The 1,153,433-nt window shown below is 38.1% G+C and overlaps 4 protein-coding genes, 1 non-coding gene and 2 pseudogenes across 9 annotated transcripts; 3 read left to right on the top strand and 4 right to left on the bottom strand.

Annotated features, from left to right (window-relative positions):
* Positions 1 to 17,498: 17,498 nt before the first annotated feature.
* Mageb5l1 (MAGE family member B5 like 1) lies at positions 17,499 to 20,654 on the bottom strand. Its single transcript, NM_001433318.1, has 2 exons — positions 20,610 to 20,654; positions 17,499 to 18,765 (listed from the first exon to the last, which is right to left on the bottom strand). The coding sequence occupies exon 2, from the start codon at positions 18,736 to 18,738 to the stop codon at positions 17,710 to 17,712; it is 1,029 nt and encodes a 342-aa protein (NP_001420247.1). The 5' UTR covers positions 18,739 to 18,765; positions 20,610 to 20,654; the 3' UTR covers positions 17,499 to 17,709.
* A 5,980-nt stretch (positions 20,655 to 26,634) lies between these two features.
* Positions 26,635 to 30,170, bottom strand: Mageb6l1 (MAGE family member B6 like 1). The gene is made up of 2 exons (XM_087600979.1): positions 30,054 to 30,170; positions 26,635 to 28,284 (listed from the first exon to the last, which is right to left on the bottom strand). The coding sequence occupies exon 2, from the start codon at positions 28,220 to 28,222 to the stop codon at positions 27,107 to 27,109; it is 1,116 nt and encodes a 371-aa protein (XP_087457105.1). The 5' UTR covers positions 28,223 to 28,284; positions 30,054 to 30,170; the 3' UTR covers positions 26,635 to 27,106.
* Positions 30,171 to 41,602: 11,432 nt separating this feature from the next.
* On the bottom strand, positions 41,603 to 797,842 carry Mageb18 (MAGE family member B18). Of its 5 annotated transcripts, XM_087599980.1 has the most exons (6): positions 797,772 to 797,842; positions 766,357 to 766,442; positions 684,183 to 684,240; positions 495,332 to 495,423; positions 83,177 to 83,240; positions 41,607 to 43,418 (listed from the first exon to the last, which is right to left on the bottom strand). In XM_087599980.1, exon 6 carries the CDS (start codon positions 43,359 to 43,361, stop codon positions 42,384 to 42,386), a length of 978 nt encoding a protein of 325 aa, XP_087456106.1. In that variant the 5' UTR covers positions 43,362 to 43,418; positions 83,177 to 83,240; positions 495,332 to 495,423; positions 684,183 to 684,240; positions 766,357 to 766,442; positions 797,772 to 797,842; the 3' UTR covers positions 41,607 to 42,383. The 5 variants fall into 5 exon arrangements, with proteins under 5 accessions (NP_001421016.1, NP_001037711.2, XP_087456106.1 ...); NM_001434087.1 differs by lacking the exons at positions 684,183 to 684,240; positions 766,357 to 766,442; positions 797,772 to 797,842 and adding an exon at positions 648,938 to 649,058 and having other exon boundaries at positions 41,603 to 43,418; XM_087599982.1 differs by lacking the exons at positions 684,183 to 684,240; positions 766,357 to 766,442; positions 797,772 to 797,842 and having other exon boundaries at positions 495,332 to 495,424.
* Positions 758,031 to 759,617, top strand: Eif4b-ps4 (eukaryotic translation initiation factor 4B, pseudogene 4; annotated as a pseudogene).
* A 67,059-nt stretch (positions 797,843 to 864,901) lies between the features above and the next one.
* On the top strand, positions 864,902 to 865,007 carry LOC120099431 (U6 spliceosomal RNA). Its single transcript, XR_015647142.1, has one exon. It is a non-coding gene; the product is annotated as a U6 spliceosomal RNA (small nuclear RNA).
* Positions 865,008 to 870,254: 5,247 nt separating this feature from the next.
* Dppa4-ps1 (developmental pluripotency-associated 4, pseudogene 1) lies at positions 870,255 to 882,342 on the bottom strand (annotated as a pseudogene).
* Positions 882,343 to 1,136,340: 253,998 nt separating this feature from the next.
* On the top strand, positions 1,136,341 to 1,137,051 carry LOC147998239 (uncharacterized). Its single transcript, XM_087600977.1, has 2 exons — positions 1,136,341 to 1,136,509; positions 1,136,688 to 1,137,051. Exons 1-2 carry the CDS (start codon positions 1,136,354 to 1,136,356, stop codon positions 1,136,916 to 1,136,918), a joined length of 387 nt encoding a protein of 128 aa, XP_087457103.1. The 5' UTR covers positions 1,136,341 to 1,136,353; the 3' UTR covers positions 1,136,919 to 1,137,051.
* Positions 1,137,052 to 1,153,433: the final 16,382 nt, after the last annotated feature.

Here is a 1,153,433-nt window from a genome sequence, read left to right on the forward strand (position 1 = left end):
GCGTTTACAAAATATAAATGTGGTGGCAGCAGATTAATTTGGTTCCTGGCAGGCTCAAGCCAAGATGTACCCCTGAGAAATCATACCATGTGACAGATCTAATATAAGGGAAGTTTATTGTGGGGGAAATAGAGTGAAGACTTGGAGAAGGGATAGAGACAGAGAAGAGGGGCAGAGAAGGACAGAAAGAGAAAAGGAGAGGCCATCTGGGAACATATGAGAAGAGAGAGAAAGAGTCAGAAGGGAGAGAGAGAAAGAGGGAGAGAATAGAATGAAGACTTGGAGAAGGGATAGAGATAGAGAAGAGGGGGCAGAGAAGGACAGAAGAGAGAAGGAGAGGCTAGTTGGGAACATGTGAGAAGAGAAAGAGAGAGTCAGAAGAGAGAGAGAAGAGAGAGGGAGAGAGAGAAAGTGTATGTGAGTGTGTGTGTGTGAGAGAGAGAGAGTGCATGTGTGTGTGTGTGTGTGTGTGTGTGTGTGTGTGTGTGAGAGAGAGAGAGAGAGAGAGAGAGAGAGAGAGAGAGAGAGAGAGACGCAGGGGCCTGAAGCAGGGGCCTGGCTGGGGTAGTGAGCGGTCATCTTATACACTGCCAGGCCACCTGCACCTGGCAGCTGCACAAGTAGTAATGGCAGGAGATGATGATATAAGCTGTTGCTAAGTCACTGTTCATTGGAACGTATAAGAATTGTCTGTAAGCCAGCAAAGGCCCATTTGGTCTTTACTCAGTATCTGAAACTCTCCCTTTAGGGCTCTGTGCCTGTCATGGTTAGAAATGAATGGAATGTGTATGCAGTAACCCTTATTTGGATCATAATTGAATTGAAAGGTGAAGACAGGTATTTTTGTTTCTCCTTATTAGTTGAGTGTTCCCTGCATTCTTCATTTAAGGACCACATACTAAATATTCCCAAGACTCAGAGGCCTGTATCTTCATTCAGTCCTGTGTAATTCCCTGGTACCATTTGGGAGAATGAAACAGTATGTCACCTAAACAAAACTGACTGTGCCACAGTCAGAAATGGATCCTACAAAATCTTTGGTTTTAGTGGTACCCTAGGACATTAGTCTCTTCCTTTCAACATTTGGAATGATAAGGAGTTATTCTTTATAGTAAAATGATTCTGATCCTGTACTGGGGATATGACTCAGGGTTAATATTCTTGCCCCACAATTATGAGAACCTGAATTCAGATCTCTAGGTTCTGTTTAAATGCCAGGGGTTAAGGCACACTTCCTGTACATCTAAAATTTGGAAAGAGGAGATTGGATTATTTGAACAAGCTGACTATACAAGTAGACCATATTTGCAAGTTCTGGGTTCAACTGAAGGACCTTGTTTTATGATTTGAATGAGAATGTCCTATATAGGTGAAGATGTTTGAATTCATGATCTTGATGGTACTGTTTGGGTAGGTTTAGAAAGAAGTATTCTGGATGAAGGGTATCATTGGGGTTGGGGATTGAAGTCTCAAAACCATGCACCATTCCCAGTTTGCTTTCTCTGCTCTGTGCTTTCAGTTTAAGATGTGAACTCTCATCCTGCTCTTCCAAGGCCAGACTACCTGCCTGATGCCATGACTCCATGCTCTTATGGTGATCTACACTCTACTCTTATTCCTCTGGAACCATAAGCTCAAATAAACATTCTGTAACTTTCTGTGATCATAGTGTTTTATCATAGCAACTGGAAATAACTAATATACACAGCTTTAGTGAATAAGGTAGGAAGTTCTGGGAGAAGTCTCCACCGATGTTAATCTTAACTCTCCACATACACATATACAAACAAGCATGAGCACCAGCATGTATATGTTTACTCAAATACATATAAAAACACACTGGTGTGTATTTAAATTAAAAAAAATGATTCTATCCTCTTGGATAAAATACTTGTCCTCTCTGAGAAGCTATATAAAAGGTTGAATAAAACAGACTTGCTCCTTTGGCAGGGGCTAGAACCATTATCTGACATCATTTTTTAAAGGTCTCCACTATCATCCTCACTTATAGTCATTTACTTGACTTTGTTTAGGGGCTAGTTTCTATTTTCAATGTGTCTGATCCTGTGATCATACATCCCTCACCTACCCAAGACTACTCCCATAGGAAACAAAGGGACATTTCCTGAAAGTTTTCCCTTATGTTGACTGAAGGTACTGCATACATAAGCATATTATTTATTCTCACTCTAGGCCCTCACATTTTCTGCTAATCATACCTGAGCATCCTACATCAAACAAAGGCTACCGTCAGACCAAGGTTATCATCTCCAAGTTAGAAAATGTCCGTAATCATATCTATTCATGGGTGTTTGTGATTCTGACTTTTTAAAATAGTTGAGAAATTTTGTAGATTTTGTTATCTGTTGAGCATATCTGCTAAGCTGTAGCTTCAAGTGACATTTGAGTATTTATGATGTACACACACACATATCACATTATATAACTAATATATAACTAATAGAATATGGATTAAGAAATATTGGATACTAAATAATAGTAATTGTATGATTCTTTTATTTTAAAATTATTTTTAATTTTTTATTATATCTTTTTTCTTCCCCTTTAATAAAAATAGCCTTTTTCTCACATAATGTATCCTTACTAGTGTTCCCTTAACTTTTATTCCTCCTAGATCCTCCCCACTTCCTCTTCCCTCTGGATCCACTTCCTTTTTGTCTCTCATTGCAAAACAAACAGGCTTCTAAATGATAATAATAAAAAGTAATATGATAAGTTAAAACAAAAAACAACATATCAGAATTGGAAAGAACAAATAAAAAAATCAGAAACCCACTTGTTCACCTACTCAGCACTTCCATTAAAAAAAAAAAAACTAAACTGGAAAGTATAATATATATGCAGACGGCCTGATGCAAACCAGTGCAGGTCCTGTACATGCTGACTCAATCTCTGTGGGTTCATATGAGCTTTGCTCTTGTTGACTTAGAGGGCCTTGTTCTCCTGGTATTGTCCATTCTTTCTATGTGACACCCCTTTCTCCTTGAAGGCCACCAGCCTAAGACGGTTAAAGGAGCAGAGGCAGAGAGCAGGGTTCAGAGGACCGTGAGTATGGCAGAACCTCTGGAGACTGTTCCTGCAGAGGAATAAGTCTATTTTATGGTTTGAAGAATTGGGTATATATGGGCTTTTTAAAGGAGTACAAGTGGAAGGGGATAATTAGTTATAGCATCAAGCAAGCAGAAAGGGCTTATTATTATACAGCACCTAATTATCATGTAGGCAGGAAACCAGAGAGGGACATGTGTGTTGACATATACAGCCTTGCAGAGAGCTCTGTACAAGATCACTTTTCAAACAAGGACAGTGTGTTCAGAGACACTCTCCAGACAGACTCTCCAGACAGAGACAGAGACAGCGAAACCCCACTGAGAAAGGGAGTCCCTTATTTTGCACCAAGTTTAGAAAGCTATCCAGTCGTGAAGAACTGCTACCATAATAGCAAGTTTGCTACCATAATAGCAAGTTTTCCCAAAATCTCTGGCTCTTATACTTTTTCTGCCTCCCCTCTGCAGGGTTCTCTGACCTATGCGAGGAGAAAGTTGATGGAGACATCCCATTTAAGTCTGGCTGTGGGTCTCTGTATTTGCTCCTATCTGCTGCTGGAGGAAGCTTCTCCAGTGATGGATGAACAAGGCACTATTCTATGAGTATAGCAGAATGTCATTAGGAGTCATTTTATTGCTAAATTTTTTGTTGTTTGTTAATTAATTTGATTTTAGAATAGCAGTATTTGGTCTTATCCTAGGACCCTGGGCTATCTAGTCTCAGGTTCTTAGTTACTCAAGCACTGCTGGCTATGGATTCCATATTGTGGAATTCCATATTGTGAGTCTTATGTCAAATCAGATATTGGTTGGTTATTCCACCATTACAATAACATATCTTGCAGGCAGGATAGCTTTGAGGATCAAAGGTTTTATGGCTGAAGTTGTGTTTACATTTCTCTTTTGGGTAGAATGCAAAATACCTTCATGTATCAATTATGTTAGAACATATGTGTTCAGTTACTATGTAGGCACCAGCTCAACTTCTTTAAGTTTAATGAGTTATGTTAGTGAGGTCTTCAAAATGTAAACTTACTATCAGTTTGTGAAGAGCAAACTATAGTCTTGGCACCAACCTGAGTAATTTGGGGATTGCCGTGGGACTGCTTTGGACAACAATTCAAGTAAGTGGTAAATCAATCTCAGTACTGAAAGTCTCATTAGGTGACAAGAGATGACCAGTGGGCTTCTGTCTCCCTGGTTATTTGCCTTCATACATGTATATATTTTAGGAAAATTCTACTGAGTTAGGTTTCTATACTACCTCTCAAATAGTCATTAATTTTAATGGTGTTTCCCTATATTTCCTCCCTCAGCTCTCTTTTTCCTCCTCATTCCCTCTTGATCCTTCTGTTTCAACTTTCCATGTCCATCTATAATTATCTCTTTTGTTTCCCGTTTCTAACAAGATATATGATCCCCCAATCCATTTTTTCATATATAACTTCTGTGCTTCTATAGATTGTAATTTGGTTATAGTTAGCTTATCTGTTAATATTTACATATAAATTAATACATACCATTTTTGTCTTTCTGGATCCTCACTTGGGAAAGTTTTATTTCTAGTGTTAACTTCTAGTATGAGCTGTCAGTTCTTTTGTTTTATTGATCTTAATAATTCTGACAGGTGTAAGAAAAATATCAAATAGGTTTAATTGCATTTCTGTGATGGCTAGGGATTTTGAACATTTTAAGTGTTTCTTAAACACTTGATTTACCTGTTTTAAGAATTCTCTGTCTATAGGTGCTGATGAGATGGTTCAGTGGTTAAGAACACTGGGTGTACCTTCAGAGGTCCTGAGTTCAATTCTCGTCAGCCACATGGTGGCTCATGATCATTTGCAAAAGGATCTGATATCCTATTCTAGAATGCAGGTAGATTAAAAAAAATCTGTGTTTATATCTGCACCTCATTTAAATTGGGTAAATTGTTTTCTTCATTATCTAAGGATTTTTCTAGTCATTTATATTAGCCCTCTATCAGATATGTAGTTGGTAATCTTTATCCCTCTGTTTTTCCAAATGATGGTACTCTTGGCAGTGCAGAAGATTTTCCGTTTCATGAGGTCCCATTTAGTAATTGTTCATCTTAGTGCTTATGTTCATGGTGTTCTGTTCAGAAAGTCATTTCCTGTGCCAATGAATTTAAGTCTACTGCTCACTTTCTCTCCTATCAGTTTTAGTGTGGCTGGCTTTATGATCCACTTGTACTTTAGTTTGTGCAGGGTGATAAATATGGAGTTATTTTCATTCTTCTATATGCAAACATCTAGTTAGACCAGCACCATTTGTTTAAGATGCTTTCTTACAGTGTGTATTTGTGACTTCTTTATAAAAAAAATCAGGTGTCCAGAGGTGTGTGGATTTATACATGTCTGGGTCTTCAATTAGATTCCATTGCTCAATGTGTCTGGTTTTGTGTCGATATCATGCTATTTTTATTGTAATAGCTCTATAGTACAATTTGAGGTCATGGATGGTGGATATTTCCAACAGTTCTGCTATTCAGGATTGTTTTAACTAGCCTTTTGTTTTTGTTTTTGTTTTTGTTTGTTTTTAGTTTTACTTTTTGTTTCCATATGAAGCTAGAAATTGTTCCTTTGAGATTTGTGAAGAATTGTGTTAACATTTAGATGGAGAGTGCATTGAATCTTTAGAATGATTTTGATGTTATGCCCTGTTCGAGAGAACCTCAGGAGACTGCCAGAAATCAAGACACAGATGTAAGCACACAGGAGTCTTTTCTGAGTTCAAACTTGGGATACAACTCCCCACGCTCAGTGGGTTAGGAATGCAACAACTAGGACTAGGGGCTTATGAAATACATAAGCTGGGACTTTTGAGCCTTGGCATTACATGATTGGGTGAAGGGTAAATAAAAAAACTGATACCATTTGCTCAGACAGCAAGAGGGGACCATACATCTGGAAAAGGACATTTTTGACCTGGGAAGAAATGACTCATTTCATTACAAGTGCATTTTTATAAATTGGCTACAGCTGTCTGGGAACGCTTGGTTGTTTCTCTCCCATAAATTGAGAGTAAGGGCCTTATCACTTCAAGGACAGTAATTTTCTGCCTCCTTCAAAGACAGGAGACATCTGCACTAGGGAGTAGCACTGGCTGTTTAACTCTGCACTGGGACTAATGCTGAGGGTACTGCTAACACCATGCCAGGGCTAAAGCAGAGGCAAGAGCAGGCAGACTTCCTGAGCAGGCTGCCTTTTGTCTCTTCATTGGCAGATGGCCACTTTACTGTATTAATGCTACTGACTCATGAGCATGGGAGATCTTTCCATTTTCTACTATCTTCTTCAGTTTCTTTTTTAAGTGTCTTAAAGTTTTGATACAAGTGTTTCCCTTGTTTTATTAGAGTTACCCAAAGATATTTTATATTATTTGAGACTACTATGAAAGGTGCCATTTCTTTTGGTGTTGCTGTTGCTTTGTTTTTCTCAGCCTATTTGTCATTTGTATATAAGAGGGATACTGATTTTCATATGTTAATTTGTTTATCCAACTACTTTGCTGAATGTGTTTATCAGCTCTCAGTGTTTTCCAGTGGAAGTTTTAGGGTCTCTTATCTATAGTATCATATCATCCGCAAATAAGATACTTTGACTTCTTTTTCAAACTTGCATCCGCTCGATCTCCTTCAGTTGCCCTATTGCACTAGCTAACAGATCAAGTACTATATTGAATAGGGAGAGTAGACAACTTTGTTTTGTTCCTGATTTTAGTGGAATTGCTCCGAGTTTCTCTCCATTTAAATTGTTGTTGGCTAAGGGCTTGTTGTAAAGTGCCTTTTTATGCTGATGTATAGTCCTTGTTTCCCAAATCTTTCTAGGACTTTAATCATGAATGGGGTATTGAATTTTTGACCAAAATTTTTCTGTGGCTAATGAGAAGATACTGTATTTTTCTTTCAGTTTGTTTATATAGTGGATTATATTTATTGACTTACATATGTTGAATCATTCCAGCATCTCTGGAGTGAGGCCTACTTGATGATGGTGAATTATCTTTTGGATGTGTTTGTGGATTTAGTTTGCATATTTGGCATTTATGTTCATAAGGGAAAGTGGTCTGTAATTATCTTACTTTGTAGTCTCTTTATGTGGTTTGGATATCAGAGTAAATGGCCTTGTAAAATGAATTGGCCAATGTTCCTTCTGTTTCTATTTTGTGGAGTAACTTAAGAAAGATTGGCATTAACTCTCCTTGAAAGTTTGGGAGAACTCTGTGTTAAACCCATCTGTTCCTGAGCTTTCTTTAGTTGGGAGATTTTTCTGACTGCTACTATTTCACTAAGAGCTATAGGTCTGTTTAAATTGCTTATATAATCTTGATTTAACTTTAGTAAATGTGAGAAATTATCCATTTCTTTTAGACTCTCCAGTTTGGTGAGTACAGTTATTTTTTTTAATAATTATGGTTTTCTCAATTTCCTTGGTATTGATTATAATGTCCTCCTCATTTCTATTCTTTTTAAAAATGAATTTCTCAACATTTGATTTAATTTGGATAAGTATTTATCAATCATATTGATTTTTGTCAAATAACTCACTTTTGTTTCATTGATTTATTATGTTATGATGTTATTGATTTTATTTTATTGATTTCAGCAATGAGTTTGATTATTTCTTTTTTTTTAATTTAGAGAATACTTTATTAGTTTTTGTAATCAAACCCACGTATATAAGACCTTACATATTTAATACAGTGTGTTACCCCTGTACAAATGGAAAAAACTTAAGTTCAACATTTCTAGACCAATATGGCTGTTAATTTCTGTACAGTGCCAACTCAACACAGTAAACGGGGATACTTTTTTTGAAAGTTGACAGCACAGGTAAAGTTTCAAAAAATTCAAATTATATATCTGTATATATATATTTATATTTATATAAAAAGACCAATAATAGCAGTGTGTTATGCATCAACAGCACCAATAGCTTTTCCAGGTTCTGCAGTCATCTGAACAAAACTGTAGAGACATCCAGCACACTCCATTAAAAAAAAAAAGTAAAAAAACAAAACCCGAGAAAACAGCACAGTTCTGTTACTCTTGTGGTACCTGGCACCATTTTTTTTAAATTAGCTTCTCAATCATCATCTGGAAAGAAAACATTCTGAGCAACATCATTAAAAACAGCTCTGATAAAGCACGGTCACTACTACGTATCATAAAGCAGGTACAAGCTATTTTACATCCACAGAGGTATGATACAGTACTGTCCTACATCTATAATACTAGAGGATACAATTTAAAAAGCATTATTTGAGACTTGATTCTACTTTTCCAGCAGAGGGCCCAAAGGATGGTGTGACACAGCTTTGTAAAGAAACATACTCTAGACAGGATTTCCTTTCACTAGTGGCACACTTCTAAGGATTCATTCTCTCCATGAATGTCAGCTAAAACCGTTATTAAAAAAATGAAATATCCCTAGAACAAAACCGTATAACCACCGGATTCACATGAAGATGATCTAGTGGAGACAAGCTGGACCTCACCTTACCAACAAGCTATCAAATCTGTTATGTTTAAACAGTGAGACCTCCAAGGAAGGAGATGCCAAGTAGTGCTTCAAAGCTTCGGACCACAATCAAACACAGCATCCTTTTCAACAGAAGCAGAAGCTCATCTGAATATGCTCAAGGATGCTGACATCAACATTTAATCATCTCCTCACTCATCCAGGAAGAAGGGGAGATCAGTTACTACTGTACTTTATTGTGTTCAACCAAATCACCATGTTACAAAAATAGCAAGCTGCCATAATAAAAAACAAGGCTCCTCTATCCAGCACCAGATAGCATCATTTTACTTTCAAGCCTAGAAATTGCACACTTGTATATAAACCAATCGAAGATGAGGATTGAGAGTTCATCTTGGTGGATTTTTCCTTTGATGAATATGAAGTGTCCTTCCTTATCTTTTTTGATGACTTTTAATTGAAAATTGATTTTATTTGATATTAGAATGGCTACTCCAGCTTGCTTCTTCTGACCATTTGCTTGGAAAGTTGTTTTCCAGCCTTTCACTCTGAGGTAGTGTCTGTCTTTGTCTCTGAGGTGTGTTTCCTGTAGGCAGCAGAATGCAGGGTCCTCATTGCATATCCAGTTTGTTAATCTATGTCTTTTTATTGGGGAGTTGAGGCCATTGATGTTGAGAGATATTAAGGAATAGTGATTATTGCTTCCTGTTATATTCATATTTGGATGTGAGGTTATGTTTGTGTGCTTTCATTCTCTTTGTTTTGTTGCCAAGACGATTAGTTTCTTGCTTCTTCTAGGGTATAGCTTGCCTCCTTATGTTGGGCTTTACCCTTTATTATCCTTTGTAGTGCTGGATTTGTAGAAAGATATTGTGTAAATTTGGTTTTGTCATGGAATATCTTGGTTTCTCCATCTATGTTAATTGAGAGTTTTGCAGGATACAGTAACCTGGGCTGGCATTTGTGTTCTCTTAGGGTCTGTATGACATCTGTCCAGGATCTTCTGGCCTTCATAGTTTCTGGCGAAAAGTCTGGTGTGATTCTGATAGGTCTGCCTTTATATGTTACTTGACCTTTTTCCCTTACTGCTTTTAATATTCTTTCTTTATTTTGTGCGTTTGGTGTTTTGACAATTATGTGACGGGAGGTGTTTCTTTTCTTGTCCAATCTATTTGGAGTTCTGTAGGCTTCTTGTATGCCTATGGGTATCTCTTTTTTTAGGTTAGGGAAGTTTTCTTCTATGATTTTGTTGAAGATATTTACTGGTCCTTTGAGCTGGGAGTCTTCACTCTCTTCTATACCGATTATCCTTAGGTTTGATCTTCTCATTGAGTCCTGGATTTCCTGTATGTTTTGGACCAGTAGCTTTTTCTGCTTTACATTATCTTTGACAGTTGAGTCAATGATTTCTATGGAATCTTCTGCTCCCGAGATTCTCTCTTCCATCTCTTGTATTCTGTTGGTGAAGCTTGTATCTACAGCTCCTTGCCTTTTCTTTTGATTTTCTATGTCCAGGGTTGTTTCCATGTGTTCTTTCTTGATTGCTTCTATTTCCATTTTTAATTCCTTCAACTGTTTGATTGTGTTTTCCTGGAATTCTTTCAGGGATTTTTGCGATTCCTCTCTGTAGGCTTCTACTTGTTCTCTAAGGGAGTTCTTTATGTCTTTCTTGAAGTCCTCCAGCATCATGATCAAATATGATTTTGAAACTAGATCTTGCTTTTCTGGTGTGTTTGGATATTCCGTGTTTGCTTTGGTGGGAGAATTGGGCTCCGATGATGCCATGTAGTCTTGGTTTCTGTTGCTTGGGTTCCTGCGCTTGCCTCTCGCCATCAGATTATCTCTAGTGTTACTTTGTTCTGCTATTTCTGTCCGTGGCTAGACTGTCCTATAAGCCTGTGTGTCAGGAGTGCTGTAGACCTGTTTTCCTGTTTTCTTTCAGCCAGTTATGGGGACAGAGTGTTCTGCTTTCGGGCGTGTAGTTTTTCCTCTCTACAGGTCTTCAGCTGTTCCTGTGGGCCTGTGTCTTGAGTTCACCAGGCAGGTTTCTTGCAGGGGAAAAGTTGGTCCTACCTGTGGTTCCAAGGCTCAAGTTTGCTCGTGGGGTACTGCCTAAGTCCTCTCTGCTGTGGCAGCAACCGGGAAAATCTGTGCCGCTCCTTCCGGGAGCCTCCGTGCACCAGGGTTTCAGATGGCGTTTGGTGTTTTCCTCTGGCGCCTGGATGTGCACAGAGTGCAGTCTCTTCTGGTTTCCCAGGCGTGTCTGCCTGTCTGAAGGTTCAGCTCTCCCTCCCACGGGATTTGGTTGCAGAGAACTGTTTATCCGGTCTGTTTCCTTCAGGTTCCGGCAGTGTCTCAGACACAGGGGTCCTGCTGCTCCCGGGCCCTCCCCTATGGGACCCCAGAGGCCTTATACAGTTGCCTCTTGGGCCAGGGATGTGGGCAGGGGTGGGCAGTGTTGGTGGTCTCCTCCGCTCTGCAGCCTCAGGAGTGCCCACCTGATCAGGCGGTGAGGTCTCTCTCCCACGGGGTTTGGGAGCAGAGAGCTGCTGCGGGCCGGGATCCGCGGGTGTGATTATTTCTTAACATCTAATACTTTTGGATGTGGTTTCTTCTTTCTGTTCTAGACCTTTCAAGTGTTCTGTTAAGTTGCAAGTAGTATAAGATATCTCCCTTCCCCACTTTTTAAAATGAATTTGTTTCTTTTTTTTAAAGAGATTTATTTATTTATTTATTTATTTATTTATTATGTATACAATGTTCTGCCTGCATGTACACCAGCAGGTCAGAAGAGGGCACCAGATCTCATTACATATGGTTGTGAGCCACCTTGTAGTTGCTGGGAATTGAACTCAGGACCTCTGGAAGAGCAGACAGGGCTTTTAACCACTGAGCCATCTCTCCAGCCCTGAATTTGTTTCTTCATTTTGTTCCATATGTTTGGGTATATGATTTGTTTATTTTTTATTCAATTCTTGAAAGTTTTTAATTTCTTTGTTTCTGTGTTGGCTCATTTTTCATTCAGTAGTTTTTCAGTTTCCATGACTTTGTATTACATCTTTTGTTTCAGTTGTTGTTGCTATCCAGCTTTAATTTATATCAGTCAGATAGGATGCAGTGTTTTATTACAATTTTCTTGTGTAATTTGAGACATGTTCTATATATACATCAATTAGGCCTATTTGCTTTATAAAGTCTAGCTCTAGCATGTTTCTGATTAGTTATCTGTATGACCTGTGTATTTGCAAGAGTGGGGAACTGAAGTATTCCACTATCCATGTGTAAAGGGTAGCATGTGATTTAAGTTATAATATTGTTCATTTCAAAACTTGGGTTCCCTTGTGTTTGGTGCATAAAGTTTAAGAATCAAAATGTCCTCTTCTATGTCAATGGGTTCAAGGCTATTCCACCATTTTTCTTCTACCAAGTTCAATATACCTGGTTTTATGTTGAAGCTTTTTATATATTTGGAGTAATTTTGTACAACTTGACAAACATGGATGTCATTGAATTCTTCTTTGTGCAGCAGTTATTTAGGGTTGGGTTTGTAGGTAGATACTTGTTTAAATTCAGTTTTATCATGGAATGTAACCAATACCCTTGGCCGTATCCTGTGATGTTTGAGAGGGCCTATGGGACTCCTTTGCCTAACAGTTCAACATGAGACATCCCATTTCTGGCACTGAAGGTTTTACTTAGTGGCATAGAATGTCTAGTTGTGATATTATTTTTCCCATTATATGAAAACTCCATTTAAATCCCTTTCACATATGTATATATTTTATGAAGCTTCTATAGTTGTAGGTTTTCATATGGGTTTTCAAAGGGCCTTTATGTTAATTGTCCCTCCCCATTGACCCTCCTCTAGCCTACTTTTCTACCCCTTTTACCATTTATTCCTCCTGTTCTAGTTTCATGCTTACAACTTTATAATACTATATTCCATTTTCTCTACCTTGGAAAATTCTTTCCTCTTTTCAGGCTACTTATATAACTTTGTAGTTATTTGGATTGAAGCACATATACTGAAGCATATAAAAGCTAATATCCACAAACAAGGGAAACTTGCAATATTTGTCTTTTGTGGTCTAGGTTAGCTCACTCAGGATAATAGATTCTACCTCTGATTTCTCTGAAACTTTTATTTATTTTTTATTTTTATTTATTTTTCATTGTATAAATGTACTGCATTTTTTATTATGTCAATTTGGTGGACATCTGGGCTGTTTCTAATTTCTTGCTATTATGACTAAATGAGCAATGAACGTGGATGAGCAAGTGTCTCTGTAGTAAAAGGCAGAGTCCTTTGGGTATATGCACATGAGTTGTACAGTTGGATCTTGAGGCAGATCAATTTTCAGCCTTTTATCAACCTCCACACTGGTTTCCATAATAGCCACTTAAAATTTTGCTTTTTTAATATGTGTGTGTCAATGGCTGTATGTATGTACATACAAGGTATCTGCAGAGGGCAGAAGAGGGCACCAGATCTTTTGGAAATGAAGTTAATAGGTATTATATGTCACATAATGTATGTTTTGGGAAACAAACCTGGATGGGTACTTTGCAAGAGTATCAGATGCTTTTAATAACTGGGTCATCTCTCTAGCCTCTTTTTTTTCTTTTCATTTTGGTCATTTACAGTGTGGAATAATTCTTTTACTGTGGGATTACTTTGACTTTCCACTTTACCCAGTACTAGGCCATAAGCAACAAGAAAAACATGGTTCTGAATTTGGTATTTTTACACTAAAATTGTGTGAGAACAAAACAATCGAACTAAAAAAGGTATGGCTATTAGTAGTCCCAGGTGAAACTATCCTGAACATTAATCTTAGTTGTTTTAGCTTGAGTTTTGGAATCTTATAGAGGCTCATAGACTGATGGATCAGTACCAGATAGTTGGCAGTTACCAGGTACATTTTGGCACCAAATCTTTGCTAACTAACTTTTGGCTTCCCAAAGATAAAGTGATTGGCCCTGTCTGAAGAACATGTAATACACTTTAGTCACAGCAGATCAAGAATCTCTCCTTTAGGCAAACTATTTTAAGACTATTTGGTGAAACTGAAGATAAAATGACTGAGGATAATATGCTGTGCATTTTTTAAATTAAAATAAACACTTTCTTTAAAGTGTTAATTTCATAAAACCAGAAACAATTATTCTATTGATGTTTAAAATGGTAGTATTTGCAGAGTAATATTTAGCAATATTTTCTTTTAAGCAGAAATATTGGTGTCTTTTGCTACCTGTAGTTGGGTATATGGGATGAAACAAAACTAGTGAAACACATTAGAATCATAAAAGTTAACATTTCTCCTGTTCTGGATTTTAAAAAATGTCAAAAACAAAGCTTCTCATTTTTTTGACAAATATAAAGTCTACGTTTATACTTAACACATAACAAAAAGTATACAAACTAAAGATTTAGAAATATACCTTGAAACTGTTCAAACTAGCTAATAAAGATGGAATGTTTGAAAAGTCATAGAGAAAAGAAAAAGAATGACATATATGGAATGAGAGAGGGGGCAATTTCTAACATGTTATGTAAAGCAGAATTTGAAGATGATAGATATCCACGATAACAATGGCAGCACAATGGAGTTGGGGTATGGTATGGTCTGTCAGGGTTGTGTATCAGAGCCTGTCCACTTCAGTGAGAATAGAGTTTAACCTTCAGAGAAAGATGCAGTAGAGTTATACATGAGATCAGGCTGCAGAGGTGGAAGGAGGAGTGAATACTGGAGAAGATCCTGGGAAAGGATGCTTTAATGTACAAAATTCTGGAGGTGGGCAGACTACCAACTCCTGTGTCATGTTGCCTTTCAGTTACCATGGCCCTAGGAAAGCAAAGCATAAGACCATTATCTACATTTAAATTTATCTCTTCCCTTGCTCTTTTTAGACTTCTTTTCACTACTTTGACTACTACTGGCATTTTATTATCTGAGAGTCATTTTTTAGAATAGTAAGAAAAAAATAAACTGTAGGCAGAGTGACTCGTCAAGAAGGAGTATATAAACACAGTAGACAAATGTATACCAGGACTCTAGTCTCACTGTTCTATCTACCAGTCTAAAAAAGACAACTACAAGATCAATATCTAATGAGTCTGGTGTAGGTACTATCTGGTTGGGTTAGATAGCTGAAAAATAATGCCTGATCTTTGGGAAATAATTGTTATTATATTGATCTCAGTTGACATATCTACATAGGACATGGGGGACAGTGCTACCAGATAGGCATAAGAACTGGTAAGCTTTTATGAGTGAGCTCAGAATCTCAGAGATTTGAGAATGACAGTAGAGCTTCTCCCTACATGTCTCTGTACTTATTCTGGAACACATAACCGTGGCACCCAACTGAGAGGACCATGGACAGTCAGTTATGTAGCATAGCATCTGGAGTTCTTCTTCATGCTAATGAATTATCTAGATAGCTTTAGCCTTTAGCCAATGACTTTTCCTTCCTAAGTACTGTCATGCCCTTCCCCCAAGAGATATATAATCCCTGGTTCACCCCAATAAAGTGTATGTGCCTACGTCCACCCCCAGTAACTCAATATGATCAAACAAGGATCTTCTCAGGGAGATGTTCTTAAAGATTGCACTGGGGAAGGCCTTCTCCTAAAAGAGCCACACCTAAGAATTCCTAAGAAGGCTTTGCTCCTACTCCTTTAGTACTTCATAATTGCTTCCAATTGGAACAGATCCTGCTTGTCCTGGGCTTTGCTTTTTCCTTCTTGTTTGGCATATAGACACCTCAAGGGTTGTACACTGTGGACCTGTGTTTCTGAATCCCCTCCAGGTGGTACACTAGAAGCACATGACTACCCAGAGAGGAGAACAGGAACCACAACATTTGTCCCAGATCCCACTGTTCCCCTTCCAGTGTCATGTGTCTGACACCCCAAAGTGAAACATGGGCTATGGACTCCCAGTTATGGCCTTTGTTCTACCTCCTCTGGGGCAGTGTGCTGGTGGCATCTGGATACCCCCAGCAGAAAGGCAGAATGCTGTATCTAGTTGTAGTAGAATATCTTATATTCATATCTCGAAGGTATTATAACATATAGAGTAGTTCTAAATGTTAATATAATAAACAGGGTAAAAGTTCTTTTTAATAAGTGCAACCATGTTAAATATTAATGTGGTAGTATTGATTTGCATGTGGGGTAGACTGTCCCAGAAGACCTAAGAAGATCTTAGAATTTGTGATGAATCACAGATCCTTCTACTGCCTGCAAGATGTACTTCTATCCAGCTATCTCATTTTAGTTATTATTTACTTAAAATATAGCCCTTGATAAATGTTTGGAAAAATAAATTGGAAAATAAAATCAAGATAACCTAATATGTTCTCATCAATTAGGATTTTTTCATGGTGCATGTCAAATGGTGTCAATAGATGTTGAAAAGTCCTGCTATTTTTATTATACTGTGTCCTGGACATCTCCTCTGAGCTAAGCACAAAATGTAAGGCTCCCTTTGCTAGCAGGGATTCCTCTTCTCTACTTTATCTGGGGGAGCTCAACCCTCAACGCCCTACCTGAGGAATGTCACATAAGTGAAATTACAGGTTCAACTTCCTGGAATGCCTCTCCATGCAAATAAGGCCCTTAAGCCAGTGACTTAAGCCTCAGCAATGAAACTTCATACTGAGAAGAACCCCTTCCCACTTTCCAAGGTTTATATAGTACTTGTTCACTCCAAATAAAGAGCCTAAGTTTTTTCGTTGAATACTGTCTGAGAGAGTTGTTTAGTTGAATGTCTTCTAAAAGAGCTATATCAATGAAAAATTCGTAGAAGATCCCCAGCCCCCACTCCCGCATTCACTGCCATACCGGATCTTGCTCTGGACTCGATTTATCCTTCCCCATCTAGTGTAGAGCAATGCCTGGACACCCTAAGGGGAAAAGTGAAACTGTAACCCACAGTCTTATGCATGCTGCCTCAGTCTTTCTGAGTTCATATGTATATCATTCCAGTTGGGTCTGAAACACTGTTTTCTTGGACTCTACCACCTCTAGCTCCTACAATCTTTTTGCAACCTCTTTCACAGATCTCTGAGTCTTTAGGGGAGGGGTTTAATGAAGATATCCCCATTTAGGATAGAGTGAGAGAGCTTTACACACACACCCCCCATTTTGATGTTAGCTATGCAAAAACAAGGAAGAGTAGAATTTTTTCTCACTTGATCTTGTACTTTTCTTCTCTTCCTCCTTCTTTCTTTTTTTCTTTTCCTCTCCCTGACTCCCTTCCTCCTTATCTCCCTCTGCCTTCCTTCCCTTTCTTCGCTTGTCCTTTACTTTTGTCCATTCCTTACTTCCCCGTATTAGCCCTTCCTCAAAGTCTTAAATAAGGGTAGCATTATTACGAATTGGGTCATTTGTCACCTTGATCTTGCATGTTTCTGTATCCAGAACAGTGAAAATTAAATATCAATTAAGGTGATACCCATACATTCCACCCTAACCCCAGTGTATATTTTATCTGAGCTGCTAGCATAGACTTACAGGGTTTTGCCCCTAAACTCCTATGTATACTATGTAAAGTTATGGCATTTATTCACTACTTTAAAAGTCCAATTATCCCAAATCGTACATGACTGATGGATGAAAATTAAATCTGGTTTTGGGAATTTGACTCTTCCTTATTTGCCACATGCCTTGTTCAATGAACTTCAACTTGATTGCTCTTGTAAGAAACCACCACCTTACACCAATAAACCTTACACCAATTTTAGTTTCCATTAGCTCAGAAAGGGGAAATTCAGTCCTACTGGACAACTGCAGAAATTGGCTGGAAAAGTCTGCAATTGAAGGCTGGAATATTATATTACCTTTCTAACACTTTCATATGGACTTCTAAAGGTAACATATTTAATATATGTTTGTTGTATATCAGTAAATAAGCACAAAGTATGATGCATAAACATTTATTTTTATGTTTTTTATAATCCAGAGAAAATATTTCCTTGCATTTATTGAATTTAACTTTACCGAACCAAACAAAGAAAGCAACTAAAGGAAACTAGTCTTAACCATGTTGACAATCCCCTGATATTCCCGGTGTACTGACCTACTAACTCTTAAGATTATATTTTCAAGAAAATCTCTTGATGACAGGAAAAGTTCAAGTGTCAACAGGGGTGGTAGAAGCTGTTGGTGATTTTTCTGGGGAACCTTCAGTAGATTGGTCAGTGGTATCAGTATTATCTTCATCTCTGACTTCTGCTCGCTCTTTCTCATCTTTCAAAGCCTCTTGGTAAAGGGCTGAGATGGCATGAGGTGTTGTTTTGTTGATCTTGGCCAAATATTCCAGGACCTTCATCTTGCTTGTTTCAGCATGGGCTTGGGGACCCCACAGGAACTCATAGCGTGGAGGATCACTGTGGGCCACCTGCCGGTACTCCAGGTACTTCAGCTTCACCAAATACTGGGTCATGAGCTTCCGGGGCTCACCAAAGATGCGGTGCTTCTTCCCTGGATAGATTTGCTTCTTCTTCAGGATTTTCCAAATGTCTTCTTCACTGGCGCTGTTGCCTTGAATGAAGATGATACCCAGGATACTCATCAGGAAACCGGTCTTGGGTAAGCCTTTACCAGCACGGATCCTCCCATTGTTGGGGAGCTTCAGCTTGCTGATGAGGTCGTATGAGGGTTGACTGGAGCTGACTTCCCTCACTTCCACTGCAAAGGCATCTTCCAGCTTCTCAGAGGCTTTCCTGAGGATCTCAGGAAAGTCTTTTTCATACTTCTTGGTGATAACCTTCAGCATTTCTTCCTTGGTAGTGAGCTGCTTCAAATTGTAGTTGTGGAGCAGGTACTGTAACAGTATTGCCACCCTCCTTGCGATCAGATCTTGGTGCAGAAAAGGGCGATCCTTTTGTACACTTGGCTCACTTTCCTCATGGGAACTTTCATCTGATTCTGAGGAAGAGCTACTCAGAATAAGTTTGGCAGATGGTTTTGCTTTCTGACTTGCCTTGGGAGTGCTGGAAGACTTAGCCTTAGGCTGGCTCTGGGAGGTGGCAGAAGACTCTCTTGCTGCCTTTGGTGTTTCTCCTGCTGTTGCCTGATCATCTCGACAAGCCTGAGCCTCACCTTGGTTCTGGAGGTGTTTCTCCTGAGCATGGGGCTTGCTCTTCTGACTTCGAAGCATGATCACTGATGTTGGTGATGCAAACACCTGATGAGGGGAGAATGAAATTATATGAGCACTCCATCAAGGGAAATCCTCCTTGTGTTTAACTAAGTAAGATTCTGCATGTTTCTATGAGAACACTTCTTTAGGAGCCTACTGACCTTCTATTCTTAACTGCCTACTTCCTAAGAAAGAAGGAAGAGAAAGTCTTAGGTTATAGCCTATCATTCCCAACTGTGCTGGGCTTGGCTGCAAGCAGGGAGATGACATTCATGTCTTCTGCTCTTAGACTTTTGATACCCTCTCAGTTCCCTGTGAAAATCTTTATGTGAAATCTTGGAAATCCTGAGCCTCTGTTCTCTACCACTTACTAAATGTCTCTCTGTGATACTCTGTTGTATGTGAAGGAGGAAAGCTTATGAAGCTCCAACTCTAGACAAAAAGTATAGTCAGTGACCACCATTTTTTAATCTCTCAGTAATATTTGTCCCTTCCCAATCACATACCCAGGATCGTACTTTAACTGTCATGTAGAATATTTAGGTCATCTCCTCTAGCCAAAATCCCTCCCCACTATTTCCTCATAGCATGGGAGTAAATGAGGGCCTGACCCATAACTACTACTGTTGTTAATAATTTTTTTCTGGGGTGTTCCCACTAGTGTGAATACATCTTAGCTTCCTGAGATGTAGTGCGGATACTTCTGTGGGAGTAGCAGAGACTGAGAACAAGTGGGTGTGTGGCAGGGAAGGGACAAATATTATTCAAACTGCACAAAGACAGATAAAAATGGTAGTCACTAACTGTATTTTTTGTCTAGGTTTGGAGACTCATGAGGTTTCCTCCTTCCACATTACCATAGCTGTTGGTATCCTTCTTGTCCAGGTTGAACTATAGTCAGCCACGAAAATAAGCATTCGTGTAGCACTGTATGTATTTAACAAATCACATTGTATGTATATATTTAGTAATATACACACCACCACCACCACTAATAACAACAATTTAAAAAAAAATAGGCCATGAATTTGAAGGAGAACAAGGTGGGCACATTGGAAGTGTTTGGAAAATGAAAAAGGAAGGGGGAAATTCTGGAATATGATCATCTCAAAAATAAATTAATTCAAAATAATATAAAAAATGGTAGTTGCTGCGGTAAGAGTGTTTTTTACAGTGGTGAAAAATGAAAAAAGTTTTATGCTTCAAGATGGAGGTACTCCTCTGAGTTGGGCCAAAGCGGTTAAAATGGGCACCGTTTCCGGGGAGGGGGGGCAGGGCCTCTTAAGGTTGGCAAAGAATGGTAGGTAGAACATACTTTGTGGGCCTTGGCTGTTTTTAGAGATGGGACAAAAATAAAAATAAAACCCAGACTTCCAGTAGGGCAAGAATACCGTTATTCCCTTTGGTTCATATAAAGAGTAAGAACAACAATATAGCTTTTAAGAACTGGCAGTTTTCTGAAATGGCCGCCTGACTAAGGAAAAAGCCAGAAGGTCACACGGGGGTTACTCCCGCTAGGGGAACCAGTGCTGTAGGGAGGGAATGGCAAGGGTAGGGAAAGGAGGCGGGGGTAACAGAGAGGGAAGCTCTCAAGGATAGAGATGGAGGCTTTATTTTGAGGTGGACCAAGTCTGACCAGGGGCCACCTTTGGGCAGGGCCGAGAGGTGTAAGGGCCCTCAGCTTTGAGGGGGCGAGAAGGGAGCTAATGGCGGTTGGTGGTGAAGGGAATTTCTAAGGGACAGAAACCGAGACCAAAGGGCATGCAGGGCTTCAAAAAAAAACAAAAAACAAAAAACAAAAACAAAAAAAGAAAGAAAGAAAGAAAGAAAAAGGGAGGAGGGGGACTCTATTCCTAGATGGCTGTTTCTCAGCCGCAATAACTCCTAACCTTGTTTCCTAGTTTTGTTGAGTCACAGGCCTCAGAAAGCTCTCCTCAGCACCTCCTGGTCCGGTCCTCAAACTGTGACAAGGGAAGTAACAGTTGTCTCCAAGGAAAACGAAAGGACCTTGGAGAGAGGCATCCTGGAAGCCCCGCCTCTCTGGCGCCACCTGTGGCTTGGGGTGTGTAGTTTCTCACTCTTGTAGCAGACTGTACATACTCCGAAGCGATTTTAGTGGATTCCTTCTGTCACTCCACCTTACTGGGAATCATGCCTTTTGAAACGCTCCATCTAGACATCACCCTCTCCAGGCTACTCGGAGAGAAAGTTTCCTGCACAATTTGTTTTTCTGCAAGTCTGTAAATAGCCCAAACTTTGTCTTGGCTCCTATCTCTTTAAAAATTTTATAGCAGATGTCATATCTGTAAATATTCACAAGTACTATCCTTCTTCAAATATTGGGAAAAGCCAGGGTGTGTCTTCGGGGTTTGGGGAGAAAATCCAGGACAAGGACTTAGAATAGAAAGAAACTTTACAGACATTACATATTTATGTATTCCTTCTCTTTAATAGCACCTTTATTTTTTTTTGAGTCAAACCCCTCATTTATGTTCATATTCTTTTTACTCCAGCAGTGGATCCAATCCAGTATTTTGAGTACAAAATCTATTTTTACATCATTTGGGATACCCTTGAGGGGATGATTTAAAGATAAAGAAATTTCAATAAAAATATATCAAATTCAAAACAAAATTAGTGAGGAGAAAAACAAACAATTTATTTTAATTTATATTTATGTTTGAGTGCCTGTATGTGTGTGCACCACTTATGTGTGTGTGGTGCTTACAGAAGTCAGAAGAAGACATCAGAGCCCCAGAAACTGGACTGTTAAAAGGGTATCAGGCATTTTGTAGTTGTTGAAAACTGAACATAGATCCTCTGCAAGAGCAGTAAGTCCTCTTAACTGTTAACCCATTTCTCGAGCCCTGAACTTTAAGAATTGTTTAGGTTATTGATCATACAAGTGAGTTATTTAACTTTCTTATGGACTCAGTCTTTCTGTTGTTTTTTTTTTTTAATTGATACGTGCATTTGTTTGTATGTGTATGTTTAAGACACAGGAGTGTAATGTCCAGGGACTTCTGAAAACCAGGCAAGCACATGATTACAGGGCAACACTACCGCACACAACTTATGAGTTGAAAAATAACTGCTAGTGTAACCGTACAATGGACTGGGGACTTAGGAAGGTAATATTATTTATATGTTTAGTTTTGAAACACGGTCTTACTGTATATCTCTGGCTAGCTTGGAGTTTACTGTATATACCAGGCTGACCTTGAACTCAAAGAGGTCCACCTGTCGAGGTGGATCCAACCTCTTGAGTGTTGAAATTAAAGATACATGCCCCTACACTTGGTAATAATTACATTTAGATTAGACAATAAGGATAGAAACTTTATGGTAAATTACATCCCTCATGAGAAAAGACCAGAATATTTTGTCTCACTCTACACCATATGAGGATGAACCAAGAAAGGAAGTATATGAAGGAGTTACCAGGAACTCAATTGGCTAGCTCTTTCTCTTAGACATTGTGTCTTCCATGATATTAATTAGTAATTTGTTTTGATTAAAGCTTCTATCTATTACTGAAATCTAACTAAATCAAACTAGTTTTATATGATAATTGAATGTGACATGTATAAAACACTTGTCATGGTAACTGCCAAATATTTAGTAGTTAATGAATGGCAGATATAGTAATTTTGTAGTGGATCATACTGCTATCCTGTATGAATTATGTCATATAAAATAAAATGCTCTTAGATAATTGTTATTTTTTAGCAAGTAAAATTAGATTCTTCCCTTTTATGACACATGTTATTTAATTTGGATATTGGGTTTACTCTCCAACTAGCTACACTTCAAATCTCCTAGAATTTTATTAATCATCACATCCTTCAGTCCCTCTCAACTATCCTTCCATTTGCATTTTTGTCCATTCATTTAATCCCATGTAAAAATCTAGATTTCCATTCAATTTAGACAAAATATATTTAAGATTACTAGGAAAGCATATTCAATACCTCTCTAGGCAAACAAAACCATATTGAAATAATGTCTTTTGTACTTCTAAACTTGAAGGAATAGTGAGTGTTCTTACCATTGGGAAACTATCCGGTAATAGGCAAAAACAAAATGTCCATTAAAGTATGGTATTCTAGTATATGGGGAAAAATTGAAAATAGTTCTATTCTTGTCCATTATAATTTTCCATTCTCCTTTCATACAATTTCTTCATTTATACAATACATGCTGACTGTAGCCTCCCCTTCCTCCATTCCTCTCAGTCTCCTCTAACACCACCTCTCTCTCCCCCAGATCCACTGATCCTGTTTCCCTTTAGAAAATAGCAGGCTTCCCAGTGATATCAACTGTACATGGCATAACAAGATGAAATAAGACTAGGCACAGACCCTAGTATCAAGGCAGACTGAGGCAACCCAGTAGGAGGAAAAGGTCCCCAAAGCAGGCAAAATAAAGATTCGGAGAGACCCCTATTCCCACTGTTAGGAGTTACACACACACACACACACACACACACACACACACACACACACACACACACCCTAAGTTAAACAACCACAACATGTATGCAGAGGATCTAGCACAGACCATACAGGCTCTTTGATTACCATTTCAGTTCCTGTGAACCTCTATGAGCCCTATTCAGGTGATTCTGTGGCTGTGTTCTCTCTGGTTTCCTCAACCCTGGTGCCTCCTCCAATCCTTCCTCTACCTCTTTTGTAGGCTCTTTGAGCTCTACCTAATGTTTAGCTATATCTCCGTGCATTTGCTCCCATCAGTTGCTGGAGGAAGCCTCTCTAATAGGCATCAAACTGAGTATGGCAGAATATTATTAGGAATAATTTCATTGTTTTTTATATATTTTTCTTTTACATATTCTCATTTATTTTTCACTTCTAAAATTATTTTATTATATTTACTTTCACTTTTATTATTTTATTTATTTACTTTAAATTAAGTAAATTCAGTACTTTAATTAATGTATTTACTTACTTCTGTTTTGTCAATTGTATTTGGTTCTACCTTGTCACTAGACCACCCAGCTTCCTGTTCCTGAACATCCAGGCACTGTCAAACATGAGCTACATCTTGTAATGTGAACCTCAAGTTAGATTAGCCATTTGTTGGCTACTCCCACAATCTCTGAGCTACCATTGCCCAAGCATAACTTACACTTGTAGGTCCAACATTTCAAAACTGGGTTGTTATCTCAGTTCTACCAACAGAAGCCTAACCTGGTTACAGAAGATGGCCTGCTCAGGCTCCATAGCCTCTATTACTCAGAGTCCTTGCTGGGATCACTGTGGTGTTTTGAATGAAATGGTCTCCATAGGCTCATAGGGAGTGGGATTATTAGGAGGTGTGGCCTTGTTGGAGGATGTGGGGCATAGGCTTTGAGGTCTCAGATGCTCAAGCCAGCCCTAGTGCCACTCTTCATACCTGCGAATCGAGATGTAGAACTCTCAGCTACATTTTTAGCACCATGTCTGTCTGCATGCCATCATATTTAATGCCATGATGATAATGGACTGAACATCTGAACTGAAAGACAGCCCCAATTAAATGTTTTTCTTTGATGCCTTTTCACAGCAATAGAAACCCTCACTAAGACAGTAACCCTCATAGGTTCTAAGAAAATTTCATGGCATTAGATTTCCACATTGCCCACCCAGCCCCCAAATTCAGTCACCTCTCCCCATACTCTCTCCTGTCCTCCCTCCTTCACTTGATCCTTCCTGTTTCTGTCCCCACTTGCCCCCAGTCTGTTATAAAATCTAGTCTATTTCCTCTTTCCCATGGAGATTCATACATTCCCCCAGAGTACATTTTATTACTTAACATCTCTGAGTGAGGCAGCTGGGAGAGGCAGAAAAACAAACATTATATGTAGTCATAAGTAGATATTAGCTCTTAAGTAAAATGTAGTCATGGTATAATCCACAGGTCTATTATAATTTTTATTGTATATATTTTCTATAATACTCATGTTGCACAGTACCTCAAAATATAACATATTTGAAGATGAGATTCTCAAATTAAATTATTGGAATAAACAATCATACAATGGGACTGGGATGATCTTATTTGAACATGTTGAGACACAGAAGGATGGACAAAGTATGTGCACAGGAAAGAGACTGCCAATAGAGACAGCAACAAGATGCCACTTATGCTGATGACAAAGACTTTACTGGAAATCAAACCTGTTGACACCTTAATATTGGGCTTCTAGCATCCAGATTTTGAGAAAATAAAAACATTTATTCTATTTAAGCCACTGTGGTACTTTCATAGTATCCCAAACAAGTTAATAGATTTTCCTCCATACATATTCTTTCTGTATTGTCCTTTACTACAACATAATCATATGTTTTAAGGACCCATTTATTCTGTGTGAGTGAAAGAGGAATTTCCATAATAGGATTATATTTAAACATAAAACACTAGATAGTATATAGATAAGATGGAAGCTAATCATTCACATTTTATTATATTCATAGACAGTGGGACTTATATTACTTGAAAGACAGGGCTATATGAGGTTTGTAACACATGGTAAGTAAGCAAGGTCACTAGGAGTCAGGGAAAAACAAGGAAGAGCATCATACACTATGCAATGCAAGTACATGTGACATTGTAGTCTGAAGAGAGTAAACAAATGCTTAAGTTATTTTAAGTCTTGCTGTATCCACCAAATGTCAAGGCAGTGTATAATATTCCAACCTTATTTTAGAGAACCTCCTTCAGAACATAGTTTTCCATTCAGTAATTTTTCCTTCAATGTTCTGATATACCATATGAAGGACTATATAGTGTTCATCAGATTCTTAGGCTTAGGTAACTGACCATGCAGCTTACTTTAAAATTATATCACAGGGCTGGGGATTTAGCTCAGTGGTAGAGCGCTTACCTAGGAAGCGCAAGGCCCTGGGTTCGGTCCCCAGCTCCGAAAAAAAAGAACCAAAAAAAAAAAAAATTATATCACACTATATTGACTTGAAGTTTTCAAAATCCAAAGTGCCTTGCCTCAGGAAGTTTATGCTCACTTTTATCTATTAGTCTTGTGTTGCTGTAATTCCCATAGGATATTGTAATATTTTTCCTCATAAGATTTTAGTTTTTTGCTTCAAAAATTCTGTGGAATGAAGGTGGATCCTTTTGGGAGCATCACCCTCAGCAGCACAGAACATCTTGAAGAGCAAATAGATACTCAGTTGATATAGGAGAAGATGAGAGATAGTAAGGAGGAAACCTAACTTCCTAAAAATTGATGTCTTCTTTTAATACAGAATTCCCATTCATTCTTCATTCCAGGGAATCTCTACAGGCCCATGTTTTCCTCTCATTAGTCAAATGTATTTTAACTGATAAAACCACCGAAGGTTATACATACTAAATTTTAGAGTGCTCAAGAGGTAACTCAACAGTTAAGGATGCTTACTGTGTATGCATAAGAACCTGTCTTTTGATGTCTTGTCCACTTACAAAAGCTAGACATGGTCACACATGGGCCAATTCCCCCAGTTCTGTAAAGGCAGAGATGGGAGGATAAAGAAAGCTTGCTTGCTATCATCTTAGCTCCAGGTTTAGTGAAAGATTCCATATCAAGGTAATAAACCATAGAATGATGAAGCAAACTACCCAGTTCCTTACTCTAGATTCCTCATGTGTTCATCCTCATGGACATATGCCACATACATATACCGTATACACACACTCACACTTCTTCATCTTTTTTGTCTTGGTCTTTATAGCTTACATACTATCTTATTCTGTTACATGTACTTAATGTCAGGATATTTTATAATTTTTCTTGTACCATCTCTAGTACTATTAATGGAGATAACTATGTAGAGCAGAAGCTTAATTAATGTTCATAAAATAAAGTATTAAAAAGATTAAAAGATTTGAACTGTTACAAATCAATATTTCATACAGTTTGAGTAAACTAATTCCAAATTTATTTCAATCAATACTATAAGTAAAGGATAAAATGTACAGCAAACTTTGAATTGACAATTTTATTTTATTACATATTTACTGATACCAGTTGCATAAAAATCACTTTTCCCAAACCACCCTACCTTATGATATAGTTAAAAAGTAATTACTTATGCTTTATTTATTCATTTAAAAATATCAAACTCATCTTAAAAGTAATAGCAATAAACATGGCAGGCAAAAATATGTAAAGACATAGACTATGAGATGATTAAAAGATACCTTAACTTCGGGTAAATCACTTAACTTTGGTTAAATATCATATGCAATATAACAAAGAATAAAATATCTGTAATTTGCTCATGTATAGCAGCACAATAAGATTAAAACTTTGCTACTACAAGCTTAGAATGCATTCTACTATATGGAAGGCTGACTACTCTTCAACAGAGTGTAAAACTCTCAAATGCAGTTAGACATAGGAGAGGTTGTGGGTTATGTACCCTAAATGAGGACTGTCACTGGCATTGCCAGGCACAGCTGTAACTCTCCTTGCTGCTCTATTAGCCTCATCAATCAGAGCCTCTTCATATAGACAAGGGAAGGAACTAGGAATACCATCATTGATCTTAGCTAAAACTTTCAGGACGTTCATCTTAGTGGTTTCAGCATGGGCTCTGGAACCCCACAGGAACACATATTTTGGGGGATCAATGCCACACACCCGGTGGTACTCCAGATAATTTTCTTTCACGAGATCTTTTGTGATAAATTCCCTAGGTTCCCCAAAGATTGGATGATTCCTCCCAGGAAATATCCCCACTACTTTCAGGAATTCCCAGATGTCTTCCTCACTGGAAATGTTGCCATTCATGAAGATCACAGCCAGGAGGGTCATCAGGAGCCCTGTCTTGGGTAACCCACTACTGCCCCTCAGATTTCCCTCGGTGGAGAGACCCAGAATGCCCACAAGCGTATATGACTGAGAATTGGGATCAACTTCCTTCAACTCGAGGCCAAAGACAAGCTCCAGGTGCACAGAGATTCTTCGAATGATCTCAGGGAAGTGTGCTTTGTACTTCTTGTTAATCACCTTCAACATATCTTTCTCTGTAAAGTGCTCTTTTACCCTAAACTTCTCCAGCATGAATGCCATCAATACGCTTGCCTTCCTGTTGAGAGGATCTCTGCGCGCAGAATGAGTGGTAGAGCCTATTGTGAAGGTGCGTGAACGTTGCAGAGAGCTTATAATAGAAGCCTCAGCATTTATTCTAGAAGTCTCACCACCTACGACACCTATTGGGAGCATACTTAAGTCGTCAGAAACAGAGACTGCATTTGGACCAGAAGCCTCAGCATACACAGCACTTGTTGAGAATACACTTAAGTGGTCAGAAACAGAGGCTACATTTGCCTGAGTACCCTGGTATATACAGCTATCAGGGGAGCTGGGCGGATCCCCTTGACCAATAGAAGATGTTGGTTCTTCCTTTGCAGTAGTATGAGCAACATCAAGACTTTGGCTCCTCTCCTGTACATTTTGACGTTTGGTACGAGAGCGACCTTTACCCTTGTGGCTCCTAGGCATGATGACTTGGCTCAAGGGTACCAGGACAAGGACGTAGGCAGGAGACCCGGCAAAGCAGAAATCTGGAGGGGCAAAGTGACACTGCGTAAGCATATGGTATCTTCATGATATCAGAGAGCACCTTTCATTTTAACAAGGTCCCCATTCTCCTGATTTCCTGAACAAGGTTTTAGGAATTCACCTTGCTCCTATTGTCCTGGGCAACGTGTGTCCTGAGAAATCTGTGGAGGAAATCAATTCTGGTTAGGGAATGGTCTATGGCCAGATTTTGTACATCTTGAGGTAAGAGATTGATTCTTATTGATTGATTCTTATTCATTAAAGTGCTTTTGACACAGTCTGGATACCAACACATCTGTCTGTTGTTCTGATATTAATAGTGCAATGTTTCCTAGTATCACATAGAAGAAAATTAAAAGGAGCATATCACCACCACCACTCATTCAGGAGCAACACAGATTACTAGTGCAGGCAAAGAGGGGTGTAATTGAGGACCCTTGCTGTTACCAAGAGTGTAGTTCCCACAGTGATCAAAGTTCTCACCATGAGTCTTTTATTTGGAAACAGCAGGCTTCTCAGAATGAATAGGTCACCTCCTGGTTTTCAAAATGGCAAATAGCAGGAGCAACAGTGTCTTTAGGCCTGCCTTAACACCTCAGGCCACTGTAGAGGGGTGCAGTTCACCATGGCCACCCTGTCCCACCCAGCTTGAAATATCCCTTAATTTTCATGACTTTATATTAATTGGGGTAGTGGTTACCCTCTTCTGAGCCCTCCAGTCTCCTAGGTAGGATTTCATTCCTGAGATGAGCAAGGGAAATGAATTGCCTTTGGACCTAACTGCCTGTCATGTCTGGGGGTTCTGGAGACCAGAGCTGAGGCAGAGCCTTTGTGGCCTCCTTATGCCATGGAGTGTGGCTTGTAGTTTGGAAGATTCACAGTGGATTTCACATTGCTACTGTTTTAATTCTGATTATCCTTTCAGGCCTCTGACAGTACACCTGACAGGAGACCATATCTCTCAGACCAAGCAAGCCCTTCTGACCTCAGGCTGGTGAAGAAGTCAAAGTCTCACACTTCCACTCCTTTCCCTATTACTGTGCATCTCTCTGGTCTTCTGAGTAGAACCCCAGAGTTGAAAGTATGCCAGTTTATTCCAGGACAGAGGATTGCCAGACAACTCAAAGAAATTGTGTTTATCTTGCTTGGGGCTGGGTTGTGTCTCTCTTGAAATGAGCTAATGTGTCCCAGACAAAAGATCTCATTCCCTTTAAAATTATTTCTTAGAAAGTTTCATATAATATGTTTGATCATATTTACCCTCTCCCAAACTTTTTCAGATGTACTTCTTCTTCCCTACTTATATAAGTTCATATTCTCTCTTTTTTCTTACTCTTTAAGTTCAGTTTGTGTTGCTCATATATTCCTGAACATGTGTTCTACCAGTGAAGCATGGTAGGCTTGCTAGAGGCGATCCTCTTAAGAGAAACTGAATATTCCTTTTCCAGTAGCTATCAATTGTCAATAGTACTCCTGCTAGGGGTGGGATTTAGTATCTTTCTTCCCTCTATATGCCAGAATTTGAGCAGATTTGATCCTGCATGCTACTTGTGCATGCTTTTGTAATTTCCAAGATGTCTGTGTCTCCAAAGTCCTAATAAAAAGTTCTGGTTATAGTTAGGGCTTTCCAGGCTCCAGTTTCTGTTGTGTTTTGGTCTGTTTACATTATTCTTATGTGGTCATCTTTTCACAACATGGGTGATGGCACTTTTCAAAGGACTTTAAAGGAGTTTGTGTTCTCATAGATTTGTCCTGTTATGTATCTACTTACCTAACAGCACTTAGGATGTGTCTACTCAGCTGAATAGAGCCCACACCAGTAAGACTGAAGGTGAAGCTGATGTCAGGTCTTCGATTTCTGGGATTTCTAGGATCTTGTAGACCTAGTCTTTGGAACAGAAATCATGGGGCATTGTCAGTCCTGTATTGATCAAAAGGTGAGAATCTTTGAAGAACTCACAATGATAATTGATTAATCATTTGCTCAAAGCCTGTTCCAATTTCTGGGGTAAGTCTGAATGTCTCAAATCAATGATCTTTCTCCCATATGAGTTCTAAGTAGGAAAAAGGGTAGAGTTCTAACAAAAATTGTGGCTACAACTTTGTGGGTCTTTTCTTTGGGAAGTGGCACCCTCATTCAGAACTGTTGTAGCAAGGCTCCTGTAGAAACTTGTTCACCTACCTTCCAAAATTTATATGTTTCCAGAGTCCTGATAAGGCACAATTATGATTATAGGTACAGCTTCCCAGGATCTAGTTTCTGTTGTGTTTGGCTTTCTAACATACTGGCTCTAAGGACTGGAGGGACTCTTGTAAGCCCCAGAATATTACTTCTGAGTACATATACTTCATTTGGTCACTAATTTATTGAGCCTCCAGGATGAAACAGCGTCTGGAAATTGCTGGTCCATAGAGGATTTTAGGGAGATTTGTGGGGTCCTGTCTAATTTGTGTTTTGTAGTACTTCTGTTTTAACTCTAATTGTCATGCAGACGCCTGGCAGAGCCTTGTATTCCTTTATTTTCTGATTTTAATTATACTTCCTTAACCTGAGAAGAAATTCTAAGATGAAAATCTTGAAAGCTATAGCTGGAGTCCTTTTCCACTTACATCATGGACATTTCCAAATGTTTTATACATGAATTCATACCTGTCACATGCAATTCATTTTCATTTTTTTCTATTCCATTTTAGTTCATTCTTTGTATTTTCTGAAGTTGAGAATAGTAATATAACATAAGATTCTCATTTTCAGTTCATGAAATCAATCACTAAAGAACTTTCAAGTGGCTATTATTAGAATGGCTGGACTTATTGACTTGGTCTACCCAAATGATTATCCTTTCCTGTTATACCTCTGCAGGTCTAATATATGGGATCCTAAGTTGTACCTCAGAGTCTGTCATTGACCTAGGACTTCTTTTCTCCTAAGGTATAATGGAAAAGAAACAAGGCTGAATGTAAAATTATTCTTCTACCTGAGCCTGTCATCTGCTGTATATTAAAGCTTACACAGTTGTTTCTGTCCCAGGGCTTACCTTCACACAGGTATTGATTCCACAGACAACTGAGTGTTTCTCAGGGCTCTCTTGTTAATCTACCTGATGCTATTTTCATTTATTCCTTTAAAATTTTTATATAGTTAGTTTTGGGCATTGAGTCATAACTGAGTCAAACGGTAGTCATAACTTGATTGATACCTTGAAAGGTATTGCTAAGACACTGTATCTGTAACTGATACTTTATAACAGACTTTCCCTGAACAAACATAGACTGTTGGACTTTATACCTCCTAAGTTTTTGAGTAAATTTTATAGTTACTCACAAAAGGGTCTTGTAAATTTCTGTAAGTTTCATTTTAGGTTCATTTTAGATATCGGTGCAGTCAAGAATAACATACTTTCTGTTACATGTTCTAATTATTTGTTTTCCAAGTAATAAATTTAAGTATTTAGGTGCAGGCAGGTCACTTTTACTAAAATGTTGACTAGCAGTTTGTTAAACAGGGATTTAGTTAGATTTGGGATATAGAACAGTTTTTAAGGTTAAGACTCAATGTCTGTGCAGGGCATAGTCACTAAGCAGAAATTGATCAAGGAAGTGTGGCTTGAGAGTGACAAGAGATGTGGTAGACTTGAGTTCTTGTTTAACAGAGGTAGTTGGTGTTGGATTAAGGCTTCATTATTAATATTGCTATAGTCAAGAATGACTGTATTTTCTATGTGTTCTAATTGATAATTGTTAATAAGATAAAACCAAGTCATCTATTACTAATATTAGTTAACATTGGTGTATAACAGTATACCTTAAGTTGAATAACTGTTGCTGTGGTAGTCTGTGTCTGCTAGTTCACCAGCTCACTGTCCTAGATCTACACATATTCTATTTCTGGGCACCTTAAATACCTGCTGGTACAGATGGTAAGATGTACCTGCCAATCTAGTTACTAAAATTCCCCAGCCTCTCTCTCAGTGTGTCCTATCATGGTCCTTAACACTGAGATGCAGGCTGCATTGTGTAGTTTTCAGAACACTAGAAAGACCAAGGTCTCCTGCTGGTGAGAGTCTTTTAGATCAGGAATCAGGCTTTTTCCACATATCTTGGTAGTGCTCAGCAAGAAAACTTTCAGTGTGTACAACATTTTGGTTCCACCAGCTCCCAGCTCTAACTTTGTGAGCTCTAGATTCCAGGGCCCCCATAACACCACTGTACTCCATTTGTGTTCACCACAACCAGTGTTGAATTGCTGACTCACTGAAACTCAAGTTCATACTCACTTTAGCTTTGGATAAGTAACCCCTCATACACATTACATAGCAACTTGAAATCTTGATGTGTGGCTATGGATAGGTTATTGATTCAGCTATAATGATTTTCTAGGCTATGGTAGTTTTAATTTCTATATCTATTTTTATATGTGTCTGAATAGCCTATATCTACAATATTATATATATGAATATATCATATGATTGATCTTATATCTGATTATATCATATGATTGATCTTATATCTGATGATACTGTATCTGAATGAGTTTATCTTATATGCTAAAACAGCACTTTATTATTTTAATTATAGATTTATATTGATATTATTATCTCTGTCCATTCCTCACACTTATTTAGGTATATTTATGCATGGTTTTCATATGTTTTCCCATAATTCTTTCTAACATTTCACACTTCTGTGTTCGTTGATGATTTTATAATGTGGGCATTCTATTCTCCTATGAGCTTGCTGAAAGCTAACAATGTTGCTAGTGTTAAATTGACACCATAAGTTCCCCCAAATCCCCAGAGTGGGATCAAATGTTTTTTCTTTTCTTTCTTTTTTTCTGGTTCTGCCTCCCCAACATGCTCAGCTACATCATTTTGTTGTTGATGTTGTTCCTAATGTGATTTCTTTGCATTCCTTGGGCTCAACCAATTTATTCACCACTATATTTGATGTCTTATGAATTATGTTATTTGTCTCTGAGTTTGATGGTATTTTTTTAGGGGGCACCCTTCTCTATTATAAAACAAGAAGTACTAAACTGCAACAAAAGAGAAATAATTTCCCACTTTATAGGGCTTGGTTGTCTTTCACCATTCAGCATAATGAATACTTAAATGTGGCTAGTCTGGAAATACTTTGTGAATGCCATGGATTTTTATTACAGTTTTACTTTATATGGTTCAATGATATTTTCTATTTTTTATGTGCCTATTTAATCATTTATATTTTGCTAGCTGTTTCCTAATTCACTTGGGTTTTCACATGTAAAAACATAGCATCATATTTCTACAAAAATATTTCTCATTAAAATACCTAAATATATACAACAAAATAATCATGAACTTAATATACCTGGTTATAATCATCATGGCCAGACAAGTTAATTTGTTTATTGGCAAAAGCACTCTTAAAATAATATTGAGTACTTTTATTACGAGACTCACAAGAGGCAGAGGGAGGAGAAAGAAAACAAACAGACATGGGGTATAGGACAAGAGGAAAAGAGGGACAGGAAGAAGCAAAGGACAAGATATACCCCTCAAAGGCACAGTTCCACTGTGACCTACTTCTAAGCATGCCCTATCTCTTAGTAGCCAATAAGGTTTGAAATCATCAGTAGATAAGAGGAGCTCTCATTGTCCAATCACATCTCAACAGTGCCACCAGCTGGAGAAAAAGTCTCTTTTACATATGAGTCTTTGAGGCTTTTTTGTATACAAACCCAAAACACAGAATGTTTTTAATTTCTGTTCTGTTGATTTTCACGATCATTAAAATTCATCAGCCTCTTCTGTTGGTCCACTAGGTGCTGAAAAATGGTAATTCTAACTCTTGTGGGGGTTTTTCTGTTAGGGGAAATAATTCCTGTTAGCAGAAATAATTCTATATGTAGAACCTTTCCCTTGTTTACTGCTCTTCATATGATTTAAGGGTAAGCATATTTACAATTCTATCACAGCTCTTAATATTTTGTTGTAGATATAAATATTATATATATAATATTTATATTATATATATATAATATATATATATATATGAGTGTTTTACCTACATGTGTATATGTATGTGTACTACTTGCATGATTGGTACCCTGGAAGGTCCAAGGTGAACATTGGATACCCTGTAAGTTGAGTTACAGATGGTTGTGAGCTAACATGTGGCTACAGAGAACCAGACCTGGGTCTTCTGAATGAACAAGTGCTCTTAACCACCGAGACATCTCTCCAGCCCCAGTATGCATTAATTTTACTTAACTAGAACAATAATATTCTTTCTGTTATAACTGGTAAAATGTGTTATATGGATATTTTCAAATTACTAGCTTTCATCATTTGGCTTTATTATCTAATTCATTTTTGCATTTAGAATCATTATCCTCTACCTTCTAATTACTCAGGTGTAATATGTTATTATTTTCATAACTCTTGAACTCTTTGGTTATTGCAAATACTTTTTCTCACATACGTATTTAAGGCCATAATATTCCTCAAGGTACCACTTATGCTATTTTTCTACATCACATTGTATGATAGCTTTATATGAAATGTTTACATTTTTCTAAAGCTGGATACATATGTATTTAGATTCATCTAATGTTTGAATATACGTGGTATATAGACATATGGAAAAGATTATATTCTGAAGCACTTAAAATTGTGGCAGAATTGGTTTTATTTCTAGAACTGAAAAGATTTAGAGTGAGAAAAATCAGTCAATATAGTTAGTTCACTGTATTGTTCAACTGGAAGTATCAGGAAAGCAGATCCTATTCTAAAGACATTGTTGACCCACACTGACCAGTGAGGCCAACTCCATGGATTTAAGGAAATGTTGAAGATCTGAATGGGGGATATCAGGGACTCAAGGCATTTGAGCTCAAGAACAGTGCAAACAGAGCACTTCTCATTTTTATTACTAAAGCAAGCAATAGATGAGGAGATGTTTACATTTAGCTTAAGGTAATACAAGTACAGCAAGGTAGTACGCCTGTTGTTATATCTTATTATATTTGGTCATGTTAAAGAGCCAAGATTATTCCTCCCAGTCCTTAGCTTTCCTACAGAGATAATGTCGACATGTCAGCAAATCCTCTACATGTCCTTGTATAATAATAAGTGCATTCACTTATTATTATTATTATAGCTTGTGTAATTTTTTAGAAGGATGTTATTCTGGCAAAAACATTTTGCACTGTGTTCCATTCATAGTAAGTTCACAGCTTTTAAAACACAGGCTCCCACATATGTAACTAAGGAGTTTAATAAGTTATTTACTTAATAAGTCAATCATGGGTACTCAAACACAATAACACTTAACAACTCTTACCTCAAGGATAAAAGAACAAAGAGAAAAGATACTGTTATTCAAGACTAGGATTTGCACTCAGTTGCATGGGAAAACATAGTTGATCAATAAGGAAGGAGTTGGAGCTGTGTTTTTTCTGATATCCCTTTAAGTCCATAACCATGTCTCTATTCTGACATATTTATGCCAGTGCCACTATCTACAATGCATTTTCCCTCTGTGGTTATTCTATGATCTGGCTTTTAATCCTCTTTTTCAGTTTCTTAGAGCAGAATTCTATATTTTTATTTTGATTTATTTAAGAAGGCAATTTGTACTTATGACAAAGAATTATCAATAACTTTGAGATTCATCTGTCAGTTTTATAGTCATATTTCAGAAAGAACAGAGAAAAGCATCTATAGTATTTAATTCTATAATTTTTTATTTCCAAAACTTACTGGTAACCTTATAAGTAAAAGGGAAATTGCTGTCTTCTGGTAAAGATAATAAAATCAGGAACAAGAGTTTTTGATAATTTTTTCCTTTTAATTTTCAACTAGAGAATTTTTTTTAAATTATATTTTTACTTTTTAAAATATAAATACAATGACATTGTTTTTCCCTTTCACTCCTCTAACCCTTATCATTCACCTTCCTTCTTGGTTTTTCTCATGTTCTTGGCCTCCATTTCTTTAATATACAGTTTATATGTCTATATATATTAATGAAGTTATAAATAAAACCTAATGAATTCATGCAAAGTTACTTACATGCATATAATTTCTGAGTTGAGCATTGTGTTTGGATAACCATTTGTGGGGGCACTTCCTTGGGGAAGACTATTTCTCTCACTTTCAGCTTTCCTTAATTGACTATAATTTTTTTCTAAGGTTGAGACCCTGACAGTCCAACCTTCCATATTAGCATGTTTATTGGTAATATCCTTGTTCAGGTCTGGTTTGGTAATCTATGAGAGTTTCATTTTGGTTTTACATTATTAACTCTGGAAATTTTTGTATCTAAGTCTTTTTTTCTTCTAAAAAGTGAATAACCTTTTAAAAGAATTTTGCTCTACAGGCTAATTTTACCTTTAAATAAAAAAAATTGACAGAGAAAGCAAACTCTATTACTAGGTGAATTTAAGAATAAGCACATGTGACAAATATCAGCATCATGTTTTGTTGTGCACAAACTAGGTAGGTACCTTTTATCTTAAGAATATGCATTTAATAGGGTTGTCTGTTGGCTATATACCTGCAAGAAATTTCCTTCTGTTTGTGCTCTTTAACAGATGTAAGATGTATCATACTCAGTTATTTTTTCAATAATATATTTTTTCTCTTCTATACAATGTTTAAGATTATGAAATTTTCTTGGGTCAACTTTGTCTTTCTGCAGTGAACCACTCTTGTTCACAAAAATTAAATTAGCCCAAGGATACCATCAATGTTCCTCTGTGACAGACCTCCATACAGTCTCTCAATACTCCTTTGCTTTGCTTTGTACATACATAATTAACTAAAATTCTTGTCTCATATTATCACTGAAAACAAAATACTTGCTGATTAAACACTGGTCATGCTTGTTTTCTCTCTCCACAGTCCTGAAATTTGACACAACTTCTGAGTCATAATACTGTAATTTCTGAGAGTAGAAGGGCTTTTCTGTAAGAAAAGGAAGAAACCTTTTCATCCCATTTCCTCATATATCTTACTCTTTCTAGCTTTAGTTATACTTCTCTGTAAAAAAATTCTATTGAATTGTGGGTTACTATATTTGATATTTTGGTGTAAATAAATACTTTAAAGTAATTAATAAAGATTTGAATACTTCCAATTTTAGAAATACCATTTCAGCAGAGGCACAGAAGTTCTTTTAAAAATTAAAGTTTTTATTGTATGTGCATGATTATTATGTATGTATGCATTTATGTGGACTGCATGCACACCTGGTTCCTGAAGAGGCCATAAAAAGACACTGGTTCTCCGATAACCGGAGTTACAAAACAATTTAAGCCACCATTGATTATCATATGCAAATGAAAATTTAGTTGTCTCCAAGAATTAATAATAGTATTTAATTTTTATTGCTGATAATGAAGATAAAAAAACCCATGTCTTAGCAAATGCTAGTACATTTTAACAAAGTTAATCAACAACAAAAATACCTATCTGAAACTTTCTATTTGCTTATATTTTTGGAGCTCATACTTGTATTACTTCTTTTTGAGAATTAAGTTTGTTCAGTTTCTGTAGTCCAATCTTTAAGATTGTGCAATTGTCAGCTATAACTTTGAAATCTATATCATACTACTTCCCCACAGCCACCCACACTGTACAAGGAATACTGAGAAAGAAGGCCAGAAAGTTTTAAAGAGGTTAGAGAGGACTGCTGTAAAACAACACATTGTAGGCATGACAAGGTCTTCATACTCATGAACTTCCAGCAGCTAATCCTGGCTGCACCAGACCTGCACAATATAAAACTTGCCAGGATTCAAGCATAGATTGAGGAGGGATTTATGAGTCCCCATCCCTAGTTGAGGAGCTATTTTCAGTTGAAAGAATCTTGGAGAGAGTTAATTTTCTTTGGAGGTCTAGACACTGGTAAACAGCAAGTGCTTCAGTGGATGGTCTTACACCTATATGCGCGCGCGCGCGCGCGCACACACACACACACACACACACACACACACACACACACACACAAAATAGCACTAATTGAACTGCAGGGACAAAAATGGAGAAGGGACTGAGGGAAGGGAGGTCCAGTGACAGGCCCAACTTGGGATCCAGCTCAAGGGGATGCTCCAAGATCTAATACAATTACTACTGATGCTATGGTATGTTTACAGACAGGAGTCTAGCATGGCTCTCCTCTGAGAGGCCCAACAATCAGTAGACTGAGACAGATGCAGATACTAACTTCCAACCACTGGACTGAAGACTGGGACCCCTGTGGTTGAATTAGGGGAAGGTGGAAGAAGCTGAAGAGGAGGGTGACCCCATAGGAAGACCAGCAATCTCAACTAATTTGGAGTCCAGAGATCTCTTGAACACTGAGCCACCAACCAGACAGCATACACCAGCTGATATGAGGCCCCTGACATATATACAGCAAAGGATTGCCTGGTCTGGCCTCAGTGAAAGAAAAAGCACCTAACCCTCAAGAGACTTGAGACACTAGGGAGTTTGGAGGCATGGTAGGTATGGGTGGGGTGGGGACATCCTCTTGGAGACAGTGGGGAGGAGGACTAAGATGATGAATTTTCAGAGGGTGGACCAAGATGGGGATAATGACTGGACAGTAAAAAAGAGATTAAAGATAAATATTAAAACAAACAAAAACCCTAATAGTATAGAAGGGCACACAGTGGAGGCAGTTTGAGAAAATTTAGAAAGGGAGTAAATGAGATGAAAATACTATCTCTCTCTCTCTCTCTCTCTCTCTCTCTCTATATATATATATATATATATATATATAATATTCGTGTATAGGAAACATTCATATATATCAGATTCTGAAGAAATAAAAATATTGTTGGGCTGGAGAGATGGCTCAGAGGTTAAGAGCACTGCCTGCTCTTCCAGAGGTCATGAGTTCAATTCCCAGCAACCACATGGTGGCTCACAACCACCTATAATCAGGTCTGGTGCCCTCTTCTGGCCTGTAGGCATACATGCAGGCAGAAAGCTGTATGATGTATACATAAAAAATAAATAAATAAATAAATAAATGTTAAAAAACATTGTTAAATGTGAGTTTACAAATTCTGCTAAAGCTTAGTGGTATATACCTCTAATACCTGCACTTAGGAGGTGAAGGCAGAAGATTTGCAAGTTTCAGGCCAGCTCAGGCTACTCTAGTGGATTCTAAGACAGTAGAGACAACATAGTAAGATCCCATCTTAGGAAAACACAAAATTTGATCTATGTCTCTTAGTTCAGAATGAAGCAAGCTAATAAGGGCATCTCATTCAAGACATTTTACTCTTATTGCTCAGAAACTCCTAAGAGACATTGTGCATAAAAGAAAATAGTGCTGTGTATGGCATGAGAATTGGATAAGTAGCCCAGGCCACCATCCACTTATAACATATTTTCTCCTGTTTATTGATAATTATTGGGGTATTGTATGTATGTTTGTTTGCATCTGTGTGTTCACATATGGAAGTGTATACATGTGCAGATGTTCATGGAAACACATGTAATTTCATGCATGTGCATGTAGAGGCCAACATTATCTTTGGGTTCTGTTTCTTAGACATTGTCATTCTTATTTTTTGAGACAGGATCTCTAACAAGTCTGGATCTTGTCACTAAACTAGACTAGCTAGTCAATGGGACCATGAGGCCCGTCTCTACCTCCTTATTGGAGCACACCACTGGCAGGCTCAACCTTTTTGTGATTTTTAATCATCAAACTCATTTATCCCAAAGAATTCTTTTTAAAATGGTTATGTGTTTGTATTTGGATACTCTGAATCTGAAGTTCCAGAAGGAACACTCTTCTTGATGTAGGTGCTGGATACTGAACTTGGGTCATTTGTAAGAATGGTATGTGTTCTTAATACCTAAACCATCTCTCCAGCAGCATTTCCACTTTAACTCATAAAAAGGGGGAAACACTTATATTTCAGGATTTTGCCCTTCCATGGTGAGACACCATGTTTGTTTAGGTTGCTATTTAACTAAAATTAAAAATACAATCATCCCTCATGTGCTTCTGCGACTAATTCTATAAACACATGTTCCTGATACTTAATGCCAATATCCACTTGTGTGTTATATAAAATAGTATGGTAATTGCATGTGCTATGGAAATCTTCCTTATGCCAATTACCATCATTATGGGATAAAGACCAGGAAAAATTGATACATGTTTAGGGCAAATAAACTTTTCCAAATATTATTATCTGTGTTGGGTTGTATTTATGTATGTGAAACCCACTGACAGAGAAAGCCCAACTATAGATCACTCCCAGTCTAAAAATCCAAACAAGACAAAAAAAACACATTTCCTCCAATAATTTTTGCCTAATTGTTTTTTTACCATGATTTAATTTTATATTTACTTTACATCCCAATCACAAGCACCCCTCCCTCCTCTCCCAGTGTAACCTTTATAAATCTCTTCCCTCTTTATCTCTCCCCTTCTCCCCAAAGAAGGGGAAGTCCCCCTTAGGTATCACCTTACCCTGAGACATTTAGTCCCAGCAAGGCTAAGCACATCCTCTCTCACTAAGGCCCAACCAGCTACTCCAGTTAGGGGAAGGATATGCAATGTCATTGCCTGATTAGTTTTAGCTAAATGACCATCCATTCTTTTCTTGCACCGCCCCCCCCTATATTTCACCTCCTTATTCCTTTGTATTATTTGTCCTTAGGTTTTAAAAGCTGTTTCATTTTATTACTCTTCTTCATACATTTGTTGTTATTTACTTGGAAAATTCTAAGGAGAAAGGCTGAGTATCTTTTTTTCTTACTTCCCCAACGTAAGTATTTTGTTTTATTATTTGAAACAATTTTTAAATTTAAATGTTTTGATCACATTCTTTTCCTCCCCTAAGTAATTCCAGTTCCTCTTTCCCTCCTTATCCAATTTTAAAAACAAACACCCAATGTAATAGCAACCCCCCCCCACAAAAACCCAGAAAGCAAAATAAAACCACATCAGAAAGAAAGAAAAACCCCTGCCAAACTGTAACCAACAAAGGCATGTACACACACACACACACACACACACACACACACACACACACACAGACAGACACACACACACACAAACACACACACACACACACTAAAACAAACAAAACAAAACTTGTGGAGTGCATTATATGTTGTTTAACTACTTCTGTACATGAGGACCATCTGTCTGACTGTTCTGGAGTGGTTACTATACCCCATGTTACTCTATTGGAGAAAACTGCTTTTCACTCTCCTGGGAGGTATTAAGTCCCCACTTCTAACAGAATAACTTTCAAAACGTGAGTGCTAATTAATATTGGATAATGAATAAACTGGTGAACATGAATTACAGCTTAAAAACTTTATTATCACCTAAATTCCACAGTAAAACAAATCAAAGTACATACATTTTATTTGTATACAATGAAGTGAAATAAAGAAAACTAAGAACTAAGTATCCTCTCATTATGCTACCTCAGTGTTATTTATCACCAACTATATTTTGACCCAGATTTTACTCACTGAGCCAGCAAAACGCTAATATTGAACAAACTGGTGATTCAAAATGACATAGAGCTCTCCCTTTCTTCCTATACATCTCTAAAAATAACAAAATAGTTAAGTCCAGTTAGTGCTACCCATATGGGTCCAGGTGTACATTAATCCACTGGGACATGGAGAACATACCAGCAGTCACACCCCTAAAGAAAAGTGACTCTTCCTCCCAAAACATCAAACTATAAATGTATAAGTGTTACTTATTTTACATTTTAAATTACTGAAACCTTTTACAAGAAACATCTGAAATATAACACAAAAAAGTGAAATGAAACTTAAATATGGCATAAAAATGCAACAGTGATATTCAATGTGCTCCTTCTAGAGTGTCTATCTACTATTTAAATTGTCCATTGTCCTTAATTTCCACAAAGAAAATCTTCCTCAGACTTCAACCTTTGGTGTATAACCTAGAATTAAAAGAGGGTAAAAGTAAAACTGGACTTTACTAATATAAACGAGAAATAGAAATATTATAAGCACTTGCTTCCTTCATAATATATTAACCTTCCACTATTAGGTAGCTTACTGACCTTTACAAATATTGGTGAAATAGTCTTAAACATTACTTAGTATGGGGGGGAGCTGTGCATCATGGCTCTTGAATATGAACTGGCCGTTGTAGCAGTGCGAGCCCTGGCTGCAGCCCTGGCTTGGGCTCTTTCTTCATCATCTTTCAGAGCTGCTTTATACAAGGTTGCGAAGGAATCTGGTGTAGTATCATGGATCTTGGCCCAAAACTCCAAGATTTTCATCTTGCTGATCTCAGCACGGGCTCTTGGACCCCACATGAATTCAAAAGATGGAGGATTGCTGTTGGGCACTTGTCGGTACTCCAAGTATTTTAGCTGTACCATATCTTCAGTGATGACCTTCTTAGGATCTCCATAGATGAAGTGTTTTCTATTAGCATATACACCCATCATACTCAGCACATTCCAGATCTCTGTTTCAGGGGCACAGTTATCTTTCATGAATATCACACCCAGCACAATCATTAGGAGGCCACTATTGGGCACTTTTTCTTCACCCATCACTCCATCAAAGGTATGTTCAAGTTTGTTAAAAAGGGCATAACAGTGCCTGTTTGGATCTACTTCCTTCAGATCAACACCAAAGGCCAGTTCCATGTGCTCTGAAGCTCTCTTCAGGATCTCATTGAAGTGATTCTTAGATGTTTTGATAACAGACTTCAGCATATCTGCCTTTGTGATAACTTCTTTCTTTTGATACTTCTCTATCAGGAATTGTACCAGTAAGACAACTTTGTGGTTTATAGGATCTTTACACCAGTCCTCAACGTCTTCAGAGTCATCCGAACTTTTCTCATCTAGGTTTTGGGCATGTGTATTTGCATATGTGTCTGAATAGGTAGAATAAGCTCCCATTGGCATGTTGGGAGGTGTAGGCATACCGGCAACAGGAATAGTCTGATGTGGACAGCCAAAGAAAGGACTTGGAGAGGCTTGTCCCTCCAGTGCATTTTTAGCACGGGCCTGGCGGCGCTTCTCACGGGCACGGAGCTTGCTCTTCTGGCCACGAGGCATGATGACTGTAGTGGGGACCACAGGTAATACTGCAAACAGGTTGAGGAAGAGGTCACCCTGGAAAACAGAGGACGAGATAATTTGTACAGTCTCTGTTGGTAGATGCTACTATTAAGCCATGAAAAGCTGCCTTGCGTGGTACCCTTAAGGGTACTACCTTAGGAACTCAAAAGGGAAGGGGAGATTTAGACCTTGTAGTCTCATTTCCAGCTCACAATATTAACTTTTCTCCTGACTGTTTCTCCTTTGCTGAAGGCTGCCTCTTCTATCCACCTTTCATCCCTGATTGCCAAACAGAAGCCTAAGGGCACAACAGCAGCAGTTGGAAGCACTCGAATTAAATCGTAGGGATAGGACTGGGTAAAATAGAGTCTCTTGGGGAGTCAGCGGGGTAAGTTTCCCGGAAGATACCTTGACAAACGGAGGTTCCTCACCGTACGCTCAAGCCAAAGCTTCCAAGAAGCTTCGCTGCCCTTGAAGAACAGCAGAAAACAACGGTCGCTGAAGAAAAGCGGATATTATGGTTATCCATTTCCGGTTATTATGGTTATCCAATTCTGGTCATGCCCACAGAGTCCGTTAAAGAGCAAACACGCATGCGCAGATGTAAATAGGAGGGGCTGTCAGTCAACTTTTGTTCTGAAGGCTCGTGCTTCCCAGAAATCTTCTAAAGTCTTTTCTTTGACTTTTCACTGTGGCTTGAAATTTTCACTCTCAGGAGCTGAGTGTACTTGCCTTAGATACAGGAACTCATTTCATTGAGAGTCCTGACTAGGAAATTAGAAGCCAAAGTCTAGCAGCTGTGCCATTTTATGACAGAAAACAGAAGTGGAATTTTGTGGCACATCTCCCATAGATGTCAATACCCCCGGTCCTCATTCAGCGTCTCACTGTGTTGTGTTACCATGTTGCTGTGCTACTCCCAATCTGCTACTGCAGAACATTCCCACCAGGTAAGACATTAAATATTGAAACAATTTAAATATGGTTGGTATCTAAACAATAATAATATCATATTTAATATGAATAGACCTATCTTATGATATGAATTGGGATGTCCTTTACCTAGTTTGTCAGTAAAATTTCAAACTGTCTTTGCTAAAGATTTTGTGTTTTAATTCTTTTCCTATTAATATTTTGGCATTTTAAAAATTAAAACTTATATAGGAAACAAATATAAATACTTGTAGAGTATGGTGTAAGTGTTCAACAAACTTTTATATTGAGTAATGTTTAAATTATGACAAATATATTTATCACTGCAAAAATTACCTGTGGTCAAAATATATTTTCATTGTAGCTTGTTCAAAACATGGTGTAGTTTTGATTAATGGTCACCTTACTGTGCACTAGCATACCATAATTTTTTTTTAAATTTCAGTATCCATTGAAAAGCCTGTGACCATATCTCTGTCTCTGAGTCTTCCCATTTTTATAACCAATATTCGACTCCCAAGTTCTGTGTGTCAGCTTTTATAAAAAGTGAATGGGACTGCTTATATGTATTGAGTATATTACATGTAAAAGGATGGGATTTACAGCTCATCTATTCATGTTTCTATTAAAATAGCTTACTATGTAAAAACAATAAGTTAACTTTCACATGACGGTATTTTCACAGGTATAGCCAAGGTAGTATATCACAATGAAGGGAACTACTTGGCATGCTCATTTAGAATGAGGACAACAGGCTTTTAGTGATAACTGGGTTTCAGCATACATCTGAACCTGACAGACCTGCCCCTGGCCTCAGTATCTGTTATATTACCTTGTCATATAATACTTATTTTTGTCACTGTTCATATTAATCAACTTTGTCACTGTGAGAAAATAGTCAACATGACCAAGCCAGATGAGAAAATGTTTATTTTGGCTCATACTTTCTAAAGTTTTAGTCCACTGACATCTGGTTCTATTGTTTCTCTGTCTGTGATAGCATGTAAACATAGAAACTGTATAGGTAATCTTATGGTAGCCAGGCAGCACAGAGAGGGTGGAGAGGTTTAGGAACAAGACTATACTGTTTTAGGATATGAAAAGAGTATTCAATAGCCAAGCCATAACAATGATATATATTGAAACAAAAGAAGAAACTTATATAGGTAACATGCAAGTTCTATTTTAATATTTCAAGAATAATAATACAATTTTTTGAGAGGGAATAAACTGATAAAGACAAGAACACATTAATAATGATGATGATGATGATGATAAAATAATAATAAAAATAAATACATAGTTGTTGTTGTTGTTGTTGTTGTAACTAGCTAGTGTTTAAAAAGTTTTCCTTGGTTAAGAAAGTAAAAATTATGGGAACTTAACAGGGGAAATTGATGACCAAAGAGACAAAATTAATTATTTCAAGTACTAATTGTTTTTACATATTTACCTGTAGGGTGTTAATATAAAATTCTTAAATTAAGAATAGAGTAACTGACTCCTACTAAACAAAGATAAAATTTCATGGGCTAGGAATGTAGCATAGAAATACAGCACTTGCCTACCATGTAAGAAGTCCTGGGTTCAATTTTTAGTACACAGTAAAAGAAAGGCCAAAACCCCCAAAGATAATACATTTACAAAGTATAGTTTTGGTATTATGGTTTTGAGAACATTTAAAATTGATTCAATTATCTGACCTTAGTGAGAGAAGGCACATCTAACCCGGGAGACTTGAGGCCCCAAGGGAGTCGGGAGGTCTGGTGGGCTGGGGGTAGGGACTTGAGGACATCCTCTTGGAGACTGGGGAGGAGGAATGGGATGAGCAACAGTCAGAGGATGGACCTGGAGGGGGATAATGACTGGAATGTAAAAAAAGACTAAAGAATAATAAGTAAGTAAATAAATAAATAAATAAATAAATAATGAATGTTTGAATTTGCTGTTTGCTTGTAGTTTTACTTCTATTAGAATGTTAAGATCTTAGCCTCTCAGAATATACTGGTTACTTACAGGGCAGGTAAGTTAGGAATTGCCATAAATTTTGATAAGCCCTAAGAAAGAAAATTTATTCAGACTAGTTTCACAGACTAATTTATAGTTATAAAATGTAACTGAATTATATAATATGGTTAATAATGATCCCTATTCTTTTTTTTCTTTTCTTTTGTTTTTTTCGGAGCTGGGGACCGAACCCAGGGCCTTGCGCTTGCTAGGCAAGCGCTCTACCACTGAGCTAAATCCCCAACCCCGATCCCTATTCTTTATACTAAAATATCTGCTTGTAATTGAACAATGGGTATACTGAAGAAGGAAGTATGGATATAGGAAAGATATTTATAAAATTTAATTGATTAATTGAAGACATATAACATATAAGAAATCATTTTGCATTGTCTTCTTTAGCTATTGTATGAGCTGTAATAGCTTAAGAGGCTTTTTATAATTTGACGTAATTGATAGTTACTGGAACTTTGGCAATGTTATGAAAGCAGCAAATAATAAATGAAAAAGCTAGAGAAGTGGCTTGTGGGAAAAAAATCCTTTATGTATAAGGAACTTTAATTTCATGAACTTGTTAAGTACTTACTGTTGTATGTATCACTTTAATAATTAAATAATTGTTAAATATTCATCTCACTTATTAAATTAATATTAAATTCTCTAGAAGGAAAGCAGTGAATATATTTTTATTATAAGATTGCTGTCAATGGCAGAATAGTTATAAGCATATACTTGAGAAAACTCACAAGCTTAATTCTTTAGAAAGTCAACAGCTGTTACTTAATGGAATATTATATTTTGTACTCAAATCACATAGGACTCTCAAGGTCAGATTTTTGCATTTCTAGGATAAGGATATGATCTAAAAATTGAAAATCATAAAAAAATTTTCCCAATTTAATGTTTTCTGTGGTACATAATACGGAATGCAAATTTCAGAACAAAGTTAATGTTTTGCGATGTAATTTGACCATATAATAGACAGGGGACTGAATTTAACAATGTAAGTAAAAATTGGGCAGATCTTGCCTTCACAGAGCTGATTAGTATTTATTGGGGAAAAAAGATAAAAATCCAACATAAACACATTTTTCTAAGGTGGTTAAATGTTTTACACATTTATTTATTTATTTATTTATTTATTTATTTATTTATTTATTCATTAATTTATTCATGCTACAGCCTGATCACAGCCCTCTCCCTCCCCTCCTCCAAGTCCCACCCTCAGACCCCTTGTCCTCTTTTTTCAGAGAAAGGAAGGCCCCCATGCGCAACAACCCACCCTGCTACATCAAGTTACAACAGGATTAAATGCATCCTCACCCACCAATGCCAGATAATACATTCAAAGGTAAAAGTATCCAAAGGCAGGCAACAGAGTCAGGCATAGCCTCTACTCTAATATGTAGAAATGTACAAGCAAATTGACCCAACAGGATTGGAAAGCATATCCTGGGAAATTAGTATTCAAAATTAGAAAGAAAGGATGAAAATCATTTAGATTGCAAAGTGATGAAGTTCAAGGACTATTTCTTTTAAGGAATTGCTTGTGCAAATGTCTGATTGAGGGATGAGCTTAGTACAGTCAATAACTATAAGACCTCTTTAGCATGAATGCAAAGTGAGAGGGAAGATCTATACTAACACTGAAAAATGAAAAGGAAACAATAACAGCTTTAAAGCAAGGGAAAAATCTGATAAGGTATATGTTTTATAAAAAGATTACTGTGGCTTTAATTTAGATATAAACATTTGTATGATACACACACACACAACACATGCACAGTCACACACAAATGCACACAATGTTATAGAAAACAGAATTGGGATGTTGTTACTTTCAGTATGCTGGAACATGAGACAGAGTTATGTGAATAGATTGGAAAGCAGAATGTTGAGTAACATTTTCAAGCATTAAATATTAGTTTAAATAAGGATGGCATATTAAGGGACCATGTCAAAAGCATCTATTTTTTTATGAAGCATATGAAACTTCTCACTCGCATCACCTACTAAAATTGAGAATTGTTTAAATGTTCAGTTAACTCAGAAGGTAAGATTGATGAGAGTGTATTTAATTTAGAAATGTGATTCTGAACTTGATGGGAAAAAAGCTGTATTAGAAGTATTTTTATTTTGATAATTATTCAAGCAAAGCTTTGAGAGAAGCAGGAATATCTGAACACTGAGAGAAAAGTCTGAGCTTGAACTACATACCTAAACATATGTGAAAATGGAATAAATACATATTAATGGGTTTTGTAAGGATGATAATGAAAGACCCCCTCCCAGAAAGGGAATTGTACAAGCCCAAGGCCCTCAACTATAGAAGTAAAAAGTAAGTTTTTAGATACACAGACTCAGAACTAAAATAAGCCTGGGAAAGTTCAGATGTGTCCAAGCTTTGTGGGACAAGCTGACCCATCATTTAGACGAAACAGACCATAAAAGAAAACAAAATACAGAAACCAGTCTAAATTATTGATATTGCTTTATGGGCCACCTAACAAGAGATAAGCCCCTAGCCCCTGACATTCCGGATGCCCCAACCTGCACGTATTCTCTTGCTGTGTGACAACCTCATTTGAATAGCCAATTGGGTGTAACCATACATCTGCGCCTCACTTGAATCCACCAACCATGCATCTGCTTCTGTAAGCCTACTTCTGCTCCCCAATACCCTATAAAAACCCATCCCTGGTTCTGCTAGGCACGCCAGTCTTCCGAATTGACTGGGACGCCCACAGATACCTGTGTATCCTGATCAATAAAAATCCTCTTGCAGATTGCAGCCTGTGGACTCGGACTGGTTATTGGGCTCGAGGATCTCCCTCCTGAGGGAAGATTCTCCCTGAGAGTCTTACAATAATAGAGGATGAGAAAAGAAATATGAAAATGTTTCAATATTTAAGAATGAATACAGAAATGTGTTCATAGTAGAGGATGTAAAACACATGCTTTTTCATAGTGTGCAGTTCCCATAAAAAGGTTATAAACATTTCATCCTTAGTTAAGAAAATAGCGAACACTCATTAAATGTTAATAGAGAAGTTAATATGTGTGAACAATTGTACACTAGAAGAATTTATATTCTATAAAAATTTAACACTATCATTAAGATTTCTCATTATAGCATCTATTGTAGCTAAATAAAAATGGAATTCAATATTTGTTTTATATACAAAATTTATTGAAAACGTTGGGAAAATAGCCATTTTATTGTTTCATTTATTCAATGGGCTACTTGATTTTCTGTATTTAGTTTTCTGAGTCCTTTGTATATCCTAGATATTCATCCTATGTCAGATGTATAGATGGCAAACAGCATAAAGCGTATATTCTGTTGAAAGAAAGCATATATTCTGTTGAAAGGGGCATCATAGTGCTATGTGAAGACAAAACACTGAATGAATGTTAGGATACAAACTAAGAAGCACAAGCCAGTATTTTTAGGATTCAGTGTGTAAAGACAGAGAAGCAGCTATAAGTTCAGTGCCATCCTGATCTACATAGTGAATTCTCCGGGAGCTCAGGCTACGTAATAAGACCTGATCTAAAAAAAAAAAAAAAAGATGCATTATTGGATTTTCCTAGACAAAGTTATTTGTATTTTTATTAAGTTGAATATTCACTGATTAGTTCTAATTTTGATTTCCATTTGTACAGCATTTAAAAATGTCAGTTCACAAATGCATTTTTAATGCTCTAAAATTTAAGAGAAAAGAAAAAATATTTCTGTGTAATATATAAATATCAAGTCGATAACACTTAATTTTATTAAAATAACATTATCGTTATTAAAGTATATAGCTTGGCATTTAAATAGATACTTCCTTTTATTTTCAAGGGTATGTGGTTTATAATTTCCATTGCAATCATGTTATATATGATGAAAAAACCCACTGAACCTTAGGATACATAGGGTAATAAAATTTTATTTTCTCAGAATAAGAAAATAACCTTTGAATTAATTAACTTCTTCATTGCTTAGACACATTAGTGTATTTTTTCAGAACTCAAGAAACCCTCACCAAAGTTATTTTTCTGGTCTTATTTATTATTATTATTATTATTATTATTATATCGCTTTTTACAGTCAAGTCATTATCCCACACCCAGATCTGCCCTCTGACTCTTCCTCATCCCATGCTTCCTTTCCCATCTCCAAGAGGATGCCCCCACCCACCACCCTCACTCCACCAGGCCTCCCCACTCCTGGGGGGCCTCAAGTCTCTGCAGGATTAGGTGAAACTTCTCTCACTGAGACAGTCTTCTGCTGGATATGTGCCAGGGGTCTTAGTCCAGCTCTTGAATGCTGACTGGCTGGTGGCTTCAGTGTCTGAGAGATCTTGGGAGTCCAGGTTAGTTGAGATTGCTGGTTTCAACTTCCTATGGTGTCACCCTCCTCCTCAGCTTCTTCCAGCTTTTCTCTAATTCAATCACAGGGATCCCTAGCTTCACCCCATTGGTTGGGTGTAAGTGTCTGAATCTGACAATTTCAGCTGCTTGTCATTAAATTTAAATTCTTTTGCATCTCTGTTTAATCTCAGTTAAGATAACTGATGAGGCATGGGTATATTTTTTTTCATTTTGATATGTTATTCATAAGAAATGTTAGATTTTTAAGTGAGGGAAACATTATTTTTTAAGCTTTAGATATAGTCTTGAGATTTCTCCTAGGGTTCTACTGCCATTTAATTGGAGAAGGTTTACATCACCTAATAATGCCACTCCCTGGGCTGAACAAATACAATCACAAGGTTTATGTGTAATTTTTTTATTTCTTTCTGGGTAAATATTAAACTGAATTTTTCTTTGATGCTTTTAAATAAGTGCAACTATAAAACAAATCTCTGAGATATTCATGGCAATGAAGTAAAGTATAAATGGATAAAAAAAAAAGAGCCAAACCATCCAGTGGAAAAAAGATAGCATTTTCAACAAATGGTGCTGGTTCAACTGGAGGTCAGCATGTAGAAGAATGCAAATTGATCCATTCTTATCACCTTGTACAAAGCTTAAGTCCAAGTGGATCAAGGACCTCCACATCAAACCAGATACACTCAAACTAATAGAAGAAAAAGTGGGGAAGAGCCTTGAATACATGGGCACTGGAGAAATTTTCCTGAACAAAACACCAATGGCTTATGCTCTGAGATCAAGAGTCAACAAATGGAACCTCATAAAATTGCAAAGCTTTTATAAGGCAAAGGACCAGAGAGCTCTGAAGACCAATGTTCTCTTCTGTCTCTAGTGTTGGAGTTATACCTGTAACCGTGCCTAGCATTTTAAATAAGTAATGGTGGATTCAAACATATGGTCCTTATGCTTGTGCAGCAAGCACTTTACCCAATGAGCCATATCCCTAACTCTTATTATTCTTTCTATGACCCATTCATCATTCAATAATGTGTTGTTCATTGTTCATGAGTTTGTGTGTGTTCTCTAATTTCGCTTAACTATTGATTTCAAGTTTTACCCCATTGTGATCTGATAGACTACAATAACATATTTCAGTTTTTCTGTAATTGCTAATGCTTATTGTTGTTGTCATTGTGTTATATTATCTAGTTTGGAGAAAGTCTCAGGGGCTACTAAGAGGATTCAGTGTTTGAATGGAATGTTCTGTGGCTGTTAAGAGCTATGATATCATTTAACTCAGTTGTTTGCCATGAGGGCACAAATATTTTCTGTGTGTCTGTCCTTTTCTTTGCAACAGGAAATATTTAGGACATTGCATCTTGTGGAAGTAATAAAACATACATAAGAACAAGTTATGGAGTTCTCTGCACCCAAATCCCGTGGGAGGGAGAGCTAAACCTTCAGAGAGGCAGACACGCCTGGGAAACCAGAAGAGACTGCACTCTGCACACATCTCTGACGCCAGAGGAAAACACCAAACGCCATCTGGAACCCTGGTGCACGGAGGCTCCCTGAAAGGGTGGCACAGATCTTCCTGGTTGCTGCCGCTGTGGAGAGCTTGTAGGCAGCACCCCACGAGCAAACTTGAGCCTCGGGACCACAGGTAAGACCAACTTTCCTGCTGCAAGTGACCTGCCACACCAGACACAGGCCCACAGGAACAGCTGAAGGCCTGTGGATAGGAAAAACTACACGCCCGAAAGCAGAACACTCTGTCCACATAACTGGCTGAAAGAAAACAGGAAAACAGGTCTACAGCACTCCTGACACACAGGCTTATAGGACAGTCTAGCCACTGTCAGACATAGCAGAAGAAAGTATCACTACAGATAATCTGATGGCGAGAGGCAAGCACAGGAACCCAAGTAACAGAAACCAAGACTACATGGCATCATCTGAGCCCAATTCTCCCACCAAAGCAAACACAGAATATCCAAACACACCAGAAAAGCAAGATCTAGTTTCAAAATCATATTTGATCATGATGCTAGAGGACTTCAAGAAAGACGTAAAGAACTCCCTTAGAGAACAAGTAGAAGCCTACAGAGAGGAATCGCAAAAATCCCTGAAAGAATTCCAGGAAATCATAAATAAATAAGTAGAAGCCCATGGAGAGGAGTCACAAAAATCCCTGAAAGAATTCCAGGAAATCATAAATAAACAAGTAGAAACCCATAGAGAGGAGTCACAAAAATCCCTGAAAGAATTCCAGGAAAACACAATCAAACAGTTGAAGGAATTAAAAATGGAAATAGAAGCAATCAAGAAAGAACACATGGAAACAACCCTGGATATAGAAAACCAAAAGAAGAGACAAGGAGCTGTAGATACGAGCTTCACCAACAGAATACAAGAGATGGAAGAGAGAATCTCAGGAGCAGAAGATTCCATAGAAATCATTGACTCAACTGTCAAAGATAATGTAAAGCGGAAAAAGCTACTGGTTCAAAACATACAGGAAATCAAATTTACACAAAACAAAACCAAATTTACACAATATCTTTCTACAAATCCAGCACTACAAAGGATAATAAATGGTAAAGCCCAACATAAGGAGGCAAGCTATACCGTAGAAGAAACAAGAAACTAATCGTCTTGGCAACAAAACAAAGAGAAGAAAAGCACACAAACATAACCAGGACTCAATGAGAAGATCAAACCTAAGGATAATAGGTATAGAAGAGAGTGAAGACTCCCAGCTCAAAGGACCAGTAAATATCTTCAACAAAATCATAGAAGAAAACTTCCCTAACCTAAAAAAAGAGATACCCATAGGCATACAAGAAGCCTACAGAACTCCAAATAGATTGGACCAGAAAAGAAACACCTCCCGTCACATAATAGTCAAAACACCGAACGCACAAAATAAAGAAAGAATATTAAAAGCAGGAAGGGAAAAAGGTCAAGTAACATATAAAGGCAGACCTATCAGAATCACACCAGACTTTTCGCCAGAAACTATGAAAGCCAGAAGATCCTGGACAGATGTCCTACAGACCCTAAGAGAACACAAATGCCAGCCCAGGTTACTGTATCCTGCAAAACTCTCAATTAACATAGATGGAGAAACCAAGATATTCCATGACAAAACCAAATTTACACAATATCTTTCTACAAATCCAGCACTACAAAGGATAATAAATGGTAAAGCCCAACATAAGGAGGCAAGCTATACCGTAGAAGAAACAAGAAACTAATCGTCTTGGCAACAAAACAAAGAGAAGAAAAGCACACAAACATAACCTCACATCCAAATATGAATATAACAGGAAGCAATAATCACTATTCCTTAATATCTCTCAACATCAATGGCCTCAACTCCCCAATAAAAAGACATAGATTAACAAACTGGATACGCAACGAGGACCCGGCATTCTGCTGCCTACAGGAAACACACCTCAGAGACAAAGACAGACACTACCTCAGAGTGAAAGGCTGGAAAACAACTTTCCAAGCAAATGGTCAGAAGAAGGAAGCTGGAGTAGCCATTCTAATATCAAATAAAATCAATTTTCAACTAAAATTCATCAAAAAAGATAAGGAAGGACACTTCATATTCATCAAAGGAAAAATCCACCAAGATGAACTCTCAATCCTAAATATCTATGCCCCAAATACAAGGGCACCTACATAGGTAAAGAAACCTTACTAAAGCTCAAAACACACATTGCACCTCACACAATAATAGTAGGAGACTTCAACACCCCACTCTCCTCAATGGACAGATCATGGAAACAGAACTTAAACAGAGACGTAGACAGACTAAGAGAAGTCATGAGCCAAATGAACTTAAAAGATATTTATAGAACATTCTACCCTAAAGCAAAAGGATATACCTTCTTGTCAGCTCTTCATGGTACTTTCTCCAACATTGACCATATAATTGGTCAAAAAACAGGCCTCAACAGGTACAGAAAGATAGAAATAATCCCATGCGTGCTATCGGACCACCACGGCCAAAAATGGTCTTCAATAACAATAAGGGAAGAATGCCCACATATAGGGGGAAATTGAACAATGCTCTACGCAATGATAACCTGGTCAAGGAAGAAATAAAGAAAGAAATTAAAGACTTTTTCGAATTTAATGAAAATGAAGGTACAACATACCCAAACTTATGGGACACAACGAAAGCTGTGCTAAGAGGAAAACTCATAGCGCTGAGTGCCTGCAGAAAGAAACAGGAAAGAGCATATGTCAGCAGCTTGACAGCACACCTAAAAGCTCTAGAACAAAAAGAAGCAAATACACCCAGGAGGAGTAGAAGGCAGGAAATAATCAAACTCAGAGCTGAAATCAACCAAGTAGAAACAAAAAGGACCATAGAAAGAATCAACAGAACCAAAAGGTGGTTCTTTGAGAAAATCAACAAGATAGATAAACCCTTAGCCAGACTAATGAGAGGACACAGAGAGTGTGTCCAAATTAACAAAATCAGAAATGAAATGGGAGACATAACTACAGATTCAGAGGAAATTCAAAAAATCATCAGATCTTACTATAAAACCCTATATTCAACAAAACTTGAAAATCTGCAGGAAATGGACAATTTCCTAGTCAGATACCAGGTACAAAAGTTAAATCAGGAACAGATAAACCAGTTAAACAACCCCATAACTCCTAAGGAAATAGAAGCAATCATTAAAGGTCTCCCAACCAAAAGGGCCCAGGTCCAGACGGGTTTAGTGCAGAATTCTATCAGACCTTCATAGAAGACCTCGTACCAATATTATCCAAACTATTCCACAAAATTGAAACAGATGGAGCACTACTGAATTCCTTCTATGAAGCCACAATTACTCTTATACCTAAACCACACAAAGACACAACAAAGAAAGAGAACTTCAGACCAATTTCCCTTATGAATATTGATGCAAAAATACCCAATAAAATTCTGGCAAACCGAATCCAAGAGCACATCAAAACAATCATCCACCATGATCAAGTAGGCTTCATCCCAGGCATGCAGGGATGGTTTAATATACGGAAAACCATCAACATGATCCATTATATAAACAAACTGAAAGAACAAAACCACATGATCATTTCATTAGATGCTGAGAAAGCACTTGACAAAATTCAACACCCCTTCATGATAAAAGTCCTGGAAAGAATAGGAATTCAAGGCCCATACCTAAACATAGTAAAAGCCATATACAGCAAACCAGTTGCTTACATTAAACTAAATGGATAGAAACTTGAAGCAATCCCACTAAAATCAGGGACTAGACAAGGCTGCCAACTCTCTCCCTACTTATTCAATATAGTTCTTGAAGTTCTAGCCAGAGCAATCAGACAAGAAAAGGAGGTCAAGGGGATACAGATTGGAAAAGAAGAAGTCAAAATATCACTATTTGCAGATGATATGATAGTATATTTAAGTGATCCCAAAAGTTCCACCAGAGAACTACTAAAGCTGATAAACAACTTCAGCAAAGTGGCTGGGTATAAAATTAACTCAAATAAATCAGTAGCCTTCCTCTACACAAAAGAGAAACAAGCCGAGAAAGAAATTAGGGAAACGACACCCTTCATAATAGACCCAAATAATATAAAGTACCTCGGTGTGACTTTAACCAAGCAAGTAAAAGATTTGTACAATAAGAACTTCAAGACACTGAAGAAAGAAATTGAAGAACACCTCAGAAGATGGAAAGATCTCCCATGCTCATGGATTGGCAGGATTAATATAGTAAAAATGGCCATTTTACCAAAAGTGATCTACAGATTCAATGCAATCCCCATCAAAATACCAATCCAATTCTTCAAAGAGTTAGACAGAACAATTTGCAAATTCATCTGGAATAACAAAAAACCCAGGATAGCTAAAATTATCCTCAACAATAAAAGGACTTCAGGGGGAATCACTATCCCTGAACTCAAACAGTATTACAGACCAATAGTGATAAAAACTGCATCGTATTGGTACAGAGACAGACAGATAGACAAATGGAACAGAATTGAAGGCCCAGAAATGAACCCACACACCTATGGGCACTTGATTTTTGACAAAGGAGCCAAAACCATCCAATGGAAAAAAGATAGCATTTTCAGCAAATGGTGCCTGTTCAACTGGAGGTCAACATGTAGAAGAATGCAGATCGATCCATGCTTATCACCCTGTACAAAGCTTAAGTCCAAGTGGATCAAGGACCTCCACTTCAAACCAGATACACTCAAACTAATAGAAGAAAAACCAGGGAAGCATCTGGAACACATGGGCACTGGAAAAAATTTCCTGAACAAAACACCAATGGCTCATGCTCTAAGATCAAGAATCGACAAATGGGATCTCATAAAACTGCAAAGCTTCTGTAAGGCAAAGGACACTGTGGTGAGGACAAAACGGCAACCAACCGATTGGGAAAAGATCTTTACCAATCCTACCACAGATAGAGGCCTTATATCCAAAATATACAAAGAACTCAAGAAGTTTGACTGCAGGGAGACAAATAACCCTATTAAAAAAGGGGTTCAGAGCTAAACAAAGAATTCACAGCTGAGGAATGCCAAATGGCTGGGAAACCCCTAAAGAAATGTTCAATATCTTTAGTCATAAGGGAAATGCAAATCAAAACAACCCTGAGATTTCACCTCACACCAGTGAGAATGGCTAAGATCAAAAACTCAGGTGACTGCATATGCTGGCGAGGATGCGGAGAAAGAGGAACACTCCTCCATTGTTGGTGGGATTGCAGACTGGTACAACCATTCTGGAAATCAGTCTGGAGGATCCTCAGAAAATTGGACATTGAACTGCCTGAGGACCCAGCTATACCTCTCTTGGGCATATACCCAAAAGATGCCCCAACATATAAAAGAGACACGTGCTCCACTATGTTCATCGCAGCCTTATTTATAATAGCCAGAAGCTGGAAAGAACCCAGATGCCCTTCAACAGAGGAATGGATACAGAAAATGTGGTACATCTACACAATGGAATATTACTCAGCTATCAAAAACAATGACATTATGAAATTCTTAGCAAATGGTCGGAACTGGAAAATATCATCCTGAGTGAGGTAACGCAATCACAGAAAAACACACATGGTATGCACTCATTGATAAGTGGCTATTAGCCCAAATGCTTGAATTACCCTAGATGCCTAGAAAAAATGAAACTCAAGACGGATGATCAAAATGTGAATGCTTCACTCCTTCTTTAAAAGGGGAAGAAGAATACCCTTGGCAGGGAATAGAGAGGCAAAGATTAAAACAGACACAGAAGGAACCCCCATTCAGAGCCTGCCCCACATGTGGCCCATACATATACAGCCATCCAATTAGACAAGATGGATGAAGCAAAGAAGTGCTTGCCGACAGGAGCCGGATGTAGATCGCTCCTGAGAGACACAGCCAGAATACAGCAAATACAGAGGCGAATGCCAGCAGCAAACCACTGAACTGAGAATAGGACTCCCGTTGAAGGAATCAGAGAAAGTACTGGAAGAGCTTGAAGGGGCCCGAGACCCCATATGTACAACAATGCCAAGCAACCAGAGCTTCCAGGGACTAAGCCACTACCTAAAGACTATACATGGGCTGACCCTGGACTCTGACCTCATAGGTAGCAATGAATATCCTAGTAAGGGCACCAGTGGAAGGGATGCCCTGGGTCCTGCTAAGACTGAACCCCCAGTGAACTAGACTATGGGGGGAGGGCGGCAATGGGGGGAGGGTTGGGAGGGGAACACCCATAAGGAAGGGGAGGGAGGAGGGGAATGTTTGCCCGGAAACAGGGAAAGGGAATAACACTTGAAATGTATATAAGAAATACTCAAGTTAATAAAAAAAAAAAAAGAAAAAAAAAGAAAGAAATACTCAAGTTAATAATATAAAAAAAAGAAGCTGGGCGTGGCTGCAAAAAAAAAAAAAAAAGAACCAAGTTCTGCCTACAAGTTCTGCCTATATTTCAATTTAGATTGTATGATTTGTGGAAAAAATCTTCATCAAGGAGTTTCCTGACATGGCACCAGAATTTTGTTAAGGTTATTTGAAATCTTTCAGGAAAATATCAAGAGTTTTTCCTTTTTGTTCATTAAATTCCTTTCCTGAATACACTACATTCTTTATTGTTATTTACCACGCACATAAAAATAGTAATAGCAATACCTATATGTTTTCAGTATAAGCTATGCTTCTTATACATGTTTCTAATAAAAAATACTAGGACATTTACTTATTTTATATGTATGTGAAAGTCAGAGGACAATATGAAGAAATCAGTTCTCTTTTTCCACTAAGAGTTTCCTGGGGATTGAATTCAGTTCATCAGGCTTGTTAGAAAATACTTATTAGCTCACATGTTTCTAATTCTTATTACTATCTAAAATAATATTATCTCTATTTTGTAGAAAACCAATGCCTGGGATGAATTCTATTGCAAAAATATAACAGTGAATAATTATAAAAATGATACAGTTTTAGATATATCCATATGTAAATTCTCATACTGCATATCCATGTTTATACAACTTTATGATTTTTTGAGATAATAATTTAAATATAACACATTTCTTTTCTTCTATCCAAACCCTCCCATATACTCCTTCCTACACTCCTTCAAAATCATGGCCTTTTTAAAATTATTACATGGATATGTGCATATATATGTATATATAGATGCATATACATATATTTTATTATTACTTTTAGTATAACCTATTGAATACATATAATATTACTTCTCTATATGCTTTCAGGGTTGATAATTTGATACTTGACTACCGATTGATGTAATATCGGGGCCTCATGGACTTTTTCCTGTACTGTTCGACATGTTCATGAGTGCCATACTTGTTCAGATCATGTTTGGGTGATCATGAGAGTTGATGAGGATACTCTTACATATATCTATGTGTGGTCAAAGTAAATTTAGAATTTGGGGCATTATATTTATTAAATTGGGGAATCATCTTTAAGAAAGCAAAAATAAATACAAAATTAAGTGGAATTTAGGTGAGCCCAACTGAAACTTAAAATTTCTTAGCTTCATAGTATACTCATTTGGACTTGAGGCACAGTAGAAACACAAAAATTAAAGGACATAAGTAATTAGAATATTCACAAAAGTTTCAGGAAAGTGAGAGAAAATGAAAATTAGACCATTGGCATCGGAGATTTTGTGTAAACTGAGTCTGGAATTATTTTTGGATGTACTTCTGCTTTTTTATAACTTTAGGACATGAGGTATTTTGGGACGGAGGATTATTTTCAATGATCCTGAAACTAGTCAAGCATATGTAAGAAAAAGAACAACCAGTATACTTTCCATTGAGTTTTTTAAATTAGTGTTTTGTTTTAAAAAAGGGGGGCACAGCTTGGCAGAAAAGGGCACTGGCTGTTCTTCTGGACGACTCAGGTTCAGGTCCCAGCAACCACAGGGTTATGCACAATTATCTGTAAACCCAGTTCCACGAGGATTCATCACACTCTTTTGACTTTCATGGATAACAGGCATGTGGTCTACCACCATACATGTGGACAAAGCACCCACATATATAAAAATTAAAAAATAATTATGTAGGGATTCTAGGTAGCATATAAGTTCTTTTTATTTCTTTCATTCTTTAAGCTATTAGGAAATTGATCTGGGTGGCACAGTAGCATGGTATCGACATCTATTTAGTGACTTAATTATAAAAATATTTAATATGTAAATATAAGTTAAAAATGTAATGAACGTAAATACTTACAAAATATTTATCCAAATTTTATCTTGTTATTAATTAATGCTATTTTCAGAGGAAGGATCTGACTACCACAAAATGAAATTATTCAAATACTGGCTGCAGAGCTTATCTTCAATTTTAAATATAGAAAAATCAAGGAGGATTTCAAAAAAAGGTTTAGCTCTTTGCTCACTTTGAAGTATATACTTTAATTTTCCCTTTGATTCTTTTAGTCTTACTAGTGATTCATAACCCACGAAGTGAATCGATAACTCTTCAAGGAAGACTGAGTTTATGGGAAAATCTGGGCTCAGAAAAATAATCTGTTCAGTCAAGCGAGAATGTTCTTTTCCACCAACGCCAAATTTTCAAGAAAGATTCTGTGTTAAAGTGATACCTAACTGAAAACACTTCATAATTCACTTCCTATGTACAATAAATCTATTGTAATCCTCTTTATGATGAAACCTGGGAGTTTGAAAAAGTCCCTGGCTCCTCATACGAGCACAATAGTACCAGGAAAGTATTATATATCCACTCACAGCCTCACAGGAGAACACACAGGGAAAATAAGAATTCAGAAACAAGATTTTAACTCAAGAAACTCTATATTACATTAAGTATGTTATCAAAAACTTGAGACAGCAACAATGTCTTGATACTCTGCTGAAAAAAAAATCTAAAAATTTTGGTACCACGGAATACATACACATGTGTGCATATTTGTTTGTATGTATGCATGTATGTGTGCTCGTATGAAAGTATCATGATATATCCATTATTTTGTGTAATAAAAATGTTAACACAAAAGATTTTACACCTTTTTCTAATAGCTGTGCTCTTTACCAAGTTCATTTCAGTGGTACAACATGAAGATTGTCAACAATAAAACAACACTCTTATTTGAACATATTTTAATATATACATTTATGCTAATCATGCTCTAATGAATTAAAGATTATGCTTTTCACTTATGGGATCACTGAGGAGAAATAATGGTAAACATACAGACATAATTATGTGTTATAATTATGTGTGCTCACATGTTGGTGGTGTGTTTTGATTGCCAAAACAGGGAGTACTTGTAATAGATTGCATGTTGTTTTAAAATCTGGAGGAGGATATATTTAATTCTTCAGAGTATACCTGTAGAAGTATTGTATATACAAATATATATATCCACTTATTAATTTCTTAATTTAATTATTCTACCCTATAAAGAAAAAGATTCCTTGTTGCCCACAAATACATAATCTTTATAATTATTTACTAAGTAAAAATACAGTGAATTATTTCACATATAATAGTTTTCCATATGTGGCCTATTTAATATCTCTTGAGTATGTAACATAATTTGGGTGGCCCCATCTGCTCATTGCCCCTTACTAGATAGAAGTGAGCACATGGGAATCCAGAACGTCTCCTAGGGAACCAAATCAAAGTGATAGAATGTCTTTGCAATGTTTGACTTGTGCTGCACTTAAACACAATTATGTAATAAACATAAGTGTCATTTATTTCTTTGATGATGAGTCTGTATTTTAGCCCTTCTAGTATTTTCACTTAAATAAGACAACACATAGTTCATAGAGTTGTTTTTGCTCAAGCCTGACAATATTTTCTTAAACAAAGTAACAAATGAATTTAAGAAACCATAAATGTTTTCACTTCCAATCTGTTATAACCTGTGCATTTTAATTTGCTTCTTCACTGTTTTCCTTTTACAGGTAATTAATGTTAATTCTTGAGGACTGGAGTTATGAATAAATACTAAAGTGCTTGAGTTGAAAGCATAAGGCCTTGGGTTTATATCCCCAGCACAATGTAATAGTGATAAATGTGATGTGATGTGATGTGATGTGATGTGATGTGTGTGTGTGTGTGTGTGTGTGTGTGGTGTGTGTGTGTGTGTGTGTGTGTGTGTGTGTGATGTGTGTGTGTATGTGTGCCCATTTATGAATGTTGTGTATATCATGAGTGTATGAGTGTATGGGTGCCAGCACCCATGTACATATACAGAGGCCAGAAGACATTGAGTGTCCTGCTTTATCAATATCTGGCTTATTCCCTTGAGATGATGTCTCTCTCTCTCTGAATATGGAACTAGGCTGGCAGAGAGCAATCCCAAGAGTCTTGTATTTCTGGGCTTCCTATGGAACTGGAGTTACATAGAGAAGTGCAAGTCACACTCACCTTTCAATTTGGGTGCTGGAGGTTTGATCTCAGAGTTTTATGCGTATTCCTATCAACTGAGTAAGCATAGAAAAAAATTAAGGATACTGTATTTACATATTTATGTGTGTTTATCCACTATGTCACACATAAATTTTCCACTTTTTACTGTTAACATATTAAATATTTACTTTATGTGAAATAGTTCCATTGTTTTAGTATGATCTTTCCCAAAACGTGTTGATCCTTTATTTTAATTTCACTGTAATGCTTTGAAGTTTTTTCTAACCTAAGATTATTTAAATAGATATTCATGTGCTAGCTAAGCAATTGTGGAACTTAGTTTTGATGTTGAGGGAAACTCATTAGAGGCTTGTTCTCAGATGCGATTTTTTTTTAATAAGTCAAGTTACTCATTTGCTGCTCTTTGGTTTTCACAGCAAGAATGCATCTGTCCCTTAGGCCTGATGAGCAGGTCATATATCATAAGAAAGAAAACTACCTTATCTCTTGTACCAAAGGTAAGATCCATGGCTAGTTCACTACTCTAGCCTGGTACAACAGTGCTCACAAGAACCAGGCCTTATTGTTTAATCTGACCTTCTGGGACAAGCCAGGTAAGGATGAACCATGTTGTGGATACTTACTGCTTTCCCTTAACCCTGATTTCACCCATGTGTGCACCATAAGTATTTTTAATATCATTGTATATTTGTTGCTCTGAAGTGAAAACATTCCAATACCTAAAAACCTTCTAGTAAAATGATTGTATCATGAATTTGAATGAATTATGGGAAATGTGTCAGATGGCATATGTACTACAAACCTGATTTACAATAAGCCCATTCAGAGTCCTTCTGTTAAGAAATATGCCGTCATGGCTACTTTTAGTATAGATTCTTTTACCAGTTCCATTCAATTATTTAGCCTATTTTATTGGGGTTTCTTTTGACATTCAGTTTTTTGAGCTCCCTGTATGTTCTTGATATTAAATTATTAATTATCACATGAAACATATGCAAATATTTTCACCCATTTGTAGGTTGTATTTTAAATTTGGTGACTATTTTCTTAATCTTGAGGAGGCTGATTCATTTAATCTGGTTTGTTTTATTTTTATTTTTTGTTGAGTCTTGAGGTTTTGCTATCTATAATATCATTAACTATACCAGTGCCTTAAAGAGTTTCTCCTGCTTGGGGCTGGTTCAGAGTTTCTGGTTTCATATTAAAGTTTTTGGTGTATTTTTTTTAATTTTTTTTCCGGAGCTGGGGACCGAACCCAGAGCCTTGCGCTTCGTAGGCAAGCGCTCTACCACTGAGCTAAATCCCCAACCCCAGTTTTTGGTGTATTTTGATTGTCAATCTTAGAAGGAGTCAGTTTCATCTCTCTACATGTGTTTATTTTACTGACAGGAATCATTATACCACTATCTTTTCCCATTGTGTGCTCCACTCCGGATTCAGTTGATTATATGAATAATGACCAATTTTGTACTCTAAAATTCTATACCCTTTTTCTGTATATTTACCTTTCTGTGTTGTTTGGGTTATTCTAAATCTTCAGTACATTTTGAAATCAGTCATTGTTTTCAACTTATTGATTTCTTTTATTAGATCAGTGTGCTTTGGCTATGTTATATCCTTAGTAACCTTATATGAGGATTTAGGATTACATTTTTCAGTCCATGTGAAGACAGCCATTGGTATTTTTATAACACTTGTATAAAATTATATAGATATGTTTGTATGGTCATATAGCTATTGTTTCTACCTCTGATTTTGTGTGTGTGTGTGTGTGTGTGTGTGTGTGTGTGTGTATGTCCTGATAAATTTCTTTCATTAGTGCTTTATATGCATCACTGTACCAGTATTTCCTGTTAAATTTATTCCTAATTTGTTGTACTATAGATATTGTAAGTGGGTGACTCCTTTTATCAGAAAGTTCATGGTGTTGTGTAAAATTCAGCTGCCTTAATTTTAGTAATAAGACTTTACTAGAGTATTTTTTCTAAGTTCTAGTAGATTTTGTCTTTTTAATGGAGTATGTGGATTTTTCTATGTGTCTCTAGCTGTGAGCATGTATATTTTAAATTCTTCATTTCCAGATAGGTGGCTTGTTTTTCCTCCCCTTACCTAACTATTCTTCCTAAACTACTACTCTATTTTATATAAATGGTCAAATTCAGCATCCTCATCCTCTTGATCTAATCATTTCACCTATCTCAGCTTTACATGTTATTGGAAGAGAGTTTTTCTTCTATCACTTTTATTACTTTGAGATATGTTTGGTACTCACATGACTAAATTATCAAAAACTTCATTATGAAAGTATACAGAATATCACCAAATGAGTTTTCCTTTAGATGCCAAAACGATCATATGAAATGTACTCAGTCTGTTGGTATAATTTTTTGCATAAAACCTTGGTTCAATCCTTAGTATTATGGCTAGAAGTAACACTTTGTTTCAATTCTTTTTTGTTTTTGTTTAGATATATATTTGTGATTTTTATTCTTTTCTTTTTTTCTGCTGTTTTGTGTTGTAGGATTTTTTTATGGTTTATACTTTTCTTTGTCCATATTTTGTATTGTTAGGTTATTTATTTGAAATATTAAAATAAATTCAGAATTGAAAGGTTTATAAGTTAAATAAAAAGCTCATCTAACAAAGGATTGTATTTCGTGTAGTCATTAACAGCTTTATGTATGACACATCAAATAATCATAGCATCTGTAAGAAGATGAAAAGACACAATAGTCCTATTGCCAGGGATACCTTAAAAACAAAGATAGTCCCAAAACAACAGCAACAAACCAACAAACCAAATCAAAGAGCAATAAAACATTAAAAAAAAACAAACCCCGGACATAGAATAATAAATTAGGGGTTGAGGATTTAACTCAGTGGTAGAGCGCTTGCCTAGCAAGCGCAAGGCCCTGGATTCGGTCCTCAGCTCCAAAAAAAAAAAAAAATAGGGAATCATTCATATTCACTTCACATTTTTGTAATATCTAAAAAACCTTTCCTGAAATTCTTTATCATAAATAACCACTGTTTTCTATCTTCTCCCATAGGATTTTGCTCCTTTTTCTCTTATTGAATCCACTATGGTGGTGTTTGTTTCTATGCATGTCTGATTTCTATTGGATTAAGAATAATGAAATAATTTGTGCTTTATTCTAACCACCATAGAGATTAGATGCCGATGAAATTATTATTACAAACATCAAAACTAATTATATAAACCAAACATAAAAATAAGAGTGTGCCATTTTATTCACTGTGTGAAATATATATACATATATATTTTTTTTCAGCATTTCTAAAGGTTTTGAAAAGTGAAGCAAAAGCATGCTATCTTGGCCAGGATTGAAATTAAAGATCTGGCTGTGAGTAGAGTATGCATCAAGACTAAATAACTCGTTGATGCTAGTGAGCACTAACCTTTTAAACAGGAAGAAATTACCTGTAGTTACATGAAATCAGATCATCATCTCTAACGCTTACTGCCTCAGTCTGCTAACCCAGGCCTAGTCCTGGAAGCTTGAAGACTTAGTACAATCTATTCTAAGCTGAAATGATTTAGCCACTGAGACTTGCTACTGAATAAATTAATCTTTTTGTTCTTAATGATCTCTGGATTCTTGGTTCAACTTAGCTGTTCTGTCTCAAACTCCTCCCATAGATGACTGATTTAATCTGACTTCTCTTAACTTCTCACTGAATTGCTTTTCTTTCCTTTGAACTAACTGACAATCTGTTCTGATCTTCTGGCTCCTTTTCATTCTCTGACTCATTCTGTCTTCACTTATGTTCAGTTTGTTCTCTCTTCAACCAGTCTCTGTACAACTCTCTGAGTAAAACTGCCTCCTTTTTTTTCTAATCTTCCTCTTTTTCTGTGATGCTCCCTTATGTTGCCTCTCTTTTCTCTTGAAAGCTGGATATATCCTATTCTGTCAAATCTTTCTCTGATTCACAACTCTGCCACTCAATTAGACATAGCTTTGAAATATAATGCTTCCCTTATACAAACTAATTGAGATTAAAGTTGTGCACTAGGCATGTCTGTATTCCAGTCAGGGAGATTAAAAAAGTGTTCTAAGGGCTGAGACATAAGACAACTAGAAAGAAACATGTTAAAATAGGCCATAAGTGAAATGTCCAGGATGACAGGATAGAAATCTGTAAATACATTAAAACAATGATTAACTCTTAATTCTTTCCTGTTCATTTCACTGTCTGCTAGGTAGAAAATTGCTTCTGCTTGGCTTCTACCACATGCAAATTCAAGTTTCCAACATAGAAAAGGCATAAGGAAAGTTTCTTTAACTCTGAGGATATGACTTGGTTTCATGCAACCTTCTTGAGGTTCTGAAGCTACCAGAGAAATGGATCCAAAATATGAAGAATACGGTGCTTACACAAAACATTGAAAGTTCTAATCAGAGAGAAAATGAAAAGAATTTAACAAATGTGTTTTATTTTATATTTCCCAGGATATCCTGGCCAAATGCACATAATTTAATTATTTTTATGTATTTATATGAAGATTCCTGAATGAATGAAAAAGTATCATGATTTTATAATATTATGTCTCTCTCTCTCTTTTTTTTTGGAGGTAGGGACTGAACCCAGGGCCTTGCATACTTACTAGGCAAGTGATCTACCACTAAGCTAAATCCCCAACTCAATATTATGTCTCTTAATTCACCTTCTACCTCAAATTTAGCAACTTCAACAATATTATCTCAGATTTCTATAGACCAGAACTCTGGTCCACTCATGCATTCTTGTACACACACACACACACACACACATACACACACACACATACACATACACACACACACACACACTGAGAGAGAGAGAGAGAGAGAGAGAGAGAGAGAGAGAGAGAGAGAGAGAGAGAGAGAGAGCACTAGTTTAGAGCTTCACAAGCTCAAAATATTTGCCAGGTATCTTTTCAAATTGCTCTCAGGCTCTTTTTCTAAGTTTGCTGTTGATGGTGGAATTGAACTCATAGTTACAGGACTGAGATCCTATTTAAGTGCTGAATGTCATGCTCACCTTCTTGCAGCAGTCTATTCCTATTTCATGTGATCCTTTCATCTTTCAAAGAATTCTAAACTTTATAATTGTTGTTGTTGTTGTATATGTTATTATTGTTGTTGTACATGTGTGCATACATATGTTGGCATGCATATACCATGGCATGAGTAGAAATCTGAAGAAAATACTTTTGGGAGTTGTTTTCTCCTTCCACAACTATGTTGTGGCAAGTGTCTTTACTACTATCTGAGCAACTCATTAGCCTATACTCTATCATTTTCAAATTGACAATAGGACTTTTTTGCTATTTCTCATTAATTTATTCACTTTACATGTCTATTACTGCCCCCATCATCCCGGTCCCTCCTTCATATAATCCTTTCTCCCCTGGGTACCCAACTCCCCATATCATTTCTCTTCAGGGCTAAGTAGTCCTCTCCCAGTGAGCCCAGGCAAGTCAGCCCAGTTAGGGTACTGGATTATGGAAGAGTTGGTAGAAGGATTGGGGTACCCAAGGAGATAGGAACGCCACAGGAAGACCAAAAGCATCAGCTAACCTGTAACCATGGAGCTCCCAGAGATTAAACCACCAAACACAGGCTGGACCTAGGCCCCTCTCACAAATGTAGTACATGTGCATCTCAGTGTCCCTGTGGGTCCTGTACAACTGGAAAAGGGGCTGTCCCTAAAGTTGTTGACAATGGTGCATTCTTTCAAGCTCTTTGCCTGCTTGAATCTATAGCTTCCTCTGCCATCAACTGGGAAGAGCTTTCAAGTTACTCAAGGGCTAACTTTGACAGTCTCCTTATGCAGAATAAGCTCTGCTCATGCAAAATACATATACTTAATCTTACATGATCTATGAATGTTAGATGGAGGATCTTTTAGAAATGCATTTTTCACAATATACATAATTCTCCAAGTCATATTATTATTCATTCATTATATAGCATTTGCATATTTACATTATAATTGTCACACATTTTTCAATGAGGTTGTACTATTTTTCATATTTTATAAAATTCTTCTTTATAATTTTGTATTATAAAAAATAACAGACATTAAGACCAACTGCAGAATGCAATATTATAAGTGGTATTTGTTTTATAGACTATACTATTAAAAGAGTATTTCTTTCATACACTAAAGAAAAAGTGACTTCTTGATTTCAGAAAAGGGTTTCATGGACAGAGATTTTGAAATAAGTGATGGCAGGAATAAATATGTAAAAATAGAATACTTTAAAATTAAAAAAACTGTAATAATGTATTTTTACTTTGATTACACAAGTGTTAGAAGTCAGACTGGTAGAAGCACATATTATAAAGATCTTAAGGATTTCTATCACAGCCTTTAAGTCAGTATATGGTATTTGTATGTGTGTGCATGTGCATGTGTGTGTAAGAGTATGTGTGTGTTTATGCACACACCTAGCAACTAGAAGTCAATATTGCATGTCCCTGTCTCTTACTATCTTTTTGAAACAGGATCTCTCATTGAACTTGTAGTTGATCGATTCAGTAGACTAGCTAGTCAGTAATCTCTATAGATCCTCCTGCCTCTCCCTCCCCAGTGCTAGGATTATAGATGTGTACTACTGAACCCAGTTTTTTGTATGGCCTCTGGGGATCTGAAATCAGGTCCTGATGGCAAGCACATTACCAGTTGAGCCATTTCTATTGGAAATGCGTCTTTTCTGTATGTTATGCTATAGTTAATACTTGCATGTCTATCTAATCTGCTGATGGACTTAAGTACTGTCTCATTTGGTCATATTTCCTTTGAAACTTCAGGCACATAGCAGATGTGAAGTACATATTTTCAAAGGTAAGCAAAAATTATTATAATGGAGAAATCTATTTCTTATACAGTCACAGACAGACAAACAGAACTCAGTTGACACAGAAATGGAGTTGTTTCACTGATTGCCCTCTCTGTCCAGGTTCCAAGTAAAGATCCTACATTACATTAATCCTTAGTCCACTTAGTCTGTTTCATGGATGCTTTCCAAATATGAATTAGATAGAACATTTATAATAGATTCAAGTTTGTGTGATTAAAAAACTCATTTTTCTCACTTTTATATGATTTTAGATTTTTGGGAAGAATGCAGTGAATGAGAATGAAGCTGACCACATAGAAATTCATTAATGAGCTATTGTTAGATCAAGGGATGCTGTTTTACTCTAGTAAGTCATAGTGGTAGTTATTGAGAGAACAAGATTAAGTAATATTAAGAAAACATTACCAGACTTACAAAATGTTTGACATTGGAATATCAGAAGCAAAGAAGGTGGCATCAAATTTTAACATGGGTACTGAAATAGAAGGTGATTATTACCAATATTTGAAAAGTGTATTCAACATCCAAACTTTGAATGGAGAAAGAAAAGAAGGAAATTTGATTAATGTTGCATTGGCTGAGTTTGAAGTAGTTATTTGGCAGTTACGTTAAGATATAAAATATCAAAAAGATATAAAATATCATGTTTAATAAAATACCTGAAGCTTATGAAAAATGATATTTTGTACTGTCAGTAACTGATAATAAATGGAATGCATGTGGTAGTAAACTGAGAAAGGTGACTATTCAAATTAGGACTCTTTGCTTGCACTCTGAGCAATGGATGAGTGAATCTTTTGATGTTTTGTTACATAGGAGGTGGGCCTGTCTGTTTTGTAATGGGTCCTCAGACTTGAATTGTCTATTTTAATAGAGTGTTTGGAGAGGCAGCTCCTGTGGATTCTGATTGCTTCTGTAAGTTCTAGTTGATGATGTCAAGAATGCAATCTTCTGATTGCTTTTACCACAGGCCAGTGGCAGAATGGGTTTAGATGGAAGTGTCTTGAGGCATGATAAAGCTTATTATTTGCTATAAAAACCTTTCACTCTGCAAGCTTGCATTTCTTCACCTTTATTAAGTATGTCCATGCTATTACTAAGGGACTCTCATCATCATTGAAATAATGAAAAAAGCAAGCTTAATAATTTATTACCTTTCAAGTGGACTAAGATGAAATCTTGATTGAGTAATAGGTTATGAAGCTATATAAGAAAATGAATACCATATACAAAAAAATTAATAGACTTGAATATGAAACAGATTTTTAGAGAATGGAGGGTAGTTTACTATGCATTATAGACACTTGTCAATTGTCAAATATTTATTTTAATATGGTTATAAAATTGGAAAATATCAAAAGTGACAAAGGTAGGAATTGATATATATGTATAAAACCATGCATATAAATGTGAAAAATAAATAAATAGAAAAAAATTACAGAACCAAAGGACCTGAGGAGTGTACAGCTAAAAGGGAGACAGGAGAAGATAACCCATATGACTTAAAAAATTTGAGTACATAATGACAGATAAATGATAAATGAATTTGATAACTCAGTTATTTGAGGCTTTGATGAAAAGTGAATCAGGAATAGTGTGAACACAAATTTTGAAATGTCTAGGAAAATGAATCTCAAATGCTGTGTTCTCTCTCTCATGCTGAAATTGATGCCCTCCTGCTAAAAACTCCTGAAGAGAACTCCAAAATTCTATATGATGTGTGTATATACATCTTTGTATTAGAAATTAACACTGACATTTTTAAAAGCATTCAATTATTAATTATTATAAGGTAACAATAACAAACTCATTGCATTTTAAGATCAACAATGTATTATTGTAAAAATCTACATTTTCCAAAATAAGAAAATTGTACAAGTATGCAATTTTTATGACACCAAGCTTTAACTAATTTTTCATATTTGGTCCTGCATTCAGCTTGCTGATGTGTCATAGCTTGTGTGGCCTCAGGTAGATTTCTGTAAAGATTCTTGAAAGTGACTAAATAGGTCTATAATATTTTATATTATTATAAAAATATCTTTGACCTTGGATGTACCATGGATGTTGGTTGGCCATTTTCTCAGGGTCCTTTGAGAGAACTATTAGAGCAGAAGATGGTAAATACATCTGGTATATTATCATAGTTTGACCAAAACACAAATAAAGCATGAAGCTATTGCTATTGCTACAAAATAATCATGCTATTCAGAGAAATATGTGTTAGTTCACTTTATTTCTTTGATACTTTTCCCCTTAAAATTTTAATGTACAATAAAATAAAGTGAAATGGACTGCTCTAAGACAGAACAAGACAGTACTTTTTAAAATTTTATTTTTCTTAGATATTTTTATGTATTTACATTTCTTAGGTAAATGGATGGAACTACACAAATATCCTGAGTGAGGTAACCGAGTCACAAAAGAACACACATGATATGTATTCACTGATAACTGGATATTAGCCCCAAATTTTGAAATACCTAGGAAAAAGTTCACATATCATATGAAGCCCAAGAAGGAAGACCAAAATGTGAATGCTTCATTCTTTCTTAAAAGGGAGAACCAAATACTCATGGAAGGAAATACAGGGGCAAAGAGTGGAGCAGGGACTGAAGAAAAGGTCATCCAGAGATTGCCCTATCTGGGGATCCATCCCATATGCAGGACATTACTTCTTAAGTTGAGAGAATAGTAAGTAGAAATGGGAGGTATCAGAAAGTCTTTTGGGACAACAAGATTGGGATCTTTTATTCATGTGAATGTGAATTCCATGAATGGATACTGAGAATTAAAAAGAAAGCAAGTTACATACCTTTCTTTCTAGCACTAATAATACATGTGTGCTGTAATTTAGAAGATAGATTCTAAAACTTTATGATTTCTACTAATGAATAAGACATAATGCTTTTAGTCTTATCAGTGAAGTGAGGTTAATGGGTAAATTGACCGATTGTGAATACAGAAGCAAGTATCTTGTGAATTTAAATTTTACTTCAAGTATGGTGTATACCTCTAACTTTTACAAATTGAACAAAGTAAACTTTCATTATTTATCAGATGAATGTTTCTTATGTTATGGGTATTATTACTACATGCCTGAAAAGTAAACTGATTTTGTTTCCTGGATCTTGTTAAAATGCAATATTGCTCATTCTTTAATTTATGGTAAACTCTTTGATTCAGTCAGTATTTCTTTTTTTTTTTTTTTTTTTTTTTTTTTTTTTTTTTTTTTTTTTATTAACTTGAGTATTTCTTATATACATTTCGAGTGTTATTCCCTTTCCCGGTTTCTGGGCAAACATCCCCCTTCCCCCTCCCCTTCCTTATGGGTGTTCCCCTCCCAACCCTCCCCCCATTGCCGCCCTCCCCCCATAGACTAGTTCACTGTGGGTTCAGTCTGTATTTCTACTATACCATAGTTTCTACAAGGGTAGATCTCAGCGGGCTTAATGATTCTCTTCACTCTAGTGTTGTGAAAGGGTATTACTTTGTACCTCTTAATTTGTCAACCATTATTTCCAGCTTTGGAGTACATCCAGAGAAACTTCCAAAAATAATTTTAATGTGGCACAGAAAAATTCACAGACAAAACATTTTATTTGTTCTGTATTACTCTCAGTTCAGTTTGAGGAATTCAAGGGAAGCCTTGACACATTATCAGAACCTGTATAAAGGTAAAAGCTTGCTGTATGTACATTAATATACTTCACTGCTAAAGATGGCAAATGTATCATAATTAATAGGCTATTTGTATGCCTTCACAAAATTGAATGTAGTTAATGCTTTTACAACCATGTTGAAAACATCATCACTTACCTTGGGCATAAGAATAACCTAACAACTGAACATAAGATAAAAATAGTATTTAATACTTTAAACCAAATGATTAAAACTGAAAACAACTAAATTATTATTATGATAATGAGAAGAACTATACTTCATACATGGACAAGGAGGGGAATAAATTCTGGAGGGTAAAAATAAGAAAATCATCATCATAACAAATAATAATAATTAAAAAAGAAAATATTTTAGAAAGTAATTATTTTGCTAAGTGCCAGGAGGAAGGCTTTATATCAGATAAATAATTGGAGTAATACATCCTGGCCTAGTCAATCCCTAATCCATTGCTTAGGCTTAGAGTATGAGCACAGGCCACTATGGCCATCATAAAATAATTTTAAATGTCCTAACCAACTCATTCTGCCATATTATCAATAGTAAAGTGAGCATTCATACTTTCATAAACTTTTGTTTGTTTTGGCATTTGCTGTGCTCTTCACAACCTGTTCTTGAATTAGAAAACACACCCAGAACTAATAGAGAGGATGACCTTACAGTAGATAGAGGATGTAGTCAATAGTAAAGCAACAGCTAATCCATAAGCATTTATACATAGAGAAACAAAGTTGAGCAGATGGTGATTCACATTTAAAATGCAGTGTTTATATGTTTTAGGAGCTTCTGGGAAGTGAGTTGAAAAGTAAGGGAGAAGATCCAGCTTTTACCTTCACAGGAGCAATTTGAGTAAGTCAGTGTTCTTTTTTTTTTTTCATGTTATAAACTGCTAGTTAAAATTGCTGCATAAACTGATGTGCTAGAAGTGTGTTGTTATAGCTAATGAAATGGAGCAGAATTCTTGAATTATGCCATTTGATATCAAGGGATTTGATGTCAGAAGATATGAAGCAAGTCAGTGGCCTAATCCAAAATATACACATAGAGCACGTTTGGAAATTTAGTTCTTGAATGTGACAATCATACAAACTGGAGGATAGCCAGAAAACCCTAATGGGATGCAGTTCCAACCTCTTCCACTTTTTATGTTGTACTCAGCAATTTAATCCTAAAATTAGCCCTTTATGTGTAGGTACTTTGCAAGAGTGGTTTTATTTTTTCATTCATCTGAATCCTCTGGGGAGCTTGTTAAAACACAAATACCAGAACAATTTCTGATTGGTGTGTATGTGTGTATATTTTATTGCAAATAACACAGTGCTGTGGCGTAAGTGAATAATAAAGTTTATTTTGGCTCATTTGAAGATCTAAAGTTACCGAGCTATGTGAAGTGATGACTTTCTTGTTGATAGACCCCCGGTTCACCTAGGACATTACCTTCCAAGAAACAGGGGCTATGAAGAATATTTTTTGGCTTACTCTCTCTCTATTTTTTTTAAAATAAAGCCACAGAATTCAACCATAGAAGTGCCACACTAATGAGTTTATATAAAGGCAGTAATCTTTCAAAGGTCTTTCCTATAAACATTATAACAGGTTAAGATTCAAATATGCCAATGCCTCAGAATAGCATTCACAATTCAACACTAAGAGAGCGCAGCAAGCAAACTAAAACCAAAACTGTGGATTGGGAGGAAGGCCTAAGAAATATTTCTAATAGAATTCCAGATCATGATGATTCTGACAATGCCCATCTAGGGAACAAACCTTTAGAACCTGTTTGGGAAAACAGCAAAGTCCCTATAAATACCTCTTAAATTTCAAAAATTTTGTGACTTATTAAAACATAAGCAGAACATGAAGAACCTCTGAATAAATGGGTACGCTATGCCCACTTGTCTGTTCCATTGAATTCACATTGAGAAGAAAGGATCTTTATTATCTCAGTATATGTTCATTTATAATTGTCATTGTTTGCTTAGGGAGAGAAACAGCAAAAACATAAAAGTACTAACTAAAAGAGCAAAGAAATCATGCCAGTAGGAAGTTAGGTACAGAAAGACAATGTCATAGTAAAAGACCAACTCTGCCAGCTCTATAGGTTCTCCTTAGTTGGAAACTTGAAAGCATATTACTGTATAAAATATGCTAGTTAGTACTTGATATTAAATTTACCTAATTTTGAAAATTAAGTGTTTAGAGTCCAACCAACTTGGAAGAAAACATTCTCAAGTTACCTCTATTTTTGGGGTTAGATTCTCTGTTTTTAAAAGGATGCTTACTTCTTTTTATATTAAACTCATTTAATATTTTGATATCTTCCAAAATTCACAACCATCATCTCTATAACTATAATATTCAGCTTTGACAGTATCTACTGATTATATATGAAGCAGAATCTATTAACAAGGGTTTCTAGGCTTTGAGAATAAATTCTCTTTAAAAAACACTCTTATGCAAATTAAAAACTCATGTGCTATACTTGAGACTATTGTTTGTGGCAATCTATATTGGTATATACTTCAAGTCTGTAGTGGCTAACAATGCATAAATATTAAAAATTAGATAAAATATTTAAATATGTCACAGGTTACAATTTTGTGTATCTTTTAAAATGGTACAGAAATGAAAAGGGAAACATAACAACAGAATCAGAGGAAATTAAAAAAATCACCAGATTATACTATAAAAGCCTATATTCAACAAAAATTGAAAATCTGGAGGAAATGGACAATTTCCTAGAGAGATACCAGGTACCGAAGTTAAATCCAGAACAGTAAACCATTTAAACAACCCCATAACTCCTAAAGAAATAGAAGCAGTCCTTAAAGGTCTCCCAACCAAAAAGAGCCCAGGTCCAGACGGGTTTAGTGCAGAATTCTATCAGACCTTCATAGAAGACCTCATACCAATACTATCCAAACTATTCCACAAAATTGAAACAGATGGAGCACTACCGAATTCTTTCTATGAAGCCACAATTACTCTTATACCTAAACCACACAAAGACCCAACAAAGAAAGAGAACTTCAGACCAATTTCCCTTATGAATATCGACGTAAAAATACTCAATAAAATTCTGCCAAACCGAATCCAAGAGCACATCAAAACAATCATCCACCATGATCAAGTAGGCTTCATCCTCAGGCATGCCAGGATGGTTTAATATACTGAAAACCAACAACGTGATCCATTATATAAACAAACTGAAAGAACAAAACCACATGATCATTTCATTAGATGCTGAGAAAGCATTTGACAAAATTCAACACCCCTTCATGATAAAAGTCCTGGAAAGAATAGGAATTCAAGGCCCATACCTAAACATAGTAAAAGTCATATACAGCAAACCAGTAGCTAACATTAAACTAAATGGAGAGAAACTTGAAGCAATGCCACTAAAATCAGGGACTAGATAAGGCTGCCCACTCTCTCCCTACTTATTCAATATAGTTATCGAAATTCTAGCCAGAGCAATCAGACAACAAAATGAGTTAAAAAGGGATACAAATTGGAAGGAAAGAAATCAAAATATCACTATTTGCAGATGATATGATAGTGTACTTAAGTGACCCAAACCAGAGAACTACTTAACCTGATAAACAACTTCAGCAAGTGTCATGGTATAAAATTAACTCAAACAAATCAGTAGCCATCCTCTACTTAAAGGATAAACAAGTTGAGAAAGAAATTAGGGAAATGACACCCTTCATAGTAGTCCCAAATAATATAAAATACCTCAGTGTCACTTTAACCAAGCAAGTGAAAGATCTATATGATAAGAACTTCAAGCCTCTGAAGGAAGAAATTGAAGAAGATCTCAGAAGATGGAAAGATCTCCCATGCTCATAGATTGGCAGGATTAATATAGTAAAAATGGCCATTTTACCAAAAGCAATTTACAGAATCAATGCAATCCTCATCAAAATTCCAATCCAATTCTTCATAGAGGTAGACAGAACAATTTGCAAACGTATCTGGAATAACAAAAAACCCAGGATAGCTAAAACTATCCTCAACAATAAAAGGACTTCAGGGGGAATCACTATCCCTAACTCAAGCAGTATTACAGAGCAATAGTGATAAAAACTGAATGGTATTGGTATAGAGACAGGCAGATAGACCAGTGGAATAGAATTGAAGACCCAGAAATGAACCCACACACCTATGGTCACTTGATTTTGACAAAGGAGCCAAAACTATCCAATGGAAAAAAGATAGCATTTTCAGCAAATGGTGCTGGTTCAACTGGAGGTCAACATGTAGAAGAATGCAGATCGATCCATTCTTATCACCCTGTACAAAGCTTAAGTCCAAGTGGATCAAGGACCTCCACATCAAACCAGATACACTCAAACTAATAGAAGAAAAAGTGGGGAAGAATCTGGAACACATGGGCACTGGAGAACATTTCCTGAACAAAACACCAATGGATTAAGCTCTAAGATCAAGAATCGACAAATGGGATCTCATAAAGCTACAGAGCTTCTGTAAGGCAAAGGACACTGTTGTTAGGACAAAACAGCAACCAAGAGATTGGGAAAAGATCTTTACCAATCCTACAACTGATAGAGGGTTTATATCCAAAATATACAAAGAACTTATGAAGTTAAACTGCAGGGAGACAAATAACCCTATTAAAAATGGGGTTCAGAGCTACGCAAAGAATTCACAGCTGAGGAATATCGAATGGCCTAGAAGCACCTAAAGAAATGTTCACCCTCTTTAGTCATGAGGGAAATGCAAATCAAAACAACCCTGAGATTCCAACTCACAGCAGTCAGAATGGCTAAGATCAAAAACTCTGGTGACAGCAGATGCTGGCAAGGATGTGTGGAAAGAGGAACATTCCTCCATTGTTGGTGGGATTGCAGACTGATACAACTATTCTGGAAATCAGTCTGGAGGTTCCTCAGAAAATTCGACATTGAACTGCCTGAGGATCCAGCTATACCTCTCTTGGGCATATACCCAAAAGATGCCCCAACATATAAAAAAGACACGTGCTCCACTATGTTCATAGCAGCCTTATTTATAATAGCCAGAAGCTGGAAAGAACCCACATGTCCTTCAACAGAGGAATGGATACAGAAAATGTGGTGCATCTAAACAATGGAGTACTACTCAGCTATCAAAAACAATGATTTTATGAAATTCATAGGCAAATGGATGGAACTGGAAAATATCATCCTGAGTGAGGTAACACAATCACAGAAAAACACACATAGTATGTACTCATTGATAAGTGGATATTAGCCCAAATGCTCGAATTACCCTAGATGCACAGAACACATTTAACTCAAGAAGGATGACCAAAATGCGGATGCTTCATTCCTTCTTTAAAAGGGGAAGAAGAATACCCTTCGGAGGGAATAGGGAGGCAAAGTTTAGAACAGAGGCAGAAGGAACACCCATTCAGAGCCTGCCCCACATGTGACCCATACATATAGAGCCACCAAACTAGATAAGATGGATGAAGCAAAGAAGTGCAGGCCGACAGGAACCGGATGTAGTTCTCTCCTGAGAGACACAGCCAGAATACAGCAAATACATAGGTGAATGCCAGCAGCAAACCACTGAACTGAGAATGGGACCCCCATAGAAGGAATCAGAGAAAGGATTGAAAGAGCTTAAAGGGGCTTGAGGCCCCATATGAACAACAGTGCCAACCAACCGGAGCTTCCAGGGACTAAGCCACTACCCAAAGACTACACATGGATCCGACCCTAGGCTCCAACCTCATAAGAAGCAATGAATAGCCTAGTAAGAGCACCAGTGGAAGGGGAAGCCCTTGGTCCTGCCATGTCTGGACTCCCAGCGAACCAGATTCTTTGGGGGAGGGCGGTAATGGGGGAGGATGGGGAGGGGAACACTCATTTAGAAGGGGAGCGGGAGGGGTTAGGGGGATGTTGGCCTGAAAACTAGGAAAGGGAATAGCATTTGAAATGCACATAAGAAATACCCAATTTAATAAAGACGAAAAAAGTATAATGGTACAAAAGTTTAATTTTTTACCTGCATATAGTTGGAGGTGGACAAAATGTGTAAATTGAGAATAGTAAGTATCTTAACATTTGTGGAAACTGACCATATTTTGGTATGCTTACTTTGGAATATATCTATAAAACTTTGAACAGGATACAGCATTAAGAAATCAGCAAGTAACTAGGCAAAATTTTTAAAAAGCCGAAAGGTACCTGCCTCATGAAAGCTTTGAAGCATACCTGAGAGAACTCCAAGGAAAGAATAATCACATAACTGTAAAATAAGTCCAACAAAGGGCCAAGTATTATATTACTTCCATAATAGAGCCTAAGGTACTCAGTATTGGCAGGAAAGGTACTAAAATACCCAGTAAATAGAAATGATTAATTTTTTTCTTAGGATTCTACTTCATGGCATTCCTGCTAAGAAACAAACCAACCAACAAACAAAAGGAAATGGAAAAGATAGGAGGAGTTACAAAAAGAAACCCTATTTCTTATACATCTGTATCAAGCCTAAAATAGAGATAGAAAAGAAGATTAAATTCAGTGTTAGATTAAGGTTCTATTTATATAGTTAATGAGAGAAAATTATTAGTAAATATTAAAGGAAATTATTATTCTTATTTCAAATATACGCGAAATCGAAAAGGTTTGTTTTTTTTTCTGTTTATGGACAATGAATCATACTCAATACCAATAAACTCCGGAGCAAACATTAACTATTTGTATCATAGACTTAACCTAATTTGATAAATTGATATGTGTCAAAACAAAGAAATTGATGGATATTAATTTGTGGTTAATGAGTATTGATTTCTACACTACATCAGCCTCCATCATTTTATTCCTTTTTTACAACACATTATATAACACCTGTGAGGAAACAATATTTAAATTATCTGTTTTTCCCTTACTAGATTGCATGCCTGCTAAGTATTTTGTACCAGACATGACAATATACAATATATTATTGTATTTTTCCCTGAGGTAGCTTAATGTACAACTTTAGTTAAAAGTGTAAGCCATCTAGTTACTCCACCTGTCATAACAAAGAGCTGAAAGGTCCCAGAGGATACAGACTATCCATACATGAAAATAGAAATAAGAAATACGATAAATAGTAGTAGTTGGAGATGCAGATACTCTTCAGCTTATAATGGTAGACTACACTTACACTAGCCTTACACTGTATCAGCCTATAGGAAGAGAAACTGACCATCATATGCAAGGGCATCCCTATCTCATTTCCTTAGAACTCTGGCCTGAAAGTAAGGAAGAAAACCCCACTCTACTTCATTATTTAGAATATATCAACTATTGAGCTGAATGGAAATTGGTAAGATCCAGTTGCCAGTGTTAACAGTAGGCAAGACATAAGACTTGAATATATTCATAATTGAACTTGAAAATGGAGGAGATGGTCACATCTTTTAGTAACTTTTAAATTTACATGATTCCAGTTTTAGGTTATTAATTATTTCCATTCTAAAATCACCAAATTACTTCATTAAATATTGAATACTTATTATTTTAATCCAGTACTATGCTGAGAACTTAAAAAATAATTTGTCTTCCGATGATATTAATTAACAATCATAATATTAAGTGCTTACTATTTTCAGGAAAATTTTAAATATTCTCATACCCTTTTAGAAATTACTTTCCAGTGGCTTCTTCTGTACTTCTGTTACACATAATCATATAGATTTAAGGAAATTAATGAAATTCATAATCATCTGGACCAGTATTCACATCCCAGTGCCTACATAATAAATTAGGTATCCTGTGCAAACCTGAGATCCCAGCTCCAAGGCTGTCAAAGAAAGACAAAATGTTTCCCACAGATTTCTGATTTACAACCTGAGAAAATGTGATTCCTAAGTTCAGGGAGATGCCTTGTTGCAAATAAAGAAGCAGAGAGTAATAGTGAGTAATTATTGCTCTCTTCTGACTTCCTTGTATAAGGAACACAGGTAAATATATGCATACACATGTACACAAGTAGATATATATAGGTACATAAATATTCATTTAAAATTTACATGTAACCTGAATCACTTGGGTACTAAAGTTTTAGGTAGAAAATTGACTACATACCAGGAAGGAGGATTTTAATTGAAACCATACAATGGAAGACAGAGAAGTAGGTAGTATGTGGCATCTTTTAAGGATTCAAATATAGATCTAAATGCAATTCTCAACTGAGGAATCTCAAATGACTGAGAAGCATTTAAGAAATGTTCAACATCCTTAGTCATCAGGGAAATGCAAATCAAATGACCTTGAGATTCTAACTCATGACAAGTGAGAATGGCTAAAATCAAAATCTCAGGTGACAGCAGATGCTAGCAAGGATATGGGGTAAGAGGAACACTCCTCCATTGTTGGTGGGATTGCAAGCTGGTACAAACCACTTTGGAAATCAGTCTGGAGGTTCCTCAGACAATTGGACATTGTACTACCTGAGGGCCTAGCTATACCACTCCTGGGCCTATACCCAAAAGATGCTCCAACATATAACAAGTACACATGCTCCACTATGTTCATAACAGCCTTATTTATAATAGCCAGAAGCTGGAAAGAACCCAGATGCCCTTCAATAGAGGAATGGATACAGAAAATGTGGTACATCTACACAATGGAATATTACTCAGCTATTAAAAACAATGACTTCATGAAATTCATAGACAAATGGATGGAAATTGAAAATATAATCCTGAGTAAGGTAACCCAGTCACAAAAGAATATATATATGGTATGTCCTCGCTAATAAGAGGATATTAGCCAAAAAATGCTCAGAATACCGTACATAATACAACTCATAGACTGTATGAAACCCAAGAAAAAAGAAAACCACACCTAAGTGTGGATGCTACAGTCCTACATAGAAGGAGGAAGAAAATAATCTTGGTGAGTAGAGGGAGAGAGGGATCTGGGAGGGAAGAGAGGATCAGGAGAGGAAAGGGGGCTATTTAGATATGGGAGGAGATGGGGAGAAGTACATAGAGTCAGGATTTTGAAAGGAGATATATAGCAGTTGATGGGGAGGGGAATGGTGGTAGTCACTAGAAAGTCCCAGATGCCAAGGACCCAAGTGTTTCCCAGGACTCAACAGGGAGGACATTAGCTGACATACCCAAAAAAGGGGAGATAGGACCTGTAGAAACCATATCCATAGGACAGGCATGGGCACGGATTGAGGGGTGGGGTCACTAATGCACCTCAATAATATTAATCAAGAATTCCTCCTGTCACAAGGAAATGCAGGAACAAAGAGTGGAGCAGAAATTGAAGGAAGACATCCAGAGACTGCCCCACCTAGGGATCCATCCTATCTGCAGACACCAAACCCAGGCAGTATTTCTGATGCCAAGAAGTGCTTGCTCACAGGAGCTTGGCATAGCTGACCCTGAGACACTTTTCCAGAACCTAATACGGATGTGATGGTTGGCTAACCATCACACTGAGGGCAGGGTCCTCACTGGAGAAGTTGGGGGCAGGGGAGGAATGAAAGAGCTGGAGGGTTTTACAACCCCATAGGAAGAACAACAATATCAAACAACCAGATACCCCAGAGCTCCCAGTGACTAAACCACTAACCAATGAGTACACTGGGGGAACCCATGACTCCAGCTGCATATGTAGCTGAGGTTTGTCTTATCAGGCTTCTCTGGGAGTAAAGTCCCTTGGTCCTGTGCAGGCTGGATGACCTAGTGTAGGGGAATGCTAGGACTCTGAGGCAGGAGTGGAATGGGCCGGTGGGGGAGCACCCTCTTAGAGGTAGGGGGAGGGGAGTTGTAGAGGGGAAACTGGGAAGGGGGATAAAATTTGAAATGTAAATAAAATAACCAATAGAGAAATGGACTATAGTTATGTGTGGATTAACAAAATAGCTTTGAGAAAAAACATGCAGAATAGTTTTATTTAGAGTTGCATGGAAACTGCAGCTATCACCACAAAAGGAGTTTTTGAGTACTTTTCAGAATTGTAGGGATAAAGGAAGGTAGTCATTGACAGAACTAAGTTGAGAGTTAGAGATAGGAATACCTCCTTCCTTTTCCTCTGTCTGTTTACTTTCTCTTGTCCGTTACTTCTTCTTTGAATCTGGATCCTAGGAAACAACAGAAAGGTCAAGGAATGGATTTTAATGAAGATAATAATAATAATAATAATAATAATAATAATAATAATAATAAACAATATCAATCATTTAAAAGTAGAACATAAATATGAAGGATTCTCATCACAAAACAATAGTAATAACATCTGTTAGAGTACATTGCCCATAAAACAGAATTTCAATAATTTTACAAAAACCTTGTTTAGCCTTGCTGAACCATGCTTGGTCATCCTAGAAAAGTATATTTGATCCTTCAGTTTGTCTCCAGTTAGGAAAATAACTTCAAGAAGAAGCTTTAGGAAAGGATTGTGTGCTACATGTACATGCTTCAACAATTTCCTCATTTCTAAATCCCTTGCCTGCTCCCTATAAAGGACCACAGCAATATTTTTCCCTGGCATAATTCTCAGCTTCCTACTGGAGAGAGGCTACACCCAGTTGTGTGCACTAACAAACACAGTAACCTTATTTGAAACCAGACTGTTTTATTTAATGCCCCCTTGACCTTTTAACTCAAAAATCTTACAACATCGTCATCAAACAGTGAAGAAATCCATGTCTGGTGACAAACTAGCAGGCTGTGTTAATTTGCATGATTGTGGTAATCATTCTAACATGAATTTGTATTGCAGAACATCACTTTTTATCTCTTAAATGATTGCCTGTCATATTTATCAGTTCATCTGCAAATCAAACTTGGAAGGAGCAAAAAAAAAGTACGATGAAAATCCATTAAAAAGAAAGAATAGCAAACAAAACACAAGTTTTTGAATATTGAACATAAATATATTTGAATGTTTTATGTCTTCCTCCATAATGTATACTCAGTGTGAAAATACTCATTACAATGCTGACAAATAATCCTCAAACTTCACCTGAACTCTTTTAATTGTTTTTTTAGTGAAATGTTTTAGTATCCCATTTAATTACATAACCCATTTAGAAATTGATATTCTTGCAAATAAAAACCAAAAATTAAAAATTTTGTAAAACTGGATTTATATTTGCATTCCCCCTAACAATTAGTATAATATATTATTAATCATATTTTCTGATTTTATAAAATAGAGGTATAAAACTAACAAAAATTGCTATATATATATTATTAATTTTGTCACTGTGGAGTCTAGAACACTATATTTTCTCAATGTGTGATTCTGAGTTTGATTAACTCTTTACCTAGATCTTAAGCTGTATCATAATATTAGCTTCTACATACTTGTTGGTATGGGCAATTTGACTTCTCTACTCCTGTTATGTGCCACCTTCTATGACCTGTCCCTCCTACATCATGTATACAATATATATATATATGAAATAATAGAAATGACAGCATGAATGATAACGTCATAGGAAAAAGATAGGTAAAACCATGGGTTCATTCAGCCAAATTTTCTTTTTGTAAATGCTGTACCAATTGATGATTAATTTAAAATCTCAATTAAAGCTAGGTCTTAGTATATATATATATATATATATATATATATATATATATATATATGTATGTATATATATGTATATATATATGATATATTACATTATTCAACTTAGGTTTAACAAAATCGTTTTTCAGAACTGTCTTCTTACCTACTCAGAATTCAAGGGAATAGGTAGGACAAACAGCATTCATATCATTATGGCTTTAAATGTTGTATACTCATCATAGATTTATTCATACTCTTAAATTTTATAACAAATTTAGTGATTATTTCTGTTTTAATTATGTTTCAAAAATCAAAGCTAAATTCTAAAGATACATTTTGGTCTATCTATAAAACTCATTCAGAAGCCTGGTAAAAACCAAAGCACATTTTCTTGTCAATTTGCAGCAACAATTATTATTTTATAATAGCCATATTTCTATTGTTTTTCCTTCTATTCATCATACTCATCATATACATTGAACTATCATTCAGAGCTTGAAAACTGTACTTTATAAAAGTAGTTAAAAAATCTTCAGCAATGTTATTACATCGATTGACAAGGAGATGTTTCTGTAATAGTATTAAACTAAACATAGCTTATAAATGCTCCTGGTTTTCAGTTTGCCTTGTCTTTTCATATGTTTTCTTTCAGTGAATTCTCGAGTTGAGGACTTGTTAATTTTACTGCTATCTATAATTTGTAGGTTTACTTGAAGAAATAAAGTACAAGAATTCAGGAAATACTAGTTTTGTGATAGAACAAGACTATTAAAATACCACAATACTTTCCTACCTATATTATGGTTTCTTTGATATAGAATCCTACAATGTCCAATCATGATGGTTTTGTGAGCCCCACACCACTTTATTCTGGTGACTTGCTTAGAATAATATAGTGATTGAAGTCTTAGCCAAAGCAAGAACCAAACATATACAAAAACATCTCTCTCATGAAATTTTCTTCCTTCCTGTTCATTTGCCTTTATCATGGGACCATGAATACCAGAAAAGTACAAAAGAACCATAGAACAAAATGATTCATACATTGAAGAAATTATGTGAATACCAGAAAGGATATAAGAAAGGAAGTGGTAGAATGGTGCTTATTATAAGATAACATACCATAAGCTACTCCTTAAAGGTTTTTGGAAACTTTATTTTTATTGGGTATTTTATTTATTTACATTTCACATGTTATTCCCTTTCCCAGTTTTCTCTCTGGAAACCCCCTATCTCATTCCCTCTCCCCCTGCTTCTATGCGGATGCTCCCCCTCTCACCCACCCACTCCCACCTCAACATGCTGGCATTATCCTACACTGGGGAAACAAGCCTTTCCAGAACCAATGGCCTCTCCTCCTATTGATGTCTGACAAGACCATTCTCTGCTAATTATACAACTGGAGCCATGGGTCCCTCCATGTGTACTCTTTGGTTGATGGTTTGGTCCCTGGGAGCTCTAGGGGTCTGGTTGGCTGATATTGCTGTCTTTCAGTTGCAAACCCCTTCAGTTCCTTCAGTCCTTTCTCTAACTACTCTAATGGGGACTCCATGCTCAGTCCCATGGAGGGCTGTGAGTATCCACCTCTATATTTGTCAGACTCTGGCAGAGCCTCTCATGAGGCAGCTGTATCAGGATCCTGTTAGGAAGCACTTCTTGGCTAAGAGTAGAAAAATCTAGCATGTTTAGAAATTCTCACATAATTGGATAAGGACCATGTTACCACAAAATTACTATTTGTGATGCTGGAAGTTTGGGTTCTTTATTTTTGTAGTAAGGTTTATTGAAGAGTTTTAGAGCAAGGTGTTGGTTGATGTTCCTTTAAAATGAATGTATTAAGTGAGCAAGTTGTCTAAATTAAACATATACATGCTTAGATTGCCAACTATCCTCAGTAATGGTAGGAGAAAACTATTCTAAGTTGATAGAGGAGCAAAACGGTATCAAGTACTAGAATTTCCTTTTGAAACATCTAAAGTGTCGTTTTATAGAGACAAGATGTGGTAAGTGAACTGACAGAAATGGACAGGGTCACATTATTCTACATCTCCAGTAAACGAGCTGAAATATGATTAAAGAGCTCACATATTATTTGGGAGAGAAGAACCCAAGGCAGTATATATGAGGAAAGGTAAAACAAAAGTAAGCAAAGAACTGAAACAAATTTTGTGCTAGTGGCTACCATTTCATGTGAGTGGTAATGTGATTCAAGTGATTGTGTGGCACATGAGATTTGTGTCCAACAAATTGTATTAAGAGCAAAGGACAATCTGAAAGCCTTAAGTTTTTGTGAAAACAAAACAAAACAAAAAACCTGAAAAACATGCATATATAAAATAGAAAATAAATAGAAACCTTTAAAATATATGCATAATGATGTGTATCAATAGAAAATGTCCTACACAGGCATGTGTGAAAGACCTGATCCCGTGCTGCGGTTGCAAGAATATTTAAGAGATGGAAACTATATCACTAGAGAAAGTAGGTCACTGGGAATATGCATTTAAAGGTTCTATCTTGCCTATCTCTCTGAACTAGATGGAGCCACTTTGCTGTGACATGCCTTTTTAGCAAGTTATTCTGTTTCACCACAACCAAGAAATAGTATAGCCACCTCATCAGTGACTTAAAGTGCTGAAACCAAAAGGTAACATAAATATTTCCTCCTCCTTCATAATTATTGTTCAATGGAATTTTTACAGCAGTAAAATACATACTAATAACTATAGTCATAAAATTATCAAGAAAATAGTAGAAGAATAAACATAAATGTTCAAAAGGAGTCCTTTGGTGAAACCAAGGGTATTATATGGGCTAAGTGTATAAAAATTTTTATATGCAGTATCTTATTTCTGAACTTCGTTAGTTGATCCTGGTTATGTTGAAATGGATTTTATATATCATTTTCTAGAATGGAATGTTTCATTAGATAAAATGTGATAATCATGGAAACTTAGAGGCATTCATGTAAAACTATATGAAATATAACAGGAGATAAATAGGACAGAAATAAAACTAGAGCAAACTAAGTAATGGCAAAAATGAAGCCGAAGGAGACAATAAGAAATCATGTAAAGTAGGAAAATGAGGATGGCAAAAATACCTCTAAACATATCCATGATTACTGTGAATATGTATAAGCTAATTTGTGTATTTAAAATATAGATTCTCAGATTGGTATTTCAAACAAGCAAACTCAGCTACATCTTATTTACAATGGTAACTCATAAGCTAAAATGATGGTAAAGATTGAAAATACAGAGACAATTACATATTAGACACATGAAAAAAGAAACAAGCAATAGCAGAAATATAAATATGAAATAAAACTACAGTCAGGGTCAGTTGAGGACAGAACTGATAAAAGCTGCAACCAAGTCCATAAATGGCTTACTTCTTTAAAAAAAAAAGAACTTTCATGATGACTTCTGCATCTGTATAATGCACAGTTGCAAAAGATATAAAGCACATGTGAGAAACTTTTTTAAAATTAATTAATTAATTAATTTTTTACACTCCAGATTTTATTTCTCTCCCAGTCTACTCTCCAACTGTTCCACATCCCATACATATACCCCACCCCCTGTCTCCACAAGGATGTTCCCCCACTCCACCCACCCTACCAGACCTCTAAACTCCCTGGGGCCTCCAGTCTCTTGAGGGTTAGGTGCATATTCTCTGACTGAACCCACACTGGAGAAACTCTTAAAAGTATAAAAAAAACAGGAAAAAAAATGAATGTCCCAAAGAAGTGCTACAGATGATAAAATGAAAGAAAGGAAACAAAGTAACTGACAGTTGTTTCTAAAGCAAAGTTCTTTCTATGATGATTAGAAGCAATCTATGTGATCTGGATAAAAACATGGCAATTAAAATAAATAATCTGACATTTTCCCTGATGAATACATATATGCATATACACATAAATACACCCCCACACACACATCATATGGATAGTCTACAGTAACATTAAGTTACACACAAAAGAAAATGATATAAATCCTTTCAGTGTTTTATCTGCCACGATAAATGCTAGAAAGCCTATATTTTGGAGGGAAAATATCTGACACTATTTACAAATGGATACAAATGCTAACATATTAGTACACACATAACTTTTTATTGCAAGAAATGACTCACATAAATTACCACAGCACAATCCCTAACAAATATACTTTCCCAATGACAATGTCTCAGTGTTATTGACTCAGTAATGAAATTTTGGTTGTCAAAGGCATTGTATGGCTGGCCTCTCTTATCCATTTTATTTTCAGCATCATCACTTATAAAAAAAATCCCAGAAACAAATAATTCTTAAACTTAAAACTGCATGCTGATTCTTGTAATATGGTAAAATTACGCACTGTTCCACTGCATCTAGGCAAGAATGTGAATCATCACACTGCCCAGCATATACACACCGTATAGTTTGCCAGACCAACTGCTGTTCTAGTAACTGTGTTTATTTTCCACTGTGCCTTGCATTGCTCTAATATACAAGAACTTTAGCATCTTATATCATCACAAGAAGAATGAAATCAATAAGAATGTAATATGATTTCAGGAAGATCATATTTGCATGGCTTTTATGACAGAATATTGGTAAAAACTGATGTGTTTATTATTATCAATTTCCTGTTGTTCCTAATTTACAAATTTGACTTGACAATAGGCATTTCCACAGATGAAAGTGTAGAATTTGGTGCTACCTGTGGTTGTAAGAATCTACAAGAGCTTGATAAGCGAGGGAGTACTCTTTCAGTCAAATCATGGTGCCATAAAGCAATATCATAAAACCAGATGACTTAAAAGTTTTTATTTTCTCTTGGTTCCAGAGACAGGCTTTTGTAAGACAAATGTGTCAGCATGCTCAGTGTATAAGAGTGTCCTTCCTGCTTTGCAGATTACCCCATTCTCTGTGTATCATTACTGGAAATTCTTTCAGTGGATACCTGGAGAGAATGGAGGGAAGGGGAATACTGCTGTCTCTTTTTATAGGACACTAATCATATTGGATTAGGATCCCACACTTATGAAATGATTTCAAGTTACTTTCCTAAATGTCTTATTTTCATTTCCTGGGAAATGGTGATAATATATGTATTTCAAAAGACACAAAACTCTGTTCATGAGAGAAAATGAACATTAAAAACATGAAAACATAAATATGATAAGGGTTGCATATGTACAATTAAAAAGCAGTATCTTAAGTCTCCAAAAACAATCATACCAAGTAAAACCATAACAGTAGGTTTAGATTTTATACAGTCAAAAAACCCAGATAACAATTAGACTTGTATTAGTTTTATGTCATTTTTCATCTCTAACTTACTTTTCTGACTATCTACATATAATAAATATAATGAAGTATTAGATTATAATTTTATTCTAATATTTTTGTTTTATTGTGACTTACTGCATATGCAAGACATGCCCAAGATATCAAGACAAAGTCCCAGCATAGAATGGGAAGATGTCAAGAAGTCCCCGCCATAGTTAAGAAATTTCTGAAAATTGATGACTTCTGGGAGAAAGATAGTTTTTGTTTGTTTGTTTGTTTGTTTGTTTGTTTGTGTTTTTGTTTTTGTTTTGTTTCATGAATAAGATCCCCAAGATACTTCCCATATTCCACTGCATGGGCCTACATCCATGTTCGTACTGAAAGTATTGAAATCTATAGATTTAGAAAAAATAGTTGGAATTTATAATAATGATAGGTAATAACAGAGATGGAGACAGAGAAGGAATTGGACTTGATCCATGCATGTATGACAGTCTCAACCAATTAAAATAGGTTTATCACTCAAGTGCATATATGTGGGTATGCCTATCTCTATAAGCACATGCTTATAGATACTCTCAAAGGCCAGAAAAACTTACAGGATCCAGTTGATCTGGAGTATAGGCCAGTAGAAACTCGTGATGCTCATGTTAGAAACTGAACTTGGGTCCTCTGAAAGTGCAGCAAGTGTGCTTGATGACTGATCTATTTCTCCATCCCATTTTGTGTGATGTTTAAAATTCAAATATTATAGATAGAGATAACTATGAGGTGATGGATGCCAATATGTTCAACTAGAGTAGGGTATGTTAGTATCCGTATATTTTACTATAACTTAAATTAATATTGAATTAAATTTAAATCAAATTAATGAAAAAAATATAAATGAGCAGTCCAAAATTGAAGTACTATTTTTACCTTGACCTTTAGACAAGTTATTATTATTTTGGTATAAAATCATTTTGTATGAACACTTCACGCCATTATATTTTACTTTATATATTTCAAAATAATAAAAAGTTATGTTATTTTAAACAACTGATTATAGTTGAAATGTGGCATCTCAATACACTCCATTTAAGTTTGTGTCTCTGAGGCAGTATTTAACGCATAATAAGTTTGAGAATGCAAAGCCATTTGCTAGCCCTCATTACTTTTAAAAGGCAAAAATGTATTCCCCTTTATCAAACATATTGGCAAATTGGAAGAAAAAGAGTTTAACAAAAACTGAAAATAATGTGAGTAGGATCATTGAAAATTTAAGATTTCCATAGAAACATATAAGGGTAAACTGATATCTCTTCTCTGATTTGTATTTTAAAACTTGGTCAATTTATAAACTCGAGAAGTTGACATATAAACACATATTGTACTCATAAATGTAAATTTATGCTTATAAATCTGCATATAAGTATTATATATAAGAGTCTGTGTAAAATTAAATTACATTTGGAATAAGCCTATGCTTGAATATTCATTCAGCCTTAATCCATTTACTTAAGACATAAAAACTTGGTACCCTAAACACAATTCCACCCCAAACTTACTCTAATCACATAATTTCATGGCCCTATCATTTTTGGGTTCTCTGTGTGATTAATTAATAAATTAACAGATCGTGGGAATTTCCATTCCATTGATAATTTACAAGGTATTCTTTATAAGAATTATTTATCTTATTTTTCATTTTTGTTGAATATTTGATGTATTTACATTTCAAATACTATATACTTCCCCCTACCATCTCCCCTTCCCCCTCCACCTGCTTCTGTGAGGATGCTCCCACTCCCACCCACCAATTCCCACCTACCCACTCCCACCTCAACACCCTTGCATTCCCCTAAACTGAGGAAATGAGCCTTCACAGAACCAAGGGCTTCTCCTCCCATTGGTGCCCAACAAGGCCTTTCTCTGCTACATTTGCAGCTGGAGCCATGGGTCCTCCCATGTGTACTCTTTGGTTGGTGGTTTAGTCCCTGGGAATTCTGGGGGGTCTGGTTGCATGATAATGTTTCTTTTTTGGGTTGCAAACCCCTTCAGCTCCTTCAGTCCTTTCTTTAACTCCTCCATTGGGGTCCCCATGCTCAGTCCGATGGTGAGCTGCAAGCATTCTCATTTGTATCAGTAAGGCTCTGGCAGAGACTCTCAGGAGACATCCATATAGGCTCCTGTCAGCAAGAACTTCTTGGAATAAACAATAAAGACTGGATTTGATGGCTGCATAAGGGATGGATCCCCAGGTGGGCAGTCTCTGAATGAACTTTTCTTCAGTCCCTGTTTCACTCTTTGTCCCTGTGTTTCCTCCAATGAGTATTTTGTTCTCCATTTTAAGAAAGTATGAAGCATCCACACTTTGTTTTTCTTTCTTGTTGAGCTCCATATGATCTGTGGATTGTTTCTTGGGTATTCCAAGGTTTTGGGCTAATATCCACTCATAATTGAGTACCTACCATGTGTGTTTTTCTGTGATTGTGTTACCTCACTCAGGATATTTTCTAGTCCCATCCATTTGCCTAAGAATTTCATGAAGTCATTGCTTTTAATAACTGAGTAATAACTGAGTAGTACTCAATTATGTAGATGTATCACATTTTCTGTATCCATTCCTCAGTTGAAAGAATCTGTGTTCTTCCCAGCTCCTGGCTATTATAAATAAGGCTGTTATGAACATAAGGTAACATGTGTCCTTGTTATTTGTTGGAGCATCTTTTGGTTGTATGCCCAGAAGTGGTATAGCTGGGTCCTCAGGTAGTACTATGTCCAATTTTCTGAGGAACCTCCAGACTGCTTTCCAGAGTGGTTATACCAGCTTGCAATCCCACCAACAATGGAGGAATGTTCCTATTTCTCCACATCCTCACTAGCATCTGTTAGGTTTTGTTATCTTAGCTATTCTGACTGGTATAAGGTGGACTCTCAGGGTTGTTTTGATTTGCAATTCCCTGATGGCTAAGGATGTTGAACATTTCTTTAGATATTCCTTAAATGAGAATTCTTTGTTTAGCTCTGTATCCTATATTCAATAGGGTTATTTGGTTATCTGGAGTCTACCTTCTTGAGTATATATATATATATATATATATATATATATATATATATATATATATATGAATGATATTAGCCCTCTATCAGATGTAGGATTGGTAAAGATCTTTTTACACTCTCTTGCTGTTTTATCAAGTCCCATTTGTCGATTCTTGATCTTAAAGCATAAGCCATTGGAAAATTTCACCAGTACTCGTTTATTTAACTCTCTTCCCCACGTTTTCTTCTGTTGGTTTGATTGTATCTGGTTTTATGTGGAGGTCTTTGGTCCACTTGGACTTGAGCTTTGTACAGTGTGATAGGAATGGATTGATTTGCGTTCTTCTACATGCTGACCTCCACTTCAGCCAGCACCTTTTGTTGAAAATGCTATATTTCTTCCACTAGATGGTTTTTAGCTCCTTTGTCAATGACCCAGTTACCATAAGTTTGTGGGTTCATTTCTGGATGTTCAATTTTATTTAATTTATCTCCCTGCCTGACTATATACAAATAACATGCAGTTTTTATCACTATTGCTCTATAATACTGCTTGAGTTTAGGAATGGTGATTCCTGCAGAAGTTCTTTTGTTGAGGATAGTTTTCACTATCCTGGGTTTTGGATTTTTTTTGTTATTCCAAAAGAATTTGCAAATTGCTCTAACTCTATGATTTGGAATTTTGATGAGGATTGGATTGAATCTATAGATGGCTTTTGGCAAGATCGCCATTGTTAATATATTAATCCTGACAATCCATCTTCTGAGATCTTCAATTTGTTTCTTCAGAGACTTGACATATTTTTGGGGGTGGCAGGGGTTTAAAAGAGACTATTAATTTTTGCTTTTTTATTGGATATTTTTATTTACATTTCAAATGTTATCCTTTTCCCCAGTTTCCCTTACATTAACCCCTTATCGCATCCCCCATCCCCCTTCTACGAGAGTCTTCCCCTACCCAACCACCTACCCCTTCTGTCCTCCCCGCCCTAACATTCCCCTATACCAGAGCTGGGGCGGGGTTCCAGCAATGGCAGGACCAAGGGCTTCACCTAGCATTGATGCCCAACAAAGGCCATCCATTGCTACATATGCAGCTGGAGCCATGAGTCTGTTCATGTATACTCTTTGGGTAGTGGTTTAGTCCCTTGGAGCTCTAGGTGGTTGGTATTGTTGTTCTTATGGGATTGCAAACCCCTTCAGCTCCTTCAGTTTTTTCTCTAACTCCTTCAATGTGGACCCCATTCTCAATTCAATGGTTTGCTGCTACCATTCACCTCTGTATATGTCATGCTCTGGCAGAGCCTGACATGCTCAGGAGACAGTTATATCAGGTTCCTGTCAGCATGCACTTTTGGCATCAGCAATGTTGTCTAGATTTGGTGGCTGTATGTATATGGGTTAGATCCCCCAGGTGGGGCAGGTTCTAAATGTCCATTCCTTCAGTCTCTGCTCCAAACTTTGTCTCCATATTTCCTCCTATGAATATTTTTATTCCCCCTTTTAAGAAGGACTGAAATATTGTTCATATAGATCTTCCACTTGCTTGGTGAGAATCACACCAATGTGTTTTATATTATTTGTAAATATTTGTGAAAGGTGTCGTTTCACTAAATTCTTTCTCAGGCTTATTCTTTGAGTAGAGGAAGGCTACTGATTTGTTTGTGTTAATTTTATATATAGCCACTTTGCTGAAATTGTTTATCAGATTTAGGAGTTCTCTGGTGGAATTATTGGGGATCTTTTAAGTATTTTGATTTCTTCTTTTCCAATTTGTATTCTTTTGACCTCTTTTTGCTGTCTAATTGCTCTGTCAAGGACATCAAGTACTATATTGAATAAGTAGGGGGAGAGTGGGCAGCCTTGTCTAGTCCTTTTTCTTTGGGGGATTCCTTCAAGTTTCTTTCCATTTAATGTTAGCTACTGGATTGCTCTATGTTGCTTTTACTATGTTTAGGTATGGGCCTTGAATTCCTTATCTTTCCCAGACCTTTATCGTGAAGGGGTGTTGAATTTTGTCAAATGGTTTCTCAGCATTTAATTTGATGATCATGTGTTTTTTTTCCTTTGAGTTTGTTTGTATAGTGGTTTATGTTGATGAATTTTCATATATTGTACCATCCCTGCATCCCTGATGTGAAGCCTACTTGATCATGGCAAATAATCATTTTGAAGTATTTTTTGTTTCAGTTTGCAAGAATTTTATTGAATATTTTTGTATCGATATTCATGAAGGAAATTGGTCTTAAGTTCTTTCTTTGGAGGGTCTTGCTGTGGTTTAGGTATAAACACAATTGTGGCTTTGTAGAAGGAATTGGGTAGTGTTCCTTCTGTTTCTATTTTGTGAAATAGTTTGGACAGTATTGATATTAGTTATTCTTTGATGGTATAATAGAATTCTGCTCTAAACCCATCTGGTCCTGGGCTTTTTTTGGTTGGGAAACTTTTAATGACTGCTTCTATTTATTTAGGAGTTATAGAGTTGTTTAGATGGTTTATCTGATCCTGATTTAACTTAGATACCTGTCCAGAAAAATATCCATTTCATCCAGATTTTCCAGTTTTGTAAATATAGGCTTTTGTGGTAAGACATTCTTTGTATTTCCTCGGTTTCTGTTGTTATCCCTCCTTTTTCATTTCTGCTTTTGTTAATTTGGATACACTCTCTGTGCCCTCTGGTTAGTCTGGCTAAGTGTTCATTTATCTTGTTGATTTTATCAAAGAACCAGCTCCTGGTTTTGTTGATTCGTTGTATAGTTCTTTTTCTTTCTACATGGTTGGTTTCAGTCACGAGTTTTATTATTTCCTGCCATCTACTCCTCTTGGGTGTATTTGCTTCTTTTTTCTAGAGCTTTCAGGTGTGGTGTCAAGCTGCTAATGTACGCTCTCTCCAGTTTCTTTCTGGAGGCACTCAGATTTATGAGTTTTCCTCTTAGCATTGCTTTCATTGTGTCCCATAAGTTTGGGTATGTTGTGCCTTCATTTTCATTAAATTCAAAAACGTCTTTAATTTTTTTCTTTATTTCTTCCTTGACCAAGTTGACATTGAGTAGGGCATTATTCAGCTTCCATGTGTATGTGGGCTTTCTGTTTCTGTTTTTGTTTGTTTCTTTGTTTGTTTTGTTATTGAAGACCAGCCTAAGTCAGTCCATTGAGATCTGATCGGATGCATGGGATTATGTCAATCTTCTTGTATCTGTTGAAACCTGTTTTGTGACCAATTATATGGTCAATTTTGGAGAAGGTACCATGAGGTACTGAGAAGAAGGTATATTTGTTTTTAGGATGAAACATTCTATGAATATGTTAAATCCATTTGGTTCATAACTTCATAAACTGTCTCTGTTTATTTTCTGTTTCCATGACCTGTCCATTGATGAGAGTGGGGTGTTGAAGTACCTCATTATTATGTGTGTGGTTCAATGTATGCTTTGAGGTTTAGTAAAGTTTCTTTTATGAATGTGTGTGCTCCTGCATTTTGAGCACAGATGCTCAGAATTTAGAGTTCATTGTGGTAGATTTTTCTTTGATGACTATGAAGTGTCTTTCCTTATTTTTCTGATAACTTTGGTTAAAAAATCAATTTTATTTGATATTAGAATGAGTACTCCATCTTCATTCTTGGGACCATTTTCTTGGAAAAATTTTTTCAGTCTTTTACTCTGAGGTAATATCTGTCCTTGTCACTGAGGTGGGTTTCCTATATGCAGCAAAATGCTGGGTCCTTTTTACTTACCTAGTCTGTTAGTCTGTGTCTTTTTATTTGGGAATTGAGTCCATTGATGTTAAGAGCTGTTAAGGAATAGTGACTGTTGTTTCCCGTTATTTTTATTATTAAAGGTGGAATTATGTTTATGTGGCTATCATCTTTTGGGTTTGTTGCAAGATTACTTTCTTGTTTTTTCTATGGTATAGTTTCCCTCCTTGTATTTAAGTTTTCTATTATCCTTTGTAGGGCTGGAGTTGTGGAACGATATTGTGTAAATTTGGAGTTGTATTTGGAGTTCTGTAGGCTTCTTGTATGTACATAGGTTAGGGAAGTTTTCTTCTATAATTTTGTTGAATATATTTACTAGCCCTTTAAATTGGGAATCTTCACTCTCTTCTATACCTAGTATTCTTAGGTTTGATCTTCTCATTGTGTTCTGGATTTCCTGGATGTTTTGGGTTAGGAACTTTTTTGCTCTTTGCATTTCTTTGACTATTGTGTCTTTGTTTTCTATGGTATTTTCTGCCCCTGAGATTCGCTCTTCTATTTCTTGTATTCTGTTGATGATGCTTGCATCTATGACTCCTGATCTCCTTCCTAGGTTTTCTTTCTCCAGTGTTGGCTCTCTTTGTGATTTCCTTATTGTATCTATTTCCATTTTTAGTACCTGGATGGTATTGTTTAATTCCTTCACCTGTTTGGTTTGTTTTCCTGGAGCTCTTTAAGGGATTTTGGTGTTTCTTCTTTAAGGCCTTCTAACTCTTTATCTGTGCTCTCCTGTATTTCTTTAAGGGAATTATTTATCCCCTTCTTAAAGTCCTCTACCATCATAATGAGATGTGATTTTAAATTCAAATCTTGCTTTTCCGGTGTGTTGGGAGAACTGGGTTCTGATGATGCCAAGTAGTCTTTGTTTCTGTTGCTTACATTCTTGTGCTTGCTTCTCACCACCTGGGTATCTCTGATGTTAGTTGGTCTTGCTATTCCTCATGTGGTCCTGTGAGTCTGTGACCCTATGATCTTAGGAGTTAGAACACTGCTTGGAGATTAGCTTTCTCTGGGCAGGTTTTGGGTCCAGAGAGCTGTGGAACAGTCTTAGCTCTGAGTGCAGAAGGAGACCACCAAAAGGCTCCTGTCCCAGGCTGCTTCTCAGTTCCTGTGCCCTGTGTGCTCCTAATGGGTCTCTCTTTGGACAGTCAGTGGAGAGAAAATGGGGTCTCACCTCTGAGCTTAGGCCTTAGAACACTCCTGGCAGACCAGCTCTCTCTGGGCACTCTTTTGGGTCTGAAGGGTTGTGGGACAGCCTTAGCCCTGGGTATAGATAGAGAACTGAAGCTATTTATTTTATTTATATGAGTACTGTGTGTGTGTGTGTGTGTGTGTGTGTGTGTGTGTGTGTGTGTGTGTGCCCTGTTGTATTTTAGACAACCTTCTTGCATTAGTGTCCTCTGTCTCCTCTGGTTCTTAAACTTTTTTCCTCATCCTTTTATACTAGATTCCCCAAGGCCTAAGGGGAGGGATTTAATAGAGACATTCCATTTAGAACTGACTATTGCAAGGTCTTACTTTCTCTGGACCATGGGGTAATGTGAGTCTCTGCTTTTGCTACCATTTACTGCAGGATGAAGCTTTTTTTTGATGATTGCTGAGCAAGACACTTATCTATGGTAGCAGACTGTCATTAGGAGTTGCTTTGTTTTTTTAGCAGCAATGTAACTTTTGGGTATATCTAGTTTCAGGATCTTGGTTACCTGATCTATGGTTTCATCTCATAGTGGATGCCTTAATTCCAATCGGGTTGTGGCTAGTTATTCCCATAAACCTTTTGCCATTATTGTAATAGCATGCCTTGTAGACAAGTCACCATTGTAGATGACAGAGTTTGTGGTGCGTTGCTGTTTGCCATTTTTGTAGTATGCAGAGTTAAGTTCCAGTACCATGAATGCTAGTCAGTAGGGATGAAGGCTCTAGGTAGGGTCTAGCTCAACTTCTCCATGTCTTGTGAATTTCTTAGGTGTTGGCTTCAGCAATAGAGTCTTTCCATCAGTTTGTGACACACAACAAATATACCTGGCAATAGTTTTGGTTGTTTGCGGGTTTCCATGGGCCCCCTTGGATAACAGTTCAATTGGATGAAACTCATTGCCAACACTTGGAAGTTTCATTTGGTGGTGAAAGATATTTAGTTGGGGCTTTGCTTCCCCTATTTTTCATTTCTTTGTACTTTTTGTGATTATTGAATGGTAAGTTGCATTTTGAACAATTAATTAGCAGTATATAGTTATCTTGATGATGCTTAGGCCATAAGGATGCTAAAGTGTACTGATATTGAAGGATACTAAAGGTATGGTAAAAAGTGTAATATAAAAGATATTTACTTTTGCACAGAATTCGTATCAAGTGGCAATGTTAGTGGCTGGCAATGTAGAATGTGCATTTCTGGCTCTTGCATCAGGATGGAAAATAAAACCATTTTATTTGGTTTGCTTGTGTTCAGTGCTTTAAATGAGGTGTCAGCACTCTACCAGTTTTTTTTTTAAGGAAACCTTAATTGATCAATCATCATGTACACTTATAAATGTATAGTCTGTGGATAGCTTCAGACTTAATAACAGAGATGAGATGAGAAGTTATAAGAGACTGCATGCTGTATACAAAACTGAAAATATTTTGCTAGGTTAGTTATTTCACCCAGAAAGTATTTGTCTTGTGTTAAATTTATGAGCAGTGATACTAAGACTTTTTTTTAAATTATTACAAAGCTTTCATTCTTATCCCACAGAAAGCAAACTAAAACTATTAAAACACAACTTGAGGGGTTGGAGAGATGACTCAGTGATTAAGAAACTGACTGCTTTTCCAGAGCTCCTGAGTTCAATTCACAGCAACCACATCGTTGCTCTCAACCATCTAAGTGGGGTCTTGGTGCCCTCTTCTGTTGTACAGGCATATATGCAGGCAGAACACTGTGTAATAAATCCTCAAAAAACAACCACACAACTTCAACACTGGGTTTACAACGTAGTTTCTTAGTTTCACAAGATTCAATCTTTAATACAATTAAAACCACCAGGAATCCTAATTGAATAATATTTTATTGTATTGATTTTCTGCCTGTGGAAGCCAGATTTAAAAGTATTTTATAGTTATCCTTCAATTATAAATATATGAAGTCAAAGACAAATTGTTTATAAAATTATAGTTTTAGTTTCAGATACTTTGGATCCTAATGATAAAAGTTTTAATCTTTGTTAATAGTTTAAAAATAGTTTTAGAGTGGCTTTAAAATGTGGGTTAAATCTTATTGCTACCTAAGACCTGGGAATAATATATCATTTAAATTTTATATAGTCTGTATTAAATAATGGAATTTTATATAGTCTATATTAAATAATGGAATTACTAGGAGAAAAAATATGTTCTATAATTTAATATTTATTTTAACTTCAGGTTGAAAGATGTGAAAAGAGAATTAGTAAATTAGAGGAAAACACACAAAAAAATTAACCAGAATATAGGTCATGAAGGGAAACAAAACTCCAGAAATTTAAAAGAGAGCAAAATTGAAAGAATAAAACGAAATGAATATTAGAAAAAATAATTAAGACTAAGAATTATATTTAAAGAGTTAACTGAAGAAAAAGTTTAAAATAGTTGAAAGAAAACATGCCACAGATTGAAGTAAAACATGATAATTCTATCAGCTTGAAATACAAATGTGTGTATATATATAGAAGGGCTTAACAGGAACAAAAATGACTTTAAAATCTTCTAATGAAAATAAGATTGAAAGCCCTCAGAAAGGACAAATCTGGTTACAATGGAATTCAAAAGAATAAAATTATTCAATCTGTTTATTATTTGAAGCATTAAATTCAGGTCACATTCACACCACAGGGAAACATATATGTGTTTATCTTCATCCCTCTCAAACTCTGTCTTTCTGTCTCTGTCTCTGTCTGTCTCTCTATCTTTCAGTCTCTCTCTGTCTCTCAGTCTCTCTCTCTCTCTCTCTCTCTCTCTCTCTCGTAGTAGTAGTAGTAGTAGTAGCAGCAACAGCAACAGCAACAGCAGTATTATTATTACTACCACTACAATAGGTTCAAGTGTTTGAATGCTTGGTCTCTTGATGGAACTGTTTAGGAAGAATTAGGAGGAGTGGCTGTCTTGGAGAAGATATGCCACACGGAGTGGTTTTCGAGATTTCAAAAGACAGGAACAGCATATTACATGGTATAAATTTATAAATGTATTTTTATTTATTATCATGCTTTTTTATGAAATACATATACTTTATCATGTATCTAATAAAAATACATTTTCTATAGTATTGGCTAAGAAGAGAAAAAAACTCATAAATCGATGGTATTAATGTAATGTGTTCCTTAATCTGTTCTTCCTAGGGTGTACTGTTCTTCCCAAAAACATCTGGGAACACATTTCAGATTATAAATTCTTACATAATTCTGCATATACGACTCACTAATACTACAAATTTATTATGGAGAAAAATCCATTAATAAATATCTGTATACATATTTATTTGCAGTTCTGGATTTGGAAGCCAGGACCCTGTACATGCTTGGAGGTGCCAGACCACTGAAAAATATGCACAGGAATGTGCCATTCTGTATACTAAAGATATGTGTTGGTATACATTTGTTTTCATCTCATAGTAGATTGGCTAACACTAAAAATATAGTTCATTTTGACAAATAAATGTGTGTTGGTGGATTATCTATCATTTTAATGTCAAACATTGTGAAGCAACTGTTCTTCTATTGTAATTATTGTAGATTCCGTGTTATCTGTACTTTATTTATTTATATGTTCTATGTATTGGTACTTGGGAACTTTTTCATACATTCATTTAATCTCATTTTTGAACACATGGTATTCAACATTTTTATATGTAGTTGGAAATATAGCATGTATAAGACCCTAGGTTCTGTCTACAACATACCTAAAACTAGAATGTGGGCTCATTCCTGTGATCAATCCAACACTCTAGAGGCATATCTAAGATAAAAAATTGAAAGCTTTCTTTGGCTACATAGTGGGTTCAAGTCCTATATGAGATCTTGTCTCAAAAGTTAAAAGGGAACAATAGTTTATATGCACAAGCATGAAAGCTATAAAGCCATAAATTTTGTTGTAGTTTTGTGATCAATACCTAGATAATAACTGCAGAATCTCAATGATTTTTGTATACAACAGAACATACAGAGATTTAAGAAAAACTTTCCATGATAAAAGAAATTATTTTAAAATTTATATTTGTTTAATCGCGTGTCATTAGAGGAATGGCAACTCAAGATCCTCATATAGTGCTTATTTGCTCAAAGACTTATTAATGTTAAATTTAACCATCTTGAGAATTTTATTCTCCAGCAGGAAAAATAGTAAAAACAGAAATCCCTAATACTTTGGGACATTAAAGGGCATAAAGTCATGATACCTTTCTGAGATACTATTTGGTCTCATGGAGGAATACCATAGGACTAAAAAGCCTTTGACAAAGGACTTAGCAGAACAAAAGAATCTTTCTAAAAGAACACCTATGTCTAAATTTTTATTAGTGTGATGATAGATATAATAAATGGCTTAAGAATAAAAGAAAATTAATCTTAAAATAAGTAGTAAATCTAATATAGCTATTGGTGGGCTGAAATTTGGGTGTTATAAGTCTGAAACAAGACAGTGTAAGCTGAAATCTTGGTATGATAGCTATACTTCTGGAATCTCCAGAGAACACCATATTTCCTTAAAATTTTCTCTAATTTTAGAGGCAACCTTTATCTCTTGTGTTATGATCTCTTTCCTCTATCCACAAAGCCAGAAATGTTTCATTCCTCTAATACTGATTCATATTGGCACAATTCCCTTTCTGTGGCACCTCTTTTGCCTGCTTTTCATTTATAATGATTTCTGTAATTAGGCTGGAACCACGTGAATAACACAGCAGCAAAGCTAGATTAAAGAATAGTGATTACATCTACAACTTGAGTTCTCCATTCATGCAACATCGTAAATTGAATAGTTCTGAGGATTTAAACGTGGATATCTATTGCAGGGGAGAATTATTTTCTATATCACAGCAATCAGCACCTCAGTCACTCAAATATCTCAGAATTTGGTAGACTTTTTCCAAACAGGCACTGAAGGTATTGAAAATTTACACATAACAAAAATAACCTTTATTCTATTCTTATCAAAACCATTAAATCAATTAAAAAATCTACCAAAATTGAAAGTAGCCTCAAATATATGTTTAATATTACTTTGTCAATGTTAGTAAGTTTTACCTGATACATGTCTTGTATTCTCTTATAACATATAAACCATGATAAGACCACAGAAATAAATTCTTATATGTCTTTTCTTGAATGAAAATGAAGTCTTCAAATGTATATACGGTATCAGATATTTTAACATGTTGTACTTTTTGAGGCATTGTCACATAATTCTCTAAAATGGGAAAAAATCTATGTCTCCTTCTGGATATATTGTGGGATAAATAATGTGATGACAGTTGGCTGGCACAAAGCAAGTCATTTTTTATAATATTTCAAGCATTTTACTGGAGGGCTATTTATCATGCTTTTCTATTATCACTTGGTATTTGAGCCATAAAGGTAATTAACTAGGAATAAGTGAACCGAGTAATGTGCCTACACCTGTCCACCCTTCATCAGCGTGACGTTTATGAGGCACAGTGGTAGGAGAAACAGTTTAGTTTGGAGGAAACAAATAATATATTGATTTTTAGAAATATTGAATGTCTTTATTATGGCTTTGGAATGATGAGTCAATAATATGAGTCAAGCTTTCAGATTACAAACTATTGAGACCAAACCCCAATAGTTTCATTGCTTCTTAGCCATCCCTAAGCATTCAACTTAAACCTCTACCAAAGACTATCCTTAAAATATCTCATGTTGAAATTATATATATATATATATATATATACACATATATATATAATGATATATATCATTATTTACTCTTATTATTTCCACTAGATACAAGAATTTATAACATTTATTTTGGATATTGTGTGTGACACTGCATAATTATACAACATAAAATAATAAGATATTAAATAAAAGGCTTCTATATGTTTTTCTGAGTTTGAGATACCACAATATTCTGGATATTATTACATTATGAGACTCAAAAATGATCATTTGAAAAAAAAGAATTAGGAGAATTACATATAAGCATAATCCATGGAAAACAGTAACCAAAAACAAAGTAAACTGATCACATAAATTAAGGTTCCAACAGTGAATTTCCTTATCCAGCAATATTTGATATAGAACTTAAAGCTAGAAATATTCAACAGAAGGCGTATATCACAAGGTAAGAGTCAAATGTCAGAGGATATGCAAAGAAAGAAAAAGAAAGTACAGAAAGTCTAGAGCACTTGTAAATAGAGAGATAAACCATACCTGTGAAGTTGTTTGTTTTTTAACCACAACTACATCCCTAAACTATTTTTCTTTTTCATATAAAAGAATACATACAGGTGAAAGCATTGCTTTTTCCTCCATTTTATAACTTGTCTTGGAAATTCTTATATTTGTAGTTTGAAAAGTTAGAATCTAAGCCACAGAATGATGAAAATGACAGTCACATATAATTTGATGCATATTAATTGGAACCAAATTTATAAAGGAATAATTGAACTTCTTATGTTTATCAGCATATCCCAATTAGTGATACACATAGGCCAGTCATTGGCAAGGGAGAGTAGAGGCTCAGTCAGAATTAACAATAATTCAGTCAGAGGTGTCAGTTCATCCAATCAGAAGGTCCAGGTAGAAGAAAGATTTTGAGGTATTACTAATCATTATCAAGGTAAAATAAATGCTTTGACATGTAGGGGAATAATAAAATAAAGTTGTAGCACTAGCTAACTATTCTTAATATTTTGTTGGACTTTGTAAGTATCTAATAACCTGAGAAAATGCTTGGCATACCAAGATTTAATACAGCAAAACAAATGTAGAAACAACAACTGTGAATTTTTTGACATTTAGAGTGGAAGGAAAGGGTTATTATACATAAAAATAAGACCATCTGGTTGTTTCCTTTTGTGTCTATAATAAATTATATCTAATAATAATATGATTGTGATACAATACTGAGATTATTGCCTCTCATGAAGTGCTCTATTTGATTCAAAACTTTGATATGATTTATTAAGCAATTGACCCAAAGGAAAAAGAAAACAAAATGAGCTAAAATCCTGTGTTGTTATGGAGTTATGTTTCACTTTATAAAGGCAGTTAGTAAAATGCAAACCGGTTTTTCAGCAATCTTTTAAAAAATTATAACCCTTTGACTGAGTATAAGTAATTATTTAAAATGAATTCTGTTATTTATATAAAACATTTAATTCACACACACACACACACACACACACACACACACACACACACACACACACACACACAGAACGCAAGGATATCCAACAATTAATAAGAGTAGCTAGTATCTACAGTTCCCATTGTGCAGATACCCATTTGAATACTGTCTGTATTTGTGCTCTTTTAAGAGAACTCCTTTAGTCTCTAGGAATATTTCCTCTTTTAAACAATGATTATGTAAATACTATAATAGCATAATAAAATGCAAAATTATGATGTTCTATTTAGCAAACATAATTATCCTTTGTTTCCCTAATATTTCCTTTAATGACATCAGTGACACTTATATCAGTACATATGTGAGACAAGATGGAACTCATATTTCCTCCAATTGCATATACAGTAATTCAGCTACATGTCTCATTGGATAAACAGTATACTCAGAGTTTGTTTATGGTTTTGAGTGTGTTATTTGCTTTTCTCTCATAATCAGCAGCTTTCTGCTGTCTGCCAAATAATGGAATTTCTCATCCTCTGCTGTGCTGAAGGTTTTGATGGTTTAATAACATTTAATTTAAAAACAACCTTGCACACATAGTTTATCTTTGTTGATTTTTGCCATATCACTCCCAGCAGTTTCTAGTGCTGGAGGAAAACATCGCTTTGTCAATACAATCTGATTTGCTATTGAAACAGAAAAGGCTATTTGATTTTGACTGCTTTTACCTCCAGAAGAAATGCACAATTATAAATATTCTTAAATTCTTCCCTGTTTTCCCTCCAGTAAAATATGAAATTGTCTAACATATCTAGTATAATAGGCTCTGCTTCTGTGATTTTTCTCTTGATTTGTGAAACATTAATATATAGCAAAAAACACGAACCAGCCATATTTAGGTTATATTTCTGCCTGTGGCAATTTCTAGATGCCTACATTATGGCAAACTTAATTGAGTTTTGAAATCTCTATAACTTGCCTTCTAATCTGGGGTGAAAATGCTGACTGTGAGACATTTGATGATGGTTATAGGAGAGAATAAATACAATGTGTTCTATAACTGCAACCCTCTATGCTGATGCAGTGAATAGGTTCCAAGAAATACTATCTGCATTGAATTTGTGTGACTTTTGGAACTGGAAGGAAAGACTACTAGAACAAACTCAAACACCCAGTTAGTAAGAGTTTCTTCTAATTTCATGTTCATGTCACATGATGTGGATTGTATTTCTTAGTTTAGCTATCTATGGGGATATTTCTGTGTTTTACAACTAGGTTGATCATCCCAGAAGCAGGATGCCTAGTTAAATTTCAACTTCAGATGGCTAGTTATTTTTTAGTGTGTGCCCACCAAGCGCTACATGAGAAGAAATGCGAAAAGATAATTAAATGAACAATTCTGCATCTAATGATATTACCTTTGGACAGTAAGTCATAGGCTCAGGATTGTTATCACTGGGCCCAGCAATGCTTCACAGAAATCACCTCCTCCATGGTGACACATTTGACACAGCATAGGAAGAATTAGTAGAGCATGCCTTCCAATTTATTTTACTTTGCTTTTCGTTGTGATCTCCAGGGATTTAAAAATCTCCCGAGACTGGATAATTAGCTGAAATGTTGGCGTGTTTGCTCTTTTAGAGGATCAGAACTCATTCACAGCACCCATGTCAGCTAGTTCACAAGCAACTGCAATTCCAGTTTCAAACAATTAAGGACTCACCTCTGTAATCTGTATACACATACATAAAAACACACATACACACAATTAAAACAAACTAAACTTTTAAAAATGCCTGTGCACTCAGTGCTGCTGGTACAAATATAGATATAGGCCATATAGATATAGATATACATATACATATAGATTTAGGGCCATCTGAGTGTGTAGCCTACCAGGCCTCCCTGAAGACAACTAACTCAGTAGAGATTTTTGTCTGTTTTTTGTTTGGGTTTTTGAGATATATTGTAATTACATCATTTTACCTTTCCATTTCCTCTTTTCAGATTTTCTCATATACCTTCCCTTGCTGTTTCAAATTGATGGCATCTTTTTTCACTAATTGTTGTTACATGAATACTTACACATGTGTGTGTGTATGTATGTATATGTGTGTGTCTGTGTATTTGTGTTTCTGTGTGCATGTGTATGTGTATATTGTGTATCTATAAATATAATCTGTTAGGTATGTGTAACATTATATACATATGTTTTCAGAGATGACCATTTGTCATTGGATAACCAGTTGGTGTTATCTTCCCCAGGGAATACTACTCATTACACTCTTAACATTCCTTATTTGTCTGTTGTTCTTTCTGTAGGGTTCAGGCTCTGTGAGATTTTCCTGAAAGACTTTTGTGTGTTCACTGTTCAGCTTACATTTAGATAACCATGTTGGTGAGACTTTATGGGTGCCACTTCTGATGTTATTAGGAAACCTCTCTGGTCCTCTGGCTCTTCCTGTCTTTCTGCCTCTATTTCTATAATGATCCTTGAGTATTAAGATGCACAAGTGTTTTGTAGATGTATCCATTGGGACTGGATTCTGTAACTTTGCATTCTGATTGATTGATTGTAGTTTTCTTTAGTAGTCTCTCTCTGTGGCAAAGAGAAATTTCCTTGATGAGACTATGCTTATCTTTGGATATAATGGTGTATTATGATATACAAACATTGGTGGTAACCAGCAACTCTTAATCGGACATAAGGACTTCTCAACAACGGGGAAACCATGCCTGGTACTGGAAATCAAGAAATAGTTATTTTAAAAGCACTGTCTGTATAGAGGTCAGAGAGATAGCTTACTCTGCCACTCTCCCAGATAACCTGACTTTGGTAAACATGCGCGCACATGCACACACGCACACACACACACACACATATACATGCACACACACACATATACACACACACACACACGCACACACACATGCACACACACTCACAAAAGGTTTGATATTTTTATTAATCTCAAAGCCACAAAAAAAGGGATTGACTGAAAACATCTTTCTACCCCCTAACTACCATGTCCCACACCCAACCCCAGCCACCTGTGGCAATTAGAAGAACAGGCCTTGGGTCATGAAAGCAGCCAAGCTTGCCCAACCCATCTTCTGCTTCAGCACTCAGGAGAATAGAACCTGCATCTTACTTGAGAGGCACAGTAGTGCTGCCCCTAATTGAGGAGGAAAGGGTGAGCCAGCCCCAAGGACAGAGCAGAGGAGAGTTGGCCTTGCCACTCTTCTAGCCTGAGGTGGTATGCTGCAGGAAAGATGCCCCCACTACTACCTGTGGTAGTTGGGAGAACTGGCCCCAGTATCATGAGAGCAGGTGAGCTCTCCTTCTCCCTCATCTGTTGTAGCACCCAGGAGAGCAGGCCCTGTGTCTCTGGGCAGCACAGTACAATTGACCCTGATGGAGTGGATACAAGTGAGCTGGCCCTGCCAGCTCATCTGGCATGAGGCAGTGTGAAGGGATACCCTCTTCCCCTGCCTTGGCACTACCTACAGTAGGTGGAAGAGCCAATCCTGGAGTCATGAAAGGGGGAGAGCAGGCCCTGCATGTTGCCTGGGCAACACAGTGGAACTGTTTCCGATGCCAAAGGCATTGGTGAGTCAGCCTTAAGGGTGTGAGAGTAGGAGAGTTAGGCCAGCTCCTCACAGTCTGTAACAGTTGGGAGAGTAAGCCCTGAACCTAGACTGGACAGCAAGTAGAGCTGGCTCTGGAGGAATGGGTGATGGCGAGCTGGCCCTGAGTGCATGAGACCAGGAGAGCTGACCTTACCTCCTGATGATGGCAGCTTTGAGTTGCAGCAGGAGTGGTGCTGGAGTACTCACCTGGGTGGTTTGGATAAGGGAGAGTCCACAGACTGTCCCATGTCCAGATGCAGGGTACCAAGATGTTCCACCCCCAAATCTATATAATTTGTGAATGCTTAGGATATGTGAAAGGGCCAGTTCTGTTCCTCCAAAGCTGCACGATATTCACAATTCAGGGCAACAACCAGATAATCGGGAGGAATTCCAGTGAGGATCCAATATTGATGATATCACAGAAGCCAAAGGTCTGGAAACAGACCAATGGCTTATTTCAATGGACATTTACAAATGAAGATGTGTGGACAGAAATGTATACTTTGGGACACACTATGACATACTACAGCTTCCACAATGAGATGTTTCCTGTGTTTTATAGTTTTATTGTTCTTGTTGTTTTGTTTGTGAGTGTTTTATTTTTTAGGGGAAGTTTACAAGGGTATAGAGTGGATATAAGGGGATGGGGAAATGATGGGGACTGAGGCACATGATGTAAAACTCATAAAGAATCAATAAAAAGTTTTTTTTATTTAAAAGGTATCCTTTAAATACCCAAAATTTATATTGAAGAAAACATGAGACATTCTAACACTACTACAATGACTTCAACCAAATAAATAAAAATGAAAATACTATGCCATGAAAATAATACATACTATATTTATAAAAAATGAAGTCAAAGGGATAAACATCGGTTACATTAAGAAATAATTGATGTAGCAAAGGATGGCCTTGCTGGGCACCAATGGAAGGAGAAGCCCTTGGTTCTGCCAAGGTTGGACCCCAGGAATTGTCGGGGGGGGTGGTAACAGGGGTGTGGATAAGGAGGGGAACACCCTTATAGAAGGTGAGGGGAAAGGGTTAGGGCACTTAATGGACAGGAAACTGGGAAAGGGAATAACATTTGAAATATAAATAAGAAATACCCAATAAAAACAGAGGAAAAAAAGAAATAATTGCAACTTTTTTAGGTGGGTGGCAATGGGTGTAACTCATCATCTGTATAATAAATAGACTAATTTCTTTTCTATCTTGTTTTTCCTAACGATTGTAGAATTCTGATTTCTCGTGTAGTCATTATTTTTTTTTTGGTTCTTTTTTTTTGGAGCTGGGGACCGAACCCAGGGCCTTGCGCTTTCTAGGCAAGCGCTCTACCACTGAGCTAAATCCCCAACCCCGTAATCATTATTTTTGACAATTATCCATATGCTCTTTTTTAAGTGGCAACCTCATGTTTTTTCACTCTGTTTCCAAAGTAGTCAAAACAGACAAAACAAAATGAAATAAAACAAAAAAGTTTAGCACTATTTAAACTAAGTCTATAAGGAAGAAGTAATAGCCTGTTAAGGATTTTGACTGTGTGCATGACATTGATTTAAATTGCTCAGAAATTTACAACTATTTGCAAGTTTCTTAGCCATACTGAGGTTAGATGACCTCCTCAGAAAAATAAGCCTTGCCTCGCTAAATGTTCCTATAAATGTTCCTAGTTGTTTATTGCCAGTGAACTCGGTGTTAAGATGAAATAAGAAGTGTCTAGCTCATATTATTCAAGTGATTATCTAAATGAGTAGACTGAAAAAGATAACTTTTAAGTAAAAGGTCATACACTCACTTAGGATCACCAGCCACTACAAAAATAATGGGCAGTAGAATGAAAAGGAAGTTGAATTTAGATCACTCAAACTAAATGCCAAAACCACTATGTACTACTGCAACTTCTATATAACTCAATGAAATGTTGTAACTAATATGGATCTGAGTCCATGACATATGGCTTGGTCTCTGTTCTTTTTCTTCATTTCTCTCCAACTCCCCCCTCCCCTTCCCTTCCTCTCCTTTCACCCCCATCCTCCTCTACTCTCCTCGTCTCCTGACTCTTTCCTCATCTGTTCCCCTGTGTATTTCTGTGTACGTATGTTTGTGCGTGTGCATCTCTGTGTGTGTGTTCGTGTGTAAATATATTTGCGTTATTGCACTTTCCCAAGTTGCTAAATAGGTTCCCTTAAGGACAAAATTAACTATTGAATAAGAAGTTACATGATTTATATGTTTAAATGTCCTACTTCCTGATTAACATGTGTTTTCTCTCTCACTGATAGGAAATATAAACTATGATTGATAATAAATCTATCTGTTGTATTACTAACAAATTAGAAGCAAAAGATCATACTATAATTTTCTTAAGCTTTTATCTTTTGTTCATATTTTTACAATTTACTATTTACTGAAGTCAGTGTGGAAGTTTTGCAAAGTCTAGAAATAGATTTATCATAGGACTTAGCTACAACGTAGTTGGATATGTAACTAAATGACACTATAATTCTATTATAGAGATACCTGCACATCTGTGTTCTTTACTGCTCTAATCACACTACCCAGAAAATAGAGACAGCCCTAGATATCATCAACTGATGATTGGATAACAAAATGTGGTATTTTTATACAGCTGAATATCACATGGCTGTCCAAAAACTAAAATTATGTAATTCTCATGAATGGAGCTGGAACAATCATTCTGACCAAGGTAACCCATGAGCAGAAAGACAAATGTCAAGTTTTCTCTTATTTGTGGATGTTAGTTTGAATATTTGTGTTTCATTCTTGATACCTATGCAATTCAGGAAATTAGTAATGTCCTATGGCTGCAGGTAGAGGTGCATGGTTTCAAGGAAGGGGAGATAGAACACAGTAGTATAACGTTTTAAATGGGACTAATGCATTTATGGAAGGTTAAATTGGAATGGTGGGTGTAAGATCTGGATAGATGAGAGAATAGGCCAAAGCAAAGAAAACACATCAAAACCTGGCAAGAATCATATGGAAACCAAATCCAGACACATATTGAAAGGAATATTATTTTCTCCATGTTTTGGAGTATTTTATACAGGTGCATATTTTCTTATAAAATTTGTACAAACACATGATTTTTTATTAAGAAAAATAACCATGGTCTCTAAAGATCTGACTCAAGTCTCTTAAGGCTTATTTTGTCTGTTTCTTGAGCAACATTCTAAATGTTAAGAATCAGTAACTTTTCTTTTTTATAATTTTTATTGGATATTTTTATTTATACTTCAAATGTTATTCCCTTTCCCTCTTTTCTAAGATCAATATGTTATTATTATAGTTGGTTATCTTCTTTCTTTAATAATTAAACAATTAACTACTATTTGCTGTTACCCATTTCCAAAATATTTGAATCTATGGCAATTGTTCTTTCTTCTTAGTTGCTTTCAACTCTGTTACATATCTTCTAATTCCCAGGACTTTTGTTTGTTTTTCCTTCTTTCCTCTCACACTCACCCCTGTATGAGTCTATTTTTTCATGAATCATTACCAAAAAAGCCTTCTACTGCTTTTCATGTAGTTTGTGTTAAACCAGCTCACTAAGCTAATTATGCTCTACTACAGCTTTACTTATAACATGTAAATGTTCAAGAATGTAAAGGGACACAGGAACAAATAGGATAAAATGAAAGATTGTGAAAGACTGAAATCAAAAATAGAGAACAGAAAGTTACACAATTGCAGGTAAAAAATCACACTGTTTTATATTATAGAAGTGTGTCTCGGATCAAACTATCAATCTTGATAACAAATTGAGATAAAATAATTTCAGAAGTAATTTCTTTGTGAGGATAGGAAACTTGCCTGCTCAGGACTGAGTGATTAATCTGCATTTCCAGATTGGAGTTCTAGAACCCCTTCCTTCAGTGAAGGGAAAAACCTAACATTTGAATAGGATCAAACTTCTAGCCAGCATAACCAGGAAAATATGTGGGGGAAGGGGGACTACCTTGATATTGTCCTATAATTTCAATATCAATAGCTGTTCTCAGACAATTTTGATCTGTGTTTTGGGTGTCTATTCAATGTGAAATAATTCCTTACAAATTTCCCCTAACCAGACTTTCATCTATTGTTATAATTACAGCATGTCTGACTTTTGGTTCTTGTTAAATAGGTAATTTATCTCTTGATGTTTGCTTAAAATGATGTTATCCTACTTCATTCCATGGTCTCAATAAATGAAGTCTATTATACTACCTAATGACCAATATGCATCAAATAGATTTTTCTTACCGTTTAGAAGTACATTGAGCTCAGAGGATTTCTGCTTTTATTCAGAAGCATATATGTATAATTATTCTAGCATATTTGTATTCTCTTCTATACGAAATCCATACCACTCTGATATTTACCATAGGTTTACATAGTAAGCACTAAAACTATTCAGCTTCATTTTAACACAGGTTTATTTTTAATTCTTTTGATGGATTTTAAATTGTTAACAGTGCACAATTAATTCTCCAGTTTTATTTGGAAATTTTTTTAGTGTGATATCTTCATTTTTTTTCTTTTTTTTCCCATGTGGAGAGGTTTAATGAGAGAAGAAGAGTAGAACAGGGGAGAAGTAAAGAAGGCCGGCCATAGGCACATTGGGGGGGAAGTGGGGTTGGGGAGAGAAGGAGCAGGGAAGAGGGAAAGAGAAGAGAAGAGAAGAACAGACAGAGGGAGCAAGAGAGAAGTAAGAGTTCATTTTTTTTTTCTATTTGGGGGTTATATTTCTTTCTTTTATCATAATAAACAAAGTGGAAATCTGGGTATTTCATTGTTAGTGGTAAGTTAAGAAAGAAAATTATAGTGCAAACCCAGAAAAACCTGTTTCATAATTACAAAGCCTATGTTTGGCATGGAGATAAATTTATATACTTTTAAATTTCATGCAGTGTGGTAACAGCTACATTTTTTTTTACTGTGGAGGTACATGCCAGTGATAAGATTTAGTCATCTTGAAGCTTTATGGGACGTGTAACTGTCGTCACTTTTTGTGGGGATATTAAAGTGATTCAGTACTCTCTTGAGCTATATATTACTCTATCCCACCTGTACCTGACATTTCAGACTGGTGGTTCAGCTTCATGAGCTCAGTTATCAACAGCGATTTCCCTTTCAAGATTAAAATTCCATGTGATTACATAACCCAGGTTTAAATGTTCTGGACATTTATTTTCATAATTAGAAATTTGAACAAATTATTTCTGAATCTTTGAATTACATATGCAAGCAACATAACATCTTATATGTGTACTTTCAAATTACAATAGCAATACAGTTATAGAGGTATCTCATATATATATACATATATATACATATATATATGTATATATGAATGAAAGTGATTGATAGTAGCTGTGGTAATAATGATAATTAGAATTCATATATACAAATATTGCTTTGCAAGGTCAAAGAACCTTGCATGAATTGTAATAAAGTCATTTAATAAGCACATGAATAGACACTGCAATGATGCCTGAAATTTTTTTAAATAAAACAGTACTTTATTTTTTCTTTTTCTTTTTTCTTCCTTTTTTAATGACTTTTAGAGACAGGGTTTCTCTGTGTGACAGCCCTGGCTGTCCTAGAACTCACTTTGTATGCCAGGCTGGCCTCAAACTCATAATGATCCACCTGCCTCTGCCTTCAGATAACTAGGTTCAAAGGCATGCACTATTATGCCTGCCAGAAAACACCACTTTAAATAATTTTGTTCATTAAATTTATGTAGTAAATAACTATTTTAGAATTCTATCCAAACTTTTCAGGTTCTGAAACTGAGCTCACGAGATCACTTTTGTCTTGAGAAGTTTGAAGAGAGTTCTAACATACTATTACTTGTATACATTATGAGGTATATTGTGAAGTTTTGATTTATTTATACACTGGATAAAGATCAGCTCAAGATAATTTACAGACACACTCATGAAATTTGTTTGTGTACGGGTGCATGCATGTTTGTGTGTGTGTGCATGCATGAGTGCACGTGTGCCTGTGTGCCTGTGTGTGTGTGTGTGTGTGTGCGCGCGCGCGCGCGCATGCGCGCGCACATGCATGCACATACATATGCTCATTAAATTAAACTTCCAGTATCATTTCAATGTTATTTGTGATGGTATAAGTGAAAAATTACTCCAATAGGCTCAGGTATTTGAATACTTAGTTTTCCGTTGGTGACACTATTTGGTAAGGTTTAGGAGGTGCAGCCTTGCTAGAGGAATTATACCACTGGGGGCAGGCTTTAAGATTAAATGGTTTCTTCCTACTTCCAATGTGATCTTTCTACTTCTTGTTTGTAGTGGAGATGAAATCTCTTGGCTCCCTACTCCTGCCAGTATGCCTGCTTTACGTTGCCTTGCCTCTCTGTCATGATTGACTCTAATCCCTCTGAAACTGTAGTCATCAGGTTGTCTGTGTGATGTGTTAAACTTAACATAGTGTCCTCCAGGTTCACCTACATTGTTGCTAATAATAGCATCATGATTTTTACAGAATCCATCAATTATATATACCACGTTTGCACTATCCTTTTTGTTCATGGTGGATATAATGGTTTCCACTAACCCATTATTTTTATGTTATTGTATGATCTTTCAAAAAAATTCTATAATAGCTTATATAATGTTTTATTTTACCAACATCATGCTGGGGTTCCAGTTTCAGTTTCTCAACATACTTGGCAGACGCTACCGTATGTTTGGCAACTTTGCTGCAAGTCATTTTTTAGCATTGGCTAATTTTTGTGCTCTGTACTCTATTTTTTTTTTTATTTTTGCCTTAATCACATTGATGGAATTACTGTAGTTGTTTGAAAACTCTTGAAACTAACAAGTGTTACAATCTAGGTTACTCTTGCTCATTGTTGTTTTGTCAGCCCCCCTTCAGATGTGATTAGTTATATATAGTCTTTTCTTAGACATTTGGACAATAGAATGGGAACCATATACTAGATAATGATGGTATTTTAAACTTTTGATTAAATTGTATTAATTGTGATAGACAATTTTAGCAGAAACAGAGGAAATGTTCATTTGACTAGGAGATGAATAAGAAAAGGCATTGTCCTCAAGAAAATTCCTTTAAAATGAAAGAATAAAGATTTTAAACTACCCCCCACTGACCCTGCTGTGAGGACAAGTGCACCTCACAGCAAAGAATAACTTAACATATTTTGGGGATGTAGCCTGGCTATAGCCACCACAAACCATCTGGCCTCAATAAGGTCTGACTCAACAGTCCTGAGAAAAATGAGAATTAGGGTCAGCTTGCCCCAGAGGCAGGGCGGCCTAGAGTTGAACTGAGTCCAAGTTACAAACCAATGAAATTGCTTTGTGTGACTGTTGCCAACTACCTATGTAATTTTCCCTATAAATCCCTTCCCCTAATTGGGCTTGGGGTCGACTCCTCTGTCTCCTGTGTGAGATACGTGTCGTCCCCAGAGCTCTGGTTCTCCAAATACACCTCTTGTTTATTGCATCAAGACTGGTTTCTCGTGAGTTCTTGGGGGGTTGCGTCGTCTTGAGACTTGAGTGGGGCTTTTCCCCACCCTGGTCTTTCATTTGGGGGCTCGTCCGGGATCTCACAACCACCCACAACTCTGAAGACCTTCTTGGAGGTAAGTGGAATCCCCAATTTTGTCTGAGTGTGCAGCCGCTGTCTGTGTCTGTCTCTGTTTTGGTTCTGGTTAGTATCAAAAAAGAGTTTTGGTTTCAGTTTGAAATAAGGGAGTGGACGTTAGTGTGAGTCTTGAATGTGAGAGTGTGGCACCGCTGTGTGTGTATGTCGTGTTTTGTCCTGTGAACGATCGATCAATAGGCTCAGATCTGGGGACTATCTGGGTAGGCCAGAGAAGGAGCTGACGAGCTCGGACTTCTCCCCCGCAGCCCTGGAAGATGTTCCAAGTGTGTTTGGAGCCCGGTTTTTCGGGGCTCAGCCTGTATTGGAAGGATACGTGGTTTTGGTGGGAGGAGAGGGATCTGGACCTACGGCGACCCCGCCCCGGACCCTCGGCTCCTCCGTCAGACTTTTTGTTTTCGGTTTGGCACCGAAACCACACATCGCGTCTGTCTGTTACTTGTTTGACTGTTGGACCGGTCTGTGTTGAGAGAGTGGGACTGTTGTCTGTATTCTGTTTCTGTGTTTGGTGTTATATTTTGTCTTGGTCTTGTTTGTCTGGTTTGTTTTCTGGGGTATCGTCGAGTGTCTTTTTGGTTTTCATTTTGTTTTTGAATTTGGACTGACAACTGTGTTTGAAATCATGAAACTGTTTGCTTTGTTCGACAAAGAGTTTTACTTGGTCCTCTTGGTGCTTAAGTTAAAAGTTAAAAATAATTTGCTTGAGAAAAATTGTTTTCTGCTGGGGAGTTTTATCTTTCTCTCTTAGCCTCCTCCCCAAGGAGAGATGCTCCTCCCTTTGCTCCCCTTGTCCAGCCCAGCTGCTGTTAACAGTTGTGTATGAAGAACTCCAGGTTAGTGAGTGACCCTGTCTGAAGCAGGTATTAACAAGAGCCTGAAAGCTTTACCTTGGATCCTGAAGAAAAATTCTCCCTGTTGCTTAGACATTCACAGCTTCTAAGGAAGGAACAACACAGAGTAGAAAAATGTAGGGACTGAGGGTGGCAAGCATGCAGGCCTGCTAGCAAGCTGCAGGCTGCTCGTGGGCAGTGGCGCAGCTCAGGCCAAGTCAGTGTAAGAGGAGTTTCAAGGTGATGAGGTCAGCCAGGGTTGACGCTTTGACAACAAAAAGATAGTGTAGAGTTAGTGGTTGTTTTATGAGACTTTTAGCCCTGAAAAAAAAATAATTCCAGTTGCTGCCTTTAGTGGTCAGACCTTCAACACTTGCTCACAGGAGAGTGTTCATTAAGAGAAGTTCTTTAAGGGAGCCTGCCTTATCTGCTGGCCCTATTCCAAGAGAGGAGTTGATCTCCAACATTAAGTAACCTTCCCTGTTAGTCATCATTGACATGGAGAGTGCCTTTGATTCTATCCCCACAGCAGCCAGTTCTTGCCCCTGTGGTCAAAATGCCCCAGGTTGGGGGGCAGAGAAGGCCCTGGGATAGTTTTGAAGGGAATCTGCAACAAACTGTGAAGAACTTTGTTTTGCCAGACAAAATTTAGAATTCAGGCTTTGACTGTGGCCAAGGTCAGTATTAATGTTTTCTTTTCCATGGGCCTTTAGCCCATTGAGACAGTTTGGTAAAGGGCTGCTACTGAGGTCCTGAAAATCCCAGGTGAACCGGTTACAATTCTATGTCAGCCACTTGGCATCTAGCACCCAGGTCCTAACCATCTCTCCATCCTTTTGTTATTAGTTCTTACTAGAAGCCTAGTGTCATTTGGAGGCTGGTTCTCTCTTGAGAGGCAGAGCCACCGAGGTGACAATGAAGGGAGGTACTCCTTAAGTAAAATCTAAGTCCAGAGAGACAGTCAGTAACAGATCAGCTGCCTCTCTGCTTGCTTTCTGTTTCACAGGAACAAAGCTTGTGTTTATTTTTACAATGGCCTTTTTGTCCCAAAAAGTCCTCCTGGTTTAGCTGTGTGACTAAATGCTATTTGTCCTCTTCAGTGGACCTCTATTCTCAAGATTCTCTTGTTTTCTCACCATCCCATTTGAGATGCTTGTTAGTAACTGTTACAGGTCTTCTTTACCACCGAGGAAAGACAGAATCCTACTAGAGGCCAGAAAGAATGTTCCAGACATAGATAGAAGACCCTCACTCCTGACTGTTGACTTGAATACCCCTGAAGGTAGGGTATGGGTCTGCTGCCAGGCTCCAAGGGTGGGTCTCTGAGGGACTGGAAAATGCCTCACCAATCTGGCTAAGATAAGAAAAAGATATAAAGAAAAAGTTAAGCTAGAGAGCTAAAGAGAGATACAAGACAGGAGAGGAACATATACTGGCCACAGTAGTTAGGGAACCTAGGAAGACAGTACCTGGCAACAGAAGAGAATTCCTGGCTAAAGATCAGTGTGCCTATTGCAAGGAAAAAAGACACTGGGTCAGGGACTGCCCCAGGAAAAACAAGAGGGGCCTCTCCAGTGGCCCCAAAGGCAAGCCTCTTGGTCCTAGAGTGCTGGCTATGCGCAAAGATAGAAGGGAAGCCCGCCCAGTTGTTTTGTGGATACGGGGGCCCAACACTCTGTGCTCCTATGCCCAAATGGGCTAGTGTCCAGCAAAAGACCTTTAGTACAGGGGACTACCGGCAACAAATGATACTCATGGACTACCCGAAGAACGGTGGACCTTGGCGTGGGCCGGGTATCCCACTTGTACCTTGTGATCCCAGACTGCCCCTACGAGTCTGAATCCTGCAACCCTGCTCTCGGACCCCGACCTACACCCCACTGACCAGCCACCAGAGGGGGTAGATGCCATCTGGTTCATAGATGGGAGCAGCTTCTTAGAGAAGAAAAAAGATGGGCTGGGGCAGCAGTGGTAGATGGAAACAGAGTCATTTGGGCTCAGGCCCTACCAGAAGGCACCCCTACTCAGAGGGTAGAGCTGAGAAAGAGACTTAACATCTATGTGGACAGCAGGTATGCCTTTGCTTCAGCCCATCAGCAGCCTGCTGACATCTGAGGGCAAGAAAAAAAAAGAGATTCTGGCTATGTTAAGGGCCCACCATGACCCAGCCAGGCCGAAAAAGAGACTCTGGTACACCTCAACGGGAAAGAAGATCCTGCTACAAAAACAGGCAGAGGCCATGATAAAACAAATACATCAATGGACTCACTTAGGGGTAAGCAAACTCATCCAGATATTTTCAAAAACTAAATATTATGTCACAGATCTTAAGTATCTCGTGGAACAGATAGTGCACTGATGTATACCATGCCAAAAGGTAACTGTTTTCAGGAAAGTTGACTCTGGTAGGAGGCTCCGTGGGGAACGGCCTGGATCCTACTGAGAAGTGGACTTCACAGAGATAAAACCAGGAAAATATGGTTATAAATGTCTCCTAGTGTTTATAGATATCTTTTCAGGAATAGGTAGAAGCTTTCCCACCAAGCAAGAGATGGCCTCAATAGTCATCAAGAAGATACTAGAAGAAATCTTCTCCCTGTTTGGAGTGCCCAAGGTAATTGGGTCAGACAATGGCCCTGCCTTCGTTGTCAAGGTAAGCCAGGGTGTGGCCAGGTATTTAGAGGTCAATTACAAATTATATTACATTTACAGACCTCAAAGTTCAGGACAGATAGAGAGAATAAATAAAATTTTAAAAGAGAACCCTGAACAAATTGACCATGGAGACTGGCGCAGACTTGGTGGCACTCCTTCCCTCTTGCTCTCTACAGAGCAAGAAATGCCCCTTCCAGATTCAGCCTACCCATGCCCACGAAGAGACTACAGAGTTCAGGGCAGGTGAAAAAGATAAATAAAACTCTAAAGGAGAACTTGACAAAATTGGCCTTAGAGATTGGCAGAGGAAGACTGGACTGTCCTCCTCCCTTTTGCTCTGTTCCACGCCTGAACACTCCTGACCCTTTTGGCCTAACACCTTATGAGGTTATATATGGGAGCCCCCCCCCCAATCGGGTGGGGCCCCCTACCCTGATGTTTTTCCTAAAACCCTGTTTGCTCATTTAAAGGCTTTAGAAACAGTCCAAAGTGGAATTTGGAGCCAAGTAAAGGACACCTACAAGATGGGAAGTCCAGGACACCTCACTAGTTCCCAGCAGGAGATGCAGTCCTGGTCCGGCGACACAAGGCTGAGAATTTAGAACGCCACTGGAAAGGACACTATCTAGTACTGTTAATCACTCCCATTGTTGTTAAGGTAGATGAGATTGCTATATGGGTCCACGCCTCCCATTTGAAGACAGTACCAGATGTTCTCAGAAATGAATGAAAGTTAGAAAATACTGCTAATCTTAAGCTTCGTCTCTGTTGTAAGCACTTATAATCCCCATATCCCCCAGAAACTGATTTGGTAAGTTTCCTCCCAGGCTGGGGAGGTAATATGGTCCATCTCCAAGGTGACCACACCATACACATGGTGGCCCGCTCTCACCCCTGACTTTTGTAAGTTGGTAGCTGGGCTAGACACCTAGGACATTCCTGACACAGATCCTCAGAGAATGCCCCTAGAAGTCCCAAAGAGATTTCACCTGGGAGCAAGTTTGGATGTGGAAGTCCAGAAACAAGGTGCCACTTGGGGAGACTGAGGTTTTATGTTTGCCCCTGAGATGGCTAAGACAGGACTACCATCCTGCATTGTGGGGGCTTAGAAAGTCTACACTGTTCTGCCTGGGGATGTGAGACTAATTTCCACACTCCTAGGACCCTTAGTTATTCTCTTGTTACTTTTGACATTTGGACCCTGTATCTTTAATAAGTTAATAGCCTTTATTAGAGAAAGAGTTAGTGCAGTGCAGATTTTAATGCTTCGCCAACAATATCATGCTTCAGAAGAACTTAGGGGAAATATTGAAGAAGAAGGCCCTAAGTTCTAAGATTAGAACTAGTCACAAGCAGAAGTGGGGAATGAAAGAATAAAGATTTTAAACTATCCCCCACTGACCCTGCTGTGAGGACAAGTGCACCTCACAGCAAAGAATAACGTAACATGTTTTGGGGATGTAGCCTGGCTATAGCCACCACAAACCATCTGGCCTCGGTAAGGCCTGACTCAACAGTCCTGAGAAAAATGAGAATTAGGGTCAGCTTGTCCCAGAGGCAGGGCTGCCTAGAGTTGAACTGAGTCCAAGTTACAAACCAATGAAATTGCTTTGTGTGACTGTTGCCAACTACCTATGTAATTTTCCCTATAAATCCCTTCCCCTAATTGGGCTCGGGGTCGACTCCTCTGTCTCCTGTGTGAGATATGTGTCGTCCCCAGAGCTCTGGTTCTCCAAATACACCTCTTGTTTATTACATCAAGACTGGTTTCTCGTGAGTTCTTGGGGGGTTGCGTCGTCTCGAGACTTGAGTGGGGCTTTTCCCCACCCTGGTCTTTCAAAAAGTCATTTCTTCTGTTTTCATTTTCTTCAGCAGTGCTATGGATTGAATCTATGACTTGACAACTCTATGATTATGCCACAAAACTTAGGCTCCACTAATCATTTTCCATTACACAAATAAATAATGATCATTTAAAATGGCATTAGTTCAGTGGTACTTAAACTTTAGCAACACTTAAGTTGCTATTAGAATATTCTGATTTGCTTACTAAAATGGAATTTTCCCTTCTATCAACTTAATTTCAACAACACTGAAAGAATTTCATGAAATACTCCTAATAATAAAACCAAGGGCCAAAGCCTTGTTACTCATGTTTATTAACTACGTTTATTTTCTATAACAACTCTAAATCCAGTCATGGTAACAAGATTACTTATCATAAATCTACAACTTGTCAATTGACTCCCAAACAAGCAAATTTAAACATAATATTTAAACCCAATACTCAGTCTCATTTTCTTTTTTTTTTTTTTTTGAATTTTTTTTTTTTATTAACTTGAGTATTTCTTATATACATTTCGAGTGTTATTCCCTTTCCCGGTTTCCGGGCAAACATCCCCCTCCCCCCTCCCCTTCCTTATGGGTGTTCCCCTCCCAACCCTCCCCCCATTGCCGCCCTCCCCCCATAGACTAGTTCACTGGGGGTTCAGTCTTAGCAGGACCCAGGGCTTCCCCTTCCACTGGTGCTCTTACTAGGATATTCATTGCTACCTATGGGGTCAGAGTCCAGGGTCAGTCCATGTATAGTCTTTAGGTAGTGGCTTAGTCCCTGGAAGCTCTGGTTGCTTGGCATTGTTGTACTTTTGGGGTCTCGAGCCCCTTCAAGCTCTTCCAGTTCTTTCTCTGATTCCTTCAATAGGGGACCTATTCTCAGTTCAGTGGTTTGCTGCTGGCATTCGCCTCTATATTTGCTGTATTCTGGCTGTGTCTCTCAGGAGCGATCTACATCCGGCTCCTGTTGGTCTGCACTTCTTTGCTTCATCCATCTTGTCTAATTGGGTGGCTGTATATGTATGGGCCACATGTGGGGCAGGCTCTGAATGGGTGTTCCTTCAGTCTCTGTTTTAATCTTTGCCTCTCCCTTCCCTGCCAAGGGTATTCTTTTTCCTCATTTAAAGAAGGAGTGAAGCATTCACATTTTGATCATCCGTCTTGAGTTTCGTTTGTTCTAGGGATCTAGGGTAATTCAAGCATTTGGGCTAATAGCCACTTATCAATGAGTGCATACCATGTATGTCTTTCTGTGATTGGGTTAGCTCACTCAGGATGATATTTTCCAGTTCCAACCATTTGCCTACGAATTTCATAAACTCGTTGTTTTTGATAGCTGAGTAATATTCCATTGTGTAGATGTACCACATTTTCTGTATCCATTCCTCTGTTGAAGGGCATCTGGGTTCTTTCCAGCTTCTGGCTATTATAAATAAGGCTGCGATGAACATAGTGGAGCACGTGTCTCTTTTATATGTTGAGGCATCTTTTGGGTATATGCCCAAGAGAGGTATAGCTGGATCCTCAGGCAGTTCAATGTCCAATTTTCTGAGGAACCTCCAGACTGATTTCCAGAATGGTTTTACCAGTCTGCAATCCCACCAACAATGGAGGAGTGTTCCTCTTTCTCCACATCCTCGCCAGCATCTGCTGTCACCTGAGTTTTTGATCTTAGCCAATCGCACTGGTGTGAGGTGAAATCTCAGGGTTGTTTTGATTTGCATTTCCCTTATGACTAAAGATGTTGAACATTTCTTTAGGTGTTTCTCAGCCATTCGGCATTCCTCAGCTGTGAATTCTTTGTTTAGCTCTGAACCCCATTTTTTAATAGGGTTATTTGTTTCCCTGCGGTCTAACTTCTTGAGTTCTTTGTATATTTTGGAAATAAGGCCTCTATCTGTTGTAGGATTGGTAAAGATCTTTTCCCAATCTGTTGGTTGCCGTTTTGTCCTAACCACAGTGTCCTTTGCCTTACAGAAGCTTTGCAGTTTTATGAGATCCCATTTGTCGATTCTTGATCTTAGAGCATAAGCCATTGGTGTTTTGTTCAGGAAATTTTTTCCAGTGCCCATGTGTTCCAGATGCTTCCCTGGTTTTTCTTCTATTAGTTTGAGTGTGTCTGGTTTGATGTGGAGGTCCTTGATCCACTTGGACTTAAGCTTTGTACAGGGTGATAAGGATGGATCGATCTGCATTCTTCTACATGTTGCCCTCCAGTTGAACCAGCACCATTTGCTGAAAATGCTATCTTTTTTCCATTGGATGGTTTTGGCTCCTTTGTCAAAAATCAAGTGACCATAGGTGTGTGGGTTCATTTCTGGGTCTTCAATTCTATTCCATTGGTCTATCTGTCTGTCTCTGTACCAATACCATGCAGTTTTTATCACTATTGCTCTGTAATACTGCTTGAGTTCAGGGATAGTGATTCCCCCTGAAGTCCTTTTATTGTTGAGGATAGCTTTAGCTATCCTGGGTTTTTTGTTATTCCAGATGAATTTGCAAATTGTTCTGTCTAACTCTTTGAAGAATTGGATTGGTATTTTGATGGGGATTGCATTGAATCTGTAGATTGCTTTTGGTAAAATGGCCATTTTTACCATATTAATCCTGCCAATCCATGAGCATGGGAGATCTTTCCATCTTCTGAGGTCTTCTTCAATTTCCTTCTTCAGTGTCTTGAAGTTCTTATTGTACAGATCTTTTACTTGCTTTGTTAAAGTCACACCGAGGTACTTTATATCATTTGGGTCTATTATGAAGGGTGTCGTTTCCCTAATTTCTTTCTCGGCTTGTTTCTCTTTTGTATAGAGGAAGGCAACTGATATATTTGAGTTAATTTTATACCCAGCCACTTTGCTGAAGTTGTTTATCAGCTTTAGTAGTTCTCTGGTGGAACTTTTGGGATCACTTAAATATACTATCATGTCATCTGCAAATAGTGATATTTTGACCTCTTCTTTTCCGATCTGTATCCCTTTGATCTCCTTTTGTTGTCTGATTGCTCTGGCTAGAACTTCAAGAACTATATTGAATAAGTAGGGAGAGAGTGGGCAGCCTTGTCTAGTCCCTGATTTTAGTGGGATTGCTTCAAGTTTCTCTCCATTTAGTTTAATGTTAGCAACTGGTTTGCTGTATATGGCTTTTACTATGTTTAGGTATGGGCCTTGAATTCCTATTCTTTCCAGGACTTTTATCATGAAGGGGTGTTGAATTTTGTCAAATGCTTTCTCAGCATCTAATGAAAAGATCATGTGGTTCTGTTCTTTCAGTTTGTTTATATAATGGATCACGTTGATGGTTTTCCGTATATTAAACCATCCCTGCATGCCTGGGATGAAGCCTACTTGATCATGGTGGATGATTGTTTTGATGTGCTCTTGAATTCGGTTTGCCAGAATTTTATTGAGTATTTTTGCGTCGATATTCATAAGGGAAATTGGTCTGAAGTTCTCTTTCTTTGTTGTGTCTTTGTGTGGTTTAGGTATAAGAGTAATTGTGGCTTCGTAGAAGGAATTCGGTAGGGCTCCATCTGTTTCAATTTTGTGGAATAGTTTGGATAATATTGGTATGAGGTCTTCTATGAAGGTTTGATAGAATTCTGCACTAAACCCGTCTGGACCTGGGCTCTTTTTGGTTGGGAGACCTTTAATGACTGCTTCTATTTCCTTAGGAGTTATGGGGTTGTTTAACTGGTTTATCTGTTCCTGATTTAACTTCGATACCTGGTATCTGTCTAGGAAATTGTCCATTTCCTGAAGATTTTCAAATTTTGTTGAATATAGGTTTTTATAGTAAGATCTGATGATTTTTTGAATTTCCTCCGAATCTGTAGTTATGTCTCCCTTTTCATTTCTGATTTTGTTAATTTGGACACACTCTCTGTGTCCTCTTGTTAGTCTGGCTAAGGGTTTATCTATCTTGTTGATTTTCTCAAAGAACCAACTTTTGGTTCTGTTGATTCTTTCTATGGTCCTTTTTGTTTCTACTTGGTTGATTTCAGCTCTGAGTTTGATTATTTCCTGCCTTCTAATCCTCCTGGGTGTATTTGCTTCTTTTTGTTCTAGAGCTTTTAGGTGTGCTGTCAAGCTGCTGACATATGCTCTTTCCTGTTTCTTTCTGCAGGCACTCAGCGCTATGAGTTTTCCTCTTAGCACAGCTTTCATTGTGTCCCATAAGTTTGAGTATGTTGTATCTTCATTTTCATTAAATTCTAAAAAGTTTTTAATTTCTTTCTTTATTTCTTCCTTGACCAGGTTATCATTGAGTAGAGCATTGTTCAATTTCCACGTATATGTGGGCATTCTTCCCTTATTGTTATTGAAGACCAGTTTTAGGCCGTGGTGGTCCGATAGCACGCATGGGATTATTTCTATCTTTCTGTACCTGTTGAGGCCCGTTTTTTGACCAATTATATGGTCAATTTTGGAGAAAGTACCATGAGGAACTGAGAAGAAGGTATATCCTTTTGCTTTAGGATAGAATGTTCTATAAATATCCGTTAAGTCCATTTGGCTCATGACTTCTCTTAGTCTGTCTACATCACTGTTTAATTTCTGTTTCCATGATCTGTCCATTGATGAGAGTGGGGTGTTGAAATCTCCCACTATTATTGTGTGAGGTGCAATGTGTGTTTTGAGCTTTAGTAAGGTTTCTTTTACGTATGTAGGTGCCCTTGTATTTGGGGCATAGATATTTAGGATTGAGAGTTCATCTTGGTTGATTTTTCCTTTGATGAATATGAAGTGTCCTTCCTTATCTTTTTTGATGACTTTTAGTTGGAAATTGATTTTATTTGATATTAGAATGGCTACTCCAGCTTGCTTCTTCTGACCATTTGCTTGGAAAGTTGTTTTCCAGCCTTTCACTCTGAGGTAGTGTCTGTCTTTGTCTCTGAGGTGTGTTTCCTGTAGGCAGCAGAATGCAGGGTCCTCGTTGCGTATCCAGTTTGTTAATCTATGTCTTTTTATTGGGGAGTTGAGGCCATTGATATTGAGAGATATTAAGGAATAGTGATTATTGCTTCCCGTTATATTCATATTTGATGTGAGGTTATGTTTGTGTGCTTTCATTCTCTTTGTTTTGTTGCCAAGACGATTAGTTTCTTGCTTCTTCTAGGGTATAGCTTGCCTCCTTATGTTGGGCTTTACCATTTATTATCCTTTGTAGTGCTGGATTTGTAGAAAGATATTGTGTAAATTTGGTTTTGTCATGGAATATCTTGGTTTCTCCATCAATGTTAATTGAGAGTTTTGCTGGATACAGTAATCTGGGCTGGCATTTGTGTTCTCTTAGGGTCTGTATAACATCAGTCCAGGATCTTCTGGCCTTCATAGTTTCTGGCGAGAAGTCTGGTGTGATTCTGATAGGTCTCCCTTTATATGTTACTTGACCTTTTTCCCTTACTGCTTTTAATATTCTTTCTTTATTTTGTGCGTTTGGTGTTTTGACAATTATGTGACGGGAGGTGTTTCTTTTCTGGTCCAATCTATTTGGAGTTCTGTAGGCTTCCTGTATGTCTATGGGTATCTCTTTTTTTAGGTTAGGGAAGTTTTCTTCTATGATTTTGTTGAAGATATTTACTGGTCCTTTGAGCTGGGAGTCTTCACTCTCTTCTATACCTATTATCCTTAGGTTTGATCTTCTCATTGAGTCCTGGATTTCCTGTATGTTTTGGACCAGTAGCTTTTTCCGCTTTACATTATCTTTGACAGTTGAGTCAATGATTTCTATGGAATCTTCTGCTCCTGAGATTCTCTCTTCCATCTCTTGTATTCTGTTGGTGAAGCTTGTATCTACAGCTCCTTGTCTCTTCTTTTGGTTTTCTATATCCAGGGTTGTTTCCATGTGTTCTTTCTTGATTGCTTCTATTTCCATTTTTAATTCCTTCAACTGTTTGATTGTGTTTTCTTGGAATTCTTTCAGGGATTTTTGCGATTCCTCTCTGTAGGCTTTTACTTGTTTATTAATGTTTTCCTGTGCTTCCCTAAGTGTGTTTAGGTCTTTCCTGAAGTCCTCCAGCATCATGATCAGATATGATTTTGAAACTAGATCTTGCTTTTCTGGTGTGTTTGGATATTCCATGTTTGTTTTGTTGGGAGAATTGGGCTCCGATGATGGCATGTAGTCTTGGTTTCTGTTGCTTGGGTTCCTGCGCTTGCCTCTCGCCATCAGATTATCTCTAGTGTTACTTTGTTCTGCTATTTCTGACAGTGGCTAGACTGTCCTATAAGCCTGTGTGTCAGGAGTGCTGTAGACCTGTTTTCCTCTCTTTCAGTCAGTTATGGGGACAGAGTGTTCTGCTTTCGGGCGTGTAGTTTTTCCTCTCTACAGGTCTTCAGCTGTTCCTGTGGGCCTGTGTCTTGAGTTCACCAGGCAGCTTTCTTGCAGCAGAAAATTTGGTCTTACCTGTGGTCCCGAGGCTCAGGTTTGCTCGTGGGGTGCTGTCCAGGGGCTCTCTGCAGCGGCAGCAACCAGGAAGACCTGTGCCGCCCCTTCCGGGAGCTTCAGTGCACCAGGGTTCCAGATGGTCTTTGGCTTTTTCCTCTGGCGTCCGAGATGTGTGTGCAGGGAGCAGTCTCTTCTGGTTTCCCAGGCTTGTCTGCCTCTCTGAAGGTTTAGCTCTCCCTCCCACGGGATTTGGGTGCAGAGAACTGTTTATCCGGTCTGTTTCCTTCAGGGTCCGGCGGTGTCTCTGGCAGGGGTCATGCCGCTCCTGGGCCCTCCCCCACGGGAGCCCAGAGGCCTTATACAGTTTCCTCTTGGGCCAGGGATGTGGGCAGGGGTGAGCAGTGTTGGTGGTCTCTTCCGCTCTGCAGCCTCAGGAGTGCCCACCTGACCAGGCGGTTGGGTCTCTCTCTCACCGGGTCTGGGAGCAGAGAGCTGCTGCGGGCCGGGATCCGCGGGTGTGGGACTTCCGGTAAACACAGAACGTGCCCGGTTCTAGAGAAATTCTGCTTCCGTGTGTCCCAAGCTCACCAGGCAGCTTTCTTGCAGCAGAAAATTTGGTCTTACCTGTGGTCCTGAGGCTCAAGTTCGCTCGTGGGGTGCTGCCCAGGGGCTCTCTGCAGCGGCAGCAACCAGGAAGACCTGTGCCGCCCCTTCCGGGAGCTTCAGTGCACCAGGGTTCCAGATGGTCTTTGGCTTTTTCCTGTGGCGTCCGAGATGTGTGTGCAGGGAGCAGTCTCTTCTGGTTTCCCAGGCCTGTCTGCCTCTCTGAAGGTTTAGCTCTCCCTCCCACGGGATTTGGGTGCAGAGAACTGTTTATCCGGTCTGTTTCCAGTCTCATTTTCATATCATAATACAAATTTAATTTAGTCCATCTTTAAAAGCGGTTATAGTTGTAACCATTCATTCTAGAGTCCATTCATTCTAGAGTACAACATAAAAAAATCCTTCACATTCAAAAATTGGGAGCTGGAATAAGGGAATTCTGAAGAAACATCTAAGCTAAATAAGACCAAAACCCAGAAGCATAAACATCAAAATGTACAACTGCCATTGGAGCGTCATAATGGAATCATCTGAGCTTCAGTAGTAACCTGAAGCATACATAGCCTCTTCTTAGGCAAGCGCCACTTCATGTCTGAAATATATTTGGTAGACACCCCATGGTCCTGCCACTTGCAACATCATGGGGTCTCCATTGCAGCTAAAGCTTCAGATTCATGGTTTTACAGAATGTGCTCTCTGGGTCTCCTTTAGAGAATCCAACCCTATACACCTTGCCTGCCATCAACAGCATTATTCTTGCATCTTTCATGCTTGTGAAACCATTATTAATATGTAGACAATGCTGAAAAGTTGTACTGCCAGCTAAAACCACAGTCTAGCCTCCTTGGATGACAATTTCATTGGCCTCTGTATGTCTAGACATTTGGTTCATAGCAAAGCTTGGAACTCCTTTCAGTGACTGTATTTGCAGATGTTAGAGCCTTCTGTGAGTGTGGTCTTGCTCTTAGAAAACTTTTCCCATTGTTTCATTACAAAGTTGTAGGTTTCTGTTTGATGGAAATAATCTATTTAGGAGGGAAAGTGGATTTTACATAGTCCTTGTCAGCAACTTGAATTTGCTTGGACTTTCCATGCCAAACTGAACATTTTTATCTTTCTGCTCCACTTGTTTTCATCCACTATCACAAAGTAGATAAACATGAATGTTCCCTTTTGTGTTGAGTCAATAACCCAAGTCCATAGGTTGGGGCCACCCACTTTCTTGGTGAACCTTCCCTCTTTAGTAAACCTTCCTGAAAATACTTTCACAGATTTACCTGAAGATAAGTTGTTTTTTTATTATTGTAATTCAACGAAAATGAAGAACAAGATTAGCAATTATAGGAGAGAAATAAAGTTTTTAGATGGATTATGGGAGAGTCATATGGAAGATAAGTAGTGCATGTTCCCTTTAGTTTTAAAGAGATCCAAGACATGGGATATATAGAAATACCAGTGAATAGTAAGAAAAATAATCTAGTTTCTAGAATGGGAAAATACTTTAATTATCCAAGATGAATTTATGCAAATGAGGAGTATGAATATTAGTAAGTAAATATAACAAGTCATATCTCTTTGAAACTCTACCATCCTCATTTCTAAAATAAATATTTTAAAAATTTTAAAAAGAAGAAATTAAGATTATTTTGAAATTTTTTAATACTCAAAAAAGTATTGGAAAAAATATAGAGCCCCATACAATAAAAACCAGTTTCAATATTATTTTGTTTTCTCTAGCCTAAAACAAAACAAAACCTATAGTATTTTATTATTTTAGGTATTTAATTTGTGTGCATTTCTTGTGTGTATGTGTATGTATATGTGTTATTGTGTGTTTATGTTCTTATGTGTTCCTTGTGTTTGTGTGTTCTTGTGTGTCGTGTGTGTGTGTGTGTGTGTGTGTGTGTGTGTCTGTGTGTCTGTGTGTCTGTGTGTGTGGTCTCTGGTATTGTTTCTCTTGTTTATGAGACAGGCTTTGTCATTGACCTAAAGCTCCCTGATTAAGCTAGGTGGGTTGGACGTTGAGTCTTAGAAATCTTCCTGTCTTTATCTCACCAGTTTTGGATTATAAGCACATATAACCATACCTGGCTTTTTACATGGGCTAGGGGAAACTCAGTTCAGGTCTTTGAATTTGTACAATAAGCATCTGACTCACTGAGCCCCCTAAATGTTTTACTTTTTAAAAAATACCTTTGCATTTATATTATGTGTGTGTGTGTGTGTGAATACACATTATGGAATGGCTTATGTGGGGTAAAGAAGATATGCTTATCTCACATTTCTGTGGTGAGAGTATTTCAAATCTACTTACAACACTTTCAAGAATATTATATATTGCTACTAACTGTAGTCATCACATTGTACAATAGAAGTCTTGAAGATATTTCTCTTGTCTAGATGGAATTTGCCTGCCGTGCCCAGCATCACTTTCCCTTGCCACCCTCACCCCTCCAGCTGCAGACAAGCACCATTCAATCTTTACTGTTTCCTCCCATCTGCCTCCAGGATTCTTTTCTTTTTTAACTTTATTTTTCTTGGTTATTTTGTGTATTTACATTTCAAATGTTATCCCCCTCATTTCTCTCCCCTCTTATACTCCTCCCCCATCCCCCTGTTTCTATAAGGATGCTCCTACTCCCTACCCACTTCCACCTCAACACCCTGGCATTACCCTACACTAGGAATACACATAGATGGAGAGAACATTCGTTTCTAATGCCAGTAAGAGTACTTGCTAAGTGCTCTGATTTGAAACAGAGGGCCCTATATTTTGAGAAAAATTAAAAATAAGAATAAAAATATTTGTGGGGCAGTGGGCATGAGAGGAAGCCTGGTCCTTGGCTAAAGGCTTGAAGCCCCAGAGCTTCGCCTGCTCCCCACATCATGCCCATCATATAGCTGGAGACCCCCATAGATTTGTGGCCATCAGTCACATAAGGGCAACTCCCCCAAGCCTTTCCTCATGTAGATGAGGCATCCCTAGTATCTCAGACCAAGACAATAGGAAAAGAGATGTGACCACAGTCAAGTAGGCTCCGTTCTTCATGCTAATAAGGTACCTAGAAATCTTGAGGGAGGGCTTGCCAACAAACTTTCCTTCCCAGACATTCCTCCCTGCAAAAGGTATATAATCTCAGACCCACCCTGAGAAGTGGAGTATGATTTTATGCATCCATTTTCCACCATGACAATAAATAGTTTAGTTTAGAGCTATGGACTACTTCTTTTCATTGAGATCCCCCATGGGAGCCTATGAAGAAGGCCTTTCTACCTATAGAGCTGCAGTCTAATCTCCTGTAAAAGTTCTCTCTGCACTCCCAGCCACAACTGCCACCAAACCTGCTGCTGCCAAGCCAATGACCCCCCGCCACACACACACAAACACACACACACACACACACACACACACACACACACACACACACACACGCAGGAGCTCCCCTCACTGTACCATCCCTGCCCATGGTTAGATCTAGCTCAAGGGCCCCTGCTCTATTTTCAGCTCCCCATAAGCAGGGACTCCCCTCCCTGTACCACCTCTTCCTGTTGCTGGATCTAGTGCATGGGTCCCCACTCCATTCTCAGTTCTTCCATGTCCAACATCCTGGGAACCCCATGGCCCCTGCCTATTCATAGGCCCAGGGACCCCCAAACAAGCTCTGGCTTTCTCATATTTCAGACTGTGCCTTCCCACACCCCTGCCTGGTGCCTTGGTGCTTCCCTTAAGCCTTGCACCCCTGGCCCAGCAGCAGCATACAGTCAAACTCCCTGCAATTTGCCTCCCAAAGTGTTCTTGCCCAGTGGCACAACAGTCACGGGATAACATAACCCTACATATACTATTATATATTAAATGAAATAATATAAATAATATAAGTAAATATACATATAAATTAAGTAATGTAATAATAAAATAAATAATATCTTTTAAACATTCTTACATATTGATCTTTAGACGTAGTGTGACCTCAGAGCAATGAACAAGCTAACATGAAAATACCTTTCTGTAGATCAACTCATTGGTGGTGAGCTTCTGGGAAAACAAGAATTCATTTGGAAGTAAATAATAATTGATATAATATCTGAATTATCAAAGACTTCTAAAATTTGTTTTTCCATGAGTAACAAGTAGCTAAACCAGGGTGGAAAACATGAAATGTTTCTTTATATGTACCGAAGAATAATAAATTACTAATCAAACAGTTTAAGTGAATTAAAATATATGGTTTATTTTTAAATAATATATACAAAATGTAGGAGATATATCATGCTTGTACATATTTCTTTTGGAAAATAATTTCATTTTATAGCGTGTGTGTGTGTGTGTGTGTGTGTGTGTGTGTGTGTGTGTGTTTGCGTGCACTTGTGTGCTCATGAACATATGTGCAGGTACCCAAAGTGTCCTAAAGAGGGTGCCAGATCCCTTAAAGCTTGAACTTCAGATGGTTGTGAGCTTCCTAACATGGGAGTTTGGAACAAAATTCAGGTCCTCTGAAAGACCATCAAGTGCTCTAAACCATTGAGCCATGTCAAAAGCTCCTGCCTGCATATATTATCAAGGAAAATATACATCTACTGTTCATTTAAAAAAGAAAATGCTACCAATTAATTCAAACACTCTGAATTCATTTACACAATCAAATCTCCATTCAAATAAGAACAACTATTTCTTTTATTTTTGGCTTTAATTTATAGCTTTATGACAAAAAGACACATATCCAAATATGTGTGTATATATGTATATTTGTACACATATTTTTGGTTCTATTTTACACTGTTTCCTAAGTAATATTTAGATGTTATTGCTGATTTTTTCATTAGCAATGAGTTATAAAATTCATGCAACTGTAATTTTTCTATTTACTACTCCATTTTAATTTTAGAACTTCATGCAATCGTATCAGTGCAATGCAAGATTGTTTTTCCATTTCATTAGAATTTTATGATTGAATTTGTATTAGAATGAATCCCCACAAGAGCCAGATGACAAATCCAAGATTTATTAAATTGAATAGAGTCTACTAAAGGATGTATTTTGAAATTACATTGGATAATGTAATACCCCAATCCTGGGAACAATGAAGAACCCCACACTATCACTGATCTGAAGGGAAAAAAATCAATTAACCAAACTTTCAGACAGTAAACGCAAGGTGGAATATGAGGGACTATCTGATAAGAAATGTGTTTTTCATGAAAAGAAAGTGCAGCTAATTTTGCATGACCTTGATGGGAGCTACGACATTTTCTACTCTCCCCTTCAACAATTTCTAAAGCCTAAAGGTCTCTCCTATTATCAGAAGAATCAAGAACAAGTGGAAGTCAAAAAAGCTGAATAATGAAGTCTAAACTTATTCACCTTCCCAAACATAGAGTAAAGTGGAGACAGGTAAAGAGCAGATATGTCAGTAAAATAAGTTACATGTGTGTGTGGAGGGGGCATGTGTTTGCAAGTACATATCCATACCGCCCCCGCCACACACACACACATGGCAAAGACAAATGTGTATTGCTGTATTTGAACTTCTGCAGCAAAAGAGCAAGAGATTCTCCATTTGTCGTATAATAACAAGGAACTAAATTTCTGTGTCATCACTTTCTGCCCTATTAAAATTGCTACACAGTGCTATATGCTTGTGTGACTGAGTATTTCAATCACAGTGTATTGTGTGTTTCTTTTATCATTCTTTACTTTTGTCACCCTTAATAACATTTGGTTTCTCACACTCCCTTATTTCTAGTATGTTTGAATCAAGTATTCTCAAGTATTTGCTGCAATATTTTTTTAAAATTGTCTTCCTTTGGGAACCATTCATTGCTCATCATTGTTTTTGGATATTTTTGTTTATTTTGGGATTGTTCTTAATCATTGCAACCACATCATTATATAATTTCAATAATAGATAATTTTTCAGACATGGAAATTTAGGTTCCTCCTCCACGTTTATTCCTGCATTGTCTGCCTCTTCCCTCCCTCCTTTTATTCTCTATTAACCCCCTCTCCATTTATGTTCTTTCTCTCCCTCTTCTCTATCACACTATTTCTTCCTCCCTGATCTGTTTGTGTCTCTGTCTTTGTTGAATTCTGCCTAGTTTCTCTATGCTGGGAATGGGAAACTTATTTTTCATTGTTTTTTTCTATAGCATCATTTGGTTATTTCTGAATACAGAGTTCTTCTACTTGTGTTCTTTTTTTTTTATTAATTTGAGTATTTCTTATATACATTTCGAGTGTTAATCCCTTTCCCGGTTTCTGGGCAAACATCCCCCTAATCCCTCCCCCTCCACTTCCTTATGGGTGTTCCCCTTCCCACCCTCCCCCCATTGCCGCCCTCCCCCCAACAGTCTAGTTCACTGGGGGTTCAGTCTTAGCAGGACCCAGGGCTTCCCCTTCCACTGGTGCTCTTACTAGGATATTCATTGCTACCTATGAGGTCAGAGTCCAGGGTCAGTCCATGTATCGTCTTTGGGTAGTGGCTTAGTCCTGGAAGCTCTGGTTGCTTGGCATTGTTGTACATATGGGGTCTCGAGCCCTTTCAAGCTCTTCCAGTTCTTTCTCTGATTCCTTCAACGGGGGTCCTATTCTCAGTTCAGTGGTTAGCTGCTGGCATTTGCCTCTGTGTTTGCTGTATTCTGGTTGTGTCTCTCAGGAGAGATCTACATCCGGCTCCTGTCGGTCTGCACTTCTTTGCTTCATCTTGTATAATTGGGTGGCTGTATATGTATGGGCCACATGTGGGGCAGGCTCTGAAGGGGTGTTCCTTCAGTCTCTGTTTTAATCTTTGCCTCTCCCTTCCCAGCCAAGGGTATTCTTGTTCCCCTTTTAAAGAAGGAGTGAACCATTCACATTTTGATCATCTGTCTTGAGTTTCATTTGTTCTAGGCATCTAGGGTAATTCAAGCATTTTGGCTAATAGTCACTTATCAATGAGTGCATACCATGTATGTCTTTCTGTGATTGGGTTAGCTCACTCAGGATGATATTTTCCAGTTCCAACCATTTGCCTACGAATTTCATGAAGTCATTGTTTTTGATAGCTGAGTAATATTCCATTGGGTAGATGTACCACATTTTCTGTATCCATTCCTCTGTTGAAGGGCATCTGGGTTGTTTCCAGCTTCTGGCTATTATAAATAAGGCTGTGATGAACATAGTGGAGCACGTGTCTTTTTTATATGTTGGGGCATCTTTTGGGTATATGCCCAAGAGAGGTATAGCTGGATCCTCAGGCAGTTCAATGTCCAATTTTCTGAGGAACCTCCAGACTGATTTCCAGAATGGTTGTACCAGTCTGCAACCCCACCAACAATGGAGGAGTGTTCCTCTTTCTCTGCATCCACGCCAGCATTTGCTGTCCCCTGAGTTTTTGATCTTAGCCATTCTCACTGGTGTGAGGTGAAATCTCAGGGTTGTTTTGATTTACATTTCCCTTATGACTAAAGATGTTGAACATTTCTTTAGGTGTTTCTCAGCCATTCGGCATTCCTCAGCTGTGAATTCTTTGTTTAGCTCTGAACCCCATTTTTTAATAGGGTTATTTGTCTCCCTGCGGTCTAACTTCTTGAGTTCTTTGTATATTTTGGATATAAGGCCTCTATCTGTTGTAGGATTGGTAAAGATCTTTTCCCAATCTGTTGGTTGCCGTTTTGTCCTAACCACAGTGTCCTTTGCCTTACAGAAGCTTTGCAGTTTTATGAGATCCCATTTGTCGATTCTTGATCTTAGAGCATAAGCCATTGGTGTTTTGTTCAGGAAATTTTTTCCAGTGCCCATGTGTTCCAGATGCTTCCCTAGTTTTTCTTCTATTAGTTTGAGTGTGTCTGGTTTGCTGTGGAGGTCCTTGATCCACATGGACTTAAGCTTTGTACAGGGTGATAAGCATGGATCGATCTGCATTCTTCTACATGTTGACCTCCAGTTGAACAGGCACCATTTGCTGAAAAAGCTATCTTTTTTCCATTGGATGGTTCTGGCTCCTTTGTCAAAAATCAAGTGACTATAGGTGTGTGGGTTCATTTCTGGGTCTTCAATTCTGTTCCATTGGTCTATCTGTCTGTCTCTGTACCAATACCATGCAGTTTTTATCACTATTGCTCTGTAATACTGCTTGAGTTCAGGGATAGTGATTCCCCTGAAGTCCTTTTATTGTTGAGGATAGTTTTAGCTATCCTGGGTTTTTTGTTATTCCAGATGAATTTGCCAATTGTTCTGTCTAACTCTTTGAAGAAATGGATTGGTATTTTGATGGGGATTGCATTGAATCTGCAGATCACTTTTGGCAAAATGGCCATTTTTACTATATTAATCCTGCCAATCCATGAGCATGGGAGATCTTTCCAACTTCTGAGGTCTTCTTCTATTTCTTTCTTCAGTGTCTTGAAGTTCTTATTGTACAAATCTTTTACTTGCTTGGTTAAAGTCACACGGAGGTACTTTATATTATTTGGGTCTATTATGAAGGGTGTCATTTCACTAATTTCTTTCTCGGCTTGTTTCTATTTTGTGTAGAGGAAGGCTACTGATTTATTTGAGTTAATTTTATACCCAGCCACTTTGCTGAAGTTGTTTATCAGCTTTAGTAGTTCTCTGGTGGAACTTTTGAGATCACTTAAATATACTATGATATCATCTGCAAATAGTGATATTTTGACTTCTTCTTTTCTGATCTGTATCCCCTTGACCTCCTTTTCTTGTCTGATTGCTCTGGCTAAAACTTCAAGAACTATATTGAATAAGTAGGGAGAGAGTGGGCAGCCTTGTCTAGTCCCTGATTTTAGTGGGATTGCTTCAAGTTTCTCTCCATTTAGTTTAATGTTAGCAACTGGTTTGCTGCATATGGCTTTTACTATGTTTAGGTATGGGCCTTGAATTCCTATTCTTTCCAGGACTTTTATCATGAAGGGGTGTTGAATTTTGTCAAATGCTTTCTCGGCGTCTAATGAAATGATCATGTGGTTTTGTTCTTTCAGTTTGTTTATAGAATGGATCACGTTGATGGTTTTCCGTATATTAAACCATCCCTGCATGCCTGGAATGAAGCCTACTTGATCATGATGGATGATTGTTTTGATGTGCTCTTGGATTCGGTTTGACCCAATTTTATTGAGTATTTTTGCGTCGATATTCATAAGGGAAATTGGTCTGAAGTTCTCTTTCTTTGTTGTGTCTTTGTGTGGTTTAGGTATAAGAGTAATTGTGGCTTCATAGAAGGAATTCGGTAGTGATCCATCTGTTTCAATTTTGTGGAATAGTTTGGATAATATTGGTATGAGGTCTTCTATGAAGGTCTGATAGAATTCTGCACTAAACCCGTCTGGACCTGGGCTCTTTTTGGTTGGGAGACCTTTAATGACTGCTTCTATTTCCTTAGTAGTTATGGGGTTGTTTAACTGGTTTATCTGTTCCTGATTTAACTTCGATACCTGGTATCTGTCTAGGAAATTGTCCATTTCCTGAAGATTTTCAAGTTTTGTTGAATATAGGGTTTTATAGTAAGATCTGATGATTTTTTGAATTTCCTCTGAATCTGTAGTTATGTCTCCCTTTTCATTTCTGATCTCGTTAATTTGGACACACTCTCTGTGCCCTCTCGTTAGTCTGGCTAAGGGTTTATCTATCTTGTTGATTTTCTCAAAGAACCAACTTTTGGTTCTGTTGATTCTTTCTATGGTCCTTTTTGTTTCTACTTGGTTGACTTCAGCTCTGAGTTTGATTATTTCCTGCCTTCTACTCCTACTGGGTGTATTTGCTTCTTTTTGTTCTAGAGCTTTTAGGTGTGCTGTCAAGCTGCTGACATATGCTCTTTCCTGTTTCTTTCTGCAGGCACTCAGCGCTATGAGTTTTCCTCTTAGCACAGCTTTCATTGTGTCCCATAAGTTTGGGTATGTTGTACCTTCATTTTCATTAAATTCTAAAAAGTTTTTAATTTCTTTCTGTATTTCTTCCTTGACCAGGTTATCATTGAGTAGAGCATTGTTCAATTTCCACGTATATGTGGGCATTCTTCCCTTATTGTTATTGAAGACCAGTTTTAGGCCGTGGTGGTCCGATAGCATGCATGGGATTATTTCTATCTTTCTGTACCTGTTGAGGCCCGTTTTTTGACCAATTATATGGTCAATTTTGGAGAAAGTACCATGAGGAGCTGAGAAGAAGGTATATCCTTTTGCTTTAGGATAGAATGTTCTATAAATATCCATTAAGTCCATTTGGCTCATAACTTCTCTTAGTCTGTCTAAGTCTCTGTTTAATTTCTGTCTCCATGATCTGTCCATTGAGGAGAGTGGGGTGTTGAAATCTCCTACTATTATTGTGTGAGGTGCAATGTGTGTTTTGAGCTTTAGTAAGGTTTCTTTTACGTATGTAGGTGCCCTTGTATTTGGGGCATAGATATTTAGGATTGAGAGTTCATCTTGGTGGATTTTTCCTTTGATGAATATGAAGTGTCCTTCCTTAATTTTTGGATGACTTTTAGTTGAAAATTGATTTTATTTGATATTAGAATGGCTACTCCAGCTTGCTTCTTCCGACCATTTGCTTGGAAAATTATTTTCCAGCCTTTCACTGTGAGGTAGTGTCTGTCTTTGTCTCTGAGGTGTGTTTCCTGTAGGCAGCAGAATGCAGGGTCCTCGTTGCATATCCAGTTTGTTAATCTATGTCTTTTTATTGGGGATTTGAGGCCAATGATGTTGAGAGATATTAAGGAATAGTGATTATTGCTTCCTGTTATATTCATATTTGGCTATGAGGTTATGTTTGTGTGCTTTCATTCTCTTTGTTTTGTTGCCAAGACGATTACTTTCTTGCTTCTTCTAGGGTATAGCTTGCCTCCTTATGTTGGGCTTTACCATTTATTATCCTTTGTAGTGCTGGATTTGTAGAAAGATATTGTGTAAATTTGGTTTTGTCATGGAATATCTTGGTTTCTCCATCTATGTTAATTGAGAGTTTTGCAGGATACAGTAACCTGGGCTGGCATTTGTGTTCTCTTAGGGTCTGTATGACATCAGTCCAGGATCTTCTGGCCTTCATAGTTTCTGGCGAGAAGTCTGGTGTGATTCTGATAGGTCTGCCTTTATATGTTACTTGACCTTTTTCCCTTACTGCTTTTAATATTGTTTCTTTATTTTGTGCGTTTGGTGTTTTGACTATTATGTGACGGGAGGTGTTTCTTTTCTGGTCCAATCTATTTGGAGTTCTGTAGGCTTCTTGTATGCCTATGGGTATCTCTTTTTTTAGGTTAGGGAAGTTTTCTTCTATGATTTTGTTGAAGATATTTACTGGTCCTTTGAGCTGGGAGTCTTCACTCTCTTCTATACCTATTATCCTTAGGTTTGATCTTCTCATTGAGTCCTGGATTTCCTGTATGTTTTGGACCAGTAGCTTTTTCCGCTTTACATTATCTTTGACAGTTGAGTCAATGATTTCTATGGAATCTTCTGCTCCTGAGATTCTCTCTTCCATCTCTTGTATTCTGTTGGTGAAGCTTGTATCTACAGCTCCTTGTTTCTTCTTTTGGTTTTCTATATCCAGGGTTGTTCCCATGTGTTCTTTCTTGATTGCTTCTATTTCCATTTTTAATTCCTTCAACTGTTTGATTGTGTTTTCCTGGAATTCTTTCAGGGATTTTTGTGACTCCTCTCTATGGGCTTCTACTTGTTTATTTTTGATTTCCTGGAATTCTTTCAGGGATTTTTGTGATTCCTCTCTGTAGGCTTCTACTTGTTCTGTATGGGAGTTCTTTATGTCTTTCTTGAAGTCCTCCAGCATCATGATCAAATATGATTTTGAAACTAGATCTTGCTTTTCTGGTGTGTTTGGATATTCCATGTTTGTTTTGATGGGAGAATTGGGCTCCAATGGTGCCATGTAGTCTTTGTTTCTGTTGCTTGGGTTCCTGCGCTTGCCTCTCGCCATCAGATTATCTCTAGTGTTACTTTGTTCTGTTATTTCTGACAGTGGCTAGACTGTCCTATAAGCCTGTGTGTCAGGAGTGCTGTAGACCTGTTTTCCTGTTTTCTTTCAGCCTGTTATGGGGACAGAGTGTTCTGCTTTCGGGCGTGTAGTTTTTCCTCTCTACAGGTCTTCAGCTGTTCCTGTGGGCCTGTGTCTTGAGTTCACCAGGCAGGTCACTTGCAGCAGAAAATTTGGTCTTACCTGTGGTCCCAAGGCTCAAGTTTGCTCGCGGGGTGCTGCCCTGGACGTCTCTGCAGTGGCAGCAACCAGGAAGATCTGGGCTGCCGTTTCCCGGGGGCTTCAGTGCACCAGGGTTCCAGATGGCCTTTGGTGTTTTCCTCTGGTATCAGTAATGTGTGCAGAATGCAGTCTCTTCTGGTTTCCCAGGCATGTCTGCCTCTCTGAAGGTTTAGCTCTCCCTCCCAAGGGATTTGGGTGCAGAGAACTGTTTATCTGGTCTGTTCCTTCACGTTCAGGCGGTGTCTCAGGCGCAGGGGCCCTGCCGCTCCGGGGCCCTCCCCCACGGGAAACCAGAGGCCTTATACAGTTTCCTCTTGGACCAGGGATGTGGGCAGGGGTGGGCAGTGTTGGTGGTCTTTTCTGCTCTGCAGCCTCAGGAGTGCCCACCTGACCAGGTGGTGAGGTCTCTCTCCCACGGGGTCTGGGAGCAGAGAGCTGCTGCGGGCTGGGATCCGCGGGTGTGGGACTCCTGGTATACACAGGGAGTCCCCAGTCCTAGAGGAACTCTGCCTCTGTGTGTCCCGAGTTCACCAGGCAGGTCTCTTGCAGCAGAAAAGTTGGTCTTACCTGTGGTCCCAAGGCTTAAGTTTGCTCATGGGGTGCTGCCCACTAGGTCTCTGAGGCGGCAGCAACCAGGAAGATCTGCGCTGCCGTTTCCGGGAGCTTCAGTGCACCAGGGTTCCAGATGGCGTTTGGTGTTTTCCTCTGGAATCAGTAATGTGTGAAGAGTGCAGTCTCTTCTGGTTTCCCAGGCGTGTCTGCCTCTCTGAAGGTTTAGCTCTCCCTCCCACGGGATTTGGGTGCAGAGAACTCGTGTTCTTTATTTGAAACTTACCATTCCAGAAAATCGGAGTATAGAAAGATGTGTAACTATCCCAATAGGAAACTAATACTTCATCCTTTTCAGACACTTTCTTGGTCCTTATGATTTTCACTCTGTTATTTTTTACCTTCTAATATTTTCCAGTAATCATATTTCCTACCTTGTTATATTGGGTGAGTAGGATATTAATGTTTACCTTGTTATTTTCCCCTGACATTCATTTAAGGCTCTGCATTTATAAGCCAATTAAAAAGCACCCATAAGTTTGATATGTAATGGCATATGAAATTTTGTTTCTGAGTCTTTATTAGTAGCCCTTTTATTATAATTTGAGGAGTGGGCTGTTTCAAACATCATGAATTTGTGAATTCTTCAGAAAATACAATATTCTTTTCAACGCTCCTTGACCATGAAAATGTTTTCTGGTTCCAGAAAGAGTGAAAAAAACATGAAATGTAGCTATGACAGTTAGAACCAAAAGAGTCAATGATGACAATGTAAAAAGTAACAGCACTGCAGGGACTTGTAAACCAGAACATGAGGTAAATGTCTTCAAAAAAATCTCAAATTCCAGCATGCATTTTGGATTGGCATTTGGCAGTTTAGGATGCTTTTGTAGAGATGACCAGATCTTTTATTATTAAAGCCAAAATATTGTTGATCCTCTGCTCGTTGGGTAGGTACTAAGGGTTTAGGGTAAACTTTGTGCAAAAACAATAGTAGAATTGGCTTTGTTAATATTACCTACTACAAGATATATTTCATGAACACCTATTAATGAGAACAACTATTTTGCCTTACAGAATTGGAGGTTCAATACCTTGTGTTCTTAAAGGAATGTACTCTCTTCTGTGGAAAATTTTGAGATGAAACTTGTTCAAGTTCTAGCAATCAACTCTAAAGGAGAGAAAGTTAGTTCTGAAGTCTAGGTATGCTGTGATTAATATTACTGCTTGGCCAAAACAAAGAAAGGTGCCAGCATTTTCTACGCCCGATAAAAAATGCTCATTAAATCAAGCTTCATATAAAATTGATTTTGACAAAGGAGTTTTATTTGCAGATATTCTGGCATCTTGTAATGGGAGAATATCCCAGCTGTGAAAGCTCCCACATCTCTAGCCTCCTTCCTGTCAAAAGTAGACAGACATTTAAATGGAAAGTTATGTTTTTTCCAAGGATAGATCAGTTCCATTATACAATAATCTGAAAATCTCAAATTGGGGCTTCTGATTTAATTTGCCACACAAAATAGGCAAAAGCCTTTCAAATACCTCACAAAAGTATCATAAAGACTGTTACTTAAAAGGCTGATTTTTTTCTCTTAGTTATATAAGGAGATATTTAAGATAAAGGAAAAACAGTACTAAAGAACTTTTTCATAAATTGAAATACACACACACATTATATATACACACACACACATATATATATGTGTGTGTGTGTGTATATATATAGAGAGAGAGAGAAAGAGAGAGTTACATTTTCAGTTTGCTAAAATGATTTGAAAATATATTTGAAAATATATTTTATTAGACCAGTGTAATAAGCAATGTATAAAGTAGTCAAGTTACCGTGTTTCCCTTAAATCTTAGTCTTTACTTTTTTAAGACTGAAATTTTTAAAAATAATTCTGTGATCTTTCTTGATTTTGAAATTTTCTTGAGTGTGTAAAATTAGGTACAATTTATCTCCTGTGTTATTATTATAATAAGAGGGCTTCCTATTATATAATTTAGTGGTTATATAAGTTTTATTGATAACAATACAAGAATAACCAAGCAGACTTTACCATTCTCCAGAGACCAAGGCTCAGAATAATCCACTTTTCATGAGCTAATCCTTTAGGCAAACTAATGAATCAACAATAAAAGTAGTTCATATCAGGACTTTTACTTTGCTTTTCATTCTTTTTTTCCTAAAACTGTCAAGTGTTCTAGATAAATACTGTAATAGCAATATTTCCTTATCAATCAGACCAACTCTGAAGCATGCTTATTAGGTAAATATAGCAGTATATGTAAACTGCATTTTTACTAATTTACTAAGTTTTGAACAAAAGCATTAAGGATTATACAAGGATTATATTAAAAAGATGAATATCAGTGGAAAAAGGCACTTCTAGCCTATGAGGATGTTACAAGAAAGAAGCAATAAAAAAGTGAATGCTAAACTTATGGTTGAAGATCACTACAACATGAGGACCTATATTCAAGGATCATAGCATTAGAAAGGTTAAGAACCACTGATCCAAGCATAGAAATTAGTGTCATAACTATGTCATGTTACAACTATGTATAGATGCTTCACTTTCAAAATCAAAGTTTATTTCCTAGTATTTATCTCTTTTCATGAATATACTATGTGTGTTGGTAGTGTCAGCATAGATATATTGATACAGACATAATTTAATGTTGATATATCAGATTGACCAAAACATAATTGCATGGTTTCTCAGGTTCTACATGCTCCTCTAACTGTATTTTTGACTGATTTCTAAGTTTTCTTTTTTATTTGACAGAAAAGACCTCACCAAAGAGGGCAAATATATATGCAGGAAGCTGCAGCTTCAACATGATTTCCTTATGACACTTATTTCTAGGCTTAGGTCAGTGGTTCTCAACCTTCCTAATGTTATGACACTTTGATATAGGTCCTCATGTCATAGTGAGCCCAAATGATAAAACTATTTCATTGCTACATCATAACTGTAACTTTGCTACTCTTATGAATCATAATGAAAATATCTGATGTGTGACACTCGTAAAAGGGGTCATTAACTCTTCCAAAGTGTTACAACCTGTAGGTTAGGAAATGCTGGCTTAGATAATCAAATATTTTATATTATCTTCACATAATTACACAAAGCAATTCATCCTCTACAAATAGTATAGATATATTGTTTGCTTGGGATATTTGCTAATTAGTGCCAGTTTTAAAAACTATCCATCAGGCTTTATAATTTGCTTTGCTGGTGGAGTGACAGAGGAAATCTCCAGTACTCTCTCCCTCTTCCTCAGTGGTTGTTTGTGAAACAGTTTTCCCTTGGCATTCTGACTATGCTGTGAATTTCCTTCAGTTGTGTGAGTGCCTTGCAAATACTTCCTGAATAAAATCAATTCACATTAACATAATACCTAATAATAACTGTAATTTGCACATGTAGACAAAGACACACCCACATACACACAAAACACGTTGAAAGAACAGTAGCAATACTATTGCTATATGATAGCATGGATATTACTGTAGCTCAATGAGGCTGAGCAATTTCATACATTTGACACTAAATATATATTCATAAAAATGCATGTGTGCTTTTCCCCAAGACGAACGTGTTGAAAAGGAAATTCATCTTTTGTTTTGTTTAGTTTGGTTTGGTTTTTTGCTCTAAATAATTCTTCTACTATTTTTATTGTTGTTTTGTCCTGAGTAATTAGTAACAAAATTAAAATTGTATGGGGTAATTTTCTCTTACTTTTGAGGAAAAAAGATCCCAAATCATCTTTTCCCCTATTTTGTCTGATTATCTGAATAGGAAGTCCAGCACAGGAACATGCGTTCTACAAATATGATCAATGGGGGGAAAATCTTTATGATGCTCATAAATCTTACAGACTCTGAAAAACAGTCCAGAGCAGGCATGTGATGCCATCCAACTGACATATATAAATGATGCATTCTCTGCTCTAGCCACAGCTCATCTCCATAATCCACACAACTGCTGAGAAGACAAAGTGAGAAATGTAGTCTACCCAATGGCATAGCTAAAAGACAATAAGCTGCAGTTAATCATTTATCGACCCAGCCAAATGATAAGTCCAGAAAGTAATATCAGCAGCAGACTACAATGAGCCAGAGAATACTGAGGGATAGCTTGCATTTTAAAAGCAACCATGAACAACAATCAATATCAACATCTTACATAAAAGCATCAGCACTGTATGTAATTGTATTTCACTAAGTTTAGTCCTTGAGACAAAATGTTTATGTGCTATCTAAAACTGTCAGGGTAAGAAACGTTTATTTAAGTCTTTAAAAACCATCTTCTCTATTTTTATTTATTCTTATCGAAAATAGATTCTTTTTTCATACAACATATTCAAACCACAGTGTTACCCCCGTATTCTGCCTAGTGCCATCCTCCCTGATCTAACTAACCTCGTTTCTCTTCAGAAAAGAATAGGCCTCCAAAAGACAACAACCAAACACAACAAAACAAGATTAAAAAAAAACAAAGAAAACAACAACAACAAAAAAAAGGCAAAATCCCTCATATCAAGGCTGGACAGGGGAACCCAATTAAAGGAAAGAGTCCCCCAAACAGGCAAAAGAACAGAGATACATCTGCTCCCATTGTTAGGAGTCCCACAAATAGATCTACTGAACAGCCATAACATAGATACAAGTGGACCCAGTACAGACCTTGGCAGGTCCAGTGCTTGCGAGTTCAGTCTCTGTGAGCCCTGCTTAATTGAGTCTGTGTGCCATATTCTCTTGCTGTCCTCATTACCCTCTGACTCCTACCACTCTTCGTTGGGATTCCCTGAGCTCAAAATGGAGGGCCCAATGGAGAACTCCAATTTAGACTCTATCTCTCTCTCCCACTCCCTCCCTTCCCTCTCCCTCTCCTTTTCCCTCTCCAACCTACCCCTCTCTCTCTCCCACACCCTCTCCCTCTCCTTTACACTCTCCTTTTCTATCTCTCTAACCCCCCTCTCTCCCTTTCTCCTTCTCTCCTACCTCTCTGCATAACTCTAGTTTGGGGTCTTTGCATCTGTTCCCATCTGCTGCTGGAGGAAGCCTCTCTGGTGACCAAAAGACAAGGCAGTTTTTAAAATGATCACCCGAATGGTCTACATCTCTGTTTAAAACATAGAAAAAAGAATATCTATGCATTTCTGCTTGCTTGTTCTGTAATGTTCACATTTTATAGTACACATATCGTAGGTGTTACATGATTGATTTTGAAATAAAAAATATAACAAACATGAAATAGGATGAAATTTCAAGTAACTTGTACCATCTTGTCCTTCCTTTTAGTATTTAAATCCTATTTAGTGTCTTAAAGGAAATCTTTGGATAATCATAAATATTGATTCTTTTGTTTTTCTTATGGAAAACAATTTTTTGTCAGTAAACTTTCCCCCTAAGCCTTCATTTTCCTTTCTGTCATAAAGTTTCCTCAGTATAACAATCTATTGTCCTCTTTCATGGTGTTCGGAAAATAAAGGAAGGCTAGTGCTTTAAGAAATTCTATGTGATTTTAATTGTTCATAAGATATATATTTAAATGGAATAAACTATAAATGACTTTCTGGATTACTATATCAGCAAAAACTCCATAACATTCTGTACATTACAACACATTTGTGACCTGGCAATGGTGAATGGTTGTGGAAGGGAGGATGGAAGCAGATGTTATGCCTGTATTGTTCCACAGCTTTGCCTCTGGCTGTCATTCTTCTTGAGGCCAGATGCCTGAGTTTCAGACCTCAGAGGAGTTAGTGTTGCTCAAAAACTGTGCCCCATTAACACTATAAAGGTGTATGTGGCTCTCAAATGTAGGCATGTTGGTGGAAATTGTGTGTCAATAGGACAAATGATTTATTTTGGTTGGTGTACTGAAGAGACCAAACTAAACATGTAATGATTAAGAAATCACACCAACAACTAATGTGGCTTATGGTGGCCAAGGAATCTCACCATGTTACTGTGGAAACAAAATGAAATAAAGACAGTTTGTCATGTTCTTAGGAAAAATAGCTCTTGAATGTGAGAAAGTGTTAGAAGGAAATACTTTCTGTAACCAAGTGAGCTATTCAAAAGCTAAGAGAGAACAGTTTTGCATTGTTTTAATGTTTGCTTCAGAGAGCTAGGAATGCAAAAGCTTTCTGTTAGAAAGCATTTATTTTTGGAATAAAAAATGCCTTAGAAACTTGTTGCAGATTATTTGATGTTGGAAAAATATATAGATATTTCTCTAATAAAGTCATACCAGTAATTTGGAAATAAAATATCAAGAAAAACTAATCCATCCTTTAATTACATTCACTTGTTTAGAGAGAAATACAATCATTTGCTGGATCAGAATATATCTTTGAAGTAATAAGATTTGTGCTATAGGTAACCAATAAATGTATTGTAGCTAGAATTAATTGTGCACTTGTGTGCCTAGTAATGTATACTAGTGTAGTTTGAGTTGTGAATAGCAAGTATGTTTTATCTTTTCTTCAAGATTTAACTATATGTTTTTAAATATAAGGGACTTGTTGAATAATAACCTACTTTAAGTGTGACTTCCAGTGGTCAAAAACAAATACAGTTAATGTATTTATATTTTGTGTGAATGAGTTTTTTTTTATATGCATGTCTATGTCTGTTTACGTTGGCATGCCTAGTACCTTCAGAGGCCAGAGGAGGGAGTTGGATACCCTGGAAATGTAGATAAAGGTGGTTTTGAGTTGCCAGATAGGTCCTGGGATCAGAGTCCTGGTCCTCTGCAAGAACAGTAAGTGCTCGTAAGCACTGAGCCATCTTGCCAACTCCAAGTGTAGTTATTTGAATGAATAAGGAAAATGGTTATCACTATAATTGCCTAAAAACAATGTTTCACACAGTATTTATCACATAGTTCCCAACTGAAGTTTTTCAACTAGGCTAGCTGATTATTCAAACTGAACAAGACTATTAAGTGTAGTATGCCTCTATTAGGTATTATGTTTTAGGGTAAACCAGAAATATGTTACTGTTCCATATTCATGGAACATTTGTAATTTGATTTCACCATTTAATTGTAATGTTCCATGTTGATTGCTCAAGACTGAAGCACAGTGCTATACTTTAGTAACATTTCTAGAAGTCGGTCATGGTGAATACCATTTGGGCATGAACATTCTCATGTCCATAACATGCTGATTTCATTGAAGTCTTTCTTTCATAAGAATAGATTTCTTCAGCGAATGCCAGCGGCAAACCACTGAACTGAGAACGGGACCCCCGTTGAAGGAATCAGAGAAAGGATTGGAAGAGCTTGAAGGGGCTCGAGACCCCATATGAACAACAATGCCAAGCAACCAGAGCTTCCAGGGACTAAGCCACTACCCAAAGACTATACATGGACTGACCCTGGGCTCTGACCTCATAGGTAGCAATGAATATCCTAGTAAGAGCACCAGTGGAAGGGGAAGCCCTGGGTCCTGCCAAGAGTGAACCCCCAGTGAACGTGATTGTTGGGGGGAGGGCGGCAATGGGGGGAGGATGGGGAGGGGAACACCTATAAAGAAGGGGAGGGGGAGGGAATAGGGGGATGTTGGCCCGGAAACCAGGAAAGGGAATAACATCCGAAATGTAAATTAGAAATACTCAAGTTAATAAAAAAAATTAGAAAAATTTAAAAAAAGAATAGTTTTCTTCACCAGGTTATATTGGATTCATTTACTCTAAAGTGAGCTTAGAGTTAATCACAATAAATGTTTTTGTTTTAAATCTGTGAGTGTAGACACCAGCGGATCCCAGCCCGCAGCAGCTCTCTGCTCCCAGACCCCATGAGAGAGAGACCCAACCGCCTGGTCAGGTGGGCACTCCTGAGGCTGCAGAGCGGAAGAGACCACCAACACTGCTCAACCCTGCCCACATCCCTGGCCCAAGAGGAAACTGTATAAGGCCTCTGGGCTCCCGTGGGGGAGGGCCCAGGAGCGGCAGGACGCCTGCCTGAGACACCACCAGAACCTGAAGGAAACACACCGGATAAACAGTTCTCTACACCCAAATCGCGTGGGAGGGAGAGCTAAACCTTCAGAGAGGCAGACAAGCCTGGGAAACCAGAAGAGACTGCTCTCTGCACACACATCTCGGACGCCAGAGGAAAAAGCCAAAGACCATCTGGAACCCTGGTGCACTGAAGCTCCCGGAAGGGGCGGCACAGGTCTTCCTGGTTGCTGCCTCTGCAGAGAGCCCGTGGGCAACACCCCACGAGCGAACTTGAGCCTCAGGACCACAGGTAAGACCAACTTTTCTGCTGCAAGAGAGCTGCCTGGTGAGCTTGAGACACACGGAAGCAGAATTCCTCTAGGACCGGGCACGTTCTCTGTTTACCGGAAGTCCCACACCCGCGGATCCCGGCACATCCAAATATGAATATAAAGGGAAGCAATAATCACTATTCCTTAATATCTCTCAATATCAATGGCCTCAACTCCCCAATAAAAAGACATAGATTAACAAACTGGATACGCAATGAGGACCCTGCATTCTGCTGCCTACAGGAAACACACCTCAGAGACAAAGACAGACACTACCTCAGAGTGAAAGGCTGGAAAACAACTTTCCAAGCAAATGGTCAGAAGAAGCAAGCTGGAGTAGCCATTCTAATATCAAATAAAATCAATTTCCAACTAAAAGTCATCAAAAAAGATAAGGAAGGACACTTCATATTCATCAAAGGAAAAATCCACCAAGATGAACTCTCAATCCTAAATATCTATGCCCCAAATACAAGGGCACCTACATACGTAAAAGAAACCTTACTAAAGCTCAAAACACACATTGCCCCTCACACAATAATACTGGGAGATTTCAACACCCCACTCTCATCAATGGACAGATCATGGAAACAGAAATTAAACAGTGATGTCGACAGACTAAGAGAAGTCATGAGCCAAATGGACTTAACGGATATTTATAGAACATTCTATCCTAAAGCAAAAGGATATACCTTCTTCTCAGCTCCTCATGGTACTTTCTCCAAAATTGACCATATAATTGGTCAAAAAATGAGCCTCAACAGGTACAGAAAGATAGAAATAATCCCATGTGTGCTATCGGACCACCACGGCCTAAAACTGGCCTTCAATAACAATAAGGGAAGAATGCCCACATATACGTGGAAATTGAACAATGCTCTACTCAATGATAACCTGGTCAAGGAAGAAATACAGAAAGAAATTAAAAACTTTTTAGAATTTAATGAAAATGAAGGTAAAACATACCCAAACTTATGGGACACAATGAAAGCTGTGCTAAGAGGAAAACTCATAGCGCTGAGTGCCTGCAGAAAGAAACAGGAAAGAGCATATGTCAGCAGCTTGACAGCACACCTAAAAGATCTAGAACAAAAAGAAGCAAATACACCCAGTAGGAGTAGAAGGCAGGAAATAATCAAACTCAGAGCTGAAATCAACCAAGTAGAAACAAAAAGGACCATAGAAAGAATCAACAGAACCAAAAGTTGGTTCTTTGAGAAAATCAACAAGATAGATAAACCCTTAGCCAGACTAACGAGAGGACACAGAGAGTGTGTCCAAATTAACAAAATCAGAAATGAAAAGGGAGACATAACTACAGATTCAGAGGAAATTCAAAAAATCATCAGATCTTACTATAAAAACCTATATTCAACAAAACTTGAAAATCTTCAGGAAATGGACAATTTCCTAGACAGATACCAGGTATCGAAGTTAAATCAGGAACAGATAAACCAGTTAAACAACCCCATAACTCCTAAGGAAATAGAAGCAGTCATTAAAGGTCTCCCAACCAAAAAGAGCCCAGGTCCAGACGGGTTTAGTGCAGAATTCTATCAGACCTTCATAGAAGACCTCGTACCAATATTATCCAAACTATTCCACAAAATTGAAACAGATGGAGCCCTACCGAATTCCTTCTACGAAGCCACAATTACTCTTATACCTAAACCACACAAAGACACAACAAAGAAAGAGAACTTCAGACCAATTTCCCTTATGAATATCGACGCAAAAATACTCAACAAAATTCTGGCAAACCGAATCCAAGAGCACATCAAAACAATCATCCACCATGATCAAGTAGGCTTCATCCCAGGCATGCAGGGATGATTAAATATATGGAAAACCATCAACATGATCCATTATATAAACAAACTAAAAGAACAAAACCACATGATCATTTCATTACATGCTGAGAAAACATTTGACAAAATTCAACACTCCTTCATGATAAAAGTCCTGGAAAGAATAGGAATTCAAGGCCCATACCTAAACATAGTAAAAGCCATATGCAGCAAACCAGTTGCTAACATTAAACTAAATGGAGAGAAACTTGAAGCAATCCCACTAAAATCAGGGACTAGACAAGGCTGCCCACTCTCTCCCTACTTATTCAATATAGTTCTTGAAGTTCTAGCCAGAGTAATCAGACAACAAAAGGAGATCAAGGGGATACAGATCGGAAAAGAAGAGGTCAAAATATCACTATTTGCAGATGACATGATAGTATATTTAAGTGATCCCAAAAGTTCCACCAGAGAACTACTAAAGCTGATAAACAACTTCAGCAAAGTGGCTGGGTATAAAATTAACTCAAATAAATCAGTTGCCTTCCTCTATACAAAAGAGAAACAAGACGAGAAAGAAATTAGGGAAACGACACCCTTCATAATAGACCCAAATAATATATAGTACCTCAGTGTGACTTTAAACAAGCAAGCAAAAGATCTGTACAATAAGAACTTCAAGACACTGAGGAAAGAAATTGAAGAAGACCTCAGAAGATGGAAAGATCTCCCATGCTCATGGATTGGCAGGATTAATATAGTAAAAATGGCCATTTTACCAAAAGCAATCTACAGATTCAATGCAATCCCCATCAAAATACCAATCCAATCTTCAAAGAGTTAGACAGAACAATTTGCAAATTCATCTGGAATAACAAAAAACCCAGGATAGCTAAAGCTATCCTCAACAATAAAAGGACTTCAGGGGGAATCACTATCCCTGAACTCAAGCAGTATTGCAGAGCAATAGTGATAAAAACTGCATGGTATTGGTACAGAGACAGACAGATAGACCAATGGAATAGAATTGAAGACCCAGAAATGAACCCACACACCTATGGTCACTTGATTTTTGACAAAGGAGCCAAAACCATCCAATGGAAAAAAGATAGCATTTTCAGCAAATGGTGCTGGTTCAACTGGAGGGCAACATGTAGAAGAATGCAGATCGATCCATTCTTATCACCCTGTGCAAAGCTTAAGTGCAAGTGGATCAAGGACCTCCACATCAAAGCAGACACACTCAAACTAATAGAAGAAAAACTAGGGAAGCAACTGGAACACATGGACACTGGAAAAAATTTCCTGAACAAAACACCAATGGCTTATGCTCTAAGATCAAGAATCGACAAATGGGATCTCATAAAACTGCAAAGCTTCTGTAAGGCAAAGGACACTGTGTTTAGGACAAAACGGCAACCAACAGAATGGGAAAAGATCTTTACCAATCCTACAACAGATAGAGGCCTCATATCCAAAATATACAAAGAAGTCAAGAAGTTAGACCGCAGGGAAACAAATAACCCTATTAAAAAATAGGGTTCAGAGCTAAACAAAGAATTCACAGCTGAGGAATGCCGAATGGCTGAGAAACACCTAAAGAAATGTTCAACATCTTTAGTCATAAGGGAAATGCAAATCAAAACAACCCTGAGATTTCACCTCACACCAGTGAGAATGGCTAAGATCAAAAACTCAGGTGACAGCAGATGCTGGCGAGGATGTGGAGAAAGAGGAACACTTCTCCATTGTTGGTGGGATTGCAGACTGGTAAAAACATTCTGGAAATCAGTCTGGAGGTTCCTCAGAAAATTGGACATTGAACTGCCTGAGGATCCAGCTATAACTCTCTTGGGCATATACCCAAAAGATGCCTCAACATATAAAAGAGACACGTGGTCCACTATGTTCATTGCAGCCTTATTTATAATAGCCAGAAGCTGGAAAGAACCCAGATGCCCTTCAACAGAGGAATGGATACAGAAAATGTGGTACATCTACACAATGGAATATTACTCAGCTATCAAAAACAACGAGTTTATGAAATTCGTAGGCAAATGGTTGGAACTGGAAAATATCATCCTGAGTGAGCTAACCCAATCACAGAAAGACATACATGGTATGCACTCATTGATAAGTGGCTATTAGCCCAAATGCTTGAATTACCCTAGATCCCTAGAACAACCGAAACTCAAGACAGATGATCAAAATGTGAATGCTTCACTCCTTCTTTAAATGAGGAAAAAGAATACCCTTGGCAGGGAAGGGAGAGGCAAAGACTAAAACAGAGACTGAAGGAACACCCATTCAGAGCCTGCCCCACATGTGGCCCATACATATACAGCCACCCAATTAGACAAGATGGATGAAGCAAAGAAGTGCAGACCGACAGGAGCCGGATGTAGATCGCTCCTGAGAGACACAGCCAGAATACAGCAAATACAGAGGCGAATGCCAGCAGCAAACCACTGAACTGAGAATAGGTCCCCCGTTGAAGGAATCAGAGAAAGAACTGGAAGAGCTTGAAGGGGCTCGAGACCCCAAAAGTACAACAATGTCAAGGAACCAGAGCTTCCAGGGACTAAGCCACTACCTAAAGAATATACATGGACTGACCCTGGACTCTGACCCCATAGGTAGCAATGAATATCCTAGTAAGAGCACCAGTGGAAGGGGAAGCCCTGGGTCCTGCTAAGACTGAACCCCCAGTGAACTAGACTACGGGGGCAGGGCGGCAATGGGGGGAGGGTTGGGAGGGGAACACCCATAAGGAAGGGGAGGGGGGAGGGGGATGTTTGCCCGGAAACCGGGAAAGGGAATAACACTTGAAATGTATATAAGAAATACTCAAGTTAATAAAAAAAATAATCTGTGAGTGTGGGACAATCATAAATGAGAAGTGGATGTAAATAGTTTAGCAGAAAAATAAATTATATATATATATATATATATATATATATATATATATATTCAATGATGGTAAATTTATATTAGTAATATGGCCAATTTTTAAAAAATGAGTAGAAAATGGGGACCATTTTACCCCAATTTTCAACATTAGAGGAATCTACTGTGTAGGTTCACTCATTATTATAAAACAATCTAAAAGAAACTTCGTCTTCTTTATTTGAAACACCATGGTAAATGTGAATTAACAAAACAATTGTTTGCTGACAATTAAAAAATAAAACCCACTATCAAATTGTGTAGCTTCGAGTGAATTTCACTTGGTATTCTACAGAGAGCACTTAAAGAGTTCTGGGGCAACAATAAACCATGACATTATTTTCTTTTTATAAAATATTTTAATTGCTGTGTATTATCTATATATGATATATATTAATATGTGAAAGTAAGGCTTGTTGACAGCCCATCTAGACCCCAAACTACACTTAAGAGTCATTATTACATCAATTGTTCAGGTATATTAATGGTTTTCACAGCCAACTGAGAAATAAATAGAAATACAAATATGTCACTCTGTTTATTAACAGGGTTAATTTGATTGATCTTAATGTTATAAGTTGTCCCTCCTTCATTGCTCCCATGTGTTACAAAACTGTGACCTAAGAGAACAAAAAGAAAGATGCTTATTATTTGGCTCAGGCACTATGCTTAGAAGAGTTTCCCTACAAACAGTTATCAAAACAGAATAGGATATAAGAAAGGACTGTTGAACAGTGAACTACCCGAGGAACCAGCTACACCTCTGTTGGGCATATACCCAAAAGATGCCCCAACATATAACAAAGACACATGCTCCACTATGTTCATAGCAGCCTTATTTATAATAGCCAGAAGCTGGAAAGAACCCAGATGCCCTTCGACAGAGGAACGGATACAGAAAATGTGGTACATCTACACAATGGAATATTACTCAGCTATCAAAAACAATGACTTGATGAAATTCATAGGCAAATGGATGGACCTGGAAAATATCATCTTGAGTAAGGTAACCCAATCACAGAAAAACACACATGGTACTCACACATGAAACTCAAGAAGGATGACCAAAATGCAAATTCTTCACTCCTTCTTTAAAAGGGGAACAAGAATACTCTTGGGAGGGAATAGGGAGGCAAAGTTTAGAACAGAGGTAGAAGGAACACCCATTGAGAACCTACCCCACATGTGGCCCATACATATACAGCCACCAATCTAGATAAGATGGATGAAGCAAAGAAGTGTAGGCTGACAGGAACCGGATGTAGATCTCTCCTGAGAGACACAGCCAGAATACTGCAAATACATAGACAAATGCCAGCAGCTAACCACTGAACTGAGAACAGGAGCCCTGTTGAAGGAATCAGAGAAAGAACTGGAAGAGCTTGAAAGGGCTTGAGACCCCATATGAACAACAATGCCAAGCAACCAGAGCTTCCAGGGACTAAGCCACTACCTAAAGACTATACATGGACTGACCCTGGGCTCCAACCTCATAGGTAGCATTGAATAGCCTAGTAAGAGCACCAGTGGAAGGGGAAGCCCTTGGTCTTGCTAAGACTGAACCCCCAGTGAATGTGATTGTTGTGGGGAGGGCGGTAATGGGGAGAGGATGGGGAGGGGAACACCCATAGAGAAGGAGAGGGGGAGGGGTTAGGAGGATGTTGGCCCGGAAACTGGGAAAGGGAGTAACAATCGAAATGTAAGTAAGAAATACCCAATTTAATAAAGATGAAAAAAAAGGACTGTTTATTAAGTGATTTTGATAAGTTTACTAGAAGAGATCAAAAGAGCACTAGGCAGTATATCAAGCTAAAAGCACAATTTTCTTTTTCCTATTTACAATTCCACAGTATATAAATATTCATAGATAATTTCATTAATCATTAAGAAAATTATCTCTAGAAAGTATTCAACTAAAATCCCAACAGCGGGTAATTTCTTGTTATCTATCTATCTATCTATCTATCTATCTATCTATCTATCAATTTTGATCTCACTAATCTAATAATGATATCGTCTTCATCTTTTTAAGTTTTTGTTTATGAACAATGATTATGCTGATTTTTTATATTTGAATTACCTTCCCTGTGACCATTTTTTTATTGAAATTCAAGTATTTCTTACATGTTCTAGACCATATTTATGTTGATCATTGCAAAGAGCCTCGTTGTTGACATATAATATATTCTCCCCAGAAAAGAGTTTACATAGGTCATAACTAACACATAAATGCATATTTTATTGTTATCTTATGAATTCTTTCTGGAGCCACTGAGATAGATGTTTGGGTTTCTGAATAATTTTATTTAGTTGTTTCTATTTACATGGTTTTTTTCATGTGGATTTAATTTTATAATTTTATGAAATAATTTTTGTACCTCTTAAAATGTTTTCTCTGGCTTCCTGGTTGCTGCCGCCGCAGAGAGCCCTTGGGCAGCACCCCGCGAGCAACCTTGAGCCTCGGGACCACAGGTAAGACCAACTTGTCTGCTGCAAGAGAGCTGCCTGGTGAGATCGGGACACACAGAGGCAGAGTTCATCTAGGACCAGGCACGTCCTGTGTTTGCCGGAGGTCCCACGCCTGCGATTCCAGAGCCCGCAGCAGCTCTCTGCTCCCAGACCCTGTGGGAAAGACACCTCACCGCCTGATCAGGTGGGCACTCCTGAGGCTGCAGAGCAGAAGAGACCACCAACACTGCCCACCCCTGCCCACATCCCTGGCCCAAGAGGAAACTGTATAAGGCCTCTGGGCTCCTGTGGGGGAGGGCCCAGGAGCGGCAGGACCCCTGCCTGAGACACCACCGGAACCTGAGGGAAACAGACAGGATAAACAGTTCTCTGCACCCAAATCCCGTGGGAGGGAGAGCTGAACCTTCAGAGAGGCAGACAAGCCTGGGAAACCAGAAGAGACTGCTCTCTGTACATACATCTCGGACGCCAGAGGAAAACACCAAAGGCCATCTGGAACCCTGGTGCACTGAAGCTCCCGGAAGGGGCGGCACAGGTCTTCCTGGTTGTTGCCGCCACAGAGAGCCCTTGGGCAGCACCCCGCGAGCAAACTTGAGCCTCGGGACCACAGGCAAGACCAACTTGTCTGCTGCAAGAAAGCTGCCTGGTGAACTCAAGACACAGGCCCACAGGAACAGCTGAAGACCTGTAGAGAGGAAAAACTACACGCCCGAAAGCAGAACACTCTGTCCCCATAACTGACTGAAAGAGAGGAAAACAGGTCTACAGCACTCCTGACACAAAGGCTTATAGGACAGTCTAGCCACTGTCAGAAATAGCAGAACAAAGTAACACTAGAGATAATCTGATGGCGAGAGGCAAGCGTAGGAACCCAAGCAATAGAAACCAAGACTACATGCCATCATCGGAGCCCAATTCTCCCACCAAAACAAACATGGAATATCCAAACACACCAGAAAAGCAAGATCTAGTTTCAAAATCATATCTGATCATGATGCTGGAGGACTTCAAGAAAGACATGAACACACTTAGGGAAACACAGGAAAACATTAATAAACAAGTAGAAGCCTACAGAGAGGAATCGCAGAAATCCCTGAAAGAATTCCAGGAAAACACAATCAAACAGTTGAAGGAATTAAAAATGGAAATAGAAGCAATCAAGAAAGAACACATGGAAACAACCCTGGATATAGAAAACCAAAAGAAGAGACAAGGAGCTGTAGATACAAGCCTCACCAACAGAATTCAAGAGATGGAAGAGAGAATCTCAGGAGCAGAAGATTCCATAGAAATCATTGACTCAACTGTCAAAGATAATGTAAAGCAGAAAAAGCTACTGATCCAAAACATACAGGAAATCCAGGACTCAATGAGAAGATCAAACCTAAGGATAATAGGTATAGAAGAGAGTGAAGACTCCCAGCTCAAAGGACCAGTAAATATCTTCAACAAAATCATAGAAGAAAACTTCCCTAACCTAAAAAAAGAGATACCCATACACATACAAGATGCCTACAGAACTCCAAATAGATTGGACCAGAAAAGAAACACCTCCCGTCACATAATAGTCAAAACACCAAATGCACAAAATAAAGAAAGGATATTAAAAGCAGTAAGGGAAAATGGTCAAGTAACATATAAAGGCAGACCTATCAGAATCACACCAGAATTCTCGCCAGAAACTATGAAGGCCAGAAGATCCTGGACTGATGTCATACAGACCCTAAGAGAACACAAATGCCAGCCCAGGTTACTGTATCCCGCAAAACTCTCAATTAACATAGATGGAGAAACCAAGATATTCCATGACAAAACTAAATTTACACAATATTTTTCTACAAATCCAGCACTACAAAGGATAATAAATGGTAAAGCCCAACATAAGGAGGCAAGCTATACCCTAGAAGAAGCAAGACACTAATCGCTTGGCAACAAAACAAAGAGAATGAAAGCACACAAACATAACCTCACATCCAAATATGAATATAACGGGAAGCAATAACCACTATTCCTTAATATCTCTCAACATCAATGGCCTCAACTCCCCAATAAAAAGAAATAGATTAACAAACTGGATACGCAACGAGGACCCTGCATTCTGCTACCTACAGGAAACACACCTCAGAGACAAAGACAGACACTACCTCAGAGTGAAAGGCTGGAAAACAACTTTCCAAGCACATGGTCAGAAGAAGCAAGCTGGAGTAGCCATTCTAATATCAAATAAAATCAATTTTCAACTAAAAGTCATCAAAAAAGATAAGGAAGGACACTACATATTCATCAAAGGAAAAATCCACCAAGATGAACTCTCAATCCTAAATATCTATGCCCCAAATACAAGGGCACCTACATATGTAAAAGAAACCTTACTAAAGCTCAAAACACACATTGCACCTCACACAATAATAGTGGGAGATTTCAACACCCAACTCTCATCAATGGACAGATCATGGAAACAGAAATTAAACAGAGATGTAGACAGACTAAGAGAAGTCATGAGCCAAATGGACCTAACGGATATTTATAGAACATTCTATCCTAAAGCAAAAGGATATACCTTCTTCTCAGCTCCTCATGATACTTTTTCCAAAATTGACCATATAATTGGTCAAAAAATGGGCCTCAACAGGTACAGAAAGATAGAAATAATCCCATGCGTGCTATCGGACCACCACGGCCTAAAACTGGTCTTCAATAACAATCAAGGAAGAATGTCCACATATACTTGGAAATTGAACAATTCTCTACTCAATGATAACCTGGTCAAGGAAGAAATAAAGGAAGAAATTAAAAACTTTTTAGAATTTAATGAAAATGAAGGTAAAACATACCCAAACTTATGGGACACAATGAAAGCTGTGCTAAGAGGAAAACTCATAGCGCTGAGTGCCTGCAGAAAGAAACAGGAAAGAGCATATGTCAGCAGCTTGACAGCACACCTAAAAGATCTAGAACAAAAAGAAGCAAATACACCCAGTAGGAGTAGAAGGCAGGAAATAATCAAACTCAGAGCTGAAATCAACCAAGTAGAAACAAAAAGGACCATAGAAAGAATCAACAGAACCAAAAGTTGGTTCTTTGAGAAAATCAACAAGATAGATAAACCCTTAGCCAGACTAACGAGAGGACACAGAGAGTGCGTCCAAATTAACAAAATCAGAAAAGAAAAGGGAGACATAACAACAGATTCAGAGGAAATTCAAAAAATCATCAGATCTTACTACAAAAACCTATATTCAACAAAACTTGAACATCTTCAGGAAATGGACAATTTCCTAGACAGATACCAGGTACCGAAGTTAAATCAGGAACAGATAAACCAGTTAAACAACCCCATAACTCCTAAGGAAATAGAAGCAGTCATTAAAGGTCTCCCAACCAAAAAGAGCCCAGGTCCAGATGGGTTTAGTGCAGAATTCTATCCAACCTTCCTAGAAGACCTCATACCAATATTATCCAAACTATTCCACAAAATTGAAACAGATGGATCACTACCGAATACCTTCTACGAAGCCACAATTACTCTTATACCTAAACCACACAAAGACACAACAAAGAAAGAGAACTTCAGACCAATTTCCCTTATGAATATCGACGCAAAAATACTCAACAAAATTCTGGCAAACCGAATCCAAGAGCACATCAAAACAATCATCCACCATGATCAAGTAGGCTTCATCCTAGGCATGCAGGGATGGTTTAATATACGGAAAACCATCAACGTGATCCATTCTATAAACAAACTGAAAGAACAAAACCACATGATCATTTCATTAGATGCTGAGAAAGCATTTGACAAAATTCAACACCCCTTCATGATAAAAGTCCTGGAAAGAATAGGAATTCAAGGCCCATACCTGAACATGGTAAAAGCCATATACAGCAAACCAGTTGCTAACATTAAACTAAATGGAGAGAAACTTGAAGCAATCCCACTAAAATCAGGGACTAGACAAGGCTGCCCACTCTCTCCCTACTTATTCAATATAGTTCTTGAAGTTCTAGCCAGAGCAATCAGACAACAAAAGGATGTCAAGGGGATACAGATCGGAAAAGAAGTCAAAATATCACTATTTGCAGATGATATGATAGTATATTTAAGTGATCCCAAAAGTTCCACCAGAGAACTACTAAAGCTGATAAACAACTTCAGCAAAGTGGCTGGGTATAAAATTAACTCAAATAAATCAGTTGCCTTCCTCTACACAAAAGAGAAACAAGCCGAGAAAGAAATTAGGGAAACGACACCCTTCATAATAGACCCAAATAATATAAAGTACCTCGGAGTGACTTTAACAAAGCAAGTAAAAGATCTGTTCAATAAGAACTTCAAGACACTGAAGAAGGAAATTGAAGAAGACCTCAGAAGATGGAAAGATCTCCCATGCTTATGGATTGGCAGGATTAATATAGTAAAAATGGCCATTTTACCAAAAGCAATCTACAGATTCAATGCAATCCCCATCAAAATACCAATCCAATTCTTCAAAGAGTTAGACAGAACAATTTGCAAATTCATCTGGAATAACAAAAAACCCAGGATAGCTAAAGCTATCCTCAACAATGAAAGGACTTCAGGGGAATCACTATCCCTGAACTCAAGCAGTATTACAGACCAATAGTGATAAAAACTGCATGGTATTGGTACAGAGACAGACAGATAGACCAATGGAATAGAATTGAAGACCCAGAAATGAACCCACACACATATGGTCACTTGATTTTTGACAAAGGAGCCAAAACCATCCAATGGAAAAAAGATAGCATTTTCAGGAAATGGTGCTGGTTCAACTGGAGGTCAACATGTAGAAGAATGCAGATCGATCCATGCTTATCACCCTGTACAAAGCTTAAGTCCAAGTGGATCAAGGACCTCCACATCAAAGCAGACACACTCAAACTAATAGAAGAAAAACTAGGGAAGCATCTGGAACACATGGGCACTGGAAAAAATTTCCTGAACAAAACACCAATGGCTTACGCTCTAAGAACAAGAATTGACAAATGGGATCTCATAAAACTGCAAAGCTTCTGTAAGGCAAAGGACACTGTGTTTAGGACAAACCGGCAACCAACAGATTGGGAAAAGATCTTTCCCAATCCTACAACAGATAGAGGCCTTATATCCAAAATATACAAAGAACTCAAGAAGTTAGACCACAGGGAAACAAATAACCCTATTAAAAAATGGGGCTCAGAGCTAAACAAAGAATTCACAGCTGAGGAATGCCGAATGGCGGAGAAACACCTAAAGAAATGTTCAACATCTTTAGTCATAAGGGAAATGCAAATCAAAACAACCCTGAGATTTCACCTCACACCAGTGAGAATGGCTAAGATCAAAAACTCAGGGGACAACAGATGCTGGCGAGGATGTGGAGAAAGAGGAACACTACTCCATTGTTGGTGGGATTGCAAACTGGTACAACCATTCTGGAAATCAGTCTGGAGGATCCTCAGAAAAATTGGACATTGAACTGCCTGAGGATCCAGCTATACCTCTCTTGGGCATATACCCAAAAGATGCCCCAACATATAAAAAAGACAGGTGCTCCACTATGTTCATTGCAGCCTTATTTATAATAGCCAGAAGCTGGAAAGAACCCAGATGCCCTTCAACAGAGGAATGGATACAGAAAATGTGGTACATCTACACAATGGAATATTACTCAGCTATCAAAAACAACGACTTTATGAAATTCGTAGGCAAATGGCTGGAACTGGAAAATATCATCCTGAGTGAGCTAACCCAAACACAGAAAGACATACATGGTATGCACTCACTGATAAGTGGCTATTAGCCCAAATGCTTGAATTACCCTAAATGCCTAGAACAAATGAAACTCAAGACAGATGATCAAAATGTGAATGTTTCACTCCTTCTTTAAAAGGGGAACAAGAATACCCTTGGCAGGGAAGAGAGAGGCAAAGATTAAAACAGAGACTGAAGGAACACCCATTCAGAGTCTGCCCCACATGTGGCCCATGCATATACAGCCATTCAATTAGACAAGATGGATGAAGCAAAGAAGTGCAGACCGACAGGAGCCGGATGTAGATCGCTCCTGAGAGACACAGCCAGAATACAGCAAATACAGAGACGAATACCAGCAGCAAACCACTGAACTGAGAATAGGACCCCCGTTGAAGGAATCAGAGAAAGAACTGGAAGAGCTTGAAGGGGCTCGAGACCCCATATGTACAAAAATGCCAAGCAACCAGAGCTTCCAGGGACTAAGCCACTACCTAAAGACTATACATGGACTGACCCTGGACTCTGACCTCATAGGTAGCAATGAATATCCTAGTAAGAGCACCAGTGGAAGGGGAAGCCCTGGGTCCTGCTAAGACTGAACCCCCAGTGAACTAGTCTATGGGGGGAGGGGGACAAGGGGGGGAGGGTGGGGAGGGGAACACCGATAAGAAGGGGAGGTGGGAGGGGAATGTTTGCCCGGAAACCGGGAAAGGTAACAACACTCGAAATGTATATAAAAATACTCAAGTTAATAATAATAAAAAAAAATGTTTTCTCTGTCTCATTGTCCTTCTATAGCAAATCCTAAAGTGAGCTGTACGAACAAAGGCAGATGTTACTTTGTTATTTTCGCAAGAAAAGGATGCAGTTGCTCTCTTTTGCTCCACACTGTGTTCAGAACTTCCATAAAAAGGCGGAAATTCCTGCTTGTTGACAATTCATGTTAGAGCTTTTCCATCCCAGGGAAAGTTGTTAAAAGGAGGTACTGAGGCCAAGTTGATGTCACAATCTAGAACGGTCTAGAAATAGTTTTTAAAATTCCATGTATGAAATTAATGTACTAAGCCCATTACTACTTATTGTGTTTCTTTTAAACATCTCACAACTAGTATCTTATTTTGCGTTAACGTATTTAAATATATCTGAGACAGTAAAAAGATTAAATGTCTTCATGTATTTGTATGTTAAAATAAGAAAATAATGAACAATAGATATATATCTAAAATGTGAATGTATTTGGAAAGTAGATTAATAAAACATTTGCTACCATCTCGATGAATTGTTCACTAAAGGCATAATTTAAGCAAACCATTTCACTACTGAATAAGCATTATACCAGCATGCAATGTGTATCACAAATAATCTGCTGGAGAGATTACAAAGAAAAAATCTTGTCCCTTTATATAATTGACCATATATAATTTATATCTATATCTAGACATATATATGTGTATATATATATATATAATTTATATATCCTCAGAAGAAATACTTTTACACTAAGTGGACTTGGTGGAAATATATATCACACCCAGTTCATCTCAGGTTCTCTTAGTTGTCTGGCTATTTGTGCCAGTTAACTACTTTCTGTAGAGGAATACTCTAATCTGAGGATGCTACTATCCAATGGTGACAACAACAAATTAATAATCAGAGACAAGGACACTATCTTCCTTAATGAGCAAAGACCTGGCACTCAAGATTTTGACAAGTTTTTTTTTAATTATAAAATTAGAAAGTATTTTTATACTTTCAAAATGCTGATAAATATAGAGAATCAATTGATAATTATAAGTTTTCTATGTAAGAAGTTCTTTTTTTGCATCAGAGAAATATAATATCTATTTTTTGTATTTGCCTTTGCGAAATATGACCAGTTACTTAAAGTTAGTCATTTAACACTGGTGTCTGCATGGATACACAGAATAGTAATGATTAGTAATCCAGAGGGTCTTTGGGGGTTGCTGATCTGCCAATCTGTTAGCTCCATGTTCAGTGAGAAACCGGCTTAAGAATGATTGTGGTTAACCACAGACACTGCCCTCAGGTCTCCAGGTGCATATAATCACAAATGCCGGTGTAGATTCACATTTAAATAAACCCAGACAAGAATCATGGAATTAAGAAAGTAACACACAGAATTTTGTGTTTAAAAATCTTATTAATCTTATTTTTTAATTAGTGTATATGCATTAGGCTTTATTATAAGATCGTTTTATTTCTAGTTTGTTCGTGCTGATTACATTTCCCCGTATCCTCTTGGATATCCTTGTACCCTTCCACCACTGTAGCCTCTTTTCATGTTTTATGGCACATGAATTTAATTACATCCTCTTCATCTACCTCTTTTTCCATTTTCATTGGCCCTTTACTAGTTTTATGACCTATACCTATACTTATAAATGCATCTATATAAATATTAAATGCTAGAGTCCTTATAAAAAAGAGAACATGTGATGTATGTATGCATGCTTAAATTATAAAGCTATGAAACCTGCTTTGTACTTTTAATGGTGGGATTTTAAGCTACATTCATATAGTCTGTACAGTTTCTTTTGTTGTATTTGGTTGTTGAGTCTCAGAGGCCTGCTCATTTTTTTGACTGTAGGGGGAAGGGGAGTCGATCTTCAAGATAGGAGAGATGGGGGAAGCTGGGAGGAGTGGGGGCAGGGAAAACGGGTGAGAATATATTTATTGTATAATAAATGAATCTATTTTCCTTTCTTTTTTCTTTTTCATTTTTATATTTTATTTATATGACTACACTGTAGCTGCCTTCAGACACACCAGAAAAGGGCATCAGATCCCATTACAGATGGTTGTGAGCCACCATGTGGTTGCTGGGAATTGAATTCAGGACCTCTGGAAGAGCAGTCAGTGCACTTTACCAGCCCTGGAAGAATCTATTTTCTATTTTAAAACACTTCAAATATTTGGGTAGGAAATAAAATAATTGTAAAACCTTTTCAGATATTAAAATATGAGGGAATTTTCAATACAAATAATAATGGTAGTGGAAAGATTTCCTTCCAGCCCAAACCTGAACAGTTTGAACAACTAAGTAATTGTCAGCTTATAAATTCCAAAGTATTACATACACATGTTTGGTTTGTTTATTTTTATAAATAAAACAGTAAAATGAGTGACAGCTCTATGTTGAATTATTTCAAGTAATTTCTGTTGATATTTTGCCAAGTAGATGGAACAAAACTACCACAATTTATAGCAAGGTTAGACTCTTGTGTGCCCTTGAAAATACTATATGGAAGTTGAAATAAAAGAGTAACATTCCGTTAGAGAGACCTAAAAAATGCCTCAAACAATTGGTGAAGTTTTGCACTAACAATGATGATTCATGGTAACATGCAAGGTGTGATGAAAAGAACATTTTCTTGATCTTCTTCCCTCAAATACACAACCTTAATTTAACCATTAAAAAACGAATTAGAAAAATGGACATTCTCTAAAATCCCTGGTTAATAATCTATAAACTGTGAAGTCACCTAAAACATAAGTGTTTGAGAAATTACTACAGCCAAGAACATTAAGAATGTATTGTGATAAAATGAAATCTGGTATCCTGGAGTGTAAGCATGATGTTAGACAACAAGTATGAAATCTGACAGAGCAGGATAATCAGTGAATCATAGTGGTTTATCTGTTTTGCTTAACTAATTGGCAACCCTATATATTAAAATGAGATGAAAATAGAATAAGACATGAAGTGTAAATGGAGACATATTAGCACTTCATAGTAAGTCCAAAGAATCCTGTAACAAAATGTAATGTTTTGAAACATATTGGAGAATTTTTTTCAGTGTTCAGGTAAATCCTGACCTTGTCTTTTGAAGGCAATGAAACCGTAAGGTGTTTGCTTCCATATAAATTCTGCAGATAACTTTGACAGGAACCTAAACAATTGAAGGTGTAATAAATAAGGCTCTAGGACTAAAGATGAGCTCCTTCAAAGATCTCGAGTTGAAAGATCTGGAGTGTATCCTACTATAATGCAGGCCCCATCAGCCAAAGATATATTCTAAACTCTCCAACCTACCACATAACTCTTATCAAAGAATAACTCAATATATATTTGTTCTTTAGCGTGGTCATTTATTCGTATACAAAGAAAACTGTTACTGATGTTATCTCCTCTATGACAGCTACAAATATAATTTAAATGCAAATTAGAGGATAGAGCCTTCAGCTCCATGGTCGACTGGTGGACCAGCCTTATAAGGAGCCTTGTGTCCAATCTCAGCACTGTGTAGAAGAAAGAGAATCCAAGTAATTCCTAGCCATGTATGGTGGTCACATCTATCGTATTTGCTCTAATGATGACTTCAGCTCCAGCATAATTCTACATAATGAGTTCCAATCAGGACTACCTAGTGAGATGTTGTCTAGGAAGGAAGGAAATTAGGCATGGGTTACTTTAGTATCCTGTAGTGTCCTATGAGTTGAAGTATTCTGCCCCTGTATAGCTAGACTAGATGACTCATCAAGGAAATAGAATATTTGTGGCTTCTGCAAAAGGCATTCAAACTTTATACCGCACAGGTATTGGACTGCTTTTAAATTAAATCTTTTGATTGTCTATTACATGTATACCCATCTTTCTTATTTCTGGCTTGCATCTTTTCCCTAATGGAATTTCAGGCTTCAGGGAGAGGAAGCATAAAGTTCTTCTGAAGCAGAGGATGAAGAGAAATTCTATTTCCTTCTCAAGTCATTGTAGTCATCATTTTGAGCCATGTGTTCAATATTTCTATCATCAGCTAGCCTTTCTGACAGCCTGAAGCATTTTGAATGCCTTCTTTATTTCTAAAACTGGTAATAAGGTTTCTATATTAGTTCAATATATACACTTCCTTAACATCAGTATTATTATGCTACAGAGAACTTTGCCTGCACATAGAGTGTTAAATCTGCCCATTTCTCCATCATTTTAATGAGATTCTCCTACATGGAATTTCAACACTAATCATTTTCTGGAAAAACACTAGGATCGGCCTTGTATTTAAGATCTGAAAATATAATTTGAAGAGCCATCATGCATTTCTTTATAACTAAAGAAGTCCTGCATTTGCTTGATTATTTAATTTTGAGTCAATTTCTCTATAAAATATATAACAAGCTAAGCTAATGATTTTGGAAAAGATTTCCCAGCTGTTTTTTGCATGCACTCTGCAATGAGTATTCTGACCTCTTCCCCAACAAAAAGAGAGAGATGTTTGTACTGGTTGGAGATAGGGGACTGAGGGAATAACCAAGAACAGAACAGTAGAAGTATTCAGTAATCTGTGCTTGATAACACAGTAGCCATGAGCTACAGAGAGATGCGAACTCACTGTATGTGGTTTATGCAATTATGCAACTCATTTTATATTTATTTGAGCTTGAATAGACAAAGCCACAAATGGATTATAGATTAAACAAAACAGAACTGAAACTGGATCATACTCTTCTGTAAGTTTATTGAATCATTACAAATTTTGTTACATTTTTGTTCCTCCATACAGAAAATAAATTGAAAAATGATAAATTGTATGAACTAATATTATTTCATTAATCCTGGGATTCCAGAATTATCCAAGGTCTTCTTATCTCTGGTTCTTCTTCCAAATCTTTATTGCCATTTAAGACAAGAAATTTATAGATGTTCGGTGTTATGTACTAGGTATCAAGTCATCTTTAGATATCTGCCAAGCTGAGTTAAAAATGATGGGTCAGAACTAGTATATTGGATCCTGAGGCATGAATTTTGAAAGCTATTTTTGTTCTAGACTTGGTTGTGGCTGAAATATATCAGATAATGGACATGACCTAATAAATATCTTGGTCTGTGATTGCATAAAATCAACTTTAGGTCCCTGGTCTGGCATTTAGGACTTCTTCTAGACCAGTGGTTCTCAACTTGTATTGGTACTGTACTAGAAGATGGTACTTTCTGTAATTTAATAACCTTTGAGAGGTTTTGACTTTACATCTGTTCATATTTAACAAATATTTCCACTTTTATTCTACTACCTATAAACTCAGTAGTAAATGGAAATGCAGAGAGAAAGATAGATAACCACAGTAGATATTATTGCATTCTGTAAGTTAAATGCTATTTGGGGTTTTGGAGGCAAATAGGACTTTTGACTTTAAAAACTAAATGACACAGTATTTTTTAATTTTTTTCTTAATCATTCCATTCATTTACTTCTAAAATTATATTCCACTTCCTGGTTACCCAACCCCAAGCCCCCCATCTCACAACCTTCCTCTCCTCCCTCCCGTTTGCCTCTATGAGTGTGCTACCCACCCACCCACATTCTCCTGAGAGAAATGCTAACGAAAGATGGCCCACTATCTTAATTATGTTGTTAAAATATATAGTTAAGATATGTATAGAAATAGAGGCGATATAGTACTACATCTAAATTATTCATATCTAACTCTAGGAAACACTTTTGTAGTAGAGATTGACTGTAGACCCTCTTAAAAGCTAAGCAAGCACACCCGCGGATCCCGGCCCGCAGCAGCTCTCTGCTCCCAGACCCGGTGAGAGAGAGACCCAACCGCCTGGTCAGGTGGGCACTCCTGAGGCTGCAGAGCAGAAGAGACCACCAACACTGCTCACCCCTGCCCACATCCCTGGCCCAAGAGGAAACTGTATAAGGCCTCTGGGCTCCCGTGGGGGAGGGCCCAGGAGCGGCAGGACCCCTGCCACAGACACCGCCGGACCCTGAAGGAAACAGACCGGATAAACAGTTCTCTGCACCCAAATCCCGTGGGAGGGGAGCTAAACCTTCAGAGAGGCAGACAGGCCTGGGAAACCAGAAGAGACTGCTCCCTGCACACACATCTCGGACGCCAGAGGAAAAAGCCAAAGACCATCTGGAACCCTGGTGCACTGAAGCTCCCGGAAGGGGCGGCACAGGTCTTCCTGGTTGCTGCCGCTGCAGAGAGCCCCTGGACAGCACCCCACGAGCAAACCTGAGCCTCGGGACCACAGGTAAGACCAAATTTTCTGCTGCAAGAAAGCTGCCTGGTGAACTCAAGACACAGGCCCACAGGAACAGCTGAAGACCTGTAGAGAGGAAAAACTACACGCCCGAAAGCAGAACACTCTGTCCCCATAACTGACTGAAAGAGAGGAAAACAGGTCTACAGCACTCCTGACACACAGGCTTATAGGACAGTCTAGCCACTGTCAGAAATAGCAGAACAAAGTAACACTAGAGATAATCTGATGGCAAGAGGCAAGCGCAGGAACCCAAGCAACAGAAACCAAGACTACATGCCATCATCGGAGCCCAATTCTCCCAACAAAACAAACATGGAATATCCAAACACACCAGAAAAGCAAGATCTAGTTTCAAAATCATATTTGATCATGATGCTGGAGGACTTCAGGAAAGACCTGAACACACTTAGGGAAGCACAGGAAAACATTAATAAACAAGTAAAAGCCTACAGAGAGGAATCGCAAAAATCCCTGAAAGAATTCCAGGAAAACACAATCAAACAGTTGAAGGAATTAAAAATGGAAATAGAAGCAATCAAGAAAGAACACATGGAAACAACCCTGGATATAGAAAACCAAAAGAAGAGACAAGGAGCTGTAGATACAAGCTTCACCAAGAGAATACAAGAGATGGAAGAGAGAATCTCAGGAGCAGAAGATTCCATAGAAATCATTGACTCAACTGTCAAAGATAATGTAAAGCGGAAAAAGCTACTGGTCCAAAACATACAGGAAATCCAGGACTCAATGAGAAGATCAAACCTAAGGATAATAGGTATAGAAGAGAGTGAAGACTCCCAGCTCAAAGGACCAGTAAATATCTTCAACAAAATCATAGAAGAAAACTTCCCTAACCTAAAAAAAGAGATACCCATAGACATACAGGAAGCCTACAGAACTCCAAATAGATTGGACCAGAAAAGAAACACCTCCCGTCACATAATTGTCAAAACACCAAACGCACAAAATAAAGAAAGAATATTAAAAGCAGTAAGGGAAAAAGGTCAAGTAACATATAAAGGGAGACCTATCAGAATCACACCAGACTTCTCGCCAGAAACTATGAAGGCCAGAAGATCCTGGACTGATGTTATACAGACCCTAAGAGAACACAAATGCCAGCCCAGATTACTGTATCCAGCAAAACTCTCAATTAACATTGATGGAGAAACCAAGATATTCCATGACAAAACCAAATTTACACAATATCTTTCTACAAATCCAGCACTACAAAGGATAATAAATGGTAAAGCCCAACATAAGGAGGCAAGCTATACCCTAGAAGAAGCAAGAAACTAATCGTCTTGGCAACAAAACAAAGAGAATGAAAGCACACAAACATAACCTCACATCAAATATGAATATAACAGGAAGCAATAATCACTATTCCTTAATATCTCTCAATATCAATGGCCTCAACTCCCCAATAAAAAGACATAGATTAACAAACTGGATACGCAACGAGGACCCTGCATTCTGCTGCCTACAGGAAACACACCTCAGAGACAAAGACAGACACTACCTCAGAGTGAAAGGCTGGAAAACAACTTTCCAAGCAAATGGTCAGAAGAAGCAAGCTGGAGTAGCCATTCTAATATCAAATAAAATCAATTTCCAACTAAAAGTCATCAAAAAAGATAAGGAAGGACACTTCATATTCATCAAAGGAAAAATCAACCAAGATGAACTCTCAATCCTAAATATCTATGCCCCAAATACAAGGGCACCTACATATGTAAAAGAAACCTTACTAAAGCTCAAAACACACATTGCACCTCACACAATAATAGTGGGAGATTTCAACACCCCACTCTCATCAATGGACAGATCATGGAAACAGAAATTAAACAGTGATGTAGACAGACTAAGAGAAGTCATGAGCCAAATGGACTTAACGGATATTTATAGAACATTCTATCCTAAAGCAAAAGGATATACCTTCTTCTCAGCTCCTCATGGTACTTTCTCCAAAATTGACCATATAATTGGTCAAAAAACGGGCCTCAACAGGTACAGAAAGATAGAAATAATCCCATGCGTGCTATCGGACCACCACGGCCTAAAACTGGTCTTCAATAACAATAAGGGAAGAATGCCCACATATACGTGGAAATTGAACAATGCTCTACTCAATGATAACCTGGTCAAGGAAGAAATAAAGAAAGAAATTAAAAACTTTTTAGAATTTAATGAAAATGAAGATACAACATACTCAAACTTATGGGACACAATGAAAGCTGTGCTAAGAGGAAAACTCATAGCGCTGAGTGCCTGCAGAAAGAAACAGGAAAGAGCATATGTCAGCAGCTTGACAGCACACCTAAAAGCTCTAGAACAAAAAGAAGCAAATACACCCAGGAGGAGTAGAAGGCAGGAAATAATCAAACTCAGAGCTGAAATCAACCAAGTAGAAACAAAAAGGACCATAGAAAGAATCAACAGAACCAAAAGTTGGTTCTTTGAGAAAATCAACAAGATAGATAAACCCTTAGCCAGACTAACGAGAGGACACAGAGAGTGTGTCCAAATTAACAAAATCAGAAATGAAAAGGGAGACATAACTACAGATTCGGAGGAAATTCAAAAAATCATCAGATCTTACTATAAAAACCTATATTCAACAAAATTTGAAAATCTTCAGGAAATGGACAATTTCCTAGACAGATACCAGGTATCGAAGTTAAATCAGGAACAGATAAACCAGTTAAACAACCCCATAACTCCTAAGGAAATAGAAGCAGTCATTAAAGGTCTCCCAACCAAAAAGAGCCCAGGTCCAGACGGGTTTAGTGCAGAATTCTATCAAACCTTCATAGAAGACCTCATACCAATATTATCCAAACTATTCCACAAAATTGAAACAAATGGAGCCCTACCGAATTCCTTCTATGAAGCCACAATTACTCTTATACCTAAACCACACAAAGACACAACAAAGAAAGAGAACTTCAGACCAATTTCCCTTATGAATATCGACGCAAAAATACTCAATAAAATTCTGGCAAACCGAATTCAAGAGCACATCAAAACAATCATCCACAATGATCAAGTAGGCTTCATCCCAGGCATGCAGGGATGGTTTAATATACGGAAAACCATCAACGTGATCCATTATATAAACAAACTGAAAGAACAGAACCACATGATCATTTCATTAGATGCTGAGAAAGCATTTGACAAAATTCAACACCCCTTCATGATAAAAGTCCTGGAAAGAATAGGAATTCAAGGCCCATACCTAAACATAGTAAAAGCCATATACAGCAAACCAGTTGCTAACATTAAACTAAATGGAGAGAAACTTGAAGCAATCCCACTAAAATCAGGGACTAGACAAGGCTGCCCACTCTCTCCCTACTTATTCAATATAGTTCTTGAAGTTCTAGCCAGAGCAATCAGACAACAAAAGGAGATCAAAGGGATACAGATCGGAAAAGAAGAGGTCAAAATATCACTATTTGCAGATGACATGATAGTATATTTAAGTGATCCCAAAAGTTCCACCAGAGAACTACTAAAGCTGATAAACAACTTCAGCAAAGTGGCTGGGTATAAAATTAACTCAAATAAATCAGTTGCCTTCCTCTATACAAAAGAGAAACAAGCCGAGAAAGAAATTAGGGAAACGACACCCTTCATAATAGACCCAAATAATATAAAGTACCTCGGTGTGACTTTAACCAAGCAAGTAAAAGATCTGTACAATAAGAACTTCAAGACACTGAGGAAAGAAATTGAAGAAGACCTCAGAAGATGGAAAGATCTCCCATGCTCATGGATTGGCAGGATTAATATGGTAAAAATGGCCATTTTACCAAAAGCAATCTACAGATTCAATGCAATCCCCATCAAAATACCAATCCAATTCTTCAAAGAGTTAGACAGAACAATTTGCAAATTCATCTGGAATAACAAAAAACCCAGGATAGCTAAAGCTATCCTCAACAATAAAAGGACTTCAGGGGGAATCACTATCCCTGAACTCAAGCAGTATTACAGAGCAATAGTGATAAAAACTGCATGGTATTGGTACAGAGACAGACAGATAGACCAATGGAATAGAATTGAAGACCCAGAAATGAACCCACACACCTATGGTCACTTGATTTTTGACAAAGGAGCCAAAACCATCCAATGGAAAAAAGATAGTATTTTCAGCAAATGGTGCTGGTTCAACTGGAGGGCAACATGTAGAAGAATGCAGATCGATCCATCCTTATCACCCTGTACAAAGCTTAAGTCCAAGTGGATCAAGGACCTCCACATCAAACCAGACACACTCAAACTAATAGAAGAAAAACTAGGGAAGCATCTGGAACACATGGGCACTGGAAAAAATTTCCTGAACAAAACACCAATGGCTTATGCTCTAAGATCAAGAATCGACAAATGGGATCTCATAAAACTGCAAAGCTTCTGTAAGGCAAAGGACACTGTGGTTAGGACAAAACGGCAACCAACAGATTGGGAAAAGATCTTTACCAATCCTACAACAGATAGAGGCCTTATTTCCAAAATATACAAAGAACTCAAGAAGTTAGACCGCAGGGAAACAAATAACCCTATTAAAAAATGGGGTTCAGAGCTAAACAAAGAATTCACAGCTGAGGAATGCCGAATGGCTGAGAAACACCTAAAGAAATGTTCAACATCTTTAGTCATAAGGGAAATGCAAATCAAAACAACCCTGAGATTTCACCTCACACCAGTGCGATTGGCTAAGATCAAAAACTCAGGTGACAGCAGATGCTGGCGAGGATGTGGAGAAAGAGGAACACTCCTCCATTGTTGGTGGGATTGCAGACTGGTAAAACCATTCTGGAAATCAGTCTGGAGGTTCCTCAGAAAATTGGACATTGAACTGCCTGATGATCCAGCTATACCTCTCTTGGGCATATACCCAAAAGATGCCTCAACATATAAAAGAGACACGTGCTCCACTATGTTCATCGCAGCCTTATTTATAATAGCCAGAAGCTGGAAAGAACCCAGATGCCCTTCAACAGAGGAATGGATACAGAAAATGTGGTACATCTACACAATGGAATATTACTCAGCTATCAAAAACAACGAGTTTATGAAATTCGTAGGCAAATGGTTGGAACTGGAAAATATCATCCTGAGTGAGCTAACCCAATCACAGAAAGACATACATGGTATGCACTCATTGATAAGTGGCTATTAGCCCAAATGCTTGAATTACCCTAGATCCCTAGAACAAACGAAACTCAAGACGGATGATCAAAATGTGAATGCTTCACTCCTTCTTTAAATGAGGAAAAAGAATACCCTTGGCAGGGAAGGGAGAGGCAAAGATTAAAACAGAGACTGAAGGAACACCCATTCAGAGCCTGCCCCACATGTGGCCCATACATATACAGCCACCCAATTAGACAAGATGGATGAAGCAAAGAAGTGCAGACCAACAGGAGCCGGATGTAGATCGCTCCTGAGAGACACAGCCAGAATACAGCAAATATAGAGGCGAATGCCAGCAGCAAACCACTGAACTGAGAATAGGTCCCCTATTGAAGGAATCAGAGAAAGAACTGGAATCTTGAAGGGGCTCGAGACCCCAAAAGTACAACAATGCCAAGCAACCAGAGCTTCCAGGGACTAAGCCACTACCTAAAGACTATACATGGACTGACCCTGGACTCTGACCCCATAGGTAGCAATGAATATCCTAGTAAGAGCACCAGTGGAAGGGGAAGCCCTGGGTCCTGCTAAGACTGAACCCACAGTGAACTAGTCTATGGGGGGAGGGCGGCAATGGGGGGAGGGTTGGGAGGGTAACACCCATAAGGAAGGGGAGGGGGGAGGGGGATGTTTGCCCGGAAACCGGGAAAGGGAATAACACTCGAAATGTATATAAGAAATACTCAAGTTAATAAAAAAAAAATAAATAAAAATAAAAAAAAAAAAAAAAAAAAAAAAAAAGCTAAGCAAGCACTCTACCACAAGACAATATGCTCAGTTATTCTATTTTCAATGAGTATGTTACTGGGCAGAATCATATGGCAAATATGTCTGCAATGTCTCAATACCCAATTTGAGTGCCCTTACTCTACATTGTAATTGTTTACTTATACTCATTAAGTACACCTTTTTAAGAAGTTTCTTTGTCAGTGGATTGGTTACCTATCAATACATATACCTTTTAGCTTTCTGTTCACTTAAGTTAGAAACTTGGAAGGTTCAAAGTTCTCTCTCACTTTGCCATCTATTGTCATAGATCATTACGTGCAACCGTTTCTGATACCACATACTCTTTTATGAGTCTCATATTCCCTTCCTTATGTTATAGTCCTATAATAAATTCTTATTCTCTCTGCCTGAGAAAAATGCATTTAAATTTTTCTCCTTTTCCTTTCATGGTAAAAATCAAACAAACAAATAAACAAAAACTAAAAGGATTATAAGGACTTGTGTGGTCTAATTCCTCCACTTAATAATATTGCTTTATTTTCTCTTGTTCACAAGAAAGGTACAATGTCTAAAGAGTTTAAAGTTTCAGACTTGTTTATTTCTTAAAAATTTCACGATACTTAAAGTTATTTTTATTATTCAGATATGCTTTGTAATATCTAGATGGCAGAAAAATCTTGTCAATTTACTTAAGATAATGCATATAAGGTTTTATTATCTTGTTAACCAAGAGGAATCAAGAATTCCCTAAGACAGCAATATTACAAAAGCTTATTATAAAGAAACATGGCTTTAGAGAGAAAACAATATAAAGAGAAAGAAAGAACAAGGAAGAGTGGGAAAAGAAATTGGAATATCTGAGTACTATAAGAAATGATATAACTAAGAGTAGTCTGAACATGATGAGGAAGAAAGCATGCAGAGCATGAAGAGATGGTTAAACAGGGAGTTTTGTATCCCTTTTAAAGTAATTTGGAATTTGTTTTAAGCCAAAACAGTGGGGAAATTTAGGCAGGGAACTGGTAAGAAGTGATTTAGCTTGTTATAAACCTCACTATAGCAAATGAGCCTGGAGGAAAACATGGAAGAAGCAGGAGACAGACTGGCTAGAGGCTACTGAGTGCAAAGATGGCTATTTTCACCACAGCAGGCCTCCGACTCCACGCTTCCCGTGAATTATATTGATGTTTACATTCCAATTTCATGGGTTTCAGAGAAGCCCTGGGATTTCCAATTTTTAACAGGACTTTTGGTGAAAGGGACAATACGGTTTAATAAACCCTATGTTTTACATGTATTTAAATTTTATATGCATCTCATATATTATAATAATGGTAGCATGTGTGTAAGTATGTATATATGTGTGTATGTACATAATGTGCATGAAATGCCTATAGAGGCCCAAGAAGGAGCCTGATCCTCAGAAACTAGAGTTACACACCACTGTTATCCAATGGTAAGGGGAGGTGCAGGGTTTCCTGGGCAGCAGGGCTCAGTGGTCTGCATTCTTTTGGTCTCTTGTCTTGTCATTGCTTGGAACCAACTAACTGTGCCATTGCTCCACCATCAATGAACCTTAGTCTTCACGTATCAATGCTCTAGTATATATGCTAACATTAGGTTTAAGAAAAGGACAAACACCAATAGCTTATGCTCTAAGATCAAAAATCGACAAATGGGATCTCATAAAACTGCAAAGCTTCTGTAAGGCAAAGGACACTGTGGTTAGGACAAAATGGCAACCAACAGATTGGGAAAAGATCTTTACCAATCCTACAACAGATAGAGGCCTTATATCCAAAATATACAAAGAACGCAAGAAGTTAGACCACAGGGAGACAAATAACCCTATTTAAAAATGGGGTTCAGAGCTAAACAAAGAATTCACAGCTGAGTAATGCCGAATGGCTGAGAAGCACCTAAAGAAATGTTCAACATCTTTAGTCATAAGGGAAATGCAAATCAAAACAACCCTGAGATTCCACCTCACACCAGTGAGAATGGCTAAGATCAAAAACTCAGGTGACAACAAATTCTGGCTAGGGTGTGGAAAAGAGGAACACTCCTCCATTGTTGGTGGGATTGCAGACTGGTACAACCATTCTGGAAATCAGTCTGGAGGTTCCTCAGAAAATTGGACATTGAACTGCCTGAGGACTCAGCTATACCTCTCTTGGGCATATACCCAAAAGATGTCCCAACATATAAAAAAGACACGTGCTCCACTATGTTCATAGCAGCCTTATTTATAATAGCCAGAAGCTGGAAAGAACCCAGATGCCCTTCAACAGAGGAATGGATACAGAAAATGTGGTACATCTACACAATGGAATATTACTCAGCTATCAAAAACAACGAGTTTATGAAAATCATAGGCAAATGGATGGAACTGGACTATATCATCCTGAATGAGCTAACCCAATCACAGAAAAACACACATGGTATGCACTCATTGATAAGTGGCTATTAGCCCAAATGCTTGAATTACCCTAGATGTCTAGAACACATGAAACTCAAGACGGATGATCAAAATGTGAATGCATCACTCCTTCTTTAAAAGGGGGAACAAGAATAGCCTTGGCAGGGAAGAGAGAGGCAAAGATTAAAACAGAGACAGAAGGAACACCCATTCAGAGCCTGCCCCACATGTGGCCCATACATATACAGCCACCCAATTAGACAAGATGGATGAAGCAAAGAAGTGCAGGCCGACAGGAGCCAGATATAGATATCTCCTGATAGACACAGCCAGAATACATCAAACACAGAGGCGAATGCCAGCAGCAAACCACTGAACTGAGAATAGGACTCCCATTGAAGGAATCAGAGAAAGAACTGGAAGAGCTTGAAAGGGCTCGAGACCCCATATGTACAACAATGCCAAGCAACTAGAGCTTCCAGGGACTAAGCCACTACCTAAAGACTATACATGGACTGACCCTGGACTCTGACCGCATAGGTAGCAATGAATATCCTAGTAAGAGCACCAGTGGAAGGGGAAGCCCTGGGTTCTGCTAAGACTGAACCCCCAGTGAACTAGACTGTAGGGAGGAGGGCGGCAACGGGGGGAGGATGGGGAGGGGAACACCCATTAAGAAGGGGACGGGGGAGGGGGGTGTTTGCCCAGAAACCGGGAAAGGGAATAACACTCGAAATGTATATAAGAAATACTCAAGTTAATAAAAAAAATTATATGGTCAATTTTGGAGAAATTACCATGAGGAGCTGAGAAGAAGTTATATCCTTTTGCTTTAGGGTAGAATGTTCTATAAATATCTGTTAAGTCCATTTGGCGCATGACTTCTCTTAGTCTGTCTAAGTCTCTGTTTAATTTCTGTTTCCATGACCTGTCCATTGATGAGAGTGGGGTGTTGAAGCCTCCTACTATTATTGTGTGAGGTACAATGTGTGTTTTGAGCTTTAGTAAGGTTTCTTTTACGTATGTAGGTGCCCTTGTATTTGGGGCATAGATATTTAGGATTGAGAGTTCATCTTGGTGGATTTTTCCTTTGATGAATATGAAGTGTCCTTCCTTATCTATTTGATAACTTTTAGTTGAAAATTGATTTTATTTGATATTAGAATGGCTACTCCAGCTTGCTTCTTCTGACCATTTGCTTGGAAAATTGTTTTCCAGCCTTTCACTGTGAGGTAGTGTCTGTCTTTGTCTCTGAGGTGTGTTTCCTGTAGGCAGGAGAATGCAGGGTCCTCGTTGCATATCCAGTTTGTTAATCTATGTCTTTTTATTGGGGAGTTGAGGCCATTGATGTTGAGAGATATTAAGGAATAGTGATTATTGCTTCCTGTTATATTCATATTTGGATATGAGGTTATGTTTGTGGGCTTTTTTCTCTTTGTTTTGTTGCCAAGGTGATTAGTGTCTTGCTTCTTCTAGGGTATAGCTTGCCTCCTTATGTTGGGCTTTACCATTTATTATCCTTTGTAGTGCTGGATTTGTAGAAAGATATTGTGTAAATTTGGATTTGTCATGGAATATCTTGGTTTCTCCATCTATGTTAATTGAGAGTTTTGCAGGATACAGTAACCTGGGCTGGCATTTGTGTTCTTTAGGGTCTGTATGACATCTGTCCAGGATCTTCTGGCTTTCATAGTTTCTGGCGAAAAGTCTGGTGTGATTCTGATAGGTCTGCCTTTTTATGTTACTTGACCTTTTTCCCTTACTGCTTTTAATATTGTTTCCTTATTTTGTGCGTTTGGTGTTTTGACTATTATGTGACGGGAGGTGTTTCTTTTCTGGTCCAATCTATTTGGAGCTCTGTAGGCTTCTTGTATGCCTATGGGTATCTCTTTTTTTAGGTTAGGGAAGTTTTCTTCTATGATTTTGTTGAAGATATTTACTGGTCCTTTGAGCTGGGAGTCTTCACTCTCTTCTATACCTATTATCCTTAGGTTTGATCTTCTCATTGAGTCCTGGATTTCCTGTATGTTTTGGACCAGTAGCTTTTTCTGCTTTACATTATCTTTGACAGTTGAGTCAATGATTTCTATGGAATCTTCTGCTCCTGAGATTCTCTCTTCCATCTCTTGTATTCTGTTGGTGAAGCTCGTATCTACAGCTCCTTGTCTCTTCTTTTGGTCTTCTATGTCCAGGGTTGTTTCCATGTGTTCTTTCTTGATTACTTCTATTTCCATTTTTAATTCCTTCAACTGTTTGATTGTGTTTTCCTGGAATTCTTTCAGGGATTTTTGTGACTCCTCTCTATGGGCTTCTACTTGTTTATTTATATTTTCCTGGAATTCTTTCAGGGATTTTTGTGATTCCTCTCTGTAGGCTTCTACTTGTTTATTAATGTTTTCCTTTGTTTCTCTAAGGGAGTTCTTCACGTCTTTCTTGAAGTCCTCCAGCATCATGATCAAATATGATTTTGAACCTAGATCTTGCTTTTCTGGTGTGTTTGGATATTCCGTGTTTGTTTTGGTGGGAGAATTGGGCTCTGATGGTGCCATGTAGTCTTGGTTTCTGTTGCTTGGGTTCCTGCGCTTGCCTCTCGCCATCAGATTATCTCTAGTGTTACTTTATACTGCTATTTCTGACAGTGGCTAGACTGTCCTATAAGCCTGTGTGTCAGGAGTGCTGTAGACCTGTTTTCCTGTTTTCTTTCAGCCAGTTATGGGGACAGAGTGTTCTGCTTTCGGGCGTGTAGTTTTTCCTCTCTACAGGTCTTCAGCTGTTCCTGTGGGCCTGTGTCTGGAGTTCACCAGGCTGGTCTCTTGCAGCAGAAAAGTTGGTCTTACCTGTGGTCCCGAGGCTCAAGTTCGCTCGTAGGGTGCTGCCCATGAGCTGTCTGCAGCGGCAGCAACCAGGAAGATCTGCCCCGCCCTTTCTGGGAGCTTCGGTGCACCAGGGTTCCAGATGGCGTTTGGTGTTTTCCTCTGGCATCAGAGATGTGTGCAGTGTGCAGTCTCTTCTGGTTTCCCAGGCGTGTCTGCCTCTCTGAAGGTTTAGCTCTCCCTCCCACGGGATTTGGGTGCAGAGAACTGTTTATCCGGTAGGTCCCTTCAGGTTCTGGCGGTGTCTCAGAGGAGCGGTCCTGCTGCTCCTGGGCCCTCCTCTACGGGAACCCAGAGGCCGTATACAGTTTCCTCTTGGGCCAGGGATATGGGCAGGGGTGGGCAGTGTTGGTGGTCTCTTCTGCTCTGCAGCCTCAGGAGTGCCCACCTGACCAGGCGGTGATGTCTCTCTCCCATGGGGTTTGGGAGCAGAGAGCTGCTGTGGGCGGGGATCCGCGGGTTTGGGACTCCTGGTAAACACTGAAAGTGCCCGGTCCTAGAGGAATTTTGCCTCTATGTGTCCTGAGTTCACCAGGCAGGTCTCTTGCAGCAGAAAAGTTGGTCTTACCTGTGGTCCCGAGGCTCAAGTTTGCTCGTGGGGTGCTGCCTAAGAGCTCTCCGTGGCGGCAGCCGATTTGTTCCATTTTTAAAATACAGTTGTTAAATATGTGAAAATTAGTTTGGAGACTTTAACTAAATATCAATGGCAAATATGTGAGGGCTTTGTGATTGCAGGAGAGAGTGGTTATGATTTTGTGAATTGCTTTCATAAATACACACTTCATTCATTCTCTTGCTATTTAAAATGAGACAAGAAAGAAATTACTAACACTGTTCAGTGAGCTCTGTCAGTTTGTTTCCATTCTTTGTATTTGTTGAGATATAATGCTTCATGGTTGAAAGCATACCCTAGCCTGATAAGGGTAGACATTTAAATGCTAGCTATACAGCTTAATTAGCTGTTGGAAAATGAGAAAATTTTCATTGGTGAACCTGTTTGCAAGTTTTATGTAAAACAAAGTAAGATCTGTTCTATAGCAAACTCATCAGAATTTAGTGCAATGTTCAATACACAATCCATACACAAGAATGCACTGTGAGGTAACAAGAAGCTTACTTCTTTAACTTCTTTATTTTTGTTTATCTTTATTCTTACTATAATTTTACATTCTCTAGGGACTTACTATTTTATTACATGTGCTTCTAGATATGCAAAGTAGGAGTAATTAACAGTATCTGTTCGGTGAGTAATGTGGATTAATTAAATTATTATATATAAATCACATAATAGACTGTCCCTCATGCTTTTAGTATGATGTAAATGATAACCATTCTTATAGGTTTTCAAGAAATTACATTTTTTGAGTATCAATAAGCTAAGTAGGAAAGTCTGAAAAGAATATAAAATCATACATCACAAACTGTTATCTTCTATGTTTTATCCTAATATTGACCCCAGTAGCTAGTTTTGTAGGTTTTTGAAATATTAAATTAGTTGTTTTGGCAATTACATATATGCATATAATGTATTATGATTATTCTCATCTCAGGCCTTTCTAGTCTCCTGTCACCTGTAAACCTACCACCCCTAACCCGGTTCTTTGCCATGTTCATGTCTTTTGTTTTGTGACCTTTAGGTTTAACCAGGGATATCTGTGTAAAAATGAGTTTAGAACTATCCGCTGGAGGGAGCCTGATGGGGCTTATCAGTGGGTACACAATTGAAAATGGTGATTCCTTCACTCCCATAAAACATCAGTAGCCAAAATTTCATCAGGAAATGGCAAGCACCAGGAGCCTCTTCTCCACTTGTGACTGACTCTTGACAGCCAGAATTTTTCAGGCCCTTGCAGGTAACCACACTGTTATCAGCTCATGATTGTAATGGTTGTGACATACAAACAAAATGATATTTTGTAGCTGTGGTTATCTGGCAATCTGTCTCTCTTCCAGCTCTTAAATTCTTTTACAGTGTTCCCTAAGCCTTAGATTTAATGGCATAAACTCTTCTAGTTAGGGTTAACATTTATCCATCATGTGTTCTCAGAATCACGAGCAACCATAAGTCTCTATACTGACTGGACTGCTGTTTACTAAAAAAAGAGAGGGTTTTCTGATTGAAACTGAAAATAGCATGTCTATGGATAGAAACATGCAGTTTGATGCTGTCAATTGAGCTAAACAGTAGTAAGAAGCTCTATCACAGGGCTTGTGATTTTTCCAAGTAATATGGTTTTGACTAGACAGGTAAATAGATGGATCTAGAAAAAAACTCATACTGAACGAGGTAACCCAATCCCAGAAAGATAAACATCCCATGTTCTCTTATTGGAGGCTCCTAGCTCTAAATGTCCAGATGTTAGTACATAGTCTGTAGTAACTACAGAAAACAGGACCATTGCCAGGATAAGAATTGGGGAACCATAAAGAGGGAAATAGCAGGGATACAAGTGATCTCTCTTCAGAGAGAAATGAGAAATACAGAAGGAGAGCAGAGGTAAAATAATAATAAAAGATATTCTGAAAAGGCACAAGGAATTTAACATTAGTTCTTTACAAAAATCAAATAAGCTTTATAATATAAATAATTCTATGCAGGTATAACTATGTAGTTTCAATTAACTTTTCTCATCTGGGATGACAGGACCCTCTCAAATACCCAAAGACTACTTAATGCCCAGTACCAGACAAGAGAGGCCCTCTTTTGAGTTGTTCAGTGCTTTCCAAGAGAATCCCAAAACACACAGCTTGTTGCTATTGCCCTTTGGTGCCCCTAGTGGTGAAAGGAAAATAAGTCCCTGTTATTAAAGATGTCATGCATTTCAGAAATAGAGCCCAGAAAGTTCTGAGTTGAAACTGACTTGAATGTTATCTCCTTGAGGATTCGCTTTCATGGTCCCAGAAGGCATCACACAAACTTTCAAAGGAGGAAAACAACATAGAGCTCAACTTAAGCAGTGGTATCTATGAAAAACATTAATGTTTCAATAACCCTAAGGGTGCATCAACAGATATCTAATTGGACTTAAGACCTGCTTAACAAAGGATACTATGACTGGTACTGGAATCCTAGTGCCTACTCTGTGCCAGTGAAGTGATGGCTATTGAGGGAGAATATACATCCTCTAACTTACTAACCTAATGTAATCACTAAGAACAGCCAATAACTATTCATCCTTATATTCACAGATAAGTGTAGTCTTCATTCCTCATAAAGGAAACTTCTCTTTGTAAAATACAGAAGCCATTACAACAACCCACAACCAATCAAGATGCAGACTTATGGAGCACAGTCTTAATAGACTACAAAACAACCCCACACCTAAGGCTAAGGGAACATTGTGGAGGAGTGGGGGTAAAGACTGTAAGTGCCAGAGAATATGGGAGTTTGGCTGTGAGATTATGTCTCCTAGTAATATCAGAAGGTACACCCATAAAGTCTCACTATGACCACCCAAATCTGATTTAAACAAAGATGACACCAATGAACATGTCACACTAGATGGAGAAAAGCCCACAAGACTCAACCCAATCGAAAGAAATATCGTAACTGAGGGAAGCTTGAATCAGGAGAGGTGTTTCCCCAGGGAAACAAACACCTATTCATTCTCTAGTGACAAATGGTCACCCCTGAAAACACATAAAACCAACATTGTATGAACTGAGCAGGTAATAGTTGGGAATATATGTGTCTATACAAATATATGCATGCATCCAATAACAGTAAAAAGAAAATAGGCTCTGAATTTGAAGGAGAGCCCGCAGGGATATATGGGATGGGTACAAGGGAGGTAAGACAAGATACAAATGTAATTATAGTTATAATCTCAAAAATTAAAAAGTAAAAATAATTAAAAACTAAAAAATTACTTTTTCATGGTTTCCTACTTTTTAAGATGCATAAGTGTGCATGTGTGTTTGCTTGGGTACAGGGGATATTCCAAACTATCATATATAGACCTTACCTGATCACTGTACGCATTTGAATAGAGAAGCACACAGTTTAAAAAATAAATAATCTAAAAGTTGTAGAATTTAAGGTATGTCATGCTAATTCACACATAATCATCTCACTTTACCCTCACAGCAAATCTTTTTCTCATATCCTGCTAGCATTTAACTTTTATAGATTAAAAATTATACTTAGAGAACATAAAATAGTGAATTTAAAGTCAGTCACCTAAGTACCTACTCTTGAGAAAGCTAAGGTTTCAAATTAGGCCAGTCTGTTTTCAGACTCTCAGTTCTTACACTCTGAGTACATACTGCTTAAAGAAACTTGATGGAGGATGATAATTTGCACCTGACTGAGCAAGCCACCTTTCAGAGAAATTACAATTGAGAAAGTTATTTGGTAAATTTTTTTATTTAACTGTAAACTATGTGGCTGTAATGGATGACATAAATGTAAATATTTTTCTTTGAGATAAAAATGTTTTTAGTGTATCAGAAACTTTAACAAATGAATCAAAACAAACTTTTTAGCAAAATTTTCCTCCCCCTCCTCCTCCTACTGTACATATATGCAGGGGTGCCTGGCTATACATTGGACCATGTGTATACCAGGAACCATACCCTGGAAGAAAAATGGGTTTCCCCCTCCCTCTAGAATCAAATGCTATTCCTTCCTTTTATATCATTTTTACTGGATATTTTCTATATCTACATTTTAAATGTTATCCCCCTTCCTAGTTTCCCTTCTGGAAACCCCCTATCCCATTCTCTCACCCACTGCCTTCATGAGGGTACTCCCCCAAGCACCCAACAACTCCCTCCCTCCCCCCACCCTGACATTCCCTTACACTGGGCCATCAAGACATCACAGGACCAAGAACTGCTCCTCCCAAGGGATTCATTGAAAGTCTTTTGAGCCAGGCATGTACCATAGACCTTTTACAGATAACCCCACAGATATTTGTGCAGCTGCATATGTAGCAGAGGATGGCATTGTCCAGCATCGATAGGAGGAAAAGCCCTTGGTCTTGTGAAGGCTCCTTTCCCCAGTGTAGGGGGAAGCCAGGGCATTGAGATTGGAGTGAGTGGATAGGAGTGGGAGCATCCTCATAGAAGCAGGAGGAGGAGGTATGGAAGAGGGGGTAAAGGGGATAACATTTGAAGTGTAAATACATAAAATATCCAAGAAAAAGAAAATAAAAAGGAAGTTGGTGACTCTATTACTTCCACACTTTAACACATGTATTTACTATTTATTTCACCATAAAGACAATTCTGGCGTACCATTACTATTTTTGTAAATTTGGAAGCAGGTCCCATAAATCCATACTAAAACTAATAATAATAGTAGCAGATATTTGCTAAATGTTCTATTTATTCTACTAATAACTTTGTATATTGTAAAAGTGTGAAGATTTGATTCTTCAAAAGAGCTGTGTGCCATAAAGAAGAGTAGTCAGGGCAAAGGATTGTTTTGTAGCTCAGTGCTATGAACTTTTCCCATAGGCAATGTAAATAAATTTTCTAACTTTTAACAACAGTCCAGTTTCTCTTGCATTTTAATGCATTTTATTCCTGAAATCCTCTTAAGTAATACCTGTTTACTAAACCTGTCAGCATGATGACAAGGTGGTATGAATGTGCATTGAAAGAGCCCTGAAGGTTTAAAACTCTTCAGTAATTGTTCTTGTCATAATGTATTCTCCCTTTTGAAAAACCTTGGAAAACATTAATTAAAATGATGCTTGTCCTTTTCCTACAGTGTTCCTCTAAAATGTCTCATATATTCTATGCCTATTCACAGACTATACCTTCTTATTTAGATTTTTGCTAGATTACATTAAATTTTCATTTTATAGTCTCTGAAGAATTACAAAGTTAGGGACAGAAATTACCATTTTCTTTCAAGTGAGCCAAATTTGACAGTGACTATAAACTAGGATAACACCAGAGATTTATGGCCTTAGAAAACAATTATCTATAGTCTTGTTCAGTTTGAAAGTCAGATTGTCGAAGAATAAGAGTTACAGCTAAATCTACTTAGGAACACAAATAAGCCCACACACAAATATAAAACCTATCTTCCAAGAATACATGTCCATTCAATAACTGAAAAACTCTAGCATCTACTCTGTGTCCTGTGTTGGTCTTGTAGAACAGATGCTAACACTATTCCACCCACGTTTCTTTGGCATGGCACATTTCTGTATTACAAAGCTTCCAGTTGCCAGTAACTGTGAGAGCTCTCTCCCTGGCTATTGGATGCTACTCTGCCTGCATATATGGCATAATGGAGGTTCCAAGAGCATTGATGCCAACTCCTAAGCCCCCTATAAGGATCATTTAGCATGACTGCCAGGAACTGGTACATAAATATTCCATTTACCTTACTTTCTGGCATAGAATAGCTCTGAGGCATTGCATTCCAAAGACCCAGAATTTTACAACCAGACAAAACTGCATTTATTGACTTTAGTAACTAAGCTTAGAATTACCTGTTTTTACTTTTAAAATCCTCCATCCATGTCTCACTTTTATATTTTACTAGTAGCTGTTGTCTTTGCTCACATCCCAAATGAGCTACTTTCACTCAAGTCCATATCTGGGTCATCTCAAACTGAGATATCATCTAAAACCAATTAAGGCAAATTATCCCATTAAGTGACATGGAAACAACAGCCAAAGATTAGGAGGAAACAAAAGATTCTGAAACAGAAGAATAATAAAGTTTTGCCAGAAGTTTAAATAACTTAAGTCCTGTTTGTAATTCCCTGATTTACCACTTTTCTATTCCTTACGGATTGTTATAAAAGCATATGGAAGCTATGAAGCCTGGCTGCTCAGATCTCCTTTCAAGTGAGATGCTCCTGAAATAAGTAGTGGTTGGATACCATTTGCAATCAGTTTGGTGTTTTAACAGCATTCCTACTGATGCACTAGGCCTCCCTGGACTTTCCACTGGTAAGATGGATCAGGATAGGCATTTCACTAGAGAAACAGACCCAGTAAGAACTGGCTTACATTCTAGGGACTAGCAAGGCAATTTCAAAACCAGAGCAGTAAGCTGTCAAAAGAAGACTGGAAGTTTGGCACTAGCTGAACCCTTAGACTACAGGTGAAACTTCTTTTACTTATAAAACCTTTGGTTCTAGAATTAAAATATTTAAATGAAACCCTCAAAGATTATTGTTTCTAATTTTCCTCATAAAAGTTTATGGGATGTTAGATGCCAGTTATATCCATGACATATTTTCACATCTTAGGTTTGTGTTTGAATAATATCTGGAATCTATCCAACATGGCTAATGAAAGTACCTATCAAAGTAGAGGCTCTAAAAGCAATCATTCTGCTCACTCTAGAGTGCTCCAATGAGTCTTTGCTCTAAGACTTTTTTCCATTTTTATTAAATAGGGTATTTCTTGTTTACACTTCAAATGTTATTTCCATTCTTGGTTTCCTCTCCTTCAGCCCTCCAACTCCTCCCCCTCCTCTTCTATATAATTGTTCCCCTCCCCATCCACCCCCTATTACTGCCCCCCCAACACAATCCCCTACACTGGGGATCCAATCTTGGCAGGACCAAGGGCTTCCCCTTCCACTGGTGCTCTTACTAGGATATGAAATGCTACCTATGGGGTCAGAGTCCAGGGTCAGTCCATGTATAGTCTTTGGATAGTGGCTTAGTCCCTGGAAGCTCTTGTTCATATGGGGTCTCAAGCCCCTTCAAGCTCTTTCAGTCCTTTCTCTGATTCCTTCAACGGGGGTCCTATTCTCAGTTCAGTGGTTTGCTGCTGGCATTCGCCTCTGTATTTGCTGTATTCTGGCTGTGTCTTTCAGGAGCGATCTACATCCGGCTCCTGTCGGTCTGCACTTCTTTGCTTCATCCATCTTGTCTAATTGGGTGGCTGTATATGTATGGGCCACATGTGGGGCAGGCTCTGAATGGCTGTTCCTTCACTTTCTGCTCTAATCTTTGCCTCCCTATCACCTCCTGTGGATATTTTTGTTCCCCTTTTAAAGAAGGAGTGAAGTATCCGTATTCATAGCTACACTAACACCTCTGTTGCTTCCCATCCATCCTTTTTGCTATTTCCCTTAGCTTTTCTAACAAATATCATAGAATTACATATTGTAGTACACAAACAAGATATCACTTCGATATTTTTTCTACCAAAAATGGGTAAAGAGATAGGATAAATAAGCTTTGGAGACTGAATAACATCGCACAACTGGTATGGACACAATTCCTAATGCTTTATGGGGTATATTTAGTTCTTGGCAAAGAGTATCAGCCCAAATGTTAAAATGTTACCCAGTGGTGAGGTGAAAGAATGCCCCAGTGTGAGGCAGCAACCTTACTGAAGCAATCATCTGAGAACTTGGAAAGGGTGAGGGGAAACATGATTGTGAAGAAAGTAGAGTCGTCTAATTTTCTCTGAATTTTATTGACAACTTCACAGATGCCTCAAAAATAAGAAATTTAGAGTGGTTAAGAAACAAATGCTCAGTATGAGAATCACTGATACTGTTAGTTTATGGAAACTTCTGTCTGCCTGCCTAATTCTCTGACAAATTTATGTTCACCAAGAGCTCAGAAGATACGAGGCCTTTAGGCATACCTCCAGTTACCATAGTCTACATTGTTCCAACACAGATCATCTAAACAGATGGTTTTGGAATAACTAGGTATTCCAATATTCTCATGGTTTCCCTTTTCTATTTCTTTTATTGGATATTTTTATTTACATTTCAAATGTTACACCCTTTCCTGTTTCCCGTCCACAAGCCTCCTATCCCATCTCTCCTCCCTCTTCTTCTATGAGGGTGTTCTCTCATGCAACCACCCACCCCTTCCCACCTCCCTGCCCTGACATTCCCCTACACTAGGGTGTCTAGCCTTGGCAGGACCAATGACTTCTCCCATTGATGTCCAACAAGGCCATCCTCTGCTACATATGCAGCTGGAGGCATGGGTCCATCCATGTGTACTCTTTGGGTAGTGGTTTCATCCCTGGGAGCTCTGGTTGCTTGGTATTGTTCTTCCTATGGGGCTGCAAACCCCTTCAGCTTCTTCAATCCTTTCTCTAACTCCTCCAACAGGGGTCCCGTTCTCAGACCAATGGTTGGCTATGAGCATCTGCCTCTGTATTTGTCATGCCCTGACATAAAAACTCCAAATTGTTTTTATGTATGTGAATGTCAAAATAACCTTCCATAATTTTATAATGTTCTTCAGATAAAACAATATGCAAAATAGATTCCAACTACTGTTACTACTAGTATTAAAACAATAGCATCATTTGGTGAATTATTGTAGTAATAACATCCTGGCAAGTTCTTTGTATATCTTCATTTGTTTTTTAAAATTCTGAAATCAATATATATATATATATATATATATATATATGTGTGTGTGTGTGTGTGTGTGTGTGTGTGTGTGTGTGAATCACTTTGATTTGAATAACAAGGCTACTACTGTTGGGAGCAGAATTTAGTTTTGTTGAGTCTTCTACGATACTAAGAGGCACTTTGTAATTCATTCTTTTTACAGTATCAGAAAATAATGTAGGAGATTTCTAATGATGAAGTTAACAAATTATTCTGAAAGTAATTTTTTTATGATGTGGACCTTGAAAGTAATTTTTACATTTGTGTTAAAAATATTGTCTAAACTAAAGACATTGTGTAAATTTCCCCCTTTCACTGATAATCTGTATTATAATTTCAAAATATCAATAAATTTAGAATAAGCAATTTAAAACTAATCAGAGGATAACAGAGATATCAAAATCTTAGTATAAACCCTTTGCCTATACTTTTATCAACTATAATTATAAATAGATAGCATTGTAATAACTATGCAACTGAAACCTAAAGATAATTTCTTACACGTGTAATCACAATTGCCTAAGAAATATTACTAGATATTTATTGTATAATTAACTTGTTTTAAACATATGCAAGGAAAGCACTAAAATCATGTTAATGTTTTAGCCCATTATCTATTCATCTTATTGGTTATTAAGTTCAAATATTAACCCTATTATGATATTACCCATGAAGAAAACTAAATTTCATTCATCAATTGTACTTTTAAGATAATGCCTCACTGAGAAAGTAGAGTACCTATTCAAATGATTTTTCAAAGCTCATTATAGTTAAAAGTGATTTTTTTCAATTTTTGATAATGTGGTTTTATATTATCTAGACCAAAGTTGGTTCATTAAAATACTTAGCTTTGGGAAAGAGACTTTTAAAAGATGCTAAGCATTGGATTTGCAATAAATTATTCATATATTATATTTTATAGAATATTGACATAATTGGGGGAATATATTATGACTGTAATAAAATCAGATGACCTAGTTAGCTATGCTTATAAGGTCAATGACAGCCTCATATAGAAAAATAATATATATATGATGATGGCTGGAATTTCTCGAGTAGTACTTTAAAGCTCAGAGTAATTTAATCAATTTTTATGGTGAGACCCTGGATTTAACTCTCTAGACATTTCCATTGCTGTAAAAATAAACACTAGATAATAGAAGCAAGGACATTTCTTAGAGATGTGTTGGTTCACTGCTGTATCTGATAGCCAGATTGTCTACTCAAGTTTAAATTATTTAAATCTAATTTACAAATCAGTTATTTGGCTGCAGTGGTCTCATTTCAATTTATCATTATTTCTAGATTGTGGCTAACATATTAGAATGTTATTACAATGTGCAGACCATTTATACCACAACAGAAGTTTCTGTTGAATGTCACTACTCTATAAATTATCTGGCTAAATATTTGTACCTCATTAAAATTCAAATTTTATCATAAATTCATGCATCATGTTGACTGTACACATGCAGTTATTTTATATTTGGAATGTTACAATAGCTCTCCTTCCTTGGAGATGAAGAAACAATGGATACATATGATGCAGAAGTAAATGATTCGATTGTTCCTAAATTTTTTTACTATTTCTTATTTCCCTGAGAGTGAGATATACTCCAGGAAAACCGTCAAGCACTAGTAACAGAAAACACAAATGCTCTAGAGAGTATATGTTGAAAGTGCTTCTTCCATTAAAATCAGAGCAATAACATAGTTTCTGGAAATAATCACATAGGAAATGTAATTAAAAATAATCTTTAACAGAACGGCCCATTGTAGACTTTCATAGTTTGATTTTTTATTAATCACATTAATTCACCCTATTATCATAACTCAAAGTAGAAAGTAAAGCATATAGACATTATATTTTTAAAAGTACATTTTACATGGGGCTGGAGATATATATTAGTGGTTAAGTACACTTGCTGCTCTTGTAAGAACTGGGCCATTCCTCATACCCACATGGTGGTCCATAATCATCTGTAATTCCAGTTATTTCAGAGGGTGAATATTCCCTCTAAATACATCTCTGTAGGCACTAGGTAGACACATAATACTGTTGTAAACATTCGGTCAAAGACTCATATATGAAATAAAAATAAAATCTTTAAAAATGTTCATTTAGAAGTCCTGTGGGGAAGAGAGCTGGACTCTCAGAAGTGCAGACAATCCTGAGAGTTCAGGAGAGACCACCACTTCTGCTCACATTCCTGGACCAAAAGGAACCTGCCTGGAGCCTTCTGGACACAGGAACATAGGAGCAGTCAGGGACGGGATGCTCTGGTCCCTGCCTATACCCAGAGCTAAAAGCCAACCCCCAGGAGCACTGACACAGGAGAGCAGAGGTAAGATCACCACTCCTGTTCTGGGGGACCCGCCTGGAACCCTCAGGACAAAAGAACCCAGGAGCAGTCTGGGACGGGATCCTTCAGGTTTCTGCCTGTGGCCAGAACTGACCTGGTCACACAGATTTTGGTACACAGATCTCACTGGGAGAAAACCTGTCTCCAGGAGTGCTGATACACAGGCTTGCATGAGGGTCAAGCCACTGTCCGAGACAGCAAGACGAGCTAACAACAGAGATAACCTGATGTTAGGAAGTAAGGGCAAGAACCTATGCAACATAAACAAAGGCCACATGGCATCATCAGAGTCCACATCTCTCACCAAAGCCAATACTGGATATCCCAACACACTGGAAAAGCAAGATTTGGATTTAAAATCACATCTTATGTTGATGAGAGAGGACTTTAAGGAGGACACAAATAACTCCTTAAAAGAAATACAGAACAACACAGGTAAACAAGTAGAAACCCTTAAATAGAAAACACAAAAATCCCTTAAAGAATTAGAGGAAAACACAACCAAACAGTTTAACGAATTGAACAAAACCATCCAGGATCTAAAAATGGAAAGAGAAACAATGAAGAAAGCACAAAGGGAGACAACCCTGGAGATAGAAAACCTAAGAAAGAGACCAGAAGTTATAGATACAAGTATAACCAACAAAATAAAAGAGATAGAAAAGAGAATCTCAGGGGTAGAGATATAGAAAACATTGACACAACCATCAAAGATATTGTAAAACACAAAAAGCTCCTAGCCCAAAACATCCAGGAAAGCCAGGACTCAGTGAGAAGACCAAACCTACAGATAATAGGTATAGAAGAGAGTGCAGACTCCAACTTAAAGAGCTAGGAAATATCTTCAACAGAATTATAGAAGAAAACTTACCTAACCTAAAGAAAGAGATGCCCATAAACATACAAGAAGCCTACAGAACTCCAAATAGATTGGATCGGAAAAGAAATTCTTCCCATTACATAATAGTCAAAAATCCAAACACACAAAACAAATAAAGAATGTTACAAGCAGTAAGGGAAAGTCGTCTAGTAACATATAAAAGCAGACCTATCAGAATTACACCAGACTTCTCACCAGAGACTATGAAAGCCAGAAGATCCTGGGCAGATGTCATACAGACCCTAAGAGAACAAAAATACCAGCCCAGATTACTGTATCCAGCAAAACTCTCAATTAACACAGATGGAGAAACCAAGATATTCCATGACAAAACCAAATTTACACAATATCTTTCCATAAATCCAGCTCTGCAAAGGATAGGGAAACCATACCCTAGCAAAAGCAAGAAATAATTTTCTTGCAACAAATCCAAAAGAAGAGAGCCACACTTAAAGTAACTTAAGGGAAGTTTCATTAGACTCAATCGACCACGGTAGGAAAATTATGGTGGCAGGAATGGTAGTAGATGGTTATATTGCAAATGTAGTCTGGAAGCAAAGAGTGATGGACGCTAGTGATCATGCATTCTCTTTTAATATTTTTAATTTCATCTGAGATGCCAGGCCATGGTATGGTGCTACTCATATTCAGGATAGTTTTTCCCTCACATAAACATCCCTGAAGACAAATATGGGTACATCAGAATTATGTATTAGGTGATTTTAAATCCAGACAAATTGATAATGAAGATAATATCATAAAATTATCCTTTGTCAACTTGACACCTCCATTTACATTATTTCTCATTGTTCTCCAAAAGGCTCTTACCTGTCTTATAATGAAAAATACATTTGGCTCATTTCAGAGTCTTTTTAAAATTTTATTTCTTTTATTGGTTATTTTTATTTATTTACATTCCAAGTGTTGTTCCCCTTCCTGGTTTCCCTTCTGCAAACTCCATCCCAAACCCCCTTCCCTTGCCTCTATGAGAGTGCTCTCCCACCTACCTACTCCTGTCTCATGGCCTACTAGCATCCATCTATGCTGGGGCATTGAGCCTCCACAGGACCAAGTACCTCTCCTCCCACTGATGCCAAATAAAGCAATCCTCTGCTACATATGCAGCTGGAGCCATGGGCCCCTCCATGTGTACTCTTTGGTTGGTGGTTTAGTCTCTGGGAGCTCTGGGGGGTCTGGTTGGTTGATATTGTTGTTCTTCCTATGGGGTTGCAAACCCCTTCAGCTCCTTCAGTCCTTTCCCTACCTCCTCCATTGGGGTTCCTGTGCTCAGTCCGATGGTTGCCTGCTAGCATCCACATCTGTATTGGTCAGGCTCTGGCAGAGCCTCTCAGGGGAGAGCTGTCCCCTCATCTCAGATTCTTAACAGCTCTAACACTGTTCCAAAGCCTCAAAGTCTCTTCTGGTAGTCAAGAGGACATTTGTTTAATGGTGAAATGTCAAATATTATTTATTTCCTTATTTTCTTATTTGGCTTATTTAGCCAAAATTTTGTCACACTCTATTTTAATGTTCAGAATACCAAATTTTGTGGCATTGATTCTTTACACTGATATTTTAAATTTATTGTCTTTGTATGTTGAATCTAAAATAAATTATTTTCTGGCTATAACAAACAATAAAAGTGGCATACTTTAAATGTGCAATGCCATGGAGTAAACATTCCCATTCTGAAAGGTAGAAATGGTGACAAAATAAGAAAAGATCAACATAAACAAGATCTAGACTCATAAGAGCAAAAATCGTATCACATAGTTCCATTTCTGGTATCTGGGGCTGTTGAGGGTATCATCTGACCTAAAACAGAATTGAGAAGTATTACCCCCAAGTTATGGCACTTGCAGAACTTAGAACCTTTTACTAGGGCTGGCTCCACTCCATACTTTAAGAATTACTCCCCATATTCCTTGCTTCTCCAAAATAACCATCACAACTTATGTCACATCTTGATAGCTTCACATGGTATCCTCTGAGTGACTTTCTTATCACAGACTGTATTACCTGGTCACATTTCCTTAAAGACCCCATAATTCTTTTTTTTTTCCGGAGCTGAGGACAGAACCCAGGGCCTTGTGCTTGCTAGGCAAGCGCTCTACCACTGAGTTAAATTCCCAACCCCAAGACCCCGTAATTCTTAAAATTTTATGTTTGCAAAATTATCATCATATGGACAATGCTGCCAGGTTCTGATACCAGCTTCAGATTTATTCTGATCCTCCTCATACTATACTTCTACATCTTCAATATTTCCTACTTCGAAGTTTTATTACAAACTTTAAAACAAAACAAAAAAAAGACTATATCTGTACTATAGACTATTTGTACTTGATCTTGAAATGTTCTCTGTCACTTAGTATGTTTTCTGGCCAACAATTTAATCCATTACTTTAATTCAGCCTCACTAAAATTTCAACAATATAGGCAGAATGGAGCCAGATTCTTTGTCATAGAGAAAATTTGATATCCTCTTAGAGCAGTTTCCCATAGAGTACTGGTCTCAGAATACACATGATATGCACTCACTGATAAGTGGATATTACACAAAAAAGCTCAGAATACACATGATACAACTCACAAACCACATTAAGCTCAAGAAGAAGGAAGACAAAAATGGGAATACTTCAGTCCTTCTTAGAAGGGGGAACAAAAGAATCATGGAAGGTAGAGGGTGGGAGGGACTTGGGAAGAAGAAAGGAGGGGAAGGGAAAAGGAGAGGGACAGGCTCAGGTATGTGAGGAGACAGGGACGATATACTGAGGGTCGGGAAATTGAACAGAGGCATGTAGCAATGGGGGATAGGGAACTGGGGTAGCAATCAGAAAGTCCCAGATGCCAGGAAATCAAGAGCTTCCCAGGACCCCACGAGGGTGATACTAGCTGGAATGCCCACAAAGGGGAGAACCTGAAAAGACTATATCCAGAAGTTAGACTTGGCTCTCCAGTTGAGGGATTGGGCCACCCATTCATCTCCAAAATTTTACCCCAGAATTGCTCCTGTCTAAAGGAAATACAGGGATAAAGTTTGGAGCAGAGACTGAAGGAAAGGCAATCTAGAGACTGCCCCACCTAGGGATCCATCCCATATACAGACACCAAATCCAGTCACTATTGCTAACGCCAAGAAGTGTTTTTGCTGACAGGAGCCTGATACAGCTGTCTTCTGAGAGACTCTGCTAGCGCCTGACAAATGCAGATGTGGGTACTAGCAACTAACCACTGAACTGAGAATGGGGTCCCCATTGGAGGAGTTAGAGAAAGGATTGAAGGAACTGAAGGGGCTTGCAACCCCATAACAACAGCAATACCAACCAACCAGAGCTCCCAGGGACTAAACCACCACCCGAAGTGTACACATGGAGAGACCTATGGTTCCAGCTCCATATGTAGCAGAGGATGGCATTGTCTATCATCAGTGGAAGGAAAGACCCTTGTTCCTGTGAAGGCTTGAGACTCCAGTGTAGGGGAATGCTAGGGAGATGAGGAGGGAAGGGTGGATGGGTGGATGGGTGGGGTAGCATCCTAATAGAAGCAGGGGTAAGGGGTTATGGGACAGTGGGTTCCTGAGTGGAAACTGGGAAAGGGTATAACATTTGCAATATGTGTGTGCTGTGCAGAAGCGAGCACAACATTTGAAATGTAAATAAAGAAAATATCCCATAAAAATTGAATTATAAAATAAAAACCCTATCAATTTACATATTCTATCAAAAGAAATCTTACACACACACACACACACACACACACACACACACACACACGATATCCAAATATATTTGGAAATATTACATCTATAACAAATTACTTGAAATTAGAATTGTGTCCAGAATGTATTATATTAGGGAGATTTAAGAAACAGTGTACAAACTATTGAAAATTATGTTGCATATGCTCACCAGAAAAAATGTATAAATTGTATCTTACCTCCATTATTTTTACAAACTTGAAAGTTTTAACATAATATGCACACATCATGGAACTTAATATACTCCACATTAGATTCATTTTCACAAGGCAAAATGGATGTTTCAGCATCAACTTCACTGGAATACATTTTTTACATTTGGAAAGAGTAATATCTCTCATTTCTATCAGTGTAGATAAATTATGAATGGCAATTAGTGTTTATTCCTTTGGGATACATATTTCTATGATGAAAATGTAGATTCATCTTTAATGAAACATTTGTTTTACTTTAAGTTGTTAATTTCTGTGGGACCAAATCAGGAAGTATGATAAATATTTTCATGGAGGTATGTCTTTCTCCTGCATGTTTCATGGGGATTTGATCTCAGTGTTTTATTAAAGTTCAATAGAGCACTTATTTGGAAAGAAGCTTAGAGACTGCAACATTTTACATTCAAAAAGTAATTAATTAAACAGATATAGATAACATTTGTCTTGATACAGTCTTTAATGATACTAAGTTCAACTTAAGTCCATCCATTTTTTAGTATGTTCTTTTTACACATAGAAGAGTACTAGAAATGGAGCTAACACTTTGCCCATGAGTTGTTCATTTGTTCACTTTTATATCTATGGAATTAATTGAGAAAACACTATGCTTCTCATAGTAGATATTGTTTGTTCTTCCATCCCAAAATGGTGTAGCACAATTACCCTTACTTCGAGTCCATATAACATGGAGCCAGAGCATCTATCACTCTCTATTTTAGTGATATTTTCCTCCTGACAAACATGAGGAGACATAAGTTCCCATCTACAGATTGTGTAAAAGCATATCCAATAGATAAACTATTGACTAGAATGTATACATTCAAGAAGTTAGAACATTGTTCAGTGTGTTTACAAGCTTGAAGCCTAAAGTTCAGATCTCAGAACCCATATGAAATACTGGCAGTTACATTTAATATTGGCACTTGAGAGGAAGAGATGGGATCTATTACCATATGCTGGCTAGTTACAGTATCCATAACCAGTGAGCTCTGGTTTCAGTGACAGACTTCTTTTAAGTAAATACAATGAAGACTGGTTGAAGTAGGCACCTCTAGACATCAACTTCGCACTTTTAAAGTGCATGCATGCACACCCACATATACACAAGTACCCCCAAATGTGCATGTATACTCTTCACTCATATGTAAAAACAAAGTGTTACTTAAAATGGTGTTCTTTGCTTTTATATTGGGAAATTTTATTTATTCCTATGTTAGCAAACATTTTGCAAAATTTGTACAAAAAACAGTGAAGTGTAAAAGTTTTGTAAAATTTTCTAAAAAGTTTGTAAAACAATCTAATCCTATTTGAAATTATGACTTATTGTTCTAATGTAAATTGGTGTTTTGATAATATTCTAGATTTTAACAATATTCAAGACCTAAGTGACACTGAAAATTTATCCCATAATAGGTCCATATTAAGAGATAAGCTCTTTTTTTTTTTGGTTCTTTTTTTTTTTTTTTGGAGCTGGGGACCGAACCCAGGGCCTTGCGCTTCCTAGGTAAGCGCTCTACCACTGAGCTAAATCCCCAGCCCCTAAGAGATAAGCTCTTATTGCTAATTTAAAACTCTACTTTTAAAAGCAGAAATTCTCTTCTCTCAACATAGGTTCTACTACTAATTATATAATCATCACAAGAATAATAATGCTGATCTAAACACACAGAAGTTGGGACAGTGATTTATTTAAAATGCTAACATGCTAGTGTTTCATCAGTAGAATTTTTTAAATGAGATAAATAAATTTATACATGTTTTTCAGAGAAGTAAAGAAAAATGAAATCATGCATAAGCAGCAGAAAAAAGATTAATATTAAGCTGGAGGACTTTATTAGACATGTGTATATCTTGGAAAATCATCATTATATAAAATAATATAATTTAGATTTCTAGTGTATAACATGCTAAAAGAAAAATCACTTCACAAAGTAAGATTAGTAGGCTTAGTTTTGAATACTGATGAATATCTTTGTTACATTTATAATTGTTTGATCTTGTTTTATATAAAACTATTTTTAGTTTAATAATAAAAACTATTCAATGAGATAAATGTGACACTTTTATTTCTGATATACACAATACAAAATAATTCAATAATTGTGTGAAAGGCCAAGATATTCAAATAACACTTATCCTTGTCTGAGAGTTTCTATAAAAACTACCTCTAACATTTTTACTAAAACAAAACATACCAGAAGGTGAGTAATGTTAGGGTGAAGGAGTCTTATGTCACATGTCTATAGTAAGCTTTTGCTACATAGTGTCCTATGTTTAGGCTGATTTTTCCATTACTTAGAAAAAATGTCATTTGGATATTTTTAGTGGTTGAATTAAATGTGCAGCACCTTTGGCTTATTTATACTCATTGAGAATACTGCGTCTTTTCATTTCAATTACTTTTTAAAAGTTTATTTTACACATATATGTATATACGCACACCAATATTTGTCTACATGTATATATGTTAACCATGTGCATGTATGTTGCCAGGCAAGGCCAGAAAAGGGCAAGGAATTCTCTGGAAATGGAGTTACAACAACTGGGAGCTGCCATGTTGATGCTAGGAATTGAACTCAAGTTCTCAGGAAGGTCAACAGGTACTCTAAACCACTGAAACATTTCACCAGCCCCAAAATCCAATAGAATTATCTGTTTCACTTATGATGACAATGCTCTAGAAAGGACAAGTGAATTCCCGAGGATCACACAGCCAATATTAATAAGGATTCTGCTACTTGTCACATTATGATTAAAGTAATTCATGTGACATTTGCGTTTAATGGTCACAAAAAATTTATTAGTATGAAGGTCATGCCCCCAAACTTTTTACATAGAGAGAACTTTTATTTGTAAAAATATTGCAGAAGGATATCACAAGAGCCTATTAATTGATTCAACTAATTATTAACATTGTGTCAACTTTTTTGTTTGTCTCCATCTCTTTTTATAGAGATATTCCAAACATCCTATTCATTAATCCATGAGTACATTTCTGGGACTGCTGTGTTCACGGATATATTCTTTTGTAACGATGCAATTATCCACTAAGTAAATGTAACATTGATATAAAGGCATTTCCTTAGCTTTTCAAATAATAGATGCTATAGCTGTGTTTAGCTTTAAAGCATCCGCAGTATGTATGTTTATGCCAGTGAAGGAAGATTAGTTTTTTGACAACCAGATGAGTGAGCAAGAATTTAAGAAAGTTTCAGAAATACAAATAAATATTTCTTAGTACCATACACATAAACAAGATGTTATTTTCAAATTCATAAAGTATAGGGGAACAGAAGAATTCTGAAGAATAAGATAGTAGGCATTGGATTTCTAGGTTTAACATGTGCTTTGGAAGGATTCACATATAAACTGTAAAGACAAATGATCGAGATACATATGTTCTTATTTCATTCCATTTTATTTTTTCTATTTCTGTTAAGAATGTTATTGAAATTTTTGTTAATTGAATTAAATCTGTAGTTTACTTTTGATAATGTAACTTTTTTACAATATTAAATTTTCTAACCTAGTAGCATAGAAAGCCTTTCCAAAATCAAGTGTCTTCTAAAATTTAGTTTGGGATGTCTTAAAGTTTTCACTTTTTAAGTCTTCTTCATAGAATTTATTCTTTAGTATTTCAAACTATTATTAATATGATATTTTTCTACCTTCTTTCTCAGCCAGTTCATTATTAGATACTATTTTTTGTATTTGGGTTTTAAATCCAATAACTTTTAATAAAATTATTGATGAGGTCAAAAAATGATAACCACAGCAATTTTCAATATATAAAAACATTTCTGGGGGATGATATATCTCTTATGTATAACCAGACTTGTTGGCACTATCTGTTCTCCATGTTTTGTTATTCACCTGCAGAGGAAAGAAATTAAGCCTACATCTTTTACCTCCTAAAAAGCAGTTCAAAATGACTCAAATAACTTAACTTAAAGTTTGAAGTGTTGAATGTCAAGATGAAGACAAAATTCAAGATCAGGCACAGGTTAGAACTTTTTAAACAGAATTATAATAGCATAGGAAGTAAATTAAAGAACTGACAGATAACTTGCATGAACTTAAAAGGCTCCAATATAACAAAATAAATTATTGGTAAACAGAGAGCCTGAAGATGAGGAAGGAAATTCTGGTTTGTTTTGTGTGTGTGTGTGTGTGTGTGTGTGTGTGTGTGTGTGTGTGTGTGTGTGTGTGTGTTGTATAATTAAACACCAAAACTTCTTTTTTTTTCTTTTTTTATTAACTTGAGTATTTCTTTTTTTTTTATTAACTTGAGTATTTCTTATATACATTTTGAGTGTTATTCCCTTTCACGGTACCCGGGCAAACATCCCCCTCCCTTCCTTATGGATGTTCCCCTCCCTACCCTTCCCCCATTGCCGCCCTCCCCCCACCAGTCTAGTTCACTGGGGGTTCAGTCTTAGCAGGACCCAGGACTTCTCCTTCCACTGGTGCTCTTACTAGGATATTCATTGCTACCTATGAGGTCAGAGTCCAGGGTCAGTCCATGTATAGTCTTTGGGTAATGGCTTAGTCCCTGGAAGCTCTGGTTGCTTGGCATTGTTGTACATATGGGGTCTCGAGCCCCTTCAAGCTCTTCCAGTTCTTTCTCTGATTCCTTCAACGGGGGTCCTATTCTCAGTTCAGTGGTTTGCTGCTGGCATTCGCCTCTGTATTTGCTGTATTCTGGCTGTGTCTCTCAGGAGCGATCTACATCCGGCTCCTGTCGGTCTGCACTTCTTTGCTTCATCCATCTTGTCTAATTGGGTGGCTGTATATGTATGGGCCACATGTGGGGCAGACTCTGAATGGGTGTTCCTTCAGTCTCTGTTTTAATCTTTGCCTCTCTCTTCCCTGCCAAGGGTATTCTTGTTCCCCTTTTAAAGAAGGAGTGAAGCATTCACATTTTGATCATCCGTCTTGAGGTTCATTTGTTCTAGGCATCTAGGGTAATTCAAGCATTTGGGCTAATAGCTACTTATCAATGAGTGCATACCATGTATGTCTTTCTGTGATTGGGTTAGCTCACTCAGGATGATGTTTTCCAGTTCCAACCATTTGCCTACGAATTTCATAAAGTCGTTGTTTTTGATAGCTGAGTAATATTCCATTGTGTAGATGTACCACATTTTCTGTATCCATTCCTCTGTTGAAGGGCATCTGGGTTCTTTCCAGCTTCTGGCTATTATAAATAAGGCTGCAATGAACATAGTGGAGCACATGTCTTTTTTATATGTTGGGGCATCTTTTGGGTATATGCCCAAGAGAGGTATAGCTGGATCCTCAGGCAGTTCAATGTCCAATTTTCTGAGGATCCTCCAGATTGATTTCCAGAATGGTTGTACCAGTTTGCAATCCCACCAACAATGGAGTAGTGTTCCTCTTCCTCCACATCCTCGCCAGCATCTGTTGCCCCTGAGTTTTTGATCTTAGCCATTCTCACTGGTGTGAGGTGAAATCTCAGGGTTGTTTTGATTTGCATTTCCCTTATGACTAAAGATGTTGAACATTTTTTAGGTGTTTCTCCGCCATTCGGCATTCCTCAGCTGTGAATTCTTTGTTTAGCTCTGAACCCCATTTTTTAATAGGGTTATTTGTTTCCCTGCGGTCTAACTTCTTGAGTTCTTTGTATATTTTGGATATAAGGCCTCTATCTGTTGTAGGATTGGTAAAGATCTTTTCCCAATCTGTTGGTTGCCATTTTGTCCTAACCACAGTGTCCTTTGCCTTACAGAAGCTTTGCAGTTTTATGAGATCCCATTTGTCGATTCTTGATCTTAGAGCATAAGCCATTGGTGTTTTGTTCAGGAAATTTTTTCCAGTGCCCATGTGTTCCAGATGCTTCCCTAGTTTTTCTTCTATTAGTTTGAGTGTGTCTGGTTTGCTGTGGAGGTCCTTGATCCACATGGACTTAAGCTTTGTACAGGGTGATAAGCATGGATCGATCTGCATTCTTCTACATGTTGACCTCCAGTTGAACCAGCACCATTTGCTGAAAAAGCTATCTTTTTCCATTGGATGGTTCTGGCTCCTTTGTCAAAAATCAAGTGACCATAGGTGTGTGGGTTCATTTCTGGGTCTTCAATTCTGTTCCATTGGTCTATCTGTCTGTCTCTGTACCAATACCATGCAGTTTTTATCACTATTGCTCTGTAATACTGCTTGAGTTCAGGGATAGTGATTCCCCTGAAGTCCTTTTATTGTTGAGGATAGTTTTAGCTATCCTGGGTTTTTTGTTATTCCAGATGAATTTGCAAATTGTTCTGTCTAACTCTTTGAAGAATTGGATTGGTATTTTGATGGGGATTGCATTGAATCTGCAGATCGCTTTTGGTAAAATGGCCATTTTTACTATATTAATCCTGCCAATCCATGAGCATGGGAGATCTTTCCAACTTCTGAGGTCTTTTTCTATTTCTTTCTTTAGTGTCTTGAAGTTCTTATTGTACAAATCTTTTACTTGCTTGGTTAAAGTCACACCGAGGTACTTTATATTATTTGGGTCTATTATGAAGGGTGTCATTTCCCTAATTTCTTTCTCGGCTTGTTTCTCTTTTGTGTAGAGGAAGGCTACTGATTTATTTGAGTTAATTTTATACCCAGCCACTTTGCTGAAGTTGTTTATCAGCTTTAGTAGTTCTCTGGTGGAACTTTTGGGATCACTTAAATATACTATCATATCATCTGCAAATAGTGATATTTTGACTTCTTTTCCGTTCTGTATCCCCTTGACCTCCTTTTGTTGTCTGATTGCCCTGGCTAAAACTTCAAGAACTATATTGAATAAGTAGGGAGAGAGTGGGCAGCCTTGTCTAGTCCCTGATTTTAGTGGGATTGCTTCAAGTTTCTCTCCATTTAGTTTAATGTTAGCAACTGGTTTGCTGTATATGGCTTTTACTATGTTTAGGTATGGGCCTTGAATTCAAATTCTTCCCAGGACTTTTATCATGAAGGGGTGTTGAATTTTGTCAAATGCTTTCTCAGCATCTAATGAAATGATCATGTGGTTTTGTTCTTTCAGTTTGTTTATATAATGGATCATGTTGATGGTTTTCCGTATATTAAACCATCCCTGCATGCCTGGGATGAAGCCTATTTGGTCATGGTGGATGATTGTTTTGATGTGCTCTTGGATTCGGTTTGCCAGAATTTTGTTGAGTATTTTTGCGTCGATATTCATAAGGGAAATTGGTCTGAAGTTCTCTCTCTTTGTTGGGTCTTTGTGTGGTTTAGGTATAAGAGTAATTGTGGCTTCATAGAAGGTATTCGGTAGTGATCCATCTGTTTCAATTTTGTGGAATAGTTTGGATAATATTGGTATGAGGTCTTCTATGAAGGTATGATAGAATTCTGCACTAAACCCGTCTGGACCTGGGCTCTTTTTGGTTGGGAGAACTTTAATGACTGCTTCTATTTCCTTAGGAGTTATGGGGTTGTTTAACTGGTTTATCTGTTCCTGATTTAACTTCGGTACCTGGTATCTGTCTAGGAAATTGTCCATTTCCTGAAGATTTTCAAGTTTTGTTGAATATAGATTTTTATAGTAAGATCTGATGATTTTTTGAATTTCCTCTGAATCTGTTGTTATGTCTCCCTTTTCATTTCTGATTTTGTTAATTTGGACGCACTCTCTGTGTCCTCTCGTTAGTCTGGCTAAGGGTTTATCTATCTTGTTGATTTTCTCAAAGAACCAGCTTTTGGTTCCGTTGATTCTTTCTATGGTCCTTTTTGTTTCTACTTGGTTGTTTTCAGCTCTGAGATTGATTATTTCCTGCCTTCTACTCCTACTGGGTGTATTTGCTTCTTTTTGTTCTAGAGCTTTTAGGTGTGCTGTCAAGCTGCTGATATATGCTCTTTCCTGTTTCTTTTTGCAGGCACTCAGCGGTATGAGTTTTCCTCTTAGCACAGCTTTTATTGTGTCCCATAAGTTTGGGTATGTTGTATCTTCATTTTCATTAAATTCTAAAAAGTTTTTAATTTCTTTCTTTATTTCTTCCTTGACCAGGTTATCATTGAGTAGAGCATTGTTCAATTTCCAAGTATATGTGCGCATTCTTCCTTGATTGTTATTGAAGACCAGTTTTCGGCCGTGGTGGTCCGATAGCATGCATGGGATTATTTCTATCTTTCTGTACCTGTTGAGGCCCGTTTTTTGACCAATTATATGGTCAATTTTGGAGAAAGTACCATGAGGAGCTGAGAAGAAGGTATATCCTTTTGCTTTAGGATAGAATGTTCTATAAATATCCGTTAAGTCCATTTGGCTCATGACTTCTCTTAGTCTGTCTACATCTCTGTTTAATTTCTGTTTCCATGATCTGTCCATTGATGAGAGTGGGGTTTTGAAATCTCCCAGTATTATTGTGTGAGGGGCAATGTGTGTTCTGAGCTTTAGTAAAGTTTCTTTTACATATGTAGGTGCCCTTGTATTTGGGGCATAGTTATTTAGGATTGAGAGTTCATCTTGGTGGATTTTTCCTTTGATGAATATGAAGTGTCCTTCCTTATCTTTTTTGATGACTTTTAATTGAAAATTGATTTTATTTGATATTAGAATGGTACTCCTGCTTGCTTCTTCTGACCATTTGCTTGGAAAATTGTTTTCCAGCCTATCACTCTGAGGTAATGTCTGTCTTTGTCTCTGAGGTGTGTTTCCTGTAGGCAGCAGAATGCAGGGTCCTCGTTGTGTATCCAGTTTGTTAATCTATGTCTTTTTATTGGGGAGTTGAGGCCATTGATATTGAGAGATATTAAGGAATAGTGATTATCGCTTCCCGTTATATTCATATTTGGATGTGACGTTATGTTTGTGTGCTTTCATTCTCTTTGTTTTGTTGCCAAGACGATTAGTTTCTTGCTTCTTCTAGGGTATAGCTTGCCTCCTTATGTTGGGCTTTACCATTTATTATCATTGTAGTGCTGGATTTGTAGAAAGATATTGTGTAAATTTGGTTTTGTCATGGAATATCTTGGTTTCTCCATCTATGTTAATTGAGAGTTTTGCAGGATACAGTAACCTGGGCTGGCATTTGTGTTCTCTTAGGGTCTGTATGACATCAGTCCAGGATCTTCTGGCCTTCATAGTTTCTGGCGAGAAGTCTGGTGTGATTCTGATAGGTCTGCCTTTATATGTTACTTGACCTTTTTCCCTTACTGCTTTTAATATTCTTTCTTTATTTTGTGCGTTTGGTGTTTTGACTATTATGTGACGGGAGGTGTTTCTTTTCTTGTCCAATCTATTTGGAGTTCTGTAGGCTTCTTGTATGCCTATGGGTATCTCTTTTTTAGGTTAGGGAAGTTTTCTTCTATGATTTTGTTGAAGATATTTACTGGTCCTTTGAGCTGGGAGTCTTCACTCTCTTCTATACCTATTATCCTTAGGTTTGATCTTCTCATTGAGTCCTGGATTTCCTGTATGTTTTGGACCAGTAGCTTTTTCTGCTTTACATTATCTCTGACAGTTGAGTCAATGGTTTCTAGGGAATCTTCTGCTCCTGAGATTCTCTCTCCCATCTCTTGTATTCTGTTGGTGAAGCTTGTATCTACAGCTCCTTGTCTCTTCTTTTGGTTTTCTATATCCAGGGTTGTTTCCATGTGTTCTTTCTTTATTGCTTCTATTTCCATTTTTAATTCCTTCACCTGTTTGATTGTGTTTTCCTGGAATTCTTTCAGGGATTTTTGCGATTCTTTCAGAGATTTTTGCGATTCCTCTCTGTAGGCTTCTACTTGTTTATTAATGTTTTCCTGTTTTTCCCTATGGGAGTTCTTTATGTCTTTCTTGAAGTCCTCCAGCATCATGATCAAATATGATTTTGAAACTAGATCTTGCTTTTCTGGTGTGTTTGGATATTCCATGTTTGTTTTGGTGGGAGAATTAGGCTCCGATGATGCCATGTAGTCTTGGTTTTTGTTGCTTGGATTCCTGCGATTGCCTCTCGCCATCAGATTATCTCTAGTGTTACTTTGTTCTGCTATTTCTGACAGTGGCTAGACTGTCCTATAAGCCTGTGTGTCAGGAGTGCTGTAGACCTGTTTTCCTCTCTTTCAGTCAGTTATGGGGACAGAGAGTCCTGCTTTCGGGCGGATAGTTTTTCCTCTCTACAGGTCTTCAGCTGTTCCTGTGGGCCTGTGTCTTGAGTTCACCAGGCAGCTTTCTTGCAGCAGAAACGTTGGTCTTACCTGTGCTCCCGAGGCTCAAGTTCGCTCGTGGGGTGCTGCCGACGGGCTCTCTGCAGCAGCAGCAACCAGGAAGACCTGTGCCGCCCCTTCTGGGAGCTTCAGTGCACCAGGATTCCAGATGGCGTTTGGTGTTTTCCTCTGGCGTCCGAGATGTGTGTGCAGAGAGCAGTCTCTTCTGTTTTCCCAGGCTTGTCTGCCTTTCTGAAGGTTTAGCTCTCCCTCCCACGGGATTTGGGTGCAGAGAATTGTTTATCCCGTCTGTTTCCTTCAGGTTCTTGCGGTGTCTCAGGCAGGGGTCCTGCCGCTCCTGGGCCCTCCCCCACGGGAGCCCAGAGGCCTTATACAGTTTCCTCTTGGGCCAGGGATGTGGGCAGGGGTGGGCAGTGTTGGTGGTCTCTTCCGCTCTGCAGCCTCAGGAGTGCCCACCTGACCAGGCAGTGAGGTCTCTTTCCCACGGGGTCTGGGAGCAGAGAGCTGCTGTGGGCCAGGATCCGCGGGTGTGGGACTTCCGGTTAGCACAGGCCGTGCCCGGTCCTAGAGGAGTTCTGCCTCTGTGTGTCCCGATTTCACCAGGCAGCTTTCTTGCAGCAGACAAGTTGGTCTTACCTGTGGTCCCGAGGCTCAAGTTTGCTCGCGGGGTGCTGCCCACGGGCTCTCTGCGGCGGCAGCAACCAGGAAGACCTGTGCCGCCCCTTCTGGGAGCTTCAGAGCACCAGGGTTCCAGATGGCCTTTGGTGTTTTCCTCTGGCGTCCGAGATGTATGTACAGAGAGCAGTCTCTTCTGGTTTCCCAGGCATGTCTGCCTCTCTGAAGGTTTAGCTCTCCCTCCCACGGGATTTGGGTGCAGAGAACTGTTTATCTGGTCTGTTTCCTTCAGGTTCCTGTGGTGTCTCAGGCAGGGGTCCTGCCGCTCCTGGGCCCTCCCCCACGGGAGCCCAGAGGCCTTATACAGTTTCCTCTTGGGCCAGTGATGTGGGCAGGGGTGAGCAGTGTTGGTGGTCTCTTCCGCTCAGCTGCCTCAGGAGTGCCCACCTGACCAGGCGGTGAGGTCTCTTTCCCACGAGGTCTGGGAGCAGAGAACTTGAGTATTTCTTATATACATTTCGAGTGTTATTCCCTTTCCCGGGTTCCGGGCAAACATTCCCCTCCCCCCTCCTCTTCCTTATGGGTGTTCCCCTCCCCATCCTCCCCCCATTGCCGCCCTCCCCCCCAAAATCTAGTTCACTGGGGGTTCAGTCTTAGCAGGACCCAGGGCTTCCCCTTACACTGGTGCTCTTACTAGGATATCATTGCTACCTGTGAGGTCAGAGTCCAGGGTCAGTCCATGTATAGTCTTTAGGTAGTGGCTTAGTCCCTGGAAGCTCTGGTTGCTTGGCATTGTTGTACATATGGGGTCTCGAGCCCCTTCAAGCTCTTCCAGTTCTTTCTCTGATTCCTTCAACGGGGGTCCCGTTCTCAGTTCAGTGGTTTGCTGCTGGCATTCGCCTCTGTGTTTGATGTATTCTGGCTGTGTCTCTCAGGAGCGATCTACATCCGGCTCCTGTCAGCCTGCACTTCTTTGCTTCATCCATCTTGTATAATTGGATGGCTGTATATGTATGGGCCACATGTGGGGCAGGCTCTGAATGGGTGTTCCTTCTGTGTCTGTTTTAAGCTTTGCCTCTCTCTTCCCTGCCAAGGGTATTCTTGTTCCCCTTTTAAAGAAGGAGTGAAGCATTCACATTTTGATCATCCTTCTTGAGTTTCATTTGTTCTAGGCATCTAGGGTAATTCAAGCATTTGGGCTAATAGCTACTTATCAATGAGTGCATACCATGTGTGTTTTTCTGTAATTGGGTTACCTCACTCAGGATGATATTTTCCAGTTCCAACCATTTGCCTACGAATTTCATAAAGTCGTTTTTTTGATAGCTGAGTAATATTCCATTGTTTAGATGTACCACATTTTCTGTATCCATTCCTCTGTTGAAGGGCATCTGGGTTCTTTCCAGCTTCTGGCTATTATAAATAAGGCTGCGATGAACATAGTGGAGCACATGTCTTTTTTATATGTTGGGGCATCTTTTGGGTATATGCCCAAGAGAGGTATAGCTGGATCCTCAGGCAGTTCAATGTCCAATTTTCTGAGGAACCTCCAGATTGATTTCCAGAATGGTTGTACCAGACTGCAATCCCACCAACAATGGAGGAGTGTTCCTCTTTCTCCGCATCCTCGCCAGCATCTGCTGTCACCTGAGTTTTTGATCTTAGCCATTCTCACTGGTGTGAGGTGAAATCTCAGAGTTGTTTTGATTTGCATTTCGCTTATGACTAAAGATGTTGAACATTTCTTTAGGTGTTTCTCAGCCATTCGGCATTCCTCAGCTGTGAATTCTTTGTTTAACTCTGAACCCCATTTTTAATAGGGTTATTTGTCTCCCTGTTGTCTAACTTCTTGAGTTCTTTGTATATTTTGGATATAAGGCCTCTATCTGTTGTAGGATATTAAAGATCTTTTCCCAATCTGTTGGTTGCCGTTTTGTCCTAACCACAGTGTCCTTTGCCTTATAGAAGCTTTGCAGTTTTATGAGATCCCATTTGTCAATTCTTGATCTTAGAGCATAGGCCATTGGTGTTTTGTTCAGGAAATTTTTTCCAGTGCCCATGTGTTCCAGATGCTTCCCTAGTTTTTCTTCTATTAGTTTAAGTGTATCTGGTTTGATGTGGAGGTCCTTGATCCACTTGGACTTAAGCTTTGTACAGGGTTAAGCATGGATCGATCTGCATTCTTCTACATGTTGACCTCCTTTTGAACCAGCAACATTTGCTGAAAATGCTATCTTTTTTCCATTGGATGGTTTTGGCTCCTTTGTCAAAAATCAAGTGCCCATAGGTGTGTGGGTTCATTTCTGGGTCTTCAATTCTGTTCCATTGATCTATCTATCTGTCTCTGTACCAATACCACGCAGTTTTTATCAGTATTGCTCTGTTATACTGCTTGAGTTCAGGGATAGTGATACCCCCTGAAGTCCTTTTATTGTTGAGGATAGTTTTAGCTATCCTGGGTTTTTTGTTATTCCAGATGAATTTGCAAATTGTTCTGTCTAGCTCTTTGAAGAATTGGATTGGTATTTTGATGGGGATTGCATTGAATCTGTAGATCTCTTTTGGTAAAATGGCCATTTTTACTATATTAATCCTGCCAATCCATGAGCATGGGAGATCTTTTCATCTTCTGAGGTCTTCTTCAATTTCTTTCTTCAGAGTCTTTAAGTTCTTATTGTACAGATCTTTTACTTGCTTGGTTAAAGTCACACCGAGGTACTTTATATTATTTGGGTCTATTATGAAGTGTGTCGTTTCCCTATTTTTTTTTCTCGGCTTGTTTCTCTTTTGTGTAGAGGAAGGCTACTGATTTATTTGAGTTAATTTTATACCCAGCCACATTGCTGAAGTTGTTTATCAGCTTTAGTAGTTCTCTGGTGGAACTTTTGGGATCACTTAAATATACTATCATATCATCTGCAAATAGTGATATTTTGACTTCTTCTTTTCCGTTCTGTATCCCCTTGACCTCCTTTTGTTGTCTGATTGCTCTGGCTAAAACTTCAAGAACTATATTGAATAAGTAGGGAGAGAGTGGGCAGCCTTGTCTAGTCCCTGATTTTAGTGGGATTGCTTCAAGTTTCTCTCCATTTAGTTTAATGTTAGCAACTGGTTTGCTGTATATGGCTTTTACTATGTTTAGGTATGGGCCTTGAATTCAAATTCTTCCCAGGACTTTTATCATGAAGGGGTGTTGAATTTTGTCAAATGCTTTCTCAGCATCTAATGAAATGATCATGTGGTTTTGTTCTTTCAGTTTGTTTATATAATCGATCATGTTGATGGTTTTCCATATATTTAATCATCCCTGCATGCCTGGGATGAAGCCTACTTGATCATGGTGGATGATTGTTTTGATGTGCTCTTGGATTCGGTTTGCCAGAATTTTATTGAGTATTTTTGTGTCTATATTCATAAGGGAAATTGGTCTGAAGTTCTCTTTCTTTGTTGGGTCTTTGTGTGGTTTAGGTATAAGAGTAATTGTGGCTTCATAGAAGGAATTCGGTAGTGATCCATGTGTTTCAATTTTGTGGAATATTTTGGATAATATTGGTATGAGGTCTTCTATGAAGGTTTGATAGAATTCTGCACTAAACCCATCTGGACCTGGGCTCTGTTTGGTTGGGAGACCTTTAATGACTGCTTCTATTTTGTTAGGAGTTATGGGGTTGTTTAACTGGTTTATCTGTTCCTGATTTAACTTTGGTACCTGGTATCTGTCTAGGAAATTGTCTATTTCCTGCAGATTTTCAAGTTTTGTTGAATATAGGGTTTCATAGTAAGATCTGATGATTTTTTGAATTTCCTCTGAATCTGTAGTTATGTCTCCCTTTTCATTTCTGATTTTGTTAATTTGAACACACTCTCTGTGTCCTCTCATTAGTCCGGCTAAGGGTTTATCTATCTTGTTGATTTTCTCAAAGAACCAACTTTTGGTTCTGTTGATTCTTTCTATGGTCCTTTTTGTTTCTACCTAACACCAAAACTTCTAATCAATCATAAATATGCTAATCAAATGAACAGATAGTTCATGGTAGAGTCATCAATAAATAATAACTATTTTTAATAGTACTTTTAGAGGGATTCATACTCTGAAAATGAACACAAATGAGACTCACTTTGATTCCACGGAAAAGCAAATACATGAAATCAGAAGTAAGAATAGTTAGAAAGAAGAAAGAGAATGAGTTTTAGTGAGAGAAGAAAAAGTGTATAAAGTCTATGAATATGATGAAAACACATTATTTACAGCGTGAAAATGCCTAAAACAAGAAAGATTATATACAATCAATACATCTTCACTATGTTCATAGCAGCCTTATTTATCATAGCCAGAAGCTGGAAAGATCCCAGATGCCCTTCAACAGAGGAATGGATACAGAAAATGTGATACATCTACACAATGGAATACTACTCAGCTATCAAAAACAATGACTTCATAAAATTCATAGGCAAATGGATGGAACTAGAAAAAATGGATGGAACTAAGTGAGGTAACCCAATCACAAAAGAATACACAAGTTATACACTCACTGATACGTGGATATTAACACAAAAGCTCAGAAAACCCAAGATACAATTCACAGACCATATGAGTTTCAAGAAGGAAGACAAAGTGTGGATACTTCAATACAAATTAGAAGGGGAATAAAATAATCATGAGTAGCAGATGAAGAGGGACATGAGTGGGAGAGAAGGGGTAAGGAAAAAGGGGTGGTGAAGATCAGGTAAGGAGAAAGACAGAAGCTCAGAGGGCCAGGAAAATGAATAGAGATAAGTAGCAGTGGGGGGTGGGGGCAGGGGAACCTCTAGAAAAGTCCCAGACACCAGGGATGTGAGAGATTCCCAGGACCCATTGGGTATGACCTTAGCTGAAATGCTCAACAGTGGGAAGATCCTGGATGCCTTCACTGGAACTGTGCTTATTCATTTACCTAAATATTTTCTGTGTAAAAGAACCGAATAGTTCTACTTGAGCCGACAAGTTTGAGGAAGACTTTTGCAGTGGTTTAATGTGGACCTTTAAGAATACATAGAAAAAATAGATTTCAGTAAAACAATGCTGTGAAAAAAAGTATCAATTTTTTCCCAGACAATCAAGCTTTAGAAAAAATTTAAATTTTGAGCATTGCTGATATAGGGAAGTTTCATTTACCTATTTGTGTTTAGTATGGCCTCTCACTAAAATCTCATTTCTACTTTTATGCATTTAAGCAAAGATAATAATCCAATGTTTAAACTTCTGTCATCATAGGTGTCATAAATTAAACATGTCCAAAATTAACTTTCAAGTTACATATTTTTACTCACAATTCATTGCCTTAAACTTAGCTGTATGACCTCATTCTAGTTTAAACCCAGCTCTATGGCTCTGACCCTCCATACCTAGCCTGGGCACCACAGTATATCTGACCATGGTTGCTTGAGCATGGACGAGCCAGCCAAGAATGGGAGAGCTGGTACCACCTCTTGCATGGGCACAGCTGAAGAGCTGGCCCTGGTGTTATGAGTGCAGGAACACTGGGGGCGGGGTGTGACTGAATCAGCTTCCATCCAGTCCCAGAGCCAGGGTTCTGAGTTGGCCCACCCCCAAAATCTACCCAATCTATGAGCTGCTGGGAAACAGTAAGTGAAGGGGCTGGTCCTGCCAATCCAAAGCTGCAGGACCTCCACAGTATAGGGCAATAACAGAATATTCAATAGGAGTCCCAGTGAAGTTTCCATATTGATACTGTAGCAGAAGCCAGAGGCCTGAACTCAGACATATAAATCACTGCAAGGAACAGCTGCAAGTAAAGCTATTTGGGTAAAAGGGTATATACTATGTCATTGAAACTTTCAATGTGATTTTTTTAAATTCTTTTTATTTATTTATTTTTTGTGGGGTTGAGGAGATTGCAAGGGTAGAGAATGTATGTGAAAGAGACTGGGATAGGAGTGGGACTGGGATTTATGATGTGAAATTCACAAAGAATCAATAAAAAATTTAAGGGAGAGACAGAGACAGGTACAGAGACAGAGACAGACAGATCAGTGTTACAGGACAAATACTAAGTACCATACTCACTGCAATAGCATCAGGAAATGATAATGGAACTATTCCAGAAGCCTATGCCTGCATGTTAGATCTGAAATAGCCCCATTAGGACTAGTCACTGGAGGCTTAGTTCTTAGCTCATGGTTCTATTTGAAGGTGGCAGATACATTACATGTGGAACTTAGTAGAAGGAAGTTAGTGTTGATGTTTTGGCCTCTTCATGTTTTTGTCTGCTACTTGGTCACATGAGGTGAAGAGGTCTCTATCCCATGATCCCACCATGAAACACCATGTATCCAACATGCCTAGTGCAACAGGACCAAAGTATTGAAATCTCAGTGTAGGTGCTTCAGTCCTTCTTAGAAGGAGGAACAAAATCCTCACAGGATTTTGGAAACAAAGTGTAGAGGAAAGACTGAAGAAAAGACCATCCAGAGACTGCCCCACATGGGGATCCAGCCCATATACAGACACCAAACCCAGACACTATTGCTGATGCCAAAAAGTGCTTGCTGACAGGAGCTTGTTATAGCTGTCTCCTGAGAGACTCTGCCAGAGTCTGAAAAATAAAGAGGTGGATGCTCACAGCCAACCGTTGGACTGAGAACAGAGTCTGCAATGAGTGGTTAAAGAAAGGACTGAAGGAGCTGAAGGGGTTTGCAACCCCATAGGAAGAACAACAGTGTCAACTAATCAGACACCTCAGAGCTCCCAGGGACTAAACCAACAACCAAAGAGTTCACATGGAATGACCCATGGCTCCAACCGCATATGTAGCAAAGGATGACTTTATTGTGCATCAGTGGGAGGAGAGGCCCTTGGTCCTGTGAAGGCTCAATGCCCCAGTTTAGGGGAATGCCAAGGCTGGAGAGAGTGAGGGGTGGGGTATTGAAGCACCTTCATGGAAAGCAGGAGGAGGGGATGGGATAGGAGTTTTCCAGAGGGGAAACCTGGAAAGGGGGATAACATCTGAAATGTAAATAACAAAAATATCCAATAAAAGAAAATAAGAAAATTAAAAAAAAACCTTCCTTTCCTTGTGTTGACTATCTCACATTACAATTACTGAAAGCTGATTAAAACATCCACCCATATTATAGTTTTATGCAGTATAATTAATAATGTGTCATTAACATGTGTTTGCACTTCTCTCAATTGCAAATGGCACATGTATAATTTGTGTTTGTCTGTTTAATTCTTAAATAAAGCTTAGCTTCCACCCAGGCTCAGATCCATGGTCCCAACTTGGCCCACTCCAACACCCAGTCAACCATACACACACACACACACACACACACACACACACACACACACACACACACACACACAAATTCTAGCAGTTTGTGCCAAGTCTCTACCTAATATAGTTCATATATTTTCAATTATGCATCAATTGATTCCATGTTCTAATATCTGGTTTCATTTTTTGTGATAGGGAGATGCTTTGGCATGAGCTACACACTGTATCCCAGGGTGTTCATAGTCACAGTGATCATCCCGCCTCAGCTTCATGAGCGCAAGGACTACAGGTATGAGGCACCCTTCCTGACAAGTCACTTGTTAAAAGTCAATCAAAGGATTCAGCTTGCTTTCCAAAATAGACCACTTGATTTCCCCGCTGGCCAAAGCCTATTAGAAATATATAGGGATTGATTCTTTTGCTACAAACTTCTGATTTACCAAATTCCCTGGCAGTCAGTAGAACAAAGCTTGGTAAGGTACATGCTTACTTGTTTTAAGTAGAGAGTCAGGCTTCTCAGGAAGAGAAACATGTTGCTTCTAACTGACAGCTTGATTGGACCTAAAAGATCTGGTTCTAAGATAGTTCACTCACACGACTAGCAAATTGCTGTTAATATTGTCTGATGTCTTCCTGCTTGGGCCTCCCTCTAGGACTCAATTACAATAATATTGAAATGCTGACTTCCCTCAAAGCAACTATGATAATTAATTTTAGGTGCCAATATGACATGGATACAGGTTACTAAAACATAGTCAAATGTTATTGTTTGGGTTTGAATGAAAGGTTTTATAATGATCTTAAAATTTCAATTTGATATACTGGTAAAAGCATATTGTTCATCAATTTCTGGACCTAGTACACCAAAGAGGTATACCTTTTATCTAAAGAAGAGAAAACTTGTCTTGTCCCAAGGGCTACTTAGTAAGATATGGGAATTTTAAAATGGTTTGTTCTGCATCTTGAATCTGGGAAATGCAGACAAGAACCACAGTACTAGCTCTTCAGGTTCTGATGTCTTCTAACACAAACTGAAGCTTGCTGGCTCAAGATTTTTAGACTTGGAAACTTCAATAGCTCCATAAGCCAGTATATATGATATATATATATATATATAATGTATATATATATACATATATATATATATCTTACTAAACTCACTTAACAAACCAATATGTTTAGTTTTAAGGAAAGGTTTTGTAACTTATCAGTTGGTCATAGGAAGTGGAAAACAAAAGAGCAATGTACCATTCTTTGTTAGCACAGAAGTAATATTCTGAATCTATTACCATAAATATTGAAGAAGGCAATATAAGTGCTAGAACAAAGAAGCAGAATTGATAAAGTTATGAAACATTGATTGCTAAAAGAAAATTAGCAAATAAATCTTCTTCCAAAATATTCAGAAAATTTTAGAGAAAAATAAAACTATCTTGAAATATATTACACGTATTTTTATCTGAATGTATCCCACACTTCTTGCCAAAAGAATATGTCTTAAACATATTTCTGAACATTCTAGGCTTTGTACCTATATTGCCTATGGATGTCTTTATCCATCAATTATTGTGCTGCATTAATACACCTTTTTAAAAAATCTACCTCTCCAACAAGATCTCAATATAATGGTAGAAATATATCTCTATTATGTTTAGATTTTAATGTCTAGCTACAACTCTGTGCAGTCAACAAGTAATAGTTGAATTATTAGAGTATATGTTATGCCTAAGATACCCATGTCGATAGACTTTATTTGATGCTCATGATGTGTTCTTGATAGAACAGTAACTACTCTTAGAAAGTATGCTTTTAAATGTAGAGAAAGTCAAATACATCAGTAAAAAAGAATTGGCTTTTATTGGTACTTCAGTTCTTTCTAATATCCTAGAAACATAGTTTTAAGAAATACATATATAAATAAATAAATAAAGTTTTGTTTGATCAGTTGTTACAGGGATTTTCACTTTTATCTGCCCAAATATCTTTGGAGATTTTTTATTGAATATATAATTAATATATTCATTATTTATATTCATTACTTTATATATCCATTTATATGATATATATCCATATATATATGGATATCCATTACTAGTCATATCTCTTAGGAAAGGATGAGTAATTTGAACTGTGATACTCTAAGTAGTTCAATTAAAGACAGTGCTAAGTAAATGGAAAAAAAAGAAAACAACATCCAAATGTGAATACGCTGAAAATGAAATAATGCTTTTGTGTGTATTTATAAAGTCATCCATGTCTCTATTCCCACGTATGTACCTGAATGTGGAGTTTGGAGGTCAGTATTAGGCAGCTTTCACAGTCACATTCCGTCTTATTTTGTGAGATAGGATACCTCACTAAACATGGGACTCACCAGCTATGCTACCCTGGCTGAGCAATGAGCTTTAGGCACCTATCTGTATTTCACACCCCCAGTGCCAGGGTTACAGGTACCTGACTCTTACATAGGCACTGGGGATTCCAACATGGATCCCTATGCTTATACAGGATGGAGGGTTTGAGGAAGGGAAACCTGGAACGGGAATAACATTTGAAATATAAATAAATAAGATAACTAATAAAGTGTTCAGCATCCATACCCATAAAGGAAATAAAGATTAAAACTACTCTTGAGATATCACAGTACCCCAATTAGAATATCTATAATCATTGCAGATGTTCAAGAGGATGTTGAGAGAAAGGAATCCTTATTCACTTTTGCTAGGGTACAGATTTAACACAGTCGTTGTGAAAATCAGTTTGGAAATTTCACAAACATTTAAAATAGAATTAGCACATGACCCAGATAGTCATACTTCTAGCACAGTGTAACATTGGGTGCACTCTGTAATATCCCTTCCTCATATTATAAACAAGAAATGATAGTGAAATATTGTTAAAACAAACATAGCTAAAGCTACAAAGTGTGGGGAAGCCCAAATACAATATTTTAAAAAGTCTCTGTATCCATTCCTCTTTGAAGGACATCTGGATTGAACACACCAGAGCTCCCAGGGACTAAACCACCAACCAGTGAGTACACATGAAGGAACCCATGACTCCAGATACATATGTAGCAGAAGATGGCCTTGTCCAGCATCGATAGGAGAAGCCCTTGGTCCCGGGAAGGCTCATTTCCCCAGTGTAGGGGAATGTCAGGGCATTGAGGTAGGAGTGGGTGGGTGGGAGTGGGAGCATCCTCATAAAAGCAGGGGGAGGGGTATGGAAGAGGGGAGAAAGGGGATAACATTTGAAATGTAAATACATAAAATATCCAAGAAAAATAAAATTTAAAAAGGTCTCTTAGCCATTTTAAAGTTGAATTCTGCCAATATCTAATAATGCTAAAGTAATAAATTTCTTAGGATGTTTCCCCTTGTGTCTTAGCCTCCTAAAGGCTGAGAGTACAAACTTACCTTAACATTCTCAGGTTAATCAGTATTCTTTTTTGAGTATAACATTTTTTATTTCTACCTATTTGAGCATTATCCATGTCACTTAAAGTTATAGTGTGCTGTTATGCTTAGCAATTATTCAACCACTTTATGCAGTTATTTTCCTAATACCTATTTTCCTTTCATTCAGTTCTTCTAGGGAGCAAAAAAAATTAAGAATGAGATGAACGATGCTTAATCTAGATCCATGTAGTTTATCACTGAGCACGGATGTGACATGCTTTCATTGTTCCAGTCACTACGCTTGAAAGTGACACAGAGCACAGAAATACCTCATTAGCAGAGATTCTTCAGGGCCAAGGACATTTTAGTTTATTTTACTTGGTTGTGGACATGATGTTTACAATATCATTGTGGGTATATTTAAATAAATCATAATCTTTACTAGATTTTGGAAACATCATCTCATTTTAAAGCATTCAGCAGGCAACAAAAAGAGGGCAGATTTTGAAATTTGCTTTCCTATTATATTTTTCTTTTAAAAAATCCTTAATATTGAAAAAATTTGAACTTGAAATTACATTTAAATGTGAATGAAGGTAGTGTGTGATTAGCATAAACATTTGGAGAAAACACCTGTAGACAGTTTTTCTATCCTTTTAGCCTGACTCCCTAAGGCTAAACCATGAAATCTGACCAGACCATTTTATAGCCTGACATTAGACATAGAGAATAAGAGTTCAGTTGTTTGTCTAAAAATATTCCTCTCATAAAAGACTAAACTGTAGTTCCAGGATACAGACTTAGGAACCACATTTCTTTGTTTCTCCTTTCCTTATTTTCCCTGTCTCACTAGTGATTTGGTTAATTAACAATTCACATAAGAATTACATCTCTTACAGGTTCAGGAGAGTGTGAAATTGCCCTACTGGCAATGACAGGGATGAAGGAGTTTCTTGGTCTCACAGCTATTATACCACATCTGGATTTAAATTCTAACATTTTAAAGAGTCTTTTGCTGTCTGACAGAAAACTATGACTCTGTAATGGTGTTTCTCAAGGTATGATTCCCCAGACCAGCATAATGGCCATTATTCAGGAAGTTGTTAGAAATACAAATCATCAATTCCTGTTCCAGAACTCCTAAAGAAACCTAAGATCTAATCATCTGCTTAAGGAAACTTTTGTTTTGTTCTTTTCTTGCTTGCTTTAGTATTTTTACTTTTATTTTAGACAGAGTTGCTTTGTGTTATTCAGGCTATCTTCAGTCCATGTACACCAGGCTAACCTTGACTGGAGATCCTCCTGTGTGCAAGATGTCAGGCATATATCAGCAAGATCCACAAAAATCACTTTTGGAAATGGTCCCTAGGGGAATGCAGAACAAGTGCTGAACCACTGACCCCAGCAACTTATTATGCTTCATGGAAATACCTTGTGAGGTAATACATAGGGACTTGGCTCAAAGTACTAATAACTAATTTGAATTTAAATCATTAATTTCTAAATTAACACAACTCAATTCCACAGGACCCCATCACTCTTTTATTTCTTTACATTGTGTGTGTGTGTGTGTGTGTGTGTGTGTGTGTGTACATATATTTCTTAGCACAGAAATGATTCTTAATAAACCATTTAAGAAGAAAACACAGCTATACTGGGATATTCCTTTTATGAACAAAGGTTTTCAACTAGATCTGTACTTGGTGCTGGATGAAAATATACATGTACACCTACCTATTTACTACTTAGCACTGGTAATGACAGGGATCCTCTGATGAGGTTACATGTCAGAGCCTACATGAAGTAGCTGAGAACATCACATGGTTATCTGAGGAAAATAGTGTTCCAGTATAGCAATTGCAGTATTCTCAATTAAAGAAAGGAGGCTAGCAATTGTTAAGAATAAGGATAAAAAGATTTTTGGATAGCTGCAGAGCTAATACACCAATAATTATGTACCAAATTATGGGAAGTTCCTTTGTTTTAAACTAAGATAAGACTCTTTTCTTGTTGTGAGAAAGTGATATACTGTGATTATTTTTATTTTAAAAGATAAAATTTATCTGAAAGATAAAATATTGTGCATTTATTATGTAAGGTATGATATTTCCAAGTATATCCACATTATAGCATGATTACATCTGGCTGATTAAAAATATTATTCACATAATTATCAATTATTGTGAGAATTCATAAAATCCTCTTTTATGTATTTTGCAATACATGACAATTTGGTGTAATCACCATGATATACATTTTTGGAGTTCTATTCTTCCTGGCTTATTGTAATTGTATATCACTTGACCACTATTTCCCCTTCTTCCTGTCATCCATCCTATCCTCTGCTAATTGCTATTCTTGTCTCAATTTCTATGAAATCAACTTATGTAGAATGCATGCATGAGTGGTGTATACTTGCCTTTCTGATGCTGACATATTTTGTTTAACATTGCTTTCTCCATATTCATACATGTTATTGGAAATTAGTACACTTCATTCTTTTATAGGTACTTTATCATATTTCAGTTTATGGGTGCTTAGAATGTTCCTATACTTTCGATGTGATGAATAGTATTTCAGGTAACATATGAGGCATAGGTATCTCTGTGATAAATTGACTCATTTTTCTTCAATATAGAACAAGTATTGGTTTGCTAAATCATATTGTAATTCTTTTGTTGATATTTTAAGGCACCTCTGCTCTGTTTTCCAATAGTAATTGACATCAAGCATATAAAAGATTTGCCTTTTTCTATTTCCCTACCAACATTCTTTCTCCTTTGTCTGTTTGATGACAGCCATTTAGGGTGAGGCAATATTTCACTATAATTCTTATTTATATTTTCCTGGTAATTAATGACACTGAAAATGTATAGATATTTGTCTATTTTCAAGCCTTATTTGGAAAGGGACTGTTCAGGCCTTGGATACACCTTTGCATATATTATTTGTTCTTATATTTCCATTTCTATTGGATTGTTTTAGTTCTGTATATATTCTGTGGAATGTGTAGTTATTTCTCACTTTTCAGGTTTTAAAAAACAGAAATTAAGAACTTTAGTAGCAACAATTTGAACATAGAGCCATTCATGATTAAATTGCCCTTTTATTTATTTCATTGTTTTTTCCATATGGAATTGACAAGAACAATATACAATTTAGATAATACTAGATTGTAGTCAAGCTGTGGTTTTCATGAGGTCAAGCATTTAATACTCCCTTTGGTCTATACTGTGATATAGCCAGTGACATTGAAGAAAACTGGAAAAAGAAGTGTGTCCAGCAGCATATTAAACTGCTTCAGACATAATTATATACAATAGATAGCATTTTTATTTCAAGTATATAATATAAAATTATATTGCAATGAATAAATTCAAGACAATATTGTTCATAAGCTATAGATAGATAATAAGCAGATCACCAAATATGGACTCTAAACTCTTTCTCTGGTTTTTCTTTGCTTCTATGAATATTATGATTTTGTTATTTTTCATTCATAAAAACAAAGATATTAATTTACTGCAAGTGAAAAAGAAAACTAATAATTTGCTCCAAAAATGTTTAGTAAAGAAAACTAATAATTTGCTCCAAAAATGTTTAGTCTATTGTTAAAATAGGAAATGCATTTATTTCACTAAGTATAGATACATCTTCCTTATTAGCTTTCAACATTATATTTCACTGTATAGACTAATATACAAGTCTATCTTAAGTGATGAGCATATAGAAATTATGATGGGAAGTGTAAGGAGAAGCAGACAGTGCCCTGCCATCAAGGAGTTTACATTTTTGACAAACATCTTAGACCAGTAGACATACTATATTTGTGTCTTCATGTGCATTTTTGGATCCCTTAGCATCACACATTTATAGTATAAATTTATAAATACAGACAATTAAGTCTACATTAAAACTGTGATGCACACAACAATACCATAGAAGCTTGAATATCTCTGAGGTATGACATGTTTTACCTTAGAATGGATTTGCATTAGGCAGTAATTCCTAGTTCATATTCTCTATAATTTTACAAGAAAATTGGTGCTATATCAAACATCATCATCATCATCATCATCAACAACAACAACAACAAAACAACTAGTTATTCTTACAAGCTGTAATCAATCGCCCTCTTTCCCCAAACATTTTCTTAGCTCAGCTTTAACCCACAGCAAGCAAATATTGAATGAGAATAAACAAGCCCATTTCTTTGGTTTCCTTGGCTACAAAGGCAAGAGAAGCTATTAATTTTAGACTAAAAATGTTGAACTTCATTATATAAGTAATAGAAAGACATACATTTTTCAACATTCTTTGAAATTCGAAAAGTAATGATTTAGGAAACTTTGTTATCTAAGTTACTTATATAAGCCAAGAAATATGATATTTTTAAGGCAAAAAAGATGAGACTGCTATAAAGTATCACTTCTGAAATGGCGAAGGCCTGAATTCATGTATGCAAAATCACCCACTCCTCTCATTTGAATAAACTTCACACTGCAAATCAAATATTCTATTTTAATATTAACTTTCCTGAATGACACAAGTGATCATTTTGTATAATACATAAAATTTCCCACTGTTATGTTAATTTGTTAAAATTCTTGAGCAAATATTTATATATCTTATAATTAAAGTTCTACAGTTTATACTAGAGACCACTCTGTACATGATGAATTTTGTGGGTTTTTACAAATGTAACATACCATATATCTACTATTTCAGTATTAAATAAAATAACTTCACTGTCCTTAATTTCCTCTATATCTAATAATCCCCCAGCTTGCTCCCTCCATGAGAACTTCAAGTAACCACAAGACTTATTAATATGTCTATAATTTTCCATTTTTACAGGATTTAATAGAATTTAAATTTATTAGCATTTCATATTCCTACATTCTTTAGCTAGAAGTAACTACACAAGGTTCTGCCAGGTCTTTCTTTCATAGCTCATTTCCTTTTTATCAGTGAGTAATGTTCCTGGGGAGAAATGCAGCAATTCGCTTTTCCAATCACCTCTTAAAAGAGACAAGAAGAGGGTGTCACAGTTGGTTACAAACAGATGGTGTGTGTTTTTAATCCTGGTACTCAAAATGCAGAGGCAGGCCAATCTGTGAGTTCAAGGCCAGACTGAATTACAGAGCAAGTCCCAGGTCAACCAGAGTTACAGAGGGTACAGAGTGAGATCCTATCTTAAAAAAAGAAAAGAAACCATCAACGTGATCCATTATATAAACAAACTGAAAGAACAAAACCACATGATCATTTCATTAGATGCTGAGAAAGCATTTGACAAAATTCAACACCCCTTCATGATAAAAGTCCTGGAAAGAATAGGAATTCAAGGCCCATACCTGAACATAGTAAAAGCCATATACAGCAAACCAGTTGCTAACATTAAACTAAATGGAGAGAAACTTGAAGCAATCCCACTAAAATCAAGGACTAGACAAGGCTGCCCACTCTCTCCCTACTTATTCAATATAGTTCTTGAAGTTCTAGCCAGAGCAATAAGACAACAAAAGGAGGTCAAGGGGATACAGATCGGAAAAGAAGAAGTCAAAATATCACTATTTGCAGATGATATGATAGTATATTTAAGTGATCCCAAAAGTTCCACCAGAGAACTACTAAAGCTGATAAACAACTTCAGCAAAGTGGCTGGGTATAAAATTAACTCAAATAAATCAGTAGCCTTCCTCTACACAAAAGAGAAACAAGCCGAGAAAGAAATTAGGGAAACGACACCCTTCATAATAGACCCAAATAATATAAAGTACCTCGGTGTGACTTTAACAAAGCAAGTAAAAGATCTGTACAATAAGAACTTCAAGACACTGAAGAAGGAAATTGAAGAAGACCTCAGAAGATGGAAAGATCTCCCATGCTCATGGATTGGCAGGATTAATATAGTAAAAATGGCCATTTTACCAAAAGCAATCTACAGATTCAATGCAATCCCCATCAAAATACCAATCCAGTTCTTCAAAGAGTTAGACAGAACAATTTGCAAATTCATCTGGAATAACAAAAAACCCAGGATAGCTAAAGTTATCCTCAACAATAAAAGGACTTCAGGGGGAATCACTATCCCTGAACTCAAGCAGTATTACAGAGCAATAGTGATAAAAACTGCATGGTATTGGTACAGAGACAGACAGATAGACCAATGGAATAGAATTGAAGACCCAGAAATGAACCCACACACCTATGGTCACTTGATTTTTGACAAAGGAGCCAAAACCATCCAATGGAAAAAAGATAGCATTTTCAGCAAATGGTGCTGGTTCAACTGGAGGTCAACATGTAGAAGAATGCAGATCGATCCATGCTTATCACCCTGTACAAAGCTTAAGTCCAAGTGGATCAAGGACCTCCACATCAAACCAGACACACTCAAACTAATAGAAGAAAAACTAGGGAAGCATCTGGAACACATGGGCACTGGAAAAAATTTCCTAAACAAAACACCAATGGCTTATGCTCTAAGATCAAGAATCGACAAATGGGATCTCATAAAACTGCAAAGCTCCTGTAAGGCAAAGGACACTGTGGTTAGGACAAAACGGCAACGAACAGATTGGGAAAAGATCTTTACCAATCCTACAACAGATAGAGGCCTTATATCCAAAATATACAAAGAACTCAAGAAGTTAGACCGCAGGGAAACAAATAACCCTATTAAAATGGGAGGGGGGCAATGGGAGGAGGGTTGGGAGGGGAACACCCATAAGGAAGGGGAGGGGGGAGGGGGATGTTTGCCCGGAAACCAAACCGGGAAAGGGAATAACACTCGAAATGTATATAAGAAATACTCAAGTTAATAAAAAAAAAAGTAAAAGACATAAAATACATCCAGAAATGTCAGAACTTAAACATTAAATGTCTTTGAAAATCAATAATAAATGCGTAAATGTAAAATTTAAAAAAAAATGGGGTTCAGAGCTAAACAAAGAATTCACAGCTGAGGAATGCCGAATGGCTGAGAAACACCTAAAGAAATGTTCAACATCTTTAGTCATAAGGGAAATGCAAATCAAAACAACCCTGAGATTTCACCTCACACCAGTGAGAATGGCTAAGATCAAAAACTCAGGTGACAGCAGATGCTGGCGAGGATTCGGAGAAAGAGGAACACTCCTCCATTGTTGGTGTGATTGCATACTGGTACAACCATTCTGGAAATCAGTCTGGAGGATCCTCAGAAAATTGGACATTGAACTGCCTGAGGATCCAGCTATACCTCTCTTGGGCATATACCCAAAAGAAGCCCCAACATATAACAAAGACATGTGCTCCACTATGTTCATTGCAGCCTTATTTATAATAGCCAGAAGCTGGAAAGAACCCAGATGCCCTTCAACAGAGGAATGGATACAGAAAATGTGGTACATCTAAACAATGGAATATTACTCAGCTATCAAAAACAACGACTTTATGAAATTCGTAGGCAAATGGTTGGAACTGGAAAATATCATCCTGAGTGAGCTAACCCAATCACAGAAAGACATACATGGTATGCACTCATTGATAAGTGGCTATTAGCCCAAATGCTTGAATTACCCTAGATGCCTAGAACAAATGAAACTCAAGACGGATGATCAAAATGTGAATGCTTCACTCCTTCTTTAAAAGGGGAACAAGAATACCCTTGGCAGGGAAGAGAGAGGCAAAGATTAAAACAGACACAGAAGGAACACCCATTCAGAGCCTGCCCCACATGTGGCCCATACATATACAGCCATCCAATTAGACAAGATGGATGAAGCAAAGAAGTGCAGGCCGACAGGAGCTGGATGTAGATCGCTCCTGAGAGACACAGCCAGAATACAGCAAATACAGAGGCGAATGCCAGCAGCAAACCACTGAACTGAGAATAGGACCCCCGTTGAAGGAATCAGAGAAAGAACTGGAAGAGCTTCAAGGGGCTCGAGACCCCATATGTACAACAATGCCAAGCAACCATAGCTTCCAGGGACTAAGCCACTACCTAAAGACAAAACATGGACTGACCCTGGACTCTGACCTCATAAGTAGCAATGAATATCCCAGTAAGAGCACCAGTGGAAGGGGAAGCCCTGGGTCCTGCTAAGACTGAACCCCCAGTGAACTAGACTGGTGGGGGGAGGGCGGCAATGGGGGGAGGGTTGGGAGGGGAACACCCATAAGGAAGGGGAGGGGGGAGGGGGATGTTTGCCCGGATACCGGGAAAGGGAATAACACTCGAAATGTATATAAGAAATACTCAAGTTAATAAAAAAAAGAAAAGAAAAGAAAAGAAAAAAGGAAAAGGAAAAAGAAAGAAAGAAAGGAAGGAAGGAAGGAAGGAGAGAAGGAAGGAAGGATGGAAGGAAGGAAGGAAGGATGGAAGGAAGGAAGGAAATTAACCATCTGATATGGGTGAAGGGATTCAAACTCAAGTCCTCTGGAAGAGCAGCAAGTGCTCCTAACCCATTGTTTCTAGTTTTCAAGATTAATACATCTTGATTTTTCATAAGATGTATGCATGTTTCTCTGTGTGAACATATGTATGTGTGAGTGTGTTCTGGTTCAAGAAGAGGGCACTGGATGGCCTGTGGATGGAGTTACAAGTGATTGTGAGTAGCAGTAAATTACTTCTGCAGGCTGATCTTCAGTTCTTTGCAAGAACAGCAACAGCTCTTTACTGCTAATCCATCTTTCCAATACCTTCCTTCATTATTTGGTGAAGAACCAGAATGAGAGTTCTATATTCTCTCAGTTTCTATTTTTTGAATATGTTTCTTTCCTTTCCATAGCTAAATGGTAGCTTTTCTGGATAAAATATTCTTATTAGACTTTTATTCATATTAGAATTTTAGAAATCTCATCTTGCTAGCTTCTTACCTTTATTGTTTGTGTTACATTGTGACAAAAAAGTAAACTGGAACACCTTAATATATAATTTATATTTTTTTGCTGCTTGAACATATTTTCCTTGTCATGCTTTAACAGAGCTCGATTATATCTTCTCACAGACTTCACTGGTTCTACATGCTGACCTTTAACCATTTTTTATTTTTTATTGGATATTTTTTGTTTACATTTCAAATGTTATTCCCTTTCCTGGTTTCCAGACCCCCTATCCCATCCCTGTTCCTTTCTCCCCTTCTTCTATGAGGGTGTTCCCCCTCCCCAATCACCCCCTTTCCCGCCACCCCCAACATCCCCTGCACTGGGGGTCCAGCCTTGGCAGGACCAAGACCTTTAACCTTCTTTAGACTTGAAAAGTTTTTGTTATTTCTTTCAGTAAGGTGTTTTTTTTTTATTCCTTTGCCTCTCTAAATTCCCTCCTCAGTTCAGGTACCTTGCAACTTGTACTTTTAATAGTGTACCAATGTTTCCATGAGCTCTCTTCATTCCAGCTTATTCATTTTGCTTGGGACCACCAAGCTACACAACTGTAATATATATGTTGAAGACTTGGCACAGATGTATACCAACTTTGTGATTGCTGCTTCAGTCTCTGTGAACCTGCACAAGTCCTGCTTGGTTGATTCTGTAAGCCCTGTTCTCATGGCTGGACTTTATGTCATTTGACTGACAGTAATACTCTGTTCAAGTATTGAAGCACGTAATAAATTCAAGATAATTGTGATAAACAGAAAATGCACACAGGCTTATTTATTGTAGTTTTAATGTAAATAATTAATTCAAATATTTTATTTTATATCCATGGTGACTTTGCTCAGAAAATACTTTGCGAAAGCAAAACTTATCAACTAAGTATCTTCTCTTTATCATAGTTTTTAATATTTTACTAGACCTCATCAAATTAAGATACTAAAATTCCTATAATATTGATATATAAGTGATTTTAATCTAGGATATACATAAATATGTGTATGTACATACACATAATAAAACCAAGTGAAAATAAAACAGGCAAAAGAGTAAGAACCTCAGCAAAGAATGTGAATTGATGTGAGACATGCACAGACACTGATCATCACTAGTCATTAACAAATGAAAATTAAAACCACATGAAATGATAACTATGCTCATGTTAGAATTTTGAGGACTAAATTCCTGATGAAGGATAGAATCTAGTGATAGGGCCTGGGACTCTTAGTGGCTATGAGTGGACACAGACAAGATAATTGGTAGATCTTGCTGGCTGCTACCTTAGCTCCAGATTCAGGAAAAGACGTGGTATGAAGAGAAAACCACAGAGAGCAATAGATCAGGACATCCAGTGTTTTTATGTGGCCTCTCTATGTGCACAGATAAGTTTATCCACACGTGAATACACATAAACACACACACACACACACACACACACACAAAATTGCATGATAAACTGCTAAGCTCCAGTTGGCAAAGGTACACACAGTAGCAAGTTATAACATTTATCAGCATACTTATTTGTACTAAAATAAGCAAATAAGGGCAATTTATTCTCAGAAGTAAATAGTAGTATAGGACTGAATAACATACAGAAAACATTTGTGGAAGTTTAGAGAAAGTTAAACCTGTAAAGTTATTTATTGTGTGTGTGTGTGTGTGTGTGTGTGTGTGTGTGTGTGTGTGTGTATGAATTATACAAACAGTGGAATGGTATACTAGAAATTATCTTATATTTTTGCTATCTTACTGCATGCCACATGAAAAGTTAAAATATAGATATAATATTAATTCTTTTTCTAGGGTTGGTTTCTTATTTGTTGGTTGTCATGAAATAATATTTTAAAAATATGATCAGAACATATTTTCTTTCTTTCTTTCTTTTTAAATGGCATCTCTTTATTAACCATATCTGTCTTGAAATTTGCTATGCAGACTAAACTGGTCTGAAACTCACAGATATTTATCTGCCTTATCGGAACTTTTAACAGTAGTTTTGGTTACTATGAAGAGTGTCTATGTGTGAAAATAAGCAAACCAGTAAGCTGAAAAGTTAGGAGTAAAGCAGAATAAACTTTGCATATGATAGTTTTTCATAGTTTGATACTATATTCGAACCTGTAATGCAGGGCAAACTTGATGTTAAAATGGAGTATTTAAATTTAATATATGCATATCATTCTAGACAGTGAATAATCTTGAGGTAGAATAGAGCTCATCATAAACAATTTGAGAAAGTGATTATAAAGGTATGATACTGTTTATATCATTTTTGTAGCATGCATTCTACTCAGTGAAAACACATAGGCTACCAATAGGGTTCGTAATTGTGTTCTGTTGTGCTGTTTAGGAAGAATGGTACAACAGATTTAAAAAGAATGACAGTCACTCAAATGCATTACTCTACATATCCCATCTGGCTATTTAGTATCACTGAATCTATAATAGTATTTAAATGAGTGATTTCCATGTATTCAGGATTAATTTTGCTTTGAGCCTAAATCATAATGATTATCCATGCATGGGTTTTCTTTATTGTGTAGGCTATAATTTAGTATAAAAAAGAATAATTTCCCCAATATTCCTGCATTTCCAAAGGTCTCATCACTTATAGCCACAAATTACCTCAGCAACATCTTCAGATTTTTAGCTTCTCAGCGTCTTCCTATACAAGCTTTCTGGAGAGCAATAGAAGAAATTAATATTTGAAGCTTAATATACTTGATACTGTCTGTAAGGGATGGGGATAAAAGCCTAAGAAGAGCATATTTGAGCCACTTCAGAGGAAATCACACTTCTTACAAAAAGCCTGTGATGTAGCATAATGATTAGCAGAATATGCAGAAGACACTCCAACATGCACTAGTAATGGAAGGTTGCACTCACACTACTCATGAGGTGGCAATTCCTTTGTTGAAAGGTTTTGTATCTGAAAGAATATGCCCTGTGCTTACCTAGGAGGCCTCCCTTTACTAGGAACTTATGTTCATTCCTAATGCATACCGGGAAACATACCTCACCTTGATTTTGATGTGCATCAGGGTAGATTTTGGTTTTTTATTTGAAAAATGGGATATACTATCAAAGTAGTTAGGGTATTATTGTTCTTAGATATTACTGTCAGGATTAGGAATATCTGTATACTTTTCAAATTTCCTATTACAAGGACCATGTGGTTTGGGACAGAACATCCCCAATCTAATTTCAAAATTTTCATGGTTGCTAAAAATGACTCTAGGCAGAAGGGTGGCATGAAAGTTCCCATGGAAGTATCATTTTAAATGTCACAAAATCAGTAAGGTTTGTAACAAAACATTCTTTTGCCTGATGTAAGCAAATAGAGAGGCTCTATAAATTCTGTCTCCTGCCTGATGCCTTCACAAGCAATTAATTATACATGAATAGACTGAGGGAATGGAAAAGATTAACATAATCCCTCCATTATTTGAAAAATAAAAACTAATGAGAATTTGTAACAATATGTTAAAGTCATTAAGCAAGTCGTTTGGAAATGATGAAAAATGGGGCAATAGAAAGTCTTCACAGTAAAAGTCCACTTATATTTATGTTTAAATGTTCACAAAGATATTACATGTGCACAGAAAATATACATCTTAAGGAAATACCTTGGGAAGTTTTGGTAAAACACATTTATTACTATTTCAAAGATTAAGATGTAGAATTTTAACAGTTCCCTTGACACTGCCCTCATGCCTACTACCCTCCTAATTTCTAACATCTTTGTCTAGTATGGCATTTACAGAAATCCGCATGCACTAAATTATACAATGTATAGTCTCAGTATGGCTTCGTTCCTTAAATACTCTCTTGACATTTTCCCGTACTCCCTTGTACTGCTTTTGATTTCAAAACTCTTTTAATCTGATACTGATGTGGTCAAGCCTGCTTTCATTTATGTTCTCTTTGGGGAGGAGGTATTATGCTGATAATATCAAGTTAAGTGTTTCATTTTTTACTCGACAACTCTTTTCCTTGAAGAATTTAGTCCATTATTGAGAGGTAAGTTTTTATATAACAGCTACATATAACAGGTTTCTAAATCTGCCATAGTCCTTTCCTACCCCTTAAAGTATCCTTCATAGTCCACTGAATAAATATAGTAGTATATTTTCATTATTTGCTTAATGTTTTGTTTGGGAGAGTTTAGATTGTTAATTTGTGTTGTTATGATCTTCTAATGATTACCATTTACTTTGAAATAAAAATAACTTACAATGATCGTAGTAAGAAAAGAGACTGACAAAATACATGAAAATATATTTCTGCATACCATTCCTAACTTTTGAATCTTTTCTTTTTATTGGTTATTTTATTTATTGACATTTCAAATTTTATCTCCCTTCCCATTTTCCCCTCCACAAGCCTCTATCTCCTCTCCCCCCTCTCTGCCTCTATGAAGGTGCTCCTCTACCCACCCACCCACTCAGGCTTCAGCTCCCTAGCGTTCCCCTACTTGAGTCATCAAGCTTCCACAGGACCAAGGGACTCTACACCCAATCATGCCAGATAAGGCAATCCTCTGCTACATATCCAGCTGGAGCCATTGGGCCACCCCCCCAACCCCCATGTACTCTTTGGTTGGTGGTTTAGTCCCTGGGAGCTTGGCAGGGCATCTGCTTGGTTGATACTGTCCTTCCTATGGGGTTGCAAACCCCTTCAGCTTCTACAGTCCTTGCCCTAACTTTTCCACTGGGGTCCTGGCACTCAGTCTGATGTTTGGCTGTGTACATCTGCTTCTATATTGGTTGCTCTCTGGCAGAGCCTCTCAGGGGACAGCTATACTGAGCTCTTATCAGCAAGCACTTCTTGGTATCAGCAATAGTGGCTGGGTTTGGTGTCTACAGATAGAATAGATCCGTAGGTGGGGCAGTCTCTGGATGGTCTTTCTTTCAGTTTCTGTTCCATTCTTTGTCCCTACATTTCCGTTTGACAGGAGAATTCTGGATTAATATTTTTAAGGTAAGTGGGTGGCCCCTATCCCTCAACTGGGGGCCATGCCTACCCACTGGATATGGTTTCTTCAGGTTCTAAATCCCCTTTGTTGGGTATTTCGGCTAATCTCCCTGACGTTGAGTCCTCGGAAACTCTTGGGGCCCTGGCATCTGGAACATTCTAGTGGCTGCCCTGAGTTCTCCCTCCCTCACTGCTACATACCTACTGTCAAATGCCTGACCTTCCCATCTCCTCCCATATCTGAATGCCCCCCTTTTTTTCCTTCCCCTCCTCTCTCCATCCCAGATCCCTCTCTCCCTCTACTTCCCAGAGATTGTTTCCTTCCCCTTTCTGAGTAGGAGTGTAGCACTCACACTTCGGTGTGATTTTTTTCTTCTTTGGTTTCATATGGTCTGTGAATTGTTTCATGGGTATTCTGAGATTCTTTTTGGCTAATATCCACTTATCATTGAGTACATACCATGTGTGTTCTTTTGTGTCTGGGTTACTTCATTTAGGATGATATTATTTTTTAGCAAATAATTATGGAAATTTATTTTTAATGAGAATAAAATGGGAGATCTATGTTAGTGTGAGTATCAGAAAAGCAAATGGAGTCAGAAGCCCAAGGTATACTTGAATTTCTTTTTCTTTTAAATTTAAATATATTTTTTTTTACTTTTTAAAATTATATTATAATTACATCATTTTACCATATATTTCCTCCCTGCAAACTCATGTTCCATCTTGCTGTCGGTCAAATTTAAGACTTTTTTGTTTATACATAAATATATTTATCAATGTATATATTCCCATTCCATATGTGTGTTTGTGTGTATATATTTTTAACTTTAAAGGCTCTTAATTTATTGTAATAACAATTGAGTAAAGTTAGAAGCAATAGCTGAGGGATCCAAATTCACACCTATATTACTGCTTGGAATAATAGATAAGATACAGTAGTTTTCATATAATTTTCCTTTTTTATATACATGGTAATTTTCTACTTAATTTTTTTGTGATTCTGATTTCATTTTCTTTTATTGCCATGCTTTTATTGGATTTTTTTATTTACATTTCAAATGTTATCTCCTTTCCTGGTTTCCCATCCATAAATCCCCTATCCCTCCCTCCACCCCCTTCTTCTCTGTGGTGTCCTCCTCCCCACCCACCCACCCCTTCCTGCCTCCCCATCCCCCTACACTGAGGGGTCCAGCCTTGGCAGGATCAAGGCCTTCTCCTCCCATTGGTGTTCAACAACGCATCCTCTGCTACATATGCAGCTGGAGCCATGGGTCTGTCTATGTGTATTCTTTGGTTGGTGGTTTAGTCCCTGGGAGCTCTGGTTGATTGGTATTGTTGTTCTTATGGGGTCGCAAGCCCTTTCAGCTCCTTCAACCCTTTCTCTAATTCCTCCAGTAGGGAACCCATTCTCAGTTCAATTGTTGACTGCAAGCATTCGCCTCTGTATTTGTCAGGCTCTGGCTGAAACTCTCAGGAGAGGGCTATATCAGGCACTTCTTGCCTTCATCAATATTATCTAGGTTTGGTGACTGTATGTATATGTGCTGGATTGTGCATATTTCCCTCCCACTGAATTAGTCTGAGAGACATCTTATCCAGTCTGTGAGTAGGAGTCAAATGTTATGTTTCATCACCTCAGGACTAAGTCCTGGGCAATGACTTATGCTTAATACACTATCCAATCCAAAGTGAATGTGGTCTTTAAATTATACTATTCTATCAAAATTTGGAGAATAATGGTAGAAATAGTCCCTTGGTTAACAAAGATGTCATTAATCCAGATTACATCTCAATCTCATAGCTATATGGACCTATACACTCAAATGAGGAGGGGAGATATTCCCTATATCTTTTCCAATCCTGAACTTGATGCTGAACGAAACTGGAAACTTCCCAAAAGATCTCAGATCTTTTCTTTCAAAGTTGTTCTGTACTCTCTGTCTATAAGCTTGGTGTTATGTACAGAAACTTCAGGATCTACTGAAATGTTGAGTCACACTGCATCAATAGGCCTGACACTTAGTTTAGAGCTAAAATTGTGTCTCTTTCTTCACCACCTCCTGATTTTTGCTCTCAGTGCTAGAGAAATAGTTTAAAAATGGATGTCTGGCTTAGCACTGTCTTCAGCTGTTGGCCTAGTTGGGGAGCAGTTGATGAGATCTGCCCTGCAACAACAGGTTATACTGTAGTAGACCTGGATTCAATGTTCTCTTCTCTCTACACTGAGAAGGCTAATAATGAGCTTCATCCTATTTACTCAAGGCAGGCCTTGTAACTTCTTATATTCATATCTCTTGAGCTGATAGTTCAGTGAATGTGCTATTCAAGAATGCGTGCCAATGGAGAGATATTTTACTCAGCTACCTTCGTGATTTGCCCCATACATGTATTGTATTTGAAGATTATAAATTTAAAGTTAAATGCCTTTGTCAGAGAATATATATATATATATGCAAAAAGAATTCCAAATCAGTTATACCAATAAAACTATCAGTTACAGAAGATGAAGTCTCTCACTTTTTAATCTTAAATAATTCCTGAAACTTACAGGCAGTTAAATTATAAGTATTCAGATATTAAAGTGGTTTGTAACTCCCTTTGTTCTTAAATTCTTGTATAACTCACTCTTTAAAATTATAAGGATAGGTTAGTCTTTGTGTGAACAATAAATTTAACAGATGAAATCAACTATGAACAATCATTATAAACTCTGAATATTCTTTTTCTATCAAGAAACCTTTATTTTCATTGATGAAATACTTATACACTTTAACAATTGATTCTATTTAGAAGGTCATTTAGGACCTTCATTATCCCTTGTTTAGATATCAAATGAAACATTTTGACATTTCCATTCCACTGATCTGGTTATACCATAAAATATAATCAATTCACCAAAAGAAACATTTTAAATTAATAGTGCATGCCTAGTCTGATCACAAACTTTTGTTGGTTATTTATTTTCCTTTCTGTGTAAGGAGTCAGGCAATTATGATGCAGCTAATGGACTTAAAAGATTTTTTAAAGTTCTCTCAGCAATTGAAATTTTATATTCCTGCATTATTCTTAATAATAAAATTTTGACTTATTTCCTTCAATGTTGATATAAGGATACACTCTTTAGTCTAGTGTAAGTCTCTCTGAAGAGCAAATACAAATTTTATTTTTTCCTAAAAATGTTCAAATAAAAGGACAGCAATTTAAGATCCATAGATTTGCTACTGAAGAAGCAGTTGGCACCAACACTATAATGACCTTATATTTCACTGCCTCTAGACCTCCTTTTGATAAAGAGGCTAGCCATCAATACTGTTTCTAAATATCTAGAAGATAATCTCAAAGCAATAGTGCTTAATAAATGTTTCTTCATACTGCTTTTCATTGTTACAGTCTAGACTGATAGTAAGGTGGATTAATTTATGCTATTCTCAGATGACCTCAGGGTTAAATCATTAAACAAGAGGCTCACATGTTAGAATTCAATAACATTTAAACACTCTTTAAATAAATGAAATAACCTTACTAAAATCAATCTATGAGATAAAAACGTTTGACAGAATGTAGGAGGATGGAGGGAAAGGGTACTTCAAGAATCAACTGGAATTGGGGGCGTCTTGGGAACAAGCTAGAAATCTAGTGCATGGTATCGGTACAGAGACAGACAGATAGACCAATGGAATAGAATTGAAGACCCAGAAATGAACCCACACACCTATGGTCACTTGATTTTTGACAAAGGAGCCAAAACCATCCAATGGAAAAAAGATAGCATTTTCAGCAAATGGTGCTGGTTCAACTGGAGGTCAACATGTAGAAGAATGCAGATCGATCCATGCTTATCACCCTGTACAAAGCTTAAGTCCAAGTGGATCAAGGACCTCCACATCAAACCAGACACACTCAAACTAATAGAAGAAAAACTAGGGAAGCATCTGGAACACATGGGCACTGGAAAAAATTTCCTGAACAAAACACCAATGGCTTATGCTCTAAGATCAAGAATCGACAAATGGGATCTCATAAAACTGCAAAGCTTCTGTAAGGCAAAGGACACTGTGGTTAGGACAAAACGGCAACCAACAGATTGGGAAAAGATCTTTACCAATCCTACAACAGATAGAGGCCTTATATCCAAAATATACAAAGAACTCAAGAAGTTAGACCGCAGGGAAACAAATAACCCTATTAAAAAATGGGGTTCAGAGCTAAACAAAGAATTCACAGCTGAGGAATGCCGAATGGCTGAGAAACACCTAAAGAAATGTTCAACATCTTTAGTCATAAGGGAAATGCAAATCAAAACAACCCTGAGATTTCACCTCACACCAGTGAGAATGGCTAAGATCAAAAACTCAGGTGACAGCAGATGCTGGCGAGGATGTGGAGAAAGAGGAACACTCCTCCATTGTTGGTGGGATTGCAGACTGGTAAAACCATTCTGGAAATCAGTCTGGAGGTTCCTCAGAAAATTGGACATTGAACTGCCTGAGGATCCAGCTATACCTCTCTTGGGCATATACCCAAAAGATGCCTCAACATATAAAAGAGACACGTGCTCCACTATGTTCATCGCAGCCTTATTTATAATAGCCAGAAACTGGAAAGAACCCAGATGCCCTTCAACAGAGGAATGGATACAGAAAATGTGGTACATCTAAACAATGGAATATTACTCAGCTATCAAAAACAACGACTTTATGAAATTCGTAGTCAAATGGTTGGAACTGGAAAATATCATCCTGAGTGAGCTAACCCACTCACAGAAAGACATACATGGTATGCACTCATTGATAAGTGGCTATTAGCCCAAATGCTTGAATTACCCTAGATCCCTAGAACAAAGGAAACTCAAGACGGATGATCAAAATGTGAATGCTTCACTCCTTCTTTAAATGAGGAAAAAGAATACCCTTGGCAGGGAAGGGAGAGGCAAAGATTAAAACAGAGACTGAAGGAACACCCATTCAGAGCCTGCCCCACAGGTGGCCCATACATATACAGCCACCCAATTAGACAAGATGGATGAAGCAAAGAAGTGCAGACCGACAGGAGCCGGATGTAGATCGCTCCTGAGAGACACAGCCAGAATACAGCAAATACAGAGGCGAATGCCAGCAGCAAACCACTGAACTGAGAATAGGTCCCCCGTTGAAGGAATCAGAGAAAGAACTGGAAGAGCTTGAAGGTGCTCGAGACCCCAAAAGTACAACAATGTCAAGCAACCAGAGCTTCCAGGGACTAAGCCACTACCTAAAGACTATACATGGACTGACCCTGGACTCTGTCCCCATAGGTAGCAATGAATATCCTAGTAAGAGCACCAGTGGAAGGGGAAGCCCTGGGTCCTGCTAAGACTGAACCCCCAGTGAACTAGACTATGCGGGGAGGGTGGCAATGGGGGGAGGTTTGGGAGGGGAACACCCACAAGGAAGGGGAGGGGGGAGGGTGATGTCTGTCCGGAAACCGGGAAAGGGAATAACACTTGAAATGTATATAAGAAATACTCAAGATAATAAAAAAAAAATGGGGTTCAGAGCTAAACAAAGAATTCACAGCTGAGGAATGCCGAATGGCTGAGAAACACCTAAAGAAATGTTCAACATCTTTAGTCATAAGGGAAATGCAAATCAAAACAACCCTGAGATTTCACCTCACACCAGTGAGAATGGCTAAGATCAAAAACTCAGGTGACAGCAGATGCTGGCGAGGATGTGGAGAAAGAGGAACACTCCTCCATTGTTGGTGGGATTGCAGACTGGTAAAACCATTCTGGAAATCAGTCTGGAGGTTCCTCAGAAAATTGGACATTGGACTGCCTGAGGATCCAGCTATACCTCTCCAGCTTGGTCTTCACGTGGGTCCCAAACAAGCAGAGCAGGGGCTATCCCAAAAGCTGTTGCTTATAAGTGGTATATATTCTTCTAGCTGGGCTGCCTTGTCTGGTTTCAATGGAAGAAGAGACACCTGCCTTCACAGAGATTTGAGATGCCAGAATAGGGGGATACCTAGGGTCACTACCCATGCAGAGGAAAAGGGGAGGGGTATGGGTGAAGGATTGTGAGTGGGAGGGGGCACTGAGTGGGATGTAGAATGAATAAATAATAAACTAAAATTTTAAAAAAGAAAAAGCAAGAATATTAAAAAAGATATTAAAAATGATAACAGGTTATGTTTATAATGTACAATAGAAGAAATAGCAACAACAATAATAATAATAATTCATTCCATTCTGATATATCTGCAAGTGAGTATGTTTCTATATATTATATGTTTTAATACATGTTTTTACTTATTCACTTTACATACCGTTCACTGCCTCCCTTCCAGTTACCTACACACACAACCCTTCGCCTATCCACCCTTCCTTTCTCCTCTGAGTGGTTGGGGGCCCCCGTGGGTTCCCCTCAGCCTGGCACTTCTGTCAATACCTATTATAATATAAATCAGTGTCAGCTCATTCCTATTTATTCCCTTGTAGAGATATTTGTCCTCTTTCCTGCTGTCACTCCTTTCCTGTAAATGAGCACTTATAACCACTCAATAAATATCTGTGAATGATGAGTAGAATCTTAGGAACAAATATCCCTAAATCCCAAACCACTTTACATCTGGATTTTCTGGCTTTCAAACATGATCCATAACTAGTGTTCTAGTGAATCATACTGACATCCAAAAGTCCAGTGAATCTTAAGGTGTTATTCGGGCCACTTTCATACAACCTAGAGCTTCCAGTGAATCCCCTCATAACATCTACCACATTTTAGCTTCAAAACACACGGCAGAATCTGAATAAGATTAATGCAGCCAGTAAAGTCTGGCAGCAGTTATCGAGGGCATGGCTTGTTCCTCATAAATAAGTTAAATAAGTCATGTATACTTTTTATCTCACTCCTAGTACTAACCTTGACATTTGGTAATTCGGAACTTTCCCTTATAAGCTTTGAAAATCCAACACAGTTTCTTTTCTCCTTAATTAGAATATGTACTTAGAATACATTAAATATAATCTTGATATTACCTAACATCCAGATACCAGGTACCTCTCTAATAGTTTGAATCCTACTTCAACTGCTTCCTTTGCAAATTGTCTGTTCCTAAAATAACCGATCGCCTATATCAGCAAAGACACACTGTAAAAAGAAGCTTTCACCATTAAAATATTCAGGCTTCAAAACTTCCAGATGGATAGTTTCCAATTAGGAAGAGAGAGAATACAATGCTTTCATAGATAGTGAGAAAAGTGCCTAACAAAGGATTTTAGTTAATCCTATGTGGGTGGAAATCTCAGTCAAGAGGAAAAAAAAATCTCTTAAAGACGTTAAAGAGAAAAGAACAAACTTCAATTTCTTTAGTGCTGTAAGAAGTATAGCCAGTACAGTGACTTTTCAAAAATTCATTCAAACAAATTTAAATAAGTAGATTGATAGAGCAAAACAGATCATATATTTCTATGGAAAAACTTATCTTAAAACATACTTTAAATACTGCTGATGTTCTATGAACTACGTCAGTACAGTGAGGACTGAAGAACCAGTTGAAAATGAGAAAGAAATTTATAGCAGCATTGAAACCAGTATCACAAAGAGATGAAGGGTAATCTAATACAGATGTAGAAACTAGCATAGCATATTGGTTAAGGGTACAGAGCTTTGTCTTGGACTTCCTAGAATCAAGTCCTAGATCTTGTTTCTTCCCAATGTAACTCATAGCCATGTACCCCTTCAGATTTCTCTCAATTTCATCATCTTAATATAGTTTTAAGTTAATTGATGCATTTCTTTGTGAAGGAATGTGTGTGTGCATGTGTGCATATGTATGTGTGTGTGTGCACATGAAAGATACATACATATATGCAGACTGTATAAAGGAAGAGACTGTAGTGAATTTAAGATAGAAAAAAAATGAGACACTCAGTTGAGACCTATCCTCATCAGAAAAGCTTCTTATTGAAGTAGATGGTTATTTTCAGGGAGATCTTCAACTAGATAATATGCAGGCAGTACGGGACCTTAAAACAGTCCTAAATCTGATATCTCTTTATTAAACTGTTTCCCTTATCACAAGGTTCAGCCATGAAGAGGAGGAAGTGGAGCAGTTCTAGGAGCTAGAGGTGGTGGATGACATCTAAGAAAGTCTTCTAGACACCCCTGGGCTGAGACATATGAACTCATAGTGTCTGTGAGTATGCACAAGAACTGCACAAATGCAAACCAGACAATCCCCAGCTGTAAAGGGGAAAATTGGTACAAAGTCCCACCCCTAACCAAGAAGCTATTTGCAGGTGATGGTTTCTGGGGGAGGGAAAAAACAGTTTTGTTCAAAAGACTAAAATTGGATATATATCAATCATGCTCCGAATTAGGTGAACAAAAAACTAATGCCCCCATGTGTTTTTTTTGTTTTTTTTTAAAGATTTATTTTATTTATTATATATAAGTACACTGTAGCTGTCTTCAGATACACCAGAAGAGGGCATCGGATCTCTTTACAGATGGTTGTGAGCCACCATGTGGTTGCTGGGAATTGAACTCATGACCTCTGGAAGAACAGTCGGGTGTTCTTAACCACTGAGCCATCTCTCCAGCCACCCCCATGTGTTTTTTGCATGTGTTTCTTTTGTTCTTATTGTTGTGCTTTGATATAGGTTTTTAACAGATGTGTTCATTTATCTTGCTTTTCTGGGGAATTTTGAGAGAGAGAAAGCATGAGAATGGATGAGATAGGGAAGTGGGAGATAATCTAGAAGGACTTGCATAAAGGGTAAGAATATGATCAAATCACATTGTATTAAATTTGAAAATAACTGAAAAAAATTTTTTAAAAAGATAGCAGTAAGATTCATAGGGCAGAAATAGGATCCAATCTAAAAACTACATTAACAACGTTTCATTTAACAATTAAAAGAAGATGATAAAACTTATAGAACAGCATCTAATTGGCAGGCCTTGCATCTGTCCAAGTACAAAATTGCTTTTGCCTCATTACCCTTCTGTGATATGAGCATAAGAATGCCTATGAATGACTTTGAAGCATAGAAGCAAATGTAAAGAGACAGAAACAGACTCCCTAAAAATAAAGGAAAAAATAAATGGTAATTTGAAAAACTGCATTTTTAAACTATAGGTTCCAATCCCATAGATAGTTACACTCAAAAAAAAAAAAGAAAGAAAAAAGTTACCCCTGGATCGAGCTCTAACATGGTTAGTAACCCCAGTGATGAAAGAGGATCATGACTAATATCACCTGAAGTAGGCCCTGTTAATTATATTCTGAAGATAAACTAAGCTATTTTCCAGCATTGCTATTTGAAAAAGTACAAGGCCAGTAATGCTACAATATTTTCAAGTCCTTGATATTCAAATGAAATCAAGATTCAAAAGTATTCTGTAAAGTTGGAGAAAACAGAACAACATATACATACAAATCAGTTACACTTCTATACATTAATAAATCATCTGAAAAAGAAGTTGTTAAAGCACTTCTCTCTGCATTGAAAACAATAAGAGTAAACCAAGGTTTATTGCTACAGAAATTATACACTAAAAATAGGAAATATTAATGAAATAAAATTTAAAAGGCATGTGGCCTTTATGCACAGGAAGAAGTAATGTGTTTAAAATCTTTATACCACCAAAACCAGTCCACAAACTCAATATAACTTTCAAACCTCAATGGCATGTTTTAAGGAAAAAGAGAAAACTATCTTAAAAATCCATGTAGTAATACAAAATGCATGCAGTGACTCGCCAACAATATTGATGGTACAAATCAAGTTTAGATAGTGATGTTCTTGATTTGAGTACTAATAAAACAATATAGCACTAGCATTAATATAGATATATATGTCAGAGTAATGGGATAGAATACCCTAAATGTGAAAAGCAATTAAACTGAACCCTATACTTAATATTCAGTTCAAAATGTATAAAAGGCTTAAAGGTAACACTGGAAATTGTGATACTCTTTCTTTTTTTAATTGGATATTTTTTTATTTACATTTCAAATATTATTCCCTTCCAATTACCTGTCCATAAGCCCCCTATCCCATCCCTCTCCCCTTCTTCTATAAAGGTATTCCACCTCCCCAACCACCCCCACTTCTTGCCTCCCTGCCCTGACATTCCACTACACTGGGGGGGTCCAGCCTTGGCTTCTCCTCCCATTGGTGCCCAATAAGGCCATTCTCTGCTACATATGCAGCTGGAGCCACGAGTCTGTCCATGTGTGCTCTTTGGGTAGTGGTTTAGTCCCTGGGAGCTCTGGTTGGTTGGCATTGTTATTTTTATGGGGCTGCAAGCTCCTTCAGCTCCTTCGAAGAAAATCTTAATAATGATTTTGTGGATTTGACATCAAAATCAGAGGCAACAAAACCATAATAAACAAGCTGGACAGCATCAGAAAAAAATGATTGAGTATGGCTAAAAAGCTTGTTTTGTGGTGCTGAGGATCAAAGTAGGCAAGCAATCAACTTCTGTGCTATATTCATGGCAGTCAGATGAAAAAAAATACAGAATGAGAAAAACACATTTAGAATTGAGAGAAAATATTTGTGAACATGTTCAGAAAGGAGCTAATTTTCAAAGTATCTAAGAAACTCCTATAACACAATGGCAAAATAATCTTATGATTTTGACAAGGAGGGTGAAAACTAGGTAAGAATGATTGCTCTTCAATCATGACATCTGACTTCACATCCCAATCCCCATGTGTCAAAGCTCAGAATATTCCAAAAGCCTTTATCTCCAGATCTCAGGATCCCACATGCACTCTCATGGCCTCTTGAGTACATGCAAATATACACAAATGAGCATACACTTCTTACACACACACACACACACACACACACACACACACACACACACACACATTCTTTGAGAAATCTTAGAAGCTGAAGCACTCTCTCTCTCTGTCTCTCTGTCTCTCTCACTCCCTCCCCCTCCCTCCCTCATCCTTCCCTCCCTCTCCCTCCTCTCTCTGAATGTGTGTGTGTGTGTGTGTGTGTGTGTGTGTGTGTGTGTGTATCTGTGGTATAGGAGCATATACATGGATCGCACATGTGAGAAGCCAACCATTCACACGTAGGTGTCTTTTTCTTTTCCCCCAGTATTTATTGAGTCAGTGAACCTGTAGCTCAAGGATTCCTAGGACTCCTCATGGCTTTGCTGCACAGGCACTAGGTTTACAGGCATGTGACATAGCACCTCTGTTTTTTAAGGATTGAGGGGACCTGAACTTAACTCTTTCTGCTTGTGAGGTAAACACTTTACTGACTGAGGATCTTCCCAGTCCCAGCTGGAGAATTTAATGTATTAAAAAAACCCACCAGGGTTCAGCAAATTCAAACCACAAAAATGATGTCTTGCTATACTTGTTAGGGTAGCTATTAAAAAGGTGTCATAAGCTTATAGATAAATTGAAGCACTTTGTACAGTTAGTGGAAATGCAAAATGATGAATACACTTTGGAAAACAATATGACACTTCGTCAAAAAACTTATAAACAGAACATACATGCAAGCAGTCTTACACCTTGATACGTATCCATAAGAATTAAAACCCAGAAGCTATTGGGAGTTTCCAATATATTATAGGATTGTTGACAGTGGTCAAATTTTTAAAATAACCTAAAAGTTCAATAAGAGATGAATGAATACAAATATGGTACAAACATAAACTGGATGGGTACAGGTACAACTCCCTATATTAAATCTACATCTTTACAAGTTGACCTATTACAAGCAAACGTTCTAGGGTATATTCCTGTTAAGGTTTTATATAACAGGTAAAATGAAGAGTACATATTCAAAAGGGTAATTATATAAGCATCATCTTTAAAAGGTAGAAAATATTAAAAGTTAAATATTTTAACTATTTGCTTTAAACTATGCAGTTTAATTATCTATTCACAATATACGTAGCAATATTTACAATAAGTACACAATACATAGTAAATGCTTACTGGAAATATACTAGGTGATTTCAAATTGATTACCATAATTCTCTCAGATTTAGCATAGCACTAGTTCAATCCCATATGCAGACACCAGACCCAGACACTATTGCTGATGCCAAGAAGTACATTCTGACAGGAGCCTGATATAGCTGTCTCCTGAGAGGCTATGCCAGAGCCTGAGAAATATAGATGTGGATGCTCACAGGCAACCATAGGACTGAGCATGAGGACCACGATGGAGGAGTTAGAGAGAGGACCAAAGGAGCTGAAGAGTATTTAACCCCATAGGAAGAATAGACTCCACCAGAACTCCCAGGGACTAAACCACCAACAAAAGAGTACACATGGAGGGACCCATGGCTCCATGTTCATATGTAGCAGAGAATTGCCTTATGTGTCATCAGTGGGAAGGGAGGTCCTTGATACTGTGAAGGCTTGATGGTCCAGTGCAGAGGAGTGCTAGGGCTGTAAGGTGGGAGGGGGTAAGTGAGGGAGCACCCTCAGAGAAGCAGGGGGAAGTGGGATGGGATAAGGTGTTTGCAGAGGGTAAACCAGGAAAAGGGAATAACATTTGAAATGTAAATAAAGTAACCAATTAAAAAAGTGAAACATTACATTCCCATGACTCCTACTCTTATGTACTTGCAAAACACCTTAACTTATCAGCTACATTCTCACTAATTTATATCTGAGAGTCTTTGGGTATTAATTATATATTCATATAGGTGCTTACCTTCTGGGTAAGGTAACATCCATAGACCTACTACTGGAAACTGGTATTTATTTTCTTTCACTCCTGGACTCCCTAGTACTTTAACTCACAATATCCAGAGATACTAAAGCTTCTGTTTACCATTGTCTGGACTCCAGCATGGCTCATTTCTATTAGATTAGCTGTCTAGATATGTCACTAAGTGCTACATAGGTAACACTGGTACTTTCTGTTGACAAAGTTGTTTGGGATTTGCGTCATAAAATCAAAATCTCTGGATCTATTTGTCTGCTTATCCATTGTTATTGGCTACTTTGAAAATATGTAGCATATGATTAAACACTCCTGTTTTAATGAATTATAATCCTATGTGCTGGCTAGTTTTATGTCAACTTGGTACAGGCTGTAGTCATCTGACAGGAGGGAAACTCAATTGAGAAAATACCTCTTAAGGTCCAGCTATAGGGCATTTTCTTTTTTAAAAAAAATATTTTGTTTTTCTTGGATATTTTATGTATTTACATTTCAAATGTTATCCCCTTTCTCCCCTCTCACATATCCCCTCCCACCTCCCCCTGCTTCTATGAGGCTGTTCCCACTCCCACCTACCCACTCCAACCTCAACATCCTGGCATTCCACTACATTGGAGAAATGAGCCTTCATAGGATGAAGGGCTTCTCTTCCTATTGATGCTAGACAATGCTATCCTCTGTTACATATGCAGCTGGAGTCATGGGTTCCTCCATGTATACTCGTTGATTGTTGGTTTAGTCTCTGGGAGCTCTGGTAAGGTCTGGTTGGTTGATACAGTTCTTCTTCATATAGGGTTGCAATCCCCTTCAGCTCCTTCAGTCTTTTCTCTAACTCCTCCAATGGATTCCCCTTTTTCAGTCCTGTGGTTACCTACAAGCTTCCTCAACTGTATCAGTAGGGCTCTGGCAAAGCCTCTGAGGAGACATCCATATGAGGCTTCTGTCAGCAAGCACTTCTTAGCATCTGCAAGAGTGACTGGGTTTGGTGACTGCATATGGGCTGAATCCCCAGGTGGGGCAGTCTCTGGATGACCTTTTCTTCAGTCTTTGCTCCACTCTTTGTCCCTGTATTTCCTCCAGTGAGGATTTTGTTCTCCCTTCTAAGAAGGACTGAAGCATCTATATTTTGGTCTTCCTTCTTCTTGAGCTTCATATGATCTGTGAATTTTTCCTTAGTCATTCCGAGCTTTTGAGCTAATATTCATTACCAGTGAGTCCATACCATGTGTAATGTTCTGTGACTAGGTTACCTCACTCAGGGTGATATTTTCTAGTTCCATACGTTTGTCTGTGAATTTCATGAAGTTGGTATTTTTGATAGCTGAGTACTACTCCATTGTGTCAATATACCACATTTTCTGCATCCATTCCTCTGTTAAAGGCCATCTGGGTTCTTTTCAGCTTCTTGCTGTTATAAATAAGGCTGCTATGAACATAGTGGAGCATGTGTCCTTGTTATATGTTGGAGCATATTGGGTATATGCCCAGGAATGATATAGCTGGGTTCTCAGGTAGTGCTATGTCTAATTTTCTGAGGAAACTCCAGACTGATTTCCAGAGTGGGTGTACCAGCTTGCAATCCCACCAACAATGGAGGGCTGTTCTTCTTTCTCTACATTCTTGCGAGCATCTGCTGTCACCTGAGTTTTTGATCTTAGCCTTTCTGACTGGTGTGAGGTGGAATCTCAGGGTTGTTTTGATTTGTATTTCTCTGATGACTAAGAATGTTGAACATTTCTTTAGGTACTCTCAGCCATTCAGCATTCCTCAGCTGTGAATTCTTTGTTTAGCTCTGAACTCCATTTTTAATAGGGTTATTTAGCTTTCTGTAGTCTAACTTCTTGAGTTCTTTTTATATTTTGGATATGAGCCCTCTATTGGATGTGGGATTGGTAAAGATCTTTTCCCAATCTGTTGGTTGCTGTTTTGTTCTAATGACAGTGCCCTTTGCCTTACAGAAGCTTTGCATTTTATGACATCCCATTTGTCAATTTTTGTGATTGATGGCAGAAGGCCCAGCTCTTTAGGGCTGGTACAGTTCATTGGCTGGTGGTCCTGGGTTCTATAAGACAAGCTGAGCAAGTTAGAAGGACTAACCTAGTAAGGAGTAATCTTCCATTGTCTCTGCATCAGTTCCTGCCTGCAGGCTCCATCCAGTTTGACTTCCTGTCTTGGCTTCCCTCAATGGAGTGTAACATATAATCCAAAAATATCCTTTCCTCCCCATGTTTCTTGTGGTTATGGTGTTTAATCACAGCAATACTAACACTAAAAAAGATACCCTAAGTATTTGTACATAACTACATTTATCAAAGTAACTGGCAAGCTTATATTATCACTAAGTTAATGAGCTATCACTTCAATGTTAAGCTTTAGGATCCTTCAAATAAAATGAGTTATGTCCTTCTATTTTACCCTGTACTCTAGTCATATAACTTGAAGAAATGAGAAGAGATGTCATGTCTTTACCCAGAAGCAAGCACCATACTGTTTCTACCCCGGAATTAATGTAATATGGAAGCAGTCTGTCATCACCTGTAACCTGGCCACTTCTAAATCTCGCCACAGTAATGCAGCTCCATGGCAGGCCTTCATGACTAAACATAAAGACAGAAACTCAGAAAGAGGGTCGTTTCTCTAGCCAAGAACATTATGAGCTTAAGCGACATTTTCACATGCCTATGCTTTCTAAGTCTACAAAACTAGGAAGAATAAAGTAACATCAGAAATCTCAAGTGCCTATCCAAGGATCTGCATCTTTAACATTTATGAATATCATCATGTAAGAAACAACTTTAGGCAGTTGTTGCCAACCATTTCATTACATTAGAATCATCTTGGGAGTATGAATGAGCACTGTAACCTAGATTGTAGCACCAGTAATTTGATATAATGGGTGTGGAATATAGTTGGCTCTACGAATGATTGTAATGTGAAGTGAAGGTTGGGGATTGCTGTAATGTGAGTAATAGTTTTTGGATTACTGAAACATTTTTACAAATATGTTTTAAAGCCCATTTTCTCCTTCAGAAAAAAATGAAGAAAAATATTAATTGGCAGAGCAAAGTTGTTTTGAAGCATTTTCTAAAAGTATGAAAACTCAGAGGCAAGTTGAAGAGATGAACTTACAGAAGTAATTAAGTTTGTAATGCCTTAGTGCTGTGCACAGGACAGAGTAGAAAATAGAAACTTTTAGATAAAGGTGAATGAAGAAGTTGAGAACCTTACCACCCGGGATCAAGAAATTGAATTTAACTTGAGAGTCAATTGAGAACCACCATAGGAGTCTGCAAATGGCAATGGCTATGATGAAAACCGTGACTGAAAATGAAAACATCACTAAAAGCATAGCAAGGTGGCCAATTCGGTATTTCTTTAAAAGCAGTCTCCAGGGAGCTATGCTGCTTGTTTCTCCCTAATAGGCATTTTAAGCTACAAGGATGAAGTAATTCTACCTACCATTAAGAAACCGCATAGGGATCATTATCAAATATTTGGTAGTCCAAGTTGACAATGCCTGCTGAATTAGTCTGGCTTACAAACACTAGTCTATATTCAAAGTTCGGTGAGATTCAAGATTTAGAGATTACGTTCCCTTAATATGTTGTTTTGCCTGCAAAGCAGCAGCGCAGAGTGACACTGCGTGTTCATGAGGCTATGATTTCTGAGTTGTTACTCATGCAAGAAATTGTCCTGACTTTCAGATATCACCAAGGCCAGCATGTAGTGAGAAGTCTATCATTTGGAAAAAGCTGGAAAGCATGGGCTTGCTGTTTTGTAAATGGTTTTATTTAGGCATTTTTTGTATGTGAGCACTCAAGAGTTATTCACTGATATAAAAGTTGAGTGTTGTACAATTTCAGGAACATGTTTCCTGATCTGCTTCATAGAAGAGGAGCTGCTTTGTGAATCCCTGTGTGGGTAATTCTGCTTGTTACTGATGCTTAACTGATTGAAACAAGTTAGACAGAGAAACTAGCAAGTGACAGGACCATCAGAAACTCTATCTTATTTAGAAAGAGGTATTTCTACTATAATTGTATTCAACTGAAAGTTGTTAAAATAGGGCAAAACAAAATTGAGAATCAGAGAACTCAAAAATTACTTGGCAATTATATAAAAATCTTTGAAAGAAAACAAAACATATACATACTCATCAACAGATGAAGCCAAAGGGGTAAAATAAGATGTATTAGATTGCTGCACTTAGCACAAGTGATTTCTAGTAACAAATGTGGCACAGTTAATGTCTGGTCCTATCTGGTTTCCTATCTATGAGCAACTGTTTTCTTATCTGATGTCTTAGTTTAAGACACTTTAAACCTTATGAGGCCAGAGTTCCTCAGTCTGCTATTTTTAACAAGCTTACTAAAATTGTCTAGGCTTCCTTCTCTATAAACGGAACTACTTGCTCCTACTAGAGATCTATTTAATCAGAGTATCTTGTGCCTGTGAATCTACTTATATGTAAGATATTGAAGTACAAATAGTTAAAACTACTTTGGTAACTTTTTAATTTTTTTCTTATTTAAAAACATTAAATCCTGGGGCATGTTGCTATATAAAGGTAAAGATTATTTTGCAAAGAGTCAAATTTTCCTGAGAATAAGACAGTTCTCAGCCTAATTTGATACGCTCACATTTCTAGGCCATGGTTTAATATAGCAGTTCTTTCTTGTGTGGGGAGAAAAGATCTGTTATCACATTTTCTCACTTCAGTGTAATTGTTCTAATCATTGGCTCCTTTAAAATTAAAGGTGTATTTTCTAAGAATATGAAAACTCAGAGGCAACTTGAAGAGATGAACTAACATAAGTAATTTAGTTTGTAATGCTATATTTATCACATGATAGAAATTATCATTTTCATTCCTAAAGCAGTGTCATTTCTCTAATGAGGTCAGGGGCCTAAATGAGCCTATGTTCTGGAATATATATTTGCAGTGGTTTTTTTTTAAATGACCAAAACGAAGTGATCTAAAAACTATGGACAGTAATTCGTTGAGTCTGCAAAATATAGACATAGGTAGAATAAGAAAATCATCCTAAGTCTATGGCAGATCTGATTTAACCTATGCAAAGTCTTGATGTTCTAGCTTATCCCAGAAATTCATAGCCAGATGGATATTAGCCTTTTCTTCTTGTTGGTCAAGAAGAACTGCCTCCCTTTCCAGTATACCTATAAGTCATTGTTCTTTACAAACAACTCCACCTAACTTGAGTCACAAAAGTACACTACTTTGGGAACTTTTAAACCTGCTACTCCCTAAATTCAGAGAGTTTCATGTTGACTATACTCTGTCTGCCCAAAAGTAGATTACAGGCATTTGGTTACTGGTTCTATTTTGAGATACCGTCATGCCAGGAACTTAGAACTTACCATGACAAGTGAAAATTTAATATATGTTAAATCCTCACTGTATGTTAGCTTTGGAATTTTACCTGTTATTTTATTACATATAAACAGAATTATAGCTTCAAGGACTGTATCATCAGAATCTTCTGTTTTGCCCTATTGCTTTTACATTTTAAAACTATTGACTTTTATGGACTTTATAAGTTAAGAGCTATAGTCATAGGAATTAGAAACAAGTAAAACCTGAAAGAAGGGTGGGACATTGAATGACAATGGTTAAAAATGGCAAGAATGATTAGTTCTTGTGTCACCATCAATAAACCAATGAGTTAAGTGATTATTATTATTGTTGTTGTTGTTGATTAATTATTTATTTACTTTGCACTCTAATCATAGTTTTTCCTCCTTTCACTTGTTCAAGTCTGTCCCTTTCACTTAACTTCCCCTAGTCTACAGCATCCCTTACTCCACAGATGAGATGAGGCTAGACCAGGCAGCCCAGTTAGGTGAAGGGGGATACAGAGTCAAGGACAGCTCCTGGGGCCACTGAAGTGGGAGTTGCACACTAAGAGGCACAAGCATGAATGCTGCAATATGTGCAGAGGGCTTGGACTTCCTTGTACTTTAAGTGGCCTTTATAGCCAAACATGGCAAAGATCAGTGGTTTCTAGATTCACCATGCTCTAGGGGGTCCTGTGATTTGTATATGCCAAGTCATATGTTGAGTTTAAATGATATCTCAGGTGCCCTATAGACTACCTATGCTTAGCTCTGTCAAGATTTTCCTGCAGTTTATATTCTGTGATTTTTTTAACTTATTCACTTACATCCAACTACACAATAGAATACTATCAATTATTAAAAAACAAGACATCACATATCTAGCAGGCAAATGGATGTACCTTGAGAATATTATCCTGAGTTAGGTAACCCAGTCGCAAAAGGACATGCATGGGATTTACTCATTTATAAGTGGATATTAGCCATAAAATCCAGAATAGCCACATTACACTCCACAGACCCAAAGGTAAACAAGAAGGTAGGTCCAAGCAAGGATACTTGAATCTCACTTGGAGAGGGAATAAAATAGTCATAAGAGGCAGATGGAGGGAAGGAACTGGGTGGGAGAGGGGATGCAGAGGGGAATGGGGGCCATTCAAGATCAGGTGTGGGGAGGGACAGGAGAGATGGCCATGAGACTTGATGGAAATATGCAACTGAAGGAGTTAGGGAGGTGAGGGTTCATCTCCAGGATATTACAGAGACTTGATATAAAAGAGACACCCAAGAATCAATGGAGATGACCTTAGCTGTGACATACAGCATTGGGGATATGGAACCTGAAGAGGCCACCTCCTGTAGCCACTCAGGAACCCCAATGGAGCAATAGAGGCACCACCCCACCCAAAAATCTTTCAACCCTTAATTTATCCTGTCTACAGGAAATACAGGGACAGTGGATAGAACAGATACTGAGGGAAAGGCCAACTAATAACTGGCCCAACTTGAGATTCATCCCATGGGCAAGTACCAATCCCTGACATTCATAATGATACTGTGTTAGGCTTACAGATAGGAGTCTAGCATGCCTGTCCTCTGAAAGACTCTACCCAGCAACTGACTCAGACAGATATAGACACTCATAGCCAAATAGTAGATGGAGCTTTGGGATTTGTATGGAAGAATAAGGTGAAGGACTGTGGCTCTGAAGGGGATAGGAACTCCACAGAAAGAACAACAGAATCAACTAACTTAGATGCTTAGAGATCTCAGAGTCTGAACCACCAACCAAAGAACATACACAGGCTGGACTCCCCTATACATATGTAGCAGATATGCAGCTTGGTCTTCATGTGGGTCCCAAAGAACTGGAGCAGGGGCTGTCTCTAAAGCTGTTGACTGTACCTGGGATATGTTCTTCCAGCTGAACTGCCTTGTCTGGCCTCAGTGGGAAAAGATGCAGAGACTCGATGTGCCAGGGTGGGAGGATACCTAGCTGAGTCACTGGCTCTGAGGAAAAAGCAAAAGGTATAGGGGAAAGACTTGTGTGAGGGGGTGACCAGGAGGGAAGCAGGAAGACTGATTCTTAAACAGTCTGAAAGCATTTTCTCTTTGCTCTTCTGCCTACTTCTTAGATTTATCAAATCAGAGGATTTTTGATTATACTAAAAAATTATGGAAGCCTAGGAAAAAGTGGTAACCCAAGAATGGGGAGACATTAAAACAATTGTGCCTTTTCCCTCTCCTGCCAACTATGAGTTAGTGTGACACATAAAACACTTTATTTGTAACCTATGGACCATTTGACATTTAGGTCAGGTAATCAAAAGAATTTCCCACTATGAAAAATGTCTGAAACATCCAAGAAAGGAATTTTTGAACTTTTCTATCATTCAAAAATTGATAACCAATTTATTTCTCAAGCTCCAAGGTATATTATTTTAGATGAAAGAATTTTGTTAGCAGTGATTTTTTTTCAAAATCTGTTCAGAAAACCCATTACAAAAAACAACAGGAAGGTGACCGTCATCCCCCTAAAAAGGGAAGGTAAACACAAAGCTTAATTTGTTCATGTTCAGCAAACACTTTAGTTTTGAAGCACAGTCTAAAGGGAAGATGTGGTTCACCCTGGTTATTTTGGTCTCCCTCGTTGAAAGATATTACTGAGATAAGGCACCATTGAAATTTAGCATCAAGTAAACAGAGCGAAAGAAATAGAATGTTATTTGAGACATACTAAAGTCCTAGGTTGTCTTTGGCTCAAAAGATTAATATTTCCACCCCATGCAGGGTTTCTATTGATGGGCCCCAAGACAAGAGCCAACTCTTTGGTATCTTTAGTAGCCTAGGGGTAAAAAGCAAAGGTTCCTTTGGTAACTATGGCTGTATGGTTCTATATTGCTGTCAAAGGAGGCAGCAAAAGCAAGTTCTGTTAAACTGATAGTAATTTTGACAAGTTGTGTCACTTTGTGATAATCTTTGTTAGAAACACATCCTTATTGCCATAGGAAAGGACAACCAGCTCTCACACAACTCTGAGCAGCAGGAAGGACCCTCCCCCACTACTAGATGTATAGAAAAAGTACATGTCTGAGAGCAGCATAGCTTACTGTGGGAGAATATCAGACAAACTGGTATGTAGCAACCTGTGCTGAGGCTAATAGAGTTCTTAAAACTATTATCCTAAATATGAAAGTAGTGCTTCTGTGAAAAATATCTAAAGCTGTACTTCTTTTACTGGTGCCAAGACATCTAGTTGGCTTTGGGTTGAAGTTGAAAGTTCTCCTATAACAGTGCTGCTTCCAGTTATTTCATACAGTCACTAAGACACACATTGGTTTTCATCATTCGGCCATTTTTACAGCTGAAGAAATAACTTCCTTAATCAGAGGAATTATATTACTCTAGAAAATATTAGCATCAGGTTGTCATGTTCTATCACTGGAAATGGTAAAACCATATACAAAAAAAAGAGCTAACTATGACTTCAAGGTTTCAGTTTGACACTTTCACCTCTCTTCTCTGCACCACATCATGTTGTGCAGAGATAAGTCCAGGCAATCTAATAAGTTAAGTTGTTGAACACAGATGTGACTTCTGGTGTACCCTGGGAGGTAAAGATAATCAGTGCTAGATCAGAAATTCAACTCAGCTTGGTCAGTCTTTTCTATAGGAATTTAGAACTCGGCAAAAAAAAAAAAAAAAAAAAAAAAAAAAAAAGAAGAAGAAGAAATGGCTTAACCTCCTGAAAGTAGTCAGGGACCATGAATGATTTCCAGCAAATGAACCACTACATTCTATTTCCTCTGGGAAAAATCAGAAGAAAGTCTATTGAAGAGGAAAGAAAACACAAGCATACAAACAACAGACAAGTTAAGTATACAATTGCAAACAAGATTTGTGAAAAAAGCAGATATCATAGATATATTTTCTTATAGTTCATTTTTAGGGTATAATCACTTATATAATATAAAGTTTTGCTTTTTATAATATACCGTAAATAAATAAGTTTTACTACAATTAAAAATGAATGATCAAAAAACTACTACAGTATTTTTTGGTTATAGAAGGAGTACATTGAGAAAAGATAGAAGATACAAAATGTCAGAAAAATGAAACATTTTGCAGCTAAAATCAACTGAATTTTCTAATTTAAGTAACAAAATCATATAAAAGGTATTATAAGATATTGTGACTTGTTGAACCCTGTGGATAAGTAAAAGATAGATGTGTTGTAGTAATCAATACTTACTTAAAAGATTAGAGTTCTAGAAAATAGAAAATAACCTTAAATTCAGTAAGTATTAAGTAGGTAATTTTACTTGTAACTATTTTGCTCAGGAATAAGCTATTGTAAATATTAAATGAAAACTGTAAAAGCATCCATTTTCAATAAAAGGAAAGAAGTACAACCTGTACTCTAGAATGAACCATGCCCTCCCAAGAAAGAAAGAAAGAAAGAAACAAAACCCTACCTAATCATTGTAAAGGAAATTAAATCAAAGATAGTTAAATTGAAAATAAGGATTTCTTCATTTTCTCGTTACACACACACACATATATATATATATATTATATTCTAGTGATCATATTCCTATTGTTTTCTTACCTACAGAAATCTACACACACACACACACACACACACATATATATATACATATATATATATATATATATATATATATATATATATACATACACATACACAGTCATACACACAATGTATTTTAAAGTTTCCCACATCAGTAAGGTAGATTATCTTGTTTATAAAAATTTGTTAGCTCTTTGCTTTATTTTATCTTATAATATTATTACATAATTATTAGACCTTCATTGCTCCAATTATTTCTGTACTAGGTTCCTAGGGCTGCCATACAAACAATCTAGGTGTTACAGATACAGTGATATTACACACACACACACACACACACACACACACACACACACACACACATCCAGTTTTTTTGAGATATATGGTAGGTCAATACTGTGTTAGAATTTCTGGTTTCTTAAAAAATCTTCCACACTCTTCCTCCTACTATTCCCACCAGCAGTCACTCATCAATGGGTAAAAGAATTAAGAAAACATGGAATGTCAATGATGAGAGGAATGGCCAGACATTTGTATCAAAATGGGTATAAATTGTAAAATAAACCAGGTTCAGTCATTGACAAATAATAAATGATGTTACTCATATGTGGACTATAAAAAGTTCATTTTATAGATACTGTAACAAAGGTGGTTATTAGACATGGGGCAGGACTGCATTGTAGAGAGGAGAAAGAAAGGGCAATCTGTGGGTATTAACTAGTAGATAATTAGGAACATAGCTTACTGGTGGGTTCTTTACAGTAGAAAGATTATTAATAGTAATATTATTTTGCATATTTCAAAACTCTAAAACCACAGGTTTTCAACACAAATAGTTATTTGAGGGTCTGAAAATATTTCTCAATTGTAAGAGCAGTAGATCTTCTAGAGGACCTGGGTTCAATTCCCAGCACTTACATGGCAGCTTATAGTTGTAACTTCAGTTTCAGGGTATCTGATACCTTCTTCTGGCCTCTACAGGGATGTGGTACATAGATATGCATCCAGTAAAACACCCACATACATGAAATAAAATATTTTTAAAGCTTACATTACCTGACTGATTTAATAATAGATAATTCATATTTTTGTCAGAGAGAACTAGTGACCTTTTCTCATTATAATTTAATTTTGTTTAATCTATTCTTTATGTAAACAGAATCATGCAATATATATTCTTCAGAACATGGCTTTTTTATTCACTGAGTAAAATATCTTTCTGATTCACCCATATTATTGTACGCTATCAGTTTATTCTTTTACTTAGTAAGCAGAATTCTATTTTATAGATATACCAGAACTTGTTTATTCATGAGTATCTAGCCCTGCTTATAAATATTAGATGTTTTTAGCATGAAAACATGTTTTTTCCTTAATATATTTGTGAGTTTTAGGAAGCTGCTGCCTTAAATATAAAATGAAAAGGTAAATAAATGCACTTTGAAACAAGGGCTACTGAAGCTCAAAAGAGGTAGTAAAATGAACACATAGCAGTTTTTAGTATAAAGAGCAATATTCAGGTAAACAAGGTAGATCAACAACTTCTGCATTTCTTCAATGGCTACAAATGACAGATGGATTTAAGTGTAAAGAATTGGAGATGGAAAAATAAGGATTTTATTTTATTTACATTGATTTGGTATATGGACGTGTGTGTGTGTGTGTGTGTGTGTGTGTGTGTGTGTGTACGTGTGTGTGTGTCTGCCTGCATGTGTGCTGCACAGGTCAGAGGACAACTTCCAAGAATGGATTCTCTCCTTTGACCTTATACACGCAAGGGATCAAACTCAGTTCATCAGGCTTGGTTGGCGAAAGGGACATCAGATGCTAAGCCATCTTGCCTGACCCTTTGAAGACATATTTTGAAGTATTAATTTTGTAAGTTTTCTTAGGATATATTTCTTAAACTGGGTGATACTATTTATTGTTATATCCCCACATCAAGTATTGCTTGCACATTATGTGCTAGAATGGTTTTAATGAGAATGCCCTACTAAATGTGAGCAGTACACGATTAAGCAATAGAAATGATATATGTCTGTCCTAGTCCATTCATGTCCCTACTACAACAAACATAATTTGTAAACAATATAATTGTATTTTTCTTCAGGTCTACAGGGCAGAAAGTTCAAGGCAGTCCTAGCAGATTTGATATGTGATGGAGACCTTGCCCATAGATGACCTGCCTCTTGAAGGGCTCTCAGAATGGCAGTAAAGATAAAGGCCAACCAGTCATCGAAGCTTCTCTTTATAAGGATATTCATCTCATTTTTACTATTTTTCTTTTATTGAAAATAGTTTATTCATACAATATATTCTAATTGTGGCTTCCCCTCTCCCAGCTCCTCTGAGACCCTCCCCACCTCCTCTCCCATATGAATACACACCCTTTCCCTCCTTAGAAAACCATCAGGCATCTAAGAGATAATAATAAAAATAAGGTAAGATAAAAACAAACAGAAGAAGAAGAAATAAGCAAAGAAAAGGCTTAAGTAACACATAGATACTGAGAGACACAAGGTCACATACAGTAATCCCAGAAAAACACAAAACTGAAGCCATAATACATACACAAAGGGCCTGTGAGGTTTAAAAAAATAAAAAATGAGATCCTAACAACATATTATGAGACAAGGAACCTCTGAAGATGCCATCTTTGAATTTTGAATTTGTTTTTGTTGTTCATTTTGTGTCCAGCTACTGCTGGGAATGAGGCCTACCCTTAAGAGTTTGTGTCCATAGTGAGACTGTTGGAGAAACTTAATATTTCTTCTGCCAGTGCTTATCAATTGGACATAATTTCTGGGATAGGGATACGGAATTGTGATTGCTTCCCCACTGAGTGCTGGGACCCCATCTAGTGCAGACCTGTGCAGGCCCTATATATGTTGCCACAGTCTTTGTGTGCTTCAGTGGTACTGAGTTTAGTAGGTCTTCTTTCCTTGGTGTCTTCCATCTTGTGTCTGGCTCTTAGACTATTTTGGCCTTCTCCAGGGTTCCGAGCCCTGAGGGGATGCATTTGATGAAGACATCACATTTACAATGGAGTGTTCCAAGGTCTCTCACTTTCTGCACATTGGCTAGCTATTGGTCCCTGTGTTTCCTCTTTTTGCTTCAGGAGGAAGCTTCTCTGCTGATGGTGGATCAAGGCACTGATCTATGAGCATAGCAGAATGTTATTAGGAGTCATTTTCTAGCAGTGTTCTTTTAACAGAACACTAATAATTTAGCTTTCCCCTAGGCCCCTGTTCTATCGAGTCTCAGGTACTTAGCCACCTCAAGGTGTCAGAGAGGAGTTCCATCCATCCAAGGATAAAATGCCCATGGTTTATTTCCCCAAGACCAGGCCTTAACACACTACAACAATAGGCATTATGTTTAAACAGTAATTCTAAAGGTATTAGTAGAGCCAATAATAGCACTTTTCTGGGTTTTCCTCCATATTTTATAGTTCTTGAATCTTGCTCAGAGTGTTATATTTAATGCAGAAAATAACTGCCCAAACAGCTGAAACAGCTTTACCATCTTTCTTGGAAATTGGCAAGAAGAAATCAATGGAAAATCTACAAGTTCATTAATATTAATCATGATCATACACAAAGTTCAATTATATGTTTTTGTCAAAGAAAATTGGTCAATTAGCATTTTGTCGACTCCATAAATCACTTGTTTTTCTCAGTTAATTATTTCAAAATTTACTAATAACATGTCTTTGAATGATTTGAAAATAAGTTTCTAACTTTTCAAATATAGAAATTCAATTACAATTTCAGCATAAACATGCACTGTGACAATTGTGTATAATTTGTACCAAGTTAACTAACACTTCTGTGGGTGTAGAAAACTATAGCTGGGGTCAGTAAAGAGAAAATTAAATAATTCCAGGGTAATTGTTTTGTTAGGTGAGTCACAGTCGTTAGATTGATTACTGAGTGATGCATCATATAGGCATTAAAGAGAAGAAAAGATAGCAATATCCACATGCCATTTGAAAATGACAGCTTATTCCTGAGAGACACAGCCAGAATACATCAAACACAGAGGAGAATGCCAGCAGCAAACCACTGAACTGAGAATAGGACCCCCGTTGAAGGAATCAGAGAAAGAACTGGAAGAGCTTGAAGGGGCTCGAGACCCCATATGTACAACAATGCCAAGCAACCAGAGCTTCCAGGGACTAAGCCACTACTTAAAGACTATACATGGACTGACCCTGGACTCTGACCTCATAAGTAGCAATGAATATCCTAGTAAGAGCACCAGTGGAAGGGGAAGCCCTGGGTCCTGCTAAGACTGAACCCCCAGTGAACTAGATTGTTGGGGGGAGGGCGGCAATGGGGGGAGGATGGGGAGGAGAACACCCATAAAGAAGGGGAGTGGGAGGGATTAGGGGAATGTTTGCCCGTAAACCGGGAAAGGGAATAACACTTGAAATGTATATAAGAAATACTCAAGTTAATAAAATAAAAAAAGAACAAGAAAATGACAGCTTATGAACTTACAAGATGGCAAGTCACTTGACACCACACCTGAGCACATGAGTTCAATCCCTGGGACTGACATAATAGAAGGAGAGAACCGACTACTGAAAGTTATGATCTGACCTCCATGATGTGCAAGCAAAATGAGTAAATAATATAATAAAATGTTTGAGATGAAGAAAATGATAACTTAGAGAAAGCAGACAGAGTAATATGCTTTGTAAGATAGTAAAGCAGGATTACTACTTCTTAATAATGAAAACCTAATCCCTGGGTCAGTGAGATAGCTCAGCTGGTAAGGGCACTTGGCACCAAGCTTAATGGCTTAAGCACAACTTCTAGTACTCATGTGGTGGGGAGAAAGAGCTGTCAGGTATACAGTGATGATACCCTAAAATGTGCACTGTGTCACCATCCCCCCCTACAATAAATGTAATAAAACATTTTGTACAAAATCAAATATTTGCCCACACAGTCAGTCAGCAACTCTGTGCTTGAAGATAAAAAAAAAGGAAAACAATGACAAACCATTTTTTTTATATAATTACCCAAGGATAGAGTTCCTTCATACTAGCAATCTGTGTCTTGATAACCTTTAAGACAAGGAGAATCCAGTGTGTTTAGGACAAAACAAGCATTCTAGGTTTTGGTAATGATATTCCACTATTAAAACCTGAACAAAGTCTCAGAAATATTGAGGGGCTTAAAATAAAACCTTTCAGACTAATTGTAAAAGGGCACATTTGCCGCACAAACACTGATTCAGGTTGCAAGAAAGCCAGGGAAAGGGTATCTGGAATGTCATTTCCAGGATGTCATAAAACTGAAACACAGCTAATGAGCCCTTCACAATGGTTGGCATCATGCTCATTTCTTACTGCCTCATGGCAGCTACTGCTCAGCGAAGTCCATTTCATCCATGCAAATCTTGCTGCTCTCTGCTGTAGTACCAGGGTTAGAAAACTCAATTTAAATCAAACCTAATCACTTCTGCCAGCTGCACTGCACTTCCTGGTGCTCCTCACCCACCCACACAGTCCAGCATGACTCTGTGTCTTGCATCTCTCAGCCTTCCTTCAATTCGACCACTCTCTAATTGGCTGGCTGGGGATTCCACTGTCACTCAAGCTAAACCCCAGGCTCATTGAGGGAATTGGAAGCTGAGTTTGCAGTTTGAGCTTGGTTCCCCTGGTGTGTATTTCCTGACCTTTACAAAAAGAAAACGAAGAAAGACATTTCTTTAAGTAGCCAGAAAAAGAGGGAAATGATGCATGAAAATGTATCTTAAAATTCAGCAGATTTTGTTTTCTGACAGGCTTAATTGTTCTATTTCAGCAGCAGTAATAAAGAGAAATGAAGACCTGTCTGCAGTTAGCTCAGGAGCAAAAGAGTTACAGCATCATCTGGTAGCCCCTTTCAACAACCATTATTGCATTACTATTTTTAAATAATCTCCTGTGCAATAAATAATAATATTTTTGTTGATGAAGGGAAGTTAGCAAAACTTAGCAAATAAAATCCACATATTTGAAGATTAATTAATTAATTAATTAATTTTAATTTTCAGACATGAACTATTTCTGGGTTGGTACATAACTAATGCTGCATAAAAGAAGTTGTTTCTCAAATACATTGTGAAAAACAAAAGAGGAGACAATATTATCTCTGTGTCACTGAGTTTAAGCTATACTGATAATAGCAACGCATGATCCTGTAGGAATTCTAGCACCATGAGGACTGAAGAAGGATTACAAAATCCTGACATAATGATCCTTCTCTCAATAGTTTCAATGTGTTTTAGAGATTTGTTTCTATTAGTATAAAATCATGTATGTGCATAGATGCATGCATCTGGGTTATGTGTACTTGGGTGCAGGCAGCAGCAGAGACCAGAAAAGGCCACAGGATCCACCATCATCAATCACCCAGGAGCTCAAGTTATGGATAGCTGTGAGCCTCCTGATGTGGGTGCTGGAAACAAAACTAGCTTCTTTATACATGGACTGACCCATGGCTCCACCTGCATATGTAGCAGAGGATGGCCTTATTGGGGCACCAGTGGAATGGAAAGCCCTTGGTCCTGCCAAGGCTGGACCCCCAGTGTAGGGGAATGTCAGGGGGCAGTAAGGGGGATGTATGGGGGGAATACCCATATGGGGGAGGGGAAGGGGAGGGGGGCTTGTGGACAGGAAACTGGGAAAGGGAATAACATTTGAAATATAAGTAAAGAAATATATCTAATAAAAAATTTAAAAAAAAACTAGAGTCTTCTGCAAAAATGGTATTTGCTCTTCTGAACTGCAGAGCTATTACTCCAGCACCAATATCCATCTCTTGAAGGAAGCACATCAGTAGAAAAATGTTCAGAGTTGTATATAAATTAACATATTGCACCAAAGATAACAGATGAAGTGAGATAAGTATTATAAAATTAAATAAGTAGTAAATAAATAAAATGTTCTTTGTTAACTGTCTTTGATCAGTGGATGGAGAACTGAAAACTACCTCACTTCAGCCCTTAAATATTGCAAAATGGTTTGATTCCCATTTATTATAACTTGTATAACACTGTGAACACCATATGATGCATTCCCCATCACATATGAAATTCAAACCCAGCTTACTCTCAGACTACAAAGCTTGTTAATATTTTCTCAGAAAACAGGCTAATGATTTCTTTTTAGTGCGTTAGGCATACTAAAATATGCAAAATATTTAAAAGTTTACAAGAACTACAATAAATGTCTCCAAGTTTACAGACATAGAAAATCACAGGTGTAGTCGAAGAATTCAGTAGAGATAGGAGAAATATTTGGACTTGGGGGAATGTCCAGAACCCTATATTTCTCTCCAACAAGAAGTATTCTGTTGCATATAATTATGTTTTTTTCTTCAAATGAAATGATTGGCAAATAGGTAAAGTATGAACCTGAATATAGATGGCTGAATGATAGAAATTTTTCAATATAAATATATATTGTACATATCGGTTAAGACAAAATGTTCATTTGTGCTGCCTGACTATAAGGCTCCCAAATCTTTCTATTATTTTTTCTATTTTTCAAAATCAGTACAAATAGAACTTGTTATCACAAGGAATGTTTGTACTCTCTGAAAAATTTTGTTTTCACCAAATCCTTTAGTTCATTTTCTTCCACTCTTTTCCCCTATGTCTTTCCTATTTACATTATTTAATCAGTGACTGAAACTAAACATAATATGGGCCTTATTTTAGTTCTCTACATCAGAATAAATTATGCAAACTGTCATCCAAAGTGTTTGAAGACTTTGTAAAGAAGATAAGGAAACATTGAAGACAAATCATATGGGATTTATAGGAGAGATTCTTGACTTTTAATGAATATGCAAGTTTTATGCAAAGGGACATAGACACATTTCTTTTTTTTTCTTTTTTTTCGGGGTGGGGATCGAACCCAGGACCTTGCGCTTCCTAGGCAAGCGCTCTACCACTGAGCCAAATCCCCAACCCTGACACATTTCTTTTAATTGAGTCAATAACTCTCTTACCTGAGATCTGATACTATTAGCACTTGGTTTAAACACTAATATTTGGAGTAACTCATAACAATTCAGCAATTTAAAAATATTGTATAGACAGTTATACTACATCACTATCCAAAAGCTAATTTAAGTCTGACTATCTTAAGCAGATCATGATTAGGTAATGTTTTTAGTACTTTAAGAAAACTAGAATATAAGGTATTTGTACTAAATTTCTTCTCCAGGACTGGTTTCTCCAAGAAATGGTTTAAGTAGTTCCTTATTATTTGTTTACAAGGCCAATAACACTCATCCTTCAACTCTAATGTGCAGAGTCAACTCATATTTTAAAAGACAAAACTTTAATTACTGGCTCCTGTTACCCACAGTAATGAAACCTGTTCTACATACAATCACATTGAATTTAAACAACTCTACTAAGTATTTTTCTGGGGCACACAAATTTCAATGCCAAAACTAGGAAAATTGCAGCTACGCTAAGATAAGGAATTATCCTAAGCTATTATGTATGTTGCTTTACAAAAAATTCTCTGAGTCACTTTTGTTTGCTTTTCCTTAATTCTCAAGACCTAAATCAGCAGTTGACTTTTAAATTTCCACTAGGAGAAACCCTCCTGGATTCAAACTGGTTTTGGTATAGAAAATATTATCCCTTACCTACATTACTATGATGTGTACTAGAATGTATTCCTTTAACACTCCCAGTTTACAAAACTTCCCCCTGAATGTCAGGTCAAGTGTGGTCCTGTCTCCACTAACTTCTCTATTGCCTACTTTCCTGAACCTACTTCTACGGTTGAGCTGAGCTGTTCTTGTTCCTACAACATGCCAAGTTTGAGCCTGTTAGAATTTCTGTAAACTACATTTTCTATAACACCGATTTGCACCTGCTTTTAACAATACTAATTACAACACTTAATATGTACTATAATGTCCCAAAAAATGTACACAAATTTGGATTAGATCTGAAACTCTCTGCTCATTAACTTTCAACTGTATTACTATTACTTGGATCTTGACCTAACAACTCTTACAGAGATGTTATTTATACTTATTTCTGAATATCACATTACCTCTTAAAAAATAAATAACTAAACATGCATTAAGAGCCCAAATATCTAAAAAATATATTTACAAATATACAACTATATTAAAGGAAATTTGCAAAACCTAGTATCAACATGTCTTCAGGTGATAAAAATATGTAATTTACATTATTTATGTTTTCTATATCTTATCTCTCTATTAATATGGAAAGCTTTTACAACTTCATAATCAAGTGAAATCAAAATTAAATTTAAGATAACTGTCTATTTTGCAACTAGATGACCCTGATATGCCATGCTTGATTATTTAGAAAGTCAGACTTTTCTTTTTTTGTAAATATATTTATCATAATTTTGGGATATATTCATATACATATACATATACACATATAAACTGCTGAAACAAGTTCTCTGATTGAACCCAAAGCCTGCTAGCCGGGAAGCTCCAAGGATAAGCCCGTCTCCCACTCGCAGTGGGAGTTGCACACATACATAACCATGCCTCACTTTTATGTGCATATTTGGTATTCTAACACTGGTCTTCATGCTTGAAGTGCAAGTGCTGTTGCTTAATGAACCATCATCAGAGCCTCTGCAATTTTTAAGTCGGTGAGCCTTAATTTTATGGTCTAATATCTGAGGTGGCTCCAGCATGGGTTTTGTCCCCTGTGCAACTTCTTTCTCCCCAATCTCTCTCCTCTTTTCATTTAGGGCTGAAATTCCAGTTCAGATTTTGAGAGTTTTTCTTAAGCACAGGACTCTTACAGTGCACTTAATCCAAATGAACTGCAGAGTCCCCTAGTCCCTTTCTCATTCTGTGTGACTTTCTAAAGTTTCCTCTTTTTCTTTGCTACCATTGTTCATCTCATAGAGTAGCTACTCTCCAAGTAGCCACAGCCAATCCCCTATGATTCTAGCACTTAGCATATAGGTTTCAACTTGGTCTTACTGTTCAAATTTATGTTTATAATTGGCTAAATAGGTTTTCTGAAAATGAAATCTAAATGTATATCAAAAGATTGTCTGAAGCAGCAATAAAAAAACATTTTTTCCTCAGTCCACCTAAGGCACAAGGCACACTGCAGAAGAAGACAACTAAATGAAAAAGCTACAAGATGGAGGATAGACCTGTGCAATACTGTCTTTGGGGCATGACATGGCTACTGCACTTATGAACTCACAGCAGTGATAGTTCCCTGAACATGGTGAGGCCAGTCAGCACCCCATCATAGACTGGGGAGTGGCTCAGGACATCCCACCCCTCTTTGTTGTACTACCATTAAATCTTGCAGCAGTAGGAGAAGGCATTTTTTTCCATAGTGTAGCAACTGGTAACTTATCCAGGACACACACTTACATGAACAACTCTAATTAAAATATTTTGGGTCATAAAAATGATGTGAAAATAGTGGGAATGGATTTATAGGGAAGAAGAGTATTAAGATGAGAAGGAGAAAGATTAACAGGTTGAAATGACAAAAATTATGATCTACATTCATGGAAGGTGTCAAACTAACTTCTTTTTTATGTAAAACCTTTCTTGTCTAAGATAGTACTTGTAAATCACTGGCCAGAATACTTTACCCCTTTTAAATTATAGCAGCAGTACAAAACAGTTTGGGAAGGTTTGGGTGTCCTATATTGTGTCTCATTATACATGTATGTATACTGTATTTGGATTATGTGTTCAGTGTCTGCCATCTTTACAGTGAAGACATCCAAGTTTCACCAAAGAAGCAGGTCTTAGTAGATAAGAGATTCTCTCTACAACCCTGCACCAAACCCAAGAAGCACATCCATCAGAAGTCCAATATTTGAAAATGGTTTCTAGACTAGCCCTGATACCAGACAGACACTTATAAATGTTTTGGCCTGCATCACTACCTACTGTACTGTCATCAGTCAGACTGTGAAGGTCCTTGAAGCTATTGGACTCAAGTGTCCTAACTTACCCATCGGCAGGCAGAGAACTGCTTTCACCAGGAGTACTGAACAGGTGGCAACATCATGGAGTATAAGACTCCATCCGTTGTGGTTAAAGCGGGGCAGTAAGCTAATGACTTTGCTCTAGAACTTAGTGGAAAATGGTGAAACTTAACAATGGGTTGATCATAGTGTCCTCTTTCCCAGGAAAAACAGATATCCTAGAATAGTTTTGCTGTCAGGAGAAGAAAAGTTGCCACACAATATACCAGACCTTGGTTACAGGAACGTTAGCTGTGGCTAGGCGTACTAACTTTAGGTCGTAAATCTACTTTGCTAATAGGCTGCAATAGCACTATAGCTGTCAAAACCCTGAGTCATCTCAAGAAATATGAAGAAATAAGAATTTGAATAAAAACAACTACAAAACATCAATGAAACAAAGGCTTGTTTTAAAAAAATTAAAAAACAAATAAATAGGCCCCTTGATAGGCTAAGGAAAGGAGAGAGAATATTCCAACATAACAAATAACACCATGGAAATATAAAATGTCATTATCTGACAACTCTATACTGCCATATTTGATAATGAAAAAGAAACTCACAGCTTCCTGGACATATATACACCTTTTAAAGTCTAAACAAGGAAAAGGTTGAAGTGGTAACAGAGCAATAACATAGGGCTGCAGAGACGGTGCTTAGCATTTATCAGAATCAATTTAAAGTTGATGAAAACTTAAATATATAAGGCCTCAAAGTATAAAATTATCAAAGGAAATCATAGCAGAGTTCTCTTAGGGCTCAGGAATGGGCAAGAATGTGTTGGGAAACAGGAAATGGAAGCATAAGTAGACAAATTAGATGCCACCAAACTTAACACTTTTATATGAAAAGCAGACAAACAATTAAGAGGTAGTATAGACTGGGGGAAAGATGCTTCTAAAGTATACCTGTGGTAGACAGTTAAATTTTACAATATAAAAGAAGCTCAGTTCTCAATTACAAAATATGAACCTAATTTAAATGAGCAATAAGTCCAAATATGAATTTGTCAAAATAAACCATACAAACAGCCAATATTTACATGAAGAAATGATTTAATGTTATCATCAGGGAAATGCACATACAAACCAAGATGAGAACAGCTCGCCCCAGTGGTGATGGATACGATAAGAAGAGTAAAGGTTCAGAGCTTCCAGGGACTAAGCCACTACCTAAAGACTATACATGGACTGACCCTGGACTCTGACCCCATAGGTAGCAATGAATATCCTAGTAAGAGCACCAGTGGAAGGGGAAGCCCTGGGTCCTGCTAAGACTGAACCCCCAGTGAACTAGTCTATGGGGGGAGGGCGGCAATGGGGGGAGGGTTGGGAGGGGAACACCCATAAGGAAGGGGAGGGGGGAGGGGGATGTTTGCCCGGAAACCGGGAAAGGGAATAACACTCGAAATGTATATAAGAAATACTCAAGTTAATAAAAAAAAAAATAAAAAAAATAAAAAAAAAAAGAAGAGTAAAGGTTCACTGCTGGGAAGGAGGTGGGGAATGTAAATTAGTTCCGCTTTGTTGAAAAAGATGGTTCCTCAAGAACTTGGATTGGCTTAAGATTCAGTTACACTACTACTGCCAGTAATACAACCAAAGATATTGAAATTAGTGTTATAGACACATATGCACTGCATATTCATTGTAATGCACTTATTTATAATTGCTATCAAAAGGAAACATCCTTAGCATCCATAAGCTAATGCATGAATAAAAAAAAAAGCATATAGTGAATTGGACAGTTGCACAATATTCAGCCATAAGAGAATGAAATTCTGTCATTACAACAACACAGATGGCACTGGAGAATATTATGTTAAGTGAACTCAATCAGGCATATACATATTACAGAGCCCTACATAGTAGTTCACTGTATAGATCAGGCTGGTCACCAAGTGATTTGCCAGTCTCTGCCTCCAGTTATGGGATTAAAAGTATCTACCATTACTCCCAGCCAGTAGCAAAAAAAATTTAAAACCCCGGAGACATATTTTTAATGTAATCATCTCAATGAAATAACCAGGGCTTAAGAAGTGAAATGATATCTGGGTATACTGGGGCATCCCTTTAATCCTGGCTCTAGGGAAGCAGAGGTAGGTGGAGTTCTGTGAGTTTGAGGCTAGCCTGTTCTACATAGAGAGTTCCTGGACTATAAGGACTATGAAGAAAACCCTTTCTCAAAAAAAGGAAAAAGGAAGAGAAATGTTTAATCTGATTTTAAGCATCACACACAGTGCATACACCTATCAAATCATTAAGTGGTTTCCTAACATGTTTATGTATCATTTAAAATTTTTTTAATTTCATTAATTTTTAATTTAATTAAAATATGAACCCATTTCCAAAGCACTCTTGAGTATCAACATTAATAAGGATATTAGAGACAGTAGATAGAGTAGATTAGAGATAGTAGAGACAGTACTACTTAACATAACAATAATAATAACAGTAATAAGGATAACATGATACAAAATCCACCATAAAGGGAAGGATCATTTAGTTGAAAATCTGAGGCACATGACTAAGACTTCTGTAAATGTACCATCTTATAAAAGTGAATGATAATAAGATCACTGAAAAGCTGTCTTTCAATAGGCATCAAGACTGTGATATACCTTCACACTTACAGTGTCAGGGGAGATAAATAACTGTGCTCCAACAGAGGAGGTATCATGAACAGTGAGACCGGCCACTAACAAATGGAGGAAAAATTCTATGTAGTACGAAGCATAAACTAAGAATTTTGTGCTGAGATTCTGTGCAGGTTTTCATCTTCCTTCTAAAGCCTATATTGTACATAAATTGAAAGATTTCATCAGCATAATTATTAATTATTGGATGATTATATTCTGTTTCATGTGTATTTGCCAGCTTGTCTCTACTGACATAGCAACACATTTTTTATTTCTAATTATGCTACCGACATAAAAATCAGAAAGCAAAGAGAACAGATGTGCATTCCACGGGATTTAAAGATTAATCTCTCCTCCATTGCACCCACTTAGTTTCGGGCAGGGAGAGAACACTTGCTAATGAGTCAGATGATTACCAGCATTGAGTTTATTTAGAAGAATTCCATGTGTGAGGGTGGACTGGGAGTGAGTACTCTCAGAAATGGAAACGTGAATGTCACCCTTTCAATGTTATTAAAATTAAGACACGCTCACAGCACTTTGCTTAGAAGAGGTTTATCAGTTGTTACTGTTCTAAGGAATAGCTTCAATCTAGATGCTCCCTAACAGGCACTAATCTTATAGGTGTTGTTCAGCTGCCCACACAGCAGAGGTATCCACTATAAAAAGCTGAAATGGAAATAATGTCACGTACTTGGAAATTCTATGACAAGAATTCTACTGCCATCAAGAGTATCTTTGCTTCATAGCAGGATAAATGGATCTCTAATTCACTTTATGAAACACTAAAGCTTGCTGGAGAAATAGCCACACCAGCTCCCCAAAGCACCATGAAAACACTCTTTCTGTACCAAATGGCAATTTATTTCAGAATAACAATTGATTTTTGACATAAAATGAGCAATCCACTGAAACAATTGATGTTGCTAAACATTAATTTGTCATGACTGTAAGGATCACACATAATGATCCTTAGGCACTAACAGCAAGTCTTTGTTTTTTTCTTTTTTCTTTCCAACTGTAACATTTGTGTGATTTTATTTTGGTGAAGAAAGCACTACACATTTATTATAAATTAAAAATGTTATGCAGACCTGTTCTCTGAAATTTCTAAAGTCAACTCCATCTCTAAATGCTACTTCAATTTCTTTCGTTTCTCCAACAATCATCTCATATCTTTGCAGGGAATTTGCTGACTTCCAAAATGATAAGAACACTTGAAAACCTGAAGGAGATTCAAATTTCCACTTCACTTGGTATTTAATTATAAACCATTTTGTAATACTCACTGTTGGACAGCTACAAGGGGAAAATCATTAACCTTCCCTGATAAATCTAACATATCCCTCAATAAAACCTTTGCTCTTTAGGATTGTAATGCCACAGAGCTAGAATACAATTGTTCCATTTTTTCTTACTTGTAGCTGATTCCTAACAATATTTACAGATGTTAACATTTGTCTGTGGATACAGATAAAGATTTTTGAGGTTAATGATTCTGGCTCTCTCACAATGGTGCAACTGGTCGAATCAAATAAGGAATAAAGTTTTGTTTATATCAATTTTGTTGGGAAAATGTAAATAAGCTATATGCTTCGGTACCAAGAGAAAAGGTTTACAAATCCAGAGTCCTTGCTTCTAATCATATCTGTCTTTAAGACCCTTTGAGCCTATGTTCTTTCATCTTTACGACAGTGACATTTAGTACTACTTAATTGTTGAGATTAAATATTTACCTATCACATATTTAGTCCAACATGAGAAAAATTAATTCACTGCCAGTATGGTGCTAACCCCACATATTATTTAATCAATCATGTGGTCATAAGATCTAAGGAGAGGACAAACATTAGTTTCAGGTGATATCCAGTGCATAGGAAGTTATTTTTAGAGGCACAGAATCAATGTTAAAGGTTCTCTATCTTCAACATGTACTATATGGCTTCCATACCACTTGAAGACAAGGTGCTCTTATTATAACCATGACAAAGCTTTTCAGACAATAATTGAAAATATAATTTGTATGACATTAAGAAATATCACCAAGCAAAGATCTAGAACTGAGGAGCATGAAACAAAAATACAAAATGAAAATCCTGAGAGAAACGTCTGAGCATTGACCCTAATACTGTTTGTAGCTTTAGCATTTTCTCAAGAGCATTTTGCGGAAGCAGTGCCAGTTGACAGTGGATCTAAGCATCGGAAGCTTATGAATTGAATTTTAAATCATACAAATCAGGAGTTCAAAGCATTTAGAAGTTTGTTGAAAACATTTGTGTGGGTGGGGTTACTCTGGTAGTATACATTGGATGAGAAGAGACAATGATCAAAGTTGAAGTCCTAATTCAGCAACTATGCTTATAAGGAAATATACTGATATAAGGAACTGCATGAGTAGTTTTATATAAAACTTGGGAAAACATGATTTTAGTAGGCTATAATAAAAAGGTAACAATTGGGCTTGTTTTATTGGTTGTTGTCTTTTTAAATGTAAATATGGTGTTTTTCACCTCAGGAGAAATAAAATACAGAGTAACCGTGGGAGCTCTAAGTATAACATATTTCCTGACAGTTCTTAATAGGGGAGAAGTTGCAAACTAGTTATTCAAGAACACTGCCTATAAATATATTTCCTGATTGTGTCATAAGCCTAGAAAACATTTGGCATAGAAAATGAAAAGATAGTCAAATACAAGGGGGAAGACAGGCAATATCAAAAGAGAGTAGAAATGACTCACGCGGAACAGACTCAACTAAAAAAATTGATTCCCTATGATTGTAAGAAAGACTCAAGGAAAGATTACAATAAGGCAGGTTTAAAACTGTCAGAAATAACCTAAGACTTCTTGGTCATCTACTAGAAGTAATACTTTGCTGAACATAGATCAATCAAACAACATGTTCTTAATTTTCAATGATGACAAATCTCTGATTCCAACCCTTTACAAGCCAGTAAGGAAAAGCGTTAGGTCCTATCCATTAGAAAGCTGGGGATCAAGTAGAAAGGATTAAAATCCCTGGAACAATTACAGCAAACCAGATGAAAATAGCCAACTAGAATTAAGGAAATTCTTATAGCTTGAAATGTGCTAGCATACAAAATGAAGAATTCTAGAGAGTTCACAAGGGGCTGGAGAGATGGCTCAGCACATAGGAGTGCATACTGTTTTCTACAGGACTACAGTTTGCTTCTTAGTACCCATATTGGATGTTTCAGAACTACTTGGAATTCTAGAAGATCCTATGCCCTCTTCTTAACCTTTGAATGTATCTGAGTTCACATTTATATACCCCCATGCAAATATACACAATTAAACTTAAATAGATCTTTAAAAATAATGCCATAATAAGAAACAATAGCAAAATTATGTTTTACAAACCCTGATTATAAACACAGAGTATGTATGGAAGATTCATAATAGACAGAAAACATAAAGCTGAATCTTTATTTGACTTTAAAACAAACCAAAAACCTATGAGGTAAAAATAGAGCCCTGTGAACAGGAAGAGAACAGAACATGATGTCTGAAAGTAGGAAATTTTATCTAAGAACGCAGAAGCTCTTAACATTTACTTTGAAGCCTGTTATCAAGGACCATGATCTTCAAACTAAAAGCATGGTCAAGCGGTATTTGAAGTCTGTAAGAGGTGATGAGCAAAGAAAAAGCAACTTTAAGTTTCAAAGGATAAACAAACACAAAAGAACTGCCTAAACTCAGTAAATGTAATACTTTGGGGAATATATATATATATATATATATATATATATATATATATTATGTGTGTATTAAATGGGAAATACACTAAACTTTTTTTTCTTTTTTTTTAACTTGAGTATTTCTTATTTACATTTCGAGTGTTATTCCCTTTCCAGGTTTACCGGCCAACATCCCCCTAATCCCTCCCCCTCCCCTACTTTATGGGTGTTTCCCTCCTCATCCTCCCCCCATTGCCGCCCTCCCCCCAACAGTCTAGTTCACTGGGGGTTCAGTCTTAGCAGGACCCAGGGCTTCCCCTTCCACTGGTGCTCTTACTAGGATATTCATTGCTACCTATGAGGTCAGAGTCCAGGGTCAGTCCATGTATAGTCTTTAGGTAGTGGCTTAGTCCCTGGAAGCTCTGGTTGCTTGGCATTGTTGTACATATGGGGTCTCGAGCCCCTTCAAGCTCTTCCAGTTCTTTCTCTGATTCCTTCAACGGGGGTCCTATTCTCAGTTCAGTGGTTTGCTGCTGGCATTCGCCTCTGTATTTGCTGTATTCTGGCTGTGTCTCTCAGGAGCGATCTACATCCGGCTCCTGTCGGTCTGCACTTCTTTGCTTCATCCATCTTGTCTAATTGGGTGGCTGTATATGTATGGGCCACATGTGGGGCAGGCTCTGAATGGGTTTTCCTTCTGTGTCTGTTTTAATCTTTGCCTCTCTATTCCCTGCCAAGGGTATTCTTTTTCCTCATTTAAAGAAGGAGTGAAGCATTCATATTTTGATCATCCCTTTACCTACTACAGGGCTTCATGGTGGAGTTTTAATACTCCCTACATATTTTAAAGGTTTTTGTTTTGTTTTCAGGTCCTGAAAATTGAACTTAGGTCTTTATGAATCCAAGGCAAGCAATCTGCCACTAAGCATATACCCCAGCCCTTTAAATAGTTTTTTGCAGTTTATGCATTGCCTTTGTTTGTGTGTTTGTGTGTGTTGCTCACATGGCAGAGAACGCATATGGAGGTCATAATACAACTAGTAAGACAATAGGAGTTAGTTCCCTTTTCTCAGTATGGGTTCCGAGGGTAGAACACAGATTTTCATGCTTGGCTGCAGCCTATCCAGTGAGCCAGGGCTGGCAGATAGCACCCTTATCCACCAGTCTATTTCACTGGCCCCACTTGAAGGGTTGGGGTACTCAATTTTTAATATGTATAATTCGTAGTGTGGGTATTCTGACAAGGAATTTGCTCTATTTAGAAACTATCAGCCTGTGAGGCAGACATGTGAATGAGATTCAGTGGCGTTGATAGTTCTGATATACTAATTACTGAGTTTTAGCATGTGCATCTTCTCTAAATTAAAATTTCAGCAAAAGTCTCAGTATTTCTAACATTATCAACCAATACTTGTTTTTAATATCATGATTCTGTTATCATCCAGTACTCCCTATGAAAAGCAGAACTGAACATGACAGTTTATGTGTGAATAAATTCATTTCATTGCATTATGTTTCCATAGTAAAGCAAATACTATGTTTTCCCAAGCAGTTGAAAAAATACTAATATATTCCCATAAGTAAACTGCTACATAATTCAACAGCTTAGGTATAACTTAAACAGTAATATTACTTCAAGATTGGAAATTCAGCCACAATTTATAGCACATACATATAGACAATATAGAGGCTATAAATTAAATATGAGATGGTAGGGTAACTCATAACAAGTGGAAGGGGTGGAGGGAAAGGTAGAAATGATGCAAATTCAGTATTCTCGTACATGAAATTCTCAAATAAAAAAAATGGAGTTAAGCAAAGTATGGCAGTGATATACCTATAATCCTAGGACTGTAGAGGCTGACACAGGAGGATACTCTAAGTCTGATATTCCTAGAAGTACATGAAGAACACCCTGGGTTACATAGCCAGGTAATGTTTGTAAGAAACAAATGCCCTACAGTGGGGAGAGGGAACTTATTGAACCCACCTTCAGCAGAAAGACAGGGCATCGAGTGAGGGATGGGGTTGCCATCTCACAGTCAAAGCTCTGACCCATAATTCTTCCTGTCTGAAAGAAATGCAGGATGGAAATGGAGAAGAGCCTGAGGAAAAGGAGGTCCATTGATAGGCCCAAAGTGGGATCCAGCTCAAGGGGAGGCCCTAAGACCTGACACAATTACTGAGGCTATGGGGCGCTCACAAAAAGGGACCTATCATGACTGCTCTCCAAAAGACCCAACAGGCAGATGAAAGAGTCAGATGCAGATATTTACACCCAACGAATGAACAGAAGCTGCTGACCCCTGTAGTAGAATTAGGGAAAAGCTGGAGGAATCTGAGGAGGAGGGCAACCCTGTAGTAGAACCAGCAGTCTCAATTAACCTGGACCCCTGAGAACTCTCAGACACTGGATCACCAACCAGGCAGCATACACCAGTTGATATAAGGTCCCCAACACATATACAGCAGAGGACTCCCAGGTCTGGGTATCTTACCCTCAAGAGACTGGAGGCCCCAGGAAATTTAGAGGTCTGGTAGGGTGGGTGGGTTGGGGACATCCTTCTGGAGACAGGGGATTGGGGGAGGTATGAGAAGTGGAACAGTTAGGGGGGTGGACTGGGACAGTCAGGGAGATAGACTGAGAGTAGAATAAGATCTGGAGTGAAATAAATAAATAAATAAATAAATAAATAAATAAATAAATAGTACTAAGAGACTTAAGGGCAGTACATGGTACCTGATTTTAATAGTAGAGAGGTAGAGAAATTCTCTAGTTTCAACAGGAAGCCATTCTGTTTGACTCGTTTTCTGCCTTCAGGATAACAGATGTAAAATGATTAAGATAAATAGCTGTGATAATAAAATAATTTAAATGAACTATAAAAGTGTGATAATAAACATAATTTAAGTGAGCTATAAAAGTGTAATAAGGCTCTAATTTTATTATAAAAGTTATATTTCTATCACTTAAATATACTTCTTGGCATGTATTTTTAACAATACCATGTAAATGACTGGCTAAAATGACCTGATGTTTTTTTGAAGGCACATTCCATATAAATACCCAATCTAATGTTTCTGTTTTATTGTGAAATACTGATTTGTCCTTGGGAAAATTAATGACGTCAGAAGGGCTTTTGTTTCTTCTTCAGTACAAACATCTTCTCAGAAGCAGCTCAAGCTTCAACTTGCAGGAAATTTTTTACCTAATCGAGTATTGATAGAAAACATATTCCTGTCCTAACCCTAGCAATAAACAGTCAACACCAAGAGCTTCAATGTTTGTACTCTGCATGTTATTCAGATGATTTATGATGACACAAAAATGTCCTGTTCATCATCCTGAAAACATTTCCTTAGTTTTCTGCTGGAAGAGAGGAAAAAAAAAATCTGCCATCACTCCTTTCTATTTAGACACCTGAATTCCATTGAGAAGGAGATTTGGTGACAGAGTGACATGATTACATGTTGCCTGGTGTGTTTACTGAGCATGGGTCGTGGGGGAGGGGTACCAAGGCAGGTTTGAGGATGGGAAATAATGTGAGGAATAAGGAGGAAAGTTATGTTAGCTTTACTTATTCTCCTAATCAAGTATGTCTTAAAAAGACATACTGCCTTCGGATATATCTTTCACATAGTGATATTTTAACCCCCAATTAACTGAGACTACTCTACATTTCCCTAATGCCTGACCAGCTGGCTTCTGAGCATAAGGTAGGCCCAATGCCAATTCCTGGAATATCTGGCACCTACAGGTATAATGATTTGCCTGTGGCCGCAGGTCACCTACATCTACCAGGCAAAAGTGACAATTTGATTTTTATATCTCTTGTCATTACAGTGAAGTAGGCACACAATAGCTTGTGGCATCATTTTCCTGTCATTGAGAAAGGGAATCTGTGTCCTTATTTTTTAAGTCATTTTCATTCTTGCCAATGAAAACAAGGTCTCCTGGATTACTTAACTTCAGAGTGCCTATGCGGAACAAATTCCCACTAAAAAGGGGTCATCATTTCTTTTTAAGATGTTGAATTAGTGCTACCTTTCGTCAAAGGAAGCATAAGGTAAGCCACCTGAACATAGAAGATTTGTGGCAGAGCCCTCAAATGAAGAGAGTCCATTGTTTAAAACACAGTAGGTATGGCAGACATAGAGAATAGCTTTTATTTGACCTGCTTCCTATGTTTCTCCATGCCTGTAATGTGTACCTTCATCGATTTTCCCAATGAAATAGTACTGGGTTCCCATCCTAGTGAGCTGCTCTGAGCAGTGTGCAATACAGAAGGAAGGGGAAGCAAAACCACAGTCATCTATCAGTGACAGATAGAACTGTGCTACTTTAGCCTCCTTAAAAGCCAGCAGCTGAAATGGCAGTCCCACTTAGAACTCCCACATCCGGACCCAGGACCCACCAAGAGGGCGAAATCATCATGCTTTGTCTTTGCGGATCATTTTCCTTTGCAAAAGTAATTTTGGAGAGTATCTAACAAGATAAATGAATAGCATTTTCATTAATGTCCCTGACGTGATATAACTACAATCAGACAATGAATAAATTAAACACCAAAGTAACACTTTCTGTTTGAAAGACTTTGTTCTTTGACAATCTTTCTAAATGGACGGGAAAAAAAATCTACTAAAGTTGTAAAGAATACAATAAATAAACTATTTATATCCATGTTCATTTATTTCCTTGGGAAAATATATTTCAATTTGCTTCTTCATAATCTTACTGCTAAGGTTTGTGTAGTTTGCTTATAAATGGTTATTAATTAATTGCTATACTTAGTAGTGGGGGACTTTAATAAAACCATCTACAAAGTTATTCTAGTTCCTCCAAATGGGATTGGCCTTTATTTAAATTCACAATTAAAAAGGCTATTAGTCCCAGCCAATGAATCATTCTCCATTTTGACTGATGAAGTTTATTTCGCGTTTATTTGTTTGTTTCAATCATGTGCTTGCTCTCATATAAGGTGTAAGGTAGCTCTCTGGAGAGAACCTTCACCTATACAACTCAAGCCTGCAAAGTGACCGGATACCCTGGGAATAGGCATCACGCCAGACTGACAGATGGGTATCAGTTTGACATAGAATATGCTAGGCTATGCATCATGTTAGAGCATCGCCAGGTGAATTATCCTTTAAACATACTCAAAGGAAAGCCTGTAAATGTGAACATGCTCTTATACATGAAAAAAAAATCCCTCAATTACAGGGCTTTTAATATGGATGACTCAAAGGTAAATTTACTTTTCCTTGCTTGCCAATTTGCTTATAGGAGTTTAAATTTCTGCACTCACTCACATGCAACAGGAAATTATTTTTGCACATTGAAACTTCATGGGAGGTGTTCAGAAACTGCTTCTGAAAGGTTTTTGTCCCCCTGTGCAAGCCTCTAGCCAAAACAGGAAAGAAGTTGCTCATGACTGTTCTTTTCCCCAAACCCTTACAAAAGAATTGCTGAATGTATTTTCACCTTATCTTATACTTGATTGAATCTACTCTACAAACTAAATCAAGATAAAATATCACCCATTTTGTTTATCGCCAAGTAGTTCACCAATTAAAACTAAACCGCAAATGAGTGGATAATATGTAAGGTTATATTTGTGAGGAAACAGATGTTTTCTATGCTAAAGTGTATGTGATAACAGGGTGAAATACTTAATGTACAATGCATGCCATCTGCTGACTAATACAGGGTATTTACATGGATAAGTGCTTCCAATAACTATGTCTAATAAATGACTGTTTGGATTTGAGACAAAATTGGATGCCAGAAAAATTTTAAAACAAAACTTCATTAGTCATAATTTGACATTGAGCCTAATGAGAAAATAAATTTGAAGTAAAGCCCCATAGTAAATTTTATATGCCACTCAAGGATGCAGTAAATAAGTAATGAAAATTCTGTATGTTTCTACTTTCATCCATGTTAGCCGAAGGAGCCAAATATATTCCTTAAACTAGCTTAAGAACTGTGAATTTCAGGATTTCCTCTCTCGTGTGCATTATAAATCAATTTAAATTAAATATAAATTACACCTAAAATTAATTTGTATCTTTGTTTAGTCATAACAAGCAACAAAGATGTTTTTAGAGATTATATATGATTTATATTCAGTAGAAACAGCTCCAACGACTTATAAAGACTACTTATCTCTGATTTCTCCATTGAATAATTAAATTAGTACAACTGGATTGTGTTAATATGTAAATCTACTTGAAAATGCAAAGCACAGGTAATACCATGGACATTCTCATTTATGTTACTAAAGCTAAATAAAATAACAGACTACTAAGTTTTTAAATTTATGTTTTTCTAAACTAAAGCTACCTATAATGATAGCTTCTGAGTTACTGCCAAAGATAATTCATAGTTTGAATTTTCAAGTTCAACTATAATTTTTAATGTCACGGAAATTTTGTCACCAATTTTATTTGATTACTATGCTAATGGATTCTAATATCACCTCTCTGTAGAGACATAATGATGCTATGAATTCTCTTATTTCGAGACTCAAATTACTTTTTCTTAATATTTCACTCATGAGCCTTAACAGGCATTCATATATGTTCTAAAAATTAATGAAAAAAAGGGGAAGCCCTGAATTTTGCTTGGAGAGAGGAAAGAGAAGGAGGGAAACGATGCAATTCTAATCTCAAAAAAATGAAAGAAACAGTTTTAAAACAAGTATTTATTAAGCTCTCCTAAGTGATGAACTGGTAAATGTGAAATAATGAAATCTGACCTAAGAGTTAAAATGAAATCAACCCTACAGTGACCTAGGGTTGAAATCGGGAGGCAATGATTTAAAGGCAGCTCTTGGCTGTGGTCACAGTGATATGCCTCAACAGTTAGGACCATGTAGGACCTGATAGAGGACCTAAGTTACTTTCCAGGATCCAGGTCAGGAAGCTCACAACCACTTGTGACTCCAGCTCTGCGGGTTCTATCTCCCTCTTCTGGCCACCTAAGGTATTGCACCCACATGGCCTGTATTCGCGTACACACAGAAGAGTTTTACAAGAGAAATGATAGGTATATTTTTAAAGGTGCAAATAAAATGTCTAGAATTATAAAGTGCAATATCTGAAAGGAAACTTTTAGTTATTGGACTGAATGGGAAATTATAAGAGGATAGGGACGGAAAGGTTTTTTTGAACTTGATAATAGACCAGCAGCAACCTTCTCATTAAAACGAATAATTTAAAAATTGAGAAAACAAGAATAGTTACTAGTTACCTGAAGGACAACATTAAGTGGTCTAACAGAATTGTGATTGGAGATTTAGAGAGCAGAAAGGTAGAGCAAAGGCAGAAACCTGAATCTAAAAAGAGTAGAGACTACATTTTTAAAACTTGGTGTCTTATGGACTCAAGAGGTCTACGCATGCTAGAGTCAAACCTTTGAAAGCCAAATACAAATAGGTCTTTTGTTTTTAACACAAACTGGATTTTTTTATCATTGGAGTGAGATATTTATTTTTCTGTTTTTTCTTGTTTTTTTTTGTTATTGTTTGTTTGTTTGTTTTGCCTTGCCTTGGTCTAAATTTCTATTAAACATGGATTTGACATTTTAAAATAAATACAAAAAATACTCAATGATATCAATTAAATAATTTTTAAGTTTTAAATTGTTAGAAGGCAGTCATCTACACACTGTAACATATGTGTGTGTGTGCCTGTATGGTCTTTCTGAAGGTTATTTATTTATTTATTTATATCCCCAGCAGAAAAGTTCCCAAAAAATCATACAAATACTATTTTTAAACAGCTGCCTGGATTTACCCACTGTACATTTTAAGAGCCAAGTAACTTAAGTTAAAAATCTATCTGGAGGGGAAGCAGAAGGAACTTTCTGCATGAGAGGTTCCATGCCAACTGGGACTACATATGAAAACTCTATCTAAAACAAGAAAAAGGAAAAGAATAAAAACGTTATACATGTATAACAAGAAGCAGATGAAGCTCTCAGTTGAGTGACAGACTTTACACAAGTAAAGTAAGTAGAGACTTACAAAACTGGTTGATTAGTTACCCAGGACTTTTATATAAATCTCCTATACCATCCGTATATTGAGATAAGAACTTAGTTGAAATAGGCCTGGGAGAATGAAGATATTCTAAGATATTTTCTCAGGCCATCATACTTTAGAAACAATGACTGACTTCAGACATGGGAGTTAGGTTTAAGTTTTGTTAACTGTATTGTTATATTTCAATATTGGCAATTCTGAAGTCCTTTTTTTTACTGTTTATTTTATGTTCAGCAGTATTTTGCCTCCATGTCTGTCTGTGTGAGAGTGTGGAATTCCCTGGAACTGGAGTCACAGACAGTTGTGAGCTGCCATGTTGCTGCTGGGAACTAATCCCAGGTCCTCTGCAAGAGCAACCAATGCCCTTAACTGCTGAGCCATCTCTCCAGTCAGATTTTATTAGTTCCTAAACTAGGTTTTATTATGGGGGTGAAATATTACTCTAGCACCCTTTTGTGAACAATAATTTTATTTTATTTTACAATCTATATTTACATCAAATTGTTTTCCTGATCTATATGTTAATATTGGTTGTTTTGGTTTTAGCTTTTTTAAAATACACTAAAGTCTAACCAAATAAATACTGACCCAAATTGCAAAGGAGCTGTGTCTCCCTAGGAGGTAAGTAGCTTTCCTTGGCTGAGCATTTGTAATGCAGGGTAGCAAAGCCCCACCTCCACCCCAATCACTAACCTATGTTAATATGGATGCAATATTTTCCACAGCCAGAAAAACTCCACAGGATTCAGAGTAAACCTCTATCATTTAAGGAACTTCTATCAAAGAAAGAATCTTCTAATAGCCCCACCAATTACAATATGTGATTTGTTTTTATAGAGGAGATAGATAGTAGGACCTCCAGGCCCTGGTCCTCAACATCAAAGAGAAAAAGAACCAAGGAAATGGAACTCTAAAACTATATTAACATATTAAAATATATTCTTAACAACTGTACTGAAGCCAAAGTTAGCCCATCTTAACATTGTCAATCTATACAAACTTTAAATAGACCAAGCCAAAAGGGTCAATCCTGAAACTGATCCTTTAATTTTACACTTTAAGTTTCTTTAACAATTTTTAAAGTACCATTAGGTTATCACCCTGAAATTGTGTAAGCAGATTTCCTCTCAATCTCAGTTTCATAATTAACATCAGAAAGAAATAGACTCACATCATTTTAATGAGCAAGCTTAAAATTAACATTTTAATTATTTTTAGATAAGCATGCCAGAGGTAAACTCCAAAACCAGTCTTTTTCTTAAATTTATATATTCTGAATTCTTAGACCGTAGCTTTTATTATTTAAAAAAAAAAGACACATGGGCAACTGCTCCAAGGTAGTCTAAGATACCCTAAATATATTTACACACACAAGCATTTTTCAAGGCATTCCTTTCATTACACAACAAGTAAAGAAATGAACACTGAAGTAGCCAGAGTTTTCTCTCCAGGGACAAAAATTGTTATTCTCTCCATCGCTGTCTTATGCATCACCCTAGGTTTATAAAAGAGTGATCAGCTTTTAGCCAGTATCCCTCTTGCTCTCCCTCCACCCTCCCTCCCTCTTTCCTTTCCTCCCTTCCCTCAATGGCCATAGTCATGGTGTACCCTAATATTGTTCAGCATAAGAACTCCCAAAAGACAAAGTCACCAAATTGGAACTGCTCCAAATTGCTCAATACTACAAAGGAAAACAGGACAGCAAAGCTTGAGGCGCACCTAATCAGGGAGACTTACCAAGGGTCAGATGGTCTCAAGAACCCAAACAAGTGCAAACTTGTGTTTCTATGGCACCAAGTAGAGGTAAAAAGCAGTTGATGCTGCTAAAGTGCAAAGATACAAAAATGTCCCCTTGGAGAGAAATGATTTCAGAAGCTGCTGGGTTTTCTTTTCCACTTAGGATCAGCTCATGGCCAGGGACAGCCATTCCAAAAACATGTCTCAATCTATTTTGTTACCAAAATTGTCATCACCATTTTAGTATCAAAAATGTGCCACTATTTTGTGATCAAGCTTGAAGATTACAACCTGTGCCCCGAGCCAGGTCCAGTCACCAGTTCTCTAGAAGCCAATTTAAAGAATCAAAGTTGAAAGCAGGAAAAGGTGGTTTACTGAGCGTGGCCACATTGGAAAGAGGAACAAAGATCCAGTGACTCCCCTCCATCACCACTACCAAGTTTATCCATGGAATCCTAAAGTAAGTTTAAAGTTTAAAGAGAGGACTAAGGATATGCCCTTCTAAGCAGTCTAGGTCAAAATGTAATCTTGCCCCCCACAGACCCATCATTGTGTGCACTTGTCTCAGACTGTAAAGTGGTCTGACAAGTTGTTAAAACTGTGAAATCTTTCTGAGACAAAAGCTCCCTCTTTGGTTGGTACCTTTTCTTTGTCCCACCATGAGATTCCTGGGGAAGTTACCATATCTTTGGGGTCCATTGTTTTAATAGACTGACAGCCAGATTCCGTTCAGAATATCTCCATTTCTGCCAGAGCCATTACAACAGTTGAATGTTTTAATATCTATTGCTTGGCAAACAATGGAACAAATATACCAAAAGGATTAAAAAATATGAGGATTCTACGTAATAAAATCAACCAAGAAGATTTAATTGGGAACTATTAAACTTACTCTCAAACTGTAGAATCCATTTTGGCCTTCAGAGCAAGTTCAAGCCAGCCAGGGCAAAAATAGTGATGCCTCGTCTCAAAAATTAAATATAAAAAGCAAGCAAAAGGAGTGCCAAGCCAGCCAAAGATATGTGAATGCACATTGAACTTGTGCATGCACAGGGGCCTAGTTTTAGTCCCCTTGCCAAATACACACACACAAACAAAACATGAGATGGACTGGTGAGATTGCTCAGTGGTTAAGAACATTAGTTACTCCTTTAGAGGACCTAGCACAGACATGGCAGCTCACAACTGTCTGTAACTCTAGTTTCAAGGATCCCTGGGTTCCAGGCATATACATAGTACACAGAAATTGATGCAGGTTAAACACCCATACACATAAAAGTTCTTCTTTAAAAAAAAGCAGAGCACTGGCTTATATGCTTTTCCATGAAAAATATGCAAATGGTGATAACCATATCAAATTATTCCAGTCTTAGAAAGAAAATTACCATGTTTTCTCTCATTATATAAAGTCATATATGTATATATGGCATGACAAAATCGAAACTGTCTTGAAAAACAAAGAGGATTGTTAGGAAGGAGATAAACAAATTACGGTAGGAGGATATGGGAAAATAGGCTTAAGGTACAATATATGCTTGAGTGAAAATTGTTTGGGTGTGTGGAAGTATGATCAAAAAGAATTGGAAGAATGTCTATAATTGTCTATAATGGTTTGTTCATAACAGCTAAAATACACATAAGACTTAATATCCATCAATAAGAAAAATAGAGCTATGTAATTTAAATCTGTTTATGTAATTATGAAAATGATGCTGAAATACACATTAGAACATATCATAGCCAAGACTTTCACAGTCCAAGCATGTAAACACTCATGCATCAAAATAAATGGGAAATGAGATCATAGCCCAATGTAAAAGTTAAGAATTAGTTCATCTATGTTGCCATGTTTAACTAGATAAACGAAGAATAAAGAAAAGCTCTCCCTTATAGAAAAATACTCACAACATACATGAATGGAAGATAGAAATGGTGATGAGAAAGAGTACGTGTAAACATTCAAACATTACTTCAAATTGCCAGACTTGATCTATATGGGGAGTTCCAGGACAGGAGGGCTGAATGGTAAGACCCTGTCTCAAAAATAAATACCATTACTCCAAACATAGAAATGAAACTTAAAAAACACTTGAAATATTTAAAAACTTTACATGAGTGAATTGTGACATAATATGTTAATGGACTTCAGAAGATATATGCAGGCAAACACATCTACATATAAACAGGGAGGAGTGATGATATGCAGCAGTAGCATGGAAATAACTGGTAAAGTTGGTAACAATGTTGGGGGAAGTTTGAGGCACTGTTTCTATGTCCTTTCTCTTTGAACCTATATCAAAACTTGCACTTTTTATGTTGCCTCTGGAGGCTCATCTTTCTGCTGCTTTCAGCAAAATCTCTGAACAAAATGTGAGTCAAGCTAGTGAATAAAGGCACTTGCCATTCATACAAAGTGACGATCCCAAGAACACACATAAAGTTGAAAATAGAGAACTGACTCTAGAAATTGTATTCTAAGAATACATTGTGACACATATGCACCCTGCCACATGTACATGCAGTAATAAGCAATTTAAATTTTTTAAATGTTAACGAGCTGATAGCTCTAAAAAGTTCAAACAATAAAATCATGGAGAGATCCAAATGTAATAGACTATTTTAGAAACCCTATGCTTAGCCGCTGATATCTTTAGAATCATGCTTCTATTCAAATAAATGAAACAGGTAATATTACAAAATATATCATGGTTATAGATGTTAGCATTCTGTCTAAGCTCTGCACCACAGTTACTTGGCAACAGCCAGGTATGCTGGACTCACTATAAAAGCAACTGTTTGCCTCCTCCTCTCTCAAGCTCTCTTGCTCTTGCTCTTTCCTTCTTGCTCTTGCTCTCTCCCATTCCATCCCCCTCTCTCCCCATGTGCTCATGGCCAGCCTTTACTTCTCTACTTCTCATCTCAATCTCTCGGTCTCTCTGTCTCTCTGTCTGTCTCTGTCTGTCTCAGTCTCTCTCTCTTTCTGTGTCTGTCTGTCTGTCTGTTTGTCTGTCTGTCTGTCTGTCTCTGCCTTTGTCTGTCTCTACTACCCTCTCAACTCCCTTCCCCATGCCCTGAATAAACTCTGTTCTATATTATACCATCCTGTGGCTGGTCCTTCAAGGGGAAATGATGCCTCAGCATTGGCCTGCCAAGACAATCCCTTCCTCCATACCTGAATATGCACCTCCATAGAACATATCCCCCCTCTATTTATCTTTTCATAAACAAATCAATAGCATATAAGTAAAAAGCGAAGGTTAACTTCATGTAACAATTTTAAATTCGAAGTTAATTATTAAATTAATCATTTTATGGTTTGCATAATTCTTTAAAATTTTAATGAATGTTTTGGTTAATGTGTACATTTGCCTACATTCCTGTACATGCACCACATGTGTGTCTAATGCCTGTGAAGACCAGAAAAGCAAGTCAGAGCCTTTTGAACTGAACTTACAGGCAATTTTGAGCTCCTATATATGGATGTTAGGAATTGAACCCAGCCTAAGCAAGCCAGTAAACAGCAGCCCTCCATGGTCTATGTATCAGCCCCTGCTCCCCAGGTACTTGCCTTGTTTGAGTTCCTACTCTGACTTTCCTAAGTGACAAACTGTGATATGGAACTATAAGCTGAAATGAATTCTTTCATCCCCAAGTTGCTTTGGTCATGATGTTTTATCAAAGCAATAGTAACTCCAACTATGACACTATGTTAACAAACTCATATTGCAGCAAAAATAAAAAAAAATCTCTGTTTAAAAACTTTCACAAAGACTATATGCAAAGAGTGTATTGCACTTTCCAACTCTAACCAAAGATTTACCTAAATATTTTATTGCACGTCAAAATTTGTTAGGATATATGAAAACTAAGTTGAAACTATAATATTACAGATTATCAAAACCGCCAAGAAATGTTAACTGCTAGGGTTTTCAGCTTTGAATGCCTACAGTTTCTATTACGTGCACAAAGTTTGACTATTTGATAAGAGTTGTAGATTGCTTTATATCAGAATCCCTGAAGTGATGAAGTTTGATTTTTAATCAATGTTTACAAATACTACAACTTTGAAGGTAAATATTGTTGTTGCTTGTTTTTTAATAGTTATTTCAATGTTGGTACAGTATTAAAAGGTATTATTATTAGGGTATATAGTTTTATATGTCTAATTTTTTTTCCTTAGGTACATGTAAAACCATGAGTACAGGTGACAGAAATTCCTTAACCATTCATATGTAACTAGAAGATAATTCTTACCATCATGGTAAGTTGGTGCTGGGGAGATGGCTCCGTGAGTAAATGCACCTGGCACCAAGCTAGATAAACTGGGTTTGATCTCCTTGGACCTGCTTGGTGTAATAGAAAACTGACTCCCTCAGACTTCCACATGTGTACTGTGGCATGAATTTGCACACACACACACACACACACACACACACACACACACACACACACTGTAGCAAAATATTTTTAAGTCATGATAAGAGCCAATTGTATAGTGTTACCCTTCAAAATCATACATGGATATTACTACAAAGAACTGAGTGGGTCCTACCCTCAAAGGTACTAAGATGAAGGTGGAAGGAGATGAGAGAGGGCTAAATGCTAGTGACCCATTAAAATATGTAGGCGTGTAGGGGCTGGAAGGATGGCTCAGTGGTTAGGAATACTTATTGCTCTTCCAAAGGACTAGAGTTCAGTTCCTAGCACCCACATCTGGCAGTTTACAATTGCCTGTAACTCCACATCTGGGGAATCTGATTTCTCTAGGCCCTGTGGGTACCTATACGCATGTACACATACCCACATGTAGATGTACACACAAACATATAAATAAAACTAGTAAAACATGTATGCGTTTTAACTATTCTTCATTGTTAATAAAATTTTGCACAAGTATGAGGTCAGATTGATGCGATAGAAGATAATGATGAAATGTATGTAAGACTATTTTGTTTCTGGTACTTAGGTTAATGAGAAACCAACTTTTCTATCAAAGTCAAATAATTTATTGTATAAGGCAAGAAAAAATAGTAGGAGGTATTATCCTTTAAAACTTAATTGTTCTTTAAATCAATGCCACTTCTATGCTTGTGGTTTTATAAAGTAACACTTCGCTTTCAAAGAAGAATTCTTGAATCACCTCAAATTCTTTCCATTCCCTTCTGCAACATCTCCAAACTTCCCTGAGATCCAACACACGGCATCTGAAGCTCAAGCCTCAACCTCTGCAACTTTTATTTCTTCACATCTCTCACTTATTCAGCTTTCCCTTGTGTATTTTTCAGATGCTGGTAGTTCATGTCTTTAAAATGTAACCAGATTCTTAAACCTAACTCAGTCCTACAGAGCTTTCCTCAACAAAGACTTTCAGAACCTCCTGGGATCCATGCAAAAGACATTCTCATAAAACGGAATAGCTCAAGAGTTCTCACTGGCACTGCAGCTCAGGAATGCACATAAATTTTACTGGCAAGATCATTGAGAAGAAATTGGAGTTAGACTTTTATGAAACAACTGAGTCCACAAATGAAGGACATAGAAAATATTTTCCTTTATTTTTTTTAATCAAGATATTTATTCACTTTACATTCCAAGAGCAGTCCCCCTCCTCCTGGTCCCCCCTTAAGGTAACACACACAAATCATATATGAAGATAAAGATTAAAGATAATTTTTAAAATGTCAATACTTAAAATATGATATTCAGTAAATGTATTTCTTGCTGGGTCTAAAGAGATAGTTTGGTGGTTAGGAGCACTTGCTGTTCTAGTAAACAACCTAGGTATACTTCAGTTCCCACCACCCACATTGTGGCTCATAGTCATCCAATAGCAAAATGCTCATACACATAGAATGGAGAGATAAATAAATATAGATATGCAGATTATATAGACAAGATAAATTGATAAATAGACATATACACACAGACAAATATAGAGAGATACATACAAAATGTTTCCATAGAATTTATTATAGTCTTGATGATATAAAATAAATCAGTCCTGTTTGCAATGAATAATACCTACACAAACCTTCTTAAAGATATCAGACTTTAGTGCAGATTGATCCAAGATAAGTCTAGACAGAGTCCTCTAAAGCTCAATATACAACTTAATTAAAAGGTGGTAATCAGACTTCATTGTTGTGGTTGAATATTTAATATGCACTTCAGTTTTATAACTTCAACATGTGTGATCTAGACTATTTTTGTTCCAAGGTTTACTAGGGAAAATGATACATCCTCTTAAAAATCCTCTGAAGTATTTAAATATAGCTCTCTTCATCTTAATTTAACAATGACCATCCATTTTCTATGTATATGTTTTCCTAAATGACAAAAAATATTCAATCAGTATAAGAAATATCCTCTTTGTCAGAAAAATCAAGCTAACAATCTGTTAGAGCAATGCATCATCTTAATGATAAACAAATTACTGTCCTTGGTAAATTCAATAAACACCACTTAAAAGGAAAGCTGAAGCCAAACAGAAATTACTAATAGAGATAAATCAGGTAGTTAGCAACATCCTTCGAAATGGAGTATGTGTACTTTAATAGACATCAACAGCTTCTGTGCTTTTAAAAAAGATACATTAGGTACTATTCAATTCCCTAAGAGTAAACCTTTAAGAAGTTATATAAAGAATGATTTGTCTTACCTGTGCTTATTACAAATATTTACCCTGGAGTTTTAACATGCTTCAAAATGATCAATAGAATAAAACACACTGGTCTATCAACTATAATATGTTAAGGTACTGTCAAATATTTTCAAGATCTGAAGCCTGAATTTTGTTCCTTTCTCTGCATTTATTTGATTTTTTATCATGCTTTAGAAAATAAAATCTTCTTGGGGGTACTAGTCAAGAAACTTTATTCTTTTAAATTATTGAATCATATTATGATATAATTGTATTTAACAAGTTTCTACATCAGTAAATCATTGCAAATTATATAATAGAATCAACAGCCAGATTAAGAAAGGCAGCATTACAGAACCCTCTCCATCCCTTCTCAGTCATTCCACCTCTATGATGGCTCATAACATGCTTTCAAATAGCATGAATAAACTTTTTTTTCTGACATTGATGTTTATGTCATAGAATCACACAGTGTAGACTCATTTTTGACTGGTTTTCTCTTCCAAAATCATGTTTGAGGGATCTATACACACACACACACATACACACACACACACATACACACACATATATATATATATATATATGTGTGTGTATATATATATATATATATATGTGTGTATATATATATATAAATATATATATATATATGCTTCTATTCATTACTAAATGGTATTCTGTTTTTGAACTATAGATTTCTTGTTCCTGGAATTTGGATATTTTAATGTAGGACTATCATAGGTCATGATACATAGGTCATCCTGATATGTGTTTTGGGCAAGCATGCCATTAATTTGTAAGTACATTTTCAAATTTTAAAAATGCAATGAATTGGTTTCTCATTCTCATACACACATAGAGACACATACATACACATACATGTATGAGTATATATAAACAAAGGGATTTCTTCTATATTTACTATTATACACTCATAATAGTACTTTTTATACAGTATTTAAAAATAATAAAGGCAACACACGAGGAAGAGTAGTCAAACATAAGCATAGGAATTTTAGTTCCCATTTCAAAAAATATTTTATCACCAATACAAGTGCATTTTTCCTAACCATGTCACAATAATTGAACTGAAAAGTATACATGACAGATTGAGAAGCTATTATCTACAGTACTATATGGCCAGTCTCACAGAATGTGTTTACTGATGATTTAAGGTGATTTCAATGATCTCTAACCTGAATGGCACTTGGGCTGTCTAGTTTGATGTCAACTTGACACAGCAGGAGTCATTTAGGATGAGGGAACCTCAATAGAGAAAATGTCCTCATCAGATTGTCCTGTGAATTTTTTGATTGATAATTGTTGGAGGAAAGCCCAGCTCACTGTGGTTGGTGCCACCCCCTGAGAAGTCTGTTCTGAGTTGTACCTGAAATCAGACTGAGCAAGCCATGAGGAGCAATCCAGTAAATAGCACTCCTCCATGATCTCTGCATCAGGTCCTGTCTCTAGGTTCCAGCCCTACTTCTGTTCCTGTCCAAATTTCCCTCAGTGATGAACTGAAGTACATGACACAATAGTCCCTTTTCTCTCCAAGATGTTTTTTCTCATGTTATGTTATGACAGCAATAGAAACTCAAAATAAGACAGCATTTAACTATAATGGTTATGGTAATGTTTATAGTTTACAAATCCATATCACATAAGCATTTGAAAACACTTCTGTTCCTGTTCTAACAGATATCTATCACCAGAAAAAGAGGCTTAAATCTATCATCTTTTAGGCTTTAAAGTTTTATTTATGTGTTTGTTTGTCAAAAATAATGTGTTTTGTTATGATCAGCAAAGAGCAAGTAAAATAAGTCACACTTCAGTTGCTACCCTGAATATGAATACACAAATGAAGAATCAAACAGTATGCAGACTTTTATTCCCTTAAAAAATAGCAGGAGTTCGGGGAAGTTTGGGAAACCTCTTCTTCTGATTCAAAATGGTTAGTCCTTGCTGCATACTCCTTTTTCATGTCTGTACATAATTTTTTTATTGAAAATAGATTTGTCTCTCATACAATCCATCCTGACCACAGCTTCCCATCCTTCCATTCTTCCCAGCTCCCCGTTCCACCTCCTTACCTCCCTTTCCCAGAGATCCACTCCTCTTCAGAAGAGAAGAGGACTCTAAGAGAGGGCAGCCAAACAGAACAAATCAAGATACAGCACGGAAAGACAAAAGCCCTCCTATCAAGACTGGACAAGGCAACCCAAGAGGAGTCTAAGAATCCCAAGCACAGGCAATACAGTCAGAGATAGATCTGTGCCTACTGTTAGGAGTATCACAACATCACCAAGCTAACAGCCATAAAACATAGAGCACCTGGTGTAGACTCGTGCAGGAAGGCCCTGGGCTTGGCACTTTTTTCTCTGTGAACCTATGTGAGCCCTGCTTAATTAATTCTATGGACCATGCTCTACTGCTAGCTTCCATCCCCTCTAACTTCTATAATCTTTCCTCCCCCTTTTCCATGGGGTTCCCCAACTCCAAAGGGAGGAGCCTGATTTGATTCATAATGTTATTTCAGATTTCACCCTTAAAAGAGCCAGTCTCTAACATTAACACTATTATTGTGGTCAAAATCTGATGTTAAGCAGCAACACGATCAAGTCTATCTACCTATCAAACTATGGTGTCTACTCAACTCATGGATGTGTCTACATTGAAAGAATTTTCATTTGACTATTGCTTTCACACATAACTCTCAATAGCAATGCAAAATATCATCAATCTCCCAAGGCCTAAAATAATTACTTCCAGGAAGCCATTGCCTCCCAGACAGATTCATCAATACCTAAGATGGGAACCATACATCCCAGGTGAGTATTTTTTTTCTGTTTTTAGGCAATCACAGGCATCGTTATTTGAGTCACAACCTCCAAAGTATTAGGAAAACCTGCAAGTAGGGCTAATTAAGGATATCTTCATAAAAACGAGAGGGCTAGTATGCTCAGAACTATCTTGGAAAGCTTAGAAGAAGTACATACGGAGGGAAGAATAAAAGACCCATAAGAAGAAATTTATCAATCCAATATCTCCAAGTTGTACAGATATCAAAAGCTTGCCAAGCATGCAATATGCAACACACGGAGAACAAAACCAAAAGTGGAAGAGACCGTGCATCACTTGGCTCAGCATTGCTGGATCTTTTCCTGCACTTCCACCTGGCAGATCATCATGGCTGCTTCCAGACCCCACAGCCATGCCTGTCTCCCAGGAGGTCTGCCCTAATCAGGCACACATGTGAGACCCCACCCAAATACCCAGGTCTTAAGACTAGTAGCCTGGCAGAAAGATTCACAAGGAAGACAGAACAAACTAAACATCTACAATGCAAGAATAAAAGTTTGTAGAGGTACATAGCAGTACAAGAAGCGAGAATATCCACGATTTAGGAAGGACGCGCACAAGAATGAGAGGATTTTAAGTAGAGCAAACAAATAGCATTCTGAATACAATATCAGTATGCACAGCTCCGAATGATGTTTGCTTATTCCACACACAACATTTATCTGACATGATCCACTCCTGGGCTTCATTGCTAAGTAAGCCTGCCTTCAAATGGATGGCCGATACCACATACTACTGCAGGTATGCATGGGCAAGAAACTAATTGCATTAAGGAAAAAATTATATATGATTATATTTTACTTGATAATAGTGAGATTACCGGGTAAGCCCTATAAACATATGGAGAAAACAAAACAGAACTCTCTGAGTGAAGACATATAGGTTGGGGAGTAAGGGAGAGTCTAGATAAAGACTAATAATAATCTAATCTACTTAGCTGTATTATATTGGGAAATAAAAAAATTAATGAGGTATAATATTAATAGGCTATTACAAGGTCTAAAAATGCAAATCTTTGGGGTATGATAGATAGCTAAGTGTTTAAGAGCACTTGTTCTTGCAGAGGACATGAGTTCAATTTCCAGTACCCAGAGGCTAGCTCATAAATCTTCTAACCACCATGGATACCAAGTAGTCACATATATATGAGAAAAATACTCATATACATGAACTAAATCTAAAAATGTGGTTTTCAGAAATGAATGAATATTTTAAAATAGCTTGCTTTCCCACCTCTACTGACATTTCCTACTGTCTTCTTTGTCTATCCCAAACCAGAAGGCCAAATATGAAGCATTCTTTAAAAGTGGAGAGGTTGACTTTCTAGAGGTGTCTAAAATACTGCTAATTAACGAGCATAATAGAAAAAGACTAGAATAAGGAGATTAGACATGACTAAATGTTTAAGGACATGATCACTATGTCGTAGCTTCACAAAGCACTGAAGCACTGTAATTCATGTTTTACATAATTTCTTTTTTGGTAACAAAGATTTAGTAAAATTTATATAATAATGGTTTCTCCCCAGGATTGTAAGAAATTTAAATAAGCCATATGATAGAACCTATAGATTTTCCTGAAATTTAATTTACTTCCTATTCAACATTATAGTTAATTCTTCATTGTCGTGTTTAGTTCTAGTTACATCTTACCTCTTACTTGACATGTAATCTCAGTAAGATAAAAATAATGTATGTACTTCTATAATCTACAAACACCTTTGATTGTTAGTAAATGTTTATTGATAACTATAACTGAAAGGATTATTCCAAGATAATGGTTTATATAAAAATCATAGAGATAAATAAGGAGATATTCAACATCCTTAGTCATCAGAGAAGTGCAAATCAAAGCCACCCTGAGATTATTACATAAGTCATAATGGCTTATATAAAAAAACACAGGTGACAGCAGATGCTGGTGAGGATGTAGAGAAAGAAAGAGGAACACTCCTCCATTGTTGGTGGGATTGCAAACTGGTACAACCATTCTGGAAATCAGTCTGGAGGTTCCTCAGAAAATTGGACATTGAACTGCCTGAGGATCCAGCTATACCTCTCTTGGGCATATACCCAAAAGATGCCCCAACATATAACAAGACACATGCTCCACTATGTTCATAGCAGCCTTATTTATAATAGCCAGAAGCTGGAAAGTACCCAGATGCCCTTCAACAGAGGAATGGATACAGAAAATGTAGTACAGCTACACAATGGAGTGCTACTCAACTATCAAAAACAAGGGCTTCATGAAATCCATGGATTTCATGGTAGGGTGGTGGGGCAGAAGTGGGTGGTTGGTGGGGGAGCACCTTCATAGAAGCAGAGGGAAGGGGAGGGGGTTTGAATGGGAGGTTTTTAGAGGGGAAATCGGGAATGGAATAACATTTGAAATAAAAATAAACAAAATAACCAATACAATTTTTTAAAAAGAGAAAATATGCAGTAGAGATAAATTATTTTTATCATTTGCCTTATTAAGATACTGGGATAATTGATAGTAATTTAAATAAATGAAGTTACAGTAATACTATTTGGAAAGTGGGAAAAGACTAAATGGATGCTGATGTTTTATAAACTAAACTCTTCCTTAAGTGAGCAGAAATAAATGAGATTTAAGACCAGCTCAGCGAACGGGAAATTACAACTGGTCCTATAAGCCTAGCCAATTAGAGTACCTAGCAAGGTAATGGATCTAATAGGAAAATCTACTACTGTCACTTTCATAAACCACTGTCATTTTCAATGCTCATACTCTCACATCCTCTCCCATCACCCAAATGAAAGAGGGAGGGGGAGGGAGGGAAGGGAAGGAGGGAGGGGGAGAGAGAGAGAGAGAGAGAGAGAGAGAGAGAGAGAGAAACAGAAAGGAAGGAAAGAAGGAAGCTTCTTTTATAGCAAGTGGAGATCACTACAAAAATCCTTAACTGTTCACAATACAGAAAAGAACTGACCATGGGCTGCCCAGACCTCACTGATAACTCTATAACATCTACACGTAAGGCTTAGGACACGTTGCAGAAGAGAAGGCAGAAAGACTGGAAGAACAGAGGACCTAGAATGGTATTGTGAGGTTGTGTCTTTTCTACATGAGTTATATCCCAACAGTGTGTTCACCTGAACAAAACTTTTGCAATTACAAAGCAAATTGACATGCCAGTGCAGAAGGAGAATTCTCTTGTCCTGGACAAGAAGATTAAGGATTTCTGGGAGTGGGAGGAAAAAGTTTCTTTCCCAAGGGGCAAGCCCACTGACTTATCATCCAATACTAAATGGCCAGCCCTAAAGCCACTTGAGCAACACTTAATAGACTCAACAAGCTGTATTTATATATTTATAAATATTATGTGTGTAACAATAATTTTTTTCTTTTTTCTTTACTTTTATTGGATATTTTCTTTATTTACATTTCAAATGTTATCCCTTTTCTGGTTTCCCCTCCAAAACCCCTCATACCATTCTCCCCAGCCCCCGCCTCCATGAGGGTGCTCACCCATCCACCCACCCACTTCCTCTGCCTTCCCACCCTGGCATTACCCTACACTGGGGCATTGAGTGTTCACAGGACCAAGTGCCTCTCCTCCCATTGGTGCCCAACGAGGCCATCCTCTGCTACAAATGCAGCTGGAACCATGGGTCTGTCCATGTATACTCCTTGGATGTTGGTTTAGTCCCTGGGAGCTCTGGTTGGTTGGTATTATTATTATTATTATTATTATTATTATTATTATTATTATTATTATTGGGTTGCAAACCCCTTCAGCTCCTTCAATCCTTTCTGTAACTCCTGCAATAGGGACCCTATTCTCAGGTCAATGGTTTGATGCTAGCATTCACCTCTGTATTTGTCATGCTCTGGCAGAGCCTTTCAGAAGACAGCTATATCAGGTTCCTGTCAGCATGCACTTCTTGGCATCAGCAATATTGTCTAGGTTTGGTGGCTGTATATGAGATGCATCCCCAGGTGGGGCAGGCTCTGAATAGCCATAACTTTGTCGCCATATCTCCTCCTATGAGTATTTTTTGTTCCCCCCTTTTAAGAAGGACTGAAGCATCAGCACTTTGGTCATCCTTCTTCTTGAGCTTGAGTCTGTGGATTGTATGTTGGGTAAATCTAGCTTTGGGGCTAATATCCACTTATCAGTGAGTGCATACCATGTGTGTTTTTCAGTGATTATGTTACCTCACTCAGAATATTTTCTAGTTCCAGCCATTTGCCTATGAATTTCATGATGTCATTCTTTTTGATAGCTGAGTTGTACTCCATTGTGTAGATGTACCACATTTTCTGTATCCGTTCCTCTGTTGAGGGACATCTAGGTTCTTTCCAGTTAATGGATATTATAAATAAGGCTGTTATGAACATAGTAGAGCGTGTGTCCTTGTTATATATTGGAGCATCTTTTAGTTATATGCCCAGGAGTGATATAGCTAGGTCCTTAAGTAGTACTATGTCCAATTTTCTGAGGAACTGCCAGAAAGCCATGTAGTTGAAAGGGAATGGAGAAGAGAAGTCAAATACTTCTTGACTAAGAGCCAGAGGACCAAGAGATGATGTAAATACAGTACATACATTTGAAATAAAAAATAAATGTCATAAAAAGTAAAAAAGAAAAATATCCAGCCTTTCAAATGGATGAAACTTGAGAATATTATCCTGAGTGAAGTAACCCAGTCCCAAAAGGACATGAATGGTATGTACTCACTTATAAGTAGATATTAGCCATAAAATACAGGATACACATGCTACACTCCACAGACCCAAAGAAGCTAAACAAGAAGTAAAGCCCAAGTGATGATGCTTGAATCTCACTTAAAAGGGGGAATAAAATAGTCATAGGAGGGAGATGGAGGGAGGGAACTGGGTAGGAGTGGGGATGGGGAGAGGAATGAGGGACTCATGTCAAGTGTGGGTAGGGAAAGGATAGGTGGCCAGAAGGCTATGAGCCTCAACGAAAATCTGCAACTGAAGGGGTTGGGGAGGTGAGGGGTGGCATCTCCAGGACAAAGCAGAGACCTGGGATAAGGGAGGCACTGAAGAATCAATGTAGGTGACCTAAACATGTGACAGGATTGGGGATATGGAACTTGAAGAGGCTACCTTCTATAACTAGGCAGGAACCCCAGTGGAGCAATGGGGACACCAACCCACCCACAAAACTTTTGACTCAAATTTATTCAGTCTATAAGAAATGCAGGGATCGGGGAATGGAGCAGAGACTAAGTGAAGGACAAACCTGTAACCGGTCTAACTTGAGACCTGCCCATGGGCAAGCACCAATCTCTGACACTATTAATGATACTCTGTTATACTTGCAGACAGGAGTCTAACATGACTGTCATCTGAGAGGTTCAACCCAGCAGATGACTCAAACAGATGCAAACACCCACAGCCAAAGAGTAGAAGGAACTTAAAGACTGTTATGGAAGAATAGAGGGAAGGATTGTGGCCCTGAATAGGATAGGAACTCAATAGGAAAACCAACAGAGTCAATTAACCTGAAGCCTTGGGGGCTCTCATAGACTGAACCACCAACCAAAGAGCATAGAAAGGCTGGATTCAGGCCTCCTGCACATCTGCACAACTGGATCCAGGGCTATCCCAAAAGCCATTGACTGTATGTAAAGATATGTTCTTCTAGCTGGGATGCCTTGTCTGGCCTCAGTGGGAAAGGAAGAACCTAGCTGAGCAAACACTTGATGTGGCAGGGTAGGAAGATACACAGCATGTCCCTACCTGCTCAGAGGAGAAGGGGAAAGATCAGGGGGAAGGATTGTGAAAGGGGGTGACCAGGAGGAGGACATTGAGTAGGATGTAAGTTGAAGTGAAAATAAATAAATAAATCCAGGCTTTTAAAATCTAAATTATCTACAAAGCTTCAAAATCTCTTTTAAAAATGTTTAAGGTCTCTCAACTGTAGGCTCCTGTAAGTTAGAAATAAATCAAGTACTTTACTTCAAAAGCAAAGAATCAGGGCAATGTCACAATCAGAACAAAGCAAAACCAAACTTCAATTGTGTAGATAAACACACTCTCCAATATCTGTAATTCACTCGCAATCTTCTGGAGTCTCTTCATGGTGACAAACCTCAACTTCTCTGCATAACATATTCATTCCTGAGCCTTCTACTGACATTGAGCCTATGCCTTCCCCAATAGCCTCTCCTGACCCCCCACAGTGCCAAGCTTCAGCTGCTCATCATGACTTCTTCATGCCTTCAAAAAAAAGTGCCATCTGGGTGATTCTTACACATTACCAAGTTTGCTTACCAACACAGGAACAACTACCCCATCTTGATTAGCCTTTGGGTTTTTATGTACATACATAAAACCATATATACACAGAAATATATGTCCAAGTAAGATTGAACCTGCCTAGAGAGACAAAAGAAGTAACTGGACGGGAGATGGGTTGAGAAAGGAAATGTAAGGAGTCTGAGGGACAGAGGAGAAATATATACTCAGCAAAAAATAAAAAGATGTAAGAAAACTTAAAAATAAACTAAATATCATACAGCTTTGCAATTCTATACGACTAAGAATTCTGGTAATGGGGGCTATAAAAAGGATTTTGGAGATCTTTAAAACATTTACTTAGAATTTTAGTGTTTATAAATTCTGAGAAAAAACAAAATTGAGGGTAACTTTAATCCAGCTTATTTCCAAAATTTAAAAGATTATATTATCATAAAACATTCAAACAAACCAAAACTGTGTATCAAAACTTTTCACCTAAAACATGTATAAGGTAAATTATCTTTTTAAAATCAAAAAACTTAAACAAAGACCTTTTTTAAAAAAGGCATCGTTAGCCAAATTAATGTCCATTCTGTTTTCATTTGATAAAAGAGAAATCACACAGTTAACTGCCAAGGGTTCTAATGGGATTCAACCACGGATTGCAATAGTGCGAACCACTATGTCTGAGAAACAGCAAAAGAAAAATCAGAGAACATCCCATTATCTAAACACTCAAGATATCTCTGTATGTGTTTGCAACACAAACATTGTAAAAAAAAGTGGATCGGGGGTTGGGGATTTAGCTCAGTGGTAGAGCGCTTGCCTAGGAAGCGCAAGGCCCTGGGTTTGGTCCCCAGCTCCGAAAAAAAAAAAAAAAAACCAAAAAAATAAATAAATAAAAAAATAAAAAAAGTGGATCAGGAGACATAATCAACAAAAATGTGGGAGGGGAAATTGATAAGAGAAAGAAACTAGTAGGAAAAGCAAAAGATAAAGTAAATAGATATAAATCAATGGTAAATACATTTCCTCATGAGGGCCAGTGAGATAGCTCACCTGGTACAGGCACTTGCCGTGGAGCCTGTGAACCCAAGTTCAATTCTCAGAACGCACATGATGGGAGAGACCTCACATTGACATGTTTTACTATGATAATCACAGACATCCATCCCCACATGCATGCCACATTCATAAGTATGAAAAAAATTTGCCATGAAATTAAAAAAACAATGTGGAGAATTTTTGCATAATAGCAAAAAATATTACAAAAATATAATGTGTCTTCCAATAAAATGCTCAAAAGCTAAATGATTTGGTTTAATAATAACATGTACATTGAAAATAATTAGAAATCTGGGATACTAATAACAGAAAAAAAATTAAAGATGCTAATAGCAAAACCTCTGAGAATAAAGAGATGGCTTGGTAGTTAAGAGCACTGGTTGTTTTTACAGTGGAGCCAGGTTTCCCAAGACCTACATGGTAGCTCACAACTACCTGTAAGTCCAGTTCCAGGAGGATCTGATGCTGTCTTCTGTACTCCATAGATACTATGGGTATTATATGTATGTGGTGCATAGACATACATACAGGTAAACCATTAATACAGATAAAATGAAATAAAATTTTTTATAAAAGTATTTTAATGTGGAAAAATGTAAACTATGGTGAATTTTAAAATTGATTTTAAAAATGTCAGAGTTACTCGTAAGATCAAGGTCTAAATTGATTTTCAAGGCAACTGCTGAAAAGCTACACTGAGTGATGGATTATGGTAGGTGATGAATTATATAATCAAGATTATGGTAAAGGAACAGACAAGTAAGCAAACTTAACATTCTTTGAAATACTGTAGAGTCTGACATGTGGTGACAAGTAACAAGATGCAAATAAATTACACTGTCTGTTTTGTTTTGTGTAATAATCTCAAATTCTAGGATTATACAAGATATGGTTGTATTATATCTGTACTAGACTGAAGAATATCATATGCTTGGAACTGGAGAGTTGGCTCAATGGTTAAGAGTACTTTCTGCTTTTGTAGAGGACTCAGTTTCAGTTCCTAGTATCCATATGGAAGCTGAAAATCATCTGCAACTTCAGTTCCAGGGGATCAAATGCCCCTTTTCTCGTCTTGGGCACCAGGCACACCTGTGGTGCATAGACAGGCATGCAGACACACAGACACATAAAAATAAATACAAATTTTAAAGAATACTTCGTGCTTAAAAACACACCTCCAATCTTTGAATGGCTTACTCAAAGTGCATTGCTTTCTGAGTTCAATATATTATGCTCCTGATCAAGGGATGCTTTTGCCAGTGAAGACTAAGGGATACAATCCCCAACCATTTGGTTGCTATGCACCTGGCTACTTGATGAACAGAGGTGAAGAGCATAAGTCAGCAAACTGGAAAAAGTAGGGATTCAGACCTGGGAATATAGCCTGGCATATTGTCCAGAACTAATAAAATGGTTCCATCCATATGCAAATATATTAAAATAAGAATATGTGCCAATATATAACAAATACATGTATAGATGCAAAATTAAATATTTTTCATTTTTAAATACTGAATTTAAACTGTGAAACAAGAAACTGAAATATGCCCCCAATATAGAACAAAGTTATAGTTTAGTAAATTTTAAAAAATGTTAAATAAAATGAATAGTGGATAACAACTTTTGAATACAGAAAATGTAATTGCCATAAAACATAATATAGAATCTGAGTAAAAATGTTGTTTCTCCATTTCTTCAAGCTAAAAGCTGACCTCTATCTTTACACTGAACCTAAAACCTATAGTGTAAGCCAGACTTTATAAGCCTATCCCTAAGCATATGAGAGAAGGATTTGAAATCAATGGTAAGGGAAAGCCAGATAGCCTATATTTAAAATCAAAACAGCATCACACCCCTAATAAGCAACATGAGAAACATAAAGAGCATGTGAGAAATGTTAAAAGGGGGAAGAAAACTTTGAACCTACCATTGTGTTTATCACCAGTGATAGAAATACAACATTTTCAAACATACAGGAACTCAGAAACTTTACCATGCATGAGCACACTTCTGAAAAGAGGTACTAAAAACACATTTTAGCTGATGGGAAAAGAATATGAGAATGAAGGTATGGGGCATAAGAAGCAAGGGTAAACAAAATGACAAAATCAGGAACTCTCTAATACTAAGGATTTATTATAAATCTGGAACTAAAATCCCTGTGAAACTGTGTTTGCCAGACATGGTAGACACACTGGACACATGAAGTTATAGTAGTTGTGAGTTCATGCACATATCTGTACATGAGAGCTAAGCCAGCATGGATAATGTGGTGCATGAACTACCACACCTAGTTAATGACCTATTGACAATTGATGGCTGCTGGAGGAGGGAAATTCAGATATCTTCGAGGATGCAGGCCCAGAGAGGCTACCCTTTATTCTGTAGCTGTCCCTGCACTGTGAACATACAGGTGGCACTAAGTGGACTCTGGATTTTATAAGAAGAACACACGAAGTTGGGAGAAAAAAAAGGGTTTGGGGAAGGAATAGGGGAGAAATTGGAGGGGAGAGAATTGGATCAAAATATATGTTTATATGAAATTCTCAGATGATAAAAGTGAAAAAAAGCATGTTAAAAATCCCCAATAATTAAAGAACTAAAACTTAAATTAGAAGAGTTGACAGTGACAGGTGTGTGATGAATTTTTTTTTAATTTTTTGCTCTTTTTTAATTTAAAAAAATCTTTGAATATATTCTTTTTTTAAATTTTTTTTATTAACTTGAGTATTTCTTATTTACATTTCGAGTGTTATTCCCTTTCCCGGTTTCCAGGCCAACATCCCCCTATCCCCTCCCCCTCCCCTTCTTTATGGGTGTTCCCCTGCTTCTGGAAAGTTACAGTCACAGATTTAATAGAAAATTATTACAAGTTAAATATATGTATTAAATATCTAACAATGATTTGTACACTCATAAAATTTAGACTATTTGAAAGTTAGAGTTACAATGGAATAATAATTGTAAACTTGAAAAAGAAGATATAACTGAAAAAAAAATCCTCTCACAACTGAAGAAAAAGCCAAAAAAGAAAAAAGAAAGGATATGCAGCACATGACAAAACAAGGAAGGCTGACTTGGATAAACAAAATATTAATGGAAGTCAAGGTTTCAGAGTCTCCCACTGAGAGAATTTCACACCAAATTTAAAGCAAATGGTGACAGTTTTCTGTAGATATAAGACTGCAGTATTTCTCTTGCTTATTTGTTTCATTTGGTGCAATGTCTTTCAAGGTAATCCATGTTGTGGGAAATAGCAGGAACATAGTTTCTAAAGCTGGATAATATGCTACATTAATGTTATCACACACACATATCCATTCGATGCTCTAAGGACAATTAAGTTTTTGCATATGCTAATTATTACCACACACAGAAGCTAACTATGGGGGATATTAGACATGCTTCTGTAACAATTTTAGTCTTTACATTTTACAAGGGAAAAATAAGGGGAAATAAGTTTGGAAAGTTAAAATTAAAAATGCAAAATATATTCAAAATGAATAAAAATAGCATATATAATGAGTAAAAGACTGCAAAAGATAAAGGGTATGGCTTTGAAGGGGCAGTTACCTAGAAAATAATATAGCCTCATGTCGTTATTAATGAAAAATAAAGTGAATATTTATAAAACTACAGAGATAACTTAATAAAGTCTTCATAATATTCAAGGATGAACTTAATGTAGCTTTAATCAAGTATCATTCAGTCAGGAGCATAGAAACCAAGAAAGTTTGATAAATGAAATTGTAATCAGTATTTGCCTATTCACATGTTTACGCATTCCTCCTTTCAAACCACACACTGTTTCTCATGCATAAATGGATATTGACAAAATGGGACTCTGCTCAACTACAAAAGAAATCAACAGTCAAGAGAAATAGCTATCAGACCACAAAAATCAATTCCTAGTCTGGTGACCAAAATTAATATGATCATGAATGTCATACCATACTAATTTGTGAAAATTAATGATAGACACTTAAAAATACATATAGCTGAATTATAGCAAAAATAAGTTATATCCAAAATGTTCAGGTGTAGCTTAATAATTAGGGAACCCTGTAGCTTTATTTATATCTATATCTACATATATACTTAAAAGAAAGTTTAAAGAAAGCCAGTAGGTACAAAGCTATAAACTCCAAAACTTAAAAAAAAAATCTCATGGGATGAATAAAAGAACAGGAACAAAGAAAGTAAAGTGGACATTTTCAGAATAGGGTTTTAAAAGGAGGATGGAAAGTGTTCAGAGGTTAAGAGCACTGTCTGTCCTTCCAGAGGTCATGAGTTCAATTCCCAGCAACCACATAGTGGCTCATAATCATCTACAATAGGATCTGCTGCCCTCTTCTTGTGTGACTGAAAAATAACTACATATACATAAATAAATCTTAAAAAAGAAAGACTATCCTAAAACCCTAAATCTCAGGGTTTACAAAGGTGAATAAGGCATACTGGCCTCTTAAAGACAATTCTCACCACTTCTAGGTTTAACCACAACTTTAAGTCTCAATGTCTAGAAGTCAACTCCAAGTAGGAACTGCATTGCAATCTGTACGCCATGCTTTGTACATTTATTTAAAGACTTGGCACTGAACAACACAGCAAGGAATTTATCCCTACAATAATCAACCTATTTGTACCTGGTTGTTGGTATGTCACAGGATCACGGTTAGACCAATGGGAAATCATGGACAGTTCACGAATCTTCCCCCCTTCCTTTGCATGAAAAGGCTATTCTATGTAGTTCTTCAGAAGGTCACTTCTGTTTGTGAATCACTATAGAAGGTCCTCTTTACAGTTCTTTTTTTTTTTCCATTTTTACTCTTCATGACCCCTTATTCCTGTCCTCTGGATAAGAATGGTAAATGTTAAAACAACAACAACAACAACAAATGAAGGAGAAAAGCTAAAAGCATCATGTCACAAATAAACAGAGTATTAAATAGGGAAAATATCTTTATACTTCTAAGAAAAAGCTATGTTACTTCAATGTAAAAAAAAAACTTCAATCAAATCAGCAATTTGGTAGAGTCATGCAATGTCTAAATTGTTCAAAAAGTGGCAAAAGGATTTAAACTGCTATGATAGCCTATACAAGTTTGTCTCCCCAGTGTTCACGAGGTAGAAGCACAATACCTTGGGACTGAGGTGTTGGAGCCTTTAAGAGGTGGTTTGTTCATACAAGTACAATATATAGAACTTCTCACAAGACTTGGTTTATTTCTAAATAAGTGGGTTATAAAAGGGTAATCTGGGTCCTTCCCCTGTCTCTTGCTTTCTTTCTTCATATGAGGTCATCTGTCCTGCAGTAAAGTGCAAGCAGTACTCTTGGTACCATGCTGTAGGTGTTTTCAGGCATGAGAAACAGAGCCAAATCAGCCACTTATTCTATACATGGTTCCTCTATTTAGTCCTGGCTGGCCTTGGACTCTCTATTCTCCTGCCTCAGATTCCCATGAGCTGATAATTGTGGGCATGCATCAAAGCCTTCCGTTTTGTAGTAAGTCGTATTTTTTCAGTCATGTTTGAAGCTCAAAACCAGAATCTTGTGCATTTTAAGCAAGCACACTACTACAGAGCGCCACACTTACTCCTGGTTAGTCTTCGAATGTATGCAAAGCATGTTTTCTCCTGTCCCTCATGAAAACTCAATAAGGGCAGGAAATCAGCCAGAAAGTTCCTCATAATATTATGTACACACATATAACACACATAGAAATATCCCAATTTCAATAATATGGAATATAGAATCTCTATTCTATATTTTCAGTTAATCACCCCACATTCCCCCAGCATTCCCCTAGCCTGGCTTTCCTGAAGTGTTGAGAACTAAGTGAAGACAGAACAACCAAACTAAAGTAATTGTCCTTGGTGCCCTATGTTAGTACCATACAATCTTAGCTTAGAAAACATTCTACTGATTCTACTGTAGGCATTTGTAATATTTTTCTGAGAGACTCTACTGGGAAGTAGAGTCATTTATACTCCCTGTGATACAGGAAAGTCCCCTTAAAGGCAAACCAATCGTCACAAAGTTTCCATTGTTGTTTTGTGCCCATTTGAACTGAGCCTTTTGGGCAGGATTTAAAAGAAGCTCAAATAAGATGTCTCTGCGGCTGACCCACATACAATCCAATCACTTTCTTTTCAAAGTGCCAGAATCCATGCAACTGCCTTCTGTTGCAGTATAAGAGCAACCAATTCCACCTAAAGCTGTTCAGATTTATACTCCTTAGCTCTAAGTTAGACGACAGCCCACTCTGTCCCCACACACCAGGGAACGCAAATCAAACTCTGAATGTTTCTGTCAAGTGTCAAAAGTTATCTCACCTACAGTAAGCTAAAACAGAATCTCTTTATGTCTTTTCCTAGGTGACATAAATTCACAGCATGCCTCAAGTAAAACAAAATACCAATCCTTTTTACAATCACCACTTCAGGTTAGAATTAAAGCAGAAATACCAGAATTCAGAAATCAATCATTTGGAATTAATGTTAACGGGCTGTTACAGAAATATACTTTGATATAGAAATATACTTTCTATATATGCAGAACACAGACACAATCTTAATTTGTAGGGCAAAAGAAGAATGAGTCAAATTGAATATGTTTTTATTATTTCCAACAAAAAATGTATGTCAGAAAAATAAATTTTACACCTCATTTTTGGCTTTAGGTAGCTCTATAATTTAAAAAAAAATCATTTCAAGAAAGCTTTGAGGGATGTTATCCTGTCTTTTCAATCTCACATATTATACTGTATTAGTCAGGGTTTCTACTGCTGTGATGGAAGAGGGTTTATTTCTCTTCATTTTCCATATCACTGTTTATTATCAAAGGAAGTCAGGGCATGAACCTTGGGGCAGGACCTGATGCAGAGAACATAGAGGAGTGCTGCTTACTGGCTTGCTCCTCATGGCTTGCTCAACCTGAGACAACTACCAGCTCAGGGTCTCCACAAACCACAGTGGACTGGACACTCCCCAGCAATGACCAATGAAGAAAATCCCTTATAGGTTTGTCTGCCTATGTGTAGCTAAATTTTATGGAGATATTTTCTCAATTAAGGTTTCCTCCTCTGAGATGACTCTAGCTGGCGTCAAGCTGACATAAAATTAGCCAGCCAAATTGTCCACACTTGACACACAAACACATTACTGTTAAGTCATAGGGTTTCCTTTCTGATCATTCCCAAAACCTCATATTATTAAATGTTACAATAAATTACAAACTTAAAGTCCTGCAATCTTTTCAAACACTTTAAAATTCAGTCACCTTAAAAATCCAAAATCTCTTTAAAAGTTCAAAGCCCCTCAGCTATGGGCTCCTGTAAAGTACAACTAAATTCATTTCTATTCTAAGAGGGAACAACCAGGGCACAGTAACAATGAAATAAAAGTAAAACGAACCCCCAACAGTGTAAATAACTCAGTGTCCAGTGCCTGTGATTCACTTATGATTGATGGGCTCCTCCAAAGGGCCTAGGCCACTTCTCTGGCTCCACCCTCTTCAACCCACACAGATTGTTTCCTAGGTTCATACCAGTTCCATTCCATAACTATTGCTATTCCTGATAGTCATCCCATGGTTCTGGCATCTCCAAAATGTTGGGGTCACTTGCTGCAATTGGACTACACTTTCACCAATGGCCTCTCTTCATGGCGCTAAGCCTCAATACTCTTCATGATCCCTTCAGTCCTGGGGCTTCAGCTGCAATAAAGGCTGCACCTTCACCAATGGCCTCTTCTAGCTTCTCACAATGTCAAACTTCAGCTGTTCTACATGATCACTCCATGCCTTCAAAACTGGTACCACCTGCGAGACACTTATGTAAGCCTAAGTTTGGAACCAGCACAAAGTACAATGGTGACTGCCTCTAGAATACAGCTTGATCCTGGAAAACACTTCCTAGATTTTTACCTCATTAATAGTGGCCTCCTCTTAATTACCACTAATTCCTTAGTTCTAGATAATCATCAGCAATTGTCCCAACAAAGCAACGGTTTTACTTCAGTGGTACTGGTCTCTTGTTAATAACCATTGATTCCTCAGCCCAAGCTGACCAGAACCACTTATTCTTAGTTCAAAATATTATACAGTCCAGACAGAATCTTTGCTTCACTCTGGAATCAGTCCCCCATTATTTGTATGGCTCTCAACACTATCCTCTAATCTTCCAAGTTTTCAAAACTCCAAAACCTTTGAACACACAATGGTTTTCCAGACCAAAATTCCAAAGTCCTTCCACAATTCTCCCCAAAACACAATGTCAAGTCTGTGGCAATGCCCCATGACCCTAGTACCAATTTATGTCTTAAAAAGGTTTCTTTTACTGTAATAGAATACTATTTCACTTTATATTTCCACACCTCTGCTCATCTTAGAAGGAACTTGGGACAAGAAGGAACCTGGAGGAGGCAGGAGCTGATACAGAAATGATGGAAGAATACTGCTTATTGTCTTCCTCCCTATGGCTTGGTCATTCTGCTTCCTTATAGGACTCAGTACTGACAGCTCTGTGGTGACCTCACCCACAATGGGCTGGGCCCTCACCCAGTAATCACTAATTAATAAAATGCTCTACAGCAGTGGTTCTCAATCTTCCTGATGCTGCAACTCTCTTGTTTCTATAGTTCTTCATGTTGTGATGCCCCACAACCATAAAATTATTTTTGTTACTTCATAACTGTAATTTTGCTAATGTTATGAAACTTAATATAGATATAAATGGTATACAACACCAAGGGGTTGTGACCCACAGGTGGAGAACCATTTCACTACAGGCTTGCCTACAGTCTGATCATGGAGACATTTTTTTTCAATTTGAATGCCCTCCTCTAACATGTTGTTGCAAGATGACATGAAACTAGGCACCACCTAAGTGTCATTTATGTAGATCTTATTAAATTAATTAATTAATTATTACACTCCAGATTTTATTCCCCTCCCCACCCACCCGAGAGCTCCACATCTCATACCTCCTCCCCACCCTTCCCCATACTACCCCCTCCTGTCTCCACAAGGATGATCCCCACCGCACCCACCCCACCAGACCTCTGTAGATCTTTATGTCATAGTTTTTAAATTGTGTGGTCAGTTTGTCTTGCAGCATGTAACAAGATAGAGGCCAATGGGAAGTACTGTTAATAACGTTAAACAGAGAACAGTATACGGGGTTGAGAAGTAGGCTAATCATATATTCACTGATTTGTTAGCAAATTTTCTAATTTTCTCTAAATAAAACTCCAAGGAAAGCTAAGATCCCCTATATGTAGGCACTCTAAACACACACACACACACACACACACACACACACACACACACACACAAACACACACACACATATATGTATGTATATATCCTATAGACATGTGATATTGTAGGAAGTCATTCTTCTATAATATATACATATGGATACTAATAGGTTATATAACTTGTGTGAATGTTGGGTCAGTTTTGACAAACTTCTTCCTACAGGATGGGTGCTAATTTCTTGTGACTTGACATTCCTGGTATGGTTCTACAGGATTTCAGGAGATCACATTCAATTATCAATTTTTACCTTGATGGGTCCCGGGTATTTTGTATTGCTAAAGTATTTGTCTTTATTCTGAGATGCCATTAAGCTACCAAAAATCATTTAGTTCTTTGGCTTTTTTTTTTAATCAACAGGCAGAAATAACAGAGCAGCACTGACTGCTAATAGAAGAATTCTGTGAGCTTTCCAATGCCTTCTCAATCCTAAACACCTCCAGTCTAACTAGGATTAAGCACCATTGTCAGACCTGTATGCATTCTGAGTATTTTGCCTTTTGTTATTTTAGATTTTTCTTTCGCATGCTTTCACTGCTTTTCCTGCATGTGCTGCAGATCAGGAATTACACTGAATATGAAGAGTCCCCTTCTAGTGTTCTTCTATGCCACTAGCTTTAGTCACTTTTGTCATTCAGGGCTCCACTTTTTTCCTCTAGTTAATGACTTCACTGAACTCATCTAGGTTTTCTCTCCTCTCCCCAATACACCAGCATCATAGCCAAGAACTACCCCATGGTAATAAACTGTCTTCTGTCACATGGCTGTTTTCTCTCAGGGATCTCTACCTTTTACTTCCTGAAGTCAAGTGTTTTATTCATTATTTTGCTTTTTATTGTTTCAAGAAGAAAAATAAATCTTCCCCTGTTGTTCCCTATTTCCCTCGCAGTGATATTCTTCTTTACTTTTAAAGAAAAAGAATTAAAAACAAACAGATATAAGTCTACCCTTTTGTGCACACTCATCCATGTATATATGTGCAGATGCATTTTAAACCTCATCCCATGCAGGACTTTACATCGGATTGGCAGAGCTTTCCCAGTGTAGTCACTCATTCTGGTTAAATTGCCTGCTAAAGATTCTACTAAGGCTTCAACCATCATATCTTGTTCAGAAACCAATCAGTCCCTTTTCTTTCTGTGAACTTGAAAGTTGCTTTTTGCAAAGCTCCAAAGAGGAGCACTTGAAACTCTGTGATTTCGAAAGAAACTTCTGTGGGATATACTACAGGCAGATCCCACAGCACCGCTAAGCTCACACACAAGTGTTGTAACTCATCCTTTAAAAGACTCCAAGTAAGTCTTTTAAAGACATGGAGGCTTAGCTCCCATACTCCTTTACTCAAGATTTCCTATTCTAACATTCTTAAAAATGTTTTATTTGAGGGCTACATTTTCAGATGAAATATTAAGTGCTCCTTCTTTCTGCCTGTTCTTCACCCGTGTTTCTCAAAATAGTGAATTAATTTGCATATTTTCAATACTCTGTTCATTTTATATTAAAGGCTATTTCTCCTATCTGATATATTTTGTGATGAATAATTTTAAGTAATACTTTAACATATGAAAGGGAGATTAAACACTGATTAAGATCATAATGTGTGTAGAATATTTTTACTTTCTACTAATAAAGGAACGAATGTTAAAATTTCCCATGTGGAATAGATCAATTCGCATTCAATAGTAGGAACTTCATCAGCTCCTGATCGTCCCGTCCTTCTTGGCTCAATATCAAAGCTTTTAACTTTCTACTGCATTTGAAAAAGTTTTACTTCACCTTCATCCATCCCGTCCCCTTCAGGTCTTTATTTACCTACCTCTGGAGTGCCTTTAAATCTGTGTGGTGTCTTTACAGGAAGAGTGGTAGTAACCATTGAAGAGGTTATTTTATTTGGCTTGCCTTTTTCCTAATCCATTAATAATTGCCTAGTGGGCCCATAAAACTGAAAGCTGAGAAAGTGAATAGTGCAATCTTATTTGTTCTGTCCATAGAGAAATAAGTGCACTTGTAAGATTAAATCCTAGAATCCTTTAAGAAACTGGCCCAAATGTCATTGACTTCCAACTGAGAAGTCAATTCTTTCAATTTAGGGAGATAATGCACCATTTTTCATGAGACAAATCTTTTTCACTTTGGAGTTTTTAACAGTATTATCACTAAATATCAATTTAAAGTGCACTTAATGTCACAGTCTATGGATCAAACAAGAAACCATTCATCCCAGATTTAAGTTATTTAAGCTTTTAGATGGTGAAAGTGTGTGTGTGAAAGAGAGAAAGACAGGCAGAAGAGGGAGGGATGACATGAGATTAGTTACATAGGAAATATAGTGATTATAAGAGGATGCCTTTTTCTTTTAAGTGTGAATGGATCGATAGACGGATGGCCATGGATAAAAAGCACAAATTATCTCAGTACAAAACAAAATAAACAGGAAAGATCGGATAGATTTACATCAAGTCAGAAGTGTGGCAAACATAAGTTTATTGCAACCTTTGCTATTGATTGAAGTGGCAAAGTTTCAGTTTTCTGGGGCTGGAATAAAAAAAAAAAGTTACATGGCCAAGAACTAAATCTGAGAACTCAATTTATTGAATAAAACATATGAATTTTGTAAACAATTAAAGATAGAATTCCTTAAGATCTGTCCAGGTGTCAAAATAAGTTTGAAATTAAAGGAATAAGAAATAAAACAGAATCTAGGATCACATGTTGGGTTCTTCTAGTAGGCAGAAAGAAGATAACGAGGAATCTTGTGAAGAGAGTTCGATTTTTAATTGCCCATCAAATTTTGGTGAGACACCAGCAAAGAAAACATTATGTTATGATGAGATTTAAATTACAGATACTCATTTACCTGAATTGTGCTGAAAGAAACTGAGAAAAATGCACAGCATAGAACCCTAACTCATAATCAGAGATCCGAGGTTGAAAGCTGCTTTTTATTGAAGTAGAATATCCTTAGGGTTTAAAAGGTTTTAAATGAGCCAATATGTTTAGTAGTGAATCTCAAAGAACAGCTGTGGCTGTAAGGAACTTTCTACCCTCAAAACACAGTGTCATATTAATACCTTTATTAATATAGACTTCAGTGAAATATAAAATGCAAAATGATCATGTTCTCTCTCCCTTCCATTAAAAAGCTGATGTGCTATCCCTAGGTGTTGTCTGTCATGATAATGGCAGGGGAGAGTGGGACCTGATCAATTTTCCATACAATGGTGACAATATCATGTTTTTAAAATATATATAACCAAGATGTCAAGATGTTCCTGATCATCCTGGCTGCTCTAGAAATTGAGACAGGAGAATTGGTTGAGATCAGGGCTTCAAGACTGGCCTAGAAAACACAACAAAACTTTGTCTCAAGAACAAAGCATATCTAGGTGAAATTAAATCACAAGGTCATTAAGTATGCCTTCAGAATCATTAGAAACTAAGTTAGTGGATCCCAGAAACAAAAAAAGAAAAAACGCATCAAATGCAATTTTTAACTCTTGAATATCTTTATCATGATCATTGAGATGGTGTACTCCACGGTGCCCATTTTATCCTGTCAGTTAACTATTTCACAAATAAATGATAACCACTCCAAAGCACCAAAAGAACAAGGTGATGAAATAGAATTTAATCCCACAGTGTATATGGATAGTAGTGTGCAAGTAAAATAGAAGGTAAGCAGGAAGCATATACTTTATTTACTTTGAGATTATAGTTTTAATCATGCAGGTTTTAAGTGGAAGTTTGATTTCTAAATACATTTAAACTTACTCTCTGAAATGTCTTTTTCTAAATATTGTTTTATTTTTATTTTTGTGTACATTGGTAATTGTCTTGCTTATATGCCTTGTGTGAGGGTACCAAATCCCCTGGAACTAGAGTTACAGACAGTTGTGAGCTGTCATGTAGATGCTGGGACTTGAACTCAGGTTCTCCTGGAGAACAGCTCTTAACCATTGAACCATCTATGTAGCCACATCTGAAACTTCTTATGCAAAGAATTGCACAGTCAGAGTCATTGCTTCTCATATTAAAATACTTGTCCTCTCTGATTTTTGGAGGGATATTTTGTTCTTTGTTCCTGGTTAAAATGTCCACAAGAGGATGACAAACTATCATCATAATACAAATATTTGTTTCTAAAATGTAGGCAAAATTCACATGCAACCAAATACCCCACAGAATAAATGAAATCACATGAAAACCTGATCTAGGTTGCTAGCATAAATGAAATATATAGTCATTGAAACTGCAGTACTATGATAGAAAAAGAAATAAACACAGATTTTTTAAAACCTATTATATATATGCTGGAATATATAGCCCAGCTAATATGAAATTATTCTTTTTTCAATGTAAAATTGAAGGAAATTTTTTCTTTATTAATATCATCTTTCCTCTTTGTTATGCATAAACACAGTCATAAACTGCAAAGTTTGAAAGTCTTTTCCTCTTAGAGGGAGTACAGTTAAAGTGAAATATTGATAGTCTCAGAGAAGCCAAAAAGTTTTCTGACAATTGCAGGACACAATATGATGTAGAATCTACCCCAAAATATATACTGCTGGACAGTCCAGTAGAACAGTAAGCAATAATAGGAGTAAGTCTACCAGTTAAGAGAGCATTTCTGCTTTAGCATGCCTAGCACTTGGGTATGTATTTGAGTCTTTATTGTAAACATCAATTTTTACACAAAGAGTAGGGCTTTATAATAGCAAAGTTAAAAAGGTAGCACTTTGAGTTTACCATAGAATTCATTAAATCTTTGCATCTTGCCCTTGAGTCTCTTATATTCCATTAGAATGTTCATATGCAACCTTTGAATCAGTTGTGGGGCCAGTGATACAAATCAGTGGAAGAGTACATGCATATCATTTGAAAAGACTTTGTTTTCATTCCCAGAACCACCAAGTAAATATATAAATAGATAACAGCAGTTGCGGTCTGGAATTGCATATTTTCTACAGGGCTAAGTGTTATTCATATGAGCAATAATAGCTAGCGTTTCTTCACTTATTTCTGTCTGCCAAACACACTGCAAAGTGCTTTACTATTTCACATACTTTTCCCAAATATACTTGAAGAAAAGTCAGAGGTTTTTAAAGACAGAGTACGTTACCCAAAGTGATAGTTAATAAGGTGAAGGGCTGAAATTGAAACAAGTCTTTACTTAGCCCTGCACTCTCTTTCATTCAAATGTCAGTATAGACATGCAGATTATTTTAATTTCTTGTGGCACAGGATTAGACAGGACATAGTTAAGATGACTCAAGCCAGGACACATTCTTCGGTCTCTTGTACTTTTTGGAGTTTACCATAGAAATTTTATGTTTGTAGAATCAAGAATCAAGTAGCATTTGACACGTTTTGGAACATTTCCCATAATATAATGCCCTCACATGTGATAACACATGTTATCACATATAACAAAACGGGAGCCTGCAAGTTGATTCAGCAGGTAATGTCACTTGTCACAAAGGCTGACTACCTGAGTTCAATTTCCAGAAATGAAAATGTTAGGGGAGAACCAAACCCCAAAAAGTTGTCTTCTGGTGCAGTCCCAATACACACTCATAAAAACTAGATATGGCAAATGGGCAGATTGATTATTTTTAAAGTCCAAACATTTCGTTTTTTATACAGTACATTTTACTTAGCTGTTCATCATAGTTTAGGTAAATTCCATTATCATAGATACTGTAATGAACATGGTAGTACATTGATCATTTTTACATACTAATTTCATTCTATGTGTAAACATGTGCACATGAGGAAAGAGGACTGTGAGTTTAAGATCAGTCTGAGCTACATGGTAAGTTCCAGGCTAGTATAGCCTTGGCTACATAAGACCCTGTCTTCAAAGAAAAAAAGGCAATCGTAAAACCAAGCTAGGAGAAACAAAAGAACAAAATTTCTCAAGGCATACCTGATATATTTTTAACACAGTAGGCGTCAAAGTATGTTTAACATATTATTTCTTCAGGATCCCTCCCTTTTCTGAATTCTAAATGGAAGAACTAAAATGGCGATGTAAGACTGGCGATCCATATTCTATCTTTGGCAAGCTTGTACAAGCACTATTGTAACTGTAATGTAAAAGAACTGTAAACTAGGAACTTCCTTCAGGTATGAAACGCCATTCAGGACTGCTGCTTCCTGAGTGCTCTTTTCTTTTAAGGTCTTATTCTTTTCTTCTCCTGTCTAGCCCCTCTGAAATTGAATCTGACTGTAAAGATGAGCTGAGTCTCAAGCCCCTTCAAGCTCTTTCAGTCCTTTCTCTGATTCCTTCAAGGCAGGTCCCGTTTTCAGTTCAGTGGTTTGCTGCTGGCATTCGCCTATGTATTTGCCATATTCTGGCTGTGTCTCTCAGGAGAGATCTACATCCGGTTCCTGTCAACCTGCACTTCTTTGCTTCATCCATCTTATCTAGTTTGGTGGCTGTATATGTATGTGCCACAAGTGGGGCAGGCTCTGAATGGGCGTTCCTTCTGCCTCTGTTCTAAACTTTGCCTCTCTATCCTCTCACAAGGGTATTCTTGTTCCCCTTTTAAAGAAGGAGTGAAGCATTCGCATTTTGGTCATCCTTCTTGAGTTTCACAACCAACCAGAGCTTCCAGGGACTAAGCCACTACCCAAAGACTATACATGGACTGACCCTGGGCTCCAACCTCATAGGTAGCAATGAATAGCCTAGTAAGAGCACCAGTGGAAGGGGAAGCCCTTGGTCCTGCCAAGACCGAACCCCCAGTGAACGGGATTGTTGGAGGGAGGGCAGTAATGGGGGGAGGATGGGGATGGGAACACCCATATAAAGGGGAGGGGGAGGGGTTGGGGGATGTTGGCCCGGAAACCGAGAAAGGGAATAATAATCGGAATGTAAATAAGAAATACCAAAGTTAATAAAGATGGAGAAAAAAATATCAAAAAAAAAAAAGAAAGAAAAGAAAAGAAAAAAGAAAAAGAAAAAAAAAGGTGAGCTGAGTGAATGGTCATTTCTTTTTTAATATAAATTTGTTACAGTTACTTTATTCTAAGGCTTTCATTATTGCTGGTGCTGTTGAAAACATTATTATTTATTTACTTTTTGTGTAACCCACTGTCAATATATAACAATGCAACTGGTCTTTGGATGCTGGCTTTCTATATCCTAAAGTAATTACATTTTCCTAATTTGAATAATTTATGGTACCTGCTTATGTAACCTTTATAATCTATTGACTTTTCTGAAAGTGTAAAACACCGTTTATATGCATTGCAATGAAGTCCTTTTGATTCTATTGGTATATAACATTTTCAAGAACTTTTGTAACATAGAATTCCAATAATTCTGGTATTTTGTTAAAGATGATGAAATATGCAAGAACTTCCTCGATGGTTATCCATTTCTAAACTGAACTTGAACAAATTAAGTTGTCTTGTCATCTGTCTATCCATTGTCACAGATATCAAGTAGTAACCAAATGTAGCTAGTCAAAGTAGATTATTTTATATACCTATGGAGCATTTATTTATAAAAAAGCGTCAGTTTCAAACATATATATTTTGAAGTTTATACTGAAGTAGAGCATGTTAGAAATTTTTTTCTTATCATTAAGAATCTCTGAGAACTTTCGTTTTCAACACCCCTTGCATAATATAAAGGGAAAACAGATGTCAGAAAGGCCATTCAGTTTTATTTTTCTGCAGATTCACCATTATGGATTATTAAAAGACCATTATAACAACTAAAAAATATGTTGCTATTTAAGCCATTTACCAGATCCCTTAAAAAGGACTCTAGTATTGGTTTCTGCACTGCTAAAACTTAATCACTTAACTTGAGACCTAATGCTTTACTGAACAAAGGGACAGTTACTGAAAATGTTAGGGAGGGGAGAGAAAAGGAGCAAGACCACACAGAGAAAAACCAGATGCAATTCTTACATTTAGTCCTGATAGATCATGAAAACTAATGATGTAACTTCCAGAACTGCATGCAAATCAGAGCATTAATCTCTAGCAAAATGGTTTATGTTATAGGAACCCACAAACTGATTTCCTTCAACTGCAGTAAATCAAACATGGTGGGTAGTTTCTGCTTGACTGATGAGTACACATGCCAATGGCAGGAGGGCAGTGACATACGGAAGAGCAATACATTTTTTTCTGACACTTCAGAGCCCTTGCTCAATGACACTAAAGGAAGATAGAAGACTGCAGGAGAAAACGCAAGCCTGTCTCTATTAGCTGCAGAGCCATCCTCCAGACAGCAGCTCCAAGGTGATTTGGGGCTGTGTTGGAGCTCACACATTTGGTCTTAAATAAATGAGTACTCTGAAGGAAGAAAATCAATAGTTCTCTCAGAATAGCATTTGCATTTTCCTTCCAATTATGGTATTCTCCCAATAACTTAGATTTCCTATAATGGCAGAGAGTGACATTGCACAACTTTTAGACTTTATGACACAGTACCCATTTAAATTTTACTAGAGCTTGTGTTCTTTGTACTCATCAACAATACCCTCCTTCTGTTTTGTCTGTATAAATTTCCATTCATAGTGGGACAATGAGAGACAAATGTGTACAAACAAATTAGAGCAAGCATGTTACACATTATGTTATTATAATTCATGTAGAAGAGATTTTGAGATATCTGTTTCCAAAACAATTCTCACTAATTTTTCAATTTTTGTAGCATTTTCCCAAACCTCGTCAAATGTTATGGTGTTGGAACCCACCAATTTTGGATTTTAATAGCTAATATAATTCTATGTAATAGGAAAATTCCAAAGTTTCAAGATAGTAATGTTGAGTTACTTCTATTTTGACTTATGTTGCCTCTGTTTCCCTATGAATCCCTGTCAAAGGACTCCAAGAATCTGAAGTGCCAAGTCAGCTGAATTCATGGCTGACCAAGTACATGAGTCAAAATTGATGCAGTAGAACTGAATATAAGTAACTTACATTATTCAGCTACATTCTGTGAGTTGGGACTGGAAAAGCAAGTTCCTGATATTGCCACAAAAGAACCATCCAACCAGGGAGCTGGTCCTTTTCAGGGCTACCAGGCAGATCATTCATAAAGATATGTGACAAGTTGGCAATAAGACACAGGCAAGTTACCAGTTTTAAGATAGAAAAAACATTGTAGCAGATGTGAATGCAACATAATGTCAAATGTGATTTAATATACCTTTTTTAAGTAGGAGCTGTATTTGTTTTCTAAAGAGGGTTTCCAGTCTTCTAAGTGCATATTAACCCACAAAAACAAACAAACAAACAAACAAACAGACAAAAAAGAAAAAAACCCATAAATTTGTGTTAGCCTCGTACCCACTGATACTAAAGGAGATGAAACCAAAGGGATGGTAAAGCAGAAAGAAATACAGATTGGCAGCTGCCTCTAGGCTCATGTCATACCCTGGAGTTAAAACAGCCACCAGAGAATGGGTACCACATATAGTCCCCACCATTACAGGTATGTGTCACACTAATTCTGTGACCAATGAGACATGCTATTTATATTGTGACATAGTTTTTCACCACTCATACTACTTGGACTGAGTATGCCAGTGATCCCTCATTATCATCCGAACTCAACTATTAATTGTATAAAGAAGTCTCTATCATTGGCTCCTATTGTCTGATTGTTATCACCCCACCACTAGAATTGTGCAGTACTGAAAAGTGAGTCTCTTAAACCTTGTCATTGTGTATGCTAAACTCAAAGCTATTAATTTCATAAAAGGAAGCTATGGAGACACTACATTCTTGGGGCCAGTTGGAAGCAAAATAGCAGAACAAATTTATAATCTAAGACGCATCTTCAGGAGAAAATTATTTATTCTGAATCCACCTTATACAAATGATAGATATAACTGATTTACCATACATGCAAGTCTTAATGTAAGGTCATGACATATATGAAAAATAAAAGGTAATATGAAATGTTCAAATGAACACAATAGCTCTCTACCAATGGACCACAAAGAATTACTATTAATAAAAATTCATGGTAAAAACCAAAGAATAACTATTTTTTTAAATTGAGGGGAATCCCTTATAATACTGATAGTTAAACATAGAAAACAATGCGAAATTCATCAGAGAGATAGAAATCTTGAAAAAGAACAAGACACAAGTGTAAATTAAGATTTCAGTTATAAAAACACAATTCAGTATCTCCAGAAAGGCTATATCAAACAAAAGAAAAAGCATACCAACTTGAAGATGAGTATTTTCAAATATGGTATTAAAACAATTTTTGTTAAAAGAGATGTAAGACCAAATGGGTCATTAAACCATATTAACCTTTTGGGATTTTTCCCAAAGTGAAAAACAATTCAAGACATACAGAAAACTTATTCAATGAAGTAATAGCTGAAAACTTATCTGTCTTGGGAAAGATCTGATCATCTAAATACAGGAAGCATTTATGAACTAAAATGGACATATGACAAGGTGTCATCTCTTGACATAGTCTAATTGTCAAAAATAGAGGGCAAATAGAGAATTGCCAACAAAAATACCAAGTCACATGTAAGGAAATGCTTATTATATGAACATGTTTCTAAATAGGAACCTTATGAACAGAAAAAATAGAATGACTATTTTAAGGATCAAGAGAAAACAATTGTAAGCCCAAAATACAACAGAAGACACATTACATTAGACAGGCTTAACAAAATATCTTTAAGGGAAGCCTAAATACAATAGCAAGTAAAATATAATTACTATTAAGAAACAACCCTATGAAACTAAGAAGCTTGTTTGAAATACAGATACACCAAAGAGACTATCCATATAGTCACCTAACCACAAAAAGGAGCAACTAATGATGTTCAAAACACATAGAAAAGACAACAAAATGGCAAGTATGTATGTATCAATTAAAACCTTTACTGTAAATGGACTAAATTCTCCAATTTAAAAAAATACGGAGTGGCTAAATGGATTCAGAAAGAAAGTATATTTCTAAGAAAATCACTTTTCTAGCAAAATATATAGAGACCAAAATTGAAATGCTGGTTAAAGTTACCCAATGCAACAGGATGCCACATGCACGCTAAATTAAAGTAGGTATTTTTATATCAGATGAAATAGATATAGATATTTTATTTCTTTCAGATAGAAAGAAACAAAAGGTCACTGTGTTATGAAGTAGTGATCAATTCAAAATAAAATAAAACAATTTTAACTTGCATAATGCCACATCCTTTTTTTCGTGTGTGTGTGTGTATGTGTGTGTGTCTGTGTGAGTGTGTGTGTGTATGTGTGTGTGTCTGTGTGAGTGTGTGTGTGTGAGAGTGTGTGTGTGTTTGTCTGTGTGTATTTGTGTGTGTGTGTGTGTGTGTGTGGTGTGGTGTGTGTGTGTGTGTGTGTGTGTTGGGGCTGGGCGACAAGGATACATACAGGAGACTAACCCCAGGGATTTGAAAATCAGAACACAATGGAATATTACTCAGCTATCAAAAACAACGAGTTTATGAAATTTGTAGGCAAATGGTTGGAACTGGAAAATATCATCCTGAGTGAGCTAACCCAAATCACAGAAAGACATACATGGTATGCACTCATTGATAAGTGGCTATTAGCCCAAATGCTTGAATTACCCTAGATCCCTAGAACAAACGAAACTCAAGACGGATGGTCAAAATGTGAATGCTTCACTCCTTCTTTAAATGAGGAAAAAGAATACCCTTGGCAGGGAAGGGAGAGGCAAAGATTAAAACAGAGACTGAAGGAACACCCATTCAGAGCCTGCCCCACATGTGGCCCATACATATACAGCCACCCAATTAGACAAGATGGATGAAGCAAAGAAGTGCAGACCAACAGGAGCCGGATGTAGATCGCTCCTGAGAGACACAGCCAGAATACAGCAAATACAGAGGCGAATGCCAGCAGCAAACCACTGAACTGAGAATAGGTCCCCCGTTGAAGGAATCAGAGAAAGAACTGGAAGAGCTTGAAGGGGCTCGAGACCCCAAAAGTACCAAGAGCAACCAGAGCTTCCAGGGACTAAGCCACTACCTAAAGACTATACATGGACTGACCCTGGACTCTGACCCCATAGGTAGCAATGAATATCCTAGTAAGAGCACCAGTGGAAGGGGAAGCCCTGGGTCCTGCTAAGACTGAACCCCCAGTGAAGTAGACTATGGGGGGAGGGCGGCAATGGGGGGAGGGTTGGGAGGGGAACACCCATAAAGAAGGGGAGGGGGGAGGGGGATGTTTGCCCGGAAACCAGGAAAGGGAATAACACTTGAAATGTATATAAGAAATACTCAAGTTAATAAAAAAAAAAGAGTCAAATAGCAAATTCATGGCTCTGAGTTTGTTCGAATGCTTTACAAGATAATATAAGATAAAAAAAAACAAAAAAAAAACAAACAAAAAAAAAGAAAATCAGAACACCTAAATTTATAACATAGGTATTACTAGTGCAAAAATGACAAAAGAGTCTTTAATGTACTAACACTAGGAAAATGTGAATATCATAAATACCTCTCATTTAAACTATATCCTAATCCAAATGGATTTAGGGCACTTACAGCTAGGCGTGGCAGTGGGTACTCAAGAGACTTTGAGTTCAAAGGTTGTCAGAGCTACATAGAAATGCAAAGAAGGTGTGGAGGTAGAGGGTAAAGGATAGATGTGGGAAGAGATAGAGAGATAGTGATAAGGAGAGAGAGAGAGAGAGAGAGAGAGAGAGAGAGAGAGAGAGAGAGAGAGAGAATGAGATTAACCAAACAATCCATTCACTCAACATAGTATTAAATCCTTAGAGCAATTGGGCAAAGGAAAGAAAATATACAACAATAGAAAATGAAGATAAATAGTATTTTTTAACAGATGATACATTATGCAGATAAAAGTCCCAAAGACACCACTAGTACTATTAGAACTAACCGAAGAACTTAGAGCTTGCCAGATACAAAGTCAAAATTAATAGTTAGGTAGTGGTGGGGCACACTTCTAATCCTAGCACTTAGGAGGCCGAGGCAGGCAGATTTCTGCATTTGAGATCAACCTGGTCTACAAAGGAAGTTCCAGGACAGCAACGACTACACAGAGAGACCCTGTCTAAAAAAATAATAATTAAGTTGAGAATAAATTAAATCAAGTAACTGAAAGGCCCCTGTGGTGAAGAAAGAAACCAAAAATCTGGAAAGTTTTCCCATATTTATACTTGAGTTATTTTCATTACAATGTCCATACTACCTTAATACTCTATTTGAAAATACTCATCTTCAAGTTGGTATGCCTTTTCTTTTGTTTGATCTAGCCTTTCTGGAGACAATTTACAGATTCATATACTATATCATACCATTGACATCACTCATGCAATTGTAAAAAAAAAATTCAAAGATTCATATGAAAGATCCCAAACATCCAAAGCAATTCTGAGCAAAATAAAACTGTAGGTTTCATACTACAAAATATAGTACTGCATTGTACTAATCAAAACTTTGTATTGGCATACAAAGCAACACAGAATAAATCCCCTGAAATTTCACTTTGTCAAAAAGTGCCTTCATTCATTTACAGCTAACTAATTCACAACAGAGTTGCCACATACATAGGGAAATGATAGCTGAGGAATATGGATATTCAATTAGATTTAAACTAAATAACTAGCCTCATAAAAATGGACTGAAAAATGGAACAGGAAGATCTCAATTTAAGACCAGCAACTATCAAACTAGTATAAGAAAACTATTTTCTATAGATGTACTTCAAAATAAAAGTATGTAAAACACATTTTTGATAAGTCACCAAAAAGAATTAAAACACATAGAAATATGGAATTATATCAAACTAATGGACTTCTACAAGGCAAATTAACAACTAATAACAACCTATAGAATTTGAAAATAGTTTTGAAAATTATTCATTTGAGATCACTAATACCCAGAATATATAAGTAACTTAAAATATTCAAGATCTGAAAAACAAATAATCCAATTAAAATCAGCATATAATATGAAGAGGCACTTATCCAAAGAAGAAATTAAATGGCCAACAAGTTCATAAAAATATTTAACTCCATTTGCTTTCAGAGAATTGTAAGTCAAAAGTATGAGATATAATATAATAGTCATAGATGATGAGGTCCTGCTTCTTAGAAGGATTAGAGGAAGAAGGAGGGTTAGGGTGTGAAGGAAAGGGGAAATAATGTAAATATAGCATATTCATGTATGAAATTCTCAAAAAAAACCCTACATTTAAAAAAAATCGTAAGATACCATCTTCCCTCCATAAAAATGTCTATTATAACACTAATAAATGATGGTAAGGATATGGAGAATTACATACTTTTGGTCAAAGATTCTTCAAAAAATGAAAAGTAGACCTACTGGTGACCCAACTAATTCCAAAGAAAATTAAAGCCAAAATCCACAGAGATATCTGTATATAATAAAATTAATTTTTAAATTCCAAGTTTTCCTTTCCCATGCCCAGTTCCCAAAATGATGACTCTGAGAGCAATTAGTTATTATTAAATGCTTTGCCATAAGCTTTGGCTCATTCCCTAAGTAGCTATTAACTTATTTATCCATTTAATCTACTCTATGTCTATCATTGGTAGCCTCTCCTTCAGTCCCAGCCTGATTTTTCCTTTTCATCTCTTCAGTGTTTCTTTCAGTGTCTGAGTTCCTCTACCTGCTGCTTTACATCTACCTCCCTGGTCTACTTCCCTGGCCTCATCTCTAGTCTTGTCCCCTTGGATCATACCACCAGCATCCCCCACAACTATCTTTAAATGGACCCTGATTTTCTTTATTTTTGCCTCTTCTTTCATAGTAATTAATTCTTTTAAACTCCAAATCTTATTGTGTTTTCCCCTTTGTTTAACACTCCCAAAAGCTTCCCATAACACTTTAAATCCTTGCTCATGGTGGCTCGTGTGGTCTGACCTCTGCACACTGGCATATTTGCCATATCCCATCTCCTCTTCACTCACACAGTTCAGATGCTCTGGCTGTTTTGTTCCTGGATCCCAACCAGCAGTCTTCTACTTCAGGGCCTTTGCTACAGCATTTGCTTCTCTTAAGTCAGTTTTCCCCCAGATGAATTGGTTCATACCTCTGCCATTTTCAGAAAGAGCTGTGTTTGAGGTCAACCCTTTGAAAGCCCCTCCCTGTAGGCTTAGCTGTTTCAAACCTACTTTAATAAGGGTTCTTAAATACTTCAACCTCCCCTCTAGCCCACCAACCAAAAGTAGGGGAGAAAGGTGATTGATAGGACAAAGGAGATATGGACCTGTTTAGTAGTAGTTCATTGGGGGCAATGCCACTCTTCATTGTCAGGATATCAGCAGTCCAGCCTAAAAAACAACCACAAATCAGTAGCAGCAGTCCAGTCCAATCACCAAACACCAAACACGAATCAGTAGCAGCAGCTCCATCGAGAAGAAACAGTGAGGCCCCACCAAATTGGTACCAGTTTATGGAAGCTGCAGGAAAGAGCTGGAATACCACAAGAAGTTTTTTGGCATGTTTATCTCTATGAAGTTACGACAAGCAAAGATCAGTGAAGACCAGCAAAGTTTTTGCAAGGCAATTGAATGGAATCTGCAACCTCCAGCATGGCAGAATTCTTTGGGTAACCTTAAACATATTCTCTATAATATCTTTGTCAGAATCAGCTAACAAAATGTCATCCATTTCATGATTCTAGTGCTGCTGTTGTACAAAATATTGATTTAAAGTTGGACTATTTAACATTTCCTGTGAAAATACCTTCCAATGATATCTCTTTAGAGGACTAGTGTTGTTCAGAATAGGAGATTTTTCCCTATCCTCCTCATCCACGAGTATGGCCAAAAAAATAATAATAATCTTTCAAGCCAATTATTGTAGGCATAATCCCTGTAACAAAGAAGGTAAAGAAAAACAAAAACAAACAAACAATAGAAAACAAACAAACAAATGAAAAAAGGAAGCCCAGGCTGTAAAGGTTGTTTGATGTAAAAGCTGAAAATGTTAGTTGAATTACTTTATTAACTGCTCTTAAATCATTAACATTCTCCATTTACCTGATTTCATTTTTATAACAAACACAGCAGAATTCCATGAGCTGGTAGACTCTGCTCTATGTTGAGCCTCCAGCTGCTCTTGTAACAGTTGTTAATGTGCCTATAATTTTTCTTTTGTTATGAGACTGATTCATCCCTACTCCCTGGCTCCTGAATATTCTACTTCATGTTGAAGAAGTCTATGTTATCCAGCCTGGCATCAAGGCAACTATGAGCAGTGTGCAGCAGGATAGAAGTCTGAAGGAAGGAAGCTATTCTATTTCTACTTGTCATTCTGCTTTGGGCAGCACCTCAGGCAGCAGATTCCAGGACAGGCCAGCCACAACTTCAGCTTGTGCCAGGTGACCCCATGCTGGTTGTCAGTGATGCCACTGATCCCTGATTGCCCCTCTATCCCCATATAGAAATGGCTGATTCTGACAAAGATGTTTTAGAGAATATGTTTAAGGTAACACAAAGAATTCTCCCATGCTGGGGGTTATAGTACATACTTCTTTACTACAGCCTTCATCACAGTAGGTGAGATGAAGTCAGCCTACTTGGCCTTGAACAGATGAGTAAAGAAAGCAATGCGTATTTATGGCTCATAAACCAATGTAATATAATCCAACTACTCAATGAATCAAATCCTATCACAAAAAAAAAGAGTGGAACTAGAAAATATGCTCAGTCTGTATGTCAGATATAGAGGCAAATTCCATAATTCTCTTTTATATATAAATGTTTAAAGGGAGATAAATGAGTCAGCTATAGTAGGTCAAGTCTGTAGGAAACAGGAGGAAGAGACATTAGGATTCAGTTCAAGGTCACCCTGGACTATACAGGGAGTTCAGAGTCAATAGGGGACATACATTGAAACTTTGTTTTCTAAGTCAAAAGACAACGCATATCAAGTTGTTTAAAATGTATTGACTAGAGGCTGTAAGATAGAAGGATACTGGGAGGTTAGAACTGGCTATCAAAACAATATTAGGTAGAATTATAAAGTTCTAGCATTCTAAAGAGTAGTAAAGATGTCTACTTTTTCCAGCAACCTATTATATAAAAAATATTAAAAATTAGAAAAGACAGGGGCTAGACAGATGCCTCAGTGTTTAAGAGCACTTGTTGCTCCTACAGAGGACCAGGTTTATTTCCCAGTACTGATGTGGTGGTTCACAGCCTTCTGTAACTACAGTTCCAGGGAATCTGCAACCTCTTCTGAACTCTTCCTGTACCAGACATGCACGTAGTGCAAATATGTACATGCAAGTAAAACAGTCACACATGTAATAACATAAAATCTCACTTTCTCAAAATACGGGCTACCATATCAGATTTATAAAGATTCAAAAATTTACTGTGACAGATAAAAGTAAATGCATAACCATTAGCTATATCAAAGAAAAATGTTTCATTTTACCAATTAATTTATCAACCATTTGTGAATTAACATTTTATGCTAGATCCTACAGCAAGAGGCTAAAATCAAAGTAATAAGTGACAAAGACAAACACTTTCTCTTAGTGGCACCAAAATTTAGCAAACTGAAATGTGCTAAGGAACAGGAACATTTATTTATAGTGTCATTTCTAATTGACATGCATACTGTATTCCTTGTCTTCATTGAACTTAGGGTTTGCTAGAAGAAACATGTTAAAATAATGACATGAATGTTTTATTCATGATAAGTGTCACAAAGAAGTGCCAAGAATTGGAGACTGTAAAATCTTATAAGATAGGGAAAAAAATTCAGACATAGTAGCACACTCCTGTAATACAAGAGCATGGTAGGCAGAGGCATGACCACGGCCAACAGAAGTTCCAGGCCAGCCAGTTCTATATAGCAAGAAACTGTATTTAAAGCTCAAACAGAAAAAGATGAAGGAAAAAAATCATGTTTTCCATGTGAAAAACGTGGATGGGAGAAGAAGAGTATTTCTGGAAGGCAGTATATACAAAAGACTGAGGCAGCATATACAAAATTTCCTTGGTTCTGGGGAAAATGCAAACCTGATTGATACACAGGAAATGAAAGGTAAAATGGCATGGTAATGGACTGTGAACTGTGATGGGCAATTTTCAGACCAGAGCCTAGTTGCCAGTTTTCTACTGATCTTGCAATAAAATGCATTTTAATTATAATTCAATATATTTCAAATTGCCATTAAAGATGAGGAAGCAATGGCACAGCAGTTAAGTGCACTTAATTGCTCTTGCAGAGGACCCAGCTTCAGTTCCCAGCACTCACACTGGCCCGATCACAACTTCCTGTCACTCTTGTTCCAGCGAATCTCTCTCCCCTATTATCTATAGGCACCTGAATACACATGATGCACATAAACGCATTCAGGCACATACATATACATAACTTAACCTTGAAAATATATTGATTCAAAATGGTTATACATTCATCTCTTTTGAAAAGTGAGGTGAAACATATGTAAAGCTTTCCTTACACCAAAATGTTTGAATTACTGATTGTAACTATTGTGATTGTATACATATGGAAATTGGTTTAGTGAAGTAACCATATGGGATAATAAGCATAAAGGAAATGTATTCTTCTGCATGAAAGATGTATCAGGAAAACGTGTAGTTTTTAAGAGCAAACTATAGAATTTTCTCTAAAAGGCAGGAAACAAGAGTTAAGGGAACATAGGAAAGTTTTGTTTTTTTTTTTTAAGACGCTCATAGCCAGATTTACTGATGAGGACAAACAGAAGAAAGAACGCACCTTTCATCTGAGCAGCAGGTGACTCTACATCATTCTATTTCCCAGCAAGCCTCGAACATTTAACTGTTCCAACATGAATTTACAGTCATTCACCTCACGAAGTACAAGCAAAGAACACAGTACCATAAATTGATGAGAAAAACTGCATTGTGAGTGTGAACATTTCTTTTGGAGGTTGTTAAACTTCCCATTCCAATTCCATTAGGCCTTGGTTTACTTCCAGTACTTTTCTTTCATTGATATTTCATCAAGATGCCTCTTTATGAAACTTTGATAAATGTGTGGGGTAAATGCATTAGCTTCTTTCGTGTGATAGAGCATCCTATGTTTTAAACTAAGGATTTGATTCCAATTCTGAACCTAACATTATTTTCAGCCTTCATTTTTCCACACTCTGAGGCAGAGTTCAGACTTCAAATAGCTGTTAAACTCAATATAACACATATTTAAGATCCAGCCTATAAAGGTTGGGGGTGAGTTTTTCTGACTTTTGTTCTTATCTCTGAAAAGTCAGAGAAGAAAAAAGTAAAAGTTAGATCCTTTTAAACACCATGCTAATGTAGAAGCTTAAACATTGACACCCAACAGATAATACAGTATCTAAATCTAAACTGAAATCTCAGCAGTATTGTAGGAATTATAAATGAAAGAGAAGTATTTATAGCTTCTTGGGTACTGTACACTGAATAACCAGAGGAGCTAGAGAAAATATTGATGTCTGGGCTCTATTAATTAATTATAACCTTTGCCTTGAGTAAGATCTGAGTATTGGTATATTTAAAAAGCTACCAAAGAAATGCTAATGTTGACAATCACAATTTTAGCTAGTAGGAGTGGCTCAAAGGATGTTAAGAAGATACACTTTCCAGAAAAATAACTGCTGTAGTTGCTTAATAAGCATATCAAATAAAATCAATTACATAAATCTTCAAATCTCAATTATATATGCATATATGCATATTCTATGCATATATTATATATACATTCATATATACATCGATATCAGAAAGGAAATTTAGGCTAGAGAATTGCAAATTATGCCAAGCTAGACTATATAGAAAATTTTATGATAACTTTGGCTACATAGCAAGACATTGATTCAAAAGCATGAAAACAAATCAAAAGTTCTAAGTTATCTCACAAATCATTATTTTATGATGAGTAATAATCCAATGCTCTGGAAATGTCAACCATACTACATTTTAAAGTAATACGCTTGTACCTATCACTCTAACATTCTAGTTAAAGTTTCTCTTGTTTCCGTCCATTTCATCATAGCTGTAGCTGCATGTATATGATGGCAAAGTCAGCTGACAAGGATAGTTAAAAACATGTTTGTCTACATGGAGAGTCTTTCTTTGGTTCACTCTTTCTTTGCTTAGAATCTGGTCAAGTTAAGACTGAGATAGAAAGGAATGAAGACTATTTATTCTTTATGTGATCATCTGGTGTAGATTCAATTGTGCCAATGTCAAGAATTCATTAAACTAAACTCACCAATGTCTGCAAGTATGGGTAGAGTAAATACAAGTATATAAAACCAATATTGAAACAACCCTGGAGAGAAAAGAAGCAATGATTTCATAGTCAATTCTGGAACCAAATGGAAATGCTACTACTTACTTACAGTTTAAGTCCTATATGCCTCTCACCAGTTTATTGCGAGAAAAACCTAGAAAAGCTGCAGAAAAGACCAAAAAGTATGTGACTGATATTCCACAGTTATTTGTAGAATATTTACTACAGTTCAAGTAAGATGCAAGGTCCAAGAAGATGAAGATGAAAAGGCAAATCTTATACTCAAGGAGACTAGATGATGCTTGGGGTGCTGACATGAAATCTATTGTCACAGAGTATGAAATTTCTGAAGTTGCAGTGTGTAGTGGATGGACATGGGAAGGAAATCTAGTGATGCCTAGAGGAAGAAAACAACTCCTCATAAGGAAGGCAATCTTGCATTGAAATTAGATTTCAAATAAAAGTTTATAAAAGACATGATCATAGAGATCATATTCTACACAGAATGAAAAATGGTGTAGTGACCTGAAAAAGAAATGGCAGACTAAGGCAAATTGGTTGTGGAAGGAGAATATAAAAAGGCATTCACAGAAGACTGTATTAGGAAGCAAGGTATTAGATGCTGTGCCTTGTTATGAATTTGATTTTTTCATGACAAGAGCCAATAAAATATTGTGAGCAAGGAACATATGTCGTGTTTGTTCCAGAAGGATCTTTCAAGAAATATTTTGGAGACCAGGTTTGAGATGGATAAAACTTGAGGGAGAGAAAAAAGTAATGATAGGTAATGATAAAATACATAGGTATATTTGCTAAAATTTCAGTAGGGACCGAGCCTAAGTATATAAATCAAACGTGAATCTACGGAGTGGAGTGAATAGAAATGGGACTGTACCAAGTGTGGTGTGGGAGATCTAGGAAGAGTCTTAGTTCTTTTTTTATTAACTTGAGTATTTCTTATATACATTTCGAGTGTTATTCCCTTTCCCGGTTTCCGGGCAAACATCCCCCTCCCCCCTCCCCTTCCTTATGGGTGTTCCCCTCCCAACCCTCCCCCCATTGCCGCCCTCCCCCCATAGACTAGTTCACTGTGGGTTCAGTCTTAGCAGGACCCAGGGCTTCCCCTTCCACTGGTGCTCTTACTAGGATATTCATTGCTACCTATGGGGTCAGAGTCCAGGGTCAGTCCATGTATAGTCTTTAGGTAGTGGCTTAGTCCCTGGAAGCTCTGGTTGCTTGGCATTGTTGTACTTTTGGGGTCTCGAGCCCCTTCAAGCTCTTCCAGTTCTTTCTCTGATTCCTTCAATAGGGGACCTATTCTCAGTTCAGTGGTTTGCTGCTGGCATTCGCCTCTATATTTGCTGTATTCTGGCTGTGTCTCTCAGGAGCGATCTACATCCGGCTCCTGTCGGTCTGCACTTCTTTGCTTCATCCATCTTGTCTAATTGGGTGGCTGTATATGTATGGGCCACATGTGGGGCAGGCTCTGAATGGGTGTTCCTTCAGTCTCTGTTTTAATCTTTGCCTCTCCCTTCCCTGCCAAGGGTATTCTTTTTCCTCATTTAAAGAAGGAGTGAAGCATTCACATTTTGATCATCCGTCTTGAGTTTCGTTTGTTCTAGGGATCTAGGATAATTCAAGCATTTGGGCTAATAGCCACTTATCAATGAGTGCATACCATGTATGTCTTTCTGTGATTGGGTTAGCTCACTCAGGATGATATTTTCCAGTTCCAACCATTTGCCTACGAATTTCATAAACTCGTTGTTTTTGATAGCTGAGTAATATTCCATTGTGTAGATGTACCACATTTTCTGTATCCATTCCTCTGTTGAAGGGCATCTGGGTTCTTTCCAGCTTCTGGCTATTATAAATAAGGCTGCGATGAACATAGTGGAGCACGTGTCTCTTTTATATGTTGAGGCATCTTTTGGGTATATGCCCAAGAGAGGTATAGCTGGATCATCAGGCAGTTCAATGTCCAATTTTCTGAGGAACCTCCAGACTGATTTCCAGAATGGTTTTACCAGTCTGCAATCCCACCAACAATGGAGGAGTGTTCCTCTTTCTCCACATCCTCGCCAGCATCTGCTGTCACCTGAGTTTTTGATCTTAGCCAATCGCACTGGTGTGAGGTGAAATCTCAGGGTTGTTTTGATTTGCATTTCCCTTATGACTAAAGATGTTGAACATTTCTTTAGGTGTTTCTCAGCCATTCGGCATTCCTCAGCTGTGAATTCTTTGTTTAGCTCTGAACCCCATTTTTTAATAGGGTTATTTGTTTCCCTGCGGTCTAACTTCTTGAGTTCTTTGTATATTTTGGAAATAAGGCCTCTATCTGTTGTAGGATTGGTAAAGATCTTTTCCCAATCTGTTGCTTGCCGTTTTGTCCTAACCACAGTGTCCTTTGCCTTACAGAAGCTTTGCAGTTTTATGAGATCCCATTTGTCGATTCTTGATCTTAGAGCATAAGCCATTGGTGTTTTGTTCAGGAAATTTTTTCCAGTGCCCATGTGTTCCAGATGCTTCCCTAGTTTTTCTTCTATTAGTTTGAGTGTGTCTGGTTTGATGTGGAGGTCCTTGATCCACTTGGACTTAAGCTTTGTACAGGGTGATAAGGATGGATCGATCTGCATTCTTCTACATGTTGCCCTCCAGTTGAACCAGCACCATTTGCTGAAAATACTATCTTTTTTCCATTGGATGGTTTTGGCTCCTTTGTCAAAAATCAAGTGACCATAGGTGTGTGGGTTCATTTCTGGGTCTTCAATTCTATTCCATTGGTCTATCTGTCTGTCTCTGTACCAATACCATGCAGTTTTTATCACTATTGCTCTGTAATACTGCTTGAGTTCAGGGATAGTGATTCCCCCTGAAGTCCTTTTATTGTTGAGGATAGCTTTAGCTATCCTGGGTTTTTTGTTATTCCAGATGAATTTGCAAATTGTTCTGTCTAACTCTTTGAAGAATTGGATTGGTATTTTGATGGGGATTGCATTGAATCTGTAGATTGCTTTTGGTAAAATGGCCATTTTTACCATATTAATCCTGCCAATCCATGAGCATGGGAGATCTTTCCATCTTCTGAGGTCTTCTTCAATTTCTTTCCTCAGTGTCTTGAAGTTCTTATTGTACAGATCTTTTACTTGCTTGGTTAAAGTCACACCGAGGTACTTTATATTATTTGGGTCTATTATGAAGGGTGTCGTTTCCCTAATTTCTTTCTCGGCTTGTTTCTCTTTTGTATAGAGGAAGGCAACTGATTTATTTGAGTTAATTTTATACCCAGCCACTTTGCTGAAGTTGTTTATCAGCTTTAGTAGTTCTCTGGTGGAACTTTTGGGATCACTTAAATATACTATCATGTCATCTGCAAATAGTGATATTTTGACCTCTTCTTTTCCGATCTGTATCCCTTTGATCTCCTTTTGTTGTCTGATTGCTCTGGCTAGAACTTCAAGAACTATATTGAATAAGTAGGGAGAGAGTGGGCAGCCTTGTCTAGTCCCTGATTTTAGTGGGATTGCTTCAAGTTTCTCTCCATTTAGTTTAATGTTAGCAACTGGTTTGCTGTATATGGCTTTTACTATGTTTAGGTATGGGCCTTGAATTCCTATTCTTTCCAGGACTTTTATCATGAAGGGGTGTTGAATTTTGTCAAATGCTTTCTCAGCATCTAATGAAATGATCATGTGGTTCTGTTCTTTCAGTTTGTTTATATAATGGATCACGTTGATGGTTTTCCGTATATTAAACCATCCCTGCATGCCTGGGATGAAGCCTACTTGATCATGGTGGATGATTGTTTTGATGTGCTCTTGAATTCGGTTTGCCAGAATTTTATTGAGTATTTTTGCGTCGATATTCATAAGGGAAATTGGTCTGAAGTTCTCTTTCTTTGTTGTGTCTTTGTGTGGTTTAGGTATAAGAGTAATTGTGGCTTCATAGAAAGAATTCGGTAGGGCTCCATCTGTTTCAATTTTGTGGAATAGTTTGGATAATATTGGTATGAGGTCTTCTATGAAGGTTTGATAGAATTCTGCACTAAACCCGTCTGGACCTGGGCTCTTTTTGGTTGGGAGACCTTTAATGACTGCTTCTATTTCCTTAGGAGTTATGGGGTTGTTTAACTGGTTTATCTGTTCCTGATTTAACTTCGATACCTGGTATCTGTCTAGGAAATTGTCCATTTCCTGAAGATTTTCAAATTTTGTTGAATATAGGTTTTTATAGTAAGATCTGATGATTTTTTGAATTTCCTCCGAATCTGTAGTTATGTCTCCCTTTTCATTTCTGATTTTGTTAATTTGGACACACTCTCTGTGTCCTCTCGTTAGTCTGGCTAAGGGTTTATCTATCTTGTTGATTTTCTCAAAGAACCAACTTTTGGTTCTGTTGATTCTTTCTATGGTCCTTTTTGTTTCTACTTGGTTGATTTCAGCTCTGAGTTTGATTATTTCCTGCCTTCTACTCCTCCTGGGTGTATTTGCTTCTTTTTGTTCTAGAGCTTTTAGGTGTGCTGTCAAGCTGCTGACATATGCTCTTTCCTGTTTCTTTCTGCAGGCACTCAGCGCTATGAGTTTTCCTCTTAGCACAGCTTTCATTGTGTCCCATAAGTTTGAGTATGTTGTATCTTCATTTTCATTAAATTCTAAAAAGTTTTTAATTTCTTTCTTTATTTCTTCCTTGACCAGGTTATCATTGAGTAGAGCATTGTTCAATTTCCACGTATATGTGGGCATTCTTCCCTTATTGTTATTGAAGACCAGTTTTAGGCCGTGGTGGTCCGATAGCACGCATGGGATTATTTCTATCTTTCTGTACCTGTTGAGGCCCGTTTTTTGACCAATTATATGGTCAATTTTGGAGAAAGTACCATGAGGAGCTGAGAAGAAGGTATATCCTTTTGCTGTAGGATAGAATGTTCTATAAATATCCGTTAAGTCCATTTGGCTCATGACTTCTCTTAGTCTGTCTACATCACTGTTTAATTTCTGTTTCCATGATCTGTCCATTGATGAGAGTGGGGTGTTGAAATCTCCCACTATTATTGTGTGATGTGCAATGTGTGTTTTGAGCTTTAGTAAGGTTTCTTTTACATATGTAGGTGCCCTTGTATTTGGGGCATAGATATTTAGGATTGAGAGTTCATCTTGGTTGATTTTTCCTTTGATGAATATGAAGTGTCCTTCCTTATCTTTTTTGATGACTTTTAGTTGGAAATTGATTTTATTTGATATTAGAATGGCTACTCCAGCTTGCTTCTTCTGACCATTTGCTTGGAAAGTTGTTTTCCAGCCTTTCACTCTGAGGTAGTGTCTGTCTTTGTCTCTGAGGTGTGTTTCCTGTAGGCAGCAGAATGCAGGGTCCTCGTTGCGTATCCAGTTTGTTAATCTATGTCTTTTTATTGGGGAGTTGAGGCCATTGATATTGAGAGATATTAAGGAATAGTGATTATTGCTTCCCGTTATATTCATATTTGGATGTGAGGTTATGTTTGTGTGCTTTCATTCTCTTTGTTTTGTTGCCAAGACGATTAGTTTCTTGCTTCTTCTAGGGTATAGCTTGCCTCCTTATGTTGGGCTTTACCATTTATTATCCTTTGTAGTGCTGGATTTGTAGAAAGATATTGTGTAAATTTGGTTTTGTCATGGAATATCTTGGTTTCTCCATCAATGTTAATTGAGAGTTTTGCTGGATACAGTAATCTGGGCTGGCATTTGTGTTCTCTTAGGGTCTGTATAACATCAGTCCAGGATCTTCTGGCCTTCATAGTTTCTGGCGAGAAGTCTGGTGTGATTCTGATAGGTCTCCCTTTATATGTTACTTGACCTTTTTCCCTTACTGCTTTTAATATTCTTTCTTTATTTTGTGCGTTTGGTGTTTTGACAATTATGTGACGGGAGGTGTTTCTTTTCTGGTCCAATCTATTTGGAGTTCTGTAGGCTTCCTGTATGTCTATGGGTATCTCTTTTTTTAGGTTAGGGAAGTTTTCTTCTATGATTTTGTTGAAGATATTTACTGGTCCTTTGAGCTGGGAGTCTTCACTCTCTTCTATACCTATTATCCTTAGGTTTGATCTTCTCATTGAGTCCTGGATTTCCTGTATGTTTTGGACCAGTAGCTTTTTCCGCTTTACATTATCTTTGACAGTTGAGTCAATGATTTCTATGGAATCTTCTGCTCCTGAGATTCTCTCTTCCATCTCTTGTATTCTGTTGGTGAAGCTTGTATCTACAACTCCTTGTCTCTTCTTTTGGTTTTCTATATCCAGGGTTGTTTCCATGTGTTCTTTCTTGATTGCTTCTATTTCCATTTTTAATTCCTTCAACTGTTTGATTGTGTTTTCCTGGAATTCTTTCAGGGATTTTTGCGATTCCTCTCTGTAGGCTTTTACTTGTTTATTAATGTTTTCCTGTGCTTCCCTAAGTGTGTTCAGGTCTTTCCTGAAGTCCTCCAGCATCATGATCAAATATGATTTTGAAACTAGATCTTGCTTTTCTGGTGTGTTTGGATATTCCATGTTTGTTTTGGTGGGAGAATTGGGCTCCGATGATGGCATGTAGTCTTGGTTTCTGTTGCTTGGGTTCCTGCGCTTGCCTCTCGCCATCAGATTATCTCTAGTGTTACTTTGTTCTGCTATTTCTGACAGTGGCTAGACTGTCCTATAAGCCTGTGTGTCAGGAGTGCTGTAGACCTGTTTTCCTCTCTTTCAGTCAGTTATGGGGACAGAGGGTTCTGCTTTCGGGCGTGTAGTTTTTCCTCTCTACAGGTCTTCAGCTGTTCCTGTGGGCCTGTGTCTTGAGTTCACCAGGCAGCTTTCTTGCAGCAGAAAATTTGGTCTTACCTGTGGTCCCGAGGCTCAGGTTCGCTCGTGGGGTGCTGCCCAGGGGCTCTCTGCAGCGGCAGCAACCAGGAAGACCTGTGCCGCCCCTTCCGGGAGCTTCAGTGCACCAGGGTTCCAGATGGTCTTTGGCTTTTTCCTCTGGCGTCCGAGATGTGTGTGCAGGGAGCAGTCTCTTCTGGTTTCCCAGGCCTGTCTGCCTCTCTGAAGGTTTAGCTCTCCCTCCCACGGGATTTGGGTGCAGAGAACTGTTTATCCGGTCTGTTTCCTTCAGGGTCCGGCGGTGTCTGTGGCAGGGGTCCTGCCGCTCCTGGGCCCTCCCCCACGGGAGCCCAGAGGCCTTATACAGTTTCCTCTTGGGCCAGGGATGTGGGCAGGGGTGAGCAGTGTTGGTGGTCTCTTCCGCTCTGCAGCCTCAGGAGTGCCCACCTGACCAGGCGGTTGGGTCTCTCTCTCACCGGGTCTGGGAGCAGAGAGCTGCTGCGGGCCGGGATCCGCGGGTGTGGGACTTCCGGTCGAGTCTTAGTTCTGAGACATAAACAATAGAATGGATGGCAGCCCTGGCTTATAAAAAATTTCAAAAGTAACAGAAATGAGAACATGGAGAGATTATTGCTAAGCTTCTAGAAAATGAGGTGTTTGTGGAGCATTCACTTGGAAATTGAAAACATCTGGAAAAACACCTAAAATATAACAACTGATGGTTCTCAAACTTCCTAATGCTATTACAGTTTCTCATGTTGTGGTGACCTTAACCGTAAAATTATTTTGTTGTTGCTTCATAACTCTAAGTTTGTTACTGTTAAGAATGATAATATGAACATTTTTGGAACTAAAGATTTGCCAAAGTGGTTACAGCTCATAGGTTCAAAACCACTATTCTATATCATAAAGTCCCTCATGCACAAAAATGAGTGATTTAAATAAGTGGACTTTATTCTAAAAATTGATTATTCAAAGTATGGATGTAAAAACTCTAATTGCACATATGAAGAATATGGCCATGGTAGTACAAATCTTTAATCCCAGAATTCAGGAGGCAGAAGCAGATAGATCTTTATGATGTCAAGGACAGCCTAGTCTATTTAGTGAGTTCTGAGCCAGCTAGAGCTACATACTAAGACACAGTTACCACCAAAGAGTTCATATTATATGGTTGCAGAGAGAGAGATCAGTGGTAATGTGCTTGCCTTGCAAACTTGAGGACCCGAGTTTCTTTCTCAGAACCCACGTAAAAAGGCCGGTCATAGTAATGAGTGATTTTTATCCCAAGCACTGGAAAGACTGGTACGAGAAGATACCTGGCCCTTCCTAGCTACCCACTTTAGCCCACTTGTCCTGTTCTAAGCTGATGAAGGTCCTGGTATCTCCCCAACCCCCAAAACCCGGAAACAAAAGATAGACTGCCTTTGAAGGTTAACAGTCTTAAACATGCATGCACAACACACACACACACACACACACACACACACACACACACACACACACACACACTAAAAGTCCATATTGTTCTCAGTTTGTGAGTATTTCACTCCTTAAAGTCTCAAGAAAAAGAAGTGAATAAAAATAAAGTTAACAAACTCAAAGTTTTGCACAAATAATCAAATAATAAGTTCCTGAGGTTATTAAATATATTGATAATTAGAACTCAGAGAAAATATAGAAACAAACAAGGAAATATTTGTCATAACACACGTGAAGAAATCCTATTTCAACTTCCATTAATGACAACCTGTTATGCCATATTTGGCAGATGTTAAATAGCATTTAAAGCAGAGTATCAATTAAAGGTGATTTTATAATTTAATAATGAAGATAGGAAAATTGCCAATGAGCAAAACATATGGCAGAATATGAAACAAATTATGAAAGATATTTAAACACAACACCATTGAAAACTATAAAGATGCTTCCTCAAGTGAGCAGATTAGTTTTTTAAGTAGAGTGGCAAAAACATCTGGATGTGGTGGCACATGCCTATAATCCCAACTCTCAAAGGTGAAGGCAGGGAAATTGCTATCACAAGATCAGTCATAGCTACAGCGAAGAATATATATGCACATCATGTGTGGGCTTTTGGTAGCTTGTTATCTCGATGTAGCCTAGACTTTTTTTTAGAATTCCCTAGTGTAGATATAGCTATAGAGATAGAGAAATAAAGAGAGATGAGAGACAGAGAGAGATGAGAGATAGAGACAGATATTAGATTCAAGACTTTTCCGCTCATATTCTACTTACAACTCAACTCATCACTTGAGGAATTAGAAGCAAAACTCAATGATGAGCTCACTTCCCTTTGTGGTGTAAGAGAAAATAAAATCCATTTAAGTCATTCTAGTCCTGAAGTGACAATAACTAGAAGTTTTTGTCAAAGTAAATGCAATATAACAAAAGTGAATCACAGGATGTTAAATAAGGTTTCAAGTACATGGTCATCTTTATCACTAATGTTAAATTTTAATTGTTAAAATTCCCCATGACTTCCCTTCATGTTAATTTTTAATACATCCTTAAAAATCTAAAAAACTAAAAAAGCAAGTCTAGATTAAAACGTGATAATTCATATTTCTCCAAGAATTCTTGTAATTCTCAATTATGTTAGATTTGTGCCTATATCTGTGATCATCTATGCAGGCCCTTTGACTCATAATAGATATTGATTGGTATTATTTTCCTGTATTTGAAGCAATATCAGGTTTTTCAGTGTTTCAAATACCCATTCCAAAGATAGGTTCCCCTTAATGGAGAACTGGAAACTCTTTCAGTGTGTTTTAGCACACCTCATCTCCAGTCCATGCATGAAGAATAGAACAAAAATGTGTTCTTTGATGAAATGCACAGAGACAGGAATAGACTGAATGAAGTGAGAAACTGCTCCCTACTATCTTGGGCAAGTTTTGAGCCTAAATGTGCGTCTTCTGTTCCTCAAATGTATCCTTACATAAGTAAGGCACAGATATAACATTCCAATTACAAGATATTTTTTAATATCCAGTAAAATGACTATAGTCTTTAAATAGACTGATGTTCCTTTAAGGCCCAAAGTGTGTAAGTTCCTGATTCACTGCTGACAAATACCATGAAGTACGTATTGACTTATATCTTTCCCACACACAATGTGATTTTCAGTTAAGAAGCAATGCCAGCAAGATGGTTAGGCAGATAAATGTGCTGACAAGAAATCCTGAAAAACTGAATTCAATCTCCCAGACCTAATGTAGTTAAAGGTGAAAAGCGACTACCACAAGTTCTGCTCTGACCTCCACACAGGAACATCTACCAAATTACACACCACAGACACACAAAATAAATAAATAAAAATTAACTTAATGAATATAAAAATGGGCTAGAGGATGGACCAATAGTTAAAAGTACCCACTTCCCTTGTTAGAGGATCCATGTTTGGGTCTCAGTACTCATGCCAGGTGGCTCACAACCACCTGTAATTTCTAGCTCCGGGGCTCCAGGATTCCCACACTTTCTTCTGGCTTACATGGGCACATGCTCATACCCACACACAGTCAGCTTCTTTTTACAGCAGATGAAGTTGACTACAAAGAGCCACAATAGACAAAATGCAGAGGACATTTCACTACCGGATACCCAATCCTGTTTGATTCCTCCACAGTAAAACTCCTATACCAAAGGCTACATTGCAGAGGATGGGACAGAAAGATTCTAAGAGCAGGGGATAAGGAAGTTTACTGGGAGGTGGTTTTGTTAAATATATGACAATGGCAATGCAGAGGAGGAAAATGTGACAAGAACCTCTTGACCTCTAGATAAAGAGCAAAAGGCAGTTAACAGGTTCTGAAAAGGGAAAAAAAAACTTCCTGGAGGAGATGAAACCCATGACAGATTAGTCAACCCCAAGCAGTTAGGCCTGGACATATGCACCTATGAGTAACCCTAAATTAATTCAGCAGGATATATATGTAATAACTAAGGAAGAGGCCATAAATATAAGAAGGGATGGAAAGCAACATGGGAGGAGTAAGAATGGAAAGTTTGGTAGAAATATTGCAAATATAGTACTTAGGTATGAAATTCTCAAAAATTTGAACTTTTAATTTTTTAAAAAAGGAGGCAGAAGACACAATCAGGAAATTCATCGAAAACTTCAAATCCATCTTGTTAAAGCTCTTCTGCTTTACTCAAAATAGAAGAAATGCAAAATAAAGCATCCCGAGACACAATTCCTTATCATTTGGTTTGTTTCACATATTACTTTTTTTCTTTGAAAACAAAAATGTTGTAACTGATAAAAAGGTAAAAGATGTATGGATAGATAGAGCCAGAAGGAAGTGGAAGTCATTTTTCACTGTGAAAAATTGAGAAATACTTTTTAAAATTATAAATTATGTAAAGTTATATAAATTATGAAATAAAACATAGGTAATCAAATATTATTTTATTTGAACCATGGGGAAAAGGAGGATATATTACAACAGGTAGCTAATCCTTTTTCATAACAACAGATGATTTCTGTTGCTTGAAAATAAAAAATCAGAAAATAGAAGGGTATGTACTCTTCAGAGTTACTAAAAGATATGTGAAATATATAAAATAGAGGCAAAATTATTACCTTTGGATAGTGGAGCTATTTCACCTTCTACCTCCTATTAAGTTCAAATACAATGTAATTTAATGGTTTTATTAAAAGTTGGGGGGAGGGCGGCAATGGAGGGAGGGTGGGGAGGGGAACACCCATAAAGAAGGGGAGGGGGAGGGGTTGGGGGATGTTGGCCCGTAAACCGGGAAAGGGAATAACACTCAAAATGTAAATAAGAAATACTCAAGTTAATAAAAACAAAAGGAAAAGGAAAGAAAAGAAAAGAAAGTTGTATTGGTTTGAATTTCTGACTTCTGATCTAGGGTACTAAAAATCAAGAGAGTCATATGAAGGGCTATCAGTTTTCCACTCCTATGGATTGGCAAAGACCACTTGCTCTGGGCATATATTCTGAGACAACAATATATCCCTTCATGAGGCACATGAAGCTATTAACACATTAATAGAACATATGGTACATTTTTCAACAATGAGCCCTGTACCATTTTACAAGAGCATAAACATCTTATGACTACAATATTGCCCAGAGCACAGTGAGAATTGAACTTCAAGTGCCTACTCTCACACAGTGACTATTTTGCCAAATGCTGGGTCTCTTGATAGTTAGATGGCCCAGAAACCATCATAGCAATAAAAAGCTCTTTAGAATCCTAGCAAAGCACTTAGTTGTCATTTCATGCTTCTAGCAGCAAAATAAACAGGACTGACAGCAAAACTAAGTTGTAAAAGGACTTACTGTTTGACTTTATAGAATAATCCAATCTACTCTCCACCATCATTAAGCCCTATCCCACTCTATTAGTCATGTGACTACAAGCACATATTGATAACTGAGATCTTAATACTGGCACAGAATTAATATTACCAAATCTCTTCACATACTTAAGTCATTAATAACAAAAAATTTTTGAGTCAAAACTAACTTTATTAGATTGAACATTTAAATCTGAATATTTCAATTTATCCCTTGCCAAGACCCACAGGGGAAAAGGAGTGACATTTTAATGCTTTAAATGTGAGACAAAATTGCAGTAAAACTCAAGGATCCAGGCAAAAGTCAAGATGAGGATGACTGTCAAAACATGAACTGCACAATTTTCACATTAATTCGTTTTTAAATAATTATAAAAAAGAAAGCAAAACAAACTAATGAATTCAATATTTTACTTAGCTAGATCTTAAGACAGGGATTATTTATAACTACAATTGTACCTAAATGCATTCTTACAAAAATACCCTGGAAATTTTTTTATTTTCTGCACAGAACTCTGACTAAAAATCACAAAGAAGGTGGAAAAATTGCTGTAAGAGTCCATTTGGATTTCCTGTGGCTATTTCCTGAAGCCCTGTGGAATTTATTGAAGAAAGCAAACTCAAGTACCTTTCAGGCCAGTGACGTGCTTTACTTCTGTTTTTATCTGGAGCCAAGTGTTCACAGAAAATACTTGTGTCACTCACAAAATCAAGACAGAAATAAATCTATCTCATCAGAAACTGAGGCGAGCAAGAGAACAGCATGTACGGCACATCCATTTAGTGGCTACATTAAGTGGGAACTATTGTAACCAGAGTAGCCAAGTTGAGTCATATTTCAAGAGCATACTACTTTTCTAAATTGTACCTCTCTAGCAGTAAACCACAATGATTGCAAAGACGACTTGGAAGTACATATCTGAGTAGTCTTAATGTTAATAAACTATGCAGACCAAAAGCAAACTCATCACCCATGTTTCTACATGCCATAGGATAAGATCTACTAATACACTGTAGAGCCATTGCTCATATTTTTTAACAAGCTGTACTAATGTGTGAAGAATGTCCCAGGAGAAAAAATCTTAACGATTTCCTATTGTCCCCAATGCATAAATATAAATTCATACAGATTACTGAAATAGAAAGTAAAGGCATTTGGAGAGGGCACAAACGCTGTCAGGAGTGAATAGTCATGGTGTTTTAGGAAAGGAAACAAACCAAACTAAACTTCTCAGCATTGTGATAGAATTATGAGGTTTCTGAAGACATGTATATGGGGGTTTTCCAAGTTATCTAATGCATGTGACTTGCAAAAATGCAAGTTCCATATTGAACAGGTCACATGGAGATAGGTCAGCACAATACAATCTAAAATATAACACAAGAAAGTTGTCAACTCTGTTTGAGACATATAAGATTATAGACTGCATTTTCTTGTACATAGTTGGAATGTAAAGCTCAATGTACAACCTGCTTCCAATATTCACAACTTGTTTGTTTAGCAAAAAGAGCAGGAAAGTTTAATCATAGAAAATATGATGAAAAGTAATAATTTTATTCATCCCACAGTTTTATTTTTTTCACTTCTACTTAGGTCACTTACAGCACACTAGATAGTATTAGAAAGGATCTGAATATAATTTAATGATTGTTTTATAATAGTTTGCTTTTCTTTCAAACCTTTTCAGCATTGTGACTACTGTGTATACCCTAAGTCATTTATGACCATTAGGAATCTTGGGGGAGAAAAGAACTATTGTCCCTTTCAGTTAAAAAAATCAGTGTGAAACATGCTGTAATATGCACCCCAATTCTCATCAGGTAACAACAACAGTGACAAAAACCCAAACAAGCAAGCAAGCAATCAAATAAACAAACAACAAAAAATAGCACCAAGATTATATATTTAGAAAGTAAATCTCTAACTTTTTATCAGTGAATTATAGTACTGATTTTTAGGAACTGTAAACGAGGCACTCAGTGCTGGAGCTTAGAGAATAATTGTAAGAGATGTTAAATACTGTGTTTGTACTACTGATTCTGAATTATACTGAACAATGACAATTACAACAACAACAACAACAACAACAACAACAACAACAACAACAAAACAGTGTTTTAACATAAAACAGAGACCAAAACTAAAATAGGTTCAGGTAAATATCTTCTGATGGACTTGTTAAAATCTTTTCATTTTCTTGAGTTTTAGTAAGACTCTTTTAGACTCTTTTACCTAGCCTGATGTAGCACTAGTGTTGCCAAATTTCTTCTTTGAAAGCCATGTCCACTTGCTTCTTCAACCTAATGTGCCAAATCCTGCTTGGCCATGGCAGGGATTGGCATGACATGGTTCCTGTCCCTGAAACACAGCCAGCAGAGTATGGGTCACTACAAGTGTCAATGATTGCTGTGGGTATAAGGTTTGTTTGTATAATACACACACACACTCACTCACTAACATGCACACATACACACACACACACACACAGAGAGAGAGAGAGAGAGAGAGAGAGAGAGAGAGAGAGAGAGAGAGAGAGAGAGAGATTTGACTATTTGATTTTGAGTCATTTGTTTCACTGCTCTAAGACACCCTTTCTACCAGGACCTCTCTCCAAACTGAGTCTTGTCCTTAGAACTAATGCTCTTCTAGTTATATTATCTCTTGATGTTTTCCAAACTGGCTACTCTTCACCTCTTGTGTGATTTCTGCTTCCATGCATCCTTGTCCAGAGAGATTGTTTACCCATGGTATACTCAGGTTGGCCATTCTTCATTCCTCAGTGATTATATTGATAGACATATAGCTTTTGATTTCCTTCTGTATTTTATGACCCTCAATTTTCACTTCTAGACTCTGCCAAGTTCTAGCTTTTTTCTCTTTCATTTTTTAGATAAAACATCACACTAAATAGCTCTAGCTAGCCTGGTACTTAGTATAGCTCAGTCTAGCCTCAAAGTTGTAATGATTTGCCTGTCCCAGACTCCCAAGTGCAAGAATTATGAGTGACCATGACTAGCTTCTGAACTTTTATATCCAATGCAACTTTCTTATATCCCAGCCATTCCACTTGACTATTGCACAGTGTTAGAGACCCTATTCGTTATTTGTATGTACTCCCTTCTATTTGACCAGCTGCACAAGTTAAAGACAAATGGCTTCTTCCCTCCTTAGAGATGGGGAAAAATTCTTGTTGGATGTTCCATGTCCCAGTTTTGTTTTGAGGTTTAGTGGTGATTTAATATGTTTTCATATATTCCACACTCATTTAGATGCCTCCTTTTATGAACAACTTCCCAACTATTTTCTATTGCGGTTGTTTTAAATGATATGTAGGAGTCTAGATACAAACCTCTATAAGATACAGGCATTAAGTGTATTTTCCTTTTTCTAATTATAAAATTTCAAATTTATTGAGGTAGTAATATAATTACATAACATTCCCCCTTCCCTTTCCTCCATCCAACTCTTCCACACATCCCTGCTTTCTTTTAAATTTGCAGCCTTTTTTTCATTAATTGTTATTATATGAATATGTGTATATGTATATACTTATATTCCTAAATATATAAATATAATGCTTAGTCTCTAGAATGTTACTTGTATATACATTTTCAGGGCTGACAATTTGGTATTAGATAGTCAATTGCTGTATTCATCCTGGGGAAGATGTTTTTTCCTCTTTTAGAATATCTTAGTTGACTGTAGTTCTTTGACTAGTTTTGAGACCAGGAACTTTCCCCTTTCCAAGTTAGCATGTCTATTGTCATCACCTTTGCGTAGGACATAGGTAGGCATTCATATGGTAGGGGACACAAAATTCTATATCAAACTTACAAATACCTTATAGGTCTACATTTATTCCTATATATTTGGTGGCATCAAAAATTATTTTTTAGTATTTCATTTCCTGTCTTCTGCCTGGTTTGTAGTGTATAGTTGATTTTTATATATTTGTGATAGAATACTATTACAAATTGCTCAATTCTGGGTAAGTTTGAGTTTATTTCACTTTTATTTCTGTTTAATTCTTCATTTTAGGCTACATGATTTTTATCCATTGTAAGGCACATAGATTGTATTTCATTTCATTAAAATACTATTCTAGACCAAATTCCCATTATTGTGTTCAATAGAAACAATGACAGCAAGATTTCTTATCTCAATCTTGTTGCTAGAGGAAACTTTTCCATGTTTTTCAACCAACTGTAAGGTCTACTCTAGAAGTTTTGTAGCTGTCCTTTACTATATTATATCATCCCCTTGTATTCATAATAACTAAAATTTTGTAAAATTATGGATTATAGTTGAACTTGTCAAATTATTATTATTGCATATGTTAAAAATGTTGCCAGATATAAAATGTACAATTCATGCCTAGCCTGAATTTCAGCCCCATGACTGAATGCAAAAGATTCTCAAGATTTTGCTCTTTTTTATGTTAATGTACTAAATTACATTGGTGAATTTTTAAAATATAATTCTAGTTCAGCAATATGTTAGCAAATTTTTCATCATATAGTTTATTATACTTTTCCTGTATTGCTACATTAGGTTTTGTGTTTTCTTGCTGTGACTGACATAAATAAGCTAGAAGGGGTAGCACATATCTGTAATCTCAGAAGTTAGAAGATGAAGCTGAAGCTTTGCCCAAAGTTTGAAGTCAACCCGGGCTACTTTATTCATACCAGATGGGCCAAGGCTATACAATAAGCATCTGTCACCAAACAAACAAAAGGACAAAAATAATATCTACAATTTTGAATTGTAGAATTCTTTCGTCAAGGACTCATTTTTCCATAATTGTTTCCACAATCAACAATTGCATTAAACTCAGCACATATATACTGAACAAGTAGCCTCGTGTGTCTCCTAGTGGTTTATTGGCTTTATATTAGCTGTTTCCAGGTTGTTAGCTAACGACATTCTCTAACTATAGTCCCAAGTGATCAGTGCTCTCTTCTAGCCTCCAGAGTCACTCCATGCAAATGATGCACAGACATACATGCAAACAAATCTCCCATATTACATAAAACAAAAAAGAATATTGTTATAGTAGCAGGTTTTCCTTAATTGTAGTACTTTAGCATAGAAAAGCTAATATTTTATATACTGTCATGTAGGTCCTTATTGCATTCCATTACCTAGTTCTAGATTTTTCCATCTACAATGCTAACAGTCAGCCCAGGAAAACTGCCTCAAGCTTGGATTAGCCCTTTGTTACTCCTGAATCACAGAGAACTAAATTTTATTTCTCTAATCAAACTTTTATTCTGTTCTATCACAGATCTTGTAGCTTCTCTTCTAACTTATCTTTGCTTGCATTGTACCTTCTTAACGTCTGGCTCCATACATCATACCAAATGTCATAGCACAACAATCCCTACTAACATCATCCCCTTATACTTCTAGAATGTTTTAGTCTTCACTCTGTATGAATCCACTAAGATATCATCTGTTCTGTTGAACTTTTACTAACTTGTCTTTCACAACCCTCAAGTAAGTTTCATACTACTTTATTTGACCTTAGGAAAAATAGCAAATATTACTTTCATCTTCATATTACTGTCCTTGGCTTTAGCCTGTAGATGTCCCCATGTCTCTTGAATGGTGCATCACAATTACTGATTGCTAAATTGAACGGTTGTGAAAGTTGACATATTTAAAACACTGAAACGCCAACCAAACAGAAACAAACACGGAAGTCTTCACTTTTCTGAAATATATTTCTCATAATCCTACCATTAAAATCAATCAGCCAAATGTTTTCATTTATAAATATCATAAATGTGCAAATTCTTACTTCAAAGTAAGTGCTTAAGGCAGCACTGCTTGCTAATTATCAGCTGAAAATGTCAACAATCCTCATTGTTTTATTATTTGAAATCATGAGTGTTTATGTCATAATGATAAATAAAACAACGAAAAACTCTTCATCTCTAAGATGATAGTTTCCACACAGAAGTTAATCGTGCCTGAAAGAATTAATGGTGAAAAACTGACCCCAGATATCATGAAAGTTCTCTCATTTTGATTTAGAGTACTTGCATTTTCTTTTACATATGAAGGTTGATAGCCAACACTGTTTGTTCATAACAGACTTTTGATAGCACAATTAAAAGACATGGCTGTATATTTTATATACTTTGCAATGCAGAAGAGAAACAGACCAACATGTGACCAGAAGGTTTTAAGAGGAATTACATATTATAATGAAGTTTCTCCTAAAGTTTCAAGAATTTATTTTGACTTGCAAATCCTGTCCCCCCCAAGAGTATTTGAAGGCTATTACGGAAAATAATTCTGCATAGTTCAAAGCTTCCCAAAGAGCCTTGATGAAAGGCCCATGTTTCAATGCTCTCTTTGATTAGAGAGTCCTTTGAACAGTCAAGCCCGTTCTGTTGCTTGGCTAGCCTATTAAAGCCAAGGGAACACATTCTGAGGATGCCATCAAACTGTGGGCCCTCTAAAGAGCTCCCTATGCAAATCTAGGCCAACATCCTTGAAAAAAGCCAATGGTAAAGGCCAGGAAAAGCAGAGAGAAACACCATTTCCAATGAGAGAATAAGGGTCAATGTTAATAGGAATGAAGCCAGAAATTGGAAACCAGATGAATTTGAGTGTGGCCAAATGAGGGCGCATAAATTAGCTTTGGAACACCTGCTTTTCAGAGGGGACAAGATCAAACAGACAACCAGGGCTCATCCACTTGGTATTACAGATTTATTTTAGAAGAGACTTTATAGTTATTCTTACAATATATGCCACTACATATAGCTCATCATTTTTGAAGTTCACCCACTGAAACAAAACCTGTGTCTGCCAATAATGAAAGTAAAAGGACTCCATTTATAGAAATAAAACATCACACTATAAATATGAGCAATTGTATGTCAATTAAAAATAAAATAATTGTTATATGCAAAACAACAGTTAAAAATAAAGAAATGATGGATAAACTAAAGAGTGTACTGCGATCAATTTGTAAATGTTTATTTATTTTTGATTTATGTGTATGAGAGGTTTTGCCTGAAGTTATATATGTGCATCACAGGTGTCATATGTGCCTGGTGCCCTTGGAGGTCAGAAGAGAGCTTCACATCCCCTAGAACTGGAGTTATAGATAGTTGTGATTTGCTCTGTGAAGGCTGAGAGCTGTGATCTATTTTATTCAAGACTCTGTTGACTAACATTGTATATTAATTGGCCTTAACTACATACCCATAATGCAATTATAACAAATTGCTCTAAGAAAGACCCTCAGGTTCTACATTACTCTTAAGTACTTCCTCAGTAATTGATGAACAAATTATACTTTGAATGGTTTGGAAGTCAAATGTAATCTATTTTATCTTAAATGGGAAATTAATTCAATTAAAGATTTTAACTTCCTCCTTATTATGTGCAATCAAGACAGAATACTTTTCATCAAAATATTTTATTAATCACACCAAGTTAATGCCAGATAACGGCATGTTTTTTAGTACAAAATAGCGAGCTACTGAATATGAGAAACGATATAAATTCTTTAAAGAATTATTAAACACATACTGTTTGCCAGATTATATTTTAAATATGTGCAATATTTTCCATCCTTCATTTGAACAACAGTATAATGTATTTACTACCACCCTCAGTTTCGTAGTTAAGAATGGAGGTTTAGTACTGTCAAGAAATTCATCTATCTTTGAAAATGAATAGTAAAAGCCGGAAAGGGGCACATAGAAACATAATGAGAAAAAACTATTTAGATCTTAAATGGAAAATTAAGTGCCAATTTATAACCTTAAGCAAAGTTTGCCACATCCCAAATAGATAAGAGCAGAGGACTGAAGAAACGTTGGCTGTGATTATTGCACATGATCACATGGAGCACTGTAATAAACATTGCCACAACCCGAAACCTAGCATGCTTACTGTGTACAGGCCAGGAAAAGGGGTTAGCAAGCCTCTGTAGGTGAACAGTCTTGGGCCATAAAGATCCCGGAGAAGAAAGTTGCAGTTGCTAGTCTTTTACACATTGATCAATTGTTCATAAACACATAAACATCCAGGCTCCCAAGGACAGCTTTACTATTCCTCTTGAGTCTGTCTTATGTGGATAATGGCTTTGCCAATTTCCCAAAGGTCAATCTGCCTCGGAACCTTTGACCAGCCAAGCTCATGCCAACACACACATTCCCTCAGGATTTCAGGGCTTCTCTGATCCCAACAGATGTTAAAAGCTATAGCCACAACAAGGGAATAAAATAGAATTTATTATTGGCCTTGTTGTAAGAAAATATGAAGTTCCTAATATGGGAAAATTTTTTAAAGATTTATTTATTATGTATACAGCATTGCACCTGCATGTACATGTGCAGTCCAGAAGAGGGCACCAGATCTCATTATAGATGGTTGTGAGTCACCATGTGGTTGCTGGGAATTGAACTCATGATCTCTGGATGAGCAGACAGTGCTCTTAACCTCTGAGCCATCTCTCCAGCCCCTAATATGGGAAATTTATGTCTTAATTTGAGACAGGGTCTTGCTGTGTAGCTTTAGCTCATCTAGAACCCATCACATAATACAGGTTGAATTTCCTATTCCTCCCAGCTCAGCTTTCTGACTGCAGACTTGCAAGTGAGCACGACAATGACTAGCTACAGGAACTTGTTGACCCCATATGATTCAATATAATATATCCTTCTACAAAGAATGTGGCACATTTTTTTAGAGTCTGTGTAAAAAGTTCGATTTTCCCCACTACAACTCTCTGCCACAGATCATTTGATATTGCTAATTATGTTTTCTTTGCGATACAAATAGAAAATACTAAAATCATTTTAAATTCAAAAATATCAATTACTATTGTGGTATACTGAAGTTAAATTTATGTTTAATGTAACTTTTAACACTTATTCACCTCGACTCCTTAGTAGTATTAGTACGTAAATCTTTCACTTCCCCGAGGTGGGAAAATGCTCACAAATAGTTTAAACAGTTTAGAAACTAATAAATAAAGCAGTTTTCTATCATAATTAATGAGTCAGTACTAATAGTAAAAATTAGAGATATGAAAAATTATTAATTTTGCCACCTTGTCGATTTTATAATGTCATATCAGGGGACATGGTTTGTTTGGGTTTTCTATATTAAGCAAAATTCTTCCAATACTACTTTTGATGAACAAGCTTTCTCCCATTTGTACTTGAAAGCTATCTTATAGTGAAGACAACCTAGGTTAATTACTACTTATGATTATGACTCCTATTTATTTTTCTCAAGAATTGGTCTATGACCTATTTGTAATCTTAACTACAAATGGTTCAATACCAACTGTCCCAGGAAAATGACAACTATGCCCTTTTTTCTCCAAAAGGTTAATATGACCACCTTATTATGACTACATTGTTATAACCACCTTACAAGCATATCTTTGATTCAGGAGGCTGTTATGACTGAATTGTTATGCTTATATTCTGCTCATGTTACCCTGCCTATTTGACTGTCGAATCTCTCATCTGCAACCTCCCTACTCCTAAACTTTAAAAATATTCATCTTACCCATGTACAGTGCTGATCTTTTGAACCCTGCCTTAAGAGAGAGATAGCCTGTGTAACATTTTTTTAAAAAGTCTTCCTGTAATTAATTGTTTGTTTTAATTAATTTAGCTATGATGATTTGAGTTGGTGATCTTTCTCCTTTCAACTGTGAATTTAATACTTTCCTTAAGCAACAGTATTAAAAATTAATTTGTTAATTGGGAATGAACCAGGTGAGAACTAACACTGGCAGTTCATATGCCTCATCTCAATAGTACCACCAGTGGCATAGTGCTGTACTATGCTCTCTTTTTGTATATAGTTACTGCCACCTGACAGGGCCCAGAATTGTTCTCTTGACAATTTTATATCTGTCTTACTTCCTTTTTGGATATAATCCAGTCAGTCAAGTGAAAGTTTTCATCCTATTAACAAGCACAGGTCTTCTCACACTCATGATCTGTAAGTCTTTGCTTATTTTTTCCTACTATATCACTCTACGTGCAATGCTTTGCTATGTGTCTGATTAATAAAAGAATTTTAAATTATGTGAAAGAAACATTAAGATGTTCGGAAGCCCCAAGAGTAGACTTATTGAATGTATTGTCTAGGGAACTATCTGGTCAATATTCTGAAAACAGTATTTCTTCATAGTGACTTTCCCAGTGTTACTTTTTATCAAGTGCAAAATGTTTGTAAAGTTATCTTCTCACATGGTTCTGATTTGTAAATTTTTGTTGTCATGATTTAGTTTTACAAAAGTCCTGGACAACACCATACAAATTTCAATTAAAATATTTTAACTCTGAGTAGTCATTTAAAATACATTGTGTGTTGTTGACTCCTTATCCTACTGATCAGTCTATAAATAACAACGTGCTTTGTGGTAAGTGGAAAACCATATCCCTTTCAATGTCTATCAGTGATTACTTAAAACTTATTATTCCATTCGCACAAGCAGCAAAGTTTATAGTTCTGTAGCCTGCTAGATTCCCCATTGAAAACGCATGTGGTAGTTAACAAAAACACCCATCAAGACCAAATAAGTGACAATGCTGAAAGAGAAATTCAAATAGGTCATCAGTAGATTGATGCAAGAAATAGCTGGTCAAAGAAATGTTAATAACACTATGATTTGAGGGACATCAGAGATTCTCTCTAGAAAACTTGTTAGAGGTGATCTTAGTGGCATAGTATAGAGAAATGATTATGACAAAAAGATGATACATTCCAGAAAAAGCGATGCATCCTTAACATTAAATGAACCACTGGAGTTAGTTAATGACATTGAATGAACAACAGATATACTGCTGAAATCAAATAAAGTCGGAGAAGAATATGACAATTCATCCAAACAAGCAGATATTGTTTCCTACATTACACAACAAGAATAGAGAGGAGGCAAGCATGGTTCAAACGTCTCTGAGTAATTTGTCTGTAGATAAAATACTTTAACTTTCAGTGGTTGCACTGCTTAAATTACAGAGTTCTAGACATTAGTTTTATCATAATTTTCCTCAGATATGTTTACATGAAAATTAGTTTTACTATTTTGAAAAGGATTTGTTAAAGTCAAAAATAACCATAAGCTTATCATTGCTGGTAATGTGCTTTTGCATGATTTCAAATTACATCATTATTTTTACTCTCTTGTATTACCCTTCCAATTGGTTCCAAGTCAATCTCCTTACAAAAACTATAAACTGGTTATAAATGATCTGGTTTCATGTCTTAGAGAGCCATGAAAGTACTGGGGACATTTTAGGTTTTTATCTAAATAGGGTAGCTCTAAGTAAAATGGAAGACTTAGAGAACCGCAGAGTGTCAGGATCCCTAAAACTGCCAGTTCATGAGAACCAAGTAAATTAATAATAAACAACCAATAAAAGAAGGAAAGAATTCAGCTCCAACTATCATCATTAAATAGTTTAAGGAAAGTAGTGCAAATAATCATTCTTTATATGCTATGGAAATCCCAAAAGGGTTATAAACTTGGCAGAATTAGAAGGAGCAGAAGCCTCTGGTAAGCTAACTTGTTGCTGGCAGGATCACATATTTGGGCACAGAAAATTGGCCAGAGTGTCAGCAGTAGAGAATGAGAATTTGAGTCCAGAATTTCTTGTCTGATATTACTGTCAAACATAGTGCTTTTGGGAATATTTTGAGATCAAACTCTTTAGAAAATTGCTCATAAATATACACAGTATCTTGCTTATCATAATGAAATTTGGTATGTTTTCTTTCTTATTTCATTCCCTTACAAATGAGATGTGCTGCCTGGCCCTTTGTTTTAAGCAACAGTGCACATATCCTTTGACATCGCATTTCTACTAATACCACCATAGCTTTACTAACATTTGAGTTTAACAGATCTTTCTATGACTTGGCCATTAAGTTCAAATACATTACATATTATTAATAAAGAGCTACTACATTTTGTCTGTCAGTCTTACACTCTCTTTGTACAAATTCTGACTCGTTTTACATAGTCTTTGAGAAACCTAACCTACACAAGCCTACATAGTCCCAGTGCAAATTTCAAGGACACATTATTCTAAAGTTTGTCACTGCACAATAACATTTTAAAGATTTTTTTATTTTATATGTATGGATATTTTGCCTGCCTACCTATATACCACTATACCATTTTCATGCATTGTCCTTGGAGGCCAGAAGGTGCTAGACCGTTTGTAACTAGTTACAGATGGTTGTTAGCCAACATGTGGGTGCTGGAAACTTAACCTAGGACCTCCACAAGGACAAGTGATTTTAACTGCTGAGCTATCTCTTCATCCTCTCATAATACATTTTATATGCATGAGAAGTAATAGCAATAATTTTTAGCCATTTCAATTGTGCTCAAACTATCTCTGAAAATGATCACTTCCATCTGATAACTTATTGAGAAAACTAATAATTTAAAAGTCCTAGTCAATTCTAAGTGATCTAGTTTGCTTAGAGCGGACACAAATAATCTCTACTAGGAAAGTAAATGACCGAGGATGTTTTTCTGACTTGTTCCCAATCTGAGCATGTAGGACTTAGCTGAGAAAAACATACATAGAAAATCATAAAGCATACATGCTTTCTTCTGATACAGCAATAAATAAGCTTCTTAAATGATAAAATAACAGTATATATATACACACACATATATAATTATATACAGACTTTTCATCCCTAAGGATTCCCTTTGTTTTTTCCTGCTTATTATTCTTAGTTTTCAATGTTTATACAATTTTGTGTATGAATAAATTACTATGATGTTTCTGCCAGAAACTTTTTATATCTTCTAGTCCATTAACATCACCTAAGTCTAGTCTTTCTAGAAAGAAAAGAAACCTGAACAAGACACCATTATTAAAGTCACTGAGCACGTAAATAAACACATTAAATCTATATACTTGGTCTCTGCCTACACCCAGAACTGAATGCCAGTCTCCAAAAGCTCTGACACACCTGAGAGCAGAGGTAAGACCAGTACTTCTTCACCAAGGGAACTGCCTGGAGCCTTTACTACACAGAAACCCAGGAGCAGTCTGAGACAGGATCCTTCCAGTTTCTGCCTGCTCCCGTAGCTGACCTGGTCCCACAGTTCTTTGTACCCAAATCCCATGGAAGAGAGAGCTGGACTATCAGAAGTGCAGATGATCCTGAGAGCTTAGGGGAGACCACCACTTCTGCTCACATTCTTGGCCCAATAGGAACCTGCCTAGAACCCTCTGGACACAGGAACCTAGGAGCAGTCAGGCACAGGATCCTTCTGTTCTGTGCCTGAGCCCAGAGCTGAAAATCAGTCTCCAGGAGCGCTGACTTGCCTGAATCTAAACAACAAAAACCAAGACTATTTGGCATCATCGGAGCCCAGTTCTCCCACCAAAGCAAATATTGGATATTCTAACATACAGGAAAAGCAAGATTAAAATCACATCTCATGATGATGATAGAGGACTTTAAGAAGGATATAAATAACTCCCTTTAAGAAATACAGGATAACATGAGTAAGCCGTAGAAGCCCTTAAAGAGGAAACAGAAAAATCCCTTAAAGAATTACAGGAAAACATAACCAAACAGGTGAAGGAATTGAACAAAACCATCCAGGATCTAAAAATTGAAATGGAAACAATAAAGAAATCACAAAGAGAGACAACCCTAGAGATAGAAAACCTAGGAAAGAGATCAGGAGTCATAGAGGCAAGCATTACTAACAAAATACAAGAGAAAGAAGAGAGATTCTCAGAGACACAAGATACCATAGAAAACATCTACACAACCATCAAAGAAAATGTAAAACACAAAAAGCTCCTAAGCCAAAACATACAGAATATCCAGGACAAAATGAGGAGATCAAACCTCAGGATAATAGGTATAGAAGAGAGTGAAGATTCCCAACTGAAAAGGCCAGGAAATATCTTCAACAAAATTATAGAAGCAAACTTCCCTAACCTAAAGAATAAGATGCCCATAGACATACAAAAAGCCTACAGAACTTCAAATAGATTGGATCAGCAAAGGAATTCCTCCTGTCACATAATAGTCAAAACACCAAATGCACTAAAAAAGAAAGAATATTAAAAGCAGTAAGGGGAAAAGGTCAAGTAACATATAAAGGAGACCTATCAGAATTATACCAGACTTCTCACCAGAGACTATGACAGCAGTATGGAGATATAGTTTGGAGCAGAGACTGAAGAAATGGCCATTTAGAGCCTGCCCCTGCCTGGCATATATATATATATATATATATATATATATATATATATATATATATATATATCTCCCCACCAAAACTAGACAATATTGATTAAGCCAAGAAGTGCCTGCTGACAGGAGCCTGATATAGCTGTCTCCTGAGAGGTTTAACCAAAGCATGACAAATACAGAGGCGAATGTTAGCAGCAAACCATTGAACTGAGAATGGGTTCCCATTGGAGGTGTTAAGAAAAAAAAATTGAAGGAGCTGAAGGGGTTTGCAACCCCATAAGAACAACAATATCAACCAACCAGAGCTCCCAGGGACTGAATCCCCTATCCAAAGAGTACACATGAACAGAGTCATAAATCCAGCTGCATATGTAGCAGAGGATGGCATTGTTGGGCAACAATGGGAGGAGAAGACCTTGGTCCTGCCAAGGCTGGACCCCCCAGTATAGGGGAATGTCAGGGTGGGGAGACAGGAAGGAGTGGGTGGTTGGCTGGGGAAAGACTCTCATAGAAGAAGGACGAGGGGGGATGGGATAGGTGGTTTATAGATAGGAAACGGGAAAGGGGATAACATTTGAAATGTAAATAAAAAATATCCAATAATAACAAACATATATATTTAGACAAAACAGAACAGGAAAAATGAAAACAAAAGGCTATCTAAAAATAGATGTACAGGTAAATGTTAATTGGCAAAAGTTTAGTCTCTCTATCTTAGTATGAGTTCACTGAGGTCTAATATGCTAAAGTAGTTTGTTCGACTTCTTCCAGATGTTTAAAGGCCCTTTGTATTTTGTGCTTAGTGTCTACCTCCTGTAATGTGCTTCTGTGATATTGAAAACCAAAAAACAATTAAGCAACATAATGGATGATCAGAAGATGGCATTTACAGCAGCAAATTAAAATTTCATGCAGGGAAGCAACATACACACATTTCATTAAAATATAAATGAAGATCTAGAAAAGAAGATGTGTAAATAAATTAGCAGAAAAGCGTAAAAATATTGTGAGTTATATTTGTAACATGCAGAGACTAATCCATCTGCATTTTGCTAGTTAGTCATATTCACCACATTAATGTATAAAATCACCCAAATGATTAAAATTTAATTCTGCAAATAGAAAATCTGATTTATAATACATAATTAAAATTAATGGAACATTATTATTTTCAAGTAAATATGGTGGATAAGACACCATGTGCCCTTTTGGCTGTTGTGTAAAATTTGCTCATAGAAGAATCAAACTAAACCCCAAATGAATCAAAAACCTCAACATAAAACCAAATGCATTGATCCTGATAGAAAAGAAAGTGGGGGATAACCTTAAACTCATTGGCACAGAATGGACTTTCTGAACTGAACACTTTTAGCATTGGCATTAGGATCAACAATCAATAAATGCTACTTCGGGAAACTTCTTTAAGATGATAGACACGGTCAAAAGGATAAAAATGCAGCCTATATAATGGGAAAAGAGAATATCCAAAATATATGAAGAATTTAAAAAATAGATATCTAGAGAACAAATACCCCAGTTTTAAAAATGGGGTACAGATCTAAACAGAATTTTCAAAAGTAAGTTTCCACCTTACACCTCCCAGATGGCTAAGATCAATAACATTAGTGACTGTACACGCTAGTGAGGATGTGAAATAAAGGGAGCTGGTGGGAGTGCAAACTTGTACAACCACTTGGAAATGAATGTAGCTGTTTCCTAGGAAGACAGAATTCGATTTACTTCAAAATCCAGATATACTACTCTTGGGCATATACAGCAAGGATCCTTCATCCTACCACAGAGACACTTGTGCAGATACATTCATTCCTGCTCTATTCATCTTAGCCAGAAATTAGAAGCGACCTAGATATTTTTCAGTGGAGGAATGGATAAATAAAATGTGGTACATTTTACAATGGAATATGAAACAGCCACTAAAAAAATCATGAAATTAGCAAGCAAATAGATGGAATTAGAAACAATCATCCCAAGTGAGGTATCAAAGACCCAGAAAGACAGATAAGGTATGTATTTACTTATATGTGGATGTAGATGGTAAGACAATGATAAGCAAGCTACAGTGCACAGAACCACAGAGATGAGGTAGAGTATGGGGCTGTAGGTGTCTGAAGATAGAACTCCATAAGAAAGGGAAATGGAATAGATAATTATGGATAAGAGGAGGGGAATAATGGGAAGATCAAATGTGTAGGAAGACAAGAGGAGGATGAGAGAGGACATACAGAGAGAAACAGCTAAAATTAAGGCCATTTGACGGATAGTATGTAAACCTAATACAGTAGAAGCTTTGGAAAATATATTCACATATGGAGGTGATCTAAAGGAAATTGCCAAATAAAGGGGAGACAGCCCCAAATGTGTGTTTCTTGTTACTAAATGAAGCTTCCAGTACTGAAATTAGGTTACATCTAATTGAGTTGTTGGTCAAATGGTCCCTTGAGAGCCCCAAACAACCCAGAAAGTTGCCAAGACTATGTAGGTTGCTGTCCACAAATTGAAGGCAAGACCTGATTGCTGAAGACAACACCTACACAACTCATTTACCATGGAGACGTCAAGCTGGAGACTATATATACTGTCATCCCGATGTGCTAGCAAGTAGCAAACTTTGGTACAGGAAAGTAGTCTGCATGTACCAAAGAAGAAACATAAACAGCAAGCCAACTACAAACCTGTTCTAAATGGCGTCTGCCTACAAGAAATACTAGTACAGCAGTAACATAAAGCTTGTGGGTCTAACTAACCAATAGCAAATCTGACTGAAAGCTCATTCCATGAGATGGAACCCATATCCAACACTCCGTGGGTGACTAAGAACAGGAGACTGGAGTGATGTAGAAACTTCTAGTTCTTTGGAAAGTTAGTTCTGTCAAATGATGTTTTGCTGGGGCACACAGGTGAAAGGCTGTTTTGATATAGCAAACACATGGAAAGACCTGTCATGGAGGAGTATAAATATGACTGACTCCATAGATACTGGGAGACAGGTACTGATTATTGGTTTGGTTTGCTTCACCTTACTTCTTCGCTAAAAACAGACATGCATGTATTGGTTTGCCTTACATAGCCTTGTTAGTAATGCTGCCATTGAGAGAAGCTTGCCCAAAAACTGCTGGTAAGGTTCCTTCAGCATTCTTCACCTTAGGACAGGAATTATATTTGATGTTTGCTATGGGACTGAACTGCTGCCAAAGAAGACTGAGCTTGCCCCCAGAGAACTATTGCTGAACAGGTCTGCTTCCCCCATATCCTAATAACTTTTCTCTTCTACTACCTCTGCTAGGTGGTGAGCTACAGGAGAGGTTGAACCCCTATTAAAATTAGGTTGCAAGAAATATATGCCTATACTGGAGATTTCAAAAACTTAGGGTAAAGCTAAATACTAGTATCCAAAGAAATATAGCAATTAAATTACCCCTAATGGTGTTCTGCTATACTCATAGCTTAGTACATCCCTCAGCCATCATCAGATAAGCTTCTTCCTGAAGCAGATGGAAACAAACACAGAAACACACAACCGGATGTGATACAGAGAATGAAAGACCGTGGAAACACACAGCCATAAGTAGGAATTCTACATTAATTCCCTCCCCTCAAGGCACAGGAAACCCTGCAGAAGAGAAGGGGGAAAGTGTGGAGGAGCCAGAGGGCAAGGAGGATGCCAAGAAAACACAGCCTCTAAGTCAATATGATTGAGACACCTAGGAACTCACAGAAACTGAGCCCTCCTGCACAGGGCTTGCATAAGTCTGCACTAGATGGAATCCTAGAGCTGAAAAGAGTACCCCCATCCCAACCCCAGAAGCTATCTCCAGTTGATAACCACTTGCAAATAAAAATGGACCTTTTCTCCAATGGACACTCACTGGGGAAACAAACCACTCTGAAGGCCAGTCCCCATGCTCAGCAGTAGATGGCCAGCAGAATATCAACTCAGTGTCATTTTTCTCTATATATATATTCCTCCTATCTACTCGACAATTCTTTTGTATATTTATTATAGCTTTATGGAATTTCTGAGTGTGTGCATTTATACCTTTCAAGTGCCTTTTTGGGGGGCAGACTCTTTTCCTTCTGTTTGTTTATTTCATCCTATTCTGATATATTAGGTTCTGTTTTCTGTTATTATATTTCTTTTATTATTATTCCATAGAAGTCTGTTTTTTTCTGAGAGAGAAAGAAAGGGGATAGATCCAGATGGGAAGGGAGGTGGAGAGGAAAAATTGTAATCAGGATATATTATGTGAGGAGAAAAAAACTATTTTCAATAGAAGTGGAAACAGTAAAAAATAGAAAAGCAATTAAAAAGAGGGTAGTGCAGGGAAAGACAAACTGAAAAATCAGCTCAACCTTTGCCCCTCTTTATTTTTCAGTGCTGGGAATGGAATTCAGGATCTTGTACATGTGATACAAATGTTCTACCACTGAGCTTCCTTCTCCCTTCATAAAGGAAATTTTTCATTACATTTCTCTGAAGAGAAAAATATTTGCTTTAGGGCATAAAATAAAGAGAACTTTGAAATGTGTTATTGTATCAAAGAGACAACATTCATTCTGAGAAGTATGAGTCAATGTTTAAAAGACAAAGTGGCCACCTTAGACAGAGGGCTTTACAGCTAGTGACAATTATACTTCAAAATGTGATTGAATTATTAAGATTTATTATGACAGTTAATTAAATGATATTCTCATTTTATACCAGTACTACAAGGAGGAAGATAATTCAAAACTTGTTACATGTAATTATATTACAGAAAATGCAATATATGTATTTTTAAAATAGTGTCTGTAAAGCGTGCTAAATATTAGTTAACATGAATTAGATAATCCCTACACTAGGCTGCTAATAAACCACGACACTGTAAATAAAGTGTTTAAGATATAGAAAAGTTTAGTGTTGTTAATGTACCGTGAGTATTGATATGGGAAGACTTCACAGATCACCACCCATTTTAATAAGATAAAGGAATAACATAAAGGTTACCTATAGAAATAAATGGAATGGTTTTATACACTTAAATTTTAAAAATCAGTTAACACTTATGAGAGGTTTATAATACAAAGAAAAAAAGATTCACAAAACTATGAAGTAGATTATTATTATTTATACTTGTACATATATATGTATATGCCACTGTGCATGTGACAAGGTCAGAAGACAACTTTTATAGTTGGCTCTCTCTGTCCACACTTTGGGTTTCAGGCAATAACCTCAGGTCATCAGGCATGCCCTGCAAAGGCCTTTACCCACTGAGCCATCTTGCTATGGGTTTTCTGTTTGTTTGCTTTTTTTTTTTTTTTTTTTTTTTTTACCGAGTAACCATTTATTTGTCTGCTGAATTACACTTACTGATTTCCATATGTTGAAACAAAATTGCTTTTTGTTTGCTTGTTTTTAACACAGTAACTAAGATAGTAAAAAGCACAGCCAAGGTTATAGCGAAGACATTCATTGTTAAGCTGGTGCTGGAGGAAGGATGTCACTTAGGGTAACTCTGTGACTTTAAAGCCTTTTACCACTTTCAGATCACTTGTGTACACATTTGAAGATACGAACTCTCAGCTTACTATTCTGATTGTCATATCTGCTGCTTACAATCCTGATCCCATACAACACTGGATTCTTATCCTTTGTAACCATAATCCTGAATTAACTCCTCCTTCCAAAGAAAGCTTTTGATCATGTTATTTTATTACAATAACAAAAAATTAACTAATATACTGAGTTTAAAAATTTTATATAAAATCACCCAGTTTTCCATACCATGAGCCTAAATGTATGCACGATAAATACTGAATGTGAGATCTACTACTTTAAGCACTTTCTCATTTCATTCACCTTTACCATGTTCATTAGTGTTGACTAAGTTCTGGTGAACACTTATTTTTGTACAGGTTCTTAGCTATAGTGTTACTGCCCCAATTCTCCCAAGCCAAATAAAAGACACTTGAACATAAATCCAAATTAATCTTGAGAATACAAAATGAATATGCAAAGCACTACACCATATAAATGCTTATGTCCCAATATCAAAGTTGAAATATTAGCTATGCAGAAAACACTCGCAATTTCTATTCTCCATGGCTGTGCTCTACAAAACTCAACTTATAAAATTCAAAACAATAATTTATTATATACATTTTAATTAGAATTATATGAATGTTTCTAATTCAATTGCCCCAATTGCAGAAATTTTTTTAGGCTCCACTAAACTAACACTTAGCACCACAAGCACTATATCCACATGGGTACTTACTGCATAACCAATTCTGGGTTTCCAGAATTCTATCAATTAGAGGTGAGCAAATGCAAAAAAGAAATCTGCCAGGTGTGCTGGAGCACACCTTTAATCTCAGCAATCAGAAGGCAGAAGTCATGGATTTCTGTGACTCTAAGGTCAGCCTCATCTACATTCTGACTTCTAGGCCAGACAGGGCAACACAGTAAGACTCTGTCTCAAGAAAATGCAGGAAATCTACTAAATTATTTTGCATAACAATTGACCAGTGCATAGCAACAATAACCTAAAGTTCCTGTATATAAAGCAGTTTAAGTAACTCCTTTAATACATGCTTTGTTACATTCCTAACTGTCTCAGTAAGGGTTTCCATTCTTGTGAAGAGACACCATGACTAAGGAAAATCTTATAGGGAGCAACATTTAATTAGGGCTGGCTTACAGATTAAGAGTTTCTGTCCATTACCATCATGGAAGTAAGCATGGCAGCATCCAGGCAGACATGGTCTTGGAGAAGTACCGAAGAGTTCTGCACCTTGATCTGAAGGCAGCCAGGGAAAAGACTGTCTTCCAGGCAGCTAGGAGGAGCTTGACACACTTCCTCCACCAAAGCCACACCAACTCCAACAATGCCACAAGCCCTAATCATGCCACTCCCTGCACCAAGCATATTTCAAGCACCACTCTAGCTTTCTTACCAATTTGTTTCCAACAGAATCTTATTCCACATATTTCTGTAGACTTTTCCATGTAAACAGAATTAGCTAGATGATCCTCTCTCCAATAAGTCCTTGTGTTACTTTTATATACTTATCTGTAATTTAATTCCATCACGATAAGATGCAATCCAATTGATAGCTCACCATGGACCAATCCAAATAGGCAATTTGAGGACCATGCTAAATGGGGAAATATCAAGAGGAAAAGTAAAGCTTGTGCTTCTCTCTTCACAACCCCAAATTTCAGCTCTGTAACTATCATGCCAGGAGCGATGCTAGCGGGAAATTTTTTTTCAACACAAAAATCTAACATTTCTAAAGTACAAAACTGCTGAAAAAATAATTTTGGATTTATTGAGTTGAACATTTAAAGTGAAATTTAATTAGTCTTAACTATGGTAATTCACAAAGGAAATCATATAACTTCACAGTTTCCTATAGAGAAATAGCTCATTGTTTCATACAATCTGTTTTACCTGGAGTATTTAAGCATGCCAAAAAATAACAGAATCTCAGTTCAAATAGAATGTAGAAATGTAGAAATTGTAAAGAAATATTACTAATTACAGTTCAAATCACTAAGTTTATACAATAGTCTCAAAGGGACAGATATTTTGTTGATTTCAGTGAATTGTTTATTTCTCCCATCTCAATGCAGTTTAAACTTGACCTAAACTTCACAACTTTACTCTCATTTATTGCTTAAAATTTGACATAAAAATAAATATTTCTGCCAGCTGAATAGTGTTATTCAACTCCACAATATCCTTACTAAAGGAAATGAACTCTGTACCACTTCTATTCCTCAAGTCACAGCTTCTATCTAATTCTGGGCATTTTATTGAAATAAAATCACATGCTACAGTCTCTTCATATTTGCAAAACTTATTCATGTATTGCATAAAGCAATAATTTAGGCTTTAGTAGTTGAATAATCTTTCATTGTATAAATATACCAATCTTGTTTCTGCAGGTGGATATTCTGGTTGTACTTTATTTGGGCCATTATGATTATTCCTGCTGGGGTCTAAAGAAATGGCTCAGCAGTGATGAGCACTAAGGTCTTCCAGAAGACCAGGTTCAATTCTCAGCACCCACATGGAGGCTTATAGTCATCTGTACCAACAGTTTCAGGGGATCTGTTACCATCTTCTAGCATCTACTGGCACTGTAAACACACACATGGTATGTAGACATACATGTAGGCAAGACAATATGAATATTACTAATGTGAATATGGAATGAATTTTGTGATCATGTTGTTTTCTCTCTCCCTCCTTCTCTTCCTCCTTTCTCTCCCATCTGTCTCCCTTCCTATCCCATTGCTGGATTTCTGGGAAGTTGAATCTGTGCCTTCATAAATGTTAGAGAAACACTGCACAAACAGGGTTATCAATTCGATTTCTTTTCTTTTCTTTTCTTTTCTTTTTTTTTTTCTGGAGCTGGGGACCGAACCCAGGGCCTTGTGCTTGTTAGGCAAGCACTCTACCACTGAGCTAAATCCCCAACCCCCTTCAATTCGATTTCTTAAGTGTGAGTAGCATTTGTGTCCTCTGTGTGTGTGTGTGTGTGTGTGTGTGTGTGTGTGTGTGTGTGTACATATAGGGGTCCGAATCCAACATTTGCAGCATTTATTTCTTACAACAGTCTCTATATCAAACCAAAGCTCATTAACTAACAGACTGGATAACCAATGAACCCCTGGGATCCACCTATATTTCCCACAGCAATGGAGTCAATTGCTTTAATGTGTAGTGGAGACCCAAACTCGGTGCCTTACACTTGCATGGCAAACATCACTGAGCCATCTCACTGCCTCATTGCAGTTCAGTTTTAGCCCAACACCCTTCATGAATAAAGACATCAGTGGCACAGATTTATAAGCACATAAATGAATTACTGATGTTATTTGTTTTGTGTGCCTAAGCAGAATAATCTAGGCTGTTATTCTGATGCTTATTACCTGTGTCAAGGGGCCAAACAGTATAGCATTTGTTATATTTTGAGCCACAAATATTTTTCATTTGCAACAAACATTTTAGATCTCCATCCAGGTTTCTAGATTGCTCCCCTTAATTCTAGTGTTGGTAATCAACATCTGGGCCAACAGAGAAATTGTGCTTCATGAATACAAACCAAATCATATTTATTTCTCTACAAAGAACATCACTCTGTTGATGCTATAGAAGTACCCTGTTTGTTAAGCAGGTCTCTTTGCACCTGTTTGATGATCAGCCCAATTTAATCTAAGCACTTCACTAAATATTAATGAAGTTAAGCAGATACAATTTTTCAAATTCTTGGCACCTTTAAAAAAGGAATTCTCAGAAAATCTTCTGAAAAACAACACACGGAGAATATCCTAATTGTGAATGTGGTTACTGTTCATATTGTCAGGAGAAGCCGTCCATAATTAACAACAATTGAAGATAGACATAAGAATAACAAAATCTAAAATTTCAGTGAGTAAAGAATTAAAGCTATTAAGTCAAGAGATTGTGTTGTTATTTTGGTTCTTTTTTGTTATTTTCCTTTCTTAATGTGTGAACTTCGGCCTATTCTCATATTACATTCATCTGTGGGAGCTATAAAATACCAAGGCCTGGGGCTTGAGAGATGGCTCAGTGGTTAAGACAACTGCCTGCTTCTTCAGAGGACCAAGGTTTGTTTCTTAGTAACCACATGGCGGCTCACAGCTGTCTGTAACTCCAATCTCAGGAATCTGATGCTCTCTTCTGGCGCTCCATGAATACTGCATACACATAGTGCACACACATACATGAAATTTAAACAGAGAGAGAGAGAGAGACAGAGAGAGACAGAGAGAGACAGAGAGAGAGGTGCTACACACACACACACACACACACTTAAAACAATCATTAAAATACAAAGGCGCAAGCTGCTATTTAGTCTGTATATTATATGCATACTATATTTAATGAATTCTTAAAGAATGCTAACAAGAGGCCCAGATCTCTGTTAAAGCTTAAGAAATCCTAATCAATAGAATTCAAGTCTGAGTCTCAAACACAGCTTCTTAAACATGTGCAAAGGATGAGTAATTCACTCAGGAGTTTGGTCCACAATTCTGGGTTCCCAATAAGCCCACTCATAATTTGTATGATGTTCCACTAACTATGCTTTCAATAGCAAGGTTCAGCTTCAGTGGTTCCCAGATTTGAAAGTGTGCCAGAATCCATTGGCACACTTAAAACACAGAAGGCTGAGTTTGACCCCTGGAGGTCTTGATTCATTAACTCTGGACTGAGGCAGAAGAATTTGCATTCCCAGGTGGCACTGATAAGGCTGATTGAACCACACACTTAAGGCACTATTGCTCCTCACCCTATCTAAACCCTATCGTGTACAAAAGGAAAAGTCATTTAAGATACAATCATAGGTCTCAGAAAGTGCAAATACTAAAGCAGGAACCAAATGAATCATGTTAGCTCACTCGACATATTTTGAAAATGTTGAGTTATCTGTTTGCTATGCACATGAAGTCAGAGCTTCAAATATGAAGCAAAGTTAATGCTCTGCTGCAAATGTGCTATGAAAGGTGTCAGATCAGCAGCAAAGGAGGAGCAGAAATATTAAGAAGCAAATGTGGAACTTATAAAGCACAACAGGTGTTGATGAAATATCTCTGCCAAGGTAATCGGTCCCCTGGCCTCATTTGCTATGCAGCCAACTGTTCTCAATTACCAACAGCCTTTAGATACCTACATCACACTTGCTCAGAGCAGACTCTCAATAAAATTTAGACAGGCATGAATGGCAAGCAGCCTCTTCTTTTCAGTGAGGAGCTTGCAGATGTTCTACCTGCCTAAATGACTTTTTATTTAAAAAAAAATGCAGAATTCCTAGAACTTGAGCTTGGTCAGTATTAATTATCTTAGTTTCTTCCATGGATCAGTCAAGTGCTGAGTACCTGAACCTTGAAACTCAATTCTAAACAACTTCCTGCCCACTCCAGCCCCAAGGTGTATATTAACTGTCTCTCCTTTAGTGTACTCACATAGCTGAATCACAGCTTATTTCACTTATTTAGATGCTGTGGTGGTCTGAATCAGACTTTCTCTTACAGGCTCATATATTTAAACATGTGATCCTTTTTTGGTGGCACTGTTTGGTGAAGTATTGATGCTGTGGCCTTGCTGGAGGAAGTAGGTACCATGACCAAGTATGTACCTTTGACATTTCAAACCTGGTGCCCTTCTCAGTGCTCTTGCTGCTATGCTTCCGCTACTGATGAACACCAGGCTTTTGAAGCTCTAAGCCCAGATAAACTTTTTCTTCTAGAAGTTGACTTAGTCATGGTGTTTTATCACAGAAAGAGAAAAGTAATTAATACACAAGTTTATGCACAATGTGACCATCTCCTTACCCTTTGATTGTTCTCTTAATCTTTATATCTGATGCCACTGACAAGCTGGTATAAGGTCTGTCTCCATCTAATCAATAAATTAATCTGTAGGATTAAGGCATGCAACCTATCTATGCCAATGATCAAATAAATGCACCAATCTCTACTAGCAGCGATTTTTTTTATTAACTTGAGTATTTCTTATATACATTTCGAGTGTTATTCCCTTTCCCGGTTTCCGGGCAAACATCCCCCTCCCCCCTCCCCTTCCTTATGGGTGTTCCCCTCCCAACCCTCCCCCCATTGCCGCCCTCCCCCCCATAGTCTAGTTCACTGGGGGTTCAGTCTTAGCAGGACCCAGGGCTTCCCCTTCCACTGGTGCTCTTACTAGGATATTCATTAGCAGCGATTTGTTAATAGAACTGGATAGCAAAGATTTTAATATGTTGTCACATGTGTTTTATAACATAGAGAAAATATATAACCATAACGAAAAACAAAGCCTTTTATTTTGTATCTCTTTTCTCAGATACAATCGCTATATTGTTGATTATAAATTGTAAATTAACTTAATATTGTATGTGCAATTGATTGTAATCTTTATTTTCACTTACCTCATCAAGAAATTTTATGGACTTTCAAACACTGTTACAGAGTATTTGAAATAATCAACTTCAAAGAAAAAAAAGCTTGAACATTTACTTTCATTCCATGATTGCTTGGCCCTGAATTTTAAGTACCTATTTCAGGACAAAGCATGGCCAAGAAAGTGTTAGAAAGGATGCAACTCACATCATAGCAGTTGTGATGCCAAGATAGTCAGGATGGGGCCAGAGTTTCAATATTCTTGTGAAGGTCATGTCCCAAGTGACTGGAATTCCTTCTACCTAGAACTTTTAAAAATTCTACTGCCTCCTAATAGCATCACAGGCTAGGTTCCAGCATATGGCTCAGTAAGTAAGACATTCTCCATTAAGCCTGATGACTTGAGTACAAAGAGAGAAGACTCCTGAAAATTGTCTTCTGATCTCCATTAACCATTATCTATCCCCCTTGGTTTTCAAGATATATAAACTTTTCAAGATCTAAGAAGCTAGGAATTAGAAGGCAGAGTCAATTGGTCTGTCTCTCAGTAAATGAAACTGGAGAATAACACACTTTGATATCTACCCCATGGCCATTTTCATTTGATTATGTCTTGAGAGTGGTAAAAGGATATTTGAGCATTTTTATTTACCCATTCTATAATAATGTATATTCTAATAATTAGTGTTATCAAATTACTTTTAAATAGAATCATTTCACAGAAATATTATTTTTTTTAATTATTTAACAATAAATATTGCCAATCATCTGTGTCCACCTTCTTCAGCAGTTGCATGTACATTGTAGTCTCAGTCAGCATGTCCATGAGCAGTTATTTTTTATAATATCAAATTTATTGGATTTTTTAAATTTACATTTTAAATATTATCCCCTTTCCCAGTTTCCCCTCCAGAAACATGCTATCCCATTCCCCATACTCCTGCTTCTATGAGGGTACTCCTCCATACCCGACTCCCTCCTGCCTCCTGCCCTGGCATTCCCCTACACTGGGGGGGAGGTGTCAAGCCTTGGCAGGATCAAGAACCTCTCCTCCCATTGATGCCCCAACAAGGCCATCCTCTGCTACATATGCAGCTGGAGCCATGGGTCTGTCTATGTGTGCTCTTTGGATGGTGGTTTAGTCCCTGGGAGCTCTGGGGTGTCTGGTTGGTTGATATTTTTGTTCTTCTGATGGGGTTGCAAACCCCAGATTTCACATTTACTGTAAACCATAGCAAGCTCATTATGAGATTTTTTTCCATTCATTTTTCTTTTCTCTGCTTTGACAGATTGCAGTTTGTTTTAGTTAATGTTACTTTTTACTCGTGCTAATTCTTTTTTTATTCGATATTTTCTTTATTTACATTTCAAATTTTATATCCCCTTTCCCCTATGGAAAACCTCTATCCCTTATCCCCTCCCCCCTGCTTCCACGAGTGTATTCCTCCTCCCCAACCACCCATTCCCTCCCACCTCCCTGCCCTGACAATCTCCTACACTGGGGCATCTAGCCTTGACAGGACCAATGACTTCCCCTCCCATTGGTGCCTGCCAGGCCATCCTCTTTATCATATACAGCTGGAGCCATGGGTCCCTCCATGTGTACTCTTTGGTTGGTTGTTTAGTCCCTGGGAGCTCTGAGAGGTCTGGTTGGTTGATATTGTTGTTTTTCTCAGCTACTTCAGTCCTTTCTCTAACTCGTCTACGAGCAGTTCTTTTTGCAGCTTCAGGAAGTTGTTCTCTCCCAGTAGCACCTGGCTCTTGATCGGCTGCACTTGTGGCTTGCAGGCCCAGATTGTGAGCGAGGGCAGAGACGTGCGCGCTTCTGTGTGTCCATGGTCCAGAGGCGGTCACGGAACATGAAGGCCTAGTCGCTCAGTTGGGTGCACGGCGCACTGTAGCTGAGTCCCAGCTCAGCCTGTTGCGTGTGGTAGTCCAGCAGATAGAAGGTGAACATGGATGAGATATGGTCAGCGACGGACTCCGTGGCGAGAAGTGGCACAAGAAGTGATCGGCTCAGAATTGCCTCATCTGCTCCCACAAGCAGCTCGCTTGGCTTCCGGCTAGGCACTCAAAGGCCTCCATGGTGAAGTGGAGGTTGCCCACATGGGGCACATGGATGTCTGAAGCCCTGATGTCCTAGAATGATGAAAGCAAGCCAGTGGCATTGCTGAGAAGCAAATGGCCTGTGAGAGGCCTGCTCAGGATAGGCTGTTTCTCAGGGTGTCCAAAGCTCTGCCGTTATAGACTGATGGGGGAGCCCATTCCTGCATAGTCACACCAGCCGCCTTCGCCATAACTACCTCCCCCAGGACCCTTTATCTGTGGGCCTGTAAGAGGTAATGTAGGTAAAGGCCTAGGAACCACATTCTCCAAAATGCAGCGGGAAGAGACCACAGGTGGATGGGCGGCCACAACTGGGGATCAGTAGCCAAGCAAGTAGGACAGACCTTTCCTTGGTGGAGCAGAGAGCTGTGAGGCAGTGTGACTAGTGAGGCTGTCATGTTGCAGATGTGTGGAAGAGCCTCCTAATAGGATTGGTTCTGAGAATAGCAGAAATGTTGACTAGAAAAGTGAGCCAGGGCATTTTGAGGTGCAGTACAGGGAAGCTGAACATTCGTATTGTCGTTCTTTAAGGGAGGCTGCTGATGGTTGCAAAGCCAGGGCTAGAACTCTGCAGAGTGTCTGTCTGGTAAGATTGATGCCTAGCATATTCTTACACTGTCACCTGCTCCATGCCACATCTGGGCTGCACAGAGGATACTACAAGCACAGCCTTTGTCTACCCTCGAGATGTTCCTAGTCCAGTAAGAAAGACATATATTAAAATCAAGGATGCCAATGGCATCTTGGGACAGGTGCCATAGCCTAGACCTATGCTTAGCTTTAAAGTAACTGGAATTCTGCACACTAGAGTTGACTTTTGTTCTTAACAGACCACCTCAAGGATTCTAAAGCCTAGATTACTACCAGAACCCATTCTACTTGTTTCTTAATTCTACTCGAAACACGTATAAAGTGCTGATTCTATAGTGCATTTTTCAAATACCTCTCCTGCCTATGGTGGGTGGGAATAAAGTAAAATGCAGTCAGGGTTCCCTCTGCCACACCTTCATTAAACCAACACAATTCTGCCCATGGGCAGAGGCAGGGTGTTCCTCCACACACACCCATTTAGTTCATGGAGACAGTCTCTAAAGTCCCTGCATATCCATCTTTGAGTTCACAACTCCCCAGAAGACTGTTTCCTAACATTTCTTGAAGTTGTTCCTTACCTGGAAGATGTGCTGGAGGTTCCCAAGCTGCTGTCCTAGGCCTGGCCCCATTTCTGGATTACATCACTCACCTGTCTGCGAGCTATGACTCACAATGCCCCCTTGCCAGGCCTCCTAGGGTAGAGGAAGTACAGACAGTGAAATGTGTTTAGTTATGTGAAGTTTATGGAGCATTTACAGGGCTCCGGGCACTATTCTGGGGGAGGGAAAGCATTCCATCATTAAATAGCATTCCTTGTTTTGTTTTTTTAAAGAAATATTGGCATCATGTAGAAAACCTTTTGATCCTCATAATGAGGAGAACATGATGGACTTCTGGTGGTAGATACAACAGATAATGTTTAGATAGTCTAGAGCATGCAGGATAGGCTCTCAAACAAAAATTTGATTCAAATATTAATAGTGCACAGGTAGAGACCTGATATTAATCCATCGTATCTGTAGGAAATACTTTCCCACATATCTTAAGCTTTCTCTCTAGAAATTTTTGAAAGTATATATAATTTTCTGCACAGTTTTTAGTGTGCATGCAAAGTTATTTTCTATATTGTAAGAAAATCATGTGACCATAGTCAATGAACTGAGGCATACAAGGCAGCCTATTATGGATAAACCAGTATAGTAATTGGGTGAGAAAAGGTAACTTATAAGCAAAGAAAAAATAAGGAAATTTTATTCCTCAGAACTTGAAATAGGGGAAGTAGTTCCAAATAGATGGTGTACCTTTCAGACAGAACACAAATTAACTAGGGCCAATGCCACTCCTGCCAAAGGAAATTACTCTATGGTAGAAAATGAGTAAGACCACTTTAGCTCCAAAACTTAGCAACACTGCAGAGAGGAAAGCAGAATTCTGCTATCAGAAGCACTTCTCTAAAGTAGGACTGCCAAATTGGTTATGAAATGATTGTGAGGTGAGTGGTAGATCTCAGCAAGAGCACTACCTGTCTGATGCTTTCTATTTGGAGAGTCTCCCCATACACTCAATGAAAATTTCTCCAGACAGAAAAGATATGACAGCAGAATGTTACACCATACTTTCATTATATCACTTACATACAGTGCTAACATTAGTTTTGAGGTGAGTGAAGTCATATAGAACATAAAACATATTTTAGAATATTTTAGAAATGTTGAGTGTCTCAGGAGATATGTTTAATTGTGTTGAAAATGAAAAGTATGATTATTATTGTGATACTTACTATTGTTAATATTCACCAAAATCAAGAATCACCTGGAAGATGGGCCTCTGTCAATGCCTGTGAAGCCATATACGTATTATGTTAATTGATATGGGAAGAAATAATTCTACTGTGGCAAAGTCATCCCCTGAGTGGATATTCTGGGTTGTATAAGATGGAGAAAGTGAGCTGATTGCTAATACAGGTGCTTACTGATAGTGGATACAACGTGACAGTCTTCCCCCAGTTCTTGCTGCCTTAACTTGTCTATCATAAAGGACATTTCCTTGAGCTGTGTGCAGAGGAAAACCATTCCTCCCATTTAGAATATAGCCAGGAGCCTAGCATGGCTGCCCTCCAAGATGCCCAAGAAGCAACTGACCAAGACAGATGCAGATACTTACATGCAACAATGGACAGAAGTCGGGGAACCCTGTGGTTGAATTAGGGAAAAGCTGGAAGAAGCTGAGAAGGAGGGTGACCCTGTAGGAGGACCAGCAGTCTCAAATGACCTGGACCCCCGAGATCTCTCAAACAGTGAGCCACCAACCAGGCAGCATATGCTAGTTGATATGAGGCCCCTGGCACATACACTGCCTGGTGTGGCCTCAGTGAGAAAAGATGCACCTAACCCTTGAGAGACTTGAGGCCCCAGGGAGTGGGGAGACCTGGGGGGCGTGCATTCTCTTTGAGACATAGGGAAGAGGCATGGGATGAGGAACTATGGGAGGGCAGACCAGGAGGGGTATAATGAATAGACTAAAAAAAAGATTAAAGATAATTTGAAAAACAAAACAAAAACAACAACCACTAAAACACTTAGGCACAGTTTAGCTAAGTGATATAATTTTTATTAGGGACTATATATAGACAAAATAATTTCTAAAGCCTACAGCATTTTCACCCTTCTTGCTGTTCCCTTCCTTTCTTCCTTCCTTCCTTCCTTCCTTCCTTCCTTCCTTCCTTCCTTCCTTCCTCTCTCTCTCTCTCTCTCTCTCTCTCTCTCTCTCTCTCTTTCTTTCTTTCTTTCAGAAAGGTTCATGTTGCTAACATTTCTCCATATACATGAATGACTTAGAATTATGAAAAAAAATGAAGTATTCCTATGCAGGCTTTCAGGCTTCTGGTGCTTTTTCTCCACATGTGTTATTTCCAACCTCAAATTCTACCCTTCAAGATTGGGCTCATTAGCTTTCCATGTTCAGTTTTTTGTTTCGGAGTGTTTTGTTTGGTTGTTTTGTTTGAGTTTAAGAAGTTTCCCAACTCAATTTGGGATTCCTTTCACTACAAAGGAAACAGCATTTACTCAGGCAATAGGTCAAACCAATCATAGGGTATACCTCATTTCTTTCTCTTTTAACAGTTATTTAGAAAACCATACATGTAGCCTTGCTTTCTTCAACAGCCTTTCTCATGACGTTAGCCATTGTTTATGACTATCTGTCATCATTATGGCCATGAAACCATACAGAAACGCTGCATATTATATATAGTTTACTATTTCTTTATTGCTACTTATGGTTATTTCCATTTAGCAAAAAGTTCAAAAGAGTAAGTAGATGCAATATAAAAATTATATCTAACCAAAACCCACTCCTATATTACAACAAAAAAGAACATTTCAACATTTGATATTCAAATATACAGAGAATAACTACAAAAGTTGCCTTCTGAAAATAAAATCATGTGTATAGGTAATTCCCAAAGTAGGTAATATGATAGTTAAATATGAAAATGTTCTCAAACATAAAACTGTTTCTAGTAGTGATAACAGTTTGGAAATATTAAGCAAATGAGTAAAGATGGTAATCAAAAGATTCACTAGTCAAAAAATAGTTGAAATTCTAATGTAAAGCCTTAATAAGTTTTTAAATATAAATGTATAAATTCTTCAGGGATCCAGGTGGAAAAATCAAGTCACCTATCAAAGGGGAGATGTAGAGAGACGTCAAAGTCTCCACATGAGCAGTTAGTGCTAGAGGGCAATGGAACGATGTCTGTGAGTTCTGCTAGACACATCATTGTTTAAGAAGATCAGCAATGGGGAAAGATTTTTAAACATTAAAGAAGTCAGCTTCTTCAGACACATTTTCTGAAAATGCACTCTATAAAAAAGTTTAGGAAACCAAGAGATAAAACAAAATAAAATAACTCATGAATCAAATAACTGTGAAAAGATAAAAATGATAGAGGGAGAATAATGAAAGTATAAATAATCAAATTTAAAAAGCAAGACCAATTACAACATATATATATATATATAATACAATTGTTAGTAACCTAGTATGTTAAATATTATAAAGACTACTTTCTGAAAAGTTACTTTAAATCTAGCTTCCACATATCACAGAAAATTTGTTTTTCTCAGTCTGTATTAATTAATTAATTTATCTATCTATTTATTTATTTATTATTGAGGGTGCAGTGAACTTTATTGATGGTATTCAACAGAATAGGGCTCCTTGGCCCTTCCTGTTATTATTGGGGTCTGGTATGGAAGCTGTGAGGGAGCTGCTCAGTGTTGGGGGCAGGACTCATGATCACAATCTATGCCATCACTGCCACTCAGAAGACTGTAGATGGCCCCTCTGAAAATCTGTGGCATGACGGCCATGGGGCTTCCGAGAACACAGAGCTGAATGGGAAGATCGCTGGCATGGGTTTCAGTCTGATTTTTTGTTTTTTGTTTGTTTGATGTTGTTTGCTTGTTCGTTTTTAAATTTTGTTTAGCATAATCATCTCAAGTTCCATTCATTTTCTTGCAAATGTTATAATTTCAGTTTTTAATATGGATGAATGTAATTCCATTGTATCTGTGTAGCACATTTTCTTTATCCATTTTTCTGTCAACTGATATCTAACTCTGTTTTCTGGCTAATATGTATGTAAGTCATGAATCTAAATAGGGGACCATGAAAAGAGAAGAAGAGATCTTAAATTGGGAAAGAGAAGAGAAGGGGAAAGGAAATAGGATATGTGTGGTGTAGAAGCAAACCAAAGGGGAAGGAAGGGGAAAAGCAAGACTATGGCAGAAGGGATTAGAAAGCACAGGGAGACAGGGGCAAAATTAGAACAAAGTATAATGATGTGTAGGTCTAGAAAATATTGCCAAAATTCTATTTGTATGCTAACTTTAAAATTAATCTTTTAAGATTCACTTCTTGCACAAACAGAAGAAACAAAAGGATACCTTTAGGCTGGTAATTTGCATGCAAACAAGTCTACCTTTAAGTGAGTTAACAAATACTTGATGTGAATGGGGGATTACTTGAATACTCAAAACCATTTTTATTTTCCTGCAGATTTGATTCCATCCTCCCTTAATATTATGGATTTATTCACTTTACAACTCTCTGTGAATTAAAAAAAATCCAGGAGTGAGTGGAAATGTGATCAAGAATTATGAAGAGTTCATTCTTGCCTACAAAATTTGCTCTAATTTGTTTAAATACCAAACATCTGTCAACATACTAAATGCTAATAAATTTGCTTGTGATTGTGAAGATTAAAAGCCTGCTTGTAAATTAGATGTGGATGTTAAAGAATCTTCTGGAAATGTATACAAAGTTATTTTGTGAGCGATGCCCTTGAAACCCTCCACTATTGATGTTAATATTATGGTTAGAGTTAAGTATGACTGTGTTCATGGAAAATCCCCAGCCAGCTGCAGAAGACTATTAACAAATCTGGTGGTCAAGATGAATAATATGATAAAGTTGTGACCTTGCTGAGAAATACATCTGACGTCAAGATGCCCAACATGACAAACCTGTAACCTTTCTGAAAAACCAACATCCTGTTGACTTCAGCTGACCACACGAATACTGTGTCCTTGGCCTGCATATTTCCCACTTACCCCCACCTTCTGTTACCCCTGTTATGGTATAAATTCAGCCTTGGGAAAAAATAAAATTTTCGCCTTGATCAGATCAGTCTTGGCGTCCTTCTTTGTGTCTCTTGTCCCCCATTCTCTTCCAGATATCCTCAGCACCCTCATTGACAAAGTTAAAAACATAAACACCACAAAATCAAAGCATGAAATAATTCATAAAAAATATTATGTTCTGCACCTTTTATGGAAGAAAGTAAACTAATATCACCAAAACGAAATCTACAAAGTAGATTTGAATTCTTTGATTATTTAAAACTTTTTATCTTAATGGTCAATGGCTCTTTTAGGATCTAATATATATTCTACTCCTTCTTTTGTCTTTCCTATCTGCTTCTACACCAGCTACAAAATAAAAGGTATTTTAGATTGAAAGGTATTTCTTTATGAATAGCAATGATCAGCTTTCTAAAAACTATAATCTATCACAAGTCATTTTACCAAGCCAAATATCTATATATGTACTATTGTTTAATAATATAGTTTTAAACAACTTAATGTCATATGTATACATATAAAAGAAGAAATTTTATTTTACCTTCCTATATCCAAATATTAAATCATCTAATTTTAATATACCTTTTAAAGAATATGGTCCCCTTCAGTGAACTGTCTTCTGGAGTTATGCTACAGATAAAAGACATATTTGAGAACATCCTTTAAAATAAACTATGTAGATTTTGCAAAAGCATACTCAGCTATCCTTGTAATATACCATGCAAATGAAGAGATGCTTATGTTTCTGTTCTTCCAAGCACTTCAAAAGCAGACTACTACTTAGTAATATTTCAAAAGATATTTCTTAAATGAATCAATGAAAAGTGATTGATGCAAAATGAAATAAGAATTCTTTGAATCCTAATTTCTTCAAAAGGAATGAATGTCTCACTGCAAAAAAATGTGAAATATGGAACAGTTCTTTGAGAAGGAAGAAGTAAGATCAGGAAAAGGGTGGGGTAGATGATACCAATAAAAGGAGACAAAATAAGAGGAGATGACACTAATTTAAGCCTCCTAGAGTTCTTTGGATAAGTTTAAAACATAAACTGATAACTGAACTCTAAAGACATTTTAAAACTAGAATTCTAAAAGTGAAAGGATTTCTAACAATGTCTGGCAATATAAATTCAGAATTAAAATCATACATTAACAGCATTCTGAAAGCCATTTACCAAAAGGATTCTCTTGCGATTAATTTTTTTTTATCCTAAAAAGAAAAATGAGATGGTTAATCAGCAGAGCTAGGGCATTTATAACAATGTCCCTTTTCTTACCATTGATTTGTTTTCATTAGGTAAGTAGTTAGGTCGTTGATTTTTCTCTTCCTTTGCTTTTGGCCCTAACAAAATTTGTGGGTTTGTTACTGTCATTATTTCCTCTGTGTTAATATTCCCTCAGAGAAGCATGATAATGTGAGTTTATTGAAAATACCAAAGGAAAGGTAGTTTGCTGTCTGTTTTGTTAGTTGCATGTGAATAAAGATAACACTTAATCATTTACAATTCTTCATGTATAGGCAACATAACTTTATAGCATACAAAAACTTGAAACACCTAGATTAAAATAAAATAGCAGTAAAATGGTATGATGTCATTATGGCAGACAACTGAATATTTAAAGACTGAATACTTGTGTCTTTTATATCTAATTGACAAACATGTAGATGCACATCAAGAGTATAAAAGAAAACACTCAAACCTCAGTATGTAGTATTTTATTTCTTAGATATTGGCAGTAATTGGAAAATCATACTGTACTATAAATGTTGAGATTTAATCAATAACAGACAGAAGCACTTTAAAGAGGTGCGTTGATGACTAAACTATAGCAGTCAACTCCATTACATACTTATCATAAATCTCTGAAATGTCAAATTCAAGAATTATGTGTCTCTACAAATTTACTGGTGGGATGGATTTTAGAGATTATCATGCAAGATCCCTCAGTTTATGGAAGATAAACTGAACACGATGGTTGTTGTCTTTGTTTTAAGGAACTGTCCATTTAATGAGAAGAAAATATAAAATCTAAAAACTACAATATAGTAAGACAAAAGTCAAACAGATATAAATATGAAAGATTAAAAATCCTAAGCATGACATTACCTTACAAACTATGCTAGGGTAAAATAAAACTTCTCTGAGGATGTGACTGGTAAGTTAAATTCATAAAGATTAAGACATATACAGACACCCGCGGATCCCGGCACGCAGCAGCTCTCTGCTCCCAGACCCGGTGAGAGAGAGACCCAACCACCTGGTCAGGTGGGCACTCCTGAGGCTGCAGAGCAGAAGAGACCACCAACACTGCTCACCCCTGCCCACATCCCTGGCCCAAGAGGAAACTGTATAAGGCCTCTGGGCTCCTGTGGGGGAGGGCCCAGGAGAGGCAGGACCCCTGCCTGAGACACCGCCCGAACCTGAAGGAAACAGACCGGATAAACAGTTCTCTGCACCCAAATCCTGTGGGAGGGAGAGCTAAACCTTCAGAGAGGCAGACAAGCCTGGGAAACCAGAAGAGACTGCTCTCTGCACACACATCTCGGACGCCAGAGGAAAAAGCCAAAGACCATCTGGAACCCTGGTGCACTGAAGCTCCCAGAAGGGGCGGCACAGGTCTTCCTGGTTGCTCCCGCTGCAGAGAGCCCGTGGGCAGCACCCCACGAGCAAACTTGAGCCTCGGGACCACAGGTAAGACCAACTTTTCTGCTGCAAGAAATCTGCCTGGTGAACTCAAGACACAGGCCCACAGGAACAGCTGAAGACCTGTAGAGAGGAAAAACTACATGCCCGAAAGCAGAACACTCTGTCCCCATAACTGACTGAAAGAGAGGAAAACAGGTCTACAGCACTCCTGACACACAGGCTTATAGGACAGTCTAGCCACTGTCAGAAATAGCAGAACAAAGTAACACTAGAGATAATCTGATGGCGAGAGGCAAGCGCAGGAACCCAAGCAACAGAAACCAAGACTACATGGCACCATCGGAGCCCAATTCTCCCATCAAAACAAACATGGAATATCCAAACACACCAGAAAAGCAAGATCTAGTTTCAAAATCATTTTTGGTCATGATGCTGGAGGACTTCAAGAAAGACGTGAAGAACTCCCTTAGAGAACAAGTAGAAGCCTACAGAGAGGAATCACAAAAATGCCTGAAAGAATCGCAAAAATCCCTGAAAGAATTCCAGGAAAACATAAATAAACAAGTAGAAGCCCATAGAGAGGAGACACAAAAATCCCTGAAAGAATTCCAGGAAAACACAATCAAACAGTTGAAGGAATTAAAAATGGAAATAGAAGCAATCAAGAAAGAACACATGGAAACAACCCTAGATATAGAAAACCCAAAGAAGAGACAAGGAGCTGTAGATACAAGCTTCACCAACAGAATACAAGAGATGGAAGAGAGAATCTCAGGAGCAGAATATTCCATAGAAATCATTGACTCAACTGTCAAAGATAATGTAAAGCTGAAAAAGCTACTGGTCCAAAACATACAGGAAATCCAGGACTCAATGAGAAGATCAAACCTAAGGATAATAGGTATAGAAGAGAGTGAAGACTCCCAGCTCAAAGGACCAGTAAATATCTTCAACAAAATCATAGAAGAAAACTTCCCTAACCTAAAAAAAGAGATACCCATAGACATACAAGAAGCCTACAGAACTCCAAATAGATTGGACCAGAAAAGAAACACCTCCCGTCACATAATTGTCAAAACACCAAACGCACAAAATAAAGAAAGAATATTAAAAGCAGTAAGGGAAAAAAGTCAAGTAACATATAAAGGCAGACCTATCAGAATCACACCAGACTTCTCGCCAGAAACTATGAAGGCCAGAAGATCCTGGACTGATGTCATACAGACCCAAAGAGAACACAAATGCCAGCCCAGGTTACTGTATCCAGCAAAACTCTCAATTAACATAGATGGAGAAACCAAGATATTCCATGACAAAACCAAATTTACACAATATCTTTCTACAAATCCAGCACTACAAAGGATAATAACTGGTAAAGCCCAACATAAGGAGGCAAGCTATACCCTAGAAAAAGCAAGAAACTAATCGTCTTGGCAACAAAACAAAGAGAATGAAAGCACACAAACATAACCTCACATCCAAATATGAATATAACGGGAAGCAATAATCACTATTCCTTAATATCTCTCAATATCAATGGCCTCAACTCCCCAATAAAAAGACATAGATTAACAAACTGGATATGCAACGAGGACCCTGCATTCTGCTGCCTACAGGAAACACACCTCAGAGACAAAGACAGACACTACCTCAGAGTGAAAGGCTGGAAAACAACTTTCCAAGCAAATGGTCAGAAGAAGCAAGCTGGAGTAGCCATTCTAATATCAAATAAAATCAATTTCCAACTAAAAGTCATCAAAAAAGATAAGGAAGGACACTTCATATTCATCAAAGGAAAAATCCAACAAGATGAACTCTCAATCCTAAATATCTATGCCCCAAATACAAGGGCACCTACATACGTAAAAGAAACCTTACTAAAGCTCAAAACACACATTGCACCTCACACAATAATAGTGGGAGATTTCAACACCCCACTCTCATCAATGGACAGATCATGGAAACAGAAATTAAACAGTGATGTCGACAGACTAAGAGAAGTCATGAGCCAAATGGACTTAACGGATATTTATAGAACATTCTATCCTAAAGCAAAAGGATATACCTTCTTCTCAGCTCCTCATGGTACTTTCTCCAAAATTGACCATATAATTCGTCAAAAAACGGGCCTCAACAGGTACAGAAAGATAGAAATAATCCCATGCGTGCTATCGGACCACCACGGCCTAAAACTGGTCTTCAATAACAATAAGGGAAGTATGCCCACATATACGTGGAAATTGAACAATGCTCTACTCAATGATAACCTGGTCAAGGAAGAAATAAAGAAAGAAATTAAAAACTTTTTAGAATTTAATGAAAATGAAGGTACAACATACCCAAACTTATGGGACACAATGAAAGCTATGCTAAGAGGAAAACTCATAGCACTGAGTGCCTGCAGAAAGAAACAGGAAAGAGCATATGTCAGCAGCTTGACAGCACACCTAAAAGCTCTAGAACAAAAAGAAGCAAATACACCCAGGAGGAGTAGAAGGCAGGAAATAATCAAACTCAGAGCTGAAATCAACCAAGTAGAAACAAAAAGGACCATAGAAAGAATCAACAGAACCAAAAGTTGGTTCTTTGAGAAAATCAACAAGATAGATAAACCCTTAGCCAGACTAACGAGAGGACACAGAGAGTGCGTCCAAATTAACAAAATCAGAAATGAAAAGGGAGACATAACTACAGATTCAGAGGAAATTCAAAAAATCATCAGATCTTACTATAAAAACCTATATTCAACAAAACTTGAAAATCTTCAGGAAATGGACAATTTCCTAGACAGATACCAGGTATCGAAGTTAAATCAGGAACAGATAAACCAGTTAAACAACCCCATAACTCCTAAGGAAATAGAAGCAGTCATTAAAGGTCTCCCAACCAAAAAGAGCCCAGGTCCAGACGGGTTTAGTGCAGAATTCTATCAAACCTTCATAGAAGACCTCATACCAATATTATCCAAACTATTCCACAAAATTGAAACAGATGGAGCCCTACCGAATTCCTTCTACAAAGCCACAATTACTCTTATACCTAAACCACACAAAGACACAACAAAGAAAGAGAACTTCAGACCAATTTCCCTTATGAATATCGACACAAAAATACTCAACAAAATTCTGGCAAACCGAATTCAAGATCACATCAAAACAATCATCCACCATGATCAAGTAGGCTTCATCCCAGGCATGCAGGGATGGTTTAATATATGGAAAACCATCAACGTGATCCATTATATAAACAAACTGAAAGAACAGAACCACATGATCATTTCATTAGATGCTGAGAAAGCATTTGACAAAATTCAACACCCCTTCATGATAAAAGTCCTGGAAAGAATAAGAATTCAAGGCCCATACCTAAACATAGTAAAAGCCATATACAGCAAACCAGTTGCTAACATTAAACTAAATGGAGAGAAACTTGAAGCAATCCCACTAAAATCAGGGACTAGACAAGGCTGCCCACTCTCTCCCTACTTATTCAATATAGTTCTTGAAGTTCTAGCCAGAACAATCAGACAATAAAAGGAGATCAAGGGGATACAGATCGGAAAAGAAGAGGTCAAAATATCACTATTTGCAGATGACATGATAGTATATTTATGTGATCCCAAAAGTTCCACCAGAGAACTACTAAAGCTGATAGACAACTTCAGCAAAGTGGCTGGGTATAAAATTAACTCAAATAAATCAGTTGCCTTCCTCTATACAAAAGAGAAACAAGCCGAGAAAGAAATTAGGGAAACGACACCCTTCATAATAGACCCAAATAATATAAAGTACCTCGGTGTGACTTTAACCAAGCAAGTAAAAGATCTGTACAATAAGAACTTCAAGACACTGAGGAAAGAAATTGAAGAAGACCTCAGAAGATGGAAAGATCTCCCATGCTCATGGATTGGCAGGATTAATATAGTAAAAATGGCCATTTTACCAAAAGCAATCTACAGATTCAATGCAATCCCCATCAAAATACCCATCCAATTCTTCAAAGAGTTAGACAAAACAATTTGCAAATTCATCTGGAATAACAAAAAACCCAGGATAGCTAAAGTTATCCTCAACAATAAAAGGACTTCAGGGGGAATCACTATCCCTGAACTCAAGCAGTATTACAGAGCAATAGTGATAAAAACTGCATGGTATTGGTACAGAGACAGACAGATAGACCAATGGAACAGAATTGAAGACCCAGAAATGAACCCACACACCTATGGTCACTTGATTTTTGACAAAGGAGCCAAAACCATCCAATGGAAAAAAGATAGCATTTTCAGCAAATGGTGCTGGTTCAACTGGAGGGCAACATGTAGAAGAATGCAGATCGATCCATCCTTATCACCCTGTACAAAGCTTAAGTCCAAGTGGATCAAGGACCTCCACATCAAACCAGACACACTCAAACTAATAGAAGAAAAACTAGGGAAGCATCTGGAACAAATGGGCACTGGAAAAAATTTCCTGAACAAAACACCAATGGCTTATGCTCTACGATCAAGAATCGACAAATGGGATCTCATAAAACTGCAAAGCTTCTGTAAGGCAAAGGACACTGTGGTTAGGACAAAACGGCAACCAACAGATTGGGAAAAGATCTTTACCAATCCTACAACAGATAGAGGCCTTATATCCAAAATATACAAAGAACTCAAGAAGTTAGCCCGCAGGGAAACAAATAACCCTATTAAAAAATGGGGTTCAGAGCTAAACAAAGAATTCACAGCTGAGGAATGCCGAATGGCTGAGAAACACCTAAAGAAATGTTCAACATCTTTAGTCATAAGGGAAATGCAAATCAAAACAACCCTGAGATTTCACCTCACACCAGTGAGAATGGCTAACATCAAAAACTCAGGTGACAGCAGATGCTGGCGAGGATGTGGAGAAAGAGGAACACTCCTCCATTGTTGGTGGGATTGCAGACTGGTAAAACCATTCTGGAAATCAGTCTGGAGGTTCCTCAGAAAATTGGACATTGAACTGCCTGAGGATCCAGCTATACCTCTCTTGGGCATATACCCAAAAGATTCCTCAACATACAAAAGAGACACATGCTCCACTATGTTCATCGCAGCCTTATTTATAATAGCCAGGAACTGGAAAGAACCCAGATGCCCTTCAACAGAGGAATGGATACAGAAAATGTGGTACATCTACACAATGGAATATTACTCAGCTATCAATTCAACGAGTTTATGAAATTCGTAGGCAAATGGTTGGAACTGGAAAATATCATCCTGAGTGAGCTAACCCAATCATAGAAAGACATACATGGTATGCACTCATTGATAAGTGGCTATTAGTCAAAATGCTTGAATTACCCTAGATCCCTAGAACAAACGAAACTCAAGACGGATGATCAAAATGTGAATGCTTCACTCCTTCTTTAAATGAGGAAAAAGAATACCCTTGGCAGGGAAGGGAGAGGCAAAGATTAAAACAGAGACTGAAGGAACACCCATTCAGAGCCTGCCCCACATGTGGCCCATACATATACAGCCACCCAGTTAGACAAGATGGATGAAGCAAAGAAGTGCAGACCGACAGGAGCCGGATGTAGATCGCTCCTGAGAGACACAGCCAGAATACAGCAAATACAGAGGCGAATGCCAGCAGCAAACCACTGAACTGAGAATAGGTCCCCTGTTGAAGGAATCAGAGAAAGAACTGGAAGAGCTTGAAGGGGCTCGAGACCCCAAAAGTACAACAATGTCAAGCAACCAGAGCTTCCAGGGACTAAGCCACTACCTAAAGTCTATACATGGACTGACCCTGGACTCTGACCCCATAGGTAGCAATGAATATCCTAGTAAGAGCACCAGTGGAAGGGGAAGCCCTGGGTCCTGCTAAGACTGAACCCCCAGTGAAGTAGACTATGGGGGGAGGGCGGCAATGGGGGGAGGGTTGGGAGGGGAACACCCATAAGGAAGGGGAGGGGGGAGGGGGATGTTTGCCCGGAAACCGGGAAAGGGAATAACACTTCAAACGTATATAAGAAATACTCAAGTTAATAAAAAAAATGTAAAAAAAAAAGACATATACAGTCCAAATAAACTAAAGGTACATTAAGAATGGAAACTGGGTTCCCCATTCCACTCCATTTCCAGGGCCACAGCTCTGCCTGAATCTATTGAGGCCTGCTGCCACCTGGATCAACCAGGTAAGATCCCCAAGCCCCAATCTCCAAGCACCAAGTCCTAAGCCCCAAGCTCCAAGCACCAAGCCCCATCCCACTGGGTCTCTGGGCAAGTCTAAAAGCAATGAGGTCTGCCCTGTCCCCTCTCTGCACTATTTTCAGTCCACACCTCTACTTGAGATCCCAGAGGCCTGCAGTCATCAGGGATGACCAGGTGAGACCCCCCACACCCCCCACACATTTCAATTCCATGGCTGCCAGCCCCTCCTAGCAAACACAACAGTAACAAGTTCTTCCTGTTTCACTTATTCCCATTTCCATGGGCCAGAACTCTGGAAGCCTGTTGCCACCAAGGATACTCAGCACTACCTGCAATCTCAAAGGCCTGCTACCATTAGGGACTACCAGACCTGCCAAGCGTAGAGACAAACAGATGACTAAAGGCCAGTGTAAAAATAAAATCAACAAAAGCCAAGGCAATGTGGTACCAGCAGAGCCCAGCTACCTTACTACAGCAAGCCCAGAATATCCTAACACACCTGAAGAGCAAGAGAATGACCTTAATCTTATGAAGATTAAAGAGGAAACAAATAAATCCCTTAAAAAACATAAGAAAACACAATCAAACAGATAGAAGCCTTTACACAGAAATCAAATATATATAAAGAAATTCAGGAAAATACAATCAAATACAAGTGAGCAATAAAAAAAAAAACAAGACAAAAACAAAAACAAAAAAAAAAAAACCACAAACTGAGGCAACCCTGGAGATGAAAAACCTAAAAAAGAGAAGGGAAACTATAGACTCTAGAATCACCAACAGAATCCAGGAGATGGGAGAGTAAATCTCAGGCATAGAAGTTAGATAGAAAAAAAATAATACATAGGTCAATGAAAATGGTAAAGCTACAAAGTTTCTAACACAAAACAACCAAGAACTTTGGGACATTATGAAGATATCAAACTTGAGAATAGTAGGAATAGAAGGGGAAGATTCCCAACTCAAAATCCCAAGAACTATCTTGAACAAAATTGTAGAAGAAAATTTCCCTAACCTAAACAAAGAGATGGCTATAAATGTACAAGAAACTTATACAACATGAAATAGATTGAACCACAAAAGAAAATACTGCATCCACATAATAAACAAAACACTAAATGTACAGAACAAACAAAGACTATTAACAGCCTCAAGGGATACAGGCCAAGTAATATTTAAAGGCAGATCTAGTAAATGAAACTAGTCTTCTCAACAGAGACTTTAAAAGCCAGAAGAGACTGGGTATATCTCTTCCAGTCTTTTAACAGATCACAGATGTTAGGCCAGACTACTATACCCTGCAAAACATTCAATCACCATAGACAGAGAAAACTATGTAGTCCATAACAAAACTCAATTTAAAAATACCTTTCTACAATTCTAGTCCTACAGAGGATAATAGGGGAAAAACCCCTCTAACAAAAGCATGGTAACTGCACCCAAGTAAACATATGAAATAAATAATTACACACACACACACACACACACACTACCATGAGGAACATCAAAATAACAGGAATTAACAGTCATTAGTCATTATTAATATCTCTCAATATCAGTGGATTAAATACCCAATAAAAACTAATAGAGTGGATCCATAGACAGAAACCATCATTCTGCCGCATTCAAGAAACAAATGTCAGTAACAAAGATAGACATTACCTCAGAGTAAAAGGCTAGAAGAACATTCTGAAGAAGCAAGCTGGAGTAACCATTCCAATATCTGATAAATAGGCTTTCAACTAAAAGTAATGAGAAGAGATTGGGAAGTACGTTTTATATTCATTGATGGAGAAATCCACCAAGATGGCAAATCAATTCTGAAATTCTATGCCCCAAATGTATGGGCACCCACATTGTAAAAGAAACATTACTAAACCTTAAATCATACACACAACTCCACATGCTAATAGCGAGAGACTTCAACACCTCATTCTCTCAATGAATAGGTCATTGGGACAGAAATTAAAGAAAATAATGAAACTAACGGACATTCTGAATCAAATTTACCTAACAGTTATCTACAGAAACATTTACCCAAACACAAAAGAATATATTTTTATCTCAGCACCTCATGAAACCTTTAAAAGTAGCCATACAGTCAGTCATAAAGCAAACCTCAATATATATAAGAAAACTGAAATAACTCCTTGTATTCTAACAAACCACCATGGATTTAAACTGGACTTCAACAACAGCAGAAACAACAGAAAGTCTACACACTTGTGGAAACTGAACAACTCTCTACTCAATGATAACTTTCAGGGAAAAAATACAGAAAGAAATTAAAGACTTCCTAGAATTCAATGAAAATTAAGTTGCAACATACCCAAACTTATGAAACACAATGAAAGCAGTGCTAAGAGGAAAGTCATAGCACTAAGTTCCTTCGTAAAGAAATTGGAGAGATCTCATACTAGCAACTTAACAGCATACCTGAAAGCCCTAGAACAAAAAGAAGCAATCCCAGGCAAAAGGAAATAATCAACCTTCAGGCTGAAATCAATCAATTAGAAACAAAATAACAATGCAAAAACCTCAACAAAACAGATAAACTATCTAACTAGTCCCATAGCCCCTAAAGTAAGAGCAACAGTCTTTAAAATATCCTGTAGAGACTTGATACCCCAAGGTGGGGGAGGTGCCCCAGGGGGAAACCCTCTAAGTGGCAACAGGGAGGAAGGATGGGGGGGAAGAACTGTTCTGGAGGGACAAGAAGGGGGACATTATTTGGGATATAAATAAAATTGTCAAAAAAGAAATTGTAATGTAGCTACAGCCTTCCATAGAGAGACTTGTGGCTATCAGTCCTGTAAATGCAATGCCCCATAGATGAGGCATCCCTATTATCTCAGACTGAGACAATAGGAAAAGAGACTTGATCACAGTCAAGAAGGCTCAGAACAGTTCGCCATGCTAATGAGTTACATAGAGGCCTGGAGGGCTTAGCCAATAAGCTTCCCTTCTCAGACATTCCTCCTTGCAAAAGTATTTAATCTCAGCCCTACTCTGAGAAGTGGGCTATGGTTTTAGGCATCCGTTTTCCACAGTGACAATAAACTGTTCAGAACCACGGGCTGCCCTCTTTTCATCAAGATCTGTCGGAGAGCAAAGAAGGTCTTCAACTACAGAGCCGCAGCCTAGTCTCCTGTAGAAGGCATCCCTGTGCTCCCAACCACAATGGCCATCAAGCTTGCATCCAACAAGCTAAGGATAATCTTATCTGCTGGGACTAGCCAGAGCTCTCGTTGAGATGCTGTCCCCAGCCGATGGGCCCCAGACTCCATTCTCAGTTCTTCTGACTCCCAGCAGTGCCTGGATGTTCAAGAGTCTGAGAACCCCATAGCCTTGTAGCAGACCTGGTGACCCCTGAACCAGCTCTGGTTTATGCATACCTGATACAGCACTTTTCCACCCCAGAACCTTGTTTTGGTGCTTCCTTACAGCCCAGAACCCGGCTAGCAGTAGCATGGGTTAAGATCAGTAAAAGCATTCTGCCTTCCCTTGCAGGGGTACCCAGTGGTACAAGGCCCACAACCCTACAATACTCCTCAAACTATTCCTCAAAGTAGAAACAGAAGGAACACTACCTAATTCATTCTGTGAGGCTACAGTTACCCTGATACCTAAACCACACAAAGACCCAACAGAAAAGAGAACTTTATACCAGTTTCGATGCAAAAATACTCAATAAAATACAAAACCATCATTCACCAGGGTCAAGTAGGCTTCATCCCAGGGATGCAAGGATGCTTCAATATACAAAAATTCATCAGTGTAATCCACTATATAAATAAGCACAAAGGAAAAAAAATCACATGATCATCTCATTAGTGCTGAAAAAAAAAGGCCACAAAATCCAACACCCTTTCATGTTAAAAGTCTTGGAAAGATCAGGAACTCAAGGCCCATACCGAAACATAGTAAAAGCAATATACAGCAAACCCATAGCGAACACCAAACTAAATGGAGAGAAACTTGAAACAATCCCACTAATCAGGGACTAGACAAGGCTACCCACTCTCTTGCTACCTATTCAATATACTACTTAATTTTCTAGCCAGAGCAATTAGACAACAAAAGGAGGCCAGAGGGATACAAATTGAAAAGGAAGAAGTCAAGGTATCACTGTTCACAGATGAAATGATAGTATACGAGTGACTCCAGAAATTTTACAAGAGAATTAATACAGCTGATAAACAACTTCAGCAAAGTGTCTGGATATAAAATTAACTCAAATAAATCAGTAGCCCTCTTTTATACAAATGATAACCTAGCAGAGAAAGAAATTGATGAAATAACACCCTTCACAATAGCCAAAAATAATATGAAATATCTTAGTGTAACTTTAAGTTACAAGTGAAAGATCTGTATGACAAGAACTTCAAGTTCCTGAAGAAAGAAATTGAAGAAGATCTCAAAAATTGGAAAGATCTTCTATGCTCATGGATTGGTAGTATTAACATACTGAAAAGGGTCATCTTATCAAAAACAACCTACAGATTCAATGCAATTCCCATCCAAATTCCAACACATTTTTTTTCAGACCTTGAAAGAGCAATTCTCAACTTCATATGGAAAAAAAAACCCCAAGATTGCCAAACCAATCCTGTACCACAAGGATCTGGAGGCATCACTGCCTCTGATTTCAAGCTGTTCTACGTAGCAATAATAATAAAAACTATATGGTATTGGTATAGAAACAGTCAGGTGGATCAATGTAATAGAATCCAAGTCTTTGTAATAAATCCATATACCTATGGACAATTGATTTTTGATAAAGAAGCCAAAACTATAAAATGGCAAAATCAGTGTCTTCAACAAATGGTGCTGGTCTACTGGATATCTACATGTAGAAGAATGCAAAAAGATCTATATTTATCACTTGGCACAAAACTCAAGTCCAAGTGGATCAACAACTTCAACATAAAACCAGATACACTGGGGTTGAAGAGATGGCTCAGTGGTTAGAAGCACTGACTGCTTTTCCAGAGGTCCTGGGTTCAATTCCCAGCAACCACATATGGTGGCTCATGACCATATTTAATGGGATCTGATGCCCTCTTCTGGTAGTGTCTGAAGACAGCTACAGCTACAGTATACATAAACAGAAACACTAAAACTAATAAAATAGAAAGTGGAGAATAGCTTTAAATGCATCCCTACAGGAGACAACTTCCTGAATAGAGGATCCATAGCACAGTAACTAGGCTCAACAATGAAATAGACCCTTTTAAAACTGAACAGCTTCTGAAAGACAAAAGACACTATCAATAGGACAAAGCAGCAGCCTACAGAATGGGAAAATATCTTCTTTAACTCTACATCTAACAGAGGTTTAATATCTAAAATATATAAAGACCCAAGAACTTAGAAACCAACAACCCAAATAACTCAGTTTAAAAATGGAGTACACAGCTAAACAAAGAATTGTCAACAGAGAAATCACAAATGGCTGATAAACACTTTAAAAAATGTTCAATGTCATTAGGCATCAAGAAAATGCACATTCTTCCCCTTACAAACATTGATGACTCTGAGATCTTTCTTACACTCCACTAAGATCAAAACTTAAGTAACAGCACATACTGAAAAGGAAGAGGAGCAAGGGAAACACTCCTCCAGGACTAGTAGGAGTGCAAACTTCCACACCCACTCTGAAAATCAGTTTTGCAGTTTCTCAGAAAATTGTACCTCAAGACCCAGCTATACCTAAAAGATGTTCCACCATCCTACAAGGTCACATGCTCAACTATGTTCATAGTCACTTTATTTATAATATGCAGAAATTGGAAACAATCCAGATGTCCCTCAGCTAAAGAATTAATTTAAAACATGTGATCATTTACCCAATGGAATACTACTTAGCTATTAAAAACAGAGATATCATGAAATTATCAGGCATATGTATGGAAGTAGAAAATATCATCCTGAGTGATATAGCCCAAACCTAAAAGAATATGCATCATATATACTCACTTATAAGTGGATGTTGGCCATAAAGTACAGAACATTCAGGCTACAATCCACAGACCCAAACAACCTAAATAACATGGAGGGCCAAAGGGAGAATGCTTCTCACTCAGAGGTGGGGAAATAGTCATAGGAGGTGGATGTAGGGAGGGATCTGGATGGGAGAGGGGATGGAGAGGAGAAGCAGGTGGGGATAATCAGCTGTCAGAGAGTGAGGAAGAGAGAATGAAATAGGGAGTTGAGAGTACAGGGAGCATCTCTGGGACATGCCAGACACCTGGGATGGGAGAGGCTCCAGGTAGTCTATGGGCATGACTCTAGCTGGGACTCCTAGCAGTGGGGGTTTATGAAGCCTGATATGGACACCTCTTATTGTCAGGCAGGACTCTCAGTGGAAAGATAAGGACACCAATTCACCCTCAAAACCTTTGAATCAAAACATATCCTTCCTATAAGATGTGCAAGGACAAACATGGAGCAGAGACTGAGGAAATGACTGGCCCAACTTGATATCGATTCCATGGGCAAGCACCAATCCCTGACACTATTAATGATTGCTACTCTGTTATGCTTGAAGACAGGAGCCCAGCGTAACTCCTCTGAGAGGCTCCACCCAGTAGCTGACTAAAGCAGACACAGCCAAACATTAGATGAAGCACAGAGAGTCTTGTGGAAGAGTCCATGAACTGATTGAGGGACCCAAAGGGGATAGGGACTCCACAAGAAGGCCAGCAAAATCAACTAACCCTTTTGGTCTCCCAGAGACTCAACCACCAACCAAAGAGCTGGAGCTGAATTGTCCCTGCCTCTGTTGCCTGCCTATGGTTCCTATTCCCCTAACTAGGCTGCTTTATCTGGCTTCAGTGGGAGAGGATGTGCCTAGTCCTGCAGTGCCTTGGTGTGCCAGGGTTGGTTGATACCCAGGGGAGGCCTTTCCTTTCTCAGAGGAGAATGGGAGGGGAGAGCAGCTATGGGGAGAGGTAGAAGAGAGAGGGGGCCTGTAATCAGGATGTAAAGTGAATGAATAAGTAAATTAAGGGGGAAAAGAAATGGAAATAACTAGATATCTTGTTGAGCACTCTAGATACAGTGGAACCTGGAAGAAAGGAGCCTAAAAGTGAAATGGACTGGTCTCCTGTAAGAGACGACTTTATTTAAAGCATCAGATAATTTATAGACTGGGGGTTAAGAAAGTTCACATGAGTAAGGTATGTAAACACAGGAACAATCTGCATGTGGCAAACACATGTTTTCCATAGAGGAATATAAACAAATAATAACCAGTTGTAATTAATAATCTGAAGTAAACTTATTTCTGCCCGCTACACTGAGAGAGGACAAAAATGTATTCCAATAACAATCCTGTATTTTTGAAGACTCTTGTCTTGTTTTCTTGGAGTTTGCTCATCTCACAAGCACTCAGAATTCTCCTCACAGTCTCATTTTTGGACTATGGTCTAATAATATTCCAAGAGGAAAGGAAGGATGTACAAACAGTACACTAATATTGATTGTCACACAGAAATGCCAGTAAGATGAAAATGTCAGAGTGTGAGGATAATTAGAAAATTTAGCATTCATGCTGTGTAATATACATGCATATTTATATATGTGAATATGTTCACATATATATGTATGCACAAATATGGATCTGTGAGTCAACTACAACAAGAAAACAATATACTGCAGGGGATGTGTTTTATTTTAATGTTTCATTAAGAAGTATTTGTAAATGTCCACTGTCATATAGGATTTGACCTACTAAAGTGCAGTGATCAGCACTTTATAAAGGTTGGGAGGCAAGAAGCATAGACCACATTATGGTAAAGTATTCAGATTAGACATGATACATTAGATAATGGGAAGAGGGTCATGAAAAGATTTTGAGAAGAGTAAAGTGCTTTCATTTATAGTTGGAAAGTTACTGTCAATGGTTCCAGAAAGCATTAGAAAGGCTTTGGGATATAAGGGCAATTTTAGGAGGTTTGTTTGGTTTGTTTTATTTGGGGTTAATTTAAGCAATTGCTAATGGTGCCAGAATGAAAGCAATTTCTTGAGAATAGTGAAGAGCAAATTCCTAAATTGTAATGAATAGAACTTCATTATTAAAACAAGTAAATGAAAGGAAAATGAAGTGTTGAGATTTTGAGATAGTTGTCTTAGAAATCTATTCACTGAAAAAAAGGAAAATAAAATAAAAGAAAGAGATGAGAATAAAACTCAATTTTGGTATGTTTGTGCTAGATATTAAAGTAACTGCCAAGTCAGAGAATGTATGATTCCAGGTAGCAAACAACAAAAGGTCTGGGAAATAGTAATATATACATATTAATTGAAGCTGACATTTAAAACCAACTCATGGACCATGGATATTTATAATATATTTTCAATTCTTAAAGACATTCAGTTTATATGTATAAGTATGCTTTCTGTGAATATGTGTACATCATGGCAGAAGAAAGCATTGAATCCTTTGTAATTAGAGTTATAGATGGTTATGAGCCATCACATTGGTGCTGCAAATTAAACCAGGGTCCTCTTCAAGAGCAATAAGCACTCAAACACTGAGCCATCTCTCCAGCCCAGAATATTAATAATATTAATAGTATTTCTAGATTTAAAAAATGTATAAAACCATTTTATAAACTCAACATAAATAGCAAGCATTCTTATTTACATGTGAGAAAATTTAGGCTCATATAGTAATAAGATGTCTTGGTACCAGAACACAAACACATACAGACCATTGGAATAGTATCTAAGACACAGAAATGAGCCTATGCAGCTATATCCATCTGATTCTTGATCAAGATCTCCAAATCAAAAGCTGGACAAAGATAGTTTCCTCAACAAATAATGTTGGGAAAGTTGGATATCCACATGTAGAGGCAGAGGCATGAAACAGATTCCTACTTCTCAGCTTGCCCAGACAAACAAAGAAAAACACAAAACAAGTTGTACACTTCAACATGCGACCTAAAACCTAGAAACCTGTAGGCTTCGAGATGCCAAATTATATAATGGCTTTCTGAAAGGGTATCTAATTGCTCAGGAAATTTCTCAAGAACTAGTTAATGAGATTGCACCAAATTGAAAGCTTCTGCACAGCAAGTCAGATGTACAAGTGGAGAGACAGCCTACGGAGCCTAGAAAATTGTTGATGACCATTTATCTAACAAGATTTATAGCAAGAATATATAATAACTTACAAAATAAAAAATAAAAATAATCTAAGCCATACATAATCAGATGAAACCAACTGTTCCAAAAAGAAGCACAAATGCCCAATGAGTGCATGGAAAAGCATTTAACATCTTAAGCTATTAGGCCATACAAATTATTAAAACTACACTGAGATTTCATCTCACCATAGTCAAAATTGCTATCATCAGGAAAAGCAAAGACCAACAAATGATAAAAGAGATGTGATGAAGAAAGATACTTATAAACTCTTGGTAGGGATATAAATTGATCCAGCCACCATGGAGAGCAGATTTATCAAATAATTAAAAATAGAAGTACATGTGGTCCAATATGTGAAGGACTTGAAAGCGTACTTGTTTTTACCTCAGCAATAATAACAACAGCTAAGAAATACAATCCTCCTAGATATCCATGAATAGATGAGTGAAAAAATAAAAAAAGATGAATGAAAAACAAATTTGAATTTTATTCAGTCATAAAAATAAATCAAGTTATAATATATAAGCAGGATAATAGAAATTAAAATCATAAAGGAAATAAAATAGACTCAAAAAGGTAAATATTACATTATTTACCTTAAGTATAGCATATAGATTTTTCAAAATGTCAAAATAGAAAGGGATTTTGGGATAGAGGAAAGAAAATAGCAGGAGTGGGGTCGTAGGCAAAAGAGCACAATGGAAGAAATATAAACAAAATGTTTTTATATATGTATACAAATGACACAATGAAATATATTTTGTGCAATTTTATATCCAATAAAAAGAAAGTGAGACTCAAGTGTTTAGTAATTTTTGAAGCAATGTCATTTTCCAAAACTGAAGACTCAACCCCAGTCCCTTCTATTGTATCTTTAGGGTTTTTCCCATAGACCAGGATTTTCCTTTTCCATTTATCCATCTGCTTTACTCTATGGCATTAGAATAAGCAAATTTCTCTCTTGTCTAAGTAATACTTACTCATTTGCATTTCTAAGTCACTAATTGTGACTTTTTACTTTTCTGTGTAGAGTTTTAAATTAATCATACTTCTTAATTTATAGAACACCAACATCATCCAACCCTTGGAAGCCAATCTCCTGTTTCATGTATTATCTCTTACTTTCATATTCTATTTTAATAGAGAATATGTATTAATTATCTCCTATTCCAATTCTCCATACTGTCATTGACTACCTTCCAAAATTGCTAGATATTCATTCTGCTCCGTATGTGCATTATACTATATGTATGGACTTTAATTTTTCTCTTGCTGTATACTTAACACTATGACATTTTAGTACCTGCTTCTAAGTACATAGGCACATCCTGTTTGTTGTTTTTATCTTCTGCATAGGAATTCATAGTATTTATTAACTACATTTCATTTATCACTTTCCTCTGAGGTTGAACTCTGTAGCTGACCTTTTCTCCCAGAAAGAACTTCACATAAATGTTTTCTTAATGTGCCTGTGTGATAGTTTCTGAGTTATTTATTCTCCATAAAAATACAAAGTTATTAGGCATACATACATGTAATGGCATGTCATCAGATTCTTTTCCGGAATGACTATTGGCACATTCATACTTTGAAGAGTTTATTGAGCTCTCCCTACCACTCAATATGCCTACATTTCTTACACAGATTTTATAGTTTTGAATCTCATCTCAGATATTAACACATTTCAACTTTATATGCATGTATAGAGGTATATGTATATGTACATATAATGCACAGTGGTATAAGACATTTACAGTTTCAGCTGTGTTGGTGAGGTATTGTTGACACATAGAAACTTGTATCTTTAATAAACAATCTGATGATTTGGACATATAAACCCATATTTTATATAAAATAAGGTCATCTTATTATTACCTTCCATTGCCCAAACTGTATTTTCTCCTTTGAGTTTCAGTGTCATTGTTATCATACATTAATTTTCTCTAACCACATATCCTCTTACATCTAAAGCATGAATCATAAGCCTTGGAAAACAATATAATAGGTTTTTTATCTAGTTTAATAAGCTTTTACAATTTCAGTTTTATTATTATTGTAGTTCACCCCTTAATTTTAAACAATCATAAATGCTCTGAATTTGCCAAAAGCCTCTAAAACTGAAAAGGTCCAACACCCCTGAAAACAAGTATTGTACAGGAATATGAGAGTAGAGAGAGTTTGAGCTACAGCAATCTCAATGACTCTCACCTTAGATAAAGTAAAAAATCTCCCTGCACCTACTTACTTTGAAGGATATTGCGAATTCAACATTGAAGTATAGTCCCAGAGACATTTACTGATGTCAAATCTTAGTGTTTATATTTCATTGCCTTCCTCTTTGACTCTCCCCTGCTCAGCTTCTGCTACAGTCTGCTGTTTTCAAATTTTTCTCTTCGAGTGCCATGTCTTTAAAAAAATGTTTATTAATTCTTTGAAAATTCCACTCTTATTTCTTATTTTCCTTCCTCCTAAATACCCAATATCCCGTTTATAATTGTCTAGGTCATTTGCTTCTTTTTCCAATCTATAGATACACAATTTGTACATTTAGTACAAATATGTTTGATGACTTTTCTTTCCCCTTGAAACAGATACTAAGAAACATTAGCACAGAAATTGTTTGTTTTTTTTTTTATGTTTCGATAGCACAATGTTTCTTATATTATCTTTAGAGGGTTTTTTGGTTTGGTTTGGTTTGTTTTTTTGTTTTTATTCTAATTAACAAATTGTTCCCTGGGCTATGGTTAAATTCTAAAAACAAAGTTTTAAATATTATGCTTTTAACAGATTCTTTATCCTTTATCTTTGTCCTGGACCGACATAAAATAATGACCCATCTTGTTCTTGTACAACTAACAGTGAGCACCAGCAGTTGCTAGCTCTCCTTTGTATGATTGTCAACATCTAAGTGATAGTCACTAATCCACAAACACTTGCAGATGCCTATGAAAATTTATTTAGGATGAATGTCCCCAGTAGCTACTTGTATTTCTGTTATCATGTTGCCCATCTCAGCTCTAACAATTTGAGCTTTTCATTTTCCATGATGCTAAAAAACCATCTGTTCACTGAGTTCCCTCCAAATACCTCAAGATGTTTAATCTACTCAACCCTTTTCCAAAAGGTCAAGGTAGTTTAGCCTTCACTAATTGCTATACTTTCTCTCCTTCTCTCTGTCTTGAAATGTTGGCATCATTTCAAGACAAATTATCCCAGCCTCTGGTCTCTTTACCATAATCATCTGAGTAATTTTCATCTAATTTTTAAATCTTTTAAGGTGATTGATGGTATTCATTTGAAGAACAATTTCATTTCATCTTTTGGGCATCTCATAATACTTCAGTTTTGCAAAAGCAAATATAAAAGAGGACATAAACTGATGAATTCCTCACTTCTGTTGCCACCTTACAAACATCTATGCCTTATGCTTTGTAGAAAATTCTATCATGTCGTCGGTAATTAAAAGAAAACACACTCGTTTCTTCTGCTTTGTATATTTATTAGAACAGACTTAGGTAACTATCTCCCCCATGCAACCCTAAAATCTATCAAAACATTTGTAAGCTTCATAAATATGATACGAGTTATCTCTCTCTAAGTCATTTTATTTCTTGTCATCATTCCCTTGGGAATATTGTTTTCATTTTTATCCTTTCTAGGATACATATATTTGAGTTATCTTAAGGTGAGTAAACGCTGAGATTGATGCAAAGAAAAAGAAACAGAAGGGCAAAAAAACTCAAATGTGCTTTTCAGTATTGTGAACAAATTCACTGATCTTCAGAAGACATGATTTGAGCAGATAAGCCTGTAGTATTTATTTATTTACCACTAAAAGTAAACCATGTGCTGGTGGGAATTGAATAAGATCTGAGAAAGGAGTTGGGGCCTAGGGGCTGGGGACAGCATCTAGCAGGGGTAAAGGAGGGGGGGTCTGACTTGTCCCATGGACGTGATTGTCCTTAGCTTGGCAGAAGCAGGTTTGCTGGCCTGTGGCTGTGAGTAGAGAGAGGCCTTCGACTGGAGAATTAAGTTGTAGCTCTACAGTCAAATACCTTTTTCATAGCTCCCCAAAACAGATCTTAATGAAAAGAGAGTCCATGGTTCTAAACTATTTATTGTCATCCATAAAATCATACCCAACTTCTCAGGGTGGGCCTGAAATTAAATATCTTTTTCAGGGAGGAGTGTCTGGGAAGGAAACCGTAATAGCTAAGACCTCCTTGCCTCTAGGGACCTCCTTAGCATGGAGAACTCTGTTTTGGGACTACATGACCAAAGGACACATTTCTTTTATGTGAGAAGCATGGCACGCATTCCAACTCAGGAGTTCAGTAGGAGGCTGGAAGTCACCTAAGCCTCAGGTGTGTGCCTACCAAGTCTCCAGGTTTCAAGCTGCTCTATCTTACCAAACTTCCTGGCATGGTTTTATTTTATGTTCCATAGTTTTTCATACAATCCTACTTCTCATGGCTTAACCAGAGCAGAATATCTGCATGTTTAAGCATTTTATTTTATTAATATTTGTACTACAATATCAAGTTATTTAACCCTTTCAACTTCAGTATCATCCCCTATAAAATGGGCATTATAGTGACATTTGCTTTGGAGGTTTTCTGAAGTTTAAAGTAGCTTAAATGTAAAGAAATCATGAAAGCCATAGAGTGTTTTATAAGTATTAGCAGCAATATTAATGAAGTGATTCATGAGCCAGTGGCACAAATAATTAATATTCTGGTCTCAGAATAGAAGGAGTTGTATATACAGTAAAACTGCCAACATTTGGAGTTATGAAATAAAAGCTCAGATTTGAATTTCCAAATACATGTATGTGATCTTTTAATTTTCTTAGCCCTGGCTTTCCTTTCCCCAGGAATGACAGGAGGGTGTCAGATTGACAGGATGCATTGATTGGTTGTCTAAATTCATCTGATTAATATCAAAACTTATAGGCACCTCCAATAGTGGATTTTGTTTGTGAGTTTAGTTGCCATGTGCTTGTCGAAGTAGATCTATCAGTAAACATGGTCCTGGGTGCTAAATATAATTCTTTTCTGTTTGTGTTTACAAGGAGTGGTGTAGAGCCAGATCACATGTAAGACAACTTTAATATTTATGTTGGTTTGTATATGGTTGACCCAGGGTGTGGCACTATTAGAAGGTGTGGCCTTGTTGGAGTAGATGGGGCCTTGTTGAAGTAGGTGTGTCACTGTGGGTGTGGGCTTTAAAATCCTCTTATATTTTTGGTTGTGAGCCTATCCTTTAACTGCTGAGCCATCTAAAAAATCCAATAAAAACAAACAAACAAACAAACATTCTCCTCCTGGCTGCCTGGGAACCAGTATTCTTCTAGCAGCCTTCAGATGAAGATGTAAAACTCTCAGTTCTGCCTACGCCATGCCTGCCTGGATGCTGCCATGTTCCTGCCTTGATGATAATGGACTGAACCACTGAACCTGTAAGCTAGCCCCAATTAAATGTTTTCCTTTTAAGAATTGCCTTAGTCATGGTGTCTCTTCACAGCAGTAAAACCATAACTAAGACAATGCTACTACTTATAAAAACCACAGGACCAAATCTTTGAAAAGGATCATGCCTGAACAAATTGGGAAGAAAATAGACACAAGTATGTACCCCAGAAAAAGGCCAACAACTTTCAGAAATTGTTACCTCACACTGTGTCTTTGTCTGTCTTTCATTCTACTTTTGGGTGAACCTATTATAAGAATCCGGGCAGTCTTTCAGAGAGTTAGCAAATTTTTTGCTGAATTTCTTCAGTGAGTCAGACCTCATTAGATATTCAACTGTCTTGGGGTTTGAGAAGGGCTTCCATCCTAAAATATCTGATTGTACATGTCAACTCCTTTTGACTATCCAACACTCTGAGGCTGGAAAACACATGCTGGATTTGAAGAGTTTCCATTGTGGTGTGTATTATAAATTGTTTTTTTAAGGAAGGGGAACATTACTAATAGATACTCCAAGGTAGTTGTGGGTAAATAGTTCAGGGTAAATATATGAAATCCAAGTGTTCCTCTTTGAAGGGTTTAAACAAAAGTAAATGAACAAAATGCATTTTATACATATGAAATGGACACTTGAGAGTTCTTTGGAAAGTCAGTTGGATGGGGTTTTGCTGGAGCAAATACTTGAAGGAATGTTTTGGACACAGATGTAAAAGGCTAACTCGGGCTCATGAAGGAACATTTCCCTGAAGCAGACACAGGAGAGAGGATGTATTGTTAAAGCAAGTATGTGAAAGGACACCTGATGAAGGATTCTTTGCTAATGACACACATGTATTGGTCTGCCAATACATTGAGTAATTGAGCTGCATTTGTCTGGATTCCATAGAAAGAAACGCACCAAAAAACTTCTTGTGCTGTGCTGCAGTTTTTTTGCTGATGCTGCAGGCTGATTGGATGCATATGCTGAGGTAAGACCCATGTTGAGGTAAGGCATGTGAAAGACACATGATGTTTGGAGAGTGTAAATAGAACTCCACAGAGTAACAGAGACAGACCTTGGCTCGCTGGTACAGCTAGCTGTCTAATGCTTGTGGGTCTTGCTCCTTTGCTGACCTTCTATTCCCTTGGAGAGGCACAGCCAGAACCTCTCCTGGTATTCCTCCTGCTGACTTGAGCCACGAGTCCACGAGGCCAGTAACTGCTGTTCTAACCCGACTCTACCAAACTGGACCACTGGTGTATCCATGAAATGTTTGCAAGTAGATGGAGCTGATGCTGCTGACCTGTGAACTAAACTGCAGATTTCCAGACAACACAGATGATAGTTGCTCTAAAGGATCTTTTTAAACAGATCCACTTCCACTCCTCCCACCCATATCATTTCTTTCCACTACTTCTGGTGGCTGGTGGACTACAAGGGAGGTTAAACACTTAAGAACCATCATTAAAAATAAAGTTTGAAAAAAATTAAAGTTACACACACACACACACACACACACACGTAATGGCATTCACAATTCATTATTGTGTATACTTAGTGGACACAAATAAATAAAAATTTACTAAAAAATGTCAATAGTAATATACAGTGGTACAGGTCTATAGTTTTAACACTAAGGCGGTGGAGATAGAAATCAGGAGTTCAATGCCTGCTTGAACAACATAGCAAGTTATAGGCCATGATGGCCTAAACATCAAGATCCTGGCTCAAAACAAAAGAATAAAATGACTAGGATGAAAATTATGTCATTGTGGAAGAAGACAGATGAACAATATTTTTAGTGACAGCAGTTCATGGTATTAATGAAAGCAGAAAGTAATGGAGAGAAGATTTAAGTGAAACACTGCAAAAATAAGAGCACAATCTAGAGTCTACACTCGAGACTGGTGGGAGTTTATGAGGCCAGCCAATACCTACCCAAATTAACCCAAATACTACTCAAATTTAATTGCACAGATGGTGGAACACAGATAAACCTACTAGGTTATCTAATATGTATCTCCTTTTGCAGAAGTTTATCTATTCCCCTGAATTGTTTTGAGCTAAGCACAACTTCTATTTTAATTAAATTATGAAATGATACTGAAACCTCAGATTATATTGTCTTGTACTTCATAAATCTATATGTTTTGACAAATACTGTATACTTTCATTCCGTATGAATTATCACAACCCCATTTCGTATGCATTCATTCTTTGTCTTTATTTCAAAATAGAGCTATATGCTTTCGTTCACTTAAAATGCATTGATTTCTCAATAGTTACATAAGTTTCTCAGACTTTTCTGCACCCTTGGCTTTTGTTCTTTGCTTGAGAAAATCTGAAATAGGTTTCATCATTTCTTACAAGTCTAAGGCTTAATAAACGAGAAAAGAATTTTAAAGTCTCAGTGTGTCCCTTCAAAATAACGGATATTAGGAAGTAGATTCCATTGTTAACAGATAGCTCTGACTGACAATATAGAATACAATGGTAGTTTTATTCAGCAATGTAAAAGAAGTCTATGTGAGAAAAAGAAATGTCTAGGACAGGGAAAACAGGCAGCTAAGATTTAGCCCCTGAAACTTTCTTTCTTTGATGCAAACTTGTATAGCAGAACTTACTTGTGAACATTTTATTTGTTTTATAACACAACATTGATTCCATTACCAAAAAAAATGTAGTCATTTGTTTTTCAACAAAACAACAAAATTACTTCACAAGTGGGAAACAATTGCCAAACTATGAATACAGGGACGGGGGTGTTATCTTTCAGTTGGGTCATTTTACAGAGATTAAAAGAAGAATCCAACCTTTTTTCTCTTCACAATAACATCAGTGTTTGGGGAACTATTTCATTAGAAAGCCTATACCAAAGAACTACAGGCAAGCAAAGATTGCTGAAAACAAGAGAAATGATCTTTCCCAGGGAAGGGCATATTCATCGATTATCGAATACCAAATGGTTAGCCCTACAAACATGTATACAAGTAACATTATATAGAGTGAACAGGTTATATTAAGGAATATACATATATGTATGTAAAAACAATGAAAAAAGAAATCATGATGTTGAAGAGCAAGAAGAGCTATATAGGAATGTGTGGAGGGAGGAAAGGGGAGGAGCAAAATCTATTTAATTATATTCCCTCAAAATAAATACAAAATAAAGAAAGCCTATACTGACAACTACTTTTATTTTTAATCCAGTTTATAGAGACAAAGCAAGAAAAAATTTACAAGGCATCGAATGAATGAGAAACATGTGTTCAATCACAAGGACAGTTAAGCAATGTGTATGCCAATGATAAACAACTCCAACTATAGATGCTACTGATTCTGACGGACCAGATATACTATATGCCCAACTCATAAAAGAATAGTAGAGGAAGATAGGTTACTTAAGGATAGAAAGAGAGAGAAATAGGTGATATGGTATGGTGGGTTGGAGGACTATGGACCGTGAGAGGAAGCCTGGTATGGTCAACCTAAAGGCTTTAAGCCCTAGAGACTTGAAGGGACAATAGGAGCATCACATGCTCCCAGCACCAGGCCCGATATGTAAAGATTTGTAGTCATCAGTCAAGTAAGGGCAATGCCCCCAAGCCCTTCCACATGTAGATGAGGCATCTCTAACATCTCAGAACAAGACAATAGGAAAAGAGATGTGACCACAGTCAAGTAGGCTCAAAACAAAGTTCTCCATGCTAATGAGGTGCCTAGAGGTCTGGAGGGCATGGCCAGTAAGCTTCTCTTTCCAGACATTCCTCTCTGCAAAGGGTATTTAGTATCAGGCCCACCGTGAGAAGTGGGGTATGGTTTTATGTATCCATTTTCTGCCATGACAATAAACTGTTTAGAACCACGAACTGTCTCTTTTCATCCAGATCTGCTGTTGCGAGCCATGGAAAAGACCTTCAGCTACAGAGCTGTAACCTAGTCCCTAGTAAAAGGTTTCTCTGTGCTCCCAGCCACAACTGCCACCAAGCTTGCCACTGCAAGCCAAGAACTTCCAGGCTGGGATTAGCTGGAGCTCCCCTCAGCAACCCCCTCAACCCCTGCCCAAAACTAGACACAGACAGTGGGGGATGGGTATAACTCCCTCTGTTCTTCTGCAAACTCCCAGCAGTTCCTGGATTCCGAAGAGTCTGATAACACCATGGCCTGACCTCCTTGCAGACCCAGGGACCCCCAACCAGCTCTGTCTTTCCCACATCTCAGACTGTGGTTTTCCACCTCCAGAGCAGCATCTTGGTACTTCCCTACAGTCCAGCACACACCCCATAGTGGTGTGTGGTAAGCACAGTCAAACTCCCTGTGTTCTACCTCACTAAGCAGGCTATGCTCAGTGGTGGAGTGGTCACTGGCCAGCAACCCTACAGTGGGTATGTATGGCAGTTTTACCAGGAGAGTTTTACAGTGACAGGTTACAGAGAGAACAAGATAGACAGAGGTGGAGAAGGAACTAGCCAGAGAATGAGAAAGAACGGGAAAATCAGAACATATTACCAAAGTTGGTATGAGGCCCGTCTGAGTAATTCAGTCAGAAGCCAAGAAAAGTCAGAGTGAATCAGTCATCTTGGAAGATTAAATTGTATGGAAGAGCAAGGGTTTTTGACCTTAAAAATATACTCTTTTCTTAGGTTAAAACTATATAAAACCACTCTAATATAGTTTAGTATGTTTTATATATGTAAACTGAACTACTAATTTTTATTTTTAAAATGTATTGTGTTTCCTTTTTTTTTTCTCTTAGAATCCGTCCATTTGGATACTTCCTTTGATCTGTGCTTTTTGGAGTGTATATGAATATACCACGTTCTCTTATCTTTTTTTCACCTGGGAATACTATGATTGACTTACTTGATATAAAGTATGAGTGGTCAGCTCTTTTACTTAGCATATGGAAATGTTGACTCTCTTTCCACTTCTCTCAGTGACAAACGCACTATACCAGGTTGATTTTTAATGTAGGTGCTATGAAATATTGAAGTTTGTCTTTGATGTGAGAAGGTTGAATGTGATGACATAGGGCTTTTTTGGTACTTCCTATTTGGTTTTTTCTCAGTTCCTTTAATGTATATTTTATTGTATTTTAACAGTTTTGTGTCCTTATCTGTGGGAAGCTTACTGTGATTATATGTTTGAGCATATGTGTATGTAAGCATATATACATAAATATACACACACATATCTTTTATTTATGTGTATACTGTGGGTGAAGAGGGGCACATGTGTGTACGTAATCATAGAGATTAAAAGATAGAGAGCCAGAGTTACTGGAAATTGTAAGATCTTTTGCAACTAATATGGGTACTGAGAACTATGCTTGGGTTCTCAACAAAAGCCATACACACTCAAGTCCTGAGCCATTTCTGCAGCATCTATCTGAGTATTTTTATAACTAGTGTCTTTCATAACTTCTTTCTGAACAAATCATCTTTTTACTATAGCTTGTCAAGCTACTTTAATGTTATCTCCTTTCCTGGTTCCCCTCCAGAAACCTGGACCAAATATATATATATGTGTGTGTGTGTGTGTGTGTGTGTGTGTGTGTGTGTGTGTGTGTGTATGTGTGTGTATATATATATGCATATACATTATACATATGTGTGTGTGCCTTGTGTGTCTGTGTGTGTGTGTGTGTGTGTGTGTGTGTGTCAGAGAGGCAAATGTTCTCAGTGACTAGTGCTGTCAAATGGTCAGTAGCACTAAAGAACAAGTACAGCATTCATGGTCACTGCCTCTGTGGCATAGCACATCATTCTTTTTCAGCATTGGGTCTTACTAAGTTACTTCAATAGACAGAAAGTTGAATTCTAACACTGAAAACATGAAAAAGGAGACAAACTAAAACTGGGTGGTTTTGAAAACTGGGTGGGGAACATTGTATGCCTTGTTATATGTCAAGTATCATTTGCCTGTAGTCTATCCTTGAGCCTAATATTACCTTCCCTTAGCTTTCTTTCCAACTATGAAACCATAACAAACAAACAAACAAACAAACAAACAAATAAATAATGAAACGAAATATTGTATGGAGGCTAGAAGCTACCAGGCCTTGGTCTAGGAACAGTTAGAACAGAGAAGGAAATGTGCTGGGCTCAGACTAAGATGTGTATTCGCACAGTTTAGGTATGACCTTCAACTCATCACTTCATCTGAGGAAATCAAGTGACATAATCTAGAAAGTGTAATTTTCAGTCATGGTAATGCAATTTTTAACATTATGCTACACATGTAAATTGAAGCCTAGATTGTCAAATAACTTTGACAATATATAGCTCAGTTGTTAAGAACACTGAACTGAAATGTAGGTTTGCCTCCAAAATTGTTACTCCATCCACTAAATCACACTGTTTCCACATTATTTCATGTTAACAATAGTTATTTTGAAATATAACAATGAATGAAAAATAAAATAAAGAGTAAAACCAAAAGGATTTATTTTCTTTATGCTCCCACTTCAATTTTAATATTATCATTTATTCTAATTCTTACCCTTACTCTGCTTTCCTTAAATGTGTGCTTTACAGTGTCCTTTCCCTCTATAGACAAAGGAATCATTCAATGGAAATAATTATGGGAAAATTACTCTATGTTTGATACCATTACAGGATAGAATAAATCCTGAAACAGTCTGGGAAAGGGTGAAGGCAGAAACAAATATAAAATAATCACATGGTCATTAACCTCTCATTAATATACTAATTAACTCCCATGTTGAAAGTTTAAATATATTCTTTACATATAAATATTCTCAACTTGTTAACTACAGTAAGAGAAGTATTTCAAATAAATCAATTTATAAGGAATAGAAGTCGTATTTAAAGTCACACTCCTAATTGAATCCTAATTAAAATGACCATCTACCTCCTAATTAGAAAATACTTACTTAGTATCGTACACAAACAAAAATTTTCCTTGAATAAGAACATTGAATTTTTAAAATTTATTAGAGGTAAAGTTAATGTTTAATATCTCATTTTAATATTTGATTTAATACTTTGATAATACAGAGGAATATTATCAAAATAATGTTATAAACTATTAGTGAAAATATGACACTTAATTTTTTAAAATTTTTACATTTTTGGAAATAGTTTCATTGCCACACTTAGTTTAGTAAAGCATCTTCATCTTATTAAGGACAAAGTCCAGCCAGCTAATATAGATTATTGAACACCATGTTGCCACTCTGACAAAGATTGCTTGAACAATTGCACCTTTGAAGTCCACGTAAAATGCTTTGGCTGGTAACTTTATTGAGACTCTCAAGCACCAATTTTCACGGTCATAGGACTGTTATTTTCTTTGTATTGATCCTGCAAATGGGTATTTGTTGATATATGGGAATGCATTGCTGACTGTTAGTGCTCCTTATAAAGCTTATTTACAACACATATCAGCAGTTATAAATTATGAACTCAGGAACCCCAAAGAAAGGCTTAGAAGAATAGAGTGGGAAAGAATGTACAGTAAAGAAAAAAAAGCATCTTATCATGAATAATGAAAAACTGGAACAAAATTATAAATCTGTCAACTAATCAGAAAGGTAAGAAAAAATGAAAAGAAAGTGTAAAGTGTAGAGGAATTTTAATCTAGCAACATGGCTGTTCTAGTAAGAGATACAATCTATAGATGTGATCCACCTGGAATATACATTGTTGAGCCCTCTGGCTGGAATACAGGTACACCTTTAGTACACACCTTTAATCCCCAAAAATGACATCTAACTGAAAGGCAGACAAAGTGATGAATCAGAGAAAGATTTGACAGAATGAGTCAGAGATAGGATATGCCCAACTCTTTCAAGAACAGCACAGGAACGAAAGGCTACTTAAAGAGCAGTGAGGCAAAGAGAGTTCAGTTCAGTTCAGTTCACTTCAATTTAGTTCACTTCAGTGAAGTTCAGTTGAATGCATCTGAGCTCAGTACAGTGTGGAGCAGTTGAATTCAGAGCATTTCTGCTTGTGGAGTTCAAGGGCAGTCTTTCCAAGCAGAACAATTCGATTAGAAAATGAAAGAAGCCAATTAGAGTCTGTCAGCTTAGAAAGGCGTTTAGCCAGAACAGCTGAGTTGAACCAGCCAGGCAAAGTTTAGAAAGAGCTAGAAAGAGTGAATTGATTTAGCAATAAGTCTTGGAGGCCGAAACATTCTAAGCCTATGTTAGCAGACAGAAGTTCGAGTCTGTAGTCTACAAGGTTCAAGCTTGCAGAAGATTAGATTGTATGAAGACTAGAAGCTTCCAGACCTAGGCCTAGGTATAGTTAGTACAGAAAAAGAATCATTCAAGGCTCTGCTCAAGTCCTGTATTTGTACAGCTTTGGTATGGCTCTCATCTTTTCCATTACTCTGAGGAAATATAAACAACATTTACATTTACAGGAAGGAAATAAGCTATTATTTTAATGAGATAGAAAGGAGATAGAAAATGGGAAATGTAAGCTTCCTGAAAGCCTAAAATCATGCCAAGGACTAATCCACCCTAGTCATAAAAAGGAAACACGGGACATACATAGGAAAAATTATGTAGGTAAAATACTGGCAAAATGACTATTTGTCAAGCTAAAGAATAATTCAACAGATTGTTAATCACAAATAGAATTTGGCCTTAGTTACAGCATGACCTAGCAATCAAGATTTTCATCAATGATCCCGTTTAACATTATGGATAGCTTACATTATATGATGATGGGTTGTATTTCCCATAAGTAATGATATATATATTACTTATGTAGCCTTCTCACTAAATATGTGAAAACAATATTAATCAAGCTTACCTTCAGACATACAAGAAAGATGAGAGTAGATAAAATTGCTAACATCATGAGGAAACAGTCATATAAAATCCAGGACAGGCAATTAGCATTTCAACTCACCTAGTCTTAATGCCATGAAGAAAAGCACTTGCTCTTACAGAAGACGCAGGTTTGGTCCTCAGCACCCACACTAGGCCACTAGTAACTGCCTGTGACTCCAGTTCCATAGATATTAGCTACCCTCTTCTGCCTTCAAAGGGCACATGCATACATGTGGTGCATATATAAACAAGATAGGAAGAAATGAGTACACATAAATAAAAGTGGATGTTTTATAAAGGCCAAAGGCCACAATTATAAAAGTGAAAACTAAGCTAAGAATAAACTGCAAAATAAGAAAACTATATGATCATAAATAACTAACCCTCAAATAATCCTTCGTAGTACAAAAAATGTTAGAATGAACAAATTGAGATGGTGACTTTACATTTGTCACTCCCTGTCAGTTTTTCCTTCACTGTGAGCCTTTGAGGGGCTGACTCACAAATTTTATAATGGTTTTTGTCCTCTGGATTCTTTTTTGGATTCTCCAAACAAAAGATTGATGAAAGGAAAGATCACGAGATTAGGATATTTATCTCCCTGCCCCAAGAAAACTTTTTCACCAGGCTACATTGGACCAGCTACATTCCTTTCCAGAAGCTACAGATCTCTCTGGGTAGAGCTTATTGTGACAATATTCCCACTCAATGTCAGTCATCAGTCCTTTCATTTGCTCTCCCTGGGATTCCACACCATTTCTCTTTGGCTTCCTTCAAGTATTCCATGCATCTTTGCTCATTATTCTTTTATTAACCTTCCTCTAAATGACCAGATTAAATATGATAGTTGTTACCTGGCAGAATTTTGAAAGAAAATTGCAAATAAAATTGGTAATTTTATGAAAAATGTAACAACATGAATGAAACTCCAATTTACCAATGTTTATAAAATAAATAAACAAAATTATCAAATAAGTAAAATGCAAGGCCTAGGCACAGGAAAATACATCGAACAAATCAAAAACTAAATTGAATTAATGCAACTTTACCTTTCCAGAGATTAGGAAAAGATAAAATTATATGTTTTTATGGAGTATAACATATATATGAAAATTTCCTAAAAAGTGGAGGAAAGATGGAGAAATGGCTCAGTTGGTAAAGTGTCCACATGTGTATGTAGGTACAGTTACATGCTTACACACGTTTGGAGTACAAATGTCATTGTTCCTTGTCTTCTTCAATTTCTATCTACATTACTATATCTCGAACTGGGAGTGGTGGTGCATGCCTCTTATCCTAGCACTTGGGAGACAAAAACATATGTTCAAGGCCACTCTGGCCTACATAGGGAGTTCTAGAACAGTCACAGACCCACACTCAATAGCTTCCAAGTTCAGATCACCAGCATATACATAGATACCAAGTAATGTTCTCTCTTCTCTGAGCCCATCCAAATACTTAGTTGGTATTGCTACTTAGAGCTTTCAAGCCTATCACAAGCTCCAGCATTTTCAAAGCAGTCTCTACTCTTCAATTATCTTCCTAAATTGATGTTCTTCAAAAAGATCTTTAGCAAATGACCTGCTTCAACTCTGGATTTCAGTGTATTTTAAAACCCCTAATGTACCAAGAATTGGCACAAGCTATTTTCCCTTTCCTAAAATCATTCTCGAAAATTCCTCCCAGCTCCCAGTTTATTTTTTATAATGCCATAGAGAAAAAATAGAAAAAAAATACCAAGGAATCTTATGTCAGCTTTCTGAAGTTATTCTAACAAGATTATGACAGCAAAGCTAGTTTGGGGTAGAAAAATTGCTATCAGCCGACTATCCCACTGAACTCATCATTTATCACCCCCATTTATGTGGATGCATATGTGTTACCATGATATTTGGAAGCCAGAGATCAACTTCAGTAGTCATTCTCTAGGTGTCATTGATCTTGCTTTGTGAGACAGGGTCTCTGGCTAGTCTTGAACTCCTCAGTTCCACTAGACTGCCCAACTATGAAGCTGCAAAGATTCTCTGCCCCTCCAGTGCTGGAATTAGAAATATGTGCCAGCATACCTGGCTATTTTAGATAGGTTCCCGTGATCAAACTCATGCTTAACTGCTTTACCAACTGAGCTGTCTCCTCAATCCCACAAAATAAATTTGAGTAAATCTTTTTTCTCTTGAACATCAATGATGATTCGATTTGTCTGGTATCTTAGATATCTGTTTCAATTACTTAAGTGTTAATACCTACAGAGAAGTTTGTAATAATTAAAGAGAAAAAAACGAAAACTTAGATAAAATGCATTCTAAAACCAGGGATGAAAACAGAAACTATAAAATCCTACTAATAATTTCTCAAAGAAGTTCTTTAAAATAATCAGTAATGTATGACTACCTATCCAAAAGAACTCAAACAGGATATCAAAGCAATATTTGCAAAGCCATTTTCAAGGGAGCAGTGTTCACAATAGAATAGAATAGAAGGAGAGAGAGAGAGAGAGAGAGAGAGAGAGAGAGAGAGAGAGAGAACGGATTTGTCGGATAGGTCACTTATATTGAGCACCAGCTCTGCCACCTGTATGGTTTATAACTTGATGAAATTTACTTAGTCACTCTTAGTCTTCATTTTAGAAGTTATTATATGGGTAACTTGACATTTTCAATTTGAAATAAGATGAAATGGGACATAATAACAGTTTATAATGTATCAGGAATATAATTGTCCTTAATTACTTATTAAATCCCAATACATGCCAGGTACTGTTCTACATACTGCAGATGAAGAAGTGACTTATATTACTTCAAAATTGGTCATGAAATCAATGTGTTTCAAAAGGTAATGTATTACTTCGTGAATAATTCAGTGTCCCCTGTTTGTTTTGAGACCTGTTATTCTAGGGAGACAATAACTTCACTCCTTGGTTCCTTGTTGCTGGTAAACCTTTACACTCCATTTCTCTGTATTAGTTTCCAATAAACCCCAGTGAAGGAAAACACAGCACAGTAGTACTAATTGCTAAGTAAAATGTGATCTCCATGTAAGGTATTCAGCATTTAAATACTTGAATGGCAAATTTTAAATCTAACGTGAGGTTTCCAGGTATAAAGTAGTGGTTATCTCTGACACTGACTGAATTCTCCAAAAGATTCACGTACACACACACACACACACACACACACACACACACACACACACCCTTAATTCAATACTAAGTGCTCACATTTCTATTAATGACAACGTGTACAGCACATGATGTACAGTAACACCAGCTGGTGACAAAAGCAAGATCAGTGAAAAAAGTCTCCGCAGAATCAGCCACCACTGGCATCTGCTTCAAGCACTATTCATTCTATTCAGGCATTACCAGAGTCTAGATTCAGAGGCTCTCTATTCCTTCTGCCTCAACGTATTTAATGTTCTTTTCCATAAAACTGTTTGTGGTTATCTTTTCTATAAAACTAAACTCAGCATAAGGATGAAAAATAATGTAGTAGGTATTTTAAATGCCAATTAAAAGTATATGTTTGCCAATATGGATGTGTGGTGTGTTATTTTGAAATGCTAAAATATCCTGCCGCATTCCCCTCCTCACCATGTTTTTTCACTTCAGAAGCAGCAGCGCCATCTTCTGGAATAAGTGGAATAAGAAATAATTATATTTTCAAAATGCCGAATCCTGAGGAAAATAGACTATGCATTTGTGCAGCAAAATGAAAGTTTAAAAATCAAGTTAGTTGCTAATTGCGAGGAAGAAGTAACAGGGAGCTAATTCCTGATGTTAACCAGCAAATTCTCAAGGTCCACAATGTCTCTTCCAGCAGGGTGATTGTGTGAACAGTTCATGTCACTATAGCATTTCTTAACATAAAAATTAAATTGAGCATGTGAATTATAGAAAAGTGCACTTCTGTAAAAAGTAGATAAAAGAAACTCTGTTGTAGATACAAAGCAAAAAAAGGTGGATAAAAATTAAACAGACGCTGTCTTTCTACCTGTCACTAAATATGAATGTGACCCAAAATGGAACCAAGAAATTTACAAGTACTGCAGCAGACCACACACAGTCAGGAAATGACAGAACAGACGAGAATCACAGATAGGTTAATTCAGAGCATACAGGGCAGTGAAAACAGTTCTAAAACATTACATTTACGAAGAAAGAAATTAGTTTTTCTGAAGGAGCTTTTGATGATAGCTAAAAGGAATACATGGAGTCAACAACAGGACAGGAGAATTCTGTAGTGGGGCAGAGGATGTGAAGTCCCCCAGGGATGTGATTTGTTTGTCAAGCAGAATTCTCAGGTGCCCCATCCAAGGTTCTTAATCCCTGATATTTATTTATTCAATCAAATGCAAACCTAGGCACTACTATGAACAGATTTTGTAGTAATTTATTTTCAGATAAAAAAGGCATTGCTATGGTTCTGACTTTTTTTTTTATTAACTTGAGTATTTCTTATATACATTTCGAGTGTTATTCCCTTTCCCGGTATCCGGGCAAACATCCCACTCCCCCCTCCCCTTCCTTATGGGTGATCCCCTCCCCACCCTCCCCCCATTGCCGCCCTCCCCCCACCAGTCTAGTTCACTGGGGGTTCAGTCTTAGCAGGACCCAGGGCTTCCCCTTCCACTGGTGCTCTTACTAGCATATTCATTGCTACCTATGAGGTCAGAGTCCAGGGTCACTCCATGTATAGTCTTTAGGTAGTGGCTTAGTCCCTGGAAGCTCTGGTTGCTTGGCATTGTTGTACATATGGGGTCTCGAGCCCCTTCAAGATCTTCCAGTTCTTTCTCTGATTCCTTCAACGGGGGTCCTATTCTCAGTTCAGTGGTTTGCTGCTGGCATTCGCCTCTGTATTTGCTGTATTCTGGCTGTGTCTCTCAGGAGCGATCTACATCCGGCTCCTGTCGGTCTGCACTTCTTTGCTTCATCCATCTTGTCTAATTGGGTGGCTGTATATCTATGGGCCACATGTGGGGCAGGCTCTGAATGAGTGTTCCTTCATTCTCTGTTTTAATCTTTGCCTCTCTCTTCCCTGCCAAGGGTATTCTTGTTCCCCTTTTAAAGAAGGAGTGAAGCATTCACATTTTGATCATCCGTCTTGAGATTCATTTGTTCTAGGCATCTAGGGTAATTCAAGCATTTGGGCTAATAGCCACTTATCAATGAGTGCATACCATGTATGTCTTTCTGTGATTGGGTTAGCTCACTCAGGATGATGTTTTCCAGTTCCAACCATTTGCCTACGAATTTCATAAAGTCGTTGTTTTTGATAGCTGAGTAATATTCCATTGTGTAGATGTACCACATTTTCTGTATCCATTCCTCTGTTGAAGGGCATCTGGGTTCTTTCCAGCTTCTGGCTATTATAAATAAGGCTGCAATGAACATAGTGGAGCACGTGTCTTTTTTATATGTTGGGGCATCTTTTGGGTATATGCCCAAGAGAGGTATAGCTGGATCCTCAGGCAGTTCAATGTCCAATTTTCTGAGGATCCTCCAGACTGATTTCCAGAATGGTTGTACCAGTTTGCAATCCCACCAACAATGGAGGAGTGTTCCTCTTTCTCCACATCCTCGCCAGCATCTGTTGTCCCCTGAGTTTTTGATCATAGCCATTCTCACTGGTGTGAGGTGAAATCTCAGGGTTGTTTTGATTTGCATTTCCCTTATGACTAAAGATGTTGAACATTTCTTTAGGTGTTTCTCAGCCATTCGGCATTCCTCAGCTGTGAATTCTTTGTTTAGCTCTGAACCCCATTTTTAATAGGGTTATTTGTTTCCCTGTGGTCTAACTTCTTGAGTTCTTTGTATATTTTGGATATAAGGCCTCTATCTGTTGTAGGATTGGTAAAGATCTTTTCCCAATGTGTTGGTTGCCGTTTTGTCCTAACCACAGTGTCCTTTGCCTTACAGAAGCTTTGCAGTTTTATGAGATCCCATTTGTCGATTCTTGATCTTAGAGCGTAAGCCATTGGTGTTTTGTTTAGGAAATTTTTTCCAGTGCCCATGTGTTCCAGATGCTTCCCTAGTTTTTCTTCTATTAGTTTGAGTGTGTCTGGTTTGATGTGGAGGTCCTTGATCCACTTGGACTTAAGCTTTGTACAGGGTGATAAGCATGGATTGATCTGCATTCTTCTACATGTTGCCCTCCAGTTGAACCAGCACCATTTGCTGAAAATGCTATCTTTTTTCCATTTGATGGTTTTGGCTCCTTTGTCAAAAATCAAGTGACCATAGGTGTGTGGGTTCATTTCTGGGTCTTCAATTCTATTCCATTGGTCTATCTGTCTGTCTCTGTACCAATACCATGCAGTTTTTATCACTATTGCTCTGTAATACTGCTTGAGTTCAGGGATAATGATTCCCCCTGAAGTCCTTTTATTGTTGAGGATAGCTTTAGCTATCCTGGGTTTTTTGTTATTCCAGATGAATTTGCAAATTGTTCTGTCTAACTCTTTGAAGAATTGGATTGGTATTTTGATGGGAATTGCATTGAATCTGTAGATTGCTTTTGGTAAAATGGCCATTTTTACTATATTAATCCTGCCAATCCATGAGCATGGGAGATCTTTCCATCTTCTGAGGTCTTCTTCAATTTCTTTCTTCAGAGTCTTGAAGTTCTTATTGTAAAGATCTTTTACTTGCTTTGTTAAAGTCACACCGAGGTACTTTATATTATTTGGGTCTATTATGAAGGGTGTCGTTTCCCTAATTTCTTTCTCGACTTGTTTCTCTTTTGTGTAGAGGAAGGCTACTGATTTATTTGAGTTAATTTTATACCCAGCCACTTTGCTGAAGCTGTCTATCAGCTTTAGTTCTCTGGTGGAACTTTTGGGATCACTTAAATATACTATCATATCATCTGCAAATAGTGATATTTTGACTTCTTCTTTTCTGATCTGTATCCCCTTGACCTCCTTTTGCTGTCTGATTGCTCTGGCTAGAACTTCAAGAACTATATTGAATACGTAGGGAGAGAGTGGGGAGCCTTGTCTAGTCCCTGATTTTAGTGGGATTGCTTCAAGTTTCTCTCCATTTAGTTTAATATTAGCAACTGGTTTGCTGTATATGGCTTTTACTATGTTTAGGTATGGGCCTTGAATTCCTATTCTTTCCAGGACTTTTATCATGAAGGGGTGTTGAATTTTGTCAAATGCTTTCTCAGCATCTAATGAAATGATCATGTGGTTTTGTTCTTTCAGTTTGTTTATACAATGGATCACGTTGATGGTTTTCCATATATTAAACCATCCCTGCATGCCTGGGATGAAGCCTACTTGATCATGGTGGATGATTGTTTGGATGTGCTCTTGGATTCGGTTTGCCAGAATTTTATTGAGTATTTTTGCGTCGATATTCATAAGGGAAATTGGTCTGAAGTTCTCTTTCTTTGTTAGGTCTTTGTGTGGTTTAGGTATAAGAGTCATTGTGGCTTCATAGAAGGAATTCGGTAGTGCTCCATCTGTTTCAATTTTGTGGAATAGTTTGGATAATATTGGTATGAGGTCTTCTATGATGGTCTGATAGAATTCTGCACTAAACCCGTCTGGACCTGGGCTCTTTTTGGTTGGGAGACCTTTAATGACTGCTTCTATTTCCTTAGGAGTTATGGGGTTGTTTAAATGGTTTATCTGTTCCTGATTTAACTTCGATACCTGGTATCTGTCTAGGAAATTGTCCATTTCCTGCAGATTTTCAAGTTTTGTTGAATATAGGCTTTTGTAGTAAGATCTGATGATTTTTTGAATTTCCTCTGAATCTGTAGTTATGTCTCCCTTTTCATTTCTGATTTTGTTAATTTGGACGCACTCTCTGTGTCCTCTCGTTAGTCTGGCTAAGGGTTTATCTATCTTGTTGATTTTCTCAAAGAACCAACTTTTGGTTCTGTTGATTCTTTCTATGGTCCTTTTTGTTTCTACTTGGTTGATTTCAGCTCTGAGTTTGATTATTTCCTGCCTTCTACTCCTCCTGGGTGTATTTGCTTCTTTTTGTTCTAGAGCTTTTAGGTGTGCTGTCAAGCTGCTGACATATGCTCTTTCCTGTTTCTTTCTGCAGGCACTCAGCGCTATGAGTTTTCCTCTTTGCACAGCTTTCATTGTGTCCCATAAGTTTGGGTATGTTGTACCTTCATTTTCATTAAATTCTAAATTGTCTTTAATTTCTTTATTTATTTCTTCCTTGACCAGGTTATCATTGAGTAGAGCATTGTTCAATTTCCAATATATGTGGGCATTCTTTCTTGATTGTTATTGAAGACCAGTTTTAGGCCATGGTGTTCCGATAGCACGCATGGGATTATTTCTATCTTTCTGTACCTGTTGAGGCCCGTTTTTTGACCAATTATATGGTCAATTTTGGAGAAAGTACCATGAGGAGCTGAGAAGAAGGTATATCCTTTTGCTTTAGGATGGAATGTTCTATAAATATCTGTTAAGTCCATTTGGCTCATGACTTCTCTTAGTCTGTCTACATCTCTGTTTAATTTCTGTTTCCATGATCTGTCCATTGATGAGAGTGGGGTGTTGAAATCTCCTACTATTATTGTGTGAGGTGCAATGTGTGTTTTGAGCTTTAGTAAGGTTTCTTTTACATATGTAGGTGCCCTTGTATTTGGAGCATAGATATTTAGGATGGAGAGTTCATCTTGGTGGATTTTTCCTTTGATGAATATGAAGTGTCCTTCCTTATCTTTTTTGATGACTTTTAGTTGGAAATTGATTTTATTTGATATTAGAATGGCTACTCCAGATTGCTTCTTCTGACCATTTGCTTGGAAAATTGTTTTCCAGCCTTTCACTCTGAGGTAATGTCTGTCTTTGTCTCTAAGGTGTGTTTCTTGTAGGCAGCAGAATGCAGGGTCCTTGTTGCGTATCCAGTTTGTTAATCTATGTCTTTTTATTGGGGAGTTGAGGCCATTGATGTTGTGAGATATTAAGGAATAGTGATTATTGCTTCCCGTTATATTCATATTTGGATGTGAGGTTATGTTTGTGTGCTTTCATTCTCTTTGTTTTGTTGCCAAGATGATTAGTTTCTTGCTTCTTCTAGGGTATAGCTTGCCTCCTTATGTTGGGCTTTACCATTTATTATCCTTTGTAGTGCTGGATTTGTAGAAAGATATTGTGTAAATTTGGTTTTGTCATGGAATATCTTCGTTTCTCCATCTATGTTAATTGAGAGTTTTGCAGGATACAGTAACCTGGGCTGGCATTTGTGTTCTCTGAGGGTCTCTATGACATCAGTCCAGGATCTTCTGGCCTTCATAGTTTCTGGCGAGAAGTCTGGTGTGATTCTGATAGGTCTGCCTTTATATGTTACTTGACCTTTTTCCCTTACTGCTTTTAATATTCTTTCTTTATTTTGTGCATTTGGTGTTTTGACTATTATGTGACGGGAGGTGTTTCTTTTCTGGTCCAATCTATTTGGAGTTCTGTAGGCTTCTTGTATGCCTATGGGTATCTCTTTTTTTAGGTTAGGGAAGTTTTCTTCTATGATTTTGTTGAAGATATTTACTGGTCCTTTGAGCTGGGAGTCTTCACTCTCTTCTGTACCTATTATCCTTAGGTTTGATCTTCTCATTGAGTCCTGGATTTCTTGTATGTTTTGGACCAGTAGCTTTTTCTGCTTTACATTATCTTTGACAGTTGAGTCAATGATTTCTATGGAATCTTCTGCTCCTGAGATTCTCTCTTCCATCTCTTGTATTCTGTTGGTGAAGCCTGTATCTACAGCTCCTTGTCTCTTCTTTTGGTTTTCTATATCCAGGGTTGTTTCCATGTGTTCTTTCTTGATTGCTTCTATTTCCATTTTTAATTCCTTCAACTGTTTGATTGTGTTTTCCTGGAATTCTTTCAGGGATTTTTGCGATTCCTCTCTGTAGGCTTCTACTTGTTCTCTAAGGGAGTTCTTCACGTCTTTCTTGAAGTCCTCCAGCATCATGATCAAATATGATTTTGAAACTAGATCTTGCTTTTCTGGTGTGTTTGGATATTCCATGTTTGTTTTGGTGGGAGAATTGGGCTCAGATGATGCCATGTAGTCTTGGTTTCTGTTGCTTGGGTTCCTGTGCTTGCCTCTCGCCATCAGATTATCTCTAGTGTTACTTTGTTCTGCTATTTCTGACAGTGGATAGACTGTCCTATAAGCCTGTGTGTCAGGAGTGCTGTAGACCTGTTTTCCTCTCTTTCAGTCAGTTATGGGGACAGAGTGTTCTGCTTTCGGGCGTGTAGTTTTTCCTCTCTACAGGTCTTCAGCTGTTTCCTGTGGGCCTGTGTCTTGAGTTCACCAGGCAGCTTTCTTGCAGCAGAAAAGTTGGTCTTACCTGTGGTCCCGAGGCTCAAGTTTGCTCGTGGGGTGCTGCCCACGGGCTCTCTGCAGCGGCAGCAACCAGGAAGACCTGTGCCGCCCCTTCCGGGAGCTTCAGAGCACCAGGGTTCCAGATGGCCTTTGGTGTTTTCCTCTGGCGTCCGAGATGTATGTACAGAGAGCAGTCTCTTCTGGTTTCCCAGGCCTGTCTGCCTCTCTGAAGGTTTAGCTCTCCCTCCCACGGGATTTGGGTGCAGAGAACTGTTTATCCGGTCTGTTTCCTTCAGGGTCCTGCGGTGTCTCCGGCAGGGGTCCTGCCGCTCCTGGGCCCTCCCCCACGGGAGCCCAGAGGCCTTATACAGTTTCCTCTTGGGCCAGGGATGTGGGCAGGGGTGAGCAGTGTTGGTGGTCTCTTCCGCTCTGCAGCCTCAGGAGTGCCCACCTGACCAGGCGGTGAGGCCCCTTTCCCCTATGGTTCTGACTTAAACAGTTGAGTCCTTTAAAAGAGAGGTGTCCTAAGCTGGTGGCAGAAGTGGAAGTCCAATATCTGAAGTTCCATTTTACAGTTGTTCACTTGAACATGAAAAGGACCTCCAGGGTTGAGCAGCCCCTGCTGATAGCTACCATGTTATAGAGGCCTTAGTCTCAGAACTGTAAGTAACAGAATTCTGCTAGCAACTCATTTAGAAGCAGATTTTCCTCTAGAGCCTTATTCTGAGAATTCTGCCTCGATGACAACTTGATTTTAGTCTATGATACCTTGATCCTTAAATCTTGGCCAGACCATGCTGTTATTTTTTTAAATATGGTGTATCTCACTATGTGGCTGGCTGACTTAGAACTCTCCATTAGAACAGGGTGGAGTCAAATTTACAGAGATCCACCTACCTCTGTCTTTGAGTGCTGAGATTAAAGGTATGGACCACCACACCTAGCCTGAGCCATATATTTAAGCCATAGAATTGTGAGCCAGAAAGTGGGTATTTATTTAAACTACTAAGCTTGTGAAATTTTGTTATGCAGCAATAGGAAATTAATAGTCAGATAAGAGCAGACAGGCTTGAAATTGCTTTCTAAGGAAAGTATTTCTTGAAACTATCCAGCTCATATTTGCTGAGAGGGTTAGGAGATCTGTCCTTTCTTCTCACAATGCTTACTCTTGATTTTAAATAAATGCTTTGGGACACATTAAAAGATTAATGTTTTGTTGGGCACTGAATAATTCAACTTTTCTATGGAAGTACATCATCATCTCATATTCATGGGCCTTTTTATTTTCCAGTGGCTTTAGGCAATAATCAAAATAGTGAACTGTTAAAACATGGGCATGGACCAAACAATCATAATCCCAATCTATCAGAAAGAATATTAGCTATTGACTATATGGCCACTTGTCAAATACCAAACTTGCCAAACAAACAAACAAATAAACAAAACCCTTGTATTCCTGGAGGGAAACAGAAATGAGCAAGGGTTTTAAATTGGTAGACTATTCTCCTGGAAAGTGAGAAATAGGAATTTTACCAAGTTTAGTTTTTCTAAGCATAATCATGTCTTCACTTTTAGATTTACCATTGTCACTCTCAGTGGCTTCACCGTTACTGTTGTCAAACTTAGATGAGAAAAATAATAAAGACTAAGAAAAAACTAAATTTAAGACAAATGCTGAAAAATTATTTTGAATTTCCTAAATATATCATAGTTTCAGCAGAGATCAGTTACTCTGAGCAAATCAGAAAACACTGCATGAATCATACTGTACTCTAAAAAAGAAATGGTTTATTGGAAGGCCAGATTTGGAATCCCTATTTGGAGGTACCTTTGCTCTTTTAATTTCTTCCACAACACATTTTACTTAAAGTGAATACAAGCTTCTAGTCCTTGTCTGTTTCAGGATTCATCACACTAAAAAGTGCAGTTCATGCCATTGCTATAACTATGCATTGGACACCCTTTACTTCACCTTTACTTCACAGTTTCCTACCCCTGCCATGATACTCTGCATTTCCAAGCTTGAGTATCAAGGAAATTAGCTTTTCTTCCCATCGCCCACTTATGCTTCTGTGCCACCGCCTAACCACAGGATGAGAAAGACATACAGCCACTCCAGCAGAGATCCAGCAGAGCTTAGTGTACAGCAGTTTACTCCCAGCCAATCACCGCACTCAGATGTGGAATCAATCCTTATTGATTACTGTTTGCCTAGGAGATGTTGTGGCTTGTTTGTAGACAGCATTGTTGTTATCACTGCTAACTCACACTTCCCATTTTACTCGTGATTAAGGTCTTTAAAGGGACGTTCGATAACCACAGAGCTAGCTGGTTGAGAAGCCACAAAAAGAAATGTGTCTGTACACAGAAGAATAAATTACAAAGCTCCTTCGGCTCCCTCACTTGTTTTAGGAGAATCCAAGTGAAAGGAGAAGGAGAGAGAAAATGTATTGTGCCTTACTCTAATGCTCCCAGACTTATTGCCTTGTCATGTCCCTGTTTTATTTGGAACTGTCATGCTGAGCTTTCCTGAGAATTACAGTGCTGGTGGGAGGATTTGATAAAGCTTGTGTAGCATTACCTTTCCCTGACTTCCAGGCTTTATTTTTCTTTTCATTTCACCTGGTGTCTATCTGAATCAAGTACTTCTGATTTTCTTATATCCACCCAAAGATTATAGCTAAATAACTTTATTAAAGGCCAGTGAACTGAAGTACAATTCTCTCACACTCAGACATACTTTGTGGTGTATGGGAAAGCCTTAACATACATAAACGCTTCTGCAGTTTGATTTCTTTTCCAGTATGCCTGCTAAGAGTGCATGGAGTTGAACCTTTTAAATGGATTATTAATACTCTAGCAGATACCCAGTAAATCCCAAGACCACCGAGCCTTTCCATTATAAACTGAGGCAAGTGCTTAGACTTGCTCATTTGTCTCCCATGGCAGGGACGAGATAAACCATGAATCTAACGGAATGGTTCAAAGACTGTTAATGGATACTGGTCCATGTAGCTCTGCTGTGTCATTTCTCTATGTTCATCTGGGTATCCTCACTAGAAGTGTTCTAAAAGCCAGTTTAGGCAGTATTCTAGCAATCGAGCATCTCCATTAACTAGTCCCATTTCTATGGGCTGAGATGACTAATGCAGCACATCTACAAGATCCTACAAATCCTCAAATGGCTAGCACTATTGAACTATATTATATTATATTATTATATTATATTATATTATATTATATTATATCACACTATACTATATCTAATGCAATATCATGTATTATGCACATGGAACCATTTCACTAACTTAATTAGAACCAAAGGAGCATTCTTTCACTACATGTATGCAATTGGAGACTATATTTTCTCAGATGGCCATTTATATTTATTTACAGGAAGCAAAGAGTAACTTTTAGAGACTCCTGATAAGCCTGGCATACTTCACATATTTTAGAAAGATTATTGTCCTCTAAAAACAATGCTTTGTAAGAAAAGAGCTCTGTTCTGTGCAATACTAGTATCAGAATTCCATTGAAGTTCTCAGAAAGAGAGACCCTCAGGCCTAGCACAGACCTCTAGACCAGAATTTGTATTTTGTTCAATCAAGTCCAGGTTATTCCTACACAGCTCAAAATTGAATAAGTATCTTGTGACACATGCCAGTACTCTCAGAACTGGAGAGGCTGAGGCAGGAGGATAATAAGATTTGAGGATAGTCTTGACTATACACTAAAATCTTGATTCTAAAAAAATTCAAAGAGCAGTAATAGTCCTCTAGAATAACTTCAGCCTCCTGAAGAAGGCTTTCTTGATATTATTTTCCCAAAATCGAGGTCTCAAAGCTACTAATACTGAATATCATACTATTGAAAATTATATGGGGTCTATGTACAAAATGTGAGTTGCATCTGCTTTTCAGTAAATATGCCCTCACCTGTTCATTCCTGGTGGAATGTTTGAAAAGAAAGAAGAAATAAAGAAATAAAGAAAAAACAAAGAAACAAACAAAAAAAGAAAAAGGAAAGACTTAGTGACACAAAGGAGGAATTCTAGCAGATGAGGCAGGAGGGTCACAAATAGAAGTACAGCCTGGGCTATATGGCAATGCTCAATCAAAACAGAAAAGAAAAATAACAAAGATACTTAACTTATCATGCACTTATCTAGAACCTTATACAACTTCCTAAGGTAAACTTTACCGACCTCAGCAAAGTCTACGGCAGCTCCCTTGCATATATATTCTGGCTTCCAGTTTAGTGGTTTATGGGATTCCAAAGAGTACAAATAAGTGGGCCCCTGATTCTTATGCCTTCTCTTGGGCTCTTTTCCTTATGTATATTTATTGTGTATGCTTCCAATGTGTTAGTTTTTCTTATTTAAAAATGGTTTACTGTCATCATTTCATAGGAGACAGGACCCAGACAGCCATTCTCAGAGCCATTTTCCTAGGCTCTACCCCAAACTGATACTGGTACAATGGAGAGGGGTGTGAAGGAAGTTTTTTCTTGGTCAGGTTGGAAATTTGGGCACTGTACTCAGAACCAGCTACGACTCCAAGCTTATTGCATGTTGGTAGAATCCTAAGTGTCTATACCATCCACACACACACAACTCAAGGAGCATGATGCAAAATCTACAGAGCTGAGCTCTAGCAGGACTCCCAGCAGAATTTCATTATTCCTCATATTTTCCTTAGTACACTTACTCTCATCTCACATTTAAGTGATGCATAGCCATAAACACAGGTCTGTCTTCTCTCTCACACACAGGTAAAGTGGATGTACTTATGACAAGGACAGTTATCACTGCTTTATTCTTCCTGTCTTGGAATGAAAACTAAGCTTGCATGCCTAGCTATACTCATGACATACACTTTGATACTTACATCCCCAAACTGTATGTGAGAAGGTGTCAGTTTTCTGCCACAAATGTAGGAATTGCTGTATCTGGACCAACATTTTTCTTTTGTTCTCAATCTTCCGGTAGCTAGAAATTACAATGCCAGAGCTGGAGAGATGGCTCAATAGTTAAGATTATTTAGTGTTCTTAAATAGGAACGAAGTTCAGCTCCTAGCACCCACATGAGTAGCTTACAACCACCTATAACTCGAGGAGATCTGACACCCTTTTCTGACTCCTGTGGGCAGTTTTACTCAGATGTGCATATTCACATACACACACACACACAGACACACAGACACACAGACACACACACACACACACACACACACACACACAATTGTAAAAATCATATAAATATTTTTGAAGGAAAGTACAGTACCAGGAAATTCCATGAGGGTGGGCATGGCCTATGGGGTAAAATGTTCTTGCTTATTTGTTTCCATTGAGACATTCATTTTACCATTCTTTGTTTTTTGTAACTCTTTTCTGTTTCTGTTTCTGTTTCTTTGTTTGTTTGTTTTGGTAGTTTTGAAAACATTTTTGTATTTATTAGTTTTAATGTTTTCCATTCAATGTATTTTTATTATGTTTTAACCCATCTTCAAACTCCTCCTGGATCCTCCCCACTCCCTTACCCATCCAACTTCATGTTTAAAAGAAGAAGAAGAAATGGCCAAATCAAGACCAAAACAAAACAAAACAAACAAAAACAAAACAAGACAAACAATACTACATCAAAACAAACAAAAAACACACAAAAAATTTGGATTCTATTTTGTGTTAGTTGCTTCCTTCCTCAGCTGAGATTGTGTCTAGTTTGAACCAGAATGCAGGTCTTCTGCATTCTGTCACAGTCTCTGTGAGTGTGTATGAGTATCAGTCCTGCTGTGCCTAGAAGATGCTGTTTCCTTGGTGTCATCCACCACCTCTGGCCCTTACAAACATCCCACATCCTTTTCCTCATAGATCCCTGAGCCTGGGGGCCTGGGGTGGGGGGTTGCTAAAGACATATGATTTAAGGCTGAGTGCTTCTCTCTCTCTCTCTCTCTCTCTCTCTCTCTCTCTCTCTCTCTCTCTCTCTCTCTCTCTCCATTGCCCAGTTGTCATCACTCATTTTTTTAGGATTTCATAATACATGGTTTGCCTCAATACAAATGCCTCAAAGGAAAGTCAAATGTCTTAGCTATTTATGCCAAGCTTGTGGCACTGTCATGAATGTGAAGCAGATACTGATGCTCCCACCATAAAACTCTGCGACATGGTTTCTGACCCACCGTTCTTATAATAGAGAGACAGCTCCTGCCTTCCTGCATTCTTATATAGAAAGAGAAGAAATAGATGGGAATCAGCAGTGTCCTCTATTCTTGGATATCTACATAGGATCTCTGCTTCGGATATAGTAAAAAACAGGCCATTTGCAGGTTCCAAGATCATTCTTTTCCCTGGGAATACCCAAACCAACTTTCTGTAGCTTCCTGACTCGTTTTTAGCATTTGCTTACTCTTGAAGGCAGTAAAATCTACTCAGACTTATTAATTTCTCCCAAACTAGTGTTTATGCCCTAGGCTTTTCCATTCCCCTCTAAAGTGTAATCTTTTGGAGACCAAACACCAAAACCTCAGCCACTTTTGCCTTCTGCCACAAATTTAGAGGTAGTCATTGAACCGAGCTACCCAAACACCGGAATTGTAATGGCAGGAGGAAGAACAAGAGAATGGCAGGCATATTAACATCCGAAAGGTAAGAACAATATGATTCTGAGGAATAGTTAAATACTATGGAACTGTCTAACTTTTCATCCTGCCTCCAGTTACGATGAAGCCAGAAACAAAGACATGGCCAGGAAGCATAAGTCACAATTTCCAATGGATGCTACCAAGTCGGCAGCTAATTAATTTTGTCTTCTGAAGAAATAACACAAATCACTGTCTGGTTGATGCCCTTCATTACAGTTCCAATAAGGGAGAACATCCAATCTGAAAACTTTACCACATATACAGTCAGCGGATGGAACCTAAAAGGAAAACTCTCCTTCCGGTTTGTCCCGTTAACCTTGGTAATAACAGGAGTTACTATTTTTGAGACTTAATGATGTATCAAGTGCCCTACTGATCTTTTTGTTGTTTCCCTTTATTACCTCCAAAAGAACCCGTGAGTATATTATTTCCTTAATCATTTGTATGAGAAGAAATATAACTAGTTTTTAGAAGTGCTAGAAGTAAAGATGTTTCTGAAATCCAAACTTAAGTTCACAATCGCAAAATTCCAGTCCAAAGCAAGAGAGATGTAAATGCCACAACTAATGTGTCCCTTAAGTGGATTGGAATTGGAACACATTTGCTGTCCACTATGAATCAATTAAATGAATTTATTTCATGTGGCTAAAAAGGTAGTATTATTTCTTGTACAATTTCAGTAACCTGGAGGTACCTATCCAGTCTGATAGTGGTATATATAGGAGGATCATTCTCCTTTTGAGAGTGATTCGATACTTTAGTAGATACAAAACAAAGATTTCTGACTCCAAAATATTGTGATATGATAAGGCATCTTTAATTGAAATCTAAAGATAAAATATGAAGATGCCCAACCACTTTCAAATAGGTCTCAGACTTGGAAACATAAATTAAGATCCACAAAACATATCCATAAAACCAGAACCAACAAAGGACTAAGAACAAACAAATTCACTGTTATACATCTGCTCATTTCTCTTACACTTATTTATGTGATTCTCTAAGAAACAACATATTTTATACTTCCTCAATATCATTTCATTCATAATATCTTGATGCCTTGTTCTTTTATTGACAAGTGTTTTTCTTCCAAAAGCTATCACTATTACATCACAATTAGCTATGCTGATAGCTATGTTGAGTCCAGCTAGAGTCAGGGGAAGCCTATAATCCTGTTACAAGCTCCTTTGTCTCTGGCTATAATTGTTGCTCTTGATAAAATGCTCCTTATGGGGACTAAATGACTAACACTTCTATAGCACATAAAGAAACACAACTTATGCTTAATTGGGAAAACATGAACTAATGCTTAAGAGTCATCTACCACAGCCCATGGGGCCCATAGTGCTCAGTAATGGCAGTGCTTCAGTCTTCTACACAGCATGGGTTTCTTTCATTGCTCTGTTTTCCTACATTTCAACTCTACTTGCCGAACATAAAAGATCTCCATAAGAACACTTCATTCCCAGGCCAAAAAGAATTTATAATTAGAAAGTGACAGGTTGCTCTATGCTGTATTTAAATGCTTTCAGAACTCGGGTTGCCCTAAAAATGATTCCTTTGAATTTTGATGTGAACTTGTTGGTTGTAATCACTGAGTATCTATTCGTTTTTCCAGCCTTCTTCCCCATGGTGTCTCCCCTTCTGATGACTTCCCTACTGGAGAGATGTAATAGTAGCATATGTAATTATCCAATACACATTAAAGAACATTTAGAGTAATTTAACAATCACTGATATTTAAGCAGAACATCTTACAGCTTCACAGGATTTAAGGAATTAACCCCTTAATTTTTATTATGAGACTTTCAAATGTTCTCCAAGAAGACAGTATGTATCGTTATTACTGTTAGTTTATTTATTTTTTTACCCACTTGTATTCGCTGGTATTTAATCTCATTAGTTTCTTAGGCAGATTGATAATTCCCTCTAAAAATCCATTTTCATGCCTTTTTTCATCAAAATGATAACCATCTTAAATTATCATTAGCCAGTTCCAGATACAGATATTTCAGACTAAATGCCCTAACACTAAATACCCAAATACAAACAAGGGGCTTGATGATAACAGAAATTAAATGACTTTATCAAGGTGATTAAAGAGCTCACCATACTCCTTATTTTTCTTTCTTTATTCATAGAAACGTTCTTATTTTTCTGATTCTACAATCCTGTATTTCTTATGAAACTCCCAAAGACAATTTTCATATACTAAATTAAGTGCTACAATCATCAATATAGTGGTGATAGATATACAAAATATATGTTGAGCTAAACAATTGCAATAGCATCAATACAAATCTTATTTTTCTAAGTGGATAGAGTCAAATTGACTTTGCAGATGGCCACAGGCACCAGATTAGCTACAATTCCATCTGTAGAGTTACAAACTACTGGTCCTTTTATGTTTTTAAGGGAAGTTTCAGCATTAGTCACCTCTCTCAGTCAATACTTATTTTCTCAGTTCTATAACAATCTCATAAAATATGGGGTATAAGTATAATTTATAGGTTAGATCAGGGAACATTAAAAATATTACCTCTTTAAAAGTACAGACCTTCAGTGTAGACTATCAAAAGACGTTGTGTATGGAGATGGCTCCTGAAAGTGGTTTGAACTCTGGTTAGATAAAAATGCAATACTCTAGCCTAAAGCTATAAAATAACCTCTCTGCAATATGGATGTAGCCTCACTTCTACCATAGGTCCTATGAAACAAACCTTTTCAACAATATCATTAGTTCCTTCAAAAGTCTCGACTTCCATTTTCTATGCACTGCATTTCATAGGACAGTTGAACATACGTGATTTAAAGAAATGAAAGTTCTTCTTTTCCTTAGACTACGTAATATATCATAACCTAAAATTCAATTGATGCTTCAAAGACACGCTCATTTATTTATTCATTTTTTACCTACTGTGTTTTTAGTCTAGACTTTTATGACAATTAGTGTCTATAATAGTAAACTAGATAAATTCCTTGCCCTTGTACAAATCTGCTTGTCTTGCAATTGGATGATAAACCTCTTCTCCCATTTTCCAGGCAGTAACTCCTGTTATAAAAGTAGCCTCAACCAATAATTATTGTATAAGAACACTTGACATTTTTGTTTTAATGTATAATATAGTTCCCAATCTCAGTATTAATACAGTCACGGATCCTTCTCCTTTGACTGTGAATTTGGCTAACAATTAGCTTCTCCTTATTTGGAATTCTAAAGTTCAATTGCCCCTGCAGAGCTCATTAGGACTCCTGCTCAAGTTATATGCGTTCTTGTTTCATAGATGGCATATTTCTAACATTGCAAGTATGCCTTATTAAGCAGAATATTGCTGAATAAAGCAGACCCTCATTTTTATAAAAGAAGGAGATACCATTGAATTCTAGAAGTATGTACAAGTTGTAGACAGCTTCTAAAAATGTGAAACCAGTCTACAAAAGTGACCATAAGTTTCGGACTCTTAAAGCAAGTTTAATTTGAAACAGTTCAAAATTTTCTTTTCCAACTATAAGCATTTAAATACACTGTAATCACTAAAAACTTATGTGATGGATTCTGTCAGAACAATCATTTGTTTGTTGTTCACTTTAAACAGTTAACTTGTGTGAAATCAGAGAGAGAAAAATTAATCTTTAATGCTAACAATCAGAACAGTGGCTGTGCTGGGTTGCAGGAGTGGATTAGAAGACCAGCAATCTTAACTGCCCTGGACCCCCGAGATCTCTCAGACACTGAGCTACCAACCAGACAGCATACCTGAGCTGGGCTGAGGTCTCTGATACATATACACAGAGAACTACCTAGTCTGGCCTCAGTGAGTGAAGATGCACCTGCACCTAACCCTCAAGAGACTTGAGGCTTCAAAGAGTGGGGAGGTCTGGTGGGATGGGAGTGGTGGTGTCAGGACTTCCTCTTGGAGACAGGGGAGGAGAAATGGGATGAGGAACAGTCAGAGGGCAGACCAGACTGGACTGTAAAAAAATTAATAATAATAATAATAATAATAATAATAATAACAATAATAATAATAAAGTGGATATGATTGACCATTCTAGGACATCATAAAGATTTTATATATAGATTGTTTGGGAAATTGTGTGCATACACACAAAGCTTGTCTGATGATTCAGTGAAGATCTATACATTGTACTGCATGTAAATTTGATACCAATTTTTAAGCAATCATACTAAGTAGAGAAAAAATAAATATTTTGGGGAGTAACTATGAACAAGAATTACTCTGCAACAAAGAAAAATTTCAAATGTCCAAGAAAAATATGTCAATATCCATGGTAGACCTGCAATCTCCTGAAGAGAAATGGAGGAACACTGGATGGGAGCATGTACAGAGGGGAGGTGGGCGAGGGACTAGAAGGGGAAGAAGGAAAGGAAACAGCAAAAAAAAAAGAATTTAAAAAAGAGAGAAAATATAATATTAAAAAACTTTCCTAAAGGATGGAGCAGAAATTGAGGGAGTGGACAACCAATGGCCCAGCTTAAGACCCATGAGAGGGAGCCCACCCCTGACACTGCTAATGATATTCTGCAATACCTGAAGACAGGAGCCTAGCATAATTGTCAACTGATAGACTTCATCTAGGAACTTATGGAAACAAATGCAGACCCACATCCAAACCTTAGGCAGAGCTCGGGGAATCCTTTGGAAGAGAGGTGAGGGAAGGATTGAGTGAGCCAGAGCAGTTAAGGACGGCACAAGAAAACCTACAGAGTCAACTAACCTGGGCCTATAGGGGCTGATCCACCAACCAGAGAGCATACATGTGACTGGGATGGACCTAGGTCCTCTGCACATGTATAACAGCTGTGCAGCTGGTTCTTCATGTCAGACTCCTGAAACAGAAGCAGGGGCTGTCTCTGACTACATTGCCTGCCTTTGGATCCCATTCCCCTAACTGCAACTTGATATCCCAAGGCTAGCTGATACTCATGGTAGGCCTCCCTTTTTCTGAGAAGGGGAGGAGGGGTGGATGGTCGAAGGGAGGGATTTCCAGGAGAGGAGGTAGGGTAATTGGAATGTAAAGTAAATAAGTAACTTAGTTAATAAAAAAAGATTTTCAAGGAGAATTAGCATGCAATATTAGCCTTGAAGAATGTTAATTACTCTGAGAATAAAACTACTAGAGGAGGATCAGAAAAATAGGTACCTTTGGAGAAAGTGTTATTTAACAGTTTCCTCCAAGATTACAATCTTCTTTCTAAGGGAATAGATCAGTAAGACATTGTATGTTTACAGGAAGATTAAAAAAAACAGGGTATTATAAGAGGAAGTCAAATATTCCATCTTACAAGAAAGCTTGTTAAATTCTGGAAAGAAACAACTCGAAATAGCATCAGGAAGTCCCTAAAACACTACCAGAGCTTCTAGGGACTAAAGCACTACCCAAAGAGTACACATGGACTGACCCAGGGCTCCAGCTGCATCTGTAGCAGAGGATGGCTTTGCTGGGCACCAATGGAAGAAGAAGCCCTTGGTCCTGCCAAGGTTGGACCCCCAGTGTAGGGGATTGTCAGGGAGGGGGACAGTAAGGGGGAGTTGATGGGGAGAGGAGCACCCTTACAGAAGAAGTGGATGGGGAAGGGATAGGGAGCTTATGGACAGGAAACCAGGAAAGGGAATAACATTTGAAATGTAAAGAAAGAAATAGCCAATAAAAAATAATAATATGAAAAAAAATCACTAGGTCCTTCCTTCCTTAAGTATATTTAAGCAGTAAAGACTGACAAAACTAACTCTCAGAAAGTTGAGCTGCTAGGAAGGACTAAGACCAACTAAGCTGCCTAAAACAGGTTCAGGTCAACCAAACATTCCAGAAGAAACAGACATCAGACAAGATGCCTGGAAGAAGCAGAGACCAACTGAGCTAGCTGCCTGGAAGAGCTAAAATGAAATGAATTATGTAAGAAGCACACCCTCCAACTCATAGAACTGCTTTTAAGTTAATCAGTGTGCTCTAGGTTTCCAGCTTTTGTGAGCTACCACCCTTGTATGAGTGGTACTTGATGATGCAGCTGTCTTTAAGTAATTTTCTTCTGTATAAGTAACCCCTGATCTATGTTCCAGTGTGTAACCAAGTCAAACTCAAGTGTGACATTGGTGCAATTGTTAATTTGGTTTGTCATCAGCTCCCTATCTGGAGTGAGTAGACATTGGCAAACTTATAACGTTATTTATAGTTCTGTCTTGGGCAATAGAATGATTATGATGAAGTAGAGAATGTGTAAGGGACAGTATGGAAGGCTAGGAAATTGAGTTCCCTCAGCCTCCACTATGTATTATGTTGCAGGAGGCCAGTCTTCTTTCTTGTGTTGGTTCTTCTTGAGGCAGCAGAGGGGGAAGAGCGTCATCGGAGGATAAGACTTTGTCTTAGGAGATATTTAGGGTTGCTGTATAATAATAAGTTTACTTATCTAAGTCTGTTACTATGTTATTGTAGCTGATTTACTTATCTATGTCTAAGTCACTATGCTCTGCTACAGTAACTGATGCCTTCTGTTTTCCTCTAAGGCCAGAAACTGCAGTCTCTGGCATTTAGCACCTCATTCTAAAACAGCAGGAGATAAAGTAGAGGGTTAATTGCCAGAACCTTTTTCCTTTTGTCCCTATGCCTCTGGCTTGTCAGGCCAGGGGGAAGTTTGGAGCAATAAACTTCTCTTGAACCAAGAGAAGTGAATAGAGCTTGCAGAAGGAAAAACTTTTACATAGCCAACTATGCATAAAGTACATAACTTCATACAAGGATTCATAAATGCTCATACATTTCCACTCAAAATCAGTTGGGCCCAGCTGACATACATTCTCACAATTACATACTTAGACACACATCCAACTTACATATGCATATGGAGCAAAAGACCAAGCACCGTGCAGAAAGAATTCACTCATTCTGGATGAAAGATGAGCTCCAATCTTATTACACAAAGAAAGAAATTGCTTCTACCCTTTTAATGCTAAGTGAATTAAACCCAAGTTTGTAATAGAAAGGCTTGTTCCTTTTAATAAGACTAAGCCTGCGTTTCTATTAAGAAATGACCTGTTCTGTCCCACAGTAAGGAAAAACCTGCCTGCTCCTTCTGCTCTCTTCAGCTTCTTTTTTCCTCTTTTCCTCTGCATTCTGCACCTTGCTTTCTTATGTTACCTATAGTCTCTAAGTTTTTCCTCTCTGCATTTCTTCTCAGCCCAGATCTTTTTAGCTCAGTTCTACTTAGCTCAGTTCTCCTTAGCTCAAACCTGACTCTTCAGCTTAGTCCCTCTCCAGCTCTGTCCTACTGTGTTCTGTTCTGTGTTCTGTCCTTCTATGTTTCTCTGTGTCCTCAGCACTTAAACATCTTTCAGAATACATGATCACGTGTTACAAAGTTCATCACAAGTTCATATGAAAAATCAAAGCATAAATTGAAATAGAAGTTTACAACCAAGAATATTTACATGAGTATCCATCAGGAGTAATTATCTGGTTAACCATTCATCACCAGTGTCAGCTCTACAGGTTCACTGAAGGTTTAAAAACATTCAGAAGTTGTTAGTGAAGTTTTGTATAGATAAGCTCAGTCAATATCTTATCCTCTGTCCTTGCACCTGTAACAAATAATTTGTTCTCTTTTTATGACTCTTGATAATTGTTTTACAACCTCTTAGAATGTGTTCTGAGTAGGAGAAAGTCTGGTTACTATCTAAGAACAATTAACTGGTGACACCTGGGAGACTGGCAGAGTTCTCACTGCAGTTTTAATCACCAGAGAAAGACTTAATAGCAATCCCACTATAAAAGAGCTTAATAATCACGTTATAATTTCAGGAATTCTTATAGGACCATAATAAGACTTAAGAAGTCTTCTACTTGTCTATATAGCATCACTATGAGACAGTACATCTTCGTAGGTCTGCAGAGATCTGCTCCAAAGGAGTGTGCTATTACTCAATGATTGTTATATATGTCTAATAGTAACAACAGGAAAAGCATTTTAATAGCAGGAATCTTTCCCAAAATGAATCCCTTACAGCCTTGCTTAATAAGGGTGAACCAGTTGCAGATTATATAATAATCCGAGGCTGGCCATATCAGGATGATCACCCCTAGATATTAGCTTGTCCTGTTATGACTTCTGACATTATGTTTAAAAACCTGCCAAAGAAAATAGGCCCATGCACATAGTCTGGCATGCCTAGACAACACACACACACACACACACACACACACACACACACACACACACACACACACGCCAGACAAGATGGAATACACTTGTAATACACACACTGGGGAGCTGGAGTCATGTAGAACACTAACACTCACTGTCCAGCAATCCCAACCTACTTGGCTAAGTTCCAGAGCAATGAAAAGCTCTATCTAAAGAAATTAATTAAACATAAATTCAAAATAATAACAACGAAAAAGACACTGAAGATTATGCTATAGCTTTCACATTCATGTACACAAAAAAACACATACAACATACAGTTATAGCTATCCAACAGACTGCAGTCATCATTTCTAAGCCTTTTTCGCTGATCAAGTATAGTATTTGCTTTTGTCAATGAACTGTAGGATATACCTAAGGTGATTATAGCTATAGATTTGCTCAGATTTACTATTTAGGATTATTGCCCTAGACGGGTCAACTTTACTATTACTACAACAGATACCTGAGATGATAGAATTATGACAAGAAAATAATTAATCTATAACAATAAAGGTTTACTTTGGTTCATTTTACATAGTTTAGCCCATAGTTTTTCCTTTGGGCTTGTGGTTAAGTAGCAAATCATTACATGAATGAATGGTGGATTAAAACCACCCACTTCGTGGATTGCAAGAAAAAAAGAAAGTAAGAAAGTTGAAGACAAGAACTTCAGATTCCATTATTTTAATGGCATACCCTCAATTGGTAGAAACACTCTCACTAGGCCATACCCCCTAAGGGATCTATCACCTACAAATAACACTATGCTTATTGTGAAAAATAGTATTTTACCACATGGACTTTTAGAGGAACTTAAAACAAAGCACTAGCACCTCAAAAAATTAATTGTATTTACTTTCACATTCCAGAAATATACTTTTGGCAATGAATTATATGGACATTGTGTCATAAGCTATGACATTTTGGGGTTTTTGTTCAAGCTAGAGATAAGGTTTTTTTGTCTTGTTTTGTTTTTTGTTTTTTGTTTTGGTATCAATATACAGTTAGTAAGAAAAAACTAAGTTAAAGGATGACATGATGCTATTGGAGAGTAGGAAATGACAACACTAAGAAAAAGAAGATGAGGGAGAGAGAGAGACAGAGAACACATCTATACAGGCAAAAATTAATAAAGAATATTATTCTAGAAATCAAATGAGGGTTTGTCCAAGAAATTTCTTCTATAAGCGGATAGAACTCAAGAAGAAAAAGAAAATAAATTTCTACTGAACTCAGAGAGAGCCAATGTATACTGCAATACCTACCATGTAGAAAATGACTCAGTAAACTTCTCATACAGATTTGAAATAAGCAGTTTCTATTGCTAAGTAGCAAAATGTCTTGCAAAAATGTCTTAGTTACTTCAATACTGCAATAACAAAGGTTGGACTAGGTAACTTACAAAATAAATTAATTCCTCACACTTTTGAAAAGTATAAAGTATAGATCAAGGTATAAGGTAATTATCTGCAGATTGACATTGTTTTTCTGCATCTCCACATGGCAGACAAAGGGAGGGAGTCAGTCAGGGAGGGAGGGAGGAATGGAGGAAGCGAGGGAGAAAAGGAGGGGGGAAGGGAGGGGAGAGATGGGAAGGAATATGAATGTATCATCTCTAGTCACTATCATTTTTGGTTACCAGCATAAAATTTAGCCTTGTGGGGGGCCGTAGAGATGACTTGGTACTTAGGAGTATTGAATGCTCTTCCAGAGGACCCAGGTTCAATTCCCAGAATCTACATGATGTCTTACAACTGTGCTTAACTCCAGTTTGGAGGATATGATTCTCTTTTTTGGCCTCTATGGCTATTGATATGTGTGTAGTTCATAGACATACATGTAGGCAAAGCACCCATACTCTCAGACACGTAACATAAAGTAAATAATCTAGCCTCATGCACACTAAACACAATATACTTTAGTACCTTCGTGTGTCCTTTCATGATCTCATAATGATTGGTCCATCATTACAACCTAATGACTTCTCAACGATGCTCTTGCTAATACAATTACTTTGGCACCTAGGATTCAATATATGGACTTTGAGGGGTTACAGACATTCAGTTCATAAGAGAAGCCCAGCTTCAAAAAGTGTGATTTTTTTTTATGAAATACAACTTTCATTTTAGGAGCTATGATACAAATCAATTCTCTCTTTCTGAAGCAGAACACACATTATAGCTCTAACAACATTATATACTGTGTGTGATTCTTCTCCCTTGCTTCAAATGATATACAAGGAAATGTTTCTTTGTCCATAATTCCCTCAAATACTGTCTTCTCTTAGTTTTTACTGCTTTCTATCATCCTTGAATATAGAGAATTCAATTTGAAAAGTATCGCCCTTCCAGCTGTTTATGTGTACCTAACAACTAGAATTATTTCCCCCTATCATTCTTACATTTTTCTGTCATTTCCACTACATGTTACCAGAAATAAGAACAACTAGAATCCTCTATAAAGAAAATGCTAATCTCCCAGTGAATCTAGCAGCTAACTATTTGCTTTATATCAGCAAGTATATAACATGCATAATGATAGGAAAATTTTTATATGAAATGTGGTATTGTTGTACAAAACATTCCCCACTCATACTGAAACTATTACAGGGAAAGTCTTACTTGTCAGGTTTATTAATGCAAACCTGAACAGTCCCTTGAACAATAATTCATATATATTCTCTAAGAGTTGGGAACCTATCCAAATGTAAATTGGCATTCTACAATCTCAATATGAAGTGACATTTATCTTAAAATCCATAGCTCATCTCTACTTATGAGATGGAAAACAGAAAAGATAAATTAGGGAAAGAAAATAATCACACTTCCTACTTCTAAGATGAAATATATTGGGTATTGTTTCTGGCAAACTACAGGGTCAAAAACTAGAATTCTGTAGCTTGTTAAAAACTGCCAGTGTCCTTCCTTTTTAGTAAGCATACTTCTGGTAGAACGAGAACAATCTAGTTGGTTTATACAGGGTCTAGAGTAAATAGGAGTAAGTAAACTTGGAATTTGTAGCAGTTGTGAGCCTGAGACAATGAAGGCAGAGCCCACTCACACACTTGACTGATAATATGACCTCTGCAATGTGCCTGTCTAATGTTTTCATAGATTTGAGTCAAGTCTTTCCTCTTCCACTGGTAGGACAACTGATTTAATTCTAGCTCCTGGTTTCTTCATAAATAGACTTCACAGGTCAGTGGTCAAAATAAAATAGGAAAAGGCATTTAGAGTCCATTTAAGTCTATAGAAAATCTTGAACCCCAACAAAGTATATCTGGGTTCTATCTATAAGGTAAGAGTGAACAATAGTAGATTGACACCATTGCCTTATATCACACAAATTGTCATCCCTCCAAATATATCAGAAAGTAAAAATAAAACAAAGAAGGGATGACAACTTAATCCTCCAGAGACTGGAATTTCATAATAATTTAATGTATCCTGCATGTATATCTGGCCCTATTTTTATTTTTTGTAGTAATTTAAATTTTAAAATATGATTTTAGGCTTAAAATACATTTGCAGAAATAATGAGACTCTTAGAGGACTGCATATTTGTGTGTGTGTATACATATATATGATATGTAAATATATATATATAAATATACACACATTTTCTATTGTTTTTTTAATTCTTTATTTAAATTTCAAATGTTATTCCCTTTCCCAGTCTCTTGTCCATAAGACCCCTACCCTTTCACTTTCCCCCTCCCCCATAAGGGTGTTTCACTCCCATTCTCCTCCCCTTACCACCATGCCAAACATTCCCCTGCACTGGGGTTCCAACTTTGGCAGAACCAAGGGCTTCTTCTTCCACTGGTGTCCAATCATGCCAGCCTCTGCTACATATGCAGTTGGAGCCATGGATCAGTCCATGTATACATAGCCTTTGGGTAGTGGTTTAGTCCCTGGAAGCTCTGGCTGGTTGCCATTGTTGTTCTTTTGGGGTTGCAAGCCCCTTTACTTCTTTCAATCTTTTCTCTAATTCCTCCAACGGGGGTCCCATTCTCAGTTCAATGGTTTGCTGCTGGCATTTGTCTTTGTATTTGACATGCTCTGGCTGTGTCTCTCAGGAGACATCTATATCCGGTTACTGTCAGCATGCACTTCTTAGCTTCATCAATCTTATCTAGTTTTGGTGGTTGTATATATATGGGCCACATGTGGGGTAGGCTCTGAATGGCCGTTCCTTCAGTCTCTGCTCTAAACTTTGTCTCCATATTCTCTCCTATGGATATTTTTGTTCCCACTTTTAAGAAAGGGTGAATCATCCACATTTTGGTCATCCTACTTCTTGAGCTTCATGTGGTCTGTGGATTGCATCTTGGGTAATTCAAGGCTTTGGGCTAATATCCACTTATCAGTGAGTGCATACCATGTATGTTTTTCTATGATTGCGTTACCTCACTCAGGATGATATTTTCTAGTTCAATCCTTTGCCTATGAATTTCATGAAGTTACTGTTTCTGATAGCTGAGTAATATTCCGTTGTGTAGATGTACCACATTTTCTGAATTCATTCCCCTGTTGAAGGGCATCTGGGCTCTTTCCAGCTTCTGGCTATTATAAATAAGGCTCCTATGAACATAGTGGAGCATGTGTCTTTGTTGTATATTAGAACATCTATGGGTATATGCCCAGGAGACATACAGCTGGGTCCTCAGATAGTACTATGCCCAATTTTCTGAGGAACTTCCAGACTGATTTCCAGAGTGGTTGTACCAGTCTGCAATCCCACCAACAATGGAGGAGTCTTCCTCTTTCTCAACATCTTTGCCAGCGCCTTCTGTCTCCTGAGTTTTTTATCTTAGCCATTCTGTCTGGTGTGAGGTGGAATCTCAGGGTTGTTTTGATTTGCATTTCCCTGATGACTAAGGATGTTGAACATTTCTTTAGGTGCTTCTCAGCTATTTGATATTCCTCACCTAAGAATTCTTTGTTTAGCTCTGTACCCCATTTTAATAGGGTTATTTGGCTCTCTGGAGTCTAACTTCTTGAATATTTCGGATATTATCCTTTTATCGGATGTAGGATTGGTAAACATCTTTTCCCAATCTGTTGGTTGCTGTTTTGTCCTAATGACAGTGTTCTTTGCCTTACAGAAGCTTTGCACTTTTATGAGGTCCCATTTTTCGATTCTTGATCTTAGAGCATAAGTCATTGTTGCTTTGTTCAGGAAAATTTCCCCAGTGCCCATGTATTTGAGACACTTCCCCACTTTTTCTTCTATTAGTTTGAGTGTATCTGGTTTGATGTGGAGGTCCTTGATCCACTTGGACTTAAGCTTTGTAGAGAGTGATAAGAATGGATCAATTTTCACTCTTCTACAGGCTGACATCCAGTTGAACACTGAAATTCTACCCTGCAACAGTCAGAATGGCTAAGTTCAAAAACATGTGTGACAGTACATGCTGGCAAGTATGTGGAGAAAGAAGAACACTCCTCTATTGTTGGTGGGATTGCAAGCTGGTACAACCACTCTGGAAATCAGTCTGGAGGTTCCTCAGAAAATTACCACTCCTGAGCATATACCCAAAAATGCTCCAACGTACAATAAAGACACATGCTCCATTATGTTCATAGCAGCCTTATTTATAATAACCAGAAGCTGGAAAGAATCCAAATGTCCCTCAACAGAGGAATGGGTACAGAAAATGTGATACATCTACACAATGGAGTACTACTCAGGTACCAAAAACAATGACTTCATGAAATTCATAGTCAAATGGATGGAACTAGAAAATATCATCCTAAGTGAGGTAACTCAGTCACAAAAGAACACACATGGTATGAACTCACTGATAAATGGATATTAGCCCAAAAGGTCGAAACACCAAAAAAAAAAAAAGTTCACAGACCATATGAAGCTCAAGAAGGAAGGGCAAAATGTGGATGCTTCAGTCTTTCTTTGAAGGGGGAACAAAATACTCATGGGAGGAAATACAGGGACAAAGAGTGGAGCCAGCAGCAGTTTAGAGCACCCGACTGCTCTTCCAGAGGTCATGAGTTCAATTCCCAGCAACCACATGGTGGCTCACAACCATCTGTAAAGAGATCCGATGCCCTCTTCTGGAATACCTGAAGACAGCTATAGTGTACTTATATATAATAAATGAATAAATCTTAAAAAAATTTATTTAAAAAAAAGAGTGGAGCCAGGACTGAAGGAAAGGTCATCCAGAGACTGCCCCACCTGGGAATCCATCCTATATGCAGCCACTAAAACCAGTTGCTATTGCTAATGCCAAGAAGTGCTTGCTGACAGGAGCCTAATATGGATGTCTCCTAGAGGCTCTGCCGGAGCCTTACTGTTATAAATGAGGATGCTTGCAGCTAACTCTCAGACTGAGCACAGGGACCCCAGTGGAGGTGTTAGAGAAAGGACTGAGGGAGATGAAGAGGTTTGAATCCCAATAGGAAGAAAAACAATGTCAACCAACCAGACTCCCTAGAGCTCCCAGGGACTAAACCACCAACTAAAGAGTACACAAGGGGATACTCATGGCTCCAGCTGCCTATGTAACAGAGGATAACATTGTCTGGAATCAAGAGGAGGATAAACCCTTGGTCCTGTGAAGGCTTGTTTTCCCAGTGTAGGGGAATGCTGGGGTGTTGATGTAGGATTGGGTGGGTGGGAGTGAGTGGATGGAAGTGGGAACATCTTCATAGAAACAGGGGGAGGGGGAGAGGGGATGGGAGAGGGAGGAAAGGGGATAACATTTGAAATATAAATACATAAAATGTCCAACTAAAAAAGAAAAAAATGACTTCTCATACACTTCAAAATCCACAGATATAATTGGCTTAGACCTGAATAGTATTTTACTCCTACTGAGTTGCCTCACCCAGTCTTGATATGAGTATATGTGCCTAGTCTTACTTTAGCTTGTTATGCCAGGCTCTCTCTCTCTCTCTCTCTCTCTCTCTCTCTATATATATATATATATATATATATATATATATATATATATATATATATATATATTAGGCCTGCTTTTTTTCTGAAGGGAAATGGAGGAGGAATAGATATCTGGGGCAAAAGGCAGTTGGGGTAAGAATGGGAGGTACAGAAGGAGGGGAAGTGGTGGTTAGGATGTATTAAAAACAAACAAAACAAAAAATTAAAGGAGGTTTGTAGGCAGATGGGCATTTATTAGGCATAAACCTTTATTATTGCAACTTAATTTCTCCCTGATTTGAGTGCTAGGCCCATAGCAATAATTAAAACAGGCTAAACATTCTCTCTCCCAGAGAGGTACTAACTAGTAGAGCACAAAAACATGAGCTAACACAGGAAAATGTTTAGGATGGCATATGGCAATAAATACGTGGTTATTAGGGGTAATCCAGTAGAAAACCAAAATTAATGAGAATATAGGATGGACACCTTAATGAATCATGTATTGCAATAAGGAGAACATAGAGTTCATAACCATCATGTTCAGAGGACATAATAGAAAATTCAGATACCTCACAATGGTGCCAAGCAACAAGAATGAAATCCAACAACCAGAAGGTGAAAGCCCTTTAGAGAGGGGTGATTAAAACTGAAGCCCTGCACACCAGCCTGGTTCATTTCCTCTGGGGTCACCATAGCAATCTGATAACCAAAGTGATTACCCTAAATCACACATCCCAATGACAAGGTGGGATCTATTCTTCCACCTTGTGAAACTGATTGAGTCTTACAATGACTTTGACCAACAGAATGAAACACAGTGGTTACATGCCAGTACTGACATTGAACACCTATAGACTCTTTATTTGCTCTTTTATATAGCCTTTTGGGTTCATGCCATAACCGCACAAACAAGCCCAAACTAGCCTACTGAAGAATGAAAGATCGCTTACAGGAAAATACAGTTATTCCAAAAAAGGTGAACTTGGACCAGATTCTTGAAAGATGACTCAACAAATGAATCAACACATATTTAGATAAACAAATTATCTCAGCAGGAGCAATGACAAACAACTGCCTGATGGTTTGTGAACAATAATAACAAGTTTAAGATTTAAGACATTTATTTCTGAGGTAGCTTGTTATGCAGTGAAAAATAACACACATCTAGGAAAGTGCGAGCATTCGGTGTTAAGAACAGACCTTAAATCCCTATCTGCACAGTGAAGAAAGGATGGAATTAATTGACTTTAAACTCTGAGTTGAAGCTAGACAGCACGATTTCCACTATAACATCATCAAAGGAAATTTATGTGAGCTAAAGTTCAATACAAAAAGTCAAAATTCACAAACATATCTGAGACATAATTTTAAGTTATAAGACCAGCTACACTGCTGCTATAATAATTTGTTTTTAGGTATGTGTATTTGGGCAGGTTGGTTGGTATGTTCGTGTTAGCACATGTACCTGTTGAAAACCAAAGACATCAAATGCTACTGTAGCTGAAGTGATAGTTGTAAGTTGTAGTTACCCCCATGTGCATGCTGGGAACTGAACTTGGGTCTTCTATAAGGACAGTACATGTTCTAATCACTGGGGCATGTTTCTGTCTCTATTACTTACTATTTCAATGTTGTTTGGGATTGTTATTTACACATGCATGAACTGAAATTTAGAGGAAATGATAAAATGTAAATCTAAGAAGATAAACTTTAAATCACTCTAAAACATTTATTTTATTTTTTAACATTTTATATCTAAATACTCTATTTACATCATATCCATGTAACTCTCCTCCACTTGCATAGTCATCCACTCCCTCTCAAAATTATGACCTCAACTTTTAAAATTATTTATTATATATTGTACATATATGAAGATATATTCAAATAATATATATATATATATTCTGTGTACTGTACTATATAGAAATACAGTCTGTTGAATCCAGTAAGTATTGTTCATATGTAAATATATTTAGTGCTGACCAACTTGGGATTAAATGACCTATTGGGTGTCCCTTTCTGGGGAAGATTGGCTCTCCCTCTCTTACCAACCATTAATTATTTGCACCTTATCATTTAGTGGTAAAGTCTCATTGTATTTCCAACACCCGTGTCAGGATGTCAGCTTGTGCTGTTATTGTTGTTACGTTTTTATAGGGCAAACACATAAAGATTCCATGGGTCCATCTCCCTATCATATATAGAAGATATTATCTCACTACAGAAAATATGATCCTATGGCTCTTACAATCTTTTTGTACCCTTTTCCATGTTGCTTCCTGAGCCTTAGGTGCAGGGATTGCAGGTTAATATTGTATGACTATACCATGGTAAAGTATTATATGTAAAAACATAATAATAATTGGAATTTTCATGGGTATTCTGAGCTTTTGAACTAATATCCACTTATCAGTGAGTACATCTTAACAAGATGAAAAGCCAAAGTTTGGGTACTTCAATCTTTCTTAGAAAGGGGAACAAAATAATCACAGGAGGCAGAGGGAGGGATGGATCTAGGTAAGGGGAGAGGAGATGAAGGGAAAGGAGGGGGCAGGACCAGATATGGTAAGAGATAGGAGAGAAGTCCAGAGGGCCAGGAGAATAAATAGAAATGTGTAGCAGTGGGGGGAAACTAGAAAGTCCCAGATGCCAGGGATATGAGAGGCTCTCAGGACCCAGTGGGATGACATTAGCTGAAACAGCAGGGAGATAGACCCGGAAGAAACCACCTCCAGTAGATAGACTCAGATCCATCTAAAAAAAAAAATTTAACCAAGAATTCTTCCCATCTAAAGGAAACCCAGGGACAAAAATGGAGAAGAGACTGAAGAAAAGGCCATCCAAAGACCACCCTATAGTGTGATCCATCCCACCTGAAGACACCAAACCCTGACACTATTGCTGATGCCAAGATGTGCCAGAGCCTAGTATGGCTGTCCTCTGAGATGCTCTACTAGCACCTGATAAGGGCAGATGCAGATACTCATAGTCAACTATTGGACTGAGCTCAGGGACCCCAATGGAAGAGTTAGGGGAAGGACTAAAGGAGCTGAAGGGATGGCAACCCTATAAAAAGAAAACAGTATCAACTAACTCCATCCCTCAGAGCTCCCAGGGCCTAAACCACCAACCAAAGAGTATAAAAGGGCAGGTCCATGGCTCCTGCTACAAATGTAGCAGAGGACTGCCAAATCTGGCATTAGTAGGAGGGAGGTGCTTGATCCTGTGGAGGCTTGATGCCCTAGAGAAGAGAGATGGTAGAGGGTTGAGTCAGGAGTGGATGGGTTGGTAGGGGAGCACTCTCTTAGAGGCAAAGGAGAGGGGGAGGAAAGAGGTTCTTGAAGGGGAGACTGGGAAGGGGGACAGCATTTGAAATGTAAAGAAGCAGGGGGAGGGGAGGGGAGGAGGAACCTGGAAAGGGGATAACATTTGAAATATAAGTTCATAAACTATCCAATAAAATATAAATTAAAAGGAGGTCCCAAGATCTGACACCATTATTGAAGCTATGGGGTGTTCACAAAAAGGGACCTATCATGACTGTCCTCCAAAAGACCCAACAAGCAGCTGAAAGAGTCTGATGCAGATATGTACACCCAGCCAATGAACAGAAGCTACTGACTCCTCTGGTTGAATTAGGAAAAAGCTGGAGGAAGCTGAGGAGGAGGGCAACCCTGTAGGAGGGCCAGCAGTCTCAATTAACCTGGACCCCTGAGATCTCTCAGTCACTGGGTCACCAACCAGGCAGCATGTACCAGCTGAGATGAGGCCTCCAACACACATATAGCAGAGGAATCCCAGGTCTGTGTTCAGTCAGAGAAGATGCATCTAATCTTCAGGGGCCTGGAGGCCCCAGGGAGTTTAGAGGTCTGGTGGGGTGGGTGGGGTGGGGACATCCTTGTGGAGACAGGGAGGGGAGTGCGGAGTGCAGGGGCAGGGAGGAGGTATGGTATGTGGAACCCTCAGGGGTGAACTAGGAAGGGAATAAAATCTGGACGGTAAAAAATCAATTTAATTAATTAATTAAAAATGAGAAATGTAAACAAATAAAATAATTAATATAAAAAGTTTAAAAAATGAGTTTTTCTAGTGAGACACCTACTCCAGAGAAATCCATGTTCTCATTAGATAGCTCTGAATTCAAGGGCCATGGCACCTGGTATACCTCACAATTCTAAGCCATAAAGCAACTATTCTAAGAAATCTGTAACTTATCTTCACAGACTTAATTGAATTTTTTAAAGAATGTTATTATTCTTTATGTCTACTTTGGATCTCTTCTGAAAAGGAAAATGTAAAATTACCTATAGAATATGGTGAAGATATCATACCTTATAGTATCACAAAGAATGCCACTGATTTCTTCTAAGTGTAGAGTTTGGAAAAAAAAAAGCTTTAGGACTCAGTGCTAGAGGGTATGCTTAGTATGTATTTAGCATTAGATCAAATTCTCAGTGCCAATAAAAAAATCATTACATGCATTTGTCATTGTTTATTCAAATAATCCTTGATTTCCATAAAAGAAGGAGCCAGTGCAGAGCGGAGGAGACCACCAACACTGCCCACCCCTGCCCACATCCCTGGCCCAAGAGGCAACTGTATAAGGCCTCTGGGTTCCCGTAGGGGAGGGCCCGGGAGCGGCAGGACCCCTGCGCCTGAGACACTGCCGGAACCTGAAGGAAACAGACCGGATAAACAGTTCTCTGCACCCAAATCCCGTGGGAGGGAGAGCTGAACCTTCAGAGAGGCGGACACGCCTGGGAAACCAGAAGAGACTGCACTCTGTGCACATCCAGGCGCCAGAGGAAAACACCAAACGTCATCTGAAACCCTGGTGCACGGAGGCTCCCGGAAGGAGCGGCACAGATTTTCCCGGTTGCTGCCAAGGCGGAAAGGACTTAGGCAGTACCCCACGAGCAAACTTGAGCCTTGGAACCACAGGTAGGACCAATTTTTCCCCTGCAAGAAACCTGCCTGGTGAACTCAAGACACAGGCCCACAGGAACAGCTGAAGACCTGTAGAGAGGAAAAACTACACGCCCGAAAGCAGAACACTCTGTCCCCATAACTGGCTGAAAGAAAACAGGAAAACAGGTCTACAGCACTCCTGACACACAGGTTATAGGACAGTCTAGCCACTGTCAGAAATAGCAGAACAAAGTAACACTAGAGATAATCTGATGGCGAGAGGCAAGCACAGGAACCCAAGCAACAGAAACCAAGACTACATGGCATCATCGGAGCCCAATTCTCCCACCAAAGCAAACACGGAATATCCAAAGACACCAGAAAAGCAAGACCTAGTTTCAAAATCATATTTGATCATGATGCTGGAGGACTTCAAGAAAGACATAAAGAACTCCCTTAGAGAACAAGTAGAAGCCTACAGAGAGGAATCGCAAAAATCCCTGAAAGAATTCCAGGAAAACACAATCAAACAGTTGAAGGAATTAAAAATGGAAATAGAAGCAATCAAGAAAGAACACATGGAAACAACCCTGGACATAGAAAATCAAAAGAAAAGACAAGGAGCTGTAGATACAAGCTTCACCAACAGAATTCAAGAGATGGAAGAGAGAATCTCGGGAGCAGAAGATTCCATAGAAATCATTGACTCAACTGTCAAAGATAATGTAAAGCGGAAAAAGCTACTGGTCCAAAACATACAGGAAATCCAGGACTCAATGAGAAGATCAAACCTAAGGATAATAGGTATAGAAGAGAGTGAAGACTCCCAGCTCAAAGGACCAGTAAATATCTTCAACAAAATCATAGAAGAAAACTTCCCTAACCTAAAAAAAGAGATACCCATAGGCATACAAGAAGCCTACAGAACTCCAAATAGATTGGACCAGAAAAGAAACACCTCCCGTCACATAATTGTCAAAACACCAAACGCACAAAATAAAGAAAGAATATTAAAAGCAGTAAGGGAAAAAAGTCAAGTAACATATAAAGGCAGACCTATCAGAATCACACCAGACTTTTCGCCAGAAACTATGAAGGCCAGAAGATCCTGGACAGATGTCATACAGACCCTAAGAGAACACAAATGCCAGCCCAGGTTACTGTATCCTGCAAAACTCTCAATTAACATAGATGGAGAAACCAAGATATTCCATGACAAAACCAAATTTACACAATATCTTTCTACAAATCCAGCACTACAAAGGATAATAAAGGGTAAAGCCCAACATAAGGAGGCAAGCTATACACTAGAAGCAAGAAACTAATCATCTTGGCAACAAAACAAAGAGAATGAAAGCACACAATCATAACCTCACTTCCAAATATGAATATAACGGGAAGCAATAATCACTATTCCTTAATATCTCTCAATATCAATGGCCTCAACTCCCCAATAAAAAGACATAGATTACCAAACTGGATACGCAACGAGGACCCTGCATTCTGCTGCCTACAGGAAACACACCTCAGAGACAAAGACAGACACTACCTCAGAGTGAAAGGCTGGAAAACAACTTTCCAAGCAAATGGTCAGAAGAAGCAAGCTGGAGTAGCCATTCTAATATCAAATAAAATCAATTTTCAATTAAAAGTCATCAAAAAAGATAAGGAAGGACACTTCATATTCATCAAAGGAAAAATCAACCAAGATGAACTCTCAATACTAAATATCTATGCCCCAAATACAAGGGCACCTACATACGTAAAAGAAACCTTACTAACGCTCAAAACACACATTGCACCTCACACAATAATAGTGGGAGATTTCAACACCCCACTCTCATCAATGGACAGATCATGGAAACAGAAATTAAATAGTGATGTCGACAGAGTAAGAGAAGTCATGAGCCAAATGGACTTAACGGATATTTATAGAACATTCTATCCTAAAGCAAAAGGATATACCTTCTTCTCAGCTCCTCATGGTACTTTCTCCAAAATTGACCATATAATTGGTCAAAAAACGGGCCTCAACAGGTACAGAAAGATAGAAATAATCCCATGCGTGCTATCGGACCACCACGGCCTAAAACTGGTCTTCAATAACAATAAGGGAAGAATGCCCACATATACGTGGAAATTGAACAATGCTCTACTCAATGATAACCTGGTCAAGGAAGAAATAAAGAAAGAAATTAAAAACTTTTTAGAATTTAATGAAAATGAAGGTACAACATACCCAAACTTATGGGACACAATGAAAGCTGTGCTAAGAGGAAAACTCATAGCGCTGAGTGCCTGCAGAAAGAAACAGGAAAGAGCATATGTCAGCAGCTTGACAGCACACCTAAAAGCTCTAGAACAAAAAGAAGCAAATACACCCAGGAGGAGTAGAAGGCAGGAAATAATCAAACTCAGAGCTGAAATCAACCAAGTAGAAACAAAAAGGACCATAGAAAGAATCAACAGAACCAAAAGTTGGTTCTTTGAGAAAATCAACAAGATAGATAAACCCTTAGCCAGACTAACGAGAGGACACAGAGAGTGCGTCCAAATTAACAAAATCAGAAATGAAAAGGGAGACATAACTACAGATTCAGAGGAAATTCAAAAAATCATCAGATCTTACTATAAAAACCTATATTCAACAAAACTTGAAAATCTTCAGGAAATGGACAATTTCCTAGACAGATACCAGGTATCGAAGTTAAATCAGGAACAGATAAACCAGTTAAACAACCCCATAACTCCTAAGGAAATAGAAGCAGTCATTAAAGGTCTCCCAACCAAAAAGAGCCCAGGTCCAGACGGGTTTAGTGCAGAATTCTATCAAACCTTCATAGAAGACCTCATACCAATATTATCCAAACTATTCCACAAAATTGAAACAGATGGATCACTACCGAATTCCTTCTACGAAGCCACAATTACTCTTCCACCTAAACCACACAAAGACCCAACAAAGAAAGAGAAATTCAGACCAATTTCCCATATGAATATCGACGCAAAAATACTCAATAAAATTCTGGCAAACCGAATTCAAGAGCACATCAAAACAATCATCCACCATGATCAAGTAGGCTTCATCCCAGGCATGCAGGGATGGTTTAATATAAGGAAAACCATCAACGTGATCCATCATATAAACAAACTGAAAGAACAGAACCACATGATCATTTCATTAGATGCTGAGAAAGCATTTGACAAAATTCAACACCCCTTCATGATAAAAGTCCTGGAAAGAATAGGTATTCAAGGCCCATACCTAAACATAGTAAAAGCCATATACAGCAAACCAGTTGCTAACATTAAACTAAATGGAGAGAAACTTGAAGCAATCCCACTAAAATCAGGGACTAGACAAGGCTGCCCACTCTCTCCCTACTTATTCAATATAGTTCTTGAAGTTCTAGCCAGAGCAATCAGACAACAAAAGGAGGTCAAGGGGATACAGATCGGAAAAGAAGAGGTCAAAATATCACTATTTGCAGACGACATGATAGTATATTTAAGTGATCCCAAAAGTTCCACCAGAGAACTACTAAAGCTGATAAACAACTTCAGCAAAGTGGCTGGGTATAAAATTAACTCAAATAAATCAGTTGCCTTCCTCTATACAAAAGAGAAACAAGCCGAGAAAGAAATTAGGGAAATGACACCCTTCATAATAGACCCAAATAATATAAAGTACCTCGGTGTGACTTTAACCAAGCAAGTAAAAGATCTGTACAATAAGAACTTCAAGACACTGAGGAAAGAAATTGAAGAAGACCTCAGAAGATGGAAAGATCTCCCATGCTCATGGATTGGCAGGATTAATATAGTAAAAATGGCCATTTTACCAAAAGCAATCTACAGATTCAATGCAATCCCCATCAAAATACCAATCCAATTCTTCAAAGAGTTAGACAGAACAATTTGCAAATTCATCTGGAATAACAAAAAACCCAGGATAGCTAAAGCTATCCTCAACAATAAGAGGACTTCAGGGGGAATCACTATCCCTGAACTCAAGCAGTATTACAGAGCAATAGTGATAAAAACTGCATGGTATTGGTACAGAGACAGACAGATAGACCAATGGAATAGAATTGAAGACCCAGAAATGAACCCACACACCTATGGTCACTTGATTTTTGACAAAGGAGCCAAAACCATCAAATGGAAAAAAGATAGCATTTTCAGCAAATGGTGCTGGTTCAACTGGAGGGCAACATGTAGAAGAATGCAGATCGATCCATGCTTATCACCCTGTACAAAGCTTAAGTCCAAGTGGATCAAGGACCTCCACATCAAACCAGACACACTCAAACTAATAGAAGAAAAACTAGGGAAGCATCTGGAACACATGGGCACTGGAAAAAATTTCCTGAACAAAACACCAATGGCTTATGCTCTAAGATCAAGAATCGACAAATGGGATCTCATAAAACTGCAAAGCTTCTGTAAGGCAAAGGACACTGTGGTTAGGACAAAACGGCAACCAACAGATTGGGAAAAGATCTTTACCAATCCTATAACAGATAGAGGCCTTATATCCAAAATATACAAAGAACTCAAGAAGTTAGACCGCAGGGAAACAAATAACCCTATTAATAAATGGGGTTCAGAGCTAAACAAAGAATTCACAGCTGAGGAATGCCGAATGGCTGAGAAACACCTAAAGAAATGTTCAACATCTTTAGTCATAAGGGAAATGCAAATCAAAACAACCCTGAGATTTCACCTCACACCAGTGAGAATGGCTAAGATCAAAAACTCAGGTGACAGCAGATGCTGGCGAGGATGTGGAGAAAGAGGAACACTCCTCCATTGTTGGTTGGATTGCAGACTGGTAAAACCATTCTGGAAATCAGTCTGGAGGTTCCTCAGAAAATTGGACATTGAACTGCCTGAGGATCCAGCCATACCTCTCTTGGGCATATACCCAAAAGATGCCTCAACATATAAAAGAGACACGTGCTCCACTATGTTCATCGCAGCCTTATTTATAATAGCCAGAAACTGGAAAGAACCCAGATGCCCTTCAACAGAGGAATGGATACAGAAAATGTGGTACATCTACACAATGGAATATTACTCAGCTATCAAAAACAACGAGTTTATGAAATTCGTAGGCAAATGGTTGGAACTGGAAAATATCATCCTGAGTGAGCTAACCCACTCACAGAAAGACAAAGACATACATGGTATGCACTCATTGATAAGTGGCTATTAGCCCAAATGCTTGAATTACCCTAGATCCCTAGAACAAAGGAAAGTCAAGACGGATGATCAAAATGTGAATGCTTCACTCCTTCTTTAAATGAGGAAAAAGAATACCCTTGGCAGGGAAGGGAGAGGCAAAGATTAAAACAGAGACTGAAGGAACACCCATTCAGAGCCTGCCCCACAGGTGGCCCATACATATACAGCCACCCAATTAGACAAGATGGATGAAGCAAAGAAGTGCAGACTGACAGGAGCCGGATGTAGATCGCTCCTGAGAGACACAGCCAGAATACAGCAAATACAGAGGCGAATGCCAGCAGCAAACCACTGAACTGAGAATAGGTCCCCCGTTGAAGGAATCAGAGAAAGAACTGGAAGAGCTTGAAGGTGCTCGAGACCCCAAAAGTACAACAATGTCAAGCAACCAGAGCTTCCAGGGACTAAGCCACTACCTAAAGACTATACATGGACTGACCCTGGACTCTGTCCCCATAGGTAGCAATGAATATCCTAGTAAGAGCACCAGTGGAAGGGGAAGCCCTGGGTCCTGCTAAGACTGAACCCCCAGTGAACTATACTATGCGGGGAGGGTGGCAATGGGGGGAGGTTTGGGAGGGGAACACCCATAAGGAAGGGGAGGGGGGAGGGTGATGTTTGTCCGGAAACCGGGAAAGGGAATAACACTTGAAATGTATATAAGAAATACTCAAGTTAATTAAAAAAAAAAAAGAAAAAAAAAAAAGAAGGAGCCAGTGAAAACATAGTTAATTTGGGTGAAAATTAGGAATAATGGTTTGAAATAAATCTCAGAGATAACAATACATAAACTTCAGAAGATCTTTCTAAATAACATAGCTCCAATATTTGCTATATTATTTATAAAAATTTGTTTCTTTAATCTAGTATATTTTGGGTAACTTGTTATTAATTCACTGATAACACAAACAGAGGACTGAAATTTTTCCTCCTGATGTTGCCATTGGTACTATAACTTCTGCTGGCAAGAAAGGAATCTGGAAAACAAGTAACAACAAAAGCAATAGACACTTAGCCTACTTGTGACTAGACACTTTTAAATTAAAGTTAAATTATAAGTTCAATACTCAACTCAATGCACTGAATTGAATTAAATTTATTTTATTGACTTTATAAAGTTACAAATTCAATTCAATAGCTGTATTTCAAAAATTCAATAGCTACATGAGGCCCGAGGGCACCCGTTTACATTCTACACAGAGCATTTCCACTGAAACATCATTGTTTTACTGGTGTGATTTTAGCCATAAATATCTGTTTCTTCACTTTAAAAATCCTTTCCAATTAAACTTTGATAATAAAAGAACTTAGCTTGTTTTAGAAGTACTAATTTCAAAGTAAACTATAATACATATGTTGGATTAGATTGAATATTACATGAGTAGGCAGGCAGAGAGTCACGTTATTATATTCTCAGATCCCACATTCTGTTCATTAATGAAAGTTGTCAACATTAGTGGCCAAGAGTGCATTTTACCCTTGCATTTTCAGCCAAATACATGAGTTGTTTTTATTGGTTTAATTGATATAAAAGATACTATATTCAGCCTAAATTTTCTACCAATAAAATTTTCATTTTTACAATGTAGGTCACAAAGCAAGCAAAACAAATGGCTACCTGGCTGTCTTCAGATCTTCAAAAGGAGCTGTAAATTATAAGAAAGAATTGGAACCTTTTTCCAGATCAGCCTTTTAGCATCATAGGAAAAGAAGACTTTGGTAACATGGGAAAGTAAAGCACCTATCATGGAATTCAATTCTTTTGGTGGGACCAAAAGGTTTTTTCCTTTTCTTTTTGAAAAATTTTATTTTTAATTTTTAATAAATTCATTGTAATGTTGAACTAGGAATTTCTCTCATAAACTAAAATAATAATTCTCTAAATCTAAGAATCACAAAGGTACTTGAACATAAATCCTTGGAAGCATGAACTATAAGTGGTTCAGAGTATGATTTGTACACAAAGGAAAATTGTTTTAAATCATATGACATTGAATAATGCTATGGAAACAAAACAATTATGTCACTGATACACAAAGCAGCACTATAACAATGCTTAGACAAGATATATGTTATATGTATATTTTGTTTAAGCATCAGGTTCAGAAAGGTCTGTGTGTTTAATCCCATTGTAGTTATATATTTGACACCAAAAGCGAAAAATCCCCTAGTGGAGAATGGTAATACAAGCCTTTCAACTTTTAATATGGGAAGAATTTGAAGAGGATTTACAGCAAAGTAATAAAAAAATGATTAAAGTTTTAGAAATAGGATTTAGGAATAAAGGTTAAATGATTTGACATTATCACAAACCAAAGATTAGAAGGGCAGAAGGTGTTTTAATAATGATCTCCAAAACATGAGGGTTTATGTCAAAAGAAGTGAGTGTCCATCTCTGGGACTGACAGAATAAAATAAAAACCTGAAATAAATGTAGAATTGCTATTTTCTGGTGAAATGCTATGACGCAGTCTGTCACAAGTTTACAAATCATGACTTTCATGTTATAGATGAAAATATTTTAAAATGACATAAGGTTCACTATTAATAAAAGAGAGGCACTATTTTCTAAACACGGGTTTGTCATGAAACCTAGAGCTTAATATTTTTTCTCAACTATCCGGCCAATGAACCCCTGGAGCCTGTCTGTCTGCAAACTTATAATACTGAGGTTATAGACATGTACCTCCACACTCAGCATTTACACAGTTGCTTAGAATCTAAATTCAGGTTCCCATGCTTATATAATAACAGCACACACACACTGTGCTATGTCCCAGATGCCAATCAACTTTATATCCAGCAAAAATTTCATAAATTACCATTAAAGGAAATAGGAATATAAAGTAAGGGGAGAAAACCCAAATATTTTGAGTTATTTCCTAAAAGTTAAATATAGTGCACCTGATAAAAGAAATAGAAATTAATTGAAGTTAAAAAATGATTTAAACTCAGCCATTTTTAAGTTCTGAATGAATCCTTTCCAAATTCATAGAAGACATATAGTCAGTCATCAGTGCAACAGCATTAGGAAATGTGATCTTATGAGAGATGCATAGATCATGAGAGTTCTACCTCATAAATAACACTGCTATAAAAAAATAGTACCACTGTAAAAGGGCTTGTAGAAGTGAGCTTTCTCTCTCTACAGCTCTTCTACCATGAGGAGAGATACTGATCTACCCTTCCAGAGGATGCATCATTGTAGGTACCAACTCAGAAGCAGAAAAACTGGATCCTAACCTACATTGGTTTCCTAGCCACCAGAACTAGGAAAATGTTCATTCTTTGTAAATTATATAGCTTCATAGGTTATTTATATAATACCACAATAGGCTAAGACAACCACTCATTTGGTCAAATAACTTTTACAACTTTTGCCCAATTTTGTTTTCATTAATTCAATCAAATAATATTAGGCAAACACCCTAATGGTACCCTGTTATGGTACAGGTACTGCAGGTTCTCACAGAAACATTAATGAACAAAATGTAACAACCTCTGTCCTCATGAAGCTTATTCTGTAAGATCTTTAATGTTATTTCAGTGACTATTTTTTATTCTGAAAATTGCACTAGCAAAAGAATGACATTATCTAATACTTTTAGACAATCACTCTAGATTTTATGTTAAGAATCAGCAATAAGAAAGGGGAAAAGTAAAGTAGAGAGTTCAGGTAAATGTCTATGCAAACAATTCAGTCAAGGGGAGATTGTTCATGCGAGAACAGTAGCTATGGATATGGTGAATTGTACTATGATTCTGTAAGTATGTTGAATCTATTTCACTATAATTTATTGATGAACGGAATTCAAGGATGATTGAGAAATTAATATAAGTCTTAATGTTTTGTTTCAGAGAAACTAGAAAAATAGGATCGTTATTAAGGGAAAGAACCTCCATTTTTATAAGATGACTGATATGTCTAAAAGCAACACAGAGAAAACCAGGAAGTAGTTGGATGAACTTTACATTCATGAGTTTTGCTCTACTTACCTATATCTTCCCTATATAAGTTTCATGACCAAATCCTTGAACAAAATATATGGCACACGGTAAGCAATCTAGTAAACAAGTGGTAACTACCATCACCATAGAAAAAAAGCTCTGTTAATGTCACTAAGGGAGACTAAAGTAAAACAGTGAAAGAAGTTAATGATGGTCAGAAACACACTGTAAAACAAAAAGTCATAAAACCACAATAGCATGTAGAAACAAATATGTATTTAGTGGCTGTCCCGTTATTTAGTCTGAATGAGACTTTGCTCACTCATTAGTGGGCTGCAAGCTGGAAACAAAATTGACTTCGGACAGCATCAACTGGGAGTAACCCTGCTCTATGCGTCTTTCATCCTCCTCTGAGGATCAATATATTTGTTCAATAGTGGTAAAAGTAATTCAAGAAGTGTCCTGACTAGTTGAGTAATGGTTGTGGTTTTTAAATGGGTTTTATACTAATTGAGAGGATGCCAAACTAAAGTAAGCTTAGAAAACTATCTCACGGCCCCTGTCATACTCTCAATGCCTTTCTAGTAGAAGGGATCCATCCCAGGGAGGGTTCAAAGGCTCAAACAGTGATGTACACTGCACATGGTTTGAGCCATCATTGACCTTTATGATACCAGCCATTTAATTATATTGTTGTAAAAGATGGAGGCTTTGTAATATGAGATAATTTTGATTTTAAATACTAAGAAAAATAATGTAAATTCCCTCTTACTGTAGTGCTAGAAATGGCCAATCTTCTCTGAGTTATCAAAATATATCTGGTTGAATGTATATGACAATTAAGATTTGGGTTCAATATTAAAAGTCTTTAGTTACCTTTCACATATTGTTCACCTTTATTTTTCCCATTCTCTTGATTTCCCTAAATCTGGGCTGATGACTCAGAACAAGGATGATGAAGACTTTAATATCTGTACTAGGTCTCTCCAATTAAAACAGTTTTATCAGTTGATGTTTACAGGGATGAAAAATGCACCAACCAGAATAACAATATAAGAACCTAAAATATAAATGAATGCACTTATCTGATATGCTGAAGTCTGTGTTAGTTATATTTAGTTCTGTTTGTATTATATACACATACATATAGCATATAGACTTAAGTATAGTTTATGAGGATAGAATTACATTTCAGTTATTAATTAAGCAATATGGGAAAGCAACAGTTCTGACATTGATAAGAAAATTAAATTTCCAACATAGAAAGCCTAGGACACAGTTGGGTGCAGCCAATCCCTCAAGGATGTGATTATCTAATGATAAACTATGTTTTCTGCAGCTGCATGATTGCTGTTACAAAAAATGTTTATTATAAGTAAGATTGTGTTCTTTTTGTATGGAGAATAGATGGAGTTAGTTGCACAGAATATCAAACAGATGTTTCAACCAAATTGTGTCTCTCTTCAATGGATTAATTCTTGCTATTTAAACTGGACTACATCTGAACACAGATATAGTCTATATGAAGAATATATAAATACTTCTCAAGCAAATTTCACTTCAACTGTAAAATAAACAGATATGGAAGTTACAGATGCAGGCAGTTTTGAGCCTTCTATCCTCATTTTGTATGTACATATATACAAAAGCTTATGAGAAGAATACTGACTCAGAATGATTTGGGAAACGTTCCATTAATATAACTACTTCTACTATAGTCCTACCAGTTGTGAGAGGACTGGCAAGGATAAAAGGCACAATTTTATTTTGTCAAAAAATTACATAGTAAATTTAACTTTTTAAAAATACCCCTTAATTTTTGATCTTTTAAGCCCAAATACAAGCTAACAATTCCTAAGACATGTCCTTCCAGCCTAATGATTGCCATGCAAAGGATTTCCTGCTATTACTGCAAACAAATCTCCAGATACTGAAGAGACTGTTCAAAAACCACAGGAGAGACTAGGAACATTTGTATTTGAAACTAAGTTCTTTTAGACTTCTAGAACATGTTTTATTTTGTGCTATGTCTGTAGTGGGTATTTTTCATTTGTTCCGTTCAGATTTACTTTCTATGGATGAACCTGATCTATACATACTCCACTGATGTGCTCTCTTGCTGTCTTATGTGTGGTTGGCTTTAGCCAAAGTAATTAACCAGCAAGAGTTCTGATTAATACCAGCAAGAGATCTATTATCTGGAAGTTGTATCATTTTTCATTCATTCAGCTCTCTTATCCTGCCTGTAAATGTCAAATTTATTTCCTCAGATGAAGTGATGAAATGAGAGCTCTATTCAAACTGCATGAATACATGGATTTTGGGCTCAGCCAATAGTGTTTCCTTTTCTGTTCTAGCTGTCCTTAGGTGTAGGCCTGGAAACTTCTAGCCTCCAGACAGTTTCATCCTTCTAGATGATTTATTTCATTCGGCTTCTCTTGTTGTCTGCCTGAAATTCTCTGCCTGACTAGGTTCTACATTCTGCAATTGTTTCACCAAACACTAAGGTTCTAGCACATAAACTTCTTGGACACACACAAAAATCATAGCACCTCCTCTGTTGGTTTAAATAAGAAATGTCTCCCAAAGACTCATGTATTTGAACATTTGGTCCAGAGCTGGTGGTGTTATTTTGAGAGATTATAGAACATTTAGGAGGTACAGCCTCACTAGAGGAAGTATGTCAGTAGGCCTGGGCTTTGAGGGTGTAAAGACTCACTATACTTCATGTTATTCCTACCCACTTCCCCCGCACTGACTTCTGCTGCCATACCTTCCTCACCATAATGAGAAGGAGAAAATGAGGGATAAATATGATATTTCATCTTATAAGTTTTTGAAATTTATAAAAATAAAGAAAAATTTTAAAGCAGAATGAGAAAAGGCTAAGGAAATAAGCACACGCTTGGAAAAAGTGATGAGCAGTTGAAAGAACAAGAAGATGGGAAGTTTGAAGAAAAAGCAAGAAGGAAGAAGAATAATCTATTAAAAACCTCATCAGACATTAAACAAATTGAAGACCCAAAAGTGTCTATCAGAAAAATAAAGTTCTTTATATTAGGAAGATAATTCTTTTAAAAACTATAGTTCAGATATCTTATTAAATTATAAAATTCTAGAAAAATTCTTGTTTTGGTTTTGTTTCATTTTTGCAGGCAGGGTTTCACATGCCTCTACCTCCCCAGTGTTGAGATTAGAGGTGTGTGCCACCACACCCTGGCACTAGAAGTATTCCTTACTATTAAGAAATTAAGGAATGTAGATCATTTTCTTGAGAATAGTTTTACCCCAGGACCCAGATATACAACTCTTGTGCATATACCAAAAGAGATACCCTACTATACCATAGGGACACTTGCTCGACTATGTTCATAGCAACTTTATTTGTACTAGCCAGAAACTGGAACCAACCCAGATGTCCCTCAATTGAAGAATGGATAGAGAAAATGTGGTACATCCACATAATGACATATTATTCAGCTATTATAAATGAAGGTATTATGAATTTTTCAGGCAAATGGATAGAACTTGAGAATATCCTGAGTGAGATAACCCAGACATAGAAAGACATATGTGGTATACACTCACTTATAAGTGGACATTAGCCATAAAGTGCTGGATGACCATGCTATAATCCACAGATCCAAAGAAACTTGGTCCCAGGGGAGGATGTGCAAATCTCACTCAGAAGGAGAAACAAAATAGGCACCTTAACTGAACAGAGAAAGGGAACTAGGTAGGAGATTGCTTGAGGTAGGGAACAGGATAATATACAGGAGAGGGCTGGAAGTGAGAATATTAATCAGTATGTGGTAGGGGGGCATCCCTGGGATCAGATGAAGCCCTTGGACAGGGGAGGATACTGGGTGTCAATAGGGGTGACCCTAGCTGAGATTCCTACCAGAGGGGGATGCAGAGAGTGAAGTAGCTACTTCTTAGAGTTAGGCAAGACTCCCAGTGGAGGGAGGGGGCATCAATCCACTCATGAAACCTTCAATCCAAAATTTCTTTTGCCTATAAGATGTGCAGGGATAAAGATGAAGCAGAGGCTGAGGAAATAACTAAACGATGACTCCACCAACTTGAGACCCACCCCATGTAAAAGAGCCAACCTCTGACACTATAAATGATATTCTGCTATAATTGCACATAAGAACTTAGCATGACTGTCTCCTGAGAGGCTTCATCCAGGAGCAGACAGAAGCAGATGCAGAGAGCCACAACCAAATATCAGGCAGAGCCCGGGAGTCTTATGGAAGAGTGGGGATAGAAATGAGCAAGTAGAAGGGGTCAAGGACAGAGTCAACTTATCTGGGACCATGGGGGTTCACAGAGCCTGGGCCACTAAGCAGGGAGCATGTCAGAGTTAGACCTAGGTCACCTACACATTCGTAGCAAATGTTCTGCTTGATGTTCATGTGACTCCCCTAACAAGTGAACTAAGGCTGGTCTTAGTCTCTGTTCATGCCATTAGATTCCCTTCTCTGTACCTGGACTGTGTGGTTGGGTCTCAGTGGCAGAGGATATGCCAAGTCCTGCTGAGACTAGATGTCCCAGGGATGGGTGGTACCCAAGGGGAAATCCCCCTTTTTGAGGAGAAGGGGAGGGCAAATAGGGGAAGAGGCTTGTAAGTGTGGGACTTGAAAAAGAGGAGGGAGGGGGCTATGGTTGGGATGTAAAGTGAATAAAAATAATATAAATTATTGAAAAAAGTGAAGTTAAGGAACAAAGAGGTAAAGCTAAAGATTAATACTACAAAACACATAAAAAAGTAGAGAAAAATGAATTGTTAAACTTACTTTTGCTTGAATCATTTACTGCATGAACTAGAACACTTTTATTCGTGGAAGTAAAGCTTATGTTACAAAGGTGTTTGCAAAAAGCAATAGCTGATAGCATTATGCTAATATCACTAGTTAATAATGTATCATTTCCATATTAAGTTACAAAAAATATTTCTAGGAAGAATAAAGTTAGGGAGGAAAGTGGTGTGGCTTACCCATCCAGAAAAGCCTACCATTTGTTGGAGGACTTTTTATTTTCTGTAAGCAAGATATGCACAAGGGTCGACTTTTATGGCTTTCTAAAGCACTAGCACATCAAATTTCATTTACTCTGATCCTCTTGGAGGATAGCTGTTGGCAGGATCATCTTTCTCTGGATAGTACTGATTATGAGATGCCTGAACTGAAACTATTTATAGTATGTGACGCAAAAAGTAGCTTTCTACTGGAAATCAAACTCTATTGACTGGTGGCTACAAAGAGACAATAAAATGAAACTATTTAAGTCAAGAAGAATGGTGCCTGTTGTTCACTCTCTCCAGAGTTCCAAGAAGACACATGTAAGATCTAAACCAAAATAATGTCAATTGGTACTTCTTCGAAATCTATAATGTGGCCAAAAGATTTTATAAATGAAAGAACACTGTACACTGTCAGTAAACAGGCATGCTATCTCATTTCTAGTCTTTCATATGAATATAGATAATTCTTCAAGCATTTTGAATAGGCTAAGACTTTTTGTTCCCATGAGAAGGTCAGATTTCTATATAATTAATCAAAATTCTTTGTAGAGAAATTGAATAATCAGTAAAGGAGATTGAAGACCAGATCTTAACATATTTAGCCAGTGCACCAAACAAGACAGAAATCAGTTATACCACAAATCAACAACTGACCAGTGCAGTAACCATTAGGCTCATGTAGATTGCCAAAATTTTTGAGTTGTGCCTAGTAGAGGAACTAAGAAAATAAATTTTTCATTTTATTAATCTTTAATTTATTTAAGTTTATATTATAAGATAGTTCCTGGCCTAGATTCTATATGACTACTGAGAGTTAAAGGTTTTGGAGATAGAAAATAGGTTGGTTCAGTATCTTCAGTGTAGTATGCTTCCTAAAAATAGTAGTAGTAGATTAATTTAATATATTAGGAGAATTCTAGGGGATTTATTAGTGGCGAAAACCTTTGGGCTAATTAATCAAAATGGTGGCCAATAAGGCTGGGTGTAGTGGTGTTCTCCATTAATCCCAGTACTTGGAAGTCAAAGGCAGGTGGGGCTCTGAGTTCAAGACCAGCCTGCTCTATAAAGTAAGTTCCAGGACAGCCAAGGCTACAGAAAGAAACCTTGTCAAAACAAAACCCAAAAGAAACAAAACAATAACAACAAACAAAGTAAAACAAAAACATTGGCTAATATTTTAAATATTACTGAATATGTATAACTAAGACTGTTTGGAACGTTAAAGGTCTAGTTTGGTAAAATTGTAAAAGGCATACCCCCTTCTGTGATTAGAAGTTGGACAGAAATTTTTCTTAGACATAAGTCTTTGTAAACATGTAAAACTGGATTTAAAAAAGAAGAAAAGGGAACAATGTGATGTATATACTCTGTATGTCATGGAATCCAAAAACTATTGTCGGAAAAAAACCCTGTTATTACCTGTATATTGACTTTTCCTTTTTTTTTTTTTTATTAACTTGATTTAACTTATTTACATTTCGAGTGTTATTCCCTTTCCCGGTTTCCGGTCAAACATCCCCCTAATCCCTGCCCCTCCCCTTCCTTATGGTTGTTCCCCTCCCCATCCTCCCCCCATTGCCGCCCTCCCCCCAACAATCACGTTCGCTGTGGGTTCAGTCTTAGCAGGACCAAAGGCTTCCCCTTCCACTGGTGCTCTTACTAGGATATTCATTGCTACCTATGAGGTCAGAGTCCAGGGTCAGTCCATGTATAGTCTTTAGGTAGTGGCTTAGTCCCTGGAAGCTCTGGTTGCTTGGCATTGTTGTACTTTTGGGGTCTCGAGCCCCTTCAAGCTCTTCCAGTTCTTTCTCTGATTCCTTCAATAGGGGACCTATTCTCAGTTCAGTGGTTTGCTGCTGGCATTCGCCTCTGTATTTGCTGTATTCTGGCTGTGTCTCTCAGGAGCGATCTACATCCAGCTCCTGTCAGTCTGCACTTCTTTGCTTCATCCATCTTGTCTAATTGGGTGGCTGTATATGTATGGGCCACCTGTGGGGCAGGCTCTGATTGGGTGTTCCTTCAGTCTCTGTTTTAATCTTTGCCTCTCCCTTCCCTGCCAAGGGTATTCTTTTTCCTCATTTAAAGAAGGAGTGAAGCATTCACATTTTTTTTGTAAATATACCATATTTTTTTTATTAACTTGAGTATTTCTTATATACATTTCAAGTGTTATTCCCTTTCCCGGTTTCCGGGCAAACATCCCCCTCCCCCATCCCCTTCCTTATGGGTGTTCCCCTCCCAACCCTCCCCCCATTGCCGCCCTCCCCCCATAGTCTAGTTCACTGGGGGTTCAGTCTTAGCAGGACCCAGGGCTTCCCCTTCCACTGGTGCTCTTACTAGGATATTCATTGCTACCTATGAGGTCAGAGTCCAGGGTCAGTCCATGTATAGTCCTTAGGTAGTGGCTTAGTCCCTGGAAGCTCTGGTTGCTTGGCTTGAACAGGAAATAGCCATTTGAGGAACCCCACAAACTATTTCTCCAACTACAGATCCCCATGGACTCATATTCTCGAATAATATAAATAACCATGATTTTCACACATTCTGTTTCTTCCTCAACTATACAAAAATAAAAAACCCTTATCTTTCTCAGTTTGGAATTTTAACTTTTGCCCTTATCTATAGAACAAACACTTTGAACTAGGCATTTTTGCTTGTTTTCAGGTTTCATCATGTTCAATTTCAACTTTTAGAATTTCTTGATTTTATGTTTGCCAATTAATATATTGGTAGTCAGCATGCAATATGTTCTTTGGTTTTAATTATTTTAGCAAAAGACATTAAAGAATTCAAAGATAAACAATCTTAAAGATCATATTTAACAACAAAAACCCTTGTCTGATAGTTTCATAAATAACAAATCCAAAAAATTCAAAATGGCCAAATTTTGGACCTGAGTTTTGCTTTGCAGGCCAGCTCTGAGCTAAAGACTGGGATGGCTATAATTTGGTCCACACATTCAAATATTTTAACAATGAAAGCATTTTATCAAATTATTTCCACAACAGCTGGATTTCACAGAAGATTAAGCATCTGGCAGGAGATTTATTAGATTCAGTATCTAGTGGATGGCTTTTAAATATTGTGCACAATTCTGCTGTGGTAAATACAGGCTTTAAAACAATGTTCTATTCTTCAAGGTCTACAGGTTAAAATCATGCCAAAATGTACTACAAAATGTAAGTAAGATGGTACTGTAGTTTCTTTCTCAACTATGAACATATAAACTTTAAATTAAAGTGGATTTTGTCTACTTTGAATTAAAAGAAAGAATTACAAAATAGCAGTAAAGGATATGCATCAATTACTAACACCCTTCTCCTGAATCTTTGGAGAAAACATAACAGACAATAGATTTTTATAAAGGTAATTGCTAAGATCAAGAACATATAATTCCATAACTATCATCCAATTAATGGAAAAATTTACTAAATATTAGTTTTTTTAAATTTTTATTTAATCTTCTTTTTTACACTCCAGATTTTATCCCCTTCCTGGTCCAACCTCTGACTGTTCCCCGTCCCATACCTCCTCACCACATGCCTTTCTCCATGAGGATGTCCCCACCCCCTACCTCAGACCCAACCAGACCTCTAAATTCCCTGCCTCTTGAGAGTCTTCTACTGTTTATGTGTTGGGGGGCCTCATATCAGCTGGTGTATGCTGCCTGGGTGGTGATCCAGTGTCTGAGAGATCTCGGGGATCCAGGTAAACTGAGACTGCTGGTCCTCCTACAGGGTCGCCCTCCTCCTCAGCTTCCTCCAGCTTTTCCCTAATTGAACCAGAGGGGTCAGCAGCTTCTGTCCATTGGTTGGGTGCACATATCTGCATCTGACTCTTTCAGCTGTTTGTTGGGTCTTTTGGAGGGCAGTCATGACGGGTCCATATTTGTGAGTGTCCCATATCCTCAGTAATGGTGTCAGGTTGGGGCCCCCCCTTAAGCTGGATCCCCCTTTGGGCCTGTCGCTGGACCTTCTTTTCATCAGGATCTTCTCCATTTCCATCCCTGCAGTTCTTTCAGACAGGAACAATTATGGGTCAGAGCTTTGGCTGTAGGATAGCAACCCCATTCCTCACTTGATGCCCTGGGTCTTTCTGCTGGAGGTGGGATCAACAAGTTCCCTCTCCCTACTGTAGGGCATTTCGTCTAGGGTTCCTCCTTTTGAGTCCTGAGTGTCTCTCACCTCCCAGGTCTCTGGTACATTCTGGAGGTCCCCTCACCTCCTATCCTGAGGTTGCCTGTTTCCATTCTTTCTGCTGGTCCTCAAGGCTTTAGTCCTTTATCCCACTTAATACCTTATCATGTTCCCCTCTCCCCAAACCCCCATCCCCTTTCCCTCCACTGCTATTCCCTCCCTCCATCCTCCCTTGTGGTTGCTTTCTTCTTCCCCCCAAGTGGGACTGAGTCATCTTCACTCGGGCCCTTCAGCTTGTTGACCTTTTTGAGTTCTGTAGACTGTATCTTGGATATTCTGTACTTCTTTTTGGCTGATATCCACTTATTAGTGAGAACATACTGTGCATGTCCTTTTGGGTCTGAGTTACCTCACTCAGAATGATATTTTCTCATTCTATCCATTTGCCTGCAATACTCAGGATGTCCTTGCTCTTAATAGCTGAGTAGTAGTCCATTGTGTAAATGAATCACATTTCCTGTATCCATTCTTCTGTCTGTGTCTATACCAAAACCATACAGTTTTTATCACTATTGCTCTGTAGTATAGCTTGAGGTCAGGGATGGCTATTCTTCGAGCAGTTCTTTTATTGTTAATAATTGTTTTCGCTATTCTGGGACTGAGACTTTCTCTTTCCATGTCTTGGAAGAATTGTGTCGTGATTTTGATGGGGATTGCATTGAATCTGTAGATTGCCTAGTTTTTAATATGCAATCTATTTCTGAATTTTTCCATATGTCCCTATTTCTCTCCACTGTATTTAAGCAACTAATTTTAGTTTCTGTATGTTCTCTGGGTAAGCTTTAGACAAATAGGCAGATACTTGTGTATTTTTTTACGTTTCTTCTATGCAATGTTATCTTGCCCTTTGTTTCTACAACAGATAGTAGAAGGTATATATTATCAGTTCATAAACATGAATGTTTTATTTTCCCCATATCACTCCAACTTTAAAACAAGTACACACACAGAGAGAGAGAGAGAGAGAGAGAGAGAGAGAGAGAGAGAGAGAGAGAGAGGAGAGAGAGAACAACAAACAAGTTTTTATATTTTAAGTGACACCCAAAACAAGTAAAGTATGTAAGTTCACCAAGTATGCATTCTCTAATTGTGCCAATCCTAAAAGAACTAAATGTAAACTGTGGGGATTATTGTATTTAAGACTTTTTTTAACAACCAGGAGAAACGAGTTTCTATCTGTTGAATTTAACAATGAAAATATTTGGAGTGTATATCTCTATTCTTCCCATTTCACTTTCCCCACTTTCCCTCTTTTATCTATTTTTCTTATTTTTGTGCTTTTTGTTCTTATTATTTAAATTTTGAGATTATACTTATGCCACTTCTTTCTCTTTCACTCTCCGTGCCCCATGTACCATCTTGATCTCTTTCAAACATGCCATCATTTAAAAAAATTGTTGCTACATACATATATATTCCTAAAGAATTATCACCTCAGTCCCTATAGTGCTATTTGTGTGTATATTTTTTCAGAACTGACTATTTGGTATGGGGTAACCAATTGGTGTACTCTTTTCAAAATGATATATCTACAGTGGTTACAAAATTTCAAAATGTGTGTGTATGTGTGTGTGTGTGTGTGTGTGTGTGTGTGTGTGTGTATGTGTGCTTGCTACTGTTCATCATAGGCATCACTAAATTTTTTCAAGTTCAAAATTATAAACATGACTAGTCTTAGCATAAAGTAACAAAATAACTGACTTTAACCAGAGCATAAATGGTAAAAACGTAAACATTTAATTCAACTTAAAAAAAAAACACTTGCTATGCATTTTCTGTCATTAAAACAACGGATACAGGGGATGGAAATATGATTCAGTAGTTAACAGTATTGGCTGCTCATCCCAGTGGGCCTATGTTTGACTCCCAGTACCCATATAATGCTTAACAACCATCTCTAGCTCAAATTCTAAGGGATCTCACACCCTCTTTGGCCTCTATCAGCATTGTGCACACATGGTGCACAGACATGCATACAGAGAAAACACCCATATATGTAACATAAAAATCTTTAAAAAACAATATGATTAAAAATCACTTAAGATGTAACAATGGACTGGGAAAGATTCCTCCATAGTTAAGAGTACTGGCTGCTCTTCAATTGGTGCTAGGTTGGATTACTTCCCATATGTTACCTCATTCTTGTCTGTAACTCTAGTCCCAGGACATCTGGCGTCCTCTTCTGGTGTCCTTTGGCACCAGAAATATACATGCAGGCAAAATATTTATATACATTTTATGTTGATTTTTAAGGGAAAGTAAAAAGGATGTGGGTTCTATACTCAAAAGGGAGCTACATGTTCAAATTTCAGTAATACCACTCTATTACCTAAGAGGTAACATTTTGAGGTGTGGATCTTCTTGAATACATCCAGAAAAATATGATTCATTTGTGAGTTCTAAGTATTATAACTTGAATATTAATAGTACGTTATATTACTTTTAACACACAGTTTTCATGTTTTGTTATATTAAATGTCTTTAGATAAGATAGATTCTGTATACCATAGGCTATCAGTTTTCACTGAAGTCTATCCTACTCATAAAAACATATTATTTTTTGGTCTAATTGTAATACATATATTAATGCCTAAATATTAAGGGGCTTAGCTTCAGTAAGTGTCAAATGAAGGACTGAATCTAAATATGCATTGAAGACATTGTATCAAGTAGGTAATTACTTTTCAGACAAATGGAGTGATTATATGTGTCTAAAGATCTATTTTAAGAGTGACCTGCAAAACTTTTTAATCAAATCTTGGAAGTTATCTAAAGATAAAGAATATATTACAGTAGCAGCAAAAGGACACCCTACAGGAAAAGTCACTTTTGAAATTCTCATTACAGTTTCTCAATCTGCCCATTTTTTAAAAATGTAAACATAATGCCTTCCTTTTTCTTGCCTCTTCAAAAAGTGCTTTTCTGGCACCAAAACTGATTTTAAGATTGAGTTTCCATTTAAAACGCCTAAATTGGAAGCTAACACTGAAGCAAAGCACAAATAGAAACGAAGACTTGAAAGCAGCCTGGGAACCCTGTTGAACAGCTACTGCAGCAAGGTTGGCAAGGCAATTTGGTATGCTGCTCTTTTCCAGCAGTGTTTCATTGCTCTGGCTGCTGTGTTCAGCACTTCTCTGTTGATGTCTAGTCCACAGTCAGTTTTTGTTTGCTTTCAAAAGCTAATTTAAGGATTTTATTTTTGATAGCAATCTACTTGTATAGTCTCCAAATCCCACCTATAGATGTATTAGAGAACAGAGTGAGGCAAAATGAAAACCTTGCCTTTGTTCTGAAGCATGCTAGTGGCCTAAATGTTCTCCATGAAGAATATTGACAGAAGACAGAGGTGTGTGTGTGTGTGTGTGTGTGTGTGTGTGTGTGTGTGTGTGTGTGTGTTGAGAGAGAGATGGAGAGAAGGAGAGAGGAGAGACAATGAGCTGTGAAATAATTAATAATTGGTTGAGATAGAAAAGCTGTTAATTCAAAAATTTGGGAAAATTTTGAAAATGAAATATTACTGAAATGAAAACATCTCTCACGGTAGACTATTACAGTGATGGCCCATAATTTGCTTACATGTACTTTTCTTTTCAGTTTGATGGGACATCATTTAATAAATGGATTTCTAACAGTTTGGGAGATTACATTTAACTAAGAAAATCATCTTAATTCAGAAAAGATTGATTTTTTGATTTTTAATGATTTAACCCAGTTGTTTAAAAATACCTTGAGATGATATTCAGGCCCAAGCTAGATGGTACTGAATTCCCTCCATCTGTGATCTCTGTTCCAGGGAGTCCCAGGTTCAGGTGAGAAACTACTTCCTGGAAACTGCACTGCCTTGCAAGAAAGATACACTCCCTAATTTGGAATGGGTAATTTTTATACCCATTCCAAAATAGCAGTGCTTCACCTTACCCTGAGCCTGCCTGGAACAGAGATCACAGATGGAGGGGATTCAGTGTCATCTACCTTTGAGCTTGGATCTCATCTCAGATATTTTTAAGTAACTGAGTTAAACTGTGGGTCTCTGCACCCACTCCCATCTGCTGCTACAGAAGCCTTTCTGATAACAACTGTACAAGGCACATACAGGTCTCTGGACTTTCCTGTTTCCTCCTTGCAGCCAGTATAGGCTATGGACCCCCTTTCCTGGCATGGGCATCAAGTTAAACCAGACATTGGCTGGCCCTCCCACGTGTTCTGTGCCACAATTGCCCCAGCATTTCTTGCAGGCAGGACAACTTGTACATTTGGTGTTGAGGTTGGTATCCGGGTTTCTCTTTCTACCCACAGGGTATTTTCTTACACCAATAAGACTAGAACATAGAAGTGAAGACTGTACATAGACAATAGCCTTACATCTCTCTGTTCAATGAGCTGTGTGGATGTTTCCTCAACAGTGGGACCCCGCTGTCATTTTTTAGAGATCGATTGTCTATCCTAGCATCAGCCTGGGTTGTTTAAGGATCCCCTCAGCTAACTACTCAACAAGCACAACCCACAAGTCCCAACATGAGAAGTCTTCCCTGGCTACAAAGATGGACAGTTCAGACTCAGTATTCTCCATTACTAAAAGTCTTCACTAGGGTCACGCTCACAGACGCTAGGAAGTTTCCACCTGTGCTAGGTTTCTAGATCTCTCCCCAATCCCTCCCAATCCTTATCTCTGGGAAGTCTTCTCACTTACCTACTCAAGGCTTGTTTCAGTGCTTGTGAGATTTGAACACTCAGGATTTAAGATTCCCTTCTTTTAGAAACTTCCGTCATATGAAATAGTCAAGAGATAATGGCTAGGGACATACATAAAGCCTACTTACCTTCTATTATTGTAGCTGACAACCTGTAAATCCTAGATGTAGGGCCAATTTGCTAACCTGCATCTTAATAGAGATGTAATGAAGCTAAGAAACTCACACACATACTTCAAAAACATTCCCAACTAATCCTTGTCCTAATTGCCAAGCTACATAATCTTGAGTCTTTGGGGGGGGTTCAAGATGGGGTGTCTCTGTGTAGGGCTGTCCTGAAACTCACTCTGTAGACCAGGCTGGCCTCGAACTCAGACATCCACCTGCCTTTGCATCACAAGTGCTGAGATTAAAGTTGTGTGACACCACTGCCCAGCCCAGAAACTTGAGTCTTAATTCACTTAATTTTGGGATGATTTGATACACAGAAAAGGTAACTTATACAAACATATTTAAATTTTGTTGCTTAAAAGTGTTATATAATGCAAATGATAATATTCTTCTCAAGTTTCAAATTTCAGTATTATTACCTGTAGTAGATGTGCTAAAAAGAAATCACTTCCCTGTATATATCAAGTAAAAGTTATTGCTACCTATTTTACTTCTCTGAAGATTTTAATAGCTTACTCTCTTAAAGGTTGGAAGTATTGAATATATAATTTTATACTGAGATGACTTATGAAAAATACTTAGCATACCGCCTACAACACATTAGAGTCTCAGTTGAAAAGAAAAGCACTGAGCAAGGACAGTAAAATAAATGGACTACTCAAAGATTAACTATCAAAATCACTCTAGGAGAACACTTTCAAGCATAAAATTTCATATTAAACAAAATGTATTCATTTCAATCAAAACCTCTAGCCTTCAGTCATGTGCAGGGTACAGGGAGGTACTGAAGGAAAATTGAGGTTGTTGATTAGTGTAGGGTTGGCTATTGAGCCTAGGTTATCTCAATCCTACAATCTTGCTAGGCAAGCACTCTACTCCTAAACCACATCCCCAGCCCTGAAAAACAAAACCTAGTGTAATGAACCAATAGGAAAAGTCTTGAGAATGAAAAGTTAAGCAAGAGGCCCTTGGCTCATTTCTTACCTAGCAGCAGACCTTCCTGTAAACATGGCAATAGTATTCAGTACAAGATTTTTTTTGTGAACACATAAACAGGTAATTTGTATTTTTGTTATGTATGACTTCCTGTAAGTGAAGAATGATTAAATAAACTGTAAATTAATGAAATAATGTTTCTGAACCCAGCTGCATTCTTTCTATGGGCTTTGTTGGCCTATACACCTATTTGCCTGAAATTACAAACTGCTTAAATGGAGGAGAAAAGAATGTGCTTTGGTATCCAACAAGGCTCAAAAGCACTATTTTTGAATGATGCTGGCCTGTTTCTTATGAATTATTTACTTTAGTGATGGACAAGATTGATTGTTATGATATTGTGGTATCATGAGCATATTTTAACCTTTGTAACAATCTTTTTCACATGCCATCCATTAATAATTGTTGTGGCTACATTACATATTCCAAAACACCTGAGAGTTTTGATGTTCTCACCAGGAAAAATGATAAATATGAGGTAATATGGGATTTTTGAACAATGCATACTCAGAAACATTATGGTATATAAAACATATTTATAATTTTTAATTAAAAATAATTATAAATCATTATTGACTGTACTGTTCTTTTGGACATGCAGTAAAATTATGTTTAAATACTGTGATCCCTTAACATTTCTAGTATTGCCAAATTTGAGGGCCATAGCTTGTGTCCTGATAATCCTCAATAGGCCAATATCACCAATGTTTAAAACAGTTTTTCAAGCAACAATATATGCAATGTAATATAAACAAAGAAGGTATTGCGGTAGCCTGATTACATTTGGTCCACAGGAAATGGAACTATTAGGGGCCACTAATGGCATTTCCCTTATCAGAGAAGATATGACCTTGTTAGAAGAAATGTATCACTGTAGAGGCAGGGCTTTGAGGTCTCATATATGATCAAGTCTGGCCAGAGGAATCAGAGCCTCCTCCTGACTGTCTGTGGATCAAGATGCAGAACTCTTAGCTCCTCCAGCACCTTTATGTTGTCATGCTTACCACCAGGATGATAATGGATGAAAACTCTGAAACTGTAAGCCAGCCCCAATTAAATGTTGTTCTTTATAAGACTTGTTGCCGTCGTCATGGTATTGTTCACAGCAATGGAAACCCAAACTAAGACAGGCATCTATAAGGAATCTAATTTACAGTTTAAGATTTCACTATGTACATCAATTGTCCTTTGTGTCTTAGAAATAGCACAAAGGACAACAGAAGAAATAAAATATCACTAGCATAACAGTTTTGATATTATTTGCAAGATAGTATAATATTTTTGCAAAGTAGACTATGAAAAAATGGTAAATTAAAATAAATATTACATGACTTAGATCATGTCTGAGGAAGAAACTAAATAGATATAGCATAAAATAAACCTAGAGGAAATAAAATTTAAAAGCACTTGTTCAAATTATTTAAATGAAAATATAATGAGTAGACAATATAAGACTAAGAGCATATGGGAAAGATAAATGCAGAAAAAGTGGCATAAACTTTTTAATTCTGCAATCAGACTTCAGAAAAGATCTAATTATTCCAATCAAAAGACGCAGATTGTCAGAATAGATTAAAATGCAACCAAAAGTGCTGCACTTTCTATAAAAATCTACTTTAAAACACAGATATTTAAGGGAAAATTTTCAAATGTCATGCAAGTATAGCTAGAGAGCTACCCAGAAAATGTAAATATATATCCTTCCAAAGATTTGTAAGTACATAAAAGTGCCATTAATTTTTTGAATGCATTCTTTTTTTCTCTCTTTTTTAATTGGGATTTATTTACATTTCAAATGTTATTCCCTTTCCCGGTTTCCTGTCCATCAGCCCCCTATCCCCTCCCCCTCCCCTTTTATAAGGGTGTTCCCCTCCCCATGCACCCCACCTTACTGCCCCCCCGACCATCCCCTACACTGGGGTCCAACCTTGGCAGGATCAAGGGCTTCTCCTTCCATTGGTGCCCAGCAAGACTATCCTTTGCTACATATGCAGTTGGAGCCATTGGTCTGTCCATGTATTAGTGTTTGGGTAGTGGTTTAGTCCCTGGAAGCTCTGGTTGGTTGGCATTGTTGTTCTTTTGGGGTGACAAGCCCCTTCAGCTCTTTCAATCCTTCCTCTAATTCCTCCAACAGGGGTCCCATTCTCAGTTCAGTGGTTTGCTGCTGGCATTTGCCTCTGTATTTGACATGTTCTGGCTGTGTCTCTCAGGAGATATCTATATCCGGTTCCTGTCAGCCTGCACTTCTTTGCTTCATCCATCTTATCTAGTTTTGGTAAAAATATATTTCTCATGTTTTCCCTCCATCAGCTCACCTCACATTCTCCTCATATCCTTACCCATCCAACTTTATATTTTCCTTGTCTGTGTGTGTGTGTGTGTGTGTGTGCGTCTTAAAACAAGAAAACACACACACACACACACACAAAAAGCAAAGTAAACAAAAGACCAACAAGACAAAAACTGCCAAAATCACACAAGACAAAACAAAAAAGTCCACCCTACTACACACATACAACATATTAACAAGCAAATAATAATAGTAGTAGTAATAATAATAATAACTACTGAGTTCATGTGTTGGGCAACTATTCCTGGACATAGACTGCCCTGGAGTGTGGTTTATATATATCCAGTGACCGTCCATTGGAGATAACTGATTTTCCCTTTGCCAGAGGACATTAATTGCAAATAAGAAGCTTCATTTATCAAAACTATGATAATAGGTATTTTATCAACAATTGAATGTAGAGCTTGTAATATGTCTACATGATGGAGCCTCGTAACAAAATGAACTATGGATACGTGATTGACACTCATTACACTGAGGGAAGTAAATGAAACAATGAAAAGTACCCACCACATGACTAAAGTGACACAAAACGCTACGAAGGTATCTTTGAATTTTCATTTATAGAATTGACTTCACAGGTCCAAATGGATCACTAATTGTCACACTTTCCCACAAGGCTTAGAGGTCACCATGAAAGTGGAAGTAAAAGATTATGAGACCCAGGCTTAATGGAGGACTGCTGCACAGTAATGTTTCCTGGACATGGCTGCCCATTATATGCATGAGATTAGAGTGGCTTGACTGCATACACAAGGCCTGTACAAAATCCATACTGGACAAAATCTCAGCATGGATTGAGGAAGGGCTCATTAAGTCCCACCCCCAGGTGAAAGCTACCACAATTGATGACTGCTAAGGAAGAGTTAATATTCTTCAGGGATTTAGCCCATCTGAGGCTACTACCTGTACTCCAGTAGATGGCTCTACGCCCATGCACATACTGGGAGCACTAAATGGACTCAGTGAGTTTTTAAAAAGAATACGCAAATTTGGAAGAGAAAAGTGGTGGGAATAGATAAGGAAAGAATTACATGAAAGGCAATAGAGGGTGGATTTGATCAAAACACATCATATCATATATGAAATTCCCAAGTAATACATTAGATTAAAAATTTTGTAAGCTATGTGCTAACATATAACGGTTTGTCTCTCTATTACCATTCATTTATTTCAGACTCCAACTTTCCTAAACTCCTAGTAACTGCCAAATACAAAAAGTTCTTTCATTTCTAGACGCTTCCCCTGAAATGGCCTTCCATCGTGGTGTACTTGGAAGCTCGGGACTTTGCTTAAGTGAAACACAATCACTTTATTGAAAAGATAGATATTAAGACAATTATGCCATACTTTTCATTCTGTCACATAGGAAAAATCAGCTGATAATCTTCAATCTAAAATCTGCATTGTAATTTTATGGAATAAATTCCTCCTTTACATGAAAATGTACAGGGCCAAACCAAACAAGATACACAAAAAGTACTTAAAACAAATGGGATTCGTGATAAGGGCTCATTTTCATGCTCATCCTAGCTTTCATTACAACCTAATATCTACCAGAGTGTTTGATAAATATAAATATAGTTGGCTATATTGATGTGAATGAACATTGATGTACAAGAAGGCCTGATGATGAGATTGTAACTAAAATTCCCTTACAGTTTTCACTTCTTTCCTTAATGTTAGGAAACCCTGAATTCCCTTCGTTCAATTTCTGTTCTCAAGGTATTTACCAAATAAGAGATTTGGGAAAGTTGATTAATATACTGCATACAAAATATGTATAGCTGATATTTCTATCAGATGATATCTTCTCTAAATTGTATGACTTTATATTATGCTGCTATTATAATAAAATAAGTATATTAATTTATTAGTTCAAAACAATATTGATGTTGGTATTTATTGTCTTTCATTTAGGACTAAAATGTAATATTTTATATGGATAAGCTACTCTTCTTTTACAGATGTTGGCCAGGTCTCTTATCTTTATACAACATAAAGTACTCAGATATTTCTACCTTCTGAAGAATGACTAAAACCATTAGACATTTTTTTCTGGCACCTACATGCTAATGTCAACAGCCTTCTCTTTTCATTCCTCCATCTTCTTTAAAAGCAGCCTATTTTGATTGTGATAAAACCCCAAATCGCTGTATTCAAGGCTGACGCCCTAAAATGGTGGCAAAAACATCTGGTGGGTGTGGAATGGCGTCGTCATTCTGTGTGGGATGATGGCAGTTGTAAGGGAGAGGCAAAACGACAGCTGTGAGGAGGTTCTGAGCAGTTCCTATTTTCAGGATGTGCTGAACTCATAATTCAGGCCTAATGAATGTGTCTTTGAAATGTAACAGCCTGTTTAGATTCCTGCTTCCGCTATGGAAAAAGAACTGAATACAAAAATGGTAATGATTTCATGTAAAATTCATAAATAAAATGCAAAGACAAGGGAAATGGTTTGCTCCAGTGCTACACAATGGGCTGTCATGCACTGTGAAGAAGCCATAAATGGAGCTGGTATTAAAGCCTTAACTGCAGTTCATTTTATTTCAGATGGGATACAAGTAGAGCCAAAATATTTGTTAAGACCCCCTGACTCTTTGCTGCACAATAAACAGATATGCTCTATTCTTCCTACAAAATGACTGGAGTGATGTCATCATCTGTGCAAGAACCAAAGGCCAGTAATCAATGTTCCTGTTGGAGGCTGGATGGAGACAGCACTACTAAAATGCTTACTTGGGCAAAACTTCTTTGGACTTGGATCATCAACAAATATATGCACATTACAAGTCAGATGCCTAAATTGTTTCTCTGATACCTACTAGTGCTTTACTTTAAATTATTAGTACTTTGGATTTAGGAGAGTAGTTATTTTTGGCCTTGATCTTAGTATGTAGCTGAGCATGGCCTTGATTTCTGTTCCTCTTGGCTCCCATTTCCCAAGTACTAGGATGGTTTTGAACTCTGGGTCCTCCTCCCTCCATTTGCTTCCTGCCTCCATTTGCCTCCTGCCTTCTCCTATCTTCTGTCTCCCAAGTGCTAGGATTATAGAAAATGCTAAACCAGGCCCAGCTTACTCCAAGATGTTGGCTGATAAGTTTGAGCTTACAGAAAACATATCTAAAAATTCAGCCAGTTCTTACAAGCTGTACCATCTAACTTGATAGAAATAGATAGTAATATCAAAGTACAAAGACATAATATATACATAGAGTCAAACAGTTAGAATCCTTCTCATGTACATTTTTGTTTATTCTAATATTCCATGCAAATAAGACTTAGAGAAAAGTAGGTGAAGAACATACTGACTACAAGAAAGTTTCTCATTTGAATTTTAAATCACAAAATGCAGCAATCTTTTACCTTTCTCATTCCTTGAAAATGAAAAAGAAAATTAGACAGACCAAGGCCATATACAGCACCTGCCTGGATATTGTCATAGGTTTGCTAAATTATATAGTATTTTTTTATATTGCAGTAGTCATTATCAATGAGAAAAAGTCATTTTCAGATGCAAATAACAGAATAAATACATTTATGCAAAGTAGAACATAACTTTATTCAAGGTAATGAAATCAAGATATCTAGCAAACAGAGAACCTCCATTGAACAGAGGCAGGCTAGAATCTCACATCAGATACATAACCAACACAGGTCACATTTCAAAAGCACAAATAATATGAAACACCAAGATCATTTGTTAACCCCACCCACCCATCCACTAGTACTATAGAAGTTTTATCCAGTGAAAATTTCTTAGAAGACTTTCAGGACACAGTTTTATAAGAACAATCATAAACAGGATGAAAGTATTTGTGTTTAAAGAGTATACTAATGAACACCCCAGTGAACTTAAAGAGGATATGAATAAACTGAGTGATATCCAAAAAAAAATACAAATTATGTTGCTGAAAGAAATGATCAGGAAAATTCAGTATTTCATGACTGAAACCAATTCAGTAAGAAAATAGAAATACTGAAGAAAACAAAAGGTGAACTAAAGCAAGTAGAAAACTCAGAGAAAAGCATTAAAAGTAGAATGAATCAAGTAAAAGATAGACTATCGAGACATACAGATAAAGTAGAGGAATTGGACTAATCTATCATAGAATAGGACTAATTAAGGGGAAAAGGTTTAGGAAGGATTGAAGGCCCTGAAGAGCATGGGAACCCCACAGGATGACCAACAGAGTCAACTAACCTGGACCCCTGAGAGCTCTCAGAAACCAACCAAGGACCATACATGGGTTGGATGGAGCTCCCTGGCACATATGCAATAGATGTGTAGCTCAGTCTCCTTTGGGACTCCAATAACTAGAGCATAGGCTTTCCCTAAAATTGTAGCCTGACTGTGGAATCTGTTCCCCAACAAGGCTGTCTTGTCTGGCTTCAGTGGGATAGGATGCACCTAATCTGGCAAAAACTTGATACCTTCAGGGTGGGGACATACGAATGGGGTCTCTACCCTCTCAAAGGAGAAGGGGAGAGGTATGGGAGAGGTTCTTAGTGAGGGGAGACTGGAAAGGGAGACAGCCCCTGGGGTATAAATTAATTCATTAATAATAAGAGACATTTAAAGGAATATGCATGAACTTTGAGACTACTTCTATGAATTATAGGAATAAATAATAAGAATAATTCCTGGCCAGTGACATAGACCAAATCTTCAACAGGATCATAGAAGAAAATTTCCCCAAACTAAGAAAAGAAATAACTACAATGATATAGGAAGCACATAGACCATCAACTAGACTAGATCAGGAAAGAAATTGCCCCCAGCATCTTCTAGTTAAACACTAATTATACAGAACAGAGAGAAGGCAGTGAAACTTACAAAAGAAAACAAAGTCACATACAAAGGAAACCCCAACACAACAGCAGCTGTTTCCCCCCAATACAGATGCAAAAATCCAGAAGATCCTGTAATAATGCATTCCAAATTAAAAAAGACCCCCAAAACACCAGATTATTTTATTAAGCAGAACATTATGCTACAGTTGAAAGATAAAACCAATATTCTGCTCTGTAAATAGGCAAAATCAATTCATGCCCACCAGAAAATACTGCAAACAAATACTTTGGACCAAGGGAAGAGTAAATATAGCCAAGTGGCTATAAAAAGAAAACAAGTGAAACACAAATTAAGGCTAAAGACTAAGAACACACACAAAAAAAAGAATGGAAATCAAGACACACCTTTCAATAATAATTTGAAGCATTAATGGTCTCAATACTGTGATTGCAAAATGCAACCAATGAGTTGAATGGATTAAGAAACAAAATCCATGTTTTTGTTGTTTACAAGAAACTCATCTTACCATCTCAGAGTGAAAAATGGAGACCATTATTTCTCACAAATGGGACAATGAAATAAATATGCTCACTATCCTAATATCTGAGTAGTCCTCAAAATAGAATTCATCCAAAGAGATAATACTTCATTCTGATCAAGGAAACAGTTAATGAGAAGGCAATACAATTTTTTTGTATATTATATATACCAAACTCTGGCACACCCACTTTCATAAGATGTGTAGTTGAGGATATAAACACACAGGATAACCACAACTTGGTTATAGTAGGTAATTTAAGTATCCCACTTTCTCAAATAAAAAGCTAATCTGGATAAAATATAAATAGGAAAACTGGAATTAAAAACATTATATATAAAATGAACCTAATAGGTGTCTAAAGAATGTTTAACCCCAACACTGATATGCATTGTATTCAGCAGCCCATGGAATTTTCACTAAAACAAACCACACATTGAAATACAAAACAAATCTCAAACATAGAAGAATTCATATAGCTTCATGTAACCTATTTGACCACAGTGAAATAAAGCTTGAAATCAACAGCAAAAATAAATTTATGTTATCATTATTATTTTGTTCTTCTGAACTCCGATAGTGTTGTCTGAAATTCATCTCATTATGGGCATATTTATATGTGCTCTTAAAATTTCCCATTCATTTCCTTCAGTTTTCTTCACTCTTGGGCTATCTTCGCATAGCTGTCATGATATTAGCACATATAGCAGTTTTACCTGGGTTCAAAAGAATTGATTTGAAGGGCTGGGCATGTACTTCAGTGACACAGTCCTTACTTAGAATGTATAAAGCTTGGGGTTTGATACACAGGAACATACATAAAGGAAAAAGAAAGATGAAACTATTTTTAACAATAAAATACAGCTGACATTTTTACCTCTGTTAGTAAGTAGCATGATGATGTCACAAAATACCAAAAAAAATCTAGTGGCTAAATAAGCTTGTAGAATAGTAGCCATTGCTGCATCCATCCCTTATATGTCTCTGTATGACTTGACCTTGATCCTTCTTCCACCTAGAGGTATATATATATATATATATATATATATATATATATATATATATATATATATATATATCTTCTTCTGGTATTTCTAGGATACCCTTATAACTTTCTGTGATCCTTAGAATGCAGAATGAAATGATGTGACTTCCAAGATCACCTAGCGGTCTCTTCTCTTTTTTTTAGAATCCTGACAACATCTTGCTGTGAAAAGGCCAGATTTGGATTATTGGAGAATAAAGTCTTGGTGAAGAAAATCAAGCAGTTTTTTGTACAGAAAATGCCAGGCATTTGAGGGAACTCATTTTCATCCTTCACCCTCAGATTAAATGGTATATGACAGAAAATGGTAGAGAAATCCCAGATAACATCTTTGGAACTGAGACATGCCCCACAGCTCACCCAAGACCAAAGCACAGAATCATGCATTCTAAGTTCAGAGGGATTTATTATACAACAGTAAATAACTGAAAAGGCTCTATGCCATGGTATTCAAGGGGTGAAGTGATGCAAGGGCTGATTTAAAGTAGTAATGAAAAGGAGGGAATATGTAAAAAATAGACATACAAGTAGGATCTGATTAAGCTACAGACTGGATTTATAACATTATTTTCTCTCCTTTTGAGAAGGCTTTAAAAATTCTATAAGAAATAAAATTTAAAAAATAACTATGCTTTAAAATTATTATATTATTTATTTATATATCTACAATAAAATAATAATATACCAAGCAAAAAGAAACCAAACCAAATATAATCTTACCCAAGTAGAACAAATGAAAATAATGAAAGATATTAAGTACCTAAAAGATTCATTTAAAACTTTTGTTCTATTTTATTATATGTTCACTAATCTTTATGAATTCATATTTGCTCTATGTGTAGAGGAAGTCAATTATTTTATATTATAGAAACTTATGTTAGTGTGCTTCATCTACTCTACTTCTCTTGTAATAGTTTAGCTACACTAACATAAGAGAAAACAATATTTTTAACTAAATCTCCAATTCTTTATTATATTAAACTTAGTCTTAAAGAAGAAGGAAGAGGCCAGACAGTAGCGGTGGACACCTTTAATCCCAGCACTCAAGAGAAAGAGGCAGGCAGATTTCTGAATTTGAGGACAGCTTGTTCTACAGAGCAAGTTCCCGAGCAGCCAGGGCTGTACAGAGAAACCCTTTAAAATTTTTTTCTTACAAAGGAGGAGGAGGAGGAGGAGGAGGAGGAGGAGGAGGAGGAGGAGGAGGAGGAGGAGGAGGAGGGGAGGGAGGGGAGGAGGGGGAGGAGAAGAAGAAGAAGAAGGAGGAGGAGGAGGAGGAAGGAGGAGGAGGAGGAGGAGGAGGAGAAGGAGAAGGAGAAGGAGAAGAAGGAGAAGAAGGAGAAGAAGGAGAAGAAGGAGAAGGAGGAGAAGAAGAAGAAGAAGAAGAAGAAGAAGAAGAAGAAGAAGAAGAAGAAGAAGAAGAAGAAGAAGAAGAAGAAGAAGAAGAAGAAGAAGAAACAGCAGAAGTATATCTCTTTGAGTTTAAAACAAGTCTGGACTATACAGGACATCTAGATCAACATAGGGAAATCCTGTTTCAAAGGAGGAGGAGGAAGAAGAAAAGGAGAAAGAAGAAGGGAAGAAGGAGAAAAAGGGAGAAGAATAGGAGGAAGAAGAAGAAGAGGATAAGGATAAGGAGGTAATGAAGACTAAAAGGCCCTTTCTTGATCCCTTATTAATGTTGTCCACTTGATGGGCATGGTAGTACAAGTAATTCTAGCACACCTGAGGCTGTGAGGCAGGGGCCCTGTAAGCTTGAGGCCATCCTTGGTTATACAGAGAGACTGTCTCAAAGAAGAAAGGTCAGAAAAAGAAAGAATTTGCATTAAATATCACATATGACATGTGTCTATTAAGTTACATAAACCCAAGTACATCTCAATATGCATGGTACTTATAGCTTAACATAAGCATGAAAGAGATAACAATATCAAGAGCTTTTCACCCTGTGAAGTCTGAAATTGAATGAGCATAAACAAAACAACACAAATGCAAAAGCACACTAATAATAGAGAATGGTGAATAGTTAGGTTCATTTTTTGTTTTTAAATGGTTGTAGGACAGACTATAAATTGAGGGTGAAATAAAACTTGGCATAATTTACAGGAGCATAATTACAGAAATATAGGGTACTTTAGGCCATAGAATCAGTTAATACATAATTTCCTAGTTAAAATTAGAACTTCACTACAACAATAGTCACAATGGCAAAGTTATAGAATCACTTTACTTAGGTGTCCATATAATATAACACATCAAAGTAATATATGTTATATATTGTATGTGTCATGTAACACACATGTACAGGAACACACACACATACACACACACACACACACACACACACACACACACACACACACACCAGCCATAATGAAGAGTGAGATTTTATCATTTACTAGGAAATAGATTCATCTTGGAATCACCACATTAAGTTGAATAAAGCAGGTCCAGAAAGTCATTATTTTCTATCATGTAAAGATTCTGGATTTTATTTTGAGATATAAAACCACTTTTATGTACATGACATGAATACAGAAAGGAAAATGGGAAAAGGAGAAAGACATTTCAAGGTAGGGAAAATATAAGGAGGGTAAAGAGAGGTGAAACTGTTCGAAGTACTTAGTTGATTTTGAAAGATAGATACATATAATGTATATATTCCAATAAGAAATAAAAACTTTAAACTTTAATTTTCTTGATAATAAATGTAGCATTTAATGTAGAAAGTAGTTCAGAATATGTTCAATGATTTACATATGAAAGGTAAGAAAATTAAGGCTCGTTGAATGTAAAATAAATGAACTCAGAAATTTTCACCCACTCTTCTTATCATTCCTAGTGAACTGCACAAATTTTTGTGCTTAACTCAAAGAAATTAGTATGACAGTGAGATGCTTCAGTTAAAGCAGAATCATATTAGAAATTCAACATATTTATGCAGAAGTAATTTTTACCTCATACTAACAATTTGGAACCCCCCGCCCAGCTCTTGATTTTGCTCTCTTGCACTCAAAAGATAATAAGAAGCCAGAAAGTACTATTATGATGTGAGGTATGTAACTCCTGTCTGAAATTAAAATATTTTTATGAACACAAAGGGGTCCTTGAGCTCAATAAATATTGGAAGGTTTTATGTTTTTTTCATGAAAGAAAATCAACTTTCATTAGATTGTCAAAGAAAAAAGTGGTGTGAAGTTAAAAATAAGTGAAGCATCAACTGATTCAAATACAACTGTGTACTCAGTAGCGGGAAGTATCAGAAATCTGAAATATAATTTTGCCATCTATGCTTTTTAAAGGATCAATTCTCAAAATTAAATGCATGGGAAGATTATACAAATACAAAGATGTAAAAGGTAGTGATTTATCAAGAAGCATATTACAAGCTGATATTTAGTACAATCCCAAATAATTACAAACATTTGAATATGAAATGGATTTAATGAAGTGACCATGAATAAGAGTTTAGAAATTAAAGATGGCTTACTATGTGAAGAAAAGAAGGATTGGTTAAGTGAAACTGAACTACCTTTGGAAATGTGTAGTGTACCAATTTAATAAGTTCAAACACAGCATTCACTTTTGCTCCTTCCAGGGTTGTTATCATTTACTCTTCTATTGCTGTTATGGACCAACATGACCATGGCAACTGTAAAAGAAAACATTGAACTCATGGTGCCAGAAAGTTAGAATCCATGAGAGAAAAGCAAGAGCATGGTAGCAGGAACAGCTGATAGCTCACATCTCATCTACAAGCAGGGAGCAGACAGCACATGAGAGTGAGTGGCACGAGTCTTTTGAAAAGTAAAATTCCAGTCACAGTGACACACCTCTTCCAACAAGGCCACAACTCCTAATCACTCCCAAACAGTTCAACACATTAGGGACAAAGTATTCAACCTTAATGAGCCTATGGAGGCCATTCTAATTCAAACCACCATAGATATCCACAAACATTTTAAAGAATATTTGAAAAATTAAATTCCGCTGTGTATATCTAAAAGCATACATGATTTTATGAAGCACAAATATACAGTAAAACAGTTACTGACTTTATTTGTGGCAGGAACAGCTATAATCAATGCATATAGTGGAAATTCCCAAAGCAGCATCGTTTCATGAACTCCTGAGGTGTCTTTTGGCATACAAGTCCTCATTTTTCCCCCACACCCCTACCTTTGGCAATCACTATTTTAAAACCTACCTGTTTCCATTTGAAGTTTTTAAATAGGTAACAAGTGCTGGCAATATGTACAAAATGGAACCTCGGTATAATGGTAGTGACAATTCAGATAGGTATAATCACTTCAGTGAACCTTATAAAAGCTCCCCCAAAAGTTGAAAGTCAGAACTACCAGATGACCTAGCAATCAGTATTCTGGCTGTATAATGAAAAGAAATGAACTTATTGCCCTGTAAATACTTCTGTACTCTCATGTCCTTTGTAGTAAGTACTATTCACAACGGTCAAGATATGGAAAACAACTGTCAAGGAATAAATGAATAAATATCCAGAATGGGATACTCTTCAGCCACAACATAGGTGAATTATGCAACTGGGACATTTTTGAGAAATAAAACAAGCTATAAGCCAGGATATACCAGCAACCAATTTTGTTGAATACATTTAAGATATTTAACTTGTGTTTTTGTTATTGCTGTGCTAGATATCCTTGCTTCATCTGCTTTGATGTATATGAACCATGTACAATCATAAAAACCAAATACATTCCATATATACATACATACCTATGATATTGTTTTTTATTCAAAAGTAGCCATTTGCCCGTGCTACTTTTTCTTCAACAAAATAATCTTTCCCCCCAAAAAGATTGTTACAGGATCTGATATACCAAATATACAGGATCTGATATACTAAACGTTCTTACAAACCTCTCCATAGCAGAAATATATACCTCTAAACTTTAAAGACTTGAAAACGAAACCATATGAATGCCAAAGGATTACACACATTCAAAAGTTGCAGTGTCCATAACTACATTTTTTATTGTAATATAGCTATATTCATTCACTTGTAAATTGAATAGTTGTAACAGAGACCATATTTGTGTCCAGCATGCAGATAGATACATATATATCTATGTGCATTTACATAGTCATCCTTTGGTTCTATACATTAATAGTCTATAGAAACCTAAAGAATTTAGAATTAAAGTGAGATTTTGTTCAGTGCTGCTCTAAACTGATTCAGGAAGGATCTCCCAGAAATGACATGAAAACAGAAATTCTAAGGACAAACAAAACAAATGAGTTGTTGTACATGTGAGTTAGGTAATTATTTATGAAACTAGTTTCAAAAAATCAAAAGGAAATGACTTTAGTACACTAAAAAGTGTTACATGAATGCCAAGGGGACAGCTAGACAGCTACCCCCTGCCACACACTCACACAAATGCAGGATGGCTTTCACTTAGTATCTTGCCTCCAGATAAAATACAGTTTTAGGAGAAAGTAAGAAACAGAGGGAGTGGATGGGGGTAAAGAAGAAAGCAAAATAGCAAAGAGAGAGAAGAGATGGAGGGCAGGGGGAAGAGAGAGAAAGAAAGGGAGAGAGCCCAATCTCCATAAATAAATTACCGCTAGCTTATAAACAATAGAGCAGCACAGTATGAAAGCCAGAGTCTTTAGATGTCATAAGGGCACTCAAAAGTGCACTTGCTGCAGCAAGTCTTACTATGAGCTTTGATGTGCTGGGAAGGAAACTACTAAGGTGAGGTTATCAGTTAACTGAAACCAATTTCCCTCATGGAGAAGTAGATTCACTGCTGTGCATCTGACACAGGTAAATGGCAATTTAAAAACCGAGTTACATAATGTGAGCTCGCTGAAAGAATGAATCATGGCTTCTCCTTCTGATGACTAGAGCTAAAACAAAATATAATTTTTCGGTTTCTCAGTATCATAGACAATTCAGCCCAGATAACTCTTGGATAGAGGTTGCCATATGCAACTAAGAATGTTTAGTGACTAATTGGGCTAATTGGGAGCCAGGAAGAACCCCTACACTGGTATATCGACTATGTCAATTAAAATGTCTTCAGATATTGTCACATGTTCCTCAGGGAAGGAAAATCATGCCATATTGAAAATTACTGGTCTAATGAAAAGAAGACAGGCATGGTGAAATTACAGCACTCAAGAAACTTAAATAAGAGGACTGTGAGGTCAAGGCTAGCCCTGGTTATGTAGAAAGATACAAGACAGCTTAATTACATGGTGAGACCCTGGCTTGATTTAAAAAAATGAATAAAATGAAAATGAAGTTAAACTTTATGAAATCATTACAATTCAAATGGTGGCATTATTTACACATCTAACTTGATGTTGGTACAATTTGCTGTCTTTGTAGATCCAAAAGTGAATCCTAGGGATGCCACCTATAACCTCTCACAGCTTTTCCAAACAAACCCCAACCACCAAGAAAATTGAGCCAAGTAGTCCTGGATTCTAATTCTGATCACATAGAGCTCAGAAAATATGACATGAATGCAGAAAATAACAGGATGAATTATAGACAGGTGTCTAAAGTCTTGTGATTGTTTTTCCTATTACTATCATGACAAACATTGTATGCAAAGCAGTTTTCTAGGATGAAAAGGTAGAGAAACCTAATAAAGTTCAACTCTTTATTAATATTGAATTCAGGCAACTATTCAAATCACAAAGCCCTGCTGGGAAGAATATATACTCACATTCATAAACAATGCATAAATGAGGCAGATTTGGGAGGAACAAAATTTGAAATTCTGATTAAAATATGCTAGGAGCAAGCAAAACGGCACAAGAATGTAATTGAACACAAATGCTTCTACTCTGTCACATTTCCCAAATGTGTTTGATGAAAGGCCTGCTATTTTAAAGTGTTAGTCTGTAGATCTTTATCTATTCTGTGGCTTGTGGGGTTATATCTGGAATATGTATGAATACGATTTGATTGTTAACATTTTAAACTCTGCTACAACCTTCTTCTCACCAAGGCCAGAACCTGCAAGTCAAATGAATGACAGAACTAATGTACCTAACAAGATACTGCCTTGTATTGCTTCATAAAACTTTTAACTAATAAGTCATTAATGTCCGAATATAAATTTATTGACCTATATTGAGATGCACAGCAGGTTGATTGTATTGACTGAATTCAAATGAGTTCATTGGAACACGTTGGTCAATAAATGTTGATCCAAATTATAAAGATCAGCAGGGTCAAGTGTAATGAAGCTTGTGATAAGCTATACCCTATGTCTTTTGTTAAGGAGCATTGCCACTAAGAATAAAAATAAAGCTCTAATAGCATATTACTGTTGATATTCACTTGCAAATAAAGCCATTAAATGAATACATAGATGTAATCAAGGATATGCTGATATAGCAGTTAGCAATAATAGTATTAATTGTTTCACAATGTTTGGAACTACAAAAATAATAAAACTGTGTTGGGTAGGTCCTGTGGACAGCAACATCAAATCTGATTGGTGGGCACTACCAATATTGAAGTTAATTCACTCCCAATTTGGAAAAAGAAAAAGGCCTCTTAATTTATAGAGATAAATAATTGGCTATTTAAATTTCACAACGAATGAGACAGTGAACAAGTAAAAAATGAATTCCAATGATGGAAAATAATTATTATCACCATTGTTTGGCTTATTTAATACAATTGTAGGAGGTAAGGTTATTATCCCCATTTTATACATAGTAAAATGAAGGCCTTACAAGGTAATGCCAACTTGTTAGTTAATAGTGGATATGGGATTCAAAACTATACAAATCTGGGTTCAAAATATAGATACTCAAGAAGTACACCATACTCAGAGTTCCAAGAAAGAATTAGAGTCCTCGGGACTTGGAATGTATTTATAGTAAAGAGATAGGACTCTTTACTAAGAGATATTCTAAGAGAGAAGAAATATGATGTATTTGAGTGATGACAAGTTGACCCTTGTGGCAAGAAACTAGGCAGTATGGGCAGGAATGAGATGAGAAGTTGCAGACATATGTGCTGAGGGACTTGGGCCAGTCCCTGTATGCTCTTTGGTTGGGGGCTTAGTCTCTGGGAGTTCCTAGGCTAGTCTGGCCTCAGTCTTCTGTAGAGACTTGATGCTCCATGGAAGGGGAATGCTCAGGAGCAGGAGGAGTTCCCTCTCAGAGGTGAAGGAGAGGGGCACAGGGTGAAGAACTCTAGGAGCAGGGGCAACTTTGGGGATGCAAATAAACAAAATAATCAAAAGTTAAAGTCGGAGCAGACAGCAGACATATGAACCTAGTTTTTATTCTTCTTTATTCTTTTTATTCTTGTTTTCAATTTTGTTTGAAATCATCTGGGATTTGATTTCCTGCTTTTAAACATTTTTCTCTCAGCCTACACGGAATTGTTTCATAACAATTAAGGAGGAAATATTTTAGCTCACCTGAATCTCATTCCTCCTTCCCTGGGGAAAAAAATTTTGCCCAAACACTTCACACTTCCATAATATCTGCTAACAAAATTTGAAGTGCTTTTCACAGAATAGTCCTGATTTTTCTTAGGATCTTTTGGTAGAGAAATCATGAATTTATGAATTCTAGGATGTGGCCTGTGGTACAACACAACAGGAAAGCTGAGGGATTGCTAGAAATGGAGAGACTTTATAATAAAAATAGTGCCTTTTGTTTAATTGATGAGCATTGTCACTTACTGTTTTTGAATAAAGGCTCTGATAGATATACACAATGTTCAGTCTTCAAAATTGCAATTTAATTTGTTAAGTCAACATGCAGTGATTAATTTTTCAATTTGCCATCAAATGTCACCAAAATAGAAACTAAACAGACCCCATTAAGTACAGCAAAACCAAACAAGTAATTTATAAGCATAAGACAGAAACGTTTATGCATGTTTAAATTCAAAATCTTCTTCTAAATAACTTCCATTAAAGAAAAGATCAGACAGAAATAACTATTTCATTAGCTACAAAGACTAGCAAGCTAAAAGCAATATGACAATGTGGAAGAAAACCAGAGTCAACTGAAGAGAAAAATGCAAATATTAGTATAGACAAAGATGAAGGACAAGTGGCCCAACTACATGATGTTCAACAAGAATTAAAAATCATACAAACATAGAACTGAGGAGATGCTCAGTGAGTAAAGCGAAAGCATGAAAACCTGAGTTAGAATCCCCAGACCCACATAAAAAGTCAAATGTCCCCTCAAAATCTGTAAATCAAGAGTAGGAGACTAAGAAAAGCAAATTCCTGACACTTTTCTGGCCATTCAGTTTAGCCGAAATAGTGAGCTATCCATTCAGTAAAGAAACCATGCCTCAGGATACAGTAGCTGATCTGAGGCTCTGGCAAATATACAGCAGAGGACAGACTGGTATGGTCTCAGTGAGAGAAGGGGTACCTAACCCTCAAGAGACTTGAGGCCTGGTGGGGTGGGGTTTGAGTGGGAGTGTGGGGGTGTGGGAACATCCTCTTGGAGGTGGAGGAGCAAGAATTGGATGAAGGAAAGAATGGAAGGGGGATAACGACTGGACTGTAAAAAAAAGATTAAACATAATAAAAAATCATAATTAAAAAAAGAAAAAGAAACCCTGTCTCAAAAACTAAGGTGAAGAGTGATTGAGGAAAACATTCCAACATTGATCTCTACATTTTACAAGTGTACACTCCTGAATATATATGTGCACACACATAAAAGTACATATAACACACACACACACACACACACACACACACAAACACACACACATAATGCAGAGAAAATATCCAATGAAAGAAGAAAGCAGGTGGCAATAGATAGCTATGAAAAAGCCAGTAAGACAACAATCATGGAAGAAGCAATCAAGTAGATCAATTTTGCATAAAACTTGTAGCAGTCCAAACTTTTAATCCCGGCACACAGCAGTTAGAGGCCAGAAAATTGCAAGTTGAAGGCCAGCCTAGGCCACCTAGCAAATTCAAAGCTAGCCTGCTTCAAAACAAAGAAACAAAAATGAAGAAAAATAAAAATAAAAACAAAAGAAAGTGAAAAGGAAAACAATGGGCATTTCAAAGTCTTTTTAAAAACTGCTTCATTTTCATAGAATCTTATAGATGTGTGTTTTTCCAACATTATAAGGGCAAGTAATTCCACCATATATCATCTCTATACAATCAGAAAAATGGAGGTAAAACATCTCAATTTATTTCATGAACCAGTCCCACATTGCTTCCCAGGCTTTGCAAAAGTACTACAAATAAAATCATACACTCTCACATGCAATGCAGTATACCCCAATAAATCAATATCAGTTTATTCAGCAAAAAGCCCTCAAGTAGTTACCAAAATCAAGTCTGAATTAGCCTCAAGTCAATGGAGCAAGCATTGACTTTATAAGAAAAATCTTCCAAAACAATTCTAGGCATTCAAGAATTGTGAAACATTATTGTCCAGAAGAAACTATCCATATTTGCACACAAATACCAAGCCAATGTTAAATATAAGTTCCTATTTCTGATAGAAAAAAGAAACAAGAACAAGAAAAACAACAAAAACTTTCAATATATTAGGAATTTTTTTCAATATTACAATTATTTGCAGAATTATATATTGAGGCAACTATCTATAGATAGATAGATGTATACATGTATGTATGGAGAGAGAGAGAGAGAGAGAGAGAGAGAGAGAGAGAGAGAGAGAGAGAGAGAGAGGAGAGAGAGAGAGAGAGAAATGTAAACTTCAGACACTGGAGAGATGGTTTATTGGTGGAAATCATGTGTTGCTCTTTTAGAAGGCCCAGGTTCAATTTCCAATACCCGGAGTATGGTTAACAACTGTCTATAACTTCAGTTCCAGAGAATCTCATGCCTTCTTCTGGATTCTGCAGTCACCAATATACATACATACATACATACATACATACATACATACATACATAATTATGTATGTATATATGCAAATAAAATTCCATATGTATAAAATTGGAATAAATATTTTTCCATCTTTATTAACTTGAGTATTTCTTATTTACATTTCGATTGTTATTCCCCTTCCCAGTTTCCCAGCCAACATCCCCCAAACCCCTCCCCCTCCCCTTCTGTATGGGTATTCCCCTCCCCATCCTCCCCCCATTACCACCCTCCCCCCCAACAATCACGTTCACTGGGGATTCAGTCTTGGCAGGACCAAGGGCTTCCCCTTCCCCTTCCACTGGTGCTCTTACAAGGCTCTTCATTGCTACCTATGAGGTCGGAGCCCAGGGTCAGTCCATGTATAGTCTTTAGGTAGTGGCTTAGTTCTGGAAGCTCTGGTTGGTTGGCATTGTTGTTCATATGGGGTCTCAAGCCCCTTCAGGCTCTTTCAGTCCTTTCTAAGATTCCTTCAACACGGGTCCCTTTCTCAGTTCAGTGGTTTGCTGCTGGCATTCGCCTATGTATTTGCTGTATTCTGGCTGTGTCTCTCAGGAGAGAACTACATCCGGTTCCTGTCGGCCTGCACTTCTTTGCTTCATCCATCTTATCTAATTGGGTGGCTGTATATGTATGGGCCACATGTGTGGCAGGCTCTGAATGGGTCTTCCTTCTGCCTCTGTTCTAAACTTTGCCTCCCTATTCCCTCCCTAGGGTATTCTTGTTCCCCTTTTAAAGAAGGAGTGAAGCGTTCACATTTTGGTCATCCTTGAGTTTCATGTGTTCTGTGCATCTAGGGTAATTCAAGCATTTGGGCTAACAGTCACTTATCAATGAGTGCATACCATGTGTGTTTTTTCTGTGATTGGGTTACCTCACTCAGGATGTTATTTTCCAGTTCCATCCATTTGCCTATGAATTTCATAAAGTCATTGTTTTTTGCTAGCTGAGTAATATTCCATTGTGTAGATGTACCATATTTTCTGTATCCATTCCTCTCTTTTTTTTATGATTTCATATGGTTTTATATTTATATTTTTTTATTAACTTGAGTATTTCTTATATACATTTCAAGTGTTATTCCCTTTCCCGGTATCCGGGCAAACATCCCCCTCCACCCTCCCCTTCCTTATGGGTGTTCCCCTCCCAACCCTCCCCCCATTGCCGCCCTCCCCCCACCAGTCTAGTTCACTGGGGGTTCAGTCTTAGCAGGACCCAGGGCTTCCCCTTCCACTGGTGCTCTTACTAGGATATGCATTGCTACCTATGAGGTCAGAGTCCAGGGTCAGTCCATGTATAGTCTTTGGGTAGGGGCTTAGTCCCTGGAAGCTCTGGTTGCTTGGCATTGTTGTACATATGGAGTCTCGAGCCCCTTCAAGCTCTTCCAGTTCTTTCTCTGATTCCTTCAACGGGGGTCCTATTCTCAGTTCAGTGGTTTGCTGCTGGCATTCGCCTCTGTATTTGCTGTATTCTGGCTGTGTCTCTTAGGAGCGATCTACATCCGGCTCCTGTCAGTCTGCACTTCTTTGCTTCATCCATCTTGTCTAATTGGGTGGCTATATATGTATGGGCCACATGTGGGGCAGACTCTGAATGGGTGTTCCTTCAGTCTCTGTTTTAATCTTTGCCTCTCTCTTCCCTGCCAAGGGTATTCTTGTTCCCCTTTTAAAGAAGGAGTGAAGCATTCACATTTTGATCATCCGTCTTGAGTTTCATTTGCTCTAGGCATCTAGGGTAATTCAAGCATTTGGGCTAATAGCCACTTATCAATGAGTGCATACCATGTATGTCTTTCTGTGATTGGGTTAGCTCACTCAGGATGATGTTTTCCAGTTCCAACCATTTGCCTACGAATTTCATAAAGTCGTTGTTTTTGATAGCTGAGTAATATTCCATTGTGTAGATGTACCACATTTTCTGTATCCATTCCTCTCTTGAAGGGCATCTGGGTTCTTTCCAGCTTCTGGCTATTATAAATAAGGCTGCTATGAACATAGTGGAGCATGTGTCTTTTTTATATGTTGGGACATCTTTTGGGTATATGCCCAAGAGAGGTATAGCTGGGTCCTCAGGTAGTTCAATGTCCAATTTTCTGAGGAACCTCCAGACTGATTTCCAGAATGGTTGTACCAGTCTGCAATCCCACCAACAATGGAGGAGTGTTCCTCTTTTTCCACCTCCTCGCCAGCATCTGCTGTCACCTGAATTTTTGATCTTAGCCATTCTCACATACCAATGAGGTGAAATCTCAGGGTTGTTTTGATTTGCATTTCCCTTATGACTAAAGATGTTGAACATTTCTTTAGGTGTTTCTCAGCCATTCGGCATTCCTCAGCTGTGAATTCTTTGTTTAGCTCTGAACCCCATCTTTTAATAGGGTTATTTGTCTCCCTGCAGTCTAACTTCTTGAGTTCTTTGTATATTTTGGATATGAGCCCTCTATCAGTTGTAGGACTGGTAAAGATCTTTTCCCAATCTGTTGGTTGTCGTTTTGTCCTAACAACAGTGTCCAAATAAATATTAAACAAGGTCTTTCTAAATAGCCCTGAGTATTCTGGAATTCCCCACATAGACCAGGATAGGCTTGAACTCACATAGATTAACCTGTTTCTGGCTCCCAAGTGTTATGATTAAAGGCATGTATCACCATGTTAAGCTAAGTAAATCTTTTTAAAGAAAATTATTTTCTAACCTCTACATACTTGAAAAGGTATATACATGCATTCATGCACATGCATACACACATGAAATTTTATGAAATGGAATATAACATTGAGTCAGGTATTATTTTATTATATACACACAAAAAGTAATACTGTCCATGCAATCCAACAGTAAGCAGCTACTAAATATAATGGACAAAGGATCAACTTACAGTCAAAAAAGAATAAGTATTTTGTATGTATGTGTGTGTGTGGGCATATTTATGTATGTGTGTATGTAAAACAGTATATGTTTAATAGGTACAATATTCAATACACATAAATGTCTCTTTGTATCATAGTCAGTCTATTGATATAACCCATGTAGGATGGACTGTTTTAGCATCAAGTAATATGGGTTTGTACTTCCCCTGGAAAACACGCCATCATGATTTGAGACTATCATTAACCTAAAAGAGAAATTGTCATCACAGAAGTAGTCGCTAAATCTATGCAGAGAATAAGAAAATTGACATTCAACGTTTTGCTAACTAAGAAGAGAAAGGAAATGGTCCACAAAGTTGCCCATACTTCCTAAGTCATTGTTTCAGAAGATGCAACAGGCCTGAGACCAATCTTACAGTTAGCTGCTCCCTTCCACCACTGCATATCTTGGGGAAAGTTAGACCTTTACTAATGCAGTGCTAATGAGACCCACAGGGATGGTGGGAATGAAAATAACTTGTCTGTTTCCAAGGAGAAGTACAGTACAATCCACCATGATAGATATGGTCTAGTTTGCTGTCTGTTGTTATGATAATCTATATAACCAAAAGCAACTTGTGAAAGAAGGGGTTTAATACAGGTTTCACTTCGAGGTAACAGTCTATCATTGAGGAAAACCAGGGCAGGAGCTCACATCAGGAACCCAGAGGCAGGAAAAGAACAGGAGATCACAAAGGAATACTACTTCCTGGCTGGCTCCACTGGCTCATGCTCAGCCAGCATTTTTATACACCCCAGGACCATCTGCCTAGGGATAGTGCCATGCATTCTGGGCTTGGCCTTTCACCAAGAATTATCAAAAAAAGAGAAAAAGACAATCCCTCACAGACATGGTCATAGGCCAATCTAATCTGGGCAATCCCCCAATTAAGATTTCTTCAGATAACTGTTTACCGTGTCAAATTGACAGCTGAAGCTAATTAGGACACCTACCAATGTAAGTCCCATGATTGCTGACATCTAGTACCAACCACCACCTCTTGTCATTGCCAAGTCACTGCCCATCCCATCACCATCAAAACTATACAACATGTGTAATTGAAGGAGGAGTAAGTTAATCTTAATTCGATGCATTTCAATTTTAAATAACTACATATCAAGCATCCACTACACCTTTATTTCCTCTGACTAGAAAGATCTTAAAAGTGAAAAGGAAAAGCACTCCCAGAAAAAAATACAGTCACCATTTCGTTCACATAAAGAAGGCATCTGAAAATATATCTGCTGAAGCAAGTCTCAGTCGGTGCAGAGAGAATACATACATGTATTGGAAACTCAAAAGTGTTTCCAAGGAGTGCATTTTGGCTCAGATTTATGAAACTTCACATGGAGTTCCCCACAGGGAATAGCAGGGGAAAACACTTCACTGTCTGTTTTGACGAGATAGGAGAAAGGATGGGAGAGAGTGATCACTTTTATGATCTACCATTGTGTGCAATATGTGACTGTGCAATTCTGAACCATGGCATTTCAAATTTGCTAGTCCCTAGGTCACCCACATCCACAGATAGAGGAAAAAGGAGAAGTTAGCAGCAGCAGTCTCAAATCAATAGCTGGACACTCAGAGGTAATAGGAATAGAAAACATGTGTGCCGCAGGTGTCTGACAAACAGAACATCCTGCTGAAGATGATGACAAATCATTCTGACAAATTATAAGTCAGATATAAAAGTTTTCTTTCAGTCTACTTAATTTTCTTCGATTTCTGTTAGGATATTAAAGCCCTGCTATATTATAAAAAATATGGATTCCCTTAAAACCAGTCATCAGTCTAAATACTAAACCGTATAGTCCCTCTAATTGTTTTCCATATGAATTGATTGATTTTTGTTTCTTGACACAGGGCCTTGTGTAGCCCCAGCTGGCCTCGAGCTAGTTGTAGCTGAGGCTGGCCTTGATTTCCTGTTCCTACTGCCTCCCTCTCCAATGTGGTGGGATAACAGGTGTGTACTACTACTCTAAGCTGTAATAAAAAGAGTATGAGTGGCTTTGGGGTATCCTTAGTTCCAGTCACTCACAAATGTGTTTATCATAGATCTCTTCCAAAAAAAATGAAAACTCAAATTCTAATGTTAATGTCTAGTAGGTAAGAAGGTGAGTACTTCCTCTATATAAAGTGTTTTGGGATTAGGCTAGTGTGATTAAGTTAAATGTGAATAGTAATCCTGGCCCATATTCTACTTCTGTCGGTTATTTCTGCAGAAGGCAGGTGGTTTATTACAACTTGTAGAGGATTCCTGGAAAGCTAACTATTTCTCTGGGAATTTTAACTCAGAGATAAAAATTTTGGACAAAAATTTCCTATTTATTCAACATGTACTGCCAGGTAAATTGGAAGCTTCATAGCTGGCTGAACATGGAAGTCAAACAGCTGTTACACTTGTTTCTATCTCCAAGCTGGTTCAATTCCAGTTCAATCTGTCAAGGTCTAGAAACAATGAGGTTTTCCCAGACAACCAGATCCAGGCCAGATAGATACAAATTTACATCTGCTAGTGCTTACATTCCGTCAGCCATCTCCCAAAGATACACCTGATTTCGTTTCCAGCAACTACATAATTATGGTGATTCCAGAAGCCTTATTGACTGAAACTGCTAAACTGCTAATCCCAAGATGATTCACTAGGTCCCAAAGAGGTAAAAATGTGTGTGACTCACTTTCCGTTATACCCAATGTAGCAGAAAGACCAGTACAAATATTTAACGGCTCAATTTTAGTAAAATCCTGGGTTATCTTTGCCAGTCACATGACAGCTTTGTACATGCAGCAACAGCATGCTTTTACATCCTTTCCTATTAAGTGAAATGTTGAAACACTACTGGCTGGTTCTGAAATACTGCTTATGAACACATTCCCCCATGGACTTGGATCTTACAGGTTCTACATTTAGAGCAGACCATAATCTATACTCATATACCCTACCATCATGAAAAGAAAGTCCCTCTTTACCAGCATAATTTTGGGACAAGAAATGATGCTCACTAAAAAAAGCAATTTCTAATATCTTGGTCAACTGATCACTTCACAATAAGAAATGCAGCTTCTTTGCAGCCCCTTATGCAGTATTGTGTTTTGTTGTTTTGTTTTTATAGGAAAGGTGTTTGTTGAAATGCTGAGGTACTGGTTGTTAACATAGAAACTACCCGAGAAGACAATTGAAAATATCTGTTAAATGACTGAAACAACATACTGCCCTACTGCAGTAAAGACAGTTTTTCACATAGGCACACCACAAAACCTTGAGCTTTGAAGGAGCTCTGTCAGTTGTCAACAGCCAGGCCTAAAACCTAACACACACCCAGTTTTTGTTATCTGATTCTAAGTAGTAGCTTTAAGAATCATATATTTCATTTGTGCCAAGTATTTTAAAAATTCTTTTCATTGATATGACCTCAAATTTGTATATTGGAATGTCCTTGCATAGGATAAACAACCGAGGACTACTCTTGGTTCCCTGGTAGCTTAGAGACAATACAGAAGATAATATTGTAAAAATCTCTCTCATGGGGAAGTTCCTGTACTGCTATCACCCAGGTGAATACCACACTAGAGGCAAAGTTATAGGCCAGCAGACAGACCCAGCTTCCATGCTAGAAGACTCCACACAACCTGCATCTATCTCTACATGATCTCTACTTGATCATCAGTTGAAGGCAGATACCATGACTACACAGACCAATTGTCCCTCAGTTTGATTTCTTCTTATGCTTTTCTGCTTGTTCCCAGACCATGATAGGATCTACTTACAAGTTGTCTCAGTTGCTTCCTTCTGCTGGACCAGTCATTTCCACAGATGCTTTTACACTGCCACAGCAAAAGCAAACAGCAACAGCACAACACTTGGAGAAAAAATAAAGAGAGACCTGAGCGTCAACCAATTTCTTAAGCACAGAAAATGTCTTAGTTTTATAGTGATGCCATACAAATATTACAGATAGAGTGACTTAAACACCAAAATTCTACAGTCTCAGCATTTTGCAGACTAAATAAAATAGATTGCAGACATACAGTCACGTAGACATTTAATTTTAAAAAGTGCCCACAAGGCAGCATGGAGAGGTAGTACTGGTACCTTCATTGAAATGTCATACCTCTGTCCCTGTTTCCTTGGTGTGGGAAGGTGCTCTTAAGGGTGCCAGAAGAGAACTGTGGACATCAACCCAGTTACAGACCCTTTGACCCGCAATCTGCCTTGCATGCAATATGTACAGGGGCAATGGTGGCACAGAACTTGTGGGAGTAGTCAACCAATGTTCAATCTGACGTATGGCCCACTAGATGATGTGGAACCCATACACAACACTTCTTGGGAGACCAAGAACAAGAGACTAGATAGCCCAGCGACCTAGTATAAAACCCAATACTACTGGTCTTTTTTTAAAGCACTGATAAAATTAGCCCTTATAATATTCTGCTATATTCACAGATCAGTGCTTTATTTAGTCAATCAGCCATCATCAGAAAAGCTTCTTCCACAGCAGATGGGAACAAATACAGATACCCACAGCCAGACATTACACACACACACACACACACACACACACACACACACACACACACACGAGAGAGAGAGAGAGAGAGAGAGAGAGAGAGAGAGAGAGAGAGAGAGACCTTGAAACACACAGCACTAAATATGAGGTCTCCATCAGATCCCTGGCCTTAGGAGGAGGCAGGAAGGCTATAAAAGCCAGAGAGAACAACCAGAAGAACAAGGCAGCAACTAAGCAAGGTACATAGGAGCTCACAGAGATAGAAGCAGCAAACATAGACCCTACATGGGTCTGCAGGAGGTCCTCTACATATATGTTATAGCTTTCAACTTTGTGTTTTTATAGATTCCTGACTGTGAAAACAAGTGAGTCTTTGACTTTTGTGCCTGATCTTGGAACTCTTTTTCTCCCATGGGTTGCCATGTCCAACTTCAATATGATAGATTTTGCTTCATCCTATTTTATTTTGACATGTTTTATTGTTATCCTTTAGAAGTTTGTTCTTTTCTAATGAAAGATAGAAAGATAGTGGATCTGAAGATGTGGAGAAGTAGAAAGGAACTGAGAGGGTAGAGGTAGTGGAAGCTATAATCAGAATATATTGCATGATCAAAGAACCTATTTTTTTAAATTGTTTATGTATTTTATGTACATAAATGCTCTGTTTTCATGCACGTCAGAATTGGGAAACAGATCCCTTTTAGAGATGGTTGTGAGCCACCATGTGGTCGCTGGGATTTGAACTCAGGACCTCTGGAAGAGCAGTCAATGCTCTTAACCGCTGAGCCATCTCTCCAGCCCCTAACATTTCTTTTTCTTTTCCCCATCTTTATTAACTTGAGTATTTCTTATTTACATTTTGATTGTTATTCCCCTTCCTGGTTTCTGGGCCAACATCCTCCTAACCCCTGTCCCTCCCCTTCTCTATGGGTGTTCCCCTCCCCATCCTCCCCCCATTACCACCCTCCCCCCAACAATCACATTCACTGGGGGTTCAGTCTTGGCAAGACCAAGGGCTTCCCCTTCCACTGGTGCTCTTACTAGGATATTCATTGCTACCTATGAGGTCAGAGTCCAGGGTCAGTCCATGTATAGTCTTTAGGTAGTGGCTTAGTCCCTGGAAGCTCTGGTTGCTTGGCATTGTTGTTCATATGGGGTCTCGAGCCCCTTCAAGCTCTTTCAGTCCTTTCTCTGATTCCTTCAACGGGGGTCCTATTCTCAGTTCAGTGGTTTGCTGCTGGCATTCGCCTATGTATTTGCTGTGTTCTGGCTGTGACTCTCAGGAGAGATCTACATCCGAAAAAAACCTATTTTAAATAAAAGGGAGAAAGGGGGAAATTGCATGCTAGTATCCCTGATAGAAGAAAACCTCAACAAAATATGTACAAACAACAAAAAGAAGGTAGTCACTTCAAGAGAAGAATAAAGGCATTTTAAATAGGCTCTGTTTATAAAACATATTCATTTAACAACCAACAAACTGTTACCTTTCAATTTTTAAAGTTTAGGCAAGTTTAGTCCATATCCCATGAGCCACATGCTTCTGAGGATAGCCATGAATGCGACCAACAAATACAAAACCATAAACTTGCTAAAAACATTGAGACCTGTGGGTTTTTTTTTTTTTTGTAACTCAGTTGCATGGTTGTTGAGTATGAAGTTTAGAGACAAAAATGTCATGCCATGTTGCTGAAATGTTAGACACAAATGGTGAATAGAATTATTACATTTTATAAATAAATGTCAAAATACATAAGTAGTTTTCTAAGTAATTCTATAAAATCTTGTCTTCCAAAGCCATTATGAACACAGTTTCTTGGGTATAAGAGTTAGAAGCTGGGGGCTAGATGGCAGTCAATATACCTTTCCTTATTGATACACCCCTCCTATCCTCATAAAAATTATATTACTTGGACTTAAAGTTCTGGAAACCTTGTTTCCATTCTTAAATTAATGGCAACTATTTGAGATTTGGTTGTTCTTTTTTCTCCACATCTATTACCCAAACTTCTGCCCTCTTCGGAGTCAAATAGTCTTAGTTTGGATCCCTACTCTAACACAAAAATCTCAACTCTGGGTAAGTCCATTTTCTCTTTGAACCCAAATTGCTATCACTATTGATTGACACCTTCATGCCCACCATAAATGTTGGACTTAACTTGATAGCCTTGGCGTACAACGGGCAGTTAGAAATTATTGAACGCATAATTTATGTAGTCATGTAAGTCTAATTTGAACTCTCAATAGTTGTATGTGCGGTGAGTATATTTTTAACACAACCTGAGTTCACTTCACCATCTAAAAGTGTAGGTAATAACAGTGCTTCTAACAAAGTATGTGGAGAATAAGATGAAATGCTTAAATAAAGCATCATAGACAAGAAATATACTTGTGGCTCTGGAATATAAACACTAACTGGCTTTCAATGTCTATACATCTCTTTAATGAGTGGTTAGTATATTATATAACTATAGGAACTGTGCTTTTAAAATTTTTATCTTTGTTACATGCCTAGACCTTTGCTGTTCAAAGTTGGTCAGATTGCCAATAGCTCCAGTAATTGCTGGGAAATTTATCCCTCCTGTCTCCATCCCATACTTAGTGCTTCAGAGTCTATATTTTTAAGGATTTTGCAAAGGTTATTTCGAAGAAGAAATTGTGAGAGTTCATCTTTTGCACTGCTTAGCAACTGTCTGCTTCTTATCATGAAATATGTTCTCATGTGAAATAAATATTTTTTGCCCAGGAGTGATGATGAGACCACTATCTTTATCATCCATACAAGAATACTGTATACCAGAATCTAGATTTTGTCTATATCGCTGGTTACTAAGAAGCACAATGAAGTTGAGAGTACCAGTATTTTTTAAAGCATCCCCAAGGTCCTTGAAGAAACATACCAGGACTGGGGCTTCCAGCCACCTTCTCCAATTCTACACATGAATCTGGTTTTTAGTCTTCTTATGTCAGAGCGGAGTTCATGTTCTCAGCCATTCGGCCCCTATTTACTACTTACTTCTGCTTTCCAGATTATTTCAGGCTTTTGTTTATCTTGAATTCAAGATTTTGACAATTATACCTCCCAACTGGATAAAATTTTTGAACATAAATCAAGTTCATGCCTCCAAAATACTCCAAGTGTAATATTTTCATAAATTTTGAGAACAAGTCCATTGTTTCAGCTAAACAACACATACATAGTTCTAAAACTAATAAGATATTGAAGAAAAAGTTTATTTTTTATCCTGAAAATGCCTTTAATGTATTTTCCAGTATTATTAATGTTTGCATTATTAGTATAAGAATAAACACTGCCTGTGTTTCCCCAAAACAATCCTATATAATCCAAATAACTTAAGTATCTATTAAGACCAAACACACTTCCACTTATATAATGTATTTTTGACTACATATCTCATAATGATTTTCAGAGCATATGCATATGAAAATGTGGTTTGTTGAAAGGTTAGCTATAAAAATTTAATTCAAAAGAACTCGTATTCAAATGAACTTTCTAATAAAGATTTATTTTTATGTATACTTATCAGAGCACAAATTACATTATTTTCCATACTCTTTCCATTCCTGCCATGTGTAGTTATTGGATAAATGGCAAGACACTAGATGAGAGTATTTATATTTAGTTTAATAAAGTTGAATAAACACATAGAGCTAGTAATGTTTCTCTGGCAACAAAATTTCATTGTGAAAGGTCACCCAAAAGCCAATGACAAATTCAAGTACATTCTACCTCAATGGCGTGGAAATATAATGCTTGTGGAAGTGTTAAGATGATTGTATGCATTTCTTTATCTGTGTTTATGTATCTGCATTATAACACTGACCTTCTGTGTAGAGTTAGAGGAGAAAAAGATAGTGAAAAAAGTATTGCATGTTCTATATTCCAGTATAAAATAGCACATATTATCATGCCAATGTCACACTAACAGGTTTTAAAAAGGAAACGAGTGAATGACCAAAGTATATGTCTTTTTCTCACTTATACAGATGAATAAGGAGAACAGAGAGAAATAATGAGTTTGGAGGAAAAGTCTATTACCCTACCCTCTGTGATCACAGCATTAGGGAAGTGCGGTGATGAGGAGTTTGAGAGTGGGAGAGACTGCGAGTAGACAAGAGATGCTTCCATTTTCCGAGTGTTACTGCATCTGGGGAGTAAATATGCACACCTGTAAGCTCCGTGTGATCTCTTACTTGTTAAACTACACAATTTGGGGAAGCCGACTTTTGCAAAGTAAAGTGTTCAGAATCAATGTGTTAAAAAGAAAAGCAAATTTCAGCATTCTGAACCTTATTATGTGCTTAAAGAAGTCTTACTCAAGATGTTCATGAAGATTTTCTTTTAACACATTTATAGTGGTCTTGTAGGAAGAAGGTGTTTATTTTACTTTTCAGTCTGACACTTCATACTAGCAACTGACTCTAATCTTTGTAGGGAAGCACACTTCCTGTTTTGTTTGTTTATCTGGCTTTGTTTGAGAGACAAGCTTGCTCTGTATCCCAGGTTATGGTAGGAATCACTATGTAGCTCAGACTGGTCTCCAATTCAGTGATCCTCCTGCCTCAGACTTCCAAGTGCTAGAATTATGGATGTGAGCCACCTCACCTGACTGGAGGTTTTTCATTTTGTTTACTTTCTTTTGCTCCATCTCTGAACCCCATTATACCATCCTTATATATTTTACCTCTATCTCTACACACTGGGTTTGCACTTTGTTCCTGATCTTCTAAGTTCTCCAAACATTCAAAGTATTTTAATAACTAATACTTCCTATAATTCTTTCCCCATTCTACCTATGAATTAATTGTAAAATGGTTATAAACTCAAAATTCTATTGAAAACAAACCATTTAATTAACATTTCTACCAATTATATTTAACTCAAAAATATACTGAGATTATGCTGTACAACAAGCATTTGTTTTATAAAGCTCAATAACCTTCATGACCTTGAAATGGATTATGATTTATGCCTTTATCTAGTGAATTTAAAAGACAATTAATCCAGATAGAAAAAATGTGTGGAGTTCAAAACTTTCAAATAAGCAAATATAAACTACTAGCTATTCTTATGGTACTGTCACTAATACCTAAGAGAAACAATTTAAAGAGATGGACTCTTCTCAGTTTCAGGGACCTCCATTGATGATTGTTTGGTCCTGTTTGCTTGGCAAATCTAACCAGACAGCAGAGAAAAAAGAATGCCTCTGTTCAGAGCTTACGTTCTCCTTTATACCTTTTTACTCTATATTGTATCTAGCCCATGACATGGTGCTTTGTGTTAAGGCCTGCCCCCCTAGCACAGCTGTTGCCATTTGTATCCATGCCAGCCAGCTATTTCATATTGTTATTATAATATATCTGCCAGTCATTGACACAGAAAAATAACTTGTTTCAGAACAGGGTCATGCTGACCACATACCCTGATATGTTCTGTATGTTCTGAGGCTTGTTAATCTTAAGAAATTCCACACAACATTACATAGGACCCATCAAATTAAAGGTCCATATGAACTATTAGGCCTAAAATGGCTTGAGTCAGGGCCAATAACCAGGTAGAACTTCCAGCATCTACATATGAACTCATTGTTGGTTTTGCAGTTTTAGCCTTTATAAACTAACCCTGAGAAATGTCTAGTGCACAGCTCTCAGCTCTTAAACCTGACCTGTTCCCTGATCAATCTGTCTTGGGGTGTGCATTCAATAAACCATCTGTTTAATTGAGATAGGTGTTAATGTGGTTTGTGGGGTTACTCCTGGACCCCAACAACTACCACATAAACGACGGAACTTTCCCTCTAAGTTGATATTCCAGAAATATTTGAACAAATATACCAGGATTCTACACAGTTCTCTGTTTGGTTGGTATTTTTGGTTGGTTAGTTTTGTTATTTTTTACTGGGTATTTTATATGTTTACATTTCAAATATCATTCACTTTCCTGCTTCCCCTCTCTCCCATCCCCTTCCCCTGCTTCCATGAGGATGTTCCCCTTCCCACCCACCCACTCCCACCTCACTGCCTTGGCATTCCCCTACACTGGGGGAAATGAGCCTTCACAGGACCAAGGGCTTCTCCTCCCATTGATGCCAGATAATGTTATCCTCTATTACATATGCGGCTGGAGTCATGGGTCCCTCCATGTGTACTCTTTGGTTAGTGGTTTAGTTCCTGGGAGCTCTGGGTAGTCTGGTTAGTTGATACTGTTGTTCTTCCTATTTAGCTGCAATCCCCTTCAGCTCCTTCAGTCCTTTCTCTAACTCCTCCATTGGGGTCCCCATGCTCATTCCGATGGTTAACTGTTATTTTGTTCTTTTATTATTTTTAATACATGGTTTCTCTGCATAACCATTGTTGTCTTTGAACTCACTCTATCGGCCAAATTGTCCTTGAACTCAAAGATCTATCCACCTCTGCCTCCCAAGTGATGAGATTAAAGGTTTGTGTTACTACTGCCCAACTAAAAGAAGGATTTTTTTATATTTGTTTTTTGGTTTTTAGAGACAGGATTTCTCTCTATGACAGCCCTAACTGTCCTGGAACTTGCTTTGCAGACCAGGTTGGCCTGGAACTCACAAAACACCACCTGCCTCTGGTAGAATTAAAGATGTGTGCCATTATACCCAGCTCTAGGCAGTTAAACCAATTAAATGTAAACAATATGTAAGTAAAAAGTAAATTACAAACTTAAAGCAACTAATCAATGCATATTATGAAACTAAGAGTTAAATAATATTCCTGTACTACATGTCTTGTTCGATTCTGAGAAAGTAATAACTGTGTGTTATATTATCTTCCTTTATCAGATAGAACCTGGTAGTTATATAGTAAGGACCTGACAATTATAAATTGAGAAATCCAAAAGGATAATAATTTTCTTTTCCTTGAGGAGAGGTCTCATGTAGCTCAGCTGACCTCAAACAATGTAACAGAAAATGCCCTTGAACTTGCCTTCTTCTCCTGAATGCTGGTATTAAAGGTCTTTTCTGTTTTACCATACCTAGTTTACGCAGTGCTAGCAATCAAACCCAGGACTTCATGGTAGGCAGGCACTGAACCATCTAAACCATAAGCTCAGGAGACTGTCCCACTTGGGGATCCATCCTATATACAGCCACCAAACCCAGACACTGTTGAGGATGACAAGAAGTTCTTGGTGACAGGAGCTTGATATGGATGTCTCCTGAGAGGTTCTGCAAGAGCCTGACAAATACAGAGGTGGGTGCTCACAGCAAACCATTGGACTGATAAATGGGACCCAAGTGGAAGAGTTAGAGGAAGAGTGTCTGAGTTGGTAAAAATAACTGGTTTTCATGTTATTCAGTGTAGTTTAAGCATATCATAGAATCAATTTATAGAACTATGTATCTCCCTTTTCAATGTTTATATTATTGATTACCTTCACTTAGTATTCATTTTTAAAAATTTGAAACTAATAAGTTAGAAAAAAGGTGCTGGATGATAATGAGAAAAAATATGGTTTATGTCTAAAAGATGGAGAAATAAAATAGATCTTCCTTTCAAAAGAAAGTATATCTTATCCAATCCAGAGTGAGAATTGACTTAATGTAAGTAAATGTCACTTTTCTTTGCTCAGAGAAAGGGATGTGGTGAGAGCTGGACCCAAGCTTTATGAATATATGGCTTAAGCTGAGCCCAGAGTGTTTCTATCTTCTATCCTTAGGCCTTGGCCTGGAAGCTTCTAGCCTCCATATAATCTAACCTGCAAGCCCAGACTTTAAAATCTTCGACTTCCAGCCTCTGTCTGCTAACCTAGGCCTGGAATGTTTCAGCCTCTGAGACTTACTGCTAAATAAACTCACCCGTTCTAGCTCTCTCTGAACTTTGGCTGGGTGGTTCAACCCAGCTGTTATGGCTCAAACTCCTCTTCAAGCTGACTGATTCAAATTAGTTTCTTTTAGCAATCTAATTGCTCTGCTTGGAAAAACTGCCTCTGAACTACATGAACACAATGCACAGACTCCACTGATGGCACGAACTGCATGAACTCAACTGAACTCAACTGCATTCAACTGACTGCACAGAACTCAACCAAACTCAACAACAGCCAACTGACTGCACAGAACTCACCTAAAGTCAACTGTATTCAACTGAACTGCACAGAACTCATCTGAACTCAACTCTCCCTCTCTCCCCGCACTACTCCTAAGTATCCTCTTTTTCATGTCTATTCTCATTACTCATTCTGTCAAAACTTCCTCTGATTCCTCACATTATCTGTCCTCAATTAAATGCCATTGTTGGGGGCAAACGGTATACACTAAAGGCATGTCTGCCTTCCACCCAGACCACATAGACCTAGTCTTTGGATGTGATCACTTGCCAGAGTAGCCATGTTGCTGGATTAAAATTCCTCTACAACTGGATGCTTTTTATAGTATTTCTGATCTAAACTTATCATCGACAAGACTTGTAGTTTGTAATAAATGCTGTGAATGAATCACCAGCAGGATACTACTCTGACATCTTCAACTTCCAGTCAGATGTCAGAGTTCTAATACATATGACCCTAACATTTGAGCAGAAATCTCCTTTCAAAATAGAATAAAGGGAGAACAGGGTGACAGAAGAAAAACCCTCCCCTTCCTCCAGAATCTTCCCTTAGATTGATCCAGGAAAACTTCCATTTGGCATTTATCAGAGGCACTGAATTTTTAAAAATCTAACAATTTAAAACCTCCCAGTTTCAATTTCTTAGCTCTCTTTATTGCCAATGCCCACTGGTTTGAAAGGATTAAATCCAAAGTCCATCTCCTCTCAGCTTTGTCACTAGCTGTAGAAGGTAATATCACAAGCAGAGACACTATTTCTCACAAATGGTTCTCTAAATCAGTGATGGCCTACATCTGCCAGCAGACATGTTCTCTGTAAATAATGTTTTATCTGAACACAGGAGTATACTGTTTATGGGTGCTCTCAGACCACAATGACACAATGACAGAATTGAGTGATTGAGACAGAAACCATATGGACCACAAAGCTGGAAATATTTACCATCAGGCCCTTTACAGAAAATGTTTGTTGGCCTTGCTATAGATAATAACAATCCCGTGCTGCTTCTATGGCTTTCACTAGGTCCACCATGTGAAAGTAAGACTGGTACACCTTTGTGAGAGACGATGTAACAGTCAACGAGCACATGACATGCAGAAAGTATGTTTATCGTTGTATGTCGGAGAGATGAAGATTAAAATCACAATAACATCTGCTAGCACTGCCTGTAGTTTTAGTACTTTAGAGGCCAAAGCAAACGGAGAATGAGGTTGAGACCATCCTCTGATGGATAGTTTCCACTTACTGAGATCCTGTCTCACAAACAGAAATGCATCTCTATACCAGAGAACGAAATGACAACCAGCCACGGGGTAGGCATCTGTAATCACAGATTCAGGAGGCTGACAGGTAGGGGGGCTACAATTCCCAGGCCAGTCACAGCTACAAAACAACATCCTGTTGCAAAAAAAAATTAAAAAGTAAAAAAAAATACCAAATGTAGCTCACAGAGATTCTTAGGCTTCATATGGAGGCCTAGAAAGAAACAGGCCTTGAGTGGGGTTTAGAATCACACTAAAGAGAGAAAATAATTTCTCACATTTCCTCATACCATTTCCTCACATTTCCACGATTCTTCAAATTCTCCGAATTTTTCATAGTATTTTCTACATACTGCCAGACAATAGGTGTTCCCCAACTTTGGGTGGTTCAACAATGCTCAAAGTACCACATAAAGTGAAGAATAATTACCAAAGCTAATTTTGGCCTGGGTATTGTTAACAACAAATGGACCCTGGGAAACAAACAAAGGGGAAATGTACCATAGCCTTTGATCCTCCACTAAGCCAGTACATAAAGAGGACTGAAAGAGTATAATCAGTGCATTTTCAGAGTGTAAAATTATTATTCAGATGAGGGACACAATTCCAATCTGCCTCCTGTTTTTCTCTCTCCTCACATAAATGAGCTCACCCTAGGATCTCACCAGGTTGTGCAGCTTTTAGAATTCTGCCTTTGCTTGCAATTGATAGGATTTTTTTCCCCCAGTTTAAAAGATTAAAATGAAGATTTCATTCTTCATGTTTTTTCAAACAACATGAGCTCAGCAAACAGATTTAGTTTTAAAAGTTACTTATCAACACTGACAGTGTTCTCTTAGGAACAGCTGTTTCCTTGTAGGATACAGTGTTAACCTACCCCGGCACTTAGCAACAATTCTCCTTGGAAAGAATATTGCACATTTAGCGCCTGCTCTTAATTACCAAAGACATTTGCATGAGAGGACCATTTTTGTTGCCATTTCGCCTTCTTTGTTTTTGTTTTTGTTTTTCTCCTAGTTTTACATTTAAGACCTGAAAGGTGTCTTCTATAATGAGTTACCTTGTAAGCGAGAACCATATCCTCATTCCAGGCCTGGCTCTAACAGCCTGTTTTATTAAATTTTGGAATTGCTTTCTTTCTTTTATGGCAATGACTGTCAAAGCCAGTTCTTCTGCAGTCCTAATTGTGAGCTACAAGGTCATTTGAGCCTTGACTCTGACAAGAGAAAACGAATTTCTAAAGAAAGGAAGCACTCCTCATTCTTTTAATGTTTGATATACTAAGGAGAATTTGCATAATCTGTGGTTTGCCATTTTTAAAATTGGCATTAGTCTTAAGGGTGCTGCACACATAAGCATATTCATCATCATGTAAGTAGAGATAGGTTTGTGTGGGAGTGCTAGGAAAACCAAATAGGAGAAAATATTGATGCAATAAACACTAAAATTCTCTTGTGTTCTTCCACAGTAATTGTTATGTTACAGAAAGGTGTCTGTGAACTATTTGCCTCCTACATATGTCTTGAAATAAATCGCTACTGATATTCTGAAGTTCACTATTTAACTGAGCTAAGTTAATATTCCCAAATGATTATTTCAAAGCTTTATAAAGTTTATCATTTCTTATATTAATGCATAGTATGTGCATACAAGAACATTACTGTACAAGTAGTGCTTTTAACCTTTCGGTTTATTGCGCAAGCTTTTAGTAAATGATTTTTTTCCTAAGGAGAATGTAACAAATTATGGAAATTGAGACAACCATGATGAAATTTTAGTTAGTAAAATATCAAATGTAATTATGTGTTCCTAAAGAGGAAATTGGCTGTTTTTTAGGGATATACTTTATCAGAGAATATGAATAAAAATAAGGCCTGGATTTAAAAAAAAAGTGAAGAATCTTGTGGTGCCGTTTATTTAGTATACAGTCAATACTATATACAATATTTCTGAAGACACATTATTAGCAAGTGGCTAATATAGTAGAATAATATGCTTTTTCATATAAAACCTACTGATGTTTTTATTATCAACCAAATTAAATCAAAATATTTTTTAGAGTTAAAAAGTCAAGGGCTGAAGGATTAACTTAGTGGGTGATTTTTGTGAAAGCAAGAAGACCTGAGTTCAAATCTACAGCACCCATGTTAAAACAGGCATGGGCCCAAGTGCATTTACATCCACTGTCCAGGGACAGAGACAGATGAATCTAGGAGCTCACTGACCATCCAGCCAAGTGAAAATAGTTAGCTTTAAAGTACAGTAAGAGACCTTGTTTCAAGGGAGGAAAAGAAAGAAATCAATTCATTGCATACTAACAGTACACAGTTTCACATGGTTTCCCATCACTTCTCATGTGTGTGTATCCTTTAAAACTTACAAAATGAATATTCATTTACCATAGATACTCTACTGCATTACTCTACATATGACCTGCCAACAAAAAATTATGTCTCACTTAAAATGTATATCTATCTCAGATCGAAAATAAGTTTCTGCTCATTGGTTACCCATTGACTAGGCATAGTGTAACACACCTGTGATCCCATCACTCAGAAGGCTGAAGCAGGAGGATCAAAGAGTTCAAAAAGGTTAGCCTGTGTTACATAGTGAGACCCATCTCATAAAACAAAGAAAATCATTTAACCAAATAGTTTCATGACAATCTTAACAGTGGGAAGGGAACACAAATACTATACTGACCACTGGAATTGATTACAAGTTAAAAATATTTGAAAACTATTAAAGAGGGCAGAATTTGAGCATGATTCTGAATAATAAAACAGGAGTTTATAGATTTCTTAAGTTAGGAAAGAGGAAACATTGGCATTATATAGTTAGTCATCACTGTCATTGATGAAAAAATATCAGGAACAAAAAGGGATTCATGCTGACTGCAAATGGGGATTCCTGGAGATGTCATTGGAAATGAAAGATGAGACCAAAAGATTGATATCTTTGAAAAATATATGGAAGTGTTTGGAGTTTCTTATACAAGTTTCTCAAGAGTGCTATAATGATAATGCCTTAATTAAATGATTCAGATGAAATTACATTCGTTAGGGTTTCACAGCAGAATACCTTGGCAGGTCCTGGCCAAGGTATGCCACAGAGATCAACACCACACAACAGATCTCATGAAGAGATTTAATGGAGTGGGGAGCAAAAGACCACTTGGGAGTGGGGACTTGGGAAGGTCAGAGAAGGAGAGAAAGACATAGGTATAGAGAGACAGAAACTGAGACAGAGGCAGAGAGAATGAGAACTAGAGAGACAAAGCAAGAAAGAAAGAGATGGGGAGGGAAGAAGGAAGGGAGGGAGAGAGAGAGAGAGAGAGAGAGAGAGAGAGAGAGAGAGAGAGAGAGAGAGAGAGAGAGAACACACTGTGGTTAGAGGTGTACTTTTAAAGGGAATTCATGTCAGTCATTGATGGTGACATGGCTGCTGGCCCTGAGCACTGACTGCAGACTTAGGGAGTTCTCGATTTCTAACACTTAAAACATTCTGCAGCAATAGGAAACTGAATAGCACTATGCTTCTAAGAGGTCCTCAAAAAACATCTTTTAAGCATTAGCTAGGAAACATTCCCAAGCAAAACTTGGAGATGAAATAATTTTGTTTTATTTTTGCTTCATTATGAACATAAAGTCATTGATCTTTTTAGTCTCCCTTGATCTGGTAGCCTATCTATTATAACTATCTGACTCCATAAACACCACAGAATACAAAAATCAACATTTCAAAAACCCGTAACTACTGTCCAGCTATCTTTTTATACATCCATCTAAGAAAATCCTCCACTCTGCATGAAACAGGGTATTTTCTCTATGCTAGTACATTACTGTACAAGCTGGGTTCCTTTGAAGAATTTACACAATGTATAAAGGTTGACTCAAATAAAAATCACAATGGCAAGTCACTTTTGGCACAACACATGTTCTTATGAAAGCTTCTATACACTATCTTTATCCTCATATCTCTGATTCTCATTCCTTGGTTTCGATCAGAAAAATGGCCAAGCTTAATCATTCATACAATATACTCAGATTATTAACAAAATAAAAAACATTTCAGCACCTACCATGACTGGACACTGTGCTACAAGCCTTGTGAACAAAGGGAGGGGACATGTATTGATATGAGGAAGAGGCTATATTGGGGCATAAAGTGTTGTAGTTACTGAGGCAGGCTAGCCTCAAGTTCTCTATCCTCCTACCTCAGCCTCCCCAATACTGAGATTACAGGGTTAAACTACCTTAACCCTAACCTATGGTACCTGGCACAGATTGACTTTTGGGGGTAATGATTAAAGCATAAAGAACATCATTACCATGTGAGTCATAGCTAGCCTGTTGGAAAATTTTGGCTGTTTGCTTTGTCTACCTTTTCATTAGTTGGCAAATCAGACACTAGTTCGATTCATGGCTTGGTGACACCTACCTATAATCCAACTACTCAGATGCCTGAGGCAAAAAGATCCAAGTTTAATGGCAGTCTTGCCTACAAACCAAGACCCTATTTCAAAGGAAAATAATGATCACAACTTAGTTTTTGTGGGAATCATGTGCATTCTGGGGAGTATATACTAGACAACAACTTAGTTTCTGTTACTTGACTTGCAATTTAATTTTAGTGTATTGTACTAAGGCCTAGTGTAGTAACCTTGTTAAAACAATGGCCTCCTATAATTTTTAACCAACATCAGAAAATTAAAAATATGCACTAGCTAAATTTTGCCTCTTGAATACAGTCTTCTCAAATATCTATATATTCTTTACATTACTTTCTTCACAGAGACTAGGCCTACTGATATAAGTCTATGGACAGTTAAAAAGCACTTTCAGCAGATTTTTTTGTATTCACACTTTCATTTCAAACTCTTTCTTCTCAATTGAAAATAGAAATCGTAATACTGCAATGAAGAATAATGTTGAAATAATTGCTTTTAAAATAAGAGATAAAGATGATATAATGACAAGTCCTGCCTAGCAAGCTGAGTTATCATTCAATAGATTGAAATGTTTTTCAATTCATGTATGAGAGCATGAATTTCATTACCAACACACAGTGAGGTAGTCAATATCTAATGTATAAAGTATACGTGGCCAAAAAGTCAAATATCTGAAGAGTGAGGTTTATCTTTACCTTGTGCATAAGACTTATATTCACTGAAATATCTTCAAAGAAGATTCTACAGGAAAAAGTTAAACATTTTTAAATTCTAATTTCTATGAAATTAACTAGCTTACTTTAGGAAGTTTATTGTTAACCCCTTCTTTCCTATACTTCACAATAATGGTCTAGAATCTCTCTGGTCCACATGGGGAACAAACATTCAGTTGGTTTTTGCAGTTATCCATTTTAGAATAGATTATTCTGAGTCCTCTTAGAGAGAATTCCACTCTTAGTATCTGACATTCTTGGGCTGCATTCAAAGAATTCTATTAGGTCAATTTAGCAAAGGATTTCCGGACTATCTTAATTCTTTGCTTTCATTGATTCCCCATTGACTATACATCCCCACCTTTCCTTGTAATCAGAATTGAAACCAGTTCTATAGTGAGGCCTCTTTTCTCCTCATTGAACAATTTCTTATTGAGTCTTTCATGATTTTAACTACTGTTGCACTTCATATTTTACTTTAATGCCATAAAAGGCTAGTTAGTGGTTAAAGGTATATGTTAATAGAGTTATAAAATAGCAAAAATTAATAAGTGGGAATGCATTGAATTAAAAAGTAAAGAAAATAACCGATGGAAGAAATGACATATAGATGAAGAGAAAACCTTATCAGCTCTTCATTCAATGAAAGATTAATACCAAGATATATAAAGAACTAAAGAATCGAGCACCAACAGAATAAATGATCCAATCAATAAGCAAGAAGGCAAGCTTTGAGATAGAGGTACAAATGACTATTAAATACATGAAAAGTGTTCAATAGTCATAGGCATCCCAGAAATGAAAATATAACTGCATTGATATTCCATGTTATTCCAGACAGAATATAAATTGTGAAGAAAAACAAGTAAAAATATATCAAACAATACATTTCAGCAATGTTGAATCGGGCAATGAATCCTTAATTCATTGTTGATGGAAATGAAAATTGACCCACCCACTATGGAAATCAGTGTGAATATTTCTCAATAAATTAACTGTAAAATTATAGATTTTATTATTATTACTTAGATGCCTTTTTGTCTTCTAATGAGACAGCTCTGGATGGGAGGGGAAGAGGGGAGGAACTAGAAGCAGCCAAGGAAGGGAATCAATATATTATATGAAAAAAATCTATTTTTGACAAAAATTAAAATTATGATATAATCTGCCTATAAATCGAAATGAATCAAAGCCAGCCAATTATATAGATAACACATACTCATATTTTTCACAGTGATATTTACAATTAACAAGTTTTGAAGTCAGTCTAGGTGTTTGCTAACAGATGACTAGGTGCAAAAAATGTAAACACAATCAAGTTTTATTCATTTATAAAGAATTAAATTATATAATTTATAGTGAAATGGAAAGAAATGGAGATCATAACATGAATGGAAACAATGTAATTTCACAATGACTCATACTGCAGGCTATCTTGAATATAAAAAATATATGGAGGAAATAATAAAATTAACATAAATGAAGGATAACTTGGGAACAAAAATGGAGTGGTGCAAGAAAGAATGAATGACAATGGTCAAACTCCATTATGGTTTTTAAAAGTATGAATATATTTGGTGTAGTTTAGTTGTAGAATGTGTACTTAATATATGTGAGACTCTGGGTTTAATTCTGAGCACAGAAAAGAAAAACAAAAGCTTTAATCCTTTTCCTTGCAGTTTAAAATGGCAGTATGCTTGTTTGTCACAGTGCCAGATATTTAAATTTTTAATAGACTCAGTGTTACCCAGCCAGCTTTGGGGAAGTAATTTCAGATTCTACCACTGAGTCTCATCTGCTTGGATGGCAATTTTTAAATTTTAATTCAAGTCTCTTAAATGTGCATATTCATCCAGAAATATTTCCTTGATAGAGTATGATAAGCAAATTCTTGGTAAGTACCAATGATGAATGACCAGAGATCTTTATCAATGACTGTTACTTGGGAAATAAACAGTGGAAAGTTTTGACTAACTGGTCAGAGGTACAGAATAGGTAAACCATGAATACATGATGAGCATAAGAAACCATGAAAGTGATTATATAGGTGAGTCTTCATTGGCATTGAATTCATAATAAAATGTGCTGTCAGAGGAAAAGGAAATGTAAAAATCATATCTTTCTTATGTGACTTTATTTTTTAAATGTAAGCATGCTCATTTAAATGTGAGATTTACGGTTAAAATCTAGGAAAGTGAACGGTGATTACATTTTAATGGTGGTTTTATGTGATTTCTGCATCATTTCTTCCTCATTCACTGGACTTTTAAAAATGAGTGTCTCTTTTTAACGATAAAAAATAAAATTTATTTTGAGAAAATTTTTCATCAGCTGTTTGAAAATGCATGGAAAAATTACATAAGTTTTTCTCTGTCATGAAGACTCTAAATTTTATTTTCAGGTATAGATACGAACAACACAAAACTCCACTGAATTTTTCTTTACTGAAGAATCAGCAAAGAATAGTGGAATATACTAGCTACCTATTTTCTATAGGAAATCACCCTGACACTTAATGGACAGAAACAACAAAACATCTATTATCTCACCATGCTGAGTGTCAGGAATCCAAAAAGCAATCCACCTAGGTGGTTTGAATTTGGTCATTTGCATTGTTGCAATAAAAGAGTCTGCCAGAGCTGTACCCATCTCAAGACTCAATTGGGAAAGAAGCTACTTCAGGTTTCATGTAAATTGGCAAGTCCTTAGCAGATCACCTTCTAAACTGACTCACAGAGGTCTTTCTCTGGGTTTACCTCACAATTTGAAAGTCAATTTCCCTAATGTTAGCAAGGCAAGAAAATGAGGGACAGTTCTCAGTCTCCAAAGTAGAAGTCCTACTGATCTACTGATTCTACTGTATTGCAGTCACTAGAACTAAGGCAGCCATCTTTACTGCCAGGAGGTGGAGATGCTCTCTCTCTCTCTCTCTCTCTCTCTCTCTCTCTCTCTCTCTCTGTATGTATGTATGTATGTATGTATGTATGTATGTATGTATGTATGGGCTATGTGTGTATGCATGCATAATGTTGAAGTTAGAGGCCAATCTCAAGCAAGGGTCCTCACCTTTCACTTGGTTTAAGACAGGGTGTCCCTGTCTTCTACTGAATATGTGAGACTGAGGTGGGTTAAAAGGTTCTGAAGTTTTTGGTCTATACCACCCATATTCCTATAGAAGCACTGGGATTATAGGCATGCCCTATGGCTTCTATGTGGGTTCTGGAAATTCAAACTCAGGTCCTACCATTTGCAAATCAAATGTATTTACCCACTGAGCCTCATACCCAGAAGTGGGCTTTAAAGACCATTTTAGAGACTGCCTACCAACACTGACCAAAGCAAAGGGGAAAGAAACAAACACAAAAATCATATTAATTCAGAGTAGTTTAATGTGAAACATCCAAAACTAAAAACAGTCCAGCTATGAACAAGAAAATGATACACCACACAGCAGTGAAGTACTTGAAAATGAAAGGAACAATTTACTGATTGATACAACAGCATGATGAATCTTGCAAATACTGAACCAAAAAGTTGGACTCAAATGATCATACTGCTATTCCTTTATATATAAGTTAAATAGGAAGAATTAATCAGGAAAATGAATGTTTCTTATGGTAAAAACAAGTATCACAAAAAACATGAGGAGGCTTTCTGTGGTGATGAAAATAGTTTATATCCTTGTTAAGATATCAAATGTGTTGAACCTCAAATAAATGCTAACACTCTTAGGATCTGTAAAGGTCTTTGCATATGTTCCCTTAAAGTGTGAATGCATACTGAAAGTCAAAAACAAAGAAAACTTTAGTACTAGGATTAGTATAAATATCTGAAGACATTATCACTTCTTTACAAACCTTCCAAAGCTAAATGAAAAGTTGAACACATAAAGACAAAAATGTCAGGACCATTTACTGGGAAACCTGGATGAATAGCAAATTTTCAGCATGGTTCAAGCTCAGGGCAAAGTGAAGGATCAAGAGCTTCCTTAATATCCAGTGTCATCCTGAAAACACGTCATAGAGTGAAAGAAATTCTGGCATGGAAGATGAAAAATAGAGATTTCCAAACAGAAGAAAGATGGCCACTAATTAAGTTAAGAGGCTGGAGTAAAGAGATGAGTTATTATTTGCCCATATCACTGAAGAAACCATAGCTGAGTCATAGCTTTTTATTTGATGTTGCTAAGCAGGTCCCAGTGCTTTGGGAATTTGCTTATCTCACCTACAAAGACTTCTATAATTAAAGTATTGTATTCACTTGAAACCAACAAAGGACATCTGGATTTTTATCTTTTCTTCCTGCCTTCTGAACCTAAACCCTTAATGATACGACTCCGTCTGGTTTTGAAAGTTTCATCCCCGAACCAACTTTAATAAAGAAGGAAAGGATTTGTCTCTAAAGCTAAGGGGGAAGTTTTAATTGAAAGTACTCTCCAGAGTCAGCACAAAGTTGAAGCAATCAAGTCTAGCTTTTCTCCCTTGTCAAGAAATCTGTAGCATAGCAGCCTACCTGCTCCAATTCAGGCTGTATAGCACTGAATTTCATCTCCAACTGAACAAAACTACTTGTTTTTCAATGTTCTGCTTTTACTGCAATAATTTTATTATGCTTTCACAAATAAGGTAGTAATAGCTTAAACATGACTCAGATTCACTCCAAATGTTCCTAAATGGAGTCATTAAAAACTTCAAAACCGTATAAAATATAACCCTTTATTAAGACTCCAGGAGGAAGAAAACTCCACTGCCACAAACTTTCTTAAAACCACCGACAATGATTTAGTAGTCAGCCTCTCACCAAGTTTCAGAACAGTATTTTTCATGTCAGAAAACAAAGCTGAAAACCAAAAGACTTTAGAAATGCAATGAACACACACACACACACACACACACACACACACACACACACATACACACACAATCTCTATATTTTACTTTTTAACTGAGAAAGTAGAAAACATTTGGATTAGAAAAACAGTGGTACCATGTACCTTACTGAATATTTCTTCATTACTATTTCAAACAACACTTAGCAGAAAGGACGTTTACAACTGCAATGTGTAAAATAATTGTGCCTGGATAATCCCTATCCTCCCTTGTGGGGTATCCTTGGTAAATCTGGCCCTATGTGACATAGAGTGTGACATCTTAAGGCAGACAGCTCTGTTAACGGACTACCTGCCTATTTCATGCAGCTTTCCCTCTGAGTTTGAAATACTACCATCTCTTCCCTGTTTCATCTAAGCCTCTGAAGTATGTGGCTTCACAATACAGGTCCATGTGCATTAGAGATACATTTCCAAATACAATTAACTGGTTAGGGAAGAATTGTTCATCTGTGCTGTCCTTTGACCTTTTGATTCACTTTATCTACTAGTTTTAATAATGGAGAAATAATTTTTTAGAGACCGTGGTATTTTAATGAAAATGGGGGTGGCACTATTGGGAAATATGACCTTGTTAGAGGAAGTATGTCACTGTAGGGGTGGGCTTGATGTCTTAGATGCTCAAACCAGGCCTAGTGTTTCTTCCTGCTGCCTGAAGATCCAGATGTGGAACTCTTGGTTTCTCTAGCACTGTCAGTCTGCTTGCCACCATGCTTACTGCCATGATCATCACAATGATCTAAACCTCTGAGACTGCAGGCCAGCCCCAATTAAATATTCTCCTTTATAACAGTTGCTAAGATCATCCTGTCTCTTCCTTTATAAGAGTTGGTTTATATGAGTTGCTGAAATTGTGGTGTCTCTTCACAGCAAAAGAAACCCTAACTTGCAGAGGTTGAGCTTGGGTGGGTGGATGGGGACAAAGGATTGAAGAAGCTAGAGAGGTCAAGGACACCACAAGAAAACATGTGCAATAAACTAACCTCAGTCCATAGGGGTCCACAGAGACTGAATCACAGAGAACATGCATGGGACAGACCTAGGCCCTTTGCACATATATAACAGTTGTAGACCTTCGTGTTCATGTGGAACTCCTATGAGCGGGAGCAAGGGCAGTCTCTGATTATATTGCCTGCTTTGGATCCTTTTTCCTTAACTGGGCTGCCTTGTCTAGCCACAAAAGAAGATGTGCCTACTCCTACTACAACTTGATATGCCAAGGCAAGTTGATATCGATTGGAGGCCTCCCTTTTTCTGAGCCTCTTCTGAAGAGAAAGGGAGGACAGGAGGATGGCAGGGAGGTGAGAAGAGAGGGAGGGACTGAAAGGGGAGAAGGGAGATGAAGCTATGATTGAAATATAAAGTAAATTAATTAATAAAAATACACAAAAGAAAATATAAATCAGTTGGGGATTTAGCTCAGTAGTAGAGCGCTTGCCTAGCAAGCACAAGGCCCTGGGTTCGGTCCCCAGCTCCGAAAAAAAAAAAAAGAAAGAAAAAAGAAAAAATATATCAGAAACACTCACATGTACATATTCATACATATAGCCATGTACATGCATAAACACATTGTGTTATTAAAAAATAGAAACATGTGCCTTCTTTTGAGTTCTTTTCCTTCTGTTTATTTTGTCTAATTCTGGTGTAGTTTTATTTTACTTTATATTATTTTATTTTATTATCATTCCTTATAAGCCTGTTTGTCTTCTAATGAGAGACAGAAAGAAGGTGGATCTATATGGAAGAGGAGAAAAGGAGGAATTGGAAGGTGTAGAGGGAGGGAGGAGAAATCATAATTAGGATATTATGTGAAAAAATCTATTTTCAATAAAAGAGAAAAAACTAGAAAGCATAGATGGACATAAAAAGATTATCGATTTGATGAAAAAATAATGCCACTTTTACAGATTGAAACACTCAATAAAAATGTTAATTCTCCCTTCAAAAAATGGAACACTCTGCAGTTTATTGTCTGTTAATTGGCCTTGGTAATATTATATTTAAAAAATGAGCACAGAAGACTTTGAATTCTCATACACAATCAAGGGTGCAATAATGAATATTTCAACAGGTACACATTTTGAAGTTTTAATTAAAATCAGTAGTGTTATTGATATTGTAATGTGTTACAGTAACACCAAAGCAAGTAATCAACTATCTCCCAAGTGAATGGCAATATACATGCAATTAATTATAAAAGACTTTGCAGTAGAATCACCTTGGTATTACAAAGATTTAGAGCAGTGACTCAGGTATTTAACTACAGAAGGCTGCTTCTCTGGCCCAGGCTTAATTATCCACTGCAGCCATTTTTAATTGTTTAAGGCCATTCATAGAGGTATTTATAGTTTTGAAGTTCATTTTCTCACACTACTATGAAGTTCTTACTGTGAAGACCCTTTGAAACTCCTAGCAACACCCCTCATATGTTTTCCCTTCAAAAAGAAAGACGATGCCATAAGATAAAGTCAGTGCAGAACCACTTCTGTCTCAGTTTTGCAGAAAATTTCTACTTCATATGGGCTATAGGAAGGCAGAAAAGTGAAAAGAACGGAAGGAAGAAAGCAGAGGAGGGTGTAAAGGAGTAAAGGCAGGTGGGAGGAAGAGAAGTCGAGGGCGAGAGATTGATATTTTAAAAAAATCTCCTCAAGTTTTCTATCAGTTAGAAAACCCATGAAGTTTTTGAAAGATGAGAAGCCTAGTGAAAAATTGGCTTCATCTCCATCCATCTAACTCTCATTACAAGGATCTATCTTTGGAATATCCTAATGTTTACCATATTTAGAGTATGATCAAAGCTCTAGGGCTTGAACTCATTGACCTTGTTCCATCTTCTAAGGTCCACAGTGCTATCTCAAATATGGAAGAAATGACAAGTTTTGGATCATCATGGTGTTTAGGGGTGTCCTTTTGTTTGTTCTGTTGAAAAATTTAAAGAAAGTTTACCATTATTGCATTCATGTAAAGAAAGTTTATTATTATTGCATTCAATCCAATTCCAAGGACAGGTAAACAGTCATTATCATATACATAGATAGGTAGATAGATAGGTAGGTAGATAGATACAGATATAGATAATTTGCTAGTTGGTCCTTGAATGAAAGCAAGTAACTGTAATAGAAAAAGGATAATTCAAACTCAAAATAATGATATATAAAAACTGAAAAATAAGCAACATAAAGTTCACATATTCACATATATGAGAAACATGTTACCTAGTAAATACTTGAAGGAGTTAACTTGAAATTATTATATACCCTATTCTGGGTCCTGAATGACTAAGTACTTTGGGCACATAGTATATTTGAAACTTGGACACCTTTATCTTAGTTAGGGATTTATTGCTGTGAAGAGATACTATGACCATGGCAACTCTTATAAAGAAAAAAATTTAATTAGAGCTGGCTTACAGGTTCAGAGGTTTAGTCTATTACTATCGTGGTGTGAAGCATGGCAGTATCCAGGCAGACATGGTGCTGGAGAAGAATCTGAGAGTTCTCCATTTTGATCTGAAGGCTGCAGAAGGAGACTCTCCAACTGGACATAGCTTGAGCATATATAAGACCTCAAAGCCTGCCTCCACAGTAACATAATTCCTCTAACAAGCCCACGCCTCCTAATAGTACCATTCCCTTTGGGCCAATAAGGGCCAATTGCATTCAAACTACCACACCTTAAAACAAATGCAAAAAAATTCATTTAGTTAGTTCTTCTTTCAAATTTAAATAGATTCTTAACATTTTAATATGTATCAACTGTTTCACTATTTAATATACCATATTCTCTTTCTTGTGGTATAAAATCTGGTTGGAATCTAATTGACCTAAACCAGTAATCATAATCAACAATGAATTGAATAGATTTTGGCTCTACTGAAAGCAGTTAAAAATTATCAAATAATATGAATCTAATCAGACTTCAGTTCTAACACGTCACTATGAACATTATTATTGTTGTTTATTAACTTAAAAAGCAGTATCCATTGAGTAAGATCCAGGAACTAAATTAGTAATTCTATAGCTATTAATTCATTTATTATCAACCGTTCTCTAATCATTATTATGCTTTTTTAACATATTAGTAAAATGGCAATTAAATGTCATAAATCCCTTTAAATCTCTAGCCTAGTAATTAGAGAAACTGATAATTTCACTTTGCTTTACTTTTTAATTTTATATTTATACTTATGTGTATGTATGTGTGTGTGTCCACACTTGCCACACAGAATCCATGTAGAAACCAATGGACAATCTATAGGACTCAACATGAATTCTTAAGATTGAGAAAGGGTCTTCAGACTTGAATCTTACCATCTTTACCTGTTGAGCCATCTCTTTGGCCTGTACCTCATATTATTGCCTCATATACTTGTACCTCCACATATAAATCATAGCCCCTATGGTGTCTTTGATATCCTTACAACCTTCAATTACCAAAATGTTACATATATTATCTATCTATAAAATATATTGTTTAATACATAATATTCATGTATAACATATATAATATATAATGGGTAATATACATTATGAGAAATATATGATGCATATTATACAATGTATCCTAAAACATATAATTTGTAATGATTATGTATTTTGTGTAATATCAAGTAAAATATACTTCATATACTTAGTATATAACATATAATAACTTTATATAATGTGTAATACATAATATGATTATATGCTGTCTAATATATAATGTCATATAACATATATTCTAGATTATATATGGTATAATATAATGCATGTTATTCATTACATTGTTATAGTTTGTACAACATTTATCAAAGACATTTTATAATGTTTTATGTGTATTTAACATTATATAATATGTAGTATTATATATAATAAATGGATATTGCTCTAGGTTCATAAGAATGTACGACTCAAAGGACTAAAACAAGAGAAATATCTTATGAGGCAACTAATTGGTTCTAGCAGACAGCATATTCAGCACATATTAGACCAGTAGTTTTTAACCTTTGTAATGCTGTGACCTTTAATACAGTTCCTCATGTTGTGGTAAACCTAACCATAAAATTATTTTTGTTGCTACTTTGCAACTATAATTTTGCTAGTATTATGAATCAAAATATAAATATTTTTAGAAATAGACATTTGCCAAAGGGGTCATGAGTCACAGGCTGAGAACTGCTGTGTTAGACCTTGGTTGCTTTAACCTATCAATAGTCCCTTAAGGTACAATAAGACATAAGCAAGGCCCACAGCTCCCTGCTCCCAAACCCCATAGGTGAGAGAACTGACCGCCGAGACGTGTGTGCAATCCTGAGACTGCAGGACAGGAGAGACTACCACTTCTGCCCACCTTTGCCCACATCCCTGGCCCAAGAGGAAACTGCATAGGGCCTCTGGGCACAGGAAGATAAGGGCAGTCAAGCTGCAGAAGCCCTATGGTCCAGGCAGTGCCAGGATCTGAAGGGACCCGGTCAAACAGCTCCCTGCACACAAATTCCGTGGGAGGGAAAGCTAGACTTTCAGAGGGGCAGACACGCCTGGGAAACCAAAGGAAACTACTCTTTGCCCACATTTCTGACTCTAGAGGGAAACACCTAGCACCATAAGGGACCCCTGCACACAGGGACCCAGGAGAAGGAGGGGCAGGCCCTTCTTGTTCCTGCCCACAGGGACAGCTGAAAGCCAGTGGACAGGAATAACTTCATACCTGAAAGCAGAACACTCTGTTCCCATAACTGGCTGAAAGAAAACAGGAAAACAGGTCTACAGCACTCCTGACACACAGGCCTATATGATGGTCAAGCCACTGTGAGAAATAGCAAAACAAGGTAACCTCAGAAACAACCTGATGGTAAGAGGCAAGCACAGGAACCCAAGCAACAGAAATCTAGACTACATGGCATCATCAGAGCCCAATTCTCCCACCAAAGAAAACACTGAATATCCAAATACACAAAAAAAGCAGATCTAGATCTAAAATCACACTTGATCATGATGATGGAGGACTTTAAGAAAGACTTAAAGAACTCCATTAGAGAAATACAGGAAAACACAAGTAAAGAAGTAGAAGCCCTTAGAGAGGAAACACAAAAATCCCTGAAAGAATTACAGGAAAATACAATCAAACAGGTGAAGGAATTGAAAATGGAAATAGAAACAATAAAGAGAGCACAAAGGTAGACAACCCTGGATATAGAAAACCAAAGGAAGAGACAAGGAGCCATAGATACAAGCATCACCAACAAAATACAAGAGATAGAAGAGAGAATCTCGGGAGCAGAAGATTCCATAAATCATCGACACAACTGTCAAAGATAATGTAAAACAGAAAAAGCTACTAGCCCAAAACATACAGGAAATCCAGGACACAATGAGAAGATTAAACCTAGGGATAATAGGTGTAGAAGAGAGTGAAAACTGCCAACTCATAGGACCAGTAAATATAGTCCACAAAATCCTAGAAGAAAACTTCCCTAACCTAAAGAAAGAGATGCCCATAAACATACAAGAAGCCAACAGAACTCCAAATAGATTGGACCAGAAAAGAAACTCCTCCCATTACATAATAGTCAAAACACCAAATGCACAAAACAAAGAAAGAATATGAAAAGCAGTAAGGGAAAAGGGTCAAGTAACATATAAAGGCAGACCTATCAGAATTACAACAGACTTCTCACCAGAGACTATGAAAACCAGAAGATCTTGGACAGATGTCATACAGACCATAAGAGAACACAAATGCCAGCTCAGGTTACTGTATCCAGCAAAACTCTAAATTAACATAGATGGAGAAACCAAGATATTCCATGACAAAACCAAATTTACACAATATCTTTCTATAAACCCAGCCCTACAAAGGATAATAAATGGTAAAGCCCAAAACAAGGAGGCAAGCTATACCCTAGAAGAAGCAAGAAACTAATCGTTGTGCAACAAAACAAAGAGAAGACAAGCACACAAACATAATCTCACCTCCAAATAAGAAGATAACAGGACACAACAATCATTATTCCTTAATATCTCTCAACATTTTTGGACTCAATTCCCCAATATAAAGATACAGATTAACAAACTGGATACGTAACGAGGACCCTGCATTCTGCTGCCTACAGGAAACACACCTCAGAGACAAAGACAGACACTACCTCAGAGTAAAAGGCTGGAAAACAACTTTCCAAGCAAATGGTCGGAAGAAGCAAGCTGGAGTAGCTATTCTAATATCAAATAAAATCGATTTTCAACCGAAAGTCATCAAAAAAGATAAGGAAGGACACTTCTAATTCATCAAAGGAAAAATCAACCAAGATGAACTCTCAATACTAAATATCTATGCCCCAAATACAAGGGCACCTACATACATAAAAGAAACCTTACTAAAGCTCAAAGCACCTCACACTATAATAGTTGGAGATTTCAACACCCCACTCTCATCAATAGACAGATCGTGGAAACAGAAATTAAACAGATACATAGACAAAGAGAAGTCATGAACCAAATGGACTTAACAGATATTTATAGTACATTCTATCCTAAAACAAAAGGATATACCTTCTTCTCACCACTTCATGGTACTTTCTCCAAAATTGACCATATAATTGGTCATAAAACAGGCCTCAATAGATACATAAAGATAGAAATAATCCCATGTGTCCTATCAGATCACGACAGGTTAAAGCTGGTCTTCAATAACAACAAGGGAAGAACGCCCACATATATATGGAAGTTGAACAATGCACTACTCAATGATAATCTGGTCAAGGAAGAAATAAAGAAAGAAATTAAAGACTTCTTAGAATTTAATGAAAATGAAGGTACAACATACCCAAACTTATGGGACACAATGAAAGCTGTGCTAAGAGGAAAACTCAAAGCTCTGAGTGCCTGCAGAAAGAAACAGGAGAGAGCGTATATCAGTAGCTTGACAGCACACCTAAAAGCTCTAGAACGAAAAGAAGCAAATACACCCAGGAGGAGTAGAAGGAAGGAAATAATCAAACTCAGAGCTGAAATCAACCAAGTAAAGCAAAAGGACTATACAAAGAATCAACAAAACCAAAAGCTGGTTCTTTGAGAAAATCAACAAGATAGATAAACCCTTAGGTAGACTAACCAGAGGACACAGAGAGTGTGTCCAAATTAACGAAATCAGAAATGAAAAGGGAGAAATAAAAAGAGAATCAGAGAAATTTCAAAAAATCATCAGATCCTACTACAAAAGCCTATATTCAACAAAACTGGAAAATCTAGAGGAAATGGACAATTTCTTAGACAGATACCAGGTACTGAAGTTAAATCAGGAACAGATAAACCATTTAAACAATCCCATAACTCGTAGAGAAATGGAAGCCGTCATTAAAAGTCTCCCCCCCCCCAAAAAAAGAGCCCAGGTCCAGGTGGGTTCAGTGCAGAATTCTATCAGAACTTCATAGAAGACCTCATAGCAATACTATCCAAAGATTCCACAAAATTCAAAATGATCATCCATCATGAGCAAGTAGGCTTCATCCCAGGTATGCAGGGATGGTTTAATATAGGGAAAAACATCAACGTAATCTACTGTATTTACAAAATGAAAGATAAAAACCACATGGTCATTTCATTAGCTGCTGAGAAAGCATTTGACAAAATTCAACACCCCTTCATGATAAAAGTCCTGGAAAGAACAGGAATTCAAGGCCCATACCTAAACATAGTAAAAGCCATATACAACAAACCAGTAGCTAACATTAAACTAAATGGAGAGAAACTTGAAGCAATCCCACTAAAATCAGGGACAAGACAACCCTGCCCACTCTCTCCCTACTTATTCAATATAGTTCTCAAAATCCTAGCCAGAGCAATCAGACAAGAAAAAGAGATCAAAGGGATACAGATTGGAAAGGAAGAAGTCAAAATATCACTATTCGCAGATGATATGATAGTATATATAAGTGATCCCAAAAGTTCCACCAGAGAACTACTAAACCTGATAAACACCATCAGCAAAGTGGCTGGGTATAAAATTAAGGCAAATAAATCAGTAGCCTTCCTCTACACAAAAGAGAAACAAGCCGAGAAAGAAATTATGGAAACGACACACTTCATAATAGTCCCAAATAATATAAAATGACTCCGTGTGACTTTAACCAAGCAAGTGAAAGATCTGTATGATAAGAACTTGAAGCCTATGAAGAAAGAAATTGAAAATGATCTCAGAAGATGGAAAGATCTCCCATGCTCATGGATTAGCAGGATTAATATAGTAAAAATGGCCATTTTATCAAAAGCGATCTGCAGATTCAATGCAATCCCCATCAAAATTCCAATCCAATTCTTCATAGAGTTAGACAGAACAATTTGTAAATTCATCTGGAATAACAAAAAAAAACAGGATAGCTAAAACTATCTTCAACAATAAAAGGACTTCTGAGGGAATGACTATCACTGAACTCAATCAGTATTACAGAGCAATAGTGATAAAACTGTATGGTATTGGTATAGAGACAGGCAGATAGACCAGTGGTACAGAATTGAAGACCCAGAAATGAATCCACACACCTACGGTCACTTGAGCCAAAAAGGAGCCAAAACCATCCAATGGAAAAAAGACAGCATTTTCAGCTAATGGTGCTGGTTTACCTCGAGGTCAGCATTTAGAGGAATACAGATCAAACCATTCTTATCACCCTGTACAAACTTTAAGTCCAAGTGGATCAAGGACCTCCACATCAAACCAGATACACTCAAACTAATAGAACAAAGTGGGGAAGTATCTCAAACATATGGGCACTGGAGAAAATTTGTTGAACAAAACACCAAGGGCTTATGCTCTAAGATCAAGAATCGACAAATGGGTTCTCATAAAACTACAAAGCTTCTGTAAGGCAAAGGACACTGTTGTTAGGAAAAAATGGCAACCAACAGATTGGGAAATGATCTTTACCAATCCTACAACTGATAGAGGGTTTATAATCAAAATATACAGAGAACGCACGAAGTTAGACCGCAGGGAGACAAATAACCCTATTAAAAATGGGGTTTAGAGCTACTAAGAATTCACAGCTCAGGAAATTTCGAATGGCTGAGAAGCATCTAAAGAAATGTTCAACATCTTTAGTAATAAGGGAAATGCAAATAAAAACAACCCCGAGATTTCACCTCACACCAGTGAGAATGGCTAAGATCAAAAACTCAAGTGACAGCAGATGCTGATGAAGATGTGGAGAAAGAGGAACATTCCTTCATTGTTGGTGGGATTGCAGACTGGTACAACCATTCTGGAAATCAGTCTGGAGGATCTTCAGCAAATTGGACATTGCACTACCTGAGGACCTCTCTTGGGCATATACCCAAAAGATGCTCCAACATATAACAAAGACACTTGCTCCACTATGTTCATAGCAGCCTTAATTATAATAGCCAGAAGCTGGAAAGAACCCAGATGCCCTTCAAGAGAGGAATGGATACAGAAAATGTGGTACATCTACACAATGGAATATTACTCAGCTATCAAAAACAATGACTTCATGAAATTCTTAGGCAAATGGATGGAACTGGAAAATATCCTGAGTGAGGTAACCCAATCACAGAAAAACATACGTGGTATGCACTCATTGATAAGTGGCTATTAACCCAAATGCTCAAATTACCCTAGATGCACGGAACACATGAAACTCAAGAAGGATGACCAAAATGCGGATGCTTCACTCCTTCTTTAAAAGGGGAACAAGTATACACTTAGGAGGGGATAGGGAGGCAAAGTTTAGAACAGAGGCAGAAGGAACACCTATTCAGAGCCTGCCCCACATGTGGCCCATACATATTTGGTCAGCAAACTAGATAAGATGGATGAAGCAAAGAAGTGCAGGCTGACAGGAACGGGATGTAGATCTCTCCTGAGAGGCACAGCCAGAATACAGCAAATACAGAGGCGAATGCCAGCAGCAAACCACTGAACTGAGAACGGGACCCCCATTGAAGGAATTAGAGAAAGGACTGAAAGAGCTTGAAGGGGCTCAAGACCCCATATGAACAACAATGCCAAGCAACCAGAGCTTCCAGGACTAAGCCACTACCCAAAGACTATACATGGACTGACCCTGGGCTCCAACTGCATAGGTAGCAGTGAATATCCTAGTAAGAGCACCAGTGGCAGGGGAAGCCCTTGGTCCTGCCAAGACTGAACCCCCAGTGAATGTGATTGTTGGGGTGAGGATGGTAATGGGGGAAGGATGGGGAGGGGAAACACCCATAGAGAAGGGGAGGGGGAGGGGTTAGAGGGATGTTGTCTTGGAAACCGAGAAACGGAACAACATTTGAAATGTAAATAAGAAATATCCAATTTAATAAAGATGGCGAAAAGAGACATAAGCAAATTATACCTTTACAGATGAAGGTAAGAATGGACCAAATCATGAAAAAAATATGTGAGAGTCTATCATTGTCACTTAAAGTGAAAGTTTAGGTTTTTTTTTTTCAGGGAAAAAGAGGAAAGAGTGAACAAATGAAGATGTCAAAATATTACCAGGGCTATTGCATGCTAGGCATTGTGTCATTTATTCGATTGAAATGCTTGCATGGCTGATTATACAAATATGCATATATTCTCATGACTGAATTCCATAAAAGTATAACTAGATCTGCAACTAAACTCCACAGTTTTTCTCTTCTAAAGTCCCTGCCCTTTCTTTCACGTAGCCTGGGCTGTAGTAGAATATCTGAATACCATGGCTGTATGTGGAGGCAGTCAGGAAAGGTGCCTTATATAGTTCTGAAGAGTCCAGAACAGGTGTGGCTATGCTTGTTAATATGTCCAAGAGGGAATGTTATCATGCAGGAATGTGTGCATTGTCCAGTTGATTCACTGTCATAGTTGGAATGGTTACATCTCATCGGTTTTATAGACTTATTGGATCATCTGCTTGTTCATATGAGGTCATTTCCCTTCTAGACATTTTTTACCTCCATAGCTAGAATGCTGATTTCCTGAACACTGTTTCTAACTCTTGGGCAAAGTTGACAAAGCAATATTCGATAATCTGTAAATGTATAGAATAGGGTCATGGCACTATGTGCTCAGAAAATGTTAATTTTTTCATCAATACAAGAGGACATACTCACTTAAACTGAGTAATGCAAAAATTATGTTAGATTTTAAGCTATCCATAACAAACTTTAAAGGTACCTTGCAATTATTAAATGGTCATTTGGCTAGACATTCTCTCTAAATTACCATATGGATTAGGAGGTCAAGCATCAGATTAGAGAAATAAAAATTGCAGAGCTTTTAGGAATCTTGGCAGCATATCATAGCAGACTGGCATGGCCTTAAAATGTCAAAACTTGCCAAATTGCACTTCTGTCCAATAGTTTTCAAGGACTAAGTATCTGGAAAGACTACTGTTGGAAATCAACAAGACAAAGTTGCAAAGATTATATAGCAGTCCAGCAGTAGAAAATGGCTCAAGAATATTCTCTGCTTTAAATCTGTGTTTGCTTATAACTTCTTCTCAGTTATCTGAGTCTATATCACCCAGAGCCAACAGAATATCTATTTCTAGAATATAATGAAGGTAACATTAGGGTGAAGCCACAGGGCTGTAACAAAGCAACTGGAAGCATTTAGAGACTTACCAGACATTACATATTGGTAAAAAGTAACCTAGTCAACCTACAAAACCAACATATATCAGCTCAATTTTCAAAACAAGTGCTAGAGAAAACAGCAGTCACTAGCATTAATTTATGCTTTGCAAGACACCATGAAACTGCAGGATATTACTATCCCTGACCATCTTTTACAAAGAATTATTGCCTTAAATGAAAGAGGACTACTGTTTGCTAGTCAGAAGTCATTAAAATATCAGAATGTTCTACTGTTGTAAGAGAGACCAGTAATCTAGAGTTTCTTTTATATTAAATGATCAAAGACCAGTCACAGAGTAATTAGTATGATAACTCACAAAGATAACTGGTTTGGACTCCCCTGGGTCATATTTTAAAAATGTTATTCTCTTCCGTTAGTGGATTGGCAGCATGCAATGAAGGCTGGCTCAAATTCACATGCCAGCAGTCTCTAGATTTTAAAGCCCACAGTGCATTTTAACAAACAAAACAAACTCAACACAGAAGCTAAGACAGGGTGGTATCATTCAGGAAGGTTCTTGTCATTGTGTATAAGTGATCAGTGTAGCAGCTTCAGAAGAAAAATGTAGTCATCAATGATAAGCTATGTGAACATTTGGAAACTAGGTTTGGATGGAACTATTCTCTCTGATAAAAGGAGATAGCATGATTAAGGTTCAATGGGAAGATCGAATGTGGTAGTGCATACCTTTAGACAGCATACAGGAGGAAAAGGAAGGAAAATCTCTCTCTCTCTCTCTCTCTCTATATATATATATATATATATATATATATATATATATATATATATATGTGTGTGTGTGTGTGTGTATGTATATGTGTATATATATATATATATATATATATATATATATATATATATATGCATCTTCTCATCTGTGTCGATATAGCCTTGGCCCTCATTAAAGTCATAGATTACATTAGATTGTAATCTCCACAAGGGCAAAAACATCATTTGTCTGGTTCAGTGATTTATCGCAGCACTCTAAATGACAAATAGAGTAAATAATGCATTCCTGAGTTTTACAATATTTCCTTATATTTTACATTGTGATATTTCCCATTATGCACACACAATTGCACCCTCTCAAAAGATGACAAAACATAAAAACACTGATATAACTGTCAGGAAATTAGAACAAATGAAAAGAATAAGTATTTGGGATATGAGAAATATTATAGATTCTACCACTCAAAAATTAAACTTTTGGGAGAACCCAGGCAAATTACAGGTAAACACACAGTGAATTAAAATATATGGGAAAGATCTAGCTGTTCATACATTAAAGAAAAGTCTGCTGAGTAATATATTGCTTGATGACTAAGAGAGTTAGTTCCATTTTTCCTTACTTTGACCTCTCTCTGTATCTAATGATCATTTATTTCTTTATAGCCATACTTGTATCAAATCTACTAAGTTCCTCCCTACCAATGCTTTCAAAACTGTTTTCATTTGGTGAGAACATTGCCTTGTAACTTTTACAGGAAGTAGACATAAAAACTGTCTTTTAAAAAGAGTATTTCTGATTCAGTCCTGTAGAATCAATACACTGATTCTAGGTTGACTTAATGTCGTTTAAAAACAATATATCTGCATGCTTCTTTATTTTTGATGCCAATAGAAGAGTTTTTCTCAGTAAACTAATTCATCATCATAAAATTTTTATGTAGACCTCAGACTGACAGTGTAACAACAACATTTTCAAGAACATTGTTTCTTTGATAAACTTTCCAAATGTATTTTACCTGTATACACTGGAATTTGTTCATTCATGGCACCGTACTCTTTGACTTGATTCAGTTAAATTCTGTTTTAAATTTCTATGCCCCACCTCTCACAATGTCAAATTTGGAAACTAAAAATGGACAAATTATAAATATTAAATCCTGGATGCCATGTTAGCCTCTCTAACAAGCTAAAAGTTTATTCCAAATATGAATATTATGTTTGTAGCTAGATTTGACGTGGTGTGGCAAAACTGCCCATTAGAAAAGAATGCAGAAGTCATCAAGAACATATTATATCCCACGTCACAGTCAAAATAGCTTACAGAAGACCAGTAGTAAGCAAAGCCATGTGAATGTTATTAGAAAAGTCAATAATTATTTTACTAAAATTTAAGTTGTATGCCACTTACAGCACCCTCTCAAAACTCCCGTAAACTCTTGAAAATGTAACCCAGACAAAAATGTAATAGATAGGCAGCAGCTCTCTGCCCCCAGACCCTGTGAGAGAGAGACCCAACCGCCTGGTCAGGTGGGCACTCCTGAGGCTGCAGAGCAGAAGAGACCACCAACACTGCTCACCCCTGCCCACATCACTGGCCCAAGAGGAAACTGTATAAGGCCTCTGGGCTCCCGTGGGGGAGGGCCCAGGAGCGGCAGGACCCCTGCCTGAGACAACACCAGAACCTGAAGGAAACAGACCAGATAAACAGTTCTCTGCACCCAAATCCCGTGGGAGGGAGAGCTGAACCTTCAGAGAGGCAGACAAGCCTGGGAAACCAGTAGAGACTGCTCTCTGCACACGCATCTCGGACGCCAGAGGAAAAAGCCAAAGACCATCTGGAACCCTGGTGCACTGAAGCTCCCGGAAGGGGCGGCACAGGTCTTCCTGGTTGCTGCCGCTGCAGAGAGCCCGTGGGCAGCACCCCACGAGCGAACTTGAGCCCCGGGACCACAGGTAAGACCAACTTTTCTGCTGCAAGAAAGCTGCCTGGTGAGCTTGGGACACAGGGAAGCAGAATTCCTCTAGGACTGGGCACGTTCTGTGTTTACCGGAAGTCCCACATCCGCGGATCCCGGCCCGCAGCAGCTCTCTGCCCCCAGACCCTGTGAGAGAGAGACACAACCGCCTGGTCAGGTGGGCACTCCTGAGGCTGCAGAGCAGAAGAGACCACCAACACTGCTCACCCCTGCCCACATCACTGGCCCAAGAGGAAACTGTATAAGGCCTCTGGGCTCCCGTGGGGAGGGCCAAGGAGCGACAAGACCCCTGCCTGAGACAACACCAGAACCTGAAGGAAACAGACCAGATAAACAGTTCTCTGCACCCAAATCCCGTGGGAGGGAGAGCTGAACCTTCAGAGAGGCAGACAAGCCTGGGAAACCAGAAGAGACTGCTCTCTGCACACACATCTCGGACGCCAGAGGAAAAAGCCAAAGACCATCTGGAACCCTGGTGCACTGAAGCTCCCGGAAACGGCGGCACAAGTCTTCCTGGTTGCTGCCGCTGCAGAGAGCCCGTGAGCAGCACCCCACGAGCGAACTTGAGCCTCGGGACCACAGGTAAGACCAACTTTTCTACTGCAAGAAAGCTGCCTGGTGAACTCAAGACACAGGCCCACAGGAACAGCTGAAGACCTGTAGAGAGGAAAAACTACACGCCCGAAAGCAGAACACTCTGTCCCCATAACTGACTGAAAGAGAGGAAAACAGGTCTACAGCACTCCTGACACACAGGCTTATAGGACAGTCTAGCCACTGTCAGAAATAGCAGAACAAAGTAACACTAGAGATAATCTGATGGCGAGAGGCAAGCGCAGGAACCCAAGCAACAGAAACCAAGACTACATGGCACCATCGGAGCCCAATTCTCCCATCAAAACAAACATGGAATATCCAAACACACCAGAAAAGCAAGATCTAGTTTCAAAATCATTTTTGATCATGATGCTGGAGGACTTCAAGAAAGACGTGAAGAACTCCCTTAGAGAACAAGTAGAAGCCTACAGAGAGGAATCGCAAAAATGCCTGAAAGAATCGCAAAAATCCCTGAAAGAATTCCAGGAAAACATAAATAAACAAGTAGAAGCCCATACAGAGGAGACACAAAAATCCCTGAAAGAATTCCAGGAAAACATAAATAAACAAGTAGAAGCCCATAGAGAGGAGACACAAAAATCCCTGAAAGAATTCCAGGAAAACACAATCAAACAGTTGAAGGAATTAAAAATGGAAATAGAAGCAATCAAGAAAGAACACATGGAAACAACCCTGGATATAGAAAACCAAAAGAAGAGACAAGGAGCTGTAGATATAAGCTTCACCAACAGAATACAAGAGATGGAAGAGAGAATCTCAGGAGCAGAAGATTCCATAGAAATCATTGACTCAACTGTCAAAGATAATGTAAAGCGGAAAAAGCTACTGGTCCAAAACATACAGGAAATCCAGGACTCAATGAGAAGATCAAACCTAAGGATAATAGGTATAGAAGAGAGTGAAGACTCCCAGCTCAAAGGACCAGTAAATATCTTCAACAAAATCATAGAAGAAAACTTCCCTAACCTAAAAAAAGAGATACCCATAGACATACAAGAAGCCTACAGAACTCCAAATAGATTGGACCAGAAAAGAAACACCTCCTGTCACATAATTGTCAAAACACCAAACGCACAAAATAAAGAAAGAATATTAAAAGCAGTAAGGGAAAAAGGTCAAGTAACATATAAAGGGAGACCTATCAGAATCACACCAGACTTCTCGCCAGAAACTATGAAGGCCAGAAGATCCTGGACTGATGTCATACAGACCCTAAGAGAACACAAATGCCAGCCCAGGTTACTGTATCCAGCAAAACTCTCAATTAACATTGATGGAGAAACCAAGATATTCCATGACAAAACCAAATTTACACAATATCTTTCTACAAATGCAGCACTACAAAGGATAATAAATGGTAAAGCCCAACATAAGGAGGCAAGCTATACCCTAGAAGAAGCAAGAAACTAATCGTCTTGGCAACAAAACAAAGAGAATGAAAGCACACAAACATAACCCCACATCCAAATATGAATATAATGGGAAGCAATTATAATCACTATTCCTTAATATCTCTCAATATCAATGGCCTCAACTCCCCAATAAAAAGACATAGATTAACAAACTGGATACGCAACGAGGACCCTGCATTCTGCTGCCTACAGGAAACACACCTCAGAGACAAAGACAGGCACTACCTCAGAGTGAAAGGCTGGAAAACAACTTTCCAAGCAAATGGTCAGAAGAAGCAAGCTGGAGTAGCCATTCTAATATCAAATAAAATCAATTTCCAACTAAAAGTCATCAAAAAAGATAAGGAAGGACACTTCATATTCATCAAAGGAAAAATCAACCAAGATGAACTCTCAATCCTAAATATCTATGCCCCAAATACAAGGGCACCTACATACGTAAAAGAAACCTTACTAAAGCTCAAAACACACATTGCACCTCACACAATAATAGTGGGAGATTTCAACACCCCACTCTCATCAATGGACAGATCATGGAAACAGAAATTAAACAGTGATGTCGACAGACTAAGAGAAGTCATGAGCCAAATGGACTTAACAGATATTTATAGAACATTCTATCCTAAAGCAAAAGGATATACCTTCTTCTCAGCTCCTCATGGTACTTTCTCCAAAATTGACCATATAATTCGTCAAAAAACGGGCATCAACAGGTACAGAAAGATAGAAATAATCCCATGTGTGCTATCGGACCACCACGGCCTAAAACTGGTCTTCAATAAAAATAAGGGAAGAATGCCCACATATACGTGGAAATTGAACAATGCTCTACTCAATGATAACCTGGTCAAGGAAGAAATAAAGAAAGAAATTAAAAACTTTTTAGAATTTAATGAAAATGAAGAAACAACATACCCAAACTTATGGGACACAATGAAAGCTGTGCTAAGAGGAAAACTCATAGCGCTGAGTGCCTGCAGAAACAGGAAAGAGCATATGTCAGCAGCTTGACAGCACACCTAAAAGCTCTAGAACAAAAAGAAGCAAATACACCCAGGAGGAGTAGAAGGCAGGAAATAATCAAACTCAGAGCTGAAATCAACCAAGTAGAAACAAGAAGGAGCATAGAAAGAATCAACAGAACCAAAAGTTGGTTCTTTGAGAAAATCAACAAGATAGATAAACCCTTAGCCAGACTAACGAGAGGACACAGAGAGTGCGTCCAAATTAACAAAATCAGAAATGAAAAGGGAGACATAACAACAGATTCAGAGGAAATTCAAAAAATCATCAGATCTTACTATAAAAACCTATATTCAACAAAACTTGAAAATCTTCAGGAAATGGACAATTTCCTAGACAGATACCAGGTATCGAAGTTAAATCAGGAATAGATAAACCAGTTAAACAACCCCATAACTCCTAAGGAAATAGAAGCAGTCATTAAAGGTCTCCCAACCAAAAAGAGCCCAGGTCCAGACGGGTTTAGTGCAGAATTCTCTCAAACCTTCATAGAAGACCTCATACCAATATTATCCAAACTATTCCACAAAATTGAAACAGATGGAGAACTACCGAATTCCTTCTACGAAGCCACAATTACTCTTATACCTAAACCACACAAAGACACAACAAAGAAAGAGAACTTCAGACCAATTTCCCTTATGAATATCGACGCAAAAATACTCAATAAAATTCTGGCAAACCGAATCCAAGAGCACATCAAAACAATCATCCACCATGATCAAGTAGGCTTCATCCCAGGCATGCAGGGATGGTTTAATATAAGGAAAACCATCAACGTGATCCATTATATAAACAAACTGAAAGAACAGAACCACATGATCATTTCATTAGATGCTGAGAAAGCATTTGACAAAATTCAACACCCCTTCATGATAAAAGTCCTGGAAAGAATAGGAATTCAAGGCCCATACCTAAACATAGTAAAAGCCATATACAGCAAACCAGTTGCTAACATTAAACTAAATGGAGAGAAACTTGAAGCAATCCCACTAAAATCAGGGACTAGACAAGGCTGCCCACTCTCTCCCTACTTATTCAATATAGTTCTTGAAGTTCTAGCCAGAGCAATCAGACAACAAAAGGAGATCAAGGGGATACAGATCAGAAAACAAGTCAAAATATCACTATTTGCAGATGACATGATAGTATATTTAAGTGATCCCAAAAGTTCCACCAGAGAACTACTAAAGCTGATAAACAACTTCAGCAAAGTGGCTGGGTATAAAATTAACTCAAATAAATCAGTTGCCTTCCTCTATACAAAAGAGAAACAAGCCGAGAAAGAAATTAGGGAAACGACACCCTTCATAATAGACTCAAATAATATAAAGTACCTCGGTGTGACTTTAACCAAGCAAGTAAAAGATCTGTACAATAAGAACTTCAAGACACTGAGGAAAGAAATTGAAGAAGACTTCAGAAGATGGAAAGATCTCCCATGCTCATGGATTGGCAGGATTAATATAGTAAAAATGGCCATTTTACCAAAAGCAATCTACACATTCAATGCAATCCCCATCAAAATACCAATCCAATTCTTCAAAGAGTTAGACAGAACAATTTGCAAATTCATCTGGAATAACAAAAAACCCAGGATAGCTAAAGCTATCCTCAACAATAAAAGGACTTCAGGGGGAATCACTATCCCTGAACTCAAGCAGTATTACAGAGCAATAGTGATAAAAACTGCATGGTATTGGTACAGAGACAGACAGATAGACCAATGGAATAGAATTGAAGACCCAGAAATGAACCCACACACCTATGGTCACTTGATTTTTGACAAAGGAGCCAAAACCATTCAATGGAAAAAAGATAGCATTTTCAGCAAATGGTGCTGGTTCAACTGGAAGGCAACATGTAGAAGAATGCAGATCGATCCATCCTTATCACCCTGTACAAAGCTTAAGTCCAAGTGGATCAAGGACCTCCACAGCAAACTAGACACACTCAAACTAATAGAAGAAAAACTAGGGAAGCATCTGGAACACATGGGCACTGGAAAAAATTTCCTGAACAAAACACCAATGGCTTATGCTCTAAGATCAAGAATCGACAAATGGGATCTCATAAAACTGCAAAGCTTCTGTAAGGCAAAGGACAAGGTGGTTAGGACAAAACGGCAACCAACAGATTGGGAAAAGATCTTTACCAATCCTACAACAGATAGAGGCCTTATATCCAAAATATACAAAGAACTCAAGAAGTTAGACCGCAGGGAAACAAATAACCCTATTAAAAATGGGGTTCAGAGCTAAACAAAGAATTCACAGCTGAGGAATGCCGAATGGCTGAGAAACACCTAAAGAAATGTTCAACATCTTTAGTCATAAGGGAAATGCAAATCAAAACAACCCTGAGATTTCACCTCACACCAGTGAGAATGGCTAAGATCAAAAACTCAGGTGACAGCAGATGCTGGCGAGGATGTGGAGAAAGAGGAACACTCCTCCATTGTTGGTGGGATTGCAGACTGGTAGAACCATTCTGGAAATCAGTCTGGAGGTTCCTCAGAAAATTGGACATTGAACTGCCTGAGGATCCAGCTATACCTCTCTTGGGCATATACCCAAAAGATGCCTCAACATATAAAAGAGACACGTGCTCCACTATGTTCATCGCAGCCTTATTTATAATAGCCAGAAAATGGAAAGAACCCAGATGCCCTTCAACAGAGGAATGGATACAGAAAATGTGGTACATCTACACAATGGAATATTACTCAGCTATCAAAAACAACGAGTTTATGAAATTCATAGGCAAATGGTTGGAACTGGAAAATATCATCCTGAGTGAGCTAACCCAATCACAGAAAGACATACATGGTATGCACTCATTGATAAGTGGCTTTTAGCCCAAATGCTTGAATTACCCTAGATCCCTAGAACAAAGGAAAGTCAAGACGGATGATCAAAATGTGAATGCTTCACTCCTTCTTTAAATGAGGAAAAAGAATACCCTTGGCAGGGAAGGGAGAGGCAAAGATTAAAACAGAGACTGAAGGAACACCCATTCAGAGCCTGCCCCACATGTGGCCCATACATATACAGCCACCCAATTAGACAAGATGGATGAAGCAAAGAAGTGTAGACCGACAGGAGCCGGATGTAGATCGCTCCTGAGAGACACAGCCAGAATACAGCAAATACAGAGGCGAATGCCAGCACCAAACCACTGAACTGAGAATAGGTCCCCCGTTGAAGGAATCAGAGAAAGAACTGGAAGAGCTTGAAGGGGCTCGAGACCCCAAAAGTACAACAATGCCAAGCAACCAGAGCTTCCAGGGACTAAGCCACTACCTAAATACTATACATGGACTGACCCTGGACTCTGACCCCATAGGTAGCAATGAATATCCTAGTAAGAGCACCAGTGGAAGTGGAAGCCCTGAGTCCTGCTAAGACTGAACCCCCAGTGAACTAGACTATGGGGGGGAGGGCGGCAATGGGGGGAGGGTTGGGAGGGGAACACCCATAAGGAAGGGGAGGGGGGAGGGGGGAGTGGGATGTTTGCCCGGAAACCGGGAAAGGGAATAACACTTGAAATGTATATAAGAAATACTCAAGTTAATAAAAAAATGCAAAATATCACAAGTACAAAAAAAATGTAATAGATAATTCAGCAGTGTATTTCAAAATGAGGTATTTGTATTAACTTTGTGTGAAATTCATCTAGACAAATACATGTAAAATAATTTCATATAAATCTCAGACATTTTAAAGAAAATTCAACCCACAATTTTTGCAGTCAATGGTACTAGTGCTACTGTATTATGCTTTCAATCCAAAGCTGAAGAATCATTATGATCATTAGAACTCAGCTATTTTTATGACAAGTACACTTGCAGCTACTTGAAAAAATAAAACTTATGCACTGCTTCATATAAAATATAACATGATGATGGAAAAGTAGTTTTTACAAGGACAGCCACTTACATTGTGACATCACATCCCAATCTTTCAAAATATTTACCACCCAGAAGACCTCCTAATTTTCTTTTCAAAGTTACATTGAAGATGCTTCACTGTTCTAAAAAAATGAGTTTTAAAAGGAGAAAATATTAGAGGTTGATATAGGGCTATCTAATATTGCCCTCAAGAGTTCTATGAATATAGGACAAGAACTAAGTAAAAGAGCTATGGCACTTCGAACGAGCTAATCCTAAGGAATAATTTTAAGAAAGCGGGCATAAAGAGGACTGCAAACCTTTCCAATACTCATATCTCTGAGTTGAAGGCGAGTGCACTTGAGTCAAAAATGGTCTTTTAGGCTTGTCAACTAAGAAAAGTATCTTATTAACTGACTAATAAGCTATATAATAGTAGTTATGTGGGGTTTTCTGTTATACTGTTCTTGATACAAAAGTTGTGTTGTTCTGAGGTTAGGTGAGGTGTTCTATCACATACTGTAAAGATGCACAAATTACACTGCAAGGTCAGTGGTTCTCCCATTACATTTCATGGGCTAGACAAGTGAGTATTTCCAATCATTCTGGCTAGAACTTTTCATGTTTCATTAACTACATAACATGTTTATCTTACTATTTCTAGATTTGTTAGCACTGTGGGCATTATTTATTGATGAAAACAAATCATTTGGATCATATGCTCCCAAGTTCCTTTAAGGAGTATTCATTCACAAATACAAGATAGCTTTGATTATATAGTAATCAAAAATTATATTATTTTGACTCATATATTCACATTTGTATGAAACACAGACTTATGGTTACTCTTTGCCTTTTTTGAATAACATTTTCTCCTCAGAGTTCACAATAATGTTTTTGTGGTTTTTTTTTTAGCTTTCTATATATTATTTATTAATGTGTCCCTTAATCCTCCCTTAATTATGTACATTTTTGTCAATGTACTTCATCACTGCAAATACTTTTCACTCTTTTTTCCATGGAGAAATCTCTGAAGTTTAAGACCTGTCTCAATCAAGTCTAGCAGCTCTCCAGGCTTAGTGCACGGCCATGACTCTAGAGATCTCCCTCAGTTCTTTCATGGTGACTCTTCACAAATCACAGATATCCCACTTTCTATGTAAACTTTAATATATTTTAAACCCCTGTTCACAAATTTTCTGAGAAATACTGTGTGAGAAGTTAATATTATGATTTTCAGGCAATGTGAACACATGTGCATAAAATATACACATTTAATTAATGGGCTGGTGTATTAGAGAATTTGAGAATACTATTTCTTTCTAAAGTTGAAAGCATGAATTCTAATTGCCAGTATTGCTGTTGAAAAAAATCTAAGGATAATTATTATTACTGAACCTTTATAATTTGATTTTTTTATTTTCCGTATCATTAAAATATCTGCCTCCACCATTTCAAAAATGCCATAATGATGTTCTTTGATATGGATCTCGTCTGTTTTAATCTAATATTTTCAATAATTTCAATAATTTATATCTGTTACTTTTGCTTATCTATATTTCCTTTGTGTAAGTACTACATTAGTTAGGACCCCAATTCTTTATTTGCTCTTTCTTTTCCTAACTTCTCCTGTGCCTATAGTAAAGCATTATTAGTAGTTTTTCAGCCCCCATTGTTTCCTTTTGCTCCACTAACTTTGTACTGTAGTACAAATACTATGTATTTTCATTTAGTTTGCATGCTAGCCTTGGAGGAACATATTTTTTGTTATTAGCAGAAGGCAGTCATTAATATTCAATATGAACATTTTGAAGGAAATTATATGTTTTATACCATTATTATTCTGATAATAAATCAACCAGATCTTAATCCTCTTCCAATTTATAAGGTGATTAGATATGAAATATTTGATCTAACTATCCGTTCTCAACTGAGAAAAGATAAAAAATAATTAAATATCACCTGATGGAGATAGACTAAATGGACCACCAATCACCCTGCTTTCCAACTACCATTATCTTCCTTTACCTAATGTCTATACTCAAGATCTTGTTGCCAAACCTTTGTTGACGTATTAATCTAGCTACTGCTGCCAAGGCAGAAGCAGGCATTAAAAATCAGTCATGGGTTTCACAGCTTATGCATGTTTTTGATTTCTTGAAGATTATCATCTCTGCTGGAGGAAACCATTTTCTACTGCATTTATTTACTAACTATAAACACTTATGTGGATGCATATTTGTGAATTTAATTGTAAAGATATTATCAAATGTTTAGAAGGAATCGAGTGAATCATCCCACATGCCATGGTCATCCTTAAAATGCCATTGTTATATTTCTTCTATAAGACTAAAGTCTGTTCTAAGACTAACCAGTTTGAAAATCCCTCCATCAATATATTATTATGTTCACTAATCTATTGATGAGTGCTCTTATATATTTTGGTGGATTTTTTCCACATATGTCTGTTTGGGCTTGTTTCAGCACCTTTTAAATTGGATACCACTGAAAATAACTTTCATCAAAAACTCTGAGACCTCTTTTTCACAGGTCAGAAGTTGAATCTTACTTAGATCAGAGTGACTGGCTAGAGTGGCAGGTCAGAGACAGGTCTGGTTCTGAACTAAGCAGAACTTATTCTTGCTTTTGAGCCAGAAGACACCAGGGTCACTATAAATTCTTTTGAACAGAACACCCCCAACACAACATTCAGTGGGTAGTTCTCTCTCTCTCTCTCTCTCTCTCTCTCTCTCTCTCTCTCTCTCTCTCTCTCTCTCTCTGTCTCTGTCTGTCTGTCTCTCTCTGTCTCTCTCTCTCTGTCTGTGTCTCTCTGTGTCTCTCTGTCTGTCTCTCTGTCTGTCTCTCTCTGTATCTCTCTGTCTCTGTCTCTCTGTCTCTCTCTGTCTCTCTCTGTCTCTCTCTGTCTCTCTCTCTCTCTCTCTCTCTCTCTCTCTCTCTCTCTCTCTTTCACCTTATTTTACTTCCCAGACATAAGGGGAGGGAAAGAAAGTGTCTTCCTGTCTTTTAGTTTTAGTTTCCTTTGAAACAGATTTTGATGGCTAATGAAAATAAACTTTTCTAAATCTGAAAAATGTATTTAAATATAAAAATTTACTATCTTATCAGCGGTTAATATCAAAGTTAATATTAACTGGTAGTTTTCAAATGATTTGTAATTTCTCCTATACTGTTCTTTACACAAGTAAGAATACAAGTCAAAATTTACTGGCTATTGACCAAGGCACAGTTTAGAGTACAAGGTTATTTGATTTGTTTTGAGAGAAAGATCTTGTGAGATAATCTAAGCTGGCCTTGGATTTGCAATCTTTCAGTTTCAACTTCTTAGGATTACAGACATAAGCCACTACACCTGGCAAAAAATTGTCCAGGGTATAAGTCTCAAGAGTCCAAGTCATTCACTGAATGTCCTTTTAACTGAGAGTGATGAAAATTAAAATGAGAAAGGGGTCTTCTCATTAGTATATTTATTTCATATATCAAGCTTGTCCTTCTAGTTATTCCTTTAAACACAATTAGCATAGCTGGAAAGAAGGCTCAGTCATTAAAGTGCTTGCCACAGAAGCACACTAGAATAAAAACCCGAGTTCAGATCCCCACCATTCATGTAAAAGGCTAGTAACTAGCACACATTTGTAATCCCAGAACAAGCAGGGAGAGGCTGGAGGATACCTGGGTTTTGCTTGCCAGAGTCTACCTCAATCAGTGACTTCCAAGTTCAGTGATAACCACTGTCTCAAAAAGTAAACTTAAGAAATGATTGAGCAAGGCAACCAATGTCTAGCTTTTAACCACACAGGCACACACACTTACACACACACATACACATGAAAAGAAAGAAAAAACACATTTTGTAAGATTTCAGCATTATGTGTATATAATAAGGTAATCCTAAATATAACACATAATATATATGAAATATATTATAAACTTAATGAATTAGATACTTACAAAATCTTGAGCCAACAATGGTAGTGCATACATAAAATTCCAATATTCAGGATGATTGAAAATTCTGCAACAACCTAGACTACACAGTGAGCTTGAGGCTATGCTATGCTACATAGTAAGACCTTGCTTTTAAGAGAAATAAGAATAAAAGGATGGAATTATTTTCACACGCATACACAAACACATACAGAGAAGAGAGAGAGAGTCAGAGAGAGAGAGAGAGAGAGAGAGAGAGAGAGAGAGAGAGAGAATTTATCCAGTTATAGCATATGGGTTTAAATATTGCCTGCTATGAAGGTTTTGTTTGTTTGTTTGTTTTAGCTTTATTGAAACATAGCCATTTCTTTGGAATGCAATACCTCTGAGGAAATACTTCCCAGAAGATTTCACCTCAATGATGCTGGTCACTAATCACCACTAATTTCTTAGCTTCACCTGACCAACATCAATTGTCCAGTAAAGCAAAGTTTTTACTTCAGTGATGTTCTCATTAATCACAACGGATTCTTTAGCACCAGTTAACTAGAAACTAGATTCTCAATTCTAAATAGCAAAGGATTATATAGTCTTTAAATTTGCCTCTGGAACTTCACAAGACAGGCCTCCACCATCTTCACTGGTCTCAACATCTTATCTTCCAAGCTCCTACAGATCAGTTCACTGAGTTCTCAACACTCAGAGTTTGGTAGCCCAAAGTCCCAAAGTCCTTCCACAATTCTTCCTGAAGTGTGGTCAGATCTGTCATAGCAATACCCCTGGTTCCAAATTCTTTCCTAGTTATGGTTATCATTGCTGTGATAAAATATCATGATCAAAGCAGCTTGTCAAGAAAGGGGTTTATTTGATTTACTATCTCATATCACAGCTCATCATGAAAGGAAGTCTGGACAGGAACTCAAGCAGGATAGGATCCTGAAGACAGGAAGTTGATACAGAGGCCATGGAGGGGTGTTGCTTACTGGCTTGCTCCACATGGTTTACTTGGTCTGCATTCTTATAGAATCCAGGACCACCAGCCCAGGAATGGTACCACCTGAAATAGGCACGGCCCTTCTCCATCAATCATTAGTAAAGAAAATGTCCTTCAGGCTTGCTTAAAATCTGACATTCTGGAAGACATTTTCTCAATTGAGGGTTCCACCTCTCAGATGACTTCAGCTTGTGTCAAGTTGACATAAAACTAGCCAGCACACTCATGGATGAAAGAAGTACTCAAAATGCTTCAACTTTCCCTGAGAGACCATTGGTAGTTAATGGTTGCTGGAGAGGGGGGGTCATTTTCTTTCAGTTGCTGCTGAAAAGTTGCCTTTGCTCTAGTAAATAAGGTTCTAGTCATGCTCATGCATATAGCTCTGATTAAACTCAGTGGGTCACAGAAACAGAAAACATGAAAATAAGAGGGGAACTTAATGTGAGAAGAAAGATGAGAGAAGTTAATGGAGGATAAACAAAATTCACTATATACATGCACAAAATTGTCAAAAACTAATAAAACTTCATTCAAACTTTGGGAATTAAAAATAATAAAGTTCAGTAGCTGTCATAGTTTCTTTGGGTCTTATTCTGGGCATCATATTACAGCATGACTCTGGACCAAAATCTTTCATTAAAATGCTGGCTAAGGCTGTAGTCATGAAAAGCACCACTAGACTGGAAGTTGTGATTCCAGTACTGTTAACTGGCATGCCTAACTGTTTTTTAGTAGCCCTAAGAGATGGTACATAGATGCCTCCGAGAGCTAATGTTCCAGGATAAGGGTAAGCAGGAGTCACAGGTCTTTCATGACTGAGAACCAAGAACTCAGCATTGATAAATTCTACAGTATTCTCTTGACTCTATAGATCAGCCATATTTAGTGGGGAGGCGCTATCTTGAAATGGGAATGCCATGACGTACTTCTCACTTCACTTATTTTTTATGGTAACTTTTGAAAGTAGACACACCTTTCATTTCTGTAAAACCCATAGTCCCCAAAAGGAAGCATTTTTCTTCTAACTCTGTTGGCAATTCAATTTTGCTCCACCAGAAGTTTTCTGTCAGCAAATACAGGTCTAAGCTGACAAGAAGCTACTTAGTTTCAATCTTGCATGGTTTTAACATCATTTTATTAGGTAATGTGATCTTGAACCATTGTGAAGTATTGGGGGGTAATATAAAAATATGAAGTGTACTATTTTCCAAAACCTAAAAAGTTATAAAGGTCAAAATATAACTAGATACCGGGGTGTGGAGCAAAATTTTAATGTAATAGAATCAAATGCTAATCTGTGTAGTTTACTGTTAAACTTATGAAAAATCTTCTAATGTAGAGGCTATATATACTTTGTTGTAATTCTTCAAGTGACAACAACACATACAGGGAAAGTATCACCGTTAAGTTGGTTGTCTGTTACTATTAAAAAACACCTGAGATTGGAAATTTTATAAAAAATATAAATGTATATGATTCATGGTTCTGAGGAAGTCAAAGAAATATGGCGGCAGCATCTCCTGGGCATCTGGTAAGTATCTTTGGGCTGCATCACAACATAGCAGAGGGCATCACATGATAAAATAGTCAGTGTGCTCTCTTCCTATTATAAAGTTGCCAGTACAGGACTTATGAATTCACCTTTCTTAATCATTCTCCAAAGGCAAATCCCACTACAGACTTTTCATACATGATTCTGAAGATTAACTTTTGCAACATGATCTGTAAGGGGACACATTCAAACCATTGCAGTGATTATTATGAAATTACTTGATCTTTTGGTGATTGATAAAACTTTGTGTTTAGAGAAGTTACCCTCATACTGTCTCCTCTTTCCATTTATCAGTACTGCTTATAGTTTTTGCTTTCCTTCTTCCTAATAGTTGCTCTCTTTTACTCCTACAATTTTGTCTCTTCCTGTAATCTGCTATTTTCTGAGATTTCCAAAATACAGCAACACTTTATTTAAGGCAAAAAGTGCCTGCCAATAGTTAAAACAAATTTGTATTTGATTGTCTGAGCCCATAGCAGAGGCAAGTGTACTATTGCATTTCACCTTCACGCAATATTCATGTGTATTTCATGTGTATGTTCAAGTATTTCCTTTAATCTACAACTTCTAATTTACCAAGCCAGAATAATTCATAATGATTTATAAATATTTGTCCTTATACCCATGATTAGTGCAGTCCTCATCCCTCATCAGAGAAACTTCTCTTTGCAACAGAGGAAGACCACCAGAGAAAACCCCATCCAATCAAAATGCAGAGTTGTGGAGCCCTGTTGCAGTGGATAGATCTACAAAAACCAGGCACATCCAAAGCTCAGGGGACATTGTAAAAGAGCAAGATCAGTAAGTTTAGTGCGAGATTATGTAACATCAGAAGCCACAGCTATAAAGTCATAGCAACTTCCAAAACACGAGCTGAACAAGGATAACATCAATAGACATGCCAAACTATGTAGAGAAATGCCCATGTGACTTCATCCCTACACAAAGAACCACTGGTAATTAGAGAAAACTGGAAGCCAGAGAAGTGGTCTTCCTCAGGAAAAAAACACACCAATTGCTTGTCTAATGCTGAATGGTCAGCCCTGAAGACATACACAGGTAATAGTATATGGACAGAGCAGGCTATATTTAGGAATATATATGTATAAACATATTCATATATACATGCAATAATAATTAGTGTGAAAAGAGGTCATAAATTTGTAGGAGAGTAGAGAGAAGTATATAAAATGGGTTGGAGGGATGAAAGAGAAGGTGGAAATGTCTTTGTGCCTGAAGCATTATCTATTGACAGCTGGTACACCTTTCAATATCAGGATACCTTCTACTGAGAAAGAACAGAATTTCACTCTAACTTCTCCAAAACCCAAGCAGAATAATTCAGTGACTTCAAAAAACCAAGGTTGATGCCTTACTTACTACAGGACGGATACAGGTACAGGCAACCCTACAAATTTCTACATGAGACATAGCTCAGTGTATCTCCACTAATCTCCAGTGTAGGTGAGAGAACTATAGATGCCTGATATACTGAGCAGAAGTTATATCCTTCCATGATGTGAAGGATATCACTATTGGCCAAACATTATTAACCAAACCATATTTCACCAGAACAGGCTATAAAATTGCCTTGTGTTCCCTATAGGAAAAAGAAGTTAAATATGTGGGAAGGGGAACAAAGGCAGCTACATATATCAAATGTTTTTCTTTGAGCTTTTTTTCTCTCAGTGTGCTTCTGAGATCTCTGCATATTAATAAATGTAGATTTAGCTGATTCATTCTCGTGGCTGCCATTTTTTTCCTCCTAAAGGTCTTTTAGGTTATTTCTTATTTCTGCCATAACTAACAATATTGCTGTGGTCATTTGGGATATATAATTTAGATTTTCTCTAGACTGTTGTTGTAGGCTCATTGAAGTAGTATTTTATGAGGACATCCAGACTGAGGCAATAGAAAAGGTCAAGAGAATGCCTGGACCACTTGGAGAACAGTCTATCATGCAAAATCCCGAAATGGATTGAAATGAAAGCCAACACCACAAATGCTGTTTATTCATTCTTGTTCTAAAGAAATAAAATGGTATTATTTTCAGCATGTTTTACTTTCTCAGTTGAACATAGCAGAACAAAAAAGCCAAGGTTGTTGAAAATGGATCATTCAGTTAACAAATGCCAAAATCAGATATTCTGGTAATTTTCTGCATTCTAGTCAAACTCTATTGAAAATTATGAGAGCAATTGGAACTTAATATTGCTAATAGAAGACACACCTTCAAGGACTTCTGCAAATGTCAAGATGAGTGAAATATTTGACAAGATAAAGAAGATGAATCAACCACAATCCTCTCCATTTGAGAGTGAAAAAATCCCAGTGAGAATACCATAAAGTGCTCCCTGAGAACAAATTGTTCTAGGGGAAAATTGATTTAGTGCAAGGTTTAAAAAAATCTCTCTCAAAAACTTGAGGACAAAATAATAGTAAAAATTAAACTGAATGAGACTAACTTTGCAACAGAGTAAGGAATGCGATTTGCAGTAGTAGGTTGCTGCCTTGTATGTATGAAACCCTCATACATACCCTCAGTTTGATTCCCAGCACCCCAAAATAAATATTACAGATATGGTGAATTTTACACAGATGAAAAGCTTAGACTTTAAAACACACAGGGAATTCTAATTAAGTCACACAATCTGCTGTGTACTGAATGTATAAGAGTTTGTTGTAGTCTAATCCTCACTGTGATGGTATTTGGTTGTAAAGTCCCTGTGACAGGTGGTTGGGTTTGATGAGGTCACAACAGAAGGACAAAGTATCTCTATGCCAGAAACAGCTATCTGAAAACCCAACACCAATAAGTGGCCTTGAGCTTCCTTTTCTCTAAAACCGTTTTAAGAAAGTGTGTGTAGTTTAAACCATCCAGTACATGTGCTGGAGAGATGGATTGGGGGTTAAGAGTGCTTGCTTTATTTTTTAAGATTTATTATTATTATTGTTGAATATTGAGTTTATGCTTTGATCTCTGTGTGGATATGTACATACAAGTACAGATTTCAGAAGAGAAAACCATGCATCCTAGAGCTCAAGATATAGGTAGTTGTATGCTGCCATGTAGGTACTGGAAACCAAACCCAGAACTGCAGCAACAGCAGCAGGTACACTTACTCAAGCCATCTCTCTAGCCCCACTACAGTATGTCATTATAAAATCCTGAATGAACGTTCCGTCTAAAATATTTTGTGTACTTGTTTTCCTCAATCACAGTTCATTATTGATCAGATTGCAAATTTAGGCCATAAAAACTTATTAGTTTCATAGATAGGAGTGTAGTAAAAGATTGTTTACCTTACCATGGATTTTATGATCACCTGAGGAATCTGTATATCTCATTAAATCATTTGGCTGATAATAGAATTCATTACTTTCAAGAGACAATATATCTGTGCCCATTATTTAACAAGAATAAAACCACAAAGAGACAAAATTGCTGAAATTTTCAATTTTGTTGAAAGATCCTTCCTTAAGATTTGTGGTATTGGTAAAAGTATATACAAGTTCACTTATTAGATATCTTTCTAACAAGCTAGAAATCTGTTTGAATTTAAAATTCTGGGAATCCTATTCCACAAAGATACTTAAAAGTATCCATTTTTATTGCTACTGTAGTCACAATAGTTAGGAAATAAAAAGAGGACAGATTTAAATAAATAATAAAAATATACTACATGTATTTAATGGAATTTTATTTAGACATAAAGAGAAAATTATGACATTTGCTAGAATTTAGGATAAGCTAACTCTCCTAGATTCAAAACACAAATATGACACAGTTTCATTCATTTATAAATGGTATATTTTAATTGTTACACACAAACACACACACACACACACACACACACACACACACACACCACCTATGAAACTAATAAGTTTTTATGATCTTAAGGGAAGGTTAAAAACAAAAAAAAGGTAATGGGAATACATACAAGGAGGAGGGAGGATGAAGTTATGGAGAAAGAAAGTCAGCAGGAGGGGGAAGGAGAAGAGACAATGAAGGAGAGTAGGGAAGAAGAATGAGACACAACCAAGTATGTATAAAAATGACATAATGAATGTGCTGGAGAGATGGATTGGGAGTTAAGAATGCTTGCTCCACAATCATGAGTAATGGAGATAATATTCTAGAACCTATATAATTAGCCAATGACTATAACTTGAGCTCTGAGTGATATGACTGCTTCTTGCCTTGGTGCACATAGATGCCTGCACATATTTATACATTTATACAGAAACATACAAACATGCACTTTTAAAACAGAGAAAGTGTCATAATGAAACCCATTATTTTATGTGTTAATGGTTAAAAGGTGATAAAAGAATTTCAGGAGTCTGATATCCTGAGTAAGAATATGATCATGGGAGAAAAGTAGGTGGCCTATGGTCTAACCCCCTCTTAGAGTTTCAGCACTTAACAAATTGAGTTTATAGACACACATAGTCATTTTAGTTTAAACACTTCCACTGTGCCCCAAGCTTTCATGAAGACTTATGGTCTCACCACATCTTGAACCTACTGAGTGTACCATAACATTATTATGTGATCTTAAAAGGATGGACTTCAAGAGGAGAACCGAAATGGTCCTTTTTTTTTTAATTTTTTTTATATGAGTACACTGTAGCTGTCTTCAGACACACCAGAAGAGTGCATCGGATCCCATTACAGATGATTGTGAGCCACCATGTGGTTGCTGGAAATTGAACTCAGGACCTCTGGAAGAACAGTCTGTGCTCTTAACCACTGAGCCATCTCTCTAGCCCCCAAAATGGTCCTTATGAAGGACTGAATTCTCTGTAAGGTGAGGTTCTGATGCAAAGGTCTTGTTCCCCAGTTGGTTCCTGATTTGTCAGAAAAGAAAGCTGAGGAGGGGCGAGGGCAATTGCTAGGTGGAAGGTACTGGTGAGACTTTGCAGAAAGAGAGAGAACACTTTTCTGCTACGTTTTGGAGCAAGAAGAACACAGCAACAAGGTGAGGGCTCAGAGAGAGCTGGGGCACAGCCACAGGTGAGTAGCCAAGGATATTTAGCAGGAGCTAGGTGGTACTAGCTGCCACGTTTAGGGCACGAGGGGAGACAGAGAAAATAAATTATTAAGGGTAAACTTTTCCAGGTGGGAGTAACGCCCAGCAACTGTGCCAAGAAGGCAAATTGTAAATATTAACAATCTCTCCCCCCCTTCTTCTTCTTCTTCTTCTTCTTCTTCTTCTTCTTCTTCTTCTTCTTCTTCTTCTTCTTCTTCTTCTTCTTCTTCTTCTTCTCCTTCTCTCTCTCTCTCTCTCTCTCTCTCTCTCTCTCTCTCTCTCTCTCTCTCTCTCTCTCTGTGTGTGTGTGTGTGTGTGCATGTGTGTGTGTTTTATCCACAGATTCAGGGAAGCTGGGAGAGAACTGGTAACAGGGTTACCTCCCAGAATCAAAATGAGGTAAAGCAAAAGGGAAGACAGAGGGGCCGATAGTCCTGAGATCAAGGGTTAAAGCCAGCAGAGATTTGAAACTACATGCAGGGGTTGGGGATTTAGTTCAGTGGTAGAGCACTTGCCTAGCAAGCTAAAGGCCCTGGGTTCTGTCCTCAGCTCCAGTAAAAAAAAAAGACAAAATAAAACTTCATGCAACACTTCTTTATAGAAACATTGTGGGATACTAGGTAACCAGAGCATGGTATCCAAAATGGGTACACTATCTCAGTAGGTACACCCCTTTGGACCCACAGAGTTTCTTTCCATGAGACAGGGTAAATCTGGAAGAAGTCAAGAAAGGAACAGGCTATACTGTGGTCTCAGTGCAGGAACCCTCCCTAAAAAGCCCTAACTAAGTATCAATTAACAAACCATTGTCTTTAAAAGAAAGTAGATATTATTAAAGAAATCAATACTGGAGGTCAGCATGTAAAAGAATGCAAATTGATCTATTCTTATCACCATGTACAAAGCTTCATTCCAAGTGGATCAAGGACCTCCACATCAAACCAGATACACTCAAACTAATAGAAAAAAAAAGTGGGGAAGAATCTTGAACACATGGGCACTGGGGAAAATATCCTATACGGAACAACAATGGCTTATACTCTAAGATCAAGAATCGACAAATGGAACCTCATAAAACTGCAAAGTTTCTGTAAGGCAAAGGACACTGTCATTAGGACAAAATGGCAACCACCAGATTGGGAAAAGATCTTTACCAATCCTACATCTGATAGAGGGCTAATACCCAAAATATACAAAGAACTCAAGAAGTTACAATCCAGAGAGTCAAATAACTCTATTAAAAATGGGGTACAGAACTAAACAAAAAAATTCTCAGCTAAGGAATATTGAGTGGCCGAGAAGCACCTAAAGAAATGTTCAACATCCTTAGTCATCAGGGAAATACAAATCAAAACAACCCTGAGATTCCACCTCACACCAGTCAGAATGGCTAAGATCAAAAAGTCCAGCAACAGCAGATGCTGGCGAGGATGTGGAGAAAGAGGAACACTCCTCCATTTTTGGTGGGATTGCAGACTGGTACAACCATTCTGGAAATCAGTCTGGAGGTTCCTCAGAAAATTGGACATTGCACTACCTGAGGATCCAGCTATACCGCTCTTGGGCATATACCCAAAAGACGCCCCAACATATAACAAAGATACATGCTCCACTATGTTCATCGCAGCCTTATTTATAATAGCCAGAAGCTGGAAAAATCCCAGATGCCTTTCAAGAGAGGAATGGATACAGAAAATGTGGTACATCTACACAATGGAGTACTACTCAGCTATCAAAAACAATGACTTCATGAAATTCATAGGCAAATGGAATGAATCAGAAAATATCATCCTGAGTGATGTAACTCACAGAAAAACACACATGGTATGCACTCATTGATAAGTGGATATTAGCCCAAAAGTTCGAATTACCCAAGATTCAATCCATAGACAATATGAAGCTCAAGAAAAAGGATGACTAAAATGGTGATGCTTCACTCCTTCTTAAAAGGGGGAACAAAGGGGTTGGGGATTTAGCTCAGTGGTAGAGCGCTTGCCTAGCAAGTGCAAGGCCCTGGGTTCCGTCCCCAGCTCCGAAAAAAAGGGGGGAAACAAAAATATCCATAGGAGGGGATATGGAGGCAAAGTTTAGAGCAGAGACTGAAGGAATGGCCATTCAGAACCTGTCCCACATGTGGCCCATACAGCCACCAAAACTAGATAGGATGGATGAAGCTAAGAAGTGCAGGCTGAAAGGAACTGGTTATAGATCTCTCCTGAGAGACACATCCAGAGCATGTACAATACAGAGGTCAATGCTAGCAGCAAACCACTGAACTGAGAACAGGACCCCTTTGGGGGAATTAGAGGAAGGATTGAAAGAACTGAAGGGGCTTGCAACCCCATATGAACAACAATGCCAACCAACCAGAGCTTCCAGGGACTAAACCACTACAGAAAGACTATACATGGACTGACCCAGAGCTCCAACTGCATATGTAGCAGAGAATAGCCTTGTTGGGCACCAGTGGAAGGGGAAGCTCTTAGTCCTGCCAATGTTGGACCCCCAGTGCAGGGGAAGGTCGGGAAGGGTGGTAAGGGGCATGAGGATGGTGGTAACACCCTTATGGGGGAGGGGAGGGAATGGGGGTTTATGGACAGGAAACCAGGAAAGGGAATAACATTTGAAATGTAAATAAAGAAATATATCTAATAAAAAATAAAAATAAAGGAATCAGTAGATGAACAGATCACTGAAAACAGCCTCCCCAATGGAGGAGTTAGGTAAAGGACTGAAGGAGCTGAAGGGGCTTGTAACCCCAGAAAAACAACAATACCAACCAACCAGAGCTTCCAGGGACTAAACACCAACCAAAGAGTACATATGGACCGCCCCATGGCTACAGCTGCATATGTATCAGAGGGTGGCCTTATCTGGCATCAATGAGAGGAGAGGTCCTTGGCCCTGGGAAGGCTCGATGCTCCAGATTAAGGCAATGCCAGGGTGGGGAGGTGGGAGTGGGTAGGTGTGTGAACACCCTCATAGAAGCAGTGGGGAATGGGGTAAGGGGGATTCTAGAGGGAAAGTCCAGAAAGGGGATAACATTTGAAATGTAAGCAAAGAAAATATCCAAATAAATAAATAGCCAGATAATCTCCCTCAGAAGCTTACTCTGGGTTACAGCCCAGATTGGAGCTGGAAAACGTGAGGAAAGATTTGTGAGAGGGTTCCTGGGAGACAAAGATGGATTTTATTAAGGTTTGAAAAAACTATGATTGTCTTGGATAGTTTAACTTCTTTCTTCTATCCCATTTCTTCTGCTTCATTAATTCATTTCATTTATTATAATGTATTCAAATACCTACTATTCTATATGTACTGTGCTACTTAAGTAAGGACAAATCACATATCACCACAGGAATTCTCAACTCTCATTAACTTTGTAACCTTCTTGAGGAAAAGATGACATTTAAGGTAATATCAATACAACAGAATGAGGGAATTTCTCTGCTCATGCCCTGAAACCCACAATGCTGAGAAGTAAGGTAGAGTGATCCAATGAGACTTTTCTAGGAAAAGGTTCTTCAATTCCAGCACAATTATATCAGATGTACTAAAATTTTATGGTTTCTAGGGTTATACCACCATTTCTCAAGAGCGTTTTCTCAATGAATCCTTCTTAGTTTGACTCCAGCTCATATATGATAAAATAAATTAGAAAATCTACACAGGTAAAGATAAAATCGAGTGTCAAGGACTTAGTATATTTCTAATTGTGCTCTGCTTCCTCAAATGACATACATGTATGTAAGCAGTGATATAATAGCCACATATACAGTTCATATCATCTACAAGTTTACATTTTTTAAAATGAAGACTATTTAAACACAAGAGAGAATAGGACTTGCTCATTTGAAGCAACAAAGATGAAGTCATTGTCTTAAGTGAAGAAAAGCAGGAACGTAAGATAAATATGACATCTTCCCATTCCAATGTGAAAGCTAAAACCACTGGTCTCATAGAAATAGAGAACAGAAGTTGCTAGATGTTAGGGTACTTAGTAGGGGAAAATGATAGAGGGATATTAAATAACGAGCACAAAAATAGTTATTTGCAAAGAATAAGTTTTGATGTTTTACAACACAAGGTGCCTATAGTGCACAATAATTCGTTACATGTTTTATAAGTAACTAGAAAAACGAGATTTTGAAGATGCACAACCCAATGAAATAATAAATGTTTAAGGCCAAATATGCTAATTATTCCAATTTCATCTAAGTATTATGCTCAGGTATTAAATTATAGTGTCTCTTTTTTTTACAACTATTATATCTTAATAATAAATTAGAATGTCAGTGAAGGAATTGTACATTACATTATCTATACTAAACCATTTAGGAAGGCATTCATAAAAAAGTACCAATAGAAAACGTGCAGGTCCTCCTTTGGTCATTTAGTTTAGAGAAGACTGCAGAGATCTAAAAGGGCCATCAGATTCTCGCTCAGTGTAATAAAGAGAACAAAATATAATTTTAAATTGACTGTACTAAACCTGTGTCCATCTTTGTCCTGTCAGCTCAGGAATACTTGGGAGAGGCCTTGGGTTCTTTGCTGGTTGGATCAGGAAGATGGGGTCTAATGCTTGTGTTATGTTTACAGGTAAATGACAAGACAAACTAGCAAGATCAGTTCCTTTAACCATAGATTTGTGGAAGTAATGAAAAGCCTCCTTACATGACTGCTGTAGCTTGGTCACATATTGAAGCAAGCATTGTGAATTGACTGTCATGTGCTCTGTAACAAATAATTTTCAGAGTTTTTGCAAACAATCTACTTTCTTGGAAGCTGATTTGTTTAAAATAAACTAATTTTTACCTTAAGAAAGCATATTTAGGCAAAAAAAATTCTCTGAGTAAACAATTTGGAATTTAAGAAAAATGACTAATACATTTTAGTAGAGGCAAAATGGGAGTCAGCTTTAGTCAATGTCCCTAATGATTCATACATCATTATCTGCCCTTTACTATGTGACTTTACACTTCCAGTAAGAAACAGAGAATGTTTTCCTGCCACCCAATTCTTGGCTCATCTGTTGTGCTTGGTTTTGGCATTAGCATGTAAACAGAAATAACATGAGAAGATACTTGGGAAAATAGTTGTGAAGAGGTCTTGGGCTTATGCATCTGTTGTTACTAAAACAAAGAAGTGCTTCTCTGCTGATCCAAGGAGGACTTTAGATACATGAACAAGCCCCCCCCCCCCCATTCAAGTTCAATTTGGATTACTCACAGTCCAGGCTCTGCCAGAGATACATGAGTGAGCCCAATAAAGACCTGTTTGGAGTAGCCACCTTCCAATTTGAATGACAGATTTAAAAAAAAAAGAAGGAATTATTTTAGTCTTGAGCACTGAATTGTGGTATGACTTCAGACTCATCAATAATTGATAACACTGTTCAAAACTACCTGAGCACGGAAAAGAGATGACACTGGAGTGTATTAAAGTACTTAAGAGAAATTTTGTCAATGACAATAGTACATTAAGCAAAGACTACCACAGAGTCAGTTAGAGCATCTAAAATGATAAAAAAAAATCGATATCACAAATTAGAAGAAATAAAACAAGTGTTATTAGATAAGGTTCAAGAACTCTCCATGGTCATGTGGCCTTTTATGTTACTATTATATCCAAGACAGCAGTCTTCATTTTTCCCTTACTAAATGTTGACAGTAATAAAGTCCTTCATATTAGAAAAGAATATTTATTTGTCTTCCATAGAGATGTGTAACCATGATAATAGTATAAGATCGTGGTTAAGCAAAAGCATTTCAAAAGTGACCAAATATGCCTCTACCATATGACTACAGTTTTCATGAAAATTTGAACACTAGTCTATGGCACTTAGTATATATTAGTTAATATTGTCCTATATAGAAGGATCAAATCTGAAGAAATAACGTGACTTCCACCAAAATTTGTTTATTATTCAGTATTCCATCAGTCTCTGAAATTAATTTAACAGTTTTTAGGTCTAGCACATAGAAAAAGTCTTTGTTTATCAAAGAACTTCTCTGTATTTGTAGGAAGAGATTTTATCTTACTACTTCTGTTAATACCGCGGAATGAGGAGAATAAAGGTAGAGATTTGAAGTCAAGTTAAGTTAGCTCAAGTATTCCAGTGTGTTCAATACTAGAAAAAAAGGGTACAATCCAATTATGCCATGCAGTTCGTAAAGTATTCAAGGAAATCAAATTCAGAACACTTAGAAGGCATTCCCCAGGTGACAAAGCCAGACTACAACTGAGAATAAGAACCAAGTTCCTACGTTGGATACTACAATCTGTCTGCCATACAAGTTAGTGTCATTACCCTGGCTGTCTTGGTTTGAACATGAAGAGTTGTACACAGTGGATGATTATGAAATGTTTGATGAATAAATTGAAAGCAAATGTTGTCTTTAGTCCTTTGGCTTTTCTAAGTATTCTCGAGATTGTTCTGTTCATCTTGGTTAACACTCAGGGATACACACCTTTCCTCACACTTTCCTGGGCCCAAATGTATAAATAGTAAATCTTCCTTAGACACTTGCATCCTTATAGAAAAGCTTTAGGTTTTTGCATTAATTTACAAATGAATAAAAGCAAAAGATATTGAAAATTCCATGACTGACAAACCTAGTATGTTGGGGCTCTGGACTTTTGCCTCAGACTTGTATGAGATGAGGATCCTAAGATGAGCCCTCTTGCTTCTATAGAATAACACCATTTTAGATGATGGATAAATAGGAATTTAATCTCACTCATACCCATAAAAATTAATGTCCTTCAGGTGAGTTTCTAGTCTCTTGTTTTAGAAACATGGGGATTTCCTTATATTATGAGATACTGCTCTCGTGAAACAGAAGTAGGAAGAAGATTTTTAATATGATAAATGACTGACAGGCTAAAACATACATGACTTTCCCAAGGTCATTAAACTTCAAAATTCCCTTTTCACTTTCTCCTAACACTTATCTCTGTCATAGCTTTGATTCCTATAAAGAAGTTATATATCTTGTCTTCCCGAAATAGAATCACATAAATGAACAGAGGATACCAACTAACGAAAATCATGAACAGAATTTGCAATGAGGTTGGCCCTCAAACCAATGTTAGACTTCATTAGGCACCAAATAACCTGACATTCCCTTTCAAGATCTAGGAAAAAGAAACAATAAAACAATATCTAAAACTTCACAGTTATAGCTTTAAGCCAGCAACTTCCCTTTTCTTATTTTTGTATCATACATAAAACATCTAACACTTCAATACTTAGATTCAACTTGTAATCATTTATATTTTCTGAAAGTATTATTCACAGAAAGTCTATGGGAATGATACAAATAAGTAGTAGTTTATAAAGCAACTGTGCCTCTTCTTACAGCTATAGGGTGAAGAGAACCAAGTACTGCAGGAACTGGAACAAGAGAGCAGGGTAGGAGGAAGCATTGAATCTTATCCACAAAATCATCTTGTTGTGTGAAAATGCCACCCCTGACAAAAGACTGAGTGCTGCTTCACAAACTTCCGAAAACCAAAGGTTTTGAGCTAATATTGTTTCAAAGCCCACTATTCTGCCAGAGGTGACAGTACCTTAATCTGTCACTGTCAAGCGGGCCAATTTCTTTAAGGTCTGATTATTGTTGTTCTTCTCAACTGTCTCTATACACAGCAGCTTACTAATACAGAAAGCATGGTAGAGGTCAACTTGAGTGACATCAAACAGAGCTTATTACCGTGTTAACCGTCCTAGCAGGAATGATACGATTCAGGTAAGGGTATTGGGAGAGCACACACAGTCCAAAGGTTTTTTGTGATTTTTGCTGTGTTCTGTTCAGGAGAGGATGCTGATGAACAAGTATTGAATGTGAAACACTAATTCATAAAACATGAAACACTTCATCCTGCTTCCTGGTGCACAAATCAATCTCCCAGTCCACAGAAAGCTGAACTATGAGCACAAAGAATTTCCCTCCATAAACATCCATAGAGATTGCCTGCATGAATAGAGCAAAGAATCACTGTAGAAAATGCTACTCTAGGTTCTGAAGGTCCGTTACCTACATCCAATTCAACAGTCTTTGGATTAGCTAGCAGGCAAATAGAGACAAAAAGCTTGGACTCAAAGCTCTTCCTGTCATACATATCCACCCCCAAGTTATTGTTTGAATTGAATTTTTTCTCTGAACAATAATAACAGGATGAAACGTTTCTGTGGTTTCCCAAAAGGCTACAGGGAAAATAAGACTTAACTCTGACACATGATGTAAGAGGGTACAGTTAAAAGTTGACAGAAGCCAATATTTACAGTGTGATTTGAAAATGATAGGACAGTTAGTTATAAACCTTTTTGAAACCTTTGTAACACCTCTCTTCCAAGGGTCCTTGCTATGGGATTAACTCACAGTTGGAAGCTATGCTACAACAGAGACATTTTGCACTTGGATAAGAGCCTCATAATAAACAAATGTTTATGTCACTTCCAACTACCCAAAGAGGGAGGCTCTGTGCTTCAACTCTCCCTTGAGGGAAAATAAACTGTTCTGCAAGAATAACAGTCTGACAAATATTTCCAGACTATATGAAATTCACAGGAATATTTTATTACTCACATAAGGGTAAAAGTAAGGCAGTCTTGGGTGTAATTAGTACATGCTTCTAAAGGCCAGCCAAGGGGATGGGACTATTTACAGTCTTCTTACTACAAATTTCTTCAATAGCACTGTAATCTACTTCACTCCTCACATTTCTACTCAAACTGATTCATAAGAATAGGCTTTTGTTTTTAGTATCTTGTTCTCCTTGGCTCCAGGGCATTTAAAAACAAACAAACAAACAAATCCCCCCCCAAAAAAAACAAAAAAACCCTTTCCTGTTTTCTTGACATGAATCTTTTCTGTTGGCCTTCTGGTTCCTATAGTCTGTCCTTCCACCCCTCCCCACCCTGTTCTCCTGCCTGTTTGCCCATTTACATTTAACAGAACTTTGGGTCAAACTGAGCTGCCCATTAAAATCACATATGAATATTTTAAAATCCTCACAGGACTTGCCTGCATCCTTTCCACAGGGAAACCAGAAGCATGGAATCTCCTCTTACTTTGTCAGTTAAATTATATTTCACATACCATTAAAAATACAAATCATTGATATTACACACTAAATGTGTGTACCTATGAAACATACCACCTCATCACAACATGGAGAATTCCTACCAGCCTAGAAGTTCCTTCAAGTTGCTTTATGATCAGTCATTAACCCCTGTTGCCTCCCCAAGGTACTCACTGCTTGAATTTTTAATCACCAGAAAATCATGTGAACAAAATTATATTATGCATACACTTGTGCTTTTCTATCCATATTGGCCTCACAGATACCATGTTTTATAATGCAGTTTTTAATTCAGAGGTCTGAGATAGAGCCTAAGATTTTTTCATTTCTGACACTTTTCTTTATTATGTTAATGCTAATTGTCTGTAAATCTGTCTAGTGACTAGGGTATAGTCAGGATCTGTATTAGGTAAAGAGTAGTCTGAAATAATTTTTATAAGAAAGATTCTTTCTCAGCAGGTATAAAGTGAAAACAGTTTCTTACTTAGGGTTGGGACTTTGTTTCTACTATTACTCAGTGCAGAATTCAAAGAACTAAATTCAATACTCCTCAAATTATTCTGCAAAATAGAAACAGAAGGAACATTTCCTAACTCTTTTTATAAAGCCACTCTTACACTAGAATCATAAATCATGCAAAGACCAAACAAAAAGAAGGCAGGGTAAGATAAGATAGAGAAGGAAGAAGAAAAAAAGGAGGAAGAAGAAGACAAAGAGAAAGAGAACGTTACAGACTAATATACCTTGTGATCATCGATCCAAAAATTCTCAATAAAATACTTGCAAACTAAATTTAACAAGACAAAAAAGGTTATCCACCACAGTCAAATCAGCTTCATCCCAGAGATGGAGAAGTTATTTAGCATATATAAAACAATAAATGTAATGTACCACATAAACAGACTGAAAGACAACAACGACAAAAATAAAACCCCTCGTGATCATTTCATTAGATACAGAAAGGGCTTCAACAAAATCTTTCACCCTTTCATGAAAAAAGGCCTAGGGAGACTAGGGATCTAAGGGACACATTTCAACATAATAAAGACAATTCACAGCGAGCCTATAGCCAGCATAGAATTAAATGGAGGGAAACACAAAGCAATTCCACTAAAGTCAGGAACAAGACAAATTTGTCCACTCTCTACCTATCCAATATAGTACTTGAAGTCTTAGAGCAATAAGAAAACTGAAGGAGATCAAGGGGATACGAATAGAAAAGAAAGAAATCAAAGAATCCACTTTTGCGGTTGATATGGTAGTATACATAAAAATTCTAAAGACTACCACAAATCTTCTACAACTGATGAACAGTTTCAGAAAAGTCATTCTCCCAATATTACTCCATAATATCTACATGTGTGGTTGACAAGCTCTTCTGGACATTGTCTAAATAAAAGGATGAGTCTGATGGATCCTATTTTTCTTTTTAAAGCTACTGAATAAAAATGTATGAAAAGGTGACATAAAACAAGGTCTTTCCCAGAATAAGCTGATCATTAAAAATTACAATATAAGAAGTCCATACTTGCTTCTGATAACATAAATTTACAAGAGGCTATACATGTTCAATGACTAAGAAACACAGAACTGAGCCCTGATGCTGAGCCTCCGTTTCTTATAGGCAGTGAACCTGAATTAGTATCAAATACTATAATGCTAGCAGTTGAAAATAATTAGATAAATAAATGAATGCTGACCAAAAGATTTTATTTCCAAAGCCTGACTATACTTTTAATAGTCACTTGCCTCTTAAGGAGATAAATGAAAATAATCTAGATCTACCAATCAGTTTCTACTGTCTTTTAACAGAAAGAGACTAGACTATAGACCCCAAAGACTTGCTCAGGATGATCACCAGTAAGCCTTATATATCTCAGATATCATGAATTATCTTCCAGCATATTAAAATAGGTAATTGAATTACATATTTATATTTATATTTTAAAAAGTTGTCATCTGTAACTGTAGCATAGAGGTAGAGTGCTTTTCTAGCATTAACAGGGATCTGTGTTTGATCCTTCCTCAGCACTGCAAAAAAATTATTTATTTTTACAGCAATAAGATAAGGTTTATATTCATTAGAAACAAAAAGAGATATCTTGGTAGTACAAAATATCTATATGTAACTTTTAATGGACAATTAAATTTGATTCAAAATTTTCAACTCTTTAGAAAAGATCTGAAGACAGAGACAGTTTATAAAACAGGAAATTCAAATAACAGACATAAGATGCTAATTATGAAGTATGAAAACATGCAATTTAATATTTAGCAAAAAAACTTTTAAAATTAATGTCATCATTATTGGGAAGTGTAAAATTATAAAATCTAAAATCTAAAAACCATGCAATTAAATATTCAGCAAAAGAAACTTAAAAAATCAAGATTGGGAAAGAAAAGTGAAGAGACTCTAGTCTGGCAGGCAGGCCTTGTCCTTCTCCCCTGATTCCTTCTACCTTGCTAAAAAACTGCTTGATAACATTTGTAAAGCTAGCTGCCAAGGTATATTTCCTTATTTGGCCACTTCTTCCTCCCGAGGCTGACTACTAAGGTCCAGCTGCCAAAGTATTGAAATCTAGCAACCAAAAGCCCCCTTTGGCTCACCTAATTAGCATGCCCAATTAAAATTAAACACCTCATCCTAACACAGTTCCTCCTTTTACTTTTATAAACAACCATTTTCCTATGGGCCATATCTGTCTTCTCTATCCAGAGACAGTCCTTTGTCCCACTTAGGGACAAATACCCCTTACTGCTCTCCTTTGTCCCTTTCTCTTCTCCCCTTTCCTTCATTCTTTTCCCCCTCTTCCTCTAACTCCAGTCTTCCTGCCATTTCCATGTCGTCTGGCCCTATGGGACAAATAAATCTTTATGCTGAGGACATGGTCTTTGGATATCTTGAGCCAACTTCAAGGTTATGCATTGAAAAAGAGCATGGAAACGTAAGTTATCAATAATGACTAGATAAGATTTAAAGAAAAACTACATTGAAAAGTTATTCATCATTACCTAGTGCATTAGTTACTTTTCTGTGGCTCTGGTAAAATTCCATGACCAAAACCAACTTATTAAAGTAACGGATTATTTTGGCTTATGGGGTGTGTGTGTGTGTGTGTGTGTGTGTGTGCGCATGAGAGAGAGAGAGAGAGAGAGAGAGAGAGAGAGAGAGAGAAGAGGGACAGACAGACAGACAGAGACAGACAGACAGACAGAGAGAGACAGAGAGGCAGAGAGAAACAGAGAGCATAATGGTAGTAGAGGCATGGCAGCAGGGAGCTGGAGCAGAAAGCTAGATGACCACACTTTATTCATGTACAAGGGTCAGAGAGCAAACTGGAAGTGGAAAGGTGTATAAAGTGTCAAAATCTGTTCCCAGTAGTGCTTTCTCCTGTACCTCCTAAAGTTTTCATAACATCTCCAAAGAACACTACCAACTGCGAACCAAGTATTCAGTATATAACCCTACAGGGAATATACTTCATTCAAACCAAATCTAATCAAGTTACTGATTTGTCTTGTGCAAAATATATTCTTAGCAATCCTGTAGGATCATGTGCTTTCTGATATGGTCTTGATGCGCCTATCATCTTTTTTCTTTATTCTAAGTTGAGTTTATGACATGCTTTGACTATTAAGATTAGGTAAGTATTATGGTGTGGGGATATGAAGTACAGGTGCTCAAGAGTCCTTGTAGCTTTTACTCTGTCACCTTGCTGCCACAAAGTTGCTAAGAAACCAAGCTAGCCTTTAAAGCATAGAAAACAACAGAAGAGAAACATCTAATTGACAGCCAGCCCTGACTGCCAGATACATGAATAAGGCAAACTTGGACCATCTCGTGTTAGAAGAGCTGTCAGATGATGGCTATAATATGAATGAGCACAGGAGAGACCAGCAAATGAACTGCTTAGCTGAAACCAACCCAGATTTCCGATCCATAGAATTTATAAGTAAATAAAATGGTGACTGTTTGAAGTCACTGTGTTAATGAGGTCTTTTACACAGAGATGGGTAATTGATTATTCATATCCTTTGGCTCAGTGTTGATTGTTATATTCTTTATTAAAACTCTTAAGAAAGATACATCTGCCCTAGAAAACCTGTGTCAAAATGCTCATGCATGAATTACTCATAGTAATTCCAAATAGGGAAAAGTCAAATATTCATCAACAAAAAATGATTAAAAGAGGTGCTATACTCATGACATAGACTATAGTTTTATAATTACCCTTGATATCTCTCTCTCTCTCTCTCTCTCTCTCTCTCTCTCTCTCTCTCTCTCTCTCTCTCTGTGTGTGTGTGTGTGTGTGTGTGTCTGTGTGTCTGTGTATAACACATAGCAATGAGCTGCTTTCAAAGACTGTATTGATGTATCCCCAGATCTCTGACAAATTAAATTTTCAGTTGTTTCTAGGAATGTCGACAAACCATGTGTTTAATTGAAATAGAAGTATATAACTTCCCTTCCTCCCTCTTTCCAACTGCTCCCATGCATTCACCTCAAGTCGATAACCCCCTTTCTTTGATTATTATTGTTATATATATGTATGTGTGTACACAAATACATAAATACAACCTATTAAGTCTATTTGATGTTTATGTGACTAATTCCCATGTATCTTACAAAAGTATATTGTTTAATATTCATATTGTATAGTTCCTGTAGTTTTCCTTGATATTATTCATCTCTGATATTAGAAGAGTGTATTTCATACACTCTACTGTCAATGTGACATATTCACATTTTTTCAAATGAAAATAATGACCATTATATTTAGTAAAATATATGAGCAATTAAGTTCTCAGGAGCAACCAGTAAAGCACATAGCTACAAGGCCCTCAGGAAGGCCTGCAAATTAGTTTCAGCAAAGTTAGATGAGGTCTATTTACCAGGATGGAGAAAGGGGTGTGATTTGATAGAGTTTGTCACCTACTCTGACATCAGGTCAAGCAAGGCATTCCCAGGTTTGTAATCTTTTGCACAGTTCTTTACACCGATAATGGACTTGAAGACATGGTTAAGAGTCGGTTTGAATCAAAGTAAATGATCAAATACAAAGAGGAAGATTCAGGTATGCCCCTTCTCTGCCCATGAGAACAGAAAGCATAATTAAGATGTCATACTCCTGTGTCACTTCCAAGACTCTTAGAGAATTGGTACTCTGAGAATCAATCTACTGAATCAACATGAATGAATTAGAATACACAACTTTGGTGTTACCCAAGAGATTAGATGGTTGTTTCCAAATGTTCTTTATACCCTATTTTTTCTTCAGAGAGTTTCCATCTGTGTACTTTTCACTTTAAATTTCCCAATGAGAAGAGTGTATACATGTGCATTCCATCAGTGCTTGGCCTTGTGGCTAGATAGGGGTTGATGTGAAGGAAATTACAGCATGACATACAGCTCAAAAAAAATCAGGCCTTAAGAAACATCACCTACTTGAGCTTGCCTCTTGTGTTCCTGTCATCTGCTATTAGAAAAGTATCCCCAAGTTGCCATTTCCCCTCTATCCTTGCCTCTAGAAGACACGAGAGACAGATCTGAAACTGCCCAGAAGTATGATGTCTAATCTGGTCCAGTCAAATTGAACATAGCTCAGCAGAATCCTATCTGAGCTACATACTCCTTGAGCCTGAAAATAAAAGTTTAATGCATCAATCTCTGAGGCCAATGTCCATCCAAATAGGAATTGTAAGATACAGAACATAGAAAAGAGAAAGTCTGAAAAATGTTTTACCTGTATGAGTTCTACTGAGGAGTAATGTAGACTAGACTAAAGGACAAAACCTCTCTGATCTACGTGTGCTGGCATATATAAGCATGAAAGTTTTCACAAATATTAAATTTTCATATTACATAATCAAGTATTTCATCCTGATTCCATGCTAATACAGAACTCTGGGGTTGTAATTTAGGTTTGTGTGCAACTTGCCTAAAGGGAAAGAATATGCCAGTTGAAATAATTAGACAACGTGACCTATATGCATAAGACTGTTCAGTGCCTTAAACACATCAGAGCTCAATAAACTATAGCCTCCTGTGTCCTTCTCAAGGCCTCTGGAGCCCTCTCCCAAATGAAGGCAGTATTTCCCACTGTCTATAGCAGGAACATACTCTTGCTAAAAAAAATCACTTTAGAGTTTATCCTTCTTCATTTGTGTCCTTCTTGACAAAAGACAGGTTAGAGAGCTTCTCTAGAAACCTATATTTAATAGATAGTTGCTTTTGACTCTTAGAAAAAAAAAGACATTCACTAAGAATCATCAGGCAGATAACTCCATTATCAAAGGATGTTAATTTCAGCAACCCACATATATAGGAGTAAAACTTTTATCACTCCATTTAATTATGTGATGATTAATTATAGATAAAAACAGAATAAAAACAGAGTGTGTACAAGTTTCACATTATGCAGTAGTAGAAGCAATGATTTTATGATCTTTTGGTGCCTGGGTGAATATTCATAAACAACTGGTAAGCCTCAAATTAGAGTTTAAGCCTCTAGTTTTACTTTATATAATAGTATTTTTCATTTGCAATATATTTGATTATTCATTATTATTCAAATTTTGAAAGGGGTAAAACCTTTATTTTCTACTTGTATAACCTATAACCAGAGGCCCAAAATGATTTAATCTCTCAAAATTGTCAATGTGTCAGAGAAAATCCAGAACACAACCACTTGGACACGCTTGAGGAACTAACTCCTTTCTTGTACTTCTTTTAGGGATAATATTTTGCAGGGACATTGGTGAAGAGCAATTATTAAAGTGGGAATGTCTGCTACATGTACAATTTATACAGCACAGAGCTTACTGTAATCCTAAGTGGCATGTTGATAAGCTCCTGTGAGTACACAGCAGCAAAGACGTGGAACTCTTTAACCAGGCAGTGATTCAGTGAAAGCAAAGATTGAGCATGAGACAGAAACCAAAGTAGAAACACAAAGTGGAAAGGACAGGCACAGACATTCTTTTAAAAACAGGTGTTTCTGTGGCTTGCAGTGACTATATCATTCTTTGCCCAAGAAACCCCACAAAACACGTAGTCCATCTGAATGCTTCCCATGGAGAACCCAATCCTAGCACTCCAGAAATACTGAAACCAGTAGGTATGTTCTTAAGTTAGATGTCATAAGGGCTGTATGTGCATAACAATCATAGTTGTCTAAAGATTCCAATGTTTATTGAAAACAAATGACTATAACTTTTTATTAAGTTCTCACTGAACACCACAGCAGATAACATTCCCAACTTGCAAAGAAGAAATTTAAAGAGGGTAAACTTCCCAGATGCCCTCACTAATATCCCCAAGAACTACAATCCCAGTTTTGACCTTAAGAACACTTTATTTTCTTTGAAATGTATTCAGAATGAAAAATCATTAGTGGACTGTATTCCATTTCAAATTTTAAATTTTGCTATTCTCATTATATCACTTTATAGATGCATTCTCAATGGTAAATAAATTAATTTGAGGAGTGGAAGAATACTTTCATGGCAGTTGTCCATACATATGCAAATTTTGATTGCTTTTCTATTCCTTTCCAAATGAAAGCATTGCATTTATATGGGCAATTTTAACATTACTTGTTTTTATTTTCTGTCTAGAAAAGTTGTTTTTCTCACAATGCCACCTTTGATCAGCTAGAAAATTCCAAGCCATTCTCTAAGGGTCTTGGTAACAATCAATACATTTTTTAAACTATTGACTTTCTGAAAGCTTGTTGTATGCCTGAATGGCTTCAGTTGTAATCACAAAAGCCAGACACTATTTGTCATTATTATGGTATGCAGAATTTTGCTGGCTCACACTTTTTTTTTCATCATCATGTCACAAAAACACCTTCAAGGACAAAAAGCAAGGTGGAACTTTCAGGACCTTTTCCCCTCAGCCTTCAGGAACTCTTTACCCTCTTGACAGTGAAAGTGCTGAGGTTCATAAAACTGTCTGAAGAGCAGCCAGCACAAAAGGGGAATTACTGCTGCAATGTTTAAGAGCCCACAGACAATAGCGAACAGCAGAGCTCATCTTGTCTACAGTTACACATGCATTAGGTCTGTCTGCATCGCCCACACAATGGAATGTCAGCCTGCATCTGTGAGGGAAAGGCAGAGTGCAATCATCCCCTCTATTAACAGCAATGTTATATTGGGATTCCTCTTTGTTTATCACATTTTAACTGCTAAGTCCCACTGCCTTTGACAAATTAAGAGCAAATGTATCACTTCTTAGACTTCTGAGGCATTAACTAAGAACCACATGCAGAAAGTCACTGTGCTCTCTGAGTTAGTATTACAAACAGCAATTTTAAAGAGACAGTGTGGAATATGAGCTCATAGAGACAGCATGCACAAGACCTGCACAGGTTTAAAACCCACAAAATCCCAACACTGAGAAGGAGAAGTAGACACAAACTCTCATGCCTACCCAAGAAGCTATTTGTAATTAATATCTGCTGAGAAAGGAAAAAGCAGTTTTCTCCAATGGACTGATACTGGGTAATCAACCACACTCCAAAGCAGACCTGTGTCCTGTAGCAATTGGCCCAAAACAGACTCCATGTTTTTGGTGTGATTTGTTTATTTGCTTCATTTTGGTTTTGTCTTGTTGGATTGTTTGTTTTGATTTTCATTTTTTCTTACACACACACACACCCACGTACAGAAAGAGAGAGAGAGAGACAGAGACAGAGACAGAGACACAGAGAGACACAGAGAGACACAGAGAGAGAGAGACACAGAGAGAGAGAGACAGAGAAATGAACATGGAAGGAATATGATCAAAACAAATTATATGAAAAAAATATTTGGGGGTGGGGATTCCAAGACAGGTTTCTGTTTAGCCTTAGCTGACCTGAAACTCACTCTGAAGACCAGGTCAACCTCCAACTCTTAGAAATCTGCCACCAACCATGCAGCCTACACTTGCTGTCTGAGACCCCCAGCACATATATAGCAGAAGACTGCCTGTTCTGGGTTCAGTGGGAGAAGACGCACCTAATACTCACTTGAGGACCCAGGGAAGGGGGATATGGGGTTGCGTACCCTCTCTGGGGAAAGGCAAGAGGAAATGAGGTGAAACTACAGGGGGACCATGATGGGGACAAAGGCTGGAATGTAAATAAAATAAAATAAAATAAAGAAATCTGCCTGCCTCTGCCTCTGCCTCTGCCTCTGCCTCTCTGCCTCTCTGCCTCTCTGCCTCTCTGCCTCTCTGCCTCTCTGCCTCTCTGCCTCTCTGCCTCTCTGCCTCTCTGCCTCTCTGCCTCTCTGCCTCTCTGCCTCTCTGCCTCTCTGCCTCTCTGCCTCTCTGCCTCTCTGCCTCTCTGCCTCTCTGCCTCTCTGCCTCTCTGCCTCTCTGCCTCTCTGCCTCTCCTCTGCCTCTCTGCCTCTCTGCCTCTCTGCCTCTGTCTCTGCCTCTGCCTCTGCCTCTGCCTCCCAAGTGCTGGAATGAAAGGTGTGAGCCACCAATGCCAGGAAAAAACTTTTAAATAAAGAAAGAGAGATGGTGTGGTGGCAAAAGAGCACACAAATTTCAGAGGCTATTAGTAGCTTTCATCTCTGCAGAGAGTAAGGAAACAAAAAGGGAGAAGCAGCAGATAACAGAGAAAAAAGAGCTGGACAAAGAGGAAAAACACAGAGCATGGTTAATTTGATAGACTATACGTAAGTAGATAGAATCTAAGATAATAAGCCTAATAGTTCCTTAAAATCAAATCATTAATTTACATTTTAGCTCCTGTAAAGATTATTGATTATGCATTTCCAAAGAAATCAATTTCCAAACAAAACCTTCTCCAACTGATGAGAGTAAAAATAACAACATTGACTAGAGTTTTCATTCCTCCTATATCTATTTCTACAAGTATTTTTCTTCATATTTTATATCTTACATCACATTTAAAAGCACCATCTTGCTCTCCTCAATGTGATTTTACCCAGAGAAAGTTGGATCTGGTAAAAGAAGAAACAGAAGCCTATTATATTTTTTTTATCTAAAATGTCTTTAAGGGTACCCAAATATGTACAGATGAACTGGCAATATAAATAAAATCTTAACACATAAAAGTCCGATATGGCCAATTGTAAATCTCTGTAGTAGTCTCCATCTCTTGCAAAAGGAATCTTCTTTGATGGGAGGGTGAGAACTTACATGTCGATATAAGAATAAGTATTGGGAGTATAGTTAGATCTTAAGAGTGTGGAACATGCCTTTAATCTCAGGCATCTGAAGGAAGAAGCAGGTAGAAATCTGTGAGTTTGGTCTACACAATAAGTGCCAGGGCAGCCAGGACCAAATAGAAAGACACTGTCTCAAAATACAAAATAAATGAATGAATGAATGAATAAAAATAAATAAATAAATAAATAAGAGTATATAGCTAGAAATTGAGTGTGGGGAAATAGCAACTATACCATCTCTGTAACTGGTCAAAATGCAGAGAAACTATAATTGAGATAAACAAATGTATAATGAAGAGAGCAAAATCTCAAGAGTTGAAAGATCTACTTTAGTTCCAACTTCCCTGTGGCAAATTATTTAAGCCCTTTAAAACTATAAAATGGGGCTATCAACATAGCTCACACAGTGTTATATGTCCACGTTGGATTTGGTGGCCTGATATTGTACTCTTTACTGAAAAACAAATAAATAAACCACTTTGTCTATAGGAAAATACATTTCCTATTCTAGTTGTACAGTTCATTCAGAAAGCTCCAATTCTCTATAAATGGCCATGTTGGCCACTCTTCACTACAAGAACTATATTGCCTATGCTTTATAACTTAGAGTCTACAATTGGTCTTCTTGACTTGAGTCCTCCTCTTGACATTTTTTTTAAATCAAAGACTTTGAGTAAACTAACAACTTCTGTCTCTCCATATTTCAAATCTGTAGGATCATATATAAATTTCACTTTAAATTCACCGTGATTCACCACAATAACTAAAAACTATTAAATAATCACCAAGAGTCAGTTGTTAATTTACATCACTATTGTCATTATTTTAGTCGTAGTGTTTTGGGCAGCCATGCTCCCAATCGTATAGAAGAAATAAGTGGAAAACTACAAACCAAAACAGGAAAGGGCTTTTAAGTCCAATAATGTTTGGATTCCTGTCCTAATCCCCAGCTACTTACAGTCATGAAAATATAATCCAAAATATTTTCCTTTTGGCTTATCTGACTTGAGTCAGATTGTTGTTTCTCACAACTAGAAGTATTAATACAATGACTATAAAGGCACAGGGAACATTTATAGTTCCATACAGACCAGGGCATAATTATTTTAAAGGTTCAGGACAGTATTACAAACCTCTGAGTTTTCTTCTCAGTATAATTTAAAATCTTGGCCTCAGTGCTAGAGGCACCATTACAAACAACTCAAAGTAAAACATTCTATCTGGAAACACAGGGCAAAACTGAATCCATATAATGCTCTCCGCATTTTTGCTTTAAAAACATTTTTTTCTGGCACATACAAAGTTCAAGTTAGGGATAAAAATGTATTTTAATATTAAATAACGCTGTGTTTAGATTTTTTCCTAATACAAAAATCAAAACGTTTTTTCAATATGATTCAAGTGCAAAGTGGAGCTAATACACACATAATCTTTCAGAATATGCAAACACGGGTTGGTCACCAAATTCAGTATGTAGCAGAGTCCTTCTGAAATCTCAAATGCCTGGATCCCCCTCCCTCAGGATTCCTAACTCAGTAGACATGAAATACATACAGGTCAAGAACTGACTTTCATGCCAATGCTGCTGTCCCAGGGATCATACCTAGAGCACTACCATCTTCAGGAGTCAGTTAACTGGAAAGCCTAAGACCAACTGAACGACTTTGGCAGGTTTATACTGTGGCCATATTTTCTGCTTCAAGAAAAAAAATCTGTAGGTTTTAAAGGTCAAATTTTAAGTGCCCACCATTCCATAATGTATTTTGTTACTGTCTCCAAATATGTGCCATTATTTTTCCTGTGATTTCACAGGAGTGCTTTGAATCTACTATTTACTTGTTAAACATGTGGACTCATCTACTGCAATAAAACAACACATAAAAATGCTCATGCTTTTTAAAATAATAATTCTTCTCTGAACGAATATTAAACAGAAGGAATATGATATATCCACAAAATTGTTAAAATGTTATCTATACTAACCATAAATTAGACAATAGAAACATCTAACTTTTTTTTTTTTTTGCCTCAGATTGAGTATCAACAACAGACCAAAGTAATGACCTCAACCAAGGATAGCTTTGGATGGACTCTGATTCACCAAACATCTCACCCGGTGGGTGTAAGAATCTTCTTATAGCTGCATAGTTCTCCCCCTGACAGTTAACCATCCACTCTTTATAGAGTCTAGCAGCTCCCAAGACCACATACATCAGAGACAGAATTACATGTACTGAGATGATAACACAGAGGCTAGAATCCCAGGTGAGCATCTAATGGTCTTCATCATCTTTCCCTTTTATGATAGAATATCAGTAGCTGCAATTCTGAAAGTTTCTTGTAGGTAATAACTGCTAATCTGATTAAGATCATAATGGCTGCTAAGTTCAGAAGACAGTATTCCACAACAGTTTTTTTTTACTTAAATTGTGGCAGTTAAAATATTTGATGGGTAACATTTTCCTAAGCAGATTGAAAGTATTTTATTGTAAAAAAAGATTAAATAAAAAATGAATTTTATTTGTCTTGTTGCTCTAATAAATACTTCAAATATTATGCTGAGTGGGAGGGAGGAGAGGGAACATCTTTGTCTTGTTCCTGATTTTAGTGGCCTCCTTTTCTTTAAGTGAATGTTACACAAACGTGTGTGTCCACACACACACATACACACACGCATATGCATGTATGCATGTGTGCATATATATATATTCTTAAATACATAAATAAAAGCTTTTGTATAATGTTAAAAATATATATTGTCTTTTAAATTAAAAACCTGGAAATATATCAAGTCTTGTGGACAACAGGTAGATGAGTGAAAGAAAATAATTGAAAGAAATTGCAAATAATAAACCAAAATGCTCTTATTTTCAAGAGAAAACAAATAAAATCTCTGATTCTTATACAAAATTGCCTTGTGCTAAATAAGTTACATTTGATTTTTATAGGCTGACTTTACTGTTCACACTCAGAATAATATATGAACCTTAACATCAAATGACACATGAACACACAATGTTCATTCAACAAATAGTAAAGGGGCACATTCTATGGACCAAACTCTGTGCTATATGAAGAGACACAAATCTCTTAACCGAAAGAAAACTAGTAGTTAAAAGGTCATGTGATAAGCACAATGATAGAAATAGGCCCAGGTTTCCATGGAAACAAAGGCATCTTTTGTTTGTTCAGACCACTTTCTCTGGTACCTATTGCTTTAACAATATTGAGATGATTTTTAGATTGATGGAGAAAGGATAAAAACACACTCTAGAAAATGTCTCTTGAAGATTAGAGGCAGAGATATGAAAAAAATATACCACACTTGAGGATTTGCAAATACTAGCTGGCAGTCACAAAGCAAACATGCAGCAAACAGATGGACCTAGTTCAACTGGTGAAGGCACTTGGAGCCACTGATGGATTTTTAAACAATTGTCTTGATAGGAAACTGGCTGCCTAGCATGGGTTTTACAATTGGCACACTGAAAGGATACAAAAATAAGAATAGAGGCCTGCTGTCAGTGTTAAGCAGGATATGTCCCTGGCTGGGTCTTAAACTGCCTTTCATCTACCCACAACTACAAATCACCTTTGCTTGCTCTATATTGATTGCTGCTTGATGTCTCCAATTCCTTGTTTACTCTAGCCTTAATGCTTTGACATCTATATTGATTACATTTTTTTTCTGCCTCAAAACTATCCCACTTATTTCTTCTCATGGCTTACCTTGTAGTCCTTAATTCTTAAAACAACTCCTTCCATTTGATCTCTTCAATTCAACCTTGTTTGATGCTCTAGTCCTAGATTTTTCTGACACCTTAATGTTGATTTGAAAGACACTTTCTTTCCCTAAAGGAAACATATGGCAGCAGGCTTGATATATGCATGGCAATGAATTTTTAATTGAAACAGATAAGTTTACATTTTTATACCAACACTTACTAGCCTTTCTTCTAGCTGAGTGGTATCAAATAATTGGCTCTGGCAAGTGGGCATTCAGACATGTTAGGAGTAACATGTCTCATGCATTGTTTTTCTCTTTACTTTCACTGAAACCTATCCTATGTGATATAAGTTCAAGCAGCAGAACGTCCATCACCTCGAGTCTCTTAAAAACTGTATGTGCTCCCCCATCCATCACCCCCAACTGGACATGTATGTGAAGGAAAATACAAATTTATTTGGACTTATTGTATTTATTTGTGTTAAACCACTTCAAATTCAGTGTTGATAGCACTTTATTATTTTTCTTATCTTAACAAATATATTAATGATATGGCTTTAAATAACATATGTGTAGTTTCGCCTTTATCACTTGCATCAGAAGAAGAGGAATGTAAACACATGGGTCAAGATAACAGACAAACCAATGCAGCTTTTACTACATGTGCTTCTTTGGCATAAATTAAGTCATGACATGGTTTGTAAAATGAGAAATGGCTGATAATGAAAAAGTTAAGTTGGCCCATATGCCCCTTTTCCCAGTATTATTTTATCTACTAAATAAGAGAAACTAAGCCCAAGTACACTACCCAAAATGAATGGGAGAGCTATACCTAAGCATTGACAATATCTTCCCTCACTTCTTGTTTGACTTTGCCTACAACTCCATATTGTTAGTTTATAGCAGTTTTTAATTCTTCACGCCTCCCAAACCCTTTTGTACTTCCTTTAAAAAATTGTGTGTGTGTGTGTGTGTGTGTGTGTGTGTATCCATGTGTCTGTCTTCCTAGTGTATGTCTGTATACCATGCACATAGAGGATTACAGAAGCAAGAAGAGGTTGAATCACTTAAGAACCAGAATTATAGATGTTTTTAGTATTATGTGCTCCTCACCATAACATTCTGACTTAACAAACCTAAAGGTGATGATATAATTGAATCATGTACAGAATCCTCTAAACCAAGAGGCAGAAATAAATTATTTCCCTCATCCAAATAGATTTTTCTCAGGTATTTCACCATAGTAACAGCAGTCTGAGAAATACATGATCTATTCAGACATAAATCTGAAGATCTGAGGATTGATGAAGAAAGGAGAGACGCTTTCTCCTGCATCACTTATGGAGGCCAGAGTTTGGGTAGTAAACATTTATTCAATGGATAAAAGGGTGACCCTTTAATGTTCACCATGCTGTGTTCTCAGGCACATAGATTCCTCAAGAACTTCAGAGAGAAGAGAATTATCCATTATAGATGAAAGAATTCTAGTTTTCTCAGTCTGCTTGGCTTCAATGTTAAACAGCAAAAAACAAAGGCTTAACTTCAGCTTTACCAATAAAAAATGGAACCTCCATTATAACAACAACCCTGACCAGAGGCATTTTCCCTCTTCAGCCTATAATCTACCTATTCCCCATCTATTATCTCTGTAACTTTTGTGCCTCTTGCATTACAATGAATAAGTTTATTTGTCATATTCTTCTCCCTTAGTAGACTATGAGCATCTGCTTCCCATATAGCTTTGCAATGCTGTGCTACAGGAGTCCCAGAAATATTTTTAAATTAGACTGAACTGATTTCATTATAACAGTGATCTGATTTTCTGATATTCAAACCACAAGTTACCAGGTATGATAATGCAGCTCAGAAGATCTTCCTAGGAAAAGAGAATCTGAGCAAACCCTTCAGCTACATATAAACTACCCGAGAAAGAAAAGCTTCCTGAAATATTTTCCACACAAATGTTAATAATCCATTCCAACTTTATTTTTGACTGGAATCCTCTCTTCGTCCTATGAGATAGGATGTGTGCAGAGGGGAGGATATAAGAAGAGGAAAATATTATATGAAAACCTTCAAACAAAGCAGAATTCTACACTCATTAGTGATTTTTCTTAAACTATTTTATTTCTGACATACAAGTTTATGAGAAATGTTTAACTTGGCAAATAGAATGCTTTCCTTAAATTTGATTTTAAACATTCATATATTAAGAGCTATTTTATACCAAAAGAGTCTTGGGTTGTACCATATACTTGTATTGGAGTCTAGATTCCAGCAAGATTCTCCACTAATGTTACATATATGTTAAATTTTAAAATAGTGCCCTATGGTATATAATCTAATTTTAAACATCACAAAACACTACAAGATCAATTTAATTTTTTCTTTGTATAGATAAAAAATCTCTGGTTTGAAAACTGAGTTGTCTAACATCAAAATTAATATATAATGATACTACAATGTAAATACACATACAAAGAAAGATGCATAGTGTATCTTTAGTGATATGCTAAGGGCTCCAGAATTTATTTCAAGAGATAGTAGATAGAGGTATTTTCAAAGGGATATATAAAAAAATGATTCAGCAAGCCTACATGAAATAGATTAGAAAATAAGAAAAAAATATAGCATTCACACAGATGTGCCATTGCAGCTCCATGGAGTACTTAATCATATCAAACCTGTTATGCCCTGTGCATGCTTTTCATATACTGAGTTAACTTGAGATGGATGGCAAGACTCACAACTAATTCATTTTTTAATCCTCTGAGTAATTTAACACAGTTCTTTGCACATAGTAAGTACTAAAGAATATGTGGATCATGAAGGAAAACCTTTCTAATTCTCTCTGCTTCTCCTCAAACGGAATAATATGCTTTCCATAATATTTTGTTCAAAAAACTAACAGATCAAACTTCAAATCTTAGCTTAATAGCTACTGATTATCATTCCTTTTCTCCCCTTTACAATGTGAATCCCTTCAGGGCAGTCAGGCCCAGATATGTAATTTTTGAACCTCAAAGGAAAAGGAAAATGCAGGGTCCTTATTTCAAAACTATTAAGAACTTTAAGACAATGGTGGAGTGTGAGAATGCTTCTGAGTAGCAGGCCCTGTATGTCTAAGTATTAACTTCAAGAGCTGGACTTGAGGGCAATGCTTCTGTGTTATGTATTGTTTTACTCATGATTCTTATCAAGGGAATCTTGTAGAGATGTTGATTAGATATACTGAGCAAACAATGAAGGTCAGGAGAGTTGCATAAAATAGGAAGGTTTAGTTGGGCAAAATCTGACATAAGTGGAGTTTACTGCATAGTTAGTTACCCTGCTGAGGACACAGTCAGGAGTGAATATCATCTGCTGTCATTTTGCCCTTCTCCTGTCTGGGCATCTTACCCTGACCATCTGTATTGCAAAATGTATATGTAAACACACCTCATCCAAAAGCAGTGTTTGTTCTGTGATGACTCACACTTTAGGAGACTCTGGCTTTGGTTTCCTCCTTTATTTTTTGCCTGATGTAATGGTAATGGTTTAACGTGTATGAAGCAATCAGCTGAAAGGATTTTTATAGACAAAAACAATGTATTGACTAATAACATAAGACAGTAGGTGCTGGTACTCATAAAGCAAACAAGGTTGAGTTATTTGAAAACATGTTGCAGACCAATCCTAGTTAAATGTTTGAAAAATGTAGGAGGGCAGAAAAGTATATATTGATCCCCCTCTCTGAAGGACAGCACAGAGCTCTGAGATGAACTATAACCATGAAGAATCATTTTATCTATTACACAGACAAGCAATTTATCGAGTCTCTTTTTTTTATCACACTTGAGTATCCTGCTCACAAAACACAAATATTTATCTTAATATCTGAAAATGCTTCTCTGCGACCCTAAGGAAAAGAAGCTACTTAAAAGGCATCAGCCCTCCGCCCATCGTTCTCATTTTCAGCCAAGTTGCAGCAGTTGCTCCTGAGCCACAGGCAACGCTTAGCAATTGTAATGGTGACCCCCAGTGGCAACAGCTTGCAAATGAAAGCCTTGCTGTTTCTCTGCCGAGGATGTCAACTTTATTAAAATGCTTTCTTTATAAAGGATATTGGCAATTTTGTTGAACTGTAATAAAAATGGACCACATATTTGCTTCAAAAAAATCAATACTTTCTCCTCCACTTTATTGTCACCAGTTAAATACACTAGTTTTCCTTTCATAAGATACCCATTTGAAGTAAAAAGCATAGTCTCTGGGAAGTCTGCTAAACACCAATGTCAACGCTTTTTTCTTTTCTCCAAAGAGAGGTTTAAAAAAACTGCCTGTGTCCACCTGCACCCTGAATATCTGTTAAGTTTCTGAAAATCCACCTCGCAGAGAATTTAATAGGCAGTCACTTATATAAGTATTGTTGAACTCTGGACTGATCACTGACATCCATCTGAACTCTATAAAAGATATGTGGTCAATACTTTAAAAAAGTTAAAGATATTTACCTTCCCACCAGAAACTCATAGTCAACCAGAAGACCAAGTAAAGCCCCAATACAATAACAGTAAATTCAATAATAGCTATTTGAACAGTAATTCAAAATAATGAAGTGTATGGTTCTATACTATAACCAATTTTCACAACATGAAACCTTTACTTGGTAATAAATAAGGGGATAAAGGGAGAATATGCTATTATATACTATTAATACATTAAGGCCTTGAAGGCTCAGTTTCATATAGAAACCCTTCATAAAAACCCCTTACTATGACACCAACTGCTGAAATTAAAGAGATGTACTTTGTAGATCAGGATAAACTGTACCCCCAACTTTACTAAGAATCAGAAGCATCAGGCCTGCTCCCCAGACTAATAGTATCATAATTGCTAGAGCATAATGCACGGGCATCATTATTTCTAAGACTCCCTGATTCTAATCAATCCCCATGAAGAACTGTGATGAACTGACTCCCTTAGTTCAAAGATAGATTAGCTTATCATTTACCTAATATATTATTAACAAGACTTAATCATGTGTGTACTACCTGCAAATACTCTATTATAGCATTATGTGGAGACCTTTTTTAATCCTAGTACACCAGATCAATTTTAACAGAATTTATCTAGATCGCTCCTTCATGCCATCAATGGTTTTAAAAACTTCCCCAGGTGATAGCAAAATGCAGTCAAGGTTGAACAACATTGCACACTCAAATACTGAGAATAAACAACTTTTAAAAACCTAACCTGACACAACAAAGTCATTTTAATGTACAACATATGATTATTTTGAACTATTCTTTGAGGCTACACAAAGGTATCTCCAAATGAAAATACAGAAAAAGTATGACAGTAAACACAGAAAGGTACTTCCTAGACCTTCAATTTAGTCATCCTGGACAGGAGGAAAACAAATTAGAAACATAAATAATTGGGGTTGGGGATTTAGCTCAGCGGTAGAGTGCTTGCCTAGCGAGAGCAAGGCCCTGGGTTCGGTCCCCAGCTCCGAAAAAAAAAAAAAAAAAGAAAAAAAACATAAATAATCAATGTTCTCTGGTGCTCACATCCAGTGTTTCTAAGCCAGAACTATGGTCCTGAGAGCTACAAGGGGAAAGTGGGTATTACAGAAACTCATAATGAATCATAAAATAATGACACATAAACAGGAAATACCAAACAATGGTCACACACAACTCCAACAAAGTGCTTACCAACAAACATAAAATATACTGTCCATTGTACATATATACTGAGATTGCCTGGGAAGGTTTTTAACCTTGCCAGCATTTAAGATCCAACATCAAGGCTGTTTTATATAACATTAAATGGATGAATTCAAGAGGTAAGTTTAATGTGCATCCAGCATTGAGAATCACTGACCTCATGGAAATCAGAAATATCAGTGCGCCAAAACAGCACAAGAAACAACAGTCCTGAGAGCTACAAGGGGAAAGTGGCTACTACAGAAACTCATAATGAATCATAAAATAATGACATATAAACAGGAAATACCAGACAATGGGACAAAGAAAGTGCTTACCAAGGAACTTAAAATATCCTGGTTCTAGTAGCCAAGCAACTTCTCAAATAAGATTTGTTCATCTATTTTAGCTGGGAATTTTCAGGGCATTCTCTTTCTTTCTTATCCATCAAGGCAAACTTTATGTGCTGAATGGATCACAGATGAGGAAGCTTATGTAAACACTGAGCATTCCAGTGCTTTGACAATTATTTCTCATGGGACCTTAATCAGTTGGCATCCTGGTGTCTGTCTCAATCTTGTGCACATTTACTAAAAAAGAAATGTTAACAAGGTCACAGCTAGCCTCCTAGACACATTGCCAATTTTTATCTGTGAATTTCCATATTTACATTTCAAAATCATAAATAAGGAATCACATACAACATATTGTTTTTCAAAATATGTGAAATTTCAAGCACTTTCTTAAATTCTATTTTACTTTTATCATATATGCAAATAAATCTTCATGCATCTGATAATCCTTACTCTTAATTTTCCTGCAATATGTTTCCCACATTCATATGAACTTTTACAATTTCAGGCAGCAGCCGTGACGAATTGCACAAGACTTGCACAAGACTAGGCCCATCAACATTCCCTAACAGACAGGCTCATAAAGCCTCACCCTTCCCAGAGGAGCTATGTACAGTTAAAGGTTGCAGAGGGAGAGGGCGTCATATTCCTCAGTGGAGTAGACAGTGGTGTACTGCTTCCATGCAAGCACATAATCCCCTACCTGTGCTCACAAAGCAAGCCCTAATTAACCACGTTCCAAAAAAAGACAAGAAAATAGAACAGGGACCTAAAACAAAGTAAGGATTTGGTGGGAGGGAGAAAGAAATAAAAGAGAATGGTAATGGGGTACTTTAATCTAAGAACATTATCTATATATGCCAGGTTGGGGAGGCAGGAGTGGGTGAGTGGGTAGGTGGGTGGGTAGGGGAAGCACCCTCATAGACGCATGGATGGGATAGGGGAATTCTAAAGGGGAAACCGGGAAAGAGGATAACATTTGAAATATAAATAAATAAAATATCCAATATAAAAGAAAAAATAATTTTAAAAAAAAGATTCATTTGTTAGACTTCTTTCCTACTAATATTCTGATTGTCAGAGAGAATATTGCGTGTATGTAGTTTTCCAAATAGTATCTCATCTGCAGTTCTGAGAATGGTAGCTATCAATACCCATGCTTTTCACAGCACAAACTTTTGGTTTGACAGGTCTCATCAGACAGCTCAATCTCACCGTAAATGTTATTAAGTTGCTAGTTGGAATAATAGATAAAAATTCTTTGGTTAATGGCTTTAAAAGTATAGATTACCACACTTCTAAAAACTGTAGGTAATAGTATTCTTATTTGTAGAGTTTAAAAATGAAATTAAAACTTCAATAAGTTACGTAATGCATAGTATTTAGTGTTTAGCTTTTAAACTCTCGAACCTGGTTGAGGTCACTTAGGGAAAATTCACAAAGTCATAGCTGAACAGAACAGTACAAAAAATCAAAATGGATTAGATAACTTTGAGCAAAGGCTGGTAGAATGATAACAGAAAAAGTAGTAAATGGTTAAGAAGTTTCAACACAGTTAGTATGATACCAAATCCACATAAAGACTAAAAAAGAAAGATAATTACAGACCAATTTCCCATATGTGCATAAATACAAAAATTCTCAATATAGTACACACCGAATCTAAGAACCCATCAAAATATAATCCACCATGACCAAGTGGACTTCATTTCAGAGATGCTGGGATGGTTTGATGTACAAAACTCAGTAAATATAATCCATCATATAAACGAACTAAAATAAAGAAAAAAAACATGGGCATCTCATTAGATGCAGAAAAGGTCTTTGACACAATCCATTAGCCCTTCATGATAAAGTCCTGGAGAGATTAGAGATACAAGGGATATACTTAAACATAATAAAACCAATTTACAGGAATCCTAGAGCTAATATCAACTTAAATAGAGAGAAACTCAAAGGTATTTCACTAAAATCACGAACAAGGCAACTTATTTTGTTCACTCTCTATATATCTAGTCAATATAGTACTTTACGTTTTAGCTAGAGCAATAAGACAACTGAAGGAGTTCAATGGGATACAAATAGGAAAGGAAGAAGTCAAAGTATCTTTATTTGCAGATGATATCATAGCAGAAAGTGATCCTAAAATTTCTACCAAAGAACTCCTATAGCTGATAAACACCTTCAGCAATTCTGATAGATATAAGATTAACTAAAATAAAAAATCAGTACCCTCACCTATATATACATGACATATGGACTGAGAAAGAAATCAGGGAAACAAAACTCTTCACAATAGCATCAAATAATATAAATATCTTGGTAAAACTGTAACCAAGCAAGTGAAAGACCTGGATGACAAAAAACTTTTAAGTCTTTAAAAGAGAAAAAATTAAAGATCTCAGAAGATGAAAAGACCTCCTATACTCATGTATTATAGGACTAACAGTAAAAATGGCCATCCTATCAAAAGCAGGCTGTAGATTCAATATCATTTCCATCAGAATTCCAACACAATTATTTATAGACCTTGAAAAGACAATACTCAACTTTATATAGAAAAACAAAAAACTCAGGATAGCTAAAACAATGATGAACAATAAAACACTGCTAGAGTTATCATCTTTCCTGATTTCAAAATATACCTCAGAGTTCTAATAGCAAAAAAAGTGCATTGTATTGGCATAAAAACAGACACATTGATCAATGGATTCAAATCAAAGATCCAGAAAGAAACCCACACACCTATAGGCACATGATTTTTGACAAAGAAACTGAAACTATACAATGGAAACAGGAAAGCGTCTTTAACAAATGGTGCTGGTCTAACTGGATGTCTCTGTGTAGAAGAATGGAAATAGATCCATATGTATCATACTGCACAAAACTAAAGTCCAAGTGGATCAAAGACCTAAACAACCAGATACCCTGAACATGATAGAAAAGAAAGTGGAGTATAGTCTTGAACTCAGGGCACTGGAAATGATATTCTAAACAGAGCACTCTAGCATGAGTAGAAAGATAATTAATCAAAGGACCCTTATGAAACTGAAAAGCATCTGAAAGACAGAGGGCACTGTCATTTGGACAAAGTAGCAGCCTACAGAATAGTAAAGAATTTTGCCAGTTCCATATCTAATACAGAAAGAACGTCCAAAAAATATGATGAACTCAAGAAACTATATTTTAAAAAACAAAGAATCCAATTAAAAACAGAGAAATCTCAGCTGGCTAAGAAAACACTTAAAGAAATGTTCAACATCCTTAGCTCCAAAGAAAATGCAAATAAAATGTACTTTGAGATTCCATCTTACAGAAGAATGGGTTTTTAAAATGTGGTATATTTACACAATAGAACATTAGTCAGATTTTTTAATAAAATCATGAAATTCACAGGTAAATGGATAGAACTAGAAAACAATCATCCTGAGTGAGCTAACTCAGACTCTGAAAGATAAATATGGTATGTATTCACTTACATGTGGATGGTATCTATTAGGTAATTTTTTTTAAATACAAGATTTTTTTTAATGTTTAGAAAAGTGGGTCCATTTTCTCTTTTCCAAGGTTCCTAATGTTTACTTCTCCATGCTTGTTTCTATAGAGAAGGTCATCTCATCTCCTCCTAGAATGAAAATTGTCTCAACATACAAACTACTTTTGAAGTTTGGCGATTCAAACTATTATTTGAACAATTAATTATCTTTGATAAATTTCCTGAATTCACTAAATTTTGAGAGTATAAACAGTGACTTCTTTATATGAATTTGAAAATTATTTCATGAATCTTGAACTATAAAATTCAGCCTGAACAACATTTTGTTCAATAGAAGGTAAATATACAAAATTGTTTCTGAAAATATAGAATCTGGGACTTGGTTCCTGTGACTCAAGTTTGGGCAGGTGCATACATCTCGGTCTAAAACAGCATATAAATTTCAAAACACATATAGGGCACATTTTCAATGTAAAGGTACAGGGTTTTTTTCCAATGTGACCTCTAGGTTGCAAAAATTTCAAACTATCTCAAAATTAATTTAAATTTAACTTCTGTCTTAGTGTAAGTACTGTATCCATTTCCCAGTGAGTTATATTTGAAGCACTATAACATGTGGACTCTCCCTTTTTATGTGCATCTAAGTTCATTATTGTATACAGGGTCTTATTTCTAGAAAAACATGCAAAAGAATAAGGTATTATCATCATTGTGTGTGTGCATTTGTATTATTTTTGAGGCAACCTAGTTTTAAACTCTCTTTTCAAGATTCTTTATTTTATTGGATAGTGTATGGACTGCTGTGGAGGAGTTAGAGAAAGGACTGAAGGAGCTGAAAGGGTTTACAACCCCATAGGAAGAACAACAATACCAATCAACCAGATCCCTTAGAGCTCCCAGAGACTAAACCACCAACCAAAGAGTATATGTGGAGGAACTCATGGCTCCAGACACATATGTAGCAGAGGATGGCATTGTCTGGTATCAATAGGAGGAGAAACCCTTTGTCCTATGAAGGCTCATTTCCCTGGTGTAGGGGAAGGCAGGATGTTGAGGTGGGAGTGGGTGAATGGGAGGGGGAGCATCCTCATAACTGCTGAGAGAAGGAGGATGGGAGAAGGGAGAACTGGGAAAGGGGATAACATTTGAAATGTAAAATCATAAACTGTCCAATGTTAGGTCAATTATAACCAAGCTACAATCCATAGACCCAAAGAGATCCAGTAAAGAGGAAGGATCTAAAGGGAAGGAAATCTTATGGGTAGACTACAGGCTAGTGGGGAGGGGAGTTGGGAATCAGGTTGGGGAAAAAATGAATGGAGGACAGAGTGCAGAAAGAGATAGCTGATGGCTGGAATTGGTGGACATTTATGGAGTGGGGTGGAAACCTAATAGAGTAGAATCTTCCTGGAATCTATAAAAATGACACAAATGAGGACTTTGAGTAATAGGAGATTTGGATCCTCAACTGGTCATCTCTTATAGCTAGGAGAGTTTCCATAGCATAATTTGGCTATACTCACTTGATTTTTTGGCAATGGTGTCTTTCGCAAATCCCCTGAGGTAGTTTGAATGAAAATTGCTCCCATAGGTCCATAAGGAGTGTCGCTATTAGAAAGTGTGTTCTTATTGGAGTAGGTGTGGCCTTGTTTGAAGAAGTATGTCACTGGATTTTCAAACTCTGAAGCCAGGCCCAGTGTCACTCTCTTCCAACCATCTGTTGATCCATTTGTAGAATTCTTGGCTTCTTCCCTAAGCACCATGTCTGCCAGCACACTGCAATGCTTCTTGTCATGAAAACAATGGATACAACCTCTGAACCAGTAAGCCAGCCCAAATTAATTTTTCATTTTCTTTATAAGATCTGCTGTGGTCATGGTGTCTCTTCACAGCAATATAAAACCTAACAACCCTAACTAAGACATCTCCAAACAATACTGACTGTTGATAAGACAAAGAGTTGCTCTCTAAAACCAGACAACCAGGCTCCTCTGCCAAGGATAACACCCACACATCTAGTTGAACATGAAAAACTTGAGCTGATGCCTACATGGAGCCTTGACTCCTATGTTCTAGTCTCTTTGATGTAGGAAAGATAGGCTACCAGAAGAGAAATAGGTACACTAACCCAGCCCCAAAACTTTGATCTATTGTTTGTCCCACCTATAACATAAGCTAGGGCAATAGTAACACAGAACTTGTGAGAATAGCTAACCAATGTCTGATTTGACTTAAGGTCAAGTCCATGAGAAAGAAGCCATAGCCAACATTGCTTGGGTAACCAAGAATCAATGTTAAAACAAAACACTACTGGTCTAAAAAATCAATAAAATTATTCCATTGATATTATCCTATACTCACAGATCAGTGTCTTATCCACTTATCATCAGAAAGGATTCCTCTGGCAGCAGATAGGAACAGATGCAGAGACCCACAGCCAGACATTATATGAAAAGAAAGTATAAATTGAAGATCTCTACCAAATACCTCACCTCAAAGCCCAAGAAACCATGTGGAAGAGGAAGCAAAATGATTGTGAGAGCCAGAGGGGATGGAGGACATCAGGAGAACAAGGCTTTCTGGACCAACTAAGCAAAGCACATATGAGCTCACAGAGACTGAAGCAGCAAGCACAAGGTCTGCAGGGATCTAGAATTAATCCTCTGAATATGTATTATAGTATATACTACTAGTCAATGTGGCTATTAGCTTAGTATGTTTATGATATTCCTGACAGTGAATATGTGGGTCTCTGACACTTGTGACTGCTTTTAGGACTCTTTTTCTCCTCTTGGATTGCCATTGCCATATCCAACTTCAATATGATAGTTTCTGCTTCATCTTATTGTGTTTTGTTTTGTCATGTTTGGTTGTTATCTCTTTGAAACTTATTCTTTTCTAAGGAGAGACAGAAAGGGAGTAGATCTGAAGGGAAGGAGAGGTGGGGAGAAACTGAAAAAATAGAGGGAAGGAAAAGTATAAACAGTATATGAAAAAACAATCCCCTTTGAATAAAAAAGGATATTTTAAAGATTAAAAATTGAAGATATAATTTTGTCTAAAAATGCTGCTGTTTTAAAAATTGTTGATTTTAAATTTTAACTAAAGTATTAGCCAAGAACAAAAATGGATCTTCTTTTGAAAGGCATACTACTTTGCATATACTGCAGATGAATGTTATAGTAGTTTTGTAACTTTTTGCTCAACAGATAGAGAACTGAAACAAAATGTATATACTTCATATATTTGGGGGGCAGCAAAAAGTAGTCCTTCTGACCCAGTGCTCTATATATATCTCTGCAAAAGTTTTGGTTCAATGGTCAAAGGAGTAGGCATTAAGTACATGTCTAACTCTGTCCCTAAAATCCTCCCCTAGTTACTTCTCAACTGTTAGAGAGGACAATAAAAATGAGGAGTAATACTAAATGGCATAAATAGTAAGTTACTATAGCAATGTTTTATCTTTTCATATCCCCTTTAGTTAGCAAGCATGTTTATTATTGGAACTGAGGTGGAGATATACAAGAAGCCATAAAAAGAATGGTGAAATCTTCTAGGTCTTTGATGATAGGCAGTTTACCTAATCTTTTCTTAACTCTTGGTTTCTTCATACATACATCACAGAGCAAAATATACTTCAGAAATTGTTGAAGAGTAAAATGAGCTAAGCTAGGTTTAAAACCACAGTGCCATTTATAAATGTTTGATCCTTGAATAAACCCCCCTCTGTTCTCAACGTTGCAACTTGTTTTAAAATAAATGCTGTGTGTTTGTGTGTGTGTGTGTGTGTGTATGTGTGTGTGTGTGTGTGAGAGAGAGAGAGAGAGAGAGAGAGAGAGAGAGAGAGAGAGAATATTAGATGAAAACCAGATAGAATTTAGAATCACCCAGGAGACAAAACTGAATGTATCTGTGTGGGTGTTTCTACAATATTTTAAACAAGGAGAGAAGACTTGCACTGAATGTGAATGGCAACATTTTAAGGACTGAACAAAACGAACAGAGTGAATCATCTCTCTCTCTCTCTCTCTCTCTCTCCCTCTCCCTCTCCCTCTCCCTCTCCCTCTCCCTCTCCCTCTCCCTCTCCCTCTCCCTCTCCCTCTCCCTCTCCCTCTCCCTCTCCCTCTCCCTCTCCCTCTCTGTTTTCTCAATGTAGATGCAGTAATGCCAGTCAGAATCATGGTTCTGCCTCTATGCCTTCCACATCATAATGGACTATAGCCTCGAACTGTGAGATTAAAAGGAACTATTTCTTCCTTGAGTTGTTTTTGCCAAGTATTTTATCAGAACAACAAGAAAAGTAATATTGAAAATTGGCACAAGAAGTGACTTCATGGCATAATAAACCTGGTCACATTCTTTGTAGATCTCTAGAATTTGTTTGCTGGAGGAATGTGAAGTTTTGAAGCTACAGGCTAGAAAAGCCTTGGAGTACTGTAAACAGGATGTAATGGGCCATTCTGGTTGTAGTTCACAAGGTTAAAATGCTAAGAGAAATCCAGACAATAAAGACTGTTCTCTTGAGGTTTTTGAGGGGAAACAAACTCCATTGGGATTGAAGCTAGAGGTCATTTATATCATATTCTTGAGAAACAAGACAGTGTTTTGCCCACATCCTGATAATTCGAGTGACAGTAAGTTCAAAAGTAGTGTGCAAGTTTGTTTCGTAGAGGAAATGTCAAGGTTGAGTCACAGTTATTGCTTCCCCTTCTTTATGCACTTTTGTACCAAGAGAGAACATATGTGTGGAAGAAAGACATGAAAAACCTGAAGTTCGGCAAGAAGTGTAGTGTGAACAAATTAAAGTTTTAGACAAAGAGAATACAGAGCATCTGAAATTTTAAAGAAATCAGCACATTTAAGGAGAAATTGACACATTGCACTAGGACAGTAAGAAAATTGCCTTGAAGATAAGACGCCACCTATCAAAAGCTCCATCTTTGTAAAAGCAGATTTCTTAGAAAGGAGAAAAACTAAATGGAGAAAACCCTATTTGAAAACAACTGCTAACAGAACTGTTTTCCTCAGTTTATTCAGAAAAGTGCACAGAGGCCACTACAGCTATAGTAGAAGGGGACCATGCTCCACCTTCATTTGGTACAACTTGTGGCATCATTCACTCTGCTTTGGATGCATACGAAGTGCAAGATGAAAAGCGTCATAAATACCTGCACCAAGATTCTAGAAAGTCACTAAAGCAAAACAGTGTGCTACTATTTTGGGTTCCCTATAAGCAAGGATCAAGAGGACATTGCATAAAGTTGTGAAGGTGAATCTTAATTTGCAATAGAGTCCCCAGGATGTTGTAGTGCCATGACAATGAGATGCCCACTGAGGGAAGCTGCAGGCACAGATTAAAGCCAGCATAAGAGAGAGGCCTCAGTGTGACAGGTGGCAGAACTAGAGAAGTGAAGCTATCCAAAGCAATTAGAGCACAGATAGTGAGACGATAAACCCCAGATGACAGTCAGGGGCTGTGGAGATTGTATCTGCTTTGCTAGGCGTCAGTCTTGATTTTTCTCAATATCTTTCTATTCCTCCTTTTTGGAATAGGCATGTGTAGCCTGTGCTATGGTACATTGGAAAAATGTCTCTTACAGTTTTGATTTTATAAGGCTCAGAGATGAGAGATTGCCTGAGTATGAGAAGACATTCTGCACTTACACATTTAAATAATGTTGGAACTTTTGAGACACTGGGATTTTTAGGCATGTACTGAATATATTTTGGAAGAAGATGAAAATGAGACTTATGTTTGGGTGTCAAGTTGACAAGTTTTAAATTTGTGGTGATTACCCTTCACTACTAAGTTGACAAGATTTGGAGTTATCTAGAAGACAAAACTCTGGCTATGTCTGTTAGCATGTTACCAGTGAGCTTTAAATGAGGTGGCATGATCCATTCTGAATCTCAGTAACACCATGGTACTGACTGAATTACTTTTAAAAACAAGCACAACAACTAGAATCCACTTCTTTCTGCTTCCTGAGTGTAGATGCATTGGAACCAGCTGTCCCATGCTCTTACCTACATTCTTTTAGCCAGAACTAGTGCCAACCACCCCTCCACACCTTCCCCACTGAGCAGAATAGACTACACCTTCAAACTGTGAGCCAAAATAAGCCCTTCATTCATTAGATTGTTTTGTCTCAGATATTTAGTAGCAGGTAGGAATATATAAAATGGGTACTATATCATGGTTTCTCTGTGTAATTTCTTCAGAGCAATTTGACATTGATCTCTCCTTGTACATAACAACATTAAATAATTGACAGCTTGACAGATTATATGCTTTTCTGCTTCCAAATAATTAACAGGATTTATTCTAAGGAGTACCTATATTTTGAAGTTTAAATGTCAAGTAGACAAGTCCTTTTCCCTAAAACTCAAGGATAAGAAGCATTGTGGTAAAAAAAAATAATAATAATGCAATTCCAAGGCTCGAGGTGAAACTTGAGACTGTCTGACGAATTCTAGTTTGTGTCAGTGTTGTTCTTCATGCTGAGCGTTCCCTGTTCCTCAGTTCTGTAAAGGCCACATGTTCATCAACTTTAAAGCTCTACGAAATAAACACATCAAATGTTCTCATTTCTAAGGAAAGAACTTTTTAAAGCTGTCTCGTACTTTTGTTTGCTTGCCTAGTATTGATATAATAAACACCAAGAGCCATAACTATAGTATATCTTAACATATTTCTCCAGATCTGTTTTTTCTTCCATTTATTTCTATCCCTCAATCTAACAGGGCTTCTGTTAGTTTGTCACCACCTCCCATTCCAACATGACCTCGTAACTTCTCTACTTACCTTTATTTCAAGAACAGTAAGGCACTGAGAATAGAGCAAGAAAACTTGTTTGGTGAGTGGCACAAACAAAAGAGAAGAGTAGCTCCTTAGCCTTAGAGTACTATATTGAATAAGTAGGGAGAGAGTGGGCACCCTTGTCTAGTCCCTGATTTTAGTGGGATTGCTTCAAGTTTCTCTCCATTTATTTTGATGTTGGATACTGTTTTGCTGTATATTGCTTTTACTATGTTTAGGTATGGGCCTTGAATTCCTGGTCTTTCCAGGACTTTTGTCATGAAGAGGTGTTCAAAGGCTTTCTCAGCATCTAATGAAATGATAATGTGGTTTTGTTCTTTCAGTTTGTTTATATAGTGGATTATGTTGATGGACTTCCGTATATTGAACCATCCCTGCATCCCTGGGATGAAGCCTACTTGATCATGGTAAATGAATAACAATATACATTAACATAAAATATTGATTTTACTGAAGATCTATATTTTAAAACAAAAACAAGTGAGAAGAGAGACATTACATTTTATAAGTCTCTTTAGTGCCTGGCTTAATAGACAGGTGGACTCATATCTGCTTCTACATTCAATCTGTTGTGATATGCTATTGTAGGTGAAGTAGATAAAGAAAATCCAGCCTTTTTTAGATATGTGACCAGAAAAAGAGGAATATTTTATGGATCTTCATAGATAATTGTGGCTATTCTGTTTTGACACTAACAAAATTCAGCAAATTGTTGCTTCAAAAAAATATTTATATGGACTATAGAGATGGCACAGAGGTTAAGAGCACTGGCTCCTCTCCTGGAGGTCCTGAGTTCAATTCCCTGCAACCACATGGTAGCTCACAACCATCTATAATAGGATTTGGCACTCTCTTCTGGCGTTTCTGAAGACAGCAACAGTGTACTCACATATATAAAATCAATCTTTTAAAAAATGAAAAATAGTTACATTGTTGAATGCAAAGGTACGTTAATAAAATATTTATATTTTGTTAAACTTAACTCTGTTAATTTACCCTATACCTGTGTGTGCAATAATTCACCATATACTTATGTACGTAATAATGCCATGCCTCTGCAGTTTGAAAAAAATATTACTTTACTGAGTTTCCAATAATCAAACATTTTATTACACAAAACCAAAAGTTTCACTTTGTTAATCTCACCACTAATCTAATCAAAAATGTTTAAGTATTGACAGCTGTTGCTGTGGCATATAAAGGCTTCTCCAACTCTAAATTGTACTTGAAAGCTTAAGAGGTTATTACATTGGCAAAACATATTGTTAATATTCTTTTAGCTGCAAAAATCAGTTTGGGAAAATGTCTATTACTACTTAAATCTGGTTAGTGAATTTTTATTGTCAATCTTTCTTTCAAGTAAAGAAAATATTCAGAGGGGGAGTTCAGCTCATATCTCAACCAGTAAAATACATGTGCTTTTAAGACAGTCATTGTACCTCACCATGTCGAAGCAGTGTTTGATGCATAATTCCAATTTAACAATACAGAATACTTAAAAGGTAGAGCCACCAACGATTGAGATTGAATAAACACAGCAGGACCAAATTTGATTTATACATAGAACGGGTACAATTGTGCAAAGGGAGTTAGGAGTTGTTACAACATATTAACATCATTTTATAGCCTTTCATTGGCCATTTGTGTAAGCATTAGAAAATGAAATTTGTCCTCTTGTACTTAGTTTGCCCTAGTATCAACTGGGATAACTCTGGCTGTGGGAAGAGTAAAGTGTACTTAAAAGGGATTGATGTCAACCAGGTGGTTGTGGCACTTGCTTTTAAGCCCAGTACTGGCATAAAGAAACAAACAAAAAGGATTTAAGTCATCAGTAAAGTATGTCATCTCTCAAAAGGGGAAATTACAATGTAAGCCATCTTTAGAAATAGCCAATTTAGGACTTGTGGTACACTGGTGGGTCTTACATTTGTAGGTAATATACAAATACATGTCATTTCTTCTAATGCAAAATAAAGTGCTTACTTTTCCTATCTCTTTCTAAGAATGGAGAGGCCTCTCCCCAGCATACCCAATCTCACATCTCATGAAAGATGACATCATCTGTCCATAACTACACAAAGAGAATAGAATTTCCACAACTGGCTAAATCTCTAGAATATTTGCTCTTGAAATTTTGGTAAGGCTACCTAGTCTAAGAAATAAATACCTGGATAAGGTTAGACCATCCTATTCCTGCCTTGTCTTCCAACAGTAATCTCCATGAGGCTTGCCACTGTAACACCTTGAATTGTCTTGAGATTCAAACTCCTTATTTTCCTTGCCTGTTATGATACTGGCTAGTCATCTATTAAGCAGCCTGAGTAAGCCTTTGACAATAAAAATTCCAATCAAAATGCTTCTTAAAAATTGATCACAAGAAGTTGGAATTCTTTAATACACAGGAGATATTTAAAATACGGTCTATGTTCAACCACAGTCTGAATATATTTACCATTACTCAAGAAAGAAGAACACGGGAGAGATGCTAGAGAAAATGATGCCAGGGCACTGCTGGCAGTCTTCCAGCTCTGTCTACTGAAGAGTTAAGGTATCTAACTGCAAACCCCTATAACTCCTAGCCTGAGAAATTTACAGGGCATGAAGCTATAAACTGTGTCCAGGAGACACAGTTATACAGGAGCCAAAATTTCCAGACAAGTAATATTCCAAAAAACATTCTTCAGTTATTAATGGGCTGGATCTTCCTGGAGAAATGCCTAGCATCCTATATTCTCATATGGGAAAACTCTGAAGTGTGGTTCTTATTTCTTAGAATTAATCACTGGAATAAGCTACAGTGTGAACTACATAAGAACGCATTTTAATTGGCTGTCCTCACTTTGTCTCATTCTTCCCTTGCCTTTGTTTCCTATTGGAATCTCTCGAATAAAAAGTTTATAGTAGCATCCTTGTCTCGGGGGTCTGCTGCTCCATAACTCAGTCACCAAAGTGGTCTACCCACTCCCCAAAACAAATCCCTACACACAGAATCTCAAAAGTTTTAACATAAATTTTTTTTATACTAAAAATTTTTTTTATTAACTTGAGTATTTCTTATATACATTTCAAGTGTTATTCCCTTTCCCGTTTCCGGACAAACATCCCCCTCCCCCTCCCCTTCCTTATGGGTGTTCCCCTCCCAACCCTCCCCCCATTGCCGCCCTCCCCCCATAGTATAGTTCACTTGGGGTTCAGTCTTAGCAGGACCCAGGGCTTCCCCTTCCACTGGTGCTCTTACTAGGATATTCATTGCTACCTATGGGGTCAGAGTCCAGGGTCAGTCCATGTATAGTCTTTAGGTAGTAGCTTGGTCCCTGGAAGCTCTGGTTGCTTGACATTGTTGTACTTTTGGGGTCTCGAGCACCTTCAAGCTCTTCCAGTTCTTTCTCTGATTCCTTCAACGGGGGACCTATTCTCAGTTCAGTGGTTTGCTGCTGGCATTCGCCTCTGTATTTGCTGTATTCTGGCTGTGTCTCTCAGCATAGATCTACATCCGGCTCCTGTCGGTCTGCACTTCTTTGCTTCATCCATCTTGTCTAATTGGGTGGCTGTATATGTATGGGCCACATGTGGGGCAGGCTCTGAATGGGTGTTCCTTCAGTCTCTGTTTTAATCTTTGCCTCTCCCTTCCCTGCCAAGGGTATTCTTTTTCCTCATTTAAAGAAGGAGTGAAGCATTCACATTTTTTTGTAAATATACCATATTTTTTTTATTAACTTGAGTACTTCTTATATACATTTCAAGTGTTATTCCCTTTCCCGGTTTCCGGGCAAACATCACCCTCCCCCCTCCCCTTCCTTATGGGTGTTCCCCTCCCAACCCTCCCCCCATTGCCGCCCTCCCCCCATAGTCTAGTTCACTGGGGGTTCAGTCTTAGCAGGACCCAGGGCTTCCCCTTCCACTGGTGCTCTTACTAGGATATTCATTGCTACCTATGGGGTCAGAGTCCAGGGTCAGTCCATGTATAGTCTTTAGGTAGTGGCTTAGTCCCTGGAAGCTCTGGTTGCTTGACATTGTTGTACTTTTGGGGTCTCGAGCCCCTTCAAGCTCTTCCAGTTCTTTCTCTGATTCCTTCAACGGGGGACCTATTCTCAGTTCAGTGGTTTGCTGCTGGCATTTGCCTCTGTATTTGCTGTATTCTGGCTGTGTCTCTCAGGAGTGATCTACATCCGGCCTCTGTCGGTCTGCACTTCTTTGCTTCATCCATCTTGTCTAATTGGGTGGCTGTATATGTATGGGCCACATGTGGGGCAGGCTCTGATTGGGTGTTCCTTCAGTCTCTGTTTTAATCTTTGCCTCTCCCTTCCCTGCCAAGGGTATTCTCTTTCCTCATTTAAAGAAGGAGTGAAGCATTCACATTTTGATCATCCGTCTTGAGTTTCGTTTGTTCTAGGGATCTAGGGTAATTCAAGCATTTGGGCTAATAGCCACTTATCAATGAGTGCATACCATGTATGTCTTTCTGTGATTGGGTTAGCTCACTCAGGATGATATTTTCCAGTTCCAACCATTTGCCTACGAATTTCATAAATTTTAAACTTAAAAAAATCCTTTAAAACAATCTGTTCACAGAAAGCATTATTTTAGTATAATTCTTCTCTTTAAAAAACACTGTTTTAATAACCCTATTAAAAAATGGGGTTCAGAGCTAAACAAACAATTCACAGCTGAGGAATGCCGAATGGCTGAGAACCACCTAAAGATTGTTCAACATCTTTAGTCATAAGGGAAATGCAAATCAAAACAACCCTGAGATTCCACCTCACACCAGTGAGAATGGCTAAGATCAAAAACTCAGGTGACAACAGATGCTGGCGAGGATGCGGAGAAAGAGGAACACTCCTCCATTGTTGGTGGGATTGCAGACTGGTACAACCATTCTGGAAATCAGTTTGGAGGTTCCTCAGAAAATTGGACATTGCACTACCTGAGGACCCAGCTATATCTCTCTTGGGCATATACCCAAAAGATGCCCCAACATATAACAAAGACACATGCTCCACTATGTTCATTGCAGCCTTATTTATAATAGCCAGAAGCTGGAAAGAACCCAGATGCCCTTCAACAGAGGAATGGATACAGAAAATGTGGTACATCTACACAATGGAATATTACTCAGGTATCAAAAAAAAACGACTTTATGAAATTCGTAGGCAAATGGTTGGAACTGGAAAATATCATCCTGAGTGAGCTAACCCAAACACAGAAAGACATACAGGGTATGCACTCACTGATAAGTGGCTAGTAGCCCAAAGGCTTGATTTACCCTAGATGCCTAGAACAAATGAAACTCAAGACAGATGATCAAAATGTGAATGCTTCACTCCTTCTTTAAAAGGGGAACAAGAATACCCTTGGCAGGGAATAGGGAGGCAAAGTTTAGAACAGAGGCAGAAGGAACACCCATTCAGAGCCTGCCCCACATGTGGCCCATACATATACAGCCACCAAACTAGATAAGATGGATGAAGCAAAGAAGTGCAGGCCGACAGGAACCGGATGTAGATCTCTCCTGAGAGACACAGCCAGAATACAGCAACTACATAGGCGAATGCCAGCAGCAAACCACTGAACTGAGAACGGGACCCCCATTGAAGGAATCAGAGAAAGGACTTGAAGAGCTTGACGGGGCTCGAGACCCCATATGAACAACAATGCCAAGCAACCAGAGCTTCCAGGGACTAAGCCACTACCTAAAGACTATACATGGACTGACCCTGGGCACTAACCTCATAGGTAGCAATGAATAGCCTAGTAAGTGCACCAGTGGAAGGGGAAGCCCTTGGTCCTGCCAAGACTGAACCCCCAGTGAACGTGATTGTTGGGGGGAGGGTGGTAATGGGGGGAGGATGGGGAGGGGAAGCCCATATAGAAGGGGAGGGAGGGGAGGGGTTGGGGGATGTTGGCCCGGAAACTGGGAAGGGGAATAACAATCAAAATCTAATAAGAAATACTCAAGTTAATAAAGATTTAAAAAAAGACCTGTTTTCAGAGAAATATTGACAATATGAATATACAGAGAAGTGGTCATTCTTACTTAACTATGTACAAAAAAGAATTTCTTTTTCTTTCTTTTTACTATGCAAGAAGTTATTCATGTTTTCTGTTACACCCAGGGTTTATTCTCAGGAACTAATACCACTTCAACCTCTGTTGAAGGAGGAGCCACATGTGCCACATTTTGACTTAAGGCAGCCAGCCCTTTAGCTGAACATCCTCAGATATCATGAGATGAGCATAGGCAACTCCATTTCTTTTTGAAATTTAAGTCAGGAAATACCAGCAAATAAGTAAGGAGGTTTGCTTTTTGTCGGGGCCATAAAGTCCGTAGAAAGAAAATCTTGTGAACCATAACTGAAGGAAATAAAAATTACACAGCATTAAGAAATAATAACTAAATTAACGGAAGCAATAAGCAGATGTGGTCAGTTTAAAAAGGATTAGTATGTTTGGAACACCCAAGTCCTATAGATAAGGTGGTTATAGAATGGAGACCTGTGCAGCTGAGGTTTCAGAAACCATCCTATTCCTGTCTTGTCTTCAAACAGTAATATCCATGATGCTTGCCATTGTAACACCTTGAATTGTCTTTAGATTCCAAATCCTTATTTTCCTTGCCTGTTAGGATATTGGCTAGTCCTCTGTTAAGCAGCTTGGGTATGTCATTGACAACCAAAATTCCAATCAAAATGCTTCATAAGAATTGATCACAAGAAGTTGGAGTTCTTTAACACATATTTTACATATCTCCTGATATTTAAAATATGGTCTATGTTCAACCACAGTCTGAATATATTTACTATTACTAAATCATATACTTAAAAATATACACAGGGGCAAATCTTGTTACGTGTTTTTATCACGATTTTGCACATAATAGATGTGTGTTACATACTTTATTAATTTAAACTTGTATGTCTCTAGATGAAACTATATAAAATAAAGAACAGGACTGTCTTAGGGTTTCCATTGCTGTGAAGAGACACCATGACCAAGGCAACTCTTATAAAGACAACATTTCATTGGGGGTGGCTTACAGGTCTAGAGGTTCAGTACATTATCATCAAGGCAGGAAGCATGGTACTGGAGTAGCTGAGAGTTCTACATCTTCATCTGAATGCTGCTAAGAGAAGACTGGCTTCCGGGAAGCTAGGAGGGGGATCTTAAAGCCCATGCCTAGTGACACACTTCCTCCAACAAGGCCACACCTCCAAATAATCCCACTCCCTGGGCCATGCATATTCAAACCACTACAAGGACATAGTACACAGCTATAAAAGACTTTAGAATAAATAACCTTGCATTGTGGCACACTTCATAATAATTGCAGTTTCAACAATAACGGACTGTTACCCCTCATTTAAGAATAAAAGATACCAAACCCCGACAATATTGCTGAGGCCAAGAAGTGCATGCTGACAGGAACCTGATATAGCTGTCTCCCAAGAGGTTCTGCCAGAGCTTGACAAATACAGAGGCAGATGCTCAAAGCCAATGATTGGACTAAGAATGGGCTCCCCAATGGAGAAGATAGAGAAAGGACTGAAGTAACTGAAGGGAAGAGAGTCCCTAGGTCCTGTCAAGGCTTGATATACCTCAGTGTAGGGGAATGTCGGGGGAGGGGGGTTGTTGGAGGGAGTGTGTGGGTGGCTGAGAGAGCATCCTCATAGAAGCAAGGGGGAATGGGATAGCTGGTTTCTGGAGGGAAAACTGGGAAAGGGGATAACATTTAAAAATGTAAATTTTAAAAAATACAATAAAAGAAAAAAGAAAAAAATAAAGAGTCAAAGAAAAATAACTTCATCTTAACTTTACACTGAAGTGGGGGGATATAAAAAGACTAAAAGTGTTGAAACTAAAAGCGTTTTGGAGAAACAAATGAATTTACTGAGACTACTTTCCCCATAGCTAGGGAAAGAACTCTAATGAGCTGTCTGGAAATTTACATTTGTTTCTCATGCAGGTTGAACTGCACACTGGATACGGGAAAAACATCCCTAAGTCATGCAAGGTGGTGCTGATTGTGGGACCAGGCCCCCACATATACCAGACAATTTCTCTATCACTTAGCTTAATTTTAAACACTTGCCACCTCCAAAGAGAATTAGAAGTAGGTCAGTGGCAGGTAGCAAAGGCAGACAAACCAGAATTTTCTTGTCTTTACTCCTCTGCCCCCTGCAGAGGAAAACCTATAGTGTTTTCAAAAATGTTTCAGTGTAAAGGGGTTAATGTGCAGGAGGCAGAAGAAAAAGAATGGCAAATCAGGATTTATCATGCACCAGCCACCAACTAAACAACCAGCCTGCACTGAAGAGACTACCACAAAACAAAACACAAGAAAACAGAACATAACAAATGATAAAGCCTTAACATGAAATTTATATTTTCACAAGGCAAGCTATGGACTAAAGGTTATTTTTTTCCCCAAAATTGAACATCAGAATCAAGGGACTTTACTTAAATTTGATCAAAGGCCAACAACAAAATAAGTCAAACTATCAAGAGATAGATATGGATAGACAAAATTCGATTCTATAAATACATCCAAGGAAGCCTACTTATTCAATCAAAATGTCACCAATGTGTAATTTTAGAAAAGCATTATACTGGATAAGAGTTTTAAAAAAATCTCACCATATAACTATACATTTTGAAAATAATATAAATTATCATTCAGATACAAACAATATTGTTGAGTAGCAAAGAAGCAAAAAGTAAATAAGTAAAATAAAATAAAGCAAAGCACAATCAAATACACCTTTAGTTATATAAAAAAACCAACCAAATAAACAAAAAATAAAAATAAAAAAAAAAGAATTTTCTTAGCCAGGCATAGTGGCGGGTATCTGTAATTCCTGAACTCAGCAGGCTGAAGTGAGATGGTAGCAAGGGCAGCCTGAGGTATATAGTGAGATCCTATGTCAGACATTATCCACACCAAAAGAATTTTCACATATAGAAAACGCTTTAATTCTGTTTCCCTAACTGCAGATACATATTTTGCAATGAATAACATCAAAATTTTGAGGACTGAATACCCTTTTGCAATACTTTTTAAGTTTGGGTTTTCCTTTCTAACATGCATAATGAAATTTTATGCATATTTTAAATAACAATAACAAGACTAATCAGAATCATCACTATTTTTCTGTGATCGTTATTGTCTCAGGCTTCCCTACACCACCTTGTTTGACCTTGGAATGCCTTTGCAAGTAGGTAAATCCCATTATTCCCTTAATGTTTGTGTATAAACTTACTGCAGTAGAAAAGAAAAGTGAATTTAACCAGGGTTGTGGAATTAATTTCCCAAACTGAACCTAAGATTCCTACTGTTTTAAGCATGTTTTACTTTTCTGGGAAAATGTTCAACCATAGGAGATTCTTTAAAGTATTTATTGATCTATCACCAGCTTTTGCTTTCTGACCTTGGCTTGGGTCCCAGACTCCTTTAACACCTGTGCCATTTGGACAGATGAAATGAATACTGTGTCCTCTGCCAGGTAAAATCCTCCTTCACAAAGGCCTGTTAGTGAATACACCTGAAGTAATCAATCCTCCCAGCTCCTAGGTAGGAACTGTCTAATTAGTAAATCCTAAAACGGTAAAGGTAAATCCTCTTTACAATTCCCATCAACCAAAAATATTAACAAATGCAAATAACTTCCATATGTTTCTGCTGTGTCTGGTGATGAAAGTTAAGAATCTATTAAAGTTACTTCTGGCCACCAGGCAGAAAATCAAATGTGCTTTTTGTAATTATTTCTTAATAGCACTGGACGAATTTATCAAGAAACAAGCTAGGCTCTTTTGATTTAAAGGAAAGAAGGAAGATCTCCTTTGTTACAACATTAACAATTTTAACGCTGGAAAATGTTGATATTTCATTGATAAATCATCTTTTCATACCTGAAGAAACTGTGTGAGTATGGTAACACTTCTACAAAGACTATATTCTTCTGTAGAACAAAGAAAGAAATGGTGTAGCAAAGTCATATAATCATTCTTATGTGTACATACTCTTCAGAACAACAATATTGCTTCAATTACAATTTTGGCAAGCCAGCCACTCAGAGAATATGATCAGCTGCATTGTGTTATATTAAGGGTCACAGGAAGGGCTGTACTCTGATCCTCTTCCTCCTACCTGCCTGGTGCCCCTGAGGAAGGTCACAGTCTGCCCTCTTCCCCCTGTGCTTTTCAATCCTGTGCTTGTTTCCTTAGCACTCACAGTCCTTGCTTCTCTTCATTTCTGTGTCCTTATTAACTTCATTGTCCTCATCAGATGACTTGGAGTGATCACAGAGATGAGTGGTAAATGAATTACATTAGCAATCAGTTTACTGGAGGCAGGCTCTCCTCCTTGTATTTGAGAATTGCTTGCAGAGTTACTGGATCAGGAAAAGAGAGAAAGAAGAGAAAAAAGACAAAGGAAACAAAAAGGGAAGGAGGGAATAAGGAATAACAAAGGGAGGGAAATATGACATCTCGGATATTTGTAGAAATGCGCCTATCAGAAATTATCTACTGGAAGAGTTCCATTATACCATTCCCAACATGATATATTTGAAAAAATATGTGTGTATATACATATATACATTCATTTATACATATATGTATGTATACATTCATACATGCTTTAGGAGAAAAGAGGAAGAGTTTTAAGGAGAAACTCAGGACTTTCTTCTAGATTATTTTATTTTCAACATTTTTTCTCAAGTAATTCCCATCTCATTTGTGATGGGAGGACAACAGAAGGTACAAAATATGTATTTGGCCTCAATTCAGTGTACATGTAGATATGGAAGTCAGGCAGTCTGCCTAATATGACTGGATTACCTACCAAATGTGCTGGCAAAGCTACAACATTTTTGAATGCCCTAAAGCACTTTTGGCTTGCCAAACATATGTTGAACCACAAATATTTGCACTGATTCAAAATGATAGAAATTGAAACAGATATACACAACCTATTCTTACATTATGTTAGTAAAAGTATGTTAATAGATATAACCTTTTATTCACATATTAAAATCCCAATCCTCAGTACTTTGGGATACAATGGTATTCAAATATTTGTGGTTCTCTGTCCACACAAAGTCATGGAGAAAGGTAACACCTACAAATCAAATCAAGAGGCATGAAGAAAAGTAAATTTTGCCGCAATCATGATTTGGGAATATGGAAATGTTTGGCTGTTTAATCAAAGCAGACTGTTACTTTGATAGTCCTAGGAATTACTATGGTACATTATACAGACTTTAGGAATCAAGCTGGATGTGGTAGCTTATACCCGTAATCCATGTGTTCTGGACAGAGTCAGGAGAATCTGATGCAAGTTTGAAGCCACTCTGGCCAACAGAATGAGTTCCAGGATTGCCAGGGGGTACATAGTGATACCCTGTCTAAAAACAAAGGCAAAACAAACAACAAAGCATTTCATAGTCCTCTTCCAGGTTTCTAAAGACCACAGGTCAGAAATTGGAGCAGCTGTCCTTTGTATCTAGTAAGGATATGAAAAGAACTCCAAAAATTGTAATTTATAAACAGAGGGAATACAGAAATAAATAGACTATACCATATTAACTATTTACTTTCAAGATTTTGGAATGGACTATGAATTAAATGCTTGGATTAACAATGTTTCAAACACAAGGCAACTAGGACAAAACAGAATTGAGCCTTTTATGAAATCCTCACCCACTTTTGAACATCAGTCATGAGCTCAAAGATTCCTTTTGGTGGTGAAGGAGAGAAAAATAAAAACGTATGTGTAGAAAACACAGCCTTCTTAATGCCATGATCTTTCAGTTTCACTCTGAATAAACATCCTCACCAGGGGAAAAACATATTTTATGATAGTAAACTGAAAAACTGAAAGGAAGCCAGAACCAGTACATTGAAACATCTGCATTTCTATTAAAGCATGATGTGTTATCTCCTGTATTACAGGATGATGTTTTTAACAACAATAATAACAGTTACAAAAATTCTATGTGGATATAGGAAACATTTGTTTAAGAACAGGCATGTCGTGTCACAAACATACCCATGTATCTATTTCCTGTACCAATATCTTTTACTGCCACTGTACTTCACTATATATGTCAAGGGAGTGTGTGTGTGTGTGTGTGTGTGTGTGTGTGTGTGTGTGTGTGTGTGTCTGTATGTGTGTGTGTCTGTATTTGTGTGTGTGTGTGTTTTACTCATGACTATGTCTAACATAGAAGAGAATGACACCCACAGAAAATTACACAACACGTTCAGAATAAAAGTAACCAAGTAACCTATTCAGAAGAATTTCTAAATGCCTAATGAAATTCCAGAAATTTCAATGGGAATAAAGACAAAACATCACCCTAAACACTATCATTCATTTTCATTTTCTTCTGTGTTACTTATCTACTTTTAGCTCTTGGCATCCACGGGCCTTTAAAGAATCATAGGCTTCTGTAACTCTACATTATTTTCTAGCAGCAGATTTGTCTACATGCCTCATTACTATTATTCTGCTATTATTAGCCTAATAAGCATTCTCCCTCATACTCACTGCAAAATGGTTTTCTTACAGCGCAAACAAATAAATGAATAAAGAAAAAAGAATGTGACTTTACTTGCTGCACACAAGGCTTGTACTTTAAAATAGGCTGCATTTTTTGTTGTTGTTGGTTTTGTTTTGTCTTATTTTTTAATGTTCTTTCCACACAAAAATTTGCAAATCTATCAGGTCAAAATAACCAGCATATGCAAAATGCCTGCTACTTATCGCCAGTCTTATTTTTAAAAGACATTTGAATAGTCTGAAGCATTGACAATCTGCACATACTTCTTTGATTATAGAGGAGACAGCCTGCCATTATACCAGAAATAGTTAATATTACATCAGTAGGCAGCCCAGAAATATACAACTCCTTCTGCTTTCAGATTCATGTTTATTTGGAAAAGTTCTAGGCAGTGACTTCATGCCAGATTCTTTAAATTTTTGCATGCTTACAGTCTACCTTTTATGAGACTGTAGATTAGAATCTTAGCACTTAAAAGGCTTTTTTTTTCTCTCCAGGAAGTATTTCTAATGTGATTTTCATAAACATACACTTGGGTGTTATTGGTATCATGTACAACTAAACCCTAAAATAAAGTTACTTGTAAATGAATTTTAAAAGGAACAACTTCAGAAAAAAAAAGGAAATTGGAAATTGAATAAAAACACTCTGATTAGAAAGATTGATTTGACTGAACCCCCAGTGAACTAGACTGTTGGGGGGAGGGGGACAATGGGGGGAGGGTGGGGAGGGGAACACCGATAAGAAAGGGGAGGGGGGAGGGGGATGTTTGCCCGGAAACTGGGAAAGGGAATAACACTCGAAATGTATATAAGAAATACTCAAGTTAATAATAAAAAAAAAGATTAATATTGGTTAACTAGAAAAAAAATGACTGAATAATCCTTGTGACTTAGTTATAAGTAATTGAAGACCACCAATGTATCATACAATAACTACTGTATTGGAATCTAGTGAAGAGACATTTGTTTAGTAAGGGGTCTACTGCACTATGTGTATTGTTAAAGTATCATGCTTATCACTGTATGCTGCTGTGTTCAATGTGGAACTGAATATTTGTTACCCAGTGATTCTGGATAATTGATTTACTCCTCTAAACTTTTTTGAAGCCCCATGTTAACTGAATCCTAATATTGTCATACAAATTAAAAATGCCACTTAGTTAATTCTCCACAAATAGATGTAGTGCTGGAAAAAAAAAGAAAGAAAGATTGATTTGTTGGAGCTGGTGCAAAGACCCAAGGGATAAAGGCCCTGTAACCAAACCTAAAGATATGAGTTCTTTGCCAAGTATACATCTGACAAAAGATTAGTATCCAGAATCTATAAAGAACTCAAAACAACAACAAAGAGCCAAAAAAACCCAAACTACCTACTCAAACAAATGGGTTACAGATCTCAACAGAGAGCTTTCAAGAGAAGAAATAAAGTGGCCAAGATACATCTGAAAACTGTTCATTGTTCTTAGCAACTGTGGAGATAGAAGTCATAATAACATTGACATTTCATCTTATCCTGGTCAAAATGACAAAGATCAGCACAACAACTAACAACAAATGCAGAAGACGTTGTTTGGAAAAGGCAGTCCTTACTCACTGTTGATGGGAATGCAAACTGTTACATCCACGATAGAAATCAGTGTGCAGAATCCTCCAAAAGCTAACGGTAAATCTACTAAGTGGCCCAGCCATGCCTCTCCTTGGTACATGCCAGAGGACTTGACCTCATAATCCACAGATATTTGATCAGCCACATTTATTGTCACTCTATTCCCAATAGCCAGGAAGTGTAAACTACCTCAATGTTTGTCAACCGACTACTGTAAAATGAAAATGTGGCACACTGTAGATATTAAAAAAAGACATCATAAAATCTGCAGGTGGATAGATGAAACTAGAAAATATTATATTGACTGAAGAAACACAGTCACAGAAAGACAGATACAATATGTTCTCTCTAATCTATTGTTCCTGGTTCCAATGTCTTCAGATGTGAGTATACAACATGGAGTAACTGCAGAAACCATGGGGATCACAGGGAGTCACTAGAGAGGGGAATACCAAGACAAGTAATTTGAGGGGGGAAATAAGTAAAAATGGAGTGATTTCACTGAAGAGGTGGAAAGAAGGTCAACATAGAAGGAGAGGGAGAAGAGACAAAATAACACTAAGAATATTTTTGAAAGCTGTAGGGAATTATATTATTATTTATTTACTTAAAATATATATAAGCTTAAAACTTAAAATGTACTACATATACAGTAGTAAATATAGTATATGTGTATGTGTGTACACATATATGTGTATACATATACATATAGAGTTTTGATGAAGTGATACCACTTAGGTTGACGAGGGTCCCATCAAAATCCATAGACTAACAAAACCTCCAATAACAAGCATGAGAAATTCAATTTTGAGTTATTGGTCAGGAAAGTTCAAGAGACATCATAGGCTAACGGCATTGCCTTTGGTTGTCTTCCAAAAAACAACTGTAAATCCCTATTGCTGATATACCACAAACTTCAGACACAAGGTTCAGCATCTCTGAGAGGGATCTGATGTAAAAACATAGTCCCAAAGGATTAGCTTTCATAGTACCAGATGGTGCTATGCAAGCTTCCAAAGGAAGGAAGCAACCAATGGTCCTACTCAGTTCTAGTGTCTATGAAATATGATATGGCAAAGTCTCCCTAAGATGTGACTAAATAATGTCATTCACTTCTTGCTGGTAACCAAAAGCTTTCTGATCATAATTAACACTCAGCCAATGAGAGGAAAATCATGCCTGGTACTGAAAGGATGTTATCCAATTTTACTCATGACCAGTGAGGTCTCGGATCTGAAAGAAAACCTATTATTGTCACTTTGTTAAATCAGCTTATCTAATCCTAACTACATCCTAAATATTTATCCTCATAGCCACAGATAAGTGTCCCTCCTCAAAAAAGCTTCTCTTTGCAACAGGAGGAGACCATTACGACAAAACCACTAGTGAAAATGTAGAGAATGAGTGTCCATGAGTCTTCAGCCCCGACTTATACATCTGCAACAGAACTCCTGCTCAGGGAACATTTGGGAAGAAGGGGACAGAAAGGTTGCAAGATGCAGAGAACTAGGAAGTCTGCTGCAAGATTGCATCTCATAGATTTAACAATGAAAATATACTCATGAAGCCTTAACAGTAAGACTGCCTAAACAAGACCTCGATAACTACAATATCAATAGACATGCTAACATGGAAGTGAGAAATACCAACCCCAGATAAAGAAATACAAACAACTAAGGAATGCTGAAAATGGGAGAAATTTTCCCCAGGAATGAGAACCCCCCAATCATTTATGAATACCAAGTGGTCAGCCCTGAAATCATATATATATATATATATATATACATATATATATATATATATATGTATATATATATATATATACATATATATAGAGAGAGAGAGAGAGAAAGAAAGAGAGAGAGAGAGAGAGAGAGATCACTAAAAGAATTGAGCAGGTTATAATTATACATTATACTTTTAGCTGTATGTGTATATGTGTATGTAATGTGTGTAAAATAATGACAGTTAAAGAAAAATGAGACCATAATTTCAATAGGAAGCAATACATGAGAGGGGTTGGAAGGAGGAAGAGAAATGGAAATTTATATAACTGTATTTTAATAAATAAATACATTTTTGCACGGACATGAAGGAAATTGGTAAAGAAAGGCTCAGAGTGGAAAACAGTGTGGACCTTTGAAGTGATGAATTCCTTAAATAAAGCCAGTGAAATGACCCAGTGGGTAAAGGCACTTGGCAACAAGTCTGAAGACCTGGATTTAATTTCAGGGAGTCACACAGTTTAAAGAGAGAACCGACTTTCAGAAGCTGTACCTGACACAGTAACTAAGTAAAATGAAGCGTAATCAAAATCTTTAGATTGACTCATTGCTTCCATTATTCACTCTCACCCACACCCACAGGGACTGGCATGTGACTGTACAGTTCCTCCAGTAGAAAGTGACTATATTGCTCTACATATCATGCCTTGCTTTGACAAGGGAACATTAGCAAGCTAAGACTTATAATGTGCTCCCATGAGAGGGCACGTCCTTTTGTACTTCTCATATCCATTTGAGATGGAAACACCTCGCCCAAGGAGCTGCAGCTTTCTGTGACTTGGTCCCTATAGCAGCTGATCTTGATTGTTAACTTTAGCTGGAATCAAATAAAGCCAAGCATATGGGCACACCTGTAAAGGATTTGTTTCATTTGAAACAATTGAGGTGAGAAGACTAATCCTAAATCTGAGTCACACCTTGGTAACAGTTCACATAAAAGGACAATGAAAAACAGGAAGCTTTTGTTTTTCTCCTGCTCACCCTCACATTCTGGCTGGCAAGTTCATCTATCCTCTGCTGAGGCATTCCTTCACTGCATTAGAGTCTACTTCTTTGGGACCTTAACATAGACAGGAGCCCACCTGAGATATTCAGCCTTGTGGACTGAAAAACTACTGAATTCTTGACTTTCCTTTGAGAGACAGCCATTCCTGTGACTACCCTGACTCTAAAAACACCACTTTAAAAATATAATCATTCTTTGTTATATGTTGGGGCATCTTTTGGGTATATGCCCAAGAGAGGTATAGCTGGGTCCTCAGGCAGTTCAATGTCCAATTTTCTGAGGAACCTCCAGATTGATTTCCAGAATGGTTGTACCAGTCTGCAATCCCACCAACAATGGAGGAGTGTTCCTCTTTCTCCACATCCTCGCCAGCATTTGCTGTCACCTGAGTTTTTGATCTTAGCCATTCTCACTGGTGTGGGGTGAAATCTCAGGGTTGTTTTGATTTGCATTTCCCTTATGACTAAAGATGTTGAACATTTCTTTAGGTGTTTAACAGCCATTCGGCATTCCTCAGCCGTGAATTGTTTGTTTAGCTCTGAACCCCATTTTTTAATAGGGTTATTTGTCTCCCTGCGGTCTAACTTCTTGAGTTCTTTGTATATTTTGGATATAAGGCCTCTATCTGTTGTAGGATTGGTAAAGATCTTTTCCCAATCTGTTGGTTGCCGTTTTGTCCTAACCACAGTGTCCTTTGCCTTAAACTTGCTTTGCAGTTTTATGAGATCCCATTTGTCGATTCTTAATCTTAGAGCATAAGCCATTGGTATTTTGTTCAGGACATTTTCTCCAGTGCCCATGTGTTCGAGATTCTTCCCCACGTTTTCTTCTATTAGTTTGAGTGTCTCTGGTTCGATGTGGAGGTCCTTGATCCACTTGGACTTATGGTATGTTCATAGCAGCCTTATTTATAATAGCCAGAAGCTAGAAAGAACCCAGATGCCCTTCAACAGAGGAATGGATACAGAAAATGTGGTACATCTACACAATGGAATATTACTCAGCTATCAAAAACAACGACTATGAAATTCATAGGCAAATGGATGGAACTGGAAAATATCATCCTGAGTGAGGTAACCCAATCACAGAAAAACACACATGGTATGCATTCATTGATAAGTGGATATTAGCCCAAATGCTTGAATTGCCCTAGATGCACAGAACACATGAAACTCAAGAGGGATGACCAAAATGCGAATGCTTCACTCCTTCTTTAAAAGGGGAACAAGAATACCCTTGGCAGGGAATAGGGAGGCAAAGTTTAGAACAGAGGCAGAAAGAACACCCATTCAGAGCCTGCCCCACATGTGGCCCATACATATACAGCCACCCAATTAGATAAGATGGATGAAGCAAAGAAGTGCAGGCCGACAGGAGCCGGATGTAGATCTCTCCTGAGAGACACATCCAGAATACAGGAAATACATAGGCGAATGCCATCATTAAACCACTGAACTGAGAACGGGACCCTCATTAAAGGAATCAGAGAAAGGACTGAAAGAACTTGAAGGTGCTTGAGACCCCATATGAACAACAATGCTAACCAATCAGAGCTTCCAGGAACTAAGACTATACATGGACTGACCCTGGGCTCCAACCTCATAGGTAGCAATGAATAGCCTAGTAAGGGCACCAGTGGAAGGGGAAGCCCTTGGTCCTGCCAAGACTGAACCCCCAGGGTAGTAAGGGGGGAGAATGGGGAGGGGAACACCCACAGCGAAGGGGAGGGGGAGGGTTTAGGGGATGTTGGCTGGGAAACCAGGAAGGGGAATAACAATTGAAATGTAAATAAGAAATACTCAAGTTAATAAAGATGAAAAAATAAAAATAAATACATAAAGATCATTTGAAAATAATTTTCATTATGAATTTCATGCATGATTATACAAGTATACAAACTTAAATAAAGAAGTATAAAATATTCTAGTTACTCTAAAAAAAAAGAAAAAATTATACTCATTCTATTAGTTCTGCTCCTTTAGAGAACCCTGACAAATGGAGTCCCAGAAAAACACATATGTATACTCAACCTTATCCCACTTTTCTGCATGGAGCCGCAATGCTATCTAAATATGCCCAATCTAGGTCAGATACCTTCAAAGATGAAAAAGAAGTATGTCAATGAGTATTGTTGCTTAACAATGGCTATGTTTGATATATTTGGATACAGCCTATGGTTTGAATAGGTTAAAAGTAAAACAGTAAAAATACAGCTATTTAATTCTCAAAATTTTAAATATAAAAAGGCAACTGCTAATAGCAAAACATTCTTGGTCAGCTCTGAATGCAAATCGTTCACATGTCCTTTAACACACCAATTATTCATCACTCTACTAGTCCAGATTTACAGGGTTTCTGAAGTGTCCTGTCAACACTAAGGTTCCTCTCATTCAAGCAAGAATGGGACCACTAACTCAGCACAAAGCAAACCAGAAAAGGTCAACAGTTGCCTCAACACAATGATAGTTCCCAAATGTCAGTTTGACCTGCTCCCATTGCTTGCATGTTTTAAGAAAAATTCGTCACTTTTTCTTCTATTAGTTTGAGTGTATCTGGTTTTATATGGATGTGGTTATATATACATTTGGTTATATGTATCTGGTTTTTCCACTTAGACTTGAGCTTTGTACATGGTGATAAGAATGGATCAATTTGCATTCTTCTATATGCTGGCATCGAGTGGAACCAGCACCATTTGTTGAAAATGGTAGCTTTCTTCCATTGGACGATTTTAGCTCCTTTGTCAAAGATCAAGTGACCATAGGTGTGTGGGTTCATTTCTGGGTCTTCAATTCTATCAATTCGGTCTATCTGCCTGTCTCTGTACCAATACCATGTAGTTTTTATGACTATTGCTCTGTAATACTGCTTGAGGTCAGGATGGTGATTCCCCCAGACATTCTTTTATTGATGAGGATAGTTTTTGCTACCCTGGGCTTTTTGTTATTCCAAATTTATTTGCAAATTGCTTTCTAACTCTATGAAGAACTGAGCTGGAATTTTGTTGGGAATTGTATTGAATCTATAGAGTGCTTTTTGTAAAATGGCCATTTTTACTATATTGATCCTGCCAATCCTTGAGCATGGGAGATCTTTCCATCTTCTGAGATCTTCTTCAATTTCTTTCTTCAGAGACTTGAAGTTCTTGTCATACAGATCTTTCACTTGCTTGGTTAGAGTCATACCGAAGTATTTTATGTTATTTGTGACTACTGTGAAGGGTGACATTTCCCTAATTTCTTTCTCAGCCTGTTTATCTTTTGAGTAGAGGAAAGCTACTGAGTTCTTTGAGTTAATTTTATACCCTTTGCTGAAGTTGTTTATCAGGCTTAGTAGTTCTCTGGTAGAACTTTTGGAGTCATTTAAGTATACTATCAAATCATCTGCAAATGGTGGTATTTTGACTTCTTCCTTTCCAATTTGTGGCCCTTTGACCTCCTTTCGTTGTCTAAATGGACAGACCCATGGCTCCAGCTTCATATGTAGCAAAGGATGGCCTCGTTGGGCACCAATGGGAGGGAAAGCCCTGGGTCCTGTCAGGCTGGACCTCCCAGTGTAGGGGTATATCAGGGTGGGGAGGCAGAAAGAGGGGGTGGGTGAGGAAAGGGAACACCTTATAGAACACTTTATAGAAGAAGGGGAGGGGATGGGATAGGGGGCTTATGGATAGGAAAGGGAATAACATTTGAAATGTAAATAAAAAATATCCAATAAAAAAAGGAAAAATTCATCACATAGATGACATCTCTCGGTCTTGACTCTGAGGACATTTAGACATTTGTACAGAACTGAGTGCCACTCCTAGAAATCTCAAGGCTAGAATACTTTCAGAAACATCTATCTACAGCTTGTCACTTGCCCTCAACTAGCTGAAACAAAACACCTCAAAGTCTTAAGCACAAACCATAAAATCCAGCTCTTCGGGGCACCTTGTAGCTCAATCATTTTGGAAATAGTAATCTTCCCTACTGTGCAAGAAATATCATTACTGATCTACCAAAATGAGGGAGGCTAATAATTTGTTCTCCCTACCAAAATGGGTAGGCATCACTGCCTTTGCTCATGCAAAGCCCCTTCCCCTAAGGCAAACATTTCCTTTCTTTCCAAAAAGTAACTATACATATTAAAGACTATCAGAAGAGGCGTTAAAACTATGCATCAGATGTGAACGTAGTGTCTTTGTAACTCCTGTTTCTGTAATTAAAATGTTACGTACAAATGTTCAAGAAAGATTCAGATAACTTCTATCCCTAGGGTATGTACTCATATGCCTTGGAGAAGCAATTTGAAATTTCTTTTGCAAAAATCAATTTTATAATCTGTCTTACCAAGCATGCTACCAGGAATACAAAAATCCCAAGATAGGAATGAACTTGAGGTATTTTTTAACTTTGTATGCCTTGAAAAAAAAACTTTACTGATTCCTAAATGGATCAGCAAATAATATTAGGTTCAAGAAAACCTCAAATATACAAGATATTTCCTAGTTCTTTATGCCCCTCCCTCCCAGCATGAGAGAGGAAAGGGATTGGTGATTACTGTCTATAAAAGATATGTTAGAAATGATGCTTAGAACAGATTGTTAAGTAAATATTTATAGCATCATTTAACTATTTTCTGTCCTTGAAAATGATTTAACATAATATACATCAACATAAAATTATGTTTTGGTTATAGTTTTCAAAAAACGTGATGGGCTGTAGGGACCAGCAATTATGAGTGCCTTCTGCTCTTGCAGAGGACCCAAATAGGTTCCTAGCACCAACACTGGGTGGCTCACAACTGCCTGTAACTCCAGCTCCAGAGGACCTAACACCGTTGTCTGACCTCTGGTCAGTGCACACGCTACACTCTGCAATACTGTAACATCAGCACATACTTGTTATGTGAAAGTAACATAAACAGGTATAAAACATAGTATTGGCTAAAATATTAATTACAGGTACCATTATTTTATGTAAGTGTATGTTCCTATATGTGTGTGTGCATGTGTGTACAGATGCAGGTACACATGTATATACATTCATATAAAGGCCAAAGGTTAGCATCAAGTGTCTTTCTCAGTCACTCTCTACCTTATTGTTTTGAGACAGAGTCTCTTACTGAACCTGGAGTTCACTGATTCAGCTAGACTGACTTGACCAGAGAGCCCTGGGATCTTTTTCTATTGCCAAAGTTCAGGGATTACCAGGCATCCTACCACACCTAGATTTTTACTTGGGCTCTGGGGAGCTGAATTGAAATAATTATGTCTGCATGGCAAGCACTTTACTGACTGAACCAGTTCCTTGTTGCCTGAAGTTATCTTTCACTGCTGAAGTGAAAACAACTTTTTCCCATTTTTGCTTGCTTATATTTTCTAATTTACCCACAAATAGCATGTATTACTTGTTTTAGAAAGAATTATTTTAGTAGTTATAAGACAAAATTAAAATACATGAAGACCAACCGTCCAAACAAAGGAAAACGAAACTAAGAAATCGTGAAGCAATACAATCTCTTCACCATAAGACTCCGGGGTTACATTCCTGTGTTATTTGGATCTAGATGTAGGTCTAAACGAGATCAATCTTTTACATATGAGGATTTTTTTCTTAAAGATTTTTTGCAAATAATTTTAAATGAAATGCTTTAGTATTGAGCATTTTATGTAAAATCTCTTCCCAAATCATCCAAACTAAGAATTCATTTCCTTGAGCGTATGACTTATTTTTAATGTTATTTGCATAAGGAATTGAGAACCAGATTGGTAACTGTTTATGCTAAAATACTACACGTGACAGGAAACATGTTTTTCTCTGTGCAGTGAGGAAAAAAATCACACAGACCTAAACTAACTGTAAAATATATCTATATACCTGTATCCTACAATGCACATTCTCTAAGTTTATCTAATTTACCAAATTTTTGTTATAAGATATCTGGCCATAATTTCTTTATTCATATTCTTAATAATCATTAGGGAAAATCAATGTATTCATCATATCCTATGTTTCAAGCAGTATGCAAAGCCTTTCACATAGATTTTCATTTGACCCTCAGACAATTCTTTGAATATTTTTGTTATCTGACACTATTTTTAAAGTTGTATTTATTGTTATCTTATGTGTATGAGTGTTCTGTCTGCATATGTGTCCAAAAATGGCCACAGATGCTGAAAGAGGGTGTCAAATACCCTTGAAATGGAGTTAAAGACTGTGGTAAACCACATTTTAAGTACTGAGAATTGAACCGTCTCCTCTGCAAGAGCAAGCAGAAACCACTGAGCCATCTCTCAAGCCACCTGCCCCTCCACTTAATAAATTTTTAAGTTGAGACTTATATAAGTTCTCAAGAAAAGGAATAAAGCTCATGGGAGAAATAGCTGATACAATATTGAAGGTCTCTCTCTCTCATACACACACACACAGTTGAACCTGTTTTAAAAAGCAAGAATGGAAGCACCTAGAAACTCAAAAAAAAAAAAAAAACCAGAGAAACTAGATTAAATTCATCCCTACTAGAAAACAATTTGGCCATCAAATAACAGTGGCAATAGTATATAACACAATCAAATTTAAAAATAACCTCATCATAATAACCCTAGGGAGGCAGTTGTGGCATACATACCTAGGCTGTAACCATCAGCTCTCTAATTGAATATAAGACCTGCTCAACAAGAGGGAAATCAGCCCTAGTTGTGGAAACTTTGCCAATTATACAGGGCTAGTGAAGCCATGGATCTTAGAGAAAAACCTACAGTTAGCCACATCACTAACCAGCATAAGAATTTCCACAATGTAGGGGAATGCCAGGGCGTTGAGGTGGGAGTTGGTGTGTGGGAGTGGGAACATCCTCATAAAAGAAGGGGGAGAGGGGATATGGGAAAGGGGATAACACTTGAAATGTAAAGACATAAAATATCCCAGAAAATTAGAATTTAGAAAAAAGAAAAAAAGTATCCTTAACTACACTATAAATTTCTGTTCTTACACCCACAGACAAGTGTAGAACTCACCTTTGATCAAGGAAACTTTCTTTACAACATAGGAAGATGACTACAGAAAACCACAACCAAGGTGTGGAGTCCAATTCCAATCCATATGTCTAAAATACAATTCCCACACATAAGGCCAAGGAGCCATTGGAGATGAGATTGTAAGAGCCAGACCAGACAGCCTTCTATAAGATCGTGACTTCAAGAAGATGCTGTATGATCAATGGTAAAGCTAGTGCCCAGACAGGGTGAGCAAGAAGTGGAAAGAGGGATCTTAGGGTGTTCCAAATCCCTATTGAGAACCCCCTCATATGGTAGGTAAGGAAGAGACAATAGGTAAGACCACAAAAACTTTTAATACTACAGTGGTTCAAGTGAGAAATTTCCCTGGATGATCTCATGTATTTGAACTTGGTCCTCAGTTGGTTGCATTGTTTGGGGACCTTATGGAACTTTTAGGATGCTAAGTATGAAATTGTGTCATAGAGGGCAGGCCTGGAGAGTGCATAGCCACACCCCAATTCCATGTTGCTCTCTCATAGCTCCCTGAGATGTCTGGTTGCCTGCATACCTCTACCGCCATTATGGACTCACTCTCTGGAACTGAAAGCCCAACTCTCTTTTGTAAGAAAAGAAAAAGCAAAAAAAAGATTGTGTCTCTGAAAAGATTGTGTCTCTGAGAAAGCTACACCCATAAAGCCTCCACACCGTGGCTGCCTAAACAGGAACTGAACAACAACAATAGGCATGCTAAAATGGACATGGGACAGCTCTTAGGCCTCAGTCCTACAGAAAGAACTAAAGAAAATTAAGGAACACTGAGAGCCGGAGAAATAGTCTTCCCCAGGGAAGCACACACAAATTAGTTATCCAGTACCAAATGGTCAGCCCTGAAACATACATATACAGACTGAGCAAGTGATGTTTAAGAATGTGTGTGTGTGTGTGTGTGTGTGTGCATGAAATAAAAATTATTGAAAAATAAAACCATAAATGTGAAAGAGAGCAATGCTGTATATTACAGGAACTTTTAGAGGGAGGAACAGGAAGAAGGAATGATGGAATTACAATTTTATTTAAAACTACATTTAAAAAAAAACCTCCCCCACAGACTTGTCCTACAGGCTAATCTAATGGAGGTTTTTCTCAGATGACCCTAGCTTGTGTCTAGTTGACAGGAAATTAATAAGCATCTAACAATATATCAATAATTGGTCATTGCAGGTATAGATCAGAAAGATACATACTATCCGTTCCTTTTATCCTTTTCCAACATTTAACATAAAAAAATAATGTTGAGAGTAAAAGAGGATAAAGTTCCCCTCCCAATAATGACATGTGCTGGAAACCAAGCCTAATAAATAGACTTTTGACAGACATTCCAAATATAAACTTAGAGAAAACAGACTGAGAAGGAGATTCCATATGCTACACTGAGATGGAAGGATAATGGTTCCTGGCTAGTACAAGGCATCTGACATCTAGAAAGGATTTTTGTATGGGGACTTTTTCATTTCTTCACTCTCTTTGCTCCTTCTCATTCTGTATCCTTCCAAGGAATCATGACTAATTTTTCTCACTAGGTCCTCACTTCTCACACCTTATATGTAATACATTATTATAGCTGAATTAGCATTTTTCTCAATGAGGATTCAGATGACAACATCCTCTCAATCACCAGCAGGAACTAGAATATTGATAGCTACTTAACCCTGGCATAAAGGCACTGTATAGTCCCTAATCATTTTTATATTTTGTTGTTGTTGTTGTTGTTGTTGTTGTTGTTGTTGCTGTTGTTGTTATGAGCCTAACCTTAAATGGCTGAGCCCTCCCTACAGCTCTGCAACTGACCCTTCTTAAAGACACTGCTGCAACTGTGACCTTGTGCTAGATTTCTTTGGGTCAGCATCTGCTGCATCGGAGAGAGTATCTATCCATGTATACACTGCCCTAGTTCTCCTCGTGTCCTTACTGTTCTATCAAGCATTTCATTTTATTTGAAATTCAATGATCCGAAGTCTCGGAATGCATTTTAGTTAATGCCTTAATTTAAAGCATCTAACAGAGAAGAACATATACAAATGAATGCATTGATCCTCTTAGTGCTGCTCCTGAGATGGTGGAAGCTCTGGAATCTCATGGAATGACAACAGCACGGGCAGCTTTGAGGACATGTATTAGTGTGCCAGCTCAGCACAGAGATCATTATCTAAACAGAACAGGCAAATTTCAGGCAACCATATTTTATAAAGAAAATTCCCGAGTAACTACAATGATTTGGGATTATTCAAGTTTGAAAAGCACTTTTACATCTTATGAAAGTTGTGTATGTGTGAATGTGTGTTCACACACGTGCAACATCTCATTCTCTAGTAGCTGTGGCCTCTAAAAAGAACAATACCTAAGCAGATGATATAAAGAGGAAAAATTACTTTACTGACCCTCAACAAACAGCACAGACACTCAATGACCAATAAAAGTCAATGAGGTGCTAAAACTCCATTTACACTATTGATTTAACTGCTCACTGAGCTGTATTTCTTTATTTGCCTGCTGACCGTTTTAGTATCAGGCAGGTCCCATTGAGAGACATCTAGCAACTTTGAATATTTGAACAACCTTGATCACTTTCAAGGACCAATACATGGAAGATACTATAAAATGTGTCTGTGTTATATAGAAGTAACACTATGCACACTGAGCAGGCTGTATTTGTGTGTGTGTGTGTGTGTGTGTATAATAAATGAAAAAGAGGTCACAAATTTTGAAGAGCAAGGAAGGGTATATGTGAAAGTTTGCGGAGAAGAAAGGGAAAGAGGAAAATATGTAACTATATTATAATCTCATAAACAAAAGAAGTCAATAAAATTAAAACACAGTCAATGTAGCTATAATGCATAAGATCCAGCAACATCAAATCATTGGTTTCATCATAGAAGACATGGGGTAAATATGAAAATATTGGCATATATCAGTAACTACATCATGTCTCTTATTTGTGAACACTGAATAAAGTTATATTTGTTTCATTTAATTGTAATAGTCATTGGGTGGGTAGGAAGATGGGAAAAGTTGAGGGAAGAGAAAGAACATGATCCAAATACATTGTGTGAAAATCATTTAAAAAATAATTAACTAAAAGTGGGAAGTTTTCATCACATGTTGGCTGCTATAATAGAATAGAAAGACTTAGATATGTACTTGAATCAATCAAGACAATAAATCAGGTTTAAAATTATATTAAACTTAAAGATGTGAAGAAGAAAGATACTAGAAAGCAACTGATACAATACTGTTCCCTATCACGATTGCTATTACTACAAATCCCACCAAGTTCTACCTAATTAGATCTGACTTCCTACCAGAAGTCATCCTGAGCATTTGCATTCATCACTTCCTGCTTCATTTGGACAAGGTATAGTATTGAATCATCATACATTCTCATGGAATTATGACTTTGGCCAACCACCAGATCTATTCATTTGTATTTTGTCTTATTGGGCATAGGTTCTCAAAAGATACATAGCACACAGTAAATGCTCAAAAAATAAGACACTTGATTTTGTTACTAAGAAAAATTATCTAATTTATAAAAATTGAGTTTTAATTATAATGATTTGAATTACAGTTAAGCAACAGCTTATTTTATAAGTCCTAATCAAATTTTATTAATTCCTAGAGAATTTCCTATAATTTATCTTGATTATATTCATCTCCTACTCCTCCTTCAACTCTTCCCAGATCCACCACCTTATCCCCTATTAATGATGTCCTTTTTATAGATGGGATTATTTTGCTTTAGCTGAACATTTCCAAAATTCTAGGAATATTTAATAATATAAGGTAAGATCAATATAATGTTTTCCTTCCATTTTTACTTGTTTGGAAATTTTCACACATATATAAATGATAATAAATTTCAGCCATTTTCATTTCCCATTCTTCCTACCACCCTTCCCTGTCTCATTGACAGTAGTCTTCTCAAAAAATCACTTGCCTACTTTTATAAGATCAATTTAAAGTTTTAATTCCAAGTAAAATACTATTTTAGGCATTTATCTAAATGCATGTAATCAATAATATGGATTATGTGATGGTAATTCAACTTTTAAGGTTTTTTTTTTTTTTTTTTTTTTTTTTTTTTTTTTTTTTTTTTTACATTTCTTTTTTTTTTTTTTATTAACTTGAGTATTTCTTATATACATTTCGAGTGTTATTCCCTTTCCCGGTTTCCGGGCAAACATCCCCCTCCCCCCTCCCCTTCCTTATGGGTGTTCCCCTCCCAACCCTCCCCCCATTGCCGCCCTCCCCCCATAGACTAGTTCACTGTGGGTTCAGTCTTAGCAGGACCCAGGGCTTCCCCTTCCACTGGTGCTCTTACTAGGATATTCATTGCTACCTATGGGGTCAGAGTCCAGGGTCAGTCCATGTATAGTCTTTAGGTAGTGGCTTAGTCCCTGGAAGCTCTGGTTGCTTGGCATTGTTGTACTTTTGGGGTCTCGAGCCCCTTCAAGCTCTTCCAGTTCTTTCTCTGATTCCTTCAATAGGGGACCTATTCTCAGTTCAGTGGTTTGCTGCTGGCATTCGCCTCTATATTTGCTGTATTCTGGCTGTGTCTCTCAGGAGCGATCTACATCCGGCTCCTGTCGGTCTGCACTTCTTTGCTTCATCCATCTTGTCTAATTGGGTGGCTGTATATGTATGGGCCACATGTGGGGCAGGCTCTGAATGGGTGTTCCTTCAGTCTCTGTTTTAATCTTTGCCTCTCCCTTCCCTGCCAAGGGTATTCTTTTTCCTCATTTAAAGAAGGAGTGAAGCATTCACATTTTGATCATCCGTCTTGAGTTTCGTTTGTTCTAGGGATCTAGGGTAATTCAATCATTTGGGCTAATAGCCACTTATCAATGAGTGCATACCATGTATGTCTTTCTGTGATTGGGTTAGCTCACTCAGGATGATATTTTCCAGTTCCAACCATTTGCCTACGAATTTCATAAACTCGTTGTTTTTGATAGCTGAGTAATATTCCATTGTGTAGATGTACCACATTTTCTGTATCCATTCCTCTGTTGAAGGGCATCTGGGTTCTTTCCAGCTTCTGGCTATTATAAATAAGGCTGCGATGAACATAGTGGAGCACGTGTCTCTTTTATATGTTGAGGCATCTTTTGGGTATATGCCCAAGAGAGGTATAGCTGGATCATCAGGCAGTTCAATGTCCAATTTTCTGAGGAACCTCCAGACTGATTTCCAGAATGGTTTTACCAGTCTGCAATCCCACCAACAATGGAGGAGTGTTCCTCTTTCTCCACATCCTCGCCAGCATCTGCTGTCACCTGAGTTTTTGATCTTAGCCAATCGCACTGGTGTGAGGTGAAATCTCAGGGTTGTTTTGATTTGCATTTCCCTTATGACTAAAGATGTTGAACATTTCTTTAGGTGTTTCTCAGCCATTCGGCATTCCTCAGCTGTGAATTCTTTGTTTAGCTCTGAACCCCATTTTTTAATAGGGTTATTTGTTTCCCTGCGGTCTAACTTCTTGAGTTCTTTGTATATTTTGGAAATAAGGCCTCTATCTGTTGTAGGATTGGTAAAGATCTTTTCCCAATCTGTTGGTTGCCGTTTTGTCCTAACCACAGTGTCCTTTGCCTTACAGAAGCTTTGCAGTTTTATGAGATCCCATTTGTCGATTCTTGATCTTAGAGCATAAGCCATTGGTGTTTTGTTCAGGAAATTTTTTCCAGTGCCCATGTGTTCCAGATGCTTCCCTAGTTTTTCTTCTATTAGTTTGAGTGTGTCTGGTTTGATGTGGAGGTCCTTGATCCACTTGGACTTAAGCTTTGTACAGGGTGATAAGGATGGATCGATCTGCATTCTTCTACATGTTGCCCTCCAGTTGAACCAGCACCATTTGCTGAAAATACTATCTTTTTTCCATTGGATGGTTTTGGCTCCTTTGTCAAAAATCAAGTGACCATAGGTGTGTGGGTTCATTTCTGGGTCTTCAATTCTATTCCATTGGTCTATCTGTCTGTCTCTGTACCAATACCATGCAGTTTTTATCACTATTGCTCTGTAATACTGCTTGAGTTCAGGGATAGTGATTCCCCCTGAAGTCCTTTTATTGTTGAGGATAGCTTTAGCTATCCTGGGTTTTTTGTTATTCCAGATGAATTTGCAAATTGTTCTGTCTAACTCTTTGAAGAATTGGATTGGTATTTTGATGGGGATTGCATTGAATCTGTAGATTGCTTTTGGTAAAATGGCCATTTTTACCATATTAATCCTGCCAATCCATGAGCATGGGAGATCTTTCCATCTTCTGAGGTCTTCTTCAATTTCTTTCCTCAGTGTCTTGAAGTTCTTATTGTACAGATCTTTTACTTGCTTGGTTAAAGTCACACCGAGGTACTTTATATTATTTGGGTCTATTATGAAGGGTGTCGTTTCCCTAATTTCTTTCTCGGCTTGTTTCTCTTTTGTATAGAGGAAGGCAACTGATTTATTTGAGTTAATTTTATACCCAGCCACTTTGCTGAAGTTGTTTATCAGCTTTAGTAGTTCTCTGGTGGAACTTTTGGGATCACTTAAATATACTATCATGTCATCTGCAAATAGTGATATTTTGACCTCTTCTTTTCCGATCTGTATCCCTTTGATCTCCTTTTGTTGTCTGATTGCTCTGGCTAGAACTTCAAGAACTATATTGAATAAGTAGGGAGAGAGTGGGCAGCCTTGTCTAGTCCCTGATTTTAGTGGGATTGCTTCAAGTTTCTCTCCATTTAGTTTAATGTTAGCAACTGGTTTGCTGTATATGGCTTTTACTATGTTTAGGTATGGGCCTTGAATTCCTATTCTTTCCAGGACTTTTATCATGAAGGGGTGTTGAATTTTGTCAAATGCTTTCTCAGCATCTAATGAAATGATCATGTGGTTCTGTTCTTTCAGTTTGTTTATATAATGGATCACGTTGATGGTTTTCCGTATATTAAACCATCCCTGCATGCCTGGGATGAAGCCTACTTGATCATGGTGGATGATTGTTTTGATGTGCTCTTGAATTCGGTTTGCCAGAATTTTATTGAGTATTTTTGCGTCGATATTCATAAGGGAAATTGGTCTGAAGTTCTCTTTCTTTGTTGTGTCTTTGTGTGGTTTAGGTATAAGAGTAATTGTGGCTTCGTAGAAGGAATTCGGTAGGGCTCCATCTGTTTCAATTTTGTGGAATAGTTTGGATAATATTGGTATGAGGTCTTCTATGAAGGTTTGATAGAATTCTGCACTAAACCCGTCTGGACCTGGGCTCTTTTTGGTTGGGAGACCTTTAATGACTGCTTCTATTTCCTTAGGAGTTATGGGGTTGTTTAACTGGTTTATCTGTTCCTGATTTAACTTCGATACCTGGTATCTGTCTAGGAAATTGTCCATTTCCTGAAGATTTTCAAATTTTGTTGAATATAGGTTTTTATAGTAAGATCTGATGATTTTTTGAATTTCCTCCGAATCTGTAGTTATGTCTCCCTTTTCATTTCTGATTTTGTTAATTTGGACGCACTCTCTGTGTCCTCTCGTTAGTCTGGCTAAGGGTTTATCTATCTTGTTGATTTTCTCAAAGAACCAACTTTTGGTTCTGTTGATTCTTTCTATGGTCCTTTTTGTTTCTACTTGGTTGATTTCAGCTCTGAGTTTGATTATTTCCTGCCTTCTACTCCTCCTGGGTGTATTTGCTTCTTTTTGTTCTAGAGCTTTTAGGTGTGCTGTCAAGCTGCTGACATATGCTCTTTCCTGTTTCTTTCTGCAGGCACTCAGCGCTATGAGTTTTCCTCTTAGCACAGCTTTCATTGTGTCCCATAAGTTTGAGTATGTTGTATCTTCATTTTCATTAAATTCTAAAAAGTTTTTAATTTCTTTCTTTATTTCTTCCTTGACCAGGTTATCATTGAGTAGAGCATTGTTCAATTTCCACGTATATGTGGGCATTCTTCCCTTTTTGTTATTGAAGACCAGTTTTAGGCCGTGGTGGTCCGATAGCACGCATGGGATTATTTCTATCTTTCTGTACCTGTTGAGGCCCGTTTTTTGACCAATTATATGGTCAATTTTGGAGAAAGTACCATGAGGAGCTGAGAAGAAGGTATATCCTTTTGCTTTAGGATAGAATGTTCTATAAATATCCGTTAAGTCCATTTGGCTCATGACTTCTCTTAGTCTGTCTACATCACTGTTTAATTTCTGTTTCCATGATCTGTCCATTGATGAGAGTGGGGTGTTGAAATCTCCCACTATTATTGTGTGAGGTGCAATGTGTGTTTTGAGCTTTAGTAAGGTTTCTTTTACATATGTAGGTGCCCTTGTATTTGGGGCATAGATATTTAGGATTGAGAGTTCATCTTGGTTGATTTTTCCTTTGATGAATATGAAGTGTCCTTCCTTATCTTTTTTGATGACTTTTAGTTGGAAATTGATTTTATTTGATATTAGAATGGCTACTCCAGCTTGCTTCTTCTGACCATTTGCTTGGAAAGTTGTTTTCCAGCCTTTCACTCTGAGGTAGTGTCTGTCTTTGTCTCTGAGGTGTGTTTCCTGTAGGCAGCAGAATGCAGGGTCCTCGTTGCGTATCCAGTTTGTTAATCTATGTCTTTTTATTGGGGAGTTGAGGCCATTGATATTGAGAGATATTAAGGAATAGTGCTTATTGCTTCCCGTTATATTCATATTTGATGTGAGGTTATGTTTGTGTGCTTTCATTCTCTTTGTTTTGTTGCCAAGACGATTAGTTTCTTGCTTCTTCTAGGGTATAGCTTGCCTCCTTATGTTGGGCTTTACCATTTATTATCCTTTGTAGTGCTGGATTTGTAGAAAGATATTGTGTAAATTTGGTTTTGTCATGGAATATCTTGGTTTCTCCATCAATGTTAATTGAGAGTTTTGCTGGATACAGTAATCTGGGCTGGCATTTGTGTTCTCTTAGGGTCTGTATAACATCAGTCCAGGATCTTCTGGCCTTCATAGTTTCTGGCGAGAAGTCTGGTGTGATTCTGATAGGTCTCCCTTTATATGTTACTTGACCTTTTTCCCTTACTGCTTTTAATATTCTTTCTTTATTTTGTGCGTTTGGTGTTTTGACAATTATGTGACGGGAGGTGTTTCTTTTCTGGTCCAATCTATTTGGAGTTCTGTAGGCTTCCTGTATGTCTATGGGTATCTCTTTTTTTAGGTTAGGGAAGTTTTCTTCTATGATTTTGTTGAAGATATTTACTGGTCCTTTGAGCTGGGAGTCTTCACTCTCTTCTATACCTATTATCCTTAGGTTTGATCTTCTCATTGAGTCCTGGATTTCCTGTATGTTTTGGACCAGTAGCTTTTTCCGCTTTACATTATCTTTGACAGTTGAGTCAATGATTTCTATGGAATCTTCTGCTCCTGAGATTCTCTCTTCCATCTCTTGTATTCTGTTGGTGAAGCTTGTATCTACAGCTCCTTGTCTCTTCTTTTGGTTTTCTATATCCAGGGTTGTTTCCATGTGTTCTTTCTTGATTGCTTCTATTTCCATTTTTAATTCCTTCAACTGTTTGATTGTGTTTTCCTGGAATTCTTTCAGGGATTTTTGCGATTCCTCTCTGTAGGCTTTTACTTGTTTATTAATGTTTTCCTGTGCTTCCCTAAGTGTGTTCAGGTCTTTCCTGAAGTCCTCCAGCATCATGATCAAATATGATTTTGAAACTAGATCTTGCTTTTCTGGTGTGTTTGGATATTCCATGTTTGTTTTGGTGGGAGAATTGGGCTCCGATGATGGCATGTAGTCTTGGTTTCTGTTGCTTGGGTTCCTGCGCTTGCCTCTCGCCATCGGATTATCTCTAGTGTTACTTTGTTCTGCTATTTCTGACAGTGGCTAGACTGTCCTATAAGCCTGTGTGTCAGGAGTGCTGTAGACCTGTTTTCCTCTCTTTCAGTCAGTTATGGGGACAGAGTGTTCTGCTTTCGGGCGTGTAGTTTTTCCTCTCTACAGGTCTTCAGCTGTTCCTGTGGGCCTGTGTCTTGAGTTCACCAGGCAGCTTTCTTGCAGCAGAAAATTTGGTCTTACCTGTGGTCCCGAGGCTCAGGTTTGCTCGTGGGGTGCTGTCCAGGGGCTCTCTGCAGCGGCAGCAACCAGGAAGACCTGTGCCGCCCCTTCCGGGAGCTTCAGTGCACCAGGGTTCCAGATGGTCTTTGGCTTTTTCCTCTGGCGTCCGAGATGTGTGTGCAGGGAGCAGTCTCTTCTGGTTTCCCAGGCCTGTCTGCCTCTCTGAAGGTTTAGCTCTCCCTCCCACGGGATTTGGGTGCAGAGAACTGTTTATCCGGTCTGTTTCCTTCAGGGTCCGGTGGTGTCTCCGGCAGGGGTCCTGCCGCTCCTGGGCCCTCCCCCACGGGAGCCCAGAGGCCTTATACAGTTTCCTCTTGGGCCAGGGATGTGGGCAGGGGTGAGCAGTGTTGGTGGTCTCTTCTGCTCTGCAGCCTCAGGAGTGCCCACCTGACCAGGCGGTTGGGTCTCTCTCTCACCGGGTCTGGGAGCAGAGAGCTGCTGCGGGCCGGGATCCGCGGGTGTGGGACTTCCGGTAAACACAGAACGTGCCGGGTTCTAGAGAAATTCTGCTTCCGTGTGTCCCAAGCTCACCAGGCAGCTTTCTTGCAGCAGAAAATTTGGTCTTACCTGTGGTCCCGAGGCTCAAGTTCGCTCGTGGGGTGCTGCCCAGGGGCTCTCTGCAGCGGCAGCAACCAGGAAGACCTGTGCCGCCCCTTCCGGGAGCTTCAGTGCACCAGGGTTCCAGATGGTCTTTGGCTTTTTCCTCTGGCGTCCGAGATGTGTGTGCAGGGAGCAGTCTCTTCTGGTTTCCCAGGCCTGTCTGCCTCTCTGAAGGTTTAGCTCTCCCTCCCACGGGATTTGGGTGCAGAGAACTGTTTATCCGGTCTGTTTCCTTCAGGGTCCGGCGGTGTCTGTGGCAGGGGTCCTGCCGCTTCTGGGCCCTCCCCCACGGGAGCCCAGAGGCCTTATACAGTTTCCTCTTGGGCCAGGGATGTGGGCAGGGGTGAGCAGTGTTGGTGGTCTCTTCTGCTCTGCAGCCTCAGGAGTGCCCACCTGACCAGGCGGTTGGGTCTCTCTCTCACCGGGTCTGGGAGCAGAGAGCTGCTGCGGGCCGGGATCCGCGGGTGTGGGACTTCCGGTAAACACAGAACGTGCCTGGTTCTAGAGAAATTCTGCTTCCGTGTGTCCCAAGCTCACCAGGCAGCTTTCTTGCAGCAGAAAATTTGGTCTTACCTGTGGTCCCGAGGCTCAAGTTCGCTCGTGGGGTGCTGCCCAGGGGCTCTCTGCAGCGGCAGCAACCAGGAAGACCTGTGCCGCCCCTTCCGGGAGCTTCAGTGCACCAGGGTTCCAGATGGTCTTTGGCTTTTTCCTCTGGCGTCCGAGATGTGTGTGCAGGGAGCAGTCTCTTCTGGTTTCCCAGGCCTGTCTGCCTCTCTGAAGGTTTAGCTCTCCCTCCCACGGGATTTGGGTGCAGAGAACTGTTTATCCGGTCTGTTTCCTTCAGGGTCCGGCGGTGTCTCCGGCAGGGGTCCTGCCGCTTCTGGGCCCTCCCCCACGGGAGCCCAGAGGCCTTATACAGTTTCCTCTTGGGCCAGGGATGTGGGCAGGGGTGAGCAGTGTTGGTGGTCTCTTCCGCTCTGCAGCCTCAGGAGTGCCCCAACTTTTAAGGTTTTGATACAGAGTCTTGCTATATACTCTGAGATGGTCTTAACTCATTATGTAGTCCAGACTGGTATCAAATTCATGATCCTGCTACCTTAGCCAAGTTCTAGCGTTAGAGTCATGTGTCATCCCATGTTGCCCATTTTTTTCATTTTTTGAGTAACTTCCATATTATTTTAATGGTAATTTTACTAATTTACTGTTTTGACAGTTTATAAGGAGCGTGTGTGTGTGTGTGTGTGTGTGTGTGTGTGTGTCTAGTAAACTATAAAAACAGACAAAATAGGATTACATTAAACTAAAAGTATCTGCACAGCAAAAGAGCAGTGAAGTCACATGTTCATAAAAGGAAAAAAAAACTTGCAAACTATACATTTATTTTACAATGAGTTCTTATCCAGAATATATAAAGAACTCAGCTGAATAGCAAAACAGCGACACAATCCAATTTAAACATGGACAATGGATTTACTAAGCACTTCTCAAAGGGGGATGTATAAGTGACCAAAAAGTACATGAAAAGTGTTCAATATTACTAAACAACATGGACATTCAAATCAAAACTTAGTTATAATGACTCTCACTTACAAGTCTTGTTAATACCAATCCCCAAATCCTTAAAAGAAACTTGAGATCAAGTTACAGGAAGTTGATGAAAGATGAAATAGGATGAATAAAAAGAACAAATGCCAAGTCATGAGAAAATCAAGCAAGGTGTTAACAAAAGTCTTCCCCCTTTCCAAATCCGTGAAAGTACTAAGGAGCTAACTACGTTTACTGGCAGGATATCAATAAATAGTTACATCAGAGTACTCCTGTCACTTTGTTACAATTATCTCCTATTGGAAAAGCTTCTTCCCAGAAATATAACCTAAACTCCAATGAAGAATCAAAAAGATAATAGTTATGTGTTTATAAACAAGTAAGTCAATTTTATAAAGCCACATTCTACCTTGAATGTCATACTATCTTTACTGTCTTCAGCAACGTGAAGACTTTTAAGTGTGTTTAATAGAAAAGTAACAGATCTAAATGTATATTTTACTTAAGGAGTTTTCAATATGTTTTAGCACCCACCCTGAGGTCAAAAATATACTTTTGCAAAAGAATAATTGAAGTGTATGACACAGCTTTTGAAACTTCACTCCGGGATGAAATTCATCAAGTTTTCCTTACATTTGCTCAAAGCAGCAAGTAAGGCTGGTGCTGAAGAGCGCTTGTTCATATATCTTTCTGACATTCAGTCACAGCATCATTATAATATCTTATGATCCCAGAGTTCTATAAACTGAAAATTATTTTCACTTCCACAATATAGTTTAACAGGCCTAAGTTGATATCCTATCTATGTGAGCCTTGACTTAACTTACTGATTTTGCTACTTTAGATGCCAGAGATTTGCTAATGTGGTGGAAAGAAGTTATTTCTACAGTTTTAGAAGCATTAATGGAAGCTCTGGTGGCAGCAAATAGAAAAATAAAAGCAAATTTTTGAAGTGAAGCGAAACCTGCAAGCAAACAATGCTTTTGCAATGGATGCTAAATTGCCAGAAGATATAAGACTGATTTTAGATCAAGTAACGAATCATCATACTTAATCTTTCCATGAGCTACCTACTTACCAAGTTACTGCTAGATAACCAAGCTGTTTTCTCCCTTATTTAACAATGGCACTTCTAATGATGGTTAGCAGGTTCATCTGGTTTGAAAGACCTCCAGCGAGGAAATAAATTCCTGTTTAAAATGCTGGTATGAACCATCCTATCTGCTTCAGGCAACATGAGTGAAGAACACCCACAGGGAACAAGGAGTGCTGGGGCTGATTCTGAGAGGACTTGTAGCTCATGAAACAGTGATATCTATTAGTGGGCTCCATTGTCAGTTATCATGTACCCGAAAGAACACACTGGGATACAAACAATTTGTTCTGGAGTTTACACTGGTTTTTGAAAAGAAAGCCTCTAAGCAAAATAGTTTTTTCAATTATTATCACAGAAGACATAGCTTCAGTCAAAATCAGAAGCTTGTCTTTTATTATTATATACAAGCCCCTCTTGCACCACACTCCAAACCATCAGCAGCAGAGGAAGCTAAAGCTCTAGTTTCAGCCATAGGTTTGTAATCCCAGCATTGATGAAGGACAGGCAAAGGATATCAGTAGTTCATGTCTGTAGTGAGTAACAGGCCACCCTGCCTGAAGGAGGAGGGGTGGGAAGGACAGAGATGCATGGAGAACTGGACAGAAAGGGAGAGAAGGAGAAAAAATAATATAAAGGGGAAATAAAATATCATGTTGTAAAGAGATAAGGAGGGCTGGAGAGATGGTTCAGAGGTTAAGAGCACTGACTGCTCTTCCAGAGGGCCTGAGTTCAATTCCCAGCAACCACATGGTGGCTCGCAACCATCTGTAAAGAGATCTGATGCCCTCTTCTGGTGCGTCTGAAGACAGCTACAGTGCACTCACATATAATAAATAAATAAATCTAAAAAAAAAAAGAGATAAGGAGGAAACTAGACTAGAAATAAATGGGGAGGGGGAAAGAGAGGGCAATGTAAAGGAGGGAATATGGAGAGGAACAACTAACACTAAAGGCCTTTCCAAAAGCCATATGGACATCTACAACTGGACAATGTGCAGAGAACCAGAAACTTGGGAGCACTTAGTCTTAAATGGAATATCTTCATTAGATCCCTCCCCTCAAAACTCAGGAATCTTCTATATGGAAGAGGAGGCAGAAGGCCGTAATGGTCAGAGGTAGTGAGTGGCTCCAAGGAATCCGTGTCTTCCAGACACTACAGGACTGGTGCACACATGAACACAGAGAACTGGGGCAGCACAGACAAGAACCTGCACAGGTTCAAGCCAGATAGGCCCTGGCATGAGACAGGGAAGTAGAAACAAGTTCTATACCTAAGAACTTATTTGCAATTGATACCTGATGACAAAAGTGACCTGTCACTGGGTATATCACCCAAATTCCAAGGTGGGAATCCAAGGGCAGTTGAGCAATACAAAATAATGAGATTTTTTTTATGTATGCAATTTTTGTTTTGTTGGGGGGGGTTGTTTGCAGTTTTCTTTTTTCTTTTCTTTTGCTTTTTGACAGAAACAGGGAGAGAGAAAAAGCATGAAGATAGGTGGGTACAGAGGTGAGGAGAGTCTGAGAAGACTTTGGGGAGGGGAAAGAATATGATAAGAATATAGTGGATAAAAAATAAAGTTTAACAAAGGAAAGAGGAGAAGAGAAAGCGCTACTTGATATTCATTTGTGGTAACCTTCATGATAAAACCATTACTCAGTACTTAGATTCTTGCCGTCAGCCTCTTTTGAAGTATGATACAAAAACTCCAAGTCTCTTGTTTCTAACTTTCACTTCCTAGGTCACTTAGCTTCTATGCAATTCCTTTGTCATACTAGCAAATTGGAAAGAGTTTTATCTGCCTTTCCTATAAGCTAAATTGCTCTGAAGAACAAGTTAGGTAATGTCAATGGAAGTACTAGACAGGCTAAGTAATAGGTTACTCAAGTCAGAGACATGATGTAGGAGAATGAAATGGAGAGTAAGACAAAGTAAACATGCCACCTTTACACATGCTCAGTAGCATATCATTATAATGTTGTTATGGTGCCATAAAATTATTTAATGGCACATTAAAAGATTCATATGGCTTGAATCTGTATGTTACTCTCAAAGTATATCAATATATATTATGTTAGTTACATTAAATATAATATTGACTTTCGTGTAATGTTTCATGGTCTCTTTGATCAAAACTAAAACAATATGTCTTGTCTTTCCTAAATCTTTTTTTTGTCATTAATTTCACTGAGGCTCTTGTAGACAAAGAAGGCAGGCGTAAAAATATGTGTGTGAAATGTGTCTTGCTTGTTTGTAAAGACAACATCTTTTGAAAGATGTCCATGGGTCACATTACAAAAATTCCCTTGCTCTACTATGAAAATTCAGAACACTGCCGATTGTGACATTGGCCCTTCTTTCCCAAAAGAAACCTGTACTAACACTGCATATAATACTTGAGAAAAGAAATGACTGTGTAGTCACCATGCTTTTTCCATCTCACCAGGAAAAGTTGACTCTAAAGAGAAACAGGATAGGACATGAAAAATAGAGGTACAATTAGAAAGCTGTATGAAGTTTAATAGCAAACTTAAAAATAATCTTGTTGTGCTAGCTAATTTTATGTCAGCTCAGCACATTTGTGACTAAGGAATCTTAATCGAGAAAATGCCTCCACATTTGCCTATAGGCAAGTCTGTAGGGCACTTTCTTGATGACCAGACATCAGGTGGTTTGTCCTGTATTGCCAAAAACAAAGAATGTTGAGTAAGCCATGGGGAACAAGCCAATGAGCTGCATTTATTCCTTTATGGCCCCTGCATCAATTCCTGCCTTTGAGGTCCTGCCTTGAGTTCCTGCCCTGGCTTCCTTCAATGATAGAAAGCAATCTATAAGACAAAATAAAAATAAAATCCTTTCCTCTCCAAATGGCAAGTCATAGTATTTAATTGCAACACTAGAAACCCTAAGATAGTCATTAATTAAGCAATGAGTTTACCTAGAAATAACTGGTTAACTAGCAGTTCTATCATCAATAAAGTATCAATCATAACTAATGATGCTCTACGATGTGTTTAAAATATTAAGGGCTTTTGAAAATCAGACTCTATGTCATTACATCTCTAATGGTGCATATTCTGCTACAAGACATTAGAAGGAGTTTTTTTCTGTGAAAAATGGCCTTTATGGCAATTTTTCAGGCTGACACCTAACTTACAGCTTCTTCTGTTACAGCTTCTATAGCAGCGAGTTCTTTCATCCTAGAATTCTGGCTGTACATTTTATTACAGCAATAAAGTAAGAGGAGCCTAACTTTTTTTGAAAGGGTTTTGGGAAATGATGAGTGCAACATTAGCACAGAATAGAATTTCTGAACTTTCCCTGGTGAAGTACAGACAACTGAGGTCTTAGACAATCTGATTTTTCTCCTCACTTGCTTTTATTCCAGTATGTCCCAATGTCTTGTGTAGAGATGTCTAGTATCCATTACCAATTCATATCAATAGGGCATATTTAATACAATATTTGAGTCAATTCTACTAGGTTGCTACATCAATATTGAATTTCAAGGGACTTTAGTGATTTGGGGCTGACTTTTTTCACTCCAGAGAATATAGACGATTGTTTGGATCAGACAAACCAACAAACATGTGCAACTGGAGATTTTGCACGACCTCAGAAGATCTCTGTCTTTGACCAAACCACTCAAAGGGTAAGAGCCCTTGCTGCCCAGTTACAAAGACCTGAGTTCAGATAACTAACAATCACATAAAAACATCAACAATAACGACAAAAACAATAACAACCCACATGTGCTCCATAAGGCTGAGAGGAGGGTAGAGAAAGATCACTAGCGCTTCTAACTGAGGCACAAGACAGCAAGTTCCAGCTTTAGTAAGATAATCTATATCAAGTGGATAAGGAAGAAAGTGTTAGAAGATATCCAACAACCTCTTCTGGTCACCAGACACATACGTTGAAGCAAACAAACAAACAAACAAACAAACAACCCTGAATGCACACATATATCCATGTACACATCAACCCTCACACACTTTTCATCTTAAGTAAAACCATGTAGTAAAGCTGCATGTGGCAGTTAGAAGCAAGGTTTAAATTCATTGTGACATTTAGCAGCTTCAAGTTGTGGTTTGAATACTCATTTGCATCACAGCTCGTTTTCCAGTAGGTGGCACTATGTTGGAATGTTATGGAAGATTTTTAAGATAGACCCTCTGTGGAAGAATAAGAGATTCATTTGAGATTGATTCTTGTGATTTTGTAGCTTGGTTCAACTTACCTTCTCTCTGTTTCCTGGATTGACACACCCTATGACAAGAATTACCTCATGTTCCTTTCCCATAACTTGTATTCCCTCTAAATTGCAAGCCCAAATAAACCTTTCTTCCATAAGGAGCTTCCTGTTAGGTATTAGGACTCAATAACAAAATTAGCTAAGAAAACTGGCTCTAGGAACTTGGAGGGGGTATAACTGTGAGGATCCTGATGTTTCGATGATATATGGGGCTACAGAAGCCTTAGAGTGTTGTAAACAGATATTGATTGCTCTTTCTGATAGCACTTTGAAAGACCAGAATGAAAAACAAAACAAAACAAAACAGAGAACAAAACAAACAAACAAACAAAACTCACCAATTGTGACCTAGCTCCTAAGGCTTCAAAGGGAAATGAGCCTCTTATTGGAGACTGGGATAGAAATCATCTCATGTTACCTTATGGCACAGAATCTGGGTTCATTTTGCCCTTGACCTGAGAATGTGAGTTAGGCTGATTGCAAAAGTAATCTATTTACTGGAAGAAACATTATAGCAATTGCATGGTGTCCTGGTTATTGCTTTGTTCTTTACAAGGAAGGAGAACAAGTGGAACAAAACTATGAAAAATGTGTAATTGATAAGCAAAGTACTGTATTTAAGGTTGCAGACAAAGCAACTGAAAAGGCAGTAGTAATTGTTAAAGAGATTAACATCATCAAAGAGATACTTAGTGCTCCACAGGGGGAAAATAGGAAAAGCACCCTAAGAGCAAGACCTTCCTACCACAAAGGAAATGCAAATTAATTTAGAAGGATAGAACATAAACTGAGGATGCTTCTGAAAGGGCTCAACAACTGCTCAAAAAGAAGACCTAAGGAAGTGTTTCCCCAGGATATGCCTGGAATGCATACAAAAGACAATACAACTGTGGTCCAAAGAGAAAACCAAGAGGCTAAATTTAGTAAGGTAGCATGAGTGCAGAAAATAAAATTCAAATAAATAGGAATAAATACTTAAGGAAAGGAATATTAATTTTCAGGCCAGGGATGTAACTCAGTTGGTAGAGTACTTGCTTAGCATGTATAAAGCTTTGGGTCAATTCATATTACACCATAAAACCAGGTTTGGTGGCATATGATCTTAATAAATGCATTTGGGGTGACAGAGCAATAGGGTCAAAAGCTCAATATCATCTGCTTTGCAGCTGCATAGTGAATATGAGGTCAGCCTGTACTACATGTGATCCTATCTGAGGGGTGTGTGTGTGTGTGTGTGTGTGTGTGTGTGTGTGTGTGTGTGTGTGTGTGTTGGGGGCAAGATGATGTAAGTACTCTATAGTAAAAACTTACTTCAAAATATTTTTAAAAAATCTTGCTGGAATCTCAAGATTTAGTCTCAAATCTAAAATTCTGATAATTGAGTGGCTTAACACACAGTCCATGACATGGAAGTTCTAGAAGGAATCACTGAATTAATCCCAACACAGAAATAATAACAAGTTACACCTGATTCATCAAGTATAAAATAATGACTATCTTATTGGACTTTAATCTTAATTTTTATTAGAATTTGTTTTAGATTTCAATCTATTGAAAGATTAAAATCCATTTATTTATTTTTATGTGCACTTTATATTCAAACGTGGTACCCATAGAATCCAGACATGAGATCCCTTAGAACTGGAGTTATAAATGGTAGTGAGCCAACATGTGTTTCCTGAGAACCAAACCTAGGTCCTCTGAAAGAGCAGCAAGTGGTCTTAACTGCTAAGCCATGTTTCTCTAAAGTTTTAAGATTTCAATCAATTAGAACTTAAATTTATTTTATCTTACCTTTTATTTCTTGCCAGCATTTGGTATTGCTTTTTATCCTTGTGTTAAAAAAATGAATAGAATGTCATCGCTTTGCACCCTTGCTTTCCTCCCTCCATCTTCTCCCTTTAGAAACCATGTTATCATCATCCATCTATTTATTCAGTTAATACTTAAAATCATTGTGTTTAAAATAATTCTCTGCACCAGGCATTATCTTTGCTTCTTGAAGTGAAAGAAAAGTAAAATAATGATTTAAAACTTCACACATTTGTGATCATTTTGTAGAAAGGGATAAATAATTTTATTAGTATTTATACAATTTCAACAAATACCACAAATATCTCTAGTAATTGTTATATTTGGTCAAGCTACAATGAGGTTTACATAAAGGAGAGCAAAATAGGAGAGAATATGGGAATTGGGGTTGAGAGATGAGATAGATGTTTTCCAGGTAAGTCAAAGTATATAAATTGGCAGAGAGATAAAAAGAGAACATTGTGTACTCAAATTTGGGAATTTTTTGTTCTAACATGTGACAAGAATGTAGAATATAAAATTAGTAATGACTGATGGCACTGGTGGAACAGAAGAGCAAAGACTGAAAAAAGGCTGCTTAGTCAGGCTAAATGAAGGATCTGGTGGAAAGGAGTTTAGATTAATGATACATAATTAATGGTTGACTATCAAGTAAATGATGAAAAAAGTCAAAATTATCCCAAATAAATGTAGCATTGTTCCTGTGGGGAAATATTCGTTTTTTAAAGACAATTTGTATAAAATTATTGCAAGGAAATTGCTACAAGGAGAAGTAAGCAAGAGCTGCCAATTAAATACTACTAGCAAGACCAATGCAAGCAGAGACTTGAAAAGGCAACTGTGCATAGCTCTTGCTCTTCTGGGCCTCCTGTTTCAAATCTGAATGTGTTCTTGGACCAGGCTGTGGGCAGAATGCAAAAGAAGGACAACAGAACACCTAATTGTCTCGGCTGGCTTATATATTAGACCCAGGCCAAGCAAATGTGAGTATTGGTAACACTACCAGAAGGCACAGATGCACAGAAGCAAGTTCAAAATTTGGCCCTATGATATAATCAATAGATTTGGATCAAGATATTTAAATAAGTGAAAAAGAACAACATTGAATTTTAATGTTCTACAGTGCGAATCAGAATCAGTTCACTTTTAAAAAATATGGAATCCAATCACAGCTCTAATTCTTTAAAGGGGGAAAATGGGAAATAGCATTCATCTCTTTAGCTAAGACAATATTGTTTCTATTTTAGTACCCTATTAGTCATAAGACATAGGACTTGTACTTTCTTATCATTTTAGATTATTGGCTCTACTCCTTTTATTACCATACCATTTGTCTTTCTCCTGATAGTCTACCAATACAATTCACTCTAATAATAATAATAAATTAAAATCAGGGACTAGACAAGGCTGCCCATTCTCTCCCTACTTATTCAATATAGTTCTTGAAGTTCCAGCCAGAGCAATCAGACAAAATTCAACACCCCTTCATGATAAAAGTCCTGGAAAGAATAGGAATTCAAGGCCCATACCTAAATATAGTAAAAGCCATATACAGCAAACCAGTTGCTAACATTAAACTAAATGGAGAGAAACTTGAAGCAATCCCACTAAAATCAGGGACTAGACAAGGCTGCCCACTCTCTCCCTACTTATTCAATATAGTTCTTGAAGTTCTAGCCAGAGCAATCAGACAACAAAAGGAGATCAAGGGGATACAGGTTAGAAAAGAAAAAGTCAAAATATCACTATTTGCAGATGATATGATAGTATATTTAAGTGATCCCAAAAGTTCCACCAGAGACCTACTAAAGCAGATAGACAACTTCAGCAAAGTGGCTGGGTATAAAATTAACTCAAATAAATCAGTAGCCTTCCTCTACACAAAAGAGAAACAAGCCAAGAAAGAAATTAGGGAAAAGACACCCTTCATAATAGTGTCAAATAATATAAAATAACTCGGTGTGAATTTAACCAAGCAAGTAAAAGATCTGTACAATAAGAACTTCAAGCCTCTGAAGAAAGAAATTGAAGAAGACCTCAGAAGATGGAAATATCTCCCATGCTCATGGATTGGCAGGATTAATATAGTAAAAATGGCCATTTTACCAAAAGTGATCTACAGATTCAATGCAATCCCTATCAATACCAATCCAATTTTTCACAGAGTTAGACAGACAATTTGAAAATTCATCTGGAATAACAAAAAAACCCAGGATAGCTAAAACTATCCTCAACAATAAAAGGACTTCCAGGGGAATCACTATCCCTGAACTCAAGCAGTATTACAGAGCAATAGTGATAAAAACTGCATGGTATTGGTACAGACACAGACAGATAGACCAATGGAATAGAATTGAAGACCCAGAAATGAACCCACACACCTATGGTCACTTGAGTTTTGACAAAGGAGGTAAAAACCCATCCAATGGAAAAAAGATAAAATTTTCAGCAAATGGTGCTGGTTCACCTAGAGGTCAGCATGTAGAAGAATGCAGATCGATTCATGCTTATCACCTTATACAAAGCTTAAGTCCAAGTGGATCAAGGACCTCCACATCAAACCAGAGACACTCAAACTAATAGAAGAAAAAGTGGGGTAGCATCTCGAACACATGGGCACTGGAGAAAAGTTCCTGAACAAAACAGCAATGGCTTATGCTCTAAGATCAAGAATCGACAAATGGGATCTCATAAAACTGCAAAGCTTCTGTAAGGCAAAGGACACTGTGGTTAGGACAAAACAGCAACCAACAGATTGGGAAAGATCTTTACCAATCCTACAACTGATAGAGGGCTTATATCCAAAATATACAAAGAACTCACGAAGTTACGACTGCAGGGAGACAAATAACCCTATTAAAAAATGGGGTTCAGAGCTACAAAGAATTCACAGCTGAGGAATGCCGAATGGCTGAGAAACACCTAAGGAAATGTTCAACATCTTTAGTCATAAAGGAAATGCAAATCAAAACAACCCTGAGATTTCACCTCACACCAGTGAGAATGGCTAAGATCAAAAACTCAGGTGACAGCAAATGCTGGCAAGGATGTGGAGAAAGAGGAACACTCCTCCATTGTTGGTGGGATTGCAGTCTGGTACAACCATTCTGGAAATCAGTCTGGAGGTTCCTCAGAAAATTGGACATTGCACTACCTGAAGACCCAGCTATACCTCTCTTGGGCATATACCCACAAGATGCCCCAACATATAAAAAAGACACATGCTCCACTATGTTCATAGCAGCCTTATTTATAATAGCCAGAAGCTGGAAAGAACCCAGATGCCCTTCAACAGAGGAATGGATACAGAAAATGTGGTACATCTACACAATGGAATATTACTCAGCTATCAAAAACAATGACTTTATGAAATTCGTAGGTAAATGCTTGGAACTGGAAAATATCATCCTGAGTGAGGTAACCCAATCACAGAGAAACACACATGGTATGCACTCATTGATAAGTGGCTATTAGCCCAAATGCTTGAATTACCCTAGATGCACAGAACACATGAAACTCAAGAAGGATGACCAAAATGCGAATGCTTCACTCCTTCTTTAAAAGGGGAACAAGAATACCCTTGGCAGGGTATAGGGAGGCAAAGTTTAGAACAGAGGCAGAAGGAACACCCATTCAGAGCCTGCCCCACATGTGGCCCATACATATACAGCCACCCAATTAGATAAGATGGATGAAGCAAAGAAGTGCAGGCTGACAGGAACTGGATGTAGTTCTCTCCTGAGAGAGACAGCCAGAATACGGCAAATACATAGGTGAATGCCAGCAGCAAACCACTGAACTGAGAATGGGACGCCCGTTGAAGGAATCAGAGAAAAGACTGAAAGAGCTTGAAGGGGCTCGAGACCCCTTATGAACAACAATGCCAACCAACCAGAGCTTCCAGGGATTAAGCCACTACCCAAAGAGTATACATGGACTGACCCTGGGCTCCAACCTCATAGGTAGCAATGAATAGCCTAGTAAGGGCACCAGTGGAAGGGAAAGCCCTTGGTCCTGCCAAGACTGAACACCTAGTCAACATGATTGTCGGTGGGAGGATGGTAATGGGGGGAGGGGGAGGATGGGGAGGGGAACACCCATATAGAAGGGGAGGGGGAGGGGTTAGGGGGATGTTGGCCTGGAAACAGGGAAGGGGAATAACAATCGAAATGTAAATAAGAAATACTCAAGTTATTAAAGATAAAAAAATTAAAAATAAAATAATAAATTGGGGGTGTTATTGCTGCTTCTACTGCTGTTATTGTCTTCTGACTATGTAGCTCTGGCTGGCCTGGAACTTTCAATGTCACCCCACATTACATTGTTGTGATTTTATTAACACTATCCCATTTTACTCTTACAAAGAACCATATTAAGCAGTTAGAACTTTTAGTTCAGTTTTGCAGATTAAATAACAGCAAGATCAAAACAAAGAACTCACAGGACAATAGAGATTGACCTTGAATTCAGGCTTCACATTTAAACAAACTTCATCTGTCTGCTAATAAATTGTGCTCTGTTTATAGATTCACAGGATGAAACACAAGATGAGCATAGCCAATGTTATGTAATGTTATGTAATCCTATGGAGCATTTCCCCTTTTTCTCAAATTGTTTCATTATGATGTGTATCTAATACTTCTAAATCTTATTCAATAAAACAACTTAGTTCATCTCTAACACAGAGCAGTTAAGAACCAGGCTTGGAATGAAAACAAGCTTTGTGTCTTTGTAAACACTTGTTTGTCTAAAGTGTATTACAGATTATTTCCAAATGGGACTCCTTGTAGAGAATGAAACAATGAAAAACCTAGGAAAATTTTACTTTATACATTAAAGACTTTATACATTGATGAGAAAAAAATCAATCTCATCAAAAAGTGAAACTGTGTATGTGTATTTTCCTTTGCTGTGAGTATGTGACTAGAGAAGATTTTTAGTTATATGTGTCAACTGATCTATTTTTTGTCTTAAGGATCTACCATATTTAATGTGGCTAGGTGTTATAGCCTCTGTGTCCAAATAGAACTTGTATTTATCCCTGTGTTATCTTCCCCCATTTACAAAACTCAAATGCCTTCATTTCTATCAGTTGAAAGCATTCTTATTCTGAAGGTCTCAATATCCTTCAATCAAAACAGTATGTGAACTGTTTTCCTGAGTCATCTGTGATTAGAAATTAATTTGAATTTCTGCGACCTCTATCAAGAGAACAATTCTCTCGTTGACATTATGGTTCTTAAATGAAATGCCCTGAACTTAAATACACAGTGATGTTTTAGCTCACAATCCTAGGTTTTGGTACCACATAAACCTTAAACTTAGTAATTACATTATATTTACATTAAGGAAAATACAATGTGGGGGCTAACAAAGGTGGGAAAGAAGTAAGTTTGGCAATGAAAGAAAGCCACCATGGTTTTGCTTCCCCCTCCTTCTCTCCCTCTTCAGTGAGCATTTCTAATGCCTCAGCTACTCTGAAGGGATGGGTGTTCATTGCAAGGATGCTGTCACATTTTGCAGTGACTTTAGATGTATTAGGTATTAAGCAACATAAAGTTCTTCGAAAAACAGGGCATGATCTTTGTGCTCTTGGGAGAACAGAGGCAGAACCTTATAATCGCTTGCTAATTACACCGAATAAAGTAATTTGTTTTATCTGTCTGCCATTTAGTTCCTGCAAAGTGAGGGGGAAAAACTATTATGGGATTTTGCTCAAACTAATTACTACTATTTTATCATGAAGACTGCTCAAGCGTAATCCTCTTCCCTTGGCTTGCTTTCTCCTTGAATTTAAAGTCTTGCAGAAAGCCAAGAAGTAGTTTAAACATCCCAGACTGTAATAGATATTCCTGATTTTTGGCCTCCCACTATAATAATGTGCAATAATACCTTGGTAATCTACGTCAGCAGCTGCTAATACATGGTGTATGTGCCTTTTCTTAGTATAAGGTTATATAATGTTTAGTAAGGTGATATTAAAAAGAAATCATGTAGTAATTTGTAACAGAGCATTCATAAATGTCATAGTTACATAGTACAATTTAAAATAGATGAAATGTTCTCAGATACCCAATTTCATAGAATCCTCAGTTATAGTGAGGTGTTAGGAAGACTATACTAAATTATTTATATCAGAAAGTGCTCACTCCCTGCCTTACTCATGTCATATAAAGTATATTTCCTCATCCCGTTAATACTAAATGTATGATTTGCTTTGTGTAGTAGTGTGTTAGCAGACATGATGAACTCAAGGGCTTGAAGGGAGTTATATAGTTATGCTTTTACCACTACCATGAAAACAAACATGTCCCAGAATACTGGTATCGGAAGAATAAGGAGCCTATGTTGTTGACCCAGACCCAACTTGAACCTGGAGACAATTTCAGCAGAGTCCATACCACCCTGCTGATATGCTGACATATAAAATAGAATAATATGTTTCTTGTAATCCTCAGAAATAGTCTGTATACTGTGAAATATAATCTTATATTCATGATATCAGATATCATCATTCTGACTTTACAGTGAATGAGAATGTCATTCAGAGAAGTAACATGACCGGAGAGAGTCTCTTGGAAATGAAAAAGCAGAGTTATAGTCACCTATTTGAAAAGGAAGGGAAAGAGCCAGCAAGATGGATGAGTGGGTAAAGATGCTGCTGTACCTGTGCAAGTTTAGTCCCCAGACCAATTTAAGGAGAGAACAGACTCCACCAAGTTGTCTTCTGATCTCCATACACATGCTATGTCATGCATTCACAGTCTTTCCTCCTCCTCTTCCTCCTCCTGCTCCTCCTCCTCCTCCTTCTCCTCCTCCTCCTTCCTTTTTCACTTCTCTTTCTATTACTCTCTATACTAATAACTTATAAAAGAAGAAATAAGAAAAGGGCCAATGACATTTGCGATGCTATACACAATATATTTTTGATATGCTTTTGATTTGGTGCCCTGATAGGGAAATTTATGTGTTGCTGAATGAGCCTGTTTTCCCTTTTGTCTTATCTATTCAAGATGAGTTCTAAACACTGGTAGCTTTAAAACTGTGTACTGACAGTCCCAGTCACAATATTAATGAAATATATTGGCTAATAGAAATCCTGAGGTTTTGTATCCTTTGTTGAGCCCATTAAGATGAAATCCAGCTCTGGCAGTATTCTCTCATTTGAATGGCTGGTATGCTTTCCCTAATTGAAATGACTGCTCTGGTGAGTTTAATGAATGGCACTGCTAAAAAGTACTCTGTCAAATAGTAGTAGCTAATGAGATGGATTTTATCATAATAGTCAACTACACATACACACACACACATACACACACACACACACACACACAGAGAGAGAGAGAGAGAGAGAGAGAGAGAGAGAGAGAACAAGAGAGACAAATAGACAGCTATTCAAGATTTTGACGAGAAAATAAATTCAGTCCTAGCACTTCACTGTTTATTCAAAGCTCATTTTTAAGTTTATCAATCAAGTACAGGAATTTTTATAAAATCAGTGAATGATAAAACCAAGGGTCCATTACTAAGGTTTTTTTCTATTGTAGAATTTCTGTGATTCTGAATCAAACAGCTTTTTGGAATCTGTGACTTCCTAGTTAATAATACTGTGTACTGTGTCATGCTTCCTTGGTTTGCTTCCCCGCCCCCCTTTTTTTGAAACAATTCAGGGAAATTGTGAACAGCCAAATAAAATGTCTTCAGCAATTTCACTAAAAGTTTCAATGGTGAATTAAGTAGAAGGCCAAGCTGTAACTATAAATGACAAATGTCAGAGATAGTAATAGAATGGTTTAGGAAGGCCAACAGCAAGAAGGGAAAACAGATAGGTAAATGCTGAATTTTTTTTAACAAATTTTCATTTGCAGACATCTTTACTCATGTTAGCATAAATAAAGCTACTCCCTTTTCTTTGGACTACACAAGGAATTAAAACTAATAATACAGGCTGAGATGGATCAGTCCATAAAGTGCTTGCCACGCAAGTATCAGGATGTGAGTTCAGATCCCCAGAACCTATCTACAAATCTGGGCGTGCCATCAAGCCTCTGCAATGTCAGTACTGGAGAGAAAGAGAAAGGAGAATCCCTGAAACTCATGACCTGAAATCCTGTCAGTCAGTGAGGTCTAGGTTCCATGAGAAACCTTGTCTCTAAAATAAGGTAAAAAGTTACTGAGGAAGATATGATTGTCACACGAGCACAAGTATGCAATCATGTGCATGTGCACACAAACACACACACACACACACACACACAGACACACACACACACACACACACACACACACACACACACACACACACACACACACACGCCACTCTTGACAAAAGAAATAATACAAATAATAATCACAAAACGCTGAGCCATAGAAGGACTTTGAGACAGCTCTATTGGATGCTTCTCCTTCCCCTTGGGTTCATGAATTATTCTTATCAAATACACACAGATTATTTACCCAATTTGTAAGGATTCTTTCATTAGTCCCCTGTTACAGTATTTGCCTTCTCCTGTGAACTTTAATACAATCTGATTTTTATCCAAAGAATAACTAAGGGGGAGAATTAAAAATTAGATTTAAAAAACTTTATGATTGATTATACCAAGTGATAATATTAAGAGTAATATCAATAGTTCCCATGTGTTGAATATTTGTATGTCTCATGAAGATTGCTTTTCAGTCAACAATAACAACCAAAAAGAAGTGGCATTCATAGTGTATACTTATGTTAAAGCATCATCATAAGTTATATATGAAAACATATATATGTAACTAATGCCCCATTAATTGTACAAAAATATACAGTAACTAAAAATGACATTTAGTAACTTCTCTTAAATTTATATACCATCCAAACCTGCATATTTAATGTACCAAACTCTTAATAATATAGTGATTTTCTTTTTTAACCTTTTATTGAAAATAAGTTAATTTTCACACAATATATTCTAATAACAGTTTGACCTCCCCCTACTCCTCCAAGTTTCTCCCCACTTCTCCTCCTATCAACATTTTCTTGAGTTCCTAAAAAATACATTAAATATTCTGAGGCCTTCTTAGGACTTCAGCTTTTCTGAGTAGAGTAACCACATGTACCATTCATCTACCTCATCAATTCCTAATACTGATTACATTTATAAGGCTCTATGCATGTGTTAGATCAAGAGTCAGCAAGTTACCATCCAAGAGCCAAATCCAGCCTTCAGCTTCTTTATTAAATAACATTTTATTGGAACACAGCCACATGCATCCATCCAGGTGCTCTGGCTTTTTGTATACAACATCGGCAAGGTCTTGTTGCAGAAAGACTTTGTGGCCTGCAAATTCTCAAATATTTACTCTGTGTCTTTTTATGAAAATATCTTTTTTTTTATTAACTTGAGTATTTCTTATTTACATTTCGAATGTTATTCCCTTTCCCCGTTTCCGGGCAAACATCCCCCTAATCCCTCCCCCTCCCCTTCTCTATGGGTGTTCACCTCCCCACCCTCCCCCCATTGCCACCCTCCCCCCATTGCCGCCCTCCCCCCAACAATCTAGTTCACTGGGGGTTCAGTCTTAGCAGGACACAGGGCTTCCCCTTCCACTGGTGCTCTTACTAGGATATTCATTGCTACCTATGGGGTCAGAGTCCAGGGTCAGTCCATGTATAGTCTTTAGGTAGTGGCATAGTCCCCAGAAGCTCTGGTTGCTTGGCATTGTTATTCATATGGGGTCTCGAACCCCTTCAAGCTCTTTCAGTCCTTTTTTAACCCTTCAATTATAAGAGGATTTTAGAATGTTTACCTTGCTTCATGAAAAACTTGCGATATTCTTATCAAAAACGTTCCCCAGATCCTATACCAATGATCCCATAACAGTTAAAACGATGCCTAGAAAACTATACTATCTTTTACAAAGTAAAGTAAAAGTTGTGCCAAGTGAGATCCACAGCATTTTATATTCTTCTATATGTCTACTGTTTGTTTGTCTTCAGAATTATTCTATGGCAGATTTATGGTACCAAAGGATTTCCAATTTTTGGGCAGATCACGAAACTCTCACACTCTGGACTAAACAGAAAGGATGCAAACATAATATGAAGTGAAGAACAAGACATATCAAAGCAGAATTTCATCTAGTGGCTTCTTGACACCATACTGGCTTCACTGAGATGCTACAATAAGGCATATTCACAGTAATGACTCAAAATCTGAAAATGAGGTTCCCTCAGCTGGCTTCCCAGGGTAAAGTCTTAACAGCTACCCTTGATGCTCTTTTGGTTTCATATGCCCTGCAACATTTCTCACAAATTCCCATGTACATGAGTCTGCTGATCTAGCCAGCATTCTTCCAGACTGAACCCTTTGTAAATCAAATGTTACAGTGTGAAAGATTGTGTTATCTACAATGATACACTGAAGTCCAAACACTCTACCTTGTGACATATTTTTAATTAGCACCTGCTGATTCCAAATGTGATGACTCAAAGTATAATGAGCTTATCAGCATTACCCTTTGACCTTAACAACTTAGGACCTGTTTTACACTTTGGAGGTACTTAGCTCTCAGCTTCAGAGAAACTCAGAAACTTATCATGAGTGGAGGAAAAACTGGGAAGAATGTCAGGCTTCAGCCCTTGATGTCAGTCTTGTTTCACCTGGTTATACAGTAGGTGGCTGCTGGATGTTAATGTCTCTATGAACTCATAAGGACATAAAGAACAAAGGAACTCTCCATCCTTCCTCCTCCCAAGTTACATGTTTGAAGTTATCATATCTTAAAGAAAATTAAAAGGAATTACAAGATCTAAATCCACCTTCTTTTTAAAACTTCTCTCAATCTCCCATTTTAATTTCTGATAGTATTTAAAACATATTTCTGATAATTACATATGTTTATAGAATGCATTCTGATCATATTCAGCTCCCATTACCCTCTTCTGCCCTTCTCCTTCATATGCTGACTCCCCTTCTATCCTATTAAGGAAAAAATTAAAAATAAACAGGATTATTAAGTACCTTTGTGCTTAACAGAAAGCAATAGCAAAAGTCTGAAAATATGAGAGACTGCTGGATTCCAATTAACTTTGCCACTTAACTCTGATTGCTGTGTTACTCTTAGTGAACTCAGTGTTTATTAGTAAATAGGGGTGAAGATCTCAAAGATTAATGATGGCACTGATTGCAGCTACACAATGAGACCCAGATGTTTCTATCCTTACTATTTCCTCTCCTTGACCCTCTTTCCTTCAATTACTACAGAGATAACACAAATATAGCATTCGGTAAACTGAGCTACTGAGGTGGTTAGTGTCTAAACTATCGACAATACTTTTTCATAAACTTGGATTTCACAAGCTACATGACATATATCAGAACCAGTAAAAGGAAGGGAAAAGTCATATTTAATATTTGAATGCAGGAACAGGTACAATTAAAGACACACGGAACATACCTAATTATCTAACATCAAAGCCAGGTAACTAAGGAAAGCTGAGAGCCAGAAAGAGCACATGGATCTCTTATTTAAAACACCAACAACATGTAACATTTTATTGAGGAGGGTATATTCGTGTATTTAGAAAAATATATGTATATGCATATATGTGTGTAAAACAATTAATTTAAAAGGAAGCCATGAACTTGAAAGAGACCAAGGAGAGGTATAAGGGAGGGTTTAGAAGGAGGAGAGGAAAGGGGGCAATGTATTATAATGCCTCAAAATAACACAAATAATTTTGAAAAACTAATAAGACCACCATTTTATGTGAACCTTAGTCTTATTAAACTATATTGCTTAAGTGCTTCCAATTATCTCACATTTCAGGGGTGTGTACTTTTTAGAGAGGAATAACAGGCTGCATATTGTTACCTCTTGCATGAGAAAATTTCTCAGACTACTTTCAATTTTGTTCCTATTTATCAAATTTTGCTCTCCCTACTTAATTTTTGAAGTATGTCCATATTTTATTATGGGATTCGTTTCACAAGTACTGTACATACTTTCTATTATTTTGCAAGCATGAAGAAAACATGATGGCATGAGCAGATTTTTTTTATTTGTGAATAGACAATTAGAGAAATACAGAAAACTGATGGAAGGGAGGAAAAAGCTATAGTGATGAGGAATTATGTCACAACCAAAAGAAATATATGCCTCATTCAACAAAATGTATGCTAATCTGTATGTATGTATTTATGTGATCTGCTAATAAACATGGTCACTGTGGCAATTATTTAAAAAATCCAAATCTTGATGAGAGACATACATTTGACTATAGGACAAAGTCATATATTACAAAATCAACCATAGAGTAATACATGTTTTACCAACTTTTAGCATGTTGCTGGTCAATCATACCTTATTCCATATATTGGTTCCATTTCTTAAGAGAATAAATCTTCTGCCCCCAGCATAGTGTTGGGTGAGGAAGTTTAGAAGTTACCCAGCCTATCTAGAATTAGCATCAAATTGTATTACAGTGTTTCAAAAGTTCTTACCAAATATATGATCCAGCAGTATTTAAAATGTAAGCTTCAGAGTCATCTACAGAATTGAAGAGGAGGAGAAATAACTGGCATTCACCAAACTTGCTTTATGTTTCTTTTATTTATTCTTCTTATGTACCTCTCACAGTTAGGTAGGGCCATGGGATGAATTCTGGAGAATGGATTTTATATGGAAGGGAATGGGAAAGACATACTCTGCTTCCACAGCTTGCAAGATTTATATCATTCTTTTACCCTTGTGTCTGTACTAAGGAAATGTGGATACCATATGTTAGAGTCACTCTCTGCTAGATGGAAGCTTCCCAGGAGAATGTGAAGAAGTACAGCAGACCTTATGTGACTAGAACAGTATGGGGCTGAGAGGTGAAGGGAATCATTAGATTAATATGTAACAGTTAATTTGATACTGTGTATAAACTCCACATGCATGTATATGTCTCCATATACACTGACTTTTTTATGACTAATAAAAAACAAACCTCTAAAATTTGTGAAATTTCTTCGATTTGATCGACATTTCACATTGAGGAACTACTCTTTAGAATTCCCCTGGAGAATATCTGGCATCATACATCAAATCATTGAATTTTAATTTTCCTTAAAAAGAAAAAAGCAAAGTATCAGACACCCTAACATATTCAACCCACATTAAACCCACAAATACATGCTTCCATTTCACATGTGTGTTCATGTACAGGCTCATAGAGACAGGGGAAGAGATGTGCCATGAACTCTCTGTCAAGAGATACATTTAAGAAACACAGCTTACATAAAACATGATCCAAGAGGTATAAGGACTAGAACCACGGAACAATTTTAAGGTAGAAGAACTATGGTTTATAAGTACAGTGGGACCTGAATGGAAGACTGAAACTAATTCTACCCAGAAGAAGATGAAGATAACCTCAGGGCAGTGAATGAAGCTGAGTCATAAAGCGTAACAAAGTTCCAGGTTTTTAAAAAAAAAAAAAAAAAAGGTGTATTTAGGAAAAGGAACAACAGGAACAACAAACATCCAGTAACAAAAGAGCTCATTCAGATAATCTCATCCTTGTTGATATTAGCTGAAATGCCCAAAAAAAGGGGAGGGAGAACCTGTAGAGACCATATCTAGAGGTTAGGCAAGACCTCCGATTGGGGGATGGGGTCACCCACCCTTTTCAAAATTTTAATCCAGAATTGCTCCTGTCTAAAGGAAGTACAGGGACAAATTGTGGAGCAGAGACTGAAGGAAAGGCCATCCAGAGACTGCCCCACCTGGGGATCCACCCTATCTGCAGCCACCAAACCCAGTCACTATTGCTGATGCCAAAAAGTGCTTGCTGACAGGAGCCTGATATGGATGTCACCTGAGAGGCTCTGCCAGAGCCCTACTGATACAGATGAGGATGGATGCTTGCAGCTAACCATTGGACTGAGCAAGGATATCACGTTGGAGGAGTTGAGAAAAGACTGAAGGAGCTGAAGGAGTTTGCAACCCCATAGGAAGAACAACAATATCAACCAACCAGACCCCCCCCCCAGAGCTCCCAGGGACTAAACCACCAACGAAAGAGACCCATGGCTCCAGCTGCATATGTAGCAGAGGCTGGCATTGTCTGACATCAATAGGAGGAGAAGCCCTTGGTCCTGTGAAGGCTGGCTTCCCCAGTTTAGCTGAATGCCAGAGTGTTGAGGTGGAAGTGGTGGTAAGGGTAGCATCCTCATAAAAGGGAGAGGGAAATCGGAAAAGGGGATAACATTTGAAATGTAAATACATAAAATATCCAATAAAAAAGAAAAAAAAGAAAAAACAAAAGAACTCATTGTTTGAAGGTTGGCTTAAATAGTGCCTGTTACACTGGAAAAAATTTCCTGAACAAAACACCAATGGCTTATGCTCTAAGATCAAGAATCGACAAATGGGATCTTATAAAACTGCAAAGCTTCTGTAAGGCAAAGGACACTGTGGTTAGGACAAAACGGCAACCAACAGATTGGGGAAAGATCTTTACCAATCCTACAACAGATAGAGGCCTTATATCCAAAATATACAAAGAACTCAAGAAGTTAGACCGCAGGGAGACAAATAACCCCATTAAAAATGGGGTTCAGAGCTAAACAAAGAATTCACAGCTGAGGAATGCCGAATGGCTGAGAAACACCTAAAGAAATGTTCAACATCTTTAGTCATAAGGGAAATGCAAATCAAAACAACCCTGAGATTTCACCTCACACCAGTGAGAATGGCTAAGATCAAAAACTCAGGTGACAGCAAATGCTGGCAAGGATGTGGAGAAAGAGGAACACTCCTCCATTGTTGGTGGGATTGCAGTCTGGTACAACCATTCTGGAAATCAGTCTGGAGGTTCCTCAGAAAATTGGACATTGAACTGCCTCAGGATCCAGCTATACCTCTCTTGGGCATATACCCAAAAGATGCCCCAACATATAAAAAAGACACGTGCTCTACTATGGTCATAGCAGCCTTATTCATAATAGCCAGAAGCTGGAAAGAACCCAGATGCCCTTCAACAGAGGAATGGATACAGAAAATGTGGTACATCTACACAATGGAATATTACTCAGCTATCAAAAACAATGACTTTATGAAATTCGTAGGCAAATGGTTGGAACTGGAAAATATCATCCTGAGTGAGCTAACCCAATCACAGAAAGACATACATGGTATGCACTCATTGATAAGTGGCTATTAGCCCAAATGCTTGAATTACCCTAGATGCCTAGAACAAATGAAACTCAAGACAGATGATCAAAATGTGAATGCTTCACTCCTTCTTTAAAAGGGGAACAAGAATACCCTTGGCAGGGAAGAGAGAGGCAAAAATTAAAACAGAGACTGAAGGAACACCCATTCAGAGCCTGCCCTACATGTGGCCCATACATATACAACCACCCAATTAGACAAGATGGATGAAGCAAAGAAGTGCAGGCTGACAGGAACCGCATGTAGATCTCTCCCGAGAGACACAGCCAGAATACAGCAAACACAGAGGCATATGCCAGCAGCAAACCACTGAATTGAGAATAGGACCCCCGTTGAAGGAATCAGAGAAAGAACTGGAAGAGCTTGAAGGGGCTCGAGACCCCATATGTACAACAATGCCAAGCAACCAGAGCTTCCAGGGACTAAGCCACTACCTAAAGACTATACATGGACTGACCCTGGACTCTGAACTCTGACCTCATAGGTAGCAATGAATATCCTAGTAATAGCACCAGTGGAAGGGGAAGCCCTGGGTCCTGCTAAGACTGAACCCCCAGTGAACTAGATTGTTCGGGGGAGGGCGGCAATGGGGGGAGGATGGGGAGGGGAACATCCATAAACAAGGGGAGGGGGGAGAGGATGTTTGCCCGGAAACCGGGAAAGGGAATAACACTCGAAATGTATATAAGAAATACTCAAGTTAATTGAAAAAAAATAGTGCCTGTTAGGATAATTGTAAAATAATAGTTAAAAGCAGGTCAACAGAGAACAAAGAGCACATGTTAAGCCAAATTCTTTCAGTTATCTATTACTGAAAATCAATTCAGCTTAAAACTACACTGTTAAATTGTAGTTTAGTGTTATTTGTCCTTTTTGCTGTTTGGGTTTTTGTTTTGTTTTGTTTTTATTGGTTTGTGTTTTGAAACAGGGTTTCTCTGTGTTACAAAGCCCTGATTATCCTGGACTCCTGGATTTTGTAGCCAAGGCTGGCCTCAAACTCACAGAGATCCAACTGCCTCTGCCTCTGCCTCTGCCTCTGCCTACCGAGTGCTATGATTTAAGGTGACTGCCACCACACCTAGCTTCTAGTTCATTTTTTATATGTCCTGCTTTTTATTATTATTATTATTATTATTATTATTATTATTATTATTATTATTGGACTGGGCTCACTGCTGGTTCTTTTCTGAACTTTCATGCACTGGGATGTTACAGTCAAATATTGGCTGAGAATATAGTTCATACCAAATCTCCATCAACTGCAACTATTGGCCCAGAGGTTTCAAGATTGCTAAATCCCATAGCTATGAATTGACGCTGAGAGCACATCTGGAGCTTTCAACTGGAACACATACACATGACTTTTCCAAGTGGCCTGCAATTTGTATAACTGTGTGACAAGAGGGAGTATCCAAAGAGAAAGTGGTCCAAGAAACAATAATTATAAACAGCCAGTCTCTCAACTCATAAGCCAAGAAACAAACAGCTTCACATTACTCGTATTGACTTTTTCAGGAAAACTCTCACAAAGTTCACCCATATGCAACATAAGAGAACACAGAACCCCATTGCTCAATGACTCAAGGGTCAAAGAATTTTAATCTGTGTTGTGGGACTTTCCCTGAACAAAAGTCTATTCGCCTCAGATAGGGCGAATAACAGCAAAGAAACAGTTGTATCCAAGCGTAATTTAGCAGTTGATCAGTTGTCGGGATATTACTTATAGGAGTATGAGTGAGGGGGTTACTTACCCGTACAGCATGGATGTCGCAAAGCCAGATGATCATCAAAAAATCCACTAGAGCATTGGTGACGACGACTCACCAAAGCTGCATCTCTGGAGCTCCTTGCATGGCGCACAGGCAGCTGAGCCGGTGGGGGTGAGAGAGTCTCCTCTGTCCAGCAAGTGTTACTGTTTAGATAACCTTGGAAAGGGGCCTTATGAATCTTATAAGTTCCGGGGCCTTTTGAAAGTTGTAAGTTTGTTTATTTCCTGTGTCTTATGAGCCTCCCTCCCTCTTTCAGGAGGGAAGGTTTCAATTGCTACATAACAGTCTACCACGTAGCTCCATTCATAAGCTTCGTTAGGAAGGTTTGCAAACAAGAGACGTTAGGACAGTTACATCAGAGAAAGATGACTGATGACACAGGGAAGATTAATTGGATGGTGATGGAGACAAGTATGATCTAGCAATTAAGAAAAAGTGATCACGTTAGAAATTATGGAGGTTAGAAATCCTTCCCTTTTCTATTCAGTTGGAGAGACCACACAAAGAAAATCCTAGAACACACAAGTCATAAGACTTGATAGGGATAAAGGCCAGAGAAGACAAACATCCAGAAATCTAGGCTAATAGCTGAGTGCCAATGTTGTATAAAATAAAGATATTCAAGAAAAGTAGAGTGCCAAAGAGGACAAGGATTTATCAATAATGAATTATCAAGACAGTTTCATTTTGTTTATAAATCCATAAAATATTCTTTAAGCAGACCAAAAACCCCACCTTTATTCTCAGAGGAATAAGCATTGGATATTTTATTTCTCCAGGGTTCAATTGTCTTCTTTATATTAGCAGATATTTCCATTCCCCTCTTACTTTTATCCATAAAGATTTCATTAACAAAACTGTCAGCATTCTATTACCTAGAAAAATTAAATTAAAAATCCTATTACTAAAAATGGGAAATTTAATAAATTCTAAATTCAATATTAAAAGCATTTAATTTCTTTAAGGCCATTTCCCACTACCTGCCATTTTCAAAACCATCTTTGAGCACATACCCACTTTAAATTTTTAATCATCTGTGAGTGATTGGCTTTAACCATTTCAAGTAAATCTGTACTTGAACTTCCTGGCAGCAAAAGACTGGGATCAATATTTGCTATAAACATCTAATCAGCTAACCTAGTCATTGTCACTTATGGTGAATAGAATGCCGGCTATGAGAATAGACAATCCAGAAAAAAAAACTCCATACTGCAGACAAGATTTTGACAAGGATCCCAGGAACATACAATGGAGGAAGGACTCTATCTAGTATGGTGGCAGATGAGCTAAGCATCCTTGTGCAGAACAATGACAGATCATCATCTCACACAGTATATGAAAACAATCAACCCCAAAAGAACTAGAGGCTTAAATATGACTTAAAAGGAAGAAAATCCTACAGGACAAAACCACTAGAGAATACCTCCATTACATTGACAGTGAGACAACCACAGTAGATATCCCTGATAAATATTCATGCAAAAATCCTCAGCATAGTACTAACAAACTGAACTGGACAGTATGTAAAGAAGATTACATACCATGGCTATAATGGTATGCCTGGAATATACCTACCGTTACCCACATGATAATTAGTGCTACCCATCACATCAGCCAAATGGAAAATAAAAATTATTCAATCGTCTAAATGATAACAAAAATTGACATCGTGTCAAAAAGGTACGACATCGTGTTGCAGTAATAGAATAAACAAAAAAGAAAGAAGTTATATATCTACATGATAAAAGCGACATATAAGAGGCACATCACTAGCATCACACTTAACATGGGAAAACTGAAGGATTTCCTTTTAAGATCAGGAAAAATATAAGGTTCTCTGCTTCTGCCACTGCTATTCAATGTAGCATTGGGAATCCTAGCCCCATCCAAGAGGCAGGTATCAAAGAAAATAGTGCAGCAAATCATTAACAAAAATGAAATTATCTCTGTTCACATATACAATAATCTTCTGTATACAAAAATATCTAAGTTCTATTATGCCATTTTGATACTTGAAAGTTTCTTTTTATTTATATACTCAATCACTATACTTCTAAATAACTAATTTGTGTTTTCTCCACCATAGTTCCTTTGTACGTCCCTGAATTTTATTCCTACATGCTGGTCAACAAACACTGAGAAAATAATACTATAAGTAACTACCAAGATACAGAAATGACAGTCCAAATAAGATCTTCATAAATTGAAGTATGTGCACATATAAGGCATTTTATGTATATGTGTATGGTGTTTGCGTAATTGTATACATGTGGATGCACATATATATGACCAGAGGTTAACATCAGGTACCTCTTCCTCAGTCAACTTCCATATTATTGTTTAGGACAGTCTGTTACCAAGTGTGGAGTTTGACAAATCAGGCTCATTGGCCAGTGAGCATCAAGAATCTGCCTGTCTCTGCCTGCCCAGTGATTGGATTATAAATGTGCCACACCGAAGTCAGTTCCTCATGCTTCTATGGGAAGCACTTAACGAACTGAGATGACTCTCTAGTTTCTTGATAAATTATTTGATATGTGTTTTAAAACAACATTAAGAGAAGCTGGAGAAAGGACTCGGTGGTTCAGAGAATTTGTCAGTCTAGAAGAGGCATTCCATTCCGTTCCCAGCACCTATATGATAGTTTACAGCCATCTGTAATTCCACTTTCAGTGGATCTGATGCCCTCTTCTGACTTCTGCAGGCACCATGTATGCACGTGGTACACACATGTATATATGCAGGCAAAACACTCATACACATAAAATAAATAAAAATATTTCTAAATGCAACATTAGAATATATCACAACTCCAAATGCAAATTAATCCCTTTCAGGAAGCCCCTCATTACCAGGCTAATTTTCCTGTCTAGCTTTATTGCTTTTAACTGGACTTCCTCTCAATGTCCCCAGGTATATTTGCACTAATAACACGTCATTGTTTTTACTTTCCTCTACCTGGAAATTTGTTCTCAATTTCTCTTCTTGGTGACAACTATCTCCTACTAGTCCCTCATGATCCAGTCTACATTCTGCCATATACTTACTTCTGGAGTAAGAGTTCCCTGGCTCCCAGAAGTATACGTGCATGAATTTGTAAGAATACTTGTCCTGATTTCTCATTTCTCTATAAGTAACCACGTAAGGTTGTCCTCTTCTTACCGATTATGGGATTTTTGAAGGCAAGGAACGTGTAAGCATCTTTCTAGACCGTACATGTGGAAAAAATTCCTGGTATACAAAGCTCTTCAATAAAGGCACTTACTTTGATTGTTGAATTAAAATAATGTCATGTCTTGTGTTTACTGAATGCAATATTAGTTTACTAGGCCAGGGATTTTTTTAACTCACTGAAACCTTCCACAATGCCCTGAGTTCATAATTATGCCAAATTTGTAGATTGGTGAACTGAGGTTAGTGGGGGTAACTTTAGTGTTGGAGGTGAGATTATTAATTCAAGTTCTCTACTGCTACAAATCATACTGATTTATTATTTATTATGCATATCCATGTATATATGCATAGGCACGTAGAAGTATAAATATACCTATTGCAGAGACAGTTGAACAGTCTCAGTAGTAATTGTACAGCCTACAGAGAGCAATATACCCACTATGTTGTCTTCTGCAAATGATCACCAAAATTATTACCTGGGAAAATAAGTGAACAAAGTTAGAAAGGCAAATAAAGATTCTGCAAAGTAAGCATTGCTCACAATCATGTCTTGACTGGTTAAGATGAGAAGAGAAAGTAAATTTATTTAAGAAGCGGGTGCACAAAATGCAGCGAATTAGTCAAACAGGTTGTAAGCCAATGAGGTACAAACTAATGCATTCACAAGCTGATAAGCAGTACTCTGAAATGTAAGAGGATAAACTGTGATAGGAACTCAGAACATAGCTAAATGACAGGTCAGAGAAATGACTGCAAGCAGAAATTGGAAGAGAAGTCAGGCCTTACAGTCTAAGTTAAAGAGACATTACTACTTACATGATTGATGGAAATTATGCAAGACAGTGAGCTCTCCAGAAGGAAAAAATACAGAAGTACAAGAAGATTCTGAAGACAACAAAGGTAGGCATTTAATGAACAACTATGACATTTTTCAATCATTAATAAAACATGAGTAGCATTAACTATAAAAGTGTATTCCCATATCATTTTCTAACATTGTAAAAGTATTCCAATATTATGTGCTCTTTTAAAAATCCTTACTGAGGAGAAGAGAGATGTCTCAGCCATTAAAAGACTAGATTCATAACCCAATTCCCTACTGAATACCTAACCGATACAAAGCATTGTAACAATTGGTAGAGTGGGAGAATAGGAATTTGGTTACATTACTCAAAGGGGTTTATAACATATGAGGGAACTGTAGGGGAGTTTAAAAGACCCATAAAGCTGGATGACAAACTGGGAAAGAATAGAGTGGAACTGGTTGAACAAGTAGCCTCGGAGGGGTTACAGTTAACATGAAAGAGTTTAAAATCCCAACTTACTTCTTAATTGCAGTTGCCGAGAGTGTTCCCAACTTCAAAGGGATGAAAATATTGACTCTTAAACATTAGTCATCTTCTCTCCATGGCATATAATATAGACATTAAATATCCTCAAACAGGTACCACAGTAGCATCAATACACTGGCTTTAAGTTATGATTTTCCCACCTGCTCTATAACATACATTTTGAGCTAACTTTTTCCTGTTAACATGTTTTTTGCCCATTCATTATACTGATATTTCATGAAAAAAAGTGTATTTATCAATAAATCCCACAATACAGATGCCTTCTCATCTATCAAAATCCCAAGGCCTTAAGGCAACAAAGCTCACCCCAGCTGTGCTCTTTTTCTTCAAGGTAATGCCAGAAGTGCAATACAATCAGGGGAACATTTTTCTCTTTTAATAACATTATTTTATGGTATGACTTTTAATAACATTATTTTATGGTATAAATAACAAAAGCAGCTGACACTGATTCTGTGTCCTTGGAATCCTCCTGAGGATGCTATACTTTGACGGCTCTACCTCTCCTAAGACTATCCAAGGGTAAGGAATAAATGTACCGATGATGCATGATACATACTGCTTATACAGTGTGTAAGAAAAATATGCACAACTTGTATTCTTAGACAAGTACTGTGATGAAAAAGAAAAGAAAAGAGAAAGAAAGAAAGAAAGAAAGAAAGAAAGAAGGAAGGAAGGAAGGAAGGAATGAAGGAAGAAAAGGAAGGAAGAAAGTAAGCTTGACATGTTAGGGGAAAAAAAGCACTAATTCTAAAGAGACTCAACCTATAGAGAAGTTTTCACAGATGATAAAGTTAGCAGTCACAGTGATGGAAAGGGTAGCATTATACTTTAAAATGTAATGCTGTTAGGACAGACGTGACTAGGAGAAGAAAAACAAGACTCTGCTGCATGTGTCTAGAAATACTAAAATAGAAAGAAAAATGCCTGCTTCGCCAATTTTTCTAAGACATCATGTATTTACCCACTCTCAGTTAAGCAAGGAATGGTTTCAGTCAAAAAATATTCTCCCTGTTAACAGGTTAAAACATGATCAACAGTTAAATAAACTATCATGAGCCTATGGAATTTTATGTCATTCAATTATTTACTGCCACGAAAGGTCCTCTTTCCCCATATAACAGGAAATTGACTTTCTTAGGAATGAAAAACACCCATCAATCTTGCAATACAAGTTTTATTATATGCATAAAAATCCATAAAATACCCCCAGCCAATGTTTTGTTGGGTCACACCACCCTGTCTAAACAATATGAAAAACTAACTGGTTTCTAGAATAGTACTGATATAGCTAAAACCTTCATGTATTTTTAATTCACAAGCTACATAACAAATGGCTTACCAAGGGAATTGAAGTACAAGTATGGCTTGATTTTACAGTTCCTTTAAGGAGAAAGACTAAATAATAATTCTTCCTCCCACACCCAGAGCTTCTTAGAATAGGCCTAGCAAAAGCTAAGTTGGGAATTGGATTCAAGAGGAATGTAGAAGATGTTTCCCTGAGTTTAGTTATTTTTGTTTCATTAAGAGCATAGTTCTTGCAATACATACATAAAAAGAATCCCACTAGAGAATCACATTTGGAAAGAAAGAGAATTCATATTATATTTGAAGCTCTTCAGTGCCTTTAAATATGGGAACATTGGCAAACATATGATGATGTGAACAGATCTTTTGTTTATACAGAAAGTATACACAGTGCAAAAATATACAATAAGATTAGACCATATAATTAATTCAACCAAATGCCTAAAGCAGGCAGCTTGGATTTGAGAACAACTTGACCACCTTGTGTGCCACTCCATAGATCACAGGGGTTGATTTGGTAAGTCTGTTGCAAGTATTTCCTTCTCATTCATATGTATTTCTCCAGAAGCTGTGTAATTCATCAGGGAAGGGACACACATTTCTTAGCCAAAGAAGAAAAGTAACCAAACTTTGGGGCTTATCCACTTTTCATGATGACTTCCAACATTCTTTGTAATCTACCACATTTTCAAACCCCACCACCAGAAAATTTGTTACTATCTTCACACTATTAATTAAAGTAATTTCAGTAATTTATATCTATAACTAATTTGAGTTGATTATTCTTATAATTCATATTACTTTCATACTTTAAAATAAAACTTAAAAATTAGAATACTGTAAATATTCGGCAGTGACCACACATTTCAGTCATTTCCATCATAAGAGAACTTCTTATGGTAAATGAGGACTGTGTATTTCATTATATATCAGTGATATAAATAATTTCTGCCCAACTCATCTTTGAAACCTCCAGTCTACATTGGCTCTACTACATAAAATCCAATTTTAGAAATCAAATATTTAATTCTAATACTTTAGTTGCATAATCAGAAAATGTATTTCTTGGTTTTTGGAACACATGCTATTAACTGTAATAAACTGCTAGACAATTTATTGTCCTCAAATGCCAATATAAAGTGAATCAACAGATTAACTACTCCACATTAAAGCTTAATTCACCTGAACAACACATATTCCACGTTTTCACCATCACTAAAACTATAATTTGGTAGTACCAAAAAATATAAAATACCTCAGTGTGACTCTAATCAAGCAAGTGAAAGATCTGTATGATAAGAACTTCAAGCCTCTGAAGAAAGAATTTGAAGATGATCTCAGAAGATGTAAAGGTCTCCCATGCTCATGGATTGGCAGGATTAATATAGTAAAAATGGCCATTTTACCAAAAGTGAACTACAGATTCAATGCAATCCCCATCAAAATACCAATCCAATTCTTCAGAGAGTTGGACAGAACAATTTCCAAATTCATCTGTAATAAGAAAAAAACCCAGGATAGCTAAAACTATTCTCAACAATCAAAGGACTTCCAGGGGAATCACTATCCCTGAACTCAAGCAGTATTACAGAGCAATAGTGATAAAAACTGCATGGTTGGTACAGAGACAGACAGATAGACCAGTGGAATAGAATTGAGGACCCAGAAATGAACCCACACACCTATATGGTCACTTGATTTTTGACAAAGGAGCCAAAACCATCCAATGGAAAAAAGATAGCATTTTCAGCAAATGGTGCTGATTCAATTGGAGGTCAGCATATAGAAGAATGCAGATTGATCCATGCTTATCACCCTGTACAAAGCTTAAGTCCAAGTGGATCAAGGACCTCCACATCAAACCAGAGAAACTCAAACTAAGAAAAAAAGTGGGGAAGAATCTCAAACACATGGGCACTTGAGAAAAGTTCCTGAACAAAACACGAATGACTTATGCTCTAAGATCAAGAATTGACAAATGGGATCTCATAAAACTGCAAAGCTTCTGTAAGGCAAAGGACACTGTGGTTAGGACAAAATGGCAACTAACAGATTGGGAAAAGATCTTTACCAATCCTACAACAGATAGAGGCCTTATATCCAAAATATACAAAGAACTCAAGAAGTTAGACTGCAGGGAGACAAATAATCCCATTAAAAAATGGGGTTAAGAGCTAAACAAAGAATTCACAGCTGAGGAATGCCGAATGGCTGAGAAACACCTAAGAAATGTTCAACATCTTTAGTCATAAGGGAAATGCAAATCAAAACAAACCTGAGATTTCACCCCACACCAGTGAGAATGGCTAAGATCAAAAACTCAGGTGACAGCAGATGCTGGCAAGGATGTGGGGAAAGAGGAACACTCCTCCATTGTTGGTGGGATTGCAGACTGGTACAACCATTCTGGAAATCAGTCTGAAGGTTCCTCAGAAAATTGGATATTGAACTGCCTGAGGACCCAGCTATACCTCTCTTGGGCGTATACCCAAAAGATGCCTCAACATATAAAAAAGACACGTGCTCCACTATGTTCATCGCAGCCTTATTTATAATAGTCAGAAGCTGGAAAGAACCCAGATGTCCTTCAACAGAGGAATGGATACAGAAAATGTGGTACATCTACACAATGGAATATTACTCAGCTATCAAAAAGAATGACTTTATGAAATTCGTAGGCAAATGGTTGGAACTGGAAAATATCATCCTGAGTGAGGTAACCCAATCACAGAGAAACACACATGGTATGCACTCATTGATAAGTGGCTATTAGCACAAATGCTCGAATTACCCTAGATGCACAGAACACATGAAACTCAAGAAGGATGACCAAAATGTGAATGTTTCACTCTTTCTTTAAAAGGGGAACAAGAATACCCTTGGCAGGGAATAGGGAGGCAAAGTTTAGAACAGAGGCAGAAGGAACACCCATTCAGAGCCTGCACCACATGTGGCCCATACATATACAGCCACTAAACTAGATAAGATGGATGAAGCAAAGGAGTGCAGACCGACAGGAACCGGATGTAGATCTCTCCTGAGAGACATAGCCAGAATACAGCAAATACATAGGCGAATGCCATCAGCAAACCACTGAACTGAGAACGGGACCCCCATTGAAGGAATCAGAGAAAGGACTTGAAGAGCTTGACAGGGCTCGAGACCCCATATGAACAACAATGCCAAGCAACCAGAGCTTCCAGGGACTAAGCCACTACCCAAAGACTATACATGGACTGACCCTGGGCTCCAACCTCATAGGTAGCAATGAATATCCTAGTAAGAGCACCAGTGGAAGGGGAAGCCCTTGGTCCTGCCAAGACTGAACCCCCAGTGAATGTGATTGTTGGGGGGAGGGCGGCAATGGGGGGGAGGATGAGGAGGGGAACACCCATATAGAAGGGGAGGGGGAGGGGTTAGGGGGATGTTGGCCTGGAAACCGGGAAAGGGAAAAACAATCGAAATGTAAATAAGAAATGCCCAAGTTAATAAAGATGGAAAAATATACCTATTATTTGGGAAAACCAAGAAACTGTGTGCTTGGCGAGTAAACAGGGCTTACTTAGAAATTGACCTTAAACAGAATTTAGTGAACAATGTACATTTTTTAATTCAATGACTGAATTATTATTTAAAGGGAAGCGCTGGGAAAAGTGGAGGGAGGGGAAATTGCAGTCACAATGAATTGAAAACAAACAATAGAAAACAAAAGAAAAAATAAATTCATAATTATTCCAGGCTTTTAAAGGATGGTGACTGAATTTCACCTTATTGCTACAGAGACAAAATATCTCAAAGATATTAGCAAAAAATATACTCAACAATCCAGCCAAGACTGCATCAAATATAATCTAGTATATCCTAAGGGTTAAGTGCACAATAAGACAACCTTGATTAAACTTTCTGAGCAAAGGTCAAAGAGGTATAATCAGAAAAATAACCACAAGAGATGGCAGGACAACAATGTTAACAACACAGAATTCTGTGACAATCTACATTTTCATATTGTAAAGTATGAATCTTATGTACTGATTACAGTTCCCAAAGTGTTAGAGTGCTACATTCCAATAACCAGAAGTGTTAACCTGGCATTTATATTTTGTTTTCTTTCATATGGACAACTTTAGTTATTATTTTAATTTTGTGTACTTATAGGGTATGGTATGGCATTTTGACACAGGCATAAAACATTTAATGATTAGAAAGTGTAGCATTTCCATGCAATTATGTTTTGTTGCATATTTGAAAAATGGTAAATTTCTATGCAAATATTCAATAAGTCAATTTATGCTTGGTTAGTGATGGTAATCTTTAATGAGTCAAAAGATCAGTAGCTAGAACCCATGAAGAAATAAATATTTTTTTAATCTCTTCTGAGGTCATAGCAACGTATCAGCTTACACTCAGTACATGAAATTGTATCCTTTATCTTCATCAGATGGGGTGGGTAGGTTTATGTTTATGTTTCTCTTTTGAAAGCATTCAGAGTACCTTCCAATACCAAGGACATTAGAATGCAGGGATGAAGAAGCCTCTGTGTAAGTACCAGCTCAACTTCTCCATGTTTAGTGAGTTGTGTAGGTATTGTCTTCGGTAATGAAGCTTCATTGTTAGTTTATGGAGAGCAACCTATATTCTTGGCAACAGCCTGGTGTCTTAGGGGGTTTCCACTGGGCCGCTTTGGCCAACAACTCAATTAGATGTAACCCAGTCCTAATATATGAAGCATCATTTGGTGACCAGAAATGTCTAGTTAGGACTCTGTCTCCCCCATTATTTGGTGATTTCACTCAGATAACCTTCATAGCATGCATATATTCATATACATACATGCACACATACATGTTTATATATGTATATTTTTATGAAGTAGATACTGTATAAGGTTTACACTCTATTCCTCAAATACCCCTTAATTGTAGCATTCTCTCCCCCATCCCTTCCCTTGTCCTCTCCCTGCCCTGCTTGATCCTCCCATTCCAGCCCTCCTTATCTAGCCATAATTATCTACTCTATTTCACATCTCTAGGGAGATATTTCTATCTTCCCTAGTCCCTAACTCTATGCCTAATCTCTGATAGTCTACAGAGTGTAGCTTTGTTATTATTGATTTGACCTCTAATATCCACGTATAAGAGAATCATACCATATTTGTCTTTCTGAGGCTAAGATACCTTACTCAGAATGATATTTTTCAGGTTCCATCCATTTTCCCAAAAATTTCATGATGTCAATTTTTTTTATTTTTTTTATTTTTTTTAACTTGAGTATTTCTTATTTACATTTCGAGTGTTATTCCCTTTCACTGTTTACGGGCAAACATCTCCCTAATCCCTCCCCCTCCCCTTCTTTATAGGTGTTCCCCACCCCATCCTCCCCCCATTGCTGCCCTCCCCCAACAATCACGTTCAGTCTTAGCAGGACCCAGGGCTTCCCCTTACACTTCTGATCTTACTAGGATATTCAATGCTACCTATGAGGTCAGAGTTCAGGGTAAGTCCATGTATAGTCTTTAGGTAGTGGCTTAGTCCCTGGAAGCTCTGGTTGCTTGGCATTGTTGTTCATATGGGGTCTCGAGCCCCTTCAAGCTCTTCCAGTTCTTTCTCTGATTCCTTCAACAGGGGTCCTGTTCTCAGTTCAGTGGTTTGCTGCTGGCATTTGCCTCTGTATTTGTTGTATTCTTGCTGTGTCTCTCAGGAGAGATCTACATCTGGCTCCTGTCGGCCTGCACTTCTTTGCTTCATCCAACTTGTCTAATTGGGTGGCTATATATGTATGGGCCATATGTGGGGCAGGCTCTGAATGGGTTTTCCTTCTGTGTCTGTTTTAATCTTTGCCTCTCTATTCCCTGCCAAGGGTATTCTTGTTCCCCTTTTAAAGAAGGAGTGAAGCATTCACATTTTGATTATCCGTCTTGAGTTTCATGTGTTCTAGGCATCTAGGGTAATTCAAGCATTTGGGCTAATAGCCACTTATCAATGAGTGCATACCAGGTGTGTTTCTCTGTGATAGGGTTACCTCACTCAGGATGATATTTTCCAGTTCCAACCATTTGCCTACGAATTTCATAAAGTCATTCTTTTTGATAGCTGAGTAATATTCCATTGTGTAGATGTACCACATTTTCTGTATCCATTCCTCTGTTGAAGGGCATCTGGGTTCTTTCCAGCTTCTGGCTATTATAAATAAGGCTGCTATGAACATAGTGGAGCACGTGTCTTTTTTATATGTTGGGGCATCTTGTGGGTATATGCCCAAGAGAGGTATAGCTGGATCCTGAGGCAGTTCAATGTCCAATTTTCTGAGGAACCTCCAGACTGATTTCCAGAATGGTTTTACCAGTCTGCAATCCCACCAACAATGGAGGAGTATTCCTCTTTCTCCACATCCTCGCCAGCATTTGCTGTCACCTGAGTTTTTGATCTTAGCCATTCTCACTGGTGTGAGGTGAAATCTCAGGGTTGTTTTGATTTGCATTTCCCTTATGACTAAAGATGTTGAACATTTCTTTAGGTGTTTCTCAGCCATTCGGCATTCCTCAGCTGTGAATTCTTTGTTTAGCTCTGAACCCCGTTTTTAATGAGGTTATTTGTCTCCCTGCGGTCTAACTTCTTGAGTTCTTTGTATATTTTGGATATAAGGCCCCTATCTGTTGTAGGATGGGTAAAGATCTTTTCCCAATCTGTTGGTTGCCGTTTTGTCCTAACCACAGTGTCCTTTGCCTTACAGAAGCTTTGCACTTTTATGAGATCCCATTTGTCGATTCTTGAGCATAAGCCACTGATGTTTTGTTCAGGAAATTTTTTCCAGTTCCCATGTGTTCATGATGCTACCCTAGTTTTCTTCTATTACTTTGAGTGTATCTGGTTTGATGTGGAGGTCCTTGATTAACTTGGACTTAAGCTTTGTACAGGGTGCTAAGCATGGATCGATCTGCATTCTTCTACATGTTGACCTCCAGTTGAACCAGCACCATTTGCTGAAAATGCTATCTTTTTTCCATTGGATGGTTTTGGCTCCTTTGTCAAAAATCAAGTGACCATAGGTGTGTGGGTTCATTTCTGGGTCTTCAATTCTGTTCCATTGGTTTATCTGTCTGTCTCTGTACCAATACCCTGCAGTTTTTATCACTATTGCTCTGTAATACTGCTTGAGTACAGGGATAGTGATTCCCCCTGAAGTCCTTTTATTGTTGAGGATAGTTTTAGCTATCCTGGGTTTTTTGTTATTCCAGATGAATTTGCAAATTGTTCTGTCTAACTCTTTGAAGAAATGGATTGGTATTTTGATGGGGATTGCATTGAATCTGTAGATCGCTTTTGGTAAAATGGCCATTTTTACTATATTAATCCTGCCAATCTATGAGCATGGGAGATCTTTCCATCTTCTGAGGTCTTCTTCAATTTCTTTCTTCAGAGGCTTGAAGTTCTTATTTTACAGATCTTTTACTTGCTTGCTTAAAGTCACACCGAGGTACTTTATATTATTTGGGTCTATTATGAAGGGTGTCGTTTCCCTAATTTCTTTCTCAGCTTGTTCTCTTTTGTGTAGAGGAAGGCTACTGATTTATTTGAGTTAATTTTATACACAGCCACTTTGCTGAAGTTGTTTATCAGCTTTAGTAGTTCTCTGGTGGAACTTTTGGGATCACTTAAATATACTATCATGTCATCTGCAAATAGTGATATTTTGACCTCTTCTTTTCCGATCTGTATCCCTTTGATCTCCTTTTGTTGTCTGATTGCTCTGGCTAGAACTTCAAGAACTATATTGAATAAGTAGGGAGAGAGTGGGCAGCCTTGTCTAGTCCCTGATTTTAATGGGATTGCTTCAAGTTTCTCTCCATTTAGTTTAATGTCAGCAACTGGTTTGCTGTGTATGGCTTTTACTATATTTAGGTATAGGCCTTGAATTCCTATTCTTTCCAGGACTTTTATCATGAAGGGGTGTTGAATTTTGTCAAATGATTTCTCAGCATTTAATGAAATGATCATGTGTTTTTGTTCTTTCAGTTTGTTTATATAATGGATCACGTTGATGGTTTTCCGTATATTAAACCATCCCTGCATGCCTGGGATGAAGCCTACCTGATCATGGTGGATGATTGTTTTGATGTGCTCTTGGATTCGGTTTGCCAGAATTTTATTGAGTATTTGTGCATCGATATTCATAAGGGAAATTGGTCCGAAGTTCTCTTTCTTTGTTGTGTCTTTGTGTGGTTTAGGTATAAGAGTAATTGTGGCTTCATAGAAGGAATTTGTTAGCGCTCCATCTGTTTCAATTTTGTGGAATAGTTTGGATAGTATTGGTATGAGGTCTTCTATGAAGGTCTGATAGAATTCTGCACTAAACCCATCTGGACCTGGGCTCTTTTTGGTTGGGAGGCCTTTAATGACTGCTTCTATTTCCTTAGGAGTTATGGGGTTCTTTAACTGGTTTATCTGTTCCTGATTTAACTTTGGTACCTGGTATCTGTCTAGGAAATTGTCCATTTCCTGCAGATTTTCAAGTTTTGTTGAATATAGGCTTTTATAATAAGATCTGATGATTTTTTGAATTTCCTCTGAATCTGTAGTTATGTCTCTCTTTTCATTTCTGATTTTGTTAATTTGGACACACTCTCTGTGTCCTCTCGTTAGTCTGGCTAAGGGTTTATCTATCTTGTTGATTTTCTCAAAGAACCAACTTTTGGTTCTGTTGATTCTTCCTATGGTCCTTTTTGTTTCTACTTGGTTGATTTCAGCTCTGAGTTTGATTATTTCCTGCCTTCTACTCCTCCTGGGTGTATTTGCTTCTTTTTGTTCTAGAGGTTTTAGGTGTGCTGTCACACTGCTGACATATGCTCTTTCCTGTTTCTTTCTGCAGGCACTCAGCGCTATGAGTTTTCCTCTTAGCACAGCTTTCATTGTGTCCCATAAGTTTGGGTATGTTGTACCTTCATTTTCATTAAATTCTAAAAAGTCTTTAATTTCTTTATTTCTTCCTTGACCAGGTTATCGTTGAGTAGAGCATTATTCAACTTCCACGTATATGTTGGCGTTCTTCCCTTATTGTTATTGAAGACCAGCTTTAGGCCGTGGTGGTCTGATAGCACGCATGGGATTATTTCTATCTTTCTGTACCTGTTGAGGCCCGTTTTTTAACCAATTATATGGTCAATTTTGGAGAAAGTAACATGAGGAGCTGAGAAGAAGGTATATCCTTTTGCTTTAGGATAGAATGTTCTATAAATATCTGTTAAGTCCATTTGGCTCATGACTTCTCTTAGTCTGTCTACGTCTCTGTTTAATTTCTGTTTCCATGATCTGTCCATTGATGAGAGTGGGGTGTTGAATTCTCCTACTATTATTGTGTGAGGTGCAATGTGTGTTTTGAGCTTTAGTAAGGTTTCTTTTACGTATGTAGGTGCCCTCGTATTTGGGGCATAGATATTTAGGATTGAGAGTTCATCTTGGTTGATTTTTCCTTTGATGAATATGAAGTGTCCTTCCTTATCTTTTTTGATGACTTTTAGTTGAAAATTGATTTTATTTGATATTAGAATGGCTACTCCAGCTTGCTTCTTCTGACCATTTGCTTGGAAAGTTGTTTTCCAGCCTTTCACTCTGAGGTAGTGTCTGTCTTAGTCTCTGAGGTGTGTTTCCTGTAGGCAGCAGAATGCAGGGTCCTTGTTGCGTATCCAGTTTGTTAATCTATGTCTTTTTATTGGGGAGTTGAGTCCATTGATGTTGAGAGATATTAAGGAATAGTGATTATTGCTTCCTGTTATATTCATATTTGGATATGAGTTTATGTTTGTGTGCTTTTCTTCCCTTTGTTTTGTTGCCAAGGCAATTAGTTTCTTGCTTCTTCTATGGTGTAGCTTGCCTCCTTATGTTGGGCTTTACCATTTATTATCCTTTGTAGTGCTGGATTTGTAGAAAGATATTGTGTAAACTTGGCTTTGTCATGGAATATCTTGGTTTCTCCATCTATGTTAATTGAGAGTTTTGCAGGATGCAGTAACCTGGGCTGGCAGTTGTGTTCTCTTAGGGTCTGTATAACATCTGTCCAGGATCTTCTGGCTTTCATAGTCTCTGGCGAAAAATCTGGTGTGATTCTGATAGGTCTGCCTTTATATGTTACTTGACCTTTTTCCCTTACTGCTTTTAATATTCTTTCTTTATTTTGTGCATTTGGTGTTTTGACTATTATGTGACGGGAGGAGTTTCTTTTCTGGTCCAATCTATTTGGAGTTCTGTAGGCTTCTTGTATACTTATGGGTATCTCTTTCTTTAGGTCAGGGAAGTTTTCTTCTATGATTTTGTTGAAGATATTTACTGGTCCTTTGAGCTGGGAGTCTTCACTCTCTTCTTTACCTATTATCCTTAGGTTTGATCTTCTCATTGAGTCCTGGATTTCCTGTATGTTTTGGACCAGTAGCTTTTTCTGCTGCACATTATCTTTGACAGTTGAGTCGATGATTTCTATGGAATCTTCTGCTCCAGAGATTCTCTCTTCTATCTCTTGTATTCTGTTGGTGAAGCTTGTATCTATGGCTCCTTGTCTCTTCTTTTGGTTTTCTATATCCAGGGTTGTTTCCATGTGTTCTTTCTTGATTGCTTCTATTTCCATTTTTAATTCCTTCAACTGTTTGATTGTGTTTTCCTGGAATTCTTTCAGGGATTTTTGTGATTCCTCTCTGTAGGCTTCTACTTGTTTATTTATGTTTTCCTGTGTTTCTCTAATGGAGTTCTTCAGCTGGTTAAAACATCATAATGTAAACGTACTGTATTTTCTTTATCTAGTCTTCTGTTAACAGACGTCAAGGTTGTTTCCAACTTCTGAATAGAGCAGCAATGAACATGGATGAGCAAATGTCCTTGTGGTAGAACAAAGAATAACTATATATCTAAGGAGGTATACCTGATTCTTCAGGTAGAACTATTTCAAATTTTCTGAGGAACCATTTCCAATGTGGTTTGTTCTTGTTCCCACCAGCACTGGAGGAGTGAGTGTTCCTCTTGTTCCATATCTTTGCCAGCATGAACTGTCACCCTTGTTTCTGATTGTAACTATTCTGACAAGATGGAATTCAAAAGTTGTTTTGATTTGCATTTACTTAATGGCTAGGGATGTTGAACATTTAAGTGTTTCTTAGCCATTTGAGGTTCTTCTTTTGAGATCTCTCTGTTTAAGACTGCAACTCCATTTTTTTTTATTAACTTGAGTATTTCTTATTTACATTTCGAATGTTATTCCCTTTCCCGGTTTCCGGGCAAACATCCCCCTAATCCCTCCCCCTCCCCTTCTTTATGGGTGTTTCCCTCCCCACCCCCATTGCTGTCCTCCCCCCAACAATCACGTTCACTGGGGGTTCAGTCTTAGCAGGACCAAGGGCTTCCTCTTACACTGGTGATCTTACTAGGATATTCATTGCTACCTATGAGGTCAGAGTCCAGGGTCAGTCCATGTATAGTCTTTAGTTAGTGGCTTAGTCCCTGGAAGCTCTGGTTGCTTGGCTTTGTTGTTCATAAGGGGTCTCGAGCCCCTTCAAGCTCTTCCAGTTCTTTCTCTGATTCATCCAACGGGGGTCCTATTCTCAGTTCAGTGGTTTGCTGCTGGCATTCGCTTCTGTATTTGCTGTATTCTGGCTGTGTCTCTCAGGAGCGATCTACATCCGGCTCCTGTCAGCCTGCACTTCTTTGCTTCATCCATCTTGTCTAATTGGATGGCTGTATATGTATGGGCCACATGTGGGGCAGGCTCTGAATGGGTGTTCCTTCTGTGTCTGTTTTAATCTTTGCTTCTCTATTCCCTGCCAAGGGTATTCTTGTTGCCCCTTTTAAAGAAGGAGTGAAGCATTCACATTTTGATCATCCGTCTTGAGTTTCATGTGTTCTATGCATCTAAGGTAATTCAAGCATTTGGGCTAATAGCCACTTATCAATGAGTGCATACCATGTGTGTTTTTCTGTGATTGTGTTACCTCACTCAGGATGATATTTTCCAGTTCCAACCATATGCTTATGAATGCAACTCCATTTTTAATGAAGTTTTTTGTTTTCTTGATGTGTAGGGATATGCTTTTTTCTTTTCTTTTTTAGAGTTCTTCATCTAGTTTGTATATTATCCCTCTATTAGATGTCTAATTGGTAAGAATCTTTTCCCATCCTGTAGGCTGCTGCTTGTACAAATGACAGTGCCCTTTGCCATGTTAAAACTTTTTCTATCTCATGAGGTTCCATTGTTTAGAAAGACTTTTCTTGTGCAAGTGAGTTCAAGTCTATGCCCTACTTTCTCTATTATCAGGTTCAGTCTATCTTGTTTTGTGTTGAGGTTTTTGATCCATCTGGACTTAAGTTTTCTGCAGGGGGATAAGTATAAATCTATTTGCATTCTTCTATAGGCAGATGTCAAGTTTGACCAGCATTATATATTGAAGATGTTGTCTTTTTTTCCAGTGTGAATTTCTGGCTTATTTACCAAAAAATCAATTTTCTATAGGTGTGTGGGTCATCAGGTCTATAGGTCTGTTTTTGTAATGACACCATGCTGTTTTTATATCTCTAGAGTTCAACCTGAAAGAATAGTGATCTCTCCAGCAGTTCTTTGATTATTCAGTATTGTTTTAGTGGGGTTTTTTTGTGTTTCTATATGAAATACAAATTTTCCTTTCAAGATCTGTGAAAAACTTTTCCTTTGGATAAGAATGTAGTGTCTTTTCTATCATTTCAGATTTGTTTTGAAGTCTATTTTGTAATATGTTAAAATGTCTACATTAGGTTGTTTAGTAGATCCATTTGCTTGGAATATTTTTTCTCAACCTTTTACCCAGAGGTGATGTCCATCCTTGATGTTAAGGTGTATTACTTGTAAGTAATTAACATCCCTCTGTTAGTCTACATCTTTTTATTGGGGAATTGAAACCACTAATATTGAGAGATATCAGTGAGCAGTGATTTTTGATTTCTGTTAACTTGCTGTTGTTGGTGTAGTTAGCCGTAGTAGTGGTGTGGTGGTGGTGGTGGTGGTGGTGGTGGTGATGGTGGTGATTGTGTGTGTGTGTGTGTGTGTGTGTGTGTGTGTGTGTGTGTGTGTGTGTGTGTGTTTAGTGTATGTGTATGCATGTTTCCCCTCTTTTGATTTCTTTGTCTGGGATTATTTATTCCCTGTGTTTCCTGAGTGTAATTAACCTCTTTAGGTTTGAGTTTACCTTCTAGCACCTTCTCTAGGTAGATTTGTGTTTAGATACTGTTCAAATTTGGTTTCATAATGGCATGTCTTATCATTATGGAATGTCTTATTTCTCCATCTGTGGTAATTCAATGTCTAGGCTGGTATCTGAGTTTTCCTGGAGTCTTTAGATTATGTATCCACACCCTTCTGGCTTTTGGCATTTCTAGTAGAATTTGGGTAAAATTCTAATAGGTCTGCTTTTATGTTACTTGGTCTTTTTAAACCCTTGAAGCTTTTAATAGTCTTTTTCTGTTCTGCACACCTAGAGCTTTGATTATTATGTGTTAAGGGTCCAGTCTGTTTGGTGTTCTGTATGTTTCTTGTACCTTGATAGGAATCTCAAACTTTATGTTAGGAAATTTTTCTTTTAAGTATTTGTTGAAAATATTTTTGTCCTTTGGCCTGGATTTCTTCTCCTTTCTCTATTCCTGTTATTCTTAGATATGGTCTTTTCATAGTGATCCAGATTTCATAAACATATTGTGCTATGAGTATTTTAAATTTAACATTTTGTTTGACTGTGGCATAAATTTCCTCTATCATACTTTCAATGTCTATTTCTTCCATCTCTTGTATTCTGTTGGTAAGGCTTGCCTCTGAGGTTCCTCTTAAAGTTTAAAATTCTCATTTCCAGATTTACATCACCTTGTTGCTGGTGTGTGCGTGCGTGTGTGTGTGTGTGTGTGTGTGTGTGTGTGTGTGTGTGTGTTTTAATTGATTATATTTCGACTTGCAGGTCTTGAACACTTTTATTTCTTTACTTCCACGGATTGCTTGTTTTTTTATAGATTTTTTAGGGGGTTTATCCATTTTCTCTTTAAGTACTTCTATCATATTCATAAAGGCAATTTTAATGTAGTTTTCTTATGCTTCAACTATATTGCAAAATTCAGAACCTATTGGAGTAGTATTGTTGGGCCCTAGTGGAGACATATTGTCCTAGCTGGTTTTGAGTGGTTTTGTTTGGTTTGTTTGTTTTTGTTTTTGTTGGAGTCTAGGCATCTAGATTTAGGTAGATTGTAATTCTTTGTGCTTATATACTGGTATTTTGTTGTTAGGTGAGTATATTTTTCCTTGTTTTCTGTTGTCATTTTTAGTTCTTAGCAGAGTGTGGTGGTTATGTGTTTGCCTGGTAAATTATGGGATTCTAATAAGTGTGGCCATTGGGGATTCCAGGCAAAAGGTGTTTCTAGGCATATAGAAGTTGATAATTAGGAAATGGGATGGGTGCTAGCAAGGATGTGGTTAAATAGGAAGACTCCTTCATTGTTGGTGGGATTGCAAGCTCTACAACCATTCTAGAAATCAGTCTGGCAGTTCCTCAGAAAACTGAACATAGTACTACCTGAAGACCCAGCTATACCACACCTTGGCATACACCGTAAGACTAGAGAAGCTCCCCGAGCCCTATGTTTGGGATGTCCCACTCACAGAGACACAGAGATGGAGATCGATGCAAAAAGCAAGAGGTTTATCGATCCAGTGCACTGGGGTCCTTCTGCAATCGGGGCAGAGGTGACCCTGAAGAACAAAGGCACATACTCCTCATACTTTTTCAGGGCATAGACTTTAGGTTACAGCATGAGTTGGTTATTTCTCATTGACAGGGCTTATTACCTTTTGAATTCATTGGTGGCTGCCTATTGTCCTTTGAATTCATTGGAGGCCCCTGGTAGAGAGACATCTCTGGTACACAGAAGGAGGGGTTATAGGGTCCCACTCTTACTGTGGTTCAGACACTTTCTGAATAGGGTGTTTACTCATCAAATTCTTGTGAAACTCCCTAGACTTGAGCTTATCGGGAAGTCCCAGTCATCTGACGTTTTCTGAGATAGTTTTATCTGCTTGGTTCCCACATTCCACAACACCCAAAAGGTTCTCAAACATATAACAAGTACACATGCTCCACTATGTTCATATTAGCCTTATTCATAATAGCCAGAAGCTAGAAAGAACCCATATCCTTCAACAGAGGAATGGATACAGAAAATGTGGTACCTTTACACAATGGAGTCCTACTGAGCTATTAAAAACAATGACTACATGAAATTCTTAGGCAAGTGGATGAAACTAGAAAATATCATCCCGAGTGAGATAACCCAGTCACAAAAGAGCACACATGGAATGCACTCACTGGTTAGAAGATTTTAGCCCAAAAGCTTGGAATAACTAAGAAAAAAAATCATAGATCATATGAAGCTCAAGAAGAAGAAAGAACAATGTGTGGATGCTCCAGTTCTTCTTAGACGGGAGAACAAAATACTCATGGGAGGAAATAAAGGGACAAAGAGTGGAGTAGGGACTGAAGAAAAGGTCATCCAGAGACTGCCCCACTTGGGGATCCATCTCATATGCTGCCACCAAACCCCGTCACATGAAGTGCTTGCTGACAGGAGCTAGATATGGGTGTCTCCTGTGAGGCTCTGCCAGAGCCCCACTGATACAGATGAGGATGCTTGCACCTAACAATTGGACTATACAAGGGGACCCCAATGGAGGAGTTATAGAAAAGACTGAAGGAGCTGAAGGGGTTTGCAACCCCATAGGAACAACAATAGCAACCAACCAGATACCACCAGAGCTCCCAGGGATTAAACCACCAACCAATGAGTACACATGGAAGGATCCACGACTCCAGCCACATATATAGCAGAGGATGGCATCGCCTAGCATCAATAAGAGAAAAAGCCCTTGGTCCTATGAAGGCTCATTTCCCCAATGTAGGGGAATGCCAGAGAGTTGAGGTTGCAGTGGGTGGATGGGAATGGAAGCATCCTCATAGAAGCAAGGGGAGGGGGAAGTGGGTATAGGAGAGGGAAGGAGGGAAATAACATTTAAAATGTAAATATATAAAATATCCAAGAAAAATAAAATAAAATAAACAGAAATGGGATGGGTTAGGGGTCAGGATAGGTAAGGGAGATTCCACAGGAGGGAGCAAATCAGGGTGTTCCATAGTTCCCTGGGAATGGGGGCAGAAAGTGAGGTGAGGCAGCAGCTGGTATTTTATTTCAGACCTATGGTTAAGACTGGGAATTAGTCTTGAGGGAATTGAAGAAGTGGATGTAAGGGTCCATGATTTGCCGAAGAATAATAAATACCCCAGACTCAAAAGCAAAAAATATAGAAAAGCACAGAATGTTTTATTCTGTAGAAATCCAGTATGCTGGGGTCTCCCATTCCAAGATCAAGAAGCCCAAGTAAACTCAAAGGCCACATTTAAAACATAATAGGGGAATTTCAGGGATGGGAAGGTGAACTCTATTGTTGGTTGTATCTCTAGAGACATTCCAGAACCATTCCCATGGGGGAGTGTGTGGAGGTGTGGAACTGTTGCTGAAGAAGTCTGGAAGCTGCTGATCAGTTCCCCTTTCTTGGACCACTGGCAGGGCAGCTTCTGAGTCCTAGACTTGCCTGCACTTGCCTGGACTTGTCCAGTTCTTGGAAACAGAGATTTAGGCCTAGCCTCTTAAACTGCCAATTTGAAGCCTGTCATGGAGTCATCCTGTCTCAGTGGCAAAGTTCCTTATTTTCAAAGTGACAAAGCAGTTAGTCTAGCTGCTTCTCCTGCCTTCATGACTTGTGGATTTCCCAGAGAATGCCTGATGGAGTTAAGTCTGCAGTGAAGCAATGAGTGCACAGAAGGAAGTTTTGAGAGGAAGATCTATGTGATCCTTTGGAGAAGGGGACAGCTAGGCTAGAAAGCTGTAGCAGGTGAATTTGTTCACAGCTAAGACTGAGATTAAGAGACTACTGGATTTTCAGGAGTGCATGGAGAGGTGGAGATTTGAATACCTGTTTCCCTAGTGAGTATCAGATGTTTTCTTAAGAATGCGGATCTTCCAGAAGAGGTAATGCATTCTCCCAGGGATACAGATCTCATATGTGATGGTTTTATATGATTTTTAAAAAGTGTCCTGTAGATACTATGCCATTGAGTGTAAGCCATACCTCTAAGTTAGATGTCAGGCATCAATGATTCCCAGAGTCTGCATTATGTATGTACAACAATACAAGTTTGCCTGCTGATAGTCAATAAATTTGGTTTGTATTTCCTTCGTTGCCTCCAGATTATTGTTTATGCTATCAAAAAGTAATTGCTTCCTCACACTAAAAATTTCTTGAGAGATACTGAAATGAAATTCTGTCAGTATCTGATTAATAATCCTGGGGAAACAACTATAATTTAACTGAACCGGCCTGTGTCAAGGACATTTGTTCCAACCCAACTTCATCTCTTAACACCCTTGATGGCTGCTCTCAAAAGGAAACCCTTTAAGTTAACAAAACTTCTTTAGTTTTCACTAGAAATATTTTTCACTAGATTTCCCACCACCAAGTAACTATTGTCCTATAAATCCTTATCAGAACTTTATTTCGCTAGTTTTGATTTGGTGCTATGCAAGAATTAACTCCTACAAGCTTGCTATTTATTGTGTGAATGTCCTTCCAACTTCACATTTTGTGACATGATGTTGATAACTTGTAGTCACAATGGAACTATTTGTACCATGGAAATCAGGGAGCATGGCAAATCAAGGTTTCTTAAAATGAAGAGCCAGTTTTTAAACATTAACTAGCACATAACTGTTGTGACTCAAAATTTTTGAAAATAGTCTCAACTCTCACACAAAAGAAATTTCTATTTTGTGTCAGTACTTACAATTTTTTATTCAGCCAGCTTTTGCTTTAATTTTATAATATTTCACATGTAGGGAAGACTGCATTTAATAGTCCATTGTTTTTCTAGAAATATAAGTTTTTAATCAGCTAAAATCTGGATCTTCCAAAATTTTACCACTTGCAACACCCTTCAAAAGAATGTGGGCTATTTTATCATACACATATAAAATATTCCAGGTATCCTTTAAAAGTACTCTGACCCAAAATTGCAGAAACGAACTATGGCCTCAAACCACAACCATATACCTCAGCCCCGCCATGGCCTGCACCTCACCCTGCCTGCCCCTGGGATCACAGTGGAGGTGGCCTCCTGCCAGGGATGTCTCAGGGGCCTGGTCCAGCATAGTCTTGCCTCCCACTGCCATCTTCATTCCCATTTCCCTTTCCCTATATTCCCACCATTTCTTTCTTGGGAAAAACCTTTTCCACTTCCCCCCCTACACTGCGTCCTGAGGTGTCCTCAAGATCAGGGCTGGAAGTGATCCACAGAGGAACATTTGAAGGGAAGGGGCTCCTTTACCCACCACTTTCAGTAGCCACGGTTACTGGCAGGTACCCAAGGACAAGATCTCTTGCTCTGCACTGCAGAACTCTTCTGAGGTAGATATAAGCTGCTTGGAGATCAGGTATTCTAGTCCATCTATTTCCAGTTTCCAGATGTTGTCAGAGATTAATAAAGGCTATTTATTTTACCCTGAAAAAAGTCCTATGCTTGAAAGATAATTTTTCTTTATAGAATTATAGCATCCAATACATGCTCTTTTTATGATTTTTCTTCTCATATAACTTTATTCACTAACCTCCTTGATTTCCTAAAAGTGATTTGAAAGAACTGTGTTAAGTAACATTTGAATGGCCTGTAGCTGCCCCTTGTTTCCCATTGCTTTGAAAACCATTATTCTCATAATTCTCCCAGAGAAATGTTTCTGCTATAAATTTTTTTCAAGACAATTTTTTTTGTTTTGTTTTTTGTTTTTTGTTTTTTGGTTTTTTTGTTTGTTTTTTTTGTTTTTTTGTTTTTTGTTTTTTGTTGTTGTTGTTGTTGTTTTTTTTTTTTTTTTTTTTTTTTTTTGCGTGTGTAGTGGCTATCCTAAAACTTGCTCAGCAAGATCTTAGAGCCTTACAGATACAGATGAGGATGCTTGCAGCTAACTATTGGACTAAGCACAGGGACCCCAATGGAGGAGTTAGAGAAAGGATTGAAGGAACTGAAGGGGTTTGCAACCCCATAGGAAGAACAACAATATCAACCAACCAGACCCCACCCCAGAGCACCCAGGGACTAAACCACCAACCAGTGAATACACATGGAAGGGCCCTTGACTCTAGCCATGCATGTAGCTGAGGATGGCATTGTCTAGAATCAATAGAAGGAAAAGCTCTTGGTCCTGTGAAGGCTCATTTCCCCAGTGTAGGGGAATTCCAAGGTGTTAAGGTGGGAATGGGAACATCCTCATAGAAGCAGGGGAGGGCGGGTATGGGTGAGTGGGGAAGGGGATAACATTTGAAATGTCAATACATAAAATATCCAAGAAAAATAAAATTTAAAAAAGAAAAAAATCTGGATATTTCTGAACTTTCATCTATAAAATTTTTTGAAGATTCATAAAAAAAAGAAAAGAATCTCGGATATCTGCTTGCTTTTTTCCCCCAGAGTGCTAGGATTAAAGGTGTGTGCCACCACATCTGAATGCTATAAAAAATTATAATCTGGCTCTACTTAATCTATATGTCCTCCTTATAGTCACACAAATATTTCAGATAGCTCCTTACACTCTTCATTTCAACCTTGAGCCCTGCTCTCCAGCTGTATGTCTTCATCCTTGAGGATGTTTCATACAGCTCCAATCTATTCCTATACTTTTCCCTGGTGGGTCCCCACGGTCCTAGCATCTATAATAATCTGGGATCTCAACTACAACTGAAGCTTTATCTTCACAGTTTCATGCAATGGCCTCTCCACCTCTCTTCAGAGACAATGGCTCTGTCATATACTGCCTGGCATTAGGTCCTCTCTAAAACTCAATGCCCCCTCAGTCAACCATACTCCATGCTTGCAAACCCAGTACCGTTTGGATAATACTGTCAAGATCTGCTACCACTTGGATCACAGTTGTATCAGCTTCTAGGTACTGAAACAAAGAGTACACTCTTGTAGCCACTGCATTTGAGGAACAAGGAATACCCTCAGCCGAATTCTCAATTCAGGCTTTCTCACTTCACCTAAATTTGCATATTTACAATTGAAAACTTTTAATGAATATGATCTTGCATCCAAGATACATTTCCTACTGTCTCCCAGTGCAGAATATTAGGTTCTCATTAATAGTGCTAATCTCTTTAACAGTCAGAGCTCCTTTGTTGTCTGTGTTCTTTCTTTTTTTTTTTTATTTGAAAATAAGATATTTAATTAATACTAGATTTCTGCACATTTGAAGATGTTTTGAAGAAGGTTATCAGTATATAGAATCAGTTATCTTTTTTCTTCTGTACACTTGCTACTGTAATATCCTCCTTAAAGTAAACAGCCTCTGGTTGATCCAGTTCATTTGCAATCCTGGTTGGGAGCAGTGCAATCTTACCCTTTGGGGTAAGGTTACTGACATGTGCCTTTCTGTACCATTCTTAGCAGAGTCACTCAATGATGTCAGAATGATTCATAAAATTAATTATAATTGTGTAAGAAAGTGATTAGACACAACAAATAATAGGGGTAGTGATTTTTAAGATAATCATTTGAGAAAGTATACAATAGACAAAGAAGTTTGCATGTATCATCTCATGTTACAGCCTTATGACAAAATTATTGCATTTATCTTTCATTGAGAATCTTGGGATTGTATCTCAGACATTAAATCAAATATATGATATATATGGTTATATATCAACAGACCTATATTAAAAACTTCTAGATCTTTTATCTTGATATATTCAGCTTGAGAATCATTAATTACTTGAGATCTAGAAATATGATGATTAAATATGAACAGCTCCAACATAATACTATCATCACCATATAATACCTAGTATCCTGTAAAGTGATACATTTACTTCTCAGTGGAGGAAATAAACTATTGAGCAGTTTACTGACAATGACACAGTGGTGGCAAACAGTGAACTCACTTTGTATTCTTCTCTGTTTTTTTCAGTTAACTACAGAAGATTTACTTGGAGGGCAAACTTTATAGTAAAAAAAAAAGGTAGATTTATGGACAAGAGACATGTCTGTAACTGATGCAATTTGCTACAGTACTTGGTCTGTGTGTATTTATCTCATTTCTAACATGGGCCTTTTACCTGGAATGGTCCACAGGCTTGGTGCCACAATGCAGATTTACTGGACAATATCAGTGAATTATAGTTACAACCTGACAAATGACACATAATCCAATTTCTCTTCCGTAGCAGCCATGTATCAGTGAGACAAACCCAAAGGGCTGTATGCATATAAAATTTTATCTATAAAAACTAGATCTGGAGTTCTATAATGGTAAAATCGTATAACCATATGTAAAATTGCATGTTTACTTCTGTGCTTCTAGATTTTTTTTTTTTTTTTTTTTTATTAACTTGAGTATTTCTTATATACATTTCGAGTGTTATTCCCTTTCCCGGTTTCCGGGCAAACATCCCCCTCCCCCCTCCCCTTCCTTATGGGTGTTCCCCTCCCAACCCTCCCACCATTGCCGCCCTCCCCCCATAGACTAGTTCACTGGGGGTTCAGTCTTAGCAGGACCCAGGGCTTCCCCTTCCACTGGTGCTCTTACTAGGATATTCATTGCTACCTATGGGGTCAGAGTCCAGGGTCAGTCCATGTATAGTCTTTAGGTAGTGGCTTAGTCCCTGGAAGCTCTGGTTGCTTGGCATTGTTGTACTTTTGGGGTCTCGAGCCCCTTCAAGCTCTTCCAGTTCTTTCTCTGATTCCTTCAATAGGGGACCTATTCTCAGTTCAGTGGTTTGCTGCTGGCATTCGCCTCTGTATTTGCTGTATTCTGGCTGTGTCTCTCAGGAGCGATCTACATCCGGCTCCTGTCGGTCTGCACTTCTTTGCTTCATCCATCTAGTCCAATTGGGTGGCTGTATATGTATGGGCCAAATGTGGGACAGGCTCTGAATGGGTGTTCCTTCAGTCTCTGTTTTAATCTTTGCCTCTCCCTTCCCTGCCAAGGGTATTCTTTTTCCTCATTTAAAGAAGGAGTGAAGCATTCACATTTTGATCATCCGTCTTGAGTTTCGTTTGTTCTAGGGATCTAGGGTAATTCAAGCATTTGGGCTAATAGCCACTTATCAATGAGTGCATACCATGTATGTCTTTCTGTGATTGGGTTAGTTCACTCAGGATGATATTTTCCAGTTCCAACCATTTGCCTACGAATTTCATAAACTCGTTGTTTTTGATAGCTGAGTAGTATTCCATTGTGTAGATGTACCACATTTTCTGTATCCATTCCTCTGTTGAAGGGCATCTGGGTTCTTTCCATTTTCTGGCTATTATAAATAAGGCTGCGATGAACATAGTGGAGCACGTGTCTCTTTTATATGTTGAGGCATCTTTTGGGTATATGCCCAAGAGAGGTATAGCTGGATCCTCAGGCAGTTCAATGTCCAATTTTCTGAGGAACCTCCAGACTGATTTCCAGAATGGTTTTACCAGTCTGCAATCCCACCAACAATGGAGGAGTGTTCCTCTTTCTCCACATCCTCGCCAGCATCTGCTGTCACCTGAGTTTTTGATCTTAGCCATTCTCACTGGTGTGAGGTGAAATCTCAGGGTTGTTTTGATTTGCATTTCCCTTATGACTAAAGATGTTGAACATTTCTTTAGGTGTTTCTCAGCCATTCGGCATTCCTCAGCTGTGAATTCTTTGTTTAGCTCTGAACCCCATTTTTTAATAGGGTTATTTGTTTCCCTGCGGTCTAACTTCTTGAGTTCTTTGTATATTTTGGATATAAGGCCTCTATCTGTTGTAGGGTTGGTAAAGATCTTTTCCCAATCTGTTGGTTGCCGTTTTGTCCTAACCACAGTGTCCTTTGCCTTACAGAAGCTTTGCAGTTTTATGAGATCCCATTTGTCAATTCTTGATCTTAGAGCATAAGCCATTGGTGTTTTGTTCAGGAAATTTTTTCCAGTGCCCATGTGTTCCAGATGCTTCCCTAGTTTTTCTTCTATTAGTTTGAGTGTGTCTGGTTTGATGTGGAGGTCCTTGATCCACTTCGACTTAAGCTTTGTACAGGGTGATAAGCATGGATCGATCTGCATTCTTCTACATGTTGCCCTCCAGTTGAACCAGCACCATTTGCTGAAAATGCTATCTTTTTTCCATTGGATGGTTTTGGCTCCTTTGTCAAAAATCAAGTGACCATAGGTGTGTGGGTTCATTTCTGGGTCTTCAATTCTATTCCATTGGTCTATCTGTCTGTCTCTGTACCAATACCATGCAGTTTTTATCACTATTGCTCTGTAATACTGCTTGAGTTCAGGGATAGTGATTCCCCCTGAAGTCCTTTTATTGTTGAGGATAGCTTTAGCTATCCTGGGTTTTTTGTTATTCCAGATGAATTTGCAAATTGTTCTGTCTAACTCTTTGAAGAATTGGATTGGTATTTTGATGGGGATTGCATTGAATCTGTAGATTGCTTTTGGTAAAATGGCCATTTTTACTATATTAATCCTGCCAATCCATGAGCATGGGAGATCTTTCCATCTTCTGAGGTCTTCTTCAATTTCTTTCTTCAGTGTCTTGAAGTTCTTATTGTACAGATCTTTTACTTGCTTGGTTAAAGTCACACCGAGGTACTTTATATTATTTGGGTCTATTATGAAGGGTGTCGTTTCCCTAATTTCTTTCTCGGCTTGTTTCTCTTTTGTATAGAGGAAGGCAACTGATTTATTTGAGTTAATTTTATACCCAGCCACTTTGCTGAAGTTGTTTATCAGCTTTAGTAGTTCTCTGGTGGAACTTTTGGGATCACTTAAATATACTATCATATCATCTGCAAATAGTGATATTTTGACCTCTTCTTTTCCGATCTGTATCCCTTTGATCTCCTTTTGTTGTCTGATTGCTCTGGCTAGAACTTCAAGAACTATATTGAATAAGTAGGGAGAGAGTGGGCAGCCTTGTCTAGTCCCTGATTTTAGTGGGATTGCTTCAAGTTTCTCTCCATTTAGTTTAATGTTAGCAACTGGTTTGCTGTATATGGCTTTTACTATGTTTAGGTATGGGCCTTGAATTCCTATTCTTTCCAGGACTTTTATCATGAAGGGGTGTTGAATTTTGTCAAATGCTTTCTCAGCATCTAATGAAATGATCATGTGGTTCTGTTCTTTCAGTTTGTTTATATAATGGATCACGTTGATGGTTTTCCGTATATTAAACCATCCCTGCATGCCTGGGATGAAGCCTACTTGATCATGGTGGATGATTGTTTTGATGTGCTCTTGAATTCGGTTTGCCAGAATTTTATTGAGTATTTTTGCGTCGATATTCATAAGGGAAATTGGTCTGAAGTTCTCTTTCTTTGTTGTGTCTTTGTGTGGTTTAGGTATAAGAGTAATTGTAGATTCGTAGAAGGAATTCGGTAGGGCTCCATCTGTTTCAATTTTGTGGAATAGTTTGGATAATATTGGTATGAGGTCTTCTATGAAGGTTTGATAGAATTCTGCACTAAACCCATCTGGACCTGGGCTCTTTTTGGTGGGAGACCTTTAATGACTGCTTCTATTTCCTTAGGAGTTATGGGGTTGTTTAACTGGTTTATCTGTTCCTGATTTAACTTTGATACCTGGTATCTGTCTAGGAAATTGTCCATTTCCTGAAGATTTTCAAATTTTGTTGAATATAGGTTTTTATAGTAAGATCTGATGATTTTTTGAATTTCCTCTGAATCTGTAGTTATGTCTCCCTTTTCATTTCTGATTTTGTTAATTTGGACGCACTCTCTGTGTCCTCTCGTTAGTCTGGCTAAGGGTTTATCTATCTTGTTGATTTTCTCAAAGAACCAACTTTTGGTCCTGTTGATTCTTTCTATGGTCCTTTTTGTTTCTACTTGGTTGATTTCAGCTCTGAGTTTGATTATTTCCTGCCTTCTACTCCTCCTGGGTGTATTTGCTTCTTTTTGTTCTAGAGCTTTTAGGTGTGCTGTCAAGCTGCTGACATATGCTCTTTCCTGTTTCTTTCTGCAGGCACTCAGCGCTATGAGTTTTCCTCTTAGCACAGCTTTCATTGTGTCCCATAAGTTTGAGTATGTTGTATCTTCATTTTCATTAAATTCTAAAAAGTTTTTAATTTCTTTCTTTATTTCTTCCTTGACCAGGTTATCATTGAGTAGAGCATTGTTCAATTTCCACGTATATGTGGGCATTCTTCCCTTATTGTTATTGAAGACCAGTTTTAGGCCGTGGTGGTCCGATAGCACGCATGGGATTATTTCTATCTTTCTGTACCTGTTGAGGCCCGTTTTTTGACCAATTATATGGTCAATTTTGGAGAAAGTACCATGAGGAGCTGAGAAGAAGGTATATCCTTTTGCTTTAGGATAGAATGTTCTATAAATATCCGTTAAGTCCATTTGGCTCATGACTTCTCTTAGTCTGTCGACATCACTGTTTAATTTCTGTTTCCATGATCTGTCCATTGATGAGAGTGGGGTGTTGAAATCTCCCACTATTATTGTGTGAGGTGCAATGTGTGTTTTGAGCTTTAGTAAGGTTTCTTTTACGTATGTAGGTGCCCTTGTATTTGGGGCATAGATATTTAGGATTGAGAGTTCATCTTGGTGGATTTTTCCTTTGATGAATATGAAGTGTCCTTCCTTATCTTTTTTGATGACTTTTAGTTGGAAATTGATTTTATTTGATATTAGAATGGCTACTCCAGCTTGCTTCTTCTGACCATTTGCTTGGAAAGTTGTTTTCCAGCCTTTCACTCTGAGGTAGTGTCTGTCTTTGTCTCTGAGGTGTGTTTCCTGTAGGCAGCAGAATGCAGGGTCCTCGTTGCGTATCCAGTTTGTTAATCTATGTCTTTTTATTGGGGAGTTGAGGCCATTGATATTGAGAGATATTAAGGAATAGTGATTATTGTTTCCCTTTATATTCATATTTGGATGTGAGGTTATGTTTGTGTGCTTTCATTCTCTTTGTTTTGTTGCCAAGACGATTAGTTTCTTGCTTCTTCTAGGGTATAGCTTGCCTCCTTATGTTGGGCTTTACCATTTATTATCCTTTGTAGTGCTGGATTTGTAGAAAGATATTGTGTAAATTTGGTTTTGTCATGGAATATCTTGGTTTCTCCATCAATGTTAATTGAGAGTTTTGCTGGATACAGTAACCTGGGCTGGCATTTGTGTTCTCTTAGGGTCTGTATGACATCAGTCCAGGATCTTCTGGCCTTCATAGTTTCTGGCGAGAAGTCTGGTGTGATTCTGATAGGTCTCCCTTTATATGTTACTTGACCTTTTTCCCTTACTGCTTTTAATATTCTTTCTTTATTTTGTGCGTTTGGTGTTTTGACAATTATGTGACGGGAGGTGTTTCTTTTCTGGTCCAATCTATTTGGAGTTCTGTAGGCTTCTTGTATGCCTATGGGTATCTCTTTTTTTAGGTTAGGGAAGTTTTCTTCTATGATTTTGTTGAAGATATTTACTGGTCCTTTGAGCTGGGAGTCTTCACTCTCTTCTATACCTATTATCCTTAGGTTTGATCTTCTCATTGAGTCCTGGATTTCCTGTATGTTTTGGACCAGTAGCTTTTTCCGCTTTACATTATCTTTGACAGTTGAGTCAATGATTTCTATGGAATCTTCTGCTCCTGAGATTCTCTCTTCCATCTCTTGTATTCTGTTGGTGAAGCTTGTATCTACAGCTCCTTGTCTCTTCTTTTGGTTTTCTATATCCAGGGTTGTTTCCATGTGTTCTTTCTTGATTGCTTCTATTTCCATTTTTAATTCCTTCATCTGTTTGATTGTGTTTTCCTGGAATTCTTTCAGGGATTTTTGCCATTCCTCTCTGTAGGCCTCTACTTGTTTATTAATGATTTCCTGTGTTTCCCTAAGTGTGTTCATGTCTTTCTTGAAGTCCTCCAGCATCATGATCAAATATGATTTTGAAACTAGATCTTGCTTTTCTGGTGTGTTTGGATATTCCATGTTTGTTTTGGCGGGAGAATTGGGCTCCGATGATGGCATGCAGTCTTGGTTTCTGTTGCTTGGGTTCCTGCGCTTGCCTCTCGCCATCAGATTATCTCTAGTGTTACTTTGTTCTGCTATTTCTGACAGTGGCTAGACTGACCTATAAGCCTGTGTGTCAGGAGTGCTGTAGACCTGTTTTCCTCTCTTTCAGTCAGTTATGGGGACAGTGTGTTCTGCTTTCCGGCGTGTAGTTTTTCCTCTCTACAGGTCTTCAGCTGTTCCTGTGGGCCTGTGTCTTGAGTTGACCAGGCAGCTTTCTTGCAGCAGAAAATTTGGTCTTACCTGTGGTCCCGAAGCTCAGGTTCGCTCGTGGGGTGCTGCCCAGGGGCTCTCTGCAGCGGCAGCAACCAGGAAGACCTGTGCCGCCCCTTCCGGGAGCTTCAGTGCACCAGGGTTCCAGATGGTCTTTGGCTTTTTCCTCTGGCGTCCGAGATGTGTGTGCAGGGAGCAGTCTCTTCTGGTTTCCCAGGCTTGTCTGCCTCTCTGAAGGTTTAGCTCTCCCTCCCACGGGATTTGGGTGCAGAGAACTGTTTATCCGGTCTGTTTCTTTCAGGTTCCGGCGGTGTCTCAGGCGCAGAAGTCCTGCCGCTCCTGGGCCCTCCCCCACGGGAGCCCAGAGGCCTTATACAGTTTCCTCTTGGGCCAGGGATGTGGGCAGGGGTGAGCAGTGTTGGTGGTCTCTTCCGCTCTGCAGCCTCAGGAGTGCCCACCTGACCAGGCAGTTGGGTCTCTCTCTCACCAGGTCTGGGAGCAGAGAGCTGCTGCGGGCCGGGATCCGCGGGTGTGGGACTTCCGGTAAACACAGACCGTGCCTCCTAGAGAAATTCTGCTTCCGTGTCCCAAGCTCACCAGGCAGCTTTCTTGCAGCAGAAAATTTGGTCTTACCTGTGGTCCCGAGGCTCAGGTTCGCTCGTGGGGTGCTGCCCAGGGGCTCTCTGCAGCGGCAGCAACCAGGGAGACCTGTGCCGCCCCTTCCGGGAGCTTCAGTGCACCAGGGTTCCAGATGGTCTTTGGCTTTTTCCTCTGGCGTCCGAGATGTGTGTGCAGGGAGCAGTCTCTTCTGGTTTCCCAGGCTTGTCTGCCTCTCTGAAGGTTTAGCTCTCCCTCCCACGGGATTTGGGTGCAGAGAACTGTTTATCCGGTCTGTTTCTTTCAGGTTCCGGCGGTGTCTCAGGCGCAGAAGTCCTGCCGCTCCTGGGCCCTCCCCCACGGGAGCCCAGAGGCCTTATACAGTTTCCTCTTGGGCCAGGGATGTGGGCAGGGGTGAGCAGTGTTGGTGGTCTCTTCCGCTCTGCAGCCTCAGGAGTGCCCACCTGACCAGGCAGTTGGGTCTCTCTCTCACCAGGTCTGGGAGCAGAGAGCTGCTGCGGGCCGGGATCGTCTGTGTTCTTTCAATCCAGAACACTTACCTTATTCACCTTTTCTACAACAAATACATCTTTACCTTTATAGTCAATTTCACCCAAGTTCTCAGGACAAGAGCAAAATGAAGCCCAATTCTTGGACAAAATTAAGTATGGACAGCTTCCATTTCACTTCCTGACCAAGATCTTGTTTTTCTGTGAAACTTCATGAGTTGGGCCTCTACTGTCTCCATGTCTCCCAACATACTTTTCTTCTAGGTTCTGACAAGAATGGCCTATTAGATTCTAACTAGAGCATTCAAGGATATTTCTAAACCAATGTTTCAGATTCTTCCACATCCCAGCAACAAAACAGGGCCTAAGAACCACATGGTCAGGTTTATCAAAGCAATGGCCCTCTTCTAGATACCAATTTTTCTGTCTTTTTTGTTACTCAAATTAGATATCTTAAAGAGAGCAACTTAAGAGAGAAGTGTTTTCTTTGGCTCACAGTTCAAGGGCTCAGTCCATCATGGTGGGAAAGCCAAGGTAGCAAGAACTTGGAGCAGCTAGTCACAATGCATCCAAAATCACAAAGAAAATGATAAATGAATACCACTGCGCAGCTCCCTCTTATTTTATACAGTCTAGGATCGCACCCAAGAAATTACATCATTTATTGTAGGTGTTTCTTTCTGCCTCAATTAGTGCAATCAAGATGATTCTTTACACACATTCTTATGTGATTCTAGATTCTGTCAAACTGATGATTAATCGTCATCATTAACACTAAGGTATCACACAACCAAAACTACATCCTTCTTTTTTCTTTTCCCAGATCAGAGCCACACATTCATCTACTGAATTAAACTCCCTAAAGAATCATTTAAGTATTCTTGCCAACACTTCCAGACAAGTCAATTTTCTATGTTTCAATGGCAATCACCTTGATATCACTCACCTCCGAGTAGAGACTAGACGTTACTTTCTCCTCTCATATATCTGGTCTACGGAGTTTGCTGAAAGAGAAAAAAAAAACTTTGTTCAGAGAAGCTTCATGGCAAAATCATGATCTCTAACTATATGTTGTCCCCCTGTTTTCTAATGTTCTTGTTTTTATTGTTGTTGTAAAATAAGTACTATATTTATCATTTTAGTATCTTGCATTAAAATTTAAAGGTACTTTTCTGAACATATACAGTTCTCTTTGAAATCCTTTTTATTCTTAGCCATTTTCAAGGAAAAACATCTTTAGATTTGAATATATAACCTGAAGTATCCAAAGAAGCAAGAAAAGTAAAAGAAGACTTAGGGAGTGAAAAAGAAGCTCTAGAGAGGGAAATAATGGCTACAAGTGCTATGAAGGTGTAATGGAAATAATTAGGTGAGCTTTAATTGGGGAATGCGAGGAGAAGGTGATACAGGAAGATAAGGGTAAACAAGGGACCCATAACACCAAGGATGTTTGAAAAGATTACAGGACCACACATTATTATATAAGCTTACTTAAAATAATACACATTATATGTATATATGTATGTGTATAAATATATTTTTAAAATAAAAACCAATGGTTCTGGTTTATTCCTCATTACTTAAAAGGAAAAAACATAGCAACTGAAATGTCTATTTCTGATCACATACTCCATATTCCCAACTCTTGAATCCATCAAATGGGCTGCTTTTCTGAACACTGCCTGTACCTTCTCAGAACATCTGTTTTATTTTTAAGTTAAAAAACCAAACAAACTCAAAAAATCAATTTACATCAAAGCATAGTACACAGTCACTATTACTGATGCCAAGAAGTGCATGGTACATGCTGACAGAAGACTGATATAGCTGTGTCCTTAGAGAGCTACCAGAGCTTAAGAAATACAGAGGCAGACACTTGCAGCCAACCATTGAACTGAGAACGGGGTCCCCATTGGAGGAGTTAAAGAAAAGATTGAAGGCCCAGATGCCCTTCAACAGAGGAATGGATTCAGAAAATGTGGTACATCTACACAATGGAGTACTACTCAGCTATTGAAAACAATGACTTCGTGAAATTCATAGGCAAATGGAATGAACTAGAAAATATCATCCTGAGTGAGGTAACTCAATCACAGAAACACAGACTTGGTATGCACTCATTGATAGTAGATATTAGCCAAGAAGCTCGAATTACCCAAGACGTAATCCACAAACCACAGGAAGCTCAAGAAGACCTTATGACCAAAATGCGGATGCTCCCACTCCTTCTTAAAAGGGGAAAAAATATCCATAGGAGGGGATATGGAAGCAAAGTTGAGAGCAGTGACTCAAGGCCATTCACTGTCCCACATGTGGCCCATATATATATATATATATATATATATATATATATATATATATATATATATATATATGGATATATTTATATCCACCAAAACTAGATAAGATTGATGAAGCTAAAAAATGCATGCTGAAAGGGACCGGATATAGATCTCTCCTGAGAGACATATCCAGAGCATGTTCAATACCAAGGTCAATGCTAGCAGCAAACCACTGAACTGAGAATAGGACCCCTTTGGGGGAATTAGAGGAAGTATTGAAAGAGTTGAAGGAGCTTGCAACCCCATAAAAACAACAATGCCAACCAACCAGAGCTTCCAGGGACTAAACCACTACCAAAAGACTACATGGACTGACCCAGGGCTCCAACTGCATAAGTATCAGAGAATAGACTTGTTGGGGCACCAGTGGAAGGGGAAGCCCTTGGTCCTGCCAAGGTTTGGACTCCCAGTGCAGGGGAATATGGGGGGGCAGTAAGGGGGATGTATGTGGGGAATACCCATATGGGGGAGAGGGATGGGAGGGGAGGAGGGCTTATGGACAGGAAATCAGGAAGGGGAATAACATTTGAAATGTAAGTACAGAAATATATCAAATAAAAAATTTTAAAAAAGAAAGGATTGAAGGAGCTGAAGGGACTTGCAATCCTATAAGAACAGCAATGCCAACCAACCAAAGCTCCCAGGGACTAAACCACTACCCAAAGACTATACATGGACCAACCCATGGCTCCAGTTGCATATGTAGCAGAATGGCCTTGTTGGATAGCAATGGGAGGAGAAGCCCTTGGTCCTTCCAAGGCTGGATCCCCCAGTGTAGGGAAATGTCAGGGCGGGGAGGTGGGAAGTGGTAGGTGGTTGGGTGAGGGAACACCCTCATAGAAGAAGAGGAGGGGGAATGGGATAAAGGGTTTATGGACGGGAAACTGGGAAAGGGGATAACACTTGAAATGTAAATAAATAAAATCATATCTAATAAAAAAGAATTCAAAAATAATAAAGGAATTAATAAAATGAGGGGCTAAAACTCAATGGAAAACCTCAGTAGCAGAATGGATCATATGGAAAACAGACCATCTGGGCTGGACGGTAACTTAAAAAATGTATGAGTGGAAGATGGGGAATCCCTAGGACATCACAAAAAGACCAAATCTTTGAATTACAGGTGTAAAGAAACAAGAAGACAACACCCAAGACATAAAAATTTTTCAATACAATAAAATAAATAAATGAAAACTTCCCAATGTAGAAAACAGTGATACCTAGCTGGTTTTATTGAACATCAAGATAGAAAGTACAAGAAAAGAAACTTCCCACAGTATATTATAATTGAAACCTAAAATCATAGACAACAGGAAGGGTATTAAAAGCTATAAAAGAATAGTATCAACTACTATAAAGTCAGGGTCTTCACAATAGCACTTGATTGTTCAACAGAAGCATTTAAAACCAGAAAAGCTTGGAAAGATATGTTCTAGGTTTTGGAAGAGTACAGCTGCCAACCCAGACTATTAAACCAGCAAATCTATATGTTAAAAGTGAGAGATGAATGAAAGTATTAACAATAAAAGTATACTAAAGAATTTATGGTCACTAATCCACTTCTACAGAGGATATTGGCAGGCCGAAAAGAGTGATAAACACATCAGGACTTCACTTGAAAAAAATATTCTGGTTGCCTTGCTCTTCATATCCAATTACTGCAGGAACCTCAAGTGACTCTATTTTGTGACTCAGGGTCTGAAACACTCAACATTCTCCCTTTGTTTTTATACATACATACCTCATCACTTATAGTAATGAAGAAAAGTCATGCAGTAAGTTCTTCTAATATGCTGCCATATAATAGAAAGTGGACACAGTTAAGGTAAATCTCATGTTTTGCTCTAAGGTTAAATGTGTGGTAAACCCTGAATATTAACATCAAAGTTATTATTAAATACCACCTTAGAACTTTCATTTCTCCCATAAAATATATGTACAATTAAAAAGAAATTAGAAGGACATGTTACATACTTAACTAAATTTTGATTTTATGCTACATCAGAATTCAAATTTTTCAGCTTAATAAGCATGTGTAAAGATTTGAAATTGTTAAAATTAAAAATGTTGAAAGCTCAAAGTTCTGTGTATATCAATCAGCTTTTCCTGATGAACAAAATTGCTCTGTAGTTTTCTGAAATACATCATGAGGCATTTATCTCCTTGTCATTTGATTGACTGGATATCATCCATTCTAGACTAAGTTCTGGCTTAACTCAAATCTAAAGGTTGGATTCAAATGTGGTTTATATAAGTGTTGTCCTCTTTGAACCAAAGAACTAGCTAAAACAAGAGTGTTTCAGGACAGAGGTACAAGTACATGCAGCATGTCAACTGTATGAAAGTAATTGTAGCCTGTGTTCACATTTATTCAGCTATATTCTATGGGTCCCAGCTAGTGATATGGACAGAGTCAACATGAATGATGAAGTAGCATATGAAGTTCTGTGAATACATAGAAGGAAATACTGATCACTTGGTCAACAACAAGTTATTCTGCCTTAACAGACAATCGTCTGTCAAATTTTACTAAGATGACCCCTCCCCACAAAAACCTGATACTATTAGAACACAGATGCTATTTTATTTTTGATAGAATTTTACCTCTAGTAGATTCATTATCAACTGAGAATATTATGTCAACCATTTTACCAAACATGATATAATATAGGTAGCATACCAAGGCATAGCCTGTATTAAACCTGTTCAGAAAATTCAGCCTATAGGTAGACAAAAATCATGTAACATAAACCCAGTTTAATAAGACAAGATTGAACTTTCTCATGTAATTAACTGAATGCAATATTTGGAAATAAAAATATTATAACAATTCTTTGGGGAGATTTTCCTACTATTGTGATTTTAAAAAAAAAAAGCACTAGTTGAACTATTCCTATTCTGGGATAGTCTGTTCAATCAACAGTTATAACTTCAATTACAACTTCAAAGTAAATTTTTTTGCTAGTCTGGTCCATGAATATTTTGTAAACAACATCTAATGCATCTTCACATTTCTGTGTTTTATAAACAGTTCAACAAATTAGATGTCAAAAAGTCCTAAGGGTGGAAGTTTCCTGATAAGAGGAATCTCGTAAAGAAATTATGGTATTTTTAGAAACCAGAATGACATTTCCATCTTTTATTTGTTTACCACTTGAACTTTAGAAACTATATGCCAATGCATTAAAAGTCTTCTTAGTCGTTTTCTTGGTGGTTTTCCAGCCTACTAAAAAATTATAGATTCACAACAGTTCAAGGACTTCACAATTCACTAAAATTGGCAAATGTCTGGAAAAGCTTTTTTTATCCCTACGATATTCAGGGCTTACTTAGAGCCTCTAAAACTATAATTGACCACCTTTCGGCTTGAAATCTCTCAACCTGTAGAATTTATTAATAAATTCATTATTTTCTAGTGTATCCTTAATTTTACCATATATAAATTATGGCAAAGAGATAAAAAGTGATTCTGATTTTTAAGATGCCATCAATAACAGCAGTTCTCCCAGCAATGGCAATTCCAAGTGCAGATCTGCCCAGTGGTTATGAAAGAGCTTCTCTATACATTAAGCCTCATGAAGGTACCCAATCATGATGGCATAATTCCAAGAGCTGTTTTATTTCTTTTTACTGGTGTGCGTCACATTTTGGGGAGTTGTTAATGCCTTCCTTCCCTCACATAATTTAGGGAGTTATTTATATCTCCCTGATACTCTTTAGGTTTCTGATCAGCTATATTTTATCATACATAGAGGAAAAAATACTTAGATACTTAAAAGGTTAGACTTTTGCTGTAACCATAGTGGTTTTGTCACAGCATGGACAGAGAAGGGAAAGAAGCCAACATGAAGCAGGGAAAGGAAACTCAGCAGGCAAGAGGGCAAAGTTTTTTAGTAAGAAAATTATATTGCACAGGATGCACACAAAGTACACTGTACTGAGCAATCAATATATGTAAAATCTGGCATTTAGATGGCATCTTTTATTCAAGAATTCAAGAAACTTTGCAGATACAAAGTACACTTTCCTATCAACTTTCACGTGGACAAAGAAGCAGTTATTTCAGAGTATGTGTAACACAGACTTGCAACAGAGGAAACAAGAAAGCATGAGTGGTCTTATCAGATAGAAATATTGTCAGTTAAGATCCTTAATATCACATATATCCTCAATACAATCCAGCTGTATTAATCTGCTTAAAACCAACTGATCCTACATTGTTAGAGTAGGACAAGTAGGACTGTGTGTCAAGGAACATTACCTAATCTGCCAGAAATCATAAGCTACGAAGTATTTTTTCCCAAGTGGGACAATTTGGCATTTTTGGACATTGAAAACTGCAGTAAGAGAGGACTTCATTTTGTACGAAACACACACGCATACACCACAGATTCATCTATGTGTTTCACTATTAAAATTAAATAAATACTTAAATATCAAGGATATTAACAAAACAGAAGAAAAGTTGCATAAATAAAATATGAGTCAAACTCAGAACTAAAATAATTAGAGGTATCACTTACTATTAAAAGACAAATTTTACTTATTTTAGAATATATACATTTGGGATAAAATTGATGATCATTGTTAATAAACTGACAAATGATAAGCAGACTTCTTATTAGCTTATGAAACTAGAATATAGAATAAGAAGCTTCATTGTAACATTTTGATATATATATGTATATATACATCAAAATATATATGTATATATTACCTGACCCCTGATCCCCTCCTACTAGTATCCTCCCTTTGAGGAAACTAAATTTTCATTTGCAAGTGGATAGCTTGTGGGTTAGGAATGAGTACAGCGGTCTACTTCTCTTCTCAGTTCTAGTCATCCATCTGGTACAGACCCATGTAGGCCCTTTCTATGCTGCTTCTGTATCTTTGAATTTATGAGTTCTTTTCATGTTGATTTAAGAGACCTCGTTTTCATGGTGTCCTCCATCCTTTTAGTTCTTACACTCTGTCTTCTCTTCTGCAGGGTTCTCTGAGCATTGAAGAGTGGATTTGATAGAGACGACTCATTTAGGGCTGAGTGTTCAAAGGTCTCTCAGTGTGTTTAAGAACGTGTATGCCCAATGTCTGGCTGTGTGTCTCTCTGTTTGTTCCAATATGCTGTAGGAGGAAATATCTCTGAGGATGGCTGAAAAGGCCACTGTTTTATTCTGAGTATAGCAGAATGTCATTAGAAGTCATTTTATTGCTATGGTTTTTTGTTTGTTTGTTTGTTTGTTTTTTGATCGTTTTCTTTTTAAAGAACAGTATCATTTGGTTTTGTCCTAGGTCCCTCGATTATCTCATTTCAGGTTCTTAGTCACTCAAACAGTGTCTGGGTATGGTTCACACCCTATGGAGTCAGATATTCAAGTCAGATATTGGTTAGTTACTCCCACAAGCTTTGTGCCGCTATTACCCTAGCATATATTGCAGGCAAGACACCATTGTAGATGGAAGAGTAAAAGTGTTTATGGCTGGTTTGGTATTTACTGTTTTTATTGTTTTTGTTAGAATGTAGGAGTGAAGGCTCTATGTAGCTATCATCTTGACTTATCTATGCTCCATAAATTATGAGTAATATACAGTCTTGATGTCAGTTTAGAAAGAGCAAACTATAGTCGTGGCAACAGCCTGGGTTGCTTGGAGACTATAGTGGGATTCCTTCGGCCAACAACTAAATTAGATGTAATCTAGTCCCAGTACTGGAAGCTTCATATGGTGACTACAGATGTCTAATTGGGGGTCTGTCTCCCCCATTATTTGGAAATTTCATTTAGGATCCCTCCATATATGTACATATATTAGAAAGCTTCTATTATATTAGATTTCCATATAACTCCTTAAATAGCCCTTAAATTTAGCTGTCTTTCCTATAGAGTCTTTCTCATCTCCCTCTTCACTCACCATTTCCACTTGATCTTTCTGTTCTAATCCCCCAATCCATCCATAAATATCTATACTATTTCCCTTCCTGGAAAATCTATTTGCCATGATGCAGTTCTATACTCTGTGGGTCTATGGATTACAGTTAGGTTATCAATAGCAAAACAGCTAATAACCACCTATAAGTGACTACATACATTTATGGATTTCTTGGTCTGGGTTACCTTACAATGATTTTTTTTCCTAATTCCATTTATTTATCTGTAAAATATCTGAGTAATAGTCCATTGTGTAAATATACCATACACTCTTTGTCCATTGTTCTGTGTAGGACACCTAGGCTGCTTCCACCTTCAGACTATTATGAACAGCACAACAGGAATGAACACGGTCAAGCAAGTGTCTTTGCGGTATCCTTTGGGTATATTCCCAAAATTGTTTTAGCTGGATCTGGAAACAAATCAATTGTCAAATCCATGTGGAATCACCACACTGATTTCAATTCTAACTGTATCCCAGCAGCAGTGAAGGAGTGTTCTCTATACTTCACACCCTTACCAGCATTGGCTGTCACTTGTGCTATTGATGTTAACCATCCCGACTAGTGTAAGCTGAAATCTCAAAGTAGTCTTTATTTGCATTTCCCTGATGACTGAAGATGTTGAAATTTAAGTGTTTCTCTGATATTTGAAGTTTCCTCTACTCATACTTTGCTTTTCAAATCTGTGCCCCAGTGTTAATTGGGTTGTTTTTATTGATAACTAGTTTTTGAGTTCTTTATATATTTGGGGTATTAGCCTGCTATTGTTGTGTAATGTGTATGCTACCATTTTATTTGAACAATTGTGAAATGACAAAGCTTTTCAGTTCCATAAGGTCCCATTTATTAATTGTTGTACACAATGCCTATGTTAAAAGTATTATGTTCAGAAAGGCTTTGCCTGTGACAATAAGTTCGAGACCATGCCCCAGTTTCTCTTCAGTCAGGTTCAGTGTATCTGATTTTATGTTGAAGTCTTTGATCAATCTGGACTTAAATTTTGAGCAGGGTAATAAATGTGGGTCTATTTTCATTCTTCTATATGTAGACATTAAGTTCAATCAGCATCATATGTTGAAGTTGCAATCTTTTTCTCCCTGTGTGCATTTCTGACTCCTTGATCAAAAATCTGGTGTGCATCTATAGGAGTATGCGTTTGTGTCTGGATCTTCGATTCAATTCTATTGATCAATGAGTCTGCCCTTTAAGAATACAATGTTGTTTATATTTATAAAACTCTGTAGCACAATTTAAATTGGTGATGATATCTCCAGCAGTTCTTTGATTATTCAGGATTGTTTTAGGTATCCTGTGGGGTGTGTGTGTGTGTGTGTGTGTGTGTGTGTGTGTGTGTGTTTCCACATGAAGCTGAAGATGGTTCTTTCAAGATAAGCGAATGCTTGTATAGGAATTTTGATGGAGATTGTATTTAATCTGTAGAATGCTTTTGGCAGATAGCAATTTTTACTATATTAATCATACTGATTCACGATCATGGGGGAATCTATCTTTTGGTATTTTGTTCAATTTATTTTGTTTAAAAGTTTGTATCATATAAGTCTTTTACTTGTTTTGGTTACAGTTACTCCAAAATACTTTACATCTGAGGTTATTCTGATAGGTGCTATTTACCTTCTCTGTCTGTTTGTTGTTGATGTATAGGAGAACTACTAGTTTGAGTGAGTGAATTTTATATCTAGCTACTTTGCTGAAAGTGTTTATCAGCTTTAAGGAGTTTCACAGTGGAATTTTTGGATCTCTTATATATACTTAGGATACTATCATATCATCTGCAAATAATACTTTGATATCTTCCTTTCCAATTTGTATTCATTTGATCTCCTGCAGTTGTCTTATTGCTCTAGATTAAATTTCAAGTACTATATTGAATAGACATGGAGAGAGTACAACCTTGTCTTATTCCTTATTTTAGTGGAAATGCTTTGAGTTCCTCTCCATTTAAGATGATGTTGGCTATGGTCTTGTAAACTGCTTTTACTATGTTGAGGTATGTCCCTAGTATCCCTATTCTCTGAAGGACTTTTATCATGAAAGAGTGTTAGATTTTGTCAAAGGCCTTTATTTTTAACATCTAATGAGATGATCATGTGTATTTTTCTTTCAGTTTGCTTACATGGTGAATTACATTTACTGATTTTCATATATTAGGCCATCTCTACATAACCGGAGTGAAGCCTACTTGATTACAGTGGATGATCTTTTTGATGTGTTTGATGTGTGATGATTGGGTTTGCAAGTATTTTATTGAGTATGTGTTCATAAGGGAAATCAGTCTCTAATTCTCTTTTGTTGTTGAGTTTTTATGTGGTTTGGACACAGCACAAAGATGGATCATGTTTTGCATCTATTCTGTTAGTCTGTGTCTTTTATTGGAGAATTGAGAGCTATCAATTACCAGTGTTTGATGATTCCTGATTCCTGTTATTTTCTTCTTGTATGGTGTGTGTGTGTGTGTGTGTGTGTGTGTGTGTGTGTGTGTGTGTGTGTGTCCCCTCTTATGACCTGCTGATCTGGGATTATTTATTTCCTGTGTTTTGCTTGGTGTGGTTAGCCCATTTAAGTTGTAGCTTTCCTTCCAGTACCTTCTGTAGGCCTGGGTTTATAGATAGATATTACTGCTTAAATTTGGTTTCATCATAGAATACCTTAATTTCTCCATCTATTATGATTGAAAGTTTTGGTGAGTGTATGACCCTATGAGTATATATGTGAGTATTGTGGTCTTGTAGAATCCAAAGCACATCTCTCCAGGCCCTTCTGGCTTTTAGAGTCTCCAATGAGAAGTAAGTATAAGTCTAATAGGTTTGCCTCTATCTGTTATGTGGTCTTTCCCCCTTGCAGCTCTTAATATTCTTTCCTTGTTCTGTATGTTTTGTTTATCATGTGCCAAGAAGACCTTCTTTTCTGGTTCAGTTTATTCAGTGTTTTGTCTGCTACCATGGTAGACATCTCCTTCTTTGGGTTAGGGGAATTTTCTTCCATGATTTTGTTGAAAAATATTTTCTGACCTTTGACATTGGCTTCTTCTCCTTCTATTTGTTTTATTCCTAGATTTGGCCTTTTCATAGTGTCACCGATTCCCTAGATGGTTTGTACCAAGAGTATTTTAGAGTTAACATTTACTTTGACTTAAATATTCATTTCTTTTATTATGTCCTCAATGTTTGAGATTATTTCTTTCATCTCTTATATCCTGTTGGTCAGAATTACCTCTGTGCTTCCTGTTTGAGTCCCTAAATTTTTCAATTCCAAACTTCCTAAGTTTTGTTTTCATTTTATTGACTATTTCTATTTGCAGTTCTTGAATGTTTTGTTTATTTCCTTCCTCTGTTTATTTGGGTTTTTATAGATTTCTTTAAAGATTTCTTTTTATTCTTCCTCTTTAAGTAGCTCTATCATATTCATGAGGCTATTTTAGGGTCTTTTTCTTGTGCTTCAGCTATGTTGCAATATCAGAGCCTATAGAGCTTTGGTTGCTCAACACTAGTGGAAACATATTGTCCTGGCTCTTTTACTTGTGTTCTTATGCTGCCACCTAGGCATCTGGGTTTGAGAAGATTGTAATTCTGGGTTCTGTTACATTTTGTCTTGTCTGTGTTGCTGGGTATTTTGTTTCTTAGTTTCTGTTGCCCTCTCAGGTCCTTAAGAGAGGGTGGTGGTTTTGTGTTGCCTGCTAGAAAGTTCTTCTGGGATACTGATAAGTTTGACCACTGGTGGTTCCAGGTAAAATGTGTTTCTAGGCATTAAGAGCTGACATTTAAGAATATAGATGGGCTAGGAAGGAGGTGGGCAGTTGGAGGTTGAGAGGCCAAAAGAGATAGAAAAGCTGGGTGTTCAACTTGGATCTGCACAGTTCAATGGGAATGGGGGCAGTGAGTGAGGACAAGAGGCTGCAGGCATTCTTCTACAGAGCTGTGGTTGAAACTAGGGTATTGAATTTGAAGGAGAGGAGAGAGAGAGAAGATCTGAAGCTTTACTATCTGCTTTTCGGGCCTACTTGCGTCTTTGGCAGGTTTGGCTGATGGGTTCCCCGAGAATACTTGCAAAGTTGGGGGCTAGTATATTATGATGAGTTGGAAGAAGGAAGTTTGGAGAAGATATTGTGATCAATTGGAGATGGGGGCAAGGAAAAATGGGATACCTCAGTAGGTGTTCTGCTACAGAGATGGGGTCAAGACTGGGAGATTGGATTTAGAGGAAAGAAGGCAGATATGAAGATCTGAATTAGCTTCCCTGCTAGGGTGGCTTGCAGTTTTCCAGGGAATTCCTGTTGGAGTTGGGGGGCTGGGATCAACCAATAAATGGGTGAAAGGAAGTTTGGGGGAAAGAGGTGACTTGGAAATGGGGAAAGGAAGGACACTAAATTACAAGAGGTAGTCTGCTACAGAACTGGGGATAAGACTGAGACATGAGTTAGGGGAGGAAAGTTTGGAGGGGAAGTTCTGTGTGATCCACTGATTATTTCTTACATGCACTAAGTGTACTAAGATATTTTCCTTTCATACATAATACCTAATATTATTTAATAGAAATTACAATATTAACATTGCACAGTGGAATCTAGTAGTATATACAAATACAAATGAACAAAACAGCAACTCCAAAAATTGTAAATGTTTACTTTATAGAGGTCTTGTATATATTTCTTGTATTTAAACCAACTTGACTTATTTGCTCACAATCTATAGAAACTTTGGATAAAAATAAAGTCTTTAAAAAGATTTATAATGCTAATAAAATGTATATATTTTTAAAAACAACCTTCACTGCTTTTTATTTTGTTTTGCATTTTAACCTAAGGGCAGAGAAGGGTGTTGTAGCTGTTGCTAAGATTTGTGTGCCAGAAAATATAAACACATATACACACACAGAGTTTTGAAAAGGAATTTATAGTACTTGTGTACCATCCATAGAAGTGAAATAACAAAATAAAGACAGATGGCAAGGAATTAATCTAACACCTAACTTTAACACTTTTCAGCTATGTTGCCATTGCATACTTCTCTACTGTACTAATTCAGATTTTATCTTGACATTGATTTGAAAATTATATGCATCTTTCAACACCATCTGCTGAATAAGTGTAATTCAAGGGTGTGGGCAGAACCACCATGGGATATCAACAACAATAATTATGATTCTACTGTAATATCTCTCTAATGGGAAAAGGTGGTTAGTTGGACTAGCATCATTGCTTGCCCAATTATTGACTAAAATCCAACTGGCACTTCTCCCCTTCAAATGATTTTGCAAAAACAGAGAGGCATAATGCAAATAGTTGTTTCTGATTTATATATCTTTTAAGTAAGTTTTCCACTTGAATTGAAAATCAATAAAGCTTTATAAATAGACATTTTAGTTACATTTTTCCTGTCAGAAGGATTTCAAGCCAACGGAGAACAAGGAGATTTTGACTGTGCCAAGTGTGGAAATTGGACTGAATATTCTGTGTACACAAAGCCAAAAATACACATACAAACCAAATGCCGTGCTTCCAAACAAACATCTGAAGTACCAAGCTATCCTTACCCAATTATTCAGTCCAAACCTTAGAGTAAATCTAGAATTTTAGCTCATTCTTAGTCAGGATTCATAGAAAAGGTTGTAGCAATGTCAAAATCGTGTATGAATCATACATTTTAGGCTGCCCATTGAGGAGAAAATGAAACATTAGATTATGATGATGCAGAGAGGTTTAATGCACTGTTTTGACAGTCTTCAGATACTTAAAGTAAGAGAAAACCTTTCAATAATAAAGCAGAAACAAAGATGAAAATATAGCTAAGTAACTAAGAGTATAATGGAATATATTTGAAGATATTTTGACACTTCCCCCCAACAGTACTCTTTTTGGAAATTTGTAAACTAGAGAACATGCATTCATGAAATGAAGAGAGAAAACAACAACATTTTCAAAAATAGTTTTAAAACTCTACCAAGCAGCATGTTTACAACATTAGCATTAAGGCTTACCAAAGAGTATACATGGAGGGAGCCATGGCTCCAGCTCCATTTGTAGCAAAGGATGGTCTTATCTGACATCAATGGGAAGGGGAGTCCCTTTGTTCTGTGGAGGCTTGATGGTCCAGTGTAGGGGGATGCTAGAGCAGTGAGATGGGAGTGGGTAAGTGGGTAGAGGTGTACCCTCATAGAGCAAAGGGGAGGAAAGGGAGGATGGGATGGGGGTGTTGTAGAGGGGTGATCGGGAAGAGGGATATCATTTGAAATGTACGTGAAGAAAATGATTAATAATAAAACATGTAATCATAGCTAAAAAAAAAAAAGGAAAGGAAACAAAAGCTTCTGACACAGTTTTGTTCTTGTTGTAATAGCCATGTATTCACTAAACCCCAGAAGGGGTTCACCTTCTTTCTACATTCTTATTTATTAGCAAAAATATTGAGTAAATAATACAATAATCATTGTCCTAGGAAAGATGCTATAAGGATACCTTTACTGGCATTAACTCAACATTACTTCCTAAATAAGCTAGAGTATTTGAAAATTAAAATTTGGGTTGAAGAGATGGTTCAGTTGATAACAACACTGGCTACTCTTCCATAGGACCTGAATTCAAGTCTTAGCACTAACATGGAAACTCACAACTGTCTGTAACTCCAGTTCTAGAGTATCTAACACCCTCATACAGATGAGTACAGGCAAAACACCAATACACATAAGATGAAATTAGATGAAATGTTATAAAAAATTAAAATTCCATTGCAAATAGATTGTAGTGAAAATATTGGTTTCTTGAAAAACAGAAAAATATTATGGGAAAATGTTTTCATTTTAATCCTAGTTGTGGGTATATGAGGATGCTTCACAGCCAGAAACTATGACTTGCCTCAGGCTCTAGCATGAGTGTGAATTTGTCAGCTGCACATAGTTTCTGTGAGTGTATGTTTGGAACTCTGGAGACTTTTCAGAGACTATATAAAGCCTAGAGCCCCAATATAAGGAGCTGGTTGGCTAGTTAGTGGATGGATGCGTTGGTTGCTGTTGGCTGTGGTTTGTTGAAGTTTGCTAAGTCATCATATGTGAATAGATGAAAAAGAGAAATTAAATATCCTGATGGCAAAGACCAAACTTACCTTAAAGAACTCCCTAATTAGTAAGAAGCAGTCTAACAATACTGTGGCCCCTTTCCCCCTCTACCCTTTTTTCTCTCCAACCTAGTGTTAAGGGGTTGATAGGGTTGAATAGGTGGGTGGGGTGAAAGAAAAGAATTACAAAGTAGCCAAAAATCTGGCTACAGTAGGTTGCTCTCTACAAACTGAAAGCAAGACCCCATTGTTGAATGTAACACCTACACAACTCACAAAACAAAGAGGAGTCAACCTAAGTTATTGCCTACATACAGCATTGCTGCCACCCGCACCTGTTCTAGCCTCTTTGGTACAGGAAAATACCATGCACGCTACCAAAAGAAAAACATCAACTTAGCCACAAACCACAAACCCTTTTATGTACAATGGTGTCCTACCTGCAAGATATGATATGCTAGGGCAGTGGTCCACAATGCTTGTGAGAATAACCAATCAATATCTGATTTGACTCAAGGTCCAATCCACAAAATGGAACTCATGCAAAATATTCTTGGGTAGCTAAACATGTGAGACTAGATAGCCTAGGGACCTGTTATTTTTTGGATAGTTTATGTGTTTACATTTCAAATGTTATTCCCTTTCCCAGCTAAGCCTTCTACCATTCCCCCTCCCCCTGCTTCTATGAGGATGCTCCACCTCTGACCCACTCACTCCCTCCTCACCTCTCTGGCATTCTCATACACTGGGGAATGAAGCCTTCATAGGACCAAGGAGGAGACTCCTATTGACGCCAAACACTACCATCTCTGCTATATGTATAGCTGGAGCCATGGGTCCCTCCATGTGTATTCTTTGGTTGGTAGTTTAGTCCCTGGGAGATCTGGTGGAGTCTGATTGGTTGATATAGTTGTTCTTCCTATGGGGTTGCAAACCCCTTCACCTCCTTTAGTCTTATCTTTTTCTAACTCTGCCATTGGGGTTCCCATGCTCAGCCTAATGGTTAGATGCAAGTATCTTAATCTGTATCAGTAAGGCTCTGGCAGAGTCTCTCAGGAGACATCCATATCAGGCTCCTGTCATCAAGTACTTCTTGGCATCCACAACAGTTTCTGGGTTTGGTGGCTGCATAATGGATCCGCAGGTGGGGCAGTCTCAGGATGGCCTTTCCTTCAGTATCTGCTCCACATATTGCCCCAGTATTTCCTCCACTGAGTATTTTGTTCCCCTTTCTAAGAAGGACTGAAGCATCTACTCTTTGGTCTTCCTTCTTCTTGACCTTCACATGGTCTGTGAGTTGTATATTGGGTATTCCAAGCTTTTGACCTAATATCCACTTATCAGTGAGTACGTATCATGTGTGTTCTTCTGTGATTGGGTTACCTCACTCAGGATGGTATTTTCTAGTTCCATTCATTTGCCTATGAATTTCATAAAGTCATTTTTTAATACCTGATTAGTACTCATCATGTAAATGTACCACATTTTCTGTATCCTTTCCCCTGTTGAAGGACATCCAGTTACTTTCCAGCTTCTAGCTATTATAAATAAGGCTGCTATGAACATAGTGGAGCATGTGTCTTTGTTATATGTTAGAGCATTTTTCGGGTATATGCCCAGAAATGGTATAGCTTGCTGGGAGTGATGCCCTTGAAACCCTCCATTATTGATGTTAATAGTATAGTTAGAGTTAAGTATGACTGGGTTCATGGAAAATCCCCAGTCAGCTGCAGAAGACTAATACAAATCTGGTGGTCAGGATGAATAATGATATGATAAAGTTGTGACCTTGCTGAGAAATACATCTGATGTCAAGATGCCCAAGGTGATGATCTATAACCTTTCTGAAAAACCAACATCATGCTGACTAATGATATGACCAACCTGTAACCTTTCTGTAAAACCAATATCCTGCTGACATCAGCTGACCACACGAATACTGTGCCCTTGGCCTGTGTAAATGTTTCATATTTACCCCCTCCCTCTGTTACCCCTGTTATGGTATAAATTCAGCCTTGGGAAAAAATAAAATTGTTGCCTTGATCAGTAAGGCAACAGGACTCTTGGTGTCCCTCTTCGCATCTCTTGTCCCCCATTCTCTTCCAGGTATCCTCAGCACCCTTGTTGACAATAGCTGGGTCCTCAAGTAGTACTATGTTCAATTTTCTGAGGAACCACCAGACTGATTTCAAGAGTGGTTATACCAGCTTGCAATCCCACCAACAATAGAGGAGTGTTCCACTTTCTCCACATCCTCACCAGCATTTGCTGTCGCCGGAGTTTTCTATCTTAGCCATTCTCACTGGTGTGAGGTGGAATCTCAGGGTTATTTTGATCCTGATGACTAAGGATATTGAACATTTCTTTAGCTGCTTCTCAGCCATTCCATATTTCTCACTTTGTTTAGCTCTGTATCCCATTTTAATAGGGTTATCTGACTCTCTGGAGTCTACCTTCTTGAGTTCTTTGTATATATTGAATATTAGCCCTCTATTGGATATAGGATTGGTAAAGATCTTTTCCCAATCTGTTGGTTGCCATTTTGTCCTATTGACAGTGTCCTTTTCTTTTCAGAAACTTTGCAATTTTATAAAGTCCCATTTGTTGATTCTTGATCTTAGAGCATAAGCCATAGGTGTTCTGTACAGGAAAATTTCCCCTGTGCTTATGTGTTCAAGGGTCTTCCCCATTTTCTCTTCTATTAGTTTCAGGGTATCTGGTTTAATGTGGAAGTCCTTGATTCACTTGGACTTAAGCTTTATATAAGAAGATGAGAGTGGATCAAATAGATTCACTCTTCTATATGCTAACTACCAGTTGAACCAGCACCATTTGTTGAAAATGCTGTCCTTTCTCCACTGGATGGTTTTTAGCTCCTTTGTCAAAGATCAAGTGACTATAGGTGTGTGGGTTCATTTCTGGGTCTTCAATTCTATTCCAGTGATCTACCAGCCTGTCTATGTACCAATAGCATGCAGTTAAATTTCTTTCTTTATTTCTTCCTTGACCAAGTTATCATTGAGTAGAGCATTGTTCAGCTTCCATGTGTATGTGGACCTTCTGTTGTTTTTGTTGTTGAAGACCAGCCTTAGTCTGTGGTGATCTGGTAGGATACATGGAATTATTTCAATCTTCCTGCATCTGTTGAGGCTTTTTTGTGAATGATTATATGGTCAGTCTTGGAGAAGGTACCATGAGGTGCTGAGAAGGTATATTCTTTTGTTTTAGGATGAAATATTCTATAGATATCTGTTAAATCCATTTGGTTCTTAACTTCTGTTAGTTTCACTGTGTCTCTGCTTATTTTCTGTTCCCATGATCTGTCCATTGATGAGACTGGGGTGTTGAAATCTCCTACTATTATTGTGTGTGGTGTAGTAAATGCTTTGTGCTTTAGTAAAGTTTCTTTTATGAATGTGATTGCCCTTGCATTTGGAGCATAGATATTAGGATTGAGAGTTCATCTTGGTATATTTTTCCTTTGGTGAATATGAAGTGTCCTTCCTTATTTTTTTGGTAACTTTTGGTTGGATGTTGATTTTATTCATTATTAGAATGATTATTCCAGCTTTTTTCTTGGAATACTTTGCTTGGAAATTTTTCCCCAGCTTTTTACTCTTAAATAATATGTCTTTGTTACTGAGGTGCTTTTCCTGTGTGCAGCAAAATGCTGGGTCCTATTTACATATCCAGTCTGTTAGTCTATGTCTTTTTATCAGGGAATTGAGTCCATTGATGTTAAGAGATATTAAGGAATAGTGATTGAGGTCCTCATTTATTTTTGTTGTTTGAGGTGGAATTATGTTTTCGTGGCTATCTTCTTTTGGGTTTGTTGAAAGAAGATTAATTTCTTTCTTTTTCTAGAGTGTAGTTTCACACCTTGTGTTGAAGTTTTCCATCCATTATCCTTTGTGGTACTGGATTTGTTGAAAAATATTATATAAATTTGGTTTTTCACATGGAATATCTTGGTTTCTCCATCTATGTTAATTGAGAGTCTTGCTATATATAGTGGCCTGGGCTGGCATTTGTGTTCTCTTAGGGTCTGTATGGCATCTGCTGAGGATCTTCTGGCTTTCATAGTCTCTGGTAAGAAATCTGGTATAATTTGATAGGTCTGCCTTTATATGTCACATGACCTTTATCCCTTAACGCTTTTAATATACTTTCTTTGTTTATTGCATTTTGTGTTTTGACTATTATGTGATTGGAGGAATTTCTTTTCTCATCCAATCTATTTGGAGCTCTGTAGGCTTCTTGTATGTTTATGGGCATCTCTTTCTTTAGGTTAGGGAAGTTGGCCCTTTAAGTTGGGAATCTTTGCTCTCTTCTATATCTATTATTCTTAAGTTTGGTCTTTTCATTGTGTCCTGGATATCCTGGGCATTTTGGATTAGGAGGTTTTTGCATTTTTCATTTTGCATTTTCTTTAACTATTGTGTTAATGTTTTCCATGGCATCTTCTACCCCTGAGATTTTTTTTTCAATCTCTTATATTCTGTTGCTGATGCTTGCATCGATGATTCCTGATCTCTTTCCTAAGTTTCATAGGTCCAGAGTTGTCTCTCTTTGTGATTTCTTTATTGTTTCTATTTTCATTTTTATAACATGAATGGTTCTATTCAATTCCTTCACTTGTTTATGTTTTCCTGTAACTCTTTAAGGGATTTTTTTTTGTGTTTCTTCTTTAAAGGCTTCTCCTTGTTTACCTGTATTCTCCTGTATTTATTTAAGGGAGTTATTTATGTACTTCTTAAAGTCCTCTATAATCATAATGAGATGTGATTTTAAATCCAAATCTTGCTTTTCCAGTGTGTTGGGGTGTCCAGTACTAGCTGTGGTAGGAGAACTGTGTTCTGATGATGTCAAGTAGTCTTGGTTTCTGTTACTTCTGTACTTGCCTCTCTCAATCTGGTGATCCCTGTTGGTCTTGCTGCCTCTGACTGGATCTTGTCCCTCCTGTGGTCCTGTGAGCCTGTGATCTTAGGAGTCAGAGCACTCCTGACACCAGCTCTCTCTGGGTAGGCTTTGGTTCTGGAAGGCTGTGGGACAGCCCTAGCTCTGGGTATAGTTGGAGACCTGAGGGATCCTATCCCAGGCTGCTCCTAGGTTCCTGTGTCCTGTGAACTCCTGGAGGCTCCCTTTACAGACAGTAGAGAAAAAGTGGGGTCTCACCTGTGGGCTTAGCAGTGAGCATACTCCTGGGAGACCAGCTCTCTCCAGGAAGGTTTTTCGGTCTGGAGGGCTGTGGGACAGCCTTAGCTCTGGGTGCAGATGGAGACCATAAGACTAGGGACCTATTCTTATCATCAAAAAAATTACCATAGCAATAAACTGACTCCTAATGATATTCTGTTATTCTTATAGATCAGTGACTTGCTCAGCGTCCTCCTGCAATATATGGGAACAAATGTTACCATAAGACTTACAAGCCCACATTATCCAGAGAGTGAGAATACTCAGCCATAAGTAGGATGTGTCTATTAAATCCCTCCCCTGCTGGGATCAGGGGACCATGCAGAAGAGAAGGCAGAAAGAATGTAACAGACGGAGGGGAAGGAGAATACCAAGAACACAAGGCCCTCTAAATCAACATGAACAAAGTTTATATGAATTCACAGAGACTGAAGCAGAATGCACAGTGTCTGCATAAGTCTGTACCAGGTCCTCTGCATACATATTATGGCTTCTAGTTTAGTATATTTAATGGAATTCCTGAATGTCAAAGAGAGTGGGTCTCTCTGATTCTTGTGCCTTCTCTTGGGCTCTTTTTCCTTCTGTCTGTTTGTCTTGTCCAATTCTGATGTGTAATTTCTTTTATTCTATTCTTTTATATTACATTACATTATATCGCATTACATTATATTATCCTAAGGAATAAGTCTGTTTGTTTTCTAATGAGAGGCATAAATGGCCTGGATCCCGATGGAAGGGGAGTACAGGGCGGAACTGATTGGAGTACAGGGAAAGGAAACCCAAGTCATGATTAGTATGTGAGGAAAACTTTTATTTTCAATAAAAGCCAAACAGAGAAAAAGTTTTCCCCAACATCTTACCATTGAATAAAGAGGCAAATTATTCTCCTTATAAAAAGGAGTCCCTTTATTACAAAAGGATTTACATAAAATAACATTCTCCTGCAGCTTTTGGTTGGTTGGTTGTCTTTGGTTAGTGCTGAGAGTCAAACCCAGGATTTTGCATGTACTAGACAAGTACTCCACCACCAAATGACATCCCCAGCCTTTCCTGAAACATTTTGTCAATGTGTTCATGACCCAGAAGTAGTTATCTACCAACCAGAAATTATAGTAAATCTTAAAGCATCAGACAGAATTACTGAATTGTAACTCTTGTAGTAATATCCTAAAAGGAGTATACATTGAGTTTCTTTATTTATTTTGTTTGCTGGGGTTTTGGTTTTTGTTTTTTTTGTTTGTTTGTTTTTTAGTATGTAACTACCCAGCATGGAAGTAGGAAGACTTTGTGTCTGCCCTGCTGCTGAAATGTGCTTGTGAAATGTAGCAAACTCATGTCTCAACTGAGAAGGGCATCCGCCATGGCTCAGCACTTGCTATGGACCAGAGTGCCACTTGCAATTTCCACTTGTAACATGACACCAGGAAAGAACCCCCTGCTTGGGCTCAGTTCATGGGCCTGTTTGACACTTTCAGCTCTGCTTTGTGCTCTGCTTTAGATCTCCAATGTGAAGAGAAGTCTGTGTACTGTTCAAGGGGGTCAATATGATATGATGGTAGGTAGGAGTATCTTTTAAGTCAAATGAGAGGTTTCATTCACCTGTAGCAATCATGGGCTATGTGTATCAAACTGAACACCAAATGATTTTTATGTCCATATGCTGGGTTTAACTATGAATATTTTTCAAATTATAAGTATCTGTCAACTACTTTGATATGATAATACATAAATAGAATGTAATTTAAAAACACTTTAAAAACCTACAATCATATAAGTTAGTAGTCAAAGGTTCTGAAATTTTCTTGGACCACATGGCACACTGTGAATTTTAAAGAGGTTATATTTTTCAGAGTTTTAATTATCTGAGATTTTGTACTGATAAAATTATAAATGCAAAATAAAATGTAAAACTGCATGATTGATGACCTCATTGTGGTTTATTCTTAGGTGAACTAAAATGTTGTATTCATATAAATATGTATACTTTGCTTTTGTTTGGATATAGTGAATAATATTACCTAGCATTATAAAATATGCTTGCCTGAGAAAATTCAGTTATGTTCACTGAAATGTACTTGAGGTATTTTCTTTCCATCACATTTTAAAATGTTTCTATTTCTATTTTATTTACAACAATAAAATAGCAGTTTATAGGCATTTCGTAAATTTTGATAAAATATGGCTTCCTTTTTAAAAAAAATTAGTTTCACTGTCTACACATATAATTCACAAAGTTTATTCAAAAAATACCAGAAAATTCCCTATAGTTCTGTATGAGAAACTGGAAACAGAATAGACTAAGCTGCTACATCCCATTCCCTTTATGAAAGCTTTTTACAAACTTGTAAAAGGGGTTCATTTGTACACTCTGTAAATACTTGGGCAAGTAGGTATAAAACAGGTTTCCAAGCCAGGGCAAAGATCATGGAAGACCAAGAGAACTACAGTGAAATCACAAAAGCATGCATGATGTTAGAAGAACATTTGTACACCTTGTGGCAGATTGCAGAAAGTGGGTATTTTCATCAAATTTTGAATGCTAACAAGTAGAACTGTTATTTTCAAGGCTAAAAAAATGAAAGTACAATCAATGATTTAAGAGTTGTGTGTTGTGCTTTGTTTGGTTGTGTGTGTGTGTGTGTGTGTGTGTGTGTGTGTGTGAGGCATGTATCATATACTTTAAAGCCTCATAAAGGTTTCTGTTGTACAAAGGTAGTAAGTTCCATTCTTCTTTAATATTAATGGAAATAACTGAACAGAAAACTAAGAGTGCTATTTATTTGTGAGCCTCCCTGCTTCTTCAGCAGAGGGCACTCTGCAATGAAAAGTGACTGGAAGCAAAGATGTTGTATTTTCAATGTAGTATCCAAGAATACAGTTAAACTGTTAGAGGCAAAAGAATTGTTTCTCCACCTTAACTCACCTATGTAATGTGGTAATAGTTTTGCTACAGTGATCACAGTTATTCTGATGCTCACTCTCAGTTGCAATATCACCTAAACCTCTCAATATGCCTTCCTTGTTCTATTAGGGGCATATATGTGTAGCAAATAGATCAACAAATCAATCCTATGAAAACTGAGAAATCATTATAAATTGCCAAAAACGTCAATGTTCCTGCACACACAAAAATATTTATTAAAAAAATTGGTGGCTTTTGATGGACAAACACTATAGAATTAAGCTTTCTGTTCTGTACCAAAACAGTATTTGCTATACTTTCCTAGCCTCATTATTTTGGCTACAGCAGTCAAGTAACTTTCATTGCTGAAACACAGACAGTGTTGTACAAGAAGTATAGCTTAATAAACAGTAGTCTAGGCCCAAGTTCTGCTACTTATATACTTAATTTGTGACTTGGAGCAACTTAGTTAACCTTAATCTTGTAATGTTTTAGTTCCTCTTCAAGGTATACATTTCAGTATTTTGGGAAGAAATGTGTTTAAGGTAGTCATGTTTATTTCAAATATCAAAATGCAAGTTATATAATGTGTGTCAAGTGTTCATTCCTTGGCACAGCAAATTCTCTGGGTATTTCAGTACTTATCCTCATTAATAATTATAATACCTCTGTCATTTCCCTCTTCTTTTCATCATTTCATTATTCCATCCTTGAAACATATCCATTTTTCTTGTTAAGTACTTATTTGGATATTTTTAGAATAAAAAAGTTAACATACTCACATAAACAGTTCAACAATAAAGGACATAAAATAAAGATTTGGTAGTTTATATCTATATACTCACTTATTGGCATAACATTACCAAAACAGCACCAAAATTTAGAGGTTTTAATTTCCATAAAGTTTATATTATATTTGTGTGTGTTGGCTTTTTGGTCAATTATTTCCATCCACATTATGTATATACCATGACATAGTTGCTCCTTTCTGGATGAATGTTCACTATACATGGATTTATTGAACTACATATAGAAAATATTCCAAAAAATTAAATTGTTACTGATATGAACTATTCATTTAGGCTAATGGTTAGTATGAACAATGTCTTCTTTGTCATTAATGCATACAGGCAGCTGTGTATACTTTATATTCAAAGCATAGTCCATTGTATATGAGAAAAACCACACACTCACTTTGTTAGTATTATAATTTCAAGGATATAAGCTATGTTCTGAATTAAAATGCAGAATTTTAAAAGCAAAATCATTACCTTTCCTACCTTATCTATCTTTTTACATAGAAAGGGATATGTATGCCTTATAGACTATTTTTCGCATAGATTCTCTCAAGATTTATTAACTTAGTGAGTAACTAATGGAAACTCTTGAGAAATAAGAGAAGTAAGTGGCTTCTATAATACATCTAAAAGACTGTGTGTGTAAGTTAACGGTAGAGCACTTGCTTAGCCTGCAAAAGGCTCAAGATTCAATCCCTAGTATAACCCCCCCCAAAAGAAACAACTAGGAAATTTTAATAATTGATGAAAGCTTATTCCTTTTTCTTTCTTTTTTAAAAACCTTTTTTCAAAATGCTCTCTATCTTCTAAAGTGGTATGATTTGCCAACAGTTTCAGAGAACAGTTGTCATAAAAGACATGGCCTAAATAAATGTCTTTTCTAAACTTGGAGTTTAGCATGCAAATTTTTTTAGTGCACTGAATGCACTGTAGTGCACTAAGCCATCAGGTGGTGGCACATTAGTGGCTTCAGAAGCCTTACCAAGACTATAAATTACTCTCCAAATTTTTGGATAGAGAAATTACTATCAATTAATGCAATTAGGATCAATCTAAAAGCCTGCATGAGGTAGTGTTTGAACTGTTCACACCCCAGTAATTCAGATTTGGCAAAAAGTTAAATGGAGCACCAAAAATAGGCCAGAGAATTGTCGGCAGGTCCGATAAAACATTTCAGTGATCCTGGGTGCAATACAGTACTATGCTACCAATTACATGAGGTGGCAGCTAATGGTTCAAGGATCTACAGTATTGGGTGACAACTTGCAGCATTTAAAATGCCACCTATTAATTTTGTTGTCTGTTATTTATTTTAGATAAATATTAGTCAAAGAGCGTCAACTGGACTTCAGGCTACTAGAAATCCTCTAGATAGTATAATTTCCCTGACAGGAAATTTACTTATCAGTTTATCATTTAATGACATTTGTCATTTTTGATGGATGATAAGGTATGAGATGTTTTGACTTTTAAAATGGTTTTGACTCGTTTGCTTCTCCCATAATTTTAGATTGAAATTTATGTAAAGCATTATTTTTAAATGCATTTTTATATTAAAACGTAACCATATAAATACTAGGAAATACAACCTTTGAGCACCTAACATACCTCACACCCATGCCCCCAGGATATCAATTTCTGTCATTGCATTTTACCCTTACCACAATCGTACCAAATTGGTTCTGATGTGTTTTTCACACATACAGAAGTGGATACAGTGAATTTGAGTGATTTGATCAGAGTCACAGAATATTATCTGCCTTCAAAGCTCATATCTTACTGTACAGCTACTTTTCTACAACTACCAAAACTTCAAGAAAATCTTTTTTAAATAACAGCCTAAGCAAAAAGGAGATGGCATCTTAATTTCTGGGAATATTTAGCATTGAAATTAACCAGTTCCCCCAATCAAGAAGGAAAGAAAAAGAATGATGAATGCAAATGCCTGATTTACAAACAGGCAGAGAAACACTGAACATCATTAGTCAATTATGGATTGCTTTCACTAAAGAACAGAACAGACATTCTGACAATCTGGGGAATACAATCTTCTTAAAAATTATATATGACCTTGGACTGCTTATTTTCTTTTTTGAATCTTATTCCCTAGACATTAACATTTTGTTAAAGAAGCATTTGTTCCAGGCTGGATCTGATTCAGAGGAAGCTGACACCATCATCTATAGCATTTCCCAACCAAACCTCAGCTTCTACACTCAAATCACAAGCTGACTTTAAGGACATACAAGGCCACAGTAATGGCTCATTGATAGAGACTTTTATAGACAAGTGAAAAATCAGAGTTGCATTCCTGGAACCTTATAGTGAAAGAAGATAAGTAACTCCCAAGAATTGTCCTCTTGCTTCCATATATCTATATCTATATCTATATCTATATCTATATCTATATCTATATCTTACAAAGCGATCTCAAAACAAATCAGATTTTAGAAATACAAAACATAAGCAGAATAAAACCAGATAAAACATCACAGTTGATATTATTAATTTGTACAATTAAAATGTGTTAATTAAAATAAGTAAAAAAGGAAATTGTAAATCAATGGGAAAATGTGAAGTATTACAGAGAATTATTCCTGTCCAAAGATAAAATGAGAACACTTTTAAGTTGCAGATGGCTTTTAAATTGTTATAACAGTTTTGTGAGTTTATTTTTATTAATAGTGCATAATAATGGAAAATTCATAAGAGGAGATTTTTTTAAGTATAAAATGTAGTGCCAATGATACTAAAGGTTGCAATATTTTCTTCATTCATTCATATGTCTTTACATTATTAAAATGTTCTTATTAACTTGTATATGACATACATCCAAAAGATGCTCCCACATATAACAAGGACACATGCTCCACTATGTTCATAGCAGCCTTATTTATAATAGCCAGAAGCTGGAAAGAACCTAGATGTCCTTCAACGGAGGAATGGATACAGAAAATGTGGTACATTTACACAATGGAGTACTTCTCGACTATTAAAATCAATGACTTCATGAAATTCATAGGCAAATGGATGGAATTAGAAAATATCATCCTGAGTGAGGTAACTCAATCACAGAAAAACACACATGGTAGGCAATCCCTGATTAGTGGATATTAGCCCAAAAGCTCGGAATAACCAAGATACAATTCACAGACCACATGAAGTTCAAGAAGAAGGAAGACCAAAGTGTGGATGCTTCAGTCCTTCTTAGAAGGAGGAACAAGGGCTGGAGAGATAGCTCAGTGGTTAAGAGCACTGACTGTTCTTCTGGAGGTCTTGAGTTCAATTCCCAGCAAGCACATGGTGACTCACCACCATCTATAATGAGATCCAATGCCCTCTTCTGGTGTGTCTGAAGGTAGTGACAGTGTACTCACAATAAATAAATAAGTAAATAAATAAATCTTAAAGAAAAGAAGGAGGAACAAAAATATTCAAGGGAGGAAATATGGAGACAAAGTTTGGAGCAGAGAGTGGCCATTCAGAGCCTGCCCCACCTGGGGATCCATCCCATATTCAGCAACCAAACCCAGACGCTATTGTGCTTAATGACAGGAATCTGATATAGCTGTCTCCTGAGGGGCTCTGCCAGAGCCTTACAGATATAAATGAGGATGCTTGCAGCTAACCATTGGACTAAGCACAGGGACCTCGATGGAGGAGTTAGAGAAAGGACTGGAGGAGCTGAAGGGGGTTTGCAACCTCATAGGAAAAGCAACAATATCAACTAACCAGAATCCCCCTCCTGAGCCTCCAGGGACTAAACCACCAACCAAAGAGTACACATGGGAGGGACCCATGGCTCCAGCCGCATCTGTAGCAGAGATGCCTTATCTAGCATCAATGGGATGGGAAGTCCTTAGTCCTCTGAATGTTCGATGCCCCAGCATAAGGGGATGCTAGGGCAGTGAGGCAGGAGTTGGTGGGTGGGTGGAGGAGCATACACGATAAATAAATGCACGATAGGGGGTAGGAGGTTTGTGGAGGGGACATTGGAAAGGGGGATAACATTCAAAATGTAAACAAATAAAACATCCAATTAAAAAGGGAAAAAAAGTTGTACGAGACAGTTTTAAAGCAGAGAACAAATCAGGGAGACATTTGTCAAAGTACAAATAGTTAAACGAGAACCATCTTTAGGTCTTTGTTCTACCGTTTCTGATAGAACACTGTAGCTGAAGTTAAAGCAAGTGTACCCTCTCTTCCAAGAAAATATTCAGTAGTCATGTTTTTTTAAGCTCCTAGTAGATTTATTGGGCATTCAAATAGGTAGAAGAACAAATTTTCTTTATTTTTTTTACTTTGTGTATGTGTGTGGGGGGGGTGGAGGATCACACCATGTAGCCTTGGTTGTTCTGGAACACATTCTGCCATTCTCTGCCTTTCAAATGCTACGATTAAAGTAAAGGTGTGTGCCACCACACCTAGACAGCAAATTTTAAAAGTTACACTTTAACGAGAAAGTCATTAGGATGATCTACCACCAATTAACTGGCCAAATTAGGAAAATCTCGTAATAAACAAGAGTTTCCTTTGTATATATTTTAATTAATATTTATGCATTTCTTTGAACAGCACCTCTCAGTTTTATACTATCTCTCATCCTAACAATGAAGTCATAAAAGCAACCAGGCAGCAATTACCTTCCTTTCATAGGTGAGGAAATTCAGTTTATAAAATGTCTTTAATTTAAGTTGGGTCATAAAGCCAGCAAGTTGGAACTGTGAGTTTGACCTTAACTTTTTTGCTCTTCACACATCTTCACAAAGCTATCTGGAGATGCCTTGCAGCCCTAAAATTCCATTATTCTTTGACTAAGAAATGACTTTCAAATTAAATTCATAATCTTCTCACTCCAGCTAAATAAATATGAAAATTCCACGGAAAAAAGTCAATATGTTTTTCTAGTTCGAAATGAGAAAAAAGATTGGAGATTTTAAAAGCATAACAATCAATCATAATTTTAGCATCTCTGATAGATTTAAAAGGTTTTACATACTTCACAAAAAAGAGTGGAGCAATTCCTCAAAAGAGCATTAATAAAGCTGCAATCAAATCTTAGACAATGTATCATCACAAGACAATAGAATCCAAAGAGTTCATGATTTCATTTTGTCCCTTCCTCTAAACTATAGTAGGTGATAAACAGCAATTCTTATATGAACTTAATAGTATTAGAAAATAAGGGAGCAGCTGTTGCCTCCATTAATCATGGTTTGAAAGTACACTACCTATTATTCTTAGTATCTCAACTATGAAATGAAAATCTAAGTAAAGATAATTAAATTATAAAAAGTGAAAGAAAGATATCTTGTAAAAATTTTGACACTGATACTCTATAATTATTGATTTTGTAATTACTAACCAGTTTGTGTTAAGCAGCAATCTAAAGAATTTTAATTACCTTAGTAATTTACAAAGAAAGATGGGCTGGCTTCAAAAACATTAATTTGTCTCAAAATAGCTACAAGACTAAAATAAAAATTAATGCTGGTAATAGAGAACACACACAAACATCTTCAAATATGATTTAAAATCCAGAAAATGTAACATTATAAATCTGTGTTAGTACCTAGGAAGCTAGGAAGCCTGGAACAATGGAGAAATTGACAAAGACACAAAGCATCTCAAATTCACAGAAAAATCCAAAACTGTTAAAGAATCCATAACTATGTCAAGGCAACGGGGTAGAAATGTGAATTTTCCCAGCTGAAGCCTGAAATAATTGCAACTATAGAAGCCGTAGTGGCTGAGAAAGAGCTATCAATCAAAAATGGTAGAGTTGTACCCCCTAACCATAGAAACATGACCATGCCATTTGCTCCACACATTAAAGCATTTGGAATATTTCTCCACACAAAATCAGGAGTTCGAAAAAGAAACCCTGGTGTGTTCCTTGCAGTGGGAAAAGTAGGGCAGTACTCAGAGATCATGTTAGGCCATTATAAGAGCAGGGAAGGCCCCACACTCAGAAAGCAAGATACACTCACAAGCTGTCTAAAAATGAAAGGGCACAGCTGGATAAACTCAGACTCCTCCACATAAGTGCTGCATTCAGGAACCCTACTATCAAATTTGTACTTATTGCCACGGAAACAAGACCTCTCCTCAGATATAGGAATTATGCCTCTAGGAATAATGACCAATCTATCCTAGCAACTATCAATCTGAAAAGACAACCAAGAACCTGCAAATATTTGAGGGTGAAAATAACAAAATGGAAAAAACAAACAAAAAACACATACAAATGGTAAGAAACAATACCACGCAAAATGTAAAATAGAAGAAATAACTAGCCAACTATTAAATACAGAGCATCTAGTGAGACTGCTCCATTTAACAACAATTTTCTCTGGAAAAGAAGCAACAAAGTGCCCTGCTTGACTTCATCAAGCTCAACAGATACAAGAAAATTAAAATAACTTATATCTTACCAGATTCCCATAGATTAATGTTGGTTTTCAACAACAACAGAAACACCAAAGGGCCTACACACTCATGGAAATTGAACAACTCTCTACACAATGATCTTTGTGTCATGGAAGAAATAAAGAAAGAAATTAAAGACTTTTTAGAATTCAATGAAAATGAAGGCACAACATGCCCAAATTTATGGGACACAATGAAAGCAATGCTCAGAGGAAAGTTAATAGCACAAAGTGCTTCCATGAAGAAATTAGAAAGTTCTCATATAACCAATTTAAAGGCACACCTGAAAGCTCTAGAAAAAAGTAAGGAAGCACATTTGAGAGGAGAAGAAGGCAGGAAATAATCAAAATAAGGGCTGAAATCAATCAGTTAGAAACAAAGAAAACAATACAAAGAATCAATGAAACCAAGAGCTGGTTCTTTCAGAAAATCAACAAGATAGACAAACCATTACAAAACCTAACCAAAACACACAGAGACAGTATCCAAATAAATAAAATAAGAAATGAAAAGGGACACATAATATCTGACAGTGAGGAAATTCAAAGAATCATTAGGTATTACTTCAAAAGCCTGTATTCCACAAAATTGGAAAATCTGAATGAAATAGATGATTTTCTAGACAGATACCTCTTACTAAACTTAAATCAAGATCAGGTAAATGATTTAAACAGCTCTATAACCCCTAAGGAAAAAGAAGCAGTCATCAAATCTCCCCTGCCAAAAAAAAAAGAAAGAAAGAAAGAAAGAAAGAAAGAAAGAAAGAAAGAAAGAAAGAAAAGAAAGAAAGAAAAGAAAAGAAAGTGCTCTGGGCCAGATGGTATTAGTGCAGAATTCTACCAGACTTTCTAAGAAGAGCTAAAACTAATACTCTTCCAACTATTCCACAAAATAGAAACAGAAAGAACACTGTCAAACTCAGTGTATAAAGCCACAGTCACCCTGATATCTAAACCACACAAAGACTCAACAAAGAAAAAGAATTTCAGACCTATTTCTCTTATGAACATTGATGCAAAGATACCTTAATAAAATACTCGAAAACTGAATCCATCAAAACATCCAAAACATCACCTATGATGATCAAGTAGGCTTCATCCCAGGGATGCAGGGATAGTTCAATATATGAAAAGCCATCAATGTAATCCACCATATGAGCAAACTGAAAGAAAAAAATCATGACCATCTCATTAGATGCTGAAAAAACCTTTGACAAAATCCATCACTCCTTCATGTTAAAGGGATTAGTGAGATCAGGGATATAAGACCCATATGTAAACATTATCAAAGCAATATACAGCAAGCCAATCGCCAGCATTAAACTAAATGGAGAGAAACTTAAAGCAATTCCACTATTATAGGAACAAGAGAGGGCTGCCCACTCTCTCCCTCTCTATTCAATATAGTACTTGAAGTTCTAGCCAGAGTGATAAGACAACAAAAAGAGATCAAAGGGATATAAATCAGAAAGAAAGAAGTCAAACTATCACTATTGGTGAATGATATAATATACATATGCAAACCCCCAAAGTTCTATCAGAGAACTCCTGCAGCTGGTAAACATCTTCAGTAAAATGGCTGAATACAAAATTAACTCAAAGAAATCTGTAACCCTCTTTTATACAAATGATAAACAGGCTGAGAGAGAAATTAGGGCAACAACACCCTTGACAATAGCCACAAATAATATAAAATATCTTGGCATAACTTGTAGCAAGCAAGTGAAAGACCTATATGACAAAAACTTCAAGTCACTGAAGAAAGAAATTGAGGAAGACCTCATAAGATGGAAAGACCTCACATGCTCATGGATAGGTAGGATCAACATAGTAAAAATGACCATCTTACCAAAAGCAATCTATAGATATAATGCAATTCCCATCAAAATTCCAACATAAATCTTGACAGAGCTTAACAGAGCAACTTTTAACTTCATATGGATGAAAACCCAGGATAGCAAAAATATCCATAACAATAAAAGAACTTCTGGAGGTATCACCATCTCTGACCTCAAGCTATACTACAGAGCAATAGTAATAAAAACTGCATGATATTGGTATAGGAACAAACAGGATTATCAATGGAATTGAATTGAAGACTGAAATAACCCATACACCTATGAACACTTGGCTTTTGACAAAGAAGGCAAAACCATACAACAAAAAAGGAAAGCATCTTCAACAGCAAATGATGCTGGTCTAATTTGATGTCTGTATGTAGAAAAGTGGAAATAGATCATATCTATTACTGTGCACAAAACTCAAGTCCAAGTAGATCAAAGACCTCAACATAAAACCAGATACACGGGAGGAGACACCCTTGGTCCTGTGAAGGCTGGATGCCCAGGTGTAGGGGAATGTCAGGGTGATGAGGAGGGAGTGAGTTGGGGAACACCATCATAGAAGCAGGGGGAGGGGGATGGGATAGGGGTTTGTGGAGGGGAAACCAGGAAAGGAGATAACATTTGAAATGTAAATAAATAAAATATCCAATTACAAAAACAGATACAATAAATTTGATGAAACAGAAAGTGGGAAACAGCCCTAAACCCAGTAAAGGAGACAACTTCCTGAAAAAAAAAACCAACAATGGCTCAGGGTCTAAGATCAACAATTGATAAATGGGACTTCATGTAACTGAAAACAAAAAAAAAAAGAAAAAAGAAAAAAAGAAAGCCTCTGTAAGGCAAAGAACATTGTCAATAGGACAAAAATTGCAGCCTACTAATTATGAAAGGATCTTCACCAACCCTACATCTGACAGAGAGATAATATTCAAATATATAAAGAACTCAAGAAATTAGACACCAACCACCTAAATAGCACAATTAAAAAATGGGATAAAAGCTAAACAGATGGGAAACCAAGGTAAGAATCTTGAATAGCCGAGAAGCACATAAAGAAACTTCCAGATGCCAGGAAACTAAGAGATTCTCAGGAACCAACAGGGATGACATTAGCTGAAATACCCGACAAAGGTGAGAGAGCACCTATAAAGACAATATCCAAAGGTTAGGCACGGCCCCCAGTTGAGGGATGGGGCCACCCATCCATCTCCAAATTTTAACCCAGAATTACTCCTGTCTAAAGGAAATGCAGAGACAAAAATGGAGCAGAGACTGAAGGAAAGACCATCCAGAGACTGCCCTACCAGGGGATACAATCCATATGCAGCCACCAAACACAGACAGTATTGCAATGCCAAGAAGTGCATGCTGACAGGAGCCTGATATAGCTCCAGCTACATATGTAGCAGAGGATGGCCTTGTAGAACATCAATGTGAGGAGAAGCCCTTGGTCCTGTTAAGGCTAGATGCCCTAGTGTAGGAAAATGTCAGGGCAGTGAGGTGGGAGTGAGTGGGTGGGTGGAGGGGACCACCCTCATAGAAGCAGGGGGTGAGGAATGGGATAGAGGGGGTTGTAGAGGGGAAAACAGGAAAGGGGATAACATTTGAAAGGTAAATAAATAAAATAACCAAGAAAAAAAAGCAAACTTGGAATAGTTCTACCTCAAGATACCACTCCTGTGCAAATACCCAAAGGATTCTCCACCATGCAACAAGGACACATACACAGCTATGTTTATAGCAGCTTTATTCCTAATAGCCAGAAACTGGAAACAATCTAGATGTTCCTCAACTAAAGAATGGTTAAAGAAAAATGTGGTACCTGTGTACAATTGAATACTACTCGGATATTAAAAACAAAGACATGATGAATTTTGCAGGCAAATGGATGGAAATTGAGAATATCATCCTGAATGAAGCAACCTAGACCCCAAAGGACATACATGGTATCTACTTACTTATAAGTAGATATAAGCCATAAAATACAGGATACCCATACTACACACTACAAACCCAAAGAAGCTAAACAAGAAGGATGGCCCAAGTGAGGATACTTGTCTCACTTAGAAGGGTGAATAAAAGCATTATAGGAAGCAGATGGAGGGAGGGAACTTGGTGGGAAAGGGGATAGGAAGACAATGTGGGGTTCAGGTTCAGGTGTTGAGAGGACAGGAAAGATGGTCATAAGGCCATGAGAATGAATGGAAATCTGCAACTGATAGGGATGTAAAGGTAGGTGGCATCTTGAGGATGTGATAGGGGAGGCTCCCCAGAATCATTGAGGGTGTCCTTGTATGTGACTCACAGCATTTCGGATATGGAACCTGAAGGGGCCATCTCCTGTAGCCAGGCAGGAACAGCAGTGGAAAAAAAAGGGACACCAACATACCCACAAAAATTTGACCCCAAATTTATCCTGTATATAAGAAATGCAGGAACTGGAAGCAGAGACAAAGGGAATATTCAACCAATAGCCAATCCAACTTGAGACCCACCCCATGAGCAAGCATCAATCCTTCACACTGTTAATGATACTCTTTTATGTTTGCAGACAGGAGTCAAACATGGAGGTCCTCTGAGAGGCTCCACCCAGCAACTGACTCAGAGGGATGCAGACACCCACAGCCAAACAGTAGGTGGAGCTTGAAGACTCTTATGGAAGAGTAGGAGGAAGAATTGCAGCCCCAAAGGAAATAGGAAGTCTACAGGAAGACCAACAGAGTCAACTAACCTGGACTCTTGGGCCTCTCAGACACTGGACTACCAACTAAAGAGCATACACGGGCTGACTAGAGCCCCAACCCTGCACACATGTAGCAGATGTACAGCTTGGTCTTCATGTAGGTCCTGAACAACTGGAGCAGGGGCTATCCTAAAAGCTGTTGCCTGTCTTTGGATTATGTTCTTCTAGCTAGGCTGCCTTATCTGGCCTCAGTGGGAGGAGTTTTACCTAGTCCCACAGAGACTTGAGGTGCCAGGATGGGGCTATACTTGCTTGGGGGTTTCACCTTCTCAGAGAAGAAAGGGGGAAAGATTGTGAGAGGGGGTGACTGGAAGTCAGGCAGTAAGTGGGATGTAAAATGAATTTTTTAAAAATAGGTATCATAAGAACCAAATGCAATGGCAATCTTGAATTGGTTCTTTAGGAAATAAAAGGACTTTAATAAGAGTAGAAAAATTCTAAATGGTTATTTAATGATAATGAAGAATGTTACTTTACTTCTCTTTTTACAAATGTGCCCAAAAGTACCAGATGGCATCATGTCAGAAAAACAACTTGAACAAGAACACAAGAATATTCTGTTATCTTAGAAAGTTTTCTGTAAAATGAAAAGTATTCCAAAATAAAATGTTTTTTGAAACCAAAAAAAAGAAAGAAAAGAAAAAGAAAAAAGAAAAGAAGCAACAAAATATCTGAAAATGTAAAATCTCATAGTCACTCCCTAAATCTCAATAGGTTGGCTGAGATTATGTTTAAAATAAGGAAAGTTGAATCAATAAATTTCCCTGAGTACAATGCAGAGGAATTAAAAAGTATGAGCCCCAAACTAAGGCATATAGGGCAAATTCACTGGTTCCAATAGCGGATCTACTAGACAGGGGTTGAGAAAGATAAAGTGGAAAATGTTTGTTGGACTGAGAAAAGATGACTCCTCAATTTGTAATATCCAGCAAGTGTTAAGAAGTAATAGCCAAATGACACATAGATAATTATTGGTAAAATTTCTGAAACATCATAAAATCTGAGAGGTATTGGCAATAGGACTGATAATATGGTTTTTGCTAATGGCATGAGATTTGAGAAAACAAAAGGAAAAAGTCTTTATACTATTCTTCTAAAGGACAAATTGAAAATGCAGTGATCAATCTAGTCATATGTACCAAAGTTAAAATGAACTATTCCCTAACAGTGCAACTGTACTCACAGGAATTTATTCTTCTAGTGAGTTTGCACTGACCCAGATTATATACATAGAATCATACAGACCTAGCTAACTAGAGAAGGTCTATGTAAATTAAAAATTATTGTGTTCTCTATATTTTTTAATGCTGGAAATTAATACAGTGACAATTACTCCTTAACCAGCCCTTTCCCAAATAACCACACAGAGATCTTTTAATATGTCAAAGCCTTAGGCCTTACCTGGGCAGACTCTCAATTAGCTCATCTAAATTAACCCTACCACCCATCCAGCCATGTTGCTAGCTAGACCTTCACATCTGTCTCGTCTCATGTCTCCTGGTGAAAAGGTTTTCATCCTTCTTCTAGGGTTGAAAAACTATGGACTGGACATTGTAAATGTATAGCATACATTATTATTTTCATTATTGTTATAATTGTATTCAATCTGTATTTGAAAGAAAAGGAGCCTTTTATTGGACTAAAAAGGGATTGTAGAGAGAATATGTTGTATATTGTATGGATGCATTACCTGTTAATTAAAAGAACTGTGTGGCCTATAGGGAAGGATAAAATAGAAGGTGAGACATTTGGGAGGCAAAAAGAATTCTGGGATAGAGCCAGGTGCAGAAGATTCACCTGGGAAGCTGTGACAAACAAACACAGGGTGCCTGAGCACAGGTAACCAGCCACATTACAGAATGTAGATTAGAGTAAATGAGTTATAATAAGTTGTAATCTAGTCAGAAAAGAGCCTAGCTATATGGCCTAAGTGTTTGAAAATATATTTTGACTCTGAGTCTTATTTCTAGGAGCATAAAGCTGGGAGGAAGAACCAAGACCAAACTTCTACAGGCCCACACATACCTGTGCAAGTTGCCGTTACCTAACAATCCCTATTTCACTACCTCATTTCCTCAGACATCCAACAAGCTAATTGCAACATAATTTCTTCCCTAACTATCCATCTTAGACTACCAAATTTATTTCCATATATGTCAAATTTCTCCAAGCTTATGAACATTTGTTTACATCTATAAATAAGATAACTATAGGATGTAGTGATGGGGGCATATTTTTGTACATCAAAATGTTTTTTCATTCAAAGTAACAAGTAATACTGGAGGATGTCAACCTGGAATAATTAAAAAGGGAAGCTTTTCTCATACCGAATAAAGATATATTTTTTCTCCCATCTAAATTTATTATTTTCTTTTAAACAAATAGCATAATAAGGACTGTGATGAGTCTCCCAAAAGAGTAAGATATATCTACACATAGTCTGAAAGGAGAAAAGAACACGAGTATAAGATGAGAAAAGACACAAAGAAGAGACTGGAAAAATTAAGTCTACAAACTCCAGGTTGCCTGGAAAGAGTAGGAGGGTCTCTTGTATGAGCACAGCGTGGGTCTGCTTTAAGCTAATTCAAAACCCTTCCAAATGAGCTTATTAGATTCTAATTTGGTGGCTCAGAACCTAATAAGAATTCAGATCAAACTGTTCTTCTTTCTCGAAGAGACAGCATTGTCAAAGAGCCAAAATTGGAGTGGGTGTTTAGGGGATTGAGTTATACAGCTTTCACATTATGATTCACCTCTCTACAGCAAAGCCCTTCCCCCATCACAATAACATCTGCCATACATTTTTATTCAAATTCCTCACTACTCAGGGCAATCAGAAGCTAAAGAGATGCTCCTACAGAAGTGACCCCAGCAAAAATAGAAGTCAATAACATGGCCAGCTGACATAGAAGATGTCAGGAAGTGTGAAATGATGAGGGCAAAGAAAAAAAGGAAAACCTGTGTAAGGCAGAAAAGTAATGATCACAGGACAGGATGAAAAATTAGGGCAATTATCTGGATAATTCAGCCTCAAAACTCTCTTCCTGATGATTGACATAAATGTGTGTTTTCTTTTCTCAGCTCCATTTTCACAGTAGATGGCACACTGGAGCTGCAATAAACAGCATTCTATTCTTCATCATTGATATTTATAAGAAGTTTAAAGGAAATACACCTTCTTCACTCACTTTAAGCTTTATACCTACTGTGAATAAATTTTTAAAAATATGATGTTATGTGACAGTATGTCTAAGAAAGAAGATAAAATTACCTTCTTGCCTGGGATGTTCTTTGCCTGTGTTATCTGAATATTGATCTGCCTTCTCCAATTCTGCTGATAATTAGAATTGGGTCCCCAGGAGTTGCAGGTTTAAAGCCAACTTGAAGAAGATAGAGAAGTAAGTGTAAGATTTGTCATTTCCATTGTCTTTCCAGTTTACACAAATTTGCATATACCTTTCATGCGGACACATTCAATTAACAATTTTTATATTAAAGGAATGTTAAAACCTGAAAATAGAGCACATACATTTAGAAATCTTTAAAATTATCTTCAAACCATTCATGATGTGGGTGTTTTGTAATCTTACTTGACCAAAATGGAGTAGGGAGAAATGAACCATTATTTTCTAAGCATCTAATTTATCCCATGTTCAATCTGACCCAGTATGTTCTTTATAATTTAATCTTTATACTATACAGAAGTTACAATGTGATAAATAAACGAGGCTAAGAAAAAGCTAGTAGTTCAACCTCAAGTCAGACAGCTCACAAGTGACATGCATGGTCATGTGACCAAATGAAATCCAACTTGCTCTGTAGCCTACATGTCTCTTCACAGGTAAATGAGTAAAGAAAATGTGGTACATAGATGCAAGGAAATTTTATTCAGCCAAATATAAGGAAATCAGGGAATTTGCAGGGAATGGGTACAATTGTAGATCATTATATTAAGTGAGAAATATGTCAGATTCAGAAAGACAAATACCATTTCTTCATAATATTTCTCTCAAATGTGGAATGTAGATAGAGTGGGAGAAGGGAAGGAGAGAGCAAGAAAAGAGTGAGATATAATACCATGTATGTATGAAAATATCATTGCTTGCTAGGTTTAAAATATTTTAAAATTCTGACATAAGATTCACTGGTATGCAAATCATTAAGGGATGTATATCTGTACAGCTATGTAAGGATGCATAAAGTGACATAAAAAGCAATATACTATCCAAATAGGATAGGAAAATTCTTTAGTTTCTGATTGAGCAAAATGGCATCCTGGCATCAGTGGGGACATGAGTATAGAAGAGAAATGTCCTTTCTTCTCTTTTCCATTGTAAACAAGGATAGACTCCAGGAAACGATCAACATTCTTGGATTTTCAACAAACAATTTCTACTCTTCCTAAGAGATGCTACATAACTTCTGATATCCAATAACTGAAAATTATCCTGAATTACAAACATGAACTAAAGACAAGGAGGGCAAGGATAGGTAAGAAAAGTACACTTGGTGAGGAAACCTAGTCTACTGTTGAATGTTCTTCTCCAATATGTACTTGTTATCTGTAATGGATCCTGTCCTTATAGTAATACAATTATAGGATGATTGAGGGATATCATAGTTATTCATCGACCTCCATGATGGTGAAGAAGGAGAGGGGCCCACTGAAATGAAGAGCTGGCTTCCTCGATTGAGTCTATAAAGATAAACTTAGTTAGCAAGCATCTTGGTTATAGTTATCATTATTATGATCAAACACCTGATAAGCAGCAGTTTAAATAAGGAAAGGTTTACTTCGGCTCACAATTTGAAGGTATGCTTCATCATTGCAGAGAAGGTGTTACCAGCAGGAGCGTGACGCATCTGGTCAAGGTATATTCTTAGTCAGAAAACAAAAATGAATGGTAGTGTTTTCTCTTATTTATTCAGTCTAAGAACATAGCCCATTGCCAACGTTTTTGATGGGTCTTACCACATTATTTTATATGATCTGGTTAATTCCCCCACTTACATGCCCCAAGATGCATCTCCTAGGTGATTTCAAATCCAGTCAAGTTGACACTGAAAATTACCCATCACAGCTACTGTTAAGAAAAGTTGTAGTATTTCCTACCTCTTATCACTTCCAGGAAGGAGACACTGAAATGTAACATATACTTATACGCATTGCCACTGTTGAGCTCTCTATGTTAAGTGCAGGGTAAATCAACAAGGTATTTAATTTCCCAGAATTACTTACTGAGGCTTATGAGGTGGAATTTTTTCAAAGTATTATTCTATATTGATTGACATTTGTTCATTTTCTATTAAATATTTTCTCAGTCTATATTTCCCAACATCAATCCACATATTGATGACTCTGAATCATGATTGCTATGTTTTGAAACCTTGGTAGTTGCCTTAGCCTTTGTGATCATTGTTATTGAAATAATACAATGCCTAAGAATGAGTAATTATAAATAAAAATGTTATTTTGCCTCATGGTTCTTGAGGCTGGAAAGTCTAAGATCATGATACCAGCAACTGTTGTTTGGTTCTTGACAAGGGTCTTGTGCTGCCTTAACTCGTGGCACAGGGTGGAAAGGATTAAAGGAGAATGAACTGAAAGAGCTAAACTCTTTCCAAAGGAAAGGCATGAACTCATTCAGAAAGCCTCTGCCCCTCTTACAGACCTCACAGTGCACCTCACCTCTCATTGTTGCTACGTTGAGAAATTGAGGAATAACATTAGATTTTTGTTCGAAAAAATCCATATTCAATTCATAACAAAAATTCTCCTACCAATCAAGGACCATTCACTCCTTTAGGTGCCAAAACTAGCGATTTTGGCAATCACATTGAGAAATTTGATATTGTTCCTTAGTGCATCAAAAATAACAATGATAGGCATTCTAAGTAGTAATAGTGATAGTTCATTCTGAGAATCAGCAGGCAAATGAAACTTACTTTCAATATATTATCCAAGCTAATATATTATTTGAATGTTTGTTTCTGAACATTAGTAGAGGACTGTCCTAATAAATATGGACAGAATTTCACTCTTTATTCAACAGAAAAGACAACATGTTAGAAGTATTGAAAGTGCAAAATTTTTTGTGGTGCTGTGGATCAAACTCAAGACCCCAAAAACCTTTGCCTACATAGGATTAGACTAGAAAGCTAACTCATAAAGTGCTTCAGCTAATAAATCCTTTCCCAGCTTCTATCAGCTAGTTGCTGATATGACTACAAACCAAATGCTAACATCTCAGAAGATAACAAATGACATTAAATAAGATGATAACCTACCAATGTATTTCAGACCCAGTAGCTATTATTTTCTGTTAAAATAATATATATTTAACTCAGAACAAAAAATGACACTTATGGTGAAATATAATTATGACAACTAATAATATAGACTTATAATAAACAAAATCCTGAAAAAAGTTTACTAACTAATGACAACTGGCACTGTCCCCTATATTTGACAATGTGAAAAGACAAGCAAAGTAACTTCCATCCACTAAGTTTAATCAATAACTAACTCTATCTTGAATTTTAGCTGATTCCAATTCTATGTAACTTTATCACAAAATCATAGTTAACTTCCAGAAAGGAAATAGCTTGCCCTACTCCTAACTCTTATGATTAACTGTCTTCCCAAACAAGTGGGGGAATTGTCTTTTTGTCAGATACTGTATAAGCTCTTTTAACCATAATTCATAAAACAATGCACCAAGATTGGCATTATAGTACATTAAATGCAGAATCAGCTTGGTACTCCTCTTCTCATTGTCAAGTAAGAAATTGTGAAGATAAATGAACCCTGGGAATTTTAAGATCTAGAATGTGATGCCAGCTGGTGCATGGAGGAAACAAATTCAATCAGGCTACCTGATGCTTCCTGCTGCTGCCTGGAGCAGGGCAGTCTGCATGCTTGTCAAAGGACCCAATTTATCCTTGTCTTGCTTGTGGTTTAAGTGCCAAGGGAAAGGGGTCTTTAACTCTGCTGATAAGTAAAGGGAAAATATATAAACTGGTGGAAACTTTATAATGTGCCTAATACACTTGATTTGGAGACTGAGAAGGAATTTTGACAAGTTATTTTAACAGTTATGTTTTAGCCCATAGGAAAGCTAGCACTGTACGGTGGCTAATGTATAAAAGATGCACTTTTCAAACCTTCCCTGTGCACATAACCCTCTAGTTTTCTTGAAAGCTATGAATGAGTTAACAGAATGATAAAAAACAGGATTTCAGATGTTTGAATGAACTGCACTGTCTTACTAAGCATTTTAATTCATTTTGCATCTTTGCTTTTACAGTGTTTCTGAAATCCATTTGTGTGAGAATCACGCATTAACTACCTACCCTGTAGTGAAGGCTGTACTAACTGTTCAAAATACAAAGTTAAATGAGACAGGCTTCCTCTTCCAAAGGCCTCAAGTTTCTAGAACATGTAGGTGCGGAGAAGTAAACCACATACCTATCAGTCTGCCATTTTACAAAGCCATTTGGTGATAACAGAGAAATATTTAGTGTGATTTAAAAAAATTAGAGATGCCATTTAATCTAGGATGGAAAGCAGAATGACCTTTCAGTTTACAAAGAATTGTCAGGAAATGTTGATGGGTCAAATGTACAAAAGAGAAAATGCATACAAATTCAATTTAATCATGATCATTCTGCAAGTTGTAGCTTCCTGCTTCTTCCTGATACGATTTCTCCCTTGAAGATTTGCTCTACTACAGGATGATCTCAAGTCTCCTCTACTCTCTCAAGACAATGAATTAACTCTATTGTCTCAGATTGTTTATACACTCTATAACAGACTATTTGAGGGGGTAATTTCCAAAAGAAAGAGATTTAGTTTGCCTCACAGGTTTGGATTCAGGGAATCCTGGATTGAGGTTGAAGGGAAAGGCCTCGTGCTAGATCATAATATCACAGAAAGGGCAGGGGTAAGCAGACCTGTGCTCAAAGGGCAGAACTCACAAGGGGCAGCCTTGTTTTATAACAACCCACTCATGTAGCAGCTAATCTAGTCCTGTGTCAGCAAGAACTTGCTCCTTCTGTCTACAGTTAAGCCACTCATATAAGAGAGGCATTAATATCTCATAAAGTTCTCATCTGCCAACACAGCAGCAGAAATCAAATTTCAATATGACTATGAAAAGAGGCAAAGCACACTCCAATTACAGCACTTATTCTCCGTCTTATGTTAAACAGTTCTACTAAGGTGTCCTACCATTATTTCAGATCTAGCATAATACAAAAATTACCACCTGAATCCCCAAGACAGCTCTTGCCTACTCTATTTTCACTATGCCATTCTTTAATTCATTCAGATGTAAAACTCTGGGGTTACCTTTGACATTGTTTCCCTCTGTACAATGAAAAATGTCGCCAAATCCTTTGAAATCCATGTACTTTTCCTTTGTCATCCCTGCCACTCAGTTCCAGCATGTATAATATAGCTAAAGTGAGACTTCTATGACAATTCACTGTCCAGCTTTATAAAATATGAAGTGGGTGTCCCTAATCAGGCATTATTAATTCCCCTTTAAAGTTGTCAAGATACTTTTTCTTCATTTCTCTTCCTGAAGAACCCTACATGTAGACTTATGCCCTCCTGAAATCATGTGCTTTACTACCCGCCCTAGGATATCACTTTTTAGAATCATTCTGATTCATTCCCATCCTTTAAGTTGCTATAATTCACATTCAAAGTTTATTGACTGTTCTTTTCTACTATTTAAAATATATGCATTACTGTACATATCCTTAAGCTGTACTGTATGAAATTGACAGTGTTCTGTCAAATTGTATCCAAAATTAATTAGTGAAAACACAACTTTAATTGGTTCATCAGGATAAATGTTGTTTTATTATTCACAAGGATTCACAACCTGTATGGTACATAATAAGGAATCAATTTTCTGTCTCACCTTTATCTGTAAGCTGAGCAAGTGAATGAGGAAATAGTAAATTCCCTAGGGGAGAGACAGCAGTCTCCCCAATCTAATAGTCCTTCATCACTTACCACAGTTTAGACTTAGTCACATTAGCACTTCTGCACTGAAAACACTATTTTCTGCTTCACTTAGGATAAGCTGGCCTATTTGGCTAGGATGCTTCAGTCATAACCCTCTGGCTACCATAATAGGTTCTGTAATAGTTTCCAAGAGCTGCTATAATGAGGTACCAAAAACATACTTAAAAGAACAGAAATCTATTATTTTGTAGTGCTGAAGTCGTAAGTCTGAAATCAAAGTGTCTGCAGGGCCATGCTCACTGAGACCTTACAGTGAATACTTCCTTGCCTCTCCTTTGTTTCTGGAGGTGACGGTCAAGCCTTGGTGATCCTTGACTTCAATGTGCAGCACTTCAACTACTGCCCCCATCATCACATTGTCGTCATTCTCTGGTCACATTTTTGGTGCCCTACTCTCTTCGCTTAACATTGGATTAAGAATCCATATGATATTATAACCTCATATTGACTGATTAAATCTGCAATGACCCTGTTTCTTAAAAAATATTTTCTGAGGTACTAAGAGGGAAGACCCAAACTCATTGTTTAGGCATCGAAAAATTCAACTAGTAACAGGCTCCTTCATGAAAGGTTGAAGTTTATCTACACTGAAAACAGCATGCTCTGCATATGCATGCATACGGATCTATTTTTGAGACACAGGCTCACTGTAGAGCTCAGGCTGGCCTTGAACTAAGACTCCTAGAGGTGGTAGATACTGAACCTGAACCAGCCATCTCCTATAGTCAGGTCAAGACTTCCAGTAGAAGTTTTGGGACAGCAACAGAGTCACAAAACCTTAGACCTACAATCTGTCCTACCAGCATGATATGCTGGAGTAAAGGTGGCACAGAAACTGTGGGAGTGGCCAACCAATGACTAGTCCATCTTATGATCCATGTCACAAGAGGCACCCACACCTAATACTACCTGGAGGACCAGAATATAGAAGCCTGCTGACCCAGAGGTCTAGGATAGAACCAAACACAACTGCCCCCACCACACACACACAATGTCAACGCTATACTCATAGATTTGTGCCTAACCCAGTTATCATCAGAGAGGCTTCATCCAGCAACTGATAGAAACAAACAGAGAACCACAGCCAAACATTAGACAGAATTTGGTCCTGCTGAAGACGGGGAGGAAGAATTTTAGGAGACAGAGGGGAACAAGGACACCACAATTAAATCCACGGAATCAACTATAACCTGAGCTTATAAAAGCACAAAGAGACTGAACCAACATTCAGGGAACCTGAGTGGGTATAAGCTAGACCCTCTGTACATATTGTAGATGTATAGCTTGGTGTTTGTGTGAGATCCCTGATAGAGGGAGCAAGGGCTGTTTCTGATACTTTGGGCTTCTTTAGGACCCTTGTCATCCTACTGGTTTACCTGATCAGACTTAATATGAGGGGAGATGCCTAATCTTATTGCAACTTGATAAACCATATTTGACTGATGATATCCCTGGGAGGCCTGTTCTTTTCTGAAGAGAAATGGAGGAGGAGTGGATAGTGAGGGAGGGAGGATTGGTCATGGAGGAGGTGGGAGGGCAGAGGAAGGGAGGGCAAACTGCAGTCAGGATGTAATATATGAGAGAAAACAATAAGATTAAAAGTAAAATTTAATGCTTCACGCCTTCTTTAAAAGAGGAACAAGAAAACCCTTGGCAGGGAATAGGGAGGCAAAGTTTAGAACAGAGGCAGAAGGAACACCCATTCAGAGCCTGCCCCACATGTGGCCCATACATATACAGCCACCAAACTAGATAAGATGGATGAAGCAAAGAAGTGCAGGCTGACAGGAACCGCATGTAGATCTCTCCTGAGAGACACAGCCAGAATACAGCAAACACAGAGGCGAATGCCAGCAGCAAACCACTGAACTGAGAACGGGACCCCCATTGAGGGAATCAGAGAAAGGACTGGAAGAGCTTGAAGGGGCTCGAGACCCCATATGTACAACAATGTCAAGCAACCAGAGCTTCCAGGGACTAAGCCACTACCTAAAGACTATACATGGACTGACCCTGGACTCTGACCCCATAGGTAGCAATGAATATCCTAGTAAGAGCACCAGTGGAAGGGGAAGCCCTGGGTCCTGCTAAGACTGAACCCCCAATGAACTAGACTGGTGGGGGGAGGGCGGCAATGGGGGGAGGATGGGGAGGGGAAGCCCATATAGAAGGGGAGGAGGAGGGGTTAGGGGGATGTTGGCCCAGAAACCGGAAAGGGGAATAATAATCGAAATGTAAATAAGAAATACTCAAATTAATAAAGATTAAAAAAGTAAATTTTAAAAAGGAAGGAGGAAGGAAGGGAGGGAAGTATGGAGGGAGGGAGGGCAGGCAGGCAGGTGGGAAGGAAGGAAGGAAGGAAGGAAGGAAGGAAGGAATCTACAGGTTACTATATTAAGCCACAGGAAATTTAAAATGTTTTACTGTAAGGTCAAATTCCTTGTACTGTCTGCCTCACATGCACAAGGCCTGAGTTCAATCCCTAACATCACAAAAATGTTCTTAAAAGGTAGAAACTGTATTTCTATGGATTTCAGCACATCTATAGATGTGGTACAATTGAATGATTGGTTTTACTGTCAGTTCTGTCAGGAAAGTGAAATTTTAAAAATACTTTCTTTGCTAAGATGCATTCAAAAACTATTTTAAAATATTTTGCTTTGAGTGACAATCAGAGTAGCAGAAAAGAAACATTGCATTGCCAGCCAAATGATACTTAGAGGAAACGTCACTGCCTTTTAAAAAAAGGTTTTTTTTAGAAAGCAAAAAATGCTTAAAATAGCATCACTCCTAAATGCTTTAAATAGTAGACAAAATAATTACAACAATAAAGTTAAACATACATTTACAGAAAATGAAAAGAAAATTATCAGGATATAGATGACCTCAACAACACTGGCAGCCCACTTGATCTGATTGGCATTTATAGGACATTTTTCAACTGCATGCCGGGACAGACCATCTTCTAGACCGTAAAGCAAAACTTAACATATTTAAAGTAATTGGAACCAGGAGAACAAAATCCTCTGAGAACAAAATAATTGAACCACTTATAAACTTTATGTAGAATGCATCTAGTTCCTGCTGATTTCTTCAAAACAGCTCATTAAAATTATATATTTTTCAAGGCCACAGAAACCAGAAAAAAGCAAGCAGATTGTAGAAGCTGAAAAGTAAATGAACAGTCAGTTCTTGGTGGATCACGACTGAGAATGTTGATCCCTAGGAAAAAGGACAGGAGGAACCTTGTCTTACAGAAAGACTAAGATTTGTTCTTCTACGTCTGAAGATGCAACAAGGCTAAAAGACAAAAACAAATTCAGATGCAGTGACAAAATGAAGCTCTCCCCACTCATCCCATAAAGCAAAGTTAACCCTTCCTGCCCCAGATGCAGAAAGAACACTACTGTGTATTATTCTCTGCAGAGGAAAAGATCCAGGTACTTTGAGCCTTACCATCCCCAGGCATAACTGAAGGCAGAGTTACCATATACACTGAGAGGGGACATTGGATTGAGAGGGGACATTGGAGGAAAATATAAATACTGAATGAATGGCTACAAGTAAAGAAGTGGACAAAAGGGTATACTCACTGTGACACACTACAGCTTCTATTACAAGATACTTTTTCTTTGGGAGGGAGGTTGTAAGTGCAGAGGGTGGTTACAAAGGGATGGGGAAAAGAGTGGGATTAGGGAGTATGATGTGGAATTCACAATCAATTAAAAGTTAAATAAAAATAAAAGATTTTTAACCCTCTTAAACTTCTTCTTCTACTAAGCTGTCAAAATGTAGTGACCAGACTTAGATACTCCAAGGAGAAAATGTGAAGAACATTTTTCTACAAAATCTGACTCACAGAAAGAACTGTTTTGTTTTGTTTTTTTAATGACGTGATAGACTCTGTTTGCAAGTATGTCTATCCAGAAATAAAATGAACAAGCCTTGAAGTTAAGTTGCCAGTGAGGTTTTAGTGAAACTGAAATGTTCAATGGCCCCATATAAAAGCAGTTTAGAAGACCATATACAACAAAGGAAGCTTAAATAAAGGTCTTGTTTATCTGAACAAGAAACAAGAAGATATTGTCAGCACCTTCACAGCAAGTCACAAACATGTGTAACTGCAGTCCCAGGGGATCTGGTGAGTTTTCTTCTGGACTCTTCAACCACAGTCATACGGGCTTCACAAATCATCCATACACATAAAAGTAAAATATAATTATTTCCTATAACTAAAAACCTGAATTTCTAGATAGAAATAGCCTATTAAATAAAATAGAACACACCATATCCCAGCCCCCACGCACAGACAATTCACATCATTAATAAAATAGAAACACCAAGGAGAAGATTCTTAATGTTTTCAGACAAGAAAATTAGATTTCATTGAAATGAAAATGACTTCAGACTTCCTAGCAGTATTACTGAAAATTAGAAGGCAATGAAGTGGGGTACTATCTTTTAGATTCTCATTAAATGACCTGCATCCTACATTTATATTTTGTCTTTTCTTTTGAAAATTTAATATATACATGTAATGAAACATGGTCAATATCTACCCCTTCCAACTTCTATAGATCTCTTCTAATATGTCTGTCTCTCAATTTCCTGTATGTGTATATATAAATGCATGTGTGTGTGTGTGTGTGTGTGTGTGTGTGTGTATTTGCACACCTAAGTTTAGTTTAAGTTGCCCATATGTTTATGAGTGTGGCGCCATCTACTGGAGCATAAGAGAGCTAACAAAAGGAATAATTCTCCCTCAGCCACTGCCCAGACATACTGTAACCCTGATCTAAAGCATATCTTTGTAGCCAGGTAAATTCACATGTGTAAATAACATCCAAAACTTGATGTTTGAGAAACTTTTATAGAGGAGTAATTAAGGGAATTGCTGTAACAATGAGAGTATACCGAGAAAGAGGGAAGCATAGGCTCCAACAGTAAAGAGGGAAGGATGGAGCTCCTCAGACAATGGTAAAGTGATGACATACAACAAGTTAGGGTGAGAGAGAGACCCAACCGCCTGGTCAGGTGGGCACTCCTGAGGCTGGAGGCGGAAGAGACCACCAACACTGCCCACCCCTGCCCACATCCCTGGCCCAAGAGGAAACTGTATAAGGCCTCTGGGCTCCCGTGGGGGAGGGCCCAGGAGCGGCAGGACCCCTGCCTGAGACACTTCTGGAAACTGAAGGAAACAGACCAGATAAACAGTTCTCTGCACCCAAATCCCGTGGGAGGGAGAGCTAAACCTTCAGAGAGGCAGACACGCCTGGGAAACCAGAAGAGACTGCTCTCTGCACACACATCTCGGACGCCAGAGGAAAAAGCCAAAGACCATCTGGAACCCTGGTGCACTGAAGCTCCCGGAAGGGGCGGCACAGGTCTTCCTGGTTGCTGCCGCTGCAGAGAGCCCGTGGGTAGCACCCCACGAGCGAACTTGAGCCTTGGGACCACAGGTAAGACCAACTTTTCTGCTGCAAGAAAGCTGCCTAGTGAACTCAAGACACAGGCCCACAGGAACAGCTGAAGACCTGTAGAGAGGAAAAACCACACGCCCGAAAACAGAACACTCTGTCCCCATAACTGACTGAAAGAGAGGAAAACAGGTCTACAGCACTCCTGACACACAGGCTTATAGGACAGTCTAGCCACTGTCAGAAATAGGAGAACAAAGTAACACTAGAGATAATCTGATGGCGAGAGGCAAGCGCAGGAACCCAAGCAACAGAAACCAAGACTACATGGCACCATCGGAGCCCAATACTCCCATCAAAACAAACATGGAATATCCAAACACACCAGAAAAGCAAGATCTAGTTCCAAAATCATTTTTGATCATGATGCTGGAGGACTTCAAGAAAGACGTGAAGAACTCCCTTAGAGAACAAGTAGAAGCCTACAGAGAGGAATCGCAAAAATGCCTGAAAGAATCGCAAAAATCCCTGAAAGAATTCCAGGAAAACATAAATAAACAAGTAGAAGCCCATAGAGAGGAGACACAAAAATCCCTGAAAGAATTCCAGGAAAACATAAATAAACAAGTAGAAGCCCATAGAGAGGAGACACAAAAATCCCTGAAAGAATTCCAGGAAAACACAATCAAACAGTTGAAGGAATTAAAAATGGAAATAGAAGGAATCAAGAAAGAACACATGGAAACAACCCTGGATATAGAAAACCAAAAGAAGAGACAAGGAGCTGTAGATACAAGCTTCACCAACAGAATACAAGAGATGGAAGAGAGAATCTCAGGAGCAGAAGATTCCATAGAAATCATTGACTCAACTGTCAAAGATAATGTAAAGCGGAAAAAGCTACTGGTCCAAAACATACAGGAAATCCAGGACTCAATGAGAAGATCAAACCTAAGGATAATAGGTATAGAAGAGAGTGAAGACTCCCAGCTCAAAGGACCAGTAAATATCTTCAACAAAATCATAGAAGAAAACTTCCCTAACCTAAAAAAAGAGATACCCATAGACATACAAGAAGCCTACAGAACTCCAAATAGATTGGACCAGAAAAGAAACACCTCCCGTCACATAATTGTCAAAACACCAAACGCACAAAATAAAGAAAGAATATTAAAAGCAGTAAGGGAAAAAGGTCAAGTGACATATAAGGGAGACCTATCAGAATCACACCAGACTTCTCGCCAGAAACTATGAAGGCCAGAAGATCCTGGACTGATGTTATACAGAACCTAAGAGAACACAAATGCCAGCCCAGGTTACTGTATCCAGCAAAACTCTCAATTAACATTGATGGAGAAACCAAGATATTCCATGACAAAACCAAATTTACACAATATCTTTCTACAAATCCAGCACTACAAAGGATAATAAATGGTAAAGCCCAACATAAGTAGGCAAGCTATACCCTAGAAGAAGCAAGAAACTAATCGTCTTGGCAACAAAACAAAGAGAATGAAAGCACACAAACATAACCTCACATCCAAATATGAATATAACGGGAAGCAATAATCACTATTCCTTAATATCTCTCAATATCAATGGCCTCAACTCCCCAATAAAAAGACATAGATTAACAAACTGGATACACAACGAGGACCCTGCATTCTGCTGCCTACAGGAAACACACCTCAGAGACAAAGACAGACACTACCTCAGAGTGAAAGGCTGGAAAACAACTTTCCAAGCAAATGGTCAGAAGAAGCAAGCTGGAGTAGCCATTCTAATATCAAATAAAATCAATTTCCAACTAAAAGTCATCAAAAAAGATAAGGAAGGACACTTCATATTCATCAAAGGAAAAATCCACCAAGATGAACTCTCAATCCTAAATATCTATGCCCCAAATACAAGGGCACCTACATACGTAAAAGAAACCTTACTAAAGCTCAAAGCACACATTGCACCTCACACAATAATAGTGGGAGATTTCAACACACCACTCTCATCAATGGACAGATCATGGAAACGAAATTAAACAGTGATGTCGACAGACTAAGAGAAGTCATGAGCCAAACGGACTTTACGGATATTTATAGAACATTCTATCCTAAAGCAAAAGGATATACCTTCTTCTCAGCTCTTCATGGTACTTTCTCCAAAATTGACCATATAATTGGTCAAAAAACGGGCCTCAACAGGTACAGAAAGATAGAAATAAGCCCATGCGTGCTATCGGACCACCACGGCCTAAAACTGGTCTTCAATAACAATAAGGGAAGAATGCCCACATATACGTGGAAATTGAACAATGCTCTACTCAATGATAACCTGGTCAAGGAAGAAATAAAGAAAGAAATTTAAAACTTTTTAGAATTTAATGAAAATGAAGATACAACATACCCAAACTTATGGGACACAATGAAAGCTCTGCTAAAAGGAAAACTCATAGCGCTGAGTGCCTGCAGAAAGAAACAGGAAAGAGCATATGTCAGCAGCTTGACAGCACACCTAAAAGCTCTAGAACAAAAAGAAGCAAATACACCCAGGAGGAGTAGAAGGCAGGAAATAATCAAACTCAGAGCTGAAATCAACCAAGTAGTAACAAAAAGGACCATAGAAAGAATCAACAGAACCAAAAGTTGGTTCTTTGAGAAAATCAACAAGATAGATAAACCCTTAGCCAGACTAACGAGAGGACACAGAGAGTGCGTCCAAATTAACAAAATCAGAAATGAAAAGGGAGACATAACTACAGATTCAGAGGAAATTCAAAAAATCATCAGATCTTACTATAAAAACCTATATTCAACAAAACTTGAAAGTCTTCAGGAAATGGACAATTTCCTAGACAGATACCAGGTATCGAAGTTAAATCAGGAACAGATAAACCAGTTAAACAACCCCATAACTCCTAAGGAAATAGAAGCAGTCATTAAAGGTCTCCCAACCAAAAAGAGCCCAGGTCCAGACGGGTTTAGTGCAGAATTCTATCAAACCTTCATAGAAGACCTCATACCAATATTATCCAAACTATTCCACAAAATTGAAATAGATGGAGCACTACCGAATTCCTTCTACGAAGCCACAATTACTCTTATACCTAAACCACACAAAGACACAACAAAGAAAGAGAATTTCAGACCAATTTCCCTTATGAATATCGATGCAAAAATACTCAATAAAATTCTGACAAACCGAATTCAAGAGCACATCAAAACAATCATCCACCATGATCAAGTAGGCTTCATCCCAGGCATGCAGGGATGGTTTAATATACGGAAAACCATCAACGTGATCCATTATATAAACAAACTGAAAGAACAGAACCACAAGATCATTTCATTAGATGCTGAGAAAGCATTTGACAAAATTCAACACCCCTTCATGATAAAAGTCCTGGAAAGAATAGGAATTCAAGGCCCATACCTAAACATAGTAAAAGCCATATACAGCAAACCAGTTGCTAACATTAAACTAAATGGAGAGAAACTTGAAGCAATCCCACTAAAATCAGGGACTGGACAAGGCTGCCCACTCTCTCCCTACTTATTCAATATAGTTCTTGAAGTTCTAGCCAGAGCAATCAGACAACAAAAGGAGATCAAAGGGATACAGATCGGAAAAGAAGAGGTCAAAATATCACTATTTGCAGATGACATGATAGTATATTTAAGTGATCCCAAAAGTTCCACCAGAGAACTACTAAAGCTGATAAACAACTTCAGCAAAGTGGCTGGGTATAAAATTAACTCAAATAAATCAGTTGCCTTCCTCTATACAAAAGAGAAACAAGCCGAGAAAGAAATTAGGGAAACGACACCCTTCATAATAGACCCAAATAATATAAAGTACCTCGGTGTGACTTTAACCAAGCAAGTAAAAGATCTGTACAATAAAAACTTCAAGACACTGAGGAAAGAAATTGAAGAAGACCTCAGAAGATGGAAAGATCTCCCATGCTCATGGATTGGCAGGATTAATTTAGTAAAAATGGCCATTTTACCAAAAGCAATCTACAGATTCAATGCAATCCCCATCAAAATACCAATCCAATTCTTCAAAGAGTTAGACAGAACAATTTGCAAATTCATCTGGAATAACAAAAAACCCAGGATAGCTAAAGCTATCCTCAACAATAAAAGGACTTCAGGGGGAATCACTATCCCTGAACTCAAGCAGTATTACAGAGCAATAGTGATAAAAACTGCATGGTATTGGTACAGAGACAGACAGATAGACCAATGGAATAGAATTGAAGACCCAGAAATGAACCCACACACCTATGGTCACTTGATTTTTGACAAAGGAGCCAAAACCATCCAATGGAAAAAAGATAGCATTTTCAGCAAATGGTGCTGATTCAAATGGAGGGCAACATGTAGAAGAATGCAGATCGATCCATCCTTATCACCCTGTACAAAGCTTAAGTCCAAGTGGATCAAGGACCTCCACATCAAACCAGACACACTCAAACTAATAGAAGAAAAACTAGGGAAGCATCTGGAACACATGGGCACTGGAAAAAATTTCCTGAACAAAACACCAATGGCTTATGCTCTAAGATCAAGAATCAACAAATGGGATCTCATAAAACTGCAAAGCTTCTGTAAGGCAAAGGACACTGTGGTTAGGACAAAACGGCAACCAACAGATTGGGAAAAGATCTTTACCAATCCTACAACAGATAGAGGCCTTATATCCAAAATATACAAAGAACTCAAGAAGTTAGACCGCAGGGAAACAAATAACCCTATTAAAAAATGGGGTTCAGAGCTAAACAAAGAATTCACAGCTGAGGAATGCCGAATGGCTGAGAAACACCTAAAGAAATGTTCAACATCTTTAGTCATAAGGGAAATGCAAATCAAAACAACCCTGAGATTTCACCTCACACCAGTGAGAATGGCTAAGATCAAAAACTCAGGTGACAGCAGATGCTGGCGAGGATGTGGAGAAAGAGGAACACTCCTCCATTGTTGGTGGGATTGCAGACTGGTAAAACCATTCTGGAAATCAGTCTGGAGGTTCCTCAGAAAATTGGACATTGAACTGCCTGAGGATCCAGCTATACCTGTCTTGGGCATATACCCAAAAGATGCCTCAACATATAAAAGAGACACGTGCTCCACTATGTTCATCGCAGCCTTATTTATAATAGCCAGAAGCTGGAAAGAACCCAGATGCCCTTCAACAGAGGAATGGATACAGAAAATGTGGTACATCTACACAATGGAATATTACTCAGCTATCAAAAACAACGAGTTTATGAAATTCGTAGGCAAATGGTTGGAACTGGAAAATATCATCCTGAGTGAGCTAACCCAATCACAGAAAGACATACATGGTATGCACTCATTGATAAGTGGCTATTAGCCCAAATGCTTGAATTACCCTAGATCCCTAGAACAAACGAAACTCAAGACGGATGATCAAAATGTGAATGCTTCACTCCTTCTTTAAATGAGGAAAAAGAATACCCTTGGCAGGGAAGGGAGAGGCAAAGATTAAAACAGAGACTGAAGGAACACCCATTCAGAGCCTGCCCCACATGTGGCCCATACATATACAGCCACCCAATTAGACAAGATGGATGAAGCAAAGAAGTGCAGACCGACAGGAGCCGGATGTAGATCTCTCCTGAGAGACACAGCCAGAATACAGCAAATACAGAGGCGAATGCCAGCAGCAAACCACTGAACTGAGAATAGGTCCCCTATTGAAGGAATCAGAGAAAGAACTGGAAGAGCTTGAAGGGGCTCGAGACCCCAAAAGTACAACAATGTCAAGCAACCAGAGCTTCCAGGGACTAAGCCACTACCTAAAGACTATACATGGACTGACCCTGGACTCTGACCCCATAGGTAGCAATGAATATCCTAGTAAGAGCACCAGTGGAAGGGGAAGCCCTGGGTCCTGCTAAGACTGAACCCCCAGTGAACTAGTCTATGGGGGGAGGGCGGCAATGGGGGGAGGGTTGGGAGGGGAACACCCATAAGGAAGGGGAGGGGGGAGGGGGATGTTTGCCCGGAAACCGGGAAAGGGAATAACACTCGAAATGTATATAAGAAATACTCAAGTTAAAAAAAAAATAAAAGATTTACACGTAAAAAAAAAAAAAGAAATGTGTATAAGAAATACTCAAGTTAATAAAAAAAAAAGAAAAAGAAAAAAAATGGGGTTCAGAGCTAAACAAAGAATTCACAGCTGAGGAATGCCGAATGGCTGAGAAACACCTAAAGAAATGTTCAACATCTTTAGTCATAAGGGAAATGCAAATCAAAACAACCCTGAGATTTCACCTCACACCAGTGAGAATGGCTAAGATCAAAAACTCAGGTGACAGCAGATGCTGGCGAGGATGTGGAGAAAGAGGAACACTCCTCCATTGTTGGTGGGATTGCAGACTGGTAAAACCATTCTGGAAATCAGTCTGGAGGTTCCTCAGAAAATTGGACATTGAACTGCCTGAGGATCCAGCTATACCTGTCTTGGGCATATACCCAAAAGATGCCTCAACATATAAAAGAGACACGTGCTCCACTATGTTCATCGCAGCCTTATTTATAATAGCCAGAAGCTGGAAAGAACCCAGATGCCCTTCAACAGAGGAATGGATACAGAAAATGTGGTACATCTACACAATGGAATATTACTCAGCTATCAGAAACAACGAGTTTATGAAATTCGTAGGCAAATGGTTGGAACTGGAAAATATCATCCTGAGTGAGCTAACCCAATCACAGAAAGACATACATGGTATGCACTCATTGATAAGTGGCTATTAGCCCAAATGCTTGAATTACCCTAGATCCCTAGAACAAACGAAACTCAAGACGGATGATCAAAATGTGAATGCTTCACTCCTTCTTTAAATGAGGAAAAAGAATACCCTTGGCTGGGAAGGGAGAGGCAAAGATTAAAACAGAGACTGAAGGAACACCCATTCAGAGCCTGCCCCACAGGTGGCCCATACATATACAGCCACCCAATTGGACAAGATGGATGAAGCAAAGAAGTGCAGACCGACAGGAGCCGGATGTAGATCGCTCCTGAGAGACACAGCCAGAATACAGCAAATACAGAGGCGAATGCCAGCAGCAAACCACTGAACTGAGAATAGGTCCCCCGTTGAAGGAATCAGAGAAAGAACTGGAAGAGCTTGAAGGGGCTCGAGACCCCAAAAGTACAACAATGTCAAGCAACCAGAGCTTCCAGGGACTAAGCCACTACCTAAAGACTATACATGGACTGACCCTGGACTCTGACCCCATAGGTAGCAATGAATATCCTAGTAAGAGCACCAGTGGAAGGGGAAGCCCTGGGTCCTGCTAAGACTGAACCCCCAGTGAACTAGACTATGGGGGGAGGGCGGCAATGGGGGGAGGGTTGGGAGGGGGACACCCATAAGGAAGGGGAGGGGGGAGGGGGATGTTTGCCCGGAAACCGGGAAAGGGAATAACACTTGAAATTTATATAAGAAATACTCAAGTTAATAAAAAAAATAATAAAAAAATTAAAAAAAAGAAAAAAAAGACAATATTAAGCATAAACAAAGTTTTGAAATTTAAAAAAAAAAACAAGTTAGACAGCCACCAAGCCAAGAATACAAAAACTTTTCAAAAGGCCATTTAAGTGATTTTCCAAGAAGAAACCAAGTACTCAATGCATGTGTATATATTAAGAAGACTTTGAAGTTAAACCACGGATAAGAATGTAGAAATTAAGCAAATATAAAAACAAGATAATTATTATCTCCAAAGATAATTAAAGGGTTTTCTAGAAAGGAAAGCAGAGCAATCAACTGTGAATAACCATTCCTTGGATCACAACCTTGGCTGAATATTAGAACTGCCTAAGAATCTTTTTAAAAATTCAGATGCCCAAGCCACACATGGATCATCGCTTCAGAAACAAGCTCTGGCATTTTAAAGCTCCCCAGGCATTGTAAATGGGTAGGCAGTATGACAGTGATTATTCAGAATACACTGAACATTGATGTAAGACTATAACAAATTGGAAGCCTAGAGAGTCAGTAGAAAAGTGTGTGGTGGATAAGGATGGGGAGTAGTGAGACAGAGAGCTAATTCTCAACTTCTGTGATAGGAAATCAGTTTGAAGTGCCCCAAGCTGAGCTTTCAAGATGGAGATTGATCAAAAGGTACATAACAATTCATTCATCTAAAACAATTGAGTATGGCTGTCCACAAAAAATGGGGAACAGAAGGGTGCTCCATGTTTCTCACAATATGCTTTATAGAAATGCTTGACTCCAAACTGTGAACATGTAGGACTAACTTTTCAAAGTAAATTAAAGTATATATAAATAAAAGCTAAGGTAATGTAGAAATTAGTTATTTTAAAACCTAGTTAAGAAAACCTTGGGCTGGGCTACAAAACACATGTAGATATGTATATAGAGAATACACATACATACATGCATGCATACATACATACACATAGACTCCATGCACTCAGACAAATGAATGATAGGTAATGTCACATAAAATTGCAAAAAATGATATAACATTTTAGAGTCAACTTAATAAGTCAGATAAGCTGAATGATTTCCTAAGCCAAACAATAAATTAGCTACCACACTTGAGTAAAGATAAGACTTTAAAAGCCTGATAATTATAAAAGAAATCTAAGAGTTCTATTCAAAGTCAAATAAAATGAAGATATTCTCTATCCCATCAACTTCACTTCTATATATCTATCTAGAAAAGTGTTTGTACATTTGAGCAATTGTGAATGTTCAAAGATTTTCATTTTATGAGACAAAAAGTCCTCCAATAATGCCATTAAGTTTGTTTTGAGTTGTCAGTCTACTGCCTTGTTGAAACTCTTCCCCCACCAACCACCTTTTTTAACCTTAGAGGCCTGTTGCATATATATCATATTTTCTGTTTTTGTGTTTTTATGAGATTTCTGTGTGTGCAATGTTGTGTGTCTTTGTGTCTATATGTGTTTCTTGAGCTTTTTCTTTGGTTCCTTTTCTTCTGTTTTTTTTTTCATTGTATTCTGGCTTTTTTTCTTTCTTTATTTGTTTTATCTTATTTTATTTTTAGATGTCTTTTTGCTAATGAGAGAGGGAGAGAAAGAGAGAAAAAGAAAGAGAGAGAATTTAAATGGGAGAGGAGGTGAGGAAGATCTGGAACAAGTTGAGGAAGGGGAAACTGTAGTCAGAATACATTGTATAAATTATTTTTTCACTGAATTAATAATTAATTAATAAATAGAAAAATATGTTCATCTTAATATTATGCATATGAGTAGAACGTGGAAAATAATATCAATCTCATCAGCATGAGAATGGTTAACTACATTATGTTCAAACTCTTCCCTGAAATACAATGCAGCACTTTCTAAAGTAGACTTCAGTGAAGAGATATTGTTACTCTACAAATATTTGTTGCCCAAGTGGCATAATTTAAAACATACATTTATTTTTATACTTGCTTATGTATATATTAAATTACATTTAAATCATTTAGTATATGCATGTAAAATGTGTGAAAAACATCTTCTGAAAATATCTCAGTGTGAGTTAAAGAGAAAGCTCAGTGAGAAGGTATTTGCTATGCAAGCATGAGGACCTAAGTTCAGATTCCCAGCACTCAGATAAAAGAGTAGAGCATGCTGATATGCATCTGTAACCTGAGCAATGAGTGTAGCAGAGAAAATGGATCCCAGGAATTTTCTGGCCAGACAGTCTAGCCAAAACAGTGAGTTACGGGTTCAGGCAGAAATCCTGTCTGATAAGGTCAAGTTCATTGCTTCTCTATTCACAATAACTAGGAAACAGAAACAACCTATAAGTCCTTCAACAGATGAATGGATAAAGAAATATGGTCTGCTTACACTATAGAATGCTATTCAACAGCAAGGAAAACTGAGATTTGCAGGTAAATGAATGGAATGTTGTGTGAGGTAACCCAGACCCAGAAAGACAAATACCACAAGTTCTCATTCATCTGTGGTTCCTATCCTAAGTGTTCAGGTGTAAGTACATAATATGGAATAACCACAGAAATCAGGGAGTAAAGTTAGAGGGGGCGTTGTGTGGGAATGGAAGAGGAGGATACAGGAAATATGAAGTGAAAAGCAGAATAACTTGGAGGGGATTCCAACTGAGGAGGAAAAGACGAAACCAATACAGGAGAAGAAAGAGAGGAGGATGGGGCAAATAACAGCAAGGTTGTTTGATAAAGCCTGTCTTACCTAGGGTTTTACTACTATGAACAGACACCATGACCAAGGCACGTCTTATAAGGACAACATTTAATTGGGGCTGGCTTACAGGCTCGGAAGTTCAGTCCGTTATCATCAAGGCGGGAACATGGCAGCATCCAGGCAGGCATAGTACAGGTAGAGCTGAGAGTTCTATATCTTCATCTGAAGGCTGCTATGAGGAAACTCACTTTCAATCAGCTAGGACAAGGGTATTAAAGCCCATGCCCATAGCAACACAACTACTCCAACAATGCTACACATCCTAATAGTGCCACCCCCTGAGCCAAGCATATACAAACCATCATGAAGACCCAAGCAATTGTATTTTATGTTTATATAAAATTATAATATATATGCTTAAAAGAAATACACACACACATATATATATGTATGTATATGTATATATATATATGTACTTATAATATACACACATGCACACATATACACACACACTTTTAAGGGAGTCATAGGCTATCTAACAAAAACCCAGTACCAGGTATGAAAAAAAAAACTCCTTTCCTGTTGTTGGTCAGGGTAGTCCGAGTAATTTCCAAAACAATATAGGCTATTGCTATTGTCCTTGGTTTTCTCTTAGAGGTTGATGATAAGTCCCTATTGCTAAAGATATTGCACAGGACTTAGATGATTCAAGCTGGATCTACTATAAAAGACACCTTGCAGTAGACAAGCTTCCATAATGTCAAAAGGTCGAAAAGTAGTATGCAAGCTGCCAAAAGAGGAAAGCAATCAATAGTCATATTCAGCTGTGATGCCTATGAGCCACAATCCAGCAGAGCATGATATTCCTAAAGGCACAATAGTGGCAACTCATAAGTTGATAATAATCAGTAGTGATCTGATTGGACTTAAGGCCCACACATTAGGAGGGAAACCATGTCTGGTACTAGACACATAGCCAACTACTCAGAGATAGTCAGGTCATGGATCTTAGAATAGAACTTTCTATTGCCCAATTCCCTGGACAATCATAATTCTTAACTAGATTCTAAAACTTATTCTTAGACTCCCAGATAAATGTATCTCAAAGAAGGTTATCTTAATTACAAATAGGAACAATTATAGAAAAATACACTTGGACATAAATCAGAGATCTCCTGATTGTTAGGAGCCCAGCCACATCTACAGCACAACACCTGTGCATGAGGCTCAGGAAACATTGTAGAAGATGGGAAGGAAGATTATAAGAGCCAAAAGACCAGGAAATCTGCTATGAAACTGTCTTTCTTAGAAATGGCTGTCTAAAATAACCTGAAAGATAACTATATCAATAGACTTGCCAATGACAAAGTTCGGGGGAGAACATTACTGCAGGAGTGCTTCACTAGACAAAGAACTATAAGTAACTAATGACTGCTGAGAGATGAAATATGCACACAAACAACAAAATCTGGTATAGTATGATATATATATATATATATATATCAATAATAATCAAAGAATGTGAGGGCATAAATTTGACAGGTAATGAGAGAACATGGGAAGCACTGGGTGGACGTAATGGGAAGGATTGGGGGAAGGAAACAGAAGAGGTAAGCAATATAAAAGTATTTTACATGTAATTAAATTAAAAACTCAAAATAAAAAAGAGCATTCTAAAGTTTTATATGAAGCTGAGTTTACAGGGCTGACTCAATTCACCGAGACTCTTAAATATTAATAAATATGAGAAGATTTTAGATGTGAAAAGGAGTGATAAATCTTCCATTCCAAATTATATCAGATGAACGGCCAATATGCAGTATGAGTATTTTTCTTTGAGTATTAAAACAACTTTAACTATATCTCTGCCCACAAATTTTGACAATATAATGAGCCCCATGCCTGACCTAAGGCTATTTCTGGGTCCAAGGGAACATCTTTAAACTAAATAAAATGTTTTTTAAAAACCAAACAAATAGCTTACTGTCTGATAATAGAGAATATAAAATTGTTTACAGTCCATTTTCATCTTGCTTGACATCAAACAAACCATCTGATCCACGCGTTTTAGATGTTACAAATCAAATTATGGAAGGCAGTGTAAAATATTTTGACTTTGAGGCAGCCTCAGAGAGAAGACAATTTGGTGAAACCATATCCAGATTATACCATATCCTAAAAAAAAATCCAGTCTTCCTATAGTACATCATGCATGTAATGGGAATAGTGTTAAGTGTGTAATTTTTAAGAAAAATCATGGAAAGGGTATTAAATATGAAACTTTAGAAACAAAATTTAGTGATGATGACATCTGTTTTTGCCCTCTTACCAATTTAATGATATTTCTTTTCATTTTCCCAGGACCTTTAAAACAAGTAGCTTTGCTTTATTTTAATGAAACTCAGATAACAGAAAGATTCAACATGAAACACTATCACGATACTTCTATATCCTTAACTTATATAACCTTATTGTTCGCTGTATTACTTGGTCTTCCCATGATAACAAATTAGATAGAAAAGGCACTTAGAGCTAACTGTACACTGAAGCTTTTCACATTTGGCAGACTCCAGGTGAAGATTCAAAGTATTGCAATTATGAGTGGAGCTCAGAGTGAAGACTGCTTCCTGGACTCTCACTTCCTCTATCACTGAGATTACTTGCCTTCTCCTTAAGAGTCACTCAGCCTTTAAGACAGTGACCTTAACCTATAGAAATTCATGGTCCTCTAGAATACCATTACGGCACATGATCAATTCATCCTAGATCTCTATCCTCTACTAACAATGTAGTATTTGAGTTTATCCTTGGTTTCTGTCCATATCCTCTTAAGAGGAAAGGGATTTATACGAGCTGAAGAGAATGCATAGTGTCTGTCAATATTCTTGATGTAGGTTGGTAAACTAGACAATCCAGCTTTTAGATCTCTATTTCATCTGCTAACTCTACTTTAAACAAGTTTTATAGTTTCTACAAATCTCAGTTTGATTATTGTTAACATTTAGAAAAGCTAATCCTACCCTATTGTAGTGGTTTGAATATGTGTGGCACATAGAGTGGCACTATTAGGAGGTATGACCTTGTTGGAATAGATGTGGCCTTATTGGAGGAAGTATGTCTACTGTGGTGTGAGCTTTGAGACCCTCCTCCTGGCCACGTGGGAGTTAGTCTTCTTCTAGCCTCGGAACAAGAGGTAAAATTCACAGCTCCTTCAGCACCAGGCCTGCCTAGATGCTGTCACGCTTCCTGCCATGATGATAATGGACTGAACCTCTAAACCTGTAAGCAAGCCCCAGTTAAATGTTGTCCTTTATAAGAATTGTCTTGGTCATGATGTCTATTCACAGCAATAAAACTGTAACTAAGATAGCAATAAAAAATATAGTGCAGGGTAGATGTTGAATAAATGCTGATTTTTATCACTTTTATTTTGTTGATTTTGCTTTGAAAATCTGAACAATATATTAGAATCCCAAAAATTGGAAACCTAAGGGCTGGAGAGATGATTCATGGTGTGATAGTTTGCATATGCTTGGCCCAGAGAGTGGCACTATTAGAAGGAGTGACCTTGTTGGAGGAAGTGTGTCACTGTGGGGGTGGGCTTGGAGATCCTCCTCTTAGCTGCCTGAGGATGATCAGTCTGTTCCTGGCTTCCTTCTGGTGAAGATGTAGAACTCAGCTCCTTCTGCACCAGGCCTGCCTGGATTCTGTGATGCTGCCATGTTACTGCCTTGATAATGGACTGAACCTCTGAACCTGTAAGCCAGCCCCAATTAAATGTTGTCCTTTATAAAACTTACATTTGGCAAGGTGTCTGTTCATAGCAATAAAACCCTAACTAAGACACATGGTTAAGAGCATGGGTTGTACCTGCTGGCAATGGGCAAAGAGACACCTTGTTGGCAGTGTTGATTCTTCTATCAGTCACGGGCAGAGCAGATGGCAGTTATATGTTCATCCTAACTTGATGCCTGGCTTGATAGCCAAAACCTTTTTATGCCTGGGACTCATAAAAATCAAAACCAGGCAGTACAATACAGGAGAAGAAAGGCAAACAGAAACCTCAGGACTGCCATGAGACCCACAGGCCTGCCCTCTAGTGCATGGGACAAATGGACCATAGACACCTGCTTGCTGACACAAAATGCAGCATGGATGAAGGATCACCCTAGAGCCCACCATCCATGTGGCCAGCCTGCAGCTGGAGCCACTACAAGCAAGTATGTGGTGGTCAGATGGGAGAGAAAGTGAAGCAGAACAGCTTGGGCATTATGAAGAAAGATGGAATTGGAGACTCGAGTGGGGGAGGGAGGAGTGACCTGTTTTGAGTGGCCAGCCCCACTATCTGGAGCGATAGTGATGCCTCAGGCTGAGCTGCTGCTGGAGGCCATGTCTGAATCTATGGCTACACAGTGGCAGAGGTCGTTGTCAATGTTCAATATTCATGCTTATATATACTAGAAGACATGGGGATGTCCCCTGCTGGGACAGCCAAGGGACACCATCTGGACATCCAGGGGATGTACAGAACTGGCCCCATCCCCCATTGGATGAGGTGCCCTGAAGAGCTGTCCACATCTCTCACCACTGATACCATTCAGGAGAGCAAGCCCTGCACCTTTTCCAGGTAACACAGTGGAGTTAGCCCTGATTGAGGGTGGTAGTGGGGTGGACAGTGAGCAGGGCCCCAAGGACATGAGTTTGGGAGAGATAACAATATCAGTAGTCTAACCTGGAGTGGCAGAAGCACAGAGATGATAGAATTGATGCCCCTCTCCTTTTGCCCAAAGGTTCTTTACCTCCTAAAAGCTATTGCTGCCCTTCACCAGCTACAGAGAACAGATACTGCACCTCACCTGGACAGCACAGTTGAGCCTATCCTGATGGAAGGGGATGCAGGTGAGCCAAACCTGAGGTCAAGAGACTAGAGAGCTTGCCCAGCCACTTATCTGCCATGAGGTGGCATCTGTATGGAGGTGATACATATCCCCTGCCCTTCACAACCTGCAGCATTTGGGAGAGCTGGCCCTGGGGCTCATGAGAGCGGGTGAGCTGACCCTATCCCTTGCTGACTGCAGTGCTCAGGAGATCCTGTGCCTTGCCTGGCCAACACAGTGGAGCTGATCCTAATGGTGAAGGCATGGATGAGCCAGCCACAAGGCTGTATGAGCAGGAGAGCTGTCCCTGTCCCTCTGGGCCCTGTGTCTGGACTGGGCAGCACAGTGGAGCTGGCTCTGAAATTATGAGTGCAGGTTTGCTGCCTTTGAGAGCAGGAGAACAGGAGAGCTGACTTTGCCTCCTGCTGATGGTGGCATTGAGTGGCCTAAAGAGAGCAAGAGAGCAATGTTGGAGAGCTCACCCTGGTGGAGAGGATAAAGGAGAGCCAGTGGGCTGACCAGCTCTGCTAACAGAGAGGCCCAGATCCAGGGCTCTGAGATGGCCCACACCCAAATCTACATCATTGTGAACAGTTAGGGTGAGTGAAAGCCAGTCCTGCCGACTCAAAGTTGCAGGACCTCCATGACACAAGGCAACAACAGGAGAACTGGGAGGAGGCCTGATGAGGATCTAATATTAATGGTGTCACAGAAGCCAGAGAGCTGGAGCCAGATCAATAACTTGTTGCAATGAACATTAGCAAATGAAGATGTGTAGACAGAAGGATATACTGTGGGCCACACTGCGACACACTGCAGCTTCCCTGATGAGATGTTTTCTATGCTTTGTTTGTTTGTTTGTTTGTTTGTTTGTTGTTGCTGTTCCTGCTGCTGCTGTTAGTGAGTTTTTTGTTTTTCTTGTTTTTTTCTTTTTGGTGGGAGAGGGTTGCCAGGGCAAAGTGTGGATATGAGGAGACAGGGAGATCAGTGGGACTGGGTTGTATGTTGTGAAACTCACAAAGCACCAATAAAAATGTTAATTTAAAAGAAAACATTGACTGCTCTTGCAGAGGACTCAGGATCAATTCTCAGCACCCACATAGCAGCTCACAATCATCTGGATCTCCAGCTCCGGGTGATATGAAACCCTCGTCTAGACTCTGTTGACATTGCATGTATGTTGTACAGCCAAGTAAAACACCCGCCCGTACCACCATTGATATGAGATAGAATTAAATATTTTAAATAACTGGAAATATGCCTTACTCTTACAATTCTATTTTATTTTCCCTGTGGATGTCCCCTCCATGGTTACATGAAGTGTCAGAAGAGAGATAAAGAGTATTGGCTGAAGAGAACACTGTAGGAGGAGGGGAGCAAGGGACAGAACAGATGGGATTCCTGTCAGTAAGCTGATTGGAACTAACTGCTAAATTATATTTTGGTCCCTCTTGTTCACAAGTGTTATAATACAGCTTTTACACGCATGTTATAAACTCTCACAGCACTGCAAGACAACACTGCTTTCATGTTAGCATATGGAAAACTGAGCCTTTATATGATTAAATCGTATTCCAAATTTCTCTTAGCAGCAAGGAACAGAGATGATATATGAACTCATTTGTCATCTTCAAAACCCTTTCTTCTAAAAGGATGGGTTACTTTCTCCCGAGAGTACATTTCCCCTCACCATTATACAGAATTCAGTGGACTGTTTCCAAATGTTTTTAAATGTTTAAATTGTAAGAGTAATTTATACTAATTGATCAATGAAAATCACTCCCAGAATGTGAACTTGAATGTCATTTACCTGAACCATAGTAATAACTAGCAATTATTCGGAGGTTATTATGACTTTGACACCATTCTATTTATGTATATGAACTCATTTAATTCTATGAATCATAGAATTATCTAGATTATCTAGATAATATTACAATTCCCGTTTTACAGTTGAAGAAACCAAGCCCAGAGAGGTTAAATAAATTACTCAGGACCACACTGGTAGAGATGTGATCAGAATCCACGCAATCTAGATACAGGGCCCAAGCTATGTTTTACTGCCTCTCAACAATCAGAGTAATTGTGCCAAACTCTCCACTTAACTTTGCATGTAGAAAAAAAATGTAGCAATTTAATCAATTCCTTTGATATCTGAAGCTACCAAAAACCATTGATGGAAAACTAAGAAGTGGCAAGTGGGGTGCAGTCACACTCCCTGATTACTCATCACGTTGGATTTTTTCCTCCACAAAGACTGAAGACAGAAAATTCTGCATGTTACTGCAGATGTCACACTTATCTAAAGAGGACGTATTTCAGGGTAAAGTGGAGCCACTTCCAAGAAAATAATTTCTCCTACAATAAAATTAATATTACTTCTCTTGTATCTGTGTAGAAGTTTTAAATTCTGGCAGTATCATGTATACTGAAGTCAGAGTTTATCATCTAACTTCTCAGTAAAGTAGTTTGCCTACCACTCTGAAAATCTGAAGAAAAAAACTTATATGCTATATATTCAAAGTTCCATACATCATAACTTTCTGGTGTGAACAGAAATAATAAATAAAGTGTTTAAATTCTGAAAATTAGTCTTGTTTTGTTTTACTGTTGTATGAGTCAGGGTCTGGCACATGTAAAGGAAAATGAAGAAAGTAAGCTTATAAATCACAGTTATCTCCCTGATAACCACTACTCATTTACTGAAGGGACAATAAGCTCACTACATGAGACTTTCTTATAAAAGACACCAAGCTACAAATAACAATATACAGATCTCATTTGCTCTGAATTAGTAAGTACTCAGATTCTAATACATTTTTGATACCTAAGGATATTATTATTATGATGATTATTTTTATCTTGTGTTCTTTGCCTGCAGAGCATAGGGAAGGAAATAATTTCTTTCCCAAATACCAACTAAATATATTTTTCTCTATTTCTTCTATATCTACAGAGCAAGGTACTTGAACCAAAACAATGTCAAAACACATTCATTTCTTAAACTGACAATATTTCCACAACTCTCTTAAACTGAATGTACACTCACCACAATAATTCCATGATAAATGATATTTAAACTATCCTTAGTTAATAAAAAAGTCTCCTGAAGGAATTCTAAATAATTAGAAAAAATTAGTGCATTTGGACTTATTTTGAATTATTTATATTATATTATAATCCAAATATACACCGTGATATTTCAAAAAATATTACCTGCATGCAACATGAATTTTCATAAATATAAATGTGATTACCCTAAATAAATGACTGCATGAGCAGAATAGAAAATATAAAACTCATTTTATCATTTCATTTTCCATAACAAAATAAATATTATTTTACTATTCCTGGCAGGCATTAAGCTCTAATAAATGCAAAGTGGAAAAATTACCAAAGGACTCAAGCTTGAGACAGAAGAATGAATCTAAAATAGATTTCAGAATCAAAACATTCATTAAGTTAAATTCAGAAAAAAAAAACTGTGTCAGTGTTATAGGGATTTATCTCAAACAAAGGCCTGGAGATGAAGTACATAAATTAAATAATGCAAATAGCTCTTGGCCTGAGCAACATCTTCCTTGAACCTTCTGTACCATCAGAGTCAAATGGAGGAAGAAGTGAATGTGCAGACTGAAGCGCAAGAGAACAAATATGGAACAGAAGTGCAAGTAAATTAGCCTGTGTACGCATGAAAGCTGGAGGAGCAGAGGTAAGGGATGCTGAAGGCTGGGACACTGGTACAAGTTTTTTGACTGTATGCTACTGTTAGCAATAAGTCTCAGTGAATTTACTTGCTGAGACCACTTGAGAGATCACTGAAGGCCTTCCTTACAACCAAAACAGTCCTGCTAGCCCACTGCCCTGGATTTGTGGCATTCTGAGCTAGTCTTATTCTCACTTGTGACCAAGTATAACTTATGTACAATAAATCATCTTTCTTTCTGTCTCATGTAAAAAAAAAGAAGAAGAAGAATTCAAGTAGAGCTCAAGACTTCAGTTTAGTGGTTATAAAGATTTGGGGAGCATGAAGTTCTTATCCTGAGCTATCTCTCCTTTTAAATAAGTCTGATGTCATCCTAGTTGTCTTTAATGTCCTTAATGAAAAAAAAAAAAACAGAATAAGGGGTTTGCTGAAACAAAGATTTTCTCATAGGTACCTCAGAGTAGAAATGTCCCTTTTGGAGGAGTCCCAAAACTCAATTCCTCCTGATTGGAGTCTCTAAAATTATAGATGATAATCATCTGTCCCCAGTGATTTGGCTCTCTCATTTAGCACACTGTAGCACAGAATGGTAGATGTTGAGAAAACTAAAGCCATTATGCAAGTTTCATCCTGACAAAAGTCCATTGAAGTCCACGAAAAGGCACAAGGGACAACGAACAAAGGACAAGAGATTTGTGTGGATAGGCTGAAACCCAAATATTTCAGTGCATGTGCCACACCACAACAGGGGAAGAGTAAAGGTGATTGCTTTCAAGCCTGAAGACATGAGTTCTATTTCAGGATCCACATGGAGAAAGGAAAGAACTATCTTTCTTCCTTCTCTGTTATTCTCTGACCTTCATGTGTGTGTGTGGGGTGTGTGTGTGTGTGTGTGTGTGTGTGTGTGTGTGTGTGTGTGTGTGTGCTGTATGTGTGCTGTGGTGTGTGTGTGTGTGTGTGTGTGTGTGTGTGTGTAGAAATGGAGAAGAGAGAGAGGAAAGAAGGAAGGGAGAGGGAAAGAATAAATGTAATAATTTTAAAAAATGACATCTCAAATACTAGGAAGACTGCTATGAAAAAATCCTTCTTCTAGCACCTGTGACATTAAAAAGCATTCTTTGCAGAACCCTGAAACGCGGCAGATCATTAAAGGCATTTGTCATCATACCCTACCAACTGCAATTGAAACACATCTGCCAGGCAGATAAAGAAAATACTTTTTCCATGGTTTTTTTTTTAATGAGATGTGAGTTCACATCATAGTAAAAGTAATTGAAGCATTGGGCAATTTCAGTCTATCCCCAAAAGTTACTTTTTTCCTGCTTTCTCACATAAAACATTAATGAAATGAATTTAATATAGTCTTGATGAAGAACTGTCTCCATTCTAAATATCAAGAATAATCTTCTACTTCATTTAGGACCTGTCATCTTTCTCTAATATGGAAAGCAAATGCTCACCTCTCCACATTGCCATTTTCCTATCTCTATCAGCCTTGCATATACCTTCGAGGACAAGCTTCTCAGTTTAGCATATTTAAGACATAATACACATGCAAATGTATTAAATTAACATATTTAAATACAGTGATATTGGAATAAAGTTCCACATTTGTTTTGACATTATGTCTTCTGTTTTCCTTACATTTTTCTCCTTGCTTAAAGGTTTTAATTTTTTTTATCAGCATCATCATTTTCCTCAGAGATTTAAAAATATGGAAATTTATATAGTAAAATAAGACAAAAATAAAATTTAAAAATCCAAAAGGATAATAATAAGATGAAATAAATATAAATTAGATTTTATGGATAAATCCAAATGTGCAAAAAAAAGTAAAGTATCTAAACTGAACTGTAACCAGAAACCTGTCTGACATACAAATTGAAAGTCAGTTACTCCCCAGAGAATATTGAACAGCTTAATACATTAACACTAATTCAAATTAAGGAAAGAAAAGTCATAGAGGGATAAATATAAAAATTATTCAATAACAGCTGAAAGTTCTCTAAAATTATGCAACCTGTGAATACAAAGAAACAAATTGTAAGGAGGATAAACAAAAACAAAAACCAAGAACATACCATAATCAAATTGCTGGAAAGAAACAATAAAGAAAAATACTAGATACTAAATGCTAAATAGGAGAGTAAACAAACTGTGCATTGGTTATCAAGGAACAAAAATAATACTTCAAATTGCTTATTAAAATTTATTCAAGCCTAAAGGCAATAGAAGTATGTCTTTAAAGCTTTGGAAAATTTAGAATTATACACTTAATAAAAATAACTGTCAAAAATCAAGATGGAAGTGATCTAGTTTGAACTCCAACATATAAAGAGCTTAAAAGTCATCACTACCATCCTTTCAACAAGACAATGCTGGACCAATTAAAAATCAAGATTCTTTGTAGAGCCATCAGGGAGTTTGAGGTCACAGCACAAGCCATCAATTTGAAATAGAGAGAAACAGGCATATCCAGAAAGATAGAGCTAAATATGCTTACCTGAAAGAGATACTGGACCCCAAACTAGTAGGAACAGTGGTAGTGTTGACAAGTAGAGGAGTGCTGAGTGTTGGACTGAGAGGAAAGCAAACAATTCCTGGGAGTCAGAGAAGCTCACATTCTTGTGAGATTCTGTCTTCAGCAAGCTCACCTAGTTCTCACATGAAGATTCAAGATAAACCAACTCACAGCTCTGGCAGAGCAATAGAGGGACAAAATCAGCATGAGAAACACACCAACAGCATTTTCAATACTAAAAGCCTACTCTCCATGTGTAAGAGCCTTTGCAGATCTTTATCACCCCAGGAAAATACCCCTTTTGGATCACATCTTATCTAAGTGATAATTTTTCCCAGAAAAAGCCTTACTTTCATTTGGTACAGCACTGTGGGGAGGCACCAACATATTTAAAAAGTTGTCAAGTACCTGGAGACAGAGGCTCAGACCAACGTCATAGGATCAGGAGCTAGACAGGACCTGCTCAAAGGCTACTGGGATACAGACATCCTAGTAATACTTAAGTTTGAAACTCTTTCTGCGTGTGTCATTTTTTGTGATATTTTTATTGGGTATTTTATTTATTTACATTTCAAATGTTATCCCGTTTCCCAGTTTCCCCTCTGGAAACCTCCTCTTTCATCCCCCCTCCTTTTGCTTATATCAGGGTGTTCCTCCACCCACCCACAACCATCCTCCCACCTCCCACCCTGACATTCCCCTACACTGAGGCATCAGTCCTTCCTAGAACCAAGGGTCTCTCCTCCCATTCATGCCCAACAAGGCCATCCTCTGCTCCATATGCAGCTGGAGCCATGGGCCCCTCCATGTGTACTCTTTGGGTGGTGGTTTAGTCCCTGGGGGCTCTGGGGGGTCTGGTTGGTTGATATTGTTGTTCTTCCTATGGGGTTGCAAACCCCTTCAGCTCCTTCAGTCCTTCCCCTAACTCTTCCTCTGGGGACCCCGTGCTTAGTCCAATCTATTTTCTAGTGACAAAAAAAGAGATGTGGTTGTTTGAGGCCAGTGATTCAGAGATTTGATGCAGAAAATAAGCACAAAGAAATAACTTTATGACACAGAAATGTTCCTTACTTTGGTGGTGAATATATATATATATATGTGTGTGTGTGTGTGTGTGTGTGTGTGTGTGTGTGTGTGTGTGTGTGTGTGTATTTGGAATACTATGTTTACCACAGTGCAGAAAAAAATAACAAAATTTGTGTACAACATTTAGGCAGGGGATGGGAATTGAATACTGAACATTTTAAATTTAAAATTGTTTGGCTTATCAAACAATAATAATTCATTTTGTTCTTTCTTTTAAAAACTACTGTTCACTAATGCTTATCTTTCCTCAACCAACTGATTTCTAGACTTGAAGCTACAAATCAAGTCATCCCACGTCCATCTCCCCTTGAAGAAAAGCAAGGGAGTTACATTACTCTTTGTTATTCCTTGTATTTTTCAAGCCCTTAAATTATTTTGATTGCTTTCTTTGTATTACCACCATCAATTAGAATGTGTGGAGCCCATTGGGGTGCTTTGAAAATTCCTATCTATTGTTTCTCACACCATGAGAAATTATAAAATTCAAATTATTTATTTAAATGAACACACTATAATTTTTAAATACTCTTAAATTATATGTAAAAGTACCAAGAGGCAGCTAAGATATTGTTCTCTGTCATGTCTAAAAAGATATAGTGTTTCACTTTATGTTAAAACTCACAGTTTTTGTTGAATAACCACATTTTGTCTTCCACCAAAGAAGCTTGATAAACAATCTATTTTAGTTGGTTGATTTGAGGGGGGGTGATGTGTCTGGGATCAAACCCAAGACATTTTTTGCCCTCTAGGCAACTAGATGTTGAGTGTACCATGAAATTACCCATCCCAAGCTCCTACTAAATGTCTCTTACTTTCTATCTCTGGATTCTATTCTGGTTTGGGGTTCTTTTGTTAAGCCAAATTTTTAATTAATTAATTAACTTATTTATATTTCCACTCCAGATTTTATTCCCCTCCAGGTCCACCCCCCCAAGGGTTCCATATCCCATAATCCCCCACTGCACACCCCCTTCATCTCCACAAGGATGTCCCCACCCCACCCACCCCACCAGACCTCTAAACTTCCTGGGACCTCCAGTCTCTTGAGGGTTAGGTGCATCTTCTCTGACTGAACCCAGACCTGGGAGTCCTCTGCTGTATATGTGTTGGGGGCCTCATCTCAGCTGGTGTATGCTGCCTGGTTGGTGATCCAGTGTCTGAGAGATCTCAGGGGTTTAGGTTAATTGAGACTGCTGGTCCTTCTACAGGGTTGCCCTCCTCCTCAGCTTCCTCCAGCTTTTCCCTAAATAGACCACAGGAGTCAGCAGCATCTGTTCATTGGTTGGGTGCAGATATCTGCATCTGAGTCTTTCAGCTGCTTGTTGGGTCTTTTGGAGGGCAGTCATGACAGTTCCCTTTTTGTGAGTGCCCCATAGTCTCAGTAATGGTGTTAGGGCTTGAAGCCTCCTCTTGAGCTGGATCCCACTTTGGATCTGTTGCTGGACCTCCTTTTCCTCAGGCTCTTCTCCATTTTGTCCCTGCAGTTTTTTCAAACAGGAAGAATTATGGGTCCAAGCTTTGGCTGTGGGATAGCAACTCCATCCCTTACTACATTTTCTGTATCCATTCTTCTGTTGAGGGACATCTAGGTTGTTTCCAGCTTCTGGCTATCACAAATAAGGTTACTGTGAACACAGTAGAACATGTGCCCCTGTGGCATGGTAGGGCATCTTAGGGATATATTCGCAAGAGTGGTATTTCTGGATCTTTAGGTAGGTCAAAAATTTTTAAGATGAAAAACTCCTTGTTCACAGAGAAGGCTTTGAAACAAAACCTTTCACAAATGCCTTTCTTCACCTGTTTATTAGAAGTTACATGAAAAACCACTTAACTAGAGAGACTATATACTTGCCGTTACATTTATCACTGCTCTGTAATATGTTTCTCATAAATAATGGCAATGAGTTCATGGTAATGAGGCTACAAATAATGACAGTGGGAATGATCTTCCCTCTGTTTCAATGATTATATGTCATTTATGTTGAGCCCAAACCATCTAACAAGTATCTACTGCTTGATTTGTAAATGATACTTCTTAATAATAGAAATCAAGTATTCCTTCCACATGCTAAAGTCAACCACATGTTGAATGCTGCCAATCACCAGTTACCATTGGTTAAATAGTTATTAATTTATATAATGCTTGTAGTCACCTTACTACATAACTGTGGGCAGTGACTTTATAGAGCACAATATACATCTAGAGCCTATGAAAAGAAATTAAAGTAACCCTTTATTCAATCTGCCAAGGGACTATGGAACCTTGTAATTATCTGGCTTTAGATAGAAGAGATACATTGCAACTGGGTACACACAAGGGCACAGGTTTATGCCTCTGATGACAGATGGCAAGGGAAAAATCTCCAGAGTGCAAGCTTTCTACCAGACCTTTTTAATTTATTTTCCCCAAATGCATCACATTTTAATGCTGGCTCTCTGACCCAGTATGTTATCTTTTTTTTATGAACTTATGATTAACTAGTACCATGGTTTTAAGAGTGAAATTTTCTTCCATTTAAAACTAAATTTTACTCATGAAAGTTATAACCCCTAAACACTAGGTGAAAGAGACCAAATGATGATAAAAGTATTTTAAAAAGGACAAATGAGAACATAAAATATAGTCTAGTACTATAATTACCAGAGCATCTGGAATTCCAGGACCCAAATTTAGTCAGTTACAGTCCTGACAATTCAATCTGAGAAGCAAGGTTCAAGAATTAACCAACATGGTGGCCTCAGCAAAAAAGAAGGGGAAGACCATCTCCCTCACAAACTTTCTAGCTGAGGACGGTGGAACTGGTGGAGGAAGCACTTATGTCCCCAAACCAGTCAGATGGGCTGATGGAACAGACGGTCTGGAAGGAGATATGTCAACAACTCGACATAGTAATGATGGTGTGTACAGGACACCTCCAATTGACCATTCTATCCTTCCCACTCACTGCTCCACCGGCTGCTCAGGACCTCAATATCAACCGGAGCTGTCTTTCCAAGTCACAACCCTACACTGCTTTCCTAGGGAATCTGCACTATGATGTGACAGAAGACTCCAATAGGGATTTCTTTCGAGGATTAAATATCAGTGTTGTATGCTTACCACTTGAACCCAGCAATCCAGACAGGTTGAAAGATTTCAGCTATGTAAAATTTGAGGATCTGGATTCTCAGTGAAGAGTCTCTAGGTAACAGGTGAATTTGAGTGGATGTGGCTGATCAAGAACAGGATAAAGACAGGGACGACTGTTATTTTGGTCGAGATAGAAATCAGGATTCTGACAAAACAGACACAGACTAGAGGGCCCGTCCCACCACAGACAGCTTTGATGACTACCCACCTAGAAGAGGTGGTGATGATAGCTTTGGAGACAAGTATTTGAGACCATTACAATTCAGACTGGGATCGAGATGGATATAGGTATGGATATCTGGACAGCACACGCAGAGACATGGACTGCTATGGGAGTCGGGATTGCTCTGATGACCGAGGCAGCAAAAGCTATGACTCCAGGATAGGCAGTGGCAGAAGAGCAGTTGAAAGTGAGTACCAGAGGGATGATGACTACAGAGGAGATGGGGTCTGCTATAAAGACCGCTATGACAGACTGGATGATCAGTCATGAAGCTCCAGGGATGATTACTCTTGGGAAAATTATAGGCATGATGACAGAGCCCCCCCCAAAAAAAGACCCAAACTGAATCTAAAGCCTTGGAGTACTCCTAAAAATGATGATTCCTCTGCTAGCACCCCCCCCAGTCCAACCGAGCAGCTTCTATCTTTGGAGGGGCGAAGCCTGTTGACACAGCTGCTAGAGAAAGAGAAGTAGAGGAGCGACTACAGAAGGAGCAGGAGAAGCTGCAGCGTCAGCTGGATGAGCCAAAACTAGACTGCTGGCCTCTGGACGAGACAGCCAAGTTGTCGAAGAGAAGAAAGTCAGGAAAGAGAATGGTTGAGGACACCAAGGAAAGATGAAAATAAAGTCGATGGGGTGAGTGCCACAAAAAGTCAAACTGGAAACTCCAGCCATGGTTTGGGGGGTGCAGGGAACAGAGACCACTGGAAGGAGTTGGATAGGAAGGATGGCAAAAAAAATCAAGATTCCAGATCTGCACCTGAACCAAAGAAATCTGAGGAGAATCCAGCCTCCAAGTTCAGTTCTGCAAGCAACTATGCTGCTGCTCTGTCTGTGGACGGTAAGGATGAGAATGAGGAGATGACTGCCTTGAGTAGACCTCCACACCCTGTGCTTTCTCCTTGTTTCCACCCCAAAACATTCAAGAGCAAATCAAATCTCTATCCAGACAAAACAAAATAAACTCACCATCTCCTGAAGACTTTTCTAAACTTTTTTTAATGAAATGAAATTCTTTTGCATGCTGCTGCAGCCTTTTAAAGTATTGAAGTAACTGGAGAACTACCATTGTAGCCAGAGATGTGACTACCGCTTCTGAACAGGGAAGTTGTGTCTGATGATACCAAGCAGTTAGCTGTATGACTAGTGCCTGGGGCTCCATTCAGCAGAAACGCAGTGACAGAGAGGCAGTCACATCAGTTAGGCAGTAGAGAAAGCAGAGAGAAGTGAGATTTCTACCGCCTAATTCTTATTCTAAGGTGGCACCTCTGAATTCCCAAACGTTACCTGAACAAATGTCCCATCCTTAGAAAGGTAGCTTTAGTCTCTCAAGCTGTTTTAGTCTCCAGGAGGCTGCCAGCCCCTCTACTTTAGTTCTGCCTTTCAACGGGGCCAGTCTAGGGAGAGTCATTTTATTTTTTTAATCCCCCCCGCCCCAACTAAGGGGATAGTTGGTAGTGAGTCTACAGGCCACTAACAAGTAGCACCGCTGGTGTACCAAAATGAATGGGAAACTCAAGTGTGGTTAGAAAAGCTTTGGGGAGGTGATTGATTATATTTTATACCAAGTAGTAAGGGAAATGGTGTGACCTCCAGTAAAGACATGAATAGAATGGTCATTTCTGGATGAGAAAGCAGTTAGAGGTAGTGGGAAGTTCTAGTCTTGTGTATTCTGGTTTTTCCCCTTCTAAACTGTCCTTTCTAGAGGTCTGAACATATCTACATTCTTTGAAAAACCTTGTCACTCTGGCCACCTCATGCTGTCCATGACACTTAGACTCTGAGAGCTGTCTATCTGTGAGTCACACACCTCCCACAGACATTGTATTTTGGCCACAAGGGGCAGTGGCCTGAGTACTCACTGCTTTTTTCAAGCAAACTAGGTTTGTGCTATCTTTGATTCCTGCCCCCCCCCCCATCCGCCTGCTCCTGCTGCTCTCATCCCCAACTGATGGGCTTGGGTGGTGTTGGGGGTGAGTTGGAGACCTTCAGGCTTAATTGGAGAGTTTTAAAGTTTCTATACATTTCCTTCGATGGATGGAGCCCCAAGCTGGTGCCTGAGTTTATAAAGTATGTGACCTAGACTGTGGTTTTCTGCCTAGGTGGGTTGGCTTCTTTATGCCCTTCAAGAATAAAGGAGAATGCAAAGAACTATTGACCAAGGTCCTGGTTTCTCTTGCAACACTGTCGCTTGACCTGTCTGTTTTGATGTGCACCTTTGTAGGGGTCAGCTCCAAAGATGGCAAGCTTCTGTGCTGTGGGTAGTCAGGTACCTGCAGACAGATGATTCCTTGGTCTTAGTGCAAGGCCCTAGGCCTGCTGTGCAAGAGCATTGATGTCACGTGCTGCAGCAGTAGGCACAGCAAATTGGTTCCCCAGTGGATTTAATTGGCTAGTAGCTAGGAAGAGGGCATTTGCAGAGATACCCACAGTTGAATTTTTAAAAAAAAAAGGCAAAACATTGACAATGAGAAGGTAGTTTGCCCTCTTCATGTCTATTTCCCTTCCAGATAGTTGCATCCAAAAGACAGCTGTTTTGTCCCCCTCTCCTACTTTGCTCCTCTGTTAAAGTAAAAACAGGGGTTGACTTATGCCCCGCTCCTGAATACATGTAAAATTTGTACAAAAAATATTTTCTACGGAAATGATTTGTAATGTGTAGACATTACTTGGGAGATGTCTTAAGGTGTAAAATTCTATCCTTTGGGTTGAGGGTTTTTGTTTTTCTCCAAATGAATCCAGTTTTTTTTTTTTTAAAGAATTAACCAAAGCAACTTCTACTACCAAATAGCTTGGTCTCACAAATATGGATGAGTTTCCCAAGCCTCTCTTCTAAACCGTGTGGTAGCTTTGGGTATCATAGTAACATAGGGAATACAAAAATTTCTTGTACACCCCATAAGATGAAGTGCTATAACTTAGATGCCTAACTTATGTGAGCCAAATCTAGACTTCCAAATGCATGGCAAAAATATGAGCCTGGCTTATAATTTGTCCTGAAAAAAGGAGCTGGGCTCAGTTGTCAAACATATGGTAGGCTTCGGGACAGATAGTTTACGTCATTTTGAATACTCCTTCTATGCACAACTCTTTCCAGTTACTGTGGAAAAATTGAAAAATAACTAATATATGTCATAAATAGAGCGTGACTGAAAAGCTTTCCATGTGGATAACTGATTATTGTACAATTTAAAAGAAAAAACACATTACTGTCAAAATTGAACAAGGGACCCATGATGTGCCTCAATGGGGACAGATGTTTGCTGTCAAGGCTCCAAATTCTGCAAATTGTCCTCTAACCACCTCAGATACACTGTGATATATGGATACCAAAACACACACACACACACACACACACACACACACACACACACACACGGACACATGGACACACTGAATAAATAAGCAATATGGGAATAAGAGTACCAAATGAACTCATCTTCCTCCAGCTGTTTGATATCATTCTAGTCTGTTTTATAATGACAGTCATATACATTTAAAAGCCTCACTCAATGCCACACTCTATTAGCAGTTTCACTACAACCAATTTTTCAACCTATATTCTTTAAACAACAAAAAAACCCAAGTTCTTTGATATTTTTATTTCAAAAACTAAAAAATTAAATTCCCTTCATGTGTTAGTAAATGTTTTCAATTAATTTCCTTTCAATAATAAAATAATAGTATTATATTTAAAAATCTAAAAAAAGAGCTGTACTCTTAGAATTCCTAAGAATATTTTATAAGCTTTGGTGTTCATTTTGTAAAACTCTAGTTAATTTTCTCTCGGGCTTTGCAGAAAGGCTAGATGTGTTGGGTATTTCACATAAGTGAATTATCTCAAATGCTCTTATATTGTTTAGTTTTGTTATGATCTCAACCTTCTCATAACTAAAACATTTGCCCTCAATAATAGTATTTACTGCAATTATATATATATATATATATATATATATATTTCTATCAAACACTTCTATTTACTAGGTCTGGGTAAATAAATAAAACATGATTTCTGTCCTTAAATAGCTTACATTATCAAGAAAAGTAAGTAGTAGGTATAAGCAGTTAGATGTTTATTATATTACTTCATGATAATATTACATTGTCATAATCATTGCCACGAGGTATTGGGTCCCTTACTACATTCCAGGCACTAGTCTTAGGACATTAACTATACAATTTAAGTTGCATGCTCACTGTACCCTTAAGCCATGGATTAACATTTTACGAAGAAGGGACTTCGAGCACAGAAAGAACAAGCAATGCATTGAAAGAAGTCTAATTGGTGACTACGTTACAGACTGATTTTAAACTCTAAAAGTCATGATTCGAGAAGTCCAAATTTAAAACTACTAGAACATAATGTGTCTCATAATGCACAATTAATTCTGTTAGTAGCTTTGGATAAAAGACCAAAGGAAAGAGTTCCAGAAAAGATGACATTTGTTACAGATAAATCAAGGACAAAGTGTGCCTTGAATCTCCAGCCATGTCTTCATATCAAACTCATTTCTTAATTTTTGTTTTGTAATTATTTTAGATTATCCAGATACTTAAATATTAAAGGACAAAATCTAGATAGAAATAAGAGCAAAGAGAAGCCCTATGGCATCTTTATGTATTTCTGATTAAAAAAAAATAAATGGACAGACATGTGAAGGGAAAAAAATGATGTGTGCTATCCAAGTGAAGTCTCCACTAAATGAAACCTTCAGTAGTCTGTGCAGATTCAGAGTCAAAGTAATTTAAGAAGGAACATTTAAAACAGTCCACCTCAATTCTACCCATGCCTTCCCAGCCTTCCCACTGTGAGATCTAATATTTAAATGTGTCGCCATGACTGCCTGCTCTTGCAGAAATATTCTCTTTGCCTAAGTCTGTCTTCAGACTCTCTTCTTAGTCAAAGATCTGGGACATGATTTGTATTCATCCTGAAACCACCAGCATTAATTGCTTTAGTGCTTTCTGATTACTGTGTCAGCAAAGTAATATAATTTACATTCCAGAAGGAAGGGATTCCTATTTGGCAAGAGTTAACTAATTCAGGGTGAAAATGAAGAGGAAGGGTCCCTGTAAATTATACAGTAAACTTTCAGTAAAGATTACCTTAAATTTATTCTTAAATTCTTATTAATCAGATGGGTTTTAATCTTTAAAATCAATTTCACATTTTATACATTAAAAATCATAATTCCAAATACCGGTTTGGGAGTAGCTTAAAATTTTTATTGTAAAGAGAACTATTGCCAACTTGACTTAGAAATTACATTTCATTTTTCTGGTTTTTAAAACAAACCCACATGAAAATTTACTTCAGAAGCTTTCTAAAATATAAACACATACATATATAAAAAGAATTAAAATAGTTACCCTATAATGGGGCAAGAATTCTCCTAATAGATGTCACTGGCTAACAACAACAATCTCCAATGTCAGAAATGAAGGTTTCTACTGAACTGAGAACGGGACCCCCGTTGAAGGAATCAGAGAAAGGACTGGAAGAGCTTGAAGGAGCTCGAGACCCCATATGAACAATGCCAAGCAACCAGAGCTTCCAGGGACTAAGCCACTACCTAAAGACTATACATGGACTGACCCTGGACTCTGACCTCATAGGTAGCAATGAATAACCTAGTAAGAGCACCAGTGGAAGGGGAAGCCCTTGGTCCTGCCAAGACTGAAACCCCAGTGAACGTGATTGTTGAGGGGAGGGTGGTAATGGGGGGAGGATGGGGAGGGGAACACCCATAGAGAAGGGGAGGGGGAGGGGGAGGGGCTAGGGGGATGTTGGCCCGGAAACCAGGAAAGGGAATAACAATTGAAATATAAATAAGAAATACCCAAGTTAATAAAGATGAAAAAGAAGAGTAAAATAAATAAATAAATGAAGGTTTCCTCTTTTTGAAGTTGTTGGCACCTGATGGACCCTGAGCTATTAAATGCTATTTCCATTAGTATTGGTTACTCTCCAGAACAGTTAAGACACTATTGCTGAAGGTGCCATATACTTGTTCAAAGAACACAGAGAAATCAAGCCAGTATTTACCTGGAAACTTCATCCCTACTGACAAGCTTTTAAACTGCTATTCATATTACCAGTGGAGAAAAAAACAGTATTAGTCTTATCCAGATGTAAATTCTGTAGGTAACAATAACAACCTGCCTGCTAAGATATGCTTACTGGTGCAATAGTGACTTAAATGTCATGGGAGTAACCAACTACTTTCTAATTGGATTTAAGGTCTGCTTCTTGATATGGAACCCAGCTCACACAGTTACTCAGGCCAAGAACCTGTGGCTAGACTGGTCATAGGCTGCATGGGAGAGCCTACTAATATTACTCTGCTAATGGGACATGGCATTAAACTGACTTGTAACAACTTCATACTTGTAGACTAATTCATCTCTCAAACTTCATCAGAAAAGTTTCCTTTTTGAATAGATGGTGATTAAAAAGGAAATACAGGGACAAAGAGTGGAGCAGAGACTGCAGGAAAGGCCATCCAGAGACTGCCCCACATGGGGATCCATCCCATATGCAGCCACCAAACCCAGTCAGTATTGCTGATGCCAAGAAGTGCTTGCTGATAGGAGCCAGATATGGGTGTCTCCTGAAAGGCTCTGCCAGAGCCTTACTGATACAAATGAGAATGCTTGCAACTAACCATCAGACTGAGAAGAGGGACCCCAGTAGAGGAGTTAGAGAAAGGACTGAAGGAGCCGAAGGAATTTGCAACCCCATAGGAAGAATAGCAATATCAACCAACCAGATACCCCATAGCTCCCAAGGACTAAACCACCAACTAAAGAATATATAGGGGGGAGGGAGCACATGCCTCCAGCCATATATGTAGCAGAGTATTGCCTTAAATGGCACCAATGGGAGAGGAGCCCCTTGGGTCCTGTGGAGGCTCCCAGGGCAGGGGAATGCTGGGGCATTGAGGCAGAAGTAGGTGGGCAGGTGGGGGAGCACCCTCATAGAGGCAGGGGGAGGGAGAGAGGATAGGGGGTTTGGAGAGGGGAAACTGGGAAGGGGGATAACACGTGAAATGTAAATTAAAAAAAACAATAAAAAATGGAAAAAAAGCCACCAGAGACCCACAACTGGTCAACATGCAGAGAATAATGACTACAGAGTGTTCAGATATAAACGGGACATCTATATCATATAATATCCTCCTAAAGCTCAGGGATCATTGTGAAAGAGGAGGAAGAAAGAACCAGTCATTGAATGATTACAAGGAAAATACACAATAGGGAAGCTGCACATATGAATGTATAGCAGTTGTGACAGCATGAACAGTATTTGCACAAGTTCAAGCCAGGCAAATGTACCAGTGTGGCAGAGGAAGGCGGTCACAAAGCCCCACTCCTAATTAAAGAACTATTGGTAATCAATAGCCACCAGAAAAGGGAGAGTTATTTTCTTCTTTAAAGGTGGGACCCCCTATAAGGTCTAACATACCTCAGTTGATGACCATGTAGGTAAGAGTACAATAGACAACACCAATTGGATTCAATAGTTTTTTTTGTTTTTTTATGAAGAAACAAAGTTGGATGAGTAAGGATGTGAGAGGAGAAGGATAGGACATTTAAAATGATCAAAATACAAAGTACTAAATTCTTGAAGAATTAACTAAAATATTTCTTTATAAAATCCAGATAGTTCTAGAAAGAAGGCTCAATGGATAAAACTACAAACCTGATTATCTGAATTTGATCCCTGGAACCGATGGTGGTAGGAAACTGGATGTAGTGATGAGCGTCTGTCATCCCAACGCTGCACCTCTTATGGGAAGAAGAGATAAGCAAATCAATAGAAAGCTCATATGTACAGTGTAGACACAGAAACAAGACTGATCCTGCCTCACAGCCAAGATAGAAGGAGAGAACCAACCCCCCCCCAGAAAGTTATCTTCTAACAAACAGATACACAGGGGAAAATAATAAATCTTTTGCAAAAAATTCAGGAAATTACATTTCCACAATATATTTGCTAAAACTAAAAGGCCAACATAGGAACACTGCTAGTCATTAAAATGTTTATTTAGATTTTACTGCTATTTCTTGCAATAGCATCTCTCTTTTCCAGGATCATCCCAAGATACCAGACTGAATAAATTACTTGTCACTTCTTGCCAGTCTCTGGACTCTTAACAGTATTTTGTTTTGTTTTGTTTTGTTTTGTTTCCTTGCTTTTCATACTAACCTGATATCCTGTAAAGTACTTCAAAGTGGATTTTTCTGATGTTTCTCCCATGACTAGACATACCTAGGCATTTGGGAGAAGAATATCATAAAGATGGAATACGTTTCATCGCATCACATTGGGAAATATTAGATATCCCAAATTGTTTATATTTATCCCCTAATAATGTAATGTTATTCAGATTTCTTAACTGAAAATTTACTGTTTTTCCTTTACTCTAGTATATACTTTGGGGAAAAGTCACCTTTTAAAAACATTTTATTGAAAAAAATTCATACAATATATTTAGATCATGGTTTTCTCTCCCCAGTTAATCCTAGATCCTCCCTACCTCCTTCCAGAACCAACTTCATTAGATTCCTCTGTCTTTCAAACAAACAAGAAAAGCAATCACCAAAAAACCACACACAAACAAAAAATAAACAACCAAACTACTGACCATACCAAAAAAGAAAAAAAAAAGCCCAAATAAAGCAAAATGAGACAAAAGGTCTACAAAACTACCATTGGGTTTATTTTGAGTTGGTTAGTGGCATGGTAGGTGTGTAATATCAACTCCTTGTCAAATAGTAACCTTCATTTATTATAACCAACTTCCTCCAATAAATAAATACAGTGAATAGTCCTGATAATATATATCATATGTATGAATTTTTAACTATTGATAGAAATTCTTATCCTTTAGTTGCCACACTCATGGTCCTAAAATGTTAATTCCTATCATTTTAATTTTTGGTAGCATTTCAGTAAAGTAAGCTTCCAGGGAAGCAAAGCAAACCATAATGGGCCTATCTCATCTTGTTGAAGACTTGTCATTAAGTAAATACATAAAAGATGTGGGTCTGTATGGACTCACATACAAACTCACTTAGCCCATCAACAGTCTAGCATACAAACCCATACCACAGTGCAATGGTTCTCAAGCTTCCTAATGCTATGACCCTTTAATATAGTTCTTCATGTTGTGATGACATCCATTCATTGCCACTTTTCAACTGTAACTTTGCTATTGTTATGAATTATAATATAAATATCTGATATGCAGGATATCTGATATGCAACCTCCTAAGGAGTTGCAACCCACACTCAAATAGTGGCAGGTATTTGAGTAGGGCTGGGCAAAAAGTAACCACATACAGACAAAAGGACTGTAGTTTTCTTGTTTCCAGAATTAAAAAAAAATGTTGTCAATGTTGATGCAATCACTACTACTAGTGCATTATTATTATTATTATTATTATTATTATTATTATTATTATTATTATTATCAAAGTGTGTGGAATGCATGAATAGGCAGAGCACAGAGTGTGTTTAAAACAATGAATCTATTCTGTGTGGTGGTGCTACAATGTTGCATACATGTCCAAACCCAAAGGAGCAAGCTTTAACATAAACTGTGGACTATGGGTGATAAGGGTACATGAGTTTAAATTCAGACAATTATGATGGTGTACAGTTCTAGTGGAGAAGCAATGTTAAAAAGAAAAGGTTTTGCATGTTGGAGAAGGGGGTCAATGGAGTGTCTGACTTCCATTTTTCTGAAAACCTAAAGCTGCTCCCTTAAAAAGTCTTTTGTCCCCCAAACAAAAGCCTATGGGCATATACAATTTTATAAGACAAAACGAGATTTACTTTAAATCTTTACTTAAAAACTGTCATGTTTAATATAACTTTCCTTTTCAAAATATTTAAAACAATTTAATGCCTATAATCCTTCAGGCTCTGCCCATAGAGGGCATTAGTATTAAGAGTTCATCTGCTGAAGCCTAGCTGATGAATTGATTGCCTTTAAATACCAACGGTGTATTTGCTCTGAAATTTTCCTCTCGATAATTCCTCCGACTTTGTCTTTTCTTCCACACCAAGAAGGTCACTCATTCTTATGACAGTTCAGACACTGATAGTTTTGTTTTAAATGATAGTTAGTCATTGTATTAGTCATTTCCAACTTCCTTGAAGAAATATTGAAACCTTCATTCCCAAATCCATTACCTGCTATGACTAGAACTGAAATCATCCCTTCTCGACTCCTAGGCCTGCCAAATTCTCAACCCAGTAACTTATTGGAGGTATGTGTGAAATGGCATATGCCCAGAGGAGAGAAAATAGCATATAAAAAACAAGTGACACAGTATACTATTGCAACTCTGCAGAGCATAATCCCTCATCAGGAAGAAATTTTCTTTCCACTGCACAATTTTCTCAGCAGCTAAGCTACGATTTTGCAAAATTAAATAAGAGTTATGCTCTTTTAAAAAAAAGCTGAGTGTTTCATTGAGCAGCAAGAGATGTGTATTGTGGCACACAGTAGCATTTTTTTTAAAAGAGAGAGAGAAAAAGTCATCCCCATACCATTCCTTCTTCCTATACCCCCGAACAATATGATTGTTTCAGAGGATATAAGTTTGCATTTCAATTTCTTCCCAACACACAGTGGAAAAATTGTAAAACTGGAGCTTGAAACCAGAAAGTCACGCAGGGCTTTGTGTGTGCTTTGAAGAGAAAGGGAAAGCGATGAACAGAAAGGAAGCAGAAACCCATTGTGCTGCTCTGGTCTGCAGCCAACCCACCCCACTTACTCCTGTTTCTGGTGCCTCAGGGAGTTTGTTTTTTCAAGCTTTTGTGGCAAAAAGAAAAATGTATTTAGAAATAGGGGGAAATCTATTTTGCAAAATGATATTATTTAGTCCAATCCTAGCAATTGGTGATAAAAAAAAGTGAAGGCATGGAACTGACTTTTAGAAAATTGTATATGCTAGACTTTTGTGTGTGATTGTTGTAGCCTCTAAAGATCAAATAACAGTTCTCTGATGCTAAAAAAAAAGTAGTTTTTTTAAATTTTTTTCTCAACAACTAAATGAGAGTCTTTTGTACCCACTTTGCATATTTACAAGTAAAAGAAACGGTTTCTGTGGGCTTTCTAGGAGGGAGTCACATGTAGCTCTGCTTCATAACTTCACGGTAGAACAGATGAGGGCCGTGTCGAAACACCAAAGAGCAGCAGTGAGTATGAGCATTATCAAAAGTCATCTCTCAGTCTGCTGATTCCTCTTAGAGCCAAGACCTCCTCTTCTGGAAAATTCTGCAATCCTGGAACACTGTGAAGTTTCAAAAGTCATCTAGCTCTGTCACATGTCAAACTAGTGGTTTTTTTACAAGGAAGAAGTCATGGATTGACACATTCCAAATAAATTTTATAAGACCATAACAATATCATCAAATGAATCATTTGCTTACAGTCTTTCCTACAATAGCTTCCCTGAAAAGTTGATAAATGTACAAAATATAAGTGCATATATATATATGCATATCCATACTCATAAACATTTACCTACATGATAATTTATAGCAAATATCTGTTATATACAGATGTACATCTATATCTAACATGGTATTCATTATTCATATATGTATGTATATAATTGCATTTCAAGCATCTAGCAATAATTTAACAACTTCCAATTTTCTCAAATGTATGAAAACGTGGACTAAATTATGCGAAAATATGACTAAAGTATAACTCATGGTTAGAGTACATGCCTAGCATGTATGAGGCTGTGGGCTCCATCCCTCATATAAAAAATAATGGAGATCATTTCTAGGGAGTACAAAATATGAGGATGTCATCTGTATTTTTATGAATGCAGTATTATATAAGGAGTAGAAAAGAGCTACTTTAGATTTAGGTAAACAACATAAGGTAACAACACAGAATCTCTACTGATGAAACAATTGATTTTTAGCTGCTTATTGCCAGAGATCTTCGTGTTACTCTAATAGATGGGAGCATCTGTTAGATGGGAGCATTGCTAGGTAAATGGATCCTTTTTTATAAACAAAGGAGATGGCTAAATCCTATCAATAAAGATGCAAAACTTCAACTACCCAGTGTATACACTGAACTTTGACATAAAGCACCAGTAAGCAAATTGAGATCATTTAGACAAATGAGTGTCTTCTTTTGTAGATTCAATTAATGGCAATATTTTCAGGGGTATAGAAATGCATTAAACCACATGCCACTGACAGATTTGGTTAACTTCACAAAAACCCCGTTCATTCATTCACCCCGTGTCTAATACTTAAAACATATGTCAAGCCTTATTTGATCTAAACTTTATTGTTCAATGTTTCACTTAAAGTTATTTTTCCTACTGGGTTCCACCGAAAAGCTTTGGACTTACAAAGAAACAAAAATAACATTGTTCTTTTTGATTTGTCATTACTTATGTCAGTAAGATTTCATAACCATAAGATGTTTATGTAGAAATTTTACAACATTAGGATCCCCTTTAACCTTTAACCGCTTTTCCTTATAATAAGTTTTACAGATGAATCTCTCCAAGACCACTTTATTTTAGTTATTCAAAAATAACTGTAATAATGTTACTTCATTTCTCCCTTTAGAATCCATTCTGTGAAAGTTATCAAGACCTTGGCTGTTTATCTTGTGAAATTCTGCACAAAGAGATGCAAACTGAGTAACCATAGGAATATTAACTTTTGATTATAGAACTGACAACACAGCACTTGTGTTATAAATAAGAAAAATTTCTACCACCTTTCTGAAGTAAGTTCAGGATATGACATCAAAAATTAGAGCCAAAGGAATGAGCAGCCAGACTCCTTTAAAGGTAATTTAAATGGAAAACTTCTTAGTCCCCGCCTATTCAAAAAGTATCCTAAAAGTAGAAAAACAAAGAAGGAAACTTGAGAAATTACAAAAGTTATATGCATTCATTTGTTCCAGAAGAAGGTCGATCATGAATACATATTTCAAACACTAGAGCTTAAAAAGGCTTTTGCCAGCTCTTAAGACCCTTTTCCTTCTACTGGGTTGTCATGTCCAGCCTTGATGTGAAGACAGGTGCATAGTCTAATTGTAACTTGCTATGTTGGTTGACATCCCTGGGAGGCCTGCAATTTTCTGTCAGGAAACAGAGGAGGAGTGGATCTGGGAAAGAAGGAAGGTGGAGGGGCACTGGGAGATGTGGAGGAAGGGAAAACTGCAGTCAGATGTTTTGCATGAGAGAAGAATAAATAAAAAGAAAAAGACAAACTCTCAGGCCTCCTAAGCCCTTTTAAGGCCACAGAAACATTGAAATAGTGACATTTTACTTTATTTTCTACTGATAAACTTACCTCCTCATAGATACTAAAAAGTCATCTACTCCAGATGTCCAATTCACTACTGTTAGAAACTTATGGAAGGAACCTTGCTTGTTATGCTGTTAAGAATCTATGGACGCTTTCTTTTTTTTTTTTTCCTGACTCATCCATTTGACCTTTCCCTCTCTCTACACACCAACTTATGTTGTGTCTAAACTATCAAAAGTAGTATAAGCCAATTCATATCTGTATCTGATTATTAGAAATATGGAAAGACTCAGTTTTGAGCTTACAGAAATATAAAGCACATAAAGATTTCTAAACATGGGAGTCAGAGCTTTAATTTAGAAATCTGATGGAGCATATTCCCAAATAAAAGATAGTTTTAATTCCTAGTCTGAATAGATAAACAAAGAGTCAAATGAACATGAGATAAATATACTAATAGTGTCCTCAAATACTTTGGTTGCTACTGTTGGACAATCTTACTGGCCTTAACAGCATATGTGTTAAAGGTAAATTTTCACTTTTTAGTCTTTGGGTGTTACAGGGTAGGCAATTGATTCTAAGCCTTTCTGGCATGCCTAATATAAGAGGATTTGAGTTGAGTTTATTATCTCTTTAGTGCAGAAGTCTGGGAAATGAAGAGGCTAGACCAGAGAGACTCAATCCAGCTAGCGTTCCTTTTTGTTTTTCAAGCTGCCCTGACAATAATGCGGCAGGGTGAAAAGATCAGGAGCACTTTATACACATTGTGCTAATTACTGCAAGTACTTAAAGTTGTAATTAGCTTATTATACTGCAGAGATTCTAACATGGCATGTCTTTCAAAAGAATTTCTCTCCAGATCATTAGTGGGAAAGCTAACAACATCTGCTTCAAATAAAATCAACCAATTAGCACAGGCAACTCCACATAGTTTGCAATCAGAGAATTATATTGTGCCAAGTGCTAATTTCAATGTGAATGCTATCTCCTTCTCATATCCCACGCTTCTCTGCCAGCACAGCTGGTGTTTAACACCACTGACTTCAGCGAAGTCTCCAAAAACTTATGTTAATTTGAAATAACCTAATCAGAAGTGTGCAATACAGACTGAGGTTGATCTCAGCTTAATTAAAACTGACCTTGTCATTTCACTGCCTGTAAAACACCATTATCTCACCATTTATCACTCAACTACCACAAATATTCCACTTACGTGAAAACCTAGGAAGATGGGTCCCAAGCCACTAGAGCTATTTTCAGGAGTACTGTGAGCACTGGAGCTTAATGGAAGGAGAGGTCTGCCTATAAGTATGGGGTAACAATAAAAGTAATTCAGGGGACTCAAAATAACTTGTCAGCTCTACCCATGAAGGCTGCTTCTGCCCACTTCCGTTGGCTCGAATGACATATTCACTCCAGAGACTGACAGGCATTAGCAGATGTGAAGGCTTTCATTTTAAAATTAATATCTCACCCAGTACCTTTCAGTGAGCTGAATCGTTCAATCACTAAGCATGACATGGCAGGTGTGATGTGTACAAGGCACTAAATTCTTCTGCCAAAGGTACTAGAAAACATCTGCTCACATGCGTGTGTGTGCATGTCAATGGATGAACTGCTGAGAAAAAGTGATTACAACTAGAATATGTAATATGCTTAGATTCACAAAAATAAAAGACAAAGTAAAATTTCTTTTCAGTGCATACATATCATCAAATATACCTTGTTACCCTGCAGCAAGTCCATAACCTGTACATACTGGGGTGTGTGTGTGTGTGTGTGTGTGTGTGTGTGTGTGTGTTCTACTGTCTGTCAAATTAAACAACTGCCATTCTGGATTTCTGCACATTAATAGGAAGTTAAAAGTGGCTTCAGGTCCTCCTTCTAGGTTTTGTCTTAATGTTTTCATATAATCTTAGTCAAAACCATGTTGAAAGCAAGGCTAAAAGCATTGTTTTGTTTGTGAAACCATTATAATCAGGAAGAGTTTCTTATTTGTCCTCAAATCACATGCTTACTGTCAACTCAACATAATTGCTGATGTTTTTTCTCCATTCAAGGAAATATCATTTTTTGCTTTTGTTCTCCCCACAGTCAACCCAGTTCCATATTACATCAACTCTAACCCTGCAGCACTTATGAACTGGATTGATCTTTTTAATGCAGATATTGATTATCTTGAATTGTTTAATGTTTGGTGGATTGTTTATATTTTTTGTTTGAGTGTTTTGCCGCATGTTAATCTGTATCACATGCATATGTGGTATGTATGGAGGTTAGAAGAGGTCATCAGATCCCATGGAACTGAAGTTACAGACAATTTGAAGCAACCATCTGGGCACTGGGAACTGAACCTGGGTCCTTTGCCAAAATAGTCAGAGTTCATAACTGCTGAGACATCTCTCTATCTCCATGTGTGGCAATTTTATCTTAGCCATGCTATAGGAGAAATACTCTCTATGCAAAGATCGGTTCTTGTTGAGCAAATAATGGTCATTGTATACAAAATCTAAATTTTGTTAAGTATATGACCATAAGCAAGTGTGATCTCGAACCATATGTCAAAATTTCCAATTTCAAAATTGTACATGAGATGCAAAATACTGACTTTAAACTGTTAAAGATTTTGAGAAGAATAGTAATAACTGCCTAAATCAAAGAGTTCAATTTACTTAATGAGGCTCAGAGAAAGAAGCCAAACATTCAATGAAATATAAAGGAAAAATTATGAGACCACTTAAGAAATTTTGTAAGTAAAAGGAAATAGCCATTACATTCATGTTATAAGCATAAATGCAAATAAAAGGAAAACAAATGCATTGAAAGCACCATTTTAAATGTAATTTTAAAATTAATTTTATATGTTTATTCACTTTACTTCCCAATACCAGTTCCCCTCTCCTCCTCAAACCTCAGCACCCCCCAACACACATCTCCTCCCCCCATTCTTCTGAAAAGGGAGAAACTCCCTGAGCTTTTCCCCTCTCCAAAAACCAGTCGCTGCAGGATTAGGTACATCCTCTCCCACTGAGGTGAGACAAAGGCAGCCCAGTTAGGGCAACAGGATCCACAGGCACCCAAACAGATTCAGGGACAGCCTCCATTTTTGTTGTTGGGGTGACCTGCATGAAGACCAAAGCTATACTTTCGGTATGTATATGCAGGGGCCTATGTCCAGTCCATATATGTTCTTTGGTTGGTGGTTCAGTCTCTGGGAGCCCCCAAGTATCCAGGTTAGTTGATTCTGTTGGTCTTTCTGTGGAGTTCCTATACATTTCAGGTCCCCCAATTCTTCCAAAAGACTCTCCAAGCTCCATCTAATGTTTGGCCATGGGTCTTTGTATCTGTTTCCATTAGCTGCTAAGGTGGAGCCTCTCAGAAGACAGTTATGCTAGGATAACTGTAAGCATAACAGAGCATCATTAATGGTGTCAGGGACTAGTTATTACCCATGGAGTGCATCTCAATTTAGGCCAGTCTTGGTTGGTCATTCCCTCAGTCGCTGCTCTATCTTTTTCATTGCACATCTTGTAGGCAGGACACTTTTGGGATCAAAGGTTTTGTGAGTGAGTTGATCCCTCTACTGGGAGTCCTACCTGGTTGGTAGATAAGAAAATAGTTCATGTCAAATATTCAGTTTTATGCCCCTGGCAAATAGATACTGTTGTTATTTTTGCTATATTTACCCCTGCTATGACAAAACAGTAACATTTTCTAGAATAATTCTGAACATTGCCTCTTTGTCACACATCAGATATCAGTGTCTCTGTGTATTCTACCTCCAGGCTGGATTATTCACCCTTTCTTGATTTCATAAAACTTTATGCATCTTTTGCAGAATGGTTTGGGATGGTTTGTGTAATTGTCTTTTTCATATCGCTGCTTTCCTGCCAAATTTTTAAACTATTCAAGAGGAGGAGTTTTCATCTTAGAAATGGTGTTGTGCTTAATGTTGATTTAAAAAAGTATTCTCTTAAAGATTTTCATGCTTGTTACCATTAAGACAATTAAATAAAGACTTTCCTACATGAAAATGTCTTTCCTCAAAATGTCTGCTTTTGTGAGTGAAACTATTGTAAGACAACTCATGATCAAAATAGATAACATTCAGACTGTATAATTCTGTTTTCACTGATATTCAATACTATGTTATTTTTACTATGAATATTGCTGTGACTATTGTTATCACATTGTATATTGCCTCAGAATTCCACAGGATGAAGTCTAAGCCAGAAATTAAGAATTTGCAGCTATCTCTTCTTTCTTCCTCTCTTTCTCTTTTACCCCATCATCTTTGTCTATGGTCCCTTTTACTTTGCTTGGTTCTATGCTTATATCCGCTTATACACAAAATCGAAGGATTTAGAGCTAGTAGCTACGAATAAGTGAAAACATGAGGTATGTGTTACATAACTTAGTATAATATTAATATTCTCGTCCTATCCATAAATAAGACCCAGGATAATGCAGGGGGAAGGAGAAAGAGAGAGAAAGAGTAACAATAACTAAAGAAAAAGAGTTCATGAACTTGAGAGGGGTTGAGGGAAACATGGGGAGAGTTGGAAGGGAAGATGAAATGAAAATGTATGAAATGTATGAAATTCTCAAAAAATATGAAATTTAAAAAATGAATTTGCAACTAGTTCATCTCCAAAACCAATTCATTATTTCTCAGAAAATCAATTAGACAGAAAGCATAATTCCAATTAAGGCAAAACAATTTTTGTTTTTATGGCTTGCTATAGAACTCAGGATATCGTACATGGTCATAAACACACTATTTCACTAAGCTCCACTCACATGATATTCACTGAAGTTAATTTTTCCAAAATCACATCTACTGAAGTACAACGTATACAGAAGGACACAAATTAAAACATCCCAAGTTTCAAACCATTTTTTAAATATTGCTTATATGACTAAGTATATGTAATCACATTAATGTTAATGAGTTAAGATGTGTGTAGCTGAACTGAATGGTTAACTATTGTGGCTTTTTCAGGGCTTTTTCTGAGCTCTGTTATTGCCTCAGTAGATATGTGTTCTTCAAATAAAATCTTTCAATTTAGAATGTAAAATCTCCCTTCCAGTCTCCATTTGAGCCCAGAGCTGGGGCTATCCCACAACCCGTGAAGACCTGGTTTCTCAGGAGCACTCTCCCTCCTAAGCCCACAGTACACAGGTGAGACCCCACTTTCTCTCCATTGACTGTCCAAGGAGAGACACATGGGGAGCACACAGGGTGCAGGAGTCACAGGGTGGCCTAGGACAAGATCCTTCTAGTCTCCACCTGTGCCCAGAGCTGGGGCTGTCCCACAGCTCTCGGACCCAAAACCTGCCCTGAGAGAGCTGATTTGCCAGGACTACTCTCCTTCCTAAGCCCACAGGTAGGAACCCTCTTTCTCTCTCCTGACAATCCAAAGAAAGACCCGCTGAGAGTGTACAGGGCTTGGGAGCTGCAGGGCTACATAGGACAGGACCCTTCTGGTCTCCATCTGTGCCCAGAGTTGGGGCTGTCCTACAGCCTTCTGACACAAAACCTGCCTGCAGAGAGCTGGTCTTCCAAGAGTGCTCTCAATCCTAAGTGCACTGCCCACAGGTAGGACCCCACTTTCTCACCATTGACTATCCAAGGAGAGACACACCTGGAGCACACAGGGCACAGGAGCCACAGATCAACCTAGGACAGGACCCTTCAGGTCTCCATCTGTGCCCAGAGCTGGGGCTCTCCCACAACTCTCAGACCCAAAACCTGCACTGAGAGAGCTGGTCTCTGAGGAGCCCTCTAACTCCTGAGGACCCAGCTATATTACAAAAAGAATACAAGAATAAAAGAGATTGAAGAGAGAATCTCAAGGGCAGAAGATACCATAGGAAACATTGACACAATAGTCAAAGACAATGCAGAAAGCAAACCCTCCTAACGCAAAACATTTAGGAAATCCAGGACACAATGAGAAGACCAAACCTAAGAATAATAGGTATAGAAGAGAAGTAAGATTCCCAAATTAAAAGGCCAGTAAATATCTACAGCAAGATTATAGAAGAAAACTTCCATAACCTAAAGAAAGAGATGCCCATAAACATACAAGAAGCCTACAGAAATCCAAATAGATTGGACCAGAAAAGAAACTCCTCCAGTCACATAATAGTCAAAACACCAAATGCACAAAACAAAGAAAAATATTAAAAGCAGTAAGGGAAAAAGGTCAAGTAACATATAAACGCAGACCTATCAGAATTACACCAGACTTCTCACCAGAGACTATGAAACCAGAAGATCCTGGACAGATGTCATACAGACCCTAGGAGAAAACAAATGCCAGCCCCGGCTACTATATCCAGCAAAACTCTCAATTAACATAGATGGAGAAACCAAGATATTCAATGACAAAAACTAAGTTTACACAATATCTTTCCACAAATCAAATCCTACAAAGGATAATAGATGGAAAACTCCAACACAAGGAGGGAAACTACACCCTAGAAAAAGCAAGAAAGTAATCTTCTTTCAAGAAACCCAAAAGAAGATAGCCACACACATACATAATTCCACCTCTAATGACAAAAATAACAGGAAAAAAATCACTATTCCTTAATATCTCTTAACATCAATGGACTCAATTCCCCAATAAAAACATAGACTAACAGACTGGATATGTAAACAAGACCCAACATTTTGCTGCATACAAGAAACATACTTCAGTGACAAAGACAAACACTACCAAAAAGTAAAAGTCTGGGAAAAAATTGTCCAAGCAAATGGTCCCAAGAAACAAGCTGGATTAGCTATTCTAATATCAAATAAAATTGAATTTCAACTAAAAGTTATCAAAAAAGGTAAGGAATGACATTTCATATTCATCAAAGAAAAAAATCGACCAAGATGAACCTTCAATTCGGAATATCTATGTACCAAATGCAAGGGTAACCACATTCATAAAAGGAACTTTACTAAAGCTCAAAGCATACATTGCACCATACACAATAATGGTAGAAGACTTCAACACACCACTCTCATCAATGGACAGCTCATGGAAACAGAAACTAAACAGAAACATATCGGAACTAAAGAAGTTATGAACCAAATGAATTTAACAGACATTTATAGAACATTTCATCCTAAAACAAAAGAATATACTTTCTTCTCAGCACATCATGGTATTTTCTCCAGAATTGACCATATAATCGGTCACAAAACAGGCCTCAACAGATACAAGATGATACAAATAATTCTATGAATCCTACCAGATCACCACAGACTAAGACTGGTCTTCAATAAAAACAAAAAAACGACAGAAAGCCCACATACACATGGAAGCTGAACAATGTTCTACTCAATAACAATTTGGACAGGGAAGAAATAAAGAAAGAAATTAAAGACTTTTTAGAATTTAATGAAAATAAAGGCACAACATCCCCAAACTAATGGGATACAATGAAAACAAGTGCTAAGTGGAAAACTCATAGCTCTGAGTGCCTCCAAAAAGAAATTGGAGAGAGAATATACTAAGAGCTTGACAGCACACTTCAAAGCTCTAGAACAAAAAGAAGCAAATTTGCCAAAGAGGAATAGACAACAGAAAATAATCAAACTCAGGGCTGAATCAACCAAGTAGAAACAAAACGAACTATACAAAGAATCAACAAAGCCAGGAGCTGGTTCTTTGAGAAAATCATCAAGATAGATAAACCCTTAGCCAGACTAACCAGAGGTCACAGATAGTGTATCCAAATTAACAAAATCAGAAATGAAAGGGGAAACATAACAACAGAATCTGACGAAATTCAAAAGCCTATCTTCAACAAAACTGGAAGATCTGGAGAATGAACAATTTTCTAGAAAAATACCAGGTACCAAAATTAAATCAGGATCAGATAAACCATCTACACAGTCCCATAACTCCTAAAGAAATAGACGCATTCACAAAAAGTCTCCCAACCAAATAAAGCCCAGGACCAGATGGGTCTAGTGAAGAATTCTATCAGACCTTCAAAGAACCTAATAGCAATACTCTTCAAACTATTCCACAAAATAGAAATCGAAGGAACACTAGCCAATGTCCACAATTTTAGTCCACAATTACGCTTATACTTAAACCACACAAAGACCCTACAAAGAAGGGGAACTTTAGGGTTGGGGATTTAGCTGAGTGGTAGAGCGCTTGCCTAGCAACCACAAGGCCCTGGGTTCGGTCCCCAGCTCCAAAAGAAAAAAAAAAAAGAAGGGGAACTTTAGAATTCATGAATATCGATGCAAAAATACTCAAGAAAATCCTTGCAAACCAAATCCAAGAATACATCAGAACAATCACTCACCAAGATCAAATAGGCTTTATCCCAGCGATGCAAGGATGGTTCAATATACAAAAATCCATCTACATAATCCACTATATAAACAAACTCAAGGAAAAAACACATGATCATTTTATTAGATGCTGAGAAAGCACTTGACAAAATTCAGTACCCTTCATGATAAAAATCTTGGAAAGATCAGGAAGTCAAGGCCCTTACCTAAACAGAGTAAAAGCAATAGATAGCAAACCAGTAGCCAACATCAAACTAAATGGAGAGAAACTTGAAACAATCCCACTAAAATCAGGGACTAGACAAGGCTGGCCACTCACGCCCTACATGTTCAATATAGTATTTGAAGTCCTAGCCAGAGCAAGAAGTCAAAATATCACAATTTGCAGATGACAGGATAGTATACTTATATGACCACAAAAATTCTACCAGAGAACTTCTACAGCTGATAAACAACTTCAGCAAAGTGACTGGATAGAAAATTAACTCAAACAAATCGATAGCCTTCCTCAACTCAAGGGATAAACAGGCTGAGAAAGAAATTAGGGAAATGACACCCTTCACAATAGCCACAAACAATATAAAATACCTTGATGTGACTCTAACCAAGCAAGAGAAAGATCTGTATGACAAGAACTTCAAGTCTATGAAAAAAGAAACCAAAGACTGAAGAAGATGGAAAGATCTCCCATGCTCATGAATTGGCAGGATTAATATAGCAAAAATGGCCATCTTGCCAAAAGCAATCTACAGATTCAATGCAATCCCCATCAAAATTCCTACTCAATTCTTCATAGAATTAGAGCAATTTGCAAATTCATTTGGATTAACAAAAATCCTGGGATTCCAAAAACAATTCTCCACAATAAAAAATTGTTGGGGAATCACCAACCCTAACCTCAAGCTGTATTCAATAGCAATAGTGATATAAATGTATGGTATTGGTACAAAGACAGGCAGATAGATCAGTGGAATAGAATTGAAGACCCAGAAATGAACCCACACACCTATGGTCACTTGTTTTTTGACAAAGGAGCTAAAACAATCCAATGGAAGAAAGATCGCATTTTCAACAAACGGTGCTGATTTAACTGGAGGTTAGCATATAGAAGAATGAAAATCAATCCATGCTTATCCCTGTACAAAGCTTAAGTCCAAGTGATCAAGGACCTCCATATCAAACCAGATACACTCAAACTAATAGAAGAAAAACTGGGGAAGAGTCTTGATCACATGGGCACTAGGGAAAACTTCCAGAACAGAACGCCAATGGCTTAGGCTATAAGAACAAGAATTGATAAGTGGGACATCAGAAAATTACAAAGCTTCCTTAAGGTAAAGGATACTGTCATTAGGACAAAATGGCAACCATCAGATTGGGAAAAGTTCTTTACCAATTCTCTGATACAGAACTAATATATAATATATACAGAGTACTCAAGAAATTAGACTCCTGAGAATCAAATAATTCTATTCAAAATGGGATACAGAGCTAAACAAAGAATTCTCAACTGTGGAAAATTGAATGGCCAAGAAGCACCTAAAGAAATGTTCAACATTCTTAGTCATTAGGGAAATTCAAATCAAAACAACCCTGAGATTCCACCTCACACCAGTCAGAATGGCTAAGATCAAAAACTCAGGTGACAACAGATGCTGGTGAGGATGTGGAGAAAAAAGAACACTCCTCCATTTTTGGTGAGATTGCAAACTGGTACAACCACTCTGGAAATGAATCTGGAGGTTCTTCAGAAAACTGGACATAGTACTACCTGAGGACCCAGCTATATCACTCCTGCCATTCACCCAAAAGATATTCCAAAATATAACAAGACACATGCTCCACTATGTTCATAGCAGCCTTATTTATATTATCCAGAAACTGTAAAGATCCCAGATGCCCCTCAACAGATTAATGGATACAAAAACTTTGGTACATTTACACATTGGAGTATTACTCAGATATTAAAAACAATGACTTCATGAAATTCATAGGCGAATGGATGGAAGTAAAAAATACCATCCTGAGTGATTACATCCAATTACAAAAGAACACAAATGGTATGCAATCACTGATAAGTGAATTTTAGCCCAAAAGCTTGGAATGCCTAAGAAAAAATTCACAGACCATATGAAACTCAAGGAGAAGGTAGACCAAAATGTGGATGCTTCATTCCTTCTTAGAAGGGAGAACAAAATACTTGTGGGAGGAAATACAGGGACAAAGCATGGAGCAGGAACTGATGAAAAGGTCATCCAGAGACTGCCCCACCTAGGAATCCATCCCATATGCAGCTACCAATCCCAATGCCAGGCACTATTGCTGATTCCAAGAAGTTCTTTCTTAGAGGAGCCAGATATGGGTGTCTCCTGAGAGGCTCTGCCAGAGCCCTACTGATACAGATGAGAAAGCTTGCAGCTAATAATTGGTCTGAACAAGGGAACTCCCATGGAGGAGTTAAAGACTGAAGGAGCTGAAGTGGTTTGCAACCTCATAGGAAAAAAACAGCAATATCAACCAACCACACCCTACCAGAGCTCTCAGGGTCCAAACCACCAACAATGAGAACACATGGAAGGACCAATGACTCCAGCCACATATGCAGCAGAGGATGGCATTGTTCAACATCAATATGAGGAAAGATCCTTGGTCTTGTGAAAACTTGTTTCCCCATTGTAGGGTAATGCCAGGACGTTGAGTTTGGAGTGTGTGAGTGGGAGTGGGAGCATCCTCTCATAGAAGCAGGGGGAGGAGAGAAAGAGTAAAGGAAAGGCAGGATAATATTTTAAATGTTAATACATAAAATATCCAAGAAAAATAAAACTAAAAAAGAATGTAAAACATTTGATATTAATATATACTGGTAGTCATCAGTTACCTTGAATATCCAATGAAGCTGACATTCAATTTCCAGTTATTGATATTGTACCTCTAAACTTCAAATCTGATTTATCCTTTTGAAACAAATATTTGTGGGCCACCTGTATGTCACTGAATCTATAGATTCATCCAAAAATTACAGAACTTCTCAACAGTGGATTTAGGCCAACATTTCTTCAGCACAGATTAATGATGGAAATCATTCCTTATTGTCTTTGTTTTTGTCCTATTAGCTCTCCTTTTCCTTCCATTTCTCTCACTGCATGGTAAACCTTCTTACTGCCCATGTTATAACAACTTCCATTCCAAAAATCTCAGACAATGGATGCTGTTTACTTTTTGTTTGCAAACAACAGAATCCACAGCATTGCCAGCAGATGCCCTTGATTCACAGTGAATGAGGAATGGAATTATAGGAAATCAGTGTGTATTGTATGTCCAGCTGAGATAGATGCTGGCAGAGCAGACTCCAGGAAATATTTTAGAGCACAAATGTCTATCTTCAAGGCCTTTCTTATTCTAGGGCAACTCTTTAAGGGTGACTGTCTCTTCCATACTTTTGTTCAATATGTATTCACCTCTCAACTCTTTAATAATTCCTTATTTCTGGGGACCTTCTGTGCTACGTCAGATAAAATTAAGATGGATAACTGGACCATATTTTCAGATAATGTTATGCTTTGTTAGAGAACATCTGGAGGTTTAGGATCCCAAACTCAAGCAATGGGTTACTAATTAGTTTTTCCAATAAATTCATAGCTCCCATATCTGTGAAGAAGTATTTATTAAGAACAATGAAATTTGGGGGATTTTTACCCACTTTCAAGCTGACAAAGTACCTTGTCATGGTTTCTCAAAAGCTAATGGAAGACAAGAGACTCCTGAATCAGAGACAAAAATAATTCAGCCTAGCCAACAAGTAAGCATAAGGTATGTATCGATTCCTCTTCATCAGTAAGTCACATAGTTATGACACAGAAGAGTATCATAGATGGTGTTTCAGCACATGTGATGGGTATACAGTGTGGCTGAGGAACGTTGGGAATATGGAATCTGATTTTTTATGATGAAGAGTCTAAGATGTGAAAATCATGAAGAGTCAAAAAGAACATTCTCTCAACTGTATGAGAAAGAGACGTTTACAAGGTGGCACAAATATTATCTTATAGACTGGTTCTGAAGTCTGTAAGACTGAAAAACAAACAGGCATGTGCATGGGCCACAAAGACAGAGATTTTAGCTCTGTGGATCTGGAGTGCACTCTAACCATGTGTATTTCTAAAGGATCCCAAGTATAGTTGACACTGTTACTTCCAACAATAACCTTTCTTCCCTGTCATGTATGACAGTTTGTTTAACTGATTTGTATAGAGAAAATGAATTAGAATAGAAGGTGATAAAGGGCATATATACACAAAAAAGACAAAGAAATAAAAAGAACTGATCTCTCCTCTTATTCATGGTGAATAGTACTAGCATGTGACTTCCAAGCCTGTGCACATGAGCTAAGTTCCTATTTTTTGACTATCAACTGGGAAATGTCCTGAGCCAAGGACTCAGAAGTATGAAGTTATGATCTCGTACACCAGTTGAAACAGAAGGGTAATATTCATGCCTAGCAAATGTCCTTGATCTCAATTGTTTCCTTCTATTATGCTCCATTCATCCTGCATTTGAGATGGCAACTATCATGGATAATGTTCAATTTCTCCTTCCAGGAACATGCATCTGTTGACATTGTATATTTAGGAAATGACATTCATTTTGGCATTTTTCATGCTGATAATGGTGAGAGATTTTTAAACAAAAATGTTTTGCTTATGTTATTGTTATACTTCTTAAGAAGAGACCAAATTATAGCCTTATTTTTAGAAATAAAGTTTTAATACACCTACAGAGTTACATACACATAAACACACAAATATGTATGGGTATACATAATGTATATGCACATATATGGGTGGATATATATATGATATTTTTATTACATTTCAAATGTTATTCCCTTTCCTAGTTTCCTATCCATAAGCCCTCTCCCCCTCCCCCCTCCCCTTCTTCTATAAGGGTGTTCCCCTCACCATCCATCCCCCCTTACCACCCCCCCGACATTCCCTTGAACTGAGGGTCCAACCTTAGCAGGACTAAGGGCTTCTCCTCCCATTGGTGCCCAACAAGGCCATCCTCTGCTACATTTGCAGCTGGAGCCATGGATCTGTCTATGTGTACTCTTTGGGTGGTGGTTTAGTCTCTGAGAGCTCTGGTTGGTTGGTATTGTTGTTCTTATGGGGTTGCAATCCCCTTCAGCTCCTTCAATCCTTTCTCTAATTCCTCCAGTGGGGGTTCTGTTCTCAGTTCAGTGGTTTGCTGCTAGCATTCACCTATGTATTTGACATGCTCTGGCTTATAACACATGAGGTTTTAAATGTAATATAGTATGTATTAATAAATATTTTATGCCCTCTAAGATCAAAATTCAAATTGTCACATAGACCCAAAGATGCAATATGTATGACCTATTTTAGTCTTTGTCCTCTTCAAAAGTTTTGCTGTTTGATGTCACTCATGTACACTTTGAGGTATCCTATACCCTTCCTTTCCAATACATTAATTTGGGGGAATATTTATATGATTACTTTATCATTTAACTTAAATAGCCTCTTTTCTATTGTTTTTAAAAAAGACAATTAATAAAAAATTACAATTCAAAGAATTACCCTAAACCATATCACTCAAAAATAAATATCATTAATATTATGTGAGTAATATACCATGAATCTCATTGTAATTACAGAATAGGATAAAAATAGATAAATATAATGTTAGAAAAATTACAAATGAGGAAATGTTAACTAGGAAAAGGTAGATTGGCAGACACTACCTCATAAATGTGACAAAATTCCTTATGCTGTTTTTAATATGATATATTAAAACCAATTAATTAAAAAGAATAAAAAAGCAGGGAAATTCCAAACTTAAATTAGAAGGTTGAACACAGACTTTACCTGCAATATATCTTGAAGCAGCAGTTCTCAACTTCCTAATATTGCAACCTTTTAACATAGTTCCTTGTGTTGTTGTGACACCCAATCATAAATTTTTGTTGCTACTTCATAACTATAATTTTGCTACTGTAATGAATTGTTAATGCAGTTACGTGGGATATCTGATATGTGACCCCTGTGAATGGATCATTCAACCCCCGCCCCTGCAAATATGTCAAGACCCACATGTTGAGAACTGTTGTTTTAAAGATGAATTTTTAGACTTGATGTGACAGGGTTGGGAGATACCTGGTTGGGGGGGCAGCCTCATAGAGGGGAAAGGGAGGAAGATGGGAGAGGGACTCATGAATCACTATCTTTAATGATAAATAAAGTGGGGAAGAAAAATTAGCATAGAAATTAATATAACTGTAGTCCAGGCCAACAACAGAAAAAAATTCACTAAGTTGTAACTTAGCTCCTCTAATACTACAGTTTGTGACAGAGATTGTGGGCTACACATATTGAAAGCCTAAATCATAGTACAAAATTAGAAACCTCATCTACTGTAGCTGTAAAATAATGCAGCTACTTTTCAAAATAATCTGGCATCATCACAAATAGCTAAACTCAAAGATAATATGTATGCGACTTTGCCATTCCACTGTTAAGAAAACTGGAGATAAACCCACACAGAAATGTATACAAAATATTCATAGAATAGCACTGTTCGTAATACCTAAAGGATAAGGACAATTCATATGTTCACCAACTGGATGAACTTGTTTTATATCTATACAACAGAATATTATTCAGGCATTAAAAAAGAAAGAGCTAACACATGTTACTATATTGACAGACCACAGAGATGTTATCCTAAGTGAATGACCCAAATCAGAGAAAAGATCAATTTTGGCAAATCTATTCAGCCTGAAAATATCAGATTAGTGTTTGTCTCATGCTAGAATCTAGGGTAAATATTGAATAACTGCTAATGAGTGAAGGATTTTGTTTGGGAGGGAAAATCATATTCTCAAATTGATTATAGTTATGCTTATATAAAGTGAATTGTTAAAATCCACAAATTCACATTTGTATCTTTATAAAGCTATTTTTAAACAAAAATAAGAGAAAATAGAAGTACAGTTAGTTACATTTCCAGATAGCTTCCCCCAATTCACCATTTCGATCCACTGCCTCAACTGCCTTCAAAGAATCAGATGCTTGCCTTCTGGTAAGGACAAACATACCAGCTTCCTGAGTGGCAGGAAACCAAGGCAAGGTAGGTGCTGCAGTAAACATAGAGGAGGAAAATTAATAGCAAGTTTATGTGTTTGTTGTTGAGCTCACAGATCCCCATAACCTTGACTGGTAGTAGTCATACTCTGTATAACAGTGCTATAAGACATCATGTGCAGGCCAAACCTGCAATTACACTGCAGAAAGTTTGTGAGCAGATACTAGAATGTGAATGTTATATGCATTGAGTATGGGTCTGAACTCTCTTCGCTGTTAATACTAGCTGTGAAGACTATTCTTGGTTGTCAACTTGATTACATATGGAATTAACTAAAACCCCCAAAATAGAGGGCACACCTATGAAGAACTTTTCTGCTTAATTTCCAGTGGAAAGCTCTACATCTAAATCTGGAGCTTTGAAGTAGGAAAATACACCTTTAATCCAGATCTAATCAGAGCCACACCTTTTGCAGGAAGCCTGTATAAGGGCATGGAAGAAGAAAGTTTTGTTCTTTGCCTACTGGCTTTCACCTTGCTAGCAAGGCCATCCCTTCCCTTAATATTAGAACCTATTTCTTTGAAATTCCAACCAGTAAGCAGCACTCCTCCATGGTTTCTGCATCAGCTCCTGCCTCCAGGTCCCTGCCATGTGTGAGTTCCTGTCCTGACTTCCTTTGATGTTAAACAGTGATGTGGAAGATGTGGTTTGAACAAAAATAGCCCCCATAAATTCATAGGGAATTGCATTATCGGAAGTGTGTCCTTATTGGGTAGATGGGCCCTTGTTGGAGGAAGTGTGTCATAGTACTTGGGCTTTGAGCTATCAGAAACTCAAGTCAGTCCTAATGATCTACTGTCTCTTCTTGTCATCTGCAGATCTGGATGTAAAACTCTTAGCTCCCTCTCCAGTACCATGTCTACTACATACATGTATCTGTGCTTCCTATCATGTGATAATGAATTAAACCTCTGAACTTATAAATATTTTATTAAGTTTTGCATCTATGTTCATAAGAGAAATTGGTCTGTAATTCCTTTTCTTTGTTGAGTCTTTATATGATTTAGTTATTAGGCTAACTGTTTTAGTTAGTGTTTTGTTGCTGTGACGAAACACTATAACTATGGTTGCCTTTATAAAGGAAAACATTTAATTGGAGCTGTATAGAGCAGAGGTTGGGCCCTTATTAAAAGTAGGCTGCAAAATGACACCCTTTACAATAATCACAAATAGTATGAAATTCCTTGGTATGATGCCGCAAGTCTGCCTGGACACTTCCATCCTCCCATCTTGATGAAAATGGACTGAACCTCTGAAACTGTAAGCCAGCCCCTTTATAAGAGTTGACTTGGTCATGGTATCTGTTCACAGCAGTAAAACCCAGGCTAAGACAAACACCATCACAGTTTATATGATAAAATGTAGAATCAGTTTACCAATGGATTCTGACATAATTCAAGACAACAAAGAGAAAAACTAATATAAATTACTACAAAATGCTCATGTGTAAGATGTACTTATGGTTGATTCATGTCACACAGGTTAGTGTTAACATAACCTGAGAATTGTGATTTTTCACAGCACTGTGAAAAATAACACTCTCTGCACATATATCTAGCTTTTAAGGATAATAAGACAAGGCAGCTAGAAACTAGAAGGCTAAAAGCATAACAATGCCAAGTTTTCCTGGTAAAGAATACATTTGATTATAGAATATCACCCATCTTTTTTAAAAAATGAAAATAGATTCTCCTCTCATACAGTACATCTGACCATAGTTTCCCCTTCTTCCACTCTTCCCAGCATCTCCTTACCTCCTCACTTCCCCAGATCCAATCTCAAACAATTTACCTTCATAAAAGAGCAGTCCGCCAAGAGATAACAACCAAATATGACAAACAGGATACAATAAGACAAGTCAAAAGCCCTCATATTGACAATGGATAATCAACCCAATGGGAGAAAAAGAATCCTAAGGCAAGCAAAAGAGTCAGAGACATGCCCATTCCCACTGTTAGGAGTCCCACAAAAACAACAACCTAAGAGCCATAACATATATGCAGAGGACCTGGTGTAGGCCCAGGCAAGCCCCATGATTGCAACTTCAGTCTCTGTGAGCCCATAGCATCCATATTTTGTGATCAAAATGTCAATATTCAACAATATTCAATTTCTAATGTTATCCACAGTCAGTCTTAGGAGAGATTAACATTTCTATCCTATAGAATATCAATAATCACTGATACAGTAATATGTCGTAGTCTTGTTTCTTTGAAAATGTGCATACAAATGAAAATTAACATTTCAGCAACAAGATGAAAGTAAGATAGGTAGGATATGCAAACTGAATATAGAAGGTTGTGCTGACTCATGGCATAAACACTATCCTGCCAGCCTACATGATCAGCATCTACCATATGATCTGCTCATATCATTCTTGGTTAATAGTTCATATCATATAATGTAACCATTTTCCCCTGAACTTTTAGAGCTCTGGGTCCTTTGAAAAATTTCATTCTCCTGTATTCCCTCCCAAGTATGGCCATGCCACAGGTACTGGCATCGCTTGAAACTTTGCTTTAACTCACCAATGGCCAGTCTCTAGCTCCTTCCTTTTCCTATTCTATTCCTAACTGCTTCTTCAGTATGTGATATTTTGTCATCTTTCAGGTATTCCACTAAAATATCTAGTGGCTAGGCATACTAGAAGCTGTATATTCTTACTTTATTATATACCTCTTATATCTACTCAAATATTAACTAATCTCTTAAAAGTACCATTTGCCATTATTTGTTTCATGTTCATAGTATAAAACTCTTTGCCTAGGACAAACATGATGGCAAATGAACATGAAAAGATGTCCAACACCATCTGCCACTAGGGATGTGTAAATTAGATTTGTAATGGCACAGCACTACACGTCTCCTAGAATGAACTTTACAATGAAATCATCAAATATGGACAAGGATGCAGAATAGCTAGAACTGTCATTGCTGTATATATTAGTGATACATTCTTGTTCCAGAAAAAAGATCAATGTTTCTTTTTAACCTTGCAACTTTTAGATATTTACCCAAGTGTGTGTGTGTGTGTGTGTGTGTGTGTGTGTGTGTGTGTAAACTAAAAGTGTCTTTATTCATAATCACCAAAAAAAAAAAAAAGCAAATGACATTCATCTCGAAAATGGGCAAATAGACTGAGGGCTAGTATTCATTTCGAAGGGAATAGAAATTGGTTTTTGTAGCAGCCAAGTGTTCTGTTAGCCTTCAATTCTTTTTTTCCTTATAGATAAGGTCTCACTGCACTGCCTACATGGAGTAGGACAGAAAATATTTCAGCATCTACCTCCTGCACGTTAGGATTGCAGATATGTGCCACTTGCTCAATTATTGGTCAACTCTTAATTTAACAAATGTGTTCTATGAACCCAAAGCCCTTTGTCAAATTTTCTTTTCCTTATCATAGCTTAACCTGTATTACATGTTGTGCAACCAAGAACCCTAAAATATTCAAAGTGCACCCCAAATGTGACATCCTCCTTCAACACCTGTGGACGAAAATCATCTTCCAAACCATTAGCACTCAAACATGGCATCATTTTTACAACTTTATCTTCTTTACCACCCTGCCATTTCTAGCTCTATAATGTGTCATAAATAAATATCTCTGAAATAAATGCATATCTCTGTGAAATTACAGCAGCACACGAACCTGTTTAAATCTCATTCATCTTTTGAAAACCAATTCAACATCAGTTCTTGCCTTTGCTCCATCTTTTATACTTTGCCAGACATAGCCATTTCTCATCTTGAACAGAACAATTTGTTTCCCTGCACTTATTAATGCATTTGACTAATTTTCATTGTTTAACTATTATGTGTTAGAATTTTTTAGAGCTGGAAACACAGAAATAAGGCGAGTAGATGTCACCCACTGTCTAGTAGAGAGAGACAGTGAAGAAAATGGTAAATATACTGCAGAGGGGATTAGATGGTGATAGACACTAAGAAGAAAAATATCAAGCAGAGATGAGGCTGAAAAATACCATGAAGTGTGCTATTCCAGCTAAGACAAGCACAAAGGGGTTTATGGAAGAGATGACATTTAAGAAAATTAAGTGAGGTAGTAGGTCAAGTAGTTGTCAGAGAAAAGATCATTCAAGGTAGAGGAAACAGCAAATACAAAGCGCCAAAGTTAGAAACATTCTATATTTGTTGTGGAAGAATGGGAATTCAAAGGGAAAAAAGAGGGAGAGTAGGAGGAGAGGTAAAAGAGGTAAGATTGTGAAGAACCTTACTGATCTTAGTAATGGTCTTGGCTTTTCTCTGAATTAGACTGGGAGTCACTGAAGAAGTGTCCATGAATGTAGTCTAACATAACTTTACTGCATCACTCTGTATCCAGAGTAGACTGTGGTAATTGAAGACAGAAGGAAGGAGGCAAGAGGTTGTTATACATTATCAAGATGATGACAGAAGTTGCTTAGATTTTTAAAGATTCTTGAGCTCCTTTTAAAAGTAGAAAAAGCAACTAGGATAATATATAAAAAGGAGGAAAGATATAGATTCAAAGACCATGTCATTAATATTGTAAGAAATGACTTTACATTAGGCAAGAATATAAGATGGTAGCAAGGACAATGTGGGGGATAGAAGCTCCATAGAAAATCAGAGAAGGCATAGAGATTTATATTAGTTCTGAGACCAAGGGAACACAGATGTTGGGCAAAAAACCAATAATGACTGCACAAAGGAGGAGAATTCTCAGCCTGCCATTTGAGATGAGTACAGGGAGTTGAGGATAATCAAGCCAAATAGGGCGTCTAAGAAAGCAAAGAACTACGCTGAGAGTAGACTACAGGGAAGGCAGCTCCAGACTAAAAAATAAAACAAGAAACAATATGGAGCAAGAAATTTGGTGATGGGAAGCCAAGGCATCCCCATTTCAGGAGTAACTGAAGAGATCGGAGCGGGTTCTATCATGAGAATGTGCTTTTGTTAATGACGTTCTTTTCAATAGTCCCAAAGTAACACTAGAAAATGAAGCTAGAGGTAGAAAACCGCCAAGGTTCAATCTTCAGGAAAATCCTTGTGAAGACATACTTGTATATAGCTTACTGAAAATGTAGTACAGAAGAGAGAGTTTTCGATGTGACATAAGGAAAAATACTGGTTTCAGTGGTTTTTTTCTACCTTGGTGGAGATAAAGGTGGTAGGATAGCAATCATATGGTCCATGAATACAGATGCTATGCAACTATCATCACTGGAGGGAGGGAGAGTAACTGTAAGGTAAACTAAAGAAGCTTGTTGGTCCTCTTATGTGGACAGAAGGAAATAATTTTAGAGTTGACATTCTGAAAAGTCAAGAAGACAAAACAATGTGATTAGCCAATGTAAAGTTGCTCCTGAAAAAGCCAAAACCTCTGTGCCTCTGGGATATGGCAGTGAGAATCTATTTGCATATGACCATGAGAGCTCCTGAAAGTACCATCAGAACAAGTCCAGAACTGTCTAAGTCACAACCCAGGTCAGCAAGCCAAATTCCAAACATTTGAGCAACTTGGAAAAAATGCCCTTGGTAACTTCACACTAATGGAAGAAAAACCATATGTATACTGTTCAGAAAGCACAAGCACTCGCTTGTTTAAAAGCACTAGTTTGTTATGGAAGCATATGGAAATATGACAGGACCAATTCCTCCATATGCTTCTAGGAGATTTAATGTAAATGATTTACAGAGGAGATAAAAGATCTGTTACACAAAAGACAATGTCTACTTTTTTAGCATAAGAGTTGTTGATAGTTTCAGCCAAAGGTAAAATGGCTGGATAAAGGGAATGTGGGCTTGAAGTTCATGTCTTAATTTCAGTTACAGTGGATAAATTTCTTACCTTCTACAAAATTGTAATTTTCCTGTCTCTACAAATTCGAAGACACACACACACACACACACACACACACACACACACACACACACACAATATCTTTGTAAGAAAAGCCATATTGTGCCCTCAGACACATCCAAGTCTCCAAGTCTTCCCCTCTCCCATACTCATTTTAAGAGAAACTGAAATTAACAAGCCAAACCCTATCATGACACTTTGGACAACAACTTTGTCTTTTTTATATAAATGTATCTACTTTACACCCCAATATCAGCCCCCCTTTCCTCCCAGAGTCCCCATCTCACAACTCCTACCCCCATTCTCCCCTGAAAAGGGATACCCCCCCCCAGGTACCACCCCCACAACATGCTAGGACCAGGTGAATCCTCTCTCATTGAGACCAGACAAGGCAGCTCAGTTAAAGGAGCAGTATCCACAAGCAGACAACAGATTCAGGGACAGCTCCCACTCCAGTTGTTGGGGAACCCACATGAAGACCAAGCTTCCCATCTGCTACATGTTGTGGGGGCAACTAGGTCCAGTCCGAGCTCACTCTTTGGTTGGATCTTCTCAGAGGACAGTTATGCTAAGATCTTGTCTGCAAGAATAACAGATACCATAGTGTCAGGGATTTGTTCTTGCCCATGGTATGGGTCTCAATTTGGGCTAGTCATTGGTTGGTCATTCCCTCAGTCTCTGCTCTATTGTCCCTGCACATTTTGTAGGCATGACACAGTTTAGATCAAAGGTTTTTTGGGGTGGGTTGCTGTCCTTGTCCCGCCATTAGGAGTCCTGTGTGACTATAGGAAGTGGCCCCTTCAGGATTCATATCCCCCACTGCTACGAGTTTCAGCTAGAGTCACCCCCATTTCCACTCTGGGGTCTCCTCCTCCCATTTCAGGTCTCTGGCATGTCTTAGAGATGTGCCCTCCACCCATCGAAGATTTCTATTCTCTCTCCCCTGTTTTCCTTCATCTGATTCCCCCCACCTCACTCTACCCACTTCCGAATCCCCTCTTCCACCCAGTTCCCTCCTTCCTTGCACCTCCCATATATATTTTATTTCCCCTTCTGAGAAAGCTTCAACCATCTATCCTTGGGCCTTTCTTGGTATTTTCGTTCTTTGGGTTTGTGGATTATGGTGTGGTTATCCTGTACTTTACTACTTATTTACTTATAAATGAGGACATCGCATGCAGGGCACTGATCTATCCTTAATGTTTAAAATCTGTAGCCTCAAAACACTTGGTTTTTAAAAACTTTAATTTTGTTCATTTTTATTGTTCAAGGTAAATGTGAATGCCATTTTTGAGAACTCCCCATAAACAATGTTTTGCTATAAACCATTAAAAAGTTATTTCATTCTTTCCTGATTAAAGACAATCTGTACTTTACTTTCCCTGTGTTGTATTGGTTGTTATATCCTGTGCAGAAACTCTGGGATAAAAGATCCCCCATCCGTGGAAGACATTAGTATTCTATCTTTTCAGAAGAAGAGTTGACTCTCTGGGCATATAGAATTACATCTAATTAAGGGCATTTGCATCATTCAGTTCTAGCAAAAGCAAGGCTGTCATTCTGTCACATTAATTTCATTCTGTCACTTTAATGCTTAACGGCTGGATCCCAAAAACTAGGCTGCTTGGCCACGAAGGAGAATAGTAAGCAAGATGTTGGTAACAGTATCATCGTTTAGCATATACTTGTTGACTTCTTGCACTCAGGTCACAGTATTTACACCCTCATGGGAATCCAAAAGCATAGCTCTCTACAATGTAGTCCAGCTCCCTCAGTAGAACAAACTAAGAGAAATCAGAGGCAGTCTGTTTGAATGTTACAGCTCCAAGAGAAAAGGCTTCCCCAAGATGTTACAATTCAGAGGAGAAAGGATTCTACAATGGAAGCGTTACAACTCTGCTCTGGTTGAAGGAAAATTTCCTCAAAGTGTTACATCTAAGAAAAGAAAGGAATCCTGGCAGTAGGTAGCCAAGGAATAGTACTCTACACAACAAACCCCACTTTTGTGGGGTTGAGGAGGAACTCAAGAGGACCCCTCTGCTCAGGAGAGAAGCAGTAAAGAACTGAGGAGCAGAAGGAGTTTATATAGGATTTCTTGAAGGGCAGGGCTTTACAGGTGGAGATTTCCAGGGTGGGGATTGGAGGGATTTCTAGTCCAAAGCTTGGGATGAGCCCAGGGATTGGTGGGATTTCAAGTTCTGAGCTTAGGGTTTTTACTCTGTAGGGTGTGGTAAGGGAGTGGCTGTTAAGGCAATTACAGTGTTCTGTTGGTGGAACCTGGCAGTTGGAGGTCCTCGGGGTAGGGGCCTCATTACTCTGAGTCTGGAGAGAGGCTTATAATGTGACCTTTTACTGGCTACAAAGTAAAAGAGTATCAAAGAGTTGCCAGATAACATCTAACCACTATATCTAGCTTGATGAGTCAGTTTTTCATGACTTATTTTCTTATTTCATAACTGTCCCCACTGACCTCACTGTTAAATCTAAATCCTTAGTGGATTTGAAATTGAGTGTCCGATGATAAAGGGCAACAAATCTAAGCCTGTATGTCAGAAAACAGTAAGAAGCAGTAAGGCTAAGTGAGAGGGTACAGGACTGCCTGTCCCACAGCAGTAGGGTCCACCAACTCTATCTAACCTGTTCCAAGCTGACTTACGGTAGTACTGAGAGAGCTTCAGGCTAGTCAAAAGATTGTAAAAAGCTGGAGATTTTAAAGTGTCCTTTGAAGAATCTAAGATCTAAGCCAAAAGTATAAATAAACAAAAGCAAATCTAGCCTGAAACTCACCACTTTATAAATTTACACAGAGTCAAAAGGAGTAAGAAGAGGACAGCAGGAGAGGGAAGAGAGAGAAGGTTAGGAGAGAGGATTAAAAAAGAAAAGGTCAGGCTATTTTTGTGTAGGTACATAGTAAACAACTGCTATATGAAAGAATCTTTGAACCAAGACAAGAACATATAATGAGGACAAAATTTGTACCATCTATTAAATTTTTGACCAATTAGGCTGAAGTATCAAAGAGAAAGTGAACTTTTAAATGAGCAAGTCTGTATGTGAAGTCTTAATTTCATTCAGTTAACTATATCAAGAAACCTCTGCATGTACATGAATATAAAACACAGTTTTGGATTGGACATAACAAAAAATCATTAAAACATATATCACATTGCTATTTTCATCCTATGCTCAGAATACCCCGGTACTCTTAATTACTCTATGACCTTAACAGTTCCACTATCTTATTAACTTACTGAGATATCTCCAGAAATTAACTTAAAGTAAAATTTTCCAGCTAACTATGATTTTAATACTTTTGACTTATTCATAACAAAATAACATTTTTAAAAATTGTTTCAAGTGATGGGGCTTTTATTCCTTAGGATTGGAAAAGTGAGTTTCACAAGAGTTAGCAATCAGTATATTTACTGGCTAGTTTTCTGCTAACTCAAAGCATGACTATCCCTTTTCACATGAAACAAAATAGCTTTAAAGAAATTTAAGAAAAAATTCAAAGATGGAAGTAAGACGTGATAGGACATGCCTTTAACCTCAGCACCCTTGGGAGAAGAGGCAGGCAGGACTCTGTGAGTTCCAGGCCAGCCAGGTCTACATAATGAGACTGTCTCAATATGGCAACACCCTTCTCCACAAGGGAAATAGTTGAAAAATAAAGTTATTTGACTATCTGAGATAAGGAGCATTTGTACACATCTGTGTAGGCCAGCCATCAACCTCAAGGGTCATTTCCCAGGAGCCTTCTACATTGGTTTTTGCTCTGGGCCTTGATAATCAGGCTAGGCTGGATGAGCAATGAGCCCCAGGGATCTGTCAGGCTCCACCTCCCTAGCATGAGGATTAAAGGGGATACCATCATGAAGTTTTCCCCTGTGTCCCCCCACAACCTCCCCTACATATACATTCTATTGTTTCAGGTCATCCACACTACTTGGCTATTTTAATGTACTTCTGAGAATTGAACTCCAGGACCTCATGCTTTCATGGCAAGCATTTTATTAACAGTCGTCTTCCTAGCTCCACTGTTTTTAAACACCTTATTTCTTTGTGCTTACATTTTATACAGTTAAATCCGGGTGAGGTAAAAGAGGATAATTTTGGCTTTATCATACTCATCATGTAAAGATAAATGAAAAAAAAGATTTTTTTTTACAAAGATTACGATTCTTACCATTTTCTCATTAATGGATTTTTCATAACGGAGTAGATAACAAACTATTGGCCTGAATAAGTTACTTAGAATAATATGCAACAGTATGAATTAAAGCTGAAATGCATTGCTACATTTTAAACCTCTTGTTTCTTTTACTTTTTATCTAAGCTACAAAAATAAAACTGGAATGGATTGTGATTCTTGAATTTGAATCTTATATTATAGCTTTCTAAATAATCTCCAGTACTTACAAATGGAGCAGGAGACAGAATTACCTAAACAGAAAACCTGGACCAGGCAAAAAGAGTCTCCAAGGTGATCCAGGCACTTACATGTAGCTATCTTCTCTGGGTCACCCAGTTTCTGGAATGATGTATGTTGGTGTCTTCCAATTCAGGCACAGCTGTAAAGACATAAACAGGAAATCTTTTATTTGGTATCTATTGTTGCCTAATGAGGACAAAAATGATTACTGAGAATCTAACAAGTACTAGGACAGCCAGAGATATGCAAAAAAACCCTGTCTCAAAGAGAGAGAGAGAGAGAGAGAGAGAGAGAGAGAGAGAGAGAGAGAGAGAGAGAGCAGTTGAGGGAAGGGGGAGGGAGGGAGGGAAGGGGGAGTGAGGGAGGGAGGGAGAGGAAGAAGAAGGAAAAAAGAAAGAAAGGAAGGAAGAAAAGAAAGAAAGAAAGAAAGAAAGAAAGAAAGAAGGAAAGAAAGAAAGCAGGAAAGAGAAGAGAAGGAAAAGAAATAGGTATAAGTATAACATTTTCAAGGGAAAATAGCTTAAATGTCAAGCAGTTTCAGGATATTTTGTTTTTTTTTTCTCTCATTTTCTTTTTTTTTTTTTTATTAACTTGAGTATTTCTTATATACATTTCAAGTGTTATTCCCTTTCCCGGTTTCCGGGCAAAATCCCCCTCCCCCCTCCCCTTCCTTATGGGTGTTCCCCTCCCAACCCTCCCCCCATTGCCACCCTCCCCCCATAGTCTAGTTCACTGGGGGGTTTCTGTTTTTAAATAACAAAAAAAGGAAAGCGGTTTTCCTCTTTCTGCCAAACTTACACATACAATGATATCTAATTGTTTGACTTAGAAACAAAATGGTTTGTTTAAAACCACTATAGTTTCAGCACATTCATGCTAAAGATTGCAAATACTTCAAAGGTTGAATGTTCATTTGCCAAAAGGATGTCTAATACAATCTTGTTTTCTAGTATCATACTACTAAAATTACTTACTGCAATAGACTCACTTTTCCTGCTTTTTGTACCATCTTAGCTATGCTAAGGGTACAAGTCAGTGGTATTAAATAAGGGATAACATGGTGTAGCCATCGCCAACAACAATGACTGTTGGGGACAACATATGATGACAGGGACTGCCAGGATGGAGACATCTCAGTATCCCACATCAGCTCTTTGTAAAAACTGGTTGTTCCTATTTCTCCTGATCTTAGCCCTGGACAACACTGTACAGATTTCATTTGTGCGTGACTGCCTTTCACTTGGCCTTGGTGTGCATAATTATTCTATTGTATCTGACTTTCCTACTTCTTTCTCCTTCTGCTCAGGTGAATTCTGTGAAACTAGAGGTTCCTTGACTTAACAATTCTTAAACAATTGGAAATTGAGGCACAGGGGCACAGCACAACACAGCCCTAATGACCCATGTGCATGCTGTGTGTTCTCATCTTGGAAACAATGTAATAACTGCACAATTGTAGTTCCAGATTAATGCTTGACTTGCAAAGAAATTATTAGAAAATTAATTAGAGCCAACATTGGGACCCTAAGGAAGAGTGTGTGTGAGAATGAAAGGGTAATGAACAGAGGTGTGCATGAGTGTGGGAGTTTGAGAAAAGAAAACCGAAATAAAAAAAAAAAAGCAGAGTGCGCAAGAGAATGCAGAGTGTGTGCAGCCTCAAGCTGAGAGAGAGAGAGAGAGAGAGAGAGAGAGAGAGAGAGAGAGAGAGAGAGACTTTTTGAACCCAAAGAGTAGTCTGTGTATATTTATATCCCTGCTTCCAGTTGAGAGCCCCGATCCTGTGTCGAGGCTGGACCCTGGCACACGACCACAGCTCTTTTCATCTCATGAGGCTGAAACTCTATTAAAGAATATTTTTAATTGGATATTTTATGGATTTACATTCCTTTTTTCTTTTTTTTTCATTAATTTCCACAGAAGGAAGTCCTTGGTCTTTAATCTTAGAAATCTCATCACAGAATTGAAGTCACTCACACGCAAAGATAAAGATTATATACATATTAAATATGAGTATACATATTTTATATTATATATTATATATTTTTTGGTTCTTTTTTTCGGAGCTGGGGACCGAACCCAGGGCCTTGCGCTTCCTAGGCAAGCGCTCTACCACTGAGCTAAATCCCCAGCCCTATATATTATATATTTTATCTGTCTTTAAGTCCCTTCATTTATCTGTGTATGTCTTCATGTTGAAAGCACTTCTAGTTCTCAAGAACTGATTCATGATCTAATTCTATAAGACTTATGTATCTCCTGTGATTTTCCTGTCTCAGTAAGCTTTCAAAACAGTGTGTGTTTTGAATATATATATTTAAATATAAAATATATAAAATACATAGCGCAATATAATTATATAATATAATATTATATTTGTATATATTACATTATATATACTTTCATTTTGTAAGTTTTGCTGATCCTTGAGAAGAAAATCTTTGTATCAGCTCAACTGCATATGTGTTCTTAACTCAGACAGGGCAGATTTTATTGACTTTTGGGGAATATTCAAGAGATATTTACTTCTCTGAGCATCAATACTTTCTTTTTTATAGTTATTGTTTTTATTGGCTATTTTTAATTACATTTCAAATGTGATTCCCTTTCTCTGTTTCCTGTCCATAAGCCCTCCATCCCATCCTCCCTCCTCTTTCTTCTATGAGGGCGTCCCCACACCCATCTACCCACTCCTTCCCACCTCTCCACCCTGACAGTCCTCTAAACTTGGGCATCCAGACATGGCAGGACCAAGGGCTTCTCCTCCATTGGTGTCCAAGAAGGCCATCCTCTGCTACATATGCAGCTGGAGCTGTCCATATGTACTCTTTAGATAGTGGTTTAGTCCCTGGAAGCTCTGGTTGGTTGGCATTGTTGTTCTTATGGGGTTGCAAGCCCCTTCAGTTCCTTCAATTCTTTCTCTAATTCCTTCATTAGGAATCCTGTTCTCAGTTCAATGGTTGGCTATGAGCATCTGCCTCTGTATTTGTCATGCTCCGGCAGAGCCTCTCGGGAAACAGCTATATCAGGCTTCTGTCAGCAAGCACTTCTTGGCATCAGCAATATTGTCTGGGTTTGGTGGCTGTATGTATATGGACTGGATCCCCAGGTGAGGCAGGCTCTGAATGGCCATTTCTTCAGTCTCTGCTCCAAACTTTGTTTCCCTATCTCCTCCTATGAATATTTTTGTTCCCCCTTTTAAGAAGGATTGAAGCATCCATACTTTGATCATACTTCCTCTTGAGCTTCCTGTGGTCTGTCAATTGTATCTTGGGTAATCTGAGCTTTTGGTCTAATATCCACTTATCAGTGACTGCGTACCATGTGTGTTTTTCTGTGATTGGGTTACCTCACTCAGGATGACATTTTCTTGTTCCATCCATTTGCCTATGAATTTCATAAAGTCATTGTTTTTAATAGCTGAGTAGTACTCCATTGTGTAAATGTACATTTTTTGTATCTATTCCTCTGTTGAAAGGACATTTGGGTTCTTTCCAGCTTCTGGCTATTATAAATAAGGCTGTTATGAACATAGTGGAGCATGTGTCTTCATTGTATGTTGGAATATCATTTGGGTATATGCCCAGGAGAGGTATATCTGGGTCCTCAGATAGTGCAATGTCCAATTTTCTGAGGAACCTCCAGACTTATTTCCAGAGTGTTGTACCAGTCTGCAATCCCACCAACAACGGAGGAGTGTTCCTCCTTCTCCAAATCCTCGCCAGCATCTGCTGTCACCTGAGTTTTGATCTTAGCCATGCTGACTGGTATGAGGTGGAATCTCAGGGTTATTTTGATTTGCATTTCCCTGATGTCTAAGGATGTTGAACGTTTCTTTACGTGCTTCTCAGCCATTCAATATTAGCTCTGTACCCCATTTTTAGTAGGTTATTTAATTCTCTGGAGTCTATCTTCTTGATCTCTTTGTACATTTTGGGTATTAGCCCTCTATTAGATGTAGGATTGGTAAAGATCTTTTCCCAATCTCCTGGTTGCTGTTTCGTCCTAATGACAGTGTCCTTTGCCTTACAGAAGCTTTGTAATATTATGAGGTCCCATTTGTCAATTCTTGATCTTAGTGCATAAGCCATTGATTGGTGTTCTATTCAGGAAATTTTCCCCAGTGACCCTGAGTTCAAGGCTCATGTATTTACATTTCAAATGTTATCCTCTTTGCCTCATAAAACCCCAGGGTTCCCATCCCGAAGCCCCCAAACCAATACCCCTCCCTCTGCTTCCATGAGGTTGTACCCCTTCCCACCCAGCCACTCCCACCTCACCATCCTAGCATTCCCCTACACTGGGGCATGAAGCCTTCACAAGGACCTCTCTTCCTATTCATCCCAGACATCATCCTTTGCTACATACACAGCTGGAGCTATGGGTCCCTCCATGTGTACTCTTTGGTTGGTGGTTTAGTCCCCAGGAGCTCTGGTGGGTCTGGTTGGTTGATATTTTTGTTTATCCTATGGGGTTGCAAACCCCTCTTGCTCGGTCAGTCCTTTCTCTAATTCCTTCATTAGGTCCCGTGAGCCTCTTGCTTTCCTAGCATCTGGGACTTGCTGGTGGCTACCCCTAGTTCCCCATCCCCCATTGCTACACAACTAGGTTCAATTTCCTGACCATCTGCATATCATCCCATTCATCTCCCATACCTGATCCTGCCTTCCTTAAACCCTCCCCCTCCTTTCTTCCTCTCAAGTCCTCCCACCCTCTACCTCCCATGAATATTTTGTTACCCCTTCTAAGAAGGACTAAAATCCACATTTTGGTCTTACTTCTTCTTAAGCTTCATATGAATTGTTTCTTGGGTATTCCAATATCCCTTTATCAGTGAGTGCATACCAAATGTGTTATTTTTAACTGGGTTATCTCACTCATGATGATAGTATCTAGTTCTACCTATTTGTCTAAGAATTTCATAAAGGCATTGTTTTTAATAGCTGAGTAGTACTCCATTGTGTAGATGTACCACATTTTCTGTATCTATTCCTCTGTTGAAGGACATCTGGGTTCTTTCCAGCTTCTGACTATTGTAAATAAGGCTGCTATGAACATAGTTGAGCATGTATTCTTGTTATGGGTTGGAGCATCTTTTGTACATGGCCAGGAGTGGTATAGCTGGGTCCTCGGGTAGTACTATGTCCAATTTTCTAAGGAAATGCCAGACCTATTTCCAGAGTGGTTGTACCAGTCTGCAATCCCACCAACAATGGAGGAGTGTTCCTATTTCTCCACATCCTCGACAGCATCTGCTGTCACCTGAGTTTTTTATCTTAGCCATTCTCACTGGTGTAAGGTGTGATCTCAGGGTTGTTTTGACTTGCATTTCCCTATGACTAAGGATGTTGAACATTTCTTTAGTTGTTTCTCAGCCATTCAATATTCCTCAGTTGAGAATTCTTTGTTTAGCTCTGAACTCCATTTTTAATAGGGTTACTTGATTCTCTGGAGTCTAATTTCTTGAATTTTTTTGTATATATTGGATATTAGCCCTCTATCAGATGTAGGATTGGTAAAGATATTTTCTCAATCTGTTTGTCCTAATGACAGTGTCCTTTGCCTTATAGAAGCTTTGCAACTTTATGAGATCTCATTTGTAAATTCTTGATCTTAGAGCATAAGCCAATGGTGTTCAGGAAATTTTCCCAGTGCCCATGTGTTCGAGGCTCTTCTCCACTTCCCTTTTATTAGTTTCAGTGTATCTGGTTTTATGTGGAGGTCCTTGATGCATTGGACTTGAGCTTTGTACAAGGAGATGAGAATGGACCAATTTCTATTCTTCTACATGCTGAATGCCAGTTGAACCAGCACCATTTGTTGAAAATGCTGTCTTTTTTCCACTGAATGTTTTTAGCTCCTTTGTCAAAGATCAAGTGACCATAGGTGTGTGGGTTCATTTCTGGGTCTTCAATTCTATTCCTTTGTTCTACCTGCCTGTCTTTGTAACAATACCATGCAATTTTTCTTATGATTGCTCTCTAATACAGCTTGAGGTTAAGGATGGTGATTAACCCAGAAGTTCTTTTATTGTTAAGAATAGTTTTCTGTATCCTGGGTTTTTTGTTATTCCAAATGAATTTGCAAATTTCTCTTTCTAACTCTATGAAGAATTAAGTAGAAATTTGGATAGGGATTGCATTGAATCTGTAGATTGCTTTCAGCAAGGTGGCTATTGGTTACATATATATATATATATATATATATATATATATATATATATATATATATACATATGTGTGTGTGTGTGTGTGTGTGTGTACATACATATTGGCCAACAGTGACAGAGGCTGAGCTAGGCTTGCTTATAAAGCTAGCTGTGCAGCACTTTTTGGTCTTGAGTCTTCACTGATCTTTGCTTTGCTGAGAGAAGCATACTAGAGAACTTCTCCTAGTGTCCTACCAGTCCTTCCTGCTGACAAATTCTGAGGCTGAGACCTGGCTGTCTCTGCTAGTTGTGCCACTGCTCTTGATTCATGTTTGCAATCCTGACTCTACTGAACTGGACTGCTTGTGTATCCTTGAAGTCTTTGCAAGTGGATCAGGCTGGTACTGCTGACTTGTGAACCGAACTGCTGATTTCCAGAAGACCCAGTTGGGGAGTTGCTCCAAAGAACCTTTCTTTTTTTTTTTTTTTTTACTAACTTGAGTATTTCTTATATACATTTCGAGTGTTAGTCCCTTTCCTGGTTTCCGGGCAAACATCCCCCTCCCCCCTCCCCTTTCTTAGTGAGGTCTACTTCCCCTGGATCCTTTATTTTCCACTACCTCTAGAGGGTGGTGGGCCACAAGGGAGGTTATATCATTTCAGAATCATAATTAATTGCAGATTTTCATGTGTTTTTATTGCCCTGCATTAAAGTTCCAAAGACATATTTTTTTAAAAAAGGATCAGGTCTATTTCTCCGCCAGGTTGTCAAGTTAAGTGACAAGTGCCTTACCCATTCATCTTACCAGTCCAAAATCAATCTTCTTAATAATATCTAAATATAAAATATAGTATTGTTAATTATGTGAACTGAATTTTTCAGGGGGCATGGAAAGCCATGGCTGTAGTGAAAATTCTACAAGGTTTGCTAACTGATTAGAGCTTTATGATTAGGGTGTTTGAATATTGCAAATCCGGACACATATTATCTGGTTAATCTTCAGTCCCCTAGTATCTGTTCACTGTTCACCTGTGCCTGACCTTACATCCTATGAACCATCACAATTCAAAAGTAAAGAATGTCCTCAAATAGCAACAAAAGCTTATGTAGAGCTGTCCCTGTTTTGCCATAATTCACCTTCCTGTTATTACCACTAATATATTTGGAGAACAGCTTAATTTGTGACTTTTTAGTTTAATGACTATAAACATCATGTAATAAATTCCATGTTAGAACATTTCATTCAGAGCAATCTGAATAGATGTTTCCAGACTATATTTATACATATCTGGTTCATAAAATAAGTGATTATTCCTATGAGGACAGATGTGAGCTTTATTATTGACAATTATAAGAGAATTTTAGAATAGTATATAGCCAGAACGTACTTATAAAACTAAATATTATATTTGTTTTTTAAATTTATTTACTTTTATTTAATGTGTGGGTGCTTTGCTAGCTAGCGTGTATGCCCTTTAAAACTGATAAATATTCTGAAGTATAGCTCTTCCCAGTTAATGGCTTCTAGTGAACAGGGTAGGAGAGACACAGACACAGTTTTCTTTAGGAGGCTAGACAGTGGGAGTTTGACCATGCTCCAACGAGTATATTGACAACACAAATTGACTTTGGGGGTGGGGACATAAGAGTGGGAGGGAATTGGAAGCCTCTGTGACCATGATACACTGTATGAAATTCCCAAGTAATTAATAAAAATATTATATTGGGAGGAAAATAGGAAATGATACTTCAATTCAAAAAAATGTTAAATATAAAAAATTCCAGGAATAAAACATCCAGGAAATCTGGGGAACATGAAAAGACCAAATCTAAGAATAAAAGGAGTAGAAGAAAGAGAAGAAACCCAGGTCACAGGCACAGAAAATATTTTTAACAAAATATAGAAGAAAATTTCCCTAACCCAAAGAAAGATATGCTTATCAAGATACAAGAAGCATACTAAGAACACCAAGTAAACTGGAACAGAAATGAAATTTGCCTTGACATGGAGTAATCGAAAAACTAAATATGCAAAACAAAGAAAATAATAAAAGCTGCAAGAGGACAGAACAATTATAATAACATTTTTTTTCAATCAAGACTCTAACACTCAGGAATAGCCTGGACAGATCTTTCACAGACTCTATTATGTATTATTTTAATGTAGGAGTCATGCCAGAAGAGGGCATCAAATCCCTTTATAGATGATCATAAGCCACCATGAGGTTTCTGGAAATTGAACTCAGGACCTCTAGAAGAGCAGTCTGTGCTCTTATCCACTGAGCCATCTCTCCAGCCCAGTCTTAGAGATTCTAAAAGGCCACAGATGCCAGCCCAGATTACTATTCCAAATAAATTTTCTATCACTATATAGAGAGAAAATAAAACATTCTATGATGAAACCAAATTTAAGCAATACCTAGCAATAAATCCGGCCACACAGAAGGCTCCAGATCCAACAGAAAGAGGTTAATTAAACCCAAGAAAACACAGGAAATAATCAAAGACCAGCAAATCAAAAGAAGAGAAACACACACACACACACACACACACACACAGAGAGAGAGAGAGAGACAGAGAGAGACAGAGAGAGACAGAGAGAGACAGAGAAACAGAGAGACAGACAGACAGAGACAGACAGACAGACAGACAAAACAACAACAACAACAACAAAAGCACAAGAATAAGCAAACACTGCTCATTGATAGTTCTACATCAGTGGTGTCAACTCACCCAATAAAAAGACACAGACTAACAGAATTGGTGCAGATATCCAACCCTTCTGCTATATTCAAGAAACATACCTTAACATCAAAGATAGACAACACATTTGTTTCAAATTAAAACTACTCAGAGAAGATAGAGGATGCTACATACTCAGAAAGGGGGAAATCCACCAGGAAGACTTTGTAATTCTTAACACTCATTCTCTAAACACAACGGCACACAAATTCATAAAGGGAACACTACTAAAGCTTAAATCACTCTCAGTGATAATCAGAGACTTCAATACCTAATTTTGGTGGTTTAAATATGCTTGGTTGAGAGAATGGCACTATTAGGAGGTATGGCCTTGTTGGAGTAAATGTGGCCTTGTTGGAGGAAGTATGTCACTGTGGAAGTGAGCTTTGAGACCCTAAAACTGCCCATGAGACAGTCTGCTCATCATTTCCTTTGGATGAAGATGTAGAAAACTCTCAGCTCCACCAGTTTCATGCCTGCTCGATGCTTCAGTGCTTCCTGTCATGATGATAGTGGACTAAATCTCTGAACCTGTAAGCCAGCCCCAATTAAATGTTGTCCTTTATGAGAGTTGACTTGGTTATGGTGTTTCTTCACAGCAATGGAAGCCCTAACTAAGACACCTATTCTTAAAAACATACCAGCCCTCCAGACAAAAACTAGAGATATACTGGAGCTAACTGATGCTGCATATCAAATGGAATTAACGATATTTACAGTAAATTTCACCCAAACACGAAAGAATAGCTTTTTCTCAGCACCTCACAGAACTTTCACTAAAACTGACCACATACTTGAACATAAAGCAAATCTCAACAGGAAAAAAATAAAGGAAAGAAGGAAGGAAGGAAGGAAGGAAGGGAGGAAGCGAGGGAGGGAGGGAGCGAGGGAGGAGGGAGGGAGAAAGAGAGAGAGAGAGAGAGAGAGAGAGAGAGAGGGAGAGAGAGAGAGAGAGAGAGAACTCTGCATTCTATCTAACCACTATAGATTAAAGCTGGATTTTAATAACAGAAAAAGAAGAAAGCTTACAAACTCATTAAAACTGAACAACTCTCTAGAGAATGAAAAATGGGCCAATACAGAAAAAAGAAGGATACTAAAAACTCAAAGAAAACTAATGTGTAGTATACCCAAATGCATGGGACACAATGAAAATGTTGCTAAGAGGAAAGTTCATGGCACTAAGTGCCTACATTAAAAACTAGAGAGATCTTATACTAGCAACTTAAGAGCACATTTGAAATCTCTAGAACAAAAGGAAGAAATCATATATAACAGGAGTAGATAGTATGAAATAATCAAAGTCTAGGCTGAAATAAAACACAATCAAGCAAAAAGAAATCAATACAAAAATCAATGAAACAAAGTGTTGGTTCTTTGAGAAAATCAATACAATTCACATATCCTTATCCAAGTTAACTAAAAGGCAGAAAGAGAAGACACAAATTAACAAAATCAGATATGTAAAGGGTACATAACAACAAATAAAAAGAAACTCCAGAAATCTTAAGAACATACTTTTAAAAGCTGTATTTTGCCAAATTGGAAAAACTAAAGGCATTGTATCATTTTGTAGATTCCACTTAACAAAGTTAAATCAAGGTCAGATAAGCAAATTAAATAGACCAATAGTGCCTACTGAAATAGAAGCAGTCATTAAAACCTCACTCATCCCCCCAAAAAAACCCCAGGGCTAGATGACATTAACATAGAATTCTACAAGATATTGAGACTTTCAATGAATAGTTAATACCAATACTCCTTAAATTTTTCCACAAAAAAAAACCACAAGGAATATTGTCCAATTCAACTTACAAGGCTACAGTTACCCTGATACTCAAGCCACATAAAGACCCAACAAAAATGACAGGCAAACTTCCCTTATTAACATAGATGAAAAAGTACTCAATAAAATACTTGGAAATTGAACACATCTAATAAGAACACATCCAAAAAATCATCCACTATAATCAAGTAGAGTTCTTCCAACAGATGCAGGGTTGGTTAAACATATATAGGTCAATAAATGTAATCCACCTTATAAACAAACTGAAAAGACACAAACCACATGTTCATCTCATTAGATGCAGAAAAGGATTTTGGCAAAAGCCAACACCCTTTGATGTTATGTCAAAGAGATTAGGAATACAAGAGGCATATTTCAACGTCGTAAAGGCAACTTACAGCAAGTCTATAACTAACACCAACTTAAACTCAGAGAAACTCAAATAATGCCACTAAAATCAGGACTAAGACAAGGTTGCTCATTCTCTCCATACCTATTCAATATAGTAGTTGAAATCTTAACTGGAGCTAAGACAACTGAAGGCGATCAAGGGGATACAAATTGGAAAGGAATAAGTCAAAAAATCTTTATTTGTGGATAATATGATAGTAGACATAAATTACCAAAAATTCCATCAGGAAAGTCCGAAAGCTAATAAACACTTTCAGCAAAATAACTGGGTACAAAATTAACACACACACACACACACACACACACACACACACACACACACAAAACCAGTAGCCCTCCTTCATACAAAAGACAGACAGAGAAAGAATAATGAAACAACGCCTTTTACAATAGCCTCAAATAATGTTAAATACATTGGAGTAACTATATCCAAGCAAGTGAAAGACATATAATTAAAAAAAAGGCACTGATACACAGAAGAAAAAATTGAAGGAGATATCTGAATACTGAAATATCTCCCATGCTTATTAGTTGATGGAATTAATATAGAAAGATGGTGATCCAACCAAAGCAATCTACCAATTCAATGCAGTTTCCTCGAAATTCCAACACAATTCTTCACATGTCTTGAAAGAACAATTCTCACCTTAAGTGGAAACACAAAACCCAGGATAGTTAAAACAATCCTATATAATAAAAGTATTGCTGGGAGTATCATTTCCCCAATTTCAAGTTGTACTGAAGAACTATATTAATAAAAACAGCATGGTATTGGCATAAGAAACAGACATGTCATACAATAGAATGTAATCAAAGAGCCAAACATTAAGTCCATATACCTATAAATACATGGTTTTATAAAGGAGGCCGAAAAACAGACAGTATCTTCAACAAATGGTGCTGGTCAAACTGGGTGGCTATATATAGAAAAATTAAAATAGTAAAGGACTGAGGTGAGGCGGGGCAGATAGAGTTCTCTAAGAAAGGGAAATAGGATAGATAGTTATGGATGGATAGTTGGGAAATGAGACTGGAATGAGAGGATCAATCAGGAAGGGTCAGGGAACGTGAAATAAGGGGAGAAATATGGGAGAGGCAGTTGATATGAAGGGTCAGATGAGGGAGAGGCTATGTGGAAACATGATATAGTAAGAAACTTCTAAAGAATATTCATATATGAAAGCAATCTAAATAAGGACACCAACCACAAACCACAAAGACTGAGCCACAACTGGATATTCCTTGGCACCAAATAAAGCTTCCTGTACTGAGAATAGGTTACATCTATCTGAATTATAGTCCAATTGGTCCAATGGTAACTTCCCCTCAAACAATCCAAGCTCCTGTCAAAACTATAGGTTGCTCTCCACAAACTGATGGCAAGGCCCCCATTGTTGAAAACACCAACACAATTCACTGACCATGGAGAATTCAAGATGGTGCCTACATAGAGCTTTACTCCTATGTGCTATCATCTTTGATACCGGAATGTACTCTCCAGCTACTAAAGGAGAAATGTAAAAACTACCCCAGGTAGTTTGATCTAAAATGGTGTCCTTCATGCAATATATGTTAATGCAATGGTGGCACAGAGCTTTTGGGAGTAATTAACCAATATCTGATTTGACTTAATGCCTATTAGATGAGATGGAACCCATACCTGACAATACTTGGGTGACCAAGAGTGTGAAACTAGAAAGTTCAGGGACCTAGGATAAAACCAAATCCAAAAAAACATAGCAATAAAATTACTCCAAATGGCATTACACTATATTGATAGATCAGTACTTTGCTCAGCCATCATCAGAGAAGCTTCTTCCTGTATCAGACAGAAACAAGCACAGAGACACACAGTCAGACATTACATACAGAGAGACATTTGAACACAACCCTAAATGGGATATCTATCAAATTCCCCTCCTCCTCTGAGATCAGCAAAAGACACAGAAAATGAAGAAGAAAGAATGTAAAAGCCAGAGGAAGACACCAGAACAAGGCTCTCTAAATCACCTGAGCAACACTCATGTGAATTCACAAGGCCTCCAAGGGTCTACACCAAGTAGTTGGCATATATATTATGGTTTCCAGTTTAATGGTTGTATGGGATTTCTAAATATGCCAATGAATGGTTCTCTATAGCTAGATCTGTTTCTTCTGCCTTTTCTTAGGTTCTTTTTCCCTCTATTTGTTTGGGTTTTCTTTCCTATTTCAATGTGATGGTTTTTGTTTTATATATTTATTTTATTATTATCCTTTAGAAGCCTGCATGTTTTGTAATGAGAGAAATTAAGGGAGTGGGATCTAGATGGGAGGGAAGGAGAGGAAAATCTGGTAAGGAGTAGAGAGAAGGGAAACTGTAATTAGGATATATTATGTAAAAAATACATTTTCAATAAAAGGAAGAAAATAACAAAATAATTTAATAAAACAAACTAATAGTGTTTCATATCACCTCATTACTTCTCCTTGTTGAGAGGTTAAGAATGCAGAATTAATAGGTTATTTTTATAGTAAAATTGGCTTTTAACTTTTTTACTATTTATTTCTTTTATTATTTTAATTTAATTTTTTACCTTTTGAAAATTTTAGATGAGACTATATTTATATAATCTCCACTTCTCTTTCTACTGCCTCCATTTTCTCCCATGTCCCCTGTACTCCATCTCAAATTCATGACCTATCATTATTAATTCAAGGTCACCTTTTCTACCTTATAGCTTACAACAGTTGACAATATAAAGTTCAAAAGCTTTTCTTAATATAGAAGTCCATATATTTTACTATGTTATGTAAGCCAGTCAAAAAAGAGCAAATGTTTCATTATTCTACTTACATACAATATATTAAGTATGTAACATTGTAAAATTTACAGAAACAGAGTATAAAAATAGTTATGAAGGGATACAAAGAGAAAGGAAAAAAAGGACCTATTGTTTAAAATGTTTGGGTTCCAGTAATCAAGTCCCACAGTGAAGACCTTAAAACTCAGAAGAAAATTTCAGATCTTCTTCACTCCAGTCAATCACCACTTATACCTTCCAGAGACAATCTATGGAAGCTTGATTTCCATTGTTCAAGAAATATCATTAGAGACCAGAAGTCCCTTTCTCAGTGTGATGAAAAATCTTGAAAATATCACTGTATTGAATACATAGGGAGAGAGTGGGCAGCCTTGTCTAGTCCCTGATTTCAGTGGGATTGCTTCAAGTTTCTCTCCATTTAGTTTGATGTTAGCTACTGGTTTGCTCTATATTGCTTTTACTATGTAGGTATGGACCTTGAATTCCTGATCTTTCCAGGACTTTTATCATGAAGGGGTGTTGAATTTTGTCAAATGCTTTCTCAGCATCTAATGATCTAATGAGATGATCGTGTGTTTTTTTCCTTTGAGTTTGTTTATATAGTGGATTATGTTGAAGGATTTCCATATATTGAGCCATCCCTGTATTCATGGGAAAAAGCCTACTTGATCATGGTGAATGATCTTTTGGTGTGTTCCTGGATTTGGTTTTTGAGAATTTTATTGAGTATTTTGCTAGACAAGGCTGCCTATTCAATATAGTACTAGAAGTCCTATTTAGAGCACTTAGACAACAAAAAGAGGTAAAAGGAATACAAATTGAAAGGGAAGAAGTCAAAATATCACTATTTGCAGATGATATGATATTATACTTAAGTGACCCCCAAAATTCTACCAAAGAAGTCCTAAACCTGATAGGGAAGGGAAGAAGTCAAAATATCACTATTTGCAGATGATATGATAATATACTTAAGTGACCCCCAAAATTCTACCAAAGAAGTCCTAAACCTGATAAACAACTTCAGCAAAATGACTGAACATAAAATTAACTCGAAGAAATCACAGCCTTCCTCTACTCAATGGATAAACAGGCTGAGAAAGAAATTAGGGAAAAGACACCCTTCACAATAGTCCCAAATAATATAAAATATCTTGGTGTGACTCTAACCAAGCAAGCGTGAGATCTATATGACAAGAATTTCAAGTATCTCAACAAAGAAATCGAAGATCTCAGAAAATGAAAAGATCTTTCATGCTCATGGATTGGCAGGACTAATATAGTAAAAATGGCCATCTTGCCAAAAGCAATGTACAGATCCAATACAATAACCATCCAAATTCCTACAAAATTCTTCATATGGTTCGAAAGAACAGTTTGCAAACTCATTTTGAATAACAAAAAACTCAGGATAGTGAAAACTATTCTCAACAATAAAATAATTTCTGGGGGAAATAACCATCCCTAACCTCAAGCTATATTACAGAGCAATAGTGATAAAAACTCTGTGATATTGGTACAGAGACAGGCAGGTAGATCAATGGAATAAAATTGAAGACCCAGAAATGAACCCACACACCCATGGTCACTTAATATTTGATAAAGGAGCTAAAATCATCCAACGGAAAAAAGATAGCATTTCCAACAAATGGTGCTGGTTCAACTGGAAGTCAGCATGTAGAAGAATGCAAATTGACTCATTCTTCTCTCCTTGTACAAAGCTTAAGTCCAAGTGGATCAAGGACCTCCACATAAAACTGCACTGAAACTGATAGAAGAGAAAGTAGGGAAAAGCCTTGAACACACAGGCATATGGGAAATTTTTCTGAACAGAACAACAGTGGCTTAGGCCCTAAGATCAAGAATGGACAAATGGGACCCCATAAAATTGCAAAGCTTCTGTAAAGCAAAGGACACTCTCATTAGGACAAAATGGAAACCAAGAGATTGGGAAAGCATTTTTACCAATCCTACATCCAATAGAGGGCTAATATCTAATAATAAAAAAAATTCAAGAAGAGACAAATAATCCTACTAAAAATGAGATACTGAGCTAAACAAAGAATTCTCAACTGAGGAATATCAAATGGCCAAGAAGCACCTAAAGAAATGTTCAACATCCTTAATCATTAGGAAAATGAAAATCAAATCAACTCTGAGATTCCACCTCACACCAGTGAGAATGGCTAAGATCAAAAACTCAGGTGACAACAGATGCTGGCGAGGATGTGGAGAAAGAGGAACACTCCTCCATTGTTGGTGGGATTGCAGACTGGTACCACCATTCTGGAAATCAGTCTGGAGGTTCCTCAGAAAATTGGACATTGAACTGCCTGAGGATCCAGCTATACCTCTCTTGGGTATATATCCAAAAGATGTCCCAACATATAAAAAAGACACGTGCTCCACTATGTTCATAGCAGCCTTATTTATAATAGCCAGAAGCTGGAAAGAACCCAGATGCCCTTCAACAGAGGAATAAATACAGAAAATGTGGTACATCTACACAATGGAATATTACTCAGCTATCAAAAACAATGACTTCATGAAATTCTTAGGCAAATGGATGGGACTGGAAAATATCATCCCGAGTGAGATAACCCAGTCACAAAAGAACACACATGGTATGTACTCACTGATAATTGGACGTTAGACCAAAAGCTCAGAATACCCAAGATTCAATTTACAGACTATATGAAGCTCAAGAAAAAAGAAGACCAAAGTGTGGGTGCTTTAGTCATTCTTAGAAAGGGGAACAAAATACTCACCTGATGAAATACGCGGACAAAGAGTGGAGCAGAGATGTGAAGAAAGGTCATCCAGAGGCTGCCCAACGTGGGGATCCATGCCATATGCAGCCACCAAACCCAGTCACTATTGCTGATGCCAAGAAGTGCTTGCTGACAGATGCCTGTTATGGATGTCTCCCGAAAGGCTCTGCCAGAGCCTTGCTGAAACAGAGGAGAGTGCTTGCAGCTAACCATCAGACTGAGCACGGGGACCACAATGGAGGAGTTAGGGAAAGGACTGAAGGAGCTGAAGGGGTTTGCAACCCCATAAGAACAATTTCAACCAACCAGACCCTAGAAAGCTCCCAGAGACTAAACTACCAAGAAAAGAATACCCATGGAGGTCCTATGTTTCCAGTCACTTATGTAGCATAGGATGGCATTGTCTGGCATCAATAGGAGGAGAAGCCCTTGGTCCTGTGAAGGGTTGTTTCTCCAGTGTAGGGGAATGCCAGGGTGTTGAGTTGGGAATGGGTGGTTGGGAGTAGGAGCATCTTCCTTTAAGCAGGGGGAGGGGGAAAGGGATGAGAGAGTCGGAGAAAGATAACATTGAAATGCAAAAACATAAAATATCCAATAAAATGAATGCAGATTGAAAATGAAAGAAAATACTACTGTAGCTTATTCATTTTAAGATTTATTACTTTTAATTTTTTACAGTCCAGTGGTTTTTTTCCTCTCCTAGCCCACCTTGCTACAGTTCCTGATCTCATTCCTCCTCCCCCTATCTCTAAGAGTATGCCCACCCCAGGACTCCCCACTGTCTGTGGCCTCCAGTCTCTGGGATGTATCAGTTTTTACTATAGTATCTTCTATGTCTGAGATTCTCTCTTACATCTCCTGTATTTTGTTGGTGATGCATCTGTTGTTCCTGATTTCTTTCCTAGGTTTTCCAGCTCCAGGATTTCCTCGGTTTGTGATTTCTTTATTGCTTCTATTTCCACTTTCAGGTTTTGCACAGTTTTATTTATTTATTTCACCTGTCTAATTTGTATTTTTAAATTTTTATAGAATTTATTAGTGTCCTCTTTAAAGATAGTATTTTCCTATATTTCCATAAGTGATTCATTAATTTTCTCTTTAAAGGCCTCTATCATCTTTATAAGATTGGATCTAAGGCTTTCTTGATTTCAGTTGTATTAAAATATCCAGGGCTTGCTGTAGGGGGGTAGCTGTGCTTTGGAGGTGTCATTTTGCCCTGGCTCTTGTCAATTGTGTTCTTTCCAGAGCCTTTAGCCATTCACATAGCTTTGGTCCCTGGATGTTCTTGTTGTAGTAGGTATTGGGGCAGGAGGGGGTGAACCTTGTGGTCCTGGTGTGGCAGGCCTCTGATGGGAAGGTGTTTGGGGAAAGGGTAGCTTACCTCTATGGTTCAGGAGTCTGATGGATGTAGAGGAGAGGCAGTAGGAGAGTAGAGGTCCCCCTGGGATAGCAGGCTACTCAGAGAAGAGTCTAAACCACCAACCAAAGAACATACATGGGTTGGACCTAGGCCAACCCATGCATATGTAGCAGATGTACAGCGTGACCTTCATGTGGGTCCTGAACAAGAACAGCTGGAACTGGAGCAGAGGCTATCCAAAAAAGCAGTTGTCTGTATGTGGACTATGTTCTTCTAGCTGGGCTGCTTTTTCTGGCCTCAGTAGGAGAAGAAATGCCTACCCATGTAGACTTGAAGAGCCTGGGGTAGGGGGTGATACAAATGGGTCCCCACCTGCTCATAGGAGGAGAGGGGGAAGGGGGAAGGATTGTAGGAAGGGGTGACCAGAAGTGGGGCAGTGAGTGAGATATAAAGTGAATAAGTAAAAAATAAAATTAAATTGAAAAAAAATTGACTACCTGACTTGACAGGATCTAGATTCCTTTACAAGACAAGCCTTCCAGACATGCTTAGGAGGACGATTTCTGACTACTTTAAATGAAGGGGAAAGAATTAAATGAGGGCAGCACAGTTTAGGCCTTGGGATAGGCTCCAGGCCTGAAGAGGGAGAAAGAATGCAGAGTACCAGCATTCATTTCCATTTGCTTCCTGGATATGGATGCTGTGCAGCCAGCTATCTCATGTTGCTGCTGCCATAACTTCCTAAGACTCTGTCTCAAACCAAAAAGAAAAAGGCATTTTTGTATTCTAGAAACGTAGATGGAGAATTCTGAAGATTATTTGAAATATCAGTGTTGTGATTTGAATGTGCTTGGCCAGGGAGGTGTGGCTTTGTGGGGGAAAGTGTGTCAATGTGGGTGTGGGCTTTAAGACCCTCATTCTTGCTAGTTGGAAGCCAGTATTCTGCTAGCAGCCTTCAGCTTCTCCTGCACCATGCCTACCTGAACACTGCCACACTTACCACCATAATGATAATGGACTAAATTATTGAACCTGTAAGCCACCCCCAATTAAATGTTATCCTTGTAAGAGTTGCCTTGGTCATAGTGTCTGCTCACAGCAGTAAAATCCTAACAAAGAAAATTGGTATTTCTTAAAACATAGAAATAGAGCAGGAGCAAATTTCTAGTTTGTCTGAGTTACCTTTGACACTCCTTCATAAACTGATGATTACTTTCTCTCATTAGCTACTCATTGTATATTGCAATTACAAGCCTTGAGAATCACATCACTGCTTCTTTAGAAAATATATTAATATTATCTCTGGGTGCCTTTTTGTTTTGTTTTCTCTTGGAGACTTTTAGAATTGAGTATGAATTGTTTTTGCAATCAGAACAAGAAATAAGTACTATGCTTTAAAGTGGTGAAAAGGGGATATGGTTCAAGAAGGAGAATGAGGATTAATTTTGAGTTGAATAAATTTCATTCCAGGTCAAACAGCATAGCTATGAAGAAAAATCCAGATGTTTGCCTTTCAGTTAATTCAGCTCAATACAGACATCATTTTAAACATATTTTCCCCAAATTCTGAGAACCAAGACATGGACAGGCAAGATATCTACTTGGTAAAACTTAACTTCTCTTTTCAATATATAAACAAAGTGTTTTTTAAAGTGCTATAATTAAGTTTACAACCTTAGGTGCTTATTAAAAAACACATATCCTTAAGTTTCACTACAGTATCCTGGGAAAACTGAGATCAGTCTCGTGTGCCAAATAGGGAACCACATCATGGTACAAGCTTGCTCCAAGCCTTCATCTACCTCAAGAACCTATATTAGGAAAGTGATTTTCACACATTTTATTTTTGTCTAACTTCCTTATAATGATTATTTGAGTATTCAATAATCTTCCTTGTAAGTATTTATAGCTTTTTTGATTCTTTAACAAATCAATATGATTTTTTCTAAGGCTCTGGAAGAGAATAAAAAAATTGTCATCAGTTATCAACAGAACATTCTGACACAGTGATGCTGTCTTCTCAAATATCTACAGACAGAGTTCTTCCAACTGCTCCTCAGTTCCTCAACAGCCAGTGATTCTCAGGAAAAAGAAAAGCCTGTGCTTGCCCGTTTCTTCTTACTGTCATTATGCATTCTTTGAAACCCATGTGTTTGCATGTGCCCTGAAAGAAAACTAATGAATTCTATTTCCTTCACTGACAGCAATCGGAGCTGAGCACAGGCGGCAGTGATGCAATTGGCATTTGATTCATCATGCCCACAGTTCTGCACCTGTGCCACTGTCAGCAGGGGTGAAGCAGTACAACATAACACTTTGCTCATCCACATCCCCAGAGACAGGAGAGTGTACACAGCAAGGAAAACAAATTCCTGATGCAAATGGTATCTATTAACAACCAATGTGTTCAGTTTAGATGAACCATCTCCTAACACCTTGTACTTTCTTATAATGTTTACACAGCATTGTATAAATACCTGTAGCTTGTCAGTTCAGCAGAAGGATTCAAACTTTCACGGCTATAGAATTTCTTTTTTTCCAGGCTATCAACAAGGCCACCAGGGGTTAAATGGACAGAGCAGATGGACTAGCACAAATTACTGAACCAGTTCTCAAGCTATAACCAACAACGCCATCCCACATGGATTCAGTAATCTGCTCCATTTTCTTTGAGATAATAAACAAAAGGGCTCTTCCTCCTCATTTACTTCTGCTTCAGCAGGACAAATCTCCTGTCACTGCCACATCTCTAAAGTAGAGTCAAAACAAAAGGGCTTTGAATGACAGCAGTGCCTGGTTGTTCTACATGCCTGGTAGTCTTGCCCATCCCTCACACTCACCCACACATTAACACACCTGCTCTCACAGAGGAGAAATCATTGTTCCTGCTGCTGTAGCTAGACATCCATTTCCTATGTGCTTTTCCTCCACCACCCAAATGCAGTCCCTGCAGTTAAGATTAGGAACAAAAGAAAAAAAAATCCACTTGAGGGATTTAAGTTGGCCAGCAATTTAAAAAGAAGCAATGTCACTCTTTCAGAAAAGAGACCAAACTAGTGATTTCAGAGAAGAAAAAAATACAATATAAGAACTGATAGCTAGTAAAAGAGATTAACTCCAAAAGATACAAAATGAGTCTGAGGAATACTAGAATAGGGAAGATGAAAAACAGGCTCTCCCTCTATAGCTGAAAGAAGATATGAAGGACTGGGTTTGTTCCTATCACAGAGGTATGATGGCAGCTCACTAGTAGAGATGGTCACTGAGGTGCCACAGGCAGAGCTGGGTCAGGATAGTGAAGAAGAACCAAATCCCCCTAGATGGCGAATACTGTTTACTCTTTCATACATTACTGGCAACAACATATTGAGAGCAAAGCACCCCAACACAGCCAATCCCCTTCCACTGTAATGCCTTGCAATACACCCACATTACCCTCTACTAACAAGGTTTGTGCTATTCCTGCTGGCAGATGAAATTATTGCAAGATTCATCTCCTAGATTAAACACAAGACATATATTCTCACATTCCTATTCAGCACTAGACAATCAATGAAATAAGTAACTATTGAAGTGAAAATTAAAACTGTCTTTGTTCCTATAAGATATAATTGTCTACATGGAAAATCACAAAATAGCAATTACATAAAACCTTTTAGAACTAATTCAAAATTACATAAACGTACAGAATACCAACTTAATTTAATATATAAAAAACAATAGATTCCCTATAAATTTCAATGAACAACTGGAATTTGAAATTAGATTAGCAACTAAAAATGAAACATATATATATTCCAAGTATGACTCATACAAGGAATACTATAAAGCACCAATTAAATAGGTCAAAGTTACCTACACTTTAAAAATATTCGATGTTCCTGGATAGAAAGACTCAACATAGTCAAAATGTTTCTTCTGCCCAGTTTGATCTATGTATTCAACCCAAAGCAAATGAAATCCCCAAGTGACCATAGACAAGTGTGATAACAAATTTAATAAAAACGTTATGTAAACAACAAAAACTCAAAAGATCTAACATATAATATTGAAAAATTAGGTTGAGAACTGACACGACTATATAGCAATCCTATGATTCTACAGTGACTGTGTGATGCTGGTGAAAGTCTAGACAAAGACATCAGTGGGTCAAAATAGACAGCCTACACATAGACTCAAATACTCAACTAACCTTCAACAAAGGGGGAAATGCTATTCAATTATGAAACGATAATCATTCCAGTCAAAGACTTCTCTGTGCAATAAAATTAATTTATACCCCAATCTTACATTTTTACAAAATTTATACCGCTCATAAAATAGACTATAGCCTTAAATACTAAATGCAACACAAATTTCTAGAAGAAAATATAATAGAAATTCAGGTTTGATGTTTGTAGCTAGTCTTAGCTACATTGTGTGTTATTTGACCCTTCTCCACCCCCTTTCTTTCACCCTTTCAACCCCTTAATACTAGATAAGAACATGGACTGACCCTGGGCTCCAACTGCATAGGTAGCAATGAATAGCTTAGTAAGAGCACCAGTGGAAGGGGAAGCCCTGGGTCCTGCTAAGACTGAACCCCCAGTGAACTAGACTGTTGGGGGGAGGTTGGTAATGGGGGGAAGATGGGGAGGGGAAGCCCATATAGAAGGGGAGGAGGAGGGGTTAGGGGGATGTTGGCCCAGAAACTGGGAAGGGCAATAACAATTGAAATGTAAATAAGAAATACTCAAGTTAATAAAGATTAAAAAAATAATTCCACGTGGAATTTACAAAGATATTATTGTATGGAAAGAGTATAATACCAATGACCATAGGAATAAAAACAATGTGTAATTATGTGAAAAAAATTAGATAAGAGAGAAAAATAGAGAGGAAGGAAAGAAATTCCGAGATAAATCAGGGTTCAGGAAGGGGGCAATGTTATAATTAGATTACTTCCTGCTAATTGGAGCAACAGGTTGTTTGTGGCAAGTTTGACCTTCACCATCAGTATATCTAATTTTTTCTTCCTGTTGTTCCTTCTTTGTGCATGACTACTTAACAAACCACAAACAACAACCAACAAACAACCATGCCTCTTGGGGCCCTAGCATTTATATACTCTCTGAAAAGTCCCCATAATTCCAATTGTCACACAATCACAGAAACGATCTGCAGCTGGCAAAATCACACCCCTGCTAGATCACGAGGCAAATCATAGTCAGCTGCTGTGGACAATCTGAAACAGTCCCATATCCCACATGTGGGACTAAAATTAAATCTATTCTTTTAATATTTCTGTGGTTTTAAAGGAAAGCAAAACTCCAAAATTATTGCTACAGGCATTTAGCAGAAGATTTAAGATTCAACACTAAAAGCACAATTGTAAAGGAATATAATGGTTAAGTTGAACTTTATTAAAATTAAAAGACTCTGCCAATGACACTGAAGAGAATGAAAAGATATAGCACAGACTAAGAAGAAGAAAAGATAGTTACAAAATATTTATCTAACAAAGATGTATTTGGGTGTGTGTTAAGGATAATACTGATTGGCAAGTTGACAGAATATAAGGTCACCTAGGATACAAACCTCTGTGTATCTGTGTATGACTGAGTTTCTAGATATAATTAACTGAGGTGGAAAGATACATGGAAACATGTATCTGAATATGGGCAACACCATAACATAAGTATTGGGCTGCACAAAAAGAAGAAATGAAGCTTAATAACACTCATCTCTCTGTTCCTCTGGCTGCACATATATATGACTAGCTGCCTATTGCTCCTGTGGCCACTCCCTCCCAGAAAGGATGGGTTATATCTTCTACCTATAAGCTTCTTCCCTTACATTACATTTGTTAGGAACTTAATCACAACAATGAGAAAAATACCCAATACGGCGTGTTTATATTTGTATGTTTATGGATATAACAAGATACAGACATATATCCAAAAGACACAATAATTCTCAGACTCGAATGTAAGGGCAATTCTGATGCTAAGGTCCTGTTCCCTAATTGGTTCTTGATCTTTCAAAGCCATGGGCCAATTGCTGGGACTTCCAGGTTCCTAGAGGAAAGGGGAGATGCAAGGGAGGAGAGGAGAGTACACCATGCTTTGGAAAGAAAAGAACTAAACATCAAGATGAGGTCTTGAGAGGAGCAGTGGCACAGGCCATTCTCACAGGCAGGTGGTCAGGGATGTTTAGCAGAGACTAGATGTGTCATAGCAACCAAAGTTTTGGGAAGGTGGGAGGAGCAGGGATAAGAAATTGATAAGGCTGGAGATAGCAGTGCCCAGCAACTGTGCCAAGAAGGCAAGTTGAAAATGAGCAGCTGTGTGTGTGTGTGTGTGTGTGTGTGTGTGTGTGTGTGTGTGTGTGTGTGTGTCTTTTATCCATGGATTCAAGGGAAGCTAGGTGGGGGCTGGTAGCATGGCCCATTCCTGAAAGTAAGGTAGGGTAGCAAAAAACCACAGGCAATGCTTGAACAATAAGAAATTCATCTATTTTAAAGGTGTGCAAGATTTTGAATGTATACATGAATATACACAGGCAGAGTATAAACATCTGAATTGGTCTTTAATACCATATCATGAGACAGTTATAAATTGTAAACAATGGGATATTTACTAGATAGATACAGCATCCCTACTAGATACCTAATAGGATGAGTAAAGTGCAGAAGAAGACTGAACACCAAATTCTGGCAAAGATATAAAGCAAAAAGGAGCTCAAACCTCTACTGGTGGGAGTTAAGAGAAAAGAAAAAAATCACTTTGAAAGACAATTTGACACCTGCATATAAAGCAAAACACTCTTACCACATGATCCAGCAATTACATTAATTGTTCAAAACATCTCTATGACAAACTTGCACATGTTTATGATCGCTTTCTTAATGACATTTTAAACTTTAAAACAGTTAAGATTCCTCCCACTAGGTGAATGGACAAACTGTATATAGTGCAGCTACACAATAAAAATAAATGAAATATTAGGCCATAAAAAAGCATGGAAGAATGTCCACGCCTAACTGTGAAAAGGGTACACACTAGATAATTCCAACTATAGATGGTGTGGAAAAGGCAGTCTATAGAAATAGAAGAAAGGTCAGTGGTTATTCAAGGATCTAAACAAACTATGGGAAAAAATAGAAATATTTGGAATGCAGAAGCTGTTCAAGAAACAAAATTATATGATGTTATATTATTAGGCAAATACAGTATGCATTCATCAAAATCCATAAAACTAAACCATGAATGATGGTACATATGTATTTTCCTAGAGAACTATTGGCTTCCTGGCTGAGACAAAAGGATTACCATAAATTGGAGACAAGGATGGCCTAAATAGCCAGGGCTGGATACCAAGATTCTGTCAAAAAAAAAAAAGAAATATAAAAAGCAAGGATTAAATTTATATGTATACTACAGACTAAGTTAATGGTATATCAATAATTGTGTATTGATCTTAACAAAATTTCTTCACTAGTTGGAAGATAATCACAGGAGAATCAGGGGAGAAAAAGAACATATAAGGATTCTTTGTGCTGTCTCCGTTTTCCTGTAAACATAAAAGTGCTCCATAAAACAAAGTCGGCTTGTTTTGCAAGATATGATCTTACCTTTGACTAGATGTGATGCTATTCATGAATGCATTTACATTTAATTCAGTGACCACTAAGTATAAATTAGATTCAAGGCAATGGCCTAGACCAGCCTGTGGGTCATGAACCCCTTCAGCAAACTTCTACCTCCAAAAATATTTATATTATGATTCATAACAATGACAAATTACTGTTTTGAAATAGCAACAAAATTTAGCCATGCCCCTAGAACTGTGGGGAGCTAGAAACCATAGTCTGAGAAATTAATAGAATAAAAGTATATAAAAAAACACAAAAAGGCAAGGGGTGGGATGTTGTTGGGGATCACCACAACACGAGGAACTTTATTAAATGATTGCACCACTTAAGAAGGTTGAGAACCATTGGCCTAGGGTGTCTGAGTCATTTAATGATGTAGGATGGTATATAGTAGCTTTAGATTGCTACAACCAAATACCTGAGAGATACAATCAATACATTATAAATAAAAGATGCCTCCATTCTGGTGAGAATCTCATGGAAAATCTGAGATGGCAATGGCAAGAACATATGTTGGAGCACATAGTCACACCGTGGACAGAAGGGAAGAGAAAAAGGACATGTGAGACACACGTGCTCCTTTTATAATAATACTTTAAGGAGTTCAAAGGGGTTCATATATGAAATGTCTTATCTCTCAGTGACATGAGTATCTTTTAGTAGGTTCTATGACCCAAAGATTTTGCACCCTCCCAACACTCCCATAGAAATCATACATATTATCACAATTGACCCTTGGGGAACATAAATTATATTCAAATCAGTAGGTATGATAAAGAGAAAACTAACAGAATTCAAACACAGAGTAAACTGATTCCAGATGAAGAGCAGGATACAGCTACAGGAGAATCTTAAGTGACTTTGAATCCTCAGAGAAATGAAAATATATATGAGAAACGTTCACAATTAAGATATATCAGATAATGTGTTTACCTCTCCAAACTTGAATCTATATAACCAATATAGAGGTTGTAGTTAATACTAACGGATGTTTTTTTACTAAATAGAATGTGAATAGAAGAACACTAATTGTGGGTTCAATAATTCAAAGACTTTGGCACAAATTAGTAAATAGTTGGCAAAAATTTGTAACAGATCCTCGATAACAGCAGATGTAGTCTGAATCAAAGAACACATACACACATGCCTAGAATTCTTTCAACTTATCATTTAAAATCTGGGAGGATATATTGTTTTCCTACCATCCTACCTCTCTATCTTATTAGAATTTTACCATACACAGCTCCCACCAAGCAATGAATTATACATTGTAAAGACAATATTTGGAAAAAAGAATCCAATCGTAGCCATGATACGGTTTAAGGACACTGACGAATCATTTGTTCAGAAGAGTGACCAGAACTGTGAGGGGCTAGAAATCATAGTTTGAGAAATGAATGGGATAAAAGTGTATGGAAAAACCACAAGGAGAAGGCAAGGGATGGGATCTTATAGCTACTTTAAAATACATAACAAATTCTGTGGGGTTTTTTATTCTGAAGATGGGTGGCACACTGTTTTGTGCCATTTTGGAATTTTGGTTGCTTTTAAAAAACACAGAAATATAAGAATATGCTTTCATTTTAATACCAGGTGTGGGGTATGTGGGGCTGTTTCAGTTTGTCCACAGCAGCTGACTGTGAGTTGCCTTTGCTCTAACAGGAGCATGATTTTGCCTGCTGCAGGTATTTCCTGTGATTGTGCATTGTTTGGAAATCTGGGGACTTTTCAGAGGGTATATAAATGTTAGGGCCCTAAGAGGTGTGATGTTGGTTGTTGACAGTTGCTGTTAGTCACAGTTTCTTGAGTTTTGCACAAAGAAACAAGAAGAAATTAGACATCCTGATGCCAAAGAACAAACTTGCCCCCAAGGAATTCAATACCCCTAATCAGAAGGAAGTAGTTTAATGATAACATGACCCCTGTTCCTAAATTCTGACTTTATTCAGGGATCTCTTTCCTTTCCTCTCTATTCTTTTTTCTTTCTTATCTAGTGTTGGGGGAGGGGGGTTAAAAAGTGGAAGGAAAGGGATGGGGATTGGTAGAAGAAAGAAGAACCCACAAAGTAGCCAAAGTCTGGCTATACCATGTTTTATTCATAATGATTAAAATGTGAATATTTGCAAGTGATTTGCTTTAATATATGCTATAAAGGGGTCATTTTACCATGTTACCAAGTTCTCAAATGTGTGTGCATTCTCTCTCTCTCTCTCTCTCTCTCTCTCTCTCTCTCTCTCTCAAAGTATCTAAAAATGTAATCATATTATAACCATCTGCCTATATCAATCTATATTATCATGTGCTTGTCACATAGTCTCTAAGACTAAAAGGCTAAAAGACTATAACCAACTATAACCAAGATGATACCTTCTGTTCTAAAGGTATCCAAGAAAAAAGCAAGCATATTTGAGCTCAATTTAACAAATCAATAAGATTTGTTCCATCCTAGAAACAATCTTCCTAGAAAGTATTAAGGTTCCCCATAATAAATGTATCACAAGAATCTACAAAGCTATCTGGCAGTTTGAAAAAGGGGACACCATATTCTAAATAGAGAATTATGAATAATTTCTAATACCTCTTTTAATAAACATGAAAATATCTAAAAATACATTATAGTTGTTTACAAACTTTTCTTTTTATTAATTGTATTTATTATTTATTTGGCTATCTTTATTATTTGTATGAGCATTTTGTCTACATGTATGTCTGTGTACCACATGTGTGCTTGGTGCCCATGGAGGTCAGAAGAAGTCATTGGATTCCCTAGGGTCTATAGTTTCAAATAGTTGTGAGCCATCATGTTTATGCTGGGAATTGAATCTGTGTCCTCTGGAGGACAAGCCAGTGCTCTTAACAATTGAGTCATCCTTCCAGCCCCTATTTCCTCGTTCCAAAGGAGTTTTCTTAGAATAAGAACTTCTTGCATAATGAATTCAGAAGAGGTAAGCTTTACAACTGTGAGTCCTGTTTCTTGCTTCTAATATTTTTTAACTAAATGACAAATATAGGATCAGAGAAAATGCTGGCAGTTATAACTTTTTAAAGGAAAGGGATTATAGTTTCTCTAAGGAAAAAAACCATATATAACCAACATAAGAAATTATATGAATAAGGGGCAACCCACGGATAATTTGTTTAAAATCTTAATTGTTTTGTCAAGCATAGAGAGATGAATTAAAGACAGGCAATCAAAGGTAGTGATTATAAACCACTTATCCAGTTGGCATCATGCTAACAATGGGATCCCCTAGCCATCATGTAGCACTGATATTATTTTGACATTTTTATAAACAATGTGTGAGAGAAAGACGTCTTCAGATCTAAAGAATACATTAAGCTACTGTAAGTACTGAACTGTCAAACTGGTTGGGGAAAAACTGCCTAAAAGTGTCATATGATTGAAGGAGTGGGATGCAGATAAGAGGCAGGTGGGCAAAATTACTGCAAAGGATCAACTATTTGATAATGGTTGACTTTCAAATCTCTATGTACATACCCAACTTCTGTTCATGAAGAACAGGTTTGAAAGCAATCTCCCAATTATGTATTTCCAACTGTGTGGCTCAAATGCACATCAAACTCACAATATCGTCATCTGAATTAATCTCCCCATACACATACATACATTTTAATTTTGGCTTTTATAATCTCTAACATTTTGGCTAACAACATTACTCATTCAAGATAGACACCCAAGAGTCACCATGTTCTATTTGTAACAAAGGCCACCAGCTGTTTACCATAGAATTCCCCAGAACAATATCCTTAAAGTGAAAAAATTAAATAATTGTCCCATTTAAAATCATCCAGGACTCTGACATACTAGATTTCTTACTTTTCTCTCTAAACTTATGATATGGCCTTCCAATCTAGGTCATTCACACTCATAAAATGCAAGAATTTTTTCTAGAAACACTGAACGATTGCTCTATACCACATTACATTCTGGAGATGATTTAATTCTGCCAAAGCTATATATTCCTCTTTAAAGGGATACAATAACTTTTGGAATTATATATATAATATATATTCATATCTGTGTTAAGAGGAGACAGACTTGTTATTAAGGAATATTCATTGAAACACTGTGTGCATTAGTAAACAGTTGGTAACAAATCAAATGCACATCCATAGACAACACATAAACAAATTATGATATATTCATATAAACTCTAAGGCAATAAAGTAAATGATACATGAGTGTGAATAAATCTAAAGCACATTCTAATGAAGGAAACCATCAAAGAAGAATTTACACCATATCACTGAGATGCACAAAATAATATTTATTATGGAAGTAAACTGTGCTTTCGATAATATTTCTGATGAATGAGGCAAGTAAATGATGTCAGGAGAGTGGATATAGGTGGCTTCAAACATGCATTTAATATTTCAGCTCTAAAGCAGGGGTTGCAACATAAAAGATAACATGCACCACAACAGAATGGTGTTCTACAGGAATGCTGTCTAGATATTTTAAATGCTTAAAATATGTTCCAAAGGAGAAAGACCAAAACTCCTTCATTGCTGGTGGGATTGCAAACTGGAGCAACCACTGCGGAAATCAGTCTGAGTTTCTCAGAAAATTGGAAATAGATCTGAAGACCCAACTATACCATTTCTGGGCATATACCCAAAAGATGCCCCAACATATAACAAGGACACGTGCTCCACTATGTTCATAGCAGCCTTAATTAAAATAGCCAGAAGCTGGAAAGAACCCAGATGCCCTTCAACAGAGGAATGGATACAGAAAATGTGGTACATCTATACAATGGAATATTACTCAGCTATCAAAAACAACGACTTTATGAAATTCATAGGCAAATGGATGGAACTAGAAAATATCATCCCAAGTAAGGCAATCCAGTCACAAAAAAAAAAAAAACACTCATAGTATGTACTCACTGTACTCACTGATAAGTGGATATTAGCCAAAAAGAAGCTTGGAATACCCACAATACAACTAACTCGTAGATCATATGAAACCCAAGAAGAAGGAAGACTACACCAAAGTGTGGATGCTACAGTCCTACTCAGAAGGAGGAAGAAAATAATCTCAGGAAGTAGAAGGAGAAAGGTATCAGGGAGGGAGAGAGGAGGAGGTAGGGAAAAGAGGGGCTGGTTCAGATATGGGAGGAAATGGGGGAGAAGTACAGAGGGTCACAAATTTGAAAGGAGGTGTGTAGCAGTAGGGGAGGAAGAACTGGGGGTAGCTACTGGAAAGTCTCAAATGCCAGGAACCCAAGAGGTTCTCAGGACTCAACAGGACCCAACATTAGCCAGAAAACCCAACCAAGATAAGAGAGAACCTGTAGAGATCATATCCAGTGGGTAAGCACAGCCACCAATTGAGGGATGAGCCCACCCACCCACCTCAAATATATCAATCCAGAATTCCTCCTGTCAAAGGAAATGCAGGTAGAGGTCTGGTGGAGTGGGTAGGGTGAGAACATCCTTGTGGCGACATGGGGGGAGGGGTTGGGGAGGAGATATGAGTTGTGGAACTGTGGGGATATGGTGGACCAGGAGGGGTTAAAATCTGGAGTGTAAAAATAAATTAATAAAAAAATTTTTTAAAAAGGAAATGCAGGGACAAAGAGTGGAGCAGAAACTGAAGGAAAGGCCATCCAGAGGCTACACCACCCAGGGATCCATCATATCTACAGACACCAAACCCAGACACTATTGCTGATGCCACTATTGCTCACAGGATCCTGGTGTAGCTGTCCACTGAAAGGCTCTGCAAGAGCCTTACTGGTACAGAAGAGGATGCTTGCAGCTAACCATCAGACTGAGCATGGGGACCCCAATGTAGCAGTTAGAGAAAGAACTTGAAGGAGCTTAAGGGGTTTGCAACCCCATAGGAAGAACAGCAACATCAGTCAGCCAGACCCCTCAGAGCTCCCAGAGACTAAACCACCATCCCAAGAGTACACGTGGAGGGACCCCTGGCTCCAGCTGCATATGCAGCAGAGGACGGCCTTGCAGGTACCAATGGGAGGAGAGGCCCTTGGTCCTGTGGAGGCTTGATGCCTCCATGTAGGGGTAAGTCAGGGTGTTAAGGTTAGAGTGGATGGGTAGGAGTGGGTGCATCTTCATAGAAGCAGGGGAGGGGAGGGGGGATGGCAGAGTGGGGAAAGGGGATAACATTTGAAATGTAAATACATAAAATATCCAATAAAAGTAAATAAAAAAAGAAAAGTGGTTAATTAATTAGGTTTGGTAGTGCTGTTTGAGGAACTCTTTGGCACTATTCATAAAGGCTTCAGGGCATAGCAGACAGTTCATTTCCTTATCCTTGTGGCAGGTGATGCAGGGTATCTTATTTCTTTATTGATTCTCCTTTCAACTTGGGTCTTATTTTGTGTTGTGTTCATGTTTTTTGTTTGGAGTTGGGGTTTGGTTTGGGAGTTTTATTTTGTTTTGTTTAGTGAGACTGGGTTTCACTTTGTAGCCCAGGCTGGCATCAAACCTGTTCTTTTCAAGTATTATACAATAGGAAATATACTGAGCCATAAGGCTTGCCTATAAAATCTCTAACATTGAATTTCTACTTAAATGGCAGTCAAAGTGTTGCTAAGTTGCTGAAGGGCAATTTTACTTATAACTAAATCTGGCTTTCCATGTGTAAATCCAATAATTTCAAAAGGTCTAAGTAGAAATTTTATATTTTACTGCCAAAAGAGCATATCTATATCTATATCTATATCTATATCTATATCTATATCTATATCTATATCTATATCTATATCTATATCTATATCTATATCTATAGCTATAATATACACAAACACAACACACACACACACGAGAAAGGGAGATTGATTAATTGATTTTCAGGGGTTAACTGACAAGTTTATGCTAACCAATGCTAATCAGGCTGTTTCTGATTACTGAGTATAAAGAGTCACAATAAACATAAAATAAGTATCCCTTTTCAGATTTTCCTAAACATGCACATTTTAGTTAGCATGGTGATTTGATTATATCAATCACTAATGTTGTGAAACTACTATAAATTAGGAATATACTGGGATTCTGAGTGCTTATTGTGTAGAGGTCAACACTAGCTTAATTATACTCTTACCATGGCTTTAAAACATACCTTAATTAGGGAGGAAAGGAGATTTGCAGAGAATTCTACAAAGAAAAAATTTAAGTTTATAAAGTGAGACAAGGTACAGAAATATCCCATGGTACAAATAGATGGAGTGGTAAACCTTCTAACCACTGATTAAAAGCATTACCTACTGTAAATTTCAGTTTTCTTAAATATCATTAACCTTGAAATTAACTGGTAACCTAAATATTATATTTGTTCTGATTCATAGAATACTGCTTAGGAACATTGGTATGCGACAATTATATTTGTAATTATTTATTAACCTCTGCACTGCCTATAATGTGCAATACAAAAATTCTATGGATTTTCTGCTCAGTAAACATCATTGCCTGCTTGTCTGTAAACTATCCATCTACTCCTCCCAGAATGCCAAAGGAAAGAAGTGCTGACAGCCAAAACATGTGTGAGTGTTATAATGTTTCATTTACTAGAATTCATAGTTGATATTAGAACCTTTAAACTCATCTTATGGTTGTTTCCAGAAAATATATATGAAGCATATATGTTTTCTTAGTCACTAGATACACACACCAATGCAATTTTTCCCCTCTCCCACATATAATCAATTGCCACATTTTATAAATTCTGCTTACCATTTTATTTTTTCCTTTCCCTTCAGGATGCCAGTGAATTAGTTCTAAATGCTCACATTTAGTCAAATTAACACTCATACATATACATATATGCTTTGTCCACTATAGCATTGTTTTAAATATATAATTGATTTCAAAATATCAGAATAAGGATCCAGATATCATGGTTAAGATCACTGACTGCTCTTCCTGAGGTCCTGAGTTCAATTCTTAGCACCCACATGGTGGCTCACAACCATGTGTAATGAAATATGATGCCCTCTTTTGGTGTGTCTGAGAACAGCTACAATGTACTCATATACATGAAATAAATAATAAATAAATAAAATGTAAAAAAAGAATCCAGATATCTACATAATCATTAGTAAGGAACAAACTAATACATTTTTGGTTCAATAATGGGATTTTAAAAGGCTATTAAAAAGTATAAAACATGGCTGGAGAGATGGCTCAGTGCTTAAGAGCAGTGAGTGATTGCTTCCAGAGAACACAGCCTAGATTCCAAGTACCCACACTATAGCTTACAACCATCTGTACCTCCAGTCCTGGGGATCTAATGTTCTCTTATATCCTCTGTAGGTACTACATGAATGTAATGCATACACACATATATTATAAATATATTACATATATTACAATAGGCAAAATGCCTATATGAATAAAAAGAAAATTAAAGTAAACAAAATTTGACCTGTTTATGAGTCTTTGTTTCCCACTGCAGGTCTCATATTGTATGAAATTTACATTAACTATGTCTGAGCTCTTCCTCTTGCTAATCTGTCATTTATTATAGGAACCTTAGCCATCAATCTAGATCAAATGGTGCAACCTCTCCTCCACTACAAAGCACACTACAGACATATTTTCTGCTTTCTTCACTGAATATATCACATAAGTCTATTAACATCAGTATATATAATATTTTTCAGTTCTTTTTAGTAGTGGTGTTAAATAAATGAACATCTATTAAATTCTATAAACATCACACAATGACTCGTTGTGATCCAAAGTTTTCTTATAAAATATAGCATGAGTATTAAAGGAATGAGGTTGGAATTTTTTCCAGGGGAAGCCCATTTGTATTAAAGCCCTGCATTATATCACTTCCAAGATCACTCACAGTAATGGCCTGGGTTGGATAAGAAGTCATTTGCCCTATGAAAGGTATCAGCATTGTAAGGCTGAGATGCATGCGTCTCTCAGAGAGCTAAGTTATTTGGAACAGCCTCTCCTCAGAATCATGCTAAAGATATACAGACATTTTTTCCTTCTATGTGCTTTCTATGCTGTGAGTGGTTAGCACTCCCCTTCTCTACTGTGCCCCATCAATCCAGTTTTTGTTAGCAAAGCTCACATGTAACTTTAGTACGAAGGTAATGCATCATTCTCACCGTTTTCCTGTAAAACTATGCTAAGACCTACAATCTCCACTCAAGTCATCTTAATTTCCCGAGAAGAGGAATAAATCAGTGGTGGATGTTGTTGCCCCCAAATTTTACCCACAGAAAACTTTTTAGTGATAAACCCTTGATAACACAATCACAGTTAAAGGACTTTTATGTGCCAAAATATATTTATATTACATTTTATGTGGATGAGAAAGTAAAAGCATTTGAATATATGGAACAGGGAAAGCATATTTGATTTGCTTGTGAGGTGACTCATATGCTCAAATAACATAGTTCTACTAGCAAATTTTAGAAAGGGGGGAAAGAGAAAGAAGGCATTGTGAGCTAATACTTGAAAACTGTACCCATATGTAAAATAAACAACGTTTAAATACTACCCCAAAGCACTAAGCATTTCTGAAACATGGGGTACAGTTTCTGGTTTAGTTGGATGTTTTGGGAAGCATTCATATCCTCCTTTTGAGGGAAAATTATATTATGAAATCGAAACATTAATTTCACAGTTGATAAAACTTGGCACATGCTGGCAATATTCAGAAGGGCATTCATTGCCAGAGTGTTGGCAGGATATTGAGAGCTCCTTTACTTTGTTAGAATCCCTTTTCCAATGCTTGCCAAATATTCCCATTGCACTGTTTTTGTTTTGTTATCTATTTCGTGTCAGTGAACCTTGGTTGACCTCAGCAACAGCACATGCAACCTATTCCTTCATAAATGAATGATGACTAAAAAGGCTGGGACTGGGAACAAAACTGAGAATTTAAGCAGTTTTCTTTCTACAATAAGATTCTTTGAAATGACATGACCCTGTAAGGTCAATTTTCAAAGGTCTCCTCTTCATTCTCCCAACGTGGTCTTTATCACATACTTTAGTTTCTACTCATCTGTAACCCTATGGAGTTAATAAAAATGCATTGATAAATATGTTGAATTGATGGATAAGATATATTTGAAGGATTTGCCCCCTCTGCGACATCCATAGATTGCAGGAAATTTTCAAGCATCCTCTCAACCATTGAAAAACAAAATTCAATAAAAACTGGGATAAATTTAAATGATAATTCTCCCCATATTTCTAGTATTCACAAATATGATAATTGTTTCCATATATGTTTAAATTTAGTGACAAGTAGGAAATAGATGAAACTATATTAGCCAAATACATTATCATAAAAACATAGACGTCTAGAAAATTATGTCTTTAATGTTTAACAGAAACATAAAATACTGGTTAAAAACTTCAATACCACAACTATGAATTGAAAACAGAGGAAAGAAACAGAATTCTGAAACAACTATAATATACACTATAATATACACTATCATATACTTTACACTTAAGGTTCCTAAATACTTCAGGACCTAAAGTGTGACTTATAAACATCATAGAAATGGTTACTTTTCTAATATCTGACAAAAATACATCAGCTCAAAATCAGTGAGAAAAGATGAATAGGGTCACTTCATACTGAAGCAAGCCATCAATAAGGTATTATGATTCAAAATATGTGTGTCACAAACACAGTTGTAAATGATAAAACAAACCCTGATCTCCTGCTTCACAGTCTACCAAAGGGTTTTACTTCATTCAAATTCACTCACCTGAGAAAACTGGGACCTCTGTCTCCACACACAACACTGTTTAATTGCAGATAAGGTTGTAGACTTTCTGAGTTGAATTTATAAGGAGATAATATAGCCAATTATATTTAAGGGCAACAACATTTTCTCTTATTTTGCTTGCAGTTCTTTTATGGGTAAGAAACACATCACATATGCATTATGCCACATAGTGTATTCCTGGTAAGATGTCTCCAATTGTTTTTTATACAGGTTTTTTATTGCATATTTTTAAATTTACATTTCGAATGTTATCCCCTTTCCCGGTTTCCCGTCCATAAGACCCCTATCCCATCCTACCTCTCCTTTCTTCTATGAAGGTGTTCCCCCTCCCCAACCACTGCCTTCTCCCTCCCTGCCCTGACATTTCCCTACACTGGGGGGTGGGGCAGCCTTGGCAAGACCAAGGGCTTCTCCCATTGGTGCCCAACAAGGCCACCTTCTGCTACATATGCAGCTGGAGCCATGGGTCTGTCCATGTGTACTCTTTGGATGGTAGTTTAGTCCCTGGTAGCTCTGGTTGATTGGTATTGTTGTTCTTATGGGGTTGCAAACCCCTTCAGCTCCTTCAATCCCTTCTCTAACTCCTCCAATGGGCACCCTGTTCTCATTTCAATGGTTGGCACCTCTGTATTTTCATGCTCTGGCAGAACTTTTCAGGAGACAGTTATATCAGGCTCCTGTCAGCATGCACTTCCTGGCATCAGCAATAGTGTCTGGGTTTGGTGGCTGTATGTATATGGGCTGGATCCCCAGGTGGGGCAGTCTCTAGATGGTCATTCCTTCAGTCTCTGCTCCAAACTTTGTTTCCATATTTCCTCCTGTGAATATTTTTGGGGTAACAGCATTTTCAATTCAGTATCATAATCACTTTAAGCTGCTTGTATTTTTACAGGTTGACTTGGGTGCTTGAAAGTGGTGAGGTAAGAAGTCAGAACAGACCTACCACATAGTGCCAGTGAGACCTTAGGGAGTCTAATTTGAGTTTCCATTTCTTTTCCGATGAAACCTGAGGATATAAATGTATAGAGTTATGAGGGGATAGTTAAGTTTTAAAGTCTAGAAATCATTCAGTAAAACCTGTGAAGATCAGTAGAAACCAAATATTTGTTATTGCTTTTGCTTTAATTGAACCACTTCTGTCAAAAACATAACTTATGGAGATAGATTTTGACATCACTGTGAGTTCTACTGTGATCAAGGTCACATAAACTTCACAAAACATCTGTAAGCTATGCAAGCTGACAATAAAAAAAAAACATTGACAAGTAGGGCAAGGGCAAGCTCTTTTCTGGACTAAGGAATTACCTAAGAAAATTAGCTCTTTCACTCTTTTGGTAAATGAAACTCAATATAGTTATATTACAAGTAACTAAAGGCGTATAATAAGAGGTTTGTACTCACCAAATTGGAAGGTATTATTACAAAAGTATAGGCTGTTCTGATTAGCCTTGAGGCAAAGAACTTAAAGTAGCTTAACTGCTTGTTACTGTTTCTCTACTTTTCTATTGATAAACATGATGATAAAAGAGAGCAAATTTGATTTACTCAGGCAACGAGAACAGATGCTATGTGCTTTAAATCTTACTAAAGCCTGTGAGATAAGAGACTGCATTTACATGGTTGTCTAACTATTTACAATTTAATTTATGTGGTAGGAGTAGAAACATTAGAAAAGTTTTGCTTTTCTCTGTCCAGTGCTGATTAAATCAATCTGAAGAGTCTCCCTTTAAATGAATCACCCTGAAGACAGTGTTCTTTATGGCCTCTAATGTTACTATGACATGAAGAAAATTGCTTATCACAGATTTCAGAGAAGAACCGTGAAGAAACCAAGAAAACAGAAGGTTACATCAAATAAATGATAATAAAGATAATTTAGATTAGACATGTATATTTTAGGGTTAAAATTCTTAACTACCAGCTCTTAAGAGAAGAGAATAACTTATCCAGCCCAGTAAAGAGTGACTTGCTCTATGCAGTCTGAATGGGGAGAGTTGGAAATTAACAAAATGTAATACAGTGGGAAAACACTTGAGAGAATGAGTTGGTTTTACTATAATGTGAGCTTCATAAAGGACTCTGCAGTTCCTCAAGTTGTCAATCTCTAAATTTTTCCTCAAAGACAGTATAATCTGCAGGTTTCATAGGCACACAAAAGAATTAACAGCACTTATTCATCAATCGTTCCATTTAATCCCAGACAAAAGGAATACAACATTACATGCCCAAACAGGATAAGGACAGGTGCTGTAATATAAAAATAGCTATTTGATTTATACCAGAAATTTGATGTTGAAATTTTATTCTAAAACCTTATAGGCTTTTTAGAAACCTAAGTTTGTAAGTAACTTTGTTTCAGGTCTTAGTATAAGTAGTTAAAATATTAAAGGTCAATTTTATTATTAAATGCTAATATAATAATGTTAATACTAATTAATACCTATTAAGTGTTCTACAAGGTAAAACAGCTCTCACATATCATCTATTGATTTCTTTACAAAATTCCTATGAGGTGTACGTTACTACTTCTGTTTCACAGATGAAAAAAAAACTTTAGGACTACAGCAATTAAGTACCTGAAAAGTGGAGAATTTTTGGTACCTCACAGTTCCATTCCAAGATCTTTGTTCTCCCTTCAGCAAATAGCTTCAAGGGCCTATAAGACATTGAAATAGACAAATAGAAGTGTAGGAACCACACTTAACTATTTTCTTTTAGGGTTTCAGTTACTCATGATCAACTAAGGTCTTACAGTATTAAGTGGGAAATGACACAAGTAGACCATTAAAAATAATACTCCAAAACAAAGTTATCCTACAGATAAAACAAAAACTATGGGAGGTAAGATCTTGTGTATATAAGTAACAGGGAGGATAAACATTGGGAAGGTAATTTAAGCAATTAAAAAACTTATATGAGAAAAACCTATAAATCATCCCAAAAGACAAAAATTAACTTGGAAAATTTAATATTCTACCAATAATACTTTTAGTTTGATTTGGCATGTTTGCTTGTTTGTTTACTTTGAAACAGGGTCTTACTGTTTGCTAAACTGGTTTCCAACTAACAAAGATCCACCTGCCTCTTCTGGGATTAAAGATGAATGCTACCATATTTAGCTATGCCACCTTCTTGATTATAAATATATCACTTGTCCTGAAACAGTCTTTTTTTTTTCTTTTTTTTTTTTATTAACTTGAGTATTTCTTATATACATTTCGAGTGTTATTCCCTTTCCCGGTTTCCGGGCAAACATCCCCCTCCCCCCTCCCCTTCCTTATGGGTGTTCCCCTCCCAACCCTCCCACCATTGCCGCCCTCCCCCCATAGACTAGTTCACTGGGGGTTCAGTCTTAGCAGGACCCAGGGCTTCCCCTTCCACTGGTGCTCTTACTAGGATATTCATTGCTGCCTATGGGGTCAGAGTCCAGGGTCAGTCCATGTATAGTCTTTAGGTAGTGGCTTAGTCCCTGGAAGCTCTGGTTGCTTGGCATTGTTGTACTTTTGGGGTCTCGAGCCCCTTCAAGCTCTTCCAGTTCTTTCTCTGATTCCTTCAATAGGGGACCTATTCTCAGTTCAGTGGTTTGCTGCTGGCATTCGCCTCTGTATTTGCTGTATTCTGGCTGTGTCTCTCAGGAGCGATCTACATCCGGCTCCTGTCGGTCTGCACTTCTTTGCTTCATCCATCTAGTCCAATTGGGTGGCTGTATATGTATGGGCCAAATGTGGGACAGGCTCTGAATGGGTGTTCCTTCAGTCTCTGTTTTAATCTTTGCCTCTCCCTTCCCTGCCAAGGGTATTCTTTTTCCTCATTTAAAGAAGGAGTGAAGCATTCACATTTTGATCATCCGTCTTGAGTTTCGTTTGTTCTAGGGATCTAGGGTAATTCAAGCATTTGGGCTAATAGCCACTTATCAATGAGTGCATACCATGTATGTCTTTCTGTGATTGGGTTAGTTCACTCAGGATGATATTTTCCAGTTCCAACCATTTGCCTACGAATTTCATAAACTCGTTGTTTTTGATAGCTGAGTAGTATTCCATTGTGTAGATGTACCACATTTTCTGTATCCATTCCTCTGTTGAAGGGCATCTGGGTTCTTTCCATTTTCTGGCTATTATAAATAAGGCTGCGATGAACATAGTGGAGCACGTGTCTCTTTTATATGTTGAGGCATCTTTTGGGTATATGCCCAAGAGAGGTATAGCTGGATCCTCAGGCAGTTCAATGTCCAATTTTCTGAGGAACCTCCAGACTGATTTCCAGAATGGTTTTACCAGTCTGCAATCCCACCAACAATGGAAGAGTGTTCCTCTTTCTCCACAACCTCGCCAGCATCTGCTGTCACCTGAGTTTTTGATCTTAGCCAATCGCACTGGTGTGAGGTGAAATCTCAGGGTTGTTTTGATTTGCATTTCCCTTATGACTAAAGATGTTGAACATTTCTTTAGGTGTTTCTCAGCCATTCGGCATTCCTCAGCTGTGAATTCTTTGTTTAGCTCTGAACCCCATTTTTTAATAGGGTTATTTGTTTCCCTGCGGTCTAACTTCTTGAGTTCTTTGTATATTTTGGATATAAGGCCTCTATCTGTTGTAGGGTTGGTAAAGATCTTTTCCCAATCTGTTGGTTGCCGTTTTGTCCTAACCACAGTGTCCTTTGCCTTACAGAAGCTTTGCAGTTTTATGAGATCCCATTTGTCAATTCTTGATCTTAGAGCATAAGCCATTGGTGTTTTGTTCAGGAAATTTTTTCCAGTGCCCATGTGTTCCAGATGCTTCCCTAGTTTTTCTTCTATTAGTTTGAGTGTGTCTGGTTTGATGTGGAGGTCCTTGATCCACTTGGACTTAAGCTTTGTACAGGGTGATAAGCATGGATCGATCTGCATTCTTCTACATGTTGCCCTCCAGTTGAACCAGCACCATTTGCTGAAAATGCTATCTTTTTTCCATTGGATGGTTTTGGCTCCTTTGTCAAAAATCAAGTGACCATAGGTGTGTGGGTTCATTTCTGGGTCTTCAATTCTATTCCATTGGTCTATCTGTCTTTAAATTTGCTCTAATCTTCATTTAAAAAACAAACAGTTGGGCTCCCAGGATAAATCAGCAGGTAAAGGGGCTGCTAAAGCTGAGGACATGATTTCAATCTCCTGAACTCATTTGGTAGAAAGAGACAACCAATCCCACAAATTGTCCTTGAACCTCCACATGTATTCTGTGGCATATACACACACAAAAAAGATGAATATGACTGATCCAGCTTGAGACCCAAGCCATGAGAGGCAGCCTACACCTGACACTGCCTGGAGGGCCAGGACCCAGAAGCTGCATAGCCCAAACACCTAGAATACAGCCAAACATAACAGGCAAAAAATGTCAATGAAATAATTTTTAATAATATTCCACTATCCCCATAGATTAGTGCCTATTCTAATTGTTAGGAGAGACTCCATCCAACAACTGATGGAAATAGATGAAAGACCCACAGCTAACCAGTAAATGGGGCTTGAGGAATCCCATAGACGAAGGAAAGAAGTGAATATAGGAACCATAGGAGTCAAGAACACCACATGAACACCCACAAAATCAACTAATCTGGGCTCATAGGGGCTCACAGGGTCTGAACCAACAACCAAGGAGCCTGCACGGGACTGACCTGGGTCCTCTGTATATATGTCACAGTTGTGTAACTTGGTCATCTTGTGGGACCCTAACAGTGAACATCTTTACTGCAACTTGGCATGGCCTGGTTGATTGATATCCATAGGAGGCCTGCTCTTTTCTCAAGAGAAACAGGAGAAGTGGATTGGGGGGATGAACTGGGAGGAAAGGAGGGAGGGAAAACTGCAGTTGCAATGTAAAATAATAGTAATATAATCTTTAAAAAAGACTATAAAGTTACTAATGATGAGTGGCTGGAGAGGTGGCTCAGTGGTGAAGATCACTTGCTGTTCTCCTAGAGGACACAAATTCAGTTTCCAACACCCATGAAGGGTGGCTCACAACTGCCTGTTACAGTTCCAGAGGCTTTAATGCTTCTGGTCTCTGTGAGCAGACCACATACTCACATACAAACACATACACATATACAAATAGTTAAAAACATTAAAAGTTAATTCCAAAAAGTACCAATATTTAATTACTGACATTTGCAGGCTGACTTTAAAGTCTATATGGGGAAGTCTATATGATCTTGATATCAAGATCAGGAAAAGCAGTCTAAAGAATGGAGAACTGGCATTAAAAGATATTTTGATAGAAAAAATATATGCTCTATATAGCACATGATATACCAAAATGAAATTCAAGGTTATCATATGTTTATCCCTAAATAGTGAATCACTAAAGTATACAAAGGACATGTGAGCGTATGTATATTATAACTTTAGCATAGCGAAGGCCTTTCTGTTTTGAAGTCAGTATTAGGAGCCCTAGTGCTGGTGTCTCAGACAGTTGTGTTTAGACTATTATTACATCTCCCAAGAAATGGCACTAGTTGGATCCTAATTTTTAATCCAATCAGTTAGGCTGCATCATTCAGTTGATGGATTGAGATCATTTCTGCCTATAATTATTATAGAGAGGGGTTTTCTATTTCCTATGATTTTGTGGGTTGCTGTTCTGGTTAGTTAGGTATGGGAAAGTTCTTTTCTTCTTCTGTTACTATTAGGGCATTAACAATACTGTGTTGAATATAATGTCTTCCTTCTCACCTAGCAGGGGTTCAGCTACTCTCTTAATCAGATGTATTCTTCCCTGCACTGTCATGAAAAAGACCACTGTGTACATTATACCACTGTGTACATTATACCACTGTGTACATCATTATACCACTGTGTACATTATGCCACTGTGTACATTATACCACTGTGTACATTATACCACTGTGTACATTATACCACTGTGTACATTATACCACTGTGTACATTATTCTTTTACATAGTTTCTGAAGCGCTGGCTTGATTGTCATGAGTTGCTAGAACTTGTGTTTATTTTTAAATGTTCCTATTTCTCCATCAATTTAAGAGATAGCTTTGTTGGGTATAGTAATTTTGGTTGACAGTTATTTACTTTCAAAGCCCGAAATATATTGTTCCATGCTCTCTTCATTTTCAGCATCGCTGACAAGAGCTCTAATATTATGCTGATATTTCTGTCTTTGAATATGAGTTACTGTTTTTCCCTTACAGCTTTTAATGTTGTTTGTTTGCATTGTATTTTTGACACCTTAACTATGATATATTTTGAGAAGCTTCTCCCTTGCTGTGTCCATTTAGAGTTCTAAATACCTCTTGAATTTGAATTTTTTCTCTGAGTTTGGGATTGTTTTGAGATATAATTTTATTGAATTTTTTACGTTATCCCAGCTTCTCCTTGTACCTCCATGGATTGTTATACTTGGTCTCTTAAATGTAACCCCCAAGGAATACTGAGAGGAGGAGAATTAGTCTTCCCCAGGAAAGGGCATATCATTTGGTTATCCAATACAAAATGGTCACCCCTGAAAACATACATACAAATAATTTTATACAGGCTGACTAGGTTATATTTAGAAGTATATTCATATATACATACATACACACTCACACACATATATGTGTGTGATATCTATGTGATATACATATGTGTATATATATATATATGATATATATCTGTTGGTATCCGTGTGTGTGTGTAATAACTGAAAAAAGATATGAATTTGAAAGGAAGAGTGTACTAGTTCAGGTTTCTATTACTGTGATGAAATATCATGAACAAATGCAACTTGGGAAAGAAATGGTTTATTTATTTGGCTAACACTTGTACATCATAGTCCACAGTTGAAGGAAGTCAGAACACAAACTAACAGGGCATGATCCTGGAGGCAGGAGCTGATGCTGAAGCCATGGAGGAATGCTGCTTACTGGCTTTCTCTCCCTGATTTGCTCAGTCTACTTACTTATATAACATAGGGTTACCAGCACAAGAATAGCACCACCCTCAATAGAATGGGCCCTCCCCCATCAATCGCTAATTTTAAACAAATGCTCTACAGCTGAATCTCACAGAGGCATTTTTCTCAATGGAGGTTCCCTCCTTTCAGATGACCCTAGCTTTTGTCAAGTTGACATATAACTATCCATGCCAGAGAGCTAGAGGTGGGTATACATAAGGGTTTGGAGGAGGAAGAGAAGGAAGAAAGGACATAATTATATCATAATCTAAAAATAGAAATAATGAAAAGTAAGTGTGGCTTTATCATATTTCTATGCTCACTCTCAACAAAAATAAAGCCATGCTTGCTTATACTTTAGATTCTTTCTTGAAACAAAGAGTAATATCACAATTTAAAATGATTATCTTGAACAGCAAGTGTTATTTCAAGATAATTACTATGAATTAATTATGTATTCTCAAATCCATATTTTAAGGGCCTAACACCTAGTGTAGTTTGTGATAAGGCCTTTAAAGAAGTGATTTGAATTAAATCATACATTTTGCCTGTCAAGATCCCAGAAGAATTTTCTACCAGGCAACACACAGCCACCACACTCTCCTAAGAGTCAGAGAAAGCAACAGAAACTGAGAAACAAAACACCCACCAAACAAGACCAAATATCGGCATTTAGAACTACAATCTTCCCAAACTCAGATGCCTAGACACCAATGTATAAACAAAAGCAATTACAGCCAGAACACTATTACTGCACTAGAGTCCAGCAAGCCTACCAGAGCAGACCTTGAGTACGACAAACATAACTGAAACATAAAAAGACCTTTAAATGGTCTCTTTCATATGGTAAGAGTTCCTTAAAGAGGAAATGAAAAAATCCCTTTCCTGCCAAGGCTCAGTGCCCCAGTGTAGGGGAATGTAAGGGTGGGGAGGCAGGAAGAGGTGGGTGGGTTGGAAAAACCCTCATAGAAGCAGAGGGAGGGAAAATGGGATAGGTAGTTTATGGACAGGAAACCAGGAAAGGGGATAACATTTGAAATGTAAATAAAAAATATCCAATAAAAAATTTAGGAAAAATAGCCAATAAAAAAGGGGGAAAAAAAGAAAAGCATAACACAAACAGTGAGAAAGGGGGAATAAAACAATTCAAAACCTGAAAATGAAAATAGAAATAACAAATAAAATCCCAAACTGAGAGATATCAAGAAATAAAAATTTAGGACACTGAACAAATACAAGCCTCACCAAAAGAATACAAGATATGGAAAAGAAAATCTCAAACATTGAAGATACAATAGAAGGAATCAAAACCTCAGCAAAAGAAAATGTTAAATCTAAAAAAAACTCCAGGGACAAACATCCAGACAATTTGAGTTACTATGAAAAGACTAAATCTAAGAATAATAGGAATAGAAGAAGGAATAATAATCCAGGTCAAACACCTAGAAATTATTTCAACAAAATCAGAAGAAAGTTTACCTAACCAAAAGCTATAAATGTACAAGAGCATAGAACAGACCAGAAAAAAATTCACTCTGCATATAGTAATCATATCACTAATTGTAAAGAACAAAGAAAAAGTATTAAAAGCTGCAAGGGAAAAAACAAGTACCATAATAAAGGCAGACCTTGTAAATAACACCTCATGTTCTCAATGAAGACTCTAAAAACCAGAAGGGCCAGGAAAGATACTCTATATACTCTAGAAGACCACAGACTACTGTATCTACCATAACTTTCAATAGCCCAGTCTATTATACATATCTAGCAAAACTCTCAATCATAATAAATAAGACATAGGACTCAATCATAAGAAAATAGGACATCTGCATGAGGAAAACAAATTTAAGCAGTATCTATCTACAAATATAGCCCAATAGATTGTGCTAAAAAAGAAAACCCCAACATAACAAGGTTTACAACATCCTAGCAAAAGCAAGGAATAATAAATTAGAAATAGATCAAAAGAAGGGACAAACACACATACATGTATGCACACACACAACACACACACAAACCACAAAACTACACAAGAACAAAATAGCAATACTCAATGAATACTTCTCATTGATAGCTCTTTTCCCATTGATGCCTGACAAGGCCATCCTCTGCTACATATGCAGCTGAAGTCATTGGTCCCTCCATGTGCACTCTTTGGTTGGTGGTTTGGTCCCTGGGAGCTCTGGAGGGTCTGGTTGGTTGATATTGTTGTTCTTATGGGGTTGCAAACCCCTTCAGCTCCTTCAGTCCTTTCTCTAACTCCTCCACTGGGGTCCCCATGCTCAGTCTAATGGTTGGCTGCAAGCACCCGCCTCTGTATTTGTCAGACTCTGGAATAGCCTCTCATAAGACAGGTATATCAGGCTCCTGTCAGCAAACACTTCTTGTCATTTGCAATAGTGTTTGGGTTTGGTGTCTGTATATGGGATGGATCCCCAGATGAGGCAGTCTCTGGATGGTCTTTACTTCAGTATTTGCTCCACCCCTTGTTTCTGTATTTCCTCCCTTGAGTATTTTCCCCCTAGACTTCTAAGAAGGACTGAAGCATCCACACTTTGGTGTTCCTTCTTCTTGAGCTTCATGTGGTCTGCGAATTTTATCTTGGGTATTCCAAGCTTTTGGGCTAATACCCACTTATCAGTGAGTGTACACCATGTGTGTTTTTTGTGACTGGGTTATCTCACTCAGGATGATATTTTCAAGTTCCATCCATTTGCCTGCAAATTTCATAAAAGCATTGTTTTTAATAATTGAATAGTATTCCATTGTGTAAATGTACCACATTTTCAAAATCCATTCTTCTGTTGAAGGACATCTGAGTTCTTTCCAGCCTCTGGTTACTATAAATAAGGTTGCTATGAACATAGTGGAGCATGTGTCCTTGTTATAGTTTGGAGTCTTTTCAGTATATACCAAGGAGTGGTATAGCTGTGTCCTCAGGTAGTATTATGTCCACTTTCTGAGGAACCATCAGACTGATTTCTACAGTGGTTATACCAACTTGAAATCCCACCAACAATAGAAGAGTGTACCTATTCTCCACATCCTCGCCAGGATCTGCTGTCACCTGAGTTTTTGATCTTAGCCATTCTGACCGATGTGAGGAGGAATCACAGGGTTGTTCTGATTTGCATTTCCCTTATGACTAAGGATATTCAATATTTCTTTAGGTGCTTCTCAGCCATTTGGTATTCCTCAGTTCTTTGTTTAACTCTGTACCCCATTTTTTAATAAGGTGACATTGCAATTCTTAACATATATGCACCAAAGACAAGGATGAACTAGTTCATAAAATAAACACTACTACAGCTAAAATCACATTGACATATTGACAATCACACACTGAAACTGGAGACCTTAATACCCAACTCCCAATAATAAAAAAGTAATTCAGACAAAAACTAAAGTGAGAAATGCTGGAGCTAACTGATGCTATTCAAATCAACCTAACAGATATTTATGGGTTATTTCACCCAAACACACACACACACACACACACACACACACACACACACACACACACACACAAACTGCAAAAAAAGAAAGGTGAATAGAATAGAATTATGGTATGGAGGGATTAGGGGCCTGGAACAAGATGATCAAGTGGAGAGGAGAATGAGTTATGGGAGAGAATACAGGAAGAGACATCTAAAATTAAGGGATATTTGATAGCTTATATAAAATATAATACAGGAGAAGCTTCCTAAGATATATACATATATGAAAGCTATCTAAATGAAATGCCAAGTAATGGAGGAGACAGCCCCAACTGTCTATCTCTTATCTCTTATCACCAAATGAATCTTTCAAATACCAGGATTTGATTAGATCTAATTGGGTTGTTAGCCAAGGGGGTACCATAGAACTCCTCAAACAACCCAGGCTCTTGCCAAGACAAACAAAACATCAACACATCACAAACCCTTTAATATGCAATGGTGTACCTACAAAATATGCTAGTGCAATCCCAACACTTTGCCTATCTTTGATGTCCCCAAGTTCACCTTGGCTAATGAATGCAGCAGTCAATGAACTGGAGGGTACATGTATCTCTTCATAATAATTCCAAATTCAAGGCCATATCTCGCAAAGGACTATTTCTATTAGGGCCATATAGGCTTTTATGGCCTCGGTGGTTATATTGTCTAGGTCTTTTCCATGGCCCTAAAGGCCAAGTGAAAGGTTTGTTCCTCACTCCTCCATTGTTGGTGGGATTGCAGACTGGTACAACCATTCTGGAAATCAGTCTGGAGGTTCCTCAGAAAATTGGACATTGAACTACCTGAGGACCCAGCTATACCTCTCTTGGGCATATACCCAAAAGATGCTCCAACATATAACAAAGACACGTGCTCCACTAGGTTCATAGCAGCCTTATTTATAATAGCCAGAAGCTGGAAAGAACCCAGATGCCCTTCAACAGAGAAATGGATACAGAAAATGTGGTACGTCTACACGATGGAATATTACTCAGCTATCAAAAACAATGACTTTATGAAATTCATAGGCAAATGGAGGAACTGGAAAATATCATCCTGAGTGAGGTAACCCAATCACAGAAAAACACACATGGTATGCACTCATTGATAAGTGGCTATTAGCCCAAATGATTGAATTACTCTAGATGCACAGAATACATGAAACTCTAGAAGGATGACCAAAATGCGAATGCTTCACTCCTTCTTTAAAGGGGGAACAAGAATACCCTTGGGAGGGAATAGGGAGGCAAAGTTTAGAACAGAAGCAGAAGGAACACCCATTCAGAGCCTGCCCCACATATGGCCCATACATATACAGCCACTAAACTAGACAAAATGGATGAAACAAAGAAGTGCAGACTGACAGAAACCAGATGTAGATCTCTCCTGAGAGACACAGTCAGAATACAGCAAATACATAGGCGAATGCCAGCAGCAAACCACTGAACTGAGAACGGGACCCCCGTTGAAGGAATCAGAGAAAGGACTGGAAGAGCTTGAAGGGGCTCAAGACCCCATATGAACAACAATGCCATAATATATATATATATATATATATATACACATATATATCTGGAGAGAGAGAGAGAGAGAGAGAGAGAGAGAGAGAGAGAGAGAGAGAGAGTTTTACAATTCAAATGGTTCAAATGGAAACTGGGAAGATGGTTCTATAGGTATAGGTACAGTGCTTGATGCACAAACACGAGAACATTAATTTGGATCTCCACACTCCTCCCCTAAAAAGGTAGACATTGCATGTCTAGAGGAGGGAGGATACAGAGACAGATCCATAGAATTAGCTGACCAGTCAATCTAACCAAAGCAACAAATTCCAGGTTTAGTGAGAGATTTTTGTCCCCAAAAATGTGGTGAAGAGCAAGAGAGCCCATACACACAGTTAAAACCGTAACTTCTGTTCTGTATTTTTACCACAAGATCATATAAATTTCTAGAAAAAAAGAATTCTGGAACTCCTTGCCACTGACTAGAAGCATTTTCCCAAGATTTAATGATTTGTATGTAAGTACATGTCTAGACTATAAATGTCCTGTTGTTAAAGCCATGCTTCATTATATCCTCTGTAGAATTATACATATAGTAAGTACTACAAATTAATTATAAAAATGACTGTACTTTGTCAGGTTTGGTAGCATATTTCTGTAATTTCAGCACTAAAAAGTCAGAGGCAAGAGGCAAGTTCTAGGTCATTCTCAGCAACATAGCAAGTTCAAGGCCAGTCTGGGCTACTTGTGATTCTGGCTCAAAGAAACAAGAGCCCTTGTCTTTGTTTTATTCAGTGTATCTTAGCTTATGTTAGATATTTTCTGCCTTTCAAACACCTTTACCAGAGATTCATCCTGAATTCTGAATGATTCTTCCTCAGGAAGTTTTATTATTTGAACCCATTTTAAAATACTGCACTGAACTAGCTGCAAGATGTCTATACTGCATATAAAAATCCCAAACCTTTGTTAGCTTGCTGCTATCAAAACTGTAACATGCAAAGCAATAAAGAATGCATACATCAAGTAAATAAGAGATCAATATCTACCAGAAGAGCTTCATAAGAACTTAGAACCTGAAAAATATTGCCTACATATTCTTGAAAATGTTCTTCTACATTTTATCCAAATGATAATTTCCTAACTCCTCTATGACCCTGACATCAACTAGAAGGCTACAATAAAATACTAACAAAATGAAATAAATGATTTTTATCTCATTTCAACCACTGTGAATATAACTTTTGAGAAGAAATTCTTAATTTGGGTTAATAAGTAGAGAAACAGAGAAAGTTTGTGTAAGCACTGAGGATATTTCTACCTATAAAGTTGGCAGTTTCCTTGTGTGAGAAGGATATAGAATACCTCCCCCTTCCTACCTCACAATGATGTTGTGGAGAGCCAGCTAAGTTAGTAACTTTTGAAACCTGTAAATTATTTTGAGCTTTATGTGAGTGCATGATGTATACGTGTGCATACATGTTCATGTATAAGGGGAGAAGCATGTGCATGGAACAACATGCATATGGAGGTCAGAAGTCAACCTTGGTTGTTGGTCTTCATGTTCCAACCAATCTGAGGTAAGGTTTTTATTTTACATGATGCATTTATTTTGCAACTTGTTCCTGCCCCCATCAGCTTCCAAGGATTCACCTATCTACACCTTCCATCTCACCATAATTGTACAGAGACTACAGGCACTCACTACTGTACCAAACCCAAGTCCTCATGTGTATATGGCAGGTCCTTTATACACTGAGTCGTCTCTTCATGCTAAAACCTGTAGAATATTTGATAATGTAATATTGACATTATATGAATTTCAGTATGCAACGGAGTTTATTCCCAGAAAAGTAGGCAAGCCATCAACAAAACTTTTTTCATTAAAAAGTCCAATTTCCTTAAGAAATTGCATTCATACAGAACCATATGTCTTGGCCAATCCTAAGGCATACTAAAAAATTTTACCAAAGTAATCAAGATTTGATTTACAGATATTTGAAAAGAATTTGTATGTGTTCAACCAGTAAGAGGAGATATTCATAGTTTTCTAGAGATAAAATAAAAACACTCATTTTTAAAATGGGAAAAATAATAAATATATCAAAAAGTTGTAAGTTGTACATAACCTAGTAATATGTTGTAAACTACACGGTATTCTGAATTCAGATAGCCAATATCTAATGATATCTTTTTTGTTCGTGAAAACTGTAGTAAAAGTCATGCTCATTAAGAATCTGAACATTTCAATTGGAAGCAATTTATTCTGAGCCAAAAATCTTGAATGATCCTGTAAGTAATTGTATAGCATTGACTTTATCAATGTTTCATTCAAGCCAACTGATGTAAGATCCCCGCTCTTTCCCTGTCTTTCAAGGGTGGAAGCAAGAAGATTCTGCTTTCACTGATAGCATGGAATGGGAGGCTAGGACAGACCAACAGGGAAGAAGTATTCTAGCATAGCAATGTCAACATTAAAAATAAAAGTTGCCAAGTTCAACTTTTAGAGACAAAATCCCCAGGTTCTACTAAGGAAGCATATAACACAGACTAGGAAACTTAGAAGTCACATTATTCTCCCATGAAAGGTAAATAAAAAGAGTTCAACACCTAAATTAGACATTTATACTGAATCACCAGTTTGGTTTAAAAAGTAAAAAAAAAATATTCCAAGATGCTTGGGGTTAAAAGATTTCCTCCTAAGAAACTCTACCTGAACTTGTTGTTGAGAATAGACTTTAAATGCACTAAGCATATTCATAAAACTAAACAGAAAAATAACAACACTAATTGGGCTGACCCTCTTGCCTTTACAAAGTAAAGATATATGCTTGACAGGTAATTAAATGCAAGATTCTAAAATGAGAGTGAAATCAACAGAGAAACTCAACAGAATACCAATGGCTGAGTAGCTTGTTTCTCTCACCTTCTCTTGACTTCTACATAATTCTTCCCACTAAAGCACAACTAAAATGGACATCCTGGTTTCTGCCAAAAGAGCTCCTCTTTATGGTTAATGCATACTTTGTGTTATGAGTCATATGATGCTGAAAAAAATGGGCTTTAACATTGGGTGGACTCTGGCCCAAATTCTGACTTTTCCACATAGCAGTTCATAATGCTGAGTTATTTAGTCTCTCCAAACCTTAGAGTGCTGAGTCCAGCATGGCCATGTAAGGGATACTATGTTGTGGTTTCCTGCACCCTGGAACATATTCAGCATGGCATGGACCTCCATGAATGTAGATGGTTGCTGTGGGTAAAAGGCTTGTTTGTATAATAGTGTATATATCTTCACATTCCTCCTTCAAGGAATACTCTCTGCCAAAGTTAATGACTTCATGATAATCAGAGACAGCATGAGTCCAGGAGGCAAGGGATTGACTATGTCTCAGCAAAATGGTAGAACACTGTGATCTTCAGGAAAGCCCTTATGGCTGAGAGAAAGAACACTGAAATATATAATTTTCAACTACGCAAAATATAAAGCTACAATATGAATTGTATACGGAGCTTAACCGATCTAAAGGAACAGAGGCAGCTGCACTATGAGCCAGCTTGTCAGCAAAATACTAAGGAAGGAGATAAAGATTTAGGGAATTGTGGTTGCAAGGCAAGATTCCACCCAGCTAAGTTTTGTGTTTATGCTTACAAAGGCAAGTGGATTTCTGAGTTTGAGGTCAGCCTGGGATATAGCTAATTTAGGTCCAGGCATTGTCGGAATGGTAAATCCAGGGCAGGTTCCTATCCAGCTATCTTATTGTCTGTGCTTGTGCTTGTTGTCCTTTTCTAAGAATCGAGGTGCTTGATCATGGTATGCTGATTCATAGGATAAACAAAAAGCAACCTGGGGTAAAGACTGAATTGATATGAAAAATAATAAAAGACTGAGCTTTCAGTCTCCAAGAGATGAACTATCCAGAGAGTTTTTAAAATAGCAAGAGAAAGTTTTCTGGAGAGCTCTAGAGAGAAAGCAGAACAGAGCAGTCTGTAAAGCAGAATATAGTCCTTCGACTTGAATCCACAATTTGACTTTGAGTTGTTTGTTTCACTGCTCTCAAACACCTCTTTTCTAAGAACCCCTCTCCAAGCTGAGGCTGGTCCTTGGCATTAGAGTTTTTCTTCCATAAAAAAAAAGGACAACATCTTTTTTTGCAAAACTGTCAAAAGAGGAAAATACTGATTATTTATATTTATATCATTTATATAACCCATTACAGTGCCAGAGCATAGTATAGTTGCAATAAAAGTTTACATATATATTATATTATATTATATTATATTATATTATATTATATTATATTATATATAATAAAGTGTCACTCTCAGAAAATACCCCCCAGAAAGAACAGCATCATTGCAATGATAATAGCTATTATTTTCCTGAAATGATAGAGTTAACTTCTATTGGGACTGTTTTTAGTGCTAACAGCTTTCAAACACAGATCTAACTTTTGCTCTTAGCACTCAGGCCCATCCACAAGCACAGTTAATCCATGTCAGTCTTCTCTTTTTAAAGGGTTATAATGGTATCAAACATTGGAGGTTTTGATTGGATAACTCAAAGAATTTCCCTCCCGCTGTGATTCTGATTGGTTGAGTGGAAAAAAATAAGCCAGATACATGTGAGTTGACCTACAAAACTCATTTTCCAACAAAAAAAAAGGACAATAGGATTTGCAAATAAAATAGAGAAAAATGCTATGTTACATTCACCATTTAAGGGTTCAAAATACTATTGTTATTTTTAACTCTAAATCAACATAAAACAAAGATACATTAAAAGGAAATCTACAAAAAACTACTCAAATAATTACAAAAAATCATAGATTTATTGAGTATTATAGGCCAATAAATAGGCATGCTTGGGTTTAACTGCAATAAAAAAAAAAAAAGGATGGCCTATCTGTGGTGATTTCCTTCAGTTTGAGTATGGACAAATTTTCTCTGCACTAAGAATGGATTCTTTTATTCTCAGTTTCATTCAAGTAATAGTGGACTCAACTTTTCCTTAGTATTGCAGGATACCATGCTGTGGAAATGGCTCCAAATAATGAGCACTGGGAGGGTGGCTGAAATGCTGCTCATGTTTACACTGGCACACAGGCACAAACAAAAGCTCCAGCACACCAGCAGCATTCTGTTGATCTGCTGATTTTCTCCGATATGGTTCCTGCCGAGACACAATAACAAGGGAAAATAACAAAAAGTCAGCTAAAAGATCCGTTATGGGAATGGTGAACAGCGTCCTTTTAGAATAAGACTGTAATATGCTCGTATAGTGCTGAAATTCAGCCAGACTGTTCAAAATAATTCATGAAGATGAAGTTTCAAGTCTATTGAAAATATTCCATGTCATATACATGTCAAATAATAGAATTCAAGGATGTTAGCTGGTCTGAAGGAGATGCTGGTTTCTGTGCTAGTCCTTCTATCCGCCCTTCTTACCCAGCATCCTCCTCTAGGTTATTGTTAGAGGGAGCAACAATAGGTCACGTGGCCATAAATGGGCACACATTTATAATGGGTATATTGTGTATAACATGATTGCGGTCATTCTAGGACCTATGTGTATCATGAACATTTCCCTTTTTGTGAAATGGTCACAATTTCTGATTAATTTATGAGGCTTCCTGTCAATAGACTTAAATCAATATCCTATACAGAACTAACCCCAACATTTGAAAGATCATAATTTTGTATGCTCCCTTTATCCAGGATTAACGTTCTATAACCTTTACAGAAAAGGAAAGACTTAATCTGGGATTTTATTAATTAGTCATAGTGATTTTGTGTGTATAATAAATCTTTTTTGCTACCCAACGTCAACATCAGTTACCATAATGGAAGGCATGGAAGATTTCGTAGTTATTTGTCCAGATATCTTAGTGAGTGATCAATAGCTATCACTGGTACTGATAGGCACTGATACAGACATAACAACAACAAATGAACCTAGGCATAGGGAGATGGCTGGCCTTAACCCTCAAATTGTTAGGTGATGGAATAAAAGTGAAAGCAACACAAGAATCCATGTAATGAATTTAATGACACTCAAATAGCTTAGGCTCTGCTGGATGCCACTGGCCTCACTCTAAACATCCTATTCATGCTCCTCACAATACCCGTAGCATCACTCTTACTGACAATTTTCAATTTGCCCTGACTCTGGACCAATTCTACCATCCAATCACTCTAACTGAGAGTTGGAACAAAGGTAACTCAGTGGTTTAAAGTAGCAAGCGATTTTTATTTATATGTTCTTCTTCCTCTTCCCCTGCCATCATGACTTGTCCCTCTAAACTACCTAACTCCTATCTACATATATATATATATATATATGAAAAATCAAAGAGAAATGGAAGGCTAGGAAAAAATGAGCAATCCAGTAATTGATGGTCGATAACACCCAATATCAGAATCTGTGGTGTCATCCCATCAAAGACAGAGAAATGAATTTGTCAGTAAAACCCTGACATGGAATAGTTTTGTCTTTACTTGACATTATTTAAGTCCTTACATTCCTAGATAGGAAAGCAATGAGGCCTAAAGGAATTGGAGTTTAGCAAGAACTAGTGGATTAATATGCCATCTTTCTATCGCAACTAATAGGAATCTAATACAACATGGCTCAAGTGAAACAAAGAAGAGTGTTTTAAGATTTTAATTCAAATTTCATGGAGAATCTAGCTTCAGGAATGGCTTGAAACATTGTCTATAGGCTGAAACAGTGTCCTGAGGATTCCATTTCTCCCTCAATCTCCAATCTTCATTTCTGTTTTCCTCTAGGGACTCTTTCCTATCCTTCAATCTACCGGGTCAGCTATCCCAACAAAAGAAAAATTAAACTTTGTCTTCTCAAAACTTCCAAGGACATATGAAGGTGTACGTTCTACTCATCAGAGCAAGTTTACATAGAACTCCCTATTGCAAAGGAAAATATAGCCAAATGTGGTCTGAGAGTTTCCTAAGGGAAAATTGAAGTGTTATGACCTCAACAGAAAGGAATGTGCATAAGTCAGAACAAAGCAAAAAGTATTCACCAAATAGGACTACATATTTAAGGAAGAAAATTTATCTAAACCTGTATAATTTTGTTAAAATAACAGAAAATGCTAACCAGTTTTCCAGATTCTATTTCCTTTCATTTACTAACAGTCTACCACAGTTTAATCTGATATGCGACTGGCTACCCTAACAGCTAGGTGTAGCTGTTTGACCAAGATTGGGCTGATGGATATAAAAGAAAGCCTTATGTGCAACTCTCAATTCATCTCAAAATACAGATATTTCTATGGATAACTTTTCTCTCCCTTCTTGCTAAGAAATAGCCACAACGATAGCCGGCTCCTTAGTCCAAGATCCAGAAGTCATGTAGTGAAGATGGCAATGTTCCTCCACTGGCCTGAGTCACAGAATGCCTGCTGCTTTCCTATCACTTGGAGGTGACAAAATCAGGTTAAGAAAGGCAGTGTTTATTTTCTGCTTTTCTTGGTTCAATGGTAGAGTATATTGTGGTGATGAAGTTTTAGTGGTTAGGATCTTAAGGTAGATTTTTCTCCTCATATCGAAAGTCAGGGATCTTCTCCCTCAATTAAACTATCCAAAATAATCCCTAACAGGCAATACCAGATCTAGTTAAGATCAAAATAGTCCTTAACTGTGTGTCTGGATCTTTGTCTCCTAAGTGGAACCAGATACTATCAAATTAATACTCAATGCTACCATCCTACCTGGTGAAACAAAATGTTTTTTTCAATCTACATTATCTTGATATTTTTACCTGAGAGAGAAATTAACATCTTATATCTAACTTCTATCTTATTTAAGTTAATATTTGGGGATGGTCATTTTGTTTAACCAAAACCCTAAATAACTAAAAAAAGCCTCAATATGGAAATATTAGAGAGGATTTGATACAGATATGTCAAAATAATGGAACTATAGTGCTTTCTGAGTGCATATATACTTTGTATAGGTATAATAGTGGTATCTATAATAAGAGCATCTTTCTTAATTTAAGACTCAGTGTTCAACCCTAAATAGGACATAGCCCCACCACCACCAGACTTAGGTAACATTTTGAAAGAGGAGTTAGAAAGAATATTCAAGCCATCAAATGAGAAGGAGTACAGTGAAATGTTGTCTTTTCAACATAGCATGGCTATTGGAATCATGAGTACACAATCACTGAGGTTACTTGCACAAGAACAAGTCAGCCAAAATCTCAGCATGGCTATGGGAAATTATTTCCACATCCCAGACTGAGAAGTGATAAGCAGTGGATAATTGCTGGAGGAGAGAGAACCATTCTTTCCTGACTATATAGCCATTGGTGAGTGTTCTATGTTCTAGTGGATGGCTCCATACCCATTCATATTTAGACATTTCCAGCTGGACTTAGTGGGCTATAAAAAAAGACATGAAATTGAGAGGAATGTTGAGGAAAATATAGGGTTCATTATAGGGTAAAATAAGGAGTAGATATTATCATATTTCATTGTAAAGATGAATAGGATTTCTAAAAATGAATTTTGCAAAAACAAACATAGAAAGTAAATTAAACAAACAAATAGAACAGCTTTCTTATATTAGACTGTTATACAAATAGCAGAAAAAATAGTTATCACTGACCAAAAAATTAGACATTATTTTGATTCTGTCTTCCTACTTTTTTTCATTACAAGTTTTCTAAAACTAACTTGTGTTTGAAGTAAAACAGAGGCTTTTATCAATCTTATAAAACTGAAGGAAGGAAATGTTTTTTCCAAGGGAATTCCATTTAGAAAATTAAGATACATTTACTGATTATTAAATGATGGCATAGTAATGGTCATCAAACAAACATACAATCTAAGATACCATGATAGACTGAAAAAATTGAGAACAAGTTTTGTCTGTTTCTACATCTATCCTCCCTTTGAAGCTCTTTCCATGAAAAAGTAAAATCTATCTTTCAACCTCTTAAAATTGGGGCTTGACTTCCTCTACACAAAAAGAGAAACAAGCCGAGAAAGAAATTAGGGAAACAACACCCTTCATAATAGACCCAAACAACATAAAGTACCTCGGTGTGACCTTAACCAAGCAAGTAAAAGATCTGTACAGTAAGAACTTCAAGACTCTGAAGAAAGAAATTGAAGAAGACCTCAGAAGATGGAAAGATCTCCCATGCTCATGGATTGGCAGGATTAATATAGTAAAAATGGCCATTCTACCTAAAGCGATCTACAGATTCAATGCAATCCCCATCAAAATACCAATCCAATTCTTCAAAGAGTTAGACAGAACAATTTGCAAATTCATCTCGAATAACAAAAAACTCAGGATAGCTAAAACTATCCTCAACAATAAAAGGACTTCAGGGGGAATCACTATCCCTGAACTCAAGCAGTATTACAGAGCAATAGTGATAAAAACTGCATGGTATTGGTACAGAGACAGACAGATAGACCAATGGAACAGAATTGAAGACCCAGAAATGAACCCACACACCTATGGGCACTTGATTTTTGACAAAGGAGCCAAAACCATTCAATGGAAAAAAGATAGCATTTTCAGCAAATGGTGCTGGTTCAACTGGAGGTCAACATGTAGAAGAATGCAAATCGATCCATGCTTATCACCCTGTACAAAGCTTAAGTCCAAGTGGATCAAGGACCTCCACATCAAACCAGATACACTCAAACTAATAGAAGAAAAACTAGGGAAGCATCTCGACGAACACATGGGTACTGGAAAAAATTTCCTGAACAAAACACCAATGGCTTATGCTCTAAGATCAAGAATCAACAAATGGGATCTCATAAAACTGCAAAGCTTCTGTAAGGCAAAGGACACTGTGGTTAGGACAAAACGGCAACCAACAGATTGGGAAAAGATCTTTACCAATCCTACAACAGATAGGGGCCTTATATCCAAAATATACAAAGAACTCAAGAAGTTAGACCACAGGGAGACAAATAACCCTATTAAAAATGGGGTTCAGAACTAAACAAACAATTCACAGCTGAGGAATGACGAATGGCTGAGAAACACCTAAAGAAATGTTCAACATCTTTAATCATAAGGGAAATGCAAATCAAAACAACCCTGAGATTTCACCTCACACCAGTGAGAATGGCTAAGATCAAAAACTCAGGTGACAGCAAATGCTGGCGAGGATGTGGAGAAAGAGGAACACTCCTCCATTGTTGGTGGGATTGCAGACTGGTACAACCATTCTGGAAATCAGTCTGGAGGTTCCTCAGAAAATTGGACATTGAACTACCGGAGGATCCAGCTATACCTCTCTTGGGCATATACCCAAAAGATGCCCCAACATATAAAAAAGACACGTGCTCCACTATGTTTATAGCAGCCTTATTTATAATAGCCAGAAGCTGGAAAGAACCCAGATGCCCTTCAACAGAGGAATGGATAACAGAAAATGTGGTACGTCTACACAATGGAATAGTACTCAGCTATCAAAAACAATTACTTTATGAAATTCGTAGGCAAATGGTTGGAACTGGAAAATATCATCCTGAGTGAGGTAACCCAATCACAGAAAAACACACATGGTATGCACTCATTGATAAGTGGCTATTAGCCCTAATGCTTGAATTACCCTAGATGCCTAGAACAAATGAAACTCAAGACGGATGATCAAAATGTGAATGCTTCACTCCTTCTTTAAAAGGGGAACCAGAATACCCTTGGCAGGGAATAGAGAGGCAAAGATTAAAACAGAGACAGAAGGAACACTCAGTCAGAGCCTGCCCCACATGTGGCCCATACATATACAGCCACCCAATTAGACAAGATGGATGAAGCAAAGAAGTGCAGACCGACAGGAGCCGGATGTAGATCGCTCCTGAGAGACACAGCCAGAATACAGCAAATACAGAGGCGAATGCCAGCAGCAAACCACTGAACTGAGAATAGGACCCCCGTTGAAGGAATCAGAGAAAGAACTGGAAGAGCTTGAAGAGGCTCGAGACCCCATATGAACAACAATGCCAAGCAACCAGAGCTTCCAGGGACTAAGCCACTACCTAAAGACTATACATGGACTGACCCTGGACTCTGACCTCATAGGTAGCAATGAATATCCTAGTAAGAGCACCAGTGGAAGGGGAAGCCCTGGGTCCTGCTAAGACTGAACCCCCAGTGAACTAGATTGTTGGGGGGAGGGCGGCAATGGGGGGAGGATGGGGAGGGGAACACCCATAAAGAAGGGGAGGGGGAGGGATTAGGGGGATGTTTACCCTGGAAACCAGGAAAGGGAATAACATTCGAAATGTAAATAAGATATACTCAATAATAAAAAAAAATAAAAAAAAAATTGGAGCTTGATCAAGTGACATGCTTTGGCTACAGGACAATAACAAATACAATGGCAGCTGAAGATTGAAATGTACTGGCACATTGTAGTTTGTTCTTTCTCTTTGGAACCTCAAACACATAATATGTAGAATTAGTTAAGATTTAATGAGTAATGGCGCTTCCTGGCATGACTCAGGACCTGAGCTTGACTCCCTCGACAGTGTAAAGATGGAAGGAGAGAACTGACTCCTGCAAATTTTCCATGAATTGAACAAGTACACACACACACACACACACACACACACACACACACACACAAATATATATATATATATATATATATATATATATATATATATATATATATGATGAGGGGTGTTTAAAACCATGTGGAAGAGGCTAAAGTAGTCTACTGAATTATAACATTTGCCCAAATCATACCTGTTATCCCAACGAGCATCAATCAAACCATCAAATACATGGAATGAAACTACTATATTATGTTGGCCTAGATTGCTAGAGCCATCTATAGAAACCATATAAGTGAAAGATATAATAAAATTGTATTATAGTTGATAGTTATGGATTTTATTAAATACATAACATCCTATAGTTTAATCATTTAATAAAGTATATGTTGTATAAATTTATTGCTAAAAACAACAGATTTACCAATAAAACACACACACACACACACACACACACACACACAGACACCTCTATTTGGATTCATTTGGCCTGAGCCACAGAAAAACATAATTCAAGCAGAAAATTTGAAATTTAAATCAACAAAGAAGTATAATAACAAATAAAACATTTTAAAAGTTATAAAGTTTAAGTAATATATAGAATGTTTTTTAAATGTGCACAACAAACAAAATAGAAAGGAAATCAGAGACGTTTTGAATTAGAAACCAATTTAGAATTGATATGGTTTGTGCACCTTGCTCTACAGCTGAGGAAACGGGGACAGAAAGGTGAATGGCTTCCTCATGTTTTACAATCCTTATGCCAACTCTGAAAAAAAAAGTTCTGCAGCACCCTGAATGCCTCTTGATTCTAACCCCCAATCATATGGCAATTTCAGAACCTTGGGGAAATTGAGTTTAGAAATTTTAAATCAAAAAACTGCCTGACACTTAGTAAGAGTTCAACATATGAAAATCACAAAGAGCTAAATGATGTAACGAGCTCACAGCTAGTCCAAGGAGCTCTCTATAAACATGGGCTCAATTCCAAAATTGCACCCTTGTGCTCTTCCTCTGAAATACAGAAAAAAAAAAACTAAAGTAGACACAATTTTGGAAGTGGGAAGGATAGATGCATTCTTATTGGCAATCAGAGATAAAAAGAACTTTGTTAAAGCCTTAGATTTCTTTTCTGTGCCAAGCACTCCTAATGGGAAAAAATGTGCACAGCTGAGATGAAAATCCTCTAGAATTATGCATTCAGCTTATTGCTATAAACCAACCACCTCAAAACTCAGTGGCTTAAAACAACAACAATTTATCACTTCATACAATTCTACATGTCGACTATGTAGTTCTTCTGCTGGTCTTTATAGGATGTATATTTGAGTGGCAGCCCAGCTATGGATTGGTTCAGCCAGAACGTATGGCATAGATGAATTTGTCCTTCCTTGTGGCTCTTTAATCTAACTCCTCCTTATGAAATGGAAGTCCCAGGGCAGCATGTGAAGGGAATGGAGGTTCTGGAGCCCACATACTACATTCTATTATTCAAGAAAAGTTAGATGGGCAACTCCTACTAAAGGGGTGTGGCAAAAGATTTAACTTTTATCAAAATTTGATACTTCCACTTCTTTTTTTTATAAAAAACACACATTATATATATTTTCTAAGTAAACAGTCTTTATTGATTTATTTATAGGAAACCATATATCATTACCCAAAAGTTTCTGTTTATACGGTTGGCTCTTGCTTGTCTAATCCTGTGACATTTCTCCAACTTCAGCCAAATAATCACAGATGAGGGCTCCTTTACTGACCACATAGCTCTAATAAAACACAATGCAATCTACCTCTCAAATGATAAGAAAGGCTCTCCCCAAATATTTAGTCAACAATCACTACAACTGCCCAGAGTTTCACATTCTTCTCACCTTAATTCTCAGATGATGTCACCCTTTTCAATCTACCAAACCCAACTTTGACTTGTGTTTAGCTATCTAGTTTTCTGATATAGCTAGAATGAGAGTCCTCTGGAATTGTACAACTAAATGTTTCAATTGTACCAAATGCATCTTTATTGTACAAAAGCACTCTATTTGCCTTATTGCAATTGTCCAGCGTCAATAATCTGCCTGAACAATATGCTTTGTCATCCAAAGATGATTCCAACTTCAGCATTACCACTAAATATATAACCAAAAATGTGTTAGTTTTTCTTTTTTTCTTTATCTTTTTTTGTTTGTTTGTTTTCACTAATTTATTTATTCACTTTACATCCTAATCACAGCTCCCCCCAGTCTCTGCTCACACAGCGCCTCCCTTTCTCCTCTGAGAAGGGAGAGGTCCCCTGGGTACCAACCCACCCTGGCACATCAAGTCACTGCAGGACTATGTACACCCTCTCCGACTGAGGCCAGACAAGGTAGCCCAGTTAGGGGAACAGGATCCACAGTTTTTTATCTATAAGATTTAAGATTTAAGATTTCAATCTCAAAGAAAAGGCTAGGTTTTTTTTTTTTTTAAAGAAAAACATCTCTAGCTGAAGATCTTTTTATGCATTAAATACTGGTAGAACAGTCAGGTATAAAAACTTGCCAAGGATAAGACATCTTTTTTACTTTGGTTTTAATTTAGGGGACTTTTTTGTTTGCTTTGTAGTGTTTTGGTCTTGAGATGGTCTTGCTAGGTAGTCCAGGCTGACCTCAAACTTGAGATGCCCTGTCTCAGCTTCCTAGGTATAGGGGTTACTGATGTATACTACTACACCTTACCCTAAATGAAAGACTCATTGACATTTCACACTAAGTATACTGGCTGGTTTTGTGTGTCAACTTGACACAAGAAAAGAGTCATAAGAGAAAAAGAAGCTTCGGTTGAGCAAATCCCTCCCCAAGATCCAGCTGTAAGGCATTTTCTCAATTTATGATCAATGGAGGAGGGCCCAGCCCATGGTGTAGGGTGCCATTCCTGGTTAGGTGGTCCTGGATTATATAAAAAAGCAGACTGAGCAAACCATGGAGAGCAAGCCCTAAGCAATAACCCTCCATGGCCTCTGCATCAGCTCTCACCCCCAGGTTCTTGCCTTGACTTTCTTCAGTTACAGACTACAATGTCGAAGTGTAAGCCTAATAAACCCTTTCCTCCCCAATTTGCTTTTTGGTCACAGTGCTTCATCACAGCACTAGAAACTCTAAGACAGCATATAATTTAAAAAGAATAACCATTTGTGGTGTTTACTAAGTACTAAGCATCATTCTAAGTATTTTACATGATTTGAGTCATTTTATCCCACAACAGTTCCATGAAGTTAATACTATTTTCAAGTGAGTAGACTAATGTACAAAATAACTACAACAGAAATCGAGTTAGTTGCTAAGTGGCAGAGCCAGGTTTTGAGCCAAAACATTCCTGTCTTCAGGATCTAAATCCCTAATCCCAAGAGTCCTACAGAAGTCTAGGAAAGTATGAAAAAATATCTATGAGGGAAACTTAATATCATGGGCAGGATAAGGTTTTTGGAAATAAAAGAAACATAAGAGTGTAGTGGACAAGGTCTGTAAACAGACAGTCCACAAGAGGAAAAAATATAAGATGGCATGCAAAACATGAAAACATTTGACTACTAGCCAGTATAATAAAGACAAAGAGAATGATCATGTCTATTGATATTATCTCCTTTCTTCTTGACAGATTAAATTGATTATAATGTCTTCCAAGGTGATTTGAATATGTAGATATATTCAAGTATACATATTTAAATTTTACTTATATATGTTACTTGTAGTAATTTCTCCATAAAACTAATTAGGTAAAGAGTGGGTATGATGACACACACTTTTAATCGCAACACTCAAGAAGCAGAGGCAGGCAAATCTTCATGAGTCCACAGGCAGCCTGGTCTACTTAGTAAGTTCCAGGCAGGTAGATCTACACAGTGAGACCAGTCTCAAAAAAACAAATGAAAAAACAAAAACAAAAACAAACAAACAAAAAAGCAGATGAAGACCTATAGCCTTAGTCTATTGAAACTTACTTATTTAACCATTATTTATATTTACCAAAATATGACAAAATAAAAGGCACGTGCTTCCACTTAATGACATAGAAAGAAGATCATAAGATACTGTTAAGGAAAACAGAAGGTTTAGAAAATTGTTTAAATAGTATAATGTCAAAAAATAAATAAATAGTATAATGTCAGTTATAAAACAAACTCATATATTGTATTTGTTTGAAACATATGTGGATTTTTAGAAAGTTTTTAAACTTTTATAGATGTTATATTTAGTTTCTATGTTACTTTTCATATATTCATATGTATAGATGTTCTAATCATGTAAAAAGCCAATGTATAGCCTCATTGCTAAAAGTTTAGAGAACTGAAACTTTTCTTATATAACACAATTCCCTCAAAGAAAAACTGATAAAGGAGACATTTTGTTCCCCATCTCAATAAACATGTGACTGATTTTGATCGAAATATGAGGGAGCACATTAACTGTTACAATGTAGGGGCTGCTTGATAGTATGATCATTGGGTCATGACTTCATGACCTTTAACACCATATCCCTTACTTAGTCTGCTTTCTAATCACCAGTCATCTGAGAGCTAAAAATATGACAAATCACAGCTGCCCGGAGCTCATCAGCCAATCCAATTCAGGAGATAAAATCAGCCCAGTAATATATACTTTAAAATGGGTTTGGAAGGAGACAATGAGAGCCTAAGAAAACTCACTTTAAAAGTGCAGGCAATTAGCAGTCACCACATTGCAGGCCTTCTTAAGCAAAGATGTCACATGCTTAGAGCCAGGGACAGTGAGAAGCTGCAGAATGTCTTCGCCTGCTGACTGATGAAAATGACTGACGCTGGGGCGCCAGCTGAAAAATCAATTATTCACATCTACCAGGCAGCTGCCCCCTACACAGCAAGCAGCAGCAGGTCTCAGGAAGGGGAGATTGTTGTGGTTTGCTGTTAACATGCACTATCCATTTCTCTGGACTTGGAGTTCAACAACAGCAAAATCAATAGGCTGCTCCAAACTTAAAAAAAGAAAAGTTGAGCATCACCTGCATAACAACTAATAATGCAGCCATGCACTAATGGCAAGGGGGCCTTATCTCACCGCCAGCCCAATTAGATTCCTATTGTATCTCCTAGAGTGATAAGAACTCAGAGGTTTATGACATTCCTAGTTATTAGATTACTTCTGCTAGGATAATAATGTACGGTAATAGACATTTATGTTCAAAAACTCATTACCTGTTTTTCATTATTTCATCCATGTCTTCTTAGGTCTCTGTGTCCTGTGGGTCCAAAAAGTCCTCTTTATAGATGTAAGTCTGTCTTTTCAAAGACAAAATGAGATAAGGTTAAGAAGCTCCAAATGCAAAAGATCAAAGAACTATAAAGCTTCTTTAATCAGATTATTGATTTGGAGCGCATTTGAGAAAATGTTTATTTGTATGGATCTAATGTCTGCTGATACTTATAAATAAAACACCTAATATGATTCCCTTGTGGGAAAAAGTTGGGATACGAAATAGTACAGACATTTTAGAAAAATCATTTGACAGTTTCTCATAGTTTTAAACTCATCATGATACTGGCATCCCACTCCCAGGAGAAATGAAAATTAATGTTCACATAAAAATCTGACCATGGACGACGGCAATAACTTTCTTTGCAATATCTGCAAAATAGAAATAACTAAAATTTCCCTTGCTGGCGGATGGAGAATGGATAAAATAGTTTGCATAAATGGATTAAAATACTGGTCAGTAATAACTAGGAATAATCTACTGATACAAACAAATGGGTGGATGAATCTGACAGACCTCTGGTTTTCAACCTGTGAGTTAACCTGTGACCCCTTTGGCAAAACTCTAACTTCAAAACCATTTACATTTTGTTTCATAGCAGTAGCAAATTCAGTTATAAAGTAGCAATGAAAATAATGATGGTTGGGAGGAAGGAGTCATCACAACATGAGGAACTGTATTAAAGGGTCATAGCATTAGAAAGGTTGAGAAGCACTGTATTAGACTACAAGGTGAAAGGTACACCTCAAAGATGCATACTGTAGGATTCCATTCACATGATACTCTTGGTAAGGCAAAATTGTGAGGCTGGAAAAGAGACTATGAGTTTAACAGGCAATACAGGCACGGGGAGGTGGGTAAGGCAGAGCACAAATGGGCAGCTGGCAGGAGTTATTTAGAAGCAAATAAAACTGTTTTGTATCTTTATTGTGGCGGAAGTTGTATGATTGTATGTGTTTGTGAAACCCCACAGAGATATAGTCTAGCAAAGCAAATTTCACTATATGTAAAGTATACTTCAGTTTTCTTAATTGAAAAAACTAAGCTAGGTAAAAGAACTCCAGGAATGCTTGCTTTGGCAGCACATACACTAAAATTGGAATGATTACCCAGATTAGCATGGCCCTTATTGCAAGCATGACATGCAAATTCATGAATCGTTTCGTATTTCTTTTTTATAAAAGAAACTCAAGGAATCCATCCACAAATCTTTGTTGCTCATCCCAGGGCATTTAGCTTGTTTATCATCGTCTTTACTTAGCCTCATTCTCCCTGTCACATCTGCAGCTGGAGGAGACAGGACTCTCCAGAATGTATTTCTCCTTTCAGAGCTTTATTACCATGGACAGAACATCCAGCCAGAGCCTAGAGAAAAAATTAATACATTCATGGCTGCTCAATTTTTAAAGACTTTTCCCCAAGAACTTCCTGAAAGAGAAGAAACAGGAAGGTCTGTGATGTAGAGAGCAAAAATTCAGGAGTTGGGTGAAATTTTCAGAAGCTTCCACAGAATGATCTTTAACAAATGCTTCACATTTTCTACCATCAAGACCTCGGGGTGTGTTGGAGGGACAACAACAAAATACGTGGCAAATGATTCAAGAGACTTACAAAAGGGTAAAAGACAAATAAAGGGAATCCGTGGAAGCTCATGAAATGCCCATATGTTAGTCATAATGGGAAACCTTAAACACAAAACTGGCGATACCTGAGAAGGAAATGACAGTACCTCCTGGGAGCCAGAGAGATATAGAGCTGTAGAGGAGGATTTTCCTGGCATGGGCTGTGATCGTGAAAGATGACCCAAAAACAAAACCATGGGCCCCAGGTGGAAGACAACAGGAAATAACAAGTCTGCCATTTCTTTTCTAAGACTCCAGCTTCTTCCAGTTGCCTGCCATTGGCCAAATCTAATACAAGAGTGGCTAGTGATAGAAGCTATAGTGATGATGGCCTTGGTGGTTAGTCTCTAGGATCAAGACCAGAAAAGAGAACAGACCCCAGAAGGAATAAAATTGACAGATTAAACTAAGAATAGTAAGGACCTTATTATTTATCAAAGTCAACTTTGAAAAACCTTTGATTGAGTGCTCTGTTGAAACTGCCCTCTACATTCTTCAGAAACCCCACCTTCACATGGAATAATTCATAATTCCTCAAAACTATGATTATCCTTGGATTTTACTCAGGATGTGTGCTCAACATCTGAAGAGCTTGAAGACTGCCGAAAAGTTCTTTCTGTCTTATTGTTGGTTGTCTATCAAAGCTTTAACCAAGACGCTACAAAATAGTAAACATGTGACTGAATCTTTACTTTTAGAGCTACATAAATGAGGATTCCAGATATTTGTTCCAGTAGAGTTTTCAGCCGTCCAGTAGGACTTCCTTCTTTACTTTAATGTCTCAGGTATAGAATCATAGCTGTCGACACAAATAGAATAGAGCATGAAACCAAAAGAGTCTAGAATAATTTTAATATATTTTTCACTGTATTATGATGTATGTCTTTCCTGACTCGATAATTCTGTAAGAAGAGGGTATAGATAAAAACATTCACACACACACACACACACACACACACACACACACACACACACACATATTTATAATCTTGTGTATATATTTACAGAGTTAACAACAAGCTACATGGCACACCAGATTATTTCAAGATCCCAGTCCTTGAAGTACTGCTTAGGTCTGCCAAATTATGACACTTACTTTAATTTTTTCCCCACAATTTCCAAAATGACAGTCTTTATTCATCTCTTCATCTTAAACAGCTCTTTTTTAAATATACTACATTAGTTTTCTTTTTCCTTTTTTAAATTTTATTTATTTATTCACTTTATGTTCTGTGTATACTTCCAGCTGCAATAGAAATAAAAAAATAAAACCACAATGCAAGAGTAAAACCTATTAAAAAAAAAAAGAGTAAAACCTATAGAATCGAATCTGTCAAATACAGCCTCAAGCAATGTAAGCGCTGCTCTTCTCAGAAATCCACAAACTACATTTGGCATGGCGCTGGTACACCACCCAACAAATCATGAAGCCTCCAGCTCTCCCACTGGACTCACAATGGTGGTCATGTCCAGGGCAGTTCTTGGGAGGATCCATGTAGTACTGAGCTATTCATTCTGTCAAAACTTTAATGTTCTTTACCCATCAGGTATTGAGTTGTTAGGCTGATATTCTAAGTGCAATCATACATTAAGCAGGTTAGCTACATCTTACACATTGAAAAGAAGGAGGTAAATAGTACAAATTTGATGATACTCTTTCCGGTTAGGGTATTCTTCCAATTTAAGGGCTGCCACAATTACACAGAACCAGATAACCAATGTAGTCTTTGAATGGTTAGGTGGCCAGCAATTCTCACGTTACTTGCCAATTTAAAGACTGCTAGAATTAAAACACAGTCACACTTGGTTTTAATGTAAATAATGGTTATAGTGTAGAGCCACACTGACCTCTAAGGAGCCACACTAGTTCCATAAAGTGAGGAAATATTTGGTCTATTTGACCCACAGTTGTATAGCAGAGGTTCTAGGGAAGTATTCAAAGAGCTAAATTGGGTAGATTTTTATTTGTTTGCCATCAATGTTGTTTATTTTTAGACAATTCCATACTATGTAAAATGCAATTAATTGCGATCATATTTACCATCCCTATTACTGTCCCTCCGAACTCCTTCCTCATAAAGTCAAGGCTCTCTAGAGGAACAGAACTATACTCCCCCTCTCTCTCTTTGTGTGTGTGTGTGTGTGTGTGTGTGTGTGTGTGTCTGCATGCACACGCACACGCACGCGTACACGTGCTACTAGAAAATGTGACCCAAATTTAGTGTGCATCTTCCAACCTCAAATGATCCAATCAAGAAAATCACTCAAAGGTGTTCCCAAATGCTTTGGTTTTAGTTGATTTCAGATGTAGCCATAGGTTTTTGTCTGAATTTTCAATATCTAAGGTGCCCTGTCAGGGAATGAATTTCAAATCCAATCAGAAAACAGTTGTTTAGTTTCAAAACAGTAATGTCACTATTCTACCAGTAGGCATATCTTTTCTGGAATAGCAGTATTATAGCTTTAGAGACCACAGCTGGGTAAGAATGTTAATGATTTTTCTCCACTAACTATCTAAATAGCACTTTCTGATGCTATAAACACTAGCCAGCAGGGAGGAAGCTCCCAGCTTAGTTCCAGCTTGATTTTTGTTTCAGTGTCCCTGAAACCAAAGACTATGATATCATCAGCAACCTTCTAGTTCTTGTGGGAAAATAAGAACAATACCCTTCGTTATTTGGAGTGGGGGGGTCTATAATTAACAATGCACAGGAAGATATCCTGTACTGGGATTTCCATTTACAAATGATGGTTTCCGGAAGCAGCATTTTGCACCAATACATAATTATATTCCAAGCTGTTGTTGAATTACATTTTTCCTAGCTTACAAAGTAGTAATTTCTATATTTTTAATACATCCTTAAGTTTCTCCCTTATTCCACCTATTCCCACTATCCTGTCACATCTCTGTTTAAACCTTTCTACATATAATATTCACTGACACTCCTTTTTTGATTTTCAAGACAGGATTTCTCTCTGTAGTCCTAACTGTCCTGGAATTCCTTCTGTAGACCAGGCTGGCCTCAAACTCACAGAGATTCTTCTATCTCTGCTTCCCACATACTAGGATTACAGGCATAGGTCACCATCATTTGGCTCTCCCATACTTTTATAGCCCAGGTATTTTAATATCCACATCATCACAATGCCTCCCCTGATGGCTTATTTCAAAAGTTTGGGGCTCTTCAAATGCTGACTCCAACTGACTGTCAAATTTTAAAAACCTTGAAATGAGGATATTCATATAAGAAAGAACATCTGCCTTCCTTGCCTGCATTGCCTTACTCAATATAATACTATATATACATTTTCCTAAAACTTCTATAATATCCTTTTTCATTGGTAGTGATTATAATTCCACTTGTTTTGTGCCATGTTTCCACTTTCTACTTATCATTTGATGGCCATCTAAGGCTGATTCCATTTCCTAGCTCTTGTGATTAGAGCAGCAATAAAAATGGACGTACTATATATATATATATATATGGAATTCTTCAGGTTTATCTAGCCAGATTGTTAACAGACAAAATAACCACATTCTGTTCCTCTAGACATTCCCCTTTTGTGTATGGATAAGTGTGTGGTATTTATGTGTGCATTGTATGCTTCCATCGTGTGTGCACTCCTGTACACATGGGAAAGACAGAGGACATTAGGTGTCTTCTACAACTCTTCACTTTATCTCCTTAAGACAGAAGCTAGAGAGTCGGCTTTTCTTACCTATATGATGGCTTTAAGTCCAAGTTATCCTCCTGTCTCTGGCTTGGCACTGAAGTTACAGGTATGGGCAGTCATATGTAGCGTATCAGGCTTTTGAAATGTGAGTGCTAGGGCTCCAAACTCAAGTCCTCAAGATTCTGTGCTAAGCATTCTTGCCCACTAAGCCACCTCCCTAGCCTCTATTTCCTTCTATTTACATTGCTTTTTTTGCATCTCTAGCGACTCCTTTTTCCTATCTTCCCAATCCTATCCTTACAATAATCTGTAGCTCTCAAAATTATCTTGGTAAGATACTCACGGGCAGCTAACCTTCCCAGAAATAGTCTCTTGGTTTAAAATCATTTCTCTTATCTTTTGGGTTGTAAGCCTAAATCATTTTCCCCTAACACCCCCATAAAAGCAGATGACTGAGAAATATTTGGATTTGAGGCAAATTTCAAACCACAGTAGTATCACACTTGACAAAAAAATGCTTCCCAAAACAAAGATAGTGAAGAGGAAAAGAACTCTCCATCACTCCAAAATTTTTCTTTTCTTTTCTTTTCTTTCTTTCTTTTTTTTTGGGGGGGGGTGGTGGTGGTGGTGGTGTAATACTTTACAACAGCAGAAAACAAACCCAAGTACTAAACACTAACAACACACTATAACCCAGGGAAGAGGACACACAGAGGCTACAGGCGCAAGCTAAGTCTTTACAGTTGACAATCAAACTGGCTGTGACCCCATTGTGCTGGTGACAGGACAAGCAACTGTTGTATCTGGAGATGGTGTATTCCTGCCCCAGGACCTACTTGCAACAAAACACATAGGGCACGTTTTTATCTTTATGCAAGAGTAGGAGGCCACTCCCAATGTTCAGTCATCACAACGAGCAGAGGTGGAAATTTTGGTGGCCTCACTGGCTTTTACTTAAGCATCAACTAACTTCCAATATCCCATAATTTCTTGGTAAGATGAACACCTTCAAAAGCATAGATGTGGATTTCCATCCATCTCAGTGTCAGCTGCAGCACTGTCGATCACACTCACAAGAGTGAGTGATGCCCGCAGCTAGCCCAAACTTAAGAGATCTGTCTTTTATCCTTCGAGGCTCTTAGTTAAGACCTTGTTCCTATGAATACACTTGGGGCACAGCATGGTGTCCTCCAGGTGTCGGGATAGAAATGTGCAGGTAGGAAGCAGGAAGAGGGCAATCACTTTCCCTTTCTAATTGGGTACCCAGGCTTGTTCAGCATGGTAACTACAGCCAAATCCAACCACTTGAGGTCACAGGAAGGCTTGTCCCATGAACACACCACATTTCCCCATAGGTCTCCAATATTGCCTTGGACTACCCTGCCTAGAACAGATTCTTAGCATTGACTGCAGTTCTGGCCCAAGATTCCAACATTGCCTTGGAGGCAGATGTAGTCACCACTGTGGTGCTGATTTCCTTGTAGAGCATAGGAGGATCAGTGAGAGCAGGTATCTGCTTCTCTGGTACAGTGACAATCTCTGAGGGAACTATTACCTGAGACTCTTTCCCCCACTCTGCCTTTATTTTTTGAGAGGTGGCCTCTTTGGCTGAATCAGGAATATTATTCAACTCGGGCTTCCTATGAATGTGTCCTGGAATCTCAGTATCTTGTGCTTTTTTTTTTTTTCCTTTTTTTTTCCTTTTTTTTCCTTTTTTTTATTTTTTTTTATTTTATTAACTTGAGTATTTCTTATATACATTTCGAGTGTTATTCCCTTTCCCGGTATCCGGGCAAACATCCCCCTCCCCCCTCCCCTTCCTTATGGGTGTTCCCCTCCCGACCCTCCCCCCATTGCCGCCCTCCCCCCACCAGTCTAGTTCACTGGGGGTTCAGTCTTAGCAGGACCCAGGGCTTCTCCTTCCACTGGTGCTCTTACTAGGATATTCATTGCTACCTATGAGGTCAGAGTCCAGGGTCAGTCCATGTATAGTCTTTAGGTAGTGGCTTAGTCCCTGGAAGCTCTGGTTGCTTAGCATTGTTGTACATATGGGGTCTCGAGCCCCTTCAAGCTCTTCCAGTTCTTTCTCTGATTCCTTCAACGGGGGTCCTGTTCTCAGTTCAGTGGTTTGCTGCTGCCATTCGCCTCTGTATTTGCTGTATTCTGGCTGTGTCTCTCAGAAGCGATCTACATCCGGCTCCTGTCGGCCTGCACTTCTTTGCTTCATCCATCTTGTCTAATTGGGTGGCTGTATATGTATGGGCCACATGTGGGGCAGGCTCTGAATGGGTGTTCCTTCAGTCTCTGTTTTAATCTTTGCCTCTCTATTCCATGCCAAGGGTATTCTTGTTCCCCTTTTAAAGAAGGAGTGAAGCATTCACATTTTGATCATCCGTCTTGAGTTTCATTTGTTCTAGGCATCTAGGGTAATTCAAGCATTTGGGCTAATAGCCACTTATCAATGAGTGCATACCATGTATGTCTTTCTGTGATTGGGTTAGCTCACTCAGGATGATGTTTTCCAGTTCCAACCATTTGCCTACGAATTTCATAAACTCGTTGTTTTTGATAGCTGAGTAATATTCCATTGTGTAGATGTACCACATTTTCTGTATCCATTCCTCTGTTGAAGGGCATCTGGGTTCTTTCCAGCTTCTGGCTATTATAAATAAGGCTGCAATGAACATAGTGGAGCACGTGTCTTTTTTATATGTTGGGGCATCTTTTGGGTATATGCCCAAGAGAGGTATAGCTGGATCCTCAGGCAGTTCAATGTCCAATTTTCTGAGGATCCTCCAGACTGATTTCCAGAATGGTTGTACCAGTTTGCAATCCCATCAACAATGGAGGAGTGTTCCTCTTTCTCCACATCCTCGCCAGCATCTGTTGTCCCCTGAGTTTTTGATCATAGCCATTCTCACTGGTGTGAGGTGAAATCTCAGGGTTGTTTTGATTTGCATTTCCCTTATGACTAAAGATATTGAACATTTCTTTAGGTGTTTCTCAGCCATTTGGCATTCCTCAGCTGTGAATTCTTTGTTTAGCTCTGAACCCCATTTTTTAATAGGGTTATTTGTTTCCCTGCGGTCTAACTTCTTGAGTTCTTTGTATATTTTGGATATAAGGCCTCTATCTGTTGTAGGATTGGTAAAGATCTTTTCCCAATCTGTTGGTTGCCGTTTTGTCCTAACCACACTGTCCTTTGCCTTACAGAAGCTTTGCAGTTTTATGAGATCCCATTTGTCGATTCTTGATCTTAGAGCGTAAGCCATTGGTGTTTTGTTTAGGAAATTTTTTCCAGTGCAATGTGTTCCAGATGCTTCCCTAGTTTTTCTTCTATTAGTTTGAGTGTGTCTGGTTTGATGTGGAGGTCCTTGATCCACTTGGACTTAAGCTTTGTACAGGGTGATAAGGATGGATCGATCTGCATTCTTCTACATGTTGCCCTCCAGTTGAACCAGCACCATTTGCTGAAAATGCTATCTTTTTTCCATTGGATGGTTTTGGCTCCTTTGTCAAAAATCAAGTGACCATAGGTGTGTGGTTTCATTTCTGGGTCTTCAATTCTATTCCATTGGTCTATCTGTCTGTCTCTGTACCAATACCATGCAGTTTTTATCACTATTGCTCTGTAATACTGCTTGAGTTCAGGGATAGTGATTCCCCCTGAAGTCCTTTTATTGTTGAGGAGAGCTTTAGCTATCCTGGGTTTTTTGTTATTCCAGATGAATTTGCAAATTGTTCTGTCTAACTCTTTGAAGAATTGGATTGGTATTTTGATGGGGATTGCATTGAGTCTGTAGATTGCTTTTGGTAAAATGGCCATTTTTACTATATTAATCCTGCCAATCCATGAGCATGGGAGATCTTTCCATCTTCTGAGGTCTTCTTCAATTTCCTTCTTCAGTGTCTTGAAGTTCTTATTGTACAGATCTTTTACTTGCTTTGTTAAAGTCACACCGAGGTACTTTATATTATTTGGGTCTATTATGAAGGGTGTCATTTCCCTAATTTCTTTCTCGGCTTGTTTCTCTTTTGTGTGCTTTTTTTCTCTGGTTTACAACCATTATCTTTCTCTGACTATTTTTGTTTTTTTTTCCCCTGTTGCTTTAGTCTTTGCAGAACACATGCTTAGTTGACTAGACACTGGCATTGCACTTCTTCCTCCAGCTCTTCTGTGCTCTAGCTTCTTGCTTCTTCTGTGCAGCAGTTTCCATTTTAAGATTAGATGAAACCTCCCCACTCCAAACTTTTTCAATGGGAGAACTAAAGTTCTATTTGATGTCTTTGAGGAAATTCCCCCCTCCACTTTGTTCTCCCATTTCTACCTATGAATAAAGTTCTAGTTAATTCACTGAATTGATCTCAATAATAATATTGAACTACTGTTTCATAGATGTTTTCAAATGTTCATCACAGATCCCTTACCTCCAAATTTATGCTACTACTTACATAATTTTGAATTCCTGATTCTAACCTCTAACTATGGGGATAGTTTCTCTCACATAATGATTCTAGATTTCCATTTTCTCCCATGTAATCTATCTTAAATAATTTTTGGAATTAGATAATCTATAAGTAAATGTTAGTATAATATATTTTGAAGACCTTTATAGAATAATGATAAATATTCTAAGTCTAGGATCCAACATTGAGTTAGATGCATATACTGAGGTAACTATGAAAGAACTTGGGGCTTAAAACAAGCCACTATACCAATAAACTATTAGCAGCTTACTCGTAGAAGTAGAAACACCAGTAATTGAAGCTCACACAAGCTTTGTAAAGCTCTGTCCCAAACTAAATTATCAACTATCTTCCTTAAAGATGTCTCCATCTAAAATGGTATCTCAAATTCCCAACCAACTCCATCCTGCTCCTACTAACATTTTCAAAATACAAGAAGATCATCATAGATCATTCCTCATCATATTGAGTGCTTTTTGAAAGAGATAGAGATAGTAAGATTGGCAAATGGCTCCTAAAATCTATTAAATAAATCTATCAACAAAATGCAGAATAAGCATGAAAAATAATAAAGCCATTGCTGAATGAGACAGATGGCTTGGCAACCCTAAAAGACTAATGTCAAAACAAACATTCATTTAAGTCTTCATCAAGCTCACCAAATTAGTATGTGAATTCAAACATTTGTCTTTCTACATTTCTTTTCCAGTGATAAGAACTGTATGAGTAAGGACCACTAGCAAGAGGAGGAGGAAATGTTAACCAAAGAAAAGGGCACTTGTGGGTGATGCTGACAGTAAGCTTTATGGTGCTATAATAGAAACGATTGGAGACCTTCCATCTATACCTCAAAGACTTAAGGACATATTTGAGTTATTTCCTCATGTGTAATTATCCATAATTATCATCCCAAGTTTTTCAAACTTTGCCACCATATTCTCCTTGTACTGAAGTGGAATCTTGGTCATGGTACTGGTGAATTAATCCTCAGGGAGAAATGTACTTACAAACAGGAAAAACACATTTTAGGCTACATGAAAGTTCACAAAGAAGTATGTTTAGTGGAAAGAAAAGTTCTTGATCTTGATCATAAAATAAGTAATACAGTCATATTAAAAGAACACATCCTTCCAAGATTTCAACATTTAGAAATCACTCAATATGATGAGGAATGATCTATGATGAGCTTCTTGTATTTTGAAAATGTTAGTAGGAGGAGGATGGAGTCGGTTGGGAATTTGAGATACCATTTTAGATGGAGGAATCTTTAAGGGAGATAGTTGATAGTTTAGTTTGCCACTAAACTATGCAAACAATATAGTAAGAATGTATGTGTGTATCCCAAAAGATTTATGCAGACTTCCACGTTCACACACAAGAAATGCTCACTACATTAAATGTTTATAAGATATCATAAAGTCTAATTCAGAGTTAAAAGGAAAAGCTACTACTAAAGCAAAGATTTGCCATTCACTCTGGAAAAGTTCATGCTAAACTCTTTTTGAAGTGACTCACTGGGAAAATAGAATATATTAAAAATGCATCAACAGAGTATGTGAGCAACATTAAAGGCAAATCATAAAGGTTGATTTTAATATCTTTGGGGAGCTGTCAGTGAAAAGTATCTCTATACTTTTCTAGTTAACACATAGAACTTGTGGCCCTAATGAAAAGAAACATGGTGAAACATAAGCATGTCATATTGGCACATCATTTGAAGCTGTCTTAAATAAATTAGTGTTTCTATTTAGATAAGAATTAGACTACTTGCTCTCTGCTCCGAGACCCGGTGAGAGAGAGACCCAACCGCCTGGTCAGGTGGGCACTACTGAGGCTGCAGAGCGGAAGAGACCACCAACACTGCTCACCCCTGCCCACATCCCTGGGCCAAGAGGAAACTGTATAAGGCCTCTGGGCTCCCGTGGGGGAGGGCCCAGGAGCGGCAGGACCCCTGCCAGAGACACCGCCGGACCCTGAAGGAAACAGACCGGATAAACAGTTCTCTGCACCCAAATCCCGTGGGAGGGAGAGCTAAACCTTCAGAGAGGCAGACAGGCCTGGGAAACCAGAAGAGACTGCTCCCTGCACACACATCTCGGACGCCAGAGGAAAAAGCCAAAGACCATCTGGAACCCTGGTGCACTGAAGCTCCCGGAAGGGGCGGCACAGGTCTTCCTGGTTGCTGCCGCTGCAGAGAGCCCCTGGGCAGCACCCCACGAGCGAACTTGAGCCTCGGGACCACAGGTAAGACCAACTTTTCTGCTGCAAGAAAGCTGCCTGGTGAACTCAAGACACAGGCCCACAGGAACAGCTGAAGACCTGTAGAGAGGAAAAACTACACGCCAGAAAGCAGGACACTCTGTCCCCATAACTGACTGAAAGAGAGGAAAACAGGTCTACAGCACTCCTGACACACAGGCTTATAGGACAGTCTAGCCACTGTCAGAAATAGCAGAACAAAGTAACACTAGAGATAATCTGATGGCGAGAGGCAAGCGCAGGAACCCAAGCAACAGAAACCAAGACTACATGCCATCATCGGAGCCCAATTCTCCCACCAAAACAAACATGGAATATCCAAACACACCAGAAAAGCAAGATCTAGTTACAAAATCATACTTGATCATGATGCTGGAGGACTTCAAGAAAGACCTGAACACACTTAGGGAAGCACAGGAAAACATTAATAAACAAGTAAAAGCCTACAGAGAGGAATCGCAAAAATCCCTGAAAGAATTCCAGGAAAACACATTCAAACAGTTGAAGGAATTAAAAATGGAAATAGAAGCAATCAAGAAAGAACACATGGAAACAACCCTGGATATAGAAAACCAAAAGAAGAGACAAGGAGCTGTAGATACAAGCTTCACCAACAGAATACAAGAGATGGAAGAGAGAATCTCAGGAGCAGAAGATTCCATAGAAATCATTGACTCAACTGTCAAAGATAATGTAAAGCAGAAAAAGCTACTGGTCCAAAACATACAGGAAATCCAGGACTCAATGAGAAGATCAAACCTAAGGATAAAAAGTATAGAAGAGAGTGAAGACTCCCAGCTCAAAGGACCAGTAAATATCTTCAACAAAATCATAGAAGAAAACTTCCCTAACCTAAAAAAAGAGATACCCATAGACATGCAAGAAGCCTACAGAACTCCAAATAGATTGGACCAGAAAAGAAACACCTACCGTCACATAATTGTCAAAACACCAAACGCACAAAATAAAGAAAGAATATTAAAAGCAGTAAGGGAAAAAGGTCAAGTAACATATAAAGGGAGACCTATCAGAATCACACCAGACTTCTCGCCAGAAACTATGAAGGCCAGAAGATCCTGGACTGATGTTATACAGACCCTAAGAGAACACAAATGCCAGCCCAGATTACTGTATCCAGCAAAACTCTCAATTAACATTGATGGAGAAACCAAGATATTCCATGACAAAACCAAATTTACACAATATCTTTCTACAAATCCAGCACTACAAAGGATAATAAATGGTAAAGCCCAACATAAGGAGGCAAGCTATACCCTAGAAGAAGCAAGAAACTAATCGTCTTGGCAACAAAACAAAGAGAATGAAAGCACACAAACATAACCTCACATCCAAATATGAATATAAAGGGAAACAATAATCATTATTCCTTAATATCTCTCAATATCAATGGCCTCAACTCCCCAATAAAAAGACATAGATTAACAAACTGGATACGCAACGAGGACCCTGCATTCTGCTGCCTACAGGAAACACACCTCAGAGACAAAGACAGACACTACCTCAGAGTGAAAGGCTGGAAAACAACTTTCCAAGCAAATGGTCAGAAGAAGCAAGCTGGAGTAGCCATTCTAATATCAAATAAAATCAATTTCCAACTAAAAGTCATCAAAAAAGATAAGGAAGGACACTTCATATTCATCAAAGGAAAAATCCACCAAGATGAACTCTCAATCCTAAATATCTATGCCCCAAATACAAGGGCACCTACATACGTAAAAGAAACCTTACTAAAGCTCAAAACACACATTGCACCTCACACAATAATAGTGGGAGATTTCAACAACCCACTCTCATCAATGGACAGATCATTGAAACAGAAATTAAACAGTGATGTAGACAGACTAAGAGAAGTCATGAGCCAAATGGACTTAACGGATATTTAGAGAACATTCTATCCTAAAGCAAAAGAATATACCTTCTTCTCAGCTCCTCATGGTACTTTCTCCAAAATTGACCATATAATTGGTCAAAAAACGGGCCTCAACAGGTACAGAAAGATAGAAATAATCCCATGCGTGCTATCGGACCACCACGGCCTAAAACTGGTCTTCAATAACAATAAGGGAAGAATGCCCACATATACGTGGAAATTGAACAATGCTCTACTCAATGATAACCTGGTCAAGGAAGAAATAAAGAAAGAAATTAAAAACTTTTTAGAATTTAATGAAAATAAAGATACAACATACTCAAACTTATGGGACACAATGAAAGCTGTGCTAAGAGGAAAACTCATAGCACTGAGTGCCTGCAGAAAGAAACAGGAGAGAGCATATGTCAGCAGCTTGACAGCACACCTAAAAGCTCTAGAACAAAAAGAAGCAAATACACCCAGGAGGAGTAGAAGGCAGGAAATAATCAAACTCAGAGCTGAAATCAACCAAGTAGAAACAAAAAGGACCATAGAAAGAATCAACAGAACCAAAAGTTGGTTCTTTGAGAAAATCAACAAGATAGATAAACCCTTAGCCAGACTAACGAGAGGACACAGAGAGTGTGTCCAAATAAACAAAATCAGAAATGAAAAGGGAGACATAACTACAGATTCAGAGGAAATTTAAAAAATCATCAGATCTTACTATAAAAACCTATATTCAACAAAATTTCAAAATCTACAGGAAATGGACAATTTCCTAGACAGATACCAGGTATCGAAGTTAAATCAGGAACAGATAAACCAGTTAAACAACCCCATAACTCCTAAGGAAATAGAAGCAGTCATTAAAGGTCTCCCAACCAAAAAGAGCCCAGGTCCAGACGGGTTTAGTGCAGAATTCTATCAGACCTTCATAGAAGACCTCATACCAATATTATCCAAACTATTCCACAAAATTGAAACAGATGGAGCCCTACCGAATTCCTTCTACGAAGCCACAATTACTCTTATACCTAAACCACACAAAGACACAACAAAGAAAGAGAACTTCAGACCAATTTCCCTTATGAATATCGACGCAAAAATACTCAATAAAATTCTGGCAAACCGAATTCAAGAGCACATCAAAACAATCATCCACCATGATCAAGTAGGCTTCATCCCAGGCATGCAGGGATGGTTTAATATACGGAAAACCATCAACGTGATCCATTATATAAACAAACTGAAAGAACAGAACCACATGATCATTTCATTAGATGCTGAGAAAGCATTTGACAAAATTCAACACCCCTTCATGATAAAAGTCCTGGAAAGAATAGGAATTCAAGGCCCATACCTAAACATAGTAAAAGCCATATACAGCAAGCCAGTTGCTAACATTAAACTAAATGGAGAGAAACTCGAAGCAATCCCACTAAAATCAGGGACTAGACAAGGCTGCCCACTCTCTCCCTACTTATTCAATATAGTTCTTGAAGTTCTAGCCAGAGCAATCAGACAACAAAAGGAGATCAAAGGGATACGGATCGGAAAAGAAGAGGTCAAAATATCACTATTTGCAGATGACATGATAGTATATTTAAGTGATCCCAAAAGTTCCACCAGAGAACTACTAAAGCTGATAAACAACTTCAGCAAAGTGGCTGGGTATAAAATTAACTCAAATAAATCAGTTGCCTTCCTCTATACAAAAGAGAAACAAGCCGAGAAAGAAATTAGGGAAACGACACCCTTCATAATAGACCCAAATAATATAAAGTACCTCGGTGTGACTTTAACCAAGCAAGTAAAAGATCTGTACAATAAGAACTTCAAGACACTGAGGAAAGAAATTGAAGAAGACCTCAGAAGATGGAAAGATCTCCCATGCTCATGGATTGGCAGGATTAATATAGTAAAAATGGCCATTTTACCAAAAGCAATCTAGAGATTCAAGGCAATCCCCATCAAAATACCAATCCAATTCTTCAATGAGTTAGACAGAACAATTTGCAAATTCATCTGGAATAACAAAAAACCCAGGATAGCTAAAGCTATCCTCAACAATAAAAGGACTTCAGGGGGAATCACTATCCCTGAACTCAAGCAGTATTACAGAGCAATAGTGATAAAAACTGCATGGTATTGGTACAGAGACAGACAGATAGACCAATGGAATAGAATTGAAGACCCAGAAATGAACCCACACACCTATGGTCACTTGATTTTTGACAAAGGAGCCAAAACCATCCAATGGAAAAAAGATAGCATTTTCAGCAAATGGTGCTGGTTCAACTGGAGGGCAACATGTAGAAGAATGCAGATCGATCCATCCTTATCACCCTGTACAAAGCTTAAGTCCAAGTGGATCAAGGACCTCCACATCAAACCAGACACACTCAAACTAATAGAAGAAAAACTAGGGAAGCATCTGGAACACATGGGCACTGGAAAAAATTTCCTGAACAAAACACCAATGGCTTATGCTCTAAGATCAAGAATCGACAAATGGGATCTCATAAAACTGCAAAGCTTCTGTAAGGCAAAGGACAGTGTGGTTAGGACAAAACGGCAACCAACAGATTGGAAAAAGATCTTTACCAATCCTACAACAGATAGAGGCCTTATATCCAAAATATACAAAGAACTCAAGAAGTTAGAACGCAGGGAAACAAATAACCCTATTAAAAAATGGGGTTCAGAGCTAAACAAAGAATTCACAGCTGAGGAATGCCGAATGGCGGAGAAACACCTAAAGAAATGTTCAACATCTTTAGTCATAAGGGAAATGCAAATCAAAACAACCCTGAGATTTCACCTCACACCAGTGCGATTGGCTAAGATCAAAAACTCAGGTGACAGCAGATGCTGGCGAGGATGTGGAGAAAGAGGAACACTCCTCCATTGTTGGTGGGATTGCAGACTGGTAAAACCATTCTGGAAATCAGTGTGGAGGTTCCTCAGAAAATTGGACATTGAACTGCCTGAGGATCCAGCTATACCTCTCTTGGGCATATACCCAAAAGATGCCTCAACATATAAAAGAGACACGTGCTCCACTATGTTCATCGCAGCCTTATTTATAATAGCCAGAAAATGGAAAGAACCCAGATGCCCTTCAACAGAGGAATGGATACAGAAAATGTGGTACATCTACACAATGGAATATTACTCAGCTATCAAAGACAACGAGTTAATGAAATTCGTAGGCAAATGGTTGGAACTGGAAAATATCATCCTGAGTGAGCTAACCCAATCACAGAAAGACATACATGGTATGCACTCATTGATAAGTGGCTATTAGCCCAAATGCTTGAATTACCCTAGATCCCTAGAACAAACGAAACTCAAGACGGATGATCAAAATGTGAATGCTTCACTCCTTCTTTAAATGAGGAAAAAGAATACCCTTGGCAGGGAAGGGAGAGGCAAAGATTAAAACAGAGACTGAAGGAACACCCATTCAGAGCCTGCCCCACATGTGGCCCATACATATACAGCCACCCAATTAGACAAGATGGATGAAGCAAAGAAGTGCAGGCCGACAGGAGCCGGATGTAGATCTCTCCTGAGAGACACAGCCAGAATACAGCAAATACAGAGGCGAATGCCAGCAGCAAACCACTGAACTGAGAACGGGATCCCCGTTGAAGGAATCAGAGAAAGAACTGGAAGAGCTTGAAGGGGCTCGAGACCCCAAAAGTACAACAATGCCAAGCAACCAGAGCTTCCAGGGACTAAGCCACTACCTAAAGACTATACATGGACTGACCCTGGACTCTGACCCCATAGGTAGCAATGAATATCCTAGTAAGAGCACCAGTGGAAGGGGAAGCCCTGGGTCCTGCTAAGACTGAACCCCCAGTGAACTAGTCTATGGGGGGAGGGCGGCAATGGGGGGAGGGTTGGGAGGGGAACACCCATAAGGAAGGGGAGGGGGGTGGGGGATGTTTGCCCGGAAACCGGGAAAGGGAATAACACTCGAAATGTATATAAGAAATACTCAAGTTAATAAAAAAAAATCAAAAAAAAAAAAGAATTAGACTACTTAAAAGCCTCCAACCTATATCCAAGTTGTGTTTGTGTACTACAATCTGGGAACAAAATCTGAAAGACTCATCTGGTGACTATAAGGTGATTGACTTTCCAATAAACATAGAAGTGCTGCTTATTATGTAATTAATATTATGTATATATATTCTTGAATTCCATCTTCTGCAAAACTAAATGAAATTACAACTAAATGAAAATTCAAAACAATTTGAAATTGTTTTGTTTTAGAAGTGGTAAGAATCTATTTTGTCTTTCCCTGAACTAAAGGCAACTGGGTAAGAAAAGAAAGAAAGGAAGAAAGAAAGAAAGAAAGAAAGGAAGGAAGGAAGAAAGGAAGGAAGGAAGAAAGAAAGGAAGAAAGAAAGAAAGAGAAATTATTTATATGTTTTTCTTTTTCTTCCTCTTTTTTGTTTGTGGGGGACAGCAATTACAGTATTTTTGTTTATTTTCTTATGTTACTTGAAACAGCCTCTCAGTGTGTAAGTCAGGCAGGCTCACCTGGAATTCATATTCCTCAGATCCCACCTTCTTGATTACTAGAATTACAGACATGTTCCAACACAATTATTTATACTCCTTCTAAGGCATTTTTAAAATAAAACACATATAACACTGAGATTTTTCAAATAATCTAAATATACAACAAAAGACAGTATTTATGTATGCTCTGGCACATCCCCTTAATTACATTTGTGATGTATCTTAGTGGAAACAAAAAGAAAAAGTAGAGATCATCTCAGTACTTATGTGTAGTAGTCATTGGTATTGTTTGCCAAATTTTTTTTGCAGTTTCCTGATTATCTCACCAGACAGTAGGACTGTGCTTCCTGACCACATGGGCAATAATTCTGGACAATAAATTGTAAGTAGAAGTGGGATCTGTCACTTCAGACCAGAACATTTAATTTCTCATATAAGAGCCTCAAGGGCTTTTTCCCTCTCGGCCACAGCAACTTCCAAATAACAACTCCACATCAGCCTAAGTACAGTGCTGAGGAAATGGCACTTTGGAGCAAAGCACTCAACATGTCTGTGACAGACTTGAAGCATGAGTGTACTGCTTAAACCCCCATCCATTTGAAGGTTGTGTATTATATCTCTGTGCCCTTCTTATTCTAACAATAATGAACTGTGGACTAAATTATTACTCTTGAAGAAATTTTTCCTTAGAAGGAAATACACTAATATGAGACATGCATCTTTATCAACATTCTGAAGTTCCCATACCTTTGTAATGTCCATATAGCTTTATAATTGGAAAACTACATTCTATGCTTCTAAATGGTAAGATATATTATACAGATAAATTCATTCCATTGGTTTCCGTAGTTTCCAATTAGGTAAATTAGAGCAGCCTCTACTATACAGCTTTCCCATGAAAGGAAACACACTTTTCCTAGTATCACTAAAACTTCCTTTGGCAGTCTTTGTGTGAGCTCCAGGATAGCCAAGGCTCCATGGAGAAACCCTGTCTATAAATAAATAAATAAATAAATAAATAAATAAATAAATAAATAAATAATACCACGCACACACATCAAAAGGCCAAATGAAGAAGTTATTTCCTTGTTTTGATTTTTGAAGTGTCCAAGGCATCCTCTGCATATTGAATTATAAGGCAAAGACTGAAATGCAAAAAGGTTTCCTGGGTTGGCTCTATTTCTTATGGAACATGGAACTAATAAAGGAGGTGTTAATAGATAAAAGCCTTTTCCTCTAGATACCAATTGTGTTACATCGATTACAATGTAAAGCTCGAGTGTATGGAAATTCACTTGACAGCTACTAAACAAGACAGCATGAACAAGAATAATCTAATATATACTAATTTCAATACAGAAAATAAATGTTTGTGGGAGGGGGAATTTAAAGTGGCATTTAAATATAAGTACTACTGTAAGTATTATTTCACTGCAAGTTCCTACTGTGTTATACAATGCTCTGCACACAGTAAATAGTGAAGTGGTTTAGTGGAAAGAACATTGCGTTAAAAGGCAACAGGCCTGGGTTTTTGCTCCAACTTCACTAGTATGTAATTAACTAGGTTTTAATCTATCATTTTATCCATTTCATCACTGAGTCAAGAATGGAATCTACATTGCCTGCCTCCAACACAGATAGTGAGATGATGATGGCAATGAATGCTTTATATAAAGTTATAAAGAATTCTTCATGTGATAAATTTACCTCCTTTTACATAACCTTAATCTAAAAAGAAAAAATCTTTTAAGATTTCATCTTACCTTCACTAAGATCAATAATAATCAAATACTATATGCTTCTATAAGTGAATCTTGGGACACAAATTACTTAGATGATAATAAATCAGAGATAAGGAGGTCTATTCTTCAAACTACTTGAAATTTGTACTTGCTACAAATTTTAAAATAGTTTCTTTTCTGAAAATCAAGCCAAGGTCATTGCTCAGGGTTTTGACAAGTAACATAATGCTACATTTCTTCTGTCAAACACCCACTGCAGAGTTATATCTATTTTCCTTTAGCACAGAGTATTGGTGCTAGTATGTCCTGATCTGTTTTCATTTCTACCTGGAGTGACAGAAAGACACTTGAGAGAGCGAGAGGTAACATAAAAAGCACTGCAAAGACATCTGGATGGAAGTTCTAGTAATCCAGTGATACTTAAGTCTAACTGCTTTGAAAATGTTCACCAAAAGCTATTTCAGTTTAGACCAAGCATCATTGAACTTTTCCTGAAGACCCTAAATATTCCAAACAGTGTTGGATGTATCACAAATTATGCTGTAGGGGAATCGTAATAAGAAAAAGCATATAGATAGCACTGGCATACACACACACACAGAGGGGTGAGGGGAGAAAGAGAAAGGGAGAGATGAGTTGAATGGATGGATCGACTAGAATGGAGGGAGTGGCATAACATAGCATAGTGTGGAGTGGAATGGAGTAAAGTGGGAAGAAACTCACTGAGCTAAATACCAAAATTATACATTGGAAAATAAATTGCCCCTTTTATGGGTAGTTCTGGGAAAAGTAAATATCTACATGATAAAAACAAAAACAAAAACTAGATCCTCATCTCTAAGGTACAAAAACTAAGCCAAATGAATCAAAGATAGAGGGACTACAAAGATGTTCAGTGACAAATAGTGCCGGGTGATCTTGCAGAGGATCCACTTTTAGTTTCTAGCACCTACATGTCAGTCCAAAACTGTGAATAGCACTGCTTCCAAAGGATCTAATGTCCTCTTCTGGATTCTGCAGTCACTGAGCATGTAGACATATACATGGACAAAACATTAACACAAATAAAAGATATTTAAAATTGAATCAAAGACACTAATTTGAGGCCTAAAACTTTAAAACTACTATAGAAAATATATTATTTCAAAATATGGGATGGGATTGCTTTAAGTTTCTCTCCACTTAGTTTGATGTTGGCTACTGTCGGGGACCGGACATCAGAACTAAGCAAAGCTAGAGCCCTGCCCTGAGCAGATTCATGAGAACTTGTCCCCGGAAGACTGTTGCCTCATTGTCTAAGGAGGATATCTTGCAGTTTAATGATTCACCTTATGTCCTTGGGCACTTCCCTGTACTCTCCCCTACCCTAAGCTTCAGTTCCTGCTTCAATTCCTGCTTTAGAGCTTTAAATGCTGTACATTCCTCTCAATAAACAGACCTTGACAAGGACACTGCTTGGTCTCGCTCCTCTTTCTCGCCCATTCCTCCTCAGGTTTGGATCTCCCTCAGTTCCTGTAAATTATGAAGCCCCTGCGGGCAGGGGCAGGCTACTGGTTTGCTGTATATTGCTTTTACTATGTTTAGATAGCCTACTAAAATCAGGGACTAGACAAGGCTACCCATTCATTCCCTACCTATTCAATATAGTACTAGAAGTCTTAGCCAGAGTAATTAGACAACAAAAAGAGAACAAAGGGATACAAATCGGAAAGGAAAAAGTCAAAATACCATTGCACATGATATGAGAGTATACTTAAGTGACCCCAAAAATTCTACCAGAGAACTCCTAAACCTGATAAACAACTTCAGCAAAGTGACTGGATATAAAATTAACTCAAATAAATCAGTAGTCTTCCTCAACTAAAAGGAAAAACAGGCTGAGAAATAGATTAGGGAAACGACACACTTCACAATAGCCACAAATAATATAAAGTACCTTGGTGTGACTCTAACCAAGCAAGTGAAAGATCTGTATGACAAGTATTTCATGTGTCTGAAGAAAGGAATCAAAGATCTCAGAAGATGGAAAGATCTCCCATGCTCAGGGATTGACAGGATTAATATAGTAAAAACAACCATCTTGCCCAAAGCAATCTACAGATTCAATGAAATCCCCCATCAAAATTCCAACTCAATTCTTCATAGAGTTAGAAAGATCAATTTGCAAATTCATCTGGAATAACAAAAAACAAGAATAGCCAAAACTATTCTCAACAATAAAAGAACTTCTAGCAGAATCACCATCCCTGACCTTAAGCTGTATCATAGAGCAATCCTGATAAAAACTGCATGATATTGGTACAGAGACAGGCAGGTAGAACAGTGGAAAAATTTGAAGACACAGAAATGAATCCACACACCTATGATCACTTGATCTTTGACAAAGGAGCTAAAACTATCTAATAGAAAAAAGACAGCATTTTCAAAAAACTGTGCTAGTTCAACTGGAGGTCAGCTTATAGAAGAATGCAAATTGATCCATTCTTATCTCATTGTACAAAGATCAAGTCCAAGTGGAGCAAAGACCTCCACATAAAACTAGATCCACTCAATCTAATAGAAGAGAAAGGGGGAAGAGCCTAGAACACATAGGCACAAGGGAAAATTTCTAGAACAGAACACCAAAGGCCTATTTTCTAAGATCAAGACTGGACATATGGGACCTCATAAAATTCAAAGCTTCTGTAAAGCAAAGGACACTGTCAAAGGAAAACGACAATCAACAGATTGAGCAAAGGTCTTTACCAATCCTATATCTGATAGAGAGCTAATATCTAATGTATACAAAGAACTCAGGAAGTTAGACTCCAGAGAATCAAATAGTCCTATTAAAAATGGGTAACAGAGCTAAACAAAGAATTCTAAACTGAGGCTGAGAAGCACCTAAAGAAATATTCAATATCCTTAGTCATCAGGGAAATGCAAATCAAAACAACCCTGAGATTCTACCTCACAGCAATCAGAATGGCTAAGATCAAAAACTCAGTTGACAGTAGATGCTGGCTAGGATGTGTAGAAAGAGGAGCACTCCTCCATTATTGGTGGGATTACAAGCTGGTACAATCACTCTGGAAATCTATCTGGTAGTTCCTCAGAAAACTGGACATAGTACTACCTGAGGACCCAGCTATACAACTCCTGAACAAACAGCCAAAAGATGCTCCAATATATAACAAGGAAGAATGCTCCACTATGTTCATAGCAGCCTTATTTATAATAGCCAGAAGCTGGAAAGAACCCAGATGCCCTTCAACAGAGGAATGGATGCAGAAAATGTGGTACATCTACACAATGGAATATTACTCAGCTATTAAAAACAATGACTTCATGAAATTCTTAGGCAAATGGATGGGACTAGAAAATGTCATCCCGAGTGAGGTAACCCAATCACAGAAAAACACACATGGTATGCACTCACTGATAAGTGGGTATTAGGCCAAAACTTGGAATGTCTAAGAAAAAATTTACAGACCATATGAAGCTCAAGGAGAAGGAAGGCCAAAATGTAGATGCTTCATTCCTTCTTATAAGCAAGAACAAAATACACATGGGAGGAAATACTGGGACAAAGAGTGGAGCAAGGACTGAAGCAAAGGTCATCCAAAGACTGCCCCACCTGGGAATCCATCCCACATACATCCACCAAACCCAGTCACTATTGCTGATGCCAAGAAGGGCTTGCTGACAGAAGCCTGATATGGATGTCTCCTGAGAGGCTCTGCCAGAGACCTACTGATACAGATATGGATGCTTGCAGTTAACCATTGGACTGAACAAGGGGACCCCAATGGAAGTGTTAGAGGAAAGACTGAAGGAGCAGAAGGGGTTGTAACACCATAGGAAGAACAACAATATCAACTAACCAGACCGCATCAGAGCTCCTAGGTACTAAACCACCAACCAATGAGTACACATAAAGGGACCTATGACTCCAGCCACATACATAGCAGAAGATGGCATTGTCCAGCATCAATAGGAGGAAAAGCCCTTGTTCATGTGAAGGCTCATTTCCCCAATGCAGGGGAATGCCAGGACGTTGAGGTGGGAGTGGGTAGGTCGGAGTAAGAGCATCCTCATAGAAGCAGGGGGAAGAGGGTGGGGGTATGGGAAAGGGGTTAAATGGAATAACATTTGAAATATATATATACATAAAATATCCAAGAAAAATAAAAATATTTTTTAAAAAAAGAAAAAAAAAACAAAAAAACATATGAGGTGGGGAATAACCTTCTACAGAGGACACCAATAGCTCAGAAAATAATAGCAAGAAATGATAAACTGCATTGCATCAAATTACAAGGCTTCTGTATAATAAAAGAAACAATTAGAGTAAAGGGATAGTGTACAGAATTTGAAGAAATCTTTGCAAGTATCTATCCAGTCAAGGGTGAATATATAAATAACTCAAAAAATTAAGTACCAACTAAGAAAACAATGCAATCAATAAAAAGGCAAATTAAATGAACAAACATTTTCCAAAGATATACAAATAGATAGTAAATACATTTAAAAAGTCCCATCACCAAGAATGAAATCATATTATTTACAGAAAAATATGGGATGGGAAATGACCTTCTAGCAGGACATCAATAGTTCAAAAAATAATAGCAAGATACGCTATTAAGATCATCATGCTATGGCACACAAGCATCTTGACCCACTGGGGAGACCTAGCCATGTAATTCTTCCCCAAATGTCGTCCTCTTTAATTTTCTAATCATTCTCTTTCCAAGTCCATTGAGACAAACCATTAGCTACAGCCCCAAGAATCAGTAAACAGTCACACATCTGGCCATTTCTCCTTCCAAGCAAAATGTACAACCATGTTCCTTGCTCAAAATTCTGCCCACTATGAAGATTTTCGTCCACTAAGGTCCTTCACACACAGTTGTTCCAGAAGGAGGCTATAATGCTTGAGCTGTCTACTTCTAGGTCGTGCCTGAAAAGAGTACAGAGTTATCTGTAAAAAAGGCTGCAACTCAATACGAGCCGCTGCCCAGTGCCATGTGAAGGAACAAACTGGGCTTCGCTTTTCTTTTCTCTTCCAGTTTTAATGTTATGTAATGTATTTAAATCCTTATTCAAATAAAGCTTGTTTTCAGAAATAAAAAATAAGATCATCATGCTATGTGATATTAGACATTCATACACATTTCTCATATTTTCTAGATTAGGAGGAATCTAGCTTTAATGAAACTAAGACACAAAAGTAGAACAAAAATTATTTGTATAGAAAAAGAAAGTGGTGGTAAGGTGGGAAGTGAAGTATAGGGTAAGATGGTGTAAACATGATCAAAATACATGGACTATGGAAAAATACCAATGAAGCCCATTCTTTTATACAATTAAAATAACACAGTCAGCTAGGCAGGGTAGTACATGCCTATAGTCCCACCTACTTGAGAAACTGACACAAGAAGATCATCTAGATCTAGGACTTTTGGGTTATTTCAATCAGTTTATGCACTATGTTTGGCATCAATGTGGTACCTATCTGGGAAAAGAGAACCATCAGATTGCTTAGGTGGTGTATATGAATTAGTCCAGGTTGTAAATAGAACAGATTAAAATATGCCAACAAAAATAAATTCAATAGACTTTCAAAGGAATATAAAATTCAATGAAAAGAAATAATTCTTAACAAAATCAACAAACCTACAAAAGCCTAAACTATACTAGAAAAAAGATACAGAATACTCAGATATGAAAAATAAGGGATTCAAAGGAAGACAAATGATACTACCAAAGGCAAAAGGTCTTAGAGTACTTTAGGGACACATATATCCCAACAAATTTGACTCTACAGAAATGAGTAACTTTCTGGACACATTCTCCTTAACAAGACAGAATCATGAAGAAATAGAGACAATTAAACAGTAACAAAACTGAATCAATAAAATGACTTCTATCAAAAAAATCTCAGGACCAGATAGTTTTATGTTGAATCCTACCAAACTTCTGAAGAATTAATACCAATTATTTTTCTAATTATTCCAAAAGATCAGTAAAGGCATTCTGCTGAACTCAAATGAAACTAGATCCTTGGTGAACATGGATGCAAAGAATCTTGCAACAAAACATTCAAATCTTAAGCAAATCAAGTACAATAAATATAAAAAGTATTGTTTACCATGACCAAGTGGTATTTGTTCAAAAGATATAAGGATGGTTCATAAGCAATTAATAACTAAGATATGCTGTATCAACAGAATTGAGTACAAAAGCCATATGAATATCTCAATAGAAACATTAAAACCATTTGATAAAATTTATCATCCTGCTTTAATAAAGTGCTAAATTAATTAAGCAAAGAAAGAATAAATGTCAGTATAATATAGACCACATGTAACAAGTCAACAGCTACAATTATACTCAGTGAGAAAAAAATCAGAAAGCCTTTTAAGATCCAGAGCAAGATAGTCAATATATAACTGAAAGTCCAAATGAGGCAAGAAAACATTAAACTGTTTGCAGATAGGTCTTTTTACTTATTCTTTAACAGTTTCATATATATACATATATGTATATATGTAACTTTGATCATATTTTTCTCTCCAACATTTTCATGTATTATCCTGACCACCAAAACACTTCTTCTTAGAATTCTCATTCATTTATTTAGCATGTTTTTATTAATTCATTTTCCTCTCATATATTACATCCTGACTACAATTTTTCCTCCCTCCTCCTCCCCAAGTCTCCACTACTACCACCACCAACCATTCTTCCTCCTTTCACTTTAGAAAATGGCAGGCCTCCCAGGAGTATCAACCAAAAATGGCATATCAATTTGCAACAGAAAAACACACATGGTATGCACTCATTGATAAGTGGCTATTAGCCCAAATGCTTGAATTACCCTAGATGCCTAGAACAAATGAAACTCAAGACGGATGATCAAAATGTGAATGCTTCACTCCTTCTTTAAGAGGGGGAACAAGAATACCCTTGGCAGGGAATAGAGAGGCAAAGATTAAAACAGAGACAGAAGGAACACCCATTCAGAGCCTGCTCCACATGTGGCCCATACATATACAGCCACCCAATTAGACAAGATGGATGAAGCAAAGAAGTGCAGGCCGACAGGAGCCGGATGTAGATCTCTCCTGAGAGACAGCCAGAATACAGCAAATACAGAGGCGAATGCCAGCAGCAAACCACTGAACTGAGAACAGGACCCCCCGTTGAAGGAATTAGAGAAAGAACTGGAAAGCTTGAAGGGGCTCAAGACCCCATATGAACAACAATGCCAAGCAACCAGAGCTTCCAGGGACTAAGCCACTACCTAAAGACTATACATGGACTGACCCTGGACTCTGACCTCATAGGTAGCATTGAATATCCTAGTAAGATCACCAGTGTAAGGGGAAGCCCTGGGTCCTGCTAAGACTGAACCCGCAGTGAACATGATTGTTGGGGGGAGGGCATAATGGGTGGAGGATGGGGAGGGGAACACCCATAAAGAAGGGGAGGGGGAGGGGTTAGGGGTATGTTTGCCCGTAAACCGGGAAAGGGAATAACACCTGAAATGTAAATAAGAAATACTCAAGTTAATAAAAAAAAATAAGCAAGCCCCCTGTATTAATGCTGGACCAGGCAACCCAGTAGGAGGCAAAAGGTCCCAAAAGTAGACGGAGCCAGGGACAGGCCCAATTCCTACTGTTAGAGGAGTTTCACAAGAAGACTAAGCTATACAACCATAACATATAAGCAAAGGGCCTAGGTCCGACCCATACAGGTTCCCTAATTGTTGCTTCAGTCTCTATGAGCCCAGTTCGTTGTTACTGTAGGTTTTCTTGTGGTGTCATTGACTCCTTTGTCTCCTTCCTTCTTGTCTTCCAAAGGATTCCCCAAGCTCTGCCTAATGTTTTCCTGTGAATCTTTGCATCTGTTTCCATCCGTTATTCTATGAAGCCTTTCTGATGACAATTATGGTAGACTCCTGTCTACAATTAATAGTAGAATATCATTAGGAATCATTGTATTGACTTGTTTGTTTTTGTGGGTCATGTTTGGTTCTACACCTCTGGTTCCGGGCACTCCAGGCAGTGTCAGGTGTGGGCTCCTTCTTGTGGCTTGGGTCTTAAGCTGGACCAGTCATTGGTTGGATAATCATTTTTGTGCCCCCTTTACCCCAGCACATCCTGCAGGCAGGGGTAGGTCAAAGATCTTTGTGGCTAGCTTGGTGTCACAGTCCCTCCATTGGAAGTCTTGCCTGGTTACAAGAGATTGCCTACTCTGAATCCATAGCCCCCTTTGCTAGGAGTCTTAGCTAGGGTCACCCTCATAGATTCCTGGGAGTTTCCATGGTGCCAGGTTTATAGCTCATCCCGGAGATGATGCCCCCCCATTCATGTTGTGTCACCCAGTACTCTCTCCCTCAGTCTTCCTCACAACCTGATCAACTCATTTCAATTCCCATCTGCTCCCCAGACTCCCTGCCCCTTCTTATTCCTAATAAACAGTCTTATACATGAAAATAATCCCAAAGATGACACTAAAAATCTCTAGAACTCATAGGATTTTTTCCAGGAAAATTGTAGGATACAAAAACAACATACAAAAATCAGTAATTGTTTTTGGTTTGGGGGATTTTGGTTGTTGCTATAGTGGTGGTGGTGGTGGTGGTAGTGGTGGTGGTGGTGGTGGTGGTGGTGGTGGTGGTGGTGGTGGTGGTGGTCGTGATGGTGGTGGTTTTAACTGTATAGAACACAGCTAAAAGTGAACTGGTGTTCCTTCTTCAACTTGCCTAGCTGTTACATGATTCCTGAAGTGAAGAAGTCATTGGTTATAGTGGCATATAGCAAGGAGAGAATATATTTTATTTCTTTGTTGGATGCTTAAACATTTAAGTAATCCATTAATTTCCTCACCATTTCTAGATTTTTCTGAAATTCCCTGCCAAATGGAATATCCAGCTGATGCAATTGTGTATAGAGAAGAAATTGTGCTTTTAAAATAATCAAATTAGCCTAAATTTATTGAGTTCTCAGGATACAATCCCTGCTGGGCAAAAGCTGTGTTCCTTCTAATTTTCCCATCATAATCATGATTTAGAACAATGTATTCTTACCAAGCATGAAAATAACTTTCTTTTCAGTTGGAGTTTACTTTTCAAAATAATTGCACTGATGGAAAAGTCTGTTGATATTTAATTGTATTAATGTTCACCAGAAAAGTTAACACTTAAAACAAACTGTTGGAGAACAATTGTGTACAAATGGAAAAACATTCCATTTGTATTAAGTCCAAGTTCTCAAATTATCAGACTAGCTTAACTAAGGCTCGATCTTACAGATTTTCATGATCACCTAAGAATTAAGTCAAATAAGTTTTCTTTCTAATAGACTATCACACAGTTTATACAGATAGGTTGGTTATATATATCACACATAGAGGACTTTCAAAGTTTATGGCAGGAAGGATTTCCCCCACCTGAAAGGCTCCTGTAGCTAACCAGTTATCACACATCTAAATACCACCAACTTCCATCTCAAAGTCCAGCCAACAGAACTGCTAGTGCTAAAGCAGATGAGAACACTGCTTTGAAGGCCATTTGAGATTCCTCTCTCCAGTTCTATCTAGATCTGTATTCCATTTTATTGAATTATTTCATTTGTTGATATGTAGTTTTTTGAATTCTTTATATATTTTGGATATTAGCCTATCACATGTGAATTTGGAAAAAAACACCTTTTCCCATTCTGTAGGCTGCTATTTTATCCTTTTGACAGTGTCCTTTGTCCTGCAGAAGCTTTTCAGTTTCATGAGGCCCCATTTATCATTTGTTGATCTTAGTGTTGATCTGAGCCATTGGTGTTCTGTTCAGGAAGCTGTCTCCTGTACCGATGAGGTCAAAGCTGTTCTCTTTCTCTTCTGTGAGATTTAGTGTATCTGGTTGCACATTGAGGTCTTTGATCCACTTGGACTTGAGTTTTATGCAGGGTAATAAATATGGATCTATTTCCATTCATTTACATGCAGACTGCCAGTTAAACCAGCACCATTTGTTGAAGATGCTCTTCTTTTTCTGTTGTATGGGTTTGTCTTCATTATCAAAAGTCAAGTGTCCATAGGAATTTATGTCTGGATCTTCCATTTTTCTGAAAGTATTTATTCAGCTATAGGAGGTTCCTAGTGCAGTTTTTAGGGCCACTTACATATGCTATCATATCATCAAAAACAATGATACTGTTCAATTCAGTTCTCCTTCAGTTGTCTTAATGCTCTAGCAAAGACTTCAAATATTATATTGAATAAATATGGAGAAACTAGACAGCCTTGCCTTGTCCCTGATTTTAGTGGAATTGTTTTGAATTTCTCTCCATTTAATTTGGTGTTGGTTATAGGCTTATTGTAAATTGACTTAATTATGTTTAGGTATACCCCTTGTATCCACAGTTTCTCCAGGACTTTTATCATGAAGGGGTGTTTGATTTTTGTCAAAGGCTTTTTGAGCTTCTAATAAGATGATCAAGTTTTGCTTTGTTTTGTTTTTTCTTTCAGTTTATTTATATGTTGGTGGTTTTGTATGTTGGACCATCCCTGCAAGTCTGGATGAAACTTACTTGATCATGGTGGATGATCTTTTTTATTTGGTCTTGGATTTAGTTTACAAGTGTTTTATTGAGTACGTTTGCATCTATGTTCATAAAGGAAACTGGTCTCTAGTTCTCTTTGCTTGTTCACTCTTTTTGTGCTTTGGGTATCAGATGAATAACTGTGGCCTCATAAAATAAAATAGCTAATGTTCCTTCTCTTTCTACATTGTGGAGTAATTTAGAAAATATTGACTTTTAACTCTTCTTTGAAAGTCTAGCAAAATTCTGTGTGGAAACTATCTGGCCCTGGGTTTGGTTTGGTTTGAATTTTGGTTGGGAGACTTTTTAAAATTTTTATTGGCTATTTTGTTTATTTGCGTTTCAAATGTTATCCCCTTCCTGGTTTCCCCTCCAAAAAAAAAACCCATTCCACCCCCTCTCCCTGCCTCCATGAGGGTGCTTCCTCACCCACCCCACTGTCCTAGCATTCCCCTATGCTGGGGCATCAAGCCTTCAGGGAACCAAGGGCTTCCCCTCCCATTGATGCCAGACAAGTTCATCCTCTGCTACGTGACTGCTTCTATTTCACTAGAGGGTGTAGGTGTATTTAAAATATTTTCTAATTTATTTAATAAGTTTGATAAGTGGTGCCTATTAAGAAAAAATATTTCTTTTAATTTTCTCAATTTGGTGGAATACAGACTGTTTTTAACAAATATTTTCTACTTTATTAATATTTCAATCAACCAAATCATTGTATAAAATGATTTTTCATTATTCAATTTCATAAACACAGCATATACCTTGCTTTTATTTGCCAATCACCATTTCTTTTTTTTTTATTAACTTGAGTATTTCTTATTTACATTTCGAGTGTTATTCCTTTTCCCGGTTTACCGGCCAACATACCCCAACCCCTCCCCCTCCCCCTCCCCTTCTTTATGGGTGTTCCCCTCCCCATCCTCCCCCCATTGCCGCCCTCCCCCCAACAGTCTAGTTCACTGGGGGTTCAGTCTTAGCAGGACCCAGGGCTTCCCCTTCCACTGGTGCTCTTCCTAGGATATTCATTGCTACCTATGAGGTCAGAGTCCAGGGTCAGTCCATGTATAGTCTTTAGGTAGTGGCTTAGTCCCTGGAAGCTCTGGTTGCTTGGCATTGTTGTACATATGGTGTCTCGAGCCCCTTCAAGCTCTTCCAGTTCTTTCTCTGATTCCTTCAACGGGGATCCCGTTCTCAGTTCAGTGGTTTGCTGCTGGCATTCGCCTCTGTATTTGCTGTATTCTGGCTGTGTCTCTCAGGAGAGATCTACATCCGGCTCCTGTCGGCCTGCACTTCTTTGCTTCATCCATCTTGTCTAATTGGATGGCTGTATATGTGTGGGCCACATGTGGAGCAGGCTCTGAATGGGTGTTCCTTCTGTCTCTGTTTTAATCTTTGCCTCTCTATTCCCTGCCAAGGTTGGAATACAGACTTTTAAAGTATATACTTAGAATTCTCTAGATTTCATTAGTGTCTCCTGTTTATGCCCCCCCTTTTATTCTGATTTTATTAACTTGGATATTCTCTGTGTATCACTTAGTTAGTTTGGACAAGGGTTTGTTTATCTTGTTGATTTTTCTCAAAGAACCATCTGTTTGTTTCATTGATTGTTCTGTTCTGTTTCTAATTTATTGATTTCAGCCCTCAGTTTGATTATTTCCTGCCATCTACTCTTGGGTGTATTTGCTTCTTTTTGTTCTAGAGCTTGTTCAGGTGTGCTGTTAAGTTGCTAGTGTGAGATCTAATTTTCTTATGAAGGCACTTAGTACTATGAAATTTCCTCTTAGCACTGCTTGTATTGTGTCCTGTAAATTTGGGTCCTCATTTTCATTGAATTCTAGAAAGTCTTTATTTCCATTGTGGCCAACTTTTCATCGAGTAGAGAGTTGTTCAGTTGCCAGGAATTTTGTAGGCTTTCTGTTGTTTCTGTTGCGGTTGAAGTCCATCTTTAATCCATGGTAGTTTGATAAAATACAAGGAGTTATTTCAATTTTCTTTTATCTATTGAGACTTACTTTCTATCAGACTATGTGGTCAATTTTGGAGAAATTTCCATGGGAGGCTGAGAAGAACACATTCTTTTGGGTTTTGGTGGAATGCTCTGTAAATATGTTAGGTTCCCTTGGTTTATAACACCTATTAACTTCACTATTTCTCCATTTAATTTTTGTCTGGATGGTAACTAGTACTGAAATTTCCCACTATCAGTGTGTAAGGATCAATATGTGATTTAAGCTGTAGTAGTATTTCTTTTACAAAAGTGGGAGCCCTTGTGTTTGGGGAATAGATGTTGGCAATTGAAATGGCCTCTTGGCAGTGCTTTCCTTTGATGAATAGGCAGTGTTCTTCCCCATATCTCTAGATTACTTTTGGTTTGAAGTCTATTTTTAAACATATTGAAATAGCTACATCAGCTTCATTTTAGGTTCATTTGCTTAGAATACCTTTTTCCAACACCTTACCCTTAGATGAAGCCCATCCTCAATGTTGACGTATGTTTCTTGGATGCAGCATAAGGATGGATCCCATATATAGTCTCTTAATTTGTATCTTTTTATTGGGGAATTGAGGTCATTGGTATTGAGAGATATCAATTACCAGTGATTATTATTTACTGTTATTTTGGTGGTGGTGATGGTGTGTGATTGTGCACACGTGTGTGTGTGTGTGTGTGTGTGTGTGAGAGAGAGAGAGAGAGAGAGAGAGAGAGAGAGAGAGAGAGATTCCCTTCTTTTGGTTTTAGTGATGTGAGATTATTCATTATGTTTTCATGGGTGTAATTAACCTTAGTTTGAGTTTTCCTTCAAGTACCTTCCATAGGGCTGGGTTTGTGGATAGCTATTGTTTAAATTTGGTTGTATCATGGAATATCTTATTTTCTCCATCTATCATGATTGAAAATTTTGCAAGGTACAGTAGTCTGTGCTGGCATCTGTGGTCTTTTGGAGTTTGCAGCACATCTGTAGAGGCCCTTCTAGCCTTGAGAGTCTCCCTTGAGAAGTCAGTTAAAATTCTAATAGGTCTGCCTTTATATGTTACTTAGTCTATTTCCCTTGCAGCTTTAAATATTTTTCTTTGTTCTGTTCACTTACTGTTTTAATTATTATGTGGAAGGTGAGGGGACTTTCACTTCTGGTTCAATCTATTTGGTGTTCTATATACTTTCTTTACCTTTATAAGCATCTCCTTCTTTAAGATAGGAAAAATGTTCACCCTGTACAAAGCTTAAGTCCAAGTGGATTAAGGACCTCCACATAAAACCAGATACACTCAAACTAATAGAAGAAAAAGTGGGGAAGAGCCTTGAACATATGAGCACTGGAAAAATTTTCCTGAGCAGAACACCAATGGCTTATGCTCTAAGATCAAAGATTGACAATGGGGACCTCATAAAATTGCAAAACTTCTGTAAGGCAAAGGATACTGTCATTAGGACAAAATGGCAACCAACAGATTGAGGAAAAATCTTCACAAATCCTACATCTGATAGAAGGATAATATCCAATATATACAAAGAACTCAAGATGGTAGACTCCAGAGAATCACATAATCCTATTTTAAAATGGGGCACAGAGCTAAACAAAGAATTTCCAGCTGAGGAATACTGAATGGCTGAGAAACACCTAAAGAAATGTTCAACATCCTTAGTCATCAGGGAAATAAAATCAAAACAACCCTGAGATTCCACCTCACACCAGTGAGAATGGCTAAGATCAAAACTCAGGTGACAACAGATGCTGGCAAGGATGTGGAGAAAGAGGAACACTCCTCCTATGTTGGTGGGACTGCAAGCTGGTACAACCACTCTAGAAATTAGTCTAGAGGTTCCTCAGAAAATTGGACATAATATACCTAAGGAACCAGATATACCGCTCCTAGGCATATACCCAAAAGATGCTCCAACATATAACAAGGACACATGCTCCACTAGATTCATAGCAGCCTTAATTATAATAGCCAGAAACTGGAAAGAACCCAGATATCCTTGAACAGAGGAATTGATACAGAAAATGTGGTACATCTACACAGTGGAGTACTACTTAGCTACTAAAAACAATAACTTCATGAAATTCATAGGCAAATGGGTGGAACTAGAAAATATTATCCTAAGTGAGGTAACCCAATCACCGAAGAACACACATTATATGCACTCACTGATAAGTGGGTGTTAACCCAAAACATCAGATTACCCAAGGTACAATTCACAGACCACATGAAGCTCAAGAAGAAGGACAACTAAAGTGCAGATGCTTCAGTCCTTCTTAAAAGGGGGAACAAAAATATTCATAGTAGGAGATATGGAGACAAAGTTTGGAGCAGAGACTGAAGGAATGGCCATTCAGAGTCCACCTTATCTGGGGATCCAGCCCATATACATACAGTCACCAAACCCAGACAATATTGCTGATGCCAAAAGTGCTTGCTGACAGGAGCTTGATATAGCTATCTCCTGAGAGATTCTGCCAGAGCATGAAAAATACAGAGGCGAATGTTAGCAGCAAACCATTGAACTGAGAACGGAGGAGTTAGAGAAAGGATTGAAGGAGCTGAAAGGGTTTTCAACCCCATAAGATTCAACCAGAGTCCCAGGGACTAAACCACCACCCAAAGAGTACACATAGACAGACCTATGGCTCCAGCAGCATATATAGCAGAGGATGGCCTTGTTGGGCACCAATGGGAGGAGAAGCCCTTGGTCCTGCCAAGGCTCAACTCCCTAGTTTAGGCGAATGTCAGGGTGTGGAAGTGGGAAAGTGTAGGTTGATGGGTGGGGGGACACCCTCAAACATGAAGAGGGAGAAGGGATGGGATAGGGGGTTTTGGATGGGAAACCAGGAAAGGGGAAAACATTTGAAATGTAAATAAAAAATATCAAATAAAAAAGAAAAAAAGATAGGAACATTTTCTTCTATAATTTTGTTGAAAACATTTTCTGGGCCATTTTCTGGCTTTCTTCTCTTTTCTTTATTCTTATTATTCTAAGGTTGAATCTCTACATAGTGTTCAAGATTTCCTGGATGGTTTATATAATGAAATATTTTAGACTTAACATTTTCTTTGACCAAGGTAGCCATTTCTTCTATAGTATCTTCAATGCATGAGATTCTGTCTTCCATCTCTTGTATTCTGTTGCTAATGTTTGCATCTCTAGTTTTTGTTCATGTTCCTAAATGTTTCCTTTCCATAATTCCTTCAGTTTGTGAAGTTATTCTTTCCTTATTGCTTCTATTCCCATTTTCAATAAATGAGCAAAAAACAAGAAAACTGCCTTGAACACTTTTATTTCCTTCACCTGTTTGTGTTTTCCTATCTTTCTTTGAGGGATTTATTCATTTCCTCCTATTGATGGTTTGTGTTTTCCTGGATTTCTTTAAAGGATTTATTTATTTCCTCTTAATCAACTTCTATTATCTTCATATAGATCATCTTGTGCTTCAGCTATATTGGAATATTTGGGGCCTGCTGTGGTAAGATAGCTTGGCTTTGGTGGTGACATGTTGCCCTGGCTATCATATATTGTGTTCTTATAGTGGTATCTATGCATCTGGGTTTGGGGTGATTATAGGTCTAGGTGCTGATTTCTGGGATTGTCTTGATTGAATGGGTATTTTGTTTGTTGGTTTCTGTTTCCACTCTGGATTGTCAAAATGTGTGTTGACTGTGTTGCCTATTTTTCTGGCCTCTTTGGCTGGTGTGTTCCCAGGGAATGCTTGCTGGTGTTGGAGTTTAGGATACGAAGATGCCACGGGGAGGTAGTCTGCTTCAATGCTAGGGGTGGCCCTGAGTATTGGGTATTTGAGGACACAGAAAGAGTGGAGAAGGTCCGCTGGCATGCTATCTGGTCATCTGCCAGGTATAGCCTATTGTTGCAAAGATCATCTGAGTTGTGGGCTGGAACAAAGCAACAAGGGATAGGGAGGTGACACCAGGAGAGGATGGTCTGTGGGATCTACAGGAGGCATGGACAATGAGTGTGGAGGGGAGGCTGCAGCTGGTGTTCTCTTGTGTCGCTAAAAGCAACCATAAGTGGTGACAGAGAAAGTGGAAACGTCCTGCAGGCAGACTACCTGGTTTTCTGGTAGGCATAGCCTGTCCAGCCACTTCTTTCTTTCCCAACTTCCCATTATGATGACAAAAAAGGAAAATTTTTTCCACAAAAAAATAATTCTCATCCCAGGTAAATATGAAGGGTGACATGTTGGATAAACGACAATAGATTAAGGAATGGCAAAGAACACACATAATATCTTAAGGTCAGAACACTTCTAGATAAAACTGGGCAGGGTACAGGAAAAAGAAAGTTAAAACATTTCAGGATGTATGTCAGTATTCATATATGAAACAGAGTGATACAGGAGCAAACCTTAGCTGAGTAACACAAACAAGGCGAGAGGAAACAAGATTTTAACAAGGACAATCTTATGGGTAAGGCAAGAGTCACCATTTGCTTCAATAAACATAAAAGAGAAAATATTTGGTCAGGCAGTTCCATTCTTTGTCCCTGTCTACCTTATTTATTAAAAGACACACTCTTCTATTCTTTCCATGCAAATAAAACACCTATCAAAATAAAACAATAAAAATGTTTTTTCTAGAATACCAGTTCCAGAAATGGTTAAGCATAGATACCAGAAATAACGTAGAATGTACTTGTTAGAAATAAAAACATAAAGAGGAAAAGAGAGAGAGAGCCAACAGGTTATGGAGACATACTGAGAATTCAGAACAAAATACATTAAAGACATCTCTTTTAAAAAGTAAAGAAGAAGGAGTTGGAGAGATAGCTCAACAATTAAGAGTATATGCATTTCTTCCAGATGCTTTGAGTTTATTTCGCAAAACCCATGTTGGGTAGCTCAAAACAGCCTGTAAACCCAGATCCAGGGGACCCAGTGCCCTCTTTTGGACTCCATGGGCATATGCATGCAAGTGGAATATATTTCCACAGATACACACATATAGATATGTATATATAAACATATACATATACCAAGTTAATAATAATAATTTAATCATAAAAATAAGAAACAATATAAAATATGTCATTTGGATTTTTAAGAAAATGTGAAATGATTTTTCTTAAAACAAAGGTAACTAAAATCAGAAAAGACCAAGTTCAGATGAAAAACTATACTAGCATTAGGTGTGCTCCTACAGCAAAGTACAGAATTACAAGCTGGAGAATTTTTTCCTATTACTCAGAGGAGAAAAATATAGGAAACATCAAGTATGAATAATACCCAAATGTCACCCTGCTTGATGCATTGAGGAATAATTGCTGGCTTACATTATGCTATTTCCATGACCTGTGGAAGCTCAATGCACTCCTAGTTCTTCCCACTAGGTATTTATGCTTTCAGAACATCTTCACTCTAATTTCAGTATTTATTTTTACACAGAACTCAATTCCTTCCCCAGCTCCCATTTGAAAGTTCACTTATTAGCAGGTTAGTGTAGTTGAGGTTAGTTAACTTTTAACTTTTCAATGCATTCCTCTATTTTTTTCTTTTCCTACCTGTGCTCCTAATCCTTCAGTATTGCTTATCCATTTAGTCAGTCATTCAGTTGGTAAATATACATTTTGTTGACCATAAAACAGTGATGCAGATAACCAACTCCTCGGTGTAAGAAAGCTGTCCTTCCAGTGGAGCGTATAGAAGATAAATATGTAATGTCAGGTAGCATATCAGTCCTCCAAGGTTTCATGACACACTACTGCAAACTGGGTGGGTGGTTGTCCAGAAGCTAAAAATGTGAAATTAAGATAGTCTCAGATTCCTGTTCCCCCTGATAGAACTAAGAAAACATTCATCCTTGCTTCTAGCTTTTTATGGTAGCTTGCAATCCTCGGCATTTCTTGAAATTAAGTCCATGGGACTGCTCCCTTCTCCTCTGTATACCTCTCCTATATCATGTTTTTCTTGTAAAGATAAGAAAACATTAGATTTAAAGCACATCCTAATACACTGTGACATCATCCTAATTTGATTACATCTATAATCCAATTTCCAAATGGGGTCACATTCACAGGTGTGAATTCAAGGCATGAACAGTTTGTCATAGGCTGCCGTGCTCCTCCTTCTCCCCAAAAGTCACATGTTAAGCCCTTACTATTGATAGTCTAGAATATGACTGTATTTGGATACAAGGTCTTTAAGGAGATAACTGGGGTTAAGGGAAGCCATTTGAGGAAGCCCTAATATAGTACAAATAATATAGTTCTATGAAGAAGAGATTAAGACACAGAGAGAACACAGCAAACTATAAATTATAAAGACAAATTCAAACAATGAACCTTACTGGTACCTTGATCTTGGGCCTCCCAGTCTCTAGAAGTATAAGGAAATGAATTAATGTTTAAGCCACTCAGTCTGTGGTATTTGATATAGCAGCCTTGGAAAACGAATGCCCATCTCAATATACTTTAGGAGAGCCATAATTCAACCCAAAATAGTGATTTAGTGTCATAAAAGCCCATAAAACAAAACAGGAGGATAGTAAGAAAGATGGGCAGAAGAATCCAAGTTTTTCTATCTCTAATCATAAATTTTCTTACACATAATTATCAAAGGTATGCCATAGAACCTATGAGTGAAGGTGGATCTGATTTTCTGATGATCAGAAAAGATATTAAACAAATATTTTCTTTTTCTTTATATGTGAGTATATCATATTTTCATTATCTATTTGTCAGTTGGATTTTTAGATTGTTTGATGATGAGAGCATCAAAGACATGGCTGATCACATATCTGTGTAGTAGCATGAAGTAGAATTGCATGAAAAGGCCAGGTGTGGTGGTATATACCTATAATACCAGCACTAGAGAGGCAGAAGCCCATATGGGCCTCAAGATATTCCGTCCCAGAACAATAACAACAACAAATTGTCATATGAACAATTTTTAAGCACTCAGCTGTAGGATGTCATAGAGGTGAGGGCGGGTACAGAATAGAATGAGACCTGTCATTGGACAAGAAGGAAGGGTGGGCAGGAGAAAAGTTTGAGGGAAGAGGAGGAGACTGGAACAGGAGGGACAGCAGGGAAGCTGCGGAGAAAACATGGAGTCTGACATTAAGATTCCACTCTGTGTATTTGCAGGTTGTTATGAATATTCTTAAGGGATGGATGTGTAAAGGGCTTTGTATGTTTAGGTGGGCAATTATATCTTATCCACTCTTAATGGATAAGAAGTTATTGTGCTGTGTGTTCTTTCATGTAGCGATTTAAGTTTAAGGTAGTATGTGGCGGCTAGCGACACTAAGCCGCCACGGAATTGGGATGTGTGTTTCTGGCAAGATATCTACCAGATATTTTGAGGCACTGTGGTGCAGGATCTAGTAGAGGTAAAAGACAGCCCTTTTTATAATTTTACAGCAACACTCACTGCCAGACATTGATCCAAACTTTAATTATATGACTTCTCTTGATCCTTAAAACAACTATATGACTAATATTTTTTGTTTTACATACAATAGACATATGAGGACAAAGTGGTTAATCTAAATTCAAATAGATAGAGCCTATACCCTCCAGACCCTAAATACACTTCTCAACCACTCTGATACATCATGATCCACTTCTATATAGGTTATAAATAGACTTACTGTGTCAAAATGTTCTTGGGGGTCAAAATGTCTTCAAATATAAGAGTTTTGTGTAACTGAAGATCAGATAAATGTATGTATATATGTATGTACATGTATATGTGACATGCATATCATTCGTGTATATATCTACATATATAATACATATATTATTTATCATGGATTTCCTTGTTTTTAGATATGAAAAGAACCAATGGAAACACCCAGTATGTAATATTTTGAATCTATTAGTTTTAGTTATGAAGAATAACCTAACAGTCCTTGGTTTCTCAGTGTATAACCTTCTCCAAAACCAGTTCCTTTTCAGATGCTTTGTCCTTCTATAAAACAAATGTTCCAAAGACGTGTTTGGATCTTAGTTCCCATCCTCTGAACTGTATGGAAAAGCAGATACCTTAAAATAAATCATTTAAATAATCAAATCTATGCCCCTAAAAAATAGTTTATTAAATAACATAGACTGAACTAGAAACCCTTAAGATGTAGAGCCCCTGCGGGAGACAAGGCTGGTTATTATGGCACTACTGTGAAGGCCTGGGACAGTCAGGAAACCCTGAAGACCCTGACTTAGCAGGTGTTCCTCAGGAAGCCAAAACCACATCCTGCCAAAGTAAACTAGTCACTCCAGAAACCAAACCAAACAGCACCATACCTAAGACCTGGAAAGTGGTCCAGTTACTGGAAATGTGAGTCTTAATTAAAGCATAGGAAAAGGAAAACACAGCTGGAGCTTCTCCTGCTGTAAAGTGACAGAACACCAGTCCCAGTCCCAAACTAGAGATACAGAGAGAACCCACCATTCCTAAGCCTTCCCACTGAGTAACATTTATAGCTGATTCCTTTCTTGCTGTTTGTAGAAAGCCTTTATAGATATCTTGAGAATACACTTGATATAGAAAGAGGCCTGCTGTTTGCCTTTCTTACTGCTAAGCTATTGATATTTTAGGAGAGTAATTGAACTTCTCAGTACTAACTTGTTTCTTCCATGAGCTAAAATTCCCCAAAGATTAGTGAGTTTTCAGGGCGTACGCAAAAGTAACTGTAAATTCAGTGCCTAACTGGCATTTGCAGCTTCTCAGCCTCTAAGAGAGAAGGAGGCAGCCTAACTGTAAAGTGTTCTTTCAGTTTAAATATGCCCTTCCCCTATCTTACACACAGGTATACCTGTATATCTTGATTTTCTTTTTAAAGAATAAGGGTCAAAAATAGGGATTTATTTTTAATTAACAATTGATATTTCTCCAAGAGAACTACCATGATCTGCTTGCTTACGCTGAAAAGTTGCTTTCATGCCACATGATCCAGCTGTTGTTCCCAGGTTGCTGAAATAATGAGCATCAATTAAATCACAGTGTTGAAATGAACCACTGTGGCTCATGACCACATTTGATTCAGTGCAAATTAAGGCCTCATTCAGAAGGTTGGTGTCCCTTTCCACCACTATCTCCACCCTCCTATACCCCCAGTCCACTCCCTTTTCAGCAACAGTAGGTTATTAAAGCAGCTGGGCAAAACGCAGGTCAGTGTTCCCCGGTAGCAAGCCTTGACAGTGGAAATGAATCACAGACTCTCAGATAACTCCTTTCTTTCCTTAATACCACCCCTACACAGTGGCCAATGTTTTGAATTGCATAGGACTTCTTAGAGACTATATCTTCCATTTAGATAGTCACTATTGAAAGTTTTATCATCTTTGTAACCATTTTACCAGTGATCTTACAACAGGGAGTTCACTGAATCTCATCATCAACTGTACCTTAAGCACCTATTACGCAGTGGGCCCTATGGTATAGGTTATAGCCCTATTGATTTGCTCCCTGACCTCTTACAGCTTACTTTTAGTGGGTGATCGGTAACTTAAACAAGCAATCACCACAACATGGGCTATGCAGTGACTATACAGAAGGTAAGAGTGGCAAAAGAAACATACAGTGTTTTTCCAAACATAAAAAAGGGTCTTTTAGAGGATATAGCATCTACAGTAAGACCTGAAACATGAACAGAAAACATCAGATATATTAAGAGTATAATATAGGCAAAGTTAATGGCTTAGGTCAGTTTGGGGATATGATGCAAACAACAGGTTTCTGTAATTTTAAAATGTGCAGTATGTCTGAAGCATGGGGTTAAACAACTCATTCCCTTTCTAGATCATTTGTATCCTCAAACTTCAGTGCCTCCTCATTTAAATCCATTATTCATCCTTGTCTTTCTGAAAACCTTAGCTAATATCTATAGACAAAATAGAATCTGCCATCCAAAACTTCTCACCTCTACACTATCGAATATAGAAACCACCATCCAGTCCTGACCATCCCTAGTGCTTTCTCTAGCCCAACATAACACAGTAGAGTTATACTTTTTTATATTTTCAATCTCCCCTCTCCAAATAAACCAGTCCCATAAATTTCAAACAAGCTCAAATGTCTCCCATTAAAAAGAAATCCTGTCCTATGTCCTCCAAGTAAACAATGATTTCCATTTTCTTCACTACAGAACATTTCTCAAGAGTCATGAATATTTGTGACCCCACCTGTACACCAATCATTCTCCAATTCTAACTCAATCACCACATCCCACCTCCACCGTGTGGTTTATACTAAAGTCACCAATGACAGCCATGTTCCTATAACAAAAAAGGCAGTTTTCCCTCTTCATCTTATTTAATGACTAAAACAATGAACATGGTGAGCCAACCAACTCCTAACATTCTTTGCTTAGCTTTGTACCCACCTCGAGCTTCCTTCTGACCTTTATCTTCATTCTTTCTAACTCCCCTTTTCATAGTAAGTCATTCTATGTCTAAGTTCTTCAGTGGTTGGTTTGAGATTCGTTTTTTTTCTCAGTGTAAAATCATTATTCCCTATCTAAAACCACATCACTGACTTTGATTACTATTTTAGATAAATAATGCATAAATTTATATCTTCAATCCAAAGAGATCTCCTGTGGATCTCATTGCAATGTACATACAAATTTCCCAACTTAGCCTTTTTCCTAAGTGTCTCAAATGCAGTTCAAACTCCATTTGTTCAAAAGTGAATTCATATCTATCTGCCACCTTCCCTATATACATAACTACACACTTAAAATGTTTAAGTGTTTCCTCTTTTTGGCAGATGGTACTATCAGTCATCCATTTTCTCAAACCAGCATCATTTATTTTTCCCCAACATTCTTCCTTCTAACTTCTTCCTGATTCCCATGAGTTCTACCTTGAGAATGCCTCTTGAACTCATACTCTTCATTATGCTCCTGCCATCTTTCTTGTCAAAGCTAGCACCACCTCCTACCTAAACTAGTACAGTGGTCTAGACATTATCTTCAGTGTCTCTCCACTTGTTTGGCACAGTAGACTGAGCTTTTCAAAATACAAATCAGGACTTCAAGTGCAAGCCAAAATGGAATAAGCCTACTAAAATGTATCCTACCGATTACAAACAAAATAATACTCTAGATACAAAAGACAACTTTCCAGGGACTCTGGAAGGACTATATAATAGAAGAATAATATGGAAAACAAGTTAGAGCTGAAGGAAGCAATCAATGTGATAGTAGCTAGTTGCATTATTCTCTTCTCACCTCCATCTCTGTAATCAGTTATAGAACTGCAGCAAAAGGAGGTAACAAAACCTCTGAGAGCAGTACCATAGTTTTAATTATCATTTGGTAACAATATATCTTCCCTTCTATTGTCTATAAATATTAGACCCCAATCATAATCTTAATCCATTCACTTACTGTTGTGGTTTGTCCTAGAGTCATCTGTATTTTGATGCTAATTCCACTGCCCCAAGGACAGCTGCCTAGTCACATACTCAGGACTCAGGTGACTTCACCAGAACCTTCTCCCCATTTAATTTGTAAAATACAGGTGAGGGCAGGTACAGGATAGAAGGAGGCCTGTCATTGGACGAGAAGGAGGGATGGACAGGAGAGAAGTTTGAAGGAAGAGGAGACTGGAACAGAAAGGAGGAGGACACAGGAGGAATAGGGAGAGAAGCTGCGGTGGGACAATATGGCAGGTGACATTAAGATTCCACGCTGTACCTTTACAGGTTATTATGAATGTTCTTAAGAGATAGATGTGTACAGGGCTTTGTACGTTTAGGTGGGCAATTATATCTTATTAATTGGGTCAAAGGTTATTGTGTCGTGTGTTCTTTCACATAGCTATTTAAGTGTAAGAAAGTGTGCGGCTGCTAGAGATGCTGGGTCGCCACGAAGTTGGAATGTGTGTTTCTGTCATGGAAACCTGCCTTGAGAACTAGATAGGTAGAGAGATTGCTGCCAGGCTCAGAGAGAGGCCTTCGGCAGTATGGATATGGGATGGAACAAAGCAAGTGAGAGGCTTTGCTGACTCAGATTTAAGATATCTAGCAGATATCTTGGGGCACTGAAGTGATGGACCTAGTGGGGGATAAAAAGACTGTTTTGTTTTTTATATTTTTACAACAACACTTACTCCTTACCCCTTAGCCTTACTCTTTGACTTACCTTTATCTGTATCATTACTATAAAACTTACTGTCACCCTTACCCTTCCCATACCACTAACCCTAACCCTAACTCTGACACTAATCCTAATCCTGATCCTAAATATTGTACTAACCCTAACACTAAACTTAACTTAAGGGAAATATAAAAGAATATTGGGCTCTTCCAAGTGAGAAAACAATTGAAGAAAATATTTTCTGATAGGTGAGATGCATCAATAGGTAAAGGCACCTTTACCAAGGCTGAGAATCCAAGAACAGTCACCTGAATCCATGTGGTGGGTGACTAGAACAGACTCCTGTAGGTTGCATAAATGTAAACATAGACACACTAAACAAATGCAAAAATCTAAAATAAATTGTATTACTCTGTGGATTACGTATAGTTCTCTGTAGTTTATGTCTCTACCCTCTTCCACGAGGATCAACAATAAAGAATTGTCTTAATGTTCATGGCAACATATAGTGATCATCCCTTGGAAAGACTACACCAGTGAAATCACAATCATCTCTAAGGACTCTCGTGGCCTTTCTGGACAATAAAAATGAAAATTAATCTTTGACTCTAATGTGAAAAATAATGAGAATACAGGCCGCTGCAGAGAACCCGTGGGGAGCACCCCACGAGCGAACCTGAGCCTCGGGACCACAGGTAAGACCAAATTTTCTGCTGCAAGAAAGCTGCCTGGTGAGCTTGGGACACAGGAAAGCAGAATTTCTCTAGGACCGGGCACGTTCTGTGTTTACCGGAAGTCCCTCACCCGCGGATGCCGGCCCGCAGCAGCTCTCTGCTCCCAGACCCGGTGAGAGAGAGACCCAACCGCCTGGTCAGGTGGGCACTCCTGAGGCTGCAGAGCGGAAGAGACCACCAACACTGCTCACCCCTGCCCACATCCCTGGCCCAAGAGGAAACTGTATAAGGCCTCTGGGCTCCCGTGGGGGAGGGCCCAGGAGCGGCAGGACTTCTGCGCCTGAGACACCGCCGCCGGAACCTGAAAGAAACAGACCGGATAAACAGTTCTCTGCACCCAAATCCCGTGGGAGGGAGAGCTAAACCTTCAGAGAGGCAGACAAGCCTGGGAAACCAGAAGAGACTGCTCCCTGCACACACATCTCGGACGCCAGAGGAAAAAGCCAAAGACCATCTGGAACCCTGGTGCACTGAAGCTCCCGGAAGGGGCGGCACAGGTCTCCCTGGTTGCTGCCGCTGCAGAGAGCCCCTGGGCAGCACCCCACGAGCGAACCTGAGCCTCGGGACCACAGGTAAGACCAAACTTTCTGCTGCAAGAAAGCTGCCTGGTGAACTCAAGACACAGGCCCACAAGAACAGCTGAAGACCTGAAGAGAGGAAAAACTACACGCCGGAAAGCAGAACACACTGTCCCCATAACTGACTGAAAGAGAGGAAAGCAGGTCTACAGCACTCCTGACACACAGGCTTATAGGTCAGTCTAGCCACTGTCAGAAATAGCAGAACAAAGTAACACTAGAGATAATCTGATGGCGAGAGGCAAGCGCAGGAACCCAAGCAACAGAAACCAAGACTGCATGCCATCATCGGAGCCCAATTCTCCCGCCAAAACAAACATGGAATATCCAAACACACCAGAAAAGCAAGATCTACTTTCAAAATCATATTTGATCATGATGCTGGAGGACTTCAAGAAAGACATGAACACACTTAGGGAAACACAGGAAATCATTAATAAACAAGTAGAGGCCTACAGAGAGGAATGGCAAAAATCCCTGAAAGAATTCCAGGAAAACACAATCAAACAGATGAAGGAATTAAAAATGGAAATAGAAGCAATCAAGAAAGAACACATGGAAACAACCCTGGATATAGAAAACCAAAAGAAGAGACAAGGAGCTGTAGATACAAGCTTCACCAACAGAATACAAGAGATGGAAGAGAGAATCTCAGGAGCGGAAGATTCCATAGAAATCATTGACTCAACTGTCAAAGATAATGTAAAGCGGAAAAAGCTACTGGTCCAAAACATACAGGAAATCCAGGACTCAATGAGAAGATCAAACCTAAGGATAATAGGTATAGAAGAGAGTGAAGACTCCCAGCTCAAAGGACCAGTAAATATCTTCAACAAAATCATAGAAGAAAACTTCCCTAACCTAAAAAAAGAGATACCCATAGACATACAAGAAGCCTACAGAACTCCAAATAGATTGGACCAGAAAAGAAACACCTCCCGTCACATAATTGTCAAAACACCAAACGCACAAAATAAAGAAAGAATATTAAAAGCAGTAAGGGAAAAAGGTCAAGTAACATATAAAGGGAGACCTATCAGAATCACACCAGACTTCTCGCCAGAAACTATGAAGGCCAGAAGATCCTGGACTGATGTCATACAGACCCTAAGAGAACACAAATGCCAGCCCAGGTTACTGTATCCAGCAAAACTCTCAATTAACATTGATGGAGAAACCAAGATATTCCATGACAAAACCAAATTTACACAATATCTTTCTACAAATCCAGCACTACAAAGGATAATAAATGGTAAAGCCCAACATAAGGAGGCAAGCTATACCCTAGAAGAAGCAAGAAACTAATCGTCTTGGCAACAAAACAAAGAGAATGAAAGCACACAAACATAACCTCACATCCAAATATGAATATAAAGGGAAGCAATAATCACTATTCCTTGATATCTCTCAATATCAATGGCCTCAACTCCCCAATAAAAAGACATAGATTAACAAACTGGATACGCAATGAGGACCCTGCATTCTGCTGCCTACAGGAAACACACCTCAGAGACAAAGACAGACACTACCTCAGAGTGAAAGGCTGGAAAACAACTTTCCAAGCAAATGGTCAGAAGAAGCAAGCTGGAGTAGCCATTCTAATATCAAATAAAATCAATTTCCAACTAAAAGTCATCAAAAAAGATAAGGAAGGACACTTCATATTCATCAAAGGAAAAATCCACCAAGATGAACTCTCAATCCTAAATATCTATGCCCCAAATACAAGGGCACCTACATACGTAAAAGAAACCTTACTAAAGCTCAAAACACACATTGCACCTCACACAATAATAGTGGGAGACTTCAACACCCCACTCTCATCAATGGACAGATCATGGAAACAGAAATTAAACAGTGATGTCGACAGACTAAGAGAAGTCATGAGCCAAATGGACTTAACGGATATTTATAGAACATTCTATCCTAAAGCAAAAGGATATACCTTCTTCTCAGCTCCTCATGGTACTTTCTCCAAAATTGACCATATAATTGGTCAAAAAACGGGCCTCAACAGGTACAGAAAGATAGAGATAATCCCATGCATGCTATCGGACCACCACGGCCTAAAACTGGTCTTCAATAACAATAAGGGAAGAATGCCCACATATACGTGGAAATTGAACAATGCTCTACTCAATGATAACCTGGTCAAGGAAGAAATAAAGAAAGAAATTAAAAACTTTTTAGAATTTAATGAAAATGAAGATACAACATACCCAAACTTATGGGACACAATGAAAGCTGTGCTAAGAGGAAAACTCATAGCGCTGAGTGCCTGCAGAAAGAAACAGGAAAGAGCATATGTCAGCAGCTTGACAGCACACCTAAAAGATCTAGAACAAAAAGAAGCAAATACACCCAGGAGGAGTAGAAGGCAGGAAATAATCAAACTCAGAGCTGAAATCAACCAAGTAGAAACAAAAAGGACCATAGAAAGAATCAACAGAACCAAAAGTTGGTTCTTTGAGAAAATCAACAAGATAGATAAACCCTTAGCCAGACTAACGAGAGGACACAGAGAGTGCGTCCAAATTAACAAAATCAGAAATGAAAAGGGAGACATAACTACAGATTCAGAGGAAATTCAAAAAATCATCACATCTTACTATAAAAACCTATATTCAACAAAATTTGAAAATCTTCAGGAAATGGACAATTTCCTAGACAGATACCAGGTATCGAAGTTAAATCAGGAACAGATAAACCAGTTAAACAACCCCATAACTCCTAAGGAAATAGAAGCAGTCATTAAAGGTCTTCCAACCAAAAAGAGCCCAGGTCCAGACGGGTTTAGTGCAGAATTCTATCAAACCTTCATAGAAGACCTCATACCAATATTATCCAAACTATTCCACAAAATTGAAACAGATGGAGCACTACCGAATTCCTTCTACGAAGCCACAATTACTCTTATACCTAAACCACACAAAGACACAACAAAGAAAGAGAACTTCAGACCAATTTCCCTTATGAATATCGACGCAAAAATACTCAATAAAATTCTGGCAAACCGAATTCAGGAGCACATCAAAACAATCATCCACCATGATCAAGTAGGCTTCATCCCAGGCATGCAGGGATGGTTTAATATACGGAAAACCATCAACGTGATCCATCATATAAACAAACTGAAAGAACAAAACCACATGATCATTTCATTAGATGCTGAGAAAGCATTTGACAAAATCCAACACCCCTTCATGATAAAAGTCCTGGAAAGAATAGGAATTCAAGGCCCATACCTAAACATAGTAAAAGCCATATACAGCAAACCAGTTGCTAACATTAAACTAAATGGAGAGAAACTCGAAGCAATCCCACTAAAATCAGGGACTAGACAAGGCTGCCCACTCTCTCCCTACTTATTCAATATAGTTCTTGAAGTTCTAGCCAGAGCAATCAGACAACAAAAGGAGATCAAGGGGATACAGATCGGAAAAGAAGAAGTCAAAATATCACTATTTGCAGATGACATGATAGTATATTTAAGTGATCCCAAAAGTTCCACCAGAGAACTACTAAAGCTGATAAACAACTTCAGCAAAGTGGCTGGGTATAAAATTAACTCAAATAAATCAGTTGCCTTCCTCTATACAAAAGAGAAACAAGCCGAGAAAGAAATTAGGGAAACGACACCCTTCATAATAGACCCAAATAATATAAAGTACCTCGGTGTGACTTTAACCAAGCAAGTAAAAGATCTGTACAATAAGAACTTCAAGACACTGAGGAAAGAAATTGAAGAAGACCTCAGAAGATGGAAAGATCTCCCATGCTCATGGATTGGCAGGATTAATATAGTAAAAATGGCCATTTTACCAAAAGCAATCTACAGATTCAATGCAATCCCCATCAAAATACCAATCCAATTCTTCAAAGAGTTAGACAGAACAATTTGCAAATTCATCTGGAATAACAAAAAACCCAGGATAGCTAAAGCTATCCTCAACAATAAAAGGACTTCAGGGGGAATCACTATCCCTGAACTCAAGCAGTATTACAGAGCAATAGTGATAAAAACTGCATGGTATTGGTACAGAGACAGACAGATAGACCAATGGAATAGAATTGAAGACCCAGAAATGAACCCACACACCTATGGTCACTTGATTTTTGACAAAGGAACCAAAACCATCCAATGGAAAAAAGATAGCATTTTCAGCAAATGGTGCTGGTTCAACTGGAGGGCAACATGTAGAAGAATGCAGATCGATCCACGCTTATCACCCTGTACAAAGCTTAAGTCCAAGTGGATCAAGGACCTCCACATCAAACCAGACACACTCAAACTAATAGAAGAAAAACTAGGGAAGCATCTGGAACACATGGGCACTGGAAAAAATTTCCTGAACAAAACACCAATGGCTTATGCTCTAAGATCAAGAATCGACAAATGGGATCTCATAAAACTGCAAAGCTTCTGTAAGGCAAAGGACACGGTGGTTAGGACAAAACGGCAACCAACAGATTGGGAAAAGATCTTTACCAATCCTACAACAGATAGAGGCCTTATATCCAAAATATACAAAGAACTCAAGAAGTTAGACCGCAGGGAAACAAATAACCCTATTAAAAAATGGGGTTCAGAGCTAAACAAAGAATTCACAGCTGAGGAATGCCGAATGGCTGAGAAACACCTAAAGAAATGTTCAACATCTTTAGTCATAAGGGAAATGCAAATCAAAACAACCCTGAGATTTCACCTCACACCAGTGAGAATGGCTAAGATCAAAAACTCAGGTGACAGCAGATGCTGGCGAGGATGTGGAGAAAGAGGAACACTCCTCCATTGTTGGTGGGATTGCAGACTGGTAAAACCACTCTGGAAATCAGTCTGGAGGTTCCTCAGAAAATTGGACATTGAACTGCCTGAGGATCCAGCTATACCTCTCTTGGGCATATACCCAAAAGATGCCTCAACATATAAAAGAGACACGTGCTCCACTATGTTCATCGCAGCCTTATTTATAATAGCCAGAAAATGGAAAGAACCCAGATGCCCTTCAACAGAGGAATGGATACAGAAAATGTGGTACATCTACACAATGGAATATTACTCAGCTATCAAAAACAACGAGTCTATGAAATTCGTAGGCAAATGGTTGGAACTGGAAAATATCATCCTGAGTGATCTAACCCAATCACAGAAAGACATACATGGTATGCACTCATTGATAAGTGGCTATTAGCCCAAATGCTTGAATTACCCTAGATCCCTAGAACAAACGAAACTCAAGACGGATGATCAAAATGTGAATGCTTCACTCCTTCTTTAAATGAGGAAAAAGAATACCCTTGGCTGGGAAGGGAGAGGCAAAGATTAAAACAGAGACTGAAGGAACACCCATTCAGAGCCTGCCCCACAGGTGGCCCATACATATACAGCCACCCAATTGGACAAGATGGATGAAGCAAAGAAGTGCAGACCAACAGGAGCCGGATGTAGATCGCTCCTGAGAGACACAGCCAGAATACAGCAAATACAGAGGCGAATGCCAGCAGCAAACCACTGAGCTGAGAATAGGTCCCCCGTTGAAGGAATCAGAGAAAGAACTGGAAGAGCTTGAAGGGGCTCGAGACCCCAAAAGTACAACAATGTCAAGCAACCAGAGCTTCCAGGGACTAAGCCACTACCTAAAGACTATATATGGACTGACCCTGGACTCTTACCCCATAGGTAGCAATGAATATCCTAGTAAGAGCACCAGTGGAAGGGGAAGCCCTGGGTCCTGCTAAGACTGAACCCCCAGTGAACTAGACTATGGGGGGAGGGCGGCAATGGGGGGAGGGTTGGGAGGGGAACACCCATAAGGAAGGGGAGGGGGGAGGGGGATTTTGCCCGGAAACCGGGAAAGGGAATAACACTTGAAATGTATATAAGAAATACTCAAGTTAGTTCTCTGCACCCAAATCCCGTGGGAGGGAGAGCTAAACCTTCAGAGAGGCAGACAAGCCTGGGAAACCAGAAGAGACTGCTCCCTGCACACACATCTCGGACGCCAGAGGAAAAAGCCAAAGACCATCTGGAACCCTGGTGCACTGAAGCTCCCGGAAGGGGCGGCACAGGTCTCCCTGGTTGCTGCCGCTGCAGAGAGCCCCTGGGCAGCACCCCACGAGCGAACCTGAGCCTCGGGACCACAGGTAAGACCAAATTTTCTGCTGCAAGAAAGCTGCCTGGTGAGCTTGGGACACGGAAGCAGAATTTCTCTAGGAGGCAAGGTCTGTGTTTACCGGAAGTCCCACACCCGCGGATCCCGGCCCGCAGCAGCTCTCTGCTCCCAGACCCGGTGAGAGAGAGACCCAACCGCCTGGTCAGGTGGGCACTCCTGAGGCTGCAGAGCGGAAGAGACCACCAACACTGCTCACCCCTGCCCACATCCCTGGCCCAAGAGGAAACTGTATAAGGCCTCTGGGCTCCCGTGGGGGAGGGCCCAGGAGCGGCAGGACTTCTGCGCCTGAGACACCGCCGCCGGAACCTGAAAGAAACAGACCGGATAAACAGTTCTCTGCACCCAAATCCCGTGGGAGGGAGAGCTAAACCTTCAGAGAGGCAGACAAGCCTGGGAAACCAGAAGAGACTGCTCCCTGCACACACATCTCGGACGCCAGAGGAAAAAGCCAAAGACCATCTGGAACCCTGGTGCACTGAAGCTCCCGGAAGGGGCGGCACAGGTCTCCCTGGTTGCTGCCGCTGCAGAGAGCCCCTGGGCAGCACCCCACGAGCGAACCTGAGCCTCGGGACCACAGGTAAGACCAAACTTTCTGCTGCAAGAAAGCTGCCTGGTGAACTCAAGACACAGGCCCACAAGAACAGCTGAAGACCTGAAGAGAGGAAAAACTACACGCCGGAAAGCAGAACACACTGTCCCCATAACTGACTGAAAGAGAGGAAAGCAGGTCTACAGCACTCCTGACACACAGGCTTATAGGTCAGTCTAGCCACTGTCAGAAATAGCAGAACAAAGTAACACTAGAGATAATCTGATGGCGAGAGGCAAGCGCAGGAACCCAAGCAACAGAAACCAAGACTGCATGCCATCATCGGAGCCCAATTCTCCCGCCAAAACAAACATGGAATATCCAAACACACCAGAAAAGCAAGATCTACTTTCAAAATCATATTTGATCATGATGCTGGAGGACTTCAAGAAAGACATGAACACACTTAGGGAAACACAGGAAATCATTAATAAACAAGTAGAGGCCTACAGAGAGGAATGGCAAAAATCCCTGAAAGAATTCCAGGAAAACACAATCAAACAGATGAAGGAATTAAAAATGGAAATAGAAGCAATCAAGAAAGAACACATGGAAACAACCCTGGATATAGAAAACCAAAAGAAGAGACAAGGAGCTGTAGATACAAGCTTCACCAACAGAATACAAGAGATGGAAGAGAGAATCTCAGGAGCGGAAGATTCCATAGAAATCATTGACTCAACTGTCAAAGATAATGTAAAGCGGAAAAAGCTACTGGTCCAAAACATACAGGAAATCCAGGACTCAATGAGAAGATCAAACCTAAGGATAATAGGTATAGAAGAGAGTGAAGACTCCCAGCTCAAAGGACCAGTAAATATCTTCAACAAAATCATAGAAGAAAACTTCCCTAACCTAAAAAAAGAGATACCCATAGGCATACAAGAAGCCTACAGAACTCCAAATAGATTGGACCAGAAAAGAAACACCTCCCGTCACATAATTGTCAAAACACCAAACGCACAAAATAAAGAAAGAATATTAAAAGCAGTAAGGGAAAAAGGTCAAGTAACATATAAAGGGAGACCTATCAGAATCACACCAGACTTCTCGCCAGAAACTATGAAGGCCAGAAGATCCTGGACTGATGTCATACAGACCCTAAGAGAACACAAATGCCAGCCCAGGTTACTGTATCCAGCAAAACTCTCAATTAACATTGATGGAGAAACCAAGATATTCCATGACAAAACCAAATTTACACAATATCTTTCTACAAATCCAGCACTACAAAGGATAATAAATGGTAAAGCCCAACATAAGGAGGCAAGCTATACCCTAGAAGAAGCAAGAAACTAATCGTCTTGGCAACAAAACAAAGAGAATGAAAGCACACAAACATAACCTCACATCCAAATATGAATATAAAGGGAAACAATAATCACTATTCCTTAATATCTCTCAATATCAATGGCCTCAACTCCCCAATAAAAAGACATAGATTAACAAACTGGATACGCAACGAGGACCCTGCATTCTGCTGCCTACAGGAAACACACCTCAGAGACAAAGACAGACACTACCTCAGAGTGAAAGGCTGGAAAACAACTTTCCAAGCAAATGGTCAGAAGAAGCAAGCTGGAGTAGCCATTCTAATATCAAATAAAATCAATTTCCAACTAAAAGTCATCAAAAAAGATAAGGAAGGACACTTCATATTCATCAAAGGAAAAATCCACCAAGATGAACTCTCAATCCTAAATATCTATGCCCCAAATACAAGGGCACCTACATACGTAAAAGAAACCTTACTAAAGCTCAAAACACACATTGCACCTCACACAATAATAGTGGGAGACTTCAACACCCCACTCTCATCAATGGACAGATCATGGAAACAGAAATTAAACAGTGATGTCGACAGACTAAGAGAAGTCATGAGCCAAATGGACTTAACGGATATTTATAGAACATTCTATCCTAAAGCAAAAGGATATACCTTCTTCTCAGCTCCTCATGGTACTTTCTCCAAAATTGACCATATAATTGGTCAAAAAACGGGCCTCAACAGGTACAGAAAGATAGAAATAATCCCATGCGTGCTATCGGACCACCACGGCCTAAAACTGGTCTTCAATAACAATAAGGGAAGAATGCCCACATATACGTGGAAATTGAACAATGCTCTACTCAATGATAACCTGGTCAAGGAAGAAATAAAGAAAGAAATTAAAAACTTCTTAGAATTTAATGAAAATGAAGATACAACATACTCAAACTTATGGGACACAATGAAAGCTGTGCTAAGAGGAAAACTCATAGCGCTGAGTGCCTGCAGAAAGAAACAGGAAAGAGCATATGTCAGCAGCTTGACAGCACACCTAAAAGCTCTAGAACAAAAAGAAGCAAATACACCCAGGAGGAGTAGAAGGCAGGAAATAATCAAACTCAGAGCTGAAATCAACCAAGTAGAAACAAAAAGGACCATAGAAAGAATCAACAGGACCAAAAGTTGGTTCTTTGAGAAAATCAACAAGATAGATAAACCCTTAGCCAGACTAATGAGAGGACACAGAGAGTGCGTCCAAATTAACAAAATCAGAAATGAAAAGGGAGACATAACTACAGATTCAGAGGAAATTCAAAAAATCATCAGATCTTACTATAAAAACCTATATTCAACAAAATTTGAAAATCTTCAGGAAATGGACTATTTCCTAGACAGATACCAGGTATCAAAGTTAAATCAGGAACAGATAAACCAGTTAAACAACCCCATAACTCCTAAGGAAATAGAAGCAGTCATTAAAGGTCTCCCAACCAAAAAGAGCCCAGGTCCAGATGGGTTTAGTGCAGAATTCTATCAAACCTTCATAGAAGACCTCATACCAATATTATCCAAACTATTCCACAAAATTGAAACAGATGGAGCACTACCGAATTCCTTCTACGAATCTACAATTACTCTTATACCTAAACCACACAAAGACACAACAAAGAAAGAGAACTTCAGACCAATTTCCCTTATGAATATCGACGCAAAAATACTCAATAAAATTCTGGCAAACCGAATTCAAGAGCACATCAAAACAATCATCCACCATGATCAAGTAGGCTTCATCCCAGGCATGCAGGGATGGTTTAATATACGGAAAACCATCAACGTGATCCATTATATAAACAAACTGAAAGAACAGAACCACATGATCATTTCATTAGATGCTGAGAAAGCATTTGACAAAATTCAACACCCCTTCATGATAAAAGTCCTGGAAAGAATAGGAATTCAAGGCCCATACCTAAACATAGTAAAGGCCATATACAGAAAACCAGTTGCTAACATTAAACTAAATGGAGAGAAACTTGAAGCAATCCCACTAAAATCAGGGACTAGACAAGGCTGCCCACTCTCTCCCTACTTATTCAATATAGTTCTTGAAGTTCTAGCCAGAGCAATCAGACAACAAAAGGAGATCAAAGGGATACAGATCGGAAAAGAAGAGGTCAAAATATCACTATTTGCAGATGATATGATAGTATATTTAAGTGATCCCAAAAGTTCCACCAGAGAACTACTAAAGCTGATAAACAACTTCAGCAAAGTGGCTGGGTATAAAATTAACTCAAATAAATCAGTTGCCTTCCTCTATACAAAAGAGAAACAAGCCGAGAAAGAAATTAGGGAAACGACACCCTTCATAATAGACCCAAATAATATAAAGTACCTCGGTGTGACTTTAACCAAGCAAGTAAAAGACCTGTACAATAAGAACTTCAAGTCACTGAAGAAAGAAATTGAAGAAGACCTCAGAAGATGGAAAGATCTCCCATGCTCATGGATTGGCAGGATTAATATAGTAAAAATGGCCATTTTACCAAAAGCAATCTACAGATTCAATGCAATCCCCATCAAAATACCAATCCAATTCTTCAAAGAGTTAGACAGAACAATTTGCAAATTCATCTGGAATAACAAAAAACCCAGGATAGCTAAAGCTATCCGCAACAATAAAAGGACTTCAGGGGGAATCACTATCCCTGAACTCAAGCAGTATTACAGAGCAATAGTGATAAAAACTGCATGGTATTGGTACAGAGACAGACAGATAGACCAATGGAATAGAATTGAAGACCCAGAAATGAACCCACACACCTATGGTCACTTGATTTTTGACAAAGGAGCCAAAACCATCCAATGGAAAAAAGATAGCATTTTCAGCAAATGGTGCTGGTTCAACTGGAGGGCAACATGTAGAAGAATGCAGATCGATCCATGCTTATCACCCTGTACAAAGCTTAAGTCCAAGTGGATCAAGGACCTCCACATCAAACCAGACACACTCAAACTAATAGAAGAAAAACTAGGGAAGCATCTGGAACACATGGGCACTGGAAAAAATTTCCTGAACAAAACACCAATGGCTTATGCTCTAAGATCAAGAATTGACAAATGGGATCTCATAAAACTGCAAAGCTTCTGTAAGGCAAAGGACACTGTGGTTAGGACAAAACGGCAACCAACAGATTGGGAAAAGATCTTTACCAACCCTACAACAGATAGAGGCCTTATATCCAAAATATACAAAGAACTCAAGAAGTTAGACCGCAGGGAAACAAATAACCCTATTAAAAAATGGGGTTCAGAGCTAAACAAAGAATTCACAGCTGAGGAATGCCGAATGGCTGAGAAACACCTAAAGAAATGTTCAACATCTTTAGTCATAAGGGAAATGCAAATCAAAACAACCCTGAGATTTCACCTCACACCAGTGCGATTGGCTAAGATCAAAAACTCAGGTGACAGCAGATGCTGGCGAGGTTGTGGAGAAAGAGGAACACTCCTCCATTGTTGGTGGGATTGCAGACTGGTAAAACCACTCTGGAAATCAGTCTGGAGGTTCCTCAGAAAATTGGACATTGAACTGCCTGAGGATCCAGCTATACCTCTCTTGGGCATATACCCAAAAGATGCCTCAACATATAAAAGAGACACGTGCTCCACTATGTTCATCGCAGCCTTATTTATAATAGCCAGAAAATGGAAAGAACCCAGATGCCCTTCAACAGAGGAATGGATACAGAAAATGTGGTACATCTACACAATGGAATACTACTCAGCTATCAAAAACAACGAGTTTATGAAATTCGTAGGCAAATGGTTGGAACTGGAAAATATCATCCTGAGTGAACTAACCCAATCACAGAAAGACATACATGGTATGCACTCATTGATAAGTGGCTATTAGCCCAAATGCTTGAATTACCCTAGATCCCTAGAACAAACGAAACTCAAGACGGATGATCAAAATGTGAATGCTTCACTCCTTCTTTAAATGAGGAAAAAGAATACCCTTGGCAGGGAAGGGAGAGGCAAAGATTAAAACAGAGACTGAAGGAACACCCATTCAGAGCCTGTCCCACATTTGGCCCATACATATACAGCCACCCAATTGGACTAGATGGATGAAGCAAAGAAGTGCAGACCGACAGGAGCCGGATGTAGATCGCTCCTGAGAGACACAGCCAGAATACAGCAAATACAGAGGCGAATGCCAGCAGCAAACCACTGAACTGAGAATAGGTCCCCTATTGAAGGAATCAGAGAAAGAACTGGAAGAGCTTGAAGGGGCTCGAGACCCCAAAAGTACAACAATGCCAAGCAACCAGAGCTTCCAGGGACTAAGCCACTACCTAAAGACTATATATGGACTGACCCTGGACTCTGACCCCATAGGTAGCAATGAATATCCTAGTAAGAGCACCAGTGGAAGGGGAAGCCCTGGGTCCTGCTAAGACTGAACCCCCAGTGAACTAGTCTATGGGGGGAGGGCGGCAATGGTGGGAGGGTTGGGAGGGGAACACCCATAAGGAAGGGGAGGGGGATGTTTGCCCGGAAACCGGGAAAGGGAATAACACTCGAAATGTATATAAGAAATACTCAAGTTAATAAAAAAAAAAAAAGAAATACTCAAGTTAATAAAAAAATAAAAATAAGAAAAAAATAATGAGAATACAATCTATCGGAATTAGAAATTCTAGTGAGCCTGTCAGTCCCTGGCAAGATGTGTCCCATTTACTGTTTTTTATTTCCTGGTTATCACTAAAGACATTTAGGAAGGCATTTAGGAACAGCCAGATTTAATGGGAAGGTGTGACGAGATTGAATTTATCTCAGATATAGTTAGTCATCTGTTGTCAATTTCATGGTTCTGTCTTTCCCAATCTACCAGTTTTATCAATGTCAAAATAAACTTAAAAAGCAGAATGCCTAAAATTTTGGCTTCCACCCAAAAAGCTAGACAACCAGAAATTAATACATATTATCCTCACATGAAAATTGATCTCCTAAGGCATTTTTGAGAGATGGCGACTTTTTACATCCTTATAACATTTCTGCCAACACTGTTACTTACAATAACTTTATAGAAGCTTAAATCTATCATACCCCTTTCTTTATAGAAAATGCAAATATTTCTAACCATTCTGGTTTTTAACATTTTGAAAACATAACATACTGTCTGCTATTCTATAATGCTCTAAGTCACACTGTATGATTGGAATTTTAAAAAGAAATGCCACCACTTTGCTGATCATTATCATTTTTTTCTTTCTGATGGTCCTGGGCAGCGCGTCAGATCACACCTGGGATACACCAAGGCTACTTGCCATTCTTCTAAGTAGATTTCATGATTAGGAGCCGAGATAACAGACAGCACTGTGACATTGTGGACAATTGAGTTGCTGGATTTGGAGGCAGAATTGAATGTTGATTAGTGTCTGTTTCCTTTTGGGGAGAAGAAAGAGGATGTTAAGGTATTCTTTTTCTTGCTTTTCCCAGATAAATGAGAGAAAAAGGCAGCATGTCATAGCTAACAACTCTCTCTGCTCCATTACTCCTGGCCTAGCATCTGAGAGCAGTAAATGATTTCACTGATTAGAAAATGAATCTTGAAAATTCAAGAGCCGCACAGAATACTGGCCCAGAATTGTACAGGTATTTGAATGAATGCTGGAAAATAAATTTATTTAAAATTACCAATACACTATTAAAGAGGTATATTTTAGTGCAATGATTACTATTAGTAATATGGTTAGAACACTCTCAAAAACTAAATCATTTTGATGTTCATGTATGTTTTTGATAATTTTTAAATCTAACTTCATTCATGTTGATTAATAGGGATACAGGGCTTTATTATTGAAATATAGACCCCTTTGGGATTGAGAAAGTTTTATCTCAGTTGGATAAGAAAGTTTAAGAGAAGTCGTAAAATTGAAATAGTGGTAGTGATGACCATACTTTGATTTTTATAATATATTGGACATAATAATATGGAAAATTAGTTGCTCCCTAAGTATAAGGTAGACATTTAAAGAGCTACATTAACTTCCTCAGCTTCCTCGTGTGGCATTTAGAAAATTGTATTCCCAGGTCAATAAATATATAATGTGATATATAATATAATATAATACAATATAATATAATGGTCAGGAAAAAAGTTAGAAAATGAAAAATGCATTATCTAATATGTTCAAAGTAGTTACATTGCCCCTATGAAATCTGGCCAATGATTACATAATACAAAATACCGAGGATTATTAATTTGGAACATAAAGTATGATACATGGTGTGTGTGTGTGTGTGTGTGTGTGTGTGTGTGTGTGTGTGTGTGTTGTGTGTATTCTACTGAGGCAAATAATTAGACCACAAATATTCAACAAGAAATGGTCAAAAGTAATAGGTTTTGTTTCTATCTCATCTCTATCAGTTGTATCTTTTGAGAAGAAAGATGCACGATCCATTCATTCATCAGGATCTCTTCCTTCACTAGGATGCCCCCCACAAAAAAGAAAACATATACAAACACCACTTGAAAAACACAGCCCATGATGAAATTAAAACACATGCCAAATCAAATTTATCTCGAGGCTTACCAATGAGCACTAAATAATGTAAAATAAGGTAAAATAGAGAACAACTGAATTAGAAAGATACAAGGAAATAAACTTATCAGTAAAATCAAGTTTGTGGCAGTTTTGATGGCATGTTGATGAAATAGTACTCTGAGAAAAAAAACATCCAAATAAGAAAACCATGGCCAGCAATAGAGCTGTGCAGATCAAACTCTAATGGAAGAGAAGGTTGAAAAGCCTAGTTTTAAATTCCTATCACTTATCAAATGAGGATACTGAGAACCAGACGATCAGAAAAACTTGTAAAAAATGTCACACTCTTGATTAGTTACAATGAGTACACTAGAAGTTAATATTGAAACCTTTTCTCTTTAGTATTAATGACAAGAAAAAGCATAGAGTGAGGATGTTGGCCTTACCCGTGAAGAAGCTAAGCTGTTTTTCTGTTAGTTTAAAATGCTTTGACTCCTCCAAAGGTGCCATCTTATACCAGGGAAAGTCAAAATTCTGTTACTATAACATAGCTCTATTTACTTGTAATTTTAAAATGCAATTCAAATGTATTAGTAAATTTCCTCAAATGAACTCATCTGCCATGCAAAAACTCATTCCATCCCTTTGTTGTTGCACTATGTACTGAGCCTTGGAAAACAAAGCAATGGTCTTCGAAGAATGTAGCTAGCAGATTGTATTGTTTAATACTCCTGAAAGACGATAGTCATTTTTTACAAGTGGCATCTAGCCAAGATTGCAAGTCTCAAAGAGTATCTCAACTGTGTTCAATCATTGCATCTCCCTCGATTAAAAAGCCATATTGAGATTTCTAGAACCCACAGCAATCAATCTGCTTGATTAATGAGATTTTTTTAAGCTTTTTGTTTTCCTGGCACTGGCTCTCAAAAAAATGAGATGCTCATTTCCTCCTCCATTTGCGGTTGCTAGGAAAGTGAGAGATTTGATGATAAATATTTATTATCTTCCAATTCCTGTCTCCCTTATGGTGGGGTTATTGCTTTATTCAGTTCCAGAGCTAAGGAAAATGCATGCCATGTCATTAATAATAAGCAAAGCTGTAGTGTGTGTGCAGTAATGAATTAAGCGCATCCCAGCCCATCTGTGCATCACCATTCACAGGCGTCTTGTCAAGTGAAGGTTCTGCAGAATCCACAGGTCCTCCATCCCCTCATTATGTAAGCAATTTGTGGGAGGGGGCAAGGTAAGTCATAAAACATTATTATACAAAGTGAGTGACCTCTTTTCCCAAAGAAGCGACTGGCAGTGAAACAAAATTCTAGCTTTTGTTGCTTCAGGTTTAAGGGGGGAAAGAATAGAAAAATCCACAAGACTCAGTTGATCTTGGGGAATCAACAGAGGAGTCTCCCATGTAAATTAAGCAGCTGGGGAACAGTGCAAATCATTCTGGATTTGTTCCCTTTTCCATTTCTTCACTAATTTAGAATGTCTTCCTCAGCATGCTAGCAAGTCTTTTCCAAATGTCCCTCTGTAAAGATTTCAGTCACAGCATTTCTTTTTTTATTATTTTTAGTTTTTTATTCACTTTACATTCTAATCACAGTCACCCTCCCTCCTCTCTTCCCAGTCTCAACCCCACAAATCTCTGCCCCATCGCCCCCTCCCTCTCCCCTCAGAGAAGGGGAGCTCTACCCCCACCCCGGGGTACCACCCCACACTGGGGCATCCCCAGCAGTGGCACATCCTCTTCCACTGAGGCTCATTTAGGCAGTCCAAGTATGGGGGAAGGGATCCAATGGCAGGGCACAGAGACCAAGACAGCCCCTGCTCCACTGGTCATGGGAACCACATGAACAACAAGCTGTACATTGGCTACAGATTTGTAGTGGGTTTATATCCAGATCCTGCCAGCTTCCAGGCTCCATGAGCCCCCGTGGTCTCAGGCCAGTTGATTCTGTGGGGCCTCCCATGATGTTCCTGACCCCCACATATACAGATTTGATCACTTCTATCCCCAACTCCTCCACAAGAGGCTTCTCCCAGTGTCTGGCCATGGGTCTCCCCACCGATCTCATTCTGCTGCTGGATGAAGCCTCCCAGGAGACAGCCATGCTAGACTCCTATCTGCCAGCACAGCAGAGTGTCATTAACAGTGTCAGGGGTTGGTTCTCTCAAGTTGTGGCAGTCATTGGTTGGGACGTCCCCAATCTCTGTTCCATCTTTATCCCTACTCATCTTACAGGCAAGCCAAATTCTGGTTTGCAGGTCTTTTGTGGGTGAATTGGTGTCTTCCTCCCTCCCTTGAAATTCCTACCTGGTCATAGCATTTCTACTATGTCCCTCCATTAATCATTCCCAGGTAAACAGGACTATAAGTTTCACTGTTATCTTTTATTTAAAGATCTCCACACTTCCTTGACCTGTCCTTAGTATAACATATGCCCAGATCAGTACTTCTGTTTCTGATTCAGTTGATCTAAGGTCTGCAATTTGCCATTCCTAGCAAACCCCAAGCAATGCCAATGCTAACATCTGCAGGCTTCCTTCTGAGAAGGAACACCTTCAGGAAGCCATCTCCCTGCCCTGGCAATTTCAATTTTTCACACAAAAAAGTAATGAATGGAGATGCCTATATAAACAAGATAACTTTTAAAAATATTTTACGTAGATTAACTGGATCTTGCCTCTCAGTATTTCATTTTTCCTTATATTACAACAGCCTGTGACCCCTGTGGTCAGGGAAGTAGCATAAACTAGTAAATACTGAAGTGGTCTCATTAGTGGCAATGTCATAAGAGGGTTCTTCTAATGTTTGTTTTCAGAATATGATCTTTTCACCTAGTTGACAAGATACCTAAGCAGCAAGAATTATGTACTAGTCCTCACAAGCTGTCAAAAACAATCCAATCAACATTTCTGAATATGTACTATATGACTGATACTGTGTTGGACCTCACAGATGCTTTAAAAAAGTAAGAAAAACCTAACATATTCTAAAGGAGTTTAACAGAAAGGTTAATGTTCTCCCTGAATCACTTAAACACACCATGTTTTAGAAAGCCAAATAAATCCAACACTGGGCAGGCATAATCATTTCATGATTTAAAGATTAATTTTCAATTCTAGTCCTTGAAGTTCAAATCATTTCCTATGCCCATACAAAATTTTAAATTATTTTGAAACCAAAAAAAAAAAAAAAACCTTAAAGGACCTCAGCTCTTTTGTGAATCCAATGCTTCAGTCTGTCTATTATAGAGAAAAAAAAATGACAGCAAATCAAATGACCACATATAAACAAATGAGAAAAATGAACATAGCGAAAACTGTACTCTTAATTCTTGAGAAGATTTGACAGCTGTAATATAGATGCATTCTATACCACTGGAGTGGAAAACTGTAAACAATCTACTTAGAAAGATGTTTTCTTCTACTTGTTACTTAGCAGTCCAGTCACAGAAGGTAAAAAATATATAATTTCCGTATTCCTTATCTAAGGGGACTCAAGCAAGCAAGACCCCCTTTCAACCTTCATTTGGGACAAAAAGAAACAGATGTTAAAAACATCTGTCCTGCTTCAAAATAATACTAATACTAATAAATATCACTGTGGTAGCAAAGGCAGCTCCATGAGGTCACTCTATGGGGCTTTAGTCTCAACAGAAAAATGTTTTAAAGGTAGTTGCTGTGGTGAAAATATCAAGAATGATAGAGCCAAACATTTTTTATCAACCTGAAAACCTAGTTATTGGTCTTTTATATCCCATCCCACAACATTAGCACTGATATTCCAACTGACTTTCTTGATGCCTTTTGGGGAACTTAAAAAAAAAAAAAAGCCTGACTACTTGACATTTTTTGGTGCAGCAACAGTGACATCCAGTGGGTACCAAGATTACCCCGAAATTCTTTGTAAACTCAGTGAAGAGGATATTTCCACAACTGTTGCTAGCTACCATGGCCATGCCATAGAAAATCATACATTTTTTAACTCCCTTGAGATAACAATCTATTTTGTTATTACAGGAGTTAATAGACCACAAAAAGTTGCATCTTATCTAATTGGCCAAGGTGTTGCTACTGCCTATTCCAGAGTCAATATCGTTTATTCCAACAAATGCTCATTAAGTTTTTATGTTATAGGTAATATTCTTTAAATATTTGCTTTGTTTCTCAGTGGGTTACTAAATTCGTACCATTTGTTCACCTGAAGTATTCCAATTGTCCAAAGCTTCCTAAAGTTTAAGGAAAGAAACATCAATGCCCAATGTTAGGTCTTTTAATGTATATTTTTAATTATGTATATATGTACAAATATGTTGTATGTATAAGCATATATTTGCATGTATGTTGCATATGTCTGAAATATGTAGAGAGAATAATAGTAAATATATGTAGAATAAGTTTTCATTTTGCATTGGGTTAATAGTTGATAGAGTTATGTAAAACAAATACAATGTTCATGGATTTTTCAGACCTTTCTTTTAGTCATTTGTTTCTATCACTACTTCAAGCTCTTGCTCCCATTTCAATATTAAGCCTCTAAATATCCTTTAATATAATTTCTAGGAAATTTCTAGTAAAATAGAAGTTTAATGCTTTGGAGAAAATAATTGTTTCCCATATATGACTTCCTTGGGCTTATTGGGAAGAGGCTGCATAGGCCCTGGGAACCTATCAGAAGAACCATGGATATTGCTAAAATTCTTTGGAAGGCAGAATTAGATCTTAAGATGTTTTGTGGAAGAAATGGTGTTGTCGTACCTAAAATCTCAAATGTTAAATATCAGGCTTTCTTTTTCAGTGATCTCACTTCATTAGCCCAAATGAGCTCACATTTTGCTGGGGACCTAAGGCTCTAATATAAAATAAAAAACACTCAGTAATTTATCTGGATATACTTCCAAAAAACAATCCATCAAATATAAGATCAGATTTCCCATTTAGAAAATTGAATCACTTTATGTGATTTAAAAATCAGTAGAAGGGTTCAATTTTCTGGGCTCTGCTATTTTTTCCACGAGGAGAGGTTTAATAAGAGAAGAGTCGAAGAGGGGAGGAACAAAGGAGGCCAGCCATGAGCATGTGGATGGAAGCAGGGAGAGGAGGGACAGAGGGGAAGAGCAGGGAAGAGAAGAGAGCAAAAGTATGGGGGCAAGATCTGGGCTCTGCTATTAATGCAATAGTCATTAAAAGGCATTAGAATATGTCCATTCAGTTTTGGGTTTTTTTTAACAGAAACTAAATGGCAATGTAAGATACACATGCAACTAAAGAGAAATAAACTAAATATTTCGTGCAAACATTAAACAAAAATGAGAGGCACTCCTAAGATATTTACTCTTCTCAGCACACCTGTCCCAGTATGATTGCTGCCAGCTATGTATCATGGGAAATATTGTAATTCTGGACTGAAGTCTCTTAAGTGTAAACTATATAGCAGATGTAAGGTGACATTAAAGAATATAAAATAATTCATTACTAAATCATACAGTGAAATTAAAGCCATATATAACAAGCCTATACCTAATGTTATATTCACTGGGGAAATGATGAAAGCTTGAGCCAAAACTAGGCAAAGATGTCCTGTTCATCACTTCTGCTCAATACACTATGAGAGGTCAAGACAGGGCAATTACACAAAAGAAAGAAGTGGCATTCAAACTAGAAAGGAAGAAGCAAAACCATCTGTGCATACCAACGACATGATTTTTTTTGTTCCATTTTTATTGCATTTTTAGATTTACATTTTAAAAGTTATCCCATTTCCAGATTTCCCCTCCAGAAACCCACTATCCCACCCCACCCCACCCCTGCTTCTTTGAGAGTGCACCCACCCACCCACTCCCTCCCCCCACCCTACCCTGACATTCCCCCACATTGGGGCACCTAGCCTTGAGAAGACCAAGGGCTTTTCCCACTGATGCCTGACAAAACCATCCTCTGCTACATATGCAGATGTAGCCATAAGTCTGCCGCCATGTTCTCTTGGGATGGTGGTTTAGTCCTTGGGAGATCTGGGGGGTCTGGTTTGTTGATATTGTATTCTTCTTATGGGGTTGCAAACCCATCCCTTCAGTTACTTTAGTAACTGAACTCCTCCATTGGGGACCCTGTTCTCAGTTCAATGGTTGGCTGTGAGCACCACCTCTGTATTTGTCATGCTCTGGCAGAGCCTCTCAGAAGACAGCTATATCAGGCTCCTGTCAGCATGTACTTCTTGGCATCTGCAATATTGTCTGGGTTTGGTTGCTATATATGGGATGCATCACCCTGTGGGGAGATCTCTGGATGGCATTTCAGTCTCTGCCCCACACTTTGTCTCTGTATTTCCGCCTGTGAGTATTTTTGTTCACCCTTTTAAGAAGGACTGAAGCATCACACTTTAATCTTCCTTCCTCTTGAGCTTCATGTGCTTTGTGAATTGTATCTTGGGTATTCTGAGCTTTTGGGCTAATATCCGCTTATCAGTGAGTGCATATTATGTGTGTTCTTTTCTGATTGGGTTACCTCCCTCAGAAGGACATTTTCTAGTTCCATCCTTTGCCTAAGAATTTCATGAAGTCATTGGTTTTTTTTTTTGTTTTTTGTTTTTTGTTTTTTTTTAACTTGAGTGTTTCTTATTTACATTTCAAGTGTTATGCCCTTTCCCCGTTTCCAGGCAAACATCCCCCTAATCCCTCCACCTCCCCTTCTTTATGGGTGTTCCCCTCCCCATCCTCCCCCCATTGCCGCCCTCCCCGCAACAATTTAGTTCACTGGGGGTTCAGTCTTAGCAGGACCCAGGGCTTCCCCTTCCACTGGTGCTCTTACTAGGATATTCATTGCTACCTATGAGGTCAGAGTCCAGGGTCAGTCCATGTATAGTCCTTATATAGTGGCTTAGTCCCTGGAAGCTCTGGTTGCTTGGCATTATTGTTCATAAGGGGTCTCGAGCCCCTTCAAGCTCTTCGAGTTCTTTCTCTGATTCCTTCAACGGGGGTCCCCGTTCTCAGTTCAGTGGTTTGCTGCTGGCATTCGCCTCTGTATTTGCTGTATTCTGGATGTCTCTCTCAGGAGAGATCTACATCCGGCTCCTGTCGGCCTGCACTTCTTTGCTTCATCCATCTTGTCTAATTGGATGGCTATATATGTATGGGCCACATGTGGGGCAGGCTCTGAATGGGTGTTCCTTCTGTGTCTGTTTTAATCTTTGCCTCTCTATTCCCTGCCAAGGGTATTCTTGTTCCCCTTTTAAAGAAGGAGTGAACCATTCACATTTTGATCATCTGTCTTGAGTTTTTTTGTTCTAGGCATCTAGGGTAATTCAAGCATTTGGGCTAATAGCCACTTATCAATGAGTGCATACCATGTGTGTTTTTCTGTGATTGGGTTACCTCACTCAGGATGATATTTTCCAGTTCCAACCATTTGCCTACGAATTTCATAAAGTCATTGTTTTTGATAGCTGATTAATATTCCATTGTGTAGATGTACCACATTTTCTGTATCCATTCCTTTGTTGAAGGGCATCTGGGTTCTTTCCAGCTTCTGGCTATTATAAATAAGGCTGCTATGAACATAGTGGAGCACGTGTCTTTTTTATATGTTGGGGCATCTTTTGGGTATATGCCCAAGAGAGGTATAGCTGGATCCTCCGGTAGTTCAATGTCCAATTTTCTAAGGAACCTCCAGACTGATTTCCAGAATGGTTGTACCAGTCTGCAATCCCACCAACAATGGAGGAGTGTTCCTCTTTCTCAGCATCCTCGCCAGCATCTGCTGTCACCTGAGTTTTTGATCTTAGCCATTCTCACTGGTGTGAGGTGAAATCTCAGGGTTGTTTTGATTTGCATTTCCCTTATGAATAAAGATGTTGAACATTTCTTTAGGTGTTTCTCAGCCATTCGGCATTCCTCAGCTGTGAATTCTTTGTTTAGCTCTGAACCCCATTTTTTAATAGGGTTATTTGTCTCCCTGCTGTCTAACTTCTTGAGTTCTTTGTATATTTTGGATATAAGGCCTCTATCAGTTGTAGGATTGGTAAAGATCTCTTCCCAATCTGTTGGTTGCCGTTTTGTCCTAACCACCGTGTCCTTTGCCTTACAGAAGCTTTGCAGTTTTATGAGATCCCATTCTTGATCTTAGAGCGTAAGCCATTGGTGTTTTGTTTAGGAAATTTTTTCCAGTGCCCATGTGTTCCAGATGCTTCCCTAGTTTTTCTTCTATTAGTTTGAGTGTATCTGGTTTGATGTGAAGGTCCTTTATCCACTTGGACTTAAGCTTTGTACAGGGTGATTAGAATAGATCGATCTGCATTCTTCTACATGCTGACCTCCAGTTGAACCAGCACCATTTGCTGAAAATGCTATCTTTTTTCCATTGGATGGTTTTGGCTCCTTTGTCAAAAATCAAGTGCCCATAGGTGTGTGGGTTCATTTCTGGGTCTTCAATGCTGTTCCATTGGTATATCTGTCTGTCTCTGTACCAATACCATGCAGTTTTTATCACTATTGCTCTGTAATACTGCTTGAGTTCAGGGATAGTGATTCCCCCTGAAGTCCTTTTATTGTTGAGGATAGTTTTAGCTATCCTGAGTTTCTTGTTATTCCAGATGAATTTGCAAATTGTTCTGTCTAACTCTTTGAAGAATTGGATTGGTATTTTGATGGGGATTGCATTGAATCTGTAGATCACTTTTGGTAGAATGGCCATTTTTACTATATTAATCCTGCCAATCCATGAGCATGGGAGATCTTTCCATCTTCTGAGGTCTTCTTCAATTTCTTTCATCAGAGTCTTGAAGTTCTTATTGTACAAATCTTTTACTTGCTTGGTTAAAGTCACACCGAGGTACTTTATATTATTTGGGTCTATTATGAAGGGTGTCGTTTCCCTAATTTCTTTCTCGGCTTGTTTCTCTTTTTTGTAGAGGAAAGCTACTGATTTATTTGAGTTAATTTTATACCCAGCCACTTTGCTGAAGTTGTTTATCAGTTTTAGTAGTTCTCTGGTGGAACTTTTGGGATCACTTAAATATACTATCATATCATCTGCAAATAGTGATATTTTGACCTCTTCTTTTCCGATCTGTATCCCCTTGACCTCCTTTTGTTGTCTGATTGCTCTGGCTAGAACTTCAAGAACTATATTGAATAAGTAGGGAGAGAGTGGGCAGCCTTGTCTAGTCCCTGATTTTAGTGGGATTGCTTCAAGTTTCTCTCCATTTAGTTTAATGTTAGCAGAGTCCCACACCCGCGGATCCCTGCCCGCAGCAGCTCTCTGCTCCCAGACCCCGTGGGAGAGAGACCTCACCGCCTGGTCAGGTGGGCACTCCTGAGGCTGCAGAGCGGAAGAGACCACCAACACTGCCCACCCCTGCCCACATCCTTGGCCCAAGAGGAAACTGTATAAGGCCTCTGGGTTCCCGTGGGGGAGGGCCCAGGAGCGGCAGGACCCCTGGGCCTGAGACACCGCCCTAACCTGAAGGAACAGACCGGATAAACAGTTCTCTGCACCCAAATCCCATGGGAGGGAGAGCTAAACCTTCAGAGAGGCAGACAGGCCTGGGAAACCAGAAGAGAATGCACGCTGCACACATTACTGATTCCAGAGGAAAACACCAAACGCCATCTGGAACCCTGGTGCACTGAAGCTCCCGGAAACGGCGGCGCAGATCTTCCTCTGTCCCCATAATTCTTTTAGGGATTTTTGTGACTCCTCTCTATGGGCTTCTACTTGTTTATTTATGTTTTCCTGGAATTCTTTCAGGGATTTTTGCGATTCCTCTCTGTAGGCTTCTACTTGTTTATTAATGTTTTCCTGTGTTTCTCTAAGGGAGTTCTTCACGTCTTTCTTGAAGTCCTCCAGCATCATGATCAAATATGATTTTGAAACTAGATCTTGCTTTTCTGGTGTGTTTGGATATTCTGTGTTTGCTTTGGTGGGAGAATTGGGCTCCGATAATGCCATGTAGTCTTGGTTTCTGTTGCTTGGGTTCCTGTGCTTGCCCCTCGCCATCAGATTATCTCTAGTGTTACTTTGTTCTGCTATTTCTGACAGTGGCTACACTGTCCTATAAGCCTGTGTGTCAGGAGTGCTGTAGACCTGTTTTCCTGTTTTCTTTCAGCCAGTTATGGGGACAGAGTGTTCTGCTTTCGGGCGTGTAGTTTTTCCTCTCTACAGGTCTTCAGCTGTTCCTGTGGGCCTGTGTCTTGAGTTCACCAGGCAGGTCGCTTGCAGCAGAAAAGTTGGTCTTACCTGTGGTCCCGAGGCACAAGTTTGCTCCTGGGGTGCTGCCTATGAGCTCTCCGAGGCGGCAGCAACCAGGAAGATCTGTGCTGCCCTTTCCGGGAGCTTCCGTGCACCAGGGTTCCAGATGGCATTTGGTGTTTTCCTCTGGAATCAGTAATGTGGGCAGAGTGCAGTCTCTTCTGGTTTCCCAGGCGTGTCTGCCTCTCTAAAGGTTTAGCTCTCCCTCCCACGGGATTTGGGTGCAGAGAACTGTTTATCTGGTCTGTCCCTTCAGGTTCTGGCGGTGTCTCAGAAGCAGCGGACCTGTTGCTCCTGGGCCCTCCTCTACGGGAACCCAGAGGCCGTATACAGTTTCCTCTTGGGCCAGGGATGTGAGCAGGCGTGGGCAGTGTTGGTGGTCTCTTCTGCTCTGCAGTCTCAGGAGTGCCCACCTGACCAGGCGGTGAGGTCTCTCTCACAGGGTTTGGGAGCAGAGAGCTGCTGCGGGCAGGGATCCGCGGGTTTGGGACTCCCGCTAACCACCGGAAGTGCCCAGTCCTAGAGGAATTTTGTCTCTGTGTGTCCTAAGTTCATCAGGCAGGTCGCTTGCAGCAGAAAAGTTGGTCTTACCTGTGGTCCCGAGGCTCAAGTTTGCTCGTGGGGTGGTGCCTACGAGCTCTCCGCGGTGGCAGCAACCAGGAAGATCTGTGCAGCCGTTTCCGGGAGCCTCCGTGCACCAGGGTTCCAGACGGCGTTTGGTGTTTTCCTCTGGCGTCAGAGATGTGTGCAGAGTGCAGTCTCTTCTGGTTTCCCAAGCGTGTCTGCCTCTCTGAAGGTTTAGCTCTCCCTCCTATGGGATTTGGGTGCAGAGAACTGTTTACCTGGTCGGTCCCTTCAGGTTCCTCGAAGTCACTGTTTTTAATAGCTGAGTAGTACTCCATTGTGCAAATGTACCACATTTTCTTTATCTATTCTTCCATCGAAGGACATCTAGATTCTTTCTAGCATCTGGCTATTACAATTAAGGCTGCTATGAACATATTGGAGCATGTGTTCTTGTTATATGTTGTAGCATCTTTTAGATATATTCCCAGGAATAGCTGGGTCCTCAGGTAGTATTATGTCCAATTTTCTGAGGAACCTCTAGACTGAGTTCCAGAGTGGTTGCTTGTAATCCCACCAATAATGGAGGAGTGCTCCTCAGATGACATAATTTTTATACAAAGAAAACCCTTAATGTCTTCACTAAACAAAAATGCTAAAACAAGTAAATCTAATAAGGTATCAAAGTACTAAAAACAGTCAATATTCAGTTTATGTGCTGTTAAATACATGAAAAATTAAATAATACACATACAAACAAAACTCTCCTTTGCTAGGTGGAGTGGCATGCCTTTAGTCTCAGCACTTAGGGCTCAGAAGCAGGTAGAACTCTGAGTTCTAGGCCAGCCTAGTCTATATAATGAGTTCTGGGAATGCCAAAGCTACACAGAGAAATCTTGTCCCAAAGTGGAAAATCTAAATAGATATCTAAAGCCAGAGAGAGAGAGAGAGAGAGAGAGAGAGAGAGAGAGAGAGAGGAAGAAGAAGAAGAAGAAGAAGAAGAAGAAGAAGAAGAAGAAGAAGAAGTAGTAGTAGTAGTAGTAGTAGTAGTAGTAGTAGTAGTAGTAGTAGTATCTGGTGAGAGGGAATATTTTTAGGACATGCCAGAGACTCAGACATGGATGGAGGAAGCTCCAGGCAGTCCACTGGGACTAACTGAGTCTCCTATCCATGGGAGATATGGAGCCTGAAGTGGTTTCATTCCATAGCCACCAGGATTCCCAGTGAAGAGATAAGGACAGCAACCCACCCACAAAATCTTTGACCCAAAATGTGTCCTGCCTTCAAGAACTGCAGAGAGCAAGATGGAGCAGAGACTGAGGGAATGCCCAACCAATAACTGACCTAAATTGAGACCCATCCCATGAACAAGAACCAATCCATGACGCTATTAATGATATTCTGTTAGGCTTGCAAAGAGGAGCCCAGCATAACTCTCCTCTGAGAGGCTCTACCCAGCAGCTGATTGAAACATATGCAGGCATGTGTATAGTGTGTATATACACACACTATGTAAAAAGTGATTAATTTTAAGTAAAAGATTTATATACCTTAAACTATAAAACACTGATGAAAATGTGAGGAAAGAAAAGTATGTGAGAATATATCCAAAACTCATAGACTGAAAGAATGTTATTTAAATGTCCATACTACCAAAGGCAATCTATAGATTTAATATGATTCCTATTAAGATATCAGTGACATTCCTCACATGAATGGAAAAAAATCTAAAATCAATAGAAAATTATAAAATCCTTATGGAACTATAATAGACCTTAAATAGCCAAAGCATCCTTGAGGAAGATAGAAGAACTGTACAAAAATCAACAAAAACCAGGAGCTGGTTCTATGAGAAAATCAACAAATTAGATAAACCCTTAGGCAGACTAACCAGAGGGCACAGAGAGTATATCCAAATTAACAAAATCAAAAATGAAAAGGAAGACATAACAACAGATTCAGAGGAAATTCAAAATATCATAAGATCCTACTACAAAAGCCTATATTCAACAAAACTGGAAAATCTGGAGGAAATGAACAATTTTCTAGACACATGCCAGATACTAAAGTTAAAACAGGAACAGATAAACCATCTAAACAATCCATAACTCCTAAAGAAATAGAAGCAGTTATTAAAATTCTCCCAACCAAAAAGAACTCAGAACCAGATGGATTCAGTGCAGAATTCTTTCAGACCTTCATAGAAGACCTCACACTAATACTGTCCAAACTATTCGAAAAAATAGAAAGAGACAGAGCACTGCCTAATTCCTTCTACAAAGCCACAATTATGCTTATACCTAAACAACACAAAGACCCAACAAAGGAAGAGAACTTCAGGCCAATTTACTTTATGAATTTTGACGCAAAAAATACTCAATAAATTTCTCCCAAACCAAATCCAAGAGCACATCAAAACAATCATCCATCATGATCAAGTAGGCTTCATCCCAAGCAATGCAGGGATGGTTCAATATATGGAAATCCATCAACATAATCTACTATATAAACAAACTCAAAGAAAAGAACCACAGGATCATTTTATTAGATGCTGAGAAAGCATTTGAAAAAAAATTCAACACCCCTTCATGATAAAAGTCCTGGAAAGAATAGGAATTCAAGGCCCATACCTAAACATAGTAAAAGCCATATACAGCAAACCAGTAGCTAACATTAAACTAAATGGAGAGAAATGTGAAACAATCCCACTAAAATCATGGACAAGACAAGGCTGCCCATTCTCTCACTTCTTATCCAATATAGGACTTGAAATCCTAGCCAGAGCAATCAGACAACAAAAGGAGATCAAAGAGATTCAAATTGGAAAGGAAGAAGTCAAAATATCACTATTTGCAGATCATATGAGACTATACTTAAGTGACCCCAAAAGTACAATCAGAGAACTACTAAGCCTGATAAACAACTTCAGCAAAGTGGCTGGTATAATATTAACATAAACAAATCAGTAGCCTTCCTCTACTCAAAGGATAAACAGACTGAGAAAGAAATTAGGGAAATGAAACCCTTCCTAATAGTCCCAAATATTATATAATGCCTCAGTGTGACTCTAACCAAGCAAGTGAAAGATCTGTATGACAAGAACTTCAAGTCTCTGAAAAAGGAAATTGAAGAAGATCTCAGAAAATGGAAAGACCTCCTGCTCATGGACTGGCAGGATTAATATAGTAAAAATGGCCATTTTGCAAAAAGCAATCTACAGATTCAGTGCAATCCCCATTAAAATTCTAATTCAATTCTTCATAGAGTTAGAAAAAGCAATTTGCAAATTTATTGGAATAACAGAAAACCCAGGATAGCAAAAAATATACTCAACAATAAAAGAACTTCTGGGGAAATCAGCATCCCTGACCTCAAGCAATATTACAAAGAAATAGTGATAAAAAAATACTGTATGGTATTGGTAGAAAGACAGGCAGGTAGATCAGTGGAATAGAATTGAAGACCCAGAAATGAACCCACACAACTATGGTCACTTGATCTTTGTCAAAGGAGTTAAAATCATCCAATGAAAAAAGATAGCATTTTCAACTGGATTGGAGGTCAGCATGTAGAAGAATACAAATTGATCCATTTTTATTGCCCTCTACAAAACTTATGTCCAAGTGGATCAAGGACCTCCACATCAAACCAGATACACTCAAACTAAGAGAAGAAAAAGTAGAGAAGAGTCTTGAACAAACAAAATAACAAAAAGATAAAAAAAATAAAAAAAAATAGGAGTCTTGATCACATGGGCACTGGGGAAATTTTCCTGAACAAAACACCAACGGCTTATGCTCTAAGATAAAAAATAGATGAATGGGACCTCATAAAACTGCAAAGCTTCTGTAAGGCAAAGGACACTGTCACTAGGGCAAAATGGCAACCAACAGATTGGGAAGAGATCTTTACAAATCCCCCATTGATAGAGGGCTAATATCCAAAATATACAAAGAACTCAAGAAGTTAGACTCCAGAGAGCCAAATAACCATATTAAAAATGGGGTACAGAGCTAAACAAAACATTCTCAGCTGAGTATTATCGAATGGCTGAGAAGCACCTAAAGAAATGTTCAACATCCTTGGTCATCAGGGAAATGCAAACCAAAACAACCCTGAAATTCCACCTCACACCAATCAGCATGGCTACGATCAAAAACTCAGGAGACAGCAGATGCTGGTGAGGATGTAGAGAAAGAGAAACACTCCTCCCATTGTTGATGGGACTGCAAATTGGTACAACTGGTACAACCACTCTGGAAATCAGTCTGGAGGTTCCTCAGAAAATTGGACATTCCACTGAGGACTCGGCTATACCTCTCCTGGGCATATACCATATGCTCCAACATATAACAAGGACACATGCTCTACTATATTCATAGCAGCCTTATTTATAATAGCCAGAAGCTGGAAGGAACCCAGATGCCCTTCAACAGAGGAATGGATGCAGAAAATGTGGTACATCTACACAATGGAGTACTATTCAGCTATCAAAAACAATGACTTCATGAAATTCATAGGCAAATGGAATGAATTTGAAAATATCATCCTGAATGAGGTAACCCAATCACGGGAAAACACACATGGTATGCATTCACTGATTTGTGGATATTAGCCCAATAGCTCAAATTACCCAAGATACAATCCACAGACCACATGAAGCTCAAGAACAAGGATGTCCAAAATGCAGATGCCTCAGTCCTTCTTAAAAGGCAGAACAAAAATATTCATAGGAGGGAACATGGAGGCATGGATGCAAAGTTTGGAGCAGAGACTGAAGGAAGACCCATTCAGAGCCTGTCCCACATGGGATATATATATATATATATATATATATATATATATATATATATATATATATACACATGTATATATATACATATATATATACACATGTATATATATACATATATATGTATATATATATATATATATATATATATATATAATTCAAGTGCATGGTGACAGGAACCGGATGTAGATCTCTCCTGAGAGACACAGCCAGAATACAGCAAATACCTAGGCAAATGCCAGCAGCAAACCACTGAACTGAGAATGGGACCCCCATCGAAGGAATCAGAGAAAGGACTGGAAGAGCTTGAAAGGGCTCGAGACCCCATATGAACAGCAATGCCAACCAACCAGAGCTTCCAAGGACTAAGCCACTACCCAAAGACTATACATGGACTGAACCTGGCCTCCAACCTCATAGGTAGCAGTGAATAGCCTAGTAAGAGCACCAGTGGAAAGGGAAGCCCTTGGTCCTGCCAAGACTGAACCCCCAGTGAACGTGATTGTTGGGGGGAGGGCGGTAGTGGGGGGAGGATGGGGAGGGAAAAGGGCTAGGGGGATGTTGGCCTGGAAATCGGGAAAGGTAATAACATTCGAAATGTAAATAAGAAATACTCAAGTTAATAAAGAAAAAAATTATTTAAAGAAACTCAAAAAAAAAAACCACAGGCTAACAGGGTGGATTTGTAAACAGGATCCATCATTCTACTGCACACTAGAAACACACCACAGTAACAAAGACAGACATTATATCAGAGTAAGGGGCTAGAAAAAAATTTCCCAAGCAAACAAACCCATGAATCAAGTTGGAGTAGACATTCTAATATCTAAAATAATAGACTTTCAACCAAAATTAATAAAAAGAGATGGGAATAGACATTTCATACTCAAATAAAAAATCCACCAAGATGATGTCTCAGTTCTAAACATCTGTACTCCAAATGCATGGGCACCCACATTGATAAAAGAAACATTACCAAAACTTAAATCACACATTTAGCCCCAAACATCAATAGTGTAAGACTTCAACACCCCACTCTTACCAATGAACAGGTCATCAAGACAGAAACTAAGCATAGAAATAGTAAAACTAACAGAGGTTGTGAACGAAATGGACCTAACATATCTACAGAACATTTTACACCAAACCCAGAATATACCTTCTTCTCAACATCTCATGGAACCTTCTCCAAAATTGATCACATGGTCACAAAGCAAGTCTCAACAGATATAAGGAGCTTAAAATAACTCCATGCATCCTATCAGATCACCATGGGCTAAGGCTGGTCTTCAGTAACAACAAAAACAACAGAAAGCCCACATACACATGGAAGCTGAACAAAGCTCTACTCAATGATCACTTGGTCAGGGAAGGAAAAAAGAAATTAAAGAGTTTCTAGAATTCAATGAAAATAAAGTCACAGCATACCCAAATGTATGAAGCATAATGAAAACAGTGCTAAGAGGAAAGTTCATAGCACTAAGTGCCTTCATAAAGAAATTGGAGAGATTCTATACTAGCAACTTAACAGCCCATCTGAAAGCTCTAGAACAAAAAGAAGCAAACACATGTGAGAGGAGTAGAGGGCAGGAAATAGACTCAGGGCTGGAATAAATCAATTGAAACAAAGAGATCAATACAAAGAATCAATGAAACCAATCCTGATTCTTTGAGAAAATCAACAAGATAGATAAATCCTTAGTCAAACTAACTAAAATCTGGAGAGCTAGTATCCAAATCAACAAAATCAGAAAGAAAGGGGGGAACATATCAATAAACACTGAGGAAAAGGAAAGAATCATTAGGTCCTACTTCAAAAGTCTATAATCCAAAATTGGAAAATCTAAATGAAATTAATCATTTTATTGATAGATACCACCTACCAAAGTTAAATCAAGATCAGTTAAGCTATTTGAAGAGTCCAATAACATCTATAGAAATAGAAGCAGTCATTAAAAGTGTCCCCCCCCCAAAATTCAAGGGACAGGTGATTTTAGCACAAAATTCTACCAGCATTTCAAAGAAGAGCTAATAACAACCCTCCTCAAATTATCCCATAAAATAGAAACAGAAAGAATACTGTTCAATCCATTCTATGAATCCACAATTACTCTGATACCTAAACAACACAAAGACTCAACAAAGAGAATTTCAGACCATTTCCTTTCTGAACATAGATGAAAGATATTCAAAATACTCAAAAACTGAATCCAAGAACAAGTCAAAAACATCATCCACCATGATCAAGTAGGTCTTTATCTCAGGGATGCAGGGATGGTTTAATATATTAAATCCATCAATGAAATCCATCATATAAACAAACTGAAAGAAAAAAAACACATGATCATCTCATTAGATGCTGAAAAACTCTTTGACAAAATACAACATCTCTTCATGTTAAAAGTATTGGAGAGATCAGGAATTCAAGGTCCTAAACATAATAAAGGCAATATACAGCAAGCCAGTAACCAACATCAAATTTAACGGAAAGAAACTTAAAGCAGTCCCACTAAATCAGGCACTACACAAGGCTGCCTACTCTCTCTCTCTAGCTATTCAATATAGTACTCAAAGTCCTAACCAGAGCACTTAGATAACCAAAAGCGGTCAAGATAATAAAAATTGGAAAGGAAGAAGTCAAAATATAACTATTTGCAGATGATATGATAGTATATTAAGTGACCCCAAAAATTCCACCAGCGAACTACTAAACCTGAAAAACAACTTCAGCAAAATGGCTGGATATAAAATTAACTCAAATCAGTAGCCTTCCTCTACTCAAAGGATAAACAGGCTGAGAAAGAAATTAGGGAAATGACTTCCTTCACAATAATCACAAATAACATAAAATACCTTGGTGTGACTCTAACCAAGCAAGTGAAAGGTCTATATGACAAGAACTTCAAGTCACTGAAGAAAGAAATTGAAGATCTCAGAAAGTGGAAAGATCTCCCATGCTCATGTATAGGTAGGATTAACATACTGAAACTGGCTATCTTACCAAAAGCAATCTACCCATCAATGCAATTTCCATCAAAATCCCAACACAATTTTTATAGACCTTTAAAAACATAATTCTCAACTCCATATGAAGAAACAAAAACTCAGAATATCCAAAACAATCCTGAACGATAAAAGAACTTCTGGAGATATCACCATCCTTGATTCAAGATGTATTACAAAGCCATAATAATAAAAACCACATACAAGGTATTGGCATAAAAACAGACAGGTTGATCAATGGAATAGAAACAAAGACCTAGAAATAAACCCACACACCTATGGCACTTGATTTTGAAAAAGAAGCCAAAACCATTACATACAATGGGAAAGAAAGAAAGAAAAAGAAAGAAAGGGGGGCAGGCAGGGAGGGAGGGAGGGAAAGAAAAAAGAAGGAAAGAAAGAGAGAGAGAGAGAGAGAGAGAGAGAGAAAGAAAGAAAGAAAGAAAGAAAGAAAGAAAGAAAGAAAGAAAGAAAGAAAGAAAGAAAGAGAGAGAGAAAAGGCATCTTCAACAAATGGTGCTGGTCTAACTGAATGTCTACATGTAGAGGAATACAAAGAGATCCCTATTTATTGCCCTGCACAAAACTCAAGTACAAGTGGATCAAAGTCCTCAACATAAAACTGAACACACTAAATCTCTTAGAAAAGATCATGGAGAACTGCTTTGAACACACTGGGACAGGAGACAACTTTCTGAACAGAACATCAATAACCTGGGCACTAAGATCAACAATTAATAAGTGGAACCTGATGAAACTGAAAAGCTTCTGCAAGGCTAAAGGCATCAGTAATAGGATAAGACAGCAGCCTTCAGAGTAGGAAAAGATCTCCACCAATCCTACATTCAACAGAAGACTAATAGAAATTAGACACCCATAAACCAATAACCCAATATTACTAACTGGGTATAGAGCTAAACAGAGAATTCTCAACAGAGAAATCTCTAATGGATGAGAAACACCTAAATAAATGTCCTTAGTCATCAGGGAAATGTAAATCAAAATGGCTTTGAGATTCCATCTTTCACCCATCAGAACTACTAAGATCAAAAACTCACAGGATAGCACCTGCTGGCGAGGTGGAGCAATGAGAACACTTCACTATTTTGCTGGTGAGAATGCAAACTTGCACAACCACTCTGGAAATCAATTTTGTGCTTTCTCAGGAAAATTGGATATAGTTCTACCTGAAGACCCAGATATAACACTCCTGGGCATATACCCAAAAGAAGCTCCACGATACCACAAAGACACATGCTTAACTATCTTCATAGCTGCTTTTATCATCGTAATAGCCAGAAACCGGAAACAACCTAGATGTCTCTCAATTGAAGAATGGATACAGAAAACATGGTTCATTTATACAATAGAATACTAAAGACCAAAGTGCGGATCCCCCAGTGTGGAAGCCTCAGTCCTACTTAGAAGGGGAAACAAAATAAACATGAAAAGTAGAGGGTTGGCAGGACTTAGGAGGAAGAGAGGAGCTCGAAAGGAAAAAGGGAAGGCAAGATCAGTTGTGGAAGGAGACAGGGGAGGTGTCCAGAGGGTCAGGAAATTGAAATTGAACAAAGGTGTGTAGCAATGGGGGATAGGGAACTGGGGGTAGCCAATAGAAAGTCCCAGACTCCAGAAAATCAAGAGGCTCCCAGGACCCAACAGGGATGGCATTAGCTAAAATACTCAACAAAGGGGAGAGAGAACCTGTAGAGATCACCTCCAGGAGATAGGCATGGCCACCAATTGAGGGATGGGGCCACCCACCCATCTCCAAAATTTTAACCCAGAATTGCTCCTGTCTAAAGGAAATACATGGGCAAAGAGTGAAGCAGAGACTAAAGGAAAGACCACCCAGAGACTGTCCAACCTGGGAATCCATCCCATATGCAGCCACCAAACCCAGACACTATTGCTGATGCCAAGAAGTACTTGCTGACAGGAGCCTGATATGGATGTCTCCTCAGAGGCTGGGCCAGAACCTTACTGATGGATGCTTGCAGTCAACCATCGGACTGAGCAGGGGGACCCCAATGGAGGAGTTAGGGGAAGGACTAAAGGAGATGAAAGGGTTTGCAACCCCATAGGAAGAACCACAATATCAACCAACCAGACCTGCCAGAGCTCCTAGGGACTAAACCACCATCCCAAGAATACACAAAGATGGACCTATGGCTCCAGCTGCATATGTTGCAGGGGATGGCCTTGTCAGGCATCAATGGAAAGAGAGGCCCTTGGTCCCATGAAGGCTCGATGCCCCAGAGTAAGGGAATGCTAGGGCCATAGGGCAGGAGTGGGTGGGTGGGTGGGGGAGCACCCTCATGGAGGCAGGGGCAAAGGGAGTATGATGGGGATTTTCAGAGAGGAAAATGAAAATGGGATAACATTTGAAATGTACATAAATAAAATAACCAATTTAAAATTTTAAAAATTAAAAAAAAATAAAAATTAAGTTAATTTCTTCAAGAGGGAAGAACCAGGGCCTAGTCACAATCCAATCAAAACAAAACAAAATTCTAGCAGTGTAAATAACTAAATGTCCAATTGTCTAGAATTCATTTGTGGTCTTCTGTGATGCTCCAAAAGGCTTAGGTTACTTCTATGACTCTGCACCCTGTAGCACACACAGCTTGTCTTCTAGGCTCTTCTGACTGCCTCTACTCTGCTGCTGCTGTTGTTCCTGGCAGTCATTCCATGGCACCAGCATCTCCAAAACGCAGAGGTTCTCTGCAGCACTTTGGCTGCACTTTCACCAATAGCCTCTCAAGAGTTTTCTTTGGGGACTTCAACCCTGTCATACAGTGCCAAGCCTTAGCTGCTCTCCATGACCCCTTTATGCCTTCAAAACCAGTACCACTTGAGTGACTTTTAAACTACCAAGTTCAGCTCCGAGCACAAAGTACAACCTTGGCCATTTCTAGAACACAGCACGTGTATGCTCTCAGGAAACAGTTTTCAGATGATTTCACCCCAACAATGATGGTCTCTTCTTAATCACCATTAACTTCATAGCTTCAGCTGCCCAGCACCAAGCATCCCAGAAAAGCAAAGGTTGCACTTTGGTAGTTCTAGTTCCTTGTTAACCACAGCTCATTATTCAACCCCAGCTAATCAGAACCATAGAACCTTAATTCAAAATAGCAAATGGCCCCAATAGATTCTATAAACTTGCCTCTGGAACTTGACAAGCCAGGCTTCCATCATCTGCACTGCTCTCAACACTCTTCCAACCTCTCATAGAATGTCCCACTGACCTCTCAACACTCAATGGCTTTTCTAGCCCAAAGTTCCAAAACCCTTACACAGTCCTCCCAAAACAACATGGTCAGGTCTATCACAGCAATACTACACTATCCAAGTACCAACTTGTGTTAATTTGAGTTACTATTGTTGTGCTGAAACACAATGACCAAAAGCAAACTTGGGGAGTAAAGGGTTTGTTTCACTCACGGTTCCATATAACAGTTCTTCATCAAAAGTAGTAAGGACAAGAACTCAAGCAGGGCAAGAACCTGGAGGCAAGACGACGGAGAGGCCATGGAGGAGTGCTGCTTCTTGGCTTGTTCTCATGGCTTACTCAGGCCCTCCCTCATCAATAACACATTATGAAAATGCCTTACAGCCAGATCTCATGGAGGCATTTTCTCAATTGAGGCTACTCTTCATCTTTGATGACTCTAGTTTAGGTCAAGTTGACATAAAACTAGCCAGTACAACAAATAACATTATACAGACTGAATAGGGTACATTTAGAAATTCTCTCTCCCTCCCTCCTCCCTCCCACTCCCTCTCCCCCCTCTCTCTCTACAAACACACACACACGTGTGTGTATACATATATATATATATATGTGTATGTATGTATGTATATATACCATGTAACAATAATCAATAAATAAAGAGGCCATGACTTTGAAGGAGAGCAAGAAGGGATATATGGGAGCATTTGAGAGGAGGTAAGAAATGATGTAATTCCATATAATCCCAAAAATAAATGAAAAAAATGGACAGAAAGTAGAAGGTGGTCTAGTTTGGGAAGATTAGCAGCAGTGGAGGGGAACAAGAAAGATTAAGGAATGGAGGATGAATATGATTAAAATATCACGTGTATGTATGAAAATGGCATAATGAAACCCACTATTCTATATATAAATATGTCAATAAAATACATTGAAAAATCTTAAACAATAAGCAAGACTGTATTTAAGAAGTTCAGGTCCTTTGCTTAGCTCTTTAGTGTAATTTTACATATTACTGGCACCTAGCTCTTTAGTGTAATTTTACATATTACTGGCACCTCCACATATGAAGGTATAGGGCCGACCACTTAGGCCTCGGCAACCTAACAAGGGGTTTACTCCTGAAGAGAACAAACTATACCTTGGCAGCTATTGACTGCTTCTAACTATTCAACCTGGAGTGGAGTCCTTGTGAAGCCTTCATCCATGCTAGAATGTCAATTGGTGTGGTCTTGCAGATCTTATGAAAACAATATGTCTGAGAGTCCATGGGCACAAAAGCCTTGTCATTTCCAGAAGATACTACTTTGTTGGCAGTCCTTGCAGTGCTTTCAGTCCTCTGACTCTTATAACATTTCTACCCCCGCCCCCTTTCCATAATGTTCTATCAGTCTTGGGTGTAGGAACTGTGTTATAGATATCCTATATGGGGCTGGCTACTCCATGGTTATTTCTACTTTGAACTTTGACCAGTTGTGGTTCTCAGAAATAGCCTATATGTTGCAAAAGAAATTTTTTATTGGGGAGAGATCTTCACTCATCTCTGGGTATAGGGATAAATGTTTAGAAGACAGTTGGATACCATATCAATTTTGCAAAATTGTAGTACTAGTTTTCCTCTAGTATCTTTGATATCTCCAATCATGGGTTCTTGACTAGATTTTCAGTACCGGGCATGAGCTCCCTCCTATTGAGTCAGTCTGAGTATAATCAGATGGCTATTGATTACCCACAAGATATTAGTGCAGCAATTACATTGATGGACAGCTTACATTGCACTATCCAACATTATGAGAGCCAACCATTGCCAAAGAAGCTTTCAGGTCACTCCCAGCTTGATTTCTCCATCTCCTGTGACCAACGTGTGTGGTAGCTTTAACAATAGCTTCTTACTCTCAAGTTCTGGCAGGTAACCAGGATTAATAACAGCAGTGTATTGTTGTCTGGGGAAGTCTATTGGACTTCCACAACCAGTGACTTAAAAGAAGATGTCATTTTCCTGGCACTGGGCTTTTTTGTTTTTGATAGACTATGACTTCTGGTGGGTAGCATTATTCCATTCCATGTGGGATGACTCCAATCAAAGTATATTTTTTAAGAAAGCTTATAAAATAGTATGTTTCCTTGTACTCTTTCAAAATTGATATAGTAAGTGTTTGAAAGAGTCTAAATGTCTTAGAACACCATTACAGAAGTGTTGATACAACAGTAAAATTCATCATCTCCACATAATACATTGGTAAATTATCAACTATGCAGAATGACTTGGCAGACTAAAGCCCCATGATTCTACACCATTCATTGCCCTGCTCATAGCAGATCCTTTGTTTAGGAGCCTGAACAATTTCTTATTGCAACTTTTCATGAATTTGAAACAGATTAATGAAATATCTCTTCTTCTTTTATCAAGACTAGAAGTTGTTGTTCATACCCATCCTAAAGAATAAAAGGAAATAAGATACATTTTCTTCTTTTATTTTGTACTCTACTTAGAAACAGTTTCTTTCAAAGAAAAAGTGGAGAACCACAACTCTTAAGTAATCAAGATGAGCTCTTGAGGAGCAAAAGGTTCATGGAGTCTAAAAGGCAGTGAGTCCAGCACACTGTGAACAACTCATAAGTGTATTTGATCAATCCTTTGAAAAAGGAGCTGCCCACGTGTAGCTGATGATGATCACTGCCTGAAAAAGTAAAACCCCTTATATAAAGACGTGTCCTTTGAAAAAGTATAAAAAATCAGCAAAAAAAAATCACTGTTGCTTTAAAAATAGTTACCATTCTCCTTTTTCTAAAAGGTAAAAAGTTTTCTCATGACCACTTTGGAGCCCTGGAAATGATGGAGTCAAAAAGTTCAACTATAGCAGTTCAGTTAGTAAGACTTCCAATTTTTTGGATTGTTGAAAGGATACTTAAATCCACTGATAGTTAAATATTCGTATGTGGTGTATGTGTGTGTGTGTGTGTGTGTGTGTGTGTGTGTGTTATGAGTTTGTTTTACACATAATTGTGCAGTGGGTTGGGCCCAGTGATTGACGTTTTCCTATATTGCTCTCTGCCTTGTTTTTTATGACAGATGGTTCCAAGAATGTAATTCTCACTATTTTGGCTAAACTGTTTGACCAGTGATCCCCCAAGATCTTCCTGTTTCCATCCCTCTAACTCTGATGTTATAGATGCAAGGTAAAAATTTTAAGGGGAGGGCAGAGAACTTTGCCTGTAACTATTGATTCTTTTTCTTTCCTTTTTTCTTTATTGATAATAAAAATGTTCATACAATATATTCTGATCAGTTTCCCCTGCCCTCAACTGTTCATTTTTAATTGCCTTCTAGTTAAAATAATTTGATGCCATTGTAGAATATTCTGAGATGAAATACTCTAAACTCCTTTACTTTCTGTTCATCTAAGCAAATTTGTGGCCAATTCAAAAATAAACACTGAAAAACATTTAAACACTGAAGAACTGTAAACCCCTCAAGGCATGTGAGTGGCCAGGCCTTCCCCCTTAAGGACCTCCATCAGTTTCTACCCACAGAACACTCTAACTGCCCTATGAGCAGGACCCAGGCCCCACCCTACAGAGTATAAAGCCCAAACTCAGGACTTGAAATCCTCCATCTTAGAAAGAAACATACATACATAAACCATGTCTTCTGCTCAATTCTCTGATATTTCTGACCTGAGCAGAGGCAACCACCCTCCTGGATTTTACCCATCCAATAAATCATGTAGTAAAGTTTGTTGTGTGGTGTGATTTTCTGGTATTCCTTTGTTCCAGTTGTCAATAGATCTTTCCTCTCAAAGCTGTAACACTTTGGGGAAGCCTCGCCCCTCAGAGATATAAAACAAGACCTAAGACTACTGATTCAATCAACTGAGTCAGCCCAAAAATTTTATAGTCCTAAAAAGTGACATAATCTTTTTGGAATATCTGAATCAAATAAAGCCCTGTCCTTTAAAGAGTATTTTGTCCTTGAGGATGGCACAAGAGCTGAAAACCTATGCCGAGACAATGCCGGAACCTGAAGGGACAGACCGGATAAACAGTTCTCTGCACCCAAATCCCATGGGAGGGAGAGCTAAACCTACAGAGAGGCACACACGCCTGGGAAACCAGAAGAGACTGCACTCTGCACACATCTCTGACGCCAGAGGAAAACACCAAACGCCATCTAAAACCCTGGTGCACGGAGGATCCCAGAAACGGCGGCGCAGATCTTCCTGGTTGCTGCCACCACAGAGAGCTTGTAGGCAGCACCCCACGAGCAAACTTGAGCCACAGGACCACAGGTAAGACCAACTTTTCTGCTGCAAGTGACCTGCCTGGTGAACACCAGACACAGGCCCACAGGAACAGCTGAAGACCTGTAGATAGGAAAAACTACACTCCCAAAAGCAGAACACTCTGTCCCCATAACTGGCTGAAAGAAAATAGGAAAACAGGTCTACAGCACTCCTGACACACAGGCTTATAGGACAGTGTAGCCACTGTCAGAAATAGCAGAACAAAGTAACACTAGAGATAATCTGATGGCGAGAGGGAAGCACAGGAACCCAAGCAACAGAAACCAAGACTACATGGCATCATCGGAACCCAATTCTCCAACCAAAACAAACATGGAATGTCCAAACGCACCAGAAAAGCAAGATCTAGTCTCAAAATCATATTTGATCATGATGGTGGAGGACTTCAAGAAAGACATGAAGAACTCCCTTAGAGAACAAGTAGAAGCCTACAGAGAGGAAGTGCAAAAATCCCTGAAAGAATTCCAGGAAATCATAAATAAACAAGTAGAAGCCCATAGAGAGGAGTCACAAAAATCCCTGAAAGAATTCCAGGAAAACACAATCAAACAGTTGAAGGAATTAAAAATGGAAATAGAAGCAATCAAGAAAGAACACATGGAAACAACCCTGGACATAGAAAACCAAAAGAAGAGACAAGGAGCTGTAGATACGAGCTTCACCAACAGAATACAAGAGATGGAAGAGAGAATCTCAGGAGCAGAAGATTCCATAGAAATCATTGACTCAACTGTCAAAGATAATGTAAAGCGGAAAAAGCTACTGGTCCAAAACATACAGGAAATCCAGGACTCAATGAGAAGATCAAACCTAAGGATAATAGGTATAGAAGAGAGTGAAGACTCCCAGCTCAAAGGACCAGTAAATAACTTCAACAAAATCATAGAAGAAAATTTCCCTAACCTAAAAAAAGAGATACCCATAGGCATACAAGAAGCCTACAGAACTCCAAATAGATTGGACCAGAAAAGAAACACCTCCTGTCACATAACAGTCAAAACACCAAACGCACAAAATAAAGAAAGAATATTAAAAGCAGTAAGGGAAAAAGGTCAAGTAACATATAAAGGCAGACCTATCAGAATTACACCAGACATTTCGCCAGAAACTATGAAAGCCAGAAGACCCTGGACAGATGTCATACAGACCCTAAGAGAACACAAATGCCAGCCCAGGTTACTGTATCCTGCAAAACTCTCAATTAACATAGATGGAGAAACCAAGATATTCCATGACAAAAACAAATTTACACAATATCTTTCTACAAATCCAGCACTACAAAGGATAATAAATGGTAAAGCCCAACATAAAGAGGCAAGCTATACCCTAGAAGAAACAAGAAACTAATCGTCTTGGCAACAAAACAAAGAGAAGAAAAGCACACAAACATAACCTCACATACAAATATGAATATAAGAGGAAGCAATAATCACTATTCCTTAATATCTCTTAACATCAATGACCTCAACTCCCCAATAAAAAGACATAGATTAACGAACTGGATACGCAATGAGGACCCTGCATTCTGCTGCCTACAGGAAACACACCTCAGAGACAAAGACAGAGTGAAAGGCTGGAAAACAACTTTCCAAGCAAATGGTCAGAAGAAGCAAGCTGGAGTAGCCATTCTAATATCAAATAAAATCAATTTTCAACTAAAATTCATCAAAAAAGATAAGGAAGGACACTTCATATTCATCAAAGGAAAAATCCACCAAGATGAACTCTCAATCCTAAATATCTATGCCCCAAATACAAGGGCACCTATATATGTAAAAGAAACCTTACTAAAGCTCAAAACACACATTGCACCTCACACAATAATAGTAGGAGACTTCAACACCCCACTCTCATCAATGGACAGATCATGGAAACAGAAATTAAACAGAGACAAAGACAGACTAAGAGAAGTCATGAGCCAAATGAACTTAACAGATATTTATAGAACATTCTACCCTAAAGCAAAAGGATATACCTTCTTCTCAGCTCCTCATGGTACTTTCTCCAAAATTGACCATATAATTGGTCAAAAAATGGGCCTCGACAGGTACAGAAAGATAGAAATAATCCCATGCACGCTAACAGACCACCACGGCCTAAAACTGGTCTTCAATAACAATAAGGGAAGAACGCCCACATATATGTGGAAATTGAACAATGCTCTACTCAATGATAACCTGGGCAAGGAAGAAATAAAGAAAGAAATTAAAGACTTTTTAGAATTTAATGAAAATGAAGGTACAACATACCCAAACTTATGGGACACAATGAAAGCTGTGCTAAGAGAAAAACTCATAGCGCTGAGTGCCTGCAGAAAGAAACAGGAAAGAGCATATGTCAGCAGCTTGACAGCACACCTAAAAGCTCTAGAACAAAAAGAAGCAAATACACCCAGGAGGAGTAGAAGGCAGGAAATAATCAAACTCAGAGCTGAAATCAACCAAGTAGAAACAAAAAGGACCATAGGAAGAATCAACAGAACCAAAAGTTGGTTCTTTGAGAAAATCAACAAGATAGATAAACCCTTAGCCAGACTAACGAGAGGACACAGAGAGTGCGTCCAAATTAACAAAATTAGAAATGAAAAGGGAGACATAACTACAGATTCAGAGGAAATTCAAAAAATCATCAGATCTTACTATAAAAGCCTATATTCAACAAAACTTGAAATTCTGCAGGAAATGGACAATTTCCTAGACAGATACCAGGTACCGAAGTTAAATCAGGATCAGATAAACCATTTAAACAACGCTATAACTCCTAAGGAAATAGAAGCAGTCATTAAAGGTCTCCCAACCAAAAAGAGCCCAGGTCCAGACGGGTTCAGTGCAGAATTCTATCAGACCTTCATAGAAGACCTCATACCAATATTATCCAAACTATTCCACAAAATTGAAACAGATGGAGCACTACCGAATTCCTTCTATGAAGCCACAATTACTCTTATACCTAAACCACACAAAGACACAACAAAGAAAGAGAACTTCAGACCAATTTCCCTTATGGATATCGACGCAAAAATACTCAATAAAATTCTGGCAAACCGAATCCAAGAGCACATCAAAACAATCATCCACCATGATCAAGTAGGCTTCATCCCAGGCATGCAGGGATGGTTTAATATATGGAAAACCATCAACGTGATCCATTATATAAACAAACTGAAAGAACAAAACCACATGATCATTTCATTAGATGCTGAGAAAGCATTTGACAAAATTCAACACCCCTTCATGATAAAAGTCCTGGAAAGAATAGGAATTCAAGGCCCATACCTAAACATAGTAAAAGCCATATACAGCAAACCAGTTGCTAACATTAAACTAAATGGAGAGAAACTTGAAGCAATCCCACTAAAATCAGGGACTAGACAAGGCTGCCCACTCTCTCCCCACTTATTCAATATAGTTCTTGAAGTTCTAGCCAGAGTAATCAGACAACAAAACGAGGTCAAGGGGATACAGATCGAAAAAGAAGAAGTGAAAATATCACTATTTGCAGATGATATGGTAGTATATTTAAGTGATCCCAAAAGTTCCACCAGAGAACTACTGAAGCTGATAAACAACTTCAGCAAAGTGGCTGGGTATAAAATTCACTCAAATAAATCAGTAGCCTTCCTCTACACAAAAGAGAAACAAGCCGAGAAAGAAATTAGGGAAATGACACCCTTCATAATAGACCCAAATAATATAAAGTACCTCGGTGTGACTTTAACCAAGCAAGTAAAAGATTTGTACAATAAGAACTTCAAGACTATGAAGAAAGAAGTTGAAGAAGTCCTCAGAAGATGGAAAGATCTCCCATGCTCATGGATTGGCAGGATTAATATAGTAAAAATGGCCATTCTACCAAAAGCGATCTACAGATTCAATGCAGTCCCCATCAAAATACCAATCCAATTCTTCAAAGAGTTAGACAGAACAATTTGCAAATTCATCTGGAATAACAAAAAACCCAGGATAGCTAAAACTATCCTCAACAATAAAAGGACTTCTGGGGGGAATCACTATCCCTGAACTCAAGCAGTATTACAGAGCAATAGTGATAAAAACTCCATGGTATTGGTACAGAGACAGACAGATAGACCAATGGAACAGCATTGAAGACCCAGAAATGAACCCACACACCTATGGGCACTTGATTTTTGACAAAGGAGCCAAAACCATCAAATGGAAAAAAGATAGCATTTTCAGCAAATGGTGCTGGTTCAACTGGAGGTCAGCATGTAGAAGAATGCAGATCGATCTATTCTAATCACCCTGTACAAAGCTTAAGTCCAAGTGGATAAAGGACCTCCACATCAAACCAGATACACTCAAACTAATAGAAGAAAAACTAGGGAAGCATCTGGAACACATGGGCACTGGAAAAAATTTCCTAAACAAAACACCAATGGCTTATGCTCTAAGATCAAGAATCGACAAATGGGATCTCATAAAACTGCAAAGCTTCTGTAAGGCAAAGGACACTGTGGTTAGGACAAAACGGCAACCAACAGATTGGGAAGAGATCTTTACCAATCCTACAACTGATAGAGGCCTTATATCCAAAATATACAAAGAACTCAAGAAGTTAGACCGCAGGGAGACAAATAACCCTATTAAAAAAATGGGGTTCAGAGCTAAACAAAGAATTCACAGCTGAGGAATGCCGAATGGCTGAGAAACACCTAAAGAAATGTTCAACATCTTTATTCATAAGGGAAATGCAAATCAAAACAACCCTGAGATTTCACCTCACACCAGTGAGAATGGCTAAGATCAAAAACTCAGGTGACAGCAGATGCTGGCGAGGATGCTGAGAAAGAGGAACACTCCTCCATTGTTGGTGGGATTGCAGACTGGTAAAACCATTCTGGAAATCAGTCTGGAGGTTCCTCAGAAAATTGGACTTTGAACTGCCTGAGGATCCAGCTATACCTCTCTTGGGCATATACCCAAAAAGATGCCCCAACATATAAAAAAGACACGTGCTCCACTATGTTCATAGCAGCCTTATTTATAATAGCCAGAAGCTGGAAAGAACCCAGATGCCCTTCAACAGAGGAATGGATACAGAAAATGTGGTACATCTACACAATGGAATATTACTCAGCTATCAAAAACAATGACTTTATGAAATTCATAGGCAAATGGTTGGAACTGGAAAATATCATCCTGAGTGAGGTAACCCAATCACAGAAAAACACACATGGTATGCACTCATTGATAAGTGGCTATTAGCCCAAATGCTTGAATTACCCTAGATGCCTAGAACAAATGAAACTCAAGACAGATGATCAAAATGTGAATGCTTCACTCCTTCTTTAAAAGGGGAACAAGAATACCCTTGGCAGGGAATAGAGAGGCAAAGATTAAAACAGACACAGAAGGAACACCCATTCAGAGCCTACCCCACATGTGGCCCATACATATACAGCCATCCAATTAGACAAGATGGATGAAGCAAAAGAAGTGCAGGCCGACAGGAGCCGGATGTAGATCGCTCCTGAGAGACACAGCCAGAATACAGCAAACACAGAGGCGAATGCCAGCAGCAAACCACTGAACTGAGAATAGGACCCCCGTTGAAGGAATCAGAGAAAGAACTAGAAGAGCTTGAAGGGGCTCGAGACCCCATATGTACAACAATGCCAAGCTACCAGAGCTTCCAGGGACTAAGCCACAACCTAACGACTATACATGGACTGACCCTGGACTCTGACCTCATAGGTAGCAATGAATATCCTAGTAAGATCACCAGAGGAAGGGGAAGCCCTGGGTCCTGCTAAGACTGAACCCCCAGTGAACTAGATTGTTGGGGGGAGGGCGACAAGGGGGGGAGGATGGGGAGGGGAACACCCTTCAATAAGGGGAGGGGGGGAGATGTTTGCCCGGAAACCGGGAAAGGGAATAACATTCGAAATGTATATAAGAAATACTCAAGTTAATAAAAAAAAGAAAAAAAGAAAAAAAAAGAAAAAAAGAAAACCTATGCCATTCTTTTTTCTTAATTGGATATTTTATTCATCTGCATTTCAAATGTTTTCCCCTTTCCCAGTTTCTCCTCTGCAAATCCCCATCCCATCCTCCACTTACCCTGTTTCTATGAGGGTGCTCCCCCATCCACCCACCCATTCCTGCCTCACCACCCCTAGCATTTTTCTACACTGCATCATCAACCCTTCACAGGACCAAGAGACTCCCTTCCCATTGATTCCAAATAAGGCCCCTTCAGCTCCTTCAGTCCTTCCCCTAACTCCTCCATTGGGCTCCCTGTGTTCAGTCCAGTGGTTGGCTTTGAGCATCTGCATTGTATTGGTCAGGATCTGGCAGAGTCTCTCAGGAGACAGCTGTATCAGGATCTTGTCAGCAAGCACTTCTTGGCATCTGAAATAGTGTCTGGGTTTGGTGGAGCTTAAAATCCTGCATGTGGGATGGATCTCCAGGTGGGGCAGTCTCTGGGTGGCTTTTCCTTCAGTCTCTGCTCCACTCTTTGTCCCCATATTTCCTTTAGACAGGAACAATTCTGGGTTAAAATTTTGGAGATGGGGGGTGGTCCCATCCCAAAACTAGGGGCCATGCCTAACCTCTGGATATGGTCTAGACAGGTTCTCCTTCCCCTTTGTGGGGTATTTCAGCTAATGTCATCCCTGTGGGGTCCTGAGGGCTCTTGCTTTCCTGGCATCTGGGACCTTGTATTGACTACCCCCAGTTCCCCATCCCCCATTGCTACATACCTCTGTTCAGTTTCCTGACCCTCTACACATCTCCATCTCCTCCCATACCTGATTCTGCCCCTCTTTTTCCCTTCCCCCTCTCTTCCTAAGTCCCTCCCACCCTCTACTTCCCTTGATTATTTTGTTCCCCCTTCTAAGAAGGATTGAAGCATCCACATTTTAGTTGTCCTTCTTGAATTTCATGTGGTCTGTGGATTATATCTTGGTTAATCCGAGTTTTTGTGCTAATATCCACTTATCAGTGAGTGCATACCATCTTTGCTCATTTGTGAGTGATTTATCTCACTCAGGATGAGATTTTCTAAATCCATCCATTTGCCTACGAGTTTCATGAAGTCATTGTTTTTAATAGCTGAGTAGTACTCCATTGTGTAGATGTACCACATTTTCTGTATCCATTCCTCTGTTGAAGGGCATCTGGGTTCTTTCCAGCTTCTGGCTATTATAAATAAGGCTCCTATGAACATAGTGGAGCATGTGTCCTTGTTATATGTTGGAGCATCTTTTGGGTATATGCCCAGAGTGGCATAGCTGGGTCAAATAACCCTGTTAAAAATGGGGTAGAGATAGGGGTTGGGGATTTAGCTCAGTGGTAGAGAGCTTGCCTACCAAGTGCAAGGCCCAGGGTTCGGTCCTCAGCTCTGGAAAAAAAAATGGGGTACAGAGCTAAACAAAACAATCTCAGCTGTGGAATATCGAATGGCTGAGAAGCACCTAAAGAAATGTTCAACATCCTTAGTCATCAGGGAAATACAAATCAAAACGATTCTACCTCACACCAGTCAGAATGGCTAAGATCAAAAACTCAGGTGACAGCAGATGCTGGCGAGGATGTGGAGAAAAAGGAACACTCCTCCATTGTTGGTGGGATTGAAAGCTGATACAACCAGTCTGGAAATCGGTCTGGTGGTTCCTCAGAAAATTGGACATGGTACTACCTGAGGACCCAGCTATAACCTCTGCCATTCTAAAGACTATTTTATTTAGTAATATGAAATTAGCAAGCCCAACAATTTGACAAATATCATGATGCTATTATAATGTGGTCTACATTTTTTTATATTTTTATTTGCATGTTTTAAAATTGCTGGTCTAAGAATATATAATGATCTTCCTAAAATTATCGATATATTTTTAGTTTCTGATTATCCATCAATATTCCTACCTATTTGAAAGACCTTTATAGTATATAATATGTTTTATTTTGAGAATTTTGTTCTATTTTAATGAAAATATAATGAATCACTTCTCCCTTCTATCCTCCTTCCAGTTCTTCCTATGTCTACTCCTTTCGAACCCCCCAATGAGCCCTGACTCTCAAATTGATGTCCTCTTTTCATTGATTAGTATTATTACATATGTGTGCACAAATAAATAAATACAACCCACTAAGTCCATTTTTGTCACTTGTGTATATATGATTTCACACGCTAACCATTTTATATTGAATACCCAATAAGGAATCTCATCTCTGGCAAGGGCTAATTTTCCCTCTCTTAACTGTCATTAGTTTCCTGTAGGTTTTTTGTTTTGTTTTGTTTTGTTTTGTTTTGTTTTGTTTTGTTTGTCTAGGGGGTAAGATCCCATGAGAAGTGTCCCCCTTCCACATTAGTATGTATATTGATATTGTCATTTTCAGGTCTTCTTTAGGTGGCCATTTCTAGGAAAAACAACCTCAAGTCTTAGCAATGTGACTCTTACAATCCTTCCAGCCTCTCTTGATGTTCCTTGAGTCTTGGGTTAGAGGAGTTCTGTTAATAGCTTACAGGCCAGCTCCCTGGAATCCATTGATTTCTGCAATGTGTCTAGTTGTGGTTTTCTATAATGAAAAGAGAAGCTATAAAGACAGGTTCTTAGGTGAATGCCAGCAGCAAACCGCTGAACTGAGAACGGGACCCCCATCGAAGGAATCAGAGAAAGAACTGGAAGAGCTTGAAGGGGCTCGAGACCCCATATGAACAACAATGCCAAGTAACCAGAGCTTCCAGGGACTAAGCCACTACCCAAAGACTATACATGGACTGACCCTGGCCTCCAACCTCATAGGTAGCAGTGAATAGCCTAGTAAGAGCACCAGTGGAAGGGGAAGCCCTTGGTCCTGCTAAGACTGAACCCCCAGTGAACGTGATTGTTTGGGGGAGGGCGGTAATGGGGGGAGGATGGGGAGGGGAACACCCATATAGAAGGAGAGGGGAAGGGGCTAGGGGGATGTTGGCCCAGAAACCGGGAAGGGGAATAACAATCGAAATGTAAATAAGAAATACTCAAGTTAATAAAAAAACATTAAAAAAAAGAAGACAGGTTCTTTACCCAGTACCAGATATGACTCCTAAATTGCTTTTTCACTTGGTTACCTCTCAGAGGTTGAAGGCAAATCCCTATTACTGAAGATATCAACCCCATACTTAGGGCATAGGGCTCAATGATTACAGCCAGATGTATCCTGAAAACCTTCTTCATGAGGTCTAGTTTCCATAGTACCAGAAAGTACTATGCAAGTTGCTAAGTGAGGGAAGCAACCACAACCATGACCATCATGGCAAGATATCCCTAATGGTGTAATAGAAACACTCATGTATTACTGGTAACCAACACTTATCTGATTGTATTTAAGGTCCCACTCAACAGGGGGAAATTATGCCTGGTACTAGAAACCCAGCTAACCAGCTGGGGCTAATAAAGTCATGGATCTGAGGGGAAACCCTACTCCAATACTTTACTAGACCAGCACAATTACTGACTACATTCTAAAACTTATATCCACACATAAATTAGCTCTTAGCCCTCATCAAATAAGCTTCACCCACCAAGTCCAATTTGTGATACTCACAGGGTAAGGCCATCCACTACAGCATGTTTGATCAACCAAGGGCCATGGCCTTCAACAAAACTGAGTCTCCCTCCCCTGAAAGCCATCAACTGCCCATATTTCCTCAGCTAGTAGTAAAGGCTTGTGAGCTCCTCCCCCACTCATTGTAAACTGTTGGTTGTCTTGGTTTTGTACAGGTCTTGTAGAAGCAACCACAGCTGCTGTGTGTTCATGAATATAGACAGACTGTCATGTCAAAAAGACAATGTTTTGCTCCAGTTCTTGTAGCTACTTTTTTTTCAAACTGTTTTTTAATGGTGGTTCTTAAATGCTTTAACCTCCCTTGTAGCCTATCCCCCATCAGAGGTAGTGGAAAAGGAGGATATGGGGGAAGCGGACCTGTTTAGAAAGGTTCTTTGGAGTAATTCCTGTCTGTGTTGTCTGGAACTCTGCAGTGCAGTTCACACGTTAGCACACAGTGACAGCTCGGTCCACTCACAAACACTTCCAGGACACACCAGCAGTCCAGTTCAGTAAGAGTTGGGTCAGCAACAGTGGTGACATGACTAACAGAGACAGCCAGGCCTCAGCCTCAGCTCAAGTCAGCAGGAGAGATCCAGAGGGACACCAGAAGTTCTCAGCTGTGCCTCTCTCAGGGAAGTGAAGACCAGTGAAGATGCGAGATCCACAAGCATTGCACAGCTAGCTGTACCAGCAAGCCAAGCTCTGTCAGTTATTCTGTGAAGTCCAATTTATACCCTCCAAACATCACATGTCCTTCAAGTTCTTCAAGTTCTCTTTAACCCCTTGGCTCTTACAATCTTTCTGCCTCTTTTTCTATGATGGTTCCTGAGTCTTGGAGGAAGAAAGAATGATATAGATGCTGCATTTGAAGCTGAGCATTCCACAGTCATTCTCAGTATATTGGCCAGGTGGGAGTTCCTGTGTTAAGCACTTACCTCAGCAGAGAAGAACTGATAAGGTCTGAGAATTGGGCTAACCTATGAATGTAGATTTTGTGAATGTAGTGGGCAGTTTGTCCATTTAGTAGGTTCATTCCTGGGGCCTGTTAGTTCCCCCATCGGGAGTTCATGTTCAGATTTGTGGTACCACACATGTGTTTCTTTTCATGGAGTGGGCCTTAAACCCATTCAGAGAAGTGGTAGGCTTCCCCTATAGCTTTCATGCCACCATTGTACCCATGGGCATAAAATAGTAGGTTTCTATATAGCTTTTTCAAACATCTTCAGTGTAAGTTATCAAGACCCTGTTCTTCACCCTACCCTCCCATCACTCTTTCTACTTAAATTCATCACCCAAATATTCCCCCTTTTACCTTCACATCACCTTTGTTCTATTTCCTCTCTCTCTTCAGATCTTTCTTCCTCTTCCTTACCAATGGTCCCTTTCTAGTTTTCTGGAGTCTACAGTTACAAATTTCAATGTTCAACACAAGGATATACATATGAGTGATTACAGAAGACTTGGTCTTTCTTGGTTTGAGTTACTTCACTCAGCATAATGTCTTCCAGTTTCATCTATTTATCTACAAGTTTCATAATTTTAAAGGGTTTTTACAACTGAATAAAACTCCAGTGATTACAGAAGACTTGGTCTTTCTTGGTCTGAGTTACTTCACTCAGCATAATGTCTTCCAGTTTCATCTATTTATCTATAAGTTTCATAATTTTAAAGTTTTTTTACAACTGAATAAAACTCCAGTGTGTATATATTCCATATTTTCACTGTCTACTTGTCATTTGATGAGTCCTAAGCTCTTGTTCCACTAGCTACCATGAGTAGAACAGCTATGGACATATATCTCTGCAGTAGAAATTAGGGTTTTTTGGGTACATGACCAAAAGTAGTATGGCTGAAGGATTTTAATAATCAGCTTATACAAAAATAGAGACTTAAATTTATCAGTGATTACTGTAGCCTCTTACTCTTTTTTGTTTTGTTTCGTTTTTCTTTTCCCCCTTTATTAAAAATAGATTCTTTTCCCATACAATGTACACTGATTACAATTTCCTCTCCCTCTACTCCTCCCAGTTCTTCACTATCATCCACTCCCAGCCAGATCCACTCCCTTTCTGTCTCTCATTAGAAAATAACAGACTTCTAATAGATAACTACCAAACATAACAAAATAAAACATAACAAAATAAAAACAAAACCATCACCTTGAAGTTGGACAAGGCAAACCAATAGAGGGGAAAAAAACAAAAGAAGCCATAAGAATCAGAGACCTACTTGTCCACATATTCAGGAGTCCATTAACAAAACTAAAATAAAAGCTATAATATATACACAGAGGACCAGCTGCCAGCTGCAGACGAATACCAGCTCTGTGATTCCTCCTCCAGTTTCTGTGGATTCATATGACCTTTGTTCAATTGACTCAGGGGACCTTGTTCTCCTGGTGTCCTCCATCCCCTCTGGCTATCACACTCTACCTCTTCTTCTGAGGGGTCCCTGAGTTCTGAGGGGAGGGACTTTATGGAGACATCTCATTTAGAGCTATGTGTTCTAAGGTCCCTCACCCTGTGCATAAAGTGTCTGGGTATGGGTCGCTATATTTGTTCCCATCTTCTGTAGAAGGAAGAATATCCAACCACTTACTCAAGATATTAAATATTTAAATTACAAATGATGCTATAATACAAACATATCAAAATCTACTATAGTTCAATGTTAATACCTCCCCTTAAAAATGATGTCAAATTGTAAGCTAGTACATTAGCTTATTTGGAAAGGGGTCTTTTCAGATGATGTTTAGATAAAGCCATTAAGATGAGTACAGAAGATAGGAAAGAACCATAAAGCCTTATAGCACTTAGAAAAAAATCAACTCTGACAATTTAATTTTGGACTTCTAACTTACACCAATGTAAGACAATATATTTCTGCTAATTTGGGTCATCTAATATGTGGGATGCTGTTAAAGAAATACCAGGACACTGATACTACATGAAATTTAAGGAACAAATTTTATTTTCTAAGTTACCAGAAAAGCTAAATATTAAGAGTAAGTCCAAATAATGTGCTCCTTGGATTTTACTATTAGGTTCGTTATATTTAATGGTAACATAATTGATCATGTAGTTGAAAGTTCCAGCAATGTCTTAGGATTTTACTTTTGTGAACAGACACCATGACAAAGGCAACTCTCATAAGGACAACATTTAATTGGGGCTGGTTTACAGGTTCAGAGGTTCAGTCCATTATTGGCAAGGCATGAACATAGCAACATCCAGGCAGGTATGGTGCAAGTGGAGCTGAGAGTTCAACATCATTATCTGAAGGCCTAGTGGAAGACTGACTTCCAGGCATCTAGGGTGATGGTCTTATAACCTACATCCACAGTAACACACCTACTTCAACAGGGCCACACCTTCTAATAGTGCCATTCCCTGGCCCAAGCATATCCAAACCATGACAACACTGTAATGAGTATTTGGCTATTTAAGAGTTCCATCCTTCTGGTTTGTGCCTGTACCTGGAGCTGACCATGTGCCACAGCTCTGTGTACCCAGATCCCACTGGGATAAAGCCAGTCTGCAGGAGTGCTGACACACAGGCTCATAGGAGGGTCAAGCCACTGTCAGAGACAGCAAGACCAGCTAACATCAGAAATAAGCAGATGGCTAGCAGCAAACCATGAACTAAGAATGGGGTCCCAGTTGTAGGAATTAGAGAAAGGATTGAAGGAGCTGAAGGGGTTTGCTACCCCATAAGAACAATACCAACCAGCCAGAGTTCCAGGGACTAAACCACTACCCAAAGACTATACGTGGACAGACCCATGGCTCCAGCTGCTTATGTAGTAGAGGATGGCCTTGTTGGGCACCAATGGGAGGAGAAGCCCTTGGTCCTACCAAGGCTAGATACCACAGTGCTGGGAAATGTCAGGGGGGTAAGAATGGGGGATGGTTGGGGAGGGGGAACACCTTCATAGAAGAAGGAAAGGGGGATGGGATAGAGAGTTTATGGCCGAGAAACTGGAAAAGAGAATAACATTTGAAGTGTAAATTAAAAATATCCAATTAAAAATAAAGAAAATATCCTCAGTGAGGTAATCCATCACCAAAGAGCTCACATGGTATGCACTCACTGATAAGTGGATATTAACCCAAAAGCTCAGAATACATAAATATATAAGTACTGTATGTGCAATAAATAATCAGTAAAAAAAGCAGACTATGGATTTGAAGGAGAATAGGGAAGAGTTTGGGAGAACACTTAGAGGAAAGAAGAGAAAAAAGAAACATCATAATTGAATTATAGGCTCAAATGTAAATAAAAAATAGTTTAAAATAAAAATAATTCTTCAGGAAAATTTTTTTTTAAAAAAAGAAAGAAGCAGATGGCAAGAGTCAAGATCAAGAACTTAAACAACAGAAACCAAGGCCATTTGGCATCCTCAGAACCCAGTTCTCCCACCACAGCAAGCCCTGAATATCCCAACACATTGGAAAAGCAAGATTTGGATTTAAAATCAAATCTCATGATGATGTTAGAGGACTTTAAGAAGGACATAAGTAACTCCCTTAAAGAAATACAGGACTACACAGGTAAACAGGTAGAAGCCCTTAAAGAGGAAACACAAAAATCCCTTAAAGAATCATAGGAAAACAACCAAACAGGTGAAGGAATTACCATCCAGGAGCTAAAAAATGGAAACAGAAACAATAAATAAATCACAAAAGGAGACAACCCTGGAGATAGAAAACCTAGGAAAGAAATATCCAATAAAAAAGAAGAAGAAGAAAACCTAGGAAAGAGATCAAGTGTCATAGATGCAAACGTTACCAACAGAATACAAGAGATAGAAGAGAGAATCTCAGGGGCAGAAGATTCCATAGAAAACATTGACACAACAGTCAAAGAAAATGTAAAATGCAAAAAGCTCCTAATGCAAAACATACAGGAAATACAGGACACAATGAGAAGATCAAACCTAAGGATAATAGGTATAGAAGAGAGTGAAGATTCCCAACTTAAAGGCCCAATAAATATCTTCAACAAAATTATAGAAGAAAACTTCCCTAACCTAAAGAAAGAGATGCCCATAAACATACAAGAAACTGCAGAACTCCAAATAGATTGGACCAGAAGAGAAATTCCTCTTGTCACATAAATAGTCAAAACACCAAATGCACAAAATAAAGAAAATATTAAAAGCAGTGTGGGAAAAAGATCAAGTAATATATAAAGGCAGACATATCAAAATCACACCAGATTTCTCACCAGAGACTATGAAAGCCAGAAGATCCTGGGCAGATGTCATACAGACCCTAAGAGAACACAAATGACAGTCCAGGCTTCTATATTCATAGGAGGAGCTATGGAGACAAAGTTTGGAACAGAGACTAAAGGAATGACCATTCAGTGCCTGTCCCACCAGGGTTTCCAGCATATATATATATATATATATATATATATATATATATATATATATATATATATATATATATCTCCACCAAACTTAGACAATATTGATGAAGCCAAGAAGTGCTAAATAAAAAATAAAAAAAAGGGTGAGAGAGAGACCCAACGACCCAACCGCCTGGTCAGGTGGGCACTCCTGAGGCTGCAGAGCGGAAGAGACCACCAACACTGCTCACCCCTGCCCACATCCCTGGCCCAAGAGGAAACTGTATAAGGCCTCTGGGCTCCCGTGGGGGAGGGCCCAGGAGCGGCAGGACCCCTGCCGGAGACACCGCCGGACCCTGAAGGAAACAGACCGGATAAACAGTTCTCTGCACCCAAATCCCGTGGGAGGGAGAGCTAAACCTTCAGAGAGGCAGACAGGCCTGGGAAACCAGAAGAGACTGCTCCCTGCACACACATCTCGGACGCCAGAGGAAAAAGCCAAAGACCATCTGGAACCCTGGTGCACTGAAGCTCCCGGAAGGGGCGGCACAGGTCTTCCTGGTTGCTGCCGCTGCAGAGAGCCCCTGGGCAGCACCCCACGAGCGAACTTGAGCCTCGGGACCACAGGTAAGACCAAATTTTCTGCTGCAAGAAAGCTGCCTGGTGAGCTTGGGACACACGGAAGCAGAATTTCTCTAGAACCGGGCACGTTCTGTGTTTACCGGAAGTCCCACACCCGCGGATCCCGGCCCGCAGCAGCTCTCTGCTCCCAGACCCGGTGAGAGAGAGACCCAACCGCCTGGTCAGGTGGGCACTCCTGAGGCTGCAGAGCGGAAGAGACCACCAACACTGCTCACCCCTGCCCACATCCCTGGCCCAAGAGGAAACTGTATAAGGCCTCTGGGCTCCCGTGGGGGAGGGCCCAGGAGCGGCCGGACCCCTGCCGGAGACACCGCCGGACCCTGAAGGAAACAGACCGGATAAACAGTTCTCTGCACCCAAATCCCGTGGGAGGGAGAGCTAAACCTTCAGAGAGGCAGACAGGCCTGGGAAACCAGAAGTGACTGCTCCCTGCACACACATCTCGGACGCCAGAGGAAAAAGCCAAAGACCATCTGGAACCCTGGTGCACTGAAGCTCCCGGAAGGGGCGGCACAGGTCTTCCTGGTTGCTGCCGCTGCAGAGAGCCCCTGGACAGCACCCCACGAGCAAACCTGAGCCTCGGGACCACAGGTAAGACCAAATTTTCTGCTGCAAGAAAGCTGCCTGGTGAACTCAAGACACAGGCCCACAGGAACAGCTGAAGACCTGTAGAGAGGAAAAACTACACGCCCGAAAGCAGAACACTCTGTCCCCATAACTGACTGAAAGAGAGGAAAACAGGTATACAGCACTTCTGACACACAGGCTTATAGGACAGTCTAGCCACTGTCAGAAATAGCAGAACAAAGTAACACTAGAGATAATCTGATGGCGAGAGGCAAGCGCAGGAACCCAAGCAACAGAAACCAAGACTACATGCCATCATCGGAGCCCAATTCTCCCACCAAAACAAACATGGAATATCCAAACACACCAGAAAAGCAAGATCTAGTTTCAAAATCATATTTGATCATGATGCTGGAGGGCTTCAGGAAAGACCTGAACACACTTAGGGAAGCACAGGAAAACATTAATAAACAAGTAGAAGCCTACAGAGAGGAATCGCAAAAATCCCTGAAAGAATTCCAGGAAAACACAATCAAACAGTTGAAGGAATTAAAAATGGAAATAGAAGCAATCAAGAAAGAACACATGGAAACAACCCTGGATATAGAAAACCAAAAGAAGAGACAAGGAGCTGTAGATACAAGCTTCACCAACAGAATACAAGAGATGGAAGAGAGAATCTCAGGAGCAGAAGATTCCATAGAAATCATTGACTCAACTGTCAAAGATAATGTAAAGCGGAAAAAGCTACTGGTCCAAAACATACAGGAAATCCAGGACTCAATGAGAAGATCAAACCTAAGGATAATAGGTATAGAAGAGAGTGAAGACTCCCAGCTCAAAGGACCAGTAAATATCTTCAACAAAATCATAGAAGAAAACTTCCCTAACCTAAAAAAAGAGATACCCATAGACATACAGGAAGCCTACAGAACTCCAAATAGATTGGACCAGAAAAGAAACACCTCCCGTCACATAATAGTCAAAACACCAAACGCACAAAATAAAGAAAGAATATTAAAAGCAGTAAGGGAAAAAGGTCAAGTAACATATAAAGGGAGACCTATCAGAATCACACCAGACTTCTCGCCAGAAACTATGAAGGCCAGAAGATCCTGGACTGATGTTATACAGACCCTAAGAGAACACAAATGCCAGCCCAGATTACTGTATCCAGCAAAACTCTCAATTAACATTGATGGAGAAACCAAGATATTCCATGACAAAACCAAATTTACACAATATCTTTCTACAAATCCAGCACTACAAAGGATAATAAATGGTAAAGCCCAACATAAGGAGGCAAGCTATACCCTAGAAGAAGCAAGAAACTAATCGTCTTGGCAACAAAACAAAGAGAATGAAAGCACACAAACATAACCTCACATCAAATATGAATATAACGGGAAGCAATAATCACTATTCCTTAATATCTCTCAATATCAATGGCCTCAACTCCCCAATAAAAAGACATAGATTAACAAACTGGATACGCAACGAGGACCCTGCATTCTGCTGCCTACAGGAAACACACCTCAGAGACAAAGACAGACACTACCTCAGAGTGAAAGGCTGGAAAACAACTTTCCAAGCAAATGGTCAGAAGAAGCAAGCTGGAGTAGCCATTCTAATATCAAATAAAATCAATTTCCAACTAAAAGTCATCAAAAAAGATAAGGAAGGACACTTCATATTCATCAAAGGAAAAATCCACCAAGATGAACTCTCAATCCTAAATATCTATGCCCCAAATACAAGGGCACCTACATATGTAAAAGAAACCTTACTAAAGCTCAAAACACACATTGCACCTCACACAATAATAGTGGGAGATTTCAACACCCCACTCTCATCAATGGACAGATCATGGAAACAGAAATTAAACAGTGATGTAGACAGACTAAGAGAAGTCATGAGCCAAATGGACTTAACGGATATTTATAGAACATTCTATCCTAAAGCAAAAGGATATACCTTCTTCTCAGCTCCTCATGGTACTTTCTCCAAAATTGACCATATAATTGGTCAAAAAACGGGCCTCAACAGGTACAGAAAGATAGAAATAATCCCATGCGTGCTATCGGACCACCACGGCCTAAAACTGGTCTTCAATAACAATAAGGGAAGAATGCCCACATATACGTGGAAATTGAACAATGCTCTACTCAATGATAACCTGGTCAAGGAAGAAATAAAGAAAGAAATTAAAAACTTTTTAGAATTTAATGAAAATGAAGATACAACATACTCAAACTTATGGGACACAATGAAAGCTGTGCTAAGAGGAAAACTCATAGCGCTGAGTGCCTGCAGAAAGAAACAGGAAAGAGCATATGTCAGCAGCTTGACAGCACACCTAAAAGCTCTAGAACAAAAAGAAGCAAATACACCCAGGAGGAGTAGAAGGCAGGAAATAATCAAACTCAGAGCTGAAATCAACCAAGTAGAAACAAAAAGGACCATAGAAAGAATCAACAGAACCAAAAGTTGGTTCTTTGAGAAAATCAACAAGATAGATAAACCCTTAGCCAGACTAACGAGAGGACACAGAGAGTGTGTCCAAATTAACAAAATCAGAAATGAAAAGGGAGACATAACTACAGATTCGGAGGAAATTCAAAAAATCATCAGATCTTACTATAAAAACCTATATTCAACAAAATTTGAAAATCTTCAGGAAATGGACAATTTCCTAGACAGATACCAGGTATCGAAGTTAAATCAGGAACAGATAAACCAGTTAAACAACCCCATAACTCCTAAGGAAATAGAAGCAGTCATTAAAGGTCTCCCAACCAAAAAGAGCCCAGGTCCAGACGGGTTTAGTGCAGAATTCTATCAAACCTTCATAGAAGACCTCATACCAATATTATCCAAACTATTCCACAAAATTGAAACAGATGGAGCCCTACCGAATTCCTTCTACGAAGCCACAATTACTCTTATACCTAAACCACACAAAGACACAACAAAGAAAGAGAACTTCAGACCAATTTCCCTTATGAATATCGACGCAAAAATACTCAATAAAATTCTGGCAAACCGAATTCAAGAGCACATCAAAACAATCATCCACCATGATCAAGTAGGCTTCATCCCAGGCATGCAGGGATGGTTTAATATACGGAAAACCATCAACGTGATCCATTATATAAACAAACTGAAAGAACAGAACCACATGATCATTTCATTAGATGCTGAGAAAGCATTTGACAAAATTCAACACCCCTTCATGATAAAAGTCCTGGAAAGAATAGGAATTCAAGGCCCATACCTAAACATAGTAAAAGCCATATACAGCAAACCAGTTGCTAACATTAAACTAAATGGAGAGAAACTTGAAGCAATCCCACTAAAATCAGGGACTAGACAAGGCTGCCCACTCTCTCCCTACTTATTCAATATAGTTCTTGAAGTTCTAGCCAGAGCAATCAGACAACAAAAGGAGATCAAAGGGATACAGATCGGAAAAGAAGAGGTCAAAATATCACTATTTGCAGATGACATGATAGTATATTTAAGTGATCCCAAAAGTTCCACCAGAGAACTACTAAAGCTGATAAACAACTTCAGCAAAGTGGCTGGGTATAAAATTAACTCAAATAAATCAGTTGCCTTCCTCTATACAAAAGAGAAACAAGCCGAGAAAGAAATTAGGGAAACGACACCCTTCATAATAGACCCAAATAATATAAAGTACCTCGGTGTGACTTTAACCAAGCAAGTAAAAGATCTGTACAATAAGAACTTCAAGACACTGAGGAAAGAAATTGAAGAAGACCTCAGAAGATGGAAAGATCTCCCATGCTCATGGATTGGCAGGATTAATATGGTAAAAATGGCCATTTTACCAAAAGCAATCTACAGATTCAATGCAATCCCCATCAAAATACCAATCCAATTCTTCAAAGAGTTAGACAGAACAATTTGCAAATTCATCTGGAATAACAAAAAACCCAGGATAGCTAAAGCTATCCTCAACAATAAAAGGACTTCAGGGGGAATCACTATCCCTGAACTCAAGCAGTATTACAGAGCAATAGTGATAAAAACTGCATGGTATTGGTACAGAGACAGACAGATAGACCAATGGAATAGAATTGAAGACCCAGAAATGAACCCACACACCTATGGTCACTTGATTTTTGACAAAGGAGCCAAAACCATCCAATGGAAAAAAGATAGTATTTTCAGCAAATGGTGCTGGTTCAACTGGAGGGCAACATGTAGAAGAATGCAGATCGATCCATGCTTATCACCCTGTACAAAGCTTAAGTCCAAGTGGATCAAGGACCTCCACATCAAACCAGACACACTCAAACTAATAGAAGAAAAACTAGGGAAGCATCTGGAACACATGGGCACTGGAAAAAATTTCCTGAACAAAACACCAATGGCTTATGCTCTAAGATCAAGAATCGACAAATGGGATCTCATAAAACTGCAAAGCTTCTGTAAGGCAAAGGACACTGTGGTTAGGACAAAACGGCAACCAACAGATTGGGAAAAGATCTTTACCAATCCTACAACAGATAGAGGCCTTATTTCCAAAATATACAAAGAACTCAAGAAGTTAGACCGCAGGGAAACAAATAACCCTATTAAAAAATGGGGTTCAGAGCTAAACAAAGAATTCACAGCTGAGGAATGCCGAATGGCTGAGAAACACCTAAAGAAATGTTCAACATCTTTAGTCATAAGGGAAATGCAAATCAAAACAACCCTGAGATTTCACCTCACACCAGTGCGATTGGCTAAGATCAAAAACTCAGGTGACAGCAGATGCTGGCGAGGATGTGGAGAAAGAGGAACACTCCTCCATTGTTGGTGGGATTGCAGACTGGTAAAACCATTCTGGAAATCAGTCTGGAGGTTCCTCAGAAAATTGGACATTGAACTGCCTGATGATCCAGCTATACCTCTCTTGGGCATATACCCAAAAGATGCCTCAACATATAAAAGAGACACGTGCTCCACTATGTTCATCGCAGCCTTATTTATAATAGCCAGAAGCTGGAAAGAACCCAGATGCCCTTCAACAGAGGAATGGATACAGAAAATGTGGTACATCTACACAATGGAATATTACTCAGCTATCAAAAACAACGAGTTTATGAAATTCGTAGGCAAATGGTTGGAACTGGAAAATATCATCCTGAGTGAGCTAACCCAATCACAGAAAGACATACATGGTATGCACTCATTGATAAGTGGCTATTAGCCCAAATGCTTGAATTACCCTAGATCCCTAGAACAAACGAAACTCAAGACGGATGATCAAAATGTGAATGCTTCACTCCTTCTTTAAATGAGGAAAAAGAATACCCTTGGCAGGGAAGGGAGAGGCAAAGATTAAAACAGAGACTGAAGGAACACCCATTCAGAGCCTGCCCCACATGTGGCCCATACATATACAGCCACCCAATTAGACAAGATGGATGAAGCAAAGAAGTGCAGACCGACAGGAGCCGGATGTAGATCGCTCCTGAGAGACACAGCCAGAATACAGCAAATATAGAGGCGAATGCCAGCAGCAAACCACTGAACTGAGAATAGGTCCCCTATTGAAGGAATCAGAGAAAGAACTGGAAGAGCTTGAAGGGGCTCGAGACCCCAAAAGTACAACAATGCCAAGCAACCAGAGCTTCCAGGGACTAAGCCACTACCTAAAGACTATACATGGACTGACCCTGGACTCTGACCCCATAGGTAGCAATGAATATCCTAGTAAGAGCACCAGTGGAAGGGGAAGCCCTGGGTCCTGCTAAGACTGAACCCACAGTGAACTAGTCTATGGGGGGAGGGCGGCAATGGGGGGAGGGTTGGGAGGGGAACACCCATAAGGAAGGGGAGGGGGGAGGGGGATGTTTGCCCGGAAACCGGGAAAGGGAATAACACTCGAAATGTATATAAGAAATACTCAAGTTAATAAAAAAAAAAAAAAAACAAAAAAAAAAACAAAAAAAAAAAAACAAAAAAAATAAAAAATAAAAAAAAAATTTAAAAAAAAAAAAAAAAAAAAAGAAGTGCACATTGACAGGAGCCTGATATAGCTGTCTCCTGAGAGGCTCTGCCAAAGCATGACAAATACAGAGGCAGATGCTCACAGCCAACCATTGAACTGAGAACATGGTCCCCAATGGAGGAGTTAAAGGATTGAAGGAGCTGAAGAGGTTTGCAACACCATAAGAACAACAGTAAGAAAAAGAAAAAGAAAGAAAAAAGAGTTCCAAAGGGCAAAGACAAAGTCAACTTGAAGTAAGTATTAAAGCAGAAGTTAACTGGTACCACAGCCTTATTTATAACCACGTAATATGCCACATATTTTCACTTCATTATTTTGTGTATGGTAAATTTCTCCTCTGTTCCTGTTAGAATGGAAGCATTATGTGGTTGAGAATGTTATCTATTTTGCCCACCACTATATCACTAAGGGTGTGTAAGTATGCCTCACATATAACAGGCATTAAGTCATTATTTTTCCCAATAATGAAATAAATCTCCAGGCAAGAGTCAAATAGTTTAAAATGCTCTTAATTTGGCTACATTTTTGTTATGTATTCAATTCTTCCTTTGAACCAAAACCGATAAGCATGGCTTCAATTTTGTCCTCCTTAAAGGAAACATTGTAACAGGAAAATATGTTCCTTTGCCAGTTCCCCAATGGTGAACTACAGGAACAATTAGTTCCCCCATAAGAAAACTCCCAAGAGAGTCAATTATTTCAATAGTGATCTCAGCCTGCAATATTCCTGGGAGGAAAATTATTTCAAATGAACACCAAAGTTTCAAGGCAAAGTTGGAAATGCACAGACCCTGAAGCCAGGTTGAACTTGGTTAGTGGAATGATAACTGATAGCAATTTAAAATATCTATGTCATAGGTACTTCCCATAAAATGAAAGGGTTATTGCTTCCTTCACAGGGTGCTGTACTTTAAAATGGATGTATATGAAGCTCCAAGAATTATGTGTGATGATGGTAAAAATTGGAGCACAAATCTAAGTAATGTCCCATGGAAGGGAAAGAGTTATGGCAAGACAAAATATACGCCAACAATGGGTTTTTGAAAGTTCATCAGGTGATTTCTGGTTTTACCTAAAACTGTCATAAGCAAAATCATTGAGGCTGTTTGCTTCAGAAGTTAGAGTGAAGTTGAGTTTTTTTCTCTTCTCTAGAGACTGCATACAGATCATTCTGTGTTGAATGATGGCATTAGCTGAAGCAGTGTTTAGCAGTTCAACACATGGTTGAGTAAAGCATGGGGGTGAATTAGATGATAGCATTTCAAGGGGAAATTGCCAATGAACAAAAATTGCAAGGAGGCAGTGCAGCCCAGGGTTTATCTGTAGTGTTTTTTTAAAGAGGCAAAGCCAGACAGTCCTGTTGCTTCCAGCAACTATTCTCCTGAGAGCCAGCTTTTTACCTCCAACCAGTGCTGTAACAGCTGAAGTCTTTAGCTTTGAGCGCCAAGAATTTGTTTTTAAAAAGCAGGTCAAAATAACAAATACTTAGTTCTGCATTTGTCATTTCTTTACTCAGATTCTGTGGTGCATATCCTGTTTGGTGCCAGAACAAGGGATTACATTAAGTTACATTTACAGGTATTTACTGCCATAAAGATTCCAAGAAGAAATGACCTATAGACAATAAATTTCTCCTTTTGTCACAATAAAAATGAATCCCATAAACTGACAATGATATGGGTAATAATTATCCAATCAGAAGATGATCCAAGTCTCCCCACTGCTCACATCTGGCATTTTAACAATTTTATAAGGCTTCATAGAGGTTATGCATGGCCAAAACTATGAATACATTTTGGTACTTATTAAAAGCTCCAAACACATATTTAATAGAGGTTATTTCTTGAATTCCTTTTTGCTCCATTTATGAATTGAGATGTGACTGTTATCACCAAAAGTCAGATGTAGCAATTTTGTATGACTTCCCCTTGACCCTAGCTGTTGAAAATAGTTTTAGGCTTAACCATTAAAGAAGCTTAGCTATCACCAGCAATATAAAATTAATAAATAGCTTAATATTTGTATCTTTGCATCACAAGATAACTCACACAATCAATTAACCTGAGCTTATAGGGGCTCACGGAGATTAAATGGACAATCAAGGAGCCTGTATGGGTCTGGTCTAGGACCTCTGCATATATGTTATAGTTTCGTAGCTTGGTCTTCTTGTGGGACTCCTAACTGTGGGATCAGGAATGATGCTTTTGCCTGCTTTTGGAACCCCTGTCCTACTACTGATTTGCCCTGTCTGGTCTTAAAATGAGAGGAGATGCCGAATCTTTTTGTAACTTCATATGCCATGTTTGGTTGATATCCTTAGGGGGCCTGCCCTTTTCTGAAAGGAAACAGAAGAGGAGTGGATGGGGCAAGAAGAGGGGGGATGAAGAAGGGAAAGCAGAGGAAGAGAGGGAAAACGGTGATCAGGATATAATACATGAGAGAACAAATTAATTTAAAACAATCTATTGATGTCTTCAGTTTTCTTTCCCTCTAGAGCTTCACTGAAAAAAAAGCCTATTGAAAAACTATAGCATTGGGATGGCACCTACCAAGTACCATATTAACACCAACTATATTCATAGGTATATTTTGTTGTCTTCTTCCTAAGCCTATCATCTAATCTAGCTGTGAACATCTAGCCCTTTTTGCTACACTACCTAGAAGGGTCTACTGTCAAAACTACCACTTTCTCATCTACAGTGTTGTTTCATGTGTCATTTAAATCCAACCTGGTAAATCTCACATCAGCCTACTGCACCCCATTCCACAGCTTTGTCTACCTCCCAGAAGGCCAACTCTACCCACAGACACATAGGTGAAACCCTAGTCCCACCCCTTGACCCCCCACCTGCTGGGACCCCGAGAGCCCAGTAGCAGTGGGCTCTGCCCCACCCTATCTGAGCTTCATCTTCCTTCCTGTCTGCCACCTGCAGTGGCAGATTAGTGTGCTGCACCCCCTCCTCCATGCCATAGCTTAACCTGCCTCCCAGGAAGCTTGCTGTAACAAGGCCTGCTCCAACCCAGAAGCAATAACATAATCAGCATAAACCAATACAAAATGGCACCATCAGAACCCATCTCTGATCTCTGATCTCTGGTTACCCATCTACAGCAGGGCCTGGGTAACCTAACACACCTGAAGAGCAAGACTGTGACCTTAAATCCTATCTCACAAAGATGATAGAGGCTGTTAAAGAGACTAGAAATACAAGAAAATGCAATCAAACAGGTAGAAGCCCTTAAAGATGAAACAAATAAATCCCATAAAGAAGTACTGGAAATACAATCAAACATCCGAAGGAAATGAACAGAATGGCCTGAGACCTAAAGATGGGAATAGAAGCAATAAAGAAAACACAAATGGAAGTAACACTGGAGATTGAAAACCTAGGAAAGAGAACAGGAACTATAGACACAAGCATCACCAACAGAATACAAGAGATGGAAAAGAATATCAGGCATAGATACAGTAGAAGCAATTGATACATCAGTCAAAGAAAATGCCAAATGTAAAAAGTTCCTAACTCAAAACATCCAAGAAATTTGGAACACTATGAAAGGAACAAACCTAAGAATAATAGGAATAGAACAGGGTGAAGATTCCCATTTCAAAGGGCCAGAAAACCTCTTCAGCAAAATCATACAAGGAAACTTCCCTAATGTAAAGAGATGGACTAGAGTGTCTACTAACCTGAAAACTCTGGGAGCTCTTGAGAGTGTGAGACACCAACCAAAATACATATGTAGTAGAGGGCCTTAGTGGGAGAGGTTGTGCCTAATCCTGCAGAGAATTGATGCACCTGGTGGGAGGATTGGGCGATGCAGCCCTCTCAGATGCAAAGGGGAGAGGGATGGGAGAAGAACTCTTGGAGGGAGTGAGCAAAGTTTGGGATGTAAATAAATAAATTTTTTAAAAAAGAGAAAGAGATGGCTATAAATTTATAAGAAGCTTACAAAACACAAACAGATTAGACCAGAGAAAATCTTCTATAAAAACACAGAGCAAAGAATATTAAAAGCTGCAAGGAAACAAAGGTCAAGTAACATATGAAGGCAGACCTATCAGAATTATACCTGACTTCTCAACAGAGACTCTAAAAGCCTAAAGATGCTGGACAGGTTTCTTGTAGGTCCTAAGAGAACACAAATGCCATCCCAGGCTACTATATCCAGCAAAACACTCAATTAACATAGAGGGAGAAACCAAAATATTCCATGACAAAACCAAATTTACACAATATCTTTCTACTAATCCAGCGCTACAAAGGATACTAGAATGAAATCTCCAATACAAGGGGGAAAGTACAACCAAACACCTCTACCATCAAAATAGCAGGAACTAACAATCATTGATTATTAATATCTCTCAACAACAATGGACTCAATTCACCTATAAAAAGACACAGGCTAACAGACTGAATATAAAAACGTGATCCATCATTCTGCTTCATATAAGAAACATGCCTAACAAACAAAGATAGAACTACCTCAAAGTAAAGGGCTGGAAAAGGGTTTTCAAATCAATCGGACCTAAGAAACAAGCTGGAATAGCCATTCTAATATCTTATAAAATAGCCTTTCAACCAAAAGTTGTCAATAGAAATGGGGGAGGACACTTCACACTCATCAAAGGAAAAATCCACTAAGATGACGTCTCAATTATGAATATTTATGGCCCAAATGCAACAGCACCCACATTCATAAAAGAAATTTTATTAAAGTTCAAAACACACATTGAACCCCACACAATAATAGTGGGGGCGGGACTTCAACACCCCATTCTCACTAATAAAAAAAATCACTGAAAAAAAGTTAACCAGAAACTAAACAATGAACCTAACAAATGGCATGAACCAAATGGATTTAACAGATATTTATATATCATGGCACCACAAGAAACCCTCTCTAAAACTGATCATATAGTCAACACAAAGCAAGCCTCAACAGATACAAGAAGCTTGAGAAAACACTATGCATTCTATCAAATTACCCTAGATTAAAGCTGGACTTGAACAAAAACAGAACAGAAAGCCCACATATTTGTGAAAAGTGAAAAATGCTCTACTCAGTGATCACTTGGTCAAGGAAGAAATAAAGAAATTGAAGAGTTTCTAGAATTCAATGAAAATAAAGACAAAGCATACCGAAACATATGGAACACGATGGAAACAGTACTAAGAGGAAAGTTAATAGCACTAAGTGCCATCATAAAGAAATTGGAGAGCTCCTATACTAGCAACTTAACAGCCCATCTGAAAGCTCTAGTACAAAAAGAAGCAAACACCTCAAGAGGAGGAGACAGCAAGACAACCAAATTCAGGGCTGGAAACCATCAATTAGAAACAAATGGAAATATACAAAGTATCAACAAAACTAAGAGCAGGTATTAAAAACAAGGACATTATGAAGTTTGCCTCCAAATAGATGGATCTTGAGACTATCATCCTGGGTGAGGAGGTAACCCAGACCCAAAAGGGCATGCATGGTATGTACTCACTGATAGGTGGCTATTAGCCATAAAATACAGGATACCCATACTTTACTCCATAGACCCAAAGAAGTTAAACAAGAAAGAAAGAAGGTCCAAGCAAGGATGCTTGAATCACACTTAGAAGAGGGAACAAAATAGTTGTAGGAGACACAGGGAGGGAGGGAACTGAGTGGGAGATTGGAAGGGGAAGGCAATGGGAGAGTAGGATCATGTGTAGAGAGATTCTGGGAAGAAACTCAGATTGCCAGGATCATGAATGGAAATCTATAACTGATGGAGATGGGATGTGGGGAGACTCTCTAGGAAGTCCCAGAAACCTGGAATGGGAGAGCCTGCCAGGAGCAAATGCATGTGACCTTAACATGCATTAACAGTGCTGCCTAACAGTGGGGGGCATGGAACCTGAAGAGGCCACCTCCTGTAGCCAGGAAGGACTTCCAGTGGAAGGATAAGGATGCCAAACCACCCACAAAACTTTCGACACAAAATTTGTCCTATCTAAATGAAATACGGGGTCAAAGTCAGAGCAGAGACTGAAGGAATAGCCAACCAATAACCACACAAATTTGAAACCTATCCAATGGGCAAGCACCAATCCATATTAATATTAATGATGCTCTGTTTGCAAACATAACTGTCCTCTGAGAGGCTTTACCCAGAAGCTGACTGAAACAGACGCAGATACTCACTGCCAAACATTGGATGTGGATTGGGGACTCCTATGGAAGAGTGGGGGTGGGGGTGTTGTTGAAGGAACTGAAAGGTATGGGAACATCACAGGAAGACCAAAAGAATCAATTAACCTGGACCCCTGGGAGCTCTCATGGGCTGAGCCACCAACAAAAGAGCATACAAGGGCTGGAGTAGTGGCCCTGACACATATGGAGCAGATGTGGAGCTCAGTCTCCATCTGGGTCCCCCTAACAACTGGAGAAGAGGCTCTCCCTAAAGCTGTGGCCTGACTGTGGTATCCATTCCCCAACAGGGCTGCCTTGGGGAGGATGTGCTTAATCTGGCAGAGACATGATGCACCAGTGTGGAGGGATACTGGTGACTGGGGTCATCCTACCCTCTCAGGGGAGAAGGAGAGTGGAGTGGAAAAAGAGATTCACTGAGGGGGGACCAGAAGGGGGAATCAACATTTTGAATGTTAACTAATTAATTAATTAAAATAAATAAATATAAAGAAATCCAACCTGGTTTAAATGTTATTTCTTCTTCTCAAGAATAGGCTCACTTATTGTCTGTCACACCACCAAGCAATCTAATAATTGTATTAGGCGTCCATAGGAATTGCTTTGTGATTTTGGAGTTCAAGCAGTCCCCATTTATATGCTTTATAACAAGAAACACTGATAATAGAATCCTATCCTATTCTGAAGTCTTAGAAATAAGGGAAACAAATAGTGGTGAAAGTACCACAGTCTGAAACAATGAGGAACACAAACATTAACGTCCAAAGGCAGATCAAGTCAAATGTTCCACTACAAGAAGAGAAAACCAATTTTCCATTCCTCTCTCTTGTTCTTCTCTCCATACCCTCAAATTAGATACTGCCCATACACACTAGAGAGGCTAGATCTCCTTTACTGGATCTACTGATTCAAGTGCTAGTTGTTTTGTCTGCCCCTTCACAGACACACTAAACCATAGTATTTAGCCAGCTATCTGGGCATCCCTTATCTCTTGCAAATTAGCACATAAAGTTATCCATCAAATAAATTAATTTGTGTTAAGTTGAAAAAATAACGTCTGAAAGATAGTAGTAGAAGAGGGTGTTGACACAATTCAGTAAAGTTAATGTGCCTAGTAGATAAGAGTTTCTTTGAACATGTGGGAAAGGGAACTGAGAAGAAATTGAATTAATAAAACTTATCAAGGTTTAAGGAATTATATATAGTATTGTCTTGAAACTTAAATATATATTTACTGAGTATAATAACCAATATGTTATGCTCAAAGAGAATATAAATATTAGTTTCCAGTGATGCAGATCAAGGCATCACTTAGAAAAAGTTTTTACAACTAGATAAAATTGTTTTAATCACCTTAAAAAGCATCAGATAGCTAAACTCAAAACCCAAAGTGTGGATGAGAGTAAAGTGGAAATGTAGTGCAAAGCTATTTCTGCCCAAAGTACATTTGCTCAAATCACTATATACACTTAGGCCTTGGTTCAGAAGAGACAGATGTGTAGATGGAGGGTCACCCAAATGTAAGCAGCATTATAGGAAAATTCAGAACAACAGGAAAAGACAAAATTCTAAAAGTATTGGGCTCAGAATAGCATAACCTTTTTAACAAGGGATTATGGAAGATGACAAAGCAATGGCTTCAAAATGCGAGGGGGAAAATTGTTTTTCAATTAACAGTATGAAAGAGAATTCTAAAAACAGCCAAATTAAAAATCAACTGTGTGTTTAGAATTATGTCATTTCAGTCATTTATTTCTTGTGTTCTCTTTCTTGGAAACTTACAGGGAAAATGTATGTATACATTATATATTATATATAGTTTCTTTATGTTCTAATTCATCTTCATCTCTCAAAACTCCTCCTAATCAATTGTTACACTCTTTAACCACCTGAATTTAGGCATTTCTTCCTTATCCTATGGAGCATAATTTGTACTGACCAAATGTGTATATGACACACATATATATATGTGTGTGTGTGTATGTATGTATATATATATATATATGTGTGTGTATATATGTGTGTGTATGCATGTACATATATATATATATATATATATTCCATGAAACAATAGATGGAACACAGAGACGGGGGAAAGAAGACCCTGATCAACTGTGCAAGGGACCTAAAACTTCACCAATAGAACAAGATGATGGTCTTCAGAAAGAATATCCACAGCAGTGTTACCAATAGCCGATATTTCTGTTTAAAATAAAATCTTAACAGGTATATAACACATCTAATAGAGCATACAAAAATAGTTTAAAGGTGACAAAACAGGTCAATTGGAACTTCAAGAGAAACAACCAACCATATTAAAAAAAAAGACAATGACAGACACACTTTGGCTAGTAGTAAACAGTATTGAAATAATCATAAGAATGTAAATACTCCTGGGTTATAAAATAGCAGCACAGTATATGCAAATGAAGCCCAAGTGTATAGAGTATATGTATGTCTAAGTCTATGTGAATAATAAGACTTAATTCTCATTTAGTAAAGAATCAACAGATACATAAAAAGCAACATTTTTTAAAAAAAATCTCTTTATCTCAGAAATTGCATTTTGTTGCTTTTAATACTATTTTATTAAGTCTTGGAGAATTTCAGAGTGTATTTTGATTATATTCACCTCCATGTCCAAATGCCTCTTAGTCCATCCTTACCCTCCTAAACCACTGGAATTCAGGTCTTCTGTTTTTTATCCTATGGAGCATACTTTGTGTTGCCCAAATATTTTTGGATATGGGGCTACTCTCTGAAGTGTAATCAACCTACAGGTGGCCACTCTTAAAGAAAACTGACTCTTTTTCCCAGACGAATCTTTTTAAGTGTGTTATAAATATAGGCCATCAGAACCAGCTGTAATTGTTGGATATGATTGTTATGTTTTCCACTGTAAAGTTTTAATATTCTTTTTTTGTAAACTATGTGAGTGAATTTGTTGAAAAAGAATTATCTGAGGGGCTGGAGAGATGGTTCAACAGTTAAGAGCAATACCTGTTCTTACAAAGATCCTTGGTTCGATTCTCAGTACCCACACGGTGGCTCACAATCATCTATAACTCCAGGTCTAGAAGACACAATGTCCTCTTCTGGCTTTAGTGGGCACTAGCATGCCAGTGGTGCACAGACATTCAGATAAATGGCATACTCATACATATAATACAAATGATTTTTAAAGTTTATTTTGAAAATAATTAAGAATAAAAAACTAGCCAAACTCCATTTCAATTTAGTTTCTTAAGAAAGGTATTGGGAGAGGGAAACAGGACTGAAGCCCTGAGGGCCAGCAGAAAGAATGAAAACAGGCATCCTCAGGAAGTAGGGGGTGACCCTCTAGAATGTACCAGAGACCTGGGAGGTGAGGTGATCTACAGTGGGGAGGGAGAACTTGTAGAGTTCACCTCCAGTAGAAAGACAGGGCATCAAGTGGAGGGATGGGGTTGCCATCCTACAGTCAAAAACTCTGAGCCAACATTATTCCTGTCTGGAGGAAGTGCAGGGACAAAAATGGAGAAGAGCCTAAGAGAAAGAAGATCCAGTGACAGGCCCAAAGTGAGATCTGCTCAAGTGGAGACCTGGGGCCCTGAGACTGTTACTGATGGCATGGCGTGCTTGCAGAAAGGATCCTAGCATGGCTGCCCTCTGTACATCTCCCCCATTTCCTCCAATACCTTATCCTGGCCCCCTTCCTCCCCTGCCCCTCCTCTCTTCCCCCCAAGTCCCTCCCACACTCTACCTCCTTGATTATGTTATTCCCACCTCTAAGTAGGACGGAAGCATCCACACTTTGGTCTTCCTTCTTCTTGAGCTTCATGTGGTCTATGGATTGTATCACTGGTATTCTGAGCTTTTTTCCCAATATCTACTTATCAGTGAATACATACCATGTGTGTTCTTTTGTGATTGGATTACCTCACTCAGGATGATATTTTCTAATTCCATCTATTTGTCTAATAATTTCATAAAGTCGTTTTTAATAGCTGAGTAGTACTCCATTGTGTGAATGTACATTTTCTGTATCCATTCCTCTGTTGAAGGGCATCTGGGTTCTTTCCAGCTTCTGGCTATTATAAATAAGGCTGCTATGAACATAGTGAAACATGTATCCTTGTTATGTATTGGAATATCTTTTGAGTATATGCCCAGGAGTGGATTAGCTGGGTCCTCGTACTATGTCCAATTTTCTGAGGAACCTCCGGACTTATTTCCAGAGTAGTTGTACCAGCTTGGAATCCCACCAACAATGGAGGAGTGTTCCTCTTTCTCCACATCCTCACCAGCATCTGCTGTCACCTGAGATTTTGATCTTAGTGATTCTGACTGGTGTGAAGTGGAATCTCAGACTTGTTTTGATTTGCATTTCCCTGATGATTAAGGATGTTGAACATTTCTTTAGGTGCTTCTCAGCCATTTGAGATTCCTCAGTTGAGAATTCTTTGTTTAGTGCTGTACCCCATTTTAATAGGGTTTTTGGTACTCTGAAGTCTAACTTCTTGAGTTCTTTGTATATATTGGATATTAGACCTCTATCGGATGTAGGGTTGATAAAGATGTTTTCCCAATCTGTTGACCGTGTCCTTTGCCTTAGACATTTTGCAATTTTACGAGGTCCCATTTGTTGATGTTGTCTTTAATCAGAAATACATGCATACACACACACACATTAATAGATATACATGGACAGACATTAAAAATGTTCATTGGTTATAATTGCTCAAAACTAGAAATAACCTCAATAGAAAAACTAAACTGTGATGTTATCATCCAATGAAATGCTATATGCCAATAGAAACTTTTGAATTAGAGCTAAAGAGGACTATAAGCAAGTCATAGAAACAAATTGTGGAACAGAGAGTGCATAGACAATACAAAGAGTATGATTTTATTATTAAAATAAAGTTCTGAAAAGTCAAAACTACCATCCTTTAGAGATTCAAGCACAGTTAATCGAACTACAAACAGGACTGGAGGACTCAATGATATACTACTGGCTTAGGATGCATCAAAGCCCCTGCTCATTTCACATCACTGCAAAATAAGTGATGTGAAGAAACATTAAAATAATCAATAATAAAGAATATGATTAGTATGAAAAAGCTGGATAGTACCTATAGTTGTTAGTGAAGAAACATTAAAATAATCAATAATAAAGAATATGATTAGTACGAAAAAGCTGGATAGTACCTATAGTTGTTAGGAAGGGATGCAATTATTAATAGGAAGGGACATTTGGGGAGTGTCTGAGGTACAATTAATGCATTTCTTTGTAGAGATGGCAATTAACATTTATAATATATATATATGTGCTTTATAACATATAGACATAAAATATAACTGGAAATAGATAAGTTGTACATGATTTCTCTAAGTTGCCCTTAACTCTACAAAGTTTCTACTTGTTAGAAAAAGTTAACCACCTCTTATCTTTACTTTCAAGTACTGAGTTGTTTCTATATTAGAAACTGGAAAGTTGTTAGAAACATTATTTGCAAAGAAATGATGGCTTATTAGATTGTTTTTGATATCTGTGTTGATAATTATGTATGAATTGAAATGTTCTTCAATACAACCAATAAATTATCACTTATAAAAGGAAAAAAAAAGAAAAAGTTAACCACTTAAAATTAAGAATATTAGTATGAAACCTAAAAGAATGCTTCTGAGTTCTCTGCACCCAAATCCCGTGGGAGGGAGAGCTAAACCCTCAGAGAGGCAGACACGCCTGGGAAACCAGAAGAGACTGCACTCTGCATACACATCTCGGACGCCAGAGGAAAACATCAAACGCCATCTGGAACCCTGGTGCACTGAAGCTCCCGGAAACGGCGGCACAGATCTTCCTGGTTGCTGCTGCCGCGGAGAGCTCTTGGGCAGCACCCCTCGAGCAAACTTGAGCCTCGGGACCACAGGTAAGACCAACTTTTCTGCTGCAAGTGACCTGTCTTGTGAACACAAGACACAGGCCCACAGGAACAGCTGAAGACCTGTAGAGAGGGAAAACTACGCGCCCGAAAGCAGAACACTCTGTCGCCATAACAGGCTGAAAGAAAACAGGAAAACAGGCCTACAGCACTCCTGACACACAGGCTTATAGGGCAGTCTAGCCACTGTCAGAAATAGCAGAACAAAGTAACACTAGAGATAATGTGATGGCAAGAGGCAAGCGCAGGAACCCAAGCAACAGAAACCAAGACTACATGGCATCATCGGAGCCCAATTCTCCCACCAAAACAAACATGGAATATCCAAACACACCAGAAAAGCAAGATCTAGTTTCAAAATCATATTTGATCATGATGCTGGAGGACTTCAAGAAAGACGTGAAGAACTCCCTTAGAGAAAAGGTAGAAGCCTACAGAGAGGAATCACAAAAATGCATGAAAGAATTCCAGGAAAACATAATGAAACAGGTAGAAGCCCATAGAGAGGAGTCACAAAAATCCCTGAAAGAATTCCAGGAAATCATAAATAAACAAGTAGAAGCCATTAGAGAGGAGTCACAAAAATCCCTGAAAGAATTCCAGGAAAACACAATCAAACAGTTGAAGGAATTAAAAATGGAAATAGAAGCAATCAAGAAAGAACACATGGAAACAACCCTGGATATAGAAAACCAAAAGAAGAGACAAGGAGCTGTAGATACAAGCTTCACCAACAGAATACAAGAGATGGAAGAGAGAATCTCAGGAGCAGAAGATTCCATAGAAATCATTGACTCAACTGTCAAAGATAATGTAAAGTGGAAAAAGCTACTGGTCCAAAACATACAGGAAATCCAGGACTCAATGAGAAGATCAAACCTAAGGATAATAGGTATAGAAGAGAGTGAAGACTCCCAGCTCAAAGGACCAGTAAATATCTTCAACAAAATCATAGAAGAAAACTTCCCTAACCTAAAAAAAGAGATACCCATAGGCATACAAGAAGCCTACAGAACTCCAAATAGATTGGACCAAAAAAAAAACACCTCCTGTCACATAATAGTCAAAACACCAAACGCACAAAATAAAGAAAGAATATTAAAAGCAGTAAGGGAAAAAGGTCAAGTAACATATAAAGGCAGACCTATCAGAATCACACCAGACTTTTCGCCAGAAACTATGAAGGCCAGAAGATCCTGTACAGATGTCATACAGACCCTAAGAGAACACAAATGCCAGCCCAGGTTACTGTATCCTGCAAAACTCTCAATTAACATAGATGGAGAAACCAAGATATTCCATGACAAAAACAAATTTACACAATATCTTTCTACAAATCCAGCACTACAAAGGATAATAAATGGTAAAGCCCAACATAAGGAGGCAAGCTATACCCTAGAAGAAGCAAGAAATTAATCGTCTTGGCAACAAAACAAAGAGAGAAAAGCACACAAACATAACCTCACATACAAATATGAATGCGACAGGAAGCAATAATCACTATTCCTTAATATCTCTCAACATCAATGGCCTCAGCTCCCCAATAAAGAGACATAGATTAACAAACTGGATACGCAACGAGGACCCTGCATTCTGCTGCCTACAGGAAACACACCTCAGAGACAAAGACAGACACTACCTCAGAGTGAAAGGCTGGAAAACAAATTTCCAAGCAAATGGTCGGAAGAAGCAAGCTGGAGTTGCCATTCTAATATCAGATAAAATCAATTTTCAACTAAAAGTCATCAAAAAAGATAAGGAAGGACACTTCATATTCATCAAAGGAAAAATCCACCAAGATGAACTCTCAATCCTAAATATCTATGCTCCAAATACAAGGGCACCTACATACGTAAAAGAAACCTTACTAAAGCTCAAAACAAACATTGCACCTCATACAATAATACTGGGACATTTCAACACCCCACTCTCATCAATGGACAGATCATGGAAACAGAAATTAAACAGAGACGTAGACAGACTAAGAGAAGTCATGAGCCAAATGGAGTTAACGGATATTTATAGAACATTCTATCCTAAAGCAAAAGGATATACCTTCTTCTCAGCTCCTCATGGTACTTTCTCCAAAATTGACCATATAATTGGTCAAAAAACGGGCCTTAACAGGTACAGAAAGATAGAAATAATCCCATGCGTGCTATCGGACCACCACGGCCTAAAACTGGTCTTCAATAACAATAAGGGAAGAATGCCCACATATACATGGAAATTGAACAATGCTCTACTCAATGATAACCTGGTCAAGGAAGAAATAAAGAAAGAAATTAAAGACTTTTTAGAATTTAATGAAAATGAAGGTACAACATACCCAAACTTATGGGACACAATGAAAGCTGTGCTAAGAGGAAAATTCATAGTGCTGAGTGCCTGCAGAAAGAAACAGGAAAGACCATATGTCAGCAGCTTGACAGCACACCTAAAAGCTCTAGAACAAAAAGAAGCAAATACACCCAGGAGGAGTAGAAGGCAGGAAATAATCAAACTCAGAGCTGAAATCAACCAAGTAGAAACAAAAAGGACCATAGAAAGAATCAACAGAACCAAAAGTTGGTTCTTTGAGAAAATCAACAAGATAGATAAACCCTTAGCCAGACTAACGAGAGGACACAGAGAGTGTGTCCAAATTAATAAAATCAGAAATGAAAAGGGAGACATAACTACAGATTCAGAGGAAATTAAAAAAATCATCAGATCCTACTATAAAAGCCTATATTCAATAAAACTTGAAAATCTGCAGGAAATGGACAATTTCCTAGACAGATACCAGGTACCGAAGTTAAATCAGGAACAGATAAACCAGTTAACCAACCCCATAACTCCTAAGGAAATAGAAGCAGTCATTAAAGGTCTCCCAACCAAAAAGAGCCCAGGTACAGACGGGTTTAGTGCAGAATTCTATCAAACCTTCATAGAAGACCTCATACCAATATTATCCAAACTATTCCACAAAATTGAAACAGATGGATCACTACCGAATACCTTCTACGAAGCCACAATTACTCTTATACCTAAACCACACAAAGACACAACAAAGAAAGAGAACTTCAGACCAATTTCCCTTATGAATATCGACGCAAAAATACTCAACAAAATTCTGGCAAACCGAATCCAAGAGCACATCAAAACAATCATCCACCATGACCAAGTAGGCTTCATCCCAGGCATGCAGGGATGGTTTAATATATGGAAAACCATCAACGTGATCCATTATATAAACAAACTGAAAGAACAAAACCACATGATCATTTCATTAGACGCTGAGAAAGCATTTGACAAAATTCAACACCCCTTCATGATAAAAGTCCTGGAAAGAATAGGAATTCAAGGCCCATACCTGAACATAGTAAAAGCCATATACAGCAAACCAGTTGCTAACATTAAACTAAATGGAGAGAAACTCGAAGCAATCCCACTAAAATCAGGGACTAGACAAGGCTGCCCACTCTCTCCCTACTTATTCAATATAGTTCTTGAAGTTCTAGCCAGAGCAATCAGACAACAAAAGGAGGTCAAGGGGATAAAGATCGGGAAAGAAGAAGTCAAAATATCACTATTTGCAGATGATATGATAGTATATTTAAGTGATCCCAAACGTTCCACCAGAGAACTACTAAATCTGATAGACAACTTCAGCAAAGTGGCTGGGTATAAAATTAACTCATTAAATCAGTTGCCTTCCTCTATACAAAAGAGAAACAAGCCGAGAAAGAAATTAAGGAAACGACACCCTTCATAATAGACCCAAATAATATAAAGTACCTCGGTGTGACTTTAACAAAGCAAGTAAAAGATCTGTACAATAAGAACTTCAAGACACTGAAGAAGGAAATTGAAGAAGACCTCAGAAGATGGAAAGATCTCCCATGCTCATGGATTGGCAGGATTAATATAGTAAAAATGGCCATTTTACCAAAAGCAATCTACAGATTCAATGCAATCCCCATCAAAATACCAATCCAATTCTTCAAAGAGTTAGACAGAACAATTTGCAAATTCATCTGGAATAACAAAAAAACCCAGGATAGCTAAAGCTATCCTCAACAATAAAAGGACTTCAGGGGGAATCACTATCCCTGAACTCAAGCAGTATTACAAAGCAATAGTGATAAAAACTGCATGGTATTGGTACAGAGACAGACAGATAGACCAATGGAATAGAATTGAAGACCCAGAAATGAACCCACACACCTATGGTCACTTGATTTTTGACAAAGGAGCCAAAACCATCAAATGGAAAAAAGATAGCATCTTCAGCAAATGGTGCTGGTTCAACTGGAGCTCAACATGTAGAAGAATGAAGATCGATCCATGCTTATCACCCTGTACAAAGGTTAAGTCCAAGTGGATCAAGGACCTCCACATCAAACCAGACACACTCAAACTAATAGAAGAAAAACTAGGGAAGCATCTGGAACACATGGGCACTGGAAAAAATTTCCTAAACAAAACACCAATGGCTTACGCTCTAAGATCAAGAATCGACAAATGGGATCTCATAAAACTGCAAAGCTTCTGTAAGGCAAAGGACAGTGTGGTTAGGACAAAACGGCAACCAACAGATTGGGAAAAGATCTTTACCAATCCTACAACAGATAGAGGCCTTATATCCAAAATATACAAAGAACTCAAGAAGTTAGACCGCAAGGAAACAAATAACCCTATTAAAAAATGGGGTTCAGAGCTAAACAAAGAATTCACAGCTGAGCAATGCCAAATGGCTGAGAAACACCTAAAGAAATGTTCAACATCTTTAGTCATAAGGGAAATGCAAATCAAAACAACCCTGAGATTTCACCTCACACCAGTGAGAATGGCTATGATCAAAAACTCAGGGGACAACAGATGCTGGCGAGGATGTGGAGAAAGAGGAACACTCCTCCATTGTTGGTGGGATTGCAAACTGGTACAACCATTCTGGAAATCAGTCTGGAGGTTCCTCAGAAAATTGGACATTGAACTGCCTGAGGATCCAGCTATACCTCTCTTGGGCATATACCCAAAAGATGCCCCAACATATAAAAAAGACACGTGCTCCACTATGTTCATTGCAGCCTTATTTATAATAGCCAGAAGCTGGAAAGAACCCAGATGCCCTTCAACAGAGGAATGGATACAGAAAATGTGGTACATCTACACAATGGAATATTACTCAGCTATCAAAAACAACGAGTTTATGAAATTCGTAGGCAAATGGTTGGAACTGGAAAATATCATCCTGAGTGAGGTAACCCAATCACAGAAAGACATACATGGTATGCACTCATTGATAAGTGGCTATTAGCCCAAATGCTTGAATTACCCTAGATACCTAGAACAAATGAAACTCAAGACGGATGATCAAAATGTGAATGCTTCACTCCTTCTTTAAAAGGGGAACAAGAATACCCTTGGCAGGGAAGAGAGAGGCAAAGATTAAAACAGAGAATGAAGGAACACCCATTCAGAGCCTGCCCCACATGTGGCCCATACATATACAGCCACCCAATTAGACAAGATGGATGAAGCAAAGAAGTACAGACCGACAGGAGCCGGATGTAGATCGCTCCTGAGAGACACAGCCAGAATACAGCAAATACAGAGGCGAATGCCAGCAGCAAACCACTGAACTGAGAATAGGACCCCTGTTGTAGGAATCAGAGAAAGAACTGGAAGATCTTGAAGGGGCTCGAGACCCCATATGTACAACAATGCTAAGCAACCAGAGCTTCCAGGGACTAAGCCACTACCTAAAGACTATACATGGACTGACCCTGGACTCTGACCTCATAGGTAGCAATGAATATCCTAGTAAGAGCACCAGTGGAAGGAGAAGCCCTGGGTCCTGCTAAGACTGAACCCCCAGTGAACTAGACTGGTGGGGGGAGGGCGGCAATGGGGGGAGGGTTGGGAGGGGAACACCCATAAGGAAGGGGAGGGGGGAGGCGGATGTTTGCCCGGATACCGGGAAAGGGAATAACACTCGAAATGTATATAAGAAATACTCAAGTTAATAAAAAAAAAAGTAAAAAAAAAAAAAGAATCCTTTATGGATTTTTGAAGACAAAAAACAGGAGCAACAAGAAACCCCTACACATATGTATTCATAGAAATACACAGATATAGTCAATTATAAAATAATAACAAAAACCAAACCAAAGTAATTAAACATTGCTAGTGTAATGCTAACCTTTTGTGAGTCTTAAAATAGTATTTAGTAATACCATACATTTTCTCTACAACGTGAACCTTCATTTTGTTGATGACTAATCTGGCATGGCACATGCAAACAGTCAAGAATATGGATGGCTGCCCATATGTCATGCCTGCATTTTCAAATCAGGATACATACATATGTGTGTATGAAGATAGTCTGAAAATAGTCTCAGATCCTTGAAAAACAAGTAATACCTTGAAATTCTGAGTGAAAAAAGGTGTGAGTAAATTTGTACAGGTTTAAAGGCAATTTGATGTGGTAAATAAAAAGCATAAAATGTGTCTCATAAATGAAAAAAAAAAAAAAAGGTCTCCCAACCAAAAAGAGCCCAGGTCCAGGCATATACCCAAAAGATGCCCCAACATATAAAAAAGACACGTGCTCCACTATGTTCATCACAGCCTTATTTATAATAGCCAGAAGCTGGAAAGAACCCAGATGCCCCTCAACAGAGGAATGGATACAGAAAATGTGGTACATCTACACAATGGAATATTACTCAGCTATCAAAAACAATGGCTTTATGAAATTCGTAGGCAAATGGTTGGAACTGGAAAATATCATTCTGAGTGAGCTAACCCAATCACTGAAAGACATACATGGTATGCATTCATTGATAAGTGGCTATTAGCCCAAATGCTTGAATTACCCTAGATGTCTAGAACAAATGAAACTCAAGAGGGATGATCAAAATGTGAATGTTTCACGCCTTCTTTAAAAGGGGAACAAGAATACCCTTGGCAGGGAAGAGAGAGGCAAAGATTAAAACAGAGAATGAAGGAACACCCATTCAGAGCCTGCCCCACATGTGACCCATACATATACAGCCACCCAATTAGACAAGATGGATGAAGCAAAGAAGTGCAGACCGACAGGAGCCGGATGTAGATCGCTCCTGAGAGACACAGCCAGAATACAGCAAATACAGAGGCGAATGCCAGCAGCAAACCACTGAACTGAGAATAGAACCCCATTGAAGGAATCAGAGAAAGAACTGGAAGAGCTCGAAGGGGCTCGAGACCCCATATGTACAACAATGCTAAGCAACCAGAGCTTCCAGGGACTAAGCCACTACCTAAAGACTATACATGGACTGACCCTGGACTCTGACCTAATAGGTAGCAATGAATATCCTAGTAAGATCACCAGTGGAAGGGGAAGCCCTGGGTCCTGCTAAGACTGAACCCCCAGTGAACTAGACTGGTGGGGGGAGGGCGGCAATGGGGGGAGGGTTGGGAGGGGAACACCCATAAGGAAGGGGAGGGGGGAGGGGGATGTTTGCCCAGATACCGGGAAAGGGAATAACACTCGAAATGTATATAAGAAATACTCAAGTTAATAAAAAAATTAATATAAAAAAACAAAAAAAAGAAAGACTAGGTTAGAAAATTTAGTTATAAAAACCTATAGAACAGAGTTTTTGTTCTAAGAAGCAATCGATTCATTGCCTCTTGCAGGCTTTGGTAGCCACCATCATTTCCTGGTTTATGGCTTCATTGCACCATTATCTGTCTATATCTTTATTTTATTACCTCCTCCGTGTATGCCAAATCTCCCTCTGTCCCCTCTAATGAAATTTACAGTGGCATTCAGTGATTATCCAGATAGTCTTAGGTGACTCATTTTTCTTTTTAATTACGTTTTCCCATTAATTTACGAAGTAGCAGGTTTCCACGGGCATTTTCATACACACTTACTTTTAGCTGACCCTTGCCTCATTTTATCCTCTCCCCTCTTTCTCTACTCTCAGTTGCTGCTTAAACCCTTCCACCCCTCCTTCCACTTTCAAATCCTAGGTGTTCTATTGTCCTCCCTGTATTACCATCCCTCTCTCTCTTTTCTTGCTCTTTATAGCTAAAACTGTGTCCCCCACCCCGCTGTGGCTTCAAATTACTTGTTTCTAATAGTCTAAAATTGTGTTTTTATTACATTTAGAAACAATTGAAGATTACTTTATTTGTGGCTAATTTTGTTTTGTTTTGTTTTGTTTTTACTTTTTTATTGGATAGTTTTATTTACATTTCAAGTTATCCCCTTTCCCAATTTCCCATCCACAAACCCCCTATTTCATCCCCTCTCCCCCTTCTTCTATGAGGGTGTTCCCCCTCCCCAACCACCCAACCCTTCCTACCTCCCTGCCCTGACATTCTCTTTAAGGCCTCTCTTTTATATCACTGGTCCATTCCTAGTTTCCTGTCATGATACATATACCTACATTAAATACAAATATATTAAGAATTAAATGTACAATCCACATATGACAGAGAACATACAGTATTTGTCTTCCAGAGCCTGTGTTACCTCACATTTAAAACTTTTTCCTAATATGACCAAGGAGTTAGAAGCTGGTATCTTTAGGGCTACCATTCAGTACTACCACAGTATCCAAATATAAACCAACCCATGCCCAGTGGCACTGTCCTGCTGCGTACCATGCCAACAATTCACCCACATCCTTGAAGTGTATCTATGAATCACCAACAGTGCACCTATAAAATATTTTTTTTATTTCTGTACCAGTAGCAGTCTCCACCTATACTCAATATTAATGTCTTTCATTTTCAACGCAGTATGTTCATTCTGCAATGTGTCACTGCATTGTTAGAGTATTGTGTATACAAAACTAAGTTTTATTTTTAATTAAAATGTTTCATACAATATATTTTGATCATACTCTTCCCTCTCCCACAGCTTCTTTCGGATCCTCCCTACCTCCGTACCCAGTCAACTTCACGCTCTTTCTATCTCTCTCTCCAAAAAAAAAAAGATGAAAACTAAAAACAATTTTTTAAAGATAAGAGGAAAATAAATATAAATGTCACCAGTAACTCTTCCAACACCCAGATGAATCCCTGCTGGGTATGTACATCCCACTACTGACAGCCCCTTCCTCTCCAGATTTCTGCTCCCTAGAGGAACTTCAAGGACTGTTGCTTAGACTAGGAAAGTTGAATGGGTCCCAGACTTTCCACTGTAACTTCATTCATAGCAAGTCAGACTGCATCTTTCTGATGTATTTGAGGTGGCGGGGGATTAGAAATGATTTCAATAAGGAAAAATGTTGCTCTGCAAAAAAAATACAAAAAATAATAATGGGTTTGAAACCCACTTGTCTGAAGCACTCTCTTTTGGTGTGAGCCTCTAGGCGGCCTTTCAAGCAGGTGGCACATGACATCACTCGGCCCCAGCTGTTCCTTATTAACTCTGCTTCTCTGTAAAAGATACAGTCTCTTACAACTTGACTTTTTTTTTTAAGGAGACAGCCCATTTTGCAAATCAACCAAAAACATTAAACACAGTTAGATTGCAACATTCCATAAATACAAATTTGACAAATAAATCTTGTCTTCCCAGCCTCCACTAAGACAACGAACAATGTGGAGGTCTGAAGGACACCAGGCTTGGAGAAAAAGCATCTCTGTTTAACAGCATAAGGGAAATGCCTTGCCAAGCATACTGCTACAGACTGCTTCTCCAGTGGGTCAAAGCACAAGAATCACCCAGGAGCCCTAACCCTCACAGAGACCTCTAAACCATCTCCCACATGAGCTGACATTGTAAGTATGTTCTTTGCCTGCTAGTAACGCCTAATTAGGCCCTGACCATGAGGCTAAGAGGTGGGAAAGAAAAGCCAGGACGCCTGCAGGCTGCCACTTGAGTTCACAGCAAAATGAAAAGCAGCATGTGTGATCCAAGGGGAAGAATCTGACAGTCACACTTCAATCTTTCAGCGACATTTTTTTAAACATGGGGAGGCTGTGGCATCAATAGTGTCATCTTCTAATAGAAAGGACAACTGCATATAATGCATAATTGCTGGTCTAAATGACTTGTTATTTTGACTGCCTATTCTAAAATGTCTGTAATTGCTTCCAATGAGACTTTGAATAAATGATAAGTCAGCATGGGCAATCACTGGTGGAGACATAGCAAGGCTTTGGAAAACTTAGTACAAATTATTTTGTCATGTGTCAATTTCGCCAACTCCTGATTATGATCACTAGGCATTTGCAGAGCTTTTTTGAATATATCTCCTAACTGTGTCCCACTTAGGCAACAGAAGGAGTACCACACGTAGGTGTATAAACGAAAAGGCAGTTTATTTTCAAGGGCAATGAGCAGACGCTGGCAGAGCCTGATAAATTACTTTTATAGAATTTTAGCTTGTGCCAAATTCTGGCCCTTTCTGTAAAGCAGAACAAAGTAAGGGAAAAGCACACCTCGCTGAGAGTTATTGCCATCTCTCCAAATAAAGCCCCCCCCCCCCACAACCCCGTATGCTTGTTTGCCAAGTCTTAAAATAACAAATCACTTCTTTATAACAAAATTGTCTCCCTGGAATAATAGGCTTCAGTGTGAATTCTGATAGAGCAATAGCTCCTCTAAATGACAGCAAAGGCTTGCAGCAGGGATGTGAGGCACATCTATTTCAGGGCTTCCCATTAGTGCAAAAGCAGTTCGGTAAGAAATGAAGTCATTTCCTGACTCATTGGGATGCCATGTTTAAACTGCAGTTTTCAGCCTAAGGATACAAAGGTTGAGGAAATGTGGGCTGAGCCTAAAAGAGGTGAATCATCCCATAAGGATGCAGGAAGGCCAACTCTTTTCAGGCCCTTCGCACATGACTAGACGCTATTAGACGGAAAGTGATTAAGAGCTGCCATCTATTCTTTACGTGATAAGAAGGCTCTCCATCCTATACCATCCACTAAGCCTGTTCCATAAGGAATCTACTTGTAAGTGTGGGCGTGAAATAAACAGCTCAACATTTAAGAATCCGAAACATCAGGTTACAGGGAAAAGATGGACTTGAATTCTGTTAATTGTGTATGTCTCTGAAACTATGTCACACAGGAACTAAAGAGTTAGCTGAGCAGTAAAGATTTGTTGCTCTTGTAGAGGACCCAGCTTCAGTGCCCAGCACCACTGTGTTGGCTCACGACTTCCTGTAACACCAATTCCAGGAGATCTAACACACTCTTCTGGCCTCAGTGGCCAGGCCTTCATCTAGTACACAGATATAAATGCAGGCAAAACACTTAAATACATTTTGAAAATTAATGCTTAGAAATTTAAAAAGAATACATTTATTGGACTTTAGTATTGTATAGATGTCTAAGAACTTTATTACATACTGCAAACATACAACAGAATATACATTACCATTCCAAAAGAAAAGAAAGGGGCACACAGTAAACAAATACTAGACTACATCAAGACTGAAACTCAGCAGGACAAACCCCAAATCCTATAGCTCTACGTGTGATACCAAAGGGATTAGATGGCTGTTATCTAGCTTGGTTGACTTCTCTATCTTAGGTTTGTTGCACTCACTCTCTGGCTTTCCTTAGCAGATATTCCATAGCTCTGTCCATCTCCTGGAACCTACAGTGCAATCCAGCTTCACATTTACAGTGCACCCAGTGACCTCTCAGGCCTCCATGCATGGACTCCCCGGCACATACTTAGTACCAGTGGCTCTCCATAATCTTGGGGGAAGATTCTACAATCCCTTCACCCCTGTATCCTTCATGACTCTAAAAGCACATGATGAACACTGCCAAGCTCAATTGCTCACTTGAGTGGGAACATTATCCTCCCTTTAAATTATATTTGCCTAAGTTCAATGTTTTTGAACTTTTTTATGGAACAGATATTACCTTAGGCCTTTTCTTCTCACAGGATTAAGTGGGTGGGCATTGCCCTGAGGGCACCAATCCCTTTATTCCATTTTTCCTTATTTCTTTCAGTGCAAACCAAGGCTCCAACATTAAATTTCCTGTTGCTCTTTTTCTCCTCAAACTGTATATTTTGTAATTTTCTGTGGGGGTGGGGGAGGGTGGGGGAGGGTGTCCAGCTTGCTCCTTTTCACTGTGGCTCTCTGCATTAGAGTGACCACTAATTACCACATGGTACAGTAGGCTGTCTTAAAGTCTACTCTGCCAATGAAATTAGTACAAAACTCTTCAATTAAGCTTCAGTCAGATTCTTAGAAGAGCATAAAGCCACATTCTTTGTGAAAGTATTGTAAGAGTGGTCTCTAGCCCAGCTGCTAATATTATTTACCTCTGAAACCTCTTCAGCTGGGCCTTCATCGTCCACCTGGCTCTCAGTGCTACAGTCTTCCAAGCTCTTACTAAAATGTCTCATCAAGCTCCACTACAGTGTTCACCCACTTCCCTAATCCAGAGTTCCAAAGTTGTCTACATTCTTCTACAAAACAGCATGTTCAGGCCTCTCATAGCAATAGCCCACTCCCTGGCACCACTGTTTTAGTTACTTTTTCCTATTACTGTGATGAGACACCATGACTAAGGTAACTTATAAAAAATGCATTTAATTTGGGGGCTCATGGTTCTACAGCACTGGAGTCCAAAAAACCACAGCAGGAAGCATGGCAATAAGCAGGGAGGCATGGTATTGAAACATCCATAGGCATGAAGCAGAGAGAGAGATAACAGAGAAATAGCCTGAGCTTTTAAAGCCTCATGCCCATTCCCAGTAGCACACCTCCTCCAACAAAGCTATACCTCCTAATCCTTCCCAAGCAGTTTCATCAACTGGGGACCAACTATTCATATATATGAGACTGTGAGATCCATTCTCATTCAAGTCACCACAGCTGAATTTTTACAAAATATTAAAAATGAAAGCATGAGAGGAGTATCAGAAAAGGTTACATAGAACCAGGGACCAAGTCCAAAGAAAAAAGCAAATTTTGAGGAACAAATCCAAGAAATATAGTAATAAAAAAGAAATTGGAGAATAGTTAGCCATGGTCTCCTCAAATTTATTGAAGTATAAACTGCAAAGTATTCTATCTTTAAATGAAGTTAATATGTCAAAGCACAATTCTAGAAAGTTGCATTCCCCAACTAAGACTTACTGATTTCCACATGTTTATTACTATTAAATGAGTAAATGCACATTCTAAGATATTTACCTTAACTATAAATCCTTCATTTACCTTTTAAGATAAGTACTCCTACTGGGCAATTTGAACAGAACAGAGGAAGTGAGGCTGAGTAGTTAAGTAGTTCTTGCCCTGTGAGCTAGTTTCAGGACTTTATCACTATTACGTACAGCTCCACTTATTCAAGACAGTGTGGTTCTGTCCTTTGAAGTCCTACAGTTTCATCATCTATGCATCTTTAATATTGAACACTTACAATTTTTCATGTTTGTTGCATTTTAGTGCACAACATGTCTTCCCAACTAGACTATGAAACATTGTATACAGTACTGTAAACAATACTTCTCTGTAATCCCCACAATACTTACACTATTCCCTACTCATTATATAAGATTTAATTGGAACTTCAACAAAGAGATAACTTTCAAAACAACTATTCCAATAATTTTGCAATCAAACGAACTCTACCAACATCCTTTGCTAAGCAGCAGTCATCTTTTGAGATTGCTGGAAATTTAAGTTAAGAAAAAAAGATGTTAATGCTTTTTATCTCATTCTATTCCTTTTGACTGATGAAACCCAAAATAATCACTTTGCATCTCCAAAGTGTTCCACCCCCGTGAAAGCAGGGGGAGAGTGAGCCATCACTAGCGCACAAATGTGTTCTGCTGAAAGCAATCAAATAAATCAAGCAACCCCCAAAATATAGTTAAAGCCAAGTGACTCAGAAACAGCTCATGTTTTTAGTCACTTAGAATCCAAAGTTACTCTGAAACATGAATATTTTTTAAAGCATTACTCATTTTGCTTTCTCTGATAAAACTAAAATAATCCAATACAATTATCTGAATGGTTATAATTTAAAGATTTAAAATGCTTGCTCAAAACCTAACATTTCAAATTAGTGCCACTCTTTGGGACAAACTGTAACTAATAATAATGATCTGGTATAAAAGTATCCTGGAGAAACTAATTTGCTACCATTTTCTTTTTATTAAGCTAATCTGAAAAAAAAAAAAAGAGCATCCGTGAGGTTGTCCTGAAGAATGCACAACACTGTAGAAAGCATGGACCTGAAAGTCATTACTCAAAATTGAAAGCCACTTTCCTTTCTCACCTACAAAAGCATTTGTTCTCATGCTGAAAAATTAAATATGGTTCAAGACCTTTACTTAAAAATAATTGAGTTTCACAAAAATCAATAAACTCATACAATTTCCAAGTGACCTTATCAGTAGCTCAAGGATGACAAATAGGTTTAATCATATACCCCAACTCCAGCTGGTTGGTAATAGAGATGTGGATGCTGTGTGGAGAAAGATTCTAGGGCCATATCCAAAAGAAAATATGTTTAGACCAATCAGCTGGATCAACAATGTGTGTAAAAGAGGAACTGTTAGTACCAAAAATTTGCATCAACTGCTATAATTTCTTAAAGGTGAAATTCAAGGCTGCAATCTGGATGTGAGTCATGGATTTCAAAGGTAGCACTTGATTGATTGACTCATTTCAGTAGAAAATTCATTGGTAAGAAATAAGCTAGATGTATGGAGCTACAGTTAAATATGAGTAAAGGAATAGGAAAGGTACTGAACATTTTTGTTAGCTTATTATATGACAAGCCTTGAATATATTACCTTACCCATAGGCTTCCATGGCCATATCAAAGACCTTTATCATTACCAATAATACTGTTCCTCTTATCTTAATTTCACTCATTTAACTTTCTAATACCATACCATGACATATCTTTTTGTCTTATTCCACCAAATGTCCATCTTTCCAGTAACTACCTTCCTCACTAATATATCCAAGCCATTGAGTCTTTCTACCGTCATCTCTATACCACGGTATCTCTCCTACTGTCTTGCCACTGACTTGTCAATCACTCCCTGGTATCCACTGGCAGTTCCATTGCTCCTTTCTTTATTCATCACAATTGCCTAGCAATTATAAATTTAGTTCTCTGTTCACCCCAGGCCTAAATACATGCAATATAAACATGGCCTTCGAACTGATTACTCATATTCACAAGTGATTATCTCAATCGGGTATTTAGAAAGGTTGGCAACCCTTCTATATTTCCTTTATCTACTTAGTCTTCCTGTAGACATTTCTCTCATTCCTCCTTCTGTCTTCAAATCTCCTTATTTCTTCTTTACTTCCTCTCCACTGATGGTCCTGATTAATAAGAAATACAGAAACAACCAGAAAGGAATTCACTCCAGTTTATGTTCCTCAATCTACTTTTATGCCACCCTGCCCCCCAAGCTGCCACTCCCATCACTTTCTGTATGTTCTACCTTTGTTTATGATACAAAGGATGGTTTGTTTACTCCATTGTCAAAAGTCAAGTTCTTTCTTCATTAAGCAAGACAACCTCCTAGAAATCATGCCCTCCCTCTTAGCTCCAATCATTTCTACCAAATCATTAGCACTAGAACTCAGACAACTATGTTCAATTGCCAGCTCAGTAACTCCCCTTGAAGTATGTCTTCAAATATGTATCTCAAACTTTTCAGGTCCAAAACTAAATTCCTCATGTTGCTCCAAATCCCAAGTACCCCGTAGTATTCTCTATCTCAGTAAGTAGCAGCCTCTATAAATATAATTGCTCATTAAAAATAAGTTGGCATCATCTTTGAATCTTTTACTCTCTAACCTTTCATTCCCAATCCACCAGTAAATTCTTTTCATTTTACATCTACATCCACAACAAAAATTACTACTCATTATCAATCCATAATCCTAGATGCCCTTACCAATTATCAGATTTTTTAATCTAAACTTAGCTCCACCATACTATTATTTTGGCACGGTGGCCAGGGACATTCTTTTGAAAATGTCATTCTTCTGCTTGAGAATGTCTACTGCAGTGGTTATCAACCTATGAATTGCAAAACCTTTGCAATGGATGACCCTTTCACAGGGGTCACCTAAGACCATCAGAAAACACATATATTTGCATTAAAATTCATAACAGTAGCAAAATTACAGCTATGAAGTAGAAAATAACCTAATTTTATGGTTGGGGACAACCACAACATGGGAACTACATTAAAGGGCCACAGTATCGGGGAAGTTGAGAACTACTGCTCTAGTGCCTTCCTATCTCATTTAAAGTAAAGGTTAAAGTCTTCCCAAGTCTCTTTGATACTCTCCCTGTAAATGCCTCTCTAATTTCAGCTCTTCTTATAGTCCCCTTTACCTCCAGTTGAATCACATTAGCTTCCTTTTCTTCCTTCTTTCCTTCCTTCCTTTCCTCCTTCCTTTCTTCTTTCCTTTCTTTTTTCTTGAGACAAGGCCTCACAATGTAGCCCTGGCTGGCCTGGAGCTTACTTTATAAAACAGGTTGGCCTCTTACACTGATCTGTTTTCCACTGCATCTGAGTACTAGGACTAAAAGATATGAGCCACCATGCCCAGTCTCCTTTTATTTTTTTTTTAAATACAACCTTTATGCTTCTGCCTCAAAGCCTTTCAATGTGCTATCCCCTGTTCCTGGAGTTTTCTTTACTCAGATGTACCCTGTCCATTCTTTCATCCTTTTAAGATCTTGACTCAAATGTCATCGTCCCAGTAAAATCTTCCCTGAATAGGCTATTTTAATTCTCTTAAAAATAATAATCAAATAAAGAAACAAGCATGTTCTTTCACTGTTTTCCTATCAGGCATGCTATCTATTTTACATATGCATTTTTCTTTCTACCTTCATTGGAACAAGATCTCTTAGGTACTCATGGGTATATACCCAGAGCCCAGAGCAGTGCCTAGCACAAAACAGACAATAAATAATTGCAGAATTAATGTATCTCCAATGGGTCTATCTCACTTTATCTTCCTCTAATTCTACTACAAGACAAATATTGTATTTGTTTTATTGATGCAGAAAGTATTACTCAAATGGTTTAAATAACTTGTTCACTATCACATCTAGGGAACATGGAAATCAAGATTTAAACATATACACACTCCCAAAGTCTATTTTTTATCTCACAATCTTGAAGAATTAAGTATTTATGCAACTTTATATGAACCATACCAGTGGAAAACCAAATGAAATTTTAAGGGAAAGCCGTTTTTTAACATAAATAAAATAGAAAATCGTTATTTAGAGAACTCTTTCACAACTATTAATACAAGCACTGAACATCACAGACTTCTAAATTATATCTATACTTTCTGTGACTATTGATAATCATACCACCAACATAAATACATATGTATATACATAAATACATACATACATACATACATACATACATACATACATATACATGCATACATGCTGTACCTGAATCTGAACAAACCACTAAACTGGGAATTCTCAAGCTTAGCACTGATGAGATTTTAAGCTGGATAAAACTTTTTAAGGTAGATACTGGGGTTGTTCTGCACATCGTAGGATGGATGCCACTATTATTAGCCTCCACATATTAAATGAGATATTGATAACACTAATTACTCCATTGTAAAAATAAAAAATTCCTCCCAAACATTGCTAATGTCTCTCATGGAACACAAAACTGTGCAAATCAGTCCTAGTTAACCACTGGTCTACATGCAACTATCATTCCATAAGAGAAACAGGACAGATGGATGTGATAAATTAAGCCACATGGATCCAATCACCAAAATGCACTGTGAGAATCTGCACAGATCAAATGATACACAGCATTTGACGAATATGTTTTGATGAATACGTTTCTGGGATAAAAAGCAGAAATGAAAAGGATTCCTTGGATGAAAATATGCTTAGAGGACATATTTTAACAAAAAAGAAACCCTAAGTTATAGGATTTAAAGATGTACCACTATGTAATAAAACTATAAATACACAGGAAAGAGTAATTACTGTAAAAGTCAAATAAGGAGGAGACAAGTCAAATAGGGAGGAGATGGTGGTTGAAGTTGAGATGGGACACTTGGCTGGCCTTGGGGCTTCTTAGGTGACTGACAAGATCCTATTTCTTGACTTGGGTAGCATTTAAAAGAATGCAGACCTTATAATCATTAATTATGTTTCTGATTGCCTTATCTTCTGCTCAATGTCTATGTTTTTTTTCAGTGAAAACACATCAGTGAATGAAAAAGTAATAAATAAACAGAAGAATTTGTCTTCCGTTCTACTTTCCTTAGGTTTGAGTTCCATGAGAATTGTCCTTGAGAAGAGGACTATGGATTTATAGATTTCAGGTCGATGTTTATGTCCCCTTAGCCCAGAGGTGTAAATCCTCATCACTGCTTCAAAACTGACTTTGGAAGTCAGAGCAGGACTTACTACAACCCAATACAAGCCATATGTGAGATGTCCATTTCTTGGCCTACTTTTGAAGGAATGTCTCATGTCAAATCAACAAATACCTACCAGGGAGTCTTGTTGTGATCCAGGCTGTCTGCCAGGCACAATGAAGGAAGCAAAATGCAAAGCAGGGAAATCTTGGCACATGTGAACAAGGCTCGTGAGAACTGCGTAGGCTGAGTAGAGATTTGTGAGACAATGACTTTTAGAAGATTTTTACAGGATAGGGGAGGGAGGACAGAGAGGCAAAGACATAGACAGGGAGAGGGAGACAGAGAGAGACCAGCCGACCACAGGTGTACCTCCTTCCTTGCAAAAGATCTGCTCCTGAAGAGTTCTGTGGTGATTAAATTTTTATAAATTTAATTATATTTTCTCATTGACTTACATTATAATCAGAGAGTGGCTTTATCTACATTTCGGATTAATCTTCAACTGGCAGTGGCTCCCAACAGTTTAAGTTTCCCTGCTTCTCTGTCAAGTAGTTAATAGTTTATAAACAAACATTTAAAGGCACTATTTAAAGGAACCCTTGAGTGAATCCTTTTGAACAACAAAGGATACTTCGGCAATATTTATAAATAATCATTAGATCAGAATCTCATCAAGGTTCCGTGAAATAAAGCAGACCGGTATAACTTTACTGTAACTAAATTCCTAAGCCTATTTTATGTGTGTTTTAGGCCATCCAGCTCTACTGATACTCCCTTTTTTAATAGCATTCAGAAGATCATTTTGTACAGCCACTTACAGGAAGCACTACTAAGCATAGCTCTATACCTGTATCAGCAATTATGGAATAAAAATGTGATGCCACTGAATGCAGAAGAAAGGTGATTGGAAATGACTGGCTCATTGGTTGGTCTGCTTTTGACAGAACACGCTCAGGCTGTTCACTTTAGCAGTATTGTTTGAAAAGCAGACTACCTGGAAAGCTCAAGAATGTTACTGGAGAGTTAGAGCAAGGGAGGGAGTATATCAGCCCTACCTATTCCAGCAGTGTCACCCAACTCTCCCACCACACTCTTTATACTATGTGGCTTGTCTCCTTCTCATCTATTTCCTACATCCACATTTGATGCTCGCTCCAACTTCCCAATGATACTCCTCCAATAAGCTAAGGAAAGCTCAATGTCAGTAGTATGAAAGCCCATTAGACTTCATATCCTTAGGTCATATTATACTTCAGATCATTAGGTCTAGAACGTGGAAGAGGTTTCCTTAACTACCACAAAATAGCAGAACTCCAAGACCACTGATGCTTCTGTTGCCTTTGCACTTCATCTTGACTGCAGATTACTGACAAGTTTTGAGGTCATTCTGCTGGTTACACATACTCAAAGGGATATGATTTATGAAGAGTTTTAGTCTGGCTAGCTTAGTTATTTCTGATTAAAGACCTCCATTTGTTTTGGGGTAAATGGATAAAGGTTAGTTCACTGTTTTGTCTTCAGTGACATGAATATAACTTATAATGGGCTTATTTAGAAAAAATACTGGAAATAAAAACTGGACTGCGCCATAGAAGAATAAATCAAGAATGAATTTTGTTGTAGAAGGCAAAAAAAGGATGCTCTTGCCAAATCAATTACTTTCCATGAGTGATAGTGCTATTTCTCAGGGAACAAACACTGTCTCCCACACTGTAATCAAGAATTTCCATCCTAACCATGGTGGTAGACAAAATAACTCACATTCTTTTATAAACCCTGCTCCTTGACTAAAAAGTAGGTCCTATAAATTCCACCTAACCAACGTAATACAATAAGGCGGAGGTATTTTCAAAATGTAACGAAAGTTCCTAAACAGCCGAATTCAACTCTGTAAAGGAAGATTACAACCGGGTGTGGTGTCACACTGTAATTGCTGGTAATTCAGGAGAATCATGATTTAGAAGGCAACCAGGGCTGCACTGGCAAACTCCTGTCCGAAAAGGTGGGGAGGGTATCCTAAGTGTGCCTAACCTAATTGGATGGTGTATTCAAAGAGGGTCTAGATGGAGAATCAAAGGAATGGAGATGTTCACGCCTCTCAAAAGGCAGGAAAGGCTTTCCCTGCTGTGGATCCCCTTTGTAAACTCTGTCTACTTTGTAAACTTTATATACTTTGTAAACTCTGTAGGCGCTCAAGGCAGGAAAGTGGCCAGGCCCCCGCCGAAGGAGCTCCAGCAGCCCCTCCCCCAGACCTCCCTAACTGTCATAACTGTCACAAAAGTCATTTCCAGCCCCTCAACAGGATCTTCCCCAGATTATGCGAATTTTATGTGACGTGTCTGAACAAAAGCTACCAATCCCTGAACAGGAAAACCCACCAATCCCTAAACAGGAAAACCTACCAATCCCTGAGCTTCCCCAAGCTCAGGTCTTGAAATCCCACCAATCCTCACCTTGGAAATCTCCACCCTAGAAAGCTCCACCTCCCAGGAATCCGTATATAAGCACTGGGTTTTGTCCAAGGTCTGTGGTGTGCTCCCATGCAGGAGCATAGGGACATTCATGGATTTACCCTTCCGCACCCTGGACCCTCCAATAAATCTCATGAGATTTGCTTCCTGGTGTGACTCATCAGAAGACAAGAAGCAATGAAGAAAAAGGAAAAAGGATCGGGGCTGAGGCTCCTGAGTACCTCAGCTCAGCTGGGATCTCCTCCCCTGGGAGCCGCACTGCTTCTACTGAGAAGGCTTCCTCTGAGAACTATGTGGTTCCTGGGCTCACGTGTCTCAGGATGCCCTTCCCATGGGACAATGTCCCACAGAGCTGTGTGGTTCCTGAGCTCCCGTGTCTCAGGATGCCCTTCCCTTGGGACAGTGTCCCACAGAGCTGTGTGGTTCCTGAGCTCCCGTGTCTCAGGATGCCCTTCCCTTGGGACAATGTCCCACAGAGCTGTGTGGCTCCTGAGCTCCCGTGTCTCAGGATGCCCTTCCCTTGGGACAATGTCCCACAGAGCTGTGTGGCTCCTGAGCTCCCGTGTCTCAGGAAGCCCTTCCCTTGGGACAATGTCCCACTGAGCTGTGTGGTTCCTGAGCTCCCGTGTCTCGGGATGCCCTTGCTATCCAAGCAGAAAGGCCAATATCTGTCTTTTGATGACTTTGAAGAAGCAGGTGTCCATTCTCCCTATAGCCTTAAAGAGACTCTGCCAATAAATGTGATCTTGGAATGAATATATCTTTCTCTATTGAGTTCTTCAGATGAGAAATCAGCCTAGATAACACTTCAATTTCAGATTTACAGGACCCAGAACAAAAACTTCAACTAACCTGTATGAAAACTTCTGATGAACAGAAACTATAATACAATGTGTGGCTTTTGTTTTAAGAGTATTGTGCAGCAATAGAAAACAAAGATAGCTATGAAGAATTAACAGTGGGGAATCCTAACCCATGAGAATAATGAAGGTGACAAAATCAAAAGTTAACAGAAGTTAAAGCAAGTGTTACTCTTTTCCAGGACCAAAAGCAAGGGCTCTAGAATGGAGCCCTAACATTCATTTCAGAATTGTTTCCCCACCCAGCATTGCTCACTGACTATAAACTACCATTCTGTAACATTTTAAAGATACTATCTCATGTGTCTCAGGCTGTCCCCAAAGTCACTATGTAGCTGAGATGACCTTCAATGGTCATCCTGCCTCCCCCTCCCCTGTCCTGGGATGTCCCTGTAATCGATGACTGGCATCCACTGCCAAGGCTCCAACTCATAGCTTTGTGTATACTGAGCAAGCACTCTACCAACTGAGTCACATATCCAGGCTTCCCATTCTGTGTCTTTGCAAAAAGAAAAACAACCACACGTACAGTCTAGCCCTAAGGGCAAAGATGGGAAGGAAGCAAATGCCCTCAAGGAAATAAAATCATAAATAAACTCAGTAGACAACTATGTGAGAGAGGGAAAGGGATAGAAAGGGAGAGTGAGAAGAGTTGGGGAGGGTTCGGAGAGGAGGGGGGAGAGACTAGGCGGGGTGTGGACTTTTGAAACCTCAGAGCCAATGACATACTTCCTCCAATAAGACCACACCTTCTAATTCTTCCCAACAGTTCACCAATCTGGAAGAACAAGGCATTGAAATCTATGAGCCCATGGGATCATTCTCAGTCAAACCACCACAGCGCCCACAGCTATATGAAATTTTAGTGGAAGAAAACAAAAGTAAGATATCTGTTCCCAGCATGTGTCATGTAGCTGGGATTTGCCTGTGCATGAACAAATACATGGAATCAAAAAAGAGTTTATCGTTGCCAAGGAGTGATAAATGTGAGGTCTGTGTACTTGGTATACAAAGGATGAATGAGGAACAGTGACAGAAAATCTCAATGCAAGAATCCAGAAAAGTTAATGCAGCCACAGAGCAGTGGTTCTGTGGCTCTGGGACCTGTAATAACAGCAGCAGCACCTCAACATTTTGTTGGAGATGCAAATGCACTAACCCAGGGTGAATCAGAATTCTGGGGAGAGGTCAGAACCGAGAACCAAGATTTCAAGAACCAAGTACTACATAGACATTGGTAGACAAATGAAGCAGTCTTATGGGGGTGGATTAGAAAAGAAGAGCGGATGGTTTTAACACTACATATTAAAATAAGCTGCCGAACTTTAACACTACTACTGTTCAGGTGAGCCCATCATCAGAAATTCCAATAGTTCACAGGAAATAGGGGCTAGACACCCAAATTATTTACTAGCTCCCCCGGTGATTCATATGGGTAGCCAGAGCATGGAACCCGAGTATAAAAAGTAAGTTGGGGTTTTTGTTGTTGCTGTTGCTGCTGCTGCTGTTGCTTTTTAGAGGACATCACTCAAGATTGCTATATAAATGACCGCTTAAAAAAGAGGAAAAAACAAGAAAAAAAATACGCTTGACTCCTCCTGCAATGGTGTTCTGCTGCCTCCAAAGTATTCACACATATATTCTCAGCTGTCAACACTGTTATGCATTTGCACAAGGCAAGGAAATTGCTTTTATTTCAGCAGTACACGAAAAAAAAGCAGCAGCAGCTGGCCCCTTTCACAGTCCCTGCTCACCCTTGGAGCTGGCTTTACACAGCAGCAAGGCTCTCCTTCTCTGACCTCAGGCTATGCCATGCTCCTGAGAGACTTTGAGGAAGAAAAGCTGCAGTTTCTTGTACTTACAGTAGCACCAGTCACCACAGGGTCCTTGTCATGCTTAGCCTCCTAGCTTTTCTTAGGGCCTAGCATGCACAGGTAGATGATCTAAGCGGTCTACGCATCCCTCCAACAGTTTTGAGATATTCCATTGCTATCTGAGTTCTTAGAAAAGAAACCCCGCATCAAGTCCAGCTGGGGGAGATTTTAAATAAAGGAAGCTTTTGACGGTTTGGGAAATCACCACTGTTTCCTTCCAGGGCTCAGAGATAGTCTTTTTACTTGTTTGCTTGGATTAGTGGGTAAAGAGTAACGGGTGAGCTCAAGGCCATACAGCTCAGACTGCAGAGCTCTGTGTAATTTACAGCTTCTGTATAAACACATAAGGCTTTCGGAGGCATGCCTGACAGAGATTGCTCCAACCACTGTCTGATAACAGTGGCGACATCGTTGGATAGGTTCACAAAACATGGACGACAACTAGGAACAAACAATAATGTTTTATCCCAGGGGCTCAAAATGTAATATGTTATCAATAACAGGGATGATGGCAACAAGAGTTTCCACTGGGAATTTCAGGCTAAAAACCTCAAGCTGTGAAGGGGCTTGAGAACCCATATGATCAACAATGCCAAGCAACCAGAGCTTCCAGGGACTAAGCCACTACCCAAAGACTATACATGGACTGACCCTGGACTCCAACCTCATAGGCAGCAATGAATATCCTAGTAAGAGCACCAGTGGAAGGGGAAGCCCTGGGTCCTGCCAAGACTGAATCTCCAGTGAACGTGATTGTTGGGGGGAGGGCGGCAATGGAGGGAGGATGGGGAGGGGAACACCCATATAGAAGGGGAGGGGTAGGGGCTAGGGGGATGTTGGCCGGGAAACTGGGAAAGGGAATAACAATTGAAATGTAAATAAGAAATACTCAAGTTAATAAAGACTTAAAAAAAAAAAAGCTCAAGCTGAGCCTGGTGGTGGGGCACACCTTTGATCCCAGTGCTTGGGAGGCAGAGGGAAGTGGATCTCTGAGTTGCAGGCTAACCTTGCCTATAAAGCAAGTTCCAAGACAGCCAGGAGTACACAGAGAGACCCTGTCTCAAAACAAAAAACAAAAGCAAAAAGCAGTAACAACAACAAAAAGACTCAAGATGGTTATGATGGTACACACTGGTAGGATGTGCTCAAGAAGCAGAGGCAGGAAGATTATGAGTGCAAGGCCAACCTGCGCTACACTTTTAAAGCCTGGTATATCAGCACTCAGGAGATAGAGGCAGGCACATCTCTGTTTGAGGACAATGTGGCATGTTCTAGGCCATCCAGGGCCACACAGAATTTTTCCTCAAAAATAAACGAATATATAAAGAGCTGAAACATTTCAAAAACTATAAGCATGTTACTTCAGTGAAAGTACCTAAGGGCAGCCAAGGAATGGATGCTGGGCTGGTAAAAGACATGCTACTATGAGTAGAGCATCGGGTTAGGTCTTGCTTTTGGTTTTGTTTTGGTTTTTGGTTTTTTGTTTTTTTTCCAAGACTAATAGTTTGGGGTGGTGATTTTTCTGGCCATGGGACATTTGACAATGTTTAGAGGCAAGTATCTAGTGGGATAGGGCACAGGATGACCCCACAACAAAGGCCATTCAGCCCCATGGTATTAGTGACAGGATTGTAAAATTCTGATTTTATGAAATGCATCCTCCATGAACAGTGGAAAAGGAAAACCCTGAAGAGTTTCATTTCTGTGAGGACCTGGGTTCTTCTCTTTGGTTTCCACCAAGCATCAGAGAGGAACAGAGCTGCTCTCCTCCAGGGATCACAAATATTTCTGTAGAGACAAAGAATGCCGAAGTGGTCACTAGAGAATCGCATTACATGCTTAGGAGTGAATTTGCCTCTCCTTCACCATAGTGAAATGTCTACTTACCCCAAAAAAAATTATGATGTATATAATCAAGATATCAGCATCATCTTTCCTCATTTCGGGATTTAAAAAAAAAATGGCCAATAAAACTGCCTATGCACTGGATAGTTGTTTTTTTTTTTTAACTAAAAAAAAAAATCTTGCTATATCCGTTTTCAGCTGAAAGTATTATGTTGCCTTTCATTCAGCTCTTTCATAAAAAACATAAATTCACTGATTAAAGATGAAATCATACATATTCTTGTCTTCTAAAAACACTGCCTAATGTACTTAAAATTCTTTTCATAGGGGGTCGAGGGCCACACAGTGGAGACAGTCTATGCAGGTGGAGGGGTGAACTGTGGCCACCTTTTGGCTAATTGCTATAGGGATAAAGGCAAAATGACCTCCAGCCCCTGGCATCTGCAAACTTGCTTCTTACTCTAAATTTATTTCTGAGCACAGTGATTGAGCATTGACTGAGCAGAGCTCCACTCTCTATAATTCTAGGTAGGGAACCAGCTCAGCTTTGGAAAGTTCCACAGCCACCACCTTTTTCAAGTTGCAACAGCTTAAAGTGTTGAATGCAAGCTTCCAGGGGTATTTAAAAACAAATCCAATTTCCTTCTTGTAGCTGCTAGTGATGTAAATTCTAGAATAGCCATGAGTTATTTGCTCATGGTCTGAAATAGGATTATGTTGTGTAGAAATGTATAATATGGTCATCCTAAAATAAATTCATTAGCTTCTGAAACAGAATGATTGTGCCTCTGATTGTGACACTAGTCTGGGGGAGTAAAAAACAAATGGCCTTCTACCTACCACACTCATGACCAATTAAATGTATGGTTTTTAACTCTTTCTTGCCTGCTTGCCTGCTTGCTTTTTATTTTTCAGACAGGGATTCTCTGTGTAGCATTAGCTCTCCCGGAACTCACTCTAGACCAGACTGGCCTTGAACTCAGAGATTACTACTTCTGCCTCCTGAGTTCTGGGAGTAAAGGTATGTGCCGCCAATGCCCAGCTCATCCTGTTTTCTTACGACTAAAGCAAGAGGCAACAAAATCAGTAGGGTTCTCACATATTTATTTTAACAATGGACCCCTTTTTATTTTCAGAAAGTTTGCAGGACCTAAATGTACCGACCCAATCTAAAGGCAGAAAGGCCAGACACATCTGTCACTACCAGCCCCTTCCAAACTCTCAGTTCCCCACCATTTAAGCCCCCTAAGCCACTTTCACTGAATCCAGGGCATCGGCTGATGGATGACCACTAGAAAAACTGGTTTCCGGTATCCTTTGTATCCTGAGTGTTTAAACAGACAAAGTTTTTAAAAGGAAAATATTTTGCAAAGATGCTTTATAGACGTACTTTCAACCTCTTAGCTTAGGGAAGCTTAAGCTTACTAAATAATTAGAGAACAATTCAATTCCCTACATTAAGCCGTGTGCCTCTGGTGCAGAATACAAGAGAGGGTGTTTTGAAGAGCACTAGATGAATTGCTCTTACAAAGTACCTGAAGTGTTCTGGCCTGAACAACCTCACTGATTGTTTCCCCAGCTTCTGTTCCCACTGACTCATGATGGCTTGCTGGAGGCCATGCAAAGTACACAGGTAATGCCTAATCCATCCAATGATCTCCATTTAGAACGGAGCTTGAGCCTCCTTTAAACTCAGCTCATGAATTGCTCAAGTGATAACAGCTGCCTTTATTACTGCCCTTTTTCTTGCATGAGTGATAAAACGTGTTTGTATTCGCCCTTTATCCCTGAAACCTAATTATTAAACAATCTAAAGCAGGAGACATCATTTTATCTTGATAGGCTCTGAGGCCCCAAAGGAGAACTTAATATGAAAACAAAATCAACACCTTTATCCTGATGGAATTGGCAAAATATATTGATTTAGGCAGATACATACTGTTGAAGAATACTAAAACTATTTTTTGAAAAGCTACAATTCATTTGATAGTCAATTCAAGCAATTTTTACCAAATATAAACTATGATTCAGGCACTATTGTATGTAGGGCATTGTTGAAGTCCACAAGTCACTTACCGAAGTCCATTACTGCACTCATAAAATAAATGAAAGGCAGTGATAAGTACAACAATTAAGAGAAATAATGCCCAGTGGGGTTGCCAAGGAGAGTATATCCAGTTTGGGCTGGCATGGTTAGGATGCAGGACTCCCGAACTAGTTTGTAAAAAATGATATAGTGAACATTGTTTTTCTTTTGGTCATTATGGCCAATACCACTTTCACCCGTATTCTTTGAAGAAATATGGCCCCATGAAAATCTTAAGTGTTTCCTGCAGATTACAGTAAAATGTTACCACGTTAGTTCTGAATATAAGCATCAGTAATGTGCATCACCTGCTAGTCTAGAAAAAAACCTCTCACCTCCACCATTTATTCTCTTTCACCATCCATCATCTGTCCAAATGGAAAAGACTCCAAGGAACTAGTAGATCCAGAAAATGGTAGAAGCCAAAGTTCCCTGAATCTGTGGACAGAGCATTCTTCACGTCCAGTTGTTGGAGGTGTTGGAAGATAGTTATGATTCCAATAACCAAAATATAGTGACAGGGTAAAACTTTGTTGCTCACCATGTAATTAGTAGATAATGTTTTGTACAAAGAAATAAATGGTCATTTGTTTAGTTAAGAAATTGAACTTGGGTGGTGATATGAAACATAGGTTAGGGGATGGGGCAAGAATACAGGCAGAGATAACAAAATAAAGATTAGAACTGCAAGTAAAGTCAAGAAGGATGCGTGTTTGAATTTGCTCATTAGCAATGGGGACACAGAACAAGAAAAATACTCAAGTGGTACTATTACAAGACCCACTAGAACATGAGTAAGTACACAGGAGATTGGGGCGCAACATGCAATATTTTAATTCCTGAATTGGTGAGATTTTATTTGCAGGAAATGAAGCACAAGTAGAGGAGATCTGGATGACAGACTAGTGATCATTTTGAAAATCTTTAATATGTCACAAAGGTAGATACCCAGAATACAGCAGGACACATATAGATCTAACAGTAAGAGAAGAGACCTGAACTGAAACTGAGATTTGAGAATCACTTGGTTAACATCATGCAATCTGGTGAGGTTGTCCCAGAAGAATATTGAATGAAATGAACAATGAAAAGATTAAAACCTGGAGAACATTTAAGAAGGGGCAGATGGAGAGTAGCCTGAGGAAAACTACAAAAGAACGACCTGGCAAGTAGAGGAGAAGACAAGAAAGGGGACCAAAACAAGCTGTGCAAAGAGAGTTTAACAGGGGTTATGGGGGAGGTCAACTATTGCAGTAGGGAAAGGGAAGGGGGGACAGAGAGACCATTACCCGGCCTCTCTCTTCCACTCTGCAATCATCTGCTAGTGCACCCCCTGCCTAGAAGTCAGAAGTCAGTGGCAGCTACCCAGTACAAAATAAAGTTGAACGGAAGAATGTACAAAATGGATCTGAGAACAAGCCAACAACCCAGTCTGATCACAACAGAAACACTTCTAATGATACAGTGTCAGGGGACACTGAGAGGCCGAAATGTAGACATGGCAGCATGGACACATTTTTTACAATTCTTTTTAAACAAAAACATCCTGGAAGAAGGAACAGAGATGGATGGATGGATGGATGGATGGATGGATGACATATGGACAGAGATATGGTTAATTTCTGGGAGAAAAAAATAGTCAATTCTAGTGAGAATGGAAAAGACCAACTATTAAGGGAATAGGCTCAATACAAATAGGCAAAGAAATAAAATACCTCCTTTTCTCCATGGTGTTATCTTGGTTGTCAATTATTTGGACAGAAGGGTGTCCATTAAATAGAAGGGTGTCCTTTAGGAATTTATTGGTTAAGGAAGTATGTTTCTCTTCCAGATGCCCCAAGTTCAATTCCCAGCACCAACATTTCACTCTCCTTCTCCTTACCTCTCCCTCCCTCTCACACGGTCTCAAATAAGCCTTGTTGAATTCCTTTCGGTTTCTCTATTGTCTGGTTTTCCTCTAACCTGAGACTCTAGCTCTGGCACCCTCTTCTGGCCTCTGTGGGCACTTACACACATGTGGTACTCAAACATACACAGATAAACATTAATAAAAATAAATCATCATTTTAAAAGGACTTTCAAATGGTATTTGGAACAATTGGAAGCCTACCTCAAAGTTCTCAAAAAATAATAAAATATCCCTTCATCTTCTGCTTAAGATACATAAAAAATAAGATCTTGGTTTGTCTGTCTGGGTGTGTGTTTGTGTGAAAGATGGAGCCAAAATCAAATAGAGTTCAGTAGGTTACATGAGAAATTAATATCCAGAAATTAAGTGAGAAATTGACATGTCCATGTCTCACGACATAAAAGGAAATGTGTAGCTTCCCCTCTTTTAGAGTCCCATCATGTCATTAAAATATCTCATGCAATCCTGTCCCCACCAAATGGACTAAGGAAAATCTTCTTAGTAAAAAATAAAATAAAAAGTTGCTTTATAAAAGGAAAATCATTCATGAAGAATTACCCAGAGTTTTGCTCATCGGAGTAGATGGTTTATTCCCAATCATTGATATACTAATCCTATTGATGGTGATGGTCACAACTAACTTACATCATCACCCTGAATCTTATTTATAGCAGTAAGGCTAACAGTTTTGGAATACTCTGGGGAAAACTAACAGGGTTGGTTTTAAACTGTGCAGACACTTTCAAGGGTACATGTTAGATGAACCCTTCCCTCTGCTACACCCATGTAACAGGACATTCAAGAGTGGCTGGTATGCCTCCAAACAGTTGATCTCAGGAAATACTGAGCAGGTCCTCTTATGTACTTGAACATTCTTCTCATGAGCACTTATTGCACGGTTGAAGTCAGTTAGGTGGCTATAGTCCTGTCCCCTGAACTCCTTTAGGGAATGAATTTGTAGTTGTTTTCTCTCTGAATCAGCACAGGTAGCATTTTAATGCGAGCAGAGATTGCTCTTCCAACAACTAGGAAAGACTCATGTGACCTTCCTTATGGAATAGTTATGTCCCTATTTCTGGCCTGACTTCAACATTAGTTGTGATAGCCCAGAGAAGCACTCTGGGAGCAGAGGAAGCTTCAATATGAAATAAACCACATACCTGTGGTAAGAGGAGAGAAGCAAGATACATAGTTCCTTATTGCTTTGGATACTGTGTGACAATAGCTGGGCAGTATAGTCCATAATAGTACACAACAGCTGCTAACACATGCCAAAGCTAAGCATAGTGATAACCCTGTACAGTTTTTGAAACACGAATGTGCTCCCCAAGTGACCTTTAGAACATAGAATCATGAGGAACACAAAAGAAACCATCCACCTATTATACAAATGTGTATATAACCGTGCATTCCTTAATTTTTCAACCATACTTTGTAAGCAGACTTCCATCTCAAAGATGATTTATTATGAATAGTATGTCAAGCTTATAAAACCTGACTCTTAGAGAAGCACATGTAGATCTTAAAGATGCTTCCTTCCTTAGCTCCAGACCCTTTTACAATCATTATTTGACTCATTCATCCCAACACCACTAGAAGTTGATATGGAATAAAATATTCAAATTGGACAGAACAGGAACATGAGACTAACAGCCACAATGTTGCTTCCCCACACCATATAAAACTAAGATTCAACCCCAAGTCCATCCACTGTCTTTGCTTTGCTCCCTATGCATTTTTAAAGTGACTCTTAAATCACTCATTTTAATGTTCCATTTTTATCAAAGGAAACAACACTAAGCGTTTCTAATGTACACCTATTTTCTTCAGTCTTCTATTTAGTTACACTTGTTTTATGAACTCCACCTTAAAAACTCCTTCTAGTTCTATAATCAATGAGAATACTAAACGGATTGAGCATCTGCCCTCAGCATTATTATTCTAGATAGGAAAATGATTACCAAATTCATGCCTGTGAGTTCACCTTTCAACATTCATTTAATCAAGATGAGTAATTACCCTAGCGGGCAGTAATTAGGTAATTAGTAAAACTAGTTAATACAAATAGCATATTAATATAACCAAATAAATGCTAGTATAATTTTTATAATTATTATGGCATATAGGTCTACCTGATTTTTTTTAAGTAAAAGACACATAATTTCTGGGCTATGTATTGTACAATTTCCACTTGCATGTGGGAATGCCTTTTGACATCTGTGACCCTGCAGAGTAAAAAGGAGATTGAGACAATTATCTCGGGTACTGAAGCAAAAGCCTGCTTGCACTAAAATTATCAGCCTAGACTTTGCCTGATTTTCTCTAAATGGTTGCTGCTCCAATTTTTTTCATATAAAAAAGAGCCTCCTTGTAGCATTGTACCTAAATAGCTTTCTGGGCTTAGAAAATGAAAATACAGCATTATAGGAAATAATTTCTCCTGGACAGACAAACGACTATGCACATTAGCAAAATAGTCTATAAACTGTTATTTATCTTCCCCCAAGAGAAAAGATTTATCTTTAGCAGTACTGTCCTGTGGTTTCCCCACTCCCATCTCAACACGGAAAACCTAGACAAAGAATAATGAAGAATCACAGTCCAGAGAAAAATTCAATATCTCTTGCTCTTAACACACTCACACACACACACACACACACACACATGTGCACACACTAATCTGCATCCATATTTTCAGTAGTGTACATTACATCACGACAGTCACAATATCCTGTGATGGCTTTGCTCAAAATAGTTACCAGTCTTAGCATAATCTGCAGATAGATATTGATCCACAACCAGGATAAACAATAATATGGGAGCAAGATTTATAGAAATAGCTTATTTCTCCCTAAATGTGAAGTGACAATTAATTTACATGTAATCAGAAAGGCTGTGGATCAACAAGGCTCCACTAATGCCCCAAATCTTAGAATGCTAGGCATATGAGAGACAACTCACAAGGTCACTACCTAGAATCTAGTTTATGGTTCTTTTGTGTGAGGTAACTACTTAATACTTCATTAAATTTATTTGATTATTGTCTATGAGCATAAGACAATTATTTAGTGTCCAGATCTATTTTTAATGGCAGAAACCCTAGCTCAGTCAATATTTTTCCATACTGGCATCAGTAATAAATGTGTATTTTTGAAATCTGGTTCATTAGGGTTTCTTTTATATTAGTTTTTCTTAAGGGCCAAAGTTTCATCTGTACCTGTAACTACACATATAATAACACACTGCAAATCAACTAAAGCCTTTTTTTTCCTTCTTAGGAATAAAATTGCAATTATGGTTGGTAATTCAATTGCAATGTCTCTAAAATCAACTGACCTTTTTCTATACAATCCAACCTCATTAACTTTGGCTCAAGCCTTACTCATATGCAAAGCAAACTGAAATCTTGCCTGGCTTCTTCCCAAACCCAAGAAGCAAAATTCTTATATGATTTTTCTGTCATTGTTTCCCAGAAAAGTAGTCATTTCTCAAACTATGAGCTATTTGTTTGAATTTCCAGCCTGTAAATTGTGAAGAAGGCTTGGGGATATGAAACAAGAGAAGATAAATGGAAAATTGGAGCTAAAGAGAAAATAAAGAGATCTTAGTGGATTCTAATTGTTTTCCACATATCATTGGAACAGCTATTATCCTTCCTTCTAAATTTATGTCGTCTGTGCATTTATCTATATTCCTATTTGTCTGTCATCTATCTGTCTTCCACGTGCCTGTTAGTGTCTGTTTATTTGGCATGGCAAGTTGTGCTGTCTTTGTCTGCAGAGAAGAAAAGAAGGGGGAAATGATGACAAATCTTGGTGTGGCATGAATAGCAACGAGGTAAGGCTGATGCCTGATGTGCGGATGAATCCTGTAAATGAAGTGGCCCTTGAATTAAATTAATTTAAAATCTGGCAAATATTACCCGGCATGTTTGTCAATGTGCTGTATAATTATTAATTTGTTCATTGAAGCAACTGTATAAATAAATAGAAAGCAGAATGTCATGATTAAGCAAGCATTGAAAACTCCAGGGTCAAGAAGCCCTGCAATATAGCGATCTCAATAGCTTTCCTGGGCCCTACTTTCACATCTCCTTGCAAAACCACACGTCGATAACAGCAAATTAATTGGCCCACATTTAGATGCCAACAGGGCTTTTGTATTCTCGGTGCACATTTTTGTCTCCTTGGAGTGAGATGTTAGTAACAGGGGTTTTTAATATTACCCCTAGGGGAGCACCAGAAAATCTTAACAATTTCCTTCACTAGAGTATTTTCATTAGTGCTAAATGCTGTGCAATTTACATTTGAAATCAGGTGTAGGGGCAAGCAGCACGTGACAAGACATGTTGCTGTGGTGCCGGGGCGGGGGCAGGGGGCGGATTTTTTTCTGTTCTTCCAATGTTCTTTATTTACTGCCATGAGATCTCAAAATGAAAGCATACGAATCGAAAATAAAGTATTTCTAGGTTTCTCCTTGCCCTTTTAAGTGATGAAAATTCTATTTTCCTTGTACACTCAAAGCATATTTCATTTTACCAAGATAAAGGCACACTTAAAAACAATAATAACGTACCTAAAGGAGCGTGACTACCATCATGTGACAGTGATAAACAGAGACTCAAGGAAAAGGACAAAATTCTGTGGAGGAAAGAGATAAAAGTTAATGCAAACATGGTAGACTTCTCACTTTGTCTGTGTGGCTCAAATACACTACTAATTCTACCCTGGAATAATGAAATACTTATCTAACATTATTTTTGTTTTAACATATAAACGTCTAGTAGAATTTTTATTGATGTTAGGGTGAACTAAGCTCTGGCTAATGTCATTTTGGTTCAACAAAAATATTTGTTACTTCTGCTGGAATACAGAAAATTTGCGTATATGTTAAATTGGGGCACTGATTTTGCCATTATTTGAAAAGTATTCACTTATGGTATGTGTATTTGTTTCTTTTTGTTGTTGTTTTGCTTAGATTTGGGTTTTATGTTTTGAAATGAAGTCTCAGTACATAGCCTAGGATGGCCTTGAACTTATAATCCTCCTGCCTCAGATTCTGAAGTGCTGGAGTTTATGGATTATCTAGTATTTCAGCTCCTAAAAGCTTTAGTTCCAACTTCTAAATTCAACAAGGTAGACAAAACTAGGAGACTATAGTACTACCTGCAGTATAACAACCATTTTTGGGTCAAGTATGGTTCTAGGTGCTGTACACAAACTTATAAAATCTAGCCCTAGCCCTAAAAGGTTGACTCTGTCATCCTCAATTTTATAGATATCAGAAATGAAGCACAAACATATCCATAGAAATTCAAGAACAATTTTCTTATTGTATTCATCAGGTTTGCATATCCAGTGCCACAGCACTTACTCCTCGGTTGTAACAGACTTGGGACGGTCTCTGAATATTCAAAAGATGAAGCTATTCTCCAAATTTGACTGAATATAAAATGTATGTTTCCCATTTATAAGCATGGGTTGGCCAAGTTACTCCCAGGCCTGCTGTTAAGCTACCAAATTAATGAGCTGACTTGTTTATAGCACCATGTTCTCAAAAATGTCCCCAAAGTGAGCAAGGGCAAGATAGCACAGCAAGACACAGAATTTTCTAGCACAGTTCTCATCTTATTGCACATTACGATCATCTTTTGTAAAAAATCCCAAATTGCAAGCCATACCACACAGTAACAAAGTCAAACTCTCTGAGCTGCCACTTGGGCATCAATAAATGCTTATTTCAATCAATAAACATAAATTCAGAGCTGCTCCAGCATCAATTAATACTGAAGAAATATATAACTTATAACTAAGAAGATACAACGGTTAACAAATGCCCACCTAGATTTAGGTATGTGCATCAGAAAATATGCTACACTATCATCTCTATGATTTTGGGATAAATTCCAGAACCTTCTTATGTCTCAGTTTTCTCTTGATAAAATAAAAATCAGACCTGTCTTTACTCACAAAGAAAGCGGTTTGTCACACAAAACTGCTCAAGTTTTCCACATTTCTTCCTGTTTCCAGGCCTGTAAATCGTGACCAGTCACTGCTTAAACTAGGCATAATCCCTTCCCCTAGCCACAATTAATCTAAGTCACACTGAACCTTTACCACCAGAGACCAGGAACCAATTAGAATTTAAACTATACCCAGAAGTCTTTCCTCCGCTGTCAGCATGTTTCTTTCCCAACCACTGCTAAAACTACTTTTGAGGGGGAAAAACTTCTTTTAGCTTCAGGATCATCTGGTGTCTTTCTTTTGCCTCTCTTCTTCCCTATAGTGTGATTCCATCAACATGTCTGCTACTAAAAGCAAAATGACAACAGCAAAAAATTTCTGTAGCTTTTTTTCAATCAGAAAAAAAGCAGAGACAGCACATTATGGACTTAAGATTTGCCTTTTGTTTGTTTTGCTTTGCTTTTTTGTTTTGTTTTGTTTGCTGGAGTTGGGACTTGAACCATGTGTTAGGTCTCACATGTGCTGGGCAATTGCTCTACCATCAAACTTCCTCCCCAGCCCTAAAACTTATCTGGAACAAACAGATTCTACATCTATTTCTCAAGTCTACTTACTACTTAAGAGCATAAATAGTTTCGTCAACAGCTTGACTTCCCCTTGTCTCAAAAAACTGAATGGATAACACCCAACAAAAACCATCCAGGGTGCCCACACACAAAGCTTTGGAAATCAGAGCTATGCTGTTCATTTTAACAGTTTTAAACTGAGCGTATATGTGGCAGAGGAGAGCATATGAGTATGCACATGCAGTGCCCAAGGAGTCCAGAATGGGACATGAGATGGCCTGGAGAGTGAGTTTCAAGCAGTTGAAAGCTGCCTAATGTGGGTGCTAGGCACTGAACTTGGGTCCTTTCCAAGAGAAGTTTGTGCTCTTAACCATTGAGCAATCTCTCAAGCCCTTACATTATTAATTTAAAATAACCATGAGATCTTCACAGTACCACTTTTTCCAATGTCTTCCATGAGGCTCTTTCTTAAATCTTTTAATTATTTCTTGTTTCTGAAATTGTACTACAAGTACATCACCCCCCCCATTCTCTTTTCTCCTGCCAGCCCCTCCCATATGCCCCCTTGATCTTTTTCAATTTTCAGCATTAGTCTTTTCTTTTTCTAAGTTTTCCAGGTGATTCCATTGTATAGCCAAAAGTAGGAACTGCATACTTAAGGCTCTGCTGACACCTCCCCCAGGCTAATGATAAAAAGAAAAGCCAATAAAGTGCAGGTAAATATTCATGTTGACATCTGCTATGTCTATAGCATCTGATCTCCAAGGGAAGCAGGGCTAGTGGTCCCGGTAATGGACTTAATGCAAGAGTGTTCTGGTAAATCGGCTCTCAAAAAGAGCCTTGATTTGAAGCACTTGCTGAGTTTTACAGTAGGAAAGCTCTCTATACAGCTGATTTCAAGCATTCAAATGGACAAGGCTTCAAGTGAATGCCGAGAAGAAAGGCAGGCAACTGGCCCTCACAAGCTGGTACAAGCTGCCTTGTTGTAGCAGCAGTGGCCTTGGTAATAGTAGCAGCAATGAGCTCATCAAAACGATTATCAGATACACTTTTGGCTACAGTTCCAGCTAACTAGCATCCCTGTTTATCAGCCTTATTCCAGACCCTTCTGGGTTGTTCTGAGAACTACGCAATACTTTCTAGTAAGTACTTTAGCTCAACCCCAAAATGCTTCTATTGCTTAAAGCTCAGAGCTCTGACCTTCTAAAGATTGAATGTGGAGGTTAAGAACCTAAAAACCTAGAGTTTAACCTCCTGCGGTCCTAGGAAAGATTTTTGATTTAAGACATTTGCATCTGAAGAGGATGAAACTCTTAAACAAATGCTGCTCACAGTTTAATGAGAATCACCTGGGGATCTTGTTAAACTGCAGATCTTCATTGCTTAGGTGTCAATAGAAGCAGAAAATTGACGTCATCTCTCACAGCCCCCTGGGGATGCTGCTGATACTGGTCCAGGAGCGTACCGCCTGGGAGAAGTCCTAGATCAACAAGCTAAACAGCTCATGGTGGAGACTCAGGTGTGGATTTTTGCAGGCACCTCTAATTTCAAGCTGCATAACGGTTTGCTTACCATCCTTCTGATCAGTGTCTCTGAAACAGGATTATCTGCCAGCGGTGATGTAGATGGGGCCTGCTGTGACAATCTATCTCTAGATGCCTGAGAAAGCATCTCCCATCATCTTTAAACGCCTTTCTAAGTACTAGCCTTCGATATAAATTCATTTATTCAAGCACTCAACATTTCTTTATTTGCTGCTGGTTGGGTTTTTTTATTTGCTTATTTGTTTTTACCTGTAACTCAGGTAGGCCTCAAACTCTCCATCCTCCTGTCTTTACCTCGACAGTCTTGGAATTTCAGGCATGCCTCACCATGTCTGAAAATCAATAATATTTGTTATTTACCTTATTCTTAATGCTCCCTCCTAAGTTAGATAATCCTTGATTCTCCACCTATGCGTTTTAAATAAACTGAATTGGAAGCATTTACAATGCCATCATATGGGGGTTGGATTTAGCGCATATAATACAAAGTTAAAGGTCAAGTGGATCTGTGTCAGCAAGGTAATGTTTCAAACCTGCCAGCAGCTTGGCTGTGGGAAACCGTGATTTGATAATCTGTCAACGTGAGCTGTCAATCAAAGCCCATTATTACTATTATACCACCCATCTGACATTAGATCAATAGGATAAGCACTTTCTGATGTCAGATCAATGGTATGACTAAGTTTGGGGGTGACAGCTGAACAATGGCCTCTCTATCCTAGGTATGTGAATGTTATTGCCATGAACATCAACTCAAAGTAAAATGATAAACCACTTCCTGCACAGTGTTGTGAAAGAAATGTTCAAATCCCCAGAAATTTTTGATGTTCCCACCTACAAAGACAGAAAAGGTAAAGGACGTGTTTATTTCTACGATTTTAAAGGACCCATTTTGCAACTGAGCTCAGAGGGAAGGTGCATCTCACAGAGTCAGAGTCACAAGCTAACAATCGAGCCCCCAGAGATGACAGACTAAGTTTCTTGTCATGCCATAGACTTGACGGAAGGTAAAGAAATTCATATGAACTGTGAGATACATTTTTTCCTTACCCTAACTGTAGCAGTTTCCTGTGCTTAAATAGCTTCAATCTTCAAGGTTCCAGAATGAACTTTAGTCAAGACAGACAAGAGGTAAAGAAATCCATATTAGTGTTCTCTCTCTCTCTCTCTCTCTCTCTCTCTCTCTCTCTCTCCTCTCAGAATGCACATAAAACTCACATGTTTGACTTTCAGTGGCTGGCAATATGTTCCATGTAGCAAGTAAATATTGTGTTATGTTCTCAGACTATGAGTCTGGAAAATGGGTCACGTAGTTGAAACACAAGTCTTGTAGACATTAAAGAGATCTCCTTAAAGAAGTAGTATTTAAACTAATGCCTAATGCCTAAGTCAAGAGTGATATAATCACTAAGCCAAGAGTGAAGAAAGAACAGTCTGAAAGAAAAAAAGCATGGCTACACAGGGCGGCACACACCCTTCATCACAGCACTTAGGAGGCAGAAACAGGAGGATCTCTGTGGGTCTAAGACCAGCCTGCTTTACACAATGACTTCTGGGCAAGCCAGGGATACATACCCCACACACACACACAGAGAGAGGGAGAGAGAGGGGGGGTGGGATTCAAGGATCCTAGGGTTAGAGAAAATAAAGTATTTTGCGATAGACGTATGATGCAGATGCAGAAGCACAGAAACTAAAGGGGAGAGTTGAGCTTGCCAAGACTGCAGAGTCAGGCAGAGGCCCAAGCTGTGTCGCCATCCACATGCACTTGCACTGGTCACTCACACATAAGATAACTGATAGCTAGTGTCCAAAGACAACTTTAACTCTAAGACTCAAAGAAAAGACTGCACTAGGAGTCTGCACATACCACAAAAAGGAAACGGGCCTCAGCTCCACACTGAGATATCCTGAGCACACTGTGAACTTGACTCTATAACCCATTCTCACTCTCAATATTTTTCCTATAGATTCTGAGCCTTCTGAACAGCCCATTCCACTAGCCCATCCTAAATGACAGTAAAGCTTGGAAGGGCAGCCAGTGATAGATGTTAGCCAGTGTTTTTCTAGAGATAATTGACTTACTGGGGATATGGCAATACTGGGTAGGAGTATATGAAATCAGGGCAAGAATGGAATAATTTGAGGAATACCTTGTTCTGGTCATTCTAACTCATGGAGTAACCTATTATTTGGCCATCATTATGTGTTTGTATTAGAATTGAATTGTATGTATACAAGAGTATATGTTATGAATTATGAGTATATCTATGCATGCAAATCTGTATAGCCACATCCACATAGATAACATCTTAAATGGCTCTTGAGCTCTGATCACATACATAGTTGTACACTCTGCTGAGGACATTGCATGTATAAGTCCAGCCACCTTTCAGAATAACCTAAAGCCATAGAGCCCTATATTATACCCACTTTTCAGATAAGTAAATTAAAGTTTAAAGTAAGCTTCTCAAAGCCTACTTTTGGCTTAGTGGCCTCACCCATTTTCCAGCTCATAAAACTTTTACTTTGGTGTCTTCATTAATTACAGAACTGATCTGTTATGTATCCTTGATGGGAAAGAAAAGTGATATGTGTGGATCCTAAATACCAGGCTGGCTCAACCTAAAGTCAAGACCTTCATTTCATCATCAGAGTGCATTAGAGTTTACAAGGTGAACAGCAGTATGCCTTTAAAAAGATACTGCCACATGAGTCTTGGTGAGTGCCTCACTCTACCAGTCTATATTCCTGCCATACGGTCAATAAGTCCACCAAGTCCAAGGAATGTACCAGGAACAAGGTCCTGCTACCTGGCTATAGTCATAAAGCATTCTGTAAAGCAGAGACTGGGATGGCAAATCAATTTACAATGTGTATGATGTAATGATCTGGTCCTGACAAGAGGGATAAGTTAGAGTGAATGTTCCATACTCGCACAATAGGTAAAAGACAGATCCAAAAGTAAAGAGCACCCTTTATGCACCTGCCTTTACAAATCTACTTACCAAAAAAAGCAGTTTTACTTACCTTTTAAACAGCCAGAATGCCACTTTATCACTAAGCAGTGACACCAGGGAAGAAATGTGCACTTTTGAAAATTCAAACAGAGCGGCAAGGATGGCTGCCAAGAAACAGCTCATCCCAAATGCCTCAAACCGCTGCTCTCTGTCTGCTACCACAGAAGGCCTGCAAAAGATAATGTCCATATAGCCCAGCAGATCTCAAACTTTGGCATGTACCAGCATCCCCTGGAAGATGCCTGGGACTAGCCAGGTCACTGAGTGCCAGCCAATGGATGGGACTCAACAGCAAGCATTTCATGTCCCAAGGATACTGTTGATAGTGCTGATGTTACTGATCCCAGGACTACGCTTTGCAAAGCACCAGAGCAAACATTGTTAGCTCCACCCCACTAGCATTGCAAACAGTTCTCTAAAAGGAGGTGGCAATTGGCTTGGACACCAGACCCTTCAAGGTCCTTCAAGGTCCTTCAACCTAAAGAGTCATCTGTCTAGTCATAATGAAAGACTACAGATCCACAGACACAAGCTTCCTCCTAGGGACCCACCATCCTCCAACACCCTGATATTCAGTCCCTCTAAGAAGCTTAAAGATACCCACTGAGCTAGGCAAAAGCCAGCAAAGCAGCAAGAAAGAAAATAAACGTGTTGCATTCCAGCTATCACACAGAAACCCCTAGGCCTAGAGCAATGCACATGTTTTCTAAATGGAGCACCGAAAGCCCCAGTAAGATATAGAGTTTCAGCCTCTTTATCCCTCCACACTACTGTGCCTAGAAGATGTCTGATAATGAACTTGCAACTGTCTTTCTTCTCTGCTGATTTCAAAGAGAGCTTGTCAAAACAAGCTGTGCATAAGTGCTGAGGTCAGGTTTGGTTCCCCAGCAAATGACAAAATAGCTCAACTTGGGAAAATCAAAGTTTTACTGCCACCCCACTCCACCAGGATTCCCTGTGTCAAATCACACTCCTATCATATTTTTCCCTGTCTTCTGTGAATTAACCATCCCTGATGTTAAACCAATTGCAAAGAATTCCAGGCTGAGTAGTATGCCTATCCCACCCGCCCCCTGGAGAACTTGCTAAGAAAAAGGCTACTGTCCAGCCCCTATGCAAATGGGATTTGGAAGGACAGAGAAAATCCTAGATTGCCCTGAAGATCTAGGATAAGTGTGACACCCCTTGGGTTTAGCTGAGCCCTGTTAATCCTTCCCACAGTGAGTATCTATCCTGTCAGGCTTTGTGATTGAGAGCTGCTTAAACAGGTGAGAAAATTTCAGGAAGCTAATATATCCCATCTAATCAAGGGTAAGTGTTCCCTCTTTGCCCAAGCCCTCTTATTTGCATGAGTACCACATGGTAATGGGTAAATCATTTTTTCAAGGTTGTTTGAAATGCAGGCCCTTAAATAAGTGATCTTTGCTCCATTTCATCTAAGGAGAGGTTACCCAGCAAGCCTCAAGATTCGTGCCCTCGTCAAAACTATTGCCAGCCAGGTCTCCTCCTTTAGGAAGGCAGCATACAACGGAGTTGTAAACCAAGAGATTATGTGTTCCCCTACACCCAAATCCACCTTTTCTTTGAGACTTGCAGTGATCAGCTTTAGTCATTGCTCCTTCCTTTATATCATGTTTTCCTATTTCTTTGATTATGGCTTTTCCTTCCTCCCGTTGATCAATGCATACTGTTTGTTTTTTAAAAATTACCTCTTCCCCACAGCATGTGGGAGTAGAACTTTTGTCAAAGAGCAGCAGCTCTCAATGGTGGTCTCAGCACTCACAGCAGCAGCGTTTCCCAGGGGAGTTGGTAGACCTGAAGATTCTCAGGCCCCACCCAGATACTGGCTCAGAAGCTCAGGGACTGAATGGATTAGCCATCTGTCTTGGGAATTCCTCCTGGGGACTCTGATGTGTGCTACAATGTGAGCAGCATCCTACCAGGTGATGCAAGAAAAACGAATAAATTGCAAAAACACAAGTTCAGAGTAGAGGGTTCTCTTGACTAACAGATATGTTTTCTTTAAGTCTTTATGTTACTAGAGCAAGGAAAAACAAATATACTATTCTACTAGGTAAGAATGTAAGCTTGCTCTTATATAAGTAGTTTCTTCCTTTTCTCTTGTGACAATATGTCATTTTTTTACTATGATACATGCATATTCTTAAAAGGATGAGGTGCTGGAAACAACCCTTACCAGCCTGTGAGAACCCATTATTAAATATCCAGGGATTTTCAAACCACTCAATATCTTTATTAAAGAATTCTTTTTATTATGTGTGAGTGTGTGTGTGTGTGAGAGAGAGAGAGAGAGAGAGAGAGGCAGAGAGACAGAGACAGAGACAGAGACAGAGAGACAGACAGACAGAGACAGAGAGAATAGATGTGCAGGCACTCAAAGTGGACAGAAGAGGGAGTCCAGTCCTCTGGTTCCTGGAGTTACAGGCAGTGGTAGAGCACTCAATGTGGAAGTTGGGAAGAGAGCTCTAGTCTACTCTGAATCACTGAGCCATCTATGCACTTGATATCTTAAAGACAGCAATGATGGAAGTATTTTAACAATGGAAATTAACATATATATAAATATAATATATATACAGTCTCTGCAAATAATATTGACAGCCCTAGCTTGCTGTTTTTCTTTGTTTTTGTTTTTTTAAGGGTTGATATATCTGTGCTGGGGCATGAGCAGTGACAGACAAGGAGCCTGGAGAAGAGTACAGGAAGCAATGTATCCAGAGAACAAGCCTGGTCTAAGGAAAAGGCTAGAAATTAGGTAGTCAAAACAGAACTGGATACTTAGAATAGCACTTCTACCCAGAAATGGTGCTGACAGACTTTTTATGAGACAAAGCATTTAATGCATAAAATTTTATATTTGGAAAGTAAAAAATAGGTTTTGTATAGTCTCCTCAGCTAGTAGTGATGCAAGATTCATTCATTTGGTCATCAAATATTTACTGAATAGCTTGCTGTATACCAGGAACTATGTTCAGCTCTGTTGGTAGAACACTGTCGAAAACAAAGTCTCAGCCAACCCAGAGCTTAACCAACAAAGCAAGAATACACAGACAGCAGGTACACAGAAGAACAAGGACAGATGACAATGTCAAAACTACAATGTGCATAGTTTAGCATTCCAGTGATGACAAGGGATTATTTGACACGTGTCTATATGTAGCTATTTGATATAAGGTGCTTATATCTGCTTCAGCGATTAAATACCATTTGAACAGAGACTCAAAGGGGTAAGATAACAAGTCCCAGTTGAGAAATGATTTTCCACAGGTACCTTGCATTTTTGCACAGTGTGGAAGCAGAGGCCCTGACTACCTTTGTTCTGGATAGCTTTCCAAGGATGTGTGTAAAGTGAATGTCCACATACAGTAGAGATATTTTCTCCTTTCAAAGTGAAGAACAGACTTACTCACTGTTCAATGAGTAAATAATAAAGATAACATCCCTCTGTAGGAAAGGGCAGCCATAGACATTTGCTATTCTAAGCAACCCATGTTGCCTAATTTCAAGGTCCCTTTTCAGTTAGATAGCCCACTACATTTACTGGTGTCACCTGACTCTCTCTGTACCTCTTTGTGGGAAATGTGACTCAGGGAATCCGCAAAAGAAAGTCCTGATGCTCTAAACAGTGTGGTTGTCATGAATAATAAAGTCCATTGTCTCCTACCCAAAAATATCAGACCTGCCAGCATCCATGAGCTATAGCAAACTAACCTCAGGTAGGATAAGGTAGAACTCCTCTGAAGGTTTAGGAAGATCATGGGAATAAGCGAGAGACTTTGATAACAGGCAGCAGATATAGCAATTGTGTGCCCAGGGAAGGATATGAGTCTCCTTCATCATAGTGATGTGAGTTGACTTACTCTGTTCTACTTGTTCTGCCAAAGCCTGGCTTTTACAACCTCATCCATCAAGATCACAGAGTGTGCAGGGACGGAGGAGAGCATCTCCTGTCCACAGAGGGTATCATAGAAAATTTGAGGACACATAAAATCTATCTAATTCATAAATTGAGGCAAACAGTCCAAGAATGATATGCAGTGCCCAGAAGAAACACTGAAAAGGACAAGATTAAACAACCAATATTCCAAAGCAACAGCCCAAGTAGTTAGTAGACCTGATAAGAGAAAATAGAAAAAGACAATTTACAGAATACAGTCATAATTCTCAAATTGGAATGTTCAGCCTCAGAGCTTTTGCAGTAAGTCCATTAAAAAAAAGCACATCAAAGGTAGACATGCTCACAATGGTAAAATAATGGGACAACCTTCTTAGTAAAAGAACACGTATGCTGAAAAAAATATTATCTGGCATTTTAAAACCCAGGTTTGAATGAATTTCAAAAACCATTTTCCAAAAACACATTTTCCAATTTGATGAATAAATTGTTAGAATTTGATACACAGACATCTATATTATGGATCACTTGTTAGAAGTAGTGAATTTCATGAAACTTAGATTAGTTAGGTCTGGTGGTGCAAGCCTGTAATCCTAGCTATTTGGAATGCTAAGATAGGAGAAGAACAAGTTCAAGGCTACTCTGGGACACTTCGTTATTCCCTTATTCAAAACAGAAAGCTTATAAAAGGTTGGGGATATAACTCAATAGCAGAGAACCTACCTAATATAATTCTATTATATAATGTATACACACACACACACACACACACACACACACACACACACACACACGGTTTTAGTTTTAATCCCAAATAGCATAAAAAGGAAGGAAGAAGCAAAGAAGGAAGGAAAGGAAGGAGGAAGGGAGAGATTGAAGGCTCAGCCCACTGTGAGTAGCACCAATCCTGGTCACCTGAGCAAGCCATGAGGAGCGAGTCAGTAAGCCGCACTCCTCTGTGGCCTCTGCATCAGTTCCTGCCTCCAGGTTGCTGCCCTGACTTACTTCAATGATAGAGTATGACCTAAAAATTATAAAATAAAATAAATTCTTTCCTTCCCAAGTTGCTTTTGGCCATGGTGTTTGATCATGCAATAGAAATCATGAATAAGACAATGATTTTCATTTTCTAGTGTTAAAATAATGCTCAGCTAAACCTAAGAAAAGACAGGTAATCAATATTTTTCTTTATACTGTGATTCAATTTACTAGCCATTCTGATACTGATAAATAATACATGACAAGGGAAGATTAACACACTGATTCCTGTTTTAAATATTATATTTTCTCTCATATCTCCAGACAATTTACTTCCTTTTTCTATAACTTTTACAAAGTCTCTATTCTGCTATATAACATGGAGACAGGAGTAGCTTGGATAGTTAGAGGTTCAAGTGCAATTTGATCCTGAGGTCACCAACTCCATATAACACTGGCTAAATCAAGACCAGTGAGTTACACCTCACTGTCTCTTATAAAAATTCACCCTTTGTAAAATTCCTATGAAGAAGGGTTTAGTTATAATCACAATTATTTCTATATTAGTGGAAATAAAAAACTAGAAACATCTTAAATATCACCAAGTAGGGCAATAGTTAAATATCCGAGGTTACAACCACATAGCAAGGCAACTTGATACTATTCAAGTAAAAATTTGAATATTAATAACATTAATAGATTGTCATACTTTGTAAAAAGTACAAAAATAACATGTACACAGTGGCCTTTCTCATATGGATAGTTCTATGTGTCTAGTCTTCATATACATAGTGAAACTTTGTGCATTTCTTTCCTTTTTTTGAGACAAGGTCTGAAGTTTTAGCTCAAGCTGACCTCAAACTTACTATGTAGCTCAGACTAGCTTCATGGTCACAATAATGTTCCTGCTTCAGCTTCCCTGGTACTGGGATTGCAGACATGAGGCATTGTATAATATCATATATATTAAGTATATCTAATGTCCTAAGCACCATGTTAGGTTCTGAGAGCACAGTAGTGAGATGAGAAACATAATCCCCAGCCCTTTGAAACTTGTCTAGTTGGGAAGATACAGTAGATAAGTGTGTGCAAACAAGAAATTAAAAGAAATGCTACAAAGCCATTTCCATCTAACCAAAGCCTGGCCCCAGCTATTGTACTCTGCCTCGCCACACCAGCTTTGAACAGCCCTTCTGGATGAGAAGGTTAAAAGATGTTCTCCTTGAGAGAGCTGGCGGGCTCACTAACTCTGCTACCCCCCGGGGTCCAAATCCAAGACTTTGAATTACCCTACCCTAACACTGACCTCCTCTATGAAATGCTGGAGTACAAAAAGGAGCTGGTCCTGATGATCCAAAGCTGCAGGATCTCCAAGAAGAATCCCTATGAGGATCCATTATTGTTAGTATAGCAGAAGCCAGGGGCCTTGAACTCACTGAAATGAACATTTGCAAGTAAAGATGTGTAGACAAAAGGGTATATTGTGGGACGCATTGTGACACACTACAGCTTTCATAATGAGAATTTTTTCCTTTTCTTTTTGGGTGGGGGAGTCTGCAAGGGCAGAAAGTGGGTATGAGGGGATAACGGGGAGAAGTGAATAAAAGTCAATAAAAAGTTAAATTCAAAAAAGATGTTCTCCTTCCTTGTGCATGTTGCCTGAGTTTTTAAATGAATTTGTCTTTATGGTGACCAAGAAAATGAAATTTTAGCATTCCTGCAAAAAGTTTCTCATTAAGCATGCCATCCCAACAAAAACAACCTTGCATGGACTGACTGCAAGTCCTCACTCCTCAAACCTTTGTTGCCAAGCTAATAATGTGATTTGTTTGAACCTCTCCTTACGAGCTTTATTTTCCAAGCTTTAAATCATCTCCGTTGTCCCTTTATGAACTGCCTCCAAGTTGGATGTGATTAATGCCTGCTCATTAGATGCTGAGCAAACTTGTGGACAGATGTGCTCCACAACTTTAAAGGCTTCTGTACTGTCAAGGCAGCACTGCAGCCAGAATGCAGTATATATCATCTGCATCTGTGATAAGCATACCTCTTCAAGTTGGTTCTCCAGGACACATTCAATCTTCCCTTTTTGTACTAATTAAGATCTTCTTCCTACTTCAAAGGCCTGGATTATATCCACAGCCTCTAAATAATGTGCTTCACTTCTTTAAAAATATCATTTCCCTGAAACAGCATTACAAACATTTCAATGTGGTTCGCCCCACCACCACCCCCATTTCACCCCCAACCCTCACCCCCATCGAGGCCTGTCAGCAAATTTGCTACTGCTCTGGCCATCAGATACACATCAAGTCCAAGCAATTTCACTAGCTCAGCATCTTTATTTTATGACTGGAAGGCAAACCAAGATGCTGTTTCTTTCTTTCTTTTTTTTTTTTTATTAACTTGAGTATTTCTTATTTACATTTTGAGTGTTATTCCCTTTCCCGGTTTCCGGGCAAACATCCCCCTAATCCCTCCCCCTCCCCTTCTTTCTGGGTGTTCCCCTCCCTATCCTCCCCCCATTGCCGCCCTCCCCACAACAATCTAGTTCACTGGGGGTTCAGTCTTAGCAGGACCCAGGGCTTCCCCTTCCACTGGTGATCTTACTAGGATATTCAATGAGGTCAGAGTCCAGGGTCTAGGATATTCTATGAGGTCAGAGTCCAGGGTCAGTCCATGTATAGTCTTTAGGTAGTGGCTTAGTCCCTGGAAGCTCTGGTTGCTTGGCATTGTTGTTCATAAGGGGTCTCGAGACCCTTCGAGCTCTTCCAGTTCTTTCTCTGATTCCTTCAATGGGGTCCTATTCTCAGTTCAGTGGTTTGCTGCTGGCATTCGCCTCTGTATTTGCTGTATTCTGGCTGTGTCTCTCAGGAGAGATCTACATCTGGTTCCTGTCAGCCTGCCCTTCTTTGCTTCATCCACAAGATGCTGTTTTAAACATTCAAAATGCAATATTTCTTCTGTGCCTATTAGGGATTGAATATTTCTCCCATACAACCAAACATAAAGATGAAGTTCCTAAGTTCCAAAGATTAAAACCTAAATAGGAAGATAGAACAAATAGGTGGGTTTACACAAAAAACAAACTGGCCTTTGTATACTCATTAAAAGGCCTGGGTTACTGGGGAAATATGCAGCAATGCCTAACAACACTATATGACCCAAGTTGAGCATTAAGATTAAGGTCTGCTCACTTGCGGGAAGTTTGCATGAACTAGATGACTTTTATGTGGCATTTTTATTACAGTTGGAAAGAACACACAGGTTCTAGCCAAACATACAGTTGATCACTGGGCCAAAACACTAACAAAATCATCACAGCTCAAATGAAGTCTCACTATCCTACCACTACTAAAGCCTTGTACTGACAACGGGGTCACCAATGAAGGAGTTAGAGAAAGGACTGAAGGAGCTGAAGGGGTTTGCAACTCCATAGGAACAATACCAACCAACCAGATCCCCCCAGAGTTCCCAGGGGCTAAACCACCAACCAAAGAGTACACATGGAGTGACCCATGGCTCCAGCCGCATATGTAGCAGAGGATGGCATCAATAGGAGGAGAGGCCCTTGGTTCTGTCAAGGCTTGATGTAGGGAAATGTCAGGGCGGAGAGGCAGGAGTGGGTGAGTGGGGGAACACCCTCATGGAAGCAGGGGAAGGGAGAATGGGATAGGGAGTTTCCAGAGGGGAAATCAGGAAAGGGGATACCATTTAAAATGTAAATAAATGAAATATCCAATAAAAAAATGACTAAGGTTTAGCCATACCTAGTAAGCTTCAGTTCATTTTTAAAATGTCCTTACTTGGGTAATCTTTGGTCCCAAAAAATGAGCTGAACATAACTGGGGTTAAAAGTCATTAAGTACAAAATTTAAAGGATAAAGAAGCAATGATCTGTATGGATTATATTCTAGCTCAGGAATAAGAATTGGCATACACTTTTGCCTGTAGCATAATCACTAAGTACTTTTTGAACAGTGACATAAGTGATTTCATTTATATACCCTAATCCCAAGTTATACATTATTCCTCTAGTGTTCTATGCTCCCTTTTAACATTTATAGATATATTATTTTTCAATTTAAGCCTGACTTTTTGATAAATTCTATCTTCTTTGATATTTCTATCACATAATTATATTACACTTTTGTCAATACAAAAATCAATCACATGGACAAGTTCAAACTTTCCTAATCCACCATACATACAGGGCCCATTCTGAACCACAGAAGATGTGTACTTCTAAAAAAGGGAACCTAATCAGGCTAGAGGTGAAAGATCTCTGTGAGCATCCCACGTGGAATGGAAGAATGCACCACATTCTTAGTCATTTCTATAACTGTATTTTTAAATGTTCTAACAAGCCTCTGGCCCCATAGTGCATATAGACTTACATTGAGCAATAAGAAATATGTCTATAAAATGGAATCTGTACATCCTAAATGAAAGAAGCCTCAGGCGCAAACTTCTCTCATAGAATAGTTATATGTCATATTCTCACTTATTTCTAAGACTACATTTTCAAAAGGATAATAAGAAAGTTAATAAAGATAGAGGAAAACCTAAACAATAAAATCAGCATGGTAATATGTTATATATTATATATTGTAGTTTGTGTATGCTACATATATTTATATTTAATGCTAAACCCTGGTAACAGAGAGTAAATGTTCTAACCAAACCATATTTTGGCTGGGTGTGGTAGCATATGCCATTAATTCCAACACTTGGGAGGGAATAGGCAGGCCCTATGAATTCAGGGCCAGCCTGGTCTACAGAATAAGTTCCAGGACAGGCAGGGCTACATAGTGAAATCCTGTCTCAAAAACAAACAAACAAACAAAAAAAACATATCCAGACATTCGTAAACATTTAGTATACCTAAGTCATAACAACTTTTAAAATCCATATAATATAACTAATACATGTAATGTTCTCAAGCAATACTGTAATAAAAGCAGAAATCAATCACCAAATCAAAGACCTTACCAAATGGAAATGTAAAAGGCGTATTAGTCCAGTGGTAGTGGCCTAGGCCTTTAACCTCAGGACTTGGAAAGCAAATGCAGGTGGATCTCTGTGAGTTCAGGGTTCATATTAGTGAATCCAGGTCAGTCAGAGATATATAATAAAATCCCATTTCAAAAAATTTTAATAAATAAAATAAATGAAAATTTTATAACATTAAGCATCTGTTAAAAAAGAGAAAACAACAGAGAAACCCTGTCTTGAAAAACAAAACACAAAAGAGAAAAAAGAAAAGGAAAACAAGTTAAACAACCAAGTAACTAAAAATACTATTTAAAAGAATAAGAGCAGATAGCCAGGCATGTGGCATATGCCACGGACGAGGTTCATGAGTTCAAGGTCAGCCTGGGCCATATGGTATGATTCAGCCTTAAAAAATTGTAAATAGCTAATAACATAAAGAATTAAATAGTACATGCTTTTAGAACAGTATATCACAATCAGGTGTTTTGCCACAACACAAAAGTAGACTAATTTATGCTTTTGTAAAATGCCCAAAAAAAGGTGGTCATACACTTATTTTCTGGATGTTAAAAGTATTCAACAAAACTTAGTTAGCTGTGCAAGTAAAAAAACAAATGAAAAGGATAAAACAGGAATTGAACACTTCCCCAGCTTTGTATGCATCCATACAAAAACCAATATAGAGTTTACCAAAAACATACATTCTAGAGACTTTCCCTGCTCTCCCTACTACTATTGAGATCATGTGGTGGCCGTTAATTAATGCAATACAAGAAATTCAATTAAAGACATAAAATTCTTGAAAGAAAAAAGTAACACTACCTTCACTTGGAGATGATATTATAGCATATTTGTAAAATGCAAATGGTCAATGAGAAAACTACTACAAAGAAACAGGACAGTTTAATGAAGTAGAGCACTATAAAATTAACATAAATGCAATAACCTTATATACAAATAAAAGCAGTTAAAAGAAAAAATGTGAAAAAATAATGGAGTGATGAGCCATGTTTTCAGTTAGAAAACATTAACATGATAAATACACTAGTTTCCTCTAGTTTCATTTATAAATTGAATATCATCCCAATAAAAATATCACCAGAGACCAGTGAAAGGGTTCAGAAGGTGAAGATGCTAGCAGGCTTACATACATACATACATACATACATACATACATACATACATACATACATACATTCATACATTCATACATTCATACATTAATTATATTTTTAAAAATATCACCATGTTCTTTTCCGAAACTTTGACAAACTGATTATAAAATTCATGCAGAAAGACATCATTAACAATTTTGGTTTGGCAAACACAAACAAGCTTGATAAAGTGTTCTGCGTAGCTTTGCATTTTAGGAGACTTACATAATACAAGAAGCATAGATACTTACAACGAGCCAGGACAATTAGCATCATTGCACAGAAGCAAAATTTGGAATCTAGCTGAGGAGGATAAGTCTACAGCATTGGCAAAAATGAAATTTTCAGAGCTCTAACAAATTTAAGCGATAGAGCTAGTTCTTAGAGACTTGTTTTTTTTCTTTTTATCAAAAATAAATAGACCTGTGCTAATACAAGTATAGTAAAAAAACAGGATGTATAAGTCAAATAGCAGTGCCAAAAATATAAAGGAAAAACAGGGCATTCTTTGGAAACTCACACTGAGCTTTGAAAGTATACAACCAGAAGAATCAATATTTATGTCTGCAACATGAACTGTGACTGGCTGTGGGGGACAGAAGGCCATAAGAACCACTTTATGTTTAAACATCACGGCACTGGTATGGATATCCGCTATAGGTCGCCTAAAACACAGCTGATGCCAGATATCTAAAGATATTAGATAGATAGATAGATAGATAGATAGATAGATAGATAGATAGATAGATAGATAGATATAGATATAGATAGATAGATTTTATATATATAAAGATTATACATATATATAAGGATTATACATATATATATAAATCTGTTGTATAACTGGTTTTGGCAGAGTGCTACTTCTGTGTGATTGTGTATAAATACACTCTTTCGGTCAGAGGCCTGAACCTTTATTTTCACCAGCCAGTCTTCCTGTAAGCCTGTGTGCTGCTCTATATGTCTGCCCATGCCTGCTTATGTGTGGTCTGCATGCGCCTGGGTACCTGCTGGCAGTTACCAGCCTAGAAGCCCTCATCTGGACCAAATAAAGTATGTCTTACTGCCTACAGCCCTAGGAATCTCTTCAGCCTCTCAGCCTCTGATGACCCTTCTCCTTTCCTGGCGTCACTACATAGGTTTCACTACATTGTCATATGCAGCCCAGTGTAGCTCCTCAAACGTTTTGTTGAACATCTGCTATGAACGTCACACGGGAAGAGTGTGAATAGGACTGCAGGAAAACTTGTATTAATGACCCAACGAAGCGAAGCTGTGAATTGAACCCAGCAGAGTGATGGCAAGTAAAAAGGAAAGAATAAAATATTTCTTGTTAAACACAAAGGTTTATGTGATGGTTCAGCTTGGTTGCTAACTTCACAGGAGGTAGAATGTCTAGATTAGATTAGATTAGCCTCGGGGCATAAGCCCACCTAAATAAGACATGGAGTTTCCAGAAAGTTTAGCAAAACAAAAAGGGGGAAAAAGCTGAGTATATCTGCAGATAGTCTACGCATATTAAATCACAGAGTTTGACAAATGTTTCCTGGGAGGAATGGTTATATTGTGGTCTTGTAGTAGAATGTCTTTGTTCCTAGGATGATACATTGAGGGGTAAAATTTCATGTCATTTGTAATAATCCCTCAAACTATACAAAACTATACAAACTATACAAACTAACACATGGGAAAATGGGAAAAGGTAAAGAAAGAGGCAGGAGAGAGATTGATTACAGATATAAGCCTGAATATCAACTCTAAGACTAGGGTCACCAGGTGATGCTGCAAGCTGGTGGAAAGAAAGTGATTTTACACTCTGTTTGATGGAACAGAAATAATGAGCTCACTTCCAATGATGAACAGAGGACCTTATCAAACAAACTGAATAAAATCATCATTTCCCAGCTAAAGTTCAACTCCGTAAGATAAACTCCCCAAAGCCAATCTGCAAATAAGAAGAAATTCCCCAGCCAGTAGGGAGAAAAGACACCCAGTCAAGATCATCTCAATGGGCTTTGACTTTGGCATTGTCTTCAACTTACAGCAGTCCATTTAGCAGTCAGAAGCCAAGACTGTAATGAAACAAGCTGAACACAGTGCTCTACCACATTATAGAAGGAGGAAGCAATTTTCCATTCTAACTCATTTGTGAGGCTCCCCTGGAACTGTCTTAATCCACAACGTAATTAGCAGCTATGAGAGGCATCCAACTGTTACCAAGCATTCCATAAATCGGAAAGAATTCCCAAGACCTAGCACTAGCAATCCTGCTTAATAACACTGAATACAATTTTAACAGGCTTACAGAAATATAATTCAAATATCTTACCATTTACTCATTCAAGCTGCATAGTATTCATGAGGCACTGGGTTTGATCCCAGTTCATCACAAAACAGCATAGAACTCGCAAATCTTTTTAGTATATTTACAGGATTGTACAAATGTTACCACAACTTAAGGACACTTTTACCTCTCCTGTATATTTTAGAAGTCTTTCCCCAATCCTCAAAGGGTCTCTCTTCTGCCAGTTTTACATAACCATTTGCATATTCTGGAGCTTTAATACATATAGAAGTATACACCAATGGGGACTTCTATGACGAGCTCCTTTCAGTTGTGATACTATTTTCCAAATTCATCCATTATAGCCTTCATCAGTGTCTCGTATCTTTTGATTGCTGAAAAAAATTTCATTGTATGGCTATACCACAATTTCTTTACTCATTCATGAGTTGCTAGACATTTACATTATTTTCATTTGGGGTCTATTAGGAGTAAAATGTTATGACTAATCATGTACAAATTTTATGTGCATTTTTTCTCTTGGGTATACACTTAGAAGTAGAATTGCTGTCTTGTGTGTAAGCCATTTTAGGAATGTCTGCACTGCTTTCTTTTTTATTGGATATATTTTATTTACATTTCAAATGTTATCCCCTTTCTCTTACCCAACCACCTACCCCTTCCCTCCTCCTGCCCTGACATTCTGCTATACTTGGTCCAGCCTTGGCAGGACCAAGGGCTTCCACCCTGAACGCACCCTATGTCGTCTGAACTGCTTTCAAAGCAGCTCTATCATCTTAACATTCTTATATCAGTATGCAAAGCTCCTGAAGGCTCTACATCCTTTTCAACACTTTTTACATGTTTTGGATTTGGGGTTTTTTTGTTTATGTTTGTTTGTTTTTGCTTTGCTTTGCTTTTTTAATCATATATTTGGGTGCTTTCCCTGCATGGATTTATGTACACCACATGTGTGCTGTGTGTCTGGTGCCTGCAGAACCTAGAAAAGGACCTTTTAAACTGTTATGTGGATGCTAGGAATCAAACCTGACACCTATGAAAGAGCAGTCAATGCTTTTACCCACTTATCGTCCATCGCTCTAGTATCCACCCCCCCTCTTTTTTTCTTGTAGCGTTCCTAGTGGGAATAAAATAGGATCTCATTGTGGTTCTTTATTTCTCTGGTGACTAACAATATTGAATATTTTCATGTGTTTTTAAGCCATTTATACATCTCTTTTTATTCAGAACTTTTGTCCTTTTTAAGAGAAATAGACTAGGTTTTATAATTGAGTTCCAATTTTTATTTATATATTCTGAATACAAGCTCCTTATTAAAATATATAATAATTATCATTTAAGATAATAAGTATTGATAATCTATTGGGTGTCAGGAATTATACTGTCATTAAGTTATTATATTATTAAATTCTCACAACAAACTTGTAAGATTGGGTCATGTAGCGAAGACACCCAAACTCATACCATTCACAACTAATAAGGCTAAAATTTCATTTCAACAAGTTAGATGTCAGAACTTATATCTTGCTCACTAGCAAGGAGATTTATGCAGGCAGTTTCCCCTTCTCTGTCAAGAGGAATCTGGTCAATAAAGCATATGTCCTACTTATCTCACTGAATGTTGTAAAAATAGGGCCTCCTGAAGCAACAAGATTTCATTAGAGAAACATGTTAGAGAAAGAAATTGCTCAGCATATGTTCCATTTCACTTTGGAACTGGGATTACTCCTTGAATAGTATATGTAGACAGATATTCTAAAATATGCTGCATGTTCCACCACTGTCTGGAAGGTTTTTTTTATAATGCAGCTTCCTGCATAGAGGACCATGAGAATTCTTGCAATAAAATAAATTTTTGACTGAGCATGCATTTGCAAAACCTATATACTCATGAAATCATAAAACCATAGAATAAATTTTAGAAAACACCATGTGAAATAAAGGCAGGGTACACAGGAGGAAGCTAGTCAATCCCTCAGGGCATCTAAGCTATGTAATGTCCCATGCACTTTCTGCCCTGGAGCTTCAAGAATGAAACACAGCCAAGTTCAAACCAAGCCCTTGACCTGCTTTCCACATTTCTCAGCCTTATTGTAAATGCAGAAGATCAGCACACCTTAAAAGGGGGAAAACAAAGTCTATCATTACTCAGGTAGCTGTTGTCCACATCTCTATCTAAATTTTACATCTCTGGCCCATCGGTGCGGAACAAACCTCTCCGTGTTGTTAGTTATTTTTATTGCAAATATCCAGTTTTCCATTTCCTTACCTGTCATTGCTTTCAGTGGATGGGAACCATTTGTGTCATTCAAAATATGTTCACTTCTCCATCTCAGATATTGCTTCAGAGTGGCAGACATGTCCCCAAACTCTTAAGTGGATTACATCTAGAAGTTGAGGGGCAAGAAATGAACATGTAAGCTATGTGAACTTGACATTGAACAAAACTGTATTTCTGATTTTTAAATATGTGAGAGAAATAGTACAAAAATGTATAACTTCAAAGGAGAATAGTTCTAGAATTTTAACAAATACTGCTACCGAGCTAATCATTTCAGATGGCTAACACTTTTTTATTAATTCTTTGAGAATTCCACGTAATATGTTTTGATCACGTCTGCTTCCTAACTCCTTCCAGATCTACTCCACCTCCCTAGGTCCCCCCTAACTTCATATTCTCTTTTTAAAAAGTAATCCAATAACTATAATTTCACTGCCCATATTTTCCTGGTATGGGCCCATCTACTGGAATGGACCTGACCTACTCTTAAAGAAAACTGACTCTCCCTTAGAACCATCAACTTCTGTCAGTAGCTCCTTAGCTTGGGGTTGGAGCTCATAAACCCCTTCCCACTCTATGCTAAAATGTTGACCATGTTGATCTTATATAGCCCTTTTGCAGGTAACCATAGTCCTTGTGTGTTCATGAGGGTAGCTGCCCTATTGTATCCAAAAGACACTATTAAATGCTAATTCTCCATGAACTTGCTCTAGCAATGTTTCTTGTCCCTCTTCTGTGGTGGTCCCTGAGCCTTAGGGAGGAGGTGTGATAAAAATGTCCTACCTGTAGCTGAGCACTCCGCTAACAATTCTTCTCTGCACTTTGACCAGTTTTGAGTTTCAGTATTAGCAACCCCTGTACACTGCACAAAGGAACTTCTCTGATAATGTCTGAGAGATGCATTAACCTATGTGTATAAAAGTGTGAATTTAGAAGGATGTTTTACACTATGTCCATTTAGCAGCATTATTGTAGTAGAGTCATTCCTGGGACATGTAAGCTACCCAACCATTTGTTCTTGGCTAGATTTAAAATAATCACTTGTTTTCTCCTATAGCGAATACCTTAAATCCAATCAGAAAATGGTGGATTGCCATACAACATTTCTGCTACTATTGCACCCATATGCAGACCTTGAAATGACACTTCTTGATTTCATTGTTTTAGATATGTCAGCTCAGGAATAATTCTAAATGTGATGTATTGATAATAACTAATAGAACCCATTAAATCTAGTAAGTTTTTGGATTATACTGCTTCAAATATCACTTTTTGCTATATAATAGAGTGTATCAAATTTATTAATTTAAAACAGCAACCCTTTTTCATAGTCATCTGTGAGTTAGCTAGTCATCAAGTTACTGATTAGGCCTGAATCTTCTTTGAGTCAGTGGGCTAACTATAACATGTCCTTATGACAATGATAGAAATGTATGAGTTCATGGTGAATCACATGAGGAGATTTCACAACTGGGCTTAACTCATTTCTGCTAATATCACACATGCTAACTCAAGTACATGATCAAGTCCAACAGTAATGAGAAGTCAAGTTTAAACCACCCACCATGAAATTAAATTGAATCACATAACCTAGACTAGCAGCAGTGGGATGACCAAATATGGAGATATGAATAGGAAAGTTTGTTGCTTCTGCTGCTGCTATTGTTTTTTGTTTTGTTTTCTGTTTGTTTGCTTGCTTAATTTTTTTTGGTGTTTCGAGGCAGGGATTCTCTGTGTAGCCCTAGCTGCCCTGGATCTCACTCTGTAGACCAGGCTGGCCTTCAACTCAGAAATTCCTCTGTTTCTTCCTTCCAAGTGCTGGGATTAAAGGCATGTGCCACCACCACCCAATGAAAGTAAGTTTTTTTTAAAACAATAATCTAGCCTTTCATGACCTCCATTCTTGATTCTACTGTTCATTAGCTATACAGCTTTGGTCAAGTGTTTCAAACACTTTCTTTGTTATACTTTCTTTCCAGAGGATTTTTTAAAATTACACATATAGGGGTAGAAGAGAATGAGCACGTAAGTGCAGATGCCTGTGGTGGCCACAAGAGGGTGTCTGTCCTAGTTTGGCTTCTGTTGCTATGATAAACACCTTAACTCTTATCAACTTGGGAAGGAAAGGTTTTATTTGGCTTGAAGGTTACAGTCCACCATTGGGGAAGCCAAAGTAGGAATGCAAAGCAGGATCCTAGAGACAAAAACTGAACAGAGACCATGAAGGAACACTAGTTACTGCCTTACTCCCAGGATCATGGTGAGCCACAATTCTTCTGTGACCCAGACCTACCTGCCTACAGATGGAATTACCTACAGTGGACTGGGTCCTCCTACATCAATCAACTTTTTTTTTAAATGCCTCACAGTGGATCTGGGGGAGAGAGAATTAGGGGAGGGACTAGGAGAAAAGGAAGAATGGGAAAGTTCGGTCAGAATGTAATACATGAGATAAGAGTAAAACAAAAAAGAAAAAAGAAAAAGAAAATGCTTCACAGGCCAGCTTGATCAAGGCAACTCCACAGTTGAGGTTTTTCGCTTCCCAGCTGTATCAAGCTGACAACCAAGATTAGCTATCACGAATCTACCCCTTGTTACACACAAACACAGCACTGTTAATAACAGTATATTTTGTATAATTATGAGTTTATATTTTTTATATTTTTATATATTTTATATTTTTTTATATTTAGAGTGAGCAGCTTTATTTTCACTAAAACAAACAAGTACTATAAGGAAAGGACATTTAAATGTTAAGTTTTATATAGGATTTAGGTAAATGCAGAAAAGGTCATAATGAACCAACTTTATATGGAAAGAAACTTATATGAAGCTTTTTCATAACTCTAGTGAACAGAACTCAACCCAGGCATATTGGCTTTTTCTAAGAAAAATCAGACAACCTTAAAACCGATTCACTTTTCAGAGTATGCATTCTACACCTTTAGTTACAATGAAATAAGTAGTATTCTGGATCCTGTTTCTCCCTCCAAAACCTTCTGAAGACTTTACTGTCACTCCCATGGTGACAAATCTTTTAGGTGCTATAAATCTTGCTAATTCCCAAACATAAATGGGACCAATGCAAAGGTTTATGGCTCTTCAAATTGTCCCAATTACTTAGTCTATAACAAATATAAAGGGAATTCAATTAAAAGTTGACTAACTGAGCCAGTTATCTATAGATATCATCTATAGTTATCCCCTCCATCCACATAAAATATCTATCCATATCCATAGAATTTTTAGTAATAGCTAGGGAAATCATTATGTTTCAATAAAATGAGAATGGCCTGAATCTTCTCTAGTATAGTCTGGATCTCTAATCTGAACCAAGCAAAGATTAACTAGTCTAACTCAGCTACAAATGGATAAATGCATCAATAAAGAATCTCTACATAACTACTGAAATTCTAGTAATACTCAAAACCTAAAGCCCAAATCATGAATATCAAACTTGATTCCAAGTATACTCTGAACCCATTCCCTCCTATCCACAAACAATGGGGTCTTTTAATTCTATCAGTGAAATCATTATTGAGCCTTCGATATCTCCCTATCTCTATTGTGTTTATGCATTCTTTTTTATCTTTATTAACTTGGGTATTTCTTATTTACATTTCGATTGTTATTCCCTTTCCTGGTTTGTACAACCATTCTGGAAATCAGTCTGGAGGTTCCTCAGAAAATTGGACATTGAACTACCTGAGGACCCAGCTATACCTCTCTTGGGCATATACCCAAAAGATGCCCCAACATATAAAAAAGACACGTGCTCCACTATGTTCATAGCAGCCTTATTTATAATAGCCAGAAGCTGGAAAGAACCCAGATGCCCTTCAACAGAGGAATGGATACAGAAAATGTGGTACATCTACACAATGGAATATTACTCAGCTATCAAAAACAATGACTTTATGAAATTCATAGACAAATGGTTGGAACTGGAAAATATCATCCTGAGTGAGGTAACCCAATCACAGAAAAATACACATGGTATGCACTCATTGATAAGTGGCTATTAGCCCAAATGCTCGAATTACCCTAGATGCCTAGAACACATGAAACTCAAGAGGGATGATCAAAATGTGAATGCTTCACTCCTTCTTTAAAAAGCATTTATGCATTCTTAATACAACTGCCTCTTCTTACCAAGGATCTGCTGTATTCTAGTCCATTCTCCACAATGGTAAACTAAATATAATGGGTCAAAATATGACCACAATATTTTTAATTCCTTTCATGGTGTGGTAGAGTTTATTTCTCCACTCTTTGAATGTGAACTTAGCTAATTGTGACTTGCTTTCACTAATGGGAAACTACTAATCAAGGCACACACAGGAAGAGGTTCTAAGAGAGATTTGTCTTCTTTTATTGCTTGTGATCTTTCAGTCATCAGGGGAACAAGCCTGATATATCATAGTGGAGGCCAAGGACCATGTGGAGAGTGATGCCAGCTATGATACCTGATATTTAGAATATATAAAATCCTCCTAGACCAGCCAGCACCAGTTGTACTGGACTAGACCAAAGATTAGCCTAAGTTCTCCACATACTCACAATAAATAACAAAAGGCTATTGTCAGCTGTTATGTTTGATACCAAAACAAATAAATCATTTTCTCTCTTGTTTAGAATCCCATAGTAAATTTCCTCAAGATAAAGCCCAAATATCTTAACATACTTTAATGCAGCTCTTCATAATTTAATGCCAGCTAAACTCTACAATCTCCTCTCTAGCTGTTCCCTCTCCTCCCCTCCCAACTTTTGCCATATAATTAAAAATTTTAAACCTTTAAAATCCCACCTAATAATAAATGAGTTCCATTTACATCCCTGGCTAAACCTCCATTATTGTCTGAGTCCTTCCTGCATCCTGGTAAATAGCCATTTCTTGTTGGTTTTAATTTATTAAACACACACCACTCAATTTTCAGTGCCCTGTAGGAGGCTCTTTCACTGTATAATAAAAAGTTGCTGCTGTTTATTCATATTTTAATGATACCATGAATACAATGGTGCATGTTCTGACTCCTATTCTTAGAGAAACGGTCTCTGTTGGATTCTCACTGCCATTCACTTTTCTATTTATTGTTGGACTTTGCTATTATGATAATTCCAGATACATCAAAATAATATCATCATGGGCCAGTTGCTTTGTTCAAAAACAAGCCACCTTGTCAATGTGTTTCTTTTTACATTCAATAATAGAGCTTACAACTGGATTAATGTTTTAATTGAGCACCATTTGTATTTGTAGCTCCTTGTAAAAAGTCAGTAGTCCTTCAAACGCTGAACTCATTACTCTCCATTAGGTGCTGTAAATAAGTCCTCCATCAAATGTTTAAAAGTAGGACATATTCCTTCAAGCTGACACATACTGTGTGTGCATAGAAAACGTCATCATTCCTGTCCATTTGAGAGTTACCTGGTTAGTCTGATAAATGTATATAAGCAAAATATATCATTTGGGTTTCAACTTACATACCCAGTGGCAATGGCCATGAATTGCCATATGGAAATATGACATAATGACCCAAACTCTCACAAACTCTAATTCCCATGAAACTCTACAGAAAGAAGGAAATAACTTTTAAATTCTAGCTCCATGGGTAGAAGTGTTGATTTATGTAGTTCAAATGGCATCCCAGGATTTTTATATTGCTGTATTTCACACTCCCCCCAAGACAGATAGACAGACACAGACACACACACACGCATGCACAAACACACAAAGCCAGTTTCAGAGAGCTGATTACATTTTCACAGAGACCTGCTGGCAGAATAAAACTACAAAGGGATGAGACTAAATGTGAGCCAAGAATGTGGTCACTTCAACAAGCTCGTTTTACTGTGTTTCCCTGTCATCCACCCACGGGTATCACTACCTCAACTTCAAGGGACCCTCCTACGTGGACCAGCTAAGGCAGTACACAAAACCCACTGTGATGAAAAGGAGATTGGTTTTTTTAAAAATAGCCCCTTTGGTTTTATAGCTAAGTTACAATTATGCTGTGCAACTTATTTATATGAACAGCTCAGTCACATTTCTTTATTAGGCTAAAATTCATTCATAGAGTCAACCAATATTTACCCAATGCCTGCTAAATGGCAGTCACTCCATATTTTCAAAAGATTGAATGAAACTCACACTATAATTTACATTTACCCAAGTTAACATGTTTCTTTTTACATAATTCACCATGAAGTCTTCCTATAACCATAACCTCTATTCAGATCCCACAGACCATAGCCAGGTCTCATCAATCCTATGCCCAAATTACTTCACTCTATCCCCCTGCCTCTGATATGCACTCCCACCACATATCCAGGCCTTGGATTTACTACAACCTCCTAGCAGATCTTCATGACTTCATCTTTCTTCTCTTCAACACCAAATGACCATCAGAAAAACAAACATGACTATGCCGTTCCCCAGTTAAAATCCCTGACAGGTCTGTAAGTCTACAAATCGTCAGCCCCAGATACCCTGTTGTCACCAGCATTGACCTCTTTCCTGAGTGAACTCAAAGGACTTTGGTAAATGAACCATGTGACATTAATACACAGAAAGACTTATTACATGTCAGCATCCTTTTTCTGCCACAAATCTCTCTTATTCATCATCTCCCTTGGGTACTCTAACGCTTGGGTGCTGGAGACGGCTGAGAGAGAATTATGATAGGTTAAATTTCCATAAGTTACAGAACTAGGCTTGGGCAAATGATAAAAGAATTGACTAAATTCTCAAGCTCTGCTTCGTTTGGACTGAAAATCAGGGATCAGTAATTGACTCATGAAGTACTACATTTGCCGGGAGGAGCTTCTGTTTCCTATATACTTCTAGGAAAACCCAACAAACAACTACAAATAAAGACCAAACACTAGCATTTAGAAAGTTCTATTCTAGTCCAGGCAGTGGTAGCATATACCTTTAATCCCAAGACTCTGGAGGCAGAGGCAGATAGATCTCTGAGTTTAAGGCCAGCCTGGTCTCCATAATTAGTTTCAGCATAGCCATAGTTACACAGTGAGACCCTTTCTCAAAAAATGAACAAACAAAAGTTCTATCCTAAAATGATGGAACATAGAACCAGATCCAACATCTTAATATTGGAGACTGTGTATAGATTCAGAGGCACCCACAGCAAAACCAACATCTTTATAATGTTATCTCTCTGTGCTTTTAATCTGGGAATTATATACAACTAAGACTGTTTATATATAATAACATGCACTGGAATAAACAAAACACAAAAATTGCCTACAATCTCTTTATTAATATTTTAAAGCTTTTTTCTTTTTTTTTAAGATTTATTTATTGTATGAGTATATTGTAGCCATCCTCAGACACTCCAGAAGAGGGCATCAGATCGCATTACAGTTGGTTGTGAGCCACCATGTGATTGCTAGGATTTGAACTCAGGATCTCTGGGAGTGCAGTCAGTGCTCTTAACCACTGAGCCATCTCTCCAGCCCCCATTTTAAACTTCTTATTGAAATATAGTGATCACAGAATAGTTTACAGAAAAGCACCACTAACATTTTGGCGGATACCCATATGATTTTTTTGTAAATATAGCTATGCATTTTTACCAAAACAAGATCATACATAAATATTTCTATTTCCCATATTTTCATTTTTAGTAATAATGTGTTATGAACAAATGAACATCTTTTCAAACCATTAAATATTCTTCTACAATATCATTTTAAAAATGGCTTAATATTCCATTGTTCAATTCAAAAATACTCTAATCTACATTTCGACAGTGACATTGTGTTTATGTTTCATTATTATGAGTAACACTACAAGGTACATCTTTTAAGAAATTCTTGTATGCTTTCATATTTCTAAGACCGTCAAGTTTTATAAAACTAGAAAATACAACATATTCATGGTATCTTAGACATAATTTCTCTGAGACTAACATTAAACAACTCTCCAATCAATAGTGCTACGAGAAATTATTTAGATTCACTAATTAGAACTTAAGTTTCTCAGAATGAACAAGATTCTGATTCTACTTTTAAAATGCATCACTTGGTCACAGTGGGGACTGTATGAGAGGAAAACACAAGCAATTCAAACATCAAAACTGCTAGAAGATGATTAACCTGAGTGTTTAACCTGAGAACCCAGGTCTTCACATTCAAAGGAACATGTGAGATAGACTGCTATGGAAAGAGTTTGTAGTAAGAGAATAAATCCAGTTCAGTATTTCAACCATGTCAAGTTTACAAGAGAATATTTTGGGGGACTGTGGCTCAGCTGTGCAAATGGATGGAACTGAGTTTAGATTCCCAGTGCTCATTCAAACAGTGGCCCGCTCTGACTATAATCCTAGTATGTGTAGCAAACTGGCTAGCTAGACTAGCCCCAGTCAGCAAGCTCTGAGTTTAAGTGAGAAACTCTGTCTCAGTGTATAGAGAATAATTTAAAGCAGACACCCAATGTCAACCTCTGGACTCTATGTTCACTCCGCAAACACGCATACGTACTCACACAATATAGCTCACATGCATGCACACACATAAAAAGAGAGTGCATTTAAAACCATAAGAATATGTAAAGGGATACAGTTTTACCTTCTAAAGAAGGCTAAGCTCTGAATTTCACAGTTGTCTCTAGGGGGACAGGTGATGGGGAGATTTGACACCTCTCCCCAAGCCAGGTGACATGGCCTCACAGGCACCACTTGAAGAGCTTAATGTGTGCTCAGTGGCAGATGGTACACAGTGAACTGGTAGTTGACACACTTTAGAAAGTCAATGTAGCTGGACACATCAGATTAAAAGGCTGTGTCTAGGAAGTAAATAAATACACTCCCCTCCAGTGACAGTTCAAATGTGTGTAAATCCCGGCGACCATATGTCGACACTGCCCACAAGGGCAGCCTTCTGCCTGCAGAGCCTTCCAGGACTGAGAGACTGTGTGTGTCACCCAAACTGGGAAGGAAAAGGGATAGAGACGCTGCTCAAACCAAAGAATGAGGCACAGAAGCTACAAAAGCGCTCTGTGATCATCGTGTTTAATGTTTGAACAATAGTAACAAAGTCACCCTAAAACAGATCCTCTTTCCCTTTCTTTCTATGTTTCAAGGGGACCAGAAATCCTAAGCAAAGGGCTGGCAAAGAACAGTAAGTAGAGGAAAGAAATTTAACTCTAATTCAGACTTGAAATGTCTATGGCCTAACAATATGACTAACTGGCTCAAAACTGGGTTTGTGGATTATAGTCACCTTAAAATTTGTTTTGTTTTGCTTTTCCCTGTGGGAAGCCAGGAATTCATGGGACTTAACTGAAGTTTTATGCATACTTGGAAAAGACGTTTTTCCAGTTAAAAATTAAAAGGAACAATGGGAGGCAAAAAACAATGATGCTTTCTGATTTCATCCCAAGATTTTAGACTATTTGATGTACACAGCTAACATTTGTGGAAATTACATTGGTCAGGAATTGGGCTACATTTTGTACACATAAGTAAATTCTTACAACCCTATAATACATACTGTCATCATACTCATTTCATAATTAAAGTAACTAAAATCCAGAAATATAGTAACTTAACTAAGATCACTACACATCTATTAATGTCAAATTCAGATCTGTTTGACTCCACAACTCTTGCTTTTGACCGTTGCCATAGTAACTTATTGGTAAACACTTCGGTATAAAAGGAACAATTCTTAGATTATGAGGTTTAGATTACCATACAATCACTAACCTGAATATATTGCACATATCTGGGGGAAAATGCCAAAATACAGTCTTTAAAATCAAAATGGCAAGGAAAACACTTAAGTTTTTATTACTCAGGGTTCACAGCAGCTAAAAGGTTTCAGCAATATTATATGGCATACAAATTGCAGATTTAACTTGTCTGTGGAGCGTCCCCATGCAATCACCATAATATTTTATTGTAGAATAACAGCACAGGTCCTGATCCCTAGCCCTTGGTAAACATGAGTAGCTGGAATCCATTGTTGCAAAAGCTTAACATCCCCCACGTATGGCATGGCCTCGGCCTGAAATCGAGTTTTCTATGGCCTAACATCAATAGAAACTTCTCTGCTGTAGATTAGATTTTTATGAATTGGGATTAACGGGATGAGCATACAGGGACCATCCTTATTAGGAAATGCTTTAATCAACTAACGCTGACTGAAGGAGAGAGGGTTCTCCAAACAGACCGGCTGTGTGACTCTGCTAATTGTGACTTAATCCCAATTTAAAAAGCACCTGTGTGACTTGTCATGCATCTTGGTCCTGCCAAGGCTACCAGACAATAACAACCTCTGTGCAGGGGAGGCAGTAGGAGTAGATAAACTTTGTATGTCAGTGTCTACAGGCATTAGAATGCTGTAGTTTCATTTTCACCCTGGTCATTTCGAATGCGCCTTTCTGGAAATGGGATTCTACAGCACCATCTCCCGCCTCTGCTCCTCACAGCACACTTAACTCAGGCCAGCACACAGGGCTACATTTTGTTCCTCTGCCTTCCCTGAAATGGATGCTTCTTTCTTCATTGTTTGGAAGAAAGAAATTGGAAGTGCCTTCAGCCGAGAGGCTTTTAACAAATTGTGGGACTTCTGGTTTCTTTTCCCAGGCACATGAAAATGTAAATCATCTTTCCTTCTACAGGCAAGGCAACATGACCCTGGAGCATACAATCAGCGCCCTCCCCTTCACTGGCCTCACCATCCCACCCTCCTCTCTCACTGTGATTCTCTCTCTCTCTCTCTCTCTCTCTCTCTCTCTCTCTCTCTCTCTCTCTCTCTCTCTCTCTCTCTCTCTCTCTCTCTCTCTCTCTCTCTCTCTTCCCCCACCTGGAGCTCTGGATCTTGAAGGCAACAACCAAACTCTTTTCTATTTTGAAAGCAAGAATTGAAAGCTTGTCGGAGTTCAAAGAATCACTTGGTACTAAAAGGATATTTTTATGCATTCCACAGTGGAACAAATATTAAAAGATATACCAAAAATAAAAGGAAAAGAAAAGGGAACCTGGACTCAGCCAAAGGAGCAGAATCTGAACATTCATGTTGTGTCTCCAGGAACTGCCAAATTCTTCGCCTTTCTCTCAGAACCGCTATGCAGAGCTTTGAGTGACAGGCAGTATGGCACAAACCACGATTTAAATTCTGCCTGCCTCATTCTTTGCATAGACAGCAACGGGCTGATAGAATGCAACTAAAAACATAATTCAGATGGGAAAATACAACATGATTTTCCCAGGAAGAGAGAAGAACAGAGACATTGCTTAATATAGCCAGCAGAGGGCGCGGCTTACACATGTAAGTATAAACATACGGTCCCTAGAAGCTATAAGGGCTCCTGCGGGTTTTTGTTACAGATTTTTTTTTTTTTTTTTTTTTTTTTTTTTTTTTGAGTAAACCACATCCAAGCTCCCTTTGACAAAACTCTAGTACAGTCACATAGTTCTCGCCTTATGATTAAATAAGACTATGTCTACGGCCCCTTTGGCCACTCAAACTGCCACTCTTCTGCCCACCCAACACCCCCACCCCACCCCGAGCTCTGGCATGGGAAAGAAAGTGGAGATAAACTGCCTCAAAGGACAGCTTCCCAGAAAGAGTGACCTGTATTCCCAAGCAGCCTTCATTTGTTTAAGAGACTTGCACCTAGAATTTCTTGATCAAAGCTAATGTGCTGTAAATTTCTTCATTTAACAGACTTAGTCTGTTCAACTCTTGACACTGGGAATTGGGATTTCCCAGAACTATTAGCACTGCACAGTAGGCGTTCCATGCCAGCCAAGAACCGGGGATTAACAGGTATTTGTCTCAGCTAATTTCACTCTCTATACCGGCTCTATAGAGACTAGAGCTTCTTGGCGGAGTGAGTGCCACCCTGCTAATTGGCTACTACTCCCGAATGTAACTCCCGAATGTAACTACTCCCGAATGCCGATGGAGCTGGGCCTGAAGAGGGTAGAGGCAAAAGATCCTTATGATAAACACACACTTGAGGCTGGTTGATGGCACAGTAAATGTAGAGGGTTCCTTTGCCAACCTCTACCTCCTGCTGACTATCAAATGCCCATCCCTATAGATCATGAGGTGATGGCTTTAAAAAAAAATACACATTCATATATACACAGTCAGTGACAGTTGAATCCACAAAATCCTGCAGTAATAAAGAATTTACATTTGTAAACTCTTGAAGTAACAGATGTTTACATACTATCTATTCAGAATGCATATACAGAATCATAAGGCCTATATGCAGTTTCCATAAAGCACCCAAGTTCCTGAGTCAAAGAAAAGCATTATACCTATCAGGATAGGAACAGAACACAGAATTATTTCTGGAATAAAGATTGTATACAAAAGGAAAGTTGTTAGTTCTTTCTCATGTGTCCTATTCTACTCCTTACTAATAATTGCTCTCCTAATAATATGTCCTACTTCTAAAGCTTGGGAAACAGGAATTGAAGAGCCAAATATTAAATGATATTATGTATATGCATTATTTGCTGTTATATAATACATTCTGCCAAGTGTGCCAGCTGAAAACAACAAACAGTTATTACCTCCTGGTTTCTATGATCAACCAGGTTCAATCTAGAAGCAGCTAAGCTGGTGGCAGTGTTTCAGTTCCTTGTAAGGCTGCAATCAAAGTGTTGACCAGAGATTTCGTTATTCAAGGACCTAACTACTGGCAAATTTACTTCAAAGATCATTCACATGGCTGATGGTTCAGCCACAAGATATCCATTTCTAAGCTCACTAGCTGGACCCTCTCCACATGATTGCCTCCTATGCTGTGGAATGAATGTTTGTGTCCATACTTCTTGAGTCCCTAACCCCCAGTATGACTGTATTTGGTGTGAAAGCTTCTAAGGAAGTAGTTACATGAGGTTAAATAGTAGTGCCCACTTAAAAAAAGATATCTCTCTCTCTCTCTCTCTCTCTCTCTCTCTCTCTCTCTCTCTCTCTCTCTCTCTCTCTCTCTCCCCTCCCTCTCCCTCTCCCTCTCCCTCTCCTCTTCCTTCTTCCCCCTTAGAGAACACACCAACAATGGTTTTATGAGCACATACAAGATGGCAGTCACCCACAACCCAGAAAACAAACTGTTTGTTGCCTTAAACCTGGAATTGCCAGCCTCCCAAAATAAAAGAAAACTGATTTCTGTGGTTTAACCTGCCTAGTCCATGGTATTTTCTTAAGGCAGCCTAAGCTGAGGAATATAGCTCAAGAGGAACAGTCCATGAGAGTGTGCCTGAGTCAGAAAGTCTTAATCTTTCTATAGCTTAGCACTGGGCATTAGTACCTCATTGCTTCTGCCATGTTCTGTTCACTGAACCAAGTGAACAAACTTAGCCTATATTTCAAGGGTAGGAGATTATACAATGCCATGGATATAATAAAGTAGAAATCATTTTAACTGTGTTTGCTTTATCATGATGACCAGTAGTGGCTTCGTTGTCATTTAGCCTGGAGCTACACAGAGCTATACTAAAACTCATCCCATTTTTATTTTTACATCAACAATAATACTTAAAACAGAAACTACCTCAAGATAAGCATTGGGGACATAAAGAAAGCAAATAGCACAATGACCTTTTTTATTGTCACTTTGATACTGATCCCCAAACATAAAATATATTTAGTAATTCTATTGTTTCAAAATAAGTGTCCAGTGTACCCTATATAATAAATTTGATAGCCTTCTTCCATTTTTTTAAAATTTTTTTGGCATTTAATATAGTTCCACCATAATAGAATACTAAAACACTAATATTTAGTTAAAAGATTGTCATTTGTGGTCATAGGAATACCTCAACAGTAGCAAAGAGGTCAAAATAACTCTTCAAATAAACAATAGCTAAAATTAAATTCTGACCTTAACCAAAACACAAATCCAAAGAATGAAAGAAAAGTCCCAAAAACAGAAGTTGAAGTTAACCAGCAACGTTTGCAGAACTGAAAACAGGAGACGGATTCCACTAACATACAGTCCTTTGGCCTCCCAGTCCCATTAACATAAAAATCATTAGCACTATGCAAATTACTAACACAATCAAGGTTCCCAGAGCAATTTCAATTTCCACATCTGCAAAGAGACCTAGTCTAGTTAGTTGTACAGCTAGAGCTTCCGGAAATTTTGATTAATTACAAGAAAGCACGATAGTCACCAGAAAAAAAAAAAACTTGCAGTTAATCCAAGTTGAGCTAGTCAAAGTTACAACTTTGTACACTGAGAGTTCCATTCTACAACTGCTGATACACCTCTGACTACAGTCTCACAGAACTAGGACACTGGGTAAGACAGGCACAGTACAGAAGTTGGCTGCTTCTAGCATTCTTATTGAAGAGTAACGCCACAGAGCATGAGTGTCCAGCTGCAGCAAATTAGGGAGGGGACAGTCAGGACCTTCTGTGCTATCAACTACTGGGACCATCTCAACCATGGTGAGTCAAATGGCAAAATCACATTTAAGAGAAAAAAAGTATCTTCTTTGAATTTGCTCCTATCGACCAATATCTCTATATGACACTCAAATTTTGCAATGGGGAAAAACAAAGTGGTATGTTCCATTTTGTAAAACACTATTAAAGATTTTTTTTACCTTTGAATTAGTTTTCCTTTAATTTTTTAGATAATAAAAAGATTTCTAGAAAGTTGCCAAGAGGGGCAGAGTCTAAATGATTACATCCTACACAACTATAATAATATTAAAGGGAGAAAAAAATTGGCTTAACACACATCTATAGCAGTGTTCCTCAACCTGTCATTGTGACCCCTTTAGCAGTCCAATGACCCTTTCATGGGGGTTGCCTATGACTATTGTAAAGCACAGATTATGATTCATAACAGTAGCAAAATTACAGTTGTGAAGTAGAAACGAAAATAATTTTATGGTTGGGGCTACCACAATGCGAAGAACTGTATTAAAGGCTCATAGCATTAGAAAGGTTGAGAACCGCTGCTCTAGAGCTTCGTGCGATGGTATTACATCTGTAAATTCATGTAAACATACTGAAATCAAGACACAAATCTGACCAGAAAGTTCTCCACTGTGTTCCCTTTTAGAATCCTATCCATACACTACTCCCAGCCCTTGGCAGTCACTACTTTTTTCTCCATTAATTTCAGTGTGTCATTTTATTATTTTTAATTAAAATATAATTATATCACACCAGCCCCCTCTTCTCTTTCCTTCCTCCAATCCTTTCCAAGCTCCCCTCAGTCCCTCTCAAGTTCATGACCTCTTTTTCATTGTTATTATTCACTGTCATTTTAAGAGTGTTGTGTAAGGGTGCTGGAGAGAGGGCTCAGTGGTTGAGAGCATTTCCTACTCTTGCAAAGGACACAGGCTCAGTTCCTAGCATCTATGTCAGGTAGCTCACAGCTGCCTGTAACTTCAACTCCTGTAATCCAATATTTTCCTCTATTTCCTAAACACACACACACACACACACACACACACACACACACACACACACACATGCACACACACCTCTCTCTCTCACACACACACCTCTCTCTCACACATACACACTCACACAACACTGTGTTGTGTGAGTGTGTGTGCATAATGATAAAATCTTTAAGAATATTATATATATATGGAATCATACAATATATGAACTTTACATACAATAATATTCTATGAAGTTATAGAATGAAGAAAGTTTTGGCAGTTGCTCTAGGTGCTACATGCTCTAAATACAACATTCATAAATTATTCACCTATTAATTTTGAAATTTTACCATTTGAAACAAAATATAGAAACTTTACTCCCCTTTAAGTCCTTTTATTATGCCTTATTCATGATATAATTACCTGAAATATTTCCTTTAATACATTAAGAATCACATAAAATGTTTTACATACTTTTTTCTTTAACTGTCAAATAGAATTAAGAGAACTCAACAGGAGAAAGAAAACCTGTTATACATGTTGGGGATCCAGGAATCACCTCACAAACCACACAAACACTGATTTCAACCAGACCTGGATAGTTTATTGAGCACATATACCCCAGGAGTGATCAACCAGGGTCCAGATTTAAGAACTGGACCATGATGCTGAGTTAAGATTCTTTGTTTGTTTTGTTTTTATTTTTACTTTTCATGGATTTTACTGTCTTATTTTAGGATCCTATCAGCAAGGACCTCTTGACCACAGCAACGGTGTTGGGTTTGGTGTCTGCAGACATGATGGATGCCCAGGTGGGGCAGTCCCTGGTTGACCCTTCCTTCAGTCTCTGTTCCATTTTTTGTCCCTGTTCTTCCTTTGGACAGGAACATTTCTGGGTTAAAAATTTTGAGATGGGTCAGTGTTCCCATCCCTCTACCGGGGGCAATGCCTATCTGCTGGAGGAGGTCTCTACACGTTCTATCTCCCCCTTCTCTGTCTATTATGGCTAAAGTCATCGCCATTGGGTCCTGGGAACCTCACATTTCCCTGGTGTCTGGGACCCTCTGGCGCCAATCCCCAGTTCCTCATCCCCCCTGCTACATATTTTTGTTCAATTTCCTGGCCCTCTGTACCTCTCTCACATCCCCTCCAGATCTTGATGCTACCACACTTATTTCCTCACCCTCCATTCAGCCTGCCTGGTCCCCCTTTCCCTCCACCTCCCACAATTGTCCTGTTACCCCTTCAATGCAGAACTCAAGCATCCACACCCTGGTCTTCCTTCCTTCTACTCTCCATACATTCTGTGTGTAGTATTATGGGCATTGTGGGGCTTGGGCTACTATCTACTTATTAGTACATACCATGTCTGTTCTTTTGTGTCTGGGTTACCTCACTCAGAATGATGTTTTCTAGTTCTATTCATTTGTCTATAAATTTCATGAAATCATTTTTAATAGCTGAGTAGTACTCCATTGTGTAAATGAACCATATTTTGTGTATCCATTCCTCTGTTGAGGGACATCTGGGTTGTTTCCAGCTTCCAGCCATTACAAATAAGGCTGCTATGAACACTGACGAGGATTTTTTTTTTACTCTGACTAAGGTTGAACATTTCTTTAAGTGCTTCTCAGCCGTTTGAGATTTCTCATGTGAGAATTCACTATTTAGCTCTGTATTCCGCATTTAATAGGATTATTTGGGTCTCTGGGGGCTACCTTCTTGAGTTCTTTGTATATATTCTATATTAGCCCTCTATTAGATGTAGGGTTGGTAAACACCTTTTCCCAATCTGTTGGTTGCCATTTTGTCCTATTGGACAGTATCCTTTGCCTTACAGAAGCTTTGCAATTTTATGAGGTCCCATTTGTCAATTCTTGATCTTGGTGTTCTGTTCAGGAAATTTCTCCCTGTACCCAAGTATTCAAGTTTTTTCCTGACTTTCTCTTCTATTAGATTCAGCATATCTGGTTTTATGTGGAGGTCCTTGATCCACTTGCACTTAAGTTTTGTAAGAGGAGATAAGAATGGACCAAGTGGCTGGTTGCTGCTGCCGCGGAGAGCTCATGGGCAGCACCCCGCGAGCGAACTTGAGCCTCGGGACTACAGGTAAGACCAACTTTTCTGCTGCAAGTGACCTGCCTGGTGAACTCGGGACACACAGAGGCAGAAATCCTCTAGGACCGGGCACTTCCTGTGTTTACCGGGAGCCCCAAACCCGTGGATCCCGGCCCACACCAGCTCTCTGCTCCCAGACCCCGTGGGAGAGAGACCTCACCGCCTGATCAGGTGGGCACTCCTGAGGCTGCAGAGCGGTAGAGACCACCAACACTGCCCACCCCTGCCCACATCCCTGGCCCAAGAGGAAACTGTATAAGGCCTCTGGGTTCCCGCAGAGGAGGGCCCAGGAGCAGGAGGACTGCTGCGCCTGAGACACCACCATAATCTAAAGGAACAGACCAGATAAACAGTTCTCTGCACCCAAATCCCGTGGGAGGGAGAGCTAAACCTTCAGAGAGGCAGACATGCCTGGGAAACCAGAAGAGACTGCACTCTGCACACATCTCGGACGCCAGAGGAAAACACCGAACGCCATCTGGAATCCTGGTGCACGGAAACTCCCAGAAAGGGCGGCACAAATCTTCCTGGTTGCTGCCGCTGTAGAGAGCGCATAAGCAACACCCCACGAGCAAACTTGAGCCTCGGGACCACAGGTAAGACCAACTTTTCTGATGCAAGTGACCTGCCTAGTGAACTCAAGACACAGGCCCACAGGAACAGCTGAAGACCTGTAGAGAGGAAAAATTACACGCCCGAAAGCAGAACACTCTGTCCCCATAACTGACTGAAAGAAAACAGGAAACAGGTCTACAGCACTCCTGACACACAGGCTTATAGGACAGTCTAGCCACTGTCAGAAATAGCAGAACAAAGTAACACTAGAGATAATCTGATGGCGAGAGGCAAGCACAGGAACCCAAGCAACAGAAACCAAGACTACATGGCACCATCGGAGCCCAATTGTTCCATCAAAACAAACATGGAATATCCAAACACACCAGAAAAGCAAGACATAGTTTCAAAATCATATTTGATCATGATGCTGGAGGACTTCAAGAAAGACGTGAAGAACTCCCTTAGAGAACAAGTAGAAGCCTACAGAGTGGAATCGAAAAAATCCCTGAAAGAATTCCAGGAAACACAATCAAACAGTTGAAGGAATTAAAAATGGAAATAGAAGCAATCAAGAAAGAACACATGGAAACAACCCTGGATATAGAAAACCAAAAGAAGAGACAAGGAGCTGTAGATACAAGCTTCACCAACAGAATACAAGAGATGGAAGAGAGAATCTCAGGAGCAGAAGATTCCATACAAATCATTGACGCAACTGTCAAAGATAATGTAAGGCGGAAAAAGCTACTGGTCCAAAACATACAGGAAATCCAGGACTCAATGAGAAGATCAAACCTAAGGATAATAGGTATAGAAGAGAGTGAAGACTCCCAGCTCAAAGGACCAGTAAATATCTTCAACAAAATCATAGAAGAAAACTTCCCTAACCTAAAAAAAGAGATACCCATAGGCATACAAGAAGCCTACAGAACTCCAAATAGATTGGACCAGAAAAGAAACACCTCCCGTCACATAATAGTCAAAACACCAAACGTACAAAATAAAGAAAGAATATTAAAAGCAGTAAGGGAAAAAGGTCAAGTAACATATAAAGGCAGACCTATCAGAATCACACCAGACTTTTCGCCAGAAACTATGAAGGCCAGAAGATCCTGGACAGATGTCATACAGACCCTAAGAGAACACAAGTGCCAGCCCAGGTTACTGTATCCTGCAAAACTCTCAATTAACATTGATGGAGAAACCAAGATATTCCATGACAAAACCAAATTTACACAATATCTTTCTACAAATCCAGCACTACAAAGGATAATAAATGGTAAAGCCCAACATAAGGAGGCAAGCTATACCCTAGAAGAAGCAAGAAACTAATCGTCTTGGCAACAAAACAAAGAGAATGAAAGCACACAAACATAACCTCACATCCAAATATGAATATATCAGGAAGCAATAATCACTATTCCTTAATATCTCTCAACATCAATGGCCTCAACTCCCCAATAAAAAGACATAAATTAACAAACTGGATACGCAACGAGGACCCTGCATTCTGCTGCCTACAGGAAACACACCTCAGAGACAAAGACAGAAATTACCTCAGAGTGAAAGGCTGGAAAACAATTTTCCAAGCAAATGGTCAGAAGAAGCAAGCTGGAGTAGCAATTCTAATATCAAATAAAATCAATTTTCAATTAAAAGTCATCAAAAAAGATAAGGAAGGACACTTCATATTCATCAAAGGAAAAATCCACCAAGATGAACTCTCAATCCTAAATATCTATGCCCCAAATACAAGGGCACCTACATATGTAAAAGAAACCTTACTAAAGCTCAAAACACACATTGCACCTCACACAATAATAGTGGGAGATTTCAACACCCCACTCTCATCAATGGACAGATCATGGAAACAGAAATTGAACAGAGATGTAGACAGAATAAGAGAAGTCATGAGCCAAATGGACTTAACGGATATTTATAGAACATTCTATCCTAAAGCAAAAGGATATACCTTCTTCTCAGCTCCTCATGGTACTTTCTCCAAAATTGACCATATAATTGGTCAAAAAACGGGCCTCAACAGGTACAGAAAGATAGAAATAATCCCATGCATGCTATCGTACCACCACGGCCTAAAACTGGTCTTCAATAACAATAAGGGAAGAATGGCCACATATACGTGGAAATTGAACAATGCTCTACTCAATGATAACCTGGTCAAGGAAGAAATAAAGAAAGAAATTAAAGACTTTTTAGAATTTAATGAAAATGAAGGTACAACATACCCAAACTTATGGGACACAATGAAAGCTGTGCTAAGAGGAGAACTCATAGCGCTGAGTGCCTGCAGAAAGAAACAGGAAAGAGCATATGTCAGCAGCTTGACAGCACACCTAAAAGCTCTAGAACAAAAAGAAGCAAATACACCCAGGAGGAGTAGAAGGCAGGAAATAATCAAACTCAGAGCTGAAATCAACCAAGTAGAAACAAAAAGGACCATAGAAAGAATCAACAGAACCAAAAGTTGGTTCTTTGAGAAAATCAACAAGATAGATAAACCCTTAGCCAGACTAACGAGAGGACACAGAGAGTGTGTCCAAATTAACAAAATCAGAAATGAAAAGGGAGACATAACTACAGATTCAGAGGAAATTCAAAAAATCATCAGATCTTACTACAAAAGCCTATATTCAACAAAATTTGAAAATCTTCAGGAAATGGACAATTTCCTAGACAGATACCAGGTATCGAAGTTAAATCAGGAACAGATAAACCAGTTAAACAACCCCATAACTCCTAAGGAAATAGAAGCAGTCATTAAAGGTCTCCCAACCAAAAAGAGCCCAGGTCCAGATGGGTTTAGTGCGGAATTCTATCAGATCTTCATAGAAGACCTCATACCAATATTTTCCAAACTATTCCACAAAATTGAAACAGATGGAGCACTACCGAATTCCTTCTATGAAGCCACAATTACTCTTATACCTAAACCACACAAAGACACAACAAAGAAAGAGAACTTCAGACCAATTTCCCTTATGAATATCGACGCAAAAATACTCAATAAAATTCTGGCAAACCGAATCCAAAGAGCACATCAAAACAATCATCCACCATGATCAAGTAGGCTTCATCCCAGGCATGCAGGGATGGTTTAATATATGGAAAACCATCAACGTGATCCATTATATAAACAAACTGAAAGAACAAAACCACATGATCATTTCATTAGATGCTGAGAAAGCATTTGACAAAATTCAACACCCCTTCATGATAAAAGTCCTGGAAAGAATAGGAATTCAAGGCCCATACCTAAACATAGTAAAAGCCATATACAGCAAACCAGTTGCTAATATTAAACTAAATGGAGAGAAACTTGAAGCAATCCCACTAAAATCAGGGACTAGACAAGGCTGCCCACTCTCTCCCTACGTATTCAATATAGTTCTTGAAGTTCTAGCCAGAGCAATCAGACAACAAAAGGGGGTCAAGGGGATACAGATCGGAAACAAAGAAGTCAAAATATCACTATTTGCAGATGATATGATAGTATATTTAAGTGATCCCAAAAGTTCCACCAGAGAACTACTAAAGCTGATAGACAACTTCAGCAAAGTGGCTGGGTATAAAATTAACTCAAATAAATCAGTAGCCTTCCTCTACACAAAAGAGAAACAAGCCGAGAAAGAAATTAGGGAAATGACACCCATCATAATAGACCCAAACAATATAAAGTACCTCGGTGTGACTTTAACCAAGCAAGTAAAAGATCTGTGCAATAAGAACTTCAAGACTCTGAAGAAAGAAATTGAAGAAGACCTCAGAAGATGGAAAGATCTCCCATGCTCATGGATTGGCAGGATTAATATAGTAAAAATGGCCATTTTACCAAAAGCTAGCTACAGATTCAATGCAATCCCCATCAAAATACCAATCCAATTCTTCAAAGAGTTAGACAGAACAATTTGCAAATTCATCTGGAAGAACAAAAAACCCAGGATAGCTAAAACTATTCTCAACAATAAAAGGACTTCAGGGGGAATCACTATCCCTGAACTCAAGCAATATTACAGAGCAATAGTGATAAAAACTGCATGGTATTGGTACAGAGACAGACAGATAGACCAATGGAAGAGAATTGAAGACCCAGAAATGAACCCACACACCTATGGGCACCTGATCTTTGACAAAGGAGCCAAAACCATTCAATGGAAAAAAGATAGCATTTTCAGCAAATGGTGCTGGTTCAACTGGAGGTCAACATGTAGAAGAATGCAAATCGATCCATGCTTATCACCCTGTACAAAGCTTAAGTCCAAGTGGAGGAAGGACCTCCACATAAAACCAGATACACTCAAACTAATAGAAGAAAAACTAGGGCAGCATCTGGAACACATGGGCACTGGAAAAAATTTCCTGAACAAAACACCAATGGCTTATGCCCTAACATCAAGAATCGACAAATGGGATCTCATAAAACCGCAAAGCTTCTGTAAGGCAAAGGACACTGTGGTTAGGACAAAACAGCAACCAACAGATTGGGAAAAGATCTTTACCAATCCTACAACAGCTAGAGGCCTTATATCCAAAATATACAAAGAACTCAAGAAGTTAGACCGCAGGGAGACAAATAACCCTATTAAAAATGGGGTTCAGACCACTGAACTGAGAATAGGACCCCCATTGAAGGAATTAGAGAAAGAACTGGAAGAGCTTGAAGGGGCTGGAGACCCCATATGGACAACAATGCCAAGCAACCAGAGCTTCCAGGGACTAAGCCACTACCTAAAGACTATACATGGACTGACCCTGGACTCTGACCTCATAGGTAGCAATGCATATCCTAGTAAGAGCACCAGTGGAAGGGGAAGCCCTGGGTCCTGCTAAGACTGAACCCCCAGTGAACTAGACTGTGGGGGGGAGGGCGGCAATGTGGGGAGGTTGGGGAGGGGAACACCCAGAAAGAAGGGGAGGGGGAGGGATTAGGGGGATGTTTGCCTGGAAACCGGGAAAGGGAATAACATTCGAAATGTAAATAAGAAATACTGAAGTTAATAAAAAAAAATAAATTGGTCTAAATCTTCTAAAATTTATACACTAGAAGTTCCAGAGTAAAAAGCTTTGTATTCAATCATATAAAAAAAATCATATACAAAATCACAAATAAGTAAAACAAAACTAAAGGAACTGTGTTAAGGATCACTGTTGCAAAATACCTAAAAACCTTAAGGAGGAAAATTTTTTTTGTCTCATACTTTACAAATTTTCTATTGTCACTTAGATCCATTTTTTCTGGACCTGGAATGAAGGCCAACATTGGGACGAAGGAATACATGACAGAACAAAATTGTTCCCCTCCTGTAACCACGAATTGAAGAGAGAGATGTCTTTAAGAGGCTAGGGATAAGATATATTCTTCAAGGGCATGCCTCCTATAACTTTTTTCTTTAACTAGGTGTTGTGTAGCAATTTCTTTTAAGATAAAACATTCTATGTTGGAGGAAAGCTCATGAAGGCACAGTATATTCTAAAATAAATGAAACATCTCAGGAAGCTCTTAAACTTGAGATGTACACAACTTCACAACTTCAGAAAGTCCCTGAAACTAATCAGATTCCTAAAACCTCGACCCCCAAGTAGTAAAGACTGCTGAAAGACACATCCAGACCAGCACGTCCTGAGAAGGATCAGACCAGATATGCTGCCTGGAGATCAGCCTAGATCAACTGAGCTATCTGGAAGAGACCTTCTCCAACTTGTTGAACTGCCTACAATTTGTGAGGTGAGTTCCAGATTTCCAGCTTTTATGATCCATCCTCCATGGTGGGGTGAACGTTTAGAGATACAGCTGCCTTTGTATCATTTTTGCTCCTGTAAGTAACCCCTCACCCATATTCTAATAAGTAATCCCAATAAACTCACAAGTTATACTTTGATATATTGTTGGTTCTCTAGGGTGAATAGATACTTGTCTCCCTAAGCATTGTGTCACACAACACTAGACCCCATCTCCTGAGACTTCCACCAGCTGCTACAAAAACTCATGGAGTTACAAATCCACAAATGGTCAGAGCCTCCGTGACCCAATTATGTTGCAATAGTGCTTGATTTTGGACTCTGCCTTCAACATATACATTTTGGAAGATTAATGTACCAAAAATAAATATTATTTAAAAGTGTATACATATTAAAGAACACCAACTCAAAATACTTGAAGCAAAAGGTAATAGTGCTTAAAGAATGATTACCCAAGGCTACAGTTGTGAGATTTCAATACCTTCCCTTCCGTCAGCACCTGATAAGCAACCTTGAGATAGAAAATTAAGGATATAGAGCATCTAAACACAATCAGAATAGCTAGAACATTTTGCCAAGTAGCAACAGAATACACAGAATTTCCTGAGTTTCCATAGGACATTAACCAAGATAGACTGTATCTTAAATCTAAAAACAAAGCACTGGAGTGAAGAGTGTTTTCTGAACAAAATGGAGTCAAAACTTGAATAAAAAGACAGAAAGAAAATCTTTAAAATGTTAGAAACTAACAAAAAAAACCACTTCTACGTGGTCCATAGACCAAAGAGGAGCTCAAAAGAAAGAAAGAAAGAATAAGTGTTATCTGTAACTAAATGAAAATAAAAAAAAATAAACAAACAACAAACCAAAAATAGGGGCTACAGGTCTAGTTTGGTGGTAGAATGCTAGTCTAGCACATTGGAGATCATGGTCTTTATTCCCAAGACTACAAGTGTGTGTGTGTGTGTGTGTGTGTGTGTGTGTGTGTGTGTGTGTGTGTTATAGTTCAAGTAATGCTACAAGGTAAATGTATAACACAAATGAATAATTTATATTAGATGAGACATTTCAAGTCAATAATTCTATCAAAGAAAGCAGAAAAAGAAGAAAAACACAAAGCAAACACAAGATTGGGAAAGAAATTAGTGGAATTTTTTTAAAGCATGAAGAAAACCATGAAAGAAAAAGGCTAGCTCTTATTCAAAATCAACATTGTTAAACTTTAGCATGACTGTCAAACATAGAAAGAGAGAAGACAATGTTACAGTAACAGGAATGAAACAGGGCACCAAGAGAGATTCTGAGCCATGAAAGAGATTCTGACAGTACTAGAGATGCTTTAGTTTATAAACTCAAAACCTTGGAAAAGATGAATCAATTCCTCCAAAGTACCCAAGTCAACAAGATCAAATATATAAAGGGGCTGGGAAGCGGTGGTGCCTGCCTTTGATCTCAGTACGTAGGAGGCAGAGGTACACAGGCAGACTGCTAAGTTAGAGGCCAGCCTGTTCTACAGAGTGAGTTCCAGGACAGCCGGGAGTACACAGAGAAAACCTGTCTTAAAACTGAGTATATTTTTATATCACACATCCAAAATAGCTTTGATTAATTAAGCTAAATTTGTTGTAACCACATGAATAAAAATATCTGTATAAACTATTATTTATACTCAAATTCTCATGCTCTATTTTCTTCTGCAGCTATGATACTATAGGCTTACTTTTCCTTTCTGCTTCTACATTTCTTAGGGGTATTTTAAGAACTATATGAACACCGGAGACACTCTAAATGAAGTGTTGCTAAACAAAACAGGGAGTCTACATTTCATGAACCAATGCATATGAACATATCTCTAAGCTCCCTAAACTAAATATGTAAAATCTACTACAGTATCGATACAGACAGAAAGAGTCCACCCTATGAACACACTGGATTGAAGGACTTCCCCTTTAATGGTATCATAAATTGGTGCTACAGATACTAAAGTTCAAGTGCATGGTTCACATGTACATATAACTAGTTAACTAGTGTTAACTATTAAAATAGGGGCTGGCAAAATGGATGAGCAGGTAAAGTTGCCGATCACCAAGCCTGATGACATAAATGTGATCAGTCCTACATAATGAAAAGAGAAAACTAACTCCTCCAAGTTGTTCTTCTCTGACTTCCACATGCATACCATGGCATGTACACACATATAACATACATACACACACACAGAGAGAGAGAGAGAGAGAGAGAGAGAGAGTCAGAGACAGACAGACAGAGACAGAGACAAAGTATTGTGTCAGGCTCAGGACATTAATTCTTCAACCAAGAGTAGTCTTGATATTTATTATAACTTGGCTCATTTTGACAGAAGTGTGCCAGAGAAGGTGCCAAGGTAAATTTATGCAGCTTATGAAAGCCTCGCATTCCATGAGAGATGCAGGAACATTTCCACATTCCCACAGTGCATCCCATCTTGCGGTGTGCCTACAGGTTATAGAAACTATAAGGGTTGTAGACATAGCACAGTTGGTAGAGTACCTGCCTAGCGTATAGAAAGCCCGGAGAATAGTCAATACTACATAAGCTAACACGTGTCTGCAATCTAAACTCTCAGGAGGTAGAAGCAAGAGTTCAGAAGTTCGAGGCTTTTCTAGGCTGCATAGAGAGTTTAAGGCCAGTCTTGGATACATTATGCTCTGACTCAAAAAACAAACACAGCAAGGAAGGGGAAAACCATTTACATCACTCTATAAGTACCCACATTTACAATTCTCTCCAGCCCGTCTCTCTTATGAAGAAGGTGGACCCTCTATCTACATTTGTATATTCTAATAGTTACACAGTTATATTTCTATGAATTTTAATTCACTGTCTCACTCTAATTTTTCATATTCAATTATTAAACAAATTCAAATCTCCCCCAACTGTAAACTAGAGGGTCTCAAAGCCCGGTGCAAGAATTTCTACCAGGGACAGGGGTCTCCAAAGTACTTTCAGGAGTCTACGAAGTGAGATTATTCTTACTTACTTTGGCTGAGATAATGCATTGCAAGAGATTATGTGTGAAAGTAGACGAAGTAATCCAATTGTCTTTTGTTAAGACAGACGTTAAAAGTGATTTGTAGAAATGAAAATGCTATTCTTTTCACTAATATTTTATATTAACCAACAGTTGTTATGAAGTAATTCCTATGCTATTTTTAGATGAATCATTTTTTTAAAAATTTTGTATACAAATTGTCAGATATTAATGTTATTTGTATAGACAAGGGCTCCCAGGAATTCTCAACAAATTGTCCAACTATAAATATGTCCTGACAGCAGGTTTAGAACTATTACTATGAAAGAAAAACACAAAAACAAAATTCTCTGTTCTAAATTCTGCTACTTACCAAAGAGCATACATGGTCTAGACCTAGCCCCACCCCTTCTAGCCCCCACATTTGTAGCAGATGCACAGCTTGGTCTTCATGTGGGTCCTGAACAACTGGAGCGGGGGCTCTCACAAAAGCTGTTGCCCTGTAACTGGGATATGTTCTCCTGGCTGGGCTGCCTTGTCTGGCCTCAGTGGGAGAGGATGGGCCTAGCACCACAAAAACTTGAGGTGCTTGGAGGGTCAGGATGCACGACCAGGGACCCCCAACTGCTCAGAGGAGAAGGGGAGAGGGGAAGGACTGTAGGAGGGGGTGACTGGGAGGAGAAGTGAGTGGGATGTAAAGTGAATAAGTAAAACAATAAAATTAAATTTATTAAAAAGAGATTTCCAGGTTGGTGTGCCAGGTCAGAGACATATGATTAGTAATGAAAACACTTAATATTCCTAAGAAATGTAGCAGACCAGTGAGCTGGGAAAAGATAGAAGCTCAAAGTGGCACTCAGCCCATGTAAGCACACTACTTTCAGAGCTGAGAATATTAAGTCTGAACCTTTAGGGCACATCCCGTAGTCAGAATCAGGCCACACTTCTTGGCAGTTTTCTCTGGAATGGAGAATTAAGTTGTTTGTGCTGTGACCTAACAAACAGCAGACCTTGATTTATGGTCCTAATCAGTACCTGGTTTTTCCAAGGTTTTTTTGGCAAGTATGCTTTGTTAAACTGAACTACATGACATGAAAGTTCCCACCACCCCTCAAATGTCACAAAAAGTTGGAACCCTCCCTTTGAGAGATTAGGTCCAAGATTGCTTTGCAGGCTGCCCTCTTGAAACTCTTCTGGCCTCCCTACTAGCCTCATGTCATCTCTCTCATGTCATGTTTGACTGCTTGGTCCCAGTTAATGGAACTGTTTGGGAGGTGTGACCTTGTTGTAGGAGAAATGTCACTGAGGGTAGGCTTTGAAGTTTCAAAACCCCATGCCAGGCCTGGTCTCTCTGTCTCTCTGTCTTTCTGGCTCTGTCTCCATATGTGTGAGTGAGTGTGCATATGTCTCTCTCCCTCTCATTTTTATTCTTTTTGTAAAAACATTTTATTGATTCTTTGTGAGTTTCACATCCTACACCCCAGCCCCACTCATCTCCCTGTCTCCTCATATCTACCCTTTACCCTTGCAACTTCCAAACACACACACACACACACACACACACACACACACACACACACACACACACACACACACAAAAGCCCCAAAGCATAGAAAACATCTCATCATGGAAGCTATAGTGTATCACAGTGTGGCCCAGAGTATATCCCTCTGCCACACATCTTCACTTATAAATACTCATTGCAAAATTGGTCTGGTTCAAGATCTCTGGCTACTGTAACATCATCAATACTGGATCCTTACTGAGACTCCTCGCAGTTCTCCTTTTTTTGCTCTGTGTCATGGAGGTCCTGCAGCTTTGGGTCAGCAGGACTGGCTCCTTCACATGGCCCAACCATTTGAAGATAGAGATTTTGGGATGGGCCAGCTCAGAGTCCTGGATCTGGGCCTGGGAGGTAGCTGAGCCAGTTAGCCCACTGGCTCTACCTTACTCATTCCACCAGGGCAAGCTCTCCAATACAGCTCTAGTTAAGCCACCCAATGCCTCCAGAAGGCAGGGTCACCTCTCATGGTCTCAGGCCCTCAGAGCCAGCTCACTCTTACCCATGCCTCCAGATCCAGCTCTACTTGCTTCCCAGTCAGGAAGAAGGGCCTTCTCTTCTGACTGCTGCAGCCTGTGAGAGGCATGGCCAGCTCATGCACTTTCATGACCATGGGGTCAGGTGGCAAGGGGGAAGGGGATGGAGGACTTCTACCTCCTCCCTGGGCCGCCTCAGGCTTCTGAGTGGGGCCAACTCTCTTGGGCTCTCACTTTGCAACCAGTAGGCTCTCACTGCCACCCACTAGGCCAGCTCCACTGTGGTAAGGTGAGGTAAAGGGGCCAGTGAGTGCTGCAGCCTGTAAGGGCTCCTGCCTTCATGACTTTGGGGCCAACTCATCCATACCCCCACCCTCAGGGTCAGCTCCAGTGTAGTGCCTGGGCAAGGCACAGGGCTCACTCTCACTGGTGAGAGATGGGACCAGTTCCCCAGAATATCACAACCAGTGAGTGGTGGAGATAGTTCTGCACAGCCCCTGGACAGAAATAACTTTGACCACCAAGCCAGGCATCAAGCTAGGACAAACAAAGGACTGCCACCTGCTCTGCCCCTGACTGATATAAGAACACCACCAACAAAGTGTCACTTTGCCCACTGCCAGGGGGCCTGTTATTTTTCACAATGAAGCTCCTCCCCAAGCTTTAAAGAAAAGCTTCTCCTTCCCTTTAAGGAGCTTTAGATCTCCAGATATTGTACTGTTTGTGTCTAGTGCATTCCCTCCTACCTTGAAGCACAATCATAGCCTCAAAGGCCCTTTTATCCTAATAAATTCCATCCTTCTAGACGGAATTATTGTGTGTCAACTTCCATTCTTTATCATTGCTATTTATCTTTTGTAACACATAGCATTCACCCATCTTTCCCCATACGTGGAAACCTTGGCTTTTCATTCACATGTTCTGTCCTTCACTTATAAGAGGTTTCAAATCTTCCTGCCAACTGCCTTCTTTTATATGTTAAGTTTGCTGCCTGCCTCCTGGAACCCTAATCTCAGAAAATATTACTAAATCTGTCTATATTTCAATTTCTTCATTTATGAAATGAAAAATCTGACATTGTAAATATTTTTACAGTTTACATTGGAAAATTTTAAAATTGGAAGTTTCTACTTGATTATTTTCCCCTAAATTATAAATATTAATACTTCTTACAGAGACATCCAGTTGAGAAAAAAACAAAAATAAATACCTTCCTCACCCAAATTTTTTAATTTGAGAGGGTTTGTTTGCTTGCTTGCTTGTTTGTTTATGACAAGGTCTCACTGTGTTGTCTGGTTGTCTAAGAACATGATATGTAGACCAGGCTAGCCTTGAGCTCACAGAGATCCTCCTGCCTCTGTCTCCTAAATACTGGGATTAAAGGTGTGTGCTACTACCCCTGGTAAATTTGAGAGATCTATATAGAGATTGGATGTGATTTAAAATTATAATTGAGATGTGTGAAATAGAGGCAGATTAGAATTTTTTATAGTTTAAAGATTTATATATAAACTGTCTATAGTTTAAAATTATAGCTTATCCAAAGATTGCAAAGTATTGATTATAATTGAAATTTAAGAGATAAAGACAAATAAGATTTTTTTGAAATTTAGATTCACATGTAAATATTGTATAATATTTAAGGTTTTTGTGTAGTGAAACACAATACTAATAATACAAATCCTTGTTAATTTAAGAAATTTGGCCATTTGAAAATCTACATGGGGTAGTGCATGTATTTGTTCTGCTTTAATAGAATCATTAATCTCAAATTAAAGAATAAATTCATTATGGGATTGAATATAAGAGTACCAGAAAAATAGAAAGAATTGAGACAGCACAGTGGGCAAAAACACCAGCAGTCAATCCTCGTGACTTATTTAGGTGCCAAGGTCCTAAACTGTGGAAAAAGAGAAATACCTCCACAAGTTGTCCTCTGACCTCTACAGTTACAGTATGGCATGCACGTGCACACACACACACACACACACACACACACACACACACACACACACACACAATTTTTTTAAATATAAAAGAAAAGTTTTAAAACAACCAGAAAAATATCCATCAATGACCAAAACAGCTTAAGGCTAAAATTTAAAGGCTACCTAGGTTAATCCTTTGCTAAATAATAAATCTCATTACTTTCTCTCTCTCTCTCTCTCTCTCTCTCTCTCTCTCTCTCTCTCTCACACACACACACACACACACACACACACACACACACACACACATGTGTCTGGTAGCACTCCCCTACTCCCTAGTCAACAATGTATTACCTAAGAACAAGAAGAATCCAAATATTTTTTTTTTTAGTCATTTAGGAAGGTTGTACAAACCTGTCTATTTAATGATTGTTACACACAGCTGTGCCCTGAGAAATGATTTCCAAACCTTTGGGTTAGTTCAGAATTTCTGAAATCCTCTGAAGTCTATTTCAGGTTTATACCCAAATTAAAAATGTATATAGACCCAGCCCACAGGTCTCAACTGGCTGTACTAGGACCTTCTAAGTCAATTTAGTTAATTTCCTTCTTCACTACCCAGGGCTGGCTATGGGTAATTAAGAGGTTAACATAACAAAAGTAGAGAGTGTGCACTCCTGGTGGGAACCTGCACAAAGAGTGACCTTTGAGCCTTCCACCTGTCGTTGCCCATTCTGGCCACACACCAGTTTTCTTTGTAATCACAAAAAAAGCACTTTGGGGCCTCAGCAAAGGTGGCCAGCTGTCCTGAAATCCTAAAATTTCCTAACAGCAAGGGGATGGAAAACTGCGGTGTGAATTGTTATAAATATGAACTGCACAAATTGTGCCAATGCATAAATTAAAGATCAGTCAAACACAATTCAGAAATGTGATTTTACAAGGGTTGTATTATATTTGCCTATTAAAGCACTCTTCACAGTAAGAATCAAATTTACACACACACACACACACACACACACACACACACACACACACCCCTTTACCTCTCACTCTTTTATACTGAACAATGATATTTGACCAAAAGATGGCATTGATAAAGATAAAATGAATTTGGTATCAATAAATCTATTATTAACTTAGACCAAACTACCAGGGATGAGGAAAAAAAAACAAAGTGTTTTCCTGAAACAGCATCTTTAAAAGTCACCTGTAGAGAAAAGAACAAGCTTCTCTGCTTCCACTTCTAGCTGCTGGTTCTAATAAGAATATATTTAGATAATTTATGCACATCTAGTATTTATCAGCAGCAAATTCACAATGCCTGTACTCGTCCTCTTTCCTGTTAAAGGAGGAATGGGAAGGTCAAACAGATAATTTCCCTTTAGGAAACAGACAGCTTCGACAGAAGACTTAGTATGTGCCATTTATTAGCTGTGTGGCCTTGGCAAGTAATTTGACCTCCCTATGCCTTAGTTTTCTCATACAAAACTTAGCTAAAGAATGTCCCTCATGTTAATATCCAAAATACAAAAAGAACTCAAAGAACCTAACCTCCAAAAAATCTAAACAACCCAATAAAAATGGGGTTCAGAGCTAAACAAAGAAATCACAGCTGAGGAATGCCGAATGGCTGAGAAGCACATAAAGAAATGTTCAACATCCTTAGTCATAGGGAAATGCAAATAAAAGAACCCCGAGATTTCACCTCACACCAGTCAGAATGGCTAAGATCAAAAACTCCGGTAACAGCAAATGCTGGCAAGGATGTGGAGAAAGAGGAACACTCCTCCATTGTTGGTGGGATTGCAGACTGGTACAACCATTCTGGAAATCAGTCTGGAGGTTCCTCAGAAAATTGGACATTGCACTACCTCAGGACCCAGCTATACCTCTCTTGGGCATATACCCAAAAGATGCCGCAACATATAACAAAGACACATGCTCCACTATGTTCACAGAAGCCTTATTTATAATAGCCAGAAGCTGGAAAGAACCCACATGTCCTTCAACGGAGGAATGGATACAGAAAATGTCATCAGTGGACTAATTCTGGTGGTGGCATCTTCTCATAACTATGGAGGGAAAGAAGGAAGAAAGGAAAGAAGAAAGGGGAAAATTCAGAGCAACTGGCTGGAAAATAAAGCCAAAGCAGCAATTTCTTAGAGATTCCTTTGCCTATGTGGGAAAAATGCGTAATTTCACTATATATTAATCATGTTTCTACTGCACTAATAATGTGTAACCAACAACTCAACTTATTTCAATGGCCTCATATAATGATAATATTATTTTCCTTATTCATAGCTCTGATCACCTGGGATGTCCAAAGGTGCAAACTGGCAAGGTTTGACTTGGGCTATAGATGAAGTCCGAGTCTACGTCACACTTCATATTCTCTTTGGATCAACTACTACAGGAAATGTGCATTTCTGTAGACAAAAGCACAAAACAAGCTAAATTATCCAGTGCATCTCAAGCGCAGTGGGGTCTTACTGGTTAACATTCCACTGGCTGAAGCAAGTCCATAGCCAAATCAACACCAATGTATTGGAGAAACGTGCACCATTCAGTCCACTGAGATAAACTACATAGACACAAGACTGCTAGTGAATGGTGTAAGGAGCGAGTGAAGTCCTAAGTGAATGTGTATTGACATGGGCATGCTAATATCCCAGACTCATGGGAATGGCAAAGACTTCTCTGGTCCATGAGTGGATGTTGGCAGCATGAGCAGAAATTGTCCATAGAAGTTGCTCCTCCCAGGACCAGCAGTCTCAATTAAACTGGACCCCTAGGATCTCCAGGGTCTAGGTTCAGTCAGAGAAGATGCACATCCTCATGGAGACTAGGGGGAGGGGGGAGCAAGTTATGGGTTGTGGAACCATCAGAGGGTAGACCCGGAGGGTAATAAAATCTGGAATGTAAAAACAAACACACAAACAAACAAATAAGAAAGAAAACTCAAAAAAAAAATAAAGAAAAAAAGGTGTTCCTCCCAAATGCAGCCTAAGATTTCTCTGCAAACACCCACTACAGAGACTGTGCAAACCCACCTCCTTGTTCACCAGTATACAAGAAAGCTACTTCCTCTGTTCAGATGGACAAAAGAAATGAGACGAGCCTCTGGGTTAGTGTTGACACGCCTCCATCAGAGGTCACAGCCCATCAAACCCTAGCTTTTCTCTCCGTGTGTCTGATGGTTCTTCATTCCGCGTTGCCCTAGTTAGGTAAATTCCTAAGCTGTATAGGTCATGGCAAAAAACATAGTATGTATTTCTACATCAGGAAATAAGGGAGCATTTGTTCCGTGAAAAGTGTCCTAAACTTTCAAAGCGCTCCTTTAAATCAGAGATTACCCTGGAGCTCTAATCACCATGAAGTCCCAAGGCTGCTGATGCATATTCATTTCAAATTACTGGATCATCCTAAACTACCATGAAATCCACTATAAATGCTTTTCCTGCACTATGTCCATACGATAACTGTAAGCCATAACTATAACTAACTTTGCATACTATGTTAGACTTATAAACTACTGGAACAAAGATTGATTCCTCTATGATAAGAGTAACCATGTAAAGTGGGAAAAGCCCTTTCTTCCACTCCCCATTCTGCACACGAGTGAATGCAGGTTATTTGGCTGAGATCATATCTGTAGAGACTCTAGAGCTCCTCTTGCTATTGATAACTCTCAACAGCATGGGACACTTGTAGGCTAAACAATGGGACCTAGTAAGATCCGATTTAGTTGTTCCTTTCCTCTCTCCTAGACTTGGTGACATGAGAGCCTATCACTCATTCACAAGTGTTCTTCATAAAACCTAGGATAACAATAGTGCCAGTGGGAGGGTAAATTGAAATCTGGGATTCCTAGATGGTGTCTACACACAAAAAAGATTTGACTGAATGAGTCGAGCGGTAACTAACCAATTACTAACCAGCTCAGTTCATATTTCAGCTGGATTTGAAAGTACTTTCAGCCTGAAGTGACAGGTGCTGCGCTCTCCTTTTGTTTTACTGTTGACAAGACTTTTGTGTGATCCATAATCTCATTGGCACCTATTTACGGCACCTGTCTTGCAAGTGTAATAATAATAATAATGATGATGATAGGCCAGGCATGCTGGCAAGGAAAAAGCAGCACCGTGAATTGTTCTGAGATAATGATGCTCTTTGTTAAATTGGGTCCATATCAATAAAATACAAAGCAAATCACATGAATATAGTTTTCAGCATAAAATTGCCTGTGTTGCTCTGTCATTACATGCTATTGTTCTTTATCAGGACAGTGGTCCCTATTAGACTAAGGGTTACTGTAATAACCTCATCTTAATCTGATTACACAAGCCCCTTATTTACAGCTAAGACAATATTCACAGTGATCAGAGATTAGGACTTCAATATATAGTTTGGGGAGACACAACTCAATTCCTATGAGTCTACCATATGCCAGACACTGTTCTTGGTATTATGTGTGTTGTGGGGAATAAAACAGATAAATAGCATACCTTGTAGTAATATAGCCAAATGTTCTACAGATAATCAAGAAGCAGTAAATAAGAAAGGGGAATAAATGAATGCTACAGAATGTTCAGAAGGAATGGATCAAGAGTGGGTCCGACTTGATTAAGAAGTAGTCAAAAGGCCAGTGTTATGAAGACAAAATTGGCACAATGGACGAACAGCATCAGCTGTAGTTAGAAAGGTCGCCACAGGCCATATCGGGAGAAAACTGGAGACTCATATGATCTGGCTGCTGTTTTTAAGATTCCTCTGGGTGATGAAAATACCATGTAGGGCAGAGTGAGTTCAGAGGCAGTCATTGCAGCCATAGTGGCAATCACTTAAGCAGGAAGATGAAAGTGAAGGGGTGAAAAGAGGAAATACTTTATGTCATTTTAGACACTGTACAGGCCTGACTATCCTCAAACTCACTCTGTAGCTCAATCTGCCCGTATACTTTCTGCCCCGAACTCTAAAGAGCTGCAGCTGGAGCCACGTGTATGGAATCTACATAGATTTTGAAGGAAGAAGAAGAAATAATTCTAAGTCATTGTTAAGTGGTATAAAGAAACAGGAAACTTAGCACATGGGAAAAAGAAGGCTGTGAGGATGCCTCTTTACCTTTAGTTGTTGAGAAGGTCTCTCTTAATAGGTCATTTCAGAACTGACACAATATTGAAAAGAAAGAAACCAAAAAACTCTGGGGAGAACCAGTCCAGCGAAGGAATAAGCCAGGGAAGAGAATGACCTTGAAATCTTTGGAGGATACAAAAATGAAGGCAAAGTAATGGGGTATAATAGTGATTAAGCATACGGAGGAATTTGGAATCACAGTGGGTTTCTTTTCTTAAAAAAAAAAAAGAGTATTCATTATGTGCTCCGATTGCATGTATATCTCTCTCCACCATGAGCATGCCTGGTGCCTGTGGAGGCCAAAAGAAACTGTCATATCCCCTGGGACTGGAGTTACAGAGGGGTGTGAACTACCATGTAAGAGCTAGGAACCAACCCCAGGTCCTTTGCAAGACCAATTAGTAATGGTAACTGCTTAGCCATCTCTCCAACCATTACAGCGAGTTCTTGAGACTACGTTCTAACTGCACTAGACGTCAACAGGAGAGATTGAGGCAAATAAAAATGGGCAATGTTCTATGCCTCTTTAAAAGACTGTTCTGCTACTTTGTGAGATACAAACAGGAAAAGACATTACCAAAGCCTGGGAGGAAGAGGTACTGAGGACGTAGAGCCTATATACCATATTAGAGTTTGAGTTTTATAGATAGAAACATCTTAGGGGCTGGGGATTTAGCTCAGTGGTAGAGCGCTTACCTAGGAAGCGCAAGGCCCGGGGTTCGGTCCCCAGCTCCGAAAAAAAGAACCAAAAAAAAAATACAAAAAAAAAAAAAAGAAACATCTTGAAAATAGATGGTAGTGATAGGTGCACAATACTGGTGTACTTACAAGGGCATGGTGATCCGCAGCTGCTATACCAGCAATAAGGAGACACAATAGGAAGGTTGACTGTTAAAGGCCAACTTGAACTACATACATAGCAAGATTCTATCTTAAAGACAAAGGGGTGGGGAAAGGATCAAGCAAAACTAAAACTATATTTTTAAAAAACATAAGTCACTGAAAAAGTGCCAGGAGCAGGCTCCCTCCCTGTGAGTTATTAGTCAAGAAGGCCTCTGAGACCCCAAAGCCATACAGGTTATTGCCTTTGTGTTGACTACCTATCAGAACCAGATGCTAAGATCCTGTTAAGCCACCATGTACTTTGATGGCAGGACATGGACAAATTAAACCAGAACTGATCTGCAAACTTCCTCCCTGCTGGCAAGTTTTTTTTTTTTTTTATTAACTTGAGTATTTCTTATATACATTTCGAGTGTTATTCCCTTTCCCGGTTTCCGGGCAAACATCCCCCTCCCCCCTCCCCTTCCTTATGGGTGTTCCCCTCCCAATCCTCCCCCCATTGCCGCCCTCCCCCCATAGACTAGTTCACTGGGGGTTCAGTCTTAGCAGGACCCAGGGCTTCCCCTTCCACTGGTGCTCTTACTAGGATATTCATTGCTACCTATGGGGTCAGAGTCCAGGGTCAGTCCATGTATAGTCTTTAGGTAGTGGCTTAGTCCCTGGAAGCTCTGGTGGCTTGGCATTGTTGTACTTTTGGGGTCTCGAGCCCCTTCAAGCTCTTCCAGTTCTTTCTCTGATTCCTTCAATAGGGGACCTATTCTCAGTTCAGTGGTTTGCTGCTGGCATTCGCCTCTATATTTGCTGTATTCTGGCTGTGTGCCTCAGGAGCGATCTACATCCGGCTCCTGTCGGTCTGCACTTCTTTGCTTCATCCATCTTGTCTAATTGGGTGGCTGTATATGTATGGGCCACATGTGGGGCATGCGCTGAATGGGTGTTCCTTCAGTCTCTGTTTTAATCTTTGCCTCTCCCTTCCCTGCCAAGGGTATTCTTTTTCCTCATTTAAAGAAGGAGTGAAGCATTCACATTTTGATCATCCGTCTTGAGTTTCGTTTGTTCTAGGGATCTAGGGTAATTCAAGCATTTGGGCTAATAGCCACTTATCAATGAGTGCATACCATGTATGTCTTTCTGTGATTGGGTTAGCTCACTCAGGATGATATTTTCCAGTTCCAACCATTTGCCTACGAATTTCATAAACTTGTTGTTTTTGATAGCTGAGTAATATTCCATTGTGTAGATGTACCACATTTTCTGTATCCATTCCTCTGTTGAAGGGCATCTGGGTTCTTTCCATTTTCTGGCTATTATAAATAAGGCTGCGATGAACATAGTGGAGCACGTGTCTCTTTTATATGTTGAGGCATCTTTTGGGTATATGCCCAAGAGAGGTATAGCTGGATCCTCAGGCAGTTCAATGTCCAATTTTCTGAGGAACCTCCAGACTGATTTCCAGAATGGTTTTACCAGTCTGCAATCCCACCAACAATGGAGGAGTGTTCCTCTTTCTCCACATCCTCGCCAGCATCTGCTGTCACCTGAGTTTTTGATCTTAGCCAATCGCACTGGTGTGAGGTGAAATCTCAGGGTTGTTTTGATTTGCATTTCCCTTATGACTAAAGATGTTGAACATTTCTTTAGGTGTTTCTCAGCCATTCGGCATTCCTCAGCTGTGAATTCTTTGTTTAGCTCTGAACCCCATTTTTTAATAGGGTTATTTGTTTCCCTGCGGTCTAACTTCTTGAGTTCTTTGTATATTTTGGATATAAGGCCTCTATCTGTTGTAGGATTGGTAAAGATCTTTTCCCAATCTGTTGGTTGCCGTTTTGTCCTAACCACAGTGTCCTTTGCCTTGCAGAAGCTTTGCAGTTTTATGAGATCCCATTTGTCGATTCTTGATCTTAGAGCATGAGCCATTGGTGTTTTGTTCAGGAAATTTTTTCCAGTGCCCATGTGTTCCAGATGCTTCCCTAGTTTTTCTTCTATTAGTTTGAGTGTGTCTGGTTTGATGTGGAGGTCCTTGATCCACTTGGACTTAAGCTTTGTACAGGGTGATAAGCATGGATCGATCTGCATTCTTCTACATGTTGACCTCCAGTTGAACCAGCACCATTTGCTGAAAATGCTATCTTTTTTCCATTGGATGGTTTTGGCTCCTTTGTCAAAAATCAAGTGACCATAGGTGTGTGGGTTCATTTCTGGGTCTTCAATTCTATTCCATTGGTCTATCTGTCTGTCTCTGTACCAGTACCATGCAGTTTTTATCACTATTGCTCTGTAATACTGCTTGAGTTCAGGGATAGTGATTCCCCCTGAAGTTCTTTTATTGTTGAGGATAGCTTTAGCTATCCTGGGTTTTTTGTTATTCCAGATGAATTTGCAAATTGTTCTGTCTAACTCTTTGAAGAATTGGATTGGTATTTTGATGGGGATTGCATTGAATCTGTAGCTAGCTTTTGGTAAAAAGGCCATTTTTACTATATTAATCCTGCCAATCCATGAGCATGGGAGATCTTTCCATCTTCTGAGGTCTTCTTCAATTTCTTTCCTCAGTGTCTTGAAGTTCTTATTGTACAGATCTTTTACTTGCTTGGTTAAAGTCACACCGAGGTACTTTATATTATTTGGGTCTATTATGAAGGGTGTCGTTTCCCTAATTTCTTTCTCGGCTTGTTTCTCTTTTGTATAGAGGAAGGCAACTGATTTATTTGAGTTAATTTTATACCCAGCCACTTTGCTGAAGTTGTTTATCAGCTTTAGTAGTTCTCTGGTGGAACTTTTGGGATCACTTAAATATACTATCATATCATCTGCAAATAGTGATATTTTGACCTCTTCTTTTCCGATCTGTATCCCTTTGATCTCCTTTTGTTGTCTGATTGCTCTGGCTAGAACTTCAAGAACTATATTGAATAAGTAGGGAGAGAGTGGGCAGCCTTGTCTAGTCCCTGATTTTAGTGGGATTGCTTCAAGTTTCTCTCCATTTAGTTTAATGTTAGCAACTGGTTTGCTGTATATGGCTTTTACTATGTTTAGGTATGGGCCTTGAATTCCTATTCTTTCCAGGACTTTTATCATGAAGGGGTGTTGAATTTTGTCAAATGCTTTCTCAGCATCTAATGAAATGATCATGTGGTTCTGTTCTTTCAGTTTGTTTATATGATGGATCACGTTGATGGTTTTCCGTATATTAAACCATCCCTGCATGCCTGGGATGAAGCCTACTTGATCATGGTGGATGATTGTTTTGATGTGCTCTTGAATTCGGTTTGCCAGAATTTTATTGAGTATTTTTGCGTCGATATTCATAAGGGAAATTGGTCTGAAGTTCTCTTTCTTTGTTGTGTCTTTGTGTGGTTTAGGTATAAGAGTAATTGTGGCTTCGTAGAAGGAATTCGGTAGGGCTCCATCTGTTTCAATTTTGTGGAATAGTTTGGATAATATTGGTATGAGGTCTTCTATGAAGGTTTGATAGAATTCTGCACTAAACCCGTCTGGACCTGGGCTCTTTTTGGTTGGGAGACCTTTAATGACTGCTTCTATTTCCTTAGGAGTTATGGGGTTGTTTAACTGGTTTATCTGTTCCTGATTTAACCTCGATACCTGGTATCTGTCTAGGAAATTGTCCATTTCCTGAAGATTTTCAAATTTTGTTGAATATAGGTTTTTATAGTAAGATCTGATGATTTTTTGAATTTCCTCCGAATCTGTAGTTATGTCTCCCTTTTCATTTCTGATTTTGTTAATTTGGACACACTCTCTGTGTCCTCTCGTTAGTCTGGCTAAGGGTTTATCTATCTTGTTGATTTTCTCAAAGAACCAACTTTTGGTTCTGTTGATTCTTTCTATGGTCCTTTTTGTTTCTACTTGGTTGATTTCAGCTCTGAGTTTGATTATTTCCTGCCTTCTACTCCTCCTGGGTGTATTTGCTTCTTTTTGTTCTAGAGCTTTTAGGTGTGCTGTCAAGCTGCTGACATATGCTCTTTCCTGTTTCTTTCTGCAGGCACTCAGCGCTATGAGTTTTCCTCTTAGCACAGCTTTCATTGTGTCCCATAAGTTTGAGTATGTTGTATCTTTATTTTCATTAAATTCTAAAAAGTTTTTAATTTCTTTCTTTATTTCTTCCTTGACCAGGTTATCATTGAGTAGAGCATTGTTCAATTTCCACGTATATGTGGCCATTCTTCCCTTATTGTTATTGAAGACCAGTTTTAGGCTGTGGTGGTCCGATAGCACGCATGGGATTATTTCTATCTTTCTGTACCTGTTGAGGCCCGTTTTTTGACCAATTATATGGTCAATTTTGGAGAAAGTACCATGAGGAGCTGAGAAGAAGGTATATCCTTTTGCTTTAGGATAGAATGTTCTATAAATATCCGTTAAGTCCATTTGGCTCATGACTTCTCTTAGTCTGTCTACATCACTGTTTAATTTCTGTTTCCATGATCTGTCCATTGATGAGAGTGGGGTGTTGAAATCTCCCACTATTATTGTGTGAGGTGCAATGTGTGTTTTGAGCTTTAGTAAGGTTTCTTTTACGTATGTAGGTGCCCTTGTATTTGGGGCATAGATATTTAGGATTGAGAGTTCATCTTGGTGGATTTTTCCTTTGATGAATATGAAGTGTCCTTCCTTATCTTTTTTGATGACTTTTAGTTGGAAATTGATTTTATTTGATATTAGAGTGGCTACTCCAGCTTGCTTCTTCTGACCATTTGCTTGGAAAGTTGTTTTCCAGCCTTTCACTCTGAGGTAGTGTCTGTCTTTGTCTCTGAGGTGTGTTTCCTGTAGGCAGCAGAATGCAGGGTCCTCGTTGCGTATCCAGTTTGTTAATCTATGTCTTTTTATTGGGGAGTTGAGGCCATTGATATTGAGAGATATTAAGGAATAGTGATTATTGCTTCCCGTTATATTCATATTTGGATGTGAGGTTATGTTTGTGTGCTTTCATTCTCTTTGTTTTGTTGCCAAGACGATTAGTTTCTTGCTTCTTCTAGGGTATAGCTTGCCTCCTTATGTTGGGCTTTACCATTTATTATCCTTTGTAGTGCTGGATTTGTAGAAAGATATTGTGTAAATTTGGTTTTGTCATGGAATATCTTGGTTTCTCCATCAATGTTAATTGAGAGTTTTGCTGGATACAGTAACCTGGGCTGGCATTTGTGTTCTCTTAGGGTCTGTATAACATCAGTCCAGGATCTTCTGGCCTTCATAGTTTCTGGCGAGAAGTCTGGTGTGATTCTGATAGGTCTCCCTTTATATGTTACTTGACCTTTTTCCCTTACTGCTTTTAATATTCTTTCTTTATTTTGTGCGTTTGGTGTTTTGACAATTATGTGACGGGAGGTGTTTCTTTTCTGGTCCAATCTGTTTGGAGTTCTGTAGGCTTCTTGTATGTCTATGGGTATCTCTTTTTTTAGGTTAGGGAAGTTTTCTTCTATGATTTTGTTGAAGATATTTACTGGTCCTTTGAGCTGGTAGTCTTCACTCTCTTCTATACCTATTATCCTTAGGTTTGATCTTCTCATTGAGTCCTGGATTTCCTGTATGTTTTGGACCAGTAGCTTTTTCCGCTTTACATTATCTTTGACAGTTGAGTCAATGATTTCTATGGAATCTTCTGCTCCTGAGATTCTCTCTTCCATCTCTTGTATTCTGTTGGTGAAGCTTGTATCTACAGCTCCTTGTCTCTTCTTTTGGTTTTCTATATCCAGGGTTGTTTCCATGTGTTCTTTCTTGATTGCTTCTATTTCCATTTTTAATTCCTTCAACTGTTTGACTGTGTTTTCCTGGAATTCTTTCAGGGATTTTTGCGATTCCTCTCTGTAGGCTTTTACTTGTTTATTAATGTTTTCCTGTGCTTCCCTAAGTGTGTTCATGTCTTTCTTGAAGTCCTCCAGCATCATTATCAAATATGATTTTGAAACTAGATCTTGCTTTTCTGGTGTGTTTGGATATTCCATGTTTGTTTTGGTGGGAGAATTGGGCTCCGATGATGGCATGTAGTCTTGGTTTCTGTTGCTTGGGTTCCTGCGCTTGCCTCTCGCCATCAGATTATCTCTAGTGTTACTTTGTTCTGCTATTTCTGACAGTGGCTAGACTGTCCTATAAGCCTGTGTGACACGAGTGCTGTAGACCTGTTTTCCTCTCTTTCAGTCAGTTATGGGGACAGAGTGTTCTGCTTTCGGGCGTGTAGTTTTTCCTCTCTACATGTCTTCAGCTGTTCCTGTGGGCCTGTGTCTTGAGTTCACCAGGCAGCTTTCTTGCAGCAGAAAATTTGGTCTTACCTGTGGTCCCGAGGCTCAGGTTCGCTCGTGGGGTGCTGCCCACGGCTCTCTGCAGCGGCAGCAACCAGGAAGACCTGTGCCGCCCCTTCCGGGAGCTTCAGTGCACCAGGGTTCCAGATGGTCTTTGGCTTTTTCCTCTGGCGTCCGAGATGTGTGTGCAGGGAGCAGTCTCTTCTGGTTTCCCAGGCTTGTCTGCCTCTCTGAAGGGTTAGCTCTCCCTCCCACGGGATTTGGGTGCAGAGAACTGTTTATCCGGTCTGTTTCCTTCAGGGTCCGGCGGTGTCTCTGGCAGGTGACCTGCTGCTCCTGGGCCCTCCCCCACGGGAGCCCAGAGGCCTTATACAGTTTCCTCTTGGGCCAGGGATGTGGGCAGGGGTGAGCAGTGTTGGTGGTCTCTTCAGCTCTGCAGCCTCAGGAGTGCCCACCTGACCAGGCGGTTGGGTCTCTCTCTCACCGGGTCTGGGAGCAGAGAGCTGCTGCGGGCCGGGATCCTGGGGTGTGGGACTTCCGGTAAACACAGAACGTGCCCGGTCCTAGAGAAATTCTGCTTCCGTGTGTCCCAAGCTCACCAGGCAGCTTTCTTGCAGCAGAACATTTGGTCTTACCTGTGGTCCCGAGGCTCAAGTTTGCTCGCGGGGTGCTACCCACAGGCTCCCTGCAGCGGCAGCAACCAGGAAGACCTGTGCCGCCCCTTCCGGGAGCTTCAGTGCACCAGGGTTCCAGATGGTCTTTGGCTTTTTCCTCTGGCGTCCGAGATGTGTGTGCAGGGAGCAGTCTCTTCTGGTTTCCCAGGCTTGTCTGCCTCTCTGAAGGTTTAGCTCTCCCTCCCACGGGATTTGGGTGCAGAGAACTGTTTATCCGGTCTGTTTCCTTCAGGGTCCGGCGGTGTCTCTGGCAGGTGTCCTGCTGCTCCTGGGCCCTCCCCCACGGGAGCCCAGAGGCCTTATACAGTTTCCTCTTGGGCCAGGGATGTGGGCAGGGGTGAGCAGTGTTGGTGGTCTCTTCAGCTCTGCAGCCTCAGGAGTGCCCACCTGACCAGGCGGTTGGGTCTCTCTCTCACCGGGTCTGGGAGCAGAGAGCTGCTCCCTGCTGGCAAGTTTTAACAGTTCCAAGAGTTGCTATGTAGGTTGTTGGGGACGGGGGAGAGTCAACAAAGCTCTCACCCGGCTGTGCACCCTACATGCTACAATGCCCACCTTCCAGGCAAGATGTGTCCAATGCTAAACAGCAGTATGATTGTTGGAGTAAGCTGCTGCATTCTGATTTGACTGGGGACCTGCTTTACAGGAGAGAATTCACATCTGGAACCATAAAGCCGGGTCCAAAGCCTATGACTAGGGAGGACATAGTCCTAAGAGCAAAACTTACTGTTGTCATTGTTTTAACTGGGCATGACATACTTGTCAAATTGCCTTCCAAATGTTTATTTTATTGTCACAGATTAGTGCTGCTGTCAGATTTAGTTAGAGAAGATTCTTTTTGCAGTGGATGGGGGTTACTGAAGAGAAAGTGCAGGGAATGAGTGACTGTGGAGGGCTCAGCCTGAAATGGGACCTCTATGTCACCTCCTCCAAGACTCATGGAAGGGATACAGCAGAAGGAACACTTGAAAGAGTATAAGAGCTAGAGAAAAGGATAGAGTTCTGGGCATGGCATGACAGCCGCATGCTTTTTTATTTATTATATACCATGGTGCACATGTGGAGGTCAGAAGACAACTTTTCGGAGTTGATTTTTCTCCTTGCAACTTTACATGGGTTCAAGGGTCAAACTAGGGTCATCAAGTTTGAATGACAAGCATTTTTACCCACTGAGTCATCTCCTCAGCCTAGTCCTTGCACTCTTAGAGCAGCTGTGGTTATCCTATGCAAGACCTATCAAAGATTGAGCCTGTCAATATTCTTTTAGGGAATTGGGGAAGGGATCACAAGGTCCCACCTTCACCCTGGACTTTATTGGAAGTTAACGGTTGCTAGGGGGAAGGAAGAAGGAGACCTTACCCCTTCTTAAACACTTATAAGCAATTAATGGTAGCTAAGAGAGAGACATTTTGTTCAGTGGTATAGCCACTGGTAAGGTACCCTGCAAATAAACTCCTCATCCATGCTCCTGTAAACAGCCCTAACTAAACTACACACACACACACACACACACACACACACACACACACACACACACACAAAAATAAAATATATACCTGATGTAATAGATTTTACATCAGCTGGGATGCTGGACAAGGAGTTTTCTCCAAGAATCCAGCCCCAGATAGGCTGTCCATTATCCAGTAAACGACTCTATCTACATCCACTCACACAGTTGCAGCTCAAGGTGGACTTAGTGACTTTAAAAAAAAAGAGTACATAAAGTTGGAAGAGAAAATTGGTGGGGAAGGGTATGGGAGGAGTTGAAGGAGAGGGAATAGGTATTTGATTCAGACAAAACATTATATTCATATATGAAATTCTCAAATGATAAATAGTCAGAAAGAGAGACAGATAGATACATAGACTGTGCCATGAGCCTGCTGGGGAGACTATAAACTGTAAGATAAAGAAAGGAATTAATCAGACAGGTGGAAAACACTCCTAGGACTTAATTCTATGCGTTCTGTTTCATTTTTCATGATCATATTCAGATGTATTTCTACAAAAGGCTATCTGCCCTTTTCAGATGTTGCACCGAAAACTGGAAAATACTGAAGTATCTAAATAAGTCAGAAGCTGTTGCCTAGTTTCTGCCTAAAACTGATCAACATGAAAACAGTATCAAATTCTTAAAAGCTCCAGAGAAAGTCCCCAGCTGCCTTCAGAAGCCCACTCCAGGATCTACTAGCCTTTGCTGTGTGGAAATGAGTTTGGTACATCTTAACTAAATTCCTCTGATTACACTTTAAGTCTGTGTGCTCTTATCCTAGTCCCCTCGAGTTGAAGGACAGCTGGTGTCTGTCCTTTGCAAAATAAGGCACTCTATACTTGGAGATTTCTGTTAAGTCCTCTTCTTCAAACTAAACAGTCTCAATTAATTGACACTTTTCTTCTATAAAAATCTCCTTCTAAACGCTCCTTACTCTTATTTAAATCATTCAGAACCAGACACAGTTCTCACTGAAGAATAGGAAGAACAAAAATATATAAGATCAGAGTAAAAGAAACATAATTAGAAAGAATTAAGAGAGCTGGCTCAAATGTCAAAATTTTACAGTTCCATCAACACCCTTAATAGTTATTTTCTGAAGCTACCACCTTTTTAAGTTAATTAACAAACACACAGTAGTTATGAGTTCCAGATGATCACAGATAATTACACCAAACAATTGACCAAATACTGTTTATCTTTCAGAATCAACAAAATATGCAAAAAAAACAGAACAAATGGTAAATACCTCTGACTTCAACCTGTGTAACAATGGTTCAATATTCCAATTCAGCAACAAATGAAGAAAAAGTCATCTGTAGAACAATGGTCAAATTACAAAGAGCAATGACAATTACCCTAGAGGTTTTAAATTTAAGCAAATACATTTGGCATAGAATAGTTAATGTCATACCAGCAATTTGCTGTAAAGCATGAAGTTGTGACATTGTCAAAATTTAGATGTGGAATTGCCACTCTTAGGAAGAAAAAAATCCTTAGGCTCCATGTTAGCTATTTTTCTAAGTTGCATGCACTCTGTGTCTTTCTTCCTTTTTCTACACGTTCTCAATGTGGACATGGCAACAACACAGCAGTTCACAAGCCCTTGGTCCCTGAGCCTCTTGCACTCTTGAACATTACTGAGGACTAGAAAAACCTTTGACTCACATAGTTATAATTGATATTTACCTTGTTATAAATGCAAACTGAGGGCTTAATTTTTTAATTTTTCTATTCATTTGCATAATTGTACTATAAATAATATGTCGAACATAAAACAGTTATATTTTTTAATTTTTCCTTCTTTGAATACTTCTTGCATGCTTTTACTATGTCTGGATCGCTCCTCTCATTCTGTAGTCCCTCCTCCCTCAGGACTCACCCCCTCATCTCATCTTCCTCCCAACTGCATGCCCTCCTTTTGCAATTTTTGAATATTTGTTTATCCTTTTAACCCCTTGAGTTCAGACAGTGCTGACCATATGGGCATGGAGTCATTTACTGGGGCATAAGGAAAGTAGCAGTGGCCACACTCCTCAAGAAAAGTGACTTTCAGGGTTGGAGAGATGGTTCCGTGACATTCACTAGCTACTGTTCCTAAGGACCCAGGTGCAGTGCCCAGCACCTATACAACAGCTCACACCTGTTTGTAATTCCAATCCCAGAGTATCTGACTTCCTTTTCTGGCCTCCCTGGCCACTGGGCACCTCATGTTGTATACAGACATACACATATGCAAACCACTCGCACACATTTAAAAAGATGTTTTTGAAAAGGAAGACAAAAATGATTCTGACCGCCTCCACCAACCCCCCTGTACCCCGCCAGCCATCAACCAATAGCTCCTCAGCTAGGGGTGGGGCTTTGGCTGCCCCCTCTCATGCTAGATTTAACTTTTTTTCTGACCAAAGTGCAAACATTTGGGTTGGGGATTTAGCTCAGTGGTAGAGCGCCTGCCTAGCAAGCGCAAGGCCCTGGGTTCGGTCCCCAGCTCTGAAAAAATAAAAGAAAAAAAAAGAAAAAAACAAAGTGCAAACATTTAAAACAAATCACTATGAAAAGGTATTCCTGGGATAAGGTACAAATGGGAAGTTTAGCTATTCCACTGCTGTTGTAATTTGCCTAATTCTGTATTTAGTTTGAGAATGAGGGTGTAGGGGTGACCACGGCAACAAACAAAACAACAACAACAACAGCAGCAAGCAGCCATGGAACTGCCCTTGCTGCCTGCCTCCTGCCCCCAATGTGCCAATCCCTTGCCCCCACATCTGCCTCTAGCCAATTTGTCATTCACATACCTTCACTTGGGCTTCCCTCTCAGAGACTGACTCTCCTGGTTTCATAGTGTCCTGTCATGTTTTCGCTTTTGGAGCCCAAGTTCCACTTGCATCACTGTGTTTGGCTGGACAAGGGCCACTGTTTCTGCCACCTGGAGAGGTGGTGGGTAACCGGCCCTGTTGTGAGTGCATGCATAGCCCCCTGAGCATGGGAGGACTCCTCAGAGCCTAGAAGTTTTAACTGCTTTAGATTTGGTGCAGGTGTTGCATAGTTGCATAAGTAACCACTGCTACTGTGAGTTCATGTGTACAACTGCCATGATGTCCAGAGGACACTACTTAAACTACTCAACATGTTTTATTAATCTCTCTCTCTCTCTCTCTCTCTCTCTCTCTCTCTCTTCCTCCCTCCCTCCCCCGTGTGTGTGTGTGTGTGTGTGTGTGTGTGTATGTGTGTGTGTGTGCTCAAGTGCAGGTGTGTGTATGGGTATGTGCATGTGGAGGTCAGCAGACAACCTGGTTATTCATTTCCAGGTGCCGTCTACCATTTTTGTATGTACATGAGATGCGTGTGGTATGTTTGCTTATTAGCGTGTGTGTATACTTGTGTGTTTCTGGGTATGGGTACCTGTGTCTGTCTCCTGTCAATCCTCACCTTTATTTTTGAGTCTCTCAATTTGAAGTTCATCCCTTCAACTAAGCTGCCTAGCCAGAGGACGTCAGTGTTCTCCGTCTCTACTTCCCCCTCCCCCAGCCCTGAGTTCCAGGCCATCTTACCCTCAGCTTCTTATGTGTGAGTCCTCTTGTTGGCAAGGCAGAACAACTGAGGCATCTCCTTAGCCCTACCATATTTTTGACACAGAGTCACTCACTGTCCTCAAACTCACAAAAACCACAGTGGGTAACCAGCAAGCCTCAGGGTTACACCTTTCTTTGCGTCCCCAGTTCTGGTATTATAAGCATACACCGATCACATCTGGATTTTTTTTTGTGGGTTCTTAGGATTAGGTTCATCATGCTTGCAATACAAATACTTTACCAACTATGCTTTCTCCCCCGGCTTTATTAGTGTATATGTATTATGCACAATAAGGGTTTCCATTATGACCATTATTTGATCATATACATGCCTTATTACCATCTCATGTCCCACTCCCCTTTTTGCTGTTTCCCTTCCTTTTCCAAAATATTTTTCTTTCTTCTTTCATGTCTTTTATTGGATGAGGTGACCCAGTGAGTTTCAGCAGTTGCTTAACATGGATTAGAGGTTATTTATGGGAACATGGGCAAATTGCCAGTGGCTACACTGCTGAAGAAAATGTCTTTCCTTCTCCCAGCAACTATTAACTGCCAATAGTTCATGGAGGAGGAGAGGGGCTCCTGAGTCCTTCCCCCTAACAACTCATCTCCTTCTACAGAGAGCCTCAAGTGGAAAGGGAGTTCATGTACACCTTTCCACACCCATGATGAAATATTAATGAGTCCAATCTTGTACATTTAAAGGAAATAAAAAATATACACAGTAGGAAGGAGGAAATTAAGAGAGACTTTACAAAGCAAACAATTCTATAGTGTTAGCATGAAAATAGCTTTATTTTTTTATATCCCCAAAAAGATCTGGTGAGATCTGGGTTCCCTGAACCACTTTTTAAGAACCACCGTTAGATGAGTTTAGAGACCGAAATTATTTCTAAAAAAAAAAAAAAATCAAAATCAGTAAAAACAAAGCTCATGAGTCAAATGGAAAGTAAACTGCCTATGTTTTAAACCATTTTAACCATATACTATCCAGGGGCAACAAAGCTTAGCAAGAGGGTCCCGGATCAACAAATGCCATTCAAGCATCATCTTCATTGCACCTCAAGAGATAGTGCCTATTAAGAAAAGAGAAAGCATTCAGCCTGGCTTCCAGCCTGGTCATATTACTCTAGTCTTGTGCTTTTAGCCTTTTCCTCTTCTTCGTTTGCAGAAGCGCAAACACAAATGGCAACAAGGTATCTGTGGTGGTTCCAATGTGAATGCCCTCTCCCAAGAGATTCGTATCTTTGAATCTCAGCTGGTAGACTATTTGGAAAGAATTAAGAGGTGTGGTCTTGCTATAGGAAATGTGTCATTGGGGTTGGTCTTGGAGGCTTCAAAAGCCTACAACAAGCTAACTCTTTCTCTGTCTCTCTGTCTCTGTCTCTCTGTTCATCTGTCTGTCTCTGTCTCTCTGTCCATCTGTCTGACTCCCACGCCCACTCCTGCCTCCATCTTGTAGCTAAGATGTGAGTTCTCAGCCACTGCTCTAGCACCACGCCTGCCTACCTGCCACCATGCTCCCTGCCATAATGATCGTGGACTAACTCTCTAAAACTCTAAGCAAGCCCCCAATTAAATGGTTTCTGTTATAAGCTACCTTGGTCACAGTATCTCTTCACAGCAATAGAACAGTAACTAAGACAGTATCATATGTGGCAAGCAAGGTTTTATCAGGCCATTTAGAGATGTGATATAGTCCCCAGGGAAATTCATATAACTTGGTCTTTTCTGAGACCCAAACTCTATCTTCTCAGAGGAGGCTACAGATGTTAATTAGAATATATAATTCTCTCCTAGGAAAAATACTACAAAGCATGCCATTCTCCTACAGTCTAGGTATGAAAAACTGCTTCAACACTCAATGCTTGAACAAAATAAACATTTTTGTTTTACCCTTTTCCCTTCTCATTTATTTTATTCTTTTCTTTTTACTCTTTTCTACTAATCTATTAGAAGAAATTTGTGAGCTAGAGGTGGGAAATGTATTAATTTCTAGAAAGACAAGAAAAGAAGAAATGTCACTAATCTCACATCTCATAAAAGAAGACAGTTATTTGGTATTTGGGAAATATTTTATTTATTCATTGCTGACTGTATATAATAAAAATGTCAAACAAAAAATAGCTTAATTGGCCCAATCCAGGTCTGTGAACAAAGCCATATTCATCTTGGGGGATGGCAGAGCAATTTCCACAAAATTCAAGTGGAGCGTATGAGTGTGTGTGTGTGTGTGTGTGTGTGTGTGTGTGTGTGTGTGTGTGTATCTTTCACTCTTTGTAACTTGAAGGAGAATACTAGTTCAATCTATCTTACAGCAGAATATGTATTATAACCAAATGCAGTTTATAAATACAAAAGCAACAAATCTGAGGTTTTTTTTAAATGAGGGGAGCCCTGGGGTTTTGCCGTTGGATAAGACATCACCAGGGACATTTTTTTACAGTCAGTAAAATACTCAAATAGCAAGTGTCAAGGTATTGTATATCCACCCAGTTGGTAAAATAAGTCAGTTAATTTGGCAGGTAAGCATTAAGTAATCATGCTGTCAGAATCAGGTGAGTATCAAAGGGAGAAAGACAAAGACTGAACAAAGGAGGAAAAATAAAATAAGTAGCAGATTATCAAATAAGTAAATAAAAATGAGAACTTCTCAATGCTCTATTGTGTCCTTCATAAACCAGTTCAACCCTGCAGGACTTTTTTCTCCCTCTTGGGAGTCTGGAGAGCAATGTGGGGGTGAGGAAACCACAGTCTGACTGCTTGTGAACTGCGTTGTTCGGAGGTGTTTTTGAAGATTTCTGAGAAGAAAGGTCTGGTCCCTTTAAGAATTAAAATTGGTTCTCTGGCAAGCACGGAGTTGCAGAATAGCAAAGAAGCCTGGTTCTCCATACATTAGCTTTTCCCCCTGAAGGAGGGAGCTGAATTAGAAGCATAGCTGCCAGGAAAAGTCTGAATAGAGACCATTTAAGCAGGTTTTTATTCAGGCCCAGGGAAACTCACATAACTTGGCCTTTTTCTCCCTTCTCAAACCAGAATATGTATGTGTAAATGCACTGAAACCTCCCCCAGTCTGGGAGACAAGGATGGGGCCTTATTTGTCTTTGAACACCAGTGATTTGCACAGGCCTGAGCACCTAATAGACTCTCTAGTGCATGTTTGTGTTAACAAAAGACAAAATAATGTCTTTAGACCTATCCATTTGCAGTTGGTTCCCTTTTCTGAAAAAATTTTTCAAGAGCTACTTCTAAAATTAAACTCAAGGTCCTTTTCATAAAAATAGACAGGGGAGTCAGAATAATATATAGAACTGGACTGCCGAGAGTACTATGTGGCAAGCCCTTTATCTTCCTGACAAGGGAATGAAGGCACACAGAGGGTCACTGGTTTGGCTAAGGTAACTTAACTAGCTGACAGTGGAGTTTATAGAAATGTTTCTCAACCTTCCTAATGCCGTGATCCTTTAATACAGTTCCTCATATTGTGTGGACCCCCACCCATAAAATGTTTTCATTGATACATCATAACTGTAATTTGCTACTGTAAGAATTATACAGATATCCTGTATAATGCAGGATATCTGATATGAGACCTCAAAGGGGTCACAACCCACAGGTTAAGAACTACTGATTTACCTTCTTATGTCCCATCAAGTAAACTAGGGTTGGTTGGAAACTCCAAAACCACTCTCCAAAATATGTGTGTAAAAATCTATGCATACTGGATGTTTTGGAGGAAAGGTTCAAGGTCATTGCTTGATTTTTTTTTTTCTTTTCGGTGTTATATAGATTGAACTCTAAGCCTCCAGCATACGACACATATGCTCTGGCACTGAGTCCCATCCAAAACCCTGTTCCTTGATTTCCAGAAGATATGTAACCTCCAAAACTATTAAGAATCAAAGTCCCAAAAGGTAGCATTACAGAGTGTTTGTCCTTGAGTGTTGCTTCTCTATGCTGTGAAGGGCTAAGATCAGAGTTTGATGACGAGGTCCTCTAAGGGTCAGGGAGAGAACTCTGATGGTAAATGTGCAAGCTGTCAACCTGACAACATTAGTTTGAGCCCCAAAACCCGTATACATGTTGGAAGGAGAGAATCAGCTTCACACACACACACACACACACACACACACACACACACATACAAACACACACGCACATGCAGACGCACATGCACACACACATGAAGAGGCACAGTCATTATGAAGCTTAATCTGTGATTATATCCCAGAATATAACCCACACACAGCCATACAGCCCCAAATGAGACATTGAGAAGGAACACTATTTTTATTAAGGAAACATGCAGCAACCTAGCCATCTATCCTGGAGGACTCTGCAAATGAAATCCAACAAGCACAATAGAGAAGTTGAAACAGCGACGTAGCTGGACACACATCAATATGGATCAATATTAGTGACATTGTCCCAAGTGAAAAAATTAAGCAGAGAGTGTATTCTTTGAAATAAGCCATTAATGTAAATGTTATTTGGGCAAAAATTACACTCAAGGCCTTGGTGGTGTTAGGGAAGTGCTCTGCCATTCAACTACATATTCTCCGGGGCAATGTATAAATTTGAAGATTTGTATTACATACATTAAAATCATTATCAGTAAAGGAAAGGGGATGGTGAGGAATATGTAGTAATAAAAACAAGGAAATGAAAAACAAGGAAGGAGGAAAGTAAAAAGAGAATTAGGGTCTTGTGCATTTTAATGGTAATAGTATGTTTTATGTCAGGAGACAGAATTCAAACTTGTAGTTAGATAATGAAGAAAATCAGCAAATAACTGCCCTAACATTGGTTTGGTGCAACACATACAGGGGCCATTTTAAAACCACAGTGTTGTGCTGGAGAGATGGCTTACTAGGTTGGAGCCCTGGCTGCTCTTGACAGAGGACCCAGGTTCAGATTTCCAGCGTCTACATGGTGGCCACAACTGTTTGTAACTCTAGTTGAAGGGGATCTGACACCATCTCCATAGGCACCAGCTGCACAAGTGGTACACAGACATCCATGTAGGCAAAATACTTATACACATAAAACAAAAATTAAATAAAGAACTGGAATGCTTGTGAGCTACTTTTCAATTAGTAGACTATTCTGTTATACACATCGCTCATTTAACTAAACGCCCTTTCCTCTTTTGCTGTAAACACTCCAACTTAAAGAAATAGAAAGGGAGCCTAGAAAGCAAAGAGGAGCGGAAGGCATTGCTGATTTTAGTATTAACCTATTAATCTTCACTGAACTGAAGTCAAACAGTGAGAAAGATAATATATACGGTGGTGCATATTTTAATACAAAACAGGCCAATTACCAATATTTGAATACTTACATCATTATTTATTCATCATGGACATACAAAAATTTCAGTAAAATACTCAAATAGCAAGTGTCAAGGTATTGTATATCCACCCAGTTGGTAAAATAAGTCAGTTAATTTGGCAGGTAAGCATTAAGTAATCACGCTGTCAGAATCGGGTGAGTATCTAAGGGAGAAAGACAAAGACTGAACAAAGGAGGGGGGAATTTATAGAAAAGAAATAAGAAGGGGGCCAAAAATAGGCATGAAGAGCAAATAAATACAGCGTGACAGGCTCAACAGTGGGGATGGATGTCTTGCTTCTACCACACGGAGATTATCCTAGAAACAAGGGTAGACATTACAAACTGATGCTAGTGGACTGATATTTCAGGTGGACAATTCAAAAGTGACTGGTGGATTCGAATGGGCTTTCTATATTGGCTTTCTCCATCTTGTATCCCATTGTGTATACCATCCTATAGCACGTTGGACTGTATAATAACACTCATGTGCAACACAGCACCTGTCTTATCTCTCAAATGCCTAGGCTAGAATTTGGAAAACTTTCTGTAAGAGATCATATAATAAATAATTTCAGAACTACAGGCCAGTGATACCATCGTTGAAAAGTTCTCTTCCTATGTGACTATCCATTGTTTTCTCAGCTTATACTTTGTTATTTATTATGTCCTCTGTCTAATATGAGCAAGGAAGTCAGTTATCACAGATGATAACTGAATTAAGATCATAGCTGGGGATTTGCATTTCAACAGAGCCAATTTCCTCTCGGTCCTCAGCTTGCTAGCAACTCATCTCTCAAGTCTTTATTGTTCTTATTTGATGTAAAGATGCCCTATGAGCAATTTTTGTTGTTGTTTTTCAAGACAGGGTTTCCCTGTGTAGCACTGGCTGATCTGGACTGGAACTCACTTTGTAGACTAGGTTGACCTCAAACTCAGAGAGATCTGCCTGCCTCTGCCTCCTAAGTGTTTATTTGTTAATGAAAGGTCTTTCCCCCTAAGACACAGAGGAGATGGAAAGTACATTCTCAAAGGTCTCCATGTGCCCTCAATTCTCTTTCTCTTCCCCCTACAACCAATACAATGAATCCTGTTAGTTATACACTTCAAATGCACACAGAATCCTTAGCTCATCCCTCAATTACAAGTACTGTGCTATAAAAACATCATTTTTTCACTGACATGATTGGAAATAAACTCCAAATAGGTTCTTATTTCTTACCTCGAGCCACCACTTCATGCTCCATAGGTTCCTTCATTTTTAGTATTTTATTTTGAATTTAGACATGATAACTGCACAAAGATCACAGAATTGCTGTCTATCCTTCACCTGGCTGTCCTTAATGTTCACGGTAGGCAGTAAATTAACTTCAGGAAAGAATGACCAGCAGGGCCCCAAAGACAAGACATAAAGAACAAGGGATAGACCTTGAAACAGGGCGTGAAGGATAAGGGTTGTGGCCAATTGTTAAGATAAACAGGCAGTAGTAGTGGTCAAATCCACATGGACCACCTATGAGTCCCCTCCCTGCCAAAAAAAAGATGTAAGTGGAAATGTTTGATAGTCACCAACACTAACTGGGTCACATTAAAGCAACTTCAAGACTTCCTCTCCAGGGGAGCATACAGAAAGTGCTGCTTGCCCCCACCCCCGAAACCTTTCAAAGTTAGGTGTACGTATTTGTCCATTTACTTATAACAAACTGAATTCTGCCTCAAATGGGCTTCTGTGAAAATCATGTCTGTTTTAGAGAGGAGCCCGCCTTCAAGGAGGCACGAGGCATGGGAACTGCCAGGAGAAGAGACAGACAAACCCTATGCCTGCCCAAGCGAAGGCTCCCCTGCTTGTTAGCTCATCCCGCTGTTTTTCCATGGAGTGGGCCCTCCTTTCCTCACTTGCTCTAATTCAATGATGGTCTCCTTAATCTGCCACTGTGTCCCATCTAGATTCTTCTCTTTCCGGAGCACGAAGAACTCATACTGCTGCTGAAATCAAGGCCAGAGGAAACTAGGAACTTCCCTATAATATTCGTACTTACATAACCTTATTTCACTTACCAGAGCTAAGGATTACATAGAGAAACCCTAACTTGGGACTTCTTTCACTTGGGATTTCTCCACTTCACAATGGTGCAAAAGCAGTGTGCATTCACTACAAGCTACACTTTAGCCTTTGACATTTGACCTTTTGGCCCTCGTTAGTGATAAGTAAATAGTCTCTCCAGATCCTGGGAAGCAGCAGTGAGCCATGCAGTCATGCCTGGGAGCACTGGATTCTCCACAGTATACGGTGCTGCAGGAGGATGTCCAGTTGGAATAAGTCATCTTGAGCTTACAGTATTTTCAGTTGACAAAGAGTTTAAGATATAGCATCTTAAATGGATAAAGGGCATCTACACATTGCTACAGCACTGGATTTTAGACATGGTTTTGGATTTCACCTATTTCTCCACTAGTATTCTAGCCCAGGACACATTTCTTATGCAGGATCTAGTCTATAATTGTTATTTCATTTAATTGCCATGTCTGTTCAGTCTCTGCCACTCTAACTAAAAACATTTATAGATTTCCCTTGTATCTCATGTCCTTGGCATTCTTGAAGAATATTGGTAAAAAATTTATTGAAAGTCTCATGAATTGGATTTGTCTGAATATTTTCATAATCATATGAACTGAAACTATTTTAGGGATCAGTGAGAAGGCTCAGTGGGAAAGGCACTTTCCTTGCAAGGCCAGTGATCAGAGTTTGATCCCTGGAACCCTCATAAAGGTGGAAAAAGACAACCAATTTCACAAGCTTTTCCTCTGACCTCCATGTATACTGTGGTACATGTCCTTCCCCAACATCACACATGAGCATAATAGATAGGTAGATATATATATATATATATATATATATATATATATATATATATCGATAGATAGATAGAGTTAAACAAAAAGATGTTTTAGGCAATGCAGAAGTTATATGCTCCTCTCAGTGTATCACATCAAGTCTAATGATGTCAGTGTGTCTTATTGGTCTATCAACTTTATCACTTGGCTAAGATGATACATGCTAGCTTTTTCCACTCTCTGAATATCATTATTTCCTTTTAATCAATGTATATGTTATGAGGAAATGCTGCAAGACCATGCAAGTATATGATTTTATACCATGCTAATGTTAAAAAGTTTCTTACTTGTAGGAATTTTTACTATGATGTATGTCCAATGGTGACTAATTAGCAGTCACCTCCATTCTTCCAATATTGGTTAACTGGAAGTTTACTGCAGGGAGGTGGCAAACCTGCTCTCCTATTACCTAATTGCTATCACTATAGACTCATGGTTCTTAGTTTATTCTATGGATTCTAATATCTAGCCGTCATTGTTTATTTTGTATTCAGTGTGTCCCAGATTTGAGCCTCTTGGGAATTTTACATGCCAGGTCTTGTGTTTTTTCTACATGTCCTTATCACTTCATGAGCACTTCAGAGACCACAAGATCATCCAGGCTGATCTTGTATTCCTTAATGCTTGCTCTAGAATCAATTAATAAAATCTCCAAGGAAATCTGATTCTTTTCATTGAATATGATATATGTGCAGTCATTAGTGCTGAATTATCATTAAGTCTAGGCTCCCTCAAAGGACAGAGTTAAACAATGCATGTGTACTTACTATCTTGTGTATTCATAGCCCAAAAATATATCTGAATCTATAATAAGGATGTAAGTTTCGCTGGGCTGTGGTGGTGCATGCTTTTAATCTCAGCACTAAGAAGGCAGAGGCAGATGAATCTCTGTAAGTTCAAGGCCAGCCTGGTCCACATAGTGAGTATTCCAACAGCCATGGCTACATGGAGAAACCCTGTCTCAAACCCCCAACCCCAAAAGAGAGTCTTAGCTTACATTGTTTATTTTAGACTTCCTACTCTTCTTGGATGTAATTCTGGAAAAGAGAAAGCTGCCTCTCGTTCTCTATAATCTGTCGTCTTCTTGTTCAAACACAGTATATGCATAAAGTAGTTCTACAATGTTAATACATAATCATATGAAAATCAAATTTATAAACTGGAATATAATATTTCAAATAATTGCTTTTGTTTTGCCTTAGAACATCAAAATAACATTTTTCAAACTCATTTGCTTAGTTCTTAACTTCCCCATCCCTACAAGGCGCTCATGTCATTCATTTACTCTATAGTCGACCCCTTTGTTACTGCCACTTATGCAGTGGGCTCCCCACATGTTTTCATTATGCACTTTGTAGGAGGAATTTATGTGCAACTTTGCCATGGTTCTGATTTTTACAGCTCTAATCATAGAAACAGAACTTCCATTTCTGAATGATGTTTTTAAAATAGTTATGAAATTTTGTTACATTTATGATTTTTATTACATTTTCAATAGGTGTGCATTAATTGTGTACAATAATGGCTTTCATTATAACATTTTCATATATGCATATGACACATTTTGATCATATTTATCCCCCATTACCTTCTCCTGTCCATCTCCCACTCCACTGATCTCCTTCTTCCCAACAAGTCCCCCCTTCTACCTTCTGAAGATTAATTTAGTGCTTGTTATTATTGTGTATGTATATATGTGCAGTGTAGGGGGTACATGCTACAGCATATATGTAGAGGCCATGGAACAACTCTGTAAAGTCATGGTTGTTTCTCCCTGTCCACCACCTGTATGTATGATCCAGGGATTGAACACAGATCATCAGGTTCACCAGGCAAATGCCTTTATCTGCCACACCATATTGTCACACTCCTGCTCTACTTTTATATCTATGTGTGTGCACATGCTTGAGTGTGTGTGTGTGTGTGTGTGTGTGTGTGTGTGTGTGTGTGTACTTGTATGTGTGTCCCAATTGATTTCATTAGAGTTGCTTATGAAACCACCAGTGAGGGTGTGGTGGTATGAATACGCTTGGCCCATAGAGAGTGGCACTATTAGGAGTTGTGGCCTTGGAGGAAGTATGTCAATGTGGAGGTGGGCTTTGAAGCTCTGCCCAGTGAGGTAGAGTCAGTTTTCTCGTGGCTACAGTCAGATCAAGACACAGAACTCTCAGCCTCTCCTGTGCCAAGCCTACCAGGATGCTGCCATGCTCCTGCCTTAATGATAATGGCCTCAACCCCTGAACCTGTAAGCCAGCTCCAATTAAATGTTGTCCTTTATAAGAGTTGCCTTTATCATGGTGTCTTCACAGCGATGAAAACCCTAAGACAGAGGGATTACTTACAGAATCACAGGCAGCTTACCAGTGGCTGTAACATTGAAGAAACTATCTCTTACTTCCCAAGCAACCAACTGCATATAAATCCTCAGGGAGAGCTGGGACCTTGTGAAACACTCCCCACCTAGGAACAACTAACTGTGAATCATCGAGAAGGAGAGGGGCCCTTGCAGGTAACCACCACAGTGGCTCAGGTTTCAAGAGTGCAATGGCCAGGTTGTACTTGGAAGACAGTTCCACCATACTCTACCCCTTCCTTTGACTCTAACATTCTTTCTGCCCCCCTTTTCAAGATATTCCCTGAGCCTCCAAATCTGAATGAGAATACATGTCCTTTCCATAGACCCGACCTCCTAGCTTAGGATAGAGCAAATGGAAGATAAGCCCAACTTACAAATTCTTCCTGAGGATTTGAAAAGGAAATGAAACATGTAGAGTAGCTAACTTTTCGAGATTCCTCTTAAGAGATCTGTCTCAGGATACTGATAAGACTTGGTATACCCTTATCTCCCAAGAACAAAGAAAAGCACAAAGACTTGAGAGACACCAAGCAGAGCTAATTGGTAGGCCCAACTCTTACATGACATCAGTCTGAAATCACTGGGAAGAGTTCTTTTTTCATTTTATACATAGAAACCAACACAGAGAGTCAAGGAAAATGAAAGATCAAGGAAATGTGTTCCAAATACAAGAACAAGATACATCTCTAGAAACTGCGCTTAAGGAAATGGGTATATGTGATTTGCTTGACAGCAAATTGAAGAGAATGATCCACTGACAGATAAATGAACAAAGGAAATATGATATAGGCACAATGGAATACCAATTAGTAATAAACAGGTTAGGATACTGCCATTTATAGAAATGTGGCTGGAACTAGGAGACATGTGTTACTGAATCAAACACAAGAAGACAAATAGTATATGTTCATACATATTTGAAACAGCTTAAAAAGTCACTTTTATAGAAGAGAGTTGAATAGTAGTCACTAGACTAGAAAGGGGAGGAGAAGGTGATGGAGAAAAATTAGCAGACACCAGAATACAGTCAAATAGGAGGATATGGGATGAATTAGTTCTAATAATCTATGTAGCACAGTAAGGTGATTATAGTCTATAACAATCTATAATATAGTTCAAAATAATAAGAAGAATGTGCGTTCCCCAAATATACAAATCATAAATGTTTGAGGAGATGGAAATGATGATTACACTAATTTAGTCATTATAAATTATATATATGTGTTGAATTATCATACCATACACAACTATGTACAAATATTATATATCAAGAGAAAAGGAAGAATCCTTTGATTGTGAGATAATTTACAATTTTTTTAAAAAGTAAATGTGAACAATATGTAGGACAAGAAGATTTTATAGATATCCTCAGAACTTTTCACCCAAGGCCATGTTATACAGTCTTCACTGGGATACATAACCATATCCAAGATATAGCACATGAGATATATATATATATATATATATATATATATATATATCACAAGACTTAAAAGTTGAAGAGTGGAATTATACTAATCATACCTTTAGTATATCTTCTTTATATATGCCTGCATGGCTGTATACACAAATGTATATGCTAACATATTACTCAGCCATTAAAACAAGGAGCCCCAGCTAGGCCTGTTGGGTCAGGCCTATAATCCCAGCTATGTGGGTGATTAAGGCAGGAGAATCAAAAGTTCACATCCTCCCTAGACTACAGACTGAGTTTAAGGCTAGCTTAAGCAAATTAGTGAGATCCTGTCTCAAAACAAAAAGTAAAAAGAGGGGTAGGCAGAGCTAAAGAGACTTTTCAGTAGTTGAGAGCACTCGCTGGTCTTCCAGGAGAGCCAAGATCGGCTCCAGCACAGATAGCTCACAGCTACCTGTGACTCCAGTTCTAGGGAACTTAGCACACTCTGGTCTCCATGCATACCCACACATATGGCGTATATTCACATAGGCACACAGACATATGTAAATAAAATTTTAACAATAAACCTTTTCAAGAAGAGGGCTAGGGATATAACTTTGTGGTAAAGTACTTGCCTAGAATACAGAAGGCCCTGGAACCAGTCCCTGAGTCCCAAAAAATATAATAAGATACTATCATTTGTCTCAAAATGAATCAACCTAAAAAAAAAAAAAAAACTATGGTAAGTGAAATAAGTTAGACAAGGCTTGGTGTGGCATTAAATTCATATAGTCCCAGCATTTGGGACACTGAGTGAGATAGGAATATGACAAGTTTAAGACTAACCTGGGCTACTTCACAAGACTCTATCCCCAAAGTATCACAAAGGAAAAAAGCCAAAACAAGAGAGAAAATGGCATGTAGTTTCATTGATACCTAGAATCTTTGAAAAGCCAAACACATTAAACCAGAGAAAACAGTGGTGTCTTGGTTACTTTTCTATTGCTGTACTAAAACACCTTGACCGGGAAAACTCGTAAAAAGAAAACATATAATTGGGCTTACAGTTCCAGAGGGTTAGAGTCCATGATAAAGAAGTGAAGATGTGGCAGCATGTACAGCTAATGTATCACAATTTTAACTGCAAGCAAGAGGCAGAGGCCACATTTTAATGACAGGTGTGTCTTAGGGTTTCTATAGCTTTGTTGAAACACCATGACCAAAAAACAAGTGTGGAGGAAAGAATTTGGCTTATAGGTCTACATCAGCCCATCATTGAAAGAAACCAGGACAGGAAGTCAAACAGGGCAGGAAGTTGGAGCTGATGCAGGAGTTGATGCAGAAGCCATGGAGGGGTGCTGATTACTGGCTTGCTCCCCATGTTTTGCTCAGCTTGCTTTCTTATAGAACCCAGGACCACCTGCCCTCCCCTATAGATTTTAGGTATACTTACACTTTTTAAAAAAGAAGTAACGGGTATGGCAAAGCATCTTTTGTGCATATGCCCAAGAGTGGTATAGCTGGGTCCTCAGTTAGTAGTATATCCAATTTTCTGAGAAACTGCCAAATTAATTTCCAGAGTGGTTGTACAAGTTTGCACTGCCACCAGCAGTGGAGGATTGTTCCTCTTTCTCCACATCCTCGCCAGCATCTGTTGTCACCTGAGTTTTTGATCTTAGCCATTCTGATTGTGTGAGGTGGGCTCTCAAGTTCATTTTGATTTGCATTTCCTTGATTATTAAGGATGTTAAACATTTCTTTAAGTGCTTCTCAGCCATTCAAGGTTCCTCTGTTGAGAATTCTCTGATTAGTTCTTTACCCCATTTTTAATTGGGTTATTTGCATTGTATCTAACTTCTTGAGTTCTTTATATATTTTGGATATTAACCTGTCAGATGTAAGGTTGGGGAAGATACTTGCTCAAGTATGTTCATATCAGCCTTATTCATAATAGCCAGAAACTGAAACAACTTAGATGTCACTCAGTTGAAGAGTGGATTTAAAAATGTGGTTCGTTACTCCTCCATTGTTGGTGGGATTGCAAACTGGTACAACCATTCTGGAAATCAGTCTGGAGGATCCTCAGAAAATTGGACATTGAACTGCCTGAGGATCCAGCTATACCTCTCTTGGACATATACCCAAAAGATGCCCCAACATATAAAAAAGACACGTGCTCCACTATGTTCATTGCAGCCTTATTTATAATAGCCAGAAGCTGGAAAGAACCCAGATGCCCTTCAACAGAGGAATGGATACAGAAAATGTGGTACATCTACACAATGGAATATTACTCAGCTATCAAAAACAACGACTTTATGAAATTCGTAGGCAAATGGTTGGAACTGGAAAACATCATCCTGAGTGAGCTAACCCAATCACAGAAAGACATACATGGTATGCACTCATTGATAAGTGGCTATTAGCCCTAATGCTTGAATTACCCTAGATGCCTAGAGCAAATGAAACTCAAGACGGATGATGAAAATGTGAATGCTTCACTCCTTCTTTAAAAGGGGAACAAGAATACCCTTGGCAGGGATGAGAGAGGCAAAGATTAAAACAGAGACTGAAGGAACACCCATACAGAGTCTGCCCCACATGTGGCCCATACATATATAGCCACCCAATTAGACAAGATGGATGAAGCAAAGAAGTGCAGACCGACAGGAGCCGGATGTAGATCGCTCCTAAGAGACACAGCCAGAATACAGCAAATACAGAGGCGAATGCCAGCAGCAAACCACTGAACTGAGAATAGGACCCCCGTTGAAGGAATCAGAGAAAGAACTGGAAGAGCTTGAAGGGGCTCGAGACCCCATATGTACAACAATGCCAAGCAACCAGAGCTTCCAGGGACTAAGCCACTACCCAAAGACTATACATGGACTGACCCTGGACTCTGACCTCATAGGTAGCAATGCATATCCTAGTAAGAGCACCAGTGGAAGGGGAAGCCCTGGGTCCTGCTAAGACTGAACCCACAGTGAACTAGACTGGTGGGGGGAGGGCGGCAATGGGGGGAGGGTTGGGAGGGGAACACCCATAAGGAAGGGGAGGGGGGAGGGGGATGTTTGCCCCGATACCGGGAAAGGGAATAACACTTGAAATGTATATAAGAAATACTCAAGTTAATAAAAAAATATATATATATAAAAAATAAAAAAAAAGAATAACAATACCAACCAACCAGAGCGCCCAAGGACTAAACCATCAACCTAAGTGTATACATGGACAGACCTATGGCTCCAGCTGCATATGTAGTAAAGGATGGCCTTATTGGGCCCCTATGGGAGGAGCGGCCTTCAGTACTGCCAAGTCTGGACACCCTGTCCCAGTGTAGGGGAATGTTATGGTGGGGAGGTAGGAAGGGGTGGGTGGGTGGGGGAACACCCTCATAGAAGGAGCCGGAAGGGATAGGGGTTTATGGACGGGGAACAGGGAAAGGGGATAACATTTGAAATGTAAATAAAAAATATCCAATAAAAATTAATTGAAAAATGAAAAAAAAAATTCTGGCAAACCGAATCCAAGAGCACATCAAAACAATCATTCACCATGATCAAGTAGGCTTCATCCCAGGCATGCAGGGATGGTTTAATATACGGAAAACCATCAACGTGATCCATTATATAAACAAACTGAAAGAACAAAACCACATGATCATTTCATTAGATGCTGAGAAAGCATTTGACAAAATTCAACACCCCTTCATGATAAAAGTCCTGGAAAGAATATGAATTCAAGGCCCATACCTAAACATAGTAAAAGCCATATACAGCAAACCAGTTGCTAACATTAAACTAAATGGAGAGAAACTTGAAGCAATCCCACTAAAATCAGGGACTAGACAAGGCTGCCCATTCTCTCCCTACTTATTCAATATAGTTCTTGAAGTTCTAGCCAGAGCAATCAGACAACAAAAGGAGGTCAAGGGGATACAGATCGGAAAAGAAGAGGTCAAAATATCACTATTTGCAGATGATATGATAGTATATTTAAGTGATCCCAAAAGTTCCACCAGAGAACTACTAAAGCTGATAAATAACTTCAGCAAAGTGGCTGGATATAAAATTAACTCAAATAAATCAGTAGCCTTCCTCTACACAAAAGAGAAACAGGTCGAGAAAGAAATTAGGGAAACGACACCCTTCATAATAGACCCAAATAATATAAAGTACCTCGGTGTGACTTTAACCAAGCAAGTAAAAGATTTGTACAATAAGAACTTCAAGACTCTGAAGAAAGAAATTGAAGAAGACCTCAGAAGATGGAAAGATCTCCCATGCTCATGGATTGGCAGGATTAATATAGTAAAAATGGCCATTTTACCAAAAGCGATCTACAGATTCAATGCAATCCCCATCAAAATACCAATCCAATTCTTCAAAGAGTTAGACAGAACAATTTGCAAATTCATGTGGAATAAGAAAAAACCCAGTATAGCTAAAGCTATCCTCAACAATAAAAGGACTTCAGGGGGAATCACTATCCCTGAACTCAAGCAGTATTACAGAGCAATAGTGATAAAAACTGCATGGTATTGGTACAGAGACAGACAGATAGACCAATGGAATGGAATTGAAGACCCAGAAATGAACCCACACACCTATGGTCACTTGATTTTTGACAAAGGAGCCAAAACCATCCAATGGAAAAAAGATAGCATTTTCAGCAAATGGTGCTGGTTCAACTGGAGGTCAACATGTAGAAGAATGCAGATCGATCCATGCTTATCACCCTGTACAAAACTTAAGTCCAAGTGGATCAAGGACCTCCACATCAAACCAGACACACTCAAACTAATAGAAGAAAAACTAGGGAAGCATCTGGAACACATGGACACTGGAAAAAATTTCCTGAACAAAACACCAATGGCTTATGCTCTAAGATCAAGAATCGACAAATGGGATCTCATAAAACTGCAAAGCTTCTGTAAGGCAAAGGACACTGTGGTTAGGACAAAACGGCAACCAACAGATTGGGAAAAGATCTTTACCAATCCTACAACAGATAGAGGCCTTATATCCAAAATATACAAAGAACTCAAGAAGTTAGACCGCAGGGAAACAAATAACCCTATTAAAAAATGGGGTTCAGAGCTAAACAAAGAATTCACAGCTGAGGAATGCCGAATGGCTGAGAAACACCTAAAGAAATGTTCAACATCTTTAGTCATAAGGGAAATGCAAATCAAAACAACCCTGAGATTTCACCTCACACCAGTGCGATTGGCTAAGATCAAAAACTCAGGTGACAGCAGATGCTGGCGAGGATGTGGAGAAAGAGGAACACTCCTCCATTGTTGGTGGGATTGCAAACTGGTAAAACCATTCTGGAAATCAGTCTGGAGGTTCCTCAGAAAATTGGACATTGAACTGCCTGAGGATCCAGCTATACCTCTCTTGGGCATATACCCAAAAGATGCCTCAACATATAAAAGAGACACGTGCTCCACTATGTTCATCGCAGCCTTATTTATAATAGCCAGAAAATGGAAAGAACCCAGATGCCCTTCAACAGAGGAATGGATACAGAAAATGTGGTACATCTACACAATGGAATATTACTCAGCTATCAAAAACAACGAGTTTATGAAATTCGTAGGCAAATGGTTGGAACTGGAAAACATCATCCTGAGTGAGCTAACCCAATCACAGAAAGACATACATGGTATGCACTCATTGATAAGTGGCTATTAGCCCAAATGCTTGAATTACCCTAGATCCCTAGAACAAACGAAACTCAAGACGGATGATCAAAATGTGAATGCTTCACTCCTTCTTTAAATGAGGAAAAAGAATACCCTTGGCAGGGAAGGGAGAGGCAAAGATTAAAACAGAGACTGAAGGAACACCCATTCAGAGCCTGCCCCACATGTGGCCCATACATATACAGCCACCCAATTAGACAAGATGGATGAAGCAAAGAAGTGCAGACCGACAGGAGCCGGATGTAGATCGCTCCTGAGAGACACAGCCAGAATACAGCAAATATAGAGGCGAATGCCAGCAGCAAACCACTGAACTGAGAATAGGTCCCCTATTGAAGGAATCAGAGAAAGAACTGGAAGAGCTTGAAGGGGCTCGAGACCCCAAAAGTACAACAATGCCAAGCAACCAGAGCTTCCAGGGACTAAGCCACTACCTAAAGACTATACATGGACTGACCCTGGACTCTGACCCCATAGGTAGCAATGAATATCCTAGTAAGAGCACCAGTGGAAGGGGAAGCCCTGGGTCCTGCTAAGACTGAACCCACAGTGAACTAGTCTATGGGGGGAGGGCGGCAATGGGGGGAGGGTTGGGAGGGGAACACCCATAAGGAAGGGGAGGGGGGAGGGGGATGTTTGCCCGGAAACCGGGAAAGGGAATAACACTCGAAATGTATATAAGAAATACTCAAGTTAATAAAAAAAAAAGAAAGAAAGAAATCATCCCATTAAAAATGTCCAGGACAGATGAATTCACTGCAGAACTCTACTAGAACTTTAAGGGAAAAATAAAACCATTATTTCTTAATGTAAAAAAAAAATGGGGTTCAGAGCTAAACAAAGAATTCACAGCTGAGGAATGCCGAATGGCTGAGAAACACCTAAAGAAATGTTCAACATCTTTAGTCATAAGGGAAATGCAAATCAAAACAGCCCTGAGATTTCACCTCACACCAGTGAGAATGGCTAAGATCAAAAACTCAGGTGACAGCAGATGCTGGCGAGGATGCTGAGAAAGAGGAACACTCCTCCATTGTTGGTGGGGTTGCAGACTGATACAACCATTCTGGAAATCAGTCTGGAGGTTCCTCAGAAAATTGGACATTGAACTGCCTGAGGATCCAGCTATACCTCTCTTGGGCATATACCCAAAAGATGCCCCAACATATAAAAAAGACATGTGCTCCACTATGTTCATCGCAGCCTTATTTATAATAGCCAGAAGCTGGAAAGAACCCAGATGCCCTTCAACAGTGGAATGGATACAGAAAATGTGGTACATCTACACAATGGAATATTACTCAGCTATCAAAAACAATGACTTTATGAAATTCGTAGGCAAATGGTTGGAACTGGAAAATATCATCCTGAGTGAGCTAACCCAATCACAGAAAGACATACATGGTATGCACTCATTGATAAGTGGCTATTAGCCCTAATGCTTGAATTACCCTAGATGCCTAGAGCAAATGAAACTCAAGACGGATGATCAAAATGTGAATGCTTCACTCCCTCTTTAAAAGGGGAACAAGAATACCCTTGGCAGGGATGAGAGAGGCAAAGATTAAAACAGAGACTGAAGGAACACCCATTCAGAGCCTGCTCCACATGTGGCCCATACATATACAGCCACCCAATTAGACAAGATGGATGAAGCAAAGAAGTGCAGGCCGACAGGAACTGGATGTAGATCGCTCCTGAGAGACACAGCCAGAATACAGCAAATACAGAGGCGAATGCCAGCAGCAAACCACTGAACTGAGAATAGGACCCCCGTTGAAGGAATCAGAGAAAGAACTGGAAGAGCTTGAAGGGGCTCGAGACCCCATATGTACAACAATGCCAAGCAACCAGAGCTTCCAGGGACTAAGCCACTACCTAAAGACTATACATGGACTGACCCTGGACTCTGACCTCATAGGTAGCAATGAATATCCTAGTAAGAGCACCAGTGGAAGGGGAAGCCCTGGGTCCTGCTAAGACTGAACCCCCAGTGAACTAGACTATGGGGGGAGGGCGGCAATGGGGGGAGGGTTGGGATGGGAACACCCTAAGGAAGGGGAGGGGGGAGGGGGATGTTTGCCCGGAAACCGGGAAAGGAATAACACTTGAAATGTATATAAGAAATACTCAAGTTAATAAAAAAAAAAAAGAAATACTCAAGTTAATAAAAAAAAGAAATGTATATAAGAAATACTCAAGTTAATAAAAAAAACTGTATGTGTACTGGATACCTGAATAGAAGATAGTAACCATTAAACATTCTTTGATTCCAACTTCTGCTGTGAGATGCTCAGGGGTCCTTCACATGTCAGTTGCCTAGCATATTAACAATATCCATAACAATTCCTGCCATTTCTTCAATACCCACTTTCTCAAAAGTGAAGGAAATGATCTCATCTCATCCTAACAACTGCCCTAGAATGGTGCTATAATGCCCCACAAGTTATAAATAAGAAACTATCCTGTTTGGGTTTTATTGCTGTGAAGAGACACCATGACCAAGCAACTCCTATAAAGGAAACATTTAATTGGGCCTGGCTTCCAGTTTCAGAGGTTTAGTCCATTATCATTAACATGATGGTGTGCAGGCAGACATGGTGCTGGAGAAGGAACTGAGAATTTTACATCTTGATCCATAGGTAGCAAAAAGAGATTCTGAGACACACTGGGCATAACTTAAGCATAAAGGGACATCAAAGCCTGCCTCCACAATGACATACTTCCTCCAACAATGTCACACCCATTCCAACAAGGCCAATACCTCCTAATAGCGCCAATCTCTATGGGCCAACCATATTCAAACACGAGTCTGTGTGGACCATTCCCATTCAAACCACCACAGAAACTCAGGCTCATCAAGATCCTGGGTCCAATAAAGAACTGAATCAGCCATAGGATTATAGCAGTCACACATTGTCCTTTCCCTATCCCTTTCTGAGATGTCTTTCTATCCATTAAATAGCCTAAGTAGAGGCACTGCTAAATAGAAGTATCTTAAGTAGGCACTTAATCTGCAGCCTTAGCTTCAGGCATTTTGTGGACCTATAAAATGAAATGACAAAAGTGCACAAGCAAGTGCAAGTGCATGTGTGTGTGTTTGTGTACTTGTGTGTATGCACCCGTGTGTGTGCATGCGCATGCATGTGTGTGTTTCATGGGGAACATTTATAGCTTTTTTTTTTCTTTCTTATTTTTTTTTTTGAGACAGAGTTTCTCTGTGTAATCTTGGCTGTCTGGAACTTGCTCTATAGACCATGCTGGCTTCAAATTCACAGAAATCTGTCTGTGCTTACCTCCCTAGAGCTAGAATTAAAGGCAAGCACCATGAAGCCAGGCATTGTATCGTCTATTGGTCTTCATGGAGTCCTTGATATCAAATAAGACTAAAATGCTAATTAAAAGTAACACTATACTACAAAGCATAACAACCCATTTCAAACTGAATAACAGATCAAAGCAGGAAATGCCCCATCGATGTACTGTTTATTGTTCCTGCCTCTACCACTCACTGCCTCCAGAGAGAGCCTATTTCTTTATCCATATAATGGCTTTGCACAAAGCACAGCTGAGTTTTGTGAGAGGGGCACCAAATCCATTCTGAAGCAGTTACAGGCCAAGCTGTGCAGTGCCTGCCTGCCTAGCAGAAAGAGCAGGATGAACCCACAGTCTTGATATACCAGCAACCAGCCTCGAAGTTTGAATGGATGGCTGCTGTAGGACTCTTCTAGACCCATTTTTCTACTGACAGAGATTGGATTCTGATTCTGATCCAAGCAGAAATTAGGTCATTTATCCACTTCTGAAAACCTGGCAGGAATACCTTGCTTTAAATGCATTTGTTAGGCAAACCGAGTGTTTTCCAAATAGGAATTCAAGGGAGATTTCCAAGTCTTGTGCAGGATCATGGCTTGATCTTGCTTTTCAATTTCACTGCAAAAAGACCCACTTGTCACTTAGTCACTGCTCCTTCCTGCCCATGGCCAGGACTCACCATGGGGGAAGAACTCAAGTTGTGCTTGAAAACTCATATCAATGGGGAAAAGATGTTACTCATGAACTTTTCCTGGAGTAATGAGTGCATTTATTATCCCAGATAGGGCAGACACTATAGAACAAAGAAACTAGCCCACCCAAGTCTACCTTGGTAAACCAGAGTTTAATTAGTGCTACTAATTATTAGAGCATGGGTGAAAAGTTATTTACAGGATCATAGGAACTTATGAGTGACTACCACCACTGGGGGAAAATGTCTTTCCCTCTAGCGATATCAGCATTTCCAGTTTTAGATTAAGCTCAAATTCACTTTGAAGTGTTTTTTCATACATTATGAGGGATGTTAATTTAAATTAATTGTTCTGTATGTTGGTTATTTAGTTTTTCTACTACCATCTGTTATATACAGACATAAAAATAGAAAAGGGCTTCTGAGGGTAGGGGGATACAAGAGAGGAAGAGGGGATGGGGAAGAAATAGAGGAAAGACAACAAAAACAGATTTTGTCTGATTTCACATGGCAAAAATGTTAAAAGAATTTCAATTAGCCACAATGTCTTTTGTACGAAAAGAGCACTTATTGGTTATCTTGTGTATGTCTTTAATTAGAGAGAGACATAGACAGAGAGACAGACAGCATGTGTATGCATGCTCAAGGAGGGAAGTAGAGGTGTGAGCCCCAACTACCTATAAATGTTTAAGGAGGGGCATTTCTCTTGAGACCCTTCCCTTTAGCAACTGTCTATGTGCTCATGCTCAGGAGGGTGAAATCAACTTCTTAAAAATACTTAGTGGGGATGGAGCAATGCCTCTTGCCTCTAGAGGCCCTTTCCACCAGCAACTGTTAACTACCTATAAATGCTCACTGGGAGTAGAGCCTCTTGAACCTCTTGGGGCTCCTCCCGTCCACTACTATTAACACTTATATATTCTCAGCAAGGAAACAGGACCTTGTGAACCTTCCTCCATGTCTGGAAAATGCTCACTGCCTATACATCCCCAGGGAGAGGCAGGGTGTTATGATTGCCCCATCTATGCTATAACATTAATTATTCAATCTTGTACAGTTCTCATGGGAGTAATCACAGCGTCTGGGATTTCAAGAGAGCAAGAGCCATGTCATGCCCAGGGAACAGCATTTGACAAGGGTCCTTTCTCCAAGGAGAGGAAGGAGAGATAGAGAGAGCAGTCCATTGTATATTTTGACACAAGCAAGGAAGAGAGGGCTCGAACTAAGCTCTTCTCTGCCTCGTGTGCGCGAGCTGGAGATACAGACACTGCCCACGCAAGGATGAGTCACCTTGATGTCATAATGTTACAGGGCAGACACAGTGTATGACATATGATGGCAGTGGAGGGGGAAGGGGCCTCCACAGCCCTACTCAGGACCTAAATCTCAGATCTAACAGGGCACAAAGGAAAGCACTGTGCCCCTTCCTCATCATTTCTTCTGGTACCTGGATAGTCACTGTCTTCACACTGAGCCTGAGAGTGGCCGATGGCCTCCTAAAGCTTGTTGACTCACTCACACCGTCCACTATATGAATTACTCTATTCATTCATGGCAGGTAGGGTAGCTTAGGTTCATAATCTCAGATACTCAGGGAGGCTGAGACAAAGGGGCTGAAAGCTCAAGGGCCACCTGAGCTTCACAGCCGCTTTCGGAACTGAACAAAATCCTGTGTCAAACTTAAGAAGTAAGGGGTTGGGGATTTAGCTCAGTGGTAGAGCGCTTGCCTAGCAAGCGCAAGGCCCTGGGTTCGGTCCCCAGCTCTGAAAAAAAGAAAAAAAAAAACTTAAGAAGTAAAAAGATGGCTGGGGTCAGGGGAGAGAAGAAAAACTATGGCTGGAGATGCAACTCAGTGGGAAAGCACTTACCTAGAATGTGTGAGGGTCTAGGTTCAAAAGCCAAGACCACAAACAAATGGAAAAGATATCTCACATATTAGTGCTCATGAGTATGCTTTGAATGCAACTTAAAAGCAGCCCACTTTGATCACCTTTAAAATGGGGAAAGGTAACTCACACTGCACTCATGCTAAGGCCTTTCTCTAGTGCAGGTCTCCAGTGGACATCTGGGTTATCCTTCCTAGTTCAGGATTCCCTCCCTGTGATTGTGTCATAAATTCCTAAGTCTTCACCATTTGTTTTTAATAAAGTTTTTTGCAAAGTAAATCTTCCCAACCATCTATCTAGCTAGATGCCTCACCTTCTAACTTGTTTCAACCAGTAGTGTGTGACTAGACGGCCAGCTACATGGTTCTGTAGGAAAAAGCACTTGCCACACAAAACTGAAAACCTTAGTTCAATCCCAGAACTTCATGATTGAAAGAGAGAACAAACTCCGGAATGCTGCCCTCTAATCTCCACCATGTGTCATGGTGTACACAGGAACCTGTTAACGGAGATAACAATCCAAACAGGTATTTTAAGAAACATGGAAAGCTTATACCAGCAGCTGATCTGTTTCTGTTATTTACAGCTAAAAAACCAGGCCCCAGATAAACTGTTGCGCTTTAGCCCGAGTCTCACAGATATGGAGTAGGTTCAAAGCCTTCAGCTAACCCACCTGAACCCAACACAAGCGAGCTAACAGACACGTACTTGAACAAGAAAACAAAGAACAATTTTATAAGCTCCAAAAATATGAGAGGAAGACATTTGTTTCTCCAGGCAAAGATGGCTAACATTTCTTCCCAGTCTCCTGTGCCTACAGATTGCAAGCCATAAGCAAAAAAAATAATAATAATAAATAAAAATAAAAACACCTTTGAAATAGGTTTTGTCCATCTATTTCTCATCGAATGTTGCAACAGATTACTCTTATCAAAATATTGATGCTGCATCACCCCACTTGAGAAATGACATCCCATTCATCCTCTGCATGGTTCTGTCTCTCACAGTCATTTCAGAATCACTGGCTTAAATTCCTCTCCTTAAAAACGTTAGCAGAGCTGAATTCATAGAACATACCTTCAACCACACCTGAAGTGAGCTACAGACGACATGGAAGCACTTCCGCGTTCTCCGACCTCCTATACCCTGGGTCCCCTTGATCAGAAGTACAGTTGGGAGCAGCTTTGGGAGTGGAACAACACTTCAAGGTGGAACCATTCCCAAACTTCGAGGCTCAAAAGATCATGGCCACCAGACTCAAACTGAAGGAGGTACAAGTCTTGTTCATCCAGCGATCCTTGGAGCAGATGTGCCCTCCCTTGGCCAGGCTGCAGCAGTCCGCCCAGGATGATACCTCTTCTGCTACCCACAAAGCCCTCTGCTGCCAGCCACCAAACTGGAAGCACAGGTTCATTCCCACTAACCAGTTGTAAGCACAGTTGCTGATCCCCCTTCCCCATGGGGTCATTCCAACACGTAGCACAACGCCCGCTCCTTTCTAGACTCCTGGCTGCACCAAACTCATCAGATGCATTCCAGAAACCTCAGGGTCCATGTTTGAATACCTGGTGCCAGGACAGATGGCTTCGGACAGAAACGGTGTGCCAGATGCTGAGTCTCCACCTGGAGCCGCCACTAAAACCTGCAGGGCCACACCCCACAGAGGTCCATCTCTGGCTGAAGCCTGTGCTTCCAATCCTTTTAACAGCTTCTCCTCAAAGGTGAACCATACTTCAGGCTAGATATCAACTTAATAGGTAGCACAGTATGACACTGACTTCTTGCGTCCTTTCCCAAGGCATGTTTACAGACTGATATATACTGCCAGAAGCACCATTGTCCATGAGATTAACTCGTTAACACTGCTAGCTTTTTTTTCCTTTGTGATTTTGATCATTTATTTTGTGCCAATGAGAATTTTACTGGTTTTTGTGTATTTTTGGTCTACTGGGGCTTCTGAGGCACCTGCTTGGGGATTTATATCTAGGAGTGGCTCATTGATACAATAAAATTGTTGATGGATTTTAAAAAAAATCGGCAGAGGGTTCAGAGGGTAAAGGCTCTTGCTAGCTAGGAATGCAAATATGACCACCTGAGTTTGATCCCCAGAGTCTGTGAAAAGGTGAGAGGAGAGAGCCAGTTCCACAAAGATGTCCACTGACCCCTGCCATAGCACACTTTCCTTCCCCGTGCACACAGACTAAAATGAATAAGTAACTAAATAAATAAAGCCTCCATAGGAAAAAGCCTTTTGACAAACTCAGGTTTTGGGGGTGGCTCAGAATCTCTTCACACTGAAGCTCACCTGTCATTTATTACCTCCCCCTTTACGTGAGAAATATTTATAGCTGTTGTCATCAGTCTTGAAATAAACATACATTGTAGGATAGTGCACATTGCCAATTGATCAAAGAAAAACAAAAGGTGAATAGAAAGCAAGAAATGTCTGAGGCTCCCAAAAGAGGACACTGGGAATGGAGCAGAGAACGCTGAATCTTGACAAAGAATTCCAGAGCCTGCTGAAGTTCATCTCTCCTCAATATTAAGCTGTTATCATGTTTCAGCCTCTGAATTCTTCCCCCATTCCCCTTTCCCTCTCTATATTTCCTTTTACAGAGGCTGAATGACATTGAGCTGCTTTCACACTCAGAAACTGTGAATTGCTGGGTTCTGTTTAGTTGCTGGTATAATTGGAAACAATTGAATTTGAATAGCAATTTGGTTTTCACATCTTTTATTTATTAATGCTCTTCAAGATATAGAAAGTAAAAGGGTAAAAACAGTTTTACATAACACAGAGAACATCAGGAACAGAAAAAAATGAGGACAAAGGAAAAAATAGGAACTGAATAAAAACACGGGTTTAGCTCTTCCTAGAGAGTTTCAGTTTTTACATCTGCTTATGACTAGTGCGTGTGCCTCATCTGAAGTAATGTTAATCTATAAATATTATTGGCGTACCAATTGTAAATTTAATAAACAGACCTAGTTATTGTGCAACCAGTGTTTACTTTGGTCCCCAACTTAAAATGTAAGCACAGCAAAGAAGTAGGTCTTACAGCTTACAGAAGTGCTCTAAGTACGTCTGGGCATGTGTATGTATCAAGTTCATTTTCTCTCTCTCTTCCTGTCACACAAGAATAGGATCAGTTTGTTAGGAGAGCACCCTTTTTGCATGAATGTCATATTTCATTGAAAGTGGGTCTTCAAATTAAAACCGCGGGACACAAATTAAAACCAGGGAGTCTAATATCCCTGTTGATGTCTACCCTAGAGTTTTGGTAGTAGCCATATGTATACTGTACCTATACAGTGGTCAAAAACAAAAGAATTTCCTCCTGCCTAACAAACATACAAATGCGCGCGCGCGCGCGCGCACACACACACACACACACACACACACACACACACACACACACACACACACAAAACAAACAAAAAAACCCCAGAAAGTCTAATTAGATTCTATTTGGAAAATATTTCCTGAAACATTACACTTCCCTCCTGGGTACAAGAAATAGAATGATATTTATTAGCAAGGTACATACACTCTCTGCCAACCCTACCAATCGGGTAAAGCCTAAAGTGGCTCTTTCCAGCCGAGCATAAAATCTACTGCCTGGTTATTCTTATTGGTGGGCCAGGAATTAGGCTCCGAATTCCAAGTCCCAGCTCCACTACTGCGTGAGATGCAATGGCAGTGCATCATTCACTCATCATATCTCGATTCTGTCACTTACAAGTTAAGAGTGATAATGCCTGCCTCAGGGAGTTATTGCCAAACCAGGTATGCTTCTAGAATCAAAGATGTTTCCAATATGTGTTAGTTTTAGCACAAGTTCAATGACAAATAGGTCAGTATAAGAGAGGAGAGAAAATGCCTAGTTCTTCCCAGATTAACTTTTTCATTGAAAACAATGAAAAATAAATGACCAAAAGACTCATAAAAGTGTGCTCTGGTTATAGCCTATTTTAAAATGTACTTGAGAAATAAGGAGGACTGACGTATGGGTAGCAACAACAGATACATAGTAATTGAACACATCCAAGGGCTCATGGTAGAATCTAGCGGTGGGCACGTAGGTATTCTCAGGACATTTCTTCACGAATATAAGTCTTTGAACAATAAAGACAAAACTAAATGTCATTTTTCTAGTTGGCTTTTGAAATTTTTTTAGTTTTTTTTCTTTTAGCAAAAATACTTTTCTCATATAATACATCTCAACTGTAGTTTTCCCTCCATATACTCTTCCCAGTTCCTCCCCACCTCCTCTCCCTTCTGGATCCACTCCCTTTCTGCCTCTCATTGGAATAGAACAGGCTTCTCAGGGAAAACAACCAAACATGACAAAATAAGGTAAAATAAGATGACGCAAAAACTGACATATTAAAGTTGGACACGACAACCCAAGAGGAGGAAGAGAGTCCCAAGAACAGCCAAAAGAGTCAGAGACATACTTGTTCACATACACAGGTGTCCCATAAAAACACTAATAGCTATAATATATAAGCAGAGACCTGGTACCCCCCATAGGCCCTGTACTTGCTGCTTCAATCTCAAATGTCATAAACATTTAAATTCTGTATACTTGTTAAATATGAGAGACACTGTACTATATATCTTCAAGGTAATTAGAAATACCTAACTATTGTTCCTGTTCTTTCCAGACTTTCCAGTTTCCCTTTCTCATTTCAAGATGTGACTTGCCTGCCAGATGGCCATTTTGTAGGCTAGTAATTCACTAGCACATGAAAACAATTTTGAGCCACTGATGTACAATCCAAGAATTCTATCTTGTTAGATGTTCTAATGAATGCCTTTTCTCTCATCCTGCTTTAAAACGGAGCTTGTGTTCAAAGCCTTCTTCATTCAAAACGTGATAAGACCCATGAGGCCACCCTGGCTTGTTTTATGCCAAAAAATAAGAGAAGGAATGTGGGCCTGTCTATTTTAATAGCTCAATGGTTATGATCCAATTATCTCAGAGAGCTAAGTTATTTATATTTTATCCTAGTCTTTAAATTAGGTAAAGTCTAAGGCTATTTAATTGCAAGAATGCATTAATTCTCCATAGAGAAGTGTGATTTTCTTTGTTCAAAATTCAATGCACTATCCATTATGCCTTTTTGAAGAGAATTTTTTGTTTGTCCCATTAGTGTCTGGCCCAACAAAAGAGGAGGGTAAATTCTCTGGCAAACATAATCGACTTGTCTTGGTCACAGCCCTCCCCCACTGTTTTTGCTTATAGACTCCTATGACTATCTATGAACCAAAAATAAACCGGAGGCATGTTAGAACCCGGGGCAATTGTGTTTGGTTTCTCATTTTTTCCAGTTAAGTCATTGAAAGCCAAATGTATACTAATTTGTATCACCTGCAGATCTGTCCATCATAAAACATGCTCATAAATTATTTGAGGGCACTCCCATCAATTATACAATCAATTATGTACAACACGACTCAAAAGGGCTGAGAAAGTGACTCTCTAGTTTTTCCAACATCTAAAATAATAAATCTATAAAAGATAAAAAATTTGAAATTCTGCTATATAGTCAACCAGAAGACTGACACAATTATCTTTATAATAAATACAAAATCAAATGGTTATCTTATTCATAGAGAGAAGGAAAAATATACCTTTACTTTGCTAATTGCCTGTCAGATGGTCTTTTTGAAGGCACATGAAAAGAATTTTGAGCCACTGACGTAAAACCAACTTTCCTTTTTACTATATATAATACATATCTTTTAATTACTTGCTGATGCTCCTCCCCATTAGTCTTTCTAGTTTTGTCTTTGTTAATGTTGATGTCCAGTATAGAAAGTGCCCTAATTTCATATGTACAGCTCAATGATTTTTGACATATTTATACACACCTGACTCATCACCATGAAATCACAATCTAAAATATTTCCATAATCCAGAAGGTCTTATATGAGTTAATATTTAAATAATAAAAATAATTTCAACATCTATGAACATAGCTCAGTTAGGAAGGTGCATCACTGAGAGTTGGGTTCAATCCCCAACACCTCATAGACTGAGTCTCATTGCCTTCCTATAATCCCAGCACATAGGATGTAGAGGCAAAAGGATCAAAAGTTCAAGGCCACCCTTGTTTGTACCACGTTAGAGACCAGATTGACTTACATGACAGCCTACTCCAAACAAAACCATTATTCTGTGTAATAGTTTTGGCTACATTTTGTTGTTGTTGCTACCGCTGCTGCTGCTACCACAGCAACTTGTTTTTCTTAGCTTTTAGGGCAGAGTCTAACTGTATAGCCCAGGGTATCCCAACTTTACGATCCTCCTGCCTCAGCTCAGGAGTACTGTGATCACAGACATGTGCCACCGCAACTAGCATAGTTGTCCATTCTTGAGGTTAGTAATGAACCATACGGTTTGTGCTTTGGTGGGCTTTTGGCTTTATTTTCTGTTTATGACTAGCCTCTTCCATAATTACCTAGGAGAACCAATATTTTGTCTCTTCACTTTCTTATTTTGAGCATTACAAATTACTTGCCCATTCTCACATTAATATGCATTTAAGTTGTCTCCAGTTAGAGAATATTATGAATAGTGTTAGTTGAAATAACTTTGCAGCTCATTTTCGGTAGACATGTGACAGCCGTCCAGTCAGGAGTGGAACTCCTGAATCATGGGATATGTGGTAGCTATTTACCTTTACTAAGTACTACTGGACCATTTCTCAAACTTGTATGTTCCCCTATTTTTCTGCTGTTTGCTCTCTTTCTCTTTGGTTCTGACCAGCTTAAAAGAAACTTACGATGAGTACTTGTAATTTTCCCATAATCTTATAAAATAAATCTAAGCAGATGAAGGCAAATAATTTTTGGTCCATTTTAAGTCTCCATTATTTCATGAATTTGAGTTACCATTTTGCTGCCCTCCCCCACTCCCACCCCAGCACACTCCTTTTGTGGTTTAAAGAAACAAATTTAACTCAACCATGGGTGTGTGGTGAAAATAAATGAGTAAAGTTCTTTAGGCTTCCCGGGGACAGGAAGGAGGATGGGAGGAAACTGTTAGAGAAACGCAATCATTATTGTAATCGGCCTGCAGTGCTATGAATAAGTCATAATTATCTCACAATCTGAGTTAATGCTGGGATGCTTTCTCTTGCCGTGTCAACATGTGCATGTACATATCAGGAAGACCCACTGAGCGGCTGCAACAGGGACCATCTCAGGCTCCCTCTGTGTTTGCATGTTGATCACAGTCTTACTCACATTAGCCTCACATTGTCCTATCCAAATCTCCAGGGCATGAGTAGGATTTTGGTTTTTGTCTTTTTGCATGCTCATACGCAATGCCGGAGATCAAACTCAGGGCCATGTGCATGGTAGGCAAACACTCATTTTACCACTGAGCTACACCTCCCACCCACCTCTACAGATTTCTTACGTGAGGAGAGCCACCATAGCCAACTGTATTTATATTGTATTGGGGCCTATCACTAACATCTGTGCAGGTGTGTTCTTAATTTAAGCTTTAAAAATCCTCAGGAAATGTCGTATTCTTGTGCATATGAATGTTGTTAACCTCATCTTCATTCCATTCTTGTGAGCTGTCAGAGAATATTCTCCACAGAAAATAAGAGAGAACTGACGAGATAAGATAATGAGAATGAAAGCTGGAAAACGTATGTGTTTATGAAATGGTTTTAAGTATGCTAAATTGGATGCCAGCAGTTTCAGTCTAGACCAGCTATTTGTTGTTCCCACATTTTTTTTTGACAGAATGCATCAGGAGGCAATGCTAAGCCAAGGATATGTGTGGTGATTTCTGACAGTTTAAGTGGTCCCTGGGATCAAAGGTCAGGGTTCCCTCCAATATTGCATCTTTAGCATCAAGACTTAGTCTGATTATTTGGGATGCGGAAGGAGAAGGGAGAAGTAGGGTAACAGAGGAGGCAAATATGACCAAAGGATATTACATGCATGGGCAGTGATGTCATAATGAAACACATTACTTTGTGTGATTAATATAGGTTAAGAAAAATGTATATTAAAAAACAGACTTGGTCTGACACACAGTCCTTACTAGGAATGAAACTAGTTAAATGAGAAGCTCTGAAAGGGATGGGGCTCAGCTTTACCAGTTTCTTCAAGCTCTTTAGGAGGCTTTTTAAAGAGTAAAAGTTTTTTAAAGCTAGAATTGTACGGAGTTGTGAGCCACTGACATAAATACTAAAAACCAAACTCAGGTCCTCTCTCTATCGTATATATACATTCACAACACCCATGCACATATACATATACATAGTCTCACTGTATATCTTAGGCAAACTTCCAACCCGCAGCAATCTTCCTGTTTCAATCTCCTGAAAGCTGGAATTAGAGGATGTTCTGCTACCCCTGCTTTTTGTCCTGGAGATTTTTAACACACAGCCAGATACAGGAACTGACACAATCCCAATCTGCCTTCACTGTGGTAATAATATGAGAGCAGCATCACCTAAACTGTGATAGTCATATTGAAAATATTTCTAGTGTGATGTTTGGTCCTTAAACACACTGATTAAAGGACAGGAAAGTAGCAAAGCATTCACTGAAACAAAACAAATAACAGCTTGAACACTAATGCATTTCACCAATCTGCTTCATTCAAAAAAAGACAAAGATAAAACAAAGGGAGAACAGCAGCAGCAGCAGGCAGGCTAGCCAGGTTAAGCGCTAAAAATGCTAAGGGCTCATTCCAGTGTTCATTACTTTCTCAAGGTACCAATGTTTGAGCACAGGTATCTGACAGATCTCTAATAAGATCTGCATGTTCCCTGGTCAACCTAAGACTGAGTATCCTCTTCTCTTCTCTTCTCTTCTCTTCTCTTCTCTTCTCTTCTCTTCTCTTCTCTTCTCTTCTCTTCTCTTCTCCTCTCCTCTCCTCTCCTCTCCTCCTCTCCTCTCCTCTCCTCTCCTCTTCTCTCTCTCTCTCTCTCTCTCTCTCTCTCTCTCTCTCTCTCTCTCTCTCTCTCAACTGACACACTCTTTTAATAATGTAGTAAGGTCTGTTCAGCCCTAGTACCAGAATCATGAGTAAGACATGAGAGGGAAATGGAGATGGTCCTAATGCTATCTTTTGAATAAGGTCAGTAAAGAGAATCCAAGTTCATTTAATAGGAAAGAAAGGGCAAGGAATGGAGCTCAGTAGAAGACTTGGCAAGGAAGAGCAAAGGTTTCAGCCCCTTTCTAAGAACTGAAAGGACGAAGTTCAGAGCCAGAAACAGGGACATATCTGGAATTCACACTACTTGGGACACACAGACAGAAGGATCACTTGAGCATGTAAGTTTAAAGACAGTCTGAGCAACAAACAGAGAGATACGAGAGAGAGAGAGAGAGAGAGAGAGAGAGAGAGAGAGAGAGAGAGAGAGAGAGATTTACAAAAAATAGATATGGAGGGAAGAAGGAGAAAAGCAATGGAAGGAGGGAGAAGGAGAAAAGGAAGAGAGAGATAAAGGGGAGGGGGAAAGAGTAGGGGAAGGGGAGGTTGGAGGGAGAAGGGAAGGAGGGAGAGAGAGAGAGAGAGAGAGAGAGAGAGAGAGAGAGAGAGAGAGAGAGAGAGAGAGAGAGAGAGCGCATGGCAAAGACACAGAAGAAAACAAAGGTCCATGCTCTATAAAGATTCTATGACGGGTGACTTGATAGGAACAAAAGCAATTTTTTTCATCTCTCTAGTGACAAGGCACACTGAAAAACAGCTCTGTACTATGTAAAGCCACCATGATTCTTGAGAAGGAAAGCACTAGGGAGCATCAGCATACATGGTGGCATGTGGCTATAACCCTAGAATTCATGAGGCTGAGATAAGGGAATCACTGTGAATTCAAGGCCAACCTAGGCTATAGCCCAGGCAGTTACATCGTGAAACCCTATCTCTTAACAATAGAACCCGAGAAAAAATTCAATGGGTCAAGTGCATGTCTCCCAAGCAGGAAGACCTGAGTTTAGAGGTCCAACACCAACACAAAAAGACAGGCACAGAAGCATAACACCTGTAATCCCAGCACTGGGGAGGTACAGGAAGGGAGATCAAAAAAAGTTCAAGGCCAGTCTCTATTACAAAGTTGAAGGAAGGACTGCTTGGGCTATATGAGGCTGTGTCTCAAAAGATATAAAAGAGGGAAGACATTGAAGAAGATATCTAACAATCAACTTGTGCTCTCCATGTTCATGCACAAACAAGTACACACATAGACAGATAGATCGATAGATAGATCGATAGATAGATAGATACATAGATAGATAGATAGATAGATAGATACATAGATAGATAGATAGATAGATAGATAGATAGATAGATAGATAGATAGATAGATAGATAGATACTTTAAAAGATAGCCCCTTTGGTGTTACTACAAAGGGTATGAAAGGTACCAGAGGCAACTTGAAAACAGTGGAGTTACCATAAAGCAGCAATTTGAGTAAACATCATCAACGAGGAAGACTTGGAGCATGAGATAAACAATGTGATGCTGCTGCTGAATGATCCTTTCCCCTAAAGACTAAAAGAAATCATTTTTCAAGGAAGAGAGTCCATGAAAGCTGGATGTCTTTTCCAAGGTGGGAGATCTGGATTTTTTTTTCTACATTGGTGGCTACATTTTTGTGAACCTGACATGAATCAGAGTCAGGTAGGAAGAGGAAACTTCAGTTGAGAAAATGCCTCCATCAGATTAGGAAGTCTGTGGTATATTTTCTTGACTAGTGATTGGTGAGGGCCTAGCTGACTATAGGCAGGTGATGCTGGGTTCTCTAAGAAAGCAGGCTGAACAAGCCATGAGGAGCAAGCCAGTAAGCCGCAATCCTCCATGGCCGCTGCATCAGCTCCTGTTGCCAACATTCCTGCCTGACTTTACTGCATAGTGAACTATAAGATACAAAATAAAATAAATCCTTTCCTTTCCAAGTTGCTTTTGGTTGTGGTGTTTTATGACAGAAATAGAAACCTAGCTAATCCAGATATTGGTATAGGATCAGTAGACAGACCTGACCATGTTGGTTTTGGGAGAACTGAAGAAGTGTTTGGACTGGAAAAGCCATTGAGTGCTCATAGCTCAATGACCTGCTCTGTGGGAGCTTGGAAGATAATGATGAGAAAAATAAAGATAATGGAGACAAGGCTTGTGAAAATTCAGAAAATAATTTGAAAGTTCCTCAAAGACTATCAAGGCTATTCTGTGGTTTGCTAAGCATGATATCGCACACGTTTAATCCCAGCACTTAGGAGACAAAGGCAGGCAAATCTATGTGAATTCAAGACCAGCCTGGTCTACGTAGAGAGTTCCAAACAAGCCAGGGCTACATCTGTGTTTTCTGGTCAGCTGGGGCTGAAGAATCATGTGATAACATGAGACCAGCACCACTGAAGTGAGATTTACTTTACTGGAGCAATTGATACTGGTTAGCTGGAGCTCAAAAATCAGTTGTGAGTAATAGAGGCAAGCATCATTTAGGTGGAATCTTCTGGCAGTATTTCACAGAACACAGAATTTGTGGTCCAGAGAGTTCAAGGTTGCATATCAAGCTTGTAGTAGAACTTGTAATGTGTAAGAGTCTACCATATGTTACTGGTTTCGGTGGCATGGAAGTTGCAGTATTTGAATCAGTCATGAAGAGAATCTGGGGGTTGGGGGAAGGCTACTATGGGAGTCTAGAAGAAGTCATTAGTGAAGGTCCTCTCTCAATTGCAGCGGAAACCCCAGGACTGGAGGGGTGGGTCATGGAGAGATACTGAAGATTGGTAGCATCTATATTTATGTGTAAATGGAAACCAACAACATTCATAATACAATAATTTGTTGTATAACACAAAAAATATGGGCTTTCCAAACATATAAAATATTTTCTTAAAATGTCTCACTTTGATGAGTTTTGATGCCAGACAATGTGGTGCATGCCTTTAATTTCAGCACTCAGGAAACAGGCAGGCAGGTCTCTGTAACTTCAAGGTCAGCCTGGTCTACATAGAGAGCTCCATGCCAGTCAGGGCTATGTACTGAAAGCCTGTCTCCATAAAATATAAATGAACAAACCAGTTACAGAGTGAAGGTAATAACTTGGTAATAACTATTAATCTGTAGGATTTCAAATTATTAATTAGTAACATTTGACTGTAATTTTTATACCTTTAGCTATAACAGCAACACATTTGGACACAGTGGATGATACTGTAAAGAAGTAGCATTGCTGGAAGAACCTCTAGGTGACTTGTAAGCTCTTTTCAGTTGTAAATCAACTCTGTCTTGTGTTCCATATGTCTGTAAATAAGTATGTCTAAGTATTATTGGAAGATACATGATTGCTATATATGTCCAAGCCATGTTTTGTCAGCCCAACTAAATGAAATTCAGCTAATATATAATATTAATCTATACATGAGCTCTGTTCCTGCATTCTCAGTTTAAGTTCCATGTTACAGAAAGATCATAGCATAGAAAAATTGGTCTTTAATTCATGGTGCAAGTAACAATGTATATTTTGGTATATATTTATACACAATGGTGCATGTATGTACATAAAAATTATATAATGTTAAGAAATCCTCAGCCCTATCAATGGGAGGAAAGGCCCTTGGTCCTGTGAAGGCTCTATGCCCCAATGTAGGGGAATGTCAGGGCAGGGAAGTGGGAGATAGTAAAGGGGGGCACCCTCATAGAAGCAGAGGGAGATAGTGGGTTTCTGGAAGGGAAACTGGGAAAAGGGATAACATTTGAAATGTAAATTTAAAAAGTATTGAATTTATTGAATTATAAGAAATTTCCAGCCCTGAAAAAAAAATATAAATGAAAGAAAGTCAAGAGATAAGACCGTACACAATTCTTCCTAACAGAATCAAGTAATTTGCGCTCCATGTCTCAAGGAAATCCAGTTTTGTTATGGTAATACCTAGCAGAAACTTATAGGTTGAATGCCAAATAAATCAGAAAGTCCTCCTCCACCAAAGAATATTAGCAAAGAAGGGGACAGAATCAAGATATAGCGGATGAGAAGAAAAGGTATTTCCAGTTGGTGGGGGCTATTGCTATTGAACTACCACACTGTTGAGCTCATTCCTGCCATGCAAGAATTATAAACATTTGGCACAAGTGGAAAGACTCAAAAGTTAAGACAGAAAAAAAATACCCAAGACCTAGAGACAACCAATTGTTCTGGCTGAATTCCTTGCTTCTCATTGTTTGGAATTCAGTCTCCTAACATTAGCCACCCACATTGGCCTCTGTTTGTTACCCAAACACAGTAGCTTCTGCCAGACACACATTGTTAAAATGTGGTCTCCCAAAGTGGATTCTGAAGGACTAATCAGCTCATAAAATGCTACAGGTTAGAGAGCAAATTCCAGACAGTATGTCTGAATCTCAAGGTCTCCACTTAATAATTTCTACTAAATATAATTTAGAAAAACTCACATTTGCAGAATTCTAAATGGGACCATCGCAGCCACAGCTGAAAAAGAAAAAAAACAGCTAAAGCATTTGTTTTTCTTTTTACTTCCCATCTCTGAAAAGAGATATTTTTAAATATTTGTCATGTTATCATGCAAGAAAAAAGTGTTTTAGGAAAAGAACTCACAGGTATAAGAAGGCACAAATGAACAGCTAAATCTTCACTAACAGTATGCTGGGGTCTGGTCCACTTTGTAGGCAAGACTACTCTAGATCTAGTTCTTAGTATGCCTTGGTAATTAGAATCTTTTGGATGAGGTCCAAAGCAGAATTCCATATCCAATTCTATTTTAATATTCAGAATGTTAGACAAGGGCCAATTTGTTTCCCAAAACAAAGATAAGAGCCACCCAGGGGATCTTCTTTCTAAATGAAAATCATATTTAATAACCCCCAACATCATTTGTATGGGCCAAAACATTGCTTGCTTTCCCATTGAGATTTACATTAGGGATAGCAGCAAATGGGAAATTGCAGTACAACTTTGTCATCAATTGAGTTAATATTCAAAATATAGAGACTTCTCATCCATTCCCAGGATAGAAAGCATCACTGGAGTTTAAGATCCAAAAAGCACCAAGTCGAAATGTGAGACTAGAGACAAAGTTATGGCCTGGCTTCTGCTACTGTCTACCCAAAGGGCAGATTCTGCTCCACAGAAGAGGAAGAAGAGTCCAAATGATCTGCCTGAGCTTATGGAGAAAAGGTAAGAACACAGGGCCATGTACATATGTCTTACCTCCAGCAACTGAAAAGCATGAAACATTCTGACCAACCTTGCCAGTTTTCATAAGTCAACCACTTAGAGTTTCAGTATGTCCAATAATGGTATCAATGGAGGAAAAATATATGAAGTGTGGCCTGAAGTAATTGGGAAGCCAAGGTAAGACGATATCAATTTTAAGGCTAAGCTGAGCATCAAGGGCAATCTGGACTTCACAGTGAAATTTAATAATTGTCACACATGTACACACATGTGTGCACATGCACACATGCACACGCACAGAGAGAGACAGAGAGAGAGAGAGAGAGAGAGAGAGAGAGAGAGAGAGAGAGATCAATGAGCAAAGGCATTAGGGCTCAAATTCTGTATTCCCCACTTACCGTCCTCATGACTTTGCCAAATTACTTCTCCTGGGTTTCAGCTGATACCATGACCTTCCTCCTATGAGTTAAACTAGTTAAAATCTTAAGCTAGAACCATGCCTAGAATTTGCCAATCTCTTGTTGAGCTATTACTATTTACATATTCTTTGGATTGTTTGAAATTATCACCTGTAAAGCCTGAAATGGATTACAGATTAAAAACAGAACATTATAAACAAAAACTCAGTGCTCAGGGTAAGGAGAATGATTGGGCTGAAGATGAAGGAACAAAGATTGCATATTGGGATCAAATGAATCTTTTTCTAGCAATCTGCAGGACATAAAATGAAAATGATGTACCTAAAATGTTCACACAATGCCTGCTAAAGCAGAATGAAATGGTGGCTGAACTCATTCTAGCTGCTAAGCTTTATCATGTTAAAACAGAGCACAAGCCATCAGCACAGTTGAAGTGGTGAAATTTTTCAAAATACTTGTTTTCCTTGCCAAGTTACTTACAACATAATTTTGAAACCAACACACAGTGAGCATAAAAATAAGGCTCTTCGTTCTTCCAGCATAAATTAAACAGCCTAATGTTATTGGGAAAATTATGCAAACAAAATTTAAATCAGATTATGTAAGTACACCTAAGATCTTTCAAAGCAAGATGCCACAATGTACATAAGAGAAAAGCTTGTTCGAAAGAACCAGACAGTTCAATAGAAAAATGAATAAAAGACTTGTTAAGTCAGTGAACAAAAGGGAAAATCCAAATGAGTGCAAAAAAAAGGGAAGAGGCCTGTTTCTATATTAAAGAAATGCAAATTAATCTACAATGTCTTGTAGCTATGCAGCCACAAAATAGCTAGAATCGAAATGACAAATAGTACCAAGTACCAACAAGAATAAGGGACAATTAAAACTATATTGCAGAGAGAATGGTGAATTGGTTCAAACAATTTGGAAAATAGTCAATATTGATTGAAGTTGAACATAAGCATTTCCTGGGGCCATGATTCAATGCTTTACTTTAAACATAATCGACATGTACACAAATATCTACCAGAAGAATATTTCAGAAAGTTTATAGCAACACTATTCATAAATGTCAAATACCAGAGATAATCAATCGAATGCCTATGATGAGCAGAATGGATGAGAACCTTATAGTATACTCACATAATGGAGTACTAGCTAGGAAACAATGAACTTTGCACACACAAAACAAACAGATGGATATCTTGACCAAGTGTTGAGAGAATTCAATCATAGAAGAACATATACTTGGGATGTAGCTCAGCTGGTAGAATGCTGGCCTAGCATGCATCAAGCCTTGAGTTTCATCCCCAGTACTACATGAACCCAGCATGGAGCTTTTGCATCCATAAGGGTCAGAAGCTCAAGGCTAATGTCCACTACACAGGAGTTTAAGACTAGCCTGAGATATATAGATCCTGTCTTTAAAAAAAAACTATTGAAAACTAAGTTTAATTAAGAGGCCAGTGGCAGGACCCACTGAGTATAGGTGCCTACTGCCAAGCCTGAAGACCTAAGTTTGATTCCTGGGACCCTTACATTCTTCTTCCATGGTGTAGGAGAAAACTTACTCTTGGAAATTTCTCCTTTAACATTTATACATATACATGGCACATTCACATCCATGCACATATACATATGCATATACAAAACAAATAAAAATGTAATATTTTTAATTTAAAGAAATGAAGAGAAGCTAGTGCATAATTGCATGCAAATAAAGTTCAAAGGTAAGTAAAACTGCTCTGCTGTGTTAGGAGGTAGAAAAGAGAGGAAAAAGAAAGTCAGCAGTGCAAAAGGAAACTGGAGCCCTGGGTACACAGTCTTGTTCATGCTAGAAAAACAGACCAGGATTTCAACTGTAATTGTGTACATTGAAATATAAATGCTGCATTTCAATAAAAAATTGGCACCATTGGAGAAGGAGAAATGGAGAGACTGTGGGTAATAGGCACAGGAATGAACCTAGATAAGAGGAAAAAACCCTAATATTTCATAGCATAGTAAAATAAACATGGTTGGCAGCAAATCATTGACAATTGAAAATATGAATGAAGAGGAATGCAGATGTAGTTCAGTTGCTAGAGTAACTGCTTAATGTGGTAGTTTGAATATGCTGGGCTCAGGAAGTGGCACTATTTGAGGGTGTAGCCTTCTTGGAGGAAATATGTCACTGTAGACCCTCCTCTTAACCACTTGAGAGCCAGCCTCCTAGCAGGCTTCTTTTTACTGGATTTTTTATTTTTTATATTTCAAATGTTATCCCCTTTCCTGGTTTCCCATTCATAAACACCCTGTCACATCCCCCAACCCCCTTCTTCTATGAGAGTGTTCCCCCACCCATCCACCTACCCACTCCCTCCTCCTTGCCCTGACATTCCCCTATACTGGGAGGTCCAGCCTTGGCAGGACCAAGGGCTTCTACTCCCACTGGTGTCCAACAAGGCCATCCTCTGCTACATATGCAACTGGAGCCATGTGTCTCTCCATGTGTACCCTTTGAATGGTGGTTAGTCCCTGGGAGCTCTGGTTGGTTTGTATTGCTCTTCTTATGGGATTGCAAACCCCTTAAGCTCCTTCAATCTTTTCTCTAACTCCTCCAATGGGGACCCTGTTCTCAGTTCCATGGCTGGCTACAAGCATCTGCCTCTGTATTTGTGATGCTCTGGCAGAGCTTCTGGCCCAAGAGGATCCTGCCTGGAGCCCTCTGGACACAGGAAATGAGAAGCAGTCTGGGACAGGATTCTTCCAGTTTCCACCTGCACCCAGAGATAACCCTGTGACACAGATCTCGGTACAGATCCCATGGGGAGAGAGATGGATTCTCAGAAGTGCTGACACACCCATGAGCACAGGTGAGACCACCAATTCTGCTCATATTCCTGGCCAAGGGAAACCCACACGGAGCCCTCTGGACACTGGTACCGAAGAGCATTCTGGGACAGAACCCTTCTGGTTTCTTCCTGTGCCTGGAACTGACCAGGTCACACAGCTTGGAGAAGATGGTCTCCAGGAGTGCTGACATACAGACTTACAGGGTGGTCAAGTCATTGTCAGAGAGACAGCAAGACCAGCTATCACCCGAAACAACCTGATGGCGAGAGGCAAGCATAGGAACCTAAGCAACAGAAACAAAGACTACTTGGCATCATCAGAGCACAGTTCACCCACCAAAACAAAGACTGGATATCCCAACACACCAGAAAAGCAAGATTTTGACTTAAAATCACAATTCATGATGATGATAAAGGATTTTAAGAAGTACATAAATAACTCCCTTAAAGAAATACAGGACAACACAGGTAAACACAAAAAGCTCCTAACCCAAAACATCCATGAAATCCAGGACACAATGAGAAAATCAAACCTAAGGATAATAGCTATAGAAGGGAGCAAAGATTCCCAACTTAAAGGGCCAGTAGATATCTTCAACAAAATTATAGAAGAAAACTTCCCTAACCTAAAGAAAGAGATGCCCATAAACATACAAGACGCCTACAGAACTCCAATTAGATTGGACCAAAAGAGAAATTCCTCCCATCACATAATAGTCAAAACATCAAATGCACAAAAGGAAGAAATAATATTAAAAGCAGTAAGAGAAAAAGATCAAGTAACATATGAAGGCTAGCAGTCTTGAGATGAAGATATAGAACTCTCAGCTCCTCCTGCACCATGCTTGCCTGGATGCTGCCATGCTCCTGCCTTGAAGATCATGGACTGAATCTCTGAACCTTTAAGCCCATTTATGTTGTCTTTAAAAGAGTTGCCATGGTCGCGGTGTCTGTTCACAGCAGTAAAACTCTAAGACAGGAGTTGCTACCAAGGACCGGGGTACTGCCATGATAGGCCTGAGCATGCTTTTGTTTGGAAGAATGTGGATTTTGAAATTTTGAATTTGAAAAGCTGTGTAATCCTTTAAGTGGGGCTTAATGGGCTATCCTACTAGGAATATGGAAGACATTGTTGCTGAGAGTGATTTGGACTGTGCAGACTTGGCACAAGACATTTCAGTGAAGAATTTCAGTATGTGGCCTAGAGACTTTTTTTTGTATTTTTGTGAAGAATGTGGCTGCACTTTGCCTTTATCTGCCTGAAACTAAGGTGAAGAGACTCAGATTAATTGCATTGACAACGGAAGTCTCAGAAACACCCATCATAAACTTTGTTCTCTGATTAACTCTCATGAAGAGCATTTTAAACAAGCATAGCAAGTTGAGAAAGGAAAAAATGGAAAGTATACAGTTCCAGCATTAAAGGGTTACCAGGAAACGAAATGGAGCTGAATCCTGTGTTCAAGGAGATAACAAATGAAGGTAGTGGGACTTTGGGGCAAGATCTTGCACAGCAAAGTTTAGCTCAAGGTACAGTAGTACAAGCCTTGAATCTCAGGAGGCAAAGACAAGCAGACCTCTGAGTTCAAGGCCAGCCTAAAACAAAGCAAGTTCTAGTTGAAGGAAAAAAATGCAGGTTTGGTAGACCCTGCCTTTAATCCCAGTGCTTAGGAGACAGGCATGTAGATCTCTGAGTTCAAAGTCATTCTAACACCAGAGACAACCAGATGTTGAGAGGCAAGCACAGGGACCTAAGCAACAGAAACCAAGACTTGGCAACATCAGAGCCCAGTTCTCCCACAAAACAAATACTGGATATCCAAACACATGGGAAAAGCAAGAAGTGGATTTAAAATCACATCTCATGATGATGATAGAGGACTTTAAGAAGGACATAAATAACTCCCTTAAATAAATACAGGACAACACAGGTAAACAAGAAGAAGCACTTAAAGAGAAAACAAAAAATCCCTTTAAGAATTACAGGAAAACAAAAACAAACAAGTGAAGGAATTGAACAAAACCATCCAGGATATACAAATGGAAATAGAAACAATAAAGAAATCACAAAGGAAGACAACGACAACCCTGAAGATAGAAAATCTAGGAAAGAGATCAGGAGTCATACATGCAAGCAACACCAACAGATACAAGAGATAGAAGACTTGATCTCAGGGGCAGAAGATACCATAGAAAACATTGACAAAACAGTTAAGGAAAATGTAAAACACAAAAAGCTTCTAATGCAAAACACCCAGGAAATTCAGGACATAGTGAGAAAATAAAACCTAAGTATAATAGGTATAGAAGAGAGTGAAGATTTCCAACTTAAAGGGCCAGTAAATATCTTCAACAAAATTATAGAAGAAAACTTCCCTAACCTAAAGAAAGAGATGCCCATAAACATACAAGAAGCCTACAGAACTCCAAATAGATTGGACCAGAAAAGAAATTCCTCCCGCCATATAATAGTCAAAATACCAAATGCACAAAACAAAGAAAGAATATGAAAAGCAGTAAGTGGAAAAGGTCAAGTAGCATATAAAAGCAGACCTATCAGAATTACACTAGACTTCTCACCAGAGTCTATGAAGGCCAGAAGATCCTGGACTGATGTCATACAGACCCTAAGAGAACACAAATGCCAGCCCAGGTTACTATATCCTGCAAAACTCTCAATTAACATAGATGGAGAAACCAAGATATTCCATGACAAAACCAAAGTTACACAATATCTTTCTACAAATCCAGCACTACAAAGGATAATAGATAGAAAACTCCAACACTAGGAGAGACACTACACCATACAAAAAGCAAGAATATAATTTCTTTGCAATGAAACCAAAAGAGAGACACACAATCATAATTCCACCTCTAACAACAAAAATAACTGGAAGTGACAATAACTATTCTTTAATATCTCTCAACATCAACGAACTCAATTCCCCAATAAAAAGACATAGACTAACACAGTTGATTCATAAAGAGGACCAAGCATTTTGCTGCATACAGGAAACACACTTCAGTAACAAAGACAGACACTACCTCAGAGTAAAAGTCTGGAAAACGACTTTCCAAGCAAATGGTCAGAAGAAAAAAGCTGGAGTTGCCATTCTAATATCAAATAAAATTGACTTTCAACCAAATGTCATCAAAAAAAGATAAGAAAAAAGGAAGAACATTTCATATTCATCAAGGGAAAAACTCACCAAGATGAACTCTCAATCCTAAATATCTATGCTCCAAATGCAAGGGCACCTACATTCATAAAAGAAACCTTACTAAAGCTCAAAGTACACATTGCACCTTACACAAGAATAGTAGGATATTTCAACACCCCACTCTCATCAATGCACAGAACATGGAAACAGAAATTAAACAGAGACATAGAGAAACTAACAGAAGTTATGAACGAAATGGATTTAACAGATATTTATAGAACATTCCAGCCAAAAACAAAAGGATATACACCTTCTTCTCAGCACCTCATGATACTGTCTCAAAATTGACCATATAATCAGTCAGAAAACAGGCCTCAACAGATACAGAAAGATAGAAATAATCCTATGCATTCAATCAGATCACCACAGACTAAGGCCAATCTTCAGTAACAACAATAATGACAGAAAACCCACACATACATGGAAATTGAGCAATGCTCTACTCAATGACAATTTGGGGAAGGAAGAAATAAAGAAAGAAATTAAAGACTTCTTAGAATTTAGTGAAAATGAAGGTACAACATACCCAAACTTATGGGACACAATGAAAGCTGTGCTAAGAGGAAAACTCATAGCGCTGAGTGCCTGCAGAAAGAAACAGGAAAGAGCATATGTCAGCAGCTTGACAGCACACCTAAAAGATCTAGAACAAAAAGAAGCAAATACACCCAGGAGGAGTAGAAGGCAGGAAATAATCAAACTCAGAGCTGAAATCAACCAAGTAGAAACAAAAAGGACTATACAAATATCAACAAAACCAGGAGCTGGTTCTTTGAGAAAAAGCAACAAGATAGATAAACCCTTAGCCAGACTAACCAGATATCACAGAGAGTTTATCCAAATTAACAAAATCAGACATGAAAAGGGAGACATAACTACAGAATCGGAAGAAATTTAAAGAATCATCAGATCTTACTACAAAAGCCTATATTCAACAAAACTTGAAAATCTGGAGGAAATGGACACTTTTCTAGACAGATACAAGGTACCAAAGTTAAATCATGAACAGATAAACCATCTAAACAACCCCATAACTCCTAAAGAAATAGAAGCAGTTATTAAAAGTCTCCCAACCAGATGCAGCAACTCAAGGAATGGCCGTTCAGAGCCTGCCCTACATGTGGCCCATATATATACAGCCACCAAAACTATATAAGATTGATGAAACTAAAAAAATGCATGCTGAAAGGGAGAGGATATAGATCTCTCCTGAGAGTCACATCCAGAGCATGTCCAATACAGAGGTCAATGCTAGCAGTAAATCACGGAACCGAGAATAGGACGCCCTTAGGGGGAATTAGAAGTATTGAAAGAGTTGAAGGAGCTTGCAACCCCATAAGAACAACAATGCCAACCAACCAGAGCTTCCAGGGACTAAACCACTACCCAAAGACTATACATGGACTGACCCAGGACTCTAACTGCATAGGTAGCAGAGATTAGCCTTGTTGTGGCACCAGTGGAATGGGAAGCCCTTGGTCCTCCCAAGGTTGGACCCCCAGTGCAGGGGAATGGGGGGTGCAGTAAGTGGGATGGATGGGGAGAACACCCATATGTGGAAGGGGGAGTTGATGGGAGTTTATGGACAGAAAACCAGGAAACGGAATAACATTTGAAATGTAAGTAAAGAAATATACCTAATAAAAACAAAATTAAAAAAACAAACAAACTAGCCATCATACCATAAAACCAAAAATGTCAGTTTTGAATGTCAAATTCACCAGGTAGGAAGGTATTCATTCATGAATATATTCTTTTTTATTCTGTTTATGTGGTAATTCACATACACTGAAGGATTTGGAATTAAATTTTGAAGGTATAATATGCCAAAATTCTAGCTAACTGTTAATAACTAAGGAGGAGACATGATGGAATGAACCATTGAATGTGGTGGGGGGGGGCGTTTCCGGAAGAGTTCATGGGGGCACATCCTCTGCCACATAAAGTTCTATCACAAATAAAGATGGGGATATAATAAATGGTGGCACGAGTCTCTTGGAGATGTTCAAGAAAAGCCTCAGGTCTATATTCAGACACTATTTCCTTCACAGCATCACCCCGCAAACCAGAGTGATCTCCACCCTAGTGCCTGCTCCCACCAGGCAGCAAGGTGCTTTGTGATGTCAAAGCAGCTCCTCCACCACTATTAGCTGAGAAGGGTCTGCTGACCAATCAGGGCTCAAGGGTGTGGTCTCCCATTGTTGAGGGTGGGTTCATAAGACCGTGCCTCTGAGAGCTCTGGACCAGAACCACCCCAGCCTTCAACATGGCGAAAGCAACGAAGAAATCAAAGAACACTACATCAGATGTCGAGCCATCCACTTCAAGTGCGAAATCCAAGAAAGCTAAGACTTGCTATCAATACCAAACCAGAGCTGGAGAGAAGAAGAGTCGGTGGTCCGGTTCTGATTGTAGTGTGAATGTAAGAAGGCCCAAACTAATCATAGTCCTTTCTCTGGTGATTTCCTCTCCCCCAGAACTCTTAGTCCTTTCTTGGCCTGGCATTTATCCTGTTCTCAGCCCATAGCCCTTCTACAGTCCCCTTCACGCATCCCAGCTTTTCAAAGACTCAAATGTCCTTTACTTTGTTGAACTTTCAGGTGCAAAAGACGACAAAGAAGGCCAAGAGAACCCTGCCAAGAATCGCAGAAAATAACACTTCGGAGAAAACTGTACCACCAACAAAGAAGACTAAACGGGCCAAAGATGAACAACTATTCGGACACTACCACCGTCTGATGGATGAGATATCAACTAGCACTGAAAGGGGACCGGAGCAGAGTAGTACAGACAGTTCCAGTGCGTCGACTAGTGATGAGGAGAGCCAATAGAGTCAGCAAGCCACCCAAGACCTAGAAATCCGTTCAATGGTCTGGCGGCTGAACAATGTCAAACTGTGTAGATAGACCAGTTACTACATAGTGCTTTGACGCTGATGAAAATAAAATCAATCTGATATGAAAACTATGTGTCCCTGAGAATCTCTCATGGAGTACGGAAGGGAGGAATGGGAGGGGAAGGGGGCTGGGGAAGGGGGAGGGAATGGAATGGAAAAAGGAAGAAACAGGGATATACAAGAAGCAGGAAGTATTGGGTCCTCCAGGGCTGGGAGACAGACAAGGAAGTCCAATGTCCAGCAGACAGTGGAGGATTAAGACTGAGGTACCATGGAGCACTGAAGACAGTCTTTCTCTGGATGCTTTACCTCACAGGCCAAGGATGAAAAGGGTTGGACATTTCTTGGGTGGGGAGGTTGCCCTTATGTGAATATGCAGGTGCATGTGCCCATGTCCACTCATGAATAGGTCAGAGCCAATTCAGCCAGGCAATCTCTGGGATTTGCCTGCCCCTAGTCCACAATGCTAGGTTAATTGTGGGTGCTGGGGACTTAAATTCAGATCCTTATGTATGTAGAGCAAACGCTCTTACTCACCAAGCCATTTTCTCAGCCCTCAGTGTTGAGTGTTTCTATGTGTGCTCTGGCAGGAACACTGCTTCAGGATATGGACTGTAGAACCTACAGAATGAAAGACGTGGGGTCATCAGTATCATCCCAACAAATTGCAGGTCACATTTAGGACACCTACCTCCTAGTGGTGTTTCTTATACCCTACCCTATATTAAGCAATTTAAAGACCTTCAGAATGGCCAAACCCCCTAATAAAATGTATCAGTAGTGGCTGTATATGTACCAAACCTAGCATTCATGAAACCTAGGTTTGAACCACAGCACCGCATAACCTGGTTGCATGTCTAGACTCCCAGAAATACACTTGGAAAGTAGAAATTGCAGGACCAAAGCAAGTTTCAGGCCAGCCTGGATACATGAAAACCTGTCTCAATAAATAAAGTACTCAATAGCAGCCCCCAAGGAACATAATAGTGTTTAGAAGCAAAAACATGTGGCACTGCTAGCCCAAATCCTTTAAAACTTTGGACTGTGGGGGCAGAGTTAGGCTATGGATTGGTCTGTCTCCAATGCGTTCAATAAAGCAAGGAGCATGATCTACGCTCTATAGGGAACTTTAAAATACTATACCTGCCCTTTCAAATGTCTTTACCCTTTATTTTTTATTTTTTCATCACTGGAGGTAGTGTCATCTTAGGAAAAGAAACCAACAATATGTGCATGCGTATGAAATGTGTAGTGTTTGATGCATTTTGTCCCGTGTAGACACTGAGGAAGCATTACCTAACGAATAAGAGTGAGCATCGTCTTTGAAAAGATAAGAGTTTAATTTTAGCAAGTTACTTAAATAATTCATAGAACTCAAATTCATGCATTCTTTCCACACATTAACTGATGTAGGATAAAGTATAAATTAGTTGCCTATAAAGTTACAAACTGACAGCACATAAACTAAATGAAAATAAGAGATAAAAGAAAAAATCCATCAGAGTCCCTCTTGCTATCCATTGCAAGCACAGTCACCTCCCTTCTCCACTTCAGGAATTTAGGACACTCTCTTACTACTGTAATTGCAGTATTCCAAAACTGTTACCCAAGTGGAACACTTGATTTGTAACCTAACATCAGTCTTTTCACTCAGTACAACCCCTCTGAGACTCACTTAAGCTGTATATATAGTTATGGGGAGAGAGTATATATTTTGTTTTTGAGTAGTAGTACAAGGTATTGATGTATCACAGCTTAATCACTTTTTTATTTGTTTGAGATGGAGTCATGTTATATAGCCCAGGACAGCCATAACTACAATCCTCCTGCCTCAGCCTCCTCAGATTGGAAGTATAAGCATGTATCCACACAACCACCCCATTATTCATTTAAAGACACTGCATTATGGCTCTCAGGTGATGGGGATTAGACTTATAAGAGCAAGTCACTCATTCTGTTTGAGTACCTAAGATAACTTGCAACATCAGTCATTTTGTTTTATTTAAAATATAATGCACAGTATTAGATTAGATTTGTATTAGATTATGACATTTTCAAACAAAATTCGGTTTTGTTGCTTCTCCTCCCCCATCTTCTCTCCTGTCTTAGTGTTTATCTTGCTGTGCTAGAGCACCAAGACCAAAAGTAACTTGGGGAGGAAAGGGCTGATTTCAGTTTCAAGTCCATCATGAAGGGGCATCAGGGAAGGAGCTCAAGCAGAACAGGAACCTGACAGCCAGACATGAAGCTGAGGCTGTTGAAGAATGCTGCTTAATGACTTTTCCTCGTGTCTTGTGCAGCCTGTTTTCTTATACCATCCAGGACCACCAGCCCATGGTGGTTCTAACCATCAGGAGCTAACCACCTACACACACACACACACACACACACACACACACACACAGAGTAATCATCAATCCTAAAAATACACCCATCACAGGCTTACCTATGGGTAAGTTTGGTGGGTCCATTTTCTCAGTTAAGAGTTCCCCTGCATCATTTCCTGTCTTCAGTGTCCTGCCTTGACATCCTCCACTGCCTTCCTGTGATGATGGACTATGATGTGGGAGTGCAAGGGAAGTAGACCCTTTCCTCTCCAAGTTGCTTATGCCACGGTGTTTTATCACAGCATCCATTAGAGATGTTGATAATATAAAATTCAATGTATAGTATTAACTATTTAGTCATATATTTGTATTTAATATCACACAAGTTATAAGTTAATTATTAATAAGTAAATATTACTTTTTCTCCTTTTAATTTTGTATACAACAATTTTATTCTCTTTATTCCTGCGCTTGTACCCACCAGTATCATGTTTGGGTCTTCTCACTGTGAGTTTGTGGAATCTACATTCAAGATCATAGAATCCCGGGTGCACTGAAGCTCCCGGAAGGGGCGGCACAGGTCTTCCTGGTTGCTGCCACTGCAGAGAGCCCCTGGGCAGCACCCCACGAGCAAACCTGAGCCTCGGGACTACAGGTAAGACCAAATTTTCTGCTGCAAGAAAGCTGCCTGGTGAGCTTGGGACACACGGAAGCAGAATTTCTCTAGGACCCAGCACGTTCTGTGTTTACCGGAAGTCCCCCACCCGCGGATCCCGGCCCGCAGCAGCTCTCTGCTCCCAGACCCGGTGAGAGAGAAACCCAACCGCCTGGTCAGGTGGGCACTCCTGAGGCTGCAGAGCGGAAGAGACCACCAACACTGCTCACCCCTGCCCACATCCCTGGCCCAAGAGGAAACTGTATAAGGCCTCTGGGCTCCCGTGGGGGAGGACCCAGGAGCGGCAGGACCCCGCCGGACCCTGAAGGAAACAGACCTGATAAACAGTTCTCTGCACCCAAATCCCGTGGGAGGGAGAGCTAAACCTTCAGAGAGGCGGACAAGCCTGGGAAACCAGAAGAGACTGCTCCCTGCACACACATCTCGGACGCCAGAGGAAAAAGCCAAAGACCATCTGGAACCCTGGTGCACTGAAGCTCCCGGAAGGGGCGGCACAGGTCTTCCTGGTTGCTGCCGCTGCAGAGAGCCCCTGGGCAGCACCCCGCGAGCGAACTTGAGCCTCAGGACCACAGGTAAGACCAAATTTTCTGCTGCAAGAAAGCTGCCTGGTGAACTCAAGACACAGGCCCACAGGAACAGCTGAAGACCTGTAGAGAGGAAAAACTACACACCCGAAAGCAGAACACTCTGTCCCCATAACTGACTGAAAGAGAGGAAAACAGGTCTACAGCACTCCTGACACACAGGCTTATAGGACAGTCTAGCCACTGTCAGAAATAGCAGAACAAAGTAACACTAGAGATAATCTGATGGCGAGAGGCAAGCGCAGGAACCCAAGCAACAGAAACCAAGACTACATGCCATCATCGGAGCCCAATTCTCCCACCAAAACAAACATGGAATATCCAAACACACCAGAAAAGCAAGATCTAGTTTCAAAATCATATTTGATCATGATGCTGGAGGACTTCAAGAAAGACATGAACACACTTAGGGAAGCACAGGAAAACATTAATAAACAAGTAAAAGCCTACAGAGAGGAATCGCAAAAATCCCTGAAAGAATTCCAGGAAAACACAATCAAACAGTTGAAGGAATTAAAAATGGAAATAGAAGCAATCAAGAAAGAACACATGGAAACAACCCTGGATATAGAAAACCAAAAGAAGAGACAAGGAGCTGTAGATACAAGCTTCACCAACAGAATACAAGAGATGGAAGAGAGAATCTCAGGAGCAGAAGATTCCATAGAAATCATTGATTCAACTGTCAAAGATAATGTAAAGCGGAAAAAGCTACTGGTCCAAAACATACAGGAAATCCAGGACTCAATGAGAAGATCAAACCTAAGGATAATAGGTATAGAAGAGAGTGAAGACTCCCAGCTCAAAGGACCAGTAAATATCTTCAACAAAATCATAGAAGAAAACTTCCCTAACCTAAAAAAAGAGATACCCATAGGCATACAAGAAGCCTACAGAACTCCAAATAGATTGGACCAGAAAAGAAACACCTACCGTCACATAATTGTCAAAACACCAAACGCACAAAATAAAGAAAGAATATTAAAAGCAGTAAGGGAAAAAGGTCAAGTAACATATAAAGGGAGACCTATCAGAATCACACCAGACTTCTCGCCAGAAACTATGAAGGCCAGAAGATCCTGGACTGATGTTATACAGACCCTAAGAGAACACAAATGCCAGCCCAGGTTACTGTATCCTGCAAAACTCTCAATTAACATTGATGGAGAAACCAAGATATTCCATGACAAAACCAAATTTACACAATATCTTTCTACAAATCCAGCACTACAAAGGATAATAAATGGTAAAGCCCAACATAAGGAGGCAAGCTATACCCTAGAAGAAGCAAGAAACTAATCGTCTTGGCAACAAAACAAAGAGAATGAAAGCACACAAACATAACCTCACATCCAAATATGAATATAACGGGAAGCAATAATCACTATTCCTTAATATCTCTCAATATCAATGGCCTCAACTCCCCAATAAAAAGACATAGATTAACAAACTGGATACGCAACGAGGACCCTGCTTTCTGCTGCCTACAGGAAACACACCTCAGAGACAAAGACAGACACTACCTCAGAGTGAAAGGCTGGAAAACAACTTTCCAAGCAAATGGTCAGAAGAAGCAAGCTGGAGTAGCCATTCTAATATCAAATAAAATCAATTTCCAACTAAAAGTCATCAAAAAAGATAAGGAAGGACACTTCATATTCATCAAAGGAAAAATTAACCAAGATGAACTCTCAATCCTAAATATCTATGCCCCAAATACAAGGGCACCTACATACGTAAAAGAAACCTTACTAAAGCTCAAAACACACATTGCACCTCACACAATAATAGTGGGAGATTTCAACACCCCACTCTCATCAATGGACAGATCATGGAAACAGAAATTAAACAGTGATGTAGACAGACTAAGAGAAGTCATGAGCCAAATGGACTTAATGGATATTTATAGAACATTCTATCCTAAAGCAAAAGGATATACCTTCTTCTCAGCTCCTCATGGTACTTTCTCCAAAATTGACCATATAATTGGTCAAAAAACGGGCCTCAACAGGTACAGAAAGATAGAAATAATCCCATGCGTGCTATCGGACCACCACGGCCTAAAACTGGTCTTCAATAACAATAAGGGAAGAATGCCCACATATACGTGGAAATTGAACAATGCTCTACTCAATGATAACCTGGTCAAGGAAGAAATAAAGAAAGAAATTAAAAACTTTTTAGAATTTAATGAAAATGAAGATACAACATACTCAAACTTATGGGACACAATGAAAGCTGTGCTAAGAGGAAAACTCATAGCGCTGAGTGCCTGCAGAAAGAAACAGGAAAGAGCATATGTCAGCAGCTTGACAGCACACCTAAAAGCTCTAGAACAAAAAGAAGCAAATACACCCAGGAGGAGTAGAAGGCAGGAAATAATCAAACTCAGAGCTGAAATCAACCAAGTAGAAACAAAAAGGGCCATAGAAAGAATCAACAGAACCAAAAGTTGGTTCTTTGAGAAAATCAACAAGATAGATAAACCCTTAGCCAGACTAACGAGAGGACACAGAGAGTGTGTCCAAATTAACAAAATCAGAAATGAAAAGGGAGACATAACTACAGATTCGGAGGAAATTCAAAAAATCATCAGATCTTACTATAAAAACCTATATTCAACAAAATTTGAAAATCTTCAGGAAATGGACAATTTCCTAGACAGATACCAGGTATCGAAGTTAAATCAGGAACAGATAAACCAGTTAAACAACCCCATAACTCGTAAGGAAATAGAAGCAGTCATTAAAGGTCTCCCAACCAAAAAGAGCCCAGGTCCAGACGGGTTTAGTGCAGAATTCTATCAAACCTTCATAGAAGACCTCATACCAATATTATCCAAACTATTCCACAAAATTGAAACAGATGGAGCACTACCGAATTCCTTCTACGAAGCCACAATTACTCTTATACCTAAACCACACAAAGACACAACAAAGAAAGAGAACTTCAGACCAATTTCCCTTATGAATATCGACGCAAAAATACTCAATAAAATTCTGGCAAACCGAATTCAAGAGCACATCAAAACAATCATCCACCATGATCAAGTAGGCTTCATCCCAGGCATGCAGGGATGGTTTAATATACGGAAAACCATCAACGTGATCCATCATATAAACAAACTGAAAGAACAGAACCACATGATCATTTCATTAGATGCTGAGAAAGCATTTGATAAAATTCAACACCCCTTCATGATAAAAGTCCTGGAAAGAATAGGAATTCAAGGCCCATACCTAAACATAGTAAAAGCCATATACAGCAAACCAGTTGCTAACATTAAACTAAATGGAGAGAAACTTGAAGCAATCCCACTAAAATCAGGGACTAGACAAGGCTGCCCACTCTCTCCCTACTTATTCAATATAGTTCTTGAAGTTCTAGCCAGAGCAATCAGACAACAAAAGGAGATCAAAGGGATACAGATTGGAAAAGAAGAGGTCAAAATATCACTATTTGCAGATGACATGATAGTATATTTAAGTGATCCTAAAAGTTCCACCAGAGAACTACTAAAGCTGATAAACAACTTCAGCAAAGTGGCTGGGTATAAAATTAACTCAAATAAATCAGTTGCCTTCCTCTATACAAAAGAGAAACAAGCCGAGAAAGAAATTAGGGAAACGACACCCTTCATAATAGACCCAAATAATATAAAGTACCTCGGTGTGACTTTAACCAAGCAAGTAAAAGATCTGTACAATAAGAACTTCAAGACACTGAGGAAAGAAATTGAAGAAGACCTCAGAAGATGGAAAGATCTCCCATGCTCATGGATTGGCAGGATTAATATAGTAAAAATGGCCATTTTACCAAAAGCAATCTACAGATTCAATGCAATCCCCATCAAAATACCAATCCAATTCTTCAAAGAGTTAGACAGAACAATTTGCAAATTCATCTGGAATAACAAAAAACCCAGGATAGCTAAAGCTATCCTCAACAATAAAAGGACTTCAGGGGGAATCACTATCCCTGAACTCAAGCAGTATTACAGAGCAATAGTGATAAAAACTGCATGGTATTGGTACAGAGACAGACAGATAGACCAATGGAATAGAATTGAAGACCCAGAAATGAACCCACACACCTATGGTCACTTGATTTTTGACAAAGGAGCCAAAACCATCCAATGGAAAAAAGATAGCATTTTCAGCAAATGGTGCTGGTTCAACTGGAGGGCAACATGTAGAAGAATGCAGATCGATCCATGCCTATCACCCTGTACAAAGCTTAAGTCCAAGTGGATCAAGGACCTCCACATCAAACCAGACACACTCAAACTAATAGAAGAAAAACTAGGGAAGCATCTGGAACACATGGGCACTGGAAAAAATTTCCTGAACAAAACACCAATGGCTTATGCTCTAAGATCAAGAATCGACAAATGGGATCTCATAAAACTGCAAAGCTTCTGTAAGGCAAAGGACACTGTGGTTAGGACAAAACGGCAACCAACAGATTGGGAAAAGATCTTTACCAATCCTACAACAGATAGAGGCCTTATATCCAAAATATACAAAGAACTCAAGAAGTTAGACCGCAGGGAAACAAATAACCCTATTAAAAAATGGGGTTCAGAGCTAAACAAAGAATTCACAGCTGAGGAATGCCGAATGGCTGAGAAACACCTAAAGAAATGTTCAACATCTTTAGTCATAAGGGAAATGCAAATCAAAACAACCCTGAGATTTCACCTCACACCAGTGCGATTGGCTAAGATCAAAAACTCAGGTGACAGCAGATGCTGGCGAGGATGTGGAGAAAGAGGAACACTCCTCCATTGTTGGTGGGATTGCAGACTGGTAAAACCATTCTGGAAATCAGTCTGGAGGTTCCTCAGAAAATTGGACATTGAACTGCCTGAGGATCCAGCTATACCTCTCTTGGGCATATACCCAAAAGATGCCTCAACATATAAAAGAGACACGTGCTCCACCATGTTCATCGCAGCCTTATTTATAATAGCCAGAAACTGGAAAGAACCCAGATGCCCTTCAACAGAGGAATGGATACAGAAAATGTGGTACATCTACACAATGGAATATTACTCAGCTATCAAAAACAACGAGTTTATGAAATTCGTAGGCAAATGGTTGGAACTGGAAAATATCATCCTGAGTGAGCTAACCCAATCACAGAAAGACATACATGGTATGCACTCATTGATAAGTGGCTATTAGCCCAAATGCTTGAATTACCCTAGATCCCTAGAACAAACGAAACTCAAGACGGATGATCAAAATGTGAATGCTTCACTCCTTCTTTAAATGAGGAAAAAGAATACCCTTGGCAGGGAAGGGAGAGGCAAAGATTAAAACAGAGACTGAAGGAACACCCATTCAGAGCCTGCCCCACATGTGGCCCATACATATACAGCCACCCAATTAGACAAGATGGATGAAGCAAAGAAGTGCAGACCGACAGGAGCCGGATGTAGATCGCTCCTGAGAGACACAGCCAGAATACAGCAAATATAGAGGCGAATGCCAGCAGCAAACCACTGAACTGAGAATAGGTCCCCTATTGAAGGAATCAGAGAAAGAACTGGAAGAGCTTGAAGGGGCTCGAGACCCCAAAAGTACAACAATGCCAAGCAACCAGAGCTTCCAGGGACTAAGCCACTACCTAAAGACTATACATGGACTGACCCTGGACTCTGACCCCATAGGTAGCAATGAATATCCTAGTAAGAGCACCAGTGGAAGGGGAAGCCCTGGGTCCTGCTAAGACTGAACCCCCAGTGAACTAGTCTATGGGGGGAGGGCGGCAATGGGGGGAGGGTTGGGAAGGGAACACCCATAAGGAAGGGGAGGGGGGAGGGGGATGTTTGCCCGGAAACCGTGAAAGGGAATAACACTCGAAATGTATATAAGAAATACTCAAGTTAATAAAAAAAAAAAAGAAAAAGAAAAAAAAAACAAAAAAAAAAAAAACAAAACAAAACAAAAAAAGATCATAGAATCCCAACACAAGTGACATATGTATGTGGGATATGGTAAGGACCTTCCAACCAGTACATGGAGGCAAATGGAAAGGACTTTCTAAATGTTTTTGTGGTTTTGTTTTGTTCTTTTGTTCTTTTGTTTTTGTTTGTTTTTATTTTGTTTTGTTTTGATTAATGGAATAGAATCAAAGATCCAGAAACAAACCTATAAACACTAGATCTTTGACAAACTTGCCAAAAGCAAACAGTGAAAAAAAGAAAGCATCTTCAACAAATGGTGCTGAACTGTCAGTCTGCATGTAGAAGAATTTCTAAATGTTTTTGGGGGGGGTTGTTTTGTTCTTTTGTTTTTGTTTGTTTTCGTTTTGATCAATGGAATAGAATCGAAGACCCAGAAACAAACCCCACACACCTATATACACTTGATCTTTGACAAACTTGCCAAAAGCAAACAGTGAAAAAAAGAAAGCATCTTCAACAAATGGTGCTGAACTGTCAGTCTGCATGTAGAAGAATAATTGGATCCATATTTAACACCTTGCACAAAGATCAAGTCCACGTGGATCAAGGACCTCTACATAAAATTAGATACACTGAATCTAATAAAAAAAGAAAGTGGAAAACAGCCTCCAACTTATTAGCATGAGAAAATTTCCTGAACAGAACACCAATGGCTCAGACTCGACTCTAAGCTCACCAATTGATGAATGGGACTTCATGCAACTGAAATCATTCTACAAGGGAAAGGACACTGTCAATAAGACAAAATGGCAACCTACAGATTGGGGAATGATCTTCATTAACCAACACCTGATAGATAGGTAGTATCTAAAAATATATAAGGAATTCAAGATGTTAGACTCCAAAAATCAAATAAGTCAATTTAAAATAGGTATAACAGAATTCTCAATAGAGGAATCTTGAATGGTCGAGAAGCACTTAAAGAAATACACTCTTTTCTAATATTAATCTTTCCAAAGCACATCCTTGATAAAAGAACAGGTTCCTATGTCTACTTGCCCTTTCACAATTTGCCCTTCCTTCCTAAGTGTACTAGGAGAAGTTGTCCCCAATGTAAACAGTACAGGATACCATAAAGGGAAATTTTCAAATACAGTTTACACTGGCATTAGTGAATGGAAAATAACAGATCTTCAAGGCTCAGTAACGCATTGCTTTTCAAGTAAAGTTGCTTCAAGTCCTTGCTTTCAGCAGAATTAAATGAGGATCAGTAATGGAGTTGTTAGCTGTTAGATATTTCTTAGTTTCTTTGTTTGCAGTACTGGGTATCGATTATCCTTTTCAGGCAAGCATTTTATCACTAAACTGTATCGTAACCATTTTACATCATTTTAAAAGACAGGATCTCCCGATGTAGCCTTGGCTAGCCTGGAACTTGCCATGTAGAGCAAGCTGACCACAGACCCACAGGGGTCCTTCTGCTCCTGCCTCTGGGAGTACTGGGATTAAAGGTGTGCCAGGACTATTGGCTACACCATAAAAGGAAATTTCTCTCCCTCCCTCAGCAATCATCAACTGCATAGAGATTCTCAGGGTGAATTATGCAGCATGAGCCCCTCCCCTAATAGCAGTTAACAAGTCTATAAATCTTTAAGACATGAATAGAGCTACATAAACTCTTCCCCCACCACACAGATCCCTACCTTTTACTTGAAATACCACTTCAGTAACTTGCCAATGCTGGTCTTGAACTAGGAAAACACTGAACTTGAAGTCTTTCTGGCTAAGCTGCTCCAGTACCTGGGGCTACAGGTCTGGGCCAACATACCCACTTAATAGTTACAATTTTTACAATAAATTACTGTGCATTTTATATCTAACAAGGGGAGAAGTCGGAGAATTAAGTAATATACTATAAACAAAAATGCCCTGTTATTTGTTTGTTTGGTTTGGTTTTTGAGACAGCATCTTGCTCTATTGCTCAGGGTGTCCCAGAACTCCTGGTGCTCTTGTCCCTACATTCTCAATGTTGAGATTATAAGTTTATATCACCATGCTCAGCTCAAGGAAAACTTTCCATTCTTTCCATTGCTCTTTGTTTTGGGGTGTGTGTGTGTGTGTGTGTGTGTGTGTGTGTGTGTGTGTGTGTGTGTGCCCAAGATGTCATAGAGGTGCTGTCCCCTGAAGCTGGTTCATGGTAGTTGAGAGCTGCCTGGTGTGAGTGCTAAGAATCAAACTCAGCGATCATCCTTCATGATCAAGTAGGCTTCATCCCAGGGATGCAGGGATGGTTTAATATACAAAAATCCATCAATGTAATCCACTATATAAACAAACTCAAAGATAAGAACCACACGGTCATTTCATTAGATGCTGAGAAAGCATTTGACAAAATTCAACACCCCTTCATGATAAAAGTCCTGGAAAGAATAGGAATTCAAGGCCCATACCTAAACATAGTAAAAGCCATATACAGCAAACCAGTAGCTAACATTAAACTAAATGGAGAGAAACTTGACCCAATCCCACTAAAATCGGGGACTAGACAAGGCTGCCCACTATTTCCCTACTTATTCAATATAGTATTCGAACTCCTAGCCAGAGCAATAAGACAGCAAAAGGAGGTCAAAGGGATACAAATTGGAAGGGAAGAAATCAAAATATCACTGTTTGCAGATGATATGATAGTGTACTTAAGTGACCTCAAAAGTTCCACCAGAGGTGCTGGATAGAGGAGCCTTATTTTTTATTATGGCAGCTTGCTATTTTTGTAACATGGTGATTTGGTTGAACACAATAAAGTACAGTAGTAACTGATCTCCCCCTCTTCCTGGATGAGTGAGGAGATGATTAAATGTTGATGTCAGCATCCATGAGCATATTCAGATGAGCTTCTGCTTCTGTTGAAAAGGATGCTGTGTTTGATTGTGGTCCGAAGCTTTGAAGCACTACTTGGCATCTCCTTCCTTGGATGTCTCACTGTTTTAACATAACAGATTTGATAGCTTGTTGGTAAGGTGAGGTCCAGCTTGTCTCCACTAGGTCATCTTCATGTGAATCCGGTGGTTATACGGTTTTGTTCTAGGGATATTTCATTTTTTTAATAACGGTTTTAGCTGACATTCATGGAGAGAATGAATCCTTAGAACTGTGCCACTAGTGAAAGGAAATCCTGTCTAGAGTATGTTTCTTTACAAAGCTGTGTCACACCATCCTTTGGGCCCTCTGCTGGAAAAGTAGAATCAAGTCTCAAATAATGCCTTTTAAATTGTATCCTCTAGTATTATAGATGTAGGACAGTACTGTATCATACCTCTGTGGATGTAAAATAGCTTGTACCTGCTTTATGATACGTAGTAGTGACCGTGCTTTATCAGAGCTGTTTTTAATGATGTTGCTCAGAATGTTTTCTTCCCAGATGATGATTGAGAAGCTAATTTAAAAAAAAAATGGTGCCAGGTACCACAAGAGTAACAGAACTGTGCTGTTTTCTCGGGTTTTGTTTTTTTACTTTTTTTTTTTAATGGAGTGTGCTGGATGTCTCTACAGTTTTGTTCAGATGACTGCAGAACCTGGAAAAGCTGTTGCTGCTGTTGATGCATAACACACTGCTATTATTGGTCTTTTTATATAAATATAAATATATATATACAGATATATAATTTGAATTTTTTGAAACTTTACTTGTGCTGTCAACTTTCGAAAAAAGTATCCCCGTTTACTGTGTTGAGTTGGCACTGTACAGAAGTTAACAGCCATATTGGTCTAGAAATGTTGAACTTAAGTTTTTTCCATTTGTACAGGGGTAACACACTGTATTAAATATGTAAGGTCTTATATACGTGGGTTTGATTACAAAAACTAATAAAGTATTCTCTAAATTAAAAAAAAAGAAAACAAAAAAAAAACACCGTAAGGAGATCTCACGTGTAAATGCACAGGCTGGACATGCCGGTGCTCAGGGGAAAAATAAAAAGATGTCCTACGAATCTTTCTGTCTTTCTAGAACTAAAACGAGTGACTACATTTCTAGTGTATTATCGATGCACAATCCACTAAAAGGTTTGCAATCTAATGATTTTGGTCTTTAATTTTTCTGTCTGTTGTAACCTTTTCGGCACTATCTGAGGAAGAGTTGTAAGAAGTTGATGAATTATCTGTATATCGAACTAGAGATGGCCGGACTAATTTTATATCACAGGATAAAGAAAAGTAATAAACTACCCAGCTCCCCCCCCCAAAAAAAAAAAAGTTCCACCAGAGAACTACTTAACCTGATAAACAACTTCAGCAAAGTTTCAGGGTATAAAATTAACTCAAACAAATCAGTAGCCTTTGTCTACTCAAAGGATAAACAGGATGAGAAAGAAATTAAGGAAATGACACCCTTCAAAATAGTCCCAAATAACATAAAATATCTTGGTGTGACTTTAACCAAGCAAGTGAGAGATCTGTATGACAAGAACTTCAAATCTCTGAAGAAAGAAATTGAGGAAGATCTCAGAAGATGGAAAGAACTAATATGTTCATGGATTGACAGGATTAATATAGTAAAGATGGCCATTTTGCCAAAAGCAATGTACAGATTCAATGCAATCCCCATCAAAATTCCTACTCAATTCTTCATAGAGATAGAAAAAGCAAATTGCAAATTCATTTGGAATATCAGAAAATCTAGGATAGTGTTTTGGATTTCCTGTATGTTTTGGGCCAGTAGCTTTTTCCATTTTCCATTATCTTTGACAGTTGTGTCAATCATTTCTATGTAATCTTCTGCTCCTGAGATTCTCTCTTCTATCTCTTGTATTCTGTTGGTGATGCTTGTATCTATGGCTCCTTGTCTCTTCCTTTGGTTTTCTATATCCAGGGTTGTCTCCCTTTGTGCTTCCTTTATTGTTCCTATTTCCATTTTCAATTCCTTCACCTGTTTGATTGTGTTTTCTTGGAATTCTTTCTGGGATTTTGCATTTCCTCTCTATAGGCTTCTGCTTGTTTGTGTTTTCCTGCATTTCTCTAAGGGACTTCTTTGTCTTTCTTGAAGTCCCCCATCATCATGATCAAGTGTGATTTTAAATCTAGATCTTGCTGTTCTGGTGTGTTTGGATATTCAGTGTTTGCTTTGGTGGGAGAATTGAGCTCCGATGATGCCATGTAGTCTTGGTTTCTGTTTCTTGGGTTCCTGCGATTGCCTCTTGCCATCAGGTTGTCTCTGGTGTTACTTGTTTTGCTATTTCTGACCTTCCTATAGGCCTGTGTGTCAGGAGTGCTGTAGACCTGTTTTCCTGTTTTCTTTCAGCCAGTTATGGGAACAAAGTGTTCTCCTCTCAGATGTGTAGTCGTTTGTGTCCACTGGCTTTCAGCTGTCCCTGTGGGCGGGAACCAGAAGGGTCTATCCCTTCTTCTCCTAGGTCCCTGGGCACAGGGGACCCAGATGGCGCTAGGTGTTTTCCTCTAGAGTCAGAAATGTGGGCAGAGGGTAGTCTCCGCTGGTTTCCCAGGCGTGTCTGCCCCTCTGAAGGTCTTGCTCTCCCTCCAAAGGGATTTGGGTGCAGGGAGCTTGTTTGATCGGGTCCTTTCAGGTGCAGTCTGAACTGCAAATAATAGGTTTTATTGTGACTTTTCATACATGTATATAATGTACTTTGTTTATATTCACCCACTAATGTTTTTTTATGTCCCCCTAGCATTCATGCCACAGCCCTTTCTCATCCTAATTATGTCCTTTTTGTTGTTGTTAATCATGAAATTTAAGGTTACCCATAAGAGCATAGTCAATCTAACAGAAATTTCTCCCCCTCTCCCAGCGATTTTTAACTGCATAGAAATCCTCTGGGAGGGCTGGAATCTCATGAGGCCAACTGACCAACAACAGTTAACTGTCGCCCTGCCGACTAACAACAGTTAACTGTTTATCAGTCTTTAGAGATGAGTGGGGCCATACAAGCCCTTCCTCCCAGCAACAGTTAACAGCTCATACATTTTCAGGAATGGTGGAATCTCACGAGCCTCTCTGAATAACAACGGTTAACTGTTTATAAATTTTAGAGATAGTTGTGTCCATGCAAGCTCTTCCCCCTAACAAGAGTTAAAATTTTATAAATCTTCTGGAAAGGTGGAGCCTTGTAGACCCTCCTCCATTGGAAAAATGTTTTTCAATACTTCAAATATACACATACACAACTTATTGGCAAATAATATATGTAAAGCCAATATTTTGGCATTAGGAAAATATTCTCTGCAAAAAATGAATATAATTATACTTCACAGAGAGCATGTAATAATGAAAGTACTTTTTAAGGCTGGAAAACCATTTTCCAAGCAAATAGTCTGAAGAAGGAAGCTGGAGTAGCCATTCTAATATCGAATAAAATCGACTTTCAACCAAAAGTCATCAAAAAAGATAAGGAAGGACACTTCATATTCATCAAAGGAAAAATCCGCCAAGATGAACTCTTAATCCTAAATATCTATGCCCCAAATACAAGGGCACCTACATATGTAAAAGAAACCTTACTAAAGCTCAAAACACACATTGCACCTCACACAATAATAGTGGAAGACTTCAACACCCCACAAACACTAATGGGCATTTAAATCATGGAAACAGAAATTAAACAGAGACATAGATAAACTAACAAAAGTTATGAACCAAATGGATTTAACAGATATTTATGGAACATTCCATCCTAAAACAAAAGGATACACCTTCTTCTCTGCACCTCATGGTACCTTCTCCAAAATTGACCATATAATTGGTCACAAAACAGGCCTCAACAGATATAGGAAGATAGAAATAATCCCATGCGTGCTATCAGATCACCATGAACTAGGTCTTCAATAACAACAAAAACGAAATAAAGCCCACATACACATGGAAGTTGAACAAAGCTCTACTCAATGATAAATTGGTCAAGGACAGAATAAAGAAAGAAATAAAAGACTTCTTAAAATT

This window comes from Rattus norvegicus, chromosome X (genome assembly GCF_021556685.1).
Source record: "Rattus norvegicus strain SHRSP/BbbUtx chromosome X, alternate assembly SHRSP_T2T, whole genome shotgun sequence".
Taxonomy (NCBI): domain Eukaryota; kingdom Metazoa; phylum Chordata; class Mammalia; order Rodentia; family Muridae; genus Rattus; species Rattus norvegicus.

What these genes read in the sequence shown, in the direction of transcription:
- Mageb5l1 (NM_001433318.1), bottom strand. Translation starts at nt 18,738, where the DNA reads ATGCTTCGAAGTCAGAAGAGCAAGCCCCATGCTCAGGAGAAACACCTC.
- Mageb6l1 (XM_087600979.1), bottom strand. Translation starts at nt 28,222, where the DNA reads ATGCCTAGGAGCCACAAGGGTAAAGGTCGCTCTCGTACCAAACGTCAA.
- Mageb18 (NM_001434087.1), bottom strand. Translation starts at nt 43,361, where the DNA reads ATGCCTCGTGGCCAGAAGAGCAAGCTCCGTGCCCGTGAGAAGCGCCGC.
- LOC147998239 (XM_087600977.1), top strand. Translation starts at nt 1,136,354, where the DNA reads ATGGCGAAAGCAACGAAGAAATCAAAGAACACTACATCAGATGTCGAG. An exon ending in GTTCTGATTGTAGTGTGAAT is followed by an intron (nt 1,136,510 to 1,136,687) that starts GTAAGAAGGCCC and finishes TTGAACTTTCAG; the next exon opens with GTGCAAAAGACGACAAAGAA.